This window comes from Mastigoproctus giganteus, chromosome 2 (assembly GCF_048544385.1).
Source record: "Mastigoproctus giganteus isolate SK-2022 chromosome 2, ASM4854438v1, whole genome shotgun sequence".
NCBI lineage: Eukaryota > Metazoa > Arthropoda > Arachnida > Uropygi > Thelyphonidae > Mastigoproctus > Mastigoproctus giganteus.
In genome coordinates, this window is record NC_143576.1 from 6,388,042 (window position 1) to 7,541,474 (window position 1,153,433).

General features: G+C 38.4%; 8 protein-coding genes across 9 annotated transcripts; 2 read left to right on the forward strand and 6 right to left on the reverse strand.

The window, feature by feature from the left end:
* Positions 1-65,140: 65,140 nt before the first annotated feature.
* LOC150089136 (uncharacterized) lies at positions 65,141-65,752 on the reverse strand. Its single transcript, XM_090389372.1, has one exon. It carries the CDS (start codon positions 65,750-65,752, stop codon positions 65,141-65,143), a length of 612 nt encoding a protein of 203 aa, XP_090245498.1.
* Positions 65,753-65,808: 56 nt separating this feature from the next.
* Positions 65,809-514,325, reverse strand: LOC150089137 (uncharacterized). The gene is made up of 19 exons (XM_090389422.1): positions 514,124-514,325; positions 488,511-488,657; positions 459,988-460,170; positions 431,931-432,136; positions 416,981-417,107; positions 376,787-376,952; positions 346,835-347,013; positions 307,408-307,557; positions 291,333-291,494; positions 286,845-287,207; positions 259,399-259,554; positions 239,163-239,316; positions 213,251-213,406; positions 184,546-184,694; positions 161,853-162,022; positions 127,111-127,243; positions 115,892-115,960; positions 70,436-70,615; positions 65,809-66,081 (listed from the first exon to the last, which is right to left on the reverse strand). Exons 1-19 carry the CDS (start codon positions 514,208-514,210, stop codon positions 65,809-65,811), a joined length of 3,210 nt encoding a protein of 1,069 aa, XP_090245548.1. The 5' UTR covers positions 514,211-514,325.
* Positions 514,326-514,478: 153 nt separating this feature from the next.
* Positions 514,479-632,274, reverse strand: LOC150089138 (SREBP regulating gene protein). Its single transcript, XM_090389438.1, has 6 exons — positions 632,227-632,274; positions 624,578-624,679; positions 599,974-600,133; positions 592,940-593,091; positions 552,052-552,165; positions 514,479-514,569 (listed from the first exon to the last, which is right to left on the reverse strand). The coding sequence occupies exons 1-6, from the start codon at positions 632,272-632,274 to the stop codon at positions 514,480-514,482; spliced, it is 666 nt and encodes a 221-aa protein (XP_090245564.1). The 3' UTR covers position 514,479.
* A 20,120-nt stretch (positions 632,275-652,394) lies between these two features.
* On the forward strand, positions 652,395-799,956 carry LOC150089139 (RING finger and transmembrane domain-containing protein 2-like). Its single transcript, XM_090390346.1, has 10 exons — positions 652,395-652,467; positions 663,802-663,913; positions 664,119-664,699; positions 675,737-675,813; positions 690,487-690,587; positions 712,681-712,834; positions 744,541-744,690; positions 771,507-771,572; positions 776,035-776,136; positions 799,663-799,956. The coding sequence occupies exons 3-10, from the start codon at positions 664,129-664,131 to the stop codon at positions 799,792-799,794; spliced, it is 1,353 nt and encodes a 450-aa protein (XP_090246472.1). The 5' UTR covers positions 652,395-652,467; positions 663,802-663,913; positions 664,119-664,128; the 3' UTR covers positions 799,795-799,956.
* Positions 799,957-817,039: 17,083 nt separating this feature from the next.
* On the reverse strand, positions 817,040-907,312 carry Ald1 (fructose-bisphosphate aldolase). Of its 2 annotated transcripts, none has more exons than XM_090388001.1 (7): positions 907,180-907,312; positions 875,679-875,789; positions 853,778-854,044; positions 843,104-843,264; positions 837,213-837,471; positions 832,755-832,954; positions 817,040-817,336 (listed from the first exon to the last, which is right to left on the reverse strand). In XM_090388001.1, exons 2-7 carry the CDS (start codon positions 875,785-875,787, stop codon positions 817,244-817,246), a joined length of 1,089 nt encoding a protein of 362 aa, XP_090244127.1. In that variant the 5' UTR covers positions 875,788-875,789; positions 907,180-907,312; the 3' UTR covers positions 817,040-817,243. The 2 variants fall into 2 exon arrangements, with proteins under 2 accessions (XP_090244127.1, XP_090244119.1); XM_090387993.1 differs by lacking the exon at positions 817,040-817,336 and adding an exon at positions 817,360-817,688.
* A 48,472-nt stretch (positions 907,313-955,784) lies between these two features.
* On the reverse strand, positions 955,785-956,999 carry pygo (pygopus family PHD finger). Its single transcript, XM_090390347.1, has one exon. It carries the CDS (start codon positions 956,679-956,681, stop codon positions 956,079-956,081), a length of 603 nt encoding a protein of 200 aa, XP_090246473.1. The 5' UTR covers positions 956,682-956,999; the 3' UTR covers positions 955,785-956,078.
* A 133,413-nt stretch (positions 957,000-1,090,412) lies between these two features.
* Positions 1,090,413-1,129,848, reverse strand: LOC150089142 (uncharacterized). Its single transcript, XM_090389507.1, has 3 exons — positions 1,129,813-1,129,848; positions 1,113,837-1,113,951; positions 1,090,413-1,091,674 (listed from the first exon to the last, which is right to left on the reverse strand). Exons 1-3 carry the CDS (start codon positions 1,129,846-1,129,848, stop codon positions 1,091,067-1,091,069), a joined length of 759 nt encoding a protein of 252 aa, XP_090245633.1. The 3' UTR covers positions 1,090,413-1,091,066.
* An 11,550-nt stretch (positions 1,129,849-1,141,398) lies between these two features.
* On the forward strand, positions 1,141,399-1,149,479 carry LOC150089143 (uncharacterized). The gene is made up of 2 exons (XM_090388024.1): positions 1,141,399-1,142,922; positions 1,148,691-1,149,479. The coding sequence occupies exons 1-2, from the start codon at positions 1,141,522-1,141,524 to the stop codon at positions 1,149,237-1,149,239; spliced, it is 1,950 nt and encodes a 649-aa protein (XP_090244150.1). The 5' UTR covers positions 1,141,399-1,141,521; the 3' UTR covers positions 1,149,240-1,149,479.
* The last annotated feature ends 3,954 nt before the right edge of the window (positions 1,149,480-1,153,433 follow it).

A 1,153,433-nucleotide genomic window follows, 5' to 3' on the forward strand; every position in this document is an offset into this window, starting at 1 on the left:
TCATTAATGGCACAGCATATACTGTTCTGTAGCAAAGATAAATATTTTTAGAGTATATATTCAACAACTGAAATGTATCTAACTGAAATTAATTATCCTTGTTAACTGCTCTTCCCTTAGCTATGTTCAGGTGTGACATTATACATACATTTTATATAATTAATCATATTTCTGAAAAAAAAAATGTTATTATTTTATAATTTGTCCTTTGGTATTTTAATATTTATTAATAATTTTTAACATGAATTTTTCTTCCCTTTTCTGGTGTTTAGGACAAAAAAAGTTTATTTAAATTTTTGTTTTATAATAAAAATTATATATGGTAGAACTCTGGTAAACAAAATCACTCCTGTTCAAAATTTTTAAGTTGAATGCAGGAAGTGGGGAGATGGACCTAAAACTGATATGTTAATATTTATGCATTTATGTAACTTGGATTTACTTAAATGGTGGCCCTCACTTATTCTAAATTTCACATGGATTTGGTTGTAAGCTAATTTAGGAGTGTCAGCAGTAAATTCATTTGAAGGCAAAACAAACACATATTAGACTAGTGCATTATTCTTGTCACATGTTAAATTTAATTCTTGACAGCCCTCAAACTCTTAGCTAAATCCATGCATAGTCTGGGATCTGTGAAGGCTGCTCATTTAAGTATCCCTCCCCTCCCAATTTTTCCCACTATTTAAGCTATGAAATGACATTTAGATTAGAAAATGAACTTTGTTAGAACTATATCTTTTGTTGCAAGATAAATTGATATTGGTACTCTCATGTAATTCTGGAAGGGGGGGAAAAAACAAACTTAAAAGTATGATTATTTTCATGTATTTTAACATTTCCTCTTCACTTTCCTTCCTGTTTAACATCTACAGTACTGTTCCATTTAAATATTTTAACCCATACTACATACAGTAAATGCAATTAAACACTTGCAATTAGTGTACACACAAGGCATTAATTAGCAAATACAAATCAAGAGGAGGAGGAGGTTTAGATCTGGAAGTGGAGATATTGCTGGAGGGAGGAATCGGTTCTACATAGAGGGAGGAATCGGTTCTACATATTTTTGGGAGAAGCTGGTAGAATAAATAGCCAATCCAATCATGTTTTGTTTTACATCAGTTTGGAATAACAGTTCTGTTGTATAAATATATTCTGAGTTTTTTTTTTAAGAATATTTTCTTAATCAAAATTAAGAATGCTATCAGATATTCACTGTTGCAGATTTAGTTTATTACTCTCCTACTCAGAAAATAATACATAAATGTTAAATTGCAAGTGCATATTGCATTCATTTTGTAGTTAATTAATCTGCTAACCTGTATTTTAAAATTGTTATTACTTTCTTGCATTAATTTTTGGAGAAAAACTGAATTTAGCAGCCTTGATTCTTTATTTTAAAAGTTGTATGGAAGATTGCTTCTTGCTTCCTGAGCTGTGTCTTGAATGTAGGTGATGTTAATTGCTGTTACTATAAAACATGTTGCAGTTTTTTTTTTTTAACCATAATATTATATTCGTTATATTTAACTTATCAAATTATCATTTCAGCAACAGATTATGTAATGTTGAGCTGCTTCATTTATTATCAAACTTGGCTGCCAGATCATTTTATATGAATTATAGTTTCTTATGAATTATTTCCAGAAAATTTAAAATAACTTAAATTTGTGAATTCATCACTGGAACATTACCGTAACTACCAGTTTTGAGTTTCTAATGAATTTTAATATTCTTGTTTAAAATGGAGATTATACAGAAAAAAATATATTTGAAATGGTGATAAAGCAATATAATGTGAATGTTTAATAATGTTTATTTTTATGGTTGTAGGTTAAGTGTAATTCCTTTTTTTTTAATACTTCAGAACTGAAATGTCTTTGCGTTCAATAGTTTTATACAAAAATTTAATATAGTAATATATAAAAAAAATTATGTATTTTTTTCTGTAAAATGTACTGCAAGCAATATGAGCTGAAATATTCCAGTGTGACAATAAATATTTTAATTTTATAAAAAAGAAATAATTTCTTGGTTTGGTCAAAATATAAATTGTGCATTATGTTATTGAGATGTTTAGATCTTCACAAGGATCCTAGTTGCATTTATAATGTTCCTTTTCCATCCTATATCTCACTTTTTCAAGTGAGTTTGTAGCACAAATTGGGAAGGGTAACCATTTGTTTATATGTATGTGACCTTAACGAATTTAGTAGCTGTAATTATAACTCTGCTACAGAAAGGTGGCTACTCCATGTCATGTCCTGGCCACTCTGTAATTCACATGTACATAGTGCAAATCATACTGTACTTCATTTCATCTGCTGTTACATGGTAACATTGTGTGAAGAAGGGCCATCTGCTGTCCTACTTTTTTTTGTACAATGTTAATGCATTATATATATATATATATATATATATATGTATAATATAAAAACATACATACACTTGGTTTATATAACCAGTGTGAAATTATTTGTAGTCTTGTATTTATTAGTATCTTTGTAGAACTTGCTTCTGTTCTTTTTCTGAAAATATATCTTATCACTGCTAATTAAGATCCCAAATACAGTTTCTTTTTTAAAAGAATACACTGAAATATATGTATAGATACAGATTACACACTTCAGTGCATTATACCTCATCCCTACCCTTTTAATATTTTCCCTCACAAATGCAAATGTTAATATTAGTAATGGCCCTATTGGTGCAAAGAAGCCTGAGGCTTATGCTGCAGTAGGGGGGGGGGGAAAGTAAAATAATAATAAAATTAATAAAAAAAAAAGAAAAGGAAATAGACAACCTACGCATTTCTCTCCTCCCATAGGTAACTATCCAGCTGACCTTTAAATTTCCCCAAACTATAAGCCTCAACCACCCCCACCCGTGTAGGTAACTTATTCCAGTAATTTATAACTCACTGGCTAAAACGAAACTTCTGCAATCCAGTCTAAATATCTCCCCCGTCACTTGAATTTATGGCCCCTAGATCTAGAATCATTTATAACCATGAAAATTTCGTCTTCATTCATTTTACTTTTGCGTTAGTTTCCAAGCTATACAACCCACATATTCGAAGTCTTTCCCCATGTGAATGCCCTTTTGCTGATCTCACCAGGAAAGTTACCTGTCTTCGGATCCTATCAAGAAGCTGTCTTTTTTCTTTCTTTTTTTTATTCGTTTATTATTATTATTATTTTTTTTTTTTTAGGTACGATCTCCACACTTGAACACGGTATTTCAAGTGTGATCTAACAATAGCTTTATATAATGGGATTATGACATTCTTATCTCTACTAGAAAATGTTCGATAAATCATCGATAGGGCACCATGAGTCTTCCTTGCAACCTGTCTATCGGAGAACTTCATGTCTTACAATATCTAACTCCCAAGCCCATTTCTTCCACTACTGACTTTAATTCAACTCCATCAAGTGTATAAGTTATTTCTGGGTTGCTGCTCCCATCTAAACCTTACATTTGTAAAATTAAAGCACAGCTTCCACTTTTCTGCCATCCCTAAAGTCTATTTAGGTCACTCTGAGAAGCTCTGCTTGACAGTGAACATTAATTACCTACCGAATTTGACATCATCCACAAATTTAGACATCATGCCTTCTATCCCTTTATTGATGTCATTTAAGAAAATCCAAAACAGTGGTCCCAATACTGATCCTTGGGAAGCCCCAGTTCTTACATTAACCCAATCTGAGGAATAACCACCATTTATTACAACCCTCTGCCTTCTTCCCTGAAGCCATACTGCTATCCATCTTAGGATTTTTCCTGTCATTCCAACCTCTTCCAGCTGATAAAGTAACTGCTCATGTGGGAGTGAGGCAAGTGCTTTGCTGCAATCTAAATAAACTGTTGAAAATTATTCCATAAATCCATCTCATGAGTGACCCTTTGAAAATAGCTAACTAGATTTGTTAAACATGATGTTCCCTTTACAAACCCATGCTGAGATTCCTTCAGAATTCCATTTCTATCTAAATGATCCTGAATTCCACCCTTGATCATTGCTTCCATGATTTTTCCTACTACTGAAGTTAGACTGAATGGTCGGTAATTTCCCACTACATTTAGAACCACCTTTTTGTATTGGCGATACATTGGCAGTTTTCCAATCCAACGGAATCTCTCCTGATTCCAACAATTCTCTCATAATTAAGCTTAATTGTTCAATGCACTCCTGCCTCCCTTAAAATTAAAGGGTATATGCTATTAACCCCAGGAGCCTTTCTTGCCTGTAGGCTCAAAATTTTTATTTACATTATATAACGATGTGAGATTTCAGTATCATTAATTACATATTTTTCAACTCCCATAATTTCCCATTGACATAAAGGGTTTTTCGTCTGTAAATATCGATGCAAAGTAATTGAGTTCCTCTGCAACGTCACCTGTGACTTCTAATATTATCCCGCGCCCATTACATAAGGGTTTGATCTGATTTGTCCTTTTCATTTTTTGCATTTATATATGAGAAGAATTCCTTATCCCAACACATTGCTCTTTTTTGCCAATGATTTCTCATAATCTGCTTTTGCCAGCCTAATCTTTTCTGTGGCACTATTACGGATCACTTTGTAGCTGGTATAGAACATAGTACTTTTTATTGCTCTAACTTTTTCTGCTCAAGTAATCTGGCAGCTTCATTATTCATCTAACTCGGAATCCTCTTCTTGGAGTATTTTTTTAATGGGATATACACATTCAAGGTTTCTGTGATTAATGTGTTTATGGTATACCATAATTCAATTGTATTCACTCTGAGATATTTACCCAGTTAATAGAGGCTAAGTCGCACCTTAGGCTGTTATAATTTCCTTTCCTGAAATTATAACCCATTCCCTTGCCTTTAACTACTACTACTACTACTCTCTTTGTCGTTCATGGTGAAACTCTGAACACTTATTGCTACTGGTTCCAGTGCTGTCAGCCCTATTATGTGATCAGGTTCAGGGGTGATGATCAAGTCCACAATATTCTTTTCCCTGGTGCTTTCCCTGAAATGATACAAATAACAAACATCTAGTTGATTTAAAAATTTTGTGCCCCCATGTAGAGTTTCCTTCCATTTGCTCCAATCAATTAGAGGCAAATTGAAATTACTCATAATAATACATCAACCCTTACTTGCCCATTCCATTTGTATGTAGAGGTTCTCATCATAACCTTCACAATCGCCTGACCTACAGATTACTCCCACGGGATAAATTTACTGAAAGACATGGATCACTCACTTCTCCAAAAAAAAAAAAAAAGTAAGGGGGAACTACAAAAGAGGTTAACCAGAGGCTATTATCAGTATCAAGAATCTTAATCTTTTGTCACTGTAGAGCCTTTATTTAAAAACTATAAAAAGGCAATACATTTATCCATCGATAAATGTATTGCCGTCAATAAAATCCATTGGGAACCCAAAACTTTCTTCCAGAAGTCCAATCAGTTTATCCCAAATGCCTGACATGGTTTTCCCCGGAGCCTACAAACCACCTCCCTTCTAAAGGGCACAGTTCCATTCGTGCAAAACTGCACGCGGAAGACGCCTCCCATAAAACATCAATCCTTTGCATAATGAGTCTTGCTGATACTATCGAGGAAGAGTTAGGTGGGTCGGAAAACTGCTAGCTTGGAGGGGGGGATACATGGACTAATAGATTAAACTAGCTGCTGGCAGAGGTAAAAGTGATTCTTGCACTGCTGCTGTTGAAATGCAATCGAGCAGCAGCCTGGAAAGGAAGGCAATGGAGATTTCCAGGAGTCTTTGGAATAAGTAAATACATAGGCTGTGTTGGGGTAACTAAGAGTAGAAACAGGTGCATGTATACTTGTATGTACACCAATTCTAGGAGTATAGTTAATAAAATTTATGAGCTTGAAATGCTAGTCAAGACATCAGTATCAGATATTGTTGGGAGATCAGAGACATGTCACACAGATATAAGCAGTGCAGAATTGGAATTTGGGGAGAACAATGTAGACAGGAAAGGAGGAGGTGTTATGCTGTTAGTTAAGAAATAAAAAAATCTAAGAAGTGCATCAATTGATGTTGGTGGACAATACAATGTTGAGTTTCTTTGGTGTGACAAGCACCGAGAAAGGAAAAATGAGAGTAGGTGTGTGTTATGAATAAATAATGTTATAAATGTTATAAAGGCCTGATGAGTGAATGAGCAATTGTGCAGAGAAATAGTGGGCCAGTTAATCAGAGTGTCTTCTAATGGGGTGAATTTTAATTTCCCAGAGTTTGACTGGAACTTATGAGGTGGTCACACACACACACACACACACTAGCAAGGCTTTTGTGGATTTATTGGATGATTGTTTTCTACAGCAGCATTTTTGGGAGGTAACTAGAGGGAGTATTACTCTTGATCTGATTATCAGTAGCGATTCTTCATTCATTAAGATAAAGGAACCACTAGGTGACAGCGATCACATTTTGCTGAAGTGGGATTTACTCGAAGAGGTGACTACCATCAGGGGTATAGGGAAGTGTTTTTTGCTTTTGTAAAGGTGACTACGGTCATCTAAGACAGTATTTAAATTCTATATGGTGGGACCAACTGATGATGTTACCAACAGCAAATGCAAAATGGGAAGCATTCAAAGAACTTATCTTGGAAGCTACTAGGCTTTACATACCAATTAAGAAATATTGTTCAAGGTTTAGGCCTAAATGGATGTCAGATGAAATGAGACATATGGCAGAGAAGAAAAATGCATGGGATACATACAAATTAACACATGACACAGAAGCCAGTGATAGATACAAGTTGATCTGTAACCAAGTTACAAAGGAGGTTAGTCTGGCAAAGGCAGATTACGAGAAATCTTTGGCAAGGAATGCAAAGAAAAACAGCAAAGAGTTCTTTACTTATGTAAACTCTAGAAGGAAGGGGGATGAATCAGATTGGTCCACTTGATATCGATGGGTCAACTGTTGATGATCCTGCTCAGGTAGCTAACAAACTGAATGAATATTTTGCATCTACATTCACACATGAGTTATTCAGGGAGGGGAATGCCAGAGGTGTATTCAACTCTGGCAGTAAGCTAGATAATCTTGTAATAACAGAAAAAATGGAGGAGATTGTTGAAGACAAACATAAAGGCACCTGGGGTGGATGGAATATATCAGTTATATTAAGAGGCAGCAAAGGAACTAAGCAAAACCTTATCCATGATTTTGAGAACTTCTTTGGGCTCAGGGGTGGTACCCATGGACTGGAGATGTGCAAATGTGACTCCAATCCACAAAGGAGTATCGAGAGGAGACAGGTAATTACAGAACTGTTAGTTTAACTTCTATTCCAAGGAGGCACTGGTTAAAGAAGACTTCAGTTATAGCTCGGACACAGCATGGGTTTCAATGTATACTGCTCTTCATGGACTAATGTTATTAGTGGAGTCCTCTATGGTTCAGTGTTGGGTCCATTGTTTTCTGTATTTATCAATGATATTGATGATGGTATATCAGGCTTAATATCCAAGTTTGCAGGAAAAAAACAGGTCAGCAGGGTTCTTAATGACAGTAAACTGCTGCAAAACGATCTAGAAAAGTTGAGCTGAGAGGTGTGGACTGAAGTTTTAATATGTAAAGTACTGCATATGGGAAGCAGGAACCCCAGAGTAATGTATCAACTGGGTGGTATTACATTGACAGTGGTAGAGAGTGAAAAGGACTTGGGGGTAATTGTGTAGGCAGATATAAAGTTTTGTGAGCAGTGCAGATGGTCTGCAAGAGTAGCTCGTGGTGTCTTGTCAATGATATACAAGAATTTTTCTTGCAGGGATAAGGAGTTGTTTATCCCCTTGTATAAGGCAATGGTCAGGCCACACCTTGAGTACTGTATACAGGTCTGGAGGCCTCTTTTAAGGAGGATGTAGAGCTGTTGGAACGAGAAGGGCAACAAGATTAGTGAATGGAACAAAGGGTTGCTCTTATGAAGAAAGGTTTAAGTTTTGCAAATTACAGTTTCTGGAGACTATGCACCTGCGAGGTGATCTGATTGAGGTGTATAAAGCCTTGAATGGTTTGAGCATGCTCAGTGCTGATGGGATTCTTCCTCTTGCTTGGAATAATCGCTTGAGATGGCATAAATTCAAATTGAGTTAAGACAATTGTAGGATAGATGTTCGGAAGTTTGCCTTTAGCCAACGGGTAGTTCATTGCTGGAACAAACTTCCATCTGTTGTAGAAGTTGATAGCTTAACAGATTCAAGGCAGAACTAGAGAAGCATTTGGAGTGAGTCAATGGGTGAAATGAGAAGGGGGTCTGTGTGTTTTTTTTTTTTTTTGGCTGAAGCTATATAAGCTTGATTTCTTGCATCGTGTGGCATACTAATTGTGGATCCTAGGAAATCTGGGGCCACCTTATGTACCACTGCCCGATTTACAAAGATCTCCGACGCATTCTCATTACACAGATTTGTTACCTTCCGCAGGATCAAGAAAACCATCTTCTGGAACACAAACACTACTGCGCCTTTTCCAAATTTGCCCAAGACCTTTTTGCCAGGCAACGAACTTTATCTGAACCGTAAACTTCGATCGGAGTTGTGCCATATAACTCCTTCCTCGGTTCATCCCAGGGGTGACAACCACCAGCACAGCTGAGTTGCTGCCATTAGGCCTTCATAGCCATGGTCCTTTGCCTGCATTTCGCGGGTGGGAGGTGACCCCTGGTCTCCTTGCAACTTTCTGGTGGGGCATAGACATGCTCCACTGCTTTTCAGTTCGTCTTCTCTATGGACCCCTTATCTCTGTCTTTTCCCCAAGCCTTCAGTCTCCCTCCCCTCTCTAACTTACAACTGCTAGCATCTGAATCATCTCTAAATTGCTTGAGCCTTACACCCAAAAACTTAATAACACCAATTTGCATAACTAGTATTCCTTTTGGCTGACCTTATCTATAGCACTTTTATTTTTTAGGTCCTAGCCACTGAAATCTCATTAAATTAGGTGGCAAGATCTGCTAGAGTAAATAACTATAATACTGGTGTACCTGGTCTGCCTCCATGGGGAAGAGTATGTTCAACATTGGGTCCCATTATGGGCCCAGCAGCTAAATGACCAGAGGAACAATGGTACATGACACTACACACAGTGCCGCTGTAACCCTATGTGCTGCCAGTAAGCGAAATCAAATTTGCCACCCCAAAATATTTGCATTAAAAAATAAAATAAGGCATAAATAATAATTATTAATTTTATTGAAAAAACAAAGAATTACATCTTTCACATGTAATGAAACAACTAACAAAAATAAAATCATTCTCAAATACTAGAAATAAACCTTAAATTCTAAATCACAACAATCGTATCCACAATAATAAAATAAAAGAAAAATTATGAAGCTCTATAAATCATCTAAAAAAATTATAGAAATTCGTTTTCTTGTTTTAAGATATGCTAATTTATTATTTCATTTATGTTCATTTGTTCCAAAAGATCATTTTCTATTGAAATTATTGCCAAATTAGAGAATTATTGAGACATTGTCAGTCTTAATAATTATAATTTTGAAAAACTCATTTCACCTGAGGCAACTGAAACTGGTAAGTTAGAAAAATTCTTAATGAAACTGCTACATTTGGAAAAGTATCTGTTAAATCATTTTTAAAAATATATCGTAAAACATCAAATGGAGTAATATTGTCTTTCATATAACTTTGAAGTTCTATGTTCTTCAGATAATGCTAAACCACCAACATTGGACTCATTAAGATTAATTTAATTTGACCAATATGTAAATCTTTGCAATGATTTAATAAATCGTCTGACCATTTTTTTTTTTAATGTTATAAAACATTTTAATTATTTCTACATGTTCTTTCATATTTGTAAACCTTTCAGTTAACGAGAAAATTGTGTCCATAATTTGAAAGAAAAAAATAATTTTGCAATTTTGTTGCGAATCCTGAATAGTTTCATCTCTACTTTCATAATCGAAATGACATTTTTTCAATATTTTCTTTAAAATTTTTACTTCTGGAAAAAGCTTCAATGCCAATGATAGTAACCATATTTGCTGAATCGAGAAATTTTTGGACTGCTTCCTCTGTTCTACCTTTGAAATCCATGATATTTTGTAGACGTTCAAGAGCTTCATGCATATTGGAAGCCTTTTTTGAAGCCTTTCAGTTAATGGATTAGTTGTATTTTAAAATATGATGCCAATTATAATTGAAAAAAGAAACCTATAAGCTTATTTTTAAGGCTATTCATTTAGCATGATTCCTTGCATCCATATCTTTATTTTCGTCTTCAGTGATTATAGTAAAATCATAGCAAAATATGTAGTTTTTCTAGTATTTTATATGTAATATTTTGCGAAATTATTTGAATAATTTCATTTTCTATTTTATCATCCAAATAATATAGAAATGATATTTTTCCATTCAGATTTCTGAATACAGCGGATATGTTCTGCCATAACTGAATCGAATTTAGCAACTGTTTCAGTAAGTTACCATTGTGATTTTCATATATATTAGCATTAGCATTAGTAGAGGCATATGATGCAAGAAAGCAAGCTTATTCAGCATCAGCCAAAAAAAAAAAAAAAAACAACCCTCTCCCATTTCACCCCTCCGTTCGTTCGAAATACCTGTCCAGTTGAGCTTTAAATTTGTTTAGGCTATCAACTTCAACAACAAGTGATGGAAGTCGGTTCCACCAACCAACCACCCGCTGGCCAAAGGCAAATTTCCGCACATCTATCCGACATCCGTCCTTCCTCAATTTGAATTTATGCCCTCTGAGGTGATTATTCTGAGAAAGATGAAGAATCCCATTGGCATTGAGCATGCTCAAACCATTCAAAGCCTTATACACCTCTATCAGATCACCTCGCCGGTGCCTAGTCTCCAGACTCTGTAATTTGCAAAACTTAAGCATTTCTTCGTAAGAGCAACCCTTTGTTCCATTTACTAATCTTGTTGCCCTTCTCTGTACCCGTTCCAGCAGCTCTACATCCTTCTTGAAATGAGGCCTCCAGACCTGTATACAGTACTCAAGATGTGGCCTAACCATTGCCTTATACAAGGGAATAATCACCTTATCCCTGCTAGAAAAATTCCTGTATATCATTGACAAGACACCATGAGCTACTCTTGCAGCTCGTCTGCACTGCTCAGAGAACTTCATATCTGCCTGCACAATTACCCCCAGGTCCTTTTCATTCTCCACCACTGTCAGTGTAGTAACGCAGAGTTGATACATTGCTCTGGGGTTACTGTTACCCATATGTAGTACTTTACATTTGTCAATGTTAAACTTCATTTGCCACCTCTCAGCCCATCTGTTCAACCTTTCCAGATCCTCTTGCAGCAGCAGAGCGTCAGTAGTGTCCTTAACGACCCTGCCAACCTTTGTATCATCTGCAAACTTAGACATTAAGCTTGATATACCATCATCAATATCATTTATAAATACAGAAAAGAATAATGGACCCAACACTGAACCTTGAGGAACTCCACTAATAACATTAGTCCACGTTGAGCAGTGTCCATTGATTACCACTCTGTCTTCTGCCACTCAACCATCCCTTTATCCATAGCAGCAATTTGCCTCCAATGCCACACTGCTCCAATTTGTGCAGCAGTCTTCCATCCGAAACAGTATCAAAAGCCTTTCTAAGATCCAAATATATAATATCAAAGTTATTCCCTGCATCCAGTTCTTTTGTGACTACATCATAGTATCCAATCAAATTGGTCAGGCAAGACCTGCCCTTAACAAAACCATGCTGCGTCTGAGCTATAACTGAATTCTTGTCTAGATGATCCTGCAGTGCTTCTTTAACCAGTGCCTCCATTAATTTACCTGGAACAGAAGTTAAACTAACAGGTCTATAATTACTTGTGTCAGCGTTTGATCCTCCTTTGTGAATTGGGGTTACATTTGCACATCTCCAGTCTATGGGTACCTCCCCTGAGTCCAAAGAAGCTCTCATAATTATGGCTAGGGGTTTGCATACTTCCTTTGCTGCCTCCTTTAATATAACTGGATAGATCCCATCCACCCCAGGTGCCTTTTTTATGTTTATCCTCAACAATCTCTCCTCCACTTTCCTCTCAGTTATTACAAAATCATCCAGCTCACTGCCAATGTTTACTTTACCTACATCATTCTCCTTCCTGAATAACTCCTCATGCGTGAATGTAGATGCAAAATACTCGTTTAGATTGTTAGCCACCTGAGCAGGATCCTCAACTGTTGAACCATCAATATCCAGTGGACCAATCTGATTCATCCCTTTCCTTCTCGAGTTCAAGTATGTAAAGAACTCCTTTCTGTTTTTCTTTGCATCCTTTGCCAAGGATTTTTCGTAGTCTGCCTTTGCCTGCCTAATCTCCTTTGTGACTTGGTTACAGACCAACTTATATCTATCATAGGCTTCCATGTCACCCATTAATTTGTATGTATCCCATGCATTTTTCTTCTCTGCCACATGTCTCATTAGTCCATCTGACAACCATTTAGGCCTAAACCTTGAACAATATTTCTTAGTTGGTATGTAAAGCCTGGTAGCCACCAAGATTAGTTACTTGAATGCTTCCCATTTTGAGTTTGCTGTTGGTAACATCATCAGTTGGTCCCACTGTATAGAATTTAAATACTGTCTCAGACCATCATAGCCGCCTTTACGAAAACAAAAACCCTTCCCTTTACCTCTGATGGTAGTTACCTCCTTGAGTAAATCCCACTTCAACACACTGTGATCACTGCCACCTAGTGGTTCATTTATCTGCAGGTTCTTAATGCATGAAGAATCACTACTGATAATCAGATCAAGAGTATTGCTCCCTCTTGTTGCCTCACGAACATGCTGATGTAGAAAACAATCATCCAATAAATCCACAAAAGCCTTGCTTGTGTGCGAGTGACCATCCCACAAATTCCAGTCAATATCTGGGAAATTAAAATCCCCCATTATAAGACTCTCTGATTTACTGGCCCACTCTATTTCCCTGTACAATATATTATTATACTCATCAGAGTCATTAGGCCTATAGCACACTCCTACTCTCAATTTTGATTTCCCTATGCTTTTGTCACACCAAACTGACTCGACACTGCCCTGTCCATCGATGCCAACTGGCTTCACTTCCTTTGACTTTATGTGTTTCTTAATTAATAGCATAACCCCTCCTCCCCTCCTGTCCTGTCTATCCTTTCTATATACATTGTATTCCCCAAATTCCAGTTCCGCATTACTTATATCTGTGTGACACCACGTCTCTGATATCCCAACAATATCTGCCTTTGATGTTTTGAGCAATACCTCAAATTCATCAAATTTATTTACCAAACTCCTAGCATTGGTGTACACGCAGGTATACATGCACCTGTTTCTATTCTTAGGTACCCTAACACAACCCATGTGTTTACTTGTAACGCAATGACTACCAGCAGTCTCTGAAATATCCTACATCTTGTTTTTCAGACTTCTGCTCATTTGAATAGAAGCAGTGCAAGAATCACTTCCACCTCTGCCAGTGGCTACTGTTAATCTATTAGTCCTTGTATCCCCCCAACTAGCAGTTTTCCGACCCACCTAACACTGCCTCGACAGCATTAGCAAAAATTCTTGCACCCTTTCTATTTAAGTGTATCCCATCCCTGTAGAAGCAATCTCTCCTGTTAACAAGTACAGTCCAGGCTGAAAAAAATTCTACCTCTTGAGCCTTGCACAATCCCTCCAGGGCCGAATTGATCGACAAGGCTCTCATCATATACTCCCTCCTATCGTGTCTGGGCAGAATTGCAGACACTTTCAAGTTCAACCCTAATTCACGGCTTTTTTTCAACAGTGACCTGTACTTGCTAAGTAATTCCGCCGGAATTATCTTTGAAGATTCCCTGAACACTGTACATTGCCTTGCTAAAAATAGTCATTCTACCTAGAATTTTCCTTTGTTCTTGGACACGTCTTAATACTTCCACAGTTGACACTTTTTCAGTCCATTTAATTTTTTTTCATCCTGCGTCACCACCACATCTCGAAGGCTTCAAGTCTCTTTTTGTTAGAATCCATGTCTCTGTTGCATATAGTGCCACTGACCAGATGTCTTTGTTTTCTTCCTAATTTCTTGTAACAACTTCTGTGTAATCAGCAGCAGTTTATTCTGGATTGAATCTCAGTTTGACATGAAATGTCCTCTGCAAATAACTGCCCCAGATACCTTAATTGCTCTACCTGTTCTATTCTAACTCCATCGATCTCATTTCAAAAGGGAACTATCCTTTTATCCATCATTATTAGTCATATATTGCACCAGCCAAAAAAAAAAATTCCAAAGTTACCCTGAGCGAGAACTAAAAAGGAATCATCAAGAAAGAGAAGAATGATGATATACAGCTCAGGACCCTGGGTGTGCCAAGCCCATACTCACCAGATGCTAGCCACTGGGGTTAATCATTGCCTTTGTTTTCATCACATTTATCCTCATTCCATACTTCAGCGCTTTCTTATTTAGTCTTTTGATCATTTTTTGCAGGGCAACCTGCTGCTATGGCCCAATCGTCTGCAAACCTAATAGCCTGTACATACTTTTCCCCTATTTTAACAGCTCACTTCTTATTCCTAAGTCACGTGTCTCCTTTATTCTCACTTCGGCAAAAGCATTGAACAGACCAGCTGAAAGTAAGCATCCCTGTCTTACTCCCTGTTTTAATTTTAGCTTTTTCTGTCAGTTCTCCCCTCACTCTTATCACCACATTTTTTCTTCTATATGTCATAGATCAGTGCAATAATTTTGCATACGATTTTCTCAAGCAATGGGAACAGTTCTCTCCGGATTACTCTATCAAATGCCTTCTTGTAATCCACAAAGCACACAGAGGTTTCTTCCCATGTTATGCATTTTCTCACTCAACTTTCCAATGTCTCGTCGATCTGCCTCTGCGAAAACCACACTGTGAGTCATCCAGAAATTGTTCAGTATGACTCTCCATGCAAACTTTGATGACTTTCAGCAGAATCTTGGATGCATGGGTAAAGCGTGTTTAGGGTCAAGCGGCACCATGGGTTTCCCCCATCTCCACGTAGTTTACATTATGGGTGAACCAGTTAACTGGAAAAGCAAGAGATTTAAAAGTGTATGGACTTTGTATATGTGTGATGTCTTGTACCATTGTTCATCTGGTCATTTAGCCGCCCGACCCCTACTGAGGCCCGACGTTGTCCCACTTCCTCCCCGTGGAGGCAGACCAGGTACTCACTAGTATATAGTTCACTCTGGCAGGTCCTGCCACCTAATTTCCTGAGATTTCAGTGGCTAGGACCTAAATAAAAAAAAAAAAAAATCGCGTACGCGTCGCGGGGAGCACTAGAAGTCCAAAATGTTGGGCAAAATTAATTTAGATTGGTGATTTTAGATTGTGTGGGATGTGTTCTCATTGCTGTCACATTGCAAATAGACAGAAATATGGAGCCAAAAGGGAAGGCAACTCCAGTTTACAGTGGGGCATGCCTATGCCCCACCAGAGGGAAGAAATAGGGTGGCAGGGTGGGGAGGGGACAGTTTACTGTCCCCCTCCCCACCCTACCAGGAAGAGGTGAGACAGTGAGCCAGACAAGGGAGCTGGCTCAGGTTGCCAATGTGGCCTGTGTGCATGGGTGGGAGCAAACCAGACCGCAGGGTCAGGTCCGCACCATCCAGAAAAACTTGAAGCCCAGCAGAGGCGATCCAATGTTGGTTTGGCTGAACAGGTTATGCAAAATGCCATAGTTCGGAGTCATTCATGGGACTGTTGTCCCATCCGGTAGTCAATGTTCTAGGAAGTGGAGGCGCCTCCGTAGCCAGGTGGGAAGGAGCAGCAGTGCGTAGCACACGCTTCTTGATTAGACCGGGGTTCGAGCCCGTCACCACCAAATATGGAGGATGCGGAAAGGTCAGGGAATGACCACCGCATATCCCGGAGCAATATGGCCTTAGTTGCTAATGCTCCTAAAAACCAAAACAACAACAACAACTAGGAAGTGGAGTTTTGTCACTTCTCAGAAGAGTTCCAGTTTTGTCCTGCATGAAGGATCAAGCAGTCAAACCTGACGTCTGGTTGGGGGTCTCTGAGAAGCTTTGTTTGACACGTCTGTTCGAAGTTTGCAGGCAGAGGAATGATCAATCGTCTGGCATACAGGTTATGGGCAAACCTGGTGAATGCTGTATATGAGGCTTCATCTTCCAGTAAGTAGTGTTCCCGGATTAAGGTGCACTTGGAAGATTAATTCAACACGAAGATCTTCATGAAGTTCGCAGTCATACATCTTGTGTCCCCAGGGCTCCACAGAGCCACATGCACACATTGGGTTGTTTTCGAGTCCGAGAAGGTGTAATTTGTGGCGGATCGCTCTGTTAGGAGATATGTGCTGTACAATCCAGGGCAAAGCCATGCCGGATACTGTAGGTATATTTGTTGTAGATCGGGGAGGAATCTCGGTGTGACTTCCCCTTTGGTGGAGGTCGTCCAGCACTGCTGCCATATTGATCGCAAATAGATCTGGAGTCTTTTCTTCTCCACTGTCCGATTTGCAGTTGGGTCTGTGGTGGGATCCTGGAAGGTAGTTGGATTTCCGTGTCTAAGCTGCTGTAACATGCCTAGGCGAATCACTTCAAGATCAGGGGGGAGGGTCCCAGCAAGTACTTGCAATGCATGAGTAGATATGGTGCAGCATGCTCTGGTGAGGGTTAATAAAATCGGTCAGTGAATGATGTTGAGTAGCCGAAGATTTACCGCCGTAGAGGCCTTATGGTGCCAGACACCAGAAGCATATGCAATTGCAGGGGTGATGGCTGCTTTGTAAAGTATTACTAGGGTTCTTCTTTTCAGCCCCCCAGTCGCAGCGGGTAATCCTGGCAAGCATGGCAGCATAGTTTTTCATTTTCTTCTGGATGTATTTTAAGTGGGGTGTAAATGATAAACTCCTAGATACCTAGATAGTTCTGTGGCCAACTTGATCGTTCTGTCATAGATTTTTATCTGTGGTGGTCTGGTAGGAGTTAGATATCCCTTTAGTAGGATAGATTGGGCTTTGGTGGCAGAGTTATTAAGGTGATGAGTTTCAGTCCACTCTCTTAGTGTAGAAAGTGCTGAGTTGGCAAGCGTTTCCAGTTGTGCTCTTGAATCAGCAGAGAGGATTAGAGAGAGGTAATCTGCGTATGTGAGCGTTTATACGCCCCCCCCAGTTCCAGGGAGAGGAACTCATCCAGCACGTAGTTCTATAGGGATGCATGGGTAATAAAACTTACAGTTCTATAGTCTTGGCATACTGTTAGTGACATCTTGGGTATGGGGATTATGATTGATGTGCAGAAATTCTTCGGCCAATGATCAACTCTGTATATCTTCTTTATCAGTTCAAATAAAGCTTTCTTCAGATTTTCTCCACTGTATTTTAATAGCTTTGCCAGTATTTTGTCAATTCCTGGTGCTTTGTTATTTCTAAGGGGCTTCAAGGCTGTCTGGAATTCATCTCTAGATATTTCCTCCTCCATTGTTATCTTGTTCTAGTGCCGTATTCCTCTATGTTTACGTGCTTGAATTATATATTATTATATATTACATATATATTATTCTGGTTGAATCCCAGAATATGGGTATCTCCGTTGAGGGCTAGCATTCCGTTCTTTGGCCAAAGAAAGGAGTGCTTGTCCGGTCGAGTTTTGTGATTGGCTGTTTATTGGGAATGCGTAATTTACCTCATTTTGCATTTCTGATATTTTGATTGGATGCAAATTCGCTTCTGATTTTAGCATCAAATGTGAAATTATCGTGCTGCTCTGCTGCCTCGGTAATTGTGTGTTATTTCATTTGCAAAAGAATAGTTGTAAGAGTGTGATTGTATGAGCGTGAATTTGATAGCTTCGGAATACAAGTGTTTTCAGCATGGATGTTTGATGAAGTGTACCAGCCGGCATGCGAGGACTGATCAGTTCAGGTATTTATTTATGTTTTTTTTCCCAAGTTGTTTCTTGATGATTTGACGTTTTTTGCAGTAATTCTATGAGTTGTTAGTATCAGGTTCTCTTTAGCAGTGTGGGGACAGCTCCACACTGCTCAAGGGGAATTCAAAAAAATATTATCAGAGAGAAAATTTCGCTATAAAGAAGTTTGTTAAACAGAGGACCGATTTGCATTATGTATATGTCAAAAAAAATTTGCTGCCCTCCTAAACTGCCGCCTGTAAGCAATGCTTACCTCGCCTACCCACTTGCAGCAGCCCTGACTAAACATACAAAATCCATACATCTTTAAACCTCTGGCATTGACAGTGTTCTGTTTCACACCCACAATGTATGCGGAGATGGGGGAACCTCCTGGTGCCCTTTGACATTAAACATAGCCGACACACTACCGTATGTGCTCATCTGTTCCCTGCTTCTTTATTATAACTTCATAGTGTAACCCTGTAGGCCTCTGAAGCTTGTTACACACATTCTTCTAGGGATAATAGAGGCTTGTGGGTAGATTGTGTTCCCATTCTTTTAAAAACAGTCTCTCCTGTTAACAAGCACAGACCAAGCCAAGAAAAATTTTTACCAAAGTCTTGCACATTGCTTGTAAATCACTTTGGCCAGGCCAAAGTGATTGTCACGGCTCTCATGCCATCTCACTGCTCAGTCTCTCCTATCATGACTAGGCAGAATTGCAGATACCTGAAAACCGAATGCTAACTTGCAACTTTTCTTCAACATTACCTACTTAAGTAAATTCTTAGATCTTTAATTTCAGGTCTGGTCTGTGCTTGTTAACAGGAGTGACTGCTTCTACAAGGATGGGATATACTTAAATAGAAAGGGTGCAAGAATATTTGCTGATGCTATTGAGGCAGAGTTAAGTGGGTCAGAAAACTGCTAGCTTGGGGGGGGGATACACGGACTGATAGATTAACAGTAGCCGCTGGCAGAGATAAAAGTGATTCTTGCACTACTTCTATTGAAATGCAATTGAACAGCAGCCTGAAAAGCAAGGCAGTGGTAATTTCCAGGACTGCTGGGAGTCAGTGGAACAAGTAAATACATGGGCTCTGTTAGGGTAACTAAGAGTAGAAACAGGTGCATGTATACTATACACCAATGCTAGGAGTATAGTTAATAAATTAGATGACGTTGAAGTGCTAGTGAAGACATCAAAGGCAGATGTTGGGATATAAGAGAAATGGTGTCACACAGACATAAAGAGTGCAGAACTGGAATTTGGGGAATACAATGTATATAGAAAGGATAGACAGGGCAGGAAGGGAGGAGGGGTTATGCTGTTAGTTAAAACACAAAAATTCTAAGGAAATGCATCCAGTTTATGTGGTGGAACAATGCAATGTTGAGTCTGTTTGGTGTGACATAAGCACTGGGAAAGGAAAAATGAGAGTAGGTGTGTGTGTGTTATAGGCTTAATGAATCTGATGAGTATAATGAGCAATTCTGCAGAGAAATAGTGAGCCAGTAAATTAGAGTGTCTTGTAATGGGGGATTTTAATTTCCCGGATATTGACTGGAATTTGTGGGTTGGTTAACTTCTGTTCCAGGAAAATTAATGGAGGCACTGGTTAAAGAAGCACTGCAGGATCATTTAGACAAGACTTCAGTTATAGCTCAGACAGAGCATGGTTTTGTTAAGGGGAAGTCTTGCCTGACCAACTTGATTGGATACTATGATGCAATCACAAAAGAACTGGATGCAGGGAATAACTTTGATATTATATACTTGGATCTAAGAAAGGCTTTTGATACTGTTGCACATGGAAGACTGCTACACGAATTGAAGCAGTGTGACATTGGAGGCAAATTGCTGCTATGGATAAAGGGGTGGTTGAGGGGGAGAAGACAGAGAGTGGTAATCAATGGACACTGCTCATCGTGGACTAATGTTATTAGTGGAGTCCCTCAGGGCCCAGTGTTGGGTCCATTATTCTTTTCTGTATTTATAAATGATATTGATGATGGTATATCAAGCTTAATGTCCAAGTTTGCAGATGATACAAAGGTTGGCAGGGTTGTCAAGGACACTACTGACACTATGCTGCTGCAACAGGATCTGGAAAGGTTGAGCAGATGGGCTGAGAGGTGGCAAATGAAGTTTAACATTGACAAATGTAAAGTACTACACATGGGAAACAGCAACCCCAGAGCAACGTATCAACTCTGTGGTACTACACTGACAGTGGTAGAGAATGAAAGGGACTTGGGAGTGGTTGTGCAGGCAGATATGAAGTTCTCTGAGCAGTGCAGACGGGCTGCAAGAGTAGCTCATGGAGTATTGTCAATGATATAGAGGAATTTTTCCAGCAGGAATAAGGAGGTGATTATTCCATTGTATAAGGCAATGGTCAGGCCACACCTAGAGTACTGTATACAGGTCTGGAGGCCTCATTTCAAGAAGGATGTAGAGCTGCTGGAACGAGTACAGGCCGACCGGGCTAGCCGAGTGGGTAAAGTACCTGCCCGGCAACCCAAAGGTCGCGGGTTCGATTCCCACCTCGGGCTTGGATCAAAGTACTGCAAAAACCTTGGGAGGTGCAATATGGCCACAGAAGCCGTTGCGCCAACAACTACCAAATCAAAAAAAAAAAAAAAAAAAATCAACGAGTACAGAGAAGGGCAACAAGATTAGTGAATGGAACAAAGGGGTGCTCTTACGAAGAAAGGCTTAAGTTTTGCAAATTACAGTGTCTGGAGACTAGGCACCAGCGAGGTGATCTGATAGAGGTGTATAAAGCCTTGAATGGTTTAAGCATGCTCAATGCTGATGGGATTCTTCCTCTAGCTCAGAAAGATCACCTGAGAGGGCATAAATTCAAATTGAGGAAAGACAGATGTAGGACAGACGTGCGGAAATTTGCCTTTAGCCAGCGGGTGGTTGGTTGGTGGAACAGACTTCCATCCCTTGTGGTGGAGGTTGATAGCCTAAATAAGTTTAAGGCTCAGCTGGACAGGTATTTTGAACGAACAGAGGGATGAAGTGGAAGTGGGTTTTTTTTTTTTTTTTTTTTGGCTGATGCTGCATAAGCTTGCTTTCTTGCATCAAATGCCTCTACTAATGCTAATGTAACAGAGAAGAAAAATGTATGGGATACATATAAATTAACACGTGACACAGAAGCCTATGATAGATATAAGCTGGTCTGTAACCAAGTTACAAAGGAGATTAGGCAGGCGAAGGCAGATTACGAGAAACCTTTGGCAAAGGATGCAAAGAAAAACAGCAAAGAGTTCTTTACTTATGTAAACTCTGGAAAGAAGGGGATGAATCAGATTGGTCCACTTGATATCGATGGTTCAACTGTTGATGATCCTGCTCAGGTAGCTAACAAACTAAATGAATATTTTGCATTGATATTCACACATGAGGAGTTATTTAGGGAGGGGAATGCCAGAGGTGTAATCAACTCTAGCAGTAAGCTAGATAATCTTGTAATAACTGAGAGTAAAGTGGAGGAGAAATTGCTGAAGATAAACACAAGAAAGCCACCTGGGGTGAATGGAATCTATCCAGTTATATTAAAGGAAAAGGAAGTAAGCAAACCCTTAGCCATAATCATGAGAGCTTAGTCTCCAGTCCATGGGTACTCACTGGCCTCAGCGGAGGTACTCATTGACTGGAGATGTGCAAATGTGACCCCAATCCACAAAGGAGGATCAAAGGGAGACACTGGTTAAAGAAGCATTGCATAATCATCTAGACAAGACTTCAGTTATCAATCGGGTACAGTATGGGTTTGTTAAGGGGAAGTCTTGTCTGACTAATTTGATTGGATACTATGATGTAGTCACAAAGGAACTGGATGCAAAGAATAAGATAGATATCATATATTTGGATCTTAGGAAAGCCTTTGATACTGTTGCACATGGAAGACTGCTGCACAAATTGGAGCAGTGTGGCATTGGACGCAAATTGCTGCTATGGATCAAGGGATGGTTGAGTGGGAGAAGACAGAGAGTGATAATCAATAGACACTGCTCTTCGTGGACTAATGTTATTAGTGGAGTCCCTCAGGGTTCAGTGTTGGGTACATTGTTGTTTTCTGTATTTATAAATTAAATGATATTGATGATGGTATATCAGGCTTAATATCCAAGTTTGCAGATGATACAAAGGTTGGCAGGGTTGTTAATGACACTAATGACAGTACACTGCTGCAACAGGATCTAGAAAAGTTGAGCAGATGGGCTGAGAAGTGGCAAATGAAGTTTAACATTGACAAATGTAAAGTACTATATATGGGAAGCATTAATCCCAGAGCGTATCAACTCTGTGGTACCATACTTACAGTGGTAGAGAATGAATAGGACCTGGGAGTAATTGTGCAGGCAGATATGAAGTTTTTTGAGCAGTGCAGACGGTCTGCAAGAGTAGCTCATTGATGTCTTGTCAACGATATACAAGAATTTTTCTAGCAGGGATAAGGAGGTGATTATTCCCTTGTATAAGGGGATGGTCAGGATACACCTTGAGTACTGCATACAGGTCTGGAGGCCTCATTTTAAGAAGGATGTAGATATGTTAGAACAAGTACAGAGAAGGGCAACAAGATTAGTAAATGGAACAAAGGGTTGCTCTTACAAAGAAAGGTTAAGTTTTGCAAATTACAGTGTCTGGAGACTAGGCACCTGCGAGGTGATCTGATTGAGGTGTATAAAGCCTTGAATGGTTTGAGCATGCTCAATGCAGATGGGATTCTTCCACTTGCTCAGAGTAATCGCCTGAGAGGGCATAAATTCAAATTGAGGAAAGATGGTTGTAGGATAGATATGCGGAAGTTTGCCTTTATCCAGCGGGTGGTTGATTGCTGGAACAAACTTCCATCTATCGTAGAAATTAGAAGTTGATAGCTTAAATAGATTCAAAGCAGAACTTGACAAACATTTGGAGCAAACATTTGTAGTGTGAGTGGATGGGTGAAATAAGGGGTTTTTTTTTTTTTTTCACTGATGCTATATAAGCTTGCTTTCTTGCATTATGTGCCTTTGCTAATGCTAATGCTAAAAGTCTTGTGTACATCACCATTTGTGCCCATAGCAGTTAACAGCTACTCTGTTATCAACTTTTACTTCAGGCAAACTTTTGCTACCTGCTATTCTATTTATCCTTTTTTTAAACCGTATTTCTCATTTGCCTGGCAGTTGAAGTCTTCAACGACAGGTAAAACCTGTGGGACCAGCACATTCTGTCATGGAGGATCTGTTTGTGTCTTGTGTTGGCTGAGTATAGTCTCTGGCATTGTGCTGGGCTGCTGAATTCTCAAATGTCCCTCCTTTTAAATTCTTCAAGTGCATCCACTCTGTTCCTAAAGCCCTCATAAAAACCCCCTCATCAGAATGCTAAGTTGATAACAAATACCCTCAAATTCACTGCAAAAAAGACCCCCCCCCCCAGGCTGTATCATGCCTCACTATTGACAACTGCAGAAAGGTGTAGCATAATAAATGTAATCATAACTTATAATTTCACATTTTTCAATATTTAAATAAAAACCATGTATTTTAATTATTCAGCTGTAGTTTTTAATATTTGTAAGATTCTAGTAAAGTGGCTGTAGTCATCGGCAGAAAAATATAATCATTTGTTAAGTTTAATATCAGCAGCAAAGATTTTTTTTTGTGTTTCTCTATACTGAGTTGAAAATCATTGAGGATTAAAAATAATACTTGATTTAGAAAAGATCCCTGAAGCACACCCCACTTCATATAAGACGAATAGATATGTTTCTTAAATGGCTCAATATGAATGAGGGCTCATCACACAGACTATTGTGATACAGCTTAATTATCAGATTTTCCAGTTCTTTTGACAAGTGAAACTGACCATCTTCATATATTGTATTAACAATACAGATCAGATCAGTTGATGCTGATCTTTCTTTTATGAATCCATGTTGCCCATTGGTTCAGAGGTAAATTTTATTAAATTTATATAATTGTGGTCTCACATGAATGAATTCATTTACTAATGAATTTAAGAGGCAAATTTGTTTGTAATAATATTCAGCACTTGTTTAATTTTATTATTATTATTAGCTATATGGTGCTAGGAAGCCTGAGGCTTATGCTGCACCGGCCAAAAAAAAAAAATTCCGAATTACCCTGTGTGTGTGTGAGAGAGAGAGAGAGAGAGAGATTGTCAAAAGTAGAAGGGAATTACCAAGAAAGAGAAGAATGAAGAAGAATTTCCCCATTTTTTTAAACATTGGAGACATATCCCTGTTTAAGATACTTTCTCTTGAAGGATAAGTCAGTTATATTTTAGTGATGTGATAATGCTTGCTATACACTTTCTCCGAAGGATTGAGTGGGATTCCAGGAGGGGCCCTTTGCTGCCCATTGGTGATGCTTTGAAGTGTATCCATAATATTTTGTTGGGTTATTTCATATCTGAGTGAAAAGTCAACTGATATTTCAATGGTATCTTTTTTTCTTTTATGGTGATTTGAAGTGTCTGGCAAGGTACTTGTGTATTTTTTCACATCCCTGAAGATAGTTTTTTTTTTGTATGTAAGATTTGATTTTTTATGTTTGTAACATACATAATCATTGTAGATAGGTTTCCTTCTCACTTTTCTTTTTTTTTTTTTTTTGTGTAGTGTAATGATTTTTTTTCACTTTATAAGTGGAAAAAATCATTATATCCTACACAAAAAATCATTACAAAGACTGGATAAAAAGCAATTTGGATGACTGTTTCTAGCATTTCAGTACAAGCTTATACATTACTCCTTTTATTATCTCATAAACTTTTGATGTCAACCATGATGGATATGTATTTTCATAGACATTGTATTGTCCCAAGAAAGTAATTTTAGGTGGCTATTTAATACAGACCACTCTGTCTTGTTAAAGTTTTAAGCAGGTTTAATTTCTGATTAGCTTTCTGGTCAGAAATGAAACTATTATCTGGAATGATAATGAGCTAGTGATCAGAGTTGAAGAGAGCATTTAGTAGAACTGATTTCAAAATCAGTAAATATAAGACTGAGTTCATTCTGGTAGGGGAAAGGACACAACATCAACTGGCTGGAGACCAGGCCATTATATGCAGTGGGCATGTTAAAATCACTGATTTATAAGCTTATTATAGCCACCTATTATTTCGGTGAATTTCTCATTAACTCTGACCAGAGTTAACGAGAAACTAATAACAGAACTAATAGAATAAACTTACCTGTGAGAAGATCTAAACCTCCCAAACACTTCCTCATTCATTTCACAAATATATGTGGTCTAAGTTCTAATATCGATTTCCACTTACAGTCTGCCAACCTCTATTTACTTTTTGTGGAAGAATTCTAGCTATCAAGAATCCCAGTTGATTCAACCACTGCTCATCTCGGTTGTTCCTTCACTTCAAAGGTGGTACTTGTGCATATGTCTGCTCTGATATTCCCCATCAAGAGACTTGGTAATTTGGAATCTCCTCTTTGATCTTCTCTGGCTTAAAAGTTCTCTACCACATTCTATCATATTCATCTGTTGCCTCTATCATCTTCCCAACTCCACTAATCACTTGGAACTCTTTGAGTACCTCTCTTTAAAACTTTCCTTTCTCCATTCCAACTTTCCTAACAGTGAAATAATTTTCCTTGGTGTTTAATGTTCACAACTCCAGCTGGCTTTTATGCTAATGCTAAATCCCTTCCATCCAGTTATCATCCCACTGCACTTACTTCTACTCTTTCTAAAGTAATGGAAAAATTAACCACCAACTCTTAAAACTATCTAAAAACCTTCAATCTGATCAACAATCACCAGTATGGGTTCCATCAGTGTCAATCCAGTGTTGATATTTTTGCTTATGTCACCCATCTATGAGCAAATTCAGTGGAAAAGTTTGGTGAAACCAAACTTTTCCACTGAATTTGACTGAGTTACTCGTCATTTCAAAGGCTTTTGATTGTGTCTATCATAAAGGTCTTCTAAATAAGCATCCATCTTATGGTTTGCCAAATTTTTTGTAATTGGGTATGCAGTTTCCCTCTAACCACTCACTGCTGGTGATGGTAGATGGCCCTCTGTCTCATAACTTCTCCACTAATGCTGGTGTTTCCCAACATTCAGTTCTTTCTCCCACTCTTTTCCTCTTGTATATTAATGACCTTCTTCCATTGACTGAAAATCTTATCCATACTTTTGCTGACGATAACGCATTGCATTCCAATTCAAACAATTTCTAGAATATCCACTATCAATTCCTTAAATGCTTATCTCCAGGTAATTCCATTTTTTTACAAATACTGTATTTTACTGTTGCTTCCTCTGCATCTAAAAATCTAGATTTTCTCTCTCACTTTGTTACTTTTCTTCCAAACAGCTGATTGCTCTAGAAATCTCGAATCTGCCCCACCATTGAATATTGTTCCCACATCTGGGGAAGTGCCTCAAAAGCCTCTTAGGCTTCTAGATACCATTCAAAAGTGAGCAGTTAGGCTAATTAATGACTCACCTCTAACAGAGTCTTTCCACTCTGTATCACATAGACATTCTGTTTCTGATGCATACCTTTTCTATAGATGCTTCCATGGGCACTGTTCTTCTGAATTGGCTTCTATAATTTTTATTCTCTCTCACTCTCTCTCTTCCAAAGCAGTCTGAACACATGCTGCAACCAGTCAACATCCATTTACTGTCCAACTTCAAGCTCACAGAACTAACTTTTCATCTTCCTCATTTATTCATTCAATTTTTGTTTTCTGGAACAATTTTTCTTCATATGTATTTCCCAAAAATTACAATCTACAGAAATTGCAGTCTAATGCCAACAAGTATCTTCTTTCAGCTTTTCAACCTTCAACTCATGCACAGTTCTAAGTACCGTAAGTTCTAATACGTCTTGCATTTGGCATTATCATAAAAAAAAAAAAAAAAATCAGAGTTAATGTGAAGTGTATAATGACTTCAGAATTGTATAATGAAATGAGAAGGTATAATAAGTCAAAAATAATCCACCAGAAGAGAAAGACACTAAAAGCATGATCAATTTAGTATGGGGTTTGGCCTATTTTGATTGGCAGTGTGCATATCTTTTCAATCCAGTATTATTTGATAAGTTTCATACTCTTTCCATACAGTGTCAGTAGAACTCCTCCCCCCCCCCTTTTTATTAATGCAATCGCATCTGAATACATGACCTTAGGTGTGAATTCAGTATCTTCAACATACATCCTCTGTTAATAAGTTTCTGTATTAAAAATATATATATCATATTCTCATTAAAAATTAGTCAAGAAACACTTGCTACGATGAACCGAAGGTGAAAAATGATGAGCAAGATAAACACTGACAAGGAAAAATTGGGTACACTGAGCTATGCAAAGCCATTAGAAAGAGACTCAGGGAGAACATAAGAAGATTTAACACAAGAAAAGTAGAACAAGCATTAAGGGAAAACAAAGGATTTAAATCAGCAGCCATGAGCAGTAATACAGAAAGACAAATGATACTGAAACAGAAGAATAGCGATGGTGTACTTATAAACAGCAGAGAAGGCATAATTCAAATAGCAGAAGACTACTATAGAGAATTATACAAGGAGCGAGGGAATGATGCCAGCAGTGGGGAAGATGGATTGCAAAGTAGCAACACATACGACATTGAAGAAAATGAAGAATCAGAAAGCCCCGGGGCAAGATGAAGTTACTGTAGAGTTGTTAAAATTGGGAGGAAGAGACATAACACAAAAACTGGCAAGGCTCTTCACAAAGTGCATTAGAAAAGGTGTGACGCCTAAGCAGTGGAATAATGCAATCAAAGTTCTGCTGCATAAGAAAGGAGATAAATCAGATATTGGAAATTGTAGACCAATTAGCTTGTTATCCCACATCTACAAGTTGTTCACAAGGGTCATTACTAACAGATTAGAAAGAATACTTGATGAGAATCAACCGAAAGAGGCAAGGCTGGCTTTAGGACAGGATTCTCAACTATGGCTCACCTTCACGTAATATCACAGCTAATGGAGAAAGCAAATGAATATAAAACACCATTATGCCTGGCATTTGTGGATTATGAAAAGGCATTTGACTCCATACAGCATAAGGCAATGTTTCGGGCACTCCATATGTTATGATTTTGAAGAAAATATATGAGAGTGCTACATCCTTTATTAGACTAGACAAAGACAGTAGCAAATTTAAAATCGAGAAAGGAGTTCGACAAGGAGACACAATATCTCCGAAGCTGTTTACTGCTGCCCTTGAGGAAGCTTTCAGAAGATTAGACTGGTCGCAGAAAGGAGTCAATGTGAACGGAGAGTACCTAAACCATTTACGATTTGCAGATGACATTGTTGTCATAAGCCACGATCCCAAAGAATTACAGGAAAATCTTAATCAGTTATGCACAGTTAGTAAGGATTTTGGATTAAAGATGAATATGGCTAAAACAAAAGTAATGATGAACAAGTATGCCACAGAAAGGAAAATAATGATTGAAGGAGCAGTAATTGAAAAGGTGGAGTCATATACTTATCTGGGACAAGTTATTAGCTGTAATAATGATAAATGCCTGGAAGTCAAGAGAAGAATAAATTTTTGGATGGATAGCATTCAGGAAATATAGTCACATACTGAAGAGCAATATCCCAGTTTGTCTGAAACGTAAAATAATGAACCAGTGTATACTCCCCACCATGACTTATGGAAGTGAAACTTGGGCACTCACCAAAAGAATGGAAGAGAAGCTGAGAACTACACAGCGAAGAATAGAACGAATCATATTGGGAATCAGACTGTTAGATAAGAAGAGAAACACATGGATTAGGCAGCAAACCCAAGTAAAGGACATTCTTATCAAAACTAAAGAACTAAAATGGTCTTGGGCAGGACACATAGCTCGAAGACATGATGACAGATGGACTAAGAAAATAACAGAATGGTACCCAAGAGGAGCTAGAAGAAAACCTGGAAGACAAAGGCAGAGATGGATAGTTGAAATTCATGAGTTTGTGGGTAGTAAATGGATGGCCAGTGCTCAAAACAGAAGGAACTGGAAAGTTGCTGGAGAGGCCATCCTGCAGTGGATTGAAAATGGCTGATGATGATATCATATTCACAGTGCATTATTAAATCACAGACATCCTCAAATTAAATTTGAGGATGTCTGTGAATTTAATTCTGTTTTGGGACGGGTATTTTGCATTCTGAAAACAGCACAATATTTTATTTTTTCCTGTGACTGATCTTTTGATTTTGCAGCTCTCTTTCTTTATTTTGCTGGATTTAGAGCTTTTATTGGTTGCTATTATTTTCTCCTGTTGTTATTTCAGTGGGGCCCATTGTGTGTGTGTGTGTTTTTTTTTTTTTTTTTCTCTCTCTCTCATATGTGTATTTGAAAGGTATAATTAGAATTTCATCCATAAAGTTTTTACAGTTATCTTCCATTCTTGCTTTTCTTCTTTGTATGTCACTCTAAATGTGTTCAGCCAATGGAACCTATGATGTTTCCGGCAGTAATGAACTGCAAATCCACAAATTCCAATCACTATGTGGAAAATTCAAGTTCCACATAAGACATTCTAATTTGCTTATCCACTATGCATTTCTTGATCAAAACCATAACTCTCTCTCCAGCCATCATCTGTCCTCCCTGTATACACCATTTTCAAATTTCGCGTCCTTTATATCTACCATTTTAGGGGGCAACATGTTGAAGAATATAAAGGATTGTACAGTTTATATGTACTCCTTACATAAACAATGCTATTCACACAATATACACATTACTGTTGAACATTTAACTGAATATTAATGACTGTCAGCTTATAACAATTCACAAAAAAGTTCTCTGTTATGCATGTACTTCAAATTCATCAAATTTATTTACTGTGTACATGTATTATCGAATAAGCAAGTAAATGATTCTCTAAATAAGCAGGAAAATGCTTACATGCCAGTCATTATTAGTATCTGTTGAGTGTATGCCACACTTCTTCTCAGCACAGGACTTCAAGGATAAACTGCAGAGCAAATTATATTCATTTTTGATAACAATTATATTTTCAAATGTGTCTTTTAAAGCATATTGTTTTACACTATGAAACATAAGCATACCCTAGGATACTTACAAACGTTTATGACTATATTATATGATTATTATTATATAAGTATTAATACTACATTATTCACCCGTACAGTCATTTAGGTCCTTTTTTCTTTTGCATGCCTTAATGTTTGTGTAATAAATCTGGAATGCTAAGTGTAATTTGTTAATTTAAAAGTCAATCCACTTTTTTTTTTTTTTTTTTTTTTCTCCCTGTGGTCACTGGAAAAAAACAATGCACCAGTTCATGTTTCATATTTTAATTTTAGTGCAACCATGTGCATATTCTGATAGAATACATGTTATCCATATTCTAACATTCAGTTTTTTAAAATATATGCATGGTGGTCTAAGCCAGTAGTGGTATTAACATTATACACAATTTATTAATGGTTTCTACTCAAAACAATGTACATGAGAATTTCATTTAGATCAATAGTTTCCTCTTGCATTAACATTTTTCATTGTAAATCAGTAGTTGCAGATTTAAATTGTCTACATGTAAAATTGTTATAAAATAACCAAAAAAAAAAAAAAAGTTTCAATATGATTTTAAAAGATGGTCAAGAAGCATTTACACAATGTGTACATCTGTATGCAGCACAAGTTTTCACCATATCAAAATTTGGTTTATTTTGAGGGGAAACTCCACTCAACTTTTTTAAAACGTACCACTCACAGTATACCAGACTGATACATGCAGGTGTGCATTCCTCTTAATCATGGAAATTTACAGGTTCAGTCAGTCAGCTGGAATAATTTCATTGCACTGAAATTTTGTTCTAATGAATATTGCTGTAAGTTAATTTAAAACAACTATTATTTGTTCATACAAAGTTTTCTGCTCTTTTGAAATATAAAGAAATGGTTATTTACACTCTTTATACTAAATAAATAATTTTAAAATCAATAATAAATATGACAGAATACATTACTACCTAGAAGTGGTAAGGGGATATGTCAATAAATTTTAATGCTATGACTGCATTAATTGGATTGTGAGTGGCATAAGCAAGGTGTGGAAAATGAGGCCTTGAACTGTAGAATAAACTTTGCCTTCAGAGTGAGTCTCCCTGATATTCCACTGTTGTTAAGAACACTTCTGTGGAGCAGATAAACATATTTCAATGGGCCGATTAACCTTTTAGAGATAACATTATATCACCAAAATGCTAATCTGATATTTTTCCATTTTTCTTATCTTTGAAATAAATAAATAAACCTTTCAAAATAAATATTATCACAAAAATAATGAAATTTTAAGTACTGTAATATCAATGGCATTAATAAGCAGTTTGTAAATCATGCTGTCAACAAAAAATGAGGATATCTTCCTAACTCTGTGATTTAATAGTTATTTTATATTATTTCTATAACCTAATTATATTAAAATTATTAAATTAAATTTGTTAATTAAAATCATACAGCTAATAACATTCATTTAATAAGTAAATAAATTCACAATTTCCTAATTAATTCTTTTCATAGAAGTGCAGAAAAAGCTACAGTGGTGGACAAAAAAAAACAAAAAAAAAAAAAACTGCATCACTTGTGAATTTTGCAAATAATGTTTTGTGCTGCATTGTGGGTTGCAGAAATGTTCAAAATGCATGTGTTAGATGAGACTCCACCTAATTGCCATAAATATCTTCCCAAAGGATAAAATGCGTAATTAATAGAAATATGAGAAATCATGCAGATGGCAGTCATGACAACCAAACGTACTTTTTATTCCATTTACATGTACAAAATGAAATGACAAGCTAACGTAATAGTATTATGTACTGTAAATCAGCAAAATAAGTCCTCAATACTTTGTTGTCCCTCCTTGAGCTGCAATTGCAGCCTTGCAACGATCTGGCACAGAGTTAATCAACTTCTGGGTATACGGTTGCCCAATTTTGTGGTACCACACCCTTACAATGCTCTCCTGCAGCTGAATCTTACTTGTCGGCTTCTTCTGAGCAATTTTAGATGACATTATGTACCAGAAATTTTCAATAGGGTTCAAATCTAGACTGTTGCCAGGCCAGTCCAACATGTAATACAAACATTTCCGAGGTATGACTGCACCTTAAGGCAGAAAAACGAGGGAAAACATTGCTGTAAGTATGTTTTAAGCCTTGTGAGACAAGAAGACAAACTCATCATTAAATCTAAATAGCATAAAACTTAACAATTTTGCTGTGTGACAAGGTGCTGAGCCCTGTTGAAAAATGCAGTCAGTTTTGAACGTCTGTGTGATGATCCTTAATAACGGGTTTCAGGCACTCCTCCAAGATAGCAGTGTAGGTTTCTGCATTCACCGTTCCATTAATAAATGTAATTCATCCCACCCCTTTGCTTGTTATGCATCGCCAGACCATCTGACTGGCGGGGAACTTTACAGTCAGTGTTATGCAATCAGGATGGTATGCCTCTGATTTTCGTCTTATGACATATCACTTCCCATCCAAGCCATGCAGGTTCAATTTTGATTCGTCAGAAAAGATGACAGTGACCCATTGCTCTTTTGTCCATGAAACATGCGTTTCAGCCCAAGAAAGTTGCTTCTTCCTCATTTGTTGGGTCAACAAAGGCTTCTTGGGCCAATACAGACCACATTCTGAAAGCCGCCTTTGGATAGTTGGTGCACTTGTTTCAACACCAGAAGCCATCTCAGATCAGGAGCACTAGCATGGCAATTACAAAGGCATAGCCATTTCAAATACTGATCTTGGGAAGGCGTAGTCACTCTCTTACAGCCTGATCCAGGCCTTCTCTTCACATCATCGGTTCCACACTTTAATTTCAGCACCCAGGATACTGTTGACTGGTGGCAGCCTATTTTATCAGTGATAGCATGCAAAGAAAGCCCTCCCTGGGACAGAGCAACAGCTACACATTTCTTTTTTCCTTGGTGTCAACTGAACATATGGCTTACACTTCTGCAAAACAGGATACTAATGAGCGTGTATATATACATGCTCATTAGTATCATGTATTTATAGAAACAGCTGATGCAATACCTTGCAATTAATGTCTGATGCAATAGAAGCATTATCTGACCTTTGCTTTGCAACAAACAAAATGACTGTAATCAAACAATAATTTTATAAGAAATACAGTAATATATAAGGTTTTAATATACCTAATGTTCAGAAATCCAGTATAGTAGCTAGAATATACAGCTGGACCTTTTTATAACAAACTTCTGTATAGGGAATTTTTCTATTTAGTGAATTTTTTTGATTTTCCCTGGTTATTACAATGAAAATAATTTCTACATAATGAAGAAAATTTCCATATAACAAACTGATTGGAGAGATCTGAGTACACATTGTTTGCACCTCTGGCTTTTAGGCAATAGAGCTGATGCAACTGGCACATCTGTAGCCAGGTGGGCAGGAGCAGCAGTGCATAGCACATGCTTCTTGATTAGACCGGGGTTCGAGCCCGTGACCACCAAATATGGAAAGGTCAAGGAATGACCACCGCATATCCCTGGAGCAATATGGCCTTAGTTGCTAATGCTTCTAAAAACCAAATAACAACAACAACAGCTGATTCAAGCAGAAATTAAGAGCTGAAAGGATTAAGAATTAATCTCTTTAGCTTTTAAGAGCTAAAGGGATTAATTGTTAGGGGCACGAATGAAGAGCTAAAACACCCAATTTAGTGGTGCCCGTAAAGTCTGTGCAACTGCCTCTACTGTACCAAGAAGTCATGCTGGTCAACTACTATCTATGTGTCCACAGCCACTGGCAAAGATTAAGGCATATTCCCAATGCAGACATCGGCTCTGATCAACCTGTTTTCTACTGTAAGCACCCTATTACAGAGTTAGGAGAGAGCAATTTTCCTTTATCCCGGAAATTTGTCTGTTGTTTCATAGAAATTAGCCATCCACATTGTCACTAAATTTCACCTGTCTCTTTTTATATGGTATGTGGATGTGGTCTCTATATCAGTTTTGTTTTAGCTGTTGTGCAAGTAACCTTACAGTCTCTGAGAGGAAATCCTTGAGTGTAGTGGAAAAAGTGTAAGTGCTTAATAATGTAGATTGGGTTGTTAAAAAAAAAAGAAATCGCTTTAAAATGTGGTATCCCTTCCAGTAGTGTGTCAACCATTCTGAAAATCTGTGTTTCACGGAAGTGTGCGAAATCATGCCTGTATAAAGATGTTTTTTTTTTTGGCTGATGCTATATAAGCTTGCTTTCTTGCATCATACTCCTCAGCTAAGAAGCTGTTTTTGAATGGGTGAAGTTGATTCGAGACCAAAACATGCCAATATCAGGGCCATTAATAAAAGTAAAGGCTATGGTGTATGCATCTTTTCTGTGGCATAAAACATTCCAAGCCAGTTCTAGTTGGCTGGACAAATTTTAAAAGTGCCATGGTTTAGTCAAAAAAGTTGTGAAAGTGGAGTTGTAATTGAAGAAGACTGTACGCTTTGGAAAGAAACAGTTTTGAAAAAAATTATGGACTATGGAGCCCAAAGATATATTCAACATTGATGAAATGTCTATTTTTTAAATGTCTGCCAAAAAGGACACTAATTTTTGGATGTGATAAATGTTTAGGTGATAAAAATAGTAAGGAGATAATTAGTTTTGGTTGGTAATGAAAAACTAAAGCTTTTGGTAATAGGAAAGGAGTAAAGTCATTAGAGTCGAACTACAACAAAAAATCTTGATTGACAAGTGAAATTTTTGAATAGTGGATTTTAAATTTCAATCACTTTCATTGTAGACAACTGCCCTGCCTACATTCACTTGGTAATTTTGAAACTTACAACTGTGAAGCTTGTTTTCTTCCCTCTGAATGTCGTCTAAACTGCAGCCAATGGACTAAGGCATTATCAAGAATTTGAAACTGCACTACAGAAGGCACATACCGAAAAAAATTTTATACTGAGACTCTGAAACCAACCAGCTTATAGATTTGTTTTATATCTTTGCAGGTGTGCATATCAGAGTTGGTGAAAGTGTGGAGTCAAGATGTGATGGAAATGATTCAGAACTGTTTTACAAAAGCAGCTTTTGCTAAAATACCAATTAACAGTGATAAGAGGGATGAACTACTACAAGATATTGAGAAATCTTGGGAATAACTCCAAGCTAGAAGTTTGATCAGTGGAGAAATTTTTCTTGATGAAGTTTTAGGAGTTGATAATGGTGTGATAGTAGCTGAATATGTAAGTGACTCCAACATTTTGGAGAGTATTCAAAGAACTAGTGACAATAAGTTAGATGAAAATGAGGGCAATATTAAACCTTCCAAACAGAAATGTTGGCGGCATTTGAAACTTTGCATCGAAACCTTCAGTGTGAAGAAAATGTACCAGAAAATATATTTGAAGGTTTAAACAAATGCAAACATTTTTATGAATGATGTACAATAAAATCCAGTGTGCAAAAGAAAAAAAAATTCACGAAATAATTCTTAAACATGTACCAATATATTGTGCACATCATGTAAGTAGTCATTTCTTAATATGTATTAATAAATTAACTGTTTTAAAATTTTAGAAAATTTATTCATTCCCACTTATTTCTAATTTATTTCGCATCCTACACTATATTTCTGAACGTTGAATAACAGTATTTTTCATTGTTGAAAAGGTCATATTTCTTTATAACAAAATTTCTGTTCAATGAATTTTTTCTAGCAAACGATCAATTTCGTTATATAGCAGTCCAGCTGCAGTTTACTTCTTGTTTTTAATTTTTAACTTCTTTATTACACATTAATGGATCTCTACTCAATTACATGAAACAAGGAAACACCATTCCCTGCTGACAAGGTGATGCTTGTCAGCAGAGAATGGTGACAAGGTGATGCTTAAAAATTTATATAGTACCATTTGCAAGGAGGCAGACCAAGGAAAAAAAGTGAACATCATTGCTTATTTTTTAAAAAAAATACACATGTATTAAATTTTGTCATATTTTCTTGCACTGCAGTATAGTAAGTAGTAGTAGAGGCATATGATGCAAGAAAGCAAGCTTATGTAGGATCAGTAAAAAAAAAAACCCATTTTATGCATCGATTCCCTTGAAGTTTGTCCAGTTTCTCCTTGAATTTATTTATGCTATCAACTTCCATGACAGATGGAAGTTTGTTCCAGCAATTAACCACCCACTGGCTAATGGCAAATTTCCACACATCTATTCTATAACTGTCTTTGCTCAATTTGAATTTATGCACTCTCAGGTTCGTAATCTGAGCAAGAGGAACAATCCCATCAGAATTGAGCTTGCTCAACCCATCAAGGCCTTATACACCTCAATCTGATCACCTCGCAGATGCCTGGTCTTCTGACGCTGTATATGTTTATAAATACAAACATAAATTTAACTTCTTGCCACATTTTACAAATTTTTCATTTTATCTTAGGGTTGCACAATCCAAGTAAAACTATTTCAAAATTAACCCTGATAATTGGGAGCTTAATAGAATAGTATTTCTTTGAAAGTAGGGGGCTATCTTGCAGCTGTTTTGGTTATTTTTATTTCTTTTGATTAGTAAATTGGAATTCCATTTACCTTATTCAGGGTATTTATGTGTATATACATTTTTCAAGGTTGTTTCAATTAAAATTTGAAAATATGACAGATTTTTCAGTAAGTGCTTCCCCTCTGTTATCTTTTCTAAGTATACATAATTTACAATAGACTGAAGAACAAAAACATTTTAAAACTAGAGCAGGGGGAAATTGCACCTGCCTGCCACTTTTGTGCAACTTTGACTAGCTTACAAAAGCAAAAATTCTCTGGAAGTCGGATCAAGAAGGTGATGAAACTGAATCAAGTATATCAAAGAAGCCAGTATATTACATTAAAAAAGTAAAGATGAGTTTTTTATAATTTTTTTAATTTTAAAAAATTCTGATTTGATTTTTGATATAACTCCATAATATTGGGCACCTAACAAAAATAAGAAATTAATTTCATTTTTCTACAAAATTTCATAAAACAGATTACCCGCAATAATCCATAAAATTTGTTTAAAAAAATTAATAAATACAGCTTTGAAAGTTGGGAATGTGATTCATCCATAATAATATCCTTAACACGTTTGCTGCTGGAACACAAATTTGCTTCAAAACAAACTGCAGTTTCTGTGTCTTAATGCAACTTTGGGTTGATTCAATTGTGGCATACACTGATTGAACCATGGTATTTTGTTTAGCATCAATTTGCATTGTCTAGAGTGCTAAAAAAGCTGTATACTTGGTTCACAGTTTCCTATGTTCTTTGCTTGTGTTGGAGTTATTTTATCTAGATTAGTATGTTTTCTTTGTTACTGTTGAAGTTATTTTATCTACTTTAGTATTTTCTACAAGAAAAAAATGTAAAATTTTTTGAAAATTATGCTTACTGAATTTTAATTCTTTAGTTTGTGAAAAACATAACATCGTCCTTAGTGTATGCCTACTGATAAAATATTGTGTAGAAAGTGTTTTCCTATAAAATTGGACCCTAAAGGGTTGTTATAATGGATCCACAGCCTGGGACATCAGAACTGAAAAAGGAAAGGGATGGACAGCATGTTGAAGTTGATGAAATTAAATCAGCTCTTTATATTATATGCCATTGATTGACATGATTCTATTAGCATTAGTAGAGGCATATGATGCAAGAAAGCAAGCTTATGCAGCATCAGCTAAACAAAAAAAAAAAAAAAAAACCACTTCCACTTCACCCCTCCGTTCGTTCGAAATATCTGTCCAGCTGAGCCTTAAATTTATTTAGGCTATCAACTTCCATGACAACGGATGGAAGTCTGTTCCACCAACCAACTACCCGCTGGCTAAAGGCAAATTTCCGCACATCTATCCTACATCTGTCTTTCCTCAATTTGAATTTATGCCCTCTCGTGATTATTCTGAGCAAGAGGAAGAATCCCATCAGCATTGAGCATGCTCAAACCATTCAAGGATTTATACATCTCTATCAGATCACTTCTTTGGTGCCTAATCTCCAGACACTGTAATTTGCAAAACTTAAGCCTTTCTTTGTAAGAGTACCTCTTTGTTCCATTCACTAATCTTGTTGCCCTTCTCTGTACTCATTCCAGCAGATCTCTACATCCTTCTTGAAATGAGGTTTCCAGACCTGTATACGGTACTCACGGTGTGGCCTGACCATTGCCTTATACAAGGGAATAATCACCTCCTTATCCCTGCTAGAAAAATTCCTGTATATCATTGACAAGATGAGCTACTCTTGCAGCCCATCTGCACTGCTCAGAGAACTTCATATCTGCCTTCACGATTATCCCCAGATCCTTTTCATTCTCTACCACTGTCAGTGTAGTACCACAGAGTTGATACGTTGCTCTGGGGTTGCTGTTTCCCATGTGTACATTTGTCAATGTTAAACTTCATTTGCCACCTCTCAGCCCATCTGCTCAACCTTTCCAGCTCCTGTTGCAGCAGCATAGTGTCAGTAGTGTCCTTGACAACCCTGCCAACCTTTGTATCGTCTGCAAACTTGGACATTAAGCTTGATATATCATCATCAATATCATTTATAAATACAGAAAACAATAATGGACCCAACACTGAACCCTGAGGGACTCCACTAATAACATTAGTCCACAATGAGCAGTATCCATTGATTACCACTCTCTGTCTTCTCCCACTCAACCAACCCTTTATCCATAGCAGCAATTTGCCTCCAATGCCACACTGCTCCAATTTGATCAGCAGTCTTCCATGTGAAACAGTATCAAAAGCCTTTCTAAGATCCAAGTATATAATATCAACGTTATTCCCTGCATCCAGTTCTTTTGTGACTACATCATAGTATCCAATCAAATTGGTCAGGCAAGACTTCCCCTTAACAAAACCATGCTGTGTCCAAGCCATAACTGAAGTCTTGTCTAGATGATCCTGCAGTGCTTCTTTAACCAGTGCCTCCATTAATTTTCCTGGAACAGAAGTTAAACTCACAGGTCTATAATTACTTGTGTCGGCCTTTGATCCTCCTTTGTGAATTGGGGTCACATTTGCACATCTCCAGTCTGTGGGTACCTCCCCTGAGTCCAAGGAAGCTCTCATAATTATGGCTAAGGGTTTGCTTACTTCCTTTGCTGCCTCCTTTAATATAACTGCATAGATCCCATCCATCCAAGGTGCCTTTCTTGTGTTTATCTTCAACAATTTCTCCTCCACTTCATTCTCAGTTATTACAATATTATCTAGCTTACTGCCAGAGTTGAATACACCTCTGGCATTCCCCTCGCTGAATAACTCCTCATGTGTGAATGTCGATGCAAAATATTCATTTAGTTTGTTAGCTACCTGAGCAGGATAATCAACAGTTGACCCATCGATATCAAGTGGACCAATCTGATTCATCCCCTTCCTTCTAGAGTTTACATAAGAAAAGAACTCTTTGCTGTTTTTCTTTGCATCCCTTGCCAAAGATTTCTTGTAATCTGCCTTTGCCTGCCTAACCTCCTTTGTAACTTGGTTACAGATCAACTTGTATCTATCATAGGCTTCTGTGTCACATGTTAATTTGTATGTATCCCATGCATTTTTCTTCTCTGTCATATGTCTCATTATTTCATCTGACATCCATTTAGGCCTAAACCTTGAACAATATTTCTTAGTTGGTATGTAAAGCCTAGTAGCTTCCAAGATAAGTTCTTTGAATGCTTCCCATTTTGAATTTGCTCTTGGTAACATCAACAGTTGGTCCCACTGAACAGAATTTAAATACTGTCTCAGACCATCGTAGTCATCTTTACGAAACAAAAACCCTTCCCTTTACTCCTGCTAGTAGTTACCTCTTTGAGTAAATCCCACTTCAGCACACTGTGATCACTGCCACCAAGTGGTTCATTTATCTGCAGATTCTTAATGCATGAAGAATCACTACTGATAATCAAATCAAGAGTATTACTCCCTCTAATTGCCTCCCGAACATGCTGATGTAGAAAACAATCATCCAATAAATCCACAAAAGCCTTGCTAGTGTATGAGTGACCAACCCACAAATTCCAGTCAATATCTGGGAAATTAAAATCCCCCATTATAAGACTCTCTGATGTAGTGGCCCACTCTATTTCCCTGTACAGTTTCTTATTATACTCATCAGTGTCATTAGGCCTATAGCACACTCCTACTCTCAATTTTGATCTCCCAACACTTATGTCACGCCAAACTGACTCGACACTGCACTGTCCAGCGATGTTGACTGGCTTCACTTCCTTGGATTTTATGTGTTTCTTAACTAATAGCATAACCGCTCCTCCCTTCCTATCCTTTCTGTAGATGTTGTACTCCCCAAATTCCAGTTCTGCATTCCTTATATCTGTGTGACATAACGTCTCTGATATCCCAACAATATCCACCTTCGATGCTTTGAGCAATACCTCAAATTCATCAAACTTATTTACCAAACTCCTAGCATTGGTGTACACGCAAGTATACATGCACCTGTTTCTATTCTTAGCTTCCCTAACACAACCCATGTGTTTACTTGTACCGCAATGACTCCCAGCAGTCTCTGAAATATCCTGCATCTTGTTTTTCAGGCTTCTGCTCATTCCAATAGAAGCAGTGCAAGAATCACTTTCACCTCTGCCAGTGGCTAATGTTAATCTATTAGTCTTTGTATCCCCCTAAGACATCTGTGTTGTGGGGATTATAAATATGTCACTTGATCCTGAAATAGAATTCTATTCAAGTGATGCAAATTCTGCTGTGGGTCATCATGAAAAAAGCAGATACAAGCAAATATAAAAATATTAATAAAAGATTATTTTTTATTATTATTACTAGCCACATAGTGCAAGTAAGCCTGAGGCTTATGCTGTTGCAGTCAAAAAAAAAATTTGTCGAGTTACCCTGAGAGAGAGAGAGAGTCAGAAGTAGAAGGGGAATCACCAAGAAATAGAAGAATGATGATATCCAGCTCAGGACCCTGGGTGTGCTAAAGCCCATACATGACGTGAGCCCCTGGGAATATGATAAAATCATTATTGACTGGAATTTATGAGTTGTTCATTCACACACTAGCAAGACTGTTGTGGATTTACTGGATGACTGTTTTCTACAGCAGCATGATAGAGAAGCACAAGAGAAAGCAATATTCTTGATATGCCTGTCAGCAATGATTCAATGTATTAATTCAATGCGCAGTGTGATGATGTGGTACTTATTTAAAGACCTAACTGCTCTCAAAAGCGAAGGGAAGGGCTTTTGCTTCTGAAGGATTACTACAGTGGTCTCTGGCAAATAACCATTTCATTAGAGATATATCCATATCTATTTTTAAATCCAATACAGTGAACCCATCTGATGATGTTTCCAGCAAATGCTAAATGGGAACCATTCAGGGAAGTAATCATAATAGCTAGTAGGCTTTTTCAAAGTGATTTAACCCCTTCCTTCTACTCTTGAAGGCTTAGAACTAAATGGGCGTCAGATTAAATGACGAGACTTTGTGGCTGAGAAGAAAACTGGATGGGATGCATACAAATTATCAGGTCATACAAAAGCCTATGGCAGATATAACTTAGTCTGTAATCAAGTCACAAATGAAGTTAGGCAAGCTAAGGCAGATTATGAGAAGTCTCTTATATTGATAGTAGAAGGGGTTGAATCACATTGGTCCACTTGATAATGATTGTTTAACTATTGATGATCCTGCCCAAGTTGTTGATACTGAAGACGTATTTTGCTTCTACATTCACACATGAGGAGTTCTTTATTGAGGGGGTATTCCAGAAGTTCATCAGAATTTAATGGGGAGCTAAATGATTTTGTGATAACTGAGAGGAATTACTGATGTTCAACATAAAAAAGGAACCTGGGTTGGATGGGAACTATCCAGTTATATAAAAGGAGGTGAGCAAACCCTTAGCCATAATTATGAGAACAGCTTTAGATTGAAACAGAGCTGTGGACTGGAAATGTGTGAATGTAGGGTTTCTCCCTGAGAAATTGAGATTTTTTTTTATTTTTGTAATATACAGACTGTTATGCAGTTTATCTTAAGATGCTTAATTTTTATTTAAATATAGTTGCAAATAACCATTTCATTAGAAAGTGAGAGATGTTTAAGAATTTTAATACCGATAAAAATTGCTTTACATGAATTATGGAAAGACGGATATCCAAAAATCACTGAAGATATATTAAACTGCTTACAACCAGTGCAACTCGCAGTTGAAGCATTTAAGTAATCATAACGCAAATATACTAACAAGTGAAGGAATTTTTAGATTCTTCTTTTGTAATTTGGAAAATCAAAATTCTATTTTAATAAGCTTCTAAAAGAGTTTTTTAAACATTGAGATAAAGTCTTTAAGTGTCCCTTATTAGATATTTAAGCAATTCAAGTAGGATTATACTCCACATTATGGGTACACCTTCAGAGGAAGTGGATCCTTTTGCTTGAATCAATCCTGAATTACTGGCATAAACTAACATAACCTTTTTCACTGGCCAAAAATGAAAGTGTACTAAAAAACCCACACTTCTTTTGCTTGAATGTCTTGCTTGTGTTTGAATTTGGCCATACCCACAACACCATGACAAGGTGTACCCATAATCTGGTGTTCAGTCCCAGATAGTTTAAATGTGGTTAATAATGATATATATATATTTTTTATTGCTATGGCAAATAAAAATGAAATTATGCGATCTGCAAAATAGATGATTGAACAAATTTTCAAAGAAAATTGTACTTCAATCGAAGAGTCTGAGAGAGAAAATAAGAATGAAGAAATGGAATATTCAGAATCCGGGGAATTAGAAGCGGATCTAAAAACAGAGTTAGCAAGAGATATCCATTTCAACGGCAAAAGCAGAGCCAATCAAATCAAATAACATTCATCAAATTTAACCCCAGGAGCTCACATCTAGTGAGTATGGGCTTGGCACACCCAGGGCTCTGAGCTGGATATCATCATTCTTCTCTTTCTTGGTGATTCCCTTATACTTCTGACTGACTCTCTCTCTCTCTGACTCTCTCTCTCTGTATGTCGGCCACATATTTATTAACAGTATTTTTTAACCTTTCTAATCTTTTTATCATTTTTATTATTTATTTTTATAATCTTTTAATTTTTATCATCTTTTATTTTTCATTTTAAATACAGTAATGTTTTTATCTTTTACTTGGCGATACTGTAATACCTTCGTTTCTATGCCTAGGCTATCTCTCTATATGAGGTTAAATTCAAACGTTCTCTACATTTTAATTGGTTTATTATTCATACTGTTATAAAAAAACAATACTACAATCTATAATTATATTGTACATAATGTGAAAAATAATAATGTACTGTAAACACAAAAATACAATCTAAAATTAATGTAAAAATTAATACAAATGAAATTTACAAAATCAATTTTTAATCTTTGAGGTTGTGCATCGTCAGGGTCATGTTCTTGGGTTGAGGTAGGAGATGTTTATTTATAGAGACATTATGCAAAGCAAATCTTTTTTTAAAACGCTTAAACCTCCCAGTACTAGCCTGAAAATCTGCGTAATTGTCTCCGGCACGTGATTTTAAACTCTGAAAAAACTTCTAGACTTTGCTTGCACTGTGTGAAGGTTCATGGGTGTATTTTTTTGTATTAAATCTTCCATCTACATAAACAACAATTTCTCCATTTCATGGATGGGTTCATGTCGTTGTTTGGTTAAAATTGTAGACTTAATAGGTGCAGAACCTTTCACAGCTTCCCGAATTCTTTCTTTATCCTTAAGTATCGTCGATACTGTGGAATGTGATAACTTCAAGTCACGTGTTATCGTATTCACTTTCTTTTTTCCTTCATACTGCTGGATAATTTTCATTTTACACTCTAAATCAATAGTTTTCCTTGATGTAGATGAAGGCATTTTCCTTTTACTAAAAATTTTATGGGTATTTCAGAAGAATTTTAATTAATACACCACACGCAACAGATGCTTGAAAGCAACGGGGCGTATGTGAGAGGGAGCGACTGAGTGTATGTGCCTGGTGCTGTCCTCAGGCCTCCTGTCATCGATGTGCCTCCTCACATGGGTTATGGGTGTCCTCAGTAGTGACTTCCTGATATATTATTAATTTATTCATTTATTTATTATTTATTTTATTTTTTTGTGGTCTTAAGTCAACGACCAAGTGTATAGTATTAAAACTGCATTAGAATATAAGTTTAGTGTTAAATATTTAATTGCATTGAAATTGGATCGAAATCATGCCTCAGACTAGAGCGGCAAAACAAAAGGCTCAAGGTAGTGGGAGTGCTGTGCCTCAGGGGAAAACTGAGGGAGGTAGTTGTCCTCTGAATTGCAGCCTTTTAAAATGTACTGCTTGTTTGATGTTTGCGGGCTATTAGGAACGGGACATGATATTACCAAGGGGAATGTCTTTGTAGTTGCTCGATGTAAGGAGTGTGAGGAAATCGGGTGCCAACTAGACATTGTTATGAGCCTTCATGAGAGCTTGAAGAACAAAGTAGATGCCTTCGAAAGATTTAAACTGAGGGCCCATCAAGCTCTCAGCTGCCCACATTAATGCCAGATCTTGCACTTGAACATCAGGCAACACAGCAGCAATTTCGAAGGCAGAATGCACTGATCCCACAGGAACCAGTTGTTGTCAGTGACTCTATTGTCAGGGAAATGGAGAATATATTGTGCAAAGTGAATAGGTGGAACAGGGTATGTCTGCCAGGTGCAAAAGTTGATGATGTTGTAGAGCAGATATCATCTTTTAAGGGCACAAAAGATGATATTGTTGTACACGCTAGAAATAATGATATTAAGAGTAGGAGAACGGCAGAATTAATTAACAAGTACAGGTCAATGTGGAAAAAAAGCCATGAGTTAGGGTTGAATTTTAAAGTGTCTGCAATTCTGCCCAGACATGATAGGAAGAAGTATGTGATGAGAACCTTGTCAATCAATTCAGCCCAGGAGAGATTGTGCAAAGCTGATGAGGTAGAATTTTTCTCAGTCTGGTCTATGCTTTTTAACAGAAGAGACAGCTTCTACAGGGATGAGATACACTTAAATAGAAAGGGTGCAAGAATATTTGCTGATGCTATCGAGGAAGTGTTATGTGGGTTGGAAACCTGCTAGCTTGGGGGGGGGGGAGATACACAGACTAATAGATTAACTGTAGCCACTGGCACAGGTGAAAGTGATTCTTGCACGGCTTCTATTGGAATGAGCAGCAGCCTGGAAAACAAGGTGCAGGGGATTTCAGAGGCTGCTGGGAGTCATTGTGGAACAAGTACATACATGGGCGAGTGTAGCTAAGAATAAGAACAGGTGCATGTATACATGCATTTACTCCAATGCTAGTTTAGTAAATAAATTTGATGAATTGGAGATGTTGGTCAAAACATCAAAGGTAGATATTGTTGGGACATCAGAGATGTGGTATCACACATATATAAAGAATGCAGAATTGGAATTTGGAGAGTACAATGTGTACAGAAAGGAAAGACAGGATAGGAAGGGGGGAGGGGTTATGCTATTAGTTAAGAAACATAAAATCTAAGGACAATCAGCCAACTGACAGCAGCAATTCCAGATTAATGTACCGTGTGTACAACACTCAGGGTAGTGGATAGTGAAAAATGAACTGGGATAAATTGTAGTCAGATGTTTTCTGAGCAGTACCGAGAGGCTGCCAGAACAGTTCATGGAGAAATGTCACTGATATACAAGAATTTTTCTAGCAGGGATAAGGTGATTAGGTCATTGTAAAAGGCATCTGGAATCAAACTGTTGATGTGCATGCTTCATGTTTTGTGTAGCAGGTGCTCTTGTTAATGACAGGCTGGTGTCCAACTGCAGGTGGAATTCTCATTTCATTCACTGACTGAGGGGAGTTATAAAGGGAGTTTTAATTTCCCAAACTGATTCAAAATGTGTGTTTAATATAAAAATGGATTTTTCACAGTTGCATTCAGAAAAGATTGAAAATATAAGTGGCATCAAAAAAGGGAACAATTTTGAATTATTTTTTGCTTATTTTTCAAATGTAGGCATGTAGAGTCTAAATTACCACAGGTGACTAGGAAGAACAATCCTTTTCACACTTGCTGATGGTTAATCTCACATTAGCTAGTAGTTTAACAAAAGGGCTAGAAAGTTTTGTGTTTGCATACTGAAGCTGTTATTTTAAAAAATTTAGGTCAAAATTTCAGCTCTAAAAATTCTTATGCTGAACTTTACTAAAAGATTTTTTTTTTTAAAGAAAGTGAAAATACCTCTGTCTCAATATTTTAACATTATTGATGTCTCAATCACAATGTTTAACATGTTATTACTTTAAACCAAGAGTTTTAGACCTTTGTAATCTGGGAACTCATAGGGTCACCAGAACAGTTAAGATTGTTATTTTAGAAATACTTAAATCTTTAAATTTAGAATTTAAGGGTACAGTTATTACACAGAATCTGTTGGTGTTTCTTAACTGTTCTCTGCAAGGCTTTCTGCTCTCCACCATAACAGTTTTGTTTTAGGAATGAAGAACAACAATCAGTTTATTAGTAATGTGGCATGTTGCTGCTAGGTAAGAAAAGTTATTTAAGGCTTTTGGGATACACTGATACTTCTACCTAATAGATTTTTTACAGAAGATCTTTAAGACAAATATCCATACCCTGCTCTGTTATTTGGTGAATGAGCATACCTGTTGAGAAATTTTGTTGTAACGTCTCTCTCTCTCTCTGGAAGTGGTCTAGTTATGTACCTTGTCTAACATACTCCTGAGTTTGCTGTTCTCATATATAATGCTTTTAAACTACAACTGCCATTGCCTGCAAAGTAATCTCCAAAATGGTCTACTGTTATTTTAAACTTTGTGTTCTAATAGTAGCACATCCATATATTTTTGTTGGGGGGGGGGAACTGAGGATCAAAGCCATTGCTTTGATCTGGAGAATATTACTGTCTCCACATTTTAATGGAGTCTATTTAGGGCAGGCCAAAGTACCTCAATACGTGTTATTGAAACAAATCTTATCGGGACCAATGAAACGTGAAAGTATAAAATAAAACTATATTTATAGTAAAAATAAAATACAAATATGGAAGATTATTAAAAATATATATACAGATAAATGATAAAAGTACCATAAGCAATAAGAACAAAATGTACATTAAGAGGCTTTCAGAGCAATGTGTCCCTTTATCAATTTAGAAAACAAGTAGTATGATATACATCAGTATATTTCACAGAGGCTCAATATATACACATGTGCCAACAAACCAATGCCGATTGTTAATGGGGGGGGGAATCAGACATCAGATTGCTTAAGTAGGCTGATATATATTTGCCACATTATAGGCTCACCATCTTTCACCATTCTGCAAAATAATCACTTCCATAATAGGGTGTATGTAGGTTCCACAACTGCAATTAATGTTGGAACCCAATACAGCTATATGGAATGCTTACAACCAGGAGTGATGATGAGAATCATGTGCACAGTCCAAAATTTCAATTGGAATGTGGGTTACAATTAAGAGTCAGCCGGCAGCCTCTTCTGCAGAGTCTGATGTCCCCCCCCCTTCACCATTCATACTATTTGTCTTCTAAGTTGATAAAGGAGCACATCACTCTGAAAGCTTCTTAATGTATATTTTATTCTTATCGCATTTAGTACTTTTATCATTTATCTGTATATATATATATATTTTTTTTTTTTTCTTATTTCTATTTTAATAATATACCACATATTGTATTTTATTTTTACTGTATTTTTAACAGTTTCATTTTATACTTTTATATTTTGTTGGTAGTGACAAGATTTGTTTCAGTATGCTTATTTCAGATGCACAAGGTCTTTTTGCTCATATATATATAATAACATGCAAAATACTGCTTCATTTGATATGAGTGAAATTTTATTGGTGAAAAGGATAAAAACATTCAAATTTTATTTTTTTACAAAGTAGAGTTTGTACTAATCCCATTTATTATCACAAAATTATTTCAGTATCTCTCCCAAAGCACAATTATTAACAGAGTCAACTGACAATATTCAAAATCAGAAAGCTTTCTTTCTCTTAGGAGAAACTATTTTAATAAATGGGAAAGCTGAATGGCATTTTACAAGATACAATTACATGTATTAATAATATGAATTATAAAAATAACTTAACAAAAGCATTACATTACATGTAAGCATTTTATATTATCAAGTGTTTCAATATAGATACTCTCACTATTAAAGAAAAAGATGAGCAGAATTGCATCATAATTTCTATCCTGTTCTAGAAATCTTTCCTAATGGACTCTGCAAGGTTCATATTAATTCAGGATATCCTTCCAATATTAAAGCTTTATTCTGAAAGGTGAATAATGATTTAATAAAAAATGAACCAAAGAAATCTTTCTGAAAGACTGAAATGCTTCAACAATCAACAAATTATAGAAAGAAACAGATGTTAATTTGTCAAGTTAATATAAGTAGGCTTAATAAAAGTGCACATTAAAAAATAAGATATATATAGCAGCTACAAAAATTACATAACCACTTTAAAGTTTATTAAATTTGATTGTTTAAAGGGAGAAAGAAGATAGGCTAGCCAGACTTTAAAAAACCGTTGCAGGTGCCAGATTTTTGCATTATTTTCCATTAATAATTTCAAAACACCAATTTCTTTTTCTTTCTTCCTTCCTTCCTTTTTTTTTACATATTTTCTAGACTATATATCATTGTTATTATGTATTTCCAATGTATAAAGGCATTTATTTTATGAAGTATTCAATACTAGTACACAGTATAGTACTTAACAGACAGTAGTACACTGAAAGGACAGAATTCATGGGATAGCTGGTTCCTGGGCAATGTGACGCTGTCACCCCCCTCTCTATAGCGAATGAATCCATTGCTTGGCAAGTATATAGGCAGTGCATTCACATAGACAGTAATTCGATGTCAGTATGGATAACGTTGTGAGTTAACCGACTTTGAAAGAGGGATGATAGTCAGTGCCCGACGCATGGGTACTCTATCGTGGAGGTGGTACAGAAATTGCACTATCTCCATTCAGCCGTATCAGTAGAGACTGACATATATGGTATTGTATGTTATGTAGGATGGCACCTGAATGTCAGTTCAACTCTGCCTTTGTACACTGTGATGATTACAGAGCGCTGTAAAAGACCAGAAATGTGTGTAATTTTATGTTTCTGCAATGTGTGTGTTTTGTCACTAGGCTGCCAATGACCTGGAAAGCCTGCCCAGTGTCCGTGTACACCATGGGATAGGGACCAACTATGCATGTACTGTGGCTGCCCTTGGAACCCTCTGATTTACCAGCTTTTACTGCCCTAATATCAGAGTAAAAAAAAATATATATGTAAGTAAATAATAAAAACTGGTTCATCGGGAGCCCAAACCCAGGGTACTAGCAAAAATAGATAATAAATAAAAAGTGAAATAAAATGAAATAATAATAAATAAATAAAAAATAGTGCCTACATAGACATATACACAGTGAAACTTCTCCTAACGGACACCTCTCGTTAATGGACATCTCTCTACAACGGACATTTTCAAATTCCCCAACTCACCTCCATTGGTTTTAACGTGTTTTCAGCTTCTGTCTAGCGGACATTCCCTGTAACGGACGCGGACAGGCAATCTGCACTGTTTCGTTTAGATTAGCACTTAATTGGATCTCCCCATAACGGACTGCGGGAGAGCTCACGGCCCTTTTTCTAGGAACTTTTCTTCCACATATTGTCTCAATCTATTTTCTATTTCCGATTCTCTGAATTTTATCAGAGAATCGGAAATAGAAATCGCGGTTGTAAACCCTTTTTCAAGAATTTTTAAGGCACGTGTAAAACTACTGATGAATTCGGTGTGTGCAGGGGGCGGGGTGAATTTGGTCGGCCTTTCGTCTTTTGAGTTTCAGTTTTCACTTTTGTTCAGTGTCGTGTGAAGTGCACAATGTCTTCTCGTAAGCATTTACCTTTAAAAGATAAAGTCGAACTCATTAATGCGTATGATTGGCAAAAAAATAGTGTTCGCAATCTCGCTGCAAAATTCAAAATCAGGAAGATGCAGGTAAGTGACATCCTAAAGAAAAAAAAATGAACTGTTCAAACAATTTTGGCAACACGGAAATGATCACGTTCAAAAATCATTCCCAAAAACTGTTGGACTTCAAATTGACAATGTTACGTATGAGTGGTTTTGTCACGCATGTGCTAAAAAAATTCCCATTAATGGGCCTATTATTAGGGAAAAGGCTTTGGAGGTTGCGAAATCTATGGGAGTAAATGAGTTCAAAGCTTCTGTGGGATGGCTAGACAAGTTCAAAACTCGGCATAAAATTTCTTGGAAAACCATAAGTGGTGAAGGTGGATCTGTTGATACTGGGGTTGTAACAGAGTGGACCGTCAAATTGGAAGAGTTATGTCGTGATTTTGAAGCTAAGGATATTTACAACTGTGATGAAACGGTGTTCTTTTTTTAAAGCTCTTCCCGAAAAAACAATGAGTCTAAAAAACGAAAAGTGCCAGGGCGGAAAAATTTCTAAGGAACGCTTGACTGTACTATTGTGTACAAATATGCTGGGAGACTTTGAACAACCTCTTGTTTTAGGAAACCCACAAAATCCTCATTGTTTCAAGGGCATAAAGTTGAATCTTTTGAATGTTGACTGGAAGTCTAATAAAAAAGCATGGATGACACAAGATATCATGAGCGAATGGATAAGTCACTTTAACCGAAACACGATTCGTCAAAACAGAAAAATTATTCTTTTCATGGATAATGCTGCATCTCACCCGCACATTGAATTGTCCAACATTCAAATCGTTTTTCTGCCACCAAACACATCTGCAGAGTGTCAGCCCTTGGATCAAGGGATAATAAAAAATTTTAAACCTCACTACAGAAAATGTGTTTTAAGATATCTCATTGCAAACATGAACGATGTAACATGTTATTGTTATTATTATTGTTTTGGTTTTTATGAGCATTAGCAACTGAGGCCATATTGCTCCGGGGATATGCGATGGTCATTCCCTGACCTTTCCGCATCCTCCGTATTTGGTGGTCACGGGCTCGAACCCCGGTCTAATCAAGAAGCGTGTGCTACACACTGCTGCTCCTGCCCACCTGGCTACGGAGGCGCCATGTAACATGTGCGAGTGACCTTGCAAAGAAAATCAGCATCCTAGATGCGATTCAATGGATTTCCTCTTCAGTAAACGCAATTAGAAAACAAACTGTCGTGAACTGTTTTGTAAAGTCTGGCTTCTCAAACGCAAAAATTGAAGTTGTGAACAGCAATGTGGAGCACCAAGAAGAACAAGAATTTCAACATCTATTGATAATGTACGATACTTCAGCTACAAGTGACCCTGGCTACAAAGATATAGACTCGAACTTCACTACAGAAGATGGTGCTCTAGATATCAACGACATTATCATCGATATTTTTCAAGAAGTTCCTCACGAGAATGAAGAAATGGAAGGAGGTCATTCTGTCGAAGAACATATTAACGACGAACCACCGATGAAAATAGAAGAAGTGCTCATACAAATCAATCGTTTAAAAATGTTTTTCGCTGCTGAAGAAGATCCTGAAGACTTTCGATGGTTTCTTCACTCAAAACAAAAGAAGAAGGTGCAGAAGAAAATAAGTGATTACTGTATGTATTTTTCTTAAGATAAAGTCATAATATGTATAGCACAATTGTATGTATATTATTTACAAAAATATTGTGCAAAATCTGTATATAATTTAATTTAATTTTACATTAAACGTTTAACGATTTTTCTTTATCTCTTGTGTATGTAATTGTATATTATTTACAAAAATATTGTTCAAAATCTGTATATATTTTAATTTAATTTTACATTAAACGTTTAATGATTTTTTTTTTTTTCTCCCTCAGATTTCTTGTTAGCCGACACTTCTCTCTAACGGACAGATTTTCATTCCCCATGGCTGTCCGTTAAAGGGAAGTGTCACTGTATATATATATATATATATATATATATATACATACAGTAAATACAGTATATATATATATATAGTAAACCCCTGCAAATAGCAGGGGTTACGTTCCTGAGAAATGTCACGAATGCCGAAAACGTGAATACTGAGTTATGGCTCCCATAGTAATAAAGGGGTTCCGTTCCAAAGTATGAAATATATAAGAAAAACTAGTCTAAAATTTTGTCTATGTATGTATTATATGTACCTTTATAATATGACTATGTACATAGACAGTATATAGTAAAATGCAAGCATAAGGCATCGAAATGAAAATAAGAAACAATTTAATATTTATTAGAAATTTCAAACAAATCTTTCAATCCAGCGCCTTTGCTATAGCTAAAAAACTTATCCAGCCAGTGCTATCACCAGTTTCGCTAAAGTGTTGATAAAGGAGTTTTGCCTTTTCACGAATGATGAGTGAACTTAACGGAATTTTATTTTGAGTTCGGTCTTCTATCCACAGATTTAAAGCGTTTCCCATTTTTTTCTAATTTAACATCACGAGTTACAGAGCAAATTTTTGAAGCAATTAGTGCGTTTTCACGGACACTACGGCAGATTTTTTCATTGATCGTACCGTTGACTCACTGATTTTATAATGTTTTGCCACTGAGGAGACACTGTCACCATTAGAAATTTTGTCTAAAAACTCAATTTTATTCGCTAATGTCACCACCTTCTTTGATATTTTCACATTTCCCTTGTTATTCGTAGCCATATTTTTGTACGGGTTAGAAAGAACTTGTCCACAATAAAGTCACTTTCGTCCGTTAACACACTCGAAAAAATCTGTTTTACACTGCATAACGGTAGATTTATCACTTTTGTAAGCATATCAATTTATAAATTGATAAATTTATTCAATTTATAAGCATATAAATTAAAAGCAAATGACAAAAACTTAATTACAAGCGCATAACACATACTGAACAAGGATTAGAGAGAAACATCCATGCTCGCGATTTTGTCACCCCCCCCCCACCCACTGAGCGCTGTTTTGACCGGGAAAGATAATTTTATCCACGCCCATGTTTTTTTATGGCGGAAAATGTTCACGGCACTTTAAAATTCACAAATTTTTTAGGTTTCATTTTATATTAAATCAGCGACCGCGAATAGCGGGGGTTTACTGTAATTGCATTTGTATATAAGTGGTCAAGCATTTTCAACCAATGACTCCATTATTTTCCTTTGAACAGAAGTTAAGCTAACAGGTCTTAATTACTCATGTCACCTTTTTATGCCACTTTGGGGATATATTTGCATATCTCCAGTCAATAATGACCTTTCCTGAATCCAAAGATGCTCTCATAATTATTGTCTAAAGTTTTGTTTTACCCCCTTTGCTGCCACCCTTAATATAACTGGATAGAAACCCTTCTACCCCAGGTGCCTTTTTTACATTAGGCTTTAACAATTTCCCTTCCACTTTCCTCTCAGTTATCACAATCATTTGGCTCAACTTTTTTTATTTAAGAGAATTTAACAAACTTCTAGCATCTGCTTCCATAAAGAATTCCTCATGTGAATGTAGATGCAAAATTCCTATTCAGTGTATCAAAAACCTGAGCAGGATTATCAACAGTTGAACTGATATCAAGTGAGCCAATGCGATTCAAACTTTTCCTTCTACTGTTAACATAAACAAAAAAGTAGTCGCTGCTTTTCCAGAGAATTCAATCTGCCTTACTTGCTAACCTCCTTTGTGACTTGATTGTAGACTAGTTTATATATCTACCATAGGTGTCTGTATCACCTCATAATTTATATGCATCCCAAACATTTTACTTCTCTTCTACTTCTCTTTTACTACCTCAATAATAAGAATATCAAGGAAAGAATAGGGACTTAGTAAAAGGATCTTGTTTTTATATTATAAAACAATATTTCTGCTAATATGTCTCATATGCAGAAACCATTTGGTATCATAGTCATAATGGTTAAAATGAAAATCAAATTTATTTCTCTTCAAAGATCCATGTTATTATCTATTTTAAATTCCCCTAGAATTGTATCAAACAACACATTATTTATTACTTGGTATGAAAAGCCTAGTAGCTTCTAAAATTATTTCCTGAATGCTTCACATTTAGAATTTGCTGTTGGTAACATCATCAATTCGTCCCACTGCAAATCTGAGACCACTTAGAATACTGCTTTCGATATCTTAACCAGCACTTCAAATTCATCAGATTTATTTACTATACTCCTCTAGCATTGGTGTACATGCAAGTATACATACACCCATTCTTACTTTTTAACACCAGGGGCTCGGCACACCCAGGGTCCTGTGCTGGATATCACCATTCTTCTCTTTCTTGGTGATTCCTTTCTACTTTTGATCCCCCCCTCTCTCTCTCTCTCTCTCTCTCTCTCTCTCTCTCTCTCTCTCTCTCTCTCTCGGCTAGTGCAGCATAAGCCTCAGGCTTCCTTGCACCATATGGCTAATAATAATAATAATTAGCTATCCTAATACAACCCATGTATTTACTTGATACATGATGACCCAGCAACCCATGAAATCCTCACCTTGCACACTGCTGCTCATTCCAATAGAAGCAATGCAAGAATCACTTTCACCTCTGCCTGTGGCTACCATTAATATATTATTATTCTATGAATCCTCTCAAGCTAGCAGTTTTCTGATCCACCCAACATTACTTTGATAGCATCAGCAAATATTCTTGCACCCTTCATATTTAAGTGTATTCCATCCCTGTAGAAACAATCTCTCCTGTAGTAGTAGTGGCATGTGATGCAAGAAAGGAAGCATATGAGCTTATGCAGCATCAGCCAAAAAAAAAAAAAAAATCACACCATTCCCTCCAAACGCCTGTCCAGTTCCTCCTTAAACGTATTTAACCTATCAACTTTCACAATGACAGATGGAAGTTTTTTCCAGCAATTAACAACCCGCTGGCTAAAGGCAAATTTCCATACATCTTTTCTACATCTGTCTTTTCTTAATTTGAATTTATGCCCCTTAGGGTCGTAATCTAAAAAAGTGGAAGGATCCCATCAGAATTCAGCATGCTCAACCCATTCAAGGCTTTAAACACCTCAATCAGATCACCGTGCAGGTGCCTAGTCTCCAGCCACTCAATTTGCAGAACTTAAGCCTCACTTGGTAAGAGGATCCCTTCATTCCCCTCACCTATCTTGTTGCCCTTCTCTGTACACGCTTAAGCAAATCTACATCCTTCCTAAAATGAGACCTCCAGACCTGTACGCAGTACTCAAGGCGTGGTCTGACCATTGCCTTATACAGAGGGACAACCACCTCCTTTACCCTGATGGCAAAATTCCTATATATCATTGACAAAACCCCATGACCTGCCCTGGCAGCCTGTCTTCATTGCTCACAAAACTTCATATCTGATTGCACAATTACTCCCAGGTATTTTTCACTTTCTACCACCTTAAGTGTAGTACCGCACAGTTGGTACATTTCTCTGGGGTTATTTCTACCGATATGTAGTACTTTGTACCTGTCAAGATTAAACTTCAATTTCCACTTCTTAGCTCATCTGCCCAAATTTTCTAGATCCTGTTGCAGTAGCACACTGCCATTACTGTCATTAACATCTGCAAACTTCGACACTAAGCTTGATATACCTTCATCAATATCATTGATAAATATACAAAACAACAGTGGACCCAACACTGAACCCTGTGGGACTCCACTAATAACATTAGTCCACGAAGAGCAGCAACCATTGATTACCACCCTCTGTCTTCTTCCGCTCAACCATCCTTTTATCCATTGTAGCAACTTACCCTTAATACCATTCTGCTCTAATTTGAACAATAGTCTTCTATGTGCAATAGTGTCAAAAGCTTTCCAGAAATCCAAATATATGATATCAAAAATTTTTTTTTCCAGTTCCTTTGTAACCACATCACAAAGAGGACTCTGCTGATGAGGCTAGTAGGAGCCAGACGTGTTCAAAGCCGCTAAGTGGATTTTTCTTATTTATTGATTTGAAATTATTGTTTTTCTAAAACTTTTGATTTAAATTTAGTAGTATAGCATTAATTTGTGATTTTCTGATTAATCTGGTGTATTTATTCTTTACTCGGCCTTGTAATTGCAGAAAAGTATCGGTAAGGGTATCAAATCCATATGTTACAAGTTGCAACTCCGCTGAACGAGAAGTTTTTTAGCCATATTTAGCCGCTTTATTGAATATTTTTTACAAATTATTTTCTGTAAGTAGCTTATAGACCTAGTAAGGATCATTAGTTTATTCTGAATTTAGACAGCGAGATTTGAAAGTTAATTAATACTTAAATGTCCAGAGATTTACCGTTCGTAACTTGTCGCCTTTGTCATAGCTAGCGTTAGTATAGTATAGGTTATAATATTGTCAGTTGATTGGTAGAATCTATTAAACTTGTTGAACTTCGTTGTCAATTAAATTGTACTTTTAACTAAATACATATAACGACTTGGATTACAAATGTAACATAATTAAATAATACATAACTGATACAGAAGTTATATAAAGGGAACTCGTAGATAATTAATACTTGACACTGAAAAATATATATACCGTTATAATTGTGTTGGGATACAAGTTTAGGGGTATAATTTTGAACTGAAATTGAAACTTTATTGAAATTAATAGAAATCATGACTCAGACTAGAGCAGCAAAGCAAAAGGCTCAAGCTAATGGAAGTACTGTGGCTTAGAGGTGAACTGAGGGGGGCAGTTGCCTTCTGAATCACAGCCTTTTAAAATGCACTGCTTGCATGATGTTTGTGGAGCATTCAAGTACGGGACATGATATTGCCATGGGGGATGTCTCTGTGTGTGTGCGCGCGATGCAAGGAGTGTATCGAAATCAGGCAACAACTCAGTGTTGTTATGGGCCTATATGAGAGCTTGAAGGACAGGGTGGATGCCCTCGAAGGATTAATAGTGAGGGCCCATCAAGCTCTCGGCTGCCCACATCAACGCCAGAGCTTGCACTTGGTCATCATGCAACACAGCGGCAACCTCCGAGGCAGAATGCGCTGGTCCCACAGGAACTAGTAGTTGTTAGTGACTCTATTGTCAGGGAAACGGGGGACATGCTTTGTAAAAAGGATAGGTGGAACAGGCCCAGGGTATGTCTGCCAGGGGCAAAGGTTGATGACGTTGTAGAGGGGATATCATCTTTTAAGGGAACAAAAGGTGATACAGTTGTACACGTTGGCACTAATGATATCAAGAGTAGGAGACCAGCAGAATTACTTAACAGGTCACTGTTGAAAAAAAGCCGTGAATTAGGGTTGAATTTGAAAGTGTCTGCAATTCTGCTCAGACACGATAGGAGGGAGTATATGATGAGAGCCTTGCCAATCAATTCGGTCCTGGAAAGTTGTGCAAGGCTCAAGGGGTAGAATTTTTTTAAGCTTGGACTGTACTTGTTAACAGGAGAGACTGCTTCTACAGGGATGGGATACACTTAAATAGAAAGGGTGCAAGAATATTTGCTGATGCAATCGAGGCAGTGTTAGGTGGGTCGGAAAACTGCTAGCTCGGGGGGAAACAAAGACTAATAGATTAACAGTAGCCACTGGCAGAGGTGAAAGAGATTCTTGCACTGCTTCTATTGAAATGAACAGAAGCCTGAAAAACAAGATGCAGGATATTTCAGAGACTGCTGGGAGTCATTGCGGTACAAGTAAACACATGGGTTTTGTTAGGGTAGCTAAGAATAGAAACAGGTGCATGTATACTTGCGTGTACACCAATGCTAGGAGTTTAGTAAATAAATTTGATGAATGGGAGATATTGCTCAAAACACATCAAAGGCAGATATTGTTGGGATTTCAGAGACGTGGTGTCACACAGATATAAGGAATGCAGAACTGGAATTTGAGGAGTACAACGTCTACAGAAAGGATAGACAGGATAGGAAGGGAGGAGAGGTTATGCTATTAGTTAAGAAACATATAAAATCCAAGGAAGTGAAGCCAGTCAACATTGCTGGACAGTGCAGTGTAGAGTCAGTTTGGTATGACATAAGCATTGGGAGATCAAAATTGAGAGTAGGAGAGTGCTATAGGCCTAATGACTCTGATGAGTATAATAATAAACTGTACAGGGAAATACAGTGGGCCAGTAAATCAGAGAGTCTTATAATGGATGATTTTAATTTCCCAGATATTGACTGGAATTTTGGAGCTGGTCACTCACACACTAGCAAGGCTTTTGTGGATTTATTGGATGATTGTTTTCTACAGCATCATGTTCGGGAGGCAACTAGAGAGAGGAATACTCTTGATTTGATTATCAGCAGTGATTTTTCATGCATTAAGAATCTGCAGATAAATGAACCACTAGGTGGCAGTGATCACAGTGTGCTGAAGTGGGATTTACTCAAAGAGGTAACTACCATTAGGGGTAAAGGGAAGGGTTATTGCTTTCGTAAAGGCGACTATGATGGACTGAGACAGTATTTAAATTCTATACAGTGCGACCAACTGATGATGTTATCAACAGCAAATGCAAAATGGGAAGCATTCAAAGAACTTATCTTGGAAGCTACAAGGCTTTACATACCAACCAAGAAATATTGTTCAAGGTTTAGGCCTAAATGGATGTCAGATGAACTGATAAGGCATATGGCAGAGAAGAAACATGCATGGGATACATACAAATTAACACATGACACAGAAGCCTATGATAGATACAAGTTGATCTGTAACCAAGCTACAAAGGAGGTTAGGCAGGCGAAGGCAGATTACGAGAAATCTTTGGCAAGGGATGCAAAGAAAAACAGCAAAGAGTTCTTTACTTATGTAAACTCTAGAAGGAAGGGGATGAATCAGATTGGACCACTTGATATCGATGGGTCAACTGTTGATGATCCTGCTCAGGTAGCTAACAAACTAAATGAATATTTTGCATCGACATTCACACATGAGGAGTTATTTAGTGAGGAGAAAGCCAGAGGTGTATTCAATTCTAGTAGTAAGCTAGAGAATCTTGTAATAACTGAGAGTAAAGTGGAGGAGAAATTGTTGAAGATAACCACAAGAAAGGCACCCGGGGTGGATGGGATCTATCCAGTTATATTAAAAGAGGCAGCAGAGGAAGTAAGCAAACCCTTAGCCATAATTATGAGAGCTTCCTTGGACTCAGGGGAGGTACCCACAGAGTGGAGATGTGCAGATGTGACCCCAATTCACAAAGGAGGATCAAAGGCTGACACAAGTAATTATAGACCTGTGAGTTTTAACTTCTGTTCCAGGAAAATTAATGGAGGCTCTAGTTAAAGAAGCACTGCAGGATCATTTAGACAAGACTTCAGTTACAGCTTGGACACAGCATGGTTTTGTTAAGGGGAAGTCTTGCCTGACCAATTTGATTGGATACTATGAAGCAGTCACAAAGGAACTGGATGCAGGGAATAACTTTGATATTATATACTTGGATCTTAGAAAGGCTTTTGATACTGTTGCACATGGAAGACTGCTGCACAAATTGGAGCAGTGTGACATTGGAGGCAAATTGCTGCTGTGGATAAAGGGGTGGCTGAGGGTGATAAATTCAAATTGAGGAAAGACAGATGTAGGATAGACGTGCGGAAATTTGCCTTTAGCCAGCGAGTGTTTGGTGATACAGACTTCCATCCCTTGTCGTGGAAGTTGATAGCCTAAATAAGTTTAAGGCTCAGCTGGACAGATATTTCGAACGAACAGAGGGGTGAAGTGGAAGTGTTTTTTTTTTTTTTTTTTTTTTTTTTGGCTGATGCTGCATAAGCTTGCTTTCTTGCATCAAATGCCTCTACTAATGCTAATGTTAATACCCTGGTCCTGTTCCATCTATTCTTTTTACACAATATATTCCCCATCTCCATGACATTAGAGTCACCAACAATAACTAGTTCCTTTGGGACCAATGCATTCTGCCTTGGAGATTGCCGCTGTGTAGCCTGATGCCCAGGAGTGAGCTCTGGCATTAAGTTGGACAGCTGAGAGCTTGACGTGCCCCTCATATTAATTCCTTTGAGGGCATCTACCCTACACCTCAAGCTCCCATAGATGCCCAGTAGAATGCTGAGTTGATGCCTAATTTCTAGACACTCTGCACCTGGCACACACAACGACATCCTCCTTGGCTAGATCATATTCTGTTCCAGAGAGTTCGGCAAACATTTCACAAGTTGCACCTTTTTTAGGCTGTGATACACTGGAGAATCGCCCCCCCCCGCCTCAGTTCTCCCCCGAGTCACAGCACTCCTGCCACTTTGTGCCCGTTGCTTTGCTGCTCTAGTCTGGGGCATGATATTTTAAATTAATAAGATCAATAAATTTAATTAATTAATTGTCAATACTATGCTATCTAATAGAATCCTAAATGTAGTGATATGTATTAGGCTATATAATTCTACATTAGAGCTACCTAGTTACCACAATTAAAAATTTGAATTCCCTGCTACTCTATACAAAAACAATGGCTGCAAGAGTCGAACGAAATAACGGTTTTACCTATATTAAGTAGTAATGTACAAAAACTCTTTATCTAAATTAAAAATAACCATCATAACTATAACTATAAGACTACGTGTATGGTACAATATAAAATAACAATTAGGTAAATAAAAAGACAAACACTTATTGCTTTTTCGGAGCCTGTAATTCACAGCTGTAATTTTTAAAGAGAGTCAGTGCCCTATTAACAAGCACAGGCCATGCTGAGAAAAATTCTACCCCATGAGCCTTGCAAAATCTCTCCAGGGCCGAACTGATTGACAAGTTTCTTATCATATACTCCTTCATATCATGTCTGAGCAGAATTGCAGACACTTTCAAATTTAACCCTAACTTTCAACTTTTTTCCAATATTGACCTGTACTTGTTAAGTAAGTCTGCTGTTCTCCTACTCTTAATATCCTAGTTGATGATGCTGTAGAGCAGATATCATCTTTTAAAGGCACAAAAGGCGATATTGTTGTACACGTTGCCAACATGTACAACAATATCACCTTTTGTGCCTTTAAAAGATGATATCTGCTCTACGTCATCAACTTTTGCCCCTAGTCCTATTCCATCTATCCTTTTTGCAGAATATACTTCCCGTCTCCCTGACAATACAGTCACCAACAATAACTAGCTCCTGTGGGAACAGCACATTCTGCCCTGAAAGTTGCTCCATGATCAAGTGCAAGCTCTGGCATTGATGTGGGTAGCTGAGAGCTTGATGGGTCCCCCAATTCGAAGGCAGCTACCCTGTCCTTCAAGCTCTCAATAAAGGCCCACAGCAATGCAAAGATGGCAGCCTACTTCTTCACATTGCTTACATCGAGCACAACATGAAGACAACATCATGTCCGGTCCCATAAAGGTCTGTAAATATTTCACAAGTTGAAAACTTCTTTAGGCTGTGATGCATTAGAGAATCTTCCCCTTCAGTTCTCCCCCGAGCCACATCACCCTCTACTTGGTGCACATTGCTTTGCTGCTCAATTTTGGGCATGATTTCTGTTTAAATATGATGTTTTAGTTAATTAACAATTAAAATTAATCAGGTTAATAAATTTAATTGATTAACTTATTATACTATACTTGACTGTACAACACTATACTAAGTTAAGGCCGTAATACGTATTCCACAATATAGCTTTACATTATACCTTAGCTATCAAATTCGAGATACACATTATCAAGTTACACTATACCATAACAATCACAATGCTATATTGGTTATATCGAGTGGTGGAATTCAGCCGGTTCGTGCGAACCTGTTCCCACAATTTCCCAAGTTCGCCGAACTGGTATATATCCCTAAAGGCCATTTCACACTGAAAAATTTATTAAAATAAAATATTAATAAACTATGATTTTTATGTTTTTTAACCTTGAAAGAGGAGTAAGATGACAGAGAACTGGTTTTTGAAATTTTTGACTCCTACTGCTGGTAGGAATCCTTAACTAAATACAAAAGATATATGCCCAAAAAGTGATTAAAACCATCGAAATACTTTTTATTACAATTAAAATCCAACTATTCTTCTATCTTACTGATTATGCTGTGATATTCCAGCCAAAACACCAATATGATAGTGGTAAGAGTAGCAAATTGTAACTTACAAAATCACTAGCTAAATTTAAAAAAATACACTAATGAATGCTACTAAGCCTATTTAATCTATTTGTAAATCACAAATTAGCACATTAACTAATCAAAAAATATATGCCCAAAAGGCGATTAAACCCTTCAAAATACTTACTTATTACAATTTAAACCTTACTATTCTTCTGAGCTACTGGTTACACTACAATATTCCTGCCAAAAACACTGCTACAACTGCAGTAGGAGTAGTGAGTTGAGTTACAAAATCGCTAGATAAATTTAAAAAATAAGCTAATGAATGCCACTTAGCCTATTTAATCTATTTGTAAAACACAAATTAATACAATTAATACACTAACTAATCAAAAATACCATAAAATTTCGATAAAAACTTAATTTGCAGCAGCTACAGAGGTCTACATCTTCCCCAAGCAACACCTGGTCCAAATCCAACATCAAAAATGTTGTTTTTCTCTGCTCCTTAAAAACTGATTTTCTCTTTGACTCTCTGCATTACTTTTCTTCTAAACTGCTATTCATTTTGAACAAATCTCAAATCTGCACCATGGAATATTGTTCTCACATCTGGGGGCAGTGCCCCCATAACCTCTCTCACACTTCTAGACTCCATTTAAAAGACAGCAGTTGAGTTAATTAATGACCCATGTCTTATAAAGTCCCTTTACTTTCTGTCTCATAGTCATTCTGTTTCTGCTGCATGCCTTTTCTACAAATACTTCCATAGGCACTGTTCTTCTGAACTGGCTTCTATAATTCCCCCTCTTTCTCCCAAACCAGTGTGAACACATTCCACAACTAGTCATCATCCTTTTATTATTCAACTTGAAATTCACAGATCCAACTTTACTTCTTCCTGATTTATTCATTCAACTTCTATTTTCCGGAACAACCTCCTATCACGTATATTACCCGAAAATTATAATGTGAGCATAGGGGTGTCTAGAAATTCAAGTCTATAGTCAACAAGTATCTTCTTTCATCTTTCTTAACCCACATGGTATTATGTACTACAGGTTCTAATAACTTTTGTGTTTGGGATTTTTTCATAAAAAACAAAACAAAACCACCACTGATAATCAGATCAAGAATATCACTTCCTCTTTTTGCATCTCTAATACAGCGATAAATCCACAAAAGCCCTGCTAGTGTGTGTGGGCGACCAATGAACAGTTTTGCATCAATATCTCTTCTTCTTTTGATGCTGTCTCCTTATTGGAGGTTGGCAATCACCATGCTGTACCTCTCTCTGTCATGGGCAAGATGAAAAAGATCCTCAGTTGATCTGCCAATCCAGTTGCAGATGTTTTCAAGCCATGAAAGTTTCCTTCTCCCCACACCTCTCTTTCCCCCTATTATTCCTTGAAGCAGTTTATATTTCTCATTTCTAAGGATGTATCTCAGGTAGGCAGTTTTCCTTCTCTTCACTAAACTCAACAATTCACGTTTCCTTCCTGTTCTTTTCAAGACTTCAACGTTGGTGATTTTGTCTAATCAAGATATTTTTATCATGCATCTGTAGATCCACATTTCAAAGGCCTCTATTTTGTTCCTGCTCGATGTTTTCAGAGTCCAAGTTTCAACTCCGTATAATAGTATGAACCGCACATAGCACCTAACTAATTTCAGTGTGATTGACAGATCTAGAGCTTTATTACACAGCATTGTTCTATATTTAATAACGGAGTCACTGGTTAAAGATGCATTGCAGGATCATCTAGACAAGGCTGCAGCAATAATTCAGACACAGCATGGGTTTGTTAAGGGAAAGTCTTGTCTGACAAATTTGATAGGATATTATGATGTGGTTACAAAGGAACTGGATGCAAAAAATAATTTTGATATCATATATTTGCATTTCAGGAAAGCTTTTGACACTGTTGCGCATGAAAGAGTATTGTACAAATTGGAGCAGAATGGTATTAAGGGTAAGTTGCTACAATGGATAAAAGGATGGTAAGTGGGAGAAGACAGAGGGTGGTAATCAATGGGTGCTACTCTTCATGGACTAATGTTATTAGTGGAGTCCCACAGGGTTCGGTGTTGGGTCCACTGTTGTTTTGTATATTTATCAATGATATTGATGAAGGTATATCAGGCTTAATGTCGAAGTTTGCAGATAATACAAAGGTTGGCAGGGCTGTTAATGACAATAATGGCACTGTGCTACTGCAACAGGATCTAGATAATTTGGGCAGATGGGCTAAGAAGTGGCAACTGAAGTTTAACCTTGACAACCTTTAACCTTGAACTGGACAGGCATTTGGAGGGAGTGGTGTGATTTTTTTTTTTTTTTTTGGCTGATGCTGCATAAGCTCATACACATGCTTTCTTGCATCACATGCCACTACTACTACTTTGTAAAGGCATTTCTCGCAACCTCTTTTCTTGCCTTTATTTCTCTTTCCAGATCTAAATCAGCATTTAGCCAACTACCATTCAATAATAGTTGGACTTGGCTTACTGGAGTTTTACTTATGATCATGTATTTTGTCTTGTTGACATTGATTCATATTACATTTGTTGCAATTGAAGGTCTTCTATATTTTCTGCAAATATAGCAGTATCATCAGCATATCGTATGTTATTTAACAGTTGACCATTTATTTTAATTCCTTCTTCCTTACCCACAATGCATTTTGTAAAATAACTTCAGAATAGACGTTAAATAGCATGGGTGATAGTATTCAACCCTGCCTTATATCTCTTTTTATATTGATCTCATTGGTCTCACCCTCTTCAACACTTACAGTGGTGTTTGATTCCAGTAAATTTCCTTAATAAGTCTGATGTCCCGTCCCTTGAGATCTAGCTTTTTAAGTGCTTCTATAAGCTTTGCATGTTGTACCCGACTGAAAGCCTTTTCAAAGTCTATGAAGCAGATAAACACTGTCTTCTGGTTTTCTCTACATTTTTGTAACAGCATGTTCATACCTAGGAGAGTTTCTCTTGTGCCTAGTCCACTTCAGAATCAAAATTTGGTGTCAGAGATTAATGATTCACATTTTTTGTAAATCCTGTTTTGGATTATCTGTAGCACAGCTTCAATATGTGGCTCATCAGACTAATAAGACGAAAATCGTTGCATGAGGTAATGTTGTTGTTCTTTGGAAGAGGGATGAATGAAGACCTCGACCAATCATTAGGTAGTGTCCCATTTAGGCATATTTTATTGAATATTTTAGTTAGATCTTTCAGATTTTCTTCATCTAGAAGTTTCACTATTTCAACTGGGATTTGATCCAGGGAGACTGCCTTGCTAGTCTTTGCCACTCCCAGAGCAAATTTTACTTCAGAGTGTAGAATTTCAAGGCTTTCTACACTAACGTCCTGTCTGGCATCATCAAAAAACATCTTGATGTAAGCTTCCCACATCTTCTTTCTGTCATCACCTCTTAAAACTAATTGATTCTGGACATTCTTTATTGTGTATGGTATTATTCTGTTTGTATTTTCTGTTAATTCTTTTAGCTTTTTGTATAAATGTAAATTATCATGCCTTTGTTCTAATTCTTCTATCTCTGTTGCTTTTTCTAGCATCCACTCTTCTTTTGCTTCCTTAATTTTCCTCTTTATTACTTTCTTGATCTGCTGGTATTTAGCTGGAGCACCATTTTTGAACTTCCTTCTTTCATCCATTAGGTTTAGGATCTCTTCTGTCATCCATTTCTTTTTTGCAGGTTGTTTTTCATCACTTAGAATTTTTTTTTTCCAGTACTGATAACGATCTTACAAAACTCCTTCCAGTCATCATTTACATCTCCAGCTGTCACTCTTTGTTTAATTTTACGTTCAGCTCTTTCCTCATTTTTTCTTGCACAGTTGAGACTGAGTTTTTCACAATTTAATCTGTTTGTCTTATTTCCTTTCCTAATGGTTTTCGACTTTGTTTTAATAGTAGCTGTTAATAAGTTATGATCAGAATCAGCATCCGCACCAGGGTAAGTTTTGGTTCCTTTGAGCCTACTCTGAAAACGCTTATTAATCAGTATGAAATCACTTTGATTTCTAACTATAGTCCCTCGTTTGTCTTGGGGAATTTCCACGTATAGAGCAGTATGGGGTGGGGGGAAGTTCAAACCATGAGTTCACTATTATCATGTTCTCCTCTTGGTAGAATATCTCCTCGCTCATTTCGAAAACCCAGACCAAAATCACACACAATGTCAAGTATCTTTCCTCTGTGGATTTTGGCATTAAAGTCTTCCATGATAATATTTACTTCATGTTTTTTGATGTTACTTGTGATGTCTTTCAATTGTCTATAGAATTCTTCAATAACATCACTCTTATCCACTGTTGTTGTTGTTATTTGGTTTTTAGGAGCATTAGCAACTAAGGCCATATTGCTCCAGGAATATGCGGTGGTCATTCCACATCCTCCGTATTTGGTGGTGACGGGCTCGAACCCCAGTCTAATCAAGAAGCGTGTGTTACGCACTGCTGCTCCTTCCCACCTAGCTATGGAGGCACCTCTCTTATCCACTGTAGATGCATAAATTTGTATTACATTAATATTAACTGGGTTACCGTGCAGTTGTAACATAATGATGCGATCTGAGTGGAATAAAATTGGCTACTGATTTCTTCAATGATCGTGGATCATAATTCCTACACACCAAGTTGATGTGTATTGCCTCCTGTCCAGAATAGTATAAGACAATACCGTCGGAATAGCAGATTCTTCAGTTAGTCCATCTGGTCTCACTTAAACCAAGAATTTCTACTCAACAATGTTTCATTTCCCTAGCCACATTTGCTAGTTTCCCCAGCTTCATATAAGGTTCTAACATTCCATGTTCCTATTTTTCCTAATGAATGTTTTTGCCCCCCCCCCCGGAGATTCTTAGCACTCCTGCCCTATTTAAGGGATGTCGGGGACTTGGGGATGTCCCTCTTGTTGTATTAGCCATGGCGATTATTTTTGGGAAGTATATTACAGTAGTTTCCCTTGGCTTTCTGCAATATCTCTAAAAAGTTAAAATCCCTATTATAATGCATTCTGATTTAATGGCCAATTCTTATTTCTCCTGTTTGTTATATTCATCATAGTCACTAGGCCACTACTCTCACACACTCCTACTCTCACTTTTGTTTTCCCAGTGTTGATTTCACACCAAACTGACTCAACATGCTTCTTAACTAAGAGCATAACCTCTCTCTCCTCCCATGCTTTTTGTATGCGTTGTACTCCCTATATTCAATTTTTGCATCCCTTATATCTAAATGACGCCAAGGGTGCATTTGATGACTTGACGAGAACTTTTTCATCAAATTTATTTACTATGCACCTCACATTACCGTACATGCAAGTATACATGCACCTGTTCTTACTCTTAGTTGCACTAATGCAGCCCATGCATTTACTTGTTCCATGATGACCTACAGCAGCACCTGACATCCCTGACACCTTGCTTTCCAGTCTGTTGCATGTTCCACTAGAAGTACTGGAAGAATCACTTTCATCTGCTGTGGCACTAATTAATCTATTAGCTTGTGTCCTCCCAAGCTAGCAATGTTCAGACCCACTTAAACAGTGCCTCAATAGCATCAGCAAATATCATTGCATCCCTTCTATTTAAGTGTATCCCATCCATATAAAAGTAGTCTTTAGAGTTAACAAGTATAGACCATGCTGAAAAAAATTCAACCCAATGAGTCTTCACAGAGCCAGATGTCCATGAAAGGCAAGTACAGTATTGAAATATCCTAACATATCATCTACAATAAGGCCTGTTTTACATAACGAAGACCTATCAATACTAGATCTCCCAAAATCATGGGATAAAGGAAATACCAATGAATGTAATGAGGATTCTTATGTTGTAGACTTTGTTAGATCACTCAAACAGATTTGGACTTTCAATCAAAAAAATATAAAGTACTGCATTTCATTAAGCAAGGAGAGTAGAATGACTTAGTTTGTGATTCAAACAAATCTGAAGACCAAACAGAACTTGTTGCTTCTAGGTTTCAACAGTGGAAGTTACATGAAACAGGAACTAAAATTACAGTATGCTGAAAACATCACAAAATATTTTCAATATTAGCATTAGTAGAGGCATATGTTGCAAAAAAGCAAGCTTATGTGGCATCAGCCAAAAAAAGAAAAAAAAAAAAAAAAAAACACTTCCACCTCACCCCTCCCGTTCATTCGAAATACCTGTCCAGCTGAGTCTTAAATTTATTTAGGCTATCAACTTCCACAACAAGAGATGGAAGTTGATGTTCCACCAACCAACCACCCGCTGGCTAAAGGCAAATTTCCGCACATCTATCCTACATCTGTCTTTCCTCAATCTGAATTTATGTCCTCTCAGGTGATTATTCTGAGCAAGAGGAAGAATCCCATCAGCATGGAGCATGCTCAAACCATTCAAGGCTTTATACACCTCTATCAGATCACCTCGCCGGTGCCTAATCTCCAGACACTGTAATTTTCAGAACTTAAGCCTTTCTTTGTAAGAGCAACCCTTTGTTCCATTCACTAATCTTATTGCCCTTCTTGTACTTGTTCCAGCAGCTCTACATCTTCTTGAAATGAGGCCACACCTTGAGTACTGTACAGTACTCAAGGTGTGGCCTGACTATGCTTGAGTACTGTGCCTTATACAAGGGAATAATCACCTCCTTATCCCTTCTAGAAAAATTCCTGTATATCATTGACAAGACACCATGGGCTACTCTTGCAGCTCATCTGCACTGCTCAGAGAACTTCATATCTGCCTGCACAATTACACCCAGGTCCTTTTCATTCTCTACCACTGTCAGTGTAGTACTACAGAGTTGATACATTGCCCTGGGGTTGCTGTTTCCCATATGTAAACTTCATTTGCCACCTCTCAGCCCATCCGCTCAACCTTTCCAGATCCTGTTGCAGCAGCATAGCATCAGTAGTGAATCAGTAATAAAAATATATTTCATTATGAAAGATAGTATCCATTTCTCAAAGGTATTAGTGGTCTTCTGAATCAAGTTTAAAAAGAGTTTAGCTTACAAATAGAAATGCATTCTCATCATGTACTGAAAGAAATATATACTGTTGTTTTCTATTTTTGTGGGACAGGCAAGACATCAGAAAAACATTATATTGTGCAGCAGTAAGAAAAGAGAAATTTGTATTAGGGCAAAGTAATAAAAAATATGTTCCAATGGTTGAACCAAAAAAGGTTCTTATTCCATCTTTGCATTAATGAAGAATTTTTTAAAGCTCCTGAAAGAAGAAGGAAATAGAATTTGATACCCAAGGGAAGTGTTTTCCAATTTCAAGATACAAAACTTACAATACAAAGATACAATACTCATTGGGCATCAAATAAAGAAACTCCTGAAAGATAATGTATTTAAAACAAAGAAGGCTGCTAATTCACAGAATCCTGAACTAGCAGCTTGGCCATTCTTTAAAGCAATTATGCATGGATTTCTTGGAAGAAGGAAAGAAGATAATTGTGAATCTCTGGTGTCAACTTTGCTGCAATGTTATAAAGATATGGGCTGCCCAGTGTCTTTAAAAATTCATTTTCTTCATTCCTGTCTCAGTCTTCCCCCTCCAAATGGGGGGAAACTGAGACACCACTTTACCATCCACGATGTTAAAGTGGTACCAAGGTCACCGGGATATTGGTATGATGGGAAGGTTACTGCTGGTTTCTTAAGAGATAAAGCAGAATGGACTATAAAAAAAAACCTGAGCGGCAAACATTTCTAAGGAAATAGAATATATGCGGTGGCAACAACAGCTCCTCAGGGAGCTATGTGACTGGAAGAAGAAGAATATATGTATCACATTATGTTTGAATAAAGCATTTTAAATGAACAAGACTCATTTTTAAAATAGCATGTGTATTATTGTATGACATTTAAAATTGGTCATTTATTAAGTTACCCTTTCAACACTTTTTTAAGTTACCCTTTCAAGAGACAAGATAGAAACAATGTTGGTATTTTTCGAATCAGTAGATTTCCTTTGTAGAGTGTAATTTTTCTATTTCAGCTGTAATACATATAATCACTTTATTGACAACAGAAAATTAATTATTTAAAAAAAAAAGAAGAAAAAAGACTATCCTGGTATGTCAACAGTGAGGTTCATGTATAAAAAAATAATGTCAAACTTATGTTTAACAAGCAACAATGTACAAAACTGCCTGCCCTTAAAAAATATTTATTCATACAGAATCAGCAACTTTTGCTATGGAAGTATGAAAAAAAAAATAATAATAATAATTTTTTTTTTTTTTTGTTGGCCAATGTAATGATTGGAAACTATTTGTGTGTTTCAATTTCCCTATCCCAGAAGTAAAGAATCTCAATAGTACTTACCATAAGACTTTGAAAAGTCAACTTTAAGAGATTTTCAAATTTCCTTTTATCTTCAACAAAATTACTATTTGAGGGTAAAGAGGATTTTAGCAGTTCTTTGAACGATGGTCCAAGTTTCTGTTTTTTGGCTTGTAGGTACTTGTTTGGATTACGTGAGAGATTCAATGAAGAAAAATGCGTCTGTATGAAGAATATATCATTAATAACAAACCTATTATATGTATACACAGTGATTCTTCACTATGTTTCTGATCTGAATAATAATTAGAGTATTATTCATTGAAATTTTTTCTATAATTAGCACAACTACATGTATTGTAAAAATAAAATATATTAATCATGCACAAAAAAAGAATTCATAACAACTGAAGTGACAATGTTTGTTTATCACAGCATGAAAAAAGATTTTTTATTAAAACCTTTTCTCAGTTAATACATGCACTGTTAAAACAGCCTAACAGTAAACAGTTTGGATTATAAGATAAATGGAGACTGAATGAATGGGAGAATGTATAATAGTGCTTATTATTATTTATTTGTTTATTTTTATTACAAAAATAGCACTGTCTTCTTCACTTTTTGGCTTGCTATATAAGCTTGTTGTTGTTGTTGTTGTTGGGTTTTAACGACACATAGGCTGCTTTGGCCATATTGTGTCTTCTAATGGTGAATTTGAAATAATAACTATATTTTATGATATATTTTTATCCGGTTTAGGAAAGTAAATAGTTCTTTTTTATTAGGATCATCTCCCAGAATCTGCGATAAATTTATTGATGACTGTGTTTTAGCAATTGATTTAAAAGTATCTAAGCGGATGTTTTGAAAGTGGGGACAGTCCACTAACAAATGGCGAATGGTCAGTTGTACTTGACATGATGTACATTGTGGAGCGCTGTCATTATTTAATAGATACAGGTGAGTGAGATGAGTATGCCCAATCCTGAGCCTTCCTAAAATTATTTCTTCTCGTCTGCTTTTCTGGAAGCTGGAGGGCCACAGCTTTGGTTCTGGTTTTATTTGGTATAATTTGTTTCTTGGATAACCTCTCCAGATTAGTGACCAGCTATTGTAACATGCTTTACGGATAATATGTTTATAATCAGTATATGGGGTTCGAAAAGTCTGCAAAAGAGTAGTATCTGATTGTTTCGCTGCAAGATCTGCTCTTTCATTTCCTGCTATCCCAGAATGACCTGGAATCCAACAGAATGTTACAGTTTGGTTTGACTCATTACACACAAGTAATTTAGAATGGATTTGTTTTATTACAGGGTGAGAGGAGTTGGTATTACTATTTATGGCAGAGACAGCACTGAGCGAGTCAGTGTATATTATAGCAGACGAAATTAGAAGTTTAGCAATGTGACCTAGAGCCAAGTTAATAGCATAAAGCTCAGCAGTGAAGATACTGCATTATACAGGTAATGAGACAGAAGTGGTGAAAGATGGAAAGACTGCCGCAGTGCCTACTTGAGTCTCAGTTTTTGATCCGTCTGTGTAGATCTTACAGGCCTGTGAATTAGAAGCAGAGTGAGCTTCATGTAACTGTGCGATATTGAAGGGACACAAGGTGTTCTTTCCCCACTGTTGGAAATAGTCATCGTAAATTGCAGGGGTATTTGTCCACGGTGGATCAGGCGGTGTTATGTCCTGATATATATTGCCTATTTCAATATTCCACGCTTGAGTTAGTTCTTTAAGTCTAAGTGCAGCAGGTCTGTTTTCATTTGGTTTGCTGTTGTAAAATGAGTCCCATTCGGTATTGTATAGACATCTCCAATTCAGGTGGTAGGGGGGAAGACTGCGGATTTTTGCGGCATATATTGAAAGCAATGTTTTCCTCCGAAGATGTAAGGGAGGTTCGTGGGCTTCAATGTAAAGGCTCTGGACTGGAGAGGTTCTGAAAGCCCCTAGAGAAACTCGAAGGGCACTGTGCTGGACAGTATTTAACCGCTCTAAAGTACTCTTCCTCGCAGAGTCATACACTGGAGAACCGTAGTCCAAACGGGACCTGATGAGAGCTCTATAAATATGGATAAGCGTATGCCGATCAGCACCCCATGACATGGATGACACACACCGAAGGATATTCAATTTCTTCAAGCAGATGGTTCGAAGATAGGCCACATGTGCTTGAAAGTTCAGTTTTCTATCTAGTATCAGGCCAAGAAAGCGGACAGTGTTAACCTGAGGAACCGACACATTTTTTATCTTTAACTCAGGATCAGGATGAAATGACCGGAGTTTGCAGAAATGAGTGGTAGTGGATTTCTGTTCGGCAAGATGGTATCCATTGCGTAAAGTCCACGATTCTATTCTGTTTAGAGTAATTTGTAACTGTCTTTCGATAGTATTCATATTTTGTGATTGGCACGATATGGTGAGGTCATCTGCATACATATATACTTGAATAGTTTTTGGAAGATTTTCCAATATATTGTTGACCCTAATTGCAAATAGCGTTGGACTCAGTATGGAACCCTGTGGGACACCCTCTTCTTGAATATGAGATGCTGATAGGAAGTTTTGATATCTGACTTGAAAGGTACGTAACTTTAAAAAGTTCTGAATTATTTGAGGGAGATAGCCTCTCAACCCTAACTGATGCATATCTGTGATAATTCCATGACGCCATGTGGTGTCGAATGCTTTCTGAATATCCAGGTTGACCATAACTAAATGTTGTCTCCTGATGAAGGCGTTACGTATGTTAGATTCAATTTTGACAAGTAAATCTAGGGTGGACCTGTTTTTGCGGAAGCCATATTAGTGGTCAGAAAGCAGATTTTGGGAGTCTAGAATCCAGGTGAGTCTCTTATGCACCATCCTTTCGAAGACCTTGCCCAAACAGCTTGTCAATGATATTGGTCTGTAATTTTGAACTTGAGAAGTATCTTTTCCTGGTTTTGGTATTGCACAAATATATGAATGACGTCATGAGAGAGGATATGCGTTTTCTGAGAAGATCCTGTTATAAAATAGCAAGAGTGTGTACAGATCAGCTTCACACAGATGTTTAAGCATTCTGTAGTGGATGCCGTCTGGTCCTGCTGCACTATTTGGAGATTTACTCAAGGATTCTTTGAGTTCAGCTATAGTAAAAGGCTGGTTATATGGGAGTGGGAGATTAGTGGAAAAATTTAATTTTTTTCGTTCTTCATTAGTTTTAATTCTCTGAAAAGTAGTCACATAAGTGGTGGAGGCGGAAGTATTATAGAAGGATTCTGCTAAAGCATTTGCGATGTCAGTAGGAGAGGATAGGTCCTGCCCATTCCACTGTATTATTGGAGACTGTAACGGTAGAAATTTTCCATTCAGAGCTTGTACTTTTTTCCAGATAATCCGAGTGTCAGTATTTTTGTTAATAGTTGAGGCGAATTTAATCCAGGAGTCACGTTTTGCTTTTTTCCTAATTTGTCTTGCTTTGGCCCTCAGTTTTTTGAAAACTATAAGGTTGGCGGTAGTGGGATATTTGCGAAATTGGTTCCAGGCACAGTTTTTTTCTACTTTCGCTATGGTACAATCATGATTCCACAAATGGTTTTGGTGTACCCGCTTGCTCTGTTTGGATCTTGGAATAGAAATTTCGGCTGCTGATAATACATGGCTGGTAATGTGTTCGGTTACGTCATCAATATGTTGTTGTTGTACATACTGTTTGTTTAGTAGGACACAAGTAGAGTAGTTTTTCCAGTCTGCTTTGTGGAAATTCCAAGAAAAATGGGCTTTCGGGCATGATACGACCTGTGTTTGAATCGAACTGATGATGGGAAAATGGTCACTGTGGAATGGATCATTCAACACAAACCATTCCATACTTGGAAAAAGAGATGCTGAACAGATAGATAAATCTATGGCAGAGGTTGTACCTGTAGGTAATTGAACATGAGTTGGAGAGCCAGTGTTTAATACAGTCAGATTATGGTTATCTAGGAATGTTTCAATTAATTGGCCTCTCTTATCTGTTTAGTGGAGAATCCCCACAATGGATGGTGACCGTTGAAATCACCGAGTAAACAGACAGGAGGTGGCAGTTGTGTTAAAAGGTTGTCAAGTTCAGCCTGGGAACAAGGGTAATTAGGTGGTATATAAACAGATGCAAGAGTTAATGATATTCCCATTGCTATCCGAACTGCTACAACTTCTAGGGAGGTTACCAGTTGGAGATGTCTTGATGGCATGGTAGTTTTCACAAGAATACCTACCCCTCCACGAGAAGAGTCAGAATCCCTGTCTCGCCTAAACATAGTATAGTTTTTGAATTTGAGTGAAACTTTTGGTGATAAAAATGTTTCCTGTAAGCATACTCCTAATGGGTTAGTTCGTATGAGTAAATCATTCAGGTCTCTATATTACTGTGTAGTCCTCTGCAGTTCCATTGAAGGAATTTGTTCATTGATTGGGTTTATTTGAGGAAGATTGATCTGACTGTTTTTTCTGAGGTTTCTGTCTATTTTGTTTTGATTTTTCATTTCTGGGAAAGGTTGGGCGTCCTGTTTCCATAGTATCATTGGCATGTAGTTCTAGTACTGTGTCTTCGTCCTCTGACTGAACCTCCATTTCCATGTTGCTATGGCGTGGTTTCGTTGTCTTTTTATTTTCAACACTAACAGATTTTGTTCTTTCGGGCAAGGTTGAGATGGCATCAGTTGGAATACTGATTGGTGTGTTGCTAGTTTCATTAACTGTAGATTTTTTATTGTACGTTAGCAAAGTTTTGGCCCAGGTGGCAAATGAAATGTTTGGTTCTATGGAGACATCTGTTTGAGTTGAAATTGACCGGCTATTTTTAGTGACCGATGCGTATGATCGGCTAGGCATGGTTAACAGAATTTGCTTCCTTGCTTCTGGGTATGTGACTTTATGCTCCACCTTATATTTCTGTATTTGTTTGCCTGTTTTCCAAAGGTCACATGCTTTAGAAAAGGCAGGATGGCTTCCTTTACAGTTAGGGCAACTAGGAGTGGTAGCTGTACAGTCACTTTGGGAATGCTCCTTAGAGCCACAAATAGGACACACAGCATCGCCTCGGCATGCCGTCTGAGAATGGCCATACTTTTGGCACTTAAAGCAGCGAATGGGATTTGGTATGTAGGGCCGAATCTTGCAGTTTAAATAACCTGCTTTAACAGAAGATGGAAGAGTCGGAATGCTAAATGTCAAAATGATGGATCTGGTTGGTAGTAGGTTGCCATCTTTTTTGGTCATTATTCTCCGCGCATGCGTCACTTTTTGTTCCCTGAGTTCTTGCATTATCTCTTCTTCTGACACAGATAGCAAGTCCCATTCGCTGATAATGCCTCTAGATGTGTTAAGGGTGTTATGGGGCGTAACTGACACTGGAATACTGTTAAATGATGTTAACTTTAACAGCTTCTCTGAGTGAGTTGTCTTAGAAGTTTCAATTAGAAGGTCTCCAGATTGGAGACGCTTAACCATTTTAGGAGATCCACAAACCGATTCCAAACATTTCTGTATAAGAAAAGGCGATAATTTGCCAACAGGTTGCGTGGATAACGAGTGCATTATAAGAAATGCTGGCACGTCATTATTCTGATTTTCAGTCCTTAGTCGCTTTGGACGATTGGAGTCATGGTCAATGTCAGGAATTTCTGACCTTGAGCTCGAGGGCTCTAACAGTGGATAGTTACTCTAACAGTGGATAGTTACTTATAACTGAGAGGAAAGTGGAGGAGAGATTGTTGAGGATAAACATAAAAAAGGCACCTGGGGTGGATGGGATCTATCCAGTTATATTAAAGGAGGCAGCAAAGGAAGTATGCAAACCCCTAGCCATAATTATGAGAGCTTCTTTGGACTCAGGGGAGGTACCCATAGACTGGAGATGTGCAAATGTAACCCCAATTCACAAAGGAGGATCAAAGGCTGACACAAGTAATTATAGACCTGTTAGTTTAACTTCTGTTCCAGGTAAATTAATGGAGGCACTGGTTACAGAAGCACTGCAGGATCATCTAGACAAGAATTCAGTTATAGCTCAGACGCAGCATGGTTTTGTTAAGGGCAGGTCTTGCCTGACCAATTTGATTGGATACTACGATGTAGTCACAAAAGAACTGGATGCAGGGAATAACTTTGATATTATATATTTGGATCTTAGAAAGGCTTTTGATACTGTTGCACATGGAAGACTGCTGCACAAATTGGAGCAGTGTGGCATTGGAGGCAAATTGCTGCTATGGATAAGGGGTTGGTTGAGTGGCAGAAGACAGAGAGTGGTAATCAATGGACACTGCTCAACGTGGACTAATGTTATTAGTGGAGTTCCTCAAGGTTCAGTGTTGGGTCCATTGTTGTTTTCGGTGTTTATGAATGATATTGATGATGGGATATCAAGTTTAATGTCCAAGTTTGCAGATGATACAAAGGTTGGCAGGGTCGTTAAGGACACTACTGACGCTATGCTGCTGCTGCAACAGGATCTGGAAAGGTTGAACAGATGGGCTGAGAGGTGGCAAATGAAGTTTAACATTGACAAATGTAAAGTACTACATATGGGAAACAGTAACCCCAGAGCAACGTATCAACTCTGCGGTACTACACTGACAGTGGTGGAGAATGAAAAGGACCTGGGGGTAATTGTGCAGGCAGATATGAAGTTCTCTGAGCAGTGCAGACGAGCTGCAAGAGTAGCTCATGGTGTGTTGTCAATGATATACAGGAATTTTTCTAGCAGGGATAAGGAGGTGATTATTCCCTTGTATAAGGCAATGGTTAGGCCACATCTTGAGTACTGTATACAGGTCTGGAGGCCTCATTTCAAGAAGGATGTAGAACTGCTGGAACGGGTACAGAGAAGGGCAACAAGATTAGTGAATGGAACAAAGGGTTGCTCTTACGAAGAAAGGCTTAAGTTTTTCAAATTACAGAGTCTGGAGACTAGGCACCGGCGAGGTGATCTGATAGAGGTGTATAAGGCTTTGAATGGTTTGAGCATGCTCAATGCCAATGGGATTCTTCATCTTGCTGAGAATAATCACCTCAGAGGGCATAAATTCAAATTGAGGAAGGACGGATGTCGGATAGATGTGCGGAAATTTGCCTTTGGCCAGCGGGTGGTTGGTTGGTGGAACCGACTTCCATCACTTGTTGTAGAAGTTGATAGCCTAAACAAATTTAAAGCTCAACTGGACAGGTATTTGGAACGAACAGATGGGTGAAATGGGAGTGGGTTTTTTTTTTTTTTTTTTTGGCTGATGCTGAATAAGCTTGCTTTCTTGCATCATATGCCTCTACTAATGCTAATGCTAATATCCATGTCGACTCCTTTTGGCCCTGGGGGTTTGTCTTTACCACCCAGGTTACCGGCCCCGCCACGGGGAGGCAGGAGTAGTGCCACGAGGTGACCAAGCGGCTATTAGTTGTGTTAGTAATCAAGAAAACGAAACAGAAAGGTTTCTTTCCTTTCTGGGCCTTTGCCTACTTCTTGTAGAACAAAAGAGCTACTTAAATATGAAATGAGAAAAAAGGGTATTCAGAAATAAACAGAATATATACAATGGCAAAAGCTCTTTAGATAGCTCGCTTTGGAAAACGCACTGAGATCGCTTGGCCACGGAATGCTTGGCACCCGGGGCCTATATAAGCTTGCTTTCTTGCATTACTACTACTACCATCAAGGGTAAAGGGAGGGGTTTTTGCTTTCATAAAGGTGACTGCAAATTGTGCAGTAGTCTCAGCCAATTTTTAAATACTATACAGTGGGACCAAATGATGATGCTATTATCAGCAAATGGAAATGGAAAGCATTCAAAGGAATAATCATAGAAGCTACTAGGCTTTTCATACCAAACTAAGAAACACTCTTCAAGGTATAGGCTTAAATGAATGTCAGATGAACTGATGAAACTCGTCATTCCTCTTTTTCTTGGTGATTCCCGTTTACTTCTGATCCTTGTTCTCTCTCTCTCTCAGGGTTAAAAAAAAATTTTTTTTTGGCTGGTGCAGTATAAGCCTCAGGCTTCCTTGCACCATATGGCTAATGATAATAATAATAACTCATGGCAGAGAAGAAAACTGCATGAGATGCATATAAATATCAGTGAAACAGATGCCTATGGTACATATAAACTAGTCTGCAAACAAGTCACAAAGGAGGTCAGGCAAGCAAAGGCAGATTACAAGATATGTTTGGCAAAGGATGCAAAGAAAAACAGCAAAAACTTTTTCACTTATGTAAATACTAGAACAGGGGCTGGCATCCTATGGCCCGCAAGCTGGATCCGGCCCATAGTCCCAAAAAGAAATATCATATCCACCCGGCCCGCGGTGGTCCTAAAAAGAATTCCAGTTTGTAATTCTATTCAGGCTTGATGTAGAAGAGCAGTATTTCAATAAATTGTCATGATTTGGAAGGTGTTACGAGCCTGCATATAAATATACATATTTGTTTATAAGTCAAAAAAATACATATCTAAAATAGAAATAAAAAAGCAGCATTTAGATTTTTGATTTTAGAAGATTCGGAGAACAGCTTTGCTTTCATACATTTTTTTTATGATTGGTTTTGATCTCCCATAATTTCTATTTTCTGTCTGTGCTACAGTGGCTGATGGCACCACGGCTCATGTTGCATAAGCCACGCTTGGTGGATGTGGGAGGAATTTGCAGAGAGGCATCTGTCACTCTTTCACTTGTCACTGGTGTTTTGGCCTTCTCTTTAATTTCGTTTGTCGCTCTGCTCATCTAATGCTGCTCTTGCTACTTTGAGCCTTAATTCGGAGTCCTCGGACTTGGGCAAGTTTTGTCTCTCATACAGTGCATTTGTTTCTTGTATTTTCTACTTGAGACATGGTGGCATAATTTATAGCTAAACTGTGAGGTGTTATCTTCTTCACTTACAATTTTAATAGTTATAGCGATAATAATGTTTCAATTTCTTTTTTTTTTCTTCAGCGAACCCCAATGGCAACAAAATGCAGGAAGGTGGATGCTGAGTGCCAAGTATTCCAAGACATTTGGACAGAAAAATACTTTTTACACAACACTTCAGCAAGCCCATATGTCTAATTTGCCATGCAAGTGTTGCTGCGAATAAGGAACTCAACATCAAGCAGCTCCATGAGACAAAACACCTGAAATTCAGTGAAATTAATTGGCAAGCAAGAATGAATTTCATAAACTTAAATAGAGTCTAGAAAAACAAAGTTTGGTATTCAGGAAACAAAGCACAGAATATGAAAGAAATACATGTGCCAGCTACGCAGCGTTGAAGTTGATAGCAGAAAATTTGATGACAGTTATAGATGTCCTTAGAAAAAGACTATTTTGAAATGTCAGTGGATGTGAAAAATTGTTTAAAGGACTACCGAAAAAATTTACAGTTCTCAATAGTGCTCGATGAGAGTAGAGATACGAAAGACACCGCTCAGCTTGCAGTATTTGTATGTGGAGTAAATTCAACTTTCGACATTCTTGAGGAGTTTGTTCAATTGGTACTTATCAAGGGCACTACCACAGGTGCAGACATTCTTGAAGCATTGCTGTAGTGTACTGCAGACATGAAGCTGGATCTAACAAAGCTAGTATGCCCGATGGAGTGCCAGCAATGGTTGGAGGAAAGAAAGGTGTTGTGGCTCTGCTTCAAAGACACATGGAAGACCTCGAAATTAAACACAAAGTACAAAAAATGCAATGTTAGGAAGAGTATACTCTCTTCAGGAAGAAATAGCTATATTCCTTGAAAGTAAAAATGTAAATGCCTCAGAATTTCGCGATCCCAAATGGCGTTCACATCTAGCATTTTTGGTGGACAACCTGAACTTGCAGCTTCACGGAAGAAACCTGCTGATACATGAGATATGTGGATACATTGTCGCCTTCAAAACAAAATTATGACTGTGGAAAATCAAACTATGTTCATTTCCTTAAACTCCAGGAGACCAAACCAACAGATGCCAACATATTTGTGACTGTGATACGTGACTTGAGAACTGAGTTTTCTTCTTGTTTTGCTGGCATTCCTTTGCACACAGGCAATTTCAGACTGTTTGACATGGAAGTGGATACTGTACCAGAAAATGTTCAAATGGAACTTTAGCATTAGTAGAGGCATTTGATGCAAGAAAGCAAGCTTATGCAGCATCAGCCAAAAAAAAAAAATAAAAAATAACCACTTACACTTCACCCCTCTGTTCGTTCGAAATACCTGTCCAGCTGAGCCTTAAACTTATTTAGGCTATCAACTTCCACGACAAGGGATGGAAGTCTATTCCACCAACCAACTACCCACTGGCTAAAGGCAAATTTCCGCACGCCTATCCTACATCTGTCTTTTCTCAATTTGAATTTATGCCCTCTCAGGTGATTATTCTGAGCAAGAGGAAGAATCCCATCAGCATTGAGCATGCTCAAACCATTCAAGGCTTTGTACACCTCTATCAGATCACCTCGCTGCTGCCTAGTCTCCAGACACTGTAATTCGCAAAACTTAAGCCTTTCTTCGTAAGAGCACCCCTTTGTTCCATTCACTAATCTTGTTGCCCTTCTCTGTACTCGTTCCAGCAGCTCTACATCCTTCTTGAAACGAGGCCTCCAGACCTGCATACAGTACTCTAGGTGTGGCCTGACCATTGCCTTATACAAGGGAATAATCACCTCCTTATCCCTGCTAGAAAAATTCCTATATATCATTGACAATACACCATAAGCTACTCTTGCAGCCCATCTGCACTGCTCAGAGAACTTCATATCTGCCTGCACAACCACCCCCAGGTCCCTTTCATTCTCTACCACTGTCAGTGTAGTACCACAGAGTTGATACATTGCTCTGGGGTTGCTGTTTCCCATATGTAGTACTTTACATTTGTCAATGTTAAACTTCATTTGCCACCTCTCAGCCCATCTGCTCAACCTTTCCAGATCCTGTTGCAGTAGCATAGTGTCAGTAGTGTCCTTGACAACCCTGCCAACCTTCGTATCGTCTGCAAACTTGGACATTAAGCTTGATATACCATCATCAATATCATTTATAAATACAGAAAACAATAATGGACCCAATAACTAATAACATTAGTCCACGATGAGCAGTGTCCATTGATTACCACTCTCTGTCTTCTCCCCCTCAACCACCCCTTTATCCATAGCAGCAATTTGCCTCCAATTCCACACTGCTCCAATTTGTGCAGCAGTCTTCCATGTTGTTGTTGTTATTTGGTTATTAGGAGCATTAGCAACAAAGGCCATATTGCTCCGGGATATGTGGTGGTCATTCCCTGGCCTTTCCGCATCCTCCGTATTTGGTGGTGACGGGCTCGAACCCTGGTCTAATCAAGAAGCGTGTGCTATGCACTGCTGCTCCTTCCCACCTGGCTACGGAGGCGCCTAGTCTTCCATGTGCAACAGTATCAAAAGCCTATCTAAGATCCAAGTATATAATATCAAAGTTATTCCCTGCATCCAGTTCTTTTGTGACTGCATCATAGTATCCAATCAAATTGGTCAGGCAAGACTTCCCCTTAACAAAACCATGCTGTGTCTGAGCTATAACTGAAGTCTTGTCTAGATGATCCTGCAGTGCTTCTTTAACCAGTGCCTCCATTAATTTTCCAGGAACAGAAGTTAAACTAACAGGTCTATAATTACTTGTGTCGCTCTTTGATCCTCCTTTGTGAATTGGGGTCACATTTGCACATCTCCAGTCCATGGGTACTTCCCCTGAGTCCAAGGAAGCTCTCATAATTATGGCTAAGGGTTTGCTTACTTCCTTTGCTGCCTCCTTTAATATAACTGGATAGATCCCATCCACCCCAGGTGCCTTTCTTGTATTTATCTTCAATAATTTCTCCTCCACTTTACTCTCAGTTATTACAAGATTCTCTAGCTTACTGCCAGATTTGAATACACCTCTGGCATTCCCCTCGCTGAATAACTCCTCATGTGTGAATGTCGATGCAAAATATTCATTCAGTTTGTCATCTACCTGAGCAGGATCATCAACAGTTGACCCATTGATATCAAGTGGACCAATCTGATTCATATCCTTCCTGCTAGAGTTTACATAAATAAAGAACTCTTTGCTGTTTTTCTTTGCATCCCTTGCCAAAGATTTCTCATAATCTGCCTTCGCCTGCCTAACCTCCTTTGTAACTTGGTTACAGATCAACTTGTATCTATCATAGGTTTCTGTGTCAAGTGTTAATTTGTATGTATCCCATGCATTTTTCTTCTCTGCCATATGTCTCATTTAGGCCTAAATGGATATCAGTTCATCTGACATCCATTTAGGCCTAAACCTTGAACAATATTTCTTAGTTGGTATGTAAAGCCTAGTAGCTTCCAAGATAAGTTCTTTGAATGCTTACCATTTTGAATTTGCTGTTGGTAACATCATCAGTTGGTCGCACTGTATAGAATTTAAATACTGTCTCAGTCCATCGTAGTCGCCTTTACGAAAGCAATAACCCTTCTCTTTACCCCTAATGGTAGTTACCTCTTTGAGTAAATCCCACTTCAGCACACTGTGATCACTGCCACCTAGTGGTTCATTTACCTGCAGATTGTTAATGCATGAAGAATCACTACTGATAATCAAATCAAGAGTATTACTCCCTCTAGTTGCCTCCCGAAAATGCTGATGTAGAAAACAATAATCCAATAAATCCACAAAAGCCTTGTTAGTGTGTGAGTGACCAGCCCCCAAATTCCAGTCAATATCTGGGAAATTAAAATCCCCCATTATAAGGCTCTCTGATTTCTGGCCCACTCTTATTTCCCCATACAGTTTCTTATTATACTCATCAGAATCATTAGGCCTATAGCACACTCCTACTCTCAACTTGTTGAGATGCAGTCCAGTAACCTATTAAGATCCAAATTTCATGCATAGGGCATATCTCCACTAGAGTTCTATAGGAATTATCTTCTTAAATCCGGGAAATACTTGGTAGATCACGCAAAAAAAATGGCATTGATGTTCGTAGTACTTATACGTGTGAGCTACTATTCTTAAAAATGAAACACATGAAGAGCAAGTTAGGAACACAACTGACTGGTGCCCATTTAGATAATGTCCCGCATTTGGCCTCATCCAGCCTGTTGCCTAATATTGAGAGACTTACAAGCAACAAACAGCGTCAACTTTCATACTAATTGTTTGTCGTTAAGAAATAATATTACTTAAATAAAATAAACATTATTCATAGTTTATTATGTTTTATTATTATTACCTTCATTTATTAGCTATAGACAGTGGCATATCCAGATATCATCATAAGAAGGCCACATGGCAACTGGGCTTTTCAGTTTTTTTAGAATGCCTCCTGCATTCTTTTTATTTAATTTCAAATTTTTGGTTAGTGGGCATATTCCCCCTCTTCCCACCCCTGAATACAACCCTGGCTATAGAAATGAATGTGGCCTGCCATCCACTCACAGATATGGCCTCTGGCCCCTATACGGAAGAAGGTTGCCAACACATGTACTAGAAGGAAGGGCACGAATAAAATTTATCCACTCGATATCAATGGTGTGACTGTTTTTCCAATCAATATCAATGGTGTGTTTGTCAGAATACTGCTAAGGATTCTGACAAACTGAATGAATATTTTACAACTGCATTCACACATGAGGGATTGTTCAGGGAAGGGGATGCTCTAACAGGGAGCTAAATGATTCTGTAATAGCTGAGAGGAAAGTCGAAGAGAAATTGTTGAAGATAAACATAAGGCTGATATCAGGGGTTAATAAGAATGTATCTAATTACAATTGGACCTCTCTTTAATAAACTTCCATATACCAAATTTTTCTAAGTAGTGAACTTTTTTGATTTCCCCTTGGTCATTACATTAAAAATAGTTCCCGTATAATGAAGAAAATTTCCAGATAACAAACTGATTTTGAGAGAACTGGTATGCATTGTTCGTGCCTCTGGCCTTTAGGCAATAAAGTTGATGCTGTAGAAAGCACGAATTAAGGGCTAAAAGAATTAATTCCATGAATTAAGAGCTAAAACATTCTACAATTTAGTAGGCCCATAAAACCCTGTAGGAGAAAACTGGCCAATTACAGTATGGTATAGAAAAAGATGGAAGGTTTTGGGAAAGGCCTTTGCCCAGCAGTGGGTCAGCAATGGCTAAAAAGAAGAAGTAAAACCTATACACTACTGTACCGAGAAGTCACACTGGTAAACTGCTTGCTAACTATGTGTCCACAGCCATTGGCAAAGATTACGGCATATTTCAGATGTGGACACTGGCTCTGGTCAACCTGTTTTCTACTGTAAGGATCCTATTAGAAAATTAGGAGAGTGCGATTTTCCTTTATCCCAGAAATTCATCTGCTCTTTTGAAGAAATGAGTCCCCCACACTTCCCGTAAATTTTACCTGCCTCTGTTTACATGGTGGGTACAAGTGATCCCTAAATCATTTTTGTTTTAGCTGCTGTGCAAGTAACCTTACAATGTCTAAGAGGAAATATTTGAGTGTATAGTGTGTTTCCCCCATCTCCGTGTAGTATACATTGTGGTGTGATACAGAATACTGTAGAGGCCAGAGGTTTAAAAGTGTATGGATATTGTGGTGTGTAATGTTTTGTACTGTTGTTCATCTGGTCTTTTAGCCATTGGGTCTCAAATGAGACCCACCGTAGTGTGAAAAACTGGAAGTGCTTAATTAAAATAATAAAAATAAAGAAAACGCTTTAAAATTTGGTATTCTTACCAGTAGTGTGTTAACCATTCTGAAAAACTGTTTCAATTTTCAAACTGTTTAAGGAAACGGGATCCAGTCGGAAGCGTGAGAAATTATGCCTGAAGACACAGATGAAGCAGTTTTTAAGTGGATGAAGCTGATTCAACACTAAAATGTGCCGATATCAGTATCATTAATAAAAGAAAAGTCTATGGAATAAGCATCTTTTCTGGGGCATAAAACATTTCAAGCCAGTTCTGGTTAGCTGGACAAATTTAAAAAGTGCCATGGCTTACCCGAAAAAATTATTTCTGATGAAAATGGAGTTGCAATTGATGTTGTTGTTGTTGTTTTGGTGTTTATTGGCGCATCGACAACGGAGATCATAGTGCGCCAGTTCATTTGTTATACAATGTTCTCTTTATATAAATCTTGTTCGAATGTACAAGGTTAACTGTTTCTGTGGTATTATACTATTATTTACAGCAGATGGTATATGTTGATTATTTGTATGAATCTAAAAATATCTGACACGTGTTCCTTGTCACCTAAAAGATCTTTAAGGGTGATGTTTTGGTTTCCTTTATATAATGATGAAAAAATTCGGTGTCGATCACTTTAGCATTAGCATTAGCATTAGTAGAGGCATTTGATGCAAGAAAGCAAGCTTATGCAGCATCAGCCAAAAAAAAAAAAAAAAAAAAAACCCACTTCCACTTCACCCCTCTGTTCGTTCCAAATACCTGTCCAGCTGAGCCTTAAACTTATTTAGGCTATCAACCTCCACCACAAGGGATGGAAGTCTGTTCCACCAACCAACCACCCGCTGGCTAAAGGCAAATTTCCTCACGTCTATCCTACATCTGTCTTTCCTCAATTTGAATTTATGCCCTCTCAGGTGATTTTTCTGAGCTAGAGGAAGAATCCCATTAGCATTGAGCATGCTTAAACCATTCAAGGCTTTATACACCTCTATCAGATCACCTCGCTGGTGCCTAGTCTCCAGACACTGTAATTTGCAAAACTTAAGCCTTTCTTCGTAAGAGCACCCCTTTGTTCCATTCACTAATCTTGTTGCCCTTCTCTGTACTCGTTCCAGCAGCTCTACATCCTTCTTGAAATGAGGCCTCCAGACCTGTATACAGTACTCTAGGTGTGGCCTGACCATTGCCTTATACAAGGGAATAATCACCTCCTTATCCCTGCTGGAAAAATTCCTGTATATCATTGACAATACTCCATGAGCTACTCTTGCAGCCCGTCTGCACTGCTCAGAGAACTTCATATCTGCCTGCACAACCACCCCCAAGTCCCTTTCATTCTCTACCACTGTCAGTGTAGTTCCACAGAGTTGATACGTTGCTCTGGGGTTGCTGTTTCCCATGTGTAGTACTTTACATTTGTCAATGTTAAACTTCATTTGCCACCTCTCAGCCCATCTGCTCAACCTTTCCAGATCCTGTTGCAGCAGCATAGTGTCAGTAGTGTTCTTGACAACCCTGCCAACCTTTGTATCATCTGCAAACTTGGACATTAAGCTTGATATACCATCATCAATATCATTTATAAATACAGAAAACAATAATGGACCCAACACTGAGCCCTGAGGGACTCCACTAATAACATTAGTCCATGATGAGCAGTGTCCATTGATTACCACTCTCTGTCTTCTCCCCCTCAACCACCCCTTTATCCATAGCAGCAATTTGCCTCCAATGTCACACTGCTCCAATTTGTGTAGCAGTCTTCCATGTGCAACAGTATCAAAAGCCTTTCTAAGATCCAAGTATATAATATCAAAGTTATTCCCTGCATCCAGTTCTTTTGTGACTGCATCATAGTATCCAATCAAGTTGGTCAGGCAAGACTTCCCCTTAACAAAACCATGCTGTGTCCGAGCTATAGCTGAAGTCTTGTCTAAATGATCCTGCAGTGCTTCTTTAACCAGTGCCTCCATTAATTTTCCTGGAACAGAAGTTAAGCTCACAGGTCTATAATTACTTGTGTCAGCCTTTGATCCTCCTTTGTGAATTGGGGTCACATTTGCACATTTCCAGTCTATGGGTACCTCCCCTGAGTCCAAGGAAGCTCTCATAATTATGGCTAAGGGTTTGCTTACTTCCTTTGCTGCCTCCTTTAATATAACTGGATAGATCCCATATGTTCTACAAAGGTCAACTTGTTGTCTAGAATAAGTCCAAGAAATTTTACACTTTGTTTAACTGGTATTGTATTTCCTTGCAATATTAGTTCAGGTTCAGGGTGTAAATTTCGTTTTCTACAGAAGTGTACGCAGACTGTTTTTTCTTTTGATATTCTAAACCCATTTTTCTGGGCCCAATGACTGACGTTAATTGCACATTGTAGTTGTCTTTCTATGTTCCCATGTTTTGTGCTTGATATGAAATACTGAAGTCATCTACATATAGTGCATATGACACTGTGGGTGGTAGTTGTTTTGTGATGGGAGTTGCAATTGAAGAAGACTATACCCATTGGAAAGAAAAAGTTTTGAAAAAAATTATGGAAGACTACAAGCCCAAAGATATATTCAACGTTGATGCAATGTGTCTGAGAAAATATATCTGAGTGTTTAAACAAATGTAAGTATTTTTATAAACAGTGTACAGCAGAATACAACAAAAGAACAGTATACAGACAGTACAACAAAAAATAACCAAATATTTTGACATAATTCTTACATATTTTGACATAATTCTTACAAGTGTACTAATAGATTGCGAGCATCATGTAAGTAGTTATTTCTTAATATGTATGTATTAATAAATTAATTGTTTTAAAATGTTAGAAAATTTATTCATTCCCACTTATTTATTGCAATAATAATAATAATAATACAATTTGCAATATTCTCCTTTTGATATTGATTTATTTCCCATTATTTCTCAATTTACAGTATTTTTTATTGTTGAAAAGGTCCTAAATTTCTGTTTAACTAATTTTTTCAAGGGAATGATCAATTTTGTTATATAGAGGGCCGACTGTATATTAAGGGAGGCAGCAAAGAAATAAACAAACTCTTATTCATAATTATGAGCATCTTTGGATTCTCACATCACCAAGGATTGGTGATGTGAGAATGTATCTCCAATTGACAAAGGGATGGGGGTGGCAAAGGGTGACACGAGTGATTACAGACCTGTTAGTTTAACTTCTGTGCCAGGAAAAATAATGGAGTCACTAGTAAAAGAAGTAATACAGGATCATCTAGACAAGGCCACAATCATTTGATTGGATACTACGATGTGGTCACATAGGAACTCGATGCAAAAATCTAATTCTGATATCATATACAGGTCGATCGTAAATAATCTGGCAGCGATGGGACCTGTGGGGTGCCAGATTAGTGAGTTTACCGGAACACTGGTAGTTATTTTAGTACATTCAGTTTACCCAACAGCTAACCACCTCCTCCTATCTTTAACACGTTGCCTGTCAAGCCAGTTTAACCCTTTGCCTCTCCCTTGCATCGCATGTGATACACACTTACTGGAGTTTTAAATACGATAAACATCTTAAACTTACCCAGTTTTTCGATCTAAACATGTTATAGTTTATGTCTTCCAACTCAGTGTGCATCACATCTGATTCACAAAGCACAAGAATGTGAATTATCTGAAATTGCTATATGGTGGAGTTACTAAAGTCTGCCTTTGTGGGAAATCATAATTTCATCGACGGAAATTTCTTCATCGGGGGAATTTTTTTTATAAAGAGTTTGTGAAATTAGAAATTTTATATAACCTGTCGCCTAGTACTGCTGCTTGATTGTCTGCGACATGCCAGTTTTTCAAAATCAAGGTAAATCTGTTATAGCTCATACCAATTTTGTGCAAACAAGGATGATAATATAACTCATCTTTCTTCCAGTAAGCTTCTAGATTTGGATACCTAATAAGGGCTGTGGAAAAAATCACGCCAAGAAATGATCTCATTCTTCTGTTACATCGGACCATCTTTGCATACATGATGTACGTCAAAGAGGATATCTTGCTAAATGCTGCTGTGCATACTTATTTGTTTCGATCACCATTTATAATTTCTTCATCAATAAACTGCTCAAAAACATCAATTGGTTGTACGATACCATTGGTTGGAGAAATATGTATTTTCAAACCAGAATTTCCCGTGAAATTAATTCTTGGTGATTCTTGAAAATTGCTTCCACATGTAGCCATATTTTGTGGATTATTGCAGTTATGCTGTACATTTTCATCTACAGATGACTCCGAAGAAGAGAAAGAATTGTTTGAGTAACTTTCTTCATTAGACTGTACATATTCATCTTCACTGCCATTGTCGGAATATTGGCAATCATAAAAAATCTCATCCTCAGAACTACTTTCTTTATGGCTAGTCGGTTGTTTTCTTTTCCCGTAAAACATTGCAGGGTTCATATTTAGACTTATTACAGTGAGGTAATAACAAACACTGAACCACTTGTGCACGTGTTCTAACAGTTTGGTGTGAATATAATACAAAGAAGTGGGAGGCAGCAGTAATTCTAACGTGCATCATATGTGATGCACAAAGCGTGCAGATAATAAATGTTTCTGGGTACATTCTGTGCATCATAAGGGATGCACATATCCTTGCACATCCTTGGTCCGTTACATGTACCCTGACCTACTAGATACGTAAAAAATTACTCTAGAGAGCCACGCAACATGATAAAATAACTATTTCAAATGAATGTACAGCTTAGTACATGCGAAATATATGTGGACAGGCAAAGGGTTAAGAAAAAAATTCCCCAGGGGCCAAAAAATATTTAGCAAATAATTTCATTAGTAATTCTAAAATAAATATTATAATGTCAGTGTTGTCGTTTTTTTGCTTAAAATATATATATAAAAAAAAAAGAGACTTTTTTTGTTGCATATATGTGGCCGAAGTGGCCCAGTAGGTTACTTTATTTCTTGAGAAGCCGCCGTGTCGGCCACATAAGTGTGACGCTATTACAGTAAACTTCTCTTATTATTTTACAAATATTATGTCATACATATGAAGGTCGTTTGTGATTAGTTTATTGCATGCATGGTGAGCGCTGCAATTAAAATAATTGCTATAAAATAAACTCTCAAATGTCGCAATAAGTTTGTCAGTATTGTTAGAGATTTTGTGAAAACAAGTTCGTTAGCGCACTATATTATCCATCGTATTGTGTTGTGTTTTTCCGCAAGTTTGTACAAGTCTGTTGTAAAAAAAAAAAAAAAAAAAAAAATCTAAAAATGAATGGCTGAAAGAAAATTATTAAAATAAGAGGAACTGAGAGAAATTGCTGGAATTTACAATTAAGCAGAGTTAAACTTTGCACAGGACACACCGCTGTTGAGTTTTTTCAGAAGTTCAATTTTATCTGTTATGGACAATGACAGTGTTTGCGTTTTACACCATGAGGAGGCACTTCCTTTATTGGAACCATGGCTGGGGCTAAATGTGAGCAGGTTATAATAATAATAAATACAGAAAAACAAGTGGGAATGGCTTGCCAGTGTTTAGGAGTTCGTGCCAACATCTGATGCTGCAACCAATGTCACCAAAACAGTAGAGGCAGGTCGGTGTGCCAACCCAGGAAATTTGAAGTTACGTTCGCACAAAATTATGTCCAAATTAGCGGTGGAACCGGATTAGTGATGGTTGTTGTTTGTTATTTGGTTTTTTAGGAGCATTAGCAACTAAGGCCATATTGCTCCAGGATATGCGGTGGTCATTCCCTGACTTTTTCGCATCCTCCGTATTTGGTGGTGACGGGCTCAAACCCGGTCTAAACAAGAAGCGTGTGCTACGCACTGCTGCTCCTTCCCACCTGGCTATGGGGGCACCTATTAGTGATGGTTGTACTGTACTTGGATTTCAGGAAGGCTTTTCATACAGTTGCATATGAAAAGCTGATGTGCAGATTGAAGTAACGTAGCATTAAAGGCAGGTTGCTGGTTTTAAAAAGGAATAAAAGGATGGGTGAGATGGGATACTTTTGCACATAAGAGACTACAGTACAAGTTGGAGCAATGTGGCATTAGAGGAAAGTTGCTGCAGTAAACAAAGGATGTGTTTGAGTGGGAGAAGACATAGAGAGAGGTAATCAATGAACATTACTATTCGTGGACTAATGTTATTAGTGGAATCCCCCTGCATTTTAAGTAATTAACTATATAATATCAGTGTAGACACACCATAGTTTACCCATAAATTTAAACTACATATGTAGTGTAAAAGGTGTTGTTTTAATTGTATCTCATATCGTGGCTGCCTTCATAACGAGATACCAGGTATTGCACTACTTTGAATAAGTAACGCTTCTCTGGTAGAGAAGACTACTGTTATTTATTCTCAGTGGATACCACCACCCAGATGGCACCACTTCAAAGCTGTTGGCCTATCATCGGTGGGTGGGCGGGCCGGCAGGTACCCTGGTAATGAAACATGCCATTACAGTTGCAAAGTGATTCCACAATATGAGAGATGCCAAATATTGTAGAGATAATGTATTTAAAGATAAAATGCACAAGGCATGATTATATATGGGTTTTAAGTAATTAACTATATAATATCTGTGTAGATATGCCATAGTTTACCCATAAATTTAAACTACGAATGTAGTGTAAAAGCCACCATTTTAATTGTATCTCATATTGCGGCTGCTTTCACAACGAGATGCCAGGTATTGCACTATTTCGAATAAGTAATGCTTCTCTGGCAGAGAAGACTACTGTTATTTATTCTCAGTGGATACCACCACCCAGACGGCACTGTTTCAAAGCTTTTGTGAATTTTAATGTGAAGATTTTCCTATATCATGGAAAATCTTAATTCAAACTTTGAACAGAACTGTTTTGATGAGAATATGAGAGCCTGTGAGATATACATTTTTATAAAGAAAACTGAATTTTGTAATAAATGAAACAAAATCAGGTGCCTCTTTTTTTTTTTTTCTTAAATAACTAAAACCAATATTTTAGATGAACCTCATCTCCAACCAAACTGCAAACTACACAGAACAGGTGGCTCTCCCCACCTTTTCAGAAACTTATCAGGCCCTAAATGCCATTTTTCCAACTGTAAAAACCTTTGCATGGAAGCAGACATAGTTTGTTTCAAGTCCCAGAGACATCCCCTAAAGGTCCCAAACCCTTTCCATTTTCAAAGCTTCCACATATGATATTTAGCCTCTGTAATTAAAAATATTGTGAACATTTTTTTCTTGTTGAAAGGGATGATCGAACTGCAAGTAAATTACCTTCTCCAGCGTGAACTGTCTTATTCTCAAAAACCTCCAAACCTCTTGTCATATTCTCATCTAAACTTCCTGTGTGAATTGACAGTAATAAAATAAATGGTACACTGTTTCAATTTTGGTACAAAATTCGCATAATCTGTTGTCTGTCTGACTAAACTATAAGTGATATAATTCACTGTTATATTTCCGTAACCAATCCTGCATGAAAAGTCAATATGCGATGGATAGTTTCCACCAATTTTTAGATACTGTATTTAAAAAACAACTGCACATTATGGTTTCCTAAATTTGGCTTTTTTGGATTTTCTAAGTTAAACAGTGTCTAGCAGAGTCATTTTCAACAACCCTTAAAGGGATCTATATCTTTCTCCCTTAACTGCGTGCACATACCCCGAATTTTTTTGTAATATATAGGAATAGTCTCTGCTGAAATTAATTTTTGGAATACTTATTCTCCCCTCTTCCCAAGGTTTTCTGCGCTATCTCTTGCCGTTTTCCTCCCCATAAAAACTGAAATGTTGAAACATAAACTCGTCACATTGTCCTAGCTGTGATTCCCGTTATAAACACTGTGATTATAGATTATAGGAAGGATCACGGTTCTAATAATGATGGATTTGTTTTCAAAAGAAAATTGCCCCACTTGCCATTCTTTTAAATTTTCCTGTATTTTAGTGGTAAGCCCTCCTACAGGTATGGAACTCTCTCTAAACAGAACTCCTAATATTTGAATCGATTTATCCAATTCCACTTCTTGTTATGCTAAAGGCCAATGTACCCATTTCCCTAACAATTTGATCCTAGTTTTATCTTTGTTTATGTTTAATCCCGTCTTCTTACCAAAAGATTTAACGAGTGACATAAATTCTTCTCCATATAACTCGTACTGAGAATGGTGGTAACATCATCTGCATACACTATACATTTACACTGCCCTGCCGGCTTCGGCAACAGTATCTCCTGAATGGCCTCAATTCTGGCTATTCTTCCCAATAGTGGTTCCAGTGCTAGAGTAAATAACAAAGGACTAAGCAGACATTCTTGCTTTACTCCCCTATCAATTTTAATGTTTTTCAAAATTTCTCTATTTATCAAAAGTCTTGTGCTACTAAGTATGTATAGATTTCTCAGGATTGTAAACAACTGAGGTCCTATGTTCATATCCTTAATTATAGAGAAAAGTGGTAGTCATGGTAGATTCTATCAAAAGCTTTTTCTAGGTCAACTGCTACTAACTCTTTGACTTTTCTAGGTCAATTGCTAAATTGTAACTCTTTTGTTTCCAATATTCTAATATATCCTTTAATAGCCAAAGGTTATATTCTATCCGCCTTCCCGGTATACTGTAGCACTGTATACTTCTAACTGCCTGGATTACGTTGCATTCTAACTGCCTGGATTACGTTGCATTACGTTGCATTTTAACTTAGGTATCAAAATCTTTGCAAATATTTTGTAGTCACAATTAGCCAATGTTATAGGTCTCCAGTTACCAATCTTCATTAAATCCCATCCATGCTTTGGAATGAAAGTAGTATAGACATTTAAAAAGCCTTTGGCTACAACCCTTTCCTGAAAAAAATTGCTAAAAGACGGCTAGAAGAATAGGTGCTAACAGGTTCCAAAATTTCTTATAAAATTCAACCCTCAGCACACGTCATAATTTACATGATTTTAGAGCCACAGTTAGATCCCCCATAATTATTTCCCTGTCCTGTAATGCTCTTTGCTTGGGTGCGAATTGTCCAATTGTCCAAATGGAATCGTCTCTTTCTTTTTTCTGCAAAGCAAGCTCTTTTTCATAGTATAACAAAACGATTCATAATAGTGGGCGTTTTTGAATATGTATTTTCATTGTATTTAATTTTCTGAACCGTTTTGGCTAGATTATTTAGGCTTAGTCTTCTTTGGTAAAACACAGCTGAAGGACTATCAGCCTCCCTAAATTTCAGCTGTATTTTTTGCGCCTTTTCTTTCTCTTCTTCCAATATTATACCGTCAATAACTGCTTATACTTCTGCTGATGCCCTTTCGTTAGTAAATTATTTTTCCTTGTAAGAGATCTTTCACTCAATTTCTACGTTGTTCATTTCTTTCCTTAATTTTTGTACAATAAAATGATTTAGCACTTTCTTTAATTTTCATCCATGTTTCCCACTCATTTCCACCTTGCTCTACTATTTTTTTAATAACTGTTGTAAAGTCTCAGTCCTCTCTCTCTCTCTCTCTCTCCAGAACTGCTGGAAAGTTTCCAATAGCCTTTTCCCAGACTAACGTTCGTAAATAAATCTCCTTTTTTTTTTTTTTTTTTTTTGATTTGGTAGTTGTTGGCGCATTGGCTTCTGTGGCCATATTGCACCTCCCAAGGTTTTTGCAGTACTTATATTAAAGGAGGCAGCAAAGGAAGTAAGCAAACCTTTAGCGATAATTATAAGAGCTTCCTTGGACTCAGGGAAGTACCCATGGACTGGAGATGTGCAAATGTGACCCCAATCCACAAAGGAAGATCAAAGGGAGAGACCTGTTAGTTTAACTTCTGTTCCCGGAAAATTAATGGAGGCACTGGTTAAAGAAGCACTGCAGGATCATCTAGACAAGACTTCAGTTATAGCTCAGACACAGCATGGTTTTGTTAAAGAGAAGTCTTGCCTGACCAATTTGATTGGATACTATGATGCAGTCACAAAAGAACTGGATGCAGGGAATAACTTTGATATTATATACTTGGATCTTAGAAAGGCTTTTGATACTGTTGCACATGGAAGGCTACTGCACAAATTGGAGCAGTGTGGCATTGGAGGCAAATTGCTGCTATGGATAAAGGGGTGGTTGAGGGGGAGAAGACAGAGAGTGGTAATCAACGGACACTGCTCATAGTGGACTGTTATTAGTGGAGTCCCTCAGGGTTCAGTATTGGGCCATTATTGTTTTCTGTATTTATAAATGATATTGATGATGGTATGTCAAGCTTAATGTCCAAGATTGCAGACGATACGAAGGTTGGCAGGGTTGTCAAAGACACTACTGACACTATGCTACTGCAACAGGATCTGGAAAGGTTGAGCAGATGGGCTGAGAGGTGGCAAATGAAGTTTAACATTGACAAATGTAAAGTACTACATTTGTCAATGTTAAACTTTGACATTGACAAATGTAAAGTACTACATATTGGAAACAGCAACCCCAGAGCAACGTATCAATTCTGTTGTATCAAACCTGGTGGTGGTTGTGCAGGCAGATATGAAGTTTTCTGAGCAGTGCAGATGGGCTGCAAGAGTACCTCATGGTGTATTGTCAATGATATATAGGAATTTTTCTAGCAGGTATAAGGAGGTGATTATTCCCTTGTATAAGGAGGTGATTATTCCCTTGTATAAGGCAATGGTCAGGCCACACCTAGAGTACTGTATACTGGTCTGGAGGCCTGATTTCAAGAAGGATGTAGAGATGCTGGAACGAGTACAGAGAAGGGCAACACGATTAGTGAATGGAACAGAGGGGTGCTCTTACGAAGAAAGGCTTAAGTTTTGCAAATTACAGTGTCTAGGCACCAGCAAGGTGATCTGATAGAGGTGTATAAAGCCTTGAATGGTTTGAGCATGCTTAATGCTGATGGGATTCTTCCTCTTGCTCATAATAATCACCTGAGAGGGCATAAATTCAAATTGAGGAAGGACAGATATAGGATAGACGTGAGGAAATTTGCCTTTAGCCAGCAGGTGGTTGGTTGGTTGGTGGAACAGACTTTCATCCCTTGTTGTGGAAGTTGATAGCCTAAATAAGTTTAAGGCTCAGCAGGTATTTCGATCGAACAGAGGGGTGAAGTGGAAGTGGTTATTTTTTATTTAATTATTTATTTATTATTATTTTTTTTTTGGCTGATGCTGCATAAGCTTGCTTTCTTGGATCAAATGCCTCTACTAATGCTAATGCTTATAGAGCATCAAATAAAAAAATCCTTTTCATTTCACCCATCCGGTCACTCCAAAATAATTGTCTTGTTCAGCCTTAAATTTATTTAAGCTATAAACTCCCACAACAACAGATGGAAATCTGTTCCAGCAATCAACTACCAGCTGGCTAAAGGCAAACTTCTGCACATCTATTCTACAACTGTCTTTCCTCAATTTGAATCTATGCTCCCTCAGGTTCTTAATCTCAGCAAGTGGAAGTATCCCATCAGCATTGAGCGTGTTCAAACCATTCAAGACCTTGTACACATCAATCAGATGACCTCGCAAGTGCCAACTCTCCAGATGCTCCGTGGCAGAATTTAAGCCTCTCCTGGTAAGAGAACCCCTTTCTTCCTCTCACCAATCTATACAGTGGGACCAACTGTACAGAGAAGGGCAACAATCATGTTGCCCTTCTCTGTACTTGTTCTTGAAACTCTACATTCTTCCTAAAATGAGGCCTCCAGACCTTTATATAGTACTCTAGGTGTGGCCTTACCATTACCTTATACAAATGTATAACCACCTCCTTGTCTCTGCTAGCAAAATTCCTATATATCACTGACAAAATTCCTTGACCTGCTCAGAGAACTTCATATCTGATGCACAATTACCACCAGGTCTTTTTTATTTTCCTTTCTGAGTGTAGTACCACACAGTTAGTACATTTCTCTTGGGATACTGCTACCCATATGCAGTACTTTGCATTCATCAATATTAAATTTCAGTTGCTACATCTCAGCCCATCTACCTAAATTTTCCAGATCCTGTTGCAGCAGCATACTGTCTTTGCTATCATTAACAACCCTGCCAACCTTTGTATCATCTGCAAACTTGGCCATTAAGCCTGATATACCTTCATTGATATCATTAATAAATACATAAAACAACAATGAGCCCAACACTGAACCCTGGGAAAATCCACTAATAACATTAGTCGATGTGCAGCAGTGTACAATGATTACTGCTCTCTGCCATTTCCCACTCAATCATCCCTTTATCCATTGCAGCAACTTGCCCTTAATGCCATATCAATGCCAACTTGCCCTTAATGCCAATTTGTATAGCAGAGTATCAAAAGCTTTCCTGAAATCCAAGTATATGATATCAAAATTATTTTTTGCATCCAATTCCTTTGTGACCACATCGTAGTCTCCAATAAAATTGGTCAGACAAGACTTCCCCTTACAAACCCATGCTGTGTCTGAACTATTACTGCAGCCTTGACTAGGTGATTTTGCAGCACTTATTTAACCAGTGACTCCATTATTTACCCTGGAACAGAAGTTAAACTAAAAGGTCTATAATTATTTGTGTCACCCTTTGCACCTCCTTTGTGAATTGGGAATACATTTGCACATCTCCAGTCCATGGGGATATCCCCTGACTCTAAGGATGCTCTCATAATTATAGCTAATGGTCGGCTTACTTTCCTTGCTGCCTCCTTCAATATAACTAGATTCCATCTGCCCCAGGTGCCTTTTTTATGTTTAACGTCAACAATTTCTCCTCCACTTTGGTGTCAGTTATTACAAAATCACTTAGCTCCCTGTTAGTGTTTAGTAAACCTCTGTTTTCCCCTTCCTTACAGAATTCCTCATGTGTGAATACAGATGCAAAATATTCATTGTTTGTCAGTTTTCTGAGCAGGATCATCATCACCAACATCAAGTGGACCAATCTGATTCATCCCTTTCTTTCTGGTTGCCCCTAGAACATGCTGCTATAGAAAACAACCCTCCAATATATACACAAAAGTCTTGCTAGCATGCGAATGACCAACCCACCAGTTCCAGTTGATATCCAGAAAGTTATATCGGTAATTCACAAACGGGAATTAAGGTGACAGGAGTAATTACAGACCTGTTATTTTAACTTTTGTTCCAGGGATAATAATGGAGTCACAGGTTAAAGAAGCACTTCAGGATCATCTAGACAAGGCTGTAGTTATAATTCAGACACAGAATGGGTTTGTTAAGGGGAAGTCTTCTCAGATAAATTTGATTGGATATTACAATGTGGTCACAAGGGAACTGGATTTTAAGAGTGTTTTTGATACTGTTGCACATGTAAGACTACTGTACAAGTTGGAGAAATATGGCATTAAGGGCAAGTTCTGCTATAGATAAAGGGATGGTTAAGTGGGAGAAGACAGAGAGTAGTAATCAATAGATGCTGCTCTTTGTGGACTAATGTTATTAGTGGTGTCCACCCAGGGATCTGTGATTGCCCCATTGTTGTTTTCTGTATTTATCAATCATATTGATGAAGATATATATCTGGCTTAATGTCCAAATTTTCAGATGATACAAAGGTTTGGTAGGGTTGTTAATGACAGTAAGCACAGTAAGCTACTGCAACAGAATCTGGAAAAGTTGAGCAGATGGGCTGAGAGGTAGCAACTGAAGTTGAACATTAATAAATGCAAAGTGCTGCATATGTGTAGCAGTAACGCTAGAGTAACATACCAACTGTGTGGTACTACACTCAGGGTAGTGGAGAATGAAAAAGACCTGGGGGTAACTGTGCAGTCAGATATGAAATTTTCAGAGCAGTGCAAACAGGCTGCAATAGTAGCTCATGGGTCTTGTCAATGATATACAGGAATTTTTCTAGCAGTGATAAGAAGGTGATTATCCCCTTGTATAAGGCAATGGTCAGGCCACACCTTGAGTACTGTATACAGGTTTGGAGGTCTCATTTTAGGAAAGATTGGTAAGTCAATCAGAGTTTATGATACCCCGGTTATTATTTCTCCTTAACTTATTACTCCTGCAGCTTGTGTCTGCCCTACTTAGAGGACTTCACATCTTTATATATGCACAGTTATCCCCAAATCTTTTTCATTTTTAATAATCGTGACTGTGGTAATATGTATACATACTCAGGGTTATTGGAGAAATATTACACATTAATATGTTAATCTGGGATTACTGCTACAGGTGTTGTTACCTTGTATTTGGTAATGGTAAACTTTAATTGTTTCTTCTCAGCCTATCTATCTAATTTATCTTTATCTTGTTTCAGTAGCATACCCTAATTACTGTCATTAACCAGACTGCTAATCTTCAGATCATTTACAGACTTAGACATAGGCACTGTACGCTCGGTGCCTCTGTAGCCAGGTGGGAAGGAGCAGCAATGCATAGCACACGCTTCTTGATTAGACCAGGATTCGAGTCCGTCATCCCCAAATACAGAGGATGCGGAAAGGTCAGGGAATGACCACCGCATATCCCGGAGCAATATGGCTTTAGTTGCTAATGCTCCTAAAAACCAAATAACAAGCATTGTACGCCTTCATCGGTATCATTAATAGATACCAATGATACCAATGAAGGCGCACAATGGTATCATTAATAGATACTGAAAACAAAAACGAAGTTGTTTCTGGTATTTATTAATAGCATTTTTCCAAGAAGAACAGCACCCATAAATAACAACTCTATTTTCTTCCACTTTATCCATCCCTTTATTCTTAGCAATAGCTTGCCCTTAAAGCCATGCTGCTCCAATTTGAACAGCAGTCTTCTATGTGCAACAGTATCAAAAGCTTTTCTGAAATCTAATTATGATGTTAAAATTATTATTACATCCAGGTCATTTGTTAGTGTATCGTATTACTAGATTCTTCAGACAAGACCACCCTTTTACAAATCCATGCCACGTAGACAAGACTGCCCATTAACAAATCCACGCTGTGTAAACAAGACTGTTCCTTCCTTGGCGCCTCTGTAGCCAGGTGGGAAGGAGCAGCAGTGCGTAGCACACGCTTCTTGATTAGACTGGGGTTCGAGCCCGTCACCACCAAATATGGAGGATGCGGAAAGGTCAGGGAATGACCACCGCATATCCCGGAGCAATATGGCCTTAGTTGCTAATGCTCCTAAAAACCAAACAACAAACAAACAACAAGACTGTTCCTTAACAAATTGACCCCGTATAGATGACAACCCCTTATCAAATCCATGCTGTGACTGCAGCATGGATTTGTTAACATTTTTCCAAATTGCAGTCTTTTATGGAAATAACTGCAGTGTAACTGCATTCACGTCCTGATGGTCCTGCAATATTTCTTTAACCAGTGACTCCATTATTTTTCCTGGAACAGAAAACAGGTTAACAGGTCTACAATTAATCACATCATCCTTAGATTTTCTGTGATTGGGGATACATTTGCACATCTTCAGTCCATAGGGACTTCCCCTGAATCCAAGGGTGCTCTCATAATTATGGCTAAAGGTTTCCTCACTTCTTTTTGCCGGCTCCCTTAATATAATTGGATAGATTACATCTATCTAAGGTGCTTTTTTTACATTTAGTTTCAGAAACTTCTCTTTCGCTTACCTCTCAGTTATCACAAAATCATTCAACTCTCTGTCAAAATTCAGTACACTTCTGGCATCCCCATTCCAAAAAATTCTTCATGTGCGAATGTAGGTGCAAAATGCCTATTCAATTTGTTAGCAACCTGAGCAGGTTCATCAACAGTTAAACCATTCATATCTAATGGACCAATGTGATTCATTCTCTTCCTTCTAGTGTTTACATAAGTAAAGAAGTCTTTGTGGTTTATCTTTGCATTTATTGCCAGACTTCCTGTAATTGCCTTAGCGTGCCTAATTTCATTTGTGACTTGATTGCAGGCTACTTTATATCTACTGTAGGCTTCTGGATCACTTGGATATTTTTTAAGCATCCGACGAATTCTTCTCTTCAGAAGTAATATCAGAACATGTGACATCCATTGTGGTCTAAGCTTTGAGCAATAGTTCTTAGTTGGTATAGGAAGCCTAGTAAATTCTACGATAACATCCTTGAATTCTTTTCATTTAGAATTTGCTGTTGGTAACGTCATCAGTTACTTCCCCTGCATAGTTTTTAAACTGTCTGAGAACAATGTAGTTGCTTTTATGAAAGCATAAGCCCTATCTTTAAATATCACATCAGTACACCATGATCTGCCAGTTTGTGGGTCTTTTTCTGCAGATTCATAATGCATGAAGGGTCATCACTGATATTCAGATCAAGAATACTGCCTTCTCTCTTGTCACTAATATGATGGTGTAGGAAACAATCATCCGATGAATCTACAAACTTCTTGCTACTGTGTGAGTGACCAATTCACAATTGACAGTCAACAGCTAGAAAGTTAAAATCCTTATTATAAGACATTCTGATTCACTGACTCATTCTGTATGTGTGTGCAGTTGTCCATTATACTCACCCCAGTCATTAGGTCTGTAATACACTCATAGTCTCATTTTTGTTTTCCCAGTGCTTTAAGTCACACTAGACTGACTCTTCACTGCATTGGCTACACATGCAAACTGGATGCACAGCCTTAGATTTTATGTGGATTTTAACTAAGAACATTACCATTCCTCTTTTCTCCTGTTCTGTGTGTCCTTTCTGTACATGTACAGGAAGGACACACAGAAGAGGAGAAGGGGATCAGAAATGTTCCCACAGTATGTGTGCAATAATGTCTTGACTAGTACTTCAAATTCATCAAATTTATTTACTATTCTCCTAGCACTGGTGTATATGCCATTATACATGCACCTGTTTTTACTCTTAGTATCCCTAACTCAGCCCAATGTATTTGCTTGTTCTATTAAGAACCCTAGTTGGCCTTGAAATTCCCAACATCATGTGTTCCTGGCTGTTATATATTCTAGTAGAAGCAGTGCAAAAATCATTACATCTCTGTCTGCTGCTGCTCTTAATCTGTTAATTGCGTGTTCCATCCTAGCCAGCAGTTTTCTGGCACACCTAACATGGCTTTGATAGCATCAGCAAATATTCTTTCACTCCTTCTGTTTAACTATATACCACCCCATGTATAAATAATCTCTGGTGTTAATAACACAGCAGACCACTCTGAGAAAAATTCTGCCCAGTGAAAATTGCTCAGTCTCCCCAGGGCTGAACTGATTGACTACTCTCTGATCATGTATTCTCTCCTAGCAGGTCTGGGCAGGATTGCAAGCACTTTCAATTTAAATTCTTATTCTTGACTTTTCATCAAAATGTTTTCTGCTTGTAAATTAAATCTTCAGTTCTTCTGCTCCTAATATCATTATTGAACAAAAATATCACCTTTTTTGCCCTTTAAAAGATGATAACCTCTCCAAGTCGACTTTACTCCCAGGCAGACATACCCTAGTCCTATTCCACCTCTCTATTTGTACAGTATATTTCACATTCCTAATGTCTGGAAACCCAAAGGTCGTGGGTTCGATTCCCGCCTCGGGCTTGGATCAGAGTACTGCAAAAACCTTGGGAGGTGCATTATGGCCACAGAAGCCTATGTGCCAACAACTAGCAAAAAAAAAAAAAAAACCACTTTCCTAACAATTGAGTTGCCAACTACAGCTATTTCCTGAAGGACCAAGATCTCTGATGCAGAGGATGTTGTTGTGCTGTGTGTGCTGGAGCATGGGCTAAAACACACACACAGGTATCGGACATGGTTGTTTCATGTTCTACTAAAACAAGTTTTGTAAAAAGAGAACAAGTAATGTACAGGAGAACTACTCTCAGAAGTTCTCTCTCAAACCTGATCATTCTCACTACTTTGCTCTATTGTATGGTATGATTTTACTCAAAATTTAATTTAAAAACATCACATGAAACTAAGAAATATAAAAATAATAACACTACAGTAATCCATTTTATTTGATGGCAGTACAAACTATGCTATTTTAGATTATATTATGTCTTATGTTATTTGTAGTTTACATTTGGTTTTGTTATGAAATATGTGCTACCTTATTATGTTTTAAATAATGCTACTGCCTTTCTGATTTCTTAGCTTAAAAACAGGAAAATTTTCCAACCTACATGATTAGAAACTTTGAACTTCATATTTACTGTGATTGGGGCACTATAAATACCAGTATGATGCACAACATTACATTACAAGTTACTAATTGCAAGATGTGATATTTTGCCAAAATCACTGATGCAAAGGCTCTCTGAATATTAAACTAAATCCCTAACTAAATTTAAAAATGAGAAAACCAACATGACTAGGTCTATTAAAACTATTTATTGAACATAGTTTAGTATGTTAATTAAGTGCAAAGACAGCAAAATTAAAAAAAAAAAAAAAAACTTATCCGTTTCCACAATCTCAAAATACTTTGACATCATGGTTCTTAACCCAAAATGAGCATGACTACTGCTGGGCTAAAGAGCTACATAAAGTCAAAGTTGCCTCTTCTTTGAGAAGTATACAAGAATATTTCAGTTATGCACAGATAGATTTTTTAAGGAATGGTGTGTGGATTACAGTAAACCCCCGCTATTCGCGGTATCTGTATTCGCGGTCGCTGATTTATTATAAAATGAAGCCTAAAAAAATGTGAATTTTAAAGCACCGTGAATATTTTCCGCCATAAAAAAACATGGGCGTGGCTAAAATTATCTTTCCCGGTCAAAACAGCACTCAGTGGGTGGGGGGAGAGGAGTGACAAAATCGCGAGCGTGGATGTTTCTCGCTAATCCTTGTTCAGTATGTGCTATGCGCTTGTCATGGGTTTCGTCATTTGCTTTTAATTTATATGCTTTTAAATTGAATAAATTTATCAATTTATAAATTTATATGCTTCCAAAAGTGATAAATCTACCGTTTTGCAGTGTAAAACAGACTTTTTCGAGTGTGTTAACAGAAGAAAGTGACTTTATTGTGGACAAGTTCTTTCTAACCCGTACAAAAATATGGCTATGAATAACAAGGAAAATGTGAAAATATCAAAGAAGGTGATGACATTAGCGAATAAAATTGAGTTATTAGATAAAATTTCTAACGGTGAAAGTGTCTCCTCAGTGGCAAAACATTATAAAATCAATGAGTCAACGGTACGATCAATCAAGAAATCGGAAGAAAAAATCTGCCGTAGTGTCCGTGAAAACGCACTAATTGTTTCAAAAATTTGCTCTGTAACTCGTGATGTTAAATTAGAAAAAAATGGAAAAAGCTTTAAATCTGTGGATAGAAGACCGAACTTAAAATAAAATTCCATTAAGTTCACTCATCATCGGTGAAAGGGCAAAACTCCTTTATCAACACTTTAGCGAAACTGTTGATAGAACTGGCGGGATAAGTTTTTAAGCTAGCAAAGGCGCTGGATTGAAAGATTTGTTTGAAATTCTAATAAATATTACATTTAATATTAAATTGTTTCTTATTTTCATTTCGATGCCATATGCTTGCATTTCACTATGTACTGTCTATGTACATAGTCATATTATGAAGGTACATATAAGACACAATTTCAGACTAGTTTTTCTTATATATTTCATACTTTGGAATGGAACCCCTTTATTACTATGGGAGCCATAACTCAGTATTCGCGTTTTCGGTATTCGTGGCATTTCTCAGGAACGTAACCCCCACGAATAGCGGGGGTTTACTGTATTTTCCCAGCTGTTGGTAAAGATTATATAAAAAATAATCTTGCAGAGTGTGGTGGTACGCAAGGGTAATGCCCTGGGAGTATTCACAAGGTGTAGAAGGCTTTCTTGGAAACTTTTATAGTAATAGTGCTTAAAGTTTGCAATGCACTGTCAGCAGCATTGCAAATTTAAAGCATTATTATGATTGGCAAACCTTTTCCAAAGCATCAGTGAAACTGAGAGTGTAGGGGGTTGAACCTTAAAACAATTTTGGAAGTACTTCAACATCCCTAATACCATTGACTCTGATGGCCGCCCACTATTCTAAGCATCCTGAAACCTGTATGGATGTGTTAAATCCAGTGGTGAGCTATAGTGGGCTCGCGAGAGTCCATTGTTATTTTTTTTTGAAAATTTGTGAGCCCATTGTTGAGACGATCATTTATTTTACAAATGAAATCCTAAATGGGCAATTATTGAGTATCCAGAGCCGAAATTATGGTGGGGCGAACGGGGGCCCCATTCCCAGCATTTTAATGGTGCAATCGATCGGTTATGTATTTTAAAATCGCTTCATTTTTGTTTTAATTACTGTTGGACCTCTGTTTAACCAACTTCTTTATACCGAATTTTTTTAAATTCCCCTTGGTAATTACATTTAAAATACAGTAGTTTTCGTAGAACGAAAATTATTTCCATGTAACGAACAGATTAGGAGAGAACTTTGTATGCATTGTTCTCACCTCTGGCCTTTAGGTAATTAGAAAGAGCGAATTAAGGGTGAAAGGGATTACCGTTCCTCAACGTTAGTGGTGTCTGTAAAACTTATGCAGCCACATTCCGAGAAGTCGCGCTAGTCAATATGCTTTCCATAGCCAGTCAGAGGATTAAGAAGATTCCCAACATGGATAATAGCCTCTGGCCAACCTGTGTTGTGGTTCCCCTTTACTCGGATAAACGGGTGTATGTTTTTTGGAGAAATGAGTGATCCATGCCTTCCAGTAAATTTCTCCTGTCTATGTTTACATGGTCACAGTAACTGAATATCTGAGTGATTCCGATATTTTGCAGTATTCAAAGAACTAGTGACAGTACCAACGTATGGGGGGTTGAGGAAACTAAGACATAAACTTTTCGAAGATGAAATGTTGACAGATTTTGAAACTTTGTTGAGCCTTTCACTGCGTAGAAAATGTTCTAAAATATAATGGCATACAGGCAATAATTTAAAAAAAAACTATTACCAATCTCCAAAAAACTAGCGTGAATTAAGGATGATTGCTAAAGAACTTGATGTGGAAACTAGAAAGATCGGTCGTGTGTTTGGGCTACGAAGAGCAGCTTGTAGCTTGCGAATGGTAATTGCGAGTTAAGGGAATTATCCTGCATTGTGCAAACATTTTGAATCAGAGGCAGCCGTAGCCCAGTGGTCAGGCGCGCGAGTGCATATATATATATGTGCCTTGAGTGACCCGGGCTCAAGCACCGTATTCAGCAGTCACGGTGCTTGACCCAGGTTCAAGTACCGTGACTGCTAAATACGGTGCTGTTTCTTGTATTCTCTCTACCTTGTGAACTCCTCTGACCGTGTGGCCGCCCTGGAGTATAAACAGAAAATTTATTTTTATTTGGGATTGTTAAAGCGACTTTTAAATCTGGAATTTCTTAACCATTTAGCACTAATGATCGACATCCTGCAGGAGCTCTCTTACATTTCAGAAGCTTTACAGATTAACTATGGCAAAAGCAGATAAATTAATTATTTGAACTATCAATGCTATTGCTAATTTGAAAAATTCTGAAGGAATTTTGAAAAAAATGAAGCTAAAATTGAAAGCATGTTGAAGTGGAAAGAATTTGAAGGAATCGAAATCGAAAGTAAGAACAGTAAAATTACCTCATGACAAGTTATTAAATGCACTGTTTTATCCAGGATAAGTTATTAATGCAACAGGGTGATTTTAAATTAAATAAAGAAAATAATCATACCATTGAAAGAAATTTTAAACATATTCTACCGGAAATTGTGGAAGAACTTTTGTCTCGGTGGCAAGACTGTGAAAACTGAATAAGAAATTTGTTTTCTGATTAAATATGAAATAAAAATTAACGATTTTAGAGATTTTGTCGAAGACAGTTTATCTATAAAATCGAGTGAAATTCCCTTTACAATTAAGAAAGCCAGAAATATCTTTGAAACCATTGCGATTAGCAGTGCTTAAACTGAGCGAGCGTTCAGCCTAACGAGTAATATCGTGTGAATAAATGAATGAATAATGTTGAAAATTAAACACGTTGCAGATTATGATGACCATACATCTAAATGGAAAACCATTGCTTCAATTTGATCCGGATCGTTATGTCAATATTAATAAAGAAGTAAATTTCATATGGCAATTTTTAAGAGAAAATTTTCTTGAATATTTGTGCAATTTTTTTTCATGTAATCTGTGATTTTTGTGTACCTTTCCTAGAACAGTTTGTTTTTTATGTAATATTTGTTTTTATATTCTAGAATGTTTTGTGATAATTCGTTATTTGTAATATGGGAAATATTTTTGTTATTTTTTATTCGCAATATTAAAATTTTATCATGAAAAAAATGTATCCATTATATTTCCCTAGTTGTAAAAAAAAGAACAAAAAAGTCGCGCATCTGCCGAGCATGAGCGGTACATAGTTTTATGTGAAACATCCTTTTGAGAGGAGGGGGGGTTACCTACTGAGTAAATCTGATCGGTCATGGAAGTGATGTCACTTACGTGACCGATCAGATTTACTCAGTAGGTAACCCCCCCCCCCTCCAAAAGGATGTTTCACATCAAAAAGTCAGCAAAAGTGCGAGCCCATTGTTAAAATATTCACAGCTCACCACTGGTTAAGTCTTATGTCAACCAGAGAAAAGTCATGATTACTGCCAGGTACAAGCATGTCACCAAACTGATTAGCATTAGCATTAGTAGAGGCATATGATGCAAGAAAGCAAGCTTATTCAGCATCAGCCAAAAAAAAAAAAAAAAAACCCTCTCCCATTTCACCCCTCCGTTCGTTCGAAATACCTGTCCAGTTGAGCTTTAAATTTGTTTAGGCTATCAACTTCAACAACAAGTGATGGAAGTCTGTTCCACCAACCAACCACCCGCTGGCCAAAGGCAAATTTCCGCACATCTATCCGACATCCGTCCTTCCTCAATTTGAATTTATGCCCTCTGAGGTGATTATTCTGAGAAAGATGAAGAATCCCATTGGCATTGAGCATGCTCAAACCATTCAAAGCCTTATACACCTCTATCAGATCACCTCGCCGGTGCCTAGTCTCCAGACTCAGTAATTTGCAAAACTTAAGCCTTTCTTCGTAAGAGCAACCCTTTGTTCCATTTACTAATCTTGTTGCCCTTCTCTGTACCTGTTCCAGCAGCTCTACATCCTTCTTGAAATGAGGCCTCCAGACCTGTATACAGTACTCAAGATGTGGCCTAACCATTGCCTTATACAAGGGAATAATCACCTCCTTATCCCTGCTAGAAAAATTCCTGTATATCATTGACAACACACCATGAGCTACTCTTGCAGCTCGTCTGCACTGCTCAGAGAACTTCATATCTGCCTGCACAATTACCCCCAGGTCCTTTTCATTCTCCACCACTGTCAGTGTAGTACCGCAGAGTTGATACATTGCTCTGGGGTTACTGTTACCCATATGTAGTACTTTACATTTGTCAATGTTAAACTTCATTTGCCACCTCTCAGCCCATCTGTTCAACCTTTCCAGATCCTGTTGCAGCAGCATAGCGTCAGTAGTGTCCTTAACGACCCTGCCAACCTTTGTATCATCTGCAAACTTAGACATTAAACTTGATATCCCATCATCAATATCATTCATAAACACCGAAAACAACAATGGACCCAACACTGAACCTTGAGGAACTCCACTAATAACATTAGTCCACGTTGAGCAGTGTCCATTGATTACCACTCTCTGTCTTCTGCCACTCAACCATCCCCTTATCCATAGCAGCAATTTGCCTCCAATGCCACACTGCTCCAATTTGTGCAGCAGTCTTCCATGTGCAACAGTATCAAAAGCCTTTCTAAGATCCAAATATATAATATCAAAGTTATTCCCTGCATCCAGTTCTTTTGTGACTACATCATAGTATCCAATCAAATTGGTCAGGCAAGACCTGCCCTTAACAAAACCATGCTGCGTCTGAGCTATAACTGAATTCTTGTCTAGATGATCCTGCAGTGCTTCTTTAACCAGTGCCTCCATTAATTTACCTGGAACAGAAGTTAAACTAACAGGTCTATAATTACCTGTGTCAGCCTTTGATCCTCCTTTGTGAATTGGGGTTACATTTGCACATCTCCAGTCTATGGGTACCTCCCCTGAGTCCAAAGAAGCTCTCATAATTATGGCTAGGGGTTTGCATACTTCCTTTGCTGCCTCCTCTAATATAACTGGATAGATCCCATCCACCCCAGGTGCCTTTTTTATGTTTATCCTCAACAATCTCTCCTCCACTTTCCTCTCAGTTATTACAAAATCATCCAGCTCACTGCCAATGTTTACTTCACCTACGACATTCCCCTTCCTAAATAACTCCTCATGTGTGAATGTAGATGCAAAATACTCGTTTAGATTGTTAGCCACCTGAGCAGAATCCTCAACTGTTGAACCATCAACATCCAGTGGACCAATCTGATTCATCCCTTTCCTTCTTGAGTTTAAATAGGTAAAGAACTCTTTTCTGTTTTTCTTTGTATCCTTTGCCAAGAATTTCTCATAATCTGCCTTTGCCTGCCTAATCTCCTTTGTGACTTGGTTACAGACCAACTTATATCTATCATAGGCTTCCATGTCACCCATTAATTTGTATGTATCCCATGCATTTTTCTTCTCTGCCACATGTCTCATTAGTCCATCTGACAACCATTTAGGCCTAAACCTTGAACAATATTTCTTAGTTGGTATGTAAAGCCTGGTAGCCACCAAGATTAGTTCCTTGAATGCTTCCCATTTTGAGTTTGCTGTTGGTAACATCATCAGTTGGTCCCACTGTATAGAATTTAAATACTGTCTCAGACCATCATAGTCGCCTTTACGAAAACAAAAACCCTTCCCTTTACCTCTGATGGTAGTTACCTCCTTGAGTAAATCCCACTTCAACACACTGTGATCACTGCCACCTAGTGGTTCATTTATCTGCAGGTTCTTAATGCATGAAGAATCACTACTGATAATCAGATCAAGAGTATTGCTCCCTCTTGTTGCCTCACGAACATGCTGATGTAGAAAACAATCATCCAATAAATCCACAAAAGCCTTGCTAGTGTGCGAGTGACCAACCCACCAATTCCAGTCAATATCTGGGAAATTAAAATCCCCCATTATAAGACACTCTGATTTACTGGCCCACTGTATTTCCCTGTACAATATATTATTATACTCATCAGAGTCATTAGGCCTATAGCACACTCCTACTCTCAATTTTGATTTCCCTATGCTTATGTCACACCAAACTGACTCGACACTGCCCTGTCCATCGATGTCAACTGGCTTCACTTCCTTTGACTTTATGTGTTTCTTAATTAATAGCATAACCCCTCCTCCCCTCCTGTCCTGTCTATCCTTTCTATATACATTGTATTCCCCAAATTCCAGTTCCGCATTACTTATATCTGTGTGACACCACGTCTCTGATATCCCAACAATATCTGCCTTTGATGTTTTGAGCAATACCTCAAATTTATTTACCAAACTCCTAGCATTGGTGTACACGCAGGTATACATGCACCTGTTTCTATTCTTAGCTACCCTAACACAACCCATGTGTTTACTTGTAACGCAATGACTACCAGCAGTCTCTGAAATATCCTGCATCTTGTTTTTCAGACTTCTGCTCATTTGAATAGAAGCAGTGCAAGAATCACTTCCACCTCTGCCAGTGGCTACTGTTAATCTATTAGTCCTTGTATCCCCCCCAACTAGCAGTTTTCCGACCCACCTAACACTGCCTCGACAGCATCAGCAAAAATTCTTGCACCCTTTCTATTTAAGTGTATCCCATCCCTGTAGAAGCAATCTCTCCTGTTAACAAGTACAGTCCAGGCTGAAAAAAATTCTACCCCTTGAGCCTTGCACAATCCCTCCAGGGCCGAATTGATCGACAAGGCTCTCATCATATACTCCCTCCTATCGTGTCTGGGCAGAATTGCAGACACTTTCAAGTTCAACCCTAATTCACGGCTTTTTTTCAACAGTGACCTGTACTTGCTAAGTAATTCCGCCGGTCTCCTACTCTTAATATCATTAGTGCCAACGTGTACAACTATATCACCTTTTGTGCCCTTAAAAGATGATATCCGCTCTACAACGTCATCAACCTTTGCCCCTGGCAGACATACCCTGGTCCTATTCCACCTATCCTTTTTACAAAGCATGTTCCCCGTTTCCCTGACAATAGAGTCACTCGGGATTGCCCTCAAGGTCTGGTCTTTGGTACTTTCTTCGGGTCCATTGTCTTGGATAAGTTCCTTGGGATTGACCTTGAGTGCATGAAGCCTCTTGTCTTCATGAACAAACTGGTGCTGGTTGTGCATGCAGATTCCAGAGTACAGATAGAAACTAGGGCTAATCAAGCATTTAGAAAGCTTCAATGCTGGGCCACAATCCACACGCTCCTTATACCTAGAGAGAAGACAAAATCTATTCTGCTAGAAAGTTCCCTCCAGCTAACTAGACCCCATTAAGATTGCAAATGCTCCAATCGGGCTGTTTCTGTAAATCAAATACCTAGGTCTGATAATTAACATGAAACTTACTTTACACCTGCATTTGGTCTACATGGTCACAAAGATCAAGAAGTAGCCATGATTGCTAGAATCAGTCTGGTGATTCTAGCAATCATAGCAATCTTTGTGGATGAGAATTGTGGATTCTCATCCACAAAGCTATTTTCTTGCCAATTGTTTGCTTTGGTGCAGCAAAGCCACCTTGGCGGGTAAAAAGCTAAAGCTTAAATCTGTTCAAAGAGTGATGCTACTCATTGTCACGAGAGCCTCTTGTACTGTTAGTTCCCTGGCCCTCCAGGTCCTGGCTGGTTCATGCCCTCTGCCTTGAGGCTATTAAACAGGGTCTTTTCAACAGCTAAAGAAAGCTGACCCTACTGAGATGTTTGGAATTCAACTAGACATGCGAAATGATCCAAAGAGGGAGGGAAAGCACATTATGGAGAGACTGCATGCCACCTGGCACAAAACTTGGCATGAAACTACAAAAGGTGCCATCACCAAAAAAATTTATACCTAATGTGACATTTTCAGACCCAAAATTTCTTCTCTGGTTCTCTCTGGGGTTTCAAGTAACATTCCTACTAACAGGACATGGTCCATTCAATCACATGTTGACAATGCTGGGAATAGAGCAAAAATTTACTGTATTTGCTGTGACCCTGAAATTTGGGACCATGTTATGTACGTTATGTCTGGAATATGAAGGATACTAAATCAGATTCACAACTAAAATACAGGATAATCCTTGACATCAAGAGCATCTCCTTCTCTTTCAAGAACACCTCTACACTACACACACTGAACTCGTACAATCAGTCTTTCAACACAGGCATACAATTAGTATTAGTATTAGCAATGGCATATGGTGCAATAAAGCCTAAGGCTCATGCTGTAGGCGCCTCCGTAGCCAGGTGGGAAGGAGCAGCAGTGCGTAGCACATGCTTCTTGATTAGACCGAGGGTTTGAGCCTGTCACCACCAAATACGGAGGATGCGGAAAGTCAGGGAATGACCACTGCATATCCCAGAGCAATATGGCCCTAGTTGCTAATGCTCCTAAAAACCAAATAACAACAACAACAACAGCTCACGCTGCACCAGTCAAAAAAAAAAGATAAATAAATAAATAAATAAAATAATAATAATAATAAAATTAAATAAAATAAATAACATACAAGTTAATGCAATTGTCATTTCAGTATGTAGCCAACTACTTAAGTAGTTATAAATTGGCATCATTAAGTACAGGGTGATTCTAAATTATTGTCAGGGTTTCCGTGGCTTATAATTTTCTAACTGGAAACAACAAAATAAAGCTGCTTACAGAATATGAAAGAATAACTTTCATATTCTGTAAGCAGTTTTCATATTCTGTAAGCAGCTTTCATATTCCGTAATTGTAAACTCCCTACAGTTACTTCCGTAACTATAACTCAAAAAGTTTTATTACCTATAGAATCAATACTGCAGAATGCTAAACACTTCAACATGTTATCCAAGCAATATTCAATTTCCCTCCAGTATTTTCAGTGTAACTGTTTCGATCGCAGCAACAATTCTGAGCTTCATTCCATTGAGGGAGGTCATAGGAGTCTTTAACACAATGTCCTTCAAGTATCCCCACAGGAAGAAATGAAGTGGAGTAAGATTGGGTGAGCGAGGAGGCCACAGAATCGGTCGACCAGGCCCAACCCAGCACCCAGGAAAATGCATGTCAAGAAATTCTTGGACAATAAGAGCCCAATGTAGTGGTGCACCATCTTGATGGCTGATGATTTTCTAACTGGGGTAATAGATACAACTGTAGCATGTCCAGATAGGTCACTGCTGTCACTGTTTTTTCCGCAAAGAAAAAGGGCCCCAAAACTTCCGAACATGACAAAGCACACCACACCTTTGGACTATCTCTTTCATATTCTCGAATGGCGTGAGGGTTTTCTGATCCCCATATTCTGCAGTTATGATGATTTACCCTCCCATATATGTAAAACATTGCTGCATCGCTAAATCTCCATCTCCAAAGGTAATTTTCATCAGCTTCGACGTTTGACAAAATGTCTCAAGCAAATTGGAAATGGCGGAGTTTATCATTCACCTTTAAAGCCTGCACAATTTGCAGTTTTTAGGCATGGAGGTGAAGGCAGTTATGAACAACCTTCCAAACAGTTGTTTGTGGTATACCTAACTACAAAGAAGCTCGTCTAGTTGATTTTTGTGGGCTTCGAGAAAACACTTTGCCATGATATTGCATTACCTCAAATAAGTAATGCTTCACCATAGGAGAAGACTATTGTTACTTATTCTCAGCGGATACCATCACCCAGTGCAATATCATGGCAACTTGTTGTGAAGGTATTCATAATATGAGATATACTTAATGATGCCAATTTATAACTACTTAAGTAGTTGGCTATGTACAGAAATTATGCAATTGCACCAACTTGTATGCTAGTTAACTCCCTACTTCACTTGAGGCTTCAGCCCTAAACTATTCTGAAATCTAAATTACTCCACGCCACCAGGCATCTCTCATATTGTGGAGTTATATTTCCCAACTGGGTTATCATCATTACAACACCAGAGTACCTGCCCACCCACTGATGAGGAGCCAATAAGTTCTGAAATGGTGCCATATGGTGATGGTATCTGCTGAGAATAAGTAATAATAGTCTTCTCCTGTGGCAAAGCATTACTTATTCAAGATAGTGCAATATCATGGCAACTCATTGTGAAGATATTCACAATATGAGATATACTTAATGACACCATTTTATAACTACTTAAGTAGTTGGTTACATACAGAAATGATGCAATTGCACTAATTGTATGCTAGTTAACTCCCTACATAACCTGAAGCTTCACCCCTAAACTATTCTGTAATAAAATAAATAATTAATAAATAATAATAAGAGAAAAGGAAATAGACAACATTATGCATTTCCCTCCTCCCATAGGTAACGAACTATTCAGCTGACCTTTGAATTTCTCCAAACTGTCAGCATCAACAACCCACGTAGATAACTTAATACAGTAATTTATAACTTGCTTGCTAAAATAAAACTTCCTGCAATCCAGTCTAACCATCTTTCCCTATAACTTGAATTTATGCTCCCTAGTTCTAGAATAATTTATAACTGTGAAAATTTCATCCTCATTCATTTTAATATTGCCTCTCAGAGTCTTAAACACCTCAGTCAAGTCACCTCTAAGGTGCCTAGTTTTCAAGCTGTGCAACCCACATATTCAGCCTTTCCTCATAAGAACATCCCTTTGCCAATATCATCAGATGAGTTACCTGTCTCTGGACCTTTTCGAGAAGCTCGATGTCACTTTTTAGGTGCGGTCTCCACACTTCAACACAGTATTCCAAGTGTTTGGTCTAACAATACCCTTATATAATAGGATTACAACATCCTTATCTCTACTAGCAAATGTTCGATAAATCATGGAAAGGACAACATGGGCCTTCCTTACAATCTGTCTACAATGCTCACAGACAAGACGAAGGTTGGTACGGTTGATAATCACAGCAAGGACAGTACGCTATTGCAACAGGATCTGGAAAAGTTGAGCAGATGGGGTGAGAGGTGGCAACTGAAGTTTAACATTGACGAAGGCAAAATTCTGTGTATGGCTAGCAGTAACCCTAGAGTAACATATCAACTGTGTGGTACTACACTCAGGTTAGTGGAGAATGAAAAAAAATGGGAGTAATTGTGCAGTCAGATAAAAACTTTTCTGAGCAGTGCAAACAGGCGGCAAGAGTAGCTCATGGTGTCTTGTCAATAATATACAGGAATTTTTCTAGTAGAGATAAGGAGGCGATTATTATCCCCTTGTATAAGGCAATGGTCAGGCCACCTTAAGTACTCTATACAAGTCCAGAGGCCTCATTTTAAGAAGGATGTAGATCTGCTGGAAAGAGTACAGAGAAGGGCAACGAGATTAGTGAATGGAACAAAGGGTTACTGTTACCAAGAAAGGTTTAAGTTCTGTAAATTGCAGAGTCTGGAGAATAGGTGCCTGTGAGGTGATCTGAATGAGGTGTATAAGGCCTTGAATGGTTTGAGCAAGCTCATTGCTAAATGGGATTCTTTCTCTTACTCGGATTACACACCTGAGGGAGCACAGATTCAAACTGAGGAAAGACAGTTGTAGAATAAATGTGGAGAACTTTGCCTTTCCAGTGGGGTTGATTGCTGGTACAAACTGCCATCTGTCGTTGTGGAAGTCGACAGTTTAAATAAATTCAAGGCTGAACTAGACAAACTTTTGGAGTCACTGGATGGGTGAAATGGAAAAGTTTTTTTTTTTTTTTTTTTTTTTGTCTGATGCTATATAAGTTTGCTTTCTTGCATCATATGCCTCTACTAATGCTAATATTAATACTTACAGGTAATGGTGGACATTCTTCACTAGAAAACAATCCATCCCAAATTGATACTTCAATACTAGCTGTCTCCTATCATTAAAAGAAAAAAAAAAAAAAAAAAAACATACATTTTATTTTCACATGTAACAGAAAAATGAAAAAAAAAATGTTATTCTAATATCATATGTGCATATCACACACAGCATTAAAAATATACAAAAGATATGGGATAATCTCCAATCCAAACCCATTCTGGATTCTGAAATTTTCTTGATTAGTGACAAAAGTGAGAAGAGACGGAAGTGGCATCTGCCACTTCTTTTATTGTGGGAATGCTGCTCTTTTAACCACTCCTAAATGATCCCAATCTGAGGACCTAAACCTTAGCATTTGTCCTTATGCTAAAAATACATTTAATTCTTTTCAACCTAGATTTAAATGTATCTTAGAACTAGAAAACACACACACACACACACACACACACACACACACACACACACACACACACACACACACACACACACACACACACACACACACACACACACACACAGTCTGACAATTAAGTTCCAGGACAAAGTTTATTGCATGCATGTCAAACAAATGTTTGCAAAACTATTTGTAGCAGGGAAAGATAGGGTCAAAGTGGGGGAGTTTCCTCTGTATGTTTTTGTTGCAAAGAATGAAAGAAGATTAAGTACAAATTTAGCATTCTAATGAGTGATTATGAGAGTTTGAAGAAAAGGGTTGATCAAGCACTCAGATGCACAGCTCAACACTAGAGCCTACACTTCTGCATTGGAGAGCACAGCTGTATCCCCAAAGACAGAAAGCAATGGTCCCATGGGAAATAGCTATTGTCAGTGATTGTACTGTCAAGAAAATGAAAATTATATTGTGCAAAAAGGATAAGTGGAACAGAACGAGATTGGGGCAATAAATCACAATGGCTTATAAAGGGGGAATTTAACCTGGAGTCAGGTGCACAAGGTCAAAAAGACCTCAACAATTCATGCTTAATCTACTCTACGCACACAGTTGAAACTCACAATAGCTGTTTTCTTTGATTTCTGCAATGAAAATTTCAAAAAATCTCTGTTAATTATTGCACAATTAATAAAAATTCATGAATTATGTTAAACCTAATTAAATGCAGTGTGTTGATTGGCATTACAGCCACACTCTTTCTCCCAGTCTCTGGTTTCATGACATTCATGCATATTCTATATTCTAGAATCAAACTGTTGATGTACACTCTTCACATTTCATCCAATGAGCACTCTTGTTATTGAGAGGCTGGGCTGGGATCTAACTGCAGGTGTTTGTTACAGTGTGCTGTTTTCAATTTGATTTTGCTCACCAGCAGGGGAGTTTTAAATTTCAAAAATTAATTAAAAATTTATTTTTAAATAAAATGTGGATTTTTCATAGTGTGCTTAGAAAAGATTGAAATTAAAACTAGCATCAAAAAAATTGAACAATTCTGAATTATTTTTGCGGATTTTTCACATTCCTACTATAATTCCCACAGAGGAATTTCATTTTGCATGACTGATTACGGGTTAACTTCCAAAATTTTTGCATTAGCATTAGTAGAGGCATATGATGTAAGAAAGCAAGCATAAGCCAAAAAAAACCCTTCCCATTTCATCCATCCAATCACTCCAAATGTGTCTAGTTCTGCCTTGAACTTAGTTAAGTTGTTGATCTACACTATAACAGATGGAAGTTTGTTCCAACTATCAACCACCTGCTGGCAAAAGGCAACTTTCTGCAGATCTATTCTACAATTGTCTTTCCTCAAATTGAATTTATGCCCCTTCAGGTGAGTAACCTGAGCAAGAGAAAGAATCCCGTCACCATTGAGTTGCTCAAACCGTTCAAGGCCTTTTATACCTTAATTAGATCACTTCGCAGGTGCCTAGTCTCCAGAAGTTGCAATTTGCAGAACTTAAGCCTTTCTTGATAACAGCATCCCTCTGTTCCACTTGCCAATATCGTTGCCCTTCTCTTTCCAGCAGCTTTTACATACTTCCTAAAATGAGACCTCCACACCTGAATACAGTACTCAAGGAGTGGCCTGACCATTGCCTTATACAAGAGGACAATCATCTCCTTATCTCTGCTAGCAAAATTCCTGTATATCATTGACAAGACACCATGAACAGCTCTTTTAGCCTGTCTACACTGCTCGGAAAATGTCATATCTGACTGCACAATTAACCACCAGGTAGTAGTAGTAGTGGCATGTGATGCAAGAAAGCAAGTGTATGAGCTTATGCAGCATCAGCCAAAAAAAAATAAAAAAAATCACACCATTTCCTCCAAATGCCTGTCCAGTTCCTCCTTAAATTTATTCAACCTATCAAACTTTCACAATGACAGATGGAAGTTTGTTCCGGCAATTAACCACCCGTTGGCTAAAGGCAAATTTCTGCACATCTATTCTACATATGCCCTTTCTTAATTTGAATTTATGCCACCTTAGGTTCGTAATCTGAACAAGTGGAAGGATCCCATCAGAATTCAGCATGCTCAACCCATTCAAGATCTTATACACCTCAATCAGATCATTGTGCAGGTGCCTAGTCTCCAGCCACTGCAATTTTCAGAACTTAAGCCTCTCTTGGTAAGAGGATCCTTTCATTCCCCTCACCAATCTTGTTGCCCCTCTCTGTACACGCTCAAGTAAATCTACATCCTTCCTAAAATGAGGCCTCCAGACCTGTATGCAGTACTCAAGGCGTGGCCTGACCATTGCCTTATACAGAGGGATAATCACCTCCTTTTCCCTGCAAGCAAAATTCCTCTATATCATTGACATGACAGGATATTATGATGCCGTTACAAAGGCAGCCTGTCTGCATTGCTCAGAAAACTTCATATCTGCCTGCACAATTACTCCCAGGTCTTTTTCATTTTCTACCATCTTAAGTGTAGTACCACACAGTTGGTACATTTCTCTGGGGTTACTTCTACAAATGCAGTACTTTGCATTTTTCAAGGTTAAACTTCAGTTGCCACTCCTTAGCCCATCTGCCCAAATTATCTAGATCCTGTTGCAGTAATACACTGCCATTACTGTCATTAACAACCCTGCTAACCTTTGTATCATCTGAAAACTTCAACATTAAGCCTGATATACCTTCATCAATATCATTGATAAATATACAAAACAACAGTGGACCCAACACCGAACCCTGTGGGACTCCACTAATAACATTAGTCCATGAAGAGCAGCAACCATTAATTACCACCCTCTGTCTTCTCCCACTTAACCATCTTTTTATCCATTGTAGCAACTTACCCTTAATACCATTCTGCTCCAATTTGTACAATACTCTTTCATGGCCAACAGTGTCAAAAGCTTTCCTGAAATCCAAATATATGATATCAAAATTATTTTTTGCATCCAGTTCCTTTGTAACCACATCATAATATCCTATCAAATTTGTCAGACAAGACTTTCCCTTAACAAACCCATGCTGTGTCTGATTATTGCTGCAGTATTGTCTAGATTATCCTGCAATGCATCTTTAACCAGTAACTCCATTATTTTACCTGGAACAGAAGTTTAACTAACTGGTCTGTAATTACTCGTGTCACCCTTCGATCCCCCTTTGCGAATTGGGGATATATTTACACATCTCCAGTCTGTGGAAACCTCCCCTGAGTCCAAGGATGCTCTCATAAGGTCCTTTACATTCTTCACTACTCTGAGTGTGGTATCACGCAGTTGATATGTTAATCTGGGGTTACTGCTATCCATATACAGCACTTTACATTTGTCAATGTTAAACTTCAGTTGCCACTTTTCAGCCCACCTGCTCAACTTTTTCAGATCTGGTTGCAGTAGAATACTGTCATTACTGTTATTAACAACCCTGCCAAACTTTGTATCGTCTGCAAACTTAGATATACCCTAATATACCTTCGTCAATATCAGTGCTAAATACAGAAAACAACAATGGGCTCAACACTGAACTCAGGGGGTACTCTGCTAATAACATTAGTCCATGAAGAGCAGTGTCAATTGATTACCATTCTCTCTCTCTCTCTCTCCCTCTCTCTCTCTCTCTCAACCATCCGTTTATCCATTGTAGCTTATTTTTTTGGATCCAGTGATATGGTATAGTCACAGTTCCTTTGTGACCATATCATAGTATCCAATCAAATTAGTCAGACAAGACTTCCCCTTAACAAACCCAGGCTGTTTCTGAACTTTAACTGCAGTCTTATCTAAATGATCCTCCTTGCTTCCTTTTTCCAGTGACTCCGATATTTTGACTGGAACAGAAGTTAGCCTAACAACAGCTGGAATAGGACCAGGGTATGTCTATCAGGGGCAAAAGTTGATGATGTTGTAGAGCAGATATCATCTTTTAAGGGCACAAAAGCTGATATTGTTGTACATTTTTTCACTAATGACTTTAAGTGTAGAAGATCTGCAGATTTACATAGCAAGTACAGGTCAATGTTGAAAAAAGTCATGAGTTAGGGTTAAATTTGAAAGTGTCTGTAATCCTGCCGAGACACGATAGTAGGGAGTATATGATAAGAGAGCCTTGTCAATCAATATGGCCTTGGAAAGATTGTGCAAGGCACAGGTTGAAGAATTTTTCTCAGTGTGGTCTGTGGTTGTTAACAGGAGAGATTGCATCTACAGGAATGGGATACACTTAAAGAGAAAGGGTGCAAGAATATTTGCTGATGCTATCGAGGCAATCTTAGGTGGGTCGGAAAACAGCCAGCTTGGGGGGGGGGGGTTCACAGACTAATAGATTAACAGTAGCCGCAGGTAGAGGTGGAAATGATTCTTGCACTGCTTTTTTCGGAATGAGCAGCAGTCCGGAAAGCAAGTTGCTGGGGATTTCAGGAACTGCTAGGAGTCATGAAACAAGTAAATACATGGGCTGTGTTAGAGTAACAAAGAGTAGGAACAGGTACATGTACAACAATGCTAGGAGCATAGTTAATAAATTTGATGAATTTGAAGTGTGCGTTAATACATCCAAAGCTGATATTGTTGGGATATCAGAGAAATGGTTTCTGTCAGATATAAGGGATGCAGAATTGGAATTGGGGGTAAAAATGTGTACAGAAAGGTTAGACAGGATAGGAAGAGAGGAAGTTTATGCCGTTAGTTAAGAAACACACAAAATCTAAGGGAGTGCATCCAGCTGACATAGATGGACAGGGCAATGTTGAGTCAGCTTGGTGTGACATAAGCACTGGGAAAGCAAAAGTGGGCCGTTAAATTACAGTGTCTTATAATGGAGGATTTTAACTTCCCAGATATAGACTTGAACTTGCGGCTTGGTCACTTGCATACTAGCAAGGCTTTTGTGGATTTATTGGATGATTGTTTTCTACAGCACCACATTCGAGAGGCAACGAGAGGGAGTAACACTCTAGATCAGATTACCAGCAGTGATTATTAATGCATTAAGAATTTACAAATAAAGGAACCACTAGGAGACAGTGATCATGGTGTACTGATGTGGGATTTACTTAAAGATGTAACTACCATCAGGGTAAAGGGAAGGGTTTTGCTTTCGTAAAGGTGGCTGGCTACCTTGGTCTGAGAGATTTTTTAAGTTCTATACAGTGGAACCAACTGATGAGGTTACCAACAGCAAATTCTAAATGGGTAGTATTTAAAGGAAGTAATTTTGGAAGCTACTGGGTGTTTTTTTTCCAACTAAGAAATACTACTCTAGGTTTAGGCCCAAATGGATGTCAGATGAAATAATGAGACCTGTAAGGCATAGAAGAAAAATGCATGGGATGCACATAAATTGTCAGGTAACACAGAAGCCTATGGTAGATACAAGCTAGTCTGTAATCAAGTCACAAAGAAGGTTCAGCAAGCGAATGCAGATTATGAAAAACCTTTGGCAAAAGATGCAAAGAAAAACAGCAAAGACTTTTTTACTTATATAAACTCTAAAAGGAAAGTGATGAATTGGTCCATTTGATATCAATGGTTTGATTACAGATGATCATTCTCACATAGCTGCCAAACTAAATGCATCTACATTCACATATGAGGACTTATTCAAGGAGAGGAACAGATGTTTATCAAATTCTAACAGGGATTTAAATGATTTTGTAATAACTGAGGGCAAAGTGGAGGAGAGATTGTTGAAGTAAAACTTAAGAAAGGCACCTGGGTTAGAAGGGATCTATCCAGTTATATTAAAGGAGATGGCAAAAGATGTAAGCAAACCCTTAGCAATAATTATGAGAACATCCTTGGACTCGGAGGAAGTCCCCATGGACTGAAGATGTACAAATGTATCTCCAATTCACAAAGGATGATCAAAGGTTGACATGAGTAATTACAGATCTATTAGTTTAACTTCAATTCTAGGGATCAGAGAGTGGTAATCAATGGATACTGCTCTACGTGGACTAATGTTATTAGTGTCTCTCAGGGTTCGGTGTTGGGACCACTGTTATTTTGTATATTTATCAATGATATTAGCATTAGCATTAGTAGAGGCATTTGATGCAAGAAAGCAAACTTATGCAGCATCAGCCAAAAAAAAACATAAATAATAAATAAATAAATAAAAAAAACAAAAAAAAAAAACCACTTCCACTTCACCCCTCTGTTCGTTCAAAATACCTGTCCAGCTGAGCCTTAAGTTTATTTAGGCTATCAACTTCCACGACAAGGGATGGAAGTCTGTTCCACCAACCAACCACCCGCTGGCTAAAGGCAAATTTCCTCATGTCTATCCTACATCTGTCTTTCCTCAATTTGAATTTATGCCCTCTCAGGTGATAATTCTGAGCAAGAGGAAGAATCCCATCAGCATTGAGCATGCTCAAACCATTAAAGGCTTTATACACCTCTATCAGATCACCTCGCTGGTGCCTAGTCTCCAGAAACTGTAATTTGCAAAACTTAAGCCTTTCTTCGTAAGAGCATCCCTTTGTTCCATTCACCAATCTTGTTGCCCTTCTCTGTATGCGTTCCAGCATCTCTACATCCTTCTTGAAATGAGGCCTCCAGACCTCCATGCAGTACTCACAGTGTGGCCTGACCATTGCCTTATACAGAGGAAATAATCACCTCCCCATCCTTACTAGCAAAATTCCAGTGAAAAATATATGTGACTGCACAATTACCCCCCAGGTTCTTTTCATTCTCCACTACCCGAGTGTAGTACACAGTTGGTAGGTTACTAGTAGTAGTAGTGGCATGTGATGCAAGAAAGCAAGTGTATGAGCTTATTCGGCATCAGCCAAAAAAAAAAAAATTCACACAACCATTCCTTCTAAATGTTTGTCCAGTTCCTCGTTAAATTTATTTAAGCCATCAACTTCCACAACAACAGATGGAAGTTTGTTCCAGCAATTAACCACCTGCTGGCTAAAGGCAAATTTCTGCACATCTGTTCTACATCAGTCTTTCCTCAATTTGAATTTATGCCCCCATAGGTGCGTAATCCGAACAAGTGGAAGAATCCCATCAGAATTTGGCGTGCTCAACCAATTCAAGGCCTTATTCAATTTAGTCAGATCAACTCGCAGGTGCGTAGACTCCAGCCACTGCAATTTGCAGAACTTAAGTCTCTCTCTCTCTCTTGGTAAGAGGAGCCCTTCCTTCCCCTCACCATTCTTGTTGCCCTTCTCTGTACATGCTCAAGCAAATCTACCTCCTTCCTAAAATCAGGCTTCCAGACCTGTACGCAGTACTCTAGGCGTGGCCTGACCATTGCCTTATACAGAGGGACAATCACCTCCTTTTCCCTGCTAGCAAAATTCCTATATATCATTGACAAAACCCCATGAACTGCCCTAGCAGCCTGTTTGCATTGCTCAGAAAACTTCATATCTGACTGTACAATTAATCCCAGGTCTTTTTCATTTTCTACCATCTTAAGTGTAGTACCACACAGCTGGTACGTTCCTCTGGGGTTACACTTGTTAAACTTCAGTTGCCACTTCTCAGCTCATCTTCCAAAATTTTTTAGATCCTTTTGCATTAGCACACTGCCATTACTGTCATTAACAACCCTGCGAACCTTTGTATCATCTGCAAACTTCAACACTAAGCTTGATATACCTCGATCAATATCATTGATAAATATACAAAACAACACCGAACCCTGTGGGACAACACTAACAACATTAGTCCACAAAGAGAAGCACCTATTGATTACTACCACCACCTGTCTTCTCCCACTCAACCATCCTTTTATCCATTGCTGCAACTTACCCTTAATGCCATTCTGCTCCAATTTGTACAGTAATCTTCCATGTGCAACAATGTCAAAAGCTTTCCTGAAATCCAAGTATATGATATCAAAATTATTTTTTGCATTCAGTTCCTTTGTAACCACATCATAATATCCAATCAAATTTGAAAGACAAGACTTTCCCTTAACAAACCCATGCTGTGTCTGATTATTGCTGCAGTATTGTCTAGATGATCCTGAAATGCATCTTTAACCAGTGACTCCATTATTTTACCTGGAACAGAAGTTTAACTAACTGGTCTGTAATTACACGAGTAATTATAGACCAGTTAGCATCTGCATTTGCACCCTTGGGGATTCCACTAATAACATTAGTTCCCTCTGTCTTCTTCCACTCAAGCATCCCCTTTTTGAACTGGGGATACATTTGCACATCTCCAGTCTGTAAGGACCTCCCGAGTCCAAGGTTGCTCTCATAATTATGGCTAAGGGTTTGATTACTTCCTTTGCCACCTCCTTTAATATAACTGGATAGATCCCATCCACTCCAGGTGCCTTTCTTATGTTTAACTGCAAAAATTTCTCCTCCACTTTGCTCTCAGTTATTACAAAATCATTAAGCACTCTTCTACAATTTGATAACCTTCTGGCATTTTCAATCCTTAATAACTCCTCATGTGTGAATGTACTCTGGTGTTCTGCTACTCATATGCAGTACTTTGCATTTGTAAATGTTAATCTTCAGTTGCCACCTCTCAGCCCATCTTCCCAACTTTTCTATATTCTGTTTTAGTAGCATGCTGTCATTACTGTCATTAACAACTCTGCCAACCTTTATATCATCTGCAAACTTGGACATTAATATCATTAATAAATATACAAAACAACAACTGACCCAACACCGAACCCTTGGGGACTCCACTAATAACATTAGTCCCCTCTGTCTTCTCCCACTCAAACATATCTTTATCCATAGCAGCAACTTGCCCTTAATGCCATACTGCTCCAATTTGTAAAGCAGTCTTCCATGTGTAATGGTATCAAAAGCTTTCCTGAAATCCAAGTATATGATATCAAAATAACTTTTTGCATATTGGTCACACAAGACTTCCTCTTAACAAACACATGTTGTGTCTGAACTATAACTGCAGTTGTAGTTAGATGATCCTGCGATGCTTCTTTAACCAGTGACGTCATTATTTTCCTCAGGAACAGAAGTTAAACTAGCTGGTCTGTAATTAATCTTGTCACTTTTTGTGAATAGGGGATACATTTGCACATCTCCAGTCTGTGGGGACCTCCGCTGAATCAAAGAATGCTCTCATAATTATGGCTAAGAGTTTGCTTACTTCTTTTGCTGCCTCCTTTACAACTGGATAGATTCCATCCACCCCAGATGCATTTCTTATGTTTAACTTCAACAATTTCTCCTCAACTTTGCTCTCAGTTATCACAAAATTCTTTAGCTCCTTGGACATTAATATTTTGAGAAGAGTTTGATCAAAGTTTGGCATTCTCCTCCCTAAATAACTCCTCGTGTGCAAATGTAGATGCAAAATACCCATTCAGTTTGTCAGATATCTGAGCAGGATCATCAACGTTTGAACCACCAATTTGATATTGGTGGTTCAAAGTGCAACAATCTGATTCATCCCTTTCTTTCTACAGTTTACATAAGTAAAGAAGTCTTTGTTGTTTTTTTTTTTGCCCAGGATTTCTCATAATCAGCCTTGGCTTGCCTAACTTTCTTTTTGACTCAATTACAGACTATCTTATATTTGCCTTAGGCTGCTGTGTCACCTGATAATTTATATACATCCCACACATTTTTCTTTTCTGCCACGAGCCTCATTAGTTCATCTGACATCCATTTAGGTCTAAATTGTGAGCAGTATTTCTTAGTTGGTATGAAAAGCCTAGTAGCGTCCAAGATTAATTCCTTGAAGGCTTCCCATTTAGAATTTGCTGTTTTAAACATCATAAACAAAAACCCTTCCTTTTACCCTTATATCTTTAAGTATATCCCAAGTCAGCACACTGATCACTGCCACCAAGTGGTTCCTTTATCTGCAGATTCTTAATTCATGAAAAATCAGTGCTAATAACGAGATGAAGAGGATTACTCCCTCTTGTTGCTTCTTGAACGTGGTGCTGTAGAAAACAATCATTCAATAAATCCACAAAAGTCTTGCTAGTATGCGAGTGATCAACCCACAAATTCCAGTCTGTATCTAGGAAGTTAAAATCCCCCATTATAAGACACTCTGATTTGCTGGCCCACTCTATTTCTCTGTACAGATGTTCATTGTACTCATTCGAGTAATTAGGCCTATTACTCTCCTACCCTCATTTTTGTTGGACCAGTTCTGATGTCACACCAAACTGACTCAATATTGCACTGTCCATCCATGTCAACTGGATTCTCTGAGGCAGTGAATCCATGTCAACTGGATTCACTGCCTCAGATTTTATGTATTCCTTAACTAACAGCATTAACCCCTTCTCCCTATCAAAATTGTCATAATGGAAAGTTGCTTCTTTGGAACACTATAATATTTTGGCAATTGTGCACTTTACTATATAACAGTTTCCCGTAATTTTAGATTTCAAACAGCTAAATCTCACCGTTCATCGATTTATGAAGTTCTATTGTATTTGCATGCCAACATATTCAAAAGAAGCAAGAAGAAAATTACATTTCCCATTTTTTATATAATGGAATAATCTACTTCACAATCAGAAAATGTAAGCAATATTAGACATAACACAACCGTGCTGCAAATTAAGTTTTCTGACCATATTAGCGGAAAGAGAGGGGAGTATGCAAGATGAAAAAAATTTGAGAACTGATTTGTCACATATTATTTTTATAAATTAATTAGAAATCAGAAGGCTTTAGCAGATAGCACTGAAAAATTAAACTCACTGGTGCTCTTGACGTATTAAATACAACAAAATTAAAATACAGAAAAACCAACCAATGACAATAAATTTTCTAGTCTATAATTTGGAAACTGATAATATACTTACTAAAATATTAAGTTCACCTCTGTTGATTTTCTGCTCAAAAGCCAATGGTACATTCTTCAACTGATCCAACACTTGATCAGATGGATAACCTTTAAATAGTGGAATATAGTGTGTTCCAGAAAATACTGCTCCTCTACAACGAAAAATAAAGAAAAACGAACTTTTTTTATTTTAATGTATAGTTTTTAATGAATAACATTTTGTGTATTTTTAAACATAAAATAAGTCATCAGCCAAATAAAATAGTGCCAAGTTGATTTTTTTCACTAACTGTCGAAAAGTATCTTGCCTTGCATCATAAATATCTTCAAGTTGAAATCTGAGAGGGTAATGGCAAAAATTCGGTATCCTACCTTGTATTATACAAAAAGTAAACTGCTAATGTTCTTTTTTGGACATATCAATCACTTATCAAAGTTAAGGTGACTATATTTTTTAAATAAACAAAAGAAAAAAAAAAAACTAACTTCCTCCAGAACCTCTTTTAGCATTATCATTTACAAGATAAAATGGAAAGGCAATAAAAAGTATGACACTAACATGCACAAAGCAAAACTATCATTAATGTCATATAGTATCAATAACAGTATTGCCTTGTCGTAAACTAAAGAAATATCAGTGGTACTGAAGATGTAAATCAAAAAGTCAAAAGCTAGAGGTAAACAAGTATATAACAAAGATATGCTTGGGGTGGCAGAATGAAAATAAACAAAGTCAAGAGTGTTATGAATAGCTTGAGTAATATACAATTTGTTTGATATCAAGCAAGTAAGAAGTGTTTAATTTATTAAGGCAACACTGAACACTGCATTGGTAATTTTTTAAATGTACTTTATAGAAGTCTATAAAAATTAATAAACTATTTTAATGCTCGTTAAAATAAGTAAAACACATTCCAGAAAAATAGAGCATTTACTCAATGTTTCAGCTGCTATGTCACAACTATTCAGAATAAACACGTCAAAGCATCGGTATATGTGAAGGAGATGTTTTTTCTTCTTCTTGTCAACATGGGAGAATCTTGGAGTCTGGGAAATAGGCTTTGAGATGACCTATCCAGCTATCCTACTCGAGGAGACAATGGCAACTTTCTGGAACAAGGGTGTGATGATGTTAGTTCCTGTGTAGGAAATAAAATTCTGTGGGTGAAGAAGGTTAATTCAATGTTCAATAGTTCTTTGTATAACTTGTCTTCTTTTGGGGTTTTATGAAACCTTTTCAGTTATCAGATTCTTGAAAAGACTGATTCATTCATTTTTATATTGGTAGGTCAACAATTTCGACTTACTGCTGAGTGGGGGGAAGGTGAGTGTATAAAACATTACTCCTTATACTCTCTGCGGTTGATAAACCTGTTCTTCCTCTGTCCAAGAATGACTGGCTATTTCAAAGCTATGTTCTTGCTTCCAACTTTTATTAGGTCTGGCAAAAGTATACCAGCCAATAACTACTTGTTATACTAGACTTCTGACTATGTGGGCATCCTAGTTGTGGCAGGTGAAAGTGTTTGAGGTTCTTTTAGCCTGTGGTGTGTAAGGATGATGTACTTGGTTTAGTTCCTAGGCACCATAGCAAACCCTCTCTTAATTTTGACAATGATACAGGCTGTGAAATATCTAGGGTAGCAATTCAGTAAAAACCACCAGGGGCTCACATCTGGTGAGTATGGGCTTGGAAAACCCAGGGTCCTGAGCTGGATATCATCATTCTTCTCTTTCTTGGTGATTCCTTTCTACTTCTCTCTCTCTCTCTCTCTCTCAGGATAACTCAGAAATTTTTTTTTTTTTGACTGGTGCCGCATAAGCCCCAGGCTTCCTAGCACCATATGGCTAATAATAATAATAAAATAATAAAAGTACCTGTTTGCTCTTTTTAAATTCTCCTTCTCAGTCTTTTCTTTGGTAAATTCTCCACGGTAAAAAAGTTTAACTTTGAGAGCTCTGAGGAAATGCCAAGGAAAAACTCAGAGAAGAATTTAGAAATATCAGGAAAATATTTTTACTGAATGGCTACCCTATATATTACACAGATCACATTATGTGCAGACACCCCTCCCATTTGTATTTTTGTTGAGAAAGTTCTATATGACAAACTTCTAAATAAATCTTGTCAATTTTTTTAAGTTAATTCAATAACAATATATATGTATAACTGTGAACTGTTGTTGTTGTTGTTGTTCTCTCTGTCAGTGAAATAAAATCACTTTGTTTAATGCAAGTAAAATAAGAATGGCAGTCAAGAATGACGAACAGTTCCCAAAACGACACAGCAACTGCTTCTACATAACAAAGACAACTGCACCAATTAAAAGAAATCTTAAACATCAAAGTTAATGTGATCAGTATCATGCAATATACTGTAACCTTGAATCAGAGGCGGACTGGCTATAACACTTACCAGGGAAACCCCCAGTAGGCTGCAGGCCGATGGAGGCTTGTGTGACTTTGGCCATAAACACTAGTATGAGGCTGCTGTGAGTTTTCCCTGGTAAGAATTTTTGACCCAGTCCACCTCTGCCTCGAATACTTAGTTATTGTCATTTCCTATTTTTGTGTTTCCTGTTTATGTACAGAGCTTCCTTTTTATATACAGGGCTAAAAACCTAGGTTTCTTTATTATCAATGTTTAGATTTGTAAAGGAAGATGTAACTCCAAACTGCACTGAAACAAAATTTGCCTTCTTAACTTCTGAAACATTATATACATGCAGCAGGCAGATTCATCATAATTCATAAATAAATAAGCTTATCAAGCTATGATCAAAACTAATTTTAAAGGTGATTATCTGTACTGGAACTAAACAACAGTTACAAAACAGAAACAGATAATTTTAAAAGCTTTTAACATTTTTGAATCCAGTGGAATAAAGTAACAATTGCATTGTCCAATAAGCGTTAAGTTAAACATTAACTGCTATCATTCTTTGCATAGAAATTCAAAGTTAAAGTTTCAGATACATAGTAGCAATAGTCTTAAAATGATGCAAGAAAGCAACCTTATACAGCATCAACCAAAAAAATAAAAACAGGAAACTTCTCAAATCACCTGTCTGACCCCTCTAATAATTTATTCAAACAATGTACTTCGACAGCACCAGATGGAAGTTTATTGCAACAATCAACTATCTGCTGGCTGAAAATAAATCTCCACACATCTATCCTGCAGCCATCCTTTACTCAATTTAAATTTATACCCCTCACGTGCGTTATCTAAGCAAGAGGAAGAAGCCATCAAAATTTAAGTTATTCAATCCATTCAGATCTCCTCAGAAGTGCCTAGTTTTCAGATATTGCAATATGCAAAACGGATACTTTTCTTGGTAAGAGTACATTTTTGTTCCTCTTACTAACCTTGTTGCCCTTCACTGCAACTGTTCCAACAGATTATTGATATGAGGCTTATAGACCTGTATGCTGTACTAAAGGTGTGGTGTAACCATTGCCATATACAATGGGGCGATCAGCTCCTTATTCCTGCTGGCAAAATTCCAGTATATCACTGACCCCATGGGCTGTCCTTGCAGCCTTTCTGCACTGCTCAAAAAATTTCATATCTCAGTGCACAATTAACCAGAGGTATTTTCCTTTCTCCACTACCCTCAGTGTTGTACCACATAGTGGTATGTTCTGGTATGTTATTCTTGGATTACTTGATATGCTTACTTGGATATGAATTACCATACACTCGTCAATGTTAAACTTCAACTGATACTTCTCAGCCCATCTACCTAATTTTTCTAGCACTTGTTGCAGTCATTAACCACCCTGAAAACCATTGTATCACCTGCAAACTTAGACATTAAATTTGATATGCCTTCATCAATATCATTAATAAACAGAGAAAACAATGGGCCCAACACTGAATTCATTACTCCTCAGGGATTCCACTAATAACATTAGTCCAAGAAGGACAGTGCCCATCGGTAACCCCAAATGTAACATAGTTATGGACATTTTCCAACATACAGATATAAAATTTATTTTCCAAGTTGCTCAAAAATCAACTCAGTTTTCAAAAATTTTAGTAAAGTCAACTATGAAATAAAGCACTTAAAAAATCATCTAACTAATAAACTACCAGGATAATTATCAAGCAAAATATATCAGTTCAACAATTGTGCAATATATTCATTCAAACATATCAAACATGCATGCCCATATTACAATTCACAAATACAGTTTTAAAAATAATAAAGGAGGTCAAACCGAATTTTCTACATAATTAAAAAATGTCCACATAACCCAAAGTTAGATAATGCAATAATTTTAATAAAAAGGTTTTTTGGTTTGGTTTTTTTTTTTTTTTTTTTTTTTTTTAAGGAGCATTAGCGACCAAGACCATATTGCTCTGGGGATATGCGATGGTCATTCCCTGACCTTTCTGCATCTTCTGTATTTGGTGGTCACGGGCTCGAGCCCCGGTCTAATCAAGAAGCGTGTGCTATGCACTGCTGTGCCATTAATAAAAAGAAGAATGAACATAAATTGTGCATAAATGAAGCAACAGCAATGAAAGCTATACAAAGGAAAAATGTAAGCTACATGACAAGAAGAGGTGAAACATCAGACCTGTGGATTTTGGAGGATATGAAACATAGACAAGATAAGTTGGTGGAACAGGACCAGGGTATGTCTGCCAAGGGCAAAAAATTGATGAGGTAGAACAGATATCATCTTTTAAGGGCAAAAAAGGTGTTACATGTTAGTACTAATGACCTTAAGAGTAAGAGATCTGCAGATTTACTTAACAGGTCTATTTGAAAAAAAGTAGCGGGTTAGGATTAAATTTGAAGGTACAGTCAGTCCTCGTATCACACGTGTTTACACTACACGAATTTGATCATACACAATTTATAAATAGGGGAACGATATCGTGTATAACACGAAACAAATTCGCTTATGCACGATTTGCCTTTGTGTTTATAAGAAATGGCAGTTGAACGTGGAATCACCCCAACTGAATGCAACACGATAGGAATGAAGAGAAGATTCTGAAAATGTATTTGTTTTTTATATCAGCGAAGGGGAAACACATTTCACCGTAAAAACCCACACAATTCCAGCTATTGGTATTATTCCAAATGCAATTAGATCGAGTTTACTACCCATTTATAACAGATTGCACTAGCAGGAAAGCAACTGGAAATTGTTTTTATTGTTTTATAGTAGTAACGGCCAGAAATGTGCTTCAGTAAAATGTGAATTAGTGTGTCTCTGCTTTTACGGTGTGTTTATTCAGTTGATACATGCATGCAGCTTTGTTTATGTGTATCAAGAATGCCTCCTCATTTTGTAATTGTGCTTTATTCCCTAAAGATGAGTAAAATAACTTAAAAGGCGTGAAAAGGAAGCATCCTGGTGAAGACACTACAGATTCAGAGAGAAAAAGAAAAGCAGTATCGATAGGCTGAGGTGGACTGGGTCAAAAATTCTTACCTGGGAAAATTTGTAGCAGCCTCATACTAACATTTATGGCCAAAATCACACAGGCATCCACTGTCTTCTGGCCTCCGGCCCACCAGGGTTTCTCCGGTAAGGCTTATGGCCACTCCACCTCTGTCGATAGAGAAAAAATATGAAATTGTGAAACACTTTGAACGAAATGAAAGACCATGTGATATTGCACATGCTAAATGAGGCAATGCCGAGAATTAGAAAGAATGCAGAGAAAATAAAAACAACTTTCATAGCAGGAACAACTCAAAGTGTAATAAAATCCATTAGATCAAGACGCAAAGAATTCGAAGAGATGGAACGGCTGTCATCTGTTTGGATAGAAAATCAAACAAAGAACAAGTTTGATTAAAATAGAAGCAAAAGCATTAGCAATATTTTATTATGTAATAGTCGTAATAAAATATGTAAGTATTTTATTATGATTACTTATTGTGTTTGGTAATGTTTTGGTTAAAAATGTGTGTTCAATCTTGGGTGGTCAGAACCTAACCCTATTTTTCCCATAGAGCCTGTTATTTATATTGCAGGATTTTGTATTGCATGAGGGTTTCTAGGAACACCAACTATCGTGATATACGAGGACTGACTGTATCTGCAAATCTGCCTGGATACAATAGAAAGGAGTATATGATGACAGCCTTGTCAATCATTTCGGCCTTGGAGAAACTGTGCAAGGCTCATGGAGTAGAATTTTTTTCAGTGTGGTCTGTGCTTGCTAACAAGACAGACTGCTTCTACAGGGTTGAGATAGACATAAATACAAAGGGTGCAAGAATATTTACTGATGCTATCAAGGCACAATTAGGTGGGACAGAAACTGCTAGTTTGTGGAGGGGATTCATAGACTAAAAGATTAACAGTAGCTGCAGGCAGGGTTGAAAATTTTTGCACTGCTTCTATTGTAATGAGCAGCAGCCTGAAGAGCAGGTTGCTGGGAGTCATCATGGAAACAAGTAAATACATGGGCTGTGTTAGGGTAACTAAGAGTAAGAATAGGTGCATGTACATCAATGCTAGAAGTTCAGTAAATAAATTTGGTGAATTTGAAGTGCTGATCAAGACATCAAAAGCAGGTATTGTTGGGATATCAGAGACATGGTGTCACACAGATATATGCAGTGAAGAATTGGAATTTTGGCAGTACAATATGTGGAGAAAGGACAGACAGAATAGGAAGGGAGGAGGGGTTATGCTGTTAGTTAAGAAACACACAAAATCCAAGGAAGTGCAGTATCAACTGTCCACCAGTTGATACGGGTGGACAGTGCAATGCTGAGTCAGTTTGGTGTGTCATAAGCACTTGGAAAGGGAAAATGAAAGTAGGAGGGTGTGGTAGAGGCCTAATGACTCTGATGAGTACGATGAACAATTCTGCAGAGAAATAGAGTGGGCCAGTAAATCAGAATGTCTTGTAATGGGGGATTTTAACTTTCCAGATATTGACTGGAGTCTGTAGGTTGGTCACTTGCACACTAGCAAGACTTTTGTGGATTTATTGGAGGATTGTTTTCTATAGCAATATGTTGCTATAGAAAATTTTCTATAGCAATACATGTTAGTACTAATGACCTTAAGAGTATTACTCCCTTTTAAGAGTATTACTCCCTCTTGTACTAACATGTTAGTACAAGAGGGAGTAATACTTTGATCTGATTATCAGCAGTGATTATCAATACATTAAGAATTTGTGGATAAAGGATCTAAGTGACAGTGATCATGGTATACTGATGTGGGATTTATTAAAGAGGTAACTACCATCAAGGGTAAAGGGAAGGATATTTGTTTCGTAAAGGTGACTACAGTGTTCTTAGACAGATTTTAAATTCTATACAATGGGATCAATTTATGATGTTTAAAACCTCGAATTCTAAATGGGAAGCCTTCAAGGAATTAATTTTGGAAGCTAATAGGCTTTTCATACTAACTAAGAAATACTGCTCAAGATTTAGACCTAAATGGATGTCATAGGAACTAATGAGGGCAGAGAAGAAAAACGTGTGGGATGTATATAAATTATCAGGTGACACAGCAGCCTATGGCAGATATAGGCCAGTCTGTAATCGAGTCAAAAAGAAAGTTAGGCAAGCGAAGGCTGATTATGAGAAATTGTTGGCGAAAAAAAAAAAAAACAACAAAGATTTCTTTACTTTTGTAAACTATAGAAGGAAAGGGATGAATCAGATTAGTATTAGTTTTAGTAATGGCCGCATGGAGCAAGAAAGCCTATGGCTTATGCTGTACCAGCCAAAAAAAAAAAAAAAAAAAAACCAGAATAAAACAATGATAAAAAAATTTAAAAAAAAAATAATAAAATAAATAAATAATGATAATTAATAAAAGAAAAGGAAATTAAACCTATCATCCTATGTGCTTTCCTGACCCGAAGGTACTATCCAGATGACCTTTGAATTTCCCCAAACTGTCAGCCTCTACGACCCATATAGGCAACTTATTCCAGTAATTTATAACTCGCTGGCTAAAATAAAACTTCCTGCAGTCCAATATAAACATCCCCCCCCCCGTAACTTTAATTTATGTCCCCTAGTTCTAGCATTATTTATAATCTTGAAAATTTCGTCCTCATTCGTTTTACTGGTGCAGAGCCTTAAACACCTCAACCAAATCTCCTCTAAGGTGTCTAGTTTCCAAACTCTGCAACCCACATATTAGAAGTCTTTCTTTATAAGAACACCCTTTTTCCGATCTCACCAGGTAAGTTATCCGTCTTTGCACCCTTTCAAGAAGCTCAATGTCTTTCTTTAGGTGTGGTTTGATTTGATTTGATTTGGTTTTTTATGGCGCATTGGCAGCTAAGGCCATAATGCGCCAAGTCAAATTTTAAAATGCTATTAAACATTTTGGTAGCCAAGGCTACCACGTCAAACAATTATTGTGTTAAAAAGGTATAAAAGTAAAAGCATAAAATTTAGATCTTTGTATAAAAATTAATAAATTGTAAAAAGTTAAAAACGTCAGACATATTGTGTCTGTCACCTATAATCTGACTGAGTGTAAATGGCTCAGTCAAATTATTAAAAGCGGTAAAATACAAGCGTCGTGCTTCTATAAAAACAGGATATTCTATTAAAATATGACGGACGGTTAAAATAACATTACACATCTCGCACATAGGTGGGTCATCCGCCCTCAGCAAGTAGAATGGGTTAGATGACTATGACCTATGCGGAGCCGAGCAAGAACAACTTCCTCTCTTCGGACCCTGCGGAGACTGGACTGTCATTGCATAATTACAGGCTTGATGTGATGTAATTTATTTGTGGCCTGTCCATGCCAAGAATCTTGCCATTGGGAAAGCAGTTTAGAACGTATTATTTGCCTGTAGTCTGTATAGGGGACTGACAGGCAATGATTATCCACGGAAATGGCTGATTTGGCAGCGGCATCAGCCGATTCATTTCCCCGGATCCCAATGTGGCTTGGGATCCAGCAAAAGCGAATATCGAATTCTAATTTCTTGAGAGAAAAAAGAATCTGCCAGATCCTGGACAGGATCAGATGAGGGTTAAAGCCCACAGATACCAGAGCCTGTAACACGCTCGATGAATCGCAATAAATCATATACCTCTGGTAGTCGCAATTTTTAATGTGATCTAGGGCTGTTTGTATTGCATGCAACTCTGCAGTATAAATGCTAGTTTCTTGTGGGATCTTATAGGATAATGTTTTGTGAGGGAACACAACAGCAGATCCCACATGACATTCTAACTTTGAGCCATCTGTATAGATTGGCAGAAAGTCAGAATACTGCTGTCTATGTGATGCAAAGAGTTGCTGGTAGACGGCGGTGTAGTAGCCTTCTCCCAGATCTTAAGGGAGAAGTCGCAAGTTGGAAAATGAGCATGCCAGGGTGGAAAGAATTGCCTTGGTGACTGGGCAATGTCTACCGTCAAGTTCAGCTCATTCAGCAGCCCTTGAATACGAATACCAAAAGATTTGTTGGCAGTCCGACGGGTGTTGTAGAGGTTTTCCCAGCACGGCTCAAAAACGGATGGCCACGTGGGATGATCGGGCAGGGATTTTAATTTGAAGGCGTACTGTAAGGATAACTGCTTATGTCGAAGAGACAGAGATGGTTCATTTGCTTCAACGTAAAGGCTTTGGACAGGAGATGTGCGAAATGCTCCAGTGGCTGTCCGGATGGCTTGATGGTGGATTGGATCTAACCACCGAAGTGCACTATCTCTAGCAGAACCATAAACCTGAGACCCATAGTCGAATTTGGAACGGACAAGTGCTCAGTAAAGGTGAAGAAGGGTAGAACGATCTGCACCCCATGAAGTTGACGAAAGGGCACGAAGGATGTTAAGCTCTTTGACACATCTTGTCCTCAGCTGACGAATGTGTTGTAAAAATGTCAGCTTTTTGTCGAATATAAGTCCAAGGAATTTGAATTCTGCTACAACTGGGATGTTATTTTGCCCAAGCCTTAATTCTGGGTCAGGATGAAGATTACGTTTGCGACAGAAGTGTACACAAACAGTCTTCTGTGATGAAAATCTGAACCCATTAGCCAAAGACCAAGCTGTAAGATGATCAATGGTTTTCTGCAGTTGCCTTTCAATGACCCTCATATTGCATGAATTACAAAATATAGCAAAGTCGTCTACATAGAGGGCATTGTTTACAGTGGGTGGAAGTTGTTCTGCGATAGAGTTTATTTTGATTGCGAAAAGCGTGACACTTAGAACGGATCCTTGTGGGACTCCCTCTTCCTGAGAGAAAACTCGAGAGAGGGTGGATCCTAAACGGATTTGAAACTGGCGATTCGAAAGAAAGTTTTTAATAAAAAGAGGAAGGTTACCTCTAAGACCAAAGTTATAGAGGTCTTTTAAAATCCCAAATCGCCAGGCTGTGTCGTACGCTTTTTCAGTATCAAAGAAAACTGCTACCAAATGCTCGGATTTAATAAAAGCATCACGAATGGACGTTTCCAATCGGATTAAATGATCCAGAGTGGATCTATTTCTTCGGAAGCCGCACTGTGTCCTGGAAAGCAGACCATTTGTTTCTAAATACCATACGAGGCATGCATTAACCATTCTTTCCAGGATTTTGCACAAATAGCTTGTCAGAGCAATAGGACGATAGTTACTTGGATTGCTAGGGTCTTTTCCTGGTTTTGGGAAAGCAAGGATGATAGCCCTTTGCCAGGAATCCGGAAATTGTTTGTGAATAAAAATTCTGTTAAACAGAATTAAAAGGTGATCCTTAGATTGTGGTGAGAGGTGTTTTAGCATTTCGTAGTGGATGTCATCGGGCCCCACAGCACTTGCATGCATGAGAGCGAGTGCTGCATTTAACTCTTCCTGTAAAAAGGGCTTGTTATACGATTCAAGCCCTTTTGAAGAGAAGTTCGGTGGGTTTTTCTCAATTTTCTTTTTCAGGGCCAAAAACTCTGCGGGAAAAGATGTTGTTGCAGAGATTTTTGCAAATGTTTCCCCCTAGACTATTTGCAACTGCAGTTCGATCTGCAATTGGACATCCGTTATGCTCGAGGATCACTGAAGGACATGGTGGATATTTTCCCTTCATTTTCCGGATCTTATCCCAGACTACTTTTGAGCTAGCAGCCTGAGTTATGGAAGATGTAAAACGAATCCAAATTTCCTTTGGCTCTGACGTCGTACATAACGCGCTTTTGAACGTGCACGTTTGAATGATATTAAATTTTCAGTGGTGGGATATCGGCGGAATATCCCCCACGCTTTGTTTTGTGCTTTTTTTGCTGCCGTGCATTCTGAATTCCACCAAGGTTTGGGAAATAGTGGGAACCGGCTGGATGATTTTGGGATTGCAATTGCAGCTGCTTGGACAATCGTTTCTGTGACATACATGACTGCTTCATTGATTGGCTCCTGACTGACTGTAGCAATGTCAAAGTTTGCCAGATATTGAAAGGCATTCCAGTCAGCCTGATCAATCTTCCACCGCGGTAAACTAAATGGCAGACAGGGTCTACCACTAGTTAGGGTTGTTATCATGGGGAAGTGATCGCTTCCATATGGATTTTCTTCTACCTCCCAAGTAAGTGAAGGAAGGAGAGAAGGGGAGCAGATAGAAAGATCAATGGCAGAGAATGTACGGGTAGGCATATGGAAGAAGGTGTTTGTTCCCACATTTAAGAGGGAGAGGTCATTGTCAGTGAGCATATGCTCTATGACTCGTCCCCTTCCATTGGTGTTAGTACTACCCCACAGAGTGTTATGTCCATTGAAATCCCCAAGAATTAAACATGGGGAAGGCAATTGCTTGATAACATCATTAAGGTCTGTCTGAGGGATGTCTATCCCAGGTGGCAAATAGACAGAGCAGACAGTTAATAAGAACCCCACTGAAAGGCGAATTGCTACAGCCTCAATGCTAGTTGTAAGCTGCAAAGGCTGAAATGGGATCTGGTTGCCGATGAGGATTGCGACTCCTCCGTGAGCAGGACCATCCACAATTCTATCCTTACGAATGATGGTAATGTTATGCATAGTGGGGTCGTCATTTGCCTTTAAATAAGTCTCCTGTATGCAAAAGCAAGCTGGTTTGTGCTTTTGCAGGAGTGCCTTGATGTCATCAGTATTTTGCCGGAATCCACGACAGTTCCACTGTAGGAATTTACCCATTATTTTGGCTTGGTTTAGGGCTTAGGGCTTACCTTTTTCAGTTCTGGCCTTCTCCTTCCTGGGGAAGTATGGACACTGTCCAGTGTCCATTTCCTCCTCAGCAAAGAGCTCCAAAACTGAGTCTTCTTGTACCTCCTTCTGCTCGACATCCATGTTTTCTTGGGTACTAGGTGGTATTTCACCTTTCTTATTCTTTTCTTTTGCATTTTGTTATTTGTGGAGCATTAGGAGGTACCGATATAGGAGTGGCAGCTGATTGGTCCTTCTGTGCAGGTTTTTGGGAGCTTAAAAGATAACGTGCAATGGGAGTAAATGATTCTTTTGGAGGGACGGACATGTCCGTCTGAGTCCCAATCGAACACCTCCCTGCTACCTTCTGGGCGTAGGTAGGTTTTTGATGTTAAGAGGTTTCACTGCTTTCCTTGCCTCCTGGTACGATATGTTTAGCTGTGCCTTCAGCCGTTGAATTTCTTTTTCTTCTTTCCACCTCTGGCATGCTCGTGAGTAGGCCGGGTGTTCGCCTTCACAGTTAATGCAGGTGGGTTTTGTGCCTGAACATGCTGTTGTTTCGTGGTCCTTTGCACCACATTGAGCGCATGCAAGGACTCCACGGCAGGCCATTTGAGAATGTCCATATTTCTGGATTTAAAACACTGTAAAGAGTTTGGAACATATGGACGCACTGGACAGTTGATGTAGCCAGCTTTAATCTCATCAGGAGGTTTGGGAGAGTTAAAACTCAGGATAACACTCCTGGTTTTAACAATTTTTCCATCCCTTCGCGCAGTGATTATCTTGAAGGCAGTAACTCCCTGTGGTTTTAATTCGGAGCAGATTTCCTCCTCGGTGACGTCGAGAAGGTCCCACTCCTAAATGACACCTCTCGATGAATTTAGTGTTCTGTGTGGTGTCACTGTTATGGGTATTCCTCCGACTGATGTTACTCGGAGTAGATGTTCAGACTGGCTGTCATTTTTTTTTTCAATCAAGAGGTTTGCAGAATGGAGCCTCTTAACTGACTTGGGTGTACCTGCTAACCCATCCAACCCTTTTTGTATAAAAAAGGGTGACATTTTACCAATCGGTGTTTCGTTGGTGGAATGCATTATTAAGAACCTTGGGACAGGCCCTGATGGTAGTTCGGTTCGCTGCCTCTTTGTAGCAATAATGCTATCTGCCTCTCCGTCAATATTTTCAGATAGGGACCGGGTTGGGGCCCCTGAAGGAATATGTTTATCAGGATTCATGAAGTTTTTTAAATTGTTCAGTGCCCGGACTCCCCACCCACCACGGAGCCCAAAGGGACGCCCACTACCCGGCATGCAATAAATGCGCTCAGGAGTGGAACGCCAGGGCTACCCATACACTATACCCGCACCGCCGCCAGCCTGAATCCTGTCCCTCGGACCATGAGGGTAGGGCGCGTGGCATTGACACGGTTGACCCTCGCAGGCGAGCCTACTAGCCGATTGATCCTAGCCGGGACTTCCAGGACCACACGTCTTGTTGAAGCAGGGGCCAAAGTGGTGTATTGAAGCTGGGCCCCTCAACCACCAGGATCCCCCTTTCCGAATTTCCACGGGTCGCAGCGCACGGCAAACACGCCAGATTCCATTGATGTAAGCCTGGAACCTGGGCTGTGGGCGTTGGATCCCAGTGATGCTAGTCTGGAAGTCCAGCAGCGTCACTGGGAAGTCCCCTCACCACGTAAAGGTGCCCATGTCGAGGTCCCAAGTGTAGTCTAACAAAAGCCTTATATAATGGGATTATCACGTCCCTATCTCTACTTGCAAAAGTTCGATAGATCATCGATAGGACCCCATGGGTCTTCCTTCCAACCTGTTTACAATGCTCAGAGAATTTCATGTCTGACTGTATTGTAACACCCAAGTCCCTTTCCTCCAGTACTGGGTTTAGTTGAACTTCACCAAGTGAATAAGTTATTTTGGGATTACCGTTTCCCAGGTGTAATACCTTACACTTTGTTGGATTAAAACATAGCTGCCATTTTCTGACCATTCGTGAAGTCTATCTAGGTCTCTCTGAAGCAGCTCAGCTTGACAGAGATCATTAACTACTCTACCGATTTTAACATCATCTGCAAATTTAGGCATCGTGCCCTCTATTCCTTCATTGATGTTGTTTATGAAAATAAAAACAACAGTGGTCCTTAATATTGATCCTTGGGGAACCCCACTTCTTACATCAACCTAATCTGAGGAATAGCCATTTATCACAACCCTTTGCCTCCTGCTCTGAAGCCATCCTGCTATCCATCTAAGGATTTTCCCAGTGATTCCAACCTGTTCCAGCTTATAAAGCAACCGCTCATGTGGGACTGAGTCAAAAGCTTTGCTGAAATCTAAATAAACAATGTCGAAATTATTCCCTAAATCCAGCTCGTGAGTAACCTTTCAAAATAGCAAACCAGATTTGTTAAACATGATTTTCCCTTTACAAAACCATGCTGAGTATCCTTGAGAATTTCAATTCTATCCAAATGATTCTGAATTCCACCCTTGATCACTGCCTCCATTATTTTCCCTACCACTGAAGTCACACTGACAGGTTGATAATTTCCCACTTCACTCTTAGAGCCACCCTTATGTATGAGAGATACATTGGCACTTTTCCAATCCAAAGGAATCTCCCCAGAGTCTAGTGATGCTCGCATAATTAGCCTCAATGGTTCAATGCACTCACTTACCGCCTCCCTTAAGATTATAGTGTATAATATTCCACCAACTCCAGGAGCCTTACTGGCCTGTAGGCTCGAAGGTTTTTTCATTAAATAACCTTGCAAGATTTCAATATCATTAACTACATATTTTTCAACTTCGCTCCCACAATTTCCCATTGCCAGAAAAGGTTTTTCATTTGTAAATATCAATGCAAAACAACTGTTGAGTTCATCTGTAATGGCAGCTGGTGTATTTCATACTATCCCCTTTCCCTTACGTAAAGGTCCAATCTGGTTTGTCCTGCTCATCTTGGCATGTGAAGAATTCCTTATCCCCTTCCCCCCTTTGCTCTGTTTGCTAGTGATTTCTCATAAATTGCCTTTGCCTGTCGAACTTTTCTGTGGCTGTATTACAGATCATCTTGTAGCTGTTATAGGCTTCAATACTTTTTATTGCTCTATAACCTTTCCATGCCACCTTTTTCTGCTCAAGTAATGTGGCAACTTATCTATTCATCCAACGTCGAACCCTCCTCGTGGAGTATTTTTTTAATGGTAAATACGCATTCAAGGCATCTGTGATTAATGTTTTAAAAGCATACCACAGTTCAGTTGTATTCATTCTCTGTGCGATATCTACCCAGTTAATAGAGGCCAAGAATTCTGAAATTAAAACCCATTCCTTTGCATTTTACTGCTGCTACCTCTCTCATCATTATCCACCATCGAACTCTGTGATCACTTTCTGCTACTGGTTCCTCTACTATCAGCCCTGTTATGTCATCTGATTCATGAGTGGTGATGATGAGGTCTAGGATATTCTTTTCTCTAGTACTTTCCCTGACATGTTGATACAAATAACAGTCATCTAACTGATTTTTGTTCCCGATGTCAAGTTTCCTTCCCATTTACTCCAATCAATTAGAGGAAAATTGAAATCACCCATAATAAGACATTGATGCTTACTTGCCCATTCCATTTGCATGTAGAGGCTTTCGTCATAATCTTCACAATCACCTGGTCTGTAGATTACTCCTCTTTGCATTATCCATTTGTTTCCAAATATCTCACACCATACAGATTCTATACTAGCACATGAAACGTCTGAATCCGGGAAAGCTATCGTGGCACTCAGGCTGCTTCTGATAAGAAGCATTACCCCACCACCCCTTCTATCTACCCTATCCTTCCTAAATACATTATACAAGCCATACTGAAACTCATCATCCCCAATTTCCGGGTGGCACCACATCTCCGTTAACCCTATTATGTCCATGTTACTTGTTTTATCCAGCAGTTTGAATTCGCTCGTTTTATTGACGATACTTCTAACATTACTATATAAACAATTAAGACTTACTGTTCTTGTATATTTAACTACCCTAACACAACCCTTGAAGTTTTTTAGTTTTTCTTCCCTGGCATTAACTACCCTCTCACTTGAAACGTTTCTGCCCCCAAGAACATCTAGATAATATGTCCAGTTGGGAAAACAGATAAAAACCTCTTGAGGTATGTGCAAGAGTTATAATGCCTCCTATGGTGTCTGGGGAGAATTGCAGACACAAAGACATTGTGGCCTAGCTCGCTGCATTTCCTCAGCATGTCCTGTATTTTTCCAACAAATCGTCAGATTGTGTATGTTTAATGTCATTAGTCCCCACATGAATAATAATATTCTCTTTACCACCCTTAAAATCTGACAATCTGTTGGTGACATCATTAATAGTTGCTCCCGGCAGACATATCCTGGTTCTACTCCACCTATCCTTATTACAAAAAATATTCCCCGTTTCCCTAACAATGGAGTCTCCTAATAAAACAATGTCCTTTTTAACCAGAGTAGTTTGCACTTGGTTTTTCTGTTTTCAGGCCCGAATCGGGTGTGCATCACTTGGTAGATTGCCGAAGTCTTGAGTCCATGACGAGCTCCCAGATGCATTATTCTCGAGGGCAAGTACCAGTTTTTTCAGGGACTCAAACTGTTCCATCAGTGCACCAAATTGTAATTTAAGATCAGTGCACTCCTTACATCAATCAAAAAGAAAAGAATCCCCAGGTGAGTTATGATTAGTCACCAGGTCAACCTTGGAAAACATTCCACAGGTTGCACAACAGATTAAATCATGATTCACCCGTAAATCGCCATCGGCTATTTCCGTGTGAGTCACGACACCCTGTGACGTGACTAAGGCAGATCTTGTAACTACCATTATAAAATTAGCTAAATATCAATGAAAATTATCTTTAAAAAATGATATCTATAATATTATAAAAATCAAACTGTTACAGGAAAAGCTATAACAAAATAATCCAACAATATCTAAATAAATCAAATATTTAAAAGCACTAATCAACACCAATCCACTTAACTGAGGAGCCCTGACAAAGCACGTCTGCTCACCTCGAATGAGTGTTCGCATTGATGATCCTGCTCAGATAGCTGACAAGCTGAATGAGTATTTTGAATCTACATTCAAACATGAGGAATTCTGTACGGAAGAGGACAGAAGTTTACTAAATTCTAATAGGGAGCTAAATGATTTTGAAATAACAGAGAGCAAAGTGGAGGAGAAATAGTCGAAGTTAAACATAAAAAAGGAACCTGGTGTGGATGGAATCTATCTAGTTATATTAAAAGAGTCAGCGAGGGTTAGCAAACCCTTAGCCATAATTATGAGAGCATCCTTATATTGAGGGAAAGTTCTGTTAGCCACCTGAGCAGGATCCTCAACCGTTGAACCATCAACATCCAGTGGACCAATCTGATTCATCCCTTTCCTTCTTGAGTTTAAATAGGTAAAGAACTCTTTTCTGTTTTTCTTTGCATCCTTTGCCAAGGATTTCTCATAATCTGCCTTTGCCTGCCTAACCTCCTTTGTGACTTGGTTACAGACCAGCTTATATCTATCACAGGTCTGTGTCACGTGTTAATTTATATGTATCCCATGCATTTTTTTTCTCTGCCATGTGTCTCATTAGTTCATCTGACATCCATTTAGGCCTTGAACAATATTTCTTTGTTGGTATGTAAAGCCTAGTAGCCTCCAAGATAAATGCTTCCCATTTTGAATTTGCTGTTGGGAACATCATCAGTTGGTCCCAATGTATAGAATTTAAATACTGTCTTAGACCATCGTAGACGCCTTTACGAAAGCAATAACCCTTCCCTTTACCCATGATGGTAGTTATCTCTTTGAGTAAATCCCACTGATCGACAAGGCTCTCATCATATACTCCCTCCTATCATGTCTGGACAGAATTGCAGACACTTTCAAATTCAACCCTAATTCACAGCTTTTTTTCAACAGTGACCTGTGGGTTGTTGATTGCCGGAACAGACTTCCATCTTTTGTTGTGGAAGTATTAGCATTAGTAGAGACATATGATGCAAGAAAGCAAGCTTATGCAGCATCAGCCAAAAAAAAAAAAAGCTCCCAATTTTTTCATCCATTCGTTCCAAATGCCTGTCCAGCTCAATCTTAAATTTATTTAGGCTATCAACTTCCACAACAAAAAAGATGGAAGTCTCTTCCACCAATCAACAACTGGCTGGCTAAAGGCAAATTTTCGCACATCTATTCTACAACTGTCTTTCCTCAATTTGAAACTGTGCCTGCTCAGGTTCTTAATCTGAGCAAGAGGAAGAATCCCATCAGCATACAGCTTGCTCAACCCATTCAAGGCCTTATACACACAATCAGATCAGCTCTATGTGCCTACTCTCCAGGTGCTGCAATTTGCAGAACTTAAGCCTTTCTTGGTAAGAGCACCACTTTGTTCCCCTCACCAATCTTGTTGCTCTTCTTTGTACTCGTTCTAGCAACTCTACATCCATCATAAAATAAGGCCTCCGGAACTGTACACAGTACTCTAGGTGTGGCCTGACCATTGCCTTGTACAACTGGATAATCACCTCCCTGTCTCTGCTAGCGAAATTACTATATATTATTGTCAAGACTCCAAGAATTGACCCGGCAGTCCGTCTGTACTGCTCAGCGAACTTCATATTTGACTGCACAATTCCCCCAGATATTTTTCACTTTCCACTTCCCTGAGAGTAGTACCACCCAGTTGGTACATTTCTGTTCTGTTATTGCTACCCACTTGCAGTACTTTGCATTTGTCAATGTTAAACTTCAGTTGCCACTTCGCAGCCCATTTTCCCAATTTATCTAGATCCAGTTGGAGTACCATACTGTCTTTACTGTCGTTAGCAGTCCTGCCAACCTTTGTATCATCTGCAAACTTGGACTTAAACCTGATATACCTTCATCAATATCATTGATAAATATAGAGAACAGCAATGGGTCAAACACCGAACCCAGGGTGAACTCCCCTAATAACATTTGTCCATGAAGAGCAGTATCCATTGATTACCACTCTCTGTCGTCTCCCACTCAACAATCCCTTTATCCATTGTAGCAACTTACCCTTAATACCTTTCCAATTTGTACAGCAGTCTTCCACTTGCAACAGTATAATATCAAAATTATTTCTGGCATTCAGTTGCTTTGTGACTACATCATAGTATCTAATCAAATTGGTCAGACAAGACCTCCCTTTAACAAACCCATGCTGTTGTTGTTGTTGTTGTTGCTTGGGTTTTATTGGCGCATTAGCGACCAAGGCTATAATGCGCCAAAACCTGGTCATAAAAAGTAAAATTTTCAGTGGCCTAACGAATTAGGTCACCAAGTCAAAGTATAAAAACAAGTATAAACGGTAAAAGACAAATAGTAAACAAGTAACATTAACGAAGTAGATTTTTTAAATATGAGTAAAATGGTTTACTGATTTCAAAAAGCTAAAAATAGCAGACACATGGTCATTGTCGGATAAAACCTGACTGAGTGTATACGGCTCAGTCAGATGGTTAAAAGCGGTAAAACGGATATTGCTAAAATCTGGACAGTCAACTAAAATGTGCCTAATTGATAAAATTGTGCCACAGGACTCACACATAGGAGAGTCATCAGCCCTCAGCAAAAACGAATGAGTCAAATGACTATGTCCTATGTGGGTCCGGGCAAGAACAAGTTCCTCCTTACGATTCCTGCGCAGACTAGACTGCCACGGTTCAATTACAGGCTTTATACGATATAATTTATTCGTAGACTGTCTATTCCACGAATTTTGCTATTGGGAGTGTATCTTCGCATGTATTATTTGCCTGTAGTCTGTATAGTGGGACTGACAGGTAGCGGTTATTATTGGGAATTGCTGATTTGGCTGCAGTGTCAGCCAAATCATTTCCCCTAATCCCAACGTGGCTAGGAATCCAGCAGAAGCGGATATCATATTCACGTTCAGGGAGGAAGTGATTCTTCTGCTGAATGCTAGACAAAACTGGATGAGAATTATATCTCACAGTTATTAAAGCCTGTAACACGCTGAGAGAGTTAGAATATAAAATGAACCGTTGGTATTGGCATTCACTAATGTCAGCCAAGGCTAACTCTATAGCGTGCAGCTCTGCAGTAAATATGCTGCATTCAGAGGAAATCTGCTCCGATGTAGTGCTGTCTGTAAAGACAGCAGCAGATCCCACATATGATTCCAACTTCGAACCGTCTGTGTAAACTGGCGCGAAGTCAGAATGTTCAGCTCAGTGTGCTGAATGAAGCTGCAGGTAGACAGATGATGGAGTGTCCGACTTTCCCAAATTTCTAAGGGACAAGTCACATGTTGGACCATGAGCATGCCAGGGTGGAAGGGGTTGCTTTGGTGTTTGGGCAACCTTGTCTACCTTGATATTAAGTTCTTTGAGTAGCTCTAGGAGACGAATACCAAAAGGACGACTGGCAGTCTTACGGGTGTTGTACAAATTTTCCCATCGTGCCTCAAAAACGAATGGCCACATAGGATGGTCTGGCAGGGATTTCAGTTTTAAAGCATACTTTAGAGACAACTGCTTATGTCGAAGCGATAACGGCGGTTCGTTTGCTTCAACGTATAAGCTCTGGACAGGAGATATTCGATATGCTCCAATAGCAGTACAGAGAGCCAAATGATGGACAGGATCCAGCCAACGAAGTACACTGTCTCTGGCCGAATTGTATACCAGGGACCTGTAATCTAGTCTGGATCGTACAAGTGCATGGTAGATGCGTAGTAGGGTGCATCGATCTGCACCCCAAGACGTAGAGATAAGAGAGCGCAGAATATTCAGTCCTCTTGTGCACTTCGTGCGGAGTCGACGGATGTGATCCAGAAAGGTCAGCTTTTTATCAAATACGAGTCTCAAGAATTTTGTGTCCGCTGCTACTGGAATAGCATTTTGTCCGAGCCTTAATTCAGGTTCAGGATGAAGATTACGCTTACGATAAAAATGTATGCAAACGGTCTTCTCCGGCGAGAACCTGAAGCCATTAGCATGTGCCCAGGAATTAAGGCGATCAACGGATTTTTGCAGTTGTCTTTCAATAACCCTCATATTGCATGACTGACAAAATATGCTGAAGTCATCAACATAGAGGGCACTGTTTACGGTTGGAGGAAGTTGTTCTGTGATGAAATTTACTTTGATGGCGAAAAGCGTGACACTTAAAACTGATCCTTATGGTACTCCCTCCTCTTGGCTAAAGGAACGAGAGAGTGAGGATCCCACACGAACTTGGAAAGATTAGTTGGCTAGAAAGTTTTTAATAAAAATGGGGAGTTGCCCTCTAAGACCAAGGCTATGCAGATCTTTTAAAATGCCAAATCTCCAAGTTGTGTCATACGCTTTCTCCATGTCAAAGAACACTGACACCAAGTGTTCGCATTTTAGGAAAGCATCCCGGATCGATGTTTCCAGTCTAATAAGATGGCCCAAAGTGGTCCGGTTCCTTCGGAAGCCGCACTGGATGTTGGAGAGAAGGTCATTTGATTCTAAATACCAGATTAAACGAAAATTAACCATTCTCTCCAGGATTTTGCACAGCCAGCTAGTCAGAGCAATAGGACGATAATTGGTAAAGACTTTTGGATCCTTTCCTGGCTTAGCAAAGGCAAGAACAATTGCCTTGCGCCAGGAATCCAGAAACTGCCCTTCAATAAAGATTCTGTTATACAGAATGAGCAGATAATCCATAGATTTTGGTGAAAGATGCTTAATCATTTCGTAATGGATGCCATCTGGTCCAACAGCACTTGCTTTGGAAAGAATAAGAGCTCTTTTCAGTTCCTGTATAGTGAATGGCCTGTTGTACAGATAGACGCTCTTAGACTTAAAACTAAGTGCCTGTTTTTCGATTTTATGTTTCAGGACCAGGAACTCTGGGGAATACGAAGATGATGCAGAAATGTTAGAGAATGTTTCCCCAAGAGAATTGGCTATTTCAGTTGGATCTGCAATAGTGCATCCATTATAATCTAGGACTGAAGAAGGGTGGGATGTATATTTTCCTTATTTTGTCCCAGACCAACTTAGTACTAGTGGACTGAGTAATTGATGAAGTAAAACGGATCCACGATTCCTTTTGACTCTGACGGCGGATGTAGCGTGCTTTGGCTCATGCGCGTTTAAAGGCTATAAGGTTGGTCATGGTAGGATATCGGCAAAATATCCCCCACGCTTTGTTTTGAGCCTTTTTTGCTGTTGTGCATTGTGAATTCCACCAAGGTTTGGGAAATGGTGGAAACCGGGCAGATGTTTTTGGAACAGCATTCGCAGCTGCTTGGACGATAATTTCTGTGATGTACGTTACTGCATCACTGATAGGCTCCTGACTGACTGTACTGAGGTCAAAATTTGCCTGATGTTGGAAGGCAGTCCAGTCAACCTGATCCATCTTCCACTGTGGTAACCTGAAAGGAAGACACGGTCTCCCACTATGTAAAGAGGTTATCACAGGGAAGTGATCACTTCCATATGGGTTCTCCTCCACTTCCCAAGTGAGTGACGGGAGTAGAGAGGGGGAGCAGACAGAGAGATCAATGGCAGAAAAAGTACGGGTAGGCATGTGGAAGAAGGTGTTTGTTCCAGTATTTAAAAGGGAAAGGTCATTGTTATTTAGCATATGCTCTATGACTCGTCCCCTTCCGTTGATATTAGTACTACCCCACAGGGTATTATGTCCATTAAAATCCCCGAGAAGTAAGAAAGGGGGAGGCAACTGCGTTACAAGATCATCAAGGTCTTCCTGGGAGATGTCAGTCCCAGGTGGCAAATAAATAGAGCAGACCGTTAATAAAAATCCCACTGTAAGGCGAATTGCAGCAGCTTCTATGCTAGTTGTAATTAGCAAGGGCTGAACTAGGGTCTGGTTGCCTACAAGGATAGCCACTCCTCCATGAGCAGGACCATCCGCAATTCTATCCTTACGAAAAATTGTGATGTTATGCATTGTGGGATCATCGTTTGCCTTTAGATAAGTCTCCTGCAAGCAAAATCAAACTGGCTCGTGCTTTTCCAGGAGAGCCTTGATGTCATCAATATTTCGCCGGAATCCACGACAATTCCATTGTAGGAATTTAGCCATTATTTTGGCTTGGTGGGTCCATCAGGCGGCTTCCGAGGTGCTGAGGGCTTACTTTTGTCAATCTTGGATTTATCCTTTTTGGGGAAGAATGGACGCTGTCCCATGTCCATTTCTTCCTCCGCAAAGAGTTCCAAGATTGATTCATCTGGTACCTCCTTGTCCTCGACATCCATTGTTTCTGTTATTACTGTTGGCTCTTTACCACTTGGTTTTGGTAGTGGTGGAGCATTAGGAGGTACGGTTATAGGAGTGGCAGCTCACTGCGTTTTTTTGGTGGGCTTTTGTGAACTCAATAAATAGCAGGCAATCGGTGTGAATGACTCTCTTGGTGGTACAGTCATCTCAGTTTGTGTACCAATAGTGCACTTTGCAGAAACCTTCTGGGCATATGAAGGCTTCCTGCTATTTATTGGTTGAATGCGTTTTCTAGCCTCTGGGTAGGAGATATTCAGCTCCGTTTTCAATTTTTGGATCTCTTTTTCATCCTTCCATCACTGGCATACTCTGGAGTAGGCAGGATGATCTTGTTGGCAATTTATACAGATCGGTGTAGAAGCTGAACATTCCTTGCTCTCGTGCTTTTTCGCACCACATCGAGCACAGGCAGGGTTACCACAACAAGCCGTTTGTGAGTGGCCGTATTTTTGGCATTTAAAACACCTCAGTGGGTTTGGAATATAGATCCTCACTGGGCAGTTTAAATACCCTGCCTTGATGGAACTAGGAGGCCGTGGGGTGTTAAATGTTAGGATGAGAACTCGGATAGGGACGAGATTCCCTTCCTTCCGCATTGATATTCTCTTGACAGCTGTCACTCCTTGGTCTTTTAGTTCAGAGCAGATCTCTTCTTCAGAGACATGAAGAAAATCCCACTCTGAAATGACACCGCTTGAAGAGTTCAAAGTTTTGAGGGGTGTTACATTGATCGGTATTCCCACTATGGATGTCGCGTTTAATATTCTTTCTGCTTGCTTTGTATTTAAAGCTTCGAGTAAAAGATCGCCAGAATGCAGCCGTTTTACGGATTTTGGTGATCCTGCCAACCCTTCTAATTCTTTCTGGATGAAGAAGGGTGACATCTTCCCAATTGACTGCTCTCCGGTGGAATGGAGAATGAGGAAAAGCGGTGTTATAGATGGTTGTTTATCCTCAGTTCTGGCTCTTTTGGCAGAATTGGTGTCATTCTCATCTGATCGGTTAGGAAAGTGTCTGATGCCTAAGTACCTCACCCACCACGGAGCCCTACGAGGGGACACCCACTCGTGAACTAGCAGGTACTGCGTACACGAATGGGACGCCGAGTTCGCTTAGGAGCACCATACCCACGTTACCAATAAGTCTTTATCCCGTCCCAGGACCAAAGGGAGGGAGACTTATTGGAACGCAGTTAACCCTAGCAGTAAAAAACCACCCGCCGATTGATCCCAGTTGGGCCGGTCCAGGACCTCCCGTCTTGTCGAAGCAGGGGCCAAAGTGGTGTATTAAGGCTGGGCCCCTCAACCACCAGGATCCCCCTTTCCGAAATCCATGGGTCGCGGCGCACAGCTGCACACGCCGGATTCCAAAGATGTAACCCTGGAACCAAGGTATGGGCGTTAGATCCCAGTGATGCTAATCTGGAAAATCAGCAGAATCACTGGGAGGTCCCCTCACCACGTATAGGTGTCCACGTCGAGGGGTCAAACCCATGCTGTGTCTTAACTATTACTGCAGTCTTGTCTAGATGATCCTGCAATGCTTCTTTAACCAGTGATTCCATTATTTTCTCCGGAACAGAAGTTAAACTAACAGATCTATAGTTACCTGCATAACCTTTTGAGCCCCCTTTGTAAATTGGTGATACATTTGCACTCCTCCAGTCCATCAGGACCTCCCCTGAGTCCAAGGAAGCTCTCATAATTATGGCTAACGGTTTGCTTACTTCCTTTGCTTCCTCTAATATAACTAGATAGATCCTTCCAAACTAGGTGCCTCTTTTGTTTTAAGTTGATAGCTTAAAGAAATTTAAGGCTGAATTAGACAAACATTTGGAGTGAACAGATCAGTGAAATTGGAAGGTTTTTTTTTTTTTTTTTCCTTGCTGATGCTATATAAGCTGGTTTACTTGCATAATATGCCTCAAGTAGAGCTAATGTTAAAATGCTAAGTTTACACACGAGGAGTTATTCAGGAAGGGGAATGCCAGAGGATTATTAAACTCTGACAGTAAGCTAAATGATTTTGTAATAACTGAGAGCAAAGTGGAGAGAGAAATTGTTGAAATTAAACATAAGAAAGGCACCTGGGGTGGATGGAATCTATCCAGTTATATTAAAGGTAGAAGCAAAGGAAGTAAATAAACCATTAACCATAATTATAAGAGCTTTCTTTGACTCAGAGGAAGTTCCAATGGATGGACATGTGCAAATCCAACCAAAATTCACAAAGGAGGATCAAAGGGTGATACAAGTAATTACAGACCTTTTAGTTTAACTTCTGTTCTGAGGAAATTAATGGAGCCACTGATTAAAGAAGCACTGCAGTACCATCTAGACAAGACTACAGTTATGGTTCGGACACAGCATGGGGTTTGTTAAGGAAAAATCTTGCTTGACCAATTTTCTTGGATACTATGATGTGGTCACAAAGGAACTGGATGCAAAAAATAATTTTGATATCATATACTTGGATTTAAGGAAAACTTTCTAATACTGTTGCACATGGAAGCCTACTGTACAAACTGGAGTATGGCATTAAGAGCAAATTGCTGCTATGGATAAAGGGATGGTTGAATGGAAGAAGACAGAGAGTGGTAATCAATGGACACTGCTCATCATGGACTAATATTATTAGTGGAGTCACCCATGGTTTGGTGCTCTGTCCGTTGTTTTCTGTATTTATTAATGATACTGATGAAGGTACATCAGGCTTATGAAGGTATGGCAGACGATACAAAGGTTAGCAGGACTGCTAATGACAGGATGCTAATGCAACAGGATCTAGAAAAGTTGAGCAGATGGGCTGAGAGATGGCAACTGAAGTTTAACATTGACAAATATAAGTGTATATGAGTAGCAGTAGCCCTAGAGTAATGTATCAACTGTGTGATACTACAACCAGGGTGGTAGAGAATGAAAATGTGAAGGGGGTAATTGTGCAGTCAGATGTGAAGGTTTTCCAATAAATGTGATCGCAGACTATCTGAGCAGAACAGATAGTCTGCAAGAGTAGCTCATGGTGTCTTGTCAACGATGTACAGGAATTTTTCTAATAGGGATAAGGAGGTAATTATCCCCTTGTGTGCGGCAATGGTCAGGCCACACCTTGAGTACTGCATAGAAGTCAAGAGGGTTCATTTTAGGAAGGATGTAGAGCTGCTGGAACGAGTACAGAGAAGAGTAACAAGATTAGTGAATGGAACAAAGGGTTGCTCTTATGAAGAATGGCTTAAGTTCTGCAAGTTGCAGTGTCTGGAGTCTAGGCAACTGCGAGAGGATCTGGTTGAGCTATATATGGCATTGAATGGTTTGAGCTAGCTCAATGCCAATGGGATTCTTCCTATTGCCCACATTAACTGACTGAGGGGACATAAATTTAAATTGAGGAAAGACAGTTGTAGAATAATGTGCAGAAATTTGCCATTAACCAGAGGGGTGGTTGATTGGTGGAACAAACTTCTATCTGTCATTGTAGAAGTTGACAGCTTAAATAAATTTAATGCAGAACTAGGCAAACATTTGGAGCAAATGAATGATGGGTGAAAAAGGAAGGTTCCCCCCTTTAGGATGATGCAGTGTAAGCTTGCTTTCTTGTATCATATGCCTCTGGTGAGTAAATGGATGCATGAAATGCATGATCCTGCTCAGGTAGCTAACAAACTAAATGAATATTTTGCATCGACATTCACACATGAGGAGTTATTCAGCGAGGGGAATGCCAGAGGTGTATTCAACTCTAGCAGTAAGCTACAGAATCTTGAAATAACTGGGAGTAAAGTGGAGGAGAAACTGGTGAAGATAAACACAAGAAAGGCACCCGGGGTGGATGGGATCTATCCAGTTATATTAAAGGAGGCAGCAAAGGAAGTAAGCAAACCCTTAGCCATAATTATGAGAGCTTCCTTGGACTCAGGGGAGGTACCCATAGACTGGAGATGTGCAAATGTGACCCCAATTCACAAAGGAGGATCAAAGGCTGACACAAGTAATTATAGACCTGTGAGCTTAACTTCTGTTCCAGGAAAATTAATGGAGACACTGGTTAAAGAAGCACTGCAGGATCATTTAGACAAGACTTCATTTATAGCTCGGACACAGCATGGTTTTGTTAAGGGGAAGTCTTGCCTGACCAATTTGATTGGGTACTATGATGCAGTCACAAAAGAACTGGATGCAGGGAATAGCTTTGATATTATATACTTGGATCTTAGAAAGGCTTTTGATACTGTTGCACATGGAAGACTGCTACACAAATTGGAGCAGTGTGACATTGGAGGCAAGTTGCTGCTATGGATAAAGGGGTGGTTGAGGGGGAGAAGACAGAGAGTGGTAATCAATGGACACTGCTCATCGTGGACTAATGTTATTAGTGGAGTCCCTCGGGGCTCAGTGTTGGGTCCATAATTGTTTTCTGTATTTATAAATGATATTGATGATGGTATTTCAAGCTTAATGTCCAAGTTTGCAGACGATACAAAGGTTGGCAGGGTTGTCAAGGACACTACTGACACTATGCTGCTGCAACAGGATCTGGGAAGGTTGAGCAGATGGGCTGAGAGGTGGCAAATGAAGTTTAACATTGACAAATGTAAAGTACTACACATGGGAAACAGCAACCCCAGAGCAACGTATCAACTCTGTGGTACTACACTGACAGTGGTAGAGAATGAAACGGACTTAGGGGCGGTTGTGCAGGCAGATATGAAGTTTTCTGAGCAGTGCAGACGGGCTGCAAGAGTAGCTCATGGAGTATTGTCAATGATATACAGGAATTTTTCCAGCAGGGATAAGGAGGTGATTATTCCCTTGTATAAGGCAATGGTCAGGCCACACCTAGAGTACTGTATACAGGTCTGGAGGCCTCATTTCAAGAAGGATGTAGAGCTGCTGGAACGAGTACAGAGAAGGGCAACAAGATTAGTGAATGGAACAAAGGAGTGCTCTTACGAAGAAAGGCTTAAGTTTTGCAAATTACAGTGTCTGGAGACTAGGCACCAGCGAGGTGATCTGATAGAGGTGTATAAAGCCTTGAATGGTTTAAGCATGCTCAATGCTGATGGAATTCTTCCTTTAGCTCAGAATAATCACCTGAGAGGGCATAAATTCAAATTGAGGAAAGACAGATGTAGGATAGACATGCGGAAATTTGCCTTTAGCCAGCGGGTGATTGGTTGGTGGAACAGACTTCCATCCCTTGTAGTGTAAGTTGATAGCCTAAATAAGTTTAAGGCTCAGCTGGACAGGTATTTTGAACGAACAGAGGGGTGAAGTGGAAGTGGTTTTTTTTTTTTTTTTTTTTTTTTGGCTGATGCTGCATAAGCTTGCTTTCTTGCATCAAATGCCTCTACTAATGCTAATGCTAAATGGGAAGGGTTTTTCCTTTTTGGCTGATGTTATATAAGCTTGTTTTCTTACATCATATGCCTATACTAATGCTAATGTCAAATACAAAACACATGTATAATAATATGGAAAAAATATATGTTACATATGCATAATAATAATTACAGGAAACAGCATAAAACATAAGTTACTTAATGTACAGAATGCGTTACATTTTAGACACATTTGATTTTTTTTTTCCTTAAATTACATTTTTTCTTTTTTTTTCATTTTTTCTGAGTTAGTTATCGCTTTATAGATTCTTAATAAAACTCTATATATACATTTAAATTTTGTGAACTTAGCCATTTAGTTTAATTACAACTGTATAATATTTATTACTCTCCTTCTATATTACTCTTTTTTTTATTTATTTATTTATTTTTTTTTTTAAAATCTCTTCTCTCTCTCTCTCTCTCTCTCTCTCTCTCTCTCTCTCTCTCTCTCTCTCTGTATGCATGTATCTCTTCATAAGTGACATCATGTTCACAAACCTTGCATAACAATACGCACAAAGCATGCCCAGACTGTCTAAAGTTAATAATACTATATTAAAACTACATTTAATCTATAAATTTCTTTTTTCCATAGAAATTGCATGGAAAAAAAATAATTATAATTGCCAGATTCCCATTTTGTTGGATTATAATGAAATTTTGTTGGCTTGGAAAATATTTTTAACAATTCCAAGTACAAAATTTCATAAAAATCTGTGCACTGAGAGTTCTTCTGTTACATATAGACATGATGAAGGCAATAGGCACTTAGCTTATATATATATATATATGAACTTCCTAATAAGTAGGAACAAATATTATCATACTCCTGTAGAATAATAATTTAATATTGAAAATGTCTCAATATTAAAATTTCAACATTAGATTCAACAAATATGAGAGCCTTATTCAAAGTTCAATTCCCCCCCACCCCCAATTAAGAACTATGCATTTTAATCAAAGAATAAGTCAACAATGTGTATTCTTATAGTTCTTAGGCAAGCTTAGTTATTATACCTGAACACATTTAGAATTTGCAGTTGTTAAAAATATATCAGTTGTTCCCACTGAAAAAAAAAAAAAAAATAGAAAGATGTTTTATGTGAAAACATCCTTATAAAATGTATGCTTCAGATTGTATTTTCAACACTTTTCACAATTCAATAGTAGACAACGAAAGAAAATGAAACCCGTTTAAATTTTTAAAATCGAACAGCTAGAACTGAAGTTATGAATGACGTAACGTTTTATGCTCACACCCACTACTTACTCTACCGAATAAACATTAGTGACTGAGTTAGCATCATTAAGGAAACGACATCACTTGTGTCACTTCCTATTTAGGAACATTGACATCGTATAAAAAACATTATGGGAATCCTGTTGTCTCGAAACTTTACTTGACATGCTGGACTGTTGTTACCTATTCTTGGGACTTGTGTGATCGAGACTCACTAATATTTCTGAAATCAGACAAATGCTAACTTATTGTGATTTTCTCTTATAGAGAATCTGTGTCCTCATTTTGAATTTAAATCAATGTTTTTAATTTAAACTAAATAAAAAAATAAATAGGATATTAAGAAATATCAAAATTTTGAAATATTATATTTTAAGAGGCTGTTTATGCATGGGTATGGCACTTCCATCATTCCTACTACCCATGTAGTATGACTGCATTGTTTATTCATATCTCATTGTGAACACCTTCACAACAAGTTGTCTAGGTATTGCACTACTTCAAATAAGTAACATTTCTCTGGTAGAGAAGATTACTGTTACTTATTCTCAGATGGGCAACACCACCCAGATGGCACTATTTCAATTCTAGTTGTATATGTGTGGGATAATAACTCTACTATCCAATTGTCCCTATTAGACTTAGAAAAGCAAAAAAGTAGAGGGAAAATTATAGTAGGAGAGGAAGAAGAAAAGAAATGGTGTAGAAGAATGAAAGGGACTAACTCCTACTCACACCATCAAAAACTCACAGACTCCTCGAATAGGCAATGCTTTATGCTCCAGGCAGCATAAAGCATCCCCTGATGGCAACGTTTCGAAGCTAGTTGGCTTCATCATCGGTGGGTGGGCAGGTAACCTGTTGCAAAGTATAACTCCACAATATGACAGATGCTTGATGGTGTGTGTGGTTTAATCGAAAAATATTTCTTGACTGAATGTCTAAGAGTATGAAAGAGGTTGTTAATGCATGGGTATGGCACTTCCATCATTTCTACTACCCGGATAGTATGAATGCATCATTTATTCACATCTCATATTGTGGACACCTTCACAATGAGTTGCCTAGGTATTGCACTACTTTGAATATGTAACACTTCTCTAGTAGAGAAGATTACTGTTACATATTCTTATATGGGCAACCACCATCACCAAGCCAACACTGTTTTGAAGCTAGTTGGTTTCATCATTGTGGAGTTATACTTCATAACTGGGTTGTCACTATTGCAACAGGGTACCTACCCACCCACAAATGATGAAGCCAACTAGCTTCGAAATGGTGCTGTCTGGGTGGTAGTGCCCATCTGAGAATAAGTAACAGTAGTCTTCTCTACCAGAGAAGCGTTACTTATTCGAAGTAGTGCAATACCTAGGCAACTCGTTGTGAAGGTGTCCACAATATGAGATATGAATAAATGATGCATTCACACTACCTGGGTAGTAGAAATGATGGAAGTGCCATACCCATGCGTAAACAACCTCTTTCATACTCTTAGACATTCAGTGAAGAAATATTTTTCAATTATATTTTAAGTCAGGAAATCTCTTACCTGAGATATTTTTCAGGAATAACTGCATCCACGTAAGATGTAATCAGAATAGATGGAAATTATTTCAAAGACCTGCTTAAAGATGGAAGAACCTTGCAACAAGACAAAGGAATAAAAACAAGCTTTAACCTTAAATCCATGCATGGTTTGTTTGTTGTTATTTGGTTTTTAGGAGCATTAGCAACTAAGGCCATACTGCTCCGGAATATACGGTGGTCATTCCCTGACCTTTCCGCATCCTCCGTATTTGGTGGTGACGGGCTCGAACCCCGGTATAATCAAGAAGCCTGTGCTACGCACTGCTGCTCCTTCCCACCTGGCTATGGAGGCGCCCCCATGCATGGTGAATAACTGGACTTATAATGGGAGTTAATTAAACATTGATATAAACAAAAAACAAAAAGCCCCCATCAAGCTGCAGGTAATTAACTCTCATTTTTTTTTTATCCTCGCCTTTTCTTATTATATATATATGGGGTCAGCGTTTCTTTATTGTTTTTGGCATGAAATTTTTACAACCGGGTGCCCTTCCTGACACCAACCCTCACCCTTTATCCGGGCTGGGGATATGCGGTAGTCATTCCCCAACCTTCCGTATTTGGTGGTCATGGGATTGAACCCCGGTCTAATCAAGAAGGATGTGCTATGCACTACTGCTCCTGCCCACCTGGCTACGGAGACGTCAATTAACTCCCATTATACTTCTGGTTATTTCACATGCATGGATTTAGGGTCAAAGCTTGTTTTTATTCCTTTTTCTTGTTGCAAGGTTCTCCCATATTTACGCAGGTCTTTGAAATAATTTCCAACTATTCTAATTACATCTTATGTGGATGCAGTTATTACTGAAAAATATCTCAGGTAAGAGATTTCCTGACTTAAAATATAGCATTTCAAAATTTTAATATTTCTTAATATCCTATTTATTATATTTATTATTCTATTTTTATTTGGTTTAATTCAAAACATTGATTTAAATTCAAAATTAGGACACAGATTCTCTACAAGAGAAAATCACAATAATTTCTCATTTGTCCAATTTTACGAATATTAGCGGGTTCTTGATCACACAAGTTGTCTGCCCAGCATTCCTATTTAGGAAGTGACGTCATTTGTATAGCTTGCATTTTCATTACCGATTGGTTTTACTTCAGTCCGAAATATTTAGTACGAATGATGTAACGTTTTATGCTCACATCCACTACTTACTCTACCAAATCAACATTAGTGCCTGATTTAGCATCATTAACATCATCTCGGAAGTGACGTCATTTGCATCAGTTCTGTCTGACATTTTTGTTATTAATTGGTTTTACTTCAGTCTGAACATTAATAGGTGCCTCCAAAGATGTTTTCACATTAAAAAAAAAAAAATAAATAAATAAAAACCATCTAAGACCATTGTAATCATCCTTTCAACTGCAAAATCCTTTCCCTTTATCCTTGACCATGCTTTGAATGAATTCCACATCAATACACTATGGTACACAAAAAATCACTGCTGATAATTAAATCAAGAGGAATCCTTTCTCATCCAATAAATCTAGAACAGTTCTGCTACTGTGTGAGGTGACTAAGCCACATCCAATCAATACCTGGAAAGTTAACATCCTTCATTATAAGACATTCTGGTTTTCTGACCCACTTGATTTGCCTGTATAGTTTTTCATTATACTCATCACAGTCATATGGCCTCTAACATATCCATACTCTCACTTTTGTTTTCCCACTGCTTATGTCCTACCAAACTGACTCAAAGTTGTAATGGTAACTATGTCAACCAGATAAACTGCCTTAGATTCTATGTGCTTATTAACCAAGGACACAACACTAGCCCTCCTCCTCTACTGTCTGTCAAAAGAAGTACTGCTAGAATCAGTTTTATCTCTGCTTGCACAGACTATTCACAGACTAACACAGGGAATTCACAGACTAGCAGTTTTTTTTTATCTATTTGACACTGCTTTAATAGCATCAGCAAATATTCTTGCACCCTTTCTGTTCAAGTGTATACCATCCCTAAAAATGGCCTCTCCTGTTAATAAGTGCAAACCATGATAGAAATGATGATTTCCATGAGTCTTGCACAATCTCAGTAAGGCTAAACTGTTTAAGAACGCTCATCACGTCTGGGCAAAATTCCATGCACTTTCAAATTTAATACTAACTTGAGGCATCCCCCCCCCAACATTGCCTGTACCTGTTAAGTTAATACTGAGAGTTTATAGTTTCACCTTTCCTGTTCAGCTGCTAATTTTTACTCACTACAGTTATTCTTACCCTCTAAATTTATTATTTTTATTTTGCATTCCTTCTCTCTCTCTCTCTCTTATTTTTTTTTTCTTGCATTTTCATTATCTTTCCCTCTTCTATATCTCAAATACTCCTGTATATTTAGGCACCTCCATAGCCAGGTGGGGAGGAGCAGCAGTGCGTAGCACATGCTTCTTGATTAGACCGGGGTTCGAGCCCATGAGCCACCAAATACGGAGGATGCGGAAAGGTCAGGAAATGACCACCCCATATCCCCAGAGCAATATGGCCTTAGTTGCTAATGCTCCTAAAAACTAAATAACAACAACAACAACCTGTATATTTAGAATACAGAAGATATTCAGGACAGAGTTGTTACAATGCACTAAAATACACAGACCTAAGCAGTAAGAATTACTTAATGTATTCATCATCTTGCAGAATTTCCCATAGCAAGATTACTATTCCAAAATAGTAAGAATGCATTTGGAGAAATTCGACATAATCATTATAGTAAAAATAAATACATTTTCTGTTTATACTCCGCGGGATGACCAAACGGTTAGAGGAGTTTACAAGATACACAGAATGCAAGAAACAGCACCGTATTCAGCAGTCATGGGCTTGAACCCCGGTCACTCAAAGCACGTCTACTTATGCACCCACACATCTGACCACTAGGCTACAGTGGCCCCATAGTAGTTTTGCAACATGTTTGATTTTGATCAGCATAATATCATACATTTTTTCAAATAAAAATTCACTAATGCTACCAAAAAGCAGCATTAATACATAAAATAAAATACTGTAAAGGGCACTAATAAAATAAAATCTCATATTAAAAAAAAACCTAAGAAATAATTTTTATTTATTATTATTAAAATTTTGATACTTCTGGAAACATGGCAGAAATCCCCATGCCAATGAATTTTTAAGGCTTAAACTCAGTTCTTTTCCATCTCTGTCAATCAATTTGCCTTTCCCTTCAGGACTATATTTTAACCTTAATCCATATATGGATATGATCAATAAGGTCTGCTCATGGTATGGTAAATTTATTTTCTGCAATGAAATATAAAGAAACAAAACAAAAAAATTACAAATGATCCAGTATACATCTACTCATAAAAAAAATCTCAGAAATAGAATATAAGCAAAAAGGCCTGCATGCTCTGGATTAATATTAATATTAATAAACAGAAATAAAATGACAGGTTATAGTTAAAAATATGTTTAATGTTACATAAAAATATGTTGATATTCACACGAACAAAAACACAACAAAAAATAATACAGGACAGTAATGCATCCTTCATCAGTTGTGACCATTAATCTAAAATATAGAAATATAGAGCTCTATGTGCGTGCCAAAGCAGTCATGTACGATGAACTGCGTGTCTGCATTAGAAGGGGAAGCTTGTAGTTGTAGCTTTAATGCCAACGTTTGTCAGCCAAAAGGACGGTCATCTCAGTAATGGGATGGACATGACATCCTTTGTTTTGGTTAAAGGAATCGCTTCAGCATGAGATGTGCAGTGACACCAACCAGGCGTGGCGACAGTAATGGCGGGACCGATCAATAATCATGACATCGTGGCGTGGGTCAGTGTCGTGCTGGGTCGACCAGAAGTGCTTAGCAATGGCTGAGTTCTCCACATCCGCTAAACGGATAGCTTTTTCGTGTTCAGAAACACAACTACTGAGCCTCCTGCCAGTTTCCCCAACGTAGCAGCCAGTGGAGTCACAGCAGAAAATATGGTAGACTAATTCACTCTGCAGTGGGGGGGGGGAACCAATGTTTTATCTCTTGAGACGAGAGATCACAACTTCCTGCCCGGCAGTTGTAAGCACTTCATTCCATGAGCCTTTAAAACTCTAGAAATCTGTTGTGTTAGGTTCGGGTAGAATGGGATAAAGGCGATCAATGCAGAGTAATTACTGTGCATGGTCCTCTGGGTTGCTACATGGTCACAGGCCCTGTAGCTCACACCTATGAGGTAGACGCACCTCGCAAGATCTGTCTTAACCCTAGTAATCTCAGTGTCTCTCTCATCTGCAGAACTAGAGTGATTCTAGTCACGGGTTAGCAGGGTTCGCACTGTGCCGAGAAGATGGCTGTGTGCATGTGCTGACCACATCAGCTTGTGATAGACCGTTGTCTTCAAACACGTGCCCTCATGCCAGACAAGGGTATCCAAATATAGAAGGGTATTGTCTATCTCCAGTTCGATGGTCAATTGAATGAAAAGCAACAGAGAATTAAGGGTGTGTGCTGGCCAATTCACCAACTACCAGTCAGCACATACATGCAGCCATCTTCTCAGCACAGCGCGAGCTCTGCTAATCCATGCCTGGACCCACTCTAGTTCTGTGGATGAGAGATACACTGAGGTTACTAGGCTTAAGACAGATTTTGCAAGGTGCGGCTACCCCAGCAGTGGCCTAGATAGGTGTGACCCACAGGCCCATGACCATGGGCAGTAACGACTCTGCCTCGACTGCCTTTATCCTGTTCTACCCGAACCTATCACAACAAATTTATAGAGTCTTAAAGGCTCGTGGGATAAAGTGCTTACAACTCCCGGGCAGGAAGATGCGATCTCTCATCTCAAGAGTTAAAATATCGGTTCCCCCTACTGCAGGGTGGATTAGTCTACCTTATTTCCTGCCATGATTGGCGCCTCCGTAGCCAGGTGGGAAGGAGCAGCAGTGCGTAGCACACGCTTCTTGATTAGACCGGGGTTCGAGCCCGTCACCACCAAATACCGAGGATGCGGAAAGGTCAGGGAATGACCACCGCATATCCCGGAGCAATATGGCCTTAGTTGCTAATGCTCCTAAAAACCAAATAACTAACTAACTAACTGCCATGATTTCAACTTTGGGGAAATTAGCAGGAGGCTCAGTAGTCTTGATTCTGAACATGAAAAAGCTATCCATTTAGCAGACATGGAGAACTCAGCCATTGTGAGCACTTCTGGTCGACCCAGCACGACACTGACCCATGCCACGATGTCATGATTATTTTTTTTATTTATTTTTTTTATGAAAACCCCAAACACGAAAGGTATCAAAACCTATAGTACCATGCATGGGTTGAAGGAGAAGTATGGGGGGGGGGGATGCCAGAAACTTTGCTCTAGCGACTAAACATGGGTTTCACCACTTCAAGCCTCCAATAAGCAAAGTGGTGGTATTTCACCAGTTGATGAAAGTCATCTACCACCTACATTTGATCGGTCCCGCCAATACTGTCGCCGCGCGTGGTTGGAGTCACTGCACATCTCATGCTGAAGCGATTCCTTTAAACAAAACAAAGGATGCCATGCCCATCAAATTACTGAGATGACCATCCTCTTTGCTGACAAACGTTGGCATTTACAATGTTTCTAGGCATTACAGCTACAACTACAAGCTTTCCCTTCTAAAGGCTAATTGTTACTTACACGTAGTTCACCATACATCACTGCCATGGCATGCACATAGAGTTCTATATTTCTGTATTTTAGATTAACGGTCACAACTGATGAAGGACGCCTTCCAGTCCGAAAGCTAGGTATTACTTCCCTGTATTATATTTTCTTGTGTTTTTGTTTGTATGAACATCGACATATTTTTATGTAACATTAAACATATTTTTAATTACAACCTATCGTTTTCTTTCCATTTTTGCTCTGTGGCACAATAATTCTCAGAAATAGACAAGTGAATTTTTCATTAATCTATGCATATTTTAAAATTCATTATATGTATAATGTTGTTTTTGGTTTTCAGGAGCATTGGCAACTAAGGCCATATTTCTCCAGGGATATGCGGTGGTCATTCCCTGACCTTTCTGCATCCTCCGTATTTGGTGGTCACAGTGTGCTAAGCACTGCTGCTCCTGCCCACCTGGCTACGGAGGTGCCTTATATGTATAAGTTTGCATATATATTGTGCTATATGGAATGCCATGATCATGATAAAGTTTGATTCTTGAAATTTTTTCAGGATATATTTTCAGATACTTTCAGGATTTGGGTATAAACAGACACAGTTTTTGATAAAAAGGTCAGGGGACATTTGAAACTGATGACATAGAAAAGAAAAGTTAAAAAATATATATATAATTAAGTATAAGAGTACAAACTGAAACTGTTTTAAAGCTCATTAAGGTATAGATTGTTAAAGAAATATTCTGGATAAAGTATGTGTTATGTATTTAATAAAAACTAGTGTAAATTTGTTTTCAATTTCTCAAAATTGAACTGCAATTTTTTTTCCACTTACAGTATTCCTCCTGTTCTTTTATGGCGGTGGTTTCCAATCTTTTTTGACTCGCGAACCCATTTCATTCAACATTATATTTTTTACCGCGAACCCCTTTCAACATAATATTTTTAAAGCAAGCCACTAAGCCCATATTCTCTGAAATAGTATAATATTTCTGAATTTTTATTACAAAATGTTTCCAGTACTACGTTTTTATAAGCGACATAGCATAATAATAATTTTTATTAATAAGTATTATTTATACTTTATAAAACAGTTATTAATCAGTCCAAACTAATTTTAAAAAGGTTAAGAGTAGAAATCTTGCTTCTTGTCCAATGGTACCGACCATTCTGGTCTCTTGCTAAAACTATTGGCTGCAATTTTTGTCCATCTCTGTTCCCACTTCTGTCAAAACCAGATGGTTCTGTTGCTACGTCAGCCAAAAATAAAGCTGACCTGATTATCCTAGTTTTCTTCCAACCCTGTATTGATGATCTTGGTTAAATCACCTCAAACCATTCCCAGTACACTCTATTCAATGTCTCTTCCGTCAAAAGTATGTCAGAAGAATTTTGATGAATCTAATGCTAAGAAAGCTCCAGGTCCTGATGATTTTTCTCCACTTGTTCTTGAAAGCTGAGCTCCTGAACTTACTTCTGTTATTTGCCGCTTTTTCCATTTCCTTATTCCAAAGGTGTTTTTCTTGCTGTTTGGAAATTTTCTCATATCCAGCCAGTTCCTAAAATGAGTGACAAATCCCTCCCATCCAATTATCGTCCCATTGCAATTACTTCTACTCTTTCTAAAGTAATGGAGAAATCAATTAACTGCCAACTCTTAAACTATCTAGAAACATTCTGTCTGATCAACGATTGCCGGTATGGATTCCGTCAGTGTCAATCCACTGGTGATATTCTGGCTTATGTTACCCATCTATAGACAAATTCAATGGAAAAGTTTTGTGAAACACAAGCAGTTGCTCTTGACATCTCGAAAGCTTTTGTTCGTGTTTGGCATAAACGTCTTATAAATAAGCTTCTATCCTATGGTTTGCCAGCTGTTTTTTGTAATTGAGTATACAATTTTATCTCTGACTGCTCACTAGTTAATGGTAGACAGCTCTCTGTCTTCTGACTTCTCCACTAAAGCGGGTGTTCCCCAAGATTCAGTTCTTTCTCCCACTGTCTTCCTCTTGTATATTAATGACCTTCTTCTATTGACTGGAAATCCTATCCATTGTTTTGCCAATGATAGCACATTGCATTCCATGTTCCAGTTTGAGAAACCTTGCCCTGCTCAAACTTCTCGAATATCCACTACCATTTCCTTAAATGCTGATCTCCGGGTAATTCTCCAATGGGGCAAAGTTAAATTAATTTCAGTCCTTCTAAAACTCAGTCCTGTCTTATATCTCGCAAACAGGATTCTTCTGCTCCTATGTTTATCTTCGATGATGTTCCGATTTCTAGGCAAGATCTTGAGGATCACCCTGACTTCTAACTTCTCCTGGCATAAAGCACATTATAAATATTCTTCCTCTGCATCTAAAAAACTTGGTTTTCTCTTTGTGTTACTTTTCTTCCAAACTGTTGTTGACTCTGTAGAAATCGCAAATCCGCCTACCACAGAATATTGTTCCCGCATCTGAGACGGTGCCCCAAAACCTCTCTCCGGCTTATAGATTCCATTCAAAAGGGGGGTAGTTAGGTTAATTAATGTCTCATCTCTAACAAAAAAAAAAAAAAATTATGATATTAGGTCATCCGTAAATGATTACATCTACCCATATATTTATTGTGTCTGAAACCGACTAACTCAGCCACGGAGTGAAAAAAGCCCATTAAAATTCCTTGCGTCATCGACGGGATTTAAACCCATGCCTTTGAGACCCAGTATGGGGAGGACGGGGACAATACCACCTTGCTACCGCTCAATAGTCCCATTTCTAACAGTCTTCCACTCTCTGTTTCATAGACATTTCGATAGATACTTCCACGGGCACTGTTCTTCTGAATTGGCTTCTATAATTCCCACTCTCTCTTTCAAAACAGTCTGAACATATGATGCCACCAGCCAACATCCATTTACTGGCCAACTTAAAACTCACAGAACCAACTTTTCATCTTCCTCGTTTATTCATTCAACTGCCGTTTTCTGGAACAATCTTCCTTCAATACATATTTCCTGAAAATTACAATCAACAGAAGTTCAAGTATAATGTCAACAAGTATCTCCTTTCAACTTTTCACCCTTAAACCTATGCAAGATACTAAGTACTATACGCTCTGAAAAAAAAAAAAAAAAAAAAGAAGTACCTGTACATAACAATGGTCCTTGAGAATAAAAAAAAAAATTAGCATGGAAAACGTTTATTTAACATGATATACCATAAGATAGTAAACTAATTATAAGGAATTGGGGGATATGTGGTTTCTTTCTTTGGCAATTCTTTACTTTTTACTTTATTGTTTATAATTAGTTATATTTTGTAGTTTTTTTTGTTTTTTTTTTATGTAAACCCCAAACACGAGAGGTATAAGAATCTATAGTACTTAGTAGACTGTAATTTTTAGGAAATACGTATGAAGGAAGGTTGTTCCAGAAAACGGCAGTTGAATGAATAAAGGAGGAAGCTGAAAAGATGGTTCTGTGAGTTTGAAGTTGGACAGTAAATGGATGTTGGCTGGGGGCGGCACATGTTCGGACTGTTCTGAAAGAGAGAGAGCGGGAATTATAGAAGCCAACTCAGAAGAACAGTGCCCATGAAAGTATCTGTAGAAGAGGAATGCATCAGAAACAGTATGCCTATGAGACAGCGAGTGGAGAGACTGTTAGTGATGAATCATTAATTAACCTAACTGCCCTCTTCTGAATGGAATCAAGCAGCCTGAGAGAGGTTTTGGGGGCACCACCCCAGATGTGGGAACAATATTCCATGGCAAAGCGGATTTGCAATTTATATAGAGTGACCAGCTGTTTGGAAGAAAAGTAACACCGAGAGCGAAAGAGAAAACCAAGTTTTTTAGATGCAGAAGAAGCAATATTTGTAATGTGCTTGTGCCAAGAGAGATTAGAAGTCAGGGTAATTTCCAAAAGAGATATATCATTTTGCCTAGAAATCGGAGTGTCACTAAAGATAAGCATAGGAGCAGAAGAATCTTTTTTGCGAGATATAAGACAAGATTGAGTTTTAGAAGGGTTGAAATCAACTAAGTTGTCTTTGCCCCACTGGAAAATTACCTGAAGATCGGCATTAAAGGAATCGGTAGCAGATTTTCGAGAAGTTGAAGCTGATTGAGCAGGACAAGGTTTCTCAAAATGGAAAGTGGAATGCAATGTGCTTTCATCGGCAAAACTATGGATAGGATTTCCAGTCAATGGAAGAACCAGAGCAGCAAAGCAAAAGGCTCAAGCTAATGGGAGTGCTGTGGCTCAGGGGAGAACTGAGGGGGGCAGTTGCCCTCTGAATCACAGCCTTTTAAGATGCACTGTTTGCTTGATGTTTGCTGAGCAATCAGGTACGGGACATGATACTGCCATGGGGGATGTCTTTGTGTGTGCACGATGCAAGGAGTGCAAGGAAATTAGCATTAGCATTAGCATTAGTAGAGGCATTTGATGCAAGAAAGCAAGCTTATGCAGCATCAGCCAAAAAAAAAAAAAAAAAACCCACTTCCACTTCACCCCCTCTGTTCGTTCAAAATACCTGTCCAGCTGAGCCTTAAACTTATTTAGGCTATCAACCTCCACTACAAGGGATGGAAGTCTGTTCCACCAACCACCCACCCGCTGGCTGAAGGCAAATTTCCGCACGTCTATCCTACATCTGTCTTTCCTCAATTTGAATTTATGCCCTCTCAGGTGATTTTTCTGAGCTAGAGGAAGAATCCCATCAGCATTGAGCATGCTCAAACCATTCAAGGCTTTATACACCTCTATCAGATCACCTCGCCGGTGCCTAGTCTCCAGACACTGTAATTTGCAAAACTTAAGCCTTTTTTCGTAAGAGCACCTTTGTTCCATTCACTAATCTTGTTGCCCTTCTCTGTAGTCGTTCCAGCAGCTCTACATCCTTCTTGAAATGAGGCCTCCAGACCTGTATACAGTACTCTAGGTGTGGCCTGACCATTGCCTTATACAAAGGAATAATCACTTCCTTATCCCTGCTAGAAAAATTCCTGTATATCATTGACAATACTCCATGAGCTACTCTTGCAGCCCGTCTGCACTGCTCAGACAACTTCATATCTGCCTGCACAACCACCCCCAAGTCCCTTTCATTCTCTACCGCTGTCAGTGTAGTACCACAGAGTTGATATGTTGCTCTGGGGTTGCTGTTTCCCATGTGTAGCACTTTACATTTGTCAATGTTAAACTTCATTTGCCACCTCTCAGCCCATCTGCTCAACCTTTCCAGATCCTGTTGCAGTAGCATAGTGTCAGTCGTGTCCTGGACAACCCTGCCAACCTTTGTATCGTCTGCAAACTTGGACATTAAGCTTGATATACCATCATCAATATCATTTATGATAAATTTATAAAAACACATTTATAAAATTAGGCGACAACTCAGTGTTGTTATGGGCCTGGTGGATGCCCTCGAAGGAAATAAATTGAGGAGGCCCATCAAGCTCTCAGCTGCCCACATCAACGCCAGAGCTTGCACTTGGTCATCTTGCAACACAGAGGCAGCCCCCAAGGCAGAATGCACTGGTCCCCCAGGAACTAGTAGTTGTTGGTGACTCTATTGTCAGGGAAACGGGGAACATGCTTTGTAAAAAGGATAGGTGGAACAGGACCGGGGTATGTCTGCCAGGGGCAAAGGTTGATGATGTTGTAGAGCGGATCTCATCTTTTAAGGGCACAAAAGGTGATATATTTTTTTTTTTTTTTTTTTAATGAAAACCCCAAACACGTACTTAGTACCGTGCATGGGTTGAAGGAGAAGTATGGGGAAGGGGGATGCTGGAAACTTTGCTCTAGAGAATATAGTTGTACACATTGGCATTAATGATATTAGGAGTAGGAGACCAGCGGAATTACTTAACAAGTACAGGTCACTGTTGAAAAAAAGCCGTGAAGTAGGGTTGAATTTGAAAGTGTCTGCAATTCTGCCCAGACACGATAGGAGGGAGTATATGTTGAGAGCCTTGTCGATCAATTCGGCCCTGGAAAGATTGTGCAAGGCTCAAGGGGTAGAATTTTTTTCAGCCTGGACTGTACTTGTTAACAGGAGAGATTGCTTCTACAGGGATGGGATACACTTAAATAGAAAGGGTGCAAGAATATTTGCTGATGCTATTGAGGCAGTGTTAGGTGGGTCGGAAAACTGCTAGCTTGGGGGGAGACAAAGACAAATAGATTAACAGTAGCCACTGGCAGAGGTGAAAGAGATTCTTGCACTGCTTCTATTGGAATGAGCAGAAGCCTAAAAAACAATATGCAGGATATTTCAGAGACTGCTGGAAGTCATTGCGGTACAAGTAAACACACGAGTTGTGTTAGGGTAGCTAAGAATAGAAACAGGTGCATGTATACTTGCGTGTACACCAATGCTAGGAGTTTAGTAAATAAATTTGATGAATTTGAGGTTTTGCTCAAAACATCAAAGGCAGATATTGTTGGGATATCAGAGACATGGTGTCACACAGATATAAGGAATGCAGAACTGGAATTTGGGGAGTACAACGTCTACAGAAAGGATAGACAGGATAGGAAGGGAGGAGGGGTTATGCTATTAGTTAAAAAACACATAAAATCCAAGGAAGTGAAGCCAGTCGACATAGATGGACAGGGCAGTGTCGAGTCAGTTTGGTGTGACATAAGCATGGGTAAATCAAAATTGAGAGTAGGAGTGTGCTATAGGCCTAATGACTCTGATGAGTATAATAAGATACTGTACAGGGAAATAGAATGGGCCAGTAAATCAGAGAGTCTTATAATGGGGGATTTTAATTTCCCAGACATTGACTGGCATTTGTGGTTGGTCACTCACACACTAGCAAGGATTTTGTGGATTTACTGGATGATTGTTTTCTACACCAGCATGTTTGGGAGGCAATTAGAGGGAGTAATACTCTTGATCTGATTATCAGTAGTGATTCTTCATGCATTAAGAATCTGCAGATAAAGGAATCACTAGGTGGCAGTGACACAGTGTGCTGAAGTGGGATTTACTCAAGGAGGTAACTACCATCAGAGGTAAAGGGAAGGGTTTTTGCTTTCATAAAGGCGACTATGATGGGCTGAGACAGTATTTAAATTCTATACAGTGGGACCAACTGATGATGTTACCAACAGCAAATTCAAAATGGGAAGCATTCAAGGAAATAATCTTGGAAGCTACCAGGCTTTACATACCAACCAAGAAATATTGTAAATATTGTTCAAGGTTCAGGCCTAAATGGTTGTCAGATGAACTAATGAGACATATGGCAGAGAAGAAAAATGCATGGGACACATACAAATTAATGGGTGACATGGAAGCCTATGATAGATATAAGTTGGTCTGTAACCAAGTCACAAAGGAGATTAGGCAGGCAAAGGCAGATTATGAGAAATTCTTGGCAAAGGATACAAAGAAAAACAGAAAAGAGTTCTTTACCTATTTAAACTCAAGAAGGAAAGGGATGAATCAGATTGGTCCACTGGATGTTGATGGTTCAACAGTTGAGGATTCTGCTCAGGTGGCTAACAATCTAAACGAGTATTTTGCATCTACATTCACACATGAGGAGTTATTTAGGAAGGGGAATGTCGTAGGTGAAGTAAACATTGGCAGTGAGCTAGATGATTTTCTAATAACTGAGAGGAAAGTGGAGGAGAAATTGTTGAGGATAAACATAAAAAAATGCAACTGGGGTGGATGGGATCTATCCAGTTATATTAAAGGAGGCTGCAAAGGAAGTAAGCAAACACCTGGCCATAATTATGAGAGCTTCTTTAGACTCAGGGGAGGTACCAATAGACTGGAGATGTGCAAATGTAACCCCAATTCACAAAGGAGGATCAAAGGCTGACACAAGTAATTATAGACCTGTTAGTTTAACTTCGGTTCCAGGAAAATTAATGGAGGCACTGGTTAAAGAAGCACTGCGGGTTCATCTGGACAAGAATTCTGTTATAGCTCAGACACAGCATGGGTTTGTTAAGGGCAGGTCTTGTCTGACCAATTTGATTGGATATTATGATGTAGTCACAAAAGAACTGGATGCAGGAAATAACTCTGATATTATATATTTGGATCTTAGAAAGGCTTTTGATACTGTTTCGGATGGAAGACTGCTGCACAAATTGGAGCAGTGTGGCATTAGAGGCAAATTGCTGCTATGGATAAAGGGATGGTTGAGTGGCAGAAGACAGAGAGTGGTAATCAATGGACACTGCTCAACGTGGACTAATGTTATTAGTGGAGTTCCTCAGGGTTCAGTGTTGGGTCCATTGTTGTTTTCAGTATTTATAAATGATATAGATGATGGTATATCAAGCTTAATGTCCAAGTTTGCAGACAATACAAAGGTTGGCAGGGTTGTTAAGGACACTACTGATGCTATGCTGCTGCAACAGGATCTGGAAAGGTTGAACAGATGGGCTGAGAGGTGGCAAATGAAGTTTAACATTGACAAATGTAAAGTACTACATATGGGAAACAGTAACCCCAGATCAATGTATCAACTCTGTGGTACTACGCTGACAGTGCTAGAGAATGAAAAGGACCTGGGGGTAATTGTGCAGGCAGATATGAAGTTCTCTGAGCAGAGCAGACGAGCTGCAAGAGTAGCTCATGGTGTTTTGTCAATGATATACAGGAATTTTTCTAGCAGGGATAGGGATGTGATTATTCCCTTGCATAAGGCATTGGTCAGGCCACACCTTGAGTACTGTATACAGGTCTGGAGGCCTCATTTCAAGAAGGATGTAGAGCTGCTGGAACGAGTACACAGAAGGGCAACAAGATTAGTGAATGGAACAAAGGGTTGCTCTTAAGAGAAAGGCTTAAGTTTTGCAAATTACAGAGTCTGGAGACTAGGCATCGGCGAGGTGATCTGATAGAGGTGTATAAGGCTTTGAATGGCTTGAGCATGCTCAATGCCGATGGGATTCTTCCTCTTGCTCAGAATAATCACCTGAGAGGGCATAAATTCAAATTGAGGAAGGATGGGTGTCGGATAGATGTGCGGAAATTTGCCTTTAGCCAGTGGGCAGCTGGTTTGTGGAATAGACTTCCATCACTTGTTGTTGAAGTTGATAGCCTAAACAAATTTAAGGCTCAGCTGGACAGGTATTTCGAATGAACGGAGGGGTGAAATGGGAGTAGTGGTTGTGCTTTTTTTTTTTTTTTTTTTTTGGCTGATGCTGAATAAGCTCACTTTCTTGCATCATATGCCTCTACTAATGCTAATGCTAATACAAGAGGAATAGATGTGGGGGAAAGAACTGAACCTTGGGGGAAACAGGCATTAGTGGAAAGTTAGAAGACAGAGAGCCATCTACCATCACCCTCAGTGAGCGATCAGAGAGAAAACTGGATAACCAATTACTAAAAAGAGGTGGCAAACCATAAGATGGAAGCTTGTTTAGAAGACCTTTATGCCAAACACGATCAAAAACCTTTGAGATGTCAAGAGCAACTACTTGTGTTTCACCGAACCTTTCCATTGAATTAGTCCATAAATGGGTAACATAAGCCAGAATATCACCAGTGGATCGACACTGAAGGAATCCATACTGGCGATCGTTGATCAGATGGAAGGTTTCTAGGTAGTTTAAGAGTTGGCGGTTAATTGATTTCTCCATTACTTTAGAAAGAGTAGAAGTAATTGCAATGGGACGATAATTGGATGGGAGGGATTTGTCACCCTTTTTAGGAACTGGCTGGATATGAGCAAATTTCCAAGCAAAGGAAAAACACCTTTGGAATAAGAAAGTGAAAAAAGGCGGCAAAGCATAGGAGTAAGTTCAGGAGCACACGTTTTGAGAACAAGTGGAGAAATACCATCAGGACCTGGAGCTTTCTTAGCATCAAGAGTCATCAAAATCCTTCTGATATCCTTTTGATGGAAGACCACAGGAGGCATTGAATGGAGCGAGTTAGGAATGGTGTGAGGTGTTTTACCAAGATCATTATTATGTGAATTGGAAGAAAAATGGGATGCTAGCAGGTCAGCTTTATCCTTGGCTGAAGTGACAACAGAACCATCTGGTTTGGACAGAGGTGGGAGCAGAGATGGGCAAAAGTTGTGGGCAAGCGACCAGAATGCTCGGCTACCATTAGGGCAAGAAGCAAGTTTTCTACTCTTAGCCTGTTCAAACTCTAGTTCATACTGATTAATAACTGCTTTACAATTGTTGCGAGCTTTGGTGTAGGCAGAAAATGAAACTGAAGAATTAGCAACATTCTTCTTTTGAACAGCCTTAGCACATTTATTGGAAAACCCAGGTTTAGATAAAGGACGAGATTTAAAAGTGGAGTGTGGGATAAAGGATTCCATTCCTGCAAGAATAATTTCACTGACAAGATCTGAGCAAACGTTGACATCAGAAATTTTGAAACAGTAATCCGACCAAGGAAAAGAAAAAAAGAAGTCTCTTCAGGTCATCCCATTTTGCATTCTTGTAATGCCAAACAACACGAGGTTATGAAAAGCCATGAGATAAAGTTTCCATTGGAGAAGAGACAATCACTAAGTTGTGATCTGAAGTGCCTAAAGGACCTCTCACTTCGACCATGTACTTAGAAGGGTTGTTTGTGAGAAAAAGATCAAGTGTATTGGCTGTATGATTAGGACTGTCCGGTATTCTTGTAGGTAAATGAACAAAGGTCATTAGTAATTGCAAAAGCCTCAGCATCTCAACCAGCTGGGTTGGTGTGACTAGAAAACGGAAGCCAGCTGGAGTTGTGAATCTTAAAATCACCCCACTGTTAGGAAAGTTGGACTGGAGAGAATCAAGTTGCAAAGAGAGGAAGTCAAAGAGCTCCAAGTGATTAGTGGAGTTGTGTGAACGGTAGAGACAACAGATGAATTTGACACAATGAGGTAGAGAGATTTTAAGCCAGAGAAGATCGAAGAGAGGAGATTCCAAATTACCAAGTCTCTAACAGGGAATATCAGAATGGACATATGCACAAGTACCACCTTTGAGGTGAAAGGAATCATAAAGCAAATAATTTGGGCATCTGAGATGAGTAGTAGTTGAATCAACCGATAACTGAGATTCTGTCAGAAAAAGTACATGGGGTTTGGCAGACTGCAAGAGGAAATGGACATCGTTGAGATTAGAATTGAGACCACGTATATTTGTGAAATGAAGTAGGAAGTGTTTGGGAGGTTTAGATCTTTTCGAAGATAAGCTTGCTCTATTAGTTTGACAATTCATGGTGTATTCAATAGTAAGAAAAAGTGGGTGGGACATGCTGGATGAAGTAATGAAATTTTTGGATATGGCATACACATGGTAAGAATATATCCAGATCCTTGACATAACGTGGCCTCCACAATTCCCCCTGTACACACACTACTCAGACTCCCTCCAGTCACTATCTGGCAGAGTAGAGGTAGCAGGCTTATACACTAGCTGATCCAGAAGCCTCCTAGAGAGTTACCAATAGGTTCGGTCTGGTGTACTAACTAGCGGCCAGCCTGCGAACACCGTTTTAGAGCTGTTCCCTCGAAATGTAAGAAATATTGGATCTCGCCACAATGTTCATCATAACCTCAAAATCATCAATCATACTGCATGATGGAAGAGATAGGGAAGGGTTGGCCGGAACTTAGCTCTAGAGACTAAACATGGGTTCCACCACTTCAAGCCTCCAATAAGCAAAGTGGTGGTATTGCACTGGTTGATGAGAGTCATCTACCACCTAGTTTACAACAATTTACCTATGTAAATCTAAACAGATGCCATTATAGAATTTTTAGTGCGAACCAACTGGAACACTTTTGCCAACCCCTGGGGGTTAGCGAACCACCGGATGGGGAACCGCTGTTTTATGATATCTTACATTAGCAATATTTTGCTAATTACTTGCAACAATATAGCAAGTAATATGCAGACTATCCCTGATTTTGTGTCTCACAAAAAAAAAAAAAAACTCAGTGCACTAGGAAATGTTAATAACTTTCACTGGAAAAGAAAACTCAAACAGTTTATAATAAAAAAAAAAAAACGTCAGCAAACTTCTACACAAGCTTCTTTGGTGCAACAAAGAATGTCCAAATGTTACTCGATTTCACAACAAGTTCGCTCCAAGATATCTGCACTGATAGTGGCAATTGCTTTCACAAGGCGTGATAAGGTGGCAATTAGATACCCTGGTGGAATAAACCAGATCTTTCACATAGCCCCAAAAGAACAAATCTAAGGGAGTTATATCAGGCAAATGAGGGAGCCATGGTATTGGTCCACCAACACTCAATCCAATATTCTGTGAACATGTCATTTGGAGCAGTGCGTACTTACAAGCTCCAATGTGATGATTCTCCATCTTATTGAAAGATTACATAGGGCTGTAGTGAGCAATCCAAGGAAATGCATATCATTCCCTCATGTCTAGGTATGTATTTCCTGTAATGGAATCCTTCTTGGAAAAAAATCATTATTATCAATGGTTTTCTCCAAAAAAAGAAAACCATTGATAATAATGATGTCCTTCACATAAGGACAAACCAAACACATTCACTTTTGGGCTGTCTTGCTCGAAAGTGCTCTTGGACACAGTGCAGGTTTTCATAACCACAGATTTGAACCTTGTGCCAGTTAACTTATTACTATTATTATTGTTGTTGCTATTATATTATTTCTCCCTGATTAGGGGATTCCACTCCATGAGGGGTACTGCTACCAAGTACACAGGGTGGTTGTAATGTGTGGTGTTACTGTTGGTCAAGGAACTCACTCACTATCCTACAGGTCTTCAGGATTGCGACTTTCTGGAGTTTCTTGTAGGTGTTCTCTGAGAGACCTACTGCTGCTATGTAGAGTCTTTGGCACCATACCAGTGGTTGACACAATGATCAGGATGGTCGTTACTTCTTGCATATGTCACATCTCCTTGACCTCATGTCTCAGGTTCGTGTACTTCCTAATTTTTTCCTCGTGGTTTTCCTGGACATTGCTAGTGTTGGGCACTGCTATGTCAATCAGGTAGGTAACCTTTTCCATCTTGTCCACAAGGGTTATGTCCGGTCTGTTGTGCGGGATGGTCTTATCCGTTATTATGGCACGGTCCCAGTACAGCTTGTGGGTTGTGGTGTCTAGTACTGCCTGGGGTTTGTTGCTATTATATTATTTCCTTTAAAGATGTAACCCTTTTATATTATTTCCTAAAAGATGTAACCTTTTCCATCTTGTCCACAAGGGTTATGTCCGGTCTTGTAGTATGGTACACTTTCTTTGGTCAACTGGTATTTCCTAGCTATTTCCTATGTATTTCCTATGTATTATCCTGGCTACCTGGCCGTGTCTACAAGTGTACTGAGTCTGATTGATCACATTGCATCCCGTGGTGATGTGTTGGATTGTTTATGAGGCCAGGTGGCAACATCGACATGTGCCATCTGATATTCCGGGCTCCTTTGTGATGTATTTTCTTTATTTCTGGTGTTGATTACCTAGTCTTGAATGGCCAGCATGAATCCTTCAGTCTCGGGGAAGAGTGTCCCGCTTGTGAGCCATGCATTGGAAGCAATGTTATCAATGTGATCTTGATGGAGGTCATTGTAGTGTCTGCCACGGAGTGTCTTCTTTGCCCATCTTTCTAGCTTTGTTCCTTGTGCGTTCTGGGCAGGAGGGGCTCCTCGCTTAAGTTGAGTGGGGTATACCATTTATCTATCTTCCTTATGGCCTGGTGGAGTGGTGCTGTGTTGTTCTCGAAGTAATCCTTCAGGTTAACTATCGCTGTTTTCTGTTGCTCTATCACGTCTATCAGGCCCCCCTTCCTCCCTCTTTCCGAGCTATTGTTAGTCTCTCCACTGCTGACTTCGGGTGGTGTTGGCGGCTCTTGGTCATCATTGTCCTTGTCTTTCTCGTGATATCCTCCAGCTCGGCGTTAATCCAATCTATGACCCCAAAGGAGTATGTTACCACTGAGACTGCATAGGTGTTTAAGGCTTTAACTATGTTCCCTCTGTTCAGCTTTGCTTTCAGCGGGCTTCTGAGTCTGATGGTATTTTTCGGTCAGGCAGGCTTTTAATTTCCTTGTGCTGTAACTGCTGAGCCTACATCATCCCCAAGTATTTGTAGACCTCTCCTTCTGCCATGGCTTCGATCTCTTTACCAGTCTGCAGCTGGTAGTTTCCATTGACTAATTTTCCCTGGTGCAATCCGTGGGTCTTGCATTTGTCTAGACCAAATTCCTAATATCATTGCTGGATTCTTCGATGATCTGGAGTAGTTGCTGGAGGTGCTTCTCGGTTGCCACATAGAGTATGATGTCATCCATGTACATCAGGTGGGTGAGGGTGTACAGATTCTTCCTTCCTTCTTTGAGGTTATATCCATACTTGCTGCCATTAAGCATGGTGGACAGCAGGTTGAGTGCTAGACAGAACCACAGTGGGCTCAGAGCATCTCCCTGAAAGATTCCTCTTCTAATGGGAATTGGCCTGGTTGTGATGTTCTCGACCTTAATGGTGGTACTCCATTTCACCATTGTTGTTCCTAGGAAGTTTGTCACTATCAGGTTGACCTTGTAGATCTTCAGGGTCTCTATTAGCCAGCTATGAGGTACGGAGTTGAAGGCCTTGCGGTAATCAATGTAGGCTGTGTATAAGTTGCGGTGCTTCTTGTAGGCTTGCTCCATAACTGCAGCATCTATGGTTAATTTCTCCTTGCATCCTTTCTGCTGTTTGGCCATTATGTTCTGATTCTCTAAGTGGTCTGATATCTTCTTGGTTATGCAGCTGGTCAGGATCTTGTACACTGTCGGGATTAGTGATTGGCCTATATTTCACCGGGTTTCTTGTATCTTCATCTTTAGGCTTCAGATATGTGACTCCTTCAGTGAGAAACTTCGGGATTATCTCTGGGTGCCTTATCATTCGAGTGAACTGATCTGCTAGGTGTTTGTGTGTATGCAGATGAGCTTCTTGTACCAGTAGTTATGGATGTTATCAATTCCTGGGGTTCGCCAGTTGTGGGTGTTCCTGATCAACTGTTTTACTACTTCTTCTCGAATCTTCCACTCTCTCATCTCTTGTATGTCCTTGGTTTTCTTCCATTCTACTTCTATCCAGGGTGCTCTGCTGTTATGTCTTACTTCACTGCTCCAGATATTTTCCCAGAACTCCTCGATCGTCTTCTTCTCGGGTGGTCCATTTCCTGCTTTCTCATCTTCACCCAGTTTCCTGTAGAAAGCTCTTTGCTTCTCATCGAAGATTTGTTGTTTATTTTCCTCTGGAAGCTCTCTTTGTATCGGTGTAGTCTCTTGCTGAGTGCGAGGAGGTTCTACTTCAGTTTGTCCAAGTATTCTCCTATTCTATGATTTTTGGTCTCATGTTTGTGTGGATGCTGTTTCTCTCTCTCTCTCTCTTAATGATGCTCTTCACCTTTCCAATCAATTTCTGTTGGTACTGGGTCAACTGACCTATCTTAACTCTTAATTCTTCGATCTTCTGCTGAAGTTTTTATTATTATTATTTATTTATTATTATTATTGATTATTATTATTATTATTATTATTAGCCCTGTGGTGCAAGGAAGCCTGAGGCTGCACAACTTTTCCCAAAATGTGAAACATTGCTTCATCTGAAAACATAGTATGATTCAAGAACTCGTGGTTTTGGTCGATGCGATCAACACTATCAATAGCAAAATTTTGCCGCTTGTCTTGATTTCTTGAACCATTTGTAATTTATAGATGTAAAAATGCAGTCGCTTGTGAACGACCCTGTGCAGAGTTTTATATGGCATGTTCAATTTCCTTGATATATGACTGATTGATTCTGCAGGCTATGGACAAAGGCAGCATGTACTTCTTCAGCTCACTCTTCTGAGCTGTTTTGATGACCTCCATGTTGCTTCTGCACATTATCAGTGTTCAAAAATGTACTGTATCATCTCCATATAGACTTTGGATCATGTGAGTCTTTGTTGAACATATGTCTAAATTGCCTTTGAACCATGACAACAGATTTCTCTGCAAAACCATCACTGCCTGCACTTTTTCTTGCACTGAAGCCATGTTTACACAAATGAGGCCTCAGTCACAGCGCTAAGTTGACCATATCCCTCTCTACTGGCTCCAACTACATTACCATATGTACAACACATGAATTTTAACGAACTTTTAAAATCAAGGCAGTTCAAAAGAGACACCTTCTACTTTTATTAATATAATATTAATAATGGAATTTTATAACTAATAATATATTAGTAATTGCAATATTAGTAATACAGTCGAATCGTGTTAATACAAAGTTCAAGGGACCTAAATTTTGACATTTTGTAGTGACGAGGTTTGTAGTAATGAGGTCCCCCAAAAGTGTCAAAATTTTATTTTTTTTTTGGCATATAGTATATATCTAAAAATAATAATATCAAAAATAAATAAATTAAATTAAATTAATAAAATAAAAATAAAAAATAATAAAAACAAATGCCTTGTCTAATTATAGTAACAGGGATAATACAAATTTTAAAGATTTTATTTTATTTGTAAGATAAACTAAAAGAAAATGAGCCACCAGCAAACTCCACCTTCCCCCAGCTCTCAGATCAATGCAGTTAGCAGAAGCTCTTCAACTACGCAGGCTCCGGTCCTACATCGGAGAAAGAAGGCTGCTGTTCACCATCAAAGATGGCCACCGGTAAAATTACAGAGCCAAACTTCTGGGATCACTGCTCTTGGCGCATTCCTCCCCCTTATCTCCGGTCTTCAGCACAGCTGCTAGCAAATCGTAACCGGCTAGTACTAACCGACAGATTCCTGCCAAAGCAAATGCTGCCCTCACTGCAAGCCATCAATGGGGACCTCCAAGAAGTGGTCAATAATAAAAAATACAGGAAGGGCATCCTCGTCAAACTGAAAATGTAAAACTGTGCTTTGTTAATAATCTGATGTAACTTATGTTTTTCTCATGTATCTTTTGTAAATATGTTTTGTAAACCCCTGGCACCATCATGCCGTGACGGGACTAATTCTATGTCTATCATTGCTGCAATTAAAGATTCTATTCTATTATTATTAAATGCAATTAATGGAAATGAAAATACTGTACAGAATATATTTTGTAACAAAGAATTAATCTTAATATAAAAGGAGACAAATGTTTATTAATTAATTTATCAAAAAATTTTTTGATATTTTTAACTACAGCACAGGCATTATCAAATGAAATAGTTGTTTCTTTATCAATATTACTGCAGGCCAACATGTTCTCTATTATGCTCAATGCATTTTGGACATCTTTTTTAGATGTGTGCGTGTGTGAGCGTGCTCGCTTCTTCACTTTTGCTGTCGCTGGTAATAAAAACGTTGTTGTGCTTGGTACTCAAGCAGCTCTTCTGGTGTTGTATTGCTGTGGTAGAAACAACAAAATATACTTTCACAAACTCTTCAAATTTGCCAACAAAATCCATATGCTCCTTCCCCATTCCTGAATGTTGCTATCACACTCAACTGCTGATTACGGAGAGCATCCAAGGCATTCCAATTTGGCTGCAAATTGTTCCCACCCTCCTTCTATGTTGAGGATCAAGTACCGTATCAGGTGGGTTCTATATGTTCTCCTGAGGTTATAAATAGTGGCTGCATAAAACTGGTGGTAATAGGAGGTAAAAACAACAGCAGTATATTTGTCAACTTAAGTTTCTCAGCATTCTGCTGAGAAACTTAAATTTTGACCATAAGCCAAGCACTTCTATTGACCACATAATCACAGGGAAGGTAATTAACTTCTTATTACATTTTTTCTTCCATCAAACACATTTTTTTAAAAATGTCTGGGGAATACGCCCAGAAGCACGAAATGTAAACAGGATCTATTTTCCATAGAATAACTAGGCATTACTGCATATATAGCTCATGAACTCACAGATGGTGGAAATCATTATGAAATCAAGCACAGATGTGTCTCAATTCAAAATACGTTCCATCAATGTTGTACCTTAGATTGACTGACTACAGCCTTTACTAAAGCAGCTTTCACAAATTCCGCTAGTCTTTCTTGTTTGCCAGCGATTCTTGGTGCAATATTATGGTCAAAATGTGCCATTTCATGTTATCTTTATGGTGTATTATGTCTGTTCAAGTGTGTGTGTGTGTGTGTTAATATATTACACATTAATACAGTATTATTAATATTAATTAATACAATGAATATTAATAATATCAATATGGAAAATAAATTTTTACACAATATCAGGGGTTGACCAATGGAGGGGGTTAGAATCCCTCTGCCTGAATACTAAACTTTCCAGGCTTTATAATATATTCTTTCTTTAACATTTAAGATTTAACATTTACACGTCGGCTGGTCAATTTACACATAACATATAAAATATGCAAATGTGAAGGTGAAATCACCTAATATAGACTCACATTTGATGCCACCAGATGTCAATGCTCTCATAAATTATTCTTGCAATGTAAATTGCAGCAGAAAATTTTGTTTGCTATTACAATTTTCATTAATCTGATGCAATATTATGTATTAAATATAATATTGCACCAGATTTATGATATAAAATCTCAAATTAATTCTAGCAATTTATTACATTTTTGCTTCCATCAAACATATTTTTTAAAAAAATTAAAATAGCAAACCCCTATAGTACTGATGAAGGATAAACAATGAAATATTCCAATAAAGAAATACAGCAGACTCTCAATTTACTGGGATTGGATTAACTGGGAAGCGGATTAACCAGGACACTTCAAGATTCCAAATGGGAAAAAAAAACAAAAAAAAAAAAAAAAAACAACCAAATATCATAAAATTCAAGTAATAACTAGAACCCGTTGCTCAAAAAAATCCCAAAAAACCCCCCAAATGTTTTTTGTTTTAGTGCGTCACGTCAATTGTTGTGTTTCGTTGCACCACAAAAAAGACAAGTTTTGTTTTGTTTTTATGTCAGGGATGTCGAAATTTTTTTTATAGTATATATATATATATTTTGTTTAGAAATCGCGAAAATGGTGGGTAAATGCAAAAGAGTTGTGCATTTACCCAACAAGGACTTCGAATTATTCAAAAGTTTGAAAACGGTGCACCAGATTAAATCTATAATGAATCATTATAATGTTGTTGACCAAACCATAAGCAACGTCGTAAAAAATAAAGGGAAGCTATTAGATTTAAAATCAACATTGCAAAAAATAAAGGGAAGCATCGTATTGGACACGCAAATAGTGTGTGCAAGTTTTTTTTCGTTTTTTATCTATCACCATATTTTTTACGTAGGTTGCTGAACATTTTTCGATACAGTAATTCCCGGACTTACACAACTACGGATTTATGTAAATTTTTTTTAGGATTGTAAAATTTAAAACAAAACAAAACAAAAAAATAATAATAATAAGCAGTCAATAATGACGATCACGGCATGCACAAATTGCACAAGTGAGATACGGAGTAACAAGCAAAAATATAGGAAAGAAGAGAAGATTCTTACAATTTATTTTTAGTTTTTTTTATATGACTGAAGATTTCTGTGAAGGGGATGCACACTTCAACATAATAACGTTTTGTTTGTTATTTGGTTTTTCGGAGTATTAGCAACTAAGGCCATACTGCTCCAGGGATATGCAGTGGTCATTCCCTGACCTTTCCACATCCTCCGTATTTGGTGGTCACGGGCTTGAACCCCGGTCTAATCAAGAAGCGTGTGCTAAGCACTGCTGCTCCTGCCCACCTGGCTACAGAGGTGCCACACAATAACATAAAAACCCACACAATCGAAACTATAGGTATTAACACAAATACTTAAAACTCGACGAAGTAAGAAGTTACATCTTACGTTAGTATTACGTAAGTCGAGGACTTCTGTATTTTTGGATTAGCCAGGATTTGTTTTTTACCATCTATCCCGGAAAATCGAGAGTCTACTGTAATAGCAGCATTGTGATTGTAATGCTTCCAGGCATTATAATACATGGAAGCATTATAAATATTACCTTATACAATATATATTAAATATCATATTAAAGAATAGATTATAATGCTTTTATGCATTATAATCTGTTCTTTCTTTAACATTTAATTTGGTATCCCAGAATAAAAATTTCTCCAATTCCAAATAATGGAAAAGAAAATTAATCTATACACGATTATAATATTTTCATTTATTGATAGTATACTACTAAAAAAAAAGAAAAATAATTTGGTTACCTTAGGAGGATCAGACCAATCAGGATCCCGCTGTAAGCTGTCAATCTCAAGATTTTCACTCGAAAAGTTTATTGTATTTGATTTTTGAATTCTATTTCCTCCAGAAAATACCTGTACAAGGCAATGTAGGTAACGTCCTTCCATGAAGACTAGAAATAAATAGATGTAAATAAATCTTAACAGGATATGGATTACATAAACATTAAACAAAGAATGCAAACAAAAGCAGCAATCCTGTTTTTGATGATTTTGTCCAGGTTAGTTGCTGTTCATATTAAAATAATAATTTAAAACAATATAACAAAATAATATTTAATACATCGTTTTGCTGTTTCACGGGGAACAGGGGAACGATGACAGATGATGATGAATGTATGTTATTGTTTAACATATGTTATCTCTTTATTGTTAGACATCCCTACCCTTTAGACCCTACAAGATAATTTTTGTACTTTTATACAATTCAGCCTTTCTACATAAATCTTGATCTTCCTTCTACATTAATGAACAAGTATGTTCATTAATTTATGAATTTAATTATAACCTATTATTTAATTTTAATTTTCATTAAAAATAATTTTTATATTCTGTACTCCATTTCCTTCTTTTCATTTCATCTTCCTACTTTTCTAGCATCTTCTAGATTTGGCAATCTATATACTGAAACACTGCATCCGTTCTCCAAGATTTTTTAAAATAAAATCACCAATATATTTACCAATATGATTCGAGCATTGGCAATCGAGGTGAGCGGATGCACTTTGTCAGGGTTTCTCAGTTAAGTGGATTGGATTACTGTTGATTAGTGCTTTTAAATATTTGATTTATTTAGATATTGTTGGATTATTTTGTTATAGCTTTTCCTGTAACAGTTTGATTTTTATAATATTATAGATATAATTTTTTAAAGTTAATTTTCATTGATATTTAGCTAATTTTATAATGGTAGTTACGAGATCTGCCTTAGTCACGTCACAGGGTATCGTGACTCACACGGAAATAGCCGATGGCGATTTACGGGTGAGTCGTGATTTATTCCATTGCGGAACCTGTGGAATGTTTTCCAAGGTCGACCTGGTGACTAATCATAGCTCACCTGGGGATTATTTTCTTTGTGATCGATGTAAGGAGTGCACTGATCTTAAATTACAATTTGGTGCACTGATGGAACAATTTGAGTCCCTGAAAAAACGTGTACTTGCCCTCGAGAATAATGCATCTGGGAGCTCGTCAGGGACTCAAGACGTACGGCTTTCAGTACGGCTTGTATAATGTATTTAGGAAGGATAGGATAGATAGAAGGGGTGGTGGGGTAATGCTTCTTATCAGAAGCAGCCCGAGTGCCACGATAGCTTTCCCGGATTCGGACATTTCACATGCTAATATAGAATCTGTATGATGTGAGATAGTTGGAAACAAAGGTATAATGCGAGTAGGAGTAATCTACAGACCAGGTGATTGTAAAGATTATGGCGAGAAAGCCTCTACATGCAAATGAAATGGGCAAGTAAGCGTCAATGTCTTATTATGGGTGATTTCAATTTGCCTCTAATTGATTGGAGTAAATGGGAAGGAAACTTGACATCGGGAACAAAAATCAATTAGATGACTGTTATTTGTATCAACATGTCAGGGAAAGTACTAGAGAAAAGAATATCCTAGACCTCATCATCACCACTCATGAATCAGATGACATAACAGGGCTGACTGTAGAGGAACCAGTAGCAGGAAGTGATTACAGAGTTCTACGGTGGATGATGATGATGAGAGAGGTAGCAGCAGTAAAAAGCAAAGGAATGGGTTTTAATTTCAGAAAAGGAAATTACGATGCCTTAAGGTACTACATGGCCTCTATTAACTAGGTAGATATCGCACAGAGAATGAATACATTTGAACTGTGCTATGCTTTTAAAAGATTAATCACAGATGCCTTGAATGCGTATTTACCATTAAAAAAAAAATCCAACTTGGAACCCACCAAGAGGAGGGTTCTAAGTTGGATGAATAGTGAAGTTGCCACATTACTTGAGCAGAAAAAGGAGGCATGGAAAGGTTACAGAGCAATAAAAAGTACTGAAGCCTATAACAGCTACAAGATGATCAGTAATAGAGCCACAGAAAAAGGTTCGACAGCCAAAGGCAGTTTATAAGAAATCACTAGCAAACAGAGCAAAGAAGGGGGATAAGGAATTCTTCACATATATAAATGCCAAGAAGAGCAAGCCAAACCAGATCGGACCTTTACATAAGGGAAAGGGGATAGTATGAAATACACCAGCTGCCGTTGCAGATGAACTCAACAGTTATTTTGCATCGACTTATTTACAAATTAAAAACCTTTGTGGAAATTGTGGGAGCGAAGTTGAAAAATATGTAATTAATGATATTGAAATTTCACAAGATTATTTAATGAAAAAACTTTTGAGCCTACAGGCCAGTAAGGCTCCTGGAATTGATGGAATATTATACCCTATAATCTTAAGGGAGGCAGCAAGTGAGTGCATTGAACCATTGAGGCTAATTATGCGAGCATCACTAGACTATGGGAAGATTCCCTTGGATTGGAAAAGTGCCAATGTATCTCCCATACATAAGGGTGGCTCTAAGAGTGAAGTGGGAAATTATCGACCTGTCAGTGTGACTTCAGTGGTAGGGAAAATCATGGAGGCAATGATCAAGGGTGGAATTCAGGATCATTTGGATCGAAATGAAATTCTCAAGGATACTCAGCATGGTTTTGTAAAGGGAAAATCATGTTTAACAAATCTGGTTCACTATTTTAAAAGGGTCACTCACAAGCTGCATTTAGGGAATAATTTCAACATTGTTTATTTAGATTTCAGCAAAGCTTTTGACTCAGTCCCACATGAGCGGTTGCTTTATAAGCTGGAATAGGTTGGAATCACTGGGAAAATCCTTAGATGGATAGCAGGATGGCTTCAGAGCAGGAGGCAAAGGGTTGTGATAAATGGCTATTCCTCAGATTAGGTTGATGTAAGAAATGGGGTTCCCCAAGGATCAGTATTACGACGACTGTTGTTTTTAATTTTCATAAATGACATCGATGAAGGAATAGAGGGCATGATGTCTAAATTTGCAGATGATGTTAAAATCGGTAGAGTAGTTAATGATCACTGTCAAGCTGAGTTTATTCAGAGAGACTTAGATAGATTTCAGGAATGGTCAGAAAATGGCAGCTATGCTTTAATCCAACAAAGTGAAAGGTATTACACCTGGGAAACAGTAATCCCAAAATAACTTATTCACTTGGTGAAGTTCAACTAAACCCAGTACTGGAGGAAAGGGACTTGGGTGTTACAATACAGTCAGACTGAAATTCTCTGAGCATTGTAAACAGGTTGGAAGGAAGACCCATGGTGTCCTGTCGATGATCTATCGAACTTTTGCAAGTAGAGATAGGGACGTGATAATCCCATTATATAAGGCTTTTGTTAGACCACACTTGGAATACTGTCTTCAAGTATGGAGACCGCACCTAAAGAAAGACGTCGAGCTTCTTGAAAGTATGCAAAGATGGGTAACTCACCTGGTGAGATCGGCAAAAGGGCATCCTTATGAAGAAAGCCTTCGAATATGTAGGTTGCAGAGTTTGGAAACTAGACACCTTAGTAGAGGAGATTTGGTTGAGGTGTTTAAGGCTCTGCACTAGTAAAACGAATGAGGACGAAATTTTCAAGATTATAAATGATGCTAGAACTATGGGACATAAATTCAAGTTACGGGGGGGGGGGGAATGTTTATATTGGACTGCAGGAAGTTTTATTTTAGCCAGCGAGTTATAAATTACTAGAATAAGTTGCCTATATGGGTCATAGAGGCTGACAGTTTGGGGAAATTCAAAGGTCATCTGGATAGTACCTTCAGGTCAGGGAAGTGCATAGGATGATAGGTGTAATTTCCTTTTCTTTTATTAATTGATATTATTTATTTATTATTATTATTTTTTTTGGCTGGTGCAGCATAAGCAATAGGCTTTCTTGCACCATGCGGCCATTACTAATACTAATATACACAGGGTGTCCACAAACCTCCCTTAAACATTATTGTGTTAATAAGAAATGTTGTAAATCTGAAACCCTTTCAGATAAGAGGATATCTTCAAGTTTTTTTTTTACCAACTATAGAATGTGCATGCTGCAATAGATTGGCAGCATAACAGGAAAACTGTAAATACGGTAATTTAATTGCCTTTTGCACAATTTTACTCTCTGGGGATTTGTGAAAGACCAGCTCTAAGTTCAAGCTATACCAGGAAACATAATGGAAATTAATGCATTTCTGAAGCAATCAGCAGCATTGACAGGTATATGTTGTGTCAAATATGTGAACTGGATTATAGCTGGGAGATATGCAGAGTAACTAAAGGAGCCCTCATCAAACATCTCTAATCAAAACTTGAAGATATCCTCTATCATGTGGAAACGCTTTCAGGTTTGTATGATGTACTATTCAGACAATGATGTTTTAGCATGAAAAGGAGATTTGGGTACACCTTGTACATGTGTGTGTGTGTGTGTGTGTGAACACATACACACTGTGCATATATGGACAATTAGACAATTAAAGCATATGTAATGCTATGTATGCTGTAGAGAGATTTATAGAGAGCCATTCTATAAATCCAAAAAATAATTAGCAGAACCTATCAGTCAGTATCCACAGAATCTTGCGTGCGTGTGTGTGTGTGTGTGTGTGTGTGTGTGTGTGTGTGTGTGTGTGTGTGTGTGTGTGTACACGAGATGTGCGAATCAATAAAGTTCCTTGACTGGTGCTATCATGTTTGATGAGTTTGAAAATAAACAGAAAAATGTTGTAGTTCAAATATTTCTGCCAACAGACGGTGGAATAGAGATTGTCCAGTAGGATGAAACTGGTTGTAGGTAGCAACCAGTTTCATTAGCAGTGCTAATATTCATGTCATGATTTTGCAATGGAGCATCCTTTTTGCGATATATAAGAAAAGACTGAGTTTTAGAAGGATTGAAATCAACTAAGTTGTCTTTGCCCCACTGAAATTGGCATTTAAGGAATTGGTAGCAGATTTTCAAGAAGTTGAAGCTGATTGAGCAGGGCAAGGTTTCTCAAAATGGAAAGTGGAATGCAATGTGCTATCATCGGCAAAACTATGGATAGGATTTCCAGTCAATGGAAGAAGGTCAATAGTGAAATTATAGTATCCTTATAATACCGTGATAAATCTGACTAAAAAATGAATAGCAAATGCTTAGAAAACGGTACTCACCTTGTATAAATCTGCAATAAAATTTTTTTGTAGATGTTGGTTAAATTTAGATTGAAAGAGGCATTAAATAGAACTAAGGCACGATCAGAGAAAATATTTTAAACAGATTTTAAAATGAGCGCAAGGAAGTAGAAATGCAGATCTCCAATCCTTGGTTGTCATAAAGAGGTTAAAAGACGTGAATGAAAAAAAAAAAAAAAAAAAAAAAAAGAGAGAAGACCGGTGGTGCCAATAGTCGTTACGATGGACTTTCGTGAGTAAACCATCATCAGTTGGCAAATGGAAGAGAAGTGAGCGCGTGTTGTATTTAAAGTTAATCTAAACTCCCATTATGCTCTTTTTGACACGTGGGAACTTTAGCCGCGAGAGGTTCCAAGCCAGTGAAAGGTTGAAGGGAAGTTTAGCGTTAATAATGTTGAGATCAGAATGGTGTCGGTATCATTCGATGGTGAGGGCTTCGTATTGAAGAATTCTGTAGCTCGATCTAAGTTTAATAATAGTGATGGCAGAGTCAACAAGGGGGGTGTGGTTGTTGTGGGTTTGAGCATGGGTTGTTAACTCAGTGCAGGATTGACTTGTCTTGAAACTGTTGAAGTGGTAGTATGCGCGGGTATTGGAAGTTGTGGAGGAACCAAATTTGGTGGTTGTGCTGCCGATGTAACAGGTGTCGCAGTTCAGTTGGCATTTTATGAGATACATTAAGTTATTGAGATCATTGATGGGATATTTGTGTGTATCTTTGTAAGAATTAAATAGGGAACCTAGTTTATTGTAAGTGGAGAAGGTGAGGGAGATGTCGGTATCTTTGAATGCACGTCGGAATTGTGCTGCAAGTTCACTATGGTAAGGGAGAACTATGCGAGTATTTGTCTTGTGACTGTGTCTGGTGGGGTTATTAATACTGTTTTTTACGGTGGATATTGTGTGTTGGATGAGTTGAGGGGGATAGCTCCTGGCTATGAATTTATCAGTAAGGTATTGAAGTTCATTGTGTAGATCGTTTTGTGAAGAGGTGAATTTGATAGCGTTGTATATTTGGTTGTGTAAGACGGCTTTTTTGGTACTAAGGGGATGATGTGAAGTGAAATGTAGATATTTACCGGTGTGCGTATTTTTTCTGAAAATCTTGATATTTAAATTTGTGTCTGTTGTATAAATAGTGAGGTTAAGAAACTTTTCTTAACCAACACTAATGTGCATATTGATTTCACCCTGCAAGCATTACGTGTACTTCTAACAGCTGATGACACTTTAACAAACCGTACCTCTCTTTCAGTTGACCACATCCTTGAACTTACCACTCTTTTACTAGACGCTAGATATTTTAGATTCAACAATAAAATTTATCGACAAACATTTGGTTTACCAATGGGTTTAGGCATTTCTGCCCCCCTTTCTGAAATTTATCTCGCCACTATTGAAAACCAAATTTTACAACCTTTCCCCTCTGAAATTAAATTATACATCCACTACGCCGATGATATCCTAATAATAGGCAACAGAACAACCATAGACAATCTTTTTTTAAAATTCAATACAATACATGACAGGCTAAACCTTACCCTCGAAATCGCAATGGACAACCAGATTAATTTTCTTAACCTCACTATTTATACAACAGACACAAATTTAAATATCAAGATTTTCAGAAAAAATACGCACACCGGTAAATATCTACATTTCACTTCACATCATCCCCTTAGTACCAAAAAAGCCATCCTACACAACCAAATATACAACGCTATCAAATTCACCTCTTCACAAAACGATCTACACAATGAACTTCAATATCTTACTGATAAATTCATAGCCAGGAGCTATCCCCCTCAACTCATCCAACACACAATATCCACCGTAAAAAACAGTATTAATAACCCCACCAGACACAGTCACAAGACAAATACTCGCATAGTTCTCCCTTACCATAGTGAACTTGCAGCACAATTCCGACGTGCATTCAAAGATACCGACATCTCCCTCACCTTCTCCACTTACAATAAACTAGGTTCCCTATTTAATTCTTACAAAGATACACACAAATATCCCATCAATGATCTCAATAACTTAATATATCTCATAAAATGCCAACTGAACTGCGACACCTGTTACATCGGCAGCACAACCACCAAATTCGGTTCCTCCACAACTTCCAATACCCGCGCATACTACCACTTCAACAGTTTCAAGACAAGTCACTCCTGCACTGAGTTTACAACCCATGCTCAAACCCACAACCACACCCCCCTTGTCGACTCTGCCATCGCTATTATTAAACTTAGATCGAGCTACAGAATTCTTCAATATGAAGACCTCACCATCGAATGGTACCGACACCATTCTGATCTCAACATTATTAACGCTAAACTTCCCTTCAACCTTTCACCGGCTTGGAACCTCTCGCGGCTAAAGTTCCCACGTGTCAAAAAGACCATCGTGGGAGTTTAGATTAACTTTAAATACAACATGCGCTCACTTCTCTTCCATTTGCCAACTGATGACGGTTTACTCACAAAAGTCCATCGTAACGACTATTGGCACCACCGGTCTTCTCTCTTATTATTATTATTATTTTTTTTTCATTCACGTCTTTTAAGCTCTTTATGACAACCAAGGATTGGAGATCTGCATTTCTACTTCCTTGCGCTCATTTTAAAATCTGTTTAAAATATTTTCACCCCATTCCCGACCTTAGTTCTATTTAATGCCTCTTTCAACCTAAATTTAACCACCATCTACAAAAAAATTTTATTGCAGATTTATACAAGGTGAGTACCGTTTTCTAAGCATTTGCTATTCATTTTTTTTTTGGAAGATGGTCATTAATATACAAGAGGAAAAGAGTGGGGGAAAGAACTGAACCTTGGGAGACACCAGCATTAGTAGAGAAGTTAGAAGACAGAGAGCCATCTACCATCACCCTCAGTGAGCAATCAGAAGGAAAACTGGATAACCAATTACAAAAAACAGTAAGCAAACCATAAGGCGGAAGCTTGTTTAGAAGACCTTTATGCCAAACATGATCAAAAGTCTTTGAGATGTCAAGAGCAACTGTTTGTGTTTCACCAAACTTTTCCATTGAATTAGACCATAAATGGGTAACATAAGCCAGAATATCACCAGTGGATCGACACTGACATAATCCATACTGCCAATCGTTGATCAGTCGGAAGGTTTCTAGGTAGTTTAAGAGATGCCAGTTAATTGATTTTTTCCATTACTTTAGAAACAGTAGAAGTAATTGCAATGGGACGATAACTGGATGGGAAGGATTTGTCACCCTTTTTAGGAACTAACTGGATATGAGCAAATTTCCAAGCAGAAGGAAAAACTACCTTTGGAATAAGAAAGTGAAAAAAGGCGGCAAAGAAAAGGAGTAAGTTCTGCAGCACAGGTTTTGAGAACAAGTGGAGAAATACCATCAGGACCTGGAGCTTTCTTAGAATCAAGATTTGTCAAAATCCTTCTGACATCCTTTTGACAATCACAGGAGGCATTCAATGGAGTCTGCTAGAAATGGTGTGAGGTGTTTTACCAAGATCATTATTATGTGAATTGGAAGAAAAATGGGATGCTAGCAGGTCAGCTTTATCCTTGGCCGAAGTGAAAAAAGAACCATCTGGTTTGGACAGAGATGGGAGCAGAGATAGGCAAAAGTTGCGGCCAATAGCTTTGGCAAGAGACCAGAATACTCGGCTACCATTAGGGCAAGAAGCAAGTTTTCTACTCTTAGCCTGTTCAAACTCTAGTTTGGACTGATTAATAACTGCCTTACAATTGTTGCAAGCTTTGGTGTAGACAGAAAATGAAACTGAAGAATTAGAAACAAGCCAATTACGATATGCATCGTTCTTCTCTTGAACAGTCTTTATCTAAACCTTTATCAAAGGTTTAGATAAAGGACGAGAATTTAAAGTAGAATGTGGGATAAAGGATTCCATTCCTGCAAAAAAAATCACACTGACATGATCAGAGAAAACTTTGACATAGAAGTTTTGAAAAGTAATCCGACCAAGGAAAAGAAAAAAAGAAATCTCGCAGGTCATCCCATTTTGCATTCTTGTAAATGCCAAACAATACGAAGTTGGAAATAGCCATGAGATAAAAGCTCCATTGGAGAAGAGACAATCACCAATTTGTGATCTGAGGTGCCTAAAGGACCTCTCACTTTGACCGTGTACTTAGAAGGGTTGTTTGTGAGAAAAAGATCAAGCGTGTTAGCTGTATGTTTTGTGAGAAAAAGATCAAGCGTGTTAGCTGTATGGTTAGGATTGTCCGGTATTCTTGTAGGTAAATGAACAATCTGTTTAAGGTCATTAATAATTGCAAAAGCCTCAGCATCTCAACCACATGGGTTGGTGTGACTAGAAAATAGAAGCCAGCTGGAGTTGTGAATATTAAAATCACCAAGGAAAATTATCTCACTGTTAGGCAAGTTGGACTGGAGAAAGTCAAAGAGCTCCAAGTGATTAGTGAAGTTGGGAGAACGGTAGAGACAACAGATGAATCTGACACAATGAGGTAGAGAGATTTTAAGCCAGAGAAGATCAAAAAGAGGAGATTCCAAATTACCAAGTCTCTGACAGAGAATATCGGAATGGACATATGCACAAGTACCACCTTTGAGGTGAAAGGAATCATACAGCGAATAATTTGGGCAACTGAGATGAACAGTAGTTGAATCAACCGATAACTGAGATTCTGTCAGAAAAAGTACATAGGATTTGGTAGACTGTAATGGACATCGTTGAGATTAGAATTGAGACCATGTATATTTGTGAAATGAATTAGGAAGTGCTTGGGAGGTTTAGATCTTTTCGCAGATAGCTTGCTCTATTAGTTTGAAAATTCATGGTGTATCCAATAGTAAGAAAAAGTGGGTGGGACATGCTGTATGAAATAATGAAATTTTTGGATATGGCATACACATCGTAAGAATATACCCAGATCCTTGACATAACATGGCCTCAACAATGCCCCCTGCATACACACTACTTGGACTCCCTCCAGTCATTATCTGGCAGAGTAGAGGTAGCAAGATTATACACTAGTTGATCCGAAAGCCAGGAGGCTTACCAATAGCCTCCTGGTAAAAATTATTGGTAACTCTCCAACTAGAGAGTTACCAATAATTTTTAGTCCGGTGTACTAACTAGCGGCCAGCCTGCAAACACCGTTTTAGAGCTGTACTCTCGAAATGTAAGGAAGATTGGATCTCGTCACTATGTTCATCATAACCTCAAAAGTCATCAATCATGCTGCATGATGGAAGAGATGGGGAAGGGTTGACCGGAACTTAGCTCTGGAGACTAAACATGGGTTCCACCACTTCAAGCCTCCAATTAGCAAAGTTCTGGTTTTGCACCGGTTGATGAGAGTCATCAACCACCTAGTAAAATTTATTAAAATTACTAGTCCCAGCCAGCTTCTCTGGCAATCCCATCACCTATATAGAATACTGTACAAATGCTTTATATGATACATATAATATAGCACAATAAGATAAAATAATACAATATATATGCATATGGACATTTATTCACCACGAAATCACATAATTTAAAGATGTGATCTGGTCGTGAATAAATGTCATTAATCACATGTCAATAATCACATCATTTAAAGATGTCATTAAAGTCAATGCATCACAAGGAGATGCACCAGTTCCAGGTGAAATAAATGACACAAAGAGATGCACCACCTAATGGAGTCACTGCAGCACAAGGAGATATGCCACCTACAGATAATATAAGGAATGCATCATTGTTTGGGGAAAGGAAGGTCTATTCAAAATTTGTGCCACACAGCCTCATGGATGAACAGAAGCAGCAAAGAGTGTTACCACATGAAAACTTTATCTAGCCTTGTCAAGACAGATGAGTGTTGGATGTTTCAGTATGACTCAGAGATGAAGTCTCACAGGATGCAGTGGGCTTAAAAATCATCACCTAAGCCCAAAAATTTTCATTTACAGAAGTCCAGATCAAGGTGATGCTGATCATATTTTCAATAAACAGGGTGTCATTCACAAGGAATTTGTACCTGAAGGGGGAGGGATTCAATGCTGCATTCTACATACAGGTGCTCCAAAGCCTATTGAAGTGTGGAGGCCACAATTTAAGGAGAAAGACAGCTGGTTCTTGTTGCACATAATGCTCCTGGCCATTCCACACTTGTTGTAGACACTTTTGATGAAACATGGCACTGTACAGATCAACCATACTCCCCGATTGAGTACTAGCAGACTTCTTCCTCTTTCCCACTTTCAAAACTGCTCCCAAAGAAAGAATGATATTTCAGGACATTGAGGACATAAAAAATAATATTTAAAATATTATTAATAATATGTATAATAATACATTTCACTGAACTCTTTTCAGAAACTTTCAGAATGGTGTAATAAACACAGTCAATCAGGTGGTGATTACTCTGAATAAAAATGAAATTTGTGTTCTTTTTATTGCACCAGTCTGGTAACTTTATTGCCACACCTTATATATATATATAATATCAATAAATTGTGAAATGTACCATAAGAGAAGTATAAAGATGAAATATATTGTCTATATAACCTCATACAAAACAGTAGAGATAAATATAGCATAATATAAAACAGAAAAGAAAATAGATCCAAAATTTGAAACATATGAAGCAAAGAACAGAATAGAGTCTGGGTTTAAATTTGAAAACAGTCAAATATCACAAGTTTAATAATATTGTAAACACTATATTTTGCTTTGTGTGAGAGTCCACAACTACAGCAAATGGTACGGTAGAAGCAACAGAAGTAAAGAGTACTGTGGATGAAATAATTTAGAAATTAAATAAATAGAAAATAAACACAAATTTAGCTGGCACCAAAATATCAAAGAATGACAAAGTCAAAATGGTCATATTTCATCATTTAGACCTCAGCACATCGAACAACAAACAACATATACAAGGCAATATACAGTAGAGCGTTGATAATCCGAACTAATTGGGACCAGGGGTAGTTCGGACTACTGATTTTCAAACTCATCAAAAATACCATTCTGGAGACAAAAATAAAAAGGTTCAGTAAGTTTAGAAATAAAAACACTAATGTAATTACATATTTTTATTCATAGGTAACAAAACAAATGGAACTTTCAGCCACAATAACCCATATGTATAGGCTTTTAATGAAAATAATTACAGCTGTGTCCCCATATCCGCTGATTCAGTTACTCACGGTTAACCATGGAAAAAACCCGAAAAACTAAACATGTACTACTCGCATGTCCAATATGATGCTTCCCTTTTTTTTTTATGATGCGATTTTAAATCGAATAGCTTCCCTTTATTTTTTACAATGTCGCGTATGATTTGGTCACCAACATTATAAGGGTTCTTTAGAGATTTAACAGATGCACCGTTTTCAAACTTTTGAATAATTTCAAGTTTTTGTTTAATTGAAAGCACAACTCTTGTGTTTGCCCATCATTTTCACGATTTCTAAACAAAAAATAAAAAATAGTTACTACAGTATAAAAAAAAAAAAAAAAAAATTTCCCGACATAAATAATGAAACAAAATTTGTCATTTTGCAGTGCGACGGAACACAACAATCGACATGGCACACTAAATAAAATTAAACGTTTTGTCTCTCTCTTTTTTTTTTTATTTTGAGCAGTAGGTGTGAAGACAGTGGGGGTTGCAAGATAATAGGTACACTAATCTCCCAGTGACGACTTGTAACACCAGTTCTTGTTGCTTATTTACTACTTACAAAATATCCGTTTATACCTTTTCTGGTTATTACTTGAATTTTATGATTTCTGTGTTTTTGTTTTTTTTAATTTGGAGTCTTAAAGTGTCCCGGTTAATCCAATCGCAGTAAATCGAAAGTCTGCTGTACTTTATTATTACCGTATTTAATGCTGATAATGTCTTTCTGTGTGTTTAATTTATCAATTAAACTTTATTATACGTATGTATATACAAGAAAATCACATTACATATGGAGTCAGCAGGTGTTCGCTTATATCTGCAGTTTCAGCCACCCATGGTAGGTCTTGGAATATAACCCCCGCAGATACGGGGGTTTTACTGCACTTATTTTTTGCTGCACCATTTTCGAACTTTGTTTTTTTGCTGCCAGATCTCTCACTCTTTTCAACAAGAGTAGTTGAGCTGGACAGAATTCACTGTGTTGTTTGTACGAAGCTATCGCAGTCTCTGGCCCGTCGAATACCTCAGCGTGCGTAGGTCCAGTTTTGACGTCATGTTATTTGTCATTGCCTTTGTCCATATCATTTTCAGGAGTCCAGTTTCTTTTACATTCACAATTTCATTTTCATTTAAAACAGGAAACCCAATAGCATCAATATCATTTTCCAGCCATGCCGTTGCATCACCTTCATTGCAATCTTCAAACCCAGGAATTGACTAAAACAAGTTGATCATGTCAGTTGGTATTTGTCCCTCATCTCCTTTGGTTCGATTCTGCTCATCTATGGTGTCTTCTGCAACAGGCCACATTTTTTTCCAAGCATTTTTTAAATTCTGTGCAGTGAGTGATTCCCACACATCAGCTAACATGTAGCATCTGTCCTTGAGACTGAGCTTTTCAAAAAAGCTACGATGCTTTCTTCATTGCTTTCTGCCAAAAAGCAAATGACACAAGGCTTGTTTTTTGCAGATTCTCTTCAATTTTTCGATGGCTCCTTGGTCCAGCAATTGGAGTGAGGTATTGTTTGATGGAAGGAACATGACCTTGCATCCGTTGTCTATTTTGCTTAATGTTTCCACTGAAGGATGTGATGCCACATTGTCTAGGATAAGCAGGACCTTGCCGATTTTGCCTTCTCATTCACGATACTTTTTGACATTCAAAATAAAATCGTTGGTATCATCCATGTGTTTTTTTTTTTTTTTGGGCTTTATAACTCACAGGGAGGCAGGAGACATTTTTAAAACAACAGGGTTTCTTTGATTTTCCTATCAACATCAATGGCATAAGCATGAGTCCCATTGGCATTAGTGCAAACCATAACTGTAACTTGCTGTTTACTCACTTTAAACCCAGGAACAGCTTTTCACGGCGAGATGGAAGAGATTTTCGAGGCAGTGACTTCCAGTTTATTCTATTCTTGTCAGTGTTGTATACGTCACCTTTGGAGTATCTTTCACTTTCCATAAGATTGATAAACGTTTTTTAAATGATTCTGCTGCCACAAAGTCACAAGATAAAATTTCCCCTTCAATGTGAAGTTCTCTAATGCCATGCCATGATTTAAAGTTTTTTAGCCAGCCTGTACTGGCTTTAATATCTGAGGGACTGCCTAATTTTTTGTTAAAATCCAAAATTGACAAGTAACAGTATTTCATATACTAAACAGCCAAGAAACTAAGTGACTTGTCTGAATAGCAGCAATCAGGTTATTTTGTTTCAGTATTAGTAGTGACAAATGAAGCAAGAAAGCAAGCTTATACAGCATTAGCAAAAAAAAAATAATAATAATAATAATAATTCCCATATCACTTGTCCATCCCCTCTAGGGCTTGCAAACGGGTTTATAAAACCGGTTAAATCGGTTTTCATATTGAGTTGTTAAAACTGAAACCGAGCGTCTAAAACCGGATTCGAATATTTTCTTAGTTAACCCTCGAATATAGTTTTTTGTTATGCACATTTTCTTTTGTTTGTTTGTTTGTTTGTCTGGATTGTTCAACTGCTTTATGTTTTAAACATGTTTTTTATTTTATTTTATTTTATGTTTAGGTATGAATCTCATGGGCAAGTGGCCCAAATCTAGGAGGGGTACCTTCTATCTTCCCACCTGTATCATGGCACGATGTAGGTGTACTCATTTATGACTGAGTGAGTCGGAGCGATAGCGTAAAAGAAAATGCTCAACATTTCTCCGTTCCATCTATCTTGTTTGCAGGGCACGTTATGGAACGCGCCTTATTGATGGTTACCCACTAGAAACAGATTTGCTGAATATTGCATCAAATTTCAATCATAGAAACTTTTTTGCTTCTTTATTCCTATTAAATTTGTGATCAAATGTTCTCCAAAAAGCAGCTTCACCAAATTTAGCTTTTATGTAATTTTGAAAATACAATAGATTTAATTGGTGGGAAAAAAATTGCAAGTAAATAAATAAAAAATTTCTTTCGTGAAAATTTTGAAACTTGCCTCGTTTAGACTCTTCATTCAGTGCTTAAGGGAGTGACACATAGTATTGTGCCTTTGTTATCTTCAATATTTTTATTTAAAATTGTCAGTGATATAAATTCCTACTTTTTTTTTTTTTTTTTTTTCATCAGCCATTTTCAATCCACTGCAGGATGAAAGCCGCTCCAGCAACTTTCCAGTTCCTTCTATTTTGAGCACTGGCCATCCATTTACTACCCACAAACTCGTGAATTTCATCTATCCATCTCCGCCTTTGTCTTCCAGGTTTTCTTCTAGCTCCTCTTGGATACCATTCTGTTATTTTCTTAGTCCATCTGTCATCATGTCTTCGAGCTATGTGTCCTGCCCAAGACCATTTTAGTTCTTTAGTTTTGATAAGAATGTCCTTTACTTGAGTTTGTTGCCTAATCCACGTGTTTCTCTTCTTATCTAACAGTCTGATTCCCAATATGATTCGTTCTATTCTTCGCTGTGTAGTTCTCAGCTTCTCTTCCATTCTTTTGGTGAGTGCCCAAGTTTCACTTCCATAAGTCATGGTTGGGAGTATACATTGGTTCATTATTTTACGTTTCAGACAAACTGGGATATTGCTCTTCAGTATGTGACTATATTTCCTGAATGCTATCCATCCAAAAATTTATTCTTCTCTTGACTTCCAGCCATTTATCATTATTACAGCTAATAACTTGTAACAGATAAGTATATGAGTCCACCTTTTCAATTACTGCTCCTTCAATCATTACTTCCCTTTCTGTGGCATACTTGTTCATCATTATTTTTGTTTTAGCCATATTCATCTTTAGTCCAAAATCCTTACTAGCTGTGCATAACTGATTAAGATTTTCCTCTAATTCTTTGGGATCGTGGCTTACGACCACAATGTCATCTGCAAATCATAAATGGTTTAGGTACTCTCTGTTCACATTGACTCCTTTCTGCGACCAGTCTAATCTTCTGAAAGCTTCCTCAAGGGCAGCAGTAAACAGCTTCGGAGATATTGTGTCTCCTTGTCGAACTCCTTTCTCAATTTTAAATTTCCTACTGTCTTTGTCTAGTCTAATAAAGGATGTAGCACACTCATATATTTTCTTCAAAATCATAATATATGGGGTATCAATGCCTTGTCTTTCCAGTGCCCGAAACATTGCCTTATGCTGTATGGAGTCAAATGCCTTTTCATAATCCACAAATGCCAGGCATAATGGTGTTTTATATTCATTTGCTTTCTCCATTAGCTGTGATATTACGTGAAGGTGATCCATAGTTGAGAATCCTGTCCTAAAGCCAGCTTGCTCTTTCGGTTGATTCTCATCAAGTATTCTTTCTAATCTGTTAGTAATGACCCCTGTGAACAACTTGCAGATGTGGGATAACAAACTAATTGGTATATAATTTCCAATTTCTGATTTATCTCCTTTCTTATGCAGCAAAACTATGATTGCATTATTCCACTGCTTAGGCGTCACACCTTTTCTAATGCACTTTGTGAAGAGCCTTGCCAGTTTTTGTGTTATGTCTCTTCCTCCCAATTTTAACAATTCTACAGTAACTTCGTCTTCCCCCGGGGCTTTCTGATTCTTCATTTCCTTCAATGCATGTTCTACCTCATCAGGAAGAATATCGGGTATGTCGTATGTGTTGCTACTTTGCAATCCATCTTCCCCACTGCTGGCATCATTCCACTGCTCCATGTATAATTCTCTATAGTAGTCTTCTGCTATTTGAATTATGCCTTCTCTGCTGTTTATAAGTACACCATCGCTATTCTTCAGTTTCAGTATCATTTGTCTTTCTGTATTACTGCGAATGGCTGCTGATTAAAATCCTTTGTTTTCCCTTAATGCTTGTTCTACTTTTCTTGTGTTAAATCTTCTTATGTCCTCTCTGAGTCTCTTTCTAATGGCTTTGCATAACTCAGTATACTCAATTTTCTCCCTGTCAGTGTTTTTCTTGCTTTTCATTTGTCGTCTTCGGTTCATCATGACAAGTGTTTCTTGACTAATTTTTTCTTCTTTGGATTTCTTTTTCCCTATAGGTTTCTTGGGCTTTATCACTTTCAAAAAGTTGTAATATTCCTCGTCGATATCTTGGTCCTGAGCAGTCTGCGGAAGCTCAAACTGGTTCTTAAGTTCCAGTACATACTGCTTTTTCTCCTCTTCTGTTATCTCAAAGACCTTTGTATTATTTACTCGAGTCAGTTTTTTCCTTTCCTTTCCTACATCTATATCAAGTGTACATCTTACCATTCTGTGATCACTTCCAACATTTACCTTATTCAGGACGGTAACATCATTCGCAATATATCTTCTGTTAGTGAGGATGAAGTCGATTTCATTAGTAGTTAATCCATTCGGACTTTTCCATGTCCACTTTCTGTTCACCCTTTTCTTGAAAAAAGTGTTCATTACTGACAGTCCTTGAGATTCTGCAAATTCCACAAGTCTTTCACCTCTTTCATTTCTTTCACCAATTCCAAAATTTCCTATAGTTCCTCTTTCTGTGCTGTTTTGCCTTTTTCCAACCTTGGCATTGAAGTCCCCCATAATAATAGTGTAGTGGGTTTTCTGCTCATCTAGAAGACTCTCAATTTCGGTGTACATTTCTTCAACCTCTTCATCATCATGGCTCGATGTTGGTGCATAAATCATTATAATCTTTAGCTTGTACCTCTTAGAAATCTTGAGTATTAGTCTTGACACCCTTGGTGATGTACTTTTGAATTCCAAAATTTTGTTTTTAAAATCTTTATGGACCAGAAACCCAACTCCACCTTCACTCCTTTAACTGTTTCCATTGGTGTACAGCAGATTTCCACTTGATAAACTTATAAGTGATTCATTTCTTCTTCTTGTTTCAGCCAAACCAATGATATTCCAATTAACATTTTCTAATTCCTTTTCCAGCTCTAATATCCTGTCTTCACCGATGAGTGATCTTACGTTATAACAGGCCAGGTTCAGTTTCCGTGCATGGCAGCCAGGTCGTACCCAGAGATTCTTAGCACCCTCTGCTTCCACTCTGATCCTCTCGCTGCCGTAAGAGGGAGAGTGAAAGCTGCTGGGGACTGAGGGCCATTTGTTTTGTCGTGCTGTCGTATGCTGGAGGGTTTGGTCTTTTCCTCTTCACGCTGACCAGGCGTCTTGAAGAGAACCACTCTACACGTTCGTTGCCACCTAAGTGACGTAACGGGGCTTACCATCGAGAAGGTGTGTGCATGAGTGGATTTTAGGGAGGCAGGCCAACCAGACTTCTCCTAAATCTTCTGTAACAGAGAGAGATATTGGATCCATCAGTGTTTTAGGCTGAGTGTCTGATAACACACAGGATACCTGTTCCCCTCTAAGCCCCAAATATATTCCTAAGCCCCAAATATAAATTCCTACTAATTAATATTTATCACTCTTAATATGTCTAAGATGAAATCAAATGTATGGAATTATTTTCCTCTAAAAAGCAAGGATGAAGCACAATGTTCGTGTCAGAAGATAATGAAGTTGTCTGGAGGATCTACATCATCTTTGATGTTGCATTTAAAGAAAATGCATCAGATTGACATTAAACAAGATAACAGTGAACCTCCCGTAAAAATGGTAAGAACATTAGAAAACTTTATTGTTAAAAAATCTATGGAAGAAGAGATTTCAAAATTAGCTGCTTTAGATGGATTTTCTTTTAATTCAATTGCCAAGAGTGAGTTTATACAATCAAGCCTACACCTTCAGAGAAATAAATATGATAAATTACCACCAGCCTCAGTGAATGGAATTAAAAATATGGTTCTGAATTATTATAAAACTAAGAAAGAAGAACTCATTCAGCATTTCAAAAATTCATTGGTTTTGGGTGCATGGTATTCACTGACTGTAGACGAATAAAAGGTACATGAATATAAATGTGCATTCAAAAGACAATCATTGGTTGTTAGGTCTTATTGAGATTAATGGTTCACTTGATAGCAGAAGAACTGAGCAAATTGTGAATGGACACTTGAAAGAATTTGGTTTGAAGTTGGATGAGGATATTGTTGCCTGCACCACCAATGGAGCAGCAATGATGATTAAGTTTGGCAAGCAAATTATGCCTAATCATCAACAGTGTATAGCCCATTGTATACATCTGTCAGTTATAGATGTACTTTATGAAAAAGCAATCAATTATGGTGCCACAGTCTCTGAGTCTCCCAGAGACAATGAAGAAAATGAAAATAATGAAGAAAGTGGTGATGATGAAGAAGTTGAAGAAAGACAGCAAGGCATGCTTTATCAAACCGACTTTACCGATGAGCTCATTTATTTCATCAATCCAATGGCCAATATTGTACAAACTATTAAAAAGTCAGAAAAATTTGCAAGCTTTTTCGAAAATCGCCTACCAAAAATGACATATTACAAAATTTTGTTAAAGCAAAATTTAATGGGAAAGTATATAAACTTATATTAGATTGCAAGACTAGATGGGACAGCACATTCTATATGACTGAGAGATTTTTGAAATTGAAAAATCACATTTAAAATGCTCTATGTGCAGCACTGTCGACTGAAGCTGTGTCTGACGATGACTGGAAAACACTTGAATTGCTATGTGAAACTTTGCGACCAGTTGAAATGATTCTGAAGGCTATCACCTCAGAAGATACAGACTTACTTAAAGCAGAGTCTTCAATAGAATTTCTGCTTGCTAAGCTTGATGCAGCAGAAAACCCATTTGCTTTAAAGTTTCACCAACGCCTTTTTCAGCGTTACAATGCAAGACGAATTTGCCAAACTGTGGCTTTGCTGAGCTATTTGCTGAGACGCCCAAATTTGCTGCTGAAATTTGGGCGTCAGCGGCACCATCAATAAAGAAACCACTCTTTGCCACAGAATTCTGGCTCCTAAAGTGGGCCAACAGGAAGCACAACCTTCCAGCTCTGATTCACACCACGCAGCTTGCCAACTCTCTCGGGATTCCACGGCTTCCCACCTTAGTCGAAGACCAACGCCTCCTAGCAACAGTCAAGATGATAACAGGCATAATCGCAACACCTTCATTCTGGGATACCTGTGGCTGGAGGATCCCCCCTGCTGCCCTTAGGGCCAATCCCGAGCTCTACTCGCATTCAGCGCGACTCCATCTCTCGGACAGGTTCCTTCCTCAGCAGATGTTCAAGCAAACCCAGGCACTTGACGCCGACCTGAACAAATTCGCTATTGACCGGACTTACAGGAAAAAAATTATGTCTAGTAGGACTAATCTGCATTGACATGTGTACCTTGCATCTGTTCCTGTCTGATTGAGCTGGTGTTCTTATCTCGATGTTAAGTCAGCTCAATCAGACCTAACTCTCGTAAGGAGTTCTCTCCTTTGTATAAAATATGTTTTCTTTTGTAAAATTACCTGTTTTTGTAAATTAATTGTTCTATTTTCCCGGAAGTTTCGGGAAGTTGTACAAATGTAAACCCCTGGCTTTTTGGCCGTGAAGGGCATTAAAGATTATCTCTCTCTCTCTCTCTCTCTCTCTCTCTCTCTCTCTCTCTCTCTCTCTCTCTCTCTCTCTCTCTCTCTCTCTCTATCTACACAACCCAAAAAAGTTTAGGAAAGAAGATTCAGGTTCAAGAACTTTTGATTTTCCAAGTAAGCAAGTTTTGAAAAAGCATGCTGAAGAGATTTATCAGAGATTATTTGCAGAACATTTCGAAGTAGTATTAGCATTGAATGAAGAAACTGAAAATAAACGAACTGTTCTTTTAGAAGAAAACAAAGACTCGTCTAGTTCCAATGTTGGAGATACATTCATGCGAGAGTATGATAGTGTAATAAAGAGATTAACTGAAGAGCCTTCAAAATATCGGAGTGAATTGGAAATCAGCAAAGAATTTAAAATTTTGGAGGCAACTAGCAGTAGAAGTGAAAAGCTGGAGAAAGTTTATAGAGCACTGCTGACCATTAAACCAACAAGTGTCCAATCTGAGAGAGTGTTTTCGATCACTGGTCTCTTTAACACAAAAATAAGGTCAAGTCTATCAGGAAAAATGCTTAATATACTGTGTTTTTTAAAGGATCATTTTCAGAAAAAAGCTGAGCAATAAATAGTAAAGTAATTTCCCCAAGCTGTTCTTTTTCCACATTATTTTTATTTATTTATTATTATTATAGGGCTTATTATTTTTTTGTTTACTATACGAGAAGATAGTTTTTATTCAAAGGATTTGAATACAAAATGTAATTTTCTATAATCTCAAGCTGGTTACTTTTTTGGAGCATTTTAATTTTTTTATTTTTTTTACTATAAGAGGCGATAGATTTTGTTTAAAAGATTTGATTACGATTTGTACAATCTACCCAAGATAAAATAAATACCTGTGTTATAAGCTTTTAATTATTTTCCCTAAGTCTGAGAAAAACAAATTAGTTTTAAAACCGGTTGGTTTTAAGATTAAGGTTAAGAGTAAACTTCGGTTAAACTCAGTTTTGAAATTTCTCGGTTTTCTGTAAGCCCTAATCCCCTCTAACAGTTTGTCTAGTTAATTTATTCACATTACACACATCTACATCCCATGGAATTTTGTTACAACAATAACCTACCCACTGGCTGAAGGCAATTTCTGCATATTTGAAAGTGTCTGCAATTCCGCCCAGACACGATAGAAGGGAGTATATGATGGGAGCCCAGTCGATCAATTCGGCCCTGGAAGGATTGTGCAAGGCTCAAGGGGTAGAATTTTTTTCAGCCTGGTCTGTACTTGTTAACAGGAGAGACTGCTTCTACAGGCATGGGATACTTAAATAGAAAGGGTGCAAGAATGTTTGCGATGCTATCGAGGCAGTGTTAGGTGGGTCGGAAAACTGCTAGATTGGGGGGGATACAAAGACTAATAGATTAACAGTAGCCACTTGCAGAGGTGAAAGTGATTCTTGCACTGCTTCTATTGGAATGAGCTGCAGCCTGGAAAATAAGATGCAGGATAGTTCAGAGACTGCTCGGAATCATTGGGGTACAAATAAACACATAGGTTGTGTTAAGGTAGCTAAGAAAAAGAACAGGTGCATGTATACTTGCGTGTACACCAATGCTAGGAGTTTAGTAAACAAATTTGATGAATTTGAGGTATTGCTCAAAACATCAAAGGCAGATATTGTGGGGATTTCAGAGACGTGGTGTCACATAAGGAATGCAGAACTGGAATTTGGGGAGTACAATGTCTACAGAAAGGATAGACAGGGTAGGAAGGGAGGAGGGGTTATGCTATTAGTTAAGAAATACATAAAATCCAAGGAAGTGAAGCCAGTCGACATTGCTGGACAGTGCAGTGTCGAGTCAGTTTCGTGTGATATAAGCATTGGGAGATCAAAATTGAGAGTAGGAGTGTGCTATAGGCCTAATGACTCTGATGAGTATAATAAGAAACTGTACGGGGAAATAGAATGGGCCAGTAAATTAGAGAGTCTTATAATGGGGGATTTTAATTTCCCAGATATTCACTGGAATTTGTGGGCTGGTCACTCACACACTAGCAAGGCTTTTGTGGATTTATTGGATGATTGTTTTCTACATCAGTGTTCGGGAGGCAACTAGAGGGAGTAATACTCTTGATTTGATTATCAGTAGTGATTCTTCATGCATTAAGAATCTGCAGGTAAATGAACCACTAGATGGCAGTGATCACAGTGTGCTGAAGTGAGATTTACTCAAAGAGGTAACTACCATTAGGGGTAAAGGGAAGGGTTATTGCTTTCGTAAAGGAGACTACGATGGACTGAGACAGTATTTAAATTCTATACAGTGGGACCAACTGATGATGTTACCAACAGCAAATTCAAAACGGGAAGCATTCAAAGAACTTATCTTGGAAGCTACTAGGCTTTACATACCAACTAAGAAATATTGTTCAAGGTTTAGGCCTAAGTAGATGTCAGATGAACTAATGAGACACATGGCAGAGAAGAAAAATGCATGGGATACATACAAATTAACACGTGACACAGAAGCCTATGATAGATACAAATTGATCTGTAACCAAGTTACAAAGGAGGTTAGGCAGGCGAAGGTAGATTACGAAAAATCTTTGGCAAGGGATGCAAAGAAAAACAGCAAAGAGTTCTTTACTTATGTAAACTCTAGAAGGAAGGGGATGAATCAGATTGGTCCACTTGATATCTATGGTTCAACTGTTGATGATCCTGCTCAGGTATCTAACAAATTGAATGAATATTTTGCATCGACATTCACACATGAGGAGTTATTCAGCGAGGGAAATGCCAGTGGTGTATTCAACTCTGGCAGTAAGCTAGAGAATCTTGTAATAACTGAGAGTAAAGTGGAGGAGAAATTGTTGAAGATATAAGAAAGGCACCTGGGGTGGATGGGATCTATCCAGTTATATTAAAGGAAGCAGCAAAGGAAGTAAGCAAACCATTAGCCATAATTATGAGAACCTCCTTGGACTCAGGGGAAGTACCCATGGACTGGAGATGTGAAAATGTAACCCCAATTCACAAAGGAAGATCAAAGGGCGACACAAATAATTATAGACCTGTTAGTTTAACTTCTGTTCCTGGAAAATTAATGGAGGCACTGGTTAAAGAAGCACTGCAGCATCATCTAGACAAGACTTCAGTCACAGCTCAGACACAGCATGGTTTTGTTAAGGGAAAGTCTTGCCTGACCAATCTGATTGGATACTATGATGCAGTCACAAAAGAACTGGATGCAGGGAATAACTTTGATATTATATACAGTAAACCCCCGCTATTCGCGGTATCTGTATTCGCGGTTTCGCGTATTCGCGGTCGCTGATTTAAACCTAAAAAAATGTGAATTTTAAAGCGCCGTGAACATTTTCCGCCATGAAAAAAACATGGGTGTGGCTAAAATCATTTTGCCCAGTCCACAGAGTAGTACAGTCAGTCGTCGTATAACACGTGTTTACACTACACTAATTCGATCTTACACGATTTATAAATAGGGGAACGATATCTTATATAACACGAACCGAATTCGCTTATACACGATTTGCCTTTGTGTTTACAAGAAATGGCAGTCGAACGCGGAATCACCCCCAACTGAACGCAACACGATAGGAATGAAGAGAAGATTCTGAAAATGTATTTATTTTTTTATAGCAGTGAAGGGGAAACACATTTCACCATAATAACGTAAAAACCAACACAATTCCAGCTATTGGTATTATCGCAAATGCAATTAGAGTTCACTACCAGTTTATAACAGATTCCACTAGCAGGAACGCAACTGGAAATTGTTTTTATTGTTTTATGGTAGTAACCCCCAGAAATGTAAAATGTGAGCTAGTGACGTGTTAATAGAGTTGTCTCTGCCTTTATGGTGTTGTTTATTCAGTTGCTACACGCTCACAGCTTTATGTGTATCAAGTGTGCCTCCTCATTTTGTAATTGTGCTTTATTCTCTAAAAATGAGTAAAAATAACTTAAAAGGTGTAAAAAGGAAGTGTCCTGCGCTCAATGGGTGGGGGGTGACAAAATCGCGAGCGCGGATGTTTTAAGCTAATCCTTGTTCAGTATGTGTAATGCGCTTGTCATAGAAGGTTTCATCTCTTGCTTTTAATTGATACGTTTACAAAAGTGAAAAATCTACCATTTTGCAATGTGTTGATGTAAACAGACTTTTTCGAGCGTGTTAAAGTTAAAAGAAAGTGACTTTATTGTGGACAAGTTCTTTTCTAATCCTACAAAAATATGGCCGCGAATAAAAAGGGAATTGTGAAAAGATCAAAGAAGGTGATGACATTAGCGAGTAAAACTGTTAGACAAAATTTCTAATGGTGAAAGTGTCTCCTCAGTGGCAAAACATTATAAAATCAACGAGTCAACGGTACGATCAATCAAGAAATCGGAAGAAAAAATCCGCCCTAGTGTCCGTGAAAATGCGCTAATTGCATCAAAAATTTGTTCTATAACTCGTGATGTGAAATTAGAAAAAAATGGAAAAGGCTTTAAATCTGTGGATAGAAGACCAAACTCAAAATAAAATTCCGTTAAGTTCACTCATCATTCGTGAAAAGGCAAAACACCTTTATCAACACTTCAGTGAAACTGGTGAAAGCACTGGTGGGATAAGTTTTTTAGCCAGCAAAGGCTGGTTTGAAAGATTTAAAAATCGATATGGTTATTTTTCGCCCAGCAACCCATGCTCTTGATATGTTTTTGAAAGGTTTCTTTAAAATGTCTAATAAATATGTACAGTATTACATTTAATAAATTGTTTCTTATTTTCATTTCGATGCCTTATGCTTTTTTTTTTTTTTTATGTACTTACTCTCTACGTTTGTCTATGTACATAGTCATATTATGTAGGTAAATACACATAATACGTACAGACAAAATTTTAGACTAATTTTTGTTATATATTTCATACTTTGGAACGGAACCCTTTTATTACCATGGGCGCCATAACTCAGTATTCGCGTTTTCAGTATTCGCGGAATTTCTCAGGAACGTAACCCCCGCGAATAGCGGGGGTTTACTGTACTTGGATCTTAGAAAGGCTTTTGATACTGTTGCACATGGAAGACTACTGCACAAATTGGAGCAGTGTGGCATTGGAGGCAAATTGCTGGTGTGGATAAAGGGGTGGTTGAGGGGTAGAGAACAGAGAGTGGTAATCAATGGACACTGCTCATCGTGGACTAATGTTATTAGTGGAGTCCCTCAGGGTTCAGTATTGGGTCCATTATTGTTTTCTGTATTTATAAATGATTTTGATGATGGTATTTCAAGCTTAATGTCCAAGTTTGCAGATGATACGAAGGTTGGCAGGGTTGTCAAGGACACTACTGACACTATGCTACTGCAACAGGATCTGGAAAGGTTGAGCTGATGGGCTTCGAGGTGGCAAATGAAGTTTAACATTGACAAATGTAAAGTACTACATATGGGAAACAGCATCCCCAGAGCAACGTATTAACTCTGTGGTACTACACTGACAGTGGTAGAGAATGAAAGGGACCTGGGGGTGGTTGTGCAGGCAGATATGAAGTTTTCTGAGCAGTGCAGACGGGCTGCAAGGGTAGCTCATGGTGTATTGTCGATGATATTTAGGAGTTTTTCTAGCAGGGATAAGGAGGTGATTAGTTTAACTTCTGTTCCGGGTAAAATAATGGAGTCGCTGGTTAAAGATGCATTGCAGGATCATCTAGACAAGACTGCAGCAATAATTCAAACACAGCATGGGTTTGTTAAGGGAAAGTCTTGTCTGACAAATTTGATTGGTTATTATGATGTGGTCACAAAGGAACTGGATGCAAAAAATAATTTTGATATCATATACTTGGATTTCAGGAAAGCTTTTGACACTGTTGCGCATGAAAGACTACTGTACAAATTGGAGCAGAATGGTATTAAGGGTAAGTTGCTACAATGGATAAAAGGATGGTTAAGTGGGAGAAGACAGAGGGTGGTAATCAATGGGTGCTGCTCTTCGTGGACTAATGTTATTAGTGGAGTCCCACAGGGTTCAATGTTGGGTCCACTGTTGTTTTGTGTATTTATCAATGATATTGATGAAGGTATATCAGGCTTAATGTCGAAGTTTGCAGATGACACAAAGGTTGGCAAGGTTGTTAATGACAGTAATGGCAGTGTGCTACTGCAACAGGATCTAGATAATTTGGGCAGATGGGCTAAGAAGTGGCAACTGAAGTTCAACCTTGACAAATGCAAAGTACTGCATATGGGTAGAAGTAACCCCAGAGAAACGTACCAACTGTGTGGTACTACACTTAAGGTGGTAGAAAATGAAAAAGACCTGGGAGTAATTGTGCAGTCAGATATGAAGTTTTCTGAGCAGTGCAGACAAGCTACTAGGGCGGGTCATGGGGTTTTGTCAATGATATATAGGAATTTTGCTAGCAGGGAAAAGGAGGTGATTGTCCCTCTGTATAAGGCAATGGTCAGGCCACGCCTTGAGTACTGCGTACAGGTCTGGAGGCCTCATTTTAGGAAGGATGTAGATTTGCTTGAGCGTGTACAGAGAAGAGCAACACGATTGGTGAGGGGAATGAAGGGATTCTCTTACCAAGAGAGGCTTAAGTTCTGCAAATTGCAGTGGCTGGAGACTAGACACCTGCGCGGTGATCTGATTGAGGTCTATAATGCCTTGAATGGGTTGAGCACGCTGAATTCTGATGGGATCCTTCCACTTGTTGAGATTACCAACCTACGGGGACATAAGTTCAAATTAAGAAAGGACAGATGTAGAATAGATGTGCAGAAATTTGCCTTTAGCCAGCGGGTGGTTAATTGCTGGAACAAACTTCCATCTGTCGTGGAAGTTGATAGGTTAAATAAATTTAAGGAGGAACTGGACAGGCATTTGGAGGGAATGGTGTGATTTTTTTTTTTTTTGGCTGATGCTGCATAAGCTCCTACACTTGCTTTCTTGCATCATGTGCCACCACTACTACTACTACTACTACTACTATTCCCTTGTATAAGGCAATGGTCAGACCACACCTAGAGTACTGTATACAGGTCTGGAGGCCTCATTTCAAGAAGGATATAGAGCTGCTGGAAAGAGTACAGAGAAGGGCAACAAGATTAGTGAATGGAACAAAGGGGTGCTCTTACGAAGAAAGGCTTAAGTTTTGCAAATTACAGTGTCTGGATACTAGGCACCGGTGAGGTGATCTGATAGAGGTGTATAAAGCCTTGAATGGTTTGAGCATGCTCAATGGTGATGGGATTCTTCCTCTTGCTCAGAATAATCACCTGAGAGGGCATAAATTCAAATTGAGAAAAGACAGATGTATGATAGATGTGAGGAAATTTGCCTTTAGCCAGCAGGTGGTTGGTTGATGGAATAGACTTCCATCCCTTGTCGTGGAAGTTGATAGCCTAAATAAATTTAAGGCTCAGCTGGACAGGTATTTCGAATGAACAGAGGGGTGAAGGAGAAGTGGTTATTTTTTATTTATTTATTTTTTTTTTATTTTATTATTATTTTTTTTTTGGCTGATGCTGCATAAGCTTGCTTTCTTGCATCAAATGCCTCAACTAATGCTAATGCTAATATCTATCCTGCCATCACCAATCTTCTTCAATTTTAATTGATGTCCCCAAAGGTGTATCTTCTGAGCAAGTGATTGGAAGATTAAAATGGACTGCAGCTCAGAGATATTGCAAAACTATACTGGCTGCTTGGAACATAATTAACTAGTGGTGGCGGAGAGGTAACATAACAGATGCACAAAAATATATAATATATAGAAGTACGATATCAAATAAGAAGAAAAACAAATTGTAAAGTGAACACATTTTAAACTTACTTGGGATTCCTGTTGCTTTATCCACCAAAATAAACACACCATGATTCTTATGATATTTTATAAATCTTTCATAAGGAAACTCTGGAATTTTTAATGATTTTTGTTTGGTATATGCACAAATCAATTGATCAAGAACAGTAGCATTGCTAGAAGGGTCTGAAAATAAATGTTAACTATATTACAGATTTTATTATTATGCATACTAAGCTAAAATCAAAAGAAAAGATTGTCTGTCTGTTATTTTATTTTCTGAGATCCCATTAGAGTTATTGCAGCCATACTTCAAATCCTAGGGAAAGTTGTAGATAGGCATGGATGCAAAATTCTCCCCTCCCCTAAGAGTAAATGGTTACAGTGAATTTAGTAGTCATTCAAAGCAGTTATTAAGATGATTTTTCAGATCAGTATAAAAACCAATACTCATATATCAAGGTTGGTTGAAGTGGAGGCTTAATGGCGTAAGAGCTACTATGGATAAATTGCACCTGTCACATTGGAATGCTGATCAATACTGTGGACAAAACAGATCTAGAAATGATTATATAAGTTCATAATTTTTAGGTATGTGAAAAACTCCGATAAATCAGCCTCATCTTCAATAATATGAGACAGTTGTATCCAGCAAAACTTGACCATTAGTTTGTTTTCATTGAGATGAAGTAACTGAGCTCTGATTTATGGCAGAAGTGAATGAGATTGACGCAATTAATTTTGTAGGGTCATATTATGTACATATTATGACCTGTGATCTTAAAAGGCCGTCTAGATTACATAGAGTTCAAATGTAAACACACTACATTCCAGAGGTAACAGAACAGAGACAGTGGATGTTGGAAAGATTATTGGCATTAGTAGTGGAAAATGATGCAAGAAAACAAGCATATACAGCATGACCCCCCCCCCCCAAAACCAAATCCAATTCCTCCAATGCATTGAACTTGCTCAATCCATTCAAAGCCATAAACACCTCAATCACTCTCTCTCTCTCTCTCTCTCTCTCTCTCCCCCCCCCACCCCCGACACTGCAATTTGCAGAACTGAAGTTTTTGTGGTAAGAGCACCCCCCCCTTTGTTCCCATGACCAATCTTCTTGCCCTTCTCTATATTTGTTCCAGCAGCTCTACATCCTTTCTAAAATGAGGAATCCAGACCTGCATCTTGAGTACTGCATGCAGTACTCAAGATGTGGCCAGACAGACCATTGCTTTATAAAAAGGAATAATCACCTGCTTATCTCTGCTAGCAAAATTCTTGTATACCATTGACAAACCCCTAAGAGCTGTCCTGGTAGCCTATCTGCACAATCACACTCAGGTTTTTTTCATTTTCCACTACCCTGAGTGTAGCACCACACAGATGGTATGTTACTCTGGAGTTACTGCTATCCATATGCAGCACTTTGCATGTTAAAATTCAATTAACATTTCTCAGCCCATCTGCCTAGATCGTGTTGCAATCTGTCATTACTGTCATTAATCACCCTACCAACCCTTGTATCATCTGAAAACTCAGACGTTACTCCTGATATACCTCATCAATATCATTGATAAATACAGAAAGCAACAATGGGAATAATATTAGTCCACAAAGAGCAGTGTCCACTGATTACCACTCTCTGTATTCCCCCACTCAACCATCCCTTTATCCACAGCAGCAACTTGCCCTTAATAATACACTGCTCCGATCTGTACACTGTAATGTGGAACAGTATCAAAAGCTTTCCTGATCCAGGTATATATCATATCTAAATTATTTTTTGTATCTGGTTCTTTTGTGACTGAATTGTAGTATCCAATTAAAATTATCACACAAGACTTCTCCTTACCAAACCCAGTGCTGTGTCTGAAGTATAACTGCAGTCTTGTCTAAATGGATCTGCATTACTTCTTTAACCAACGACTGCACTATTTTCCCTGGAACAGAAGTTAAACTAACAGATCTGTAATTACATGTATCACCATTTGATCCCATGTTGTGAATTGGGAATACATTCATATATTTCCAGTCCATGGGAGCCTTCCTTCAATCCAAGGATGCTCTAATAATTATGGCTAGGGATTTGCTTACTTCCTTTGCTGAATTAATTGGTTAGATCCCATCCACACCAGGTGCTTTTCTGATATATAACTTCAACAATTTTTCTTCCGCTTCTCTTCCTCTCAATTATTACAAAATCATTTAGCTCACTGTAAGAGTTTAATAAGCTTCTGTCCTCCACTTCCCTACAGAATTCCTCATCTGTGAAAATGGATGCAAAATACTCATTCAGGATCATTTACAGTTGAATCATCAATATGAAGTGGACCAATCTGATTCATCCCCTTCCTTCTAGAGTTTGTATAAGTATTTCTTATATTCTGCTTTCACTTCCCTAGCCTCCTTTTGTGGCTTCATTACAGGCTAGTTTATATCTACCACAGCCTTTTGCATCATCTAATAATTTATACACATCCTATATATTTTTCTTCTCTGCCTTGAATCTCATTAGTTCATCTGACATCCATTTAGAAGTAAACCTTTAACAGTATTTCTTAGTTTGTACGAAAAGCCTTGAATTGGTGTAATTTGAAGTGATGGGTGAAATGGGAAGGTTTTTTTTTTTTTTTTTTGCTGATGCTATATAAGCTTCCTTTTTTTGCATCATATGCCTCTACTAATGCTAATGCTAACATGCTTCCAATTTAGAAATTGCTGATGGTAACATCATGAGTTGGTCCCATTGTAGTCACCTTTACAAAAGCAAAAGCCCTTCTTTTTACCCTTGATGACAGTTAGATCTTTAGGGTAAATCCCACATCAGTACACTGTGATCACCAAGCCATATCAGGGGGGGGGCCCAGGTGGGCCAGTTGGCCTATGATTTTGAGGGGGCCTACTGCCCCTGGTAGGTTGAACAAAATTAAGTTGTATTACTTAATATTGTTTTTTTTTTACTTCAGATCAATTTTGGTGGGACAATGAAAAAATATCAAAGTGGTGCAGCAGAGAGAAAGCGTGCCAAATTGCAAGAAGAAGCTGTCAAAAAATCCAAATCAATTACTGACTTTGTAATTAGACATTACCTCAATGTGAATCAGAGAATGACCCCACTGATCTTGATAACCAAGCTCTTGGACTAGGACCAGCTACAGAAGGTAAAACTCCCAAAGAAACTAATGATAAACTGAAAGAGTCCAACTGAAGCTGACGCTGATAATAATGAAAAAGGGTCTGCAGCTGCAAAAGCCTCCACATCACAAATCGACGCTGGACTTATTGATAAGAGGAATTTGATAGTATGAACCAGAGCTGTAATGCTCAATACATTCTACGTTGATATCAATATTTGTAAAATAATAAGAGAAGTTTATCCCAATATAATACATAGAACACTTCCGTATGATACTCTTCAGCAATTAAAACGAAAAAAATCGAAAATCTTACATAACAGTAAAAAATAACTAAAATTCAACTGAACACAATTAAAAATTTTAAACAGATTAATTAAATTAAATTTAACGGGGGGGGGGGATGCAAAACGATTTTCCTTCCTGAAGCTGACAGCACTTTTCAACTGTATGTCGTGATCACAAGAATGAAAATTACTGAATAGGGGTGAGCATGAAACTTAAATAGGGATTATTTGTCTTTGCGCATGTGCGTAAAACCCCCATGAATCGGAGATTAGAAATGGCCGGCAAACATTAACAGAATTCTCATGTAATTTAATAAAAAAGTATGTTTTTCATTAACGGCATGAAAGGCTAATTCTGACGCTGTTGAACGAGAAGCACAAACTCAGGCTGCGTGTTGATTAACACAAAAATTCAGAAGAAAATGTGTAGAACTTTGGTACAACAAGTTGCAATCACCGCAAGAAATGTTGTATACCAGGTCATTTATTTGTGTTGCGAATGAGGAAAGATATGAGGGATTTTTTAGTATAGTGTGTAGTTTACGTATTGGCCTGGTGACGATTTTAAATTCAGTATCTTTAAAGAATCTGTGAAGCTGTTTGTTCCACTGTTCAACATATGGGACAGAAATAAAGTATTTTTTAATATTACGATTGTTGGTTGAAGTAGTATTTTGTATTCTATCCCTAGCTTGTACCCTAATTCGGTTTATTGTAGCAAGGGGATAATCCCTTTAAGAATCTGCTGGTTAATATTTGTATTTCTGAGCCCAAAGCAGATTCCCTTGTTGAATATTTATAGGCATTTAGAAATTGATTAAAGATAACATATCTCTTGTAGGAGAATGGGTGATAGCTGTTATTAGCATTAGCATTAGTAGAGGCATTTGATGCAAGAAAGCAAGTTTATGCAGCATCAGCCAAAAAAAAAAAAAAAAAAAAAAAAATATGTAGAAGCATGTAGTGTAGCTTATAATGTAGAAGCATGCCAGTGTTTGTAGGTTTGCAATAGATGTTAAATTGGATTTTATTTGAGTCCGGAGTAAGTGACCTAGTAAATGAAATTTAGAAAATTTAAGACTTTGTATCCATACCCTCCCTTTCCAATGTAAATTTGAGTCTAGAGTGAATATTATTAAACGAATGTAAAATGTCTTCGATAGTACTACTATCAGTAATGACTACAACATCGTCTAAATACCTCCCATAGTATGTGATATGAGGTAGAAAAGGCGTAAAATGTGTATGCTCAATCATTCAAAGATATACCTCCAATATTAATCCGCTCAAGCTCAATCCCATCGCCTAACCAAAAATTTGTTTGTATACTTTGTCTCAAAAATTGATATAGTTGGCCTCAACTAAGAATTTAATTAGGTGAAAAATTTCTTTAATAGGAAGTTTCGTATAATTAATCCATATAGAATTATCATTTAACACAACCCAAGTAATATCTAATGTCTATTCAATGTTTACATTCGTATATAATGACCTAACATCTAGTGAGATTAAATTACCATTATCACCAAGTCTACAGACCTTAAGGTTACGAAATAATGTATTGTAGTTCTTAATCCCAAATTGTATTATATGAATACTGTATAGCATTACATTTTTATAAGGTTATATTCATGTGTGGCCAAGGATGAAAATGCTGAGTTTCTGTAGGAAACAATAGGCTGAATAGGAAATCTGGTCTTGTGTAATTTTACCTGACCAAAAAGTGCAGAAATATTGTATGTTCTGGCTTTCAATTCCTTTAACTGGTCCATAGCAATGTAGTCATTTTTTTGATACATGTTTAACATTTTATTGTATAAATTGACCAATCTGGTAAAAAGTGCCAGATCTACTTCAAGATAAGTTTAGGTATCTGAAACAACTGAATCTAACTTATTAATATAATCATGTTTATCGAGTATTAGAACTGTAACTCTATTACCTACCCTCTGTATAATACTGTTGTTATTTTCCCGAAGTTCGTGTAAAGCTGAACTGTCATGTGTATTCAATTAATGAAGTCACGTTTCTTTTATGTTATTCACCACCTGGTTGATTTGTTAAATAAATAAATCTTTTTGTGGAACATTATGAAGTCCAAATTCAATATCAATTATGCACTTTTTTTTATGAAATTTTCGAGGAATAAAATTGACACTGAATTATTTCTAAAAGTTCAGGACTTTGAAGTACAAACTGATGTGCTCAAGGATAATCACTCATTTCCAACTTCTCTTTTTACAGTAACATTGACAAATGGAGTGAAATATTAGCATTAGCATTAAGTAGAGGCATACAATGCAAGAAAGCAAGCTTATGCAGCATCAGCCAAAAAAAAAAAAAAAAAAACCTTCACATTTCACCCCTTCATTCCAAATGCCTGACCATCTCAGCCTTAAATTTATTTAGGCTATTAGTTTCCGCAACAAAAGATGGAAGCCTGTTCCACCAATCAACTACCCGCTGGCTAAAGGCAAATTTCTACACATCTATTCTACAACTATCTTTTCTCAATTTGAAATTCTGCCACCTCAGGTTCTTAGTCTGAGCAAGAGGAAGAATCCCGTCAGCAATTCAGCTTGCTCAACCCATTCAAGACCTTATACACCTCAATCAGATCATCTCGCAGGTACCTATTCTCCAGGCGCTGCAATTTGCAGAACCGAAGCCTTTCTTGGTAAGAGCATCCCTTTGTTTCCCTCACCAATCTTGTTGCTTTTCTTTGTACTCGTTCTAGCAACTTTACATCTTCCTAAAGTGAGGCCTCCAGACCTGTACATAGTACTCTAGGTGTGGCCCTGACCATTGCCTTGTATAACGGGATAATCACCTCCCTGTCCCTGCTAGCAAAATTCCTATATATCATTGACAAGACTCCATGACCTGCCTTGGCAGCCCATATGTATGGCTCAGCAAACTTCATATTTGACTGTACAATTACCTCCAGGTCTTTTTCGCTTTCCACTTCCCTGTAGTAGCACACAGTTGGTACATTTCTCTTCAGTTATTGCTACCCATATGCAATACTTTGCATTTGTCAATATTAAACTTCAGTTGCCACTTCTCAGCCCATTTTCCCAACTTATCTAGATCCATTTGGAGTAACATACTGCCTTTACTGTCGTTAACAACCCTGCCAACCTTTGTATCATCTGCAAACTTGGACATTAAACCCAATATACCTTCATCAATATCATTGATAAATAAACAAAACAACAATGGACCCAACACCAAACCCTGGAGAACTCCACTAATAACATTTGTCCACGAAGAGCAGTGTTCATTGATTACCACCCTCTGTCTTCTCACCCTTAACCATCCTTTTATCCATTGTAGCAACTTACCCTTAATACCATTCTGCTCCAATTTGTACAGCAGTCTTTCATGTGCAACAGTATGGATAAAGGGATGGTTGAGTGGGAGTAGACAGAGAGTGGTAATCAATGGACACTGTTCTTCACGGACTAATGTTATTAGTGGAGTCTCTCAGGGTTCGGTGTTGGGTCCATTGTTGTTTTCTGTATTTATAAATGATATTGATGATGGTATATCAGGCTTAATGTCCAAGCTTGCAGATGATATGAAGGTTGGCAGGGTTGTTAATGACACTAATGACAGTACACTGCTGCAACAGAATCTAGAAAAGTTAAGCAGATGGGCTGAGAAGTGGCAAATGAAGTTTAACATTGAAAAATGTAAAGTATTACATATGGGAAGCAGTAATCGTAGAGTAACGTATCAACTCTGTGGTACCACACTGACAGTGGTAGAGAATGAAAAGGACCTGGGGGTAATTGTGCAGGCAGATATGAAGTTTTCTGAGCAGTGCAGACGAGCTGCAAGAGTAGCTCATTGTGTCTTGTCAATGATGTACAGGAATTTTTTCTAACAGGGATAAGGAGGTGATCATCCCCTTGTATAAGGCAATGGTCAGGCCACACCTACAGGTCTGGAGGCCTCATTTTAAGATGGATGTAGAGCTATTGGAATGAGTACAGAGAAGGGCAACAAGATTAGTGAATGGAACAAAGGGTTGCTCTTACGAAGAAAGGCTTAAGTTTTGCAAATTACAGTGTCTGGAGACTAGGCACCTGTGAGATGATCTGATTGGGGTGTATAAAGCCTTGAATTGGTTTGAGCATGCTCAATGCAGATGGGATTCTTCCTCTTGCTCAGAATAATTGCCTGAGAGGACATAAATTCAAATTGAGGAAAGACGGTTGTAGGATAGATGTGAGGAAGTTTGCGTTTAGCCAGTGGGTGGTTGATTGCTTTAACAAACTTCCATTTGCCGTTGTAGAAGTTGACAGCTTAAATAGATTCAAGGCAGAACTTGACAAACATTTGGAGCAAGTGGATGGGTGAAATAAGGGCTTTTTTTTTTTTTTTTTGGCTGATGCCATATAAGCTTGCTTTCTTGCATCATGTGCCTTTGCTAATGCTAATTTTCGATGTGAATTTCAAATTCGATGCTATGTTACCACACTGGATAATTCAACAAATTCTTGCTGAGCTGTTCCTTGTGTCACCTACCAGTAATCCTGGACTTGAATTCTTTTAATCTCTGAGGTTGTTCAGAGATGTCAACCACTGGTGTTTTTTTTTATTATTATTTTTTTATTTATTTATTATTATTAATTGATATATTTTTTAGTATTATTTTATTTTTATTATTATTAATTGATATATTTTTTAGTATTATTTTATTTTTATTATTATTAATTTTTTTGTTTATTATTATTATTTTTATTTATTTTTTTTTCCCCCTGATGGTACTCAGGACTGGGCATCCTGAGTATGGGATTGCTGGCATCCACTGGTATTGCACTACCTCCAGTAGATGCGGGATTTTAGCCCACTACCGAAGCGCAGATAGTTGATTATGTCCAGCTCCACATGCCTTGGGCCGGGCATTGGCAGCAGTTGCTCAGGTGTTGGCTGCTCACATTTCAAGCCCTGATTACACCGATTCTATATCAAGATAGAGACAATTTGCGGAGATAGACCCAGGTCCTGGAGCCGCTACAAACAGGCCACATACATACACGAATACATAAATGTCATTGAGTGTGCATACATGCATTTCTTTTACTTGAGTCTTCAGAGTTTTGTTGTGTTTTACAATTTTGTAAGAGAAGCTCCACTTGATCTGGCGTTTCTTACACAGGTTCAAATGATTATAAATAGAGAGTGTTATGTATTTTGTATTTATGTAAATAAATAAAAATAAAAATATGTTACCGAAGAAAATTTATCGTCAAATATTGAACTTGAGATTGGGCAATGTTTTCCCAAATATCCTCATCGCGTTGTGCATTTTTCTGTCATTGCCAGCAATGACAGAACAGTGACTTCTAATGAGAGGAGCTTCAGTGTCTTAAAACACTGAAGCTTTCGGTCTACAATAGTGCAAAAATATTTGAATGGATTAATGGATCTCTGAATTTCAGATCAGAATCATTTCTGATCTGAAAGTCAAAATAAACATGAAGGTACTATTGTATTTACCGCTTCTTATTACCGTACTGTACTCTGTCTTATATACATTTTGAATAAAATTGCTTGCCATTACCTTTTTTATAAATCATTCTAGTTCTTTTATTTAGCTCTGTTACACTACATGTACTTTGTTATTTGTTTTTTTTTTTTTTTTAGGAGCATTAGCAACTAAGGCCATATTGCTCCGAGGATATGTGGTAGTCATTCCCTGACCTTTCCGCATCCTCTGTATTTGGTGGTCACGGGCTCGAACCCGTCTAATCAAGAAGCGTGTGCTACACACTGCTGCTCCTGCCCACACTACATGTACATACCCATACATAAATCATATGTATTTAGCACTGATTGCAAAAGTACTTAATGAGCAGTTTGAAATGGGGCCTACATTTCCCATCTGGCCTGGGCCTATTACCACCTTTGCATGGGTTCACTGCCACCTAGTGGTTCATTTATCTGTAGATTCTTAATGCATCGATAATTACTGCTGATAATCAGATCAAGAATATTACTCTTTGTTGCCTCTAATACAATGCTGTAGAAAACAGTCATCCCATAAATCCACAAAAGTCTTGCTAGCTAGAGCCCTCAAGTTCCAATGAATATGTGCAAAGCTAAAATCCTCCATTATAAAGCATTCACCTTTACACCATTAAAATTCCCTATTATAAGACATTCTGATTTACTAGCCCACTCTATTTCTCTGTAGAACTGTTCACTGCACTCCTCATCATTAGGCCTATAACACACTCCTCTAATTTTTCCTTTCCTGGTGCTTATGTCACACCAAACTGACCCAACATTGAACTGGCCACCCATGTCAACTGGATGCGCTGCCCTGGATTTTACATACTTTTTAACTAAAAGCATAACCCTTTTCCCACTTCCGATCCTATCTGTCCTTTCTAAACACATTGTACACCCTATATTCAAATTCTGTATCCCTTATATCTAAGTGACAGGATTCTGATAACGCAACAATGCCCATATTTGATATCTTGACCAGCCCCTCAAATTCATCAAATTTATTTGGTACGTTCCTAGCATTGGTGGTTATGCAAGTATACATGCACCTGTTCTTACTCTTGTTTACTCTAACACAGCCCATGTATTTAATTGTCCTAGATAACTCCCAGAAATCCCTGAATTCCCTCACCACACCTTGCTTTCCAGGCTGGTGCCCGTTCCAACAGGAACATTACAAGGATCACTTTCACCTCTGCCTGCAGCCATTAGTCTGTGTATCCCCCCAAAGCTGGCAGTTGTCCGACCCTCAATAGCATCAGCAAATATCCTTGCACCTTTTCTATTTAAGTGTATCTCATCCCTGTAGAAGAAGTGTCTCCTGTTAACAAGCATAGACCACACTGTGAAAAATTCCACCCCTTGAGCCTTGCACAACCTATCCAGAGGCCAAATGATTGACAGAGCTCTCATCATATACTCCCTCCTATTGTGTCTAGGCAGAATTGCAGACACTTTAAAATTTAAACCTGACTTGCAACATTTTTTTAACACTGCTCTGCACTTGTTAAGTAATTCCAGTGGTAACAGGACAGAGACAGTGGATGCAGGAAGGATTTGGCAACTGCCCTGGATGTGTCAATTTTTGAGCCATCTGTATTTATCTGAAGTGCTTCTGCATTGTTCAAGGCATGAGTTGTGTGTAAAATTTTATAATTTTGGCTTGACAGAGAATGTAAGCACCAATGAGAAAAACATTTTTTGTAAGGAGGTATGTATATTGTCCATTATGGTTGTATTGTGATAGAGGTGTATAAAGCCTTGAATGGTCTGAGCATGCTCAATGTTGATGGGATTCTGCCTCTTGCTCAGAATAATCACCTGAGAGGGCATAAATTCAAATTGAGGAAAGACAGATGTAGATATATGTGTGGAAATTTGCCTTTAGCCAGCGGGTAGTTGGTTGGTGGAACAGACTTCTATCCCTTGTTGTGGAAGTTGATAGCCTAAATAAATTTAAGGCTCAGCTGGACAGGTATTTGGAACGAACGGAGGGGTGAAGTTGAAGGGTTTTTTTTTTTTTTTTTTTGGCTGATGCTGCATAAGCTTGCTTTCTTGTATCATATGCCTCTACTAATGTTAATTGATTCTGGGGCTTAAGAGATATTTCTGAAATTGATGTTCCATTGTGGTGTTAGATCTTGCAACTGAATACCTGCAGGTACATTTTCATTAGGTTTGTTTCTATACGTTTACCCACCGAGGATCAAGGAGATATGTCCAAATGGGATAAGATGGAAGACTACATAATTTTGCTGCACAGTTAAATTCCTTTCTACTAAGATGTAATGGAGGATCATTAGCATCTATTTACAAACTTTGCACTGGGGATGTCCTGACAGCTCCTAGGGTAATCCTGAGAGCACTAATACTAGACTGTAGTGAGCCAAGCCAATGTGGTCTTACATGTGGAGTCATAAACTGGGTCTCCAGTTTATGACTACCCCATACTGAATTAAGATTCAGTATGGGGTAGCACTGTAAAGCAATCTGTTCCCCATTTCATAGAAGAGATAACTTTAAGTATATTCATCTTCTTCTTCACACAGTAAGTTCCTGTTTGCATTATATGATTCTGAAAGCAAGCTTACTATGAAATATTAGGCCTAAGGCCCAGATGCTGATTGGTATTGATTGGGTTTTCATTTTTAACTCAGGATCCGGATGAAGCTGGCGTTTTTCTGCAAAAGTGGATAGCAGTGGTTTTTGATTTTTTTTTTTATGTAAACCCCAAACACAAGAGGTATTAGAACCTAGAGTACTTAGCACAGTGCTTGGGTTGGAGGATGAGAAGATGAAAGAAGATATTTGTTGATATTGGACTGTTTCTGTAGACTGAAATTTTCAGGAAATACATATGAAGGAAGGTTGTTCCAGAAAATGGCAGTTGAATGAATGAACGAGGAAGATGAAAAGTTGGTTCTGTGAGTTTGAAGTTAGCCAGTAAATGGATGGTCCACTGTACAGTGGTCCATCCATAGTGGAATCAATTTACAGTGGACACTGTAAATTGATTCCACTGTACAGAATCTAAAAACTGTCTGAGACCACTGTACTCACCTTTATGGAAGCAAAAACCCTTCCCTTGATGGTAATTAAATCTTTAAGTAAATCCAAGATCAGTACAGTGTGATCACTGCCACGTAGCGGTTCCTTTATCTGCAAATTCTAAATACACGAATTATCACTGCTCAACCAGATCAAGAGTATTACCCTCTCTGGTTGCCTCTCGAACATGGTGCTGCAGAAAACAATCATCCAATAAATCCACAAAATTCTGACTAGTGTGTGAGTGAACAACCCACAAGTTCCAGTCAATATCTGGGAAGTTAAAATCCCCCATTATAAGACATTCTGATTTACTAGCCAAATCTATTTCTCTGTACAATTGTTCATTGTACTCATTAGGCCTATAACGCACTCCTACTGTTATTTTTGCTTTAGCAGTGCTTATGTCACACCAAACTGACTCAACAGTGCACTGTTCATCTATATCAACTGGATGCATTTCTTTTGATTTTATGTTTTTCTTAATTAACAGCATAACACCTCCTCCCTTCCTATCCTGTCTATCCTTTCTGTACACATTGTACTCCCCAAATTCCAGTTCTGTATTCCTTATATCTGGGTGACACCACGTGCCGCACCCTCCGTATTTGGTGGTCATGGGCTCAAACCCTGGTCTAATCAACAAGCGTGTGCTACGCACTACTGCTCCTGCCGACGTGGCTACGGAGGCGCCATTGTTGATCAGACAGAAGGTTTCTAGGTAGTTTAAGAGTTGGCGGTTAATGGATTTCTCCATAAATTTAGAAAGAGTAGAAGTAATTGCAATGGGCTGATAACTGGATGGGAGGGATTTCTCACCCTTTTAGGAACTGGCTAGATATGAGCAAATTTCCAATCAGAAGGAAAAACACCTTTGGAATAAGAAAGTGAAAAAAGGCAGCAAAGAATAGGGGTGAGTTCAGGATACAGATTTTGAGAACAAGTGAAGAAATACCATTGGGACCTGGAGCTTTCTTAGCATTAAGATTCATCAAAATCCTTTTGACGGAAGACCAGAGGAGGCATTGAATGGAGCGTGTTGGGAATGAAGGGACGTGTTTTACCAAGATCATTAATACATGAGTTGGAAGAAAAATGGGATGCTAGCAGGTCAGCTTTATCCTTGGCTGAAGTGACAACAGAACCATCTGGTTTGAACAGAGGTGGGAGCAGAGATGGACAAAAGTTGTGGCCAATAGCTTTGGCAAGAAACCAGACTGCTCGGCTATCATTAGCACAAGAAGCAAGTTTTCTATTCTTAGCCTGTTCAAACTCTAGTTTGGACTGATTAATAACTGCTTTACAATCGTTGCGAGCTTTGGTGTAGGCAGAAAATGAAACTGAAGAATTAGAAACAAGCCAATTATGATATGCAACATTCTTCTCTTGAACAGCCTTAGCACATTTATTGGAAAACCAAGGTTTAGATAAAGGACGATATTTTAAAGTGGAGTGTGGGATAAAGGTTTCCATTCCTGCAAGAATAATTTCACTGACACGATCTGATCAAACTTTGACATCAGAAGTTTTGAAACCGTAATCCGACCAAGGAAAAGAAGAAAGAAATCTCGCAGGTCATCCCATTTTGCATTCTTGTAATGCCAAACAACACGAGGTTGGGAATAGGCATGAGATAAAGGCTCCATTGGAGAACATTCAATCACCAAGTTGTGATCTGAGGTGCTTAAAGGACTTCTCACTTCTACTGTGTACTTAGAAGGGTTGTTTGTGAGAAAAAGATCAAGTGTGTTGGCTGGTATGATTAAGATTGTCCGGTATTCTTGTAGGTAAATGAACAAAGGTCATTAGTAATTGCAAAAGCCTCAGCATCTCAACCAGCTGGGTCGGTGTGACTAGAAAACGGAAGCCAGCTGGAGTTGTGAATCTTAAAATCACCCAGGAAAATTATCTCACTGTTAGGAAAGTTGGACTGGAGAGAATCAAGTTGCAAAGAGAGGAAGTCAAAGAGCTCCAAGTGATTAGTGGAGTTGTGTGAACGGTAGAGACAACAGATGAATTTGACACGAGGTAGAGAGATTTTAAGCCAGAGAAGATCGAAGAGAGGAGATTCCAAATTACCAAGTCTCTAACAGGGAATATCAGAATGGACATATGCACAAGTACCACCTTTGAGGTGAAAGGAATCATAAAGCAAATAATTTGGGCATCTGAGATGAGTAGTAGTTGAATCAACTGATAACTGAGATTCTGTCAGAAAAAGTACATGGGGTTTGGCAGACTGCAAGAGGAAATGGACATCGTTGAGATTAGAATTGAGACCACGTATATTTGTGAAATGAAGTAGGAAGTGTTTGGGAGGTTTAGATCTTTTCGAAGATAAGCTTGCTCTATTAGTTTGACAATTCATGGTGTATTCAATAGTAAGAAAAAGTGGGTGGGACATGCTGGATGAAGTAATGAAATTTTTGGATATGGCATACACATGGTAAGAATATATCCAGATCCTTGACATAACATGGCCTCGACAATGCCCCCCGTGCACACACTACTGAGATTCCCTCCAGTCACTATCTGGCAGAGTAGAGGTAGCAAGATTATACACTAGCTGATCTGGAAGCCTTCTAGAGAGTTATCAATAGGTTCGGCCCAGTGTACTAACTAGCAGCTGGCCTGCGAACACCGTTTTAGAGCTGTACCCTCGAAATATAAGGAATAATGGATCTCGCCACGATGTTCATCATCACCCCAAAAGTCATCAATCATACTGCATGATGGAAGAGATGGGGAAGGGTTGACCGGAACTTAGCTCTGGAGACTAAACATGGGTTCCACCACTTCAAGCCTCCAATAAGCAAAGCGGTGGTACTGCACCGGTTGATGAGAGTCATCTACCACCTAGTACTGCCTGGTAACATAGAGGGGCGGCATTCCTCCATGTGGTGTTGGCACCACACCTCGATCCCTGCTTATGTTGGTTCACACTTGAGTGGTCACTCACCATGTACTTGTGCATGGAGGTTATATCCAGTATTACTAACAGTCCCACCATCGTGAAGGTGCAAGCAGAGGATTTGGCTGTCACAGACCATCTGGACTTCGCCGAAACTGGGTTTGTTATGTTTGTTTGTTATTTGGTTTTTAGGAGCATTAGCAACTAAGGCCACATTGCTCCGGGGATATGCGGTGGTCATTCCCTGACCTTTCCGCATCCCCCGTATTTGGTGGTTACGGGGTCGAACCCAGGTCTAATCAAGAAGCGTGTGCTATGCACTGCTGCTGCTGCCCACCTGGCTAGGAAGGCGCCAGGGGATATTTTGTGAATCGCAGGATATTATAAGGTCATATAGACAGGCAGAGCCGCCCCATTCGCCCTCGTATTGCACTAATAGTTCAACGGACGGAAAAAGAAGAATAGAAAATGGAAAGATGTAAAGAGAAGGAAAAGATACTAGATTTTGAAATGATTTTAAAATATGTCCGTTGAACTATTAGTGCAATACGAGGGCAATTCGGACATTCCTTCTTTTCTTATTCTCGCTATCTTCGTGTCTCTTTTTTTACTACCTTTTCCCTCCCATACCTTGTATTACTTCCCATTGTTTTGGTACATGATCAGGTGTAGTCCCCTGATGAAATACCTGATCAACGTACCAATTTATTTTCATTTTCATTTTACTTCTATTTTATTATTATTTTTTAATATTCATTAATTACCACTTCCTTTCTAGCTTTTGTAAATATGATTTGGCCTGTTAATTCAGCCATTAATTCCACTTAATTTATTAGGTTCTTAACATTCTTTTTCTCTTATCTTCTTCCATTAGGCCTGGCACATTGTTGTTAATAACTTTCCCATCTTATTATGTCTTTTATCAATTATTTCTATTTCTTATTTTATAGTTGTATCCTGTTCTGTAGCCTTGCGCACCCAGGTACATCAATTTTCTTATCTTATTTTCTTATTTTCTTTTCTATTCTCTTTTTCCTTATTTCCTTTTCTTTCTTACATTTCTTTCCTTTTATATATAATTTAAAACTGAATTTTACATTAAAAAAGGGGTAAAGCATACATCAGAGACAGCAAAGAGCATTTCCCTCTACATGACGCTTGAGATATAAACTTAAGTGAGAATAATGATTAAAATAAAAATAATAAAAATAAATAAAATGCCAGCAGCATGGCAAGACAGAAGAGTGAAAATTGAGAAATTATACATAACGATCAAACCAACAGGGAGGGAAGAGAATAAAATTATTGCAGCAGAAACTCTCGAAGATAATTTAGAAAGCCTAAATACAAAGGTAAAAAAATATAATCAATTAAATTTTGAATAACCAATTAAATAAAATTCAACGGCGGCCTCTCTGATGGGCATCAGGTCCAAATTTATGTGAAATATCATGGGCAGAGATGTGAAAAACTACAATAAAATAAAATAAAACAAAAACAGAAATAGACTGACCATTATGGCCCATCTCAACAGTGGACCACAAGGCCAATAATGGTCAGGGAATCACTGCATTCTGATCACTAGACAAATCTTGACAAATTAAATTTTATTTAATTGGTTATTCAAAATTTAATTGATTATATTTTATTACCTTTGTATTTAGGCTTTCTAAATTATCTTTGAGAGTTTCTCCTGCAATAATTTTATTCTCTTCCCTCCCTGTTGGTTTGATCTTTAAGTATAATTTCTCAATTTTCGCTCTTCTGTCTTGCATGCTGCTGGCATTTTTATTTATTTTTATTATTTTTATTTTAATCATTACTCTCACTTCAGTTTATATATATATATATATATATATATATATATTTTATGGCGGGAAAAAATTCCTAACAAAAAATAACTTGTAGGCTGAGGAAACCCATTGTAAATGGAAACACTCCTCTTGAAGAAGATATATATATATATATATATATATATGGATATGTATATATATATATTTTTTTTTTCAGTATATTCGCACAATTAATTTTTATAACTTCAATGAATTTATGCATAAGGTGACACTGATTTCATACGTTTTTAAATATTTGTTCCTATATTTCAAATTTTAAATTCCTTTCATTAGCGTTAAACCACTGCATAATCTTCAGTATTCTTCAAACGCGCTAACCGTTAAAGTTTTATTTTAGTCTTAGAGCCTAAATATTTACTACTCAGACATAAAATATATCTCAAATGAATCCCATATCTGTAAAAACAGTCTCCCCTGTTAACAAACACAGCCCACACTGAGAAAAACTCTACCCAATGAGCCTTGCACATTCTCTCCAGGGCCAAATTAATTGACAAGGCTCTGAACATTCTAGCTCTTAGAATTCTAACTCTTGACTTTTTGCCAACATTGCCCTGTACCTGTTAAGTAAGTCATCAGATCTCTTACTCTTAATATCATCAGTGCCAATGTGTACAACAATATCAGCTTTTGTGCCCTTTAAAGATGATATCTGTTCTACATCATCTATTTTTGTCTCCCTGGCAGAGACACCCTATTCCTATTTCATCTATCCTTCTAGCAAAACAAGAGTGAGCTCTGGCATTGAGTTGGGCAACTGAGAGCTTGATGCCCCCCCATTTTAATTCCTTTGAGAACATCTATCCCTGCTCTTCAAACTCTTATAAATGCCCATAAGAACACAGAGTTAGCACCTGATTTCTTCGCACTCTCTGAACCTAGTCCACACAAAGACATCCTCCTTGGCTGGATCATACAAAGTGTATGAAATTACTATACAGTTAATTCATATGTACATTTTTGGGAGAGGGGATGAGTTCAGATTAAATAGAATTCAGATTATCAAGATGCTACTCTATCTAGACCTACCTATACCTAAAGAATGGTGAACAGAATGATGATTCATTTAAATCTTTCCTATGAAATTCATATTCCATTAATTATTACAAATTTTATGAATTTTCATGCACAGATTCTTTCAAATCATTACAATTTTACCACATATTTAATATGTTATCCATTTTGATGAACAAGTTCCTGAAAGCATATATCAACATTTATAATGATGCAATGATTACTTTGTCAATTTCAAGACAACAAACAATAATGGCTCTCAAGGGCACAGGTTTCCTGCAGAACAACTTCTATTTCAAGAAATCCTCGCAAGAAAAAAATCGACGTTGGCTCCATGAAGCCGAAGGTGGATCCATGAATAACGCCATGTGAAATGAAAATACAATTTAAGCTTAATAAAATCAGTTTTATTTTATTGATATTTTCATTTACAATCAACAATAAGGGTTTGTGGTAATCTTTACTGTTGCATGTTTGTACTGTTCTTTTCGACGTTGATGGCCGGACATCTGCCTCTAACTGATCTTGCTCGCATATATGCTTACGACTCTCTCTCTCTCTCTCTCTCTCTCTCTCTCTCTCTCTCTCTCTCTCTTGTGTTCCGCCGCCGACTTTGGTGTTTGCTTTTCAATGTTAGATTTGGGATTTTGTTGAAATCTTTGAATACGTTTAGTTGATGTAACTTTTGGTATCGTCACAACTTTACTAAAAGAAACACAACTGTATTGCAATTGTATATGCTGTATTGTAACTTGTAGTTGCAATACAGCATAGTCTCAATACTTTTGGAGACCGAAGAGTGGCCACATGAACAGTGATGAGTGGCATAGTCTCAATACTTTTGGAGATTGAAGAGTGGCCAAGTGAAGTCTTTCTAGTCATTTTCATTCCTTTATACACACTTCCTCATCAAACTTCTAGGATGAATAAAGCATTGTGTTTCTCGCAGGCATCCAATGGGTTTCAAAAAAAAAAAAAGCCAAAAATGTTGAAGAAAAAAAAAAAGCAGCGTAATTTTAATTTTAGCATTTTGCTTACTCACAAGATCACACTGAAGGAACTGCTGCAGATTACAACCAACCTTAAACAAAATCCAACTAACAGTTAATTTTTAATTGATGATACAAATGTGTTTGCATTTCATGGCCCATTCTATATATTTAAAGAGTCAGCTGTACACTTGTAAAACTATTTAAAATATCCAGATTTCTGAAAAAAATAAATAAATAAAAATTTCCATTTTTGCCACTAAACAATAAATTATATGCATATACAGTCAAACTTGGTTATAACAAGCATGGAAATAATGAGATCAAATTATGAGATAATGAGCAAAAAGCCATAATGATTTTAATTTATGTGTAGAGTCAAGTTCTGTGATAACACAGTACACATTTTCCCAAAAATCTCCATGTTATGGTATTTCATGCATTAAAAACAACAGGGCTTATGGGAAAAATAGTGATATGGGCAGAGCACTCAAAAAAAAAAAAAAAAATGTTCAGTCTGGTAAGTAAAACACTAAAAAAAGTTAGAAACCCTATAAAATTGCTAACACAGGTTTAAACAACTTTATTGCAATTAGTATGTAATATACACATACTAATTGATATTTCTGTTCACTGAGATTATTTTTGGATTGTAAAATTTAAAACAGTAAAAAAGATAAGCAATCAATAATGATGAACAAGGCACACACAAATTACACAAGTGACATATGGGGTAACAAGTTTACGAAGCTTAAAAAATTGGAATGAACAAAAGATTCTGAAAATTTATTCATGATTTTTATATGACTGAAGATTTCACGGAAGGGGAAACACATTTCATCATAATAACGTAAAACCACACAATTCCAGCTATCGGTATTATCGCAAATGCAATAAGATCGAGTTTACTACCCATTTATAATTAGATTGCATTAACAGAAAACCCAATAAATTTTATTATTTTAAGGTAGTGACCTCCAGAAATGTGCTCCTCCGCTCAGGCTATCCTGCCTCACGAAATTTCAGCCTGCTGACGAGGCTACTAGGAGACGGTCGTGTTCAAAGCCGCTAAGTGGATTTTTCTTATTAATTGATTTGAAATTATTGTTTTTCTAAAACTTTTGATTTAAATTTAGTAGTATAACATTATTTTGTGATTTTCTGATTAATTTGGTGTATTTATTTTTTACACGGCCTTGTAATTGCATAAAATTATCGGTAAGGGTATCCACGTGTTTGCAACTTCGCTGAACGAGAAGTTCTTTAGCCATATTTAGCCGCTTGATTGAATATTTTTTACATCGAATTATTTCTGTAAGTAGCTTATAGACCTAGTAAGGATCGTTAGTTTATTCTGAACTGAGACAGCGAGATTTGAAAGTTAATTAATACTTAAGTGTCCGTAGATTTACCGTTCGTAACTTTCCCGCCTTTGTGATATGATAGTTATATACCGTACTAGATAGCGTTAGTTGAACTTCGTTAGCAGTTAAATTGTACTTTTAAATAAATACATATAACGACTTAGATTACAAACGTAATATAATTATTATATTTAACATAATAACATAACATAATTAATTATAATTAATTAATAAATTAATAGAATCATGACTCAGACCAGAGCAGCAAAGCAAAAGGCTCAAGCTAATGGAAGTGCTGTGGCTCAGAGCAGAACTGAGGGAGGCAGTTGTCCTCTGACTCACAGCCTTATAAAATGCACTGTTTGCTTGATGTTTGCAGAGCAATCGGGTACAGGACATGATACTGCCATGGGGGATGTCTTTGTGTGTGCGCGATGCAAGGAGTGTATCGATATCAGGCAACAACTCAGCGTTCTTGTGGGCCTATATGAGAGCTTGAAGGACAGGGTGGATGCCCTCGAAGAAACTAAATTGAGGGGCCCATCAAGCTCTCAGCTGCCCACATCAACGGCAGAGCTTGCACTTGGGCATCGCATGACACAGAGGCAATCCCCAAGGCAGAATGCACTGGTCCAAAAGGAACTAGTAGTTGTTGGTGACTCTATTGTCAGGGAAACGGGGAACATGCTTTGTAAAAAGGATAGGTGGAACAGGACCAGGGTATGTCTGCCAGGGGCAAAGGTTGATGACGTTGTAGAGCGAATATCATCTTTTAAGGGCACAAAAGGTGATATAGTTGTACACGTTGGCACTAATGATATTAAGAGTAGGAAACCGGCAGAATTACTTAACAGGTACAGGTGTCACTGTTGAACAAAAGCCGAGAATTAGGGTTGAATTTGAAAGTATCTGCAATTCTGCCCAGACACGATAGGAGGGAGTATATGATGAGAGCCTTGTCGATCAATTCGGCCCTGGAAAGATTGTGCAAGGCTCAAGGGGTAGAATTTTTTTCAGCCTGGACTGTACTTGTTAACAGGAGAGATTGCTTCTACAGGGATGGGATACACTTAAATAGAAAGGGTGCAAGAATATTTGCTGATGCTATTGAGGCAGTGTTAGGTGAGTCGGAAAACTGCTAGCTTGGGGGGAGACAAAGACCAATAGATTGACAGTAGCCACTGGCAGAGGTGAAAGAGATTCTTGCACTGCTTCTATTAGAATGAGCAGAAGCCTGAAAAACAAGATGCATGATATTTCAGAGACTGCTGGGAGCCATTGCAGTACAAGTAAACACATGGGTTGTGTTAGGGTAGCTAAGAATAGAAACAGGTGCAGGTATACTTCCGTGTACACCAATGCTAGGAGTTTAGTAAATAAATTTGATGAATTTGAGGTATTGCTCAAAACATCAAAGGCAGATATTGTTGGGATATCAGAGACGTGGTGTCACACAGATATAAGGGATGCAGAACTGGAATTTGGGGAGTACAATGTCTACAGAAAGGATAGACAGGATAGGAAGGGGTTATGCTATTAGTTAAGAAACATAAAAACCAAGGAAGTGAAGCCAGTCGACATCGCTGGACAGTGCAGTGTTGAGTCAGTTTGGTGTGACATAAGCATTGGGAGATAAAAATTGAGAGTAGGAGTGTGCTATAGGCCTAATGACTCTGATGAGTATAATAAGAAACTGTACAGGGAAATAGAATGGGCCAGTAAATCAGAGAGTCTTATAATGGGAGATTTTAATTTCCCAGATATTGACTGGAATTTGGGGGCTGGTCACTCACACACTAGTAGGGCTTTTGTGGATTTGTTGGATGATTGTTTTCTACATCAGCATGTTCGGGAGGCAACTAGAGGGAGTAATACTCTTGATTTGATTATCAGCAGTGATTCTTCATGCATTAAGAATCTGCAGATAAATGAACCACTAGGTAGCAGTGATCACAGAGTGCTGAAGTGGGATTTACTCAAAGAGGTAACTACCATTAGGGGTAAAGGGAAGGGTTATTGCTTCCGTAAAGGCGACTACGATGGACTGAGACAGTATTTAAATTCTATACAGTGGGACCAACTGATGATGTTACCAACAACAAATTGAAAATGGGAAGCATTCAAAGAACTTATCTTGGAAGCTACTAGGCTTTACATACCAACTAAGAAATATTGTTCAAGGTTTAGGCCAAAATGGATGTCAGATGAACTAATGAGGCATATGGAAGAGAAGAGAAATGCATGGGATACTTACAAATTAACACATGACACAGAAGCCTATGATAGATACAAGTTGATATGCAACCAAGTTACAAAGGAGGTTAGGCAGGCAGATTACGAGAAATCCTTGGCAAGGGATGCAAAGAAAAACAGCAAAGAGTTCTTTACTTATGTAAACTCTAGAAGGAAGGGGATGAATCAGATTGGTCCACTTGATATTGATGGGTCAACTGTTGATGATCCTGCTCAGGTAGCTAACAAACTAAATGAATATTTTGCATCGACATTCACACATGAGGAGTTATTCAGCGAGGGGAATGCCAGAGGTGTATTCAACTCTAGCAGTAAGCTACAGAATCTTGAAATAACTGGGAGTAAAGTGGAGGAGAAACTGTTGAAGATAAACACAAGAAAGGCACCCGGGGTGGATGGGATCTATCCAGTTATATTAAAGGAGGCAGCAAAGGAAGTAAGCAAACCCTTAGCCATAATTATGAGAGCTTCCTTGGACTCAGGGGAGGTACCCATAGACTGGAAATGTGCAAATGTGACCCCAATTCACAAAGGAGGATCAAAGGCTGACACAAGTAATTATAGACCTGTGAGCTTATCTTCTGTTCCAGGAAAATTAATGGAGGCACTGGTTAAAGAAGCACTGCAGCATCATTTAGACAAGACTTCAGTTATAGCTCGGACACAGCATGGCTTTGTTAAGGGGAAGTCTTGCCTGACCAATTTGATTGGATACTATGATGCAGTCACAAAAGAACTATATCAAGCTTAATGTCCAAATTTTCAGACGATACAAAGGTTGGCAGGGTTGTCAAGAACACTACTGACACTATGCTGCTGCAACAGGATCTATAAAGGTTGAGCAGATGAGCTGAGAGGTGGCAAATGAAGTTTAACATTGACAAATGTAAAGTACTACACATGGGAAACAGCAACCCCAGAGCAACGTATCAACTCTGTGGTACTACACTGACAGTGGTAGAGAATGAAAGGGATTTGGGGGTAGTTGTGCAGGCAGATATGAAGTTCTCTGAGCAGTGCAGACGGGCTGCAAGAGTAGCTCATGGAGTATTGTCAATGATATACAGGAATTTTTCCAGCAGGGATAAGGAGGTGATTATTCCCTTGTATAAGGCAATGGTCAGGCCACACCTAGAGTACTGTATACAGGTCTGGAGGCCTCATTTCAAGAAGGATGTAGAGATGCTGGAACGAGTACAGAGAAGGGCAACAAGATTAGTGAATGGAACAAAGGGGTGCTCTTACGAAGAAAGGCTTAAGTTTTGCAAATTACAGTGTCTGGAGACTAGGCACCAGCGAGGTGATCTGATAGAGGTGTATAAAGCCTTGAATGGTTTAAGCATGCTCAATGCTGATGGGATTCTTCCTCTAGCTCAGAGTAATCACCTGAGAGGGCGTAAATTCAAATCGAGGAAAGACAGATGTAGGATAGACGTGCGGAAATTTGCCTTTAGCCAGCGGATGGTTGGTTGGTGGAACAGACTTCCATCCCTTGTAGTGGAGGTTGATAGCCTAAATAAGTTTAAGGCTCAGCTGGACAGGTATTTTGAACGAACAGAACAGAGGGGTGAAGTGGGTTTTTTTTTTTTTTTTTGGCTGATGCTGCATAAGCTTGCTTTCTTGCATCAAATGCCTCTACTAATGCTAATGCTAATTTCTGTTCAAATAGAAAAATGCGAGCTCCTGAAAATGTAAGTCGGCCTACAATATCACGTGTTATCTTGTGAATACAGTGAATGACAAATGTGTCTCCAACCAATACAACTACAGTAAATGGGAAATATAGCTCTCCCATATTTGACATTTTTTAAGCTTTGTAAACTTGTATGCATTGCTGTGCAGGTCGCTATGTTCGGCTTTGTGTTGGGTTTTGCATTTACCTGGTGTTACTTGCAGACGAAATCGCACACGAGCCAATGCAAAAATCACATTATACTTGCGTTGTTCCCTAATATATCAGTTGCATTGGAGCAAATGTTCGTTGCAAAAAATGCGTTTTATAGTAGAAATGACTATAAATGGTGAGCAGTCATATTCACATATGACTGCTCACTGTTATAATGAGCATACTACACAGATATACCGTAAAAAGTTTGGTAACTATACAAACATTCTTAATTGCTCGGGTAATTGAAAAAACCAAATTCCTGGAATAGACAAAAATGAAAGGGGCAACTTAGATTTTATGGCCACCCGCATCGGATTAGGGGCCGGTTTATAACCTAACCTAGTCTTTTGAGCAACGGGGGCTATATAATAGTGCATTGGCATTCTGTTTGTAATTTCTATGGTCACATTACCCTATTTACAGATTTTCTCATATTCACACATTTGCACACTAACTCACGAAATTATTCGTGAGTTAGTGTGCAAATGTTTACATATCAGCACTGGAAAGGAACAAAACCGAAAAAAAAAAAAATAATAAATAAATAAATAAAAAAAAATTTAAAAGTGCAAGGTTACAAACGTCGATGAAGCATTGCTTCATCGACATTTGTAAACAAACATCAATTTTAAAATTCATAAATAAAAAGACTAATTAAAATCGTGTTTATCATTAATTAGTATTGTTTTTAATTAGGGAGAAATAAATTTGTTTAGTACTGAATGTATGGTTTTAAAATTATAGACAAATAAATTATGTTTAATATTAAGTGTACTGTAGTTTAGTTAGTTATTTGGTTTTTAGGAGCATTAGAAACTAAGGCCATATTGCTCCAAGATATGCGGTGGTCATTTCCTGACCTTTCCGCATCCTCCGTATTTGGTGGTGATGGGCTCGAACCCCGGTCTAATCAAGAAGCGTGTGCTACGCACTGCTGCTACTCTTCCCACCTGGCTACGGAGGCGCCCTATATTTACTGTAGTTTATACAAGCACACTAATACAAATAATAGGTAGGTATATACTTATATTATTTTTTTCTCTCTAATATTTTTTTGTTTTTTTAATATCTTTTTATCAAGTTATTGAGAATTTTAAAAAAATAGGATGTAGATTTAACTCATCACTGATATAGTGAGTAATGGTTATAAAGAGGAAATTTTGGCAGTTCCTTGATGTTTGTTATAACCAAGTTCGACTGTACATAAACATAAAAATGAAATGGCTAAGCAGGGAAATAACTGTTATAAATATATTTCAAGGTAATTCCACTATGGCCAAAATATTTTATTTTATTTATTTTAGCATAGGCATATGATGCAAGAAGGCAAGCTTATATAGCATCAGCCTTAAAAAAAATATATTCCTGTTTTTTTTCAATAGTAGTTTTCAATTCAGTAATGGTTCAATGCCCCATTATAAACAAGAAACAACTAAGTTTGAAATACGGTCGTAAAAATGCTGTAAAAATGTATGGAAAATAAAGTAAATTATATTCCATATAGCAGTGTAGTGTTAATTTCCAATAGTGAGAATAAGCAATTTAGTTTTATTTAGACAAAACCATTCTTATATAAACTTAAAGTTGCTTAACAGTAAACTTGTCTGTTCTCTATTTACTTGAGTTTAAAATAATATATATATTTTTTAATGTTAAGAATATATAAAACATCACATACTTTGTAATTTTAATTTGTCAACAACAGCCTTCACACTTAGTTTGAAATTCTCACTTTTCAAATAGTGTTGATAAACCTTATCTTCAGATCTGTTTGGGTGGCAATTTTCTGATTGATAGTACTGAGTTCCATATTCAGGTGCTGGAACTGCTACCTGAAAATAAAAAAATGTTTATATATCAATTGTAGTAATCTCTATTTATCAAATGATAGCATTTTCCCAGATTGCAGCAATATTTCTTTCTTTCTCTCTCTCTCTCTCTCTCTCTCTCTCTCTCTCCTTTGCCCCCCATGAGGATACATAGCATCACCTCTATACTATGGGCGCCTCCATAGCCAGGTGGGAAGGAGCAGCAGTGCATAGCACACGCTTCTTGATTAGACAGGGGTTTGAGCCCGTCACCACCAAATACGGAGGATGCGGAAAGGTCAGGGAATGACCACTGCCTATTCCCGGAGCAATATGGCCTTAGTTGTTAATGCTCCTAAAAAAAAAAAAAAAAAACCCCAAACCAAACCTCTATACTATAGTGTTCCCGGTTTGGAATAGGAATGAGGGTCGATTCTCAATGCATACTGAAAGAATTCTTTAGGGGCATTTTTCGCTTGGGGATGTCATTATCCAGTCTCAAGTGGAGGTGTTCTAGTTCCCCCCCCTCCAAACATATGGGTTGTTCTAGAATTGGTAATAAGGCAGCTAAGGCCATCACCCTTATGTATAGTGTTCATAAATTGTATACATTCTATGTTGGTTTGTATATGTTGGAGGAAAAAACCTGAGCACCTCTGCCTGAGACCAAATAATGGCACCCACAAGTGAAAATACCTTCATAAAAAATTTCTCTGGTCTGCGACAAAAAGTGATCCACATTACTTTTCCAAAATTATGATACAATGGAATGAATTAGAATCATCATTAGGAGGCAGTCAAATTGTAGAAAGTCAATGCCAACAATCAAGGTGCTGAGAGTCAAAACATTGAGTAGTGTTTTAACTCTCACCGCTACTGGTCATACATCAAAATATCAAATAGGTGAAAAACAATGACACCTCAAAATGCCAACACTGTTCATAACTCCTAAAATGCCAGAAGTGTCAAAATGCTGAAACTTCAAAACAGTGACATAGTCAAAATGATGATTGGTCAGAAAACTACAGGAAAGGCAACTGTCTACAGCAGGTAAAAATGCCAACCAATTGGTCCATGGTGATATTTTTAATCTTTGTGGATAAATTCACTAGTGTATTATTATCGGGTAGATGGACTGTTCTTGAACTCATAGGAGAGCCCAAGCTCATAATATAAAGCTACTGGATAAATCCCTTACAGCAGTCCAGAAAACATTGCTGCCTTCAATCTTCTGTAAAAAGAAACACTGCAGCTGAGAATCATTATGAAGACTTGGTGAAGAATATAATTTTTATTTGAAGTATCTATTTTGAGATGAACCTGCCTAAGAATTGTAGACAATAATTATAATGCCACTGAAAGTGGATGGAGTTCTCTTTCAGGCGGGAATCCCATACTAGTTCAAGTTCATGGATATATATATTTTTTGATCAAAACCTATAGTACTTAGTAGCATGCATGGGCTGAAGGTTGAGAAGATGAAAGAGCATAATTGTTGACATTAGACTTGAATTTATGTAGATTGTACTTTTCAGGAAATATGTATGAAGGAAGGTTGTTCAGAAAATGGAAGTTGAATGAATAAATGAAGAAGAAGAAATGTTGATTCTGTGAGTCGGAACTTGGACAGTAAAAGGATGTTGACAGGTTGTGAATGTTCAGATTGCTTTAAAAGAGAGAGCAGAAACAGAATGTCTATGAGACAGAGGAGTAGAGAAATCTGTCAGAGACAAGTCTTTAATTAGCCTAACTGCCCTCTTTTGAATGGAATCTAGAAGCCTGAGAGAAGTTTTCGGGGCACCGACCCAGATGTGGAAACAATATTTCCGATTTGTACAGAGTGAACAGCTGTTTGGAAGAAAAGTAACACAGAGAGTGAAAGAGAACACTCAGTTTTTTAAATGCACAGGAAGCAATATTTGCAATGTGCTTAAGCCAAGAGAGATAAGAAGTCAAGGAAATCCCCATTACAGATATATGATCTTGACTAGAAATCAGAGTGTCGTCAAGGATAAGCATAGAAGCAGAGGAATTCTTTTTGCAAGATATAAGATAGGATTGAGTTTTTGAACAATTGGATTCAACTAAGTTATCTTTGCCCCACTGAAGAATTTACAGGAGATCAGCATTTAAGGAATCGGTAGTGGATATTTGAGAATTTTAAGTTGTTTGTGGAGGGCAAAGTTTCTCAAAATGGAGGTGGAATGCAATGTGCTATTATCAGCAAAACTATGGATAGGATTTCTGGTCGATGGAAAACGGTGATTAATATATAAGAGGAAAAGGGTGGAAGAAAAAACTGAACCTTCGGGAACACCAGCATTAGTGGAGAAGTTAGAAGACAGAGAACCATCTACCAGCATTGAGAAATCAGAGAGAAAATTGGATATCCAATTACAAAAAACAGTTAGCAAACCATAATATGATAGTTTATTTAGAAGACCTTTAGGCCAAACACAATCAAAAGCCTTTGAAATGTCAAGAGCAACTGCTTAAGATTCACCAAAATTTTCCATTGAATTTATCCATAGATGAGTAACATAAGCCAAATATCACCAGTTTCCACAAGTGGATTGACACTAATGGAATCCATACAGGTGAACACTGAACAGATGAAAGGTTTCTAAATATATAAGAGTTGGCAGTTAATTGATTTCCCCATTACTTTAGAAAGAGTAGAAGTAAGTGCAATGGGACAATAACTGGATGGGAGGGATTTGTTACCCTTTTTAGGAATTGGCTGGATATGAGAAAATTTCCAAGCAGAAGGGAAAACACCTTTTGGATTTTGGAATAAGAAAGAGAAATAAAAGCAGCAAAAGAGGAGTAAGTGCAGCCGCACAGGTTTTGAAAACATGGAGGAAATATCATCAGGTCCTGGAGCTTTATTAGCATTCAGATTGTTTAAAATCCTTCTGACATCCTTTTCACGCAAGACCACGGGAGGCATTGAATGGAGTATAACTGGAATGGTAGGAGGAGGTTTACCAAGATCGTCAATACACGAGAAGGAAGAAAAATAGGTGCTAGCAGGTCAGCTTTATCTTTGGCTGAAGTAGCGATAAACCATCTGGTTTTGACAGAGGTGGGAATAGAAATGAGAAAAAGTTGTGGTCAATAGCTCTGGCAAGAGACCAGAATGGCCAGACAACTGGGTCAGAGCATATCCAAAAGAGCATCCCACCAGCCGTGTTGTTTCGGATATGCTCTGACCCAGTTGTCTGGCCATTAAAATTTGGCCTTTGTCAAACTCGCTTAAGTCCACTGCCTTTCCCATCTGAAGATCAAGAGTAACACTGATTAACGGAGCTCACTATCGGGTGTTTTTTATACTGTGTCCCGAAACTCATGCACAGTACTTCACCTGCAGTTGCTTTGATTTGCATAACAACTCGCTGGTCATAATGTTTTGGCTTATCAGTGTTTACATAGTTTAATAACTGCAGATATAAGTTTTGGGTATTATTTTGGTACTGAAATTGAATTGAAATCATGACTCACACTAGAGCAGCAAAGCAAAAGACCCAGGCTAATGAGATTGCTCTCACTCCCTGTTGAAATGTATTGCTTGTTTGATGTTTGTGGATCAATCAGGAACGGGACATGATATTACCAAGGTGAATGTCTTTGTGTGCGTGTAATGTAAAGTGTGTGAGAAAATCAGGCACAAACTCAGCATTGTAATGGGCCTATATGATAGCTAGAATGAGAGGGTGGATGCCCTCTAAGGATTAAAACTGAGGGGCCCATCAAGCTTTCAGCTGCCCACATCAACCCCAGAGCTTGGACTTAAACATCACACAACACAGCAGCAACTCCCAAGGCAGAATGTGCTGGTCCCAAAGGAACCAGTTGTTGTTGGTGACTCTATTTTCAGGGAAACTGGAAACATACTGTACAAAGGTAGGATAGGTGGAAGGACCAGAGTATGTCTGTCGGGGGGGAAAGGTTGACGACATTGTAGAAATGTTGAAAAAAGGCATGAGATAGAGTTGAATTTGAAAGTGCCTGCAATTCTACCCAGACGCGATAGGAGGGAGTATATGATGACAACCTTGTCGATCAATTCGGCCCTGGAGAGATTTTGCAAGACTCAAGGGGTAGAATTTTTCTCAGCCTGGTCTGTGCTTGTTAACAGGAGAGACTGCTTCTACAAGGATGGGATACACTTAAATAGAAAGGGTGCAAGAATATTTGCTCATGCTATTGAGGCAGTGTTCGGTGGGTCGGAAAACTTCTAGCTTGGGGGGGGGGATACATGGATTAATAGATTAACAGTAGCCGCTGGCACAGGTGAAAGTGATTCTTGCACTGCTTCCACTGGAAAGAGCTGCAGCAGCAGCCTGGAAAACAAGGTGAAGAGGATTCCAGAGACTATTGGGAGTCATTGCAGAACAAGTAAATACATGAGCTGTGTTAGGGTAGCTACGAATAGGAACAGGTGCATATATACTGGTGCATGATTGGTCCACTTGATATCGATGGTTCAATTGTTGATGATCCTGCTCAGATAGCAAACAAACTGAATGAGTATTTTGCATCTATATTCACACATAACGAGTTAATAAGGTGTGAAAATACCAGAAGGTTATCAAATTGTACCAGGGTGATTAATGATTTTGCAGTAACTGAGAGCAAAGTGGAGGAGAAATTGTTGAAGTTAAACATAAGAAATGCACCTGGGAAGGATGGGATCTATCCAGTTATATTAAAGGAGGTGGCAAAGGAAGTAAGAAAAACCCTTAGCCATAATTATGAGAGCATCATTGGACTCAGGAGAGGTTCCCATGGACTGGAGATGTGCAAATGTATCCCCAATTCACTAGGGGGGATCAAAGGGTGACACGAGCAATTACAGACCAGTTAGTTTAACTTCTGTTCCGGGTAAAATAATGGAGTCACTGTTTAAAGATGCATTGCAGGATCATCTAGACAAGACTGCAGCAATAATTCAGCCACAGCATGGGTTTGTTAAGGGAAGGTCTTCTGAGAAATTTGATTGGTTATTATGATGTGGTTACAAAGGAACTGGATACAAAAAAATAATTTTGATATCATATACTCGGATTTCAGGAAAGCTTTTGACACTGCTATGCATGTAAGACTACTGTACAAATTGGAGCAGAATGGTATTAAGGGTAAATTGCTACAATGGATAAAAGGATGGTTGAGTGTGAGAAGACAGAGGGTGGTAATCAATGTGTGTTGCTCTTTGGGGACTAATGTTATTAGTGGAGTCCCACAGGGTTCAGTGTTGGATCCACTGTTGTTTTGTATATTTATCAATGATATTAATGAGGTATATCAGGCTTAGTGTCGAAGTTTGCAGATTATAAAAAGGTTGGCAGGGTTGTTAATGACAGTAATGGCAGTGTGCTACTGCAACAGGATCTAGAAAATTTGGGAAGATGGGATAAGAAGTGGCAACTGAAGTTTAACCTTGACAAATGCAAAGTACTGCATATGGGTAGAAGTAACCCCAGAGAAATGTACCAACTGTGGGGAACTACACTAATGTACTACTGTGTGGTAGAAAATGAAAAAGACCTGAGAGTAATTGTGCAGTCAGGTATGAAGTTTTTTGAGCACTGCAGACAGGCTGGCAGGGGAGGTCATGGGGTTTTGTCAATGATATATAGGAATTTTGCTAGCAGGGAAAAGGAGGTGATTGTCCCTCTATATAGGGCAATGGTCAGGCCATGCCTTAAGTACTGCATACAAGTCCGGAGGCTTAATTTTAGGAGGGATGTAGATTTGCTTGAGAAGGGCAACAAGATTGGTGAGGGGAATGAAGGGATCCTCTTACCAGAGAGGCTTAAGTTCTGCAAATTGCAGTAGCTGGAAACTAGGCAACTGCGAGGTGATCTGATTTAGGTGTATAAGGCCTTGAATGGGTTTAGCACGCTGAATTCTGATGGGATTTGCCCACTTGTTCAGATTACGAACCTAAGGGGGCATAAATTGTGTGCGGAAATTTGTCTTTAGCCAGTGTGTGGTTAATTGCAGGAACAAACCTCCATCTGCCATTGTGGAAGTTGATAGGATAAATAAATTTAAGGAGGAACTGGACAAACATTTAGAGGGATTTGTTTTGAATTTTTTTTTTTTGGCTGACACTGAATAAGCTCATATACTTGCTTTCTTGCATCACATGCCACTACTACTACTACTACTTGCATGTACACCAATGCTACGAGTTTGATAAATAAGTTTGATGAATTTTAGATCTTGGTCAAAACCTCAAAGACACATATTGTTCTGATATCAGAGACATGGTGTCAAACAGACATAAGGAATGCTGAACTGGAATTTGGGAAGTACAATGTGTACAGGAAGGAGAGAAAGGTAGAAGGGGTTATGCTATTAGTTAAGAAACACATAAAATCCAAGGAAGTACAGCCAGTTGAAAAGGATGGACTGAGCAGTGTCGAGTCAGTTTGGTGTGACATAAGCACTGGGAGAGCAAAATTGAGAGTAGGAGTGTGCTATAGGCCTAATAACTCTGATGAGTATAATAAACAACTGTAGAGATTGTTTGTTATTTGGTTTTTAGGAGCATTAGCAACTAAGGCCATACTGCTCCAGGGATATGCGGTGGTCATTCACTGAACTTTCCACATCCTCCGTATTTGGTGGTCACGGGCTTGAACCCCGGTCTAATTAAGAAGCATGTGGTACGCTATGCTGCTCCTGCCCATCTGGCTATGGAGGTGCCAAACTGTAGAGAGAAATAGAGTGGGCAAGTAAATCAGTGATTTATCCTAATGGGGGATTTTTCCCCCCCAGATATTGACTGGAATTTGTGGTTTGGTCAGTCACACACTAGCAAGGATTTTATGGATTTTTTTGATTGTTTTCTACAGCAGCATGTCCGGGAGGCAACTAGAGGGAGTAATACTTTTGATCTGATTATCAGTAGTGATTCTTCATGCATTAGGAATTTGCAGATAATGGACCAACTAGGTGACAGTGATTATAACATGCTGAAGTGGGATTTACTCACAGAGGAAACTACCATCAGAGGTAAAGGTAAGGGTTTAAAAAATATTGTTCAAGAATGGATGTCAGATGAAACAATCAGACATGTGACAGATAATAAAAGTGCATGGGGTACATATAAATTAACAGAGATGACATGGAAGCCTATGATAGATATAAGCTGGTCTGTAACGAAGTCACAAAGGAGGTTAGGCAGGCAAAGGCAGATTACGACAAATCTTTGGCAAAGGATGCAAAGAAAAATAGCAAAGAGTTCTTTACTTATGTAAACTCTAGAAGGAAATAGACGAAACAGATTGGTCCACTTGATATCGATGGTTCAACTGTTGATGATCCTGCTCAGGTACAAAGCAGACTAAATGAGTATTTTACGTCTAAATTCACACATGAGGAGTTATTGAGGGATGCAAATGCCAGAGGTGAATTAAACTCTGGCAGTGGGCCAGATAATTTTGTAATAACTGAGAGTAAATTGGAGAAGAAATTGTTGAAGATAAACATAGGCAATTGAGGTGGATGGGATTTATCCAGTTATATTAAAGGAGGGAGGAAAGGAAGTAAGCAAACCCTTAGCCATAATTATGAGAGCTTCCTTAGACTTAGGGAAGATACACATGGACTGGAGATGTTGAAATGTGACTCCAATTCAGAAAAGAGGATCAAAGGGCATGATCAAAAGAGTTTCAACAGACCTTTAGTTTAATTTCTGTTCAAGAGAAATTAATGCAGGCACTAGCTAAAGATGCACTGATGGATCATCTAGACAAGACTTCAGTTATAGCTCAGACACAGCATGGGTTTGTTAAGGGGAAGCCCTTTCTGACCAATTTGATTGGATACTATGATGTATTCCCAAAGGAACTGGATGCAAAGAATAAATTTGATATCATAAAACTGGATCTTAGAAAGGCTTTTGATACTGTTGCACATGGAAGACAGCTGCACAAATGGGAGCACTGTGGCATGGGAGCCAAATTGCTGCTACGGATAAAGAGATGGTTGTGTGGGAGAAAACAGAGAATGGTAACCAATGGACACTGCTCTTTGTGGACTAATGTTATTATTGAGGCTTCAGTTTTGGGTTCATTATTGTTTTCTCTATTTATTAATGATATTGATGATGGATGCAGACGATATGAAGGTTCACAGGGTTGTTAATGATACTAATGACAGTACATGCTGCAATAGGATCTAGAAAAGTTGAGCAGATAGGCTGAGAGGTGGAAACTGAGGTTTAACATTGATAAATGTAAAGTACTGCATATGGAAAGCAGTAATTTTAGAGTAATGTATCAACTGTGTGGTACTACAGTGACAGTGGTAGAGAATGAAAAGGACCTGGGGACAATTGTGCAGGAAGATATTAAGTTTTCTGAGCACTGCAGACGGTCTGCAAGAGTAGCTCATGATGTCAATGATATATACAGGAATTTTTCTAACAGGGAAAAGGAACTGATTATCCCCTTGTATAAGGCAATGGTCAGACCACACCTTGAGTATTGTATACAGGTCGGGAGGCCCCATCAGTCCGGATGTAACGAGTACAGAGAAGGACAACAAGATTAGGGAATGGAACAAGGGGTTACTCTTACAGAGAAAACTTTTAAGTTTTGCAAATTACAGTGTCTGCACACTAGGCACCTGCAAGGTGATCTGATTGAGTTATATAAAGCCACGAATGGTTTGAGCATGCTCAATGCTGATGGGATTCTTCCATTTGCTCAGAATAATCACCTGAGAGGGCATAAATTCAAACTGAGGAAAGACAGTTGTAGGATAAATCCGCGAAAGTCGGCTTTAACCAGCGGTTGGTTGATTTCTGGAAAAAAAAACTTCCATCTATCATTGTAGCAGTTATCTTAAATAGATCCAAGGGAGAACTAGACAAACATTTGGATTGAGTGGATGGGTGAAATGACAAGGTTTTTTTTTTTTTTCTTTGACTGATGCTATATAAGCTTGCTTTCTTGCATCATGTGCCTTTACTCATACTAATTAGTATACCAGGACCAGGGAATGTCTGCCAGAGGCAAAGGTTGATGACACTGTAGAGCAGATATCATCTTTTAGGGCACAAAAGGTCATATTGTTGTACACATTGGAATTAATGACATTAAGAGTAAGAGATCTGCAGATTTACTCAACAAGTACAGGTCAATGTTGAAAAAAAGTCCCAAGTTAAGGTTGAATGTGAAAGTGTCTGCAATTCTGCCCAGATACGATAGGAGGGAGTATATGATGACAGCATTGTTGCTCAATTTGGCCCCGGAGAGACTGCACAAGGCTCAAGGGGTAGAATTTTTTTCAGCCTGGTCTGTACTTGTTGACAGGAGAGACTGCTTCTACAGGGATGGGATAGACTTAAATAGAAAGGGTGCAAGAATATATGCTGATGCTATCGAAGCAGTGTTAGGTGGGTCTGAAAACTGCTAGCTTGTGGGGATACACAGACAGTATCCCCACAAGCTAGCAGTTTAACAGTGGTTAACAGCGAAAGGTGGCCACAGGCAGAGGCAAAAGTGATTCTTGAACTGCTTCTATCAGAATGAGGAGCAGCCTGGAAATTAAGGCAATGGAGATTTCCAGGATTGCTGGGAATCATAGTGAACAAATAAATACATGGGCATAAATACATGTTAGGATAACTAAGAATAGAAACAGGTACATGTATACTTGCATGTACCCCAATAATACTAAGAGTATAGTTAATAAATTTGATGATTTGTTGTTATTTGTTATTTGGTTTTTAGGAGCATTAGCAACTAAGGCCATATTGCTTCGTGAATATGTGGTGGTCATTCACTGACCTTTCCGAATACTCCATATTTGGTGGTGACGAGCTCGAACCCCGGTCTAATCAAGAAGCGTGTGCTACGCACTGCTGCTCCTTCCCACCTGGCTATGGAGACACTAAATTTGATGAGCTTGAAGTGCTAGTCAAGACATCAAAAGCAGATATTTTTGGGATATTAGAGACATGGTGTCACACAGACATAAGCAGTGCAGAATTGGAATTTGGGGAGTACAGAAAGGATAGATAGGACAGCAAGGGAGGATAGATTATGCTGTTAGTTAAGAAACACATAAAATCTAAGGAAGTGCATCCAATTGATGTTGGCAGACAATGCAATGTTGAGTCTGTTTGGTGAGAAATAAGCACTGGGAAAGGAAAAATGACAGTAGGTGTGCGTGTTACAGGCCTAATGAATCTGATGTGTATAATGAGCAATTGTGCAGAGAAATAGAGTGGGCCAGTAAATCAGAATGTCTTATAATGGGGGATTTTAACTTTTCAGATATTGACTGTAACTTGTGGGTTGTTCACTCACACACTAGGAAGGCTTTTGTAGATTTACTGGATGACTGTTTTCTACAGCAACATGTTCGAGAGGCAACCAGAGGGAGTTAAACTCTTGATCTGATAATCAGTAGTGATTATTCATGTATTAAGAATTTGCAGATAAAGAACCACTGGAACGTAGTAATCACAATGTACTGATGTGGGAATTAATTAAAGATGTAACTACCATCAAAGCTAAAGGCAAGGGCTTTTGCTTTCATTAAGGTGACTACAGGGGTCTCAGACAGTTTTGAAATTCTGTACAGTGGGATCAACTGATGATGTTACGAACATTGAATTCTAAATCGGAAGCCTTCACAGACTTAATTTTGGACACTACTAGACTTTTCATTCCAACTAAGAAATACTGCTCAAGGTTTAGGCCTAAATGGATGTCAGATGAACTAATAAAGCTCGTGGCAGAGAAGAAAAATGTATGAGATGCATGTAAATATCAAGTGACATAGATGCCTATGGCAGATATAAAATAGTCTATAATTAAGTCACAAAGAAGGTTACGCAGGTGAAGGCAGATTACGAGAAATCCTTGGCAAAGGGTGCAAAGAGGGTTTGGGTTTGGGTTTTTTGGTTTTATTGGCGCATCAGCTACTAAGGCTATAATGCGCCAAGACCAAGGGTGCAAAGAAAAACAGCAAAGAGTTCTTTACTTATGTAAACTCTAGAAGGAAAGGGATGAATCAGATTGGACCACTTAACATACATGGGTTGTCTAGTGATGATCATGCTAAGGTACCTGATAAATTGAATATTTTGCATCTACATTCTCACATGAGGAGTTATTCAGTGTGGTGAGTGCAAGATGTTTATCAAACTCTAACAGGGAGCTAAGTGATTTAGTAATAACTGACAGCAAAGTGGAGGAGAAATTGTTGAAGTTAAACATAAGAAAGGCACCTGGGGTGGATGGGATCTATCCAGTTATATTAAAGGAGGCAAAAACGGAAGTAAACAAACCCTTAACCATAATTATGAGAGCTTCCTTGGACTCTGGGGAGGTCCCCCGAGTACAAGAGGACTGGAGATGTGCAAATGTATCACCAATTCACAAAGGGGGTTCAAAAGTGACACTTATAAGTAACTATAGACTTGTTAGTTTAACTTCTGTTCTGGGAAAAATAATGGAACCACTGGTTAAAGAAGCATTGCAGTATCATCTAAACAAGACTGCAGTAGTAGTTAAGAGACACCATGGGTTTGTTGAAGGGAGGACTTGTCTGACCAATTTGATTGGATACTATGATGTGGTCACAAAGGTTCTGAATGCCAAAAATAATTTTGTTATCATATACTTGGATTTCAGGAAAGTTTTTGATACTGTTGCACATGGAAGTCTGATGTACAAATTGGAGAGGTGTGGTATTAATGGTAAGTTGCTACAATGGATAAAGGGATGGTTGAGTGGGAGATGACAGCGAGTGGTAATCAATGGACACTGCTCTTCGCTTGGAGCCAACCGGGCTAGCCTGGTGGGTAAAGTGCCTGCCTGGCAACCCAAAGGTCACGGGTTCAAATCCCGCCTCGGACTTGGATCAGAGTAGTGCAAAAACGTTGGGAGGTGCATTATATCCACAGAAGCCGAAGTGGCGAGAACTAACAAAAAAAAAAAAAAAAAAAAAAATGCTCTTCGTGAACAAATTTTATTAGTGGAGTTCCCCAGAGTTCGGTGTTGCACCCATTGTTATTTTGTATATTTATCAATGATATTGATGAAGGTATATCAGGTTTAATGTTCAAGTTTGCAGATGATACAAAGGTTGGCAGGATTGTTAACGACAGCAAAGATAGTATGCTACTCCAACTAGATCTAGATAAGTTGGGAAAATGGGCTGAGAAGTGAAGTTTATCAGGTTTAATGTTCAAGTTTGCAGATGATACAAAGGTTGGCAGGATTATTAACAACAGCAAAGACAGTATGCTACTCCAACTGATTTGGATAAGTTGGGAAAATGGGCTGAGAAGTGAAAATTGAAGTTTAACATTGAAAAATGCAAAGTACTGTATATGGATAGCAATTACCAAAGAGAAATGTACTAACTGTGTGGCACAGTTAAGTGGAAAGTGAAAAAGACCTGGGGGTAATTGTGCAGTCAAATATGAAGTTCGCTGAGCAGTGCAGATGGCTGCCAGGCAAGTAATGGAGTCTTGTCAATGATATATAGGAATTTTGCTAGCAGGGACAAGGAGGTGATTATCCCATTATACAAGCCAATGGTCAGGCCATACCTAGAGTACTGTGTACAGGTCTGGAGGCCTCATTTTAGGATGGATGTAGAGTTGCTAGAACGAGTACAAAAAAGGGCAACATAATTCGTGAGGCGAACAAAGGGGTGCCCTTATAAGGAAAGGCTTAAGTTCTGCAAATTGCAGTGCCTGGAGTGTAGGTACCTGCGTGGTGATCTGATTGAGGTGTATAAGGCCTTGAATTGGTTGAGGAAGCTGAATGCTGATGGGATTCTTCCTATTGCTCAGATTAAGAATCTGAGGGGGCACAGATTCAAACTGAGGAAAGACAGTTTAGAATAGATGTGCAGAAATTTGCCTTTAGCCAGCAGGTAGTTGATTGCTGGAACAGACTTCCATCTGTAGTTGGGTAAAGTTGATGGCATAAATAAATTTAAGGCTGAACTAAACAAACATTTGGAGTGACTGGTGGATGAAATGGGAAGGGTTTTTCTTTTTTTTTTGGCTGATGATGTATAAGCTTGGTTTCTTGCATCATATGCCTCAACTAATGCTAATGCTACAGAAACTTGTCCAAACAATCAATTACTCTCTGATCAGATGGAAGGAAATTTTCGCACATCTATTTTATAGTGATCCTTTTAGAATTTAAGTTTATGTCCCCTTCATTGGGTACATCTTGCTATACATATGTCATATAAAAAAAAATTATGTACCATATGCACAGCAATAATCCCTTACAACGTTTACTATCTATGCATTACAATGAAAGGAATTGCACAAACTTATCTACAAAAAACATCTATTCTTCCCAAAAACTTGCTAATTAATTTTGAAAATATATATGGTCTAATTTATCAGCTCAAGAATATATACCATCTCAGAAATTAATAATGAGCATTTCAATCTAAAATTTGCATAATCCTGATTCTGAAAGAATCGCAATTTTTCATTTCAACAACCCATCTCATTTATTCTAATTACTCACTCTACTATTTCATTATTTTACTTTTTATTTCCTTTTACACATGAGTTCCTATACACATGTGGGCCTGTGGCAGTGGTTTCGTGGAATGTAAATGCACTGACAGCAGTGAGTTTTTCTAAACACACATTGGCTGCACAAGTGTTCAGAAAAACTTACTGCTGATGATGATGGTAGACTTTGTGGAATTTTATGCCCAATGCTAAATTATGCTATGATAAATTTGTACCCAATCAATTTCAGGTTGTTTATGGTTGGTTGACTATGTAACCTGATTTGCAATCTGTCAGGGTAATTCTTCCTGGGTTCTAAATGAGGCTACTGAATTATGGCCAAATAAGTGTGGGAGAGGTAGCTGAGTAATGTGGTGAATTGAAGGATGGAGAAAAAAACAAGTGCAACTTTGTGAAAACTGTACAGGGAATATTTACTCTACTTGTCAGACCCACGGAAAAAACAATTCCTATGAATAGATGCACAAGAAAGACATCCTTCAAAGATATTAAGCCATACTGGTTAATCTGAGGTCTGAACTTTTGAGCACAGATGATTTCTTGACCTGAATAAAAATTTTCTTTGAATTTATAGTAAAGAAACTGGTATCTTTAGATAGATATGATGGAAATCTGAGTGAATAAGTTGTGTGGCTGTCACTAATGATGTTGTCTATCCACTCAGGTTTATAGGTCTTCTAAGAAGTAAATCTGCTTCGTGTTCTCCATTTCATATGGCATCTGATTTGTCCAATATTGTCCTTTTAACACTCAATGAGATGCATAAGAGACAGCATCTGTGGTTTTGAGAGGTCAGAAAAGTTAAGGCAATGTTTACAATGCCCATTATGAGAATTCTCATTCAGTAACAACAACAACATATGGAGGAGGAGGGGGAAGAGAGAGAGAAAATCAGATACATCAACATTGGGAACAGAGCTCTTAAATGGGTCTACTATATCTTGGAATATTTTTGACTTTTGGCCAGTGGGACAACTTATTAACAGATTCTTGACTGCACTTAGAGTTGATGCACTTGTACCAGAAAGATGTTAAGCTTAACTACCAGAAAGAACATTTTTCCTTCTTTCATTGGAATTTTTTTTTCCCCTTAATTTGTTGATTATCACAACTACATACAAGAATATATGTATACAGTGGGCTCCAACATCCGATGGTAATTTGTTCCACAAAACCCATTGAATGTTGAAAATATTGTAAGTTGAAACCAATAATATATTGATTTCCTGTAATTCGTTCCAAATTCTTGACAGGCGACCCCAACAACACATAAAATAAGTATAATGATGTCATAATCACATAAAGGTAATCACACCGTAGCCTAGGCCGCCGAGGTCACTCAAGGCGGGTGCATAAGTGCACGTGCCTTGAGTGACCGGGGTTCAAGCCTGTGACTGCTGAATATGGTGCTGTTTCTTGTATTTACCCCCAGGGGCTCACATCTGGTGAGTATGGGCTTGGCACACCCAGGGTCCTGAGCTGGATATCATCATTATTCTCTTTCTTGGTGATTTCCTTCTACTTCTCTCTCTCTCTTTGGGTAATTCAGAGTTTTTTTTTTTTTTTTTTTTCCCTAGTGCAGCATAAGCCTCAGGCTTCCTTGCACCATATGGATAATAATAATAATAATAATAATAACTCTTGGAATTCAATTTTAAAGGGCTCAGCTGCTTCTTTTTATTGGCACTGGATGCCTCTCCTTGCTTTCAACACTTTTGATATTCACCCCTTTTTTTTTTTAAGTGCTCGAACCGCCTCTGCTAGCTTTAAAGTCTTCAAATTGCACAACTCTGCCACTGGTTGATGGAGCTTTAAGTTTCAGATCGTTATAAATCTGCTAAGCACGTTCACAGATAAATTGTCTAGACACTGTGTCACCCTTCATCTGCTTTTCCCTAATCCATATCAACAAAAGTCTTTCCATCCCTACAATAAATCCATCACTCTATACTCTGGTCCTGTGGAACGGGACCAGGGTATGTCTGCCAGGGGTAAAAGTTGATGATGTTGTAGAGGGGATATCATCTTTTAAGGGAACAAAAGGTGATAGAGTTGTACACATTGGCACTAATGATATTAAGAGTAGGAGACCGGCAGAATTACTTAACAAGTACAGGTCACTGTTGAAAAAAAGCCGTGAATTAGGGTTGAATTTGAAAGTGTCTGCAATTCTGCTCAGACACGATGGAAGGGAGTATATGATGAGAGCCTTGCCGATCAATTCGGCCGTGGAAAGATTGTGCAAGGCTCAAGGGGTAGAATTTTTTTCAGCCTGGTCTGTACTTGTTAACAGAAGGGACTGCTTCTACAGGGATGGGATACACTTAAATGAAAAGGGTGCAAGAATATTTGCTGATGCTATCGAGGCAGTGTTAGGTGGATCAGAAAACTGCCAGATTGGGGGATACAAGAACTAATAGATTAACAGTAGTCACTGGCAGAGGCGAAAGTGATTCTTGCACTGCTTCTATTGGAATGAGCAGAAGCCTGGAAAACAAGATGCAGGATATTTCAGAGACTACTGGGAGTCATTGCGGTACAAGTAAACACACGGGTTTTGTTAGGGTAGATAAGAAAAAGAACAGGTGCATGTATACTTGCATGTACACCAATGCTAGGAGTTTGGTAAATAAATTTGATGAATTTGAAGTATTGCTCAAACCATCAAAGGCAGATATTGTTAGGATATCAGAGACGTGGTGTCACACAGATATAAGGAATGCAGAACTGGAATTTGGGAGTACAATTTCTACAGAAAGGATAGACAGGATAGGAAGGGAGGAGAGGTTATGGTATTAGTTAACAAACACATAAAATCCAAGGAAGTGAAGCCAATCGACATCGCTGGACGGTGCAGTGTCGAGTCAGTTTGGTGTGATATAAGCATTGGGAGATCAAAATTGAGAGTAGGAGTGTGCTATAGGCCTAATGACTCTGATGAGTATAATATGAAACTGTACATGGGTCAGTAAATTAGAGAGTCTTATAATGGGGGATTTTAATTTCCCAGATATTCACTGGAATTTGTGGGTTGGTCACTCACACACCAGCAAGGCTTTTGTGGATTTATTGGATGATTGTTTTCTACATCAGTATGTTCAGGAGGCAACTAGAGGGAGTAATACTCTTGATTTGATTATCAGTAGTGATTCTTCATGCATTAAGAATCTGCAGGTAAATAAACCACTAGGTGGCAGTGATCACAGTGTGCTGAAGTGGGATTTACTCAAAGAGGTAACTTACCATCAGTGGTAAAGGGAAGGGTTATTGCTTTCGTAAAGGCGACTAGGATGGTCTGAGACAGTATTTAAATTCTATACATTGGGACCAACTGATTACGTTACCAACAGCAAATTCAAAATGGGAAGCATTCAAAGAACTTATCTTGGAAGCTACTAGGCTTTACATACCAACTATGAAATATTGTTCAAGGTTCAGGCCTAAATGGATGTCAGATGAACTAATGAGACATACGGCAGAGAAGAAAAATGCATTGGATACATATAAATTAACATGTGACACAGAAGCCTATGATAGACATAGACAGAAGCCTATGATGTGACACAGAAGCCTATGATAGACATAGACAGAAGCCTATGATGTGACACAGAAGCCTAATAGATATAAGTTGATCTGTAACCAAGTTACAAAGGAGGTTAGGCAGACGAAGGCAGATTATGAGAAATCTTTGGCAAGGGATGCAAAGAAAAACAGCAAAGAGTTCTTTACTTATGTAAACTCTAGAAAGAAGGGGATGAATCAAATTGGTCCACTTGATATCGATGGTTCAACTGTTGATGATCCTGCTCAGGTAGCTAACAAACTAAATGAATATTTTGCATCAACATTCACATGAGGAGTTATTCAGCGAGGGGAATGCCAGAGGTGTATTCAACTCTGGCAGTAAGCAAGATAATCTTGTAATGACTGAGAATAAAGTGGAGCAGAAATTGTTGAAGATAAACACAAGAAAGGCACCTGGGGTGGAAGGGATCTATCCAGTTATATTAAAGGAGGCAGCAAAGGAAGTAAGCAAACCCTTAGCCATAATTATGAGAGCTTCCTTGGACTCAGGGGAGGTACCCATAGACTGGAGATGTGCACATATCTTGCAAATATGACCCCAATTCACAAAGTAGGATCAAAGGCTGACATAAGTAATTATACACCTGTGAGTTTAACTTCTGTTCCAGGAAAATTAATGGAGGCACTGGTTAAAGAAACACTGCAGGATCATCTATACAAGACTTCAGTTATAGCTTTGTCACAGCATGGTTTTGTTAAGGGGAAGTTTTGCCTGACCAATTTGATTGGCAGTTACAAAAGAACTGGATGCAAGGAATAACTTTGATATTATATACTTTGATCTTAGAAAGGCTTTTGATACTGTTGCACATGGCAGACTGCTGGATAAATTGGAGCAGTGTGGCATTGGAGGCAAATTGCTGCTATGGATAAAGGGGTTGTTGTTGTTATTTAGGGTTTAGGAGCATTAGCAACTAAGGCCATATTGCTCCGGGGATATGCGATGGTCATTCTCTGACCTTTCAGCATCCTCCATATTTGGTGGCTCATGGGCTCGAACCCCGGTCTAATCAAGAAGCGTGTGCTACGCACGTGTGCTGCTCCTGCCCACCTGGCTACGGAGACGTCGGATAAAGGGGTGGTTGAGGGGGAAAAGACAGAGAGTGGTAATCAATGGACACTGCTCATCGTGGAATAATGTTATTAGTGGAGTCCCTCAGGGTTCAGTGTTGGGTCCATTATTGTTTTGTGTATTTATAAATAATATTGATGATGGTATATCAAGCTTAATGTCCAAGTTTGCCGACGATACAAAGGGTTGGCAGTGTTATTAAGGACACTACTGATGCTATGCTGCTGCAACAGGATCTGGAAAGGTTGAGCAGATGGGCTGAGAGGTGGCAAATGAAGTTTAACATTGACAAATGTAAAGTACTACATATGGGAAACAGCAACCCCAGAGCAACGTATCAACTCTGTGGTACTACACTGACAGTGGTAGAGAATGAAAAGGACCTGGGGGTAATTGTGCAGGCAGATGTGAAGTTCTCTGAGCAGTGCAGATGGCCTGCAAGAGTAGCTCATGGTGTCTTATCAATGATATACAGGAATTTTTCTAGCAGGGATAAGGAGGTGATTATTCCCTTGTATAAGGCAATGGTCAGGCCACACCTTGAGTACTGTATACAGGTCTGGAGGCCTCATTTCAAGAAGGATGTAGAGCTGCTGGAACGAGTACAGAGAAGGGCAATAAGATTAGTGAATGGAACAAAGGGTTGCTCTTACGAAGAAAGGCTTAAGTTTTACAAATTACAGTGTCTGGGGACTATGCACCGGCGAGGTGATCTGATAGAGGTGTATAAAGCCTTGAATGGTTTGAGCATGCTCAATGCTGATGGAATTCTGCCTCTTGCTCAGAATAATCACCTGAGGGGTCATAAATTCAAATTGAGGAAAGACAGATTTAGGATAGACGTGCGGAAATTTGCCTTTAGCCAGCGGGTAATTGGTTGGTTGGTGGAACAGACTTCCATCCCTTGTTGTGGAAGTTGATAGTCCAAATAAATTTAAGGCTCAGCTGGACAGGTATTTCGAATGAACGGAGGGGTGAAGTGGAAGTTTTTTTTTTTTTTTTTTTTGGCTGATGCTGCATAAGTTTGCTTTCTTGCATCATTTGCCTCTGCTAATGCTAATATCCTTTTGTTTAAGTATTGTATTAAGAAATAGTCAATTGAGTAAAACCATACTCACGTATTAATGCACTAATTTTTATTCCTTCATGTTTTTTTATCATCTCTTGCTTCACTTTAATAGAAATTTTATTCTTAATTTGCACTTTAGGAGCCATCGTTATTTGCTTTCAATTTATTTAATTAATAAATTTAAAAATAACCACAGTTAAATTACTGTAATTACATATGATTAACAAAAACACACTGCTTACACACTGAACAAGTACATCAAACAGAACATAAAGAACTTCTCCAAAGTACTGTAACACGTGGTTCGTTCAGTTTTTTTTTTTTTTTTTAGGAGCATTAGCAACTAATGCCATATTGCTCTGGGAACATGCGGTGGTCATTCCCTGACCTTTCCGCATCCTCCATATTTGGTGGTCATGGGCTCGAATCCCGGTCTAATCAAGAAGTGTGTGCTATGCACTGCTGCTCCTTCCCACCTGGCTACGAGTTGCCCTGTAACATGTGGGAATGTTTATTGAACAATAACAAATATGCTAATTGGTTGAGAACAATTGTACGAGTGATCTTCCTGCACTATGTGTCTGAAAATTTCCACCCATGTATCGTTCCAGCTATATCGGAAAGCCATCAGTACCTGCAAATATCATCGGACAACTAGCAGGACACCTTGAATTGTGTGTGTGTGTGAAACCTTTTTGAAAATTTTGCTCTACAGAAATCAAAGACCAATGGCAACAATTTTCATTCCTGGATTACTATGAAAGAAATCATATCTTAAAATTATAAGAAAACAAATGGAGAATCTTTTTGAGTGATATAAATAGAATTTTAGTAAAATACCTTCTGAAAGGGCAATATCCTCAATAACATAGTCATGCATGGAATAATAGGATTAGAGTCCATGTGGGTTGCCGACACATCATCGCCACGATATTCAAGATTAGGAAGGCCTTGGTGTAAACGTACTTGATGACCTCCGACATGAAGTTCAGGTTGCTAATCAAAAGAAGTATAAACCATGTATACTAAAACTACATTTCAAATATATATAAATAAGAAACAGCATAAAAGGTTGTTGTTTAGAACTCAAACGAATAATGCAGAATGTGATGAGTACATACAACACTTTTCACTATGCCTGTTTATCAATTTTAATATTCATTTTAGAGCAACATCATATTCTTAATCAACATTACTAAGAAATTACCTGAAACTTTAGAATTCCAACTTACTTTGCAAACTGAATAAATACACTGAAGGAAAAAATAAAAGAATAACTAAGAAAATGGAATTAAATTAACTCATTAGGGTAATCAAAGATGCATCTCAGGCCAGCCTAACTGGTCAACACACACACACACACACACACACACACACACACACACACACACACACACACACACACACACACCGGCAACTAAGTGACAGATTTGCATTTGTTAAAAGTTATCTGTTTTCATCATTAATCAGAAGAATAAGGTATCACAAAATGGAGAAATATTAAAGAGAAGTCAAATATGTTAAACCTGTTGTTAAATCCATTTTTTATTTGTTACATTATTTTTTATTTTTTTCCCTTTTCTTTTATTTTTTATCCTGAGTATTTATTATGTGGCAACTCAGCATTCTGATGGATGTTTATGACAGCTTGAGGAACATGGTACATGCCATCAAAGAGCATCAAGCTGTCATCTCCCCATCTCAGCACAAGAGCTTGCACTTGAACAACAGGCAACACAGCAGCAACCCCCAAGGTAGAATTGACTTGACCCACAGGAGGTAGCCATTGTTGAGAATGAGGGGGAGATTATGCTCTTAGTTAAAAAGCACATAAAATCTAAGGCAGTAGGCTAGTAAAACAGAATGCCTTATAATGGGGAATTTTAACTTTCCAGATATTGACTGAACTTATGGGTTGGTTACTCAAACACTAGCAAGACTTTTGTGGACTTACTGGATGGCTGTTTTTTTATAGCAGCATGAGAGAGAGAGAGAGAGAGAGCGAGCAATACTCTTGATCTGATTATCAGCAGTGATTCTTCATGCATTAAGAATCTACAGATAAAAAAACCACTAAGTGGCAGTGATCACAGTGTATTGAAGGGGGATTTACTTAAAAATGTATCTACCATCAAGGGTAAAGGTAAGGATTTTTGCTTCCATAAAGGACCCTGCAGTGGTCTGAGGCTGTTTTTAAATTCTGAACAGTAGGACTGAATAAAGATGTTATCAACAATAAATTCTAAATGGGAAGTATTCAAGGAAATAATCATAGAACCTACTCTTCACACCAACTAAGAAATACCGTTGAAGGCTTTGACTTAAGTGGATATCAGATGAACTGTTGAGACAGACAGAGGAGAAGAAAAATGTATGGATGTGCATAAATTATCAAGTGATATAGAACCCAATGGTAGATATACACTAGCCTGCAATCATGTTACAACAAAGGAGGTTAAGCAATATGAGGCAGATTACAAGAGGTTTTAGTAAAGAAAGCCAAGAAAAGCAGCAAAGACAGAAGGAGGGAAGGAAATGAATCACACTGGTGTCCACTTGATGTCAATGGTTTAACTGTTAATGAACCTGCTTAGGTTGCTGCCAGGCTGAATAGGTAATTTGCATCTAACATTCACACATGAGGAATTCTTTAGGGAGGTGGATGCCATAAGTTTATCAAGCTTTAATAGGGAGCTAAATGATTTTCAGATAACCAAGAGGAAAGTGGTGGAAGATAAATTGCTGAAGTTAATCATAAAAAATGCATCTGGGATGGATGGGGTCTATCTAATTATATTAAGGGAGGTAAGCAAACCCTTAACCATAAATATGAGAGCGTCTTTGGATTCAGAAAAGGTCACTTGGACTGGAAATGTGCGAATATATCCCCAAATTCACAAAGGGAAGATTAAAGGGTGACATGATTAATTACAGACCTGTTAGCATAACTTCTATTTCAGGGAAAATAATGGAGTCACTGATTAACGAAGTAATGCAAGACCATCTAGAGAAGAAGTGCAGTTATACTTCATTCACAGCATGGGTTTGTTAAGGGGAGATCGTGTTTGACCAATTTGATTGGATACTATGATACAATGACAAAAGAACTGGAATGAAAAAAATATTTTAGCATTAGCATTAGTAGAGGCATTTGATGCAAGAAAGCAAGCTTATGCAGCATCAGCCAAAAAAAAAGAAAAAAAAAAAACCCACTTCCACTTCACCCCTCTGTTCGTTCAAAATACCTGTCCAGCTGAGCCTTAAACTTATTTAGGCTATCAACCTCCACCACAAGGGATGGAAGTCTGTTCCACCAACCAACCACCCGCTGGCTAAAGGCAAATTTCCGCACGTCTATCCTACATCTATCTTTCCTCAATTTGAATTTATGCCCTCTCAGGTGATTTTTCTGAGCTAGAGGAAGAATCCCATCAGCATTGAGCATGCTTAAACCATTCAAGGCTTTATACACCTCTATCAGATCACCTCGCTGGTGCCTAGTCTCCAGACACTGTAATTTGCAAAACTTAAGCCTTTATTCGTAAGAGCACCCCTTTGTTCCATTCACTAATCTTGTTGCCCTTCTCTGTACTCGTTCCAGCAGATCTACATCCTTCTTGAAATGAGGCCTCCACACCTGTACATTTCTCAATGTTAAACTTCATTTGCCACCTCTCAGCCCATCTGCTCAACCTTTCCAGATCCTGTTGCAGCAGCATAGTGTCAGTAGTGTCCTTGACAACCCTGCCAACCTTTGTATCGTCTGCAAACTTGGACATTAAGCTTGATATACCATCATCAATATCATTTATAAATACAGAAAACAATAATGGACCCAACACTGAGCCCTGAGAGACTCCACTAATAACATTAGTCCACGATGAGCAGTGTCCATTGATTACCACTCTCTGTCTTCTCCCCCTCAACCACCCCTTTATCCATAGCAGCAATTTGCCTCCAATGTCATACTGCTCCAATTTGTGTAGCAGTCTTCCATGTGCAACAGTATCAAAAGCCTTTCTAAGATCCAAGTATATAATATCAAAGTTATTCCCTGCATCCATTTCTTTTGTGACTGCATCATAGTATCCAATCAAGTTGGTCAGGCAAGACTTCCCCTTAACAAAACCATGCTGTGTCTGAGCTATAACTGAAGTCTTGTCTAAAAAAAAAAGGAGGTGATTATTCCATTGTATAAGACGATGGTCAGGCCACACCTAGAGTACTGTATACAGGTCTGGAGGCCTCATTTCAAGAAGGATGTAGAGCTGCTGGAACGAGTACAGAGAAGGGCAACAAGATTAGTGAATGGAACAAAGGGGTGCTCTTACGAAGAAAGCCTTAAGTTTTGCAAATTACAGTGTCTGGAGACTAGGCACCAGCGAGGTGATCTGATAGAGGTGTATAAAGCCTTGAATGGTTTCAGCATGCTCAATGCTGATGAGATTCTTCCTCTAGCTCAGAAAAATCACCTGAGAGGGCATAAATTCAAATTGAGGAAAGACAGATGTAGGATAGATGTGCGAAAATTTGCCTTTAGCCAGCGGGTGGTTGGTTGGTGGAACAGACTTCCATCCCTTGTGGTGGAGGTTGATAGCCTAAATAAGTTTAAGGCTCAGCTGGACAGGTATTTTGAACGAACAGAGGGGTGAAGTGGAAGTGGGCTTTTTTTTTTTTTTTGGCTGATGCTGCATAAGCTTGCTTTCTTGCATCAAATGACTCTACTAATGCTAATGCTAATGCTAAATGATCCTGCAGTGCTTCTTTAACCAGTGCCTCCATTAATTTTCCTGGAACAGAAGTTAAGCTCACAGGTCTATAATTACTTGTGTCAGCCTTTGATCCTCCTTCGTGAATTGGGGTCACATTTGCACATTTCCAGTCTATGGGTACCTCCCCTGAGTCCAAGGAAGCTCTCATAATTATGGCTAAGGGTTTGCTTACTTCCTTTGCCGCCTCCTTTAATATAACTGGATAGATCCCATTCACCCCGGGTGCCTTTCTTGTGTTTATCTTCAACAGTTTCTCCTCCACTTTACTCCCAGTTATTTCAAGATTTTGTAGCTTACTGCTGGAGTTGAATACACCTCTGGCATTCCCCTCGCTGAATAACTCCTCATGTGTGAATGTCGATGCAAAATATTCATTTAGTTTGTTAGCTACCTGAGCAGGATCATCAACAGTTGACCCATCAATATCAAATGGACCAATCTGATTCATCCCCTTCCTTCTAGAGTTTACATAAGTAAAGAACTCTTTGCTGTTTTTCTTTGCATCCCTTGCCAAGGATTTATCGTAATCTGCCTTCGCCTGTCTAACCTCCTTTGTAACTTGGTTGCATATCAACTTGTATCTATCATACGCTTCTGTGTCATGTGTTAATTTGTAAGTATCCCATGCATTTTTCTTCTCTGCCATATGCCTCATTAGTTCATCTGACATCCATTTTGGCCTAAACCTTGAACAATATTTCTTAGTTGGTATGTAAAGCCTAGTAGCTTCCAAGATAAGTTCTTTGAATGCTTCCCATTTTGAATTTGCTGTTGGTAACATCATCAGTTGGTCCCACTGTATAGAATTTAAATACTGTCTCAGTCCATCGTAGTCGCCTTTACGGAAGCAATAACCCTTCCCTTTACCCCTAATGGTAGTTACCTCTTTGAGTAAATCCCACTTCAGCACACTGTGATCACTGCCACCTAGTGGTTCATTTATCTGCAGATTCTTAATGCATGAAGAATCACTGCTGATAATCAAATCAAGAGTATTACTCCCTCTAGTTGCCTCCCGAACATGCTGATGTAGAAAACAATCATCCAATAAATCCACAAAAGCCCTGCTAGTGCATGAGTAACCAGCCCCCAAATTCCAGTCAATATCTGGGAAATTAAAATCTCCCATTATAAGACTCTCTGATTTACTGGCTCACTCTATTTCCCTGTACAGTTCCTTATTATACTCATCAGAGTCATTAGGCCTATAGCACACTCCTACTCTCAATTTTTATCTCCCAATGCTTATGTCACACCAAACTGACTCGACACTGCATTGTCTAGCGATGTCGACTGGCTTCACTTCCTTGGTTTTTATGTGTTTCTTAACTAATAGCATAACCCCTCCCCCCTTCCTATCCTGTCTATCCTTTCTGTAGACGTACTCCCCAAATTCCAGTTCTGCATCCCTTATATCTGTGTGACACCACGTCTCTGATATCCCAACAATATCTGCCTTTGATGTTTTGAGCAATACCTCAAATTCATCAAATTTATTTACTAAACTCCTAGCATTGGTGTACACACAAGTATACCTGCACCTGTTTCTATTCTTAGCTACCCTAACACAAACCATGTGTTTACTTGTACCGCAATGGCTCCCAGCAGTCTCTGAAATACCATGCATCTTGTTTTTCAGGCTTCTGCTCATTCTAATAGAAGCAGTGCAAGAATCTCTTTCACCTCTGCCAGTGGCTACTGTCAATCTATTGGTCTTTGTCTCCCCCCCAAGCTAGCAGTTTTCCGACCACCTAACAAAAAATTTTGATATTATATACTTGGATTTCAGGAAAATGTTTGATACTGTTGCACATAAGAGAATGCTGTACAAATTGGAGCAGTGTGGCATTAAGAGAAAGTTACTGCTGGTAATGAAGGGATGGCTGAGTTGAACAAACCAGAGAGTGGATATCAATGAATTCTGCTTTTTGCACACTAATCTTTGTAGCCAAGTCACACAGGGTTCAGTGCTGGGTTCACTTTTGTTTCCTGTATTTAGCATTAATTAAGGCATATGATGCAAGAAAGCAAACTTATAGAGCAGGAGCCAAAAAAATAATAATAATAAAATAAAATAATAATAATAATAGAAATACAAAAATAAATAAATTAATTTAAAAAAAGAATAATAAAAAAATAAAAGAAAAACCTTCCCATTTCACCCATCTGGTGACTCCAAGCTATCAACTTTCACAACAACGGATGGAAGTCTCTTCTAGCAATCAACTATTCGCTGGCTAAAGGCAAACTTCTGCACATCTATTCTACAACTGTATTTCCTCAATTTGAATCTATGCTCCCCTCAGGTTCTTAATCTGAGCAAGCAGAAGTATTCCATCAGCATTGAGCTCAAACCATTCGAGGTCTTGTACACATCAATCAGATCACCTCGAAGGTGTCTAGACTCCAGATGCTGCACCTTACAGAATTTAAGCTTCTCCTGATAAGAGAACCTGTTACAGGATCTAGATAATTTGGGCAGATGGGCTAAGAAGTGGCAACTAAAGTTTAACCTTGACAAATGCAAAGTACTGCATTTGTCAAGGAATGTACCAACTGTGTGGTACTACACTTAAGTTGGTAGAAAATGAAAAAGACCTGGGAGTAATTGTGCAGTCAGATATGAAGTTTTCTGAGCAATGCAGACAGGCTGCCAGGGCAGGTCATGGGGTTTTGTCAATGATATATAGGAATTTTGCTAGCAGGGAAAAGAAGGTGATTGTCCCTCTGTATAAATAAGGCAATGGTCAGGCCACATCTTGGGTACTGCATACAGGTCTGGAGGCCTCATTTTAGGAAGGATGTAGATTTGCTTGAGTATGTACAGAGAAGGGCAACAAGATTGGCGAGGGGAATGAAGGGATCCTCTTACCAAGAGAGGCTTAAGTTCTGCAAATTGCAGTGGCTGGAGACCAGGCACTTGCGCGGTGATCTGCTTGAGGTGTATAAGGCCTTGAATGGGTTGAGCACGCTGAATTCTGATGGGATACTTCCACAGATTGTTCAGATTATGAACCTAAGGTGGCATAAATTCAAATTTAGAAAAGACAGATGTAGAATAGATGTGTGAAAATTTGCCTTTAGCCAGCGGGTGGTTAATTGCTGGAACAAACTTCCATCTGTCGTTGTGGAAGTTGATACGTTAAATAAATTTAAGGGGGAACTGGACAGGTATTTGGAGGAAATGGTGTGTTTTTTTTTTTTGGCTGATGCTGCATAAGCTCATATACTTGCTTTCTTGCATCACATGCGACTACTACTACAACAAACAAGTGAATAAACATACATAGACCAATAATAATTTCAGAGGAGGGGGATCTAAAACAAAAATTCTGCAAGTTCAAATTTAATAACAAAACATAACAACAGTCCTCCCATCCCCCATTCAGGACCTCTACTAATGGGGACAGGTAGTCACACACCTGGATTTCTGAAACTTTCGTATTCTTTCCTCAAAAATAATCTTAAAGCTGTTCTAAATCCATAGTTTTTCAAACTCCCAAACTATTAGTGAAATATGAGTAGGTAGGAATTTTCCTTCTATCTGCTTCTCTTCCTTTCGCCTTCATACTCATCCCCCCATGCTTTTTAAATAAGGCAATGGAACATGCCGGGGCTATATATATACACCTTCGACAAGTGTTCGCTTCCCTTTTGAATTTATTCGCCATGCATGGATTTAGGGTTAAATCTTGTTTTTATTCCTTTGTCTTGTTGCAAGGTTCTTCCATCTTTAAGCAGGTCTTTGAAATTATTTCCATCTATTCTGATTATATCTTACGTGGGTGCAGTTATTTCTGAAAAATATCCCAGGTAAGAGATTTCCTGACTTAAAATATAATATTTCAAAATTTTAATATTTCTTAATATACTAGAAAAGAATAGCGAAAGCTTAAAAAGTGGTACTCACCTTGAAATTAATCTGCGATGGTTTACTTAGGTAGCGTGGTTAATGTTTAAGTTGAATGGTTAAATTGAAAAATTAAAAGGGAGGGAAGTAGGTAAAAGTTGACTGAGTTAAATGAGCGCAAGGAAACAGAAGTGTACACATCCAAATCCTTGGTTGTCATCAAAATAAAAGAAAGAAGAATAATTAAAAACTATGTAAGTGAATCCGGTGAGGCTAATAGTCTTTACGAGGACTTTCATTAGTTAAAGAACGTCTTCAGTTGGCAATGTGTGGGGAGAGAACGTGCATGGTATTTTAAGAATAAAAAATTATACTCTCGTGATGCCTTTTTTGACATGTGGGTACTTTAATCTCGAGAGGTTCCAAATTGGGGAAAGATTGAAGGGGAGTTTAGAATTTAGAATTTTGAGGTTAGAGTGGTGCTTGTACCATTCGATAACTAGAGCTTCATATTGAAGTATTCTGTAGCTGGATTTTAGTTTAATGATGGAAATGGCAGAATCGATTTTTTTTTTTTTTTTTTTTTTTTTTTTTAGGAGCACTAGCAACTAAGGCCATATTGCTCCGGGATATGCAGTGGTCATTCCCTGACCTTTCCGCATCCTCCGTATTTGGTGGTGACGGGTTCGAACCCCGGTCTAATCAAGAAGCGTGTGCTATGCGCTACTGCTCCTTCCCACCTGGCTACGGAGGCGCCGGCAGAATCGATGAGCGGGTTGTGGTTGTGAGTCTGGGCATGAGTTGTAAGTTCTGTGACAGATTGGTTAGACGTGAGACTATGGAAATGATAGTATGCACGGGTGTTGGATGTTTTTGATGAGCCAAATTTGGTAGTGGTACTTCCGATATAACATATGTTGCAGTTTGGTTGACAATTAATGAGGTATATAATATTATTAAGGTCATTTGTAGAATATTTGTATGTGTCTTTATAGGTGCTGAAGAAGGATCCTAAATTGTTGTAGGTGGAAAAAACAAGGGAGATATCAGTGTTGTTAAATAGGCGTCGGAACTGTCCTGCTAGTTCACTGTGGTAAGGGAGGACTATGCAGATGTTAGTTTTATTTTTGTCTTCGGTTGGAATGTTAGATTTAATTTTATTTTCAGCGTTAAGGATCGTATTTAAAATGAGTTGGTGGGGGTAACCTCTGGATATAAATTTGTCGGTAATATACTGTATTTCATTGTGAAGGTCGGTGGGTGAGGAACTGTACTTTAGTGTATTGTGAATTTGGTTATATAAAACTGCCTTTTTAGTGTTTAGAGGGTGATGAGAAGCAAAATGTAAGTATTTACCGGTGTTTGTATTTTTCCTGAAAATTTTCGTATTTAATTTTGTGCCTGTTATATAGATAGTGAGATTAAGGAAGTTTATCTGATTGTTTTGTCCAAATTCAAGGGTGAATTTAAGTCTATCATGTACAGAGTTAAGTTTTACGAAGAGGTTATTAATAATGGATCTGTTGCCTACTACAAGAATGTCGTCGGCATAGCGCATGTATAATTTTAGTTCATAACTAGAGCTTCATATTTCAATATGAAGCTCTAGTTATCGAATGGTACAAGCACCACTCTAACCTTAAAATTCTAAATTCTAAACTCCCCTTCAATCTTTCCCCAATTTGGAACCTCTCGAGATTAAAGTTCCCACATGTCAAAAAGGCATCACGAGAATATAATTTTTTATTCTTAAAATACCATGCACGTTCTCTCCCCACACACTGCCAACTGAAGACGTTCTTTAACTAACGAAAGTCCTCGTAAAGACTATTGGCTTCACCGGATTCACTTACATAGTTTTTAATTATTCTTCTTTCTTTTATTTCGATGACAACCAAGGATTTGGATGTGTACACTTCTGTTTCCTTGCGCCCATTTAACTCAGTCTACTTTTACCTACTTCCCTCCCTTTTAATTTTTCAATTTAACCATTCAACTTAAACATTAACCACGCTATCTAAGTAAACCATTGCAGATTAATTTCAAGGTGAGTACCGCTTTTTAAGCTTTCACTATTCTTTTCTAGTCTATTAACACGGTACTTGAAGATTTCTAAAAATTTCGTATTGTTATTTCTTAATATTCCATTTATTATATTTATTATTCTATTTTTATTTGGTTAACTTCAAAAACATTGATTTAAATTCAAAATGAGGCCACAGATTCTCTACAAGAGAAAATCACAATAGTTTAGCATTTACTCGATTTCATAAATATTAACAAGTCTCGATCACGCAAGTTGTTTGTCCAACATAACAGTTTTAAATATGCATAAAATTGTGATAATTGGAATTTCAAATAACAAAAACTAATCACCATCTTTATTATATAAAGGTCATCCAAGTGAAAACTGCAAAACCAACATAAAATTTATACTATGCTGCAAATACTGATGATAATCTGGATAAGGTAAAGAAAGCCAACACGAGAACGATGAGAAACGTTGGATAACTTACACAGAAAATTAGTTTCCCAACACCGGACTCTAGCGCTGCTCACTCGGTAAGCAGATGGTAGTGCGTGCATGCGTGTGGGATTGATTCCTCCTTGTTAACCAAGTTTAAAAAAGCCTAGAACTGAAGGAATCATGACTTGTGTTTGTTCCATGCTTTTTGGAAGTTAATCACAAAGGAGACACCTTATAACAGATAGTTACCTTTAGCCAGAGGTAACTATCTGTTATAAGGTGTCTCTGTTACTTCTCAGAGATCATCTCTGTGAAGTAACAGAGATCATCTCTGCGAAAAATTCATTTCTGTTACTTCACAGAGATGAATATCGGGTACATTAATACATATTAAAATGCAAATGCTCAAGCTCAGAGAGGCACTATACAGGGTTCACTTCAACCAAAGGCCTCAGTCAGAAAAATGTTATTCACACTATTCTGAGATCATAAAGAAGTAATTCAGTTGGACAGACAACTGTCTAATAAACTTTCAAGACTTTAGGACCTCCACATATTTTTTTTTACTAAAGAAGTAATTCTGGAATATTATCTTGAGAGAAGAGAAACAGTGGTGAGTGACAAAAATATTGTGATGTGCTTCTAAATCAACTAAAACCAGAAATTTGAAAGAAATATGGTTTGCCGTCCTTGGGGCAGCTGTAGCATGATAACGCCCATCCTCAACAGTGCCTGTTCTACAGTGAACCTAAACAGCAGATAAAGTTTGAGATTTTACTACATCCTCTATATTGATTATTACCAATTGCAGCCACTAAAAGAGTCACTAAGAAGCTGTTACTTTTTTTTTTTATGTGTAAATCCCCAACACGAGAGGTATTAGAACCTATAGTACTTAGTACCATGCTTGGGTTGGAGGTTGAGAAGACGAAAGAAGATATTTGTTGACATTGGACTTGAACTTCCGTAGACTGTAATTTTCAGGAAATACGTGTGAAGGAAGGTTGTTCCAAGAAATGGCAGTTGAATGAATAAATGAAGAAGATGAAAAGTTGGTTCTGTGGGTTTGAAGTTGGACAGTAAATGGATGTTGGCTGTGGCGGCATGTATTCGGATTGTTTTGAAAGAGAGAGCAGGAATTATAGACACCAATTCAGAAGAACAGTGCCCATGGAAGTATCTGTAGAAGAGGCATGCAGCAGAAACAGTACGTCTATGAGACAGCGAGTGGAGAGACTCTCTTAGAGATGAATCATTAATTAACCTAACTGCCCTCTTCTCAATGGAATCAAGAAGCCTGAGAGAGGTTTTGAAGGCACCACCCCAGATGTGGGAACAATATTCCATGGTAGGGCGGATTTGCGATATGTATAGAGTGAACAGCTGTTTGGAAGAACAGTACCGCTGAGAGCGAAAGAGAAAACCAAGTTTTTAGATGCAGAGGAAGCAATATTTGTAATGTGCTTGTGCCAAGAGAGATTAGAAGTCAGGGTAATCCCCAAAAGAGATATATCATTTTGCCTAGAAATCGGAGTGTCACTAAAGATAAGCATAGGAGCAGAAGAATCCTTTTTGCGAGATATAAGACAAGATTGAGTTTTAGAAGGGTTGAAATCAACTAAGTTGTCTTTGCCCCACTGGAGAATTACCTGAAGATCGGCATTTAAGGAATTGGCAGCAGATTTTCGAGAACTTGAAGCTGATTGAGCTGGACAAGGTTTCTCAAAATGGAAAGTTGAATGCAATGTGCTATCATCGGCAAAACTATGGATAGGATTTCCAGTCAATGGAAGAAGGTCATTGATATACAAGAGGAAAAGAGTGGGGGAAAGAACTGAACCTTGGGGGACACCGGCATTAGTGGAGAAGTCAGAAGACAGAGAGCCATCTACCATCACCCTCAGTGAGCGATCAGAGAGAAAACTGGATAACCAATTACTAAAAACAGTTGGCAAACCATAAGATGGAAGCTTGTTTAGAAGACCTTTATGCCAAACACAATCAAAAGCCTTTGAGATGTCAAGAGCAACTACTTGTGTTTCACCGAACCTTTCCATTGAATTAGTCCATAAATGGGTAACATAAGCCAGAATGTCACCAGTGGATCGACACTGATGGAATCCATACTGGCGATCATTGATCAGATGGAAGGTTTCTAGGTAGTTTAAGAGTTGGCTGTTAATTGATTTCTCCATTACTTTAAAAAGAGGAGAAGTAATTGCAATGGGACGATAATTGGATGGGAGGGATTTGTCACCCTTTTTAGGAACTGGCTGGATATGAGCAAATTTCCAAGCAGAAGGAAAAACACCTTTGGAATAGGAAAGTGAAAAAAGGTGGCAAAGAATAGGAGTAAGTTCAGGAGCACAGGTTTTGAGAACAAGTGGAGAAATACCATCGGAGCTTTCTTAGCATTAAGATTCGTCAAAATCCTTCTGACAGAAGACCACAGGAGGCATTGAATGTAGCATGTTGGGAATGGTGGGAAGTGTTTTAGCAAGATCATTAATACATGAGTTCGAAGAAAAATGGGATGCTAGCAGGTCAGCTTTATCCTTGGCTGAAGTGACAACAGAACCATCTGGTTTGGACAGAGGTGAGAGCAGAGATGGGCAAAAGTTGCGGCCAATAGCTTTGGCAAGAGACCAGAATGCTCTGCTACCATTAGGGCAAGAAGCAAGTTTTCTACTCTTAGACTGTTCAAACTGATTAATAGCTGCTTTACAATCAATGAGAGCTTCGGTGTAGGCAGAAAATCAAACTGAAGAATTAGAAACAAGCCAATTACGATATGCAACATACTTCTCTTGAACAGCCTTAGCACATTTATTGGAAAACCAAGGTTTAGATAAAGGACGAGATTTTAAAGTGGTGTGTGGAATAAAGGATTCCATTCCTGCAAGAATAATTTCACTGGCACGATCTGAGCAAATGTTGACATCAGAAGTTTTGAAACAGTAATCCGACAAAGAAAAGAAATCTCGCAGGTCATCCCATTTTGCATTCTTGTAATGTCAAACAACACCAGGTTGTGAACAGCCATGAGATAAAGGCTCCATTGGAGTAGAGACATGACCAAGTTGTGATCTGAAGTGCCTAAAGGACCTCTCACTTCAACCGTGTATTTAGAAGGGTTGTTTGTGAGAAAAAGATCAAGCATGTTGGCTGTATGATTAGGATTGTCCAGTAGTCTTGTAGGTAAATGAACAATCTGTGCAAGGTCATTAGTAATTGCAAAAGCCTCAGCATCTCGGCAAAAGCCTCAGAACAATGAAGTCACATCGACCAGCTAGGTCGATGTGACTAGTAAACAGAAGCCAGCTGGAGTTGTGAACATTAAAATCACCAAGGAAAATTATCTCACTGTTAGGAAAGTTGGACTGGAGAAAGTCAAGTTGCAAAGAGAGGAAGTCAAAGAGCTCCAAGTGATTAGTGGAGTTGGGAGAACGGTAGAGACAACAGATGAATTTGACACAATGAGGTAGAGAGATTTTAAGCCAGAGAAGATCGAAGAGAGGAGATTCCAAATTGCCAAATCTCTGACAGGGAATATCAGAACAGACATAATCACAAGTACTACCTTTGAGATGAAAGGAATCATACAATGATCTGAAAGAGTAGAATGATTTGGGCATCTGAGATAAGCAGTAGTTGAATCAACTGATAACTGAGATTCTGTCAGAAAAAGTACATGGGGTTTGGCAGACTGCAAGTGGAAATGGACATCGTTGAGATTAGAATTGCAACCACGTATACTTGTGAAATGAATTAGGAAGTCCTTGGGAGGTTTAGATCTTTTCGGAGATAAGCTTGTTCTATTAGTTTGACAATTCATGGTGTATTCAATAGTAAGAAAAAGTGGGTGGGACATGCTGTATGAAGTAATGAAATTTTTGGATAGGGCGTACACATGGTAAGAATATATCCAGATCCTTGACATAATGTGGTCTCCACAATGCCCCCAAATACATACTACTCGGACTCCCTCCAGTCACTATCTGGCAGAGTAGAGGTAGCAAGATTATACACTAGCTGATCTGGAAGCCTCCTAGAGAATTACCAATAGGTTCGGTCCGGTGTACTAACTAGCAGCCAGCAATTTACAGAAGAGGTCAATATAGCAGTGCACAAACAGCTTCAAAAACTCTTCTTTTCAGAAGAGTCCTGGAATCCAGGCACTAGTGAAGCACTGGAGGAAATGTTGAATGTAATAAGTTCAACAATGAAGACTGACAAACAGAGTTTCTTTTTGTTTGCAAAACATAACTTTTATTTAACTTTTGCAGTTTTCATTTGAATACATAACATAATAAAATGGAACATGCTTACAAGAAATAAACTCACCTCCCCAGGTCTGTTCAGAAAGGGACTAAACAAACAAGATCCCAAAACTACCAGTTCTTTGCTGTGGATCTCAACAGTATACACACGCAAAATAATCACAACATCGGGATTAATTACATTGCCCTCTTTATTTATTGTCACTTTATATTTGAACTGTGGACAACATGCAGGAGAATTCAGTTCAGGATATGACTCAATTTTAATTCCTGAGTCTTTTCTCTTTAGATGCAAATTCAATAATTTTCCTGTAACCTAAACATAAAAAAAAAAAAAACTTCAATAAATGTCTGTGGAAAAATTTATTATCAGACAAAATTTCAAAATTAAAATTAGGTGAATGATGTTTCTTAAGGGAAATGAAAGAAACAGATCTTAAAAGATAAAAAAAAAAATAAAAATCTATAACATACTTTCCAATAATGAAATTCTCCATATAGCAAAATTTTGGGTGAACAGATTTAAAAGGAAATTTTACATGTAATTTTACCTAAATAAGAATATGGCACACCCTTCTATAATGAAGTTCAATCCAGCAAGCACTACCCCTTCTATTTAATAAGCATACACAAATTTGAAACTGAAAATCATTATATACATTGCAAAAGTGACTATTAAAATTCCATCAGCAATTTGCTTTCTTGATACATGTTCAATTATCTGGATCACCAAGTAAACCAAAATTGAACATGTGACTTCACAGTCTCTTACATTCACTTGTCAAATAATTTGTTTGATGTATTAGTATTGGCAAATGATGCAAGAAAGCAAGCTTATGCAGCATCAGACAAAAAAAAAAGTAAATAACAAATGAAAACAGCAAACACCTTCCAACTTCACCTGTCCATGACCTCTAACAGTTCTCTAGCTCTTCCCTGAATTAATTCAAACTATCCACTCCTACAATAGCACACAGAAATTAGTTCTATCAATCAACTACAGGCTGAAGACAAATTTCCCATCTAAGCTGAAACAATCCTCCCTCGATTTAAATTTATGGCCACCGATGTGCATAGTCTGAGCAAGAGGAAGGATTCCATCAGCATTGAGTTTATCCAACTTATTTAGAGTCTTAAAACCTCAATCATTTAATTCTCCTCATAGGTATAACAGATCCAGACACTGCAATTTGCAGAACTGGAACCTTCCTGGTAAGAGTACATTTCTGTTTCCCCTCACTAATCTTGTTGCTCTTCTCTGCACCCACTCCAACAGATCCACAACCTTTGACAAATGAGGCTTCCAGACCTGTATGCAGTATTCAAGATGTAAACTATGTTGAAATTGTTCCCTACATTCAGCTCTTGAGTAATTGTGACAAAATAACTTACCGAATTAGTAAAACGATATAACTTAAGAAAACCATGTTCTGTGTCCTTTAGAATGCAATTTCTATTAAAATGTGTTGGATTGTACTCAATCTTTGCTCCTAAATTTTCCCTACCTTACCACCAAAGTCTGTTAATCAGTCTGTAGTTACCAACTTCACGTGTAGAATCACCTCTATGCATTGGCAATACATCTGCACTTCTTCAGGTGCCTCCATAACCAGGTGGGAAGGAGCAGCAGTGCGTAGCACACGTTTCTTGATTAGATTGGGGTTCGAGCCCATCACCACCAAATACGGAGGATTCGGAAAAGTCAGGGAATGACCACCGCATATTCCCGGAGCAATATGGCCTTAGTTGCTAATGCTCCTAAAAACCAAACAACAACAACAACAGCACTTCTCCAATCCAAAGGAATCTTACCAAAGTCTAATGGAACCCTCGTAATTAACCTCAATAGATCAACACACTCTCTGGCCACCTCCCACAAAATGAATCGGTATATGCTGTTGACTTCCAGGAGCCTTGACTCATCCCCAGTCTATAGACACTTCATTTAATCCAAGGGATCTCTCCTAATTAAGTCTAAAAGTTTGCTGCCTCCCTTAATATAACTGGATAGATCCCATTCGCCCAGGATCTTTTTTTTTATATTCAGCTTCAACAGTTTCTCTTCCACTTTCTTCTCAGTTTTTAGAAAATCATTTAACTTCCTGTTAGGTACACTTCTGATATAATTTTCCCTAAAAAATTCCCCATGTGTGAACGTAGATGCAACATACCTATTCAGTTTCTCAGCAACTTGAACAAGTTCATCAACAGTTAAACCATTCATATCTAGTGGACCAATGTAATTCATTCCCTTCCTTCCTTGGCACTGTTTTGGAACAAGTTCTGTCCTACCTAGTGACTGTGTATCCAAGTGGCACTAAACTCTTTCAGCAAGACAAGACCCTGTGTCCCAAAGCTTCCATTGTGCAGGAATAGTTCAAGGAGTATATCCAACCATTTCATGTGCTTCACGGCAGCAAAATTCTCTTGACTCAATTCCATCAAACATTTGTGGGATGCAGTAGAACACAGAATTCACCAGTCCCTCACTCTGTTGGCTAATCTGGGATGGTCTTCTGTCTAGTTGGTCCAGTATACCTGAAAACAACTTCTGCAGTTTCATGGAATTGATGGCATGCTGGGTTGAAACAGTTATCACAGCAATAGACAGTCCAACACACTATTAGGTAGGTAGTCATAACATTTTGGCTCACAAGTGTATTATCCTTATACTAATATCAGTTCCTGGCTTTCTGGAATTATCAGGCATAAATTATCAGGCAACACAACCCTTCAAATTCATCAAATAAATTTGATGGGATGGTCAAGACACCAAAGTTGGATATTGTTGGATATCGGAGACGTGGTGTCACATAGATATCAGGAATTCAGAATTGGAATTTGGGGAGCACAATCTGTACAGAAAGGATAGACAGGATAGGAAGGAAGAAGGGAGGGATAATGTTGTTAGTTGAGAAACACATCAAATCTGAAGCAGTGCATCCGATTGACATTAGTGGACAGTGCAATGTTGAGTCAGTTGGGTGTGACATAAGCACTGGGAAAGCAAAAATGAGGGGAGAAGTGTGTTATAGACATAATGACTCTGATGAGTACTATGAACAACTATACAGAGAAATAGTGGGCCAGTGAATCAGAATGTCTAATAATGGGTGGGAAAAATTTTATCTTGCCAGATATTGAATAGAACTTGTGGATTGTTCACTCGCACATGAGCAAGACACTTTTGTAGATTTGTTGGATGATTGTTTTCTACAGCAGTATGGTCAACAGGCAACCAGAGAGAGTAATATCTCTTGATCTAATTATCAGCAGTGATTATGCATGCATTAAGAATTTGCAGATTAAGGAACCACCAGGTGGCAGTGATCACAGTGTACTCATTTGGGATTTACTTAAAGACGTAACTACCATCAGGGGTAAAGGTAAGGGTTTTAGCTTTAGTAAAGGAGACTACAGTGGTCTCCCAGATTTTTTAAGTTCTATACAGTGGGGACCAACTGATGATGTTATCAATAGCAAATTCTAAATGGGAAGCATTCAAGGAATTAATCTTGGAAGCTACTAGGCTTTTAGCTCCAAATAAGAAATATTTATCTAGTTTTAGGCCCAAATGGATGTCAAATGTTCTAATGGACTTGTGTCAGAGAACAAAAATGATTGGGATGCATGTAAATTTTCAGGCAACAATTTTCAGGTAAATTTTCAAGCTAGTCTGTAATCGAGTCAGAAAGGAGGTTAGGCAACCGAAAGCAGATTACGAAAAACGTTTGGAAAAGGATGCAAGGAAAAACAGCAAAGACTGCTTTACTTATGTAAACTCTATAAGGAAGGGAATAAAGGGGGAAAATAATGGAGTCACTGGTTAAAGAAGCATTGCAGAATCATCTAGACAAGGCTGCAGTTAAAGTTCAGACACAGCATGGGTTTGTTAAGGGGAAGCTTGTCTGACCAATTTGATTGGATACTATGATGTGATCACAAAGGAACTGGATGCAAAAACTAATTTTGATATCCTACACTTGGATTTCAGGAAAGCTTTTGAAACTGTTGCACATAAAAGATTACTGTACAAATTGGAGCAGTATGGCATTAGAGGCAAGATGCTACAATGGATAAATGGATGGTTGAGCAGGAAAAGACAGAGAGTGGTAACCAATGAACACTGCTCTTCATCGACTATTGTTATTAGCGGAATTTACGAAAGGTCCACATTTTGCCCATTGTTCTTTTCTGTATTTATCAATGATACAGATGAAGGTATATCAGGCTTAATGTCCAAGTTTGCAGGCGCTACAAAGGTCGGCAGGGTTGTTAATGACAGTAAGGACAGTACACTAGTGCAACAGGATCAAGAAAAGTTGGGCAGATGGGCTGAGCAGTGTCAATAAATGCAAAGTACTGCATTTGGGTAGCAGTAACCCCAGAGCAACATACCAACTGTGCAGTACTATACCCAGGGTAGTGGAGAATGAAAAAGACCTGGGGGTAATTGTGCAGTTAGATATGAAGTTTTCTGAGCAGTGCAGACGAGCTGCTAGAGGAAGTCATGGGGTCTTGTCAATGATATACAAGAATTTTGCTAGCAGGGATAACGAGGTGATTATCCTTTTACATAAGGCAATGGTCAGGCCACACCTTGAGTACTGCATACAGGTCTGGAGGCCTTATTTTAGGAAGGATGTAGAGTTGCTAGAACGAGTACAGAAATGGGCAACAAGATTGGTGAGAGGAACAAAGGGGTGTTCTTACCACAAAAAATGTCTGAGGCTAGTCACCTGCAAGGAGATCTGATTAAGGTGTATAAGGCCTTGAATCGTTTGAGGATCATTGCTGATGGAATTCATCCACTTGCTCAGATTTCGAACCTGAGGAAAGACAGTTGTAGAATAGACGTGTGGAAAGTTTCCTTTAGCCAGTGGGTAGTTGATTACTGGAACAAACTTCCATCTGTCATTGTAGAAGTTAGTATTAATAGTAATAGAGGCATGTGATGTAAGATAGCAAGCATATGAGCTTATGTAGCATCAGCCAAAAATAAAAAATAAAAAATAAATAAAAAATAAATAAAAATAAAAAATTCTCACAACATTCCCTCTAAAAGTATGTCCAATTCCTCCTTGAATTTATTTAAGCTATCAACTTCCACAATGACAAATGGTAGTTTGTTCCAGCATAACCACCTGCTGGCTAAAGGCAAATTTCCGCACATCGATTCTACAACTGTCTTCCCTCAATTTGAATTTATGCCGACATAGGTTTACAATCATAGCAAGTGGAAGAATTCCATCAGAATTCATCGTGCTCAACTCTTTGAAGGACTTATACACTTCAATCGGATCACCTAGCAGTAGCCTAGTCTTCAGCTGCTGCAATTTGCAGAACTTAAGCCTCTCTTGGTAAGAGGACCCATTCGTTCCCCTTCTCTGTACATGCTCAAACAAATCTATGTCTTTCCTAAATTGAGGCCTCCAGACCTGAATGCAGTACTCAAGGCAAGGCCTGGCCACTGCCTTATACAAAGGGATAACACCTCTTTTCCCTGTTAGCAAAATTCCTGTATATCATTGATAAAACCCCATCACCTGATCTGGCAGCCTGTCTGCATTGCTCAGAAAACTTCATATCTCACTGCACAATTATTCCCAGGTCTTTTCCATTTATTGCCAGCCTAAGTGTAGTACCACACAATTGGTATGTTCCTCTGGGGTTACTTCTACCCAAATGTAGCACTTTGCATTTAGCAAAGTGCTACATTTGGGTAGAATTTAGTTGAGACATCTGATGCAAGAAAGCAAGTTTATACAGCATCAGCCAAAAAAAAAAAAAAAAAAAAGAAAACCCTTCTCATTTCACCCATCTGGTCACTCCAAATGTTTGTCTAGTTCAGCCTTAAATTTATTTAAGCCAACAACTTTCACAACAACAGATGGAAGTCTCTTCCAGCAATCAACTACCCGCTGGCTAAAGGTAAACTTCTGCACATCTATTCTACAAATATTTTTTCACAATTTGAATCTATTCCCCCCCCCCAGGTTCTTAATCTGAGTAAGGGGAAGTATCCCATCAGCATTGATCCTGCTCAAACCATTCAAGGCCTTATACACCTCGATCAGATCACCTCGCAGGTGCCTAGTCTCCAGATACTGCAACTTGCAGAACTTAAGCCTTTCTTCGTAAGTGCACCCCTTTGTTCCTATCACCAATCTTTTTGCCCTACTCTGTACTTGTTCTAGCAACTTTAAATCCTTTCTAAAATGAGGCCTCCAGACCTGCCTCTGGAGGTGTGACCTGACCATTGCCTTATACAAAAGGATAATCATCTCCTTGTCTCTGCTAGCAAAATTCCTATATATCATTGACAAAACTCCATGACCTGCTCTGGCAGCCCGTCTGCACTGCTCAAAGAACTTCTATTTAACTGCACAATAACCCCCATGTCTTTTTCATTCTCCACCTCTCTGAGTGTAGTACCACACATTTGGTAGGTTTCTCTTGGGTTTCTGTTACCCATATGGAGTACTTTGCATTTGCCAATGTTAAACTTCAGTTGCCACTTCTCAGCCTATATCCTTAACCTTTCTAGATCCTGTTGCAGAAGCATACTGTGTTTACCATTATTAACACCCATGCCAACTTTGTATCATCTGCAACTTGGACGTTAAGCATGATATATCTTCATTGATATCATTGATAAATACACAAAACAATAATGAGCCCAGCACCGAACCCTGCGGGAATCCACTAATAACAATAGTACAAGAAGAGCAACGTCCATTGATTACCACCCTCTGTCTTCTCCCACTCAACCATCCCTTTTTCCATTGCAGTAACGTGCCCTTAATATCATGCCGCTCCAATTTGTACAGCAATCTTCCACATGCAACAGTATCAAAAGCTTTTCTGAAATCTAAGTATATGATATCAAAATTATTTATTGCATCTAGTTCCTTTGTGACCACATCGTAGTATCCAATCAGATTGGTCAGACAACACTTTCCCTTAACAAAACCATGCTGTGTCTGAGCTATTAGTGCTGTCTTGACTAAATGATCTTGTATCACTTCTTTAACCAGTGATTCCATTATTTTCCCACAGAACAGAAGTTAAACTAACAGGTCTATAATTATTATGTCTCCCTGTGAACCCTCCTTTGTGAAGTGGGTATACATTTACACATCTCCAGTCCATGGAGACATCCCCTGACTCTAAGGATGATCTCATAATTATGGATAAGGGTTTGCTTACTTCCCTTGCTGCCTTCTTATTACAAAATCACTAAGCTCCCTGTTATAGTTTGATAAACGTCTGCCATTCCCTTCCTTGAATAACTCCTCATGTGTGAATATACATGCAAAATACTCATTCAGTTTATCAGCTACTTGAGCAGGAGAATTAACAGTCGAATCATCTATGTTAAGTTGACCCATCTGATTCATCCCCTTCCTTCTAGAGTTTACATAAGTAAAGAACTGTTTGCTATTTTTCTTTGCGTCCTCTGCCAAAGATTTCTCGTAATTTGCCTTCGCCTGCCTAACCTCTTTTTTTACTTGATTACAGACTAGCTTTGACAAAAAAATTGACTATCGTTTTTTGAAAAAACCCCATGACCTGCCCTGGCAGCCTGTTTGCATTGCTCAGAAAACTTCATATCTGACTGCACAATTACTCACAGGTCTTTTTCATTTTCTACCAACTTAAGCGTAGTACCACACAGTTGGTACATTCCCTTGGGGTTACTTCTGCCCATATGCAGTACTTTGCATTTGCCAATGTTAAACTTCAGTTGCCACTTCTCCACCCATCTTCCCAAATTTTCTAGATCCTTTTTGCAGTAGCACACTGTTTTTAGTGTCATTAAAAACCCTGCCAACCTTTGTATCCTCTGCAAACTTCGACACTAAGCCTGATATACCTTGATCAAAATCATTGATAAATACACAAAACAACAGTGGGCCCAACACCAAATCTTGTGGGACTCCACTAATAACATTAGTTCATGAAGAGCAGCATCCGCTGATTACCTCTCTCTGTCTTCTCCAACTCAACCACCCTTTTATCTATTATAGCAACATACCCTTAGTACCATTCTGCTCCAATATGTACAGTAGTCTTCCATACGCAACAGCGTCAAAAGCTTTTCTGAAATCCAAGTATATGATATCAAAATTATTTTTTGCATCCAGTTCCTTTATAACCACATCATAGTATCCAATGAAATTTGTCAGACAAGACTTTCCCTTAACAAACCCCTGCTATGTCTGAATTATTGCTGCACTCTTGTCTAGATGCTCCTGCAATGCATCTTTAACCAGTGGCTCCATTATTTTACCCGTAACCAAAGTTAAACTAACTGGCCTGTAATTACTTGGGTCACCCTTCGATCCACCCTTTGTGATTTTCACATCTCCAGTATGTAGGGACTTTCCCTGAATCCAAGAATACTCTCATAATTATGGCTAATAGTTTGCTTAGTTCCTTTGCCACCTCCTTTAACATAACTGGATAGATCCCATCCACCCCAGGTGCATTCCTTATGTTTATCTTCAAAAATTTCTCCTCTTTGCTGTCAGCCATTACAAAATCATTACGCACCATGTTACAGTTTGATAAACTTCTGGCATTTTCCTTCCTTAATAACTCCTCGTGTGTGAATATAGATTCAAAATAGTCATTCAGTTTGTTTGCTATCTGAGCAGGATCATCAACAGTTGAACTACTGATATCAAGTGGACCAATCTGATTCATCTCCTTCCTTTTAGAATTTATATAAGTAAAGAAATCCATGCTGTTTTTCTTTGCATCCTTTGCCAAAGATTTCTCGTAATCTGCTTCGCTTGCCTAATCTCCTTTGTGACTTGATTACAGACTAGCTTATAACTGCCATAGGCTTCTGTGTCGGCTAATAATTTATAGGTATCCCAGGCATTTTTCTTCTCTGTCATGAGTCTCATTTGTTCATTTTACAACTATCTAGGCCTAAACGTTGAACAATATTTCTTAATAGGTATGAAAAGCCTAGTCACTACAACAAGCTTTTCTGAAATCCAAGTATATGATATCAAAATTATTTTTTAATTCTTTGAATGCTTCCCATTTAGAATCTGCTGTTTTAAACATCATTAGCATTAGCATTAGTAGAGGCATTTGATGCAAGAAAGCAAGCTTATGCAGCATCAGCCAAGAAAAAAAAAAAAAAAAAAAACAACTTCCACTTCACCCCTCTGTTCGTTCAAAATATCTGTCCAGCTGAGCCTTAAACTTATTTAGGCTATCAACTTCCACGACAAGGGATGGAAGTCTGTTCCACCAACCAACCACCCGCTGGCTAAAGGCAAATTTCCACACGTCTATCCTACATCTGTCTTTCCTCAATTTGAATTTATGCCCTCTCAGGTGATTATTCTGAGCGAGAGGAAGAATCTCATCAGCATTGAGCATGCTCAAACCATTCAAGGCTTTATACACCTCTATCAGATCACCTCGCTGGTGCCTAGTCTCCAGACACTGTAATTTGCAAAACTCAAGCCTTTCTTCATAAGAGCACCCCTTTGTTCCATTCACTAATCTTGTTGCCCTTCTCTGTACTCGTTCCAGCAGCTCTACATCCTTCTTGAAATGAGGCCTCCAGACCTGTATACAGTACTCTAGGTGTGGCCTGACCATTGCCTTATACAAGGGAATAATCACCTCCTTATCTCTGCTAGAAAAATTCCTATATATCATTGACAATACACCATGAGCTACTCTTGCAGCCCGTCTGCACTGCTCAGAGAACTTCATATTTGCCTGCACAACCACCCCCAAGTCCCATTCATTCTCTACCACTGTCAGTGTAGTACCACACAGTTGATACATTGCTCTGGGGTTGCTGTTTCCCATGTGTAGTACTTTACATTTGTCAATGTTAAACTTCATTTGCAACCTCTCAGCCCATCTGCTCAACCTTTCCAGATCCTATTGCAGCAGCATAGTGTCAGTAGTGTCCTTGACAACCCTGCCTACCTTTGTATCGTCGGCAAACTTTAACATTAAGCTTGATATACCCTCATCAATATCATTTATGAATACAGAAAACAATAATGGACCCAACACTGAGCCCTGAGGGACTCCACTAATAACATCAGTCCACGATGAGCAGTGTCCATTGATTACCACTCTCTGTCTTCTCCCCCTCAACCACCCCATTATCCACAGCAGCAATTTGCCTCCAGTGCCACACTGCTCCAATTTCTGCAGCAGTCTTCCATGTGCAACAGTATCAAAAGCCTTTCTAAGATCCAAGTATATAATATCAAAGTTATTCCCTGCATCCAGTTCCTTTGTGACTGCATCATAGTATCCAATCAAATTGGTCAGGCAAGACTTCCCCTTAACAAAACCATGCTGTGTCCGAGCTATAGCTGAAGTCTTGTCTAAATGATCCTGCAGTGCTTCTTTAACTAGTGCCTCCATTAATTTTCCTGGAACAGAAGTTAAACTAACAGGTCTATAGTTACTTGTGTCGCCATTTGATCCTCCTTTGTGAATTGGGGTCACATTTGCACATCTCCAGTCCGTGGGTCCTTCCCCTGAGTCCAAGGAAGCTCTCATAATTATAGCTAAGGGTTTGCTTACTTCCTTTGCTGCCTCCTTTAATATAACTGGATAGATCCCATCCACCCCGGGTGCCTTTCTTGTGTTTATCTTCAACAATTTCTCCTCCACTTTACTCTCAGTTATTACAAGATTCTCTAGCTTACTGCTCGAGTTGAATACACCTCTGGCTTTCCCCTCGCTAAATAACTCGTCATGTGTGAATGTCGATGCAAAATATTCATTTAGTTCATTTCTTTTGAAAAAATTTATTTAGTTCATTTCTTTTGAAAAAAAAAAAAAGATCATCAATTGATCCCATTGTATAGAATTTAAAAACTAGTCTGGGGCCACTGTAGTCACCATTATGGGAGCAAAAACCCTTTACTTTATCCCTGATAGTAATTATATCTTTAAATATATCCAATATCGATACAGTGCGATCACTACCACCTAGTGGTTCCTTTATTTGCAAATTCTTAATATACGAATGATCACTGCTGATAACCAGATAAAGAGTATTACTCTCTCTGGTTGCTTCTCGAACATGCTGCTGCAGAAAACAATCATCGAATAAATCCACAACAGTCTTTCTAGTGTGCGAGTGACCAACCCTCAAATTCCAGTCAATATCTGCGAAGTTAAAATCCCCCATTATAAGATATTCTGATTTAATAGCCCACTATTTCTCTGTACAATTGTTTGTTGTAGTCATTAGTTCAACAAACAATTACTTCGTCTTCCATTTTTTCCATCATGAGTTCAGTGTTTTCAATGTCGGGATGTTTTTTTACCACTTCTCTTAAATGATCCCAACAAGAAATGGTAGTCTTCAACTCTTCAGGTAACACTTTTTTTGGGTGTCTTTTTCTTCCTCTTCAGTGTCCCTCTCCATAATTTTCTCCAACTCTTATAGTTCCTCTATTGATAGCTCATGCCCATGACACTAATAAGGTCCTCCGCATCCTCTTTGCCAACCTCCAGACCCACTGATTTACCAAGAGTGATAATATCTTTTTTCACGGCACCATCATCTTCAAATCTGTCACCGTTATGGATAATTAAAGGCCAGATGTTTTTCCAGGCTGAATTTAAGCACCTTGTGAAAACATCATTCCAAGAACTTACAATCAGCCTCACAGAGTCCAGCATGTTGAACTTCGATCTCCAAAAATCTTTGATGGTGATAGCATTTTCACAAGAGGTTGCTGCAAAGCAACTTGCAAACATTTTCCTGTTGTAAATTTTCTTTAAATTTGCAATCACTTGCTGGTCCATTGGTTGAAGAAGAGTGGTGGTGTTGGGTGTCAAAAATTTGACTTGAACAAAGTCAAATTGTGACTCAAGAGATTGAACAAGTTTGGGATCATGGCCTGGCACATTATCCAGCAGGAGCAATGCCTTCACAGGAAGCTTATTTTTCTCAAGATAACTCTTCACTGAAGGACAGAAAACTTTAAGCTGCCATTCATTGAAGACATATCCTGTAACCCAGGCCTTGTTACTGCACCAAAATACTCCCAGCATGCCTTTGTTGACCTTTTGTTGTTCAAATAATCTGGAGGTGTTAGAGTGATACACAAGCAAAGGCTTCAGCTTAAAATCTCAAGGGGCATTGGCACCCAACAAGAGGCCTATGTTTCCTAGGGTTATGTGCCCAGGTAAACTAGCCTCATCCTTAGTGATGTACAATCTCTTGGGCATTTGCTTCCAGAAGAGGCCAGTTTCATCAGTGTTAAAAACCTGCTGGTGAAGATAACCCTCCTGATCAACAAACTCAATTTAAATTTTATAGATATTTCAAAAAATTCAATTTTAAAGGTCTCACTGCTTTTTTTTTTTTTTTGTTTTTAATCAGCACTGGATGCCACCCCATGCCTTTTAACACTTTTGATATTTGCCATTTTTTTGAAGCGCTCGAACCAGCTGGTGCTGGCTTTAAAGTCTTCTATGCAAACGGCACTGCCACCGGTTGATGGAACTCTAAGTTTCAGATCATCATAGATCTGAAACAATCATACGAGTGATGTTTCGCACGCCATGTGTTGAATAATAACGCTGTTGAACGATAAGAAAGACTCTAATTGGTTGAGAACAATTGTATGAGTGATGTTCCATACACCACGCATCTGAAAATCTCCACCCATGTATCGTTCCAACTATATCGGAAAGCCATCAGTACCTGCAAATATCAATGGTCCTTAAAATAAGAGATCGTATGGAAGGTATATTGGTTACTGAGAATATCGGATGTCGATGTCATCGTAAGTCGAGGCCTCACTGTATATCAAATATACGTATATATTAGAAATAATATACATATATTAGAAAATTAACATATATTACATAATATATTATGGTATATAAATTAGAATACTGACCTTTGTTACTGTGGCATAATCAGGTAAAAATCGAATTTCATCAATATACAAATCAAAAGGTGAGTCAATTTTAGTTTTTTCTAGTAAACTATTTGTATTCTTTACATCATACTCAACCCAAGGTTCAGTCTTCAGCAGTTGAAGAGGTTGTGAAACCAAAGACATGTCTTGAATGACAGGTTTCTTTGGATGAGACAGAGATGGTGGAATGAAGGAAGAGTGACTGAAGTGCTTTGGTGGCTCAGTCCATTCTACATTTTCATTCATAGATGGAATATTACTGAAATCTTTATCCTCATTCAGGTATAGCCAAGCTTTCCTGATATTTGAAACATATAATTTCCTTGGTTCTGTCAAAAAAACCTATAATAAAAATAATTGCACATGAAGACTGGTTTTAGCTAATCAATATTTTCTTTTTATTTTAAAAATTTGTGACATTACTTAAGTTAATTTGTTCAATACACCACACAATATATGATCAAATGTATTTTTACACACCTCCATAACTATTATATACTGTGCCAGAAGACTCACTGTGCATTCATTCTGACTGAGACTTACCAATATAAATTTCATAGAACTGTTTGTGCTGCAGCTGTACGTTAGAAGTTAGCACAGAACAGAACTTATACTTTAACACAAGATGGTTGTTTGTTGTTGCCACATCAACAGCCTTTCTGTGGCATGGAACTGACTTATCTGCTCTTCTTAATGGCAATTGTTATTTAAAGATGGAAGACTGTAGGTCTTCCAACTGCTAAATATGGTTAGCAATTGCATTCATTGTCAAAATGATTAATTGTAAGCTCCTCTAATCTGGTGGTTATGCCAGAGCATAACAAACATTATATGCGAGTATACATATACCATGTACCCTACACTACAGCCCCAGGGAAGACATACTTGTCAAATCATAAGTAGAGCATTAGTAGAGGCATTTGATGCAAGAAAGCAAGCTTATGCAGCATCAGCCAAAAAAAAAAACCCACTTCCACTTCACCCCTCTGTTCGTTCAAAATACCTGTCCAGCTGAGCCTTAAACTTATTTAGACTATCAACCTCCACTACAAGGGATGGAAGTCCACCAACCAACCACCCGCTGGCTAAAGGCAAATTTCCGCACGGCTATCCTACATCTGTCTTTCCTCAATTTGAATTTATGCCCTCTCAGGTGATTATTCTGAGCTAGAGGAAGAATCCCATCAGCATTGAGCATGCTCAAACCATTCAAGGCTTTATACACCTCTATCAGTTCACCTCGCTGGTGCCTAGTCTCCAGACACTGTAATTTGCAAAACTTAAGCCTTTATTCGTAAGAGCACCCCTTTGTTCCATTCACTAATCTTGTTGCCCTTCTCTGTACTCGTTCCAGCAGATCTACATCCTTCTTGAAATGAGGCCTCCACACCTGTATACAGTACTCTAGGTGTGGCCTGACCACTGCCTTATACAAGGGAATAATCACCTCCTTATCCCTGCTGGAAAAATTCCTGTATATCATTGAGAATACTCCATGAGCTACTCTTGCAGCCTGTCTGCACTGCTCAGAGAACTCCATATCCGCCTGCACAACCACCCCCAAGTCCCTTTCATTCTCTACCACTGTCAGTGTAGTACCACAGAGTTGATACGTTGCTCTGGGGTTGCTGTTTCCCATGTGTAGTACTTTACATTTGTCAATGTTAAACTTCATTTGCCACCTCGAAGCCCATCTGCTCAACCTTTCCAGATCCTGTTGCAGCAGCATAGTGTCAGTAGTGTCCTTGACAACCCTGCCAACCTTTGTATCGTCTACAAACTTGGACATTAAACTTGATATACCATCATCAATATCATTTATAAATACAGAAAACAATAATGGACCCAACACTGAGCCCTGAGGGACTCCACTAATAACATTAGTCCATGATGAGCAGTGTCCATTGATTACCACTCTCTGTCTTCTCCCTCTCAACCACCCCTTTATCCATAGCAGCAATTTGCCTCCAATGTCACACTGCTCCAATTTGTGTAGCAGTCTTCCATGTGCAACAGTATCAAAAGCCTTTCTAAGATCCAAGTATATAATATCAAAGTTATTACCTGCATCCAGTTCTTTTGTGGCTGCATCATAGAATCCAATCAAATTGGTCAGGCAAGACTACCCCTTAACAAAACCATGCTGTGTCCAAGCTATAACTGAAGTCTTGTCTAAATGATCCTGCAGTGCTTCTTTAACCAGTGCCTCCATTAATTTTCCTGGAACAGAAGTTAAGCTCACAGGTCTATAATTACTTGTGTCAGCCTTTGATCCTCCTTTGTGAATTGGGGTCACATTTGCACATTTCTAGTCTATGGGTACCTCCCCTGAGTCCAAGGAAGCTCTCATAATTATGGCTAAGGGTTTGCTTACTTCCTTTGCTGCCTCCTTTAATATAACTGGATAGATCCCATCCACCCCCGGTGCCTTTCTTGTGTTTATCTTCACCAGTTTCTCCTCCACTTTACTCCCAGTTATTTCAAGATTCTGTAGCTTACTGCTAGAGTTGAATACACCTCTGGCATTCCCCTCGCTGAATAACTCCTCATGTGTGAATGTCGATGCAAAATATTCATTTAGTTTGTTAGCTACCTGAGCAGGATCATCAACAGTTGATCCATCAATATCAAATGGACCAATCTGATTCATCCCCTTCCTTCTAGAGTTTACATAAGTAAAGAACTCTTTGCTGTTTTTCTTTGCATCCCTTGCCAAGGATTTCTCGTAATCTGCCTTCGCCTGCCTAACCTCCTTTGTAACTTGGTTGCATATCAACTTGTATCTATCATACGCTTCTGTGTCATGTGTTAATTTGTAAGTATCCCATGCATTTTTCTTCTCTGCCATATGCCTCATTAGTTCATCTGACATCCATTTTGGCCTAAACCTTGAACAATATTTCTTAGTTGGTATGTAAAGCCTAGTAGCTTCCAAGATAAGTTCTTTGAATGCTTCCCATTTTGAATTTGCTGTTGGTAACATCATCAGTTAGTTCCACTGTATAGAATTTAAATACTGTCTAAGTCCATCGTAGTCGCCTTTACGGAAGCAATAACCCTTCCCTTTACCCCTAATGGTAGTTACCTCTTTGAGTAAATCCCACTTCAGCACACTGTGATCACTGCCACCTAGTGGTTCATTTATCTGCAGATTCTTAATGCATGAAGAATCACTGCTGATAATCAAATCAAGAGTATTACTCCCTCTAGTTGCCTCCCGAACATGCTGATGTAGAAAACAATCATCCAATAAATCCACAAAAGCCCTGCTAGTGTGTGAGTGACCAGCCCCCAAATTCCAGTCAATATCTGGGAAATTAAAATCTCCCATTATAAGACTCTCTGATTTACTGGCCCACTCTATTTCCCTGTACAGTTTCTTATTATACTCATCAGAGTCATTAGGCCTATAGCACACTCCTACTCTCAATTTTGATCTCCCAATGCTTATGTCACACCAAACGGACTCAACACTGCACTGTCCAGCGATGTCGACTGGCTTCACTTCCTTGGTTTTTATGTGTTTCTTAACTAATAGCATAACCCCTCCCCCCTTCCTATCCTGTCTATCCTTTCTGTAGACGTTTTACTCCCCAAATTCCAGTTCTGCATCCCTTATATCTGTGTGACACCACGTATCTGATATCCCAACAATATCTGCCTTTGATGTTTTGAGGTTTTGAGCAATACCTCAAATTCATCAAATTTATTTACTAAACTCCTAGCATTGGTGTACACGCAAGTATACCTGCACCTGTTTCTATTCTTAGCTAACCTAACACAACCCATGTGTTTACTTGTACCGCAATGGCTCCCAGCAGTCTCTGAAATATCATGCATCTTGTTTTTCAGGCTTCTGCTAATTCTAATAGAAGCAGTGCAAGAATCTCTTTCACCTCTACCAGTGGCTACTGTCAATCTATTGGTCTTTGTCTGCCTCCAAGCTAGCAGTTTTCCGACCAACCTAACACTACCTCTATAGCATCAGCAAATATTCTTGCACCCTTTCTATTTAAGTGTATCCCATCCCTGTAGAAGCAATCTCTCCTGTTAACAAGTACAGTCCAGGCTGAAAAAAATTCTACCCCTTGAGCCTTGCACAATCTTTCCAGGGCCGAATTGATCGACAGGCTCTCATCATATACTCCCTCCTATCGTGTCTGGGCAGAATTGCAGACACTTTCAAATTCAATTCTAATTCTCGGCTTTTGTTCAACAGTGACCTGTACTTGTTAAATAATTCTACCGGTCTCCTACTCTTAATATCATTGTTGACAAATGCTTAGGATGTAAGATGATACTGATTTAATCTACTCTAAATTTAAATACATTTTACAATAGAAAATACTTTTCATAAGCTATATATTTCCAATATTAGTAGCAATTTGAAAAACTTAAATAAGCAAAACAGTAAACATATTGTTAAACAAGTTTTTTTTTTTTTTAGAGATGGCAAAGCTTACTTACCTCTCTAACAGAAGTATAATCATTAGCAAACATAAACCAGGGTTGTAATAATTTCAGCAATATTAAACATGCCATCTGTAAAGCTTTTGCACTCCACATATGAAAGAAGAGTTGATCCCAAAGAAACAGAGTGGCCAATGGATGCAGAATACTGACAAAACCCTGTAAATAAAAATTATTTTCTAAGAAAAATAACATGCTGAAAAAATAATTTTGTTAAAAAGTTTATAGAGTAAACTTTTTAACGAAATATAAAAAGGAAAAAAAAAAAAAAAGTGTCAGTGAACAGCATATTTACAAAAGAGCAAATGTAAATGTGATTTAAAGTGTAAAATTCTAGGCTTAATGACAGTTACCAATCAAATTTTTTTTTCATTTGTCTCTTCATCAATGCTATCAACAGTGTCTTCACCATTTGTGGTATTATGACCATGTCAACTATTGCACCACGTAAAAAATTTTTCAAGTGAAAACTTTTTACATGGTAAAATAGCTAACGGATTTCTAATTTTGATCAGAGCTGTTTTACATGCAAGGTCAGGTACCTTGTCCTGTCACTGGATATGTTTCACGGTTAATTTTTGCAGCGCACCACACTAATACATTGAAGAATGTCGAACTTTTACCACCGGCACAAAGAAATAACTTTTGTTCATCTATGTGGGTTCATTTATTCAACATTTGCTCATCTATGCAGGTTTGTCAGTTCAACTTTTGTTCAGCTATCTTGATTTACAAATGGTCCCTTGAGTCATCTTCAAAAAAAATTTTCAAGTAATATAGGGTGGCCACTGGAAGACTGAAGGGTTTGAAAAAGTCATAACTTGTTCATTTTTAATATTTTTTATTTTCTTTTTTTACAGGTTATAGAGCATCCCTTGGAGATTAAAATGGCTACGTAGATGTCCAGCAACAAGTAAAACTCGTTGGGTTTTTCTATTCCAGTGAAAGATCAATTATTGAAACTCAGAGAAAATACCGGCAACATTTTAAAGTCCTCCTAGCGATAACATGATTCGGAACCTAATTGCCTGGTTTGAAAGAACTGGATCAGTCAGTGATCTTCCGAGAAGAGGTCCTAAGCGCACTGTGTGCACCGATGCAGCGGTGCAAGCTGTACGGCAGAGTGTCTTTGAGGATCCATCTGCCTCTACCCGTCGTCACTCTGCTCAATTAGGCATCACCAGAACATCACTTCAGACAATTCTGAAAGGGTGGTCAGTCTTTCAGTGGTCACATTTTAATCTCCAAGGGATGCTATATACCCTATAAAAAAAGAAAATAAAAAAGATTAAAAATGAACATGTTATAACTTTTTCAAACCCTTCAGTCTTTCAGTGGCCACCCTATACATGCTTTTCTAATTTCAATTAGAACTGTTTAATATGCAAAAGTTGAGTGCTTCATACCTATCCTCCAGAGCTGCCTCGCCTTCTGTTTAAGTAGTAGTAGTGGCATGTGATGCAAGAAAGCAAGTGTATGAGCTTATGCAGCATCAGCCAAAAAAAAAAACACACCATTTCCTCCAAATACCTGTCCAGTTCCCCCTTAAATTTATTTAACGTATTAACTTCCACAACTACAGATGGAAGTTTGTTCCAGCAATTAACCACCCGCTGGCTAAAGGCAAATTTCTGCACATCTATTCTACATCTGTCTTTTCTTAATTTGAATTTATGCCACCTTAGGTTCGTAATCTGAACAATCTGTGGAAGTATCCCATCAGAATTCAGCGTGCTCAACCCATTCAAGGCCTTATACACCTCAAGCAGATCACCGCGCAAGTGCCTGGTCTCCAGCCACTGCAATTTGCAGAACTTAAGCCTCTCTTGGTAAGAGGATCCCTTCATTCCCCTCACAAATCTTGTTGCCCGTCTCTGTACACATTCAAGCAAATCTACATCCTTCCTAAAATGAGGCCTCCAGACCTGTACGCAGTACTCAAGGCGTGGCCTGCCCATTGCCTTATACAGAGGGACAATCACCTCCTTTTCCCTGCTAGCAAAATTCCTATATAAAAAAAAAAAAAAGTAAAGTGCAGCCATTATCAACCCACTGCAGGATGGAAGCCTCCTCAACAATTCATGCTGAGGGAAATGGACCATAATCTGCCATGCTGGTCCAGTGCGGGTTGGCAGATCGACCGTATTCAGCAGTCAGGGGCTTGAACCCCGGTCTACTCAAAGAGCGTGTGCTACTGCACTCCCGCTCTTGCCCACTCGGCTACGGAGGCCAAATTCCTATATATCATTGACAAAACCCCATGACCTGCCCTGGCAGCCTGTCTGCATTGCTCAGAAAACTTCATATCCGACTGCACAATTACTCCCAGGTCTTTTTCATTTTCTACCACCTTAAGTGTAGTACCACACAGTTGGTATGTTCCTCTGGGGTTACTTCTACCCATATGCAGTACTTTGCATTTGTCAATGTTAAACTTCAGTTGCCACTTCTCAGCTCATCTTCCCAAATTTTTTAGATCCTTTTGCATTAGCACACTGCCATTACTGTCATTAACAACCCTGCCAACCTTTGTATCATCTGCAAACTTCAACACTAAGCCTGATATACCTTCATTAATATTATTGATAAATATACAAAACAACAGTGGACCCAACACCGAACCCTGTGGGACTCCACTAATTTCATTAGTCCACAAAGAGAAGCACCTATTGATTACCACCCTCTGTCTTCTCCCACTCAACCATCCTTTTATCCATTGTAGCAACTTACCCTTAGTACCATTCTGCTCCAATTTGTTCAATAGTCTTCCATGCGTAACAGTGTCAAAAGCTTTCCTGAAATCCAAATATATGATATCAAAATTATTTTTTTCATCCAGTTCCTTTGTAACCACATCATAATATCCAATCAAATTTGTCAGACAAGACTTTCCCTTAACAAACTGATGCTGTCTGAACTGTAACTGCAGTCTTGTTTAGATGATTCTGCAATGCTTCTTTAACCAGTGACTCCATTATTTTTCTTGGAACAGAAGTTAAACTAACAGGTCTGCTATCCCTAATTCACTCTTTGTGAATTGAGGATACATTTGCACATCTTCAGTCTGTGGTTTGGCATATATGGTCTGACAATGTATACCAGATATCCAGCCTTAACAGAAGCTGAACAGTGCAGAAGGTACATGTAAGGGTGACAATGCCATCTTTTCTGGGAGGATATGCTCTTGAATTGGATTACTCCCTGTTTGATAGGTTCTTTTAAATCTCCCCTTAAGACAATATAAAAGATCCTATTCCAAAATCACTCCTTTAGAGATGTTTAGTAATCTGTGGGATGTCACTATTACTGCTAATCAAACAAAAAAAGGTTAATATTCAAACATTGCTCAGAATGTTTATCACTGGAGGTCTCCATCAGGATGTCTCTTGACCTGAGTTGTTTAACATATTTGGGAGATCACAGCTATATTTTCTAATTCAATAACTCTAAAAGGAGAGAATTTGCCTACTGATTAGCATTAGTAGAGGCATTTGATGCAAGAAAGCAAGCTTATGCAGCATCAGCCAAAAAAAAAATAAAATAAAATAAATAAATAACCACTTCCACTTCACCCCTCTGTTCGTTCGAAATACCTGTCCAGCTGAGCCTTAAACTTATTTAGGCTATCAACTTCCATGACAAGGGATGGAAGTCTATTCCACCAACCAACCACCCGCTGGCTAAAGGCAAATTTCCTCACGTTTATCCTACATCTGTCTTTTATCAATTTGATTTATGCCCTCTCAGGTGATTATTCTGAGCAAGAGGAAGAACCCCATCAGCATTGAGCATGCTCAAACCATTCAAGGCTTTATACACCTCTATCAGATCACCTCGCCGGTGCCTAGTCTCTAGACACTGTAATTTGCAAAACTTAAGCCTTTCTTTGTAACAGCACCCCTTTGTTCCATTCATTAATCTTGTTGCCCTTCTCTGTACTTGTTCCAGCATCTCTACGTCCTTCTTGAAATGAAGCCTCCAGACCTATATACAGTACTCTAGGTGTGGTCTGACCATTGCCTTATACAAGGGAATAATCACCTCCTTATCCCTGCTAGAAAAATTCCTATATATCATCGACAATACACCATGAGCTACTCCTGCAGCCCGTCTGCAGTGCTCAGAAAACTTCATATCTGCCTACACAACCACCCCCAGGTCCCCCTTTCATTCTCTACCACTGTCAGTGTAGTACCACAGAGTTGATATGTTGCTCTGGGGTTGCTGTTTCCCATATGTAGTACTTTACATTTGTCAATGTTAAACTTCATTTGCAACCTCTCAGCCCATCTGCTCAACCTTTCCAGATCCTGTTGCAGTAGCATAGTGTCCTCGACAACCCTGCCAACCTTCATATCGTCTGCAAACTTGGACATTAAGCTTGATATATACCAACGGTGGGCAAATGCGGCTCTCAGAGCCGCATGCGGCTCTTCGTTGAGTTAAGTGCGGCTCCCATTGAAAATTTAAATCCGTTTTTTTTTATTATTTCAGAAATTTTTTCAGTGAATCTTGTTAAATTATAAAAATATAACTAAGTAACTAATATTTTGTTATACGGATTTTATGTTGTGTTTATTTATTTTTTTTTTTTTGTCTAGATATCTTGCTATTTTTATTTTGATTATAAATAAATCCGTGCGCATTTACACTGCTGGCACCATCAGTGGACTTGTGCGTAAAAAGTTACGAGTGTAATTTTTCCGCGCCGTAAATTAATTTAATTATTTTGTTTCAATTTTAGACTTTGGAATTAAAGTTATTTAAATTTTTTGATAACATGACCTCAGAAAATATCAAAAAACGAAAATACGAACAAGAAAATAGAATCTTTCAAGAAGAGTGGGTAGAAAATTTTGCTTTTATTGACAATAATGTAAAGTCGTTGTGTCTTATTTGTAAAGTTACAATTGCAAACTACAAATTACGCAATTTACGTCGACATTACGAAGTAAGTCATCCCCACTTTTCAACTCAATATCCATTAAATTCAAAATTGCAAACAGAGAAACTTAAGTCCTTGCAATCTGGTCTTCATAAGCAACAAGGACTCTTGTCTTCTTTTAGTCGCGAAGATGACAGAGCAAACGAAGCTAGTTTTTTGATAGCTTGGAATATTGCTCGTTCCAAACGTCCATATGGAGAAGGAGAATTTATTAAAAGAAACTTGGAAGAAGTGGTTAAAGTTTTGGATCCAGATAATACAAAACTGCATAAATTGATCACACAGGTTCCTATGTCACGCCGTACAACTGAGCGTCGTATGGTGCAATTAGTAAAAATGTTGAAAATAGTTTGATGTGTGATTTGAAAAATTGTACAGCATTTAGTTTAGCTCTCGACGAGTCTACAGACATTCAGGATGTTCCACAATTGGCCGTTTTTGTCCGCTATGTATCTGCAGACGTAAATGTGAAGGAAGAAATGTTAGACCTAGTAGCTCTTATCGAAACAACTTGCGGTATCGATGTTAGAAATGCGCTTGATGAAGTAATGAATAGGTTTGAATTGCCTCGTGATAAACTTGTAAGTGTTGCGACTGACGGAGCGCCTGCAATGGTAGGGAAAAACCAAGGTCTCATTGGTCTTTTAAACAGCGATCCTAAAATTCCACGTTTCTTACCTCTTCACTGCATAATTCACCGCGAGCATCTCATAGCGAAGTACTTCAAATACGAAAATGTGTGGAAGATTGTTTTGCAGATTTTGAATTTAATTAGAACAAATGCCAAAACACATCGTCAATTTAAGAACTTTTTAGAAGAGTTGCGAGGGAATGACGAAACAGATGAATTGCCCAGTGATTTATCCCTATGGTGTGTTGTAAGATGGCTGTCAACTTACAATGTTTTGGGCCGTTTTGTGGAACTCCTAAATCCTATCATAACATTTACAAAAGAAAAAGGTAAAAAATACCCAGAATTAGAAAATGAAACTTGGCTTTCTGACTTAATGTTCCTTACAGACATTATAGAACATTTGCAAACACTTAATTTGGCTTTACAAGGAAAGGAAAAAAATATTATTGATTTGTCACAAACTGTATTTAGTTTTGAAGCTAAACTTCGACTTTTTGTGTACGATCTTAAGAACAAAATATTTAATCATTTTCCACGAGTAAAAGCAAATATAATTAATATCAAAGAAGAAAAGTTAGACGAATACAAAGAAAAATTGGAAGAATTGCAAGCAGATTTCGAACATAGGTTTGAAGATTTGAAAAGTTTGAAATCTACATTTGCATATTTTGTGAACCCATTTATTTGTGATATTATTGAAGATGGATTTCTAATTTCTGAAATAATATTTGTTGAAAAAGCGGCTGGGCAATTGGAGTTATTAGAGATGAAAGAGGATCAGGCATTGCAAATGCAGCACAAATCTACTAATGTAATTGAATTTTGGAAACTCGTGCCAGAATCAAAATATCCACATTTAAAGAAAGCTGCTTGCCGTCTAATTTCAATTTTTGGTACAACATATTGCTGTGAATCTTTGTACTCCACAATGAAGTTCGTGAAGTCGAAATATCGTTCACAGTTGACCAATCATCATCTCGCTGAATTGCTGCGAACGGCTTTAACAAATTTTACACCAAATTTCAAAGATTTGACCAAAGGTCTTCGTTAAATGTTATACTTTTTATTAATGCATTTTTATTATTAAAATTTTGAAATAATTATTTTGTATTTTCTTTCTCTTAATTATATTTTCTTATATATGTATACTTTACATAGCACTTAAGGCTTGTGTAGAATATGTAATCATATTAATTAAATTAAATTAAATTTGAATTTGTGTATTTAATACTATGTAACTATGGTGTGGCTCTTTATAATATATGAAAAACCGGAATGCGGCTCTCACTGACCTCATGCGTGCCCACCCCTGATATATACCATCATCAATATCATTTATAAATACAGAAAACAATAATGGACCCAATACTGAACCCTGAGGGACTCCACTAATAACATTAGTCCACAATGAGCAGTGTCCATTGATTACCACTCTCTGTCTTCTCCCTCTCAACCACCCCTTTATCCATAGCAGCAATTTGCCTCCAATGCCACACTGCTCCAATTTGTGCAGCAGTCTTCCATATGCAACAGTATCAAAAGCCTTTCTAAGATCCAAGTATATAATATCAAAGTTATTCCCTGCATCCAGTTCTTTTGTGACTGCATCATAGTATCCAATCAAATTGGTCTGGCAAGACTTCCCCTTAACAAAACCATGCTGTGTCTGAGCTATAACTGAAGTCTTGTCTTGATGATCCTGCAATGCTTCTTTAACCAGTGCCTCCATTAATTTTCCAGGAACAGAAGTTAAACTAACAGGTCTATAATTACTTGTGTCGCCATTTGATCCTCCTTTGTGAATTGGGGTCACATTTGCACATCTCCAGTCCATGGGTACTTCCCCTGAGTCCAAGGAAGCTCTCATAATTCTGGCTAAGGGTTTGCTTACTTTCTTTGCTGCCTCCTTTAATATAACTGGATAGATCCCATCCACCCCAGGTGCCTTTCTTGTATTTATCTTCAACAATTTCTCCTCCACTTTACTCTCAGTTATTACAAGGTTCTCTAGCTTACTGCCAGAGATTCTCTAGCTTACTCGCTGAATAACTCCTCATGTGTGAATGTCGATGCAAAATATTCATTCAATTTGTTAGCTACCTGAGCAGGATCATCAACAGTTGACCCATCAATATCAAGTGGACCAATCTGATTCATCCCCTTCCTTCTAGAGTTTACATAAGTAAAGAACTCTTTGCTGTTTTTCTTTGCATCCCTTGCTAAAGATTTCTCGTAATCTGCCTTCACCTCCCTAACCTCCTTTGTAACTTGGTTATAGATCAACTTGTATCTATCATAGGCTTCTGTGTCATGTGTTAATTTGTATGTATCCCATGCATTTTTCTTCTCTGCCATATGTCTCATTAGTTCATCTGACATCCATTTAGGCCTACACCTTGAACAATATTTCTTAGTTGGTATGTAAAGCCTAGTAGCTTCCAAGATAAGTTCTTTGAATGCTTTCCATTTTGAATTTGCTGTTGGTAACATCATCAGTTGGTCCCACTGTATAGAATTTAAATACTGTCTCAGTCCATCGTAGTCACCTTTACGAAAGCAATAACCCTTCCCTTTACCCCTAATGGTAGTTGCCTCTTTGAGTAAATCCCACTTCAGCACACTGTGATCACTGCCACCTAGTGGTTCATTTACCTGCAGATTCTTAATGCATGAAGAATCACTACTGATAATCAAATCAAGAGTATTACTCCCTCTAGTTGCCTCCCGAACATGCTGATGTAGAAAACAATCATCCAATAAATCCACAAAAGCCTTGCTAGTGTGTGAGTGACCAGCCCCCAAATTCCAGTCAATATCTGGGAAACTAAAATCCCCCATTATAAGACTCTCTGATTTATTGGCCCATGTACAGTTTCTTATTATACTCATCAGAGTCATTAGGCCTATAGCACACTCCTACTTTCAATTTTGATCTCCCAATGCTTATGTCACACCAAACTGACTCGACACTGCACTGTCCGGCAATGTCGACTGGCTTCACTTCCTTGGATTTTATGTATTTCTAAACTAATAGATTAACCCCTCTTCCCTTCCTATCCTGTCTATCCTTTCTTAGAGAAAAGGTTAGAGAAAAGTGAATTTCCATCCTAGTCGGTATTTTCATCCTAAGTAACATTAAGAAAGTCAGGAGAAATTTATTTACAATGACACAGCAGAGCACTTATCTTTAAATGGAAAAAAAAGTAACATCATTGTGCATACTGGTACTAAGGATATTTAGTAAATCTGAGGATTTAAATAAAATAAATTTTCTGTTTATTCTCCGGGAAGACCAAACGGTCAGAGAAGTTCACAAGGTAGACAGAATACAATAAACAGCACCGTATTCAGCAGTCACGGGCTTGAACCCCAGTCACTCAAGGCACGTGTACTTATGCACCCACGCGCCTGACCACTAGGCTACGGCGGCCTTTTTTTTGCCTAACAAGTGCAGCACAATGCCGACTAAAAGTTGCTAGTGGGTTCAGCAAGCAAAAACAAACTACTAGAAGATGAAAGGAATACTGAAAAAAAAACAGGAAATATTTCTTCACTTATGCAATTGCTAGAAGGAAAGGGAAGAATCATATCGATCCACTAAATAATATGAATGGTATAACTGTTCAAGATCCTACTCAGGTGGCTGAATAGATATTTTACATCAACATGAGGAATTTTTTAGATAATGGTATGGCAGAAATAAATAAAATTACAAGGAGACAAGTGATTTTGGGATAATTGAGAGGAAAGTGGATGAGAAACTGATGAAGCTAAACATAAATAAGAAACTGATGAAGCTAAACATAAAAAATGCACCTGGAGTCATTCAGATCTATCAAACTATATTAAGAGAAGAAACAAAACAGATCAGCAAAACTACAGCCATAACATGGGATTATGTGCAAATTCACAGGGGGGGGGGGTCCCCATGGACCAAAAATGAACAAATGCATCCCATATTTACAAAGGAGGATAAAAGAGTGATCGGAGTAATTACAGACCTGTAAGTTTGACTTTTGAGCAAGAGAAAATAATGGAGTCACTGGTTAAATAAGTATTGCAGGTTCGTCTCTAGAGAACTGCAGTTATATGACAGCCACATAATGGATTTTTTAATGGTCAATCTTGTCTGACCAATTTGAATGCAATAACAAAGAACTGAATGCAAAAAAATAATTGTGACATCACATACTTGATTTCAGAAAAGTTCTTGATACTGTTACACAAAAGACTGCTGTACAAATTGGAGAATATCAGCACTAGGGGTAAGCTATCAACAAACAATACCTATGGATAAAGAGATGGTTGAGTGGGAGAAGGTAGAGTGGTTATCAATGCTCTTCTTGAAAAAATGCTATTAGTGTATTCCCATTCAATACAGCTCCATTGTTGTTTTTTTAATCTTTGGCGCATTATAGCCTTAGATGCTAATGCGCCAATAAAATCCAAATCAAATCAAATCAAAATTTAATCTTCATTAATGATAGTGATGAAGATATATATATCAGGCTTCATCTCTAAGTTTACAGATGATACAATGATTGGCAGGGTGATTAATGAAAGTACTCAGGTTATACTACTGCAATAAGCTCTATAAAAATTAGAGAGATGGGCTGAGCGGTAGCAAATGAAGTTTAACATTGATAAATGCAAGGTACTTGTACTGGAATTGGGTAGATCATGAATGACATAAATTTCGCTAAGCAGTGCAGATGGGCTGCTAGGACAGTTCAAGAGGATTATGTCAATGATGTACAGAAGTTGTTTCAATAGAGATAAGGAGGCGATTATTCCACTATGTAAGGCAACAAGTCACATTTCAAGTAGTACATACAGGTCTGGAAGCTGCATTTTAGGAAGGATATGAATCTTTAGGTGAAGAGAACAACGAGAATTAGTGAAGGGAACAAAAATGCACTCTTACCAGGAAAGGCTTCATTATTGCCAATTGTCTGTAATTACTCCTGTGAGGAGATCTGAATGAGGTATTTAAGCTTTGAATGTATTAAATAAGCTCAATGTTGATGGCAACCTACCTCTATCTCAGCTTACTCTGCTGAGGGTTCTTAAATTCAAATGAGGAAGGATGGTTGCAGTTTAAATTTGCCTTCATTGTTGGAAGAAACTCCAATCTGTCTAGTGTTATGAAGTGAATAGTTTGAATAAATTTAAGATCAGTATATAAAAGAGATTAAAACGAATATAAAATTAAGCAAAATGATTACAGTAATAAAATCGATCAAAAACAATTCAAAAATTTTGAAAATGATTTTCCTTTCTGAAGCTGACGGGGCTTTTCGATCATATGCCTTGATCACAGGAATAAGAATAACATGGAGTATGTGTGAGCCAGAATCTTAACTAGAGAGATTATTTATTTATTTATGCGCAAAGACAAATATTCTCTCTATTTAAGATTCCAATTCACACATATGCCGAGAGAACTAAAGTGCAATTAAAAGAGAAGGCTGGAAAAATGTACAATAAAAATAAATAAAATGGAAGATAATATTTCCAAGTTTCTTTTGTGTAGGCTGACGTTTGGTTCACTGTGTTCAAAAAATAATCAACATGCAGTAAATAATAATAGTGTTAAAACTGCTTAGGTTATCAATATGTGATTTTCATCAGAATGAAGAACAGCACTCTAACATATCTATGCACATTCAGATGTATTTATGCAGAAAGAAGACTTATGAGGATGTGTGGGGTTCAAAAAAAAAAAAAAAAAAAAAGACTTTTATTCACCCAGAAGTAATTGCAATAGAAGTAGAAACAAACATGTGTATTACACTTTTTCAACATAGTCACCAGACAAAATTACAAATTTTTACCACCTCTCAATACACTTCCGAAGGCCAATTTTTGTGGTTTTATCTTCCATAGGCCAGTTTTGTAGAAACCACGACTTTGCAGCAGCAATCACCACATCATCAGCAGTAAAGTGTTTTCCACAAAGAAAGGACTACAGGAAAGAAAAAGAAATCTGAACGTGCCAAGTCTGGGGGAATAAGCAGGATTAATGGGCATTCATGAATATTGCTGCATCTTGATTTCATGAATATTCATGGGCATTCACGAAAACTACATTCACAAGCAGATCTCACTGCAGCATGCAAGGAATGCACGAGGGCATTATCGTGGAGCAGGCACACAGCTTTTGACGGTTCCCTTGTCTTTTTTCTTTTATAGCAGCATAGGCACATGATGCAAGAAAGCAAACTTATACAGTATCTTCCCAAAAAAAAAAAAAAAAACCCTTCCCATTTCACTGATCCATTCATTCCAAATGTTTGTCTAGTTCTGCCTTGAATTTATTTAAGCTATCAACTTCCACAACAACAGATGGAAGTTCGTTCCAGCAATCAACTACCTGCTGGCTAAAGGCAAACTTCCACACATCTATTCTACAACTGTCTTTCCTCAGTTTGGATCTATGCCCCCTCAGGTTTGTAATCTGAGCAAGATGAAAAATCCCATCAAATTAAGCCTGCTCAATCCATTCAAGGCCTTATACACCTCAATCAGATCACCTCACAGGTGCCTAGTCTCCAGAAGCTGCAATATGCAGAACTTAAGCCTTTCTTCATAAGAGCACCCCTTTGTTCCCTTCACCAGTCTTGTTGCCCTTCTCTGTACTTGTTCTAGCAACTCTATATCCTTCCTAAAATGAGGCTTCCAGACCTGTATTCAGTAGTCAAGGTGGCCTGATCATTGCCTTATACAAAGGGATAATCACCTCCTTGTCTCTGCTAGCAAATTTCATATATATCATTGACTAGATTTCATGATCTACTCTGGCAAGCCTCTTCTGCACTGCTCAGAAAACTTCAACTGACTCACAATTATAGCCTCCATTTAACAAACCTATGCTATGGGTCTTAACTATTACTGCAGTCTTGTCTAGATGATCCTGCAGTGCCTCTTTAACCAGCAATTCCATTATTTTTGCCGGAACACAAGTTAAACTAACAGGTCTATAGTTACTTGTATCACCATTTGAACCCTTTGTGAATTGGTGATACATTTGCACACCTCCAGTCCATGTGAACCTCCCCTGAGTACAAGGAAGCTCTCATAATTATGGCTAAGGGTTTGCTTACTTCCTTTGCTGCCTCCTTTAATATAACTGGGTAGATCCCGTCCATCGCAGGTGCCTTTTTTATGTTTAACTTCAACAATTTCTCTTCCATTTTGCTCTCAGTTATTACGAAATCACTTGGCTCCCTGTTAGAGTTTGATAAACTTCTGATGCTTCCCTCATTTAATAACTCCTCATGTGTGAATATAGATGAAAAATACTCATTCAGGTTATCAGCTACCTGAGCATGATCATCAACATCCAACCCATCTATATTAAGTGGTGCAATCTGATTCATCCCTTTCCTTCTAGAGTTTACATAAGTAAAGAACTCTTTGCTGTTTTTCTGTGCAAAAGATTTCTCGTAATCTGCCTTTGCCTGCCTAACTTCCTTTGTGACTTAATTACAGACTGGTTTATATCTGCCATATGCTTCTGTGTGACCTGATACTTTATATGCATCCCATACATTTTTCTGCTCTGCCACGAGCCTCATTAATTCATCTGACATCCATTTAGGCCTAAACCTTGAACAGTATTTCTTAGTTGGAATGAAAAGCCTAGAAGCATCCAAAATTAAGTACCCGAAGGCTTCCCATTTAGAATTCAATGTTGGTAACATCATCAGTTGATCCCACTGTACAGAATTTAAAAACTGTCTGAGACACTAGTCACCTTTATGAAAGCAAAAGCCCTTCCCTTTAGCCTTGACGGTAGTTACGTCTTTAATTCTCACATCAGTACATTGTGATCACTGTTACCCAGCAGTTCCTTTATCTGCAAATTCTTAATGCATGAATAATCACTGCTGATAATCAGATCAAGAGTATTAATCCCTCTGGTTGCCTGTTTAACATGTTGCTGTAGAAAACAGTCATCCAATAAATCCACAAAAGTCTTTCTACTGTGCGAGTGACCAAACCTCAAGTTCCAGTCAATATCTGGAAAGTTAAAATCCCCCATTATAAGACATTCTGATTTACTGGCCCACTCTATTTCTCTGCACAATTGCTCATTATACTCATCAGATTCATTAGGCCTATAACACACACTTACTCTCATTTTTCCTTTCACAGTGCTTATGTCACATCAAACAGACTCAACATTGCATTGTCCACCAACATCAACTGGATGCACTTCCTTAGATTTTGTTTGTTTTTTTAACTAACAGCATAACCCCTCCTCCCTTCCTGTACTGTCTATCCTTTCTGTACACATTGTACTCATCAAATTCCAATTCCGCACTGCTTAAATCTGTGTGACACCACGTCTCTGATATCCCAACAATATCCGCCTTGGATGTCTTAACGAGAACTTCAAATTCATCAAATTTATTTACTGTATTCCTAGCATTGTTATTCATATAAGTATACATGCACCTGTTCTTACTCTTAATTACTCTAACACAGCCCATGTATTTACTTGTTTCATGTCCCCCAGCAGTTCCTGAAATCCCCAGCAACTGGCTTTCTGGTCTACTGCTCATTCCAATAAAAGCAGTGCGATAATCATTTCCACCTCTGCCTGCAGCTACTGTTAATCTATTAATCTGTGAATCCCCTCAAGCTGGCTGTTTTCCGACCCACCTAACATTGCCTCAGCAAATATTCTTACACCCCTTCTATTTAATGTATCCCATCCCTGTAGAAGCAATCTCTCCTGTTAACAAGCACAGACCACACTGAGAAAAATTCTACCCCTTGAGCCCTGCACAATCTCTCCAGGGCCGAATTGATTGACAAGGCTCTCATCATATACTCCCTCCTATCATGCCTGGGCAGGATTGCAGACACTTCAAATTTTACCCTAACTTACAGCATTGACCTGTACTTGATTAGTAAATCTGCAGATCTCCTACACTTAATGTCATTAGTGCCAACGATATCACCTTTTGTGCCCTTAAAAGATGATATCTGCTCTAAAAAGTCATCAATTTTTGCCTATGGTAGACATACCCTGGTCTATTCCACTTATTATTTTTGCACAATATATTTTCCATTTCCCTGACACCAACAATAACTAGCTCATGTGGGACAAGCGCATTCCACCCTGATGGTTGCTGCTGTGTTGCCTGGTGCATAAGAGTGTACTCTGGCATTGAGTTGGGCAGCCGAGAACTTGATGAGCCACCATTTTAATTCCCTTGATTTTACTTCCCCAACTCTTCAAGCTCTTATAGATGCCCATCCGAACACTCAGTTGGCCCCCTAATTTCTTCATATTGTCTTCACCTAGCAAACAGAAAGACATCCTCCATGGCTAGATCACATCCATTTCGAGAGAGAGAGAGAGAGAGAATGTAGCTTTATAAAGAAGTTGGAATAATACCATCACAACAGTCCTTTTGAAGCCAATCTGTTAGTATTACATCATGATGATTCCAGAAAACTGACTGCATCACCTTGCCAACATTTGGCTGCACCTTTGTCTTTGCATGGGGAGGATTCTGTATGCTTTCACCGTTTTGACATTTGTTTAATTTCAGGATAATAGTGATGGATCCAAGTTTCATCCATGGTGACTAGCCATGAAATAAAAATCTTCTTGCTTTTCCTGGCACATTGATAACATTTCACATGCACATGAGCCCTTTGAGTAAAGGGCTCAGAAGTCTGGGAACCCATCTAGTAGACAGTTTACTCGTATGCAACTGTTTATGGATGATGTTCTCCACAGACACTACACTAATTTGGACTCTGCAACTAATTCTTTGATACTAATAAGGTGATATTCCAGAATTAATGCCTCAATTTTTGCACTCTCCTCTGTTACAGCATTTTCTGGGCATCTTGGGATTTCTTCATTATGCAATAAGGTTCTTCCACATTTGAACTCTTTATGCCAATGTGCAAAAACACTAACCTAGGCAGTTTTCTCCATACATAGCCAATTCTTCATGGAATGTTTTGGGTGTTGCCCCTTGCAGAAAGAGGAACTGAATCACTGATCTGTATTCCACTTTATCCACTGTGACACTTCACACTTAATTTAATGCTGCAAAGAAAAAATGTGAATTGTCAGATAAAAACCAAAAGTCATGTGGTTGCTATAGAGATTTCATCTTTCTATCACAACTGCTTCTGAGTGAATACATCTTTTTTGATCCCTCCCCCCCACTCTCGTATTATAAAGTTTGATAAGACTGACTGATCCTTACATAAGTCAGAATGATAATGACAATTTTAACCAGAAACGTTTTTTCTAAACAGTTCACTCCAGAGGTTCATTCCTAATTAGAAATCAGCTATTAGAAAAGATCACATTTAATGCTAAAGGTATGGTAACATTACTGAACATGAGCAGAAATTTCTTTGAGTTTGGATATCATCTGGAATGTAAGCCGAGCTTCATTCTGATGGCACCTACTGAAGGCTAAAGTAATTTTAACACTACTGGCACCATCCTTACCTACCTCAGCAATCCACTTACGAATAAACACCTGAGGGTTACTAACAAGAGATTTCTGTTCATCTGTTAACTTCTTGCTATTTGTCTTTTTCATGGCAGCAAAGGTCTTAAGACTTGTGGTTTTATCTTTTGCCAATATTCGTGAAGAAAAATCCTGTTTAAAAAAAAAAAAAAAAACATGAAACGATACTAACTCATTCTCTGAATTACTGAATTATTTTTTATATACAGATATTTTGAAAAAGTAAAACAAATATTTGTGAAATTATCTGAGTAAAAATAATTTGCCTTAGCAAATTCAGGTGTACATGTATATTAATTTTTATAGTTATTTTTTTTTATGAATATCTCAAACCAGCCAGGTTATGAACCAATAATACTCAGTACCTTGAATGGGCTAAATAAGTCAAAGACCAACTTATATAATGGCAGCATAGCAACTTGAAATTTTTGCAGATCACCCTGTTCAAAAACATAGAAAGGAAGATGGGTCAAGAAAACAGATGTACAGAGAATAAATAAAGGGAAAAAATAGGTTTAGTCAATTTGGAGTTGAACCAACAATGGATAATAATTAGAAATTGGATAGGTGCATTCAAGCTAAGCAATACAAATTAAAGTTTACTTTGTTTGCTCAACCAGTCATATAAATCTACACTTCAGGCAAATGTTACTATGAGCTTTATTGTACATCAACACTCTAGGCTATTATGCCAAAATATTTTGTGGTGTCAATTTGCATGTTATGTGGGCTGAAAAACACAGTGTCTACAATGTGCAAATGATGTGATTACACTTCTCCAAGAGTGTAGCAAGTGGTAAAATGAGAATGTCAATTTCATTACTTCATACAGCATGGCCCCCACTTTTTCTTGAATACACCATGAATTCTCAAACTAACAGAGTAAGATTATCTGCAAAAAGATCTAAACGTCCCAAACACTTCCTAGTTCATTTCACAAATATACATGGTCTCAATTCTAATCTCAACGATGTTCATTTCATCTTGCAGTCTGCCAAACCCCATGTATTTTTCTGACAGAATCTCAGCTATCGATTGATTCAACTACTGCTCATCTCAATTGCCAAATTATTCGCTGTATGATTCCTTTCGCCTCAAAGGTGGTACTTGTGCATATGTCCATTCTGATATTCCCCGTCAGAGATTGGGCAATTTGGAATCTCCTCTCTTCGATCTTCTCTGGCTTAAAATCTCTCTACCTCATTGTGTCAAATTCATCTGTTGTCTCTACCGTTCTCCAAACTCCACTAATCACATGGAGCTCTTTGACTTCCTCCAATCCAACTTTATTAACAGTGAGATAATTTTCCTTGGTGATTTTAATATTCCCAACTCCAGCTGGCTTCCGTTTATCTAGTCACACCGACCCAGCTGGTCGAGATGCTGAGGCTTTTGCAATTACTAATGACCTTGCACTCAACTTGGTGATGTCTCTTCTCCAATGGAGCCTTTATCTCATGGCTATTCCCAACATCTTGCTATTTAGCATTACAAGAATGCAAAATATAGGATGACCTGTGAGATTTCTTTTCTTCTTTTCCTTGGTCGGACTACTGTTTCAAAACTTCTGATGTCAATGTTTACTTAGATTGTGTCAGTGAAATTATTCTTGTAGGAATGGAATCCTTTATCCCACAGTCCACTTTAAAATCTCATCATTTATGTAAACCTTGGTTTTCCAATAAATGTGCTAAGGCCGTTCAGGAGAAGAATGTTGCATATCGTAATTGGCTTGTTTCCAATTCTTTGGTTTCATTTTCTGCCTACACCAAAGCTCGCAACAATTGTAAAGCAGTTATTAATCAGTCCAAACTACAGGCTAAGAGTAGAAAACTTGCTTCTTGCCCTAATGGTAGCCGAGCATTATGGTCTCTTGGCAAAGCTATAAGGCTGCAACTTTTGCCCATCTCTACTCCAACCTATTTATAAATAGGTTGGAGTAGAGATGGAGTAGTAATTAATACTTAACTTGATACAGAAGTTATATAAAGGGATTTTGTAGATAACACTCGATACTGAAACATAAATATAGCGTTATAACTGTGTTGGGATATGTTTAGGGTTTTAATTTTGTACTGAAATTGAAATTTTATTGAAATTAAATCGAAATCATGACTCAGACCAGAGCAGCAAAGCAAAAGGCTCAAGCTAATGGAAGTGCTGTGGCTCAGGGGAGAACTGAGGAGGGGGGGGGCAGTTGCCCTCTGAATCACAGCCTATTAAAATGCACTACTTGCTTGATGTTTGTGGAGCAGTCGGGTACGGGACATGATACTGCCATGAGGGATGTCTTTGTGTGTGCGCGATGCAAGGAATGTAAGGAAATCAGGCGACAACTCAGCATTGTTATGGGCCTATATGGGAGCTTGAAGGACAGGGTGGATGCCCTCGAAGGATTAAAAGTGAGGGGCCCATCAAGCTCTCAGCTGCCCACACCAATGCCAGAGCTTGCACTTGGTCATCACGCAACACAGCGGCAGCCCCCAAAGCAGAATGCGCTCATCCCAAAGGAACTAGTAGTTGTTGGTGACTCTATTGTCAGGGAAACGGGAAACATGCTTTGTAAAAAGGATAGGTGGAACAGGACCAGGGTATGTCTGCCAGGGGCAAAGGTTGATGATGTTGTAGAGTGGATATCATCTTTTAAGTGCACAAAAGGTAATACAGTTGTACACGTTGACACTAATGATATTAAGAGTAGGAGACCGGCAGAATTACTTAACAAGTACAAGTCACTGTTGAAAAAAAGCCGTGAATTAGGGTTGAATTTGAAAGTGTCTGCAATTCTGCCCAGGCACGATAGGAGGGAGTATATGATGAGAGCCCTGTCTATCAATTCGGCCCTGGAAACATTGTGCAAGGCTCAAAGGGTAGAATTTTTTTTAGCCTGGTCTGTACTTGTTAACAGGAGAGACTGCTTCTACAGGGATGGGATACACTTAAATAGAAAGGGTGCAAGAATGTTTGCTGATGCTATCGAGGCAGTGTTAGGTGGGTCGGAAAACTGCTAGATTAGGGGGATACAAGGAGTAATAGATTAACAGTAGCCACCTGCAGAGGTGAAAGTGATTCTTGCACTGCTTCTATTGGAATGAGCAGCAGCCTGGAAAATAGGATGCAGGATATTCCAGAGACTGCTGGGAATCATTGGGGTACAAATAAACACATAGGTTGTGTTAGGGTAGCTAAGAAAAAGAACAGGTGCATGTATACTTGCGTGTACACCAATGCTAGGAGTTTAGTAAATAAATTTGATGAATTTGAGGTATTGCTCAAAACATCAAAGGCAGATATTGTGGGGATTTCAGAGACGTGATGTCACACAGATATAAGGAATGCAGAACTGGAATTTGGGGAGTACAATGTCTACAGAAAGGATAGACAGGATAGGAAGGGAGGAGGGGTTATGCTATTAGTTTAGAAATACATAAAATACAAGGAAGTGAAGCCAATCGAGATCGCTGGACAGTGCAGTGTCGAGTCAGTTTGGTGTGACATAAGCATTGGGAGATCAAAATTGAAAGTAGGAGTGTGCTATAGGCCTAATGACTCTGATGAGTATAATAAGAAACTGTACATGGGCCAATAAATCAGAGAGTCTTATAATGGGGGATTTTAATTTCCCAGATATTGACTAGAATTTGGGGGCTGGTCACTCACACACTAGCAAGGCTTTTGTGGATTTATTGGATGATTGTTTTCTACATCAGCATGTTCGGGAGGCAACTAGAGGGAGTAATACTCTTGATTTGATTATCAGTAGTGATTCTTCATGCATTAAGAATCTGCAGGTAAATGAACCACTAGGTGGCAGTGATCACAGTGCGCTGAAGTGGGATTTACTCAAGGAGGTAACTACCATCAGGGGTAAAGGGAAGGGTTATTGCTTTCGTAAAGGCGACTACGATGGACTGAGACAGTATTAAATTCTATACAGTGGGACCAACTGATGATGTTACCAACAACAAATTCAAAATGGGAAGCATTCAAAGAACTTATCTTGAAAGCTACTAGGCTTTACATACCAACTAAGAAATATTGTTCAAGGTTTAGGCCTACGTGGATGTTAGGCCTAAACTAATGAGACATATGGCAGAGAAGAAAAATGCATGGGATACATACAAATTAACACATGACACAGAAGCCTATGATAGATACAAGTTGATCTGTAACCCAGTTACAAAGTAGGTTAGGCAGGCGAAGGCAGATTCCGAGAAATCTTTGGCAAGGGATGCAAAGAAAAACAGCAAAGAGTTCTTTACTTATGTAAACTCTAGAAGGAAGGGGGATGAATCAGATTGGTCCACTTTATATCGATGGGTCAACTGTTGATGATCCTACTCAGGTAGCTAACAAACTGAATGAATATTTTGCATCGACATTCACACATGAGGAGTTATTCAGCGAGGGGAATGCCAGAGGTGTATCTAACTCTGGCAGTAAGCTAGAGAATCTTGTAATAACTGAGAGTAAAGTGGAGGAGAAATTGTTGAAGATAAATACAAGAAAGGCATCTGGGGTGGATGGGATCTATTGAGTTATATTAAAGGAGGCAGCAAAGGAAGTAAGCAAACCCTTAGCCATAATTATGAGAGCTTCCGTGGACTCAGGGGAAGTACCCACGGACTGGAGATGTGCAAATGTGACCCCAAATTCACAAAGGAGGATCAAAGGGCGACACAAGTAATTATAGACCTGTTAGTTTAACTTCTGTTCCTGGAAAATTAATGGAGGCACTGGTTAAAGAAGCACTGCAGGATCATCTAGACAATACTTCAGTTATAGCTCGGATACAGCATGGTTTTGTTAAGGGGAAGTCTTGCCTGACCAATTTGATTGGATACTATGATGCAGTCACATAAGAACTGGATGCAGGGAATAACTTTGATATTATATACTTGGATCTTAGAAAGGCTTTTGATACTGTTGCACATGGAAGACTGCTGCACAAATTGGAGCAGTGTGGCATTGGAGGCAAATTGCTGCTATGGATAAAGGGGTGGTTGAGGGGGAGAAGACAGAGAGTGGTAATCAATGGACACTGCTCATCGTGAACTAGTGTTATTAGTGGAGTCCCACAGGGTTCAGTATTGGGTCCATTATTGTTTTCTGTATTTATAAATGATATTGATGATGGTATATCAAGCTTATTGTCCAAGTCTGCAGACGATATGAAGGTTGGCAGGGTTGTCAAGGACACTACTGACACTATGCTACTGCAACAGGATCTGGAAAGGTTGAGCAGATGGGCTTCGAGGTTGCAAATGAAGTTTAACATTGACAAATGTAAAGTACTACATATGGGAAACAGCAACCCCAGAGCTACCTATCAACTCTGTGGTACTACACTGACAGTGGTAGAAAATGAAAGGGACCTGGAGGTGGTTGTGCAGGCAGATATGAAGTTGTCTGAGCAGTGCAGACGGGCTGCAAGAGTAGCTCATGATGTATTGTCAATGATATATATAGGAATTTTTCTAGCAGGGATAAGGAGGTGATTATTCCCTTGTATAAGGTAATGGTCAGACCACACCTAGAGTACTGTATACAGGCGTGGAGGCCTCATTTCAAGAAGGATGTAGAGATGCTGGAACGAGTACAGAGAAGGGCAACAAGATTAGTGAATGGAACAAAGGGGTGCTCTTATGAAGAAAGGCTTAAATTTTGCAAATTACAGTGTCTGTGGACTAGGCACCAGCGAGGTGATCTGATAGAGGGGTATAAAGCCTTGAATAGTTTGAGCATGCTTAATGCTGATGGGATTCTTCCTCATGCTCAGAATAATCACCTGAGAGGGAATAAATTCAAATTGAGAAGAGATAGATGTAGGATAGACGTGACGAAATTTGCCTTTAACCAGCGGGTGGGTGGTTGGTTGGTGGAATAGACTTCCATCCCTTGACGTGGAAGTTGATAGCCTAAATAAGTTTAAGGCTAAGCTGGACAGGTATTTCGAACCAACAGAGGGGTGAAGTGGAAGTAGTTATTTTTTATGTATTTATTTATTTTTTTTTTTTTTTTTTTTTTGGCTGATGCTGCATAAGCCTGCTTTCTTGCATCAAATGCCTCTACTAATGCTAATGCTAACCTCTGTCAAAACCAGACGGTTCTGTTGTCACTTCGGCCTAGAATAAAGCTGACCCACTAGCATCCCATTTTTCTTCCAATTCACATAATAATGATCTTGGTAAAACACCTCCCACCATTTCTAGCAGACTCCATTCAATGCCTCCTGTGGGCTTCAGTCAAAACGATGTGAGAAGGATTTTGATGCTAAGAAAGCTCCAGGTCCTGATGGTATTTCTCCACTTGTTCTCAAAACCTGTGCTCCTGAACTTACTCCTGTTCTTTGCTGCCTTTTTTCACTTTCTTATTCCAAAGGTGTTTTTCCTTTTGCTTGGGAATTTGCTCATATCCAGTCAGTTCCTAAAAAGGGTGACAAATCCCTTCCATACAATCATCGTCCCATTGCAATTACTTCCACTCTTTCTAAAGTAATGGAGAAATCAATTAACCGCCAACTCTTAAACTACCTAAAAATCTTCCATCTGATCAATGATCGCCAGTATGGATTCCATCAGTGTCAATCCACTGGTGATATTCTGGCTTATGTTACCCATTTATGGACAAATTCAATGGAAAAATTCAGTGAAAGACAAGCAGTTGCTCTTGACATCTCAAAGGCTTTTGATCGTGTTTGGCATAAAGGTCTTCTAAACAGCTTCCATCTTATGGTTTGCCAGCTGTTTTTTTTGTAATTGGTTATCCAGTTTTCTCTCTGGGCACTCACTGAGAGTAATGGTAGATGGCTCTCTGTCTTCTAACTTCTCCACTAATACTGGTGTCTCCCAAGGTTTAGTTCTTTCCCATACTCTTTTTCTGTTGTATATTAAATACCTTCTTCTATTGACTGAAGATCCTATCCATAGTTTTGCCAATGATAGCACATTGCATTCCACTTTCCATTTTGAGAAACCTTGTCTCAATTAGCTTCAACTTCTCGATACCAATTCCTTAAATGCCGATCTCCAGTGGGGCTAAGACAACTTAGTTGATTTCAATCCTTCTAAAACTCAGTCTTGTCTTATATCTCGCAAAAAAGCATCCTTCTGGTCCTATGTTTATCTTTGGTGACATTCCAATTTCTAAGCAAAATGATATATCTCTTTTGGGGATTACCCTGACTTCTAATCTCTCTTGGCACAAGCACATTACAAATATTGCTTCCTCTGCATCTAAAAAACTTGGATTTCTCTTTCGCTCTCAGCGTTACTTTTCTTCCAAACAGCTGCTCACTCTATATAAATTGCAAATCCGCCCTGCCATGGAATATTGTTCCCACATCTGGAGTGGTAACCCCCAAACCTCTCTCAGGCTTCTCAATTCCATTCAGTAGAGGGCAGTTAGGTTAATTTATGATTCGTCTTTAACAAAGTCTCTCCACTCGCTGTCTCATAGACGTATTGTTTCTGCTGCATGCCTTTTCTAGAGAAACTTCCATGGGCACTGTTCTTCTGAATTGGCTTCTATAATTCCCCTCTCTTTCAAAACAGTCTGAACACGTGCCGCCACCAGCCAACATCCATTTACCGTCCAACTTCAAACTCACAGAACCAACTTTTCAACTGCTGTTTTCTGGAACAACCTTCCTTCATATGTCTTTCCCGAAAATTACAGTCTACAGAAGTTCAAGTCTAATGTCAACAAATATCTTCTCTCGTCTTCTCAACCTCCAACCCAAGCATGGTACTAAGTACTATAGTTTCTAATACCTCTCATGTTTGGGGTTTTCATAAATAAAAAAAAAATTTTTAAAAATGTGGAAAAGATGTATGTTGACAAAATGTATCGTGCTCACGAGTGTACTGTGAAGGAAGAAATCTCTGGAAGGTGGCCCCTCAGCCAGGTAAGCTCATAAAATTGAGAGAAAATAACAATCTGCTCTGATTGTTGTCTTCTGTGAAAGCTTTATGAACACAGCAGAAGATGATGAACTGATGAAGACAATTTTCTCTGATGACAACATCATCAGAGAAAATTTTCTTCAAGGTCTACATAAAATTTGTTCCAAAATATCTTGATGAACAGAAATGTTTGCAAATGAGAAGTGCTTAAAGTGATATGAAGAGGAAAGGCAATGATGCCTTGGGTGTAGATAAGAAATGTTGATAAGCAATGTGAGCAAATCAGTGTACCGAATATTATCTATGAATCTGCATACACCACCCCATGATGGACTACAGTACAAGAAGGTCTACATAAAATGGATTCCCAAATGTCTTGATGGACAGAAATGTTTGCAAACGAGGAGTGCTTAAAGTGATATGAAGAGAAAGCAATGACTCCTTGGATGTAAATGGGAATGGTGATAAGCAATGTGAACAAGGCAGTAAAAAATGCAGTATGAAGTGAAACTATCAAAAAAAAAAAAAATTTACTGTTCAGAGCTTGTTGTTCATATGCATATTTTGCAATTTGTCTGTAGAAGTGTGTGTTTACAGATTTTTTTTGCAAGATGAAAACCCTGGAATAACAGAGGAACCCAATTCCCCAACCTCATATCAGCTAACTACAGTCTTGAATGAGAGGGACGTTGATAATTCTCCAGTTGTTGAGATAGGGATACCCAAGCTTATCCAAACAAGTGGCACATCGCAATATATCATGCCAACTAGGCTGTCACTGAGGAATGTGGAACTACCAAAATTTAATTTCAAATTATTATTTTAACAGCACCAGAGCTTGTTACTCACAATGCATCAGTGGGCCAATTTATGTGTATTTTCAGGCTGGAAAATAACCCAGAATAACTTGGATGAGGACCTACTCCCTCCACCAAAAATCATCTAACTACAATCAATTAAGAGGATTTTAGAAATTCCTCCAGTTGTTGATGTGAGCTGAACCGACACCTCTCAACTGGCAGACAGTGATATATCATATAAAATTGCCATAGCAGACTACTGTAGAACCAACATAGTAGTCACAGCATATTGATGTATGTCAGGTCGCACCTAGACTTAAAGTCCATCTCCACCGTATAATCAGTATCAAGCAGAACATCTACCAATAGAAAAAAAAAAGTCACTCTGCAATCGGGGAGCAAACACCAAATTGGTGATTGCCTTCCGGTACTCATCCCTAGAGCCGAGTCTGGATCAACTATTCCTGTCTGTGCACAATGCATGAACTCCACACCCATCGGATGAAGTGCAATACCGATAGGTGTCATCTTCCCTGCATCCTGGCCGCCCACACCAGGAATTAAAAAAAAAAAAAAAAAAAAAAACATATGCAAGCAGTCAGGAGTAAATCCTGCATCATCAGCTCGTGATGTCAGCAAAAAAAATAATAATAATAATAAATAAATAAAAATAAAAAATTTTAAAAAATCCTTCTGACTTCCTGCAAAAAAAACCACTTACCTAGGCTGATTCAGCAATAATCCCACATCTTAGCATTATAAGATGCCAGCAAAAGAAAAAGAAAACAAAAGAAAAAGGAAAAAAAAAAAAAAAAAGGTCTGAGAGAGCATAGATAAAATAAAACATAAATAAATAAAAAAACTTAATCAAAACATTAAGCTGCCTCCTCTTCTGAAAAGCTCTTCTGGCAAACTCCTAAAATGTCTGAAAATACTCAAACCTAGGTAACAATTTATGTTCAGTACTTCTGCATAAATCAACCACCACATTTACAAGATTAATTCTCATCTGATCGTAAACCGAACAATCAAATAGCACATGGTCCCAAGTCTCTAAAGCCTGACAAACAATACAGGTCAGACTCTATCCCTAGCTCACACAACTTGCCTTTTAAGGATCCGTGACCAGTTAATAAGTAGGAAGTCTCCATTCTCAAATTAAACCACTTGTTCTTCTTATAATCTACGTTAATCCTATCAGGAAGAATTCCTGATAGGTTTCTTCCTCTTGCTCAGATTAAAAAGATGAGAGGGCATAAATTCAAATTAAGAAAAGACAGATGTAGAATAGATGTGCAGAAATTTGCCTTTAGCCAGCGGGTGGTTAATTGCTGGAACAAACTTCCATCTGTCGTTGTGGAAGTTGATACGTTAAATCAATTTAAGGGGGAACTGGACAGGTATTTGGAGGGAATGGTGTGTTTTTTTTTTTTTTTTTTTGTTTTTTTTTGGCTGATGCTGCATAAGCTCATACACTTGCTTTCTTGCTCACATGTCACTACTACTACTACTTAAACAGAAGGAGAGGCAGCTCTGAGGATAGGTATGAAGCACTCACAACTTTTGCATATTAAGCAGATCTAATTGAAATTAGAAAGGCATGTATTACTTGAAAATTTTTTTTGAAGATGACTCAAGGGACCATTTGTAAATCAAGATAGCTGAACAAAAGCTGAACTGACAAACCTGCATAGATGAGCAAATGTTGAATAAATGAACCCACATAGATGAACAAAAGTTAAAAGAAACAAAAGTTATTTCTTTGTGCCGGTGGTAAAAGTTCGACATTCTTCAATGTATTAGTGTGGTGCGCTGCAAAAATTAACCGTGAAACATATCCAGTGACAGGACAAGGTACCTGACCTTGCATGTAAAACAGCTCTGATCAAAATTAGAAATCCATGTTAGCTATTTTATCCTGTAAAAAGTTTTCACTTGAAAAATTTTTTACGTGGTGCAATAGTTGACATGGTCACAATACCACAAATGGTGGAGACACTGTTGATGGCATTGATGAAGAGACAAATAAAGAAAAAATTTGATTGGTAACTGTCATTAAGCCTAGAATTTTACACTTTAAATCACATTTACATTTGCTCTTTTGTAAATATGCTGTTCACTGACACTTTTTTTTTTTCCTTTTTATATTTCGTTAAAAAGTTTACTCTATAAACTTTTTAACAAAATTATTTTTTCAGCATGTTATTTTCTTAGAAAATAATTTTTATTTACAGGGTTTTGTCAGTATCCATTGGCCACTCTTGTTTCTTTGGGATCAACTCTTCTTTCATATGTGGAGTGCAAAAGCTTTACAGATGGCATGTTTAATATTGCTGAAATTATTACAACCCTGGTTTATGTTTGCTAATGATTACAGTACACCTCTGCTATTCGCGGGGGTTACGTTCCTGAGAAATACCGCGAATACTGAGTTATGGCTCCCATAGTAATAAAGGGGTTCCGTTCCAAAGTATGAAATATATAAGAAAAACTAGTCTAAAATTTTGTCTGTGTATGTATTATAGATACCTTCATAATATGACTATGTACATAGACAGTACATAGTGAAATGCAAGCATATGGCATCGAAATGAAAATAAGAAACAGTTTAATATTAAATGTAATATTTATTATAAATTTCAAACAAATCTTTCAAACTAGCGCCTTTGCTAGCTAAAAAAAACTGATCCCGCCAGTGCTATCACCAGTTTTGCTAAAGTGTTGATGAAGGAGTTTTGCCTTTTCACGAATAATGAGTGAACTTAACGGAATTTTATTTTGAGTTCGGTCTTCTATCCACAGATTTAAAGCTTTTCCATTTTTTCTAATTTAACGTCACGAGTTACACAGCAAATTTTTAAAGCAATTAGCGCGTTTTCACGGACACTATGGCGGATTTTTTCTTCCGATTTCTTGACTGATCGTACCGTTGACTCATTGGTTTTATAATGTTTTGCCACTGAGAAGACACTTTCACCATTAGAAATTTTGTCTAATAACTCAATTTTATTCGTCAATGTCATCACCTTCTTTGATAATTTCACATTCACATTTCCCTTGTTATTCGTAGCCATATTTTTGTACGGGTTAGAAAGAACTTGTCCAAATAAAGTCACTTTCTTTCATTAACACACTCGAAAAAGTCTGTTTTACACTGTAAAATGGTAGATTTATCAATTTTGTAAGCATATCAATTTATAAATTGATAAATATATTCAATTTTAAAAGCATATAAATTAAAAACAAAAGACAAAACCTTCCATGGCAAGCGCATAACACATACTGAACAAGGATTAGCGAGAAACATCCACGCTCGCGATTTTGTCACCCCTCTCCCCCCACCCACTGAGCGCTGTTTTGACCAGGAAAGATAATTTTAGCCACGCCCACGTTTATGTTAAATCATCGACCGCGAATACACATACCACGAATAGCGGGGGTTTACTGTATACTTCTGTTGGAGAGGTAGGTAAGCTTTGCCATCTCTGAAAAAAAAAAAAAAAATTGTTTAACAATGTGTTTACTGTTTTGCTTATTTAAGTTTTTCAAATTGCTACTAATATTGGAAATATATAGCTTATGAAAAGTATTTTCTATTGTAAAATGTATTTAAATTTAGAGTAGATTAAATCAGTATCATCCTACATCCTAAGTATTTGTCAACAATGATATTAAGAGTAGGAGACCGGCAAAATTACTTAACAAGTACAGGTCACTGTTGAACAAAAGCCGAGAATTAGGGTTGAATTTGAAAGTGTCTGCAATTAAGTATTTGTCAACAATGATTTGACAAGTACGTCTTCCCTGGGGCTGTAGTGTAGGGTACATGGTATATGTATACTCTTTACTTTTTACAAGCATATAATGTTAGCATTAGCATTAGTAGAGGCATTTGATGCAAGAAAGCAAGCTTATGCAGCATCAGCCAAAAAAAAAAAAAAAAAAAAACCCACTTCCACTTCACCCCTCTGTTCGTTCAAAATACCTGTCCAGCTGAGCCTTAAACTTATTTAGTCTATCAACCTCCACCACAAGGGATGGCAGTCTGTTCCACCAACCAACCACCCACTGGCTAAAGGCAAATTTCCGCACGTCTATCCTACATCTGTCTTTCCTCAATTTGAATTTATGCCCTCTCAGGTGATTTTTCTGAGCTAGAGGAAGAATCCCATCAGCATTCAGCATGCTTAAACCATTCAAGGCTTTATACACCTCTATCAGATCACCTCGCTGGTGCCTAGTCTCCAGACACTGTAATTTGCAAAACTTAAGCCTTTCTTCGTAAGAGCACCCCTTTGTTCCATTCACTAATCTTGTTGCCCTTCTCTGTACTCGTTCCAGCAGCTCTACATCCTTCTTGAAATGAGGCCTCCAGACCTGTATACAGTACTCTAGGTGTGGCCTGACCATTGCCTTATACAATGGAATAATCACCTCCTTATCCCTGCTGGAAAAATTCCTGTATATCATTGACAATACTCCATGAGCTACTCTTGCAGCCCGTCTGCACTGCTCAGAGAACTTCATATCTGCCTGCACAATCACCCCCAAGTCCCTTTCATTCTCTACCACTGTCAGTGTAGTACCACAGAGTTGATACGTTGCTCTGGGGTTGCTTTTTCCCATGTGTAGTACTTTACATTTGTCAATGTTAAACTTCATTTGCCACCTCTCAGCCCATCTGCTCAACCTTTCCAGATCCTGTTGCAGCAGCATAGTGTCAGTAGTGCCCTTGACAACCCTGCCAACCTTTGTATCATCTGCAAACTTAGACATTAAGCTTGATATACCATCATCAATATCATTTATAAATACAGAAAACAATAATGGACCCAACACTGAGCCCTGAGGGACTCCACTAATAACATCAGTCCACGATGAGCAGTGTCCATTGATTACCACTCTCTGTCTTCTCCCCCTCAACCGCCCCTTTATCCATAGCAGCAATTTGCCTCCAATGTCACACTGCTCCAATTTGTGTAGCAGTCTTCCATGTGCAACAGTATCAAAAGCCTTTCTAAGATCCAAGTATATCATATCAAAGTTATTCCCTGCATCCAGTTCTTTTGTGACTGCATCATAGTATCCAATCAAGTTGGTCAGGCAAGACTTCCCCTTAACAAAGCCATTCTGTGTCTGAGCTATAACTGAAGTCTTGTCTAAATGATCCTGCAGTGCTTCTTTAACCAGTGCCTCCATTAATTTTCCTGGAACAGAAGTTAAGCTCACAGGTCTATAATTACTTGTGTCAGCTTTTGATCCTCCTTTGTGAATTGGGGTCACATTTGCACATTTCCAGTCTATGGGTACCTCCCCTGAGTCCAAGGAAGCTCTCATAATTATGGCTAGGGGTTTGCTTACTTCCTTTGCTGCCTCCTTTAATATAACTGGATAGATCCCATCCACCCCGGGTGCCTTTCTTGTGTTTATCTTCAACAGTTTCTCCTCCACTTTACTCCCAGTTATTTCAAGATTCTGTAGCTTACTGCTAGAGTTGAATACACCTCTGGCATTCCCCTTGCTGAATAACTCCTCATGTGTGAATGTCGATGCAAAATATTCATTTAGTTTGTTAGCTACCTGAGCAGGATCATCAACAGTTGACCCATCAATATCAAGTGGACCAATCTGATTCATCCCCTTCCTTCTAGAGTTTACATAAGTAAAGAACTCTTTGCTGTTTTTCTTTGCATCCCTTGCCAAGGATTTCTCGTAATCTGCCTTCGCCTGCCTAACCTCCTTTGTAACTTGGTTGCATATCAACTTGTATCTATCATAGGCTTCTGTGTCATGTGTTAATTTGTAAGTATCCCATGCATTTTTCTTCTCTGCCATATGCCTCATTAGTTCATCTGACATCCATTTTGGCCTAAACCTTGAACAATATTTCTTAGTTGGTATGTAAAGCCTAGTAGCTTCCACGATAAGTTCTTTGAATGCTTCCCATTTTGAATTTGCTGTTGGTAACATCATCAGTTGGTCCCACTGTATAGAATTTAAATACTGTCTCAGTCCATCGTAGTCGCCTTTACGGAAGCAATAACCCTTCCCTTTACCCCTAATGGTAGTTACCTCTTTCAGTAAATCCCACTTCAGCACACTGTGATCACTGCCACCTAGTGGTTCATTTATCTGCAGATTCTTAATGCATGAAGAATCACTGCTGATAATCAAATCAAGAGTATTACTCCCTCTAGTTGCCTCCCGAACATGCTGATGTAGAAAACAATCATCCAATAAATCCACAAAAGCCCTGCTAGTGTGTGAGTAACCAGCCCCCAAATTCCAGTCAATATCTGGGAAATTAAAATCTCCCATTATAAGACTCTCTGATTTACTGGCCCACTCTATTTCCCTGTACTGTTCCTTATTATACTCATCAGAGTCATTAGGCCTATAGCACACTCCTACTCTCAATTTTGATCTCCCAATGCTTATTTCACACCAAACTGACTCAACACTGCACTGTCCAGTGATGTCGACTGGCTTCACTTCCTTGGTTTTTATGTGTTTCTTAACTAATAGCATAACCCCTCCGCCCTTCCTATCCTGCCTATCCTTTCTGTAGACGTTGTACTCCTCTAATTGCAGTTCTGCATCCCTTATATCTGTGTGACACCACGTCTCTGATATCCCAACAATATCTGCCTTTGATGTTTTGAGCAATACCTCAAATTCATCAAATTTATTTACTAAACTCCTAGCATTGGTGTACACGCAAGTATACCTGCACCTGTTTCTATTCTTAGCTACCCTAACACAACCCATGTGTTTACTTGTACTGCAATGGCTCCCAGCAGTCTCTGAAATACCATGCATCTTGTTTTTCAGGCTTCTGCTCATTCTAATAGAAGCAGTGCAAGAATCTCTTTCACCTCTGCCAGTGGCTACTGTCAATCTATTGGTCTTTGTCTCTGATGTTTGTTTATGCTGCATAACCATTCTTCCTGAATGACCCTGCTCAGGTAGCTAACAAACTAAATCAATATTTTGCATCTACATTCACACATGAGGAGTTATTCAGGAAGGGGAATGCCATAGATGAAGTAAACAGTGGCAGTGAGCTAGATGATCTTGTAATAACTGAGAGGAAAGTGGAGGAGAAATTGTTGAGGATAAACATAAAAAAGGCACCCGGGATGGATGGGATCTATCTAGTTATATTAAAGGAGGCAGCAAAGGAAGTAAGCAATCCGTGAGCCATAATTATGAGAGCTTCCTTGGACTCAGGGAGGTACCTGCAGACTGGAGATGTGCAAATGTAACCCCAATTCACAAAGGAAGAACAAAGGCTGGCACAAGTAATTATAGACCTGTGAGTTTGACTTCTGTTCCGGGAAAATTAATGGAAGCACTGGTTAAAGAAGCACTGCAAGATCATCTTGACAAGTATTCAGTTATAGCTCAGACACAGCATGGTTTTGCTAAGGGAAGGTCTTGCCTGACCAATTTGATTGGATACAATGATGTAGTCACAAAAGAATTGGATGCAGGGAATAAATTTGATATTATATATTTGGATCTTAGAAAGGCTTTTGATACTGTTGCAGATGAAAGAGTGCTGCACAAATTGGGGCAGGGTGGCATTGGTGGCAAATTGTTGCTATGGATAAAGGGATGGTTGAGTGGCAGAAGACAGAGAGTGGTAATTAATGGACTAATGTTATTAATATACTAATGCTCATCGTGGACTAATGTTATTAGTGGAGTCCCTCAGGGTTCAGTTTTGGGTCCATTGTTGTTTTCTGTATTTATAAATAATATTGATGATGGTATATCAAGCTTAATGTCCAAGTTTACAGACAATACAAAGATTGGCAGGGTTGTTAAGGACGCTACTGACGCTATGCTGCTGCAACAGGATCTGGAAAGGTTGAGCAGATCGGCTGAGAGGTGGCAAATGAAGTTTAACATTGACAAAACAGCAACCCCCAGAGCAATGTATCAACTCTGTGGTACTACACTGACAGTGGTAGAGAATGAAAACGACCTGGGGGTAATTGTGCAGGCAGATATGAAGTTCTCTGAGCAGTGCGGACGGGCGGCAAGAGTAGCTCATGGTGTCTTATCAATGATATACAGGAATTTTTCTAGCAGGGATAGGGAGGTGATTATTCCCTTGTATAAGGCAATGGTCAGGCCGCACCTTGAGTACTGTATACAGGTCCGGAGGCCTCATTTCAAGAAGGATGTAGAGCTGCTGGAACGAGTACAGAGAAGGGCAACAAAGTTAGTGAACGGAACGAAGGGTTGCTCTTACGAAGAAAGGCTTAAGTTTTGCAAATTACTAGGTACCGGCGAGGTAATCTGATAGAGGTGTACAAAGCCTTGAATGGTTTGAGCATGCTCAATGCTGATGGGATACTTCCTCTTGCTCAGAATAATCACCTGAGACGGCATAAATTCAAATTGAGGAAAGACAGAGGTAGGATAGATGTGCGCAAATTTGCCTTTAGCCAGCGGGTAGTTGGTTGGTGGAACAGACTTCCATCCCTTGTTGTGGAAGTTGATAGCCTAAATAAATTTAAGGCTCAGCTGGGCAGGTATTTCAAACGAACGGAGGGGTGAAGTGGAAGGGGTTTTTTTTTTTTTTTTTTTTTTTTGGCTGATGCTGCATAAACTTTCTTTCTTGCATCATATGTCTGTACTAATGCTAATGCTATATACCAGATTATATTTGAACACATGATTTATAGTTTTAGTTATTCCTATGTTTATTTTATGTTCAATATCTTTTTCTTTTTCCTAGAACAGGTGGTATCTAAGGTATTTTAAAGTATTAACTTGTTCGATAATATTATTGTTAATGCAGATCTTGCTTCTTATTGGATCTCTTCCTTTTAATGCCATCATTTTTGTCTTTGAAGTTGAAATTTCCATATTATTATTATTATTATTATTGTTGCTCTTATATTATTTCTCCCTAATTGGGGGATTCCACTCCAAGATGGGCACTGCAAGGAAATACAGGTGTTCAGGATTGTGACTTTCTGGAGTTCGCTGTAGGTGTTCTCTGGGAAACCTATTGCTGCTAGGCTGCTATGTAGGGTCTTTGGCACCATACCAGTGGTTGACACGATGATCCACATCTACATATGCCACATCTCCTTGACCTTATGTCTCAGGTTCGTGTACTTCCTAATTTTTTCTTCATGGGTTTTCTGGACATTGCTAGTGTTGGGCACCGCTATATCAATCAGGTAGGTAGCCTTTTCCATCTTGTCCACAAGGGTATGTCCGGTCTGTTGTGCGGGATGGTCTTATCTTATCCATTATTATATCTTATCCATTATTATGGCAAGGTCCGAGTAAAGCTTGTGGGTTGGGGTCTCTAGTACCGCCTGGGGTTCGCACTTGTAGTATAGTACACTCCCTTTGGTCAACTAGTATTTCCTTGCTATCTTGTGATATATTATCCTGGCTACATAATTGTGTCTTTGAGTGTAGTCTGGGTGATCACCTTGCATCCCCCTGTGATGTGTTGAATTGTTTCTGAAGCCAAGTGTCATCGTCGACATGTGTCATCTGACATACCGGGCTCCTTTGCGATGCATTTTCTATAATTTCCGGTGCTGATTATCTGGTCTTGGATGGCCAGGACGAATCCTTCAGTCTTGGGGAAAAAGCATCCCACTTGTGAGCCATGCACTGGAAGCAATGTTATTGATGGAGGTCTTTGTAGTGTCTGCCCTGGAGTGGCTTCTTTGCCCATCCTTCTAGCTTTGTTTCTGGTGCCATCAGGGTGAGAGGGGGCTCCTCGCTTAGATTGAGTGGGGTATACCACTTATCTAATTTCCTTATAGCCTGGTGGAGTGGTTATTATTAAAAAAAAATTTCTGGATATAAGAGAGAGAGAGAGAGAGAGAGAGAGAGAGAGAGAGAGAGAGAGATAGAAGGGAATCACTAAGAAACAGAAGAATGATGATATCCAGTTTGGGACACTGGGTATGTGCCAAGCCCACACTCACCAGATATGTAAAACAATATAGCTGATAACATTTACTTGTTAATTAATAAAGACAAATACCTGTTAATTTCGAAAATTGTTAAGAATGTAAATTTAAATTTTCCTAGGTTCTTATTATTTTAATCCTGAATGATCTGATAATGCAATTTGGCAAGAATCTTGAAACATCATCTTTGTTATAAGTTTAGGAAAGAACAAAGCACTTAATTAACATACTAATTTCGCATTATCCACATGGTAAAATAGTTCACTTCAAAAATTAATCCATGCATAATTGTGTAAAGGGCTGCATGGGTAGCAACACAGAATCATTTCCAAATTATACTGATATTCATTTTTTTTTTTTTTTTTTTTTTTTTTTTTATGCAAACCCCAAACACAAGAGGTATTAGAACCTATAGTACTTAGTACCATGCTTGGGTTGGAGGTTGAGAAGACGAAAGAAGATATTTGTTGACATTAGACTTGAACTTCGGTAGACTATAATTTTCAGGAAATACGTATGAAGGAAGGTTGTTCCAGAAAACAGCAGTTTAATGAATAAATGAGGAAGATGAAAAGTTGGTTCTGTGAGTTTGAAGTTGGACAGTAAATGGATGTTGGCTGATGGCTGCACGTGTTCGGACTGTTTTGAAAGAGAGAGCGGGAATTATAGAAGACAATTCAGAAGAACAGTGCCCATAGAAGTATCTGTAGAAGAGGCATGCAGCAGAAACAGTACGTCTATGAGACAGCGAGTGGAGAGACTCTCTTAGAGGTGAATCATTAATTAACCTAACTGCCCTCTTCTGAATGGAATCAAGAAGCCTGAGAGAGGTTTTGGGGGCACCACCCCAGATGTGGAAACAATGTTCCATGGTAGGGCGGATTTGCGTTTTGTACAGAGTGAACAGCTGTTTGGAAGAAAAGTAATGCAAAGAGCAAAAGAGAAAACCAAGTTTTTTAGATGCAGAGGAAGCAATATTTCTAATGTGCTTGTGCCAATAGAGATTAGAAGTCAGGGTAATCCCCAAAAGAGATATATCATTTTGCCTAGAAATCGGAGTGACACTAAAGATAAACATAGGAGCAGAAGAATCCTTTTTGCGAGATATAAGACAAGACTAAGTTTTAGAAGGGTTGAAATCAACTAAGTTGTCTTTGCCCCACTGGAGAATTACCTGATGATCGGCATTTAAGGAATTGGTAGCAGATTTTCGAGAATTTAACCTCACTGGGCAGGACAAAGTTTCTCAAAATGGAAAGTGGAATGCAATGTGCTATCATCGGCAAAACTATGGATAGGATTTCTAGCCAATGGAAGAAGGTCATTAATTACAAGAGGAAAAGAGTGAGGGAAAGAACTGAACCATGGGGTACATCGGCATTAATGGAGAATTTAGAAGACAGAGAGCCATCTACCATCACCCTCAGTGAGCGATCAGAGAGAACCCGGATAACCAATTACTAAAACCAGTTGGCAAACCATAAGATGGAAGCTTGTTTAGAAGACCTTTATACCAAACAATCGAAAGCCTTTGAGATGTCAAGAGCAACTACTTGTGTTTCACTGAACCTTTCCATTGAATTAGTCCATAAATGGGTTACATAAGCCAGAACATCAACAGTGGATCGAAAATGACGGAACCATACTGCCGATCGTTGATCAGATGGAAGGTTTCTAGGTAGTTTAAGAGTTGGCAGTTAATTGATTTCTCCATTACTTTAAAAAGAGTAGAAGTAATTGCAATAGGACGATAATTGGATGGGAGGGATTTGTCACCCTTTTTAGGAACTGGCTGGATATGAGCAAATTTCCAAGCAGAAGGAAAAACACCTTTGGAAAAAGAAAGTGAAAAAAGGCGGCAAAGAATGGGAGTAAGTTCAGGAGCACAGGTTTTGAGAACAAGTGGAGAAATACCATCGGGACCTGGAGCTTTCTTAGAATCAAGATTTGTCAAAATCCTTCTGACATCCTTTTGACAATCACAGGAGGCATTGAATGGAGTGTGTTGGGAATGGTGGCAGGTGTTTTTACCAAGATCATTAATACATGAGTTGGAAGAAAAATGGGATGCTAGCAGGTCAGCTTTATCCTTGGCTGAAGTGACAACAGAACCATCTGGTTTGGACAGAGGTGGGAGCAGAGCAATAGCTTTGGCAAGAGACCAGAATGCTCAGCTATCATTAGCACAAGAAGCAAGTTTTCTACTCTTAGCCTGTTCAAACTCTAGTTTGGACTGATTAACAACTGCTTTAAAATTGTTGCGAGCTTTAGTGTAGGCAGAAAATGAAACTGAAGAATTAGAAACAAGCCAATTACAATATGCAACATTCTTCTCTTGAACAGCTTTAGCACATTTATTGGAAAACCAAGGTTTAGATAAAGAACGAGATTTTAAAGTGGAGTGTGGAATAAAGGATTCCATTCCTACAAGAATAATTTCACTGACATGATCTGAGCAAATGTTGACATCAGAAGTTTTGAAGCGGTAATCCGAGCAAGGAAAAGAAGAAAAGAAATCTCGCAAGTCATACCATTTTGCATTCTTGTAATGCCAAACAACACGAGGTTGGGAATAGCCATGAGATAAAGGCTCCATTGGAGAACATTCAATCACCAAGTTGTGATCTGAAGTGCCTAAGCACCTCTCATTTCGACCGTGTACTTAGAAGGGCTGTTTGTGAGAAAAAGATCAAGCGTGTTGGCTGTATGATTAGGATTGTCCGGTATTCTTGTAGGTAAATGAACAATCTGTGCAAGGTCATTAGTAATTGCAAAAGGCTCGGCATCTCGACCAGCTGGGTCGGTGTGACTAGAAAACGGAAGCCTGCTGGAGTTGTGAACATTAAAATCACCAAGGAAAATTACCTCACTGTTAGGAAAGTTGGACTGGAGAAATTCAAGTTGCAAAGACAGGAAGTCAAAGAGTTCCAAGTGATTAGTGTAGTTGGGAGAACAATAGAGACAACAGATGAATTTGACACAATGAGGTAGAGAGATTTTAAGCCAGAGAAGATCGAAGAGAGGAGATTCCAAATTGCCAAGTCTCTGACAGAGAATATCAGAACGGACATGTGAACAAGTACCACCTTTGAGGCAAAAGGAATCATACAGCAAATAATTTGGGCATCTGAGATGAGCCGTAGTTGAATCAACCGATAACTGAGATTCTGTCAGAAAAAGTACATGGGGTTTAGCAGACTGCAAGTGGAAATGGACATCGTTGAGATTAGAATCGAGACCATGTATATTTGTGAAATGAATTAGGAAGTGCTTGGGAGGTTTAGATCTTTTCGCAGATAAGCTTGCTCTATTAGTTTGACAATCCATGGTGTATTCAATAGTAAGAAAAATTGGGTGGGACATGCTGTATGAAGTAATGAAATTTTTGGATATGGCGTACACATGGTAAGAATATACCCTGATCCTTGACATAACGTGGCCTCGACAATGCTACCCGCATACACACTACTCGGACTCCCTTCAGTCACTATCTGGCAGATTAGAGGTAGCAAGATTATACACTAGCTGATCCGGAAGCCTCCTAGAGAGTTACCAATAGGTTCGGTCCGGTGTACTAACTAGCAGACGGCCTGGGAACACCATTTTAGAGCTGTACCCTTGAAATGTAAGGAATATTGGATCTCGCCACGATGTTCAGCATAACCTCAAAAGTCATCAATCATACTGCATGATGGAAGAGGTAGGGAAAGGTTGACCAGAGGTTTATCATGTTCTAGAGACTAAACATGAATTCCACCAATTCAAGCCTCCAATAAGCGAAGTGGTGGTATTGCACCGGTTGATGAGAATCATCTACCACCTAGTACTGCCTGATAACATAGAGAAGCAGCATTCCTCCATGTGGTGTGGGCGCCACACCTTGACCCCTGTTTACATTGGTTCACACCTGGGTGGTCACCCACCATGTACTTGTGCATGGAGGTTATACCCAGGATTACTAACAGTCCCACCATTGTGAAGGTGCAAGCAGAGAATTTGGCTGTCCCGGACCATCCAGACTTCGCCAAAATTGGGTACACTTAACTTGAGTGTCACCCGAATATTAGTTCATCAGCGTTTTAGACTCCCAGGTAACAAGTACAGCTTGTCTGGCATATCTGAGAGGATGTCTGTGACAACCTCAAGGACCAAATAATAGTACTATAGAAAGGTAATATAACGAATAAACAACAAACAGAAAACTAACATTACAAAAATTGGATCCATTCTTTTCTTTGTATGGGAAAAAAATTCAGATATGGAAAAAATCCTTGTCTCATTTCTTTACTGCCTTAACCAGTGAGTTTCTTATAAACATAATCTGACACAAAAAGGCTCAGGTTGGGAAAGCTGATTATGATATTTGGTGACAAGAGAGGAGCTCAATTATATTCCATTATAGGGAAAATAATGGAGTCAGCAGTTAAAAAAATATTACAGAGTCATTGTAATAGGAATGGAATTATGCAGAAATCACACCATGGGCTTCTTTGGGTGGGAGTGGAGAGGAATCCTGTCTGGCAAATCTGATTAGTTACTATGATGTAGCAACAAAGGAATGGAATGCAAATATTAATTTTGATACTATATAGTTGGACCTCTATACAATGAAATCTATCGTTCCCTTGAAAAAATTTGTTAAACAGAAATTTCCTTATAAAGAAATATGGCCTTTTCAACAATGAAATATACTGTAAATTCAGAAATATATTAAAGGATGAGAATTAAACAGAAATAAATGGGAATGAATAAATTTTATAATATTTTAAAATAATTAAGTTATTGATACATACATATTAAGAAATGACTACTCACATGATGCACACAATGAATTAGTACACTTTTAAAAATTATGTCGTAAAATATTTGGTTATTTTTTGTTGTACACTGGATTTTACTGTATATCATTCATAAAAATGTTTGCACTTGTTTAAATGCTCAAATATATTTTCTGTTACATTTTCTTCCCACTGAAGGCCTCGACGCAAAGTTTCAAATGCTGCCAACATTTCTTGTTTGGAAGGTTTAATATTGCCCTCATTTTATCCAACTCATTGTCAATATTGTCACTAGTTCTTTGAATACTCTCCAAAATATTTGACTCACTCAGATATTCAACTACTATGATATCATTATCGACTCCTAAAAATTCATCAAGAACAATTTCTCTGCTGATCAAACCTCGCTTGGAACTCTTTCCAAGATTACTCAATGTCTTGTAATAGTTCATCCCTCTCAATGCTGTTAATTAGCATTTTAGCAAAACCTGCTTATGCAAAACAATTCTTAATCATTGTTTCCATCACATCTTTACTCCACAATTTCGCCAACTCTGATATGCACATTTGTAAATCTATAAGAGAATCCAAGGTTCGTTGGTTTCTGTTCTCAGTATAATTTTTTTCAGTATGCACCTTTGGTAGTGCATTTTCAAATCCTTGGCGATTGGCTGCAGTTCAATTTAGTCGAGGTATTCGGAGGAAAGAAAATGAGGTATTCGGAGCGAAGAAAACAAGCTTCACACCTGTAAGTTTCGAAATTACTGAGTGAAAGTGGGCAGGGCAGTTATTGACAATCAATGCAATTTTTCTGTTTTCTTTCATCATCTTTCTATTGAAATTTTAAATCCACTGTTCAAAAATTTCACTTGTCATCCAAGATGTTTTGTTGTAGTCCAACTCCTAATGACTTTACTCCTTTGAAACATAGGGGTTGTTTACTTTTGTCTATTACCAACAGCTTCAGTTTTTCATTACCAGCCATATTTGCACCAAAACATTAATAACCCTAAACATTTAGGGTTATTAAAGGCCGCCGTAGCCTAGTGGTCAGGTGCACAGGTGCATAAGTACACGTGCCTTGAGTGACTGTGGTTCAAGCCCGTGACTGCTGAATACAGTGCTGTTTCTTGTATTCAATCTATCATGCGAACTCCTCTGACCGTTTGGTCATCCCGGAGTATAAACAGAAAATTTATTTATTTATTATTTATAACCTTTGAAAGTCAGTGTCTTGTTCAGCAAACATTTAAAAAATAGACATGTAGTGCTCCATCATTTTTTTCAAAACTGTTTCTTTCCAATGTGTATAGTATTTTTCGATTGTAACTCCACTTTCATCAGAAATAACTTTTTCGAGTGAGCCATGCCATTCTTTAAATTTGTCCAGCCAGCCATAACTGGCATGGAATGTTTTATGCCTCAGAAAAGATGCATACTTCATAGCCTGATATCGGCATGTTTTGGTCTCAAATCAACTTCATCTGCTTAAAAACTGCTTCATCTACATCTTCACAAAGGCATAATTTCGTATGCTTTTGACTAGGTGCTGTTTTCTAAAACAGTTTGAAAATCGAAATACGGTGTTTCAGAATGTTTGACAAACTACTGGCAGGAATACCAAATTTTTAAGCTTTTTTTTTTATAGAGAAAACAGGTTGACCAGAGCCAATGTCCGCTTTAGGAATATGCCTTAATCTTTGCTGTTGTTATTTGTTATTTGGTTTTTAGGAGCATTAGCAACTAAGATCATATTGCTCCGGGGATATGCGTTGGTCTTTCCCTGACCTTTCCACATCCTCCATATTTGGTGGTCACGGGCTTGAATTCCGGTCTAATCAAGAAGCGTGTGCTACTTAATATTTGCCAATGGCTGTGGACACATAGACGTTGACCAGCATGACTTCTTGGTACAGTAGCATATAGCTTGTATAGGTTTTACTTCTTTTTAGCCATTGCTGACCCACTGCTGGGCAAAGGCCCTCCCAAAATCTTCTATCTTTTTCTATCCCGTGCCGTGGTTGGTCAGTTTTCTCCTGCAGAGTTTTACAGGAACCACTAAATTGTAGAATGTTTTAGCTCTTAATTCATGAAATTAATCCCTTTATCTCTTAAAAGCTAAAGGGATTAATTCTTAATCCGTTTAGCTCTTAATTAGTGCTTTTTACAGCATTAGTTTTATTGCCAAAAGACCAAATGTTGAAAAATGCATACCCAGATCTCTCGAAATCAGTTGATTATGTGGAAATTTTCATTGTTATACAGAAACTATTTTCACTGTAATGACCAAGGGAAAATCAAAAAGTTCGCTACATAGAAAAAGTTGCTATATGGAAGTTCGTTAAAGAGAGATCTGACTGTATTTAGATTTCAGTAAATTCTTTAACACTGTTCCACAAAAGACTGTTATACAAATTGGAGGAGTGTAGCATTGGAAGAAAGTTAATGCTATGGATAAAGAGATGGTTGAGTTACAGAAGATAGAGGATTGTTATAAATTGGCATTACTCTTCTTTGACTAATGTAATTAGTCAGGTTCCTCAGGGTTTAGTGTTAGGCCCCATACCTTATAATGAATTAATGATAACGATGAAAGCTTATCAAGCTTATTATAAGTTTACACACGATACAAAGGTTGACAGAAAGATTATGACAGGAATCAAGGCATACTACTGGAGCAAAACCTAGATAAATTAGACAGATGACTAAGGAAGTTGCAACTGAGGTTTAACATTGTGGTCTCAGACAGTTTTTAAATTCTGTACAGTAGGACCAACTGATGACGTTACCAACAACAAATTCTAAGTGGGAAACATTTAAGGAATTAATCATGGAAGCTACTAAAAGTTTCATACCTATTAAGAAATATCGTTCAAGGTTTAGGCCTAAATGGTTGTCAAATGAACTAATGAGACTTGTGGCAGAGAAAAAAAATGCATGGAATGCATATAAATTATCAGGCGACACAAAAGCCTATGGCAGATATAAGTTAGTCTGTAATCAAGTCACAAAGGAGGTTAGGCAGGAGAAGGCAAATTATAAGAAATCTTTGCAAAGGATGCTAAGAAAAACAGCAAGGATTTCTTTACTTATATAAACTCTAAAAGGAAGGGGATGAGTCAGATTGGTCCACTTGATATCGATCATTCGACTGTTGATGATCCTGCTCAGATAGCAAACAAACTGAATGAATATTCTGCATCTATATTCACACATGAGGAGTTATTCAGTGAGGGGAATGCCAGAGGTGTATTCAACTCTGGCAGTAAGCTAGAGAATCTTGTAATAATTGTGGAGGAGAAATTAGCATTAGCATTAGTAGAGGCATATGATGCAAGAAAGCAAGCTTATTCAGCATCAGCCAAAAAAAAAAAAAAAAAAAAAACAACCACTACTCCCATTTCACCCCTCAATTCGTTCGAAATACCTGTCCAGCTGAGCCTTAAATTTGTTTAGGCTATCAACTTCAACAACAAGCGATGGAAGTCTATTCCACAAACCAACTGCCCGCTGGCTAAAGGCGAATTTCCGCACATCTATCCGACATCCGTCCTTCCTCAATTTGAATTTATGCCCTCTCAGGTGATTATTCTGAGCAAGAGGAAGAATTCCATCGGCATTGAGCATGCTCAAGCCATTCAAAGCCTTGTACACCTCTATCAGATCACCTCGGCGATGCCTAGTCTCCAGGCTCTGTAATTTGCAAAACTTAAGCCTTTCTTCGTAAGAGCAACCCTTTGTTCCATTCACTAATCTTGTTGCCCTTCTCTGTACTCGTTCCAGCAGCTCTACATCCTTCTTGAAATGAGGCCTCCAGACCTGTATACAGTACTCAAGGTGTGGCCTGACCAATGCCTTATACAAGGGAATAATCACATCCCTGTCCCTGCTAGAAAATTTCCTGTATATCATTGACAAGACACCATGAGCTACTCTTGCAGCTCGTCTGCACTGCTCAGAGAACTTCATATCTGCCTGCACAATTACCCCCAGGTCCTTTTCATTCTCTACCACTGTCAGCGTAGTACCACAGAGTTGATACGTTGATCTGGGGTTACTGTTTCCCATATGTAGTACTTTACATTTGTCAATGTTAAACTTCATTTGCCACCTCTCAGCCCATCTGCTCAACCTTTCCAGATCCTGTTGCAGCAGCATAGTATCAGTAGTGTCCTTAACAACCCTGCCAACCTTTGTATCGTCTGCAAACTTGGACATTAAGCCTGATACACCATCATCAATATCATTTATAAATACAGAAAACAACAATGGACCCAACACTGAACCCTGAGGAACTCCACTAATAACATTAGTCCACGTTGAGCAGTGTCCATTGATTACCACTCTCTGTCTTCTGCCACTCAAACATCCCTTTATCCATAGCAGCAATTTGCCTCGAATGCCACACTTCTCCAATTTGTGCAGCAGTCTTCCATGCGCAACAGTATCAAAAGCCTTTCTAAGATCCAAATATATAATATCAAAGTTATTCCCTGCATCCAGTTCTTTTGTGACTACATCGTAGTATCCAATCAAATTGGTCAGACAAGACCTGCCCTTAACAAACCCATGCTGTGTCTGAGCTATAACTGAATTCTTGTCCAGATGATCCTGCAGTGCTTCTTTAACCAGTGCCTCCATTAATTTTCCTGGAACCGAAGTTAAACTAACAGGTCTATAATTACTTGTGTCAGCCTTTGATCCTCCTTTGTGAATTGGGGTTACATTTGCACATCTCCAGTCCATGGGTACCTCCCCTGAGTCCAAAGAAGCTCTCATAATTATGGCTAGGGGTTTGCTTACTTCCTTTGCTGCCTCCTTTAATATAACTGGATAGATCCCATCCACCCCGGGTGCCTTTTTTATGTTTATCCTCAACAATTTCTCCTCCACTTTCCTCTCAGTTATTAGAAAATCATCTAGCTCACTGCCAATGTTTACTTCACCTACGACATTCCCCTTCCTGAATAACTCCTCATGTGTGAATGTAGATGCAAAATACTCATTTAGATTGTTAGCCACCTGAGCTGGATCCTCAACTGTTGAACCATCAACATCCAGTGGACCAATCTGATTCATCCCTTTCCTTCTTGAATTTAAATAGGTAAAGAACTCTTTTCTGTTTTTCTTTGCATCCTTTGCCAAGGATTTTTCGTAGTCTGCCTTTGCCTGCCTAATCTCCTTTGTGACTTGGTTACAGACCAACTTACATCTATCATAGGCTTCCACGTCACCCATTAATTTGTATGTATCCCATGCATTTTTCTTCTCTGCCATATGTCTCATTAGTTCATCTGACAACCATTTAGGCCTGAACCTTGAACAATATTTCTTGGTTGGTATGTAAAGCCTGGTAGCTTCCAAGATTAGTTCCTTGAATGCTTCCCATTTTGAATTTGCTGTTGGTAACATCATCAGTTGGTCCCACTGTATAGAATTTAAATACTGTCTCAGACCAGCATAGTCGCCTTTACGAAAGCAAAAACTCTTCCCTTTACCTCTGATGGTAGTTACCTCCTTGAGTAAATCCCACTTCAGCACACTGTGATCACTGCCACCCAGTGGTTCATTTATCTGCAGATTCCTAATGCATGAAGAATCACTACTGATAATCAGATCAAGAGTATTACTCCCTCTAGTTGCCTCCCGAACATGCTGGTGTAGAAAACAATCATCCAATAAATCCACAAAAGCCTTGCTAGTGTGTGAGTGACCAACCCACAAATTCCAGTCAATATCTGGGAAATTAAAATTCCCCATTATAAGACTCTCTGATTTACTGGCCCATTCTATTTCCCTGTACAGTATCTTATTATACTCATCAGAGTCATTAGGCCTATAGCACACTCCTACTCTCAATTTTGATTTACCTATGCTTATGTCACACCAAACTGACTCAACACTGCACTGTCCCGCGATGTCAACTGGCTTCACTTCCTTGGATTTTATGTGTTTTTTAACTAATAGCATAACCCCTCCTCCCTTCCTATCCTGTCTATCCTTTCTGTAGACGTTGTACTCCCCAAATTCCAGTTCTGCATTCCTTATATCTGTGTGACACCACGTCTCTGATATCCCAACAATATCTGCCTTTGATGTTTTGAGTAATACCTCAAATTCATCAAATTTATTTACTAAACTCCTAGCATTAGTGTACACGCAAGTATACATGCACCTGTTTCTATTCTTAGCTACCCTAACACAACCCATGTGTTTACTTGTACCGCAATGACTTCCAGCAGTCTCTGAAATATCCTGCATCTTGTTTTTCAGGCTTCTGCTCATTCCAATAGAAGCAGTGCAAGAATCTCTTTCACCTCTGCCCGTGGCTACTGTTAATCCATTAGTCTTTGTCTCCCCCCAAGCTAGCAGTTTTCCGACCCACCTAACACTGCCTCGATAGCATCAGCAAATATTCTTGCACCCTTTCTATTTAAGTGTATCCAATTCCTGTAGAAGCAATCTCTCCTGTTAACAAGTACAGTCCAGGCTGAAAAAAATTCTACCCCTTGAGCCTTGCACAATCTTTCCAGGGCCGAATTGATCGACAAGGCTCTCATCATATACTCCCTCCTATCGTGTCTGGGCAGAATTGCAGACACTTTCAAATTCAACCCTACTTCACGGCTTTTTTTCAACAGTGACCTGTACTTGTTAAGTAATTCCGCTGGTCTCCTACTCTTAATATCATTAGTGCCAACGTGTACAACTATATCACCTTTTGTGCCCTTAAAAGATGATATCTGCTCTACAACGTCATCAACCTTTGCCCCTGGCAGACATACCCTGGTCCTGTTCCACCTATCCTTTTTACAAAGCATGTTCCCCGTTTCCCTGACAATTGAGTCACCAACAACTACTAGTTCCTGTTGGACCAGCGCATTCTGCCTTGGGGGCTGCCTCTGTGTTGCAAGATGACCAAGTCCAAGCTCTGGTGTTGATGTGGGCAGCTGAGAGCTTGATGGGTCCCTCAATTTATTTCCTTCAAGGGCATCCACCCTGTCCTTCAAGGTCTCATATAGGCCCATAACAACGCCGAGTTGTCGCCTAATTTCCTTGCACTCCTTGCATCGTGCACACACAAAGACATCCCCCATGGCAGTATCATGTCCCGTACCCGATTGCTCCGCAAACATCAAGCAAACAGTGCATCTTAAAAGGCCGTGATTCAGGGGGCAACCGCCCCCCTCAGTTCTCCCCTGAGTCACAGCACTCCCATTAGCTTGAGCCTTTTGCTTTGCTGCTCTGGTCAGAGTCATGATTTCGATTTAAATGTCAATAAAATTACAATTTCAGAACAAAATTAAAACTTTAAACTTGTATCTTAACACAGTTATAACGCTATATTTATTTTTCGGTATCGAGTGTTATCTATGAGTTCCCTTTATATAACTTCCGTATCAAGTATGTATTAATTATTTGTTACGTTTGTACTCTAAGTCGTTATATATATATAGTTAAAAGTACAATTTAATTGACAATGAAGTTTAACAAGATTAATAGATGTACTGATTAATTGACAATATTATATTATGCACTATACTATACAAAGCTAATGCTATCGAATTCCGGATATGCTGTATCGCGCTTCAGTAACGAGTGTTATCTACGAAATCCCTTTATATAACTTCTGTATCAAGTTATGTATTAATTATTTATTTTTACTAATTATTTATGTTCCGTAACCTAAGTGGTTATATGTATAGTTAAAATTACAATTTAATTGCCAATGAAGTTCGACAAGATTAATAGATTTTACTGATTAATTTTCACGTAGCAATGGCGGCCGTTTATGAACGGTAAACACGTGGATTTGATACCCTTTCCGATACTAAGTAATACCTACAAAATCTCTATCTAAGTTATTTTAACTTTAAGTACCGTAAATAGGAATATAAAGCTACTCTAGAAATAAGTTAATATGTCAATTTAAACTAATAAAGCAGAAAATAAATCAGAAAAAACTTCTCTATTCCAAGAGCGGCAGAAAGGCACGTCCGCACAAGAAACCCTCGACCTCACTTCCTCTATTGTTGAAGTTAAACATAAGAAAGGCACCTAGGGTGGTTGGAATTTATCCAGTTATATTAAAAAAAGCAGCAAAGGAAGTAAGCAAACCCTTAGCCATAATTATGGAGATGTTTGGAGATGTCCAAATGTGTCCCCAATTCACAAAGGGGGGGGATCGAAGGGTGACATGAGTAATTACAGACCTGTTAGTTTAACTTCTGTTACGGGTAAAATAATGGAGTCACTGGTTAAAGATGCATTGCAGGATCATCTAGACAAGACTGCAGCAATAATTCAGACATAGCATGGGTTTGTTAAGGGAAAGTCTTGTCTGACAAATTTGATTGGATATTATGATGTGGCCAGGAAGGAACTGGATGCAAAAAATAATTTTGATATCATATACAGTCAGTCCTCGTATAGCACAATAGTTGTATTCCTAGAAACCCTCGTGCAATACAAAATCGTGCAATATAAACAACAGGTCTTATCTATTTCTTGTTGGTATTTCATTCGTATTTTGGGATCATTTAGGGAGCTCACTTTAAAAATACATTCTTGGGGCAGTAGCTCCTTTTTATGCCTCAGCCATGATGGAGGAAATCTCAAGGTTGTCACAGTTAAGAAGTGGTCTGATTCAATTTCATATCCTTTAAAAACTCTTCTATCAAGTATGAATTTTCGAACTTTGATGTTTAACAGCAAGTAATTTTTTTTTTATTTTTTCTATTATGTTTGAAGTTGGCTGTAGAATTCAGAGCTGCCTTCTGCTCTACCTTCTTCCAATGCATACAAGTCTATTATTGTTAGATAATCTCTTTCTATTTTTAGACGTAGCTGTATAATTCTTTCGCTCCAATAGATATAATTATTTATTTTATCTTTAAGTGATTTTTAAAACATGATTAATACTACTGCAGTTGTTCGTTTCTCTTGTATCCTGAAGCTTCTTTTTTGTCTCTGTCAAAACAGAAATTTTAATTTTCTTTTGCATCAGAATATCATCAATTCGATCTTCCTTGTGAGTTATACTTCTCATGTACCAAGTAGCAAAGAATGTTTTTACCTTTTTCCAATTGTTGTCCTTATCAGGTACAAGGTCATTTCCATCCAAGTCAGTCCTGAACTTTTTCCTTTGGAACTTGAAAGTAGGTGAAGGAATTTGTAGATTGGTTAATAACCAAAACACAAGGTGTCCGATGTCAGGGCTGCAGGACCAAAAGTTTGTCCAGTTTTTCCTTGGATCTATTTAAGCTATCAACTTTCACGACAGATGTAAGTTTGTTCTGGCAATCAATCAATCACTCGCTGGCTAAAGGCAAATTTTCACACATCTATTCTGCAACTGTCTTTATTCAATTTGAATTTATGCCCCCTCCAGTACATAATCTGAGCAAGAGGAAGAATCCCATCAGCATTGTGCATGCCCAAACCACTCAAAGCCTTATACACCTGAACCAGATCACCCCACAGGTGCCTATTTTACAGATGTTGAAATTTATAGACCTTAAGCCTTTCTTGGTAAGAGCTCCCCTATGTTCCCACTCACCAATCTCATTAACCTTCTCTGTACTCATTCCACCAGCTCTACATCCTTCCTAAAATGAGACCTCCAGACCTGTATGCAGTAATGAAGATGAGGCCTGACCATTGACTTATACAAAGGGATAATCACCTCCTTATTTCCATTATTTTCCATGGAGTTAGCAAAGTTCCTGTGTATCACTGATAAGACCCCGTGAGATGCTCTGACAGCCTGTCTGCACTACTCTGAAAACTTCATATCAGACTGTACAATTATCCTTGTGTCTTTTTAATTTTCCACTACCCTGAGTGCAATACTACACAGTTGGTACGTTACTCTGGGGTTACTGGAACCCATATGCAATACTTTGCATTTGTCAATGTTAAACTTCAGTTGCCGCCTCTCACCTCATCTGCCAATCTTTTCTAGATCCTGTTACAGCAACATACCATCATTACGGTCATAAACAACTCTACCAATTTTTGTATCCTCTACAAAATTGTACATTAAGCCTGATATGCCTTCATCAATATCATTGATAAATACAAAAATCAACAATGGTCCGAATACCGAAAACCCTGGAGGACTCCACTAATAACATTAGTCCATGAAGAGCAGTGTCCATTAATTACCACTCTCTAGCTTCTCCCACTCAACCATTCCTTTATCCATAGCAGCAACTTGCCCTTAATGCCATAAAGCTCCAATCTGAATGTCAGTCAGTGTAACAGTATCAAAAGCTTCCCAAAAATCCAAGTTTTTTTTTTTTTTTTTTATGAAAACCCCAAACACGAAAGGTATCAAAACCTATAGTACTTAGTACCGTGCATGGGTTGAAGGAGAAGTATGGGGAGAGGGGGATGCCGGAAACTTTGCACTAGAGACTAAACATGGGTTTCACCACTTCAAGCCTCCAATAAGCAAAGTGGTGGTATTTCACCAGTTGATGAAAATCATCTACCACCTGAAAGTATATGAAATCAAAATTATTTGCTGTATCCAGTTCCTTTGTGACCACATCATAGTATCTAATCAAATTGGTCAGGCAAGCTTTCCCTTAAAAAAACCCATGCTGTGTCTGAACTATAACTGCAGTCTTGTCTTTCTGCACTAATTCTTCTTTAACCAGTGACTCCATTATTTTCCATGGAACAGAATTTAAACTAACATGTCTGTAATTACTCACATTACCCACTGACACCTCTCCTTGTGAATTTCAGCTACATTCGCATATATCCTAGTCTGCGGCGACCTCCCAAGGATGCTCTCATAATTATGGTTTAGGGTTTGCTTCCTTTCTTTGCTGGCTCCCTTAATATAATTGGATAGATCCCATCCACTCCAGTTGCCTTTCTTATGTTTAATTTCAACAATTTCTCCACTTTCCTCACAGTTATTACAAAATCATTTATCTCCCTGTTAGAGTTTGATAAACTTCTGGCCTCCACTTCCCTACCGAATTCCTCATGTATGAACGTAGATGCAAACCACTGATATTAAGTGGACCAATATGATTCACCAATCTGTTTTTCTCTGCATACTCTGCCTTCACTTGCCTAACCATCTTTGTGACTTGATTACAGATCACCATACAGATCTTCCAGTCTTCTGTGTCATCTGATAATTTATATGTGTTCCATGCATTTCTCTTCTCTGCCATGAGTTTCATTAGTTCATCTGCCATAAATTTAGGCCTAAAGCTTAAATAGTATTTCTTAGTGGGTATGAAAAGCCTAGTAGTTCCCAAGATTAATTCCTTGAATGTTTCCCATTTAGAATTACCTGTTGGTAACATCATCAGTTGTTCTCACTGTATAGAATTTAAAAACTGTCTGAGACCACCACAGTCACCTTTATGAAAGCAAAAACATTTCCCTTTACCCCTGATGATAGTAATGACATCTTTAAGTAAATCTCACATCAACACACTCTGATCATTGCCACCTAGTTGTTCTTTTATCTGCAGATTCTTAATCCATGAATAATCACTGCTGATAATCAGATCAAAAGTATTACTCCCTCTGGCTGCCTCTCAAACATGCTGCTGTAGAAAGCAGTCATCCCATAAATTCACAAAAGGCTTGCTAGTATGCAAAAATAATTTCATAATTTTAACTACAGCACTGAAATATTCTCCTACAACCTAATAATACTAATATTATTCTTATCAACTGAATAGCTGTAAACTTCTCTATTAGTGAGGGCAATTATGGAGTTCACTAAATGCAAAATGTAAATTATATTACTCTTAGCCTTTTGAAGAAAAATTTAAAATGTTTTTTGAGCCACTCGGGAACCTTTGAATATAAAGGATGTAACTGCCAAGGTTTCAGAAAAAAGTTCTGCCTAATGCATAAGAAAGTTGGTTTGGCTGTGCAATGCTTTAACATTTTCATTTCATGGATGGGAGTAGGATGGTTTGAAATTTATCACTGGCAGAAATTGCTATTGCATAAATGCATTTTATTGGATAAGATTAGTTGTAGTAGGATTATGGTGAAATTTGTTCCATGACATATATTACTTTTTTTTCCCTCAACAACTTAGCACTTGTTCAACACGATAGAATGTTTAGTTGCACAGAGCAAAGAATCATTTTTGTAAATATCTGGTCAATAAAAATGTTATTGCTGAATAAATAGAGATCAAATGTAGCTAAAGGTTAACATATTTTCCAGTCTGCTTTCTCAAGGATTGGTCATGGGGTTTCTACAAGGAAATGTTAACGGAAAATGTTCAGCATGAAAAGCATCTAAGAAGGGGAATGTAACTGCATCATATAGACCAGAGTGAACAATTAATTTCACAATTGATTGTTCTCACTGGTATGTCGTGAGTAACTGAGTCACTCATATACTGTTTTGGTATTAGCAAGAGAAAATGATGCAAGTAAGCGCCATCCAACTTATTCATCCTTCCCCTCTAATAATTTGTCTAATTCTTCCTTAAATTTATACAAAATATCTACTTTCACAACACCAGATGGCAGTTCATTCCAACAACCAATTACTCTATATAACTACACAAGCATTTGTATAGTTATAAAGAGTAATTGTATAGTTTTCCCAAGTCCTTTTTCATTATCTACAATTGTGAGGTGTCACTGGTATAAGTGTTACATTACACTAGGATTACTGCTACTGAGATGAAAGACCTTGCATTTTTCAGTGATAAACCTTAGCTATCCATCCAAATGATTTATCTGTCTTGTTGAAATACCATATGCTGATTAATGTCTAACTTACTACTTTTGTATTTCAGTAAACTTAGACATTACACTTGAAATACTGGCTCAAAATCATTAATAAACACAAGAAACAATAAGGAGACAAAAACAGACACCTGTAACACCCCATTTGTAACATAAGTCAATGAAGAACAGTTCCATTTATAACTACTCTCTGATATCTACCCCTTTATTTATAGCAGTAACTACTTGCTCTTATGCCACATTGCTCCAATTTATGCAACAATTTTTCACGTGGAAATGTAAGAAAAGCTTTAGCAAAATTTAAGTAATTGATGTCAAAGTTATTACTTCTTTCCAACTTCTTGATAACAACCTCACAATAGCTAATTAGATGTCAATGATTCTTGCAACTGGATTGTTATAATGATCCAATTATATTCTCTATACTCTTGCCATAGTTGATATAGTTTCCACTTATAAGGAACTTGAAAGATCATAAGAAATGGTGCTAGCATTTGTGGCTCACGAGGCAAAACCTTGTGACGCCATCTAATTCATATTGTATCTTAACACGCATACACATGCAGTAGCACATCTAGCATTTCCATTTGCACGGTTAACCCAGAGAAAATTACTAACGACTTAAAAAAGCCCTTGCAAATTTACCCCCACCCCACAAAAAAGCATCTGCACTCTGTAGAACCATTAAAAGAAAGCACTTAACAAAATAGTTTATTAATAATTCCTCAACAATTTCACACTCAATGTCACCAATGGATTACAGATTATTGTATCTATCACCGTGGTATATTTGTATAATTGTAGATAGTGAAAACCTAACAGTACAATAAATAAGAAAATATATTTTGTATTTGGGTTAGAGAGAAAGTAGAAATTTGATACTGAATGTTAAATGTAAAACATATTTTATTAATGGAATGGCACCTATTTTAGGTGGCACCTGAGGAAAGTGCCTCAATTGCACACCCCTAACACCGGGCCTCAAGATCATTGAAAGAGCCATTCAATGATCTCATATTACATCCTTAACTAATGACTCCACAATATTTCTAGGTGCAGGAGTCAAACTGACAGGTCTGCAGTTGCTCATTTCATCATATGTGAAGAGGACAAAAGTTTGCACATCTCCAATTTATAGGGAGTAGTAGTAGGGTTTTAGGAGCATCAGTGACTAAGGTCATATTGCTCCATGTATACTGGCTATAAATTGGGTGTATTCTTCAACTTTATTAATGAAGCATATTTTTGCCATAATTTTTTTCTACAATATAATGCCTGTGCTTTGCAAAATTGCATTATTGCAAAATTTTATTGCAATAATAGGAAAAAATCTACTGAGTAAAAAATAAAATGTAAAAGTTGATTGGCAAAAAACTGAGTGAAGGTAAATATGCTTTCACTGAGTTCATGGAAAAGTTCACTCAGTTCAGTTTATGGAAAAATAACAATAGTGTGGCTAATTTTCCAAAATATGGCTGATCAAAAACAAATGAAGCTAATTTTTTTTTTTTTTTATGAAAATCCCAAGCACAAGAGATATTAGAACCTACAGTACTTAGTAACATGAATGGGTTGAAGGTTGAGAAGATAAAAAAAGATATTTCTTGACATCAGACCTGAACTTCTGTAGATTGTAATTTTCAGGAAATACGTATAAAGGAAGGTTGTTTCAGAAAACGGCAGTTGAATGAATAAATGAGGAAGATGAAAAGTTGGGGTGTTTTTTTTTTTTTTTTTTTTTTTTTTTTGTTAGTTGTTGGCGCATCGGCTTCTGTGGCCACATTGCACCTCCCAAGGTTTTACATTTTCAACTTTGATCCAAGCCCGAAGCGGGATTCGAACCCTCAACCTTTGGGTTGCCAAGTAGGCACTTTTCCCACCCGGCTAGCCTGGTCAGTGAAAAGTTGTTTCTGTGAGTTTGAAGTTAAGTTGGATTGGTAGCAAATTACTGCATTAAGATCCTTCTTATGGGGGTTCTTGATATCTTTAGTTCACTGGGGATGTCTCAGAATCCATTTTCATGGATTGATAATCCATAGGAAGCTATCTTCATGAATTAGTATTATTATTAACCATATAGTGCACGGAAGCCACAGGCTTATGCTGCACCAGCCAAAAGAAACAAGGGGAAAAAAAAAGTAAATAAAAAAATAGAAATCATGCACTTTCCTCCTCATGTAGGTAACTATCCAGTTGACCTTTGAATTGCTACAAACTGTCAGCCTCAACTACCTGCAAAGGCATCTTGTTCCAGTAATCAACAACCCTCTGGATAAAATAAAACTTCCTATAATCTAGTTGCCAAATTCTTAAAGAAATCCAGAACTAAGAGCCATAAATTCAAATTACAGGGGAAGAGATTTAGACTAGATTATAGGGAGTTTTCTTTTATCCAGAGGGTTGTTGATTACTGGAACAAGATGCCTTTGCAGGTAGGTGAGGCTGACAGTTTGTAGCAATTCAAAGGTCAACTGGGTAGTTACCTACATGAGGAGTGCATGATTTCTATTTTGTTATCTACTTTTTTTTCCCCTTTTCTTCTGGCTGGTACAGCAAAATCCGGTGGCTTCCTTGCACTATATGGCTAATGCTAATACTAATTCATGAAAATAGCTTCCCATGGATTCTGAGACATCCCAGTGAACTAAAGATATCAGGAACCTCTATAAGAAGGATTTTAATGCATGTTGCATTCAAGACTTATATATCCAAATTAATCCAAGCCCTCAAAGAAGATGACTGTGATAGGTGTACAGAATTTGCAGTAACATTCATTTTGTGTAATGAAAATGATCAAAATTATTTATCCAACTAATTGTTTGGTCTTAAAGAAGCTTTCAAATTAAATTATCACAATTTTGTATATTAAGGTGGCCGAAAAATCTGCAAAATTGAAAATGAAAGTCAATCTCCCAGATTTATCATCTGAGAAGAACATCATCTGGGGGATAATATTCTTCTCAGAGTGCTTGGATATTTTTTCTGAAATGGTAGAGTAATTGCAGTAATCCTGAAGGCCTGATCATATATTACATATCCTGAAGGCCTGATCCTGTTACATATCCTGATCACCCAGGATACATAATATAGGTAACTCTCAGATATTTAGCCAAAATTTGATACTGGAGTTTAATATTACAAATATGGAAAATTTTAAAACTTAAAATAAAAATTTAAAAATTTCTTATTACAAAAATTTCAACTAAATTTTCAAAAATATTTATTTACTTTTACATCAGGGGAAATATTTTTTACCACAGTCTTCTCAATGTGAAATGCTAATTCCTTATCAGACTGACATAAATCTTCCCAGACATTACTGGCAATACTAAATAACAATTCTTGAGATGGAATGAAATGGCATATCATTGTACTTAACCACATGGATGCAATTATTAAATCTTCATCTGAAATCCAAAAATGCAGTTTTAATAAGTTATTATAAAATATTTTTTAATACAGAGTTTTATATTCTTAAGAATTAATTTACACTACTAAATATGTTCATAGTTTTTAATCTGAAAAATCAGAGCATCTCTTACTATTTAACACATTTTTTCCACATTCTATTCATATGCTGCTTTGCCATGTTCTATTCATATTCTTTCCCAGTATATCAATAGAATTTTCCAAATTCTATTGATATACTGGGAAAGCAAGATGTCAGGAATGACAAAATCTACTAGCCTGCAGGAGACAAGAAAATACATTTGGTTTTTTACAACAAAGAAAACAAGAAAATACAGTCAGTACAGCGTATACAGGAGGGGCAGATACAACAGGAGGGAGGGGGTAAGGAGTGAAGAAGCACAGAGAATCTAAGGCAGTTTGCCAGGTTGATGTGGGTGGCCAGTACAATGTTGAATCAGTTTGGTGTGACATACACACTGGGTAAACAAAAATGACAGCAGAAGTGTATTATAGGCATAATGACTGTAATGAATATATCGAAAAGCTATACAAACAAATCGAACGGGTCAATAAATCAGAATGTCTTATAATGGGGATTTTAACTTTCTAGACTTTAATTAGAAATTGTGGATTGATTACTCACACAGCAGCAGCAGAAATTTTCTGGATTTGTTGGATGACTATTTTCTACAACATGTTAGAGACACCAAGAACGAGTACTTTGCATCCATATTCACACATGAGGAATTCTGCATGGAAGGGGAGGACAGAAGCTTATTAAACTCTAACAGGGAGCTAAATGATTTTGTAATTACTGAGAGCAAAGTGGAGGAGAAATTGATCAAGTTAAATATAAGAAAGGCACCTGGGGTGGATGAGATTTATCCCATTATATTAAAGGAGGTACCAAAGGAAGTAAGCAAACCCTTAGCCATAATTATGAGAGCAATTGGAGTCAGGGAAGGTCCCCATGGACTGGAGATGTGCAAATGTGACCCTAATTCACAAAGGAGGATCAAAGGGTGACACAAGTAATTACAGACCTGTTTGATTAACTTCTGTTCCGGGTAAAAAATTAATGGAAGCACTGCAGGATCATCTAGACAAGACTGCAGTAATAATTCAGACACAGCATGGGTTTGTTAAGGGAAAGTTTTGTCTGATCAGTTTGATTGGATACTATAGTATAATGTGATCAGAAAGGAACTGGATGCAAAAAATAATCTTGATATCATATACTCGGATATCAGGAAAGCTTTTGATACTGTTGCACATGGTAGACTACTATACAAATTAGAGCAGTACGACATTAAAGGCAATATTCTGCTATGGATAAATGGTTGATTGGGAGAAGGCAGAGAGTGGTAATCAGTGGACACTGCTATTCGTGGACTAATGTTATTAGTGAAGTCCCAGAGGTTTCGGTATTGGGCTCATTGTTATTTGTATATAAGAAGTTTGCAGAAGATATAAAGGTTGGCAGGGTTGTTAATGAGAGTAATGATGGTATGCTACTGCAGCAGGATCTAGAAATTTTGGGCAGATGGGCTGAGAAATGGCAAATGAATTTTAACATTGACAAATGCAAAGTACTGCATATGGGTAGAAGTAACCCTAGAGAAACATACTGACTATGCAGTACTACACTCAGGGTGGTAGAGAATAAAAAAGACTTGGGGATAATTGTGCAGTCAGATACGAAGTTTTCTGAGCAGTGCATACAGGCAGCCAGTCAGAGCAGGTCATGGTGTCTTGTCAGTGATATACAAGAATTTTGCTAGTTGGGATATTTTTTATTTTTTTTATTTATTTTTATTTTTTTTTGGTAGTTGCTGGTGCATCGGCTTCTGTGGATCATAATGCACCTCCCAAGGTTTTTGCAGTACTTTGATCCAAGCCTGGGGCGGGATTCGAATCTGCGACCTTTGGGTTGCCAGGCAGGCACTTTACCCACACGGCTAGTTGGGATAAGGAGGTGATTATCCCCTTGTATAAGGGGATAATCACCTCCTTATCCCAAGGTCATGCCATGCCTTGAGTACTGTGTACAGGTCTGAAGGCCTCATTTTAGGAAAGATGTAAAGATGCTGGAACGAGTACAGAGAAGGGCAACAAGATTAGTGAAAGGAACAAAGATTTGCTCTTAAGAAGAAAGGCTTAAGTTCTGCTAATTACAGTTTCTGGAGACTAGACATCTGCGAGGTGATCTAATTGAGGTGTATGAAGCCTTGAATGGGTTGAGCAAGGCTGATGGGATTCTTCCTCTTGCTCAGATTAAGAGCCTGAGGGGGCATAAATTTATATTGAAGAAAGACAGTTGTAGAATAGATGTACAGATATTTGCCTTTCACCAATGAGTAGTTGATTACTGAAACAAGCTTTCCTCTGCCATCATGGAAGTTGATAGCTTAAATACATTGAAGGAAGAAGGGGACAAACTTTTAGAACAGATGGATGTATGAAAAGGGTTTTTTTTTTTTTTTTTGGCTAATCTTGTATAATTTTGCTTTCTTGCATCATATGCCCCTACTAATGCTAATGCTCTTGATCTGATTATCAGCAGGTCATTCCTTATGTATTAAGATTTTCCAGATAAAGGAACAATTAGGTAGCAGTGATCACAATGTACTGATGTAGTATCTACTTAAAAATAACTACAATCAAAGTTAAAGGGAAGGGATTTTGCTTTTGCAAAAATAACTACAATCAAGGTTAAAGGAAAGGGATTTTGTTTTTGTAAAAATATATGTTCTTGTTTATACTCTGGCATGACCACTAGGTCAGTGGAGTTTACAATAAATCAATCAATACAAACATTAATCGTATTTAGCAGTTATGGGCTTGAATCCTGGTCCAATCAAAGAGCGTGTGCTACAGCACTCGCACTCAGCTACATCATGCTCTTAGACTTCTCAGATTATTTTCAGTTTGACCAACTGATAAGGTCAGGAAATGTGAATTCTAAATGGGAAGCATTCAGGGAAGTAATAAATAAAAGCAATAAGTGTTACATATGAAACTGTTCAAAATTTAGACTAAATGAATGTCAGATGAGCTGGAGAAGAAATGAATGCGAAGGTTATATTTTACCAGGGCACACAGACAACTACAGTAAGTACATATCAGCCTGCAATCAAGTTACTAAAGCAGATACACAAGCTAAAACAGATTTTAAGAAGTAGCAAAGAATCTTTGCTTATGTTAACACTAGAAGGAAAGAGATGAATCAAATGGCCCAATAAATATGGCACAGTTATTGTTCAGGTTGCTGATAAAATAAAATACTTTGATCTATATCTACCCGAGAAGAAGTTTTTATGGATGGGAATCCTCAAGCAAACCAAGTTATAATTGGAAGTGAAATGATTTTGTGACAGTTGAGAATAAAGTGGAGAAAAAATGTTGGAGATAAAAGTAAACAAGGCAGCTGGAGCTGAGGATCTATCCAATTATATTAAATGCTGCCTTCCTCTGGCCATAACTATGAGAGCATCCTTGGATTCAGGGAAGGTTCCTATAGGTTTAAGATGTGCAAATTTCTCTTCCCTTCAGAAAGGGGGATCAAATGAAAAAAGTGGTAATTACAGGCGTGTATACCCAACTTCTGTTCCAGGAAAATTAATGGAGTCTGCTAGTTAAAAAGGTAGGCACTGCGGAAATTAAGGCAAGTTACTGCTATGTATAAAGGGATGGTTAAGTGGAAGAAGACAAGAGAGTAGGTATCAATGGGCACTGCTCTTCGTGGACTAATCTTATATCAGTGTAGTCCCCCAGGATTCAGTGCTGGGCCCACTGTTGTCAATATTTATTAATGATACTGATGAAGGTATATTAGGCTTAATGTCAACATTTGCAGATGATAAAAAGGTTGGTAGGGTGGTTAATGACAGTAATCAAGTAAGCTACTGCAACAAGATATAGGAAAATTGGGTCAATAGGCTGAGAAATGGTAGTAGAAGTTTAACATTGACAAATGCAAGGTACTGCATATGTGTAGATGTAATTCCAGAGTAACTTATCAACTGTGTGGAAATTGCAGCTTCTGGAAACAAGGAACCTGTGGGATGATGTGATTAAGATATTTAAAGCTCTGAAAGAATTAAGCAATCTCCATACTGATGACATTCTTCCTCTTGCTCAGACTACAAACATGAGGAGACAAATTCAAATTGAGGAAGGACGGTTGTAGGATAGATGTGTGCGGGTGTGAAATAATTCATTCCACACCTCCACCTTTATAAGCTTGCTTTCTTGCATTATATTCCACTACTAATACTAACACATTGCTGGAATAAGAAATTAAAGGAAGAATTAGACATAAGGCCAAATGAGGGGATTTTTTTTTTTTTTTTTTTTTTTGCTAACAAGGAAGTAAAGTTTAGAACCTTACTTCCTTGTTATTTGTTATTTGGATTTTTTTTTTTTTTTAGAAGCATTAGCAAATAAGGCCATATTGCTCCGGGATATGCGGTGGTCATTCCCTGACCTTTCCACATCCTCCGTATTTGGTGGTGATGGGCTCGAACCCCGGTCTAATCAAGAAGTGTGTGCTGCGCACTGCTGCTTCTTCCCACCTGGCTACGGAGGCACCTTTATTGTTGTTGTTGTTTGGGGTTTAATGGCGCAAAAGCAACTTCGGCTATATTGCGCCTGTTCAAGTTTTGTTATTTCCTGTTATATTGTTACTGATTTAACATATTAGATATGATTAGTTAAGTTTATTAAGCTGAGGTATGATAAGAGTTCACTGATGTTTGACTTTTCTCCCATAATGAGTTCAAGGCTTAATGGCTCATTTGAATGCGATTTGAAAGCTGATTGGCGGGCAATTTGGTATCGTGGACATTCTATGATGATGTGCTTCACTGTTAGTGTGGTCAGACACTGAGGGCATTGTGGAGGATCGTCTTTCATTAGGAGGTAAGAGTGTGTTAAATATGTGTGTCCGATGCGAAGCCGGGCGAGGATAACCTCTTCATGTCTGTTTGACCAAAAACTTGATTTCCAGGATTTCTGCTGTTGTTTGATTTGGTATAATTTATTGTTTGTTTGAGATTTCCAGGTCTGCGTCCATATATTTTCAGAGGCTTTTCGATTGATGTTTTTAAAGTCATTGAGCGGTATTTTATGCAAGTGAGAATTTTTGTTAGATGGATGTTTTGCTGCATCATCCGCACGTTCATTGCCGAGTATTCCAGAATGTCCAGGAATCCAAGTGAATCTGACTCTTTGTTTGTTTTCCCGAAGGTGTGATAAGGAGGAAAGAATTTTTCTTACATACGGATGAGATGGATGATCTTCTGTCTGTAAAGCATATATTGCACTTAATGAGTCTGTGAAAATAATACTTTTTACGAGGGAAGTTTTGGCAATGTGATCTAGGGCGAGACTTATTGCAAACAATTCAGCACTAAAGATACTGCACTCTATTGGAAGAGACTGTGAGATTATGTTGTTTGGCAATACAACAGCAGCACCAACGTGTGTGGCCGTCTTGGATCCATCAGTATACAGATGAGAATAGTCAGAGAATTGCGTTACATAAGAGGAATGGAGTTGTTTTATATGTTGGCTTGGGATATTGCTCTGTTTCCATTTTATGAGGAACATGTCACAGTCTACTGAACTGATTTTCCATGGTGGAAGGGCTGTGGGGGTATCTTGGTAGATTTTATTCATACTTAAGTTCAATTGTGAGAGTATTTCTTTTAGTCGGATACCTGCAGGTTTGCAGATATTAGGTTTGTTCGTATATAAATTTTCCCATTTCGGTTTATACAGATATTGCCATGTTGGATGTCCAGGAAGGCTTTGAACTTTCGCAGCATAGTTCATAAGAAGAACTTGTCTACGAAGACTGAGTGGGAGTTCATGGATCTCTGTGTATAGGCTATACACAGGTGAGGTACAGAAGGCTCCTGAAATAATACGTAATGCATTGTGATGAATTGGATCTAACCAGTTTAACACACTTTTCCTAGCTGAGGAGTAAATGGGAGAACCATAATCTAATTTAGATCTTATCATTGCACGATAAACATGCAAAAGTGAATATCGATCTGCTCCCCATGTCATGGCTGATACAGCTCGTAGAATGTTTAATTTCTTTAAGCACATTGTACGCAGATATTTTATGTGTTCTAGGAAATTTAATTTTTGATCCATGATTAGTCCTAGTAGCCGGATACTCTGTTTCAGTGGAATTTGTTGATTGCTTATCCTTAGTTCTGGATCAGGATGCATCTTTCGTTTTCTGCAGAAGTGTATTGCCGCTGTCTTTTGTACTGAAATTCGATATCCATTATAGATGGACCAGGATTCTATTTTGTTAATAGCACATTGGAGCTGCCTCTCGATTGTCCGCATATTCTGTGAGTGACATGATATGGTGAGGTCGTCAGCATATAGGTAGGTTTCAATTGTTGCTGGAATAACTTCTGTTACTGGGTTTATTTTGATAGCGAAAAGGGTTGCACTGAGGACTGAGCCTTGGGGGACCCCCTGTTCTTGATTGTATATTAGAGACAGGATATGATGGTAGCGGACTTGAAAAGTTCTTTTAGTCATGAAATTCTGAAGGAACTTCGGTAGATGGCCTCGAAGACCTAATTTGTGCAATTCATGAAGGATACCATATCTCCACGTGGTATCGAACGCCTTTTCAATATCAAGGCATATCATTACAAGGTGTTCGTTTCGGAGAAAAGCATTGCGAATATTTGATTCAGCTTTTGTCATTATGTCTATTGTGGATCTATTTTTCCGAAAACCATATTGACTAGGACTAAGGAGGTTATGGAAGTCAAGAAACCATGTTAACCGAGCGTTCACCATTTTTTCTAAAATTTTACCTAGACAGCTAGTGAGCGTGATGGGACGATAATTATATGGATTTGAATGGTCCTTCCCAGGTTTTGGAAAGGCCAGTACAAACGAATGTCGCCAAGAGTCTGGATATGTATCCTCAAGGTATATCCTATTATATAGCAGTAACAGCATGTATAAAGCATTTTTATGGAGGTGTTTGATCATTTGATAGTGGATTCCATCCGGACCTGCTGCACTTTCTTTAGATTTAGCTAGGGCTTTATGCAATTCATTTATAGTGAAGGATTGATTGTATGAAATCTCATGAGCTGCATGAAAATTAATTTTGTATTTTTCCATTTGAGCTTTATATGTTTGAAAGATTGGTCTGTATGACGTTGTTGCTGACAATTCCTCAAATGTTTCTCCTAGTAGATTTGCAATTTTTTCTGGATCAGTTATGTCATGACCTTTCCAGCTTATGATCGGTTTAGGGACGGTTGTATATTTGCCTGAAATTTGTCGAATTTTGTTCCATATTATTCTGCTGTCCATATTTCTATTAATTTTGCTTGCAAAAGATATCCAGGATTCTTTCTGAGATTTCCGGCGTACATAGCGTGCTTTTGCTCTGGCTTTCTTATACTTTATGAGATTAGTGGTGGTGGGATACTTTCTGAATTGATTCCAAGCCTTATTTTTTTCTTTCTTTGCTTCCAAGCATTCTTCATTCCACCACTGCTTGTAATGTTTATGAAACTGGTGAGCTGTCTTTGGTATTGCAATGTTTGCTGCAGAAATTATTTGATTTGTGATATGAGTAACAGCATTATTGATATCAGTATGTCTTATGATTTTCTCATCTAACGAAGCAGCATATTGGTATTTTTCCCAGTTTGCTTTGCAAAATTTCCATTTTATACCTCTTATAGGTTGCTGTACATCATTTGCTAGTAGGTGACAAACAACTGGGTAATGATCACTGCTATAGGGATCATCGGAAACAGACCAGTCAAGGAGAGGAAAGAGAGCTGGGGAACAGATGGTGAGATCAATTGCAGAGGTAGTCCCTGTTGGTAAGTGGACATGGGTGTGAGTACCTGTGTTTAAGAGTGTTAGGTTCCTATTATTTATAAGTTTTTCAATCATCTGTCCTCTTTTGTCTGTACGAAGTGATCCCCAGATGATATGATGCCCATTAAGGTCCCCCATCAAACAAAAAGGAGATGGTAATTGTTCAATTAAATCCTCAAATTCTTGCAGTGTATACGCATGATTAGGTGGAAGGTAGAGAGAAATCATAGTCAAGGAAATTCCAGTCACGATGCGTACTGCGACTGCTTCAAGGGGTGTTTGTAGCTGAATATGCTTGGATGGAACATTAGAGTCAACAAGAATGGCGACTCCTCCATGACCTATATTGGTTTTTCGGTCTTGCCTATATAGATTGTAGTTCTTGATTGAAATACTTATGTGCGGAGTTAGGTTTGTTTCTTGCAAACAGATACTTGCAGGAGCATATACGGAAATTAGATCTTTGATATCGCTTAGATTACTTCGAAAGCCACGACAATTCCATTGTAGAAGTGTACGCATTATTTGGGTTTAGTGCTTGATTCAGATGACTTACGATGAGCTGCTTGTTTTAATCGATCTGTTTTGATTTTTTCTTTTCTGGGGAAGCTTGGTCGGCCACCACTGTCCATGTCATCATTTGCATAAAGTTCCAGAACTGGTTCATCTTCTTTCTCCTTTTCATCAATATCCATAGTGTCAGTATTTTTTTGTGTTTTTTCTACAGATTTGGTGGAATTTGTACTGCTTGTTGGTGTTGGATCTTCAGCATCTGGTGGGATTACAATGGGTGTATTAATTGCCTGGTCAACTTTTTGTTTTGTTTGTAGAAGAAGATTACGTGCCCAATCTGCTATTGAGATGTTAGGTGGGACTGTGATGTCAGTCTGTATTGCAATTACCTTTGTTTTCTGCACTGTAGTTGCTGGTGTTGCTGCTGCTGCTGCTGCATATGATCTCACTGCTGGAGGTAGTGGTATCTGCTTTTTGGCTTCTTGATATGTTATCTTATGTTCAGTTTTATATTTTTGAACTTGCTTTTCTCTTTTCCATATATTACAGTCTCTGGAATAGGCAGGGTGGTCTCCTTTGCAGTTTGGGCAGCGAGGAGACTGTGTATTGCATTCTTTACTGGTATGTTCTTTTGAGCCACAAGTGGCACAAATAGCTTGTCCTCTGCATACTGTTTGGGAATGGCCATATTTTTGACATTTGAAGCATCTTAATGGATTGGGGATGTATGGTTTTACCTGGCAATTCAGGTACCCGGCTTTGACTGATGATGGTAGAGTTGGAGTACTGAAAGTAAGTATGATGGTGCGGGTTGGAACGAGGTTTCCATCCTTTTTAATAAGGATTCTTTTGGCATGTGTGACATTCTGGTTTTGTAGCTCTTGTACGATTTCTTCTTCAGAGCTATTTAGGAGGTCCCATTCCACGATAACCCCTTTAGATGAATTTAAAGTGGCATGTGGAGTGACTTTGATGGGAAACCCTCCAAAAGTTTTGGTTTCAAGAAGAAGCTCAGAATGTCGATGATTTGTCGTTTCTATCAGAAGGTCGCCTGATTTCAAGCGGCGAACCATTTTCGGTGGACCAGCTATACGTTCTAGACACCTCTGTATAACAAAGGGAGAAAGTTTACTAACTGGTTGGTCTGATAGGGAATGAACAATTAGAAAGAGTGGCGAGATGGTTTTGGTCACATCTTTCTTTTGTCTTTTGGCAGTAGATGGATTAAGATCATCTTGCTGCCGATTGTGATCAGTTTGATCCATAATTCCAGGAGAAGCCTGGTTTGTCAAGTCCATTGTTGCTCCTTTTAGCCCTGAAAGGATTATTTTTCCTTTCAGGTTTCCGGCCCCACCACGGGGAGGCAGGAGCAGTGCCACCTAGTGACCAAGCGGCTGGCGGATTAGTTTGTTAGTGAGAAAATGGATAATTATCCTAAAAAAGAAAGGTGATTTTCCTTCCTGGGTTCTACTTAAAATCTGCTAAGTGAAGAACCACTTACAATGAACTGAGAATAAGAGCGGCTAGAAATGAAAGAGAACAAAATCACTTGGAAGGATCACTTTATAATTCGCTTAAGAAAATCGCTTGGTCCCTATCGCTTGGCACTTGGGGCCAGGCACCTTTACTTCATTGTATTGTTTTCCACACTCATCTTTTTTTTTTTTTTTTTATGTAAACCCCAAACACGAGAGGTATTAGAACCTATAGTACTTAGTACTGTGCTTGGGTTGGAGGTTGAGAAGACGAAAGAAGATATTTGTTGACATTGGACTTGAACTTCTGTAGATTGTAATTTTCAGGAAATACGTATGAAGGAAGGTTGTTCCAGAAAATGGCAGTTGAATGAATAAATGAGGAAGATGAAAAGTTGGTTCTGTGGGTTTGAAGATGGACAGTAAATGGATGTTGGCTGGTGGCGGCACGTGTTCGGACTGTTTTGAAAGAGAGAGTGGGAATTATAGAAGCCAATTCAGAAGAACAGTGCCCATGGAAGTATCTGTAGAAGAGGCATGCAGCAGAAACAGTACGTCTATGAGAAGTATTAGTATTAGTAACGGCTGCATGGTGCAAGAAAGCCTATGGCTTATGCTGCACCAGCCAAAAAAAAAAAAAAATCCAAACAAAACAATGATAAAAACAAAAAAAAATAAATAAATAAAATAAATAACTAAATAATAATAATTAATAAATAAAAAAAAATAAAATAAAAAAGATATTAAACCTATCATCCTATGCGCTTCCCTTACCCGAAAGTACTATCCAGATGACCTTTGAATTTCCCCAAACTGTCGGCCTCTACCACCCATGAAGGCAACTTATTCCAGTAATTTATAACTCGCTGGCTAAAATAAAACTCCCTGCAGTCCAATCTAAACATTTCCCCCAGTAACTTGAATTTATGTCCCCTAGTTCTAGCATCATTTATAATCTTGAAAATTTCATCCTCATTCATTTTACTGATGCCTCTCAGAGCCTTAAACACCTCAATCAAATCTCCTCTAAGGTGTCTAGTTTCCAAACTCTGCAACCCACATATTCGAAGTCTTTCTTCATAAGGATGCCCTTTTGCCGATCTCACCAGGCGAGTTACCCTTCTTTGCACCCTTTCAAGAAACTCGATGTCTTTCGTTAGGTGCGGTCTCCAGACTTGAACACAGTATTCCAAGTGTGGTCTAACATAAGCCTTATATAATGGGATTATCACGTCCCTATCTCTACTTGCAAAAGTTCGATAGATCATCGATAGGACACCATGGGCCTTCCTTGCAACCTGTTTACAATGCTCAGAGAATTTCATGTCTGACCGTATCGTAACACCCAAGTCCCTTTCCTCCAGTACTGGGTTTAGTTGAACTCCACCAAGTGAATAAGTTTTTTTGGGATTACTGTTTCCCAGGTGTAATACCTTACACTTTGTTGGATTAAAGCATAGCTGCCATTTTTCTGACCATTCTTGAAGTCTATCTAGGTCTCTTTGAAAAAGCTCAGCTTGACAGTGATCATTAACTACTCTACCAATTTTAACATCATCTGCAAATTTAGACATCACATCACGCCCTCTATCCCTTCATCAATGTTGTTTATGAAAATTAAAAACAACAGTGGTCCTAATACTGATCCTTGGGGAACCCCACTTCTTACATCAACCCAATCTGAGGAATAGCCATTTATCACAACCCTCTGCCTCCTGCCCTGAAGCCATCCTTCTATCCAGCTAAGGATTTTCCCAGTGATTCCAACCTGTTCCAGCTTATAAAGCAACCGCTCATGTGGGACTGAGTCAAAAGCTTTGCTGAAATCTAAATAAACAATGTTGAAATTATTCCCTAAATCCAGCTCGTGAGTGACCCTTTCGAAATAGCGAACCAGATTTGTTAAACATGATTTTCCCTTTACAAAACCATGCTGAGTATCCTTGAGAATTTCAATTATATCCAAATGATCCTGAATTCCACCCTTGATCATTGCCTCCATGATTTTCCCTACTACTGAAGTCAGACTGACAGGTCAATAATTTCCAATTTCACTTTTAGAGCCACCCTTATGTATGGGAGATACATTTGCACTTTTCCAATCCAAGGGAATCTCCCCAGAGTCTAGTGATGCTCTCATAATTAGCCTCAATGGTTCAATGCACTCGCTTGCCGCCTCTCTTAAGATTATAGGGTATATTCCATCAACTCCAGGAGCCTTACTGGTCTGTAGGCTCGAAAGTTTTTTCATTAAATGAGAGCGGAGCGGAGAGACTCTGTTAGAGATGAATCATTAATTAACTTAACTGCCCTCTTCTGATTGGAATCAAGAAGCCTGAGAGAGGTTTTGGGGGCACCACCCCCAGATGTGGGAACAATATTCCATGGCAGGGCGGATTTGCGATTTATACAGAGTGAGCAGCTGTTTGGAAGAAATTACTATTCCTACTACTACTAAAAATATTATTATTATATTATAATCAATGATAATATAATATAATATAAGAGTCATTTGTAAGATCAGTATGTGTTAAGTCATGAAGTTTACTGAATAAAGAGTATTAATTGAGAGTACATCACCTCAGAGAAATTATAAGTTAAAGCAGGGTTGCCTTGTCGTTTGTTTTTTCCAGAAGGATTTAAACCACAATGATAATGCAGTTAATTACAGCGGAACAAACTTGCCTTTGTAATGAGCTGCCCTGGTATTACTCTACTTTTATACTCATGGTATTCCCAAAAAGTGAACTGACCAATTGAAAGACAAAACTTTAGGTATAATAAGACCTAAAGAAAACTCCAATTTCATATAATGCACTGCAGCTCACATCAAAAAACTTCTTTACAATTATTTTGCCACTGCAGACACCTGCTAACTCATGAGGAATCAGATAGCAGTGGTCTCTAGTGGTAAATAGTTCTGAAACAGGTTGTTACATTAGTCCCATCTTAAAAAAAAAATGAGCGATTGACCTTTTGGCAAGGCCATCTGTTTGAAAATACTGCAATACTTGAGGAATGTGTTGCAAAACAGAGTTTTTTGTTCTGCAGTGAGCATTAAGACCATTGCATTATCTATCCTGTTTTTTTTTTTTTTTTTTTTTTTTTCTGTAAAATGTGCCAGATTTTACAGTTTACTGCATTTTATTTTATTTTAAATTTGTACAGTGAGTTTTATACAGTTTTTTGTGATCAAAAATTTATTTTTAAACCCTGCTGTATTATTTTTCAATACTATTCCCAGCTATAATTCAAGAATGAATTTAAGTATTCAAATTTAAGCTATTAAAATATATTTTTTATTTGGCACTCAGTTATAACTTTGAATATGAAGTTATCCTTTGTCAGAAAGGTTATAAAGTGGTAGCTTCTCTGATGAAGATAAGGTTAAGAAAATTTAATTAAATTAAATTAAATTATTAAAAATGTAATAATTCTAATAGGCTAACTTTTCATCTATAGTGAAGATTTGCCTATTTTTTCTAATCAGAATTATGTTAGCAACAAGCTATTAACAATTAGAAATTATTTTTGTGTAAAAAAAAAACCAGTTTATAGTTTATAGTAGCTACAACACAAGTACATTCTGAAAAATATCATGCCAAATTAACAAAAGAATAAAAACAATTTTTTTTCTAAGTTGTTTACATACACTCCCTCGCTCTCCACGGGATTAAGGTCAGTTGCAATTGTTACGCCAGTTCAAAGAATCTTTTGCTACAGTATACCGTAATCTATTTTTTGTGCCATTTTATCTGAGTTGATGTCTTTTTTGGAACATATGTCTAAATTTATTTAAAGTTTGTTTATATTAAATCTCATCTAGTAGTGTTATGGTTACAAAATATAAACTGATGGAATTGAGCCTGGAAATTAAACTTAAAATTATACAAGGGGCTGATAGGACTGAACTTAGCAAAATAGTCATTGCAAAGGAATACATCCCTTCACCTACTTCATCTACAATACTGAAAAACTGAAAAAACTTCTTTTTTTTTTTTTTCTTTTTTTTTTTTTTAATGGCCACAGAAGCCGATGCTTCTGTGGCCATAATGCACCTCCCAAGGTTTTTGCACTACTCTGATCCAAGCCCAAGGCGGGATTCGAACCCGCGACCTTTGGGTTGCCAGGCAGGCACTTTACCCACCCGGCTAGCCCAGACAGCTAAAACTTGAACTGAGTAACACTGGAGCAGTGATAAAAAAACAGGAAACAAATTCCTGGTTCAAAACACGAGGAGCTTGAAACAAAACATTTTTTGAGTTGTACCAACAAACGTGTGCATCTAATTTGCCAATATCAGGTCCGATTTTGCAGGAAAAGGCAAATTATCTGGCTCAGCAACATGGAACTTGCAACTTCAAATGCAGCAGTGGCTGGCTCCAAAGATTTAAAGAAAGGAATAACTTGGTTTCGAGAAATGTTTGTGGTGAGTTTGGATTAGTCGACAAGGAAAAGGCTACAGATTGGTTGTGTTCTGTACAGTCCAGTCTTGAAAAATATGAGGCAAAGGATATTTTTTATCTCGATGAGACAGGTTTATTTTATAATTTGCTGCCAAACAAAACATATGCTGTTTGAGGAGAGTCTTGTCATGGTGGAAAATTAAGTAAACAAAGGCTCACTATTCTGTTATGCTGCAATTCAAATGGCAATACAAAACGCTCACTGGTGATTGGTAAGTTTTCCAAGCCAAGATTTTAAAGAAGTTAACCAACTTCTTCAGAAAAGTCTTGGTTATAAAAAGCAGACAGAAGGGCTTCAGAAAAAAGGAACAATTTGATGATTCTAGATCGTTGTACAGCACATTCTGCAGAGACACTTAAGTTGACAAATATACGGCTGTTGTTTTTACCCTCCAGTACCACCAGTTTAATGCAACCACTGGATCAAGGTATTATTTATAACCCCAAGAGAACGTACAGAATCTGCCTGATAAGGTACTTGATCCGGAACATAAAAGTAGGGAACAATTTGCAGCCAAATTGGAATGTCTTGGATGCTATCCGTAATCTTGTTATTGCTTGGGAGTATTGCATCAAATGTAATAATCAACTGCTTCAGAAAGAGTGGCTTTTCTAGAGACTATCATCAAAAAACATAGCCTGGCAGATGACTGTGATAGCAACATGGAGGAATGGGGGAATTTGAAGGAGCTATGGATTTTTTTGGCAAATTTAAAGAGTTTGTGAATGTACATGTAGTTTCTACCACAGCAACCCAACACCAGAAGAGCTGCTAAGCACCAAGCAAAATGATGATGTTTTTGTTACCAGTGAAAGTGAAGAAGCATACACACTACCATTAAAAAAAAATGCCCAAAATGCTTTGAGCATGATAGAGAATGTGTTGGCCTGCAGTAATGTTGATAAAGAAACTATTGCATTTTATAATGTCTGCGCTGTAGTTAAAAATGCATATAGTATATAGGACTAAAACTGTACAAACAACACTTCTTTCTTTAAATTATATTAATTTATAAAAATGTTAAAAGATTGTGTCTCCTTTTATATTAAGATTAATTCTTTTACTGTGATACTGAAATACTGTATATATCAAAATATATACTGCACAATATTTTCATTTCTGTTAATTGCTTTTCACTTAGTTTATCTTACAAATAAAATAAAATCTTTAAAAAGTGTGTTAATCCTACTGTATTGATAGACAAGGCTTTTTATTATTTTTTTTTATTTTAATTATTTTATTTTATTAATTTAAATTAATTTATTATTTTTTTATATTATTATTATTTATTATTTATTTTTTTTATATTATTATTATTTTTAGATATAGTATGTGCCAAAAAATAATAATAAAGGTATAATTTTGACACTTTTGGGGGACCTCGTTATTACAAAACGGGAAAATTTAGGTCCCTTGAACTTTGAATTAACAATATTCTACTGTATCTACACTGAGTGATTACTGAATTATGACCGTCTACCTAATACTTCGGAGGTCTTTTTGCTCTCAGTACAGCAGCTATCCGACATGGCATTGATTTAACAAGATGTCGGAAGCATTCGGGAGGTAGGGCCAACCAAGCTATGTGTAATGCGGTCAGCAATGCAGGTATGGAGGTAATTGGTGTATCCAGATGCCAGATATGCCTTTCCATAGTGTCCCACAAGTGCTCTATGGGATTGATATTGGGTGAGTTCGGAGGCTAATCCATATGCTGTGTTCATTAAACCATTCCTGCACAACAAGTACCTGATGGCTCGGTGTCTTTCATTGTCATCTTTGAAGACACCATCGCCATTGGGGAAAAAGTGTAGCATAGCAGGGTGTACACAGTGAGCAGGCAGTTGACAATAGCGGAGACCACTGATATATTGTTCCACATGCAGCAGGGGTCCAAGTTCCTGCCAGTGAAACATGCCCCACACCATATAACTGCCTCCACTGACCTGCATTTTTGATACCATGCCTGATGGATCAAGAGCCTCATGCTGTTGATGCCAAATCTATACACGACCATCCACGGTTTGGAGTAAATAACGTGACTGCTCCGACCAGCACACCTTCTTCCAGTATTCTAACATCCAACTTGAATGCTCTTTGCAACAGGTGAGTCTTTTATGCCGATGAACCTTGGTTAGGAGAGGATGCCGCAGGGGGAGTCTGCTGGTATAGCCCATGCCATGCCAGATATTGTTCTGGGTTGGCCCATGTTGTATTGGGTAGTCAACTCTTCAACAGTGCTGCACCTGTATGAGTTGTCGGACCCGGCGCGCACCTCTAACATCAACCTTTCACTGACCTTTGCAGTTTTGCCATCAGGTAGTTGTTTGATCATTTTGATGCGTCCTGGTACACTTTAACTATATGGTGGCTCTCGAACACCCCACCAGTCCAGCCGTTTGGGAAATAGAGGCACCAGCTCGTCGAGCACCCACAATCTGTCCTTTATCAAAATCCAATAAATCCTTCCTTTTACCCATCACACTCAGAATTTTACTACCTACTGAACCACTTAGACCTAATCTATGCTACGTAGGTTGACTAACTCTCGCACCTCACGTGGTCAACGGGTCGATTTCAGTTTTCATAGGGGTGATCATAATTCAGTGATCACTCAGTGTATATATATAAAAGATAGGAGGTTATGCTTTTAGCGTGGAGAGAGAGAACAGCAGGTAGTGTAATCAACCAACAGGTTAGCTAAAATGGAAAGACAGTCATAAAATAACACAATTCGAACCTACAACATAGAAAGTCAAAAATATTATATTATAAGTACTTAGTGCTGCACTTCAGATGATTCCAATGTCATTAGCGAGAGCCAGCCTCAAAATCAGTCAAAATGCAGCAAAAATTAAGGCCTCTGTTTTTAACATGAAATATACGTAGCATGTGGTAAAAAGATACCAGGTTTTTAGTTTATTGTTAATGTCCGGAAGCCAGGTTAATTGTAATGGTAATGTATATATCATGACTGACCCGACAGAGGCGGAGAAATGATAAATAATAAGCAATATATAGGTAGTTTGTTATTTGGTTTTTAGGAGCATTAGCAACTAAGGCCATATTGCTGCGGGATATGCGGTGGTCATTCCCTGACCTTTCCGCATCCTCCATATTTGGTGGTGACGGGTTCGAACCCCTGTCTAATCAAGAAGTGTGTGCTACGCACTGCTCCTTCCCACCTGGCTACGGAGGTGCCGATATATAGGTAGTAATAAATTACTAAAGATCATTGAAAGTTGAAATCGTGAGATGGAGCGGATAGTCATGAATCATACTTACTGATTTCGCAAGCTGGAGAAGTGGGGACAGTCATCCGGTATACTACAGGGAGAGAAAGAATGCTACGTGCTTGTTTCAATGACTATATGGTATGTAGAAAGCGACCTTGGGCTTTTAGCATTAGCATTAGCATTAGCATTAGCATTAGTAGAGGCATTTGATGCAAGAAAGCAAGCTTATGCAGCATCAGCCAAAAAAAAAAAAAAAAAAAAAAGTAACATAAATAAATAAAAATAACCACTTCCACTTCACCCCTCTGTTCGTTCGAAATACCTGTCCAGCTGAGCCTTAAACTTATTTAGGCTATCAACTTCCACGACAAGGGATGGAAGTCTGTTCCACCCACCAACCACCCGCTGGCTAAAGGCAAATTTCCGCACATCTATCCTACATCTGTCTTTCCTCAATTTGAATTTATGCCCTCTCAGGTGATTTTTCTGAGCTAGAGGAAGAATCCCATCAGCATTGAGCATGCTCAAACCATTCAAGGCTTTGTACACCTCTATCAGATCACCCCGCTGGTGCCTAGTTTCCAGACACTGTAATTTGCAAAACTTAAGCCTTTCTTCGTAAGAGAACCCCTTTGTCCCATTCACCAATCTAGTTGCCCTTCTCTGTACTCGTTCCAGCAGCTCTACATCCTTCCTGAAATGAGGCCTCCAGGCCTGTATACAGTACTCTAGGTGTGGCCTGACCATTGCCTTATACAAGGGAATAATCACCTCCTTATCCCTGCTAGAAAAATTCCTATATATCATTGACAATACACCATGAGCTACTCTTGCAGCTCGTCTGCACTGCTCAGAGAACTTCATATCTGCCTGCACCACCACCCCCAGGTCCCTTTCATTCTCTACCACTGTCAGTGTAGTACCACAGAGTTGATACGTTGCTCTGGGGTTGCTGTTTCCCATATGTAGTACTTTACATTTGTCAATGTTAAACTTCATTTGCCACCTCGAAGCCCATCTGCTCAACCTTTCCAAATCCTGTTGCAGCAGCATAGTGTCAGTAGTGTCCTTGACAACCCTGCCAACCTTCGTATCGTCTGCAAACTTGGACATTAAGCCTGATATACCATCATCAATATCATTTATAAATACAGAAAACAATAAAGGCCCCAATACTGAACCCTGAGGGACTCCACTAATAACATTAGTCCACGATGAGCAGTGTCCATTGATTACCACTCTCTGTCTTCTCCCCCTCAACCACCCCTTTATCCATAGCAGCAACTTGCCTCCAATGCCACACTGCTCCAATTTGTGCAGCAGTCTTCCATGTGCAACAGTATCAAAAGCCTTTCTAAGATCCAAGTATATAATATCAAAGTTATTCCCTGCATCCAGTTCTTTTGTGACTGCATCATAGTATCCAATCAAATTGGTCAGGCAAGACTTCCCCTTAACAAAACCATGCTGTGTCCTAGCTATAACTGAAGTCTTGTCTAGATGATCCTGCAGTGCTTCTTTCACCAGTGCCTCCATTAATTTTCCGGGAACAGAAGTTAAACTCACAGGTCTATAATTACTTGTGTCAGCCTTTGATCCCCCTTTGTGAATTGGGGTCACATTTGCACATCTCCAGTCAATGGGTACCTCCCCTGAGTCCAAGGAAGCTCTCATAATTATGGCTAAGGGTTTGCTTACCTCCTTTGCTGCCTCCTTTAATATAACTGGATAGATCCCATCCACCCCAGGTGCCTTTCTTGTGTTTATCTTCAACAATTTCTCCTCCACTTTGCTCTCAGTTATTACAAGATTCTCTAGCTTACTGCTAGAGTTGAATACACCTCTGGCATTCCCCTCGCTGAATAACTCCTCATGTGTGAATGTCGATGCAAAATATTCATTTAGTTTGTTAGCTACCCGAGCAGGGTCATCAACAGTTGACCCATCGATCTCAAGTGGACCAATCTGATTCATCCCCTTCCTTCTAGAGTTTACATAAGTAAAGAACTCTTTGCTGTTTTTCTTCGCATCCCTTGCCAAGGATCTCTCGTAATCTGCCTTCGCCTGCCTAACCTCCTTTGTAACTTGGTTACAGATCAACTTGTATCTATCATAGGCGTCCGTGTCACGTGTTAATTTGTATGTATCCCATGCATTTTTCTTCTCTGCCATATGCCTCATTAGTTCATCTGACAACCATTTAGGCCTAAACCTTGAACAATATTTCTTAGTTGGTATGTAAAGCCTAGTAGCTTCCACGATAAGTTCTTTGAATGCTTCCCATTTTGAATTTGCTGTTGGCAATATCATCAGTTGATCCCACTGTATAGAATTTAAATACTGTCTCAGTCCATTGTAGTCGCCTTTACGAAAGCAATACCCCTTCCCTTTACCCCTAATGGTAGTTACCTCTTTGAGTAACTCCCACTTCAGCACACTGTGATCACTGCCACCAAGTGGTTCATTTATCTGCAGATTCTTAATGCATGAAGAATCACTACTGATAATCAAATCAAGAGTATTACTCCCTCTAGTTGCCTCCCGAACATGCTGATGTAGAAAACAATCATCCAATAAATCCACAAAAGCCTTGCTACTGTGTGAGTGACCAGCCCCCAAATTCCAGTCAATATCTGGGAAATTAAAATCCCCCATTATAAGACTCTCTGATTTACTGGCCCACTCTATTTCTCCGAACAGTTTCTTATTATACTCATCAGAGTCATTAGGCCTATAGCACACTCCTACTCTCAATTTTGATCTCCCAATGCTTATGTCACACCAAACTGACTCGACACTGCACTGTCCAGCGATGTCGACTGGCTTCACTTCCTTGGATTTTATGTGTTTTTTAACTAATAGCATAACCCCTCCTCCCTTCCTATCCTGTCTATCCTTTCTGTAGACATTGTACTCCCCAAATTCCAGTTCTGCATTTCTTATATCTGTGTGACACCACGTCTCTGAAATCCCCACAATATCTGCCTTTGATGTTTTGAGCAATACCTCAAATTCATCAAATTTATTTACTAAACTCCTAGCATTGGTGTACACACAAGTATACATGCACCTGTTCTTTTTCTTAGCTACCCTAACACAACCCATGTGTTTACTTGTACCCCAATGATTCCCAGCAGTCTCTGAAATATCCTGCATCTTATTTTCCAGGCTGCGGCTCATTCCAATAGAAGCAGTGCAAGAATCACTTTCACCTCTGCCAGTGGCTACTGTTAATCTATTAGTCCTTGTATCCCCCCAATCTAGCAGTTTTCCGACCCACCTAACATTGCCTCGATAGCATCAGCAAACATTCTTGCACCCTTTCTATTTAAGTGTATCCCATCCCTGTAGAAGCAGTCTCTCCTGTTAACAAGTACAGACCAGGCTGAAAAAAATTCTACCCCTTGAGCCCTGCACAATCTTTCCAGGGCCGAATTGATTGACAGGGCTCTCATCATATACTCCCTCCTATCGTGTCTGGGCAGAATTGCAGACACTTTCAATTTCAACCCTAATTCACGGCTTTTTTTCATCAGTGACCTGTACTTGTCAAGTAATTCCGCCGGTCTCCTACTCTTAATGTCATTAGTGCCAACGTGTACAACTATATCACCTTTTGTGCCCTTAAAAGATGATATCCGCTCTACAACGTCATCAACTTTTGCTCCTGGCAGACATACCCTGGTCCTATTCCACCTATCCTTTTTACAAAGCATGTTTCCCGTTTCCCTGACAATAGAGTCACCAACAAATACTAGTTCCTTTGGGACCAGCGCATTCTGCCTTGGGGGTTGCCGCTGTGTTCCGCGATGACCAAGTGCAAGCTCTGGCATTGGTGTGGGCAGCTGAGAGCTTGATGGGCCCCTCACTTGTAATCCTTCGAGGGCATCCACCCTATCCTTCAAGCTCTCATATAGGCCCATAACAACGCTGAGTTGTCGCCTTATCTCCTTACACTCCTTGCATCGCACACACACAAAGACATCCCCCATGGCAGTATCATGTCCCATACTTGACTGCTCCGCAAATTGAATGCAGTAAAACGTACGGGGTTGATGGAGGGATTAAACACAATGAGGCCATGCATCCCAGGGTAGGGGAGAAGGCATATCATACAAAATAGTGTGAAAAGGCTATTTTTTGTACGTGAAAAACTATTTGTATGAGACGAAGTCAGTATGTATAGCAGTAAAATAGCATCTTGATATTGCTTTCGAAACCTAATTGTGCACAAGAAATAAAAGACAGGGATTCAGAACAGTAAAAAGAAGAATGAGGATGAGAGGAATTAGTAGTGCTCGGGTAGTCTGGGGTCACTAGCCCGTTCCTGTAGTAGGACCCTGAACGTAATTTCTAGGGGTGTGTCTCATGTGTTTAAGTCGATAATGTTAATAATGGAGACAGACCATTATATTACCATTTAGGTTTTATTACCGTTCATGATGAAAATATAATTATGTATAATACCAATAAAAATAGTGAAAAATCGTAAAAAAATAGTGAAAAAATACTCCTATGATAACCAGTCGGTGGCTACAAGTTTTTCAGATCGTGAGACACCAAAAAGGTTAAGGAGTATTGCCTATACATTATTTACACAGTCTAGATGTAGAGGATGTCATTATGCTAATATATTTGTCATATCTAGGGGTTGGTTAATTATATTCTTATATTTTAAGATTTGGAATGTTTTGTTGAAGTGGTAGTGAAGTTAGGCTGTCAGAAACTGATTGTCCAATAGCTTGATAAATAGGGTTATTATATTATGCTTTATCAGCCAGTTACTGTTAGATATTCTGAAGCATTGTGAAAGAATAATGTTTGAATGTACTTGTTTCGAGATATTGGGGTGCCAGTATGTATAGTTGACAACACTGAAATTGAAGGAGTCTCTTTCATTGTAGACGTTGATGGATATTTGTGAGCCATTAATATTAATATTCAGATCTCGATAATTTGCTATATGGTTGCTGTCATTGGTTTTTTCCAGAGTCAATTCTGGAGGGTAAATGTTGGCAAACTGTTGTATGAAGTGGGTGCAGTTTATTACCAGTAAGTTGTTAATGCATCTGAACATTGATAGTTCAGTTGGTAATGCAGTTTCAGCATAGTATAAATAAAAGTTAGCCAGGACACAGCTGGTTAGACTACCCATTGGTGTACCTTTGGTCTGTAGGTAGATGGTTCTTCCATCAGTAATATAGTTGTTTGCAATGCAGAGGTTGGTTAAGCTGTTCCAAAATGTTGGTTTGCAGTTTATCAGGTGACTGTAGTTATTGTACAGTTTGTCAAGGACTATTTTTAAGTTAGGTGGGTCTATGCAGGTGAAGAGGCTGTAAAAATCATACGTTGATATACTGGTGATGTTATTGGCTTTTAATGCTTCTATTACGGGCTGGTTGTTATAAGTAATTCTGCTATTTGGTTAAGTGTTTAGGATGGGTTTCAGAAGTAGTTCTAAAGTCTTGTCTGGTTTGTGAGGTGATATAAGCATAGCTATGCTTATATCACCTCATATAAGCATAGCTATGCTTATATGAGGTGATGAATCGAAATCCTATAGGATTTTTGTGGAATTTGGGTATAAAATAGATGTATGGTAGGTTATAATTGTTAAAGTTAATGTTTAATTTCTTACTGAAGGCAATAAGCTTCTTGGTGATGATACTATTGTTGTTGGTAATAGGTTTGTATGTGTTACTTGAGTTCAGTTCTGTATTTAACGTATGATAATAAAAATGTTTGCAGATAAATGCCAAATTGTTAGGGGCTTTATCTATGTAGTTATTATAAAGTGCTTATGCAGTTCAGCTAGATGCCTTTTGATAGTGGAGAAATTGTATTTTTTACCTATGGTAAGTGTGATACCATGGACAACTAGTGTTTGATAATTACTGAGTAGGTCAGTGAGGACTGAGTTTATCCATATTTGGAAGGCTTTTATGGGTGTATTATATTTGTAGGATAACATAAAGCAAAAGTTGAGTAAATTGTGATAGAGTTGTTTTCTGACCTTAATGACCTTTTCTGACCTTAAATGGTTGATATGATGGTGCAACCTGAATTTGAAGCCATGCATCATGATGTTTTTTAGTTCTTCATTTGGTATTATGTCTAGATTACCACTGATGATGTGTCCAAAATGAGTATTGACATAAGGTTTAAAATGTGGTTGGTTGCAAATGCAACTATTGGAATCTGGTATAAATTTATTTAGATTGGTAGCCAAGGCTTTGTAATTACATGCTATCAGTTCTGAAAGGCTTTGAGTAGCTGAATCTTGATATTATTTGTATGTTGTGGCAGTTGGTAGGGAGGAGATCACAGTGCTTGTTGATGCACCTATTGATGTTAATTTTTTCCAGGTTGGTAATGTACCTTAATATTAAGGTACATTACCAACTGGTATGCTCTTTATTTATCAATATTGATAGTTTTTGGTCTAAATTTACAGATATCTGTGATTAGGTGGAGTAAGTGCATAGATTTAATATCTGTATTATGGATGAATCTGTAGAGAGCTTTTAGAACACTAAGTTTAGTGCTGAAAAGCAGGTTATGGATTTTTTGTACTTCCGTATAACCGTTATTCCATTCAGAGATCAACTGTGAAAAGTTTCCTAGTTTATAGGTTGTTTGGATTTATTAATCTTGGCTTTAAATTTTTTGTGAGGCTTGGATTTATTTAAGCTTTTAATCATTTGGAATTTGTTATAGATGCATATATCAGATGTATTGCTGGATATGACGTAGTGGTGAAATTTGTTGTTTAGTCCGTATGGGTAAAGGGTTTTTAGTTTCAGCATGTATAACTCTTCTAATCTAATTCTTGAGCAGGGGTCAGATATATGTACTAGTATAGAGATATGGATATTTGTAAAGGGAGGTACTTGTTTGTAAATGGAAGTGTTTATACTCAATTTCCTGTTCTAAGTTTTTATTATGTTTATTATGGTAGCAGTAGTTGTTGATGTCAAACCTGTGGAGGTTGAGTCTGAGGTGTAATTTGCTGCTTTGTTGCTTTTTGGTGTCTCACGGTCTGAAAAATTTGTGCCCACCGACTGGTTATCATAGGAGTATTTTTTCACTATTTTTATTGGTATTACAGATAATTATATTTTCATCATGAACGGTTATAAAACCTAAATGGTAATATAATGGCCTATCTCTACCATTATTAACATTAGTGACTCTTGGTTTTTTAAGGAGTCCTTATGTGCTGTAATGTAATAACTAGATCGTATGTATAGCTTAGCTTAATTTTCAGCACTCACCTCATAGTAATCCGCTTAGCTGGTGGAGGGTTTTACCACATACATAGTGGTTATAGTATTCTAATACTTTACAGGGATTATGGGTTTAAAATTAAGTTATGGGCTATAAAAAAATTTTTAAGAAAGGAAAGTGCACCTTCCATGGTTGCCTAATTAAATTAAATTAAATGAAGAGAAAAAAAAGAAAAGAAAACTAATAATCGCGCACAAGCGACTTTCGAGATTCCTCGTCTTCAGTTAGCTATAGTGGAGGGGGGGAAGAGAGCGCGCTTGTGTTATATACGAGTTGGGTTCCCAAAATGCATTTCAGTGCACGTGGAAACTTAATACGTGCTAAATTCTAAATGGGGGAGAAATTGGCGGGAATCTTTTTGTTTAAAATGTTGAGTGATGTATGGCGCTTAAACCATTCAATAACGAGGGCTTTGTTTTCAAGGATTTTGTAGCTAGAATTTAATTTAATTACTGTGATGGCTGAATCGATGAGTGGGTTGTGATTTTGAGATTGGACATGTTGTGTTAGTTCTGTACTTGCTGAATTAGTTTTGAAGCTATTAAAGTGGTAGTTTAATAGCTTCTTTAACACAACACATGAAAGACTCAAATTTACCCTCGAAGTAGAAAACGATAATAAAATTAATTTTCTAAACCTCACTGTATACAAAATAAACACATCTTTAGGCACCAAAATATACAGAAAAAACACACATACAGGTAAATTCTTACATTACCACTCACACCACCCTCTATACATCAAAAAAGCAGTTCTATACAACCAGATATACAACGCTGTAAAATATAGCCACACACAAACAGACCTATCTGTAGAATTACAATACCTCACCAAAAAATTCATCGACAGAAAATACCCACCACAACTAATAAAAGAAACCATCACCAAAGTTCATAATAACACTAATAAACCAAACAAAATTATTAACCACGTGAACAAGAATAAGATACATAAACCCCTTATCGCGCTCACATATCATCAACAATACGCTAGAAGACTTCAACAGATTTTTAAAAATACAGATAACAAATTAATATTCACATCTTATAACAAATTAAGTTCCAAATTCAATTCATACAAGACAACACACGAGTACGAGACAAGATTACAACAACATTATATATTTGATCAGATGCCAATCAGATTGCCAAGCATGTTACATAGGCAGTACAACAGCAAAATTCGGGACACCAAAAATTTCCAACACGCGTGCATACTACCACTTTAATAGCTTCAAAACTAATTCAGCAAGTACAGAACTAACACAACACGTCCAATCTCAAAATCACAACCCACTCATCGATTCAGCCATCACAGTAATTAAATTAAATTCTAGCTACAAAATCCTTGAAAACAAAGCCCTCGTTATTGAATGGTTTAAGCACCATACATCACTCAACGTGTTAAACAAAATGATTCCCGCCAATTTCTCCCCCATTTGGAATTTAGCACGTATTAAGTTTCCACGTGCACTGAAATGCATTTCGGGAACCCAACCCGTATATAACACAAGCGCGCTCTCTTCCCCCCCTCCACTATAGCTAACTGAAGACGAGGAATCTCGAAAGTCGCTCGTGCGCGATTATTAGTTTTCTTTTCTTTTTTTTCTCTTCATTTAATTTAATTTAATTAGGCAACCATGGAAGGTGCACTTTCCTTTCTTAAAAATTTTTTTATAGCCCATAACTTAATTTTAAACCCATAATCCCTGTAAAGTATTAGAATACTATAACCACTATGTATGTGGTAAAACCCTCCACCAGCTAAGCGGATTACTATGAAAATTAAACTAAGCTATACATACGATCTAACATTAGTGACTTAAACACAAGACACTTAAACAGTCCCAGAAATTACATTCAGGGTCCTACTACAGGAACGGGATAGTAATCCCAGACTACCCGAGCACTTGTAATTACTCTCATCCTCACTCTCCTTTTTACTGTTCTGAATCCTTATCTTTTATTTCTTGTGCGCGATTAGGTTTTGAAAGCAATATCGTGATGCTATTTTACTGCTATACCTACTGAATTTGCCTCATACAAAATTCAGTATCTTTTTCATGCTATTTTGCACATTACGCCTTCTCCCCTATCCTGGAATGCGTGGCTTCATTGCGTTTAATCCCTCCATCAACCCTGTACATCTTACTGCATTCCAACACCCAAGGTTGCTTTCTACATACCATATAGTCATTGAAACAAGTATAGTATACTGGACGACCATCCCCACTTCTCTGGCTTGCGAAATCAGTAAGTACGATTCATAACCGTCTGCTCCATCTCACGAATTTTATTGGCATTAGTAATTTCTTACTACCTATATATTGCTTATTATCTATCATTTCTCTGCCTCTGTTGTGTCAGCCATGATATATAGTAAACCTCCACTATTCGCGGGGGTTACATTCCTGAAATGCTCCGAATACTGAATTATGGCTCCCATAGTAATAAGGGGGTTTCCGTTCCAAAGTATGAAATATATAAGAAAAACTAGTCTAAAATTTTGTCTATGTATGTATTATATGTACCTTCATAATATGACTATGTACATAGACAGTACATAGTGAAATGCACGCATATGGCATCGAAGTGAAAATAAGAAACAATTTAATATTAAATATAATTTTTATTAGAAATTTCAAACAAATCTTTCAAACTAGCACCTTTGCTAGCTAAAAAACTTATCCCGCCAGTGCTATCACCAGTTTTGCTAAAGTGTTGATAAAGGAGTTTTGCCTTTTCACAAATGATGATGAACTTAATGGAATTTTATTATGAGTTCGGTCTTCTATCCACAGATTTAAAGCTTTTTCCATTTTTTCTAATTTAACATCACGAGTTACAGAGCAAATTTTTGAAGCAATTAGCCCATTTTCACGGACACTACGGCGGATTTTTTCTTTCAATTTTTTGATTGGTCGTACCGTTGACTCATTGATTTTATAATGTTTTGCCACTGAGGAGACACTTTCACCATTAGAAATTTTGTCTAATAACTCAATTTTATTCACTAATGTCATCACCTTCTTTGATCTTTTCACATTTCCCTTGTTATTCGTAGCGATATATTTTTGTACCGGTTAGAAAGAACTTGTTCCCAATAAAGTCACTTTCTTCCGTTAACACACTCGAAAAAGTCTGTTTTACACTGCAAAATGGTAGATTTATCACTTTTGTAAGCATATCAATTTATAAATTGATAAATTTATTCAATTTATAAGCATATAAATTAAAAGCAAACAACAAAACCTTCCATGTCAGTCATAACACATACTGAACAAGGATTAGTGAGAAACATCCACGCTCGCGATTTTGTCACTCCTCTCCCCCCCCCACCCACTGAGCGCTGTTTTGACCAGGAAAGATAATTTTAGCTGCGCCCATGTTTTTTTATGGCGGAAAATGTTCACGGCACTTTAAAATTCACATTTTTTTAGGTTTCATTTTATATTAAATCAGCGACCGCAAATATCCAAAATCACAAATACAGATACCACGAATAGCGGGGGTTTACTGTATATGTTAGCATTATGATTAGCCTGGCTTCCAGACATTAAAAATAAACTAAAAACCTGGTATCTTTTTACCACGTGCTACGTATATTTCATAGAAACAGAGGCCTTACTTTTTGCTGCATTTTGACTGATTTTGACGGCTGGCCCTCATTAACGATGTTGAAATCATCTGAAGTACAGCACTAAGTACTTATAACATAATATTTTTGACTTTCTGTGTTGCAGGTTCGAATTGTGTTATTTTATGACTGCCTTTCCATTTTAGCTAACCCGTTGGTTGATTACAATACCTGCTGTTCTCTCTCCACACTAAAAGCATAACCTCCTATCTTTTATTTATTTATAGTCGCTGGGTGCCTTCTACTCTACATAGTAGAGTAGAAGGCACACAGCGACTATAGTAGAGTAGAAGGAACCCCAACTACTATATAGAGTAGTAATTCTACTCTATATAGAGTAGAAGTATAACTACATAGAGTAGAAGTAGTAACTATATAGAGTAGAAGGCACTCTACATAGTTAATAAGCAGGTCTATTCTATATTCCTTCATATATTCCTCTTATTACAATTCCCGTAGCTATTACTTCTATTCTATATATACAGGTAGCCCTCATCAGACTGTTTTCTGGTCCAATTTGCGCCGATTTGCAATAGTACTGATCACTACCCACAATGCCATTTTTATTTTTATTTATTTATTTTTGTAATTATTTATTATTTATTTATTTTTTTTTTTTTTGCAATTTTTTTCTAAATTGAAAGTTTTCAAATCGTCAGACAAAATTTATCGGCATCATACTGTACTATGTATTGTGTACTGTTCACGTGATTTAGGACAATCTGACCCAATCAGCAATTAGCACATTCATATCAGAGACAAGAAGGATTCCCGCCCTCAATGTAACCACTTGTGGATGCAGGTAGTAAAGGTCCATGCAGTGAAGCATTTAGCTGGTTGTTGTTTATGCTATTTACACGTGTTGGAAATTTATTATGCTATCACTTTTCATTAATTGTACTATTAATAAATTAAATAATAATAGTGATAGCTGTGTGCAAGCTGTGTGCAGTTTTTTCCAATCATGTTATAAAGTTTTAATTTAATAGAATAAAGACACGGCGATATATATATTATACATAATATTTTTATTTTTATTTTTTTAAATGGTATTTTGCAATACTAGAACATCCATTTCAATAAGTGGATGTTCTAGTCTTGCAAATACTAGAACTAGAATACTATTCTTGTTTTGGTTCATCACAAAAATAAAAATAAAAAAAATTTAAAAATTCAATTAGAGAAACTAAAATTAAACCTAAAATTAACTAAAACTAAAATTAACATTTAAAATGAATCCAATAATTTAATAATTATTTCTGTACAGCATTTACCTTTGTCCATCCTGTTATTCTGTAAGTATACTTGCTGAATAACAAAGCCCCAAAAAATAAAAGATGGATGATATCCTTTGTTATACACTTGCAAAATATTTAAGATTCTGGAAGTTTGCACAATGTTTTCTTCACTGTTACTAAGACAAATGCTTTCTTTGAATACCTGGGTTTTTAATAGTTAAATAAAAAATATATGCATATTAACAACAAAATCACAGAACTCATACTTTGGAAAACAAATCAGATAATTCCCCACCCCATCATTATTTACAATAATGGTGGGGTGGGGAATATAGATAATCCAAAATTATCTAAATTCTTACACAACCTAAGAGTTTTTATTTTATTATTTTTCTTAAATTTTGATAAAATAAACATGACCAACCTCCAATTATAACTTATATGTATCAATAACATCAATAAGCATGAATAGATGCAATTTCCAACAGAAAAAATCATAAATCGATAAAAGCTGGCTTTTTTATTTATTTATTTTTTTTTCCATGCGTTTTTCTTGCTGACTCTGTTCCCAGTGGAAATTTTAATGCCATGATGGAAATACCTCAGGATGAAGGGCACTTTTTTCTAAACAAAACACATGATTGATAAAAACTGATAACAACTGATAGATTTCTCAATTATTGTTATTGTGTCCTTTGTAAACTGATAGATTTCCCAATTATTGTGTCTTTCCATTTGATTGGCATCATTAAATGCTTGATTTTTGAAGAAGTATGACAGGACCAGGGTATGTCAGCCAGGAGCAAAAGTTAATGATGCTGTAGAGCAGATATTGTCTTTTAAGGGCACATTGGCACTAATGATATTAAGAGTAGGAGACCGGCAGAATTACTTAACAAGTACAGGTCAATGCTGAAAAAAGCCTTGAGTTAGGGTTGAATTTGAAAGTGTCTGCAATTCTGCCCAGACACAATAGGAGGGAGTATATGATGAGAGCCCTGTCGATCAATTTGGCCAGGAGAAATTGTACAAGGCTCAAGGGGTAGAATTTTTCTCACCTTGGTCTGTGCTTGTTAACAGGAGAGACTGCTTCTACAGGGTTGGGATACACTTAAATAGAAAGGGTGCAAGAATATTTGCTGATGCTATTGAGGCAATGTTATTTGTGTCAGAAAACTGCAAGCTTTGGGGGATACACGGACTATGCTGGCAGAGGTGATTCTTGCACTGCTTCTACTGGAATGAGCAGCAGCCTGAAAAACAAGATGCAGGGGATTTCAGAGACTTCTGGGAGTCATTGTGGAACAAGTAAATAGATGGGCTATGTTAGGGTAGTGAAGAATAGGAACAGGTGCATATATACTTGCGTGTACACCAATGCTAGGAGTTTGGTAAATAAATTTGATGAATTTGAGGTATTGCTCAAAACATCAAAGGCAGATATTGTTGGGATATCAGAGACGTGGTGTCACGCACATATAAGGAATGCAGAAATGGAATTTTGGGAGTACAATGTAAACAGGAAGGATCGACAGAATAGGAAGGGAAGAGGGGTTATGCTATTAGTTAAGAAACACAAAATCCAAGGAAGTACAGCCAGTTGACATGGCTGGACAGTGGAGTGTCGAGTCAGTTTGGTGTGACATAAGCACTGGGGGAAAAAGGGGCTTAGAGGGGAACAGGTATCCTGTGTGTTATCAGACACTCAGCCTAAAACACTGATGGATCCAATATCTCTCTATTACGGAAGATTTAGGAGAAGTCTGGTTGGCCTGCCTCCCTAAAATCCACTCATGCACACCTTCTCGATGGTAAGCCCTGTTACGTCACTTAGGTGGCAACGAACGTGTAGAGTGGTTCTCTTCAAGACGCCTGGTCAGCGTGAAGAGGAAAAGACCAAACCCTCCAGCAATGAGAGCACAACAATACAAATGGCCCTCAGTCCCCAGCGGCTTTCACTCTCCCTCTTACGGCAGCGAGAGGATCAGAGGGGAAGCAGAGGGTGCTAAGAATCTCTGGGTACGACCAGGCTGCCATGCACGGAAATTGAACTTGGCCTGTTATAACGTACGATCACTCATCGGTGAAGACAGGATATTAGAGCTGGAAAAGGAATTAGAAAATGTGAATTGGAATATTATCGGTTTGGCTGAAACAAGAAGAAGAAATGAATCACTTATAAGTTTATCAAGTGGAAATCTGCTGTACACCAATGGAAACAGTGAAAGGAGTGAAGGTGGAGTTGGGTTTCTGGTCCATAAAGATTTTAAAAACAACATTTTGGAATTCAAAAGTACATCACCAAGGGTGTCAAGACTAATACTCAAGATTTCTAAGAGGTACAAGCTAAAGATTATAATGATTTATGCACCAACATCGAGCCATGATGATGAAGAGGTTGAAGAAATGTACACTGAAATTGAGAGTCTTCTAGATGAGCAGAAAACCCACTACACTATTATTATGGGGGACTTCAATGCTAAGGTTGGAAAAAGGCAAAACAGCGCAGAAAGAGGAACTATAGGAAATTTTGGAATTGGTGAAAGAAATAAAAGAGGTGAAAGACTTGTGGAATTTGCAGAATCTCAAGGAATGTCAGTAATGAACACTTTTTTCAAGAAAAGGGTGAACAGAAAGTGGACATGGAAGAGTCCAAATGGATTAACAACTAATGAAATCGACTTCATCCTCACTAACAGAAGATATATTGTGACTGATGTTACCGTCCTGAATAAGGTAAATGTTGGAAGTGATCACAGAATGGTAAGATGTACACTTGATATACATGTAGGAAAGGAAAGGAAAAAACTGACTCGAGTAAATAATACAAAGGTCTTTGAGATAACAGAAGAGGAGAAAAAGCAGTATGTACTGGAACTTAAGAACAAGTATGAGCTTCTGCAGACTGCTGAGGACCAAGATATCGACGAGGAATATTACAACTTTTTGAAAGTGATAAAGCCCAAGAAACCTATAGGGAAACAGAAATCCAAAGAAGAAAAAATTAGTCAAGAAACACTTGTCATGATGAACCAAAGACGACAAATGAAGAGCAAGAAAAACACTGACAGGGAGAAAATTGAGTATACTGAGTTATGCAAAGCCATTAGAAAGAGACTCAGAGAGGACATAAGAAGATTTAACACAAGAAAAGTAGAACAAGCATTAAGGGAAAACAAAGGATTTAAATCAGCAGCCATTCGCAGTAATACAGAAAGACAAATGATACTGAAACTGAAGAATAGCGATGGTGTACTTATAAACAGCAGAGAAGGCATAATTCAAATAGCAGAAGACTACTATAGAGAATTATACATGGAGCAGTGGAATGATGCCAGCAGTGGGGAAGATGGATTGCAAAGTAGCAACACATACGACATACCCGATATTCTTCCTGATGAGGTAGAACATGCATTGAAGGAAATGAAGAATCAGAAAGCCCCGGGGGAAGACGAAGTTACTGTAGAGTTGTTAAAATTGGGAGGAAGAGACATAACACAAAAACTGGCAAGGCTCTTCACAAAGTGCATTAGAAAAGGTGCGATGCCTAAGCAGTGGAATAATGCAATCATAGTTTTGCTGCATAAGAAAGGAGATAAATCAGAAATTGGAAATTATAGACCAATTAGCTTGTTATCCCATATCTACAAGTTGTTCACAAGGGTCATTACTAACAGATTAGAAAGAATACTTGATGAGAATCAACCGAAAGAGCAAGCTGGCTTTAGGACAGGATTCTCAACTATGGATCACCTTCACGTAATATCACAGCTAATGGAGAAAGCAAATGAATATAAAACACCATTATGCCTGGCATTTGTGGATTATGAAAAGGCATTTGACTCCATACAGCATAAGGCAATGTTTCGGGCACTGGAAAGACAAGGCATAGATACTCCATATATTATGATTTTGAAGAAAATATATGAGAGTGCTACATCCTTTATTAGACTAGACAAAGACAGTAGCAAATTTAAAATCGAGAAAGGAGTTCGACAAGGAGACACAATATCTCCGAAGCTGTTTACTGCTGCCCTTGAGGAAGCTTTCAGAAGATTAGACTGGTCGCAGAAAGGAGTCAATGTGAACGGAGAGTACCTAAACCATTTACGATTTGCAGATGACATTGTGGTCATAAGCCACGATCCCAAAGAATTAGAGGAAAATCTTAATCAGTTATGCACAGTTAGTAAGGATTTTGGACTAAAGATGAATATGGCTAAAACAAAAGTAATGATGAACAAGTATGCCACGGAAAGGGAAATAATGATTGAGGGAGCAGTAATTGAAAAGGTGGAGTCATATACTTATCTGGGACAAGTTATTAGCTGTAATAATGATAAATGGCTGGAAGTCAAGAGAAGAATAAATTTTGGATGGATAGCATTCAGGAAATACAGTCACATACTGAAGAGCAATATCCCAGTTTGTCTGAAACGTAAAATAATGAATCAATGTATACTCCCCACCATGACTTATGGAAGTGAAACATGGGCACTCACCAAAAGAATGGAAGAGAAGCTAAGAACTACACAGCGAAGAATGGAACGAATTATATTGGGAATCAGACTGTTAGATAAGAAGAGAAACACGTGGATTAGGCAGCAAACTCAAGTAAAGGACATTCTTATCAAAACTAAAGAACTAAAATGGTCTTGGGCAGGACACATAGCTCGAAGACATGATGACAGATGGACTAAGAAAATAACAGAATGGTACCCAAGAGGAGCTAGAAGAAAACCTGGAAGACAAAGGCGGAGATGGATAGATGAAATTCATGAGTTTTTGAGTAGTAAATGGATGGCCAGTGCTCAAAACAGAAGGAACTGGAAAGTTGCTGGAGAGGCCTTCATCCTGCAGTGGATTGAAAATGGCTGATGATGATGATGATGATGAAGCACTGGGAAACCAAAATTGAGAGTAGGAGCGTGTTATAGGCCTAATGACTCTGATGAGTATAATAAACGATTGTACAGGGAAATAGAGTGGGCCAGTAAATCAGTGTCATATGGGCTTGGCACACCTAAGGTCCTGAGCTGGATATCATCATTCTTCTCTTTCTTGGTGACCCCCTTCTGCTTCTCTCTCTCAGAATTTTTTTTTTTTTTTTTTTTTTTTTGGCTGATGCAGCATAAGCCTCAGGCTTCCTTGCACCATATGGCTAATAATAATAATAATAATTTTAATTTCCTAGATATTAACTGGAATTTGTGGGTTGGTCAATCACACACTAGCAAGGCTTTTGTGGATTTATTGGATGATTATTGCATGATTGAGTGGGAGAAAACAGAGTGGTTATCAATGGGCACTGCTCATCGTGGACTAATGTTATTAGTGGAATCCCCTCACATTTTAGTGCTGGGCCCATTTTTTTTTACTATATTTATTAACACATTTGCCTAAAATTGGGAGAATGCATGTAATATAATTTTTTATTTTTATTTTTTTTACTGTTTTGCTTGTTTGAATTGCTGTTATTTGATATTTGAGACACACACACTGAACATTTCTCCTGTTTTAACGATTTTAGGAAGTGATCTGATACGAAATTAATTTTACTGTTGGTTCTTTTCTTTTATGCATATGTTGAAATTTCTCTCACTAATTACCATTTTATGTATTAGTCTCATCCACTGGTTTATTGGATATATGCCTGTTCCACCTTATTTTGGTGTTGATATTCTGTATGTTAGTAAATGTCTTTTTAAGAGAAATATAAAAATAAAAATAGATTCCTAAAATACACGAATTCATAAACTGTTAACGTTGCTGAATATTTTGTGAATAAAGCTGTTTAAAAAAAAATCTGCATAACAGTCAAACTATTGTTACTGTTGGTTATGAATATCCATACGAAAAATTGCACAAATTTGAGAAGTGTAGCATTAAGGAGAAGTGTGGATTTAGTGGCAAAGGACAGAGAGCAGCTATAAATGGGTCTCCCAATTCTTGGTTGATTTTATTAGCAGCATAACTCAGGGTTTACTGCTGGGCTCCTTATTGCATTCAGTATTTATTAATGGTATTGATGAGAAATTATCAAGTTTATTATATAAGTTTTAAGATGATTCATTACTATGTGGCAGGGTTGTTAATGGCAAAAATAGCATACCAATTGGGTGATATAATGTACAAAGTTATGGAGAATGTAGTAATTATACAGTATGACATGATATTCCCTGAGCAGTGCACATGCACACAGATTGCGAAGAAAAGCTCAAGGGGGTTCTGTTAATGATATACAGGAATTGTGCCAGCAGGGACAAGAAGGTGATTATGCCACTGTATAAATAATTGGTTAGGCTACACCTTCAGAACACTGTTTATAAGTCTGAAAGTTTTATTTTTTTAAGATGGAGATGGATGTGGAACTGTAGATAACGGATGCAGAGAAGAGTAATGAGATTAGTCAAGGAAACAAAATGATATCCTTATCATGAGAAACTTCAGTCCTTCCAATTGCAGTGCTTGGAAACCTGGAACCTGCCAGGTGACCTGACTGAAGTGTTTTTGTCTGATGATGTATAAGTCTGCTTCTTTGTGTTATTTGCCATTACTAATACTTATTCAAAAATGGCAGAAAGAAAAGCAGCATTCACTCATATCAGAAAATTACCAAGAAAATGTAATTCAAGCAAAGGTAGCACATATATTTTGAATGGACTGAGCAAACTCAATGATGGAATCCTTCCTCTTGCTCAGAAATTACATGGGGGAGGGACATAAATTAAAATTGAAGAAGAACAGTTGAAGGAAAAATGTGTAGAAGTTTGCCTTCGGTCAGCAGGTGGCTGGCTGTTGGAACAAACTTCCATCTGTTGTTGTTGTTGAGGGAGGAAGTGGGTCGACATTCACTAATCTGGCCACCAGACATAATTTCAAATGTAATATTCGGACATGATTTCCTGGGTCGGCACACCGACCTTCCACTACTGTTTTGGTGGCATTGATTGCAGCGTCAGCTGTTGGCGCGAACTCGTAAACACTGGCAAGCCATTCCCACTTGTTTTTCTGAATTTATTATTATTATAACCTGCTCACATTTAGAACCAGCCATGGTTCCAATGCATAAAGGAAGTGCCTCTCATGGTGTAAAGAGCAAACACCATGCATTGTCCATAACACATAAAGTTGAACTGAAAAAACTCGACAGCGGTGTGTCCTGCGAGAAGTTTAACTCTGCTTGATTGTAAATTCCAGCAATTTCTCTCAGTTCTTCTTATTTTACTAATTTTCTTTTAGCCATTCCTTTTTAGATTTTTTTTTTTTTTTTACAATGCACTTGTACAAACTAGCGGTAAAAGACAACAAAACATGATGGATAATACAGCGCACTAACGAACTTGTTTTCACAAAATCTCTAACAATACTGACAAACTTATTGTGATCTTTGAGAGTTTATTTTATAGCAATTAATTTTATTGCACGCACGGCGAGTGCTACAATAAACTAATCACAAACGACCTTTATATGTATGCCATAATAGCGTCAAACATATGTGGCTGACATGGCTTATCAAGAAATAAAGTAACCTACTGGGCCACGTCGGCCACATATATGCAACATAAAAAAAGGTCTTTTTTTTTTTTTATATATTTTAAGCAAAAAAATTACAACACTAACATTACAATATTTATTTTAGAATTACTAATCAAATTATCTGCTAAATAATTTTTGGCTCCTGGGGAATTTTTTTTCTTAAACTGGCTTGGCAGTCAACGTGTTAAAGGTAGGAGGAGGTGGTTAGCTGTTGGGTAAACTGTATGTGCTAAAATAACCACCGATGATCCAGCAAACTCACTAATCCAGCACCCCACAGGTCCAAACGCTGCCGAATTAGTGACAGTTGACCTCTGCCAGTGGCTACTGTTAATCTATTAGTCCTTGTATCCTCCCCAAGCTAGCAGTTTTCCGACCCACCTAACACTGCCTCGATAGCATCAGCCACATATATGCAACATAAAAAAGGTCTTTTTTTTTTTTTATATATATTTTAAGCGAAAAAAGTACAACACTAACATTACAATATTTATTTTAGAATTACTAATCAAATTATCTGCTAAATAATTTTTGGCTCCTGGGGAATTTTTTTTCTTAAACTGGCTTGGCAGTCAACGTGTTAAAGGTAGGAGGAGGTGGTTAGCTGTTGGGTAAACTGTATGTGCTAAAATAACCACCGATGATCCAGCAAACTCACTAATCCAGCACCCCACAGGTCCAAACGCTGCCGAATTAGTGACAGTCGACCTCTGCCAGTGGCTACTGTTAATCTATTAGTCCTTGTATCCCCCCAAGCTAGCAGTTTTCCGACCCACCTAACACTGCCTCGACAGCATCAGCAAATATTCTTGCACCTTTTCTATTTAAGTGTATCCCATCCCTGAAGAAGTAGCCTCTCCTGTTAACAAGTACAGACCAGGATGAAAAAAATTCTACCCTTTCAGCCTTGCACAATCTTTCCAGGGCCGAATTTATCGACAAGGCTCTCATCATATACTCCCTCCTATCATGTCTGGGCAGAATTGCAGACACTTTCAAATTCAACAATGGTGTTATTCATATTGAAGAAGGCATATCAGGCTGAATGTCTAAATTTTCAGGCGATGATAAAAGATTATAAAATGGTGAAGAGTGGCAAAAACAGTATGCTACTGCAACAAGATCTAGAAAAATTAAGCATATGGACTGAGAAGTGGCAACTGAAGTTTATCATTGACAAATGCAAGGTACTGCATAAAAGTACAGGTAACCCTCGTATAACAATGGCAGTTAGATTCCTATAAAATTTTGTATAGTGCAAAATCATGTTATACAGTACAAAAGGGGGGATTATGTTCTAAAAGCTAACAAAAAACACATCATTTTTTTAATAACTATTGGACACTTAATTTTTATTAAAAACAGTAATAACCGAACAAAGGCCTTACAAATTGTGATACATGTATGTCGGATAATGTACGTTCATTTAACTTTCTTCCTCTTTACTGCTGCTAAGCACAACCAAACGAGAACATTTTCTCTGTTGCAGAATACCTTCACCTTCTGAATTTTCTTCTGCAGCATCTAGATTTCATGTATCTTTCTGCTCTCTCTAAAAAATCAGTAATCTGGTTTGTTTGCTTTTGCTTGATAGATCTTTGTAAATTTCATGGTATAGAGCTAAGCATTTTTGAAGCTCCCTTTTGAACTTTGTGCTCCTTTTAGTCGAAGGATCTGCATCTAAAAAATAAGATTCTAATTGCTCAGCTAAGTTCATGCCTTCCCATATGCTTTTTAGTGTAAAATTTTTGGAAATTCAGAATTTTCATCTGCACTATCATCCTCTGAATTGATTTTGTTTACTTCTGATGGCATTTCCATTAAATCCACTTCGCCAGCCTCTTTTTCTACCAGTAATTCTTGAACGTCTTCAGTAGTCATATCATCAAAACCTTTCCTTACTAATTAGCAAGTTGTACTATCGCACTGATTCTGTTTTCTACCAGTTTGACCATATTTCCTGAAAGAACTAACTCTGGCCATGCATTTTTTCAACACTTAGTTGACAGTTGGTTTTACTTAAAGCGATAAAGCTATGATTCCGGTACAGTCCACAATTGAAAAATGTTTCCATGCCTCCATCACTTAAATAGATTCAGAATCAATTTTTTCCAAAATCAATTGTAACAATTTTCTGATGTCTTAGGTGCTAGGAATATTACTTCAACGTTTGGATGACTTAAATCTTTTGGATGGCCTGGCATGTTATCCAATAGTAATAAAACTTGAAATCTAGAGTTTTCTTCCATAAGGTCAATAGCACAGAACCTAACAGGATTTCTCTTTTCTTTTTTTCTTTTTTTGCATAATGACTAGCGAGCCAAAAGCTGGAATTTACAAAAGAGAATGGAAATGTTGAAAAATTATATCCAACATAATAGCAGGGTTGCCCCTGCATAAAAGCTCAAAAATACCTTGTTATGTGAGGTTTGCCGCAATTCTCTAACCATGTTAGAGGAAAACTGTGTTATATAAGTACTGTGTGTGTGTGTGTGTGTGTGTGTGCGCGCGCGCGCAAGGATTGCCACAATTTATCATATCAGAGTGAAACCGTGTTGTAGAAGTACCGCGTTATGGGGGGGGGGGACTGCCTGTATTGGTAATCCAGAATAGCATACCAACTGGGTGGCACCACACTCAAGGTAGTGGAGAATGAAAACTGAACAGCAGTAATTGTGCAGTCAGATATGAGGTTCTCTGGACAGTGTGGATGGGCTGCTAGGAGAGCATGGGATTTTGTCAATGATATACAAGAATTTTGCCAGCAGGAATAGGAGGTAATTATCCCATTTAAGGGATTATCCTATATACAGTAAGTGCTGGTTCTAGTGATCACTGGTTATTAGAATCAGCCGCTTTATAGAATCAAATTTCAAAGAAACAATTCAAATCAATAAAATGCACTACACTTTCATCATTTATTAGAATCACATCTTCGGTTATAAGAATCAATTTTGAACACCTCTGTGATATTTTTCTAAAGCATATTTCTGGAGGTCACATTTCTAGAGGTCACAGCCATAAAACAATAAAAACAATTTGTAGATTTTGGTTTATTGGGTTTTTTTGTTTGTACAATCCGTTATAAATAAGTAGTAAACTCATTCTTATTTAATTTGCAATAATACTGATAGCTGGAAATCTGTGTGTTTTTTTTTAAGTTATTATGGTGAAATGTTGAAATCCCCTTCATTGAAATCTTCAATTATAAAAAAAACTAACAGTAAAATAAATTTTCAAAATCTGCTCTTCACTCCTCTATCTAAACTTTGTAAACTTTTTACTCCGATCACACTTGCACATATCATGTTAGTTCCAATTTGTACATGCCACATGCTTTGTTACTGATTGATGCTTATCTTTTTTACTGTGTTTTAAATTTTACTACACAAAAAATGTTAGCGAACAGAAAAAGAGTGGATTTGAGTGTAAAAGATAAGTTACAATTTATAGAAATATTCGGCAAATTAAACTTAAGCAATATATCTAAAAGGGAAGCAGCAGTAAAATTAGGAGTGCCTCAGTCATCTTTATCAAAATTATTAAAATCACCTCACATACTAATGTGATTAGTGAAACCAGAAAAAGGAAGTAAAATGCCAAACAGTAGATGAAGCCCTGTTCATTTGATTCATCAAACAAGCCAGCTATTTAATACACCAATCAACTGTAGCATTCTTCTTAAAAAAGCTAGTGATTCTGCTCAAAAACTACACGAAGAGTTTAAGGGGGTGGAGAGATAGCTGAAACGATGGAAGGAGAGGCATGATATTGTTTACAAAAAAACTTCACAGAGAAAAATAGGATTCCGATGGTTTGGAAGCTGAAAACTGGTTGAAAACCTCTTGGCAAACTGTGTTAAGCACTTATAATCCTGAAGACATTTTTTTTTTTTTTACAGATGAAACAGGGTTGTACTATCATACCTCTGCATCTGCAGGAAAGAAGATCAAAGACAGGATTACAGTTTTTTTAACATACAACATGACAAGAACAATCAAGATGAAGCCATTAGTTATAGGCAAGAGAAAATCACCTAGATGTTTTAAAAGGGTAAAACAGCGGCCTGTTGAATATGCCAATAATGCCAATGCTTGGATGGCAGCTTCTTTATTTGAAGATTATCTTCGTAAATGAGAATTGCAATGGGATAAGAAAAACAAAAAAAATTGCATTGGTTCTGGACAACTGCCAAGCTCATCCAAAGTTGACTTTCAAAAACACTGAATTAGTTTTTCTACCTTTGAATACCACATCACTGATCCAACCTCTAGACCAGGGAATAATAAAAACCTTTAAAACCTTTTACAGATTGGATACGAGGTGAAGAATTCATCCAGTCTATAGATGATCATTTGAGAATATCATCTGGTATCGCAAAGCAGATAACTGTTCTAGATGCACTTCATATGACAATGAATGCTTGGAATGAAGTTTTCAAAATTTGCATAAGCAACTGTTTTCAAAAAATGTGGATTAATTATTCATGATGGTCAACTAAGTCATGCTTTACTGATCATGCTGAAAAGCCTGAAGACATGGATGAATCTACAATTTACTACAGCTTTAATAGATGAAGAAATTGTCCAGGCTGTTACTGATAATTTCACCAAGGAGGAGGAAAATGTAGATGAACTGCAATGAATTCAAGTTAAAAAAAAAGATAGACTTGTGAAGTTAAAGTCATTCTGAGGAGAGCACTGGAAGAAACTGATGCAAGTGATCGTGAATATAGACTGTTATACAATATTGAAAAATCTATAAATAGGCTTTGTAATGATAATTTAAAGCAATCTAAAATAAGTGACTATTTTAAATTATAATTATATTACAAAGTTTTATGTTTAATTAATATGTATTGGTAACCGGGTAAAATGATCTTCCGTCAGAAGGATTTTGATGAATCTTGATGCTAAGAAAGCTCCAGGACCAAATAGTATTTCTCCACTTGTTCTCAAAACCTGTGCTCCTGAACTTACTCCTGTTTTATTCCAGCTTTTTTTCACTTTCTTATTCCAAAGGTGTTTTCCTTCTGCTTGGAAATTTGCTCATATCCAGCCAGTTCCTAAAAAGGGTGATAAATCCCTACCATCCAATTATCGTCCCATTGCAATTACTTCTACTCTTTCTAAAGTAATGGAGAAATCGATTAACCGCCAACTCTTAAACTAATTAGAAACCTGCCATCTGATCAACGATCACCAGTATGGATTCCGTCAGTGTCGATCCACTGGTGATATTCTGGCTTATGTAACCCAATTATGGACTAATTCAATGGAAAAGTTGGGTGAAACGTAAGCAGTTGCTCTTGACATCTCAAAGGCTTTTGTTTGTGTTTGGCATAAAGGACTCCTAAACAAGCTTCCATCTTATGGTTTGCCAACTGTTTTTTTGCAATTGGTTATTTAGTTTTCTCTCTGATCACCCACTGAAGGTGATGGTAGTGGCTCTGAGTGCTCTAACATTTCCGCTAATGCTGATGTCCCCCAAGGTTCAGTCCTTTTCCCCCACTCTTTTCCTTTTGTATATTAATGACCTTCTTCCATTGACTGGAAATCCTATCCATAGTTTTGCCAATGACAGCACATTGCATTCCACTTTCCATTTTGAGAAACCTTGCCCTGCTCAATCAGCTTCAACTTCTCAAATATCCACTACCAGTTCCTTAAATGCCAATCTTCAGGTAATTCTCCAGTGGGGCAAAGACAACTTAGTTGATTTCAACCCTTCTAAAACCCAGTCTTGGCTTATATCTCGCAAAAAGGATTCTTCTGCTCCTATGCTTATCTTTAGTGACACTCCGATTGTTAGGCAAAATGATATATCTCTTTTGGGGATTACTCTGACTTCTAATCTACCTTGGCACAAGCACATTACAAATATTGCTTCCTCTGCATCTAAAAAACTTGGTTTTCTCTTTCTTTTACTTTTCTTCCAAACAGCTGCTCACTCTGTATAAATTGCAAATCCGCCCTGCCATGGAATATTGTTCCCACATCTGGGTTGGTGCCCCCACAACCTCTCTCAGGCTTCTAGATTCCATTCAGTAGAGGGCAGTTAGGTTAATTAATGACTCCGCTCTAACAGAGTCTCTCCACTCGCTGTCTCATAGACGTACTGTTTCTGCTGCATGCCTCTTCTACAGGTACTTCCATGAGCACTGTTCTTCTGAATTGGCTTCTATAATTCCCACTCTCTCTTTCAAAACAGTCTGAACCCGTGCCGCCACCAGCCAACATCCATTTACTGTCCAACTTCAAACTCACAGAACCATCTTTTCATCTTCCTCGTTTATTCATTCAACAGCCGTTTTCTGGAACAACCTTCCTTCATATTAATTTCCTGAAAATTACAGTCTACAGAAGTTCAAGTCTAATGTTAGCAAATATCTTCTTTCATCTTCTCAACTTCCAACCCAAGCACGGTACTAAGTACTATAGGTTCCAATACCTCTCGTGTTTGAGGTTTTCATAAAAAAACCCTCATATAACACGGTAGTTAGGTTCCTAAAAAATCTTGTGTAGTGTGAAACCATGTTATACGGGACTAAGAACCAATACAAAAAAAGGGGGTTACGTTCCAAAAGCTAACAAAAATACACCATCTTTCTGTGTCACTAGCATTGAAAACTTGATGTGGTGTGTATCTGTGCTCTTCAATAATTTTTCGAAATTTCCCAGCATACTTCTTGGCAGCTGCATTATTAGCCAATGCACTTTCCCCTTAAATTCTTATGTTATGTAATGAAAAGTCATTTTTAAATCGTTCAAACCAACATTTTACTGCCAAAAAACTCCAAGTTAACAGAAGATTCTCCATTTTCTTCTAAATGGTTATAAATTTTGAGTTTTTTTTTTGTTTAATTACATTGCTGTCTAATGGGATCCATTTTTTACTGCTATTGTCAATCCAAATACCGAGTGCTTTTTCCATTTTCTGAATTATTAGCGCTTAGGAACGAGCTATCATATTGGGGAAATTAAAGATACTTTATCAACAGCTGTTCTAATTTTCTGTTTATTTTGTTTTATGGTCGGATTGTTGCTTCATTTAAATTTAAACTTTTTGCATGATGTCTTCCCCTTTTTTTAAGACGATCCAAAATTTGTATCTTTGATTCTAGAGAAAGTTTTTTTTGAGTAGTGCTTTTTTACTTTCCTTAGACATAATTTAGGGCTGGAATTTAATTCACAACAAATAAATTATTCCAATATGGTTCTTAAGAACAAAGTTTAGCAATACGTACCTGGAAAAATTTATAAATGATCAAATAAAAACCAAAATAACCTTACAAAAACCTTAGAAGTCACAAGCTGCACGTTTCGAAGTAATTTTTTTATAATCGCAAACAAGCACAAGTTCAACAGCACAGAACCTAAAATGCAGATTTCCACCCAAAATAAAATACGGGATTTCCCAGTAATTTTTTTTTGCATAATGACTAGCGAGTCAACAGCGGGGATTCACAAAAAAAGAATGGAAATATTGAAAAATTACATTGAAAATAACAGTAGGGTTTTCCTCGCACAAAAGCTCAAAAATACGCTGTTATGTGAGGTTTGTCGCAATTCTCTAACCGTGTTAAAGCAAAACTGAATACCGTGTTGTGCGAGAATTTCCGCAATTTATCAACCGAGTTAGAGCGAAACCATGTTGCAGAAGTACCATGTTATATGGGGGGTTGCTTATACATTAATTAAGCTTTGTACATAATCAAAAATTTATTTTTATTTTGCTAACCTGTGGATAACCTTCTTCCAATTTTCACATATCATTTAACTGGTATAAAAATTTTGGTAATAAAGTGTAAATTTGTGCTTTGTATCTTAATTTTTTAGCCTGTGGTTAATATTCATCTATTTTCGCTTATCGTTTATTAAATTCAAAATTAAATTTGCAAATGTGATCACTATAACTGGCACTTACTGTATACAAGGCAACTGTTAGCCACATCTTGTGTACTGCATGTAGGTCTGGAAGCTTCATTTAAGGATGGATGGATATGGATTATTGGAATGGGTGGGAGAATAGCAACAAGGTTAGAGAGAGGAACAAAATGGTACCCTTACCAAAAAAAAAAAGACTTCTGTTCTGCATATTGCAGTGTCCAGAAACTAAGCAACTGCAAGGGGGATCTGATTGCGGTGTTTATGGCTATGAATGGTTGAGTGAGCTAAATGCTGATAGCATCCTTACACAAGAAGGAATAAATTAAAACTGAGGAAAGATGGTTGTAGGATAAATGTGCAGAAATTTGCTTTCAGCCAGCAGTAGTTGATTATTGGAACAAATTCCACCTGGCACTGTGGAAGTGGGTAGTTTGAGCATATTTAAGGAAGAACTAAAAAAAATTATTAGAAAGGATGGACAGGTAATGTGGAAGTTTTTTTCTTTACTGTATTAGCTTGCTTCCTTGCATCATTTGACACTACTAATATTAACACTATTTCAACAGAACTTATTGATCATTTTACACGAAGGAGTAGAATACATGGGAAAGTCTTCTGATTACTGACCACACATAGAAATGAAAACTTAAAAAAGCTATCTGGGGTGGTATTAGATTTTATTTTTTTTTTCCTTTTTCTTTGTTAGTTGTTGGCGCATCGGCTTCTGTGACCAGAATGCACCTCCCAAGGTTTTTGCACTACTCTCATCCAAGCCCGAGGCGGGATTCAAAGCCGCGACCCCTTTGGGTTGCCAGGCAAGCACCGGTCGGCGATGGTATTAGAGTGGCAAATGATGCAAGGAAACAAATTTCTGTTAAGTTAGGTTAGGTCAGCAAAAAAAAATAAATAAATAAAAAAAACAGAAATAAATAAATTGCCCACTTCCCGGATTACCATCCATCCCCTCTAACATTAGCAACAACAAAAAAAAAAAAAAAAAAAAAAAATTTTTTTTTAAGTCCTCAGCAAAAGTTACAAATTCTGAAGGAAATTAGCATTAGTTGAGGCACATGATGCAAGAAAGCAAAGCAGTGCAAAAAAAAAAAAAAAAAAAACCCTTCCCATTTTACTCATCCGGTCACTCTAAATGTTTGTCTAGTTCAGCCTTAAATTTATCTAATCCAGCAATCTACAACTGCTGCAACTTGCAGAACTTAAGCCTTTCTTCGTAAGCACACACCCCTTTGTTCCACTCACCAATCTTGTTGCCCTTGATCCACTGATTCCAAATGCACTATGCATTTACCATGTCTCAACTGAAATAATGTACTGAAATTTTAGGAATTTAATGAAAAATCAATACATATGCTAACTTAAAAATGGGTCTTATTCATTTTGAAATACTTTAATCAGACATAATGTAAGGTGTGTCCAACAATTCTGCAGAATGAGACATTTATTATTTCACATTTTAACTAAAATGTTCATGTTTCATTTGCTGTTACAAATGTGACGTAGATAATGCAAATATTGTGCGACAACATTTTTATATCATTTCAAATAATCTTTATTGAACTATCATAAATTTAATTTATAATTTAATTTATAAAATGCACTATAACTACACTTATATGCAGATTCCAAAAAGTCTGTAGAATCCAGTAACAACAGAAAGCAAAAATTAATAATAAATACAAACCTTAATATCCAACTGACTTTTCATTTATTCATATTACATCAAAGAGAAGTTGCTGTTATTAATTTCTCAGTAGTTTGTTTGCATAAACTATTCCAATATCTTCTCAGTTGGATTTAGATCAGGGACGCTTGTGCTGGCCACTTCAACACTCACACTTTCTTATGTGCTAGCGATGTCTGTGTCAACTCTGAAATATGAATGAGTGCATTGTCCTGTTGGATGATCCAATTATTTCCATCAATTTTTCTTCCAGGAGGAAGCAGAAATTCTTGTAGTGTTTCTTGGTATTCTGACTTCTGATAACCACTGATGAACACAATGAAAGCCAAAAGCTGACCAAACCATGACAAATTTACCACCCTGTTGCCTACTAAAGAAGGATCTTAATTTCTTTCTAATATCAAGCCAATAACAAGTCCAGCCATCTGGTCCATCTAAATTCCACTTCTTTTCATCACTGAACAGAAATGCTTTTCCACTTGTTCTTCCACATCATATGTTCTCCCTGTGCACTCTAATCTTACAGTCAGGTTCTCAGGCTTTCAAGGTGGTGTTTATGCCATTTTATTTTCAACTACAATTGAAGCTGCTCTAAGATAATTGTGGATAGCACTTTTACACACACACACACACTACCTTCAAATTCATCAGCTGCTTTCCACAGAGGATAAGGACTGTTTGTTACTAAGCAAATAAATTGCCTTTTATCTCTTAGAAAAGTAAATTTTGGCTTACCTGAATGAGGTTTTACTTGCTATTTTTCACCCTACTACGTATTTTGAATACTCCTGAAGCGAACATATCCAGCGATGTGTCATGCTACTGTTGGTTATATCACATACCTATGTTCCTTCATTTCACATTTTCCTCCTTACTAAAGTCCTTGTTGTTCAGCAAGGTTTCACTTGGTGGGATGCCAGGTTACTAAAATGCACAATTATTAATTTTTATATGAAGAAGAATCACACAGAAATTTCTATAAAGTTAGCATTAGTTAGAGGCATATGATGCAAGAAAGCAAGCTTATGCAGCATCAGCCAAAAGAAGAAAAAAAAAAAAAAAAAAAACCCCACTCCCATTTCACCCCTTTCGTTCGTTCGAAATACCTGTCCAGCTGAGCCTCAAATTTATTTAGGCTATCAACTTCCACAACAAGGGATGGACGTCTGTTCCACCAACCAACCAACTACCCGCTTATATCTATCATAGGCTTCCATGTCACCCATATATGTATCCCTTTCTTCTCAGCCATATGTCTCATTAGTTCATCTGACATCCATTTAGGCCCAAACCTTGAACAATATTTCTTAGTTGGTATGTAAAGCCTAGTAGGTTCCAAGGTAAATTCTTTGAATGCTTCCCATTTTGAATTTGCTGTTGGTAACATCATCAGTTGGTCACACTGTATAGAATTTAAATACTGTCTCAGACCATCGTAGTCGCCTTTACGAAAGCAAAAACCCTTCCCTTTATCCCTGATGGTAGTTACTTCTTTGAGTAAATCCTACTTCAGCACACTGTGATCACTGCCACCTAGTGGTTCCTTTATCTGCAGATTCTTAATGCTTGAAGCATCACTACTGATAATCAAATCAAGTATATTACTCCCTCTAGTTGCCTCCCGAACATGCTGATGTAGAAAACAATCAACCAATAAATCCACAAAAGCCTTGCTAGTGTGTGAGTGACCAACCCACAAATTCCAGTCAATATCTGGGTAATTAAAATCCCCCATTAAAAGACTCTCTGATTTACTGGCCCACTCTATTTCCCTGTACAATTTCTTATTATACTCATCAGAGTCATTAGGCCTATAGCACACTCCTACTCTCAATTTTGATCTCCCAATGCTTATGTCACACCAAACTAACTCGCCACTGCACTGTCCAGCGATGTCGACTGGTTTCACTTCCTTGGATTTTAAGTGTTTCTTAACTAATAGAATAACCCCTCCTCCCTTCCTATCCTTTCTGTACACATTGTACTCCCCAAATTCCAATTCTGCATTCCTTATATCTGTGTGACACCACGTATAATAGTTCTAGGAACTATTAATTATTCGTTACTCTCCTTTATTCCTATAATTTACTACACTTATATGCAGATTCTATAGAGTATTTGGACACTTTTTTTTTTTTTTTTTTTTTTTTTTAATTTCCATTGATTCTTAAATTAATTTTAAAAACTTTGTCACACAATATCTGTTATCTTCATCACATCTATAACAGAAGAAAAAAAAAAACACAAATATTTCAGTTAAGTTGTCTTGTACAAAGTGTTTCATTCTATAGACATTTTGGGCACTACTTACTACATACATTATTTCCTTAGAAATGGTTTTTTGTTTGTTTTTTTTTTTTTATGAAAACCTAAAAAAGATTAGTGTTTTGCTATTTTATTTACTTAATTATCATATTACATTGTACTTTGTAAGAAGCTTTATAGTTCTAGTTAAGCTTGTTATTTTTATTTTTAATTCAGATAGAGCTTTTGTAGGTTACTACTTAATATACGTAAAACCATTGTTTCATTCGAATCTTGCAGCCATTGTTTTTGTATAGAGTGAGTGGTAGGAATTCAAATTTTTAATTTTGATAAATAGGTAGCTCTAACGTAAAACTAGATAGCATAATATGAATCACTGCATTCAGGAATCGATTATATAATGTAGTATTGATAATTAATTAAATTTATTAATCTTATTAATTTTAATTGTTAATTTCAATATCCAGACTAGAGCAGCAAAGCAACTGGCACAAAGTAGCAGGAGTGCTGTGACTCGAGGGAAAACCAAGGTGAGCGAGTCTCCAACTATTTTATTAAAAAACTGTGCAACTTGTGAAATGTTTGCAGAACTCTCTGGAACAGGACATGATCTAGCCAAGGAGGATGTCTTCGTATGTGGTAGGTGCAGAGAGTGTTAAGAAATTAGTCACCAACTCATCATTCTGATGGGCTCTCATGAGAGAGTCTGAAGAATCAGGTAGATGCCCTTGAAGGTATTAAAATGGGGGGGCCCATCAAGCTCTGAGTTGCAAACTGAACGCCAGAGCTTATTCTTGTGCATCAGACAACACAGAGGCAATCTCCAAGGCAGATAGTAGTAGTAGTGGCACATGATGCAAGAAAGCAAGTGTAGGAGCTTATGCAGCATCAGCCAAAAAAAAAAAAAAAAAAAAAAATCACACCATTCCCTCCAAATGCCTGTCCAGTTCCTCCTTAAATTTATTTAACCTATCAACTTCTACAACGACAGATGGAAGTTTGTTCCAGCAATTAACCACCCGCTGGCTAAAGGCAAAGACTAGATCAGATTACGTTGTTCCCACAGGAATTAGTTACTGTTGTTGACTCTGTTGTCAGGGAGATGGGTAATATATTGTGTAAAAAAGATCAGTGGAATAGGACCAGGGTATGTCTGCGAGGGGCAAAATTTGATGATGTTCTAGAACAGGTATCTTTTAAGGGCACAAAGGGTGATATTGTTGTACACGTTTGCACTAATGACATTAAGAGTAGGAGACCTGCAGATTTAGTTAAAAAGTACAGGCCAATGTTGGAAAAAAGTTGTTAGTTATGGTTAAATTTGAAAGTGTCTGCAATTCTGCCCAGACACGATTAGAGGGAATATATGATGAGAGCCTTGTCAATCAATTTGGCTGTGGAGGGACTGGACAAGGCTCGTGGGGTAGAATTTTTCTCAGTGTGGTCTGTACTTGTTAACAGGTGAGACTGCTTCTACAGGGATGAGATACATGTAAATAGAAGGGGTGAAAGAGTGTTTGCTGATGCTGTTGAGGCAGCATTAGGTGAGTCAGTAAACTGCTAGCTTGTGGGGGGGGGATTCACAGACTAAAAGGTTAACGAGAGCTGCAGACAAAGGTGAAAGTGATTCTCGCATTGCTTCTATTAGAATGAGCAACAGCCTGGAAGGCGACAAATTGATGACATCCACTACAGCAATTTCTAAGTGGGAAGCATTTAAGGAACTAATCATGGAAGCTACTATGCTTTTCATACCGATTAAGAAATATTGTTTAAGGTTTAGGCCTAAATGGATGTCAGATGAACTAATGAGACTCGTGGTAAAGAAGAAAAATGCATGGGATACATATAAATTAACAGGTGACACAGAGGCCTATGATAGATATAAGCTGGTCTGTAACCAAGTCATAAAGGAGGTTAGGCAGGCAAAGGCAGATTACGAGAAATCTTTGGCAAAGGATGCAAAGAAAAACAGCAAAGAGTTCTTTACTTATGTAAACTCTAGAAGGAAGGGGGATAAATCAGATTGGTATATTTGATATCAATGGTCCAACTGTTGATGATACTGCTCAGGTATCTAACAAACAAAATGAGTATTTTGCATCTACATTCACACATGAGGAGTTATTCAGGGAGGGGAATGCCAGAAGTGAATTAAACTCTAGCAGTGAGCCAGATAATTTTGTAATAAATGACAGTAAAGTGGAGGTGAAATTGTTGAAGATAAACATAAGGAAAGCACCTGGGATGGATGGAATCTATCCAGTAATATTACAGGCAGCAAAGGAAGTAAGCAAACCATTAGCCATAATTATGAGAACTTCCTTGAACTCAGTGGAGGTCCCCATTAACTAGAGATGTGCAAATATGACCCCAATTTGCATGAGTAATTATACACGAGTTAGCTTAATTTCAGAGTAGTTAGTTTAACATGAGAGACTACTGTACAAATTGGAGAAGTATAGTATTAAGGGTAAGTTGCTACAATAGGTAACAGGGTGGTTAAAGTGTAAAGTGTGTTTAGGGTCAAGCGGCACCAGGGGTTTCCCACATCTCTGCGTAGTTGACATTGTGGGTGAACCAGTTGACTGGAAAAGCCAGAGATTTAAAAGTGTGTGTGGATATTGTACATGTGTAGCGTTGTGTACCGTTGTTCTTCTGGTCGTTTAGCCGTCAGACCCCTACTGAGGCCCGACGTTGCCCCACTTTCGCCCCGTGGAGGCAGACCAGGTACTCACTAGTATATAGTTCACTCTGGCAGGTCCTGCCACCTAATTTCCTGAGATTTCAGTGGCTAGGACCTAAAAAAAAAAAAAAAAAAAAAAAATGATCGCATACGCGTCGCGGGAAGCGCTAGGGAGAAGTCCAGAATGTTCGGCAAAATTAATTTAGATTGCTCACTTTAGATTGTGTGGGGCGTGTTCACGTTGCTGTCAGATAGAGTGGGGAGAAGGCTGAAGACTGGGGGGGGGAGATAGATAGAAATATGGAGCTGAAAGGGAAGGCAACTCCAGTTTACAGTGGGGCATGCCCATGCCCCACCAGAGGGAAAAAGGGATGGAAGAAGGGAGAAGAGACAGCAAAACCATCTCCTCCCCATCCCATGCAGAGAGAGGGGAAAATAGTAGGCCAGTCAAGGGGACTGTCCCAGATCGCCAATAGGGCATGGATGCAAGAGGCCACAGGCCAGGTGCCGAGGCAACAGGGTTGTGCCATCTGCGAATCCAGTGAGGGTGTTTCCATCCAAGGTTTTGGTCTAGGTTTGGTAATGATTTATGTAAGTTCTGGTTACGTATTCACTCATGGGATACAAGTCCCGTCCGTTGTTTAGCGAGTTTGTCCTCGTCGGTGGTGACTCCGTCCATAGATCGGCAAGTAGGAAATCCGGACAGTCAGCCAGGATTTTGGTAGCGGTCCATGCAGGTTATGTCATTCGTTGGTTCAGTTCTCTCATGGGATCAATGTCCCGTCCATGGATCAATATTCAGTTTCAGTATGTATGCTGTTTTATTCTGGTTGTTCTGGGTTTGGTGGCATAGGTAGAGTCTGTCGTCTTGCAAATAAGCACTGTGCAAAGTTAGTGAGGGCATTGTAAGTTGCCTTGTCTTCTAGTAGGTGGTGCTCTTGGTTTTTAGGGTTGAAGTGGACTCGTGTGATGAAGTGACCCCGAAGATCTTCATACAACTCACACTCGTGCAGCAGGTGGTCCCAGGTTTCAAGAGAACCACACGCACATGCTGGGTTATCTGTTAGTCCGAAGAGATTAAGCTTATAGCGGATGGCTCCATGTCCAGTGAGAAGGTAGGTGACATGGAGACCAGGGCAGAGCCATGTGGGATATTTTGGGTATACTCGTTGCAAGTTTGGGAGGAACCTTCAGGTGACATCTCCTTTGTCAGACATCATCCAGCGTTGTTGCCATATTGATGTTAAGTAGGTTTGCAGCCTGTACTTCTCAGCTTTACAATTATTTGCCGGGTTCGTGGTGTGGTCCTGGAAGGTTGTGGCTTTGCCGCGTCTGAGTTGCTGAAGAATGCCAGTGTGAGTCACCTCAAGATCAAGAGGGAGAGCACCCGTGATCACTTGTAGTGCGTGGGTAGAGACTGTCTTGCATGCTCGGGTGAGGGTCAATAGGAGGGGTCTATGTATAATATCCAGTCGTCTGCAGTTTACCACTGTTGAAGCTTTGTGGAACCAGACACCGGAGGCGTATGTGATTGCTGGAATAATGGCTGCTTTATAAAGGATCGCAAGGGTGTGCCTTTTTAGGCCCCAGTCGCAATGTGTGACTCTCGCAAGCATGCCAGCATATTTTTTCATCTTAGCCTGCATATATTTTAGATGTAGGGTGAAAGATAGATTACGGTCCAGGATAACACCCAGATACTTTAGTTCTGTGGCTAGCTGAATTGTTCTATTGTTGATTCTTATTTGCAGCGGTCTAGTTGGGGTTAGGTAGCCCTTAAGTAAGATGGATTTGGTCTTGGTGGCCGATATGGTGAGTCGATGCCTTTCCGTCCATTCTCACAGTGTGGTTACTGCTGCATTCGCGAGAGTTTCTAGTTGGGCTCTTGAATCTGCAGTAAGGGTTAGGGACAGGTCGTCTGCATATGCCAATGCCTGTACGCCCCCTAAGTCGAGGGAGAGGAACTTGTCCAGTACACAGTTCCACAGGAAAGGTCCTAAGACAGAGCCCTGCGGGCATCCCCGGTGTATTTGTCGGTCAACCTTGCAATAGGGGGCCTGTACCAGGACCCGTTGGTTGGTCAAATAGCTTCTTACGCAATCATAGAGGTTTGTCGGCAGTTGGGCAGCCCTGAGTCTTGCGAGGACGCTCGGCCACCAAAGGGTGTCGAACGCCCCCACAAAGTCAATAGAGATGAGGTGAAAGTATTTTTGTCGACAGCTCTCTGCCATGTTAAGGATGGATTCCAGTGCGTCAACGGTGGAATTTCCTGGCTTAAATCCAAATTGTTTGTTGGCTGTTAAGCTAGCAGTGGTATAGTGCACTTCAATCTGTCTGAGCAGCTGCTCCAGTACTTTGCTGAGCACAGACAGTAGGGCAATTGGTCGACAGGAGTCTGGTTTATGCTGTGGTTTGGATGGATTTTTTAGGATCAATTTGATGTTTGCCACTTTCCAGTCGAGAGGGAAACAGCCTGAATGGAGACAGTGGTTGTAAAGATCCAGGAGCAGGTCTGGGGTGTATTCAGCCACTTTCCTAACCAGCTCTGGCTCAAGCATATCTAGCCCTGGAGTTTTCCTATTTCTTATCTTGCTTATGGCAGTTTGTAGTTCTGGGTGGGTAAAAGGCTCCTCCGTTCTGGGGGATTTGTATACTTCATTGGCCTGGCATAGCAGTTGCTGTTCAGGAGTTTTGTTGCCTTCGATTGTTTTGAAAGTGGCATCTAGTATGGTTTTAACTGTGTCATGCCAGTTGTTGGTCATGATACCTTGTGGTGTTACGGTGGAAGGGGTTACCTCCCCCCCCCCTAGGAAGCTTGTTTGTGGTTATTCGGTAAATAATGCTGCAGGGATCAGAGTTGCCGACAGTAGAGACCAGATGCTCCCAGGACAGCTTTTTCCGCTGCCTGATCATTGCAGTATAGGTGTTCCTGGCCTCCCTGTACTGTTGCCTGAGAGTATCCGTCTCAGGGGGTGGCCAGGTCCGTCTGGCTCTTTGAAAGGCACGTCTCTTCTCATTCATTGCTCTTCTAAGCTGGTCGAGCTCTTGCGACCACCATGGGACAGCTCCCGGCTGGGAGGTCCTCCTCCTAATTGATTCATTAGCTGCGTTGACTATGGCATTGGTTACAGCGCATTGATGTTGGTCAGGGGTCTGTTTCTGGAGCTGGTTGGATGACAGGTTGTGTGCGTTTCTGGTGATTGCCTCTTTGAATTTACTCCAGTCTGCTTTATTGACAGCATATCTTTCCTGCTTGTAGCTGTTTATCTGGATTCGATGGAGTGACCTATGCATAGTGAAGGTGCTGGACCTGTGGTTGGAAGTAGTCCAATCCTCTTGCACCATCCAATCGTTGAGGTAACCAGCTAGACACCTAGTGGCCATGGTGGCATCCAGGGTGGCCTCCCAGAGTGTCGAACTAAATGTGGAAAGATTGTTGGCGCGATTGATGATGACAAAGCTGCTGTTGGCTAGGAACTCCTCCATCTGCTGTCCGTTTATAGAGCCTCTATGCTCCTGGGTCTCGCTGTGCCATAGAGGTGAACGACAGTTCAGGTCGGCTGATATGAGGATCTTAGCTCCTGTTAGTTCAGTTTGCACTCTGTGTAGATATTGGATGTATGGGAGGATGTCCGCCCCCCGGACGACAGTACAAGGAGATGACGTAAAGTTCTCCTAGGGAACTAACGATGTGTGCACAAGATGCCCACTCATGGCACAGGTGTGAGATCCTGGTGACGGTTATGTTCGGATTTCTTACAATGACAGCAGCCCATGGGGTTGCTCCATCCACTGAATGATCTTATAGCTGAGTGGGTACCCCCCGGACAGCCCCAACGCAGGTGTAGGGTTCTTGCAGCAGGAGGATGTCTAGGTTTTCTTCTTCGGCCTTTTGCCTTATCTGTCCCGCTACGGCAATTGCTTGCTGAGCGTTGAGTTGGAGGAATTTAATGCAAGCGGTGTTATAACTTTTAGGCAGAGTCCCCATAATGAATTCTTAATTGTTGGGCGCTTCTTGCTTTAATATATACCGGGCATTTATTATCTCTGACCTGACTGAATGTGTGTGGGGGAGTTTTTGCCACTTGCAGTTTGCACAGGCTGGGTCTCTTTCTTTATTTAGGCAGCTTGCGTAGTTGTGCCCCTTCTCAGCACAGTGCCCACAGGTAGGCTCCTGCTGGATGCACGTGTGGGTGGTGTGGCCAAATTGGCAGCACCGGAAGCACTTTGGGACCGCGATGTGTTCCCTGAAGCGGTGGGAGCTCCAGTTTATATATACTCTCTCTTGTTTTGTTATCACCCTCCATGCCTCGGGGGCCAGTCGGACCACCCAGTTTACTGAGCTGCCATTCCCACTCTTGGTTTGGTGTTTAGGCACTAGTAGACTTGCGTGGTCTCTGTCTGCTAGGTGTTGTTGGAGGTTTCTTGTGTATATCTCCTCGCAGATGGAAGTGGGAGTCAGATCCAGGTCTATGCCGAATACAACAATTGAGGGGCCTTTTTCTCTAGGCAGCTCAGCAGAGAGCCCGAGTATCGGTATCTTGGCATTATTTATGATCAAGATGGCATCGTCTTTTGTTTCTGTCTCGATTATTACCCCAGTGTTACGCGTTTTCCTGATGGCTCTAATCTTGGCTGTTTTGAATTCTTGCGTCAGAGAGTCAATGACTTTCTTTTTGACCTCTTCGCTAGTTTTAAGAGTGTCAGTAGTGGTTGGCTTAAGAACGACAAGATGTGGTGTAGGGAGCAGCGTCTTCCTGGGTGCGGACTTGGTGTTGGTGGTGTTTGTGATAGCCTTTGTTGTCGCAGGTTGATTCCTCAGCGCATCAGAATATGTCGGGGCGCGCTGTGGCATTTGACTTGCCCCGCATTCCATATAGGCCTGTAGCCGGGTGGTTGCTTTCTCTTTGTCAAGATGTTCATCGTGTAGGATTGTCTCCATCTTGTGGAAGATTGTGACAATCTCAGATCTGAGTGCTGCTGACACTCTATTTGAGTTTTCTTTGAAAATGTTCTCAAGTGCGGTTTTGAGGAAGAGCGTCTTTTCAAATATAGTACCCTCTGGAATGGCAGGGTCGAGGGGTGAGTCCTGCTGTTTGTCTTCTTTCGGGTCTTTTTGTGATGCAACTATTTCATGCTGCTCCTTAGTCTCTGTCTGGGAACGTGTTTCCCGCCCAAACTTGGGGATCAGCTGATTGCGAATTTTCCGCTTGTTGAGTTGGGATCCAGAACGGGGATCCTCCTCTTCATCCTGGGAAGAGGAGGATCCCAGGGAATGTGTATGGAGGTGGGGGGGGGACATTGAGCACATGGTACATTTAGTTCCGCAAAGATAGAAGTAACACAAAATGGTGGGGCACTCTTGCAGCCCAGAAAGCACTAACTGGCGAATCCTCCCAAGTCAAGAATCAGATTTGAACGTGGCAGCCGCGTTATATCGGAGCACTCTCCATTACCTCGTTGTGAGCGGCATGGTGACCTCTCTCACATCAAAGGAAATAGATAAAGAACGTAAAAATCTGATTATATTTCCCTAGAAAGTTGGAAAAGTCTCACCCTATGAGTCCACTGCTGGTTGATCTTCAGCTAGAACCAATAATTTTTAACTGTATTATATTTAAAACAAATAGAAAAGACAAATTTTTGCAGAGCGATAAACAACACGTTCGTACTGTAAGGCAGCCATAACAGGGTGGTTAAGTGGGAGAAGACAGAGTGGTAATCAATGAATGCTGCTCTTCGTGGAATAATGTTATTAGTGGAGCCCCCCAAGGTTCAGGGTTGGCCACACTGTCGTTTTGTATATTTATCAATGATATTGATGAAGGTATATCAGGTTTAATGTCCAAGTTTGCAGATGATACAAAGGTTGGCAGGGTTGTTAACGACAGTAAAGACAGTATGCTACTCCAACTGGATCTAGATAAGTTGGGAAAATGAGCTGAGAAGTGGTAATTGAAGTTTAACATTGACAAATGCAAAGTACTGCAAATGGGTAGCGATAACCGAAGAGAAGCGTACCAACTCTGTGGTACTACACTTTGGATAGTAGAAAATGAAAAAAATCCGGCAATAATTGTGCAGTCAGATATGAAGTATTCTGAGCAATGCTGACAGGCTGCCAGAGCAGGTCATGGGATATTGTCAATGATATAAAGGAATTTTTCAAGTAGGGAAAAGGAGGTGATTATCCCTTTGTATAAGGCCATGCCTTGTCAGGGCCATGCCTTGAGTACAGTGTACAGGTCTGGAGGCTTCATTTCGGGAAGGATGTAAAAATGGAACGAGTTCAGAGAAGGGCAACAAGATTAGTGAAAGGAATAAAGATTTGCTCTTATGAGGACAGGCTTAAGTTCTGCAAATTACAGTTTCAGGAGACTAGGTATCTGTGAGGTGATCCGATTGAAGTGTATAAGGTCTTGAATGGATTGAGCATACTCAATTCTGATGGGATTCTTCCGCTTGCTCAGATTATGAACTGGGGGGGGGGGAATAAATTTAAACTGAAGAAAGACAGTGTAGAACAGATGTGCAGAAATTTGCTTTTAGTCAGCGAGTGGTTAATTGCTGGAACAAACTGCCTTCTATTATTGTGGAAGTTGATAGCTTTAATAAATTCAAGGAATGACTGGACAAATGTTTAGAAGCAATAGTTGTGTGAAATTCGATTTTTTTTTTTGACTGATACTACATAAGCTCATATGCTTGCTTTCTTGCATCACATGGCTATTCCCAACCTCGTGTTGTATGGCATTACAAGAATGCAAAATGGGATGACCTGTGAGACTTCTTTTCCTTGGTCTGATTACTGTTTCAAAACTTCTGATGTCAACATATGCTCAGATCGTATCAGTGAACTTATTCTTGCAGGAATGGAATCCTTTATCCCACACTCCACTTTAAAATCCTTTATCTAAACCTTGGTTTTCCAATAAATGTGCTAAGGCTGTTCAAAAGAAGAATGTTGCATATCGTAATTGGCTTGTTTCTAATTCTCCAGTTTCATTTTCTGCTTACACCAAAGCTTGCAACAATTGTGTGGCACCTCTGTAGCCAGGTGGGAAGGAGCAGCAGTGGGTAGCACACGCTTCTTGATTAGACCGGGGTTCGAGCCCGTCACCACCAAATACGGAGGATGCGGAAAGTTCAGGGAATGACCACCACACATCCCAGAGCAATATGGCCTTAGTTGCTAATGCTCCTAAAAACCAAATAACATAACATAACATAGCAACAATTGTAAAGCAATTATTAATCTGTCCAAATTAGAGTTTCAACAGGCTAAGAGTAGAAAATTTGCTTCTTGCCCTAATGGTAGCCGAACATTCTGGTCTCTTGCCAAAGCTATCGGCCGCAACTTTTGCCCATCTCTGCCCAAACCAGATGGTTCTGTTGTCACTTCAGCCAAGGATAAAGTTGACCTGCTAGCATCCCATTTTTCTTCCAACTCATGTATTAATGATCTTGGTAAAACACCTCCCACCATTCCCAACACGCTCCATTCAATGCCTCCTGTGGTCTTCCGTCAAAAAGATGTCACAAGGATTTTGACGAATCTTGATGCTAAGAAAGCTCCAGGTCCCGATGGTATTTCTCCACTTGTTCTCAAAACCTATGCTCCTGAACTTACTCCTATTCTTTGTTGCCTTTTTTCACTTTCTTATTCCAAAGGCGGATTTCCTTCTGCTTGGAAATTTGCTCATATCCAGCCAGTTCCTAAAAAGGGTGACAAATCCCTCCAATCCAATTATTGTCCAATTGCAATTACTTCTACTCTTTCTAAAGTAATGGAGAAATCAATTAACCGCCAACTCTTAAACTACCTAGAAACCTTCCATCGGATCAATGATTGCCAATATGGATTCCGTCAGTGTCGATCCACTGGTGATAATCTGGCTTATGTTACCCATTTATGGACTAATTCAATGGAAAGGTTCGGTGAAACACAAGTAGTTGCTCTTGACATCTCAAAGGCTTTCGATCGTGTTTGGCATAAAGGTCTTCTAAACAAGCTTCCATCTTATGGTTTGCCAACTGTTTTTAGTAATTGGTTATCCACTTTTCTCTCTGATCGCTCACTGAGGATGATGGTAGATGGCTCTCTGTCTTCTAACTTCTCCACTAATGCCGGTGTTCCCCCAAGGTTCAGTTCTTTCCCCCCACTCTTTTCCTCTTATATATTAAAGACCTTCTTCCATTGACTCGAAATCCTATCCAGTGTTTTGCCGATGATAGCACATTGCATTCCACTTTCCATTTTGAGAAATCTTGTCCTGCTCAATCAGCTTCAACTTCTCGAAAATCTGCTACCAATTCCTTAAATGCCAATCTTCAGGTAATTCTCCAGTGGGGCAAAGACAACTTAGTTGATTTCAACCCTTCTAAAACCCAGTCTTGTCTTATATCTCGCAAAAAAGTATTCTTCTGCTCCTATGCTTATCTTTAGTGACACTCCGATTTCTAGGCAAAATGATATATCTCTTTTGGGGATTACTCTGACTTCTAATCTACCTTGGCACAAGCACATTACAAATATTGCTTCCTCTGCATCTAAAAAACTTGGTTTTCTCTTTCGCTCTTGGCGTTACTTTTCTTCCAAACAGCTACTCACTCTGTATAAATCGCAAATCCGCCATGCCATGGAATATTATTCCCACATCTGGGTTGGTGCCCCAAAAACCTCTCTCAGGCTTCTCAATTCCATTCAGAAGAGGGCAGTTAGGTTAATTTTTATTCATCTCTAACAAAGTCTCTCCACTCGCTGTCTCATAGACGTACTGTTTCTGCTGCATGCCTCTTCTACAGGTACTTCCATGAGCACTGTTCTTCTGAATTGGCTTCTATAATTCCCACTCTCTCTTTCAAAACAGTCTGAACCCGTGCCGCCACCAGCCAACATCCATTTACTGTCCAACTTCAAACTCACAGAACCATCTTTTCATCTTCCTCATTTATTCATTCAACTGCCCTTTTCTGAAACAACCTTCCTTCATACATATTTCCTGAAAATTACAGAAGTTCAAGTCCAATATCAACAAATATCTTCTTTCGTCTTCTCAACCTCCAACCCAAGCACGGTACTAAGTACTGCAGGTTCTAATACCTCTCATGTTTGGGGTTTACAAAAAAAAAATCCTCCATTACTACTACTACAAAAGGTGTTAAAATCTATAGTAATTAGTCCCAAGCATGGGGCAAAGGGTGAAAATAGTTGTTGAGAGTATACTAGAATTTCTGCAGACTTTAATTTTGATGAAATACACGCGGAGGAAGGTTGTTCCAGAAAGAGTAGCAGAGATAAATAAGGAAGAATAAAACTGGTTCCATGGTTTGGAGTTGGACAGTAAATGGATACAGCATATCAGACTAGTCTGGAAGAGTGTGGGTGAATTGTTGTTTGTTATTTGGTTTTTAGGAGCATTAGCAAATAAGGCCATATTGCTCTGGGATATGCGGTGGTCATTCCCTGACCTTTCCGCATCCTCTGTATTTGGTGGTGATGGGCTCGAACCCCGTTTTTTTTTTTTTTTTTTTTTATGAGAACCCCAAACACGAGAGGTATTAGAACCTATAGTACTTAGTACCGTGCTTGGGTTGGAGGTTGAGAAGACGAAAGAAGATATTTGTTGATATTGGACTTGAACTTCTGTAGATTGTAATTTTCAGGAAATACGTATGAAGGAAGGTTGTTCCAGAAAACGGCAGTTGAATGAATAAATGAGGAAGATGAAAAGTTGGTTCTGTGGGTTTGAAGTTGGACAGTAAATGGATGTTGGCTGGTGGCGGCACGTGTTCGGACTGTTTTGAAAGAGAGAGCGGGAATTATAGAAGCCAATTCAGAAGAACAGTGCCCATGGAAGTATCTGTAGAAGAGGCATGCAGCAGAAACAGAGCGTCTATGAGAAAGCGAGTGGAGAGACTCTGTTAGAGATGAATCATTAATTAACCTAACTGCCCGCTTCTGAATGGAATCAAGAAGCCTGAGAGAGGTTTTGGGGGCACCACCCCAGATGTGGGAACAATATTCCATGGCAGGGCGGATTTGCGATTTATACAGAGTGAGCAGCTGTTTAGGAGAAAAGTAACGCCGAGAGCGAAAGAGAAACCCAAGTTTTTTAGATGCAGAGGAAGCAATATTTGTAATGTGCTTGTGCCAAGAGAGATTAGAAGTCAGGGTAATCCCCAAAAGAGATATATCATTTTGCCTAGAAATCGGAGTGTCACTAAAGATAAGCATAGGAGCAGAAGAATCCTTTTTGCGAGATATAAGACAAGATTGAGTTTTAGAAGGGTTGAAATCAACTAAGTTGTCTTTGCCCCACTGGAGAATTACCTGAAGATCGGCATTTAAGGAATTGGCAGCAGATTTTCGAGAACTTGAAGCTGATTGAGCTGGACAAGGTTTCTCAAAATGGAAAGTTGAATGCAATGTGCTATCATCGGCAAAACTATGGATAGGATTTCCAGTCAATGGAAGAAGGTCATTGATATACAAGAGGAAAAGAGTGGGGGAAAGAACTGAACCTTGGGGGACACCGGCATTAGTGGAGAAGTCAGAAGACAGAGAGCCATCTACCATCACCCTCAGTGAGCGATCAGAGAGAAAACTGGATAACCAATTACTAAAAACAGTTGGCAAACCATAAGATGGAAGCTTGTTTAGAAGACCTTTATGCCAAACACAATCAAAAGCCTTTGAGATGTCAAGAGCAACTACTTGTGTTTCACCGAACCTTTCCATTGAATTAGTCCATAAATGGGTAACATAAGCCAGAATATCACCAGTGGATCGACACTGACGGAATCCATACTGGCGATCGTTGATCAGCCGGAAGGTTTCTAGGTAGTTTAAGAGTTGGCGGTTAATTGATTTCTCCATTACTTTAGAAAGAGTAGAAGTAATTGCAATGGGACGATAATTGGATGGGAGGGATTTGTCACCCTTTTTAGGAACTGGCTGGATATGAGCAAATTTCCAAGCAGAAGGAAAAACACCTTTGGAATAAGAAAGTGAAAAAAGGCGGCAAAGAATAGGAGTAAGTTCAGGAGCACAGGTTTTGAGAACAAGTGGAGAAATACCATCAGGACCTGGAGCTTTCTTAGCATCAAGATTCATCAAAATCCTTCTGATATCCTTTTGACGGAAGACCACAGGAGGCATTGAATGGAGCGTGTTAGGAATGGTGGGAGGTGTTTTACCAAGATCATTAATACATGAGCTCGAAGAAAAATGGGATGCTAGCAGGTCAGCTTTATCCTTGGCTGAAGTGACAACAGAACCATCTGGTTTGGACAGAGGTGGGAGCAGAGATGGGCAAAAGTTGCGGCCAATAGCTTTGGCAAGAGACCAGAATGCTCGGCTACCATCAGGGCAAGAAGCAAGTTTTCTACTCTTAGCCTGTTCAAACTCTAGTTTGGACTGATTAATAACTGCTTTACAATTGTTGCGAGCTTTGGTGTAGGCAGAAAATGAAACTGAAGAATTAGAAACAAGCCAATTACGATATGCAACGTTCTTCTCTTGGACAGCCTTAGCACATTTATTGGAAAACCAAGGTTTAGATAAAGGACGAGATTTTAAAGTGGAGTGTGGGATAAAGGATTCCATTCCTGCAAGAATAATTTCACTGACACGATCTGAGCAAACGTTGACATCAGAAGTTTTGAAACAGTAATCAGACCAAGGAAAAGAAGAAAAGAAGTCTCGCAGGTCATCCCATTTTGCATTCTTGTAATGCCAAACAATACGAGGTTGGGAATAACCATGAGATAAATGTTCCATTGGAGAAGAGACAATCACCAAGTTGTGATCTGAAGTGCCTAAAGGACCTCTCACTTCAACCTTGTACTTAGAAGGGTTGTTTGTGAGAAAAAGATCAAGCGTATTGGCTGTATGATTAGGATTGTCCGGTATTCTTGTAGGTAAATGAACAATCTGTGCTGGGTCATTAGTAATTGCAAAAGCCTCAGCATCTCGACATGCTGGGTCGGTGTGACTAGAAAACGGAAGCCAGCTGGAGTTGTGAACGTTAAAATCACCAAGGAAAATTACCTCACTGTTAGGAAAGTTGGACTGGAGAAAGTCAAGTTGCAAAGAGAGGAAGTCAAAGAGCTCCAAGTGATTAGTGGAGTTGGGAGAACGGTAGAGACAACAGATGAATTTTACACAATGGGGTAGAGAGATTTTAAGCCAGAGAAGATCAAAGAGAGGAGATTCCAAATTGCCAAGTCTCTGACAGGGAATATCAGAACGGACATATGCACAAGTACCACCTTTGAGGCGAAAGGAATCATACAGCAAATAATTTGGATATCTGAGATGAGCAGTAGTTGAATCAACTGATAACTGGGATTCAGTCAGAAAAAGTACATGGGGTTTGGAAGACTGCAAGTGGAAATGGACATCGTTGAGATTAGAATTGAGACCACGTATATTTGTGAAATGAATTAGGAAGTCCTTGGGAGGTTTAGATCTTTTCGCAGATAAGCTTGCTCTATTATTTTGACAATTCATGGTGTATTCAATAGTAAGAAAAAGTGGGTGGGACATGCTGTATGAAGTAATGAAATTTTTGGATATGGCGTACATGTGGTAAGAATATACCCAGATCCTTGACATAACGTGGCCTCGACAATGCTCCCCGCATACACACTACTCGGACTCCCTCCAGTCACTATCTGGCAGAGTAGAGGTAGCAAGATTATACACTAGCTGATCCGGAAGCTTCCTAGAGAGTTACCAATAGGTTCAGTCCGGTGTACAACTAGCGGCCGGCCTGCGAACACCGTTTTAGAGCTGTACCCTCGAAATGTAAGGAATATTGGATCTCGCCACGACATTCATCATAACCTCAAAAATCATCAATCATACTGCATGATGGAAGAGATAGGGAAGGGTTGGCCGGAACTTAGCTCTAGAGACTAAACATGGGTTCCACCACTTCAAGCCTCCAATAAGCAAAGTGGTGGTATTTCACCAGTTGATGAGAGTCATCTACCACCTAGTACTGCCTGGTAACATAGAGGGGCGGCGTTCCTCCATGTGGTGTGGGCGCCACACCTCGACCCCTGCTTACGTTGGTTCACACCTGGGTGGTCACCCACTATGTACTTGTGCATGAAGGTTATACCCAGGATTACTAACAGTCTCACCATCGTGAAGGTGCAAGCAGAGGATTTGGCTGTCATAGACCGTCCGGACTTCGCCGAAATTGGGTCCACTTTGACTTGAGTGTCACCCGAATATCAGTTCCCTCAGCGTTTTAGACTCCCAGGTAGCAAGAACAGCTTGTCTGGCATATCTGAGAGAATGTCTGTGACAACCTCAAGGACAACCTCAAGGTTTAATCAAGAAGCGTGTGCTACGCTCTGCTGCTCCTTCCCACCTGGCTACGGAGGCACCTGTGGGTGAAATACAGATGCCAATTCAGAAGAACAGTGCCCACAGAAGTATATTTTGAATAGCCACATAGCAGAAACATAATATCTATGAAACAGAGTGGAGAGACTTTTGTAAGAGATGAGCCCTCTTTTCAGTGGAGTTCAGAAGCCTGAGAGAAAAAGAGGCTATGGGTTACACTACCCCAGATGTGGGAATGATGGTTCATGGTAGGGTGGATCTGACACTTGTCAAATCCACCCACCATCGTGAAGGTACAATTACGCAATTTAGGGTGGACCTTCATGATAGGTGCGTGAAGGTCCAAAAGTAGTAGTGGTGGTGGTAGTGGTAGAGGAATGTGATGCAAGAAAGCAAGCTTATATAGCATTAGCCAAAAAAAAAAAAAAAAAAAAAAAAAAACCACCATTTTCACATCCATTCCCTCTAAACGTTTGTCCCGCTCCTCCTTGAATTTATTTCAGGTCAATCTAGTAGCTATAAGGCTGAACTGCAAGTTCTAGGTTTTAGGATCACTGTAGTTTGTATCTGATTGCCAAGAACTGGATCATGACTTTCAACAAAAGTGGATAGTTTGAATAAATTTAAGGAAGAATTAGATGTATTTATAGATGAAATGGGCAGATGAGACAGGAAGTGTTGTTAAAGTTTTTTTTTTTTTTTTTTGGCAGATGCTATATAAGTTTGCTTTCTGGAATCATTTGGCAGTACTAACAATACAATAATAATAAAATGGACTCTTAATATTGATGCTAAACCAACGATCATGTTTATCCATTTGTGTTTGATCAGAAAAAAAAAAAATATATATATATATATATATCAATAAATATTCAAAGATTGCATATTTGTGAAAAACAATGATCCTAAGTCAGGCTTTCAATACTTGGGGAAATGACAAGGGAAGTTAATTTATTACTTCTTGCCCCATTCTTTGCGCCCATTACAGTCCACAGCTCCATATGCGAGGTGCATGTCGGCCAGTTCAAACATTGAACTGGCCGACATGCACCTCGCGTATGGAGCTGTGGACTGTAATGGGCGCGCGGCTCAACGCTTGTACAAGGAAGGTTTCCCGCACAGGCGTGCTCCTCATCATCCGATTTTCGCACTTGTGCACAGAAGGTTACGTGAGACTGGTTGTCTCACGAGAGGTACCATGAATCGAGAGCGAATGACGAGGACGCCAGGCAATGAGGAGAATGTCCTACGTCTGGCAGAAGGCAATCCGAGTACGAGTATTCGAGCGATAGGCCAACGATTGGGTATTTCCCAATCCACTGTATGGAGGATACTGTCAACAAACCAAATGAGTTCATACCATCTGCAACGCATCCAATCATTGGAGCCTGCGGATTATCCACTCCGGAGGACTTTTGCTACTTGGTTTCTTCAACAGAAATGGTTCGCAAATGCTGACTTCCAGCGTGATCGCTGTTCACGCGATCTCCCGTTCAACGTCCTCTACCGCATGACGAAGGCATTTCGGATACTGCAATGCTATGTGATTCCGATTCGTCTTTGTGCCCCCTACACCTCCTGCAGGTTTGTCGCACTGGTAGTGAATCATCCTGTATTTGAACTGTCAAGTTTACATTACAGTAAACCCCTGCTATTCGCGGTATCTGTATTCGCGGTCGCTGATTTAACATAAAATAAAACCTAAAAAAATGTGAATTTTAAAGTGAACATTTTCCGCCATAAAAAAACATGGGCGTGGTTAAAATTATCTTTCCCGGTCAAAACAGCGTTCAGTGAGTGGCGGGGGAGAGAGGGGTGACAAAATCGCGAGCGTGTATGTTTCTCGCTAATCCTTGTTCGGTTATGTGTTATGTGCTTGTCATGGAAGGTTTCGTCATTTGCTTTTAATTTATATGCTTATAAATTGAATAAATTTATCAATTTATAAATTGATATGCTTATAAAAGTGATAAATCTCCCGTTTGCAGTGTAAAACAGACTTTTCCGAGTGTGTTAACGGAAGAAAGTGACTTTATTTGGGCAAGTTCTTTCTAATCCGTACAAAAATATGGTTACGAATAACAAGGGAAATGTGAAAAGATCAAAGGTGATGACATTAGCGAATAAAATTGAGTTATTAGATAAAATTTCTAATGCTGAAAGTGTCTCCTCAGTGACAAAATATTATAAAATCAAGGAGTCAACGGTACGATCAATCAAGAAATCGGAAAAAAAAAATCTGCCGTAGTGTCCATGAAAACGCGCTAATTGCTTCAAAAATTTGCTCTGTAACTCGTGATGTTAAATTAGAAAAAATGGAAAACGCTTTAAATCTGTGGATAGAAGACCGAATTCAAAATAAAATTCCGTTAAGTTCACTCATTATTCGTGAAAAGGCAAAACACCTTTATCAACACTTTAGCGAAACTGGTGATAGCACTGACGGGATAAGTTTTTTAGGTAGCAAAGACGCTGGTTTAAAATTTCTAATAAATATTACATTTAATATTAAATTGTTTCTTATTTTCATTTCGATGCCATATGCTTGCATTTCACTATGTACTGTCTATGTACGTAGTCATATTATGAAGGTACATATAATACAAACATAGACAAAATTTTAGACTAGTTTTTCTTATATATTTCATACTTTGGAACGGAACCCCTTTATTACCATGGGAGCCATAACTCAGTATTCGGGTATTCGGTATTCACGGCATTTCCCAGGAACTTAACTCCCGTGAATAGCGGGGGTTTACTGTATATGCATTTAATACTAACAAGCAAGACGAACACAGACATTTTTATTTGTGCATTAAGAATCTGCAGATAAAGGTACCACTAGGTTCATTTCATTTTTGGGAGGCAACTAGAGGGAGTAATACTCTTGATCTGATTATCAGTAGTGATTCTTCATGAATTAAGAATCTGCTGATAAAGGAACCACTAGGTGGCATTGATCACAGTGTGCTGAAGTGGGATTTACTCAAAGAAGTAACTACCATCAGGGGTAAAGGGAAAGGTTTTTGCTTTCGTAAAGGCGACTACGATGGTCTGAGACAGTATTTAAATTCTATACAGTGCGACCAACTGATAATGTTACCAACACCAAATTCAAAATTGGAAGCATTCAAAGAATTTATCTTGGAAGCTACTAAGCTTTACATACCAATTAAGAAATATTGTTCAAGGTTTGGGCCTAAATGAATGTCAGATGAACTAATGAGACATATGGCAGAGAAGAAAAATGCATGGGATACATATAAATTAATGGGTGACATGGAAGCCTATGATAGATATAAGCTGATCTGTAACCAATTCACAAAGGAGATTAGGCAGGCAAAGGCAGATTATGAGAAATCCTTGGAAAAGGATGCAAAGAAAAACAGAAAAGAGTTCTTTAACTATGTAAACTCTAGAAGGAAAGGGATGAATCAGATTGGTCCACTGGATATTGATGGTTCAACTGTTGATGATCCTGCTCACGTGGCTAACAAACTAAATGAGTATTTTGCATCTACATTCACACATGAGGAGTTATTCAGGAAGGGGAATGCCAGAGGTGAAGTAAACTCTGGCAGTGAGCTAGATGATTTTGTAATAACTGAGAGGAAAGTGGAGGAGAAATTGTTGACTATAAACATAAAAAGGCACCCGGGGTGGATGTCACTTTACCCACCAGGTGGGTAAAGTGCCTGCCTGGCAACCCAAAGGTTGCGGGTTCGAATCCTGCCTCGGGCTTGGATCAAAGTACTACAAAAACCTTGGGAGGTGCACTATGACCACAGAAGCCGATACGCCAACAACTACCAAAAAAAAAAAAAAAAAAGACAGTGGTAGAGAATGAAAAGGACCTGGGGATAATTGTGCAGGCAGATATGAAGTTTTCTGAGCAGTGCAGATGGGCTGCAAGAGTAGCTCATGGTGTCTTGTCAATGATGATATACAGGAATTTTTCTAGCAGGGATAGGGAGGTGATTATTCCCTTGTATAAGGCAATGGTGAGGCCACACCTTGAGTACTGTATACAGGTCTGGAGGCCTCATTTCAAGAAGGATGTAGAGCTGCTGGAACGAGTACAGAGAAGGGCAACAATATTAGTGAATGGAACAAAGGGTTGCTCTTATGAAGAAAGGCTTAAGTTTTGCAAATTACAGTGTCTGGAGACTAGGCACCAGCGAGGTGATCTGATAGAGGTGATTAAAGCCTTGAATGGTTTGAGCATGCTCAATGCTGATGGGATTCTTCCTCTTGCTCAGAATAATCACCTGAGAGGGCATAAATTCAAATCGAGGAAGACAGATGTAGGATAGATATGCGGAAATTTGTCTTTAGCCATCGGGTAGTTGGTTGGTGAAACAGACTTCCAGCCCTTGTTGTGGAAGTTGATAGCCTAAATAAATTTATGGCTCAGCTGGACAGGTATTTCGAACAAACGGAGGGGTGAAATGGGAGTGGGGTTTTTTTTTTTTTTTTGGCTGATGCTGCATAAGCTTACTTTCTTGCATCATATGCCTCTACTAATGCTAATGCTAGGTGGCAGTGATCACAGTGTACTTATGTGGGATTTACTCAAAGATGTAACTACCATCAGTGGTAAAGGGAAGGGATATCAAGAATAATTATATAAAAAGAGAGATGTCACTTATTACATACTGACAATTAAAATGTAAAAGCATGATAATCTATGTAATAGTTCTCTATGAATTAATTCAGACATTAAACATTTAAGTCTTAACGTAAATATTATAAAATGATACTAAAGTTTTCCTTTGTGAAATTATTTTCTTACTTCAATGACATCCTGGTCAATAGTCTTCCATAGCGAACTTCGGGTGACCTGATGTACATTTTGTAACTTGATTGACTCAGTGAGGGTATTTTGAAATTCTTCTATCAGCTGTTGCTGGTTGCTTACACTGAATAAAATAAAACTCAGCTAATCTATATGCAAGTTGAGAAAAAAAAAAAATTAGTGCTTACCTGGTAACAAGAAAGTGCAATTTATCATTACATAGTTAATTACGTTCCTGCAATACAATCACCACCAATCTGCAGAGCCTTTTCCCATAACCCCAGGGGCTCACATTTGGTGAGTATGGGCTTGGCACACCCAGGGTCCTGAGTTGGATATCATCATTCTTCTCTTTCTTGGTGATTCCCTTCTACTTCTGACACTCTCTCTCAGGGTAACTCGGAAATTTTTTTTGACTGGTGCGCATAAGCCTCAAGCTTCCTTGCACCATACAGCTAACAATAATAATAATAGTAATAATAATATCCACTGTAACAATATTTATTAACAATAATGATGAAGACATATCAGGCTTAATCTCTAAGTTTCCAGATGACACAAATGTTGGCATGGATGGTTAGTGACAGTAATCAGGATATACTACTGCAACATGATCTAGAAAAATCAGGCAGATGGACTGAGAAACAGAAATTGAAGTTTTGCAACTGATAAATGCAAGGTACTGCATATGGGTAGCAGTAATCCCAGCAAGGTACTGCATATGGGTAGCAGTAATCCCAGCAAGGTACTGCATATGGGTAGCAGTAATCCCAGCAAGGTACTGCATATGGGTAGCAGAATAACCAACTGTGTGGTACCACACTAAAAAAGTATTCAGATTACTTTATGTAGTCAGGAGAATTTCTCTGAAACATGCAGATAGGCTGCGGGGACAGTTCATGGGGGTTTTGTCAATGATACAGGAATTTTTTCACCAGGGTTACATCTGATTTGGCTACATGTTGAATACTGCATACAGGGTTGTGGGGGTTGATGGTGTATAAGCTACTTTGGCTATAATGCATACAGGATTAGAGGTCTCATTTTAGGAAGGATGCGGAACTGTTGGAACAGGTGCAGAGAAGGGCAGCATGATTAGTGAATGTAACTCTTGATGACAACCCTCATTGTTTTGATTTTTTTAATGCAGACTTATAGGCCCAAGCCCATGTTTCCAAAATAGATCACATCTTATTGAATGTTCAGCTGTCAACTACATTAGCATTAGCATTAGCATTAGTAGAGGCATTTGATGCAAGAAAGCAAGCTTATGCAGCATCAGCCAAAAAAAAAAAAAAAAAAAGTAACATAAATAAATAAAAATAACCACTTCCACTTCACCCCTCTGTTCGTTCAAAATACCTGTCCAGCTGAGCCTTAAACTTATTTAGGCTATCAACTTCCACGACAAGGGATGGAAGTCTGTTCCACCCACCAACCACCCGCTGGCTAAAGGCAAACTTCCGCACATCCATCCTACATCTGTCTTTCCTCAATTTGAATTTATGCCCTCTCAGGTGATTTTTCTGAGCTAGAGGAAGAATCCCATCAGCATTGAGCATGCTCAAACCATTCAAGGCTTTGTACACCTCTATCAGATCACCCCGCTGGTGCCTAGTTTCCAGACACTGTAATTTGCAAAACTTAAGCCTTTCTTCGTAAGAGAACCCCTTTGTCCCATTCACCAATCTAGTTGCCCTTCTCTGTACTCGTTCCAGCAGCTCTACATCCTTCCTGAAATGAGGCCTCCAGGCCTGTATACAGTACTCTAGGTGTGGCCTGACCATTGCCTTATACAAGGGAATAATCACCTCCTTATCCCTGCTAGAAAAATTCCTATATATCATTGACAATACACCATGAGCTACTCTTGCAGCTCGTCTGCACTGCTCAGAGAACTTCATATCTGCCTGCACCACCACCCCCAGGTCCCTTTCATTCTCTACCACTGTCAGTGTAGTACCACAGAGTTGATACGTTGCTCTGGGGTTGCTGTTTCCCATATGTAGTACTTTACATTTGTCAATGTTAAACTTCATTTGCCACCTCGAAGCCCATCTGCTCAACCTTTCCAAATCCTGTTGCAGCAGCATAGTGTCAGTAGTGTCCTTGACAACCCTGCCAACCTTCGTATCGTCTGCAAACTTGGACATTAAGCCGGATATACCATCATCAATATCATTTATAAATACAGAAAACAATAAAGGCCCCAATACTGAACCCTGAGGGACTCCACTAATAACATTAGTCCACGATGAGCAGTGTCCATTGATTACCACTCTCTGTCTTCTCCCCCTCAACCACCCCTTTATCCATAGCAGCAACTTGCCTCCAATGCCACACTGCTCCAATTTGTGCAGCAGTCTTCCATGTGCAACAGTATCAAAAGCCTTTCTAAGATCCAAGTATATAATATCAAAGTTATTCCCTGCATCCCGTTCTTTTGTGACTGCATCATAGTATCCAATCAAATTGGTCAGGCAAGACTTCCCCTTAACAAAACCATGCTGTGTCCTAGCTATAACTGAAGTCTTGTCTAGATGATCCTGCAGTGCTTCTTTCACCAGTGCCTCCATTAATTTTCCGGGAACAGAAGTTAAACTCACAGGTCTATAATTACTTGTGTCAGCCTTTGATCCCCCTTTGTGAATTGGGGTCACATTTGCACATCTCCAGTCAATGGGTACCTCCCCTGAGTCCAAGGAAGCTCTCATAATTATGGCTAAGGGTTTGCTTACCTCCTTTGCTGCCTCCTTTAATATAACTGGATAGATCCCATCCACCCCAGGTGCCTTTCTTGTGTTTATCTTCAACAATTTCTCCTCCACTTTGCTCTCAGTTATTACAAGATTCTCTAGCTTACTGCTAGAGTTGAATACACCTCTGGCATTCCCCTCGCTGAATAACTCCTCATGTGTGAATGTCGATGCAAAGTATTCATTTAGTTTGTTAGCTACCCGAGCAGGGTCATCAACAGTTGACCCATCGATCTCAAGTGGACCAATCTGATTCATCCCCTTCCTTCTAGAGTTTACATAAGTAAAGAACTCTTTGCTGTTTTTCTTCGCATCCCTTGCCAAGGATCTCTCGTAATCTGCCTTCGCCTGCCTAACCTCCTTTGTAACTTGGTTACAGATCAACTTGTATCTATCATAGGCGTCCGTGTCACGTGTTAATTTGTATGTATCCCATGCATTTTTCTTCTCTGCCATATGCCTCATTAGTTCATCTGACAACCATTTAGGCCTAAACCTTGAACAATATTTCTTAGTTGGTATGTAAAGCCTAGTAGCTTCCACGATAAGTTCTTTGAATGCTTCCCATTTTGAATTTGCTGTTGGCAATATCATCAGTTGATCCCACTGTATAGAATTTAAATACTGTCTCAGTCCATTGTAGTCGCCTTTACGAAAGCAATACCCCTTCCCTTTACCCCTAATGGTAGTTACCTCTTTGAGTAACTCCCACTTCAGCACACTGTGATCACTCAGCAATGAGACATTATTCTCATAAAACTGGGCAATACTGCTGATATTTCTCAATGGCAGGACTGAGAAACTGATGAATAATATCAATGTTCCTTAATGGCAGCACTGGCATTACCATTACAAACCTCAAACACGAAGTGCACATCTGCACATTCTTCATGGAAAAACAAAAATGGTATTTTTATAGTTACTTCTGGTATGATACAGAATGATCTGACTACACAGTTTATTAGCCCACGTGCTAAGCACTTGTTTGCTTCATGTTAATTGTGCACATTTGCGTATGTTTCAAATGCCCATAACTACTGAGAATCAGAACAACATTGATATAATATTTTTCACTCAGAATGACCTCAAGAATCACTTCCTGAAGTAATAACAAAGTCCAATGCAAATCACATCTGGAGTGGCAGCCAAGAATGTCTGACATAAGGAGTTAGCAAGAAGTCAGGTGGGAGTTATATCTGGTTATTATTATATTTTTTTTCCGAAAATCCCAAGCACAAATGGTATTAGAATCTAGAGTACTTAGTATCATGCATGGGTTGAAAGTTGAGAAGATGAAAGAAGATATTTGTTCACATTACACATGAATTTCTATAGATTGTAATTTTTGGAAAATACGTATGAAGGGAGTTTTGTTCAAGACAACAGAAGTTGAAGGAATAAATGAGGAAGCAAAAAAGTTGGCTTTATGAATTTGAAGTTGGACAGTAAAAGGATGCTAACTGGTTTGGAAGAGAGAGCGGGAATTATCGACGCCACTTCAGAAGAATAGTGCCCATGGATGTATCTATAGAAAAGACATGAAGCAAAAACATCTATGAGACAGAGAGTAGAGATGGGTCATTAATAAACTTAACTGCCATCTTTTGAATGGAATCTAGAATCTTGAGGTTTTGTGGGTACAACCCTAGATGTGAGAACAATATTCCACGTTAGGGAAGATTTGCAATTTGTACAGAGTGAGTAGCTGTTGGAAGAAAAGTAATACTTAAAGCAAAAAAGAAAACCCATTTTTTAGATACAGAGGAAGCAATATCTGAGATGCACTTATAACAAGAGAGAGAGAGAGAGAGAGAGATCAGAAGTCAGGCTAATCCCTGATAGAGATATGTGATTTTGTCTAGAGATCTGAATGTAATCGAAGATAAGCACAGGGGCAGAAGATTACTTTTTTCAAGATATAAAAGAGGACTGAGTTTTAGAAGGTTTTTTTTTTTTTTTTTTTTTTTGGTTAGTTGTTGGCGCATCGGCTTCTGTGGCCATAATGCACCTCCAAATGTTTTTGCATTTACTCTGATCCAAGCCCGAGGCAGGATTCGAACTCGTGACCTTTGGGTTGCCAGGCAGTCACTTTACCCACCTGGCTAGCCCGGTCAGCCTTTAGAAGGATTAAAATCAACTAAGTTATCTTTGACCCACTGGATAATTATCTGGATATCAGCATTCGGGAATTAATAGTGGATATTTGAGAAGTTGAAGCTGTTTGTGCAAGACAAGGTTTTTCAAACTGGAAGGCAGAATGCAATGTGCTTTCACCAACAAAACTATGGATAGGAATTCCAGTCAATGGAAGAAGGTCATTAATATAGAAGAGAAAAAGAGTGGAAGAAAGAACTGAACCTTGAGGAACACCTGCATTGGAGAAGTTAGAAGACAGAGAGCCGTCCCAGCAGGGAGGAGTCAGAGAGAAAACTAGATACCCAATTACAAAAAAAGTTGGAAAACCATAAGAGGGAAGCTTATTTAGAAGATCTTTATGCCAAACATTTCAAGAGTAACTGCCTGAGTTTCACTAAACGTTTCCATTGAATTCGTCCACATAAACCAGTATATCACCAGTGGATTGACACTGACGGAATCTATACTGGCGATCACTGATCAACGTAAGATTTCCCGATAATTTAGGAGCTGGTGGTTAATAGATTCCTCTATTACTTTAGTAAGAGCAGAAGCAAGTGCAATAAGACGATAACACTGATCAACATGTAAAATATTACGAAAACACCCAATCTTGACTAATTTCATGCTGCCAAACACAAAAATCACATTACAATTTGTTGATTGGCATCAACTTTCTGAAAGTGATAAAGCCCGAGAAATGTATAGGTAAAAAGAAATCCAAAGAATATAAAATTAGTCATGAAATACTTGTCAGGATAAACTGAAGATGACAAATGAAGAGCAAGATAAACACTGACAAGGACAAAATTGAGTATACTGAGTTATGCATAGCCATTAGAAAAAGGCTAAGAGAGGACATAAGATTTAACACAAGAAAAGTAGAACAAACATTAAGGGAAAAAGAACTTAAATCAGCAGTCATGAGCAGTAATACAGAAAGACAAATGATACTGAATCTGAAGAATAGTGATGGTGTACTTATAAATAGCAGAGAAAGCGTAATTCAAATAGTAGAAGACTATCATAAAGAATTATATAAGGAGCAAAGAAATGATGCCAGCAGTGGGGAAGATGGATCACAAATAGCAACACATACGACATACCTGATATCCTTCCTGATGAGATAGAACATGCATTTAAGAAAATGAAGCATTTGAAAGCCCCAAGTAATATCACAGCTATTGGAGAAAGCAAATGAATATAAAAACTTGTTTTCGAATTACAATTGAGGTCTCATATTAGTGAGTTACTCTACATTATCAACTACAGCTCTTGGCAAAACGCATGGCAACACCGCAGTTTCAGTATCACCATGTAATTGGCAACTGTCGGCAACAGTGTTTCAGTATCACCGCAGCTCTTATCACATGAAGCAGAAAATTGCTCTGCATCACGTGATAAGTTGTTGTCGCTTCAAATGTGTCTTCAACTCTGTTGCCGTAATCCTCAAATATGGCTAGGGACTGGGTAATTTGTTCTCAGTTAACAGTTGTTCTCTATGAGATTCCTACTTTTTGCACAGTATTTGTGTCATGTAAGATTAATATGCCCCATAATTGTGTGAATAGTCTGGACTGTCTTTTGTTACATATGTGGAGAAGTCACGTTAGCTTCAAGAAGGCGTCACTTAACTCGACCCATAAAAAGGGCCTACTTCTTGTATTTAGGGTGTAAAGTAGGCAACCATGACAAGAATTAGGCTCCACACATATGCCGCACTATCTGTTCATCAAAACTCAATGCATGGGTGAATTCAAAAGGATGTTTTATGCCTTTCACAGTGCCTATGATAAGGAGGGAGCCAACAAATTGTGTCACAGAGTGTTACTTCTGTATGGTGAAGCCTATGATAGATATAAGTTGATCTGTAACCAAGTTACAAAGCAGGTTAGGCAGACGAAGGCAGATTACAAGGAATCTTTGGCAAGGGATGCAAAGAAACACAGCACGGAGTTCTTTACTTATGTAAACTCTAGAAGGAAGGGGATGAATCAGATTGGTCCACTTGATATTGATGGTTCAACTGTTCATGATCCTGCTCAGGTAGCTAACAAACTAAATCAATATTTTGCATCTATCTTCACACATGAAGAGTTATTCAGGAAGGGAAATGCCATAGATGAAATAAACACTGGCAATGAGCTAGATGATATTGTATTGTAATAATTGAGAGTAAAGTGGAGGAGAAATTGTTGAAGATAAATACAAGAAAGGCACCTGGAGTGGATAGGATCTATCCAGTTATACTAAAGGAGGCAGCAAAGGAAGTAAGCAATCCGTTAGCCATAATTATGAGAGCTTCCTTGGACTCAGGGGAGGTACCCACAGACTGGAAATGTGCAAATGTAACTCCAATTCACAAAGGAGGATTAAAGGCTGACAAGTAATTATAGACCTGTGAGTTTAACTTCTGTTCCAGGAAAATTAATGGAAGCACTGGTTAAAGAAGCACTGCAGGATCATCTTGACAAGAATTCAGTTATAGCTCAGACACAGCATGGTTTTGTTAAGGGAAGGTCTTGCCTGACCAATTTGATTGGATATTATGATGTAGTCACAAAAGAATTGGATGCAGGGAATAACTTTGATATTATATATTTGGATCTTAGAAAGGCTTTTGATACTGATGCACATGGAAGACTGCTGCACAAATTGGAGCAGTGTGACATTAGTGGCAAATTGTTGCTGTGGATAAAGGGATGGCTGAGTGGCAGAAGACAGAGATGGTAATTAATGGACACTGCTCATCATGGGCTAATGTTATTAGTGGGGTTCCTCAGGGTTCAGTGTTGGGTCCATTGTTGTTTTCTGTATTTATAAATAATATTGATGATGGTATATCAAGCTTAATGCCCAAGTTTGCAGACGATACAAAGGTTGGCAGTGTTGTTAAGGATGCTACTGATGCTATGCTGCTGCAACAGGATCTGGAAAGGTTGAGCAGATGGGCTGAGAGGTGACAAATGAAGTTTAACACTGACAAATGTAAAGTACTACATATGGGAAACAGCAACCCCAGAGCAACGTATCAACTATGTGGTACTATACTGACAGTAGAGAATGAAAAGGACCTGGGAGTAATTGTGCAGGCAGATATGAAGTTCTCTGAGCAGTGCAGATGGGCTGCAAGAGTAGCTCGTGGTGTCTTATCAATGATATACAGGAATTTTTCTAGCAGGGATAGGGAGGTGATTATTCCCTTGTATAAGGCGATGATCAGGCCGCACCTTGAGTACTGTATACAGGTCTGGAGGCCCCATTTCAAGAAGGATATAGAGCTGCTGGAACGAGTACAGAGAAGGACAACAAGATTAGTGAACGGACAAAGAAAGGCTTAAGTTTTGCAAATTACAGTGTCTGGAGACTAGGCACCGGCGAGGTGATCTGATAGAGGTGTACAAAGCCTTAAACGGTTTGAGCATGCTCAATGCTGATGGGATACTCCCTCTTGCTCAGAATAATCACCTGAGAGGGCATAAATTCAAATTGAGGAAAGACAGATGTAGGATAGATGTGCGGAAATTTGCCTTTAGCCAGCGGGTAGTTGGTTGGTGGAACAGACTTCCATCCCTTGTTGTGGAAGTTGATAGCCTAAATAAATTTAAGGCTCAGCTGGACAGGTATTTCGAACGAACGGAGGGGTGAAGTGGAAGGGTTTTTTTTTTGGCTGATGCTGCATAAGCTTGCTTTCTTGCATCATATGCCTCTACTAATGCTAATGGTGCCTCCTATTAGAAAAGGGATGACAATGGAGAAGTTATTGTTTGTTATTTGGTTTTTTTTTAGGAGCATTAGCAACTAAGGCCATATTGCTCCGGGATATGCGGTGGTCATTCCCTGACCTTTCCGCATCCTCTGTATTTGGTGGTGATGGGCTCGAACCCCGGTCTAATCAAGAAGCGTGTGCTACGCACTGTTGCTCCTTCCCACCTGGCTACGGAGGCACCAATGGAGAAGTGGACAGTGATGTACCCAAATATACCACCTGCAATTCATCCTGTGCATTTTGTCCAAACCTTTATCCTTCTGAACCACATAAAATCACGGTAAGTGAGCTTAATGACCACATCAGGGATCTTGAACTGCCAAAGAATGAGGCAGAACTTTTGGCCTCGAGGCTACAACAGTGGAATCTTCTAGATTGGCAGTTCAACTTTTTTTAATACTTGTACCACAAAAACAAAAATTGAAAAATTTCAGTACTGCTCATTAAAATATGTACAGTAAACCCCCGCTATTCGCGGTATCTGTATTCGCGGTTTCGCGTATTCGCGGTCGCTCATTTAAACCTAAAAAAATGTGAATTTTAAAGAGCCGGAACATTTTCCGCCATGAAAAAACATGGGTGTGGCTAAAATCATTTTGCCTAGTCCACAGAGTAGTACAGTCAGTCGTCTTATAACACGTGTTTACACTACACTAATTCAATCTTACACAATTTAGGGGAACGATATTGTATATAACACGAACTGAATTCGCATATGCACGATTCACCTTTGTGTTTACAAGAAATGGCAGCCGAACGCGGAATCACCCCAACTGAACGCAACACGATAGAAATGAAGAGAAGATTCTGAAAATGTATTTATTTTTTTATAGCAGTGAAGGGGAAACACATTTCACCATAATAACTTAAAAACCAACACAATTCCAGCTATCGGTATTATCGCAAATGCAATTAGATAGAGTTCACTACCAGTTTATAACAGATTCCACTAGCAGGAACGCAACTGGAAATTGTTTTTATTGTTTTATGGTAGTAACCCCCAGAAATGTAAAATGTGAGCTAGTGAGGTGTTAATAGAGTTGTCTCTGCCTTTATGGTGTTGTTTATTCGTTTTGCTACACGCTCACAGCTTTATGTGTATCAAGTGTGCCTCCTCATTTTGTAATTGTGCTTTATTCTCTAAAAATGAGTAAAAATAACTTAAAAGGTGTAAAAAGGAAGTGTCCTGCGCTCAATGGGTGGGGGGTGACAAAATCGCGAGCGCGGATGTTTCAAGCTAATCCTTGTTCAGTATGTGTAATGCGCTTGTCATAGAAGGTTTCATCTCTTGCTTTTAATTGATACGTTTTCAAAAGTGAAAAATCTACCATTTTGCAGTGTGTTGATGTAAACAGACTTTTTCGAGGGTGTTAAAGTTAAAAGAAAGTGATTTTATTGTGGACAAGTTCTTTTCTAATCCTACAAAAATATGGCCGCGAATAAAAAGGGAACTGTGAAAAGATCAAAGAAGGTGATGACATTAGCGAGTAAAATTGAATTGTTAGACAAAATTTCTAATGGTGAAAGTGTCTCCTCAGTGGCAAAACATTATAAAATCAATGAGTCAACGGTACGATCAATCAAGAAATCGGAAGAAAAAATCCGCCGTAGTGTCCGTGAAAACGCGCTAATTGCATCAAAAATTTGCTCTATAACTCGTGATGTGAAATTAGAAAAAATGGAAAAGGCTTTAAATCTGTGGATAGAAGACCGAACTCAAAATAAAATTCCGTTAAGTTCACTTATCATTCGTGAAAAGGCAAAACACCTTTATCAACACTACACTTTAGTGAAACTGGTGATAGCACTCGCGGGATAAGTTTTTTAGCCAGCAAAGGCTGGTTTGAAAGATTTAAAAATCGATATGGTTATTTTTCGCCCAGCAACCCATGTTCTTGATATGTTTTTGAAAGGTTTCTTTAAAATGTCTAATAAATATGTACAGTATTACATTTAATAAATTGTTTCTTATTTTCATTTCGATGCCTTATGCTTTTTTTTTTTTTTATGTACTTACTCTCTACGTTTGTCTATGTACATAGTCATATTATGTAGGTAAATACACATAATACGTACAGACAAAATTTTAGACTAATTTTTGTTATATATTTCATACTTTGGAACGGAACCCTTTTATTACCATGGGCGCCATAACTCAGTATTCGCGTTTCCAGTATTCGCGGAATTTCTCAGGAACGTAACCCCCGTGAATAGCGGGGGTTTACTGTATTTGTATTAAGAGGAAAAGTCAAGAATATTATCATAATAAAGCTATTTTATAAATTACACATATTTTTATTTCATTTTTAATAAAAAATTGAACAAACTAAATAACAAATATTAAACAAAACAATAGAAAATAAACTATAAAATACTTAAACAAACATGGTAATTTTACTGTAATCAATAACAATTAAATGCAATAAATCGGGAGAACTTCAACAAATATTTAACAAAAATAATTGACTTAATGTGCTGCTTGAGCTTGTTTTACAGTAGTTTCTTTAAATCTGGTTCTATTTTATTTAATTTCCAGTGTAAATTTTGCTTGTACATTTGTTCTACATTTGTTTTTTAAATCCAGCATAAAAGAAAATCCTGTTTCGTAGAAATATTTTGAAAAAAATAGCATTAAAAATTTTATTGCTCTTTCTGAAATTTCTTTAAAATAATTCTTAATCCAAAAGTGGATTAAACTGTTGTTTTTTAAATTATCCATTAAATTTCTGTCACAACAAAAAATTTCTAAAAGTTGTTATTTTTCTTCAGAAGAAAGATGGTACATAATATGATGAAAATGGATTCCTGATCCAGTTTTCTTTTTCATAATCTTCTAGGAATTACAATCTGAAATCATGTATTAAGTGAAAACAATGGCTTTTTATATTTGATACTAATTCATGTCTCAATGTTAAATTATTTTCTCCAAAAAAATTTTCGAAAAGTTGGTAGGAAACTTAAGACTTATTTATCCAAGTCTTTGATGATTAACTCAAGTTTTGTATTAAGAGGAAAAGTCAAGAATATTATCATAATAAAATTATGTTAGAAATTATACATATTTTTATTTCATTTTTAATACAAAAATTGAACAAACTAAATAACAAATATTAAACAAAACAATAGAAAATAAACTATAAAATACTTAAATAACATGGTGATTTAACTGTAATCGATAACAATTAAATGCAATAAATCCGGAAAAACTTGAACAAATATTTAACAAAAATAATTGACTTAATGTTTTTTTATTGTTGTATTTACTTTGTCACTAACAATGAAAAGGGCCACATTTGGTCCTTGTAAAGTTAAATTCAGATCATTAAGTCTTCAAAAAGATCAGCTAAATATGCTAATCCGTCCAACCATAATTCATCAGAGAAATAGTCTTTTAATTCACATTTTGAAACGCGAAGGAAAACTCGCACTTCTGATCAAAATTTAAAAAGTATGATTTAAAACTTTAACTCCAGACAACCATCTAGCTTCACTATGCAGTAGTATTTTTTGTGGTCACTCCCCATCTCTTGTCATAAAATTTTGAACATTTCCAAATTTAGTGCATGGGATTTAATAAAATTAACTCTTAACCGATTGATCTAAAACAGTCTCAGTTCTTCGGGTATTGCTTTTGCAACCAAGGCTTAACAGTGAATACTGCAGTGAGTGAACTTAGCTTCAGAAGCAACTTTCTTTATTGTAGCTACAAAAAAGCAATGCTTTTTCTGTTAAAGCCTGATCTCTATCAGTAATTTTTCGTGAAAAAAAAAAAAAACACACACACCAATGCAATTCTTTTAAAGAATATTGTGTTCCACCATAAAAATGTCCAATTTTTTAAGGATGTAAAACTGCTGGAACAAGTACAGAGAAGGGCAACAAGATTAGTGATTGGAACAAGGGTTGTTCTTATGAAGAAAGGCTTAGGTTTTGCAAATTACAGTGTCTGGAGACTAGGCACCTGTGAGGTGATCTGATTGAAGTGTATAAGGCCTTGAATCGCTTGAGTCCCATCATGAGATGGGAAGAATCCCATCAGCACTGAGCATGCTCAATGCTGATGGGATTCTTCCACTTCCCAGATTAATCGCCTGAGGGGACATAAATTGAAATTGAGGAAAGATGGTTGTAGAATATATGTGAAGATATTTGCCTTTAGCCAGCAAGTGTATGATTGTTGGAACAAACTGCCATCTGTCATTGTAGAAGTTGACAACTTAAATAAATTCAAGGCAAAACTAGACAAACATTTGGAATGAATGGATGGGTGAAATGGGAAGGGATTTTTTTTTTTTTTTTTGCCTGATGCTGTATAATTGCTTTCTTGCATCATATGCCTCTGCAAATGCTAAATCCTCAATGCTGTACAGTAACTTACTAAAGCAACAATGCATACTGACAGCAATGCTGCCATGTAAGAGAGTTTTCCAGGAAGGAGCAGAAAACAATATAAAATAAGACTCGGTCGCAATTTTAAGCTTTCCAAGAAATATATAGCTATTCACTCAGAGGTTGAACAAACAAAATATTTTAAAATCAACACATGATTTGTGGACTCCTGTTAAAATGAAAAAAGAATGATAAAACATGCAATTATTTACCTTTAGAGGGAGAAATTTTTAATGTTTTATTTTTCTATAATATAAAATGTTTAGGGTGTAAGCCTCAAGCTATGGAAAAGTCTAGACTATGTATAAGTATAGTGCAAAAGAATCAATAATACATAGCCAAATCTGAATGAACAGAATATTAGCAAAGCGGCATCGTTTTAAGTTATATCTCATATTGTGAATACCTTCACAAAAAGTTGCCATGATATTGCACTACTTCGAATAAGTAACACTTGTACCTGAGGAGAAGACTAATGTTACTTATTCTCAGATATAGTTTAAATACATCATACACCATCAGGCATCTCTCATATTGTGGAGTTATACTTCATAACTGTTTTGCCATCATTGCATCACTCAGGTACCTACCCACCCACCGAAGAAGGGCCAAATAGCCCTGCAACAGTGCCGTCTGGGTGGTGGTATCCATCTGAGAATAAGTAACATTAGTCTTCTCCTCAGGTGACCCTTGTGAACAACTTGTAGATGTGGGATAACAAGCTAATTGGTCTATAATTTCCAATTTATGATTTATCTCCTTTCTTATGCAGCAAAACTAGGATTGCATTATTCCACTGCTTAGGCGTCACACCTTTTCTAATGCACTTTATGAAGAGCCTTGCCAGTTTTTGTGTTATGTCTCTTCCTCCCAATTTTAACAACTCTACAGTAACTTCATCTTCCCCCCAGGGCTTTCTGATTCTTCATTTTCTTCAATGCATGTTCTACCTCATCAGGAAGAATATCGGGTATGTCGTATGTGTTGCTACTTTGCAATCCATCTTCCCCACTGCTGGCATCATTCCCCTGCTCCTTGTATAATTCTCTATAGTAGTCTTCTGCTATTTGAATTGTCTTCTCTGCTGTTTATAAGTACACCATCGCTATTCTTCAATTTCAGTATCATTTGTCTTTCTGTATTACTGCTCATGGCTGCTGATTTAAATCCTTTGTTTTCCCTTAATGCTTGTTCTACTTTTCTTGTGTTAAATCTTCTTATGTCCTCTCTGAGTCTCTTTCTAATGGCTTTGCATAACTCAGTATACTCAATTTTCTCCCTGTCAGTGTTTTTCTTGCTTTTCATTTGTCACCTTTGGTTCATCATGACAAGTGTTTCTTGACTAATTTTTTCTTCTTTGGATTTCTTTTTCCTTATAGGTTTCTTGGGCTCTATCACTTTCAGAAAGTTGTAATATTCCTCGTCGATATCTTGGTCCTGAGCAGTCTGCAGAAGCTCAAACTTGTTCTTAAGTTCCAGTACATACTGCTTTTTCTCCTCTTCTGTTATCTCGAAGACCTTTGGTTCTAACCATTGACTGTCCTTACTGTTGCTTACACTCGTGTCACGCTTTTATTGCCTTACGTGACTATGCCCGGACATTCTGTTTCATATTAGCATTTATGTCACAGCTGATGAAGAGTCCCTCAGACTCAAAAGCTACTTTTTGTTTTAGTGTTAATTTTTTATTTATTCCATTCATTTGTTTACCTTGATTTGTACCTGTAGTTTCTGTTAAAGTCTATCTTGCTTGTACCTGCAATTTTCATTGTTATTTCCGTTCCTCCAGTGGAGAACAATATTCATACTTTCTAACTACCTATCTCATTACTACAACATATGAAAATTTAGGTCCCTTGAAGCTGATATTAAGGAGGTTTTACTGAATGTAACTTACTTTTTGAGCTTTTGCTTGACTCTAATTATGAAATATTCTGTCCACAATGTAGGTCTCATTGTTCTTGGAATGACAGATGACTGTTGTTTAAATGCAAGTGTAATTTTTTTGTATAAAGTTGGATCTTGGGATAACATAGCTGCAAGTGTCACCCCAATCACTTCAGAAGGTAGTGAATAATGATTCTTCTGACTTTTCTTTTTATTCTATGTAATAAAGTAAAACATTTGATTATGTTACAAAAACTAATTTAAAAAAATAAATAATTTAAGAATATAAATTTAGCTCAAACTGAATTATTAAATTATGCAATTTTTTGTTTTCTGAAAAATTAATTACTTTTCTATCTCACTAATATTTTACACCAGCTGTGTGTAATATGTGGCAAACATCTCAAAATAGTAAGCACAGTTTTGAATAGTCCTAAGTCATCCCGAGACACAGAAACATTTCTGCTTCATCTAGTGTCTCATTTTCAAACAGAAATATATAAGGATGATCACATTATTTACATTGATATAAATAATGTGACCATCCATATATTTGTGAACAAGTGAAATCAAAACAAATAAGACCAATCAGATTTTGACTAACAGATATTCACCTTTATTCATTTCTAAGAATTAGTATCAAGAAGTTTGAACAAAATTAATAAAAAATAAAAAAAATTATGGTAAAAGCAGTCCAAGTTCACATTAACGTGAACTATAAGACTTAAAACTTCATATCCATTTGGATTCTTAACTTTAGGCTTCTTTAATGTGCCATATTACAATATCATTAATGTTTTATCATAAAAGAAAAACATTAAAACATCTGACTTCATTAGTATTAGTAGAGGCATATGATGCAAGCAAGCAAGTTTATATCACATCAACCATATAAAAAAATAAAATAAAATAATAATAATAAAAAATTCCCATTTCACCAATTCATTTGCACCAAACGTTTGTGCAATTCTTCCTTGAATTTATTTAAGCTATCAACTTCCACAGAGACAGATGGAAGTTTGTTTCAGCAATCAACCACCAGCTACCTAAAGGCAAATTTCCGCACATTAATGATACAACTGTCTTGTCTTGTCTTTCCTCAACTTGAATTTATGCCCCCTAAAATGGTAATCTGAGCAAGAGAAAGAATCCCATCAGCATTAAGCTTGCTGAAACCATTCAAGGCATTATACACCTCAATCAGATCACCTCACAGGTACAAGTTTTCAAATACTGCAATTTGCAGAACTTCAGACTTTCTTAGGAGAACACCTTTGTTCCCCTCATGAATCACATTGCCCTTCTCTGTACTTGTTCCAGCAGCTCCATATCTTTCCTAAAATGAAGCCTCCAAACCTGTATGTAGTACTCAAGGTGTGGCCTGACCATTGCCTTATAGGGATAATCACATCCTTATCCTGACTAGCAAAGTTCCTGAATATCAATGACAAGACCCCATCAGTTGCTCTGGCAGCCTGGCTGCACAAATACCTGCAGGTCTTTTTCATTCTCCACTACTCCGAGTGTAGCACCACAGAGTTGGTACGTTACCCTGGGATTACTGCTACTACTTGGCATTTGTCAACGTTAAATTCAGTTTCCAGCTATCAGCCAATCTTCTCAACTTTTCTAGATCCTGTTGCAGTGGCGTACTGTCATTACAGTCATTAACAACCCTGCCAACCTTCGTATCATCTGCAAACTTGGACGCTAAGTCCAATATACCTTCATCGATATCACTGATAATATAGAAAACAAAATTGGCCCAATACCAAACCTAGGGGACTCCACTAATAACAACAGTCCACAAAGAGCAGTGTCCATTGATTGTCACTGTCTTCTCAACCTCCCCTTTACCCATAGAAACAACTTGCCCATAATGCCATACTGCTCCAATTTGAACAGCAGTCTTCCCTGTGCAGCAGTATAAAAAACTTTCCTAAAATCCAAGTATATGATATCAAAATTATTTTTTGCATCCCGTTCTTTTGTGACTACATCACAGTATCCAATCAAATTGGCCAGGCAAAACTTTCTCTTAACAAACACATGATGTGTCTGAACTATTATTGCAGTCTTGTCTACATGAAAATGTAACGATTCTTTAACCAGTGTCAGTTATTTTCCTGAACAGAAGTTAAACTAACAGACCTGTAATTATTCGTTCACCCTTTAATCCCGCTTTGTGAATTGGAGATACATTTGCAGATCTCATGTCCATGGGTGGATCCCGTCCACCCCAGGTGCCTTTCTTATGTTTAACTTTAACCATTTCTCTTCCACTTTCCTGCCAGTTATTACAATATCATTCAACTCCCTGTTAGAGTTTCAAACAGTTCTGGCTTCCACTTCCCTACACAATTTGATAATCTTCTGGCATTTTCAATCCATAATAACTCCTCATGTGTGAATGTAAATGCAAAATACTGATTCGGTTTGTCAGCTATCTGAGCACAATCATCAACAGTCAAACCATCGATATGAAATCAACCAATCTGATTCATTCCCTTCCTTCTAGAGTTTACATAAGTAAAGATGTCTTTGCTGTTTTTCTTTGCACCCTTTGCATAAGAATTCCAGTAATTTCTGACTTGATTACAGTCTAGCTTATATCTCCCTTGTCTTCTGTGTCGCATGGTAATTTATATGCATCCCATGCATTTTTCTTCTCTGCCACGAATTTCACTGATGAAATTCGTGGCAGACATCCATTTAGGCCTACACCTCGAACAGTATTTCTTAGTTAGTATAAAAGCCCATTAGATTCCAATATTTATTCCTTGAATGTTTCCCATTTAGAATTTGCTATTGGTAATATCATCAATTGGTCACACTTTTTAGAATTTAAAAACTGTCTGAGACCATGTAGTCACCTTTATGAAAATAAAAACCTTTCCCTATACCCCAATGGTAGTTACAACTTTAAGTAAATCCCAAATCAGTACCACCCAGTGGTTCTGTTATTTGCAGTTTCTTAATGCATGAATAATCACTGCTGATAATCAGATCAAGAGTATTACTTCCTCTGGTTGCCTCTCGAACATGTTGCTGTAGAAAACAGTCATCCAGTAAAACCACAAAAGTCTTGCTAGTGTGCCAGTGACCAACCCACAAATTCCAGTCAATATCTGGAAAGTTAAAATCCCCCATTATAAGACATTCTGATTTACTGCCCCACACTATTTCTCTGCACAATTGCTTGTTATACTCATCAGATTCATTAGGCCTATAACATACACCCACTTTCATTTTTCTTTTCCCAGTGCTTATGTCACACCAAATAGACTCAACATTGCATTGTCCACCTATGTCAATTGGATGCACTTCCTTAAATTTTGTGTTTCTTAACTAACAGCATAACCCGTCCTCCTTTCTTGTCCTGTCTGTAGTTTCTGTACACAATGTACTCCCCAAATTCCAATTCTGCACTGCTTATATCTGTGTGGCACCACGTCTCTGATATCCCAACAGTATCTGCTTTTGATGTCTTTACCAGCACATCAAATTTATTTACTATACTTCTAGAATTGGTGTACATGCAAGTATACATACACCTATTCTTAATTCTTAGTCATCCTAACACAGCCCATGTATTTACTTGTTCCGTGATGACTCCCAGCAGCTGCTGAAATCCCCAGCAACTTGCTCTCTAGGCTGCTGCTCATTACAATAGAATCAGTGAAGAATTGCTTTTGCTTCTGCCTGTGGCTACTGTTAATCTTTTAGTCTGTGAATCCAAGCTAGCAGTGTTCTGATATTCGAGTATATAATATCAGAATTATTATTTGTATCCAGTTCCTTTATTACTGCATTATAGTATCTAATCAAGCTGGTCAGATAAAATCTCCCCCCCCCCCAACAAACCCATGTTGTGAATAAAGTATAACTGCAGTTCGTCTAGATCGTCCAGCATTACTTCTTCAACCAGTGACTCCATTATTTTCCCTGTAATAGAAGTTAAGCTAACAGGTCTGTAATTACTCAAGACACCATCTGATCCCCTTTTCTAAATTGAGATAAACTGGTGCGCAAAACTTAAGGACCAAGACTATTTCTAAAAGTTACAACCGCAAAATCAAATGAAACAGCCTCTGCCAATTTGCATAACTGTGGCCATTCAGTAGAAAGCTGCACATGCAAAAATTTTAATCGTGATGAGAGGGCTCACATAAACAGATAAAAGCAGCAGTTCAGAAGTTATGTGCAAATTACCAAATGGTGAACACCACGATTGTTACAGACATTGATTGGTTTCATACAATGCTACTCACAACAAAATGGCCAGTAGACAATATCCGGATGACTTTACCTGGGGTCGAATAATTAGGAAGGTCAAAGTGCGGGGAGTGTGGCTGCAGAGTTCGGTATCACCCACAGCATCATCTCACGTGCGTGGTCGGCCTTCAGAATGACTGGTACAGCTGTTCGAAGACCAGTGGTGGTGGTCGTCCACAAGAAACAATGCCCAATGAGGACCGCTACATACTCCTATAGGCCAAGAAGGACTGACACCATACAGCGGGATCCACTGCAAACCAGCTGCACAGGATATCACGGTTCACTGTGGCCAGGCAACTCCAAAAAGGTGGATTGTTTGACCGATGGCCAGTACGCTGTGTCCATTTAACACCTGCCCATCGGAGACACCGTTTACAGTGGTGCATCAAACACAAGGACTGGACAACAGTGCAATGGGGTAAGGTACTCTTTACCGACAAGAGTAGATTCAGTCTCAGCAGCGATTCTGGATGTCAGATAATCTGGCAAGAGGTTGGCACACGGTATCACGCCCGCGAACATCGCTGAAAGGGATCGATATGGCAGTTGAGATGTTCTCGTCTGGAGAGGCGTTACCTTAGATGGACATACACAACTCCAGATACTGGAAGGCGATACTGTTACGAGTGCACGCTACTGTACTGAGGCAATTCTTCCCCATGTGCATCTGTTCCGAGGTGTCACTGGCCCCGAGTTCGTGTTTATGGATGATAACACCACAACCCATCACACTGCAGCTGTTGATATACTTTTGGAAATTGAGGATATTATTCGTATGGACTGGCCTACCCGTTTCCTCCGATCTAAATCCTGTCAAACACATATGGAATGCTCTGGGGAGATGCCTAGTGGCACATCCACACCCACCAGAAAATGTTCACTAGCTGAAGATGGCACTGACAGAGGATTGGATGATGTTACTGCAAGAACTTATCAACAACATTGTTCTAAGTATGGACAGGTGGTGCAAAGCCTTCATTGACATTAGGGGTGGCCATAACTCCTACTGGAGGACCATCTCTTCCCTTTGTTCCATCTTTGGCAGTGATGCATCTGTATCATATCATGGCAGCCAGTGCTATGTTGCATTTTTGAATAAAGTCCCTCTGTACCGTTTTGTTTCTGTTGTTGTGTTGGTGTTGTTTCCTTCATCATTTCTGTACCTCACGAGGTTCCTTTGGTATGCTTTTCCCATATGTAAATATATTTCCCATACATATGTAAACTCTAGAAGGAAGGGGATGAATCAGATTGGTCCACTTGATATTGATGGGTCAATAGTTGATGACCCTGCTCAGGTAGCTAACAAACTAAATGAATATTTTGCATCGACATTCACACATGAGGAGTTATTCAGCAAGGGGAATGCCAGAGGTGTATTCAACTCTAGCAGTAAGCTACAGAATCTTGAAATAACTGGGAGTAAAGTGGAGGAGAAACTGTTGAAGATAAACACAAGAAAGGCACCCGGGGTGGATGGGATCTATCCAGTTATATTAAAGGAGGCAGCAAAGGAAGTAGGCAAACACTTAGCCATAATTATGAGAGCTTCCTTGGACTCAGGGGAGGTACCCATAGACTGGAAATGTGCAAATGTGACCCCAATTCACAAAGGAGGATCAAAGGCTGACACAAGTAATTATAGACCTGTGAGCTTAACTTCCAGGAAAGGAAGTTAAGCTCACAGGTCTCTGTTCCAGGAAAATTAATGGAGGCACTGGTTAAAGAAGCACTGCAGGATCATTTAGACAAGACTTCAGTTATAGCTCGGACACAGCATGGTTTTGTTAAAGGGAAGTCTTGCCTGACCAATCTGATTGGATATTATGATGCAGTCACAAAAGAACTGGATGCAGGGAATAACTTTGATATTATATACTTGGATCTTAGAAAGGCTTTTGATACTGTTGCACATGGAAGACTGCTACACAAATTGGAGCAGTGTGACATTGGAGGCAAATTGCTGCTATGGATAAAGGGGTGGTTGAGGGGGAGAAGACAGAGAGTGGTAATCAATGGACACTGCTCATCGTGGACTAATGTTATTAGTGGAGTCCCTCAGGGCTCAGTGTTGGGTCCATTATTGTTTTCTGTATTTATAAATGATATTGATGATGGTATATCAAGCTTAATGTCCAAGTTTGCAGACGATACAAAGGTTGGCAGGGTTGTCAAGGACACTACTGACACTATGCTGCTGCAACAGGATCTGGAAAGGTTGAGCAGATAGGCTGAGAGATGGCAAATGAAGTTTAACATTGACAAATGTAAAGTACTACACATGGGAAACAGCAACCCCAGAGCAATGTATCAACTCTGTGGTACTATACTGACAGTGGTAGAGAATGAAAGGGACTTGGGGGTGGTTGTGCAGGCAGATATGAAGTTCTCTGAGCAGTGCAGACGGGCTGCAAGAGTAGCTCATGGAGTATTGTCAATGATATACAGGAATTTTTCCAGCAGGGATAAGGAGGTGATTATTCCCTTGTATAAGGCAATGGTCAGGCCACACCTAGAGTACTGTATACAGGTCGGGAGGTCTCATTTCAAGAAGGATGTAGAGCTGCTGGAACGAGTACAGAGAAGGGCAACAAGATTAGTGAATGGAACAAAGGGGTGCTCTTACGAAGAAAGGCTTAAGTTTTGCAAATTACAGTGTCTGGAGACTAGGCACCAGCGAGGTGATCTGATAGAGGTGTATAAAGCCTTGAATGGTTTGAACATGCTCAATGCTGATGGGATTCTTCCTCTAGCTCAGAATAATCACCTGAGAGGACATAAATTCAAATTGAGGAAAGACAGATGTAGGATAGACGTGCGGAAATTTGCCTTTAGCCAGCGGGTGGTTGGTTGGTGGAACAGACTTCCATCCCTTGTGGTGGAGGTTGATAGCCTAAATAAGTTTAAGGCTCAGCTGGACAGGTATTTGGAACGAACAGAGGGGTGAAGTGGAAGTGGGTTTTTTTTTTTTTTTTTTTGGCTGATGCTGCATAAGCTTGCTTTCTTGCATCAAATGCCTCTACTAATGCTAATGCTAATATCCAGGCCACTCCTATGAGAAGCTACAGGTGAAAACCTGACTGGTCCTTAAGTTTTGCACACTAGTGTACATTCCCACATCTGCAGTTCAAAGGGACCTTCTCTAAATCCATAGATGCTCTCATAATTATGGATAAGGGTTTGCTTAGTTCCCTTGCTGCCTTTCTAATATAAGTGGTTAGATCCCATCAACCCCAGGTGCCTTTTTTATGTTTCTCTTCCACTTTCCTCTCAGTTGTTACAAAATCATTTAGCTCACTACTAGAGTTAGATAAACTTTTGGCATCCACTTCCCTAAAGAATTTGTCATGAGTGAATAAATGCAAAATACTTATTCAGTTTGTCAGCAACTTGAGCAGGATCATAAATATTAACCCATAGATATCAAGTACACCAATGTGATTCATCCCCCTCCTCTAGTGTTTACATAAATACAAAAGTCTTTGCTGTTTTTCTTTGCCAAAGGTTCCCCATAATCAGACTTGGCTTGCTGAACCTTCCTTCTGACTTTATTGTAGACTAGCTTACATCCACCAAAGGCTTCTGGATCACCTGATAATTTATATGCATCCCATTCATTTTTCTTCTCTACCACTAAATGTCTCAATAGTTCATCTAATATTATTGAAATGTCAAGCAAAGAACTTTTGGGTATTAATAGTAATTTGCTTAGTAAATGCCATCTCAAAAAATTTGATTACAGAACAACCATAAAAAATTAAATTTCTGAAATTGAGCCCTTACCTAGACAGAGAAATAAACCAAAATTACTTGAAAACAATATCAATCCACTAATATCTGTGCCAGAATAATAATGATATGAATTTTCCGAGTGTGCTAAAACATATATTATTCAAAAGTAACCAAATGTGTAAATAAAACCTCATAAAAAAATAACGGCACAGGCCTACATCATAAAACATGATCACTGGCTTTTTTCTTTATTTCTACAATATACCTTACAATAAGACAGGAGACAAAATTTGAAAGAGTGTAGTTCGCTGGTGGAACAGACTTCCATCCCTTGTCATGGAAGTTGATAGCCTAAATAAATTTAAGGCTCAGCTGGACAGGTATTTCGAACGAATGGAGGGGTGAAGTGGAAGTAGGTTTGTTTTTTTGGCTGATGCTACATAAGCTTGCTTTCTTGCATCATATACCTCTACTAATGCTAATGCTAAGAGCTGTAATTTCAACTTAGGTAAAATCAATTATACAAGACAAATAGGATAATCAAAGTAAGTATCATAGGGAAATCTTATCGGATGGTACTGTTCCAAATATTTTTTTATACGACATGGTCTGTTTGTTTGTTTGTTATTCGGTTTTTAGGAGCATTAGCAACTAAGGCCATATTGCTCCGGGGATATGTGGTGGTCATTCCTTGACCTTTCCGCATCCTCCGTATTTGGTGGTTGTGGGCTCGAACCCCGGTCTAATACGACATGGATCACTGAAACCAGTGTCTCATCAAAAATAAGTATATAAATAACAGAACAATGTCGCCATTCTGAAACAATCCAAATGCACACTAAGAAGCAAATAACATATACACTCTTCCAGTGGAGTTGCCGATTATCATGCTAACATCTATGATCTTCCAAATGAAAATAATTCTAAATGGAAGCATTCAGGATCAATCAAAGAAGTTACTAGGCTTTTTATACCAACTAAGAGATAATGTTCATGTCTCAGACCTAAATAGATGTCAGAATAACTGATGAGATTGTGACAAAGAAAAATATTGGGATACATATAAGTTATCAGTTGATATAAATGCTTACAACAGATATAAACTAGTCTGCACAATCAAGTCACAAAGGAGGTTAGGCAAGCTAAGGTATATTATGAGAAGTCTGTGGCAAAAAAATGCAAAGAAAAGCAGCAAAGACTTCTTTACTTATGTAAACACTAGAGGGAAGTGGATGAATCACATTGGTCCACTAGATATCAATGTTTAACTGTTGATGATCCAACTGACTTCATTCCAGGGTACAGTTCTCTTCTCTGCACTTTCGGCAGATATACATTTTTAATAGTGAACACAGGTCTTGAGGTCTTAGGAAGGACAAGGAACTGTTGGAGTGAAAGATTAGTGAAAGGAACAAAGGGGGCACTCTTAACAGGAAAGGCTTCAATCCACAACTGGAGATCCTGGAGAGTAGGAGTTAGGGAGATCTAATTGAGGTGTTTAAGGCTTTGAATGGATTGAGTAAGCTAAATACAGTTGGAATCCTTCATCATTCTCACACTGCACACATGAGGGAGCATAAATTCAAAGTGAGGAAGAATGGCTGCAAAGTAGATGTGTAGAAATTTACCTTCAGCCAGCAGGTGGGTGACTGTTGGAACAAGATCTCATCTGGTATTGTAGAGATAATTTGAATAATTCAATGAACTGTTAGAAGGAATGAACAAGTGATATGGGAAGTATTTGGCTCTTGTTTTTTTTTTTAGGTTGAATGCTGTATAACCTTACTTCCTTGCATCATTTCGCACAACTTTTTTTTTTTTTTTTGGTAGTTGTTGCCGCATAGGCTCCTGTGGCCATAATGTACCTCCCAAGGTTTTTTTGTAGTACTTTGATCCAAGCCCAAGGCGAGAATCAAACCCGCGACATTTGGGTTGCCAGGCCACTTTACCCAACTGGCTAGCCCGGTTGGCTTGGCACTACTACTAATCTTTACTGCCTCATATCTCAGCCAACAGGAGACATATTTAAAACCAAGAAACAACCCAAGAGTGAGCAAATTTGACATTTTTGGGAAATATAAAATACAATAAAGAACAGTTCATGGAGGAGCTGCAATTCTCATCAAGCCAAACAAAACCAATACTGCATATGTATGCTGTGATATTCCCTGTCAAAGGCTTACTAATTTGGAGTCTCCTCTTTTTGATCTCTGGCCTAAATTCTTTAACCTCTACTGTTCCTCCAACTCCACTAATCATGTTCCAACTCAGCATGATTAGTGGAGTGCAGTTCTTAGGTTCAAACATTACAAATGTGTTCCTCCTTTCTAAAGATCATCAATATGTATCATCTTCTCTAACTAGTGATCCGATTAGAACAATTTATCACACACACAAACACTAAATGGGGGGAGAACCATAAAAAACACAGAAATTTTTGTTAGTACTCACCTTTGTATTTTCTCACCATAAGCATGATGCACTAGAGCCATAGTTGCTGATGCACCTTTAAAACCACAATCATATCAAATCAAAATCAACCCAACCATTCAATTATACAATATCATTAGGGTTGCTACTGAGATCACTGCTAGATTCTGAGGTGATCCCTTTGAACTGGAATGAAAATGTTTTACCAGTTCGCAATGGAGGGGCTAAGTTAAAGATGAATAATATCAGTAATTAATTGTTTTATTCACCAGAATGAGTGATTCAGGATACAATAAGGGAACTCTTCATTGAAGGGAATCCTAAAGGGATCACAGCATAGGTTTGCAGTGTCTAGCATAACAAATTTGGTTAATTACTGTAATTAAGCTATTTTGTATACTCAGATTTTAGTAAAGCTTTCAATTTAATCCCACAGAGAGACCACTGTATGAAGTGGCGTGAGCTGGAATAACTCAGAAGATTCTTAAGGCTAACTGAATGGGAAGATCCTCAGAGGACTAACTGAATGAAAGGACAAGAGCATGATAATAAATGGGCATTCTCCAGAACAGAATAGTGTAAAGTGTATTCAGTGTTAAATGGCACTAGGGGTTTCCCTCATCTCCACATTGCTTTCATTGTAGGTGTACCAGTTCACTGGGAAGGCCAGAGATTTAAAAGTGTATGGATATTGTATGAGTGTAGTGTTATGTATTGTTGTTCTTCTGGCCATTTAGCCACTAGACCCCTGCTGGAACCCAACATTGCCCACTCTTGGCCCCATGGAGGCAGACCAGGTACACCAGTATTGAGAAATTATTTACTCAGGCAGGCCCTGCCACCTAGCTTCCTGAGATTTCAGTGGTTAGGGCCTATGGAAAAAAAAAAAGGAGGGGGGGTGATGGACACTAGAATCTAGTTAGGATGAAAGAGATTCACGCATGTGGTAACAATTTGGACACTTAAAAATTTTTCATTGTGTGGGACATTCGCTGGCAATATAGGCAGAGTGGGAAGGGAGACTGAAGACTGGGGGAAAGACAGAAGTACGGGGTTGATAGAGAAGGTGACCCCAAGGTAGAACAGTGGGGCAGGCCCATGCCCCACCAGGAGAAGAAATAGGGGTGGCTGGGAGAGGAGGGGACAGGAGCACTGTTGCCTCCCCCCACCAGGGAAGGGAACGAAAGTGTGTTGGGTTAGAGCCCAGCACAGGTCGCCTATAGAGCATGTGGCAGCAACTGCTGCTGTTCAGTTCAGATGTGATGTTTGGGTTTCCAGTCCACTTGGTTAGCTTATGTTTTGTTTTTTCAAAGGTTATTTCAGTCAGTTTCAGGATCAAGTCTGGTTATCTCAGTTCTAGATATGAGCCCGAGTCGAACCCTATATCCCAGGGTGCAATCGGAGGGTTGGAGTTTCCACTCCATCCATCATCATTTGGGGATATCCTCCATTCACTGTTGTCCTAGTGGGTTTTCACTCTCACTCATTCTTGGCCCATTTAAGTGGGTATGTTTTCCTCATCAATTTGGGTTTTCTCCTGTTCCTTTCAGTTTTGGTCAGATCAAGTCAATGTCCTGGTTTGTTGGTCACTGTGGAAGGCAAGTTTGGTTCTTCTTCAGCTGAAGGCATTTTGCACATGATGAGCATACAAGGCTGAAGGGTATATGTTCATCTTCTGTGCCAGGAGATGATGTTCTCGGTTCTTTGGTGGTGGTGGTGGTGGTGGCAGCAGAGCTGCCGTCTTAGTCAAGCCATGGGAGGTCTAAGGATGAAGTCAGCCTAGCATCTAAGTTATGAGGTGTTCATCGTCTTGTTTTAATTAGTCTGGCCCGTGAATCGCTAGTAGTCGTCTTCTTCTTCTTCTGGAGAACAAGTCCTGGAAAATCACAAAAGTGCCCTATATTCCTCCTCCATGTCTAGGAGATATAGCTCCTGGTCCTGCAGTGTATGTGTAATCCTGATAATTAGGTGGCATCGTAGATCCTCATAGTATTCGCATCTATGCATCAAAACAGAAGCAGAAAGGACTATCAACCAGACCAAAAGCTGTCAATTTGGCATACAAAGGGCCATGTCCTGTTATCAGATAGGTTGTGTTCAGTCCTAGGAGGAACCAGAGAGGGGATGGGGTACACCCTATCAATGTCTGGGATAAATTTTCTTGTGACCTTTCTCTTGGTGGAGTGGGCCCATCTACTCTGCCATGCCTGCTGCAGGTGTTTAATCAGCTTGGTTTTCTCCATTTTATGGTTGTTTGCGGGGTTGGTGGTCTGTCCCACATGGGTTATTTGTACTCTTTTGGCAAGGTAATACAGCATCGCTGTTTTAGCAGGTTCAAGATCCAGCAGAAGAGCACCTGGAAGGCATGCGTACTCACTGTGCAGCAGGCACGGGCAAGCAAAAGAAGGACAGATCTGTGGATGGTATCAAGCATTCTTCTGTTGACTGCAGTTGTGACTTTCTCGTACCAGATTGGTGAGGCATACATGATTATAGGAAGAAAGGTGGTTTTATAGTATACGATTAGGGTGCATTTATCGAGTCCCCAGTCTCTCCTGGTAACTGTGGCGATGAGGGCTGAGTAATTCCTTATTTTGCTTATGTGTTTCAAGTGGGATTGAAATGAGAGGTTGAGGTCCAGGATGACCCCCAGATATTTGAGCTGGGTGTTAAGTTTGAGAGCTGTGTTGCCAAACTTGATCTGTGGCAGTCTTCGAGTTTGTAGTTTTCCTTTTAGGAGCATTGTGCAGGTCTTTGCCAGAGAGATCTGCAGGCAGTGGTTATTATTATTATTAATAGCCATATGGTGCGAGGAAGCCTGAGGCTTATGCTGCACCAGAAAAAAAAAAGTTCCCAAGTTATCGAGAGAGAGAGAGAGAGAGGGCAAAAGTAGAAGGGAATCACCAAGAAAGAGAAGATTGATGATATCCAGCTCGGGACCCTGGGTGTGCCAAGCCCATACTCACCAGATGTGAGCCCCCAGGGTTAAGGCCCATTCCTGTAGTATTGTCAAAGCTGGATTTGCAATGGCTTCTAGATGGGCCCGTGGAGTCTGCAGTTATTGTTACAATAAGGTCATCTGCAAAGGCTTGGGTGTGAGCTTCCAAGTCCATGGCCAGGAACTCATCGAAAACCATGTTCCACAGGAGCGGCCCCAGGACAGATCTTTGGGGGCAACCCCCTGCAGACAGGTCTAGCCAGGCCCCTGTATGGTGCATTTACTTGCATTCTCCTTCTGGACAGGTAAGTTTTCATTATGCTATATAGATTCATTGGTATGGAAGCTTTCCTGAGTCTGGTGAGGACGCTTGGTCACCATATGGTGTCAAACGCCTCCCCCCCCCAAAAATCGATTGAGATGACTGTTTGTTTGTTTGTTTGTTATTTGGTTTTTAGGAGCACTAGCAACTAAGGCCATATTGCTCCAGGGATATGGGGTGGTCATTCCCTGACCTTTCCACATCCTCCGTATTTAGTGGTCATGGGCTCAAACCCCGGTCTAATCAAGAAACGTGTGCTACATACTGCTGCAACCTTTGTATCATCTGCAAACTTGGACATTAAGCCTGATATACCATCATCAATATCACTGAATACAGTGATATTGATGAATACAGAAAACAACACTGAACCCCAGGGGACTCCACTAATAACATTAGTCCACGAAGAGCAGTGTACATTAATTACCACTCTGTCTTCTTCCACTCAACCATCCCTTTATCCATAGCAGCAATTTGCCTCCAATGCCATGCTGCTCCAATTTGTGCAGCAGTCTTCCATGTGCAACAGTATCAAAAGCCTTTCTAAGATTCAAATATATGATATCAAAGTTATTCTTTGCATCCAGTTCCTTTGTGACTACGTCATAATATCCAATCAAATTTGTCAGACAAGACTTCCTCTTAACAAACCCATGCTGTGTCAAAGCTATAACTGAAGTCTTGTCTAAATGATCCTGCAATGCTTCTTTAACCAGTGCCTCCATTAATTTCCCTGGAACAGAAGTTAAACTAATAGGTCTCTAATTACCTGTCTCCCTTTGATCCTCCTTTGTGGATTGGGGTCACATTTGCACTTCTCCAGTCCATGGGTACCTCCCCTGAGTTCAGGGAAGCTCTCATAATTATGGCTAAGGGTTTACTTACTTCCTTTCCTGCCTCCTTTAATACAACTGGATAGATCCCATCCACCCCAGGTGCCTTTTTTATGTTTATCTTCAACAATTTCTCCTCCACTTTACTCTCAGTTATTACAAGATTATCAAGCTTACTGCCAGAGTTTAATACACCTCTGGCATTCCCCTCCCTGATTGTGTGAATGTAGAGGCAAAATATTCATTTAATTTGTTAGCTACCTGAGCATTATGTGTTTGTAGATAGTTCAAGTTATTTATAAAACTCTCCCATGTGACATAACAATTATCAAGTTTCCAGTAGTCAAAAACTATCTTTTTCAAAGATTTATTTGAAATATTCATTATTTTGAATGATAATGAATACTTCAAGCAGCAACACGGAAAGCAATATCACATAGAACAGAGTTAGCAACATGCACTCATATTCAAATTTCATCTGCATTAAGGTGAAATTTGAAATAAATTTTGAAAAAAGTTTGAAAATGAAATGAATAATACCATTTAATACATGCATATTTTTAATTTTTTTTTATACATAAAATAAGCAGAAATATATGGAGAAAAATTTTAAAAATGTGCATATGAATTTTTAAAATTTTACACATTTAACTAGAAAATAAAAGAAGCTAACAGCTTCATCTTTGTATTTTATGACTATAATGGTTTAACTTTTCAAAAGATTTTGTTTTTTGAAAATAAAAGGTGTAAAAAAACACAGCGTTTTTTAAATATTTAATTTTTTTATTAAAAAATGCATACAAGTATTGCAATCCATTAAGAAAATATGACATATTGGCATACTTCAAACAGAATGCAAAATACTCAAAAAATATTTCCAAAAACACTAGCCAACAAAAATATTTTTTTCATACCTCTGCAATGAAAATACGTGATTCTGGGGGAAATAAAGGTGCCGGTTCCGAAAATCACCATAAAAATTCTCTATCACATCTACATCAAAAGATGTACTAATGTTTAATGTTAAAATAAAGGGATATATATATATATACGTATAATTCAAGTTTGTAATGCAAGTGTAAAAATATATTATATGTTCCCTATAACTCATTTAACTTTAAAAAAATATATCATAAATCATAACGAAATAGTTATATTTCAATAATATATAACACCTGTAATTGTTGTTGCTTAAGGGCTTTACAGCGCAAGGACAGCAAAGGCCATAATGTGCCTAACTATGGTGATGTTAAATACATAGTTCTATCTGTATAGATGTTATTCAAGTTTACATCGTGTTGTATAGTTTTATCTGTTTGAGGAAATCAAAAATTTTGGTCACATGTGGTGTGTCTGCTAGTAGGTCAGAAATGCTGAGAGAGGAGTTCCTCGTGAGAAATGAGATAAACATAGCTTGTCGCTCAGTACTGTGCATGGGACAATCAATAAGTAGATGATTTCTATTGGAATGAGCAGCAGCCTGGAAAATAAGATGCAGGATATTTCAGAGACTGCTGGGAATCATGGGGGTACAAGTAAACACATGGGTTGTGTTGTTTGTTATTTGGTTTTTAGGAGCATTAGCAACTAAGGCCATATTGCTACGGGATATGCGGTGGTCATTCCCTGACCTTTCCGCATCCTCCGTATTTGGTGGTGACGGGCTCGAACCCGGGTCTAATCAAGAAGCGTGTGCTACGCACTGCTGCTCATTCCCACCTGGCTACGGAGGCGCCCTTGGGTTGTGTTAGGATGGCTAAGAGGAAGAGCAGGTGCATGTATACTTGCATGTACACCAATGGTAGGAGTTTAGTAAATAAATTTGATGAATTTGAGTTATTGCTCAAAACATCAAAGGCAGATATTGTTGGGATTTCAGAGACGTGGTGTCACACAGATATAAGGAATGCAGAACTGGAATTTGGGGAGTACAATGTCTACAGAAAGGATAGACAGGATAGGAAGGGAGGAGGGGTTATGCTATTAGTTAAGAAACACAAAATCCAAGGAAGTGAAGCCAGTCGACATCGCTGGACAGTGCAGTGTCAAGTCAGTTTGGCGTGACATAAGCATGGGGAGATCAAAATTGAGAGTAGGAGTGTGCTATAGGCCTAATGACTCTGAGTATAATAAGAAACTGTACAGAGAAATAGAGTGGGCCAGTAAATCAGAGCGTCTTATAATGGGGGATTTTAATTTCCCAGATATTGACTAGAATTTGGGGGCTGGTTACTCACACACTAGCAGAGCTTTTGTGGATTTATTGGATGATTGTTTTCTACATCAGCATGTTCAGGAGGCAACTAGAGGGAGTAATACTCTTGATTTGATTATCAGCAGTGATTCTTCATGCATTAAGAATCTGCAGATAAATGAACCACTAGGTGGCAGTGATCACAGTGTGCTGAAGTGGGATTTACTCAAAGAGGTAACTACCATTAGGGGTAAAGAGAAGGGTTATTGCTTCCGTAAAGGTGACTTCGATGGACTGAGACAGTATTTAAATTCTATACAGTGGGACCAACTGATGGTGTTACCAACAGCAAATTCAAAATGGGAAGCATTCAAAGAACTTATCTTGGAAGCTACTAGGCTTTACATACCAACTAAGAAATATTGTTCAAGGTTTAGGCCAAAATAGATGTCAGATGAACTAATGAGGCATATGGCAGAGAAGAAAAATGCATGGGATACTTACAAATTAACACATGACACAGAAGCCTATGATAGATACAAGTTGATATGCAACCAAGTTACAAAGGAGGTTAGGCAGGCGAAGGCAGATTACGAAAATTCCTTGGCAAGGGATGCAAAGAAAAACAGCAAAGAGTTCTTTACTTATGTAAACTCTAGAAGGAAGGGGATGAATCAGATTGGTCCACTTGATATCGATGGGTCAACTGTTGATGACCCTGCTCAGGTAGCTAACAAACTAAATGAATATTTTGCATCGACATTCACACATGAGGAGTTATTCAGCGAGGGAAATGCCAGAGGTGTATTCAACTCTAGCAGTAAGCTAGAGAATCTTGTAATAACTGAGAGTAAAGTGGAGGAGAAATTGTTGAAGATAAACACAAGAAAGGCACCTGGGGTGGATGGGATCTATCCAGTTATATTAAAGGAGGCAGCAAAGGAAGTAAGCAAACCCTTAGCCATAATTATGAGAGCTTCCTTGGACTCAGGGGAGGTACCCATGGACTGGAGATGTGCAAATGTGACCCCAATTCACAAGGGAGGATCAAAGGCTGACACAAGTAATTATAGACCTGTGAGTTTAACTTCTGTTCCCAGAAAATTAATGGAGGCACTGGTTAAAGAAGCACTGCAGGATCATCTAGACAAGACTTCAGTTATAGCTCGGACACAGCATGGTTTTGTTAAGGGGAAGTTTTGCCTGCCCAATCTGATTGGATACTATGATGCAGTCACAAAAGAACTGGATGCAGGGAATAACTTTGATATTATATACTTGGACCTTAGAAATGCTTTTGATACTGTTGCATATGGAAGACTGCTGCACAAATTGGAGCAGTGTGGCATTGGAGGCAAATTGCTGCTATGGATAAAGGGGCGGTTGAGGGGGAGAAGACAGAGTGGTAATCAATGGACACTGCTCGTCGTGGACTAATGTTATTAGTGGAGTCCCTCAGGGTTCAGTATTGGATCCTTTATTGTTCTCTGTATTTATAAATGATATTGATGATGGTATATCAAGCTTAATGTCCAAGTTTGCAGACGATACGAAGGTTGGCAGGGTTGTCAAGGACACTACTGACACTATGCTGCTGCAACAGGATCTGGAAAGGTTGAGCAGATGGGCTGAGAGGTGGCAAATGAAGTTTAACATTGACAAATGTAAAGTACTACATATGGGAAACAGCAACCCCAGAGCAACGTATCAACTCTGTGGTACTACACTGACAGTGGTAGAGAATGAAAGGGACCTGGGGGTGGTTGTGCAGGCAGATATGAAGTTCTCCGAGCAGTGCAGATGGGCTGCAAGAGTAGCTCATGGTGTATTGTCAATGATATATAGGAATTTTTCTAGCAGGGATAAGGAGGTGATTATTCCCTTGTATAAGGCAATGGTCAGGCCACACCTAGAGTACTGTATACAGACCTGGAGGCCTCATTTCAAGAAGGATGTAGAGCTGCTGGAACGAGTACAGAGAAGGGCAACAAGATTAGTGAATGGAACAAAGAGGTGCTCTTACGAAGAAAGGCTTAAGTTTTGCGAATTACAGTGTCTGGAGACTAGACACCAGCGAGGTGATCTGATAGAGGTGTACAAAGCCTTGAATGGTTTGAGCATGCTCAATGCTGATGGGATTCTTCCTCTTGCTCAGAATAATCACCTGAGAGGGCATAAGTTCAAATTGAGGAAAGATAGATGTAGGATAGATGTGCGGAAATTTGCCTTTAGCCAGCGGGTGGTTGGTAGGTGGAACAGACTTCCATCCCTTGTCGTGGAAGTTGATAGCCTAAATAAGTTTAAGGCTCGCCTGGACAGGTATTTCAAACGAACAGAGGGGTGAAGTGGAAGTGGTTATGTTTTATTTATTTATTTTACTTTAATTTTTTTGGCTGATTCTGCATAAGCTTGCTTTCTTGCATCAAATGCCTCTACTAATGCTAATGATGAACAGTGAGCTGGGTGTTACAGTTTATACACAGTGGTGGGTCAGTGGCTGCAAGCAAATAAAGTTGTGTCAGTTGCGTGTGGCCTATCCTTAATCGGACTAATATGACTTCTTCATGTCGGTTCTCACGTATACTAAATCTCCATGGTTTTAGATCTTTTTTTATGCCAAGTAGCTTATTGTTAACTTGATTCTGCCAGATATGTTGCCATTGTTCAAGGCATCGTTTATTTATAATGTATTTATAGTCAGATGCAGGTTAGTGAAGGATTGGTCTATAGGATCGGTAGGAGTTTTGGCGGCTAGGTTGGCCTGTTCATTTCCAGAAATTCCAGCGTGACCAGGGATCCAACATAACAGAACTTGTTGTTTCTTCTGGTTTAATTTAGTCAGAGTATTCCAGATCTGTCTAAGTAAGGGGTTATCATTTTTTTGTATTGTGTTGTATAGCTTGGACAGCACTAATGGAGTCGGTATAAATAACGTTGTGCAGTGTAGTTCTTAAGAGTGTTAGTTTAAGTCTAGGTGGATAGCACAGAGTTCTGCAGTATAGCTGCTGAATTCAGTGGGGAGTTTTTTGGACATAGTGATGTTAGGAAATACTGCTGCTGCACCAACATGATTGTCAGTTTTAGACCCGTCTGTGTAAATTGGTGGGTACTGGCCATGCTGGGTTCTCAGTGCGGCGTACATTTGCAGTATGTTCTGTTGAGATAAGGTGTGTTTTCCCCAGGCTGTCAATGAAAAGTCACACGGTGGTATATAATATGTCCAAGGTGGGACTGTATGAGAGGCAGTGGGCTGTATCTTAATAAAGTCAATTTGCCAATCGGCCTGCAATGAGCAAAGACGTATCCTGGTTGGTGGATTTATTGATGGATAGGCTCGGTATAGGTTTACCCATTAAGGAGGAAAAGTTCGTTCCAAGTGGGATGGTTTGGATGCCCTTTGAGTTTTGCTGCATAGTGTAACCTGTATTTGTTCTTAAAAATACAGAGTACAGAGAAGGGCAACAAGATTAGCGAATGGAACAAAGGGGTGCTCTTACAAAGAAAGGCTTAAGTTTTGCAAATTACAGTGTCTGGAGACTAGGCACCAGCGAGGTGATCTGATAGAGGTGTATAAAGCCTTGAATGGTTTACGCGTGCTCAATGCTGATGGGATTCTTCCTCTTGCTCAGAAAAATCACCTGAGAGGGCATAAATTCAAATTGAGGAAAGACAGATGTAGGATAGATGTGCGGAAATTTGCCTTTAGCCAGCGGGTGGTTGGTTGGTGGAACAGACTTCCATCCCTTGTAGTGGAGGTTGATAGCCTAAATAAGTTTAAGGCTCAGCTGGACAGGTATTTTGAACGAACAGAGGGGTGAAGTGGAAGTGGGGTTTTTTGTTTTTTTTTTTTTTTTTTTTTTTTTGGCTGATGCTGCATAAGCTTGCTTTCTTGCATCAAATGCCTTTACTAATGCTAAAAAAATGTTTGCTACTAAGGATTTTCTCTTGTATTCCTGCTTATTCTCACAAAGAACCAGCAGTAATCCCCAACATTACAGGATTCCAGCAAATTTAACTTGGTACTGCTTTTCCATCATGGAAATATCTTGATGAAACCACTCCCCTCGTTCATCACTCACATCTCCAAATTTTTGGGGAAAAAATTCAAAATGGGAATGAAGAAAAAGAATTTTCAACAACATTCGACAGCCCATGTTTATGCAGCATTCGAGTAAATTAGACACCTACATTTCATAGTTTTCTTCTTTCCTATTACCCAAAAACCATGTACTACCACCTTAAATGATTGCCAAGCTGCTTTAACTGGGTTTCAAACACACTGTCTTTCAAGAGTTTCCTAATTTGGGGTCCTACAAAAATTCCTTCTTTTAAGTTTGGCATATGTTAAATTAGGAAACACTTCTCAAGTATGCAAATCCGTTACCTTCTTTATTTAGTCCCTTCACGAAATTTTTCATCAATCCAAGTTTTATGTGCAGGGGTGGAAGAAGAACCTTGTTTGATTGCACTAAAGGAATATATTTTACATTACATTGTCCTGGTATGAACTCGTCCTGCTTGTCCCAATGTTGCACAACATAATGTTCTTCTCTCGCATGACTATCCCACAAACACAAAAAAACAACATTTTGTGAAATCCCCCCGCCCCCTGTAAACCAATAACCTTAAGATCACTGCATATGCTCCAACCATAATCCTGGTATTTTATAGCATGTAGAACCTTAGACATGCTTTCATGACTTTCTTTAAGTACAACTGAACGAAACATAGGAACTGATGGAAATTTGTTTCCATTATAAAGCAAAACTGCTTTTAAATTTAATTTTGAGGCATCTATGAATAAACACTATTCATCTGACTTAGTTCCGAGTTCTTTCAGAAGTCCAATAATGTCTTTGCAAAAACACATACTGTCCTCTATAGCAAAACATTTCAAAAACTTTTCCTACCCCACCCTCCTACACTCAATGGGCTTTTTACGTTTGGAGGATTGATTTACAACCCTGAGAACATGTTATGATCAGTTAATACTTGGAAAACCTTGGCACAGCCTACAAAAATCTTCACCAAAAACCCTAAGTGTGCTTTCTTCAAATTGTAAATTGTTGCATTGGAATTTGAACCTCAGAACTATAGGTAGAAGTCTGATTATGTTTATCACAAGAAAAACTGAGGCCAGAATCGATTGCTAAAATTAAGAGAATTAACTTATATCTGTTAAATAAATCAGTATGTCATACATTGCTGGCTATATTATGCAAAATTGTTATATTTGGGTAAAATGTAACTCCCTCTACATTTAATAACTGTGACGTGATGCGAAACTATCATGGTGATTTTCAAAATCTGGACACAAAAATTGGTTAAAAACAGCATTTAAGTTTTTTGATGTAAAAATCGTGTTGGCTAGTGAAATGAAAAAGAAAGTTTACACCTGTTAGGTGTAGCACCACCATTTAATAACAATTAGGAGGTACCACGACTACAGGGTTAATCATAATGTTGAATGTCAGCACCAATGACAACCAGTATATAATATTGGAATACATTGGACTAATTTATGGAAAGCTGGTTCCACACTGAAATGTAACTCTGAGGTGTTATATATTTTTATTAAATAACATGAACAAAAAAATATACATACATAACTCAACTCACAAGAAATGTGGTTAAGCAAATTTGGCAATATGCACACAATGCACAGAAAATGGTTGTCACATATGGCAATATGCACGCAACTAACATTAAATGGTTAAGTTACATTTGGCACATTAGAATACACATTCTACATGTGCATGATCGTCAGCAGCACAGACTATGTCACAATAGTACTTAATTTCCTTCCACAGACTTAGTATGAAAGTTGTGAATGAGAGCAATGTGACACGTTCCTTTAAAGGTGAAGGACATCATAAAATTGCAGGAATGTGCCACTCCAATGTGACACATTCCTTCAATTCTACAATGTTCTTCACCTTTGAGGAGTAAACTTTAAACTTCACATAACCTCACAGAAAGAATAGTGGAGTGAAGTAAGAGATGAAGCAATCTCAGTGCCCAGGAGTGAAACTGTCTCTACCTGTTCAAGTCTGGCACTGAAGTTTAATAAGGAGTAGGCACTGTGGTACCAATAGAAGCAGCTCCATCCTGTTGGAATATGAAAGCTGGTTGGGAGTCCTCTAGCTGAAGTGCTACAAGTAGCTGAAGCATGTGTTTAATAGAGGCTGTTACAGATTTTTCAAGAGACAAAGAGCTAATAACCTTGTTACATACAAGATCACACCACACATTAACTGAGCTCTCTATTTCAACCTCATGGATGATACACAGGTTCTCTGTTCCTCAGATGCAGCAAATGTGTCTAATGACGAACTTTCCTTGAGGGGGGGGGGAAGAGGAATCACCATAATTCAATCTGAAACACAGAAGAACTTATTGTGAGAAACAAGGTGAGAAACTGGGTATATAATGTGTTAACTGCATGTGCAAGATTCAAATTTCTCACCTTCATACATCAAAAATTATAATGCTTTAAAGTTTGTTACATTTCAATATGGCGATCTTGTATATTTAAATCTTGTTCTTGTTGCCAGATATTAGTGTTCTTGGTGTTAATATTTTTCAATTCAAAACAATGCTTCAATTCAAACAACCAAACCTCAACAGCTATGTCGTGGTGCATGAAAGACATGTGAGAGCAAATTAAAATTCTTCATGCAGAAATGAACAGACTCCATAAATTATGCTTAAATAGAGTAATGAAATTCCAGGTCATCCCAAGACAAATTCCTCAAACTAAATTAATTCATGCTCATAATAGTCAGCGTTTTGAAACCTCTGTAGGCTCTTTTCAATAACTAATTGGGAAAGATTTGCAGTTCAGTCTTCACCCTGTAAAATTAGGAACAGTCAGCAAATCTTTTCTCAATAGTTGAAAACAGAGACCAAATATATTCTGATGACTATTATGTGCTTGAATTCATTTAGTTTGAGGAATTTGTCTTGATGAATAAATTTCATTAAGATAATTAGTTAATACAATTTACTTGAGTTTGTGTGTTCATTTCCACATTAATAATTTTAACAAATGCATAATTTTCAATTTATTATTAATATCTTTTCAAATAAATAAAAGACATTAATAACTAATAAATAAAAGTTGCAATGATCACTGGTGCAACACTCAAAGCAATCTAATGCTACGAGTTTTAACATATAATTAGAAAAACAGTACTTATTTATTATTTACAATATTTGCATCTTAAAAGTGGCATGGCTGTTCATCCAGATCTGATTGTGCCAACTTCTGCTTGGTACAGGGTAATCACAGGAGTGGCTCAATTGTAATCAGTCACTGAGTTGCCACTACCCAACAGTAAATAATTTTAAATGTTGGCATATTTAAAATAAACAAGCAAACTGCTTCCTCTATAATGCTTTATTCAAGCCAGAAGAGAGGGACATAAATAGACTTTCTACATGTGAGGATAACCTACTTAGAGTTATCTGCTTACATGGACCTTTTAGACTGCTTGTACCCGAAGTTTGTAATTTGGAAGTTCTTTTTCTTAAGGTGTTCATTAATTTGTTTTCTTTCAAAACTTCCTTTGGATAATAAACTAGATTTAGACATGAGTCAGTCCAACTTACTAGTGATTGCTTGTTATACTTTTCAATTTGTAACTCTGAAAAGTGCTCCATATGGTTTTTTTCACCACTTCTAACCTCTTCTTTAAGTAGACTTGTCAGGGGTTGCCACTGTTCTGCCAGCCTACTTAAACATTTACTCAAGGACAACACACACACACACACACGTACATACATATGCACGTGCATATGCATGCACACTTCAGAATCATTTTTATTTCAGCAGCATGCATTACTTGAAACTGTTCATATACCTAGCTTACCTTTCGGCACACTCCTTTCTAGATAATAAATATACAGTAATAAATTCACTCCTTTCTAGACAGTAGTAGTCCATCAAATATTTATTTTCTGAGGAAGGTATTTCCTAACCACTTTCTTTACTTGAGTAGGTGTGCATATGATATGTGACACGTTCCTTTAAAGGTGAAGGTGCACATATCACTTTGGATTATCTTGCTTTTATCAGTTTTATGAACTTGAAAAATGAAAGAATCTAACACTTTTGTGTTCATATTTATAACTATCTTGTTTTTTTTTTTTTTTTTTGTCAACAGAATTATTAAAAATTTAGATGTCTAGAAAACAAGTTTTAAAAAAACGACATTTCTAAATTAAAATTTTTCATTTAAAAAATAATAATCAATTAAGCATTAACAAAACCATCCTAATATTGATATATGATTTATCTACAAAGATAAGTCATGTATCAATCAAAAAAGACTCAATCAGCAACTGAGTTTATGATATTCACCAGAATTTAATGAAGAATGAGTTAATTTGAGTTAAATTTTAAATATGATATTAAGTAATTAATACATTTGTGTAAGTGACTAAATAACATTGTAAATCGTATATCTATAAAACAACATATGAACCTAAAGGCTTTTTTGGAAAAACTGCAATTCGATTTACAAATCACTACCTTCAGAGCTAAATTTAACAGCATTATAAACAGGATTATATAGTACTACCCCCCCTTTTTCCCCCCACAAAAAGTTTCACACTAAAAAGACTTTCAGTTTTCCTGAAAGTCTTTTTAGTGTGAAAATGGCAGTATTATATAACTAGGTTTATAATGCTGCTAAATTTCCAAAGATTGTTCCAAAATTTTCCCAAGATTGTGATTTACAAACTGAATTGCAATTTTTACAATAAGTTTTTTAAAAATAGACTACAAATCAGTTACTAATCCAAGTCATTCAGGAAGTAAAAAACAAGTTACAGAACAACCATACTGTTTGCCAAGTACAAGAGTCGTGTTCCTGGAACACGATTTCCATACCATACCACGGCCAATTTGTTAGTTTTGAAGTTTTTAAAGATACTAGAATTTGTCTTATAATAAGCTAATAAGTTTAACAGATAAGTGTTGTGCCCACTTGGTTTATAAAAAAAAATGTGATGGAAAGGATAGATGTGCGGATGTTTGCCTTTAGCCAGAGGGTAGTTGGTTGGTGGAACAGACTTCCATCCTTTGTTGTGGAAGTTGATAGCCTAAATAAATTTAAGGCTGAGCTGGACAGGTATTTGGAATGAACAGAGGGGTGAAATGGGAGCGTTTTTTTTTTTTTTTTTTTTTTTTTTGGCTGATGCTGCATAAGCTTGCTTTCTTGCATCATATGCCTCTATTAATGCTAATATCTAACAAGTCTTCACTTTGGGTCTTTCTATTAAGCATAGCTTTTCACTGAGGTGACAAAAAGCAACAAAACAGCCATATGAAGAATGGCACTTGTTTTCATTTCATGGCCAACAGTTATCATGTTAAAGCTTAGTTTAACTGGTGTTCCTATGTTTATTAACAAGTCTTATACTAGGTATCTCAATACATATTACTTGTCTATGCACGTTTCAAGACAACAGTACTTATATATATATATATTCATTTTAAGGACGTTCTAAAAAAATAATGTTTGGCACTTTAATTCAAGGACTAAGGTAGCACCTCCCTTCAATAATTACGTCTGTTTCAGGATTTGATGATTTTTTTTTTCCCCACAGGATTTTTTTTTTTTTTTTTTTTTGTCATGATTAGGTTTGTTTATTTCATTTGAGATAAGTTTGAGTTGACATATTTGTATTTGGTATCATTAAATATCATTTTTTATCCTTAAGAAAGTCTTGTATTGATATATGATTTTATGGTATTTTATCAGTAAAGATGGCTTTCCATTATCTTTCTTTAATAAGTTTCTGATTGACCCCCCCCCCCCATTCTATCCAGAATCAAATAATTGTGACTAGATGGTTTAAAAAGATGTCTAACACAGTAATCATTTCAGGACTTTCCATTAGGCCTAGCTCTTCAATGAAACATTTGTATGAAGTGTAGTACTTGTATATGATGGAATCATGTTTTCAGACCTAAAATTTGGTCAGAAACCACATCAGGATTATTTCCTGATACAGGCAAAAGTATTCCCAAGTGATTCTATTATATGTTTGATTACTGATTAATTTTTCAAAACTATGGAATTTAAAATGTGTTGCTTTCAATCAGAGAATCAAATAATGACATCTATCCAAGCAATTTCCCAACATTCCTTTCATCATTTAAATTGTCTTTGAACCTATTAGACACAGTCGGTACGAAGACAGAGACGTGAAAACTTTTCATTTAACGTTCTGACTTAGTTATTTCTATGGATGGGTCTTTCAAATTCAATTTTAGGGGACTAACATCTGTGATGCAAAAGTGTACCTTCACTATTTCTAGTTAATAATTTTAAATTCTTTACTTTCATGCATTATATCAAATGGGATTCAAAGGTGTGTTTTTCTAAAATATACAAAGTTCTGACTGAGTTAGAATAGGTCACAAACTTAAGGCTTACAGCCAAAAAATTTATGTATCATTAAATAAATAAATAATCACCGAACATTAAACTGGAACCTTATTTTTCGCCTTTATAATCAACCTCTGTGGCATGCATAACCTGCATTTCTATCCTGCATTCTCACATATTTTTGAATATAATTCAATTTTCAAAAATTTAAATAATCACAATTGAAATCTTACTTGGCATACACTAGATAAGGTCATCTTGTTGTATTTAATAAGTATTTCAATTCATTAGGAAAAGGCCAAGCATTGGCATAATGCAAGAGAATTTTAAAAACCAAATGCTTTTTTTCAGAAATAAAGAAATGGATGGGTCTTTCAGGTCAAATGCCAATATGTGCATTATGATCAGGACATCATCACGACCAGGTTATGATGGAAGTGCTAATGTAAATGTAAATGAAAGGAAGCAATCTTTTCATAATGAAGTTTATTCCAAAATCCTGATCAGGATCATTATTTCCACTTTAAAGCCATAAGAAAGAAACTTCTACCAAGCTCAGAAGTGAATAAAAGGAAAACTGCTGGACCCTGCATGAAGAATACTGTAAATCCATATTACAATCATTTATATTTGGCATTCAGTAAATTCAAGTCTTATTGATGAACTTATTGAGTAACCAAATATCAGGCAATAATGATAATCAACAGTGAATAAAAGAACAGTGAATAACCAGATAAGTAATGCAGTGACTTTCTTCAAGCAAGTACTTTGTTATTACAGTAACTTTCCAATTAGTCAAGGTTTCCTTGGCAACTATGCAAGCAAGGTTAAAAATATTACCCAGTATGATAACCAACCTCTGATAATCACTGTTACTTAGGTGTGATGCAGGATATTAAGAAAACAGGGGTAAAAATAAAAATAAAAAATAAGTGAAACCCACCTTATGCCGCTTTATTTCTTTTTGTATATTCTCAGAAACTATACCACTAATTTCTTTATAAAATAGTCCCATTTCTTCTTGTAGTTCTAATTCCTGAAGCACGTTTCCAGTCTCTTTAACTAACCATTTTTTCACTTCCTGCCACAATTTGTTTCTTTCTTTTCTAATCAAGTTAGGTGGTTCCTAAAAATAGCAAGAAATTAAAATATATTATTATTATTATTAGCCATATGGTGCAAGGAAGCATGAGGCTTATGCTGCACCAGCCAAAAAAAAAAAAAAAAAAAAAAAAACTTTCTGAATTACCCTGAGAGAGAGAGAGAGAGAGAGAGTGGGGGGGGGGGGGAGAGAACAAGAGTGAGAAATGTGCAAGGGAATAGAAGGGAATCACCAAGAAAGAGAAGAATGATGATATCCAGCTCAGGACCCTGGATGTGCCAAGTCCATACGCACCAGATGTAAGCCCCTGGGGTTATGTAAGCACTAAAATTTTTACTTTTAATCATTGAAAAATTTACCCTTGACAGCCAATAATATGCTATGTGTAGTGCAGCAAACATTCTGATAACTGTCAGTATCAGTAACATGCACAGCTACTAATTCTATAAAAATTATATTTAATAAAATATTACAATTCAGTTATCTATAATAAATTTAAATCTGGTTTCTCATTTAAGACTCAAAATCTCCTCAAAAGTCTCAGATAATACTCAAAAGTGAATAATGCAAAATCTTTTACCAAGAACAGATAAAACTAAAGAATTCAGAGTAAAAAAATTCAATGAAAGAAATAAAAAAACACAAAAGCAGATACTTTTAAATATTATGAGTTGGATTCTTTTGAACTAGCATGAAGGCCAATCCAAATGACTTTCCATTTTAACAGCAAACTTAAAATTGGATTTATTTTTTCAGTCTTTAGAGGCGAAAGTGGTCAAAATTCCTTCTTCATATACTAATACTTCTTTATGCTTCACCAATGAACATAATGATATACCAGGAGTTGTTAGTATTCTATTGGCTAAACAGTATTATTATTATTTTTTTTTTTATGACACCCCAGACACAGCCAATATTAGAACCTATAGTGCTTTAGTACCATGTATGGTTGAAGGTAGAGAAGACAGAAGGTACTTGAACATCAGGCTTGAAATTCTGTAGATTGTAATTTCCAGAAAATTTCCATGTCAAGAAAGGTTGTTCCTCATTTATTCCATCTATTTCTTTTCAAAGTAGAATGGAATAAATGAGGAAAAGTTACTTCTGTGAGTCTGAAGTTGAATAGTGAAAGGATGTTGACTAGTTGAGATGTGTTCCGACTGGTTTTTTTTTTGGGGGGGGGAGAAATGTGAAATCGAGGGTTTAGTGTCAAACAACGTTAACTACAAAATCATTTTGTAGTTGATGTTTTTGTAATTAACCAAAAAAAAAAAAAAAGGTCATTTGACATTTTCTTGGTTTACCAGAAATGTACTTACAGACTAAGCTAACTTGTAAAGTACTAGAGAAATATAGTTCTATGACACAATATTCATTTTTATTTGTATAAAGTAAAACTAAAGAAAATGCAATTTTGTAGTTAACGTTATTTGACACTAAACCCTTGAAATCACAGATGGCAATTCAGAAGAACCATGCCCATGGAAATATCTATAGTTCAAATGCTGGTCTTCAATGATCCAGAAACAAACAATGCAAAATGTGTCACATACTGTTTATAATTTGTTTTCTCAAGGACTCTCAAGCACTTTTATGATTGCAATTTTTGAGAAATGCAAAAAATTAATTAACATTTAAGGTATGCTACTGCTGCACTGAAAATAAAACTAAATCTACGCTTTCAAGACATAAACAGAAAACTAAACATGGACAAACAATTTAAAGGTGAATTAAAATATGGTTAATTATCCAGAAGTAGCAGTCAACTATTCACATTGCATTGCTAAAAACAATAAAAAGAGCAGCCATATTCTGTGACCTTGAAGAATTTTGGATTTCCAAAATTATTCAAGGTCACAACCGCTATTTCCCAAATACGAGATGACTTTTCAAGTGTCTAACAACTTCCAGCCAGAATTTTAAATAATTTTCAGGATTTTATTAGGGCTGGCTGTGGTTATAGGGTAAGAAATAAATAGATGGGATGCACACTGCAAATTAAAATCCATTTGAACTGCCACAAAAAGTGCAAGGGCTAATCTAATGGTTTATCTACCGCAATAAAGAATTACAATGAAACTTGTAAACTCTCCTGGATGCAATGGCCATACAAAAGTATCAAAATAAATTTATTTATTTAAAGGATAAGGCACTTCATCATATTATTTCAGTTACAAGCTAGTCTGGTGCATGTTAATGAAAAAAAACAAATTTTTTTTTTAAAATTAATTGCTTGGTATAATGTTTGCAAGTATGACACAATATTATTTATTAATTATGAATCTTACAAATACAAAATCTAATAAAAATTATAAAAAGTTATTTAAAAAGTTATACTATATACAAGGGCAAATAAAATTAGAATGAAAATCAAAAAATTATATGTGAAAACCACATTGTCTCTTCTACCAGTGGGACCAACTGATGATGTTACCAACAGCAAATTCAAAATGGGAAGCATTCAAAGAACTTATCTTGGAAGCTACCAGGCTTTACACCAACCAAGAAATATTGTTCAAGGTTTAGGCCTAAATGGATGTCAGATGAACTAATGAGACATATGGCAGAGAAGAAAAATGCATAGGATACATACAAATTAATGAGTGACATGGAAGCCTATGATAGATATAAGCTGGTCTGTAACCAAGTAACAAAGGAGATTAGGCAAGCAAAGGCAGATTATGAGAAATCCTTGGCAACGGATGCAAAGAAAAACAAAAAAGAGTTCTTTACCTATGTAAACTCAAGAAGGAAAGGGATGAATCAGATTGGTCCATTGGATATTGATGGTTCAACAGTTGAGGATCCTGCTCTGGTGGCTAACACACTAAACAAGTATTTTGCATCTATATTCTCACACATGAGGAGTTATTCAGGAATGCCGTAGGTGAAGTAAACACTGGCAGTGAGCTAGATGATTTTGTAATAACTGAGAGGAAAGTGGAGGAGAAATTGTTGAGGATAAACATAAAAAAAGGCACCCGGGGTGGATGGGATCTATACAGTTATATTAAAGGAGGCAGCAAAGGAAGTAAGCAAACCCTTAGCCATAATTATGAGAGCTTCTTTGGACTCACGGGAGGTACCCATAGACTGGAGATGTGCAAATGTAACCCCAATTCACAAAGGAGGATCAAAGGCTGACACAAGTAATTATAGACCTGTGAGTTTAACTTCTGTTCCAGGAAAATTAATGGAGGCACTGGTTAAAGAAGCACTGCAGGATCATCTAAACAAGACTTCAGTTATAGATCGGACACAGCATGGTTTTGTTAAGGGAAAGTCTACCTGACCAATTTGATTGGATACTATGATGTCGTCACAAAAGAACTGGATGCAGAGAATAACTTTGATATTATATATTTGGATCTTAGAAAGGCTTTTGATACTGTTGCACATGGAAGACTGCTGCACAAATTGGAGCAGTGTGGCATTGGAGGCAAATTGCTGCTATGGATAAAGGGATGGTTGAGTGGCAGAAGACAGAGAGTGGTAATCAATGGACACTACTCAACGTGAACTAATGTTATTAGTGGAGTTCCTCATGGTTCAGTGTTGGATCCATTGTTGTTTTCTGTATTTATAAATGATATTGATGATGGTATATCAAGCTTAATGTCCAAGTTTGCAGATGATACAAAGGTTAGCAGAATTGTTAAGGACACTACTGATACTATGCTGCTGCAACAGGATCTGGAAAGGTTGAGCAAATGGGCTGAGAGGTGGCAAATGAAGTTTAACATTGACAAATGTAAAGTACTACATATGGGAAACAGTAATCCCAGAGCAACGTATCAACTCTGTAGTACTACAATGACAGTGGTAGAGAATGAAAAGGACCTGGGAGTAATTGTGCAGGCAGATATGAAGTTCTCTAAGCAGTGCAGACGAGCTGCAAGAGTAGCTCATGGTGTCTTGTCAAATCAATCCAGGAATTTTTCTAGCAGGGATAAGGAAGTGATTATTCTCTTGTATAAGGCAATGGTCAGGCCACACTTTGAGTACTGTATACAGGTCTGGATGCCTCATTTCAAGAAGGATGTAGAGCTGCTGGAACGAGTACAGAGAAGGGCAACTAGTGAATGGAACAAAGGGTTGCTCTTACAAAGAAAGACTTAAGTTTTGCAAATTACAGTGTCTGGAGACTAGGCACCGGCGAGGTGAACTGATAGAGGTGTATAAGGCCTTGAATGGTTTGAGCATGTTCAATGCCGATAGGATTCTTCCTCTTGCTCAGAATAATCACCTGAGAGGGCATAAATTCAAATTGAGGAAAGACAGATGTAGGATAGATGTGCGGAAATTTGCCTTTAGCCAGCGGGTAGTTGGTTGGTGGAACAGACTTCCATCCCTTGTTGTGGAAGTTGATAGCCTAAACAAGTTTAAGGCTCTGCTGGACAGGTATTTCGAATGAACGGGGGGGGGGGGTGAAATAGGAGTGGTTTTTTTTTTTTTTTTTTTTTTGGCTGATGCTGAATAAGCTTGCTTTCTTGCATCATATGCCTCTACAAATGCTAATTCTACTACAATAGCTTCCTCAAGCAAGGCAGAAGTGACTATTTTAAATTTATAAAATGGGAATCTCATTTTCATTTGACTCACCTTGAATATAATACCAAGACTACATCGGCAAGAGTGCCAGCCTATATTACTGTCTACATCTACATCGGCTAGAGTGCCAGCCTATATTACTGACTACATCTTTAAATTGTTTAAACCACCATTGGAACTGTTCAATAGAGAAGCACAGATTCTAAACAAGCTTTCTGGTATAATAAAATTCTACAGAATTCTTTTTTAACTATATTTCCATACCTAATGCATATGCAAAAGACTACTGCACATTTGTCCCTGCTTAGGCAAGGGATAGTTCCAAATGCCAGCAAATTAAAAAAGTATTTTTTTAATGAAAATCCCAAGCATGAAAGGTATTAGAAAATAGATTACTTGGTACCAAGCATGAGCTGAAGATTAAGAAGAGTGCAGGCAGCGAGATTTTACACTAGCTGATCCAATACCAATAGGTTTAGTCCGATGGACTATCTAACAGCAGGCCTATGAACACCATTTTAGAGCTGTACCCTTGAAATGTAAGGAAGATTGGTTCTCACCATTATGCCCACCAAAACCTCAAAGGCATACTCCATAATCACAGAGATAGGGATATTTGGAAGATTTTAATTCATTAGTAAATATATGATAATTCTTTTTTTGAACAGCGCTTCTACATACCTTTTAAATAGGATATAAAATTGATCTCTAACTGAATTAATTTATTAATTCTTTAACAATTTTCATCAATTCTGTAATTGAATTAAGTTAAATATTAATTCACTTTACAAATAACTATTTATTTCATAAAACACTTTACAAAAAAAAAAAAAAAAAAAAACAAAGATTTTTTGCAAGACAAAAATATAGTTCATGATAATGAAATAAAGTCACACTTCCACCACATAATGCAAATTTAATTGTGTGGAATGTGTGTAACACTTTTTGGTGGGGAGGTGGGGGATTCAGCTTGAAGAAACAAAAACATAACCTTACAGGGAACTAAATTCATTGAGTATGGCAGATGGAGGAGTGCTTGGCAAGAAATTCTTAAGTGAAAAGCACTGAAGGTACAGGGGCATTGTCAAGTTGCAAATACCAATTCGCTCAGGCCCACTTTTCTGGCCATTTTCTCCAAACAGCATGGGGATATCACCATAGAACTCTTCAGCAGTACTCGTAGGTAAAAAACTTAGATAACCATAATCTTCATATTGAGACTGTCTTGCTTTTAGGTCTTGGAGAAAACAGACATCCATTTTCTTGTTGCCCTTCTTTGTTGTTGTTGTTGTATTTGAGGTTTTTGGCACAAGGGCCTCTTGGGCCATATTGTGCCTGTTCATGGTTTGGGTATCACTGATTTCACGTTATGATTAGAGACTATTATATAATTGATGCGTTTTAAATACTTAAACAGATCCTTGAAATTTGCTTCGTTGCCAAGAATATGTGATAACGTTAAGGGTTCCTGCAAATTGGAGAGGGAGCTGAAGCTGGAATTTCGGACAGATGAAAGGTGTGGACATTCAATGAGAATATGTTTTATTGTTAGTTGCGACTGGCAGAAAAAACACTTAGGAGGGGTCTCTCCCAAAAGCAAATGCAGATGAGTTGGGTGTGTGTGAATGACCGATGCGAAGCCTTGCCAGAATTACTTCTTGTCGCCTGTTTCTTCTAAAACTAGATGTCCACAGTTGGGGCACTTTTTTTTATCTGGAACAGTTTATTATTGGTTTGAGATTGCCAGAGATCAGACCATTGTTTCCAACATGTTTTTTTAATAATGGATTTATAGTCTGTGTATGGAGCTTTCAGTTGACTGTAAGATCCACAGTCGGGATTGTTTAGCAGCCTCATCTGCACAATCATTACCTTGGATGCCGACATGACGAGGAATCCAGCAGAAGGTAACCTTGTAGTTGGCTGTTTGATGGTAAGATAATTTAGACCGGATCTCTTTAAGAATGGGATGAGAGGGAGGAAAGGTAGATTGAAAGGCATTGATTGCACTTAAAGAATCTGTATATATCAAAGATTGTTTGATATGATATTTGTTTATGTTATCTAGAGCCAGTTTTATTGCAAATAATTCTGCAGTATAGATACTGCATTCAGTGGGAAGAGAGGCAGCTGTTAAGAAAGTGGCGGAAACTGCTGCTGCACCAACAGCCGTATCTGTTTTGGAGCCGTCAGTATAGATATGAACTTTCTCTGAGTTTTCCAAAGAATGTAGTTTATGTAGCTGTTGAATGTTGGTATTTGCCAGGGAGGATTTTCCCCATTTTGAAAAGAAATTGTCACAGAGAGGTATGAATTCAGTCCAGGGAGGTTCAGGAGTGGCAAGGTCTTGGAATATATTCTTAAAGTTAATTTTCCAACTGATCATGAGTTCTTGCAGTCGAATCCCTCCGGGGCGGTTTTCATTAGGTTTATTGTGATATAGCACGGTGTGTTGAGGATCAAACAGATACTGCCAGCTGGGGTGGGCTGGATTACTTCCAATCTTTGCTGCATAATTTAACAATAACATTTTTCTCCTGAGATGCAGAGGGGATTCGTTTGCCTCAATATACAGGCTGGGAACCAGAGATGTTCTGAAGGCTCCAACAGCTATTCTAAGGGCACTATGCAGGATGGTGTTCAGACGTAATAGAGAACTTTTCCTGGCGGAGTCGTAGATAGGTGCTCCATAATCTAAGCACAATCTTATTAAAGCTCTATAGAGGTGTAGGAGAGAGCTACTGTCAGCACCCCAGGACATAGCAGAGACAGCTCTTAGGATATTAAGTTTTTTAAGACAAGTATTCCGGAGGTATGCCATATGGGAAGCGAAGTTAAGTTTGTTATCTAAATGTAAACCCAACAGACGGAAATTGGTAGTGACAGGAATGAGGCTGTTATTTAAAAATATTTCTGGATCCGGATGTAGTTTCCGTTTTTTACAGAAATGAATAGCAGCAGACTTCTTTTCTGCTAGGGAATAACCATTCCGCAATGCCCATGATTCTATTCTAGCTATAGCAATTTGAAGTTGCCTTTCAATGGTGTTCATAGTCTGGGATTGAGTAGAGATAATGAGGTCATCGGCGAACATGTACGATTGTACTGTATTTGGTACATCCCTTGTCATGTTGGTGATTCTTATTGCAAATAACGTTGGACTCAGAATGGAACCCTGTGGTACACCTTCCTCTTGTTCAAATGTTTTAGATAAATTATTCATGTATCTGACCTGAAAAGTTCTTTGGCATAGGAAGCTTTGTATAAATTGGGGTAGATGACCTCTCAAGCCGAAAGAATGAAGATCTTGTAGAACACCATATCGCCAGGTGGTATCGAAGGCTTTCTGAATATCTAGATTAATCATGACCAGATGCTGTCCCCTTATGAAGGCATTCCGTATATTTGACTCTGCTTTTATCATTACGTCTAAGGTGGAACGGTTTTTTCGGAACCCGTACTGATTACTATTTAGCAAGTTGTTTGTTTCCAGGAACCAGATTAAACGCCGGTGAACCATTTTTTCCAGGACTTTGCCTAAACAATTGGTCAGTGAAATTGGCCTATAATTATGTGGAAAGGTACGGTCCTTTCCGGGCTTTGGGAAGGCTAGAACTATTGAGTGACACCAGGAGATAGGGTAAGCATTTTCTAAGAATATTCGGTTGTAATAGTTTAACAATGATCTTTTTGCTCTGTCGTTCAGTTGTTTTAGCATTATATAGTAGATCCCATCTGGGCCAGCAGCGCTATTTGATGTTTTATTGAGCGCTCCAAAAAGCTCTGTTAATGTGAATGGCTGGTTATATGGATGTGAAACTCTGGTAGAGAAATTAATCTTATGCTGCTCTGCAGTTTTTTTAATTTGCTGAAAGGCTGGTTTGTAGGAGGCTATTGCTGATATACTGGCGAATGATTCCGCTAAGGCATTTGCTATTTCTCCCAGGGATGACAACTCTTTCCCTTCCCAGTTTAGTATTGTAGCTGGGGACTGAATGTATTTGCCATTAAGCATTTGTATTTTACAGCAGATAATTCTGCTGTCTGTATCCTTGTTTATGCTCAAGGAAAAGCTGATCCAGGCATCTTTCTTTGCTTTTCGTCTTATTTGGCGGAACTTGGCTTTCAGTCTTTTGAAGTTAATTAGATTGGTAGTTGTGGGAAATTTACGAAATAAATTCCAAGCTCTATTTTTGTACTGTTTGGCGTGTGTACAATCTTGATTCCACCAGTAATTACTATGTTTCCATTTCCCTGAGAAAGATTTTGGTATTGCAGAGGTAGCAGCTCGTAATATTTGATTAGTTACATGTTCTGTGACATTGTCTATGGGTTGAGATTGGATTATTTTGTTATCTAACTGCACATGAGAGGCATATTCATACCAGTGTGCCCTACGAAATTTCCAAGAGAAGCGACATAGTGAAGGAGAGTTTACCTGTGTTTGCAGCTTGCAGAGAATCGGAAGGTGGTCACTGTTTAGCGGATTTTCAAGAACCGACCACTCCATAATACTATATATGGAAGGAGAACAGATTGATAGGTCTATTGCACTCGTGGATCCTGTCGAAAAATGAATATAGGTAGGTTCACCAGTGTTCAGAAGGGTAAGTTGATAAGAGTCCAGAAGGGATTCTATTAACTTACCTCTCTTGTCAATTGTTAGAGATCCCCACATCGGATGATGAGCATTAAAATCTCCAAGTAAGCAGAAAGGAGACGGTAGCTGTTCTATTAGATTTTCTAGGTCATCTGAAGAAAATGAGAAATTAGGAGGAATATATATAGATGCTATTGTAAGAGTGATGCCAATTTCAATGCGCACTGCCACTACTTCAAAAGGAGACTGAAGAGCAATATGTTTCGATGGTACGTTGTTTCTTATAAGAACCGCCACTCCTCCACGGGCTGGAGAGTCAATACTTCTATCTCTTCTAAAGATAGAGTAATCTTTTATAGTAGGACACACTTGTGAATTTAAATAAGTTTCCTGAAGGGATATGGCTGCTGGATCATAACGGTGGATGAGATCACATATATCATCTTTTATACTGCGAAACCCTCTACAATTCCATTGAAGAATTCTTTCCATTAAGCGGTTTTGTTGGTTGTTTTTGTTTCTGACTGCTTTTTAGTTGTGACTTGTGACTTTTAGTTGTGAGTTGTGACATCGATCCGATTTTCCTTTGTCTTTCTTTGGAAAGTAGGGGCGTGTTACGTCCATCTCATCAGTCGCATGAAGTTCTAATATGGCCTCTTCGGAGTCATTGTGCTGGTCAATATCCATTCTGGTTGAATTTGGTGGTTTCAGTACCATGGTTTCTGTCACTTTTTGTTTTGCTGTTGGGTTTACATTAGCTGGAATGGTAATTGGGGTATTACAGGCTTGTTCAGTTTTTTGTTGCGAAGGACACTGTTTGGGAGCAGAGAGAATGGAGCGTGCCCAATTAGCGATGGACATATTTGGGGGAACGGCAACATCTGTTTGTGTACCTATTGACTGAAATTGTTTAGCGGCCATTGCATATGTACGTGTTCGATCTGTTTTTAGTACTTGCCTTCTGGCCTCTGAATATGTCACTTTATTTTCAACTTTATATTTCTGGATTGTTTTTCCTTGCTTCCAAAGTTCGCAACTTTTGGAAAAAGCTGGGTGATCACCCTTACAGTTTGGGCAAACAGAAGTCGTAGCAGTGCATTCAGTTTGATTGTGCTCCTTCGATCCACAAATTGGACATACTGACTCACCTCGACATGCAGTTTGGGAGTGTCCGTATTTTTGGCACTTGTAGCACCTGATTGGGTTTGGGATGTAAGGCCGGACACGGCAATCGAGATAGCCTGCTTTAACAGATGATGGTAGGATGGGAGAGCTGAAAGTGAGAATTATGCTCCTAGTGGGAACAAGCACACCATCTTTCCGAGTCATAATTCTCCTTGCTTGTATGACTTTTTGTTTACCTAGCTCTTGAACTATCTCCTCCTCTAATACAGTTAGCAAGTCCCATTCTGCGATTACTCCCTTTGAGGAGTTTAAGGTGGCATGGGGAGTAACTTTTATTGGTTGTCCGCCAAAAGTAGTCCTCTTTAGTAATTTTTCGGAATGCTGTGGTTTCATAGTCTCTACAAGAAGGTCTCCAGACTGGAGCCGCTTTACTGTTTTTGGTGAGCCTGCAGCAGACTCGATGCATTTTTGGATAAGGAATGGGGACAGTTTACTCAGAGGCAGCTCTGATAGAGAGTGTAGTATGAGGAAAGCTGGTATTTCCTCTTGTGGGGTTGTTTTCAACCTCTTTGGTTGAGAATAGTCATTTTCGGTGTCTTTTTCTAGTCTTGAGCTCGATGGCTCTAAAGGTGGAAAAGAACTGTTTTCCATCTTTGCTCCTTTCAGCCCCGGGAGAGTGGATTTCTTCTCCCAGGTTACCGGCCCTGCCACGGGGAGGCAGGAGCAATGCCGCTAGAGTGACCAAGCGGTATAAGGGTTAATGCGTTAGTTTAAAGAGAAAAAAAGAAAGGTGAATTTCCTTCCTGTAACTTAGTTACAATTCGTAATACTAAGTTAACAAATAATTAATGGGAACGTAAGAAAACTTTTACAAATGAATATAACTGTAGCTTTGACAAAAACGCTCTAGAAATCACTCAGGGAATTGCTTGATCACTATAACGCTTGGCACCCGGGGCCGCCCTTCTTTGTACTCGTTCTAGCAACTCTATATTCTTCCTAAAATGAGGCCTCCAGATCTGTACACAGTACTCCAGGTGTGGCCTGACCATTCCCTTGTATAACAGGATAATCACCTCCCTGTCCCTGCTAGCAAAATTCTTATATATCGTTGACAAGACTCCATGACCTGCCCTGGTAGCCCCTCTGCACTGCTCAGCAAACTTCGTATTTGACTACACATTTACCCCCAGGTCTTTTTCACTTTCCACTTCCCTGAGTTACCACACAGTTGGTACGTTTCTTTTCAGTTACTGCTACCTATATGCAGTACTTTGCATTTGTCAATGTTAAACTTCAGTTGCCACTTTTCAGCCCATTTCCCAAATTGTCTAGATCCAGCTGGAATAGCATACTGTCTTTACTGTCGTTAACAACCCTGTCAACCTTTGATTCATCTGCAAACTTGGACATTAAACCTGATATACCTTCATCAATATTACTGATAAATATACAAAACAACAATGGGCCACACACCAAACCTTGGGGATCTCGACTAATAATATTTGTCCACGAAGAGCAGTGTCCATTGATTACCACTCTCTGTCATCTCCCACTCAACCATCCCTTTATCCATTGTAGCAACTTACCCTTAATGCCATACCTCTCCAATTTGACAGCAATCTTCCATGTGCAACAGTATCAAAGTCTTTCCTGAAATCCAAGTGTATGATATCAAAATTATTTTTGGCATTCAGTTCCTTTGTGACCACATCATAGTATCCAATCAACTTGGTCAGACAAGACCTCCCTTTAACAAACCCATGCTGTGTCTTAACTATTACTGCAGAATTGTCTAGATGATCCTGCAATGCTTCTTGAACCAGTGATTCCATTATTTTCCAAGGACCACAAGTTAAACTAACAGTTCTATAGTTACCTTTGTCACCTTTTGAACCCTCTTTGTGAATTGGTGATAAATTTGCACACCTCCAGTCCATGGGGACCTCCTCTGAGTCCAAGGAAGCTCTCATAATTATGGATAAGGGTTTGCTTACTTCCTATGCTGCCTCCTTTAATATAACTGGATAGATCTCGTCCACCCCAGGAGCCTTTTTTATGTTTAACTTCAACAATTTCTCCTCCATTTTGCTCTCAGTTATTACAAAATCACTTAGCTCCCTGTTAGAGTTTGATAAACTTCTGGCACTCCCCTCATTGAATAACTCCTCATGTGTGAATGTAGATGCAAAATACTCATTCAGTTTATCAGCTACCTGAGCACAAACATCAACAGTCAACCCATCTATGTTAAGTGGTCCAATCTTATTCATCCCTTTCCTTCTAGAGTTTACATAAGTAAAGAATTCTTTGCTGTTTTTCTTTGCATCCTTTGCCAAGGGTTTCTTGTAATCTGCCTTCTCCTGCCTAACCTCCTTTGTGACTTGATTACAGACTACTTTATACCTTCCATAGGCTTCTGTGTCACCTGATACTTTATATGCATCCTATACATTTTCTTCTCTGCCGCGAGCCTCATTAGTTCATCTGACATCCATTTAGGCCTAAACCTTGAACAGTGGGAAAATAAGTTCAGAACTAAACATTAATTTCTTGCTTAAGAAAATTCTCCATTTTGTGTAGAAACATATACAGCTAACTCTCATTATAATGGTCACCTTGTAACACTATATCCTGCTATTAATACTCTTTTCTTCTGGTCTCGTGGTAATGCTATGCAGTGCTATACATTTTTATATAGCTATAGTCCTAAATCCTCCTTTCTCTTGATTCCTTACTTAGGGAAAGGAATGATAAGACCAAATTCTAGGAATTCTTTATAGCATAGTTTATTTACTTCATAGAAATCGTTCCTAGTGCAGGTGACATTTACTTCTTATTTAATTCAAACCTTTGAAGGTAGATAGACCATTCTTTACAACACCATAACTAGCTATTCACTGTTCCTAAGGGCAATAACACTAAATTTATAAAAAGCCGAGAGATCGCATATTACCTTCAGCTTTTTTTTGGTAGATTCAAAATTATTTGTCTGCTTTCCTCGGTAGTACAATTTTGTGTGTGTGTGTGTGTGTGTGTGTGTGTGTTCATCATGAAATCAATAAATTTCATTCATATTATGTTAATACAATATTTATCACATTTATACAGTGATATTCAAGGTATGTTTAGTTTAATTTAATGAAAACCTTTTTAAAAATTTTCATTCATTTTAAGCAAAAGAATGAAGCTTTTAAAAAAACAAGCATATTGCTTCTGTTTTTTTTTTTTTTGGTTAGTTGTTGGCGCATAGGCTTCTGTGGCCATAATCCACCGCCCAAGGTTTTTGCAGTACTTTGATCCAAGCCTGAGGCAGGAATCGAACCCACGACCTTTGGGTTGCCAGGCAGGCACTTTACCCACCCGGATAGCCCCAAACATATTGCATTGTGCAGATTTTCAACTCATGTATAAAGCATTGATACAATAAATACTGCAAGAAAAAGAAAAAAAAACTAGGGTGTGTGAAAAGCCCCATACAAATAGCAAAATTAAATATATCGGCTGTTTGCAGTCAAGAAAACTAATTAAGTGAGCGATTTCATCAGTTATCTTCAGAGTCACTAAATACAGTTAATTCATTAACTGTATAATAGCTAAATACATTTAATCAGTGAGTCACTTAATACATTTAATTCATTAACTGCATTTAGCAATTATACAGTTAATTTATTAACAGTACAATCGCTAAATATACTTAATCAGTGAGTTGTTAAATAAAGTTAATTCATTCACAAATGCAGGTGGTGATCTCTCATAGGGAACTCCAAATGAATTCTTTGGTCAAGGTTTTACAGACTCACTTATGCATTAGACTGCACACACTGATACTCTCCTTGATTTTGGACTCCCCGTTATGGAAACAGTTTCTGACAGCCTCTTCTTCTCTGTGAGTGATATTTATCTCCTTCTTGGTGCATTTTTATTGAATTGAGGAATAAAATCAGTTTAGATGTCTTTCAAAATTTTCATGGTATATGTGGTCTTTCATAAGTGCATGTACCCATTACTGACCTTTCTTCTATAATGTATGAAAACAAATCAGCCATTGCTTACATGACTAAAACACCTTCAATACAAGAAAATTCTGCATTAAGGAACCTCGAAGCATACACCAGAATTATGGCAACTATAACTGTTAAAACATCAACACAACATACTGGGGAAGTAACAGAACTTTTCACATATCTTGAACTAAACACATGCATCTTGTGCTGGGAGTCATAGTGGAACAAGTAAATACATGGGCTGTGTTAAAGTAACTAAGAGTAGAAACAGGTGCATGTATACTTGCATGTACACCAATGCTAGGAGTATGGTTAATAAATTTGATGAGCTTGAAGTGCTACTCAAGACATCAAAGGCAGATATTGTTGGGATATCAGAGACATGTTGTCACACAGACATAAGCAGTGCAGAATTAGAATTTGTGGAATACAATGTGTACAAAAAGGATAGACAGGACAGGAAGGAGGAGTTATGCTGTTAGTTAAGAAACACATAAAATCTAAGGAAGTGCATCCAATTGATGTGGGTGGACAATGCAATGTTGGTGTGACATAAGCTGTTGTTGTTTGTTGTTTGGTTTTTAAGAGCATTAGCAACTAAGGCCATATTGCTCCAGGATATGCGTTGGTCATTCCTTAACCTTTCCGCATCCTCCGTATTTGGTGGTGACGGGCTCGAACCCCGGTCTAATCAAGAAGCGTGTGCTACGCACTGCTGCTCCTTCCCACCTGGCTACGGAGGCGCCGGTGTGACATAAGCACTGGGTACGGAAAAATAAAAGTAGGTGGGTGTTATAATGAGAATTGTGCAGAGAAATCGAGTGAGCCAGTAAATCAGAGAGTCTTATAAAGGGATTTTAATTTCCAAGAGATTGACAGGAATTTGCGTTTGGTCACTCACACTAGCAAGGCTTTTGTGGATTTATTGGATGATTGTTTTCTATAGCAGCATTTTCGGGAGGCAACTAGAAGGAGTAATACTCTTGATCTGATTATCAGTATTGATTCTTCATGCATTAAGAATCTACAGATAAAGGAACCACTAGGTGGCAGTTATCACAGTGTGCTGAAGTGGGATTTACTCACAGAGGTAACTACCATTAGGGGTAAGGGGAAGGGTTTTTGCTTTCATAAAGGTGATAGTGGTCTGAGACTATAGTGGTCTGAGACAGTATTTAAATTCTGTGGGACCAACTGATATTGTACCAACAGCAAATTCTAAATGGGAAGCATTCAAACAATTAATCTTGGAAGCTACTAGGCTTTTCATACCAACTAGGAAATATTGCTCAAGATTTAGGCCTAAATGGATGTCAGAGAAGAAAATTGCATGGGATACATATAAATTAACACAGAAGCCTATGATAGACATAAGCTGGTCTATAATCAAATCACAAAGAAGATTAGGCTGGCAAAGGCAGATTACAAGAAATCTCTGGCCAAGGATATAAAGAAAAACAACAAAGAGTTCTTTACTGATGCAAACCCTAGAAGGAAGGGGATGAATCAGATAGGTCCACTTGATATCGATGGTTCAACTGTTGATGATCCTGCTCTGGTAGCTAACAGACTAAATACTTAAAACTAATATTAAAACTAGTAGGAGACCGGCAGAATTACTTAACAAGTACAGGTCACTGTTGAACAAAAGCCGAGAATTAGGGTTCAATTTGAAAGTGTCTGCAATTCTGCCCAGACACGATAGGAGGGAGTATATGGTGAGAGCCTTGTCGATCAATTCGGCCCTGGAAAGATTGTGCAAGGCTCAAGGGGTAGAATTTTTTTCAGCCTGGACTGTACTTGTTAACAGGAGAGATTGCTTCTACAGGGATGGGATACACTTAAATAGAAAGGGTGCAAGAATATTTGCTGATGCTATAGAGGCAGTGTTAGGTGGGTCGGAAAACTGCTAGCTTGGGGGGAGACAAAGGCCAATAGATTGACAGTAGCCACTGGCAGAGGTGAAAGAGATTCTTGCACTGCTTCTATTAGAATGAGCAGAAGCCTGAAAAACAAGATGCATGGTATTTCAGAGACTGCTGGGAGCCATTGCGGTACAAGTAAACACATGGGTTGTGTTAGGGTAGCTAAGAATAGAAACAGGTGCAGGTATACTTGCGTGTACACCAATGCTATGAGTTTAGTAAATAAATTTGATGAATTTGAGGTATTGTTCAAAACATCAAAGGCAGATATTGTTGGGATATTAGAGACGTGGTGTCACACAGATATAAGGGATGCAGAAATGCAATTTGGGGAGTACAGCATCTACAAAAAGGATAGACAGGATAGGAAGGGGGGAGGGGTTATGCTATTAGTTAAGAAACACATAAAAACCAAGGAAGTGAAGCCAGTCGACATCGCTGGACAGTGCAGTGTTGAGTCAGTTTGGGGTGACGTAAGCATTGGGAGATCAAAATTGAGAGTAGGAGTGTGCTATAGGCCTAATGACTCTGATGAGTATAATAAGGAACTGTACAGGGAAATAGAGTGGGCCAGTAAATCAGAGAGTCTTATAATGGGAGATTTTAATTTCCCAGATATTGACTAGAATTTGGGGGCTGGTTACTCACACACTAGCAGAGCTTTTGTGGATTTATTGGATGATTGTTTTCTACATCAGCATGTTCAGGAGGCAACTAGAGGGAGTAATACTCTTGATTTGATTATCAGCAGTGATTCTTCATGCATTAAGAATCTGCAGATAAATGAACCACTAGGTGGCAGTGATCACAGTGTGCTGAAGTGGGATTTACTCAAAGAGGTAACTACCATTAGGGGTAAAGAGAAGGGTTATTGCTTCCGTAAAGGTGACTTCGATGGACTGAGACAGTATTTAAATTCTATACAGTGGGACCAACTGATGGTGTTACCAACAGCAAATTCAAAATGGGAAGCATTCAAAGAACTTATCTTGGAAGCTACTAGGCTTTACATACCAACTAAGAAATATTGTTCAAGGTTTAGGCCAAAATAGATGTCAGATGAACTAATGAGGCATATGGCAGAGAAGAAAAATGCATGGGATACTTACAAATTAACACATGACACAGAAGCCTATGATAGATACAAGTTGATATGCAACCAAGTTACAAAGGAGGTTAGGCAGGCGAAGGCAGATTACGAAAATTCCTTGGCAAGGGATGCAAAGAAAAACAGCAAAGAGTTCTTTACTTATGTAAACTCTAGAAGGAAGGGGATGAATCAGATTGGTCCACTTGATATTGATGAGTCAACTGTTGATGATCCTGCTCAGGTAGCTAACAAACTAAATGAATATTTTGCATCGACATTCACACATGAGGAGTTATTCAGCAAGGGGAATGCCAGAGTTGTATTCAACTCTAGCAGTAAGCTACAGAATCTTGAAATAACTGGGAGTAAAGTGGAGGAGAAACTGTTGAAGATAAACACAAGAAAGGCACCCGGGGTGGATCGGATCTATCCAGTTATATTAAAGGAGGCAGCAAAGGAAGTAAGCAAACCATTAGCCATAATTATGAGAGCTTCCTTGGACTCAGGGGAGGTACCCATAGACTGGAAATGTGCAAATGTGACCCCAATTCACAAAGCAGGATCAAAGGCTGACACAAGTAATTATAGACCTGTGAGCTTAACTTCTGTTCCAGGAAAATTAATGGAGGCACTGGTTAAAGAAGCACTGCAGGATCATTTAGACAAGATTTCAGTTATAGCTCAGACACAGCATGGTTTTGTTAAGGGGAAGTCTTGCCTGACCAACTTGATTGGATACTATGATGCAGTCACAAAAGAACTGGATGCAGGGAATAACTTTGATATTATATACTTGGATCTTAGAAAGGCTTTTGATACTGTTGCACATGGAAGACTGCTACACAAATTGGAGCAGTGTGACATTGGAGGCAAATTGCTGCTATGGATAAAGGGGTAGTTGAGGGGGAGAAGACAGAGAGTGGTAATCAATGGACACCGTTCATCGTGGACTAATGTTATTAGTGGAGTCCCTCAGGGCTCAGTGTTGGGTCCATTATTGTTTTCTGTATTTATAAATGATATTGATGATGGTATATCAAGCTTAATGTCCAAGTTTGCAGACGATACAAAGGTTGGCAGGGTTGTCAAGGACACTACTGACACTGTGCTGCTGCAACAGGATCTGGAAAGGTTGAGCAGATGGGCTGAGAGGTGGCAAATGAAGTTTAACATTGACAAATGTAAAGTACTACACATGGGAAACAGCAACCCCAGAGCAACGTATCAACTCTGTGGTACTACACTCACAGTGGCAGAGAATGAAAGGGACTTAGGGGTGGTTGTGCAGGCAGATATGAAGTTCTCTGAGCAGTGCAGACGGGCTGCAAGAGTAGCTCATGGAGTATTGTCAATGATATACAGGAATTTTTCCAGCAGGGATAAGGAGGTGATTATTCCATTGTATAAGGCAATGGTCAGGCCACACCTAGAGTACTGTATACAGGTCTGGAGGCCTCATTTCAAGAAGGATGTAGAGTTGCTGGAACGAGTACAGAGAAGGGCAACAAGATTAGTGAATGGAACAAAGGGGTGCTCTTACGAAGAAAGGCTTAAGTTTTGCAAATTACAGTGTCTGGAGACTAGGCACCAGCGTGGTGATCTGATAGAGGTGTATAAAGCCTTGAATGGTTTAAACATGCTCAATGCTGATGGGATTCTTCCTCTAGCTCAGAAAAATCACCTGAGAGGGCATAAATTCAAATTGAGGAAAGACAGATGTAGGATAGATGTGCGGAAATTTGCCTTTAGCCAGCGGGTGGTTGGTTGGTGGAACAGACTTCCATCCCTTGTGGTGGAGGTTGATAGCCTAAATAAGTTTAAGGCTCAGCTGGACAGGTATTTTGAACGAACAGAGGGGTGAAGTGGAAGTGGGTTTTTTTTTTTTTTTTTTTTGGGCTGATGCTGCATAAGCTTGCTTTCTTGCATAAAATGCCTCTACTAATGCTAATGCTAATGCTAATATATTAAAAAAAAAAAAAAATGAATATTTTGCATCTACATTCACACATGAGGTGTTATTCAGGGTGAGGGATGCCAGAGGTGTATTAAACTCTGATAGTAAGGTAGATAATCTTGTAATAAATGAGAGTAAAGTGGAGGAAAAATCGTTGAAGATAAACATAAGAAAGGCACTTGGGGTAGTAGTAGTAGTAGTAGTGGCATGTGATGCAAGAAAGCAAGTGTATGAGCTCATGCAGCATCACCAAAAAAAAAAATCACACCATTCCCTCCATTCCCACCATTCCAGTTCCTCCTTAAATTTATTCAACCTACCAACTTCCCCAACGACAGATGGAAGTTTGTTCCAGCAATTAACCACCCGCTGGCTAAAGGCAAATTTCCGCACATCTATTCTACATCTGTCCTTTCTCAGGGTAATCCCCAAAAGAAATACATCATTTTGCCTAGAAATCAGAGTGTTACCAAAGATAAGCATAGGAGCAGAAGAATCTTTTTTGCGAGATAGTAGTAGTAGTAGTAGTGAAATGTGATGCAAGAAAGCAAGTGTATGAGCTTATGCAACATCAGCCAAAAAAAAAAAAAATCACACCATTCCCTCCAAATGCCTGTCCAGTTCCTCCTTAAATTTATTTAACCTATCAACTTCCACACCAACAGATGGAAGTTTGATCCAGCAATTAACCAGCGGCTGGCTAAAGACAAATTTCCGCACATCTACTCTACATCTGTCTTTTCTCAATTTGAATTTATGCCCCCTTAGGTTCGTAATCTGAACAAGTGCAAGAATCCCATCAGAATTCAGCGTGCTCAACCCATTCAATACCTTATACACCTCAATCAGATCACCGCGCAGGTGCCTAGTCTCCAGCCACTGCAATTTGCAGAAGTTTAGCCTCTCTTGGTAAGAGGATCCCTTCATTCCCCTCACCAATCTTGTTGCCCTTCTCTGTACACGCTCAAGCAAATCGACATCTTTCCTAAAATGAGGCCTCCAGACCTGTATGCAGTACTCAAGGCGTGGCCTGACCATTGCCTTATACAGAGGCACACTCACCTCCTTTTCCCTGCTAGGAAAATTCCTATATATCATTGACAAAACCTCATGACCTCTCAGAAAACTTCATATGTGACTGCGCAATTACTCCTAGGTCTTTTTCATTTTCTACCACCTTAAGTGTAGTACAACACAGTTGGTACATTTCTCTCGGGTTACTTCTACCCATATGCAGTACTTTGCATTTGTCAAGGTTAAACTTCAGTTGCCACTTCTTAGCTCATCTGCCCAAATTATCTAGATTCTGTTGCAGTAGCACACTGCCATTACTGTCATTAACAAACCTGCCAACCTTTGTATCATCTGCAAACTTCAACACTAAGCCTGATATACCTTCATCAATATCATTGATAAATACACAAAACAACAGAGGACCCAACACCGAACCCTGTGGGACTCAACTAATAACATAAGTCCACGAAGAGCAGCACCCATTAATTACCACCTTTTGTCTTCTCCCACTCAACCATCCTTTTATCCATTGTAGCAACTTACCCTTAATACCATTCTGCTCCAATTTGTACAATAGTCTTCCATGTGCAACAGTGTCAAAAGCTTTCCTGAAATCCAAATATATGATATCAAAATTATTTTTTGCATCCAGTTCCTTTGTAACCACATCATGGGTGGATGGAATCTATTCAATTATATTAAAGGAGGCAGTAAAGGAAGTGAGCAAACCCTTAGCCATAATTATGAGAGCTTCCTTGGACTCAGGGGGAGGTACCCTGAGTCCAAGTGTCATTCGTGTATTAAGAATTTGCAATTAAAGGAAACGCTAGGTAACACTGATCACAGTGTACTGATGTGCGATTTACTTAAAGATTTAATTACCATCAAGAGTAAAGGAAAGGGTTTTTGCTTCCGTAAAGGTGAGTACAGTGGTCTCAGAAAGTTTTTAAATTCTGTAGAGTGGGATCAACTGACGATGTTACCAACAGTAAATTCTAAGTGGGAAGCATTCAAGGAATTAATCGTGGATGCTACTAAAAGTTTTATACCTATTAAGAAATATTGTTCAAGATTTAGGCCTAAATGGTTATCTAATGAACTAATGAGACTGGTAACAGAGAAGAAAAATGCATGGGATGCATATAAATTATCAAGCGACTCAGAAGCCTATGGCAGATAAAAGCTAGTCTGTAATCAGGTCACAAAGGAGGTTAGGCAGGCGAAGGCAGATTATGAGAAATCCTTGGCAAAAGATGCTAAGAAAAACAGCAAGGATTTCTTTATTTACATAAACTCTGAAAGGAAGGGGATGAATCTGATTGGTCCACTTGACATTCATGGTTCGACTGCTCAGATAGCAAACAAACTGAATGAGTATTTTGCATCTACATTCACACCATGAGGAATTATTAAGGTTTGAAAATGGCAGAAGGTTATCAAATTGTAGCAGGGTGCTTAATGATTTTATAATAACTGAGAGCAAAGTGGAGGAGAAATTGTTGAAGTTAAACATAAGAAAAGCACCTGGGGTGGATGGGATTGATCCAGTTATATTAAAAGAGGTGGCAAAGCAACTAAGCAAACCCTTAGCCATAATTACGAGAGCATCCTTGGACTCAGGGGAGGTTCCCACGGACTGGAGATGTGCAAATGTATCCCCAATTCACAAAGGGGGATTGAAGGGTGACATGAGTAATTAAAGAGCAGTTAGTTTAACTTCTGTTCTGGGTAAAATAATGGAGATGATCATGCAATGCATCTTGTTAAAGATGCATTGCATGATCATCTAGACAAGTCTGTAGCAATAATTCAAACACAGCAAGGGTTAGTAAAGGGAAAGTCTTGTCTGACAAATTTGATAGGATATTATGATGTGGTTACAAAGGAACTGGATGCAAAAAATAATTCTGATATCATATATTTTGATTTCAGGAAAGCTTTTGACACTGTTGCGCATGGAAGACTATTGTACAAATTGGAGCAGAATGGTATTCAGGGTAAATTGCTACAGTGGATAAAAGGATGGTTAAGTGGGAGAAGACAGAGGGTGGTAATCAATGGGTGCTGCTCTTTGTGGACTAATGTTATTAGTGGAGTCCCTCAGGTTTTGGTGTTGGGTCCACTGTTGTTTTGTATATTTATCAATAATATTGATGAAGGTATATCAGGCTTAATGTTGAAGTTTTCAGATGATACAAAGGTTGGCAGGGGTTGTTAATGACAGTAATGGCAGTGTGCTACAACAGGATCTAGATAATTTGGGCAGATGGGCTAAGAAGTGGCAACTGAAGTTTAACCTTGACAAAAATGCAAAGTACTGCATATGGGTAGAAGTAACCCCAGAGAAACGTACACTTAAAGTGGTAGAAAATGAAAAAGAACTGGGAGTATTTATGCAATCAGATATGAAGTTTTCTGAGCAATGCAGACAGGCTGCCAGGCAGGTCATGGGGTTTTGTCAGTGTTATATAGGAATTTTGCTAGCAGGGAAAAGGAGGTGATTGTGCCTCTGTATAAGGCAATGGTCAGGCCACACCTTGAGTACTGCGTACAGGTCTGGAGGCCTCATTTTAGGAAGGATGTAGATTTGCTTGAGCGTGTACAGAGAAGGGCAAGAAGATTGGTGAGGGGAATGAAGGGATGCTCTTACCAAGATAGGCTTAAGTACTGCAAATTGCAGTGGCTGGAGACTAGGCACCTGCGTGGTGATCTGATTGAGGTTTATAAGGCCTTGGTGTATAAGGCAAACGGGTTGAGCACGCTGAATTCTGATGGGATCCTTCCACTTGTTCAGATTACGACCCTAAGGGAGCATAAATTCAAATTAAGAAAGGACACATGTAGAATAGATGTGCGGAAATTTGCCTTTAGCCAGTGGGTGGTTAATTGATGGAACAAACTTCCATCTGTCGTTGTGAAAGTTGATAGGTTGAATAAATTTAAGGAGGAACTAGACAGGCATTTGGAGGGAATGGTGCGATTTTTTTTTTTTTTTTGGTGATGCTGCATAAGCACATACACTTGCTTTCTTGCATCACATGCCACTACTACTACCCATGGATTGGAATTGTGCAAATGTAACTCCAATCCACAAAGGAGACTCAAAGGGAGACACAGGTAATTACAGACCTGTTAGTTTAAATTTCTGTTCCAGTAAAATTAATGGAGGCACTGGTTAAGAAGCATTGCAGGATCACCCAGACAAGAATTCAGCTATAGCTAGGATACAGCATGAGTTTGTTAAGGGGAAGTCTGGTCTGACCAATTTGACTGATTACTATAATGTAGTCACAAAGGAACTGGATGCAAAGAATAATTTTGATATCATATATTTGGATCTTAGACAGGTTTTTGATACTGTTGGACATGGAAGACTGCTGCACAAATTGGAGTAGTGTGGCATTGGAGGCAAATTGCTGCTATGGATAAAGGGATAGTTGTTTGTTGTTTGTTTTTTGGTTTTTAGGAGCATTAGCAACTAAGGCCATATTGCTCTGGGATATGCGGTGGTCATTCCCTGACCTTTCTGCATCCTCCGTATTTGGTGGTGACGGGCTCGAACCCTAGTCTAATCAAGAAGCGTGTGCTACGCACTGCTGCTCCTTCCCAACTGGCTACGCAGGCGGCCTATAAAGGGATGGTTGAGTGGGAGAATACACAGAGTGGTAATCAATGGACACTGCTCTTCATGGACTAATGTTATTAGAGGAGTCCCCCAGGGTTCATTGTTGGGTCTATTGTTGTTTTCTGTATTCATTAATGATATTGACGATGGTATATCAGGCTTAATGTCCAAGTTTGCAGATGATATAGGGTCGACACGACAGGATTGTTAATGACAGTACACTGCTGCAACAGGATCTAGAAAAGTTGAGCAGATGGGCTAAGAGGTGGCAACTGAAGTTTTAACATTCACAAATATAAAGTACTGTATATGGGAGCAGTAACCCCAGAGTAATGTATCAACTGTGTGGTACTACACTGAGAGTGGTAGAGAGTGAAAAGGACCTGGGGGTAATTGTGTAGGCAGATATGAAGTTTTCTGAGCAGTGCAGATGGTCTGCAAGAGTGGCTCATGGTGTCTTGTCAATGATATACAGGAATTTTTCTAGCAGGGATAAGGAGGTGATTATCCCCTTGTATAAGGCAATGGTCAGGCCATACCTTGAGTATTGTATAAAGGTTTGGAGGCCTCATTTTAAGAAGGATGTAGAGCTGTTGGAATGAGTACAGAGCAGAGCAACAAGATTAGTGAATGGAACAAAGGGTTGCTCTTACAAAGAAAGGCTTAAGTTTTGCAAATTACAGTGCCTGGAGAATAGACACCTGCAAGTTGATTTGATTGAGGTGTATAAAGCCTTGAATGGTTTGAGCATGTTCAATGCTGATGGGATTATTCCTCTTGCTTAGAATAATCAAATTGAGAAAAGATAGTTGTAGGATAGATGCACGGAAGTTTGCCTTTAGCCAGCAGGTGGTTGATTGCTGGAACAAACTTCCATCTGTCATTGTAGAAGTTGATAGCTTAAACAGATTCAAGGCAGAACTAGACAAACATTTGGAGCGGGTGGATGGGTGAAATGAGAAGGTGTGTGTGTCTGTGTTTTATTTTCTGACTGATGCTATATAAGCTTGCTTTCTTGCATCATGTGCCCTTGCTAATGCTAAAAGTTGACATTAGTAGCTTTTCATGAAGGATCCAACATTTTTCCTGTTTGCTCAATAAATAATAAAAATTTCTTGAATTTTCAAATAAAAAAAAAAAAAAGCTTTTCTTTAAAAGTATGTGGAACTTCTCTGAATTAGGAAAGGATAGTTACAGGGTACAAGATTTAAAATTTTCTTCTGACTACCTAGAGTAGTTAGAAGAAACATATATATATATATATATAACAGATCTAACCTATGAAGTTTTTTAAGAACAAGATTAACATAATAATGTCATCATGGGCAGTATCATACAGTGGCTATGTTATGTTATGTTATTTTGGTTTTTAGGAGCATTAGCAACTAAGGCCATATTGCTCCGGTGCAGTGGTCATTCCCTGACCTTTCCGCATCCTCCATATTTGGTGGTGACGGGCTCGAACCCCGGTCTAATCAAGAAGCGTGTGCTACGCACTGCTGCTCCTTCCCACCTGGCTACGGAGGGGCCTCATACAGTGGCACACAAAAAAACTGCATCACTTGTGAATTTTGCAAATAATGTGTTTTGTGCTGCATTGTGGGTTGCAGAAATGTTCAAAATGCATTTGTTAGATGAGATATATATCTCTGTGAATGAAATCCAATAAAAAGTCTCCACCTGATATACCTAATTGCCATAAATGTCTTCCCAAAGGGTAAAATGCATAATTAATGAAAATATGAGAAATCATGCAAATGGCAATCATTACAACCAAACATGCAGTTTATTGCATTTACGTGTACAAACTGAAATGACAAGTTAACATAATAGTATTATGTACTGTAAATCAGCAAAATATGTCCTCAATATTTTGTTGTTCCTCCTCGAGCTGCAATTACAGCTTTTCAATGATTTGGCATAGAGTTAATCAACTTCTGGATATACGGTTGCCCAAATGTCGTGGTACTACACCCTTACAATACTCTCCTGCAGTTGAACCTTGCTTGTTGGCTTATTCTGATGTTGGCAATTTTACACGACATTAGACGTTTAGATGACATACCAGCAATTTTCAATAGGGTTCAAATCTAAACTGTTGCCAGGCCAGGCCAGTCCAAAAATGTAATGCCAGCATTTCTGACGTATGACTTCAATTTACAAGAGAAAAACATTGGTGTAAGTATGATTTAAGCCTTGTGAGATAAGAAGACAAAAGCATTGTTAAATCTCAATAGCAGAAAACTTACCAATTTTGCTGTCCGGCAAGGTGCTGAGTCCTTTTGAAAAATGCAGTTTTGGATGTCCGTGTGATCATGCCTAATAACGGGTTTCGGGCACTTCTCCAAGATAGCAGTGTAGGTTTCTGCATTCACCGTTCTGTTAATAAACTTAATTCGACCTACCCCTTTGCTTGTTATGTATCCCCAGACCATCTGACCAGTGGGGAACTTTACAGTCGGTGTTATGCAGTCAGGATGGTATGCCTCCGATTTTCGTCTTCTGACACATCACTTCCCATCTGAGCCAATGCAGGTTGAATTTCACTTCGTCAGAAAAGATGACGGTGTCCCATTGCTCTTTTGTCCGTGAAACATGCGTTTTAGCCCAAGCAAGTTGCTTCTTCCTCATTTGTTGAGTTAATAAAGCCTTCTTTTGGGCCAATAGGCATGCAGACCATATTCCGAAAGCCATCGTGCACTTGTTTCAATACCAGAGGCCATCTCAAAGTCAAGTTTTAGATCAGGAGCACAAGCGTGGCGATTATGAAGGCATAGCCATTTCAAATATCGATCTTGGGAAGGCATAGTCACTCTTTTACGGCCTGATCCAGGTCTTCTTTTCACATCACTGATTTCATGCTTTAATTTCAGCACCCAGGACACTGTTGACTGGTGGCAGCCTATTTTATCAGCAATAGCACACTTAGAAAGTCCTTTCTGGGACGTAGCAACAGTTACATCTTTTTTTTCTTGGTGTCAACTGAACATATGGAGCCATGCTTAAACCTCCGCAAAACAGGATACTAATGAGCATGTATACCCTTCCAATGCTGTATTTATAGAAACGGCTGATGCAATATATTGCAATTACTGTCTGATGCAATAGAAGCATTATCTGACGCAAAACCTTTGCTTTGCGACAAACAAAATGACTGTAATCAAACAATATGTTATACGTTTCACTACAAATGTTACTCTTTTTTTTTTCAAGGTGATGCAGTTTTTTGTCCGCCACTGTATAATATGATACTGCCCGTGATGACATGATTTGATACTATATAAGCTTGTTTCTTGCATTATATGTTAATGCTAACGCATTGACATATAATGCAAGATTTTATTGTTTTGTGTGTGACAACAAAACAATAAAATCAAGAAAATATTTTTTAATAAAAGTATTACTGCAGGATATGTAACAACTAATTTTGCAAGGAAGTTTTGTACAGGGAATCCTCGTTATCCGAGGATAATTGGTTCCAGAAAATTCCACTTAAAACGAATCCACTTAAAGTGGGGACCAAATTTTCGTAATGTTTATTATTTAAATAAATGAAACTAGGCATAATATTTTAAGATTCTATATAATATCAGTGTAGATACAACATAGACAACTCTTAAAGAAAAACTATAGTAGTAGTGTGAAAAGCATCATTTCATCTGTATCTCATATTGTACTCATCCTTCACAAAGAGTTGCCCACGTATTGCACTACCTCGAATAAGTAATGCTTCACTAATAGAGAAGACTGTTGTTACTTATTCTCGGTGGGCACCCGCCCAGATGGCACCATTTCAAAGCTAGTAGGTTTTTCATTGGTTGGTGAAAAGCTGATGAAAAGCCAACTAGCTTTGAAATGGTGCCGTCTGGGTGGGTACCCACCAAGAATAAGTAACAACAGTCTTCTCTATTAGTGAAGCGTTACTTATTCAAGATAGTGTAATACATGGTAACTTGTTGTGAAGGATGGAAAAGTGCCTATTCAGGGGATTTGTGAGCGATTTAGTTCAGTGAGTGAATAGGAATAACTGTCCCTTTCTTCTTTCGCCAGCATTTCTTCCTCTTCCTCTCCTACACCTTTTTGCTTTCCTAAGTCTAATAGGGATAGTATGTGGATAACACAGTATCTTATCCCATACCATTTTTCAGTTGTATGAATAAAGAATGAATCCGGAGTTGTTCACAGTTTTTTTTTTTTTTTTGCCGTATTTTTCCAGATAAAATTGTGTTGTAGCATTTAGTTATGTCTTTAACTTCGCGCTGAACTTTTGTTGCACGATCATGAAGAAGATCATTCTTACAAAAAATATTCAAGTGCTTGGTCAATTTTCTTAAGGGTAAAAGCTTTAATTCTTTAATTTTCAAAACCTTGTAATTGCGGGGACTCAGATAATGAATACTCGAATACCAGGACCCCCTGTAATTCATGGTGATTAAAATTCTTTAAAGATCATATAGAAAAACTGCAACTCACAAGAAGAAGAGGATCACTTGAATAATGTGGAAAGTATTTTTTTACAAATGAAGAACCTAACAAATTGAACAACATCTGTCTTTCAGAATCACCATGCTGCTGACCTCTTATTTTATTAGCTAATGCATCATTCATTTTGAACTGTATCTGTAAATATATGTAAATAAAATCATACTGAAATCAATACTATAACATCTTTGCAATTAGTTATTTGTTAAATCAGACTATACTTCAAACGTGTATATGTGGCACCTATGAGGTGTGGTTATTAAATAACAAGATTGTGCACATAGCCACTACGCACCAAGTGCTCCTATGAAACAAAGGCACAGCATTTGACCTAGTTATCTGTCTTTCATTTTGTGTTGAATTCTTTTGTGTGTAATTTTGACAGACAAAAGAATTGAACAATGAATCAACCTCGAATTTTTAACACAACTAAAGAAAACACCAACTGATGGGGAAGATACTATGTCAAGGGCTCGCATGTTTGAATGACATAAAAGATTTTTAGAAGGAAGAGAAAATGTGGAACATGATGAATAACCAGGCCATCCAGTATCCATGAAAACTGAGGAAAATGTGGACCAGGTAAGGACACCGATTAGAAGTGACTGTTCTTAAGCATTAGAATGGCTGCATCAGAACTCAGTATAGACAAAAAAATAGTTAAACAAATTTTAACTGAAAATTTAAAGTGGGTGACAAGGTGATGTCAAAAATTTTGAATGAAGATCAAAGAATGAGGAGACTCCAAGTTTGTGAAGATGTTTTAAAAAATTGAAGAAGATTATTGTATTTACTTGTAATGAAAGTTTGCTCTTCCAGTACAACCCAAAACTAAAAGACAGTCAATGCAATGGAAAACAAAACAATCCCCCAGAACAAAAAAAAACAAGAATGCCAAAATCAAAAATGAAAACAATGCATCTTGTTTTCTTCAATATTAAAGGAATTATAATAATTCCTTTAATTTTCGGCCATATATTGTAAAGCTTTATAGCTGAATATTTCCCATCAACTCAGACTGTCAATCAAACAAACTACATTGAAGTTCTGCCAAGGTTGCATTAAAAAATTTGAAGGAAGAGACATGAAATGCAAAAGGATAGTTGGGTGCTCCACCAAGACAATGCTCCAGCACACAACGCACTTTCTGTTCATCAGTTTCTAACCAAAAAACAAATCCTTGCGTGTGAACATGCACCCTACTCACCAAATCTAAACCCTTGCAACTTTTTTTCTCCTCTCTATACTGAAAAGCATACTTAAGGTAATCCATTTTCAGTCTTCTGAAGGCATTCAGAAAAAACAACCGAAGTGTTAATAGGGCTTACAGAGAACTTCCAGAAATGCTTAGAAGAAATGTATGGAACAGTGCGTTCAAGCCCAATGCAATTATTTTAAAAGGGATAATGTGTAAGGTATGAAATATTTCATTATATTTATTATATTGCAACATTCTTATTATTTAATAGCTACACCTCATATAGAGCAAAAATATATTAATGACATGGAATGTAAAATGATTTCATCCATTATAAAGATTACTAAATGAAGTTTATTCTGCTACGCAGATATTTTCAGATACACAAAATTGAATATAATGAATGCATGCAGTTCTAAATATTCTTAAAAATTACAATCACATTTGATAAAAACTTATTCAGAGAGTAACAAATACTTGTTGTGAACAGTAATTCATATTCAGAGTATGGGCTTGGCACACCCAGGGTCCTGAGCTGGATATCATCATTCTTCTCTTTCTTGGTGATTCCCTTCTACTTTTGACTCTCTCTCTCTGAGGGTAACTCAGGATTTTTTTTTTTTTTTTGGATGGTGCAGCATAAGCCTCAGGCTTCCTTGCACCATGTAGCTAATAATAATAATAATCTAATATTGTATAAAAGCTGATGATTAATGCTTTATAATCCAAAATTTCATTGTTCCCTGAAATCATTTATTAACAATTTCCCTTTGAGAATCAATATTTTTTAAATGCACTGTTGTTGTTGAAGTGGGGTTTAATGGCGCAAAGGCTACTATGGCCAAATTGCACCTATTACTTTGGTCTAGAAGTGAATGTATACATTATAGGAAATTGGTCTAGAAGTGACTGTAAACATTGATCATTTTCTGATAAGTAAAAAGTTCTTAGAAATTGCTATCATCTCCAAGTATATGGGTTAGTTGCAGAGGTTTTTGCAAGTTAAGCTATTATTTGAAACATGCAATTCGAGCTGCATGGTAATGTGCACACTTAATTAGAATATGCTTAACAGTATGTAGGGAGCTATACTGTAAGCAAAGATCTTCCCCTAGCAGTAAAAAGAGGTATATTATATGTGTATGGCCAATTCGTGCTCTTGCAAGCATGACCTCTTTATGCCTGTTTAATCTGAAACTGGATCTCCACAACTGTGGTTAGTTAGTTATTTGGTTTTAAGGAGCATTAGCAACTAAGGCCATATTGCTCTGGGATATGCGATGGTCATTCCCTGACCTTTCCGCATCCTCCGTATTTGGTGGTGATGGGCTTGAACCCCGGTCTAATCAAGAAGCGTGTGCTACACACTGCTGCTCCTTCCCACCTGGCTACGGAGGCACCCCCACAACTGCGGATACTGTTTTATCACAAGAAGCTGGTATCTTGACCGGGTATGCCACATTTCAGACCACATCTCAGTACATATCTATTGTATAATTGTTTGAAATCAGAGTAAGGAACTGGGATGGAATCAAAGCAAGCAGGTTGCTTTGCTGCTTCGTCTGAATGCTCATTTCCTGGAATTCTGATGTGGCTGAGTATCCAGTAAAATCTGATAGTCAGCTTGTTTTTGTCAAGGTTACATAACTGTGATCTGATTTGTGTGAGAAGGGGATGGCAATTTTGTAATTTATTCTGTAAGGCACTAACTGCACTCAAAAAGAGTATGTATATATTATTACCTGGTTATTTAAAAGGTTATTAAGGAGATTCAAAGCCATTTTGACCACAGAGTTCAGCTGTAAAAATTCTGCATTCAATTGGTAACAGGACAGAGGTTGTGGATGTAGGAAAGATCACTGCAGCTCCTATGGATATATATACATAGCATGAGCAAGGGCACATGATGCAAGAAAGCAAGCTTATATAGCATCAGCCAAAAAAAAAAAAAAAACACACACACACACCTTCATATTTCAACCATCCACCCGCTCCAAATATTTGTCTAGTTCTGCCTTAAATCTGTTTAAGCTATCAACTTCTACAATGACAGATCGAAGTTTGTTCCAACAATCAATCACCCACTGGCTAAAGGCAAACTTCCGCACATCTATCCTACAACTATCTTTCCTCAATTTGAATTTATGCCTTCTCAGGCGATTATTCTGAGCAAGAGGAAGAATTCCATCAGCATTGAGCATGCTCAAACCATTTAAGGCTTTATACACCTCAATCAGATCACCTAACAGGTGCCTAGTCTCCAGACACTGTAATTTGCAAACTTAAGCCTTTCTTCGTAAGAGCAATCCTTTGTTCCATTCACTAATCTTGTTGCCCTTCTCTGTACTCGTTCTAACAACTCTACATCTTCCCTAAAATTAGGCCTTCAGACCTGTACACAGTACTCAAGGTGTGGCCTGACTACTGCCTTATACAAAGGGATAATCACCTCCTGGTCACTGCTAGCAAAATTCCTATATATCATTGACAAAACTCCATGACCTGCTCTGGCTGCCTGTCTGCACTGCTCAGAGAATTTCATATCTGACTGACCAGGTCTTTTTCATTCTCCACCTTGCAGAGTGTAGTACCACACAGTTGGTATGTTTCTCTTGGGTTACTGCTACCCATATGTAGAACTTTGCATTTCTCAATGTTAAACTTCAGTTGCCACTTCTCAGCCCATCTGCCCAACTTTTCTAGATCCTTTTGCAGTAGGATACCATCTCTAGTGTCATTAACAACTCTGCCAACCTTGGTATCATCTGCAAACTTGGACATTAAGCCTGATACACCTTCATCGATATCACTGATAAATACAAAAAATAACAATGGGCCCTTCCCAAATAACAATGGGGGACTCCTCTAATAACATTAGTCAACATAGAGCAGTGTCCATTTATTACCACTCTCTGCTATATCCTACTCAACCATCCCTTTATTCATTGCGGCAACTTGCCCTTAATTCCATACCGCTCCAATTTGAACAGCAGTCTTCCAGGTGCAACAGTAGCTTTCCTGAAATCCAAGTATATGATATCAAAACTATTTTTTGCATCCAGTTCCTTTGTGACCACATTGTAGGATCTAATCAAATTGGTCAGACATGATTTCCCCTTAACAAACCCACACTGTGTCTGAACTATTACTGCAGCCTTATCTAGGTGATCCTGTATCACCGCTTTAATTAGTGACTCCATTATTTTTCAAGGAACAGAAGTTAAAATAACAGGTCTATAATAATTTGCATCACCCTTTGAATCCCCTTTGTGAATTGGACATACATTTGCACATCTCCAGTCCAATGGACCTCTCCTAAATCTAAGGATGCTCTCATAATTATGACTAAGGGTTTGCTAACTTCTCTCACTCCCTCCTTCAATATGCCTGGATAGATTCCATCCACCCCAGGTGCCTTTTTTTATGTTTAACTTCAAAAATTTCTCCTCCACTTTGCTCTCAGTTAATACAAAATCACTTAGCTCCCTGTTTGAGTTGATAAACCTCTGGCATTCCCCTCCTTGAACAACTCCTCATGTGTGAATGTAGATGGAAAATACTCATTCAGTTTGTCAGCTAACTGAGCAGGATCATCAACAGTCAAACCACCAACATCGAGTGGACCAATCTTCTAGAATTCACATAAGTAAAGAACTCTTTGCTTTTTTTCTTTGCATCCTTTGTCAAAGATTTCTCGTAATCTGCCTTTGCCTGCCTAACCTCCTTTGTGACTTGATTAAACAATAGCTTATATCTATCGCAGGCTTCTGTGTCACCTGATAATTTATATGCATCCCATGCATTTTTCTTCTCTGCCATGAGCCTCATTTTAATATCATCTGATATCCATTTATGCCTGAACCTTGAACAGTATTTCTTAGTTGGTATGAAAAGCCTAGTAGCCTCCAGGATTAAGTCCCCGAAGGCTTCCCATTTAGAATTCACTGTTGGTAACATCATCAGTTGATCTCACCGTATAGAATTTAAAAACTCTCTGAGACCACTGTAGTCACCATTATGAAAGCAAAAACCCTTCCCTTTATCCTTGACGGTAGTTACACTTTTAAGTAAGCTGAATGGGTGTAGAATAGATGTGCAGAAATTTGCCTTTAGGCAGGCTATGGTTGATTACCGTAACAAACTTCTGTCTGTCATTGTGGAAGTTGACAGCTTATAAATTAAAGGCTGAATTAGACAAACTTTTGGAGTGAATGGATAGGTGAAATGGGAAGGAGTTTTTTTTTTTTTTTTTTTGGCTGATGCTATATAAGCATACTTTCTTGCATCATATGCTTCTACTAATGCTAAGATCAGGAAAACAAGAGTGGCCCTTCACATGAACCTTCAAGGACCCTACTTATAATTCTCATCCACTATTTATAATAACTGTCTACCTCTTGTCCTTCAGGATCTTGCCAATATAACCCTAACAGACTCGCGGTTGTCCAGCAACCTCCCCATGATTTACCAAATTGTGCAATAATTATTTATCTATATTAAATCACATTTTTTCTATCATATACTTCCTTGAGATTTATCTGTTTTGTTTGCTAAAAACTCTGAAAAACTCACTTCTGGCTTCACACATTAGAAGAATAAGTATTATCATGAATATTTGTACAAATGGAATAAAAATTCCAAAAGTTGACAGGTAAGTAGTTTTAATAAATTTAAAAAATAATAAATTTATTAATTATTTTTTAAATTTATTTTAATAAATTTAAAAAATAATTTTAAATAAATATTTTTTTATTTAATAAATTTATTAGAAGGGATAAATGAGGTGGTTTCCTTTTTTTTTGCTGATGTGATATAATCTTGCTTTCTTACACTATTTGCGACTACTAATATGAACAACTCCTCCTACAAATTTTAGGCGCATTTACAGGATGTGGATCTGTTGGAACAGGTGCAGAGAAGAGCAACAAGATTGGTGAGGGGAACAAAAGGATTCTCTCACCAGGAAATGCTTCTGTTCTACAAACTGTAGTGCCTAGAGACTAGTCACCTGCAAAGAGATCTAACTGAAGTGTTTAAGGCTTTGAATGGACTGAGTAATAGAATTCTTCCTGGTGTCCATACTACACACATAAGGGGGCATAAATTCAAGCTGAAGAAGGATAGTTGCAGGATAAATGTGCATAAATTTGTTTTTAGCCAGTTGGTAGGTGAGTGCTGGAACAACTTCCATCTGGAATTTGGAAGTTTGAATAAATTCAAGGAAGAACTAGAAAAATTGTTAGCAGTGATACAAATATCATCTTCCTTCAACTTGCAGAAAAGTGTAAAGGAAAGTTGTTCCATAAGGCAGAAATAAAAGGGATAAATGAAGAAGAGAAAAAGTTGTTCAGTGTGTCTGAAGTTTGACAGTAAATGAATGCTGAATTGATTGCAGCATGTGTTCAGACTAGTTTTTGGGAGAGTGTGGGTTGAATTATTGATGTCAATTAAGAAGGACCATGCCTGTGGAAGTATCTACAGAAAAGCCATGCAGTAGAAATTGAACATGTATGATACAGGAAGGGAGAGGTTTGTAACAGATGGGTCATTAATTAAATTGACTTTGAATAGAGTTGAGGCATGCACTTTTGATAAGCAGCATGCCTGTGTCTGAAAAGGGTATCTCAGATTCAGTAGTGCGGCATGTCATTATTAAGTCAATTTGGTGTAGAAATCATACGCAAAAAACACGGTGATTGTATGCTACAGACCAGAAGCCTGAGAAAAGTATGATGGGAACCCCTACATGCAGACAAAATGAACGAGTGAGTACCTTGTTATAGGATATTTTAAAATTGGAGCAACTGGAAAGAAATTCATGGGAGGAAAAAAAATTTTAATGAAATAGATGACTGCTATTTGTATCAACAAGTCAGGTAAAGTACTAGGGACAGTAATATTGATCATCACTCACAAATGAAACTGTATCACAAAGTTGACAGTACAAGTAAGGAATCCATAGTATGAAATGATCATGATTGATATATACAGCTAGGCCTCGCATAACGCGAGTTTGATTAATGCGATATTCAGTTAACGCTATTTGAAAAATGATACCACTTTTCACTTTACATGATGAAAATTTCCAGTTAACGCGATCGTTTTTTTTTTTATGCGATAGTTGAAAAATATTTGAATCGCGCGTTAAGCTTACCACGAGTCCCACGGGTCAATAAACAAACGTTTGCCTGCTGCCCGCCTCGGTGTGTTCCATCAACCATTGGAAGAAGACGTGTTTGTCTCCTGCTAATAAAGTTAATGCAGACTTGCATTTAAAAATTCAAATTTTTAAATGAGCCAGATGAAAATGTTACCACGAAGGAGATAATGGTAAAAGAATTAGATGAAATCTTTCGTATCACATAGAACCTCAAACAAAAGGTTTGATGTTCTCTGCGATATTTATTTCGCCAGGGCCCAGAGAAGATTGTTGTCGGCTATCGGAAATTGATTGATGAAAAGAGAAAGTGAACACTGTTCAAATATTTCCGCAACAGTAATTTCTTCATTGTGTATTTTATGTCAGAGGTTCCCAAAGTTTCTCGGGTCAGGGCGCCTTTAATGTCTCAGTAATTTTTTTCAAGGCGCACCCAGACCAAAAGAAATACTTAACAGTTTCGTTTAGTAGTTAGGTCCGAACAACTTAATAAGAAATGCTGAAACTGTGAACAACCTCGAGCTAGTAGTTCGCGCGGTGTCCAACAGATGTCGAGTATCGCTGTGTTTCCCTCGAAAATTTAAAATATTCCGCGGCACACAGTTTAAGAACCGCTGTTTTATGCAATAAACATTTAATTCCATAATTATTTTCATTATCTTTTACATTATATACAGTTAAAAAGTTATTTAAAAGGTATTTTTAAAATTCTTTATGGACATTCCAGAAGGTCAAGGACCAATTATAATTTTTCCTATTGGTTATGATATTCGATTAACGCGTTTCCGTTTTGCGCGATGTGCTCGCGGGACGAATTAATCGCGTTAATCGAGGCCGGCCTGTACTACAGTTATTGTTGTTATTTGTTATTTGGTTTTTAGAAGCATTAGCAACTAGGGCCATATTGCTCCGGGGGATATGCAGTGGTCATTCCCTGACCTTTCCACATCCTTCGTATTTGGTTGTCATGGCTCGAACCCCGGTCTAAATCAAGAAGCGTGTGCTATGCACTGCTGCTTCTGCCCATCTGGCTATGGAGGTGCCATATAATACAGTAAACTGTAAAATCCAGCACTTTATGATCCAAAATTCTTTAAAATCTGGCATGTTTTACAAAAAAAAAAATCTCCATTTTTATATTCAGAGCAATCCGGCACTCATATCAATAATCACATTTATCTTTAAGAATCCATGCAAAAAAGGATGACATTTCTCTAATTATAAGATGCTTACAAGAGTATTTTTGTCCTTTAAATCTTGCTGGCTGTAAAAACTGTTGAAACTGCATAGACAATACAATGGTCCTAAGTTTTACAACAGAATTTTGTTAAGTTTTAAACTTGACTTTGAATGAGTTTCCCTGGCAGTACTGCTTGGGATACGGGCATACTGGAGGGTGCTGACTCTCTTTAAAAATTACAGCTGTGAATTACAGGCTACGAAAAAGCGATAAGTGTTTGCCATTTTATTTATATAATTGTTATTTTATATTGTACTTTATAAGTAGCCTTATAGTTCTAGTTACGCTGGTTATTTTTATTTTTAATTTAGATAAGAGTTTTTGTAAATTACTACTTAATATATGTAAAACCATTGTTTCATTTGAATCTTGCAGCCATTGTTTTTGTATAGAGAGTGGTAGGGAATTCAAATTTTTATTTGGTAACTAGGTAGCTCTAAAGTAAAATTATATAGCGCAATATGGATCACTGCATTTAGGATTCTATTAGCTAGTGTAGTACTGACAATTAATTAATTAAATTTATTGATCTTATTAATTTAAAATATCATGTCCAGACTAGAGCAGCAAAGCAACGGGTACAAAGTGGAAGAATTGCTGTGTCTCGGGGGAAAACTGAGGGGGCAATTCTCCAATGAATCACAGCCTACAAAAATGTACAACTTGCGAAATGTTTGCTGAACTCTCTGGAACAGAACAAGATCTAGCCAAGGAGGATATCTTTGTGTGTGGCAGGTGCAGAGAGAATGTCAAGAAATTAGGCATCAACTCAGCATTCAATGGTCGTCTATGAGAGCTTGAGGTGTAGGGTAGATGCCCTCGAAGAAATTAATATGAGGGGCCCGTCAAGCTCTCAGCTGCCCAATTCAACGCCAGAGCTCGCTCCTGTGCATCAGGCAACACAGCGGCAATCTCCAAGGCAGAATACGCTGGTCCCAAAGGAACTAGTTATTGTTGGTGACTATGCCAATGGATAGTTGACTGATGTAGCAGACTTGATTATTTTGTTGCGGAAGTTGATAGCCTAATTAAATTTAAGGCTGAGCTGAACAGGTATTTGGAACGAATAGATGGATGAAATCAGAACGTTTTTTTTTGGCTGATCCTGCATAAGCTTGCTTTCTTGCATCACATGCCTCTATTTTTTTTTTCCCTTGTTAGTTGTTGGCACATCAGCTTCTATGGCCATAATGCACCTCCCAAAGTTTTTTTGCATTTTACTGTGATCCAAGCCCAAGGCGGGAATCGAACCCGCGACCTTTGGGTTGCCAGGCAGGCACTTTACCTACCTGGCTAGCCTGGTCAGCCACATGCCTCTACTAATGCTATTCTCAGGGAGTTAAGACTGAGTTGGACAGGTATTTGGAATGAATGGAGGGATGTAATCGGAGTGTTTTTTTTTTTTTTTTTTTTTTTGGCTGATGCTGCATAAGCTTGCTTTCTTGCATCACATGCCTCTACTAATGCTATTGTCAGGGAGACGGGTAATATAATGTGTAAAAAGGATAGATGAAACAGGATGTGGTAGAGAAGAGAAATGCATATAAATTATCAGGCGACACAGAAGCTTATGGCAGATATAAACCATAGGCTTCTGTAATCCATAGTGTGTAATCAAGTCACAAAGGAGGTTAGGCAGGCGAAGGCAGATTACGAGAAATCATTGGGAAAGGATGCTAAGAAAAACAGCCAGGATTTCTTTACTTATATCAAATATAAATTCTAAAAGGAAGGGGATGAATAAGATTGGTCCACTTAATATCGATGGTTCAACTGTTGATGATCCAGCTCACATGATCACTGACTGTTGATTATCCTGCTCACAAACTGAATGAGTATTTTGCATCTACATTCACACATGAGGAGTTATTATGGATTGAAAATGCCAGAAGATTATCAAATTGTAGCAGGGTGCTTAATGATTTTGTAATAACTGAAAGCAAAGTGGAGGAGAAATTGTTGAAGTTAAACATAAGAAAGGCGACTGGGTTGGATGGGATATAACCAATTATATTAAAGGAGGTGACAAAGTAACTACGCAAACCCTTAGCCATAATTATGGGAGCATTCTTGGACTCAAGGGAGGTCCCCACGGACTGGAGATGTGCAAATGTATCCCCAATTCACAAAGGGGATCGAAGGATGATGGGAGTAATTACAGGCAAGTTAGTTTTTTTCTTTTTTTTTTTATGAAAACCCCAAACACGAAAGGTATCAAAACCTATAGTACTTAGTACCGTGCGTGGGTTGAAGGAGAAGTATGGGGGGGGGGGATGCTGGAAACTTTGCTCTAGAGTTTAACTTCTGTTCCGGGTAAAATAATGGAGTCACTGGTTAAAGATGCATTGCAGGATCATCTAGAAAAGACTGCAGCAATAATTCAGACACAGCATGGGTTTATTAAGGGAAAGTCTTGTCTGACAAATCTGATTGGATATTATGATGTGGTTACAAAGGAAAAGGATGCAAAAAATAATTTTGATTTCATATACTTGGATTTCGGGAAAGCTTTTGACACTGTTGCACATGGAAGACTACTGCACAAATTGGAGCAGAATGGTATTAAGGGTAAGTTGCTACAGTGGATAAAAGGATGGTTGAGTGGGAGAAAAGAGAGTTTTGTAATCAATGGGCACTGCTCTTCGTAGACTAATGTTATCAGTGGAGTCCAGCAGGGTTCGGTATTGGGTCCACTGTTGTTTTGTATATTTATCAATGATAGTGATGAAGGTATATCAAGCTTAGTTTCGAAGTTTGCAGATAATACAAAGGTTGGCAGGGTGGTTAATGACAGTAATGGCAGCGTGCTACTGCAACAGGATCTAGAAAATTTGGGAAAATTGGCTGAGAAGTGGTAACTGAAGTTTAACATTGACAAATGCAAAGTACTGCATATGGGTAGAAGTAACGTCAGAGGAATGTACCAACTGTGTGGTACTACACTTAGATACTACACAGTGTGGTACTACAATAACGTCCTATTGTGTGGTAGAAAATGAAAAACTCTGGGAGTAATTGTGCAGTCAGATATGAAGTTTTCTGAACAATGCAGACAGGCTGCCAGAGCAGGTCATGGGGTTTTGTCAATGATATATAGGAATTTTACTAGCAGGGAAAAGGAGGTGATTTTCGCTCTGTATAAGGCAATGGTCAGGCCACACCTTCAGTACTGCATACAGATCTGACAGCCTCATTTTAGGAAGGATGTAGATTTGCTTGAGTGTGTACAGAGAAGGGAAACAAGATTGGTGAGGGGAATGAAGGGATCCTCTTACCAAGAAAGGCTTAAATTCTGCAAATTGCAGCGGCTGGAGACTAGGCACCTGCGAGGTGATCTGATTGAGGTCTGATTTAAGGCCTTGAATGGGTTGAGCACACTGAATTCTGATGGGATTCTTCCACTTGTTCAGATTATGAACCTAAGGTAAAAGACAGCCATAGAATAGATGTGTGCAAATTTGCCTTTAGCTAGCAGTGGTTAATTGTTGGAACAAACGTCCATCTGTCATTGTGGAAGTTCATAGGTTAAATAAATTTCAGGAGGAAGTGGACAAACATTTAAATTGAATGGTTGTGTGAATTTTTTTTTTTTTTTTTTGGCTGATGCCACATAAGCTCATATGCTTGCTTTCTTGCATCACATGCCACGATTACTATTAGGCTCAGTACTGTACCCACACATCTCCATCTTTTTGGCATTGTGCAAACGAGTGGTCATGTCTATGCAAAATGTCCAAATAAAGAGGAATCCCCTTGTTGTGTAAATTCTAAAAGGTGCAAAAGAAACTTTCAGCATTCTATTAGAGATCCCAACAACTGTGAACATAAAAGAGCTTTAGAACTGGCACAACAAAGGATTTCTGATGATTGAGTCTGTACAGACTGAAGTTGAGAGAGATAATAATCAAACTACTATATTTCTACAACTAAAAAAGGTTACAGATTAATGGCCAATGTTCGAGAGTTGTAGCTGATGAGATAAGTGTGTCTACTAAGTAGAATTCTATTGATATTGCAGTTATACAAGATCCATGTTCCGTTAAAGTAAATAATGGGCAATCTAAAATAACAGATGTTCCTATAAAAGCAAGCATAATTCAATTGGTATCAGTTAATTAAAAACTTGTATTATGGTTTTTAACCAAAGGGTTGATGTTACAGTGACCAATACACTTTGCTCTGCATGTGCTACTTGCATTCTAATAACATACCATTCTATGTCATTTTATTTAATATCTCTATATTGTCCTCCTACTGAGGATTTTAATGATTCTCTGAATTATTTGGAATATGCAACTATACTTAATGCTAATGCTAAAGTATAGTATATGCAACTATACTTTAGCATTAGCATTAAGTGAAGCCAGTCGACATCGCTGGATGGTGCAGTGTCGAGTCAGTCTGGTGTGACATAAGCACTGGGAGATCAAAATTGAGAGTAGGAGTGTGCTATAGGCCTAATGAATCTGATGAGTATAATAAGAAACTGTACAGAGAAATAGAGTGGGCCAGTAAATCAGAGAGTCTTATAATGGGGGATTTTAATTTCCCAGATATTGACTGGAATTTGTGGGTTGGTCACTCACACATGAGCAAGGCTTTTGTGGATTTATTGGATGATTGTTTTCTACTTCAGCATGTTCGGGAGGCAAATAGAGGGTGTAATACTCTTGATTTGATTATCAGTAGTGATGCTTCATGCATTAAGAATCTGCAGATAGAGGAACCACTAGGTGACAGTGATCACAGTGGGCTGAAGTGGGATTTACTCAAAGAGGTAACTACCATCAGGGGTAAAGGGAAGGGTTATTGCTTTCGTAAAGACGACTACGATGGTCTGAGACAGTATTTAAATTCTATACAGTGGGATCAACTGATGATGTTACCAACAGCAAATTCAAATTGGGAAGCATTCAAAGAACTTATCTTGGAAGCTACTAGGCTTTACATACCAACTAAGAAATATTGTTCAAGGTTTAGGCCTAAATGGATGTCAGATGAACTAATGAGGCATATGGCAGAGAAGAAAAATGCATGGGATACATATAAATTAAGACGTGACGCCTATGATAGATACAAGTTGATCTATAACCAAGTTACAAAGGAGCTCAGACAGGCAAAGGCAGATTACGAGAAATCTTTGGCAAGGGATGCAAAGAAAAACAGCAAAGCGTTCTTTACTTATGTAAACTCTAGAAGGAAGGGGATGAATCAGATTGGTCCACTTGATATCTATGGGTCAACTGTTGATGATCCTGCTCAGGTAGCTAACAAATAAAATGAATATTTTGCATCAACATTCACACATTAGGAGTTATTCAGCGAGGGGAATGCCAGAGGTGTATTCAACTCTGGCAGTAAGCTAGAGAATCTTGTAATAACTGAGAGTAAAGTGGGAAAGAAATGGTTGAAAATAAACACAAGAAAGGCCCCTGGGTGGATGGAATCTATCCAGTTATATTAAAGGAGGCAGCAAAGGAAGTAAGCAAACCTTTAGCCATAATTATGAGAGCTTCCTTGGACTCAGAGGAGGTACCCACAGACTAGGTATGTGCAAATGTGACTCCAATTCACAAAGGAGGATCAATGGGAGACACAGATAATTACAGACCTGTTAGTTTAACTTCTGTTCCAGTGAAATTAATGGAGGCACTGGTTAAAGAAGCACTGCAGGATCATCTAGACAAGACTTCAATCATAGCTCGGACACAGCATGGTTTTGTTAAGGGAAAGTCTTGCCTGACCAAACTGATCGGATACTATGATGCAGTCACAAAACAATTGGATGCAGGGAATAACTTTGATATTATATATTTGGATCTTAGAAAGGCTTTTGATACTGTTGCACATGGAAGACTGCTGCACAAATTGGAGCAGTATGGCATTGGAGGCAAACTGCTGATATGGATAAAGGGCTGGTTGAGTGGGAGAAGACAGAGAATGGTAATCAATGGACACTGCTCATCATGGACTTATGTTATTAATGGAGTCCCTCAGGGTTCAGTGTTGGGTCCATTATCGTTTTCTGTATTTATAAATGATATTGATGATGGTATATCAAGCTTAATGTCCAAGTTTGCAGACGATTCAAAGGTTTGCAGGGTTGTCAAGGACACTACTGACACTATGCTGCTCCAACAGGATCTGGAAAGGTTGAGCAGATGGGCTGAGAGGTGGCAAATGAAGTTTAACATAGACAAATGTAAAGTACTACATATGGGAAACAGCAACCCCAGAGCAACGTATCAACTCTGTGGTACTACACTGATAGTTGTAGAGAATGAAAGAAACCTGGGGGTGGTTGTGCAGGCAGATATGAAGTTCTCTGACAGTGCAGACGGGCTGCAAGAGTAGCTCATGGTGTATTGTCAATGATATATAGGAATTTTTCTAGCAGGGATAAGGAGGTGATTATTCCCTTGTAAAGGCAATGGTCAGGCCACACCTAGAGTACTGTATACAGGTCTGGAGGCCTCATTTCAAGAAGAATGTAGAGCTGCTGGAACGGGTACAGAGAAGGGCAACTAGGGAATGGAACAAAGGGGTGCTCTTACGAAGAAAGGCTTAAGTTTTGCAAATTACAGTGTCTGGAGACTAGGCACCGGCGAGGTGATCTGATAGAGGTGTATAAAGCCTTGAATGGTTTGAGCATGCTCAATGCTGATGGGATTCTTCCTCTTGCTCAGAATAATCACCTGAGAGGGCATAAATTCAAATTGAGGAAAGACAGATGTAGGATAGACATGCAGAAATTTGCCTTTAGCCAGGGGGTGGTTGGTTGGTGGAACAGACTTCCATTCCTTTCGTGGACATTGATAGCCTAAATAAGTTTAAGTCTCAGCTGGACAGGTATTTCGAACGAACAGAGGGGTAAAGGGGAAGTGGTTTTTTTTTTTGGCTAATGCTGCTTAAGCTTGCTTTCTTGCATCAAATGCATCTACTAATGCTAACCTTAATAACTCCTCATGTGTGAATGTAGATGCAAAATACTCATTCAGTTTGTTTGCTATCCGAGCAGGATCATCAACAGTCGAACCATTGATATCAAGTGGACCAATCAGATTCATCCCCTTCCTTTTAGAGTTTATTAGTATTAGTATTAGTACTAGTAACGGCCGTATGGTGCAAGAAAGCCTATGGCTTATGCTGCACCAGCCAAAAAAAAAAAAAAAAAAAAAATCCGAACAAAACAATGATAAAAACAAAAATTAAATAAATAAATAATAATAATTAATAAATAAATAAAAATAATAAAATGAAATTAAAAATTAAATAAAAAGGAAATTAATCCTATCATCCTATGCGCTTCCCTTACCCGAAAGTACTATCCAGATGACCTTTGAATTTCCCCAAACTGTCGGCCTCTACCACCCATGAAGGCAACTTATTCCAGTAATTTATAACTCGCTGGCTAAAATAAAACTTCCTGCAGTCCAATCTAAACATTTCCCCGCGTAACTTGAATTTATGTCCCCTAGTTCTAGCATCATTTATAATCTTGAAAATTTTGTCCTCATTCATTTTACTGATGCCTCTCAGAGCCTTAAACACCTCAATCAAATCTCCTCTAAGGTGTCTAGTTTCCAAACTCTGCAACCCACATATTCGAAGTCTTTCTTCATATGGACGCCCTTTTGCCGATCTCACCAGGCGAGTTACCCTTCTTTGCACCCTTTCAAGAAGCTCGATGTCTTTCTTTAGGTGCGGTCTCCATACTTGAACACAGTATTCCAAGTGTGGTCTAACATAGGCCTTATATAATGGGATTATCATTATATAAGTAAAGAAATCCTTATATAAGTAAAGAAATCCTTGCTGTTTTTCTTAGCATCTTTTGCCAAAGATTTCTCGTAATCTGCCTTCGCCTGCCTAACCTCCTTTGTGACCTGATTACAGACTAGCTTATATCTGCCATAAGCTTCTGAGTCGCTTGATACTTTATATGAATCACGTGCATTTTTCTTCTCTGTAACGAGTCTCATTAGTTCATTTGATCTAGATGTTATGTAGAGCTGCTGGAACTAGTACAGAGAAGGGTAACAAGATTAGTGAATGGAACAAAGGGGTGCTCTTACGAAGAAAGGTTTAAGTTTTGCAAATTACAGTGCCTGGAGACTAGGCACCAGCGAGGTGATCTGATAGAGGTGTATAAAGACTTGAATGGTTTGAGCATGCTCAATTGTGTTGGGATTCCTCCTCTTGCTCAGAATAATCACCTCAGAGGGCATAAATTCAAATTGAGGAAAGACAGATGTAGGATAGACGTGCGGAAATTTGTCTTTAGCCAGCGAGTAGTTGGTTGGTGGAACAGACTTCCATCCCTTGTCATGGAAGTCGATAGCCTAAATAAATTTAAGGCTCAGCTGGACAGATATTTCGAACGAACAGAGGGGTGAAGTGGTTTTTTTTTTATTTTTTGGTTGATGCTGCATAAGCTTGCTTTCTTGCATCATTTGCCTCTACTAATGATAATGCTAACCATTTAGGCCTAAAATTTGAACAATATTTCTTAATAGGTATGAAACTTTTAGTAGCTTCCATGATTAATTCCTTGAATGCTTCCCACTTAGAATTTACTGTTGGTAACATCGTCAGTTGATCCCACTGTACAGAATTTAAAAACTGTCTGAGACCACTGTACTCACCTTTTCAGAAGCAAAAACCCTTTCCTTTACCCCTGATGGTAATTATATCTTTAAGTAAATCCCACATCAGTACACTGTGTTCACTGCCACCTAGTGGTTCCTTTATCTGCAAATTCTTAATACAAGAGTATTGCCTCTCAAACATGCTGCTGCAGAAAACAATCATCCAATAAATCCACAAAAGTCTTAGTAGTGTGTGAGTGACTAACCCACAAGTTCCAGTCAATATCTGGGAAGTTAAAATCCCCCATTATAAGACATTCTGATTTACTAGCCCACTCTATTTCTCTGTACAACTGTTCATTGTACTCATTCGAGTCATTAGGCCTATAACACACTCCTACTCTTATTTTTGCTTTCACAGTGCTTATGTCACACCAAACTGACCCAACAGTGCACTGTTCATCTATATCAATTGGATGCACTTCTTTTGATTTTATGTTTTTCTTAATTAAACATAACACCTCCTCCCTTCCTATCTTGTCTATCCTTTCTGTACACATTGTACTCCCCAAATTCCAATTCTGCATTCCTAATATCAGTGTGACACCACGTCTCTGATATCCCACCAATATCCACCTTTGATATCTTGACCAACACTTCAAATTCATCAAATTTTATTGACTATACTTCTAGCATTGGTATACATGCAAGTATACATACACCTATTCAGATTCCTAGTTACCCTAACACATCCCATATACCCACCTGTTTCACGATGACAGCCATCAGTCCCTGAAAACCCCCAGCACCCCTCACTCCAGGTCGCTACTTATTCTAACAGAAGTTGTGCAAGAATCACCTTCACCTGTGAATCCCCCCAAGTTAGCAGTTTTCTGACCCACCTAACACTGCCTCGATAGCATCAGCAAATATTCTTGCACCCTTTCTATTTAAGTGTATCCCATCCCTGTAGAAACAGTCTCTCCTGTTAACAAGCACAGACCACGCTGAAAAAAATTTTACCACTTGAGCCTTGCACATTTCCTCCAGAGCGGAACTGATTGACAAGGCTCTCATCATGTACTCCCTCCTATCGTGTCTGGGCAGAATTGCAGACACTTTCAAATTTAACCCTGACTCGCGACTTTTTTGCAACATTGACCTGTACTTGTTAAGTTAATCTGCAGATCTCCAACTCTTAATGTCATTGGTGCCGACATGTACAAGAATATCACCTTTTGTGCCCTTAAAAGATGATATATGCTTTACAACGTCATCAACTTTTGCTCCTACAGACATACCCTGGTCCTGTTCCATCTATCCTTTTTACACAATATATTCCCCGTCTCCCTGACAATAGAGTCACCAACAATAACTAGGCTTAGGAGCTCTAGACAGATGTCCTGTTTTAAATGTTTGAGGTTAAATGATCTCTTTTTGTAAACTGGGGTTCTTTTCATATTCAGATGGGATGTTGAAGGACAGTTGTTTTGAAACTGGATCATGGTCAGATTCAAATGCAATTGAGAGTGGGAGTTTGGAAGATTTGGTCGAATGTGTTGTTACCTCTGGTAGGCGATGAAATTAAAGGCTTTATACTTAAGCTTTCAAACTGTGATATTACAAATTTAGACAAATCACTAGATGGTAGAAGTAAATTAAAATCCCCACCAATAATAATGGAGTTGTTTTTTGAGATTTCAGTGAAAGCCCAGTTTACAAATTCAGAATATCTTTCCATGGTTTCCATGGAGGACTTAGGAGGTATGTAGACCGATATGATGTCCAGAAAGTTATCTGACAGTTTAGTTCTGATGTGGATTGCCTCGAAGGTAGATGAGGGGCATTTGAATTCTGACACCATCACAAATGAGTTCTTCAGGAAGATGATGGTTCCTCCACCTTTTTTTTTTTTTGTAGCTCTCAATGCCGCTGCAGCATCATAGTTGGCGACTGAGGGGATGATAAAATCTTCTTGTTCAGACGAAGTCCAGGTTTCTGTGAGTAGAATAAGATCATAGAAATTAGAGAGGGTTATGGTTTCCAGAGTAGTGATTTTATTCCAAATACTTCTGATGTTCTGCAAGAGAATTTTAACCAGTAGAGGCAGTTTATTTAGTTGGATTTCCCTTAGGTACGTTTTCCTGGATAACTGCACAATTTCCTTCTGCTTTCTATTACTGCATAATTTCCTTCTGCTTTCCACAGCAATGTTATTAGTCTTAACTGTTTTAGTTTGATATGCGTATGGATTCTGAGGAGTAATTCTTACAGGTATATTTTTACACTCAGCCTCGCCATTTGCTGTTGTCAAGCCAAGGTGCACGAGATCCCTTGGTTTATTGCTGGAGCATAATCGCCACTCAAAGTAGTGCTCGATTTAATGCTGTGGTTGCAGTTCCTTCTTTTCCCTGCTTTTTTGCCTCTGGGGCATTTAATGATACCGGACAAAATGAGTTTATTAAAAATGGCAGGATGGAGACAGTAGTACTTTTTCAGTTCTAAGAGCCAGTTCTTCAGTTAGCCAGAAGGACATTTTCGCAGAGCTGTTGTCGGTTTGTGAGCCAGAAGAATATCGACAAGCAAGATTTGTTAGCATATACATTAGATTAAGTGCTATCACATGGCATGGAGTGATTAGGCTTAGCAGTTTGGGGATGAGCATTACTTTATATTCCAAAAACTGTACTTACATTACTTCGACAGGAGTTTCAGGGACAAAGAACCTTTTTTGTTGCACACTTCAATACAATTAGAATTTTAACATAAAACCCATATCCTTGTGAAAACTGAAAGTATCAACACAACGATCCACAGCACATAAAACAGGCAACCATACCAAACTAGTGACACTTCAATACAATCAGAATTTTAACATAAAGCCCGTATCTGTGTGAAAACTGAAAGTATCAACACGACGATCCACAACACATAAAACAGGCAACCATACCAAACTAGTGCCACCACATCGACAAAATTGAGCTTATGGTATAATAACAACACAGATTTTTGAGGTGGCCTTTTGTAAGGCTTTTTAATCAGTCATAATTTAACTGGTTAAAAGACCTAGCCAGTATACAACTTATAGTAGCTCGACAGGCAAGTCAAATATAGATGTAACTTTGGTTTCCTCTTCTTTCACAAATCTTATATCAGAATGGTCAGTCATTACACACTAGACTATTAGCGATCATCGTGTGATAGTTTATTTTGTTAAGTCAACACATTGCTATGATTTTCATTCTCAATCACTTCCGGCACTGATTAGATTGTCTCTCAGAAAAATTAATTGGAACAAATTTTGAAGACTCCGTTAATCTGGATTTTCCCAATCCATCGGATTTATTTTAAAATAAAACTGCTGCTGAACTGGCAAATTACATTCAAGAATCTTTAATAAAAGCATCATACAAGTAAATAAACAAGAAGAAAACTGTAAAAAGACCTTGTTCTTGATGGTCTAAATAAGCTGTCTAATTTAAGAAGACAAGTATATGCGGCACGGAAAAGATACCAGTGCCATCGACATTGGCCTTCTGCTGAGGTTGAGAAGTTACATAACATACATTGATATTAAGATTACTTATACAGAAGCAATCATAAATAGTAAGCACACTAATTGGATGAAATTAGTTCAACCATCTGATCATAATAATCCTTGGGGACTTCTATATAACTGACAAGAGATCGGCTACATTCACTGGAAATTTTTGGGACAGTGCAGGCAAATGGGAATAAAACTTTGGATTGGTATGGAACAATTAATGTAATACTAGATAGTCTTTTTCCTATTGATGATGAAGGATTGGATACAGATTTTCATTTATCTATCCATTCAGCTAATGATAACTACTTCATCGATGAAAATTCAGAGCTATTCAGTATTGATGACATCGACTCAGTAATTAATAAAATAAAATCTTCTAAATGTTCTGGTATGGATCTTTTAGAAAATATCTTTACATCAAGATTTTACAAGATGAGACCAAGGATTTTGCTTGTACTATATAATAAGTGCTTGTGTGAGGGTTTATTTCCTATTAGTTGGAAAACAGCATTATTAAAACTTATTCCTAAGTCTGGAAAACCACGAAATGATAGGCCAATTGTTTTGTTGGCTACTATGGGGAAGATTCTGGAATGCCATATGACTTCCAGAATAATTTCCCACCTTCACAAGGCAAATTTAATTTCCTCTCAGCAATATGGATTTTGTCCTGGAAGACCCAGTGAGTAAGCGCAAGTGGATTTTGTGAGTCACATAAAAAATTCTTATAAATATGTACTTGCTATTTTCGTGGATTTCGAGTGGGCTTTCGACTCCCTTTGGTGGGAGAGCTCTCTCGCAAGGCTACGTCAAGCTAATTGCACTCAGAAGTTATATAACTTAGTATGAAGTTATTTTTCATAAAGGAAAATACTGGTGAAATCAAAATTTGTGTGTACAACGAAATGTTACTAGAGGGTGTCCTCGAGGCTCAATTTTGTGACCATTAATGTGGAATATGGTACTACAGAAATGTTCTGCATTATGTGGTTGTAGAAATTGTGTATGATTTGTATGTTTTTTTTTGCATCCAGCTTGTTTGTACTGATCTAGTTTCATCTTTTCTTTCGTTGGAAAGGTAGAGCATCCAAAGTCCATGCCTTGAGATGCTTCCAATTTTACAACTTCTGGCAGAGTATCAGAAGCAGTTGGTGGGAAGATTGTTAGTGGAATGTTGCTAGCACACTTCATTTTACATTGCTCTGTAGGTGTCTGCTGTGTAGATGAGCATATGGTTTGAGCCCAATCAGCAGTTGACATGGATGGGGGTACAATGACTGATTCTTCTCGGTTGCTGCAGCAGAAGTGAGTTTTGGCATGCTGAGCATAACTTGTTTCCTGATAGATAACCATTTTTTTCAACCTTGTATTTTTGAATCTATTCTCTTACCTTCCCAAGTTCTCGGTCTTTTCAGTAAACTAAATGCTGGCTTTTACAATTTGGGATTGCGACACTTCTGCAGCATAGTCCATTTGTTTCTGGGCTTTGGAGCAGCAGTTTGGGGAGACTGTGTCCCCCTCAACATATTGTTTGAGTGTCCAAATTTTTGACACATAGCATCTGTTTGAATTGATAAATAGGGACATATGTGGCAATTGAGGTATCTGGCTTTAACACATGCTGGTAAAGTTGATGTGGAATGGCCACGTAGGAATAATATTTCTAGTAGGAACGAGACCATCTTTTTTTTATCATTATTCATTTTCATTGAATGACTTTTTGTTCTTTTAATTTTCCTGAATTAGCTCAGCTTCAGTCACATTTTTAAGGTCCCACTCTGAAATTAATCCTTTGGAACTATTTAATGTAGCATGAGAGGTAACCTGTACATGTACTCCACCAAAAGTTGGAATTTTCAGAAGAGCCTTAGAATGCTAAGGTTATGGTTAGCTGTTTCAGTGAGTAAATCTCCAGATCAGAGTCTTTTCACCATTTTTAGTGAACTAGCCAATTTTCTAAACATTTCAGAATTACAAATGGTGAAAAAGTACTCATAGGCTTGATCAAAAGAGAGTATAATATATGTAAAAAGTAACATAGAACAGGAGCATGCTCAAGAGCACAGGTTTTGAGAACAAGAGGCAAAATGCCATCAGTACTTTGAGCTTTCTTGGTATCAAAATTGTTCAAAACTATTACGATATTCTTGTGATGGAAGACCAAAGAGATGTGTGAAAGACATGTAGAGAGATGTGACTGCCTTTATCTTTAGCTGAGGAGGCAATAGGACCATCAGATTTTATGAGAGATGGGAGTATATATGGACAAAAGTTGTGGCCATTAGTTTTGAGAAGAGACCAGAGTGCTCAACTACCATTTGGACAAAGAGCAACTTTTCTACTTTTAGCTTATTCAAAACCTAGTTTAGACTTATTAATAACTGCTTTACAACTGTTGCAAGCAGTAGGCAGATAATGAACCTGACGATGCATATTAGAAATGGATGAAGATGCATATTACAATTGAAAAGCTTTAGCACATTTATTAGAAAACCAAGGTTTACATAAAGGATAAGATTTTAAGGTGGAGTTTGGGATGAAGGATTTCATCTTTAAAAAAATAATTTCACTGAAATGATCTCAGCAAACACTGACATCAGAAGATTTAAAAACAGTAATTTAAAAAAGAAGAATAAGAATATCATAGCTCATCCCATTTTGCATTCTTATAATGGCAAACAACACGAAGCTGAGAATGTCCATGGGAGAGAGGATCCACAGGAAAAAAAGAGCATTACCAAGTAGTGATGTTTTTTTTTTTTTTTTTTGTAGTTGTTGGAGCATCAGCTTCTGTGGCCATAGTGTACCTCCCAAGGTTTTTGCAGTACTTTGATCCAAGCCCGAGGCAGGATTTGAACCCGCGACCTTTGGGTTGCTAGGCAGGCACTTTACCCACCCAGCTAGCCCAGTCGGCAGTAGTGATATGAAGTACCTAGAGGGCCATTTACCTCGACCGTGTACTTTGAAGAGTTGTGAGAAAAAGATCGAGAGTGTTGGCTGTGTGGTTAGGATTGCCTAGCATTGTGGTTAGTAAATTAATCTGTGCAAGGTCATCAGTAGTTGCAAAACCCTCAGCATCTCAAGCAGTTGAGTCCATGTGACTAGAAAACTGATGACAGCTGGAATTGTGAACATTAAATTCACCAAGGGAAAATTATCTCACTGTTTTGAAAGTTGGACTGGAGAAAGCTGAATTTCAAAGAAAGGAATTATTATTATTATTATTATATTATTTCTCCCAATTGGGGGTTCCACCTCCTGACGAGTATTGCTACCAAGTACACAAGGTGGTTGTTGTTGTGTCTGGTGTTACTGTTGGTCAAGGAACTCTGACTATCCTACAGGTGTTCAGGATTGCGACTTTCTGGAGTTCCTTATAGGTGTTCGCTGGGAGACCTATTGCTGCTAGGCTGTTATGTAGGGTCTTTGGCACCATACCTGTGATTGACACAATGAACGTTACTTGTTGCATCTCTTTGATCTCGTGTCTTAGGTTCACGTACTTCCTAATTATTATTATTAGCCATATGGTGCAAGGAGGCCTGAGGCTTTTGCTGCACCAGCCAAAAAGAAAATTTCTGAGTTATCCCGAGAGAGAGAGAGAGGAGAGAGAGAGAGAGAGAGAGAGAGAGAGAGAGAGAGAGAGAGAGAGAGAGAGAGAGAGAAAATAAGAGCCAAAAGTAGCAGGAAATCACCAAAAAAGAGAAGAATGATCATATATCCAGCTCAGAACCCTGGGTGTGCCAAGCCCATACTCACCAGATACGAGCCCCTGGGGTGGCAACAGACAAATTTGACAGAATGGGATAGAGATATTTAAAGCCAAAGAAGATCAAAAAGAGGAAATTCCAAACTACTAAGTCTCTGGCAGAGAATATCAGTAGTCTGCAGAACTCAGTTGTCCTAATTATTTATACATTGACATCGTGTAAAAGACATTATGGGAATCCTATAGTCTCAAAACTTTATTGGACATGTTGGACAAACAACTTTTGCAGTCGAGACCCACTAATTTTCATAAAATTGGACAAATGCTAACCTATTGTGATTTTGATTTTCTCTTGCAGAGGATCTGTGTTCTCATTTTGAATTTAAAATAAATGGTGTGAGTTTTAAATCAAATAAAGTGATGATATAAGCTATTAAGAAATATTATGGGGATATTAAATTTTACAATCAGAAATTTCTGATTCTAAAATTTAATATCCCTATATTTCTTAATAGCCTATACATTCTATTTATCACTTTATTTGGTTTAAAATTCACACCATTTATTTTAAATTCAAAATGCGAACACAGATCCTCTACAAGAGAAAATCAAAATTACAATAAGTTAGCATTTGTCCAATTTTAAGAAAATTAGCAGGTCTCGGCTACACAAGTTGTCTGTCCAAATTATTTGTACAGTGAATAAATTAGCCCAATTGAAATGAGCAGTGGTTGAAGCACCAGTAATTAGAATTCTGACAGAAAAAGTAAGTGGAGCTTGGCAGACTAAGTAGAAATGGACATCACAGAGATTGGAAATAGACTCTGTTTCAGTTTTCTTAAATGACATTCAGAAAGGGATATAGGGCACTGTGCAAAATTTTAATGTTGTAAAGGTCAGGAAGATGGTCTTTACTGAAAAAATGGTAAATTGCTGTTGGAATCAGATGCCTTTATAGGTAATTGAGATTGATACTGGGAAAATTCAAAGACCAACTAGACTGATACCAATGGGAATAGGGAAACACCAAGTGGGCTGTTTTTTTTTGTTTTTTTTTCTTTCTTTCTTTATTTTGGCTGGTGTAGCAAAAGCTTGGATTCCTACTTTTACCACATGGCTAATCATTGATACTAATACTTATAACAGTTTACAGAAAATATCTTACCTTTTTCCAATGGGAACTACTAACAAAGACTTGGCCCACACATCCATCATTCCACTGTTGATTTGACGAAGCACTTGAAAATGACATAGCTTAACCTCTTTCTGCTCAAATCCTTAGCATTAACAATCAATGCTCATAACATTATATGTAAATACTATATATACACTTTTGTTTAATTTGAGACATTTCAAATATTTCTATTTCTGATTATTCTTCTGCATTTATAGAGATATATATCCATGTAACAATTACTTTCAAAATATAGATAGTTGTAACCTTTTCATGGTATTATAGCAAAATTTTGAATCCTTCAAAATCTTTAAAGGCAATTATATACAAAAATTTGTTTTCCAATGTTATGATACTCCTGGATGAACTGCAGGGGCAGATTCTCCATAACAATGCTTGGCTTTGGGATCTCTGTATGAGTTCTCATGCTGTACACTCTAGTAAAGGAATATAACAAATGTTAGAAACAAAGGTCTTTTAAACACTAACAACATAAAGCAGAAAAATAAATATTTCATGAAATTTCAAAAATTAAGAACTATTACTAGGTGCATGCAGTATAAAATTTATTCTATTTAGTAAAGATCACATTAATACAATATTCTCTATTTGTTAATATTTTACAGCTCACAGTAATGAAAATATTTACATTTCATAATTGAAATTTCAGGTAAGCCAACCAAAAACAAAGTAAATCTGATTGATAATGTGTGATAAGTTATTCTGAATCACCCACTTTTATTCTGGATATCCTAATAATCCATTTAAAAAAAATCTATTTTCCTACTTCAATGTATTCTTAACTTCTGCCATTATAGCTAAACTAATGGCATCAGCAAAAATAGCTGGTGTAAAAACTTGGTTTCACTAGCAAACTCAAGAAAGCCAGCAAGCAGATGAAATTATTTTAGCTAATAATAACATAACACATATTTCTTAAGGAAAAAAGGTAGGGCACATAATGCAAAAGAGAGATAACAACACATGTTACAGCCAAGCAATCAGCTCATAAACACAGTTACACACGCAGTGTGTTCAAATCCATGTAATACCATAAAATACATTAATATTCTAACTCTGCTGACCCTACGTAGCTACTCTGGAGTATAGACAGAAAATTTATTTTTGATTCCAGGTTCCTGATGTGATGGGTAACATGTACCTATCATTTGTAACTTTTATGGTAATTCAAATAAAAATTCAGGGCTAAAAGCCTCAGACTAAGGAAAAACTCACAGACAAATAAGTCAGTGCAAAAGAATCATGTCTATACATAGTAAGTTAACCGATGTTAATTATAATGGCATCATTTCGTTACATCTCATTAGCCATTATATTATACCACCAGGTATCTACCCATTCACCAATGAAGGGTCAAATAGCCCTGAAACAGCAGTCTGGGTGGTAGTATCCACTGAGAATAAATAACAATAGTCTATTGGGGAAGAATTACTTATTTGAAGTATAACCGGAGTGGAAACTCACTGTGAAGGCATTCACAATATGAGATGTAATGAAATGATGCCATTATAATTAACTTCAGTTAACTTACTAAGTACAGATGTGATTCATTTGCACTAATTTATATGTTGGTGATGCAGATATTAAAAATAGCAAAAGTTTCTTTTTATGTAATTCATCTCATAGGTTAAATGATTATGAAATATATAAATGAAAGAATTTTAAAACTCATAAGACGTCTGTTCAACCCAAAATGCATCCTAGTCGAAGAGTACCTATTTTTTAATCCCAAATAAAACTGAAAATAATTTAAAAAATGAAATCTGGAAAGCGTTACTTCTTTGAAAATAATAATCTAGTAGCAATAAGATAAACTACATCTTTTTGAGATTTTTATTTAACTCATTTTCAACTGCTACTTATAGGACAATAGAATGGTGGTTTATTCACTATGGAGCATTCAAATGTTTTTGGATGAGCTATTCAGTTAACTGAGGTAAGGAACCTTAATCTTTAGCATTAGTAGAGGCATTTGATGCAAGAAAGCAAGCTTATGCAGCATCAGCCAAAAAAATTAAAGTAAAATAAATAAATAAAACATAACCACTTCCACTTCACCCCTCTGTTCGTTTGAAATACCTGTCCAGGCGAGCCTTAAACTTATTTAGGCTATCAACTTCCACGACAAGGGATGGAAGTCTGTTCCACCTACCAACCACCCGCTGGCTAAAGGCAAATTTCCGCACATCTATCCTACATCTATCTTTCCTCAATTTGAATTTATGCCCTCTCAGGTGATATTATTCTGAGCAAGAGGAAGAATCCCATCAGCATTGAGCATGCTCAAACCATTCAAAGCTTTGTACACCTCTATCAGATCACCTCGCTGCTGCCTAGTCTCCAGACACTGTAATTCGCAAAACTTAAACCTTTCTTCGTAAGAGCACCCCTTTGTTCCATTCACTAATCTTGTTGCCCTTCTCTGTACTCGTTCCAGCAGCTCTACATCCTTCTTGAAATGAGGTCTCCAGGCCTGTATACAGTACTCTAGGTGTGGCCTGACCATTGCCTTATACAAGGGAATAATCACCTCCTTATCCCTGCTAGAAAAATTCCTATATATCATTGACAATACACCATGAGCTACTCTTGCAGCCCGTCTGCACTGCTCAGAGAACTTCATATCTGCCTGCACAACCACCCCCAGGTCCCTTTCATTCTCTACCACTGTCAGTGTAGTACCACAGAGTTGATACATTGCTCTGGGGTTGCTGTTTCCCATATGTAGTACTTTACATTTGTCAATGTTAAACTTCATTTGCCACCTCTCAGCCCATCTTCTCAACCTTTCCAGATCCTGTTGCAGCAGCATAGTGTCAGTAGTGTCCTTGACAACCCTGCCAACCTTCGTATCGTCTGCAAACTTGGACAATAAGCTTGATATACCATCATCAATATCATTTATGAATACAGAAAACAATAAAGGACCCAATACTGAACCCTGAGGGACGCCACTAATAACATTAGTCCACGATGAGCAGTGTCCATTGATTACCACTCTCTGTCTTCTCCCCCTCAACCACCCCTTTATCCATAGCAGCAATTTGCCTCTAATGCCACACTGCTCCAATTTGTGCAGCAGTCTTCCATGTGCAACAGTATCAAAAGCCTTTCTAAGATCCAAATATATAATATCAAAGTTATTCCCTGCATCCAGTTCTTTTGTGACTGCATCATAGTATCCAATCAAATTGGTCAGGCAAGACTTCCCCTTAACAAAACCATGCTGTGTCTGAGCTTTAACTGAAGTCTTGTCTATATGATCCTGCAGTGTTTCTTTAACCAGTGCCTCCATTAATTTTCCGGGAACAGAAGTTAAACTCACAGGTCTATAATTACAAAGGGTACTAGGAAAGTTTTGCAATACAGCTTTGTTTATTTGATTTTTTCAAAGTAATTTCCTCTACATTCAATACACCTCTCCATCCTCCGAAACCAATCTTTAAACCAGTTCTGCCAAGTTTCACTAGGGAGTAAAGCACACTCGTTGTCCCAAGCCCGTAGAAGGTCCTCATCACTGGAAAACCGCCTCACTTTTAGCTTCATTTTCACATGCGGGAACAGTGCAAAGTCGCAGGGAGCAAGGTCTGGACTGTAGGGAGGGTGTTCGAGAAGTTTCAGTCCTGTCGTGGTCAAATATTCGGTGCAGGCTTTGGCGCGGTGAGCTGCAGCATTATCGTGATGGAGGTACCAGGTGTCCATTCTTGACTTTGGCCGCAGGTTCTTCATAGATCCAATGACTTTAGGCAGGCATTGTTCAGTATACCACTTAGCTGTGACTGTCTTCTGCGTGTCCAAAATGACACGTTCCACAATTCCACTCGATTTGAAAAATACAGCTATCATTTTCTTCTTTACAGATCGGGATTTTCTGACAATTACGGGTGTGTCGTCATCATCAAAGACCCAAACTTTGTTTTGAGCCTTGGTCAGCAGATCGTAATAGTACAGCCAAGTCTCGTCACCTGTCACGATGTTGTTCACATACCGAGATTGTCCCTTATCAAACTTTTTTAACATCTCCCGGCACCAAGTCACACGTCGTGTCATCTGCTCTTCAGTCAGTTGATGCGGCACCCAGAGAGAACAAAGTTTCTTCACGTGCAAATGATCTTGCAGAATCGAACGAATTTCTGGTGCATTTAGGCCCAAAGTATCCTCTATCTGTTGGTAGGTCACTCGCCTGTTTTCGTCAAGCATTTTCCTCACAGCAGTAACGTTTTCCTCCGTAACTGACGTTCGTGGCCTTCCCGGCCTCTCAGAATCCTCCAGAGTGAAATTTCCCCTTTGGAATTCTCTATACCACCTGAATATCGTTGTACGATGTGGACAATCATCATCTAGTGCAAGAGTCATTTCTTCTAAGCACTGGTCTATGGTTAAACCACGCATGAAATTATACCGCAAAACTGGCCTTATCTCATTTCGTGACCACGATGCCATCGCAAGCACTTTACACTCTCACTACTAATGAATAACTGAGCCCATCGACTTGGCACGGCGGCTACTATGCACGTATGAACATGTCTCAACATGCAGCAACAAGCAGCTTCCTGTGATTCATTGTTGCGTCATATTGCAAAACTTTCCTAGTACCCTTTGTACTTGTGTCATTGGGGTCACATTTGCACATCTCCAGTCCATGGGTACCTCCCCTGAGTCCAAGGAAGCTCTCATAATTATGGCTAAGGGTTTGCTTACTTCCTTGCTGCCTCCTTTAATATAACTGGATAGATACGATCCACACCAGGTGCCTTTCTTGTGTTTATCTTCAACAATTTCTCCTCCACTTTACTCTCAGTTATTACAAGATTCTCTAGCTTACTGCTAGAGTTGAATACACCTCTGGCATTCCCCTCGCTGAATAACTCCTCATGTGTGAATGTCGATGCAAAATATTCATTTAGTCTGTTAGCTACCAGAGCAGGATCATCAACAGTTGACCCATCGATATCAAGTGGACCAATCTGATTCATTCCCTTCCTTCTAGAGTTTACATAAGTAAAGAACTCTTTGCTGTTTTTCTTCGCATCCTTTGCCAAGGATTTCTCATAATCTTCCTTCGCCTGCCTAACCTCCTTTGTAACTTGGTTACAGATCAACTTGTATCTATCATAGGCTTCTGTGTCACGTGTTAATTTGTATGTATCCCATGCATTTTTCTTCTCTGCCATATGCCTCATTAGTTCATCTGACATCCATTTAGGCCTAAACCTTGAACAATATTTCTTAGTTGGTATGTAAAGCCTAGTAGCTTCCAAGATAAGTTCTTTGAATGCTTCCCATTTTGAATTTGCTGTTGGTAACATCATCAGTTTATCCCACTATATAGAATTTCAATACTGTCTCAGTCCACCGTAGTCGCCTTTACGAAAGCAATACCCCTTCCCTTTACCCCTAATGGTAGTTACCTCTTTGAGTAAATCCCACTTCAGAACACTGTGATCACTGCCACCTAGTGGTTCATTTATCTGCAGATTCTTAATGCATGAATAATCACTACTGATAATCAAATCAAGAGTATTACTCCCTCTAGTTGCCTCCCGAACATGCTGATGTAGAAAACAATCATCCAATAAATCCACAAAAGCCTTGCTAGTGTGTGAGTGACCAGCCCCCAAATTCCAGTCAATATCTGGGAAATTAAAATCCCCCATAATAAGACTCTCTGATTTACTGGCCCACTCTATTTCTCTGTACAGTTTCTTATTACACTCATCAGAGTCATTAGGCCTATAGCACACTCCTACTCTCAATTTTGATCTCCCAATGCTTATGTCACACCAAACTGACTCGACACTGCACTGTCCAGCGATGTCGACTGGCTTCACTTCCTTGGATTTTATGTGTTTCTTAACTAATAGCATAACCCCTCCTCCCTTCCTATCCTGTCTATCCTTTCTGTAGACATTGTACTCCCCAAATTCCAGTTCTGCATTCCTTATATCTGTGTGACACCACGTCTCTGAAATCCCAACAATATCTGCCTTTGATGTTTTGAGCAATACCTCAAATTCATCAAATTTATTTACTAGACTCCTAGAATTGGTGTACACGCAAGTATACATGCACCTGCTCTTCCTCTTAGCCACCCTAACACAACCCATGTGTTTACTTGTACCCCAATGATTCCCAGCAGTCTCTGAAATATCCTGCATCTTATTTTCCAGGCTGCTGCTCATTCCAATAGAAGCAGTGCAAGAATCACTTTCTCCTCTGCCAGTGGCTACTGTTAATCTATTAGTCCTTGTATCCCCCAATCTAGCAGTTTTCCGACCCTCCTAACACTGCCTCGATAGCATCAGCAAACATTCTTGCACCCTTTCTATTTAAGTGTATCCCATCCTTGTAGAAGCAGTCTCTCCTGTTAACAAGTACAGACCAGGCTGAAAAAAATTCTACCTCTTGAGCCCTGCACAATCTTTCCAGGGCCGAATTGATCGACAGGGCTCTCATCATATACTCCCTCCTATCGTGTCTGGGCAGAATTGCAGACACTTTCAAATTCAACCCTAATTCACTGCTTTTTTTCATCAGTGACCTGTACTTGTTAAGTAATTCCGCCGGTCTCCGACTCTTAATATCATTAGTGCCAACGTGTACAACTATATCACCTTTTGTGCCCTTAAAAGATGATATCCGCTCTACAACGTCATCAACCTTTGCCCCTGGCAGACATACCCTGGTCCTGTTCCACCTATCCTTTTTACAAAGCATGTTTCCCGTTTCCCTGACAATAGAGTCACCAACAACTACTAGTTCCTTTGGGACCAGCGCATTCTGCCTTGGGGGCTGCCGCTGTGTTGCGCGATGACCAAGTGCAAGCTCTGGCATTGGTGTGGGCTGCTGAGAGCTTGATGGGCCCCTCACTTGTAATCCTTCGAGGGCATCCACCCTGTCCTTCAAGGTCTCATATAGGCCCATAACAATGCTGAGTTGACGCCTGATTTCAGTATCATGTGCCATACCTGACTGCTCCGCAAACATCAAGCAAATATTGCATCTTAAAAGGCTGTGATTCAGAGGGCAACTGCCCCCCTCAGTTCTCCTCTGAGCCACAGCATTCCCATTAGCTTGAGCCTTTTGCTTTGCTGCTCATGATTTCGATTTACTTTCAATAAAAATTTCAATTTCAGTACAAAATTAAATCCTAAACTTGTATCTCAACACAGTTATAACGCTATATTTATGTTTCAGTAACGAGTGTTATCTACGAAATCTACGAGTGTTATCCACGAAATCTACGAGTGTTATCTACAAAATATTTGTTTCAGTAACGAGTGTTATCTACGAAATATTTATGTTTCAGTAACGAGTGTTATCTACGAAATCTACGAGTGTTATCTACGAAATATTTGTTTCAGTAACGAGTGTTATCTACGAAATCCCTTTATATAACTTCCGTATCAAGTTATGTATTAATTATTTATTTTTACTAATTATTTATATTACGTAACCTAAGTGGTTATATGTATAGTTAAAAGTACAATTTATTTGCCAATGAAGTTCGACAAGATTAATAGATTTTGCTGATTAATCGCGTAGCAATGGCGGCTATTTACGATCGGTAAACACGTGGATTTGATACCCTTTCCGATACTAAGTAATACCTACAAAATCTCTATCTAAGTTACTTTAAACTTAAGTACCGTAAATAGGAATATAAAGCTACAATAGAAAATAAGTTAATATGTCAATTTAAACTAATAAAGCAGAAAAAACTTCTCTGTTCCAAGAGCGGCAGAAAGGCATGACCGCACAGGCAACCCTCGTCCTCAGACTCTAAAAAATACATAAATTAAATTCCTATGGATTTTTTCACTGAAAAAATCCATAGGCATTTAACATGTTCTTGTTGTGCAGTTTAAATTTTGTAATTGCCATCATTTAATTTATACATAATTTACATTCATTGTTTTCTTTTATTAACATTACTGCATTATATAATTTTGGGGTATGCACAATATTTTTTACATAACTGAAGAACTCAGTTTGCCCTCCATTTTTAAATTGTATTTATGTTAATATGCAATGTATTTGATATATCTGAATGACTGTATCTCATGTATATCAAATATATTTGGCTAGACAATTATCTTGACAATTTATAAGATAGACAATATTATTTAAGTCATGTATTTCATTGTTAACTTTACAAGGATTTTTGAAAACTGAGCTGATTTTTGGATAACCTGAAAAAAAAAAAAAAAAAAAAAAATTGTCTGTATGAGAGAAACATCCATAATATTTTTGCAGTGGAACTATATTACAGTAGGGTTATTGTTTTGTTGCAACTACAATAGCTTTTCTTTTTTTATTGGATATTAGAACCAGTAAATGAAGTTATAAACATATAATGTTTATAACTTCATTTATTGCAGGGTGGCTGCAATGTGTACTTGTTTGTAAAACAGATTTTTTTTGTGTTATATGGGTGATGAGAACTGTACTGCAAGAACTGTCCATAATGAACAGTAGTCTATAATGAGTAAGTTTTCTAAAAATCCATGTATTTAAAGTAGTTTCTTGTCTTTTAATAATTAGGTTTAAAAGAAATTACTACTCCTGAAATTACTTAAATTACTAGTAAATTACAGTATTTTCCTATACTTTAAAATACTTTGAAATAGAAGAAAATACTATTAGTTTCTTTTATTAAAAGTGTGTATTTTAATTGGGATGGAATCTGTTTAAACTGTTCAAAAGTGGGGATGAAAAGGTGACATGAGTGATGACAGACCTGTTAGCTTAACTTCTGTTACAGGGAAAATAATAGTCACAGTTAGTATTGCAGGATCATCTAAACAGGAATACAATTACACTGCAGTCAGAACTTGGATTTGTTCATAGTAATCGTGGCATGTGATGCAAGAAAGCAAGTGTATGAGCTTATGTAGCATCAGCCAAACTCCAGACTTATATTTCACCCATCCACTCACTCCAAATGTTTGTCAAGTTCTGCCTTGAATCTATTTAAGCTATCAATTTCTACAACAACAGATGGAAGTTTGTTCCAGCAATCAACCGCCCGCTGGCTAAAGGCAAACTTCGACACATTTTTCCTACAACCGCCTTTCCTCAATTTGAATTTATGCCCTCTCAAGCGATTATTCTGAGCAAGAGGAAGAATCCCATCAGCATTGAGCATGCTCAAACCATTTAAGGCTTTATACACCTCAATCAGATCACCTCGCAAGTGCCTAGTCTCCAGACACTGTAATTTGTAAATCTTAAGCCTTTCTTCGTAAGAGCAATGCTTTCTTCCATTCATTAATTTGTTGCCCTTCTCTGTACTCATTCCAACAGCTCTACATCTTTCTTAAAATGAGGCCTCCAGACCTGTATAGAGTACTCAAGGTGTGTCCTGACCATTGCCTTATACAAGGGGATAATCACCTCCTTATCCCTGCTAGAAAAATTCCTACATATCATTGACAAGACACCATGAGCTACTCTTGCAGACCGTCTGCACTGCTCAGATAACTTCATATCTGCCTGCACAATTACTCCCAGGTCCTTTTCATTCTCTACCGCTGTCAGTGTGGTACCACAGAATTGATACGTTACTCTGGGATTACTGCTTCCCATATGTAGTACTTTACATTTGTCAATGTTAGCATTAGCATTAGTAGAGGCATATGATGAAAGAAAGCAAGCTTATTCAGCATCAGCCAAAAAAAAAAAAAAAAACCCCACTCCCATTTCACCCATCTGTTCGTTCCAAATACCTGTCCAGTTGAGCTTTAAATTTGTTTAGGCTATCAACTTCTACAACAAGTGATGGAAGTCGGTTCCACCAACCAACCACCCGCTGGCCAAAGGCAAATTTCCGCACATCTATCCGACATCCGTCCTTCCTCAATTTGAATTTATGCCCTCTGAGGTGATTATTCTGAGCAAGATGAAGAATCCCATTGGCATTGAGCATGCTCAAACCATTCAAAGCCTTATACACCTCTATCAGATCACCTCGGCGGTGCCTAGTCTCCAGACTCTGTAATTTGCAAAACTTAAGCCTTTCTTCGTAAGAGCAACCCTTTTTTCCATTCACTAATCTTGTTGCCCTTCTCTGTACCCGTTCCAGCAGTTCTAGATCCTTCTTGAAATGAGGCCTCCAGACCTGTATACAGTACTCAAGATGTGGCCTAACCATTGCCTTATACAAGGGAATAATCACCTCCTTATCCCTGCTAGAAAAATTCCTGTATATCATTGACAACACACCATGAGCTACTCTTGCAGCTCGTCTGCACTGCTCAGAGAACTTCATATCTGCCTGCACAATTACCCCCAGGTCCTTTTCATTCTCCACCACTGTCAGTGTAGTACCGCAGAGTTGATACGTTGCTCTGGGGTTACTGTTTCCCATATGTAGTACTTTACATTTGTCAATGTTAAACTTCATTTGCCACCTCTCAGCCCATCTGTTCAACCTTTCCAGATCCTGTTGCAGCAGCATAGCGTCAGTAGTGTCCTTAACGACCCTGCCAACCTTTGTATCATCTGCAAACTTGGACATTAAACTTGATATCCCATCATCAATATCATTCATAAACACCGAAAACAACAACGCACCCAACACTGAACCTTGAGGAACTCCACTAATCACATTAGTCCACGTTGAGCAGTGTCCATTGATTACCACTCTCTGTCTTCTGCCAATCAACCAACCCCTTATCCATAGCAGCAATTTGCCTCCAATGCCACACTGCTCCAATTTGTGCAGCAGTCTTCCATGTGCAACAGTATCAAAAGCCTTTCTAAGATCCAAATATATAATATCAAAGTTATTCCCTGCATCCAGTTCTTTTGTGACTACATCATAGTATCCAATCAAATTGGTCAGGCAAGACCTGCCCTTAACAAAACCATGCTGCGTCTGAGCTATAACTGAATTCTTGTCTAGATGATCCTGCAGTGCTTCTTTAACCAGTGCCTCCATTAATTTACCTGGAACAGAAGTTAAACTAACAGGTCTATAATTACTTGTGTCAGCCTTTGATCCTCCTTTGTGAATTGGGGTTACATTTGCACATCTCCAGTCTATGGGTACCTCCCCTGAGTCCAAAGAAGCTCTCATAATTATGGCTAGGGGTTTGCATACTTCCTTTGCTGCCTCCTTTAATATAACTGGATAGATCCCATCCACCCCAGGTGCCTTTTTTATGTTTATCCTCAACAATCTCTCCTCCACTTTCCTCTCAGTTATTACAAAATCATCCAGCTCACTGCCAATGTTTACTTTACCTACATCATTCTCCTTCCTGAATAACTCCTCATGCGTGAATGTAGATGCAAAATACTCGTTTAGATTGTTAGCCACCTGAGCAGGATCCTCAACTGTTGAATCATCAATATCCAGTGGACCAATCTGATTCATCCCTTTCCTTCTCGAGTTCAAATATGTATAGAACTCTCTGTTTTTCTTTGCATCCTTTGCCAAGGATTTTTCGTAGTCTGCCTTTGCCTGCCTAATCTCCTTTGTGACTTGGTTACAGACCAACTTATATCTATCATAGGCTTCCATGTCACCCATTAATTTGTACGTATCCCATGTTAAACTTCATTTGCCACCTCTCAGCCCATCTGCTCAACTTTTCTAGATCCTGTTGCAGCAGTGTACTGTCATTAGCGTCATTAACAACCCTGCCAAACTTCGAATTGTCTGCAAACTTGGACATTAAGCTTGATATACCATCATCAATATCATTTATAAATACAGAAAACAACAATGGACCCAAAACTTAACCCAGAGGGACTCCACTAACAACATTAGTCCACGAAGAGCAGTGTCCATTGATTACCACTCTGTTTTCTCCCACTCAACCATCCCTTTATCATAGCAACAATTTGCCTCCAATGCCACACTGCTTCAATTTGTGCAGCAGTCTTCCATGTGCAACAGTATTAAAGACTTTTCTAAGATCCAAATATATGATATTAAAGTTATTCTTTGCATCCAGTTCCTTTGTGACTACATCATAGTATCCAATCAAATTAGTCAGACAAACCCATGCTGTGTCCAAGCTATAACTGAAGTCTTGTCTAGATGATCCTGCAATGCTTCTTTAACCAGCGCCTCCATTAATTTCCCTGGAACAGAAGTTAAACTAACAGGTCTGTAATTATCTGTGTCTCCCTTTGATCCTCCTTTGTGGATTGGGGTCACATTTGCACATCTACAGTCCATGGGTATGTCCCCTGAGTATACGGAAGCTCTCATAATTATGGCTAAGGGTTTGCTTACTTCCTTTGCTGCCTCCTTTAATATAACTGGATAGATTCCATTCACCCCAGGTGCCTTTCTTGTGTTTATTTTCAACAATTTCTCCTCCACTTTACTCTGTTATTACAAGATTACCTAGCTTACTGCCAGAGTTGAATATATCTCTAACAGTAGAGTGTCTTATAATGGGAGAGTGTCTTATAACAGCTTACTGCCAGAGTTGAATATATCTCTAACATTCCCTTCCCTGAATGATTCCTCATGTGTGAATGTTGATGCAAAATATTCATTTAGTTTGTTAGCTACCTGAGCAGGATCATCAACAGTTGAACCATCGATATCAAGTGGACCAATCTGATTCATCCCCTACCTTCTAGAGTTTACATAAGTAAATAACTTTTTCTGTAACTTGGTTACAGACCAGCTTATATCTATCATAGGCTTCTGTGTCACATGTTAATTCATATGTATCCCATGCATTTTTATTCTCTGTCCCATGTCAAATTAGTTCATCTGACATCCATTTAGGCCTAAATCTTGAATAATATTTCCTTATGGGTATGAAAAGCCTAGTAGCTTCCAAGATTAATTCTTTAAATGCTTCTCATTTTGAATTTTCTGTTGGTAACATCATCAGTTGGTTCTCCCGCATAGAATTTAAATACTGTCTCAGACCACCATAGTCACCTTTACAAAAGCAAAAACCCTTCCCTTTGCCCTTGATGGTAGTTACCTCTTTGAGTAAATCCCACTTCAGCACACTGTGATCACTGCCACATAGTGGTTCCTTTATCTGCAGATTCTTAATGCATGAAGAATCGATACTGATAATCAGATCAAGAGTATTACTCCTTCTAGTTGCCTCCCGAAAATGCTGCTGTAGAAAAGCAATCATCCAATAAATTCACAAAAGCCTTGCTAGTGTATGAGTGACAAACTCACAAATTCGAGTCAATATCGAGGAAATTAAAATCTCCCATTATAAGACACTCTAATTTACTGGCCCACTCTATTTCTCACAATTGCTCATTATACTCATTAGATTCATTAGGCCTATAACACACACCTACTCTCATTTTTTTTTTCTCAGTGCTTATGTCACACCAAACAGACTAAACATTGCATTGTCCACCACATCAACTGGATTCACTTTCTTAGATTTTATGTGTTCCTTAACTAACAGCATAACCCCTCCTCCCTTCCTATCCTGTCTATCTTTTCTGTACACATTGTACTCCTCAAATTCCAATTCTGCACTGCTTATGTCTGTGTGACGCCATGTCTCTGATATCCCAACAATATCTGCCTTTGATGTCTTGACTAGCACTTCAAGCTGATCGAATTTATTAACTATACTCCTAGCATTGTTGTACATGCAAGTATACATACACTTGTTTCTACTCTTAGTTACCCTAACACAGCCCATGTATTTACTTGTTCCACTATGACTCTTAGCAGTCCTAGAAATTCCCATTGCCTTGCTTTCCAGGCTGCTGCTCAATTGCATTTCAATAGAAGTAGTGCAAGAATCACTTTTACCTCTGCCAGTGGCTACTGTTAATCTATTAGTCTGTGTATCCCCCCCCCCAAGCTAGCAGTTTTCCGATCCACCTAACTCTGCCTCGATAGCAGCATATTCTTGCACCCTTTCTATTTAAATGCATCTCATCCCTGAAGAAGCAGTGTCTCCTGTTAACAAGCACAGACCAGGCTGAGAAAAATTCTACCCCTTGAGCCTTGCACAATGTCTCCAGGGCCAAACTGATTGACAAGGCTCTCATCATATACTCCCTCCTGTCGTGTCTGGGCAGAATTGCAGACACTTTCAAATTCAACCCTAACTCACAGCTTTTTTTCAGCATTGTCTTGTACTTGTTAAGTAATTCTGCCGGTCTCCTACTCTTAATTTCCACAAGGACAGATGGAAGTTTGTTCCAGAAATTAACCACCCACTAGCTATAGGCAAATTTCCGCACATCTATTCTACAGCTGTCGTTCCTCAATTTTAATTTATGCCCCTTAGGTTCGTAATCTGAACAAGTGGAAGAATCTCATCAGAATTCAGCATGCTCAACTCATTCAAGGCGTTATACACCTCAATCAGATCAACTCGCAGGTGACAAATTTTCAGCGCTGCAATTTGCAGAATTTAAGCCTCTCTTGGTAAGAGGATCCCTTCATTCCCCTCACCAATCTTAAGGGGGAAATCTTGTCTGACAAATCTGATTGGACACTATGATGCAGAAACAAAGGAAGAACTGGATGCAAAAAATAATTTTGATATCATATACTTGGGTTTCAGAAAAGCTTTTGATACGCACATAAAAGACTATATAAATTGGTGCAAAGTGCCATAAAGGGCAAGTTATTGCTATGGATAAACGGATGGTTGAGAGGGGGAAAACAGAGTTTGGTTATTAATGAACACTGCTCTTCATGGACCAATGTTATTAGTGGAGTCTCCCAGGGTTCAATGCTGGGCTCACTGTTGTTTTCTATATTCATCAATGATATTGATGATGATATATCAGGCTTAATGTCTAAGTTTGCAGATGATACAAAGGTTTGCAGGGTGGTTAATGATAATAATAATAATCAAGGTAAGTTACTGCAACAAGATGTAGAGAATTTAGGCATATAGGATGAGAAATGGCATTTGAGTTTAACACTGAAGAATGCAAGGCACTGCATATAGGTAGCACTAACCCCAGGGTAATATACAACTGTGTGGTACTACACTCAAATTAGTAAAAAAAAAAAAAAACATGTACCTTAATATAATTTTAAGTATTTTTCGCCAACTGTATGTTGAAATAACAAAATAAAACGAAAGCCAAAATTTTGATAACTTTATAATTAAGCTTACAATAAATTACTATTTACAATGGATATAAAACAAACAATTAAAATATCATAAAATACAATAAAATATACCAGGTTAAAAGCGATAAAATACTGAAGCTTTCGAAGGCTCCGCCTTCTTTCTCAACAGTACTGTTGCGACAGCCCTAACCATTGGGCCAGATTCTGTCCAGAAATGCATGGGGAAGATATCCCCCTGAAGATAGAGGGGATACAGCGAGACGATGGCGACATGGGCCCAACCATAGGCAAGGGGTGTCCACAACGCTAGTAGACAGAAACGCAACCATTCCCAAAACTTTCTACAAAGGAGAAGCGAAGAATGCAATTAATAAACCAGAAACGGGAAGAACCCCTAAAGATTTCAGGCTGAACGGCTTTAGCAATAACAACATTGAATTAGTAACCTTAGATAGGGTAGTGATAAACGAAAACCTAATGTATGTTAAGGGGAAATTAGGCAATGTACAGGGAAAATATTTAGTAGATACTGGGGCCTCGAAGTCGGTCTTAACATGGGAATATTTCGAAAAATTTAAGAGTAAGGAAACTTTGGGAATAAAACCCTGCGGCAACTATATTTTACAAGGGATAGGAGGAACTGAAATAATCTCCGAAAATTATTTTCCATTTCCAGCGTCACCTTCAGTGACGCTGGAAATGGAAAAAAACCCTAATTTTTTTTGGTATCCAAGCGGATAAAGGGGAAAAGATATGACACCATATCTGGATTGGATTTTTGGCAGGAAGCAGGCTTCTGCATTGATTGTGGCCATGGCACAGTATGGAAAAAAATACAGACAGAAGACAGGTAAAAGGAAGGGTTAACAGAAGAGGGAATAAATCTAATGGATAGCTGTAGTCCAGAAGATAAAACTCTTAGACAAGGAATACAGAGGTTATTGGAACAGTATAACCACATTTTTGCTGAGAAAATAACAGAAGTAGGCGTGACTAAAGTAATGGAGCATACAGTGCATCTCACTCAACTGCACCCGATTTATACCAGGCGATACTGCATACCCCAGGCTCAGTTAAAAAGATTAGGGCAGGAACTGAAAGACATAGAGGTTAATGGGATAATAGAAAGGTCAACTTCATATTGGAATAGTCCTCTGTTAATTGTAAATAAGCCGGATGGAGGGGTAAGGATAGCATTAGACCTCCGAAAAATAAATAAGATCGCTAGTCCAATTGACTTTCTGTTACCTCACATAGCAGAGATAATGAACAGCCTCTAAGGGGCTAAGGTATTTTCTAAATTAAATCTAAATGCAGGGTGCTATCAAATTCCCCTAAAACCGGAGCAAAATTACGCAACGTGTGAATTAGAAGCTTTAAGGCCAGCAGTTTCTAGAAAATTCTTTAGAAGGAATTTTCTACAGATAAGGAGAAGGGAGTGTAAACTTAGGGCTTACTTTAATAAAAAAAAAAACACTTGGGGGACGAACGTTACTACACAGTTATAAGACGGCATGCAAATTTCGGGTGGAATTACGATGAACATTTCTATTAACAAGGGGGAGATCGGTAAAGGGTTCGAGGTATGCTGGGAAGTCGCGGTTATATATAAGGATGTCAGAAACGAAGGGGAGTTAATGATAGAGGGAGTGGCAGAGTAGTGGTTAGTAATGGAGTGAGTAACAAAGTGGGAGTTAGTAACGGTGTTAATGATAGAGGGGATAATAAGTGCTAGTGAGAAAGAGTTCTGGAGATGTGGTCTGGTTTTACCAAGAATAGTTGTGGAATTATTGGAGATAGTCAGTCGGGAAGTGGCAAGCTTTTTGCTGGATTTCAGAAAGGAGAAATTTCCAGCCAACATAAAAGGGTTATTCAGTCAACTAGGTTCAAGGCAGCAGGGAGGAATCGTGGTGAGTCGAGAGGAAGATAGGAATTAAAAGCCAGGTATTAGATGAGGAAGTCGTCACAGAAAGTGTGGGAAGCTCAAGGTGCTGATCCTAAAGCACTGAAAAATATAACTTATTGTAAATACTGTTTGATATTATTATTTCTAATCATTCCATTTGGAAAGAAAACGGCATTCTGGAGTCCTAAAGTAGTATTGGTTTGTTTAGCCTAGGGAACAGCTGGACTAACAAGTTTGAGGTAATGAAACCTTTAGTTACATTGTCAGTTAGATTAGAGAAGAGATATTCTAAATGGAACTGATGTAATCGTTTTTTTTGTAAAACTTCCATAATAGGAAAGGTTGTGGATAAATATTTGTATAAATTTGTTTGTTCTATAATTAAACATGTTAAGTTTATCAGGTGTTGTTCATTGCCTCACTCAATCTCTAAAAAGGTATAAGTAATCCTGAAATTTTCTGATGCAGTCAGTGGCCCAAAGATAACAAGTGTTACCTAAAATTAAAGTGAGCATTCTCACTATAATTAAAATAAAAAAAAAGCAGGGGCTTACAAATTTGACACGCCAGCCAGCGCCTTATAAAAATAGTGGAAGCTTACACTGGTTTTATTTCAGTCCAAAATTTAGTAGATGCCGCCAAAGATGTTTTTACATAAAAAACCTAGAAATAATTGTGCAGTCAGATATAAAGTTCTCGGCGTAGTGCACACAAGTTACCAGGACAGCTCATGGGATTTTGTCAATTATATACAGGAACTTTACTAACAATAAGGAGGTGAATATCCTACTGTACAAGGCAGTGGCTGGGCCACATCTTGAATATTGCATACCAGTCTGGTGGCCTCATTTTAGGAAGGCTGTAGATCAGCTGGAACAGGTGCAGAGAAAGGTAAAGAGGTTGGTGAAAGGAATGAAAGGGTTGTCTTACCACGGAAGGCTTCAGTTCTGCAAATTGCAGCATCTGGAGATTAGTCACCTGTGCAGTGATCTGATTGGGGTGTTTAGGGCTTTTAAATGGATTGAGCAAGGTCAATGCTGATGGAATTCTTCCTCGTGCTCACGCAAAGGTGGCATAAATTCAAACTGAGGAAGGACGGTTGCAGGATAGATATACAGAGGTATGCTTTCAGCCAGCAGGTGGTTGATTGATTGTTGGAACCAACTTCCATCTGTTGTTGTGGAAGTGGATAGTTTTGAATAAATTAAAGGAAGAACTAGAAAAATTATTGGAGAGGATGGACAGGTTATGTAGGAAGTTTTTTTTTTTTTTTTTTGGCTGATGCTTATGAGCTTACTTTCTTAGTATAAACCAGAGCTGTGATGCTCAATCCATTCTACATTGATCTCAATATTTGTAAAAGAATAAGAGAAGTTTACCTCAATATTATACGTAGAACACTTCCGTATGATACTCTCCAGAAATTAAAACGAAAATAACATTACAGTAAAAATTAAATTAAAAAATCGAAAATATTACATTACAGTAAAAAATTAATTGAAAACAATTAAAAAACAATAGAACACAATTAAAAATTAATTAAACGCAATTAAAAATTAAGTAAAAAATTAATTAAAAGAATTTAACAAAAATATTCCAAAACAATTTTCCTTTCTGAAGTTTTTCGACCATATATCGTGATCACAGGGATTAAAATTACCAAATGGGGTGAGCATGAACCTTAAATAGGGATTATTTGTCTTTGTGCATGCTCATAAAAGACCACGAATCAGAGATTAGATGTGGATGGCAAACATTAACCGAATTCTCGTGTAATTTAAATTTGACAGTTTCTGCAATTAATAGTCTCATATAATTACATTGGACACTAAGTATTTTGGCCTCATTGAATAAAAATGTATGTTTTTCATTAACAGCATGAAAAGCTAATTTTGACGCTGCTGAACGAGAATCACGAACTGAGGCCACGTGTTGATTAACACAAAAATTCAGAGGAAACCATGTAGAACCTTGATAAGACGAGTCGCAATCACCTCAAGAAATGTTGTATATCAGGTCATTTATTTGTGTTGCGAATGAGGAAAGGCTGAGCGACTGTTCAGTATAGTGTGTAATTTCCGTATTGGTCTGGCCACAATCTTAAATTCAGTATCATTAAAGAATCTGCTAAGCTGTTTGTGCAACTGTTCAACATATGGGACAGAAAAAAAAAGTATTTTTTGATGTTACTATTGTTGGTTGGTGTAGTTTTTTGTATCCTATCCTTAGCTTCTACCCTAATTTGGTTTATTGTAGCAAGGGAGTAACCCCTATTTAAGAATCTGCTGGTTAATATCTGTATTTCTGAGTCCAAAGCAAATTCTGTCATTGAATATTTATAGGCATTAAGAAACTGATTAAAGCAGTTATCACCCGTTCACCTGCAAAAGATCTTTTGCAAGTGAACGGGTGATAACTGCTATAATGCAGAAGCATACTGGTGTTTGTAGGTTTACGATAGATGTTAAATTGGATTTTATTCGAGTGCAGAGTAAGTGTGAAATTTAGAAAATTACGTGTCCAAAGTAATTATACGAGACTATTATTAATTGCAGAAACCGTCGAATTTAAATTACATGAGAATTTGGTTAATGTTTCCTGGCTATATCTAATCTCTGATTCGTGGTCTTTCGTGAGCACGCGCGAAGACAAATAATCCCTATTTAAGATTCATGCTCACCCTTATTCAGTAATTTTCATTTCAATAATCACAACATATGGTTGAAAAGCGTTATCAGCGTGTAATGTTATATTCGTTTTAATTTCTGGAGAGTCATAGAAGTGTTCTACGTATCATAATGAGGTAAACATCTCATATTCTTTTACAAATACAGAGCTTACTTTCTTTACTAAATGAAAACATAATGTTTTGCAAAAGAAGAATACAGTAGAACCAGTGGATACAGTAACTAAATGAATTTTAATATGGTATAGAAGCTTTACCGTATTAAAATGCATTTAGTTACCATATCCACTGTATTCTTCTTTTACAAAACTATGGAAACCAGCACCACAGATCTATTCTCTTTTAACATTATAATGTTGATGACCAAACCATATGCAACATCGTAAAAAATAAAGGAAAGCATTCTATTGGACACACGAGTAGTGCTTGGTAAGCATTTTCGTTTTTTATCTATAGCCATACTTTTTACATAGGTTGCTGAACATTTTTCGATACAGTATGTCCCCGACTCATGTAGCTTCGGACTTACATTACGTTATTTATATTTTTTTATATGACTGAAGATTTCAGTGAAGGGACACACATTTCACTATAATAACCAACAGAATGCCAGCTATTGGTCTTATCGCAGATGCAATAAGGTCCAGTTTACTACCCATTTATAATGAATTGCACTATCAGAAAAGCCAATAACCTGGAAAGTACAAATTGTTTTGTGTTGATGATTAAGCTTCACACCAGCAAGAAGATAAATAAAGTCAATACTGTAACTAAAAACACTTTATTTACAATAAAATAAGTATAAAATAGATAAATATTTACAATAAAAATATAAATAACACTGATAAAATATATTAAAAATAGACATTAAAAGCGATAAAATTTGCTGTAGCTTTTGGAGGCAGCAGTCTCCTTCCTCAGCAGCATATGTTTACTGTGTGGCACATCCTTAAATAGCACATCCAGGGCACACATCACACGGTTCCACAGTTGGAATTTTACATTTGCGCACCAGGACCAGAAATGGCTCGGGAGCGCGCTAGCTGAAACTGTTCATCACCTCCAAGAACAACGGTTTCCAGGAAGGGGTGTAGACGTACACCCCTATCCCTATTAATAGAATTGCTAGCTGCCCCAATATGTAAGCTCTCAAGACACTTATGGTCCCAGCACCCTTGTGCATGATCTGTGATGACAACGTCCTCCGGAGAAATTTGATGTTGTTTCTCCCAGAAATGTTCTGCCACAGCAGATTACCCATAATTTACGGACTTTATTGTGTTTACATGCTCCCCAGCCAGTCTTTCAATCGCCGCCCCATCTCACCCACAAAACACACCCCACAATCCGGGCATTTAATTTCGTACACCACCCTACTGCTGGCTTCTTTGGATATGGGGTCTTTAACTCGATATATCGCCGTGTGCAACCTCTGACCTGGGAGTTGCACGCAGCGTATCTGACACTCCCGAATTATAAGTGCAAGGCTCGGATAGTAGGGAATGTATGCAGTGCTCACAGGGGCAAACTGCTCATTACGGGTGGACTCTACTCTTCTAATGGCTACGTCCAACACCCTCTGGGGTAGCCGCACTTCCTGAGGTTTGCTGTGACCCGAACAATTTCATTATCTTTATCCTCGGAGGTGTTGCAGTGTGACCACACCCTGTCTATTAGACAGGGTGTGGTCCCACTGCTGGCCTGTGCCAAGGTATAGTGGGTATATTGACCCCGGCATATTGGCTTTCTAAATACCTTGGACTTAAGCCTGCCAGCTTCCCTAATAACCAACACGTCAAGGAATGGCAAGGTTCCCTCTGCTTCCACCTCCGAAGTAAATTTGATAAAAGGGAAGCAACTATTAAGTACATTAAGTACTCGATCCTCCCTCCCTCTTTGTATAATGGAAAATGTGTCATCAACATATCTCCTCCATCTGTGCATGGGAAATTCCAAATCCCCAAAAATCCTGACTTCTAACTCTTCCATAGCTAAATTGGCCACAATAGAAAAGGATGTATTGTTAAGTACCAGGTCACCTCTAAGTATTGATGACATTTGTGAAGGAGTGGAGTTTTGCTTATCTAGTACCGTTATGGTATTCCAAGATGTCATGTACAGGCAGGTCCATGGCACAGCCATAGGTTCCCCCATTAGTGCCATAGTGGCCGATTTAGCTATGGAAGAGTTAGAAGTCAGGATTTTTGGGGATTTGGAATTTCCCATGCACAGATGGAGGAGATATGTTGATGACACATTCTCCATTATACAAAGGGAGAGGGAGAGAGGATCAGGTACTTAATGTACTTAATAGTTGCTCCCCTTTTATCAAATTTACTTCGGAGGTGGAAGTAGAGGGAACCTTGCCATTCCTTGATGTGTTGGTTATTAGGGAAGGTGACAGGCTTAAGTCCAAGGTATTTAGAAAGCCGATGTGCCGGGTTCAATATACCCACTATACCTTGGCACAGGCCAGCAGTGGGACCACACCCTGTCTAATAGACAGGGTGTGGTCCCACTGCAACACCTCCGAGGATAAAGATAATGAAATTGTTCGGGTCACAGCAGAGCTCCGGAAGTGCGGCTACCCCCAGAGGGTGTTGGACATAGCCATTAGAAGAGTAGAGTCCACCCATAATGAGCAGTTCGCCCCTGTGAGCACCGCATATATTCCCTACTATCCAGGCCTTTTAGACCACATTGCACATATAATTCATGAGTGTCAGATACACTGTGTGCAACTCCCAGGTTGGAGGTTGCACACAGCGATATTATCTCGAGTTAAAGACCACATATCCAAAGAAGCCAGCAGTGGGGTGGTGTACGAAATTGAATGCCCGGATTGTGGGGTGTGTTATGTGGCTGAGACGGGGCGGTGATTGAAAGACTTGCTGGGGAAGCATGTAAATGCAATAAAGTCCGCAAATTATGGGAAGTCTGCTGCGGCAGAACATTTCTGGGAGAAACAACATCAAATTTCCCCGGAGGATGATGTGACCACAGATCATGCACAAGGGTTCTGGGACCATAAGTGGCTTGAGAACTTACGTATGGGGCAGCTAGCAATACTATTAATAGGGATAGGGGTGTACGTCTACACCCCCTCCTGGAAACCGTTGTTCTTGGACGTGATGAATGGTTTCAGCTAGTGCACTCCCGAGCCATTTCTGGTCCCGGTGCACAAATGTAAAATTCCAACCATGGAACCATGTGACATGTGCCGTGGATTTGCTATTTAACGATGTGCCACACAGTAAACATATGCTGCTGAGGAAGGAGACTGCTGCCTCCGAAAGCTACAGCAAATTTTATCGCTTTTAATTTCTATTTTTAGTATATTTTATCAGTGTTATTTATATTTTTATTGTAAATATTTATCTATTTTATACTTATTTTATTGTAAATAAAGTGTTTTAAGTTACAGTAGTGAATTTATTTATCTTCTGGCTGGTGTGAAGCTTAATCATCAACATGAATTGTCCCAGCCTTGTAGGCCTATTTAGAGATATGCAAATTGTTTTTATTGTTTTATGGTAGTGACCTCCAGAAATGTGCTTTAGTAAAATACGAGCTTATGTGGGGTGGTAATAGTGAGTTTTCGCCCTTGAAGTTCTTTTCAGCAAATTTAATTTTGACCATTATCATGGAGCTGACTAAGAGAATAAGTGACAGTGGTACTAGTAAATTTATCAAGAAAAGGAAAGCGATCAAGTTGGATCAGAAAATTAAAATAATAAGGATGTATGAAAATGGCCAAACATTAACAAGTATCACGCAGAATTCAGATTTGTCAGTGCCAATGGTGAACACAACTTGATCAGCACCAACGAAGTCAACTGTAATAACCAAGGCTAAGAAATATATATCAGTTTTTACAGTACAATAACATGCATTCTTTCTTCCTTTTATGTGTTCTTTTCTTATGTGCCACTCCGGCCACTTCACCGCTGTTCCTAAATAGTTTTTAATTGAGCTAATTAAAAATATACAACTATTTTTCTATATATATAACTAATATTAGTTATATATAAAAATATATAACTAATTAAATTAAAAATATATAACTATTTTTTTTCATTTTTCTAAGTATATTATGTGGTTTTTGTAATTTTGGCATATCAGGGATATAGTAGCAATATTTTATTAGTCATTCCCTAGTTACGTAAAACTTGACTTACTTAAGAAGTCCTGAAAAGTATCTCTTATGTATGTCGGGGACTTACTCTATTTTTGGATTAACCAGGAAATCGATTATCCGGGATTTTTTTTTTTTTTTTTTTTTACTATCTATCCCGGAAAACCGAGAATCTACTGCATATTTTATCCATTTATTTTGTATAAAAGGATTCACACTTTATAATTTTACTTTAGAATTGTACTTCAGAATTTTCTTACCAGTTTTCCATGTTCCCAATCTTAAATCATGGGAAAATGCTAAGAAAATTCTAATGTACAAGGGGGAGGAAAATGTCTCATACCAGGAAGCATGCAAACAGATATCAAACCTGATACCTTTCCAAATCATCATCATCAGCCATTTTCAATCCACTGCAGGATGAAGGCCTCTCCAGCAACTTTCAGTTCCTTCTGTTTTGAGCACTGGCCATCCATTTACTACTCAAAAACTCATGAATTTCATCTATCCATCTCCGCCTTTGTCTTCCAGGTTTTCTTCTAGCTCCTCTTGGGTACCATTCTGTTATTTTCTTAGTCCATCTGTCATCATGTCTTCGAGCTATGTGTCCTGCCCAAGACCATTTTAGTTCTTTAGTTTTGATAAGAATGTCCTTTACTTGAGTTTGCTGCCTAATCCATGTGTTTCTCTTCTTATCTAACAGTCTGATTCCCAATATAATTCGTTCCATTCTTCGCTGTGTAGTTCTCAGCTTCTCTTCCATTGTTTTGGTGAGTGCCCAAGTTTCACTTCCATAAGTCATGGTGGGGAGTATACATTGATTCATTATTTTACGTTTCAGACAAACTGGGATATTGCTCTTCAGTATGTGACTATGTTTCCTGAATGCTATCCATTCAAAATTTATTCTTCTCTTGACTTCCAGCCATTTATCATTATTACAGCTAATAACTTGTCCCAGATAAGTATATGACCCCACCTTTTCAAATACTGCTCCTTCAATCATTATTTCTCTTTCCGTGGCATACTTGTTCATCATTACTTTTGTTTTAGCCATATTCATCTTTAGTCCAAAATCCTTACTAACTGTGCATAACTGATTAAGATTTTCCTCTAATTCTTTGGGATCGTGGCTAATGACCACAATGTCATCTGCAAATCGTAAATGGTTTAGGTACTCTCCGTTCACATTGACTCCTTTCTGCGACCAGTCTAATCTTCTGAAAGCTTCCTCAAGGGCAGCAGTAAACAGCTTCGGAGATATTGTGTCTCCTTGTCGAACTCCTTTCTCGATTTTAAATTTGCTACTGTCTTTGTCTAGTCTAATAAAGGATGTAGCACTCTCATATATTTTCTTCAAAATCATAATATATGGAGTATCTATGCCTTGTCTTTCCAGTGCCCGAAACATTGCCTTATGCTGTATGGAGTCAAATGCCTTTTCATAATCCACAAATGCCAGGCATAATGGTGTTTTATATTCATTTGCTTTCTCCATTAGCTGTGATATTACGTGAAGGTGATCCATAGTTGAGAATCCTGTCCTAAAGCCAGCTTGCTCTTTCGGTTGATTCTCATCAAGTATTCTTTCTAATCTGTTAGTAATGACCCTTGTGAACAACTTGTAGATATGGGATAACAAGCTAATTGGTCTATAATTTCCAATTTCTGATTTATCTCCTTTCTTATGCAGCAAAACTATGATTGCATTATTCCACTGCTTAGGCATCACACCTTTTCTAATGCACTTTGTGAACAGCCTTGCCAGTTTTTGTGTTATGTCTCTTCCTCCCAATTTTAACAACTCTACAGTAACTTCATCTTCCCCCGGGGCTTTCCGATTCTTCATTTTCTTCAATGCATGTTCTACCTCTTCAGGAAGAATATCGGGTATGTCGTATGTGTTGCTACTTTGCAATCCATCTTCCCCACTGCTGGCATCATTCCCTCGCTCCTTGTATAATTCTCTATAGTAGTCTTCTGCTATTTGAATTACGCCTTCTCTGCTGTTTATAAGTACACCATTGCTATTCTTCAGTTTCAGTATCATTTGTCTTTCTGTATTACTGCTCATGGCTGCTGATTTAAATCCTTTGTTTTCCCTTAATGCTTGTTCTACTTTTCTTGTGTTAAATCTTCTTATGTCCTCTCTGAGTCTCTTTCTAATGGCTTTGCATAACTCAGTATACTCAATTTTCTCCCTGGCAGTGTTTTTCTTGCTCTTCATTTGTCGTCTTTGGTTCATCATGACAAGTGTTTCTTGACTAATTTTTTCTTCTTTGGATTTCTGTTTCCCTATAGGTTTTTTGGGCTTTATCACTTTCAGAAAGTTGTAATATTCCTCGTCGATATCTTGGTCCTGAGCAGTCTGCAGAAGCTCAAACTTGTTTTTAAGTTCCAGTACATACTGCTTTTTCTCCTCCTCTGTTATTTCAAAGACCTTTGTATTATTTACTCGAGTCAGTTTTTTCCTTTCCTTTCCTATGTCTATATCAAGTGTACATCTTACCATTCTGTGATCACTTCCAACATTTACCTTATTCAGGACGGTAACATCATTCACAATATATCTTCTGTTAGTGAGGATGAAGTCGATTTCATTAGTTGTTAATCCATTTGGACTCTTCCATGTCCACTTTCTGTTCACCCTTTTCTTGAAAAAAGTGTTCATTACTGACATTCCTTGAGATTCTGCAAATTCCACAAGTCTTTCACCTCTTTTATTTCTTTCACCAATTCCAAAATTTCCTATAGTTCCTCTTTCTGCACTGTTTTGCCTTTTTCCAACCTTAGCATTGAAGTCCCCCATAATAATAGTGTAGTGGGTTTTCTGCTCATCTAGAAGACTCTCAATTTCAGCGTACATGTCTTCAACCTCTTCATCATCATGGCTCGATGTTGGTGCATAAATCATTACAATCTTTAGCTTGTACCTCTTAGAAATCTTGAGTATTAGTCTTGACACCCTTGGTGATGTACTTTTGAATTCCAAAATGTTGTTTTTAAAATCTTTATGGACCAGAAACCCAACTCCACCTTCACTCTTTTCACTGTTTCCATTGGTGTACAGCAGATTTCCACTTGATAAACTTATAAGTGATTCATTTATTCTTCTTGTTTCAGCCAAACCGATGATATTCCAATTCACATTTTCTAATTCCTTTTCCAGCTCTAATATCCTGTCTTCACCGATGAGTGATCATACGTTATAACAGGCCAAGTTCAATTTCAGTGCATGGCAGCCTGGTCGTACCCAGAGATTCTTAGCACCCTCTGCTTCCACTCTGATCCTCTCGCTGCCGTAAGAGGGAGAGTGAAAGCTGCTGGGGACTGAGGGCCATTTGTATTGTTGTGCTCTCATTGCTGGAGGGTTCCAAATCATATGCCAATGCAGTTAGAAACACTAAAGAGTTTAATACAGGTTGCTATTACAATTCCTCGCGAAATATCTCTTTCTCAATGAGCCAGATTTTTCCTCGTGGATGGCGAGACACTGACAGCAACGAAAACAAAGAGTACATCAAATTCTAGTAATACGAAGCCACCTGACGATAACCCCCCCCAAGTCAGAATCACTGGACATGATCATGAGCCACAGAGCAAATAGCCTTACCCTGACATGCTGAGTGGGAATGCCCATACTTCTGGCATTTGAAACATCAAAGTGGATTTGGAACATATGGACAGATCTTACAAGAAAGGCTTTCACCTATGCAGAGAGATTTAGAGTGCTGAAGATAAGAATAATGTTCCTTGTAGGGGGGTAAGAACACCATCCTGTTTGGTCATTATTCTTTTGGCATTGATGTCAAAAGACAGCTAAGCACTGTGCCATAATGCATGTGCACAATAATTCCCTGCATCCAGTCACAAAAGAACTGGATGCAGGGAATAGCTTTGATATTATATACTTCGATCTTAGAAAGCATTAGCATTAGCATTAGTAGAGGCATATGATGCAAGAAAGCAAGCTTATTCAGCATCAGCCAAAAAAAAAAAAAAAAACAACCACTACTCCCATTTCACCCCTCAATTCGTTCGAAATACCTGTCCAGCTGAGCCTTAAATTTGTTTAGGCTATCAACTTCAACAACAAGCGATGGAAGTCTATTCCACAAACCAACTGCCCGCTGGCTAAAGGCGAATTTCCGCACATCTATCCGACATCCGTCCTTCCTCAATTTGAATTTATGCCCTCTCAGGTGATTATTCTGAGCAAGAGGAAGAATCCCATCGGCATTGAGCATGCTCAAGCCATTCAAAGCCTTGTACACCTCTATCAGATCACCTCGGCGATGCCTAGTCTCCAGGCTCTGTAATTTGCAAAACTTAAGCCTTTCTTCATAAGAGCAACCCTTTGTTCCATTCACTAATCTTGTTGCCCTTCTCTGTACTCGTTCCAGCAGCTCTACATCCTTCTTGAAATGAGGCCTCCAGACCTGTATACAGTACTCAAGGTGTGGCCTGACCAATGCCTTATACAAGGGAATAATCACATCCCTGTCCCTGCTAGAAAAATTCCTGTATATCATTGACAAGACACAATGAGCTACTCTTGCAGCTCGTCTGCACTGCTCAGAGAACTTCATATCTGCCTGCACAATTACCCCCAGGTCCTTTTCATTCTCTACCACTGTCAGCGTAGTACCACAGAGTTGATACGTTGATCTGGGGTTACTGTTTCCCATATGTAGTACTTTACATTTGTCAATGTTAAACTTCATTTGCCATCTCTCAGCCCATCTGCTCAACCTTTCCAGATCCTGTTGCAGCAGCATAGTATCAGTAGTGTCCTTAACAACCCTGCCAACCTTTGTATCGTCTGCAAACTTGGACATTAAGCCTGATACACCATCATCAATATCATTTATAAATACAGAAAACAACAATGGACCCAACACTGAACCCTGAGGAACTCCACTAATAACATTAGTCCACGTTGAGCAGTGTCCATTGATTACCACTCTCTGTCTTCTGCCACTCAACCATCCCTTTATCCATAGCAGCAATTTGCCTCGAATGCCACACTTCTCCAATTTGTGCAGCAGTCTTCCATGCGCAACAGTATCAAAAGCCTTTCTAAGATCCAAATATATAATATCAAAGTTATTCCCTGCATCCAGTTCTTTTGTGACTACATCATAGTATCCAATCAAATTGGTCAGACAAGACCTGCCCTTAACAAACCCATGCTGTGTCTGAGCTATAACTGAATTCTAGTCCAGATGATCCTGCAGTGCTTCTTTAACCAGTGCCTCCATTAATTTTCCTGGAACCGAAGTTAAACTAACAGGTCTATAATTACTTGTGTCAGCCTTTGATCCTCCTTTGTGAATTGGCGTTACATTTGCACATCTCCAGTCCATGGGTACCTCCCCTGAGTCCAATGAAGCTCTCATAATTATGGCTAGGGGTTTGCTTACTTCCTTTGCTGCCTCCTTTAATATAACTGGATAGATCCCATCCACCCCGGGTGCCTTTTTTATGTTTATCCTCAACAATTTCTCCTCCACTTTCCTCTCAGTTATTAGAAAATCATCTAGCTCACTGCCAATGTTTACTTCACCTATGACATTCCCCTTCCTGAATAACTCCTCATGTGTGAATGTAGATGCAAAATACTCGTTTAGATTGTTAGCCACCTGAGCTGGATCCTCAACTGTTGAACCATCAACAGCCAGTGGACCAATCTGATTCATCCCTTTCCTTCTTGAGTTTAAATAGGTAAAGAACTCTTTTCTGTTTTTCTTTGCATCCTTTGCCAAGGATTTCTCATAATCTGCCTTTGCCTGCCTAATCTCCTTTGTGACTTGGTTACAGACCAACTTATATCTATCATAGGCTTCCACGTCACCCATTAATTTGTATGTATCCCATGCATTTTTCTTCTCTGCCATATGTCTCATTAGTTCATCTGACAACCATTTAGGCCTGAACCTTGAACAATATTTCTTGGTTGGTATGTAAAGCCTGGTAGCTTCCAAGATTAGTTCCTTGAATGCTTCCCATTTTGAATTTGCTGTTGGTAACATCATCAGTTGGTCCCACTGTATAGAATTTAAATACTGTCTCAGACCATCATAGTCGCCTTTACGAAAGCAAAAACTCTTCCCTTTACCTCTGATGGTAGTTACCTCCTTGAGTAAATCCCACTTCAGCACACTGTGATCACTGCCATCCAGTGGTTCATTTATCTGCAGATTCCTAATGCATGAAGAATCACTACTGATAATCAGATCAAGAGTATTACTCCCTCTAGTTGCCTCCCGAACATACTGGTGTAGAAAACAATCATCCAATAAATCCACAAAAGCCTTGCTAGTGTGTGAGTGACCAACCCACAAATTCCAGTCAATATCTGGGAAATTAAAATCCCCCATTATAAGACTCTCTGATTTACTGGCCCATTCTATTTCCCTGTACAGTATCTTATTATACTCATCAGAGTCATTAGGCCTATAGCACACTCCTACTCTCAATTTTGATTTACCTATGCTTATGTCACACCAAACTGACTCAACACTGCACTGTCCAGCGATGTCAACTGGCTTCACTTCCTTGGATTTTATGTGTTTTTTAACTAATAGCATAACCCCTCCTCCCTTCCTATCCTGTCTATCCTTTCTGTAGACGTTGTACTCCCTAAATTCCAGTTCTGCATTCCTTATATCTGTGTGACACCACGTCTCTGATATCCCAACAATATCTGCCTTTGATGTTTTGAGTAATACCTCAAATTCATCAAATTTATTTACTAAACTCCTAGCATTAGTGTACACGCAAGTATACATGCACCTGTTTCTATTCTTAGCTACCCTAACACAACCCATGTGTTTACTTGTACCGCAATGACTTCCAGCAGTCTCTGAAATATCCTGCATCTTGTTTTTCAGGCTTCTGCTCATTCCAATAGAAGCAGTGCAAGAATCTCTTTCACCTCTGCCAGTGGCTACTGTTAATCCATTAGTCTTTGTCTCCCCCCAAGCTAGCAGTTTTCCGACCCACCTAACACTGCCTCGATAAGCATCAGCAAATATTCTTGCACCCTTTCTATTTAAGTGTATCCCATCCCTGTAGAAGCAATCTCTTCTGTTAACAAGTAAAGGCTTTTGATACTGTTGCACATGGAAGACTGCTACACAAATTGGAGCAGTGTGACATTGGAGGCAAATTGCTGCTATGGATAAAGGGGTGGTTGAGGGGGAGAAGACAGAGAGTGGTAATCAATGGACACTGCTCATCGTGGACTAATGTTATTAGTGGAGTCCCTCAGGGCTCAGTGTTGGGTCCATTATTGTTTTCTGTATTTATAAATGATACTGATGATGGTATATCAAGCTTAATGTCCAAGTTTGCAGACGATACAAAGGTTGGCAGGGTTGTCAAGGACACTACTGACACTATGCTTGATTTGATTTTGATTTGATTTGGTTTTTTATGGCGCATTGGCAGCTAAGGCCATAATGCGCCAAGTCAAATTTTAAAATGCTATTAAATATTTTGGTAGCCGAGACTACCACGTCAAACATTTGTGTTAAAAAGGTATAATAGTAAAAGCATAAAACTTAGAGCTTTGTATAAAAATTAACAAATTGTAAAAAATTAAAGACGTCAGACGTATTGTGTCTGTCACCTATAATCTGACTGAGTGTAAATGGCTCAGTCAAATTATTAAAAGCGGTAAAATACAAGCGTCGGGCTTCTATAAAAACACGACATTCTATTAAAATATGACGAACGGTTAAAATAACATTACACATCTCGCACATAGGTGGGTCATCCGCCCTCAGCAAGTAGGAATGAGTTAGATGACTATGACCTATGCGGAGCCGAGCAAGAACAACTTCCTCTCTTCGGACCCTGCGTAGACTGGACTGCCATTGCGAAATTACAGGCTTGATTTGATGTAATTTATTTGTGGTCTGTCCGTGCCAAGAATCTTGCCATTGGGAAAGCAGTTTAGAATGTATTATTTGCCTGTAGTCTGTATAGGGGACTGACAGGCAATGATTATCCAGGGAAATGGCTGATTTGGCAGCAGCAGCATCAGCCGATTCATTCCCCGGATCCCAATGTGGCTTGGGATCCAGCAAAAGCGAATATCGAATTCTAATGTCTTGAGAGAAAAAAGAATCTGCTGGATCCTGGACAGGATCGGATGAGGGTTAAAACCCACCGATACCAGAGCCTGTAACACGCTCGATGAATCGCAGTAAATCATATACCAATGGTAGTCGCAATTTTTAATGTGATCTAGGGCTGTTTGTATTGCATGCAACTCTGCAGTATAAATGCTAGTTTCTTGTGTGATTTTATAGGATATTGTTTTGTGAGGAAACACAACAGCAGATCCCACATGACATTCTAACTTTGAGCCATCTGTATAGATTGGCAGAAAGTCAGAATACTGCTGTCGATGTACTGCAAAGAGTTGCTGGTAGACAGATGGCGGTGTAGTAGCCTTCTCCCAGATCTTAAGGGAGAAGTCGCAAGTTGGAAAATGAGCATGCCAGGGTGGAAAGAATTGCCTTGGTGACTGGGCAACATTGTCTACCGTCAAGTTCAGCTCATTCAGCAGCCCTTGAATGCGAATACCAAATGGTTTGTTGGCAGTCCGACGGGTGTTGTAGAGATTTTCCCAACGCGGCTGAAAAACGGATGGCCACGTGGGATGATCGGGCAGGGATTTTAATTTGAATGCATACTGTAAGGACAACTGCTTACGTCGAAGAGACAGAGATGGTTCATTTGCTTCGACGTAAAGGCTTTGGACAGGAGATGTGCGAAATGCTCCAGTGGCTGTCCGGATGGCTTGATGGTGGATTGGATCTAACCACCGAAGGGCACTATCTCTAGCAGAACCATAGACCTGAGACCCATAGTCAAGTTTCGGACGGACAAGTGCCCGGTAGAGACGAAGAAGGGTAGCACGATCTGCGCCCCATGAGGTTGACGAAAGGGCACGAAGGATGTTAAGCCCTTTGACACATCTTGTCCTCAGCTGACGAATATGTTGTAAGAATGTCAGCTTTTTGTCGAAAATAAGTCCAAGGAATTTGAATTCTGCTACAACTGGGATGTTATTTTGCCCTAGCCTTAATTCTGGGTCAGGATGAAGATTACGTTTGCGACAAAAGTGTACGCAAACAGTCTTCTGTGATGAAAATCTGAACCCATTAGCCAAAGACCAAGCTGTAAGATGGTCAATGGTTTTCTGCAGTTGCCTTTCAATGACCCTCATATTGCATGAATGACAAAATATAGCAAAGTCATCAACATAGAGGGCATTGTTTACAGTGGGTGGAAGTTGTTCTGCGATAGAGTTTATTTTGATTGCGAAAAGCGTGACACTTAGAACGGATCCTTGTGGGACTCCCTCTTCCTGAGAGAAAACTCGAGAGAGGGTGGATCCTAAACGGATTTGAAACTGGCGATTCGAAAGAAAGTTTTTAATAAAAAGAGGAAGATTACCTCTAAGAGCAAAGTTATAGAGGTCTTTTAAAATCCCAAATCGCCAGGCTGTGTCGTACGCTTTTTCAATATCAAAGAAAACTGCTACCAAATGCTCGGATTTAATAAAAGCATCACGAATGGACGTTTCCAATCGGATTAAATGATCCAGAGTGGATCTATTTCTTCGGAAGCCGCACTGTGTCCTGGAAAGCAGACCATTTGTTTCTAAATACCATACCAGGCGAGAATTTACCATTCTTTCCAGGATCTTGCACAAACAGCTTGTCAGAGCAATAGGACGGTAGTTACTTGGACTTCTAGGATCCTTTCCTGGTTTTGGGAAGGGAAGAACGATTGCCTTCCGCCAGGAATCTGGAAATTGTTTATTAAGAAAAATTCTGTTAAACAGAATTAACAGGTGATCCTTACATTGTGGTGTGAGGTGTTTTACCATTTCATAGTGGATGTCATCGGGCCCCACAGCACTTGCGTGCGTGAGAAAGAGTGCAGCATTTAATTCCTCCTGTGAAAAGGGCTTGTTATAAGATTCAAGCCCTTTTGAATAGAAGTTCAGGGGGTTTTTCTCATTTTTCTCTTTCAGGGCCAAAAACTCTGCGGGAAAAGATGTTATTGCAGATATTTTTGCAAATGTTTCCCCTAGAGTATTTGCTACTGCAGTTCGATCTGCAATTGGACATCCGTTATGCTCGAGGATCACAGAAGGGCATGGTGGATATTTTCCCTTCATTTTCCGGATCTTATCCCAGACTACTTTTGAGCTAGCAGCCTGAGTTATGGAAGATGTAAAACGAATCCAAGATTTCCTTTGGCTCTGACGTCGTACATAACGTGCTTTTGCACGTGCACGTTTGAATGATATTAAATTTTCAGTGGTGGGATATCGGCGGAATATCCCCCACGCTTTGTTTTGTGCTTTTTTTGCTGCTGTGCATTCGGAATTCCACCAAGGTTTCGGAAATAGTGGGAACCGGCTAGATGATTTTGGGATTGCAATTGCAGCTGCTTGGACAATTGTTTCTGTGACGTACATGACTGCATCATTGATTGGCACCTGACTGACTGTAGCGATGTCAAGATTTGCCAGATGTTGAAAGGCATTCCAGTCAGCCTGATCAAGCTTCCACCGCGGTAAACTAAATGGAAGACACGGTCTACCGCTAGTTAATGTGATTATCACGGGGAAGTGATCGCTTCCATATGGGTTCTCCTCTACCTCCCAAGCAAGTGAAGGAAGGAGAGAAGGGGTGCAGATAGAAAGATCAATGGCAGAGAAAGTACGGGTAGGCATGTGGAAGAAGGTGTTTCTTCCCACATTTAGGAGGGAGAGATCATTGTCAGTGAGCATATGCTCTATGACTCGTCCCCTTCCATTGATGTCAGCACTACCCCACAGAGTGTTATGTCCATTGAAATCCCCAAGAATTAAACAAGGGGAAGGCAATTGCATGATAAGATCATCAAGGTCTTTCTGGGGGATATCAATCCCAGGTGGCAAATAAACAGAGCAAACAGTTAATAAGAACCCCACTGTAAGGCGAATTGCTACAGCTTCAATGCTAGTTGTAAGCTGCAAAGGCTGAAATGGGATCTGGTTGCCGACGAGGATTGCGACTCCTCCGTGGGCAGGACCATCCACAATTCTATCCTTACGAATGATGGTAATGTTATGCATGGTGGGGTCATCATTTGCCTTTAAATAAGTCTCCTGTATGCAAAAGCAAACTGGTTTGTGCTTTTGCAGGAGTGCCTTGATGTCGTCAGTATTTTGCCGGAATCCACGACAATTCCACTGTAGGAATTTAGCCATTATTTCGACTTGGTGGGTCCATCAGGCGGCTTCCGAGGTGCTGAGGGCTTCATTTTGTCAGTCTTGGATTTATCTTTCCTGGGGAAGTATGGACGCTGTCCTGTGTCCATTTCTTCCTCCGCGAAGAGTTCCAAAACTGACTCATCATGTACCTCCTTCTGCTCGACATCCATGTTTTCCTGGGTACTAGGTGTTACTTCCCCTTTCTTATTCTTTTCTTTTGCTTTTGTTACTTGTGGAGCATTAGGAGGTACTGATATAGGAGTGGCAGCTGATTGGTCCTTCTGTGTAGGTTTTTGGGAGCTTAAAAGATAACGTGCAATGGGAGTAAATGATTCTTTTGGGGGGACGGACATGTCCGTCTGAGTCCCAATCGAACACCTCCCTGCTACTTTCTGGGCGTAGGTAGGTTTTTTGATGTTAAGAGGTTTCACTGCTTTTCTTGCCTCCTGGTACGATATGTTTAGCTCTGCCTTCAGCCGTTCGATTTCTTTTTCTTCTTTCCACCTCTGGCATGCCCTTGAATAGGCCGGATGTTCTCCCTCACAGTTAATGCAGGTGGGTTTGGTGGCTGAACATGCTGTTGTTTCGTGGTCCTTTGCACCGCACCGGGCGCATGCAAGGACTCCACGGCAGGCCATTTGAGAATGTCCATACTTCTGACATTTAAAACACCGTAAAGGGTTCGGAATGTATGGACGTACTGGACAGTTGATGTATCCAGCTTTGATCTCATCAGGAGGTTTGGGAGAGTTAAAAGTCAGGATAACACTCCTGGTTTTAACAATTTTCCCATCCCTTCGCGCAGTGATTCTCTTGACGGCAGTAACTCCCTGTGGTTTTAGTTCGGAGCAGATTTCCTACTCGGTGACGTCGAGAAGGTCCCACTCCGAAATGACACCTCTCGATGAATTTAGTGTTCTGTGTGGTGTCACTGTTACGGGTATACCTCCGATTGATGTTACTCGGAGTAGATGTTCAGACTGCCCGTCATTTTTTGTTTCAATCAAGAGGTCCCCAGAACGGAGCCTCTTAACTGACTTGGGTGTACCTGCTAACCCATCCAACCCTTTTTGTATAAAAAAGGGCGACATTTTACCAATCGGTGTTTCATTGGTGGAATGCATTATTAAGAACCTTGGGACAGGCCCTGATGGTAGTTCGGTTCGCTGCCTCTTTGTAGCAATAATGCTATCTGCCTCTCCGTCGTTATTTTCAGATAGGGACCGGGTTGGGGCCCCTGAAGGAATACGTTTATCAGGATTCATGAGGTTATTTAAATTGTTCAGTGCCCGGGCTCCCCACCCACCACGGAGCCCAAAGGGTCGCCCACTACCCGGCATGCAATAAATGCGCTCGGGAGTGGGACGCCAGGGCTACCCAGACACTATACCCGCACCGCCGCCAGCCTGAATCCTGTCCCTGGGACCATGAGGGTAGGGGCGTGGCATTGACACGGTTGACCCTCGCAGGCGAGCCTACTAGCCGATTGGTCCTAGCCGGGCCTTCCAGGACCACCCGTCTTGTCGAAGCAGGGGCCAAAGTGGTGTATTGAAGCTGGGCCCCTCAACCACCAGGATCCCCCTTTCCGAATTTCCACGGGTCGCAGCGCACGGCAAACACGCCGGATTCCATTGATGTAAGCCCGGAACCTAGGCTGTGGGCGTTGGATCCCAGTGATGCTAGTCTGGAAGTCCAGCAGCATCACTGGGAGGTCCCCTCACCACGTACAGGTGCCCACGTCGAGGGGCTGACACTATGCTGCTGCAACAGGATCTGGTTAGGATCTGGAGAGGTGGCAAATGAAGTTTAACATTGACAAATGTAAAGTACTACACATGGGAAACAGCAACCCCAGAGCAACGTATCAACTCTGTGGTACTACACTGACAGTGGTAGAGAATGAAAGGGACTTGGGGGTGGTTGTGCAGGCAGATATGAAGTTCTCTGAGCAGTGCAGACAGGCTGCAAGAGTAGCTCATGGAGTATTGTCAATGATATACAGGAATTTTTCCAGCAGGGATAAGGAGGTGATTATTCCCTTGTATAAGACAATGGTCAGGCCACACCTAGAGTACTGTATACAGGTCTGGAGGCCTCATTTCAAGAAGGATGTAGAGCTGCTGGAATGAGTACAGAGAAGGGCAACAAGATTAGTGAATGGAACAAAGGGGTGCTCTTACGAAGAAAGGCTTAAGTTTTGCAAATTACAGTGTCTGGAGACTAGGCACCAGCGAGGTGATCTGATAGAGGTGTATAAAGCCTTGAATGGTTTGAGCATGCTCAATGCTGATGGGATTCTTCCACTAGCTCAGAATAATCACCTGAGAGGGCATAAATTCAAATTGAGGAAAGACAGATGTAGGATAGATGTGCGGAAATTTGCCTTTAGCCAGCAGGTGGTTGGTTGGTGGAACAGACTTCCATCCCTTGTAGTGGAGGTTGATGGCCTAAATAAGTTTAAGGCTCAGCTGGACAGGTATTTTGAACGAACAGAGGGGTGAAGTGGAAGTGGGGTTTTTTTTTTTTTTTTTTTTTTTTTTTGGCTGATGCTGCATAAGCTTGCTTTCTTGCATCAAATGCCTCTACTAATGCTAATGCTAATGCTAATACTGACAGACTGATAGAACTATTTGCAACTGCGACTTGGATTTAATTTTAGCTATGAATAACAAACTTTTACTTTTAAACCATTATTTACAAATTTTCTGAATTCTGAGGATGTCAAAACGATGTTTTTCAACATTCCAAAATGCTGAAAATTTATGGCACACTGGACTCAGACGGAGGAAAAAGTGTTAATAATGGGTATGTTTAATTCTCGGTTCAAACTAAACTTACTTGTGATGATGTTCGACACTTTGTCAAGCAAAGTTCAAAGTGATCTGTTATTGAAGCAAATAACACATTAAAGGTTTCTGAGGCTTTTCCAAGGATTTTCTGCAACAGTGCCTTCTAAAGAGAAAAAGAAAACACTTAAGGAAAACTTTTTTTCCTGTGCTTCACTGTTTATGCATTTGTTAAGATGAGGATTTTTCATCAATCTAATTACTGTAATTTTATTATAAATAAATTTATATATACACTGGTGTTCAAAGAAAGTGCATCACCCCTTAAAATTGTAATTGTCATCCAAATAACATAAGTATATGGCAATATTTCTTACAGACTGCATCAGATAAGACTGACATAATATTGCATCAGCTGTTACTTTCAGCTATATATATGTATGCACGCTCTGCAAGAGTTGCAGCCATTCCTTGTTTGTGTCAGGATGGCGAGTTACATGCAGTTGATGCCACGAAGAAAGAGTGCTATTGTTGCTTTACGTGAGGAAGAATGTTCTTCCCATCATATTGCTTATAGAGCATCTTGTAATCAGTTGACAGTGAGTAGATTTGTTTCCAAACTCAAGAATACTGGTTCTGCTGATAGGGAAAAAGGAACCAGATGCAAATGAGTCTCTATGGCAAAACAGGACTGTGTTTTGAAGCGCTTATGCGTTAAAAACCATAAAGCTTTTTCGTCTGAGCTGAAAAGAGAGTGGGAAGAACATACAGGAGTGGTAGCAAGTGTAGTAAAAGTCAGAAGACACCTCTTCAAAAATGGACTTGTAGCCCATCGTCCTAAGAAGAAGCCCCCTCCTCACACAAAAAATAAAAAAGGCCAATGGATACCTGGCTATATTGGAAGGCAAACTGCTGCCAACAATTAGAAACCATTTCAACCTTTCAACCTGCCAAGTAACTGCATATTTCAGGACGACTCTGCTCCTTTTCATTGGGCGAAAAGTGTAAGTAGGCACTTCTGTAGTTACTTTAGCTTCATTTCTGCATTAGAGGTTTGACGGTAATGTGGTTACATTTATTATAGGTGAAAAAATGGTCCATTACAACTCTTAGCTGGCCAGGAAACAGCCTGGACCTAAATCCTATAGAGAACTTCTGGCATCATGTGGAATCTGCAGTTGCCAGAAAGAAACCAAAGACCCTTCGTGAACTTCAGGAAGACATAATTCATGTTTGGAACCAAGAACTATCAGTTGATTATCTTCAGAAATTGATGCTATCAATGACACCAACAGTTCAACTAAATATTAGTTTGCACCTGGTGAACTTTTCATTTTGTTTTCCATTTAAAATGATAAACTGAAGCAAATTGAGGGCTTCTGATAACATTTCAGCCACAATTGATGTGTTTACCAAAACTGTTGTATAAAGGTTGCAAATGCTCATTTTGGAATATTTTGAGAGTACTTGTCAAATACACCTAATTCTGTTTTTACACGATAGATACGTTCCTGAAAAATACGTGTAAAAAAAAATCGTGTAAAAAAAGACATTGTATTTATGGAAGGAAAGACGATTGGTTCCGGATCTAAAAAATCAGTAAAAATAATTAAAAAAAAAACACATAAAAATATTCGTTTTAAGCTTATTATTTTATTTCAACAAAATACACATGTAATAATATGTAATGAAAATGTTTTAAAGTAAATTTGTATGCATATTAAATGAAAAAAATTCTTCATGAACAAAAAAAATCTGTTTTACACATAACAAGATTTTATTTATTTTCACTTTCTGATAATAAACGGCGCATACATTTGCGTACGACTGGAATATCACTAGAAATGTTGTGGACATGGTCTTCTTCTTCTATTATGAAATTCTTTCTGTGATCTCTTGAGCAAAATCAGCACGAGTCTCCTCTGGTGCTGATGTTTCACCGGTTTTTACGAACGAATTCAGTTATTAATCGTTGTGTTCGTGTTTTGGTTAGGCCGTTATATAATTCTCTGTAAGAGGCTGTCAACAACTTCAGTTCACGTTGAAACTTCCCAGCGCGTTCTTCATTAGGGTCATGTTTGACAAAATGATTACCTAATTTTCTGGCCAGTTCCAGACCTTCTTTTATTAAATCTGCATTTAGAACAGGTTCATTTTCTTCATTATCACTACGTTCTGTGGGATAAGGGGTCCCAAGGACAACCTCTAATATTTCATCTTCGCTTAGGGCTTTGTCGGCTAACAATTCATCAATATCTTCAAACGATAGATCATCGAATCCTTCTCCACCAATTTTGTGTGCCATTGTAATGATGTTGGGAAATTTGGTCGTATTAGGGATGATGGGATCTTTGCTTTTTACACATTATGGCCAAACTGCTTTCCAACACGCATTTAAAGTTGCTGGTTTTAATTCAGTTAACGCTAATCCAACTTGATTGATACAATCCATAATTGAGAATTTCTTCCACACATTAATGACTGTTAGTGTTTCATCATTCAGTTTGTCCAAAACGTGTTGGAATGTTTGTTTTACGTAGTATGTTTTAATTGTCGCAATTATACCTTGGTCTAGCGGTTGTATCAAAGATGTAGTATTAGGTGGCAGAAATAAAATTTGTACGTTTGGGTGTTCCAAGACAGGATGGCCGGGTGCATTGTCAAGAAATCAGAAGAACTTTAAATTTGAGACCTTTCAAATTCATATAACATCTGACTTCTGGGGCGAAACATTTGTTGAACCATTCTGTAAAGAGAGCAGTGGTCACCCAGGCTTTCTTGTTTGACATCCAGTGAACAGGCAGTTTATTGATATCTACACCTTTCATTGAACGTGGGTTTAGGGCTCGATTTACCAGCAGTGGTTTCAACATACGATCTCCTGAAGCGTTGGAGGAAAATAACAAGGTCACACGATCCTTAGCTACCTTAAAACCACCAGCAGTTTTTTGCGATTTGGCTACATACGTTCTGTTCGGCATTCGTTTCCAGAAGAAACCAGTTTCATCTGCATTCCACACTTGGTCAGGAGTGTATCCTCCATCTTCAATAATTTTTGCAAGTTCCTGCGGGAATACTTTAGTGGCCGATTCATCTGCAGATGCAGTTTCACCTTTAATTTTTATATTAGGAAGAGCATTCCTTTTAAGAAACCCTATCATCCAACCTGTACTCGCAGAAAATTCATACTTTCTGTTTAACTGAGATGAAGTGCTTGGCTCCTTTTCTTTAATCTGTCTGTAAATTCTTAGTGTTGTTTGCTTGATGGCATTTCCATCTACTGGTACTCTTTTTTGTGACTGATCTTCTATCCATATTACCAGAGCCTTTTCCATTTTTTCCTTGACAATATCTCTTGTATATGATGATGAATTAACACTTACTTTTGTTCCAGAACATACCGACTTCCTAATTGCAGCTTCATTTTTCTTAATAGTTCTTACGGTAGCTTAATGTACACCAAAATGCTTTCTTACAGACGTAGGCCATGTCCAGTTGCAAGACGATCTAAAATTTGAATTTTAAGTTCCAAAGAAATCGCTTTCCTTTTCATTTTGGTAATAGGCGAATTATTCGACATTATATAAGGGCTACCGAAAAATATCTCAGTTATAATTAATAAAAAAAGTATGAAAAATTTGTAAAGTTACAATTTATTGACTATCGGCAAAATTAATAAATTTATATGTGCACAAATTTCACTAAAGATTCTTTCACTTTGAAATAGAACTTACTACTAAATGTCTTTCGAAGATACAATGCACGAATACCGTAGATGTGCACCAAAATTCAATAAAAACGTTGATGATTCATAGATACCTAGACGTACACATTGGTAAACAAAAGCCCCCATTTCAAAACGCACACACTAGCTAATCTATCACACTAATAAATAGCTGATAATCACACTAATCTATTGGTGCGTGTAATATAGAAATGATACTAATATGCCACAAATAAAAAAAAAATTCTTAGAATTTAGGCAAAAAAAATTCATAGAAATCGTGTTAAATCAAAATGACTCGCGTAAAAAGAGAATGAAATATTTATTTTGAATTCGTGTTAAATCAAATTCGTGTAAAAAAAGTTCGTGCAAAAACAGAATTAGGTGTATTACTTAGCTTTGCCTTAACTTTTAATAAATATCTTTTGTTTATATTTCTATTTGTGATGCTAGTCATTAATACAGGCTTTAATGTAACATACCATCCCAAAAAAGGGTTAGAAATGTGAAATTCCTAGGTAATGCACTTTCTTTGAACACCAGTGTATATTCAAACATAACAACAGAGAATCATTAATTACAGTGAACATAATTAACTATATATACATACAACTGATAAATGCAAAACAAATGAAATTAAAGATACTCAAATATTAAAGTCATAAAAATCTTCTTATGGCAAGTAGAACCAATGATCCACAATTTTAGAATAACTAAAATCACTAAAATACATAATACTGTAAACCATAAGTCCCCTTTTCCTCTAAATGGGAGTGGGGGGGAGAATTATTAAATGAAATTGATATTTTTTGAAACAAAACAAAATTTTTTAAAAATTCATTGCAAGAAATAGTAGTAGTAATAGTAATAGAGGCATGTGATGCAAGAAAGTAAGCATATGAGCTAATGCAGCATCAGCCAAAAAAAAAAAAAAAATTCACACAACCATTCCCTCTAAAACAGGCCTGGTCAACCTGCAGGCCATACATGGCCCACCGCATTATTTTTTTGCGGCCCGACAGATGACTTTTATGCCACTAACTACATCAGTGGGAAATCATTCACTAGCAGCAATAGGCACGATAAATAACGAGAAATATAATACTAGACTACCTGTACTTTTCAAATCCCCACCACTCATTCACTTCTTCAAACCGGAAACTCTGCTGATGGAAGTAACTGATTTACAGTGCAACGATGAATTAAAACACATTCACACCACAACATCAAAAATCAACTTTTACAACACACATGTGACAGCGGTAAAGTATCCCAAATCAAGATTTTTTGCACAAAAAATTGTAAGCACCTTCAGATCTACATACATTTGTGAAGCTTTCTTTTCAAAAATGAAATTTATTAAAAGTAAATCTCGAGCTTCGATAACAAATCAATAATGATGTGCAACTACCAATACTGATATTGAAGATTTTAAAAAAATTTGAGTGATCGCAAATAAAAGCAAATATGTCATTGATGTAGATATAAAATAAAAATGAATGAATAAAATAAATTTTTATGGCATTTGATTTTTTATTTTTAAAAGATTGATAATTTTTTTATGTGCAGCCCGCAGAAAATTTGTACTCCATGCCTACTCTAAAAATTTGTCCAGTTCCTCCTTGAATTTATTTAAGCTATCAACTTCCACAACGACAGATGGAAGTTTGTTCCAGCAATTAACCACCAGCTCACTAAAGGCAAATTTCCGCACATCTATTCTAGACCTGTCTTTCCTCAATTTGAATTTATGCCCCCTCAGGTTCGTAATCTGAGCAAGTGGAAGAATCCCATCACAATTTAGTATGCTCAACCCATTTGAGGCCTTATACACCCCCAATCAGATCACCTCACAGGTGTCTATGTATTAATTATATTATGTATTACACAATACATAATATAATTAGGACAGAATTAAACAAATTATTAAAGGGCATGGTCAGGTGATGTGTGAAGTGTTTTTGTTTATTTTAATTCTTTTTTCTTTTTTTTTGGTTGATGATATATAAGCTTGCTTCCTTGCATCATTTGCCAATACTAATACTCTTTTACAGCTATTGTGATTATGAAAGAAATCTATAACTGAATGGATGTGAGACTAAACTACCACATATAGGGAGTAAGCAATTACAAATTGAACACACTTCAATAAAACACTTACACAGTATGATGATATTTCCAGAAGTACTGTTTCCTGTCTTCAGGCCTGTTAGAAAGACTCCTGAATTGATGTGGAATGAAATCAAACCAGGGCCACAGTGGCAGGTTTTGGCCCCGTGGCTCTCAACAATCTTGGTCCCATCTGAATCACAGATTTGTGTCAATGACTAATAGTCAATGACCCAAATTTGTTGTTAACCCCAGTGGAAATTGCCACTTGCTGCCTGGGCCCATCCACCCTTGTGTGGAAATCAGTAGTTCTAGAGAAGGGTGGATGGTCCTGGGCAGCCATTCTCAGCCATACAATGACATAGTCTGTGAATTCCTGGGATATTTTACTGAAGATGAGATTGTTAAAGTGTGGTTCAAGGTATCAGAATAAGAAAGATATATGAACAATGCTACCATGCCAAATGCACCCCATGAACATTTGGCATAGTAGCCTTGCCCACTTATGGCAAGATCCAATCGCCCTTACATTTTGAGGGTACAGCTCTAAAATGGTTTTTGCAAGCTTGGTGCCAGATAGCGCACCAGACAAAACTTACTATCAACTCTCCAGGAGGAATCCGAATCACCAAGTGCAGCATTTCCCAAACTGGGGCCCACAAACCAGTTCTGGGGGGGGGGGGGGTCCGTGAAGCAGACCCTCTGGAACTGGTCAAACTATTCATTCTATGTATAGCAAATTGATGATAAATAAAGTTATTATTATATATTTATGTAAAAAGAAGAATAAAGTTGAGTTGTTTTAAATATAAAACTTTGAATTTGCTTTTCAGAAAACCTGGTGTTCATACATATACACACACAGAGAAACATATGCATATACAAATATATGCATATGCATATATGCATATTTGTATATACAGGGTGATTCACTACCAGTGCGACAAACTTGCAGGAAGTGTAGGGGGCACAAAGACGAATCAGAATCACATAGCATTGAAGGGTCCGAAATGCCTTCGTCATGCGGTAGAGGACGTTGAACGGGAGGTCACATGAACAGTGATCCCGCTGGAAGTCAGCATTTGCAAACCGGTTCCTGAGGCAGTAGGATGGACAAGTATTCAAACGTTGAACTGGGCGACATGCACCTCGCGTATGGAGCTGCGGACTGTCACGGGCGCGCCGCTCTGCACTTGTACCAGGAACATTTCCCGCATAGGCATGCTCCTCATCATACGATTTTCGCACGTGTGCACAGAAGGTTACGTGAGACTGGTTGTTTCACGAGAGGTACCCTGAATCGAGAGCAAACAACGAGGACGCCACACAGTGAGGAGAATGTCCTACGTCTTGCAGAAGGCAATCCGAGTACGAGTACTCGGGCGATAGGCCAACGATTGGGTATTTCCCAATCCACTGTATGGAGGATACTGTCAACAAACCAAATGAGTTCATACCATCTGCAACGCGTCCAATCATTGGAGCCTGCGGATTATCCACTCTGGAGGACTTTTGCTACTTGGTTTCTTCAACAGAAACAGTTCGCAAATGCTGACTTCCAGCAGGATCGCTGTTCACACGACCTCCCGTTCAACGTCCTCTACCACATGACGAAGGCATTTCGGAACCTGCAATGCTATCTGATTCCGATTCGTCTTTGTGGCCCCTACACCTCCTGCAAGTTTGTCGCACTGGTAGTGAATCACCCTGTATATAGGGGTTTGCAAACTTTTTTTTTATTTTTGAAAGGGTCCGTAGATCTCAGTAGTATGGGAACCACTGACCTAGTGTATAAACTTGCTGCTCTTACACTGCCAGCTAATGAATGAGGTCCAAGTAGCATATATGCTGAGCATATTCTTGCTGTGTTTACATCATATCCAAAAAATTTACTTCATACAACATGTATCCCCCTCTACTTTTATTTTATCTACCCAATGCATCATGAATAGCCAAACTAAAAGTACAAACTTAGCTGCAAAAAGATCTAAACTTCTCAGGAACAAAACAGGAACAAATGTCATTTTTCAGAAGTAACAAACTCTGTTAGTTTCTTTTGACGTAACGATGAAAATCGGCTAGATGATGCTATGTTTCACCACCGCTTCATAAACATGTAGTCTGCCGGTGTAGCGCTGGGATGTTGTTCTAAGTAGCGTAAAGCGCGGTCAAGGGCCGCTGTCGCGTCTATGTGCGACACAAGTTGTTCCGCAGAAACACCGAACTCGTCATCATTCTGCTTGGAGTCTTCTTGGATGACAGCTGCCACGATGTCCTCATCCAACAGGTTTTCATGACCTATTCCATCCGCTGCAATCCACTCGTTAACGTCAGATTTTATTGCTTCCTTGCACCCGGGAATTTCCTGTACGAGCTGAATCAATTGTTCTATGTCATTGTTTTCGTCAGAGCTATCGACAAAGCTGAGAGAGGGCCATAATTTCTTCCATGACCTTTGTATGGACTGCTCGGTTACACCCTCCCACGACTCAGCAACCCAATATACAACATCTTTTAAGTTCACTTATTTCATTTTCTCATGTAAAGAAAGTGAATTGGTGTTATCTTCTATCAAGGACCTAAGATATTTCTTTCTGTATGCAAGCTTGATAGACTGTAACATCCCCTGGTCCATGGGCTGTAATAACGGTGTTACATTAGGTGGTAAAAAAGCTGCCTTTATATCCCCTGATGTCAACTCGGAAACGTCTGGGTGGGACGGCGCATTGTCTATGAGGAGAATGGCACGAGGTGGCAAATCATTTTCATTGCTGAAACGTTTCACTGCTGGGACAAATTGATTATGAAACCACTCAATGAAAAGCTGTCTGTTCATCCAAGCTTTTTTTTTGACTTTTATAATGAACTGGAAGATTGTTAATGTTCATATTTTTAAAAGCTCTCGGCTTCGCTGATTTACCAATCATCATCAAAGGTAGCTTGTGATTTCCTGAAGCATTACTACAAGCTATCAACGTCACTCGCTCCTTATTCATTTTAAAACTTGGGGCACGCATTTCTTGTTGAGATGCTAGACTTTTTATGGGCAAAGCCTTAAAATTTAAACTTGTCTCATCAGCGTTATATATCTGCTGAGGTGAATAATGTGATACCAAATCAGTGAACTCACCCAAATATTTCTCTGCTGCAGCATGATCAGCTGATAATTGCTCCCCGGTGATCGTTAGCTGGCGAATCCCATGGTGCTTCTTCCAGCGATCAAACCAACCGGTACTCGCACTAAATGATTCATCACCTTTCATTAGTTTGTTGAGATGAATGGCCTTTTCTCTAACAAGAGGTTCACTTAGGGGTGTTCCCCTTCCTCTTTCCTGAGTGAACCACGTGAATAACGCTTCATCAAGCATGTCAAAAGTTGAGGGCCTTACTGTTTGTTGATTTTCAACTGATTTTTCTGAAGTAGAGGTACAAAACTGCTCGATCTTTGCGCGGTTTTTTCCCAGTCAGTTACTGTGGCCTTGCCCACTCCAAACTCTATTGCTAATTTCGTTGCACTTTCCCCCTTGTCCAGCCTTTTCAAAACTTCCAGCTTATCTTTCAACGTACACGTTGTGTGTTTCCGTTTCGTGGCCATTGTGGCAGCAGACTGAACTAAACTAAACTATAAAAGGTAATGTAGAGCGAAGATATAAACATTCACGTTTAATGCACAATGTCGCGTGCAATTAGTCATAGCGTGGAGGGGGGTTTGCTTCCGGTGTGTTATGCTCGCGTACAAACGCTAGTAGGCTTACTATACATTCATTCCTTAATAAACCAGACCTGTTTTACTGCTTGCTTCTGCATTATTGCAGTTATTCGGCTAATCCGAAATTCTGCTAATCTGAACAGGGCTCGGTCCCAATTAGTTCGGACTAGCGGGAGTCTAGTGTATATGTTGACTAGAAAAGCCCTCCCTATCAAGGGCAATAAATATGCTTTTCTTTTTTGGAATTAACTGAATGTGTGCCATAATGCTGCTGCATATTTTTGTTTTGTTATTTGGTTTTTAGGAGCATTAGCAACTAAGGCCATATTGTTCCGGGATATGCGGTGGTCATTCCATGACCTTTCCGCATCCTCCGTATTTGGTGGTGACGGGCTCGAACCGTGGTCTAATCAAGAAGCGTGTGCTACTCACTGCTGCTCCTTCCCACCAGGCTATGGAGGCGCCTGCTGCATATGAAGTGAAGACAAATAGCAGCAGGTGGATTCTTTTATAAACAAAATGGTGCAATAATATCTTAATATTACACAATGATGATGCAGTACACACTAGTTTTATAGGATGGCATAATTTTACCTATAGAGGGAGTTATTAAGGAAATATTAAACTTTAAGAGGGTGATGCAATTTATGTGGCCACTACTGTAGGTCTGTACAAGCTTGCTGTCTTGCTTCATTTGCCACTATTAATACTAATACTATTACACCTCTTAATATGATGTTTTAGTTGTATCTGAAAAAACGTCTCTAATTTTTTGATAGCCTATGCTTCCCCATATATAATAAGCAACTAGAAGTTCATTATCTAGATCTCAAAACAGTCTACATTCAGTTGCTAATCATTAATTGCTTATAACCAAAATGCAGAGTTAATATAATAGCAATATGAATGCGTATGAGTAAACAGATTTTTAATCAAACCTCTGATATATATTAAAATAATTAAAATTAAAATAAATTAAACAAATGCCAGTAGCGGGGCAAACCAGTAGAGCGAAAAGTAAAAATAAACCCATGCATAATAAAACAGAAAAGTGGTAGGGGGGAATCGAGATAAAGTGTACTGAAGAAGGAACACTCATAAAATAATTTAGAAAAGGCCAAATTATACAGTACCAAATAACAGAAAGTTTAGAATACGCCAATTGGTTGAAATTTAGCAGCACCAAAAGATAGATAGTGCCAGATCCAAATTATGTGAAATATTACTAAAAATGGAGACGAAAACAAACATTTGACCAACAAAATGAAAATAAATAAACATAATAGACTGACCATTATGGTCAGTCTATTCTGTTTATTTTGTGTTTATAAACAAATTTTTTGTATTTTTTTATTTATTTTCATTTTGTTGAACAAGTGTTGTAGTTAGTTATGTCTTTGTTTTAGTAATTTTTCATATAATTTGGACCTGGTGCTATCTTCTTGGGTGCCGCTAAATCTCAACTAATACACATATTCTAAAATTTCTGTTATTTGGTACTGTATAATTTTGCCTTTTTTAAAATTATTTTAGGAGCATTCCTTCTGAAATACCCTTAGCTTAATTCCTCAGTCCCGCCCCCTTTTTTTTTTTTATTATGTATGGGTTTATTTTTACTTTTTGCTCTATTGATTTGCCATGGTACTGGCATTTGTTTCAGTTATTTTTATTTATTATAAGCAGCGTGTGATGGGCAATGCATTGCAGCCACTAATGTTTGCTCCACTAATTTTCTTTCTATTCTACTTTTTCTGTTTCTCTATATTCTTGTATGTTAAGTTTTCAATTTACATATATATGTATATATATATATTAAAAATATATATATATATAAATATAAGAAAAGGGTGAACAGAAAGTGGACATGAAAGAGCCCAAATGGATTAACAACTAATGAAATCGAGTTCATCCTCACTAACAGAAGATATATCATGAATAACATTACCGTCCTGAACAAGGTAAATGTTGGAAGTGATCACAGAATGGTAAGATGCACACATGATATAGATGTAAGAAAAGAAAAGTAAAAAATGACTCAAGTGAATAATACAAAGGTCTTTGAGATAACAGAAGAGGAGAAAAAACAGTATGTACTGGAACTTAAGAACAAGTTTGAGCTTCTGCAGAGTGTCAGGACCACAGTATCAACGAGGAATACTACAACTTTCTGAAACTGATAAAGCCCAAGAACCTATAGGTAAAAACAAATCCAAAGAAGAAAAAATTAGTCGAGAAATATTTGTCGTGAACCAAAGACAACAAATGAAGAGCAAGATGAACACTGACAAGGATAAAATCGAGTATACTGAGTTACGCAAAGCCATTACAAAGAGACTCAGAGAGGACATAAGATTTAACACAAGAAAAGTAGAACAAGCATTATGATAATGCTAAGCTAAGCTATACGTACGATCTAGCATTATGATACTGAAACTGAAGAATAGCAATCGTGTATTTATAAATAGCAGAGAAGGCATAATTCAAATAGCAGAAGGCTACTATAGATAATTATACAAGGAGCGAGGGAATGATGTCAGCAGTGGGGAAGAAGGACCACAAATTATTAACATATACGGCATACCCGATATCCATCCTGATGAGGGAAAACATGCACTGAAGAAAATGAAGAATCGGAAAGGATGAAGAGGAGGTAACTACAGTAACTTCATACCCAGAGGAGGATGAAGTTACTGTAGAGTTGTTAAAATTGGGAGGAAGAGACATGATGCAGAAATTAGCAAGACTCTTCACAAAATGCATTAGAAAAGGTGTGAAGCCTAAGGAGTGGAATAATGTAATCATAGTTTTGCTGCATAAGAAAGGAGATAAATCAGAAATTGGAAATTATAGACCAATTAGTTTGTTATCCCACATCTACAATACGTTCACAAGGGTCATTACTAACAGATTAGAAAGAATACTTGATGAGAATCAACCGAAAGAACAAGCTGGCTTTAGGACAGGATTCTCAACTATGGATCACCTACACGTAATATCACAGCTAATGGAGAAAGCAAATGAATATAAAACACCATTATGCCTGGCATTCGTGGATTATGAAAAGGCATTTGACTGACTCCATACAGCATAAGGCAATGTTTCAGGAACTAGAATGACAAGGCATAGATACTCCATATATTATGATTTTGAAGAAAATATATGAGAACGCTATTTCCTTTCTTAGACTAGACAAAGACAGTAGCAAATTTAAAATTGGGAAAGGAGTTCGACAAGAAGACAATATCTCAGAAGTTGTTTACTACCTCCCTAGAGGAAGCTTTCAGAAGGTTAGACTAGTTGCAGAAAGGAGTCAATGTGGATGGTGAGTACCTAAACCATTTACAGATGACATTGTGATTGTAACCCGTGATCCCAAAAAATTAGAGGAAAATCTTAATCAGTTATGCAGCATTAGTAAGGATTTCGGACTAAAGATAAATATGGCTAAAACAAAAGCAATGATGAACAAGTATGCCAAAGAAAGGGATAATCATTGAAGGAGCAGTAATTGAAAAGGTGGCAAGTCATTAGCTGTAATAATGATAAATGGCTGGAAGTCAAGAGAAGAATAAATTTTGGGTAGATTGCATTCAGGAAACATAGTCGCATACTGAGGAGCAATATCCCAATTTGTCTGAAATGTAAAATAATGAACCAATGTATACTCCCCACCATGACTTATGGAAGTGAAACTTGAGCACTCACCAAAAGAATGGAAGAGAAGCTGAGAAATACACAGCAAATAATGGAACGAACTATATTACGAATCAGACTGTTAGATAAGAAGAGAAACACATGGATTAGGCTTGTTTGTTATTTGGTTTTTAGGAGCATTAGCAACTAAGGCCATATTGTTCTAGGGATATGCAGTGGTCATTCCCTGACCTTTCCGAATCCTCCGTATTTGGTGGTCACGGGCTCGAACCCCAGTCTAATCAAGAAGCATATGCTACGCACTGCTGCTCCTGCCCACCTGGCTACGTAAGCGCCTCGTGGATTAGGCAGCAAACTCAAATAAAGGACATTCTTATCAAATCTAAAGAAATAAAATGGTTTTAGGCAGGACACATAGACAGATGGACTAAGAAAATAACAGAATGGTACCCATGAGGAGCTGGAAGAAAATCTGGAAGACAACGACGGAGATGGACAGATGAATTTCACGTGTTCGTGGGTAGTAAATGGATGGCCATTGCACAAAACAGAAGGAACTGGAAAGTTGCTGGAGAGGCCTTCATCCTGTAGTGGATTGAAAATGGCTGATGATGATTTAAAATAAAAATATATATATATATACACACACATACACTGTGCTTGCACTTTATTAGGCACACCCCTGCTATGTACACAAATGGTTTGTCCCACAACGTTTGCTAGTCACATGACCACAGTTATGGATATAAATGCAGCAGAACAACCTTTCTAGTATCAGTTAAGTGCACAAACCATAGCACGAATGGGGAAAAGGAGTGATCTAACGGACTTCAAATGTGGCATGATAGTAGGTGCAAGGCATGCTGGACAAAGCATCTCTCAAACGGAAGTTCTCCTGAACTTTTCATGCACCACAGTTTCAAGGGTGTATCGAGAATTGTGCAACGAACAGAAAACATCCTCTCAACGTCACTCCTGTGGAAGAAAATTGTTTGTTGATGAGAGGTCAGAGGAAGATGGCTAGAATTGTACAAATAAACAGACAGGCCACAATGTCGCACATCACATCAGAATACAACCTTGGTGCACAGAACAAAATATCACAATGGACCACTAGTCACACTTTGTTGCAAATGGGCTACAACAGCCGAGAGCCACATCACATACCTTTGTCAATGAAGAACAAGAAAGCATGCCTCCTGTGGGCACAGCAACACCAACACTGGACTATCGAGGATTGGAAAACAGTTGCTTGGTCTGACGAGTCAAAGTTACTGGTGCATCATGTTGATGGAAGGCTCAGAATTTGGCAAAAACAACATGAATCCATGGACCCATCATGTCTGATGACTACTATGCAAGGTGGTGGAGGGAGTGTTATGGTGTGGGGAATGTTTTCTTGGCACATGTTGGGTCCATTGATACCCACAGATTCACGTCTGGATGCCACATTGTACCTAAAAATCATTGCTGACAAAGTGGATCTGTTCATGTTGACAGTTATCCTCAGTCAGATGGTTACTTCCAGCAGGATAATGAACTGGCGCACAAAGTCCAAATCACTATGGAATACTTCCAGAAACATGACAATGACTTTTCTTTGCTGCAGTGGCCCACTCAGTCCCTGGACCTCAATCCTATTGAACATCTTTGGGATGAGCTGGAAACGGGTGTTCGCTGCAGGCCTACACCTCCATCGAATCCAAGGAACCACATGACACATTCATGTCTGCATGGTACTCCATTCCTGCACAATGTTTTCAGCATCTTGTTCAATTCATGCCTAGACAAATTCAGGCTGTTTTGAAGGCTAAAGGAGGCTCAACACACTACTAGGTAGTTGTACCTAATAAAGTGGCAGCACAGTGTGTGTGTGTGTGTATATATACTGTGTATATATATATATATATATATATATATATATACTGTGTATATATATTAGCATTAGTAGAGGCATTTGATGCAAGAAAGCAAGCTTATGCAGCATCAGCCAAAAAAAAAAAACCCACTTCCACTTCACCCCTCTGTTCGTTCAAAATACCTGTCCAGCTGAGCCTTAAACTTATTTAGGCCATCAACCTCCACTACAAGGGATGGAAGTCTGTTCCACCAACCAACCACCCGCTGGCTAAAGGCAAATTTCCGCACGTCTATCCTACATCTGTCTTTCCTCAATTTGAATTTATGCCCTCTCAGGTGATTATTCTGAGCTAGAGGGAGAATCCCATCAGCATTGAGCATGCTCAAACCATTCAAGGCTTTATACACCTCTATCAGATCACCTCGCTGGTGCCTAGTCTCCAGACACTGTAATTTGCAAAACTTAAGCCTTTCTTCGTAAGAGCACCCCTTTGTTCCATTCACTAATCTTGTTGCCCTTCTCTGTAATCATTCCAGCAGCTCTACATCATTCTTGAAATGAGGCCTCCAGACCTGTATACAGTACTCTAGGTGTGGCCTGACCATTGCCTTATACAAGGGAATAATCACCTCCTTATCCCTGCTGGAAAAATTCCTGTATATCATTGACAATACTCCATGAGCTACTCTTGCAGCCCGTCTGCACTGCTCAGAGAACTTCATATCTGCCTGCACAACCACCCCCAAGTCCCTTTCATTCTCTACCACTGTCAGTGTAGTACCACAGAGTTGATACGTTGCTCTGGGGTTGCTGTTCCCCATGTGTAGTACTTTACATTTGTCAATGTTAAACTTCATTTGCCACCTCTCAGCCCATCTGCTCAACCTTTCCAGATCCTGTTGCAGCAGCATAGTGTCAGTAGTGTCCTTGACAACCCTGCCAACCTTTGTATCGTCTGCAAACTTGGGCATTAAGCTTGATATACCATCATCAATATCATTTATAAATACAGAAAACAATAATGGACCCAGCCCTGAGGGACTCCACTAATAACATTAGTCCACGATGAGCAGTGTCCATTGATTACCACTCTCTGTCTTCTCACCCTCAACCACCCCTTTATCCATAGCAGCAATTTGCCTCCAATGTCACACTGCTCCAATTTGTGTAGCAGTCTTCCACGTGCAACAGTATCAAAAGCCTTTCTAAGATCCAAGTATATAATATCAAAGCTATTCCCTGCATCCAGTTCTTTTGTGACTGCATCATAGTATCCAATCAAATTGGTCAGGCAAGAAGATCATTTAGACAAGACTGAAGTCTTGTCTAAATGATCCTGAAGTGCTTCTTTAACCAGTGCCTCCATTAATTTTCCTGGAACAGAAGTTAAGCTCACAGGTCTATAATTACTTGTGTCAGCCTTTGATCCTCCTTTGTGAATTGGGGTCACATTTGCACATTTCCAGTCTATGGGTACCTCCCCTGAGTCCAAGGAAGCTCTCATAATTATGGCTAAGGGTTTGCTTACTTCCTTTGCTGCCTCCTTTAATATAACTGGATAGTGTGTGTGTGTATATACACACACACACACACACACACACACACACACAGGTAGCCGTTGTTTTGCACTGGTCCAATTTGCGCCGATTTGCAAGAGTGCCGATCACTAACCACAATGCCATTTTTATTTTTATTTATTTATTTTTTGCAATTTTTTTATAAATTGAAAGTTTAAAATCATCAGGCAAAATTTATCAGCATCATACTGTACTATGTATCGGGCACTGTTCGCATGATTTAGGACAATCTGAGCCAATCAGCAATTAGCGCATTCGTGTCAGAGACGAGAAAAATTCCCGCCCTCAAAGTAACCACTCGTGAGTGCGGGTAGTAAAGGTCCATGCAGTGAAGCATTCAGTTGGTTGTTGTTTACGCTATTTACATGTATTGGAAATTTATTACGCTAACATTTTTTTATTAATTGTTCTATTAATAAATCGTGTTATAAAGTTTTTAATTTAATATAATAAAGACACGCCATGTGTCTTTATTCTGTAAAAGTAGTTAATTGAATCCTATTGCAATATTTGAATGAAAGACACCCTAATGTGTGTAGGGCTATGAATATGCCTCCATCGACTATTACTACAACTATGAAGAATGCTAATAAAATAAAACAATCGATGCAAAGTGGTAGGTAAAATTTTTGGTGCCCGGGACCGAACCTTATGATTTCCGATTGACTCCATTATATAAATGGTTTCATTTGCACCTGTCCCCCCAGGAACCTAGCCAGACATAAATCGAGGGCTACATGTCTATATATATAATATAAAAAAAATCATTTACAAGTGTTGAATATTATTAGTATTAATGTTGGCAAATGATCAAATGATGCAAGAAAGAAAGCTTATAAAGCATCAGCCAAAAAAATAAAAAATGCACTACCCACCACACCTATTCATCACCTCCAAGAATTTATTTAGTTCTTTCTTGAATTTATTCATGGAAGTTTGTTCCAACAATCAACCACCTACTGACTAAAGGCAAACTTTCACATATCAATCCTGCAACCATCCTTCCTCAATTTCAATTTATGCTCTTCCCATGTGTGTAGGTTAGCAAGAGGAAGAAAGCCACCAACACTGATACTGATTCAATCCATTCAAGGCCCTAAACACTTCAATCAAATCTCCTCACAGGTGCCTAGTCTTGAGATGCTGCAATTTGAAGAACTGAAGCCGTTCTTGGTAAGAGCACCATTTTGTTCCCTTCAGTCTCGTTGCCCTTCTCCATATGCATTCCAGAAGTACTACATCCTTCCTAAAATTAAGACCTCCAGACCTGTATATACAGTACTCAAAATGTGGACTAACCATGGCCTTGTACAAAGAGATAATTACTTCCTTATCCTTGCTAGCAAAGCTCCTGTATATCATTCACAAACCACATGAGCTGTTCAGACAGCCTGTCTGCACTCTTTAGAGAATTTCATATCTGACAGCACAATTACACCCCCCCCCAGATGTAGTACCACACACCTGAGTGTTGGTATATTACTCTGGAATTACTGCTACCCATATGCAGTACCTTGCATTTGTTAATGTTAAACTTCAACTGCCATTTCTCAGCCCATTGATTACTGCCTAACCACAGTAATCAGCTTAACCTGATTACTGCCATTAACCACACTGCCAACCATTGTATCATCTGCAAACTTGAACATTAAGCCTGATATGCTTTCATCAATATTATTAATAAATACTGAAAACAATAATGGGTCTAGCACTGAACTCTGAAGAACTCCACTAATAACATTAGTCCACGAAGAGCAGTACCCATTGATAGCCACACTCTGTCTTCTACTACTCAACCATACCTTTATCCACAGCAGCAACTTGCTCTTAATGCCACACTGCTCCAAGTTGTACAGCAGTCTTTTATGCGCAACAGTATCGAAAGCTTGTCCCAAGTAGTATATGATATCAAAATTATTTTAGAATCCAGTTCCTTTGTTACTACATAGAGTATACAATCAGATTGGCCTGACAAGACTTTAACAAATCCATGCTGCAACTGCAGTATAATTGTATTCCTGTCTAGATAGACTTGCATTACTTCTTTAACTAGTGACTCCATTATCTTCTCTGAACAGAAGTTAAGCTAACAGGTCTGTAATTACTCATGTCACCTTTTGATCCCCCCAGTGAATTGGGAATACATTGCACATCACCAGTCCACAGGGACCAGCCCTGAATCCAAGGATACTTTCATAATTATGCCCAAGGGTTTGTTTGCCTCCTTTGTTGCATTTCTTAATATAATATAGATCCCATCCACACCAAGTGCCTTTTTATGTTTAGCTTCAACAATTTCTCTTCCACTTTCTTTTCAATTATCACAATATCATTTAGCTCCCCATTAAAGTTTGATAAATTTTTCACATCCCCTTCCTTAAAGAATTCCTTGTGTGAATGTAGATGCAAAAATACCTATTCAGTTTGTCAACAACCTGAGCAGGATCGGATCATCAACAGTTAAACCACTAACATTGAGTGGCTCAATACAATTCAACCCCTTCCTTCTACTGCTAACATAAGAATAGAAATCTTTGCTGTTCTTTGCAATCTTTGCCAGAGACTTCTTGTAATCTGCCTTAACTTGCCTAACCTCCTTTGGCAAGTTAGGCAAGCGTTTTGAGTGTATACCAGCACTCCCATGGTGTACACACATGACGTGGAACAACAGCACTTCCTGTGGTGTACACTCACAATCTGGAAGAGTATGAAAAATTTCTTGAGGAAGTATTAGGAAGATTAATCAGAGTCAATTTACAACTGAAGTGCTATAAAAATGTGAGATAATTCTGAAGAAGGTATCTTACTTGGGGCATGTTATCAATAAAAACGTAATTTATCCTGTAAAAAAAAATGTCGCAACTATTTTGAAAGAGAAACCACCAACTAACATCAAAGTGAGGGGTTTCTTGGGCAAGATGAACTATTACCCACAAGTTCATACCTGATTGTGCAGATATCATGAGCCCTAGTCTTCTAATACAAAAGTGATAAAATTCCTATGGGGATAAAACAGGCAGAAGTCATTTGAATTGTTAAAATAAAAGTTGACATCAGCACCTGTAGCAGTACATCCAACCACAGAAAAAATTGACATAGTAGTGTGACAGGAAGTAGGTAAAGAATTAAACCTGCAGTATTCCTTAGCAAAGAGTTGAATAAAGGAGAGAAGATATATTTCTAGAGAGAGAAAGATGCATTGGCCATGGTATATCCACATACAAAATTAAGACACCTCATGTTAGGCTAAAAATTCATAAGATACTGAACTATGTCACAGGAAGAAGGAATGTGTTGCAGACCACCTCTCAAGAAATTGTCATATGAAAATGACACAAATCAAAATAACACAATCCAACAGATGATTTTCTCAGAATGTTCAGGAGCCATAGAGAGATTATTCCACTGCAGATACTTCTAATCTTGGATTAATGTTATTAGTGAAGTCTTCAAGAGTGCAGAGCTAGGCTCATTGTTGTTTTCAATATTTATTAAAATACTGTTTGTGAAAGACTCCCAGTTCTAGAAATTGTAGTGCTTGTAAATTAGGCACCTACAAGGAGACCTGATCAAAAGTGTTTAAGGCTTTAAATGGATTGAATAAACTAAATGCTGATGGCATCCTTACTCTTTCTCAGACAACACATACAAGGGGACATAAACTTAATGGAAAAAGAAAGGCTCATTTTTCAATAAATGCGCAAAAATTTGCATTCAGTAGGATAGATATACAAAATACAAAATTTTGCTTTCAGCCAGAAAGTAATTGATTGTTGGAACAGACTACCGTGATGTGGAAGAATTTTTAATAAATTTATTGAAGAATTAGACAAATTATGAAAAGGATGCGGATTGATGTGTTTTTTTTTTTTCTGCTGATATTATATAGGCTTGCTTCCTTGCATCATTTGCCATTACTAATACTATTGTAGAAGCAAGGTTCAAAACACTAAAAAAATTTTGAGAAAAAAGAAAATGGCCTCCTGTCAGATGACCCACCATCATGTTTGTAACACGTGGGGGGGGGCATCACCACTGCCAGGTTAACAATTCAAACCAGGTCATATAGCTTCATAAAAACTTGGATCAATTGCATGTATGGTCCAAAAAATGGTGGCTAAAGTTTTAACAAGGCTAACTGTGAGGTTATGCATTTGGGGATAAGACATTCTGGAGTCGTGTAAAGGGAAGAAGAGTTAAGTGTAATTCAAGACAAAAAAGATTATAGAGCTACTAGTAGGGAGAATGATGTCATCATCTCTTTTTACAAGGCGATGGTTAGACCATATTTAGACTATTTATTCAGATCTGGAGACCACACCTAAAATAAGACATTGAACTTCTGTATAGAGTTGAAAGAAGGGCAACCAGACTGGTCCTGGTTACCCTTTTGGTACCCTTCAAGGAACTGGTTTGGTCCTTGAGGCTGTCAGAGACATTCTCTCAGTTATACCCAGCAGGGCTTCCTACCTGAGAGTCTAAAATGCTGATAAACTGATATTCAGGTGACCTCATGTCAAGTGGACCAAATCATGACAAAGTCAGTTGTTCTGTGACAACCAAATCCTCTGCTTGCACCTTCACGATGGTGGAACTGATAGTAACTTTGGGTGTAACCTCACGTACTAGTCCTGAAATATGGCACCTAGTATACTGGAGGTGACCATCCAGGTGCGAACCAATGTAAACAGGGGTCAAGGTGCGGCATGCACATCACACAGAAGAATTCTGCCCCTCTGTGTTACCAAGCAATATTAGGTGGTAGAGGACTCTCATTAACCAGTGCAATACCACCACTTTGCTTACTGGAGGCTTAATGCCGTGGAAGCCATGTTAAGTCTACAGAGCTTTGTTATTTATTTGTTTTTTTTTTTTTGTTTTTTTTAGGAGCATTAGCAACTAAGGCCATATTGCTCCAGGATATGCGGTGGTCATTCCCTCACCTTTCCGCATCCTCCGTACTTGGTGGTGATGGGCTCGAACCCTGGTCTAATAGTCTACAGAGCAAAGTTACAGTAACCCCCCCCCCCTCCACCATCTCTTGTATCATGCTAACATGATTGATGTCTTTTGAAGTTATGGCAGACGTCACAGCAAGATCCAATCTTCCTTACATTCCGAGGGTAAAGCTCTAAAACCAGTGTTCACAGGGTGGCTGCTAGATAGTCCAACAAACCAAATCTATTGGTATCAGATATTAGTGTATAATTTCACTGCCTCTACTCTGCCAGATAGCGACTGGAGAAATCCAAGCAGTATGTATTTGGGGGGGGGGGCATTGTGAAGGCCACGTTATGTCAAGGAGCTGAGTATATTCTTGCCATGTGTATGTGTACACCATATCCAAAAACTTCATTACTTCCTACAATATATCCTCCCTACCTTTTCTTACAGTGAATATATCACAAATAGCATTAGTAGAGGCATATGATGCAAGAAAGCAAGCTTAAATAGCAAAAAAAAAAAAAAAACTTCCCATTTTGCTCATCCGGTCACTCCAAATGTTTGTCTAGTTCAACTTTCACAACAAAAGATGGAAGTCTGTTCCATCAATCAACTACCCGCTGGCTAAAGGCAAATTTCCCCACATCTATTCTACAACTGTCTTTCCACAAATTGAATCAATGCCCATCAGGTTCTTAATCTGAGCAAGAGGAAGAATCCCATCAGCATTCAGCTTGCTCAACCCATTCAAGGCCTTATACAACTCAATCAGATCACCTCGCATGTGCCTACTCTCCAGGTGCTGCAATTTGCAGAACTTAAGCCTTTTTTGGTAAGAGCACTCCTTTGTTCCCCTCACCAATCTTGTTGCCCTTCTTTGTACTTGTTCTAGCAACTCTACATCCTTCCTAAAATTAGGCCTCCAGACCTGTACACAGTAGTTAAGGCAGTGGTTTCCAAACTTTGTTACTATGGCCCCCCCTAAAAATCTGATCTTGGCACCCCCTTTAAAAAATCTAATCTTGGCACCCCCTTTAAAAATCTAATCTTGGCACCTCCCCCCTTTAAAAAATCTAATCTTGGCACCTCCCCCCTTTAAAAAATCTAATCCTGGCACCTCGCCTCTTTAAAAAAATCTAATCTTGGCACCTCCCCCCTTTAAAAAATTTAATCTTGGCACCTCCCCCCTTTAAAAAATTTAATCTTGGCACCTCCCCTTTATTTCATAAAATAATACAGACACATTTTTAAATGGTAAAAAATGTATTAACACAAAAAATGAAAAAAAAAAAAAAAGGAATTGACAGAATAATAACAAGGTTTTACTATATATATATTCATTTTGAAATTAAACGGGCTCGATATCTGGATTTCATTGCAGCCAATGCAGAAAATCCCGTTTCACATAAATATGATGTTACGAATGGCAGCAATACTTGCATTGCTTTGCTTGACAAAGTATTATATTCTTCACTTCGATTCAACCAAAACTGAACTAGGGTTTCACTCTTGAAATTTTTGTTTCAATGAAATATCGCATGATAATTCTATCAATTTTTCCTTTTCAATAGTTGTCAATCCAAATTCATCATCTTGTTCATCGACAAATGGATTCTGTATCCATGCGAACTTTGTAAAATCAAAATCTTCAAAATAATGTGAAAAGTGCATTAGCAACATCCAAGTGTTCAATAAATAGATTTTTGTTTGCTTAAATATTAGCTCTGGTGCAGAAATCATTTAAAAGTGGAAACATGTCGAACTTATTTTTTTGTAAATTTGATTTCCACAGCTCCAATTTTTTTATGAATGCTTTCACTTTGTCTTTTTGAATCAGTGAATGCATTTGTGGTCCTTGCGTTGATTTATTCAAAACACTCAATTTTCCAAAAATTTCAACCAAATTCAACCAAAAAAAGGCAAGTTTAACAATAAAGTTATCATTCCCAAATAAAAAAAGGCCTCTGTAGCTGAGTGGTCAGGAGCGGGAGTGCAGTAGCACATGCTCTTTGAGTAGACTGGAGTTCAAGCCCCTGACTGCTGAATACGGTCGATCTGCCAACCCGCAATGGACCAGCGTGACAGGTTATGGTCCATTTCCTTCAGCGTGAATTGTTGAGGAGGCTTTCATCCTGCAGTGGGTTGATAATGGCTGCACTTTACCTTTTTTTTTTTTTTTTCCTAAATAAATTTGCCTCTTCATTATGATTTTCATCAAGAAAAATTCAATCTCTTCTTTGAGTTCAAACACCCTTTGAATCACTTTTGCACAAGAAATCCAGTGCACTTCACAAAAGTATAGAAGTGAGGTATAATTAGCTTCCATATCTTCACACAGCTTTGCAAACAACCTAACTTTTAAAGGACTGTTTTTTATGTAGTTTATAACTTTCGTAAAAATGTTGTTAAGTTCCTCGCTCATATTTTTTGACACATGAGCCGCTCAGTGAAGCATGCAGTGCGTCCAGATAACTTCGGGTGATTTTTCTTTTTCTTTTTAACTAATGCTTGAAGACCTGCCTTGTGTCCTGACATTGACTGTGCTCTGTCAGTACAGAGTCCAATGCAGTTATTCCACTTTATGTCGTTCTCATCAAAAAAAGTGTCAATTATATTAAAAATTTCATTGGATGTGGCCTTTCCAGGAATGGGATTGCAAAATAATATATCTTCCATTATATTAGTTTCTGCAACATATCGAACATATGCAATTAAATGAGTATCTTTAGCTACATCAGTTGCCTCATCTACTTGTATGGCGAATTTTGAAGTACACAGTCTAGAAACTAACTGATCACAAAGATCTTCATATATATCATCGATTCTTCTGCCAACTGTACAAAGGGTACTAGGAAAGTTTTGCAATACAGCTTTGTTTATTTAATTTTTTCAAAGTAATTTCCTCTACATTCAATACACCTCTCCATCCTCCAAAACCAATCTTTAAACCAGTTCTGCCAAGTTTCACTAGGGAGTAAAGCACACTCGTTGTCCCAAGCCCGTAGAAGGTCCTCATCACTGGAAAACCGCCTCCCTTTTAGCTTCATTTTCACATGCGGGAGCAGTGCAAAGTCGTAGGGAGCAAGGTCTGGACTGTAGGGAGTTTGCTCGAGAAGTTTCAGTCCTGTCGTGGTCAAATATTCGGTGCAGGCTTTGGCGCGGTGAGCTGGAGCATTTTCGTGATGGAGGTACCAGGTGTCCATTCTTGACTTTGGCCGCAGGTTCTTCATAGATCCAATGACTTTAGGCAGGCATTGTTCAGTATACCACTTAGCTGTGACTGTCTTCTGCGTGTCCAAAACGACACGTTCCACAATTCCACTCGATTTGAAAAATACAGCTATCATTTTCTTCTTTACAGATCGGGATTTTCTGACAATTACGGGTGTGTCGTCATCATCAAAGACCCAAACTTTGTTTTGAGCCTTGGTCGGCAGATCGTAATAGTACAGCCAAGTCTCGTCACCTGTCACGATGTTGTTCACATACCGAGATTGTCCCTTATCAAACTTTTTTAACATCTCCCGGCACCAAGTCACATGTCGTGTCATCTGCTCTTCAGTCAGTTGATGCGGCACCCAGAGAGAACAAAGTTTCTTCACGTGCAAATGATCTTGCAGAATCGAACAAATTGCTGGTGCATTTAGGCCCAAAGTATCCTCTATCTGTTGGTAGGTCACTCGCCTGTTTTCGTCAAGCATTTTCCTTACAGCAGTAACGTTTTCCTCTGTAACCGACGTTCGTGGCCTTCCCGGCCTCTCAGAATCCTCCAGAGTGAAATTTCCCCTTTGGAATTCTCTATACCACCTGAATATCGTTGTACGATGTGGACAATCATCATCTAGTGCAAGAGTCATTTCTTCTAAGCACTGGTCTATGGTTAAACCACGCACGAAATTATACCGCAAAACTGTCCTTATCTCATTTCGTGACCACAATGCCATAGAAGCACTTTACACTCTCACTACTAATGAATAACTGAGCCCATCGACTTGGCGCGGCGGCTACTATGCACGTATGAACATGTCTCAACATGCAGCAACAAGCAGCTTCCTGTGATTCATTGTTGCGTCATATTGCAAAACTTTCCTAGTACCCTTTGTATTATCAGCAAACGGTATTTGTCGCAACTGTTTCGCATATGATTCGCTGAACATTATTTTAACCATATCAATAGCTGCTGGCAAAACTAGAGTTTCTACTATTGTGTGTGGTTTTTTACATTTCGCGATTCTATAAGAAACTTGGTACAACGCTAGAATTGCATTTGATGGAACAGAAACTATTTTTTTGAATGTTTGCTTTTGTTCATTAAACTCACCTACTTTTCTCTGAAAAAATTCTATGGGCTTACCAGAGTATTCAGAATGCATAATTTTAAGGTGTCATTTTAATTTTTCTGGTCTCATACTATCTGCAGCCAAAACTTTCGTACAAAACAAACACATTGGTTTTTCCAAGCCATCTATAATAACACTTGTGAATCCTAATGATAAATAGGATGAATCGTATTTTCTTGTCTTGGGAGTTCTACCTCCTTGTTAACTTTTAATTCTAAAAATATTAGAATTAATTTTATATTCTTAAAAAATACAACTTCTAATTTACTAACAATTATTATCACTAAGTAATCATGCCAAAAACAAAGAAAACACAATCGCGCACCGCTGAAACAGTATTTTCAACCATGCAACTAATGCTATACTCTGCAATCCACCTATATAGTTCATACATAGTACGCACTAAATTAGTTAGAGTGAGATAGGTGGCGGTAAACTAACCGAAGTTAGTGAGATACGTGGTGGTAAATGCTTTAAAAAATAGGTTATAAAATTTAATGTTATGTTATGAAAGTTTATTTATATGTATATATATTTTTTATTTATATATGTTATGTTATGAAAATTACATTTCTGTTAAACTTTTCACACCTCCTTTTGCACTAGTTCGCACCTTCCAGTTTGGAAATTGCTGACTTAAGGTGTGGCCTGACCATTGCCTTGTACAATGGGATAATCACCTCCCTGTCTCCGCTAGCAAAATTCCTATACAGTGAAACTTCCCTTTAACGAACAGCCATGGGGAACGAAAATGTGTCCGTTAGAGAGAAGTGTCCGCTAACAAGAAGTCTGAGGGAGAAAAAAAAAAGAAAGAAAGAAAAATCGTTAAACGTTTAATGTAAAATTAAATTAAAATATATACAGATTTTGAACAATATTTTTGTAAATAATATACAATTACTTACACAAGAGATAAAGAAAAATCATTAAATGTTTAATGTAAAATTAAATTAAATTATATAGTGGAGATTTTGCACAATATTTTTGTAAATAATATACATACAATTGTGCTATGCATATTATGACTTTATCTTAAGAAAAATACATACAGTAATCACTTATTTTCTTCTGCACCTTCTTCCGGCTGATAATTTTGTTTTCAACATTTGTTGGGAGTGAAGAAACCATAGAAAGTCCTTCAGTATCTTCTTCAGCGGCGAAAAACATTTTTAAACGATTGATTTGTATGAGCGCTTCTATTTTCATCGGTGGTTCGTCGTTAATATGTTCTTCGACGGAATGACCTCCTTACATTTCTTCATCCTCATGAGGAACTTCTTGAAAAATATCGATGATAATGTCGTTGATATCTATAGCACCATCTTCTGTAGTGAGGTTCAAGTCTATATCTTTGTAGCCAGGGTCACTTGTAGCTGAAGTATCGTACATTATCAATAGATGTTGAAGTTCTTGTTCTTCTTGGTGCTCCACATTGCTGTTCACAACTTCAATTTTTGCGTTTGAGAAGTCAGACTTTACAAAACAGTTCAAGACAGTTTGTTTTCTAATTGCGTTTACTGAAGAGGAAATCCACAGAATCGCATCTAGGTTGCTGATTTTCTTTGCAAGGTCACTCACACATGTTACATCGTTCGTGTTTGCAATGAGATGTCTTAAAACGTGTTTTCTGTAGTGAAGTTTAAAATTTTTTATTATCCCTTGATCCAAGGGCTGACACTCTGCAGATGTGTTTGGTAGCAGAAAAACGATTTCAATGTTGGACAATTCAATGTGCGGGTGAGATGCAGCATTATCCACGAAAAGAATAATTTTTCTATTTTGACGAATTGTGTTTTGGTTAAAGTGACTTATCCATTCGCTCATGACATCTCGTGTCATCCACACTTTTTTATTAGACTTCCGGTCAACATTCAAAAGATTCAACTTTATGCCCTTGAAACAATGAGGATTTTGTGGTTTTCCTCTAACAAGAGGTTGTTCAAAGTCTCCCAGCATATTTATACACAATAGTACAGTCAAGTGTTCCTTAGAAATTTTTCCGCCCTGGCACTTTTCGTTTTTTAGACTCATTGTTTTTTCAGGAAGAGCTTTAAAAAACAACTCTGTTTCGTCACAGTTGTAAATATCCTTAGCTTCAAAATCACAACATAAATCTTCCAATTTGACGGTTCACTCTGTTACAACCCCAGTATTAACAGATCCACCTTCACCACTTACGGTTTTCCAAGAAATTTTATGCCGAGTTTTGAACTTGTCTAGCCATCCCACAGAAGCTTTGAACTCATTTACTCCTATAGATTTCGCAACCTCCAAAGCCTTTTCCCTAATAATAGGCCCATTAATGGGAATTTTTTTAGCACGTTCGCGACAAAACCACTCATACGTAACATTGTCAATTTGAAGTCCAACAGTTTTCGGGAATGATTTTTGAACCCGATCATTTACATGTTGCCAAAATTGTTTGAGCAGTTCATTTTTTTCTTTAGGATGTCGCTTACCTGCTTCTTCCCGATTTTGAATTTTGCAGCGAGATTGCGAACACTATTTTTTTGCCGATCATATGCATTAATGAGGTCGACTTTATCTTTTAAAGTTAAATGTTTACGAGAAGACATTGTGCACTTCACACGACACTGAACAAAACTGAAAACTGAAACTGAAAAGACGAAAGGCCGACCATATCCCCCTCTGCACACACCGAATTCATCAGAAGTTTTACACGTGCCTTAAAATTCTTGAAAAAGGGTTTAGAACCGCGACATAAACCTTGATAAAATTCAGAGAATCGGAAATAGAAAATAAACACACGATTGAGGCAATACGTGGAAGAAAAGTTCCTAGGAAAAGGGCCGTAAGCTCGCCCGCCCGCTGTCCGTTATGGGGAGATTAAATTAACTGCTAATCTAAACGAAACAGTGCAGATTGCCTGTCCGCGTCCGTTACAGAGAATGTCTGCTAGACAGAAGCTGCAACCAATAGAAGCTGTAACCACGTTAAAACCAATAGAGGTGAGTTGGGGAATTTGAAAATGTCCATTGCAGAGAGATGTCCGTTAACGAGAGGTGTCCATTAGGAGAAGTTTCACTGTATATCATTGACAAGACTCCATGACCTGCCCTGGCAGCCTGTCTGCACTGCTTAGCGAACTTCATATCTGACTGCACAATTACCCCCAGATCTTTTTCACTTTCCACCTTCCAATAGTAAGACTGATACAGCAAACGTATCTGCAAAAAGATCTAAACCTCCCAAATATCTCCTCATTTATTTCACATGTATATATGGTCTCAGTTCCAATCTTGATGTCCACGTCCACTTACACCACATACGTTTTCTGACAGAATCTGAATTATCAGTTGATTCATCCACTTATCTCAGTTGACCTAATTATTTGTTGTATGATTCCTTTCACTTCAAAGGTAGTACTTGTGCATATGTCTGCTCCCATATTCTCTGTCAGAGACTCAGTAATATGGGAACTCCTCTTTTCAACCTTCTGTGGCATAAAATCTCTCTATCCCATTCTGTCAAATTCATCTGTCATTCTGTCAAATTCATCTATCATTTTCCCAACTCCACCAATCACTTGGCACTCATTGACTTCCTCTCTTTGAATCTTGACCCTCTCCAATCCAACTTTTCTAAACAGTGAGGTAATTTTCCTTGGTGATTTTAATGACCACAACTCCAGCTAGCTTCCATTTTCTGGTCACACGGACCCAGCTGGTCGAGATGCTGAAGCTTTTGCAATTACTAATGACTTCACACAGATTGTTAATTTACCTACCAGAGTACCATTTTAACAGCTCTTCTAAATGCACAGTCAAGGTGAGTGGTCCTCTAGACACCTCAGATCACAACTTGGTGATGGTCTCTTCTGCAATGGAGCCTCTCTCTCATGGCCATTCTCAACCTCATGTTGTTTGGCATTACAAGAATGCAAAATGGGATGATCTGCAAGATTTCCTTTCTTCTTTTCTATGGTCAGATTACTATTTCAGATCTTCCAATGCCAACTTTTGCTCATATTGTGTCAATGAAATTATTCTTGTAGGAATGAAATCCTGTATTCCAGACTCCACCTTAAAATCTCACCCTTTATTTAAACCTTGGTTTTACAATAAATGTGACAGACTGTTGAAGATAAGAATGTTGTACATCACAACTGGCTTGCATCCAAATCTCCAGATTCATTTTCAGGCTACACCAAAGCTCACAACAATTGTAAAGCAGTTCAAACTAGATTTTTGAACAGGCTAAGAGTAGAAAACTTGCTTCTTGTCCAAATGGTAGTCAAGCATTCAAGTTTCTTGCCAAAGCTATTGGCCACAACTTTTGCCCATCTCTATCAAAACTGGATAGTTCTATTGCAATGTCAGATAAAGATAAAGACTGACTTGCTAGCATCCTACTTTTCTTCTAACTCGTGTATTGATTATCTTGGTATACACCATCTCCTACCATTCACAGTACACATCATTCAAGGCTCCTGTGGTCTTCCATCAAAAGATGTCAGAAGAATTCTGAACAGTCCTGATGCTAAGAAAGCACCAGATCCTGATGGTATTTCTCCACTTGTTCTCAAAACCTGAGCTTACTCCTGTTCTATGTTGCCTTTTACACTTTCTTATTCCATCCACTGGTGTTTTCCCTTGTGCTTGGAAATTTGCTCATATCCAGCCAGTTTCTAAAAAGGATGATAAATCCCTTCCATCTAACTATCGTCCCATTGCACTTACTTCTACTTTTTCTAAATAAAGAAATCTATTAACGACCAACTCCTAAACTGTCTAGAAACCTTCCATCTGATCGATGATCACCAGTATAGATTCCGTGAGTGTCAATCCACAAGTGATATTCTGGCTTATGTTACTCATCTATGGACGAATTCAATGGAAAGGTTTGGTGAAACTCTAGCAGTTGCTCTTAACATTTCAAAGTCTTTTGATTGCATTTGGTATAAAGATCTCTTAAATAAACTTCCATCTTATGGTTTGCCAACTGTTTTTTGTAATTGGATATCTAGTTTTCTCTCTAACTGCTCGCAGTGGGTGATGGTAGCTGTCTCTCTGTCTTCTAATTTCTCCTCTAATGCAGGCGTTCCTCAAGGTTCCCCAAGAAACAGAAAATCTCATGGAATAACATAAGACTGGAACTCATGAAGTTGATCTTTAGACAGCATGTTGTTGAACAGTGGAAAAATTCCCCTCTCAACATGTAAGAGGCAGTCTGACTAAGTTAAAAGCAGCATTTAATGATTATCTTCTAGGAATGATAATAGTATGAATATTTTACTTTAATTTAATTATTACAATTATTATTCTATTTATTAATTTTTATCTACTATTATTTCTATTAATTGTCCAAGTAACTTCACTCTCTTATTTTACTCTCTCATTCCCAATAATACTGATATTCTTTTTATTAAACCCCGGGGGCTCACATCTGGTGAGTATGGGCTTGGCAAACCCAGGGTCCTGAGCTGGATATCATCATTCTTCTCTTTCTTGGTGATACCTTTTTCTCACTCTCTCTCTCTCTCTCTCTCTCTCTCTCTCTCTCACACACACACACACACACACACACACACACACACACACACACACACACACACACACAGGGGGCTAACTCGGGAATTTTTTTATTTTTGGCTAGTGCAGCATAAGCCTCAGGCTTCCTTGTACCATATGGCTAATAATAATAATAATAATAAACAGCTTTTCACAAATATAAACATGTTCTGCAATTTTCAGTTTTCTTCCTACCCTTTTCAACATGTTTTTAATATTCCCCTATTCTTGCATCTAATCTGTGAATTGTTTCTCTCTAATGTAAAGGTCAGCAACCTTTTTACATGTAGATGCCATTTTCATTCATTACAACTATAAAAATCTTCACATGTATTCATTACAACTATAAAAATCATCATGCGTATCCATTACAACTATAAAAATCTTCCCTATGGCAGGTGTATGAACACTGAACATGCCCTTGGATATATTTATGAACATGGGAATTAACAATTTGAATAAGTATCATATTACTGGAATTTCTGAGTTTTAAGTGATGTTCAGGAGTCACTCTATACAAGATACAGTACATAAAAAAAAAATTACTGTCATACTACAGAAAACAGTATTGCATGCATGCTTGCAATACTGAATTGTATTGAAACTGAAAATTGTATTCGTACTGGGCTGAAAAAAAGTTGTGAGTTAGGGTTAAATCTCAAAGTGTCTGCAATTCTGTCCAGACATGATAGAAGGGAGTATATGATGAGAGCATTGTCAATCAATTCGGCTCTGGAGAGATTGTGCAATACTCATGGGGTAGAATTTTTTGCAGCATGGTCTGTGCTTGTTAACAGGAGAGACTGTTTCTACAGGGATGGGATACACTTAAATAGAAAGGGTGCAAGAATATTTGCTGATGCTATCAGGCACCATTAGGTGGGCCAGAAAACTGCTAGCTTGGGGGGGAATTCACAGACTAACAGATTACAGGTAGCCACAGGCAGAGGTGAAAGTGATTCTTGCACTGTTTTTATTGGAATGAGCAGCAGCCTGAAAAGCCAGGTACTGGGGATTTCAAGAGCTGCTAGAGCCATCATGGAACAAGTAAATACATGAGTTGTGTTAGGATAACTATGAGTAAGAACAGATGTATGTATACTTGCATGTACACCAATGCTAGGAGTACAGTAAATAAATTTGATGAATTTGAAGTGCTGGTCAAGACATCAAAAGCAGATATTGTTGGGATATCAGAGACGTGGTACCACACAGATATAAGCAGTGCAAATTGGAATTTGGGGAGTACAATATGTACAGAAAGGATAGATGGGACAGGAAGGAAGTAGGAGTTATGCTGTTAGTTAAGAAACACATAAAATCTAAGGAAGTGCATCCAATTGACATTGGTGGACAATGCAATGCATTGTTGAGTCAGTGTGGCGTGACATAAGCCAGTGGTGCGCAACCCACAGAGGGGTCACTAGATAAATTAAAGGGGTCGCAGCAATTTTTAAATAAATTTATTTTTGGTGTACATAAAAGCTAAAAATCTGTTGTTAAAATTACTTTTTCGATACTGTAGGTGTAGAGAATTTACAACTCGAACTAAGTCTAATATACGAATGAACCCTACTGCCTATTGCATCAGGAATATACCTTAATTTGCTCACTGCTATGGACCCATATTGTTATGGACTCGTGTTATGGATAATATAGATTGATATTGTTAATTCTAGCAGACTCCAGCGGCTGAGGACCAGAATCAATTGACCCAAATCTATCACAGAATGTATACATACTCTGATTAGGTATTGGCCATATGAGATACTTGAAATAATTTGAAACATAACGAAGAAATTCTGCTTCGTAATCCGGTGCTTTCATATCAACTTGTTCTCCCGGCTGCAACAAAAATGATTTCAATTATGTGTGGAGAAAAATACAGCAACAATTTAAAAACCATTCCTCTGTCCAGAGACCAGTCCTGTGGTGTATTACTGTTATCACGGACAACATAAAATTCAATTTATTAAATTGATTGTTTTGTTTGTTGTTTGTTTGTTGTTTGGTTTTTAGGAGCATTAGCAACTAAGGCCATATTGCTCCAGGGATATGTGGTGGTCATTCTCTGACCTTTCAGCATCCTCCGTATTTGGTGGTCATGGGCTCGAACCCCGGTCTATTCAAGAAGCATGTACTATGCACTGCTGCTCCTGCCCACTTGGCTATGGAGGCGCCTATTAAATCGATTGAGAGAAAGTCCAATTTTTGCAATCAGTTAGATGAATCCACAGATATTTCCAACCTTGATCAACTTATTGTATATGTCAAGATACTGCTATGAGGGGGATATTTTGGAGGATTTTCTATTTTGCAAAGCTTTCGAAGGAAGAACGACAGGCGAGAAGGTTTTTGATATTATAAATATTTTCTTTCAAACAAATGATCTAACATGAAACAACTGTGTTGCAATTTGTACTGATGGTGCGGCTGCATTAACAGGAGAAAATAAAGGTTCAAAGGGCGAAGTAAAGGAAATTACTCTAAATATAGTTTAGAACCATTGCATCAGTGACATAGCTACCATGTAGGCAGGCAAGGCAATTGCCTCCAGGCCCTTTAGGGGCCCAATGTCTTTGGCTGTCTCCTGTTTTTGCAATTTTCATTAATTAAGTAGGGACCCAAACAAGTTCTTTGCCTCCAGGCCCTGAAAAAGGGTAGCTACGCTACTGCATTGCATTATACATAGAGAAGCATTAGTAGCAAAGGAAATGCAAACTGAATTGAACGAATGAAAGATGCAGTAAGTGTGATCAACTTTATTAAAAGTGGAAGCTTAAATAGTGGAGTTTTCACTAACTTTGTAATGAAATGGGATCCGCTTATGAAACGCTTCTTTTATATACGTTGCAAAAAGTGTTACAACGTCTTTTTGACTTCAAACATGCAGTTTTTATTGATTTTATCGGATAAAAATCAGAACCTTGCTTAATTGTTTACAAATAAAAAATGGCTTGGAAACCTTAGTTACTTGTTGATATATTTGAAAAACTTAATGATTTAAATTTAAGTCTTCAAGAACAGGGAACTGATATTAATACTCAGTGATAAAATAGAAGCTTTTAAAAAGAAACTTAATCTTTGGAAAATTGAATTGGAGCATAATAATACTGAGACATTCCCTTGTGTTTTTGAATTTGTTAATAGCAATAATATTGACAGTCTTCAATTTAGGGATATCATTGCCACCCACCTGACAATGCTAATTAAGAATTTTTCCAAATGATTTAATGTATCTCCAGAAAAAAAAGTTGTATTGGATTCGTGATCCCCCTGTTTTTGAAATTTCTTCATGCCCTGAAATTACCATTGAGCAAAAGGAAGATCTTATCGACCTGAAGTCTGACGAATCATTACTTGCACATTTCAGGACCTCCAATTTGTGAAAATTTTTGGCTGTCTCTTCAAGAAGAGTATCCAGAATTATCGAAAAATGGCGATACAAACTTGCTACCTTTTGGATCTACAAATTTATGTGAAGTTGGCTTCTCAAAATTAACAGCTATAAAAGCAAAACAATGTTCCAGACTTGATCCAGAAGACGACATGAGATTAGCAATTTCAAATATTGCACCAAATATTATCAGTTATCCAGGCTCATCCTTCTTATTAATTGTTTTGTTTTGTAATTGTTCATTTTTTATTGTTTTGTAATTTTAATTGAAGAATTTGATTTATTCTGTTTTGCTATACTGTATTTAATTAAAATATTAAACAATTATTTTAATATGTATATTAATTTTTTATTCCTTTCTCAGTACTGGAATATAATTTTCTACTACATAAATTATAAAATGCCATTTTTGTTCTCTAAAAATCTGGTCATCCTACCTCGGGGTTTACATTAAGGGGTAATGTCAATTTTATATTTAATAAAGGGGGTAGCAAGTTATTGTTATTGTTATTTGGTTTTTAGGAGCATTAGCAACTAAGGCCATATTGCTCCGGGAATATGCGGTGGTCATTCCCTTGACCTTTCCGCATCCTCCGTATTTGGTGGTGACGGGCTCGAACCCCGGTCTAATCAAGAAGCGTGTGCTACGCACTGCTGCTCCTTCCCACCTGGCTACGGAGACGCCGGGGTAGCAAGTGAAATAAGTTTGCGTGCCACTGACATAAGCACTGGGAAATGGAAAAAGAGAGTAGGTGTGTGTTATAGGTGTAATGAATCTGATGAGTATAATGAGCAAATCAGATTGTATTATAATGGGGGATTTTAACTTCCCAGATATTGACTAGAACTTGTGGATTGGTCACTCGCACACTAGCAATGTGGATTTATTGGATGACTGTTTTCTTCAGCAACATGTCCAAGAGGCAATCAGAGGGAGTAATACTCTTAATCTGATAATCAGCAATGATTCTTCATGCATTAAGAATCTTCAGATAAAGGAATCACTAGGTGGAAGTGATCACAGTGTACTGACGTGGGATTTACTTAAAGATGTAACTACCATCAGGGGTAAGGGGAAAGGTTTTTGACTTTCGTAAAGTTGACTACAGTGGTCTCAAAGACTTTTTAAATTCTATACAGTGGGATCAACTGATGATGTTACCAACGGTGAATTTTAAATAGGAAGCCTTCAGGAAGGCACCTGGGGTGGATGAGATCTATCCAGTTATATTAAAGAAGGCAGCAAAGAAAGTAAGCAAACCCTTAGCCATAATTATGAAAGCTTCCTTGGACTCAGGGGAGATCCCCATGGACTGCAGATGTGCAGATGTGTTCCTAATTCACAAAGGGAGATCAAAGGGTGAAATGAGTAATTACAGACCAACTGATCTGTAATTAGTTGTTAGTTTGACTTCTGTTCCAGGAAATGTTAGTTTGACTTCTGTTCCAGGAAATGTTAGTTTGACTTCTGTTCCAGGAAAAATAAAGAGTCACTGGTTAGGAAGTGATGCAGGATCATCTAGACAAGACTGCAGTTATAGTTCAGACACAGCATGGGTTTGTTAAGGAGAAGTCCTGTCTGACAAATTTGACTGGATACTATGATGTCATGACAAAGGAATTAGATACAAAGAATAATTCTGATATCATATACAGCTACTCCCCAGCTAACGTAATACTTGACTTAGAGAAATTCGATTTTACGTAAGTTTTTGCCAGCCGCGGCACACAAAAAAATTGTGGAAGTGTATTTTGCATCTCATAGGAATAAACGGAGGTATTGTGAAAATACTGCAATGTGAACCCAATAAAACATTTTTTTTGGTAATTTGTTCCAAGACCTCAGAAGTTGAAATTTTTGCTAATAACTAAGGTATTTATCTCTCTAAAATGTCATTTTTATAATAGAAACTGTGCTACACTTTCATCATTATCAAATATTGATAAAATCATTGTTTTCATTGTTCCTTTACAAGAATCAATTTTGAATGCCTTTGTGATATTTTTCTAAAACACATTTCTGGAGGTCACTACCATAAAACAATAAAAACAATTTTTACTTTCTGGTTAATTGTTCTTTTCTGTTAGTGAAAGTTATTATAAAAGGGTAGTAAACTCAATCTTACTGCATTCATGATAATATCGATAACTGGAATTCTGTGAGTTTTTACATTACGGAATTATGGTTTAATGAGTTCTCCCTCACTGAAATCTACAATCATATAAAAAACATAAATAAATGTTCAGAATCTTCTCTTCATTCCTATTTACTTATTACAATGGTGAAGGGAAAGGACCCAATGGAAAGTGTAAAGTGCTGGCAGTGCTAGGAAACAAAACAAAATTGATTTAAAAATGAAGATGATTAATTAAGAAGTACCAAGCAGGACAAAGTCTGTGATCAGTTGCACGGAGTTAGGTCTCGATGCTTCAACAAGGAATACTATTTTAATGGACAGTGCGCATATAAAAGAACATGTTAATGGAGCAACTTCTTTAAGATCAACAGTGATCACAAAACAGTATTCGGGTGCTATATTGAAGACAGAAAAGCTATTAATAATATGGATGGAAAATCAGTTTCAGAAGCAAGTGCCCCTGTCCAATGGCCATTTAAGCAAAAGCAAGAAGTATTTATGAAGCTATTAAGGATAAGTACGGCAAACCTCAAGCCAAGTTTGTGGCAGCAACAGGTAGTTTAATAGGTTCAAGCATCGCACTGGTTTCCAAAACATTGAAGTATGCGGTAAAGTTGCCAGTGCCGATTCTGCAGCTGCAGAGAAATTTTGTGATGTGCTGGAAAAAAACCCCTTCTAAATCTTCACAGCCCTCAACTTCCACAGTGCCATGCTTATCAGCTGGAGAGTTAATTTTGGTAATGATGCGCAAAAGGTAAAACTTGATGATGCTATGCCTGTCTCCTCTCTCTTTTTGTAATTTTATAATTTTTAAATTTTTATAATTTTGTAAAAATTTATTTTGTAAAAATATGTAATTTTTTCTGCACATGGGATAAAAAAAAATTGAATAAATAATTCTATTTACATGTTCATCAAACATTTCTTTTTTGCTTCAATCAAATTTGCAAGTGCTGCATAAGCATTTAGGGAAATTCCGACTTACGTAGAGTTCCGCGGGACGCAACCCTTACGTAAGTCGGGGAGTGGCTGTACAGTCTGTCCTCATATAGCACGATAGTTGTGTTCCTAGAAACCCCCTCGTGCAATGCAAAATCGTGCAATATAAACAACAGGCCCTATGGGAAAAGTGGGGTTAGGTGCCAACCACCCAAGATTGGACACACATTTGGAACTAAAACATTATCAAACACAATAAATAATCAGGTAATTTTAATTGTTATAAAATACGTAATAAAAAATACAATATTTTTTAATTATAATATAATAAATAATAAAAAATAAATATTTTTTATTATTTATTATATTATAATAAAAGTATTTTTAGTATTTTTAATACTAAAAAAGTATTTTTTACGAATAAAATACGTATTTTATTCGTAAAAAATTTATTATATTAAATAAAATAGTTGTAATAAAATACTTTCGTATTATATAATACATAAGTATAATACATAAGTCGTAATAAAATGCTTACGTATTTTATTATGACTATTACGTAATAAAATATTGCTAATGCTTTTGCTTCTATTGTAAGCAAACTTGTTTTTTGTTTGATTTTCTATCCAAACAGATGACAGCCGTTCCATCTCTTCCAATTTTTTGTTTCTTAATCTAATGGATTTTAATTATGTACACTTTGAGTTGTTCCCGCTATGAAAGTTGTTTTTATTTTCTCCGCATTCTTTGTAATTCTCGGCGTTGCCTCATTTAGGTCTGTAGCACGTGCAGTATCACATGGTCTTTCATTTCGCTCAAAGCGTTCCACAATTTCATATTTTTTTTCTCTATCGACAGAGGCGGACTGGCCATAAGCCTTACCCAGGAAATCCCGGTGGGCCGGAGGCCGGTGTGATTTTGGCCATAAACCGTAGTATGAGGCCACTATAAATTTTCCCGGGTAAGAATTTTTGACCCAGTCCGCCTCTGTTTATCGATATTGCTTCTTTTTTTTTTTCTCTCTCTGAATCAGCGGTATCTTCGCCAGGATGTTTCCTTTTCACACCTTTTAAGTATTTTATTAATTTTTAGGGAATAAAGCGCAATTACAAAACAAGGAGGCACGCTTAATACACATAAACAAAGCTGCGCGCGTATAGCAACTGAATAAACAACACCGTAAAGGCCGAGATACACTATTAACACCCCACATTTTACTAAAGCACATTTCTGGGGGTTACTACCATAAAACAATAAAAACAATTTCCAGTTTCGTTTCTGCTAGTGGAATCTGTTATAAACTGGTAGTAAACTCCATCTAATTGCATTTGCGATTATATCGATAGCTGGAATTGTGTTGGTTTTTACGTTATTATGGTGAAATGTGTTTCCCCTTCACTGATATAAAACACATAAATACATTTTCAGAATCTTCTTCATTCCTATCGTGTTGCGTTCGGTTGGAGTGATTCCGCGTTCAACTGCCATTTCTTGTAAACACAAAGGCGAATCGTGCATAAGCGAATTCGGTTATGCACGATAATTCGTGTTATATAAGATAATGTTCCCCTATTTATAAATCGTGTAGGATCGAATTCGTGTAATGTAAACACGTGTTATACGAGGACCAACTGTACTTGGATTTTAGGAAAGCTTTTGATACTGTGGCACACAGAAGACTACTGTACAAATTGGAGCGGCATGGCAAGTTGCTACAATGGATAAAAGGATGGTTGAGTGGGAGAAGACAGAGTGGTTATCAATGGACACTGCTCTTCATCGACTAATGTTATTAGTGGAGTCCCCCAGGTTTCGCTGTTGGGCCCATTGTTGTTTTTGGTATTTATCAATGATATTGATGAAGGTATATCAAGGTTAATGTCTAAGTCTGCAAATGATATGAAGGTTGGCAGGGTTGTTAATGACAGTAATGATAGTACGGAATTTTGCTAGCAGGGATAAGGGGGTGGTTGTCCCCTTGTATAAGGAAATGGTCAGGCCACACCTTGAGTACCGTATTCCTAAAATGAGTCTGGAGGCCTCATTTTAGGAAGTATGTAGAGTTGCTGGAAAGAGTACAGAGAAGGGCAACAAGATTGGTGAGTGGAACAAAGGGTTGGAATTACCAAGAAAGGCTTAAGTTGTGCAAATTTCAGCTTCTGGAGACTAGGCACCTGCAAGGTGATCTCATTGAGGTGTATAAGGCCTTGAATGGATTGAACAAGCTCAATGCTAATGGGATTCTTCCTCTTGCTCAGATTACACACCTGAGGGGGCATAAATTTTAATTGAGGAAAGACAATTGTAAAATAGATGTGCGAAAATTTGCCTTTAGAAAGGGGGTGGTTGATAACTGGAACAAACTTCCATCTGTCTAGTGGAGGTCAGCAACTTAAATAAGTTCCAAGGCAGAACCACACAAACATTTGGAGTGAATGGATAAGTGAAATGGGAAGGGTGTATTTTTTTTTTTTTTTTTGGCTGATGCTCTATAAGCTTGCTTTCTTGCATCATATGCCCTACTAATGCTAATATCTGTCACCAGGTGGTGGGAAACATGACCAAAATCGTCAGTGCTTGCCTTATTATGTACAGCTTATTGCATTCAATGTATTTTTGTAAATAAATTGTTTTGACCTCCAAATAAAGTATCTAATTAGAGCAGACACCCTGATTAAGCACCTGCTCTATCTTCTAATGAGAGAGGTGTTTGAAAATTTCCTTGCCAAGTAACATTCAAACAGGATTCTTCCTTAATAAATCTCTTGAACTAGGAATAAACAAATAAAATAAACAACGAAACACCTTTTGAACCAACAATGAACAAATTAAAATACTGAGAAAACAGTTCATGAACAGAGAGAAGTATGAAACACAAAAGGACAGTGTTTATTAAAAATACCACTATATGTATATATTTTAAGGGTTTTAAATTAAGATTATTACACAGATGGAAAGCTTCTGAAAATTAATAATTTTCATTGTTTTAAAAACTATACCAATTAGCTTTCATTTACCTTTTCTGGCTGCAAACAACAAGAAATACAATATTCATATATGCTGCAACAACCATTGTCCTGGCAAGTTTCACATGAATATCTCTTGCAAGAAACAGCTTTTATGTTACAACATCCATTAGAAAGAACATCATAACGCTGACAGACATTACCTAGAATGAACAAGCAAGAGCAACACAGAAATATGAGGTCTCTAAAATGAAAATATATATTTTAACTTAACATTTCTTGGGGTATTACATCTCAGATGTGATACAAAAAGTTTAAATGACTGTTACATGTAAAACACTTACAAGAATATAAAAGGAATAACATAACTTTTTCCAGTGGACAATGAACTGCAATTTAATAGTCAATTGCATCAAAATTATGATATTATAAAATATTTTATCAAAAAAAATATAGCTTTAAAAAAGTATTTAATATAACTTTATCTTTTAAAATTTATAACATTTAATATATAATAATGATAAAATATGCACCTATAAATACCTAAAAATTAAAAGTATTAGTAGCATTAATGATAAAAATTAATCACAATAATTGCCAACTGAAGTATAATTAAAACAGCAATTTGTACCAAAAATTTATCTAAAAAATAATTTCCAATTAACACTGATGCTTAATTCACTGTTTTCTTCAACAGAATTCACAAGAAAATTTTTTTCACAGAAATCTGACCAGCACTCACTTCTGAACAACTATACACATTTATTCTTACTGACTTAATCTGATGTAAAAGTATACAAAAAATAAAGCACATTAAATACTTCAGCGTATTATGCTTGGTAAGGCAAGAACACAATGTCTGTCCTCTATCAGCAATGTTTGTTATTTGTTGCTACACTACCACATATTTCCATAGTAATTGCAAAGTAAACATGGTAACTATGAAGTGATATAAATTACAAATGAATATGGAGCAAAAGAAAAAGTAATCCTCATTTTTTTTATTTGTTAAGGTCAATACAACAATACATTTTGCAATTAAAATATTTAACATTAAATGTTTAATGTTGCTTAAGCATACCCTTGGAGATGAAATATCTCTAGATTTAATTAGCTGTAGTGATAGAACAAATTACACAGAAGCTTAAACTATTCCCTTCAAACAAACTCATATGAAAAGAAATCTTCTTTCTAGTACAGATAATAATTAAATAAAATTAAATAAAATTAATTTTAAAAAATAAAATAAAATAATTAAATGTAAAAATAATTTTACATTTAATGTTTTATGGCATCAACTATACCAACCAATTATGTAATTCTCAAAGACTAAAATTTTGATCCAAATGTTTACAGATCTAACTTGTGCACAGAGAGAAAAAAAACAGATATTTCTATATTCCTGAAGTCCTTTTGAAATTACATGCTTCATAGCAAATAATTCTCTGCATTATCACTCTGTGAAACAAAGATCCTGGAACCTTAGTTACAGATTTCATTTAGAACTGAAAAGACTGCTCCATTCACATTCAATAACAACAAAAATTTTAACCCAAATAAATAAAGTACTCTACAAAGTAAATTATTTGGGGGAGAGGGGAGGAATTTTTAAAAAGTTGTGAAGAATAACATATAGTATGAGCAATTATATTTATTTGAATATAAATAGACAATCTCAGGAACAATGACTAATTATTCATATCCAAGTTGATCATTTTTAACATGTAAATATTACAATTTGTCTTATTAGAATCATTACCAACCATTCAGAGGATACTGAGTATTTAAAAACAAAACTTCGAAGTATTCAGAAATAGTTATATGATCATAACAAATTTCCAAGTAAAGGCTAACTAACTTATATCCAATACTAAACAGACGAGTACCAACCTGACAATCAGGCTCCAAAAACTCATTACATATGTAAAATGTGGTGTTTGGTGGCTGTAAGCATAAATGAGTTAAACAAATAATATATGCAGTCATCAAATCAAGCTTTCTCTCCCTTGTTACAGAAAAACTAGTTACAAAATAAATAAATATATAAATATTAGACCATATATAAATATGGTCTAATAAGATATGGAGTATTTGATTCTCTTTGGGACATACTAATGCCACAAAAAAAATCACAGTACTCCATGCTATGCTGGAAAAATACTTTTTTTCCTGGAAAAAAAAAAAAAAAAAAACAACTTGCTTATTTTAAATGAAACAACAGAACTCACTTCAGTTTATTAATTTCCCAGCATATAACAGGATAGTATTTTAAGACAGCCTAACAAAAGAAAATTAAATCAAAAATTTTAACAATTTATTTAATTTTTCCTTCATTCATTGGGAAGGAATCTGCTCAGGTATACTATAGTCAGAAAAGACAGCTGCAGATACCACACAATTCTGACTCCAAGCCATCTGTATACACAGAACAATGAGCCAGAATATGTTTGGCTGTGTTGAGAATAGAGCTGAAGGTAAAGGGTAGCCAGTGTATCAGACTTCACTAAGTTTTTAAGGGAGAAGTGACATGGTGGAATGTGAGCATTGTAGGGCGGAAGAAGCTACTTTTGGTGATAGAGCAATCTAGTCTACCATGATGTTAAGCTCTATGAGTAGCTCTTAGATGCAAATACTGAATAGATGGCTGGCAGTCTGATGTGTGTTATAAAGGTTTACCCATCATGGTAAACCTTTATATTGAACCTTTAGATTTCCACATGGGGGGTGGTCTAGTAGGGAGTTCAGCTTACAGGCATACTGTAGAGATAACTGTTTTCATCGAAGCAACATAAAGTTCATTTGCTTCAGCACACACACACACACTTTGGACAAGTATTGTTTTGAATGCACCAGAAGCAATATCAATGGCCTGATGGCAAATGGGACCAAGCCACCAAAGGATGCTCTTTCTGGTGAACGAATATATGTGAGTGAGACCCATAATCTAATTTAGAATGTACAAGTGCACAATACAGACACTTAACACAGATCCTTGCAGTACTCCCTCCTCTTGTAAAAAGGGCTAAGGAAAGTGGATCCTGTTTGAACTTGGAAAAGACGACTAGATAAGAAGTTTTTAATAAAAACGGGAGGTGACCTCTTAGACTAAGGTTATAAAGATCTTTTAAAATACCAAATCTCCAAGTATGATTTTTACATGCCAAAGAAAATGAACACCAGGTTCTCTCTTTTTAGGAAAGCATCTCAAGTAGATGTTTCCAGTCTAATTAAGTGATCCAAAGCGGACTTATTTCTTCAGAAGCCACACTGAAAGTGGGAGAGAAAGTCATTTGATTCTAAGTACCACAGGTCGCTATAGCTGAGTGGTCAGTCCAAGGGTGCATAAGTACATGTGCCTTGAGTGACCAGGGTTTAAGCCCATGACTGCTGAATATGGTACTGTTTGTTGTATTCTCTCTGTCTTGTGAGCTCCTCTGACCATGTAGTTGTCCTGGAGTAGTATATACAGAAAATTTATTTACATGTGGCCCTAGATTTATGTCGGGGTTAGGGTCCTGGGGGGATAGGCACAAATGGAACTGGTCAAGTGGAAATCACAGGGTTGGGTTCCGGGCACCAAAAATTTGACCTACCACTTTGCATCGATCGATTGTTTTATTTTATTAGCATTCTTCATAGTTGTAGTAACAGTCGCTGGAGGCATATTCATAGCCCTACACACATTAGGGCAGCTTTCATCAGATTCTATCCTCCGAATATTGCGCTAGGATTCAATTAACTACTTTTACCAGACATGGCATGTCTTTATTCTATTAAATTAAAAAACTTTATGACACGATTAGAAAAAACCGCACATAGCTATTACTATTATTATTATTTAATTTATTAATGGCACAATTAATAAAAAAATGTTAGCGTAATAAATTTCCAGCACGTGTAAATAGCGTAAACAACCACCAACTGAATGCTTCACTGCATGGACCTTTACTACCTGCATCCACGAGTGGTTACTTTGAGGGTGGGAATCTTTCTCGTCTCTGATACAAATGCGCTAATTGGTTCAGATTGTCCTAAATCACGTGAATAGTGCACGACACAGCACAGTATGATGCCGATAAATTTTGTCTGACGATTTTAAACTTTCAATTTATTTGGAAAATAATAAAAGAAGTTTACCTCAATATATAACTTTTTTTTTATAACTTTCAATTTATAAAAAAATTGGAAAAAAATAAAAAAATTGCAAAAATAAATAAATAAAAATGGCACTGTGGTTAGTGATCAGCATTATTGCGAATCGGCGCAAATCAGACCAGCGCAAAATGAGGGTTACCTGTATTTATAAAAGAGAAGTGTTGACCATTCTCTCCAATATTTGCACAAACAGCTAGTCCTTTAGATAAGTCCAGTAAGCAAAAGCACACTGGTTCGTGCTTTTGCAGGAATGCCGTGATGTCTTCTGCATTTCACCGGAATTCATGATAATTCCACTGTAGGAATTTAGCCATTTCGTGAGCTTGATGGATGTGTCAGTCAGCTTTCAAAGTACCAAGGGTTTAGTTTTTTCAGTCTCCTGAATTTATCTTTTTTGGGGACGTATGGATACTGTCTTGTGACCATTTCTTCCTCTGCAAAGAGTTCCAAGACTGAATCGCCATGTACCTCGAAAATGTTTCGACATCCATTTTTTCTTGCACTGGCATGGGTTTTTCAGCTTTCTGTACTGTTAATTTAGTGCTAAATTTTGGGAGTGGTGGAGCAGTAGGAGGAGGAGATACTGAAATTGGAGTAACAGCTGACTGATTTTTCTGTGCTAGTTTTTTTGAACTCCATAAATAGTGGGAAATGGGCATGAATGACTCTTTAGACCAGCAATTTCCAAACTGGGAGGTGCAGACCAGTGCAAAAGGAGGCCCAAAAAATTTAACAGAAATGTAATTTTCATAACATAACATATACAAATAAACTTTCATAACATAACATTAAATATTTTTTAAAGCATTTACCGCCACCTATCTCACTCTAACTTCGATATAAACATTAGGTAAACATTTATTTGGAAAAAAAATATTATATTTTGCTGAAATGGATTGTTGAATTATGATTGATATGATGTAATGTAATATATATAATTTAGTGTTACTACATATGACATATATAGGTAGATTGCATAGTATAGCATTAGCTGCAATGAAATCCAAATAGCGAGCCCGTTTAGTAGTAGAAAAAGAGCTACAAGTAGCACTCTCCCCAGTGACACCTAGATTTGATAAACTTTGTACTAATAAACAAGCACATCCATCGCATTAAAAACAAATTAATTTAAAAATGAATATATATATATAGTAAAACTTTGTTATTATTCTGTCAATTACGTTTTTTTCATTTTTTGTATTAATACATTTTTTAAAAACATTAATGATTAATGTTTTTTAAGAATAAAATAATATCCGGATTATTATTTCATGTATTAATTATTATATTAAAAATAAGAAATTGCATAATTATGGCTGTTTTACTTCAAGGGAGGGGCTGGGAAAATTTTACAGGTTAAAGGAGGGATGGGCTCAGAAAGTTTGAGAAACACTGCTTTAGACAATACGGTTGTTTCCGTTTGAATCCCAACTGAACATTTCTCAGCAACCTTTCCAACCTTTTCACATTCCTAATGGTTCTGTGAACTGAAAAATAGAAGTAATGCTAGTTTCATATTTATATTTTGAGGGTAAATTTGTTTTTTCATTTTCAGGGGAATTAAAAAAAAACAATTTTTTGGTTTTTTTGAAAATAGCATGTGATAATATTCTTTAAATATTTAATGTTTTATTAAATTTAAAAAATTACATAAAATAAGTACTGCAAACCATTAATAAAACAAATACTGATATACCAAAAGCAAAATTTATTTAAGCTATCAACTTTCACAACAGATGGAAGTCTGTTCCAGCAATCAACTACCCATTGGCTAAAGGCAAGCTTCCAGACATCTATTCTACAACTGTCTTTCCTCAATTGCGGAATACAACTGTCTTTGCTGATTTTCTCTGTATTCTTTGCTTAGAATTATTTTAATCTACCATAGTTTGCCTAACTTCCTTTATTACTTGATTACAATTAATAAATTATTTACAAACTGGTTTATATCTACCACAGACTTCTGTATTACCTGATAATTTACAAACATCACATACATTTTCCTTCAAATTTAATCCTAGATTGCAACTTTTTTCCAATAAGTAAATACTCAGGTATCCTGCTCTTAATATCATTAGGATATCCTACTCTTAAAATCATTAATACCAACATGTACAACAATATCACCTTTTGCCCTTAAAGATGACATCTGCTCTACATCATCTACTTTTGCTCCCTAGCAGACATATCCTGGTCCTATTTCATTTATCCTTTTACACAATATTTCTTGTTTCCCTGACAATATAGTCACCAATAATAATTACCTCCTATGGGCCTAGCACATTCCCCTTGGGGATTGCCACTGTGTTGCCTGATGCAGTGTAAGCTCTAGTGCTGAGTTGGACAGCTAATTATTAATTCCTTTGAGGGCAACCACCCTATTTTTCAAGCTCTCATAAACTGCCATCAGAACACAGTTTGCAACTGATTTTCTCATACTCTTTGTAAAGAACACACGTTAAGCCATCCCACTTGGATGTATTGTGTCCCAATCCAGATCCACAAACATTACATAAGCAGCATTTGTAAGGCCATGATGATGGCACTCTAACTAAAAGAATATAAAGGCAGATTATAAGCCTGAATATCCTCCATTTAGAATAGAAATATATAATTATTTTAGAAACCATCAGTGATAAAAAATCACTATTTTCTCACAAAGTAATGTAGTTTGCATTCCTTCTATTAACAATTAGTCTACATAAAGTATCTTGAAATAGTTATCAGATTATTTATTTTCTTTTTTTTAAGGTTAAAATCAACACAATAATATCCAGTGCACACAGATAACAGTATCAATAAGAAAATGTATATTTTATTGTATTATATTAAACTGGGTTATCATTGTATATATTTTTCATATCCATGGACCCCAGTACACCAGGCCCATTCGTTACAGTATCAATAAGAGTTACTGAAATTAAAAATACCTCTGTCATCTGCAATGAGAACTTTTCCTTGTACTGAATTACGACATGCTGAAACTTTATTACTGCTATTATTTGCTTTATCACGTACAGAATGCCAGCGAAATGTCTCCACAGGAAGAACTGGATGAGACAAATTATCATCTGTGTTGTTAGCACTATTCTGTTAAAAAAAAAATACCATGAAAATTAAAACATGTATGATTATGCTGCTAATAATAATAATAACAATGAATTTATTAAATCAAACAATATGAAGATGATAAAGAGTTCTTAAAATATAAAATCTTATATAAAAATGTCATTAAATAAAATACTTAAAATAAAAATTTCAATAAAATATACAATGCAAAAAGAAATGCTAAAAAATTATAGCAATGATTTTATAATCTCCACAATACAAACAAAACAGTGCATACAAATATTAAAATTGGGATAATATATACTCAGTATTTAAAAAACTTTCAATTCTAATGAAAACAATATATGAAACTGTCTTAAAATTTATATCAGCACACTGTGATGATATATACAAACAATCAAACAGGCTATAAGTTGGAAATAAAAATAAGCATAAACCGAGTCAATGAAGTAAAGTGATTCATCTATTAGTTGCAAAAGGTGACCAGATGCTGACAAGTCAAGTCAGAAAAGCTCTAAAATGACTAGACCACAAACAAGCAATGCAAACTCAGTGCAAAATTCAGTGCTGGGCCCATTGTTGTTTTTTGTATTCATCAATGATATTAATGAAGGTATAGCAGGCTTATGTCCAAGTTTGCAGATGATACAAAGGTTGGCAGGGTTGTTAACAACAGTAAGGACCATATGCTACTGCAACTGGATCTAGAAAAGTTGGCCAAATGGGATGAGAAGTGGCAACTGACGTTTAACATTGGCAAATGCAAAGTATTGCATATGGGCAGCAGTAACCCAAGAGAAATGTATAAACTGTGTGGTACTACACTCAGGGAAGTGGAGAGTGAAAGAGACCTGGGGGTGGTTGTGCAGGCAGATATGAAGTTTGCTGAGCAGTGCAGAAGGGCTGCCAGAGCAGGTCATGGATTCTTGTCAATGACATATAGAAATTTTGCTAGCAAGGACAAGGAGGTGATTATCTCATTGTACAAGGTAATAGTCATCAGGCTTGAATATTGTGTAGAGATCTGAAGGCCTCATTTTAGGAAGGATGTAGAACTGCTATAACGAGTACAAAGAAGGGCAACAAGATTGGTGAGGGGAACAAAGGGGTGCTCTTACCAAGATAGGCTTAAGTTCTGCAAATTGCAGTGCCTGAAGACTAGGTACATGCGATGTGATCTGATTGAGGTGTATAAGGGTTGAGCCTTGAATGGGTTGAGCAAGCTCAATGCTGATAGGATTCTTCCTCTTTCTCAGATTAAAAAGATGAGAGGGCACAGATTCAAATTGAAAAAAGACAGTTGTAGAATAGATGTGCACAAATTTGCCTTTAGTCAGCGGGTAGTTGACTGCTGGAACAGACTTCCATCTCTTGTTGTGGAAGTTCATAGCTTGAATAAATTTAAGGCTGAGCTGGACAAGCATTTGGAGTGAATAGATGGGTGAAATGGAAGACTTTTTTTTTTTGGTTTTTTTTTGGCTGATGCTGCATAAGTTTACTTTCTTGCACCATATGCCTGAACAAATGCTAATACTAACCCAAATGAAAGCCTTCATAGTCATTCAGAGCCCTATTCAAATAGGACTACAAAATCATATTTCATGAGGATCCACCTGGTAAACTGCTATTCATTGTTTGGATTGTTTGGCTGACACTGGCACCAGTAAATAGAAAAATATCTATTCTTCTATTTACTGGTGCCATCAACCAGGATCCAGTGCCCCTAAGGTAAGCAATAACACATGGGCATCAGATAATTTGCCAGCAGGCTTGCAGCTGATAGATCTGCCTCTCTAAGACAGATTAAAGATTATGTTAAGATCTGGAACATTCAATTTAAAGATAAGCCATTTCTGTATAACTAGTGTAGGCACAGTTGTACTGGAACTTGATGCAATGCCCACTATACCCATCTCATTATGTAGTATATACAGTGACTAAAGTAGTTAATAAAAATAAAGAATGGAGCAAATTTAACCCCAAGGCTCATATCTGGTGAGTATGGGCTTGGCACACCCAGGGTCCAGAGCTGGATATCATCATTCTTCTCTTTCTTGGTGATTCCCTTCTACTTCTCTCTCTTAGGGTAATTCAGAATTTTTTTGTATAGTGCAGCATAAGCCTCAGGCTTTCTTCCACCCTATGGTTAATAATAATACTTTGTCTTTAGTTGAGCCAAAATTCTCTTGAAAGCACAATCCATGAAGGATCCATAAAGGACAGAAGGATCCATGTTTGGCAACAATGAACATTTCTTTCATTGGTGCCATATTTGGCACCAGTGAAAAAAATGTTCCTGCTTATATTCAAGAAAATTATATAAATTTTTTTTTTTTTTTTTTGGCTTTAGCTTGCTTTCTTTCATCATATTCCTCTACTAATGCTAATCTAGTCTAAATAAAGAATGGAGTATGGAGTACCATGATTCCATATGAATTAATGTCATTAGTTACTTGTTGGTTACAAATAAAGAACCTTAAGTAATTTACTGAGACTGCAGTTTAGCATTAGCATTAGTTGAGGCATAGGATGCAAGAAAGCAAGCTTATACAGCATCAGTCAACCAAAAAACAAACCTTCCAATTTCAACCATCCAGTCACTCCAAATGTTTGATGTTTGTCTAGTTCAGCATTAAATTTATTTAATGCTGAACTAGACGAATCTATCACTTCGACAACAACAGATGGATGTCTGTTCCAGCAATCAACTACCCGCTGGCTAAAGGCAAACTTCTGCACATCTATTCTAAAACTGACTTTATTCAATTTGAATCTATGCCCCTTTGGGTTCTTAATCTCAGCAAGTGGAAGTATCTCATCAGCACTGAGCCTGCTCAAACCATTCAAGGCCTTGTACACCTCAATCAGATCACCACACAGGTGCCTAGTCTCCAGATGCTGTGCAACTGACAGAATTTAAGCCTCTCCTGGTAAGCGAAACCCTTTGTTCCTCTCACTAATCTTGCTAACCTTTACTGTACTCATTCTAGCAACTCTACATCCTTCCTAAAATGAGGCCTCCAGACCTGTATGCGGTACTCAAGGTGTGGCCTGACCGTTTCCTAATATAAAGGTATAATCACCTCCTTGTCTCTGCTAGCAAAATTCCTATATATCATTAACAAAACTTCATGATCAGCTCTGGCAGTCCATCTGTACTGCTCAGAGAACTTCATATCCGACTGCACAATTACCCCCAGGTAATTGTGCAGTCCCTGAGTGCACAATTACCCCCGAGTGTAGTACCACACAGTTGGTACGTTTCTCTTGGGTTAATGCAAAGTACTGCATAGTTACTGCTATGCAGTATTTTGCATTTGTCAATATTAAAATTCAGTTGCCACTTCTCAGCCAATCTACCTAACATTTCTAGATCCTGTTGCAGTAGCATACTATCTTTACTATCATTAACAATCCTGCCACCCTTTGTATCATCTACAAACTTGGACATTAAGTCTGATATACCTTCATCGATATTATTAATAAATACACTAAACAACAATCAGCCCAGCACCAAACCAATAACATTAGTACAGCAGTGTCCATTGATTACCACTCTCTGCCGTCTCCCACTCAACCATCCCTTTATCCATTTCTGCAACTTACCCTTAATACCAAACCACTCCAATTTGTACAGCAGTCTTCCATGTGCAACAGTATCAAAAGCTCTCCTAAAATCCAAGTATATGATATCAAAATTATTTTTTGCATCCAGTTCCTTTGTGATCCCATCCTAGTATCCAATCAAATTGGTCAGACAAGACTTCCCCTTAATAAACCCATGCTGTGTCTGAACTATTATTGCAGTCTTGTTTGGGTGATCCTACATCACTTCTTTAACCAGTGACTCCATTATTTCATTATTTCACTCGCAACAGAAGTTAAACTAACAGGTGTATATTTATTTGCATCACCCTTTGAACCCCCCTTTGTGAATTGGGGGATACTTTTGCACACTTCCAGTCAATGAGGACCTCCCCTGAACATAAGGATGCTCTCATAATTATGGCCAAGGGTTTGCTTACTTTACTCGCTGCCTCCTTCAATATAACTGGATGGATTCCATTTGCCCCAGGTGCCTTTTTTATGTTTAACTTCAACAATTTCTCCTCCACTTTACCCTCCATTATTACAAAATCATTTAGCTCCCTATTACAGTTTAGTTAACTTCTGTCCTTCCTTCCTTATAGAATTCCTTACAGATGCAAAATACTCATTCAGTATCTCACCAATCTGATTCATCCCCTTCCTTTTAGACTTTAAATAAGTAAAGAAGTCTTTGTTGTTTTTCTTTGCATCCTTTGCCAAGGATTTCTCATAATCAGCCTTCGATTGTCTTTTTTGTTTTTGTTTTTTTTTTTTTTTTATGAAAACCCCAAACACGAAAGGTAACAAAACCTATAGTACTTAGTACCGTGCATGGGTTGAAGGAGAAGTATGGGGGGGGATGCCGGAAACTTTGCTCTAGAGACTAAACATGGATTTCACCACTTCAAGCCTCCAATAAGCAAAGTGGTGGTATTTCACCGGTTGATGAAAGTCATCTACCACCTAACCTCCTTTGTGACTTGATTACAGACTAGCTTATATCAGGTGTAGGCTTCTGTGTTACCTGCTAATTTATATGCATCCCACGCATTTTTCTTCTCTGCCACAAGCCTCATTAGTTCATCTGATATTCATTTAGGCCTAAATCTTGAACAGTATTTCTTAGTTGGTGTGAAAAGCCTAGTATCTTCCAAGATTAATTCCCCAAAGGCCTCCATTTAGAATTCACTGTTTTTAACATCATCAGTTGATCCCACTGTATAGAATTCAAAAACTGCCTGAGACCACTGTAGTCACCTTTACAAAAACAAAAATCCTTCCCTTTACCCTTGATGGTAGTTACATCTTTAAGTAAATCCCGCATCAGTACATTCTGATCACTGTCACCCAGTGGTTCCTTTATCTGCAAATTCTTAAGGCATGAATAAACACTGCTGATTATCAGATCAAGAGTATTACTCCCTCTGGTTGCCTCTCGAACATGTTGCTGTTGAAAACAGTCCTACAATAAATCCCAAAAGTTTTACTAGTGTGCAAGTGGCCAATCCACAAGTTCAAGTCTATATCAGGAAAGTTAAAATCCTCCATTACAAGACATTCTGATTTACTGGCCCACTCTATTTCTCTGCACAATTGTTCATTGTACTCATCAGAGTCATTAGGCCTATAACACACTCCTACTCTCATTTTCCTTTTCCCAGTGTTTATGCTACACCAAACTGACTTAACATTGCATTGTCCACCCATGTCAACTGGATGCACTTCGTTAAATTTTATGTGTTTCTTAATTAACAGCATAACCCTTCCTACCCTGTCTATCCTTTCTGTACACATTGTACTCCCCAAGTTCTAATTTGCATTGCTTATTGTGTCTCTGATTCCATGTCTGATATCCCAACATTATCTGCATTTTATGCCTTGATGAGCACTTCAAATTCATCAATATGTTATGTTATAACATACTGATGACATATTATAACAACATATGATATGCTATTATAGTACAGAGCACCATAATTCCTCTTGTGATAGCAACTCACCATTAGTTTTTGTTCAAGGTAATCTCACAACTCAACTTTATACTGAGATTGTACTTAGACTTGTCCTTTTACGATTTCTAAAACAGTTACATAACCCTTTGTTACAACAAGAAAATGTTCGAGTTAATATTGCTAGTAGTAGTACTCTCAATCATTTTCTTTGTAATGTCAACATATTTTCTGCTAGGTTGTCCTAACTTGCCTTCTATTGAAAATGTCTGGGACATAAGAGGATAGGAACTTAAAGTCACACCTCCAACCACTTCAAACTAGATCAATTTTTAAGGGAATAGTTAATCTATTCATGAAGAGACATTTCTCACCTTTCTGACCTAATTCCAAGATGCATAACAACTTGCTTCACTGCCAGAGATGGTCATAATTTTTACTGATGTATGCTGGTTTTATGCATTAAATAAATATTGTTTTTCAAATAACTTTTATCTTTATCTTTATTCTTGCCTATTTTTATACCAAAGTTTGTTTAAATCAATTTATACTTTTAGAGTGGGAGAAAATTTCTTTGCACCAGCTATACACTAAAAATAATTGTGCAAAATTCATATGAATAACACATAAGTCAGTCTGTCAGCCATGCTCTGGCCTGTCAAACCAAAGTTTCAAGAAACTATCTGTATCAGCCCAAAACAATTTTTTTGCAAGTTGCTGCCATCCTAACATGATAAAATACAATTATCTCTTCATCATCACACAAGAAGGTCCCGACCAGCCAACAGGATCACGTGGGATTCACTCTGCTTAAGCTTCCCCAAAATCAAATCTTTCTAGTATTCAAATGCAAGGGTTAAGTAATAACTAGGAAACCAACTTAAAGAAATGATCTAATGCCAAAAAGAAGAGCCAACAAAATCTCTGTAAATCAAGGTCAAAATTGTAAAAGACTGATTTTCCAACATTCTCTTTCAGAAAACTATAATAATTTCTGGGAAGAAAAAAAATTGCAAATGCCAACAATAATAGATATTGGAATCCAAATTGAGGTATGGCACCCCCAGTTCAACAAGCAGGGCCTTCTTTATGAGGAAGAGAAAAATTTTGGAATAATCTCACTATTATAATTGAATCATTTCTCAGTGTAGTCTTTAATGACTTCAGTCCCATTACTTTCGCAGAAATTTTGGTCAAATGCGATGCCTATAACCACAAAACCACCTATCTTAACCAATCTACATAAAATGTTCAAATAATCAACCACAAACAGAAGCCACCTGTCTAAGCTACTCCTTTTAAAAGACTGACATATAGCTTTGGAAGCAATCTTTGCATGCCTAAATCATGTCAATTCAGTCAAGGCAAATATACACAACTCGCAAAGAGAGTGCCCTACCATGTCAAGTGACACTTAAGCATCGTAGCAACCAACAAGGCAACTAAGAACTATCCAAAAGGCCTCTCTCAAATGAGTTATAGCTAAGTATGACAATCACAATTCCCAACTGGAAACGAGTTCTCAGACTGATTTTTGTTTGTTATACTTCTTTGTTTGTTATCATGGATAAGGCTAGCAAGAGCATCAGAGCTTCCTATATTATGACTACCAGAAAGAATCCTCCTTCAAACAGTCACGTTTCAAGGCAGAGCCCACATATTAACCCAAGATGTAGCCAACGTTATCAGAGACAAAAGAAGTGTGAATCTCACAGGACATCAACTTCACACTACGAGCATCGAATTCACTTCCTTCCAGCTTGAATGTCCCCATAATAGTTTTGATATGATAAGAGACCTTCAATCTTGGTGAGGTGAAACTATCATCTGCCCTTCTTTGAAAACAAGACATCACCCACTATCAATCAACTCTCAACTCAACCTATGCTACTGGTACCCACCAGAGCTGACTACACAGAACTATTCACATCCTGCAGGGGTTAATGAAAATCTCAAATGAAACCAGTTCCCAATCGAATAGCAAACCTGAATACGATCACTTGCCCCATACTCGTTCTGTAGTAGCAGATAGCTATTCAAATATGAAATCTGACAATAACATATCCCAAATACCTATCATATTTACTGACTAACCAGCCACAATAGCAACTGTCATGGAAGGCTAGCACCTGCCAGAAAAGTTTTAATAAGAAATGAATACCTTGTAATTAAATTCCAGAACATGAGTGACTGAATAATAAGCCAGATCACATGAAATACTTCTTCCCTCTCACTTCATTGATATTCTCTGCCTAGCTAAGACACAGATGACAGCTAATGAACAGTCTCCCTCCCTGTTGCACAATCCCTGTAAACTTCCAGGTTCTCCACACGTCTAGAAGGGACCAGACAGGTGGAGAAACTACCATGCTCACCAACTGCAAGCATTGATCATTTATACATACAGTCATCTACACACAATCTGATGATATGTTTAATGCAGTCTTTCAGGAGTCAACCAATGGATCTAATCTTCCGAAACACATATTTTTCTCATTGCCTTGTACAGTGCATGATATGGTCTCTTCTGACCAATTACCTGTCACTCTCCAAATCACCTTTCCAGAGACAAATTTCAATATTCCTAATAAAACACAAGTAAAGGTCAGTAATTTGTCAGTATGTTTTAAGAAAACATACTGACAAAGTAGCAAAAAGTGATTTTTGCATTGCTTCTATTGGAATGAGCAGCAGCCTGGAAAACAAGATGCAGGGTATTTCAGAGCCTGCTGGGAGGCACTGCGGTACAAGTAAACACATGGGTTGTGTTAGGGCAGCTAAGAATAGAACAGGTGCATGTATACTTGCATGTACACCAATGTTAGGAGTTTAGTAAATAAATTTGATGAATATGAGTTATTGCTCACAACATCAAAGGCAGATATTGTTGGGATATCAGAGCCATGGTGTCACACAGATATAAGGAATGTGGAAATAGAATTTGGGGAGTACAACGTGTACAGGAAGGATAGACAAGATAGGAAGGGAGGAGGGGTTTTTTTTACTATTAGTTAAGAAACACATAAAATCCAAAGAAGTGAAGCCAGTCGACATCGCTATCATGCAGTGTCGAGTCAGTTTGGTGTGACATAAGCACTGGGAGATCAAAATTGAGAGTAGGAATGTGTTATAGGCCTAATGACTCTGATGAGTATAATAAGGAACTGTACAGAGAAATAGGGTGGGCCAGTAAATCAGAGAGTCGTATAATGGGGGATTTTAATTTCCCAGATATTGACTGGATATTGTGGGTTGGTCACTCACACACTAGCAAGGCTTTTGTGGATTTATTGGATGATTGTTTTCTACATCAGTATGTTCGGGAGGCAACTAGAGGGAGTAATACTCTTGATCTGATTATCAGCAGTGATTCTTCATGCATTAAGAATCTGCAGATAAAGGCACCACTAGGTGGTAGTGATCACTGTGTGCTGAAGTGGAATTTACTCAAAGAGGTAACTACCATCAGGGGTAAAGGGAAGGGTTTTTGCTTTCGTAAAGGTAACTATGGTGGTCTGAGACAGTATTTAAATTCTATACGGTGGGACCAACTGATGATGTTACCAACAGCAAATTCAAAATGGGAAGCACTCAAAGAATTTATCGTGGAAGCTACTAGGCTTTACATATCAACTAAGAAATATTGTTCTAGGTTTAGGCCTAAATGGAGGTCAGATGAACTAATGAGACATGTGGCAGAGAAGAAAAATGCATGGGATACATATAAATTAATGGGTGACATGGAAGCCTATGATAGATATAAGCTGGTCTGTAACCAAGTCACAAAGGAGATTAGGCAGGCAAAGGCAGATTATGAGAAATCCTTGGCAAAGGATGCAAAGAAAAACAACAAAGAGTTTTTTACCTATGTAAACTCTACATAGGTAAAGAACTGGATATTGATGGTTCAACTGTTCATAATCCTGCTCAGGTGGCTAACAAACTAAATGAGTATTTTGCATCTACATTCACCCATTAAGAGTTATTCAGGGAGGGGAATGCCAGAGGTGAGTTAAACTCTGGCAGTGACCTGGATGATTTTGTAATAACTGAGAGGAAAGTGGAGGAGAAATTGTTGAAGATAAACATAAAAAAAGGCATCCGTGGACGGGATCTATCCAGTTATATTAAAGGAGGCAGCAAAGGAAGTAAGCAAACCCTTAGCCATAATTATGAGAGCTTCTTTGGACTCAGGGGAGGTACCCATGGACTGGAGATGTGCAAATGTGACCCCAATTCACAAAGGAGGATTAAAGGGCAACACAAGTAATTACAGACCTGTTAGTTTAACTTCTGTTCCAGGAAAATTAATGGAGGCACTGGTTAAAGAAGCACTGCAGGATCATCTAGACAAGACTTCAGTTATAGCTCGGACACAGCATGGTTTTCTTAAGGGAAAGTCTTGCTGACCAATTTGACTGGATACTATGATGTGGTTACAAAGGAACAAGATGTAGGGAATAACTTTGATATCATATATTTGGATCTTTAGAAAGGCTTTTGATACTGTTGCACAGGGAAGACTGCTGCACAAATTGGAGCAATGTGGCATTGGAGGCTAATTGCTGCTATGGATAAAGGGATGGATGAGTGGGAGAAGACAGAGAGAGTGGTAATCAATGGACACTGCTCGTTGTGGACTAATGTTATTAGTGGAGTCCCTCAGAGTTCAGTATTGGTCCATTGTTGTTTTCTGTATTTATAAATGATATTGATGATGATATATCAAGCTTAATGTCCAAGTTTGCAGACAATACGAAGTTGGCAGGGTTGTTAAGGACACTAATGACAGTACGCTGCTGCAACAGGATCTAGAAAAGTTGAGCAGATGGGTTGAGAGGTGGCAAATGAAGTTTAACATTGACAAATGTAAAGTACTACATATGGGAAGCAGCAACCCCAGAGTGACGTATCAGTTCTGTGATACTTCACTGACAGTGGTAAAGAACGAAAAGGACCTGGGGGTAATTGTGCAGGCAGATATTAAGTTTTCTGAGAATTGCAGAGTCTGCAAGAGTAGCTCATAGTGTCTTGTCTATGATATACAGGAATTTTTCTAGCAGAGAAGAGGAGGTGATTATCCCCTTCTATAAGGCAATGGTCAGGCCACACCTTGAGTACTGTATACAGGTCTGGAGGCTTAATTTTAAGAACGATGTCGAGCTGTTGGAATGAGTGCAGAGAAGGGCAACAAGATTAGTGAATGGAACAAAGGGATGCTCTTATGAAGAAAGGCTTAAATTTTGCAAATTACAGTGTCTGGAGACTAGGCATCTGCGAGGTGATCTGATTGAGGTGTATAAAGCCTTGAGGTTTGAGCATGCTCAATGCTGATGGAATTCTTCCTCTTGCTCAGAATAATCATTTGAGAGGGCATAAATTCAAATTGAGGAAAGACAGATGTAGGATAGATGTGCGGAAGTTTGCCTTTAGCCAACGGGTGGTTGGTTGGTTGGTTGGTGGAACAGACTTCCATCCTTTGTTGTGGAAGTTGATAGCCTAAATAAATTTAAGGATGAGCTGGACAGGTACTCGGAACGAACAGAGGAGTGAAATAGGAGCATTTTTTTTTTGTTTTTTTTTTTTGGCTGATGCTGCATAAGCTTGCTTTCGCTTTCTTGCATCATATGCCTCTACTAATGATAATGCTAACATACTAACAAGCACTCACTATAACAAAATTCCTTAATCAGTATAAAGTTTTGAACATTGCATCTGTCATACCTTTGGATGCACTCAGTACTTGTGACTTAGGGATCAACAATGAAATTCTTACTAACTGTTTATTTCAACAATCAAATGAAGACAAATTTCTGCACACCAATCTAGTCACCAGTCTTAGCAAGAGGAAGGATGCCATCACCCACCCTCCTTTGAAAACAAGACCCCCACTATCAATCAACTCTCAACTCAACTCAACCTAAGCTACTGGTACCCACCAGAACTGGCTACACCAAACTATCCACATCCTGTAAGGGTTAATGAAAACGTCAAATGAAAGAATTGCATAGTTTGCTATGCAGTTACCAATTGCATAGCACACCTGAATACGATCACTTGCCCCACACTCATTTTGTATCAGCAGATCGCTATTCTAATATGAAATTTGACAACAGCATATCCAAGCATTCCCCCAATCTCCTTCAACCCATACAGGGTACTAATTACTAAAGGTTTTGATACCTTTCGTATTTGGGGTTTTCATAAAAAAAAAAATTGGGCTAACTCAAGGTACCTTGCTGCAGATACCAAAATCTGCAGAACTGAAGCTGTTCCCAGTAAGAGAACTCTCTTGTTCCCCCTCACTAACCTCACTGCTCTTCTCTGCACCCATTCCAACAGATCCACATCTTTCCTAAAATGAGGCCTCCAGAGAAGGTAGAACTCAAGATGTAGCCTAACTATTGCCTTGTACAACAGGATAACCAACTCCTTATCCTCCTGTACATCACTGACAAAATTCCATATACTGTCCTAGCAGCATGTCTGCATTGATCAGAGAGAACTTTATATCTGACTGCACAATTACCATTGGTCTTTCCATTCTCCACTATCTTGAGTGTGGTACCACACAGTTGGTACGTTTATCTGGGGATTACTGCAACCCATATACAGTACTTTATATTTGTCAATGTTAAACTTCAATTGTGACTTTTCAGCCCATCTGCCTAATTTTCATTGATCTTGTAGCAGTAGCATATCCTAACTGCTGTCAGGGTATGCTACCGCAAACTTCATATCATCTCATTAGACATTAAGTGTTATATGTCTTCATCAATTTCATAACAGGATAAGCACTGAAACCCTAAAAATTCCACTAAATAATGGTAGTCCAAAAAGAGGTGCTCACTGATAACCACTTCGTCTACTCCCATCCAACCATCCCTTCATCTATATCAGTAACTTTCCCCTTAATGCTACACTGCTCCACTTAGTATAGCATTAACTCTAATACAGTTCAAATGGACCTCCAGTAGTAGGTGGGCAGGGGAGGATCCAGTAGGAGCAATTCCCCCAAAAGCATGAGTAAATTGAAACAATGAATTTTATGATATTAATGCATTTAGCATTATTGAAGTCAAATGATTCAAGGAAGCAGATTTTTTCTGCATCAGCAAGAATTATAATAATAATGATAATCCCCTTCAGACCATTACATTAAAATATCCAAACAATGTTACAATCATTTTGTTGCTACCTCCACTACATAATCACAGAAGGATGCAGGTTAATCACCCAGATGAAGTACACTCATAGATGTGACCAGGTGGAGATGATAATACAGCAGAAGCTAGTGCAAAAACATCAGCTGATCAAATAAAGTGTACCATATAACAAGTGTAAACTCTCAAGCCATACTAGAGACCCCTACTGACAAACTATACTGGAACTGTGCCATAATAATGAACAAGACGACCCTGCACAACAGACCTGACATAACCTTCATTGATAAGGAAAGGGCCACCTACCTGAACAACATAGCAGTGCCAACACCAGCAACTTCCACAAAACCTACAAGAAAAAGATCAAGAGACCTAAGACAGGAAGTCAAAAATATGTGGCATAGAAAACAAGTAATGGCTATCACACAATCACTGAGTCAAACCAGTATGATAGTGGTAGTAGTAATGACAAATGATGAAAGAAAGCAATCTTATATAACATCAACCAAAAAAAAAAAAAAAAACAAAAATACACCCATCAATATTCTGCAAGAATTTGTGTAGTTCTCCCTTGCATTTTATTCAATCCATCCACTTCCACAACAGCAAATGGATGCCTGTTTCAACAATCAACCATCCACTGGCTGAAGGCAAACTTCTGCACATCTATCCTGTAACCATCCTTCCTCAACCTTAATTTATACTCCCTCATGTGCATGATGTCAGCAAGTGGAAGAATACCATTAACATTCAGCTTACTCAATCCGGTCAAGATGTTAAACACCTCAATCAAATCTCCTTGCAGTTGCCTAGTCTCAAGACTTTGCAGAACTTAATTACTTAACAAGTACAGGTCACTGTTGAACAAAAGCCGAGAATTAGGGTTGAATTTGAAAGTGTCTGCAATTCTGCCCAGACACGATAGGGGAGTATATGATGAGAGCCTTGTCGATCAATTCGGCCCTGGAAAGATTGTGCAAGGCTCAAGGGGTAGAATTTTTTTCAGCCTGGACTGTACTTGTTAACAGGAGAGATTGCTTCTACAGGGATGGGATACACTTAAATAGAAAGGGTGCAAGAATATTTGCTGATGCTATCAAGGCAGTGTTAGGTGGGTCGGAAAACTGCTAGCATGGGGGGAGACAAAGACCAATAGATTGACAGTAGCCACTGGCAGAGGTGAAAGAGATTCTTGCACTGCTTCTATTAGAATGAGCAGAAGCCTGAAAAACAAGATGCATGATACTTCAGAGACTGCTGGAAGCCATTGCAGTACAAGTAAACACATGGGTTGTGTTAGGGTAGCTAAGAATAGAAACAGGTGCAGGTATACTTCCGTGTACACCAATGCTAGGAGTTTAGTAAATAAATTTGATGAATTTGAGGTATTGCTCAAAACATCAAAGGCAGATATTGTTGGGATATCAGAGACGTGGTGTCACACAGATATAAGGGATGCAGAACTGGAATTTGGGGAGTACACTGTCTACAGAAAAGATAGACAGGATAGGAAGGGGGGGAGGGGTTATGCTATTAGTTAAGAAACACATAAAAACCAAGGAAATGAAGCCAGTCGACATCGCTGGACAGTGCAGTGTTGAGTCAGTTTGGTGTGACATAAGCATTGGGAGATCAAAATTGAGAGTAGGAGTGTGCTATAGGCCTAATGACTCTGATGAGTATAATAAGAAACTGTACAGGGAAATAGAGTGGGCCACTACATCAGAGAGTCTTATAATGGGAGATTTTAATTTCCCAGATATTGACTGGAATTTGGGGGCTGGTCACTCACACACTAGCAGGGCTTTTGTGCATTTACTGGAAGATTGTTTTCTACATCAGCATGTTCGGGAGGCAACTAGAGGGAGTAATACTCTTGATTTGATTATCAGCAGTGATTCTTCATGCATTAAGAATCTGCAGATAAATGAACCACTAGGTGGCAGTGATCACAGTGTGCTGAAGTGGGATTTACTCAAAGAGGTAACTACCATTAGGGGTAAAGGGAAGGGTTATTGCTTCCGTAAAGGCGGCTACGATGGACTGAGACAGTATTTAAATTCTATACAGTGGGACCAATTGATGATGTTACCAACAGCAAATTCAAAATGGGAAGCATTCAAAGAACTTATCTTGGAAGCTACTAGGCTTTACATACCAACTAAGAAATATTGTTCAAGGTTTAGGCCAAAATGGATGTCAGATGAATTAATGAGGCATATGGCAGAGAAGAAAAATGCATGGGATACTTACAAATTAACACACGACACAGAAGCCTATGATAGATACAAGTTGATATGCAACCAAGCTACAAAGGAGGTTAGGCAGGGGAAGGCAGATTACGAGAAATCCTTGGCAAGGGATGCAAAGAAAAACAGCAAAGAGTTCTTTACTCATGTAAACTCTAGAAGGAAGGGGATGAATCAGATTGGTCCACTTGATATTGATGGGTCAACTGTTGATGATCCTGCTCAGGTAGGTAGCTAACAAACTAAATGAATATTTTGCATCGACATTCACACATGAGGAGTTATTCAGGGAGGGAAATGCCAGAGGTGTATTCAACTAGCAGTAAGCTACAGAATCTTGAAATAACTGGGAGTAAAGTGGAGGAGAAATTGTTGAAGATAAACACAAGAAAGGCACCCGGGGTGGATGGGATCTATCCAGTTATATTAAAGGAGGCAGCAAAGGAAATAAGCAAACCATTAGCCATAATTATGAGAGCTTCCTTGGACTCAGGGGAGGTACCCATAGACTGGACATGTTCAAATGTGACCCCAATTCACAAAGGAGGAGCAAAGGCTGACACAAGTAATTATAGACCTGTGAGCTTAACTTCTGTTCCAGGAAAATTAATGGAGGCACTGGTTAAAGAAGCATTGCAGGATCCTTTAGACAAGACTTCAGTTATAGCATGGACACAGTATGGTTTTGTTAAGGGGAAGTCTTGCCTGACCAATTTGATTGGATACTATGATGCAGTCACAAAAGAACTGGATGCAGGGAATAGCTTTGATATTATATACTTGGATCTTAGAAAGGCTTTTGATACTGTTGCACATGGAAGACTGCTACACAAATTGGAGCAGTGTGACATTGGAGGCAAATTGCTGCTATGGATAAAGGGGTGGTTGAGAGGGAGAAGACAGAGAGTGGTAATCAATGGACACTGCTCACCGTGGACTAATGTTATTAGTGGAGTCCCTCAGGGCTCAGTGTTGGGTCCATTATTGTTTTCTGTATTTATAAATGATATTGATGATGGTATATCAAGCTTAATGTCCAAGTTTGCAGATGATACAAAGGTTGGCAGGGTTGTCAAGGACACTACTGACACTATGCTGCTGCAACAGGATCTGGAAAGGTTGAGCAGATGGGCTGAGAGGTGGCAAATGAAGTTTAACATTGACAAATGTAAAGTACTACACATGGGAAACAGCAACCCCAGAGCAACGTATCAACTCTGTGGTACTACACTGACAGTGGTAGAGAATGAAAGGGACTTGGGGGTGGTTGTGCAGGCAGATATGAAGTTCTCTGAGCAGTGCAGACGGGCTGCAAGAGTAGCCCATGGAGTATTGTCAATGATATACAGGAATTTTTCCAGCAGGGATAAGGAGGTGATTATTCCATTGTATAAGGCGATGGTCAGGCCACACCTAGAGTACTGTATACAGGTCTGGAGGCCTCATTTCAAGAAGGATGTAGAGCCGCTGGAACGAATACAGAGAAGGGCAACAAGATTAGTGAATGGAACAAAGGGGTGCTCTTACGAAGAAAGGCTTAAGTTTTGCAAATTACAGTGTCTGGAGACTAGGCACCAGCGAGGTGATCTGATAGAGGTGTATAAAGCCTTGAATGGTTTGAGCATGCTCAATGCTGATGGGATTCTTCCTCTTGCTCAGAATAATCACCTGAGAGGGCATAAATTCAAATTGAGGAAAGACAGATGTAGGATAGACGTGCGGAAATTTGCCTTTAGCCAGCGGGTGGTTGGTTGGTGGAACAGACTTCCATCTCTTGTCGTGGAGGTTGATAGCCTAAATAAGTTTAAGGCTCAGCTGGACAGGTATTTTGAACGAACAGAGGGGTGAAGTGGAAGTGGGGTTTTTTTTTTTTTTTTTGGCTGATGCTGCATAAGCTTGCTTTCTTGCATCAAATGCCTCTACTAATGCTAATGCTAAAGCTTTTCTAGGTAAGATCACCCTTTTGTTCCCTTTACCAATCTTTGCCCTGCTCTGTACCCATTCTAGCAGATCTACATCACTCCTAAAATGAGCCCTCCAGATCTGTATACAAGTACTCAAGATGCGGCCTAACCATGGCCTTATATAAAAGGATAATCACCTCCTTATCCCTGCTGGCAAAGTTTCTGTATATCATTGACAAAACCCCATTAGCTGTCCTGGCAGCATGCCTTCACTGCTGAGAGAACTTCATGTCTGACTGCACATTTACCCCCCAGGTCTTTTTCATTCTGCCAACTGCCATTTCTCAGCTCATCGACCCAATTTTCCTAGATCTTGTTGCAGTAGGTCACCCTGATGACTGCCGTTAACCATCCTGTCAACCTTCATATCATCTGCAAACTTTGACATTAAATCTGATTTACCTTCATCAGTATCATTGATAAATATTGAAAACAACAATGGACCCAGCACTAAACCCTGGGGAGCTCCACTAATAACATTAGTCTACGAAAAACAGTGACCATTGATAAATATTTTCTGTCTTCTTCCTCTTAACCAACCCTTTATCCATGGCAGTAACTTGACCTAATTTCACATTGTTCCAGTTTGTACAGCAGTCTTTTATGTTAAACAATATCAAAAGCCTTTCTGATATCCAAGTATATGATGTCAAAATTATTTTTGCATCCAGTTCCTTGGTCACTGCATCATAGTAACCTATCAGATTGGTTAGACAAGACTGCCCCTTGACAAATCCATGCTGTGATTTCAGTATAATTGCATGCCTGTCCAAATGGTCCTGCATTACTTCTTTAACTAGTGATTCCATTATTTTCCCTGGAACAGACATTAAGCTAACAGGTCTGTAATTACTGATATTGCCCTCTGATCCCTCTTTATGAATTGGGAATATATTCACATATTTCCAGTCTGTAGGGACCTCTCCTGAATCCAATGATGCCCTCATAATTATGGCTAAAGGCATGCTTACCTCCTTTGCTACCTCCCTTAATATAATTGGATAGTTCCTCTGCCCCAGCTGTCTTTTTTATATCCATCCTCAATAAGTCCTTCTCCACTTTCCTTTCAGTTATCGCAAAGTCATTTAGCTCCTCATTAGAGTTTGATAAACTTCCGGCATCCCCTTCCCTAAAGAATTCCTCGTGTGTAAATGTAGATGAAAAATACCTATTCAATTTGTCTGCAACCTGAGCAGGGTCATCACCACTTAACCCATAGACAAGGGGCACAATGTGATTCAACCTTTTCCTTCTACTAAAGCTTTTCTAGGTAAGAGCACCCTTTTGTTCCCTTAACCAATCTGGTTGCCCTTCTCTGCAGCCATTCTAGCAGATCTACATCGCTCTTAAAATGAGCCCTCCAGACCTGTATACAGTACAGGTGGTGCCAAAGAGTCCTCATAACAACCTGACAGCAATAGGCCTCCCAAAGAACCCTTATGTGGAACTTCCAAAACTGCAATTCTGAAAACCTGTAGAATAGTAAGAGAGTTCCTCAACCAACAATAATAACAGTAACCTACCACAAGCACCAACTCATACACCTGTTACCAGTACTTGTCAAGGGCAAAAAAAAATCCCATAAAGGGATTTTTTTTTTTGCCCTTGAAGAGTAAAAATTTTTAAATAATAATAAAACAGTGTATTTATACTATTCCCGTTTCCACAAAGAAACTATTCAGTTCCACTTTGAACTTAACCAGAATCAATGACTCTGGCACACTGGCAGGCAACTTACTGCTGTGTTGTTCAACAACCACTTCATGACATCCAATCTTCTATTATTCCCTTAGTTTTATATTTGTGTCTCTGGTTCTTGTATCGCCTATAAAGGGAGGGCATTTCTTCCTCATTCATTTTGCTAGTTCTTCTAGCTCCTCAATATCATACCAACCATCTGAGCTCTTCTCTGTTAGCTGAAGCAACTGATTGTACTGAACACTGGCTTACCCATAAGACAATATCATCCGCTAAGTCAACATCAGGGCTGGAAGTAGGGAAAACATCATCGCCGGAGGTTGCCATTAAGTGCAGGGCTGTATTAAGACATTTAAAGCTATGAATGCAAAGTTGGAAAATATCAGAGTAGTGCAACATTCATTTTGTTGTTACCTCTACTACATAAAAAATGCGATCCCTTTATCACCTTATACACCTCAATCAGATCTCTCCTCAGATGTCTGGTTGTCAAACTCTGTAGTCCACACCTTTCAAGCCATTCTTCATATGCTTATCAATTTTCATTACCCCTCTCCAGAAGCTCTATATCTTTTATTAGATGCAGTCTCCATGCATGAATACAATATTCCAAATGCAGTCTAACTATAGCCTTGAATAATATCTCCTTTTTTCTAATGGCAAAGGTTCTATGTTCCTTCCTAGACCACTTGATTATAATGCTTGAAACATTTCCCCTCAGGTGGAATCACAACATCTGACTTTTTCATCTTGAGCTACTTTTACCTCCTCTCTACCTCACTTATACATGTGTCCAGGATTTGTTTCACAAATCATCATCATCATCGGCCATTTTCAATCCACTGCAGGATGAAGGCCTCTCCAGCAACTTTCCAGTTCCTTCTGTTTTTAGCACTGGCCATCCATTTAGTACCCACAAACTCATGAATTTCATCTATCCATCTCTGCCTGTCTTCCAGGATTTCTTCTAGCTCTTCTTGGGTACCATTCTGTTATTTTTTTAGTCCATCTGTCATCATGTCTTCGAGCTATGTGTCCTGCCAAAGACCATTTTAGTTCTTTAGTTTTGATAACTTGAGTTTGCTGCCTAATCCATTTGTTTCTCTTCTTATCTAACAGTCTGATTCCCAATATAATTCGTTCCATTCTACACTGTGTTGTTCTCAGCTTCTCTTCCATTCTTTTGGTGAGTGCCCAAGTTTCACTTCCATAAGTCATGGTGGGGAGTATACATTGGTTCATTATTTTATGTTTCAGACAAACTGGAATATTGCTCTTCAGTATGTGACTATATTTGTGTTTTTGTGTTATGTCTCTTCCTCCCAATTTTAACAACTCTACAGTAACTTCATCTTCCCCCGGGGCTTTCTGATTCTTCATTTTCTTCAATGCATGTTCTACCTCAAATATTAAGCATTTGTTTCCCAAATGCTTAACCTCAAATTTAGAAACATTAAACTTCAATTGCTATTTTTTTCAGACCATATATGCAACTGATCCAAATCTTTTTCAAGCAACATGGCCTAGTTTGGATTGTTAACAACAACTACCCATGTGGAAATCACCAGCAAATTTTGGCAGCTTCCAAGGGAAGCTGCCAATATCATTTATTTGGCAGTTTGTCAATATCATTTATGAAAATCAGAAGTACAAGGGTAACATTAAACTATGAAAGATCCCCACTTGTTATTCAGGTCCAGTCTGAAGACTGACCATTTATGACAACCTTCTGACTTCTATCTTTGAGCCAGCCTGCAATCCAATATAAGATATTAGCCTCAGAGGATCACATCTGGTGAGTATGGGCTTGGCACACCCAGGGTCTGAGCTGGATATCATTCTCTTTCTTGATGATTCCTTTCTACTTCTCTCTCTCTCAGGATAACCTGGAATTTTTTTTTTTTTTTTTTTTTGGCTGATGCAGCATAAGCCTCAGGCTTCTTTGCACCATAGGGCTAATAATAATAAATAATAATAATTACCAGAAACTCCAACTTCTTCCAGCTTATGTAGTAGCACTCCATAAGGGATATTATCAAAAGCTTTAATAAAGTCTAGATATATAATGTAAAAATTAGCATTCGCATTAGAAGAAGCATATGATGCAAGAAAGCAAGTTATATAGCATAAGCCAAAAAAAAAAAAAAAAAACCTTCCCATTTCACCAATCCGGTCACTCCAAATGTTTGTCTAGTTCAGCCTTAAATTTATTTAATCTATCAATTTCCACAACGACAGATGGAAGTTTGATCCAGCAATCAACTACCCTGGCTAAAGGAGAACTTCCACACATCTATTCTGCAACTATCTTTCCTCAATTTAAATCTATGACCCCCCCCCAGGTTCTTAATCTGAGCAAGCAGAAGTATCCAATCAGCATTAAGCCTGCTCAAACCATTCAACGCCTTATACACCTCAATAACATCACCTCGCAGATGCCTAGTCCCCAGAAACTGCAATTTACAGAACTTAAGCATTTCTTTGTAAGAGCAACCCTTTGTTCCATTCACCAATCTCATTGTCCTTCTCTGTACTCGTTCAAGCAGCTCTACATCCTTCCTAGGCCTCCAGACGTATATACAGTACTCAAGGTGTGGTCTAACCAATGCCTTATACAAGGTGATAATTCACCTCCTTATCCGTGCGATAAAAATTCCTGTATATCATTGACAAGACACCATTAGCTGCTCTTGCAGACTGTCTAAACTGCTCAGAAAACTTCATATCTGACTGCACAATTACCCCCAGGTCTTTTTCGTTCTTTACCACCCTGAGTGTAGTACCACACAGTTCATATGTTACTCTGGAGTTACTGCTACCTATATGCAGTACTTTACATTTGTCAATGTTAAACTTCAGCTACCACCTTTCAGTCCATCTGCCCAAACTTTTCCAGATCCTGTTGTAGTACTGTACCGCTCTTACTGTCATTAACAACCCTACCAACCTTCGTTCGTCTGCAAACTTGGACATTCAGCCTGATATACCTTCATCAATATCATTAATACAGAAAACAACAATGGGTCCAACACAGAATCCAGGGGAACTCCATTAATAACATTAGTCCACTAAGAGCAGTGTCCATTGATTACCACTCTCTGTCTTTTCCCATTCAACCATCCCTTTATCCATAACAGCAATTTGCCCTTAATGTCATACTGCTCCAATTTGTATAGCAGTCTTCCGTGTGTAACAGTATCAAAAGCTTTCCTAAAATCCAAGTATATGATATCAAAATTATTTTTTTTGCATCCAGTTCCTTTGTGACCACATCATAGTATCCAATCAAATTTGTCAGACAAGATTTCCCCTTAAAAAACCCATGCTGTGTCTGAACTGTAACTGCAGTCTTGTCTAGGTGATCCTGCAGTGCTTCTTTAACCAATGCTTCCATTAATTTCCCTGGAACAGAAGTTAAACTAATAGGTCTGTAACTACTTGTGTAACCCTTTGCTTCTCCTTTGTGAATTGGGGTCACATTTGCACATCTTCAGTCCATGGGGACCTCCCCTGAGTCCACAGCAGCTCTCATAATTAGGACTAAGAGTTTGCTTACTTCCTTTGCTGCCTCGTTTAATATAACTGGACAGATCCCATACACCCCAGGTGCCTTCCTTATGTTTAGCTTCAAAAATTTCTCCTCCAGTTTGCTCTCAGTTATTAGCCATTTAGCTCCCTGCCAGAGTTTGATAAACTTCTGGCATTCCCCTGCCTGAATAACTCCTCATGTGTGAATGTAGATGTAAAATACTCATTCAGTTTGTCAGCTACCTGAGCAGGATCCTCACCAGTCAAACCATCAATATCAAGTGGACCAAACTGAATCATCCCCTTCCTTCTAGTTTACATAAGTAAAGAACTCTTTGCATCATTTGCCAAAGATTTCTCGTAATCTGCCTTCACTTGCCTAACCTCCTTTGTGACTTGATTACAGACCAGCTTATATCTAACAGGTGACACAGCTCTTCTGTGTCACCTGTTAATTTATATGAATCCCATGCATTTTTCTTCTCTGCCACATGTCTCATTAGTTCATCTGATAAAATCTGTTAAAAATTGTTGATCTGCATCCAACTATTTAATGACTACATCACAGTAATTCACAAGATTGCTCATGAACTCATGCTTGGATTTATTCATGATAACGTTCTTGTCATTATGGTTCCAAATTATGTCATTAACCACAGTCCATCCCACTAATCTAGGTATGAAGCATATTTTATTTCAATATTTGAGATTAAATGTATTGAAGTATATATTGATTTATAAATGTATGTATGCTTATTGCTAAATTTTGACAAATATGCTTATTTGCACTTGTTGTTGTTGTGGGGGAGCAGGGCATGAAATTTATGAAATATTTTAAGGTTGCAAGGTACAAAAGTTTTGAATACTCTGCCATTGCTTTTTTTTAATCTGACATTGTATGGTCTCTCCAGTTAAATGATCCCAAGAAATATCTCATTCCATTACAGTCCCCTCTTGATGATCTCATCTTTACCTTTGACATGTTTCTTTTGATACAGGCCATTTTATGACACTGTCGTCACTGTCTGCTATTAACACATTGCCCTCCCCTACCACAGAAAAACAATCTAGAAACAGTCCAACTTTGATCTCCAGCAGGCATTGTAATCCAATATTTTTTCCACCCATCCCCTTTGTTTCCCCGGGTGTATATTATTACTACTAGCCATATAGTGCAATGAAGCCTGAGGCTTATGCTGCACAGGCTAAAAAAAATTTTCCAAGTTACCCTGAGAGAGAGAGAAGTACAAGGAAATCACCAAGAAAGAGAAGAATAATGATATCCAGCTCAGGACCCTGGGTGTGCCAAGCCCATACTCACCAGAAGTAATGCAAGAATTCTGCCTTGCTTACAGTTTTAATGCTTAAAGTTTTCCAAATCATCTAACATTGCCTCTATAGCATTTTCATATATATAAACTGTGTATAAACATATTATAAATACTTGCTTCCTTTTCTCTTTGCTTCATAAGTAACAAAACAACTATCACCAGCAGTGCTCGAATCTGGCCAGAACCTATTTTAGACTACAGAGCAGTGCCGCATTGGGAAATTTTGTCTGGGAGGCAGTGGACTAATATGTTCCACAACTGCTGTTGTTGTTGTTATTATTATTTGGCTTTTTTAGGTCATTAGCAACTAAGGCCATATTGCTCCGGGGATATGCGGTGGTCATTCCCTGACCTTTCCGCATCCTCCGTATTTGGTGGTCACGGGCTTGAACACCGGTCTAATCAAGAAGCGTGTGCTACGCACTGCTGCTCCTGCCCAACTGGCTACGCAGGCAGCCTCCACGACTGCTCTTACATGCATAAATACGGGGCATCGTGATTATATAACACGGAAAAAAAAAAACATTCCTGAGGGCAGTGGCGTATTCAGGGGAGGGCAGAGAGGGCATATGCCTCCCCCCTGACCATGCGTATAAGTATTCCTAGGTCTATCTAAAAAAAAAAAGCACTCAAAAACCTTGTCGTCATGTCCCCCACCCTTACGATGACACCTGGATACAGTGCCTAAGAGAAGCTTTATCTCCCCTCAAGCGGAACGAAAAAGGGAGGGGGTAAAGCTTATGCTTATCTGTTCTAGTTTTGACTCCTGATTAGACTGATGTCAGAACTAATGAAAACTGATGCATAATTTAATCGTTCTTTGTTGAAACATACTAGCGTTCAAAATTCCGTTGATTTTCAGATACGAACGCATTTCACCGCAGTCGTGTTTCCATGTTTTTATTGCCAAATATCAGCGTTCCTGCTATTAGTCTCCAATTCAAGCACCAATTAGTTATAAGATTTTAATTCCAATTAAAAATTGTACCACTTACATCATAAAACAGACTAACAACACAATAAATAAAAGATACAACGAATATCAGTCCAAGGACTATCCTTCTTTTGAAGAATCTAGCAATCATATTTAACCACATCTTAAGAATAAAAAAAAAAACTGCACTTGGAGAAATTTATTAGAACCACACTTCATATCACAATTGCAATAATTTTATAATATCATTGGTATATAATTCAAACAAAATGATGGTTGGCATTCTCCACGGATCAAATCTCGCCCGCTGAACTGAAAACAACAGAGCGCACAATTCACCGCTTCATGGCGCGCCTCGCAATTTGGACAATGTTTCACAGAGCAGTGTTGCCAACTCTTAATAATATTTCCCGCTAGCCGCATGCTCAAAATACGCTATTTTTAACACTTCCAAATTTTTTAAATTTTCATTTGTTTGTACTTTGTATGGATTAAAAACAAACAAACAAATAGTATATATAAATAATTGTTTATTTTATATTTTTAATATAAAATCAATATCTAAAAATCTAAATTAATTTCGAAATTCAATACCTCCTTATCATATGCTTCTTGTGTACCTATTTTACGAAGCACTTCTTCAGGTAAAACATAATTTTTACAACACTTTTTACAACACTCTTTTGAGCCCGTGTCGTACTGATAAGATTGCATTAACCATGCCAACACTCATTCTGTTGCGTGTTTTATTTTTTACTAGATTTAAGTTGCTGAATATTCTTTCCACATCTGCATTGGATAATGGCAAAATTAAAATACCCAATGCAAATTGGCTAATTTCTTTAAATGAATTTTCACCGCTTGCATCTCGATATTTCGAAACTTCTGACCAAAACTTCATTGTATTGTTGATGTTTTCCCATTTAACAAGAGTAATGTTTATATGTTAACAGTATAAACATTACTCTTGTTAATATGTTAACAAGAGTAATGTTTATACTGTTGCTCAATTTTTTCAATTTCTACTTCAGACGATTTTAAATTTTGTAATAAATTTATCAGTGGTTCTTTTTGTTGCTTTACTATATTGTTAACTGAGATTAATGATATTTTTTCTAATTATTTTATGTTGTCCGAAAGGCGTTGTTTTAATTGTTGATACAAATAAATCAAGAAATTAGGGCATCTCTCTCTTATTGCCATTTCATCTGTTGTTGTGATAAGTTTATTCATTTATTTTTCTTTCAAATTGTGATAAGTTGTTGTGATAAGGGTCTAAATAATTATTAATGTCCTCTTCTATCCTTTCAATATGTGTATTTGGTAAAAAAAATTTATTGGCAATCATCGACAAAAGCATGTTTAAATCATGTAGTAATAATGTAGGATCAGCAGTATTTGATTCAAAAGACTTGTTTACTCTGTGTACTTCAGATAAGATAGGTTTTAAAAATAAAAGATATGCTAAATTACCTTCATCTTTGAACATTCAATAAATAAGTTCTGCAGTATAACATTTGTCAGTCAAACGAGTTATTTCAAAATGGGCTTTTTCAATATACTGTTCTAAAATTCTTGTTATAGAAACTTCAATGGATAACCACCTTGTTTGATATTTGAATTGATTTTGTCGGCTAGTGGATTTACTGAACCAGTTATAAGTTTCAGCGATCATGAATTCTAGACTTCTAGAATTCATGCATCCAGTTTCGCGGGTTGCATGAGATACTGCTAATTGCAAAGAATGACATACGCATTTAATTAATATCAAGTTCGGTACATCGGATTTCAAATGTGTATAAACGCTGTTATTAACTCCAATCATGACGCTAGCATTATCTGCCCCAATGCCCACAAGATTATTTAAAGGAAGTTTAAAATTTTCCAGCGTTATTTTAATTCAATTTGAAATATTTTCAGCGTTACATTGATCTAATTCTACAAGAGCTAAGAATGTAGAAAGTCTTTTATCGAATTGCTCATCATAATACACAATTGCAATACCAAATAGTTTTGTTACACTAATATCGTTTGATTCATCTAGTAACAAACTATAATTTGAAAAGCCATTGATCACTAACTTCAATAAATCTTTCTGAAAGTGGGGGTGTAGGATATATTTTATAATGCCGCTGCATTTTGTTCGATGAATTTTTAAAGTTTTGGCTGTTTGATCTTGGAATGCATTCTTACATAATCACTGTCTTACTACTCTGCGACACAGAAGAGTAAGACAGTGATTACAATAAACAACAAAATTCGAGCTGAATAATATATATTATTCAGCTTGAATACCAGCTATTCGCGGTTGCTGATTTAATATAAAATGAAACCTGAAAAAAATGTGAATTTTAAAGCGCCGTGAACATTTTCGGCCATAAAAAAAAAACATGGGCGTGGCTAAAATTATCTTTCCCGGTAAAAACAGCACTCAGCGGATGGGGGAAGAGGAGTGACAAAATCGCGAGCGTGAATGTTTCTCGCTAATCCTTGTTCAGTATGTGTTATGCGCTTGTCATGGAAGGTTTCGTCGTTTGCTTTTAATTTATATGCTTATAAATTGAATAAATTTATAAATTGATATGCTTACAAAAATGATAAATCTACCGTTTTGCAGTGTAAAACAGACTTTTTCGAGTGTGTTAACGGAAGAAAGTGACTTTATTGTGGACAAGTTCTTTCTAACCCGTACAAAAATATTGTAATAACAAGGGAAATGTGAAACTATCAAAGAAGGTGATGACATTAGCGAATAAAATTGAGTTATTAGACAAAATTTCTAATGGTGAAAGCGTCTCCTCAGTGGCAAACCATTATAAAATCAATGAGTCAACGGTACGATCAATCAAGAAATCGGAAGAAAAAAATCAGCCGTAGTGTCCGTGAAAACGCGCTAATTGCTTCAAACATTTGCTCTGTAACTCGTGATGTTAAATTAGAAAAAATGGAAAAAGCTTTAAATCTGTGGATAGAAGACCGAACTCAAAATAAAATTCCGTTAAATTCACTCATCATTCGTGAAAAGGCAAAACTCCCTTATCAACACTTTAGCGAAACTGGTTATAGCACTGGCGGGATAAGTTTTTAAGCTAGCAAAGACGCTGGTTTGAAAGATTTGTTTGAAATTTCAAATAAATATTACATTTAATATTAAATTGATTCTTATTTTCATTTCGATGCCATATGCTTGCATTTCACTATGTTTACAGCCTGGCAAAAAGATGTAAACCGTTTTCAGACAGTTGATGAGATAGAAGTGCAAATTAAAAATAGATTAGATATGGGATTAGGATTACATTCTCGTAAAACTGCTGTGAAAGTAGTTGATTTCATTGCAAAGGAAATTTTAAAAAATATTTAATAAAATTATTGAAAATAATCTGAAAATATGTTTGATTATTGACGAAGCTTCAACGATATCCTGCAAACCAGTTATTATACTTTTCTTAAAAGTTGAGGATTCACTTACATCACCAACAATTTTCGTTGAACTAGTTGAATAGGAAAAACAAGATGCAGAGACAATATGTTCTTCAGTTATGGAAAGTTTAACTAATGTTGGGCTTACTAAGAACTACCTAGAAAAAAATTTAATAGGATTTTTCTCCGATGGTGCCAGCGTTATGCTTGGGAGAAAACTGGAGTGAGCACTAGGATTGCAAAACAGTTTCCAGACATAATAATATGGCACTGTTTAAATCATCGCCTCCATCTTGTTTTAGATGATTCGATAAAGGAAATAAAGCAAGTACATTCGTAAATCATTTTAAAATATTTATTGATAAGATATTCTATTTTTCATCAATCCAAAAAGAACCAAATTGAACTTTTCAAAATATGATGAATTAAGAAAATTATGGGCTCAATTGCAAAGCCAATTTGCCGGTGAAGGAACTGTAAGGTAAAATTATTAATACCAAATGATTAAACAAAATAAAGTAAAATAAAATAAAAGGTAGTAGAGCTGTCATCAGATATGGGTGGGAAATTTAGTTATAAGTCGAATAAAGGGATGGCAAAAATGAAAAGTCTGATGTCAGCTGAACTAAATATTGATACATGGTCAAGAATATCATCAGGGGACTACACCTAACCATGTATCAGGAAATGCGTATTAAAATAAAATTAAAATTTCAGTTGATGGTCTTTACAACCCCAGCTAGTCAAGTACGGTTAATAACTTTATTTATTTATACTTTTTACCTTTCTACTTTATATTTCTATCTTTCGTACCGTTCGCAAAACTATTAGTACAATACGACGGTGATACGAACGTTCCAACTATCCTCATTCTATTGCTATTTTCGTCTTTATTTAATTAACTACTCCTCAATTTAAAACCTCTACCATATGCTTGTTCTAAATACTTTTAATTCTTCTAATTTCTATTAAATTCCAACACTAATACTGTATATATTTCCAAATTTACTTAAAAATCTACATATAATTAAAATACCTTTTTCCCCTCTCTGAAAACACTTAATTATATTTTATTTTATCCTTATTTTCACCTGAAAAAAAATTTATACCATTGACACTGAGTTAGGACTCCTTGTTCGTATTGTAAGAGAATATGCTAATTTTATTCTTTTTGCTTTTTGGCTTTTTTTCACCTCTCTTCCGCTGTTGTGGACAAGTATAAAAACGCAGTTCCTGTTACTTGATCAGGTGTTTGTTTGTTATTTGGTTTTCAGGAGCATTAGCAACTAAGGCCATATTGCTCCGGGGATATGCGGTGGTCATTCCCTGACCTTTCCGCATCCTCTGTATTTGGTGGTGACAGGCTTGAACCCCGGTCTAATCAAAAAGCGTGTGCTACGCACTGCTGCTCCTTCTCACCTGGCTACGGAGGCGCCGTGATCAGGTGTAGTACCCCTGATGAAATAATAAGTGACCATGTATCAAAATTTACTTCAGCTGACATCAGATTTTGCATTTTTGCTATCCCTGTTTTAGACTTATAACTAAATTTGCCCACCCATATCTGATAACAGCTTTACCACCTTTTATGTTTGTTTAATCATTTAGTATTACCAATTTTAATTTACAGTTCCCTCACCTCTAATTGGCTTTGAAATTCAGCACATAATTGTCTTAATTCAACATAACTTTTAGGATATTAACATTCTCTAGCGTTTTACAAACCTACAATACAGATTTATTTTTTTTTTTTTACTGTCCTTACCCTTCTAGTCCTTGGCACTTTGTGTACTTTTCACCTCCATCTGTGCAAACTTTATCAGATTTATCTATTCTTACATACTTATATACACTGTGCACCACTTTATTAGGTACACCCCTGCTGTGTACACAAATGGTTTCTCCCACAACGTTGCAAGTGACATGACCACAGTTTTGGATATAAATTCAGCAGAACAACTTGTCTAGTATCAGTTAACTGTAAAAACTGTAGCAACAGTGGGAAAAAGGAGTGATCTAACGGATTTCGAACGAGGCATGGTAGTAGGTGCAAAACGTGCTGGACAAAGCATCTCTGAAACGGCAATTCTCCTGAACTTTTCAAGCACTACAGTTTCAAGGGTGTATCGAGAATCGTGCAACGAACAGAAAACAGCCGCTCAACGGCACTCTTGTGGAAGAAAATCGCTTGTTGACGAGACATGGACATGTGTTTTTGTAAAGGCGGCTACTACAACGTCTGTCAACTCAAAAGTATCGTCTCAAAAGGGACTCTGAGTCACCTGATGTTGTCAAAAGGTGGGCCAGGTTCCTCTGGGGACCCATTCCAGTGGAAGAGGGAAAAAAGAAAAGAAAAGAAAATAGAGGGGGAAAAAAATCCCATGTTAGAATAAAAAAAAATAAAGAAAGAGAAGCTACACTAGTGGAGAGCGGGGAGAGTTACGCTAGTGCGCAGCACGAAGAGAAAATGACAAAAGTTTAAAAAAATAATAATAATAAATAAATAAAATAAAATAAATGTATATACAGGATGTCTCAAAAATATTGGTACAAACGTTTAGGGGAGGTAGGTAACATTTAAAGGAATGTGAATCGCATAGGAACCCATAACCGGAAACGTCACGGGAAAGTAGTAGCAGAGGCACAAGAAGCAGAAATGACACAAGACAGTAATTAGTGGCAAACATTTATTTGACATAATATTAACAATGAAGTACGAGATGGATGCGTTTCATGATGTTACAACAGATGCTCGAAGGTTCCACCATCAGACGCGATGCATGCGTGACACCGACGCAGCATGGATTGGCGGACACGGTCGAACACACCTGGAGTTTCTTTGACAGTAGCAGCAGCGCAGACGAGTCTTGCCACGAGATCCATTTCCGTCTCCACAGGCGATTCATACACTATAGATGTATGAATCGCCTGTGATCAAGGCTCGATAAATTAGTAATTGCAAACATAGAGGGGGCGGCGTTCCTCCATGTGGGCGCCACACCTCGACCCCTGCTTACGTTGGTTCACACCTTGGGGGTCACTCACCATGTACTTGTGCATGGAGGTTATACCCAGGATTACTAACAGTCCCACCATCGTGAAGGTGCAAGCAGAGGATTTGGCTGTCACAGACCGTCGGGATTTCGCCGAAATTGAGTCCACTTTACTTGAGTGTCACCCGAATATCAGTTCCATCAGCGTTTTAGACTCCCAGGTAGCAAGTACAGCTTGTCTGGCAAATCTGAGAGAATGTCTGTGGCACCCTCATGATAAATCAGGTGAGCGTGTGGGCCAGACAATGGGTCCACCACGGCCAATCCATCGACACCCAAAACGCCTGTTCAAATGGACACGAACACACCTTCCATAATGGGCAGGCGCCCAGTCATGTTGAAACCAAATGTTGTGTCTCACATTTGCTGGAACATCGTAAAGTAACGTCAAGTAACTTGAACAAGTTCTAACCCTGGTAGAACTTGTTCAAGACAGATCCAATATAAAGCGAAGTTCATGCGAGATGGTAATAGGTATGGGCCGACTAAGCAGTCAGCGACCATACCTGCCCACACATTTATTGCGAAGCGATGTTGTGCCGCATGGGGGCGAACACCGTGTGGGTTGTCGTGAGCACACACGTGAGCATTGTGCTGATTGAATAAGCCTTCCCGAGTGAAATAAGCCTCATCCGTGAACAAAACATAGGTTGGAAAATTCAAGTCTTGAACACTTTCTTGGAGAAACCTCTGCGAAAAAGCTACACGTGCAGGATGATCTTTGGGGAGCAGTAACTGAACCCATTGGAGATGAAAGGGGTGTAAGGAATCGTCGTGCCAGACACGCTGTACACTGCAACTAGACACTCCTAAGGCAGAGGCAACGGTACGTGTGCTGGTAGTAGGATTATTTTGGACGGCATTCAACACACTTTCTTCCATGGCGGGAGTTGGCGTCGAACGTGGTCTGCCCGCACTACTGCTGTTACCTCTAAAAGATCCATAATCGCACAAATTTTGATGCACGTGCGCAAACAAACGGTGGTCCGGTACATGTCTGTCTGGGAAGTGTTCTCCATAAATTCTTTGAGTGGCTCATCCATTGCCCTCTGCTAATCCATGCACTAGGTGCATGTCTGCCAGCTCACAGTTCGTATATCGAAGCATGCTCTTCGTGCGGCGATTACTCCTTGAATGAGTAAACCAGAAATTTTCTCTCTCGCGAACTGATAACGTTTCCGGTTATGGGTTCCTATGCGATTCACAATCCTTTAGATGTTAACTACTTTAGACCTACCGCTTCTGTGCCGCTGTCTTCGTATTCGTTGTAGAAGTACTGTGACATACGGATTGTCGATCGTATTTTCAGTTTATTGTGATCAAACGGGTTCTAATTTTGAGTGATTTGACTGTGAAAGAATTTCCTGTGATTAATAGTTTCGAGGTGAAACTATTAATATTAAGCTTTTGTGATACAAATACAGCTATCTGGTTAAGTGAGTGTGGTTTACCACATTGGCAGAGCCAATATGGCTGCCATGTGGTAACGATCGGCGGCGGATCCGTAGTTTTGGCGAAAACGTAAATCACGTTTCTTCTTTTTTTTTTTTTTTTTTTTTTTTTGCTGATAGATCAAGAAAATTACTGTAAGTACAAATGATATTTGTACTGTAAGTACAAATAATATTGTTGCTTTGAACCTAAAAGGAACAGTTCAAGAACACAGGATTTAGAAGTTGGAATTATTGAAATACTGTAGTTGTTATTACTAATACATTTGGAAGTTGCTTATTTAATGATTAGACCGGGGATCGAGCCCGTCACCACCAAATACGGAGGATGCGGAAAGGTCAGGGAATGACCACCGCATATTCCCGGAGCAATATGGCCTTAGTTGCTAATGCTCCTAATAACAACAATAACAACCCCCCTTATTTAATACTACTAATATTAATCTATTTGTGAGTTTTTGATATTAAAGAATTATGGAAGATAGAAATCCTAATGGCAAACGATCTTTAGACAGATCCAGCGGGGAGGGAGAGGATACTTCACCCCTACTCCCACCTAAAATTCCTCAATCTCATGGCGATATACGAAGGGTAGGTGAGTTCGTATATTCTAAAAGTATTGGTCACGAGCAGTTAAGACCCGCGGCTCAGTTGGTACGAGAGCAGAGCACAGGTGGTGAGTTAATTGAAGTGGAGGGGATTGGGTATATTCCCACCCCTATTTTTAATACTGATTCAAGTACAATGACTGATGAATGTGAAAATTATGCGAGTATAATAACTAATGAGTGCGATAATATTCAAGGTGCGTCCTCTGTATATGCGGTCATTTCTAAAATGCGAAAAGATATCACAAGTTTTCTTTTCGGAGAGGCTAATATGGTGACTAAAAAAAAATGGGGATATCATTATGGACAAATGGTGTAATTTGGAGACTGTAACAACCGCATTATTGATAGAAAATGATAGATTAAAAGCCATTAATGAGGAAATTGATAAAAGAGCCCAATTGCTACAAACAGTGTTAAAAACTTTATCTGTGGTCTCTGGTAAACACATTGAACAGGAAGAACATACAAAAGTCAGATGTAGATACAGATGAGTTTCTGACGGATAGGTTACATACACAAGAGGCTGTGCGTACCTATGCTGATACTGTGAGGGGTACTATTGAGAAGGGTGTTTCTTCTAGTGATATTATTAAATCATCGAATAATGTTCTAATAATTAGAGCTTCAGATACTAGTGACTTGAAAACAAGTTCTGATGTGAAAAATGTAGTTACTACAACTCTTAAAAATGATTTGAAGAATGTAAAAAGTGAAATCTTTGCGACTTGTTCGCAATCGAGGAGTGGTTGTGGAAACAGCTACGAAATCAGATTTGGACTGCTTAACTTCTACGGCGGCGTTTTCCGAAGCTGGAGTGATCACTGGCGTTCCTCGTAAAGGTAATCCATCAGTCATAATTTATGATGTCCCACGGGATCTTTCAAAGGACGATATTGTGGATAATCTCTATAACAAGAACTTGATAGATTACGGTTTCACATTGGAAGAAGTGAAGCAATAAACAGTTTTTCGTTTTACTACTCAGGCCAGGTCGTCATCGCTAGTTCATTGGGTTGTTAGCTTCTCACCTAAAATTTATAAATATGTGTCCTCCCTGGACAGGTTGTTTTTGACTTGGAGTTCTCATAAGCACCGTCCTTATACGATAGTCACTAAATGTTTTCTTTGTCTTGGGTATGGACATACTACCCGATATTGTTCGCACGAGTCCCCGTCTTGTGGACATTGTGCTCGAAGTGGGCACGTATTTAATGAGTGTCCATTTAAGGAAGAGCCACCTAGTTGTATCAACTGTAAGAGACGTAGGAAGGAATATCAGCACTCAGTTAGGGACGGCACATGTCCTGAGTACTTACGGGCATTACAGACGGCACGATTAAGGACCGCCAATGAATAATAGTTATAATAAAAGTTTTATTCCCGGAGGTGGAGCTGTTACTGGAGATAATGATGTTCTTGCTGATTCTCCTGCGTATTTGCTTGCTGGTATTAGGATTATGCAGATTAACGGTCAGCGTTCTAGAGCAGTATCGGACGAAATTCGAGTGTCTGCTGAGCAAAATGCTATTGATATTATTGCAATTCAAGAGCCTTATACTGTTAAAGTGCAACCTGGATATACTTCAAAGGTAACGGGATTTCCACTCACTGCCCGTATAATTCAACCGGTCTCTGAGGAACTTAAAACATGTATTGTGGTGTTAAATAATCAGCTTGATATCACTATAATCAATGGTTTATGCAATAGAACGGCTACTTGTATTTTGGTTACATATTTGAATTTGAATTTTTATTTAATTTCTCAATATTGTCCTCCCTCAGAAGATTTTAATTTATCCTTGAATTATCTAGAAACAACTTTAAATTTCTTGGGTCCACAGAATGTCATAATAACTTCTGACGTAAATGCTAAATCTCTACTCTGGTTCAGTAATGGAAGCGATCGTCGTGGTCATATGTTGGAGGAATTTATTATTAATAACAGCTTAAATGTAATAAACCTACCTCAAATAGTAACAACTTTTTCCAGCTCTGTTGGAGAATCGAATATTGATGTGACATTAACTAATTTTCATTTTAAAGCAGTTATTCGTGATTGGGTGGTGATTACTGATTGGACAACAAGTGATCATCGGGTTCTATTTTTTGTTGTTACTGATTTTTCTAAACCTGGAGATCAATTTCTACTACAGCCAGCTTCACTCAGATTTTCCATAAATCATATAAACTGGGAATTATTTGACTCCTCCATTTCTGCAGATTCCCTGAACAAGACTTTTCGTCTCTTCACTCTTTTACGGCTGTTGGAATTGCTTCCTTATTACGCCAGTCATTACTTAAGGCCTCATACAAATCGGCCAGCAAGAAAAATATTAGATTAAAGATCTGTTCCTGGTGGACGTCAGAATTGTCTTCTTTAAGGAAAAAGGTACATCAAGCCCGTCGAAAATATCAGCGTCGATGTAGGGATTGGCACTCTGATGAAGTAGCTTATTTCTACTCTCAATATATTTCACTCAAACAACGTTATGTAAAGGCTATTGCCACACGTAAGCGGGAAACATGGAAGGAGAATGTTCACAGTGCTGGTAATGATAATCCTTGGGGTCTTATTTATAAGATAGCTCGTAATAAGATTCAATCTTTAGATGTATACGGCACTGTGAAAGAAGATTTCCTGGAGACCACTGATTGGATGAATACAGTTAATGTTATTCTTGACAGACTATTCCCGGTGGATGATATAATTACTGATTCTGTTGTACATTCAAATATTCGAGTTGCAAATTCGCTTTATACCACCAATATTCAGACAGAAGAATTTACCATTGATGAGTTAACCGCTGTTGCTAAAAAGATTAATATTAAGAAATGTCCAGGGATAGACCTGGTTGAAAATACATTTATTTTGCGATTTTTCAAATTGCGTCCAGAAGTACTGCTTTTACTTTTTAACAAATGTCTCCAAGAAGGTCTCTTTCCTGATATGTGGAAAATTGCGCTTTTAAAACTGATTAAAAAACCAGATAAACCAGCATTAAATCCTAGATCTTATAGGCCTATTGCACTTTTGTCAAATCTTGGGAAGTTTCTAGAACGTCTAATGACTGCGTGTTACTGATTTTCTTCAGGCGAAAAATGTGGTGTCCTGTAATCAATACGGGTTCTGTGTAGGGAAGTCCTGTGAAGATGCACTTGTTGAATTTGATGGCAGCATTGAGAGTTCAACATCAAAGTACACGTTAGCTACCTTTGTTGATTTCGAGGGCGTTTTTGACTCTCTATGATGGCAGAGTGCTCTCGAACGGTTACGATCAGCTGGATGCTCTCAGCAACTGTACCACCTATTCACAAGCTATTTCAGTAATCGTCACATTTTAATGAAATCTAAATTTCAGGAGGTGTCTAGAGAAGTTTCACGAGGGTGTCCCCAGGGGTCTCTCCTAGGGCCTCTTATATGGAACATGGTATTGCAGGATTGGATTTCCCGTAGTTTCAGTGGTACCAAAATCATCGCTTATGCCGACGATCTTACTATCTTAATTCATGGTTCATCTAGATCTGCTATCGAAAGTAACGCCAATGATGCCTTACAAAATTTATTCCAATGGACAGTGGATAATAAATTGACAATAAGTTTGTCCAAGACTAAAATGATGATCTTTGGATCACATTTAAACCCTCAACGATCCCCTTTAGTGAAGATTAATAATAACAGGATTCCACTTGTCTCTGAAACTAAATTACTTGGGATTACAATCGACTCAAAGCTCAAATGCAAAAACAAAGATCAGAAGATTCACTGGTGCTATTGTAAAAATTTCTCGTTCAGACTGGGGACTTTCTAGACGTACCATGAGAATCTATTATAACGCCGTATTCCTTCCTATGGCTACTTATGCTGCAGGTGTATGGTTTCACAGGCTTAAAACTGTTAAATTTCGATTGAAGTTGGCTACTATGCAACGCACAATATTACATTTGTATTATGTATGTTAAGAGCTTGTCGAACTGTTTCAACTTCTGCACTGCAGGTTCTTGCAGGTGTATTGACATTGGACCTTCACGTAGCTTACAGAGGTCTTTGTTATAGGTTAAAAAACCAACTATCAACTGAATTTATGGGTTTGGTTCTGAATATTAATTCAGATATTAAGCAAGAACGTAATCGTTTGTGGAATGAAATGATAAATCTGTGGCAGACCCGCTGGGATACGTCATCTGTCGGATCTGTTACTAGGACTTTTTTCTCTGAGGTGACCTTTTGTGTAAAGCAGAAACCTGCTTGGTTCTCTTTAGACTTATATACATCCTTCCTCTTAACGGGACATGGATCTCTTAACGAAAAACTATGTCGTTTTGGTCTTTCTAGAACGGAAGCTTGTCAATGCGGGAAAAATGAAAATTGGAGCCACATTGGAGATGTTCTATGACTTTAGAGATGTTCTTTAGAGATGTTCTTCGTTCATCAGTTTCTACACTCTCTCATGGGCATGAAACTTTGCTGGTGGGAGACAAGAATTCTTATGTTGCTCTTCAGCAGTTTGCATTTGATGTTTTTACAAGAAGAAGAATTAGTTATACGGCTACGAATAATTCTACTCCTTTGTCTGGTGGAGCTGCTCAGTAGGGAGTAACATTGCCTAATTTTTTTTATTATTATTATTATTTTATTTATTATTATTTATTTATTATTATTATTTATTATTATTATTATTATTATTATTATTATTATTATTATTTTATTAATTATTATTATTTTATTTATTATTTTTTTTTTATTTATTTATTTCTTTATTTATTATTTAAAATTTTTTTTTATATATGTATATGTATATATATTGTATATATATATATATTTTTTTTTTTAACACGACGGGGAAATTCTTTTTTTTTTTTTTTTTTCCTCTCCTCTGGAGTGGGCCCCCAGAGGAATCTGGCCCATCTTTTGCCAACATCAGGTGGGTCAGAGTCTCGAATTGAGACAGTGCGAGCTCCATTGAGACTGGCCCACCTTCCCGTGGTGTGGACGAGTACCCAGAATCATCTGTCCAGGTGACTGATGATTCTGGGTAGCCAAGCGGTCAGACACAACAACAGAACACGCACAAACATACACTACTTATTTCTGGCCCTTCTACAGTGGTACTGTTCTTCACAGAGATACGAGGCGGAGATGAACTGACGTTCTAGGTGCCGCCCATTACAAAAACACATGTCCACATGTCCACATCCTTTAGATGTTACCTACCTCCCCTAAACGTTTGTACCAATATTTTTGAGACACCCTGTACAAATAAATAAATAACAAATATAGATAATTAAAAATTTTAGATTAGTAAAATAAAATTTTTTAGCTGCTGTCTGAGAGTCCCCATTCGTAGCCAGTGTTATTCTGTAAGCGGCTTTCCTGCGCGTGAATGTTTGCGTCGAGAAGATCTTGAAGGCAGCCAGGTTTTTTGCTGTCGGTAGCAGAATGTTCAGTTGATTTTCAATGAGAGGGATGGTATTTTGTAGGTCTTGGCTCAGGTCCTCGTAGAGAGCGCACTTGAAGAGGAGGTGGAACCAATTTTCCTTGGCCCCAGAGTAGCAAACGTCTATGGGTATTAGGCAGAGTTGGAAATGCTTCTCGTTCAATGAGTCATGCCCAATGACTAGGAATGATGTCTCAAGAGCTAGAGAGAGCCACTTCTGCACTGACTTAGAGGTGGGGAAAGTCACATCCATCAGGAATCTCCTTGTAACTGCTCCATTGGTGGAAGTGTCCCAACTTGTCTGCCAGATGTTTTTTTTTAATCATTATAACAGCGTGTTCTCTCTGCCTTAGGGTCAGTGTCCTGGTTTAGCTCAATGCCCAAGATCATAGTCGGAATCTTCTTGTTGATTCTAAAGGTCAGGCCACGGAAGGTTACATACAGGTCCCAGCTAAGACCTGAATAGAAGCAGTGGATAATGTCCTGCATACTCTATGTGTAGCCAGAAGCATTGTCCGTTGTGTAGGGCCTAATTTGCTATCATTTTTACCACTCTAGCTCGGTGGAACCAAGTACCTGCAGAATACAACACGATCGGAAGGAAGACGGCTTTATAGTACTGCTGAAGCGACCGCTTGGACAGGCCCCAATCGTTCCTGATAATTCTGATGATGGCGCCTGAAATTCTTTCACTTTGGAGCGGAAATGGATGAGGTGGGGCTGAAAGCTTAATTTATAATCAAGCCCACCCCTAGCACAGTGGTCTGTGTGACATGGGGAGTTGTATCCCGGACACTTTACCTTGAGGTCCAGCTTATTTTTAAAGATCATCATTTTAGTCTTGTTTGGATTTATCCGTAGTTTAATTTGTACAACCCAGGAAGAGTGGTCGTCAAGGACCCGATTAGCGCTGTCATCTATGACTTTGCGAGAGCGGCCAGACACAACGCATGTAGATGAGAGAGGTCAGAGGAGGATGGCTAGAATTCTGCAAGCCAACAGACTGGCCAGAATGTCGCACATCACGCCAGAATATAACCTTGGTGCGCAGAACATAACATCGCAACGGACCACTAGTCGCATTTTGTCGCGAATGGGCGACGGCCACATCGTGTACCTTTATTATCAATGAAGAACAAGAGAGCACGCCTCCTGTGGCCACAGCAACACCAACACTGGACTATCGAAGATTGGAAAACAGTCGCTTGGTTTGACGAATCGAAGTTCCTGGTGCAGCATATTGATGGAAGGCTCAGAATTTGGCCAGAACAATATTAGCATTAGTAGAGGTATTTGATGCAAGAAAGCAAGCTTATGCAGCATCAGCCAAAAAAATTAAAGTAAAATAAATAAATAAAAAATAACCACTTCCACTTCACTCCTCTGTTCGTTCGAAATACCTGTCCAGCTGAGCCTTAAACTTATTTAGGCTATCAACTTCCACGACAAGGGATGGAAGTCTGTTCCACCAACCAACCACCCGCTGGCTAAAGACAAATTTCCTCACGTCTATCCTACATCTGTCTTTCCTCAATTTGAATTTATGCCCTCTCAGGTGATTATTCTGAGCAAGAGGAAGAATCCCATCAGCATTGAGCATGTTCAAACCATTCAAGGCTTTATACACCTCTATCAGATCACCTCGCTGGTGCCTAGTCTCCAGACACTGTAATTTGCAAAATTTAAGCCTTTCTTCGTAAGAGCACCCCTTTGTTCCATTCACCAATCTTGTTGCCCTTCTCTGTACTCATTCCAGCAGCTCTACATCCTTCTTGAAATGAGGCCCACAGACCTGTATACGGTACTCTAGGTGTGGCCTGACCATTGCCTTATACAAGGGAATAATCACCTCCTTATTGCTGCTAGAAAAATTCCTATATATCATCGACAATACACCATGAGCTACTCTTGCACCCCGTCTGCACTGCTCAGAAAACTTCATATCTGCCTGCACAACCACCCCCGGGTCTCTTTCATTCTCTACCACTGTCATTGTAGTACCACAGAGTTGATACGTTGCTCTGGGGTTGCTGTTTCCCATATGTAGTACTTTACATTTGTCAATGTTAAACTTCATTTGCCACCTCTCAGCCCATCTGCTCAACCTTTCCAGATCCTGTTGCAGTAGCATAGTGTCAGTAGTGTCCTTGACAACCCTGCCAAACGTCGTATCGTCCATATGAATCCATGCTCTTTCAGTAGTCGTCAAGGGCAGTGTTATGGTGTGGGGAATGTTTTCTTGCCACACGTTGGGTCCATTGATACCCATAGATTCATGTCTGGATGCCACATCATACCTAAAAATCGTTGCTGACCAAGTGGATCCGTTCGTGTTGACAGTTAATCCTCAGTCAGGTGATCACTTCCAGCAGGATAACGCGCCGGTGCAGAAAGCCCGAATCACTATGGAGTTCTTCCAGAACCATGACAATGAGTTTTCTTTGCTGCAGTGCTCCTTTCAGTGCCTGGACATCGATCCTATTGAACATCTTTGGGATGAGCTTGAAAGGGCTGTTCGCTGCAGGCGAACACCTCCATCGAATCTCAAGGAACCACGTGACACACTCATGTCTGCATGGTACTCCATTCCTGCACAACGTTTTCAGCATCTTGTTCAATCCATGCCTAGACGAATACGGGCTGTTTTGAAGGCTAAAGGAGGCTAGGTAGGCGTACCTAATAAAGTGGCTGCACAGTGTGTATACAGTACATTATACAGGCCGTGCTATACAGCCGCCCTAATACAAAATTCTTATTGCTTGCCCTTTCCCATCAAGGTAATTTTTCTTATATCAATTTTTTTTTTTAGGGAATTTCCACCCTCCAATCCTCTGGAGGATGGAAACCGCGAGAAATTATGCACCCGTTATGTTAACATGGAACTGTTCAGAAAATTGAACGATCTGTAATGGTTTGGGGCGTGTTTAATTGGCACAATTAAACACTTGGGATCTCTTGTAGGTCTACACGCATCTCTGAACGGTCCAGGTTACGTGTCCATCCGTGCAGACCATCTGAATGCATTCATGGTCATCATGCACCTACAGGACAAGGGACTCTTCCAACAGGACAATGTCCCTTCCCACAGAGCCGTGGTGACTAGAAAATAGTTCGGAGAGTTTTCCACAGATTGATTACTAAGTAATGGCCTCCCCGTTCACCGGATATTAACCCTTTGGTGCATCTTTGGGATTCAGTGGAAAGGTCCGTTCGAGCTGTCGATCATCCGCCCAGGAATGCGATGGAATTATGGACAGCAGTGAAGAAAGCAAGGATGTCAATACCTGTCAAATACTTTCGTGAACTAATGGACTGAATGCCTCGTGTGTGACTGCCCTTATCCAGGCAATAGGTGGGCCTACCCATGTTAGGTAGGTATCCCATGATTCCTGTCTGCTCAGTGTACTACTCTTCGGTTATCCTTAGAATTAAAGACACATGATAATTAAATTATTAGGCGACACAGAAGCCTATGGCCGATATAAACTAATCTGTAATCAAGTCACAAAGGAGGTTAGGCAGTCGAAGGCAGATTACGAGAAATCTTTGGCAAAGGATGCTAAGAAAAACAGCAAGGATTTCTTTATTTATATAAATCTAAAAGGAAGGGGATGATTCAGATTGGTCCACTTGATATCGATGGATCGACTGTTGATGATTCTGCTCAGATAGCAAACAAACTGAATGAGTATTTGCATCTACATTCACACAAGAGGAGTTACTAAGGATTGAAAATGGCAGGAGGTTATCAAATTGTAGCAGGGTGCTTAATGATTTTGTGATAACTGAGAGCAAAGTGGAAAAGAAATTGTTGAATTTGAACATAAGAAAGGCACCTGGGGTGAATGGGATCTGTCCACTTATATTAAAGGATGTGGCAAAGTAACTAAACAAATACTTAGCCATAATTATGAGAGCACCCTTGGACTCAGGGGAGGTCACACGGACTGGAGAAGTGCAAATGTATCCACAATTCACAAAGGGGGGGGGGGATCGAATGGTGACATGAGTAATTACAGTCAAATTAGTTTTACTTCTGTTCCAGGTAAAATAATGGAGTCTCTGTTTAAAGATGCATTGCAGGCTCATCTAGACAAGACTGCAGCAATAATTCAAACACAGCATTGTTTTGTTAAGAGAAAGTCTTGTCTCACAAATTTGATTGGATATTATGATGTGTTTACAAAAGAACTGGATGACAAAAATAATTTTGATATTATTATTATTGTTAATATCCATATGATGCAAGGAGGCCAGAGGTTTATGCTGCGCCCGGAAAAAAAAACAGTTCCCAACTAACACTGAGAGAGAGAGAGAGAGAGAGAGAGAGAGAGAGAGAGAGAGAGAGAGAGAGAGAGAGAGAGAGAGAGAGTCAAAAGTAGAAAGGAATCACCAAGAAAGAGAAGAATGATGATATCCAGCTCAGGACCCTGTGCCAAGCCCATACTCACCAGATGTGAGCCCCCGTAGTTATTAGCATTAGGATTAGTAGAGGCATATGATGCAAAAAAGCAAGCTTATGCGGCATTAGCCAAAAATAAAAAATAAAAAAATGCCTTTCCACTTCACTTCACCGTTCGTTCGAAATACAGCTGAGCCTTAAATTTATTTAGATTATCAACTTTCACAACAAGGGATGGAAGTCTGTTCCACCAACCAACTACCCGCTTGCTAAAGGCAAATTTCCGCACATCTGTCATACATCTGTGTTTCCTCAATTTGAATTTATGCCCTCTCAGGTGATTATTCTGAGCAAGAGACAGTATCCCATCAGCATTGAGCATACTCAAACCATTCAAGGCTTTGTACACCTGTACCAGATCACCTCGCCGGTGCCTAGTCTCCAGACACTGTAATTTGCAAAATTTAAGCCTTTCTTCGTAAGAGCAACCCTTCGTTCCGTTCACTAACCTTGTTGCCCTTCTTTGTACTCGTTCCAGCAGCTCTACATCCTTCTTGAAATGAGGCCTCCAGACCTGTATACAGTACTCAAAGTGCGGCCTGACCATTGCCTTATACAAGGGAATAATCACCTCCCTATCCCTGCTAGAAAAATCCCTGTATAAAATTGATAAGACACCATGAGCTACCCTTGCAGCCCGTCAGCACTGCTCAGAGAACTTCATATCTGCCTGCACAATTACCCCCAGGTCCTTTTCATTCTCTACCACTGTCAGTGTAGTACCCCTCACCTGGTAGGTTCCCCACTGCCAACTAACATATCCCACCCCCAGAGCGGGATGGGCAGCTGGACCTTTATACCGGATTCTACACTCCTTGGACATGACACCGACGAAGACATTCTGCGGCTTTGCTGCCAATACGCCATTGGCGATCCGAACTGGGTACTCTAACCTGGTTCCCTTTAGAACCCCATCCCCAGGCAGGGAATGGAGGAGACGGATCTCTGTCTCCTCTCCTCCCTGCCTACCCCCCATATTTCGCCTGGTGGGGCTCGTCTCCACTGACCTCTTTGGGGATGCCTACTCTATCTGTCCCTATTCTTCTATCTGTTTCCTCCCCAGTCTTCAATCTCTCCCCCCCTCCTCTCTCACTAAATCGACCGAGTACACCCCTTAACAATACCGCCAAATTATAACCAACGTCTAAATTCTACCGGTTTTGTGCAAATCTCTAAGATATCTAAAACTATCAGCTTTTATCTAGCGTTACATGTCTAAATTTAATAACATCAAAGTTTTGCCCGACCTATTTGGCCTTTAACACATCTCTTTAGTGTTCAACCCTAACCAGCGATTTCCTAACAGCAATCCCATTAAGCATTAATGTCAAATGCATAAACTTTTTTTTTTTTTATTTTTTTTTAATAGGCCCTAGCCACTGAAATCCCAGGAAACTAGGTGGCAGGACCTGCCAGAGCAAATTGTTGTGATACTGGATACACCCGGCTAACCTCCACGTGGCGCGGTATGGGCGACGTCGGGCCCCACTAGGGGCCTGGCGGCCAATAAGCCGGATAAACGATGGGCACAACATATCACACTGCACAGACACGACCCACACACTTTCAAGTCTCTGGCTTGACAGTGTACTGTCCTCGATACAGCGAAACACACGCGGAGGTGGGAGAAATCCCAGGTGCCGTCTGACACGAACATACCTTATACCTTACCTTGTCAGTGTAGTACACAGAGTTGATACGTTGCTCTGGGATTGCTACTTCCTATATGTAGTACTTTATATTCATCAATGTTAAACTTCATTTACCACCTCTCAGCCCATCTGCTCAACCTTTCAAGATCCTGTTGCAGAGCATAGCGTCAGTACGATGTGGTACGATGTGGTACGATGAAGGACGGATGCCCGATAGATGTGCGGAAATTTGCCTTTGGCCAGCGGGTGGTTGGTTGGTGGAACCGACTTCCGTCACTTGTTGTTGAAGTTGATAGCCTAAACAAATTTAAGGCTCAGCTGGACAGGTATTTCGAACGAACGGTGGAGTGAACTGGAAAGGCATTTTTTTATTTTTTATTTTTGGCTAATGCTGCATAAGCTTGCTTTTTTGCATCATATGCCTCTACTAATGCTAATGCTAATGCTAAGTAATCTGAAAACAACAGTGTACCCAACACCGAACCCTGTGAGACTCCACTAATAACATTAGTCCACGAAGAGCAGCGCCCACTGATTATCAACCTCTGTCTACTACGGCTCAACCATCCTTTTTCCATTGAGCAACTTACCCTTAATACCATTCTGCTCCAATTTTTACAGTAGTCTTCCATGCGCAACAGTGTCAAAAGCTTTTCTGAAACCAAGTATATGATAGTGTCGAGTCAGTTTGCTGTGACATAAGCAGTGGGAGATCAAAATTGAGAGTAGGAGTGTGCTATAGGCCTAATGATTCTGATGAGTATAATAAGAAACTGTACAGGGAAATAGAGTGGGCCAGTAAATCAGAGCCTTATAATAGGGGAATTTTAATTTCTCAGATATTGACTGGAATTTGTACGTTAGTCATTCACACGCTAGCAAGGCTTTTGTGGATTTATTGGATGATTGTTTTCTAAATCAGCATGTTCGGGAGGCAAATAGAGGGAGCAATACTCTTAATTTGATTATCAGTAGTGATTCTTCATGCATTAAGTATCTGCAGATACAGGAGCCACTAGGTGGCAGTGATCACAGTGTGCTGAAGTGGGATTTACTCAAGGAAGTAACTACTATCAGGGGTAAAGGGAAGGGTTTTTGCTTTTGTAAAGGTGACTATGGTAGTCTGAGACAGTATTTAAATTCTATGCGGTGAAACCAACTGATGATGTTACCAACAGAAAATTCAAAATGAAAAGCATTCAAAGAACTTATCTTGGAAGCTACTAGGCTTTACATACCAACTAAGAAATAATGTTCAAGATTCAGGCCTAAATGGATGTCAGATGAACTAATGAGACATATGGCAGAGAAGAAAAATGCATGAGATACATATAAATTAACACGTGACACAGAAACCTATGATAGATATAAGTTGATCTGTAACAAAGCTACAAAGCAGGTTAGGCAGGCGCAGGCAGATTACGAGAAATCTTTGGCAAGGGATGCAAAGAAAAACAGCAAAGAGTTCTTTACTTATGTAAACTCTAGAGGGAAGGGGATGAATCATATTGGTCCACTTGATATCGATGGTTCAACTGTTCATGATCCTGCTTAGCTAACAAACTAAATCAATATCTTGCATCTACACTCACACATGAGGAGTTATTCATTAAGAGGAATACCATAGATGAAGTAAACACTGGCAGTGAGCTAGATGATCTTGTAATAATTGAGACCCAAGTGGAGGAGAAATTGTTGAATATAAATACAAGAAAGGCACCTGGGGTGGAAGGAATCTATCCAATTGTATTAAAGGAGGCAGCAAAGGAAATAAGCAATCCGTCAGCCATAATTATGAGAGCTTCCTTGAACTCAGGGGAGGACCTACAGACTGGAGATGTGCAAATGTAACCCCAATTCACAAAGGAGGATCAAAAGCTGACGCAAGTAATTATATACCGGTGAGTTTAACTCCTCTTCCAGGAAAATTAATGGAAGCACTGGTTAAAGAAGCACTGCAGGATCAGCTTGTCAAGAATTCGGTTATAGCTCAGACACAACATGGTTTCGTTAAGGGCCTGACCACTTTGATTGGACACTATGATGTAGTCACAAAAGGATTGTATGCAAGGAATAACTTTGATATGATATATTTGTATCTTAGAAAGGCTTTTGATACTGTTGCACATGGAAGACTGCTGCACAAATTGGAGCAGTGTGGCATGGGAGGCTAATTGCTGCTATGGATAAAGGGATGGTCGAGTGGGAGAAGACAGAGAGTGTGGTAATTAATGGACTCTGTTCATCGTGGACTAATGTTATTAGTGTAATCCTTCAGGGTTCAGTGTTGGGTCCATTGTTGTTTTCTGTATTTATAAATGATATTGATGATGGTATATCAAGCTTAATGTCCAAGTTTGCAGACGATACAAAGCTTAGTAGGGTTGCTAAGGTAAACTATATATTGTTTTAGTTTGTTAGCTAAGCAGTAACATGAACAGTTGAACCATCGATATCAAGTGGACCAATATGATTCATCCCCTTCCCTCTAGAGTTTACATAAGTAAAGAACTCCTTGCTGTTTTTCTTTGCATCCCTTGCCAAAGATTTCTCGTAATCTGCCTGCGCCTGCCTAACCTGCTTTGTAGCTTGGTTACAGATCAACTTATATCTATCATAGGTTTCTGTGTCACGTGTTAATTTATATGTATCTCATGCATTTTTCTTCTCTGCCATATGTCTCATTAGTTCATCTGACATCCATTTAGGCCTGAATCTTGAACATTATTTCTTAGTTGGTATGTAAAGAATAGTAGCTTCCAAGATAAGTTCTTTGAATGCTTCTCATTTTGAATTTTCTGTTGGTAACATCATCAGTTGGTCCCACTGTATAGAATTTAAATACTGTCTCAGACTACCATAGTCACCTTTACAAAAGCAAAAACCCTTCCCTTTACCCCTGATAGTAGTTACTTCCTTGAGTAAATCCCACTTCAGCACACTGTGATCACTGCCACCTAGTGGCTCCTGTATCTGCAGATACTTAATGCATGAAGAATCACTACTGATAATCAAATTAAGAGTATTGCTCCCTCTATTTGCCTCCCGAACATGCTGATTTAGAAAACAATCATCCAATAAATCCACAAAAGCCTTGCTAGCGTGTGAATGACTAACGTACAAATTCCAGTCAATATCTGAGAAATTAAAATTCCCCTATTATAAGGCTCTGATTTACTGGCCCACTCTATTTCCCTGCACGGTTTCTTATTATACTCATCAGAATCATTAGGCCTATAGCACACTCCTACTCTCAAGTTTGATCTCCCAATGCTCATGTCACAGCAAACTGACTCGACACTATCATATACTTGGTTTCAGAAAAGCTTTTGACACTGTTGCGCATGGAAGACTACTGTACAAATTGGAGCAGAATGGTATTAAGGGTAAGTTGCTCAATGGAAAAAGGATGGTTGAGCCGTAGTAGACAGAGGTTGATAATCAGTGGGCGCTGCTCTTCGTGGACTAATGTTATTAGTGGAGTCTCACAGGGTTCGGTGTTGGGTACACTGTTGTTTTCAGATTACTTAGCATTAGCATTAGCATTAGCATTAGCATTAGCATTAGTAGAGGCATATGATGCAAAAAAGCAAGCTTATGCAGCATTAGCCAAAAATAAAAAATAAAAAAATGCCTTTCCAGTTCACTCCACCGTTCGTTCGAAATACCTGTCCAGCTGAGCCTTAAATTTGTTTAGGCTATCAACTTCAACAACAAGTGACGGAAGTCGGTTCCACAAACCAACCACCCGCTGGCCAAAGGCAAATTTCCGCACATCTATCCGACATCCGTCCTTCCTCAATTTGAATTTATGCCTTCTGAGGTGATTATTTTGAGCAAGATGAAGAATCCCATTGGCATTGAGCATGCTCAAACCATTCAAAGCTTTATACACCTCTAACAGATCACCTCGCCGGTGCCTAGTCTCCAGACTCTGTAATTTGCAAAACTTAAGCCTTTCTTCGTAAGAGCAACCCTTTGTTCCATTCACTAATCTTGTTGCCCTTCTCTGTACCCGTTCCAGCAGCTCCACATCTTTCTTGAAATGAGGCCTCCAGTCCTGTATACAGTACTCAAGATGTGGCCTAACCATTGCCTTATACAAGGGAATAATCACCTCCTTACCCCTGCTAGAAAAATTCCTGTATATCATTGACAAGACACCATGAGCTACTCTTGCAGCTCGTCTGCACTGCTCAGAGAACTTCATATCTGCCTGCACAATTACCCCCAGGTCCTTTTCATTCATCACCACTGTCAGAGTAGTACCGCAGAGTTGATATGTTGCTCTGGGGTTACTGTTTCCCATGTGTAGTATTTTACATTTGTCAATGTTAAACTTCATTTGCCACCTCTCAGCCCATCTGGTCAACCTTTCCAGATCCTGTTGCAGCAGCATAGCGTCAGTAGTGTCCTTAACAACCCTGCCAACCTTTGTATCATCTGCAAACGTGGACATTAAACTTGATATCCCATCATCAATATCATTCATAAACACCGAAAACAACAACGGACCCAACACTGAACCCTGAGGAACTCCACTAATAACATTAGTCCACGTTGAGCAGTGTCAATTGATTATCACTCCCTGTCTTCTGCCACTCAACCACCCCTTTATCCATAGCAGCAATTTGCCTCCAATGCCACACTGCTCCAATTTGTGCAGCAGTCTTCCATGTGCAACAGTATCAAAAGCCTTTCTAAGATCCAAATATATAATATCAAAGTTTTTCCCTGCATCCAGTTCTTTTGTGACTACATCAAAGTATCCAATCAAATTGGTCAGGCAAGACCTGCCCTTAACAAAACCATGCTGCGTCTGAGCTATAACTGAATTCTTGTCTAGATGATCCTGCAGTGCTTCTTTAACCAGTGCCTCCATTAATTTACCTGGAACAGAAGTTAAACTAACAGGTCTATAATTACTTGTGTCAGCCTTTGATCCTCCTGAGTGTGAATTGGGGTTACATTTGCACATCTCCAGTCTATGGGTACCCCAACTGAGTCCAAAGAAGCTCTCATAATTATGTCTAGGGGTTTGCTTATGGATAGATGGATAGATCCCATCTATCCATAAGTTTGATGGATAGATCCCATCCACCCCAGGTAGATATAAGTTGGTCTGTAACCAAGTCACAACGGAGATTAGGCAGGCAAAGGCAGACTACGAAAAATCCTTGGCAAAGGATGCAAAGAAAAACAGATGCCTTTTTTATATTTATCCTCAACAATCTCTCCTCCACTTTCCTCTCAGTTATTACAAAATCATCCAGCTCACTGCCAATGTTTACTTTACCTACATCATTCTCCTTCCTGAATAACTACTCATGCGTGAATGTAGATGCAAAATACTCGTTTAGATTGTTTGCCACCTGAGCAGGATTCTCAAGTGTTGAACCATCAATATCCAGTGGACCAATCTGGTTCATCCCTTTCCTTCTTGAGTTTAAATAGGTAAAGAACTCTTTTCTGTTTTTCTTTGCAACCTTTGCCAAGGATTTTTCGTAGTCTGCCTTTGCCTGCCTAATCTCCTTTGTGACTTGGTTACAGACCAACTTATATCTATCATAGGCTTCCATGTCACCCATTAATTTGTATGTATCCCATGCATTTTTCTTCTCTGCCACATGTCTCATTAGTTCATCTGACAACCATTTAGGCCTAAACCTTGAACAATATTTCTTAGTTGGTATGTAAATCTTGGTAGCCTCCAAGATTAGTTCCTTGAATGCTTCCCATTTTGAGTTTGCTGTTGGTAACATCATCAGTTGGTCCCACTCTAGAATTTAAATACTGTCTCAGACCATCATAGTCGCCTTTACGAAAACAAAAACCCTTCCATTTACCTCTGATTGTAGTTACTTCCTTGAGTAAATCCCACTTCAACACACTGTGATCACTGCCACCTAGTGATTCATTTATCTGCAGATTCTTAATGCATGAAGAATCACTACTGATAATCAGATCAAGAGTATTGCTCCCTCTTGTTGCCTCACGAACATGCTGATGTAGAAAACAATCATCCAATAAATCCACAAAAGCCTTGCTAGTGTGCGAGTGACCAATCCACAAATTCCAGTCAATATCTGGGAAATTAAAATCCCCCATTATAAGACTTTCTGATTTACTGGCCCACTCTATTTCCCTGTACAATATCTTATTATACTCATCAGAGTCATTAGGCCTATAGCACACTCCTACTCTCAACTTTCCCTATGCTTATGTCACACCAAACTGACTCGACACTGCCCTGTCCATCGATGTCGACTGGCTTCACTTCCTTGGACTTTATGTGTTTCTTAACTAATAGCATAACCCCTTCTCCCCTCCTGTCCTGTCTATCCTGTCTATCCTTTCTATACACATTGTATTCCCCAAATTTCAGTTCCGCATTCCTTATATGTGTGTGACACCACGTCTCTGATATCCCAACAATATCTGCCTTTGATGTTTTGAGCAATACCTCAAATTCATCAAATTTATTTACCAAACTCCTAGCTTTGGTGTACACGCAAGTATACCTGCACCTGTTTCTATTCTTAGCTACCCTAACACAACCCATGTGTTTACTTGTACCGGAATGACTCCCAGCAGTCTCTAAAATGTCCTGAATCTTGTTTTTCAGGCTTCTGCTCATTTCAATAGAAGCAGTGCAAGAAGCACTTTCACGTCTGCCAGTGGCTACTGTTAATCTATTAGTCCTTGTATCCCCCAACTAGCAGTTTTCCGACCCACCTAACACTGCCTCGACAGCATCAGCAAAAATTCTTGCACCCTTTCTATTTAAGTGTATCCCATCCCTGTAGAAGCAATCTCTCCTGTTAACAAGTACAGTCCAGGCTGAAAAAAATTCTACCCCTTGAGCCTTGCACAATCCCTCCAGGGCAGAATTGATCGACAAGGCTCTCATCATATACTCCCTCCTATCGTGTCTGGGCAGAATTGCAGACACTTTCAAGTTCAACCCTAATTCACGGCTTTTTTGCAACAGTGACCTGTACTTGCTAAGTAATTCCGCTGGTCTCCTACTCTTAATATCATTATTTCTTAATATCTTAATATCATTACGAACCTAAGGGAGCCTAAATTCACTTTGAGGAAAGATAGGTGTAGAATAGATGTGCAGAAATTTGCCTTCAGCCTGCGGGTGGTTAATTTCTGGAACAAACTTTCATCTGTCATTTTGGAAGTTGATAGGTGAAATGAATTTAAGGAGGAACTGGACAAACATTTAGAGGGAATGATTGTGGTAATTTTTTTTTTTTTGGCTGATGCTGCATAAGCTCATACGCTTTCTTTATTGCATCACATGCTACTATTACCATTGCTAATACTATTACTATTAATTACTCTCTGGATCTGGATAATGACAACTGCATCATTATGACATATTAAATATAATACCATTAAAAAATACCATTAACAATGGTATTCATCCTAAGTAATACCGTTCTAAAAATAACTGATAGCTTCTATCGATTAATTTGTGTAGATCACAGTTTTCAAGGTTTAAAGTACTTTTTGGACAACAAATAATCCCAGGGGTTCACATCTGGTGAGTATTGTGTTGGCCCACCCAGGGTTCTGAGCTGGATATCACCATTCTTCTCTTTCTTGATGATTCCCATTTACGTCTCTCTCTCTCTCTCAGTGTAACTCAAAAAAAATTTTTTTAGCTGGTGCACCTAAGCCTCATGCTTCCTTGCATTATATATCTAATAATAATAATAATTATTATAACTAGATAGACTTTATTGCAAATATATAACTCTTTTTTGAATTTCATGATAGAGGGCAGCAGTAGCAGTAGTATCAAAATGATAAATTTTAGGAATGTTAAATTTTAGGAAGAAGTAGGGTAATTATTGTAAGTTGTATTTCAATTTGTTTTCAACCTTATTTTCTCCAAATTTACTTTAAAAAGGAGGATAACCAAATGTGCCAATAAACACAGTGAGAGTTTTATAAATTTAATTGTTCCAAACTTGTTTGAAATATGGTTCCTCTTTCAAGTAACAGCTGCTGAATTGCATACAGAGATATTGTCGTGACATAATAAACAGTTGCGTTCGTTTGACATCTTTCGTATGTCTTTATGTCTAAATCCAGACAGAAACGCTACATATTTAAATATGTCTAAATCCAGACAGAAACGCTACAGATATACAGAGTCTTATATGTAAGCGTAATAGCTGGACTTATTTTTTCGGTCCAAATGAAAAAATAAAAATAAATAAATAAAATAAGTCACAAGCGTATTGGAATCTGAACAGTTGCTGAATGCTTTTGAATTTTAAAAATTGGGTGCAGAATTTTGAATTGTAAGAAAAGAAAGAAAAATCCTAAAATAAAACTATAATTACGAATAAGGCCAAGTACATAGTAAAATGGTACATTGAAGGGGACTTTGCAGCCCTCTTCATTGTTGGCCTGAATCCATTGCATTCAGTGCACGGCACCTTCCTCACTTTGCACAGCCCTGCATTCAACCTTTTATTTTGGCTAAGGGCCAAAACAGATAAAATTCTGGGTGTTGCAGGCTGCAAGAACACTTCTTACCACTAATTAATAACTTTTCATAACAGGATTAAAATCATTTGATCATGTTTATGTTTGAATTTTATTTTTTTATATAATAATTAAATACAAAAATAATTTGTTACTAATAACAAATTATTATTATTATTGCTTTTTCAGCTGAGCTTCAGATTATGGGTACACCTTGTCACTGTGTTGGGGGCATGGCTAAATTCAGGATGGATTCAAGCAAAAGAAGTATGGGTTAGCATTAGCATTAGTAGAGGCATTTGATGCAAGGAAGCAAGCTTATGCAGCATAAGCCAAAAAAAAAAAAAAAAAAAAACGCCCACTTCCACTTCACCCCTCTGTTCGTTCAAAATACCTGTCCAGCTGAGTCTCAAACTTATTTAGGCTATCAACCTCCACCACAAGGGATGGAAGTCTGTTCCACCAACCAACCACCCGCTAGCTAAAGGCAAATTTCCGCACGTCTATCCTACATCTGTCTTTCCTCAATTTGAATTTATGCCCTCTCAGGTGATTTTTCTGAGCTAGAGGAAGAATCCCATCAGCATTGAGCATGCTTAAACCATTCAAGGCTTTATACACCTCTATCAGATCACCTCGCTGGTGCCTAGTCTCCAGACACTGTAATTTGCAAAACTTAAGCCTTTCTTCGTAAGAGCACCCCTTTGTTCCATTCACTAATCTTGTTGCCCTTCTCTGTACTCATTCCAGCAGCTCTACATCCTTCTTGAAATGAGGCCTCCAGACCTGTATACAGTACTCTAGGTGTGGCCTGACCATCGCCTTATACAATGGAATAATCACCTCCTTATCCCTGCTGGAAAAATTCCTGTATATCATTGACAATACTCCATGAGCTACTCTTGCAGCCCATCTGCACTGCTCAGAGAACTTCATATCTGCCTGCACAACCACCCCTAAGTCCCTTTCATTCTCTACCACTGTCAGTGTAGTACCACAGAGTTGATACGTTGCTCTGGGGTTGCTGTTTCCCATGTGTAGTACTTTACACAGCCCATCTGCTCAACCTTTCCAGATCCTGTTGCAGCAGCATAGTGTCCGTAGTGTCCTTGACAACCCTGCCAACCTTTGTATCGTCTGCAAACTTGGACATTAAGCCGGATATACCATCATCAATATCATTTATAAATACAGAAAACAATAATGGACCCAACACTGAGCCCTGAGGGACTCCACTAATAACATCAGTCCACGATGAGCAGTGTCCATTGATTACCACTCTCTGTTTTCTCCCCCTCAACCACCCCTTTATCCATAGCAGCAATTTGCCTCCAATGTCACACTGCTCCAGTGGGTTTTTAATAGAATTTCATTTTTGGCTAGTGAAAAAATGTTAGGTTAGTTTACGCCAGTAATGCAGAATGGATTCAAATAAAAGAAGCCACTTCCTCCAGAGGTGTACTCATAAACTGGAGTATAACTGCTTTTCTCTTTATGGGATTTTTTCAAATCAGTGATGGGTTCTGGTACCAAGTGCATGGTGTGGGTGATTATTTCTGCTTGCTTATGTTATTATTACTGTTGGTCGAGGAACTCTCACAATCCTACAAATGTTCAGGATTGCGGCTTTATGGAGTTCCATGCATGTCTTCTCTGGGAGGCTTATTGCTACTAGGTTCTTATGGATCCCTTTGGCACTATGCCAGTGGTTGACAGAGTGATTGGGATGGTTATTACTTGTTCCATATGACACATTTCTTTGACTTCTTACCTTAGGTCTGTGTGCTTCCTGATTTTTTCCTCTTAGGCTTTCTGGGATTGCTGATGTTGGGCACTGCTATGTCCATGAGGTAGGCAGCCATTTCCTTCTTGTTGATGGGGGTTATGTCTGGTTTGTTGTGCGGGATCGTCTTGTCTGTTTTTATGGTACTGTCCCAGTTTTTGTGTGATTAGTATAGTTGTAATATGGTATGCTTTCTTTGATCAACTGGTATTTTTGTGCAAGCCTTTGATGCGTTATCTTGGCCCTGACCTAGTCTTGTCTATTAGTGTACTCCTGGGTGATCACATTACATCCCTCAGTGATGTGCTGAATTGTTTCTGGGAATGGGTAACATCATTGACATGTGTCATCTGTTACTCTAGAGCCCTTGGCAGCGTAGTTCCTTGTGTTGATTACTTGCTCTAGGATGGCGACCACAAATCCTTCAGTCTTGAGGATACTTCGTTCTTGTTTTTTTATAGCTGTGTTATATCATTCCCAGTTGTGAGCCATGCGGTTGTTGTTATTTAGTTTTTAGGAGCATTAGCAACTAAGACCATATTGCTGAGACAGTATTTAAATTCTATACAGTGGGACCAACTGATGATGTTACCAACAGCAAATTCAAAATGGGAAGCATTCAAAGAACTTATCTTGGAAGCTACTAGGCTTTACATACCAACTAAGAAATATTGTTCAAGGTTTAGGCCAAAATGGATGTCAGATGAACTAATGAGGCATATGGCAGAGAAGAAAAATGCATGGGATACTTACAAATTAACACATGACACAGAAGCCTATGATAGATACAAGTTGATATGCAACCAAGTTACAAAGGAGGTTAGGCAGGCGAAGGCAGATTACGAGAAATCCTTTGGCAAGGGATGCAAAGAAAAACAGCAAAGAGTTCTTTACTTATGTAAATTCAGGAAGGAAGGGGATGAATCAGATTGGTCCACTTGATATCGATGGTTCAACTGTTGATGATCCTGCTCATGCAGCTAAGAAACTGAATGAATATTTTGCATCGACATTCACGCATGAGGAGTTATTCGGTGAGGGGAATGCCAGAGGTGTATTCAACTCTAGCAGTAACTAGAGAATCTTGTAATAACTGAGAGTAAAGTGGAGGAGAAATTGTTGAAGATAAATACAAGAAAGGCACCTGAGGTGGATGGAATCCACCCCAGGTACCTTTAAATTAAAGTTATATTAAAGGAGGCAGCAAAGGAAGTAAGCAAACCCTTAGTCATAATTATGAGAGCTTCCTTGGACTCAGGGGAAGTACCCATGGACTGGAGATGTGCAAATGTGACCCCAATTCACAAAGGAGGATCAAAGGGCGACACAAGTAATTATAGACCTGTGAGTTTAACTTCTGTTCCCGGAAAATTAATGGAGGCACTGGTTAAAGAAGCACTGCAGTATCATCTAGACAAGACTTCAGTTATAGCTCAGACACAGCATGGTTTTGTTAAGGGGAAGTCTTGCCTGACCAATTTGATTGGATACTATGATGCAGTCACAAAAGAACTGGATGCAGGGAATAACTTTGATATTCTATACTTAGATCTTAGAAAGGCTTTTGATACTGTTGCACATGGAAGACTGCTGCACAAATTGGAGCAGTGTGGCATTGGAGGCAAATTGCTGCTATGGATAAAGGGGTGGTTGAGGGGGAGAAGACAGAGAGTGGTAATCAATGGACACTGTTCTTCGTGGACTAATGTTATTAGTGGAGTCCCTCAGGGTTCAGTATTGGGTCCATTATTGTTTTCTGTATTTATAAATGATATTGATGATGGCATATCAAGCTTAATGTCTAAGTTTGCAGACGATACGAAGGTTGGCAGGGTTGTCAAGGACACTACTGACACTATGCTACTGCAACAGGATTTGCAAAGTTTGAGCAGATGGGCTGAGAGGTGGCAAATGAAGTTTAACATTGACAAATGTAAAGTACTACATATGGGGAAACAGCAACCCCAGAGCAAAGTATCAACTCTGTGGTACTACACTGACAGTGGTAGAGAATGAAAGGGACCTGGGGGTGGTTGTGCAGGCAGATATGAAGTTTTCTGAGCAGTGCAGATGGGCTGCAAGAGTAGCTCATGGTATATTTTCGATGATATATAGAAATTTTTCTAGCAGGGATAAGGAGGTGATTATTCCCTTGCCTAAGGCAATGGTTAGGCCACACCTAGAGTACTGTATACAGGTCTGGAGGCCTCATTTCAAGAAGGATGTAAAGATGCTGGAACGAGTACAGGGCAACAAGATTGGTGAATGGAACAAAGGGGTGCTCTTACGAAGAAAGGCTTAAGTTTTGCAAATTACAGTATCTGGAGACTAGGCACCAGCGAGGCGATCTGATAGAGGTGTATAAAGCCTTGAATGGTTTGAGCATGCTCAATGCTGATGGGATTCTTCCTCTTGCTCAGAATAATCACCTGAGAGGGCATAAATTCAAATTGAGGAAAGACAGATGTAGGATAGACGTGAGGAAATTTGCCTTTAGCCAGCGGGTGGTTGGTTGGTGGAACAGACTTCCATCCCTTGTCCTGGAGGTTGATAGCCTGAATAAGTTTAAGGCTCAGCTGGATTCGAAAGAACAGAGGGGTGAAGTGGAAGTGGTTATTTTTTATTTATTTATTTATTTTATTTTATTTTATTTTATTTTTTTTTTTTGGCTGATGCTGCATAAGCTTGCTTTCTTGCATCAAATGCCTCTACTAGTGCTAATGCTCCGGGGATATGCAGTGGTCATTACCCGACCTTTCCGTATCTTGTGGTCACGGGCTCGAACCCCCGTCTAATCAAGAAGCTTGTGCTACGCGTTGCTGCTCCTGCCCACCTGGCTACAGAGGCGCCGAGCCATGTGGTGGAAGCGATCTTATCTATGCACTCTTAATGGATGTCATTGTAGTGTCTGCCATGGAATGCCTTCTTCACCCATCTTTCTGTCTTTGTGAGTGGGGTCTCCTTTTTTGAGGTTGAGCATTGTGTGCTGTTTGTCTGTCTTCCTCATGGCTTGGTAGATTGATGTCTTTTCCTGGAAGTAATCACTCAGGTTCTTAATTTCCTTCTTATTCTGTTGTTCATTCAGGGCTATCGATTTTCTCCCTCCTTCCTTCCAGGCTGTGGTCAGTCTATCGATGACCTATTTCGAGTGGTGGCATTGACTGCTCTTGGTCATTAATATTCTGGTTGATTTCATAATCTCTTCCAGCTTAGGGTTCCAGTGTATGACTCCGAAGGAGTATGCTAGTACTGTAACTGCATAGGTATTTATGGCTCATCATTATTATTATTAACCTATGTATATATATACACACCGATGAACCAAAACATTATGACCACCCACCTAATATGATGTTGGTCCTCCACGTGCAGCCCAAACAGCTCATACCCAGCGAGGCATGGGCCCTACAAGATTTCTAAATGTGTCTTGTGGTATCTGATACTAACACATAACCAGCAGATTCTTTAACTCCTGTAAGGTTTGTGGTTGAGATGCTGCAGATCGGAGTTGCTGTTCCAACACACAAACCACAGATGCTCGATGGGATTGATGTCTGAGGAATTTGGAGGCCAGGGCAATACCTGGAAGTCTTCCTCATGTTCCGAGAACCAGTCTCGAACAATCTGGGCAGTGTGGCATGGTGCATTATCCTGCTGAAAGGTAGCACCACCAGAGGTGAAGACCGTTGCCACGAAAGGGTATACCTGGTCAGCAATGATGTTTAGGTAGGTGGTAGATGCCGGAATGCCCGGCACATGGATGACTGGACCCAGGATATCCCAGCAGAACATCACCCAAAGCATGACACCGCCGCCACTGGCTTGTTTTCATCCTATGGTGCATCGAGGCGCCATCCCTTCCCCCGGTAGATGATGTAAATGTACCCAGCTGTCTATGTGGCACAATAGGAAATGTGATTCATTGGACCAGACAACCTTCTTTTAATCACTCAAGGTCCAGTTTCGATGCTTGCGTGCCCATTATAGGCACTGTCGCCGGTGAAACGTAGTTACCAGAAGTATATCTTATCCTCCTACCCTGCCTGTCACCCTGTGTTCTTTTTCAGTAAATTTTTGTTCCCCCCCCCCCCCAAGAAAGCCTAGGCTTGCCAGGTTCGCCCCACTAAAGGCTTATATGACCCTATTGCCTGGTCCGGCCGACCGGGCTAGCCGAGTGGGTAAAGTACCTGCCCGGCAACCCAAAAGGTCGCGGGTTCGATTCCCGCCTCGGGCTTGGATCAAAGTACTGCAAAAACCTTGGGAGGTGCAATATGGCCACAGAAGCCGATGCGCCAACAACTACCAAATCAAATACCAAATCAACTGCCTGGTCCACCTCCACATGGTAAAGGATGGGCAACAGTGGGCCTTGGTTTTCCAGAGCCTGATGGCAAACAGGTCAGATGAACAACATACCCCCCCCCCCCCCAACGCTGTGCTACACTATGCTATAATCTGCACTTTCTGGCATTTGCACAGCCTGTTTTGCATCGCAAAAAGATCATTGCAGAGTTGGAGGAAACTCCTGAAGCTGCAAGACTGCTACTCTGTATGCTATGCCCTTCCTGTGCGTATTGCTCACCATATTCAAGTTCTGCATCGCTTATGTTTGAGTATCACTGTGTTTCCAACATCTCTACTATGTCTGAGTTTGTGACCGAAGAACCCATTGTGGTCGGGAGTTGGATATATAGTATAATTTCTTGCTTGCACTGACCAAGTGAAAAGAACTTTATTACGAAACGAGAGAGTACACACAGTAAAACAAAATGAAAACTGTCACAAGGCACAGATATTCAAGAGATAACATATATTAAATCGAGCACAAAGAAAGAACACAACATAGAAGCTTTCGGCTACTGTATGTAATACGTACACGATTTCCTGAAATAAGGAAACTGTGTACTCAATTATGTACAATGTTCAGATCAACATATACAAGGGGGTATCAAAAAGTTCATACCCTGACCTAGATAAAACATCAGTAGGAAGATGCCGTTTTTAATATGTTGTTTACATTTTTAATAATTAACATGTGAAATTTCATTCCCTATAGGTGATTGTACACCAGAGATGGAGCCGGGAATCTGAGGAAGGACGCTATGGTTGAAAAAGTGGAGTATCGAGCAGTGATCAAGTTCCTGCATTTGCAGGGCAAGAAAGCTCAGGAAATTGACTAAGAAATGAAAGCTCTGTATGGGTAGAATTGTCCATCCTATGACACTGTAAAAAAAGTGAAAATGTGAGTTCCCGTGTGGTCGTACAAGTGTCTTTGATGAGCCAAGAGAAGGAAGGCCATCAATGTCCACAGACAGTGAGATGGTTGAACAGCTTATGCTGAATGACAGATGTGTGACAATTCATTTCATCGCAAATGCAGTGGGAATTAGTTATGGGTCTGCCCACAGCATTTTATATGACCACCTGCATGTCTAAGGTCTCTGCACGATGGATTCCAAGAAGATGCCTGATGCCTTTGCAGAAGCAGTGTCGAATGCAGTGTTCTCGCCAACTGTTGGATTTGTGTAATGCGGATGTTGAGAACTTTTTTGATCGGTTGGTGACAAATCACAAATGCTGGGTGTACCTACCAGTATGATCTGGAGACTAAAGACATGTCAAAGCAGCGGAAGCACACCTCCTCCCCACCTCCCAAAAAAGGCAAAGATCACTCCAACTGTGAAGAAGGTGGTGGTGTTCGTGTTTTGGGACAGAAAAAGGGTTATTCTAACAGATTATCTACCTCGTGGTTCCACACTTACTGGAGAATACTTTTTTTTTTTTTTTTTTTGTTAGTTGTTGGCGCATTGGCTTCTGTGGCCATAATGCACCTCAAGGTTTTTGCACTACTCTGATCCAAGCCCAAGGCAGGATTCAAACCTGTGACCTTTGGATTGCCAGGCAGGCACTTTACCCACCCGGCTAGCCCGGAGGATAAATTTGTCAGACAATGCATCGGTTCACATTGCCACTACCAACTTTATTGCCCAGTGTGGCTTCGAACTACTGCAGCACCTACCCTATTAACCCCAGGGGCTCACATCAGGTGAGTATGGGCTTGGCACACCCAGGGTACTGAGCTGGATATCATCTCTCTCTTGGTGATTCCTTTCTATTTTGGTCTCTCTCTCTCTCTCTCTCTCTCTCTCTCTCTCTCTCTCTCTCTCTCTCTCTCTCACACACACACACACACACACACACACACACACACACACACACACACACACACACACACACACACACACACACACACACACACACACACTCTCACTCAGGGTAACTCAGAAAATTTTTTTTTTTGGCTGGTGCAGCATAAGCCTTAGTCCTTGCACCATATGGCTAATTATAATAATAATATTCTCCTAGTACTGCCAGGCCTCTTCTTGTTTTGAGAAATGAAGAAACCATTGGTCATGGATGCCGCTTTGATTCATCTCAGGAAGTCATCAAAAAGTGGAATCGTGGTTTCAGGCAAAAAAGTGCAGATTTCTATGATCGAGGCATTAAACAACTGATTCATAGATGGGAGAAATGTGTTACTATACATGGAGAGTACACAGGAGAGGATTAAAGTTCCCGTGAAGTTTCACCTTTCTAGGGCTATTATTTCTAGGTAAGGGTACGAGCTTTTTAATATCCCCTCGTATATATATGTGAATCAATGTTTTTAAAGATGAACCATAATAATAAGTTTCGATCTTGACTAACAAATGAACATTGCAAAATTTGCTTCAAATATCAAGTACAAGGTTTGTTCCAGATTTTACAAAAATTGTTTTAGAAAAAATTTCATTTTTCTCATTAATATGTATATGTACATAAATTTTAACATTGTGTCTATAATAATTACATAAATAAATACAAATATCACTTAATATTTATTAATTTATTAATTTTATTTTAATTTCCAGTATGTGGACCTTGATAAGATATTCTTTTGCAATACACACTGCGATAAGATATATATTTTTTTCTAATATGGATCGCGATAAAAACTAATTGGTGACCCATGCTCCAGAAAAAGATCATCCAGAAAAACCTTGCTGCTCTGTGAGCAAACTGCCTAAAGGTCCAGTCCGTATTTGGAAAGTTAAAATCATACATTATTTGACTTTTTGATTTACTCGATTTGTCTGTATAGTTATTCATTATACTCATCTCAGTCATTTGGCTTATAACACTTTTCTTGTTGTCATATAGTTCTATAAGATGTGCAAAATGCCTTCTGATGATAAACTTTTATTAGCCATTTGGGTTGAGCACACTGAATTCTGATGGGATTCTTCCTCTTGCTCAGATTATGAACCTGAGGGGACATAATTTCAAATTGAGGAAAGACAGTTGTAGAATAGATATGTGGAAATTTGCCTTTAGCCAGTGGGTGGTTAATTGCTGGAACAAATTTCCATATGTCATTGTGGAAGTTGATTGCTTAAATAAATTCAAGGAGGAACTGGACAAACTTTTAGAGGGAATGGATGTGTGAACTTTTTTTTTTTTTTGTTGTTGATATGCTACATAAGCTCATATGCATGCCTTCTTGCATCACATGCCTCCATTACTATTACTATTTTCATTCACTGCATATAATTTTTGGACTAAACACAGGGTGTCTGAAAAATAATGGTGGAAAGAAAATTATGAAATTTTGTCTTCAAAAATCCCAAACTCATCCTATTAAATATACCATGCCTATACTCACAAACTCAAACTGTATTTTATTTTCACAGAAAAAAGCTTCAAAAATAACATTTATATGATTATGTACAATGAGAAATTCTTTAGCAGCAGCTAGATACAGTTCATATTACAGAAATTTCCTTTTTCTTTTTTGTATGGTTTTGGTGCATTATAGTCTTAGTTGTTAATGCGCCAATAAAACCCAAGAACCAACCAACCATCTCTTTGTTATGAAAGACAGTTTTTTATGTTAAAGCATGAATTTGTAAATGAAATAGAGGTGAGGGGCATTTTTCAGTCAACACTACTATTAGGTTTTTGAATTAAAAACACTGTTTGCAACTACCTGTATGTGTGCAGTTGGTTTTGGTCATTAGTGCAATTGCACGCACAAACACACGTGTATGTGTGTGTATTTATATGCATAAGTTTTTTTTTTTTTTTTTTTGAATAATGAAAAAGTGCCAGAACTTAAATTTTCGGTAGCCACACAATACAAGGTATTTCAGAAGTATGTTCAAAAAAATTCTAGCATCCAAAATAAATAAAATAAAATCAAATAACATCATGATATAGCCAATTCAAACTGTTATGATGCTCTAGCTGTTTCAATTTTAAAAAGTAACTATGAAGTTAATTATGGTTTTTTGAATTATGAAAAATAGTAAAATAATAAAAAAAGTAAATAAGATTAATCAGATGCATGCTTATTACTCATTCAGAGTTGAATGCATATTTATGATTTTTTTTTTTTTTTTCATAGTTTGCACCTAAGAATACATTCTAGAATTTTTTTCACATACTTTTGAAATGTCCTATACAACTGCACAAAAGCAGAAATAAGGAACGTGTGAATGAATGAAACGAATAATCTTAAAATACAGTTTATTGCATTTCACTATGGCATTCATAATCTTCCCATTCCATATGATACATATTAATTACATGTTACTGTATTATTGTTATTAATTAAGAAGAAACATTGCAGAATGCTGTTGCGGCATGGTCCAGCTGAAAGGCTGATTAGCATTAAACATTTTCCAGATTCCTGTTTTTAGAAGATGGTCAAGCATTTTTTTATTTTGATTTCATTATTATTATGTTTTTTTTTTATCCAATGTTATAATCTTGTAATTATTATATGATCATAATTATTATATACCTAAAAGTATAGAATACTTTATTATTAGTGTTATAAAAGTTTTTTTTTAAATATATTCTCATTGTTAGGTTGCAAGCATACCAAACTGGAAGAGGAAAATACTGAACTCCCTGCCATTCACTCTATTACTCTAGCTAGAGAAATAACTACAAGTGCCATTTTGACAGAAATAACCAGCAGGTATCGATTTTGCATTATTTTTTGTACTGATTCCATTTTTATTAAAATTCTTAATTCTCACAGCAAAATGTTATGACTGCAACTGTTATGCTTTTCTGATTATTTTTATTTTATTTATTTATTTTTTTGCCCTTTATCAGTTTTGAAATTCATCATAATAACTAAATATGAAGTTATAAAACTAATAATTATATCTGTATTATAGTGCACTACTAATGGCAGAGGGTGAAGGTGGTCAGCTTCGTTCAAACTTTCAGTGGCCATTTCAGCATGGGCTACATCCTATTAGTCTTGCAGCAGCTACATCATCTCGAAGTCTCAGAGAAGATATTCGCCAAGTTATGAGAGGTTTAAGTCCCTTGATGGAACATTCTTCAGTGGGACCACTGACTGCTCAAAACTGGTCATCTTGGTTAAGTCATCATCCAGGTTTTATATCAAGAACATTAGAACAGAATTACCCTGTTATATCACCCCGTTCAGGACCCAATGTTTCTTCTGATAACGAGAATTTCGTTATTAACATGGATGGTGAGAGGTATCGAAATGCAGCTGGATTTTCTTCTACTGGAAGTATTTCAACTCCGCCAACATCTCATAATTCTACCACTTTGTCAAATAGCAGGAATAATAATAGTCCAGAACCTGGTTTCAGTAATACAGCTGGAGATGCTACTGATGCTTTACGAAATAATCCCGAACTCCGGACCCTGTTATCTTTAGCTGAGAGATACGTCGCATTCCTTCTAATTTTGTTTCTGAAACTAGTCTTTGACCACAGAATTGGTAAGTAGATTTAAATTTGCTTCTTTAAAAAGTAATTTAAGTAAAGTGCATGCATATTTTAATGCTTCATTAGGAAGGAAATGAATCTAATTTCCTGTGCACATACACTATGTCTCACTTCATATAACAGGAATTTATTCCTTTGGATAACTAATCTACATTTAAATTTAGAATAAAATAGCCTTGCATTGCAATCTTTATTAGAGGCTAAAACATTCAAAAATTAAACTGGATAAACTTACATGCATGTAGTCAAGCTGATCATAAGAAAGCTTTGGCCATGGACAAAGCAGATAATCCTCTGCTAAAGAATAAAATGAACTGATCATGTGCTGGATAAGTGTTGTGACTGGATATCTTCAAGGATGAAACCAGGTTCACATCGAAATGCAACTGGATTTTTTTCCACTGGAAGTATTTCAATTCTGCCAACATCTCATAATTCTACCATTTTGGCAAATAGAATTAATAACACTAAACCTGGCTTCAGTAATACAGCTGGCCTCTGGCCAAAGGGGATGAGGGGAGAGCCAATTCTGGTACTGTTGTTTGGCTGGTAAGGAATGATTTCACCCTTTCTTTGATTATGATGAGTTTTGCAGAACCAGAATGAGTTGGATCTGCTGGCTGATTTTATTGAGCTGGAAGAACATCCATTGATGTTGACTAGTGCTGTATGTTGATGCTCTCATCCCTCCTGTACTGATAAGTGGCCTGAGGTTGGAACCAGATATGATGGGTATAGATGTGATCTTGTGGAACGTGTCAACCTCTGACTTGTAACTGTGAAGGGTGTTGTGTACAGCATGTGCCTTAAGGGTTCTTCAAGAGTTCTTAGTGTCTGTGGAAAATACAGGGGCAGGCAAAAACTACCACCATTTTCAAAATGAAGTGACTACTGTGCACAATGGAAAAGACATTTATTGTTATTATAGCTTAATAATATACATCAAAGCATTTATATTACACTCCTCAGTGTTTGAAAATGATGTCCCTTAAATGATCACCACCACTGCAGACACAGTCCTCTACTACTCATATTCTCACGTTATCCATTGCTCTGTGTAATGTTTCTGGTGGTATTCTTTCAATTTCATCCCTTGACGTGGGCACCTGTACGTGGTGAGGGGACCTCCCAGTGATGCTGCTGGGCTTCCAGATTAGCATCACTGGGATCTAACACCCATACCTTGGTTCCAGGGTTACATCTTAGGAATCCGGCGTGTGCAGCTGTGTGCCGCGACCCGTGGAATTTGGAAAGGGGGATCCTGGTGGTTAAGGGGCCCAGCCTTAATACACCACTTTGCTTTGACCACCACCCCTGCTTTGACAAGGCGGGTGGTCCTGGACCAGCCCGACTGGGATCAATTGGCGGGTGGTTTTTACTGCTAGGGTCAACAGCGTTCCAATAAGTCTCCCTCCCTTTGGTCCTGGGACGGGATCAAGGCTTATTGGAAACGTGGGTATGGTGCTCCTAAGCTAACTTGGCATCCCACTCGTGTACGCAGTACCTGCTAGTTCACGAGTGGGAGTCCCCTCGTAGGGCTCCGTGGTGGGTGAGGTACTTAGAGCATCAGAAATTTTTATTTTACTCCTATGAGTATTATAAATTTAAATTCTTCTGGGGCCCCAACAAGGCCCCTACCTAATCGAGATGATGACGCAGAAAACACCTCTGCAAAAAGAGCCAGGACTGAGGATACACCACCACCATCAGTGACACTGCTTTTTCTCATTCTCCATTCCACCGGAGAGCAGTCAATTAGAGAGATGTCACCTTTCTTTATCCAGAAAGGATTAGAAGGGTTGGCAGGTTCACCAAAATCCGTTAAACAACTGCATTCCAGCGACCTTTTGGTTGAAGCTTCCAGCACAAAACAAGCTGTTAAAATTTTGAACTCTACATCCATAGGGGGAATACCTATCACCGTAACCCCCCACAAAACTCTGAATTTTTCACGAGGTGTTATATCAGAGTGGGACCTTCTTCATGTTTTTGAAGAAGAGATCTGCTCTGAATTAAAAGACCAAGGAGTGACAGCTGTCAAGAGAATATCAATACGGAAGGATGGGAATCTCGTCCCTATCCGAGTTCTTATCCTCACGTTTAACACCCCACGGCCTCCAAGTTCCATCAAGGCAGGCTATCTAAACTGCCCAGTGAGGATTTATATCCCAAACCCACTGCGGTGTTTTAGATGCCAAAAATACAGCCACTCACAAACATCTTGTCGTGGTAACCCTGCCTATGCTCAATGCGGTGTTAAAGACCACAAAGAGCAAGGAATGTTCAGCTCCAAAACTGATCTGTGTCAATCGCCAAGGAAAGTACCCCGCCTACTCTAGAGCATGCCAGTGGTGGAAGGATGAAAAAGAAATCCAAAAACTGAAAACAGAGCTGAATATCTCCTACCCAGAGGCCAGAAAATGTATCCAACCAATAAATAGCAGGAAACCTTCATATGCCCAGAAGGTTTCTGCAAAGTGCACTATCGGTACACAAACTGAGATGACTATACCACCAAGAGGGTCATTCACTCCGATTGCATGCTATTTATTGAGTTCACAAAAGCCCACCAAAAAAACACAATCAGCTGTCACTCCTATATCCGTACCTCCTAGTGCTCCACCACTACCAAAACCAAATGGTAAGGAAAAGCTAAAAAGTTTGGAAGAGCCACCCGTAACACCAGAAACAATGGATGTAGAGAATAAGGAGGTACCGGATGAATCAGTCTTGGAACTCTTTGCGGAGGAAGAAATGGACACGGGACAGCGTCCACACTTCCCCAAAAAAGATAAATCCAAGACTGACAAAAGTAAGCCCTCAGCATCTCGGAAGCTGCCTGATGGACCCACCAAGCCAAAATAATGGCTAAATTCCTACAATGGAATTGTCGTGGATTCCGGCGAAATATTGATGACATCAAGGCCCTCCTGCAAAAGCACGAGCCAGTTTGCTTTTGCTTGCAGGAGACTTATCTAAAGGCAAATGATGACCCCCACCATGCATAACATCACAATTTTTCGTAAGGACAGAATTTCAGATGGTCCTACTCATGGAGGAGTGGCTATCCTTGTAGGCAACCAGACCCCAGTCCAGGCCTTGCTGCTTACAACCAGGATAGAGGCTGTTGCAATTCGCCTTACAGTGGGATTTCTATTAACCATCTGTTCAATTTATTTGCTACCTGGGACTGACATCTCCCAGGAAGACCTTGATGATCTTGTAATGCAGTTGCCTCCCCCCTTTCTTACTTCTAGGGGATTTTAATGGACATAACACCCTGTGGGGTAGTGCTAGCAATAATGGAAGGGGACGAGTCATAGAGCATATACTAAATGACAATGACCTCTCCCTTCTAAATGTGGGAACCAACACATTCTTCCATATGCCTACCCGTACGTTTTCTGCCATTGATCTTTCTATCTGCTCCCCTTCTCTACTCCCTTCACTCACTTGGGAAGTGGAGGAGAACCCATATGGAAGTGATCACTTCCCTGTGATAACTTCATTACACAGTGGGAGACGGTGTCTTCCTTTCAGGTTACCACGGTGGAAGACTGATCAGGCTGACTGGACTGCCTTCCAACATCAGGCAAATTTTGACCTCAGTACCGTCAGTCAGGAACCTATCAATGATGCAGTAATGTACATCACAGAAATTATTGTCCAAGCACTGCGAATGCTGTTCCAAAAACATCTGCCCGGTTTCCACTATTTCCCAAACCATGGAATTCATGGTGGAATCCACAATGCACAGCAGCGAAAAAGGCTCAAAACAAAGCATGGGGATATTCCGCCGATATCCTACCACTGTTAATCTAATAGCCTTCAAGCATGCATGAGCCAAAGCACGCTACATTCGCCGTCAGAGTCAAAAGGAATCATGGATCCGTTTTACATAATCTATTAACCAGTCTGCCAGCTCTAAGGTAGTCTGGGATAAAATCTGAAAAATGAACGGAAAATATACATCCCATCCTTCTTCAGACCTAGATTATAATGGATGTGCTATTGCAGAGCCCACTGCAATAGCTAAAGGCTCTTGGAGAAACATTTTCGAACATCTTTGTATTCCCCAGAGTTCCTGATCCTGAAACATAAAATCGAAAAACAGGCACTTAATTTTAAGTCTAAGAGCGTTTATCCCTACAACGGGTCATTCACTATACGTGAACTGAAAAGAGCCCTCACTCTTTCCGAGGCAAGTGCTGTTGTACCAGATGGCATTCATTATGAAATGATTAAGCATCTTTCACCAAAATCTATGGATCATCTGCTCCTTCTATATAACAGAATCTTTATTGAAGGGCAGTTCCTGGATTCCTGGTGCAAGGCAATCGTTCTTGCCTTTGCTAAGCCAGGAAAGGATCCAAAAGTCACTACTAATTATCGTCCTATTGCTCTGACTAGCTGTCTGTGCAAAATCCTGGAGAGAATGGTTAATTTTCATTTAATATGGTATTTAGAATCAAATGACCTTCTCTCCAACATCCAGTGCAGCTTCCGAAGGAACCGGTCCACTCTGGATAATCTTATTAGACTGGAAACATTCATTCAGGAAGCTTTCCTAAAACGTGAACATTTGGTGTCTGTATTCTTTGACATGGAGAAAGCGTATGACACAACTTGGAGATTTGGCATCTTAAAAGATTTGCATAGCCTTGGTCTTAGAGGGCATCTCCCCATTTTTATTAAAAACTTTTTAGCCAATCGATCTGTCCAAGTTCGTGTGGGATCCTCACTCTCTCGTTCCTTTAGCCAAGAAGAGGGAGTACCACAAGGATCAGTTTTAAGTGTCATGCTTTTTGCCATCAAAGTAAATTCCATCGCAGAACAACTTCCTCCAACTGTAAACAGTGCCCTCTATGTTGATGACTTTAGCATATTTTTTCAGTCAAGCAACATGAGGGTTATTGAAAGACAACTGCAAAAAGCCATTGATCGCCTAAATTCGTGGACACAGTCTAATGGATTCAGGTTCTCGCTGCAGAAGACTGTTTGTGTACACTTTTGTCGTAAATGTAATCTTCATCCTGAACCTGAATTAAGGCTTGGACAAAATGCTATTCCAGTAGCGGCGGACACAAAATTCTTGGGACTCGTAGTTGATAAAAAGTTGATCTTTCTGGATCACATCCGTCAACTCTGCACAAAGTGCACAAGAGGCCTGAGTATTCTGCGCTCTCTTTCCTCTACATCTTGGGGTGCGGATCGATGCAACCTACTACGCATCTACCGTGCACTTGTACGATCCAGATTAGATTACGGGTCACTGGTATACAATTCGGCCAGAGACAGTGTACTTCGATGGCTGGATCCTGTCCATCATCAGGCTCTCCGCATCGCTATTGGAGCATATCGAACATCTCCTGTCCAGAGCTTATACGTTGAAGCAAACGAACCACCGTTATCGCTTCGACGTAAGCAGTAGTTGTCTCTAAAGTACGCTTTAAAACTGAAATCCCTGCCAGACCATCCTACGTGGCCATTTGTTTTTGAACCATGATGGGAAAATTTGTACAACACCCGTAAGACTGCCAATCGTCCTTTTGGTATTCGTCTCCAAGAGCTACTCAAAGAACTTAAGATCAAGGTAGACAAGGTTGCCCAAACACCAAAGCAACCCCTTCCACCCTGGCATGCTCATGTTCCAGCATGTGACTTGTCCCTTAGAAATTGGGGAAAGTTGGACACTCCATCATCTGTCTATCTACAGCTTTATTCAGCACACTGAGCTGAACATTCTGACTTCGCACCAGTTTACACAGATGGCTCGAAGTCGGAATCATATGTAGGATCTGCTGCTGTCTTTACAGACACCATTACATCGGAGCAGATTCCCTTTGAATGGAGCGTATTTACTGCAGAGCTGCACGCTATAGAGTTAGCCTTGGATCACATTAGTAAATGCCAATACCAATGGTTCATTTTATATTCCGACTCTCTCAGTGTGTTACAGGCTTTAATAACTGTGAGATATAATTCTCATCCAGTTCTGTCTTGCATTCAGCAGAAGATTCACTTTCTCCATGAACGTGAATATGATATCCGCTTCTGCTGGATTCCCAGCCACATTGGGATTAGGGGAAATGATTTGGCTGACACGACAGCCAAATCAGCAATTCCCAATAATAATCGCCGCCTGTCAGTCCCCTATACAGACTACAGGCAAATAATACACCAGAAGATACACTCCCAATGGCAGGATTCGTGGAATAGACAGACTACGAATAAATTATATTGTATAAAGCCTGTAATTGAACCATGGCAGTCTAGTCTGCACAGGGATCGTAAGGAGGAAGATGTTCTTGCCCACACCTGCATAGGACATAGTTATTTGACACATTCATATTTGCTGAGGGCTAATGATCATCCTATGTGTGAGTCCCGTGGCACAATATTATCAATCAGACACATTTTAATTGACTGTCCAGTTTTACCGCTTTTAACCATCTGACTGAGCCATATACACTCAGTCAAATTTTATCTGACAATGACCATGTGTCTGCTATTTTTAGCTTTTTGAAATCAGTAAACCTTTTTACTGATATTTAAAAAACCTTCCTTGTTATTGTTACTTGTTTATTGATATTTGTCTTTTACAGTTTATACTTGTTTTTATACCTTGACTTAGTGACCTAATTCATTAGGCCACTGAAAGTTTTACTTTTTTATGACCAGGTTTTGGCGCATTATAGCCTTAGTTGCTAATGTGCCAATAAAATCCAATCAACCAACCAACTTTCAATTTCATCATGAATGTTTTGTTTCATTTGCACAAGTTCAGTAGATGGTTTACATAGACTTTTCATTTTAAGAAATCAGAAACACATAAGTCTGGTGATCATGGTGTCTAATTTATGTTAACAAAATAAGATATACAGTAAGACTCCCAAATCCATGGGGGGATACATTCCAAGACCTACTGTGGATGGCTGAAACCGCGGATATAAGCGAACACCTGCTGACCCCATATATAACGTGATTCTTGTACATACACACATATAATAAAGTACAGCAGACTCTCAATTTACCGGGATTGGATTAACCAGGACACTTCAAGACTCCAAATTAAAAAAAAAAAAAAAAAAAAAAAAAAAAAAAAATCAACCAGAAATGATAAAATTCAAGTAATAACTAGAATAGGTATAAACAGATGTTTTGCAAGTTGTAAATAAGCAACAAGAACCGGCTCTATAAGTCTTCATTGGGAGATTAGTGTACCTATTACTTGCAATCCCCGCTGTCTTCACACCTACCGCTCAAAACAAAAAGAAGTGACCAAATGTTTAGTTTGATTTAGTGTGTTGCGTCAGTTATTGTGTTCTGTCGCAACACAAAAGGACAAATTTTGTTTCGTTATTTGACAGGGATGTCGGAATTTATTATTTATTTTTTTCTTTTGTTTAGAAATTGCGAAAATGATGGGCAAACGCAAGAGTTGCACTTTCAAATTAAACAAAAACTTGAAATTATTCAAAAGTTTGAAAACGGTGCATCTTTAAATCTCTAAAGAACCATTATAATGTTGGTGACCAAACCATATGCGACATTGTAAAAAATAAAGGGAAGCAGATACGGGAGCACAACTGTAATATGATTTAGAAACATTTCTAAGCATTTGCTATTCATTTTTTAGAAACATTTCTTTTAAAGTGTCCCTGGAAGTGTCCATGACGGTATGGACTAATGATGCCAAAAGCAGACACCCTACACCACACCAAATGTGAATTTTTTAGCTATAAAGTGGTTGTTCATGAAGGTGATGTGGTTATTTTTGGCTGCCCAATATCTAACATTTTGTTTATTTACATACCCATTCAAATGAAAGTAGGTCTCGTCACTCATGATTAAACAGTAAGTTTGGATCATTATCCACATTCTGTAGGAATAGATTGTAGAAATTGAAATGTATGTTCAAATCACGAACAAGTAATTGTTGAACTATTTGCATTTTATATGAATGGGACTTTAAAATCAGTATGCAATATATGGCACATACATTGTTCAGATATGTTCAGTTCCCTTAATTAATGACTATGGAATAAACCAGAAATTGATTTTTGGCTTAAATAAATCAATTAGAATAATCCCAGAATTGATTTTTTAGATTTTTTTTCCTCAGTCTTACAGCTGTTAAAAAGAAAAGTCTGATTTATCATAAATTATCTGAACAGCTTCCATTCTTAGAGGAGAACTGGGTAGTCCTAGATACTTAAGCAAATGCTAATATTATTTGCTAAAAAAAATTTATTTAAGAAGTGCATAAGAGTTATATATATTCTTGTATCATGGAAAACTCAAATACAATGCTAAAAATAGGTGCTTGTCTGTTATCCTCTCGCCAGTGTAAGTTACAAATGAGTCTAACCTAACCTAAACAATGTATTTATTTATATTTATTTAATGTGTCCCTGGAAACTTTAAATATACCCAGGTTAGGTTAGGTTAGACTTGTAATTTAAACTGGTGGGAGGGTAATAGATGGTACTAAATACAGAACATAGTAAACTAACGTTGAGTGATAAAATGCAGTGACTTTTTTTTTTTTGACCAACAAAGCATTGAGTTAATCATGAATGTTTTAAATTTAGTTTGTTTAAATATTTCTTTTTGGCAATACAATACAATTGCAGTGATAATAAAGATCATTTGGTTTATCACAGGCACATTCCTCATAAATAAAATGAGTTTATTGGTAAAGGAGATATTATAAGAGAGAATATTGTAATACTCCAAATTCCTACCCTGTACTACAGCAGCAGCAGCTAGAATGGTTTACAGCAGAAGAATTACAAGTAAATTATATGAAGATTAGTAATATTTGCACAAAAATAATAAAAATAAATAAATAAATACATTGAATACATCAGTGATTACAGATCATAAAATATACAGAATATGTTAATGCTTTTCATTTGTATTCAAAAGAGTTAAATATAACTATCCATCATGGTGTAGATTCCAGGGGCTTAACATTGAAATAAAAAGGAAAGTAACAATTGTTGAAATTAAAAACAATGAAGAGAGATAAAGAAGCGGACTGAATACAATTATCTTAGTAATATGCACAATAACTTTCACTGCAAAAGATGATGTGTCATTACCCATGAAATAAACAGTATATACAGGTAGACATTGACATCAGAGGTGGTGGTATTGCAGGGATGACTGTAGTAGTATGCAAGAGATTCTCTTCTTTGGACTGTGGCTTTCTTGAACATATGCAGGTAGGCCTCCAGGTTTTGTGCTACCTGTAGCACGAGGAGAAATCGGACTTGCAAAGTCACTTCGTGGTATGAGGAGGTTACAGGAGAGAAAAGAATCTACAAATTGTTTTTTGTATTGATAGTCACCGGAAAATAAAACTATCAATGTTGTGAATGTTGATCAACTTAAGAGAGGACTGAGCAAAATTTACGAAGCATTGAATTTCTGTTGACAAGAGAAATAAAGAAGGGTTTGATTCTGTTTTCCTAAGGTGAAGGGAGTGAGGAACATGCCAACTTACTTTTTTCCAAACAGAAGGAGTATGCTGGAAGTTAGAGTAAAGTTTAGAAAAACTTCGATCAGCATAACTGGGGTAGACTGGTTGTAATTATATGTGAGAGGCCTAGAAGTGTAAAATCATAACCACATTTAAGCTTATGATTTTATGATGTGTCACTGCATCTTCATCATCACTTGATCTGATCAAACTCTCACATTCATTTAATTTGTTTCCAGTACTCTTAGCATTGCAAATTAAGTTTACGTTATTGCTCTTGACAAGCCTCGTGCATACCTTAAAAAGTTTTTTTTTGCATGTGGTCTTTTATTTTTTAAAAATTTTGCTTCTATTACACTTTCCATTTCAGTATTTAAAGTTATTAATGGTTGCACACAAGTGCTCTTAGAGAGAGACTGAGGTAGTTACACCAGATGCACCAGTATGAGTAGCATGGAAACTGAACCCTGCCAGGACTTTAACATATGACCTTGTCTCAAGTGTATCAAGATTGGACTAATAACCAAATAGCATCCAGTCAGCAGTGATCCATCAGTTCACATCAACAAGCTGTTTCCTGTGGTCTGAAACAGCTTGTTAAAGCAAGAGGCCAGTGGAGGCTGATAGAACTTTCAGGGTTACATAAATGCTTCAGTCGGTAAAGGTTGGCTCAGGAACACCAACACTGTACAGTGCAGGATTTGAAAAATGTTAGCTGGCCCTGAATCCCAGTTCCCACTGTTTCACACTATTAGAAGGATCACATTATGGAAAAACTGCACTTTGGGCTCCTTGTTACCAGTATTCAGTACTCCAGAAGTATTGCTTAATGGCTACATTGTATGTAAATAGATTCTTGTCTGTGAATAGATTCTTCCAACTGGATAATGTACTTTGTCACAATTGTGCATAACGATTTCAGGAATGCAAGAGTGAATTGAGACTACTGTGGTGGTCTCCCCAATCTCCATATCTTATTCCAGTTCAGCACCTGGATAGAATGAGATGGAATGAGCTCTTTGGAGTAGAAATCTGTAATCATTCAGTTTGCAAACTATGAGAAGTAGTTGAGTCAACATGGACAAGCATCTCTGTCATGCTTTCAACGCCTTTACAAATCCATTCCATGACAAATCTAGGCTGCTCTATGAGCTAAGGGGGTACTTACTATTAGGCAGGTGTATCTAATAAAGTGACCATTCACTATGTTGAAGAAAACAATTAGACTTTTTGTTTCTTTATTACTGAGGTAGATGACTTTGAGTAACCCTGTTATCTCATCATCTATATAGGTAATGTTTTTCTGTTATCACAGTGTCTTTGTATAAAATTGTTTTGTATATTTGGAAATAGCTTATGGATGTTTTACAAAAATTAATAATACCTATTATTTATTTATAAAATTGGTAAAAGTATATAATGTAGTGTATATATCTGATTCCGGGTACCATATTAATTTATTCTTGTAGCATCCGTAGAATTCTGGTATACTTTAATTTTATGAACCATATTTCTGTTAAATAAGATAATGTTCTCCTTATAGGAATACTTGTGATCATAGGGCTTTTTGTAACCTTTTGTCATGCCAATGCAATAGTTAAAAGAGAAGTTGGAAAGCAGGTAAATAATAATAATGAGACAAGCTTTTTAGAGTAATGCTTCACTAATATAAGGCTATTCTATTTTAAATTCTTAGAAAATATAATCTCAACATGTGATGAGATTACATTTTTCTAAAATAAATAATATTTTTCTAATATAAATCTAATATAATCTCAACAAGTGTTGAGATTATATTAGATTTATATTTTAAATTCATTTATGAATTTACTAAAGTTCATAAATTCTTAACTAGGTATAAAAATAGTTTGATTAATGAGATTATTTATGCAGTATTAAAAAAAGGTTTGTGGGCTTAAATAAAATTTCTGTTTCATCCTATGGAGTCCTATTGGATCCATGCATATTTCATTGGTGCCATGCATATTTCATTAGTAGATTTTTTTTTTTTCACAGAATCAATAATCCTGGCTTGCAGAAATCTTTGATACAATGAAATTAATTTTAAATTATTTGGTTTCTAACAATACACTATGCATCTGCTGTTGTTATGATGAGAAAAACTGTCAAATAGCAAACATCTTGATATCTTACAGCCATGAGATTTATAGAAACTCATTGAGGTCCGAACAACCATTAATAGTGATTCTAGCTCATTCCATGAAATCATCACCTCTAAACATCGCTGTTTCCACAGTGTTAGCAGGCCGGACTCTGAGTATCCTATTCCTTCCATGTGAAAGTGAATTGTGGATCCCATTGAAGAATGTATCTCTCCTTCGTGTTGATGGCCTTTAGCAGTTGATGGAATTCCTGAATACAAGCCCTCCTATAGATCCAGCAAGCCTTTGAAGTAAGTTGCCATGCTCTGAAGTTACTGTTATGCATCTCACTGATGGCCAGATAATGATCTTGTTTGGAAGTGACAAGAAGATGGTCTTGGACCTCAAACAGGGTTTTGAGGAGAAAACATGTTTGGAACTGTTTCCATGGTCTGCTTACAAAACTACAAATCATATTTGCCACTTCAACTTCAATTCGTCAACTTCATCTCAAAGAATCATTCAGATGGCATCTTTGTGACATTTTAATATTTACATTATCTTTAATCTTGAATCTTGACATTATCTTTAATTTATGATACAAGTTATACACAGGATCTGAAAAAGAATCTTTTTTTTATTTGATTACCCTTCAGTATTGAGGATTATTGGCATTATATTCTTGAAGCAAGGAACAAATTCTTCATGCATTAAGAACCTGCAGATAAAGGAACCACTAGGTGGCAGTGATCACAGTGTGCTGATGTGGGATTTACTCAAAGAGGTAACTACCATCGGGGGTAAAGAGAAGGATTTTTGTTTTACGGCGACTACTGTGGTCTGAGGCAGTTTTTAAATTCTATACAGTGGCACCAACTGATGATGTTACAAACAGCAAATTCTAAATGGGAACCATTCAAAGAATTAATCTTGGAAGCTACTAGGCTTTTCATACCAAGTAACAAATATTGTTCAAAGTTAAGGCCTAAATGGATGTCAGATGAACTAATGAGACATGTGGCAGAGAAGAAAAATGCATGGAATACATCTAAATTAACAGGTGACTCAGAAACTGATGGTAGATATAAGCTGGTCTGTAATCTCTTTATTCAAATGTGACCACAAAGGACATTAGGCAGGCAAAGGCAGATTACGAGAAATCTTTGGCAAAGGATGCAAAGAAAAACAGCAAAGAGTTCTTTACTTATGTAAACTCTAAAAGGAAGGGGATGAATAAGATTGGTCCACTTGATATCGGTGGTTCAACCATTGATGATCCTGCTTAGGTAGCTAGCAAACTAAATGAGAATTTTGCATCTACATTTACACATGAGGAGTTATTCAGTGAGGGGAATGCCAGAAGTTTTCTCAAACTCTGGCAGCGAGCTAAATTATCTGGTAGCTAAGAACAAAGTGGAGCAGAAACTGTTAAAGGTAAACATAAGAAAGGCATCTGGGTTGGATGGGATCTATTCAGTTATATTAAAGGAGGCAGCGAAGGAAGTAAGTAAAGCCTTAGCCATAATTATGAAAGCTTCCTTGGACTCGGGAGCGGTACCCATGGACTGGAGATGTGCAAATGTGACCCCAATTCACAAATGAGGATCAAAGGGTGGCACAAGTAATTACAGACCTGTTAGTTTAACTTCTGTTCCAGGCAAATTAATGGAAGCACTGGTCAAAAAAGCACTTCACGATCATCTAGATAAGACTTCAGTTATAGTTCAGACACAGCATGGGTTTGTGAAGGGCAAGTCTTGTCTGACCAATTTGATTGGATACTATGATGTGGTCACAAAGGATTCAAAGAATAATTTTGATATCATATATTTGGATCTTAGACAGGCTTTTGATACTGTTGCACATGGAAGACTGCTGTACAAATTAGAGCAGTGTGGCATTGGGGGCAAATTGCTGCTATGGATAAAGGGATGGTTGAATGGGAGAAGGCAGAGAGTGGTAATCAATGGACACTGATCTATGTGGACTAATGTTATTAGTGGAGTCTCCCAGGGTTCGGTGTTGGGTCCAGTGTTGTTTTCTCTATTTATTAATGATATTGATGAAGGTATATCAGGCTTAATGTCTAAGTTTGCAGATGACACGAAAGTTGGCAGGGTTGTTAATGACAGTATGCTACTGTAACAGGATATAGAAAAGTTGAGCAGATGGGCCGAGAGGTGGCAACTGAAGTTTAATATTGAGAAATGTAAAGTACTGCACATGGGTAGCAGTAACCCCAGAGTAATGTGTGGTACTACCCTGAGGGTAATAGAGAATGAAAAGGACCTGGGGGTAATTGTGCAATCAGATATGAAGTTTTCTGAGCAGTGCAGACGGTCTGCAAGAGTAGATCATGGTGTCTTGTCAGTGATATACAGGAATTTTTCTAGCAGGGAAAAGGAGGTCAGGCCACACCTTGAGTACTGTATACAGGTCTGGAGGCCTCATTTTAGGAAGGATGTAGAGCTGCTGGAGCGGTGCAGAGAAGGGCAACAAGATTAGTGAATGGAACAAAAGGTTACTCTTACAAAGAAATGCTTAAGTTCTGCAAATTACAGTGTCTGCAGACTAATCACCTGCGAGGTGATCTGATTGAAGTGTATAAGGCTTTGAATGGTTTGAGCATGCTCAATGCTGATGGGATTCTTTCTCTTGCCCAGATTAATTGCATGATGGGACAAATTCAAATTGAAGAAAGACAGTTGTAGAATAGATGTGCAGAAATTTGCCTTTAGCCCACGGGTAGCTGATTGCTGGAACAAACTTCCATCTGTCATTGTAGAAGTTAACAACTTAAATAAATTCAAGGCAGAAGTAGACAAACATTTGAAGCAAATGGATGGGGTGAAATGGAAAGGAGTTTTTTTTTGGCTGATGCTGTATAAGCTTGCTTTCTTGCATAATCCCCTACTAATGCTAATAAAAGACACCTGAACAAAGCACAGAAGAGTGACAAATGCAAATTCTGCCAAATTGTTCATCCTTGCTCCAGCTCTGACAGTTGCAAACTCCCCAAAAATCCCAAGTGAATGAAAATTCTCCCCCTACCCTCAAACGCACTAAACAGGCCCAAAAGTTTTGTATAAAGTATAGTCTGTATAATGCATATCCCTAAACAAAAAATTTCAGAAATCTCTAAATAATCTCTATGTAAGTTCTTGGCATTTTTCCATAAATTAAAAAAAAAAAAAAAACATATTTCCTCTTTAGTTGCATTATAACTTGCTGTATTGGTGCTTTTACTTGTACAGTAGAAGTCTATGTAATTAAAAAGATTAGTAAATTAATAAGAGGAGTTTACCTCAATATAGTACGTGGAACACTTCCGTATGATACCCTCCAGAAATTAAAACGGAAAAAACGAAAAAATCGACAACTTACCGGTACATTAAAGTAAAATATAAATAATTAAAGTAAAATATAAATAATTAAATAATCAATTTAACACAATTCAAAATCAATTCAAAACAATTAAAATTCAAATTAACGCAATTAAAAGAATCTAACGAAAATATTCAAAACGATATTTTTGTTAGATTCTTTTAATTGCGTTAATTTGAATTTTAATTGTTTTGAATTGATTTTGAATTGTGTTAAATTGATTATTTAATTATTTATATTTTACTTTAATTATTTATATTTTACTTTAATGTACCGGTAAGTTGTCGATTTTTTCGTTTTTTCCGTTTTAATTTCTGGAGGGTATCATACGGAAGTGTTCCACGTACTATATTGAGGTAAACTCCTCTTATTAATTTACTAATATTATTATCAACGTAGAACATATTGAGTATTTCAGCTCTGATTCATACTATCTAAGTAATTAAAAAGAGTAATCATTCATTTTTTTAGCATCCACTGTTTCCTACAGAACATCCAATTTTATCCAACACTTCTCAGAAGATAATTTATGCTTTATTTTAAAATTAACAGAACTTCATATTTTCAAATTGAAGCATTCTGTTTCACTCGGTTAGTTATTTGTGAATAAATTGCATTTTATTTTATCCACTTATTGCTCCTTACTTACTGCTGAAATGAATATTCCTCTTTTATTCGTGTTACACATGTATCAAATTCAAAGTAAATAACAAACATACATTTGTTTGAAGATATGTCCCAAATTTGAAACCTTACCATTCTGCAAAGCATAAGCATAAATGAAGCTCTATTTTTATTTTCATGCTTGTAATCTATTTCACTTTTCCTTGTATAGGAATTTCTCTTATAAAGTTAATTCTTTAGTGACAATATTGTGTAACTTTCAAATAACCATAATATTTAACTTGATGGAACAATGGCATTATCCTTTATGTTTGCAATCATTTTCATTCTCTCTTTCTCTCTGACAGTTTTTATTTTTTTTACAAAACTCTCAAGTGGTTGCTCATTAATATTACTGCTGCTGTATCACATATTGTGTGTCAATGCTCAAGCTTAGTTGCCATGCACCTCGTAACATGATAACTACATGAGAGAAACAAGTACAAGTTCTAAATGATTGTGTGTCCTTCGGAATGTTATTTCTATCTAAATGTTCCTGGACTGCACTCTTAATCATTGCCTCCAAGGTTTTCCTAACCACTGACTATTCTGTAATTACCCACTTCATTTTTAGAACTGCTTTATGTATTGGTGATATGTTTGCACTTTTCCATTCTAGAGGAATCTCTTCCAATTCCAGTGATGGACTTGGGAGAGATTCTTTAATGGCTCATTTCACCCTTAAAATTACTAGGTATATGCCGTGAACTCCAGGAGCTTACTTGACTTTAGGCTTGAAAGTTTTCCCAATAAAAAATCATCTATAATTTCTCCTCACCACAAAGACTCTTTTATCAGTAAAGATGACAAAGTACCTATTGAGTTCATCAGCAACATCAATTGGATTAACTAAGACATTCTCATAGTAGCTATTAAACAAGGATCCAGTCTGATTTGTTTTCTTCTTCTTCTTCTGCTTCTTTGTATTCGCATACTTGGAAAAACTCCTTGTCCCCATTGTTTGTTTTCTTAGCCAGTCCTCGTTTTTTTTTTTTAATCAGGAAATAAAATTAAATCCTCTTACGTACCTTTGATCACCAGTATTCCCCAGATTATGCTTTATTTATTATTATTTTTTTTTTATTTCAATATACTACAAATTATGAGAGAGAAATTTTTTTTTTGCCATTTTGCGAAGTGAGCAAAAGCATTTACCTTACTTCTAAACAACACCCCTTCCCATGTGGTTTCTGTGAGACACCAGTGATAGGTGTCTAATTTTAACATAATGCTTTGATTTTGCCAGCTAAATGCAAGCAGCTGACAAAAATACAGACATTTGCATTGCGTCTGCGAGGTGCCACACATGGTTCTGATTTCAGATGAGAGTATAAGTGACCTTGAAAATTCTAAAAAATATAAGATAAAGCTTTATTTATTATTCTTATTGGTTGCTCTCATTTATTTTTGTTTGATATTTTTAATTGGGTTATCAAATCAAAATTAATAGATAATTTTAAGTTCAGTTAAAAAAATGTGAAAATTTAATTTTTTATAATTAGAACAAAGCTTGAGGGGATTAAATAGATGCCACATGCAAGTGTTCCTTGTTACAGTTGAAGGTGCGAGTGAGTGAAAATTAAAGGTATATACACTATCCATTCAGTTATGACCACCTACCTAACAGTGGTTATGTCCTCCTCTTGCTGCCAGTACTGCTGCCACACAGCGAGGCATGGGCTCTATAGAGCCTCTGAATGTTTCAGGAAGTATGTTGTACCATATTGCCAGGATTGTGTCCCATAGATCTGCAATAGTCTGTGTTGGAGGGACCAAATGCCAGATTTGACAATCCAGCCAATGAGGACTCCAGTTGCTAAAACATGGGGGAGGGGGTCTTATTCTTTTGACTGGATAGTGTGTGTTTGTGGCTTCTGTGACTATTGCTTCAAGAGTATTCCATAATTCTAATGTATTCACCCTCCCTCTGCAATCTGCCCAGTTGTTAGATGCTATGTAGCATCTTAAACTGTTATAGTCCACTTCCCTGAAATTAAAGCTCATGCCTTTACCTTTAACAGCTGCAACATCATTCTTCATCTTCCATATGACTGCATGATCACTTCCTGCCAGTAGTTCCAATACTGTGAGCCCCATGATGAGCCCCATTAACAGTCAGATTGTGCGAGTAACAATCAGGTTTAAAACATTCTTACCTCTAATATTTTCTCTAACGTGTTGGTACAAATAATCATCTAGTTTATATAAAAATTTTGTTCACTGTTATGAATTTCCTTCCCACTTACTCCAATCCATTAGGGGCCAATTGAAATCACCCATAATAAGATCCTCACACTTGTTTGCCTATTCCATCTGCATATAAAAATATAGATGTTTGATACTAGGTTTATATCAAACTGTTTGAAGCAACTTTGCAAGCATAATCCTGTGACTTTATTTTAATATAAATTCTGTATGTTGTTAGTGAAATTTAATTTCAAGTTCAAAGTTTCGATTTTAAAAAATCTACTGCTTTTTTTCTGAAAAATTGCCTGCATTCCTTCTCCTTACCAGATCTCTAACTTTTTGAAAATCAAAAGTTTGCAGATATGTACACTGGTGTTCAAATAAACTGCACCACCCCTTAAAATTGTCATTCGAATAACGTAATTATATGGCAATATTTTTTACAGATTGCATCAGATAAGATTGACATGCATAGGTGATGGTGTAGTAATATTGCATCAGTTACTCTCTGCTGTATAAGCATGCTCTGCAAGGGTTGCAGTCATTCCTTGCTTGTGTCAGGATGGCGAGTTACGTGCAGTTGACACCATGAAGAAAGAATGCTATTGTTGCTTTACGTGAGGAAAGATGTTTTTCCCATCATATTGCTTATAGAATGCCCTGTAATCGTCGACAGCGAGTAGATTTCTTTCCAAACTGAAGAATACTGGTTCTGCTGATAGGAAAAAAGGAACTGGATGCAAACAAGTCTCTACGCCAAAATAGGACTGTGTTTTGAAGTGCTTATGCCTTAAAAACCATAAAGCTTCTTCATCTGAGCTGAAAAGAGAATGGGAAGAACATACATGAGTGGTAGCAAGTGCAGTAGCAGTCAGAAGATGCCTCTTCAAAAATGGACTTGTAGGTTGTTGTCCTAAGAAGAAGCCCCTCCTCACACAAAATATGAAAAAGGCCCGATTAATTTGGTGTAAGGAGCATGTCAAATGGACCCCATTTGACATGCTCCTTACATCAAATTAATCGAGCAGTGGAAGTCGGTTATTTTCTCGAATGAGAAGAAATTCAACTTGCATATGGCTCTGATGGGAGACCAATGATTCACCGTAGACGTGAAGAATACCATCCAGCCTGTATGGTGTCTACATCGAAATTCCCTACCAGCCAAATGATATGGGGGTGCATTTCGTATCGTGGAGTAGGTCACCTGCAGTTTATAAAAGGTTCCGTAAATGCCAATGGATACCTGGCTATATTGGAAGGCAAATTGCTGCCAACCATTAGAGACCATTTCAACCTGCCAAGTAACTGCATCTTTCAGGACGACTCTGCTCCTTGCCATCGGGCGAAAAGTGTAAGTAGGCACTTCTGTAGTTGCTTTAGCTTCATTTCTGCATTAGAGGTTCGACAGTAATGTGTTTATATTTGTTACAGGTGAAAAAATGGTTGGAAGAATGGTCCATTACAACTCTTAGCTGGCCAGGAAACAGCTCAGCCCTAAATCCTCTAGAGAACTATTGACATCATGTGGAATCTGCAGTTGCCAGAAAGAAACAAAAGACCCTTCGTGAACTTCAGGAAGACATAATTCGTGTTTGGAATCATGAACTATCAGTTGATTATCTTCAGAAATTTATGTTTATTTATTTTTTATTTTTTTTTGGCTGATGCTGCATAAGCTTGCTTTCTTGCATCAAATGCCTCTACTAATGCTAATGAGGCCTCCAGACCTGTATGCAGTACAGCAGGCCCCCGTTATAACGCGGTTCGCTTTACGCTGATTCGCTATAACGCTGTTCTTACCTTATAACCCATATCTAACTATAACGCTGTCAAAACTCACTGTAACGCTATTTTACTAGCATACAGATTGAATTTTTGGCAAATCCGTCTTCAGTCCAGTCTGTTTTGAGCCTTTTTTTTTTTTTTTTTTTGGGCAAAAGGAGAAAATAGCCACCATGAAATTAACTACAGTAATTATTTTTATAATTTCTACTCTATGTACAAAATTGAAACTTCCAATATGCTCTTATTTTCTTGGTGTGGGCAGTTTCAAGGGAGAAATTCTTTTTTAGTACACAAGTTGAAAAAATTTACCATCCAGTGTCATATGTTGTTACGAAGTCTGCATTTTCTGTTCTGACCTGTAATAGAAAGATACTAAAAATAGATTTACTCCCTATCTCTTCTTTTGTTTTACTGTGGGAACTATAACTTGTGAAATGTTTTTCACACAATCAATCCCATGAGTGCTAAATGCGGTGCTGTTTCTTGTACAGTATTCTCTTGTCTTCTGAACTCCTCTGACCTTGTGGTCACCCGAAGTACATAAAATTTGTTTGTTTTACTGTTTTGGAAATTCCATAAACATTCTCGATGAGTCACACCATAATTGATTTACAGTACTTTTCCTGCAATAAACAACCATTTGATTTTACTGCACGGTAAAATCGGACTTTTCAAATAAATAAAACATTTGTCACCGTCTTCAGCTCACTTGCCAGAGGAATTCTAGATATCATTCAGTGCATACAGTGTTAGACATACAGACAGTTTACTGTACTCGAACATCGTATCACAATCAGTGCAATGCAGTTACATTTGCAGAGAGTTATGGCGGATAAGAATGAAAAAGCAACAATGTCTGGACACGGTGCAAAGATTGGAAAGGTAAGAAAAACATTGAGTTTGAAAATTAAATTAGACGTTTTGAAGAGAATTGATTCCGGTCAAAGACAAGTGGATGTGTGCAATAATTTAGGACTGGCAGGTTCAACTGTAAGAACAATCATAAAAAATAAAGAATCAATTTTAGCAGCTGGAAAAACAGCTGTTCCCCTGCAGGCAACTAAATTGACCAGGGCTAGGCCAGCTATTATGATTGAAATGGAGAAACTTCTACATAATTTTATTGAAGACAACATTCAACGTAGAATTCCGTTAAGTTCAATTATTATTAAAGAAAAAGCGAAGAGCCTATATGAAGATTTAAAGGAAGCTCACCCCGAAAAAAATGTGGAACCATTTAACGCTAGTAAGGGCTGGTTTGATAGATTTAGAAAGCGCTATAACCTGCACAACGTAGCAATATAGGGAGAAGCTGCAAGTGCAGATCAACAAGGAGCCGAAACTTTCAAAAAAGAATTTGTTAAAATTATTGAAGAGGGATGTTATACTGCTCAACAAGTTTTTAACATAGATGAAACAGGTCTTTTTTGGAAACGAATGCCTAAAAGAAGTTTCATATCGAAAGAAGAAAAAAACATGCCAGGCTTCAAAGCGGCGAAGGATCGGTTAACTTTGTTGTTGGGTGGTAACGCTGCGGGGGATTTTAAATTAAAACCCCTTTTAGTTTACCATTCCGAAAATCCAAGGGCTCTTAAAGGTTTAGCTAAATCAAACCTACCTGTAATCTGGAAGGCTAATAAAAAAGCTTGGGTAACCAGGCCGCTTTTCATTGATTGGTATGCTGAGTTCTTCTGTCCTGCAGTGGAAAAATATTGTGCAAAAAATAACATTGGTTATAAAGCTATTCTAATCATGGATAATGCGCCAGGACACCCAAGCAAAGAGAGCTTAGAAGACTTGAACAATCATATAAAAGTTTTTTACATGCCTCCAAACACTACGTCTCTGATCCAACCAATGGACCAAGGAGTAATTGCAACATTTAAAGCGTACTACATAAGGAACACCTTTTCCCAAGCTATTAAAAGCCATCAACACTGAAAATGTACCGAGCTTAAAGGAGTTTTGGAAATCCTATAACATTAAAACCGCCATCTACAACATTTCAAGTGCCTGGGATGAAGTGACTCAGAAAACCATGAATGGAGTGTGGAGGAAAGTTTGGAAAAATTGCATAAAGCATTCCCAGGAACCTGATGATTCCGTTGAAAATGTTAAAACACAAATTGTTGAGCTCGGAAAAGAAGCAGGATTACATGAAATTAACGAAGACATCGTACAAGAGATGATCGACAACGACAGGGATGGCCTCTCTAATGAAGAACTAATGGAAATTATAAAAGAACAAGAGCTTGCTATTGAGGGAGATGATGAACAAGATATTATAGATGAAGAACCGATGAAGTCGCTGACTGCAAAAGGACTTAGTGAAGCTTTTGAACACTTCGAAAAAATGTGTGATTATTTCCGGGAGAACGACCCTGACATGGGACGAAGTGCCAAGGTAATAAGAAATTTGAAGAAAGAAATGAATCCCTACATGACGTTGTACAATGAGAGGAAGAGGGCCAAAGCACAACCCAAAATTGACACATTTTTCAGTCCAAAGATACGAAAACTCGAGAGCACAAGGCCATCGAATTAATAAATTCATGATTTTCGTTAGTTAATTACCTCATAATTATATGTGTGTATATAATGTAGAATATTTTATTGGATTAAATAGTTTTAATCGACATTGGTGCATATTTTCACAACCATTTATTATTGATTAGAAAATATCCTATGGAATAGACCGCAACTCACAAATACATATGTTACCTTATGGGAATATGGCGCTCGCTTAGCGCGGATTCACTTAGCGCTCTTTTTTTCCGGAACGAACTATCAGCGTTAAGCGGGGGTCACCTGTACTCAAGGCGTGGCCTGACCATTGCCTTATACAGAGGGACAATCACCTCCTTCTCCCTGCTAGCAAAATTCCTATATATCATTGACAAAACCCCATGACCTGCCCTGGCAGCCTGTCTGCATTGCTCAGAAAACTTTATATCTGACTGCACAATTAGTCCCAGGTCTTTTTCATTTTCTATCACCTTAAGTGTAGTACCACACAGTTGGTACGTTTCTCTGGGGTTACTTCTACCCATATGCACTACTTTGCATTTGTCAAGGTTAAACTTCAGTTGCCACTTCTTAGCCCATCTGCCCAAATTATCTAGATCCTGTTGCAGTAGCACATTGCCATTACTGTCATTAACAACCCTGCCAACCTTTGTATCATCTGCAAACTTCGACATTAAGCCTGATATACCTTCATCAATATCATTGATAAATATGCAAAACAACAGTGGACCCAACACCAAACGCTGTGGGACTCCAGTAATAACATTAGTCCACAAAGAGCAGCACCCATTGATTACCACCCTCTGTCTTCTCCCACTTAACCATCCTTTTATCCATTGCAGCAACTTACCCTTAATACCATTCTGCTCCAATTTGTACAATAGTCTTCCATGCACAACAGTGTCAAAAGGCTTTCCTGAAATCCAAATATATGATATCAAAATTATTTTTTGCATCCAGTTCCTTTGTAACCACATCATAATATCCTATCAAATTTGTCAGACAAGACTTTCCCTTAACAAAACCATGCTGTGTCTGAATTATTGCTGCAGTCTTGTCTAGATGATCCTGCAATGCATCTTTAACCAGTGACTCCATTATTTTACCCGGAACAGAAGTTAAACTAACTGGTCTGTAATCACTCGTGTCACCCTTCGATCCCCCTTTGTGAATTGGGGATACATTTGCACATCTCCAGTCCGTGGGCACCTCCCCTGAGCCCAATGATGCTCTCATAATTATGGCTAAGGGTTTGCTTAGTTTCTTTGCCATCTCCTTTAATATAACTGGATAGATCCCATCCACCCCAGGTGCCTTTCTTATGTTTAACTTCAACAATTTCTCCTCCACTTTGCTCTGAGTTATTACAAAATCATTAAGTATCCTGCTACAATTTGATAACCTTCTGCCATTTTCAAACCTTAATAATTCCTCATGTGTGAATGTAAATGCAAAATACTCATTCAGTTTGTTTGCTATCTGAGCAGGATCATCAGCAGTCGAACCATCGATGTCAAGTGGACCAATCAGATTCATTCCCTTCCTTTTAGAGTTTATATAAGTAAAGAAATCCTTGCTGTTTTTCTTAGCATCTTTTGCCAAGGGTTTCTCGTAATCTGCCTTCGCCTGCCTAATCTCCTTTGTGACCTGATTACAGACTAGGTTATATCTGCCATAGGCATCTGAGTCGTTTGATAATTTATATGCATCCCATGCATTTTTCTTCTCTGTTATGAGTCTCATTAGTTCATTAGATAACCATTTAGGCCTAAACCTTGAACAATATTTCTTAATAGGTGAAACTTTTAGTAGCTTCCATGATTAATTCCTTGAAAGCTTCTCACTTAGAATTTACTGTTGGTAACATCGTCAGTTGATCCCACTGTACAGAATTTAAAAACTGTTGGAGACCACTTTACGGAAGGAAAAACCCTTTCCTTTACCCCTGATGGTAATTAAATCTTTAAGTAAATCCCACATCAGTAAACTGTGATCACTGCCACCTAGTGGTTCCTTTATCTGCAAATTCTTAATACCCGAATGATCACTGCTGATAACCAGATCAAGAGTATTACTCTCTCTGGTTGCCTCTCGAACATGCTGCTGCAGAAAACAATCATCCAATAAATCCACAAAAGTCTGACTAGTGTGTGAGTGACCAACTCACAAGTTCCAGTCAATATCTGGGAAGTTAAAATCTCCCATTATAAGACATTCCGATTTGCTAGCCCACTCAATTTCTCTCTACAATTGTTCATTGTACTCATTCAAGTCATTAGGCCTATAACACACTCCTACTCTTATTTTTGCTTTCACAATGCTTATGTCACACCAAACTGACTCAACAGTGCACTGTTCATCTATATCAACTGGATGCACTTCTTTTGATTTTATGTGTTTCTTAATTAACAGCATAACACCTCCTCCCTTTCTATCTTGTCTATCCTTTCTGTACACATTGTACTCCCCAAATTCCAGTTCAGCATTCCTTATATCTGTGTGACACCATGTCTCTGCTGTCCCAACAGTATCCACCTTTGATGTCTTGACCAACACTTCAAATTCATCAAATTTATTTACTATACTTCTAGCATTGGTATACATGCAAGCATACATGCTCCTATTCCTAGTTAGCCGAGTGGGTAAAGTACCTGCCCGGCAACCCAAAGGTCGTGGGTTCGATTCCCGCCTCGGGCTTGGATCAAAGTACTGCAAAAACCTTGGGAGGTGCAATATGGCCACAGAAGCCGATGCGCCAACAACTACCAAATCAAAAAAAAAAAAAAAAAAAAAAACCTATTCCTAGTTACCCTAACACATCCCATATACCCACCTATTTCAGGATGACTGCCATCTGTCCCTGAAACCCCCAACACCCCTCGCTCCTGGTCGCTACTTATTCTAATAGAAGTTGTGCAAGAATCACCTTTGCCTCTGCCTATGGCTACTGTTAAGCTATTAGTCCTTGTATTCCCCCAAGCTATCAGTTTTCCGACCCACCTAACACTGCCTCGATAGCATCAGCAAATATTCTTGCACCCTTTCTATTTAAATGTATCCCATCCCTGTAGAAGCAGTCTCTCCTGTTAACAAGTACAGACCAGGCTGAAAAAAATACTATCCCTTGAGTCTTGCACAATCTTTCCAGGGCCGAATTGATCGACAAGGCTCTCATCATATACTCCCTTCTATTGTGTCTGGGCAGAATTGCAGACACTTTCAAATTCAACCCTAATTCTCGTGTTTTGTTCAACAGTGACCTGTACTTGTTAAGTAATTCCGCCAGTCTCTTACTCTTAATATCACTAGTGCCAATGTGTACAACTATATCACCTTTTGTGCCCTTAAAAGATGATATCCGCTCTACAACGTCATCAACCTTTGCCCCTGGCAGACATACCATGTGTGTGAGAGTGAGCAAGTGAATTTATATATTTATTTAATTTATTGCTTTTATAAGTGATTTTATGGCATTAACTTTAAAATTTTTATTTTGCATTGCATTATCAGCAAATGTATTCTTAAAATAGCTGAACAGTACACTCACTGGTAAAATGTGCAATCCTTTTATTTTTTGAGTAATTTTTAATTTAGAATATGTATTTTGTTGTCTATCATTTTTTAAAAATTTTATTCAATGTTTCAGGGCAAGCGACAATTTACTAGTTTGTTAACTGTTATGGCCAATCTGCTTGCCTGTATAGCATTTGTGTATTTCATCCTAGTGGAGGACTCCTTAGCTTATGCGTAAGTTGCAGATTTATGTTCCATGGTAATTTAACTTAACCTTGTGATAGTTGGACCCCTGTTTGTTACAAATGCAACATGCCAGGTGCCTAACTTTGCTTTTTGTTTCTTGAAAAAGTTTTTGGTTTTCTTAAATTTTGCTTGTGATGTACCAGTATCTCTTCTTTTTCTAATGAATTGCATTACTTATTGTATGTAATTTTTAAAATTTTTAATAAAAAATATTTAAATATTTAAAAATTCTGTTTTTAGTTGCATTAGCATATATGCAGTGCACCTATTGTCTTCACCATGCCCTTTTATCCATGCACATATAACAGCTCGACTCTCAGTGGATGGATTTTCCTGAAATTTGGCCACTTGGAAAAGATTTATTACAAATTTCATTAAAATCAAACCAATTATTGGCAGATTTCTATTGGTTTTTATTTTTTGTTTTTTCCCCCTCATACAATAACTTGAATCCCAATGGATAAATTTTATATTTGGGCTTTTAAAAATATTTGTAGAGCAGCCCCAAATTATTAGAACAATAGAAATCTGCCAGTTGTTATTTTGTTTTTTCATACATATCACATAAGCTAAACATATACAGTATATTGTAGCTGAATATTATGTGTTTTGCCATGCAGTTAGATGAATGAATGGACAATGTGGCAGATACAGGAAAAAAAAATTTTCTTGCTTTACACTTTAATGACATTTTATTTTTGCTATTTGTTTTTTTTTATTATTTTTTTATTGTTATAAATCAGAAATTATTACTATTTGCTAATGCACTGCACACATTAACTAACTTGTTTATACATTATTATTAAAAAAAAAAAATAGTGCTGAAAAAAAACAAAAAAACCCCAAAGTTATAGTCATAAAATATAAATATGAAACTAACAGTCACTTCCATTTTTCAGTTCACAGAACTTTTAAGAGCACGAAATTTAAAATTTATGTTTATGCACATATTAATTTTTGTTTTAAAAAATAAAGGAATGAGCAGAATAATAATAATTAAAACAAAAAACCATTTTATAACGTTAATAATAATTCGATATGGCGTGTGTCTTTTTGTGGAATGGACCCCACAAAGACCACGCCATATCGAATTATACACAGCCATGTACTGTGTATCAGCTACCAGGATGAACAGAAGAGAAATCGGAGAACAGTAGAAAACAAAACAGAAATGACTTTCTTTCCTGAGTTGGTGGTTGGAACCACCAACTCAGGAAAGAAAGCTATAGCAGAAGGTAGAAGAGCTAAGAGTGAAAATAGGCCAAGTACTAACAAGGAATCAGAAGCATGAAGCTGATCAGAAAAGTGAAGACCATCCTCAAAAAAGACAAAATCCATAGAAAATACAATACCTCTAACCAGAGGATCAGCAACACATGGAAACCCTCAAGCAGCACCTCCTTGTTTATACAGGGAGAGTGCCTGGAGGTAAACAGACAACCAGATATTTAATGAAAATCAGAGCCTTCTATAGGAACACCAGAGAAGGAAGACATAAAGTATAAAGTATGTGTCTGATGAATGGCAGCACCTGGAACATCAGTTCAACTCCACCGTGTTTCTCTGTGGTGATAGAGGATATGCCTGTAGGTAGAAAAACAGAACTAAACAAGAAAGAAACCATTTCAGGTTAAATCAGGGATTCAAATGGAAGTAAATTTTGTTTAGATTTAAGAGTCTCTTTAAAAATGGGGGAACCATTTTGAGATACATAACCTGAAATAGTTAACCACTCAACTGTTTGCAAGAAAAGGAATTATGCAGAAAATTACACAATATTAAACAAATAGTTGTGCAAACTGTTTGCATGAAAAGAAATTATACAGATGCAAAATATACAAAATTATAGAGATACGAATATACGGTGGATTCCGGTTATTTGGGCCACTGGTTAATCGGGGGAGCCATTTATTTGGGACAAATCTTAAAAAACAGAACCCAATTGAGAAAATAGCCAGGGTTTACTTCACTTAATTGGGACAAAATGCCGTTTAATCGGGGCAGGAGACCGCAGCACTGGAGATTACCCTATGATTGTCTCCAACCGTACCACGTAGTTCGGTTGGATTTCTGGAGGTCGCAACCATAAAACAATAAAAACAATTAGGAGTCACCTGTTTATTGGGCTTTTCTGTTAGTGCAATCTATCATAAACAGATAGTAAACTCGATATTATTGAATTTGCGATAATACTGAACAGCTGGAATTCTGTGGATTATTATGGTAAAATGTGTTTACACTTCCATGGAATCTTCCATCATATAAAAAAAATAATTTTCAGAATCTTCTCTTCATTCCTATTTTTAAAGCTTTGTAACTCGTTTACTCCGTTCTCACTTGCGCATGTTGTGTTACTTGCAATTTGTGTGTGCCGTGTTTTTGTTATTGATTGCTTATTTTTTTACTGTTTTAAATTTTAACCCCCACCCACAAATGTCGGTGAACAGAAATGTCAACTAGTTTAGTTAGTATGTACATATTACAGTACATATTAATTATTCCGATTATCACGTATATTCTTCCGAATTTCACGTATCATTTAATTTTTTAATTGGTAAGGTAATAAAGGGTAAATTTGTGCTTAATATATCTTTACTTTTATGGCCTAAGGATAATATTCCTCCTATTTTCACTAATTAGAATCGCTGTTTAATAGAATTAAAATTCAATTCACAAACGTGATCACAATGACCGGCGCTTACTACACATCGCATAGTGAACGGTACTTTGCTATGGTGAGTTCGTTGCAACATGATTTGATTGTACAGTGAACTATTTGTAAAGGGGGATACATTGTATTTTTAACTATTTACATGAAACTTTGGATAATTGGGGCAGCCGCTTAATCGGGCCAAAATGCACTAGTCCCAATGTGTTCCAAATAATCGGAATCGACTGTACAAAAATGTACAGAATTATACAAAGAAATTCTTACTTATTCAGAAAGAAAAGGGGGAGGGGTAATTAACCATTAAAGTTAATAAATGTCCTGTCCACCAATAAATGACTAATCAGTTCAAGACATGAACAGATGTTCACACAATAAATTTTACAAGATAATGACATAAATTTTGTTATTGTCCCTAGGATTTCATAACGTACAAATTGTGATTAGAATCAAATAAGCAATGACAGATTTCATGGGATAAAAAATATGGAGAAAACAGTTGAGATGAATGTTACTGCATATACAATTTGTCCTACCAGGCTGATAGCAACAAGTAAGCTCTTGGATACTTAAAATTAATACTTTAACAAATTTAGGGTAGAAGCTTGGTGAAGTTCTGAAAGAATTTGGGAATTTTGAATGGGGAGAAGGAAGACAGCAAATCCCTCAACTAGAAGGCACTTGAAGAATTCTGGGGTAACCTGTGGAGCAGCAAAGTTAGCCATAGTGGTGTGTGCTTCCACCCCACCAGGATATACCTAGAATTGAAGAAACCCAAGGACATATAAGAAACAACAGAATGAGAGATTCAGGATAAAGTACAATGAACAATCAGGAAGTCCCACAGCTGGCAAAACCCAGGGATAAATAACATCCACAATTACTGGTACAAGAAGTTCAGCTGCAGACACAGGCACATGGAGCAGTTCATCCAGATGATAAGGCATTCTGACACAATCCCAGAGTCTCTGACTCAAGGAATGACCTATGTGAAGCTAAGGACAAAGACACCACAAACCAGGCAAAGTACAGACCAATCACCCGTTTCCCAACAATATACATGATTGTGAGCAGCTGCATAACTAAGACGATATCAGATCACTTGAAGAGCCAGTACATCATGGCTGAGCAGCAGAAGGAAAGTAAGCAGATGAGTAAAGGATGTAAGGAGCAATTAACCATTAACATGGCAGTTATGGAACAAGCCTATAAGAAGCGCCGCAACCTGTACACAGCCTATCATTGACTCACAAGGCTTTCAACTCCGTACCCCATAGCTGGCTGATAAAAACACTGAAGATCTACTTAAAGATATAACTACCATCAAGGGTAAAGGGTGGGATTTTTGCTTTTGTAATGGTGACTACAGTGGACTCAGACAGTTTATAAATTCTATACAGTGGAACAAAACTGATGATATTACCATCAGCAAATTCTAAATGGGTCATATTCAAGGAAGTAATCATAGAAGCTACTAGGCTTTTCATATCAACTAAGAAATACTCTTCAAGGTATAGGCCTAAATTGATGTCAGATGTATATAAATTATCAGGCAACACAGAATCCTATAGTAGATATACTCTAACCTGTAATTAGGTCACAAAGGAGGTTAGGCAAGCAAAGACAGATGATGAAAAATGAAATCTTTGGCCAGGGATGCAAAGACTTCTTTACTTATTTAAACACTGGAAGGAATGAGATGAATCGCATTTGTTGATTTGATACCGATCCTGAGCAGGAACATGAACAGTTGAATTGTGTTCCTGTTCAGGTTGCAGATAAACTGAATGAGTATTTTGCACCTACATTCACGCAAGGAATTCTTTAGGGAATTGGATGCCAAAAGTTTATCAAGCTCTAACAGGGAGCTAAGTAACTTTGTAATAACTGAGAGTAAAGCTGAAGATAAATTGTTGAAGTTAAACATAAGAAAGGAAACTGAGGTGGATGGGATCTATCTAATTATATTAAGGGAGGCAGCAAAGAAAGTAAGCACACCCTTGGCCATAATTATGAGAGCATCCTTTGACTCAGGGGATCCCACAGACTGGAGATGAGCGAATATATCCCCAATTCACAAGGGGGTGTGGATCAAAGGTAACATGAGTAATTATAGACTTGTTAGTTTAACTTCTGTTCTGAGGAAAATAATGGAGTCACTGGTTAAAGAAGCAATGCAGGATCATCTAGACAAGACTGCAGTTATAGTTCACATACAGCATGGATTTCTCAAGGGAAATCTTGTCTGATCAATTTGAATGAATACTACAATGTGGTCACAAAGGAACTGGATGCAGCAAATAATTTTGATATCTTATACTTGGATTTCAGGAAAGCTTTTGATACTGTTGCACATAAAAGACTGCTGTACAAATTAGAGCACTGTGGCATTAAGGTCAGTTGCTGCTATGGATAAAGGGATGGTTGAGTGGGAGAAGACAGTGGTAATCAATGGACTCTGCTGTTTGTGGACTAGTGTTTTTATTAGTAACACCCAGTGTTTGGTGTTGGGCCACGTTGTCCTGGAACTGTATCTATTTTGTTGTTTTCTTTATTTATCAATAATAATGTTTTCTGTATTTATTCAATAATTGATGAAGGTATATCAGACTTAATGTCCAAAGTTTGCAGATGATAAATGTTCTCTGGGTGGTTAATGACAATAATTATGGCATGCTGCAAGAGGATGTAGAAAAGTTAGGCAGATGGGCTGAGAAATAGCAATTGAAGAACATTGACAATTGCAAAGTATTGCATATGGGTAACAGTAACTCAGAGTAATGAACCATCTGTGTGATACTACACTCAGGGTAGTGAAAAATGAAAAAAGACCTTGGGGGTAATTGTGCAGTCAGATATGCCGACCGGGCTAGCCGAGTGGGTAAAGTACCTGCCCGGCAACCCAAAGGTCGCGGGTTCGATTCCCGCCTCGGGCTTGGATCACTGTACTGCAAAAACCTTTGGAGGTGCAATATGGCCACAGAAGCCGATGCGCCAACAACTACCAAATCAAAAAAAAAAAAGCAGTCAGATATAAAGTTCTGTGAGCAGTGCAGACAGGCTGCCGGAACAGCTGATGCGGTTTTTTCAATGATATATAGCAGGAGTGGCCAACTTAATTTGTGATGCGATCTACTTTTATTCTTCAAAATGTGCCGCGATCTACCATCTCAAAAATTTCATTGTACAAATCGAGGGATGACTGTATATTTAAAATTCTTGTGATCGACCGAAATTAAATCCGCGATCGACTCGTTGGCCACCCCTAATATATAGGAATTCTGCTAGCAGGGATAAGAATGTGATTATCCCATTGTATAAGGCAGTGGTCAGGTCACAGCTTGAGTACTGCATACAGGTGTGGAGGATTGGGTAAGCTCCTCTTGCTCACACTACACACATGAGGGGGCATAGATTCAAATGGAGGAAGGATGGTTGCTAAATATATGTGCATTTAAGTTTGCCTTTAATCAGCAGTTAATTAATCCTGGAACAAACCATTTGCTGTGGAAGTGGATAGCTTGAATAAATTCAAGAAAGAGCTAGATAAACTATTGGAAGGGATGGATGGGTGAAGTGGGATTTTTTTTTTTTTTTTTTTTTTATGATGATGCTGTATAATCTTGCTTTCTTGCATCATATGCCACTACTAATACTAATCTGCCAACATGCTTTTTCATAAAATACACTTGCTAATACTCAACTAACAAAGTTCAAGTGCATTCAGGTTATTGTGGTACTGTGTTAAGTGTAAAAACTAAATAACTCCTTTCGTATAACAGTTCAACAATGGAACATTTTTGTGTGAATTTTATATTCTTGCACTAGAAAGGGTAGTTTTCTTTTGAAATCAGAATGATAAGCTTATATTCATAATCAGAATTATTATGGACTTATTTTCACCATCGGAATTATTATGGACTTATTTTCATAATCAGAATGGTTATGAAAATAAGTGCATGGTGCAGTCTCATCTTTTTTCCAGTAGTTACTTCAAATATTTGGTATGAGTTGACTGATAATTCACTGCTGAAAATTTTCAGCATTCATAGAAGCATAGTAATATACTATCCAGCCACAACATTATTATCATGTACTTAATAGTGGCCAGCACCACCACCACCACCACATTGCAAGATATGGACTCTATAAGGTCTCTGAACATTGCAAGAGGTATATTGTACAATGTTGCTGGGATTTTGTCCTGTAAATCAGTGATAGTATCTAATGGCGGATCCAGATCTAGATCTGTCAATCCACTTAATCTTGGGTTTGTTCTGTGGGATTCATATCCAGAAAATTCAGTGGTTAAGGTAGCACTTAGCTGTACATGAAAATGACTTAGAAGTCATTTTCATGTACAGCTAACCACAATTGAACAATACTGGCAATGTTGCAGGGTGCATCATCCTGTTGGAATGCATCTGTGCCAGCCGAGGAGACAGTCACCATGAAGGGGTGTACCTGATCAGACAAAGTGGATGGTGAGTAGTGTTCAGAATTCTGAGTGCAGTCTAGGGGTATTAGGGCTCCAAGAGATTCCCAGGTAAACATCACCCATCCCAAAACACTTCTGCCATTTGCCTTTAATCAGCAGTTAATTAATCCTGGAACAAACCATTTGCTGTGGAAGTGGATAGTTTGAATAAATTCAAGGAAGAGCTAGACAAACTATTGGAAGGGATGGATGGGTGAAGTGGGATTTTTTTTTTTTTTATGATGATGCTGTATAATCTTGCTTTCTTGCATCATATGCCACTACTATAACCTACTATAACCCACTACTATAACCTTCATCCCTTGTCCATTGACCTAGCAGGAAATGTGATTCATTGAAAAGGGCACCTTTTTTCCAGTCTCATCATCCTGGGGGTATCAATGGAGCCCTGATAACCCTAGACCACACTCAGAATGCTTGACCAGTATTGTTCATGTGTGGTTTCGGTGGTCCAATGATGCTGTTCTGATGCAAACTTTAGGCATCATTGCCAATTGGTTGCCATAAGTGTGGCTACTTTGACCAGGCACCTACTCCAGAGGAGTGGGAGGAGGAAGATTTATATTTGGATCATGGTCTTAGAAATGTCACTGTGTGTGTATCCTCTAGTTAAAGTCCATGGTCAGCCAATCCACTGTTTTCCCTCTATCAATTTACACAACATATTGTGGGACAGCCTACATTTGCCACAACCATCAATGAGATGTGGAATACTCATACTCACTGCATCTTTGGCGCAGTGAGTATCTTTCCAATGTTGGAATACCTTAACTACAGCACCTGAGTATCTTTCCAATGTTGGAATACCTTAACTACAGCACCTGAGCAGCCCAAAATTCAGTTTCCATAATACTGCCAACTTAAAATGGTATTGGCAATCACTCCTTTCTCAAATTCCTTCAGATCAATGTCATTGCCTGTGTGATCAAGTACTTCATATGGACCCAATGCATTAACATGCAGTATCATATTTACCAGTTCTCTGTGCAGCCAGGTGGGGGAGGAACTGCTGATTGCTAAAACATGTGGATGGTTATAATGTTTTATCTGGACAGTGTATCCTTGTTTGGTTTTAGAATGGAAAAAAAGCTAGCGTGATTAATCCACCTATTTACTGCAGCTGCCTTACAGCTGATTTTTTCAGAATCATCTTGTCAACCTTTTCTTGGAATAATTTATAAGTGGTGAAAATTTAACCTTCAATTATTTTGGATCCTCTCTTAGAGCATCAATCAGATTCCCCCTAAAATTCCTAGTTGCCGAACTCTGTATCCTACATTTGGAATGTTTCCTCATACAGGCACCCATTTACAGATCTCACCAAACAGGTTGCCCATCTCTGGACCCTCTCAAGAAGCTCAATGTCTTCTTTAGGTGTGATCTCCATACTTGGACACAGCATTCATAGTGCGATCTTACAATTGCCTTATACACTGGACTCATGATTACCCTATATCTACAAGCAAATGTTCGATAAATCTTCAATAACTCACTATGAGCCTTCTTTGCCATCTGTCTGCACTATGGTCAGATGTAAGACCTTCACATCTGACCATATCGTAACTCCTAAATCTCTTTATTTCTCTGCCACCTTTAAATCATCACCACCAAGTATATAAGTTAAACCATTCCACAAGTGTTATTTGGTTTTTAGGAGCATTAGCAACTAAGGCCATATTGCTCGGGGAATATGCGGTGGTCATTCCCTGACCCTTTCCGCATCCTCCGTATTTGGTGGTGATGGGCTCGAACCCCGGTCTAATCAAGAAGCGTGTGCTACACACTGATTTCCAAGAGTGTAAAACCTTGCATTTTGCTGTATTGAAACTTAGCTGTTCGTTTTCTGACCATCCTTTGAATTCTATCTGTCATTTTGTAAGAGCGCTGTTTAGCACTGATCAATAATCCTTCCCTTAATCTTGACATTATCTGCAAATTTTGATGTTGTGCCTTTTATCCCTTTGTCAATATAAAAAAATCGGAAACAGTCGTTGTCCTGGAATTGACTTTTGGGAGACCCTACTTATAACTTTATCCCAATATGAAGAGTAACTATTAACTATAGCCATGTGCCTACTACCCTGCAGCCACCCTGAAATTCAACTTATACATTGACCACTCATGCAGGACTAAGTGAAATGTTTTGCTAAAATCTAATAAGCAATGTTGTTATTACCTCCTACATCCATCTCTTGAGTGACTGTATCATAATAGCTAAACATGATTTTCTGTAAACAAAACATATTGTGCACTCTTCAGTTTTCCATTTACATCCAAATTTTTAATTGTCACCTCCATGCCTTTATTTATAACCGAAGTCAGACTGACCAGTCTGTATTTAAAACTTCAATTTTAGAATCACCTTTATGTAATGGCAATACATTGGTGCTTCTCCAATCCAAAGGAATCTTTCCTGAGTTCAGTGATTCCCTCATAATTAACCTTTATGGATCAGTGCACTCTCTCACCATCGTCCTCAAAATTACTTATTATACTATTATTATTATTTATTTATTTTCTCTCATGGCACAACAAAAGCCTGTGGAATCCTTGCATTATATTGCTAATACTAACCTTTTTTGGGCTGCAAACATAAATTTCCCCCTCACTTATAATAAGATAATGAATAATATTGGAAAAATCCTGTTAATAATAGGATGATGTAAGTAAGCCAGTAGGTTTTCTTGCACCATTATTATAGTACAACAAAATATTGAATCAGAAATAATAATAATAAAATTCTTTATTCATAGAAATGTAGGACACAATTCCCACTACAGGCAACCAAAGGAATCTAAAAATTAATTGGACACAATTACATTCAGTACATAAAAAGCTATGTGGGTACACAGCGAATACATAAAGTGCTAATAGATTATATAGATTTTATAGTTATTATAATATATTATACAGAGCTAGTATTGCATTATATCGATTTTATAGTTATTATAATAGATTATACAGAGCTTATATTGCATTATATAGATTATATAGTTATTATAATAAATTATACAGAGCTTATATTGCATTATATAGATTATATAGTTATTATAATACATTATACAGAGCTTATATTGCATTATATAGTTATTGTAATAGATTATACAGAACTTATATTGCATTATACAGATTTTATAGTTATTAAATACATGCTACAACACATTGAGACAGTCTGGAAACTTTCACTGGGAGTTATGACTAGTTTGCTGACAAATGCGGGAATGCTGGCTGAACTTGACTATGGATTTGCACTTTTCTTCTCTGTAGGCAGAATCTCTGGACCACACATCCAAATCAATGTTTGCAGAGTTCAGCGCACCGATGATGCTGTTCGGAAAGTGCCGCTTGAAGGTCAAGAGCTTCTGCAGGTTAGAACAGAGCACTGGATGGTTCCTGAGGGCTCTACCTGGGATTTTCCAGCCTACGATTTCCCAGATGTTCACAAAGTCGAGAACAGTGGAGCACAGATTAAGCGCCATTGTGAGGTTCCTCGCATATGCCAGGTGCTGGGCTGGGGTGTATCTGAGATTTATGCAGAGCTATGATTTTGATGTTGTATAAGGTAGGTGAGCCCAATTGTTGGCCCAATTTGGGACCCAGAATTCTAGGCCCCAGAGCATCTTCAGACTGGACATAGGAGCAGCCGACCAAACTTCAATACCATAATTGATGATAGAACTAAAGTAGTAGAGGAGAAATTTTCTGACTGTTTCCTTGTTGTGCGCTCTACAGAGATCAAGTTTCATACCCTAGAAAGCCCATAATGCTCTTGAATGCAGTTGCTGGATTTGTTCCTTATACTTTAGGTTTTCATCCATTACCACTCCTAAGAATTTTACAGAATGAGTGGTGACGAGAGCATTCCCCGCAATGGAGGGCTGCAGAGAGGCTGCTGGATTGAGGTCTGCTTGTGCTCTAGGTGAGAAGATGATATATTTAGATTTTTCAGGGTTTATTTTAAGCCCAAAATATGCAGCATATTCACAGAAAAGGACAGATATTTTTTCAGGATGACAGACTTCATTCCTCTGCCTGGTCTGGTGAGGTGTTAGCCGGGCTTGAGAGGTAACATACAATATCGTCGGCATAGGCCATAAATGCAGATATCTCATTCATTAGCGGAATAAATATCGCTGAAAAAAGCAGTGCTGACAACGATCCACCTTGGGGTATACTGACTTCCACCTGTTTTGTGATGCAATTATTCCCTTGCTGGAAGGTAAGGAACCTCTTGGATAGTAGATTCCTGAGGAGTTTTGAGACATTACCCGTGAAACCGTAGTAGTTCTCCAGGAGGCACATAAATGGCTTAACTGGCACTGAGTCAAAGGTCGTTTTCAGATCCAGAAAAACAGCATGAATAACATAGCCTTGCTACATGCGTAATGTGTATGCTGAGATCTCTGGGAAAGGATCTGATTGGTAACCACTTTAAGCATGCACTTCTCCAGGCATTTAAGAAAAGGGGAGTAGGTTGAAATAAGCCTATAGTCTGCAGTTGAGATTGGATTTTGCACCTTTGGAACTGAGATGACTCTATAATTTAGCCAAGCATTTGGGACGAATTGTAAAATGTAAAATTTTGTTAAACAACTTCGTCAGCTCATCGCTGATGAAGTAGGAAGCGACTTTAAGGCAAAAGGTGGGAATAGAGTCACTTCCCATTGTTTTCTTATTGGACAGGGCATTTGATGGCCTTGATTAGCTCCTCTTTGCCAATTGTCATGTTAATGAGATCAGTTATGTCATAGTGGGCACTGTTCCAGGGGAAATCCACATCTGCACTGTCTGTTTTGACGAACCAGGTTACATGATCACACCATTTGGCCAGGTCTGACAGTTCTGCTGACCGGATGTGATTGGCTGATCAGGATCGCTGGCCACACGCCATCCTCTTCTCCATGAACAAGTTGATAGCCTGCTTCTTGTATTTCTGGAAACTGCTTCTGGCTATTGAGTACACTGAGTATGATCTTTCTGTTGGTGATCTCTTGAATTGGGTATGGAGTCATTGTTTTTCTTTAAAATGGTGCATAAGGATGCTGGACCACTGTGGCTTTGAGTGTGAGCAGATGATGCATACTCTTGACATGGCCACTCTAGCAATGAAAGACAACCATCTCTGAAGTCAAAACGCAGCTTCCTCTATATCGATTTCACTGCGAGTTCATTCACCAGAGGTACAGCCTAAAGAGATCCAGTGCTGTTTCAATTTTTAGGTATTTTGGATCATAGACAGCCTTCCTGATCATTTCAATCGAGTTCGATTGGTTTGGTTTGTTCTAGCATTCTTTCAACACAAGGATGAGAGAAGCTTCAATTGGCCTGTGGTCGGAGGGAAATGCCGAATTAGAACTAATTACCACTTCAACACTCCCATGGTTGGAAAAGATTCTCTGTAATGTGGCTTCTCCATGAAAGGGGGGGCCGGACACATGCAATGGATGTTGAGATTCAACAGATCTGAAATTAACTGCTCAAGGAGCTTCGATGCAGCTGGCAGGAGCAGGTTGAAGTCTCCGAGAATTATTACTTTCTGGTTGCACTTGATAGAGGTAAGGAACCAATCAGAAAAATTAGTAATGCATTGATCTGCAATGGGTAGGGGTAAGGAAATTGCACATACTAGCAACTCTAGTCCATCGACTAGATAGCAGCCCATAACAGCCTCAAAATCACTACCAGGGTATGCCCAAGGTTTGATAAGAGGGGAGCTGTTGCTTTTGGCAGATTAAGACTCCACCTCCTTTCCTATCTTTCCTGTTCACCAGAATAGACTGATAACCGATGTTGGTTGTTAGAGGGCGATATGTCCATGTTGTCACAAAGCCAGGTTTCAATAAGGATAACAAAGTTGTAATCCGCACTTATAAGTATGTCAATCAGGGCACTGAGCTTGTTCTTCAGGCTCCTGATATTCTGCAAGAAGCATTTCATGTGTTTATCATTGGTGAGCTTGATCTGGATTAAGTTTCTGGTTCCTTTCCCTGAGGATGGTGGCTGATTGGTGGTGGATTCCTCTTGAGCAGGGTGTGGCACTAGGAACTGCCCCACTAGTAATATGCACTTGTAACTGGTTATCAGACTTGACGAGATGATTGCAGGATTTAGTCGGCACGGTGGCTGCTCTTCTTTCATCAGGTTGAAAGGGACAGTCTGGTTTGCTGCCTAGCTATGCAGAGAAATGCATCCTGCTCACCTCTGGTCTCGAGATTGCATGTACCGCTGGTTGCGCATTATGGTCGGCGAAAGATGGCATCACTAGAAGACCTGCAATCCAGATATCTGTGTTTAGATACCTTTCTATGTTGGGATCTTTGATCTTGATCCGGAAAGAGGCATAGGTTGGATGCCTGGTGGGAACACTGATGGGGGTACCAGGTATGTCTAGCTGTTTCTGAAGGGTTTCAGTTTTTGTTCCACCCATGTTTCCGGGCATAGCTGACTTATAAAAATGCTGGATGGTCTAGACCTTCTTCCTCTGCGTTGCATGATTTTAATACCTAGTGGGTTAGGGTTAGAGCCAATAACTGCATCACGATTCTGATCTGCTTGGCTGACATGGGTCTTTTTACTGAGACTGGTCTTGCTTTGCTTGGAAGGTCCATTACTTGTTGTTTGTTGTTTGTTATTTGGTTTTTAGGAGCATTAGCAACTAAGGCCATATTGCTCCGGGATATGCAGTGGTCATTCCTTGACCTTTCCGCATCCTCCGTATTTGGTGGTGACGGGCTCGAACCCTGGTCTAATCAAGAAGCGTGTGCTACGCACTGCTGCTCCTTCCCACCTGGCTACGGAGGCGCCTCAGGTCCATTACTTCTGATTAGTGCTGATTTCTTTCCCAATGCATGGGGGAAGAAATGGGGGCCGCTCAATGCAGGAGTCAGATTCCATTTCGAGTGTTGAACAATTTGCATAGGGAAGGAGTCTGTATATTGGATGGGCTTACTGATGGATTCCAGCAGCAAGGACACAGAACGGTGCGTAGAATGCTGTAGGTCTTCCAGGTGCTGTAGTGACTCTTTGGGTTGTATTCTTCATGCAGAGCTTTCTCAGAATATTCTCAAATAAGGTAAGCTTCTCGCCCATTTTATTACAATTCTGACACGTAGCTCCTCATACTGCTCTAGGACCTGACAGTTTGCACCTGAGCATCTCGGCATAGGAGATCTATGGCGGAGTCAGATATGCTCGCATTAGGTGACCTGTGGTCAACTTCACTGGAGTAGTGTGCTGGCTGGCAGGGGGGGGGGGGGTAGATGCCTTCCCTTGATTCCGTGGCATTCACTTTTTGCCCACGGCATGCACATCGTGATCGCCTCTGGGCTGAGATGCAAGTTAAGTTTTTTTAAAAGACAGCAGGTCTCACAAAAAAACAAGCCTACAGGGGCCATTGCACTTGATCCAGCAATTTGTGGATTGTGAGCATTTTTGCTTCTGCACCATGTTACCACAGGTATAGCAAAGCTTAACTTTGTGGGAAGAATAAAAGTTTAGAATACAGTACGTTACAGGCAGTTCTCGCTTTAAGAATTTTCGCTTTACGAGTTCCCGGATTTACGAGTACAGCAGGCCCCCGTTATAACGCAGTTCGCTTTATGCTGATTCACCATAACGCTGTTCTTATATTATAACCCATATCTGACTATAACGCTGTGACAGATCATTATCACGCTGTCACAGATCACTATAACTCTCTTTTACAGATTGCATTTTTGGCATATTTAACAAAATCGTTTCGTTTGATGGAGTCGATAGCTTGAAAATGAATAGCAAAACAGCATTAAAACGTTTCCCACGCCGACTTGAGAAATTTTCCCATGCTCAGTGAAATTTTCTTGCAAGCTAATTTAATTGCAGTACAGTGACTTGTTACGTAGTTCCGAGATCAACATTTTAAAAAATGATCAAGTATATTGCTTGTAATATTTGCGTTATATGCATTTATCCAAAGTCTAGTAATCACTCAGTACAGTATTACACATCGTGCGTAATGGACAGTTTACTTGAACATTGTATCATAATTAATGCAACCAATGCAGTTACATTTTCGAAGAGTTAATAATGGCTGATAAGAACGAAATAGCAACAATGTCTGGGTGCAGTACGAAGACTATAAATTTAAGAAAAAGACTGAATTTGAAAATTAAATTAGACGTTCTGAAGCGAATCGATTCCGGTCAAAGAGAAGCGGATGTGTGCCATAGTTTAGGACTTGCAAGTTTAACTGTAAGGACAACTGAAAAAAATAAAGAATTAATTTTAGCAGCGGGAAAGATAGCTGTTCCACTGCAAGCAACTAGGGCTAGGCCAGCTATTAGGATTGAAATGGAAAGACTAACTAATTTTATTGAAGATAATATCCAATGCAGAATTCAGTTAAGTTAAATATCATAAATAATAAAAAAGCGAGAGAGATTAGCCTATATGATGATCTGAAGAAAACTCACCTTAAAAAAAAAAAAAAAAAATTGGAACCATTTAAAACTAGTAAGGGCTGGTTGAATAGATTTAAAATCCAGGGAGAAGCCGCAAGTGCAGATCAAGGAGCCGAAACTTTCAAAAAAGAACTTATTAAAATTATTGAAGAGGGGTATTGTGTGTTGTACTTCTCAACAAGTTTATAACATAGATGAAGCAGGACTTTTGTGGAAACGAATGCCTAAAAGAAGTTTCATATTGAAAGAAGAAAAAAAACATGCCAGGTTTCAAAGTGGGGAAGGACGGTTGACTTTATTGTTGGGTGGTAACGCTGCGGGAGATTTAAAATTAATACCCCTTTTAGTTTATTTGGAAGAGGGCCAAAGTTCAACCCAAAATCAACACATTTTTCATGATTAAATTCATCAATTAAATTAAATCAGTTAAATTCATTATTTTAATTGGAATTTTAAGTTTAATTTTGATACGTAAGTAGTTACCACATAATTATATACGTATGGAATGCAGAATATTTTATATGTATAAATATTTGAATATTAAATATTTTGACCGACATTTGTGCATCTTTTCACTACCGTTTATTATTGATTAGGAAATATCCTATGGCACCGACTGCAACTCACAAATACATATGTTACCTTATGGGAATGGGTGCTCGCTTAGTGCCTATTCACTTAGCGCTCTGTTTTTCCGGAACGAATTATCATCGTTAAGCGGGGGTCACCTGTATTTTTTCCCAAGTATCAAGTATCAACAAAATTGAAAATATGAACATTAATTGCAAAAAATGAATACTGCATTCCAAACCATGTGCGTAGTTATAGTTTAACATTTACAAATGCAAAGTACTGCATGTGGGTATCAATAACCGAAGAGAAACGTACCAACTGTGTGGTACTACAATACAGTGTACCCTGCTTTATGATATTAATCAGTTCCAGAGACACCTTCGTACCGTTAAAATATTGTAATGCGAACCCAATTCATTTCAAGATCTCAGATAATTCATTTTATCTGAGAGCCATTTCAGGATCTCAGATAATTCATTTCAAGATCTTGGTAATTCATTTCAAGATCTCAGAAGTTTAAATTTTTGCTGTGTAACTAAGCTATTTATCTCTCTAAAATGTAATTTTTAAGGTCATATAAAAGGCCATATAAAATAACCTTAAGGCCATAAAAAGGTCATGAGCATGGTTTGTAAATTGTATTAGTTACCAATTCAAATCATTAAAATACACTGCACTGTCATCTTTATCATATGTTCTGTTATAAGAAACAACTTTAAACGCCTTTGTGATATTTTTCTAAAGCACATTTCTGAGGTCACGACCATAAAACAATAAAAACAATTTGCACTTTCCAGTTTATTGGGCTTTTCTGTTACTGTAAGCAATTATAAATGGGTAGTAAACTCGATCTTGCATTTTTGAAAATACCGATAGCTGGAATTGTGTGGTTTTTTACGTTATTATGGTGAAATGTGTTTCCCCTCTACTGAAATCTTCAATCGTATAAAAAACATAAATAAATTTTCAGAATCTTCTCTTCATTCCTTTTTTTTTTTAAGCTTCATAAACTTGTTACTCCACGTGAATCGTGTTAGTTGCAATTTGTGTGTGCCATTAAAAAATGCTTATGCATGCAATCATGAAATTTATAATTAAAAGAGAAGATTATCTTGGAAACAAATGCCTCTTGAAACATTTCTGAAGAAGACAACTCCTTGTGCAACAAACCAACAAGTGCCGAGCCAATAATGAGTGATCAACGAGAATGCATTTAGTCGATGATGATGAAGAATAAACATTCTTTAACATTTGTAAGTCGTAAATAATTTATCTATTATATTAATTTGCTTGATTTTACGGGCTGTTTTCATTTTTTTTTGATAAATCAATCATTGCTTAAACATTAACTAATTAGTTAACTAATTTCATTGTTGAAAACGTAATCCCTATTTTTAACCTTATGTCTATGGGAAATAAATTCCCGCTTTATGAGTTTTCGCTTTATGAGTATGCGCTAGGAACGAATTAACTCGTAAAGTTGAGAACTATCTGTACTTACTTATGACACATGCCGAGAAACGCTTCACACCTCCCTGACCTTGACAGTGGTCGCAGACAATAAAGATGGCAATGAGGTAAGCAAATTCTTCCAAGCTGTAGGAAAGGTGAGCTTCTGCAGCAGAAAGGCCTGATTCAATTTAACTTACAGGATAGTTGGAAGCATTAGAAGGTACAGAACTTGAAGATTTTGATCTCGGGAGACATAAAAAACACTTGCCGTTGCACTAGTATATCTATAAAACTCTACTCATTAACTGATATTAAAAAACACAACCGATTATTAGGAGCACTTGAAACAACCATTAGCATTAGTTGAGGTATATGAGGCAAGAAAGCAAGCTTATACAGCATCAGCCAAAAAAAAAAAAAAAAAAACCTTTCCCATTTCACCCATTTGGTCACTCCAAATGTTTGTCTAGTTCAGTCTTAAATTTTTTAAGCTATCAACTTCCACAACAACAACAGATGAGAAATCAACTATCCGTTGGCTAAAGGCAAACTTCTGCAAATCAATTCTACAACTGTCTTTCCTCATTTTGAATCTAAGACCCCTCAGGTTCTTAGTCTGAGTAAGCAGAAGTATCCCATCAGCATTGAGCCTGCTCAAACCATTCAAGGTCTTATACACCTCAATCAGATCACCTTGCAGGTACCTAGTCTCCAGATGCTGCAACTTGCAGAACTTAAGCCTTTCTTCATAAGTGCACCCCTTTGTTCCTCTCACCAATCTTGTTGTCCTTCTCTGTACTCATTCTAGCAACTCTACATCCTTCCTAAAATTAGGCCTCCAGACCTGTATACAGTACTGAATGTGTGGCCTGACCATTGTCTTATACAAAGGGATAATCACCTCCTTTTCTCTGCTAGCAAAATTCCTATATATCATTGACAACACTCCATGACCTGCTCTGGCAGCCAGTCTGCACTGCCCAGAGGACTTAATATCTGACTGCACAATTACCCCCAGGTCTTTTTTCATTCTCCACCTCCCTGAGTGTAGTACCACAGAGTTGGTACATTTCTCTTGGGTTACTGCTACCCATATGCAGTACTTTGCATTTGTCAATGTTAAACTTCAGTTGCCACTTCTCAGCCCATCTGCCTAACTTTTCTAGATCCTGTTACAGTAGCATACTGTCTTTAATGTCATTAACAACCCTACAACCTTTGTATCATCTGCAAACTTGGACATTAAGCCTGATATACCTTCATTGATATCATTGATAAATACACAAAACAATGATGGCCCAGCACCGAACCCTGGGGGACTCCACTAATAACATTAGTACACATTAGAGCAGTGTCCATTTATTACCACTCTCTGCCGTCTCCCAGTCAACCATCCCTTTATCCATTGAAGTAACTTTCCCTTAATGACATACTGCTCCAATTTGTACGGCAGTCTTCCATGAAAAAAAACATGCAACAGTTTCAAAAGCTTCCCTGAAATTCAAGTATATGATATCAAAATTATTTTTTGCACCCAGTTCCTTTTTGACCACATTGTATCCAACCAAATTGGTTAGACAAGACTTACCCTTAACAAACCCATGCTGTGTCTGAACTGTTACTGCTGTCTTTTCTAGGTGATCCTGTATCACCTCTTTAATCATTGACTCCATTGTTTTCCTCGGTACAGAAGTGAAACTAACAGGTTTATAATTATTTGTCACCCTTTGAACCCCCTTTGTAAATTGGGGATACATTTGCACATTTCCAGTCTGTGGGGACATCTGCTGATTCTAAGGATGCTCTCATAATTATGGCTAAGGGTTTGCTTACTTCCCTTACTACCTCCTTCATTATAACTGGATAGATTCCATCTTCCCTTGGTGCCTTTTTTATGTTTAACTTCTCCTCCACTTTGCTCTCAGTTTTAACAAAATCACTTAGCTTCCTGTTAGACATTGATAAAAAATTCTTGCATTCCCCTACTTGAATAACTCCCTATGTGTGAATGTAGATGCAAAATGCTCATTCAGTTTATCAGCTACTTGAGTAGGATCATCAATAGTTGAACCATTAAGTGGACCAATCTGATTCATCCCCTTCTAGAGTTTACATTAGTAAAGAACTCTTTGCTGTTTTTCTTTGTGTCCTTTGCCAAAGATTTCTCATAATCTACCTTTGTATGCTAACCTCCTTTATGATTTGATTACACACTAGCTTATATCTGCTGTAGATATTCAATTATAATTAAATTATAATTGAATTATAATTTATATGCATGCCATGCATTTTTCTTCTCTGCCATGAGCCTCATTAATTCATCTGACATTCATTTTGGCCTGAATCTTGAACAGTATTTCTTAGTTGGTATTGCCTCCGTAGCCAGGAGCAGCAGTGTGTAGCACACGCTTCTTGATTAGACCGGGGTTCGAGCCTGTGAGCCACCAAATATGGAAGATGTGGAAAGGTCGGGGAATGACCACCGCATATCCCCGGAGCAATATGGCCTTAGTTGCTAATGCTCCTAAAAAACCAAATAACACCAACAACATTAGTTGGTATTAAAAGCCTAGTAGCCTACTAGATTAAGTCCCTGAAGGCTTCTCATTTAGAATTTATGAAATATAGAAAAATTCTATACAGTTCACCGTTGGTAACATAATCAGTTGATCCCACTGGATAGAATTTAAAAACTGTCTGAGACCTCTGTAGTCACCTTTACAAAAACCCTTCCCTTCAGTCTTGATGGTAGTTACAAATTTAAATAAATCCAACATCAGTACCCTGTGGTCACTGTCATCTAGTGGTTCCTTTATCTGCAAATTCCTAATGCATATCTCATCACTGCTGATAATCAGATCAAGGGTATTACTTCCTCTGGTTGCTCCTCGAGCGTGTTTCTGTAGAAAACAACCCTCCAATAAATCCACAAAAGCCTTGGTAATGTGTGAGTGATCAATCCACAAGTTCCAGTCAATATCTGGAAAGTTAAAATCCCCCATTACAAAACATTCTGATCTGCTGGTCCATTATATTTCTCTGCACAACTGTTCATTGTACTCATCAGCATCATTAGGCCTATAACACACACCTACTCTCATTTTCTCTTTCCCAGTGTTTATGTCACACCAAACAGACTCAACATTGCACTGTCCGCCCGTGTCACCTTGATGCACTTCTTTAGAATTTATGTTTCTTAACTAACAGTATAACCTCTCCTCCCTTCCTACCCTGTCTGTCCTTTCTGTACACATTGTACTCTCCAAATTCCAATTCTGCACTGCTTATATCTGTGTGACACCATGCCTCTGATATCCCAACAATATCTGCCGTTGATGTCTTGATCAGCACTTCAAATTCATCAATTTTATTTACTATACTTCTAGCATTGGTGTACATGCAAGTATTCACTTGTTCTTACCCTTAATTACCCTAACACAGCCCATGTATTTACTTGTTTCATGAACTCCCAACAGTTCTTGAAATCCCCAGAAACTTGCTCTCTAGGCTGCTGCTCATTATAATAGAAGCAGTGCAAGAATCACTTTTGCTTCTGCCAGTGGCTGCCATTAATATAATTATGCTGAGTTCATGCACGTAACACGATATGTTATGCAATTTAGTGTATACTGTGTCAGAATGTTGTATTAGTACTCACTCACTCACCTCATCTCACTCCAACAGAAAATTTCAGTTTTTTATATTTCATAAATTCACACTTTGCACTTTTTTAAATTAATCAACTTTTTTTGTGTTTTGTTTATTTTGGTTGTATTTTATTTTCATTGTCATACTTGTGTACAAACTGTTACCTGCAGAACGGTGGTTGGGTTTAAGGTTACAGTGAATTCCCTATACACTAGAGGATGATGACGTCTTTGTTGAAGTTCTTCAGCATGTTCCAAACTTGACGACCAGAATTAGAGATTCTCTTCAGACACAGACTACATTATAACTTTGGCAGTGGAACTATCATGGAATTTGCTGGACTGCATAGAAAACTTTTTATGGCAAATTTGAACACCAAAAACCAGACTTTTTTAAAGATAGGTATTTTGTATCATCGTATTCCGAATAACATAATTTTGAATAATAAAATGTGACTGCATTTCTGTATGTTGTGTACTATGGCTGTGATTTATATCTGAGCATTGCATGGACTGATGAAATCGGAAAATTTTTAAAATTTCTGTGTCTTGCCACCGAATGTTATCAGCTGCTTGTTTTCATCAGTTACGTAGAACTCATAGTGATCACATTAAGTGGAATGTATAGCATTATTTTTTACCTTATTTATAGGGTGTTGGAAGGACTGTATTTGGAGGGTGTTGGCTGGGGGGTTTCACATTTTAGAGAAAGGGCTTTTCCTTGCCAGAAATCCAAGTATTGAATTATAAAAATACACCATATTGTAGAATTATCTGCTTTACTGAATATTTCTTTTTATTCCAGATTAATATTTGTACCACCTTATTCTGCACCAATCAATATTTGGGAGGTTTTATGGATCGTAATGGTTACAGATTTTGTTCTGAAGTTAATTACAATCCTGATAAAAATAATAATAGTTATTCTACCAGGGAGGTTCATTCCATTTCAGAAGAAGGTAAGTTTTTTATCATAAATTTTGGTACTTTTGGTTTTTGCACATGCAGCAGGTGATTTAATGTCTACATGATGCCACTTTTACCTTTATCACTAATGTGTCAACAATAAAATGGCATCTCTACCCATTCTCAGATAATATGCATGCATAAGCGGACATAAATTGAAAAAAGGATGCTTGCTGGATAGGTGTGCGAAAACTGCTTTCAGCCAGGGAGTAATTGATTGTTGCAGCAAACTTCCATCTGGGGTTTTGAGAGTGGGTAGTTTGAAGAGATTTAAGTAGGGATTAGACAAATTATAGAGGATAAGCAAATTAAGCGGAATTTTTTTTTTTTTTTTTTTTTTGGCCGATGCTGTATAAGCTTGCATCATTTGCCAATACTAAAATGAAAGGTGCTATATGCTTCACCATTAGGTGAAGCATATAGCACCTTATTGTAGATGTCTTGATGTTCCTTCACAAAACATGATCTTTAACAAGCATTTTGGATATTTGGCATACCCTTGGAAAGTATACAGCATGTATTCTCTTACAAGACTCAGCTGACACTTGAAGTCAAGCCACAAAACCAGTCATTATTCCCATTTACTGTATATACAAGTTTTGTGAAATGATGATTACTAGAAATTCCTGTAATTTGATTACATAAAAAGAACTAAGAATAACAAATAGGAAAATAAATAAAACAAATGTAGTTTATAAACAAAACAAAAACAAAAAATAAATATACAATACAGCCTCAATATACTGTGTCTCTTCATACCACAGTTTCGGATATACCGCAGGTATAACATGACCCTTCCCAAAAAAAACAAATTACGAAAAAAAGTAGTGTATTCAAAGAACTAGCAGTTTCGAATTGGAAGCTGGAATAAGCAAATACTGCATATACTCATACCTACTGTACATCTTGCTAATGTATTTCCAAGAGGGGAAATTAGCTAAAAACTTGACTGTATATTTTCTTTGATATGTTCAGTTGCAGAGTAATTTTTGTAAACAACAGGATTTATCAGAGACTTATTGTAGATGCCCAGTTTCTCCCCTCAGCTAGAGAAGCAATAAAAGAGTATATCAGTGGAACACTAATTACAAACAGCTACCCCTGGAGCGAATTATAGCTAATGTTCATCAAGTGCATTATGTTAGTTACAAAATAAATTTTTGTAAACAGCACTTGACATCCTTTCTTTGACTAGAAGTTACACTTAGGATAGCAAAAACTAAGGACTAAACTAGACAAAATATACATGAACTGATAAGTGATATATGGAGAAATAATGACTTCACTTTGGCTCCAGGTTAGGCCAGATAATTTGGTTTTCATTTAGTTTTCTCAAAGCATGGTAAATTCCAGGGCATCAGAAATAAATACACATCAAAATTAGTAAATTAAGACTAAGTAATGGCCACCAAAAGAAAAAATTATAGAGTTGAAGAAAAGTAAAAAGATTAACAAGAGTTGAGTGGTGAAACAAAATGCAGTATATTTCACAAGTGTAGAATTCCAGAAGGAATGTTCTGTAATTGGATAAAAGAGGAAGAAAAATTGCATTAATTCATAGACTCTGTAGAAGATGAAGTAGACCTCTAAAGAAAGAAAAGTAGACTTTGCAAAAACAGTGTCGTGGACCAGTGCTTATACCAGGGTTTCTACAGAAGCATAGTGAAAGAGTACCAATAAATGGGGTAATTTTGAAAGTTCAGGCACTTAAATTTCATAAGCTACTTGGTGGAGATGACAACATATTTAAAGCTTCCGAAGGGTGGCTTTGGAGATGGAAGGCTCATCATGGGATATCCCAGGCTATTGCTGTAAGCAAATCTGCATTTGGTGACATTACAGCACCATTTCCTGAATTTCTGCTTAATGTGATTCAAGATGGTGAATTCAGATGAACAGTTGTACAATTGTGATGAAACAGTGCTGTACTATAAACTTCTCCCCAACAAGTCGCTGGTTATTAAAAATGCATCCAACAAAGTGGGCATGAAAATTAACAAAGAAAGAATTACTGTGTGCAAACAAGACTGGAAATCACAAGCTAAACCCTTTATACATTGATAAAAGCTGAAGTCCCAAATGTTTTAAGCATGTCATCATGAAATCTCTACCTATGAAAAATAAGTCTGACCAATGCTTTGATGATGAGTGATATTTTAGCTTTGTGGTTTGAAAGTGAGTTCGTACCATCAGTGAGACACCACTTGCTTTCCAAAAAATTTGAAGAAAAGACTGTTACTGTTGGATCACTGCCCAGCTCATCCCTTGGCTAATGTCTTGAAATCAAAATATTGCAAGATCAGAGTCGCATTTCTGCCAAGTAACACAACTGCATTAATTCAGCCCATGGATCCAACAGTAACAGAGTTTGAGCCTTCAAAGCCTACTGTCGTGGTGAACTACTTTCTGACGTTGTGAACTCAGAAATTCAAGTTCTAGGATTTCTGAAAACATTAATACTGAAAGACATTGCATAGAATATTGGATTAGTTTGGGAGAAAGTAAGCTCAACAGCAATTAGAAAAGACAAAATAACTAATAGTAACCTTGAATTAGCAGCATTTTCAGAACAAGAAGTAAAGGCTGCTTGTAATACACTTGCTGGCAGTCTTGATGCAAATAACCTGGATTGAGATCAACAAACAGACGGCCAGTGACATAGGGAGTGACTCAGAAGATAATGTGGACGACTGTTGTAAGAAAAAGTGCCAGAAATTAATAAAGTGCTTGAAAACATTAATTAGGTAAGGTGTGGTTAGAATTTCATAGTGATAATAAATATCTTCATTTATTGTATCTGATCACTATTAAGAATTATGCACTGAAAAAATGATGTCATCAATTCTGAAATATTCATGTAAACTAAATTACACGACTATTTCAGAATGGATGCATAGAATGTAAAGGGAATGATATAACGTTTAATACTTTTTTGTCTTTCAGTTTGTATACTCTTGAAACATTAGTAAATAAAGTATTTATTTACTAATGTTTCAAGTAATGTAATTTACTAATGTTTTTTTAAATAAAGTATTTATTTACTAAGCAAAGTGCAATTATGTTATAAAAACTGGGGGGGGGGTGCTTTTTTTTTTTTTTTTTTTTTGGCTATAACATGCTTCGTATAAGTTGCTGCCTGACACCTGCATTATATTCAGGTTGCACTGTAGTTTTTAATAATATAGTTATAAAATAATAATATAGTTTATAATAATATATTTATAAAATGTAGTTAACTTAAGAATAACAAATTAAAAATTGAAACAAAAAATGAATATAGTTCATAAACAAAGAAAATATATAAAGAAAACTGAGATTGTAATAAAAAGGAGATATATATATATATATATATATATATATTGAATTTATAAGAAATTGGTGAGGTACGTTATAGAATTGTAATATGGATTATGGACTATAGATGCATTTTTTAGCAGAAGGAACCCAATGACCTAATGGATAAATAAGTTAATTGAGGGGATGAGAATAGTTCATTTTAAGTTATATATATATATATTTATATACAAGTAACCCTTGTATAACACAGTAGTTAGGTTCCTATAAAATCTTGTGTAGCGTGAAACCATGTTAGTTATACAGGATGAAGAACCAGTACAAACAAGGAGGTTACATTCCAAAAACTAACAAAAATACACTTTTTTTTTTTCCCATAACTATTGGAAACTTGATTTTTTGAAAAATAGTAATAACTGAACAAACGTCTTACAAACTGTGATACATATATGTCAGATAAAGTACATTCATTTAATTTTCTTCCTCCTCATCACTGCTAAGCAAAATCGAATGAGAAAGTTTTCTCTGTTACAGAATATATTCACCTTCTGAACTTTCTTCTACACCATCCAGATTTTGTGTATCTTCTGCTCCCTTTAAAAAATCAGTAATCTGGGTTTGTTTGCTTTTGCTTGATAGACCTTTGTAAATTTCATGGTATAGAACTAAGCATGTTTGAAGTTCCCTTTTGAACTTTGTACTCCTTTCATTTGAAGGATCTACATTCAAAAAATAAGATTCTAATTATGCTCGGCTAAGTTTATGCCTTCCCGTATGCTTTTTAGTGTAAAATTTGGAACTTCAGAATTTTCATCTGTACTATCATCCTCTGAATTGATTTGGTTTACCTCCGATGCCATTTCCACCAAATCTGCTTCGCCAGCCTCTTTTTCTACCAGTAATTCTTGAATGTCTTCAGTAGTCATATCATTAAACCATCCCCTCCTACCTACTTAGCAAGTTCTACTCTCGTATCAATTCTGTTTTCTGCTGGTTTGGCCATATTTTCTGCACGAATGACTCTGGCCATTACATTTTTCCAACACACATTTAATGTTGATGGTTTTACTTCTTTGAGTGATAAAGTTATGATTTAGATACAGTCCACAATTGAAAATGTTTCCATGCCTCTATCACTTCAATAGATATGGAATCATTTTTTTCCAAAATCCATTGTAACAATTTTCTGATGTAATGAGTTTTAAATATAGATATAATGATTTGATCTAATGGCTGAATTAAAGAAGTCGTATTAGGTGGTAGGAACATTACTTCAACGTTTCGATGACTTAAATCTTTTGGATGGCCTGGAAAAACTTGGAAATCTAGATTTTTCCACTTTAAATAGTTTCCTACAGCTGGCACAAAACAATTTCGAAACCATCCTTTAAATAAATCAGCAGTTACCCAAGCTTTTTTATTTGCTTTCCAGTATACTGGTAACACTTTTCATAGCATGAGGATTAGAGGATGTCTAAACTAGCATAGGTTTTATAATGTAATCTCCTGATGCATTACTGCACATAAGTAACATTACATGATCTTTTGATGCCTTAAAACCTGGAGCAGTTTTCTCTTATTTTGAAATAAATGTTCTGGTGAACATTTTTTTCCACCAAAGACCTGTCTCATTGGCATTGAAAATTTGATGTGGTGTGTATCTGTGCTCTTCAATAATTTTTTGTTATTCCTCTGCATACTTCTTGGCAGCTTCATTATCAGCTGATGCACTTTCCCCTTGAATTCTTAGGTTATGTAACGAGGAGCAGTTTTTAAACTGCTAAAACCAACCTTTACTAGCAACAAACTTAGGGTTAACAGAAATTATCCATTTACTTTTAAATGGTTATAAATATTTAGTGCCTTTTGTTTAATTACATTGCCTTCTAAATGGGATCTGTTTTTTTACTGCTATCATCATTCCAAATACTGAGTGCTTTTCCCATTTTCTGAATTATTGATGCTCAGGGACAAGCTGTCATATTTGCGGAAATTAAAGATCCTGCATCAATAGCAGTTCCAATTTTTGTTCATTTTTCTTTAATTTCCAGATTGTTGCTTCATTTAAATTTAAACTGTTTGCAATGTATAATACCTTTCTCCTTTTTTAAGACGATCCAAAATTTGTATCTTTGATTCGAGAGAAATAAAGTTTCTTTTGAGAAGTGCTTTTTTACTTTCCTTAAGCATAATTTAGGGCTGGAATTTCATTTACAACAAAGAAATTATTGCAGTATGGTTCTTAAGGACAAAGTTTAGTAATACATACCCGAAAAATTTATAAATAATCAAATAAGAACCAAAATAACCTTACAAAAACCTTAAAAGTCACAATTTTTTATCTCAAACAGAATCCCACAATTTCAATAGCACAGAACCTAACACCTGGATTTTCCAATAATTCTTTTTGTATAATGACAAGCGAGTCAACAGCGAGGCAGAGTTGCCAAATTCTTTCATTTGCATTAGCAGAATTTTTGCATTTGTAACAAACTTTTAAAATCGCAAAAATATTTCTTTCAATTAATATTTCTACTTCTGAGCTGGTCATAATATTCTCTAATTAACTCCTTAGCCTTTATTAAAGGCTGCAGTTGAGACTTACAAACAATTTCATTGATCTGATAGTCGTGTCTTTTATGCATATCAGAACAAAGTAAACCTCTCATGGGTGTGTCTTGGAGGAGCAAAAGTAGATGACATTGCATTAGCATTAGTAGAGGCATTTAGTATTAGTATTAGTATTAGTATTAGTAACGGCCGCATGGTGCAAGAAAGCCTATGGCTTATGCTGCACCAGCCAAACAAAAAAAAAAAAAAAAAATCCGAACAAAACAATAATAAAAACAAAAAATAAATAAATAAAATAAATAACTAAATAATAATAATTAATAAATAAAAAATAAATAAAATAAAAAATAAATAAAAAGGAAATTAAACCTATCATCCTATGCGCTTCCCTTACCCAAAAGTACTATCCAGATGACCTTTGAATTTCCCCAAACTGTCGGCCTCTACCACCCATGAAGGCAACTTATTCCAGTAATTTATAACTCGCTGGCTAAAATAAAATTTCCTGCAGTCCAATCTAAACATTCCCCCCCCCCCGTAACTTGAATTTATGTCCCCTAGTTCTAGCATCATTTATAATCTTGAAAATTTTGTCCTCATTCATTTTACTGATGCCTCTCAGAGCCTTAAACACCTCAATCAAATCTCCTCTAAGGTGTCTAGTTTCCAAACTCTGCAACCCACATATTCAAAGTCTTTCTTCATAAGGACGCCCTTTTGCCGATCTCACCAGGCGAGTTACCCTTCTTTGCACCCTTTCAAGAAGCTCGATGTCTTTCTTTAGGTGCGGTCTCCATACTTGAACACATTATTCCAAGTGTGGTCTAACATAAGCCTTATATAATGGGATTATCACGTCCCTATCTCTACTTGCAAAAGTTCGATAGATCATCGATAGGACACCATGGGCCTTCCTTGCAACCTGTTTACAATGCTCAGAGAATTTCATGTCTGACCATATTGTAACACCCAAGTCCCTTTCCTCCAGTACTGAGTTTAGTTGAACTCCACCAAGTGAATAAGTTTTTTTGGGATTACTGTTTCCCAGGTATAATACCTTACACTTTGTTGGATTAAAGCACAGCTGCCATTTTTCTGACCATTCTTGAAGTCTATCTAGGTCTCTCTGAAGAAGCTCAGCTTGACAGTAATCATTAACTACTCTACCAATTTTAACATCATCTGCAAATTTAGACATCACGCCCTCTATCCGTTCATCAATGTCGTTTATGAAAATTAAAAACAAAAGTGGTCCTAATACTGATCCTTGGGGAGCCCCACTTCTTACATCAACCCAATCTGAGGAATAGCCATTTATCGCAACCCTCTGTCTCCTGCCCTGAAGCCATCCTTCTATCCATCTAAGGATTTTCCCAGTGATTCCAAACTGTTCCAGCTTATAAAGCAACCGCTCATGTGGGACTGAGTCAAAAGCTTTGCTGAAATCTAAATAAACAATGTCGAAATTATTCCCTAAATCCAGCTCGTGAGTGACCCTTTCGAAATAGCGAACCAGATTTGTTAATCATGATTTTCCCTTTACAAAACCATGCTGAGTATCCTTGAGAATTTCAATTCGATCCAAATGATCCTGAATTCCACCCTTGATCATTGCCTCCATGATTTTCCCTACTACTGAAGTCAGACTGACAGGTCGATAATTTCCAACTTCACTTTTAGAGACACCCTTATGTATGGGAGATACATTTGCACTTTTCCAATCCAAGGGAATCTCCCCAGAGTCTAGTGATGCTCGCATAATTAGCCTCAATGGTTCAATGCACTCGCTTGCCGCCTCTCTTAAGATTATAGGGTATATTCCATCAACTCCAGGAGCCTTACTGGTCTGTAGGCTCGAAAGTTTTTTTCATTAAATAATCTTGCGAAATTTCAATATCATTAATTGCATTTCAACTTCGCTCCCACAATTTCCCATTGCCACAAAAGCAAAGCAACGGCAGCTGGTGTATTTATTACTATCCCCTTTCCCTTACATAAAGGTCCGATCTGGCTTGTCCTGCTCTTCTTGGCATTTATATATGTGAAGAATTCTTTATCCCCCCCCCCTTTGCTCTGTTTGCTAGTGATTTCTCACAAACTGCCTTTGCCTGTCGAACCTTTTCTGTGGCTCTATTACACATCACCTTGTAGCTGTTATAGGCTTCGGTACGTTTTATTGCTCTGTAACCTTTCCATTCCACCTTTTTCTGCTCAAGTAATGCGGCAACTTCACTATTCATCCAACTTGGAACCCTTCTCGTGGAGTATTTTTTTAATGGTATATACGCATTCAAGGCATCTGTGATTAATGTTTTAAAAGCATACCACAGTTCAATTGTATTCATTCTCTGCGCGATATCTACCCAGTTAATAGAGGCCATGTTAGTACCTTAAGGCATCGTAATTTCCTTTTCTGTAATTAAAACCCATTCCTTTGCCTTTTATTTCTGCTACCTCTCTCGTCATCATCCACCGTAGAACTCCGTGATCACTTCCTGCTACTGGTTCCTCTACTGTCAGCCCTGTTATGTCATCTGATTCATGTGTGATGATGAGGTCTAGAATATTTTTTTCTCTAGTACTTTTCCTGGCATGTTGATACAAATAACAGTCATCTAGTTGATTTAAAAATTTTGTTCCCCATGTCGAGTTTCCTTCCCATTTACTCCAATCAATTAGAGGCAAATTGAAATCACCCATAATAAGGCATTGACGCTTACTTGCCCATTCTATTTTCATGTAGAGGCTTTTGTCATAATCTTCACAATCACCTGGTCTGTAGATTACTCCTACTCGCATTATACCTTTGTTTCCAACTATCTATTAGAATGTTGTACAACTTCTATTAGTTGTACACGTTGGCACTAATAATATTAAGAGTAGGAGACCGGCAGAATTACTTAACAAGTACAGGTCACTGTTGAACAAAAGCCGAGAATTAGGGTTGAATTTGAAAGTGTCTGCAACTCTGCCCAGACACGATAGGAGGGAGTATATGATGAGAGCCTTGTCGATCAATTCGGCCCTGGAAAGATTGTGCAAGGCTCAAGGGGTAGAATTTTTTTCAGCCTGGACTGTACTTGTTAACAGGAGAGATTGCTTCTACAGGGATGGGATACACTTAAATAGAAAGGGTGCAAGAATATTTGCTGATGCTATCGAGGCAGTGTTAGGTGGGTCGGAAAACTGCTAGCTTGGGGGGAGACAAAGACCAATAGATTGACAGTAGCCACTGGCAGAGGTGAAAGAGATTCTTGCACTGCTTCTATTAGAATGAGCAGAAGCCTGGAAAACAAGATGCATGGTATTTCAGAGACTGCTGAGAGCCATTGCGGTACAAGTAAACACATGGGTTGTGTTAGGGTAGCTAAGAATAGAAACAGGTGCAGGTATACTTGCGTGTACACCAATGCTAGGAGTTTAGTAATTAAATTTGATGAATTTGAGGTATTGCTCAAAACATCAAAGGCAGATATTGTTGGGATATCAGAGACGTGGTGTCACACAGATATAAGGGATGCAGAACTGCAATTTGGGGAGTACAACGTCTACAGAAAGGATAGACAGGATAGGAAGGGGGGAGAGGTTATGCTATTAGTTAAGAAACACATAAAAACCAAGGAAGTGAAGCCAGTCGACATCGCCGGACAGTGCAGTGTTGAGTCAGTTTGGTGTGACATAAGCATTGGGAGATCAAAATTGAGAGTAGGAGTGTGCTATAGGCCTAATGACTCTGATGAGTATAATAAGGAACTGTACAGGGAAATAGAGTGGGCCAGTAAATCAGAGAGTCTTATAATGGGAGATTTTAATTTCCCAGTTATTGACTGGAATTGGGGGGCTGGTTACTCACACACTAGCAGGTCTTTTGTGGATTTATTGGATGATTGTTTTCTACATCAGCATGTTCGGGAGGCAACTAGAGGGAGTAATACTCTTGATCTGATTATCAGCAGTGATTCTTCATGCATTAAGAATCTGCAGATAAACGAACCACTAGGTGGCAGTGATCACAGTGTGCTGAAGTGGGATTTACTCAAAGAGGTAACTACCATTACGGGTAAAGGGAAGGGTTATTGCTTCCGTAAAGGCGACTACGATGGACTGAGACAGTATTTAAATTCTATACAGTGGGACCAACTGATGATGTTACCAAAAGCAAATTCAAAATGGGAAGCATTCAAAGAACTTATCTTGGAAGCTACTAGGCTTTACATACCAACTAAGAAATATTATTCAAGGTTTAGGCCAAAATGGATGTCAGATGAACTAATGAGGCATATGGCAGAGAAGAAAAATGCATGGGATACTTACAAATTAACACATGACACAGAAGCCTATGATAGATACAAGTTGATATGCAACCAAGTTACAAAGGAGGTTAGGCAGGCAAAGGCAGATTACGAGAAATCCTTGGCAAGGGATGCAAAGAAAAACAGCAAAGAGTTCTTTAATTATGTTAACTCTAGAAGGAAGGGGATGAATCAGATTGGTCCACTTGATATTGATGGGTCAACTGTTGATGATCCTGCTCAGGTAGCTAACATACTAAATGAATATTTTGCATCGACATTCACACATGAGGAGTTATTCAGCAAGGGGAATGCCAGAGGTGTATTCTACTCTAGCAGTAAGCTACAGGATCTTGAAATAACTGGGAGTAAAGTGGAGGAGAAACTGTTGAAGATAAACACAAGAAAGGCACCCGGGGTGGATGGGAGCTATCCAGTTATATTAAAGGAGGCAGCAAAGGAAGAAAGCAAACCCTTAGCCATAATTATGAGAGCTTCCTTGGACTCAGGGGAGGTACCCATAGACTATAAATGTGCAAATGTGACCCCAATTCACAAATGAGGATCAAAGGCTGACACAAGTAATTATAGACCTGTGAGCTTAACTTCTGTTCCAGGAAAATTAATGGAGGCACTGGTTAAAGAAGCACTGCAGGATCATTTAGACAAGACTTCAGTTATAGCTCAGACACAGCATGGTTTTGTTAAGGGGAAGTCTTGCCTGACCAACTTGATTGGATATTATGATGCAGTCACAAAAGAACTGGATGCAGGGAATAACTTTGATATTATATACTTGGATCTTAGAAAGGCTTTTGATACTGTTGCACATGGAAGACTGCTACACAAATTGGAGCAGTGTGACATTGGAGGCAAATTGCTGCAATGGATAAAGGGGTGGTTGAGGGGGAAGACAGAGAGTGGTAATCAATGGACACTGCTCATCGTGGACTAATGTTATTAGTGGAGTCCCTCAGGGCTCAGTGTTGGGTCCATTATTGTTTTCTGTATTTATAAATGATATTGATGATGGTATATCAAGCTTAATGTCCAAGTTTGCAGATGATACAAAGGTTGGCAGGGTTGTCAAGGACACTACTGACACTATGCTGCTGCAACAGGATCTGGAAAGGTTGAGCAGATGGGCTGAGAGGTGGCAAATGAAGTTTAACATTGACAAATGTAAAGTACTACACATGGGAAACAGCAACCCCAGAGCAACGTATCAACTCTGTGGTACTACACTGACAGTGGTAGAGAATGAAAGGGACTTGGGGGTGGTTGTGCAGGCAGATATGAAGTTCTCTGAGCAGTGCAGACGGGCTGCAAGAGTAGCTCATGGAGTATTGTCAATGATATACAGGAATTTTTCCAGCAGGGATAAGGAGGTGATTATTCCCTGGTATAAGGCAATGGTCAGGCTACACCTAGAGTACTGTATACAGGTCTGGAGGCCTCATTTCAAGAAGGATGTAGAGCTGCTGGAACGAGTACAGAGAAGGGCAACAAGATTAGTGAATGGAACAAAGGGTGCTCTTACGAAGAAAGGCTTAAGTTTTGCAAATTACAGTGTCTGGAGACTAGGCACCAGCGAGGTGATCTGATAGAGGTGTATAAAGCCTTGAATGGTTAAAGCATGCTCAATGCTGATGGGATTCTTCCTCTAGCTCAGAAAAATCACCTGAGAGGGCATAAATTCCCATTGAGGAAAGACAGATGTAGGATAGACGTGAGGAAATTTGCCTTTAGCCAGCAGGTGGTTGGTTGGTGGAACAGACTTCCATCCCTTGTGGTGGAGGTTGATAGCCTAAATAAGTTTAAGGCTCAGCTGGACAGGTATTTGGAACGAACAGAGGGGTGAAGTGGAAGTGGGTTTTTTTTTTTTTTTTGGCTGATGCTGCATAAGCTTGCTTTCTTGCATCAAATGCCTCTACTAATGCTAATGCTAATCTCACACCATACAGACTCTATACTAGCATGTGAAATGTCTGAATCCGGGAAAGCTATCGTCGCACTCTGGCTGCTTCTGAGAGAAGCATTACCCCACCACCCCTTCTATCTAACCTATCCTTCCTAAATACATTATACAAGCCATACTGAAACTCATCATCCCCAATTTCCGGGTGGCACCACGTCTCTGTAAGCCCTATTATGTCCGCGATACTTGTTTTAACCAGCAGTTCGAATTCGCTCATTTTATTGACGACACTTCTAACGTTACTGTATAAACAATTAAGATTTACTGTTCTTGTATATTTAACAACCCTAACACAACCCTTGAAGGTTTTTAGGCTCTCTTCCCTGATATTAGCTACCCGCTCATGTGAAACGTCTTTGCCCCCAGAACATCTAGATAATATGTCCAGTTGGGCTAACAGATAAGAACTCTTAAGGTATGTGCAAGAGTTACATTGACCAATATTATCAGATAAACGCGTGTCAGTATTACCCACATCCCTCCTAACTAGCAGTTTCCCTGAACCTTTAAGGTATCCTCAATAATACTGGCAAAAACTTTTGCACCACCTTTGTTTAAGTATATCCCGTCTCTACAAAACAAATTCTTTCTACCTACAAGTGTGGGCCATGCAGAAATTTAACCCCTAAAGCCCCGATTCCTTCAAGCCTTGAGTTAATCCACAAGGCTCTTAACATATAATCCCTCCTATCGTGTCTGGGCAGAATTGCAGACACATAGACATTATGGCCTAGCTCGCAACATTTCCTCAGCACGGTCCTGTATTTTTCCAACAAATTGTCAGATCGTGTACATGAATAATAATAATATTGTTTATTGTTAATAATATGAATAATAATATTTTCTTTACCCCCTTTAAAATCTGACAATCTGTTGGTGACATCATTAATAGTTGCTCCCGGCAGACATACCCTGGTTCTGCTCCACCTATCTTTATTACAAAAAATATTCCCCGTTTCCCTGACAATGGAGTCTCCTAATAAAACAATGTCCTTTTTAACCAGAGTAGTTTGCACTTGGTTTTTCTGTTTTGAGGCTCGAATCGGGTGTGCATCACTTGGTAGATTGCTAGAGTTTTGAGTCCCTGACGAGCTCCCAGATGCATTATTTTCGAGGGCAAGCACTCGTTTTTTCAGGGACTCAAATTGTTCCATCAGTGCACCAAATTGTAATTTAAGATTAGTGCACTCCTTACATCGATCACAAAGAAACAAATCCCCAGGTGAGGTAGGATTAGTCACCAGGTCAACCTTGGAAAACATTCCACATGTTCCACAACGGATGAAATCATGACTCGCCCGTAAATCGCCATCTGCTATTTCCGTGTGAGTCACGATACCCTGTGACGTGTTTAAGGCAGATCTCGTAACTACCATTATAAAATTAAATAAATATCAATGAAAGTAACTTTAAAAAATTATATCTATAATATTATTAAAATCAAACAGTTACAGGAAAACCTATAACAAAATAATCCAACAATATCTAAATAAATCAAATATTTAAAAGCACTATCCAAAAGTAAACCACTAACTGAGGAGCCCTGTCTAAGCGTGTCCGCTCACCTCGAATGCCAATGTATTATGCAAGAAATCCAGCATATGCAGCATCAGCCAAAAAAAAAAAAAAAACAAAAGCCACTCCCATTTCACCCCTCCGTTCATTCCAAATACCTATCCAGCTCAACCTTAAATTTATTTAAGCTATCAACTTCCACAACAAAGGATGGAAGTCTGTTCCACCAACCAACCACCTGCTGGCTAAAGGCAAACTTCTGCACATCTATCCTACATCTGTCTTTCCTCAATTTGAATTTATGCCCGCTCCGGGGATTATTCTGAGCAAGAGGAAGAATCCCATCAACATTGAGCATGCTCAAACCATTCAAGGCTTTATACACCTCAATCAGATCACCTCGCAGGTGCCTAGTCTCCAGACACCGTAATTTGCAAAACTTAACCCTTTCTTCATAAGAGCATCCCTTTGATCCATTCACTAATCTTGTTGCCCTTCTCTGTACTGGTTCCAACAGCTCTACATCCTTCTTAAAATGAGGCCTCCACATCTGTATACAGTACTCAAGGTGTGGCCTGACCATTGCGTTATACAATGGGATAATCACCTCCTTATCCTGTTAGAAAAATTCCTGTATATCATTGACAAGATACCGTGAGCTACTCTTGCAAACCGTCTGCACTGCTCAGAAAACTTCATATTTGCCTGCACAATTAGGTCCTTTTCATTCTCTACCACTGTCAGTGTAGTACCACAGAGTTGATACGTTACTCTGGGGTACTGCTTCCCATATGTAGTACTTTACATTTATCAGTGTTAAACTTAATTTGCCACCTCTCAGCCCATCTGCTCAACTTTTCTAGATCCTGTTGCGGCAGCGTACTGTCATTAGTGTCCTTAACAACCCTGCCAACCTTTGTATCGTCTGCAAACTTGGACATTAAGCTTGATATACCATCATCAATATCATTTATAAATACAGAAAACAACAATGGACCCAACAGTGAACCTTGAGGGACTCCACTAATAACATTAGTCCACGATGAGCAGTGTCTATTGATTACCACTCTCTGTCTTCTCCCACTCAACCATCTCTTTATCCATAGCAGCAATTTGCCTCCAGTGCCACACTGCTCCAATTTGTGCAACAGTCTTCCATGTGCAACGGTATCAAAAGCCTTTCTAAGATCCAAACATATGATATCAAAGTTATCCCTGCATCCAGTTCCTTTGTGACCACATCATAGTATCCAGTCAAATTGGTCAGACAAGACTTTCCCTTAACAAAACCATGCTGTGTCCAAGGTATAACTGAAGTCTTGTCTAGATGATCCTGCAGTGCTTCTTTAACTAGTGCCTCCATTAATTTTCCTGGAACAGAAGTTAAACTAACAGGTCTATAATTACTTGTGTGATGTCTTTGATCCTCCTTCGTGAATTGGGGTTACATTTGCACATCTCCAGTCCATGGGCACCTCTGCTGAGTCCAAAGAAGCTCTCATAATTATGGTTAAGGGTTTGCTTACTTCCTTTGCGGCCTCCTTTAATATAACTGGATAGATCCCATCCACCCCAGGTGCCTTTTTTTTTTATGTTATCTTCAACAATTTCTCTTCCACTTTCCTCTCAGTTATTACAAAATCATCTAGCTCACTGCGAGTTTAACTCACCTCTGGCATTCACCTCCCTGAATAACTCCTCATGTGTGAATGTAGATTCAGAATACTCATTTAGTTTGTTAGCCACCTGAGCGGGATCATCAACAGTTGAAACATCAATGTCCAGTTGACCAATTTGATTCATCCCTTTCCTTCTAGAGTTTACATAGGTAAAAAGAACTCTTTGCTGTTTTTCTTTGCATCCTTTGCCAAAGATTTCTCATAATCTGCCTTTGCCTGCCTAATCTCCTTTGTGACTTGGTTACAGACCAGCTTATATCTATCATAGGCTTCCATGTCACCCATTAATTTATATGTATCCCATTAATTTTTCTTCTCTGCCATATGTCTAATTAGTTCATCTGACATCCATTTAGGCCTTAATCTTGAACAATATTTCTTTGTTGGTATAAAAATCCTAGTAGCTACTATGATTACTTCCATGAATGCTTTCCATTTAGAATTTGAGGTTGGTAACATCATCAATTGGTCCCACCGTATAGAATTTAAATACTGTCTCAGATCACCATAGTCACCTTTACGAAAGCAAAAACCCTTCCCTTTACCTCTGATGGTAGTTACCTCTTTAGTAAATCCCACTTGAGCACACTGTGATCACTGCCACCTAGTGGTTTCTTTACCTGCAGATTCTTAATGCATGAAGAAGCACTACTGATAATCAAATCAAGAGTATTACGCCCGCTAGTTGCCTCCCGAACATGCTGTTGTAGAAAACAATCATTCAATAAATCCACAAAAGCCTTGCTAGTGTGTGAGTGACCAATCCACAAATTCCAGTCAGTATCTGGGAAATTAAAATCCCCCATTATAAGACTCTCTGATTTACTGGCCCACTCTATTTCCCTGTAAAGTTTCTTATTATACTCACCAGAGTGATTAGGCCTATAACACATTGTGGGGAAGACAGCTTTAAGAGGATAAAAGTGATGTGCACACGTTGGCACTAATGGTATTTGAGGACTTGCTTAAAAAGTACAAGGCAATGTTAAGAAAAAGTCAAAAGTTAGGATTAAATTTGAGTGTCTGCAAGTTAGGATTAAATTTGCAAGTGTCTGAAATTCTGCACAGACACAATAGGAAGGAGTACATGTTGGGAGTCTTGTAAATCAGTTTGGCCCCGGAGAGACTGTGAAAAGTTCATGGAATAGAATTTTTCTCAGCATGGTTTGTGCTTGTTAACAGGAGAGATTGTTAACTATTAGGATTAATTGTGCAATCAGATGTGAAGTCCTCTGAGTTAGTACAGATCCACTGCCAGGACAGCATTGCTGCTCTATGATTGGGATTTTTTCAGTGATTTACAGGAATTTTGCCAGTAATATGAAATAATGATAATGTAATATATCCAGTAAAAATATTATACTTTGGTGCTTTTGAGGCTGAATGTGCATTTTTATCAACAAATTGAATGGAAACTTTTGAGATAAAAATTATTTTAACAGACACATAGAGTTGTGTGTGCAGTAAGCTGTGCAAGGGCACGAGGTAGGCCATTCAATCATTAAACTGGTGTTCATTGTTATTATTATTATTATTAAAATCAATTTATTTCCCAAGAAACCTTGGGTCACCCTGGGATGGCTCTGTGCCACAAGGATGTGAATATTTACAGACTAAGGTGCAAGGAACACATGTACAATAAACAAGAGTACGTGCTTTCTCGACCCAAGACATTTAGAGGATTAAATATACAAAATATACAATCATGAATACAAAACAAAATCTTTGTCAAATACAAATAGACAAGTTAAAAAAAAAAAAAAAAAGTCTGTCATGTCCAGGAGTGGGTGAGTCTCAGATTCATTATCTGGTAGCAGTTCTTGAGGATTTCCTTCCTGTAGAGCTTGTCTTCACAGAACCTATCAAGGTGTATCCTAAATTTATTGAAGGTCTGAAGACAATTGGCTAGAAACATGTTCCTCAGGGAATCAATGCCTGACAGCATAAGATACAGAGGGAGACAGGAGTCGGGGTGCTCCCCTCGGGCCTGAGATTAATATGGATACAGATGGAGCATCAATTCGTTAGAAGCCGTACAAGCATGAGGACATTTTTTGTCATGATGATGATATGTCTCCAGGGAGTGGTGCCCAGATTTGCCTGTAGGATCGATCTGGAGATAGTTAGGGTTTTTCCTGTTCATCCATCTAAGCAACTAGTACTCTAAACTGAGGTATTTGTGAAGGTATGAGGCAGGGGCAGATGACCAAATTTCTGATGCATAGAGAGGGATCGGTGTAATATACCTCAGGATGTGCCAAACAAGCAGCGCTGGCTGATGCACACCAACGAGCTCCTGACGCACTGCCCAAAGAGCCACGTATGTCTTCTGCCTCATCCTGACAAAGTGAGGCTGAAAGGTGAGCCCAACGTCCCATGTGAGAAGGTCAGTATGGAAGGTCACTTTTTGCACCGGCTCCCCACTAACAAAGATTTTGATATCATTTTTGACTTCCTTCTTGGTTATCGGCAGTTGCACTGATTTGGAAGGGCTCAGATGCAGCCCAATTGTGGCAAGATAATTTTCCAAGCTCAATATCTGCCCAGAAGCTTGTTGGTTGATATCATGAATCTGATGATTTATGATCTGAGCTCACGTAGAACTTCAGATCATCGGAATAAGAGACAAAGTTAGGATTCTGAGCTAGGAAAGGCTCCAAAATTGCTGCAAACAGGATAGCTGACAGCACGCTTCCTTGCAGGATGCCTCTTGAGACGTCAATAGTTACCTAGAAGTCACTGTGGGTCCTAGACACTTGCCTGGCAGATACCTTACTTCAAAATTTGAAGTAAGGTTTCTGCCAGGCCGAAGTAGTGTTTCAGAATGGTAAAAAGAGCTGGGGTTATTGTTATGGAACAAACAGAATATAGATATATAAATGCAAGAGTTGTCAACGAATAAATAATTATTCGTTGACAACTCTTGCATTTATTCCCTTATTCCGTCATAAGCCGATTTAATGTCCAGGGATATGATATCGATCTATGATTTGTTGCTGCATGGACGTGTGTAGTTTTGCCTCCAGCGCTTATCTAGACTTAAAACAGTTGCCATCTAAGATGGGGTGAAGTCTCATGCCTTTGCAGCAGTTCATGGCTCTTGAATTACACAGTATATTAAGTGACTCTAACCAGAGACGGTGGCAAAAGTGTCGAGACTGGTCAACTACTTTGTAGTCCCGCTTGGGATTGAGGTGGGAGAAATCCCAGGTGCCGTCTGACATGAACATACCTTGGGATTGAGGTCGTGGTGGGTCGACCAGAAATGTTCCGCGATTGTGGACTGGTTGGTCCCATCTTAGAGGCAACTGTTTTAAGTCTAGATAAGTGCTGGAGGCAAAACTACGCACATCCATGCAGCAACAATGAACACCAGTTTAATGGTTAAATGGCCTACTTTGTGCCCTCGCACGGCTCACTGCACGCACAACTCTGTGTCTGTTAAAATAATTTTTATCTCTAAAGTTTCCAATCTATTTGTTGATAAAGAGGCACATCCAGCCTCGAAAGCTCCAAAGTAAAAATCCAGATATATCCAGTAAAAATATTATTTTTACTGGATATATACATTATCATTATTTCATATCACTATGGATTCCAGTACAACAGGCCCAGTTATACTCAATTTTGCCAGTATTGATAAGGAGTTGATTATCTTGTTATTTAAGGCAATGGGTATGTCACATCTTGAGCACTGCAAACCTGTCTCTGGAAGCTTCATTTATGAAGGATATGGCACTTTTGAAATCGGTGCAGAGAAGAGCAACAAAATTAGTGAGGGGAACAGAAGGGTACTCTTACTAGGAAAGGCTTTAGTTTTGCAAATTGCAAAGCCTGGAGACTAGATGCCTGTGTGGAGATCTGTCCAATGTGTACAATCAAGAGGAACATTGCCCTTCCTCAGACTGCACACAAGGGACATAAATTCGAATTTAGGAAAGGTGGTTGCAGCATACCTTTGCTCAGTGGGCATCTGATTATTGGAACAACTCTATATGTGATGCAGTGGTGTTCCAATAATCTACACCTCTACATCTATTAAGTCTAGTCTAGTTCTTCCTTGAATTTATTCCAGGAAGAACTAAACTAGACTTAACAGATTAACAGTAGCTGCAGGCAGAGGTGGAAGTGATTCTTTAAGATATTACTACCATCAGGGGTAAAGAGAAGGGTTTTTGCTTTCGTAAAGGTGACTGCAGTAGACTCAGACAGTTTTTAAATTCCATACAGTGGGACCAACTGATGATATTACTAACAGCAAATTCTAAATGGAAAGCATTAAAAGAATTAATTTTGGAAGCTACACTGGTGGCAAAACTTAAGGATCAACATTATTTCTAAAGGTTAAACCACAAAATCTTTACTTAAGGTACTCTTTACTGATGAGAGTAGATTCAGTCTCAGCAGCGATTCTGGACGTCAGCTAATCTGGCAAGAGGTTGGCACATAGTATCACCCCGCAAACATCACTGGAAGGGATTGATATGGCGGTTGAGGTGTTCTCATCTGGGGAGGCATTATCTTGGATGTATGTACACAACTCCAGATACTGGAAGGTAACCGGTGCATGCTATTGTACTGAGGTAATCCTTCCCCATGTGTGTCTGTTCCGAGGTGCCATTGGCCGAGTTCGTGTTTATGGATGATACTGCCACATCCCATCGCACTGCAGCTGTGATATGCTTTTGGAAAGTGAGGACATTGTATGTATGGATTGGCCTGCCCATTCTCCTGATCTAAATCCCATTGAACCCATATGGGATGCTCTGGGGAGACACCTAGTGGCACATCCACACCCACCAGAAAATGTTCATCAGCTGAAAATGGCACTGACAGAGGAATGGATGGTGTTACTGCAAGGATGGTGTTAATAACAATGGCAGATACGAATAATTTTAATATTATAACAAAACAGCAGATATACACACATGTAATTTATGTTTTCAAAAAAAAGAAAATATAGTTCAACTTTCAAATGCTGATTGATGCTTTCAAATGATTGCTTGCCAAACGTTTTAGTGGCTATGCTACATTTGTATAGAATATCTCATAAAAAAAAAAATTTTCAAACAAAGCTCTGAGGGACATTAGCAGCAGCATCTCTTGTCAGTTAACATCAAGAACATTACAGCCTATCCTCCTCAAATGATGCTATAACCTAGTTAGACTATTTCTTTTTAACATGTTAACTGCTACCAACTTCTTTATGTGCTGTTATGGTGCTTAACCTTTGCACTTACCCACTGATGCATCAAAACAGGAATTTTTTTTGTGAGATAATGAGGTCTAATCGTAAAAATAAAATAAAAAAAATAATAATTCTGGCCACATGTTTCATGCTATTTGTCTTATATTATAGTTTTACATTTATGTCAGTATTTCTTCAATTGAAATGAGTTATAAGGCTGCATGCCGTAAAGAAAATAGTAATTATGTCAACTTATAAAGAAAAATAATTATAGTGAGGTAATATTTGAGCTCTGCAGGCCTAGTTAAGTGGCCATATGATATAGTGCACAGCAAGCACTATAAATAATGTCTCAGTGTGTTGTGAAATTGTTTGTGTGTGTATATTTTTTGACTGGCTCCTATAATAAGTATAAACCAAAAAGTAGTAACACGGGAACAAAGAATTTTACAGAAACTTTGCCTGGAGAGAAAAAACTGGGCCTTTTTGTTTTTTCTAATATTTTCTAGTACAAAAGTTTATATAAATACAACCATAATTTGAGTATTTTATTTATTTTGGGAGTACAAATAATTTTATAATTTTTAAAAAATCTGCTTTATTATATTTGCATTACTGTATTTTTCCCTAAAGAATATAATCCAGTAAATTGTTTAGTAAAGCAACCTAATTATCTTTTAGAATGTTTCATGTAATTGCATGATAAAATCATATATGGGTTACCCAAACCACCTACTTGAACATCCATATGTTACAATACACGTTGCCATCTCGTATTGCCCAAACAAATAAACAGCATGCAATAGAAACATGGGATCAAGGACTTTTATGTTGTTGTTGTTATTTGGTTTTTAGGAGCATTAGCAACTAAGGCCATATTGCTCCGGGGATATGCGGTGGTCATTCCCTGACCTTTCCGCATCCTCCATATTTGGTGGTCACTGGCTCAAACCCCAGTCTAATCAAGAAGCGTGTGCTATGCACTGCTGCTCCTGCCCACCTGGCTATGGAGGTGCCTGGGATCGAGGACTGTCAAACCAAACAGACTCGGACATAACTGTAGTGTCTCATGGCAGCTAATGTGTTAAATAATATCCCTATACAGTTTGCCTTTCTCTGATCTGGAAAGACAAACTGAAGAGTTTCATGTAATTTATTTAATCGTTCAATTCTCATACTCTTTACCTTCTAAGTGGCCATGGTTCCCTTCATACTAAACTTGCTATGTTTAATCTGCCTGAATTTCCCCTATGTAACTTGTGGCAGCCCGGAAGACTGGCATCTTGTTCTTTTCACCTATCCATATTGCTTAGGTGTTTGTTTGCCTTTGTCTGCTGTGTCTCAACCATTTTTTTCTGACAGTGAATCATCTCTCTCTCTCTTGGACTCCAAAGAAAAGTTTTTAATCTGCAAGATTTTGCTCATAAAACCTTCACCAGATGTGGACAACTCATCACTAGTACTTCAGTTCCTGGAACTACTCCAATTCTGGCTCTACTTCAGTCCAGGCCATCATTTCCAGTTTGTGAAACCATCGTCACTACCAGCATCTTTAGTTCAAGTAACCATCTTCATCGTCACATTTGACTTGGAGAGTTCCTAATCATACTCATAGAGTGCTTGATGACCGGCGCTTCCGTAGACAGGTGGGCAGGAGCAGCAATGCGTAGCACATGCTTCTTGATTAGACCGGAGTACAAGCCCGTGACTACCAAATATGGAGGATGCGGAAAGGTCAGGGAATGACCACCACATATCCCGGAGCAGTATGGCCTTAGTTGCTAATGCTCCTAAAAAACCAAATAACAACAACAAATAGCTTAATGACCACTGTGTGTTTCCCTGTCTACTATCTCCTGCTGGACTGAGGTTGGATCATCTGCTGGCATAGGCTATTCTGTGTAGAATCTGTATCTCTCCTCTCTATTTCATTTTAATTCTTGTCTTTTCCCTTTTGTCTATTATGTGTTTACTTTTTATTCTTCCTCCTTTTTCTGCTATTCTTTCCTCTGTTGTTACCTTGCTGGCACCAGCCTTGCACTGCTGTGGGATTTGTTGATAGTTTTCTGTCAATTCCTTTTATTTTTATTATTTTATTAACTGATTTTTTAAATGGTTCGGACATTGAGTACGTGCCACTTGAGGTTAGCTACGGTTTGCACTCAGTTGTGACCTGCCTCCTTGTGGCCTAGACAGGTACCAGGAAGTGCCTTCCTGATGCTTGTTGCTTCCTGGCAGCAAAGTGGCCAGAAAAAATTAAACAACATTAACAACACATACACAGCACAAATGTGTATATGTGTAACACACATTTCGGGCCTTTCTAATAAGATACTATACATGCCAACATGTAAGCATTCAATTCTAACTTTCTGACTCAATTTTGTGTCTTGTGTCAAATGGGTTGCTTTCTGATGTATGGCACCATCCTAGTATATAACTGAATACAAACTTGGTCTGCTACAATTTATCTGAGCTTGTTAACTGTTTCTGGAGTATATACATTTTACATATGTGGTTCCTGAGGAGAGGAGTATATATATGTTTTTCAGTTGTTTTTTCAAAGTACAGTCGAACTTTGTTATAACAAGCACGGAAATAACAAGATCACGGCTGTAACAAGCAAAAAGCCATAATGATTTTAATTTACACATATTACCATACAATTGCTCACTGTTATAACGAGCGTACTACACGGATATACCGGTCAAATTTTGGTAACTATGCAAACAGTCTTAATTGCTCGGGTAGTCGAAAAAACCCAATTCTTGGAATAGACGAAAATGAAAAGGACAACAACTTTATGACCACCTGCATCGGATTAGCAGCCAGTTTTTGACCTTGTCCTTCTGGGGATGGGGGGGCTATACAATAGTGCATTGGTGTTCCGCTTGTTGCATTAGCATTAGTAGAGGCATATGATGCAAGAAAGCAAGCTTATGCAACATCAGTCAAAAAAAAAAAAAAACACTTCTGAGAAGAAGCCTTTGTTGGCCCAACACATAAGGAAGAAGCAACTTTTGGATGCATAACAAGCAAAGGGGTGGAGTGAATTAAGTTTATTAATGGAACGGTGAATGCAGAAACCTACACTAATTGGAGGAGTGCTTGAAAAGCACTCCTCCAATTAGTGTAGGTTTCAACAGGACTCAGCACACATTTTTCAACAGGACTCAGCACACAGCAAAATTGGTAAGTTTTATGCTGTTTAGATTTAATGATGAGTTCTTGTCTGATAAGGTTTAAACCATACTTACACCAATGTTTTCCCTCATTTTTCTCCCTTAAGGTGCTCATACATCAGAAATGCTGGCATTACATCGTTGGACTGGCTTAGCAACAGTCTAGATTTGAATCCTATTGAAAATTGCTGGTACATAATGTAGTCTAAAATTGCTCAGAAGAAGCCAACAAGTAAGATTCAGCTGCAGGAGAGCATTGTAAGGGTGTGGTACCATGATATTGGGCAACCATATATCCAGAAATTTATTAATGCCAAATAATTCTATGCCAGATTGTTGCAAGGCTGTAATTGCAGCTCAAGGAGGAACAACAAAATATTGAGGACTTACTTTGCTGATTTACAGTACATAATACTCTTACATTAATTTGTCATTTTAGTTTGTACATGTAAATTCAATAGAATGTACTTATGGTTGTCATTAGCATTAGTAGAGGCAAGAAAGCAAGCTTATGCAGCATCAGCCAAAAAAAAACCCCACTTCCACTTCACCCCTCCGTTCGTTTGAAATACCTGTCCAGCTGAGCCTTAAATTTATTTAGGCTAGCAACTTCCACGACAAGGGATGGAAGTCTGTTCCACCAACCAACTACCCACTGGCTAAAGGCAAATTTCCGCATGTCTATCCTACATCTGTCTTTCCTCAATTTGAATTAATGCCCTCTCAGGTGATTATTCTGAGCAAGAGGAAGAATCCCATCAGCATTGAGCATGCTCAAACCATTCAAGGCTTTATACACCTCTATCAGATCACCTCGCTGGTGCCTAGTCTCCAGACAGTGTAATTTGCAAAACTTAACCCTTTCTTCGTAAGAGTACCCCATTGTTCCATTCACTAATCTTGTTGCCCTTCTCCGTACTAGTTCGAGCAGCTCTACATCCTTCTTGAAATGAGGCCTCCAGACCTGTATACAGTACCCAAGGTGTGGCCTGACCATTGCCTTATACAATGGAATAATCACCTCCTTATCCCTGCTAGAAAAATTCCTGTATATCATTGACAAGACAGCACGAGCTACTCTTGCAGCCTACTTGCAGATTGTATTCACTGAACCATAAATTTATTTTGGGACTTCTAAGAATTTTGTAAACAGGACTTCTAAGAACTTTGTATGCAGATCACTTTATCATTTTAAAGTAAAATCAGTTAAAAATGGACCCTAGCTTCGGAAAAATGTCTACTAACAAAAGAACATCTCTCTCAATTTGCGAAAAAGTCGAAGTTATTCGTGAGTTAGAATGTGGTACAAAAAATGTTGAAGTATGTAAAAAGTTTTCTTTGTCCTCTTCGAGTGTATCGACGTTGTGGAAGAATAAAGATGTTTACATATCAGTACTGGAAAAGAACGTAACCAGAAAAAAAAAAAATTTAGAAAGTGCGAGGTTACAAACATTGGTGAAGCATTGCTTCAATGGTTCACCAAACAAAGAAGTGCTGGATTTTCAAAAGACCATCCAATCTTGAAGGCTCATGCAAAAAAAACTTCACTACACCACAAAATATGCCTCAAGGAGCTTTGTGACAGAAAAAACTCCAAGAACTAACCCAAACTTTTCAAAGTCAACAACAGATGATTAGAACTTTTACTCATCAAAATTTATCTGCAGTTAGAGCTAGTTTTCAAGCCTCTCAAATCATTGCCGAAGAAGGAAGGGCCTTTGCGGATGGAGAATTTGTAAAAGGAATTTGTTTGGCAATTGCAGAAGTATGTCCTGAGAAAGTGAAGAATTTTGTGTCTAAGTTTATCTTCAACAGCTGTAACAAGGGCACCTCCATAGCCAGGTGGGCAGGAGGAGCAGTGCGTAGCACACACTTCTTGATTAGACCAGGGTTCAAGCCCGTGACCACCAAATTCGGAGGATACGGAAAGGTCAGAGAATGACCACCGCATATCCCCGGAGCAATATGGCCTTAGTTGCTAATGCTCCTAAAAAAAAACAAACAAACTGTAACAAGAATTGAAGATTTAGGAGCCGATGTTCAAAATCAGCTCGTAGAGAAAGTTTGTGAATTCACACATTTTTCAATAGCAATTAATGAGAGTGAAGATACAAGCCATACGGTTCAATTATTAATTTATATCCGAAGTGTAAATCAAAATTTTGCAGTAACTGAAGAGATAGTTGCATTAAAAAGCTTGAAAGATACAACAGCAGGTGAAAATATGTTTTTGAGTGTGTCAGAAGTAATTGACGGCCTCAAATTGAATTGGGATTTGCTATCAGTGGTTACAACGGATGGCGCTAAAAATGTGGTCAGTACTAAAATTGAGTTCTTGGGTCAGCTTCATAAATATCTTGGGAGTAAAAATATTAAAAAACCAATGCCAATTCATTGTATAATTCACCAGCAATCTTTGCGGAAAATTTTTGGGTGTAGATTCAGTCATGTCAACTGTAATATCAACAGTAAATTTTATTCGCAAGACTGGTTTGAAACGTTGCCAATTCAAAAATTTTCTTGAAACAATTGAGGTTGAATACAGTCAGTCCTCGTATAACACGTGTTTACATTACACGAATTCGATCATACACGATTTATAAATAGGGGAACGTTATCTTATATAACACGAACCGAATTCGCTTATGCACGATTCGCCTTTGTGTTTACAAGAAATGGCAGTCGAACGCGGAATCACCCCAACCGAACGCAACACGATAGGAATGAAGAAGATTCTGAAAATGTATTTATATGTTTTATATCAATGAAGGGGAAACACATTTCACCATAATAATGTAAAAACCAACACAATTCCAGCTATTGATATAATCGCAAATGCAATTAGATGGAGTTTACAACAGATTCCACTAGCAGAAATGAAACTGGAAATTGGTTTTATTGTTTTATGGTAGTAACCCCTAGAAATGTGCTTTAGTAAAATGTGAGGTGTTAATAGTGTATCTCAGCTTTACGGTGTTGTTTATTCAGTTGCTATACGCGCGCAGCTTTGTTTATGTGTATTAAGCTTGCCTCCTCGTTTTGTAATTGTGCTTTAAAAATGAGTAAAATACTTAAAAGGTGTGAAAAGGAAGCATCCTGGCGAAGACACTGCAGATTCACAGAGAGAGAAAAAAAAAAGCAATATTGATAAACAGAGGCGGACTGGGCCAAAAATTCTTACCCGGGAAAATTTATGGTGGCCTCATACTACGGTTTATGGCCAAAATCACACCGGCCTCCGGCCCACCGGGATTTCCTGGGTAAGGCTTATGGCCAGTCCGCCTCTGTCGATAGAGAAAAAAATATGAAATTGTGAAACGCTTTGAGCGAAATGAAAGACTATGTGATATTGCACGTGCTACACACCTAAATGAGGCAATGCCGAGAATTACAAAGAATGCGGAGAAAATAAAAACAACTTTCATAGCGGGAACAACTCAAAGTGTAATTAAAATCCATTAGATTAAGACACAAAGAATTGGAAGAGATGGAATGGCTGTCATCTGTTTGGATAGAAAATCAAACAAAAAACAAGTTTGCTTACGATAGAAGCAAAAGCAATATTTTATTACGTAATAGTCGTAATAAAATACATAAGTATTTTATTACGACTATTTTATTTAATATAACAATTTTTTTACGAATAAAATACTTTTTAGTATTAAAAATACTAAAAATACTTTATTATAATATAATAAATAATATAATATTATAATATAATAAATAATAATAAATATTTATTTTTTATTATTTATTATATTATAATAAAAAATTTTTTATATTTTTTATTACGTATTTTAATCGTTATAAAATACGTAACAATTAAAATTACCCGATTATTTATTGTGTTTGGTAATGTTTTGGTTCCAAATGTGTGTTCAGTCTTGGGTGGTTGGCACCTAACTCCACTTTTCCCATAGGGCCTGTTGTTTATATTGCACGATTTTGCATTGCACGAGGGTTTCTAGGAACACAACTATCGTGCTATACGAGGACAGACTGTACAATGATTTGTTGTACCACACTGAAAAACGATGGCTGAGTCGCTGTAACGTGTTGAAGCGATTTTTTTGAACTTAGGATCGAAATAGAGCTATTTATGAATGAAAAATTTAAACCTGTTCCAGAACTGTCAGATCTCAAATGGTTGTGAACCTTGCCTTTTTAACAGATATAGGTGAACACCTGAATTTTATTAATATGAAACTACAAAGACGAGGCAAACTTGTCAATGATTTGTATTATAAAGTCAAAGCATTTGAAACAAAACTGGAGTTATTTACAACAAACAAACTGGTATATTTTATATTACATATCCATTGATTTATTTTTGAATCTGTAGATATAGGTAGGTATAAAATTTGTTTATCTGCATAACGTTAAAGGTATGCAGAGAATGTAGTTTAAAGTAATTAGGAATTTTCTCCGGCCCGCCAAATATTTCAAAAATTCATATGTTGCCCACTTCTCTATATTGCAGGACATCATGTTAAATATGCTCCATCTCTCTTATCAACGACCAGCCTACAAGAGGTGAAAATAAGCTAGACCTGATTATGTCTTCTGGTAAATGTATAATTGATGTACCTCCAGAAACATTTTTTTCTATCTGACCACAGTGCAGTTGCTGTCCTTTTAATGCAACCCGCAATTGACTTCAATGTTAACGACAAATGCAAGAGCCAGCTTGTGACTTAGTCAGCCTTTCGGGACCCGAAAAATACTTATATGTTGCTAACTGTATCCCATGGAATTGTATACTCACATGTGACACTTTACTCACAACATCTCTTGGTGAAGGTAAAGAAAGCCTACATGAGAAGCATGCAAAAGTTCGATGAAATTTACCGGTAAAAGTACTTTGCCATAACGGCATTTGTATTGTTGCTCGCTCGGTAAACAGATGGTGGGTGTTATCAGTCAGGAGTAGAAATTGAATCCCATGGGAAATTGAAACCCTCCCGAAGTGGTGGGGGTAACCTGACCTGTTTTCTTTAAAATCACTGGTGGACTAGTGGATAAATTGTTTATTAAGAAAAAAAAAGGCAAAGTAAGCCCACAAGAGAAGCACGGCAAGCTTTGAAAAAGTTTACCGGTGAAACTACGTTACGAACATTTTTACGTCAGAACTTCCAACTTCCAATATGACTCTGTTCGTGATTCAATTAGTTAATTCAATTAGTGACTCTAAAGAAAAAAGGTTAGGTTACCCCCCCCCCACACACACACTTCAGAAGGGTTTCAAGCTCCCATGGGATTCAACTTCTACTCCAGACCAATAACATCCACTGTCTGTTTACTAAGTGAGCAACAATACAAATGCTGTTACGGTAAAGTATTTTTACTGGTAAATTTCATTGAACTTTTGCATGCTTCTCGTGCAGGCTTTCTTTACCTTAGCCCATCTCTCTTAACCAGTTGGATAAACTCTGTTGCAGAATTTGAGGCTTCCAAACTTGTAAAGATCTCATCAAGATAGAGAGCTTGGTGGAACACGAGCCTAACTGTCCTGTTTAAATTAAAACAAACTCTGCAAAGGAAATGGAAACTGTCAAATGATACACAAGACAGAATTAACTACTCATTAATTGGCAGAGCAAGATTTAATAGGGAAAAATCTAAAGCAATCAACTGCTACATTAAAGATGCGCTTGACGAGGGAAAGCTAGTGTAGACATAGGAATGACACATATCAGCGAATTGACGGTGAAGCTTGGATGGACCACATCAGTAGATTCTCTAACATACTTTATCAGTCACAGATCGTGGGTTCCATTGGTTGATAATGAGCTAGGGTCTGTTATTATCACAAAAGAAAGGTTGATACAGAGCATTAACTCCCTCAGGGCCATTAAAATAGCTGGGGTCGATCGGATTGCTCACTTCATGGTAAATGTCTCAGCCCATTCCTAATTGAACCACTGTAAGCTATTTATAACTCTATACTTGTTAATAGAATTTTCCCTGAAAACTGGAATAAGTATGGTGTCATCCCTATGCCAAAAATTATAAACCCTAACCTCATGGAGCATTATAGACCTATATCTATTGCATCTACACGCTTGAAAATACCGGAGAAAGCTCTACTCCCAAAGTTGACGCATCATATCTAGCCTCAACAAATTCATTATGCAATATCTAACAGGTCAACTATAACGGACCTCCTTACAGTGCAAACAGCAATACTGAACACTTCCCAAGCCAGAAATGAAGTTGCAATAATATATGCTGATATTAAGGCTGCCTTCAATAGTTTAAATGTACATGCCTATTACGTTTGCTGCAGCACGCCTTCCAAATAAAAGAAAACCTGCCAAAGTTCCTGCAGTCCCTACTAACTTGGCAATCCATTTATTTGCATACAGACAGATCCTCCAGTGACTAGTCCATGCAGGAGTTCTACAAGGCGGCATCTTATCTGGACTCCTCTTTACCACAATGATGATCCCGTTCTGCGAGGGCAGGGATGATGTATACACGTACGCAGATGATATTAAGATATCGACGACCATCCAACTGGCCTCGTCTAACAGTGCAGTGTGTGTGACCAGATCAATCATAAGATTATGGAGCTATTAATATACTTAGATGAATTTGGCCTAGCCCTAAATCTACAGAAGACTGTAATGATGGTGTACTCTCTCAAAAAATCACCTACACTTGTACATCCAGGACTAAATGGAACACCTATCCCAATTGTCACAACTCATAGAGATCTGGGAATAATATTTGACACCAAACTTACATTCACAGCCCATGTTGATTTGCTTATAAAAAGATTTAACTGTCTACGTTGGATAACCAAACACCTATTGAACATGAAACAAACTGCAACAACCACAAGATATATAAGAACAACAGTGTATTTGGTCCTATTATATAGTGCTGAATTGTGGGCTTCAGCCACCTCTACCCACATTAGGAGAATATATGTGACTGAATTTTGGCTGCTGGAATGGGCCAACAATAAACACCATCTCTCCCATCAGTTAAGGACCATGCAGCTTGCCAAACACCTGAAAATACAGCATTTACCAGACATTATTGCCTGGAAATGACTGATAACTACAATCAAGATGATGACTGACTGGAGTGATATCGTCACCATGCTTCTGGCAGCTTTGTGAGTAGCACCAAATTCCTGAGGTTTGATTTGGTAGTTGTTGGCACATCGGCTTCTGTGGCCATATTGCACCTCCCCAAGGTTTTTGCAGTACTTTGATCCAAGCCCGAGGTGGGAATCGAACCCGCGACCTTTGGGTTGCTGGGCAGGTACTTTACCCACTTGGCTAGCCCGGTCGGCATCCTGAGGATGAAAGCTAATAGGCTGAAGATGGCCTATAGATTCATACCAGCCAAGGCATTGGAATCAATCCACAGCTTGTCTCAAATCGGAATTGACCTTGAAAGGCTAATAGAAGATCTGAAGTACAGGAAACAAACCGTGATGTGGTTCGCTGAGGCTACTGTCGCCGAACAGTTTTGTGCGTTCTGGAATAACTATATGACACAATGCTGTGCTTATGTGCACATGTCTGTAGTGTATTCAGTGGTGGTGGTGTTGTTATATTCCTTTATATTGTAATATATGTAAATCTAATCAGTATATATGTTTTTATTCCTTTTTATTGTATTATATGTAAATCCCCTGGCATATACTTCCGTGAAGGGAATTTGTCTCTCACTAATGTAACACTCATGTATCTTTGTAGGACAAATAAAGATTTATTTATTTATTCCCTAAAAGTTTGGAGACTCCTGCATTAAGCAATACACTATCATGTATTGTTAAAAATTCACTAATTGCAGATTAGACAAATCTTTAATTCATTTTTTGGTACTCTGATCATCTGATTACTGACTAAAATACAAGAATTTTGGAACTAGTATTCAAATCAAAATGAATTTAATAAAATTAAATCAATATAAATTTTTAAGTTTTTGTAATGAAATTCTGAATTGAATACTTCTGCTTAGATTTTGAGAATTAATTCTTGCAGGGAAAGCACTACCTCTTCATAGAAAGTACATCCCAATTGTATCGTACACTGGCTCCAATGCAGCACTGGTTATATTTTTTTTCTGAATCTTATCATGGCTCAAGTAAAGTTTTTGGTGTCATCCTTTCTGCAGCCTATCTTGTCTCTAAGGTAAGACAATGTATTGCTTTAGATCATTCTTGTGGATTAATATAAATTAATCCACAATATTAAATTAAATTAATTGGATAGTATGAATCAGAGCTGTAATACTCAATATTCATAATGTTTCATATTAATATAATTAATATGAAACATTATTGTACAACTGGGCATGCCCTCATTTTGTGTGAATGATATTAATTTACATAAGAATCATGCATCATTCATCTCCTCTTTAGATTATATCCATCGATACTTCCCTAAACTAGATGTCTTTATACTCCAGATGTTCTTTTGGGATCCTGAATTCAAGAATTTGCTATGCTATTTCTACCCTTTATTTTGTTTGAATTGTTATCCTTATGTAGATAATGTTTTTTTTTCCTCCATTTTCGGGAACATTTGGTAAACGTGTGAAACTTCTGTTATCTTCATGTCTCTCCATCTGTCAACGATTCAGTTCAATTCCTATTGGACTGATTTTTGTGAAATTTTGTGTTTGCATCTTTTAGAAAGAGAGTTGTTAAGCCACACCAAATTTTGTTAAAATTGGACATGAACAATAGAAATTCTGCAAATCCCTCCCCCACTCCCATCATAAATAGCTTAAATTATCTGTACAGTATATTTTGAGTTTAAATATTCTATAAGAAAATATCAGAAGTCCTTAGGTCCAATTCCATATTATGTCCCCCCCCCCATCCCTGTTCCTCCCTAAAGAAATCTAGTTCAATTGAAAAGTATGCTTTGGATGTTTGAGAATCATTAAGAAGTAAAGGGGATGTTTGAGAATCATTAAGAAGTAGGGGCTTAGAGGGGAACAGGTATCCTGTGTGTTATCAGACACTCAGCCTAAAACACTGATGGATCCAATATCTCTCTATTACAGAAGATTTAGGAGAAGTCCGGTTGGCCTGCCTCCCTAAAATCCACTCATGCACACCTTCTCGATGGTAAGCCCTGTTACGTCACTTAGGTGGCAACGAACGTGTAGAGTGGTTCTCTTCAAGACGCCTGGTCAGCGTGAAGAGGAAAAGACCAAACCCTCCAGCAATATGAAAGCACGACGAAACAAATGGCCCTCAGTCCCCAGCAGCTTTCACTCTCCCTCTTACGGCAGCGAGAGGATTAGAGTGGAAGCAGAGGGTGCTAAGAATCTCTGGGTACGACCAGGCTGCCATGCACGGAAACTGAACTTGGCCTGTTATAACGTAAGAACACTCATCGGTGAAGACAGGATATTAGAGCTGGAAAAGGAATTAGAAAATGTGAATTGGAATATCATTGGTTTGGCTGAAACAAGAAGAAGAAATGAATCACTTATAAGTTTATCAAGTGGAAATCTGCTGTACACCAATGGAAACAGTGAAAGGAGTGAAGGTGGAGTTGGGTTTCTGGTCCATAAAGATTTTAAAAACAACATTTTGGAATTCAAAAGTACATCACCAAGAGTGTCAAGACTAATACTCAAGATTTCTAAGAGATACAAGCTAAAGATTATAATGATTTATGCACCAACATCGAGCCATGATGATGAAGAGGTTGAAGAAATGTACACCGAAATTGAGAGTCTTCTAGATGAGCAGAAAACCCACTACACTATTATTATGGGGGACTTCAATGCTAAGGTTGGAAAAAGACAAAACAGCACAGAAAGGGGAACTATAGGAAATTTTGGAATTGGTGAAAGAAATGAAAGAGGTGAAAGACTTGTGGAATTTGCAGAATCTCAAGGACTGTCAGTAATGAACACTTTTTTCAAGAAACGGGTGAACAGAAAGTGGACATGGAAGAGTCCAAATGGATTAACTACTAATGAAATCGACTTCATCCTCACTAACAGAAGATATATTGTGAATGATGTTACCGTCCTGAATAAGGTAAATGTTGGAAGTGATCACAGAATGGTAAGATGTACACTTGATATAGATGTAGGAAAGGAAAGGAAAAAACTGACTCGAGTAAATAATACAAAGGTCTTTGAGATAACAGAAGAGGAGAAAAAGCAGTATGTACTGGAACTTAAGAACAAGTATGAGCTTCTGCAGACTGCTGAAGACCAAGATATCGACGAGGAATATTACAACTTTTTGAAAGTGATAAAGCCCAAGAAACCTATAGGGAAAAAGAAATCCAAAGAAGAAAAAATTAGTCAAGAAACACTTGTCATGATGAACCGAAGACGACAAATGAAAAGCAAGAAAAACACTGACAGGGAGAAAATTGAGTATACTGAGTTATGCAAAGCCATTAGAAAGAGACTCAGAGAGGACATAAGAAGATTTAACACAAGAAAAGTAGAACAAGCATTAAGGGAAAACAAAGGATTTAAATCAGCAGCCATGAGCAGTAATACAGAAAGACAAATGATGCTGAAACTGAAGAATAGCGATGGTGTACTTATAAACAGCAGAGAAGGCATAATTCAAATAGCAGAAGACTACTATAGAGAATTATACAAGGAGCAGGGGAATGATGCCAGCAGTGGGGAAGATGGATTGCAAAGTAGCAACACATACGACATACCCAATATTCTTCCTGATGAGGTAGAACATGCATTGAAGAAAATGAAGAATCAGAAAGCCCCGGGGGAAGATGAAGTTACTGTAGAGTTGTTAAAATTGGGAGGAAGAGACATAACACAAAAACTGGCAAGGCTCTTCACAAAGTGCATTAGAAAAGGTGTGACGCCTAAGCTGTGGAATAATGCAATCATAGTTTTGCTGCATAAGAAAGGAGATAAATCAGAAATTGGAAATTATAGACCAATTAGCTTGTTATCCCACATCTACAAGTTGTTCACAAGGGTCATTACTAACAGATTAGAAAGAATACTTGATGAGAATCAACCGAAAGAGCAAGCTGGCTTTAGGACAGGATTCTCAACTATGGATCACCTTCACGTAATATCACAGCTAATGGAGAAAGCAAATGAATATAAAACACCATTATGCTTGGCATTTGTGGATTATGAAAAGGCATTTGACTCCATACAGCATAAGGCAATGTTTCGGGCACTGGAAAGACAAGGCATTGATACCCCATATATTATGATTTTGAAGAAAATATACGAGAGTGCTACCTCCTTTATTAGACTAGACAAAGACAGTAGGAAATTTAAAATTGAGAAAGGAGTTCGACAAGGAGACACAATATCTCCGAAGCTGTTTACTGCTGCCCGTGAGGAAGCTTTCAGAAGATTAGACTGGTCGCAGAAAGGAGTCAATGTGAACGGAGAGTACCTAAACCATTTACGATTTGCAGACGACATTGTGGTCATAAGCCATGATCCCAAAGAATTAGAGGAAAATCTTAATCAGTTATGCACAGCTAGTAAGGATTTTGGACTAAAGATGAATATGGCTAAAACAAAAGTAATGATGAACAAGTATGCCACAGAAAGGGAAATAATGATTGAAGGAGCAGTAATTGAAAAGGTGGAGTCATATACTTATCTGGGACAAGTTATTAGCTGTAATAATGATAAATGGCTGGAAGTCAAGAGAAGAATAAATTTTGGATGGATAGCATTCAGGAAATATAGTCACATACTGAAGAGCAATATCCCAGTTTGTCTGAAACGTAAAATAATGAACCAATGTATACTCCCCACCATGACTTATGGAAGTGAAACTTGGGCACTCACCAAAAGAATGGAAGAGAAGCTGAGAACTACACAGCGAAGAATGGAACGAATCATATTGGGAATCAGACTGTTAGATGAGAAGAGAAACACATGGATTAGGCAACACTCTCAAGTAAAGGACATTCTTATCGAAACTAAAGAACTAAAATGGTCTTGGGCAGGACACATAGCTCGAAGACATGATGACAGATGGACTAAGAAAATAACAGAATGGTACCCAAGAGGAGCTAGAAGAAAACCTGGAAGACAAAGGCGGAGATGGATAGATGAAATTCATGAGTTTGTGGGTAGTAAATGGATGTCCAGTGCTCAAAACAGAAGGAACTGGAAAGTTGCTGGAGAGGCCTTCATCCTGCAGTGGATTGAAAATGGCTGATGATGATGATGATGATGAAGAAGTAAAAAATCTGGATTGGCATCAAGTTATCAAAGTATATACTGATATTAGCCATATGGTGCAGGAAATTGAAGGCTTTTGCTGCATTTAAAAAAATAATAAATAAATACTAAAATAAACTACTACCTACTTCACAAACAGATATCTAACCAGCTGACCTTTGAATTTTTCCTTCAAAGCTTACTTTGAAGGAAAAATTCAAAGAATTCAAAGCTTACTTCCCTGTGTGGCTTAGGAAAAATTTTTCCTAAGCCACCCACGGAAGTAACATACCAGCAATTAACAACTCGCTTACCAAAGGAACACTTCTTGCAATCCAGTGTAAACCTCATCCACTTAATTTGAATTTATGGCTCCTAATTGTGGAATCATAACATTTAAAACAGTGAAAATTTCACCCTCATTCATTTTACTTTCTCCTCTAAGAGCCTTATACAATTCAATTAGATGACCTAATATACCTCAATTAGGTTTCCTAATTGAGGTGTATGAGGTGTCTAGTCACCAAGCTCTGTAGCTGACATATATTCAGTCTCTCCTCATATAAGCACTCTACTGCAAATCTCACCACACAGATAATCCACTCATTGAACCATTTCAAGAGGCTTCATCTTTTTTTTTTTTTAGGTGCAGCGTCCATACTAGGACAAGTATTCCAAGTGCAGTCTTGCAGTTACCTCATATGGTGGGATTATACCCTCCATACCTCTTACAAGAAAATGTTCAATAAATCAAGCATAAAGTTCTGTGAGCAGAACTTTATGCCTGACTGCTGCAACTCTCTACTGTCTTTAGTTCAAACTACCCCCACCAAGTGTATAAGTTATTTTGGCATTGCTATCTCCCCCCCAGATGCAAGAAGACCTTGTATTTTGCTGCATTAAAATATGGCTTCCACTTTAGTTATCCTGAAGAAGCACTGCTTGGCACTTATGATTAACTACCAAATTTAACATAATCCCTGTATTCTTCGTTGATAACATTTAAAAATAATCAAAAATAAAAGTGGTCCCAGTACTGATCCTTGAGGAATCCTACTTCATACATTAGCCCACCTTTAATTGCAACCTCTGGCTTCTATCCTGCAGCCACCCTGTGATCCATCTAAAGATTTTCCTGGTGATTCCAACATGTTCCAGCTTATACAGTAGCCTTGCTTGTGGGTTGGCCCCAGGTGCCAAGCAATATTGTGATCCAGTGTCTTTGCCAGTGAATTTATGCTCCCACTTGAAGAAATAAAATTATTTCTTTGTTTTCAGTGTTACACTAACACAATTAAATAATCTTCAGTAAAGAAATCACTTTTCTAGATGAGGAAAAGTAACCTTCTTTCTTTTTTCCTTTTATTTGTATATTATTACTAAACCACTACAGCTTGGTCACAGAGGTAGTACTGCTTCTCCTTCCACATGGGCTCTTGTGTGTAGCACAGTTGGTAGGAGTGCCGTCCTTCCCACACCAGGTTGAAAAGACTTGAGTTCAAATTCTGTTGATGACAGGAGGAATTTTTATGGGTCTTTTTCGCAACTTAGCTGAGTTAGTCTGTCTCAGGTGAGGGTAGCATGATTTTTTTCTCCCGGAAACTCAGATTTTTTGTCCAGCAAACAGAAAACTGACCTTAGAAAACATGCAGTTTACAGAGCAACATGCCCTTAGTTGCCGATGCCCCTAAAACCCAATAACAACAACAAAAACCCTGAACATGGTAGGGCTGGTAACCTGAAAGATATTCCTTCTGGGGAAAAATGAAGAAAACTGTTCCCAAAACTCAGAAATCCAATGGGTGCACCGAACAAATCATGGCTGGATGAAAAACAAGAAGGGTCTGGTGTTATCACAGCAAAACATCAAAAGACTGACATAGACATAATCCGAACTCCAACATTCCTAATTATTCATTCAACTGAAGAACAATTGATTAGGAAAACTCTCTCCATTTCTAGTGCAGAAATGCCTAGATAGCATAATAGATACTCCCAAGACAGTTCATTATTTAAAATCAGGAGACTTACTGGTTGAAGTTGCCATTGCTTTGACAATCTGAACAACTACAAAATACTACTATAAGTCATATAAATCAAATGACAAACAACCAAAGCAAAGCTAAAACTATTTGGTGAAACTTCTCTTACCATTCCAAGAAAACAACCTCTGGCTTCTATCCTAATCAGCATTAAGAGGTGTCATCACTGAATGGGACCTCATCAATCTGTAAGATGAAGAATTAAACAAAAACTGCTAGATCAAGCAGTCATCATGTACGGTGAATTATGACAAAGAAGGATGATATACTAGTTTCCACTCTAAATATAATCCTTACATTTGACAATCTCAAACCACCAACAGTGATCAAAGCTGGCTACCTTAACTGCCAGGTTAAATCGTACACCCCCAAACCTCTTTGCTGCTACAAGTGCCAAAAGTTCAGGCACTCTCAGACAGTCTGCAGAGGAGCAACTGCCTGTGCCACATGTGGATCCACTGTGCACACTAATATTGACTGCACAGCCACAACACCCAACTGTCCTAGCTGCAAAGAAGCACATCCAGCATATTCCTTTTCATTGGAACATGAAAAAAAGCTATAGCGTTACAAAACTGAACACATTGTAACCTACCAAGAGGTTAAAAAATCATTACCAGCCCTGAATAATAAGCCATCTTATGCCCAAATAACCACAAGACATATATCAAATGTTGCCCAAATGGAGGTAACAATACCACCAAGCAAATCAACAGCTGAATGGGCAAAGTCAGTATTGGCCACCGTAACAATAAATCAAATGACAAACAACCAAAGCAAAGCTATAAATATGCCAATTACTGTACAACCAGATGCTATTCCTGATTCAAACCAAAAGGCTGCATGGACATAGAAGATAGTTCACACAAAGATGACTAGATTTTAGAATGTTCACTGAAGAGTAGATGGATACAGAGAAACCATATTTTCCAAAGAAGAGGAAAGGTAAACTTGAGTGAAATAAATCTTCGGTCCCTCAAAAGCAAATTGAGGATTCCATTAAACCAAAATAATGCTTCTTACAGTGGAATTTTAGAAGCGATCTTGGTAATTTGACGGACATCTTTCACAATATCCTATTGCCTTCTGCCTACAGGAAACCAACCTAACTCCACATATAACTGTTTCTCTTCGGAACTACATAATACACGAGCAAGATTGTGTTACACACAATCCAAACAATCTATCACATGAAGGGATAGCATTGATAATCAACTCTCAGATACCCTCAAACCAATCCCACTAAAAATAAACCTTGAGGCAGTTGCAGCACTATGAGTGAACATTAACTTCAGTTTAGATATTGTCTCATTATACTTGTTCCCCAACCAAAATATAAGTTATGCTGAATTAGAAGAATTACTGGTGCAACTTCCTAAACCATACTGGATCCTAGGGGACCTCAACAGTCACCATTCATTATGGGGAAATCAAAACCTGGACAAACTATCAAAAAATCTTGATCAACACAGTCTGATAACCTTCAATAATGCATCTTTCTACAGGGTCTACTTCAGCTATTGATATCTCTCTACTCAGAAACTATATATTCTTTATTTGGATAGGCTATTCACAGCAGTCCACTGGGTAGCGATCATTACCCTGTGATATGCTGTATTAATGCCAGCATTCCCCACTTTTCTAACTAAATAGCCAAATGGAGCATTTCCAAAGCTGAATGGGATGTATACAAGCAGCTAGCAGCATTGGAAGAAAAGCAGGTCCAACAAACATCCATAAACTTGGCAGAAAATATATATAACCAAATACTGCAGGCAAGCAGACCAAGCAATTCCAAAACAGACCACAAAAAATATCAGCTTGCTCAAAGGTGTAGTGGATAAATGCAGTGTAGCTAAAAGAGAAGAACAGAGCATGGAACATCTTCAGAAATTTCCCAACAACTGCAAATCTCATCCCGGTCTTCTTGATTAGGCCGGGGTTCAAGCCCGTGACCACCAAATACGAAGGATGCGGAAAGGTCAGGGAATGACCACCGCATATCCCTGGAGCAATGTGGCCTTAGTTGCTAATGTAATCACTTCCACGATTCAAAGAACTACAAAATTGCAAATGATATGGGCCAAAATTCAACGAATGTACTCAAAACACCCACATATCCACACATGGTCCTTGAGGTTATCACAGACATTCTCTCAGATATGCCAGACAAGCTGTACTTCCTACCTGGGAGTCTAAAACGCTGATGGAACTGATATTCGGGTGACACTCAAGTAAGTGGACCCAATTTCGGCAAAGTCCGGATGGTCTGTGACAGCCAAATCCTCTGCTTGCACCCTCACAATGGTGGAACTGTTAGTAATCCTGGGTATAACCTCCATGCACAAGTACATGGTGGGTGACCACCCAGGTGTGAACCAACGTAAGCAGGTGTCGAGGTGTGGCGCCCACTCCACATCGACCAGGATGTGGTAGATGTGGAGTCATCTACCACATCACTAGGTGGTAGATGACTCTCATCAACCGGTGAAATACCACCACTTTGCTTATTGGAGGCTTGAAGTGGTGGAACCCATGTTTAGTCTCTAGAGCTAAGTTCCAGTCAACCCTTCCCTATCTCTTCCATCATGCAGTATGATTGATGACTTTTGAGGTTATGATGAACGTCGTGGCGAGATCCAATATTCCTTAAATTTCGAGGGTACAGCTCTAAAACGGTGTTCGCAGGCCGGCCACTAGTTAGTACACTGGACCGAACCTATTGGTAACTCTCTAGGAGGCTTCCGGATCAGCTAGTGTATAATCTTGCTACCTCTACTCTGCCAGATAGTGTAGTGTGTATGCGGGGAGCATTGTCGGGGCCACGTTATGTCAAGGATCTGGGTATATTCTTACCACATGTACGCCATATCCAAAAATTTCATTACTTCATACAGCATGTCCCACCCACTTTTTCTTACTATTGAATACACCATGAATTGTCAAACTAATAGAGCAAGCTTATCTGTGAAAAGATCTAAACCTCCCAAGCACTTCCTAATTCATTTCACAAATATACGTGGTCTCAATTCTAATCTCAACAATGTCCATTTCCACTTGCAGTCTGCTAAACCCCATGTACTTTTTCTGACAGAGTCTCAGTTATTGGTTGATTCATCTACTGCTCATCTCAGATGCCCAAATTATTCGCTGTATGATTCCTTTCGCCTCAAAGGTGGTACTTGTGCATATGTCCGTTCAGATATTCCCTGTCAGAGACTTGGTAATTTGGAATCTCCTCTTTTCAATCTTCTCTGGCTTAAAATCTCTCTACCTCATTGTGTCAAATTCATCTGTTGTCTCTACCATTCTCCCAACTCCACTAATCACTTGGAGCTCTTTGACTTCCTCTCTTTGCAACTTGACTTTCTCCAGTCCAACTTTCCTAACAGTGAGGTAATTTTCATTGGTGATTTTAATGTTCACAACTCCAGCTGGCTTCCATTTTCTAGTCACACCGACCCAGCAGGTCGAGATGCTGAGACTTTTGCAATTACTAATGACCTAGCATTGTTCATTTACTTACAAGAATACCGGACAATCCTAATCATACAGCCAATACGCTTGATCTTTTTCTCACAAACAACCCTTCTAAATACACGGTCGAAGTGAGAGGTCCTTTAGGCACTTCAGATCACAACTTGGTGATTGTCTCTTCTCCAATGGAACCTTTATCTCATGGCTATTCCCAACCTCGTGTTGTTTGGCATTACAAGAATGCAAAATGGGATGAACTGCAAGACTTCTTTTCTTCTTTTCCTTGGTCGGATTACTGTTTCAAAAGTTCTGATGTCAACGTTTGCTCAGATCGTGTCAGTGAAATTATTCTTGCAGGAATGGAATCCTTTATCCCACACTCCATTTTAAAATCTCGTCCTTTATCTAAACCTATATTTTCCAATTAATGTGCTAAGGCTGTCCAAGAGAAGAATGTTGCATATCGTAATTGGCTTGTTTCTAATTCTTCAGTTTCATTTTCTGCCTACACCAAAGCTCGCAACAATTGTGAAGCAGTTATTAATCAGTCGAAACTAGAGTTTGAACAGGCTAAGAGTAGAAAACTTGCTTCTTGCCCTAATGGTAGCTGAGCATTCTGGTCTCTTGCCAAAGCTATTGGCCGCAACTTCTGCCCATTTCTGCTCCCACCTCTGTCCAAACCAGATGGTTCTGTTGTCACTTCAGCCAAGGATAAAGCTGACCTGCTAGCATCCCATTTTTCTTCCAGCTCATGTATTAATGATCTTGGTAAAACACCTCCCACCATTCCCAACACGCTTCATTCAATGCCTCCTGTGGTCTTCCGTCAAAAGGATATCAGAAGGATTTTGATGAATCTTGATGCTAAGAAAGCTCCAGGTCCTGATGGTATTTCTCCACTTGTTCTCAAAACCTGTGCTCCTGAACTTACTCCTATTCTTTGCCGCCTTTTCTCACTTTCTTATTCCAAAGTTGTTTTTCCTTCTGCTTGGAAATTTGCTCATATCCAGCCAGTTCCTAAAAAGGGTGACAAATACCTAGCATCCAGTTATCGTCCCATTGCAATTACGTCTACTCTTTCTAAAGTAATGGAGAAATCAATTAACCGCCAACTCTTAAACTACCTAGAAACCTTCCGTCTGATCAACGATCGCCAGTATGGATTCTGTCAGTATCGATCCACTGGTGATATTCTGGCTTATGTTACCCATTTATGGACTAATTCAATGGAAAGGTTCGGTGAAACACAAGTAGTTGCTCTTGACATCTCAAAGGCTTTTGATCGTGTTTGGCATAAAGGTCTTCTAAACAAGCTTCCATCTAATGGTTTGCCAACTGTTTTTAGTAATTGGTTATCCAGTTTTTCTCTCTGATCGCTCTCTGAGGATGATGGTAGATGGCTCTCTGTCTTCTAACTTCTCCACTAATGCCGGTGTCCCTCAAGGTTCAGTTCTTTCCCCCACTCTTTTCCTCTTTTGGGGATTACCCTTACTTCTAATCTCTCTTGGCACAAGCACGTTACAAATATTGCTTCCTCTGCATCTAAAAAACTTGGTTTTCTCTTTTGCTCTCGGCATTACTTTTCTTCCAAACAGCTGTTCACTCTGTACAAATCACAAATCTGCCCTACCATGGAATATTGTTCCCACATGTGGGGGTGGTGCCCCCAAAACCTCTCTCAGGCTTCTAGATTCTATTCAGAAGAGGGCAGTTAGGTTAATTAATGATTCATCTCTAACAGAGTCTCTGCACTCGCTTTCTCATAGACGCACTGTTTCTGCTGCATGCCTCTTCTACAGATACTTCCATGGGCACTGTTCTTCTGAATTGGTGTCTATAATTCCTGCTCTCTCTTTCAAAACAATCCGAATACATGCCGCCACAGCCAACATCCATTTACTGTCCAACTTCAAACCCACAGAACCAACTTTTCATCTTCCTCATTTATTCATTAAACTGCCGTTTTCTGGAACAACCGTCCTTCATACGTATTTCCTGAAAATTACAATCTACAGAAGTTCAAGTCCAATGTCAACAAATATCTTCTTTCGTCTTCTGAACCTCCAACCCAAGCACGGTACTAAGCACTATAGCTTCTAATACCTCTCTTGTTTGGGGTTCACATAAAAAAAAAAAAATATCAGCTCTTCCATGCTCACCATCAATGGATGTGATGTTACAAAACCAGAGGAGATTGCAAATATATTGGACAAATTGTTAATGGAAATTTCAGGAAAATTAATGGAAAATTGCGACATCTTACTCACCTCATTTTCAGGCACACAAAGCAAAAACTGAAAAACATCTCATCAATTTTGAATCAGCACCTAGTGCTGCATACAGTTTACCTTCACAGTGTCAGAATTGCATCATGCTCTAGCCTCCACCAAACTCTGTGCAGCAGAATCACATGGAATACATTATATCATGATAGCACAACTTACTAAACCAGCCCTTCAGACACTGTTATATAAATTATTCTGTTTCTGACTTTCTCAGATTAAGAACCTGAGGGGGCATACATTCAAATTGTATGCCTCCTCAGGTATGGTGAAATGGGAAGGTTTTTTTGGCTGATGCTCTATAAGCTTGCTTTCTTGCATCTTAGTTATGCTGCAATTCAGATGGCAGTACAAAACTATACCCACTTGTGATTGATAAGTTTTCCAAGCCAAGATGTTTTAAAGATTTTAACCAACTTCCTTGTGATTATGAGACCAATAGAAGTGCTTGGCTTACGGTCAAAATTTTTTAGTCTTGGTTATCAAAAGTAGACAGAAGAATGGCTTCAGAAAAAAAAAAAGGAACATTTTGATGATTCTAGTTCGTTGTACAGCACATTCTGCCGAGACATTTAAGTTGACAAATATATGGCTGTTGTTTTTACCTCCCAATACTACCAGTTTTATGCAGTCACTGGATCAAGACATTATTTATAACCCCAAGAGAACATATAGAACCCGCCTGATAAGGTACTTGATACATAACTTAGAAGTAGGGAAGAATTTGTAGACAAATTGGATGTTTTTGGTGCTATCTGTAATCATGTTATTGCTTGGGACAGTATTGCATCAAGTGTAATAATCAACTGCTTCAGAAAGAGTGGCTTTTGAGAGAATATCATTGAAAAACATGGTCCAGCAGACAAATGTGATAGCAACATTGAGAAATGTGGTAATTTGAAGGAGCATATGAATTTTGTTGGCAAATTCGAAGTATGTGAAAGTGGATGATAAAGTTATTACCACAGCAATGCCAATACCAGAAGAGTTGCTGAGCACCAAGCAAAACGATGATGTTTCTGTTACCAGCAACAGCGAAAGTGAAGCAGCACACATACACACTGCCATCTAAAAAAGATCCCCAAAGTGCATTGATCATAATAGAGAATGCGTTGGCCTGCAGTAATGTTTATGTCTGTGCTGTAGTTAAAAATGCATATAGGACAAACACTGTGCAAACAACATTAGATTCTTTCTTTATATAAGATTAATTTATTAAAAAAGTTAATGGTTTGTATGTCTCCTTTTATATTAAGATTGTAATTCTTTTTAGCGTGATACTAAAATATTATATATATCAAAATATATACAATATTTTCACTTCCGTTAATTGCTTTTCTCTTAATTTATCTTTTAAAATAAAATAAAATCTTTAAAAAATTTATTATTCCTGTTACTGTATTATTAGACAAGGCTTTAGTTTTTATTATTTTATTTTTTTAATCTAAATTAATTTATTTTTGATATTATTCTTGGATATATAGTATGTACCAAAAAAAAAAAAAAAACAGTAAAATTGACACTTTTGGGGGACCTCGTTACTACAAATCTCATTATTATAAAACCTGAAAATTTAGGTTCCTTGAACTTTGTATTAATGAGATGTGATTGTACATGGAAAACATGTATGATATGCTACATAGTGTAACAGAAATTGAAAGCTTCCTCTTATGCCAATGGTAGAAATTCAACACATCACTTTGCCATTACCACTGGGTGCAATGTGGAATATTAACCATTTACAATGGAAGAAACCTTCACCATAATCCAGGATTACACTACCAGAAGCCATTGAGGAAAGATCATAGTTAGGGTTAGGAGAATGAACAGGATGGCAGATAAAATTCAGTAATTTACATGTTTATTAAGTCCAAGTTACTCCAGTAAATAAAAATAAATGTCATTCATAAATAAGCATGGCTGCTTAAAATTTCATGAAAAAATGATGGTAGGATGACAAAAATTTGTTAGTCTACTATCTTCAGATAGACGGGTAGGTGGAGTAACACACTAGAGTGGCATCGCATAAAATTAGAAAATTTTATGTGATGCCACTAAAAAAAAAAAAAAAAAAAATTTTTTTAAAAAAAAGCCTTCCAGGTTTTTGGGTCCTGAACATGGGATACCATACTGTAAATACAGAAAAGTCACTACATATATATAAAATAAGATTTACACATACCATTCTTTATTCACAAAATTTCCAAATAGAATTGATTTATTTTATTTAAAAATGAAAAATAAGTACAGGGGGTTCCCGGTATCTGAATATTCATTATCCGAGTCCCTGCAGTTACGAGGATTTGAAAATTAAAGAATTAAAGCTTGAGAAAATTGAGAAAAATTAGAAAATTGAGAAAAATTAGAAAATTGACCAAGCACTTGAATATTTTTTGTAAGAACAATCATGATCATGCAACAAATGTTAAGCGCAAAGTTAAGGACATAACTAAATGCTACGACACAATTTTATCTAAAAAAGTACGGCAAAAAAAACATGAACAACACTGGATTCATTCTTTATTCATACAACTGAAAAATAGTGTAACTTCAATAAGCTTTACTTAACCTTACATTGTGCAACATATTGCAATAAAAAAATATCTAATAAAATAATTTTTTCATTTTTCAGTTCCTTCATCCAGTTTTTACTATGTACAAGTACATAATAAACATTACTATATAATATATGTTAGATACATCATATACAACTCTTAAAGAAAAACAACGGTAGTAGTGTGAAAGGCATCATTTTATCTGTATCTCATATTGTGCTCATCCATCACAACTAGTTGCCCGTGTATTCCACTACCCCGAATAAGTAATGCTTCACTAGCAGAGAAGACTATTGTTACTTATTCTTGGTGGGCACCACCACCACCCACCCAGACGGCACCATTTGAAAAATGGTATGGGTTAAAATACTGTGTTATCCACATACTGTTCCTATTAGACTTAGGAAAGCAAAAAGATGTAGGAAAGTGATAGTAGAAGAGGAAGAAATGCCGTCGAAAAAAGAACAGTTAGTCCCACTCACTCACTGAACTAAAATCGCTCACAAATCCCCCAAACAGGCAAAACTTCCCCATCCTTCACAATGAGTTACCAAGTATTGCACTACCTCGGATAAGTAACGCTTCACTAATAGAGAAGACTATTGTTACTTATTCTTGGTGAGTACCACCACTCAGACAGCATCGTTTCAAAGCCGGTTGGCTTTTCATCGGCTTTTCACCCACCGATGAAAAGCCAACAAGCCTTGAAACGGTGCCGTCTGGGTGGTGGTGCTCACCAAGAATAAGTAACAATAGTCTTCTCTGTTAGTGAAGCATTACTTATTTGAGGTAGTGCAATACATGGGCAACTCGTTGTGAAGGATGAGTGCAATATGAGATGCAGATGAAATGATGCCTTTCACACTACTACTGTAGTTTTTCTTTAAGAGTTGTCTATAGTGTATCTACACCGATATTATATAGATATAGACTGCTTTTTTTGTAAAAAAAAATAGGTGCCGGGTACTCATTCTTTGCTATCAGGAAAAATTAAAAGGACATGAAAATTACAGTACTCTAAAAAAGTATTTCCTGATATTTTTACTTATAGTAATGTTTTGGGAATAAGAACAACAAATTAAGTATATTAACACAGTTTATTAAGCATAAATTTATTATTCAAGTATATAAAAAATAAGTAATAAGTAAAAATAATTTCATAATAAAGTTTTTATAGAATATTCCAAATTTTCATTGAGTTCTCATCCAACACACTTCTTTTCTTACTATTTGTGCCTGTTGATGAATGACGTTTCCGAAGCAGCCACCAATTGACATATTTTCTGGATCAAAGTGTGTCACCGGTGGGCCTACAATTTTAAGAAAATAGAAATGAAGAAATTGTTTTTGTCATCAATGAAGCTCTGGTTGGGCTGACGATCATGATTCATTTGTGAAAATCCTTGTTCATATTCACTCGATGAAATTGGAATCATACTCAAGAGCATTCATCAAATGCTCTTCAATTTTTCCGAAACTGTCTTTTCGATTAGGTATTCTCGAAATCCACGAATTGTATCTCTTTCATTTAATTGAAGCCTAATTGACAATTTTCTAACTTCATTTTCGTCAAATGCCAAATTTTCACATTTCAAAGGTTTAATACCTTCGTTTTCCTCATTTTCCTTCTCTCGTCATTGATATTGTCAGTAGTTCTTAAATTAGAATTTTTTCTTTTTTTTTATTATTTTTTTTAACTGTCTAAAATGTAATTGTCATTCGGATATTCAGCTACTGTGACCATGTAAACAGAGATAGGAAAAATTTATGGAAAAATGTGGATAACACACTTCCGCCAAGCAATAGATGATTATTTGTCGAAGTAAAATTAAATCACTCTCCTAATTCTCAAACGGGGCGCTTACACTTGATTCACAGTGGTGTCCAACCTACGGCCCCGCGGAAACTGAATACAGCATTTTAAATTTTTTTAATTATCGAAAAATTAAAAAATTCTTATTAAATGTTTTGTTTAGTAAATGTAATCTTGTATTGTACTTAAGAAAATTTTCGAATATTTTCAATTTTAGATTCATCATTGCTTTTATTTATTCACCTTATATTCATCTTAAGCAGTGATCCTTTTGGGGTTGTAAATTTTCTAAAGTGAGCATTTAAAAGCAAAAGTAAGGTATTTTTTTTTTTGAAAAACAAAAGAAAGTCATTTTTATGATTTTAATAAAATCTGATATATAAATTAGTGACATAATTTGTTACACATAAAAGTATTGGGAATTTGCATTTTTTATATATAGCCTGAAAATAAAAAACAGTAACATGAAAACAGAAACTTCCTTTTACATGTAACAAGATATGGAAAATGTAACGTACTAATTTTTCTCAAATCACTCAGTGTGGTCCCCAAAAAAATCTAACTTTGAATATGGCACCTGTACTGGAAAAGGTTAGACGCCACTGCAGTAGAAGGTGAGCCAGAGCCCGTTGGGAATACCTCTTGATTTGTTCACTGTTGACCAGCGCAACTTCTCCGTATGTGGGGCAGGTGTTCGGATCGGTTTTACCAGGTACCCCTAAGTTGAAGAATGATAATCCCTTTAGCTCTCTCAATTCTTGCTTAGCAGCAGCACTAATTTCCTAAGTTGCCTGAGGCCAGAAGTGTGAACAGTGCATACCCAGTTAAGTCTCTCCTAAGCCGTTCGTTATATGAAAATTTTATTCGCTCAATGGAAACTATTTTAATAGTTTTAAATTTGCTTTTAAAAGCAAGGCTTTTGTGGATTTATTGGATGATTGTTTTCTACATCAGCATGTTCGGGAGGCAACTAGAGGGAGGAATACTCTTGATTTGATTATCAGCAGTGATTCTTCATGCATTAAGAATCTGCAGATAAATGAACCACTAGGTGGCAGTGATTACAGTGTGCTGAAGTGGGATTTACTCAAAGAGGTAACTACCATTAGGGGTAAAGGGAAGGGTTATTGCTTTCGTAAAGGCGACTATGATGGACTGAGACAGTATTTAAATTCTATACAGTGGGACCAACTGATGATGTTACCAACAGCCAATGCAAAATGGGAAGCATTCAAAGAACTTATCTTGGAAGCTACTAGGCTTTACAAACCAACTAAGAAATATTGTTCAAGGTTTCGGCCTAAATGGATGTCAGATGAACTGATGAGGCATATGGCAGAGAAGAAACATGCATGGGATACATACAAATTAACACATGACACAGAAGCCTATGATAGATACAAGTTGATCTGTAACCAAGTTACAGAGGATGTTAGGCAGGCGAAGGCAGATTACAAGAAATCTTTGGCAAGGGATGCAAAGAAAAACAGCAAAGAGTTCTTTACTTATGTAAACTCTAGAAGGAAGGAGATGAATCAGATTGGTCCACTTGATATCGATGGGTAAAATGTTGATTATCCTGCTCAGGTAGCTAACAAACTAAATGAATATTTTGCATCGACATTCACACATGAGGAGTTATTTAGCGAGGGGAAAGCCAGAGGTGTATTCAACTCTAGCAGTAAGCTAGAGAATCTTGTAATAACTGAGAGTAAAGTGGAGGAGAAATTATTGAAGATAAACACAAGAAAGGCACCCGGGGTGGATGGGATCTATCCAGTTATATTAAAGGAGACAGCAAAGGAAGTAAGCAAACCCTTAGCCATAATTATGAGAGCTTCCTTGGACTCAGGGGAGGTACCCACAGACTGGAGATGTTCAAATGACACCCCAATTCACAAAGGAGGATCAAAGGCTGACACAAGTAATTATAGACCTGTGAGTTCAACTTCTGTTCTAGGAAAATTAATGGAGGCACTAGTTAAAGAAGCACTGCAGGATCATTTAGACAAGACTTCAGCTATAGCTCGGACACAGCATGGTTTTGTTAAGGGGAAGTCATGCCTGACCAATTTGATTGGATATTATGATGCAGTCACAAAGGAACTGGATGCAGGGAATAACTTTGATATTATATACTTGGATCTTAGAAAGGCTTTTGATACTGTTGCACATGGAAGACTGCTGCACAAATTGGAGCAGTGTGGCATTGGAGGCAAATTGCTGCTGTAGAAAAAGGGGTGGCTGAGGGGGAGAAGACAGAGAGCGGTAATCAATGGACACTGCTCGTCGTGGACTAATGTTATTAGTGGAGTCCCTCGGGGTTCAGTGTTGGGTCCATTATCGTTTTCTGTATTCATAAATGATATTGATGAGGGTATATCAAGCTTAATGTCAAAGTTTGCAGACGATACAAAGGTAGGCAGGGTTGTCAAGGACACTACTCACACTATGCTGCTGCAACAGGATCTGGAAAGGTTGAGCAGATGTGCTGAGAGGTGACAAATGTGTGGTACTACACTGACAGTGGTAGAGAATGAAAGGGACCTGGGGGTGGTTGTGCAGGCAGATATGAAGTTCTCTGAGCAGTGCAGACGGGCTGCAAGAGTAGCTCATGGTGTGTTGTCAATGATATATAGGAATTTTTCTAGCAGGGATAAGGAGGTGATTATTCCCTTGTACAAGGCAATGGTCAGGCCACACCTAGAGTACTGTATACAAGTCTGGAGGCCTCATTTGAAGAAGGATGTAGAGCTGCTGGAACTAGTACAGAGAAGGGCAACAAGATTAGTGAATGGAACAAAGGGGTGCTCTTACGAAGAAAGGCTTAAGTTTTGCAAATTACAGTGTCTGGAGACTAGGCACCGGCGAGGTGATCTGATAGAGGTGTATAAAGCCCTGAATGGTTTGAGTATGCTCAATGCTGATGGGATTCTTCCTCTTGTTCAGAATAATCACCTGAGAGGGCATAAATTCAAATTGAGAAAAGACAGATGTAGGATAGACGTGAGGAAATTTGCCTTTAGCCAGCAGGTGGTTGGTTGGTGGAATAGACTTCCATCCCTTGTCGTGGAAGTTGATAGCCTAAATAAGTTTAAGGCTCAGCTGGACAGGTATTTCGAACGAACAGAGGGGTGAAGTGGAAGTGGTTATTTTTTATTTATTTATTTTATTTTATTTTTTGGGCTGATGCTGCATAAGCTTGCTTTCTTGCATCAAATGCCTCTACTAATGCTAATGTAGAAAATATCTTAATATAGACAGTGAAAAATGCAAATTTAGTTAAATAAATAAGCTTATTTGAAAAGTAGGTAAATGTGTGAAAAAATTTACGGAATATCACAAATTTCAAAATGTACAGCATCGAAATGTCACACGAATACGGTTAATAAAGGTGCCGGTATGCCGTACCGTTACGTACCATCCCAAAAAAAAGCACTGGATATAGATTCTTAAACTCTTAAAATATTATGCCTAAGTTGCATTTAGTTTTATTTAAATAATAAACATTATGAAAATTTGGTCCCCGTTTTAAGTGGATTTGTTTTAAGTAGAATTTTCTGGAACCAATTATCCTCGGATAACGAGGATTCCCTGTAACTTAAATTACTAGTAATAATTAAAATCCACACACAGAATTATTTACATGAAAGATTCATTCATTTTTAATTACACTACTAGTTGAGGTAGATGATTCTTGTTTTAGATTTTTTACACTCCTGTCTTCTGAAGATTTCTGATTTTGAAAAAATATATGAAGATCTAACTCTCTGTCACTTAAAAGTGCTTTAGCACATCTAAGTGACCCTGCTGTGTAATCTATTTCTTGTTTGTACTCTGGCACAACACTATGGCTGCATTCACACACAATATTGAAGCAGATATGCCAGTGCATGAGGAAGAGTTTGCAGCCTCTGTGAATATACAATTGACAAACAGAAGGCCAGTAACACAGCGGGTGTCAGAAGATAGTTGTGGATGACTTGTGTAAGGGAAAGGCACCAGAAATTAACAAAGTGCATGAAAACATTAATGAGGTGATGGCTTGGTTAGAACATCAGAGTGATAGTGAGCATCTTCATTTATTGCATCTGACAACTATTAAGAATTATGTACTGAAAAAAACCCTGTCATCAGTTCCAGCAAACTAAATTACATTGAACCTATAATGTCATCTAATTCAATGACTATTTCAGAACGGATGCATAAAATGTAAACCATAATATGTATTAGTAAAATGTAAAGGCAATGATATAACCTTTAATACTTGATCTTTTAGTCTGTATACTCAACATTAGTAAATAACTTATTTATTTACTAAGTAAAGTGTATTTATGTTAAAAAACACAAATCCAAAATTTTTTTGGCTATAATGCACTTCACTTATAATACAGGTATTAAAGTTGTTACTTCACACCTGCGTTATATCCAGGTTGCACTGTATGTAAAACCCTCAGGTGCATGGCTGGCAGAAGGGTTCCCTGTGTGCAGCATAGAAAGAACTCTACTGCCAGCCCTATAATGTCATCCGATTCATAGGCAATAATCAGGTTTAGAATATTCCTGCCCCTGGTACTTTCTCCTAACTTGCTGTTACAAATAAAAATTATTTACTTGATTTAAAAATTTTTGATCGACTTGTGAGTTTCCTACCCACTTGTTCTAATTTATTAGAAAAACTGAAATTTCCTATAATAATAATACATTCACATTTTCTTAACAATCCTATTTGCATGTAGAGACTGATCATAATCTTCACAATCTTCTTCACTGTAGATTACAATCACTTCCATTATAACTTTGCTTACAGTTAACTCACAGACACAGATTCTGTATTGGTATGCATACCTGCTTGAATCCAAAAATGTTTTTGTTGGCTCAGGCTGCATTTGATAAGAAGCATGTCCCCACCTCCCCTTCTATCTTCTCTATCCTTCCTTCCTAAATATCTTGTATATATCATAGCGAAACTCATTATCTCCTGTTTCTGGGTGGCACCATGTTTATTTTAGCCTTGTTTTACCAGCATTAGTTGTCCTAACCAGGAGTTTGAATTCGCTCATTTTATTGATGATACTCCTAAATTACTGTGTATGTGGCTAAGACTAAATGTCACACTCCAATACACCTTTGAAGTTATTTAAGGTGTGTCCGTAGCATGTGTTTCCCATTTTTTTGAAATGCAACTACTCTCAGAACATTTTCCCTATATATCTTCTAATTCCTGGGAAGGTTTTGGGCCTAGTTCTGATACCATCGTCCCCTCCATCAGTTCACTTGTGGACCTTTGTACCAAATTTCATGTAGATGGATTGGCTCACTTACCCTATGTACACATCTCTCCTTAAGAAGTACCACACAAATCCATATTTTAGCTACCCATCATTTGAATATACCATATGGTTAAGATCCTTCGAGTTTATCCATTTCTCCTATAAGTTATTTCTGGTTTTTCAGCCCACACAAAGTGCAAATTACCTGTGAACACACACGATAAGCCCAGTACCATAAAAACAGTAATTTGAATTTTATTGCTACATATAAGATAATAGGAAGTTTGTGTGTGGCAGTTTGGTTTTCTGAAAAAAGGGGTAGTTGCTCTAGAAGTAATTAAACCAGAAGGCTCATCAAACACTCTTCTATCTGCTTCAGTGCTAGAACGTCCCCTAATGCATCTGGCTGCATGAAGGGATCACTGAGAACAAAATGCAGTGGTCTCACAGGAGGTAACACATTATTAACAGATCAATTGTCAGGAAAACAAGGAATATTTTTTGCAATAAGGATATGTGAAACAGGACCAGAGTGTGTCTGCCAAGAACAACAGTTAATGACATTGTAGTGCAGTTGTCATTGATTATTATTATAATTAGCCATATGGTGCAAGGAAGCCTGGGGCTTTTGTGAGAGAGAGAGAAAACAAGAGTCAGAAATAGAAGGGAATCACCAAGAAAGAGAAGAATGATGATATCCAGCTCAGGACCCTAGGTGTGCCAAACCCATGCTCACCATGCTGGTGAGCATGGGCCTCTGGTGTCTGGAATTTTCCCAAGCATGCTAATAGGTAGTACATAACAAGAGTCCTTGTCAATCATTTTGGACCTGGAGAAACTGTGCAAAGAGTAAAATTTTTTTCTCAGTATAGCTTGCACTTGTTAACAAAAGGAACTGTTTTTTTATACAGATGAAAAATGTGCAAGAATGTGCAAGACTGGTGAGATACGAATTTTATTAAGAATTACAAATAGGAATGTTTTTGATAGAGTTGAATCTTTTATATATGAATACAAGGTGTGCAAGAATATTTGCAGATGCTCAAGTGAGTGTTATTGGTTTGGTAAACTACTAGGTTTGGGGGATATACAGGCTATTCTGGAAGCCTCATTTAGGTTAGTCTCCCAGGATTCAGTGGCCATTTATAATTATAATCGGCTTTCCTTTTGTCCATAGCAATAGCTTGTCCCCAATGTTACAATGCGTCAATTTGTGCAGCAGTCTTGCATCAGATTGGTTAGACATGATCTCTTCTTAACAAATCCTCACCGATTTCCACATAACTGCATTCTGTCAAGATGATCCTGCAGTACTTCTTTATACACTGACTTTTATTTTCCCTGGAACAGAAGTGAAGCTTATACTTCATCCTTTGATCACTCCCCTTTGTGAATAGGAGAGATATTTACTAACCTCTTTTGCTGCTGCTTTTAATATAACTGGATAGATTCCATTAGCCCAAGTGCCTTATTTACTTTTAGCTTCAACTGTTTCTCTTCTACTTTCCTCTCAGTCATTACTTGCTTGTATCTTAATGATAGAAGTATAGTAAATAAATTTGATGACTTTGAATTATTGGTTAAGTCATTATGTGCTGACGTTATAGGCATAACAGAAACATTGTGTGTTACTCTGATATTTGAGAATGCAGAATTTTAATATGGTAATTATATGTGTATAGAAAGTACAGCATAGTATTAGGGGTGGAGTGATGCTTTTAGTTCAGAAGCACTCTAAAAAACATTTCAGCTCCTCATGCAGTCCTTGATGGTGAACATTTGGTTATCGTTCAACAACCTTGAAAAAAATATCTGCTGATAATTGACACGTGCTGAGGTTACCTGGCATGTTAAGTTAATCAATAATTTTTTGCATGGTTAATTGCCAATCAGATTGAATTTTTTTCACATACTTTAGCAGCTTTTTCAGTTATTGCCTGAATTTGAAGGTTGATCTTAACCTTGTCATCTTCAACAGTTTCTTGGTTATTTCGGAAACATTTCTTCCAGTGATAAATGGCAGCCTTACTTAAACAAGCATCACCAAATGCAGTTATTAACATCTGGAGGATTTCCACGGTGAGTTTTTCCACTCTTCACACAAAACTCAATGCACACACATTTCACTTTTGAATCCATTATGATCACACACTTATATATGTTCATTTTAAGGACATTATAAGAAAATAATGTTTGGCACTTTAATTTAAGAACTGATGTAGCACCTCCCTTCAATAATTATGTCAGTTTCAGGATTTGATGATTTCCACTCTCCCCCCCCCGTTTTTTTTTTTTTTTTTTTGTCATGATTAGGTTTATTTCGTTTGAGTTGACATATTTGTATTTAGTATCATTAAATATCATTTTTTATCATTAAGAAAGACTTGCATTGATATATGGTTTTATGGTATTTTATCAGTAAAGATGGCTTTCCATTATCTTTCTTTAGTAAGTTTCTGACTGAACCCCATCCCATTCTATCCAGAATTAAATAGTTGACTAGATGATTTAAAAAGATGTCTAACACAGTAATCACTTCAGGACTTACCATTAGGCCTAGCTCTTCAATGAAACATTTGTATGAAGGGTGGTACTTGTATATCATGGAATCATGTTTTCAGACCTAAAATTTGGGCAGAAACCACATCGGGATTATTTCTTGATATAGGCAAAAGTATTCCCAAGTGATTCTATTATATGTTTGATTACTGATTAATTTTTCAGAACTATGGAATTTAAAATGTATTGCTTTCAATCAGAGAATCAAATAATGACATCTATCCAAAGCAATTCCCCAATGTTCCTTTCATCATTTAAATTACTGCCTTCGAACCTATTAGCCACAGTCGGCATGGCGATAGAGATGTGAAAACTTCCCATTAGAAGGTTCTGACTTTGTTATTTTAATGTTAAAATTGGATTTTAGGAAACTAACAATCTGCGATGCTAAAGTGCACCTTCACTATTTCTAGTTAATAATTTTAAATTCTTTACTTTCATGCATTATATCAAATGGGATTCAGAGGTGTGTTTTTTTAAAATATACAAAAGTTCTGACTGAGTTAGAATAGGCCACAAACTTAAGGCTTACAGCCAAAAAATTTGTGTACTATTAAATAAATAAATAATCACTGAACTGGAACCTTATTTTTCACCTTTATAATCAACCTCTGTGGCATCCATAACCATTCAACTTCGACATATGCTGCTTGATATCATTTTGGAGGAGCAGGGAGTGGCTTTGCCACTCCTTGCTCCTCCAAAGTGACAAAACTACTGTTAGTTAATTACATTGAATTACACAGAGGGCATAGTAAATCTTTCAGCATGACTTTTCCTTTACATGAGGGATCAACAGACCTCAGAGAATTTGACCAATAAACTAAATACTGCCCATTTACTCATTTTGATTAACTAAAAATTCAAATGTATAGAGAATGATAACTTTTAATTTTTTAACTGAAAAAATTGTAAATAAAAATGTATTTTATTACTTTTTCATATATCATTATACTATTCTATATCAGGTAATAATCTTATTTGTTTTTTTTTTTAATTTTGTTTCCTGTTTTGTCCCTGAAAAACATTATGAATATTCTGTGCCCAAATAAAATAATTGTGTAACTGATATCATGAAATCAGATAAAATGCAACAACAATTTTATTTATATAATAAAGTGCTCATGTTTTTTTTTTTTTTTTTTTGTGGCATTCCACATTATGAAGGTGGAAATCAAAACCTGCTGGTGCAAAAAGTTGCTTACGCCTTCTTTAAATGATATATATCTAACATTGTTGAATATACAGGGTGTCTCAAAAATACATGGCATAACTTCAGGAATTAGTTCCTCATATGTAGACAATAAAAACATTTTATATCAACATAGTTCCGGAAATGCTTGGTTCCAGAGTTATTAACTGGAATGTCTTATCTCCCGCAGGTGATTTCCTTCATCACAAGGTACTGACAGAATCTAGTGGTTTTCCATTCCGACCATGTACTCAAATCAGGAGCAAGTGGATATGCACTTTATGTACGGTTTGGCGGACGGCAATGCTCTGGACGCTCGTCGTTTGTACCACGAAAGGTTCCCAGAATGAAGATGTCCAGACAGGAAAACGTTTGAAGGTATCAGGTATCCATCGCCACCTTTATGAACATGGGACCTTTGCACCTCGTGCTGCTGACAGAGGATAACCAAGATCTAAGACTCCTGAAGTAGAGGAGGAGATTTTGGATGCTGTGCATGCCACTCCTGGAATCAGCTCACACAGAATAGCAATGCAACTGGCTGTTCAACATTTGACTATTTGGAGAGTGTTGCGAAAACATCAACTGTATCCTTACCATCTGCAACGGGTACAGGCCTTGTCACCAGACGATTACCCTGTGTGAGTAATGTTCTGCCAGTGGTTCTTGCAGCAGTGTGGTACAACTCTTCACTTTCCTGCCTTAGTGATATTCACAGATGAAGCACAGTTCACATGAGACAGAATCCCAAACTTTCACAATCAGCTTGTATGGGCTGAGGAAAACGCACATGCAATTCTTCCATCACATCACCAACAGCAGTTCAGCCTCAACATCTGGGTGGGTGTTTTTGGTGATAAGTTATTTGGGCCCCATGTACTTCCAAACAAACTTACAGGGCAGGCATAGAGAAACTTTCTGGAAAACAACATGCCTGATTTCTTGGAAGACACGCCACTGATCATTTGTCAACAAGCATTTCAGCCACCTAGCCTGCAGTTACCTGAATCGAAGGTTTCCCAGTCAGTGGATAGGTAGCGGTGGACCAACTGCCTGGCCTCCACGCTCACTGATTTAAACCAACTAGATTTCTTCTTGTGGGGCCATTTGAAGTCATTGGTGTATTTGACTCTGGTAGCTGGTGTGGAAACTCTCTACAATCGAATTGTGGCAGGTTGTGAGACAATACGAAACACTCCAGGAATTTGGTATCGTCTTCACGAGTCCATGAAACGTCGATGTGAGGTCTGTATTCAGGCAGAAGGTGGAACATTTTGAACAATTACTATAAGGTGATGTGAACAGTTAAGTGTCATAGACAGACCAAAACTCGGAAACCAAGTATTTTTGGAACTATGTTGATATATTTTTATTGTCTACATATGAGGAACTCATTCCTGAAGTTATGCAGTGTATTTTTGAGACACCCTGTATATTTAGAATTTTTCAGCTCTGGTAGTATTATTGTTGCCATGTGATTAATATGCCTTCGATGAATACCCTGAATATTCATTTGTAGACTTTCAAAATTTTAATAATAATATCACTATAGTAATTTAATGTATTGTTGAAATTTTTCTTCTTCAATTTGAATATCTGTTTTTGCAGTGCAAAGATATTGTAAAGAAAACCAAATTATGGAAGAAAGCATTAGGAAGACTACTTCAAAGTGTGGTAAGCTAGATTTACTGATTCCTTTAATAATAAGTTGGATTTTTTTAAATTTATTTATTTATTTATTTTTGTTTGTTTGTTTGTTTGTTATACCTAAAATGAAAAGTTTAAATGAGGTGAAAAAAAAAACATGGAGTTAGAAAATGAGGATTAAAAAATGAGCAGGTGCTTTTGTTCATATTACATCTTTTTTAAAAGAAGAGAGACAATAACTTCTTGAAAATAGATTGATTGGTATATTTTGCATAACAAATGGAATTACTACTAAGTGGGTTTAGTAATGACACTTTACCACGTGAAATTACATAAACTATTTAATTAGTACTATTGAGAGGACAATTATCACAATACACCCAAATAGTCCCAACAATCAAATAAATTGGCTACATTTCAGATTTCTGTTTTTGAAATCTGTCTTCAGGCTTGGATTTTTTAGGTTAGGATAAGTTTATAACTCTATCTGGAAAATTCAATTGTGATGAGGTAGTAGTAGTACAATAGCATCTCTGTTGGCATAGCTTGGTATCGCTTGCAGCACAGTTTGGCCTTCCGTGGTATTACCATGAATGACCAAAATTTGTTGTCTAGCTATAAGTTGCTTTTAATATTCATCAGTGTCATTAAATATTCAAAGTATCAGTGGATGTCCCCAATATGGGGGAGGGTAAAAAATTGTATTCACCTGTATAAGTAGTTGTGATGGAAAGATGAATTTTTTTTTTTGATACCTTTAAATCTCTATAGCAACCACACAATTTTGGTTTTGATCTGGAAATTCTTTTTTTTTTTTTTTTTTTTCTGTGCAGTGCTGAATGAAGTGAAGGTGAAGTGTCACAATGGACAAAGTGGAATACAGATCAGTAATTCGGTTCCCATTTCTGCAAAGGAAAACTTCCAAAAAAATCCACAAAGAAATGGTTACTTTTTTTGGAGAAGACTGCTCAGGATTGTTTATACCATTTGAATTGTTTATACCATTGTTGCACATTGGTATAAACAATTCAAATGTGGAAGAAACTTAGTTCATGGTGAAGAAATCTCATGATCTTTTTTATTACATCTCTGTAACAAAATAGATTTTTGCAAAAATTGAAGCATTAATTCTGGAAGATTATTAGCATCAAAGAACTAGCTGCAGAGCTACAAATTACTGTTGGGTCTATGGAGAAGATAATCTATCAACAGTTGCATATAAGTAAAGTGTCTACTAGATGGGCTCGAAGACTTGTGATCCCTTACAAGAAGAAGGAAAGGACACAATGTGTATGTGAATTGTTGCTGATATGTCAGGAAAGTCAAAAGGAGTTTTTTTTATGGCTGGTCACCATGGATGAAACTTGGATCCATCACTATGATCCTGAAACTAAATAAATATCAAAACAATGGAATCATGCAGTCACCACCCACAAAAAGGCAAAGTGCAACCAAGTGCTAGCAAGGTGATGCTGTCAGTTTTTTGGGATCAGCATGGTATAATACTAACAGATTACCTTCAAAAGGGCTATACTGTGATGGCAAAGTATTATTACAACTTACTCATAAAGCTACATGTTGCTATTAAAGAAAAAAAATGGGGAAAGCTGCCAAAAGGTGTGTGCCTTCTCCACGATAATGCCCCTGCACATTTCTCACATGTTGCAGTGAGGTGTGCCCACAAATGTGGTTTGAAATATCGCCACATCCTGCTTATTCTCTGAATGTTGCACACTCGGATTTCTTCCTCTTTTCTGCCCTGAAGTCCTTTCTTTGAGGGAAACGCTTCGCTGCTAATAATGAGGTGATTTCTGCTGCTAAGTAGTGGTTTGAAGGACAGAGCACTTCTACAAAACTGGCCTGCAGAAGTGTATTGAGAGGCAGCAAAAATGTCATTTTGTCTTTATGTTAAAAAAGTGTAATACATGGGTTTGTTTCAACCTGTTATCACAACTACTTCTGGATGAATGCAAATCTTTTTTGAACCCCCCCCCCCCCAGTACAGTCTGGACGTTAAGAAAATAATAAACTAAACAAAAGTTTATAACTCTACCATCGTAGACCAAACTGTGCTGAGGTAGTGGTAGGTTTCTGTGATACAACAGGGTCTCTGTTGGCATAGCTTGGTATCTGCTGCAGCACAGTTTGTTCTCCCACGGTAGAGTTATAAACTTATCCTAAACCAAAAATCCATCCCCATAGACTGAGTTCCACACAGAAATCTGAACTGTAGCCAATTTATTTAGTTGTTGGAACTGTTTGGGTTTATTGTAATAACTGTCCTCTCATTCTACATAGAGCAATGAATATATGAAGGCAACAACTTCAAATTGTTTATATTGTAATTGATAAAGTTGTCAGGCAGTGTGCACACTTCGACATTTGTTGTTGTGGAAGTTGATAGGTTGAATAAATTTAAGGAGGAACTGGACAAGTATTTGGAGGGAATGGTGTGATATTTTTTTTTTTTTTTTTTGGCTGATGCTGCATAAGCTCATACACACTTGCTTTCTTGCATCACATGCCACTACTACTACTACTATTTCAAAAAAATATAGTACAAGAAGGATTCCAAGGTACATAAATAATGAGCTAGCTAGTTTAATAGAGCAGATAAAGATGGGATGGGACAGTTACAGAGCAGCATAAAATATTAGCCTAATGCAGCTACAATTTGATCTGTAATAGTGTGACAGAAAAGATTGGCAGAGGGAGATTATGAGAAATTGCTGGGCTAAGAGAGCAAAGAATGGGGACAAGGAGCTTTTTATATATGTGAATACTAAAAAGAGAAGAACAAATCAGATTGGATCCTTTTATGATGGGCGTATTGAAGTCTTAACTAATACAGCTGATATTACAAACAAATTGAACAAGTACATTGCATTGATGTTTACAGACAAAGGCCAATAATAGTGATGAGAAGCTGTGTGAGTGAAGACAGAAAGCACGAAATTAGTGATATTGAAATTTCAGATTATTTATTACAGAATGCATTGAACCATTAAGATTAATTATGAGGACATCTCTGCACTCAGGAGAAATTCCCTTGAATTGGAAAAATGCCAGTGTCACCAGTACATAATGGTGTAGTGAATTCTGACTACAGTGATAGGGAAATTTATGTAATCAATGATCAAGAGTGTAATACTGGATCATTTGAATAGAAATGGAATTTGGAAGAAAAAATTATTATTGTTTTGTAAAGGAAGAATCGTGTTTAAGCAACCTGATAAAACAATTTTGATTTCAGCAAAGCATTTGACATGAGAGGTTACTCTATAGGTCGGAACCCAGGAAAAATCCTTAGATGGATCACGGGGTTGCGATTAATGGTTAGTCTTCAGATTGGGCAAACACGAAAAGTAAAGGTTCCTCAAGGGACCATTGTTGTTTGTGTTTTCTGAAATTATATTGCAAAGGGATACAGGATGCAATGCCTAAATTTGCAGATGATGTCAAGATCAGTTAATAATCAGCACCAGCAGTGCTTCTTCAGGATGACTTAGTTTACTTTAGCTATGACTTTATGCAGCAAAATGTACTGTCTTATACTTGGAGGAATAGCAACCCCAAAACACACCTGGTGGGTTTCTCCACATGAAGCTCTACAAGCAGTGCAGACAGGCAGTAAACAAGACCAATGGTTTCTATTAATGATTTATTGTATATTTGCTTGTAGAGTTGGAGATGTCATAATCCTACTGTATAAGGCAATTGTAAGACCACACTTGATATTCCAAATGAAGTATTCAAGTTTATTACTGCTCAAGTATAGAGACCAAACTAAAAAAAAGACATTGAGCTTCTTGATGGACAGCAACACCTGGTGAGATGAGCAAAGGGATATCCACATGGGAAAGACTGAATATGTGGGCTGCAGAGTTAGTTAACTGTGTCTGCTGTTAATCTAGCTTTTTTTAAAATCTTATCTGCATCAGCTGTCTTGATAACAACAGGATTCTTCCTTCCCTTCTATATAAGTGTATCGTATATAAAATCCCTGTAAAATGACATCAAAATATTAAAAATAATAAATAGAAATACAGATCATCCCATTTCATAATCTTGTAAAAACCCAAGGACAAGGCTGAGAATTGCTATGGGTAAGAGGCACTTTTGGAGAAAAGCCCATCTTCTGTTTGTGGTCTGACATACCTAAAGAACTTGATACATATTTTACATGTAAAACATCTATAAATTGTCTCTCATTTGGGAGATCACTGTCTTGCATCAGCTTTGACTCTTGCATACAACCTACACCGATTCCATTATTTCTTATGGAAAATTAGCTCTTAATTTACATGAATATGAATGCAAGTATTAATCGAGTATTCATTCTTATTATCTCTTAGTTTGTATGAAAAGCCTAGTAGTTTCTACAATTACATTCCTGAATGCTTGTACTATACTAATCTACCACATGAAATTACTCTACTCTACTTTGGTGTCATTAAAGTGTGCTGTTTTTGCTGTATTTGGTTTCCAGACATATGGTGTTATGCCTTCAGTAGATCAACTGAAAATAGCAGGAGAATCATGTCCCATATGCCAAGATGATTACAGAACTCCAACAATGTTGCAGTGCAAGGTAATATAATGATAACAGGTTCTTTTTATGTTTTATTTTCAACGACATCTGCCTTTATAGAATTTCTCATTACGGGAGTGCTTCACTAAACATGTCATGTATGAATCCCGTCTCTGAAATCGACATGCTCGAGGTCTGAAATACATAGTTAAACACTAATTAATTTATGAATTGGGGTCAAATGGGCTTATGAGAGAACTATATAATGTCATTATACATGAAAGGCATAGCCTCATTCTCTATGTAGCATCGAGCCAACTAAGTTTTCTGTTTAGTGCATTGATCTCATATTGTGAAGGCATTACATCATGAGTTATTGATATTGCTGTTCTAAATATTCCTATTCTAAAATAAAATGCATTACTCCATTGGGCAGTTTATTGCTATTTTATTTAATTATTGCACTACTTGACTTGATTTTCGAGATTTCATTGGTGGGCAGGTAGGCATTGTGAAGGCCTGAACACTGACTGGAAACATCCATAAGATGAGATGCGAGAATGTGTAGTAAATAAAATTAAGTGAATTGGGTTTATGGCAAAAGCCTTATGCTTTGAGAGCTGTATAATATCACATTACATGAAAGGCATATAGCTTCATTCTGTATATATACCAAGACAACCGGCGGCAGAATGCCTCCACAATATCACATCAATTTGCTAAGTACCAAACTTAGTTTACTTGATGCTACTTACACTGAGTGATCACTGAATTATGACCACCTACCTAATACTTCGTAGGTCCTCCTTTTGTCCTCAGTACAGCAGCTATCCGACATGGCATTGATTCAACAAGATATCAGAAGTGTTCGGGAGGTAAAAAAAAAAAAAAAGTAAAGTGCAGCCATTATCAACCCACTGCAGGATGGAAGCCTCCTCAATAATTCATGCTGAGGGAAATGGACCATAATCTGCCACGCTGGTCCAGTGCGGGTTGGCAGATCGACCATATTCAGCAGTCAGGGGCTTGAACCCCGGTCTACTCAAAGAGCGTGTGCTACTGCACTCCCGCTCCTGACCACTCGGCTACGGATGGCCAACCAATCTGTGTGTAATGCGGTCAGCAATGCAGGTATGGAGGTGTATAAAGATGCCTGATATACCTTTCCATAGTGTCCCACAAGTGCTCTATGGGATTGATATCTAGGGAGTTCAGAGAAACCAATCGATATGCTGGAAGTCAGAACTGTGTTCTTCAAACCATTACTGCACAAGTGCCCGATGGCTCGGTGCATTGTCATCTTGGAAGACGCCATCGCCATTTGGGAAAAAGTGTAATGTAGTGGGGTATACACAGTCAGCAAGCAGTTGACAATAGCGGAGACCACTGATATGTTGCTCCACATGCACCAGGGGTCCAAGTTCCTGCCAGTGAAACATGCCCCGGCCTGTACTTTTGATACCATGCATCATTTTGAAGCAAGTCGGATATACAGATTGGACAGCATTATGTGATTCGTTATTGTGTCAGATGGGGCTTAAATGCATCAAAAATAGTTAAAGAGATGTATGAAGCATACGGTATTGAGTGTCTTGGTAGGACAGCCATATTTAAATGGTGCAAGCGATTCAGTGAAGACCGTGACCGTTGCAGATGAATCAAGACCTGGTCAGTCTTCCTCCTCAACAACTGAGCAAATCACAAAAGCCCAGGAAATCTTGGATTGAAGACAGGCGAATTACATTTTGTGAATTAGCTGTTAGAATGTCCATTTCATACAAGAGAGCTCACAATTATTGTGAAAGATCACCCGAAAATGTTGCAAATCTGTGCCCACTGGATTCCACACAATTTGACTTCAGAACAAAAACCAGCAAAGAAATCTGCTGCAAAAGACTTGTGCAAAGAAATCTGCTTGATCATTTTGAAAAACAGGGTCAAAACTTCTTAAATCGAATAGCGACTTGAGATGAAACTTCAATTTTTCACTGATCCAGAGACAAAACGACGGTCTAGTGAGTGAAAGCATTCTAATTCACCAAGATCTAAGAAATTTCGAACTTCTTGTTTAGCTGACAAGCAAATGGTTCCTGTGTTTTTTTACACAAAAGGCATTCTTGTTACACATTTTGCACCTTGTAGAACTATGAATAAGGAAGCATACGCCGAGGTTCTCTGAGTGAAACTTCACCCGCCATTCTTGAGAAACATCAAGAACTTTCTGGTTTTTCAAGACAATGCCAGACCCCCATATGGCTAATATTGTGTGACCAGTAATCACTGCCACAGGTACTGAGGTTCTCCCACATCCCCCTTATTCATCTGACTTAGCCCCATGTGATTTCTTCCTGTTTCCACATCTGAAGAAACCTCTGAAAGGCAAGCATTTCACATCTGGCCACAAAGGCAGTACTTCAGTCTTTCGAAAAATGGCTTGCAAGGAGCATTTAATGCATAGGTACGATGGTGGTGAAAGTGTGTAAAGTTCAAGAGAGAGTATTTTGAGAAGGAGATATCCACAGAAGATTTAGATGATGACAATTAAGATAAGATCTTGCATCAGTCCGCAAATTAAATGAACACCCCTCGTGCATAGGGGAAACATAATATCTGCTCCTTGGCTAATGAATGCAAGAATGTACCTTTTCATAACCATAATGTACCTTTTCATAACTAAATGCTACATACGTGTATACTTGCATATCTCATTAAAAATTTAATAGCTATTCAGAACAGTGAGTTCTTAACTGTTATTAATAGAAGCAGTCTAGTTATAGTGAATAAACATAACAAGAGTTAAGTTTCTGTAAGGTGCAGAGATAGATTTAACTTTCTCTACTAAATATTCAACTGTAAAATATATTTTATACACATTTACATGCTATTGAATTTGCAAGGTATATTGTTGAGTAGAAATAATAGTCATCTTATTGCAAGTTTATACACTGAGTGGACAGAAATCATGGGATATCTACCTAGTAAGGTGCCTCCGTAGCCAGGTGGGAAGGAGCAGCAGTGCATAGCACACGCTTCTTGATTAGACCAGGGTTCGAGCCCGTCACCACCAAACATGGAGGATGCGGAAAGGTCAGGGAATGACCACTGCATATCCCCGGAGCAGTATAGCCTTAGTTGCTAATGCGCCTAAAAAACCAAACTAACTAACTAAATAAATAAATAACCTACCTAGTAACCAGGCAGACCCACCTTTCACACGGCGAGGCATTGAGTCCACTAGTTCATGAAAGCATTTCACAGATATTTCAATCCATGCTTGCTGCACCTGGGTGGAGGATCCAAAGCGTGAATGGATCTTTTCACAGCATCCAAAAAATGCTCCACAGGGAATATCCAGTGAACAGGGAGGCCATTCTATGGTGTTAAAATCTGTGGAATGCTCTTCGAACCATTTCTAGTCACCGCAGCTCTGTGGGGAGGAACATTGTCCTGATGGAAGTGCATTGCTCTGTGAGTGCACAACGACCATGAAAGGATACAGATGGTCTTCAAGGGTGGATGTGTAACCTGGACCATTCAGAGATGTGTATAGACGTACCAGAGGTCCCAACGTGTGCCAGTTGAACATGCCCCAGATTCAATACCAATAGTTCATCTGCCTGTAAAGTTCCTTGTTGACATGACGGGTGCATAACTTCGTACGGTTTCTGCCAGATATGCACCAGCCCATCCACTTGAAATAACTGGACATGGGGCTCATTGGACCAGGAGACCCGTCTCCATCATCCAAGGTGCTGTTGAGGCATAGTCCTGTGTCGTGATGTTAGCGACAAAGCGACTCTGATGGGCCAGCAGCTCCCATAACCTATTGTGGCCAATGATCACCTGACAGTCTTGGTGGAGATGTTTCTGACACCTCCCTCATTGACGTCGGTGGTGATTTGTGCCACTGTCACCTTCTGGTTGGCTGAAACAATGCAAGACAAACATTGGCGGCCACATTCATCCATCACCTTTCTTCACCCACAGCGCTGTTCAAAATGAGATGTTATTCTGGAAATGGCATATTCCCAATATACTCTTGATATTATCAAACGGGGATCGTGCAATTTTTGTATCCCCTCTGCAATAGAATGACCCATGCATTGAGCACCCACTATCATCCCTCTTTCAGAGTCTGTTAACTCACGACGTTTATCCATACTGACATTGAAGTATCATCTGCGTGAATGCAGTGAACCTATATACCTGCCAAGCGGTGGGTTCATCCACTGGCGAGAGGGGCTGACAGCATAGTGTTGCCCAGGAACCCCACGAATTCTGTCCTTTCCAGTGTATATTTGAAAAGGTAATTTTTAATTTTAATGATACTGCTAGGTAATGTTTCTTGATGATATGTATTTGGAGTTGGCTAATTCACAGTCACGTGATGCTTAAAATGTAAACTTCATCACACAGAGCTCAGGAACCACTTTTTTTACTGTCAGTGCTAGCTAATTTTTTTTTGATTAAATATGATTAAAGAGGCCTGTGCACTCTGGATTCATTATTAATATCGAATTACTGCGGACACAGATCAAAATGGAGACAGAATTTATTCTGTCTCCGTTTCGCTCTGTGTCCACAGTAATTCGATATTAACTTTTTTTTTTTTTTTTTTTTTAATCATCATAAAGGGAAAATAGTACATAATTTCATTCTAATAAAGGAATACAAGGCACAAATTGAGTGAAATATTTATGTGAAATAACTCCATCAGGAGTTCTGCCGCTGCAATTTGACTGCCACCAAGCAGTATAGCTATCTGAGATATTGGCACGAGCTGACATTCCCTAATCAGAGAACTTGATATTTGAGTGCACAATTAACCTTCACTCATTTTCAACTACCTGAGTGTAGTACCACACAGTTGGTACATTACTCTGGGGTTCTTCTTCTTCTTTGGTCCTTAGCTGGCAGCTGGGGGAGGCGGTTGGCCACGCAACCAGTATGCTGCTGTAGGTGCCGCAGGGTTTCGGACTTGCTCTGTGATGTTCTTCCATACCTTACGATCCATGGCTTCAGTCCTGGCCTGGTTAAGGTCGAGACGTCGGCTCTTCAAGTCATCTTCCACTTGCTTGGCCCACGTTTTCCTAGGCGCGGTCCGTTGGATGCTCCATTGGGTGGGTCGTTGTCTCCAAAGGAGTGTGGATGATATTCTGTTCGTGCCCATTCTACATACATGGCCAAACCATCTGAGCCTTCGCTTCTGGATTTGGTCGGCAATGGTTGGTTGCTGTTGGCATCTGGCGCGGATGGTATCATTAGTGATGCGGTCGCGAAGAGAGATGCCCAAGATCTGCCGCAGGCATCGCATTTGGAATACCTCAAGTTTGTTCAAATCTAACTTGAGACAAATCCATGTTTCCGATCCGTAAAGAAGAATGGGCAGGATCAAAGGGGTTACTGCTACCCATATTCAGTACCTTGCATTTATCAATGTAATTTGTCAACCTAACTTCAAATGCCATTTCTCAGCCCATTTTCCAAATTTTCTAGATCTTGTTGCGGCAACATACCGTCATACTATTCATTAACCACCCTGCCAACCTTTCCATCACCTGCAATCTCATTAAGCCTTATATAAGCCTGAAAAGGATAGATGGAAAAGGACCAGGGTATGTCTGCCGGGGGCAAAGGTTGATGATGTTGTAGAGCAGATATCATCTTTTAAGGACACAAAGGATGCTATTGTTGTACACGTTGGCACTAATGATATTAAGAGTAGGAGACTGGCAGGATTACTTAACAAGTACAGGTCAATATTGAAATAAAAAGCCGTGAGTTAGGGTCGAATTTGAAAGTATCTGCAATTCTGCCCAGACACGATAGGAGGAAATACATGATGAGAGCCTTGTCAATCAGTTCAGCGCTGGTGAGATGTGCAAGACTCAAGGGGCAGAATTTTTTTTCAGCCTGGTCTGTGCTTGTTAACAGGAGTCTGCTTCTACAGGGATGGGATCCACTTAAATAAAAAGGGTGCAAGAATATTTGCTGATGCTATCGAAGCAGAGTTAAGTGTGTCAGAAAACTGCTAGCTTCGGGCAATACACAGACTAATAGATTAACAGAAGCCGCTGGCAGAGGTGAAATTGATTCTTGCACTGCTTCTATTGAAATGCTATTGAGCAACCTGGAAAGCAAGGCAATGGGGATTTCCAGGACTGCTGGGAGTCATAGTGGAACAAGTAAATACATGGGCTGTGTTAGGGTAACTAAGAGTAGTAACAGGTGCATGTACACCAATGCTTGGAGTATAGTTAATAAATTTGATGAGCTGGAAGTGCTACTCAAGATATTAAAGGCAGATGTTGGGATATCAGAGACGTGATGTCACACAGACATAAGCAGTGCAGAATTGGAATTTGGGGAGTACAATGTGTACAGGACAGGAAGGGAGGAGGGGTTATGCTGTTAGTTAAGAAATACAAAATCTAAGGAAGTGCATTCAATTGATGTTGGTGGACAGTACAATGATGAGTCTGTTTGTGTGACATAAGCACTGGGAAACACATGGATTAGGCAGCAAACTCAAGTAAAGGGCATTCTTATCAAAACTAAAGAACTAAAATGGTCTTGGGCAGGACACATAGCATGGAGACATGATGACAGATGGACTAAGAAAATAACAGAATGGTATCCAAGAGGAGCTAGAAGAAAACCTGGAAGACAAAGGTGGAGATGGATAGATGAAATTCATGAGTTTGTGGGTAGTAAATGGATGGCCAGTGCTCAAAACAGAAGGAACTGGAAAGTTGCTGGAGAGGCCTTCATCCTGCAGTGGATTGAAAATGGCTGATGATGATGATGAAGCACTGGGAAAGGAAAAATAAGAGTAGGTGTGTGTGTTATAAGCCTAATGAATCTGATGACTATAATGAGCAATTGTGCAAAGAAATAGAGTGGGCCAGTAAATCAGAGTGTCTTATAATGCGGGATTTTAATTTCCCAGAGATTGACTGGAATTTGTGGCTTACTCACTCAAACATTAGCAAGGCTTTTTTGGATTTATTGGATGATAGTTTTCTACAGCAGCCTGTTTGGGAGGCAACTAGAGGGAGTAATGCTCTTCATCTGATATCAGTAGTGATTCTTCATGCATTAAGAATCTGCAGATAAAGGAACCACTAGGTGGCAGTGATCACAGTGTGCTGAAGTGGGATTTACTCAAAGAGGTAACTACAATCAGGGGTAAAGGGAAGGGTTTTTGCTTTCATAAAGGTGACTACGATGGTCTGAGACAGTATTTAAATTCTATGCGGTGGGACCAACTGATGATGTTAGCAACAGCAAATTCAAAATGGGACGCATTCAAAGAATTAATCTTGGCAGCTACTAGGCTTTTCATACCCACTAAGAAATATTGTTCAAGATTTAGGCCTAAATGGATGTCAGATGAACTAGTTAGACAAGTGGCAGAGGGAAAAAAATGCATGGGATATACATAAATTAACATGTGACACAGAAGCCTACGATATATATAAACGGTCTGTAACAAGTGACAAAGGAGGTTAGGCAGGCAAAGGCAGATTACGAGAAATCTTTGGCAAAGGATGCAAAGTAAAACAACAAAGAGTTCTTTACTTATGTAAACTAGAAGGAAGGGGATAAATCAGATTGGTGCACTTGATATCGCCGGTAACTGTTGATCATCCTGCGCAGGTAGCTAACAAACGGAACGAATATTTTGCATCTAAATTCACATGTGAAGTATTATTCAGGGAGGGGAATGTCAGAGGTGTATTAAATTCTGGCAGTAAGCTAGATAATTTAGCATTAGCATTAGTAGAGGCATTTGATGCAAGAAAGCAAGCTTATGCAGCATCAGCCAAAAAAAAAAACCCACTTCCACTTCACCCCTCTGTTCGTTCAAAATACCTGTCCAGCTGAGCCTTAAACTTATTTAGTCTATCAACCTCCACTACATTGGATGGAAGTCTGTTCCACCAACCAACCACCCGCTGGCTAAAGGCAAATTTCTATCCTACATCTGTCTTTCCTCAATTTGAATTTATGCACTCTCAGGTGATTATTCTGAGCTAGAGGAAGAATCCCATCAGCATTGAGCATGTTCAAACCATTCAAGGCTTTATACACCTCTATCAGATCACCTCGCTGGTGCCTAGTCTCCAGACACTGTAATTTGCAAAACTTAAGCCTTTCTTCGTAAGAGTACCCCTTTGTTCCATTCACTAATCTTGTAATAACTGAGAGTAAAGCGGAGGAGAAATCGTTGAAGATAAACATAAGAAAGGCACTGAGTTGAATGGAATCTATCCAGTTATATTAAAGGAGGCAGCAAAGGAAGTAAGCAAACCCTTAGCCATAATTATGAGAGCTTCCTTGGACTCAGGAGAGGTACCCATGGACTGGAGATGTGCAAATGTGACCCCAATCCACAAAGGAGGATTGAGAGGGGAGATAGGTAATTACAGACCTGTTAGTTTAACTTCTGTTCCAGAGAAATTAATGGAGGCAAGAAGCATTCAAGACTTCAGTTATAGCTCGGATACAGTGCATGGGTTTGTTAAGGGAAAGTCTCGTCTGACCAATTTGATTGGATACTATAATGTAGTCACAAAGGAACTGGATGCAAAGAATAATTTTGATACTGTTGCATGTGGAAGATTGCTGCACAAATTGGAGCTGTGTGACATTGGAGGCAAATTGCTGCTATGGATAAAAGGATGGTTGAGTGGGAGAAGACAGAGTGGTAATCAATGTACACTGCTCTTCGTGGGCTAATGTTATTAGTGGAGTCCCCTAGGGTTCAATGTTGTTTTCTGTATTCATCAATGATATTGATGATGGTATATCAGGCGTAATGTCCAAGTTTGCAGACGATACAAAGGTTGGCAGGGTTTTTAATGACACTAATGACAGTAAGCTGCTGCAGCAGGATCTAGAAAAGTTGAGCAGATGGGCTGAGAGGTAGCAACTGAAGTTTAATATTGACAAATGAAAAGTACTGCATATGGGAAGCAGTAACCACAGAGTAACGTATCAACTGTGTGGTACTACACTGACAGTGGTAGAGTGAAAAGGACCCGAGGGTAATTGTGCAGGCAGATATGAAGTTTTCTGAGCAGTGCAGACTGTCTGCAAGAGTAACTCATGGTGCCTTGTCAAGGATATACAGGAATTATATTAGCAGGGATAAGGAGATGATTATTCCCCTGTATAAGGCAATGGTCAGGCCACATCTTGGGTACTGTATACAGGTCTGGATGCCTCATTTTAAGAAGGATATAGAGCTGTATGAACGAGTACTGAGGAGGACAACAAGATTAGTGAATGGAACAAAGGGTTGCTCTTACAAAGAAATTCTTAAGTTTTACAAATTACAGTGTTTGGAGACTAGGCACCTGTGAGATGATCTGATTGAGGCACATAAAGCCTTGGTTTGAACATACTCAATGCTAATGGGATTCTTCCTCTTGCTCAGAATAATCGCCTGAGAGGGCATAAATTCAAATTGAGGAAAGACAGTTGTAGGATAGATGTGCGGAAGTTTGCCTTTAGCTAATGGGTGGTTGACTGCTGGAACAACTTGTCGTAGGAGTTGATAGCTTAAACAGATTCAAGGCAGAACTAGACAAACATTTGGAGTGAGTGGATGGGTGAAATGAGAAGGGTCTGGTTTTTTTTGGCTGATGCTATATAAGCTTTCTTCCACCCTGTGCCCTGCTAATGCATTCATCAATAATACTAATACAAAAAAAAAAAAAAAAGAAAAAAAACCCGGTTGCAGAACTGAATTCTGTGGAATTTTACTAAGCAAATTAGTCCATGAACAGCAGGTTCATGTTAACAGAGTCCTGTTAACCACTCTGTCTTCTCCCACTCAACCATCCCTTTATCCATAGTAGTAACTTGCCACAATGCTCTGATTTGTACAGCAGTCTTATGTGCAAGTATCAAAAGCTTTCCCAAAATTCAAGTACAGCAGGCCCCCGTAATAATGCAGTTCGCTTTACCCTGATTCGCTATAACGCTGTTCTTATATTATAACCTGTATCTGACTATAACGCTGTCACAGATCACTATAACTCTTTTACAGATTGCATTTTTGGCATATTTAACGAAATAATTTCATTTGATGGAGTCGATAGCTTAAAAATGAATAGTAAAACAGCATTAAAACGTTTCCCACACTTAGTGAAATTTTCTCGCACGCTAATTTAATTGAAGTACAGTGACTTGTTACGTAGTTCCGAGATCAACATTTTAAAAAATGATCAAGTATATTGCTTGTAATATTTGCGTTATATGCATTTATCCGAAGTCTAGTCATCACTCAGTACTGTATTAGACATCATGCAAAACGAACAGTTTACTTGAACATTGTATCATAATTGATGCAACCAATGCAGTTACATTTTCAAAGAGTTAATAATGGCTGATAAGAACGAAAAAGCAACGTCTGAGCGAGTACAAAGACTATAAATGTAAGAAAAAGACTGAATTTGAAAATTAAATTAGACGTTTTGAAGCGAATCGATTCGGGTCAAAGACAAGTGGACGTGTGCCATAATTTAGGACTTGCAAGTTTAACTGTAAGGACAATTATAAAAAAAAATAAAGAATTAATTTTAGCAGCGGGAAAGATAGCTGTTCCACTGCAAGAAACTAGGGCTAGGCCGGCTATTAGGATTGAAATGGAAATACTTTAACTAATTTTATTGAAGATAATATCCAATGCAGAATTCAGTTAAGTTAAATACTATTAAAAAAAAAAAAGAGAGAGAGAGAGATTAGCCAATATGATGATCTGAAGAAAACTCGCCTAAAAAAAAAAAAAAAAAATGGGGAACCATTAAAAACTAATAAGGGCTGGTTGAATAGATTTAAAATCCAGGAAGAAGCCGCAAGTGCAGAAGGAGCCGAAACTTTCAAAAAAGAACTTGTTAAAATTATTGAAGAGGGGTATTGTGTGTGTTATACTTCTCAACAAGTTTTTAACATAGATGAAGCAGGACTTTTGTGGAAACAAATACCTGAAAGAAGAAAAAAACATGCCAGGTTTCAAAGCGGCAAAGGCTCAGTTGACTTCATTGTTGGGTGGTAACGCTGCGGGAGATTTAAAATTAATACCCCTTTAGTGCAGTATGCACTGCCTGAAAATTAGTTTATTTGGAAGAGGGCCAAAGTTCAACCCAAAATCGACACATTTTTCATGATTAAATTCATCAATTAAATTAAATCAATTTAGATCAATTAAATTCATAATTTTAATTGAAATTGTAAGTTTCATTTTGATACGTAAGTAGGTACCACATAATTATATATACGTATGTAATGCAGAATATTTTATATGTACAAATATTCGAATATTTTGACCGACATTTGTGCATCTTTTCACTATCGTTTATTATTGATTTGGAAATATCCTATGGCACCGACCACAACTCACAAATACATATGTTACCTTATGGGAATGCGACGCTCACTTAGCGCTCTGTTTTAATGGAACGAATTATCAACGTTAAGCGGAGATCACCTGTATACAATATCAAAATTACTTTTTTGAATCCAGTTCCTTTGTTACTGTATGATCTCCAATCAAATTTGTCAGACAAGATTTCCCCTTAATGAACCCATGCTGTGATTGAAAAATTACTGCACTCTTGCTAGATGGTCCTTCATTTTTTTTTAATTCTTTAACCAGTGACTCCATTGTTTTCCCTAGAATAGAAGTTAACAGGTTTGCAAATAAATTACTCATGTCACCCATTGATCTCCCTTAGTGAATTGGGAATACATTTGAACATCTCCAATCCACAGCATCCATCTCTGAATCCGTAGCTGCTCTCATAATTATGGCTAAGGGTTTGCTGCTTGTTTGTTTTTGGTTTTTTTATTGGCGCATTGGCAGCTGTGGCCATAATGCGCCAAGACTATGCAATATTTAAAAGTTTAAATTCTCGGTGACCTAATTAGTTAGGTCACCATGTCCAGATAAATAATAACAAATATATAAAAATTAAATCAATAAAGAGATAACAATAACAAATTTTAAATACAATTAAAAACTTTTATTGATTTAAAATAGCTAAAAACAGCAGACACGTTGTCATTGTCGGATAAAATCTGACTGAGTGTATAAGGCTCAGTCAGATGACTAAAAGCGGTAAAACGGGTGCTGCTAAAATCTGGACAGTCAATTAAAAGGTGTCTAATCGTTAGGATTGTGCCACAGGACACACACATAGGAGGGTCATCAGCCCTCAGCAAAAACAAATGAGTTAAATGACTGTGTCCTATGCGGGTCCGGGCAAGAACAACTTCCTCCTTACGATTCCTGCGCAGACTAGACTGCCACGGTTCAATTACAGGTTTTATATGATATAACTTATTCGCAGTCTGTCTATTCCACGAATCCTGCCATTGGGAATGTATCTTTTGATGTATTATTTGCCTGTAGTCTGTATAGGGGACTAACAGGCAGTGGTCATTATTGGGAATTGCTGATTTGGCTGCGGCGTCAGCCAAATCATTTCCCCTAATCCCAATGTGGCTAGGAATCCAGCAGAAGCGGATATCATATTCACGTTCATGGAGAACGTGAATCTTCTGCTGAATGCTAGACAGAACTGGATGAGAATTATATCTCACAGATATTAAAGCCTGTAACACGCTGAGAGCGTCGGTATACAAAATGAACCGTTGGTATTGGCATTCACTAATGTGATCCAAGGCTAACTCTATAGCGTGCAGCTCTGCAGTAAATATGCTGCATTCAGAGGGAATCTGCTCCGATGTAGTGCTGTCTGTAAAGACAGCAGCAGATCCCACATATGATTCTGACTTCGACCCGTCTGTGTAGACTGGCGCGAAGTCAGAATGTTCAGCTCGGTGTGCTGAAAAAAGCTGCAGGTAGACAGACGATGGAGTGTCCGACTTTCCCCAATTTCGAAGGGACAAGTCACATGCCGGGACATGAGCATGCCAGGGTGGAAGGGGTTGCTTTGGTGTTTGGGCAACCCTGTCTACCTTTATATTAAGTTCTTTGAGTAGCTCTTGGACACGAATACCAAAAGGACGATTGGCAGTCTTACGGGTGTTGTACAAATTTTCCCATCGTGGCTCAAAAACGGTTAGCCACGTAGGGTGGTCTGGCAGGGATTTCAGTTTTAGAGCGTAGTTTAGAGACAACTGCTTACGTCGAAGCAATAATGGCGGTTCGTTTGCTTCGACGTATAAGCTCTGGACAGGAGATGTGCGATATGCTCCAATAGCGGTACGGAGAGCCAGATGATGGACAGGATCGAGCCAACGAAGTACACTGTCTCTGGCCGAATTGTATACCAGGGACCCGTAATCCAGTCTGGATCGTACAAGTGCACGATAGATGCGTAGTAGGGTGCATCGATCCGCACCCCAAGATGTTGAGGAAAGAGAGCGCAGAATATTTAGCCCTCTTGTGCACTTTGTGCGGAGTTGACGGATGTGATCCAGAAAGGTCAGCTTTTTATCGAATACGAGTCCCAAGAATTTTGTGTCCGCTGCTATTGGAATTACATTTTGTCCGAGCTTTAATTCAGGCTCAGGATGAAGATTACGCTTACGACAAAAGTGTACGCAAACGGTCTTCTCCGGCGAGAACCTGAAGCCATTAGCAAGAGCCCAGGAGTTGAGGCGATCAATAGCTTTCTGCAGTTGTCTTTCAATAACCCTCAGGTTGCATGACTGACAAAATATGCTAAAGTCATCAACATAGAGGGCACAGTTTACAGTTGGAGGAAGTTGTTCTGTGATGGAATTCACTTTGATGGCAAAAAGCGTGACACTTAATACTGATCCTTGTGGTACTCCCTCCTCTTGGCTGAAGGAACGAGAGAGTGAGGATCCCACACGAACTTGGAAAGATCGATTGGCTAAAAAGTTTTTAATAAAAATGGGGAGTTGCCCCCTAAGGCCAAGGCTATGCAGATCTTTTAAGATGCCAAATCTCCAAGTTGTGTCATACGCTTTCTCCATGTCAAAGAACACCGACACCAAGTGTTCACGTTTTAGGAAAGCATCCCGGATGGATGCTTCCAATCTAATAAGATGGTCCAAAGTGGACCGGTTCCTTCGGAAGCCGCACTGTATGTTGGAGAGAAGGTCATTTGATTCTAAGTACCATATTAAACGAGAATTAACCATTCTCTCCAGGATTTTGCACAGACAGCTAGTCAGAGCAATAGGACGATAGTTGGTGGTGACTTTTGGATCCTTTCCTGGCTTAGGGAAGGCAAGAACGATTGCCTTTCTCCAGGAATCCGGAAACTGCCCTTCAGTAAAGATTCTGTTATACAGAAGGAGCAGACAATCCATAGATTTTGGTGAAAGATGTTTAATCATGTCATAATGGATGCCATCTGGTCCAACAGCACTTGCTTTGGAAAGAGCGAGGGCTCTTTTCAGTTCCTGAATAGTAAAATCCCCGTTGTAGGGATAGAGGCCCTTGGACTTAAAATTAAGTGCTTCTCTTTCCAGTTTATGTTTCAGGACCAGGAACTCTGGGGAGTACGAGGATGTTGCGGAGATGTTAGAGAATGTTTCCCCAAGAGCATTGGCTATTGCAGTTGGATCTGCAACAGCGCATCCATTATAATCTAAGATTGAAGAAGGGTGGGATGTATATTTTCCCTTCATTTTCCGGATTTTATCCCAGACTACCTTAGAGTTGGTAGACTGGTTAATAGATGATGTAAAACGGATCCACGATTCCTTTTGGCTCTGACGACGGATGTAGCGTGCTTTGGCTCGTGCACGTTTGAAGGCTATAAGGTTGTTCGTGGTAGGATATCGGCGAAATATCCCCCACGCTTTGTTTTGAGCCTTTTTTGCTGCTGTGCATTGTGAATTCCACCAAGGTTTGGGAAATGGTGGAAACCGGGCTGATGTTTTTGGGACAGCATTAGCAGCTGCGTGGACAATGATTTCTGTGATGTACGTTACTGCGTCATTGATAGGCTCCTGACTGACTGTACTGAGGTCAAAATTTGCCTGATGTTGGAAGGCATTCCAGTCAGCCTGATCAAACTTCCACCGTGGTAACCTAAAAGGAAGACACGGTCTCCCACTGTGTAACAAGGTTATCACAGGGAAGTGATCACTTCCGTATGGATTCTCCTCCACTTCCCAGGTGAGTGAAGGGAGTAGAGAAGGGGAGCAGATAGAGAGATCAATGGCAGAAAAAGTACGGGTAGGCATATGGAAGAAGGTGTTTGTTCCAGTATTTAGAAGGGAAAGGTCATTGTCATTGAGCATACGCTCTATGACTCGTCCCCTTCCGTTGATGTTAGCACTACCCCACAGGGTGTTATGTCCGTTAAAATCCCCGAGAAGTAAGAAAGGGGGAGGCAACTGCGTTACAAGATCATCAAGGTCTTCCTGGGAGATGTCAGTCCCAGGTGGCAAATAAATCGAGCAGACCGTTATTAAAAATCCCACTGTAAGGCGAATTGCAACAGCCTCTATGCTGGTTGTAATTAGCAAGGGCTGAACTGGGGTCTGATTACCCACAAGGATAGCCACTCCTCCATGAGCAGGACCATCCGCAATTCTATCCTTACGAAAGATTGTGATGTTATGCAGGGTGGGATCATCATTTGCCTTTAGATAAGTCTCCTGCAAGCAAAAGCAAACTGGCTCGTGCTTTTGCAGGAGGGCCTTGATGTCATCAGTATTTCGCCGGAATCCACGACAATTCCATTGTAGGAATTTAGCCATTATTTTGGCTTGGTGGGTCCATCAGGCGGCTTCCGAGGTGCTGAGGGCTTACTTTTATCAGTCTTGGCTTTGTCTTTTTTGGGGAAGAATGGACGATGTCCCGTGTCCATTTCTTCCTCCGCAAAGAGTTCCAAGACTGATTCATCCTGTACCTCCTTGTTCTCTACATCCATTCTTTCTGTTGTTACTTCAGGCTCTTTACCACTTGGTTTTGGTAGTGGTGGAGCACTAGGAGGTACGGATATAGGAGTGGCAACTGACTGTGTTTTTTTGGTGGGCTTTTGAGAACTCAATAAATAGCGTGCAATCGGGGTGAATGACTCTCTTGGTGGTATAGTCATCTCAGTTTGTGTCCCGATAGTGCTCTTAGCAGAAACCTTCTGGGCATATGAAGGTTTCCCGCTATTTACTGGTTGGATACGTTTTCTGGCCTCTGGGTAGGAAATATTCAGCTCTGTTTTTAGTTTTTGGATTTCTTTTTCGTCTTTCCACCGCTGGCATGCTCTTGAATAGGCGGGGTGCTCACCTTGGCAGTTAACACAGGCGGGTTTTGGAGCTGTACATTCCTTGCTCTCGTGGTCTTTAACACCACATCGAGCACAGGCAGGGTTACCACGACAAGATGTTTGTGAGTGGCCGTATTTTTGGCATCTAAAACACCGCAGTGGGTTTGGGATATAAATCCTCACTGGGCAGTTTAGATAACCTGCCTTGATGGAATTTGGAGGCCGTGGGGTGTTAAACGTGAGGATGAGAACTCGGGTAGGGACGAGATTCCCATCCTTCCGTATCGATATTCTCTTTACAGCTGTCACTCCTTGGTCTTTCAATTCAGAGCAGATCTCTTCTTCAGAAACATGAAGAAGGTCCCACTCTGATATGACACCACGTGAAGAATTTAGAGTTTTGTGAGGGGTTACGATGATAGGTATTCCCCCTATGGATGTAGCCTTTATGATTTTTTCCGCTTGCTTGGTGGTAGAAGCTTCGACCAAAAGGTCGCCAGAACGCAGTCTTTTTACAGATTTTGGTGAACCTGCCAACCCTTCTAATCCTTTCTGGATGAAGAAGGGTGACATCTTTCCAATGGACTGCTCTCCGGTGGAATGGAGAATGAGGAAAAGCGGTGTCACTAATGGTGGTGATTTATCCTCAGTTCTGGCTCGTTTTGCAGAGGTGTTATCTGCGTCATCATCTCGATTAGGTAGGGGCCTTGTTGGGGCCCCAGAAGAAAGGGGATTTGAATTACTCATGAGAGTAAAGAAAAATGTCTGATGCCTAAGTACCTCACCCACCACGGAGCCCTACGAGGGGGCGCCCACTCGTGAACTAGCAGGTACTGCGTACACGAATGGGACGCCGAGTTCGCTTAGAACACCATACCCACGTTACCAATAAGTCTTTATCCCGTCCCAGGACCATAGGGAGGGAGACTTATTGGAACGCAGTTGACCCTAGCAGTATAATACCACCCGCCGATTGATCCCAGTCGAGCCGGTCCGGGACCACCCGTCTCGTCGAAGCAGGGGCCAAAGTGGTGTATTAAGGCTGGGCCCCTCAACCACCAGGATCCCCCTTTCCGCTTCCACGGGTCGCGGCGCACGGCTGCACACGCCGGATTCCAATGATGTAACCCTGGAACCAAGGTATGGGCGTTGGATCCCAGTGATGCTAATCTGGAAAACCAGCAGCATCACTGGGAGGTCCCCTCACCACGTACAGGTGCCCACGTCGAGGGGAGGGTTTGCTGCCTTCTTTAATATAATTGGATAGTCCCATCCACCCCAGGTGCCATTTTTATGTTCAACTTCCCTCTCCATTATTACAGAATCATTTAGCTGCCTGTTTGTGTTTGATAAACTTCTGGCCTCCACTACCCTATTCCTCGCGTGTGAATGTAGATGCAAAATATTCATTGTTTGTCAGCAACCTGAGCAGGATCATCAACAGCAGTCAAACCATTAATATCAAGTAAATCAATTTGATTCATCCTTTTCCTTCTACTGCTTTACATAAGTAAAGAAGTGTTTATTTTTCTTTGAATCCTTTGCCAAAAGTTTCTGATATTCTTCCTTAGCTTGCCTAACCTCCTTTATGAATTGATTAGACTAGTTTATACCTACCCTAGGCTTCTGTATCACCAGATAATTTTTATGCATCCTATGCATTTTTCCTCTCTGCTACAAGTCTTAGTTCATCTGTCATCCATTTGGGCTTTGAACAGTATTTCTTAGTTGGTGTAAAAAGCTTGGTAGCACTTATGATTATCTCCCTGAATGTTTTCCATTTAAAATTCGTTGCTAACATCATTAGTTGGTCCCACTGTATAGAATTAAACTCTGTCCGAGACCACTGTAGTCTCTCCTTTATGAAAGAAAAAATCCCTCCCTTCACCCATGATGGTAGTTACATCTTTTAAATAAATCCCACATCAATACACTGTGATCACTGCCACCTAGTGGTTCTTTTACCTACAGAATCACTGCTAATAATCACATCAAGAGTAGTGCTCTCCTGTTGCCTCTGTAACATGCTGCTGTACAAAACAGTCATACAATAAATCCACTAGTCTTGCTTGTGTGTGAGTGACTATCCTACAATTTCCGGTCAAAACTGGAAAGTTAAAATCACACATAATAAAACATTCTGATTTCCCATTCTGTTTCTCTGTATAGTTTTTCATTATACTCATCACAGGCCCAAATGTTGTACTTACATTAGGCCTATAACACACTCCTGTCATTTTTGTTTTCCCAGTGCTTATGTCATAAAACTGACTCAACCTTGCATGGGCCACTTATGTCAACTGTATGCGCTGCCTTAGATTTTATGTTCTTCTTAAGAGCATAATCCTGAGAATTGTTTTTTCAGATTTAAGTTAGCACATAAATAATGTGGCCATTTCTAAACCAAGCACTAAGCTCTTGTCAATGGATGAAAAATAGTGACCCAAAACAGTAAAAACACAATGCAAAGTAGTGAAATTTCCTAAAATTATTCAAAAAAAAATTTTTTTTTAATTTATTTTAAATGCAGAACAGATGTAAATTATTAATGAAAAAAGTCAAAGCTTGCACTGGACTTGACTAAAATTTAAATTTTTAGATTTTGATATTTTATTTCTGAGTGGAAAATCATGTCATTGTTAAAAAAAATATATATATGTCTTATTATCCTTTTTATTCTGGTAAGTAAAATAAGTATTCTGAAATATTCACATAGATAAGAAACCAGAAAAATATCATTGCAAATTTACAAAAAACAGAAATACAAAAATTGTGTAGTGATGTCTAATGTTCAAAATGAGCAAATTTCTATATACAGAATGCCTTGTCATAAATAGAATCATCATAGTTAATGTCATGTCATTATTTTTTTATAATTGGTGTAAATCTATGGGATGCATGTTGCATTTTTGGATGTACATGCAATCAGGAATGCTGGTTATTGCCCGTATTTCGTATTTGAAATTTATTTAAAATGTTGAAAATATTTCCTTCATATCCTCTGGCAACATTGTCATATGTCAGCGGTTCCCAACTGGTGGTTCGCGAAAGTGTTCCAGGGGATTCACACTAAAAATTCTGTAATGGCGGTCCTGCTTAGATTTACAGTGGTATTGTCACCATCCTCCCCACACCAGGTCGAAAAGGCCCGGGTTCAAATCCCGTTAATGACACGAGGAACTTCAATGGACTTTTTTCACCCAGTGGCTGAGTTAGTCGGTCTCAGGCGTAGATAGCAAGGTCCCCCCCCCCCCCCCCCAAAATTGGGATTTTTCATTCAGAAAAATAGACAAGTCGACCAAAGAACACACGCAATTAACAGACATAAGACACAGCGTGACAGATGAATTTAATTTAATTGGGTGTTTTTTTTTTTTTTTGCTTAGATTTACATAGATATATATTTGTAAACGAAATAATATAAAAAATAATAATAAACAATAAATAAAATTAAATAAAAAGTAAAGAAATGGCAAAGAAAGAAACCACATCTCCCACAGTTCCTTATAATTACTTTCCATCTTACAGTATATCATGTTAAATAAATATCTAAAATTATTTTTTGACTAAATGTCTAAGAGTATGAAAAAGGTTGTTTATGCATGGGTAATGCGAGATGTAATCAAACGATGCATGAATACTACCTGAGTAGTAGAAATGATGGAAGTGCATTACCCATGTCTAGGAAATAAACTCATACACCGACCATTGAATAAAATTTTACTGTAACTAAAATTTTACAAATAGTATGAAAATAATATAAAATCAAAAACAAATTATTTACGATAAACTAAAAACTAATAAAAGATCGTTTACAATAAAATGAGCTAAAATATAAAATTAAAAGCGCTAAAAACCTGGAGCTTTCGAGAGCGTCAGCTCTCTTCTTCAACAGTAATATGACTTCCTGCAACATCTCCTTAAATAGCAGGTTTACAGTACATCCGCACGTGGTATTTCTCCACGTGGTTCAATCGGCACATGGTCAGAACCGGAAGCGGAAATGTCTCGGGTACGTAGCAAAGAAAATCGTTCATCCGAATTTAATACAATTGTTTCAAAAATAGGATGAATACGCATGCCTCTATCTCTGTTCATGGTATTCTTACTGGATGAACCAATCCGTAAACCCTTGAGCCATTTGCGCTCCCAGTATCCGTGTGCACGATCCAAAATAATAGCGTCCTCCGGGGAGATTTGAGTTTTCCGACCTCAGAGGCCTCTTTCAGGATATTGCATTACCCATGCCTAAACAACCTTTTTCATACTCTTAGACATTTAGTCAAGAAATAGTTTTAGATTAAACCAGGCACAACATCAAGCATCTTTCATATTGTGGAGTTATACTTCATAATCGGGTTGTCACAATAAATGAGAAAACCAACATGCTTCGAAACGGTGCCATCTGGGTGGTGGTATGCGCCAAGAATAAATAACATTAGTTTTCTCCACTGGTGAAGTTAACTATTGAGAGCAATGCAATATGTCGGCAACTCATTGTGAAGGTATTCCAATATAAGATACAGTATAATCAAACAATGTATGCATGCTACCTGGGTAGTAGAAATGATGGAAGTGCATTACCCATGCCTAAATCTTTTTTAAATAAGTATGTTTTCCATATATTTTTTTTTTCCCCATTCTCAAAGATCATTGTTATGTATAGGTACTTTTTTTTAGAACCTATAGTACTTAGTACTGTGTATGGGTTGAAGGTTGAGAAGATGAAAGAAGATACTTGTTGACATTAGACTTGAACTTCTGTAGATTGTAATTTTCAGGAAATATGTATGTATGAAGGAAGGTTGTTCCAGAAAACAGAAGTTGAATGAATAAATGAGGAAGATGAAAAGTTGGTTCTGTGAGTTTGAAGTTGGACAGTAAATGGATGTTGGCTGCACGTGTTCAGACTGTTTTGAAAGAGAGAGTGGGAATTATAGAAGCCAATTCAGAAGAACAGTGCCAATGGAAGTATCTGTAGAAAAGGCATGCAGCAGAAACAGTACATCTATGAGACAGAGTGGAAAAGCTCCATTCGAGATGAGTCATTAACATAACTGCCCTCTTCTGAATGGAATGTAGAAGCCTGAGAGATGTTTTGGGGGTACCGTCCCAGATGTGGGAACAATATTCCATGGTAGGGCGGATTTGTGATTTCTACTGAGTAACTAACTGTTTGGATGAAAAGTACCACCGAGAGCAAAAGAGAAAACCCAATTTTTTAGATGCAGAGGAAGCAATATTTGTAATGTGCTTGTGCCCAGAGAGATTGAAAGTCAGGGTAATCCTCAAGATCTTGTCTAGAAATCGGAGTGTTATTGAAGATAAGCATAGGAGCTTTGGTTTTGGTTTTTTTTTTTAAGGAGCATTAGCAACTGAGGCCATATTGCTCCGGGATATGCGGTGGTCATTCCCTGACCTTTCCGCATCCTCTGTATTTGGTAGTGACGGGCTTGAACCCCGGTCTAATCAAGAAGCGTGTGCTACGCACTGCTGCTCCTTCCCACCTGGCTGCGGAGGCACCAGCATAGGAGCAGAATCCTTTTTGCGAGGTATAAGACAGGACTGAGTTTTAGAAGGATTGAAATTAAGTTTTCTTTGCCCTACTGGAGAACAGCATTTAAGGATTTGGCAGTGGATATTCGATAAGTTCAAGCTGTTTGAGCAGGGCAGGGTTTTTCAAACTTGAAGGTGGAAAGCAATGTGCTATCATCAGCAAAACTACGGATAGGATTTCCAGTCAATGGAAGAAGGCCATTAATATACAAGAGGAAAAGAGTGGTGGGAATAACTGAACCTAGAGAACACTAGCATTAAGTGAAGTTAAGACAGAGAGCCGTCTACCATCACCCGCAGTGAAAAAACTGGATACCCAATTACAAAGAACAGGTGGAAAACCATAGGCTGGAAGCTTATTTAGAAGACCTTTATGCTAAACAAGATCAAAAGCCTTTGAAATGTTTGTCAACTTTTCCATTGAATTTGTCCATAGATTATTATTATTATTAGCCATATGGTACAAGGAAGCCTGAGGCTTATGCTGAACCAGCAAAAAAAAAAAAAACAAATTCCCTGAGAGAGAGAGAAGTACAAAGAGAAGAATGATGATATCCAGCTCAGGACCCTGGGTTTGCCAAGCCCATACTCACCAGATGTGAGCCGTGCCCCCCCCCCTTCAGGGATAAATGGATAACATAAACCAAAATATCACCAGTGGAACAAAACTGATGGAATCCATAGTGGTGATCATTGACCAGGTGAAAGATTTCCAGATAGTTTAAAAGTTGGCAGTTAATTGATTTCTCCATTACTTTGGAAAGAGTAGAAGTGATCACAACAGGACGATAATTGGATGGAAGGGATCTGTCACCTTTTTTTAGGAACTGGCTGGATATGAGCAAATTTCCAAGCAGAAGCAAAAACACCTTTGGAATAAGAAAGTGAAACAAGATGACACAAAACAGGAGCAAGTTTAAGGGCACAGGTTTTGAGAAGTGGAGAAATACCATCAGTACCTGCAGCTTTCATAGCATCAGATTCATCAAAATCCTTCGAAAACCACAGGATTCATTAATTGGAGTGTACTGGGAATGGTTTGAGGTAATTTACCAAGATCATCAATACATGAATTGGAAGTAAAATAGGATGCTAGCAGCTTTATCTTTGGCTGATGTGGCAACAGAACTATCTGGTTTTGACAGAGGTGGGAACAGAGATGGGCAAAAATTGTGGCCAATAGCTTTGGAAAGAGACCAGAATGCTCAGCTACAATTTGGACAAGAAGCAAGTTTTCTACTCGTAGCCTGTTTGAAATCTAGTTTGGACTGATTAATAACTGCTTTACAAAGTATAAATAATAATTTTTATTATTACGCAATGTCACTTATAAAAACTTTGTACTAGAAATATTTTATAATAAAAATTCAATACTTTTACACAATTCAGAGAATATAAGCTTAGGAGTTTGCAATAAAAATACGTTGAAAGGGGTTTGAGAGTCAAAAGTTTAGGAACCGCTGCCATGTGTGAATGAAGAATACACATTGAGGAGAATCATGGAAGATTAGAATGCATCAGCGATGGGAACTGCTTTGATGGGAAAGCAGTTCCCATCTCTGACAATCCCCCCCACCCACCCACCAGAACAGCAAAATATAAATTATACAGATGAATTAGAAAAGATAGTCATGTTGGCTATAATCTAAGCACCAAGCTGTTTAATATTGATTCGTTTGTAGAAAAGGAAGCATGTTCCCGGGTGTATCGTTTTCTTAGCAGCATATCACTTCAAGTCATTTGAAAATAAACATGTTTAGTAGCTATATACAATATCTTTATTACTCAACATTTTTTTTTTTAATAGCATATATTTTGTGAAGAATGCGTGTCTCTTTGGTTTGATCGTGAACGTACATGTCCCATGTGTCGAGCACAAATAGCAGATGATCCCACTTGGAGAGATGGCTCAACAACATATTTGCTTCAAGTCTTCTGACTTTTTCCTTGCTATTTATAATAAATGTATAAATTCAGAAACTTAATTTTGTTACCATTGATGTAAAGAAACTATCAACTTTATTTTCATAGCACATGATTAGTTAATGTTTTATTATATTTTATCTCCAGCGATGTTGTTGCTCTGAGGAAACCAGTACTACATTTATCATCTTAAATTTAAATTTGATATTATCAGTATCACCCGGAATAAAACATTTGATTTTCATTATTAAAAATTATCACTAACTATGAAATTTTTTTTTATATTATTTAATTAAAATTTTTATAGAAAGAAATAGCCAATAAATGAAATAAATTGTTCTTGCTCGTATGAGCTTGTTAAATAAACTATTACAAAAACTGGCGTTATTTGTAAATTTTATTTTTTATTTGTAAAAAATCAGAGCTACTAGCCTCAATAACTTCTACGTTGTAACAATATATTTAAGAGTAAGAGATTACCTCAATCTTTTGAGTAGAATGCTCTCCAAAAGTGAAACGAATAAAATTATTTAATGACTTCTTTCACTCATAGAGACATGACTGATCTGATGCACAACGAAATCGAAAGCCTCAACCCTGAAACACATCAAACCAACTCATGAAAAACCATGAGTGCGAGAAGACATTTTGTCAGAATAATTAAAATAGTTAGTCAGAAAACAGTATACAAGAATAAATAATTAAAATGGATTATAAAATATGCTTATAAAGTTTGGATAAACATATTGACATACAAATTCCAGGGTCAAGTTGCACCTCTCAGCTGTCGATTGTGTCGTGCGTCGGATCAGTCATGTCTCTATGAGTGAAAGAATTCATTAAATTCATTTTATCCATTTATTTTATTTGTTTTATATTTGGAGAGCACTGACTGGAAGCATTCTATGCAAAAGATTGAAGTAATCTCTTTCTCTTTTCAATATAAGTAAATTTTATATATATTTACGCATGGAAATTATTCTAAAAATCACAAGTTATCATTTCTTGCTTGGTTATAGGACTGTGCTTTAAGATAAGTCATATTTGATAGTCTTTCTCAATGTGAAATAAAATTTTGAAATTTCTTTTGTGTTGCAATGTTAAACTTTTTTCTGTTTTCAGTAAGTCAATTCGGCTATTTTTTAAGGTAGGCTTTCTTGTTCCTTTCATTTACTGTAAAATGCAAAGCCCATTATTGTATTCACCCTCCATTTTTCATTTAGAAAATAAACATCCCTATAACTCTGCAAAAAAAAATAAAAAAATTTTTACCTCTTCAGTCATGGCATGGAATGTTATCATCCTCTGATTTAAAATTCATTTTTACATTTGCAGATTTTTTTCTCCATTTGTAATATACAAGATATTCTTAGTGATCTCTCCAGAGAAACTATATATAGGTTTTAAGTTCCCGAGAAAAAGCAATACCATAAATAACCCAACACTGCAATAGAATTTTTAATACAAATATTGAACAAAGAGTGAAGATATTGGTTTCCACAATATGAGTAATATACATATATATTTTGAAGAAATATTTCTTTTCAGAAATAACTACATTATATTTTAATATAATTTAGTAAAAATAAAGAAAGAGAACAAGGTGAAGCTAATTTTTGTTCAAATGCTATTATCATAATGATAATTATAATGATAATTATGATTATGATTAATGATAATAGACCACTTTCATGAAAGTAAAAATTCATAAACATTAATCTCTGAAGTGAATGTTTTTCGATGATAAGAATAAACAGTTTAATTCACTCATTGTCAAATAGCAGGCTTCAAAACAACCAACTTCAGAATTATCCCATGTCATCTAAAAGCACTAAAATAAAACAAATAAAACAAGCCAATAAGTGCTTATTTTTATCTCATCAGATATCTTGTCTGACCAGTTTGACTGGATACTATGACAAAGTGAAAAAGGAACTGAATGCAAAAAATAATTCTGATATTGTACGCATAGATTTCAGAAAAAGGCTTTTGATACCATTGCACATAAAAGACATATACAGATTGCAGCAGTGCAACATAAAGGGAAAGTTACTGCTATGGTTGCACCTTCGTAGCCAGGTGGGAAGGAGCAGCAGTGCGTAGCACATGCTTCTTGATTAGACCGGGGTTCGAGCCTTAGACCACCAAATACAGAGGATGCAGAAAGGTCAGGGAATGACCACCGCATATCCCCGGAGCAATATGGCCTTAGTTGCTAATGCTCCTAAAAACCAAATAACAAACAAACTGCTATGGTTATCAGTGGTCACTGCTCTTTGTAGGCTAATGTTATTAGTGGAGCTCCCCAGGGTTTGGTGTTGGGCCCATTGTTGTTTTCTCTACTTATCAGTGGTATTGATGAAGGCATATCTAACCCCAGGGGCTCACATCTGGTGAGTATGGGCTTGGCACACCCAGGGTCCTGAGCTGGATATCATCATTCTTCTCTTTCTTGGTGATTCCCTTCTACTTTTGACTCTCTCTCTCTGTCTCAGGGTTACTCGGGAACTTTTTTTCTTTTTTTTTTTTTTCTTGGTGCAGCATAAGCCTCAGGCTTCCTTGCATCATATGGATAATAATAATAATAATAATATCAGGCTTAATGCTCAAGTTTGCAGACATTGGTGGTTAACGACAGTATGCTACTGTAACATGATCTAGAAAAGTTGGGCAGATGGACTGAGAAATGGCAACTGAAGGTTAACATTGATAAATGCAAAGTACTGCATATGGGTAGCAGTAAGCCCAGAGTAATGTACCAACTGTGCAGTAAGATATGAAATTCTGAGGAATGCACACAAGCTGCCAGGACAGCTCACGAGTTCTTTTTGATGATATACAGGAATTTTGCTAGCAAGGATAAGGCAATAGTCAGGCCACACCTTGAGTACTTCATACAGGTCTGGAGGCCTCATTTTAGGATGTGGAGCTACTGGAATGAATACAAAAACAAGTACAGAGAAGGGCAACAAGATTGGCAAGGGGTGCTCTTACCAAGAAAGATTCCAGTTATACAAATTGCAGCATCTGGAGACTAGGCACCTGCAAGGTGATCTGATTGAAGTGTTTAAGGCTTTGAATGGATTGAGCAAGCTCAGTGCTAATGAGATTCCTCCTCTTGCTCAGATTATGCACGAGGCGACACAAATTCAAATTGAGGAAGGATGGTTGCTTATGTGGAAGTTTGCCTTTAGCCAGCAAGCAGTTGATAGCTTAAATAAATTCAAGGAAGACTAGGCAAACTATTGGAGGGAACGAATAGATAAACGAGAAGTATCTCATCATTTGCCACTACTAATAACATCAAGAGCTATCAAGCAACCGGGAAAAATAAATCAGTGGGCTGGCAGCCTTTCTCCATAGAGACCCAAGCTTCATTTCTAGGTCCTGAGCATCGACTCCCCTCAACACTCGTGTACATAGAATGTACCTGCAGTCCATACATGAGCAGCAGAAAAGTGCGATTCAGACCACAAAATCAATCTCATTTTATGCAGGAGAGCACATGGCATAAAGGGACTGGCCAAGTAGTAACTGGTTGTTTTAAGCAAGTTCTGTTTAATTACATGTACCAGTGCAGTTTCAGACTGTCAACTCAAGTACATCTAGTTAATGCTAAAAAGTTTCTAGTGAAAATTGTATAACCTTGTTACTTTAAATTAGGAACTTACAAAAATTCCATTGAATCTATGAGCATAAAGAACAGAACTGATGTACTGGGTGGGGCTGTCAAGCACTTGGCTACCCAACTTTACACTAGAGATGACACTCAAGCATCAGAAACATCCTCAACAGCAGATATAGTCCTAGAGAAAGTAACCAGTCTGCAACTCTACTTACTGTGAGGGGAATAGGAAATATTGTGTAAAAGGATAAGTTGGAATAGGATCAGAATATGTTTGAAAGGTCAAAAAAAAAAAAAAACTTTCAAAATGTAGAGTAGCTATCATCTTTCAAGGGCAGAAAAGGCAATACAGTCGATTCCAGTTATTTGGGACACATCGGGACTAGTGCATTTTGGCCCGATTAAGCGGCTGCCCCAATTATCCGAAGTTTCACGTAAATAGTTAAAAATACAATTTACCCCCCCCCCCCCTTTACAATTAGTTCACTTTACAATCAAATCACATTACGACGAACTCACCACAGTAAAGTACCGTTCACTATACGATGTGTAGTAAGCGCCGGTCATTGTGATCACGTTTGTGAATTGAATTTTAACTCTATTAAACAGCGATTCTAATTAGCAAAAATATGAGGAATACTATCCACAGGCTATAAAAGTAGAGATATATTAAGCACAGATTTACTCTTTATTACCTTACCAATTAAAAATTAATGATACGTGAAAATCGGAAAATATACGTGATAATCGGAATAATTAATACGTACTGTAATATGTACATACGAACTAGTTGACATTTCTGTTCACTGACATTTGTGGGTGGGGGTTAAAATTTAAAACAGTAACAAGTTAAGCAATCAATAACAAAGAACACGGCACACACAAATTGCAAGTAACACAACACGCGCAAGTGAGAACGGAGTAACAAATTACGAAGCTTTCAAAATAGGAATGAAGAGAAAATTATTTTTTTTATATGATTGAAGATTCCATGGAAGTGTAAACACATTTTGCCATAATAACCCACAGAATTCCAGCTGTCGGTATTACCGCAAATTCAATAAAATCGAGTTTACTGTCCGTTTATGATAGATTGCACTAACACAAAAGCCCAATAAACAGGTGACTGCTAATTGTTTTTATTGTTTTATGGTTGTGACCTCCAGAAATCCGACCGAACTACGTGGTACGGTCGGAGACAATCGCAGGGTAATCTCCAGTGCTGAGGTCTCCTGCCCCGATTAAACGGCATTTTGTCCCAATTAAGCGAAGTAAACCCTGGCTATTTTCTCGATTGGTTTTTGTTTTTTAAGATTTGCCCCAAATAAACGGCTGCCCCGATTAACCGGTGGCCCAAATAACCGGAATCCACTGTATCATTATACATGTTGGCTTAGTGATACTAAGAATAGGTGGGCATCCTAAAAGTTTCTCACCAAAATATACATTTTCTAAATAAAATTAATTTATTAGATGTCATTATCAGTGAAAAAATTACTTAAAAGAACTTTTGTGATAACTATTTACATATATAAAAAACAAATGCAGCCATTATCAACCCACTGCACGATGGAAGCCTCCAACAATTCATGATAAGGGAAATGGACCATAATCTGCCACACTGGTCCAGTGCAGGTTGGCAGATCGACCATATTTAGCAGTCAGGGGCTTGAACCCCAGGTCTACTAAAAGAGCATGTGCTACTGACCACTTGGCTACAGAAGCCTACTTATATACGGTGGCAATACTAAGATATTCTGGGGAAGGGGGGGTTTCAGAAACTAAATCAGTGTTTTGGGGAAATCACAGCTTTAACCAAGCAGCAGCAGTTTTCCCAGTGTTTTTGTCAAACACAGTCAGACAGAACCTGACTTATGCCCAACTTTTTTTTTTTTTTTATTCTACTTGCAGTGTACCAATACTTCTGTTTCTTAATGGATTACAGTACGTACTTATTGTAATTTAATGTTTATAAAAAATATTGTTTTCTTACTCATTTAAAATATATATTTTAACTGAAAATGAAGGTCAAAGTTAAAAGGATTAATAATTGAAGAAAAAAGCCATTTCACATCACTAATAATTGATACAAAAAAACAGAGAACCTCCTTTCTGTAAGAGATGTCTTCACTGTGTCAGCTGATATACCAATTTCAAACTACATATGAGCAGTTTGAAATTGGGATCTTTATGAAATGCTGAAAGAGAAACTAGCATGTTAAAGCAAAAGGCAAAGTAATGTGGGAGCAGACATCTTTGCATTTTTAATTACGGTTTTGAAAATCTGGAGATTTTGGTAATTGTTCAGATGTTTTCATAAAGCAAGTTTATTAAAATCCGGGCTTTGACTTGAAATTTCTAACACCATATTCATTTTCCACTAGAATATAGGCAAAGGTCCGTTTACCAGTACAGTATGCTTTTCTGTAATAGGATTTCTGTTTGGGTTGTCTGTTAGACACAAACTGACAATCTAAACAGAAATCAATTATGACAGCTTCGTACTCTTCCCCCAGATTTTATTCTCCTCGTAGGCGAGTCAAACATTTGCTTATAAACAATGGTCCTGTTGTGCTGTCTAGAGGCATTTCCAAAGTTCCATCAGAAAGATCTGAATTGCATTTTTTTTTCCATCTGACTGAATATCCCTTTACATTCAGCATTTGATGTATTGTTTAAGTGCAATGTTCTTTTCTTAAACGAGTTCAGTCTTTTTTCAAAACTTCTTTTTTGGGTGATAAACTGAATTTGACCACAAATCGTTGCTATTTACAAGTGATTGCTTGTACTTCTCAATTTGGTAACTTTGAAAAGTGCTCACATGGCTTTTCTAACCTCTTCTTTAAATAAACTCAGAGGTTACAACTGATCTAGCTTAAGCATTTAACCAGCCAGCTAATTTATAAACCAGAACACAGCACAATGCCATCCAGTTTGTCACATGGATTGGTAGTGTACACAGTTGATTAAAGATATTTTTTTAATAATAAACTACAAAAAATATGTATTTTCTAATTTTTGAGTGTACTGTTTTTTAAAGGTTTCCATTTTGGCCTGTGGTGATGGCTCATGGGAAACAAATCATTAGGCAAAGCCATACCCAACTATATATACATCAGCCCAAGCTTCAAAATAAATGAAAAAAATCCACTCTGAGAGGAATTTGATTATACAATGGTAAATCTTGTCCAAATAGAAAATACTAGAGCATCCAACATTGCTAAAGTAGAAGCACATAATATCAAATATTATAAAATATCCCTTTCACCTAGACACAAGGGTCCACTAATTTAGTGGAATAAAAACTCCTTTTTTCCCACACTTAAAATTAGCCCACAGCAAATTTTGTACAATAGAAATCTCATTCCAAGTAAGATAATTTCCTCAAAAAAAAAAAAAACAGTGATAATGCATAAAACCATTTCTTAATTTGCATCTAAAATAAAACATTTAGATTTTTTTTGTAGTACTTTTTTTTTTTTTTGTTTGTGTTCTCAAGTTTCTTAATACACAATATTTAGTCTATGAATTGTATTTTTATAATTTACATTATTTGTCCATGCATTAATTACAATTCAAATGAATTAAAAAATTTGGATTTTTCCTATATTGTATGAATAATGAAATAAAGGTGCCATAAAATTGTAGGCTGATTAAAATGATCGCCTTTCTTGATTTGAATCTAAAATTAAAAACACTTAAATTACACAATACATTATGTGTATTGTTGCACATAGGCAAGGACTGATCCATGGAGGAGCAATATAATGCAAATTATTATTTCCTAAATATATTAGTGAAGATAATTTTGGATTTTTTTCCCCTCTAAACACCCCATATGGATCCACCTCAAAAGTACCAATCTGGATTCCAATGGATACAGCAAAGAAAGATACAGTAGGTTTCGAGTGGCTTGGAAAATGAATAGATTGCTGCTTTTAATCATTATTCATTTGACTATTTCAGAAACAACCAAAACTAATTTTCATTTAATTGTGTTCATTACTTGATATTACACATAAGGAAACAAATTTAAATTGAAGGATGATTGCAGTTCCTGTGTGGAAATTTGCTTTCAGCCAGGGTGGTAACTGATTGTTGGAACAAACTTCAACCTGGACTTATGGAAGTGGATAGTTTGAATACATTTAATGAAGAAATAGATCAATTATTAGAGAGAATGAACAGGCAATGGGAGAGTTTTTTTTTTTTTTTTTTCTGGTGATGTATAAGCTTGCTTGCAATATTTGTCACTACTAATACACATTTTATATTAAAATAATGATCTCCCAATGCTTATGTCACATCTGACTCGACACTGCACCGTCCAGCGATGTCGGCTAGCTTCACTTCCTTGGATTTTATCGTTCTCTTAACTAATAACATAACCCCTCCTTCCTTTCTGTACACATTAAACACCCCAAATTCCAGTTCTGCCTTCCTTATATCTGTGTGACACCACATCTCTAATATCCCAACAATATGTCTTTGATGTTTTGAGCTATACCTCAAATTCATCAAAATTATTTACCAAACTCCTAGAATTGGTATATATCTGCACCTGTTCCAATTCTTAGCTACCCTAACACAACCCATGTGTTCACTTGTACTGCAATGATTTCCAGCAGTCTCTGAAATACCCTGTATCTTATTTTTCAGGCTGCTGCTCATTCCAATAGAAGCAGTGCCAGAATCACTTTCACCTCTGCCAGTGCTGCTGTTAATCTATTAGTCCTTGTATCCCCCCCCCTAAGCTAGCAGTTTTCCGACCCACCCAACACTGCCTTGATAGCATCAGCAAATATTCTTGCACCCTTTCTATTTAAGTGTATCCCATCCCTGTAGAAGCAGTCAAACATTAGCTTACTTAAGATTTGTGTCTGAATTTTTTTTTATTAAACATTGGCTGATTTTAACTGCTTCAAGAAAGATACTGTTGTAGCCCTTTCCCTCTTCAGAAACATTGAAGTCAAATTTTTGTTCACAACAATGGCCTGCTGTCTAGTTAAACAGTGGTTATCATGAACATTTTAAAAGCTTTATCAGGAAGAAAAGGTTTTTGTTTTTCTAAACTCAGTTTTTGTTTTTCTAACCAGGCTGAATGTTCTCTCCCACCCAACTATGAGGAATTGTTAAAATGCTAAACAAGATTTGGGATAACTTATTATATTTCAATCTTCCTCAGGAACCTGCCAATATCCCAACTTAGGCCTACTGTATATCAATTCTTTCAAGATAGCATCTGGTAGGTACTGACAGAACTGATGCTACAAAATTTCTGACGATTCATCTACATCTTTATTCACACTAAGGGGTACTGGAAACTAGTCTACAATTTCAAAAATTAAATGTCAACTAAAATTTGTGATGCCTCAACATTTGAGATAATTTTCAGTGGGAATTTGTGCACCAGTCACATACAGCAATATAGTACTTCCTAATTGACCAAAAGAACACAATCTCTTGTTTTAGGACTCTTCACACCCTTAGCAGTAGTCAGAATCATCCTTGTGGTTTTGTCTGCTGTGGTTAATCAACTTTCAAAATGGAAGATTTAAAAACTCCCAGCAAAGTAAATGTGCTGTTTGTTTGTTATTTGGTTTTTAGGAGCATTAGCAACTAAGGGCCATATTGTTCTGGGATATGCAGTGGTCATTCCCTGACATTTCCGCATCTGGTGGTGGCAGGCTCGAACCCTGGTCTAATCAGGAAGTGTGTGCTATGCACTGCTGCTCCTTCTCACCTGGGTACGGAGGCAGCAAATAAATGTGCACCTAACATTCTTCAACATATCTAGGAGTAATGACCATAGTACATGAATGTGAGGTACACTGGATTAAAGAGCTATGTTAGATTTTCAAACATCTAAAAAAACTGAAAATTGCTTTATTCAAGACAGTGGTGAGGAACTTAATTTCTGCACAAGTGAGGACAACAATGCCTGGAATTATCAGGTTGCTTAGCACTGCTCTCACCAAAAGCTTGCAATTCTGAAGGTGTCCCTCCCTATGTTGGGGGGTTATTAAATTTGTCTTCTTTCAATACTCATTTTGTATCATCAACTGGATTTAAATGAGTCAGTGACATTCAGTAGTGATCACTTATTGTACTTTTCAATTTAGTAACTAAAACATTTCCATGTGACTTTTCTGAACACTTCTAACCTCTTCTTCAAAGACCTCCACTTTTCTACCCATCTAATTGCACATTTAACCCAAGACAGCCAGTGTGTGTACACTTACATTTCAATTTTATTTTACTTCAGTGGCATACATTAGTTCAAACTGTTTAAATATATCTTTCCTCTTAGCACTTCTCTCTAGATAGTAGTAACTGCCTACCAAGTATTTATTCACTTTCAGCAGAAGATATACAGCTCCCTTTTTACACACACAAATTAATAATATGACAATAACAGCCTATCTACACACATTACTTGATTTAAATTGCCCTGATTTCCATACATACATACATACATACATTCCTTCCTGGCCCAATGAAACAGGTGTGATGAGTCATCCACAAAAGTAGACAAGATAATGAATGCACGGTACTGCAAAGATAAATAATTTCATTTTGCGAATGTCAAAATAAAACAGGATGTTTGTTCTTTTACCACTGCAAGTAATAGCAAATAAACATACCACTGTGATTTCATCTCTGCACAAGGTAGGAATGTTGTTCATTCTGCTTCCCCCCCCCCCAAACTATCCTTTTCTTATTGACTGCAATCTTCAGTTGTGTTCATGAGAAATTTATATTATTGCACTTATCAATTTACACAGCAGTAAGTTTCAAAAGATGAAAGTGGCTTTCCAAATCTTTAAAAAAGAAACAGAAAAACTTAAAGTGAATTAATACACAAAAGTTAGAACAATGTGACCAAGCACTAGACATCACATTTGACCCATTCCACAGTAAGAATTGTAATTCAGAGTGGAGAAATGACAAAAACTGCAGTAAGGAAGCAGCAGTTACTGAAGCTATAAGGAGTGGTAAAAAGTAGCAATCAGATTCAGAATATTTTGCATCTGAATACCACAATTTTTGAACAAAAAGCCTCACACTGATCACTTAAAAATAAGTAGTCAAACTTGGTTATAATGAGCAAAAAAGCCATAATGATTTTAATTTACACATTCTCATACAATTGCTCACTGTTACAATGAGCATACTACATACCGTACAAATTTTGTTACAGTATATCTTCATTGCTTGGGTAGTTGAAAACCCAATTCTTGGAATAGGCAAAAATGAAAAGGGAGACTTAGCTTTATGACTATCTGCATCAGATTAGTGGCCAGTTTATGACCTTGTCCTTCAATGCACTATACAATAGTGCACTGGCGTCCCGCTTATCACATTACTTATTTACAGATAGTCTTGAATTCACTGAACCATAAATTTATTTCGGGACTTCTAAGAACTTTGTATGCAGATCATTTCAAAGTAAAATCAGTTAGAAACAAACTGTTCCTTCAGACACGTGTCTACTAACAAAGGAAAGTGTCTCTCGATTCACAAAAAAGTTGAAATTATTCAGAAGTTAGAACGTGGTGCAAAAAATGAAGTGTGTAAAAAGTTTTCTTTGTCCTCTTCAAGTGTATTGACTTTGTGGAAGAATAAAGATGTTTACATGTGGGCATTGGAAAAGAACCAAAAAAAGTTTTAGAAAATTCGAGGTTACAAACGAAGTATTGCTTCAATACACAAAGAAGTTCTGGATTTTCAATATATGGTCCAATCTTGAAGGCTCAAGCAGAAAAATTGCATTTTGGACGCAATGATTTTGTACGTAACAAATGTTGGCTGGATTGATTTAAAAACATAACATCGTTTATGCAAAACTTAGTGGAGAATCTCGATCTGCAGATTAAATTGGCAAATGAATGGATTGACAGTGTTTGGGCAGAAATCGGGAAAGATTTCAATGAAGAAGACATCTACAATGCCACTGAAAGAGTACTTTTCTTATAATTTGACCCCTGACAATACATTTAAATTCAAAGGGGAAAAATGTGTTAGTGGAGGGAGAGAAAAAAAAAAAAACCAGTCTCGCTTGATAGTACTCCTATGTGAAAATATGACGAACTGATTATGAAAAAAACCCTTTGTTAATCGGAAAAATCATTAAAACTTTGGTATTTCAAAAACGTAAGGAAACTTCCTGTGGATTACACTGAACGAGAAATCTTGGATGCTTCAGATATTTTACCAACTGTCCACATCCCCGGGTTCAAAGTTTGTCCAAAATTCAGCTGGTGTTTCTGCCTCCCAATGTGTGACATCAATTTTACAACCAGTGAACATAGGTGTAATCAAGAGTTTGAAAGGATTTTATAAAATATATTTCTAGTTATACATCTGATCAGTCAAAGAGAACAGACACAGTCTATATTGATATTGGATGTTATAAATTTATTGAATGATGTGTGGAGCAATGTTACTTCGACAACCATATCAAATTGCTTCGAGAAATCTAAATTAAATTTTAATTGTACATGAAGATGGAAAGGAAGAAAATAACTTTCCATTATCCGAATGGTTGCTATGTAACAATGTAGGTTTTAATACAGATGAATTTGTAAGAGTAGATGACACTTAACTATGGTCTTCCTACAGAGAGCGACATTGTAGATACAGGCAGTTCTCGACTTTACGAGTTAATCTGTTCCTAGTGTGTGCTCGTAAAGTGGGAATTTATTTCCCATAGACATAAGGTTAAAAATAGGGGTTAGGTTCTCAACAATAAAATTAGCTAATTAGTTTATGTTTAAACAATAATTGATTTATCGGAGGCAATGAAAACAGCAAATTATAATAGAGAAATTATTTACGATTTACAAATATTAAAGAATGTTTATTCATCATCATCGATTACAAGCACACTCGTTATTGGCTTGGAACTCTTTTGTACAAGGTAGTCTTCAGAAATGTTTCAAGAGGTGTTTGTTTCCAAGATAATCTTTCAATTATAAATTTCACGATTGCATGCATAAGCATTTTTTAACGGCACACACAAACTGCAACTAACATGATTTGTGTGGAGTTACAAGTTTACAAAGGTTTTAAAAAAAGGAATGAAGAGAAGCTTCTGAAAATTTGTTTTTTTTTATGATTGAAGATTGCAGTAAGGGGGGACACAGATTTCACCACAATAACTTACGTAAAAAAGCCACACAATTCCAGCTATTGGTATTTTCACAAATGCAAGAGGATAGTTTACTACACAATTATAATTGCTTGCAGTAACAGAAAAGCCTAATAAACTGGAAAGTGCAAATTGTTTTATGGTAGTGACCTCCAGAAATGTGCTTTAGAAAAATATCACAGAGGCATTTAAAATTGATTCTTATAATGGAACATATAATGATGAAAGTGTAGTGCATTATGATTTGAATTGGTAACTAATAAAATTTACAAACCATGCTCATGACTTTTTATATGGCCTTAAGGTCACGAGCCTGACCTTAAAAATGACATTTTAGAGAGATAAATAGCTTAGTTATACAACGAAAATTTCAACTTCCAAGATCTTGAAAAAAATTACCAAAAAAAATGTGTTATTGGGTTCACATTACGATATTTTAACGATATGATGGTGTCTCTGGAACTGATTGATATCATAAAGCGGGGTACACTGTATTGTATAGCTACACACGTGGTTTGGAATGCGGTATCTATGAATGTTTAACATTCATTTTTTGCAATTAATGTTCATATTTTCGATTTTGTTGATACTTGAGGAAAAAACTCTTTAAAGCGAGAACTGCCTGTACTATTCTCAACAAAGACTATAATGACGATGCAGATATGACAAGTGAAAGTGAATCAAAATCAGTGCCGACAAGATCAAGGTGCAGTAGACAGTCAATTTTTTTGAAGGAACTGAGGCAAGTAATGAGACTTAATGTGTTGACTGTTTTAAGGGGAACCTTAAGAAATATCAAAGTGAAATCTTTAAAAGAATTTTAAGATTCATAAATAAAGATTAATTGAAATAGTGTTTAGTATTAAGTGTATGGTTTTAAAATTACAGACAAATTGTAAATTTGTCTGTAATTTTAAAACAGACAAAATTACAGACAAACTATAGCCGTAGCAGCTAATGCGCCAATAAACAACCATAACACACAAAAATTGTGTTGAATAAGTGTATTAAATTAATACAAATAATATGTAGGTATATACTTATATTAGCGCAGCAATTTTCCCTTGGGAGAAACTTTCCTGTGGCTTCTGCAGTTATGGAAGAACTTCTAGAGATGAGAAATACATTAAACTGCCAAACCAATATTTTCTAATAGCCAGAGCCATCCAATAAAGTACAAGTTTTTTTTTTTTTTTTTTTTAATAAAATTTTGAAAAGCGCCAGATGTAAGGTTTTTTACTACATATGTGGGAGGGGGAGAGATATGGAAATATAAATATTTGTTACTGGAAAAAATGAAGCGCCTGATTGCTTCTAAATCTCTGCTATAAGTAATGCTTTTATTTATTTCTTCCCCCCCCCCTTTACTTGTATTTTGATTTAATTTAAAACTGATCACTGATTCCATTTTATACAACCATTAATAAAAAGCATAACCACTTTATTAATGGCCAAGCAAAGCTTTTTTGTGATTTATCACAAGAGTAAAAAACAAGTATAATATGAGAAAATGAAAAATAGTTTTTCTATTAGTCAAGAGCTAAATAGAAAAACTATATTGCTATAATTTCAATTCTACATTTTCAAAATACTTTTAACCTGAGATATGCATATGAGAGCTGAATTTAGATTAGCATCAAGGTGTATATAAAAGCAGTACACAACTTTCATACATAATTCATTCCTGTAAATGAAAGTTAAATGTATAAAGTCGAGCAGTAGATTTATATGGTGTAAGGGGGGGTTCTGTTCCCAGTGCTGAAAAATAAAAAAAAAAAAAAATAAAAAAAATTCTTATTTATGAAAAAAAAATTTTTTTAAATATATTTTCTAATCAGGGTTATTCAAAATGATTCATCCAATTTAAAATAACTAAGTTTACAAATACAGAGTGATTAGTGATACATCAACCAAAAGGGGAAGAGAAAAAAAAAAAAAAAAACTGTCCTAGTCGTCTCACCTTATTATAAATGCTCTATTTGACTTCCCATAGTTACGCAAGCAACGTCAAGACAATATCCAAATTCCTCCTGCATTCACTCCAGCATGTCCTTTGTCACTGACTCCACAGCAGTAACAATGATTTTTTGAGCCCATCCAGGATTGCAGGCAACGCTGGCGTGTACACAGCATCCTTAATGTACCCCCAAAAAAAGAAGTCGTATGGCATAAGATCTGGTGACCTGGGGGGGCAGCTGTAGAGGAAGTCATGGGGTCCACTGTCTGTCACGGAACCACAATGACAGTGAAGCTGTTTTGTGGTGACCTAAAACTCAGATTTCCTTTTTCATTTGGTGTATGCCAAGTTAATAGGTATGGAATATGCTCATTTGAAATTGGATGAATCATTTTGAATAACCCTGTATTTAATTCACAGTACATACATAGGTATAATGTCTATTCATGCAAAATATAAACAAAACTGGTTTTAACTAAGAAGACATTTGTAATCGCTGATGTTTCCTTGAAAAACAGTTAAACACTAGCCTTTTTCTTTTCTTGATAATTAACATGCTGTGTCTATCAATCATTCTATACACTTGTGAACTTCTCTCTATTTGGATCACATTCTTCAATGATGTTTAAAACTTAAGGTACATGAAGGCTTCATATTCTTCACTATAAAGGTGTTGGCAATGGGATCTTCATTCTCTGCCTCTTATTTCAGTTTGTGTCCTAATTGCCTCTTATAGGTCAATTAGGTTTTCATGGATATACAATTTCGGTTGTGATGGTTTCAAGAATCTCAACCTTAAAAATCATCCATGATTTGCAGGCATAATTTCTTCCAGCAACCTTTCATATCATAGTTGACTCTTACTTCAGCCCAAGAGTCCCCAATATTGTTTATTGAATTCCAGATGTTACAATTCTTCCAAAATTCAAAAATTTTTGAAAGGATTTTGAATTAAAACAAAGAATTTTTCCAATATTCTTTCAGTTTCAATTGCCCCCATAGCCTGATTTGTTATTCTCCTCATGTAATACTACTTAAAGGGTGGCTATCACTGTTTGGTCCAAGGGCTGAACTTCACACATCAATTTCCAGGTATAAATTCTGCAGGGATATTCTCCAGGAGCACTGTCTAAAAGTAATATTACCTTAAATGCTAAATTATTCTTGCTGCAATAATGCTTAACAGCCAGTATGAAATGAAAATTTAACCAATCTCAAAAAATCATTCCAGTAACCCAGGCTTTTGAATTATATTTCCAGATGACTGGAAGCATTCCTTTATCTTTCTCCTTCAAAGCTCTAAGATTTTCTGTTTGAGAAATTAGTATTGGTTTCAATTTTTAAAATCACTGGCTGCATTTCCACCAAGAAGCAATGAGAGTATTTTTAGAAAACTTATTTCTGGGGCAACTGCTTCTTCCTCCGCTATGTTCATGCAGGCTTCTTCTTCCAAGATAATCCTGTTTCAACAACATTGAAAATTGGACAGAAAGAATAATCTCCTTCAATTATTTTGGAAAAAGTAATTGTGAATTTGTGGGCAGCTTCTCCAGTCAAACACCAGCCTTTGCTTGTCAGAAATTCCAAAGTATCAACAGTTCCCTCACCAATCAGCTCTTCCAATCTCAAACTAAGGGCCTTAGCTTGAATGATTGAAAGACACAAGGATAATTTTTTTTTTTTTTTTTTATGCCTGATCATCAATCCATATTGTCAAAGATTGCTCCATTTCTTCCATCACAATGCCATGCCTTTTTGATAGTCTTTGATAAAAATTTTCCAGCATTTTGAAAGTACTGCTTAAGTTGCATGAATGTCTGATTGAAGCAAAAGATTTGTCGCTCTCTGCACACCTAATTATGTCCATCTCTTGGTCTCAATTGCGTTAAGTTTATGAGACCTAAATTTATTTTCACTTTTAAAATACTGTATATATATATATATATATATTTTTTTTTTTTTTTTCACTCATGTTTATGAAATAATAAGGGTGAAATGCACCAGCACCAAAATACTTCAAAGTTTAATTATAGGCTAAGCATTGAATTCACACTCAACACAGTGCAATGAGGAACACCCAATGCTAGACTAAACTGACATTAGTGTTGGTGATAACACCATCACAGTTGTGTGCAATATCGATAATTCAATCTTGTTGGTTGTACGAAATTGAAAGTTTGATGTACGAAACCAGATTTAGTGGTGTAAATGTATAATGTACAAAATAGTGACTTGCACAAAAGTCAAGGGCTACCTGTATTGTGCTTAAGCTACATATGGTAAGGCTACAATATGAATTAAGCAATTCAAGTTCCAAATCAAAACACTTCCAAGGGGGATGGGCAAATGACTAGTACTGAGTTCCAGTTTCATCATATGCCAAAACAGTTTTGGTGCCCTATCAAGTATTAAAAAAATTTGATGCTGGCATATACTAGGACATCCCTATACTTTTAGCATTGTGCACATGCTCTGAATCAGCTCTGCTACAAAATGTAAGAAAAAATTTGTTAAAATGTATCAGAAACTGAGAGGGAATAACTTTATTTCACAGTAGTCATTAATGTTTACAGTGATAATACTATGCTTTATACACATATTCAAGTAAATTCAGCATTGAAGGTTCCTGAATACACAGTAATTTACAGGAGTTGCACAGTTAAGTTGTCCAGCCATTAAGCAGAAGACAATTAAAACTTTCTACATATAGGTGAAATCTCTGGTTTACATATTCAGTACTCATGGTCCTTGATAAAGAGAGTTTCTTCTGCTGCAGCCCCAGTAACTCCACCAGAATACTTGCCAAGGGAGGCTTCCCCATTGGCCTAAACAGAAAAACAGTAAGCCAATAGATAAAAAAATACAAGTAGAATAAAGCATGCACAAGTATGACAGAAAGCAGCAGCAGAAAGTACAAAGCAACATGCAACAATCTAGACATCTTTTAAGGATAATATAAAGAAACATTCAGTGAATGTTCTGTTATATATCATGTGAATATAGGTAGAAAGAGGAGGGGGGGAGGGGATGCAGATAAAATCTTGCAGCTAATGAAATAGAGCAGAATGTTAAGAAAAATTTCTAATAAGAATGGACGGGAACAAAATTGGACTTTTCTGCTGCTAAACTTTTGATTGATCCAGCTACATAGCGGCCCATGCATGCAAGTCCATTTGCCTAGAAAAATAAAAAATATTTTCAATCACAGCGTACATTCAATGTTTTATAACAATCAGGAAGCTGACATGCAAAAGAGCTCTTACTTGATTATCTAAGATAACAGTTATGTAAAAAGTAATAGGGATCAGCAAGTTTTAAACAATATTTTATTGAAGCAATACATTATCAATTTACTACATTATAATTCACACACTAATCAAAGAGACAGGAAATTTTGTAATGGTAGCAAAAGTGATATTTCTCTAAATACTCTTACCTAGTGATTCAAGAATAATTTATTTCAAGAAATTCTTCATAACCAATCCATATGACAAAAAGAGCTATTGATTTCTATAGCAAATATACATTCTGTATATTTGCTGTAAAGTTACTCAGGGGGTTAGGTATTCTAATGCAGATTGGCAGAAGTCCTTAGCTCAGAATGCATAGGACAGCAACAAGAAATTGCTTACTTATGTTAGTAGTAAAGGAAAGGAATCAACCATATTGGTCCACTCAGTATCTGTATAACAATATCAATGATCATAAAATGGTTGCTGATAAGATGAATTAACATCTTACATCTTCATCCACACACACATGCAAGGAAAGTTTGTAGAGTAGAAGATACTAGTGGTTTAGCTAATATTAACTGGGAGATGAACTGAGAAGAGACTAGACGTGAAATTACAGTTAAAAAGTACCAGGAGCTAAATAGAATCCATTCAAGTATATTGAAGGAAGTGGCAAATGATGTAAGCAAACCTTCAGCTATTATTATGAAACATCTTTAGATCCAGACAAATCATACAGACTGGGGATGTGTTTTCTATTCACAAAGGTGGTGACTCAAATGATGAAATGAGCAATACAGACCTATCAGTTTTAATGTGCCAGGAAAGATTATGGAGTCCTTAGATCTGGACAGGTGCGGAATTAAGCATCAATAGTAAATTTAGAATTGGATGGAAAGAAAAAAAACTTTAAGAGCATCATTTATTTAGATTTCAGTATAGCTTTTTATTTGGTTTGAAAATGATAAAGGTGGGCATGGTGGTTAATGACAGTAATCAATGTATGCTGCTACAACACTGAAAAGTTATTTGGATGAGCTGAAAAATAGCAGCAGAGGCAATGGAAAATGCTAGGTCTTCCATCTGGGTAACAGAGTAATTTACACTTGTTTACTCAAACTTAAGATTGTGGATAACAAAGGACTTAACTACGCATTCAGATATGAAGTTTTCTTAACAGTGCGCTAGGACAGCTCATGAATTCTGTCAATGGTACATAGGACTCTGCCAGTAGAAATAGGTGATTATTCCATTATATAAAACAATGAGGCTGAACTCTAATGCTATATACAAGAAAGATGTTGATCTATTGGAGAGAGTACAGAGAAGAGCAACAAGATTGGTTTAGGGGGTGTTCTTATCAAGAGAGACCGGTTTTGTAAGCTAAAGCATTTGGAAACTAGTCACCTGTGGGATGACAAGATCAAAATCATTAAGGCTCTGAAAGGTTTGAGTAAATTAAATGCAGAGGGAATTTTTATACAGTTGATTCCAGTTATTTGGGACACATTGGGACTAGTGCATATTTTGGCCTGATTAAGTGGCTGCCCCAATTATCCAAAGTTTCATGTAAATAGTTAAAAATACAATGTACCCCCCCCCTTTTACAACCGATTCACTGTACAATCAAATCACGTTACGATGGAGTCACCATAGTAAAGTACCGTTCATTATACGATATGCAGTAAGCGCTGGTCATTGTGATCACGTTTGTGAATTGAATTTTAATTCTATTAAACAGCGATTCTAATTAGCAAAAATAGGAGGAATATTATCCACATGCTATAAAAGCAAAGATATATTAAGCACAAATTTACCCTTTATTACCTTACCAATTAAAAAATTAAATGATACGTGAAAATCTGAAGAATATACGTGATAATCGGAATAATTAATACTCACTGTAATATGTACAGTGAAACTTCTAACGGACACCTCTACAATGGACATTTTCAAATTCCCCAACTCTCCTCTACTGGTTTTAACGTGTTTTCAGCTTCTGTCTAGCGGACATTCTCTGTAATGGACACGGACAGGCAATCTGCACTGTTTCATTTAGATTAGCAGTTAATTTGATCTCCCAATAACAGACAGCGGGCGAGCTCACGGCCCTTTTTCTAGGAACATTTCTTCCACGTATTGCCTCAATCGTGTGTTTATTTTCTATATCCGATTCTCTGAATTTTATCAAGGTTACGTCATGGTGCTAAACCCTTTTTCAAGAATTTTAAGGCAGGTGTAAAACTTCTGATGAATTCGGTGTGTGCAGGGGGGCGGATATGGTCGGCCTTTCGTCTTTTGAGTTTGTTTTCAGTTTTGTTCAGTGTCGTGTGAAGTGCACAATGTCTTCTCGTAAGCATTTAACTTTAAAAGATAAAGTCGAACTCATTAATGCGTATGATCGGCAAAAAAAAAGTGTTCGCAATCTCGCTGCAAAATTCAAAATCGGGAAGACTCAGGTAAGCAACATCCTAAAGAAAAAAAATGAACTGCTCAAACAATTTTGGCAACACGTAAATAATCAGGTTCAAAAATCATTCCTGAAAACTGTTGGACTTCAAATTGACAATGTTATGTACGAGTGGTTTTGTCACGCACGTGCTAAAAAAAAAAAAAAAATCCCATTAATGGGCCCTATTATTAGGGAAAAGGCTTTGGAGGTTGCGAAATCTATGGGAGTAAATGAGTTCAAAGCTTCTGTGGGATGGCTAGACAAGTTCAAAACGCGGCATAAAATTTCTTAGAAAACCGTAAGTGGCGAAGGTCCACTCTGTTACAACCCCAGGATCTGCTGATACTGAGGTTGTAGCAGAGTGGACCATCAAATTGGAAGATTTATGTTGTGATTTTGAAGCTAAGGATATTTACAACTGTGACGAAACAGGGTTGTTCTTTAAAGCTCTTCCTGAAAAAAACAATGAGTCTAAAAAACGAAAAGTGCCAGGATGGAAAAATTTCTAAGGAATGCTTGACTGTACTATTGTGTACAAATATGCTGGGAGACTGAACAACCTCTTGTTATAGAAAACCACAAAATCCTCGTTGTTTCAAGGGCATAAAGTTGAATCTTTTGAATGTCGACTGGAAGTCTAATAAAAAAAACCATGGATGACACGAGATATCAGGAGCGAATGAATAAGTCACTTTAACCAAAACATGATTCGTCAAAATAGAAAAATTATTCTTTTCATGGATAATGCTGCATCTCACCCGCACACTGAATTGTATCATTCAAATCGTTTTTCTGCCACCAAACACATCTGCAGAGTGTCAGCCCTTGGATCAAGGGATAATAAAAAATTTTAAACTTCACTACAGAAAACGTGTTTTAAGACATTTCATTGCAAACATGAACAATGTAACATGTGCGAGTGACCTTGCAAAGACACTCAGCATCCTAGATGCAATTCAATGGATTTCCTCTTCAGTAAACGCAATTAGAAAACAAACTGTCATGAACTGTTTTGTAAAGTCTGGCTTCTCAAACGCAAAAATTGAAGTTGTGAACAGCAATGTGGAGCACCAAGAAGAACAAGAACTTCAACATCTATTGATAATGTACGATACTTCCGCTACAAGTGACCCTGGCTACAAAGATATAGACTAACCGCACTACAGAAGATAGTGCTCTAGATATCAACGACATTATCATCGATATTTTTCAAGAAGTTCCTTATGAGGATGAAGAAATGGAAGGTCATTCTGTCGAAGAACATATTAACGACGAACCACCGATGAAAATAGAAGAAGCGCTCATACAAATCAATCATTTAAAAATGATTTTTTGCCGCTGAAGAAGATACTGAAGGACTTTCGATGGTTTCTTCACTCCAAACAAATGTTGAAAACAAAATTATCAGCCTGAAGAAGGTGCAGAAGAAAAGTGATTACTGTATGTATTTTTCTTAAGATAAAGTCATAATATGCATAGCACAATTGTATGTATATTATTTACAAAAATATTGTGCAAAATCTGTATATAATTTAATTTTACATTAAACGATTTCTTTCTTTCTTTTTTTTCCCCTCCCTCAGACTTCTTGTTAGCGGACACATTTTCGTTCCCCATGGCTGTCTATTAAAGGGAAGTTTCACTGTACATATTAACTAAACTAGTTGACATTTGTGGGTGGGGGTTGGTAGATGACTTTCATCAACGGGTGAAATACCACCACTTTGCTTATTGGAGGCTTGAAGTGGTGAAACCCATGTTTAGTCTCTAGAGCTAAGTTTCCGACATCCCCCTCCACCCATACTTCCACTTCAACCCATGCACGGTACTAAGTACTATAGGTTTTGATACCTTTCGTGTTTGGGGTTTTCATAAAAAAAAAATTTAAAACAGTAAAAAGATAAACAATCAATAACAAAGAACACGGCATACACAAATTGCAAGTAACACGATACGTGCAAGTGAGAACGGAGTAACGAGTTACAAAGCTTTAAAAATAGGAATGAAGAGAAGATCTGAAAATTGATTTTTTTATATGATTGAAGATTTCATGGAAGTGTAAACACACTTCACCATAATAACCCACAGAATTCCAGCTGTCTGTATTATCACAAATTCAGTAAGATAGAATTTACTGTACGCTTATGATAGACTTCACTAATAGAAAAGTCCAATAAACAGGCGACTACTAATTGTTTTATGGTTGTGACCTCCAGAATTTCGACCGAACCACGTGGTACCGTCGGAGACAATCGTAGGGTAATCTCCAATGCTGCGGTCTCCTGCCCCGATTAAACGGCATGCTGTCCCAATTAAGCAAAGTAAACCCTGGCTATTTTCTCGATTGGTTTCTATTTTTTAAGATTTGCCCCAAATAAACGGCTGCCCCGATTAACCGGTGGCCCAAATAACCAGAATCCACTGTGTATTTAGTTGCACGGCATACACAAGGGAAACCCATATGATTTGGTGCATTCTTTTTTCTTCTTTATTAACATAAAAGAATATTTTCATTCTTATCTATTTTTGCCAGTGGTTTTGCATACTCTGCATTTGTTTTTCTGCTCTGATCAGTAGTATTTTTTGTATTTTTGCCAACTCTTGTCATCCATTTTGGCATCCTCCTTTTGTGAGGCTTTGCTTTTGCAAAATCCTGGATGCTACAAACATTTGTAACATCCAGGATAATTTGATAAATACGACAGGTAATCATTTAATTCACACACTAGTGCAAGAACTTATTTTAATTGCCATCACCTGAATCTCCTGAAAATACTTGCCTTTGAACTTTACACACTTTCATCAATGTCATCATACTCACACATTAAATGTTTCTTGCAGGCCATTTTTCGAAAGACTGAAGTGCTTCCGTTGTGGCTCTGAGAGCATCATTTTGTCGGATATGAAACGCTTGCCCTTTCAAGCTTTCGTCAGATGTGGAAACAGAAAGAAATCACACGGGGGATGTTGCAGACCTCGGCAACTATGGCAGTGATCACTGCCTGTGCAATATTAGCCGTATGGGGCCTGGCATTGTCTTGATGGAGAAATTACTTCACACTGAAATATGGCAGTCCTACCAAGACACTCAATACCATACTTCATTCATCTGTTTCTGATGCATTTAAGCCCCGTCTGACACAATATTGGAATCACATATCACTGTTCAATCTGTACGTCCAACATAATTCTTGCTTCAAAACAATATTCAGTGACACGTGGCTAAATACTCTTCACGCAACACTAGCTCGATTGCCATTCTCAGACTCTGCTCAGTACTGATCAGGGAGAGTGACTAGTGGTAGTTATGGAAAGTTCCCATGGTAAAGAAAATCTTGCACCAGTCTGCAAATTAAATGACCAACCCTCATAGCCAATGGTAACATTATCCTATAGGTGAAAAAGACATCTGCCTAAGGCCCAGATCAGAGTGAGCCCCCAGAATCACCATTTCAAAAACTTATTGCTATTTTTTACTAACATTAAGTGATTTTTATCAGAAACTGAATTTTTCTACCTGCCAAGGTCAATGAACTTTAAGATTAATTTGAAAATTAGGTTTTTTTTTTCAAAAATGGCTTTACCGATTTTGATGAAATTTTATATTCAGTTCTTATGTCATATAATTTGTTTTGTTGTCACAATAAAATGAAATTCAAAAGGTTGTTTATTAGTTTTTTTTTCTTTAGACTGGGACTCCAAATGCCATTTTGCCTTGGGTCCCATGAAGGTACAATGCCCACTGTAAAGTATATTATAGTACTGATTTTTAAAGCAATGGTGCTTTACCCTATGGGCAAAAAATACATCTGCCTAGGACCCAGAATCAGTTTCAAAAACTCATTGCTATTTTTTAATAACATTAAGTGATTTTTATCGGAAACTGAATTTTCTACCTGTCGAGGTCAATGAACTTGAAGATCGCATTTTTTTTTTTTTTTTTTTTTCAAAAATGGTTTTACTGATTTTGATGAAATTTTATATTTAGTTCTTTTGTCATATACAGTGTTGTTGTTTATTAATTGTTGGTGCATCAGCTTCTGTGCCCATAATGCAAGTCATATACAGTAGAACCTGGATACGAGGTTTTCCAAAGGACTAGAGGTTTAGAACTTCTTATGCAGGAAAACTTCTTAGAAGGGAAAATAACCCAAAAGGTATGAAATATTAACTATGAAAATGTACACATAAGTTAAAGATAATTTAAGTACTATTTCAGAATTTATAAATATTTTACTGCCTATGGGATATATTTTTAAACTGAAGATTTCTAATTGCTTAACATTCTGCTACTGGTAAACTCATTACCAAGTTGGAAGAATGAGCTTCTTTGGAGTTTCAACATACCTTAAAAAGGTCACAATTACAATAAGACAGAGCAACAACCTACTAATTAATTCAGAACTCTTCACAACCATCAGAACTTAACATGATCTACGTATCGAATTCAATGAAAACAATTGCAATATGACACTTCTTATATCAGAATGTTTATACTCAAAGGGTTTTAGCATCATTTTAGTTTGTAGCAAACCACCAAATGGCATAGTTTCTGTTATCTCATATTGTGAATGCCTTCGCAAAGATTTTCCCTGATATTGCACTACCTCCAATAAGCAACGCTTCGACAATCGATTCTCGGCAGATGCTACCACCCCTGTGTGATGGTATCCGCAGAGAATAAGTAACGTTGGTCTTCCAAGTCGGCAAGGCGTTGCTTATTGGAGGTAGTGCAATCAGGGAACTTGTGAAGGCATTCACAATATCAGATATAACAAAAACAATGCTATTTCACCTACTTTGGTGATTTACTACGAACTAAAATGATGTTTGGCACTAACTTGTTTGATTACCAAATGTTTATATTGTTTAATATTAAAAATAAATAATTTCTATATTTAAAAACTTATTAAGTGGGAAAACATCAATATAATAATACCCTGTGTATTCTTTATCACGAAACTTTTACTGCGGGAAAATTTTACCTGGGAAACTTCTTATGTGGGAAAATAATACATTACAACAGGACTTAAATCAAACCTAGTACAGGGGAAACTTTTTATGCAGGAATTTCTTATCCAGGTTCTACTGTAATTTGTTTGTTTTGTTATCACAATAAAATGAAATTGAAAACATTGTTTATTAGTTTTTTCTTTAGATGGGGCCCCAAATTCCATTTTGCTTTGGGCTCCGTGAAGGTATAATGTGCCACTGCTCTTAGTACCCAGTGACCTAAAAATATCATCCCACTTAAAAGACCCTACGAACACCTGAATTCACCCTGTGAATTCAGGTGTTCGTAGGGTCTTTTATATTTTGATAACATTTAAAAGTTGATTGGTACAGAAGGCTTTAGTTGCAAAACAATTTAACAGTCACCAAGATTTGTTTAGAAAATTCAGTGCAATAAAATACTAGCACGACCCTTTGTAATACAAGAGTATCCTGCAGTATAAAATAGTCTGATGTATACCTTGAAGGATTTTCCATGCAGGGTTCTCACCTGCTGCCCTCAGTCCAGCAAACCGTCATACAAAAGAATCATTCCCTTTGACTGCAACCTAGAATTTCTGCATTTTGATTACAGTCTAACTTCTCCTATGACATGAGATATTTATGTTACTTAATATATATTCTATTTACAACTTCTATTTAACGAACAACAACTTGTTCTATTTAATAGAATAACTTCTATTTAACGAATTTTTAAAAAAATTAGTAAAAGCATTTTTGAAGATTTAAGCATTTACTGCTTAACAGCCACTCAAATATACTGCCTCCTTCCTTCCGAAATTGCGCATTAGTATCTGGAATTAAATAATCAATTTTTAGTGAACTCATGTGGCCATTGACGCCAGTAGGAGGGTCTTTGTTTCATTTTTATTACATTTATTAAATCAAATGAGTTTTCTTAAAAGTGGTCATAAACCTTACAATAAATAGGGTAGATTTGTAAATTGATGTTGGCTCAGGGGGAAAATGAAATTCGTTGCGGTAAACCTTTATCATGCTGCGGCGGCAATACATACAATGCTACCACAGTCTGTTTTTAGTAATGCCTACTGAATGACATTCGCTTCTCACCTCAACTGTACCACGTGACCTTCCTGTCAATCATTGTATGATATGTCCGTTCTCATCTAACTGGACTCCCAGTAGATGGTTTTCATAAATTTTTTTTTTTTTTTTTCATTCGTCAATCACATAGGCTATGTGCTCTTGTATTTTTTTATTTTTTTCTGAAAAGTAACATACAGCATACATTAATCATAGATTTTCTTTCTTGTATATATGAAAGTCATATATTTCTTTAAAGTGATTGATAGGAAAGGTCATGTGATACTGTTGAATGGGCAAGTGAACGTCATTGAGTAGGCGGCATTAACAATTCACTATATGGCCAGCGCAGCAAAGTATCGGTAAGAGCTGCTGTTTAGTAATTTTTAGAATTGCAGAAACAATGTCGAAGAGAAACTGTTTAAGTATTAATGATAAAGCAAAGATTGGTATGATATTGACCAGGGTTTTAAGAAAAAAGATGTTGCGGAGAAATATGGCATACCTGCAAGCAGTTTATCTACAATTTTAAAAAAACCAAGAATCAATTTTAAATGCAATTGAAGGAGGAGCAGACAAGAAGCGAGTTAAGTTGTGTATATACGAAGATGTTGAAAAAGCTGTTCTAAAATGGGTGCAAATGATATGTGAAAAGAATATCCCAATATCGGGCTTAATAATTAAACAACAAGCTCTGAAATCTGCACAGTCCCTTGGACATACAGAATTTAATGTGAGCACTGGGTAGCTAGATAAATTTAAGAAGCGCCACAGAATTCTGGAAAGGTTGTTTGTGGAGAAAGCATTAATGTAAGTGAAGAAGATTGCAACAGTTGGAGGAACAATACCTTAAAGATTTTGGAAGAATATGAGGGTAAGGATGTTTTTAATGCTGACGAAATGGGTTTATTCTTTATATGTTTACTGAATAGAACACTTGCTTTTAAGCAATGATAAATGTTTTGGCAGAAAAAAAGCAAAGAAAGAAAGAATCACTGTGCTAGTTGGGGCAAATATGAGAGCAAGTGAAAAATTAAGACTTTAGTCATTGCAATATCAAAAAACCCAAGATGTTTTAGAGGCACACAACCTTTGGAAGTTGACTACACCTTTAATAAAAAAAGCATGGATGACAAGTGATATTTTTGAAGAATGGATATTAAAACTAGACAAGCGTATAACAAAAGAAAAAAGGGAAATAGTGTTGGTAACTGACAATTGTCTGGCACATCCTGCCAGTATTTCTGCAAAACTTAAAAGTGTGAAGTTGTTTTTACCACCAAACGTAACGTAAAAACTCCAGCCAACGGACCAAGGCATTATTAAAAATTTTAAATTTTATTATCAAAAGAGAATAATAATGAAGATTGTCAATGTGTTATCAGAAAATAGAAACTCTGAGGTTACAATTAACCTTAGAGATTGCATCTCTGAACTGGCAAAAGTTTGGACAAATGTCATCGAATACACTATTCAAAATTGTTTTTCGAAAGCGGGATTTCCATTGAATACAGAAGCCAAACAACTAGACGAACAAGATGAACTGCCCCTTTCACAAGTGAAAAACTTTTGGACATTATTAGAATCGTCGGGAAACATCGAAAATGAAATAACACTGGATAGTTATGTTTATGTAGATAAACATCTGACCTACAGCAGAACATCCAAATGAAGATGAAATACTGCTGAACAGCGTTAGACGCAACCATGATCATGAAGAAATTAACGATGACGCTAAAGACTCACCAGAACAACCCGTAGAAAAGCCAACTCGTGAAGAAATGATTAATGCTTTTAAAACGGTTCGTATGGGTCTACAGTTTTGTGAAAATGTTCCTGATAATGTTTTTAATACTCTGAACAAATGTGAGGTTTTCTTTGAGAATCAGACATTTTTTTTAATTGTACTGTACTGTTTTGCAAATGAAAATTACAGGATTTTTTTTTTTAAATCTGTGATACTTACTGGCGAAAATTGTGTAAACATAATTTAAAATGTTTTTGAAATAAAATACATTAAAAATAAATGTAGATTTGGTTACAATTTCTAATTAGATAACAATTTCTAATAAAAAAAGATATTCTCTGTATAACGAAATTTCTCTATAACGAATTTTTTTTGCTGGATTTATTGAATTCGTTATAGGGAAAGTTTGACTGTATATACAGGGTGTCTCAAAAATATTGGTACAAACGTTTAGGGGAGGTAGGTAACATCTAAAGGAATGTGAATCGCACAGGAACCCATAACGTGACCGTAAGTCTGTACACAGCACTGTTCATCAGTTCACAAGAGGGAAAATTTCTGGTTTACTCATTCAAGCAGTAGTCACCGCACGAAGAGCATGCATCGATATATAAACTGTGAGCTGGCAGACATGCATCTAGTGTACGGATCAGCAGAGGGCAATGGACGAGCCGCTCAACGAATTTATGGAGAACGCTTCCCAGAGAGACATGTACCAGACCACCGTTTGTTTGCGCACACACATCAAAATTTGTGCGATTATGGGTCATTTAGAGGTAACAGGAGTAGTGCAGGCAGGCCACGTTCAATGTGAAATCCTGCCATGGAAGAAAGTGTGTTGAATACTGTCCAGAATAATCCTACTACCAGCACGCCGTTGCCTCAGGAATGTCTCGTTGCAGTGTACAGAGTGTCTGGCACGACGATTCCTTACACCCCCTTTCATCTCCAAAGGGTTCAGTTACTGCTCCCCCAAGATTATCCTGCATGTTTGTCTTTTGCACAGTGGTTTCTCCAAGAAAGTGCTCAAGACTTGAATTTTCCAGCCTATGTTTTGGTCACGGATGAGGCTTATTTCACTCGAGAAGGCTTATTCAATCAGCATAATGCTCATGTGTGGGATCACGACAACCCACACGGTGTGCGCCCCATCATCGCTTTGCAATAAATGTGTGGGCAGGTATGGTCAGTGACTGCTTAGTCGGCCCATACCTGTTACCATCCCGCACGAACTCCACTAAATATCGGATCTTTCTTGAATATGTTCTACCAGGGTTACTTGATGATGCTTCAGCAAATGTGAGATGCAACATTTGGTTTCAACATGACGGGGCGCCTGCCCATTATGGAAGGTGTGTTCGTGACCATTTGAACAGGCGTTTTGGATGTCGATGGATTGGCTGTGGTGGACCGGTTGCCTAGCCCCCATGCTCACATGATTTATCGAGCCTTGATTTCTTTCTGTGGGGGGCCCTCAAATCTATCGTGTATGAATTGCCTGTGGAGATGGAAATGGATCTCGTGGCGACTCTTCTGCGCTGCTGCTACTGTCAAAGAAACTCCAGGTGTGTTTGACCGTGTCCGCCAATCCATGCTGCATCGGTGTCATGCATGCATCGCATCTCATGGTGGAACCTTTGAGCATCTGTTGTAACATCATGAAATGCACCCATCTCTTACTCCATTTTTATATTATGTCAAATAAATGTTTGCCACTGTCTTGTGTCATTTCTGCTTCTTGTGCCTCTACTACTACTTTCCTGTAGTGTTTCCGGTTATGGGTTCCAATGTGATTCACATTCCTTTAGATGTTACCTACCTCCTCTAAAAGTTTGTACCAATATTTTTGAAACACACACAGCGCGGGTTTTGCTATAGCAAGTTTTACAAATTGAAAAAAAATTAACTGCGTCATGCACCAATACATTTGACATGTATGTACATATGTATTATAATGCCAGCACGTAGGCCAATGCGTTGTGGATTCAAGGCCATTCTGACTGTTGTCGAAATACCCATTATATACGGACTCTCCTAGCATTCGTACATTTAGTAAAACACTAGATTCCGAGCTGTGAGGTAGTTGATTGCGCTGCACGTAAGCTGTACAAATATTTTTTGCTGTGTATTTTTATTAAAGATTATTTTTTAGAAACATTACACCTTTATATGCAAATACAAGTGGAAAGAAGAAATGTAATGGCTCTGAGAGTTGTTCTAGATCCAAACATTGAACGAGGTATGAAAGTAAGGCAAGCGTTGCAAAATGACATTCGATGTTATAAAGAGATGTATGCAGATGAAAAGAAAAAGACACTGTGCAAACTAAGCTGATCATTTATTTTTCAAAATAAAAATACAGTATATACTTATATTCTTTTGGTATGTGCATACTGCAATAAAAATCATTTCTGCTACTAGTATTTTTCATTTTTATCATTTTAGTTTCTTTTTTTGCAAAATTTTGTGCATCAATTTATAGGAAACCAACACCTATATATTTTTGCAACTCTGCCCATATAATCAAATTGTCAAAACGCATTACATTAAAATACATACTAATAATACCTCGATCAGCACGGTTTTGCATAGCGCAGTATTTTTTTGCCACGAATTAACTGCGCTATGCGGGGTATTCCCATATAGATATTTATTCAGTGTAACCCCTTAAAGGTAATGTTTAAAGAGTTAGCATTAGCAGAGGCATACAATGCAAGAAAGCAAGCTCATGCAGCATCATCAAAAAAAAACCTCCCATTTCCCCCTCCATTTGTTTCAAATGCCTGTCCAGCTCAGCCTTAAATTTATTTAGGCTATCAACTTCCACAACAAAAGATGGAAGTCTGTTCCACCAATCAACTACCCACTGGCTAAAGGCAAATTTCTGCACATCTATTCTACAACCGTCTTTCCTCAATTTGAATTTATGTCCCCTCGGGTGCATAATCTGAGAAAGGGGAAGAATCCCATCAGCATTGAGCCTGCTCAAACCATTCAAGTCCTTATATACCTCAATCAGATCACCTTGCAAAAGACTACTCTTCAGGTGCTGCAATTTGCAGAACCTATGCCTTTCTTGGTAAGAGCACCCCCTTTGTTCCCCCTCAGCCATCTCAATGATGGACATTACAAAGGCAAACAGCATTCATTTCATTCAATTCTAGAAATAGTAAGTAAAAGACACCAACTTCACATGAGCTGTGAACTTATGTTAGTTTATCTTTTAACAGCAAGAATATATAGTTAATAAGCATCTCATAGTGCGCGCACACACACACACACACACACAATCACAGATATGAATAAAAGGGAATGAAATAATTGCACAAGTAACATTCCTGGGCAATGAATGTCTCAAAGATAAAGCAACCTTAAATTAAAATGCAAAACAGCCTCGTACAAATGAACACAAGTGTGATTCATATTTATCAAGCAGTGTAACATTGCTTTAGGTGAAATTACAAATAGTTGTATTTAACAGAAATTAAAATTGATAAGATGAAATGGAAAGAGGAAAAGCACCCACTCCATTAGAACAAATTCAGGAATTGTAAAAAAGCCAAAACATTCTATAATGGCTACGCAAAGTGATTGCACTGTTCTCATTATTCATGTAGTAAAAACTAAACGAACACTGATGGAACAGACTGAGAAAATGTGAAAACTGCCAACCAGCATTGGTACTTCGTTTAAAGAAAGACATTGAGAAATTAGTTGAGAAATCCAACAATTAACAGCAAATTTTATATCAGTATGTCCTGCACATACTGTATTGAGTAATCCAGTTACACAGAACATACTTCACCTGCAAGTAACCTTCAGAATTGTGAAAGTAAATTTCACTTAACAAGCATTAAATGACAAAGAATGCAGTAAGCATATATCACATGGCTGGGACCAGAAAATGAAGTGGGTCATAAGGATTGATAAGAAACAGTTCAACCACAAAAACCAGTCTGAAGTCTCAAAGCACCAACAAGGAGGTAGCAGTGTGATGGTTTGGAGATTAAAAAAAAAAAAAAAAAGTTTAGCATTTGTATCTACAAGCATGAATGTAATTATCAAACATTTTCTCAAGAAATTTATCAAGATCTCGGATAAAAAAAAAAAAAAAAACCCCTATCAACTTCAACAAGACGATGCTGTAAGCCACAATTCATTTTCTCTTACAGCTAGTGATGAACTGGCCACCATGCTGGCCGGACTTTAACTCTATGGAGAATGTGTGGGGAGGTTTACAAGACTGGTGACGGTTCAGTAACGTGGAAAGTGAAGAGCTATTCCTCATGCCTGGAGTTTAATTATAGATAACATCAGAAACTCATGGAATCGATGCCAGTGTTTAAAGCTAATGCAAAGGTAAGTGATTTTATTGAATATTAATTATATCACATTGGGACAAGTCTGGTACTCTGTAACAATGCCATTTTGACAAATTCTTGTACATCTTTGTAATACAGCTCGTCACAATAAACAGTATTTACCATAACAGTAATTTTTGTTTCAAATTATCATTACATGATGTTACATCACTTTTGCAATAGCTCTTATCCTTTTGAAACACCTTATGAGAGTTTATTTAATCAGTCTTTTCTGTAATGACAAAAACGAGTTACTGAAACTTAAATGGGCATGAATTAATAATCAATAAACAGGGATCAACAATTTAAATACTTCAATCAAAATTTTAAATCCTTTGTTTAAATGCCTAATCTATATCACTAAAAAATAAATACAGGGAGGGGTGAACTTACCTTTGCTCGCTTCAATAACTCATCTTGGCCAGCTTTCACACATTCAAGCTTACCAGACCAAGCCTTCAGAGCACTGGCCTGAAGTGCACGCCCATAGCTGAATGTAAGAGCCCAAGGTCTCTTCCCTGGATATCTGTTCATGGCATCCAAGTTCAATGAAGCCTCTTCTTCAGACTGCCCACCAGACAGAAAAGTAATGCCTGAATAAAATAAAGGCTTATATGAACATCACATAAGAAATGAGCAAAATAGCAGTTTATTCGTATCAGTTAAAATAAACAAATTAAATGACTTAAATCATTTACAAAAAAACAACTGACATTCCAAGCCCACTTTGGAAGTAATTTACAAGTATTATATCTTGTGCAAAATTAACTATATAGTAGTAGAGGAGGCATGCAATGCAAGAAAGCAAGCTTATGTAGCACCAGCCAAAAAAAAGAGAATTTTTCACATATCCATTCCCTCTAGACATTTGTCCAATTCCTCCTTGAATTTATTTAAGCTATAAACTTGCAAAACATATGGAAGTTTTTCCAGCAATCACTACCCACTGGCTAAAGGCAAATTTCTACACATCTGTTCTATAACTGTCTTTAATCAATTTGAATTTATGCCCCCTCAGGTTTGCAATCTGAGCAAGAGGAAGAATCCCATTAGAACTGAGCCTGCTCAACCCATTCAAGGCCTTATACAACACCTCAAATCAGATTACCTCGCAGGTGCCTAGTCCCCAGACTGCAATTTGCAGAACTTACATACTTTTCTCTGTAAGAGGACCCCTTCATTCCCCTCACCAATCTTGTTGCCCTTCTCTGTACTCTCTCAAGCAACTCTACATCCTTCCTAAAATGAGGCCTCCAGACCTGCACACAGTACTCAAGGCGTGGTCTGACCATTGCCTTATACAAAGGGATAATCACCTTTTCCCTACTAGCAAAATTCCTGTATATCATTGACAACACCCCATGACCTGGCAGCCTGTCTGCACTGCTCTGAAAATTTCATATCTGACTAAACAATTACTCCCAGGTCTTTTTCATTTTCTACCACTCTAAGTGTAGTACCACACAGTTGGTAGGCCTACTCTCATTTTTCCTTTCCCAGTGCTTATGTCACAAACAGACTCGACATTGCACTGTCCACCAACATCAACTGGATGTACTTCCTTAAATTTTATGCGTTTCTTAACTAACAGCATAACCCCCCCTCCTCCCTTCCTGTCCTGTCTATCCTTTCTGTAAACATTGTACTCCCCAAATTCCAATTCTGCACTGCTTATGTCTGTGTGACACCATTTCTCTGTTATCCCAACAATATCTGCCTTTGATTTCTTGACTAGCACTTCAAGCTTATCAAATTTATTACCTATATACTCCTTGCATGTACACCAATGCTAGTAAACATGCACCTGTTTCTACTCTTAGTTACCCAAACACAGCCCATGTATTGACTTGTTCCCCTATGACTCCCAGAAGTCTTGGAAATCCCCATTACCTTTTTATCGTAGAGGTAATCATATCAATGTTATTTATCAATAACATTGATACGATAATCTCTGACCATTTTATTTGGTCAGAGAAAAGATAAATAATCAAAGATTGTTCATTCATGACAACCTTGTAACCATGTCTTTTCAACATGTGTTGCTTCAGTATGCTGGTAATAATTTTTTTATAATTTAAGAAATAGGAAAAAGCTAAGAAACAAAAAAAAAAAAAAATTAAGGCTTTCAATTTTCACCAAATTGAATTATCTGATCAATTAATCATACATAGTTTTTTTTTTTTTACCCTCATGCTGCTTCAGGAAAGCTAATTTCAATTGGGACCAAAATAATGTACACAATTGCCAAAAATTATTGTTACCACGATTGAGATATTGGTTCTTTAATGTACAGTGGTGGACAAAAAAAAACTGCATCACTTGTGAATTTTTAAAATAATGTGTTCTGCAGAAATGTTCGAAATGCATTTGTTAGATGGGATATATATATATAACTACCACAAAATTCGTCTAACTTTAACTTAGTTACTATTATTATAGCTATCTTTCTTTTTGATATCTTTTATTACTATTCGGCATGGATTAACAGGCAGATGATATCAGAAACTGATAGCTCGCTAATTGTAGGAGGACACATTGAAGAAGTTAGCCCTTGATAAAGTCTCTTTCAATGTGTCACCTTCTTCCTATAATTGGCATGACATATGTATTTAGTTATTATTTTCTACTTTATTAATTATTTTGTTCTTTCAATATTTGTTATTTCCATTATTTATGTGTATCCTACCAAGCTAGAACCATGGACTAGTTAACTATTATAGCGATTAGTTGCCACCAGCTTATATATACTTGCCTTTAATATACTGCACGTTTAATAACTGCTCAAACTATGCTCAAACATAATAAGACTGATGTAATGTTCTATCTAGAATTCATTGATGGCATTAATCAGTTCTTCTCCTTTCAGTTTTTAATTGTATAATTTGCTATAATAATTGTTTATCTTGCTATAATAATTGTTAATTTATTTGCATTATTCATATATATATGTGAATGAAATCACAATAGAGACCCTACCTGATATACATAATTGCAATAAATATCTTTCCCAAAGGGTAATATGCATAATCAACGGAAATATGTGAAATCATGCAAATGGCAATCATGACATCAAATGTATTTTTATTGAATTTGTAAATTTGATAAAATACATTTTATTGAATTTACATGTTGTTCCTCCTCGAACTGCAATTACAGCCTTGCAACAATCTGGCATTAACTTCTGGATATACGGTTGCCCAATTTCATGGTACCACACCCATACAATGCTCCCCTGTAGATGAATCTTACTTGTTGGCTTCTTGTGAGCAATTTTGGATGACATTACGTACCAGAAATTTTCAATAGGGTTGAAATCTGGACTGTTGCCAGGACAGTCCAACACTGTAATGCCAGCATTTCTGAGGTATGACTGCACTTTAAGGAAGAAAAACGAGGACAAACATTGGTGTAAGTATATTTTAAGCCTTGTGAGACAAGACAAACTCATCATTAAATCTAAACAGCATAAAACTTACCAATTTTGCTGTGTGGCAAGGTGCTGAGTCCTGTTGAAAAATGCAGTTTTGGATGTCTGTGTGGTGATCCCTAATAACAGGTTTCAGGACTCCTCCAAGATAGCAATGTAGGTTTCTGCATTCACCCTTCTGTTAATAAACTTAATTTGCCCCCCTTTTGTTTGTTATGCATCCCCAGACCATCTGACTAGCGGGGAAATTTAGTCTGTGTTATGCAGTCAGGATGGTATGCCCCCGATATATATTGTTAGTTATATATTCCATCTAACAAGTGCATTTCGAACGTTTCTGAAACCCACAATGCAGCGCAAAATTCACAAGTGATGCAGTTTTTTTGTCCGCCACTGATTCAAAATTTTTTTTTTGCATTGACAATGAGATGTACATGAAATCACTGATTACTAAAATCAATAACAATTGAACTGTCCATTTTTCAGAGATATTACTTCTCTCTGTGCAATTTCACTAACAATGCCTGCTGATTTTGTTCTTCCACAAACTTTTTTTTTTGTTTCACTATTGGAGGCCATATTTGCATGATTCTGTACAACTTGCAGGAAGTTCATGTTCAATGGTAAAATATGCAAATAAACATTTGGAATGTATAATGTCACCATGAAATGAAAAATCAATTTTTTGCATTTCTTTCTATGCGCTAAACATTTTCATTATACGTTTTGTTTGCAGATGATATTCAATTACATTGCATTCCTCACTGCTTGAAATATCACAACTACATATTGTAAGATAAAAATGTTACCTTTTTGAGGTTTAAAATTGTGTATAATAAAATATATATATATTTTAAAATATAAAAAATATCTATATCTATATATATATATATATCTATCTCATGAAATTATGATACATTTCTTTATCATCTCACTGAAAAAGACCTTTAACTAGCTTTAACACAAGTGCATAAACAAAGAATGTTAATGTCACAATTTGCATTTCTATTTTGCAACAGAGCTTATAACACATTTGACCAATTCATTAATAAAAATAAGCAGAAATTTACAAAAAAAAAAAGAGAAAAACACTTCAGTTTTTGCAAAAAGAAACTCTGCCAACTACATTGTGGTGAAACAGAAGGGAGTAAAAAGATGGATTCTGTCTGAAATCCAAAGAGTCAACAACTAAGTTTGTGTAGAAGCAATAATTTAATGTTTCAACATTTATACCATATGTACAATGTTTCAAAAAATAGTTTATTTTTGATGAAATTAAGCACTAGTCAGATTATTTTTTTTTTATATAAAATGAGACTAGGAGGGACTGCTTCTGCTTAAATTAATCAGCTTCTAATATATGTTCATTTTCAGTAAATTAAATTACATTAACTATTTCATGGTAACAATAACTGCCAACCTACCTGGAACAGCAACTGGAACAGTTCTTTGGAGAGCAATTACAGTAGCTTTGGCATTATCTTCAAAACTATACTTCTTAGTACAGCTCTGGCCAGCAGTCACCATATTGGGTTTCAAAAGGGTGCCTTCCAGGAAAATATGATGGTCATTCAATGCCTTATACACTGCACCCAATACTTTCTCAGTTACTTTTTGGGTTCGTTCTAGATCGTGATCACCATCAGGAAGAATTTCTGGTTCCACAATGGGGACAATTCTGTTCTATAAGTTCAGGAAAAAAGCAAGTAGAAGTTGTTTATCATAGTAGAGATTAATATTATTTACTTGTGAATATGCTAATATGAATTGTTTTAATGCAGTTAGCAATTCACTGCTTGGTTACTTATGAGAATGAAATTCAAGGTTTTTGATTAAATTAACATGGTTGTTGATAACTATACATGTTTTTCTTCACTCTTAATTGCATTCCTCAAACAATGATACACCCAGCAAGTTATGATTAGCACACAGACACAGGTTGAATGGCTGAGTGAAAAGTCTGACAGTGGCTTCCACCTTGCAGCCGTGTTCAATTGCAAGTTTAGTAGCATAGAACAATTTCTCTTGATAAGGCTGTAATATTTCTGACATTCTGTAAGAATAGGATATTTCTGCAATATATCCACAATCAGTCTGTGTGTGTTCTTTTGTCCAAGGGAGGAAGTGTAGGGAGGAGGAGGAGGGGATTCTGCTCCTGTTCCCACTAATGTTGCTTAGCTATACCTCCTTAAACTAGAATATCTTCAGATGGTGGTCATGCAGACCATTTCCAAATGTTGTACCCATCTGGCCTAGAATGAGAAGAAAAGGGTCTGATGCAACCTCCCTCTTTGTGTTTAGGGTGGGGGAATGCTGTGGCTTTGGAGTCCTGCTGTTACTGTTCCAGAAATAGAATGACCATTTGTTTTGAATGTAAAATATGCCTCACATAGTAAAGTTTTGGGTCAGTTTAAGTATGCAGTTTTGCAGGGAGCTCAGGATCAAGCATTTCATTATTCCTGCTTTGACATCAGGAAGGTGGTTTAAGTTATAATTGAATTGATTCTTGTCAGACACCTTTACAACTACATCCTCGAGAAGATGGAGATATTGTTCTAGTTAAAAGGTGAAGTGTATACTCTGGTCCGTGTTCTTTATGTGGAAGTTAATATATCCAGCTGTGGCTTCAGACAATTAGAATATTGTCAAGTCGACAAAAACAATGGACTCAACCTTCACTTCAAGTTTGCACTTGCATACTGATCTTTCATCAAGTATGCAAGTGCAAACTTGATGGTGAAGTTTAACTGTGGGTTGGCTATAAAAACCTCAGCAAGAATGAAGAATAGTAGCTTCCCAAGTTAACCTATTCTGAATTCCTGTTCATGAATATTTTTCATTTCACTTTCTTCATCAGAAACAACTGTGGCTGAACACAGCTCATAAAGGGTTATGATTTTGCTCACTAATTCAGTGAGCAAAATCATAACCCTGATCATAATCAGAGTGCAACGATCAGGATTTAATTTTTTTGCTATTATCAAATACACTGAACACAAACTAAGCTCACTAAAAAATATCAGGGCCAGCAAAGCAATTATGCGTAGAAAAATCTTAAACACATCACTAGCACTTTCAATACACAGGATCTACAGATCTTTCATCAAACCAGCAACAAAAAACCACCCAGCCTTCCAGAACCAGGAATTGGGAGGACATCTTTCATCATTCCTTGTGTACCAGTACTGGTACACAAGGAATGAGCTACCAGTACATGGGCTGTGAATGAAGCCACCCTGCAATTTCCTTCATGGGAGAGTAAACTTTTTAAATGTTAATATCTTACTAAGGCCAAAACTTTATTTTTCACAGTTCATATCTATGAAAGTATTTCAGTCTTTCTTCTTGGAAAATATACCTCTTTTCTTTCTTGTACTTATTGGCGCCTCCATAGCCAGGAGCAGCAGCAGTGCTTAGCACACGCTTCTTGATTAGACCGGGGTTTGAGGCAGTGACCACCAAATATGGAGGATGCGGAAAGGTCAGGTAATGACCACCGCATATCCCTGGAGCAATATGGCCTTAGTTGCTAATGCTCCTAAAAACCAAATAACAACTTGTACTTCTTAATTCATGGAACTTTACTTCCCCTCTTTTTTTCTTCTTCTCATTTTATAGGATCAGTCTTTCTTCAGAGGTTGATTAGTGACATTTTCTCAGATATTTTTTCCGAACTGAATGACTTGAATCTGACTTTGCAAGGAATAACTAGCACAGCATTCGATTCCAGTGATAGAATTAATGCTTTTTTTTTTTTTTTTTTTTAAAGAAAATTAAAACTAACGGAAGAGAAAGTATAAAAAGTGAGCATGTTATCGTCACATCACAATTTTATTAAAAAAAAATAACATATCTATGACCAAAAATGTGACTGATGACATCCACAAACATAAAATCTTTGCACACAAGTTTTGAAAAATATTTCAAGGAAGAGTTTACAGCACAATTGGATTAGGAACCCTTTAGCATTCTTGAATGAGAGCCCAAAAGATGTGATGTACATGGAGTAAGTCACAGATTTAGTCTCAGTGTCTCAAAGGGGTTTTATGTTGAAGTTTAAGAGTTCAAACTTAACAAAATTTTAACTATCTATCTGCCAAGAATATCTTCTACTTTCTGAACATGCATTGAAAGTTTTAACATCATTTAATTCTACTGGTGTGATGCTGAATTTTCAGCAATGAAAAATAAATATAGAACTTCTATGAACACTGAATCAGATCTTTGACTGAAATTCACACTAATCAATCCAGATATCCATTCACTAGTAAAAGTGAAACAGAAACAAAACAATTCAAGTAAACAAGAAAATGTTTAAACCACCAGTTATGTGAAAATATAAAAACCTCATGTATAAATTGTATTTTCTTAATTAATAAATGTTTTTCTGTTTTTAGTAAAATAGCTCTGTTTTGCTTACCTAATTATTTAGGTGACTTTTCATAAACAACTTATGTACTCATTAATTAACACACTGGTACATCACAATGTGGTTGACCGGTACGCAGGCCTAAAGGTTGGAAACCACTGCTCTACATTGAACAGTAGTATCCTGTCTGTTTACTACTACTATTCAATGTAGAGTTCTACAGTGACCTCTACATTGAATAATAGTAGGCTGTCAGTTTGGTTACCGGTAACCAACCAAATTAGGATACCAGTTTGTGGCTAATATAGGCAGAAAGCTAGACATCAAGGAATTATCAGGCATACAAGATAAAGTGCCAGGATGCAGAATTGTGTTCATGGAAAAGGATAGGTTTTTTGGAAATTTTTACTGTCTTTTTCATTAACATATTAAATAGTGTTTTTACAAATAGTTTAAATATTCTTCTTAGTCACATTCATTAGTTTATTTTTAAATTTAGCTAGTGATTTTGTATGACTCTACTCATGATGCTATTGTATCTGTGTTTTAGCACAAATTTCATAGCATATAACGAGTAGGGCAGAAGAATAGTATGGTTTAATTGTGATAAATTAGTATCTCAAAAGGTTCTAATTCTAATCACTTATTGGGCATATATCTTTATGTTTAGCTAAGGAATTTACTTTTTAGCAAGAATATAACTAAATTTAGCATTGCCATCATTATGGTATAGCGTAACATATATCTTGAACTTGATACCATAAGGTATAATGCAAATCTAAATAGTGGTATACATATCACTGCACTTAGTAATCTATTAGCTCAGTGTAGTATTGTCAATTAAATTTATTTAAACTTATTAATTTTCATTGTTAGTCAATTAAATTATATTTAAATGGAAATCATGCCCCAGACCAGAGCAGCAAAGCAATAGGTACAAAGTAGTGGGAGCGTTATGGCTCAGGGAAGAACCAAAGGAGGTGATCCTCCAAAGAATCACAGCCTAAAAAAAAAAAAAAAAGCAACTTGCAAAATTTGCTGACTTTTCTGGAATAAAACATGATCTAGCACACACAAAGAGTGTATCTTTGTGTGTTCACATGCACTAGGTGCAAAGAGAGAATAGAGTGAAGAAATAAAGCACCAACTCTGCGTTCTCACAGAAATTTGATAGTTTGAAGAGTACAGTATACCCCCCCCCCCCCCCCCGAAGAAATTAAAATAGGGAGCCTATCAAGCTCTCAGCTGCCCAACTCAATACCAGAGCTCACTCTTTTACATTAGACAACAGAGAGGTAATCTTCAAGGCAAAGTGCACTGGTCCCACAGGAGCTAGTTATTGTCAGGGAAATATCTTTTGCAAAATTGGTTGGTGATTTGATGTTTAATGGCACATTGGCAGTGAAGGCTATAATGCGCCAAATCAAAAGTTGTGCAAGAAGGTTGGGTGGAATAGAACCAGGGTATGTCTACAAGAGTAGACATACCCTAGTAGATGACATTGTACAGCAGATATCTTTTACGGGCACAAAAGGTGATACTGTTGTACACATCAGCACTAATGATATTAAGAGTAAGAGAGATGCGAGGACTTGACAAGTATAGGGCAAAAAGTCATGAGTTAGGCCCTGGAGAGAATGTGCAAGCCTCATGGGGGAATTTCTCAGCTTGGTCTGTGCTTAGTATCAGGAGAGACTGTTTTCACAGGGATAGCATACACTTGAATAGAAGGGGTGCAGGAATATTTGCAGATGTTATCGAGGCAGTGATAGGGTGGTTAGAAAACTGCTAGCTTGGGGGGGGGAGATACATAGACTAACAGTTTAATTAGAGCCATAGGCAGATGTGAAAATGATTCTTGCATTGCTACAGTCTAGAATGCAGGTATCTGGGATTTCAGGCCCTGCTGTGGGTCATCATGGAACAAATTAATAGATGGGCTGTATTAGGGTAACTGAAAGTAAGAACATGTGCATGTATACTTTCATGTACACATTACTGCTAGGAGCACTGTAAATTAATTTGAAGTACTGATTAAGTCATCAAATGCAGACATTGTAGGAAAAGCAGAGAAGTGGTGTATATAAGTGATGCTGAATTTGAAACTGGGGAATACAATGTATACAGGAAGGACACATGGAACATGAGGTGGATGGGGTTATGCTCTTAGTTAAGAATATTAAATCTAAGGCAGTGCATCCAGTTGACTTGGGTGATGAGTGCAATGTTGAGCCAGTTTGGATATAAGCACTGGGAAAACAAAATTGAGAGTAGCAGTGTGTATGTATGTGTGTAGGGCGCAGAGTTCGTCCATGCTCCAACAAAAATCTAAAAAAAAAAAAAAAAAAAAATATTTTAGATCACATCTATGTGCTATTCATGAACAGCAAACAGACAGCCAGTTCCAAATATCATAATTTGTACAAAAGATTTAATTGGGGTAAAGATTCACTAAACAAGTTTAGTGCATGTTTTTTCTGGGTTTTATAATTTGTACATGAAGTGTTACTGAGTCTACAGTAACAAAGTCAAAATGTTGCCATGTATGTACACTGACATGACAACCTTTGTCCATATGCCACTTAAAATAAAATTAAGTGCCTAGAAGAGTGTGGCCATTCAACACACAAAGACACCCTACTGCAGAAAAAGTACTGTCAAAGATGCTCAATAACTTTTCATTCAGTAAAGTGAAAAGTTGTCATATTATTGAAAAGCAAATCTCTAGTATCTCCAATAAGATTCCTGGAAAATGAATCCAACAAGACAACTGTTTTCTATTCCTAAACACAAACCTCCCTGTTTCCTCTAACAAACTGCAATTTACTTGCTGTTTGTGGGATGAAAAATCCAGAACACCTTTCACAGGAAACATACTTAGTGACTGAAAGACCATGAAAAAGTTGGTGTACAATCTGTAAATACTGAATTGATAAATGAACTTACCTGCTGGCAGACAGATGCATAACGAGCGAGGACATTGGCATTTTCAAGAATGGCTAATGGTGATGGAGTCCTTTCACGGATCTTCAACACACAGCGCCATTTTGCAAATCTGCATCCCTCCTTATAATATTCCTGGCATCTCTTGGCTAGATCATCTAAGCCTAGAGAAATGGTTAAGAATAACTTCTTATTAATAATTAACAGCTTCTGCTATTGTATATTTCTGGTGTGAATTTTCCCCCATAAAGTTATACTATATAATTACAACTCATACAATTTTAAAAGAGCTATTTTCCTGTCCACTGAGTTTTTAAAATGATGAAATAATTAAATTTTTGGGGCTTGTGGGTGAAAAACTTATTTACATCACAGTAACCTAATAACAACAAACAAATATAATTAGAGAATTCTTATTTCAAGAATTACAAAATAAACAATAAAAGCTGCTCATTTTGCTAAATAATTTAGGATAGCTATAAAACTCATTTTTACTGGTCTGTGTTTTAAAACAGACTTTCTAAAATTATGCCATAGTTCCTTCAAACACTATATCCCATTCTGTGTTGTGGGTGTGTGTAATTATACAAATCACAAAATTACAGGTGTCACATGTGCACATATAGTTTGCACTGTGCTAACAAGTCTATTCTGTGTTGCTATATAAAAACAGGTTCCATTCATAAACATAAATATACAATACCACAGAAACCAGTAGGTATTTACTGGATTTATCCTGAAATCCACAAACATTCATTTCACTTGGTTGGGTTTTATTGGCGCATTAGCAACTAAGGCTATAATGCAACATTTTTCGGTTGGGAAGTACCAGAAAAGGAAGATTAAAAAAAAAAAAAAAAAAAAAAAAAGGTTAACTAAAGAAAATAAAATAAATAAATAGCATATTTATAGACTATCTAAAGGCATGTTTCATGTGAAACATGCCTTTAGATAGTCTATAAATATGCTATAATAAAAATAATAATAAGATAACTGTCATATTAAACATAAATAAATTCTGTATATCATTAACAGTATCCTTGGCAGTCCCACAGTGTCTGCATGCTCTAAGAACTTCACATGGCCAGTACCAAGTCTTTCATTCTCCATCATCAAAGGTGGTAGAAAATGAAATAATGTACCATTTGGTACAATGCATTTGTACCAAATTGTACCTAGAAATGCAATAAATCATGTTTACTCTGGATTACTCCCACCAATAAGCAGTAGCTCATATTTATCAATGTTAAAACTGCAACTGCCACTTCTCAATCCATTTACCTAATTTTTCTAGGTCTCATTTCAGTAGTAGAGGTATGCATTGATTACTGTCATTAATCACCCTGGCAACCATCTTTGTATCATCAGCAAACTTATTCATTAAGCTTAATATCCCTTCATCAATATTGTTAATAAATATTGAAAATGGTAAGGAACCAAGTACTGAACCCTGAAGGAACTACTAAGTCCAAAAAAGATATGCAATGCCCACTTATAACTTCTGCCGTCTACTACTGAATCATCCCTTTATTCATATAACTGGCTTACAGATGTACATTGAGAAGCATGTATTGAGGAAAGGCAAAAATGCATTATTTTGTCTGGTGACTATGTTGAAAAAGTGTAATATGATATTTCTTTCAACCGTGCAATACAATTAGTGAATTGTATTGCACGGTAAGATTAGTGAATTAGTAAGATTTGCACGGTAAGATTAGTAAGATTAGTGAATGGACCAAAGGGGGTGCTCTTACGAAGAAAGGCTTAAGTTTTGCAAATTACAGTGTCTGGAGACTAGGCACCAGCGAGGTGATCTACTAGAGGTGTATAAAGCCTTGAATGGTTTAAGCATGCTCAATGCTGATGGGATTCTTCCTCTAGCTCAGAAAAATCACCTGAGAGGGCATAAATTCAAATTGAGGAAAGACAGATGTAGGATAGACGTGAGGAAATTTGCCTTTAGCCAGCGGGTGGTTGGTTGGTGGAAGAGACTTCCATCCCTTGTGGTGGAGGTTGATAGCCTAAATAAGTTTAAGGCTCAGCTGGACAGGTATTTGGAACGAACAGAGGGGTGAAGTGGAAGTGGGTTTTTTTTTTTTTTTTTGGGCTGATGCCGCATAAGCTTGCTTTCTTGCATCAAATGCCTCTACTAATGCTAAACTTGTGAATTTTGAAAATAATGTTTTGCACTGCTTTGTGGGTTGCAGAATGTTTGAAATGCATTTGTTAGATGGGATATATATCTCTGTGAATGAAATCACATGAGTCCACCTGATATACATAATTGCAATAAATATCTTTCCCAAAGGGTAAGATGCATAATCAATGGAAATATGAGAAATCATGCAAATGGCAATAATGGCAATCATTAACAAGAGAGACTGCTTCTACAGGGATGGGATACACTTAAATAGAAAGGGCGCAAGAATATTTGCCGATGCTATCGAGGCAGTGTTAGGTGGGTCGGAAAACTGCAAGCTTGGGGGGATACAAAGACTAATAGATTAACAGTAGCCACTGGCAGAATTGAAAGTGATTCTTGCACTGCTTCTATTGGAATGAGCAGAAGTCTGAAAAACAAGATGCAGCATATTTCAGAGACTGCTGGAAGTCATTGCGGTACAAGTAAACACATGGGTTGTGTTAGGGTAGCTAAGAATAGAAACAGGTGCATGTATACTTGCGTGTACACCAATGCTAGGAGTTTGGTACATAAATTTGATGAATTTCAGGTATTGCTCAAAACATCAAAGGCGGATATTGTTGAGATATCAGAGATGTGGTGTCACACAGATATAAGGAATGCAGAACTGGAATTTGGGGAGTACAACATCTACAGAAAGGATAGACAGGATAGTAAGAGAGGAGGGGTTATGCTATTAGTTAAGAAACACATAAAATCCAAGTAAGTGAAGCCAGTCGACATCTCTGGACAGTGCAGTGTTGAGTAAGTTTGGTGTGACGTAAGCATTAGGAGATCAAAATTGAGTAGGAGTGTGCTATAGGCCTAATGACTCTGATGAGTATAATAAGAAACTGTACAGGGAAATAGAGTGGGCCAGTACATCAGAGAGTCTTATAATGGGGGATTTTAGTTTCCTAGATATTGACTGGAATTTGTGGGTTGGTCACTCACACACCAGCAAGGCTTTTGTGGATTTATTGAATGATTGTTTTCTACATCACCATGTTCGGGAGGGAACTAGAGGGAGTAATACTCTTGATTTGATTATCAGTAGTGATTCTTCAAGCATTAAGAATCTGCAGATAAAGGAACCACTAGGTGGCAGTGATCACAGTGTGCTGAAGTGGGATTTACTCAAAGAGGTAACTACCATCAGGGGTAAAGGGAAGGGTTATTGCTTTCGTAAAGGTGACTACGATGGTCTGAAACAGTATTTAAATTCTATACAGTGGGACCAATTGAAGATGTTACCAACTGCAAATTCAAAATGGGAAGCATTCAAAGAACTTATCTTGGAAGCTACTAAGCTTTACATACAAACTAAGAAATATTGTTCAAGGTTTAGGCCTAAATGGATGTCAGATGAACTAATGAGACTTTTTTTTTTTGGCGCATCGGCTTCTGTGGCCATAATGCGCCTCCCAAGGTTTTTGCAGTACTTAGATCCAAGCCCGAGGCAGGATTCGAACCTGCGACCTTTGGGTTGCCAGGCAGGTACTTTACCCGCCCGGCTAGCTCGGTCGTCAATAAATGAGACACATGACAGAGAAGAAAAATGCATGGGATACATATAAATTAACACGTGACACAGAAGCCTATGATAGATACAAGTTGATCTGTAACCAAGTTACAAAGGAGGTTAGGCAGGCAAAGGCAGATTACGAGAAATCTTTGGCAAGGGATGCAAAGAAAAACAGCAAAGAGTTCTTTACTTATGTAAAGTCTAGAAGGAAGGGGATGAATCAGATTGGTCCACTTGATATCAATGGGTCAACTGTTGATGATCCTGCTCAGGTAGGTAACAAACTAAATGAATATTTTGCATCGATTCACACACAAGGAGTTATTCAGTGTGGGGAATGCCAGAGGTGTATTCAACTCTGGCAGTAAGCTAGAGAATCTTGTAATAACTGAGAGTAAAGTGGAAGAGAAATTGTTGAAGATTAACACAAGAAAGGCACCTGGGGTGGATGGGACCTATCCAGTTATATTAAAGGAGGCAGCAAAGGAAGTAAGCAAACCCTTAGCCATAATTATGAGAGCTTCCTTAGACTCAGGGGAAGTACCCATGTACTGGAGATGTGCAAATGTGACCCCAATTCACAAAGGTGGATCAAAGGGCGACACAAGTAATTATAGACCTGTTAGTTTAACTTTTGTTCCCGGAAAATTAATGGGGGTACTGGTTAAAGAAGCACTGCAGGACAAGACTTCAGTTATAGCTCGGACACAACACGGTTTTGTTAAGGGAAAGTCTTGCCTGACCAATTTGATTGGATACTATGATGCAGTCACAAAAGAACTGGAGGCAGGGAATAACTTTGATATTATATACTTGGATCTTAGAAAGGATTTTGATACTGTTGCACATGGAAGACTGCTGCACAAATTGGAGAAGTGTGGCATTGGAGTCAAATTTCTGCTATGGATAAAGGGTTGGTTGAGGGGGAGAAGATAGAGTGGTAATCAATGGACACTGATCATCATGGACTAATGTTATTAGTGGAGTCCCTCAGGGCTCAGTGTTGTTTTCTGTACAGTCTGTCCTCGTATAGCATGATAGTTGTGTTCCTAGAAACCCTCGTGCAATGCAAAATCGTGCAATATAAACAACAGGTCCTATGGGAAAAGTGGGGTTAGGTGCCGACCACCCAAGATTGAACACACATTTGGAACCAAAACATTACCAAACACAATAAATAATCGGGTAATTTTAATCGTTATAAGATACTTACATACTTTATAACGATTAAAATACGTAATAAAAAAAATAATATTTTTCGTTTTTATTATAATATAATAAATAATATTTTTTATTATTTATTTAAATAAAAATTTATTAATAAAATAGTAAAAAATTTATATTAAATAAAATAGTCTTAATAAAATACTTACGTATTTTATAATACGTAAGTATAAATTATAATACATAAGTCGTAATAAAATGCTTACGTATTTTATTACGACTATTATGTAATAAAAATGTTGCTAATGCTTTTGCTTCTATCGTAAGCAAACTTGTTTTTTTGTTTGATTTTCTATCCAAACAGATGACAGCCGTTCCATCTCTTCCAATTCTTTGTGTCTCAATCTAATGGATTTTAATTACACTTTGAGTTGTACCTGCTATGAAAGTTGTTTTTATTTTCTCTGCATTCTTTCTAATTCTCGGCGTTGCCTCATTTCGGTCTGTAGCACGTGCAATATCACATGGTCTTTCATTTTGCTCAAAGCGTTTCACAATTTCATATTTTTTCTCTATCGACAGAGGCGGACTGGCCATAAGCTTTACCCGGTAAATCCCGGTGGGCCGGAGGGATTTTGGCCATAAACCATAGTATGAGGCCACTATAAATTTTCCCGGGTAAGAATTTTTGACCCAGTCCGCTTCTGTTTATCGATATTGCTTTTCTCTCTGAATCTGCAGTGTCTTGACCAGGATGCTTCCTATTCACACCTTAAGTATTTTACTCATTTTTATGGAATAAAGAACAATCACAAAACGAGGAGGCATGCTTGAAACACATAAACAAAGCTGCACATGTAGCAACTGAATAAACAACACCGTAAAGGCTGAGATACACTATTAACACCTCACATTTTACTAAAGCACATTTCTGGGGGTTACTACCATAAAACAATTTCCAGTTGCGTTTCTGCCAGTGGAATCTGTTATAAACTGGTAGTAAACTCCATCTAATTGCATTTGCAATTATATCAATAGCTGGAATTGTGTTGGTTTTTACGTTATTATGGTGAAATGTGTTTCCCCTTTACTGATATAAAAAACATAACATTTTCAGAATCTTCTCTTCATTCCTATCGTGTTGCGTTCGGTTGGGGTGATTCTGCGTTCGACTGCCATTTCTTGTAAACACAAAAGGCGAATCGTGCATAAGCAAATTCAAATTTGTGTTATACAAGATATCATTCCCCTATTTATAAATCGTGTATGATCGAATTTGTGTAATGTAAACACATGTTATACGAGGACAGACTGTATTTATAAATGATATTGATGATGGTATATCAAGCTTAATGTCCAAGTTTGCAGATAATACAAAGGTTGGCAAGGACACTACTGATGCTGATGGGCTGAGAGGTGACAAATGAAGTTTAACATTGACAAATGTTAAGTACTACATATGGGAAACAGCAACCACAGAGCAATGTATCAACTCTGAGGTACTACACTGACAGTGGTAGAGAATGAAAAGGACCTGGGGGTAATTGTGCAGGCAGATATGAAGTTCTCTGAGCAATGCAGATGGGCTGCAAGAGTAGCTTATGGTGTCTTGTCAATGACATACAGGAATTTTTCTAGCAGGGATAAGGAGGTGATTATTCCCTTGTATAAGGCAATGGTCAGGCCACACCTTGAGTACTGTATACAGGTCTGGAGGCCTCATTTCAAGAAGGATGTAGAGCTGCTCGAACGAGTACAGAGAAGGGCAACAAGATTAGTGAATGGAACAATGGGGTACTCTTACAAAGAAAGGGTTAAGTTTTGCAAATTACAGTGTCTGGAGACTAGGCACCTGCGAGGTGATCTGACTGAGGTGTATAAAGCCTTGGATGGTTTGAGCATGCTCAATGCTGATGGGATTCTTCCTCTTGCTCAGAATAATCGTCTGAGAGGGCATAAATTCAAATTTAGGAAAGACAGTTGTAGGATAGATGCACGGAAGTTTTCCTTTAGCCAGCGGGTGGTTGATTGCTGGAACAAAAAACTTATGTCGTTGTAGAAGTTCATAGCTTAAATAGATTCAAGGCAGAACTTGAAAAACATTTGGAGCAAGTGGATGGGTGAAATAAGAGTGGTTTTTTTTTTTTTTTGGCTGATGGTACATAAGCTTGCTTTCTTGCATCATGTGCCTTTGCTAATGCTATCCATGAAGTTAATTTATTTGAAATAATTAACTTGTTAACGAAAGATGAACTCCCCATAATCCACCCACCTTTGAGCCTTAGAAACTAGAATCAGATCACTCCTCCTCTAGAATACTTAGTTGTTCACCAAGCTCTATAACAAGCACAGAAATATCTCCATGAGAGCAAAAAGCATTTCTTTAGACTTTTTTTTTTTTGTCTAAAACACAAAGGCAACTTGCAAAAGGTGTTGTATTTAAAGTAGCACGGATTTATCGCTTGTCTCTTCACGTTGAATACGTGCCGAATGTAAATGTGTATAAATTATGAAATAAACTATTTTTTATTCATTTTTGTTTCCTATGTAAAATTTGTATGTAGGATAAGTACCATGGAGCCTTACAACCAAGGAGAGGAATGAAACTGTAAAGTAGCATGCAAAATATGAAAATGCTTCAGAAGTTCCATATACCAGTTCAAGAAATTTTTTGGATATAAATCTCACAATAAAGACCACAAAGCAAATCAAAGATATATGAAGTAGGAACAGTGAAACCTACCAAAACTTGAGATCTTTTATCTCAAAGATACCTGCAAATTTTGAACTTGGCAGAGAGGATATCAAAAGAAATTAAAAAATCTTAAAGAAAAAACAATATAGAACTTAAAATACCCAAAACAAACTTAAATAGAATTAAGAAATTAAGTACTTTAATTATTACTACTACAGTTAAATCTCGTTAATACAAAGTTCAAGGCACCTAAATTTTCACATAATGAGGTTTGTAGTAACAAGGTCTCCCAAAAGTGTCAATTTTACCTCTTTTTTTGGTACATATCTAAGAATAACAATAAATAATATCAAAAATAATAAAAACAAAAGCCTTGTCTAACAATACAGTAATAGGAATGGCACATTTTTTAAAGATGTGTTTTATTTGTAAATAAACTAAGAGAAAAGCAATTAATGGAAATTAAAATATTGTACAGTATATATCAAAATATATATATTTTGATATATACTGTACAATATTTTTTTATTTGATATACTGTACAGTAGTAAAAAGAATTAAAATCTTAATATAAAAGGAGACATACAAACTATTAATTTTAATAAACTAATCTAATTTAAATAAAATCTAATGTCACTTGCACAGTTTGTCCTATATGCATTTTTAACTAGAGCACAGACCTTATCAAATGCAAGTTGTTTCTTTATCAACGTTACTGAAGGCCAACACATTCTCCATTGTGTTCAATGCATTTTGGGCATAGTTTTCAGATGGCAGTGTGTGTGTTTCTTCACTTTCACTGATAACAAAAACACCATTTTGCTTTGTGTGTTCAGCAGCTCTTCTGGTGTTGGCATTTTTCTTATGCATTTTTAACTACAGCACACAAACGTTACTGCAGGCCAACACATTCTCTATTATGCTCAATGCATTTTGGGCATTTTTTTTAGATAGCAGTGTATATGTGTGCTTCTTCACTTTCACTGTTGCTGGTAACAGAAACATAATTTTGCTTGGTGCTCAGCAACTCTTCTGGTATTGGCATTGCTATGGTAGTAGCTTTATCATCCACCTTCACATACTTCAAATTTGCCAACAAAATTCATATGCTCCTTCAAATTTTCCCATTTCTCAATGTTGGACCATGTTTTTCAATGATATTCTCTCAAAAGCTACTCTTTTTGAAGCAGTTGATTATTACACTTGATGCAATACTGTCCCAAGCAATAACAAGATTACAGATAGCACCAAAGACATCCAATTTGGCTACAAATTGTTCCCTCCTTAGTTGTGGATCAAGTACCTTATCGGGTGGGCTCTATATGTTCTCTTGAGGTTATAAATAATGCCCTAATTCAGTGGCTGCATAAAACTGGTGGTATGTTGGTTTCACGATGGTAATGATGTTGCGTTTTATATATTATTTGTTATAAATATAAAATTGGATTTGGTAGAATTAACAGAGAGGCTGTTTGTTGGTTGTGTTAGTGGTTCTTGAGCTTAGTGTGGTTTCTGTCAAGATGTGACTTGTAAAGACTACCAGCATATTAATAGCAATTTCGTGTACAGAGGGAAAGTTGGCTATGCATGTTGTAAATATGATATTGAATTGTGAAACGCTGACAGGGTGCTAGCTAGGTTTGTACATGGATAGCTTTTTTTTTTGGTAGTTATTGGCGCATCAGCTTCTGTGGCCATAGTGCACCTCCCTAGGTTTTTTGCAGTACTTTGATCCAAGCCTGAGGCGGGATTGGAACCCGCGACCTTTGGGTTGCCAGGCAGGCACTTTACCCACCAAGCTAGCCCGGTCAGCCCACACGGATAGCACCCTGCCATTTGCCTTCTGAGTTTAATGTGCTGAAATCTGGTAGTGTCGGATCAGATAATCATAGCATCAGCAAAAAAAAAAAAAAAAAAAGTTAAGAGGCAAAGTGTTTGGTTCCTGTACAATGACTGGAGAAGTGTCTGGTTGCTGTGGCTTAATAGTAATACTTTTGAAATGGTGTTAATTAATGTAATGAAGTGTTATTTATAGTTTGGTTTTCTGATTAAGTCCCCCAAGAGTGGTGATCGTACTCACTCAGCTAATAGTAAACATTGTATATAGGTACTTTTTTTTTTTTTTTATTATTATTATTTTTTTTTCACTCTATACACTATCGTAAACTTTTCGATTTCATGGGAGGTCTATCTCTACCCCCTATCTTCTGTCCAACCTCCCATCCCTTCCAATCCCCATACTTCAATTCTTATCCCCACTTCCTTTCTCTAAACATCTTGGGGCTCCTAGGCTTGCCTGATAGCCCCGGTAAGTCTCAGCTAGAAAGTGGACCCTGGCATGCCTCCTCGTGGTCAAGGTTGGGAGTCAGGGGACCAGGTGTCCCCTGCCCCCTGGCTGCAAAGTCACCAGTGCTGGCACTTAACTTAACAAGATACTTACACACCTACATACATGCACTTGCCAGCCTTCACCTTTTCAGATGTTACAGTGGCATATAGGGGAAATCCTGGAGACCGCAATTGAAACAAACACCTTGACCGAGTTTGCGTGACTTGAGACAATGGCAAATTAAGATTTGCACTCTCAGTCCTTCACAGAATTCTCTTATCCCATTCTGTTAGTCTTTGAGGTTTACCAGGCTGTTTTTTGGCAGATTCGGCCCATTCCTCTTCCATTTGCATATGACATCACTAACCATTGACCTAGGGATGCCCAGAGTGACTGCGATGTCTTGTACAGAACGCTTGCGTATGTGGCATCCTACTATCATTCCATGTTGGAAGTCTTAATTCTGTTGAACATGTCCTCTTGCATGCCCACTTTGCAATTGTCTGTTTGAAGCCCAGTGTGCATATTTACAGCAGGTTGTGTGACATGTTGCATGCATAGGACCTATTTCTCCATCCATGGATGGGTGTCTGAATATTAATCGTAGGGCAGTGTATATGCCTATGATTATATTACGGTATCCCAAAATGTTTGATAATAGTGTGTGCCTGTACATACACACTAGATATACTAATTATATAATAAAAAAAGTGTATAGTACTGTTATTCCAAATAACTGCCAACATGAAAAGCTTAGGTTTCAATTTTTTTCATGAACATACCTTGTGTAGTTGATTCTTCTTCAGTACCCATAAGAGGAACAACACCTTTGTCCACTTTGATACCTGGAATAATATTACGACTTTGAAGAAGTTGTACAAAAGGAGTGCCATCATCTGTTTTCTGGTACAGGGTCTCATGAAATAAAATAACACCACTGATGTAAGAATCCATTTCCTTATCAGTAGTAAACAGCAACTGTCGATAAAGGCGACGATTGTCTTCTGTGTTTTCAACACCAATTCCAGTTAGACGAGCACCCATGGTAGCTGCAATGAAAGTTTTACAGTAATTAGGATTTTACATAATGCCAATAATGCATTATATAAAATAACACAATGCACTGACAATAACTGTGTACTTCAACTTGATAAACAATTTTGTAAAATCAGAAAGGTAAGTTTACACAGTGTTATAATTTAAGCCTGTAACAGGAAAATTGTTACCATCAACCCCCTCCAACAAAAATAATTTAATAAAATTAATGTGTCAACTTCATGTGCCCAATAATCTTTACAATTTCGACTTGCATCACTGAATATTGTGAGTGCAAAAGTGTAGGGGTTAAAAAAAATATATGGTGAACATTAAGCATATTGTGCTGCATGCTCACCTATATTCAAATTTCCAGCAGTTTTGGTTTCTATCTCAACTGTTTGTTTTTCAATTACATAAAGGTAGTTCCCAACTTTATGAGTTAATCCATACCTAGCACATGTGCTCGTAAAGCGAAAAATCTTAGTGGGAATTTATTTCCCATAGATGTAATGTTCAAAACAGGACATATGTTATCAACAATGAAATTCGACCACAGTAATGTTAAATAAAGGTCAACACAGGAATAGTTTATGCTTAAACAATAATTTATTTATCCAAAGAAATTAAAACAGCCTTTAAAAACAAGGAAATTATAATAATAAAGAAATTATTTATGTCATACAGAGGTTAAAGAATGTTTATTCTTCATCATCATCAACTAAATGCACACTCTATGTTTTGTCACTTGATAGTTTAATCACTCTGTTTGTGGGAAGCACAAGGAGCTTCTTCAGAAATGCTTCAAGAGTAGTTTTTCCAAGACAGTCTTCTTTTTACTTTATAAATTTCCCAATATATGCATAAGCATTTTTTAAATCTGTAGCAACTTTTATAGTGCACTCAAAATTTGAATCTTGTGACTCAAAGCTTAGTCAAGCCCTTGAGAGTGAAGCAATGAACAGGAGTTTCAGCTGTTAAATCTTCTTCCTCAGCTTCTTCACATTTTGCCATTTCAAGGAGGTCTTCATTCATGAGCTCTCCACTGTGTGCTTGAAGCAGATCAGTGACGTCAATTGTAAAAACCTCAAACTACAATTGGTTAGCAATATTAACAACCTCTGCTGGTTCTTGAAATCCTTAAAAAATTATCAATAAACTAAGGACAGAGTTTATCCCAAACTCTGCTCAAATTTTCTCCCTTTATAAGGTGATTAAATCTGAAATAACAAAAGACAACGAAAATGAAGACAAAACAAATACTCTTTGTAATGTCAGCGTTAGCATTAGTTGAGGCATACGATGCAGGGAAGCAATCAGCCAAGAAATAAATAAAACCTTCCCATTTTGGCCCTCCGGTTACTCCAAATGTTTGTCTAGGTGGTTAGCCATAAATTTATTTAAGCTATCAACTTCCACAACAACAGACAGAAGATGGTTCCAGCAATCAACTACCTGTTGGCTAGAGGCAAACTTCCATACATCTATTCTACAACTGTCTTTCCTCAATTTGAATCTATGCCCCCTCAGGTTCTTAGTCTGACCAAGCGGAACTAGCCCATCTGCCTTGAGCCTGCTAAAACCATTCAAGGCCTTGTACACCTCAATCAGATCACCTGCGAGGTGATCTGATCTGATTGAGGTGTGTCAACATCAGTCTTCAGATGTTGCAACTTGCAGAACTTAAGCCTTTCTTTGTAAGCACACCTCTTTGTTCCTCTCGCCAATCTTGTTGCCCTTCTCTGTACTCGTTATAGCAACTCTACATCCTTCATGAAATGAGGCCTCCAGACCTGTACACAATACTCAAGGGGTGACCTGGAAATTGTCTTATGCAAAAGGGATAATCACTTCCTCTCTCTGCTAGAAAAATTCCTATATATCATTGACAAAAAAAAAAAAAACTCCATGACCTGTTCTGGCAGCCAGTCTGCACTGCTCAGAGAACTTCATATCTGACTGCACAATTAACCCCAGGTATTTTTCATTCTCCACCTCCCTGTGTCACAGTTGGGATGTCTCTCTTGGATTACTGCTACCCATATGCAGTACTTTGCATTGTCAATGTTAAACTTCAGTTGCCACTTCTCAGCCCATCTGAGAAACTTTTCTAGATCCTGTTGCAGTAGCATACAGTCTTCAGTGTCATTAACAACCCTGCCAACCTTTGTATCATCTGCAAACTTGGACATTAAGCCTAATATACCTTCATCGATATCATTGATAAATACACAAAACAGTGGGCCCAACACCAAACCCTGGGGGACTCCACTAATAACATTAATCCACATAGAGCAGTGTACATTTATTATCACTCTGCCATATCCCACTCAACAATCTCTTTATCTTTTGCCACAACTTCCCCTTAATGCCATATCCCTCCAATTTGTACAGCAGTCTTCCATGTGCAACAGTATCAAAAGCTTTCTTGAAATCCAAGTATATGATATCAAAATTATTTTTTGCATACAGTTCCTTTGTGACCGCATCATAGTATTGAATTAAACTGAGATGACTTCCCCTTAACAAACCCATGCTGTGTCTGAACTATTACTGCAGCCTTGTCTAGGTGATCCTGGTCACCTCTTTATCCAGTATTTAAATCTTCTGCTGTTAAATCTTCACCATTATTTTCACCAGAACAGAAGTTAAACTAAAGGTCTATAATTAATTTGTGACACCCTTTCAATCCCCTTTGTGAATTGGGGAAAAATTTGCACATCTACAGTCGATGAGGACCTCGCCTGAATCTAAGGATGCTCTCATAATTATGACTAAGAGTTTGCTAACTTCCCTCGCTGCCTCCAATATAACTGGATAGATTCCATCCACCCCAGGTGCCTTTTTTATGTTCAACTTCAATAATTTCTCCTCCACTTTGCTCTCAGTTATTACAAAATCACTTAGTCCCTGTTAAGAGTTTGATAAACTTCTGGCATTCCCCTCCTTGAATAACTTCTTATGTGTGAATGCAGATGCAAAATACTCATTCAGTTTATCAGCTACTCGAGAAGGATCATCAACAGTTGAGCCATCTATGTTACGTGGGCCAATCTGATTCATCCCCTTCCTTCTAGAGTTTACATAAGGACTCTTTGCTGTTTTTTTCTTTGCATCCTTTGCCAAAAATTTCTCGTAATCTGCCTTTGCCTGCCTAACCTCGTTTGTAACTTTATTACAGACTAGCTTATATCTGCCATAGTTTTCTGTGTCACCTTATAATTTATGTGCATCCCATGTTCTCTGCCACGAGCTTCATTAATTCATCTGATATTCATTTAGGCCTGAACCTTGAACAGCATTTCTTAGTTTATATGAAAAGCCTAGTAGCCTCCAAGATTATGTCCCTGAAGGCTTCCCATTTAGAATTCACCTTTGGTAACATCAGTTGATCCCACTGTATAGAGTTTAAAAACTGTCTGACACCACTGTAGTTCACTTTTACGGAAGCAAGAACCCTTCCCTTTACCCTTGATGGTAGTTACATCTTTAAGTTGTTTTGGTTTTTAGGAGCATTAGCAACTAAGGCCATATTGCTCCGGGATATGCGGTGGTCATTCCCTGACCTTTCCGCATCCTCTGTATTTGGTGGTGACGGTTCGAACCCAGTCTAATCAAGAAGCGTGTGCTACGCACTGCTGCTGCTCCTTCCCACCTGTCTATGGAGGCGCCGCACATCTTTAAGTAAATACCATATCAGTACACTGCGTTCACTGTCATCTAGTGGTTCCTTTATCTGCAAATTCTTAATGCAGCATCATCACTGCTGATAATCAGATCAAGCGTATTACTCCCTGTTGTTTCTCCTTGAACATGTTACTTTAGAAAATAATCCTCCAATAAATGTGCTAAGGCTGTTCAAGAGAAATATGTTGCATATCGTAATTGCCTTGTTTCCAATTCTTCTGTTTCATTTTCTGCCTACACCGAAGCTTGCAACAATTGTAAAGCAATTATTAATCAGTCCAAACTAGATTTTGAACAGGCTAAGACTAGAAAACTTGTTTCTGGCCCTAATGGTAGCCGAGCATTCTGGTCTCTTGCCAAAGCTATTGGCCGCAACCTCTGTCAAAACAAATTAGTTCTGTTGTCACTTTGGCCAAGGATAAAGCTGACCTGCTAGCATCCCATTTTTCTTCCAACACATGTATTAATGATCTTGGTAAAACACCTCCCACCATTCCCAACACTCTCCAGTCAATGCCTACTGTGGTGTTCCATCAAAAGGAAGTCTGAAGGATTTTGACAAATCTTGAGGCTAAGAAAGCTCCAAGTCTTGATAGTATTTCTCCACTTGTTCTCAAAACCTGTGCTCCTGAATTTACTCCTGTTTGTTGCCACCTTTTTTCACTTTCTTTTTCCAAAAGGTGTTTTTCCTTCTGTTTAGAAATTTGCTCATATCCAGCCAGGTCCTAAAAAGGATGACAAATCCCTCCTATCCAATGTATTAATGATCTAGGTGTATTAATTAATGTATGATTAATTAATGTATTAATGATATAGGATCCCTCCTATCCAATATCATCCCATTGCAATTACTTCTCCTCTAAAGTAATGAAGAAATCAATTAACCGCCAACTCTTAAATTACCTAGAAACCTTCCGTCTGATCAACAATCATCAGTATGGATTCTGTTAGTGTCAATCCACTGGTGGTATACTAGCTTATGTCATCCATTTATGGACAAGTTCAATGGAAACATTCGGTGAAACACATGCAGTTGCTCTTGACATCAAATAATTTCGATCATGTTTGGCATAAAGGTCTTCTAAATCAAGCTTCCACTTATTGTTTTCCAACTGTTTTTTGTAATTGGTTATCCAGTTTTCTCTCTGACCACTCACTGAATGTAATGGCAGATTCTTTTAACTTCTCCACTAATGCTGGTGTTGCCCAAGGTTCGGTTCTTTCCCCCACTCTTTTCCTCTTGTATATTAATGACCTTCTTCCATTGACTGGAAATCCTATCCATAGTTTTGCCGATGATAGCACATTGCATTCCACTTTCCATTTTGAGAAACCTTGCCCTGCTCAATCAGCTTCAACTTCTCGAATATCTGCTACCAATTCTTTAAATGCTGATCTCCAGGTAATTCTCCAATGGGGAAAAGACAACTTAGTTGATTTCAATCCTTCTAAAACTCAATCTTGTCTTATATCTCACAAAAAGGATTGTTCTGCTCCTATGCTTATCTTTGGTGACACTGCAATTTCTAGGCAAAATGATATCTCTTTTGGGGATTACCCTGACTTCTAAACTCTCTTGGTACAAGCAAATTACAAATATTGCTTCCTCTGCAGCTAAAAAACTTGGTCTTCTCTTTCGCTCTCTACATTACTTTTCTTCCAAACAGCTGTTCACTCTGTACAAATCACAAATCTGCCCTACCATGGAATATTGTTCCCACATGTGGGGTGGTGCCCCCAAAACCTCTCTCAGGCTTCTAGATTCTATTCAGAAGAGGGCAGTTAGGTTAATTAATGACTCCTCTCTAACAGTCTCTCCACTCGCTGTCTCATAGAAGTACTGTTCTTCTGAATTGGCTTATATAATTCCTGCTCTTTCAAAACAGCCCGAATACGTGCTACCACCAGCCAACACCTATTTACTGTCCAATTTCAAATTCACAGAACCAACTTTTCATCTTCCTCATTTATTCATTCAACTGCCATTTTCTGGAACAACCTTCCTTCATATGTCTTTCCTGAAAATTACAGTCTACAGAAGTTCAAGTCTAATGTCAACAAATATCTTCTTTTGTCTTCTCAACCTCCAACCCAAGGACGGTACTAAGTACTATAGGTTCTAATTAGCATTAGCTTGTATAGTGCATAATATAATATTGTCAATTAATCAGTAAATCTATTAATCTGGTTAAACTTCATTGTCAATTAACTATATATATATAACGACTTAAGAGTACAAACGTAACAAAAAATTAATACATAACTTGATATGGAAGTTATATAAAGGGAACTCTTACATAACACTTGAAACTGAAAAATAAATATAGCGTTATAACTGTGTTAGGATACAAGTTTAAGGTTTTAATTTTGTTCTGAAATTGTAATTTTATTGACATTAAATCGAAATCATGACTCAGACGAGAGGGCGCCTCCGTAGCCAGGTGGGAAGGAGCAGCAGTGAGTAGCACACGCTTCTTAATTAGACAGGGGTTCGAGCACGTCACCACCAAATACGGAAGATGCGGAAAGGTCAGGAATGACCACCGCATGTTCACGGAGCAATATGGCCTTAGTTGCTAATGCTCCTAAAAACCAAATAACAACAACAGACCAGAGCAGCAAAGCAAAAGGCTCAAGCTAATGGGAGTGCTGTGGCTCAGGGGAAAACTGAGGGGGGGGCAGTTGCTCTTTGAATCACAGCCTTTTAAGATGCACTGTTTGCTTGATGTTTGCGGAGCAACCGGGTACGGGACATGATACTGCCATGGGGGATGTCTTTGTGTGTGCACGATGCAAGGAAATTAGGCGACAACTCAGCATTATCGGCCTATGAGACCTTGAAGGGCAGGGTGGATGCCCTCTAAGGAAATAAATTGAGGGGCCCATCAAGCTCTCAGCTGCCCACATCAACGCCAGAGCTTGCACTTGGTCATCTCGCAACACAGAGGCAGCCCCCAAGGCAGAATGCGCTGGTCACACAGGAACTAGTAGTTGTTGGTGACTATTGTCAGGGAAACGGGGAACATGCTTTGTAAAAAGGATAGGTAGAACAGGACCAGGGTATGTCTGCCAGGGGAATAGGTTGATAACGTTGTAGAGCGGATATCATCTTTTAAGGGCACAAAAGGTGATATAGTTGTACACGTTGGCACTAACGATATTAAGAGTAGGAGACCAGCGGAATTACTTAACAAGTACAGGTCACTGTTGAAAAAAAGCCGTGAAGTAGGGTTGAATTTGAAAGTGTCTGCAATTCTGCTCAGACACGATAAGAGGGAGTAATATGATGACAGCCTTGTCGATCAATTCGGCCCTGGAAAGATTGTGCAAGGCTCAAGGGGTAGAATTTTTTTTTCAGCCTGGACTGTACTTGTTAACAGGAAAGATTGCTTCAACAGGGATGGGATACACTTAAATAGAAAGGGTGCAAGAATATTTGCTGATGCTATCGAGGCAGTGTTAGGTGGGTCAGAAAACTGCTAGCTTGGGGGGGAAACAAAGACTAATAGATTAACAGTAGCCACTGGCAGAGGTGAAAGAGATTCTTGCACTGCTTCTATTGGAATGAGCAGAAGCCTGAAAAACAAGATGCAGGATATTTCAGAGACTGCTGGAAGTCATTTCAGTACAAGTAAACATATGGGTTGTGTTAGGGTAGCTAAGAATAGAAACAGGTGCATGTATACTTGCATGTACACCAATGCTAGGAGTTTAGTAAATAAATTTGAGGTATTGCTCAAAACATCAAAGGCAGATACTGTTGGGATATCAGAGACGTGGTGTCACACAGATATAAGGAATGCAGAACTGGAATTTGGGGAGTACAATGTCTACAGAAAGGATAGGCAGGGTAGGAAGGGAGGAGGGGTTATGCTATTAGTTAAGAAACACATAAAATCCAAGGAAGTGAAGCCAGTCAACATCGATGGACAGGGCAGTGTCGAGTCAGTTTTGTGTGACATAAGCCTAGGTAAATCAAAATTGAGAGTAGGAGTGTGCTATAGGCCTAATGACTCTGATGAGTATAAGATACTGTACAGGGAAATAGAATGGGCCAGTAAATCAGAGAGTCTTATAATGGGGGATTTTAATTTCCCAGATATTGACTGGAATTTGTGGGTTGGTCACTCACACACTAGCAAGGCTTTTATGGATTTATTGGATGATTGTTTTCTACACCAGCATGTTCGGGAGGCAACTAGAGGGAGTAATACTCTTGATCTGATTATCAATAGTGATTCTTCATGCATTAAGAATCTGCAGATAAAGGACCCACTAGGTGGCAGTGATCACAGTGTGCTGCAGTGGGATTTACTCAAGGAGGTAACTACCATCAGAGGTAAAGGGAAGGGTTTATTGCTTTCGTAAAGGCGACTATGACGGTCTGAGACAGTATTTAAAAATTCTATACAGTGGGACCAACTGATGATGATGATGTTACCAACAGCAAATTCAAAATGGGAAGCATTCAAGGAACTACTCTTGGAAGCTACCAGGCTTTACAAACCAACTAAGAAATATTGTTCAAGGTTGAGGCCTAAATGGTTGTCAGATGAACTAATGAGACATATGGCAGAGAAGAAAAATGCATGGGATACAAATTAATTAATTTGTATCCCATGTAATTTGTAACAAATTAATACAAATTAATGGGTGACATGGAAGCCTATAATAGATATAATTTGGTCTGTAACCAAGTCACAAAGGAGATTAGGCAGGCAAAGGCAGATTATGAGAAATCCTTGGCAAAGGAAAACAGAAAAGAGTTCTTTACCTATTTAAACTCAAGAATTAAAGGGATGAATCAGATTAGTCCACTGGATGTTGATGGTTCAACAGTTGAGGATCCTGCTCAGGTGGCTAACAATCTAAACGAGTATTTTGCATCTACATTCACACACGAGTTATTCAGGAAGGGGAATGTCGTAGGTGAAGTAACCATTGGCAGTGAGCTAGATGATTTTCTAATAACTGAGAGGAAAGTGGAGGAGAAATTGTTGAGGATAAACATAAAAAAGGCACCCGGGTTGGATGGGATCTATCCAGTTATATTGAAGGAGGCAGCAAAGGAAGTAAGCAAACCACTAGCCATAATTATGAGAGCTTCTTTGGACTCAGGGGAGGTACCCATAGACTGGAGATGTGCAAATGTAACCCCAATTCACAAAGGAGGATCAAAGGCTGACACAAGTAATTATAGACCCATTAGTTTAACTTCGGTTCCAGGAAAATTAATGGAGGCACTGGTTAAAGAAGCACTGCAGGATCATCTAGACAAGAATTCAGTTATAGCTCAGACACAGCATGGTTTTGTTAAGGGCAGGTCTTGTCTGACCAATCTGATTGGATATTATGATGTAGTCACAAAAGAACTGGATGCAAGGAATAACTTTGATATTATATACTTGGATCTTAGAAAGGCTTTTGATACTGTTGCGCATGGAAGACTGCTGCACAAATTGGAGCAGTGTGGCATTGGAGGCAAATTGCTGCTAGGGATAAAGGGATGGTTGAGTGGCAGAAGACAGAGTGGCAATCAATGGACACTGCTCAACGTGGACTAATGTTATTAGTGGAGTTTCTCAGGGTTCAGTGTTGGATCCATTGTTGTTTTCTGTATTTATAAATGATATTGATGATGATACATCAAGCTTAATGTCCAAGTTTGCAGATGATACAAAGGTTGGCAGGGTTGTTAAGGACACTACTGATGCTATGCTGCTGCAACAGGATCTGGAAAGGTTGAGCAGATGGGCTGAGAGGTGGCAAATGAAGTTTAACATTGACAAATGTAAAGTACTACATATGGGAAACAGTAACCCCAGATCAACGTATCAACTCTGTGGTACTACGCTGACAGTGGTAGAGAATGAAAAGGACCTGGGGGTAGTTGTGCAGGCAGATATGAAGTTCTCTGAGCAGTGCAGACGAGCTGCAAGAGTAGCTCATGGTGTCTTGTCAATGATATACAGAAATTTTTCTAGCAGGGATAGGAATGTGATTATTCCCTTGTATAAGGCATTGGTCAGGCCACACCTTAAGTACTGTATACAGGTCTGGAGGCCTCATTTCAAGAAGGATGTAGTGCTGCTCGAAAGAGTACAGAGAAGGACAACAAGATTAGTGAATGGAACAAAGAGTTGCTCTTACGAAGAAAGGGCTTAAGTTTTGAAAATTACAGAGTCTGGAGACTAGGCATCAGTGAGGTGATCTGATAGAGGTGTATAAGGCTTTGAATGGCTTGAGCATGCTTAATGCCGATGGGATTCTTCCTCTTGCTCAGAATAATCATCTGAGAGGGCATAAATTCAAATTGAGGAAGGACAGATGTCAGATAGATGTGCGGAAATTTGCCTTTAGCCAGCAGGCAGTTGGTTTGTAGAATAGACTTCCATCACTTGTTGATGAAGTTGATAGCCTAAACAAATTTAAGGCTCATCTGGACAGGTATTTCAAACGAACGGAGGGGTGAAATGGGAGTAGTGGTTGTGTTTTTTTTTTTTTTTTTTTTTGGCTGATGCTGAATAAGCTTGCTTTCTTGCATCATATGCCTCTACTAATGCATCTCGTGTTTGGGGTGTTCATAGAAAATTAAAAAAAAAAAAAAAACTAGATTAGCAGAATGTATAAATCAATGCACATACAAAGATCTAACTGAGGTGCATAAAGTGCTGAACAAATCTCATGAAATTCACCTATAGGCAGCAGGTTGTCAAACAAGAGTTGCCTCCAACATGTTAGAGAGAAGTCTGGCTAAATTCAAAGCAGAACTAAGTGTTGTGTGTGAATGGGAAGAACGTAAACAACCTATTTGATTATTTTTTTTTTTTTTTTTTTGGCTGATGCAGAAAGTCTGCTTCTTTGCATCATTTGGTCTTACTAATCATTTCTGTTGGTATTTTTCCCCCTCTTGGAAATTTGCTCTTCCAGCAAATTCCTAAAAAAGGGTGACAATCCCTCCTGTCTGATTATCACTTTACACTTACCTCTACTCTTTCCAAAGTAATGGAAAAATCCAACTCTTACACTTTCTCAAAAGCTTTCCATCTAATCAATGATTGCCAATATGTATTCAGTCAGTGTCAATCCGTGAGTGATATACTGTCTTATGTTACTCCTCTTTGGACAAATTCCATGGAAAAGGTGGTGAAATCCAAACATTTCTCTTGACATATCTGAAAACTTCTAATTGAATCTGTCAATGTAGTCTTTAAAATTTCTCATTTTATGGACTGCCAAGTGTTTTCTGCAATTTGGTATCCCATTTTCCAGTTCTCTGACCACTACTCCCACTCCCAGTGATAGTAAGTGGCTCTGCATTTAACTTTTCTACTAATGTTGATATCCCTCAAGATTCTGTTTTCTCCCACTTTTTAACTCATCTACATTAATGATGTTCTTCCATTGCCTGAAACCTCTATCCATAGTCCTGCTGGTGACAGTACACAACATTCCAGAATATCTTCCAGTTTGGTATTTACCCTACACAATCAACTTCTCAAATATCCACCATCAATTCCTTAAATGCCAATCTTCACATAATTCTTAAGTGGAGTGAAGAAAACTAACTTAATCCTTCTAAAACTCTGTCCTGTCTTATTTTTCTTGGCATAAGACATCACAAATATCTTCTTTTCTTCTAAATATAAAAAAAAAAAACAACCCTGGGTGTTTTTTTTTTCACTCTTACTTTTCCTCTGCACCACTCTGTACAAATTTCAAATCCATCCTACCTACCATGAAATACTGTTCTCATATCTCAGGGTAGTGCCCCAAAACCTCTATCAATCTTAGAGACCAGTGCCTCTCAACCTTTTATCATTCATGGACCACTTCAAGCATTCTTTACTTGCCGCAGACCATGGGGTAGGATTTCCTTACATCTATGAAAGAACTAGAACTGGGTTGACGTTTCAAAAATCCTGTTTTTTTAGCCACTTATCCGTGTTGTTCAGTATCCTACAACAAGTATAGGGCTAGTATTAAATTCCTAAAGTAAATAATTCCAATCTCAAACAAAATATCACTTATTAATTAAATATAATTAAAATAAACTAAAAGAACTCACCCAACATATACAATTAAATAATCACTACAAATTTTAAGTTATTCTCACACACTAGTTTTTTGAAATGTAAAAAATACTTTACGAATACACAAAAACAAATCCAATATATTACATGCTCAGAAGCTGGTGATTGACTGACAGATGAAAGCTTGTAGCCTCACCGACACTGCACTGGCAACAATGTTGTACATTGTAAGCCTCACATTCCAATCAGGAAATATCCCTTACATTGTAAGGGATACCTCTTTATTTGTGACAACAAAGTAAACAGTTGACTGCCAATTTTAATTGCGATTGTATTTTATAGTTAAAATAAAATTTACCTGCCCACGGACCACCTGCAACAAACTCAGACCACAGGTTGAGAAACAGTGTTCTAGACTATCCAAAAGAGGGTAGTCAGAATTGATTAAGGATTAGTCTCTTACAATGTCTCCCCTTTCTCTCATAATTCAGTTTCTGTTGAATTTCTCTTTTACAGATACATTTATGGATTTTGTTGTTGTTGAGTTTAACGACACATAGGCTTCATTTATGGACACTGTTCTGAATTGACACATAATTTGGCCACTCTTCAAAACCATTCTCAACACATGCCTCAACTAGCCAACTTTGGTTCACTGTCAGACTAACAGAAAAATAACTTTTCCTCTTCATTTATCCCTTATATTTCTGTTGTCTGGAACATCCTTCCTCCATTCATATTTCCTAAAAATCAGTCTATAGAAATTCAAGTCTAATGACAATAGTATCTTCTGTCTTAAGTCTACATCCCCATACATGGTAGTAAGTACTATATACTTTTCATATCTGTGACTTTCATTTAAAAAAAAAAAAAAAAAAAAAAAAATGAAAACCAAACTAAAAAGAATTAGGCCAAAAGAAAATTAGCCTAAAGTATTTATCTAAAAGAAAATTAACCTTAAAGTATACAGTATTTATCACTTTATGCAATGGAATCCGGAACAACAGGCCCATTTATTTTCAAAAGGTTAACTCATACTGGGCCCTTGTTTATGAATGCCCACAATGACACTGTTGCTTAACGTGTTGCTGATGGACATTATTTCTTGCTAAACATGACTGGTGATGTAATAGCCAGGCTTTCTGATCCAGAAAATAAATGAGGGCACAAAAATGTGATTACGTGATATCTCCAAGAAAAAATATATAAAAAACCTAGAACAGCACACTCGGCTAATGAAATGTTGTTTGGAAGCCCAAAGGATGTGTATTATTCAATTCTTTCACCACAACAGAAAATAGGGAAAAAAATATATATATAAATACAAACACACACTACTGTAAATGTACATATTTACAGTATGTAATATGTATTAGTAATGGCTGTATGGTGCAAGGAAGCCTATGGCTTCTGCTGCACCAGTCAAAAAAAAAAAAAAAAAAAAACCCCAAATAAAACAATGATAGAAAAAAAAAAAAAAAACCAAAGGAAATTAAACCTATCATCCTATGCATTTCCCTCACCCAAAAGGTACTATCCAGATGACTTTTGAATTTCCCCAAACTTTCAGCTTCTACCAGCCATGTAGGCAACTTATTCCAGTAATTTATAACTCTCCGGTTAAAATAAAACTTCCTGCAGTCCAATCTAAACATCTACCCCTATAACTTGAATCTAGGTCCCCTAGTTCTAGCATCATTTATAATCTTGAAAATTTCATCCACATTCATTTTACTGATGCCTCTCTGAGCCTTAAACACCTCAATCAAATCTCCTCTAAGGTGTCTAGTTTCCAAACTCTGCAACTCAGTCTTCTTCATAAGGACGCCCTTTTGCCGATCTCACCAGGCGAGTTACCTGTCTTTGCACCCTTTCAAGAAGCTCTGTCTTCCAAGTGTGCTCTAACAAAAGCCTTATATAATGGGATTATCACGTCCCTATCTCTACTTGCAAAAGTTCGATAGATCATCGATAGGACACCATGGGCCTTCCTTGCAACCTGTTTACAATGCTCAGAGAATTTCATGTCTGACCGTATCGTAACACCCAAGTCCCTTTCCTCCAGTACTGGGTTTAGTTGAACTCCAAGTGAATAAATTATTTTGGGATTACTGTTTCCCAGGTGTAATACCTTACACTTTGTTGGATTAAAGCACAGCTGCCATTTTTCTGACCATTCTTGAAGTCTATCTAGGTCTCTCTGAAGAAGCTCAGCTTGACAGTGATCATTAACTACTCTACCAATTTTAACATCATCTGCAAATTTAGACATCACACCCTCTAGCCCTTCATCAATGTCTTTTATGAAAATTAAAAACAGTGGTCCTAGTACTGATCCTTGGGAATCCCACTTCTTACATCAACCCAATCTGAGGAATAGCCATTTATCACAACCTTCTGCCTCCTGCCCTGAAAGCCATCCTGATACCCACCTAAGGATTTTCCCAGTGATTCCAACCTGATCCAGCTTATAAAGCAACCACTCATGTGGGAGTGAGTCAAAAGCTTTGCTGAAATCTAAATAAACAATTTCGAAATTATTCCCTAAATCCAGCTCATGAGTGACCCTTTCAAAATAGTGAACCAGATTTGTTAAACATGATTTTTCCTTTACAAAACCATGCTGAGTATCCTTGGGAATTTAAATTCTATCCAAATGATCCTGAATTACACCCTTTATCATTGCCTCCATGATTGTCTCTACCACTGAAATCAAGATTGACAGGTCGATTAATTTCCCACTTCACTCTTAGAACCACCCTTATGTATGGAAGATACATTGGCACTTTTTCCAATCTAACAATCTCCCCAGACTCTAGTGATGCACACGTTATTAGCCTCAATGGTTCAATGCACTCACTTGTGGCCTCTCTTAAGATTATAGGGTATATTCCATCAATTCCAGGAGCCTTACTGGCCCGTAGGCTCAATTTTTTCATTAAATCTTGTGAAATTTCAATATCATTAATTACATATTTTTCAACTTTGCTCTCACAATCTCCCATTGCCACAAAAGGTGGCATCATTTGTAAATATCGATGCAAAGTAACTGTTGAGTTTCAGCTGCAACGGCAGCTGGTGTATTTAATACTATCCCCTTTCCCTTACAAAAAGGTCCGATCTAGTTTGTCCTGCTCTTCTTAGCATTTATGTATGTGAAGAATTCTTATCTGGGCCCCCCCCCTGCTCTGTTTGCTAGCGATTTCTCATAAACTACCTTTGCCTAGGAGATTTCTTAGAAACTACTGTCAAACCAGATGGAACCCGAACCCTGTGTTGGGTGGATTCTGTAAATAACATCCTAGACAGTATCATTCAGATTGAAACTGGAAATCATTCCCCCACCCAGCTAGACATTATAAAAGAAAACACTGAATAGCACAATGCTAATATTGAACCTCTGTTCACTATACAAGACTTAGAAATAGCACTATCTAAAACCAAAAACAATAAATGCCCAGGTTTTCACCTCTTAGAGGTTGAGATTATCAAAAAATTAGCAGAAATAGCACCACATATATTAATAGCACTATATAATAACTGTATGACAGAAGGTATATTCCCGAAAATATGGAAACAAGCTGTATTAAGATTAATCCTCAAAAACCCTGAAAAACTCCCTACTGATCCCAAATCATATAGACCAATAGCCCTACTCCCTGTACTAGGGAAAATATATGAAAGACTAATATATAGCAGATCAGCTCAATATTACACAGAAGCAGGTTTGCATTCCAACAATCAGTACAGTTTTAAGCAGGGCAATTCTACGGAGGATGCCATGTACCACCTACTGACAACAGTTAAAAACACAGGAGAAATATGCTGACAATCTCCATTGACTTTGCTGGGGCATTTGACTCACTCTGGTGGCCTAGTGTCCTTCGGAGACTTCGCCAGGCAAATGCCTCACAAAACCTCTATAAGGTAATAAATAGCTACCTTACAGACAGAAGTGTCTCAGTACGCACAAGGTTCCAGGAATTGACACACCCTGTGAATAAAGGCTGCCCGCAGGGTTCAATCCTTGGCCCTTTCTTTTGGAACATTGTTCTGGACGAATTTCTGGCCTTGGATCTGGGCACCGTGGAAAGCCTGGCCTTTGCAGATGACATGATTTTCCTTGTAAAAGGTAACTCACGAGTGGTTGTAGAGCAAAGATCAAATGCCGCCCTCTTGCAGCTGCAGGAGTGGGCACAAATGCAGAGGTTCAAAATATCGCCTGAAAAAACCAAACAAATACTTCTAAAAGGCAATCTGGACATAAGAAGACGTCCACAAATCAAAATTAACACAACCACTATAAAAATGGTAACAGAACTAAAATATCTTGGAGTGGTCTTTGATTCAAAATTAACTTTTTACCCCCATTTGATCTACTTGGCAAAGAAAGTGAGAAATTATACAGGTATGATTGCCAGGATCAGTCGAGCAGACTGGGGACTCAAAAGAAAGACCCTGGCAATCATATACCGTGCAATGTTCCTACCTGTTATCACCTATGGAGCCAGTGCGTGGTTCATCCGCTCGGCCATAGTAAGAAATAGGAATAAATTAGAATCGATACAAAGGACAATACTACTCACTATTACCAGAGCATGTTGCACAGTAAGCACACCTGCACTACAGTTGCTGGCCGGAACTCTCCCACTTTATCTGGAAGTAGCCAAAAGAGGCTTATATTATAAGATTTATAAAGGGCATACCCACAGAATTTCTGGAGATAGCCCTTGACACAGCCAACACCTTCAATGATGAAAGAAAAAGAATAGTCATAAAGCTCCACGAGTTATGGCAAACAAAGTGAGAGCAGAAAACCAGAGGTCTGGTTACCAAACCGTTTCTGCCACGGGTGTCAATGGTTAGCCCAAAGCCACCTAAGTGGAATGCCCCTGGACTTTTTCCAACATTTATACTGACAGGTCACGGCTCCCTAAAGGCAAAACTAACCTCCTTAGGCCTGACCGATGACCCAAACTGCACCTGTGGCGAAAGTGAAGACTGGGCACACATTCTATATGAATGTAAAATATATGACATCCCCAGAACAGAGCTAATAGCACAGATTGGTCCCCTTCCCAGGGGAGAAGAACATCTGTTCATCATCGTCAGCCATTTTCAATCCACTGCAGGATGAAGGCCTCTCCAGCAACTTTCCAGTTCCTTCTGTTTTGAGCACTGGCCATCCATTTACTACTCAAAAACTCATGAATTTCATCTATCCATCTCCGCCTTTGTCTTCCAGGTTTTCTTCTAGCTCCTCTTGGGTACCATTCTGTTATTTTCTTAGTCCATCTGTCATCATGTCTTCGAGCTATGTGTCCTGCCCAAGACCATTTTAGTTCTTTAGTTTTGATAAGAATGTCCTTTACTTGAGTTTGCTGCCTAATCCATGTGTTTCTCTTCTTATCTAACAGTCTGATTCCCAATATAATTCGTTCCATTCTTCGCTGTGTAGTTCTTAGCTTCTCTTCCATTCTTTTGGTGAGTGCCCAAGTTTCACTTCCATAAGTCATGGTGGGGAGTATACATTGGTTCATTATTTTACGTTTCAGACAAACTGGGATATTGCTCTTCAGTATGTGACTATATTTCCTGAATGCTATCCATCCAAAATTTATTCTTCTCTTGACTTCCAGCCATTTATCATTATTACAGCTAATAACTTGTCCCAGATAAGTATACGACTCCACCTTTTCAATTACTGCTCCTTCAATCATTATTTCCCTTTCCGTGGCATACTTGTTCATCATTACTTTTGTTTTAGCCATATTCATCTTTAGTCCAAAATCCTTACTAACTGTGCATAACTGATTAAGATTTTCCTCTAATTCTTTGGGATCGTGGCTTATGACCACAATGTCATCTGCAAATCGTAAATGGTTTAGGTACTCTCCGCTCACATTGACTCCTTTCTGCAACCAGTCTAATCTTCTAAAAGCTTCCTCAAGGGCAGCAGTAAACAGCTTCGGAGATATTGTGTCTCCTTGTCGAACTCCTTTCTCGATTTTAAATTTGCTACTGTCTTTGTCTAGTCTAATAAAGGATGTAGCACTCTCATATATTTTCTTCAAAATCATAATATATGGAGTATCTATGCCTTGTCTTTCCAGTGCCCGAAACATTGCCTTATGCTGTATGGAGTCAAATGCCTTTTCATAATCCACAAATGCCAGGCATAATGGTGTTTTATATTCATTTGCTTTCTCCATTAGCTGTGATATTACGTGAAGGTGATCCATAGTTGAATCTCCTGTCCTAAAGCCAGCTTGCTCCTTCGGTTGATTCTCATCAAGTATTCTTTCTAATCTGTTAGTAATGATCCTTGTGAACAACTTGTAGATGTGGGATAAGAAGCTAATTGGCCTATAATTTCCAATTTTTGATTTATCTACTTTCTTATGCAGCAAAACTATGATTGCATTATTCCACTGCTTAGGCGTCACATCTTTTCTAATGCACTTTGTGAAGAGCCTTGCCAGTTTGTGTTATGTCTCTTCCTCCCAATTTTAACAACTCTACAGTAACTTCATCTTCCCATGGGGCTTTCTGATTATTCATTTTCTTCAATGCATGTTCTACATCATCAGGAAGAATATCGGGTATGTCGTATGTGTTGCTACTTTGCAATCCATCTTCCCCACTTCTGGCATCATTCCTCTGCTCCTTGTATAATTCTCTATAGTGGTCTTCTGCTATTTGAATTATGCCTTCTCTGTTTATAAGTACACCATCGCTATTCTTCAGTTTCAGTATTTGTCTTTCTGTATTACTGCTCATGGCTGCTGATTTAAATCCTTTGTTTTCCCTTAATGCTTGTTCTACTTTTCTTGTGTTAAATCTTCTTATGTCCTCTCTGAGTCTCTTTCTAAAGGCTTTGCATAACTCAGTATACTCAATTTTCTCCCTGTCAGTGTTTTTCTTGCTCTTCATTTGTCGTCTTTGGTTCATCATGACAAGTGTTTCTTGACTAATTTTTTCTTCTTTGGATTTCTGTTTCCCTATAGGTTTCCTTGGGCTTTATCACTTTCAGAAAGTTGTAATATTCCTCGTCGATATCTTCGTCCTGAGCAGTCTGCAGAAGTTCAAACTTGTTAAGTTCCAGTACATACTGCTTTTTCTCCTCTTCTGTTATTTCAAAGACCTTTGTATTATTTACTCGAGTCAGTTTTTTCCTTTCCTTTCCTACATCTATATCAAGTGTACATCTTACCACTCTGATCACTTCCAACATTTACCTTATTCAGGACGGTAACATTATTCACAACATCTGTTCATCATAGAAGAGCAAAATTATAAAGCTTTTACATCTTTCACACAGAAAGTATTCGAAATGCGCAGAGCAATGCAAAGAATGGCAATTCAGCCTCCCAGCAATTAAACACTAATCAAATTGCCCAAGTTTCCCACCACGCCCAGACGATGACTTAAAAACTGTCAGGATAGCAGTATTCTGCACCCTGACAGAAACCAGACATGACAAACCTCCCCAAGATTACCCTGCCATGTGTATGAACCTGGGGCCCCACGCCAAATAAGTAACCACATAGGGGAGGGAGATGTACAGGGAGCAGATTAGCTAAAAAATCTCAGTAGGCTAGTAGCAAAAGGATGCAATGTAGTATGAATGAATGAAAGACAATGAATAGGCTGGGAACTGAGTGAACTAGAAATTATGGTAAAAGGGAATAAATGGCAGTTTTGGTGAAAGAAAGAGTGACCTAGCATGAGGGAAAGGGAGAGTGAATGTAACTGGCCGAAAGAATACAAAGTTAAAAATAACTTACATCACTTTATATATACTGTACTAACAAACATTTACTAACCACATAAACACTATCACTGCATTCTCCCCTGGCCTACAAAAAAAAAAAAAAAAAAAAACTTGTGGCTAGGCCTGCACCACAACTGAAGAATAACAGTAAGTTGAGGTGCCCAGAGAGTGCAGCGCAGAAAGTAAGAGTCGAATAAATGAGATGAGAGCTAGAAGAATGAATAAAAGTGTAAGCATATGAGAAAAAGAACACAAACCATAAATGCTACAGTTAAGTACACACTAACCTTAGTTTTAATTAGCATTTAAATTTACACTACACATCATTGCATCCCCTCCTGGTGTGTGAGAAAAAGATGAATCAGTGAAAAAAAAATAAAATAAGAAAAAAGGTATTTAAAAAAAAATAAATAAATAAATAAAAATAAAATAAAATAAATAAAAAAGAATGCAAGTAGAGTGAGAATGCAGATTATGAATGAAGTAAATGTGTCTCTCCCACCCCCTTGCCTGGTGGGTTCCCCACTGCCAGCTAACATATCCCACCCCCGGAGCGGGATGGGCAGATTAACCCTCATACCGGATTCAACACTCCTTGGACATGACACCGACGAAGACATTCTGCGGCTTTGCTGCCAACGGCGATCTGAACTGGGTACTCTAACCTGGTTCCCTTTAAAACCCCATCCCCAGGAAGGGGAGGGAGGAGACGGATCTCTATCTCCTCTCCTCCCTGCCTATCCCCCCCATACTTTGCCTGGTGGGGCTCATCTCCACTGACCTCTTTGGGGATGCCTACTCTATCGTCCCTATTCTTCTGTTTTCTCCCCCAGTCTTCAGTCTCCCTCTCTCTCTCTAACTAAATCAACCGAAGTACACCCTTAACAATACCGCCAAATTCTACTGGTTTCCTGTAAATCTCTAAGACAACTAACACTATTAGCTAGCGTATAGCCTCACATGTCTTAAATTTAATAACATCAAAATTTTGCTTGACCTATTTGGCCTTTAACACATCTCTTTAGCGTTCAACCCCAACCAGTGATTTCCTAACAGCAATCCCATTAAGCATTAATGGGAAACGCAATTTTTTTTTTTTTTTAAAATTAGGTCCTAGCCACTGAAATCCCAGGAAACTAGGTGGCAGGACCTGCCAGAGCAATTTGTTGTGATACTGGATACACCCAGCTAGCCTCCAAGTGGGCAACATTGGGCCCCACTAGGGGCTTGGCGGCCAATAAGCCGGATAAACAATGGGCACAACATATCACACTGCACAGCCCACACGCTTTGAAGTCTCTGGCTTGACAGTGTACTGTCCTCGATACAGCGAAACACACGCGGAGATGGGAGAAATCCTAGGTGCCGTCCGACACGAACATACCTTATACCTTAACTACCTTTGCCTGTCGAACCTTTTCTGTGGCTCTATTGCAGAACATCTTGTAGCTATTACAGGCTTCAGTACTTTTTATTGCTAGCTTTTCCATGCCACCTTTTTCTGCTCAGTAGTATTTAGATTACTGACTGATGTAATGTTTAATCTATAATTTGATGACAATCTAATATACATTTTCCACTTTTTCCTTTACTATATCTTTCCATTATTCCATAATAGATTAAGTGTGTGTGTGTGTGTGTGTGTGTGTGTGTGTGTGTGTGTGTGTGTGTGTGTGTGTGTGTGTGTGTGTGTGTGTGTGTGTGTATCTCTCAACGCTACAATGCATGATCTTGTAATGAGAGGCTACAATCAAAGTAGATATGGGAATCGATCACTCTATCCCCCAAAGCTGGACTTGTCCCTCTCTCAGATTACCACATGTTCAAGCCCCCCTTAAAATTAGAGGCCAGAGCTATGAGAATGATAAAGAAATTCATGCACAACTGGTTGAGAAGTGCTAAAGTAGCAGAATTTAATCTCATGCAGCAAAATTCAGACTATTTCAGTGATTGTTTTTAATAAGTTACTGGAAACATCCAGTTACCATGGATAATAACACTTTCTTTTTTTTAAACTGTACAACAAATGTTTATTACAATCCTATGTATATGCATACTGGCTCATGTCACATTACAAAAGTACATATTTAGTATCAAAAGCAGTGCCAATTAAACTAATAACATTAAAATAAACTGTAAAAAAAAAAAAGTTACCAGTGCTTTCATCTGCAGCCAGAATTCCTTTTCCTGGAGCTACAATAGCATCAGCTGTAGCTCGTAGCTCAGCCTGAATATCTGCAGGCAAATAGTTGAAGTGGGCCATATCTAAAATATTAAATACATGATTAGTTTTTTTCTCTACTCAAAAACAAAAAAATGTTATTCCAGTATTATAAAAATTATCCAGCCAGTTTATCCTAAAAGTAGCTAAAATAAATTTTGCATTAAGTATTCATAAGTTCAAAATAAATTTAATTACTGAAGTCAGAAATAGATCCACCATTTTGCTTTCCATAAGTACTAAAACTTAGGGTTTCTGCAAATATTTATTATAAAAATGAAGCTTTTAATACATTCAGTGCTTCCGATGCATGTCTCAAACAGCACATCCATTACATTATGTGATGGATGTGCTATCTGAAAGCATGCAAGCATTCAAATCAGCATATAAAAAAAGCATCCAAGTTCTATGCCATAATACATATGGGCAGTCAACAAATGAATGCAGTAAAAGCAAAAGGCACACAAAATTAACAACTGCTTGATTCTCTCAACACACTGAATGAACTCTGGGCTATCAGCAGCATTGCTTGGTTTTCATCTACACACAGGTAGTTCCTGACTATACAAGTTAATTAGTTCCTAGTGAGCACTCAAAGCAGGGGGGGACCCTTAAAGCAGGAATTTATTTCCCATAGACAATGTTAAAAACAGGAGTTATTTTCTCAACAACGAAATTAGTTAACTAATTAGTTTATGTTTAAACAATGATTGAATGATCCAAAGAAATGAAAACAGCCTATAAAATCAAGCAAATTATAATTTAAAGAAATTATTTATGACTTAAAAATGTTAAAGAATGTTTATTCTTCATCATCATCAACTAAATGCACACTTGTTGATTGCTCATTGTTGGGTCGGCACTCAGTTTGTTGCACAAGGAACCTTGTTCTTCAGAAATGCTTCAAGAGGCGTTTGTTTCCAAGATAATCTTCTATTTTCTTTAGAAATTTCACGATAGCATGCATAAACATTTTTCATGCATAAACTGCAACTAATTAACATGATATGAGAAAGTAGATTGCAACTAACACGTTCGTGCAGAGTAACAAGTTTATGAAGCTTAAAAAAGCATATATCGAGAATGAGAGTAGCCTTGTGCATGCAGGCGAAGGCTTTACTGCTCCTGGAATAGAGAATTTCTGTTTTATTAGCTTAGCATATTAACTTATTTTCTAGAGTACCTTTATATTCCTAGTTACAATACTTGGTTTAAAGATTAGCTTAGAGATTTTGTAGGTATTACTAGTATCGGTAAGGGTATCAAATCCACGTGTTACAAGTTGCAGCTCCGCTGAACGAGAGGTTTGTAGCCATATTTAGCCGCTATATTGACCAACTGTTATATTAAATTGGTTTCTATAAGTAGCTTACAGAACTAGTCAGGATCCTTAGTTTATTCTGAATCGAGACGGCTAGATTTGGAAATTAATCAATACTTCAGTGTCGGTAGATTTACCTTTCTTAACATGCTGCCATTGTTATACGATACGTTATATCCCGAACTAGATAGCGCAAGCTTAGTATACAATATTATATACTATTAACAATAGTATATAATATTCTCATTTAATCAGTAAAATCTATTAATCTTTTTAAACTTCATTGTCAATTAAATTGTACTTTTCAACTAAATACATAACGACTGAGATTACAAACGTAACAATTAATTAATACATAACTTGATACAGAAGTTATATAAATGGAAATCATAGATAATACTCGATACTGAAAAATATATATATAGCGTTATAACTGTATTGGGATACAAAGTTTAGGGTTATAAGTTTGTACTGAAATTAAATCGAAATCACGACTCAGAGCAGAAAAGCAAAAGGCTCAAGCTAATGGAAGTGCTGTGGCTCAGGGGAGAACTGAGGGGGGCAGTTGCCCTCTCAATCACAGCCTTTTAAAATGCACTGCTTGCATGATGTTTGTGGAACAATTGGGTACGGGACATGATATTGCCCATGGGGGATGTCTTTGTGTGTGTGTGCGATGCAAGGAGTGTAAGGAAATCAAGGCAACAACTCAGCGTTGTTATGGGCCTATATGGGAGCTTGAAGGACAGGGTGGATGCCCTCGAAGAATCTAAAGTCAGAGCTTGCACTTGGTCATCACGCAACACAGCAGCAACAATCAAGGCAGAATTGCACTGGTCCCAAAGGAACTAGTAATTGTTGGTGACTATTGTCAGGGAAACAGGGAACATGCTTTGTAAAAAGGATAGGTGAAACAGGACCAGGGTATGTCTGCCTGGGGCAAAGGTTGATTAAGTTGTAGAGCGGATATCATCTTTTAAGGGCACAAAAGGTGATATAGTTGTACATGGTGGCACTAATGATATTAAGAGTAGAAGACTGGCAGAATTTCTTAACAAGTACAGGTCACTGTTGAAAAAAAAAAAAAAGCCGTGAATTAGGGTTGAATTTGAAAGTGTCTACAATTCTGCCCAGACACGATAGGAGGGAGTATATGATGAGAGCCCTGTCAATCAATTCGGCCCAGGAAAGATTGTGCAAGGCTCAAGGGATAGAATTTTTTTCAGCCTGGTCTGTACTTGTTACTGGGAGAGACTGCTTCTATAGGGATGGGATACACTTAAATAGAAAGGGTGCAAGAATATTTGCTGATGCTATCGAGGCAGTGTTAGGTGAGTCGGATAACTCCTAGCTTGGAAGGGGGTAAATTTAGAAAATTTAGCCACTGGCAGACGTAAAAGTGATTCTTGCACTGCTTCTATTGGAATGAGCAGCAGCCTGGAAAACAAGATGCAGGATATTTCAGAGACTGCTGGGAGTCACTGCGGAACAAGTAAACACATGGTTTGTGTTAGGATAGCTAAGAATAGGAAAAGGTGCATGTATACTTGCGTGTATGCCAATGCTAGGAGTTTTTGGAAATAAATTTGATGAATTTCAGGTATTGCTCAAAACATCAAAAGGTAGATATTGTTGGGATATCAGAGACGTGGTGTCACACATAAGGAATGCAGAACTGGAATTTTGGGAGTACAATATGTACAGAAAGGATAGGAAGGGAGGAGGGGTTATGCTATTAGTTAAGAAACACATAAAATCCAAGGAAGTGAAGCCAGTCAATATCACTGGACAGTGCAGTGTCGAGTCATTTTGGTGTGACATAAGCATTGAGAGATCAAAATTGAGAGGAGTGTGCTATAGGCCTAATGACACTAATGAGTATAATAAAAACTGTACACGGAAATAGAATGGGCCAGTAAATCAGAGAGTCTTATAATGGGGGATTTTAATTTCCCAGATATGACTGGAATTTGGGGGCTGGTTACTCATGCACTAGCAGGGCTTTTGTGGATTTATTGGATGATTGTTTTCTACATCAGCATGTTCGGGAGGCAACTAGAGGGAGTAATACTCTTGATTTGATTATCAGCAGTGATTCTTCATGCATTAAGAATCTGCAGATAAATGAACCACTAGGTGGCAGTGATCACAGTGTGCTGAAGTGGGATTTACTCAAAGAGGTAACTACCATTAGGGGTAAAGGGAAGGGTTATTGCTTCCGTAAAGGCGGCTACGATGGACTGAGACAGTATTTAAATTCTATACAGTGGGACCAATTGATGATGTTACCAACAGCAAATTCAAAATGGGAAGCATTCAAAAAACTTATCTTGGAAGCTACTAGGCTTTACATACCAACTAAGAAATATTGTTCAAGGTTTAGGCCAAAATGGATGTCAGATGAACTAATGAGGCATATGGCAGAGAAGAAAAATGCATGGGATACTTACAAATTAACACATGACACAGAAGCCTATGATAGATACAAGTTGATATGCAACCAAGTTACAAAGGAGGTTAGGCAGGTGAAGGCAGATTACGAGAAATCCTTGGCAAGGGATGCAAAGAAAAACAGCAAAGCGTTCTTTACTTATGTAAACTCTAGAAGGAAGGGGATGAATCAGATTGGTCCACTTGATATTGATGGGTCAACTGTTGATGATCCTGCTCAGGTAGCTAACAAACTAAATGAATATTTTGCATTGACATTCACACATGAGGAGTTATTCAGCAAGGGGAATGCCAGAGGTGTATTCAACTCTAGCAGTAAGCTACTCAATCTTGAAATAACTGGGAGTAAAGTGGAGGAGAAACTGTTGCAGATAAACACAAGACAGGCACCCGGGGTGGATGGGATCTATCCAGTTATATTAAAGGAGGCAGCAAAGGAAGTAAGCAAACCCTTAGCCATAATTATGAGAGCTTCCTTGGACTCAGGGGAGGTATCCATAGACTGGAAATGTGACCCCAATTCACAAAGGAAGATCAAAGGCTGACACAAGTAATTATAGACCTGTGAGCTTAACTTCTGTTCCAGGAAAATTAATGGAGGCACTGGTTAAAGAAGCACTGCAGGATCATTTAGACAAGACTTCAGTTATAGCTCAGACACAGCATGGTTTTGTTAAGGGGAAGTCTTGCCTGACCAACTTGATTGGATACTATGATGCAGTCACAAAAGAACTGGATGCAGGGAATAACTTTGATATTATATACTTGGATCTTAGAAAGGCTTTTGATACTGTTGCACATGGAAGACTGCTACACAAATTGGAGCAGTGTGACATTGGAGGCAAATTGCTGCTATGGATAAAGGGGTGGGGTTGAGGGGGAGAAGACAGAGAGTATTAATCAATGGACACTGCTCATCATGGACTAATGTTATTAGTGGAGTCCCTCAGGGCTCAGTGTTGGGTCCATTATTGTTTTCTGTATTTATAAATGATATTGATGATGGTATATCAAGCTTAATGTCCAAGTTTGCAGACGATACAAAGGTTGGCAGGGTTGTCAAGGACACTACTGACACTATGCTGCTGCAACAGGATCTGGAAAGGTTGAGCAGATGGGCTGAGAGGTGGCAAATGAAGTTTAACATTGACAAATGTAAAGTACTACACATGGGAAACAGCAACCCCAGAGCAACGTATCAACTCTGTGGTACTACACTGACAGTGGTAGAGAATGAAAGGGACTTGGGGGTGGTTGTGCAGGCAGATATGAAGTTCTCTGAGCAGTGCAGACGGGCTGAAAGAGTAGCTCATGGAGTATTGTCAATGATATACAGGAATTTTTCCAGCAGGGATAAGGAAGTGATTATTCCCTTGTATAAGGCAATGGTCAGGCCACACCTAGAGTACTGTATACAGGTCTGGAGGCCTCATTTCAAGAAGGATGTAGAGCTGCTGGAACGAGTACAGAGAAGGGCAACAAGATTAGTGAATGGAACAAAGGGGTGCTCTTACGAAGAAAGGCTTAAGTTTTGCAAATTACAGTGTCTGGAGACTAGGCACCAGCGAGGTGATCTGATAGAGGTGTATAAAGCCTTGAATGGTTTGAGCATGCTCAATGCTGATGGGATTCTTCCTCTAGCTCAGAAAAATCACCTGAGAGGGCATAAATTCAAATTGAGGAAAGACAGATGTAGGATAGACGTGCGGAAATTTGCCTTTAGCCAGCGGGTGGTTGGTTGGTGGAACAGACTTCCATCCCTTGTGGTGGAGGTTGATAGCCTAAATAAGTTTAAGGCTCAGCTGGACAGGACAGGTATTTTGAACGAACAGAGGGGTGAAGTGGAAGTGGTTTTTTTTTTTTTGGCTGATGCTGCATAAGCTTGCTTTCTTGCATCAAATGCCTCTACTAATGCTAAAGAGTTGTGTTTTCATTTAAACAAAAACTTAAATTATTCAAAAGTTTGAAAAGGGTGTATCCATTAAATCTCTAAAGTAGTGCGTGGTAAGATCTTTATCCATTGGCATACTTTTTACATAGTTTGCTGAACATTTCTCGATACAGCAAGTCTCCGACTTGCTTAGCTTCGGACTTGCATTACGTTATTTATGTAATTTTGGCAAATCAGGGATATAGCAGCAATACTTTATTAGTCATTCCCGAGTTATGCAAATCTCGACTTACATAAGTCCTGGAACGCATCTCTTACGTATGTGGGGGGGGGGGGGAACCTTACTGTATTTTTGGTTTAACCAGGAGGAAATCGATTATCTGGGAATGGTTTTTTACCTGGAAAATTGAGTCTACTGTATTTTTATCTGTATTCTCCTCAGCAGTTGCAGGAAAATAAGTTTTTTGGCTTTCCTACCAAATAATATCTTCTAATTCAAAATACAGTCGGTCCTTGTATAACACATGTTTACATTACACGAATTCGATCATACACGATTTATAAATAGGGGAACATTATCTTATATAACACGAACCGAATTCGCTTATGCACGATTCGCCTTTGTGTTTACAAGAAATGGCAGTCGAACGCAACACGATAGGAATGAAGAAGATTCTGAAAATGTATTTATGTGTTTTACATCAGTGAAGGGGAAACACATTTCACCATAACAACGTAAAAACCAACAATTCCAGCTATCGATATAATCGCAAATGCAATTAGATGGAGTTTACTACCAGTTTATAACAGATTCCACTAGCAGAAACGAAACTGGAAATTGTTTTATGGTAGTAACCCCCAGAAATGTGCTTTAGTAAAATGTGGCGTGTTAATAGTTATCTCGGCCTTTACGGTGTTGTTTATTCAATTGCTATACGCGTGCAACTTTGTTTATGTGTATTAAGCGTGCCTCCTCGTTTTGTAATTGCGCTTTATTCCCTAAAAATTAGTAAAATACTTAAAAAGGTGTGAAAAGGAAGCGTCCTGGCGAAGACGCTGCAGATTCAGAGAGAGAGAGAGAGAGAGAGAGAGAGAAAAAAAAAGCAATATTGATAAACAGAGGCGGACTGGGTCAAAAATTCTTACCCTTGAAAATTTATAGTGGCCTCATACTACGGTCTATAGCCAAAATCACACCGGCCTCCGGCCCACCGGGATTTCCCGGGTAAGGCTTATGGCCAGTCCGCCTCTGTCGATAGAGAAAAAAAAATATATGAAATTGTGAAACGCTTTGAGCGAAATGAAAGACCGTGTTATATTGCACGTGCTACAGACCTAAATGAGGCAACGCCGAGATTACAAAGAATGCGGAGAAAATAAAAACAACTTTCATAGCGGGAACAACTCAAAGTGTAATTAAAATCCATTAGATTAAGACAAGAATTGGAAGAGATGGAACGGCTGTCATCTGTTTGGATAGAAAATCAAACAAAAAACAAGTTTGCTTACGATAGAAGCAAAAGCATTATTTTATTACGTAATAAAATATTGCTAATGCTTACTTAACTATTTTATTTAATATAATAAATTTTTTTACGAATAAAATACGTATTTTATTCGTAAAAAATATTTTTAGTATTAAAAAAATACTAAAAATACTTTATAATATAATAAAAAATATTATATTATAATAAAAAATATTATATTTGTTATTACGTATTTTAATCGTTATAAAACACGTGAGTATTTTATAACGATTAAAATTACCCGATTATTTATTGTGTTTGGTAATGTTTTGGTTCCAAATGCGTGTTCAGTCTTGGGTGGTCGGCACCTAACCCCACTTTTCCCATAGGGCCTGTTGTTTATATTGCACGAGGGTTTCTAGGAACACAACTATCGTGTTATACGAGGACAGACTGTAATTCTAATTGATCGGTTCTATGTTTTACAGAACTCAGATAATGTCAGTTAGCCCCTTAGAATATTCTTTGTATGTGAGCAACACTCTTCTGTTTTCATATATGGTTTCTATGTATATTTCATATACAGAAATCCACCAAGGAAGCTTACATATCTAGATAACTTTTCAAAATGTGGTTTTCTGATAATTTTTGCACAGCAGTTGAATCAGGGCTGGTCCAAGCTACAGGCAAGCCAGGCGGTTACTCTGGGTGCTGACGCTTTGCGAGCGCATGACATTAAGAGTGTCGAAGGTTTGAGAGGGCACATAAGCTTCGTGGAAGGGGGGGGAAATGAAAGATTTGGGAAAAGATGTGGAGGCCCTTTCTTTCTCTATAGTGCAGTAAACAGTCGAAAATGCATCAGCCACGTGGCATGCATCCAATGCAAAGGCCCTCCGCTTTCAAAGATTTTGGAGAAAATGGACAGAGAACCCAGGAATACCAGACTAACTGAAAATTCTCTCACACCCCTCACAGATGAACTGAGTTTGCAAAACAATAGCAGCTTCCTTGGTTGGTTGGGGATTTTTTTGGCGCATCAGCATCTGTGGCCATAGTGCGCTGGCAGCTTCCTTGAAAGGAGCATTGCTGCAAATGATGTGACTGAAAATTTGGAATTTACCAATGTCATTAATAAATTTTCTGATATAGAATCAAGGAATTTCATTTGCCACTCGATAAAAACATGACATTTGATGTTAATAACAAAAAATTCTTAAATCTGTTTTGTATTTTTAAATAGCAGCATTGATGTAACTTGTTGTAATGTAATGTAAAATCTATATTTATTCTGTAAGCACCTACTATTAAGTATTGTCAAGTGTCTCCAAATCCTTCCACTTCTAGATGGGATAGATTTGAAATTTGGTATAAATATTAGGCGATAGGATTGTAACCAATGTGCATCCCATTTCTTTCACATGAGTGACTGAAAGTTAATCATAGAAACTATTATTATTATATAAATTAAAGGCAAGCATAACTGCAACCCGATGCTAGTATTTTGATAAATGTCCTTATAAAAAAAGGACTCTTTTGTAAAATTTTTATTGTTAATATTTTAATGTTGGTTATTTGGTTTTTAGGAGCTGTTGTTGTTGTTGTTATTTGGTTTTTAGGAGCATTAGCAACTAAGGCCATATTGCTCCGGGATATGCGGTGGTCATTCCCTGAATGACCTTTCCGCATCCTCCGTATTTGGTGGTGACGGGCTCGAACCCCGGTCTAATCAAGAAGCGTGTGCTACGCACTGCTGCTCCTGCCCATCTGGCTATGGAGGCACCATATTTTAATATGACCCTTAAAAACAAATATTCTGGTTGTGTTTTTTTTGTGTGTTAACTTTTCTCCAGCAAAAATAAAAATTCAATAAAAACACCTTGAATTTTTTCTATCTGGAAGGGGGATGCAGGAATGCCTCCCCACAGGGTACCAATATACCCCAGGCTGGCTCTGCGAAAAATCATCATCAGCCATTTTCAATCCACTGCAGGATGAAGGTCTCTCCAGCAACTTTCCAGTTCCTTCTGTTTTATGCAATGACCATCCATTTACTACCCACGAACTTCATCTGTCCATCTCAGTCAGTGTTCCAGGTTTTCTTCTAGCTCCCCTTGGGTACCATTCTGTTATTTTCTTAGTCCATCTGTCATATCTTCAAGCTATGTGTCCTGCCCAAGACCATTTTAGTTCTTTAGTTTTGATAAGAATGTCCTTTACTCGAGTTTGCTGCCTAATCCTCTTGTTTCTCCTCTTATCTAACAGTCATCATCATCTATCATTGTTCCGCTATTCCAAGGGTCAACATATAAAGTGTTGCCACCATGCCCTGTCCATGTACTTCTCTCCACCACTGATTTCACTCTAGTTTCCTCCTCTCTTAATGACATCTGTCTTTATCATGTTCTGCCACCTCATTCTTGGTCTTTTGTCCCTTAATTGTAAATCAAACATTCTTCTTGGAAAATGTCTGTCATTCATCCTCTTGACATGTCCAAACCATTACAAACAGGATCCTTCAATCCTATTCTGGAGTTTTTCAACCTGAATTATCTCCCTAATAACATCATTCCTGATTTTGTCGCATCTTGTCTTTCCAGCTATGGTCCTTACAAATCTCATTTTTGCCCCTGAATCCTTTCATCCTTTTCCCTCATAATCCAAGTTTCAGATGCATACGTCAGAATTGGTATGTAATAGGCCTGATATATAGCCTTTTCTTACACTTCAATGGTATGTTCCTGTTCCAGATCAGATCTCTTGGCAGCCTATAAAAATTCCCATCCACGTGTATCCTTCTACTTATTTCTTATCTAATAGTTTGATTCCTAATATACAGATAGCCCTCGATTTACATTGGGGTTAGGTTTCTGGGTGAATGGTGCAAATGGAATCCTTTATATAATGGAGTCAAATCAGAAATCACAGGGTTAGGTTCCGGCACCAAAAATTTTACCTACCACTCTGCATCAATTGCTTTATTTTATTAGCATTCTTCATAGTTTTAGTAATAGACTATGGAGGCATATTCATAGCCCTACACACATTACGGTGACATTCACCAGATCCCATCCTCCGAATATTGCACTAAGATTCAATGACCTACTTTTACCAGACATGGCACCTCTTGATTCTATTAAATTAAAAACTTTATAGCACGATGGCAAAAACTGCACATGATTATCACTATTATTATATTTAATTTATTAATAGCACAATTATAAGAAATTTTAGCGTAATAAATTTCCAACACATGTAAATAGCATAAACAACCAACTAAATGCTTCACCGCATTGACCTTTACCACCCACATCCATGAGTGGCTACTTTGAGGGCGGGAACCTTTCTAGTCTCTGATATGGATGTGCTAATTCCTGATTGACTCACATTGTCCTAAATCACATGAACAGTGCATGATACATGGCACAGTATGATGCAGATAAAATTTGTCTGACAATTTTCAACTTATAACAAAAATTGCAAAAAAAAAAAAAATTGCAAGATAAATAAAAATACCGTTGTGGTCAGTGATCGGTACTATTGCGAATCGGCACAAATTGGACCAGCGCAAAATGAGGGCTACCTGTCCCGTAAATCATTCCAGTCTTTGCTGTGCAGTTCTCAGCTTTTCTTCCAATCTTTTGGTGAGTGCCCAAGTTTCACTTCCTTAAGTCATGGTGGGGGGTATACATTGGTTCGTTATTTTATGTTTCAGACAAATTGGGATATTGCTCCTCGGTATGTGACAATATTTCCTGAATGCTATCCATCCAAAATGTATTCTTCTCTTGACTTCCAGCCATTTATCATTATTACAGCTAATGACTTGTCCCAGATAAATATATGAATCCAACTTTTCAATTACTGCTCCTTCAATGATTATATCCCTTTCTGTGGCATACTTGTTCATTACTTTTGTTTTAGCCATATTCATCTTTAGTCCGAAATCCTAACTAACTCTGCATAACTGATTTTCTTCTAATTTTTTGGGATCGTGGCTTATGATCACAATGTCATCTGCAAATCATAAATGGCTCAGGTATTCTCCATTCACATTGACTCCTTTCTGCAACCAATCTAATCTTCTGAAAGCTTCAAGGGCGAGAGCAAACAACTTCGGAGATGTGTCTCCTCATCAAACTCCTCAATTTTAAATTTGCTCTGGCTTTGTCTAGTCTAACAAAGGAGGTAGCGTTCTCATATTTCTTCAAAATCATAATATATGGGATAACTATGATTTGTCTTTCCAGTGTTTGAAACATTGCCTTATGCTGTATGGAGTCAAATGTCTTTTCATAATACACAAATGCCAGGCATTAGCATTTGTAGAGGCATATGATGCAAGAAAGCAAGCTTATGCAGCATCAGCCAAAAAAAAAAAAAAAAAAAACAAACCAAACCAAACCTCCACTTCACCCCTCCGTTCGTTCGAAATACCTGTCCAGCTAAGCCTTAAATTTATTTAGGCTATCAACTTCCACAAAAAAGGGATGGAAGTCTGTTCCACCAACCAACTACCCACTGGCTAATGTTGTTGTTATTTGGTTTTTAGGAGCATTAGCAACTAAGGCCATATTGCTCCAGGAATATGCGGTTTTCATTCCCTGCCCTTTCCGCATCCTCCGTATTTGGTGGTGATGGGCTCGAACCCCAGTCTAATCAAGAAGCATGTGCTACGCATTGCTGCTCCTTACCACATGGCTACAGAGGCGCCTCCGCTGGCTAAAGGCAAATTTCCGCACATCTGTCTTTCCTCAATTTGAATTTATGCCCTCTCAGGTGATTATTCTGAGCAAGAAGCAGTATCCCATCAGCATTGATGCATGCTCAAACCATTCAAGGCTTTGTACACCTCTATCAGATCACCTCGCCGGTGCCTAGTCTCCAGACACTATAATTTGCAAAACTTCAGCCTTTCTTTGTAAGAGCAACCCTTCGTTCCATTCACTAACCTTGTTGTCCTTCTCTGTACTTGTTCCATCAGCTGTACATCCTTCTTGAAATGAGGCCTCCAGACTTGTATACAGTACTCAAGGTGTGGCCTGACCATTGCCTTATACAAGGGAATAATCACCTCCCTATCCCTGCTAGAAAAATTTCTGTATATCATTGATAAGACACCATGAGCTACTCTTGCAGCCCATCTGCACTGCTCAGAGAACTTCATATCTGCCTGCACAATTACCCCCACGGTCCTTTTCATTCTCTACCACTGTCAGTGTAGTACCGAACTAGGAATTATGGTAAAAGGGAATAAATGGCAGTTTTGGTGAAAGAAAGTGACCTAGCATGAGGGAAAGAGAGAGTAAATGGGAATGAGTGGAAGAGCAAATGTAATTGGCCAAAAGAATACAAAGTTAAAAATAACTTACATCACTTTATATATACTGTACTAACAAACATTTACTAACCACATAAACACTATCACTGCATTCTCCCCTGGCCTACAAAAAAAAAAAATAACAACACTTGTGGCTAGGCCTGCACCACAACTGAAGAATAACAGTAAGTTGAGGTGCCCAGAGAGTGCAGCGCAGAAAGTAAGAGTCGAATAAATGAGATGAGAGCTAGAAGAATGAATAAAAGTGTAAGCATATGAGAAAAAGAACACAAACCATAAATGCTACAGTTAAGTACACACTAACCTTAGTTTTAATTAGCATTTAAATTTACACTACACATCATTGCATCCCCTCCTGGTGTGTGAAAAAAAGATGAATGAGTGAAAAAAAAAAAAAAAATATATATATATATATAAAAACTGAAAAAAAATTATAAAATAAGAAAAAAGTATTTAAAAAAATAAAAATAAAATAAATAATAAAAAAAAAAGAATGCAGGTTATGAATGAAGTAAATGTCTCTCCCCAACCCCCTTGCCTGGTGGTTTCCCCACTGCCAGCTAACATATCCCACCCCCGGAGCGGGATGGGCAGATTAACCCTCATACCAGATTCAACACTCCTTGGACATGACACCGACGTAGACATTCTGCGGCTTTGCTGCCAACGGCGATCTGAACTGGGTACTCTAACCTGGTTCCCTTTAAAACCCCATCTCCAGGCAGGGGAGGAGACAGATCTGTCTCCTCTCCTCACTGCCTACACCCCCCATACTTCACCTGGTGGGAATCGTCTCCACTGACCTCTTTGGGGATGCCTACTATCGTCCCTATTCTTCTAATCTCTTTCCCCCCAGTCTTCAGTCTCCCTCCCTCTCTAACTAAATCAACCGAAGTACACACTTAACAATGCCGCCAAATTCTAATCAACATCTAAAAATTCTACCGGTTTCCTGTAAATCTCTAAGACAACTAACACTATTAGCTAGTGTATACCTTCACATGTCTAAATTTAATAACATCAAAATTTTGCCCGACCTATTTGACCTTTAACACATCTCTTTAGCGTTCAACCCCAACCAGTGATTTCCTAACAGCAATCCTATTAAGCATTAATGTCAAATGCAATTTTTTTTTTTTTTTTTTAAATAGGTCCTAGCTACTGAAATCCCAGGAAACTAGGTGGCAGGACCTGCCAGAGCAATTTGTTGTGATACTGGATACACCCGGGCTAGCCTCCACATGGCAGGGTATGGGCAACGTTGGGCTCCACTAGGGGCCTGCCGGCCAATAAGCCAGATAAACAATGGGCACAACATATCACACTGCACAGACATGGCCCACACACTTTCAAGTCTCTGGCTTGAAAGTGTACTGTCCTCGATACAGCAAAACAGACGCGGAGATGGGAGAAATCCCAGGTGCCGTCCGACATGAACATACCTTATACCTTGTCAGTGTTAAACTTCATTTGGCACTTCTCAGCCCACCTGCTCAACCTTTCCAGATCCTGTTGCAACAGCATAGCGTCAGTAACATCCTTAACAACCCTGCCAACCTTTGTATCGTCTGCAAACTTGGACATTAAACTTCATATACCATCATCAATATTATTTATAAATACAGAATACAACAATGGACCCAACACTGAACTCTGAGGGACTCCACTAATAACATTAGTCAACAATGAGCAGTGGCCATTAATTACCACTCTATCTTCTGCCACTCAACCATCCCTTTATCCATAGCAGCAATTTGCCACCAATGCCACACACTGCTCCAATTTGTGCAGCAGTCTTCCATGTGCAACAGTATCAAAAGCCTTTCTAAGATCCAAATATATGATATCAAAGTTATTCCCTGCATCCAATTCTTTTGTGACTACTACATAGTATCCAATCAAATTGGTCAGGCAAGACCTTCCCTTAACAAAGCCATGCTGTGACTGAGCTATAACTGAATTCTTGTCTAGATGATCCTGCAGTGCTTCTTTAACCAGTGCTTCCATTAATTTTCCTGGAACAGAAGTTAAACTCACAGGTCTATAATTACTTGTGTCAGCCTTTGATCCTCCTTTGTGAATTGGGGTTACATTTGCACATCTCCAGTCTGTGGGTACCTCTCCTGAGTCAAAGGAAGCTCTCATAATTATGGCTAACAGATTGCCACCTAGTGGTTTCTGTATCTGCAGATTCGTAATGCATGAAGAATCACTACTGATAATCAAATCAAGGGTATTGCACCCTCTAGTTGCCTCCCGAACATGCTGATTTAGAAAGCAATCATCCAATAAATCCACAAAAGCCTTGCTAGTGTGGAGCGACCAACCCACAAATTCCAGTCAATATCTGGGAAATTAAAATCCCCCATTATAAGACTCTCCGATTTACTGGCCCACTATTTCCCTGTACAGTTTTTTATTATTATACTCATCAGAGTCATTAAGCCTATAACACACTCCTACTCTCAATTTTGATCTCCCAATGCTTATGCCACACCAAACCAACTCGACACTGCACTGTCCAGCGATGTCGACTGGCTTCACTTCCTTGGATTTTGTGTTTCTTAACTAATAGCATAACCCCAACTCCCTTCCTATCCTGTCTATCCTTTTTGTAGACATTGTACTCCCCAAATTCCAGTTCTGCATTACTTATATCTGTGTGACACCACGTTTTTGATATCCCAACAATATCCGCCTTTGATGCTTTGAGCAATACCTCAAATTCATCAAATTTATTTACCAAACTCCTAGCACTGGTGTACACACAAGTATACATACACCTGTTCCTATTCTTAGCTACCCTAACACAACCCATGTGTTTACTTGTACCCCAATGACTCCCAGCAGTCTCTGAAATATCCTGCATCTTATTTTCCAGGCTGCTGCTCATTCCAATAGAAGCAGTGCAAGAATCACTTTCACCTCTGCCAGTAGCTACTGTTAATCTATTAGTCCTTGTATCCCCCTAATCAAAGCAGTTTTTGACCCTCCTAACACTGCCTCGATAGCATCAGCAAATATTCTTGCACCCTTTCTATTTAAGTGTATCCCATCCCTGTAGAAGCAGTCTCTCCTGTTAACAAGTACAGACCAGGCTGAAAAAAATTCTACCCCTTGAGCCTTGCACAATCTTTCCAGGGCCGAATTGATCGACAGGGCTCTCATCATATACTCCCTCCTATCATGTCTGGGCAGAATTGCAGACACTTTCAAATTCAACGGATTTTTTCAACAGTGACCTGTACTTGTTAAGTAATTTCGCCGGTCTCCTACTCCTAATGTCATTAGTGCCAACATGTACAACTATATCACCTTTTGTGCCCTTAAAAGATATCTGCTCTACGTCATCAACTTTTGCCCCTGGCAGACATACCTATTCACCTATCCTTTTTACAAAGCATGTTTCCCTGACAATAGTCACCAACATCTACTAGTTCCTTTGGGACCAGCGCATTCTGCCTTGGGGATTGCACTGTGTTGCGTGATGCCCAAGTGCAAGCTCTGGCATTTGTGTGGGCAGCTGAGAGCTTGATGGGCCCCTCACTTTTAATCCTTTGAGGGCATCCACCCTGTCCTTCAAGCTCTCATACAGGCCCATAACAAATGGTGTTTTACATTCATTTGCTTTCTCCACTAACTGTGATATTACGTGAAGGTAATCCATAGCTGAGAATCCTGTCCTAAAGCCAGCTTGCTCTTTCAGTTGATTCTCATCATGTATTCTTTCTAATCTGTTAGTAATGATCGTTGTGAACAGCTTGTAGATGTGGGATAACAAGTTAATTGGTCTATAATTTCCAATTTATCTCCTTTCTTATGCAGCAAAACTATGATTGCATTATTCCACTCCTTAGGTGTCACACCTTTTCTAATGCATTTTGTGAAGAATCATGCCCATCCTCTCAGTTTTAACAACTCTATAGTAACTTCATCTTGCCCCAGGATTTTCTGATTCTTCATTTTTTTCAATGAATGTTCTACCTCATCAGGAAGGATATTGGGGATGTCATATGTGTGGCGCTAGGGTCGCGGAAAAGATCAGTCGGTGGATTTTTGGCTGCTGTAAAGGGATAAGTATTTTTAAATTTTTACTGTATTCTTCGTTAATTAACATAGTACATTGTCTTTTACACAGATATTAAATAGGTTTAGTAGCATTTGTTGGCTTCTTATTTCAAATTTAACCAGCGATTTTTGGAAATTACAACTCCCGGTGTTAGCACCAATATTGTTGATTTAGCTGCCATATTGTAGTCGATAAGAAATAGCTTAATGTACGCGCGTGTGTGTGTGTGTGTGTGTGTGTATAAAAACTGAGCGTAAGGTATAAAGAAAAACTAGGACACTGTTAGCTTATTATAGTATTATCAATTAATCATAAATAATATTAAATCTTATTAAAATTCACTGTTAATTAAAAATTGTATTGAAACAGAAATCATGACCCAGACTAGAGCTGAAAAGCAAAGATCAGACAGTGAGAGTGCTGTGACTCAGGGGAGAAACGAAGGGGGCAATTCTCCGATGCATCACATTTTCAAAAAAAAAAAATGTGCGAAATACGAAATGTTTGCCGACCTTTCTAAAAGAGGAAATCTAACCAAAGATGATGCCGCTGTGTGCTAGGTGTCTAGTGTCAAGAAATTAAGTGCCAACTCAGCATTCTGATGGGTGTCTATGAGAACTTGAGATGTGGGGTAAATGCCCTCGAAGAAATTAATGAGGGGCCCCATCAAGCACTCAGCTGACCAGCTCAATGGATGTGCTCACTTCTGTGCCTCAAGCAAAACAGAGGCAATCTCAAAGGAAGAATGCACTGGTCTCAGAGGAACTAGTTATTGTTGGCAGCTCTACTGTTAGGGAGACGGGGAATATACTATGCAAGAAGGATAGGTGGAACAGGACCAGGGTGTCTGCCAGGGGCAAAAGTTGATCACGTAGAGCAGATATCTTTTAAGAGCACAAAAGGTGATGTTGTTGTACATGTTGGAACCAATGACATTAACAGCTGTACTTGTTGAGTAAATCTGCTGATTTACTCAACAAGTACAGGTCAATGTTTAAAAAAAGTCTTGAGTTAAGGTTGAATGTGAAAGTGTCTGCAATTCTGCCCAGACATGATAGGAGGGAGTATATGATGAGCCTTGTTGATCAATTTAGCCCTGGAGAGATTGTGCAAGGCTCAAAGGGTTGAATTTTTTTTCAGCCTGGTCTGTGCTTGTTGACAGGAGAGACTGCTTCTACAGGGATGGGATCCACTTAAATAGAAAGTGGTGCAAGAATATTTGCTGATGCTATCGAGGCAGTGTTAGATGGGTTGGAAAACTGATAGCTTGAGGGGATACACAGAATAATAGGTTAAAGGTGGCCACAGGAAGAGGAAAAAGTGATTCTTACATTGCTTCTTTAAAATAAGCAACAGCCTGGAAAGCAAGATGGAGATTTATGGGACTGCTGGGAGTCATAGGGGAACAAGTGAATACATGGACTTTGTTAGGGTAACTAAGAGTAGGAACAGGAGCATGTATACCTGCATGTACAGCAATGCAGGTGTATAGTTAATAAATTTGATGAGCTTGAAGTACTAGTCAAGACATCAAAAGGCAGATATTGTTGGCATATCAGAGACGTGGTGTCAAACAGATAAGCAGTGCAGAACTGAAATTTGGGAAGTACAATGTGTACAGGAAGGATAGACAGGACAGGAAGGGAGGAGGGGTTATGCTGATAGTTAAGAAAAAATCTAAGAAAGTGCATCCAATTGATGTTTGTGGACAATACAATGTTGAGTCTGTTTGGTGTGAAATAAGTGTGTTATAGGCCTAATGAATCTGATGACTATAATGGTCTTGTAATGGGGGATTTTAACTTTACAGATATTGACTGGAACTTGTGGATTGGTCACTCTCACACTAGCAAGACTTTTGTGGATTTATTGGATGACTGTTTTTGACAGCACCATGTTTGAGAGGCAACTAGAGGGAGTAATATTCTTGATCTGAGTATCGGCAGCGATTATTCATGCATTAAGAATTTGCAGATAAAGGAACCACTGGGTGATAGTGCCTCAAGGTACAAGGTACTGATGTGGGAATTACTTAAAGATTTAACTACCATCAAGGCTAAAGAGAAGGGCTTTTGCTTTCGTAAAGGTGACTACAGGGGTCTGATAATGTTACCAACATTGAATTCCAAATGGGAAGCCTTGAGGGACTTAATTTTGGAGGCTTTTCATTCCAACTAAGAAATACTGTTCAGGGTTTAGGCCTAAATGGATGTCAGATGAATTAATGAGGCTCGTGGCAGAGAAGAATGTATGGAATGCATATAAAGTATCAGGTGACACAGAAGCCCATGGCAGGTATAAACTAATCTGTAATCAAGTCACAAAGAAGGTTAGGCAGGCAAAGGCTGATTACAAGAAATCTTTGGCAAAGGATGCAAAGAAAAACAGCAGAGTTCTTTACTTATGTAAATTCTAGAAGGAAAAGGATGAATCAGATTGGACCACTTAACATAGATGATCATGCTCAGGTAGCTGACAAACTGAATGAGAATTTTGCATCTACAGCCACACATGAGTCATTCAATGAGGGGAGTGCCAGAAGTTTATCAAATGCTAACAGGGAGCTAAATGATTGTAATAACCGACAGCAAAGTGGAGGAGAAATTGTTGAAGTTAAACATAAAAAAGGCACCTGGGGTGGACGGGATCTATCCAGTTATATTAAAGGAGGCAGCAAAGGAAGTGAGCAAACCCTTAGCCATAATTATGAGAGTTTCCTTGGACTCAAGGGAGGTCCCCATGGACTGGAGGTATGCAAATGTATCACCAATTCACAAAGGGGGTTCAAAAGGTGACACAAGTAACTACAGACCTGTTAGTTTAACTTGTGTTCCAGGGAAAATAATGGAGTCACTGGTTAAAGAAGCATTGCTGGATCATCTAGACAAGACTACAGTAATAGTTAAGACAGGGGTTTGTTAAAGGAAAGTCTTGTCAGACCAATTTGATTGGATACTATGATGTATGGCGCCTCCATAGCCAGGTGGGCAGGAGCAGCAGTGCATAGCACACTCTTCTTGATTAGTTTGTTTGTTTGTTATTTGGTTTTTAGGAGCATTAGCAACTAAGGCCATATTGCTCTGGGATATGCGGTAATCATTCCCTGACCTTTCCACATCCTCCGTATTTGGTGGTGATGGGCTCGAACCCCGGTCTAATCAAGAAGCGTGTGCTATGCACTGCTGCTGCTCCTTCCCACCTAGCTACGGAGGCGCACCTTCTTGATTAGACTGGGGTTCGAGCTGGTGACTACCAAAGACAGAGGATGCGGAAAGGTCAGGGAATGACCACTGCATATCCCCGGAGCAATATGGCCTTAGTTGCTAATGCTCCTAAAAACCAAATAACAAACAAACAAAACTATGATGTGGTCACAAAGGAACTGAATGCCAAAAATTATGATATCATATACTTGATTTCAGGAAAGCTTTTGATACCGTTGCACATGGAAGACTGCTATACAAAGTGGAGAGGTATGGCATTAAGGGTGAGTTGCTACAATGGATAAAGGATGGTTGAGTGGGAGACAACAAGAGTGGTAATGAATGGACACTGCTCTTTGTGGAGCAATGTTGTTAGTGAAATTCTCCAGGGTTCAGTGTTGGGCCCATTGTTGTTTTGTATATTTATCAATGATACTGATGAAGGTATATCAGGTTTAATGTCCAAATTTGCAGATGATACAGAGGTTGGCAGGGTTGTTAATGACAGTATGCTACGCCAATTGGATCTAGATAAGTTGGGAAAATGGGCTGAGAGTGGCAACTGAAATTTAACATTGACAAATGCAAAGTACTGCATATGGGTAGCAATAACCGAAGAGAAACATACCAACTGTGTGGTACTACACTCAGGGAAGTGGAAAGCGAAAAAGTCCTGGGGGTAATTGTGCAGTCAAATATGAAGTTCGCTGAGCAGTGCAGATGGGCTGCCAGGCAGGTCACAGAGTCTTGTCAATGACAGAAATTTTGCTAGCAGGGACAGGGAAGTGATTATCCCATTATACAAGGCAATGGTCAGGCCACACCTAGGAGTACTATGTACAGATCTGGAGGCCTCATTTTAGGAAGGATGTAGAGTTGCTAGGAAGAGTACAAAGAAGGGCAACAAAATTGGTGAGGGGAATGAAGGGGTGCTCTTAACAAGAAAGGTTTAAGTTCTGCAAATTGCAGTGCCTGGAAAGTAGGCACCTGCGAGGTGATGTGATTGAGGTGTATAAGACCTCGAATGGGTTGAGCAAGCTGAATGCTGATGGGATTCTTCCTCTTGCTCAGACTAAGAACCTGAGGGGGCACAGTTACAATTTGAGGAAAGATAGTTGTAGAATAGATGTGCGGAAATCTGCCTTTAGCCAGTGAGTAGTTGATTGGTGGACCAGGCTTCCATCTTTTGTTGTGGAAGCCAGCAGCCTAAATAAATTTAAGGTTGAGCTGGACAGGCACTTGGAATGAATGGAGGGGTGAAATGGAATTTTTTTTTTTTTTTTGGCTGATGCTGCATAAGCTTGCATCATATGCCTCTACTATAATGCATTACTAATTTATGATTCATCTTCCCCATCGTTCCCTTGCTCCTTGTATAATTCTCTATAGTAGTCTTCTAGTAAAGAGAATTATACAAGGAGCAAGGAAACTGAACAATACAGCATAGTTAAATTTTATGAGGAAGAATATTTGACACATACTACTGCAAAATTAATTGATTTCAAAAGCAATAATTCACAATTATTGCTGGAAATTACAGGAATTAGTAGTGCAACTTATTCCCATCAGAGGAAACTGAGTTAATTCTCTCAAAGTGATTTGCTTAAATCAACATTGTTTAAATTGTTTCATAGAGAAAAAGTATTAATAAAAAGGGGGGGGGGAAATGTTTAGTTCAGAACAAAATTTAACATGAAATATGTTGTTTAAATTTTTCTAACTTATTAGATTACTTAGTTATCTGATTTCCAAATTTAATTTCCAAAAATAACTTAGCCTTCAGTTTTGTAACTCATTACTACCCAGTGTCTAGGTTCTGATATATCTTCATTGGATGAACTGGAAATTAAATTATTCTTACATCACATACCACTGCTAATACTTAGGAGAATACGAAAGTAAGTTCCATTTCTCATGAAGAATGAAAACTCAAAAAAACGTTGTATGGATGCATTCATTCATATATTAGGGAAACAGGATTTCTTGATAATCAAATTAGAAGAGGTCGATCTTATTTCTAAAAAATGTTAACAGAGAAAGCTGTACAAGTAGTTTTAAGAAACATATGCTGCTGGTGTAATCAGGAGAATGGAAAAAAAAAAACATTTGTTAAGAAATCTGATTCAGTGCTACACATATACTGCATCTATAAAAGGATACTGGTCCAATAATTTGAAATATGCCATAAATAGTTTTGCATTAGGATCACCTGCTATGTACCTTGTTGTCCCACCTTCAAGCTATGCTTAAAAAGGTGGGTCAACCTGCGTTGCCACCTTTAAGCTATACTTAAAAAGGTGGCAACACAGAATCCACAAGATGTTTACAAAGATATCCACAAGTATGCTAATCCATCACATCCACAATATATCCCACAATTGCCTGGGTATTCAGTTGTGCTGGATCCATGTGCTAAATGGTCCATTCCACAAAATAACCCATATTCACTTTGACAAGAATAAGTTTTTTTACCATATTAAGAAGTTGCATATCTTGTCTTCCTTCGTGGATTAGGTGATCTGCCTATCTTTTCTTCGGTCTTTCTGTTTCTTTTTCTCTATATATGTAAGCTAATTTAGGGAATCTATTTTCCATTCTTTCTATCTTTGTCTATATTCTATAATTTTTTCATTAATTGAGTAAGTCTTTAATTCCTTTCTAATATTTATGTTTGGTATTTTATCTAGTTTTGTACATCTTTTAAATTTAATTTCTGCAGCTTGTATTCTATTAATGTCAGTTTGTTTCGGTATCCATGTTTCAGAACCATAAAGTATTGCCATTAGTTTGTAAAATTTGAGTTGTTTCTATCCTTGTTTTCTTGGCCAGAGTTCTTTTTATTGTTCCACACATATTTTGAAATTTTGCCAATTTCTGGTTCATATCTTCTTCAATATCATATGTTATATCACATCCTAGATATTTAAAATGTTTTACATATTCTAAAATTTTATTGTCTATAACTTTTTTTTGTTCTCACCCTATTTTTTCCCTTAAAAGGCATTGTTCTAGTTTTCATTGTTGATATTTTAACTTTATATTCTTCTGTTATTTGGTTTAATTTAAATACTGCTCTTTGTAAATTATCTTCACTATCCTGAATAGTTACTTGATATCTGCAAATAACAGTGTATTAATCCTATTTCTTTGTATTTAAATATATCAGCGTATTTAATTTTCTCTTTCATTTACATATCATATCCTTGATTTATTATACTTTCTTCTATTAATTTATTAACTATTAACATTTTTGTTCCTTGATATAAACTTATTTTTGTAAAATGCTTTGGGTATCCTTTATTACTCAATATGTCCCACAGTTTGCCTGTTTACTTGATCAAATGCTCTTTCATAATCTATAAATGTGTTTCTAAATTACTCTTTTCGTTTTTCTATTATTTGTTTTAATAAAAATATATTATCTGTACATGATCTTCCTTTTCTAAATCCTACCTGTTCTTCTATTAATATTTCATCAGAGAATTTTAATTCTATTATTTAGCTATACTGTATTTAATATACTAATCCCTCTAATTCTTTGTATCATTTCTATTTCCTTTTTTAAATATTGAAATAATTTTTGCTACCTTCCATTCCTCTGGTATTTTATATTGTTCCCAACATTTAATAAATAAATTTATTAAACTAAAAAGGCACATGGGATCCAAACTATGGTGAACTCAAACATCTGATACCGCACTCCCATGCAAGACCACTGTTACGACGGACCTTAATTCAAGAAGGCCTGACATAACATCAGTTATATGAAGATTTGAAAAATTTGCCAGAAAGCAAATTTTTCAGTCATTAGCCAGTAAAGGCTGATCTCAATGTCTTTAAGTAGAGCTACCTGCATAACATTGTACAGAGGGAGCGGATATATAGTGCTGATGGGAAGGGGTCTGAAAATTAATTCTTTGGGCATAAATGACCAAAGGAGGCTAATCCCTCAACAGGAATTTAATGCTGATGAATGTGGTCTTTAAGTATGGAAGAGCATACCAACAAGCATTCCTTGTTACCAAAAAATAAAAATCCATACCTGGATTTAAAGTATTCAAAAGGTAAATTAATGATGATGGTAGGAATGCTCCTGACAATTCTGAAGTTACCTATCATGCAGAAAATTCCTGTGCTATGAAGAGGTTTATTAAAATCAAGGTTAATGGTCATCCAGAAATCTACCAAGGAGGCATCACTAGATGTCTTTTCAAAATGTGGTTCCTAATAATGTTTGGACAACAGTTAACATTCTGCAGTCAATAACATTTTAAATAAATGCTCTTCTGATATTGGATAATGCACCAGGACACCTCACTTCTTTCAGTGAGTTTAGTATTAATGTAAAAGTTATTTCTCCTCCCATCCCTCAATATTACCTCTCTCTCATCCAACAAATAGATCAGCATTGTTACTGGTTAATTTTTAGAAGCATACCGGCTTGCTCTGTTTATTTCAGATGTACAACTGTGGGTTCATAGGTGATTTACGTGTTGTTTGGGCTGAAAAAACTGGAATAACTTGCATCCTACACCCTCTGCCTGAGATCAGCTAATTACAGCATCAACTGAGACCTTTAGAAATTCCTTCGGTTATCAATCTGACTTGAACTAAGCCCTCTCCAAATCAGTGAAAAATTGCCAGAACCACTTAACGTTATGGAGAACTGGACCATGATATAATAATAGCATTCAAGGGCCACTACATTACAATTTTTTTCAGACTCCATTGATTTTTTTCCCCCTTGCACTTCCTTACCAGGTACTCAATGATTTCACAGCTTTAATAGGAAGCTGTGAATTAAATATTTCATACATAACAAACAAGAACTTGGCAAGAAGTGCAACAAAAAAAAAAAGTTGGAGTATGCAGAAAACTTTGTGAAAGCTGCTTAGAGAACTACCATGTATTTGACACAGATGTAAAATCAAAACAGCAGAACTCAGCATGTACAGTGAATTTTGAGACAGGTCTCACTGAAACACAGAAGGGGGCAATGAAGGCCTTGTGGAATTGGGTATGGAACAGTCATACCATGACTGTTCAGGAACAAACCATTATTTCTTAAATAGAAAAGGTACTCAAATTCCTGTAAAGTCTCAGCCCCCCCTAAATACATAGTATAAACTTTACTAAAGCCCAAAAAGTATCTTTCCTACTTCAAAAATAACATGGATAGCAAGAGATCCCTCAATGTTACAGGGCAATCTACAGCAACCGGAAGTCACACAACTCTCCTGGAGATTCTTCCAAAGGACGTAGGAAGGGAGGAGGGGGTTATGCTGTTAGTTAAGAAACAAAATCTAAGGAAGGGCATTCAGTTCACATGGGTGGACAGTGGAATGTTGAGTCTGTTTGGTGAGACAAACACTGGGAAAGGGAAAATGAAAAGTAGGAGTGTGTTATAAGCCTAATGGCTCTGATGAGTACAACTAACAGTTGTGCAAAGAAATAGTGGGCCAGAAAATCAGGATATCTAGTAATGGGGGATTTTAACTTTCCAGATATGACTGAAACTTATTGGTTGGTCACTCACACACTAGCAAGACTTTTGTGGATTAATTGTAGGATTGTTTTCTTCGGCAACACGTTTGAGGGGCAACCAGAGAGCTTAATACTCTTGATCTGGTTATAAAGCAGCGATTAGTCATGCATTAAGAATTTGCAGATAAAGGAACCACTCGATGACAGTGATCACAGTATACGGATGTGGGATTTACTTAAAGATGAAACTACCATCAAGGGTAAAAAGGAAGTGTTTTTGCTTTAGTAAAGCAGACTACAGTGGTCTCAGACAGTTTTTAAATTCTATACAGTTGGATCAACTGATGATGTTACCAACGGTGAATTCTAAATGGGAAGCCTTCAGAGACTTAATTTTCGAAGCTACTAGGCTTTTCATACCAACTAAGAAATACTGTTTAAGGTTCAGGCCTAAATGGATGTCAGATGAATTAATGAGACTCGTGGCAGAGAAGAAAATTCATAGGATGCATATAAATTATCAGGCAACAGAGAAATCTGCGGCAGATATAAGACTAATCAAGTCACAAAGCAGGTAAACTGCCTTTGCCAAAGGCAGTTTACGAGAAATCTTTGGTAAAAGATGCAAAGATCTATTTATTTATGTAAACTCTAGATGGAAGGTTGCTGTTGTTTGGTTTTTAGGAGCATTAGCAACTAAAGCCATATTGCTCCGGGGATATGCGGTGGTCATTCCATGACCTTTCTGCATCCTCCGTATTTGGTGGTCACAGGCTCAACTAGATGGAAGGGGATGAATCAGGTTGGTCCACTTAACAGATGGTTCGACTATTGATGATCCTGCTCAAGTATTTTGCATCTACATTCAAACATGAGGAGTTATTCAATGAGGGAAATGCCAGAAGTTCAAACTTTAAAAGGGAGCTAAGTGATTTTGTAATTACTGAGAGCAAAGTCGAGGAGAAATTGTTGAAGTTAAACATAAAAAAAGCACCTGGGGTGGACGGAATCTATCCAGTTATAATGAAGGAGACAGCAAGGGAAGTAAGCAAACCCTTAGACATAATTATGAGAGCATTGAGTCAGCGGAGGTCCCCATAGACTGGAGATGTGCAAAGGTATCCCCAATTCACAAAGGGGGTGCAAAGGGTGACACATAAGTATAGACCTGTTAGTTTAACTTCTGTTCTGGGGAAAACAATGGAGTCACTGGTAAAAGAGGTGATACAGGATAACCTCAAGAAGGCTGCAGTAATAGTTCAGACACAGCATGGGTTCATTAAGGGGAAGTCTTGTCTGACTAACTTAACTGGATACTACGATTTGGTCACAAAGGAACTGGATGCAAAAACTAATTCTGATACTTGGATTTCACGAAAGCTTTTGATACTGTTGCACATGAAAGACTGCTGTACAAATTGGAGAGGTATGGCATTAAGGGCAAGTCGTTGCAATGGATAAAGAGATGTTTGAGTGGGAGACGGCAGAGAGTGGTAATAAATGGACACTGCTCTACGTAGACTAATCTTATTTGTGGAGTCCCCCATGGTTAGATTCTGGGCCCATTGTTGTTTTATGTATTTATCGATAATATTAATAAAAGGTATATCAGACTTAATGTCAAAGTTTGTGATACAAAGTTTGGCAAGGTTGTTAATGACACTAAACATAGTATGCTAAAGCAACGGGATCTAGAAACATTAGGCAGATGAACTGAGAATTGGCACCTGAAGTTTAAAATTGAAAAAATACAAAGTACTGCATAAGGGTAGCAGTAATCGAAGAGACATCCCAACTGTGTGGTACGACACACAGGGAGATGGAGAATGTAAAATACCTGGGGTAATTGTGCAGTCAAATATGAAGTTCTCTGAGCAGTGCAGACAGGTTGCCAGAGCAGGTTATGGAGTTTTGTCAATGATATATAGGAATTTTGCTGGCAGAGACAAGGATGTGATTATCCCTGGTTTCAGCAATTTTAATAGAAAAATTCTATTACATTTTCTTATATATTTTATTATGGAAATGATCAGGCCACACCTTGAGTACTGCATACAGGTCTGGAAGCCTCATTTTAGGAAGGTGTCGAGTTGCTAGAACGAGTACAGAGAAGCGCAACAAGATTGGCGAGAGGAATTAAGGGGTTTAACACGAAGAAAGGCTCAAGTTCTGCAAATTACAACATCTAGAGACTAGGCATCTGCGAGGTAATCTGATTGAAGTGTACAAGGCCTTGAATGGTTTCAGCAGGCTCAATGCCAACAGGCTACTTCCACTTGCTCAGATTAAGAACTTGAGGGTGCATGGATTCAAATTGAGGAGAGACAGTTGTAGAATAGATTCACAAAAGTTTGCCTTTAGCCAGCATGTAGTTGATTGCTGGAACAGACTTCCATCTGTTGTTGTGGAAGTTTATAGCTTAAATAAATTGAAGGCTGAACTAGACAAACATTTGGAGTGAATTGATGGTTGAAATGGGAAGGGTTTTTTTTTTTTTTTTTTTTTTGGCTGATGCTGTATAAGCTTGCTTTCTTGCATCATATGCCTCAATTAATGATAATGCTAATGCCTTCAACACCTGCTGCTATAGCAACAGAGATATCCAGTGATAAAAAAATTTTCCTGGCCATCTTTATGCTCTTGCACTACAATTTAATCAATTTATGGTATCTGCAAATTAACAGTATCTCAAATAATATAAATACAACTTAGGTTTCAGTAATTTTAATAGAAAAATTCTATTACATTTTCTTATATATTTTATTATGTGAAATATATTTTAAAATGTTAATTTTTCAGTTAGATAGAGATATAACCTTAAAATCAGTGAGAAATGCTGTTGGTACCTACCAAATATAATTATTTATGCTAATTCCTATGGAAAAATATTGCTCCCTCGGCAATACAGAATTATTTAGTGCTGTTTTTACAAAAAAATCCAAATTTGTGGACTTCATTCTAAAAACTCTTACCTATGACTAATTTTGCAAATATAATTTGTATGAAACATATGTTCAACAGTATTGCATTATTTTTAGATTTACAGCCAAACTGTTTATACTAGTACTTGATTTATTTAATAATGAATAACTGTGTGAATATTTTCTTCATGCCATTATCCTCTTCTGAATAGTGGTATGAAACTGACCATGTGAAAGATGTTTTAGTATCAGCAAAGTGATGCAAGAAAGTATGCTTGGGTAGCTTGAGAGACAGAAGTCTTTCAAGTATTTAAATACTTAAATCATGCCACCCCCAACAGATGCCTGGCTCCAAACACTAACCTTACAGAAGTCTTTCTTGATAAGAATATCCCTTCTGTACACTTAACCAATCTTGTCTCTTCTTCCTACCCTATGCTACACGTCACACCCTTTGCCTAACATAGTCTCCAAGCCTGTATGCAAAATAAGATGTCGCGTAACCATTACTTCGTATAATGGAATAATCACCTGTTCCTACCATGAACAAGTCTACTAGCAAAATTCCTGTATGTAGTAGTGGCATGTGATGCAAGAAAGCAAGTGTATGAGCTCATGCAGCATCAGCCAAAAAATAAAAAAAATTCACACAGCCATTCCCTCTAAATGTTTGTCCAGTTCCTCCTTAAATTTATTTAACCTATCAACTTCCACAACAACAGATAGAAGTTTGTTCCAGCAATTAACCACTCGCTGGCTAAAGGGAAATTTCCGGACATCTATCTCTCCTTAATTTGAATTTAGGCCCCTTTAGGTTCGTAATCTGATTCCATCAGAATTCAGCGTGCTCAACAGATCACCGCACAGGTGCCTACTCTCCAGCCATTGCAATTTGCAGAACTTAAGCCTCTCTTGGTAAGAGGATCCCTTCATTCCCCTCACCAATCTTGTTGCCCTTCTCTGTACACGTTCAAGCAAATCTACATCCTTCCTAAAATGAGGTCTCCAGACCTGTACGCAGTACCCAAGGTGCGGCCTGACCATTGCCTTATACAGAGGGATAATCACTTTTTCCCTGCTAGCAAAATTCCTATATGTCATTGACAAAACCCCATGACCTGCCCTGGCAGCCTGTCTGCACTGCTCCGAAAACTTCATATCTGACTGCACAATTACTCCCAGGTCTTTTTCATTTTCTACCACCTTAAGTGTAGTACCACACAGTTGGTACGTTTCTCTGGGGTTACTTCTACCCATATGCAGTACTTTGCATTTGTCAAGGTTAAACTTCAGTTGCCACTTCTCAGCCCATCTTCCCAAATTTTCTAGATCCCATTGCAGTAGCACACTGCCATTACTGTCATTAACAACCTTGCCAATCTTTGCATCATCTGCAAACTTCGACATTAAGCCTGATATACCTTCATCAATATCATTGATAAATATACAAAACAACAGTGGACCCAACACCAAACCCTATGGGACTCCACTAATACCATTAGTCCATGAAGAGCAGCACATATTGATTACTACTCTCTGTCTTCTCTCACTCAACCATCCTTTTATCCATTGTAGCAATTTTATGTTCTTAACATAAAGTTCCCATGAGCTATCCTAGCAGACCCTCTATACTGCTAAGAGAACTTTATATCAGAGTGCATTAGTTACTCCCAAATCCTTTTCATTGGTAACTTATCTTGAGTTTAGTGATACCCAAGTGGTAAGTTGCTGTAGGATTACTATTATGCAGCTGAAACTTTGCACAGATCAGTTTAAACTTCAGGTGCCAATTCTCTGCCTATCCAAATAATTTTGTTTTATTCATGTAGCATACTCTGATTATAGTCATTAACCACACTGCCCATCTTTGCACCATTCACAGAATTAGACATCAATATCATAAATAAATACTAGAAACACTTAGAGGCCAGCACCAAATCATAAATCAATCCATGAAGCACAGTGCCAATTTATAACTACTGTCTGTTCCCTACCACCTACCAGTCCCTAAAACCATAACTTGCCTCTAATGCCACACTGGACCAATTTAGACAATAGTTCTTGTGGGACTAATCAAAAAAAAAAAAAAAAAAAAACTTCCCTGAAAACAAACTAAATGAAATAGAAGTAAATCCAAGTAATAAAATTTTATTCTAGCATCCAATTCTTTAATTTCTCATATCTACTTCTCTCATCTTAACCCTCTGCATCAAAGAATGCATTTTAACCAAAGGTGAATCCAAGCAGAAAAGTAATTATTCCACTAAGATTACTCAGAAGTGCTTTAACAGTCTACTTTATCTGTAGACAGAATTTTCTTATGAAATTAGCCCTCTCACCACACCCAAACACAAGATATTTGATTTGGTAATCTTGCTTCCTAAGATATTTGTTTTACTCTTTGCAATCTTGATTTTCAATTGATTAAAAAAAAAAAAAAAAAAAAAAAAAAGGCTGCTTTTAATGAATAAAATTCTAAGAAAGTTAAGAAGCAGACGATCCCTTCCCCTTAACAGCAGCACATCATTCGAATGATCTGATGGGATGCCGATGTAATACCTTGAAAATTAAAACCTTTCGACAATCGCAAATTGATGGATTAACTCTTTCCGATGTAAAAAAAAGAGTTAACTCCTCAGCAATCTCGCAAAGGAGTCATTCTCCATATTTGGAACTCCAACAAAAACAGGGTGTCACTAAACGCCAATACACCTAATTCACAAATCAATAGTAGTCATATATATATTAATCTACATTAAATACTCATTACTGCTTGTAAAACACTCCAAAAATAAGATGCCCCCCCCTAAAAGTAACAAAATATATAGATATAGGGAAAGTCGACATTTCTAACACTTCAAGTTAAAACATTTGTAAAATGTTTTGGGTTTTTACGAATGATTAATATCCATAATTAATATCCAATCAAGCTCGTTAAACTTCTAGAACAATCAAGCACCCTGGAATTGGCAGGAATTCTACTATGACAAAGTGGGGACGATTTTTTTATTAATTTCTGAAACAATGAATTTATAACCATTATATTTGAATATTTCTTTATATACTTTAAAGTATCTCTTCGGCTAAGTCTTGGATGAATATGGAGCAACATATAAAATCAAATGACTGCATATGCAAAAACTTAAGCAAGCCAATTGTACCAGTCTTTTTCAATACCATTTATATAAGAAAGTATAAAATGAGTAAAGCAGAAATTTTATATTAAAATTACTTAAACCGCTCAATTAATACCATGGCAAATATTATGCCGTCCCACAAAAATCTGTTACCTTTTCTGAAAATCCGAGTTCAAAAGATAATCTACGCAGTCACGAATCTTGACTAACAAAATGCCACCTAGGGCAGATGAAGGTGACCTTCTTGTTTAAATTTCAGAGAAATGTGGGCGGGTACATCCCGAAACAAGATGATGCAACTATTGGACATTTTCAAAATTTACTAAACCAATGACATAAACATCCAAGTCCATCTTATCTGAGCGATCACAACGAAACGCTATCTACATGTCCAAGAATTAAATAACTACTTCATTCTGAAATAAATGTACACTGACTACAGTTTTATATTAATTTAGAGCCTTGTAATGGGTAATGTTAATTACATAAGATAAAATGCGTTCATTTATAACTCTAAAGTTGCAGATACCGATTACTTAGGTTATTATTATTATTATTACTAGCTATATGGTGCAAGGAAGCCTGAGGCTTATGCTGTACAAGCCAAAAAAAAAAAAAAATTCCCGAGTTACCCTGAGAGAGAGAGAGAGAGTCAAAAGTAAACTCTAGAAGGAAGCATTCGCATTAGCATTAGCATTAGTAGAGGCATTTGATGCAAGAAAGCAAGCTTATGCAGCATCAGCCAAAAAAAAACCCACTTCCACTTCACCCCTCTGTTCGTTCAAAATACCTGTCCAGCTGAGCCTTAAACTTATTTAGGCTATCAATCTCCACCACAAGGGATGGAAGTCTGTTCCACCAACCAATCACCCGCTGGCTAAAGGCAAATTTCCGCACGTCTATCCTACATCTGTCTTTCCTCAATTTGAATTTATGCCCTCTCAGGTGATTATTCTGAGCTAGAGGAAGAATCCCATCAACATTGAGCATGCTTAAACCATTCAAGGCTTTATACACCTCTATCAGATCACCTCGCCGGTGCCTAGTCTCCAGACACTGTAATTTGCAAAACTTAAGCCTTTCTTCGTAAGAGCACCCCTTTGTTCCATTCACTAATCTTGTTGCCCTTCTCTGTACTCGTTCCAGCAGCTCTACATCCTTCTTGAAATGAGGCCTCCAGACCTGTATACAGTACTCTAGGTGTGGCTTGACCATTGCCTTATACAAGGGAATAATCACTTCCTTATCCCTGCTGGAAAAATTCCTGTATATCATTGACAATACTCCATGAGCTACTCTTTCAGCCCGTCTGCACTGCTCAGAGAACTTCATATCTGCCTGCACAACCACCCCCAAGTCCCTTTCATTCTCTACCACTGTCAGTGTAGTACCACAGAGTTGATACGTTGCTCTGGGGTTGCTGTTTCCCATGTGTAGTACTTTACATTTGTCAATGTTAAACTTCATTTTCCACCTCTCAGCCCATCTGCTCAACCTTTCCAGATCCTGTTGCAGCAGCATAGTGTCAGTAGTGTCCTTGACAACCCTGCCAACCTTTGTATCGTCTGCAAACTTGGACATTAAGCTTGATATACCATCATCAATATCATTTATAAATACAGAAAACAATAATGGACCCAACACTGTGCCCTGAGGGACTCCACTAATAACATTAGTCCACGATGAGCAGTGTCCATTGATTACCACTCTCTGTCTTCTCCCCCTCAACCACCCCTTTATCGATAGCAGCAATTTGCCTCCAATGTCACACTGCTCCAATTTGTGTAGCAGTCTTCCATGTGCAACAGTATCAAAAGCCTTTCTAAGATCCAAGTATATAATATCAAAGTTATTCCCTGCATCCAGTTCTTTTGTGACTGCATCATAGTATCCAATCAAGTTGGTCAGGCAAGACTTCCCTTAACAAAACCATGCTGTGTCTGAGCTATAACTGAAGTCTTGTCTAAATGATCCTGCAGTGCTTCTTTAACCAGTGCCTCCATTAATTTTCCTGGAACAGAAGTTAAGCTCACAGGTCTATAATTACTTGTGTCAGCCTTTGATCCTCCTTTGTGAAATGGGGTCACATTTTCACATTTCCAGTCTATGGGTACCTCCCCTGAGTCCAAGGAAGCTCTCATAATTATGGCTAAGGGTTTGCTTACTTCCTTTGCTGCCTCCTTTAATATAACTGGATAGACCCATCCACCCCGGGTGCCTTTCTTGTGTTTATCTTCAACAGTTTCTCCTCCACTTTACTCCCAGTTATTTCAAGATTGAGTAGCTTACTGCTAGAGTTGAATACACCTCTGGCATTCCCCTTGCTGAATAACTCCTCATGTGTGAATGTCGATGCAAAATATTCTCAAAATATCCCCAAAAGGGGATGAATCTGATTGGTCCACTTGATATCGATGGGTCAACTGTTAATGATCCTGCTCAGGTAGCTAACAAACTAAATGAATATTTTGCAACGACATTCACACATGAGGAGTTATTTAGCGAGGGGAAAGCCAGAGGTGTGTTCAACTCTAGCAGTAAGCTAGAGAATCTTGTAATAACTGAGAGTAAAGTGAAGGAGAAATTGTTGAAGATAAACACAAGAAAGGCACCCGGGGTGGATGGGATCTATCCAGTTATATAAAAGGAGGCAGCAAAGGAAGCAAGCAAACCATTAGCCATAATTATGAGAGCTTCCTTGGACTCAGGGGAGGTACCCACAGACTGGAGATGTGCAAATGTCACCCCAATTCACAAAGGAGGATCAAAGGCTGACACAAGTAATTATAGACCTGTGAGTTTAACTTCTGTTCCAGGAAAATTAATGGAGGCACTAGTTAAAGAAGCACTGCAGGATCATTAAGACAAGACTTCAGCTATAGCTCGGACACAGCATGGTTTTGTTAAGGGGAAGTCTTGCCTGACCAATTTGATTGGATACTATGATGCAGTCACAAAGGAACTGGATGCAGGGAATAACTTTGATATTATATACTTGGATCTTAGAAAGGCTTTAGATACTGTTGCACATGGAAGACTGCTGCACAAATTGGAGCAGTGTGGCATTGGAGGCAAATTGCTGCTGTGGATAAAGGGGTGGTTGAGGGGGAGAAGACAGAGAGTGGTAATCAATGGACACTGCTCGTCGTGGACTAATGTTATTAGTGGAGTCCCTCAGGGCTCAGTGTTGGGTCAATTATTGTTTTCTGTTTTCACAAATGATATTGATGAGGGTATACCAAGTTTGCAGACGATACAAAGGTAGGCAGGGTTGTCAAGGACACTACTGACACTATGCTGCTGCAACAGGATCTGGAAAGGTTGAGCAGATGGGCTGAGAGGTGGCAAATGAAGTTTAACATTGACAAATGTAAAGTACTACACATGGGAAACAGCAAACCCAGAGCAACGTATCGACTCTGTGGTACTACACCGACAGTGGTAGAGAATGAAAGGGACCTGGGGGTGGTTGTGCAGGCAGATATGAAGTTCTCTGAGCAGTGCAGACGGGCTGCAAGAGTAGCTCATGGTGTATTGTCAATGATATATAGGAATTTTTCTAGCAGGGATAAGGAGGTGATTATTCCCTTGTATAAGGCAATGGTCAGGCCACACCTAAAGTGCTGTATACAGGTCTGGAGGCTTCATTTCAAGAAGGATGTAGAGCTGCTGGAAGGAGTATAGAGAAGGGCAACAAGATTAGTGAATGGAACAAAGGGGTGCTCTTATGAAGAAAGGCTTAAGTTTTGCAAATTACAGTGTCTGGAGACTAGGCACCAGCGAGGTGATCTGATAGAGGTGTATAAAGCCTTGAATGGCTTGAGCATGCTCAATGCTGATGGGATTCTTCCTCTCGCTCAGAATAATCACCTGAGAGGGCATAAATTCAAATTGAGGAAAGAGGCCTCCCTAGCCGAGTGGGCAGGAGCGGGAGTGTAGTAGCACACGCTCTTTGAGTAGACCGGGGTTCAAGCCCCTGACTGCTGAATACGGTCGATCTACCAACCCGCACTGGACCAGCGTGGCAGATTATGGTCCATTTCCCTCAGCATGAATTGCTGAGGAGGCTTCCATCCTGCAGTGGGTTGATAATGGCTGCACTTTATTTTTTTTTTTTTTTAGATGTAGGACAGACGTGCGGAAAGAGGCCTCCCTAGCCGAGTGGGCAGGAGCGGGAGTGCAGTAGCACACGTTCTTTGAGTAGACCGGGGTTCAAGCCCCTGACTGCTGAATACGGTCGATCTGCCAACCCGCACTGGACCAGCGTGGCAGATTATGGTCCATTTCCCTCAGCATGAATTGCTGAGGAGGCTTCCATCCTGCAGTGGGTTGATAATGGCTGCACTTTACTTTTTTTTTTTTTTTTTAGATGTAGGATAGACGTGCGGAAATTTGACTTTAGCCAGCGGGTGGTTGGTTGGTGGAACAGACTTCCATCCCTTGTCGTGGAAGTTGATAGCCTAAATAAGTTTAAGGCTCAGCTGGACAGGTATTTTGAACGAACAGAGGGGTGAAGAGGAAGTGGGTTTTTTTTTTTTTTTTTTTTTTGGCTGATGCTGCATAAGCTTGCTTTCTTGCATCAAATGCCTCTACTAATGCTAAAGGCGATCACCTAGAAAGAGAAAAATGATGGTATCCAGCTCAGGCCCTGAGTGTTCCAAGCCCATACTCACCAGATGTGAACCCTGGGGTTATTCATCTCTCCAATGCTTTTGAAACTTGGTTAAGGTTTCCCACCTTTAAGGTCAAGCTACCAAAAGACAACATGAAATATTTTTGAATAAATTGAAGCAAATGTGACATTATGAGAAGGTTATTACTCTGGATAAAAGGATGGTTAAGAAGCAGCGATTACTTACAAAATGCCACTTCTCTTCATGAATGAATGTTATATGTGAGTCCTAAAGAGGTCCTAGAGATCATGCAGCCCCAGTGTAAGAATTAATGTCAGGAAAAAAGGACAATAATTCAAGCAAGCAGGACTTCTCCTTGCCTGGATTATGTAGCCTCTATTGTTGGAATTAATCGCTTTTCAATGGATGCATTACACTCGTTACATCCTCTAAGGAATGGCCCTGTAAAGGAGTCCGACGTTTCATCCTACTGGTTTTATTTATTTACTACTGATACTGATATGGGCATTTCCAGTTTATTATAAGTCTGCTAATGGTACAGAGATGAGAAGGTTGATTAATAACATTAATCAGAGTATGCTACTTCAACAAGGTCTAAATTAACTAAGCAGATGGGCTGGAAAAAGAAATTGAGCCTTAACAGGTGCTCATAACTGGAGAGTATGGGCTTGGCACTCTGAGGGTCCTGAGCTGGATATCATCATTCTTCTCTCTCTCTCTCTCTCTCTCTCTCTCTCTCTCTCTCTCTCTCTCTCTCTCTCTCTCTCTCTTCAGGGTAATACCGAATTTTTATTTTTTTTTGGCTGGGGCGGCATAAGCCTCAGGCTTCCTTGTACCATACGGCTAATAATAATAATAATAATACAATACAATACAATTTGTTTTTATCATAATAATAGTCATATTAATAATCATAATATTTAATAATAATAATAATAACGGAGTCGAAGGCCTGGTGATTACCGCAAGGTCTTCGACTCCATACCTCATAGCTAGCTAATAGAGACCCTGAAGATCTACAAGGTCAATCCGATAGTGACAAACTTCCTACGAGCAACAATGGCGAAATGGAATACCACCTTAATGGTAGAGATCGCAACCATGCCAATCCCCATTAGAAGAGGAATCTTTCAGGGAGATGGTCTGAGCCCACTGTGGTTCTGTCTAGCATTCAACCCGCTACCATGCTTATATGCAAGTATGGATATAACCTCAAAGAAGGAAGAAAGAACCTGTACACCCTCACCCACCTGATGTACACGGATGACATCAAGCTCTACCCGGCAATTGAGAAGCAACTACAGCAACTACTCCGGATCACCGAACAATTCAGCAAAGATATCAGGATGGAATTTGGTCTAGACAAATGCAAACTCCGCCATGGATGGTCCCAAGCCCGGCTGCGAAAGGAGGAAGGTGGTCATCTTGCCGAAATGACCAGAACCGGGAAAACGGGGAAACTAGGCAAGAAACCGCATGAAATTCGGAACAAGCTCTTACAACAATGTTACCGCATCCGGAGTAGCCGATGCGCCAGCACTGGGGACCCAGGGTGCTGGTGTGAAGTGGACCACTGGCCACAGAACAAGCTCTTATAACAATGATACCGCATCCGGGGTAGCCGATGCGCCAGCACTGGGGACCCAGGGTGCTGGTGTGAAGTGGACCACTGGCCACAGAACAAGCTCTTACAACAATGTTACCCCATCCGGGGTAGCCGATGCGCCAGCACTGGGGACCCAGGGTGCTGGTGTAAAGTGGACCACTGGCCATAGCAATAAGCTTACTACGCCGAAAAGGGCAATTAACTTTGGCGAATGGAATGTTCGAACGGGACACCACGTTGGACAAAAGGAAATCATTGTCCAAGAACTACTTAGGTGCAAGGTATCAATCGCGGCATTATCCGAATTAAGGCTCATCGGGTCTGGAACGATGATCATCCAACCACCAGCACTAACGAAGCGGTTATGCTATTCTACTCTGGTGGTGAGAAACGAGAAGCAGGAGTGGGCTTTATGGTCGATGTTCAGGCCACCAGTAGTGTGATCGCTTTCCAACCAATATCGGACCGCCTGGCAGTCATTACTGTCAAGGGCACCATCAAGACCCATATTATCTCCACCTATGCACCAACTGAGACTAGCCTGGACCCGACCAAGAATGACTTCTACAACCAGCTCCAACATACGCTGGATTGAATTCCACAGACAGAAGTGATCATCCTCGCAGGGGACTTTAATGCCCACATTGGCGTGGACAGATCTGTTTGGGAAACAACAATGCACAAGTTTGGCCATGGGAAGATCAATAACAACGGACTACGTTTGTTGTCCTTTGCCGCATCTAACAACCTGATCATCGGAAACAGCCATTTCCAGCACCCTCAAAAACATCAACTTACATGGCGAAATCCATCTGGCAAGGACTCAGCAATCCTGGACTACATTCTAACCAACGCCCGATTTCGCTCATCACTCATGGACGTTCGTGCCATGAGGGGACCTGATTGCGGATCTGATCACTACCTCATTCGGGCTAAGGTGCAGCTCAAATTACGGCATGCAAAAAGGGTCATCTCGGTCATCCAAGCTGGACTGGAGGCAGCTAATGAATGCTGCCAACAAAAGGGCATATCAGATGGCCCTATCCAACCGCTTCGAGACGCTAGCCGTGCCCGAGGATATAAATGAAGAAGAAGAGCAGATCTCTGATGCCATCCTGGAATGTGCCAAGCCCCTATGTCCACCTGCCCGACGTCGAACGCAACCATGGATATCAGACGAGTGCCACGACCTCGTGGACAAACGGAAACAGGCAAAGTTGGTCGACTTTGAACGGTACCGGCAGCTCAACCGAGAAGTCCGACAGAGGATGACAGCGGAAAGAGAAGCATACTGGAACCAAGTGGCAGACGATCTTGAAGTGGCAGCATCCAAGAACGAGTACTGCACTCTCTACCGCACCCTCAGATGTCTGAGTGGAAAGACCAAATTGACTAGTGACAACATCAAGAATGCTGATGGGACCTTCGTGCGATCACCGTCCGAACGCCTGCAACGGTGGAGTGAATTCTTCAAAGCATTGTATAATCACGACCCACCTCAGGGACCGCCAGTTCCCGCACTATCGATCGATCCCCCTGAAGTCTCCATGGTTGATGTTGAGCCTACAGTAGAAGAAGTGAAAGCAGCCATACAATCCCTAAAGAATGGCAGGGCACCAGGAGTGGACCAAGTCACCACAGAAGCGATCAAAGCCAGGGGAGATGTACTGCTTCGCCGACTACACTCACTCCTCAAAACCATCTGGTGCACTGAACAAATTCCGCTAACATGGAGGAAAGCCATTATCGTACCGATCCACAAGAAAGGTGATAACCGGGATTGCAAGAACTACCGTGGCATCAGCCTCCTTTCCATCATCGGAAAGGTCTTTATGAAGATCATCCAGTCAAGGCTGCAAAAACATCGCGAGCAAACCAATCGAGAAGAACAGGCAGGATTTAGACCCGGGCGAGGATGCTGTGATCAAATCTTTGCCATCCGTCAGCTGATGGAGGAGAGGATCCGGTGTGGACAGCGAACCATCATTGTTTTCATTGACTTTAAGTCTGCTTTCGACTGTGTCCATCGGCCTGCCTTATGGAAACTACTAGAGGTCGAACATGTACCTCGAAAAGCCATCACACTCCTCCAAACTGCATACAACGGTTTAACCAGCCAGGTGCGCATCCAGAATGATTTATCTGAGGAATTTACCATCCAAACTGGAGTCCGCCAAGGGGATGTAGCCTCCCCGTTGCTTTTCAACATCGTGGTCGACGCCATTATGAGGCAAGCATTCAGAAACAGACGGGGCATACAATATGACAAGGATCACTATGTGACTGACCTGATGTTTGCCGATGATAGTGCTATCTTTGCTGGTAACGACTCTGAAGCCACGGACATCCTCTACGACATTGCCCGCATTGCCCGGCCATACGGTTTGAAGATCAATGCTGATAAGACAAAGGCCCTGACAACAGATGGGTCGCAAGCCACCATCTATCTCGAAGGCGTCCAGATCGAGCAAGTACAGGACTTTAAATACCTTGGGTCGCTGGTCCAGGAGAAGAAAGTTGCATCCACCATGGAAATCCACAGCAGAATTCGACAGGCGGCCACTGCGTTCGCCTCGCTCAAATGGTGTCTGTGGAAGAGGACCAACATTTCCTCAAAGACTAAAATCCGACTCTTCGGACTTTGATCCTGCCCATTCTCCTTTACGGATCAGAAACATGGATTTGTCTCAAGCTAGATTTAAACAAACTTGAGGTATTCCAAATGCGATGCCTGTGGCAGATTTTGGGCATCTCACTTCGTGACCGCATCACTAATGATACCATCCGCACCAGATGCCGACAGCAACCAACCATTGCCGACCAAATCCAGAAGCGAAGGCTTAGATGGTTTGGCCACGTATGTAAAATGGGCACGAACAGAATACCATCCACACTCCTTTGGAGACAACAACCCACCCAATGGAGCATCCAACGGACTGCGCCTAGGAAAACGTGGGCCAAGCAAGTGGAAAATGACTTGAAGAGCCGACGTCTCGACCTTAACCAGGCCAGGACTGACGCCATGGATCGTAAAGTATGGAAGAACATCACACAGCAAGTCCGAAACCCTGCGGCACCTACAGCAGCATACTGGTTGCGTGGCCAACAGCCTCCCCCAGCTGCCAGCTAAGGACCAAGAAGAAGAAGAAGAAGACAAATGCAAGACTCACACACTGCACTAGGGAAAATTAGTTGGCCAAAACTACCACCTGCTGACTAGTAAAGAGATCGAAGCTATGGCAGAAGGAAAGACCTACAAATACCTAGGGATGATGAAGGCTCAGCAGTTAGAGCAAAAAGAAATCAAGAAGAGCATGACCAAAAAATATCATCAGACACTCAGAAGCCTGCTGAAAGTAAAATTGAACGGAGGTAACACGGTTAAAGCCATAAACACCAGTACTAACATACACCTTCGGGGCCATAGATTGGACTACACTGAGCTAGAAGATATGAAAAAGACAAGGACAATGATGACCAAGAGCCGCAAACACCACCCGAAGTCAGCAGTGGAGAGACTAAAAATAGCTCGGAAAGAGGGTAGAAGGGGCCTGTAGACCTGATAGAGCAACAGAAAACAGCGATAGTTAACCTGAAGGATTACTTCGAAAACAACACGCGAAGCCATAAGGAAGTTAGATAAGCGGTATACCCCACTCAACCTAAGCGAGGACCCCTTCCCGCCTAGACAGCACAAAAAACGAAGTTAGAAAGGTGGGCAAAGAAGACACTCCATGGCAGACACTACAATGACCTCCATCAAGGTCATATCGATAAAACTGCTTTCAATGCATGACTCACAAGCGGGACGCTCTTCCCCGAGACTGAAGGATTCATGCTCGCCATCCAGGACCAGGTAATCAACACCATAAACTATAGAAAACACATTGCAAATGAGCCCGGAATGTCAGATGACACATGTCGACGATGCCACCTGGCCTCAGAAATGATCCAACACATCATGGCAGGGTGCAAGGCGATCACCCAGACTGAGTACACTCATAGACACGACCAGGTAGCCAGGATAAGACATCAGAAGTTAGGGAAGAAATAAGAGTTAACTAAAGAAAGTGGACAATACTACAAGTATGAACCGCAGGTAATACTAGAGACCCAAGTTCACAAGCTGTACTGGGACAGACCGCACCATAATAACAGATAAGACCATCCCGCACAACAGACCGGACATAACCCTTGTGGACAAGATGGAAAAGGCTACCTACCTGATTGACATAGCGGTGCCCAACACTAGCAAGGTACAGAAAACCCATGAGGAAAAAATTAGGAAGTACACGAACCTGAGACATGAGATCAAGGAAAGGTGGCATATGCAAGAAGTATCAACCATCCCAATCATCATGTCAACTACCGTTATGGTACCAAAGACTCGACTTAGCAGCCTAGCAGCAATAGGTCTCCCAGAGAACACCTACAGGGAACTCAAGAAAGTCGCAATCCTGAACACCTGTAGGACAGTCAGAGATTTCCTCGACCGACAGTAACACCAGACATTACAACCACTGTGTGTACTTGGTAGCAGTACAGATATAATAATACAATACAATACAATTTATTTTTATCAAGAGAATTTGTTTACAATAAATGAATAATAATAATAATAAGGCACGATGGCCCAGTGGTTACGACACAGGACTACCAGCCTTATGAACCTGGGTTCAAGTACCGTCTTGGCAGAAGCGAACGCGACTCCATCACACTGGGAGACCAGTATAATAATAGTAATAAATTGGAATAATAATAAATAAATTAATAGTAATAAAAATTAATAAAAATAAATAAACATCGTGAAAGTTGCTCCGTGGGACCTACCTACCCCAAGATCTGAGTGGCGGCTAAGGCAGCTTGGGGCGCCATCTGGCGTCACTCGCGAGAACTACCACTGGAAATAAGCCTAAACAGTCCACCTCCAATAATGGATGATGTCGCAGAGAAATATTAATCATACTGCATCCAGTGTGGTGCAGGATAAAATCATCACATTGAGCCTTGGGCAGAGGGGTCGATTCGAAAAATCAGACACGGTCTCCCGAGGAAGACAGTAGAGCGAGTGGCGCTGTCCCCCATATGGCTACCACAATAGAAGGGCAGCACCATCCAGCCCCACCAACTGGAAGTGCTTTCTGCGCAACTGACCACCCAGGAAGGGAGAAAAGGCCAACGCATGAAGAGGAGCATCGAAATGAATACAGGTAGTTCTCGAATTTACGAGTTAATTCGTTCCTAGCGCGCGCTCGAAAACGGGAATTAAATCCCCCAGACATAATGTTAAAAATAGGGGTTACGTTCTCAACAATGAAATTAGTTAGCTAATCAGTTTATGTTCCAACAATGATTGATTTATCCAAAGAAATTAAAACGTAGCTTCTAAAATCTTATTTTAGTTAAAATAAGATTTTAGAAGCTTCTAAAATCTTACTTCTAAAGTCTCCAGACTCTGTAATTTGCAAATTTTTTGCAAATTACAGAGTCTGGAGACTAGGCATCGGCGAGGTGATCTGATAGAGGTGTATAAGGCTTTGAATGGTTTGAGCATGCTCAATGTCAATGGGATTCTTCATCTTGCTCAGAATAATCACCTCAGAGGGCATAAATTCAAATTGAGGAAGGACGGATGTCGGATAGATGTGCGGAAATTTGCCTTTGGCCAGCGGGTGGTTGGTTGGTGGAACCGACTTCCATCACTTGTTGTTGAAGTTGATAGCCTAAACAAATTTAAAGCTCAACTGGACAGGTATTTCGAACGAACGGAGGGGTGAAATGGGAGTGGTGTGTTTTTTTTTTTTTTTGGCTGATGCTGAATAAGCTTGCTTTCTTGCATCATATGCCTCTACTAATGCTAATGCTAATGCTAAATCGATGCAAATTATGATAATAAAGAAATTATTTATGACCTATAAATTTTAAAGAATGTTTATTCTTCATCATCGACTAAATGCACACTCATTGATCACTTATTACTGGCTCAGCACTCGTTGGTTTGTTGCACAAGGAGTCATCTTCTTCAGAAATGCTTCAAGAGGCGTTTGTTTCCAAGATAATCTTCTATTTTCTTTATAAATTTCAATAGATGCATAAGCATTTTTTTTAACGGAACGCACAAATTGTAACTAACACGATTTGCGCGGAGTAACAAGTTTACGAAACTTAAAAAATGGAATGAAGAGAAGATTCTGAAAATTTATTTATGTTTTTTATACGATTGAAGATTTCAGTAAAGGAGAAACACGTTTTATCATAACGCAAAAAACCACAAAATTCCAGCTATCGATATTTTGGCAAATGCAATAACATCGAGTTTACTACCCGTTTAGAATTGCTTGCAGTAACAGAAAAACCCAATAAACTGGCAAGTGCAAATTGTTTTTATTGTTTTATGGTCGTGACTTCCAGGAATGTGCTTTAGAAATATGTCACAAAGGTGTTCAAAATTGGTTCTTATAACGGAACATATGATAACGATGAAAGTGTAGTGCATTTTAGTGATTAGAATTGGTAACTAATACAATTTTCACTATAAAAACGATCTTTTGGAGAGTTATATAGCGAAATTTTCAACTTCCGAGATCCTGGAACGAATTACCAAAAAACAATGTGTTCTTGGGTTCACATTACGATATTTTCACGATACGATTGTGTCTCTGGAACGGATTAATATCGTACTGTAGCTAGAGCTTTTGCCGCTCCTCTCACTACACACCAAATATACTACAAAAAGTCAAAACGACGTATAGGGAAATAAATTAAATCATTGTTTATTTTTGAAGTAAAACTTTAATTCCAACATTCTAAAATTTAAAAAAAAATAAAAAATAAAAATAAAATTGTCTCACGTGAAAGGTGTCGCCCCGAAAAAGTGCCGCCAGTGGTGGATCCCCCCCTCCCCCCATATCTACGCCACTGAAAGCTGCTGAAAGCTGGGTACATTGTATTGTATAGCTAGGCACTTGGTTTGGAATGTGGTATTTATGAATGTTTAACATTCATTTTTTTGCAATTAATGTTCGTATTTTCGATTTTGTTGATATTTGATACTTTGAAAAAAAATATATACAGTATATATAAACTCATAAACCTGGGAACTCGTAAAGCGAGAACTGCCTGTACGTACATCATGCAAGCATACAACGAAATAACGATGCTGGAGACCGATATGATAATAATACAATACAATTTATTTTCATCAAGAGAATTTGTCATAATTTGTTGTAAATGAATTTGTTCATTTACAATAAATGAACTTGTTAAGAAAAGTAAATTTCTTGACAAGTTGTAATTCTTCATTTACAACAGTTTCTGCATACAAATTTGTTATCTAACAGAAAAGTTAATGAAATCACAACACATTACATTCCACACTGCAAACAGAGATAGAAATTTATCTGCATAGCCAGAGGCGGATTTAACGGCGGGCGCACCGGGCGCGCGCCCTGGGCCCGACTTCTGAAGGGCCCACGCAAAACCCCAACAAATTAGTTCAACTAATAGTTGAACTAATATGTCCAACTATTAGTTCAAAATTTTGTGATTATTATTATGCTATTATTAATTATATTATATTCAAATTTTATTGGAAATAAAACATTAATAGTACATAATATTTTTTATTTATTTTAAAAAATGGTTAACATGTATTTTTATTTTCCCTGTCTCTCTCTTTTTTTTAAGGGGCCCAATATTTTCTTCTGCGCCCAGGGCCTCAATCGACCTTAAACCGCTCCTGTGCATAGCAATTCTAACCTACTGTTTCATTGAGTATCAAAAATTTTCTTATTAAGAATTTTAATTTGGAGCTAGAATAACTTCTGAGCCTGAAATCTATACTAGCCAGAAAGTTGTTTATTATATTCATTGTATGCCTATCTCCAAATCTATTTAGTACCCTAGGGTGAGGCAAAACAATTGCTTTTGGGTTTCTTAAATTATGTGAGACATTCCTTTGTAGATTGTGTTAAGATTTTTCAAGATTAAATTTAATTTCAGTTTTTGAACTGGATAAAGTATTTTATATTTCAACAAAAATTGGCTTCTCTTATTCAGGTCATTCCAAAAGTCTGTCGAGTCTCCAAATCCTGTTAAGTTGTTGTTTATTACCCTTATTTCAGTTATATTGGCTCGTGCCCATACATTTACTAAATAATTGAGTAGGGAGTCCACTAATATATAATATAAGGTAACTTTTGTTCTAAGATTTAACTTACTCTTAATGTAGTAAAAAAAAGTACACATAAAATCCCATTTTTTTTTGTACAAATTTGTTATATGCATTGCCCAACTTAGACTGTAGTCAATCCATAACCCAAGGTAACAATGATTTTAAACTTCTTCCACAGTTAGACATTTGCAATTCTGGAAATTCTGATTATGTAGGCATTCATGTTTATGTAATTTAATAGAGGGATGAATGTCCAAGGTTTGATGAGGAGGTGTAATTACCAAAAATTTTGTTTTTTCAAAGCTGAGTGCTAATTTATTATCATGCAACCAAGTTTGTAAATGTATTACATCCTGCTATAAATCTTTAGCCATTTTTGTCACGTTTTGTCTTTCCAATTGTATATAAGATTATATCATCTGCATAAATTTTTATAAAGGAGTTCTTTATTACTTCGAATATGTCATTTATATAGATGTTGAACATGATTGGCTCTGCATGAGTGCAATAATAATAATAATAAATGAAAAGTACTGCATTCAGGTAGCCCTAATCCTAAAATAACATATCATTTGGACAGCACGGAACTCAAGGTATCTGGTAAGGAAAATCATCTAGGAGTAACTGTACAGTCTAACTTGTAGTTCTCTGAATTGAGTGCAGCTCAAAGAACTTAAGGTCAGACAAGTTGCTATAACATCTCATATAATTCTGTCAATGATACTCAGGACCGCTACCAGTCAGAACAAAGAGGAAATTACCCTATTGCATAAAAAACAATAGTTCGGCCACATCTAGAAATGGGACATATAGGTTTGGAAATCGCGTTTTAGGAAGGGTGTAGATCTGTTGAAATGGTGAAGACAAGAAAAAGATCTGGAATTCTATAAACATCAGTGTCTAGAAATTGATATCTGCCTAAAGACCTAATTAAATGTTTAAAACTCCAGAAGTGTTATCTATTTGCTCTTTCGGAAATGGCATGTAAATTTAAATTGAAAAAGGATAGTTACAGATCATATGCGAATAAAGATCTCTTAAGACAGAGGGTAATTGTTTGTCAAAATAAACTTCAAACCTGGTGCTGGGAAAGTAGACAAGCAAACATTTTCAAAAATGGGTTATTTCAGTGCTAGCTCACAGGTGTACATTGTTTCTAAACTGCATGTTCCTTCGACAATTTGCCTGTTCTACTCGACAAAAAATACTGAATTTCGGGCACAAACACCTGCTACTCTTAACCGAGGCTGACTATCTGGAATATGTATGGGAAAAGCTAATAAAAGTACCTGCTGTCATTGACGGATGCGAAATGCAGAATTTGATAAACACTTAGTCAGAAAGAATGATTATTTGGAATCTCCATATATATTTGGAATTTCTCAATTCGGTAGTTGCCCATGCTGGGCAGTTTCCGCAGGTGCAGAAGGTCTTTATTGCTGTGGGAGGGAGATGAAGGTTCTTCACCTCGCAAAGAGGTCTTGTCCAAAGCCAGAGAAGGCCAAATATTCATCCTTAATTTCTAGAAGATGGTGCTCCTGTCCTTTGGGTAAGTAAGCCAGCTTAGTGATGAGTATGCTGCGGAGATTCTCATACAGGAGATCAAACATGAGGTGCTACCAGCTCTCAGGTCCACCGCAGGGGCAGAATGGGGTTCTCTTTGATGCCAAGCAGTGAAAGTTTGTCTTTTATGCAGTCATGTCCTGCGAACAAGAATGTGGCGTAGAGCCCCGAAGAAAACAAGGAGGGAGTCTAGGGAAGATACAGCTGACATCAGGGACGAATTTCCTGGTTATCTCTCTGTTGGAGGAATTTGACCATCTGGTCTGCCATGTCTGCTGCAGGTGAATCATGAGCTGCTTCTTCTTCTTCTCCGCATTTCTGTTGTTTGCGAGATCTGTGGTGAAACCAAGATGAGTGTGTGAAGTACCCTTGGCAAGGTGAAACAAAAACCCAAAGCGCACGATCTCCAAATCAAGGGAGAGGACGCCAGCGAGGACTTGTAGGGCATGGGTGTTCACCGCGCAGCATGCGCGGGTGATGGTGAGTAAGATAGCCCTTTGCATGGAGACGATGATTCTCTTGTTTACCGCCATGGTGGCCTCGTTGTACCAGCCCCTGATGAATAGGTGATAGCAGGCCTACCTAGTGACCGGGCTGTGAAAATCATTTTAATGCACTTTGATACTCGAAATTAATTCCCAGTATCGAACAGAAATCGATCTATTACAGAGCCGCACAATATGCAAATTATTCATGCCGATAAAAACACGGGTTGCGACCACATCACTTCATTCCCTTTTTCTTTTATTGCCTCAGTACAATAGTCACATCTCCAATACTCAAGATGGCAAGTCATCATAGTTCAGATGATTATTTGAGATAATCATCATATAGTCACTGGACTGGAACGTAGGCTTGCGTCAAGCAGTATCGTCTCGGCACTATTAAAAAAATTCAAATTATTATAATATTAGGGCCACCCGTAATTTCTTACATAAATCCGTTTATATATTATGTCTATAAATTGCGCGTGTTCTCTGATCGATTTGCCTGTTTTGCTGGACGAAAAAAAACCACTTGCAGTTTCTGAGGGGGAAAAAAACCTTGCTATCTACACCGGAGACCGATTAACTCATCCACGGAGTGAAAGAAGCCAAATAAAGTTCCTTTCGTCATCGACAGGATTCGAACCCAGGCCTTTTCCACCCGGTGACGATACCACTGTGCTGCTCGCTCAGTGGTATCGTCACTATGGCAGCAGTTTCAGGAGACAGGAACAACCATTGAAATAAGGGCTAGCCAAGTTCGCCGAGAACACTACGTCAACCAGAACAGACCGTTATCTGGCTCTAAAATCAAGACGGAACCTTACGATATCCTGTCATCAACTGTCTCTTGGGATTACTGCGGCCACAGGTGAAAACATTTCCAGCCTGATTGTATTAAGAAGGCTCAATTCAAGTGTACTCCACGCAAGGAAGCCAATAGTTTGTATCCCACTAACACATCAATCTCAAGTTTAACACAAGATCTAAAGCCAACTCAACAAATTGAATCATTGGCTTCCCTGTAAAAATATTTATAAAATGTCTTTTTGAACAGGACAGACTTTATCTTGGGTATCAAGTCCATAAGTACAGTCGGCTTACAATAGTGAACAAATGCTTTAGACTATCTCCAGGCTATCCTCTAAAACAGGAATTGACATTTAGTGAGTATGGGCTTGGCACACCCAGGGGCCCTGAGCTGGATATCATCATTCTTCTCTTTCGGAATTCCCTTCTACTTCTGACTGACTGACTCTCTCTCTCTCTCTCTCTCTCTCTCTCTCTCTCTCTCTCTCTCTCTCTCTCTCTCTCTCTCTCTCTCTCTCTCTCTCTCAGGGTAACAGGGAAAATTTTTTTATGGCTGGTGCAGCATAAGCCTCAGGTTTCTCTCTCTCTCTCTCTCTCCCTCTCAGGGTAACAGGGAAATTTTTTATGGCTGGTGCAGCATAAGCCTCAGGTTTCCTTGCACTATATTGGAATAATAATAATAATAATGGATTACTTCCAGAAACACATAGTAGCACTCCTCCAGGCCATAAGGAAGATAGACAAGTGGTATACCCCACTCAACCTAAGCGAGGAGTCCTTCCTCAGCCAGGAGGTACAAACGAAGCTTCAGTCTTCCCCGAGACTGAAGGATTCGTGCTCACCATCCAAGACCAGATAATCAATACCAGGAACTATAGAAAATACATCGCCAAGGAGCCCGGAGTGTTCGATGACATATATCGACGATGCCACCTGGCCTCAGAAACAATCCAACACATCACCGCGGGATGAAAGGTGATCACCCAGACTGAGTACACTCATAGACACGACCAGGTAGCCAGGATAATAGATCTGAAACTAGCAAGGAAATACCAGTTGATCGAAGAAAGTGTACCGTACTACAAGTACGAACCCCAACCAGTACTACAGACTCCAGCCCACAAGCTGTACTGGGACCGCACCATAATAACGGATAAGACAGTCCCGCACAACAGACGGTGTGCGGGACTGTCACAAGAAGGAAGAGCCCTTGTGCACAAGAAGGAAGAGCTACCTATTTGATCGATAAAGCGGTACACAACATTGGCAACCAGCAGAAAACCCATGGGGAAAAAATTAGGAAGTACACGGACCTAAGACAGCAGATCAAAGAGATGTGGCATATGCAACAAGTAAGGACCATCCCGATCATCGTGTCAACCACAGGTATGGTGCCAAAGACCCTACATAACAGCTTAGCAGCAATAGGTCTCCCAGCGAACACCTACAAGGAACTCCAGAAAGTTGCAATCCTGAACACCTGTAGGATAGTCAGAGAGTTCCTCGACCAAGAGTAACACCAGACATAGCAACAACCATACTGTGTACTTGGTAGTAATACCCGTCACGAGGTGGAACCCCCAATCAGGGAGAAATAATAATAATAAAACAGAATAGACCAAAATGCATCAACTGCAAGGGGCGTCATAAGGATTACGATCACTCCGTAAGGGATAATTCGTGTCCAGAATACATTAGACACTGGAACAGGCTAAAACAAAAGCCATTAATTAGTAACATCGACCAGACCTCTGCCCTTAAAGCAACTTTTCCTAACAATGAGGATATTACCATACTGCAACCGAATGCTCATCGTTCCAGGAATGTCACAGATGAAATCGGAGTTGCCATCACTGAGAATTCCTACGACTTGTTCTGCTTACAAGAACCCTATTTTTCCAGAAATCTCCATGGACACAACTCAAAATTAAGGGGTTTCCCAATCTCTGGCCGGATCATGCATGCCGACGCAGAACATCCAAAATCTGCAATAGTGGTATTTAATACCTCACTTGACATAACAGCTATTTCTTCCCTGTGTATACCAAATGCTACATGTGTAGAAATCTCGTCACTTGTTCATACTTTATATTTGGTATCACTCTACAAATCGGGCTGTGTTTGAGGATCTTAAATGTAGTGACCACCGTGCAATTTCATTTAAAATTACCACAAATTTACAAAATCGAAGGTTACCTCCTCAAGACTTGAGATTTGCCTTGAAACATATAAAATGGCCACTGTTCTTGGAATCAGTTAAACATGATTTCCGTGATTAAATTTTAGATTCATTTAATCAGCTTAATCCCGAATTCAGTTGCTCATAGTAACTGCCTTACTATGAGCAACTGAATGCTCGAATAAGATAATAACTCCAAAGAAATCATCTGTTCCCTGTTGGAGCCCCAGCTAACGGTTTTAAGATGTGTTCACAGGGCAAGGAAACTGTATCAAAGACGACGCTCTTGGCCTCACAATGAAGTATAAAGACTCAGAAATTAATACAGAACCATAAAACATCAGTATAATCTAGAAATCTCAAAGCTATTTATAAACTTAACAGAAATAAAGTGTCACCAATGATATCTATAACTCCATGCTAACTAACGACTCTGAAATGTGAAGAATATATATGTGAAGAATTCTTCACATATATAAATGCCAAGAAGAGCAGGACAAACCAGATCGGACCTATACGTAAGGGAAAGGGGATAGTAATAAATACACCAGCTGCCGTTGCAGATGAACTCAACAGTTATTTTGCATCGATATTTACAAATGAAAAGCCTTTTGTGGCAATGGGAAATTGTGGGAGCGAAGTTAAAAAATATGTAATTAATGATATTGAAATTTCGCAAGATTATTTAATGAAAAAATTTTCGAGCCTAGACCAGTAAGGCTCCTGGAGTTGATGGAATATACCCTATAATCTTAAGAGAGGCGGCAAGCGAGAGCATTGAACCATTGAGGCTAATTATGCGAGTATCACTAGACTCTGGGGAGATTCCCTTGGATTGGAAAAGTGCAAATGTATCTCCCATACATAAGGGTGGCTCTAAAAGTGAAGTTGGAAATTATCGACCTGTCAGTCTGACTTCAGTAGTAGGGAAAATCATGGAGGCAATGATCAAGGGTGGAATTCAGGATCATTTGGATCGAATTGAAATTCTCAAGGATACTCAGCATGGTTTTGTAAAGGGAAAATCATGTTTAACAAATCTGGTTCGCTATTTCGATAGGGTCACTCACGAGCTGGATTTAGCGAATATCGATATTGTTTATTTAGATTTCAGCAAAGCTTTTGACTCAGTCCCACATGAGCGGTTGCTTTATAAGCTGGAACAGGTTGGAATCACTGGTAAAATCCTTAGATGGATAGAAGGATGGCTTCAGGGCAGGAGGCAGAAGGTTGTGATAAATGGCTATTCCTCAGATTGGGTTGATGTAAGAAGTGGGGTTCCCCAAGGATCAGTATTAGGACCACTGTTGTTTTTAATTTTCATAAACGACATTGATGAACGGATAGAGGGCGTGATGTCTAAATTTGCAGATGTTGTTAAAATTGGTAGAGTAGTTAATGATCACTGTCAAGCTGAGCTTCTTCAGAGAGATCTAGATAGACTTCAAGAATGGTCAGAAAAGTGGCAGCTGCTTTAATCCAACAAAGTGTAAGGTATTACACCTGGGAAACAGTAATCCCAAAAAAACTTATTCACTTGGTAGTTCAACTAAACCCAGTACTGGAGGAAAGGGACTTGGGTGTTACGATACGGTCAGACATGAAATTCTCTGAGCATTGTAAACAGGTTGCAAGGAAGGCCCATGGTGTCCTATCGATGATCTATCGAACTTTTGCAAGTAGAGATAGGGACGTGATAATCCCATTATATAAGGCTTATGTTAGACCACACTTGGAATACTGTGTTCAAGTATGGAGACCGCACCTAAAGAAAGACATCGAGCTTCTTGAAAGGGTGCAAAGAAGGGTAACTCGCCTGGTGAGATCGGCAAAAGGGCGTCCTTATGAAGAAAGACTTCGAATATGAGGGTTGCAGAGTTTGGAAACTAGACACCTTAGAGGAGATTTGATTGAGGTGTTTAAGGCTCTGAGAGGCATCAGTAAAATGAATGAGGACAAAATTTTCAAGATTATAAATGATGCTAGAACTAGGGGACATAAATTCAAGTTACGGGGGGGGGGGGAATGTTTAGATTGGACTGCAGGAAATTTTATTTTAGCCAGCGAGTTATAAATTACTGGAATAAGTTGCCTTCATGGGTGGTAGAGGCCGACAGTTTGGGGAAATTCAAAGGTCATCTGGATGTCTTTGAATGATTTGTCTTAGGATGGATGTCTTTGAATGATGTCTTAGGATGATAGGTTTAATTTCCTTTTTATTAATTTTATATTTTATTTATTTTTTATTTATTAATTTTTATTATTTAGTTATTTATTTATTTTTTGTTTTTATCATTGTTTTGTTCGTTTTTTTTTTTTTTTTTTTTTTTTTTTTTTGGCTGGTGCAGCATAAGCCATAGGCTTTCTTGCACCATGCGGCCGTTACTAATACTAATACTAAACCACGACCTGGCATGATACTGTCACAATGATTCTGGATAAACGTTTCTTCAAGATGATCAGTCAACAGACTCCCATTCAATCCATAACAAGAACCCTCAATCTTTAATATTCCTACACTGTGGATACTGACCTGTTTACACTACAAGAGCTTCAAACAGCAATAAATAAAATCAATGTCCAGAAATGTCCTGGACCTGACTTGATGGAAAATGCTGCCATTAAGAAGTTCAGAGAAACTTATCCTAACATCCTGTTAAATCTCTTCAAGAAATGTCAACTCTGTGGTACTTTTCCCCATCTCTGGAAGAATGCACACTAGTCATACTACTAAGAAACCACAATAAGCCCCCATCGGACCTCAAAGCCTTCCGCCCCATTTCTCTCCTTCTGAATTTGGGAAAACTCTATGAATGACTATTCACCCCAAGAATCTACAGTCTCTCCCAAGCTCAAGGCATCTTTTCACCTCACCAGTATTAATTCGTTAAGGCCAGGTCCAATGAAGATGCACTTCTTGCACTAAAATATTACATCCAAAATTCGACATCAAAATATGAAATGGCCACCTTCGTAGACTTCGAAGATGTTTTTGACTCCCTCTGGTGGGAGAGCGCCCTTGCAAGTCTTCGGAACATCTCATGCTATTCTCAGTTGTACCAAGCTATCCGAGCCTACTTTGATCACAGATCTATACAGGTTACTTCAAAACCCTGCAGCATTATGCATGCTGTCAATAGAGGATGTCATCAGGGCTCTGTTCTGGGGCCACTCCTCTGGAATATTACACTGAGTACATGGCTAACCAGACATTTTGATTTTGCTACTCCATTTGCATATGCCGATAACCTTGTCATTGTCTTCTCAGGCACAAATTCTAGAAAGAGCCTCTCTGGTCTTAAAGGATCTCATCGAATGGGCAACTGCAAACAAACTTAAAATTTCTCCATCCAAAACCCAGCTCACGATCTTTAAAGGTAAACTAAATATTCATCGTCCTCCTATCTTGAAACTAACTAACAAGCAAATACCATATGTCAAGCACTTAAAACATCTTGGTATGATCATTGATGATAGACTCAATTTTACTCTCCACATAAACCACCTAATAGATAAAATCAAGAAATTTTCTATGGCTATTGTTCGCATTATGAGATCTAACTGGAGGCTTGAACGCAGAGTTCTTCTACTGTATTACAAGGCAGTATTCATACCTATTGCAACCTATGCTACTCCGGTTTGGTTAGACAGAATTGAAAACGTCAAACTGAATTCGAAACTACTCTCCTTACAAAAATTCGTAATTCTTACAATGCTCTGTGGCTGCAGTACTGTCTCAACTGATGCCCTCCAAGTCATAGCTGGAGTACTACCTCTGGCCTTCCACATTTTACATCGTGTCTTCTGTTACTTTCAAAAACATCAAACCTCCATGGAATTCTACGGAATGCAGAATGATGTCCTTGCAGACACCAAAGCTGAAAAAACCCGGATTTGGTCTGATTTAATAAAAATTTGGCAAGTTAGTTGGAACACAACCCTGAAAGCAGAACTAAATATAAATTTATACCTGATGTCTCCTTTACTGCCAACAAGAAAAATTCCTTTTGGTTCTCTCCAAACCTCTACACACCACTTTTCATAACCGTACATGGCTCTTTAAACTCCAAACTCTTCCAATTCGGAATAAGCAATAACGATTTTTGCCTTTGTCTCCAACTGGAACTACCTGCTCTATCACTGCCCTTTTTACGGCGACCTACGTAAATCCCTACAAGACCGTATAAACACCTTCTCACCTGGCAACGAAAAACATTTAGTAGAATCTGCCTCATACCTTGGAATCCTACAACAATTTGCTTCTAATTTATTTACAAGAAGAAAACTTCTGTTGGCCAATCCCACTTCAGCTTCACCTCGACCTCCTATGGTGCCTTCAGCATGTTCAATAATGTCGTCAGCCTCAACAGTGAATAGTGTCTTGCAAAGTTAAAATATTGTCACCTTGAATAGCTCTTAGAAGATCATCTTTTTGAAGATCCACCCCATACTTATCCAGTTTGTTTCTTTTTTTACTTTTATCCCCTCAGGCTTGGGCAGCCCAAAGATTGCTGGCGCCAACTGGTATTGCACTGCCTCCAGTGGGTGCAGGATTTGTGCAATCTTAGACAATTCACATATATGTATACACACACTTTTTTTTTCACTGTTATTGTTTATTTATTTATTTTTTTTTCTTCTCTTTTTTTAGCTGGTATCCCAGTCTGGGCAACTGTGGGTATGATTTTATTTTATTTATCTTTTTCCTTGTACATGTATTTTATATTTACAATCATTATATTTACAATCACAAATATATATTTAAAATCATATATTTTCTTACTTTTATTTATAATTTTTTATATTGTTATTTTACTTCGAAGACCTTCATTTTATTTATTTTTATTTTTTATCTGTATATTTTTTATTATCTTATTTTATTTTCATTTTTTTAATTAACTTGTTTATTTTTTAAAATTAATTTATTATTTTTTTATTATTATTTTATTTATTTTTTCTCTATGCTATTATCCTAAGTTGGGGTTGCTGTGGGTACGGGATTTTCTGGAACCCACTGATATAACACTAGCACTACCTCCGGTGGGTGCAGGACTTAGCCAGGGCAGTCAAAGATTGTAATGGTCTATCTCCACTTGGCTAGGGACATATCTAGTTGTGGCCCAGCTTCTCGTGGTGTAGTCTGGCACCGGGCACGCTTTCCAGGAGATTGCCTGCCGGTGGCAAAGAGGCCAGAAACAACTAAACAACACAAAATATATGCAAACATAACAGTACACGTTTCTGGCCATTCTACAGAGTTTTGTATCATCACAGAGTAACATGGCGGAGATGAACTAATGTTCCTGGAGCCGCTGTACAGAAGATACTATACATGTCTACATTTCATGAACATACAAAGTGGTTTGTATCCCAGTATTGGGCGCATAAAACTGTGTCGTGCGGTCACTGTGCGCAGGGTGGTCATCTATTTGTAGATTGTCGAAACAAAGCTACAGACCCGAGAACTTATAAGACCACATGTTCACTCAGTAAGAAGTTTTAGCTTCCTTGAGTATAAAAAGGCGTTGGAAACAGCAAGTATGAGGACACAAGATGGATTGTTCTAGAATGATTAATTCTAACATGAGTGTTAACCAAAATGAGGGCTATAATTTAATTAAATTGGTGCAGCTCAAGGTATTGATATCTTTGCATGCAGGAGCCCTAAATCAGCTCTTTTGTAAAACAGAATAAGATTGTGAGCTTTCCTGTAGAGGCCCGTGTAATTTGTGATTTAAAGGAGAAGTCAAACACTGCCATTGTTCTGTTTAATGAATCTATGCAGGGCACAGTAATTTCAGGTCTTTGTAATCAGTATTCAACATGTGTTAATTTGAGTATGCCAGTGCTATCCTTTTATTTAGTCTCTCTATTGTGCTCCCAGTCAAGATATATGTAGTGATAACTATGGACTCAAATGCAAAGTCTAACTGTGGAACAGTGGATTTCATGATCAAAGAGGACGTATATTAGAGGATTTTATATTACAGAATAATTTATGTGTAGTGAATATACCAGGTCAGCCATATACTTTCCAAAATTTACATAGTAAGTGCAACATAGACTGGACATTGATGACTCATGGTTATATAGAAGAATCTGTCATTAGCATTAGTAGAGGCATATGATGCAAGAAAGCAAACTTATGCAGCATCAGCCAAAAAAAAAAAAAAAACTTCCACTTCACCCTTCTGTTCGTTTGAAATACCTGTCCAGCTGAGCCTTTAATTTATTTAGGCTATCAACTTCCACAACAAGGGATGGAAGTCTGTTCCACCAACCAACTACCCGCTGGCTAAAGGCAAATTTCCGCACATATATCCTACATCTGTCCTTCCTCAATTTGAATTTATGCCCTCTCAGGTGATTATTCTGAGCAAGAGGAAGAATCCCATCAGCATTGAGCATGCTCAAACCATTCAAGGCTTTGTACACCTCTATCAGATCACCTCGCTGGTGCCTATTCTCCAGACACTGTAATTCGCAAAACTTAAGCCTTTCTTTGTAAGAGTACCCCTTTGTTACATTCACTAATCTTGTTGCCCTTCTCTGTACTCGTTCCAGCAGCTCTACATCCTTCTTGAAATGAGGTCTCCAGGCCTGTATACAGTACTCTAGGTGTGGCCCGACCATTGCCTTATACAAGGGAATAATCACCTCCTTATCCCTGCTAGAAAAATTCCTATATATCATTGACAATACACCATGAGCTACTCTTGCAGCCTGTCTGCACTGCTCAGAGCACTTCATATCTGCCTGCACAACCACCCCCAGGTCCCTTTCATTCTCTACCACTGTCAGTACCACAGAGTTGATACGTTGCTCTGGGGTTGCTGTTTCCCATATGTAGTACTTTACATTTGTCAATGTTAAACTTCATTTGCCACCTCTCAGCCCATCTGCTCAACCTTTCCAGATCCTGTTGCAGCAGCATAGTGTCAGTAGTGTCCTTGACAACCCTGCCAACCTTCGTATCGTCTGAAAACTTGGACATTAAGCTTGATATACCATCATCAATATCATTTATAAATACAGAAAACAATAAAGGATCCAATACTGAACCCTGAGGGACTCCACTAATAACATTAGTCCACGATGAGCAGTGTCCATTGATTACTACTCTCTGTCTTCTCCCCCTCAACCACCCCTTTATCCATAGCAGCAATTTGCCTCCAATGCCACACTGCTCCAATTTGTGCAGCAGTTGGAGTGTACAAACTAGCTATACAAATAGTAATCACAGATCATTAGTCTTTCATATAAATTTAGAGGTTTTCAATACATTTATAAACAGTGAAAATACACATTTAATTAGTTTCCATATGGGAAGGTCAATTTGGATAAGTTTTGTAAGGTCACTTGATTTAGATCTCTCTCTCTCTCTCTCTCTCTCTCTCTCTCTCTCTCTCTCGGGGTAATTCAGATTTTTTTTTTTTTTTTGGCTGGTGCAGTATAAGCCTCAGGCTTCCTTGCACCATATGGCTAATAATAATAATAATAATAATATGAAACTCTGTTGTCTCTGAATGATTTAAATGCTAGTGAATATGCTTTTTATGTTCAAAATGCTATCCTTAGGGCTTTGTGTTGTGCTACAAAAATGAAGCAACTTGAGAGGTGTGTTGTAAATTGGTGGTCACCAGAACTAATGTATGTTAAGCGTGAGATGGAAAGGTAACCAATGCAATGTTTGAATGGAGAAACAGTGTATGTTTATCTTTCCCCCCTCCATCTTCCTTTAAATTTTAGTGTAGGCTAAAGAAATTTACTAAGTTATGCTGGCAGATGGTGATACAGGTAGGATTTTATTATTATTATTATTATTATTATTAGGAATAATGCACTTGCTACGCTCAACCACATTTAAAAGTGTGGATAGGGTTTGTAGTTAGGCTATGGCCGGATGAATGTTACCTCCAGGTCTGAAGTATATAGAAACTCTGTAGAATTCGCCGACAGGGCTGATAATGTGTGCACAGGCCGACCAGGGGAGGCAGAGATGGGAGATTCTGATAACTGTGAAGTCTGCATTACACAGCAGGATTGCAGCCCAGGGAGTGTCATCCTGGCATTGCACAATTTTATAGGTGTTTGGTTATCCTCTCACTTCCTTGACATGAGTGTAGAGTTCTTGTAGCAGAACTATATCTATATTTTCTTTGTCCGCTTCGAGGCGTAGTTGGCTTACAACTGCAATTGCTCTTTGTGCGTTGTTTTGTAGGATTTTTCTCTGTTGTTATTATATTGTTTACAGTAGGTATCCATAATTGATTCTAGACTGGTGGAAGTTCTTTGTTTTTAAGTAGACTGAGCATTTATTATCTCTGGTGGAGATTTGTTATCACTGTGTCCTTTATCTGTTCACTTGTTTGTGGCCTCTGTGGATGTTGGCTTTAGCAGGACCAGGTGGGATTTTGGGAAGAGAGCCTTCTTTTTATTATTATTATTATCATCATTATGCTGCACCAGCTAAAAAAAATTCTGAGATTTCTGAGATTATCCATAGCAGCAATTTGCCTCCAATGCCACACCGGTCCAATTTGTTCAGCAGTCTTCCATGTGCAACAGTATCAAAAGCCTTTCTAAGATCCAAATATATGACATCAAAGTTATTCCCTGCATCCAGTTCCTTTGTGACATCATAGTACCCAATCAAATTGGTCACGCAAGACTTTCACGTAACAAAACCATGCTTTGTCTGAGCTATAACTGAAGCCTTGTGTAGATGATCCTGCAGTGCTTCTTTAACCAGTGGCTCCATTAATTTTCCTGGAACAGAAGTTAAACTAACAGGTCTATAATTACTTGTGTCACTCTTCGATCCTCCTTTGTAAATTGGGGTCACATTTGCACAACTCCAGTCCATGGGTACTTCCCCTGAGTCCAAAGAAGCTCTCATCATTATTGCTAAGGGTTTGCTTACCTCCTTTAATATAACTGGATAGATCCCATAAACCTCAGGAGCCTTTATGTTTATCTTCAACAATTTCTCCTCCACTTTCCTCTCAGTTATTACAAAATCATCTAGCTTACTTCCAGTGTTTAATTCATCTCTAGCATTCCCCTCCCTGAATAACTCCTCATGTGTGAATGTAGATGCAAAATACTCATTTAGTTTATTAGCCACCTGTGCAGGATCATCAACAGTTGACCATCAATATCCAGTGGACAGATCTGATTCATCTCTTTCCTTCTAGAGTTTACATAGGAAAAAAAAACTCTTTGCTGTTTTTTGCATCCTTTGCCAAATATTTCTCATAAACCTGCCTTTGCCTGCTTAATCTCCTTTGTGACTTGGTTACAGACCAGCTGATACCTATCAGAGGCTTCCATGTCACCCATTAATTTATATGTATCTCATGCATTTTTCTTCTCTGCCATATTTACCCCCAGGGGCTCACATCTGGTGAGTATGGGCTTGGCACACCCAGGGTCCTGAGCTGGATATCATCATTCTTCTTTTCTTGGTGATTCCCCTCTACTCTCTCTCTCTCTCTCAGGGTAATTCAGAAAAAAAATTTTTTTTTGGCTGGTGCAGCAAAAGCCTCAGGCTTCCTTGCACCACATGGCTAATGATAATAATAATAATGTCTCATTAGTTCATCTGACGGCCATTTAGGCCTAAACCTTGAACAATATTTCTTAGTTGGTATGTAAAGCCTAGTAGCTTCCAAGATAAGTTCTTTGAATGCTTCCCATTTTGAATTTGCTGTTGGTAACATCTTCAGTTGGTCCCACTGTATAGAATTTAAATACTGTCTCAGACCACCATAGTCGCCTTTACGAAAGCAAAAACCCTTCCCTTTAGCTCTGATGGTAGTTACCTCTTTGAGTGAATCCCACTTCAGCACACTGTGATTACTGCCACCTAGTGGACCCACCTAACACTGCCTCGATAGCATCAGCAAACATTCTTGCACCCTTTCTATTTAAGTGTATCCCATCCCTGTAGAAGCAGTCCTTAATGTTAACAAGTACAGACCAGGCTAAAAATAATTCTACCCCTTGAGCCTTGCACAATCTTTTCAGGGCCGAACTGATCGACACGGCTCTCATCATATACTCTCTCCTATTGTGTCTGGGCAGAATTGCAGACACTTTCAAATTCAACCCTAATTCACGGCTTTTTTTCAACAGTGACCTGTACTTGTTAAGTAATTCTCCCAGTCTCCTACTCTTAATATCATTAATGCGAATGTGTACAACTATATCACCTTTTGTGCCCTTAAAAGATGATATCCGCTCTACAATGTCATCAACCTTTGCTCCTGGCAGACATACCCTGGTTCTGTTCCACCTATCAAGATACTGCATATGGATTGAAGATTAATCTCAGATTAACAAATAAACTGTATATTAATCTGGGAATAACTAGTTGGAAAATGACAAAGACCTGGGTAAAATTTTGCAGTCAGATAAGAAATTCTCTGAGCACTGCAAGCAGGCTCATGGGAGTTTGTTAATAATATACAGGAATTTTGCTGGCAGGGATAAGGAGGTGATTATCTCATTGTATAATGCAATTTAAGTAAACAGGAAAACAAGATACAGAGAAAAAAGGGAAACAAAATCCAACCTAAAGGCTGCATCTTGAGTACTGCATACAAGATGTACTTCTGCTAGAAAGGGTATAGACAATGGCAAGGTCAGTGTGGGAAAGAAGAGGATGTGCTTATAAAGAAAAGCTTCAATTCTGTAAATTGCAATGTCCGGAAACAAGGCAACTGAGAAGTGAACTGTGGAGTTTTTAAGGATTTCAATGGATTGAGTAAGCTTGATGCTGATGGGCATTCTTCCTCTTTCTCAGATTACAAACACATGAGCAGGAATAAATTCAAATTGAGGAAGGAATATTGCAAGATAGATGTGCAGAAGTTTGCATTCAGCCAGTGGGTATTTGATTACTGGAACAATCTTCCGACCTTTGCTGTAAATGTTGGTAGTTAAATAACTTCAAGAAAGAACTAGACAAATTATTGTAGTGGATAAAGAGACGATTATGTGGGAACTTTTTTTTTTTTTTTTTTTTGCTAATGCTTTATAAGCTTGCTTTCTTGCATCATTTGCCACTACTAACACTAGTCCACAAAGAGCAGTGCCCACTAATAACCACCACTCTGTCTTCTTCCACTCAATTATCCCTTTATTATCCATAGCAATAGCTTTCCCTTAATGCCATACCACTCCAACATTTAGAGCATTCTAATATGTTATATATAAAATAGACATTTTATTTATTTCATTTAAATAATACATTAAAAATATGCCTTTTCATGCATATTGGCTCACTTCACACCTACCAGAACTTCCACATTACCAATCCATGCCTGAACATGCTTACCCATATAAGCTGGACCCTGCAAAGATTATGAGGGCTAAGGCTAATGGGCCTATTTTTCCTTATGTACTTGAATGGCCAGTTTATTAAATACCTTCCCCTCCCAGTATCAACTGCTCCATGTATCTGTACCAAGTTGTATAAAGATGGTAGTCAGATATTGAGGGATAGCTTATTTGAGAAATCCAATGAGAGAAAGTGCCACATCTTGGTGACTTTGAACACCAAGTCAGCACCAGGCATGTTAGTGGAAGTGTAACAAATATGCTACAACATTGGGGGCATTCACACATAACAGTGCATGCCTAGAATGTACTGAGAATAACACAACAACAAGAAAATATCCACTACACATATACAGCCTTCCATACAGCCTCTCACATCAGGAGATGCTGTATGACTGGTGAAAAGCTACAGCTTCCTGATGTGAGAGGCCAATGGAGAGTGAAAAATATGCGGTCTAAATAGATTGACCACAAATGGCCAAATTGACAGTGAAGTACTATATCACTATGCAAAGGGTAAGCAGCAAAGAACCCCCCCCCCCCCGCATGTGTTCCACTCTAGTCAGCTAAAAAGAAGGAACGGGTACAGCGAGCACAGAAATACTGGTAGTGAACATTTGAGGAGTTACAAAATGTGATTTTTTTTATGAAAACCCCAAACACGAGAGGTATTAAAACCTACAGTACTTAGTACCATGCATGGGTTGAGAAGACGAAAAAAGATATTTGTTGCCTTTAGACTTGAACTTCTGTAGACTTTAATTTTCAGGAAATACATATGAAGGAAAGGTGTTCCATAAAAAGGCAGTTGAATGAATAAATGAGGAAGATGAAAAGTTGATTCTGTGAGTTTGAAGTTGGACAGTAAATGAATGTTGGCTGGTGGTAGCATGTGTTCGGACTGTTCTGAAAGAGAGAGTGGAAATTATAGAAGCCAATTCAGAACAATGCCCATGGAAGTATCTGCAGAAAAGGCATGAAGCAGAAACAGTACATCTATGAGACAGCGAGTGGAGAGACTCAGTTAGAGATGAGTCATTAATTAACCTAACTGCCCTCTTCTAAATAGAATCTAGAAGCTTGAGAGAGGTTTTGGTTTGTTTGTTATTTGGTTTTTAGGAGCATTAGCAACTAAGGCCATATTGCTCCGGGAATATGCGGTGGTTATTCCCTTGACCTTTCCGCATCCTCCATATTTGGTGGTGACGGACTCGAACCCCGGTCTAATCAAGAAGTGTGTGCTGCGCACTGCTGCTCCTTCCCACCTGGCTATGGAGGCGCCGAGAGAGATTTTGAGGGCATAGAATATTGTTCCCATTTGTGAAAACAATATTCCATGGTAGGGCAGATTTGCAATTTGTACAGAGTGAACAGCTGTTTGAAAGAAAAGTAATGCCGAGAGCGAAAGAGAAAACCAAGTTTTTTAGATACAGAGGAAGCAGTATTTGTAATGTGCTTGTGCCAAGAGAGATTAGAAGTCAGGGTAATCCCCAAAAGAGATATATCATTTTGCCTAGAAATCAGAGTGTCAAAGATAAGCACAGGAGCAGAAGAATTCTTTTTGTGAGATATAAGACAGGACTAAGTTTCAGAAGGATTGAAATCAACCAAGTTGTCTTTGCCACATTGGAAAATTACCTGGAGATAGGCATTTAAGGAATTGGTAGCAGATATTCGAGAAGTTGAAGCTGTTTGAGCAGGACGAGGTTTCTCAAACTGGAAAGTGGAATACAATGGACTATCATCAGCAAAACTATGGATAGGATTTCTGGTTTTGTCAATAATATCTGGTTTTGTCAATAATAGAGGAAAATAGTGGGGGAAAGAACTGAACCTTTGGGGGACACCAGCATTAGTGGACAAGTTAGAAGACAGAGCCACCTACCATCACCGTCAGTGAGTGGTCAGAGAGAAAACTGGATAACCAATTACAAAAAACAGTTGGCAAACCATAAGATGGAAGCTTGTTTAGAAGACCTTTATGCCAAACACAACCAAAAGCCTTTGAGATGTCCAGAGCAACTGCTTGTGTTTCACCGAACTTTTCCATAAATGGGCAACATAAACCAGAATATCACTAGTGGATCGACACTGACGGAATCCACATTGGCAATTGTGGATCAGATGGAAGGTTTCTAGATAGTTTAAGAGTTGGTGGTTAATTGATTTCTCCATTACTTTAGAAAGAGAAGTAATTGCAATGGGACAATAATTGGATGGGAGCTTCTGGCATCCTCTTCCCTAAAGAATTCGTCTGAATGTAGATGTAAAATTTGTCCACAAACTGAGCTGGGTCATCAACAGTTAACCCGTAGACATCAAGTGACCCAATGTGATTCAGCTCCATCCTTCTACTGTTAATATAAGTGTAGACATCTTTGCTGTTTTTCTTTGCATTCCTTGCCAGAGACATCTCATAATCTGCCCTAGATTGTCTAACTTCCTTTGCAACTTGATTACAGACTATCTACCATAGGCTTCTGTATCACCTGATAATTTATATGCATTCCATGCACATTTCTTCTCTGCCACAATGTCCAGTGGTGAGCTATAGTGGGCTCGCGAGTGCCCATTGTTATTTTTTTTTTAAATTTGCAAGCCCTTTGTTGAGACAATCATTTATTTTACAAATGAAATCCTGAATGCAATTACTGAGTATCCAGAGCCAAAACCACGGTGGGGCGAGAGGGGTCCCATTCCCAAATGTGCATGGAATGCATATAATTCATATGCATTCTATGCACATTTCTTCTCTGCCACAATGTCCAGTGGTGAGCTATAGTGGGCTCGTGAGAGCCCATTGTTATTTTTTTTTTAAATTTGCAAGCCCTTTGTTGAGACAATCATTTATTTTACAAATGAAATCCTGAATGCAATTACTGAGTATCCAGAGCCGAAACCACGGTGGGGTGAGAGGGGTCCCATTCCCAGCATTTTCATGGCACAATCGATCGGTTATGTATTTTAAAATTGCTTCATTTTTGATTTAATTACAGTCGGACCTCTGTTTAACAAACTTCTTTATAGCGAATTTTTTTTATTCCCCTTGGTAATTACATTTAAAATAGTTTCCATTGAACGAAGAAAATTTCCTTGTAACGAACGGATTAGGAGAGACAACTGTGTATGCACTGTTCTGACCTCTGGCATTTAGGAAATTTAGATAATTAGAAAGTGCGAATTAAGGGTGAAAGGGATAACCATTTCACAATGTTAGTGGTGTCCATAAAACCTATGCAGTCACATACCAAGAAGCTGCGCTAGTCAATATGCTCTCCATAGCTAGTCAGAGGATTAAGAAGATTCTCGACACGGATTATAGCCTCTGGTCAACGTGTGTTGTGGTTCCCCTTTACTCCGACAAATGGGCATGTTTTTCGGAGAAGTGAGTGATCTACGCCTTCCAGTAAATTTCTTCTGTCTATGTTTATATGGTCACAGTAGCTGAATGTCCATGTGATTCCGACATTTTGCACAGTATTCAAAGAACTAGTGAGAGTAGCAATGTAAGGGGGGGGGATTGAGGCAACTAAGATATTATATAACTTTACGAAGATGAAATGCTGGGAGATTTTGAAACTTTGTCGAGCCTTTCACTGTGTAGAAAATGTTTTAAAATATAATGGCATACAGGCAATAATTAAAAAAAAAAAAAAACTATATCACCAATCTCTAAAAAACTAGCGCAAATTAAGGATGATTGCTAAAGAACTTGATGTGGAAACTATAAAGATCGGGCATGTGTTTGGGCCACGATGAGCAGCTTTTAGCTTGCGGACGGCAATTGTGGGTTGGAGGAATCATTCTGCTTTGTGCAAAAATTTTGAATCAGAAGTTATATATTCCGGATTATTAAATCGACTTTTAAATCTGGAATTTCTTAACAATTTAGCAGTAATGATCGACATCCTGCAGGAGCTCTCTTACCTTTCAGAAGCTTTACAGAATCACAATGGTAAAAGCATATAAATTAATTATTCGAACTATCAGTGATATTGCTAATTTGAAAAATTCTGAAGCTGAAATTGAGAGCATGTTGAAGTGGAAAGAATTTGAAGGAATCAAAATCGGAAGTAAAAAAATTACCTTGTGAAAAGTTATTAAATGCATTGTGTTATCCTTAAAGGATAAGTTATTAATGCAACAGAGAGTGATTTTAAATTAAATAAAGAAAATAACAATACCATTGAAAGAAATTTTAAACATATGCTACCCGAAATCGTGGAATGAATTTTCATCTCAATGGCAAGTGGGTGAAAACCGAATAAGAAATTTGTTTTCTGATAAAATATGAAATAAAAATTAATGATTTTAGAGATTTTGTCAAAGACAGTTTATCTTTAAAATCGAGTGAAATTACCTTTTCAATTAAAAAAGCCAGAAAATATCTTTGAAACCACTGCGATTAGCAGTGCTGAAGCTGAGTGAGCTTTCAGCGTACGTTGCAGATTATGATGACCATACAACTAAATGGAAAACCATTGCTTCAATTTGATTTGGATCGTTACGTCAAATCATTCCTCTGTAATCATAGCTCAGCTATTGAGCAAAGCAGAAGATCGACAACAAATATTAATAAAGAAGTAAATTGGCAATTTTTAGAATAATTTTTTTCATGTAATCTGTGATTTTTGTGTACTTTTTCTAGTGTTTGTTTTTTATGTAATATTTGTTTTTATATTGTGGAATGTTTTGTGATAGTTTTTATGTTATTTGTGATATGGGAAATATTTCATGTTATTTTTTATTCTCAATATTAAAATTTTATCATGAAAAAAAATGTATTCATCAGTGGCATAGTTACCATGTAGGCAGGCAAGGCAATTGCCTCCGGGCCCCGGCATCTTTGGCTGTCTCCTGTTTTTGCAATTTTCATTAATTAAGTAGGGACCCGAATATGTTCTTTGTCTCTGGGCCCGAAAAAGTGTAGCTATGCTACTGGTATCCATTATATTTCCCTAGTTGTTAAAAAAAAAAAGACGAATAAAAGAGTTGCGCATGTGTCGAGCACACGCAGTAGATGGTTTATGCGAAACATCCTTCGTGTTTCTTTTAGGTATTTTGATTTGTATATAGTGATTACGAAATAAAAGAGCTTTCTTATTGTAAATATTTTATTGATCATGATAACTAAAGTAAGAGATGTATGTATACTTGCGAGTGCAACGTATCTAAATAGCTCTGTAAAATAGCACCAATTGATGTACCGATCTTGTGGTTGAAGCGACATACACAGCTGTTAGGGGCACCTAACAATGGAATATAACGAAAATGCGAGACGAAAAAAGAAATTGTTGACAAATATTTGTATTGTTGCAATCATACTTACTGCAGTAGTAACTTCAGGAAGCATGATTGCGACATCATAGTATTCAAAAATTCTAAAAATAACTCCAGACACTGTTGTACATGGCAAAGCATGACGACCAGGTTTTTAAGTTTTTTAAATTTTTTTAGATAGACCTAGGAACGTTTTACACATTCACTTATACTCATGGTTAAGGGGGTAATAAGTCGCATCTGTCCACCCCCTAAATCCACCCGACTCGAGATATCATACCAGTCACGAAAAATGCGTCACGCGCTCTAATCACACTACTAGTACTGCAAGCGTGGGAAGCACCTCTAGTGGAAGCCGCGGATAACGTCATTTCCGTGACCAATCAAATTTACTTGGTAGAAAGTCGGAAAAACTGCGAGCCCATTATTAAAATATTCACAGTTCACCATTGCACGTCTCAATAGTTCATCTAACATTCATTTAGTTCTAAGCCTCGAACAGTATTTCTTTGTTAGTATGAAGACTAGTAGCTTCTTTGATTACTTCCCTGAATACTACCCATTTAGAATTTGCTATTTGTAACATCATCAGTTGGTCCCACTGTACACAATTTAAAACTGGCTGAGAGTTCTGTAGTCACCCTTACAAAAGCAAAAGCCTTCCCTTTACCCTTGACAGTGGTGATGTCTTTAATTAAATTCCACATTAGTATACTGTGACTGCTGCCACTTAGTGGGTCTTTTACCTGCAGATTCTTAATGCATGAAGAATCACTGCTAATAACCAGATCAAGAGTATTGCTTCCTCTTGTTGCCTCTCTAACCTGCTGCTGTAGAAAAGTCATTGTGAGTGGCCAATCCACAAATTTCAGTCAACGTCTGGAAAGTTAAAATCCCCATTATGAGACATTCTGATTTGCTGGCCCACTTTATTTCCCTGTATAACTGTCTGGTATACTCTTTTTTTTTTTTTTTGTTAGTTGTTGGCGCATCAGCTTCTATGGCCATATTGCACCTCCCAAAGTTTTTGCATTTTACTGTGATCCAAGCCCGAGGCGGGAATCGAACCCGCGACCTTTGGGTTGCCAGGCAGGCACTTTACCTACCTGGCTAGCCCAGTCGGCTCTGGTATACTCATCACTGTCACTGGGCCCATAACACACTCCTACTCTCAATTTTGTTTTCCCAGTGCTTATATCAGACTAAACTGACTCAAAATTGCACTCATCACCCTAATCAACTGGATGCATTGCCTTTGATTTAATATTCTTTTTAACTAAAAGCATAACCTCTCCACCTCTCCAGTCCTGTCTATCCTTCCTGTATACATTGTACTCCCCATATTCACATTCAGCATCGCTTATGTCTGAATGATACCATGTCTCTTCTATTCCTATAATGTCTGCATTCAACAACTTAATCAGTACTTCAAATTCACTAAATTTATTTTCAATGCACCTAGTACTAGCTATACATGCACATGTCCTTACTCTTAGTAAACCTAACACAGCCCATGTATTTATTTGTTCCATGATGATCCACAGCAGGGCCTGAAATCCCAGGCACCTTGCTTTCCAGGTTGCTGCATGTACCAATAACAGCAAAGCAAGAATCAGTTTCATTTCTGCCTGTGGCTCTAGTTAAACTATTAGTCTGTGTATCCTCCAAAGATAGCCGTTTCCAACCTACCTATCACTGCCATGATAGCATATGTCCTGATGAAAGCATTCCCCCTTGTTCATCACTTATATCTCCCAATTTTTATCCAAAAAACTGAAATGGGAATGAAGAAAATTCATTTAAAGACATTCAGCAGCCCATATCTTTATAACATTGCTGTAAAGTTGACACCAAGATTCATAATTATTTTCTTCCTTTCTCCCAAGAAATCCATGCACAACTGTTTTAACACTTTTGCTGCTGGCTTTTCTGATGACAGTTTCAACAAAGGATTGAAAACCACAGCATTGGAAAGAGCAAAAACATTTTTGGACTTTCATTCTCACTCTAACTGAATTAATCAGCCTCCACTGAAGCCTGCACAACAAAAATATCTGGTTTTTCTTCTGTCAAAATTGGAAGAAAAAGTTCTAAAAGTAGGTGGTTCCCCCCTCCCAATGGATTAAATCCCGAAGCAGCATATTTGCACTCAAGAAACAGTGAACATGTTAAACAATCACCAAGCTCAGTGTCTTATAGGTTTGTTTCAAATGCATTATCTTTGATGAGTTTCTTTATTTGATGCCCAACAAAAACTTCTTTTCAGTTTTCCCTCTGTTAATGGGGAGTCACTTCCCTTAGCACAGAATCAACTTCCTTCTTTATCCAGAGCCTTAACAAAACTCTTCAGTAATCCAAGCTTCATATGTAAAGGGGAAGAATCTTTTTGGTTCAACCAGTGAAGCATGTTTTATATTACTTCTCCCTGATAAATATTCCTCCTTCTTTTCCCAGTGCTACACAACATAATGATTTTTCTGATATAAGACTGTCCCACAAATATAGAAAACCAGGGGTGTATTCAGGGGTGGGCAGAGAGGACATATGTCTCCCCCATTTAACCAAAAATTTAAATTAAAGAAACAGAACGCAGGAGGCATTCTAAAAAAAACTCAAAAGCCTAGCTGCCATGCCCTCTTACGATGTTAGCTGGACCTGGTTGCAATGCCCACCCTTATGATGATACCTGGATATGCCACTGTAGAAAAACAACAGCAATTTGTGAAATCTCCACATAGACTACGAAAGTAATCCATTACCTTAAGATCACCACAGATATTCCAAGTAGTCATAGTACTTTATTGCACACGGGATCTTGGACATAATTTCATGTTTCTTTCAAGCATCAAGCTTACTCAATCCATCGAAATCCTTAAAAACTCCACAGTTCACTTCTCAGTTGCCTTGTCTCCGGACATTGCAATTTACAGAATTGAAGCTTTTCTTTATAAGCACATCCTCTTCTATCCCACACTGACCTTGCCATTCTCTATACCCTTTCTAGCAGAAGTACGTCTTGTATGCAGTACTCAAGATGCAGCCTTTAGGTTGGATTTTGTTTCCCTTTTTTCTCTGTATCTTGTTTTCCTGTTTACTTAAATTGCATTATACAATGAGATAATCACCTCCTTATCCCTGCCAGCAAAATTCCTGTATATTATTAACAAACTCCCATGAGCCTGCTTGCAGTGCTCAAAGAGTTTCTTATCTGACTGCAAAATTTTACCCAGGTCTTTGTCATTTTCCAACTAGTTATTCCCAGATTAATATACAGTTTGTTTGTTAATCTGAGATTAATCTGCAATCCATATGCAGTATCTTGATAGGTGGAACAGGACCAGGGTATGTCTGCCAGGAGCAAAGGTTGATGACGTTGTAGAGCGGATATCATCTTTTAGGGGCACAAAAGGTGATATAGTTGTACACATTCGCATTAATGATATTAAGAGTAGGAGACTGGGAGAATTACTTAACAAGTACAAGTCACTGTTGAAAAAAAAGCTGTGAATTAGGGTTGAATTTGAAAGTGTCTGCAATTCTGCCCAGACACAATAGAAGAGAGTATATGATGAGAGCCTTGTCGATCAATTCAGCCCTGAAAAGATTGTGCAAGGCTCAAGGGGTAGAATTATTTTTAGCCTGGTCTGTACTTGTTAACATTAGGGACTGCTTCTACAGGGATGGGATATACTTAAATAGAAAGGGTGCAAGAATATTTGCTGATGCTATCAAGACAGTGTTAGGTGGGTCAGAAAACTGCTAGCTTGGGGGGATACAAGGACTAATAGATTAACATTAGCCACTGGCAGAGGTGAAAGAGATTCTTGCACTGCTTCTATTGGAATGAACAGAAGCCTGAAAAACACGATGCAGGATATTTCAGAGACTGCTGGGAGCCATAGCGGTACAAGTAAACACATGGGTTGTGTTAGGGTAGCTAAGAAAAAGAGCAGGTGCATGTATACTTGCATGTACACCAATGCTAGTAGTTTAGTAAATAAATTTGATGAATTTGAGGTATTGCTCAAAACATCAAAGGCAGATATTGTTGGGATTTCAGAAACGTGGTGTCACACAGATATAAGGAATGCAAAACTGGAATTTGGGGAGTACAATGTCTACAGAAAGGATAGGAAGGGAGGAGGGGTTGTGCTATTAGTTAAGAAACACATAAAATCCAAGGAAGTGAAGCCAGTCGACATCGCTGGACAGTGCAGTGTCGAGTCAGTTTGGTGTGACATAAGCATTGGGAGATCAAAATTGAGAGTAGGAGTGTGCTATAGGCCTAATGATTCTGATGAGTATAATAAGCAACTGTACAGGGAAATAGAATGGGCCAGTAAATCAGAGAGTCTTATAATGGGGGATTTTAATTTCCCAGATATTGACTGGAATTTGGGGGCTGGTCACTCACACACTAGCAAGGCTTTTGTGGATTTATTGAATGATTGTTTTCTACATCAGCATGTTCGGGAGGCAACTAGAGGGAGTAATACTCTTGATTTCATTATCAGTAGTGATTCTTCATACATTAAGAATTTGCAGATAAATGAACCACTAGGTGGCAGTGATGACAGTGTGCTGAAGTGGGATTTACTCAAAGAGGTAACTGCCATTAGGGGAAAAGGGAAGGGTTATTGCTTTCGTAAAGGCGACTACGATGGACTGAGACAGTATTTAAATTCTATAGTCATCAGTGGGACCAACTGATGATATTACCAACAGCAAATTCAAAATGGGAAGCATTCAAAGAACTTACCTTGGAAGCTACTAGGCTTTACATACCAACTAAGAAATATTGTTAAAGGTTTAGGCTTAAACAGATGTCAGAGAAGAAAAATGCATGGGATACATACAAATTAACACGTGACACAGAAGCCTATGATAGATACAAGTTGATCTGTAACCAAGTTACAAAGGAGTTAGGCAGGCGAAGGCAGATTACGAGAAATTTTTGGCAAGGGATGCAAAGAAAAACAGCAAAGAGTTCTTTACTTATGTAAACTCTAGATGCAAAACGAATATTTTGCATCGACATTCATACATGAGGAGTTATTCAGAGAAGGGAATGCCAGAGGTGTATTCAACTCTGGCAGTAAGCTAGAGAATCTTGTAATAACTGAGAGTAAAGTGGAGGAGAAATTGTTGAAAATAAACACAAGAAAGGCACCTGGGGTGGATGGGATCTATCCAGTTATATTAAAAGAGGCAGCAAAGGAAGTAAGCAAACCCTTAGCCATAATTATGAAGGCTTCTTTGGACTCAGGGGAGATACACACAGACTGGAGATGTGAAAATGTGACCCCAATTCACAAAGAAGGATCAAAGGCTGACACAAGTAATTATAGACCTGTGAGTTTCACTTCTGTTCCAGGAAAATTAATGGAGGCACCGGTTAAAGAAGCAGTACAGAATCATCTAGACAAGACTTCAATTATAGCTCGGACACAGCATGGTTTTGTTAAGGGGAAGTCTTGCCTGACCAATTTGATTGGATACTATGATGCAGTCACAAAAGAACTGGATGCAGGGAATAACTTTGATATTATATACTTGGATCTTAGAAAAGCTTTTGATACTGTTGAACATGGAAGACTGCTGCACAAATTGGAGCAGTGTGGCATTGGAGGCAAACTGCTGCTATGGATAAAGGGGTTGAGGGGGAGAAGACAGAGTGGTAATCAATGTACACTGCTCATCGTGGTCTAATGTTATTAATAGAGTCCCTCAGGGTTCAGTGTTGGGTCCATTATTGTTTTCTGTATTTATAAATGATATTGATGATGGTATATCAAGCTTAATGTCCAAGTTTGCAGATGATACGAAGGTTGGCAGGGTTGTCAAGGACACTACTGACACTATGCTGCTGCTGCAACAGGATCTGGAAAGGTAGAGCAGATGGGCTGAGAGGTGGCAAATGAAGTTTAACATTGACAAATGTAAAGTACTACATATGAGAAACAGCAACGTATCAACTCTGTGGTACTACACTGACAGTGGTAGAGAATGAAAGGGACCTGGGGGTGGTTGTGCAGGCAGATATGAAGTTCTCTGAGCAATGCAGACTGGCTGCAAGAGTAGCTCATGGTGTATTGTCAATGATATATAGGAATTTTTCTAGCAGGGATAAGGAGGTGATTATTCCCTTGTATAAGGCAATGGTCAGGCCACACCTAGAGTACCATATACAGGTCTGTAGGCCTCATTTCAAGAAGGATGTAGAGCTGCTGGAACGAGTATAGAGAAGGGCAACAAGATTAGTGAATGGAATCTTACAAAGAAAGGCTAAGTTTTGCAAATTACAGTGTCTGGAGACTAGGCACCAGCGAGGTAATCCGATAGAAGTGTATAAAGCCTTGAATGGTTTGAGCATGCTCAATGCTGATGGGATTCTTCCTCTTGCTCAGAATAATCACCTGAGAGGGCATAAATTCAAATTGAGGAAAGACAGATGTAGGATAGACATGCGGAAAGTTGCCTTTAGCCAGCGGGTGGTTGGTTGGTGGAACAGAATTCCATCCCTTGTCGTGGAAGTTGATAGCCTAAATAAGTTTAAGGCTCTGCTGGACAGGTATTTCGAAGGAACAGAGGGGTGAAGTGGAAGTGGGTTTTTTTTTTTTTTTTGGCTGATGCTGCATAAGCTTGCTTTCTTGCATCAAATGCCTCTACTAATGCTAATGTCCACTGTCTACATACTTCATAAAATGAGACTTCCAGACCTATATACAATACTCAAGATGTGGCTTTACTATTTCATTATGCAGTGGAGTAATTACCTCCTTATATTTACTAACAAAACTCATGTATATAATTGAAAAAAAAATCCCAATCATTGGCTTAGCAGCTTGTCTGCACTGCACACAGACCTTCTTGTCTGCCTGCAGTTATCCACAAGTCTTAAAGTAACAGAGGCAAAAAGAGAAAGCAATATTCTTGATTTGGTTATCAGCAGTACATAATTCCTTATGTATTAAGAACCTTCCAGCAAAGGAACCTTCAGATGGCAGTAATCATAGTTCACTGGTGCAGGATTTATTCAAAGAAATAACTTATGTCAAAGGCAAACGGAAGGGTTGTTCTTTCTGCAATGATGATTATAATGGGCCCAGATACTTTAACAAAATGACTGTGCCCATTTAGGACTCAGACAAATTACTAATGTAAAAAATGGAAATGTCAATTGCAAAGTGTTCAGAGAGGTAATCATTGAGGTCACTAAGAATTTTATACCAACTAAGAGATAGTGCTCAAAATTTAGACCAAAGTGGATGTCATCATATGGACAGGATGGTTATAAATTGCCAGGGAATATCAAGTCTTATAATAAGAACAAATCAGGATGTAATCAAGTTACTCAGAGACTTAGGCAGGCTAAGACAGATTGTACAGTGTTTAGCTAAGAATGCAAAGTGAAGTAGCAAGAAATGCTTTGTATATGTTAACAATAGGACAGAGATGAATTATATCTGAGTGATATAACTTGTTGATACTGTTCATACTGCTAACAAAGTGAATAAAATATTTTGCATCTACATTCACGCACAAAGAACTTTTTAAAGGGGGAGTTTAGCAGATGCTTACTGAATATTAAGCTGGAATGTTACAATGTTACAGTAGAAGGGAAAATGCTGCAGCTAAAAGTGAACAAAGTATATTAAAAGAAGCTGCAAAAGCAGTAGCAAAACCTTTAGCCACAATAATGAGAACACTGTTGGATCCATTTGCACATTTCCCTACAGGCTGGCAGCATATGCAAATATATCCTGTTCACAAGGATGAATGTAAAAATTTGACCTCTGTGCCTGGGAAAGTAATGAAGTCAATAGTTAAAGAAGTAATGCAAGATCATCTTGATAGGAGTACAACCATAAGGTTAACATGATAGGAGTACAACTGTATGCAAACAATTTTTACATCACATGAGATTTCAGTAAATATGTCAATACTCTACCACATGTACAATTTTTGTATAAATCAGAGCAATATAAGATTAAAAGCAAGTTACTGTTATGCATAAAAGGATGATTAAGTGGTACAAAACAGAGTGGTTATAAATGGCCACTGCTCTTTATGGACAAATACGATAAGTGAAATTCCACAACAGTGAATGCTGGGCACTTTACTATTTTTAATATTTATTAATGATATTGATGTAGGTATTGAACATGTAATCAAAATATTTGGAATAAACTCCCCTAACATTGCAGAGATGGGAGTTTATTCAAAATAATAAACTTAAAGGAAGGTATGGGGGAAATGAAATGCTCTATTTTTTTTTTTTTTTGCAGGTGTTGTAGAAGCATTGCTTCCTTGCATCATGTTCTTTATTCTACATTGACATTTTATTTAGTAAGCACTTATGAATCTGTTTCGAATATATGCAATAGAAAATTTTTTGTAAAATTTTCCTTCCAAAATTTTGGATGTGCCTATAGTCTGGTGCATCTTATTCTCTGAAAAATACAGTATATAGGCAACATCTCTGTCTACAAGGTATGGCAATAAAGTTCCCCAACTGATACAATAAAAAGAACACAAAGTGAAAGAGCTCTAAAATGGTTTTATTTTTATTTAACGTAATCACCACCTGACTGAATGCACTTATTACACCATTCTGAAAGCTTCTGAAGAGTCAGCAAAGCCATCCAAAGAGATGACGTTCAGTTTAGTTTAGCAGTTTTGCCTTTTTTTTATGTCCTCCCCATCCTGAAATCTTTTTCCTTTGAGGACCATTTTCACCTGGGCAAGGAGAATAATCTGCTGGTGCTAGATCAGAAGAGTAGGGTGGTTGGTTGATCTGTACAATGACACGTTTTATCAAAAATGTCTTCACACCAAGTGCAGAATGGGGGAGGGTATTGTAACCTGCTACCTTTCTCTCAAAATTTCAGCTCACCTGGGAAATGCACTTCAATACTCTTTGAAGCACCTGTACATAGAATGCAGCATCGACACACACACACTCTCTTCCTTCAGGTACAAATTCCTTGTGAATCATACCGTTTGTTGAAAAACATGATCAGCATTGTCTTGATCCTGGACTTCTGCAAACAAAACTTTTTGGACCTTGGTGATGATTTTGAAATACACTGCATGCTCCGATACTTTGTCTCTGGATCATACTGAAACACCCAACACTCATCTCCAATCTTGACAATTCTGGATGAAACCTTCACATGATAACTCTTTGTTACTTCTGCTTATCTGTGAGGCACAAATTTTGCACAAATCTTCATGCAAAATTTGACAAATCATCTTATTCATATCCTATCCACCTCATCAGCCATCATTCTGAGGATCAAACGATGATCACTTGCCACAATTTCCCAAACTTTTGCAACTCTGTTCTCATTTAGAGAGGTTGATGCATGCTAACTTCTTGAATCATTGCAAACATCCTCGCATCATGGCATGGAACATTAATGCTACTAACAAAACTGGTTGTTACTTGCAACCTGTCAGTCTAGTGGACAACCTCTGTACTACCATCTGTTGGAGGAAGTTTGCAAATCATCATTCAAACTTATCAAACATGACTGCAAAAGTATGGCAACTTTATTGCCATACCTATGTTAAACAGACCTAACTCATAATGCTGCTGCTAAGAAGTGCTTGCTACTAATATCCAGAAACCTTTTAACCTACAATTCCTTACATTGTTTTGCCAACTACTGCCTAATTACTAATTCCAGAAAACCTACAGCATGACCACATCAACTGCCACTACTCATGAGTTGTGAAATGTTATCCCCAAGGCCTGCAATGTTGTGATACTTATTTCTGAAATTTTTCAAATTTGGAACAGAAGTCCCTACAAGTACATCTAGAAGAATGTGTTGAATGAAGCAATCGTGATGGTTTATAGATCACACTGTAGATTTTTCAAATTTGGAATACCATGTCCCAATGTCTGGATACTACTGATGGATATATTCAACATCTCATATATAGGTACAGCTAAAAGGAAATGAGAAATATTTTTTAAATCATTTATTATTTTAAACAACAATTTCAACATTTATTCCTTTCAATGTACTCTCCAGCCATGCCTATGCAGTGCTCCAATCACAATTTCCAGGATCCAAAAAAGCAGCGGAAGTTCTCAGAACACACTGTCCTTAACTGTTGCGTGTTCTTTTGAATGCCTAAGTCCTCAAATTGTTTTCTTTTGAGGCAGATGTTAATTTTCGGGAACAGAAAAAAAGTTGCACAGCACCAGATCTGAAAAATAAGGTGGGTGCTCCAATGTTGCGATCTTGTTTTTCATTAAAAATTATTTCACTGAGAACCATTCACGTGCACACCTTTCTCATGCCCAAACACTGTCAAAATTGTTCTTACTGTTTCTTTGTCAATGTGCAACTGTTCTGAGATTAGTTGAATGCCTATCTCACTGTCTTGGTGCAATCTCTCGAATTTTTTCAATATTCTTGTCTGTTTTTGAAGTTGGCAATCTTTCTGTCTTCTTATCGTCATGGACTTCTCATATATAAACATTTATATATGAGAACTGTTTGTACCATTTGTACACAAGTGGCTGACTCATGGTATCATCACCATACACTTTCCGTAACATGAACATTTCTGCACCACATTTACCAAATTTCACTAAAAATTCTTTGCTCTAAATTACAATCACTCATTTTTCCGCTGAAGGGTTAAAACACTGATTCAATTAATGAGGCAAAGTTCAATAAAAACTTAACCAACTGCAACAAAACAACAACTTATCGGTACAGAAAAAAATCAAGCTACAGCACAATATGAATGTTGTTGACATACGCAGTAGTAAGGCATTGGTTCTCATTTTATTTTAGCCACACCTTGTAAGATGGAGCTACTTATAGTTCACAGGGAATTTTTTCATTTAAGTATTTAATAGTGACATTAACCTTGATGTGTTTCTTGAAGCAGTAAATAACAGCAGTATTACAATTAGAAGAATGAACGCCACCATTCTGTTTCATAAATTTTTGTTCACAGAATGTAGGATCCTACAGATTCACATATTAATGAATTTGTAGAATCTCTACCTGGTGGCACACTGATTTTCTTTAAGTAGCTGAAAATGTATATTATTTCAGAATAATTTTGGAATTGTTCAATTTGGAAAGTGGTTAAAACCTGAAGTACTGAGTATTCACAACTAATTAAGCACAGAATAACTTCAGCTATTACATACCAGCCCTTTAGTCACACTGCTTTGAATACTAATATTGATAAAATCCTTTATAAAAAAAAAAAAAAAAAAAATTATTTAACACTAAATTTCCATTAAATGCTTCCATTCTGTATCCTAATAGTGACTGTCTTGATCAAAAATACACACCAGTGTACAGAACAAAGAGATCTTATGGAACAGCTACTTAGTGGTTAACTTAAGTTGTGGTGAAATGAAAATAGTGGCGTTTACTTTACTTCTTTTATCCATAATATTAACAACTGTGCTTTGTATTTCAAAATAAATACAGTTTTCAAATGTTATTAAAATAAAAATTCAACTTAGATTAACAGTTAAATTATATTTGGCAATTGTTTATACCATACAAGCTGCATACAAAAATGAATATATATGCTATTTTTTAAACCATTTAATACTATAGAAAAATGGTAAAAGAAAATTGTCCTTATAGCATATTACAATTATTGTCACCTGAATACATTTGAAAAAATTATCAAAGATTCTACCATACAATATACTTATAACCTTCCTTAACTTTCCTGCATACTAAACTTACAGGATTTGTTTGTTTTTGTTTGTTTTTTGGTTTTAAGGAGCATTAGCAACTAAGGCCATATTGCTCCGGGATATGCGGTGGTCATTCCTCGACCTTTCCGCATACTCCGTATTTGGTGGTGACGGGCTCGAACCCCGGTCTAATCAAGAAGCATGTGCTATGCACTGCTGCTCCTTCCCACCTGGCTACGGAGGCGCAAACTTACAGGAAAACTGCATTCCATACTAAAGCAAATGACTCTGCCTTCTACTTCTGTATCTCAAAACAGAACAATTTACAGTTAACATTAAAAATCTGCCAATTATTAACATAAACAAATTGATTATGAAATTAAAATTTAACCAGTTTCATTTCTTATATTATTAGTTTATATTGTGTCAGTTGAGTGTGTGTACACACACATATATGTATACATATATATACATACATACACACACAAACAATATACATTGGTTTCTTCTGTATACTTTTAGTGTTCTAAACCCAACCAGTTAGATAGCACAGTAATAAACAATTTGAAATTTATATTCCATTGTGAAGACTGCAAATGTTGAATGGCACTATTTCATTCATTTATTTTTCTCATATATATATTTATATACCTTTGTGTATTATCATTAAATATATGTGAGAAAAATTGAGCTCCTACAGTATTCCTATGTCCTTATTTGTGAATATTAAGACAAATCAGACATATTGAAACCTGAAAAATACACTATATAATATATTATTAGATACAAAAGCAAATGAATAATATGTATTATGCATTCACTTTAAATATCTATATAGTTAGCAACCAGTAATGTGAAAGCTGGATATAATAATTTAAAAACCAATATGAATCATTTGAAAATACTGATATACATAAAACATTTTAAAATAAGTAATCAGACATAAAAATTGTTTTATAGAAAAGTAGAAATAAAAAATGGGTTTAGAAAAGATTCATTACTAAATAGTGCTGCTACTATCAATCAAAGAAACATAAGAATGTGGGACTTTTCATATACTATAATGCCATAGAGCTTAAAAGTTTTAACAGCATATAAACTACAAATATTATGTTAACCAATAAAAATTTTGATGGTGGCAATACAGTAAGTTCACTGTATATTTACCCATATTAAAAGTTGTAATTGTACAGATAACTTACACTTGTCTGTTGTATTTTTCATCTTAAATGTATATATATAAATATATATATAATATACACACACATCTCCTATGCACAAACTGCAACATCAAGGTTTAAATTTCACAAGGGGTATGTTTTTAGATGATAGGCACTTATCACAAACCCATTCTGCATATACTTCAGCTGTCAATAAATGATATGCTGGTTCTGTAATGCCTGTGCACACGCGATGAAACCAAAAATTACAGCCACTTTCGCAGAGTATTGCCTGATCATTATCGTGCACTTCTTTATGACATATACCACATGGATAAATAGGTGGGGCATTAGGGTTTTGTGGATTGAAAACCATTGGCTGGTCAGGAGGGTATACCTTTCCTGATGACATGGGCACTGGTTTTGAATGCAGAGGAAGTCCGGAAACTGAGTTCATAGTAGGTACTGCTACATTTGGCACTGATGGGGTACTGGATGGCGTTAAAGTATCATCAAACGGATTACTGGCAATGATTGTCTCTCCATAACCTGTTAATGGTGGCGGTGGAACTAAATCGGGCAACGATGGACTTGCCTGTGTCGTATTATTAGTATTAGATGTTCTCCGTTTCTTAGCAGATGGACTTTCAGGTTGTTCTATCTTCATATCCCCACTTCCACCATCTGTCTCTCCTTCTTTGAACTTTTGATTAGGTCGTCTTTCTCTGGGCATTTAAAAAAAAACGGCAAGCTGTTTTAATACTTAAAAAAAACGCAGTTCACACCTTGAAAATAATGCAACTACTGAATTAATAAGTCTTCATAATAAAAGCACTGCGTGCTATTCTGACAAAAGCAGCGCTTAAAAGTAAACTTCATAATACGGTATTCATCTCAACAACGAAATACGATACAAAGTAGTGACCAGCGGCATTTCAGCGTTCACTAAAATCTGAAATCAGAATCAGAATTTTTGTTTCTAATAAAATTTACTTTACATGAAAATATTACCTAAATCATATACCATATACCAGTATCATATGTTTTATGACAAATATGTTATAACTAAATTTCTTAACATAAAAAATTATTTTAAAACAATAAAAGTAGTTATCACATGCTTCAGGTTTTACACACCGTAGTATGTATAAATAGGGTGACAACGCATAACCTTAAGTGCAATCCCAATGTTTTCATCATTCATTCTTGTGACACAAAAAAAAAAAAAATACAGTGCATTCAGAACTTCGTCCATAGATTTTTTTTTTTTTTTGTTTATTTGTAAATTTCTTTTTTTGTGTTTTCTTTTTTTTTTTTTACTAATAAAACTTAGCTCCCATAAAAACGTATGAATCATATTTCGTGCATTTATCACGTTTCACAATTGAAAATTTGCAAACCTATTTTGCCTACGTAAATAATTATTTTAAAATGAAGGAACAGTATTTTGTAAATTAATCTTTCTATCGTACGTCAAGGTACAATACAATGTACAAATTCAGGTGTTTTCCATCCGGTGTGAAAAGGAAGATGATAACTGTGCTGCGAAAAAGGGCAAGATTGGATTTTTATAAAGTGAACTAGCACGAACGATTTCTAATCAATGATCGAAGAAGGCAATTAAAAGATTTATTTTCAAAAATGGTACGGCAAGGGAATATCGAGTTTGAATTTTGAACAGAACATTGCAGGTCTAATTTAAATTACAATAAGGGACGTTTCGAAATTTTAAGCACCTATATGCAAATAGGAGAATGCACCTCCTCCCCGACCAAATATGGTAAAGCCTCATCAGAGTCACCTACTCGAAGGGAAAAGGAGTCACGAGAACCAGCTGGCGTGGACCTCAAACTGAAAGAAATCAATTAGTGAACATAATATGACCTACAGGAGCACTGAGGCCCAGCAGAGATCCGGAGGTAAGATGCCTCGATGAATCTGGGTTTCTCTTCGGGGTTTGTTTGGGTTTCCCTCCCTCCGCCCTATACTTTATGGCAGTGTTCCGGGCTCGAGCTGACCAGCCTGCCCCTTTTCGACGGTCCAGGTAACCTAATTGTAAATAATTCCCAACATAGTAAAGGAGGTATGTGTGTTATGTGTGACCTGCCTTATTAATTCACAATAAAGCTCTTTTTACCAGGTTAAAAAACTAATTCGAATGAATTTCAATAGATCCAAAAACAACAAATTCCTTATATTTTATCTCTTCCTCCACCCAGACTTTACAAATCTTTTTTTTTTTTTTTTTTCATGCTAATGCTACTAGTTGTAGCAGCATTAGCATTAGCAAGGGCACATGATGCAAGAAAGCAAGCTTATATAGCATCAGCAAAAAAAAAAAAAAAACACACCCACACACACACCCTTCTCATTTCACCCATCTACTTGCTCCAAATGTTTTGTCTAGTTCTGCCTTGAATTTGTTTAAGCTATAAACTTCTACAACGATAGATGGAAGTTTGTTCTAGCAATCAACCACCTGCTGCCTAAAGGTAAACTTCCACACATCTATCCCACAAGTGTCTTTTCTCAATTTGAATTTATGCCCTCTCAGGCGATCATTCTGACAAGAGGAAAAATCCCATCGGCATTTAGCATGCTCAACCCATTCAAGGCTTTATACACCTCAATCAGATTACCTCGCAGGTGCCTAGTCTCCAGACACTAGCGCCATATTGTAATAAGGAGACCGGCAGAATTACTTAACAAGTACAGATCACTGTTGAAAAAAAGTCGTGAATTAGGGTTGAATTTGAAAGTGTCTGCAATTCTGCCCAGCCACAATAGGAGGGAGTATATGACGAGAGCCTTGTCGATCAATTCGGCCCTGGAAAGACTGTGCAAGGCTCAAGGGGTAGAATTTTTTTCAGCCTGGTCTGTACTTATTAACAGAAGGGACTATTTCTACAGGGATGGGATACACTTAAATAGAAAGGATGCAAGAATATTTCCTGATACTATCCAAGCAGTTAGGTGGGTCGGAAAACTGCTAGCTTGGGGGGGGGATACAAGGACTAATAGATTAACACTAGCCACTGGCAGAGGTGAAAGTGATTCTTGCACTGCTTTTATTGGAATGAGCAGAAGCCTGGAAAACAAGATGCAAGATATTTCAGAGACTGCTCGGAGTCATTGCGTTACAAGTAAACACATGGGTTCTGTTAAGGTAGCTAAGAAAAAGAACAGGTGCATCTATACTTGCGTGTACACCAATCCTAGGGTTTTGGTAAATAAATTTGATGAATTTGAGGTATTGCTCAAAGCATCAAGGGCGGATATTGTTGGGATATCAGAGACGTGGTGTCACACAGATATAGGAATGCAGAACTGGAATTTGGGGAGTACAACGTCTACAGAAAGGATAGACATGATAGGAAGGGAGGAGGGGTTATGCTATTAGTTAAGAAACACATAAAATCCAAGGAAGTGAAGCCAGTTGACATCGCTGGACAGTGCAGTGTCGAGTCAGCTTGGTGTAACATAAGCATTGGGAGATCAAAATTGAGAGTAGGAGTGTGCTATAGGCCTAATGACTCTAATGAGTATAATAAGAAACTGTACAGGGAAATAGAGTGGGCCAGTAAATCAGAGGGTCTTATAATCGGGGATTTTAACTTCCCAAATATTGACTGGAATTTGTGGATCGGTCACTCACACATTAGCAAGGCTTTTGTGGATTTATTGGATGATTGTTTTCTACTTCAGCATGTTCGGTAGGCAACTAGAGGGAGTAATACTCTTGATTTCATTATCAGTAGTGATTATTCATGCATTAAGAATCTGTAGATAGAAGAACTACTAGGTGACAGTGATGGCAGTGTACTGAGGTGGGATTTACTCAAACAGGTAACTACCATCAGGGGTAAAGAAAAGGGTTACTGCTTTCGTAAAGGCGACTACGATGGTCTGAGACAGTATTTAAATTCTATACAGTGGGACCAACTGATGATATTACCAACAGCAAATTCAAAATGGGAAGCATTCAAAGAACTTATCTTGGAAGCTACTACGCTTTACATACCAACTAAGAAATATTGTTCAAGGTTTAGACCTAAATGGACGTGAGATAAACTAATGAGACATACGGCAGAGAAGAAAAATGCATGGGGATACATATAAATTAACACATGACACAGAAACTTATGATAGACATATGTTGATCTGCAACCAAGTTACAAAGGCGGTTAGGCAGGCGAAGGCAGATTACGAGAAATCTTTGGCAAATGATGCAAAGAAAAACAGCAAAGAGTTCTTTACTTATGTAAACTCTAGAAGGAAGGGGATGAAACAGATTGGAGCACTTGATATCGATGGTTCAACTGTTGATAATCCTGCTCAGGTAGCTAACAAAATACATGAATATATTGAATCGACATTCACACATGAGGAGTTATTCAGCGAGGGGAATGCCAGAAGTGTATTCAACGCTGGCAGTAAGCTAGATAATCTTGTAATAACTGAGAGTAAAGTGGAGGAGAAATTGTTGAAGATAAACAGAAGAAAGGCACACCTGGGGTGGATGGGATCTATCCAGTTATATTAAAGGAAGCAGCACAGGAAGTAAGCAAACCCATAGACTGGAGATGTGAAAATGTGACCTCAAAAGAGGATCAAAAGCTGACGCAAGTAATTTTAGACCTGTGAGTTTAACTTCTGTTCCAGGAAAATTAATGGAGGCACTGGGTAAAGACGCACTGCAGAATCATCTAGACAAGACTTCAGTTATAGCTCAGACACAGCATAGTTTTGTTAAGGGGAAGGCTTGCCTGACCAATTTGATTGGATACTATGATGCAGTCACAAAGGAACTGGATGCAGGGAATAACTTTGATATTATATACTTGGATCTTAGAAATGCTTTTGATATTGTTGCACAAATTGGAGCAGTGTGGCATTGGAGGCAAATTGCTGCTATGGATGAAGGAGTGGTTGAGGGGGAGAAGGCAGAGAGTGGTAATCAATGGACACTGCTCACCGTGGTGTAATGTTATTATTGAAGTCCCTCAGGGTTTAGTGTTGGGTCCATTATTGTTTTCTGTATTTATAAATAATATTGATGATGGTATATCAAGCTTAATGTCCAAGTTTGCAGACGATACAGAGGTGGGCAGGGTTGTTAAGGATATTACTGATGCTATGCTGCTGCAACAGGATCTGGAAAGGTTGAGTAGATGGGCTGAGAGGTGGCAAATGAAGTTTAACATTACATTTTTCAAAGTACTACATATGGGAAACAGCAACCCCAGAGCAGCGTACGAACTCTGTGGTACTACACTGACAGTGGTAGAGAATGAAAAGGACCTGGGGGTTATTGTGCAGGCAGATATGAAGTTCTCTGAGCAGTGCAGACGGGCTTCAAGAGTAGCTCATGGTGTCTTATCAATGATATACAGGAATTTTTCTAGCAGGGATAGGGAGGTGATTATTCCTTTGTACAAGACAATGGTCAAGCCAAACCTTGAGTACTGTATACAGGTCTGGAGGCCTCATTTCATGAAGGATATAGAGATGCTGGAACGAGTACAGAGAAGGGCAACAAGATTTATATTGCTGCACAAATTGGAGCAGTGTGGCATTGGAGGCAAATTGTTGCTCAAAACAAAAGGGTGCTCTTACGAAGAAACAAAAGGGTGCTCTTAAGAAGAAAGGCTTAAATTTTGCAAATTACAGTGTCTGGAGACTAGGCACCAGCGAGGTGATCTGATAGAGGTGTATAAAGCCTTGAATGGTTTGAGCATGCTCAATGCTGATGGGATTGTGCCTCTTGCGCAGAATAATCACCTGAGAGGGCATAAATTCAGATTGAGGAAAGACAGATGTAGGATAGACGTGCGGAAATTTGCCAGCGGGTAGTTGGTTGGTGGAACAGACTTCCATCCCTTGTTGTGGAAGTTGATAGCCTAAATAAATTTAAGGCTCAGCTGGACAGGTATTTCGAACGAACTGAGGGGTAAAGTGGAAGTTTTTTTTTTTTTTTTTTTTTTTGGCTGATGCTGTATAAGCTTGCTTTCTTGCATCATATGCCTCTACTAATGCTAATGCTAATGCTAATTGTTCCGTGTACACGGTCTGTAAATTACGTGTGTTCTGTGGTAGATTTTCTGGACGAAAAAATCCAAGTTTTCTCGAAGAAAAACCACCATGCTACCCTCGCCTGAGATCTAATAACTCAACGATATGAAAAAGGCCCATAAAAATCTCTCATGTCAGTGGCGATTCTATCAATTGTGCTATCCACCAGGGCTATGTCTGCAGTCTGTTTTAGCAAAACAAGTGTTCCTTAGCCCTTTGTTTTGACATAACTTAATGGTGACTATTTTTGTGATAGGAGTATTACCATCTCTTCTGGCTTTTGCAGGGTTTCCTGTCCTGTGATCAGAGGCTGTCCTCAGGGATCCGTTCTTGGCCCTGTTTGCTGTAACGTGGTCCTTGATGGGTGGCTTTTAGTTCAAAATGAGAATATTATGAAAATTGCATACGCGGACGATCTAGTTGTTTTTGTTTTAGGGCAGTCCCGTCTTGAATTGGAAAATAGGGTAAACTTCATTTTGGAGGATTTGAACAATTGGTGCAAAATTCACAAACTTCAAATTTCCAATCCAAAAACCAAACAGATGTTATGAAGGGTTATCTTAACTCTTAAATAGGCCTCCTAATGTCAGATTGAATGATCAGGCAATCAAAATTACTAGATTATGATAGACGATAGATTTAATTTTGTTACTCATGTAAAGTATATCTTACAAAAAATTAAGGCTGTTATTGGAAAGAGTATTAGAATTACAAAAATATCATTGGGGGTTCAAACCCTCAACCCTTAAGTTTCATTATACTAGTATATTTATTCCTATTATATGTTATGCAGCTGGTGCTTGGGGCTTCAGGTTTAATAACTGTCTAATTAAAAAACATCTACTGGAGGCCCAAAGATTCTTCCTGCTGGCTGTCTCTCGTGCCTGTAGGACAGTCTCAACTGTGGTCGTACAGGTTTTGTGCGACGGATCCCCATATAATATGAGGTTGTGTTACAATATCTCTTGTATAATCGATGCAAAAATATTCCTGTGCTGGCAGGAGCCTACTGAGTCGATTTGAATCTTTCTGAAAAAGAAGACATTTCTAGGCTTAGACTGCACTTTGTTGGGGACTGCACAATGATTGGTCTCTATTTGAACTTGGAAGAAATACTCACAGGTTTATGCCTAATGTAAGAGAATTCAGTTCCTGGTTTTCTCCAGGTTTATATATATCTTTTCTTTTAACAGGTCATGGAAGCTTAAATTCTAAGCTTTTTTTTCTTTTGGCCTTTCAAACTCTCCTAACTGTCATTGCAGTGCTCCAGAAACTGTGGAGCACCTGATCTCTGACTGTGTGTCATACGTAGACCATAGATATAGGTTTAAATTGATTCCAAATGTATATAGCCGGAGTGATATGTTTCATTTTCTTGTAAATAGAGAAAAATTACACGGCATTAGTGGAGTTTGCTGATAAATTATTCAGCAGAAGGAAGCATATTATGCATGGCGATCTCAATGACCATGGTTAATTTTATTGGATGTGTTAATCGCGTTCTGTAAGCTTTGTAATTTCTCAAAATGCTGTCTACTTGAGTAAATGTATCTAATGAAATTACGTTGATAAAATGTGTAAATCATGGAAACGTTTAACATGTGTAAATATTTATACTGTCGGCTTTTGGATTTCAGATTGAAATCCTTTACAGGGTTTTATTGCTTGTGATCGGTTGATCAAGGATGTTTAAGTTGCGAACTGAATTTAGACCTGATTGTAAATATGTTAAATAATAGACTTTACATGGTGATGGTTTCTGACTGGGTTTGAATGAAATTAATTGAACTTTTGTCTTGGGTTGTTTGGATTCTGATAGAAAGTGCATGTTAAATGATAATAAATATCAAAGTTGCAGAATCTACAACTTGTTTTCAATTATATGTTTTAATGACCACCGTCATTAAAAACTTAGTTGTGTTTAAAAGAACTGTTTTGGTGAATTGATTCTGCCCTGGTTGAACTTGATTTATATTAGGGTGGAAATGTCTGTTGGCCAAGGACTTTTGGTTTAATAGCATATACTATAAGGTTGTCATTTCGTTATTGGTGAACTGGCTGGATTGGAACTTTTACTGTATGTCTGATCTTTTTTTTTTTTTTTTTTTTCACTTTATAGTCCTGGCTGTTATCCAAGAATTGGTGATACAATTACCGTCTCTATGACTTGTTGAATTACTTACTGGCAAATGCTAGAGTTGTGTGTTTCTCCTAAAAGATTATTAATTATTAGTTGTCTAACAAAGTAATATTTTGAATTGAGCCTTTTTTTGGAATGTGGGCTTGTGTGGACTCACTTGCACATTGTCTTAATATTGGAAGTCTTGACTGTTGAGGGTTGAACTACCCATAGTGTTTAGTGGCCCAGTACTTATGTTGTGAGTGCATGGCAGGATAATCTCTTGAAATGTAGAGTTGATCATTGACTGGCCCTTCATTGGCTGTAAAGTGTATATACATATGTTCTAGAAGTTATTGTGGTTTCCCTCTGAATTTAGAGGATAGACATTCTGGAGTTAATATGTTAGCTAGACAGTGATATATCATTTTTTTTTTTTTTTTTTTTTTTGTGTGTGTGTGTGTGTGTGTGTGTGAGTGAGATTTGTGGTTGTATTAATTAGGAATATACTGTTTTCTGGATGTTTATTATAAATAGTTAAATTATTGTAAATAACTCATTTTTTGTCCCTTACCAGTTGTATGCGCCAATGTATTATGTAAATGGGAGATATCCTTTGGGAAATTATTCTTGCTTTTGTGGAGTGACTATAAATTGTCCTTGTTTCTTCTCCTGTGTTGGGAGGGGCTGGAATGATTTTGGTTGCAGAAATGTATTATAATTTTGTTTTATTGTTTCTCACTGTACTTGTGGGTGGGTATTGCTAACTCTTTGCTAGTACTGAATTATAATAGGCTTAAAACTTAACTTAGCTTTTGTTTAGACATGATTTTCTTTGTTTCCTGTTCACCTAATGTGTAGGAAATAGAATTAGTTTGTTAATGTCTCTCCACTTGTATTGTAGGATGGTCTAAAGCTAGAGCCAATGTACATATTGTTGTTATTGTTTATGGTTGACTGATATTTGGTCTTAAGTTTAGATTAAGTATCTGTTCACTAGTCTTTCTTAAATCTGTTGTACTTGCTTACTCTATGTTACTCGTTCTTCTAGGGGATGCCTTTTTCTTCTTCCCCTACTTTCTGTGTACTGTCATTAGTGTCATTAACAACCCTGCCGACCTTCGTATCGTCTGAAAATCTGGACATTAAGCCTGCTATACCATTAATGAATTCAGAAAACAACAATGGACCCAACACTGAACCCTGAGAGACTCCACTAATAACATTAGTCCATGAAGAGCAGTGTCCATTGATTACAACTCTCTGTCTTCTCCCACTCAACCATCCCTTTATCCATAGCAGCAATTTGCCTCCAATGCCACACTGCTCTAACTTGTGCAGCAGTCTTCCATGTGCAAAAGTATCAAAAACCTTTATGAGATCCAAATATATGATTTCAAAATTATTCTTTGCATCCAGCTTCTTTGTGGCTACATCATAGTATCCAATTAAATTGGTCACACAAGACTTCCCCTTAACAAACTCATGCTGTGTCCGAGCTATAACTGAAGTCTTGTCTAGATGATCCTGCAATGTTTCTTTAACGGTGCCTTCATTAATTTCCATGGAACAGAAGTTAAATTAACAGGTCTGTAATTACCTGTGTCTCCCTTTGATCCTCCTTTGTGGATTGAGGTCACATTTGCACACTTCCAGGCCATGGGTACCTCCCCTGGGTCCAAGAAAGCTCTCATAATTATGGCTAAGGGTTTGCTTACTTCCTTTGCTGCCTCCTTTAATATAACTGGATAGATTACATCCACCCCTGGTGCCTTTCTTATGTTTATCTTCAACAATTTCTCCTCCACTTTACTCTCAGTTATTACAAGATTATCTAGCTTACTGCCAGAGTTTAATACACCTCTGGCATTCCCCTCTCTGAATATTTGCGAGAATGTGTGAATGTAGATGCAAAATATTCATTTAGTTTGTTAGCTACCTGAGCAGGATCATCAACAGTTGAACCAGCGATATCAAGTGGACCAATCTGATTCATCCCATTCCTTCTAGAGTTTACATAAATAAAGCACTCTTTGATGTTTTTTATCTTTGCATCCTTTGCCAAAGATTTCTCATAATTTGCCAGCCTAACCTCCTTTGTGACTTGGTTTTAGACCAGCTTATAACTATCATAGGCTTCTGTGTCATGTGGAACTAATTAGACACATGTCTAATTAGTTCCATCAGAGATCCATTTAGACCTATATCTTGAACAATATTTCTTCATTGGTACAAAAAGCCTAGTAGCTTCCAAGATTATTTCTTTGAATGCTTCCCATTTTGAATTTGCTGTTACTAACATCATCAGTTGGTCCCACCGTACAGAATTTAAATACTGTGTCAGACCACCGTAGTCACCATTATGAAAGCAAAAACTCTTCCCTTTACCCCTGATGGTAGTTATCTCTTTGAGTAAATCCCACTTCTGCGCACTGTGATCACAGCCACCTAGTGGTTCCTTTATCTCCAGATTCTTAATGCATGAAGAATTAGTACAGATAATCAGATCAAGTATATTACTCCCTCTAGTTGCCTCCCTAATATGCTGCTGTAGAAAACTATCATCCAATAAATCCAAAAGAGCCTTGCTAGTGTGTGTGTGATTAACCCATATTTTCCAGTCAATCTCTGGGAAATTAAAATCCTGCATTATAAGACACTCTGATTTACTGGCCCATTCTATTTCTCTGCACAATTGCTCATTACACTCATCAGATTCATTAGGCCTATAACACAGACGTACTCTCATTTTTCCTTTCCCAGTGCTTATGTCATACCAAACAGACTCAACATTGTATTGTCCACCAACATCAATTGGATGCACTTCCTTAGATTTTATGTGTTTCTTAATTAACAGAATAACCCTTCCTGTCCTGTCTATCTCTTCTGTACTCCCCACATTCCAATTCTGCACTGCTTGTGTCTGTGTGACACCACGTCTCTGATATCCGAACAATATCTTCCTTTGATGTCTTGACTAGCACTTCAAGCTCATCATATTTATCATAGCATTGGTGTACATGCAAGTATACATGCACCTGTTTCTACTCTTAGTCCATGTATTTACTTGTTCCATTATGTCTCCCAGCAGTCCTGGAAATCCCAATTGCCTTGCTTTCCAGGCTGCTGCTCAATTGCATTTCAATAGAAGCAGTTCATTTAAAGTCAGAAGCGATTTTGCATCGCTTCTGACTTTAAATGGTTCAAGAATCACTTTCATCTTTACCAGCAGCTACTGTTAATCTATTAGTCAATTTATACCCCCCCCCAAGCTATGTTTTGTGACCCACCTAGCTCTGCCTCGATAGCATCATATTCGTGCATCCTTTCTATTTAAGTGTATCTCATCCCTGTAGAAACAGTCTCTCCTGTTAACAAGCACAGACCAGGTTGAGAAAAATTCTACCCCTTGAGCTTTGCACAATCTCTCCAGGGCCGAATTTTTCGACATAGCTCTCATCATATACCCCCTCCTATCATGTCTAGGCAGAATTGCAGACACTTTCAAATTCCCTAACTCACGGCTTTTTTTTTTTTCAACATTGTCCTATACTTGTTAAGTAATTCTGCCAGTCTCCTTATCTTAATTACCCCAGGGACTCACAGCTGCTGAGTATGGGCTTGGAAAACCTAGGGTCCTGAGCTAGATATCATCATTCTTATCTTTCTTGGTGATTCCCTTCTCTCTCTCTCTCTCTCTCTCTCCCTCCCTCCCTCCCTCTCTCAGGGTAATGCAGGAATTTTTTTTTGGCTATTGCAGCATAAGCTTCAGGCTTCCTTGCACCATATGGCTAATAATTATAATAATAATAACATCATTAGTGCCAACGTGTACAACAATATCACCCTTTGTGCCCTTAAAAGATGATATCTGCTCTCAACGTCACCTTTGTCCCCGGCAGACATACCCTAGCCCTGTTCCACTTATCCTTTTTGCACATTATGTTCCCCGTTTCCCTGACACTACAGTCACCGACTGTAGTATCAGGGAAACAACAACTAGTTCCTTTTTGACCAGCGCATTTTGCCTTGGGGGTTGCCGTTGCATTGCGTGATGTTCAGGTTCAAGCTCTGGCATTGATGTGGGCAGCTGAGAGCTTGATGGGCCCACAATTTAAATCCTTCGAGGGCATCCACCCTGTCCTTCAAGCTTTCATATAGGTGCATAACAACGCTGAGATGGCGTCTGATTTCCTCATACTCCTTACATCACGCACACACAAAGACATTACTCTTGGCAATACCATGTCCCATTCCTGAGTACTTTACAAACATCACACAAGCAGTGCATTTCAAGAGGCTGTGATTCAGAGAACAACCGCCCCCCTCAGTTCTCCTCTGAGCCACACACTCCCATTCGTTTGAGCCTTTCGCTTTGCTGCTCTGGTCTGAGTCATGATTTATATTCAATTTCAAATAAAATTCCAATACAAAATATAACCCTAAACCTATATCCCAATGCAATTATAACACTATACAGGGTAATTCACTACCAGGGCGACAAACTTGCAGGAGGTGTAGGGAGCACAAAGACGAATCGGAATCACATAACATTGGAGGGCCCGAAATGCCTTCGTCTTGCAGCAGAGGACGTTGAACGGGAGGTCGCGTGAACAGCGATCCCGCTGAAAGTTGGCATTTGCGAACCGGTTCCCGAGGCAGTAGGATGGACGAGTATTCAAACGTTGAACTGGCCGACATGCACCTCGCGTATGGAGCTGCGGACTGTAATGGGCGCGCCGCTCTGCGCTTGTACCAGGAACGTTTCCCGCACAGGCGTGCTCCTCATAATACGATTTTCGCACGTGTGCACAGAAGGTTACGTGAGACTGGTTGTTTCACGAGAGGTACTATGAATCGAGAGCGAACGACGAGGACGCCAAACAATGAGGAGAATATCCTACATCTTGCAGAAGGCAATCCCAGTACGAGTACTCGAGCGATAGGCCAACGTTTGGGTATTTCCCAATCCACTGTATGGAGGATACTGCCAACAAACCAAATGAGTTCATACCATCTGCAACGCGTCCAATCATTGGAGCCTGCAGATTATCCACTCCAGAGGACTTTTGCTACTTGGTTTCTTCAACAGAAATGGTTCGCAAAAGCTGACTTCCAGCGGGATCGCTGTTCACGCGACCTCCCGTTCAATATCCTCTACCGTATAACGAAGGCATTTCGGACCATACAATGATATGTGATTCCGATTCGTCTTTGTGCACCCTACACCTCCTGCAAGTTTGGCGCACTCGTAGTGAATCACCCTGTATATATGTATTTCAATATCGAATATTATCTCCGAGTTACGTTATATGACTTTCTTATCTCCTGTCAAGTTATATGTATTAATTTATAATGTTATGTTTGTAAAAACTAGGTAGTTATATTTATTTAGTAAAAAAGGTACAATTTAATTTACAATGAAATTTATTAAGATTTTACTGATTAATTGATACTACTATATTCGCTATCTAGGTTTCTGTTAAACGTTACGCTATCTAGTTCGGGGTGCACGTTGTATCGTATAACAATTGCGGCAAGTTACGAACGGCAAATCTATGGACACGAGGCATTAATTACTTTCAAAATCGGGCTATCTAAATTCAAAATAAACCACGGAGCTTGACTAGGTCTATAGGCTATTTATAGGAAATAAATTAATCTAACAATTAAGGCAATAAACCGGCTAAATATAATTAAAAACTTGCGTTCGCGGGAGCTGCAAAACTTGTCCAACCCGTGGATTAGATACTCTTACCGATACTCGATTACGATTAGACTAGAGCAGGCCAGTTGTAAAACTTGACAAGGAATCAGTTCCGCTTGTCTGAAACACCAAATTTTTAGGAGTCATCATCAACGACCGCTTTTCCTTTACTGCACATATTCCACATCTGTCCGTCAAAGTTAAGAGTTTGACCGCAATGCTGCTCCAAATTACCAAACAAGACTGGGGATTGAACACTAAAACCCCACATCTATTTTATAATGCTGCCATAATTCCAGTTACAACCTATGCTGCTAGTCTTTGGTTTAGACGTACTGCACTTAAAACTGTACATATAAGTTATCCACTGTTCAACATTATTTTCTCCTTAGCCTACTTCACGTTTGCAGAACAGGTGTAAAGTGTATTGAGGGCTAACGGCACCGGGGGTTCCCCCATCACCGCGTTGCTTTGATTGTAGGTGCACCAGTTCGCTGGGAAAGCCAGAGATTTAAAAGTGTATGGATATTGTTAATGTGTAGTGTTATGTGTGCCGTTGTTCCTCTGGCCATTTAGCCGCCATACTCCTGCTGGAGCCCGACGTTGCCCACACTTCGCCCCGTGGAGGCAGACCAGGTACGCAGTAGTTTCTATTTTACTCTGGCAAGTCCTGCCACTTACTTTCCTGAGATTTCAGTGGCTAGGACCTAAAAAAAAATTATATATCCGCGCACATACAAAACTGTATGCACACACACATATGTTAGCATTTGAGTTCATTTGCGTGAGGGAGTATTCGCTTGATTAATAGGCCCGAAAATATAGGCGAATAGTCCTTTTTGACCTAATTAGATTTAGGTGTGTGGGGCATTCGCTTGCGTAAAGGGAGGAGAAAGACAGAAGTATGAGGACGATAGGATAGGCGACCCCGGGAGGTTAGTGAGGCAGGCCCATGCCTCACCAGGAGAAGAAAAGGGGATGGCGGGGAAGAAGGGGCGGAAGGAACCGTCCCCCCGTCGGTTGTGTGGGAGGAGAAAGGTACCAGACAAAGGAATCTGGTACAATTAGCATTAGCATTAGCAGAGGCATATGATGCAAGAAAGCAAGCTTATTCAGCATCAGCCAAAAAAAAAAAAAAAAAAAAAAACACACCACTCCCATTTCACCCCTCCGTTCGTTCGAAATACCTGTCCAGTTGAGCTTTAAATTTGTTTAGGCTATCAACTTCAACAACAAGTGATGGAAGTCGGTTCCACCAACCAACCACCCGCTGGCCAAAGGCAAATTTCCGCACATCTATCCGACATCCGTCCTTCCTCAATTTGAATTTATGCCCTCTGAGGTGATTATTCTGAGAAAGATGAAGAATCCCATTGGCATTGAGCATGCTCAAACCATTCAAAGCCTTATACACCTCTATCAGATCACCTCGCCGGTGCCTAGTCTCCAGACTCTGTAATTTGCAAAACTTAAGCCTTTCTTCGTAAGAGCAACCCTTTGTTCCATTTACTAATCTTGTTGCCCTTCTCTGTACCCGTTCCAGCAGCTCTACATCCTTCTTGAAATGAGGCCTCCAGACCTGTATACAGTACTCAAGATGTGGCCTTACCATTGCCTTATACAAGGGAATAATCACCTCCTTATCCCTGCTAGAAAAATTCCTGTATATCATTGACAAGACACCATGCGCTACTCTTGCAGCTCGTCTGCACTGGTCAGAGAACTTCATATCTGCCTGCACAATTACCCCCAGGTCCTTTTCATTCTCCACCACTGTCAGTGTAGTACCGCAGAGTTGATACGTTGCTCTGGGGTTACTGTTTCCCATATGCAGCACTTTACATTTGTCGATGTTAAACCTCATTTGCCACCTCTCAGCCCATCTGTTCAACCTTTCCAGATCCTGTTGCAGCAGCATAGCGTCAGTATTGTCCTTAACGACCCTGCCAACCTTTGTATCATCTGCAAACTTGGACATTAAACTTGATATCCCATCATCAATATCATTCATAAACACCGAAAACAACAACGGACCCAACACTGAACCTTGAGGAACTCCACTAATAACATTAGTCCACGTTGAGCAGTGTCCATTGATTACCACTCTCTGTCTTCTGCCACTCAACCATCCCCTTATCCATAGCAGCAATTTGCCTCCAATGCCACACTGCTCCAATTTGTGCAGCAGTCTTCCATGTGCAACAGTATCAAAAGCCTTTCTAAGATCCAAATATATAATATCAAAGTTATTCCCTGCATCCAGTTCTTTTGTGACTACATCATAGTATCCAATCAAATTGGTCAGGCAAGACCTGCCCTTAACAAAACCATGCTGCGTCTGAGCTATAACTGAATTCTTGTCTAGATGATCCTGCAGTGCTTCTTTAACCAGTGCCTCCATTAATTTACCTGGAACAGAAGTTAAACTAACAGGTCTATAATTACTTGTGTCAGCCTTTGATCCTCCTTTGTGAATTGGGGTTACATTTGCACATCTCCAGTCTATGGGCACCTCCCCTGAGTCCAAAGAAGCTCTCATAATTATGGCTAGGGGTTTGCATACTTCCTTTGCTGCCTCCTTTAATATAACTGGATAGATCCCATCCACCCCAGGTGCCTTTTTTATGTTTATCCTCAACAATCTCTCCTCCACTTTCCTCTCAGTTATTACAAAATCATCCAGCTCACTGCCAATGTTTACTTTACCTACATCATTCTCCTTCCTGAATAACTCCTCATGCGTGAATGTAGATGCAAAATACTCGTTTAGATTGTTAGCCACCTGAGCAGGATACTCAACTGTTGAACCATCAATATCCAGTGGACCAATCTGATTCATCCCTTTCCTTTTCGAGTTCAAGTATGTAAAAAACTCTTTTCTGTTTTTCTTTGCATCCTTTGCCAAGGATTTTTCATAGTCTGCCTTTGCCTGCCTAATCTCCTTTGTGACTTGGTTACAGACCAACTTATATCTATCATAGGCTTCCATGTCACCCATTAATTTGTAAGTATCCCATGCATTTTTCTTCTCTGCCACATGTCTCATTAGTTCATCTGACAACCATTTAGGCCTAAACCTCGAACAATATTTCTTAGTTGGTATGTAAAGCCTGGTAGCCTCCAAGATTAGTTCCTTGAATGCTTCCCATTTTGAGTTTGCTGTTGGTAACATCATCAGTTGGTCCCACTGTATAGAATTTAAATACTGTCTCAGACCATCGTAGTCGCCTTTACGAAAACAAAAACCCTTCCCTTTACCTCTGATGGTAGTTACCTCCTTGAGTAAATCCCACTTCAACACACTGTGATCACTGCCACCTAGTGGTTCATTTATCTGCAGGTTCTTAATGCATGAAGAATCACTACTGATAATCAGATCAAGAGTATTGCTCCCTCTTGTTGCCTCACGAACATGCTGATGTAGAAAACAATCATCCAATAAATCCACAAAAGCCTTGCTAGTGTGCGAGTGACCAACCCACAAATTCCAGTCAATATCTGGGAAATTAAAGTCCCCCATTATAAGACTCTCTGATTTACTGGCCCACTCTATTTCCCTGTACAATATCTTATTATACTCATCAGAGTCATTAGGCCTATAGCACACTCCTACTCTCAATTTTGATTTCCCTATGCTTATGTCGCACCAAACTGACTCGACACTGCCCTGTCCATCGATGTCGACTGGCTTCACTTCCTTGGACTTTATGTGTTTCTTAATTAATAGCATAACCCCTCCTCCCCTCCTGTCCTGTCTATCCTTTCTATACACATTGTATTCCCCAAATTCCAGTTCCGCATTACTTATATCTGTGTGACACCACGTCTCTGATATCCCAACAATATCTGCCTTTGATGTTTTGAGCAATACCTCAAATTCATCAAATTTATTTACCAAACTCCTAGCATTGGTGTACACGCAGGTATACATGCACCTGTTTCTATTCTTAGCTACCCTAACCCAACCCATGTGTTTACTTGTACCGCAATGACTACCAGCAGTCTCCGAAATATCCTGCATCTTGTTTTTCAGACTTCTGCTCATTTCAATAGAAGCAGTGCAAGAATCACTTCCACCTCTGCCAGTGGCTACTGTTAATCTATTAGTCCTTGTATCCCCCCCAACTAGCAGTTTTCCGACCCACCTAACACTGCCTCGACAGCATCAGCAAAAATTCTTGCACCCTTTCTATTTAAGTGTATCCCATCCCTGTAGAAGCAATCTCTCCTGTTAACAAGTACAGTCCAGGCTGAAAAAAATTCTACCCCTTGAGCCTTGCACAATCCCTCCAGGGCCGAATTGATCGACAAGGCTCTCATCATATACTCCCTCCTATCGTGTCTGGGCAGAATTGCAGACACTTTCAAGTTCAACCCTAATTCACGGCTTTTTTTCAACAGTGACCTGTACTTGCTAAGTAATTCCGCCGGTCTCCTACTCTTAATATCATTAGTGCCAACGTGTACAACTATATCACCTTTTGTGCCCTTAAAAGATGATATCCGCTCTACAACGTCATCAACCTTTGCCCCTGGCAGACATACCCTGGTCCTATTCCACCTATCCTTTTTACAAAGTATGTTCCCCGTTTCCCTGACAATAGAGTCACCAACAACTACTAGTTCCTGTGGGACCAGCGCATTCTGCCTAGGGGGCTGCTTCTGTGTTGCCTGATGACCAAGTGCAAGCTCTGGCGTTGATGTGGGCAGCTGAGAGCTTGATGGGCCCCTCAATTTATTTCCTTCGAGGGCATCCACCCTGTCCTTCAAGCTCTCATAAAGGCCCATAACAACGCTGAGTTGCCGCCTGATTTCCTTGCACTCCTTACATCGTGCACACACAAAGACATCCCCCTTGGCAGTATCATGTCCCGTACCCGACTGCTCCGCAAACATCAAGCAAACAGTGCATTTTAATAGACTGTGATTCAGAGGGCAACTGCCCCCCTCAGTTCTCCCCTGAACCACAGCACTCCCATTAGCTTGAGCCTTTTGCTTTGCTGCTCTGGTCAGAGTCATGATTCCGATTTAATTCAATAAAATTCAAAACAAAAATTAAATCCTTAAGTTATATCCCAAAACAGTTATGTTATATATATTTTTTTTTCGGTATCTAGTGTTTTCTACGAGTTCCCTTTATACAACTTCCGTATCACGTGTACCACTATAGTTATGTATTAATTATTTGTTACGATTAAGTCGTTATATATATATATATATATATATAGAGTTAAAAGTACAATTTAATTGACAATAAAGTTTATCAAGATTAATAGATTTACTGATTAATTGACAATATTATATTATGCACTATACGACACTAAGCTTATGCTATCGTGTAAAAATGGCGGGAATTCACGAACGGTATTTCTACGGACTCGTAAGTATTGATTAGCTTCCAAATCTCGCTATCTCAATTTAGAATAAACTAAGGATCCTGACTAGGTCTATAATCTACTTATAGATGATAATTTGATATAACAGTTGGTTAATAAATCGACTAAATTTGGTTAAAAAAAAAATTTGGTTTGTGACACGTGGATTTGATACCGTTACCGATACTAAGTAATATCTACGAAATCTCTGTCTAAGTTAAACTTTAAACTAAGTATCGTAACTAGGAATATAAAGCTACTCTAGAAAATAAGTTAATATGACAATTTAAACTAATAAAGCAGAAAATAAATCAGGAAAAACTTCTCTGTTTGAAGAGCTTTAAGGAGCAATGACCGCACAGGCTAATCTCGCACCCAGACTCCAATCGCCAACTAGCGTCTGCGTTTGCCGAACGCAATTATTTTTATGCTATCCAAATAATTAAATTCATCTGCCGTGCTGTGTGCCTTATGTCTTTTAATTGCGTGTGTTCTATGGTCGATTTGTCTGTTTTGCTGGTCGAAAACCCCCAGTTTCTGGTGGGGAACCTTGCTATCTACGCCTAAGACCGACTAACTCAGCCACGGAGTGAAAAAACCCATTAAAGTTCCTCGTGTCATCGACGGGATTAGAACCCGAGCCTTTTCCACCTGGTGTGGGAGGACGGTGACGATACCATTGTGCTACACGCGCAGACTTCCTGACGTAACCGCACTACTTTCATCATCATCCACCAGAAAATGGTTTTCACCCGCACTGTTTACCTCCTACATACAAACGGGACATGGTTCGCTTAACGCAAAACTCTACCAATTCAGATTTTCTAATACACTCTCCTGTCGATGTGGTCTACCGAAGACTCTCCTCACGTCCTTTTTGAATGCTCCATTTACGAGGACCTAAGATTGGTTCTTAAGGCAACAGTTCCAAACTTGTCTCCTGGATGTGAGAAGATACTCAAATCTATCAATAATTTCCAGGCCCTTCAAACCTTCTGCAATGCTGCTTTTATTCGCAGAAAGACTTGCAACATCAATGTTAATGCAAGCAATCAAATTAAAAACACTTCAGAAATGAAAATACAACCTGTTGCCTCGTTTGTCGTCCTGATGACGAAATGTCCAAAATTTTGCTGGTTTTCAAGAACACACGAAGGTTTTAACAGATGCTGCATTTTTCTGGTTCATTCCTCTGCACAGTGATACCGTCATTAACCAGACTTCTGATACCTTCCAGATTAACAGGATAATATCTAGAACGTGTGCCTGCTGATCTTGTTTTTGGATTACATTACTACTTCTGTTTGACAGTACCGTACACCTTTTCTTTTTGTGGACTACTTTGGGCAGCCCAGCATAAAGACGTAGGCAAAGACATGGATAAAGACTTTTTTTTTTACTTTATGCTGTTCTCTTCTTCATTTCTTCGTCTTCTGCTGTCCTGTCTCCAGTGAATGACTGTGTGTGCGTGTGTGCACGCGAGTTATTGCCGGCTTGCTGGCTGGGCCGCTGCAACCCTATGTGCCGCCAGTAAGCAAAACCCAATTTGCCACCCCAAAATATTTCGATTAAAAAATAAAAATAATACGTAAATAACATTGGTTTACAGTGTATCTGGGGTTTCAGTAAAAGTAGTGGCAGTTATTTATGCATGTTTACTGATTACTAAACCGAAGTCCGTTTGTTTCTATCACGTAAAGATTTTTCACAATTCATTAACAAATATTACCTAGGTATTATACGCAAATGTGTACATAACTATAGTTTCTGCAATGTTTACAAGTTTTATACCCCTATATTCGTAATCAGTATCAAATATTTGCCTCAAATACAACAGATTTTGCATGTTTAACTCGTAACTACACATACTGCAAGGTAGCCGACCTTGACCCAAGAAGGTAGACTCCTGTGTGTAGTTACAGATTAAACTTGTCTGAGCATGCACTCACTTGTTTGTACAGTCCACTCAACCACAGAGCCTATACAGGGTGTCTCAAAAAGATTGGTACAAACGTTTAGGGGAGGTAGGTAACATCTAAAGGAATGTGACTCGTATAGGAACCCATAACCGGAAACGTCACGGGAAAGTAGTAGCAGAGGCACAAGAAGTTAGTGGCAAACATTTATTTGACATAATATTAAAAATGGAGTACGAGATGGATGCATTTCATGATGTTACTACGGATGCTCGAAGGTTCCACCATGAGACGCGATGCATGCGTGACACCGACGCAGCATGGATTGGCGGACACGGTCGAACACACCTGGAGTTTCTTTGACAGTAGCAGCAGCGCAGACGAGATCCATTTCCGTCTCCACAGGCGATTCACACAGATAGATTTGAGGGGCCCCCCCCACAGAAAGAAATCAAGGCTCGATAAATCAGGTGAGCATGGGGGGGCCAGGCCATCCATCGACGCCCAAAACGCCTGTTCAAATGGTCACGAACACACCTTCCATAATGGGCAGGCGCCCAGTCATGTTGAAACCAAATGTTGCGTCTCACATTTGCTGGAACATCGTCAAGTAACCCTGGTAGAACTTGTTCAAGAAATATCCGATATAAAGCGGAGTTCATGCGGGATGGTAACAGGTATGGGCCGACTAAGCAGTCACCGACCATATCTACCCACACATTTATTGCGAAGCTATGTTGTGCCGCATGGGGGCGCACACCGTGTGGGTTGTTGTGAGCCCACACATGAGCATTGTGCTGATTGAATAAGCCTTCCCGAGTGAAATAAGCTTCATCCGTGAATAAAACATAGGCTGGAAAATTCAAGTCTTGAACACTTTCTTGGAGAAACCACTGCGCAAAAGCCACACATGCAGGATGATCTTGGGGGGAGCAGTAACTGAACCCTTTGGAGATGAAGGGGGGTGTAAGGAATCGTAGTGCCAGACACGCTGTAGACTGCAACGAGACACTCCTAAGGCAGAGGCCGTTGCCTCTGCCTTAGGAGTGAAGGGGAGAGATTCCATCAGGACATAAAGGAAATGGAGCAGAGGTACCAAGGAAGGTGGAATACAAGCATGATGGCCGACTACTGCTGGTGTTTAAAAAGAGAGAAATCTGTGTTAGCAGTGTACATAAAAGAAAAAGGATTAAACGTTCTTTTCAAAACAAAGAGACGAAGGTCTCATTAATGAAAGTTTCAGAATTTTGATTAATACTTGTTAGTATTTACGTATTTTTTATATATGAAAATGTAATCCTATCAATTCGTCATTACTAAATACAATAAAGTTATATACTTTCATAAAAAATAATAATTTTTTATTTCTTAAATTGTGATGTATCTGAATGTGATAGAAAAAAATCTAAGTCATATTTGAAATCACAGCAACATATTTCGGCAGTAGGATCGATTGAAATTCAAACCCTAATGAACAAACTTAAATTTGTAAACTAGTGTAATTATTATTAATTTATCGAAAAAGAAAAGAATTACAACATATATCACATATAATATAATGAAACAAGAAACAAAAATAACAAAATCATTCTGAAATTCTGGAAATAAACTTTAAATTCTAAATCACAGTAATCGTACTCTATCACAATAATAAAATAAAAAGAAAGTAATTATAATGTTAAAAAAAAATTACAAATCTATGTTTCCTTGCTTTAAGAGATGCGAATTTATTATTTCAGTTGTGTTTATTTGTTCCAAATGATCATTTTCCATTGAAATTATTGCCAAATTAGAGAGTTGTTCTTGTCACATTGCCGATCGTAAATAATTTTTCATTAATTTTAATTTTGAAAAACTCCGTTCACCTGAGCCAACGGAAACTGGAAAAACTGTCAGAAAAATTGGCATTGGCATTAGCATTAGTAGTGGCATATGATGCAAGAAAGTAAGCTTATACAGCATCAGCCAAAAAAAAGGGGAAAAAACCCACTTCCCATTCACCTCCCCATCCGTTCCAAAAGTTTGTCTCTTGCTTGAATTTATTTAAGCTATCAACTTCCACAACAACAGATGGAAGTTTGTTCCACATTCAACCACTCGCTGGCTAAATGCAAATTTCCGAACAACTGTTCTACAATCTTCCCTCAATTTGAATTTATGCTCTCGCAAGTGCGTAATCTCAGCAAGAGAAAGATGCCATCAACATTGAGCCTGCTCAACCCATTCAAGGCTTTGTACACCTCAATCAGATCACCTTGCAGGAGCCTAGTCTCTAGAAGCTGTAATTTGCAGACATTAAATTCTTCCCTGGTAAGAGCAGCTTTGTTCCCATTTGCATTAATTTTTAATGCTACTGCCACATTTGAAAAAGTATCTGTAAAATTGTTTTTAAAAATATATTGTAACACTTCAAATGGAGTAACATTGTCTTTAATATAAATTTGAAGTACTCCAAGTTCTTCAAATAATGTTAAACCATCACTATCAGACTCATTATGATCAATGTCACTTAATTTATTAGGTAAATCTTTGCAAAGATTTAAGAAATCGTTATATTACCATTTTTTTCTTGAATTCAGAGATATTATAAAATATTTTAAATATTTCTACATGTTCTTTCATATTTCTAAACTTTTCAGTTAACGAGAAAATTGTATCCATAATATGAAAGAAAAAATTAATTTTGAAATTTTGTTGCGGATTCTGAAAAGCTTCCTCTCTCTATGTTCGTAATCGAAATGACGTCTTTTCAATCTTTTCCTTACAGCGCTTACTTGTGGAAAGGAAGCGGCAATGCCAGTGATAGAAGCCATGTTATTAACTTTTTCGAATGCTTCCTCTGTTCTTTTTACTTGAAAATATTCCGTGATTTCCCATTGGTAGGAGTGAAAGGCAATGATGTTCCGTGTCCCCAGTACTACTTGATTTATACGCAGAAGCCCTGATGAAAGAGTTCAAAGAAGAGCAGAAAGGAGGTGTAAAAGTAGGAAGGGGGAAGGTAAAGACAATAAGATTTGCAGATGGCTAGACAGATTGCTAATAATGATGAACTACAGAGCTCCTTGGACATCTTGAACAGCACAATAAAGGAGTAAAATATGAAGATTAACAGCAATAAAACTAAGGTAATATTAATTTCAAAGTTTCCGGGAAGAAGAATCAATACAATATTAGATGGAATAATGGCACAGGTCGACAGATACTTGAGAAGACAGATACTCTTTCATCATTATGACAGAAATTGGGAAAATCCTGGAAAAAATAAAAACAAGAATTACGATGGTAAAGAAGTATTTAGTAACAGAAAAGAACTATTGAGAAGAAATTTCAAGGAGGAATTAAGAAAGCAAATGATGAAATCATTAATATGGACTGTTGTACTATATCGCACCGAGACATGGACACTGGGAAAGAGGAGATTAGACGCCTAGAAGCTTTCGAGATGTGGGTGTGGAAGAGAATGGAAAGCGTGAAACGGGTGGACAGAGTGGGAATGAGATTTTGCATTAAGTAGAAGAGAGAACGTTGGTAAAGAATTAAGAAGGAGACAAATTAACTGTATTGGACATGTATTGAGAAGAGAAAGCATGCTGAGGAAAGGGATTGAGAGGTAGATGTGTGGGAAGAGAACTGTTGAGAAAAGGAGAATTGGAATGATGGATTGGACGGTAAGAGGAAATTATGCAGGAATTAAAAGTATAGCACAAGATAGAGAAGCATGCGTCAATGAAGCCCGGAACCTGCCGGAGGGCAGAGAACTTGAAGAAAAAGAAGATTTATAACTGCAAAATATAAATATGAAACACAGATCCGGATGAGCAAATTAATGTGCCTGCAATTTTATGTACTGTATTTATTTCAAATGAATTATTTGCCTGTCGTGTTCAATACTGGTAAACGATGGAAGTCGCGCTGAGTGTATAAAACCAATCAGGTGACCAAACTAAACTAAAACCAAACTATTATATTTAGGCCACCCGAATAATTAAATTCATCTGCCGTGCTGTGTGTTTTATGTCAGTTAATTGCGTATGTTCTATGGTCGATTTGTCTGTTTTGCTTGACGAAAAACCCCATTTTCTGGGTGGAAAACCTTGCTATCTACGCTTGAGACCGACTAACTCAGCCACGGAGTGAAAAAAGCTCATTACAGTTCCTAGCGTCATCGACGAGAATCGAACCTGGGTCTTTTCCACCCGGTGTGAGGAGGACGGTGACGCTGCCATTGTGTTACTCGCGCAGACAATCAGATGACCAATGCGACTTCTGGGTATGTGGGACAAGCTGTTGAATAGGTTTTAAGAGTAACACTAAGTTGCAGAATTAGTGCTGCTGCTAAGCAGCACTAATTGACTCAACAGCCTCAATTAGCTCAATAGGTGCGAACAATGCGTCCCCGGTAAAGTCTCTCGTAATCCATCCGTTATATGAAAATTTTCTTCGTTCTACTGAAACTATTATAAATGTAATTACCCACGGCAATTTAAAAGAAAATCGCAAATATCAAATTTCTCTATAAAGAAGTTCGTTAAACAGAGGTCCGACTTGTATAGGTCAAACTTTTATGGCGCCCTCCTGAACTGTCGCCGTAAGCGACGCTTACCTCGCCTACCCACTTGCGGTGGCCCTGTTTGCTGGCACGGGATTCTTTTGAATGGCCCCAAACTCGCTTTGCACATTCAGTACGTAACTAGTGAGGTTGGCCATGGTTCATGCGTAGTTGTGGCCTACCTACCCGTGGTGTAGACGGACACTGGGCAGGCTTTCCAGGTGATGGCCTGCCTGGTGACAAAACGGCCAGAAACAGCTAAACATGATATAAAATATTTTGTTGATATAAAATGTGTTGTTGTCTCTAACGAAGGATCTCTGGTGTCCGACGTCAATTTCCATGCCAACGCTAAGCTGTGTGAACTGGAGACATACCTACCCAAAATCGGTTTGTGGCTAAACTCAGACAAATCAGCACAACTGACAATAACTAATAAGAAGATTAAAAATAAAATCAAATTATCTCTTAACGGAGCACAGATTAAGAAAGTCAACTCATACACCGACCTAGGAGCGACGTGGGACGAGGGCCTTGCCTTCCAAAGGCACTTTCAGAACACGAGAACTAAAACTCTTGCTGCCATATGGGCTGTAAGACAGGAAATAACTGGGATTCGAAACCCGCAGCTAGTGACCCAATATATCCAAAGATGTATCGTTCCTGTATCCTTATATGCTTCGACAATTTGGCCCTCTGCTCCAAATACTTATATAAAGAAATTTCTCAGCCTGGAATACTGGTTGCTTCGGTGGTTGAATAGGATTGCCGGGAAGCCCTTCACAATTTCAAAATCCATACTGTACGCAAACTTGAACATAGCTCCGTGGATTCAGATGATCACAATACGTGACATCTGCACTCTAGCACAACTTCTGACTGAGAGTTTAGATGCCCCTCAAATCGAAAATCTTGTAGTAAGGCCCCGCCCTGGAGTGGAGCCCGCTTCTACAACCCTCATAGTCTTCGAGGTGCTCTCAATAACATGGACGGATTAAGGCGGATATTTCCTGCCAATACTTTGGGGCTGTTTAGAGAACTCAAAATAGACCCGGACTGGGACTGCAATGAGAAAACTTACAGGAAGCTTATTGCAGCGGATCTGTATACGAAATTACAGCTTGCCGTTACGTATGTCGACCTGGAAGCCGCCTTCGACTCAATCAACATTCCCTCACTCGTTCACCTCCTAGAAAATTACTTCCATATAAAAGGTGACTTGTTGTGGTTCATAACAACCCTGCTATCAGATAGAATCATTGTTCTTACAGCAGAACAAGAGATAATCTCAAGAAAAATCACTGCAGGAGTTCCCCAAGGCGGAGTCCTCTCCGGAGCATTATTTACTGCAGTCATTATTCCGTTTGTTCAAGAGAGAGAAGATATAAGTTGCTATGCTGACGATATTAAGTTACACACCCAGATTAACCCGGGGGAACATATCTCAAAAATTACTGAAAAGATCAATCGAAAGCTACACGATTTAGAATCCTATCTCCATCAATTTGGACTACTTATTAATCCTGCAAAATCAGCCCAAATTGTCTTTTCGTTGAAGCACCAACCCACTGAAGTCCAAGTTTCTCTAAATGGCATTCTCCTTCCAGTGGTAAATACACATACAGACTTGGGAGTAGTTTTCGATTGCAAACTGACCTTCAAGCCCCACATTGACAAGCTCATAACAAAATTCTCCAAAATGCGGTGGATTACCAAACAACAACTACTTCACGTTAAGGATCTGGATGTGACTCGGCGGTACGTATACACCTCTGTATACTCCGTCGTGTTATACGCCTCAGAAATATGGGCATCTGCAGCCCCCACGAATATCAAGCGGGTGTACTCCTCCGAATACTGGCTCCTTCGTTGGGTCACACATAAACATCATCGTCCACCCCAGCAAAGAACAACTGCGATGGCAACCGCACTGAACTTTGCACGACTGCCAAACCTTATAATGGAAAGACGCCTCACCCTAACTGTCAAAATGACCACTGGAATAATCTCAGAGCCAAGCATATGGGAACTGTGCAGCTGGAGGATCCCTCAACCCGGACTGAGATCATCTCCAACACTTATATCCAACCATAACAGACTAGCCCTTAGCGACCGCTTTCTCCCCAAGCAGATGCTTATCACAGTCCAAGCAATCGAAGGCGACCTCTACAAATTTGTCAAGGACCGCAAATACCGGAGGGAGATTCTTGATGACCTACTCTCATCCAGGCAAACTGCACAGTAATGTCGCAATATAATAAATTTAAATAGGATATCTGTATAATATTGTATATAATGTCAAAAATACTGTATAACATTCTTATGAATATTGTGAATAATTTAACTGAAACGTATTATATTGTTGGCCCTGGGGGATGAACCCGAACCTCGATGTGGGCCCCGTCCTCAAGGCCTTTGTACACCAGCCAATGTGAAGCCCCTGGCATTCCTGCCGTGAAGGGTAAATTGTATACATTCTTTGTACACAATAAAGATTATTTATTTACAAATTTGATGAAGAATGTAATTCAAGAAAGACTTCAAGTGCCCTCGAACTCATAAAAATCTTAAATGAACTATATATTGTATTTCCAAAAGACTCTTATAGGACTGAGGGTATTCCTTTTGTTTAGAGAATGACAATGAGGACCAATTCATAGTGTAAATGACGATGTCATTTTTCTATGTATGTATAATGTTTTGTAATTTTTCTATGAATGTATGATTTCTGTATCCGTGTAATTTTTCCTCTATATTTATATATCTTATTTTTGCTGATATTTTATCCTTTGTTACAATCCAATAAGTTTAGCTGGATGTATGTATGAGCCACCCTCCTAGATAATTTCTGTACAGGGGTGTTTGTTGAATAAACTAATAATAATAATAATAATAAACACTGCACAAACATAATATTACACACATCTCTGGCCTGTTACAGTGCTCTATAATCATCACACTGTACAAAGGCAGAGTTGAACTTTCATTCAGGTGCCGTCCTACATAAGATACTATTCATGTCTACATAACTTACTGCTTTGTACTTCTGATTGGCAACGAATTAACAGTTATTATTATTATTACTACAATTATTATTTTGTGTGTGTGTGTGTGTGTGTGTGTGTGTGTGTGGTGTGTGTGTGTGTGTGTGTGTGTGTGTGTTTTGTCTGACCCTCATCTCCGCGTTGTATTCTTTGTACGTTTGACACAGAACTCTGTGGAGGCCAGAGATTTAAAAAAGTGTGTGGGGAGTGGTTTATTGTGTAGTGTTATGTTCTGTTATTTCTCTGACCATTTAGCCGTTGGAACCTACCGTTGCCCACACTTTGCCACGAGGAGGCAGGTCAGGCACCAGTAGATTAAGTGTCTGGCAGGCCGCGCCACCTAATTTCCGAGGATTTCAGTGGCAACGTATATATATATACGTTGCCACTGAAATATATATATATATATACGTGTATATATATAAATAAACACTGGTATTCAAAGAAGGTGCATCACCCCTTAAAATTGTAATTGTCGTCCGAATAACGCAAAGTATATGGCAATATTTCTTACAGATTGCATCAGATAAGACTGACACGAGTAGGTGATGACGTAATATTCCATCAGCTGTTACTTTCAGCTATATAAGCACGCTCTGCAAGAGTTGCAGTCATTCCTTGCTTGTGTCAGGATGGCGAGTTACGTGCAGTTGACGCTACGAAGAAAGAGTGCTATTCTTGCTTTACTTGAGGAAGGATGTTCTTCCCTTCATATTGCTTATAGAGTGTCTTGTAATTAGTCGACAGTGAATAGATTTCTTTCCAAACTCAAGAATACTGGTTCTGCTGATAGGAAAAAAAGGAACCGGACGCAATCGAGTCTCTACGACAAAACATGACCAGGTTTTGAAGCGCTTATGCCTTAAAAACTGTAAAGCTTCTTCGTCTGAGCTGAAAGAGAATGGGAAAAACATACAGGAGTGGTAGCAAGTGCAGTAACAGTCAGAAGACGCCTCTTCGAAAATGGACTTGTAGCCCGTCGTCCTAAGAAGAAACCCCCCTCTTCACAGAAAAAATGAAAAAGGCCCGATTAATTTGGTGTAAGGAGCATGTCAAATGGACCTACGAATTACTGAAAATGGAACTCATCGGACCCGAATTACTGAAAATGGAACTCATCGGAACTCAATCATCCAAGGTCCAGTGCCGATGTTCTTTCGTCCAGTTGAGGCGTAGAGTCCTGTGTTGTGGTGTTATTTGAGGGACCTGGTGGATCGGCCGCTCACATAACCTATTACGGCTAATGATCGCCTGATGGTCTTTGTGGAAACGTTTGTGATACCTCCCTCGTTAAATTCGGCAGTGATTTGTGCCACTGTCCCTCTCTAGTTGGCTGAACAAAGCAAGACAGACGTCGACGGTCACGTTCATCCATCACCTTTCTTTGTCATAGCGCAGTCCACGATGAGATGTTATTCCGGAAATGGCTTATTCCCGACACACTCTTGATACTGTCTAACGAGGATACTGCAATTTTGTAGCACTTCCGCGACAGAGTAACCCATGCGTCGGGCACCCACTATCACCCTCTCTTTCAAAGTCTGTTAACTCACGACGTTTATCCTACTGACATCGAATTACCGTCTACGTGAATGCAGTACACCTATATACTATACCTGCCAAGCAGTGGGTTCGTCCACTAGCGAGAGGGGTGAAAGCGTCCAGTTGCCCAGGAACCAGGCATCCCATGAATTCTGTCCTTTCAGTGTGCCTTACCATCACCTTCACTATTGAAAGAAGGATGATAGTGCTGCCCGACGCATGGGTAACTCTATCGCCAAGGTGGTAGAGAAATTTCACTAACCCCATTTGACAGTATCAAGACTGCATCGGGAATACGCCATTTCCGGAATAACAACTCATCATGGAGAGCGCTGTGGGCGGAGTAAAGTTATGGATGAACGTGGTCGTCGACGTCTGTCTCGCATTGTTTTTAGCCACACGGACAGAGCGACAGTGGCACAGATCACCACCGACTTCAACGAGGGAGGTGCCAGAAACGTCTCCACTAACCATCAGGCGATCATTAGCAGAAATAGGTTATGGGAGCGGGCCGACCCACCAAAGTTCCATTGATAACACGACGACACAGGACTCCGTTCCTCAACTGGGCAAAAGAACATCTGCACTGGACCTTGGATGATTGGAGACGGGACTCCTGGTCGGATGAATCCTGTTTGCACTTATTTCGATTGGACGGGAGAGTGTGTAACTGACGGAAACCGATTGAATCACGCAACAAGGAACGTTTTAAGCAGGTGGGCGGTATTGAATCTGGAGTGTTCAACGGACATACGTTGGGACTTCTGGTACGTCTAGACGCATCACTGAATAGTACAAATGTTATGTGTCCATTCTTGAAGACCATCTGCATCCCTTCATAGACATCGTGCACCCACATCGCAATGGACTCTTCCAGCAAGACAATACGGTTCCCCACAGAGCTGTGGTGACTAGAACATGGTTCGAAGAGCATTCCGCAGATTTTAACGCCATGGAATGGCGTCCCCGTTCCAGGATATTAATCCTGTGGAGCATCTTTGAGATGCTGTCAAAAGCTCCGTTTGAGCTTTGGATCCTGTACCCAGGAATTTAAAAATTTATTATGTTAGGGTTACCCATAATTGAGTACATAAACCTGTATTTTTGTGTGTGAATTGGTTGTTCTCTGGTCGATTTGCCTGTTTTGCTGGATGGAAAACCCCAGCTCCTGGTGGAAAAAACTTTGCTCACTACGCCTGAGACCGACTAACTCAGCCACGGAATGAAAAAAAGCCTAATAAACTTCCTCGTGCCATCGACAAGATTCGAACCCGGGTATTTTCTACCCGGTGTGAGGTGGACTATGACGATACCACTGTGCTACCGCGCAGACACTCTACGCAGGAATGCGATGGCACCATGGACAGCGGTGCAACAAGCATAGATGGAATTACCTGTGAAACGCTTCGTGGACTCAGTGCCTCGCCGTGTGACTGCCCTTATACGGGCGAAATGTGGGCCTATCCGTTACTAGGAAGGTATCCCATGATTTCAGTCACTCAGTGTATACTTGCATTTTCACCAATGTTTAGTAAATAAATTTGATAAATTGAGATGCTTATCAAGACATCAGAAGCAGATATTGTTCAGATATCAGAGACGTCACAGATATAAGGAATGTAGAATTGGAATTTGAGTACAATAAGTACAGAAAGGACTGGTTAGGAAAGGAGGAGGAGTCATGCTGTTAGTCAAGAAATACATAAGATCTAACGAAGTGCATCGAGTTGAAATTGGTGGACAGTACAGTGTTGAGTAGTTTTGTTTGGCATAAGCAGAAGGAAAGCAAAATTGAGAGTAAGGGTGTGTTTAGGCCTAATGACTCTGACGAGTATAATGAACTGTACAGAGAAATAGAGTGAGCCAGTAAATCAGACTGTCTTACAATTCTGGGATTTTAAGTTCCCAGATATTGACTGGAACTTGTGGATTGATCACTCTCATATTAGCAAGGCTTTTGTGGATTTATAGGATTATTGTTTTCTGCAGCAGCATATTGGAGAATCAACTAGAGGAAGTAATACTCTTGGTGTGATAATCAGCAGTGATTCTTCGTGCATTAAGAATCTGCATATAAAGGAACCACAAAGTGGCAGTGATCACAATGCGCTTACGCAGGATTTACTCAAAGATGTATCTACCAACGGGAAGGGTTTTTGCTTTCGTAAAGGTGACAACAGTGGCCTCAGACAGTTTTTAAATTCTATACAGTGCAACCAAATGATGATCTTACCAACAGCCAATTCTAAATGGGAAGCATTCATGGCAGTAATCTTGGAAGGTACTAGGCTTCTTTTCCCAACTAAGAAATACTATTCAAGTTTTAGGCTTAAATCGATGTCAAATAAACTAATGAGACTCGTAGCAGAGAAGAAAATGCATGGATAACTATAAATTATCAGGCGACTCAGAAGACTATGGTAAAAATAAGCTAGTCTGTAATCAAGTCACAAAGGAAGTTAGGCAAGCGAAGGCAGATTATGGGAAATCTTTGGCAAAGGATGCAACAAAAAACAGCAAAAACTTCTTTACTTATGCAGACTTTACAAGGGGATGAATCATATTGGTCCACTTGATATCGACGGTTTGATTGTTGACGATCCTGCTGAGGTAGCTGACAAACTGAATGAGTATTTTGCATCTACATTCACACATGAGGAAGCCTGTAGGGAAGTGGAGGCCAGAAGCATGTCAAACTCTACCAGGGAGTTAAATGATTTTATAATAATGGAGAGCACAGTGGAGGAGAAATTGTTGACGTTAAACAGAAGAAAGGCACCTAGGATGGATAGGATCTATCCAGTTATATTAAAGGAGGTGGCAAGGAAAAAAAAAAAAAAAAAAAAAAATCCTTAGCCATAATTATGAAAGCTTCCTCGGACTCAGGAACAGTCCCCATGGACTGGAGATGTGCAAATGTGTCTCCAATTCACAAAAGGAGAACAAAGGGTAACTCGAGTAATTACAGACCTATTAGTTTGACTTCTCTTCCATGGAAAATAACTTGTTAAAGAAGCACTGCAGGATCGTCTAGACAAGACTGCAGTTATAGGTTTATTTGTTAAGGGGAAGTCTTCTCTGACCAATTTGATTGAATCCTACCATGTTGTCACAAAGGAGCTGGAAGCAAAAAATAATTTTGTTATCATATACTTGGATTTTAGGAAAGCTTTTGATACTGTTGCCATAGAAGACTGCTAAAATTGGAGCAGTATGGCATTAAAAGCATGTTGCTGCTAGGGAACGGGATGGCTGAGTGGGAGAAGACAGAGTAGTAATGAATGGACACTGCTCTTTGTGGGGTAATGGTATTAGTGGAGCCCCCAAAGATTCGGTGTCGGGCCCATTGTTGTTTTCGGTATTTATGAATGATGTTGATGAAGGTATATCAGGGTTAACGTCCAAATTTGCAGAAGATATGAAGTTTGGGAGGATTCTTAATGACATGCACTACTGCAACAGGATCTAGGAAAGTTGACCAGATAGGCTGAGTGGTGGCAACTGAAGTTTAACATTGACATATGTAAAGTCCGTAGCCGAGTGGTCAGAAGCGGGAGTGCAGTAGCACACGCTCTTTGAGTAGACTGGGGTTCAAGCCCCTGACTGCTGAATGCGGTTGATCTGCCAACCCGCACTGGACTAGCGTGGCAGATTATGGTCCATTTTCTTCAGCATGAATCGTTGAGGAGGCTTCCATCCTGCAGTGGGTTGATAATGGCTGCACTTTGTTTTTATTATTTTTTTAAAGTACCAACTGTGTGGTACTACACTCAGGGTTGTGGAGAACAAAAAGGACCTAGGGGTAATTGTGCAGTTATATACTGAACAATTACCATGAGCTACTTTTGCAGAGAGGATGCAAGAATAGCTCATGGTTTCTTGTCAATGATATACACGAATTTTGTTAGCAGGGATAAGGAGGTGATTATCCCTTTGTATGAGGCAATGGTCAGGTCACATCTTCAGTACTTCATGATTGTCTGGAGGCCTCATTTTAGCACGGTTGTAGAGCTGCTGGAACGAGATTAGAGAAGGGCAACGAAATTGGTGAAGGGAACAAAGGGTTGCTGTTCAAGAAAGGCTTAATTTCTGAAAATTGCAGCGCCTGGAGACTAGGCACCTGTGAGGTGATCTGATTGCGCATGGAAGACTGCTAAAATTGGAGCAGTATGGTATAAAGCCTTGACTGGTTTGTGCGATATCAGTACTGATGGGATTTTTCCTCTTGCTCAGATTTCTCACTTGAGGGGATAAATTGAAATTGAGCTTTAGTATAGACATTAGTAGAGGCATATGATGCAGGAAAGCAAACATATAGCATCAAGCACGACATGATCCCTGCTTCAAAACGATCGTCAGTGACACGCGGCTAAAAAAAAAAAAAACTCTTCACCCCTGAACAGCCTTCAGCTAGAGAGCTGAAGGCTGTTCAGGGGTGAAGCATACGGGAATAAATTGAGTTGATAATCATAATGATAAAATTAGGTAGACGAGCTAAAAAGTGGCAACTGAGGATTTAACATTTACAAATGCAAGGCACTACATATGGGCGACAGTTATCCCAGACTAGCATACGAGTTAGATGGTACCACATCTAGCTGGCGGAGAAGAAAAGGCACCTAGGGGAAATTGTACAGCCCAACATGAAGTTTTCTGAACAGTGCAGACAGGTTGCTAGGACAGGTCGTGGGATTTTATCAATGATATAAAGGAATTTTGAAAGCAGGGACAAGGAAGTGATTATCCCATTGTATAAGGTTAGGCAACATCTTGAGTACTACATACAGTTCTGAAAGTTTCATTTTCAGAACGATCTGGAACTCTTGCAATGGGTGCAGAAAAGAGCATAGTGTGTAGACATAGTCTGGTTGTTAGGCGGTAGTAAAGTGCATTTAGTGTCTAACGGCACCAGGGGTTCCCCCATCTTCGCATTAGGCGGTGGTAGTGGTTTCCACAAAATCGCATGGCGGAACTGTGAAGATGCAAGATTGAGAAGCCAGTTGAGTGCGAGTTGTGTTGTTCGTCTGGCCACTTAGTTACTGGGAGGCGTGATCACCAAGGAAGGCACCTCTCAGCATCCGTCCACAGCACGAGGAGCAGAGGCGGCCGAAAGAAAGGAATAAAACATGGAATATAAAAGAACAGATAAGGTGGGGCGGTTGATAGAGAAGGCATCCTCCTGACGAGTGCGGGGATAGCAACCAGACTATTTAAGGACAAAAGGGTACTTCAATATTGAAAATTTCAGCGCTTGGGAACTAGATATCCGCGAAGAGATCTGATTGAAGTGTTTGTGGGTTTAAATGGATTGAGCAAACCAAATGCTAATGGCATCCTTATTCCTTTTGGGACAACAAACATAAGAGGGAAATGACTTTAAAAAGGATGGCTGCAAGAAACATAAGCGCGAAAATTTGCTTTCAGCCGAGTGTATTCGCTTGTTGAAACTGCCATTTAGTATTGCGGAAGTGAGTTAAAAATAAATTTAAGGAAAATTAGACAAATGACTAGATGGGATTGACAGATGAAGTGTTTTTTTTTTTTTTTTTTTTTTTTTGGCTGACAATCTTGCTTTTTTTGCATCATTTGCTTCTACCAATATTGGTTTCTGTATCGCTAATTTAATAGTATTGTGGATTACGAGCACAGTTTCTCCTCGCATTGAAGGGGTTTTCATCTGTAAAAGTCTACGCAAATTCTTTTAGTAATTATTTTATTTCATAATTAAATTACGAAATGAAATTATAATAATAAATCATTATATAAAAGCTTCTAGTTTTTATTATAATTTACTTAGGTAATAGCAATTCTAGTGATATTTTTATACATTCAGTTATTTTAAGACTTTATTTACTTCATTTGCCATCAATGGTGAATCGGTAGATGTGGCCAGCGTAATATCCACCAAACCTTATTTACGCCTCCGCTGTTTATATACGTAATATAATTAGGGTTGCCATCGTCCTGGTTTTTAAACTTTTGTTCCGCGTCCCACTTTGTTTTCAAATGTTCTGTTTTTGATCACATTCATTTTCTCTAATATGAAACTCGGTCGAATGAATATGACAGCCGACTCCTGACCAGCAATATCGTTGTTGCCGTTCAGAAGCTTCCATTGTTATATTCCTTCCCCAACTACAAAACAACAGTGTGTACAGTATTTGGAAAGAATTTAATCAGCCTTAATTTGCATGTTGACAAAATGTGGGTTGAATATTTTAAAAGGCAGATTGTCACAATCTACTAAAAATTGTAAAGTAGGTCTTGTCGGTTCCTATTAGCAATGACAGTGCGGAAAGGGTATTTTTGAATTATCAAATATTTGTGGACTGATGAACAAAACAGACTAACTGTAGAATCAATAACAGCTTAACTAAAAGTTAGAACCAATCTCAATAAAATTTGTTTCGAATTTGTAGACTTTTGTCAGAATGCAACTGCAATTAATGGTGACTGCAAAGGCAATTTAAGATTTAAATCCATTTAAATCTTAAATTTTTGAAGTCTGTTATAATATTTACGTAATACCAGGAAAGACTTCGAATATGTAAACTACGATGCTTGGAAATTAGGTACTTTGGAGGGGACTTGATTGGCGAGTATAAGGCTCTGAGAAGTGAAAGTAAAATGCATAAGGATGGAATTTTCACTGTTACAAATGATTCCAGAACTAGTAATTCAAATTAAGGGAGAAGAGTGGACTGCAAGAAGTTCTCTTTTGGGCAGCGGGTTGAAATTACTTGAATAAAGTTACCTAGATGGGTGGAGACTGGCAGCTTGGGGAAAATTCGAAGGTCAGCGGATAGACATCTATGCGAGGCGGAAGTCGAATAGGTAGTTCATTTTATAACCACATTTTATCATTTATGTATTATTATATTTTTTTGACTGATGCAGTAAAAGCCTAGGGCTTCCATGCACTATATGGCTATTACTATTATAATAAAATTATTAAATTTTAATTAATACATTATTTAAATAAAATATATTGTATGAATAATAATATAATATTAATTTTATTATCAATAATATTAATATTATATTAATATTAATATTATTATTAAGTAATAAACCACAAACTTCAATTAATATCGCAGTTTGCGTTTTTCCCCTTTGTTCTGCTTTTTGTACTTTTGAAGGATGACAACCCTAAATACAATGACTGCTGGACATTTGCAATTTTCCTATACTGTACTAGGCTTGAAAACTACGGTTATATAAAAAAAAAATAAAAAATAAAAATAAAGCATTTTTTTCTGTAATGGTGTTAGTGGTGTAATTTTGTTTGGACATTCAGGAAATACATAAAAATATCCAGGATATGGAAATGGGAATGTCGTCCGGATTTTTAATGAATGTCAAACTGCAGCATTACTTTCGTATTTGTTATCTTGCTACTAAAATCTAATTTATGAAAATGCAAGACTTATTCATCAAAAAGCGTTACAAACTTACATCTTTTCCAGCCTAAAGCGTTTCGTTTATTCAATAATCTTACAGTAACTGGAAGTTATTATCGTTTTGTGAACCTTTTAGTAGTTCGCTTAATTAAAGCAGGGGTTCCCAACCTCTCTGATCCCAAAGATTTTTTTTTTTTTTTTACGATTAATTACTTTAATCTAAAAATTATTCGATATTTTGTCTAACTTATTTCCAAAAAAATCTCAAGAAATTTACATATTACACATTTAATGAATATGTTTGTCAAAAACTACAGAATGATCATCGGTATAATAAGGCATTATAAAAGTTGTTAATAATGTGAATTTATAATAAAAAAAACACACATAAATGAATAAAGTAAACGTTTTTAATTTAAATATATTTATTTTAAATAACCAGTTGTAATGAGATTCCTGAATTTGTTGAGTTTTGTCGCAGCTTTCCCAATTATCAGTGTGACAAACAAAGCGTCCACAGACTTAAAATGTCTCAAAGGGCGCCACCGTCGGGAACATTAGTCTAAAATCTCTGTCTCTCTCTCAATATGAATTTTGAACGAACGAAACTGAAACGTTAGAATATTTAAAAACCGCTGCAAGTTCAAATAACGGTCTTACCCCCTTGTATAACAAGGTTTCGGGAAGCGATCTGCACTGATTAAAACCCTTGCCCTGACCTGTAAAATAATGTTTCATTGCTCTCGTACGGATTGACAGCATAGAAAAGAACTTGAGGCGCGTGGCTTACACAAAAAGAATCTTCTAACGGGTTTGTTCCGACAAATGGGGTTAGAATATTCATTTATTTTTTTTTGGATTTCGTATGAAAATGTGTAAAAGTTCACGTTTTTGTCTCATTATAATGTTTACACTACAGTGTGGAAAGGCTGAAACATCAAAATCAGTTTCGGATATGCCACCACGTGGACAAGCACGTAAAGTGTAAGAATTGAAAAAAGGAAAAAAAAAAACTTAAGCGAATATGAAGAAATATTAAAATATCTTGAAGAGTAGTCTGACATGTAATGTGTCTTTGTCAACAGTAAAACAAGATGTCCTCGTTTATACTCCAGCACGGCCACTAACTAGGTCAGAATTTTATTATTTCGTCGATGAATATGATCATTAACTGTACAGTATTTAGTAATCACGCAGGCTTGAAACACTGTCCACTCAAAGTGCGTATGTGCCTGCACCCTCAAACTTGACTACTCGACTACGTCGGGGCCTGTAATAAGAGTCTAAAATGTCGCGGTGAGCTATTATTTTCAACGCAGGAAGGTAAGCAAATAGAAAAAAAAAAAGAAGAATAGTGGCAGATGATTTCTACAAATATGCCATTCGTAAAAAGATTCACAAATTTTATAATGTGACGAAAATAAAGCCAACAATTAGGTAACTTTTTCCTATTTTGAAACATGAGCTAAACTTGATTTTGGACATTTATGACAAATTATCAAACAAACAAGACTAATACTCAAGATTTCTAAGAGGTACAAGCTAAAGATTATAATGATTTATGCACCAACATCGAGCCATGATGATGAAGAGGTTGAAGAAATGTACACCGAAATTGAGAGTCTTCTAGATGAGCAGAAAACCCACTACACTATTATTATGGGGGACTTCAATGCTAAGGTTGGAAAAACACAAAACAGCGCAGAAAGGGGAACTATACGACATTTTGGAATTGGTGAAAGAAATGAAAGAGGTGAAAGACTTGTGGAATCTGCAGAATCTCAAGGACTGTCAGTAATGAACACTTTTTTTCAGGAAAAGGGTGAACAGAAAGTGGACATGGAAGAGTCCAAATGGATTAACTACTAATGAAATCGACTTCGTCCTCACTAACAGAAGATATATTGTGAATGATGTTACCGTCCTGAATAAGGTAAATGTTGGAAGTGATCACAGAATGGTAAGATGTACACTTGATATAGATGTAGGAAAGGAAGGGAAAAACTGACTCGGGTAAATAATACAAAGGTCTTTGAGATAACAGAAGAGGAGAAAAAGCAGTATGTACTGGAACTTAACTTAAGAACAAGTTTGAGCTTCTGCAGACTGCTCAGGACCAAGATATCGACGAGGAATACTACAACTTTCTGAAAGTGATAACGCCCAAGAAACCTATAGGGAAAAAGAAATCCAAAGAAGAAAAAATTAGTCAAGAAACATTTGTCATGATGAACCGAAGACGACAAATGAAAAGTAAGAAAAACACTGACGGGAGAAAATTGAGTATACTGAGTTATGCAAAGCCATTAGAGAGAGACTCAGAGAGGACATAAGAAGATTTAACACAAGAAAAGTAGAACAAGCATTAAGGGAAAACAAAGGATTTAAATCAGCAGCCATGAGCAGTAATACAGAAAGACAAATGATACTGAAACTGAAGAATAGCGATGGTGTACTTATAAACAGAGAAGGCATAATTCAAATAGCAGAAGACTACTATAGAGAATTATACAAGGAGCAGAGGAATGATGCCAGAAGTAGGGAAGATGAATTGCAAAGTAGCAACACATACGACATACCCGATATTCTTCCTGATGATGTATTGAAGAAAATGAAGAATCAGAAAGCCCCGTGGGAAGATGAAGTTACTGTAGAGTTGTTAAAATTAGGAGGAAGAGACTTAACACAAAAACTGGCAAGGCTCTTCACAAAGTGCATTAGAAAAGGTGTGACGCCTAAGCAGTGGAATTCTGCAATCATAGTTTTGCTGTATAAGAAAGGAGATAAATCAGAAATTGGAAATTATAGACCAATTAGCTTGTTATCCCACATCTACAAGTTGTTCACAAGGGTCATTACTAACAGATTAGAAAGAATACTTGATGAGAATCAACCGAAAGAGCAAGCTGGCTTTAGGACAGGATTCTCAACTATGGATCACCTTCACGTAATATCACAGCTAATGGAGAAAGCAAATGAATATAAAACACCATTATGCCTGGCATTTGTGGATTATGAAAAGGCATTTGACTCCATACAGCATAAGGCAATGTTTCGGATACTGCAAAGACAAGGCATAGATACCCCATATATTATGATTTTGAAGAAAATATATGAGAGTGCTACCTCCTTTATTAGACTAGACAAAGACAGTAGGAAATTTAAAATCGACACAATATCTCCGAAGCTGTTTACTGCTGCCCTTGAGGAAGCTTTCAGAAGATTAGACTGGTCGCAGAAAGGAGTCAATGTGAACGGAGAGTACCTAAACCATTTGCGATTTGCAGATGACATTGTGGTCATAAGCCACGATCCCAAAGAATTAGAGGAAAATTTTAATCAGTTATGCACAGTTAATAAGGATTTTTTACTAAAGATGAATATGGCTAAAACAAAAGTAATGATGAACAAGTATGCCACAGAAAGGGAAATAATGATTGAAGGAGCAGTAATTGAAAAGGTGGAGTCATATACTCATCTGGGACAAGTTATTAGCTGTAATAATGATAAATGGCTGGAAGTCAAGAGAAGAATAAATTTTGGATGGATAGCATTCAGGAAATACAGTCACATACTGAGGAGCAATATCCCAGTTTGTCTGAAACGTAAAATAATGAACCAATGTATACTCCCCAGCATGACTTGTGGAAGTGAAACTTCGGCACTCACCAAAAGAATGAAAGAGAAGCTGAGAACTACACAGCGAAGAATGGAACGAATTATATTGGGAATAGACTCTTAGATAAGAAGAGAAACACATGGATTAGGCAGCAAAGTCAAGTAAAGGACATTCTTATCGAAACTAAAGAACTAAAATGGTCTTGGGCAGGACACATAGCTCGAAGACATGATGACAGATGGACTAAGAAAATAACAGAATGGTATCCAAGAGGAGGTAGAAGAAAACCTGGAAGACAAAGGCGGAGATGGATAGATGAAATTCATGAGTCTGTGGGTAGTAAATGGATGGCCAGTGCTCAAAACAGAAGGAACTGGAAAGTTGCTGGAGAAGCCTTCATCCTGCAGTAGGTTGAAAATAGCTGCTGATGCTGATGATGATGATCAAACAAACAGCCTTTTCATGGAAAAAATGCCAACTTTAACAGCTAATTTTGATTTAAAGGCAGAAAACAGCAAGCTGGAGACTAACAAATCTTCGAAAAATTAAGAACGGGATCTTGACGAAAAGTGTAAGAATTAAAAAAAGAAAGAAAAAACGTAAGTGAATTCGTTAGTCATTCGTCGCTGCCAGCAAAAAGAGCAAAAAAACTTATTCTGGGAGTTATCTAATGAGCACAGAATAGCGATCAAAAAATCTCACATAAACCGAAACTCAAGAAAACCAGAGTTTCTGAAATATCGTCCGGTTGCAGTCAAAATAAACCTAAATATAAAAAAGATGAAATAATTTCCGCCTGTTGGCATAACGTTTGACGATTCCACAGTATCATCATGCCGAGTTAAGTTAGTGTGTGTGGAGGGGGAGGGGTATATTAAAGTGGTGGCTCAAAATAATGCCCGTAACTGTCTGAACGATGTGAGGAATGCAGTTTTCACAATATACTCCGGCGGAATGAAAAAATAATAATAATAAATTAAATAAATAAAATAAAATAAAACAAACTGACGTAGCCCAGTGGTCAGGAGCGAGAGTGCATAGCACGCGTTCCTTGAGTGGACCGGGGTTCAAGCCCGTGACTACTAAATACGATAAATATTTGTATTGACGATTTATTGTAAACTCTACTGACGTGGTTGTCGTGCCGGAGTATAAACAGAAAATTTAAATTTAAAATTTTCAAAACAAAACATGCGGTAAAGTTTGAGGAAACATATTGGAAAATACTGAATCAAAAAATGAACTGCAGCCGGTAGTGTCAGTCTAGGTCTTGTCCATCAGAAGGTAGTATTCTGTATATGTGTGTGTAGACTAACTATAAAATATTAATTAATTTAGGTTGAAAATTGATGTTTCATTGCTTCTCCTGTCATTGCCACAAAACACCCCTAAAATTTCAAAGTAGCATCGCGTCGCGTGTGATTGTCGTACTGCGCAGGTTCTTTTTTAAGGCTTTGTCCTAAGTTTACTTAAGCTGATGCAAATAATAATAATAATAATAAATAAATAAATAAATAAATAAAGTAAGGAAGTATGCAAAACAGAACAGAGAAGCGGGGAAAGTATATATAGGATTGCGGTGCGCGCCAATTTTTCATTTTTACAAAAGCGCTCCCGAAACATCCTTTGGGAAACATCAGTATTCTCAGAAAAATGAACAGCCAGCAAGAGAAATAAAAATGCACTACGAAGAGTGAAGAAACATATTTACAACACATTAGCAGGCTTAATAATAGTAAATATTAATAAAAGTGAATAATAAATATTATTAAATAAATCGGAAAAGAGAAGTTCGTGTAGGTGAACAATGGATTCTACATCCATCCTATAATAATGTACACCGCTGCTGCTGCTGCTTGTTATTTAAAGCGGATGCATTAAGGATTAGACGCCGAAACGCCTTATCATGAGAAATTCCTGCAAGTCAAAGTCTAAGTTTGAATGGCAAATAAATGACAGATTAAGATAAGGGAAAAATCAGTCCAAAGCCAGTCTGGGTTTGTGTACTGCGAATGAGGGCATAGACCTAAGGCGAAGCAGGGGTTCTCCGAGCACAAACACTCCACATCCTGAGTTCGGAGCCTTCTCCGATGAAACTTTTTATCTTTAATGCTAATCTGTGTGCACGAATCAAAGGCCGAAGCTTTCCGATGTTTACAGCTTCAGAAATTTCAGTCGTGGCGAGGAGTGTGCCGGGGGGAAAGGTAATATGTGAAGGTGGCCCATTTGATGAGCCAGTATTCGCCGGACAACCGGCCGTTTACAACAGTGTGGACGACTGAGCCACAATCTCTAACCTGCAGAGCACTGCAGGACACACCGTCAGCGTAAATTCCAAACTGTCAGCAATTCATCGTAAATTCACTCTTTTCTAAATCTAATTCAATAAATCTGAAAAATTACTGACATGACTTTTTTGTCCCCCACTTTTTTGTTTTAAAAAAAAATCTATAAAAATTTTTTTGTGTGTTTTTCAGATCCACTACTTTTACTAGAACATGTTGCACGTTTGGATTAGCAGGAGTAAAACTTCATCCGTCTCACCCTGCTCATTTTGTAATGAATAGTACAACACCGACTTTTGAGTAGTTTACAATTAATATTGACTACGATGGTAAAGAATGAATTATGTCAGCGAGTCATCCTGACATAATTTAACAAAAAACTTATATTAGAAAACTTTCTATAAATATTACGAAAGCGCAAAATTGATAAAAATGAAAAAAAGACATGAGCAGATGACCAAATATAAACATAAAAATTCACAGTTGATTTGCAAGAAATCTTACGCTTGGGTTGCGTTGCTAACCTCTACGTTGCCTGGCTATAAAAAAGCAGGGCGGAATCTGGTTGCTTGTCAATTGACCCCTCGCGTACTGTTAAACTGGGGAATGAGGAAAGGTAGTCTATTAAGTTGGAATGTGTGTTAAACACCAAAGCAACTAAGGCTATGCAGATCAATAGAAATTGTATCTGTAATTTGCATGTATTCTTCGGACAATCTGATGCACGAAAAATCCGATTTTCCAGGAGAGAAAGAAAAAAATAAATAAATAAAACAGAAAAGGTCTGAGAATGACTAACTAACCCACTCCATGAAAAAAAATAAAATAAAATAATAATAAATAAATAAATAAAAATTCCTAGCATCATTCGAAGTGCGTACTTTTCTGACCGGTGTAGGCGGACGGCGATTATACAGGTAATCATTGCACTACAGGCGAGGGCTCGTAAATCAGCCTCACTGCACCGATTTAGATATTTGCCATACACAATACAGTATATGATTGGGGGGAAGGGATTCTGCATTATACCAACAATAAACACGTTCACCCATTCTATATAAAGACTGGAGCTTTCCATGCAAGGCACCTCCCTTTTGATTGGTCCTGTGACTCCCGCAATTCAGTATTATAAATGGTCAAATGATGCAAGGAAGCGGTCTTTCCTGGCACCCAAAAAAAAAAAAAAAAAAACTCGAATTCTATTATTCCCCGTTGTACTGGAATTGGATAGTCATTTGCCAAAAAATGACTATCCAATTCCACTATGAACAATTTTACCAAACTATCAACCACTGCGACAGGCAAAAAAACAAACCAAACTAAACTATTATATTTAGGCCAGCCGAATAATTAAATTCATCTGCCGTGCTGTGTGTCTTATGTCTGTTAATTGCGTGTGTTCTGTGGTCGATTTGTCTGCTTTCCACTGCGGCAGACAATTCATTCCCAATGAATTATATCAGACTTTCCCAAACTGGGGTCCGCGGACCCCTAGGGGTTCGTCTATCAGTTCCATGGGGTCCGCGAAACATTGGTCGACTATATTCATATATTATATTATTATATAATATAAATTCATATATTATTCATATGTTATAGTAGGGGTCCGCAAACTTTTTTTCATTTTTGAAGGGGTCTGTAAACTTTTTTTGATTTTTGAAGGGGTCCATAGATCTCAGTAGTTTGGGTTGTTGTTGTTATTTGGTTTTTTTTTTTTTTTTTTTTAGGAGCATTAGCAACTAAGGCCATATTGCTCAGGGGATATGCGGTGGTCATTCCCTGACCTTTCCGCATCCTCCGTATTTGGTGGTCACGGGCTCGAACCCCGGTCTAATCAAGAAGCGTGTGCTACGCACTGCTGCTCCTGCCCACCTGGCTACGGAGAGCCAGTAGTTTGGGAACCACTGATCTATATAACTGCTGGAGAGGTATTCATCCTGCAGTGGACTAAAAATAGCTGATGATGATGATCTATATAACACGCTGCCGAAAGTGAACTTCATGAGATTTCTAACCTTCTCTTACTCCCCCAAAATTTTGTATTTGTGTCCTCTGATTCTCTTCTTCCAATGAAAATTGGCAGAAGAGAAGAGAATCAGAGGACACAAATATACCTCCTTCGTTCATTTTATTTATTCCCTTCAGGGCTTATATGCCGCTATTCCGCCCCTTCTCCATAAAAGATGTATAGTTGCAAAACTTTGAAGTCCGCACTTTTCAAGCCGTTCTTCATGGGGATATCGATTAGCAGCCCTTAATCATCTGGCTGCCCTTCTTTGAGTGCAGTTTAGAAGTTGATCTTTCTTCAAGTGTCGCCCCTAGATCTGAATACTGTACAATATTTTAAATGAGGTCTCTACACTGAATGGAAAATTTCATGTCTGACTGAATCGTAAACCGGTAGGCTTAAGGGATATGTATGACTTAGTCGTACGATTTAGCCATATCCCCACCTTTTTTTTTCGCGTGTACCACGAATTCCACCACTGAGATTCATCCGCTGAGAATAAATAACAATAGTCTTCTCCACTGGTGAAGTGTTAAATAAATTTTCTGTTTATACTCCAGCACGACAACCAAGTCAGTAGAGTTTACAATAAATCGTCAATACAAATATTTATCGTATTTAGTAGTCACGGGCTTGAACCCCGGTCCACTCAAGGAACGCGTGCTATGCACTCTCGCTCCTGACCACTGGGCTACGTCAGGGCTTTTTTTATTATTATTCGAGGTAGTACAATACCATGGCAACTCGTTGTGAAGGCAGTCACAATATGAGATATAACCAAAACGATGCCAATTTAATTAATTAATTTAACTACTTTGGTAGATAGCTATGTTAAAATGATGTATATTTGGGAGACGTTATTGCTTTGTTTTTTTTTTTTTTTTTCCTAATGATCTCATTAAGTTCCTCAGCAGGAAACAGCTCGAACGACTGTAAATATACAATCCGTGTAGAACGGAATGGAATTGCTATATGGACTGATTGCTTTTGTCATGCTCGAATGCGAATGGGGGATATACACAGCCAGGCGAGTGCAACTGTGTGGCTTCCCTGTACGTCACTTTGCATGTACTGTGGACTAAAGCTGTCGAAAAACTAATGCAATAGATTGAATAGAAGATGGACTGGACATGGTCAGATTAAGGGATTCCTAGATTTTTCTAGGAGAAAGTCTGGCACTGATAAGCGTGTCAGTGGTAATGTCGAGGCTGGGTGGTAGCTAACTAGAACACATTAGTTTACCTATTGCAACACGGACTGCAATCCCCCTCTAGTGTACTGGTATTACTTGTTCTTCTGGAATACAAGTACAGCTACACCTCCATGTCCTGTTCCGTCACTGATGCAATGTTTCCTATTAACTGAGCAATCACACAAATTCGGCGAACACAAGGTTTAAGTCACGCTTCTTTATGCTACAAACAAAGGTTAAGTCTATCGGATTAAAAGAAACTAGTTAGTGTACATATATGCGCTAGTAAATTTCAAAAATAATACTGAAAAAATTATTTGGACAAATCTGTTCGTGATACGCCCTTCACAGCTTCTTTCCAAAGTGAAGGATGGCATTTAAATTTTGAGAATCTGTAAAATGGACTCGCTTGCTTGCTTTCTCTAATGATGATATTTATTTAAATGCAGTTTACATTGATGACGTTTAATTTCTTAACTTTTATATTTGCAAACTCATTAATAATGTGATAATAATCTAACGATGATGTATCCTGAGAGTAAAGGACCTCGAGAGCTAACAGGCTCCCTTGTATTTGTACTAGTATGTGTAATGCAGGGCACGGAGCAAAGTGCATGACAACCCTCCTTATGTTTTTCTAAGTGTTGTGTGTAGATATGACGCCCGCATGTAGATATGATGGTTGAAATGTAACAAGTCAATTCTAAAATATCGATGACATAAAAATATTTTTATCTTAGAATATTTTGCCAATTATTAAAATGAATTTAATTACTTAAAAAAATACAATATTAAAGTGTCAAATGGGTGACACTTTAATATTGTGCCTACCGCCTACATTCCTTACTATCAGGGCATATCGGGCCAGATTTCAAAAATCCTCCAGGAATAGAGCATAAAATGCGTGCAGCTACCCGGTAGAATAATAAATAAATAAATTTTCTGTTTATACTCCGGGACGACCAAATGATCAGAGGAGTTAAGCTTGTGTTCTCTGGTTTCTAACGTGAAGACTCTGGTCGCAACTCTTTTGCGCAGCGGGGTGGTATACCGCATAACTTGCAAAGATTGTGGCAGCTGCTACATAGGAGAGAGGCACAATATGGCCTTTGCAGCCCTTGTGCCATTAAACAACAAACCAACAACAACATAGAAGAGAGCTCGAGACGCCTTCAAGACTGCCTTGCAGAACATGACAGGTCAATCCGCATTGGTGAGACTGACCAGTCCGCAATCGTGGAACACTTCTGGTCGACCCATCATGATCTTAACCCCAAGCGCGATTACGAAGTGATTGACCAATCCCGACACTTTAGCCACCGCCTCTGGCTAAAGTCACTTAACATCTCGTGCAATTCAAGAACTATGAATCGCTGCAAGGGCACAAGGCTGCACCCTATCTTAGAGGCAACTATCTTGAAACTGGATAAACGCTGGCAGCAAATCTACACACGTCCGTGCAACAACAATGAGCAGCAACCTAGTAGTTGAATGTTTAATCTCATGCACGCACAACTCTGTATTCGTTAAAAATTTTGTCTCTAACGTCTTTATCCTGTTAGAATTGCCGATGAAGGAGTCCATTTAACCCCGAAAGCCACATGTCATTTATCGTTTATTAAACTTTCTGGATCAAACAGTACAGTACTTATTTATCGTCATGGAATCCAGTACTACAGGCCCATTTTACCTACATAGAAGAACTGTTCTGTCCCGAGAGCAGGAAGTCAAATGTGCCTTTTGTATACACCGCAGAGATTTGGGGAAGAGATTTAGCCTGAGGACATCTTGATAGTGGTTGTCATCGTCTAAAATTGATTAGATCAGATAGGCGTGGAGTGGCTAGCTGATCAGCTACAGCAATGGTTTACAGTTGTGGAGGGAACTGGTGTTTGTGGGTACTCAACGTCCCAATAATTTCAAAGTTCATCTCAGTTCTCTATTGCCACCAACTGTAAACACGCATACACTTTGCAAAATGCAACGAGAAATGAACTGATGTGTGATCTTCCACATGGCCACTCCTGACTCTCTTGTCCTCGTTACATTTGACATTTCTGAACGTTCCACTACCTGTCGTCTCTGAGGATAGTGAATGAGGAGAGAGTATCTGATAACTAATCCAAGAAGTACGCAATGTTTCATGGGAAGTCCCTTCTATCGCTGTTCTCAACTGTTTGCAGTTTACTTAGAACACGCACCTGAATACCGTATAAAGCCTGGTATCAGCGTATTATGGCCATTTAAGGCCAATGCGCCAATAAACCCACACTTTAGAATTGGAACAAACACTCAGCAGAACTAGTAGTATCTAGTAAGTTATCTTATCTAGGCGGCTCCGGAACGTTAGTTCAACTTGCCCTATTTCTCGGGAAATAATATTAATACGCTCGAAAGAGTTCAAAAATCTCTCATCAGATTCTTAGTTTATAAATCAGATATAGACTATTTTATGTTTAAATATAAAGATTGGTGTAAAATTTTTAACCTTCCCACGTTATGTGTTAGAAGGAATATGTCTGACTGCTTCCTTCTACATTCGATTGTTCGAGGCAAAATAGACGCTCCACTGCTACTCTCGTGTATTAATTTCAATTGTCCACCTAGGCCTTTGAGGCAACATAAATTATTTGGCATCTGCAAATTTAGGACAAATCGTATTAAATTTGAATTTTTCAACAAAACAGCGTCATTTTTAAATGAAAATAAAATCGATATTTTTATTAATAAAACTAGCGTTAAAAATAAATATCACAAACTTGTTTTTGCCCATCCATGTTTTGTATAAATTCTTTATATTTTAACTTTACTGAAGTTTATTTGTATTACTTTTATACGTTATTACTATATTTCAAACTGTTTTTCACAAATGTAAGGCTTTTTGCTGTTTTTTGTGATTAATAAAAAAAAAAAAAAAAAAAAACTTCGCTATACAAATATTTGTACATATTCGCGTCTTTTCTTACTTCTAATGCACTGCGACGCCTTCGCTGTTATACGACAACAGTAGGCCTAAAAAGTTGGTTGATATTCTCATGAACAAGTGACATTTCACGCGCGTTAGATTTGTAGTTCTTGTTTATACTCCGGCACGACCACCAGGTCAGTGGAGTTTACAATAAATCAATCAATACAAACGTTCATCGTATTTAGCAGTCACGGACTTAAATCCCGGTACAATAAAAGAACGTGTGCTACAGCACTCGCGCCCTGACCACGCGGCTACGTCAGGCCTCTTAAATTAATTGAATTTCTTTTTCTGTGATTAACAGTAATGGGCAGAAAATAACTAATTATCTTATGACCTATTTTTTAATAACTGATTAACTAATAATATTTAAAATTAGTTTTCACTTCACGTAGCATTCTTTCGACGTTTTGTAATACTGTACTACAAATAATAGCACGTGACATGCAACGTATTTCTGTATCTGTGTGAATTAAACAATCGTAGTAAACTATCAACGCATTCGTAATGCACTTTACTTATTTCTTATGGGATTTTAATAATAATATTTGAAACTGTAATAACATGTACGTATTTACCATTTCTGCTGTGATTAATAAATAATCAAGAAGTAATGATTCTTGATTTATGTATTTAAAAAAAGTTGAAATTTGACTTTTAAAAAGATTCCTTTAAGCTGTTGGTAGCCTCCCCTGAAATTTTTTATTTAGCTATGATGCCATGTCCAACGTTTGCTAAAGGTCTAAATCAAGGGGGAATTGAAACTCTTTGGTTACACGCATTAATTTAAAATACATGGCATCGTTATAAATAAATACTGCGTAGCACAAGTACAATGACTGTATAATATAGCATTTTGTGCCCTCCAAAACAGCACACAGTAGTTTCTCTACTTATCAACCGTTTGGAGAGATCTGGTTTCGCTCCGATCCCCTCTCGGAGACTAGAGGAGTTCTTCGAATCCCCTTTAATCAGGATGGTAGTTGGCCGATCTCGACTAACTGCAGCTTCCCTTCCCAGTCCATTCCCGTGAATATTCCAAGTGTTTCAGACATGCAAATTGGCAGCGTGGACATAATTGTAGAGAGACAATATAGGAGTAAGCAGCAAATCTCACCCAGATTCAACTGCTGGGTCCAACAACTTTCCGAGACCTCCTTAGAGACAATACACAGCGCAAAATGGCCTTACACATTAATGCTCTATATTACTAATAATAAATCTGCTAATAATGATTATCCTGGATTAACTTACTACACTTTTAATTAGCGAAGAGTGAAGATGTTTAAGTGAGATATCAATAATGATATCTCATTTTAACCTCTTAATCAGAATTCTGTTGAAGCAATACAGTAGCACAAGAAACAAATTCCTCGTTTTAAAGTAATAAGTCGTTATGAAAATTCAAAAAGTCTCATTTCATTATCTTTTCCTGTGACCCAATTTTATGCGACTATAGCAGTAAACAACTGCTCCATCAAATTGTGGCCTTTAATGGTTCTCTTCTATTGGGAGCCTTGATTTTATCTCTGAATCATCTGTCTTATCTCTTGACCTTTCATTACCGATCGTTTGCTCATATACTGTATTTGTTAACTTGTCAGGTCTTCAAAAATGATAAACTGATCGACCCGAACGGCTTCTTTATTAGACTTCCTTTTAAAGGTCTACCTCACAATTTTGTGGACCGCTGGATATTTTTTAACTTATTTCAAATGAATTTCATTAAATTTTAAAAAGTAGAAACTTTTTTCATCAAATCTTCTTGCACACATATCAGAAATTCAGTTTCACTTCTTTTACTCAACTTGACATTTAACCAATGGCTCTCTTAAATTAATAAGAAACTCCACCCTCGACTAACTGTTCCTACACGCAAAAGTACGGAAAACTGTCACTGCAACATGAATTTCCTAAATATATAGGCTGATCATTTAATTCACGTAATGGCGGTCCATCGTACAACCTCTAAAGTTTCATCGAACTGTCGGCAGATGTCAGGAGCGTACATGTCCAAGAATATGCTAACACAGTTGTAAGTTCTGATACATATCTGGTGCTATAAAGCAGTCTTAAGTTACGTGATGTAAGTGTTACCTGAGCAGGGGCGGCTCGTTGGTAGGCACAGCAGCACCCCCAGCTTTTTAAATCTAAATACAGTATACAGTCAACGGAGTTATATGAAATTTTGTGAAGAACGCAATGAATATTTTTATTAGCAGGTCTCGCATATAGTATACTCATCCTCTATTTCCAATAATAAACGAATAAAAACACGAGAACTGTGGGCTACACAGTTCCACATTTTGGCACCAATGGTTGAGTCAATGCCGAGTTGGCAGGTTGCCAATACGCATTTGTTAGAGGTGATAACGAGTCAAAGGAACTGCGGAGCGAGCAATGCCGATTTGAACAGTGCACGAAACTTGAATGAAAAAGTTGTTAATCTATTTTCAACAAACAAATACCGAAGAATGGATTTTACTTCCTTTTACTATAAAATTTCGAATTATCCAAGTCTGTTAATGGCAAGTGTCCAGTTAATGTTTTGTTTTATTTTTATGAACCGAAGGCAACAAATGAAGGGCAAGATAAACACTGACAAGGAGAAAATTGAGTATACTGAGTTATGCAAAGCCATTAGAAAGAGACTCAGAGAGGACATAAGAAGATTTAACACAAGAAAAGTAGAACAAGCATTAAGGAAAAACAAAGGACTTAAATCAACAGCCATGAGCAGTAATACAGAAAGATACTGAAACTAAAAAACAGCAATGGTGTACTTATAAATAGCAGAGAAGGCATAATTCAAATAGCAGAAGTCTACTTTAGAGAATTATACAAGGAGCGAGGGACTGATGCCAGCAGTGGGAAAGATGGATCGCAAATTAGTAACATGTATGACATACCCGATTTTCTTCCTGATGAGGTTGAACATGCGCTGAAGAAAATGAAGAATCAGAAAGCCCCGGGGGAAGATGAAGTTATTGTAGAGTTGATAAAATTGGGAGGAAGAGACATGACACAAAAACTGTCAAGACTCTTCACAAAATGCATTAGAAAATATGTGACGCCTAAGCAGTGGAATAATGCAATCATAGTTTTGCTGCATAAGAAAATAGATAAATCAAAAATTGGAAATTATAGGCCAATTAGCTTGTTATCCCACATCTACAAGTTGTTCACAAGGGTCATTACTAACAGATTAGAAAGAATACTTGATGAGAATCAACCGAAAGAGCAAGCTGGCTTTAGGACAGGATTCTCAACTATGGATCACCTTCACGTAATATCACAGCTAATGGAGAAAGCAAATGAATATTTGCTTTCTCCATTTGCACCATTCGAAAATTGTAGATCTCGTAAAGTTGATAACACCATATACTATCAAACTAATACTAATACTAACTAATACTAACAAACTGGATAACACATATACTATTTCCAAACATAAAAATAAGCTTGACATTATTTTAAGGAAATTAAAGTCCAACAATGAAATTAATTTATACACCCTTCAACAGATTGGCATCCGAAACAATATTTTACTGCATATGTTTGGTATTACCAAACTCCATAAACACAAGCACCCACTAAGACCCATAATATCCTTCAGCAAATCAGCTTTCACTAATTTATCTTCCTTCCTGGTCAAAATTATCTCCCTCTCACCAGATTTTCGAAATTCAAAGTAAACAATACCTCCCAAACCTTTGAAAAAATAAATTCTAATCACAATAACCAATGATGACATCCTAGCTTCTTTTGACGTAGTCTCATTGTACACTAATGTACATTTGCCGTCAACATTACAAACCTTACATAATTTCTTAACAGACGACAAAACCTTATCCAATCGCACTTCCCTCTCAATTAATAGCATACTAGAGCTCACAACCTTTCTATTAGATGCCAGATACTTCCGATTTCTTAATCAGATTTACCAGCAAACCTATGGCCTACCTATGGGATTAGGGATCTCAGCCCCCCCCCCCCCATCTGAAATTTACCTAGCCTCCGTAGAAAATCATATATTACAACCATACCCCCCCCCCCAGATATTAAATTATTTATACGATACGCTGACGACATCCTCTTAATAGGGCACAAATCCACAATAAATTATCTTTTCATTAAATTTAATTCCATGCATAATAGATTAAAATATACCCTGGAATTAGAAGAAAATGGACAAATTAACTTTCTAAACCTCACTATATACAGAAGCGATACAAAACTAGGAACACGAATTTTCAGAAAAAATACTCACACGGGCAAATCTTACACTTTGAACCTCATCATCCCCTTAACACAAAAAAAGCAGTCCTTTATAATCAAATTTACAATGCTATAAAATACAGTTCCGTGCATTACGACCTTAACAATGAACTTCAATATCTCACAAGTAAATTCATATCTAGGAAATATCCTATTCAATTAATCAAACAAACTATTATCGCAGTCCAAAATAATATTAACAACCCACCCAAACACATTTTCAATAATTATCCACGTATTATCCTCCCTTACCATAGTAATTTTGCCAATCAATTCCGCCGTTTATTCAAAAGGTACCGATATCACCCTTACATTCTCATCTTATAATAAACTAGGTTCATTATTCAACTCATATAAAGACACACAAAATTACCACATTAGTGACATGAATAATATTGTCTACTTAATAAAATGTCAACATAACTGTAATGCTTGCTACATTGGTAGCACTACCACAAAATACGGTTCTATCAAAACATCGAACACACGTGCGTACTACCACTACAATAGCTTTAGGACGGGACAGTCCAATACCGAATTAGCAACACATGTTCAATCCCACAACCACATCCCCTTAGTAGATTCAGCCATTCCTATTATCAAATTAAAATCCAGTTTTAAAATTTTCCAATACGAAGTCCTAGTTATAGAATGGTTTCGCCACCATTCCACTCTCCAAGTATTAAATTCCAAGCTACCCTATAACATAGCACCGGTCTGGATTCTCATGCACCTGAGATTCCCACGTGTATCCAGGAGGGAGCATCACGGGAACTTAGTCTTCTTAAATACACGCGTTCACTCTCATTCTACCATTGTCAACTGAAGACGTGTAAACCGAGTTTGATTTGGGTTTTATTGGCGCATTAGCAACTTAGGCTATAATGCGCCAAGACCAGGTCATGTATAAAAGAGTAAACTTTCAGTGACCTAATTAGTTAGGTCACTATGTCAAAAAATTTAACAAATGTATAAAAGGTAAATCAACAGAAAATCACAATAAAATGTAAATTTTATATATAAGCAAAAACGTTTATTGATTTTAAAAAGCTAAAAACAGCAGACACGTGGTCATTGTCGGATAAAATCTGGCTGAGTGTACAAGGCTCAGCCAGATGACTAAAAGCGGTAAAATAAAAATCACGTTCAGGGGTAAAACGTGGACATACGGTTAAAATGTGATAAATAGATAAAATGGTGTCACAATTCTCGCACATAGGACAGTCATCTGCCCTCAGCAGAAAAGAATGTGTAAGATGGCTGTGTCCTATGCGGAGACGAGCTAGAACAACTTCCTCCTTACGATTCCTGCGCAGACTAGACTGCCACGGTTCAATTACAGGCTTTATACGATATAATTTATTCTCAGTCCACGAATCCTGCCATTGGGAATGTATCTTTTGATGTACTATTTGCCTGTAGTCTGTATAGGGGACTAACAGGCAGCGGTTATTATTGGGAATTGCTTATTTGGCTGCGGCGTCAGCCAAATCATTTCCTCTAATCCCAATGTGGCTGGGAATCCAGCAGAAGCGGATGTCATATTCGCGTTCATGGAGAACGTGAATCTTCTGCTGAATGCTAGACAGAACTGGATGAGGATTATACCTCACAGATATTAAAGCCTGTAACATGCTAAGAGAGTCGGAATATAAAATGAACCGTTGGTATTGGCATTTTCTAATATGATCCAAGGCTAACTCTACAGCGTGCAGCTCTGCAATAAATATGCTGCATTCAGAGGGAATCTGCTCTGATATAGTGCTGTCTGTAAAGACAGCAGCAGATCCCACGTATGATTCTGACTTCGAACCGTCTGTGTAGACTGGCGCGAAGTCGGAATATTCAGTTCGGTGTGCTGAATGAAGCTGCAGGTAGACACATGATGGAGTGTCCGACTTTCCCCAGTTTCTAAGCGACAAGTCGCATGCCGGGACACGAGCATGCCAGGGTGGAAAGGGTTGCTTTGGTGTTTGGGCAACCTTGTCTACCTTGATATTAAGTTCATTGAGTAGCTCTTGGAAACGAATACCAAAAGGACGATTGGCAGTCTTACGAGTATTGTACAAGTTTTCCCATCGTGGCTCAAAAACGAAGGGCCACGTAGGATGGTCTGGCAGGGATTTCAGTTTTAAAGCGTACTTTAAAGACAACTGCTTACATCGAAACGATAACGGTGGTTCGTTTGCTTCGACGTATAAACTCTGGACAGGAGATGTTCGAAATGCTCCAGTAGCGATACGTATAGCCTGATGATGGACAGGATCCAGCCATCGAAGTACACTGTCTCTGGCTGAAGAATATACTTGGGACCCATAATCTAATTTGGATCGCACAAGTGCACGGTAAAGCCGTAGAAGGGTGCATCGGTCTGCACCCCAAGATAAGGAGGAGAGCGAGCGGAGCATATTAAGGGCTCTTGTGCACTTTGTGCGGAGTTGACGAATATGATCCAAAAAGGTAAATTTTTTTATCGAATATGAGTCCCGAGAATTTTGTGTTCGCTGCTACTGGAATAGCATTTTGTCCGAGCCTTAATTCAGGTTCAGGATGAAGATTACGCTTGCGACAAAAGTGTACGCAAACGGTCTTCTCCGGCGAGAACCTGAAGACATTAGCAAGTGCCCAGGAATTCAGACTATCAATGGCTTTCTGCAGTTGTCTTTCAATAACCCTCATGTTGCACGACTGGCAAAAAATGCTAAAGTCATCAACACAGAGGGCACTGTTTACAGTTGGAGGAAGTTGTTCTGTGATGGAATTTATTTTGATGGCAAAAAGCGTGACACTTAATACTGATCCTTGTGGTACTCCCTCCTCTTGGCTAAAGGAGCGAGAGAGTGAGGATCCCACACGAACTTGGAACGATCGATTGGCTAAAAAGTTTTGAATAAAAAATGGCAGATGCCCTCTTAGGCCTAGGCTATGTAAATCTTTTAAAATGCCAAATCTCCAAGTTGTGTCATACGCTTTCTCCATGTCAAAGAACACCGACACCAAGTGTTCGCGTTTTAGGAAAGCATCCCGGATGGATGCTTCCAATCTAATAAGATGGTCCAAAGTGGACCGGTTCCTTCGGAAGCCGCACTGGATGCTGGAGAGAAGGTCATTTGATTCTAAATACCATATTAAACGAGAATTGACCATTCTCTCTAGGATTTTGCACAGACAGCTAGTCAGAGCAATAGGACGATAATTGGTGGTGACTTTTGGACCCTTTCCTGGCTTAGGAAAGGCAAGAACGATTGCCTTTCGCCAGGAGTCCGGAAACTGCCCTTCAGTAAAGATTCTGTTATACAGAAGGAGCAGACAATCCATAGATTTTGGTGAAAGATGTTTAATCATTTCATAATGGATGCCATCTGGTCCAACAGCACTTGCTATGGAAAGAGTGAGGGCTCTTTTCAGTTCCTCTATAGTGAATGCCCCGTTGTAGGGATAGAGGCCCTTGGTCTTAAAATTAAGTGCTTGTTTTTCCAGTTTATGTTTCAGGACCAGGAACTCTGGGGAATACGAAGATGTTGCAGAGATGTTAGAGAATGTTTCCCCAAGAGAATTAGCTATTGCAGTTGGATCTGCAATAGCGCATCCATTATAATCTAGGATTGAAGCAGGGTGGGATGTATATTTTCCCTTCATTTTCCGGATTTTATCCCAGACTACCTTAGAGTTGGTAGACTGGTTAATAGATGATGTAAAACGGATCCACGATTCCTTTTGACTCTGACGGCAGATATATCGTGCTTTGGCTCGTGCACGTTTAAAGGCTATAAGGTTGGTCGTGGTAGGATATCGGCGGAATATCCCCCACGCTTTGTTTTGAGCCTTTTTTGCTGCTGTGCATTGTGAATTCCACCAAGGTTTAGGAAATGGTGGAAACCGGGCAGATGTTTTTGGAACAGCATTCGCAGCTGCTTGGACAATATTTTGTGATGTACTTAGCTGCATCATTGATAGGCTCTTGACTGACTGTGCTAAGATCAAAATTTGGCTGATGTTGAAAGGCAGTCCAGTCAGCCTGATCAATCTTCCACCGTGGTAACCTAAAAGGAAGACATGGTCTCCCACTGTGTAACAAGGTTATCACGGGGAAGTGATCGCTTCCGTATGGATTCTCCTCCACTTCCCAAGTGAGTGAAGGGAGTAGAGAAGGGGAGCAGATAGAGATCAATGGCAGAAAAAGTACGGGTAGGCATGTGGAAGAAGGTGTTTGTTCCAGTATTTAGAAGGGAAAGGTCATTGTCATTGAGCATACGCTCTATGACTCGTCCCCTTCCGTTGATGTTAGCACTACCCCACAGGGTGTTATGTCCGTTAAAATCCCCGAGAAGTAAGAAAGGGGGAGGCAGCTGCGTAAGAAGATCATCAAGGTCTGCCTGGGAGATGTCAGTCCCAGGTGGCAAATAAATGGAGCACACAGTTAATAAAAAACCCACTGAAAGGCGAATTGCTACAGCCTCTATGCTGGTTGTAATTAGCAAGGGCTGCACTGGGGTCTGGTTACCCACAAGGATAGCCACTCCCCCATGTACAGGGCCATCCGCAATTCTATCCTTTCGAAAAAATGTGATGTTGTGCATGGTGGGATCATCAATTGCCTTTAGATATGTCTCCTACAAGCAAAAGCAAACTGGTTCATGCTTTTGCAGGAGGGCTTTGATGTCATCAATATTTTGCCGGAATCCACAATTCCATTGTAGGAATTTAGCCATTATTTTGGCTTGGTGGGTCCATCAGGCGGCTTCCCAGGTGCTGAGGGCTTACTTTTATCAGTCTTGGATTTATCTTTTTTGGGGAAGAATGGACGCTGTCCCGTGTCCATTTCTTCTTCCGCAAAGAGTTCCAAGACCGAATCTTCGGGTACCTCCTTCTGCTCGACATCCATCTTATCTTGGGTATACTAGGGGGGACTTCCCCTTTCTTATTCTTTTCTTTCATAGTTACCTTTGTTACTTGTGGAGCGTTGGGAGATACCGATATAGGAGTGGCAGCTGATTGGTCCTTCTGTGCAGGTTTTTGAGAACTTAAAAGATATCGCGCGATGGGAGTGAAAGACTCCTTTGGAGGAATGGTCATGTCCGTCTGAGTTCCGACGGAACATTTCCCTGCTACCTTCTGGGCGTAAGTAGGTTTATTGATATTCAGGGGTTTGACCGATTTCCTTGCCTCCTGGTATGATATATTTAGCTCTGCCTTCAGCCGTTGAATTTCTTTTTCTTCTTTCCACCTCTGGCATGCTCGTGAATAGGCCGGGTGTTCGCCTTCACAGTTAATACAGGTGGGTTTTGCGGCTGAACATGCTGTTGTTTCGTGGTTCTTTGCACCGCATCGAGCGCATGCAAGGACTCCACGGCAGGCCATTTGAGAATGTCCATACTTTTGGCATTTAAAACACCGTAAAGGGTTCGGTACGTATGGACGCAATGAACAGTTGATGTATCCAGCTTTAATCTCGTAAGGAGGTTTAGGAGAGTTAAAAGTCAGGATAACGCTCCTGGTTTTAACAATTTTTCCATCCCTTCGCGCAGTGATTCTCTTGACGGCAGTGACTCCCTGTGGTTTTAATTCGGAGCATATTTCTTCCTCGGTTACGTCGAGAAGGTCCCACTCCGAAATGACACCTCTCGATGAATTGAGTGTTCTGTGTGGTGTCACTGTTATAGGGATTCCTCCAATTGATGTTGTTCGGAGTAGATGTTCTGATTGCCTGTCATTTTTAGTTTCAATTAAGAGGTCTCCAGAACGGAGCCTCTTAACTGATTTGGGAGAACCTGCTAACCCATCTAACCCTTTTTGAATAAAAAAGGGCGACATTTTACCAATCGGTGTCTCATTGGTAGAATGCATGATTAAGAACCTTGGGACTGGCCCTGATGGTAATTCGGTTCGCTGCCTCTTTTTAGCAATAATGCTATCTGTATCTGTGTCGTTGTTTTCAGATAGGGACCGGGTTGGGGCCCCTGAAGAAATATGTTTATCAGGATTCATTGAGTTTTTTAAATTGTTCAGTGCCCGGGCTCCCCACCCACCACGGAGCCCAAAGGGACGCCCACTACCCGGCATGCAATAAATGCGCTCGGGAGTGGAACCCAGGGCTACCCAGACACTATACCCGCACCGCCGCCAGCCTGAATCCTGTCCCTCGGACCATGAGGGTAGGGGCGTGGCATTGACACGGTTGACCCTCGCAGGCGAGCCTACTAGCCGATTGATCCTAGCCGGGCCTTCCAGGACTACCCGTCTTGTCGAAGCAGGGGCCAAAGTGGTGTATTGAAGCTGGGCCCCTCAACCACCAGGATCCCCCTTTCCGAATTTCCACGGGTCGCAGCGCACGGCAAACACGCTGGATTCCATTGATGTAAGCCTGGAACCTGGGCTGTGGGCGTTGGATCCCAGTGATGCTAGTCTGGAAGTCCAGCAGCGTCACTGGGAGGTCCCCTCACCACGTACAGGTGCCCACGTCGAGGGGCGTGTAAAACGAAAGCCGCTTGTTATGGCTATTGGCCTTCTGTTTTCAACCATATAACTTCAATTGTTTCAATTTCAACATTGACAACCAAGGACGAAGACGTGCACTTCTACTTCCTTGCGCATATTTTAATTCTGTTTTTAAATCCTAACTTATTCACGCTAACTTAAATTTAAAATTATCATCCATTTTTTTCTAACATCAATGCAGATTATAAAACGTGAGTACCATAATAAATTAAATTAAGCTACGCTATTATATTATATCATATAAAACACCATTATGCCTGGCATTTGTGCATTATGAAAAGGCATTTGACTCCATACAGCATAAGGCAATGTTTCGGGCACTGGAAAGACAAGGCATAAATACCCCATATATTATGATTTTGAAGAAAATATATGAGAATGCTACCTCCTTTATTAGACTAGACAAAGACAGCAGAAAACTTAAAATTGAGAAAGGAGTTCGACAAGGGGAGACAATAGCTCCGAAGTTGTTTACTATTGCCCTTGAGGAAGCTTTCAGAAGATTAGACTGGTCGCAGAAAGGAGTCAATGTGAATGGAGAGTACCTAAACCATTTACGATTTGCAGATGACATTGTGGTCATAAGCCACGATCCCAAAGAACTAGAGGAAAATCTTAATCAGTTATGCACAGTTAGTAAGGATTTTGGATTAAAGATGAATGTGGCTAAAACAAAAGTAATGATGAACAAGAGATTTCTCTGGAGATTCCTCTCCAGCTATCACTCCCCCCAATTTGCACCCCTGTACCGTACGTCTCCCACTCCTTTCACCACTGCATTCCTTCTTTTAACGGGCTCCCCTAGACCTCCGGTTCTGGTTCCCTTACTATTGTGGGAAGGCCACAATAGTAAAGTGAATCATTATGCCACAGAAAGTGACATAATGATTGAAGGAGCAGTAATTGAAAAGGTGGAGTCATATACATATCTGGGACAGGTTATTAGCTGTAATAATGATAAATGGCTAGAAGTCAAGAGAATAAATTTTGGATGGATAGCATTCAGGAAATACAGTCACATACTGAGGAGCAATATCCCAGTTTGTCTGAAACGTAAAATAATGAACCAATGTATACTCCCCAGCATGACTTGTGGAAGTGAAACTTCGGCACTCACCAAAAGAATGAAAGAGAAGCTGAGAACTACACAGCGAAGAATGGAACGAATTATATTGGGAATCAGACTGTTAGATAAGAAGAGAAACACATGGATTAGGCAGCAAACTCAAGTAAAGGATATTCTTATCAAAACTAAAGAACTAAAATGATCTTGGGCAGGATACATAGCTCAAAGACATGATAACAGGTGGACTAAGAAAATAACAGAATGGAACCCAAGAAGAGCTAGAAGAAAACCTGGAAGACAACGGCGGAGATGGACAGAAGAAATTCATAAGTTTGTGGGTAGTAAATGGATGGCCATTGCACAAAACATAAGGAACTGGAAAGTTGCTGGAGAGGCATTCATCTCTCAGTGGATTGAAAATGGCTCATGATGATGAGTATTTTTAACTTGCTTATTATTATTATTACCATCTATGTCTACATGTAGACTAACATCTGTGAATATGGGCTTGGCACACCCAGGGTTCTGAGTTGGATATCATCATTCTTCTCTCTCTCTCTCTCTCTCTCTCTCTCTCCCAGGGTAACTCATGATTTTTTTTTTTTTTTTTTTTTTTGTCTGGGGCAGCATAAGTCTCAGGCTCCTTGAGTTCTACAGAAATCGTGAGAGAAGTGTCAGATGTTTACGGAGACAGGTGTTTGGAGAAAACTCCGATTTTCATGGGTTACAGGTTTTTTTTTTTTTTCCCGAATCCTTTGCAACAGGTTTTACTTAGCAGTGAAAATTTCCTTGCACAATATGGCTAATAATAATAATAATAATAATAATGTTTTATAACCAAGGCAATTTAATAACTTTAAAAAGCAGTACCCCCCATACATCAGAGTCCCGAGCCGCCACGGAAACTGAGTTCTGACCTACATAATCGAATTGAAGACCGAGTAAGCTAGTTATAAGCTAGTGTGCGACGTGATATGAGTTCTACAGAAATCGTGAGAGAAATGTCAGATGTTTACGGGGACAGGTGTTTGGAGAAAACTCCGACTTTCATGGGTCAGGGTTTTTTTTACCCGATTCCTTTGCGATAGGTTTTATTTAGCAGTAAAATTTTCAGGCCAATTTTCAAAATAGTTTCGTTACACTTTTGGCGTAATATTCGCCACAGGTACACTTGAATAATTGTAATTTTTTTTAAAGGACGATATAGTCATGCATGTAAAGATTTTCAAATTGCATTTTTAGTCATTTTTTTTTTTTTTAATATATTTTAATACTGAAGTCAGTCCCACTGACCTTAGCTTGAGGAGCCGAGGGAGAGGTTTTATGATTACTTTACTTTGATATTAATCGTTATTGCTTCTCTGGAACAGTTTTAGTGAAATATCGCTACAGGTATTATACAGGTACGGTTCCAATATTATATCCTCATAATATTGGAACCGTACACGCACCAAAAGCAAGTACGGGGGTATCCTATTAAATACAAAATTGTGCAGTACACAGATGAAACCCCAATGGCAACTGTGATAATCAGGAACCCCCATATCACGGTCACAAAAATCCCACAATTCTGCACACCATGGGCAGCATGTGCCCACCTTGTCACACCTCTCTGGGAAGTCTTTATGTGGTTGCTCTATACTGCAGGGCAGGGGCAGAAATCGACTATGCGATAACATACCTGGAGAATCTTCAAACTGCACTAAGCGGAAACAAGATAATAGTGGGGGCAGACGTCAACTGCAGATCCCCCCTCTGGCACAGTACCACGCCTGAAAGAAGAGGCTCAACAAATGGGCAAAGGCTCGAGGAGCACCTGGCCAACTCCATATTTGTTGTTAAAAACCAACCCTTCTGCCTCCCGACGTTCTGCAACACCTTATGGGAAGCAGAGATTGACATAACATTAGCCACAAGAAACTTAGACACCCACATCACAAATTGGACGGTTAGAAATGCCTGGACGACCTCGGACCATCGTACAATAACCTTCACATTAGAAAGGAACTTGACAAGAACAGCTGCCGACAGGCACATGCTAAATAGATTCGCCCTAAGCAAGGCAAACTGGGACACCTTCCGAGAGACTCTACGGACAGCAGGCCAGCAATACCTGCACACACTGAGGGAGCAGGAATGCGGGAGCGAAAACCCGGAACGACTCCAGAAGGATTTAACAAAAATAATAACAGAAGCAGCAGAGAAAGCCATGAAGAGAAGAATCCCCATTGCAGGGGCCACGCCCTGGTGGACTCCAGAGCTCACACGAATGAGGAAAATAGTACAACACAGAAGGAAACAATTTCAGAGGGCTAGGAGGAATTGGCCGCAACAAGAAGTCACTGAACTCAGGAACCAATATAGAATCGCTAGAAATTGTTATACTGAACAGATAAAGAAAAATAAAAGAGAATCATGGGAGAGGTTGGTACAAGGGTCAGGAAACAGCAACCCCTGGGGAGTGGTATACAAAATTACCACTCACAAACTCCCCAGGGGGGAAGTCGTGACAGCCACCAAAACAGCACAAGGAAATTTAACCATAACCTGGGAGGAGTCGATTGGGAACATCCTGGACAACATCCTTCAGGAGCTGCCAACAACACTAACAGATGAGCAGCAGGCTATCTGCCAAGCAAACAATTCCTATAATAATGACCAAATAGAACTCCCCTTCACCTTAGAAGAAATTCAGGATGCAGCAAGCAGCGCGAAAAATAAGAAATGCCCTGGACTGGACCTAATTGAACCGGAGATGGCAAAAGAAGCAACGGAACATATACCTGAATTACTGCTAAAACTATTCAATTGCTGCCTGGAAGCAGGTAAATTTCCACTACAGTGGAAAAAAGCAAATTTAAAACTGATCCTAAAAAACCCAACAAAGCCACCAGAGACACCTAGTTCCTACAGACCCATAGCCCTGCTACCAACCCTCAGTAAAATATTCGAACGGTTGCTACATACAAGAATCACAAGGCATTATAATGAAGCAAATCCTAACATGTCAAAGCAATACGGATTTACTCCTGGCAAATCCACTATCGAAGCAATACAGAACCTCCTCTCTAGAGTCGCCCATTGTAAAAGGAAATACTTCCTCGTCATCGCAGTGGATTTCGCTGGGGTGTTCGACACCCTCTGGTGGCCGAGCGTCTTGGCGAGACTCAGAGCTGCCAACCTTCTATTGAATCTTTATTATTGCATGAAGGATTACCTGGCTGATAGAGCAGTGCAAGTTACCACACCATATAAATGCCAAGATCCTTGTATCCGCCGACTTAAACTGCCGCTCACCTTTGTGGCACAGTGAGACCCTAGAGCGTAGAGGCTCCAGAAATGGGCAACACATGGAGGAGTTCCTGGCCAATAGCAGCTTTGTTGTCATAAATCGCTCTAATAATCTACCAACATTCAGTTCAACTCTCTGGGAGGCCACACTGGATGCCACCATGGCAACTAGATCCCTAGCCGGTCACCTCAATGACTGGAAAGTGCAGGAGGATTGGACCTCCTCCGACCACAGGGCTATCACCTTTACTATGCATAGGTCACTCCACCGTACTCAGACAAACTGTTACAAACAGAATAGATATGCTGTCAACAAAGCAGACTGGGGAAAATTCAAAGAAGCCATCACTAGAAATGCACAAAACTTGCCATCCAACCAGCTCCACAAACAAACTCCGGACCAACACCAACGCGCTGTCACCAATGCCATTGTAAATGCGGCTAATCAAGCAATCAGGAAAAGGACCCCTCGGCCAGGAGCCGTTCCGTGGTGGTCGCAAGAACTTGATATTTTAAGAAGAGAAATGAACCAGAAGAGACGCGCCTTCCAAAGAGCCAGACGGACCTGGCCGGCCCCTGAGGTGGAACCACTCAGGCAACAGTACAGGGAGGCCAGGAACACCTATACTGCGACGATCAGGCAGCGGAAAAAGCTGTCCTGGGAGCATCTGGTCTCTACTGTCGGCAACTCTGACCCCTGGAGTATCATCTATCGGATAGTCACAAATAAGCTGCCAAGGGGGGAGGTAACCCCTTCCACCATCACTCCCCAGGGTGCCATGACCAACAACTGGCACGATACTGTAAACAATATACTAGACGCCACTTTTAAATCCATTGAAGGAGACAACACTCCTGAACAGCAACTGCTATGCCAAGCCAACGATGCATACAAATCCCCCAGGACGGAGGAGCCCTTCACCCAAGCAGAACTCCAAATTGCTATTAACAAGATAAGAAACAGGAAAACCCCAGGATTAGATATGCTCGAGCCGGAAATAGTAAGGAAAGTGGCTGAGTACACCCCGAATCTGCTCCTGGACCTTTACAACCACTGTCTCCACTCAGGCTGGTTCCCTACGGACTGGAAGGTGGCAAACATTAAATTGATCCTTAAAAACCCTTCAAAACCACAGCACAAGCTGGACTCCTATCGGCCAATAGCACTCCTGACTGTGCTCAGCAAAGTGTTGGAGCAGCTGCTCAGACATAGGATTGAATCACACTACCTCACAGCTGACCTTAACAGCAAACAAACAGTTTGGCTTTAAACCTGGAAACTCAACCCTCGACGCACTGGAATGTATCCTTAACATGGCGGAGAGCTGCCGACAAAAATACTTTCTCCTCATCTCTATAGACTTTGCAGGGGCGTTCGACGCCCTCTGGTGGCCGAGCGTCCTCGCAAGACTCAGGGCAGCCCAACTGCCATCAAATCTATTCAGCTGCATAAGAAGCTACCTAACAAACAGACGGATCCTGGTACAGGCCCCTTACTGCAAGGTAGATCGACAGATACACCGAGGATGCCCCCAGGGCTCAGTATTAGGCCCCCTCCTGTGGAACTATGTACTGGACGAGTTCCTCTCCCTCGACTTAGGGGGTGTACAGGCATTGGCCTATGCAGACGACCTATCCCTAGCCCTTACTGCAGATTCAAGAGCCCAACTAGAAACTCTCGCGAATGCAGCAGTAACCACACTGCAAGAATGGACGGAAAGGCATCGGCTCACCATTTCGGCCACCAAGACTAAATCCATCTTACTTAAGGGCTACCTAATCCCAACTAGACCGCCGCAAATAAGAATCAACAATAGGACAATTAAGCTAGTCACAGAACTAAAGTACCTGGGAGTTATCCTGGACCGTAATCGGTCTTTCACCCCACACCTAAAATATATACAGGCTAAGATGAAAAAATACGCTGGCATGCTTGCCAGAGTCACACGTTGCGAATGGGGCCTGAAAAGGTGCACGATCCTTTATAAAGCAGCCATTATCCCGGCAATCGCATACGCCTCCGGTGTCTGGTTCCACAAAGCCTCAACAGCGGTAAACCGCAGACGACTGGATATCATACATAGACCCATCCTATTGACCCCTCACCCGAGCATGCAAGACAGTCTCTACTCATGCACTACAAGTGATCACGGGCGCTCTCCCTCTTGATCTTGAGGTGATTCGCAATGGCATGCTTCAGCAACTCAGAAATACAGGCTGCAAACGTACTTGACATCGATATGGCAACAACGCTGGACGATTTCTGACAAAGGAGACATCACGCGAAGGTTCTTTCCGAACTTGCAAAAGGTGTACCCAAAATATCCGACATGGCTCTGCCCTGGTCTCCACGTCACCTACCTTCTCACAGGACATGGAGCTATCCGCCACAAGCTAAACCTCTTTGGACTGACAGATAACCCAGCCTGCGCATGTGGTTCCCTCGAGACCTGGGACCACCTGCTACACGAGTGTGAACTGTACGAAGATCTGCGTGGACACCTCATCACACGAGTCCAGTTCAACCCCAAAAATCAGGAGCACTATTTCTGTCAGAAATACCACAGAAATACTTTGTCAGAAATACCACTACCTACTGGAGGACGAGGGAACCTACAATGCCCTAACCAACTTTGCTCAGTGCCTCTTTGTAAGACGCCACTCTTCCTTTGCCGGAAAATCTAGGACAACTAGGATAAATACAACAACAATCACAACAAATGATGAATCAACATAAAACTGGACTGTGCCTGAACTGCACTCTCCCAAATACTGACCGATGGAGGACACCGATTCCATTTGAGAACTGTTAACCAAACGCATTGACTACAATCGGACGTTCGGGAGTCCACCCTGACTGTGACTGAAGCCTATCCTACTGAATATCCACCAGTGGATGGACCTGGATCCCACGAGTAACTACTTAATAAAAGACCAAGCATGATCTGCACAAATGTCATACAGACCTGGACTGAAAACCTGGACAGAGATATCTTCACTCCACTCCTGGGAATACCAAATGGGGCAGCCCTGACGCCTTGGCGCCCGACTGAAGCCACCCCACATGTATGCCCTGTTGGCGAATAGGCCAGCTCCCTTGCCTGGCCTACTTTCTACCCTTCCCTGGCGGGGGATGAGAGGACAGCCCTGCTGTCACCTCCCCTTCTCGCCACCCCCTTCTTTTCCTTCTGGTGGGGCATGGGCATGCCCCACTGTAAACTGGAGTTGTCTTCCCTATCGGCTCCATACTTCTATCTATCTTCCCCCCAGTCTTCAGTCTCCCTCCCCACTCTACCTGCACGCTAGTGAACGCCCCACACAATCTAAATTCCACAAGTGAAAATCAATTTCGCCCACCATTTCTTTTGACCTCCTAGCACTTCCTCCTCAACGTGATCACATTTTTTTTTATTTATTTTTATTTATTTTATTTTATTTATTTATTTATTTTTTTTAGGTCCTAGCCACTGAAATCTCAGGAAATTAGGTGGCAGGACCTGCCAGAGTGAACTATATTCAAGTGGATACCTGGTCTGCCTCCACGGGGCGAAGGTGGGGCAACGTCGGGCCTCAGTAGAGGTCTGGCGGCTAAATGACCAGATGAACAACGGTACAAGGCATCACACATATACAAAGTCCATACACTTTTAAATCTCTGGCTTTTCCAGTAAACTGGTTCACATACAATGTAACCTACGCGGAGATGGGGGAAACCCCTGGTGCCGCTTGACCCTAAACACACTTTACACTTTACCATATAAATGCCTCAGTCGCCCAGTCCGCAGGGGCTACCCCCAGGGTTCTGTCCTGGGGCCGCTCCTGTGGAACTTTGTCCTGGACGAATTCCTCGCCATGGATCTGGGTGGTGTGGAGGCCCAGGCCTATGCAGATGACTTGATCTTGACCATCGAGGCTGACAGCAGATCCTCCTTAGAAATCCAAGCAAATGATGCCCTGCAAAAGCTGCTAGATTGGACGAAGCTACACTTGCTCAAACTAGCACCCGACAAGACAAATTCGGTGCTGCTAAAAGGTACGCTAGACTTAAGGAGACCACCACAAATTAAGATTGAGAACAAAACAGTTAAGCTGTGCGAACAGATTAAATACCTAGGAATAATCTTGGACAGAAAATTAAATTTCAAGCCACACCTAGAATATATTAAACAAAAGATAAGAAGATACGCGGCCCTCCTCGCTAGAGTCACTCGCAGGGACTGGGGACTCAGACGTACTACCCTGTCTTTGTATTACAAAGCTCTCTTCATCCCTGTCATCACATATGGCTCCCCTGTCTGGTACGCGAGGGCGGCAGTAGAAGTGAATAAACGGATCCTCGAAACCATTCCGAGGACCATCCTCCTTACCATGTCGAGAGCAACTAGAACGACTAGCACGGCTGCCCTCCAAGTCCTGGTAGGAGTTCTACCCCTGGATCTCGAAGCTACCCGCTGTGGTCTGCTCTACCATCTTGCCAGAAACACATCGGCTACGATGTATGACCTCACCACTGACATCACTAATGACCGCAACTATGAGAAGAGAAGAATCACCGATCACCTCATCCAGATTTGGCAGAGGAGATGGAGCAACACAGAAAAAGGTGCAGTGACCAGAAGATTCCTCCCCACTGTCACCAAGCTGTACCCTAAGGCACCAGTGTGGTTTCACCCTGGTCGAAATACCACCTTCCTCCTTACAGGACACGGCCCGTTTAAAGCTAAACTTCACCAACTTGGTATCATAAATAAGGAGGACTGTCCCTGTGGCAACCCGGAGTCCTGGAGACACTTAATGTTTGAGTGCGATTTGTATGACGACCTGCGACTACAGCTAATAACGTCAATCCCATATATCCCAGACAACCAAGAACCCAGACTGCTAGACACTCAAGAGGACTACAAGGCACTCAGTCAATATGCCCAGGATCTATTTTCTAGAAGGAAAACAATGATAGAAATATACCAAAGGCAACCCAACTAGAAAGAATGCAGGAGGTCAAACAAGTAAAAAAAAAAAAAAAAAAAAACACAAGCAAAAAACTCACCATACCACAGAAAGACAAGACTTTAGGATGATTTGAATGGCCTACTGTCGACCCAAAACTGCACTCCCTTGTGCGTTTTTTTTTTTTTTTCGGGGAGGGGGAAGGGGAGGGGGTATTTGCTCTTCTCCTCTCCTCGCCTCCCCATATTTTCATTCTGGTGGGGCATGGGCATGCCCCACTGAAAATGGGGGGTCACCTCTCTATCCGACCCTTCTTCTTCCTATTTCATCCCCCCAGTCTTCGCATTCCCCTCCCAACACTTTCTCTTGTACAGCGACTGCCCCACATGTCCAAATTTAAATCACATCAAATTTTGCCCGACCTTTTAGGCTCTCTAGAAATAGTTCTTTCAGCGTAAAACCCCACGCAGCGCTTTCTAAATGCAATTTTACTTAAACCGATAACTCCAACCTTTATTTTAGGTCCTCGTCACCGAAATCCCAGGAAAGTAAGTGGCAGGACCTGCCAGAGTATAATTAGTCTCTTGGTACACCCGGCCGGCGTCCCCGTCGCTAGGTATGGTAACGCCGGGTCCCACTGGGGGCCCGGCGGCCAACAGGCCGGATGAACAATGGGCACAACAAACTACATACCACATGACCCATACATTATTTTTAAACCTCTGGCATAGACAGGGTACTGTCACCCGATACAAAGAACATACGCGGAGATGGGAGAAATCCCCGGAGCCGTCAGACCTCACATACCTATATCTATACAGGTATTATTACTATTTTTTATTATTATTCATTTTATCAAGCTTGATTTCACCCCCTTTACAGGGTTGGCTAGAAGGGTGTACATAGAAGTGAAAAATACATACATTAACAGAACAATAGACAATGTTTGACAATACACTTGTACATACAGGGTGATTCACTACCAGTGCGACAAATTTGCAGGAGGTGTAGGGGGCACAAAGACGAATCTGAATCACATAGCATTTCCGGGTCCGAAATGCCTTCGTCATGCAGTAGAGGACGATGAACGGGAGGTCGCCTGAACAGCGATCCCGCTGGAAGTCAGCATATGCGAACCGATTCCCGAGGCAGTAGGATGGACGAGTATTCAAACGTTGAACTGGCCGAAATGCACCTCGCGTATGGAGCCGCGGACTATAACGGGCGCGCCGCTCTGCGCTTGTACCAGGAACGTTTCCCGCACAGGCGTGCTCCTCATCATACGATTTTAATAGTATGATGAGAAGGTTACGTGAGACTGGTTGTTTCACGAGAGGTACCATGAATCGAGAGCGAACGACGAGGACGCCAGACAATGAGGAGAATGTCCTACGTCTTGCAGAAGGCAATCCGAGTACGAGTACTCGAGCGATAGGCCAACGATTGGGTATTTCCCAATCCACTGTATGGAGGATACTGTCAACAAACCAAATGAGTTCATACCACTGCAACGCGTCCAATCATTGGAGCCTGCGTATTATCCACTCCGGAGGACTTTTGCTACCTGGTTTCTTCAACAGAAACGGTTCGCAAATGCTGACTTCCAGCGGGATCGCTGTTCACGCGACCTCCCGTTCAACGTCCTCTACCGCATGACGAAGGCATTTCCGACCTTGCAATGCAATGTGATTCCGATTCGTCTTTGTGCCCCCTACACCTCCTGCAAGTTTGTCGCACTGGTAGTGAATCACCCTGTATACATATATAGGGAATAAACTTAGTTCTGAACATGTGCACACAGGAGAATTAATTAAGTTTACAATATAAATTCAGTTCACAATCCATTAAAAATAATCTATTAAAAAGACAGATATTATACAGTGCCGGATTAAGGCACGGGCTAGTAGGGCCCTTTCCCGGGGAATCATTCTTTAAGGGATGTCAAAAACAGAAGAACAATGAGGGCGTTGAAAAACCTTGGTCCGGCTCTGAGGGCATATTGTACCGGTTAACCTAAGGTTAAATGGACCCACCCACCGAAAAACAGAATCGTAAAACAATCACTATCAAATAGCGAGTTTAACGATAGTGGAACTCAGCATTAAAAGCAATGTTGATTCTTGAAATATCTCAAATCGCCACACAACGTGAATGATGAATTAAAGTCTTTATTAAAGATCACCACCCATCAACTCTAGACTGCGACATATATGTCGACCTGCGAGCATCGATCATCTGCCAAAATTAGTGGAAACCCAGCCCGCAAACTCTGCGCTCTGCCACATGAAGAACAATTCTTCAAAAGAACAGAAATTCATAATCAGGAACAAGTGACCAACTTCAACCAGGCAGCGGAATGCCTTACCTACAAGTACTCCCCAGGCTGAGACAGGAAGTCTATAAACTGATCTCAGTGGACTTTAGCTGTGCCATGGAGACTCACTGGATGAGACCCTCAACCTGGAATTGACTGCTCTACACGGACTTGGCTCCAAATATGGATGTTACAAGTTATCGACCACGGATAGGACGCTTATCTCGGACTTGTCTATGTCTCTGTGTTGACAACTGGCCTAACTCTTCGTGGCTATGTAACTTGCTGACCTAGGACTTGTTCCTGGGTAGGATTACGCTATCAAATAGTGCCACTGGTGGTCCCTAGATACGAGGGTAGGACTGGACTCCCACTGTACAACTTTATTTTCTTCGACTAGACTTCTAGGCCTCATTACTTCATTTTTTTTTCCTCTGGAGATTCCTCTCTCTCCCTCCTCTCCAGCTATCACTCCCCCCAATTTGCACCCCTGTACCGTACGTCTCCCACTCCTTTCACCAATGCATTCTTTCTTTTAACGGGCACCCCTAGACCTCCGGTTCTGGTTCCCAATATTCTGGATAGCCAGGATATTGGGAAGGCTACAATAGTAAGGTGAATTCAGTTTCATGTTCCTGGAACCAGCGACGTGGTGCAATATCCTGTTTTAAGAACTTATTAGCAGATGGACATATTGTAACCAAGAAAGGATGCGCCTTCTCGAAGAAGATTTACATATAAACTGTAGCATCCAAATGTTGCTCCTCCTCCGCTATCAAGGGAGATTAAGTGCATCGCAAAACTCACCCAAAAACCATTGCACCGCCAATCAGCCTGTGTTGTTGACAAAGGTAGGTTGGGTCCATGGACTCGTTCTGTTTTCGTAATATTCTGGTAATATCCTCCCATCAGCACGAAACAGCAGAAACCGGGATTTATTTTTTTTTTTAACATATAATATACACAACAGGCATGCGCCCAGTTAAAGTGTATAACAGAGTATAAAAAAAGATAACAGAACAAAGATTGTACAAAACAAAAATAAGTAGTAGAATAACACACTTTGTACAATGAAAGTTCATACAAACGGGAAAAGTCCAATTCACGGAAATTATTCATGACGTCAAGTCCTGCGCCATAAAAAATCGCAGAGAGCAGGTTGCTGCAGGAGACATCATCACACACACACAAGAATTAATGAGGACATCTTTAGCCCAGAACTCCTCCGTCAATCAGTCAACCTACTCCGAATAGTTCTGTGAAACTGTTTCTTGTTCACAGCCATATCCAAGTCAAACTTGTTCATAAGTGCCGATGTTCTTTTGAAGAAGGAGTTCCTCGATATCTCTAATCTAGAGTTACTCATGTGGAATGTAGTCTTCTATCTAGTAGCCACCGCTGGAGCTGTTGTTGTTATTTGGTTTTTAGGAGCATTAGCAACTAAGGCCATATTGCTCCGGGATATGCGGTGGTCATTCTCTGACCTTTCCGCATCCTCCATATTTGGTGGTGACGGGCTCGAACCCCGGTCTAATCAAGAAGCGTGTGCTACGCACTGCTGCTCCTTCCCACCTGGGTACGGAGACGCCACCGCTGGAGCGTGAAGGTCAATATGGCATAGAAGATCCGGCAGGTAGGTTGAACCAGCGAAGATATGGTACAACAGTTTTAAGTCAAGAACAGTTCGCCGAGTTTCCAGAGATTGAAGCTTGAAGTAGGAACAGAGATTCCAGTAGAAGATTCTGTGGTAAAACATGGGATTACGTCTGGAAAGATAATGGATAAATTTCATCTGGAGCGATTCTATTTGCTGTATCAAGTATGGATGGTGTGGGTTCCATATAGGAGAAGCAAACTCCAGTATAGGGAGTACAGTTGTCTTGAATAGTAGCACAGAGAACTGAGGATCTTGAAATCTGAACGCCTGCCGTTTAATGAAGCCAATTTGTTTTTTCGCTCGGTTTAATATATTTCTAACATGTTTATCAAACCCACATGCAGCGGTAAAAGTAACTCCCAGCTCTTTAACTTCGTCAACTCTGGAAATCGGCATCTCCTTGATGTAATATTGATTAAATAAAGATTCGTCAGACCCGGCAACATTTTTTCAATCCACCACGTTTTTTCCAATGTTTTTTTTTTTCAAGTCCAGCGTGGGTGTTCCCACTGTAACCGGATTTTTCCGTCTTTTTTTTTTTTTTTTTTGCTGGTAGGAGTGAAATCCGGTTCAGTCGTTGTCTATGATACCCCATCGGTAACAAGGTACGATGAACTGTGCGGTCTGAAATGCTTCATGGTTACGTACGTTGTACTGGGTTATTTCAGTGACTGCAGCTTTTCTTATCCTTCATAAGTCCAGGCAGCTTCCGTTGGCCTCTAGCATCTTTGTGATCAGAAACGACCACATGACCACTGTTATTGGACCAATAAATGAATACACTAGAGATATAGTCGCACGCATAAATCCAAGCAGGGTTTGTTTCCGAGACACTTACCAGCGCGTCTGGCATTGACTACACGCCGCGTTCAAAGTCGCGCTTAAATCTTTCGTCTTCGCGATTCTCGCACTGAATTACACACACATAAAGTATATACCTATGTATCAAGTCCACCTGCTTTATACCGCATGGTACGAACACGTGATCATGTTACTGAAGGAGTGCTCTATTTCGTGAAAAGAGGTGTACCTAATAATGAGGCCACTCAATGTACCTACGACTAAAACAGTAGAATAACAAGTGGGGTGAGGAAACAGATCATAATTCGGTCACAGTCCACCAGAAAAGAAGAATACACCAATTATTATTTCTTATCATACAAATTCAAAAATTTTCGAATCAAGAATTTCAAATCGTTGCGTTAAATATAAACAGACCATAAAACTATCATAAATTAACACAGTATGAGGGCTGTTTGCAAAGCAACGGACATGTGTTTTCGTAAAAAAAGATGTGCAAAGAAAGAACGATGAATAACATGTAAATAAGGCACATTAATTCATTACTTTTCTTAGCAGCCCATTAGTTCAAGCAACTATTGGTTTTACAAATTCCAATTACTATTTTAACGGTATGTTTGAACAATTTTCTTTTCGTATTTTCATACTCTTATTTAACTTGTTTTTCGTCTTGGCATTGTTTCGTGAACTCGCTCAGCTGTTGTATTATAATTTCTCATTGCATAATGGGTATTCAATTGCAATACCCATATATTGAATACCGGTGGCAATGGGTATTCAATTGCATTGAATACCCATTGCCACCGGTATTCAAATCTACTGCACTGGGTTGATTATTTTGTCTTGTCAGTTTGGGAGTACATTGATTTGTTTAACGTCAGAAATGCAGTGATGCCACTGCTTTTCGGCCTTTCGAAGGGTTAGGACTTAATGGTCGGTCTATTTTATTTTTATTTCACAGTAGTGGTCACGTTGTTGTGGTTAATTTTTCAATCCTATTTATAGTGACATTTCACCCAATTCCGTCTTGGTGCCATCAAGGAAGATGCCGCTAAATTTATATTAATTGGCATCTATTCTAAATTATTTTAAGAACGAATTCCTTCCGCAACTTATTTAGCTCCCCCTTTGTAGCTAGAGATAAGTTAGCGTTTTTCTTTGTTTTTCGCTTCTTACTTGGCTTTGCTATACCCCAGGCCCTTCTCAAATCTTAATTTACATATTGCAATTGGGTTTTAGCAGTAGGTAATGCTTTGCAGCCATCGATGTCTTTTTTTATCTTACTGGGGTTTTTTTTCTCGTTATTATACTACCCATTTAATTTTGTTACACACGCTTTTTTTTTTCTTTTTTTTTTTTTTTACCTAATTACAACAGTTATTTTGGCTTAGTCACATGATATCAACAAAAGTGTATAAGCGGACGGCAAACTATAGCACTGGCGATACCTGGAGTGTTCTTAAAAAAAATAATTAAAAATGAAAAGACTGCGCCCATTGGGAACAAAGGATTGATTTAATTTTTCAAAACTGTGTTAATAGAGAAATTAATTGACAAATTAGCATAATTAAACATACATTATTATTCAATTAATATTAATTTGCCAAATGTAAATAAATTACACTAGTGTTCAAAGCGCATCACCTAGGAATTTCACATTTCTAACCCTTTTTCGCGATGGTATATTACATTAATGACTAATATATCACAAATAGAAATATAAACAAAATATATTTATTAATAGTTAAGGCAAAGCTAAGTAATATTTAACAGGTGCTCTCAAAATATTCCAAAATGAGCATTTGCAACCTTTATACAACAGTTTTCGCAAACACGGCAATTATGGCTGAAATGTTATCAGAAGCCCTCAATTTGCTGCAATTTATCATTTTAAATGGAAAACAAAGGGAAACGTTCACCACTAATATTTAGTTCAACAGCCTCTGGCCCTGATGACAGCAGCAGCACACCGTTGAGGCATTGACAAGATCAATTTCTGAAGATAATCAACCGATAGTTCGTGGTGCCAAATACGAATTAAGGCTTCCTGAAGTTCACGAAGGGTCTTTGGTTTCTTTCTGGCAACTGTAGATTCCACACGATGCCAACGGTTCTCTATGGGACTCAGGTCCGTTGTTTCCTGGCCAGCTAAGAGTTCTAATGGACCGTTCTTCCAATCATTTTATTCCCTGTAACAAATGTAAACACATTACTGTCGAACTTCTAATGCAGAAATGAAGCTAAAGTAACTACAGAAGTGCCTACTTATACTTTTCGCCCGATGACAAGGAGTAGAGTCGTCCTGAAAGATACAGTTACTTGGCAGATTGAAATGGTCTCTAATGGTTGGCAGCAATTTTCCTTCCAAATATAGCCAGGTATCCATTGGCATTTACGGAACCTTTTATAAACTGCAGGTGACCTACTCCGTGATACAAAATGCACCCCCACATCATTTGACTAGTAGAGAATTTCACTGTACACACCATACAGTCTGGATGGTATTCTCCACTGCGTCTACAGCGAATGTTTTGTCTCCCATCAGAGCCATGCAGGTTTAATTTGTTCTCATCCAAGAAAATAACTGACTTCCACTGCTCGTAGGTCCATTTGACATGCTCCTTACACCAAATTAATCGGGCCTTTTTCATTTTTTTGTGTGAGGAGGGGCTACAAGTCCATTTTTGAAAAGGCGTCTTCTGACTATTATTGCACTTGCTACCACTCCTGTATGTTCTTCCCGTTCTCTTTTCAGCTCAGACGAAGAAGCCTTACGGTTTTTAAGGCATAAGCGCTTCAAAACGCGGTCCTGTTTTGGCGTAGAGACGCGTTTGCATCCGGTTCCTTTTTTCCTATCAGCAAAACCAGTATTCTTGAGCTTGGAAAGAAATCTACTCACTGTCGACTGATTACAAGACACTCTATAAGCAATATGACGAGAAGAACATCCTTCCTTATGTAAAGCAGCAATAGCACTCTTTCTTCGTGGCGTCAACTGCACGTAACTCGCCATCCTGACACAAGCAAAGAATGAATGCAACTCTTGCAGAGCGTGCTTATACAGTGTGTTTCAAAAGTGATGGTCAATAATTTAAAGGTGAACTATACAGACTACAATATGCAAAAAAAAAAAGGCTAGTAAACATGGGTCTTTAAGTGAATCGTTTTCGAGATATTGCACATTTCTAGTTGGGATCCACCACTGACAAGGTGAACTGTACACAGTTGGGATCCACCACTGACAAGGCGAACTGTACACAGTTGGGATCCACCAGTGACTTGTTTGTTTAGGTTAGGTTATACTCATTCTCTTCCTTTCTCAATGCTCTGAGACATAGCAAGCATACTGGTACTTGTCAAAGGATAGTTAACATGGAAAGAGGTTACAGCAACGAAGAGTATGCGGACAAGCACTTCATATATGGTAAAGCCAACGGCAGTGCACTCGAGGCTGCACGTTTGTACCAAGAAGCATTTCCCTGCCGAAGGCAGCCCAACAGGCGCACATTCATCAGGGTACATCAATGTTTTACAGAACATGGGCGCTTCGCACATGCAGAATGAGCAGGTAGGCCCAGAAGCATAACACCGGATGTTGAGGAAAGGGTGTTAGAAAGAATAATAAAAATAATAATAAAAAAAACTTATTATTTTTAGGCCACCTGAATAATTAAATTCATCTGCCGTGCTAGATGGCTTATGTCTGTAAAAAAACCTCGCTACCTACGCCAGAGACCGAAGCCACGGAGTGAAAAAAGCCCATTAAAGTTCCTCGCATCATCGACAGGATTCGAACCCGGACCTTTCCCACCCGGTGTGGGGAGGATGGTGACGATACCACTATACTACACGCGCAGATTGTTAGAAAGAATATATATATATATAAACACTTTCTATTTACAATCATCGCATTCTGCGTAAGAAACTATTTTAATTATACAGCTTCACTTATAAGCAATAAAACACAATAAAAGATATACTATGTATGTATATATGTATGCGGATGTACTTGTTTTGGGTGGCACCTAGAGTTTAGTCGAACTCCACCTTACAAAATCTGTGTTGAGAGAGTAACTATCTACACTCTACAGTGATCAACACCCTGTCAATCACTGCCCATTTCTAAGCATGAGGAGTTGTGCCTGGTTCTATTATCTAGTTCTACTGCACCAATTTGTCGTCCAGTGGAAGGAGTGCAATACCAAAGGACAGGAGCCTTTAGGCTGCCCAACCCGAGGGAAAAAATAAATAAATAAAAAAAATAAATAATAATAATAATAATAATAAATTCTATGTAAAAAAAAAGAAAGAAAAAAAACGTATGTATAGTTAATACCATTTTATATATTCTATATTATTACTAATTTAAGAACACAACATTTAGTTTCAGTTTTAAGGTAGAAATATAATTTCATGAATACATCAGTCTACTGTCCATTTCTAGAATTAGTAAACAAGGTGCGTCTTCTTTTAAACACCTTGTCAGAAAAGGATTGGAATGTTGCAAAGTTCTTGGCATCTTGAATCAAAATATCGAGGTTGTCAGTCCTAATAGGTTTTAGGTTTTTTTTTTTTTTTTTGAGTGCTGTTAAATAGTTCTTGTCTAAAGTCATCATAAGCCGGGCAACGAAGCAGAACATGCCTCCAATCATCTACTGCCCCACAAAAACACAAAGGGTTAGGTTCAAGTCCAAATTTACATAATTTATCCCGCAGTGAACCATGTCCAGTTATTAAATATGACGTTGTCATTGAAAGATAAAACCATCCCATAACTTTCTTATTTACAGCAAACGTTGCGTCTTCAATGAACTCCCTGGTAGTGAGTCCTGTTTCGCTGGATTGCCATCTGTATTTCCACTTCTCAGTGAATTTTGTCCAAAGATTAATTTTCTCCTGCCGAATGTCCGTGGCCGGATTACTTGCAATGTCGAGGATTTGAGTTGCCAAACCTTTCTTTAAGTTAGAAATCATGCCTCTGTATGCCATATATTTAGAAACATGTTAGAAATAATTTTTAAAAATCCAGGAATTTCAACAAGGAGGGTTGCTCTGCAAGAGCAACCCGTACTGAGTCATAGCAGTGCTTGGCGAATTTTATATCGCCAATTACTGTACCCCTACCATACCCAGCGTGTACAAGGTCTCAGCAATACAGACTACCCTCCCAGAGTGCTCCCATAGTCAGTGGCAGATCTTAACGGAAAATGCGCACTCTCAAAAACGGTTCATTTGCGGCCCGATGTTCATTGGGACTTTTTTGCTTATTTTAGTTTGTACTTTTCGCCTTTAAATTATTGACCATCATTTTTGAAACACCTTGTATAACTGAAAGTAAAGCTGGTGCAATATTACGTCATCACCTACACGTATCAATCTTATCTGATGCAATCTGTAAGAAATATTGCCATATACTTATGTTATTCGGACGACAATTACAATTTTTAAAGGATGATGCACTTTCTTTGAACACCAGTGTACTTTTTCATTTTAAATATAATTTTATAATTTGAAGTATGTAATCATTCATTCGTTATAATTAAAAAAATTAATAAAACAATTTTTTTTTATGAACCAACCCCAAACAAGAAAGATATTAGAACCTATAGTACCCAGTATCGTGCGTGGATTGAAAGTTGAGAATATGAAGAAGATACCTGTTAATATTAGACTTGAATTTCTACATATTGTAATTTTCAGGAAGGGAGATTGTGTCAGAAAAAGATTTTGTCGGTTTGACTTATTTGCGGAATGAAAACACATGAAGAAGAAAATCATGCATTGCTCATCCGTGACCGAAACTGCCGCGGTATGAAGGAATCCATAAGACTTCTTTCCCTTTTTTTAACATCAGTACTTCTCAACGAACTTGGGCGGGATACGGGAATTGAACCTAAACGTTTTCCGCACGGTGTGAGAGAGAGAGACAAGCGACGCTATCCGCCAGAGATCTGTCCTGTAAACTGTTACAGGTCACGGGCTCAATTCTGCCGCCTGAAATCTCAGGCAATCAAATTGTACGTTAACCGTGATCTGGCTAAAGCAAAAATTCCATACAAGAAAGTGAACCTTCACTTTTGAACTTTTGCAGAGTGAACCTTCACTCTGCAACTTGATCCTGAATTGCGGCTCGATTTCGTCACAAGATTTAACCGTAATCTTGTGCCAACCTTAGATCTGGCTCTACCAACAGCTCCCATCCAGCACGAAGTGTTGAATATCATTCAGATCAAAAAAGAACAGCTGATCGTACCCATAAATTCTCTACCTGCCTCGTCAACCACCAGTGATGATGGAGTTCCCCAATTCATGCTCAAGTGCCTAAGTCCGTACATTATTCAGCCACTTTTAATTATCTTCAACCAGTTACTCTCGAATCAGATTTTCCCACAGCAGTGGAAAAAGTATCTCATCAAACCTTTAGCTAAAGTTCAGTCGCCATCGCAACCTAAACACTACCGATCCATCTCCAACTCCTCCAGCCTGCTGAAGCTCCTGGAGAAGGACATACTCCCCATCCTCACTAAGCAGATCTTGCCCAGTAATCCAGCCCAATTTCACTACTCCTTCCAAACAGATCAATGATCACCAATCTGATAGCGACCACGAGTACTATCTTATCAGCATTTGAGAAAAGGCAAGAACTAGCTGTTACTTACTTAGACATTGAGGCCGCATTTGATGCCATCCAAGTAAACCAACTTCTCACTCTCCTGGAATGCCACTTCCAGATCACAGGGAACATACTATGCTTTCTCTACTCTCTTCTGTATGACAGAGTTATAAAGCTTCATACAGGAGATCGCACCCTTACAAGATCCGTCACTGCAGGAGTCCCACAAGGAGGAGTCCTTTCAGGCCTTCTGTTTTCATCTATTATCTCCTGACTGGTTCCGCATTCTCGGTGTCTACTGAGCTATCCGGATGATATCAAGCTACTCACTCTCATCATTCCCAGTCAAGACCTAGATCTGGTAAAAGCGGAAATTAACAACACTCTCACCACAGTCACATCTTACCTCTGCCATTTGGGCTCAAGATCAACCCTGCTAAACCAGAATTCATGGTGTATTCACTGAAGCAAACTCCTTCATCTCTCCAGCCTGTAGTCAGCAACACCCTCATCCTAATTGTGTCCGGCCATCGTGATCTAGCGTTGTGTTCGACTCCAAACTTTGATTTAACGCCCACTTATACATGCTCCTCACACGTGCTTCAAGACTGCGGTGAGTAGCAAAACAACATATCCTACATATCACCGATATGTAGGATATGTTGACAGTTATCTTTCAACCTTTACTCTATGCTGCTGAAATTTGGGCCTCAGCGGGACCGTCAATAAAGAAACCACTCTTTGCTGCAGAATTCTGACTCCTAAAGTGGGTCAACGGGAAGCACAACCTTCCAGCTGTTATTTGTACCACGCAACTTGCCGACTCTCTCCGTATTCCACCTTAATCGACAACCAACGCCTCTTAGCAGCAGTCAAGATAACAGGCATAATTGCAACACCTTCATTCTGGCTTAATCCCGAGCTCTACCCGCATTCAGCACGACTCCATCTCTCAGACAGGTTCCTCCATCAGCAGATGCTCAAGCAAACTCAGGCACTTGACGCCGACCTGAACAAATTCGCCGTTGACCGGACATAACGGAAAAAAATTATGACTAGCAGGACTAATCAGCAATGACTGATCTGTACCTTGCATCTGCTTCTGTCTGATTGAGCTGGTGCTCTTATCTCGATGTTAAGCCAGCTCGATCAGAGAGGAGTTCTCTCCTTTGCATTTAAAATGTTTTCATTTGTATAATTACCTTTTTTTCATTTTGTAAATAATTGTTCCAGTATCCGAAAGTATCGGGAAGCTTTAAACCCCTAGCTTTATGGCCGTGAAGGGCAATAAAGATTATCTCTCTCTCTCTCTCATTAGTACACAATTACGTTTGACGAAAAAAAAAGAAGAAAAAAAACAAACGTGACACAGTCTCATGGTTGAAAAACATTATTGAATGTTTTTCAACCATGAGACTGTGTCAGTGGTTGAAAAACATTATTGAATGTTTTTCAACCACTTTCGCCAGGCGTGATGACATCGACCTGCTTGAAACCGCGGAAGGTGTCCTTAGGTATCCTGGACCGGGTAGACAGAAAGACGTCCCAGAAAGAGGCATGGCGTGCACTAACGAATGCTGTGTTCCATTGCATCCCACAAATGGACTGAATTTAGTATCCGGTACCCCTGGGTATGGCCGACGAACAGTCGAAGTGGAGATTTTTTTTTTTCTCTTTCTTCCTGGTTTGCTTTCTCTTCTTTTTTTTTTCCCCCTCTTCTCTCTCTCTCTCCTCCTCCTGGTTTGACCACCAGGAGTCTCTTCTTTCTTTCTGTTTTCTTTTTCATAAATACACCACGGGAACTTCTTTATTTTTTTTCTCCTCCTCTGGACACCAGAGGAATCTGGCCCACCTTGGGCAACATAAGGTAGGTCAGTGTCTCGAACTGAGACAGTGCGAGCACTATTGGGACTGGCCTATCTTGCAGTGGTGTGGATGAGTACCCAGAATCATCTCTCCACATGATTAATGCTACTGGGTAGCCAAGTGACCAGACAACAACAGAACACACGAACCTACATTATTCACATATCTGGCCCTTTTGCAGTACTACTGTTCTTCACAGATATACGAGGCGGAGTTGAAATGAAGTTCTAGGAGCCGCACTTTACAAAAATACATGTCCACAGTGAAGGTGAAGGACGTGATTGCTAGCCACTGTGCGTGGCCTAAGAACTGTCGAAGTGAAGGGCGTGATTGGTTCTGTCGAAAGCGAAGGACGTGATTGCTCCTGCCTTAAGCGTGATATGTGACAAGTTACAGGGAAAGGCTGCGTGACGAACAGAAGATCACATGAAGGGCGTGAACTGAGAATAATAGTTACAATTAGAAGGGAAAAAACAATTATAGGAATCTTGTTTTTAATCGACTTTCATTTTTGTTTAGTGAATAAACGATAGAGTTAAGCCTATCCTTTTTTTCCTTCTTTTCAAAATAGTATTCGGGACAGATTCATAAAAGAAGCGTAGGTTTTTTTAAAATATTTTCATTTAGTGAAAAAAGGATAGCTTAGTTTACACTATTAATTTGGAACGGATTCAAGCAAAAGGAGTGTGTGGGTTTTTTGACAGGCTTTCATTTTAAATAAATAAAATAAATTTTCTGTTTATACTCCGACACGACAACCAAGTCAGTAGAGTTTTACAATAAATCGTCAATACAAATATTTATCGTATTTAGTAGTCACGGGCTTGAACCCCGGTCCACTCAAGGAACGCGTGCTCCTGTGTTCACTGCATGCGAAGGTGTCAGTGGCAGCCAGTCAACATGAACAGGTCACGTACTTCGTCGGTCTATCCGCAAGAGAGTCTGCTGGATGGTGTGCCCGGAAAAGTTTCTATGCGCACCCCACCCCGCTTATAGTCTGCCGTTAACTGAGAGATCGTGAGCAGTCTGTTGTCCAGGACAGCATTCTTGAATAGCTGACGATGCATCTAGTTGCTGAGATGTTGGTCTCGCCTGCCTAGCGCCACAAATCATTTACTGTTCAAACTCTGTCAGATCCTTCCCTTTCCCCATTCAGTACGGCTTCGTACTGAGGAACTTACATGCATTACCGTACCGCCACTATATATGTTGCGCTGGACAATGACGTCACTCTTAAGTAACATGGAATGCGTCCACTCGTGGAGACTGGGGTAGTTATGTTTAAGTGCATTACTTAAAATGTTTATCAGAATTCATATACAGTATTTTTATATTCCTGAGGTCAAGCCTAGGCGTGCGTGACGTATTCCGCATACAGTATACGCGAACAATTGAAAAGTGCGACCATTAGGCCACAGCTATTTTTAACAAACAGCATATTTAAAAATGTGCTTAAATTCACTCACGCGGAGTCCTAACTAAGATATGGAAAACGTGTTCTGGCCATAGGTACTACCGATTCACCAAGTGCGCCAGAGTTAAAGAAAATTTCAGATTAACTTAATTTAGAATAAGAATGCGAACTATTCTTATTAAATTAATGTTGTTAAAAGGAAATTAACTATTAAATTGGAATCGCATTGAGAGAAGTGCACTAAACTCGATGCTCATCGTGTAAAATTCTTAAAATAGAACCAAGAGCTCGTACGGAAGTTGTCGTATTCATCATCGGTTGATTCATTATAGCAAGGAGTGAAGAAGAGGGGAGTTATATGGACTACTAATAAATAAATTAATTTTCTGTTTATACTCCGGGACGACCAAACGGTCAGAGGAGTTCACAAGATAGACAGAATACAAGAGACAGCACCGTATTTAGCAGTAATGGGCTTGAACTCCGGTCATTCAAGGCACGTGTACTTATCTACCCGCGAGCTTGACAACGCAGCTACGACGGCCTCTCGTTTCCATGATGCAACCTGATTTTATACGGGGATTTTATGTTGAACAATCTGCGTGATTGTTCAACAAATCATCTTTTTGTTGATTGCCCAAATAAAAATAAAGATCCATGCTGTGTGAACTGCATGCGCAGAGGTAGAGCTTATGATCACTCATTAAGGAGTAGTAGTTGTCCTGAGTATAAAAAGGCTCTAGAGTTTGCCAGTACGCGTACCTATGATGGATAACTGTAGTACTTTTAACGTGAATGGTAGTTTTCAACATAAAGATGAAGGTAGTGTGCTTAAGTTGGTTCAACTCAACGCCCAAAGATGTCGTGCGGTTACTGATGAAATTAGAATGGTGGCCGTGCAAGAAAGTGTTGACATTTTGTGTATGCAGGAGCCGTATGTTGGTTCCTTTGCACATAGACATAAAATTGTTGGTTTTCCTGCTGATGCCAGAGTTATAAGTGTAGCTGATGTGAAACCTAAAACAGCAATTATGGTCTTTAATAAGTTGTTGCAGATAACTGTCCTCTCTGGGCTGTGTTGTCAGAACTCAACATGTGTGAACATTAGTACTCCTAGGCTGTCTTTTAATTTAATATCTCTTTATTGCCCTCCAAGTCACGAAATTGTTAATTCTATCCATTATATGGAAACAGTTTTCAGTGAAATTGGTTGTAGTAATTTAATTATTGCATTGGATTCCAATGCAAAGTCTAACTTATGGTTTAGCGGCATGACTGATCAGAGAGATCGCTTAATGGAGGACTTTATTTTAATGAATAATTTGTGTGTAGTCAATATATCAGGTCAGCCTTATACTTTTAATAATGTTCATGGCAGGTCGAGCATTGATTTGACTTTAGTTACTCAGGGGTTATCCAGACGAATCTGTCACTGGCTTGTGAAAACAGACTATACGAATAGTGATCATAGATCTTTGGTTTTTCATATTAATTTGGCTGATTTAAATACTAGTTTAGATTTTGATAATTTTGAATTAACTAGATTTATTTATAAGAAGATTAACTGGCCTAGTTTTGCACGGTCAGTGGCTTTAGATTTTTCAGGAGACAGTATGGTTAATTTGAATTTTTTAAATGCTTGTGAATATGCTGCTTTCGTTCAGTCTTCATTGCTTAGAGCCCTCAGTTGTGCCTCAAGAAGACAACGAGTTAAGAGGCGAGTTGTTAATTGGTGGAATGCGGAATTATCCAGGTTAAGGAAAGAAGTATTTTTATGTAGGAAGGCATATCAGAGGTATAGGCGGTGGGGGGCTGAATGAGGCTCAATTTTATCACGCATGTTATAGGAATAAAAAGAATTTATTATAGGGCTATTAATGAGAGTAAATTAAAGGTTTGGAGAAATCTAGGTACTACTGTGAGCAATACAAATCCTTGGGGATTAATTAATAAACTAAGTATGAATAAAGTAAGACCTGGAGAGATAATGAATACCGTAATCGTCAATGGTGTGGAAACAACTGACTGGATTAGAACATTGCAGGCAATAACATCGGAGTTGTTTCCTCATGAGGAAGAAGGGGGGGGGGACAACAGAATGTTTGTTTGGTTTTTTTAGGAGCATTAGCAACTAAGGCCATATTGCTCCGGGATATGCGGTGGTCATTCCCTGACCTTTCCGCATCCTTCATATTTGGTGGCGACGGGCTCGAACCCCGGTCTAATCAAGAAGCATGTGCTATGCACTGCTGCTCCTTCCCACCTGGCTACGGAGGCGCCTGGGGACAACAGAGCAAGAAGGTATCAAGGACTCTAATGCAACATACCTTGGGTCTGTTGATATTAGCTTATTTACTTAACGTTTCTAAGAAAATTAACATTTCCAAATGTTAATTTTCTTAGAAACGTTATCGATTTAGTAGAGAATATCGCTGTTCTTAAAGTGATATAATAAATGCTTACTTCAAGGTACCTTTCCTGGGATCTGGAAAGTTGGTTTGATCAAGCTGTTAGTTAAGCAGGGTAAAAAACCAAATGACCCAAGAGGGTACAGACCAATTTCGTTATTGGCCAATCTTGGCAAAGTTTTTGAAAGATTGATATTTTTAAGATTGAACCAAATCATGGATAAAAATGGTTTGACCCTACCATATCAGTATGGTTTCAAGAGAGGGCATTCTACGGAGGATGCCATTAATGATCTCATGAATTTCACCAACCAGGCAGAGGATAAGTATGTGTTAGCCATCTTTATAGATTTTACTGGAGCTTTTGACATGAGAGTATTCTGTCTGCATTAAGGGGTATGCAATGTCCAGACTTATTGTATAGGACGATACAGAGTTATTTGTATGGTAGGAAAATTATACTGAAAGCTAAGCATCTACAGTTTAATAGGAATCTTTCGAGAGGATGTCCTCAGGTATCTGTACTGGGCCCACTTTTTTTGGAACTTAGTACTTAATTTATGGCTAGAACAATCAGTTGAAAATCTGCATAAGATTGCTTATGCAGATGACTTGGTTTTATGTGTTACTGGTAAATCCAGGTCTGTGCTTGAAATAAGAGTGGCCCAGGTATTAGAAAGTCTAGTGTCGTGGCTGATCTGCATAAACTATTAATATCTACAACTAAAAAACTGTTATGATGCTTCCTAAGGGGAAACTAAATTATACGACCGCCAAAAGCTTTAATTAAGGGGAGACAGATTCCCCTAGTATCTGAGGTGAAATGTCTAGGTATAAGAACTGATGATAGATTATCGTTTTTCCGACATTTAAATTACTTACACGAAAAAGTTAAAAAATTTAGTGCAGCAATAATTCGTTTAACTAGGTCAGATTGGGGATTGAAAAGGAAAGTTTTAAATTTATACTACGAGGCAGTCTTCTTACCCATAGTTGCGTACGGAGCATCAACATGGTACTTCAGAGTTACTAACGTTAAATTTAAACAGAAATTGTTATCGATTCAGCGCTCAATGCTGTATGTTATTTCTAGTTTGTGCAGAACAGTCTCAACGAATGCTATGCAGGTTTTGGCCGGGCATTTGCCTCTAGACTTGTACATTGTGTATCGGGCTCTTTGTTATTACTTAAAAAAAGGCATAGTTGTTTCTTTCGTGAATATTACATCTGATGTCACTATAGAGATAGCTAAAGCTAAGAAAAATGTTCTAACACAGTTGATTGGTATGTGGCAACAGAGATGGGATCTTAGTGTAACTGGGGAGGTGACCAGATTGTTTATTCCAACAGTTACATTTACTTATGATAGTAACAACAAATGGTTTTTTCCTTCTATGGTAACATCGTTTATTTTAACTGGCCATGGGTCATTGAATTTTAAACTACATTACTTTGGTCTAGTCAGCTCTCCTTTATGTGCTTGCGGTCAACCTGAGACTTGGAGTCATTTATTATATGATTGTAGTTTGTATGTTCAACTTAGAGAAAGGCTAAAAGTGAAGACTGGTAATTTAGTTAGAGGCTGTGAATGTGATCTTATTGCTAATCAGGATAAATTTCAAGGACTGCAAGAGTTCTGTGTAACTGTTTTTCAACGGAGAAGACATTGGAATAATCTAATGATTACTAATTAAGATTTGGTTATATACATTTTATCTATTTTTTTTTTATTTTTAGTTTGTTTATATTATATATGTGTGTGTGTGTGTGTGTGTATGTATATAATTTTATTTATTTTTATTTTATATATATATATATATATTTTTTTTTTATTATTATTATATATTTTTTTTATTTTATTTATTTTTTTATTATTATTTTATTTTTTATTTTATTTTATTTATTTATTTTTTTTTTATGGCTCTGAGGTGTGGGCAGCCTGGGAGCGGGATTGCTGGCACCCACCGGTATAGCACTACTTCCAGTGGGTGCGGGATTTTTGTGCATGAGGCACTTAAAATAGAAGACCAGGCCCAGTACCAAGTGAATATGGGCGGCCATTAGGGTCTCTTCGCCACTAAGGAGCGGCTGTGCAGGTGCCAGCTGCTCCCTGGTGGTGAAGAGACCTTCCATACAGGTCTATTTTGCAGAGGTTCTGCACAAAGTCAGCTTATCAGGTGGAGACAGACGGAAGTCTAGGTGCCACCTTAGACATAAGAATAATGTTGCGTGATTGTTCATTATTATGTTCATGAATTGATATACACAACACTATTATATCACATGGTAGATTAAGTAATTTATTATCAAAATGATACAATTTAAATGAATTGAAAACTTCAGTGTCAAACACTTTCATTGCTACAACATGAAATCTGAAGACGGGAACTCACTACGTTTATCATCTAAATAATAAATTACTTAATTTACCCGGTGATAAATGTGTAGTGTCTATCAATTCATTAACATAACTTTATGTTCCTCAAGTTCATGTTGAACTTGAGGAATAAATTCAAGATTTGACAACTCCATCTGTACTAACAACAAGTAAATCTCAGTGTTCCGCAGAAAAAGGGTCAGATTCAGATGTCTAGTATCATTGTTGCGGGCTCCGGGTTTCACCCATTCTCCGTTGAGTCCTCTGTACTGGGCATAGCCCAAGCCATTACTTCCAGCCAACAACAGAACAGGAAAATTTGTTCTGCCATTGGCCAGACCCACCGGGCGAATAGCAGCCAGGTTGTGCAGACACCAGATCTAGTACCCCCTACCTAGCGGGAATTTTATGTTCTTAATACATAAGACAATACTTAAGACATAAGAGAATAGTAAGTTGGGAATGGGAGAAGACGGCATTCCCTAGAAAACTAAGTGATGAGAGTAGTAATAGATTACAGATTGTAGTGATGGATCCCACCCCGTAAGGGGAAACCAAGTCCACATAGTGGTGTGTCCTGGGAGGGGTTGATATCCTACCCTCTAAGCAGGGCCGCTGCGACCCTATGTGCCGCCAGTAAGCGAAACCCAATTTGCCGCCCCAAAATATTTCGATTAAAAAATATAAATAATACGTAAATAATTATTATTAATTTATTGAAAAAGAAAAGAATTACAACATATATCACATGTAATATAATGAAACAAGAAACAAAAATCATTCTGAAATTCTGGAAATAAACTTTAAATTCTAGATCACAGTAATCGTACTCTATCACAATAATAAAATAAAAGGAAAATTATAATGTTAAAAAAAAAGTACAAATCTATGTTACCTTGCTTTAAGAGACGCGAATTTATTAATTATTTGATTTATGTTTATTTGTTCCAAATGATCATTTTCCATTGAAATTATTGCCAAATAAGAGAGTCGTTGTCACATTGTCGATCGTAAATAACTTTAATTTGGAAAAACTCCATTCCCTTGAGCCAACTGAAACCGGAAAAATTGTCAGAAAACTTGGCATTAGTATTAGTAGTGACATATGATGCAAGAAAGTAAGCTATACAGCATCAGACAAAAAAAAAAAAAGGTGGGGGGGGGAACCCATTTTCCATTCACTCCACATCCGCTCCAAAAATTTGTCCAGTTCTTGCTTGGATTTATTTCAGCTATCAACTTCCACAACAACAGATGGAAATTTGTTTCACATTCAACCATTCGCTGGCTAAATACAAATTTCCGAACAACTGTTCTACAATCTTTCCTCAATTTGAATTTTGCTCTCGCAAGTGCGTAGTCTGAGCAAGAGGAAGAATCCCATCAATATTGAGTCTGCTCAACCTATTCTTTTTTTTTTTTTTTTTTTTTATGTAAACCCCAAACACGAGAGGTATTAGAACCTATAGCACCTAGAACCGTGCCTGGGCTGGAGGTTGAGAAGACGAAAGAAGATACTTGTTGATATTGGACTTGAACTTCTGTAGACTGTAATTTTCAGGAAATACGTATGAAGGAAGGTTGTTCCAGAAAACGGCAGATGAATGAATAAACGAGGAAGATGAAAAGTTGGTTCTGTGAGTTGGACAGTAAATGGATGTTGGCTGGTGGCGGCACGTGTTCGGACTGTTTTGAAAGAGAGAGCGGGAATTATAGAAGCCAATTCAGAAGAACAGTGCCCGTACAAGTATCTGTAGAAGAGGCATGCAGCAGAAACAGTACGTCTATGAGATTGCGAGTGGAGAGACTCTGTTAGGGATGAATCATTAATTAACCTGACTGCCCTCTTCTGAATGTATTCAAGAAGTCTGAGAGAGGTTTTGGGGCACCATCCCAGATGTGGGAACAATATTCCATGGCAGGGCGGATTTGCGATTTATGCAGAGTGAGCAGCTGTTTGGAAGAAAAGTAACGCAAAGAACAAAAGAGAAAACCAAGTTTTTTAGATGCAGAGGAAGCAATATTTGTAATGTGCTTGTGCCAAGAGAGATTAGAAGTCAGGATAATCCCCAAAAGAGATATATCATTTTGCCTAGAAATCGGAGTGTCACTAAAGCTAAGCATAGCAGCAGAAGAATCCTTTTTGCGAGATATAAGACAAGACTGAGTTTTAGAAGGGTTGAAATCAACTAAGTTGTCTCTGCCCCACTGGAGAATTACCTGAAGATCGGCATTTAAGGAATTGGTAGCAGATTTTCGAGAAGTTGAAGCTGATTGAGCAGGACAAGGTTTCTCAAAATGGAAACTGGAATGCAATGTGCTATCATCGGCAAAACTATGGATAGGATTTCCAGTCAATGGAAGAAGGTCATTCATATACAAGAGGAAAAGAGTGGGGGAAAGAACTGAACCTTGGGGGACTCCAGCATTAGTGAAGGAGTTAGAAGACAGAGAGCCATCTACCATCACCCTCAGTGAGCGATCAGAGAGAAAACTGGATAACAAATTACTAAAAACAGTTGGCAAACCATAAGATGGAAGCTTGTTTATAAGACCTTTATGCCAAACAAGATCGAAAGCCTTTGAGATGTCAAGAGCAACTACTTGTGTTTCACCGAACCTTTCCATTGAATTAGTCCATAAATGGGTAACATAAGCCAGAACATCACCAGTGGATCGACACTGACGGAATCCATACTGGCCATTGTTGATCAGAATGAAGGTTGCTAGGAAGTTTAAAAGTTGGCGGTTAATTGATTTCTCCATTACTTTAGAAAGAGTAGAAGTAATTGCAATAGGACGATAATTGGATGGGAGGGATTTGTCACCCTTTTTAGGAACTGGATGGATATGAGCAAATTTCCAAGCAGAAGGAAAAACACCTTTGGAATAAGAAAGTGAAAAAAGGCGGCAGAGAATAGGAGTTAGTTCAGGAGCAAGGTTTTGAGAACACGTGGAGAAATACTATCGGGACCTGTAGCTTTCTTAGCATCAAGATTCGTCAAAATCCTTCTGACATCCTTTTGACGGAAGGCCACAGGAGGCATTGAATGGAGTGTGTTAGGAATGGTGGGAGGTGTTTTACCAAGATCATTAATACATGAGATGGAAGAAAAATGGGATGCTAGCAGGTCAGCTTTATCCTTGGCCGAAGTGACAACAGAACCATCTGGTTTGTACAGAGGTGGGAGCATAGATGGGCAAATGTTGCGGCCAATAGCTTTGGCAAGAGACCAGAATGCTCGGCTACCATTAGGGCAAGAAGCAAGTTTTCTACTCTTAGCCTGTTCAAACTCTAGTTTGAACTGATTAATAACTGCTTTACAATTGTTGCGAGCTTTGGTTTAGTCAGAAAATGAAACTAAAGAATTAGAAACAAGCCAATTACGATATGCAACATTCTTCTCTTGAACAGCCTTAGCACATTTATTGGAAAAGCAAGGTTTAGATAAAGGACGAGATTTTAAAGTGCAGTGTGGGATAAAGGATTCCATTCCTGCAAGAATAGTAGAGAACGGTAGAGACAACAGATGAATTTGACACAATGAGGTAGAGAGATTTTAAGCCAGAGAAGATCAAAGAGAGGAGATTACAAATTGCCAAGTCTCTGACAGGGAATATCAGAACGGACATATGCACAAGTACCACCTTTGAGGCGAAAGGAATCATACAGCGAATAATTTGGGCATCTGAGATGAGCAATAGTTGAATCAACCGATAACTGAGATTCTGTCAGAAAAAGTGCATGGAGTTTAGCAGACTGCAAGTGGAAATGGACATCGTTGAGATTAGAATTGAGACCATGTATATTTGTGAAATGAATTAGGAAATGCTTGGGAGGTTTAGATCTTTTCGCGGATAAGCTTGCTCTATTAGTTTAACAATTCATGGTGTTTTGAATAGTAAGAAAAAGTAGATGGGACATGCTGTATGAAGTAAAGCAATTTTTGGATATGGTGTACACATGGTAAGAATATACCCAGATCCGTGACATAACGCGGCCTCGAAAATGCTCCCCGCATACACACTACTCGGACTCCCTCCAGTCACTATCTGGCAGCGTAGAGGTAGCAAGATTATACACCAGCTGATCCAGAAGCCTCCTAGAGAGTTACCAATAGGTTCAGTCCGGTGTACTAACTAGCGGCCGGCCTGCGAACACCGTTTTAGAGCTGTACCCTCGAAATGTAAGGAATATTGGATCTCGCCATGACGTTCATCATAACCTCAAAAGTCATCAATCATACTGCATGATGGAGGAGATTGGGAAGGGTTGACCGGAACTTAGCTCTAGCGACTAAACATGGGTTCCACCACTTCAAGGCTCCAATAAGCAAAGTGGTGGTATTGCACCGGTTCATGAGAGTCATCTACCACCTATTACTGCCTGGTAACATAGAGGGGCGGCGTTCCTCCATGTGGTGTCGGCGCCACACCTCTACCCGTGCATACGTTGGATCACACCTGGGTGGTCACCCACCATGTACTTGTGCATGGAGGTTATACCCAGGATTACTAACATTCCCACCATCGTGAAGGTGCAAGCAGAGGATTTGGCTGTCACAGACCGTCCGAACTTCGCCGAAATTGGGTCCACTTAACTTGAGTGTCACCGAATATCAGTTCCATCAGCGTTTTAGACTCCCAGGTAGCAAGTACAGCTTGTCTGGCATATCTGAGAGAATGTCTGTGACAACCTCAAGGACCACTGGACCATATTCAAGGCTTTGTACACCTCAATCAGATCACCTCGCATAAGCCTAGTCTCCAGAAGCTGCAATTTGCAGGACTTAAGCTCTTTCTTGATAAGAGCAGCTTTTTCCCCCCTCATTTGCATAAATTTTTAATGCAACTGCTACATTTGAAAAAGTATCTGTAAAATTGTTTTTAAAAATATATTGTAACACTTAAAATTGAGTAGCATTGTCTTTAATATAAATTTGAAGTACAGTACTCTTTAAGTTCTTCAAATAATGCTAAACCATCAATATCAGACTCGTTATGATCAATGCCATTTAATCTATTACGCAAATATTTGGAAAGATTTAAGAAATCGTTATATTACATTTTTTTTTTTTTAATTCAAGAGATATAAAATATTTTAAATATTTCTACATGTTCTTTCATATTTCTTAACCTTTCAGTTAACGAGAAAATTGTGTCCATAATTTGAAAGAAAAAATAAATTTTGAAATTTTGTTGGGGATCCTGAAAAGCTTCCTCTCTCTATGTTCGTAATCGAAATGACGTCTTTTCAATCTTTTCCTTACAGCGCTTACTTGTGGAAACGAAGCGGCAATGCCAGTGATAGTACCCATATCATTAATTTTTTCGAATGCTTCCTCTGTTCTTTTTACTTGAAAATATTCCGTGATTTCCCATTGGTAGGGATGTAAGGCAACGATGTTCCATGTCCCCCGTACTACTTGATTTATACGCAGAAGCCCTGATGAAAGAGTTCAAAGAAGAGCAGAAAGGAGGTGTAAAAGTAGGAAGGGGGAAGATAAAGACAATAAGATTTGCAGATGGCATGATCGATTTCTGATAATGAAGAATTACAGAGCTCCTTGGACATATTGAACAGCACAATAAAGGAGTAAAATATGAAGATTAACAGCAATAAAACCAAGGTAATGTTAATTTCAAAGTTGCCGGGAAGAAGAATCAACACCACATTAGATGGAATAATATTGGAACAGGTCAACAGATACTTGGGAAGCATAATGACAGAAATGGGGAAAAGCCTGGAAGAAATAAAAAACAAGAATTACAATGGGAAAGAAGTATTTAGTGATAGAAAATAATTATTGAGAAGAAATTTCAAGGAGGAATAAAGAAAGCAAATGATGAAAACATTAAAATGAACTGTTCTACTATATGGCTCCGAGACATGGACACCGGGAAAGGGGAGATTAGACGCCTAGAAGCTCTCGAGATGTGGGTGTGGAAGAGAATGGAACGGGTGAAATGGATGGACAGAGTGGGAATGAGATTTTGCGGTTTTTTGATTTTTTGATTTGGTAGTTGTTGGCGCATCGGCTTCTGTGGCCATATTGCACCTCCCAAGGTTTTTGCAGTACTTTGATCCAAGCCCGAGGCGGGAATCGAACCCGCGACCTTTGGGTTGCCGGGCAGGTACTTTACCCACTCGGCTAGCCCGGTCGGCCAGATTTTGCGGAAAGTAGAAGAGAGAACGTTTGTAAAGGATTAAGGAGACAAAATAACTTTATAGGACATACATTGAGAAGAAAAAGCATGCTGAGGAAGGAGACTGAGGGGTAGATGCGTGGGAGAAGGAGAATTGAAATGATGGATTGGACGGTAAGAGGAAATTATGCAGGAATTAAAAGTATAGCACAAGATAAAGCAGCATGCGTCAATGAAGCCCGGAACCTGCCTGAGGGCAGAGAACTTGAATAAAAAGATTTTACAACTGCAAAATATAAATATGAAACACAGATCCGGATAAGCAAATTAATGTGCCTGCAATTTCATCTACTGTATTTATGTCAAATGAATTATTTGTCTGTCGTGTTGAATACTGGTAAACCATGGAAGTCGCGTTGATTGCATAAAATCAATCAGATGACCAGTGCGACCTTTGGGTGTGTGGGACAAATATCAAATTTCTCTATAAATAAGTTCGTTAAATAGAGGTCCGACTTGTATATGTCAAACTTTTTTTTTTTTTGGCGCCCTCCTGAACTGCCGCCCGTAAGCGACGCTTACCTCGCCTACCCACTTGCTGCGGCCCTGCCTCACTCAGCATGACTGAGTCAGATTATGTAATCTCACTCGATTATGGGGTTAGCTGTCATGGTCTGGAATGTCTTCTGAGTTTGGTAGTCACTGCCATTGGGTTCCTCTTGTCGAGAATTCTGCTAGGATATAGGTGGAACCCGCAGGTTGGTCAGTCCAGATAGGATCCTGGTTCAGGTGAACAGGGTCAACAAAAAAAAAAAAGAAAAAAGAAAGAGAGAGAGAGAGAAAAAATCCATTCTTAGAAAGGATGGATTTGTTAAGTCCAGGGATTGGTCAAGCCACAAAGTTTTTGGTATGACAACAGTAGACAGCTTCCAGAAGAACACGACAGAAACCAGCGTGTAGCATACTATACTACACACTGTACTAAAAAGCCGATCACCACACAACAACATAACCTTACGCCACACTATGCGAACACAGCACACCAGTGCACTGATCAGCTTTGGTGGTACAGTTATTTCACATAAGGCGCGGGTTGTCACAGTTTGGTTCAGGACCGCCTACAGTATAGGCCCTACACACAAGAAATAAACAAAAAAAAAAAAAAAAACTTCATTATAATCTTTGACTGAAAACCTTGACACATAATATTTGAAAATTGTACCCAAGAAAATTGCTCACATCAAAATTTCGATGTGAGCTCTCTAGTCTTAATTCATTTATTGTATTTTCCCCTTTTTCGATGTAAAACCATTGGCGATGATGCGCTATTACGTTGCAATAAAAATATTAATTTAAATAAACAAACATGTATTGTGACTGATTTAACTAGCAGAGTTATGGATAGCTTTCTCTTTAACTTCTCAATGTCACAAAAATGTAAAACTAAAAATTAAAATTTAATTTAATCGTATGACTAGACAAGTTAGTTAATGTACGGAGTGTGTTACATTTCAGGTGCGTTCGACTTTTTTCCTTAAATTAAATGATTTTTTTCTTCTTCTGCATCTAATAGAAGTGAAAATAAATAGTTATGTCCTTATCAATTATTTAGTAATAACTTCATAGAACACTTAATGAAACTTCAGTTTAGTTCAGTTTAATTATAAATATATAATATTTATTACTCTTCTCCCATACACTTAAGTCTTTTTTTTCTCTCTCTTTCTCTCTCTATATATATAGAGAGTACAGTATATGTATCTCTTCACAAATGAAACTACGTTTACGAGTCCTGCATAACAATACACACGAAGCGTGCACGGCCGTCCAGCATACTGCATTAAAACTACATTTAACCAAAAAAATAATAATAAATTTTTTTTTCATGCATAATTGTATGGAAAAATTAAATAATAACTGCTGGATTTCTATTTGTCTGATTTTAATGAAATTCAGTACGGCTCGTCAAATATTTTTAAGAAGGCCAAATATAAAATTTCACGAAAATCCATCCACTGGGAGTAGACTGTTAAATGCGGGCGGGCGAACATGGTGAAGACAATAGATGCATACTGTATATACATATGCAAACTTGCCTAAAAAACGTACACAGACACTTATTACATAATCAAAAAACTTCACCGTAACTTTTAAAAGCACACTGGACTCGTACAATGAGAATAACAACACACTACTGGTCGTGCTGAAGTGCACAGCTAGGGATTATTCTTTCTGTAGCAGGCAGAGACGTCGAGAGCTAACAGAGCCTTCCCCCCCCCCCAACTCAGTGTTGTAGATGTGAGGAATAAAAAGCAGCATACGGGGCCCTCTTCAAGAACTACGGCACAGGGTATTGTAAACCTTCCCCATCCTCTCGTAGCAGACAGAACATGGTGATCTCAAGTGAAATTTTAGTAATTGATGAGAATAAGAAGGGAGAATTCCAACACTTGCAGTATATTGGACGACGATATAACCGAAAAGCACTGCGCTACTCAATAAACCGAACTGATAAAGGTGTGGGTCACTGGCTGAATGCCGTAAACTGTAATACACGACTCCACAACTCGAATCTATTAGAGCGGTTCCAAAAAAACTAAAAGCACTATTCCGGGGATTCGTTAAGCTTAAAAAAATCCACATTATTTTGTTCATGGGAGGGAGTACAGTCCCCTTTATCTCCTAACTGTACAATAAGTCGAATTTCAGAATTTAACAAACTCGGTCAATCTTCCCGCAAAACCTCCACAGTATAATGCTTCAAAATTTTGTAAACTTGAACTGCATTTAATAATTATTGAGCCAGTTACGAGGTAATTTAGGCAAGTCTGATGAAGACAGCGCGGAAACAGAGAACATATTAGGAAGAATTGCATTAAAAATTAAAATTATATTAATGATAAATAATAAATCAGTACTGTTATCATGCGTATTTTTTTAACTTGAGTCCAGTTCTTCGATTTGTTTGTTTCCTTTTATTTATCGCTTCTAATATGCATTTAGAGGATGTTTTATAGTGACGAAGTAAATCAGATATTTTAGAGTTTATGAAACGTTAATTTATTATTTATCATTAATATAACTTTAATTTTAATGCAATGCAATTATTCCTCGAATATTTACTGTGTTTCCGCATCGTCTCCGTCAGACATGCCAAAATTAACTCACTGGTAATATGAGTTTGCATAAATTAACACTACGTGTTAATTTATGCAAGCTACGTGTTAATCTACGTGTTAATTTATGCAAGCTCATGTTACCAATTCATTATATACCTTTTTGCAATTTAGGCAAAAAATAGTATATAATGAATAAGCCAGCGGCGACTACCGAAAAAATTGACATTAACCTTTTTTTATTCAACAGTAAAACTTTCGCCTTCTACACCTCATCTCTTTCTCTCTCTCTCGCTGTCACCAGGATTTTTATTCCAAATGTTTCTTTTGCATGCTGTTAAACTGAATAAGTGGTTTTTTCCTAGTATGGAGACTTCTTTTTTGTTAACAGGGCATGGTTCTTTGAATAGTAAATTATATTTTGGTTTAAAGTCAAACCCTTACTGTGCATGTAGTGTTGAAGAAACTTGGTGCCATGTATTATATGATAGTTTGTTGTTGTTTGTTATTTGGTTTTTAGGAGCATTAGCAACTAAGGCCATATTGCTCTGGGATATGCGGTGGTCATTCCCTGACCTTTCCGCATCCTCCGTATTTGGTGGTCACGAGCTCGAACCCCGGTCTAATCAAAAAGCGTGTGCTATGCACTGCTGCTCCTGCCCACCCGGCTACGGAGGGTGTTTATATGATAGTTTGTTGTGTGGGAATTACACAGCTGAATTAAAGAATGTAATTAGTGATTTGAGGAATGGAAATGAAAATAATTACTTGTCAGATTATAAGTTTGTTGCTTTTCGAAGGTTTGCTATTTCTGTATTTCTAAAAGAAGACAATTATCAGTCTGGATATATGTACACTGTATAAATTTTTTTTCTCTCTCTCCCCATCTCGTATTCTTGTCCTGTTTTTTTTTTTTTTTTTTTTTGTTTTGTTTTGTTTTGTTTGCTGGCACTGTAGAAATTAACCTAGTGCGGGATAAATTGCCAGGGCGAAATTTGGGTAGGGGGTAGCGTTTTTTTTTTTTTTCCCCTAACCTCTCTGGTCTTCGTTTTTATTTATTTATTATTATTATTATTATTTATTTTTTTTTTTTTTTTTGTGTTTCCTGGCATTATGTAACTAAGTGCGGACCAAGATGGTGCCTTTTTTTCTCTCTTTCTTTTATTATTATTATTTATTTATTTTTATTTTTTGTGTTTGCTGGTGCTATGTAAGTAACTAAGTGCAGACCAAGATGGTGCCTTTTTTTTTTTTCTCTCTTCTTATTTTTTCTCTTTTTTTATTATTATTTTTTTTTTTTTTAAATTTTTTTCTTCGCATTCGGGGATCAAAGCCTCCTACAGGTGTAGGAGGTTTTGATTCCCGAATGCCTGTGCGAGGAGGAGAGATTTATTATGTTATTTATTTATTAATAGTTTTTTATATTTTTATTATTTTTTTTTTTGTTTTTATTATTTATTTTATTTATATATTTTTATTATATTTTTATTTTTATTAATATTATATTTAATATTTTTAATTTGTTTTATTTATATATTTTTATTATATTTTTATTTTTATTAATATTATATTTAATATTTTTAATTGTTTTATTTATATATTTTTATTATTATTATTTTATTTTTTTTCGTGCTGGCTCCCAGGCCTGGGCAACTTGGGGGCGGGATTGCTGGCACCCTCTGGTCTTCACTTCTACCAGAGGCTGCGGGAATTTTGTGCGGTCAGCACAGACAGTATAGTAGACCTGAGCCCAGCTCCATGTTAATAGGGACGGTCATCAGGTAGCAGTTATCCTAGGTGATGACTACTCCCTGGTGGCTAGGTGTCCTGTGTATAACATACACTTACACATTACACAAACCGAACACTTTTTTTTTTACAGCCTTGTTTTATAAAGTCAGTGATATTAGGTGGATTTGGACAAATGTCTAGGGGCCACCAAAGACAATAATAATAATAAGAAGAAGAAAAATAATCTCTCTCTCGCTGTTTTCCAAAGCGGAATATATAAATTAAAAACAAAATCGTGGTTGCTTACTAAAAATAACCTTACAAATAGCCATCACAAGCATTTTACCAATCGTCTACACTATGGTGAAATATCCCAAACCTGCACATTTACTTATTACAATACATATTTATATATTTTGTCTTAACATCACACATACTAAATATTTTTACGACAATATTACATTTTATTTTTTTCATTTCTTGTGTTAATAATTTCTTGTGCAAATGTGTAATAATTTCATAATTCGCATAATTCAATATTCTGTTTCAGTTCAATTGGCATCAGTTATGTATTTTCAATTGCAATACTCCTAACAGTCAGTTTCAGTAATTACTGTTACGCAAAACATATATAAATGAAAATATAATAAACAAAAAAGTTGCCCACCCCTGGTCTAAAGCGATAAATTTCAAAAAACAGAGGGTGTACAGCTTAGATCTAGAGTGGTCATGGGCCCTATCAGATTACAGGCTCTAAGATATCTTATTTATGTAGCTTAAATTCGGTTCTTCTCATCCTATCAAGAAATAATAATGGGTCATTAATTAATCTTGATCAAATTTCCGCCACTTACCGATTCCTTTCGTCTGCTCACGACCTCTCGGAATTTTGCTGGTATCAATCGCCGGCATTTGTCTACCTCTATTACGATCTTCACGCATTCTGTTAAAATATTCAGCAGCATAGTCGATGATATCTGGCGGTTGATCAAGCAGAAAATTAACAACAAACTTAATTAACATTTGTGTGAGTTCGTGTGGAACTTCTACTCTTGGGCGGCTCATTATTAAATACTTTGCCACAAATTGCCATTAAGAGTCTTGTAACATATTAACATATAAACATATTCTAATACGATTTTTTGCGACCTCTGGGAAATCATTGGTATGCTAAATTTTATGCGTCATCATAAATATAAATTTTAACAGTATAAACTTATTTATATATAATATTTTGTTATAATACTTTTATATATCTTTAAAGAGCTGATTAAATAGTTCCAACAACTTTAAATAAAATCTTTACAGTTCTTTCAGAAAATAAAAATTAATACAGTTCTTTCAAAAAACAAAAAATAATAATTCAGCAACTCACATAAAATATTCTACACCAGGGGCTCACATCTGGTGAGTATGGGCTTGGTACACCCAGGGTCCTGAGATGGATATCATCATTCTTCTCTCTCTCTCTCTCTCTCTCAGGAATTTTTTTGGCTGGTGCAGCATAAGCCTCAAGCTTCCTTGCACCATATGGCTAATAATAATACACACACTCAAAAAAGATGGATAATATAAAATTTTATTTCACAAATTTTAATTAAAAGTAGAATACAAGTTTACATTTATACCGTTTTTGTTTATTATTATTATTGTTGTTGTTCTTATATTATTTCTCCCTGATAGTATTCCACCCCGTGCCGAGCCATTTTAGTACCTGGGGCGAAAATGAAAAATTGCGCTCTACTGTTCATCATGGCAACGTTGGCAAGGCCTGACGTAACCGAGAGGTCAAGAGCGCGAGTGCAGTAGCACATGCTCTTTGAGTGGACCGGGGTTCAAGCCCGTGACTTCTAAACACGATTAACATTTGTATCGATTGATTTATTGTAAACTCCACTGACCTAGTTAAAAGAACATTTTATTATTTATTTAAATCTTTCTTTTGGCGCCCCTTTCAGCTTTTAATCTGAGGCAAGAACCTCGTTCGCTTCACCCTCGGTACGGTTCTGCCGTGACGGTATTGGTACCAATTGCACAGAGTGGCTGTTTTGTCTGGTTACTTTTTGTCGGGGAACTCTGACTATCCTACAGGTTTCAGGATTGGGACTTTCTGGAGTTCCTTGTATGTGTTCTCTGGGAGACCTATTGCTGCTAAGCTGTTATATAGGTCTTTGGCACTATACGGATGGTTGACACGATGATCGGGATGGTCGTTACTTGCATATGCCACATCTCTTTGATCTCCTGTCTTAGGTCCGTGTACTTCCTGATCTTTTCCCCGTGTGTTTTCTGAAGGTCGCTAGTGTTGGACGCCGCTGTATCAATAAGATAGGTAGCCTTTTCCTCCTTGTCGACAAGGGCTATGTCCGGTTGTTGTACGGGATTGTCTTGTCCGTTATTATTGTGCGGTCCCAGTACAGTTTGTGGGTCTCTAGTACTGCCTGGAGTTCGTACCTGTAGTGTACTGCATTACAGGTACTGCCTGGAGTTCGTACCTGTAATGCAGTACACTTTCTTTGATCAACTAGTGATGTATTATCCTGGCTACCTGGTCGTGTCTACGAGTGTACTCCGTCTGGATGATCGCCTTGCATTCTGCGGTGATGCGTTGAATCGTTTCTGAGGCCAGGTGGCATCGTCGACTGTGTCATCTGACACTCCCTGGCGATGTATTTTCTAGTTTCTGGTGTTGATTACCTGGTCTTGGATGGCGAGCATGAATCCTTCAGTCTCAGAGAAGAGCGTCCCGCTCCTCAGCCATGCATTGGAAGCCATTTTATGTTTGTGGTCTTGATAAAGATCATTGGTGTCTACCATGGAGTATCTTCTTTCCCCAACTTTCTAGTTTCGTTTGTTCCGTCTGGGCAGACGGGGACTCCTCACTTAGGTTGAATGGGTGTGCTGTTTGTCTATCTTCCTTATAGCTTGGTAGAGTGCTGTTTTGTTTTTCTGAAAGTAATCCTTGAGGTTAGTCTCTCTATTGTCAGTCTCTCCACAGCTGATTTTGGGGTGGTGTTAGAGGCTCTTGGTCATCATCGTCCTTGTCTTTCTCATGATATCCTCCAGCTCAGTGTTAGTCCAATCTGTGACTAATAGTATGTTAGCACTGACTATGATATCATGTTAGCACTAGGACTGAATAGGTGTTTATGGCTTTGACTGTGTTCCCTCCGTTCAGCTTTGTTTTCAGCAGGCTTATGAGTCTCTCATTGTATTTTTCAGTCAGGCAGGCCTTGATCTCCTTGTGCTCTAACTGCTGAGCATGTATCATCCCCAAGTATTTGTAGGTCTCTCCTCCTGTCATGGCTTCGATCTCTTTACCATTCTGCAGCTGGTAGTTTCGGCCGACTAATTTCCCCTGATGCAATCTGTGGTTCATGCATTTGTCTAGAAATAATTCCATCCTGACATCATTGCTGTTATTGATACGATTTATACAATTTTATTCCAACAATAAAATTATAAAATTTAATTTTTAAACACGGATTTCTATGATAAATTCTTTCATCGCTTTTTCTATGAGAAAAAATATTAACAACGTCATCAAGGTTCATATTGCGAGTAAATTAGTGCTGGAATAAGTGTTGTGGAAATAACTTCAGAACTAGATTTATAGAAAAGTTTTCGAAATCTTGAAAAATAAAAACTTAAATTTAAAACAAGGGCATTTAATATTACAATGTAGAGTGAATAAAGAGTACGTAGAGCCACCTTAAAGTTTGGAAGTGTGAAGTTTGATTAAATTTAAAGATGTATTAGACATATCAGAGTTAATGAAGATGAGGTGGGTAGAGTTTTTTTTTTTTTTTTTTTTTTTTTCTGATGCAGTATAAGTTTACTTTCTTGCATACTAATTCAAATACTATGGCCAAAAATCAGAAGTGTAACTTTAATTTTTGAAAAATTATTTAATAAAATTTTAATTAATAAATTAATTCATTTAATTATTAAATAATGGTTTAATAACAATTTATAATATAATACAATTATAATTTAATATGATTTTAATTAATTAATAAATAACAATAATAATAATAATAAAGTTGTTACTATTAGTTTTAATATTAGTCTATAGTGCTAGGAAACAAGGCTTTTGCTGCATCAGCCGAAAAACAATTAAAAAGCTCCCAATCCGTAGGTGGACATGTGTATATGCAAAGGGCAGCACCTAGAACATTCGTTCAACTCCGCCTCGTATCTCTGTGAAGAACAGTATCACTACAAATGGGCCAGATATGTGTATGATGTAGGTTTGTCTGTGTGTGTGTGTGTTCCGTTCTGGCCCCTCGGCTACCCAGAAGCATCAGTCATCTGGATAGATGATTCTAGGTACTTGTCCACACCATGGGAAGGTGGGCCAGTCCCAGTATATCACGTACCGTCTCAAAAGAGACTCTGACCCACCTGGTGTTGCCAGCAGGTGGGCCAGGATCCTCTGGGGGCCCATTCAAGGGGGACATTAGCAAAAGAAAAAAAAAAACACACACACACACACACACACAAACATCCACCCGTGGTACAGGTTTTGAGAAGAAAAAAAAACAGAGTTGAGGAAAGAAAAAAAATAAGAATAAAATAGAATAATAATATGCCTGAAAAGGTCAATAGGTTGATCTTTGAATGATGCTTGAGGTTATGTTGCTACCGCATTAGTTGTAAGCATATCTTTCCTTCTGGCAAAGACAGCACCTGCAATAGCCCGGAGTGCAGACAAGTGATGTGGGGTCAGAACAAGTTGGTAAACTTGATTTATGCTGAAGGATGGGACTTCATTTCGCAGCTCATTCCTAATATCTTCATAGCACGCACATTCGTGGAGATGTTCCCAGTTTTCTTTTGCTCGACAGAAACAGAGGTCAGTATTTAACAGGCCTAGCTGGTGGAGTTTTTCGTTAAGGGATCCATGCCCTGTAATAAGATACGATGTTTCCAGACTAATTGTAAACCATGAGCTAACCTTCTTCGACATCACAAAGGATACATCCGGTAGGAAATTTCTGATTACAATGCCAACAGTTGAATTGTCCCACCTTGTTTGCCAGACATTTATTAGCTCTTTAAAGCATCGAGTTTTTCCCTTTTATTATCATCATTCAGTGATAGGTCTATATCCATGATGGAGGTAAGTATTCCTTTTTTTTTTTAATCCTCTAAATATTACATAAAGGTTTAATGGCAGAGTCCCTGCAATAACCTTGATTGCTGCAGTAGACACCGTTCGGCAGATGCGATGTGTTGCTAGTAGCATTGTCCTCTGGATTGAGTTTTTGCTTCATTTTGATGGTTACCACTCTGTGGAACCAAGCTCCGGCCGCCAATGAGACTATGGGAAGGAATACCACTTTATAGTAGAGCAGCAGGGTTCGCCTGGACAGGCCCCACTCATTTCTTGAAATTCTAATGATGGAGGCTGTAAACTTCCTGGTTTTTTTCAGGAAGGTGTTGCAGGTGAGGTAGGAATGATAGCCTGTGGTCTATGATAATGCCCTAGACCCTGGCTTGCATGACCAGCAGGAGCTGGATACCATTAATTTTGACCTGGAGGTGTATTTCTTATGTCAAGTTTGGTTTAAAAAAATCATCATCTTTGTTTTGGTGGGATTAATCTGAAGTTTGTTGGTTGCCACCAGTCAAATCATCGGCAAATGCAATGACTTAGTATGTTCAAATGATTTATGTAGCCAATTTTGAAGCGCCATGTTTGTCGGGCCCCAGAACCGACCCCCGTGGACACCCCCAGTAAATAGGCCTGTGGATCTGTTGGTATTTAGATTTTACGATGATCGATCGCTCCGAAAAGTAGCTTCGGATTAGCCAATTGAGATTGTGAGGGCATCCTGCCGATCTGAGACGTTCCAGGCGCTTTCCCCGTTGTCGAAGGCCCCTCAAAATCAATGAACAAGGTCATTTCGTACTTGTAATTGGACATTTCCAGATGCAGGAGCAGGTCTGAGACAGCCTCCTCACAAGACCTACCTGGCGTAAATCCATATTGTGCAGGAGAGATCAGATTCCAAGAAAGAAACAGATTTGTAATGAGCTATTAACCATTCTAGGATTTTTCCCAAGTTGGCCAGAAGTGCTATGGGTCTGAAGGATCTTGGCTCTGTAATTGGTTTATTGGGCTTGGCAATGAGATGAAGTAGTGCAGTGTTCCAGATTTGTGGGAAACAATAATGAGAGAGACATTTGTTGTATAACAGTAGCAGGAGCTCAGATTTAATTTTATGTAGTGTAATGATGAAAGCATATTCCACCATGTCCAGTCCTGGGCATTTTTTGATGTTAATCTTAAGAACTACTTGAAGTTTCGGTTTTGTAAATGAGTCAATTCACACTGATGTTTGGTATTTTCATTCTCTTCTGATTGTACTGTGTTCTGGAAGGTCTTCCAGGTTGTTATCGTCAGGAACCCCAGGGGCTCACATCTGGTGAGCATGGGCTTGGCACACCCAGGGTCCTGAGCTGGATATCATCATTCTTCTCTTTCTTGGTGATTCCCTTTTACCCCCCCCCTCCCCCCTCTCTCTCAGGGTAACTCAGAAATTTTTTTGTCTGGTGCAGCATAAGCCTCAGGCTTCCTTGCACCATATGGCTAATAATAATAATAATAATAATAATAAAAGAGTTTGTTGAGAATGGCGTTGTTGAGTCAGCCCAGTTAGAGGTTTCCTGTTGACCAGATTTGATGGTTCTAAAGATGTCAGTTGCAAGGGTCTTGTCTCGTGCTAGCTTGTATAGTAATCCCCATGGATTTGCATTACCTGATTCATTTACAAAGTTGAACCAGGTCTCTTTCTTTTTGCTATTTCCCTGGTATATGTATTTTTATTTTTGTAGTCTCTATAGAGCCGGGTGACATCAGTTGCTGACCAGTCTCTGTGAGTCTGATATTGTTTTTGCACTCTGTGGACATCTCTCCTTAGATTGGCCAATTCCATTGTCCACTGTGCACAGGGTCTGGTGTAGACTCTTATTTGCTGACCTATAGGATACCTTGGTTATGGCGATTTGGATGGTTTCTGCCAGTTCTTCAGGCAAAAGCACTGTGAGATGGGAGGAGTCTGATTCTGGAAAGTCCTGTTTAATGGATTCTTCAAATTTGCCCAATCTACCTTTTTCATGGAGAATCCGACAAAGCCAGGCTGTTAATCGTGGAGAGGGACTGGCGGTTGGTTATTAGTAATGTGGAAACACATGCCCTATGGCCACTAAGCGTCCAGTCTGGGATGGTTGTCCAGTTCTGTATGTGTTCAGAGATCATTGGTAGTAATGGTTACATCAATATTTGACTGTCCTATTGAACTGCAATACGTAGGTAATTGGTTTGGTAGATTCTGGATGGTTAGGTTCCTGATGAGGATAAGATCTTCCAGCAGCAGTCCTCGGGGATCAGGAACTGGGCTGTGCCAGAAATGGGACTTCGCATTAACGTCAGCCATAAATAGGATGTTCTTTGAGCCTAAAAAGTCTAATGTATGGTCAAGATAGCTAAGGGATTCCTCCAACTGTCCAGAGGGCGGCAGTAGAGAGATATTAAGTAGAAGGACATTGAGTGGTGCCTGATTTGGACACAGGTTGCAAACCTTGTGCAGCACCCATGAACCACCAGGACATCCAGTTTCTTGTTTACAACAACTATACAAGTTTTTGGATCTGTATTGGTTGGCTGTATGATTCTTGCTTGGATTGAGCACCCTGTAATTTTATGGGTATAGTTATAGGTATATTTGGGCCTAATGGCTCCTGGGATTTCTCCCATCTCCGCATATGTACACTGTATCGGACAAGCCAGGGATTTAAAAGTATATGGGTTATGTGGTATGTAGCATGTTGTGCCCTTGTTCATCCAGCCTGTTAGCCGCTAGGCTCCTAATGGAACCTGACGTTACCATAACTCGCCACGGGGAGGTCGGCCGGGTGTTACCTATATAGGACTTTGGCAGGTCCTGCCACCTACTTTCCTGGGATTTCAGTGCTAGGACCTTAAAAAAAAAAAAAGTGCTGCTCGCGGTTAGTTATTAGCGTTTGTTAGAATAATTTAGAAGCTTGCCAGGGGCTATATGCTGAAATATTTTCTATATGCCTAAATGGGTTTGGCAGGAAATTTTGATGTAAATTTGGGCGCATGGGGCTGAAAAAGCTGTAAAAATCAACAGTAAAGGGGGTTTGAAGACTGGAGGGAAGAAAAGAAAGTAAGAGGCTAATAGAGAGGATTTTCCCGCGATTGTAATGGAGCAGGGCCGTGCTCCTCCAGAGGGAAGGGAAGAAGTGAGGGCAAAGCCCCGTCTCCCCATGGGAGGGGAAAGAAAGACACCGTTCAAGAGAGAAACAGTGTATGTTGAGTCATATGACAACTTTGGATGTCCTTTAGTCCAGGTCTTCTGTGGTGTCTTTGCCCAATTTGAGTCAGAGTCTTAGTTGTGTTTCCATTACTCTGGGCCATTGAGGGATGGCTGTTGTCTCGTGATTGATATTGTCCTATTCATGGATTTGTGAACTTTTGGGATACCTCCACTCAAGGGGAGGGTAGGGTCCGTTGCCTTGTGAACAGATTTTGCACAAAAAGTGTGAATACTTTGTAGGTCTCTTCCTCTTGTAGAACGATGTCCTCCTGGTTTTGAAGAAGCGAGCGAATCTTGGTGTATAGTTGACATCTGAGGTCCTCGTATTGGTCACATTCGTAGACCAGGTGCTCCCAGGACTGCTCCTGTCCACAGGAGCACTGCGGAGTAGCTGAGATTCCAGTCATGTAGCCTCTTTCTAAATGAGCCATGTCTGATCAAAAGGTAGGTGGTTTGGAGTCCTGGCGAAAATCAGGCTGGGGAGAGTGGATAAACTTGTCCGACATCCGGTATAAACTTCTTAGTAAACTTCTGGAGCCTTTGTTAGTGAGGTTCCAGCGATTTTGCCATAGTGATTTCAAGTGTTGCAAAATCCATCTCTTCTCCACGGTTTTGGAGTTTGCTGGGTCTGTGGTGAATCCTATACGAGACTTTTTCCTTTGGAATGTTGGTACAACAACCCCGAGCACGCAATCTCCAAGTCCAGGGGAAGGCATTCCGCCAAGACCTGGAGCACATGGGTGCTCACAGTGCAGCAAGCTCTTGTCGTTATGAGTAATATCGATCGGTGTGTCATCTCCAGTTTTTTCTTGTTGACAGCTGTGCTAGTCTTTGTGTACTGCATAGGCTAGTGCTGGGATAAAGAATGCCTTATAGAGGATGCCAGGGGCCATCTTCAGGCTCCAGTCTTTCCTAGTGACTGGCCAGTAGGCTCGCATATCTTCTTATTTTTGTTCTCATGTAAAGAGATGGCGCGAAGCTAAGGTTTCTGTCAAGTATCACTCCCAGGTATTTTGTCTGTTAGCAACTTTATGGTTTTCCCGTTTATCTTAATTTGCGGTGGTCTTCTAGGGTCAAGGAATCCTTTGAGAAGTATTGAACTTGTTTTGTCTGAGGAGATAGTAAGGAGATTTGCACTAGCCCAATTTTGCAAGTCGCTAGTGGCCCGGTTTGCTATGGTCTCCAGTCGTGCCCTGCTATCAGCCTGCAGCATCAGATCCAGGTCATCCACATATGCCTAGGTTTTAACATTTGGAATACCCAAATTAAGGAACTCATCTAGGACCAGGTTCCATAAGAGCGGCCCCGGGACAGAACCCTGTGGACCAGCCTAGAAACAGAGGCGTATGGAGTTTTTTTTTTTTTTTTGATTTGGTAGTTGTTGGCGCATCGGCTTCTGTGGCCATATTGCACCTCCCAAGGTTTTTGCAGTACTTTGATCCAAGCCCGAGGCGGGAATCGAACCCGCGACCTTTGGGTTGCCGGGCAGGTACTTTACCCACTCGGCTAGCCCGGTCGGCTCGGCGTATGGAGTGGTAACAGCGATTCACCTGTTTTCAAGATAGGATTTGAGGCATCGATATGTCTCCTGTGATATGAGCCTTCCAGAGGCTGGCCAGACAGCAGGCCACCAGAGAGAATCAAAAGCTCCTGCGAAGTCAATCAATATTAGGAGGAAGTATTGGTTTTTAGCTGTTTCAATATTTTCCAGAGCCTCTACAGCTAAGCGCCCCTTCCTAAAGCCATATTGATTAGGCGACATGAGGTTTAATTCTTCGAAGTGGTTCTCAATTCTTTGGTAGAGAAGGCGCTCGAAGAGCTTGCTGAAGATTGACAGCAAGGCGATTGGCCTATACGACCCTGGCATTCCTTGTGGTTTCGTCGGGTTTTTTAAAATGAGTTTTATTCGTGCCATTTTCCACGAGGCCGGGAAGTGGCCCACCGAGAGACATCGGTTGAGGAGTCCCAATATTGTGTTCGGTATAGTTTCTACCACTACCTTGAGCATCTCGGGGCTCAATTTGATCTATACCGGGAGTCTTTTCTATTTTTCATCCTCGCTGCCGCTATGCTGAGCTTAATTGGTGAGAAGGCAGGTTCAACAGCTGTGGTTGTGTATGAGGTATTGTCCTCACATAGTTTTCTTTGTTCCTGGGTTTGAGGCTCGGTTGCAGGAAGATATAGTCCGAGATATTGTCTATAGAGGATTTCCATGTTCTGGTATAGGTTCCCTGAGCTGTCTCGTTTTCTGGTACGACTTCCCCTCTGGAGAGTTTGTTTGTGGTGACCCGATACACCACTCCTCAGGGGTTAGCATTTCCTTCTGTATTTACTATATTTTCCCACGAGGCTTTCTTTTTCTTTTTTTTTTAGCTGTGTAGTCATTTCTGACTTCACGGTACTGTTGACGTAGTACATCGACCTCTGCCTGTGGCCAGGATCTACGCACCCTCTGAAATGCCTTGTGGGCACTATTTACCCTTTTCCAGAGATCTGTGAGCTCTGGCGCCCACCAAGGAATGGCTTCTTCTTGATGTCTATATCTGCTGCTTCTGTGATTAGTTTTGTTACCTCTCGCTGATGCCGATCCAGATTGAATTCATTGGAGTGGAAGTTTTCTGCTTTCTCCGTCAGCAGCTGCTTAAAAAGTTTCCAATCCGCCTTTGATATGGTGTATCTTTGTAATAAAAGTTGTGTGACATGTTGTGTTCGGTGGGGGTTATAAGTTAACACTTTGTGATCTGAAGTGGTCCAGTGTTGTTGTTGTTGTTGCAGCTCCCAAGGAGAGAGGTGTCCTGCTACGGAATGACTTGCAGCTGGGCTGCTCATCCTTGCTCGGGCATTCAGCATGCACGTGACTGCTTCGGGCACAGTGACCACATGCATTGAAGTATGTCCAAACCCCAGGCAAAGGACACATTTTGTCACCACAGTGCAGGGCCTAAATTTATGGGAGCTGCATCCAAGGAAAATCCTGCGTGGACATCAGGCTCCAGAACAGGTGACAGTGTGATGACTTGGCATGTTACTGATCCCTGTTTAGCTTTGATATTAAACCTAACCAGGATTTCACTCCGAACCTCTTCAATGGTGTGTCATACCATTGAAGAGGTTCAGCAAGATTCTTGAAGAACAGATCCTCCAACATTTCTTCATTGGCGAGGTCTCTCGGTATAATGTATAAAACAACAGATGGGTTAGCTAGTTTTGGGGGAGTCAATGAAAATTCCTGACGACTGCAGGCTGCTGAGATGGTCACTAAATCATCTTTGGAGGTCATCTCCAGTAAGACTCCACAGTTCTGTATGGGCCAAAGCATTTTGACTTTCAGAGTCTTAAAATCTGTCTTCAGGGTTTGTTGTACTAGATCTTTGATTTCTCCACTGGTCTTGAGTTCACATCCCTCTGAGGCTTGTAGAATATGCTGTGGTTTCGAGTTATCTCCTTTTGTCGGTTACATTTGGTTGATGGGTCTAGGCTGTGGGATCGATTTTTTGGACCTTGCATAGGTTTTAACAGGTGCTGGGCTGGGACCAGGATCTTTCTCCAGTTCCACGTTTTCTTCCTGCAGTAAAGGAAGCCTAGAAAATGTTTCCAAAACTTTCCCAAGTATTGTCGTCGTTGACTTTAGCTCTTCATTTATTGCCTTGAGCTTCTCATTATCAATAAGGAGGGCAGCTGTGATTGTCTCTAGGCTGGCCCATAGCTTTTATATATAATTTCCTGCATCCTTGGTGAATCTGTTATGGAGTACTGAAATATTCTAATGGATTAAAGTTGGTCTCATTTCCTTGCACATTGGAGCCTGGAAGAGTCGGAATTGCCAGCCTGCGAGTAGCAGGATTCCTGAGGCAATGGTTTGATCAAGCGAGGATGGTAGTGGAAGGTAAGTTGGTGCATTGGAAGGAGATGTTATAGTTTGTATTGCCATGGGGGGGAGGGGCAGGACATCAGCCAGGGCAGTTGAGGAGAGAAAGAAAGCAACTGTATGTAGAGGAGATGGGGGTGGTGAGGAGGCAACACAGGCAAGTGATTCCAGGATGAAGGCTGCTACAATGGTTGAGATGCTGAAATTAGTTTTGAGAAAATTGACCGGTCAGGATCCCCAGATGGCGACCTGTTATGTTCACCAACTGGGGATGGAGAGGAGCGTAATTGGCGGTTCTCCTAGATCTTCTCTTGCTCTTCTTTTTTCTGGGTGAAGTTCTGCTGATTGATTTAAGAGGGGGAAGACTAGGATCCTCCAGAGAGGAACTAGGATCTTCTCTCGAACTCAGAGTTGGCACCTGCATTTTGTAATGTCCGATTAAAAAAACCCAGCAATTTCAAAGCCACAGATAAATTCTGCAGGTCTCCAGAATCTGGTCTACCAAAAAGGTGTACTGGAAAGTTAGTTACAACTGTGCAGCTGGTATGGGTTCAAACTTCTGCATCCAGGTCAAAACATCAAAGGCAGATGTTGGGATATCGGAGACGAGGTGTCACACAGATATATGGAATGCAGAATTGGGATTTGGGGAATACAATGTGTACAGAAAGAATAGACAGGATGGGAAGGGAAGAGTGGTTATGCTATTAGTTAAGAAACACAAATTCTAAGGAAGTGCAACCAGTTAATGTGTGTGGACAGTGGTGTTGAGTCAGTTTGGTGTGACATAAACACTGGCAAAGCAAAACTGAGAGTAGGAGTGTGTAATAGGCCTAATGACTCATGGGTATAATGAACAACTGCAGAGAGTGGACCAGTAAATCAGATTGTGTTATAATGGGGGATTTTGATTTCCCACTAGAACTTGTGGGTTGGTCACAAACACACTAGCAAGGCTTTTGTGGATTTATTGGATGACTGTTTTCTACATCAGCATGTTCGGGAGGCAACTAGAGGGAGTAACACTCCGATCTGATTATCAGTAGTGATTATTCATGCATTAAGAATCTGCAGATAAAGGAACCACTAGGTGGCAGTGATCAGTGTGATGATGTGGGATTTACTCAAAGAGGTAACTACCATCAGGGGTAAAGGAAAGGATTTTTGCTTTCGTAAAGATGACTATGGTGGTCTGAGACAGTTTTTAAATTCTATATAGTGGGGCCAACAGTTGATATTACCAACAGCAAATTCAAAATGGGAGGCATTCAAAGAATTAATCTTGGAAGCTACTAGGCATTACATACCAACTAAGAAATATTGTTCAAGGTTTGGGCTTAAATGGATGTCAATTAAACTAATGAGGCATGTGGCAGAGAAGAGAAATGCATGGGATGCATATAAATTAATGGGTGACATGGAAGCCTATGATAGATATAAGCTGGTCTGTAACCAAGTCACAAAGGAGATCAGGCAGGCAAAGGTAGATTATGAGAAATCTTTGGAAAAGGTTACAAAGAAAAACAGCAAAGAATTCTTTACTTATGTAAACTCTAGAAGGGGATGAATTAGATTGGTCCACTTGATATCAATGGTTCAACTCTTGATGATCCTGCTTAGCTAGCTAGCAAACTGAATGAGTATTTTGCATCTACATTTACACACGAGGAGTTATTCAGGGAGGGGAATGCCAGAAGTGTATTAAACTCTGGCAGTGAGCTAAATTATTTTGTAATAACTGTTAGCAAAGTGGAGCAGAAACAGTGGAAGATAAACATAAGAAAGGCACCTAGGGTGGATGGAATCTATCCAGTTATATTAAAGGAGGCAGCAAAGGAAGTAAGCAAACCCTTAGCCATAATTATGAGAGTTTCCTTGGACTCAGGGGAGGTACCCATGGACAGGAGATTGAAAATGTAACCCCAATTCAGAAAGGAGAATCAAAGGGTGATAAGTAATTACAGAGCTGTTAGTTTAACTTCTGTTTTAATGAAATTAATGAAGGCACTGGTCAAAGAAGCCCTGCAGGATCATCGAGACAAGACTTCAATTATAGTTCAGACACAGCATGGCTTTGTTAAGGGAAAGTCTTGTCTGACCAATGGATGCAAAGAATAATTTTGATATCATATATTATTATTATTATTATTATTATTAATATCCACATGATGCAAGGAAGCCTGAGGCTTATGCTGCACCAGGAAAAAAAAAAAAAAGTTCCCGAGTAACCCTGTGAGTGAGAGAGAGAGAGAGAGAGAGAGAGAGAGAGAGAGAGAGAGAGAGAGAGAGAGAGAGAGAGAGAGAGAGAGAGAGAGAGAGAGAGAGAGTCAAAAATAGAAGGGAATCACCAAGAAAGAGAAGAATGATGATATCCAGCTCAGGACCCTGGGTGTGCCAAGCCCATACTCACCAGATGTGAGCCCCCGGGGATGTACTTAGATCTTAGGAAGGCTTTTGATACTGTTGCATGGAAGACTACAAATTTGCACAGTGTGGCATTGGGGGAAAATTGCTGCTATGGATAAAGGGATGGTGGAGTGGGAGAAAACAGAATAGTAATCAATGGACACTGCTTTTCCTGGACTAATGTTATTAATGGAGTACTCCAGGTTTCAGTGTTGGGTCCATTGTTGTTTTCTGTGTTTATTAATGAAGGTACAACCCCAGGGGTTCACATCTGGTGAGTATGGGCTTGATATGCCCAGGGTACTGACCTGGATATCATCATTCTTCTCTTTATTAGTGATTTCCTTCTACTTCTCTCTCTCTCTCTCAGGAATTCTGTTTTGGCTGGTGTAGCATAAATCTCAGGCTTCCTTGCACCATAATAATATTAAAATATCAGGCTTAATGTCTAAATTTGCAGACAATACAAAGGTTGGCTGGGTTGTTAATGACACTAATGATAGTACGCTACTGCAACAGGATCTAGATAAGTTGAGAAGAGGGGCTGAGAGGTGGCAACTGAAGTTTAACATTGACAAATGTAAATTACTGCATATGGGAAGCAGTAACCTCAGAGTAATGTATCAACTGTGTGGTACTACACTGACAGTGGTAGAGAATGAAAAGAACTCAGGGTGGTAGAGAATGAAAAGAACTCAGGGTGGTAGAGAATGAAAACGAACTGGGGGTAATTGTGCCATTAGATAGGAAGTTTTCTGAAAAGCTTTATTAAAAAGATTTTACCTAAAACCTATGTTATCCGTTTTTTTCTCGGCAAGCTAAAATATTATAATAAATAATCCTGAGAACACAGACCTATTTCAGTTTAAACAAACATAGTTAAACTTACTAGAAAATAGTAGGGGGGGAAGATACTAGATGAATATAATTAATTGAATTTGGAATAAATTTAAAATAAATATTGAATTTATTCCAGGGAATATAAAAATAGCAGAATTATTTTTATAATTTTATAAAATAAATAAATATAAATTTATTTCTTTTTGCATTAGCATTTATTATAAGCTTGCTTTCTTGCATCATATGCAAGAAAGCAAGCTTATAGAGCATCATTCAAAAAAAAAAAAAACCTCATTTCACTCATCCACTCGCTCCAAATGTTTGTCTAGTTCATCCTTAAATTTATTTAAGCTATCAACTTCCATAACAACAGATGGAGGTCTGTTCCAGCAATCAACTACCTGCTGGCTGGAACAGACTTCCATCTGTTGTGGAAGTTGATAGCATAAATAAATTCTTATGCCAAGCAAATACATAATTGACTAGAGACAACATAAATGATATAGCAGAGGCCAGAAAAGTTTACATCGCATCACAAAGATACATAAATAATAACAAAATGAGTCTAGTTTATATCAGGAATCAACTATAATAATAAAAAATAAAAATAAATAAACACACACATCTCTATAGGTTGGAAGATAAGATATCATCAACTGTTTTTCTAAAGTGGTGTACAGGAATAAGAATAAATCAACACTGACCAGCTGAATAAGTTTGAGTGAGGGATAAGGAAGGAACTTTCAAGAGAAAAGATTTTATTTGAGAGAGGAATTAATGATGACTTCTGTCCAGTAACTCCTGGGAAGAATGTGCTAGCCAACCTTCTCCCAAATAGAATGTGCCAGCCAACCTTATGCCAAATATTTAAGAATTTGGAAACTACCTATTGAGATTTAATGACTTCTTAAATGGAACCCAATTTAAGTTTCCTGTCATTGTAATGTGGGAAATGGTGTATTCATGACCAGTTTTTAGGTTAGCCTATGTTATAGCTGATAGTCCACAAATAGGAGATTCTTAATGTGGAAGAATGCCATAGTTGACCATATTTCAGCGGAATATAAGATTTAAGAAAAAAGACTGGTTTTTACATATTGAAGAATGGTAACTGGATCAGTTGTCCTAACATCCACATTACACAAAGAGATAGAGATTAAAAAAAGTTGATATAAGAATGAATAGTAAGTTTAGTAATAGTTTTTATAATAAAAGCTATATTAATACATAAAAATAAACCTTTTGTTATATATACTTAGGAATACTTCATTATCCCCCAAATACACCATGATCTGCCAAAAAATATATACAAAGGGTACTAGGAAAGTTTTGCAATACAGCTTTGTTTATTTAATTTTTTCAAAGTAATTTCCTCTACATTCAATACACCTCTCCATCCTCCGAAACCAATCTTTAAACCAGTTCTGCCAAGTTTCACTAGGGAGTAAAGCACACTCGTTGTCCCAAGCCCGTAGAAGGTCCTCATCACTGGAAAACCGCCTCCCTTTTAGCTTCATTTTCACATGCGGGAACAGTGCAAAGTCGCAGGGAGCAAGGTCTGGACTGTAGGGAGGGTGCTCGAGAAGTTTCAGTCCTGTCGTGGTCAAATATTCGGTGCAGGCTTTGGCGCGGTGAGCTAGAGCATTATCGTGATGGAGGTACCAGGTGTCCATTCTTGACTTTGGCCTCAGGTTCTTCATAGATCCAATGACTTTAGGCAGGCATTGTTCAGTATACCACTTAGCTGTGACTGTCTTCTGTGTGTCCAAAACGACACGTTCCACAATTCCACTCGATTTGAAAAATACAGCTATCATTTTCTTCTTTACAGATCGGGATTTTCTGACAATTACGGGTGTGTCGTCATCATCAAAGACCCAAACTTTGTTTTGAGCCTTGGTCGGCAGATCGTAATAGTACAGCCAAGTCTCGTCACCTGTCACGATGTTGTTCACATACCGAGATTGTCCCTTATCAAACTTTTTTAACATCTCCCGGCACCAAGTCACACGTCGTGTCATCTGCTCTTCAGTCAGTTGATGCGGCACCCAGAGAGAACAAAGTTTCTTCACGTGCAAATGATCTTGCAGAATCGAACGAATTGCTGGTGCATTTAGGCCCAAAGTATCCTCTATCTGTTGGTAGGTCACTCGCCTGTTTTCGTCAAGCATTTTCCTCAGAGCAGTAACGTTTTCCTCCGTAACTGACGTTCGTGGCCTTCCCGGCCTCTCAGAATCCTCCAGAGTGAAATTTCCCCTTTGGAATTCTCTATACCACCTGAATATCGTTGTACGATGTGGACAATCATCATCTAGTGCAAGAGTTATTTCTTCTAAGCACTGGTCTATGGTTAAACCACGCACGAAATTATACCGCAAAACTGTCCTTATCTCATTTCGTGACCACGATGCCATCGCAAGCACTTTACACTCTCACTACTAATGAATAATTGAGCCCATCGACTTGGCGCGGCCGCTACTATGCACGTATGAACATGTCTCAACATGCAGCAACAAGTAGCTTCCTGTGATTCATTGTTGCGTCATATTGCAAAACTTTCCTAGTACCCTTTGTATATGAAATCAAATTTGTGTTTGGGACGACTGCAAGACCATGCAAACCCAAGCTTTATTTTATGTTAAAGAATATGCCATCTGTGATGCTACAGTAGAGTTGCACTGCTTGAACAGCAAAGTGAATTGTGACATAAATATTATGTCAAGTGGCCTAATGCTTTTTAGCTGATACACAAACACTATGTCTCATGGCAATTAATGTGTTAAAAGCACTGCACATACAAAAGCAGCTACTTTGTGAAGAGCTTTTTTTTTTATTATCAATTTACTAAATATACAAAAAAAAAAAGAAAGTTATTGATTTTTTATTACATTAATCACAGAAGATTAATAATGTTCTTCATTTCCTCCTGAATTTTAATAAAAATCTAGGAAGAAATAAAGAACATTACAAAAAGTTGATCACATATTATGTTGTGAGGTATGTATTGGCATTTGTTTATTTTATAAAATTACAGATTTGTGTTATATTTAAATTTTTGTTAAAATATAAGAGGGAATAAGTATATTTCAAAAAAGTTAAGCGAATAAAACATTGTGAGGTAGATATAATGGAGTGAAAAGAAGTGATTTTATATATTAGGTAATTAATTAGTAATTAATTGGCAATACCTTCATTAGTTATTATTCACTTCCATTAATCAGAAAATAGAAAAATTATATAAAAAAAAAAAATTGAACATGCACAAAATGTAACACACTGTATACATTATCTAAATTCTTTTTTTTTTTTTTTTTTTAAAGAAATAACAGCAGCTAAAATTACTAAGGTTTATTCTACCCACTGTAGAATTAACTGAAAATCAGCATTTAAGGAAGACACACTAAACAGCAGATTTTTCAAACTAGAAAACAGAATGTGATATACTAATATTCAAAGGTGGTTCCAGCTATTAGCACTAAGGACACATGCTCTTGGTGCTAATAGTACATATGCCCACCCCACTTAGTCCTTAGTTATATAAAGCAAATTAGTGGTGGGTTGGAGCTGGATTATGGTAATGGTATCCTGATATTTTTATCACTCTTTAATTTCTTTATTAGCATTAGCATTAGTAGAAGCATACGATGCAAGAAAGCAAGCTTATGCAGCATCAGCCAAAAAAAAAAACAATGTTTTTTTTTTTGGCTGAGAAGAATGTTTAATCTTCTTCATCTCCAAGTTTTTTTTACTGTAACAATAGTAAAACTGAAGTATTACTGAAATATGACTACAGTAAGCTAGTAGGCAGAAAGTAAAGTTAGATATGCGATTTCTGAGTAATTCAAAGGTCTTCTCTACAAGAACCTACAAAATGTAAAAAAAAAATAAAATACCTGTAATATATTCCACATATTTATTACTTACTGTTATCCAACTTAGAGACTTCTGCTGGGCATGGGTGCACCAGTCAGTCCTGAACTCAGTTACTCCATCCCTGGATAATCTAAGGCCCTGTATTTCAAAAAAAAATTCGTGACACCATCCTGGCCCATTTTTAGAAGCACTGATATCACATTATCATGGCTCTCTGGTGTAAATTTTTCTGTTCAGATATGCATGGATGAACTCTGATATAAGGAAGACAGGTTTAAAACTAGCAAAATACCAACAAAATAAAAAAAAATCAAGAACATTTTTGTCCCTTACTGAATAAAAGCATTTAACACTGACCGCACACCTCTCTTTACTTAATTGTTGATAAGTTAACATGCAATAACATATGTCAGCCTAATACAAGACAATTTTAAGAAAATGCTTGAAAACAAACTCTCAAATCTAATATTATGAAATGTAGCACCTCCTGAATTCATGGAACTTTCTCTGGGCAAAATTTTAGTAACTAATCCTACTAAACATGTTAACTACACTTTACACATGTGAAGCAGGAATCTGCTTCACATATGTGAGAAGTGGACTCAGACAATGTTGCAAATACAGAGAAAGGAAAAGTTTGCAATGACATTTTCTAGTTTCTAGGATGGTTTAATCATTTGAAGTACAAGCTTTAAAATATGGTAAAATAAGAAGGGACAGATTATTAACTTATTAGGGAAGATGACATCGTTAGTTTTCAAGACCCATTCTCTATATAAAATGGATTTTTTTCAACTCATATCTGATTGCCAAAACCATTTCTGGGAGTAAGGCTGCCTGCCCTTGATGAGGAGGCTATTTCATTTTAACACTAAATAGCCATCCCATTTCCAAAAATACCTTATTTATACTCAAAAGTGAACTCCAAATTTATTTAAATAGTGTGTGTGCATGTGTGTGTTAAGTGCCAGTATATTGTCTGTAACTGTTTTTCTGCACAGTTAGAGCTTGTGATGGAGGAATCAGAAACATTAGTATTAGTAACGGCCACATGGTGCAAGGAAGCCTAAAATTTATGCTGCACCAGCCAAAAAAAAAAGAAAAGTAAAATAATAATAATTAAAAAATTAAATTAAATAATTAATAAAATAAAAGGAAATAGACAATCAATGCATTTCCCTCCTCTCATAGGCAACTATCCAGCTGACCTTTGCATTTCCCCCAAACTGTCAGCCACTACCACCCATGTAGGTAACTTATTCCAGTAATTTATAACTCACTGGCTAAAATAAAACTTCCTGCAATCCAGTCTAAACTTCTCCCCCCACCAAAAAAAACTTAATTTATGACCCCTAGTTCTAGAATCATTTACAACCGTGAAAATTCCATCCTCCTTCATTTTACTTTTCTGGCTGAAAGCCCTAAACACCTCAATCAAGTTGCCTCATTTCCAAGCTGTGCAACCCACATATTCTAAATCTTTCCTCATGTGGATGTCCTTTTGCGATCTCACCAGTAAAGTTACCCATCTTTAACCCTTTCAAGAAGCTCGATGTCTTTTTTTTTTAGGTGTGATCTCCATACTTGAACACAGTATTCCAAGTGTGGTCTAACAATAGCCTTATATAATGGGATTATGACATCCTTATCTCTACTAGCAAATGTTCGATAAACCATTGATAGGACACCATGGGCCTTCCTTGCAAACTGTCTACAATGTTCAGAGAACTTTGTGTCTGACCGTATCGTAACTCCCAAGTCCCTTTCTTCCACTACTGACTTTAGTTAAATTCTACCAATGTATGTACACCTGTGAGACTTTAGTTCAATTCCACCAACGAACATTAGTGAGACAGAATAATTTAGGCAAAAAGGGGTTTTTTTGAGAGGCAGTTACAAACACAACTGCATAATATTAATCGACTAAAGAAAAATCTCAAAATCCAAACACATTCAATCTTAAGAAAGCAGTAATGTTGCCTTATGTCAAAGGTACTGGAGGGGGAAATAAAAAAGGTTTTGCAAAAATCATGGTTAGAGGAAACATTTTAACCTATTAATAACTGAAAAATGTAATATACAAAAAGACATGTGGGATAATGTACATCACTGAGACAAGACTGGTTTTACACTAGAACTGAAGAACACGAAATACACATAGCAAAAAGGTAAAACAAAGTATCAAAGGAAATCTGGAATGCACAGTTTATGTAAAAAATAAACATCTAACTAAAAGAATTGGTTAGAAAAAGCTGGGAGTCATTGGGGTACAAGTAAACACATGGGTTGTGTTAGGGTTGCTAAGAAAAAGAACAGGTGCATGTATACTTGCGTGTACACCAATGCTAGGAGTTTGGTAAATAAATTTGATGAATTTGGGGTATTGCTCAAAGCATCAAAGGCAGATAGTGTTGGGATATCAGAGATGTGGTGTCACACAGATATAAGTAGTGCAGAACTGGAATTTGGGGAGTACAACATCTAAAGAAAGGATAGACAGGATAGGAAGGGAGGAGGGGTTATGCTATTAGTTAAGAAACACATAAAATCCAAGGAAGTGAAGCCAGTCGACATTGCTGGACAGTGCAGTGTCCAGTCAGTTTGGTGTGACATAAGCATTGGGAGATCAAAATTGAGAGTAGGAGTGTGCTATAGGCCTAATGACTCTGATGAGTATAATAAGAAACTGAACAGGGAAATAGAGTGGGCCAGTAAATCAGAGAGTCTTATAATGGGAGATTTTAATTTCCCAGATACTGACTGGAATTTGGGGACTGGTCACGCACACACTAGCAAGGCTTTTGTGGATTTACTGGATGATTGTTTTGTAAATAAGCATGTTCGGGAAGCAACTAGAGGGAGCAATACTCTTGATTTGATTATCAGTAGTGATTCTTCATGCATTACACAGTGATCACAGTGTGCTGAAGTGGGATTTACTCAAGGAGGAAACTACCATCAGGGGTAAAGGGAAGGGTTATTGCTTTCATAAAGGCGACTACGATGGTCTGAGACAGTATTTAAATTCTATACAGTGGGACCAACTGATGATGTTACCAACAGCAAATTCAAAATGGGAAGCATTCAGAGAAATTATCTTGGAAGCTACTAGGCTTTACATACCAACTAAGAAATATTGTTCAAGGTTCAGGCCTAAATGGATGTCAGATGAACTAATGAGACATATGGCAGAGAAGAAAAATGCATGGGATACATATAAATTAACATGTGACACAGAAGCCTATGATAGATATAAGGTGATCTGTAACCAAGTTACAAAGGAGGTTAGGCAGGCAAAGGCAGATTACGAGAAATCTTTGGCAAGGGATGCAAAGAAAAACAGCAAAGAGTTCTTTACTTATGTAAACTTTAGAAGGAAGGGGATGAATCAGATTGATCCACTTGATATCGATGGTTCAACTGTTCATGATCCTGCTCAGGTAGCTAACAAATTAAATTAATATTTTGCATCTACATCACATGAGGAGTTATTCAGGAAGGGGAATGCCATAGATGGAGTAAACACTGGCAGTGAGCCAGATGATCTTGTAATAACTGAGAGTAAAGTGGAGGAGAAATTGTTGAAGATAAATACAAGAAATGCACCTGGGGTGGATGGGATCTATCCAGTTATATTAAAGGAGGCAGCAAAGGAAGTAAGCAATCCGTTAGCCATAATTATGAGAGCTTCCTTGGACTCAGGGGAGGTACCCACAGACTGGAGATGTGCAAATGTAACCCCAATTCACAAAGGAGGATCAAAGGCTGACACAAGTAATTATAGACCTGTGAGTAACTTCTGTTCCAGGAAAATTAATGGAAGCACTAGTTAAAGAAGCACTGCAGGATCATCTTGACAAGAATTCAGTTATAGCTCAGACACAGCATGGTTTTGTTAAGGGAAGGTCTTGCCTGACCAATTTGATTGGATACTATGATGAAGTCACAAAAGAACTGGATGCAGGGAATAACTTTGATATTATATATTTGGATCTTAGAAAGGCTTTTGATACTGTTGCACATGGAAGACTGCTGCACAAATTGGAGCAGTGTGGCATTGGTGGCAAATTATTGCTATGGATAAAGGGATGGTTGAGTGGCAGAAGACAGAGTGGTAATTAATGGACACTGCTCATTGTGGATTAATGTTATTAGTGGAGTCCCTCAGGGTTCAGTGTTGGGTCCATTGTTGTTTTCTGTATTTATAAATAATAATGATGATGGTATATCAAGCTTAATGTCCAAGTTTGCAGACGATACAAAGGTTGGCAGAGTTGTTAAGGACGCTACTGATGCTATGCTGCTGCAACAGGATCTGGAAAGGTTGAGCAGATGGGCTGAGTGGTGGCAAATGAAGTTTAACATCGACAAATGTAAAGTACTACATATGGGAAACAGCAACCCCAGAGCAACGTATCAACTCTGTGGTACTACACTGACAGTGGTAGAGAATGAAAAGAACCTGGGGGTAATTGTGCAGGCAGATATGAAGTTCTCTGAGCAGTGCAGACGGGCTGCAAGACTAGCTCATGGTGTCTTATCAATGATATACAGGAATTTTTCTAGCAGGGTTAGGGAGGTGATTATTCCCTTGTAAAAGGCAATGGTCAGGCCGCACCTTGAGTACTGTATACAGGTTTGGAGGCCTCATTTCAAGAAGGATGTAGAGCTGGCTCAACGAGTACAGAGAAGGGCAACAAGGTTAGTGAACGGAACAAAGGGTTGCTCTTACGAAGAAAGGCTTAAGTTTTGTAAATTACAGTGTCTGGAGACTAGGCACCGGCGAGGTGATCTGATAGAGGTGTACAAAGCCTTGAATGGTTTGAGCATGCTCAATGCTGATGGGATACTGCATCTTGCTCAGAATAATCACCTGAGAGGGCATAAATTCAAATTGAGGAAAGACAGATGTAGGATAGACATGGGGAAATTTGCCTTTAGCCAGCGGGTAGTTTGTTGGTGGAACAGACTTCCATCCCTTGTTGTGGAAGTTGATAGCCTAAATAAATTTAAGGCTCAGCTGGACAGGTATTTCGAACGAACGGAGGGGTGAAGTGAAAGGTTTTTTTTTTTTTTTTTTTGGCTGATGCTGCATAAGCTTGCTTTCTTGCATCATATGCCTCTACTAATGCTAATGCTAATTTTAATCTTTGTTCTTTTTATGCTTTCAAGAAAAATATTCTTAAAATTCTTCTTCCTGAATGTTTTTCTTTTTTTTTGCACAAATGAACATGCACTCAGCAACTTCTATTTGGTTTTTCCTTTCTGTACATGCTTTTTGTCCTGTTTAGTTTTACTGTAAAACCAGTGCTCGCTCACACACACTCTCTCTCTCTCCTCCTCCTATGTACATTTTCGCTCAACTGCATGTGCTTTTCTAGATTATGCCTTTGATTGTACAGTTAAATGACATCTAGAAGCAAAGTATATTAGGAAATTTCCAAATTACACTATAAATATAAAAAAAAAAAAAAACTGAAGGATACCGAGGTCACATAGGTCAACCTTCTCAGAAATAAAATGGGACACAAGGCAAACTCCCCTGGAGAAGAGGAAATCACTGGTATCTTTTCACTTTATGTATCATTTCTTGGTGACTACATTTTTTGACAATTGTACTGTTTCTTGCTGACAAGAACAGTACAATTATTTGTTTTATGAAGAGACAATGCAGTTTTGTTAGAATTTATACCAAGGGAGGGGGGGAAACAGCAAGGCTAAAGTGGTAAGCAGGAGTCCAGCCACAGGTCGGTCAGTCAGTCAACTTCTTGTGCTGAAGAAACATGTAACACTGGAAATGGCAAAGTGCTGCCACTCCACCACTTTATTATAATTCAAAAAGAAGTTTTTGAATTATAATAAAGCTTCAAAAACTTCTTTTTGTGAAATCTTTCAGTTTTTGCAAAAAGAAGTGTTCAGTTTGTGCAAAAACAAACTGTTTCAGTTTTTGCACAAACTGAGTAAACTTCTAGGAGAAAGCATCCTATGTTTTCAGGATGATCTGCTGATTTATTCTGAGATATTACTGCAGAAAAAAAAATTCTTGAGAAAGTGTTTACCTGATTAGATAGAACAAATCTTTAAATCAAATGCTCTAAATGGAAATGGACCATTTACTATTATCTACATTTTTCACTATAAACACATACAGGGAAAGAAATACTAACAAAACTAAGACGGCATTAAATCTTTGGATAAAAATGTGAAGACAATAATTAATTGTACTCGTCCTAATGGAAACTGAGTTTGCTTAAAAAATATTAAGCAAATTCAGTTTCCTTGCAACGGTAAACTTCCACAGAAGTTCATCCCAAACTGTTCTCCAATTACAGTTAGTTCTGCAATAACGCAGTACACGTGTTCCTAAAAATCTCTGCGTTATAGCATTTCACGCATTAAAAACAATAGGGCTTATGGGAAAAATATGGACAGGGACAGAGCACTCAAAAAAAAAAAAAAAAATGTTCTGTTTGGTAAATAAAACAATAAAAAAAGTTAGAAACCCAATAAAATTGCTAATACAAGTTTAAACATCTTAAATTTCTAATAAATAAATAAATATTACAGTAAATATAGCACTGTAATATATACATACTAATTGATATTTCTGTTCACTTACTTTTTTTTTTTTTTTTTTTGGATTGTAAAATTTAAAACAGTAACAGGAATGAACAGAAGATTCTGAAAATTTATTTATGTTTTTCGCATGATTGAAGATTTTGTGGAAGGGGAAACACCATAATAACGTAAAAACACACAGAATTCCAGTGAAGGATGAAAATCAATAAATCCTAAAATGGGACCTTGTAATTCAAAAATTTACCTACACATCCCAAACATAATAATAATAAATAAATTTCTGTTTATACTCCGGCACGACAACCAAGTCAGTAGAGTTTACAATAAATCATCAATACAAATATTTATCGTATTTAGCAGTCACGGGCTTGAACCCCGGTCCACTCAAGGAACGCGTGCTATGCACCCTCGCTCCTGACCACTGGGCTACGTCCTGGACAGATAAAATCTGCAATTACAAAACAAATGTAGTTGCAGATTATCTGTCCAGGGTCAGCACATTAGGAAAGAGATTTATGAAGAAGGAATTCACATAACAATGTTAATACTGGAGCAGAATCATCCTCAAACTGTAAACAGAGAAGATTCAACTGCATCAGTTCCTAATTACTCTACTGTTGCTATAGCTGGCAATTCTGATCATGACACGAAACGAAAAGTGGCATCACAATTAAAAGGAAAAAGAATTTGCCATAAATGTATGTATTTTTATGACTGCATTGTTAATTTAAAAAAAATAAAAAATAAAAATAAATATATATATAGATGTATATAGATATATGCTCCTTTTTTCTTTCAAGTGTTTGTACAAACCAGCAAAACTCAAACAACATTTAGTGTTAGTGAATTATTCTTTTCCATTTACAATGATATAAGAGTAAAATCTCAAAGAGCAAACTGAATCTTATTTCATAACCTAACTGCCACCTACACTCTCAGAGAAGTTTATATAACATGCCTCCTAATTATTATAATCAATTAATTAATTGTAGTCACATTATTTCTTATTCAGATATATTTTGGTTCAAAAATGGATGAAAGTTGCTGTACTGATTCTTACAAACACCACAATCTAAGAAATTTTTTAAAAAATTTCTAAGAAATTTTAATGAACATTTTTTATTTGCTGAGGCCAAATATAAATACAACAGGTCATATAAAAAACAAAGCACAGAGAAACTTTACAGTTCTATATTTCTAATGATCACTGAACTGATAATCTTGCACATCTTAGGACACACTAATAAACCAACCTGCCATAAGTCAATTAGGACAGCACACCTAAAACACCCTACAAGTATACCTCAATTCTAAAATAGTTGTACATAAAAATACAGCCATTACTAGGTAGCCATATCAAAATGATTGAAACATGAAAGACTTTTATAACTCTGAAATATAATGACACTAATTAACCAATCTTTATAAAGTGAATTTTGTTGTGTACAGAGGGTTGCAGTTTACCAGTAGTAAATTAAACTCCCAAACAATACAACTACTTAACAAGTGGAAACATTGTTCTGGCTTCATTCTTTCTTGATTGGGCCTGAAAATAGGATTCAATACTCCACACTGATTCCTATTTTCAAGCCCAATCAAGATAAAAATGAAAGCCAAAACAACATATACAAGGGAAAAAACAAGGAACACTTATACTATCTATAAGTAGTAAATGGTGTAAATGACCAAATGCTCTCTTTTTTAATCATGGCTACACGAGTTAAAAAAAAGAAAGAAAAGGTTCAAGATATCTTAATACTTATCTAAACAGCCAAAAAAGAAAATTAATGCTAATGAAGAGTTTCATTTGGTCAACTCAGCAACACATAATTTGAGGAAACAGAAACATGGATTGCACACATTATGGAAAAGTTATAAAAACAATACTGACCATGCTACAAACAACAGATCTCTATTCATATGGCTAATCAATGTAAATTACAGATTTAGCTTACACAAAACTAATTTTTATATCTGAGATAACATTTATTATTGCACATACTAGATGTAAATTAACAATAATTGCCTTCTAATGGATAATTCTGGTAAATACAGGAAGTTCCTGTTTTACAAGTTCCCGGATTTAAGAGTTTTTTTTTTTTTTTTTTTAAGTATCAAGTATCAATAAATTGAAAATATGATTAATTGCAATAAATATATGCTAAACATTCATAAATACAGCATTTCAAACCATGCACGTAGCTACGCAATACAATACATTACAAATGTGCGTGCATTTGTTTGTTCAGGCAGACAAGAGCGTCTCACTGACTCACATAACATAAAGCAGTTACCACGCTGACATTACAAAGAGTGGTTGTGTTGCTCTTCATTTTTACTGTCTTGTCCTATTTCAAATTTAACCCCCTTATTAATATTGAACGGTATGCCAAAATTAAGTAATACTATGAAGAGTAATGTTAATAAAAATAAACAGCAAAGAGGAAAAACATTGGAAACAAAATATGAGATCATAAGCAAACAAGCAGCCGGAATGACTGTTAAACATCTTTGTGTGAAATATTAACCTAAACACTTCAACTATGTGTACAATTTTAAAGGATAAAGAAAAATATTTGCAAGAAGTTAAAAATGTGCAATCCAGGTAGTCTATGTGGTTACTTACTAAAGAAGTTGGCAGCATTATTACTCAAATGGAGAAACTTTTAACTACATGGATAAATGATCAAACACAATGATTGAATACCTATGCTACTATTCATGCAAAGGCTTTATCCATTTTTGAGATGCTTAAAAACAAAAAAGGGCAACTGTGAAGAAACTTTCACTGCAAGTAGTGGATGATTTGATCGTTATGAAAAAAAAAAAAAAAAAAAAAGAGCTGGTTAGCATAACATTAAAGTGCAAGGAGAATATGTGAATGCTGATACTGAAGTGCCAAAATTACTTCCTAAAAAATTAGAATTTATAGAAGAGGATTACATGCCATCATCACAAATTTTTAATGTAGATGAAAGGCTCTTTTGGAAGTGCATGCCATCCAGAAATTACACTGCAAAAGAAGAATCGTTGATGCCTGGTTTTAAAGTTTCAAAAGATCACTTAGCATTATTGTTTGGTGGTAATGCTGCTGGCAACTACATTTAAAACCCTTGCTTGCACATTGTTCTAAAAATCCAATCACACTTAGAGGAACTGTGAAAGCTGCACTTCCAGTCATATGGAAATCCAATAAGAAAGCTTGAGTTACTGTTTCACTATTCCAAGATTGGTTTTCACATCACTTTGTGCCTGAAGTAAAACAATATTATGAAGATATAAATATTCCTTTTCAGGTGATTCTGATTTTAGATAATGCATCTGGTGACTCGCCATTTCTGCAACAACACCACCCTAATGTTAAAATAATTTTTTTTTTCCCACGAATCACTATATACTTTCTAGTAACGACTGACAAACTGGTTTAAGTTAAACTTTATGAAAATAAATAAATAAATAGATATATACATAAACAAAATACTAAAACAAAAATAAAATAAAAGTGATAAAATACATAAAAGCATTAAAATATATATAAGTAAAAAGCAATAAAATAGTAGCTTTCGGTGCAAGGTGTACCTTCATCAGCAGTCAGTGAATGGTATACTGAGTATATATATACATTGGGTAAAGTAACAGAAGCAGACTGGGCATGATCCCGAATCAACACCAGTGCCGGTAATGCAGTATTACACATGTGTGAGGAATGTCAGAGCTCATCGCACTGCAGTATGGCAGACTCTATAATGGGGTGCATGTGCACTCCCCTATTATGATTCATAGCACTGTTACAGCTGACTTCAAGCCACGAGTGCTGGCGGTAGTCAAGTGAATAGTTGACGATTTCAATGTCATTTTTTTTTTCCACCAAATACAACACCACTCTTGCAGCCAATGGACCAAGACGTTATTTCAACATTTAAAGCACATTACCTTCGGGAGACATTTGTTATGTTAATTAATGCAAGAGATAAAGAGTGAGGTCCAACTCTTAAAGAATTCCATATTTTAGATTATATTATCAAAATAATAAAATGAGCCTGGAACAAAATTACAGAGAAGAACATGGATGGTGTTTGGAATAAACTCTGTCCTCAGTTTATTGATAATTTTGAAGAAGTTCAAGAACCAGCAGAAATCGTACTAGCAGAACAGCAAAGATTGTACAAAATGAAACAGAAGCAGTCGTTAACCAATTGCAGCTTTAGGTTTCTACAACTGACATTACTAATCTGCTTCAAGCACACAATGCAGAACTCACACATGAAGACCTCCTTGAAAGGGCAAAATGCAAAGAAGCTGAGGAAAAGACTTAACAGCTGAAACTCCTGTTTGTTCCTTTGCTCTCAAGGGGCTCAACATAGCTTTTCAACACATAGAAAAAGCAACTGAAATTTTTAAGTCACAAGATTCAAATTTTGTGTATACTAGAAAAGTTGCAACAGATTTAAAAAATACTTATGTATGCTATTATGAAATTTATAAAGAAAAGAGAAGACTATCTTGGAAATAAACGACTCTTGAAGCATTTCTAAAGAAGAAGATGACTCCTTGTGCTTCCAACAAGTGCTGAGCCAACAACGACTGTTGAACCAAAATGAGTGATGAACCATTAACGGGAGTGCATTTAGTCGATGATGAAGAAGAATAAAGATTCTTTGACATTTGTAAGACATTCTTTGTATGACATAAAATAATTTATTATTAAAATTTGCTTAATTTTAAAAGCTATTTTTTCATTTCTTTGGATAAATAAATCATTGTTTAAGCATAAATTATTGTTATGCTGACCTTTATTTAACATTACTAAGGTCAAATTTCATTTTTGAGAATGTAACCTGTTTCCAACATTAGGTCTATAGCAAATAAATTCCCACTTTACGAGCAAGCACACTAGTGCTAATTTGTAAAGCCGGGAACTATCTGTATTGAATAATGATTTATTTCATTCATTATATAAACACTAAAACAGATTTCTTTTTACAATATACAAATTTATCAGCAATTTTAGGCATATGTATCAACCAAAGATTTTATTTTACAGATCCTACTGGTATTATATTTTGGCATTTGAACATAGTATAATACGAGGACTGTATTGATACAAGGATGGAATGTAAAGCAATACTTCTTACTGCATAACTTTTGAAGAAACAGAAAACCAAAAGCAAAAAACAAACTTGCAAGTTAAAAAATCTTCAACAATCTTCTGCTGATTATGGAGTTAGTGTTCAAACCCCCTGTGAAGAAGATCAAGAACAGAAGAAAAACAACCTACACTATGATCAAAGCTTATAAGCTGAAGGAGGTGGATATCCAACAGAAATACCCAGAGGTGGTCACTCAGAGGCCAAACACTCGGGAAAACTGAGGACCTGGAGGCAGCGTGGATGCTCTTTGAGGCACCTCTGCTTGATGCTGCAAGCAAAGTTTGTGGTAGTTCCAGAGTTGGCCCACAGATTAAACAAACAGCATGGCAGAGTGAATCTGTGAAAGGTGAGGTGGACAAGAAGGCTTGGTGGAAAGAGTATCTTTCATCAAGGACCAGCAGTAATTATGAGGAATACAAGGTGCAGAGAGAAAAAGACAAGCACAGTCATAGTAGCAAAGTTAAAGGCATGGGACAAGTTCAAGGAATTAAAACAGTTCTACAGGACCCAGGAGAACATGAAGATGGAAATGGAATGCCCCCTGAAGTTTGTCAAATAAAAGGAAGGTTCACTTCTAATTGAGGAGGGGCAAGTTATGCATAGGTGGAAGAAGTATTTCCAGGAACTCTTGGCAGCGATCAAGAATAGTGAAAGAGCTAACTTATGTGATGACAATGTACATGCATTCAGCAGAGAGAATGATATAAGTCTGGCAGAGCTGAGTGAGGCTATACATAAAATATGAAACCCAGAAAGTCAGCAGGCCATGATGGCACAACACTGAGATGAAGTAAATGGGCAACACAGAGATGGATTTCCTAATGAGAGTGATGTAACTAGCACGTAAGAGTAAGAAGATACCAGCAGACTGGGATATATCAGTCACTGTGCCAATTTTTAAAATTGTGTGAGAACCGTGAGTGCCAAAACTGTTCAGGCATTTCCTTGCTTAGCGTACCAGGGAAAGTGTATTCTCAAATACTGGAAAAGAGGCTCAGGAAAGAGGTGGAAGGGCAGCTGGAAGATGCCCAGTGCAGGTTCAGACAGGAAGGAATACACAAGATCCTATCTTTACACTCTAACAGATTATTGAGAAATCCATTGAATACGACTCTGAAGTGCATCTTTGCCACCTTGACCTTCAGAAGGCATTCAACAAGGTAGTATAAAATATGGAGAGTGCTAGAAAATAAAAATGTTAGCAGAAGCTTAGTAGCTGCTATTAGAAGTTACTATAAGCAATATATGTGACAACTGGCAACACAAAGTCAAAAGAATTTGTGGAAACATTGCATATAAGACAAGGAAACATTCTCTCCCTGTATCTCTTCATCATCACCATGAATGACTTCATCAAGGATTGCAAGGCACAGATCCAGTCCTTCCAGCTGGGAAATTGGATGAAGAAGTTGAAGTGCACCTTTGCTACCTTGACCTTCAGAAGGTTCCATAGTATGAAATATAGAGAGGGCTAGAAAATAAAAATGTTAGCGGAAGCTTAGTAGCTGCTATTAGGAGTTACTATAAGCGATGCTTAAAAGTATGCGAGAACTGGCAACACAAAGTCAAAAGAATTCATGGAAACATTGCATATAAGACAAGGAGACATTCTCTCCCTGTATCTCTTCATCATCACCATGAATGACTCCATGAAGGATTGCAAGGCACAGATCCAGTCCTTCTAGCTGGGAAATTTGATGAAGTCTGTTGCCATCTCTGATCTTGCTTTCGCCAACATTGTAGCTTTGATAGCCAAGTTGCAGGAAAACCTTCAACATAAACAGAACTGGTGGCAGGAAGCTATGGCAAAAATAGGAATGGTTATCAGGTCTGGCAAAACCAAGTCTATGGTAATTTCCCATCTGATCACCTCTGATGGGAAGACCACTGAACAGGTTCGGCACTTTTAAGTATTTTGGATCTATTATCAGTGAGGATGGCCAAACAGATGAAGAAATAAATGCAAGGATTGCAGCCTCAGGATGCCAGCATCATACCATAAATCAAGGGCTTATCTGCAAGAAGGAGGTAAGCAAAAGGACCAAGCTAGAAGTGTACAAGTCTACCTTGACATACAGCTGTGAGTTGTGGACCCTTTCCAAAGCATTGGAGGCAAATGCAGGCTGCCAAGATGAGGTACCAGCCTAGAGTAGAACAAGACAAGATCAAGTCTGCAATCAAATCATACAGTCTGTGCTAAATGTAAAACCACTTCAAATGTAGATCCAAGGAATCCAACTTCGATTGAGTGGCTATGACATCAGGATGGATGACAATCAGTTTCCATGTTTAGCAGCCTGGGAAGCCAAACTATCTGGAGTGCCATCAAGGGGGGGGGGGGCCCTGTGTAAAATGGGAAGACAACGTCCAGTGTAGCCTGGCAGAGAGAGAGACAGTGGCCTGATGATAGGTCAGAACCACTGCTCATGATAGGAAAAGATGCCACTCTCTGTGAAACTCTACACACACACACTAGCTGGTATAACAGGAGTGACTAAGTAAGTTTGCTACGTACATCCTACCTAACTCGATACAGTTCAGCCAATGCTTAAGTTTTTATATGCCATTCAAGCAAAACTTTTAGCTAAGAGGCCACCCATCTCCTCACAGCTGCTTTTAACTTCTTTATTGGCATCATATCTATTGCCTTGTAGATGTTTATTAAACTTTACAAACAAACAAACAAAAAAGAGTAAATATAGGGTATAATGTGGAACAAACTGCAAATCTCAGTGATATGAATTTTGTTCCAAACCTTATCATTCAGGATTAAACGGTTCTAACATTTTCAGAAGTTCAACTCAGCATTGTTTAAGCTGAAAGTTCAAACTTCCATTTAAAACACTGTAACTTGTAAATGAACAACCACATGGAAATTCTACTACACATGTACTAGAAACTATTAACAATATAGGAATCTAAATGGAACTTGCTGTGACACCTAGCACTGAGTTTATAAAAATGCATTACTTTTCAGTCCACCTTTATACAATTACACTATATCATTTGGACTAAAGTATAAAACAGCAATATACAATATTATTATTAAAAGATAACGTGACTGTTCAATATTGTTCCTTATCATAACTATTATACTTGTCTAACGTAGGGAGTTGGGGAGTGGGAAGTACTGATGTTTTGTTCTGCAACCCATTACAACAGATGTCCTGGCTCCACTTGCCTGGGATAGATGTTGTGATTGTAACCTCCCAATAACTAAGTGGCCAGTCAAACAACATGAGAGACATAACCTACATATGACATTATACACACTGACCAGCTTTACAGAACCTGTATCAACACCCAGAGATGTCACATGGAGTTGAGAGTGACCCTCTGGTGCCACTTAGATAGTTACACACTACACAACCCATTACAACATGTACCATTATAAAGTGGCTGTTATTCCTGTCTCCTAACTCACTTCATTCCAAGGTTTCATCGCATGTCTAGTATTTGAATGTGTATTCATTAGCAAGTTTAGAGTAGCTAACACTATAATTGTAAATTTAAGCATTACACCAATGGAACAGTTAATGTGGGGGGGGGCGCTTTTGCACAGTAAAGAGAAATTCTCTGCTCATTCCTAAATTTATGCTAGACCCATATGTATAAATTTTTGTGTTTTGTATTATCTATCTGCCCACCCCTGCCTCCTAGATAACCATGAACATACTACATATATTCAATTAACAACAAACCCTCAAATCAAAAACTGATCCATAAACTATTTTGCATTAACTTTTCTTTTTTTTGTGTACTTCCTCATGGAACAGAAGTCTACTTGGTGTCATGAAACCTTTAGAACATTGCATACATTTATAAGGAAAATCACGAGTATGTACGTGTATTGTGTGTTTTTTCAAGTGACTCCCAAACTTAAACCGGCAATCACAATATAAACAGTTATAAGGTCTTTCATCTGTATGAACTCTTTGATGTTTTCCGACATCACCAGCAGAAAGAAAAGATTTTTTACAGTGTGAACAAATATAAGGTCTTTCTTGAGTATGAGTTCTAAGGTGTGCAGTAAGATTTCCAGCAGTTGAAAACCTACGTCCACAAAAGTCACAAAGAAAAGGGAGCAGTCCACTATGTATTAATTTATGCCTCTCCAAATTAGCATCAGACTTAAACCATTTACCACAATCAGCACAAAGAAAAGGCCTCTCACCAGTATGAGTTACAAGATGTTTGCGGAGACGTGTCCTATAATCTGTTGTATAGGGACAGAGTGGACACAGATGTCGTTTTGGTTCTCCCTCACTGCGATGACTCTTGGTATGTCGATATAACGTTAACGATGATGAAAACAATTTCTGACAGATATGACAAGTATAGGTATCTAAATATAAAAAAAATCAACAATGAGTATTATAAATTGGATATCATAAATAGATAACATACACAGGTTATTAAATAAAAAACGTGAAACTATACTAAACTTGTTTTGACATTATGCCTTGATATTAATTGTTTCTGATGGCAGTTGGCTTTGAAATATCACCCATTACATGCAACATGCCTTTTCTATCCATGTTTTGTTCAGCCTTCAAACACATATTGTAACCACCTTTTGTGTTTTGATATCAGTCTCTGCCTGGTCAAATTAACAATCTCTAAACTGTTGTTTAGTTTTGGGTAGTATAAAAACTACAAAGAATCAAACAGGGTATACACAGTAGACATGAAACATGCATTATCATAATATAGCAAAAATATGTTACATTTTGGTATTTATGTGCTAAATATATATATATATATATATATATATATACATACATACATACATACAGGGTGATTCACTACCAGTGCGACAAACTTGCAGGAGATGTAGGGGGCACAAAGACTAATTGGAATCACATAGCATTGCAGAGTCCGAAATGCCTTCGTCATGTGGTAGAGGACGTTGAACGGTAGGGGTCGTGTGAACAACGATCCCGGCGGAAGTCCGCATTTGTGAACCAGTTTCTGAGGTAGTAGGATCGACGAGTATTCAAACGTTGAACTGGCCGACATGCACCTCGCATATGGAGCTGCAGACTGTAACGGGCGTGCCGCTCTGCGCTTGTACCAGGAACACTTCCCACACAGGCGTGCTATTCATCATACGATTTTCGCACGTGTGCACAGAAGGTTACGTGAGACTGGTTGTTTCATGAGAGGTACCATGAATCGAGAGCGAACGACGAGGACGCCAGACAACGAGGAGAATGTCCTACGTCTTGCAGAAGGCAATCCGAGTACGAGTACTCGAGCGATAGGCCAATGATTGGGTATTTCCCAATCCACTGTATGGAGGATACTGTCAACAAACCAAATGAGTTCATACCATCTGCAACACGTCCAATCATTGGAGCCTGCGGATTATCCACTCCGGAGGACTTTTGCTACTTAGTTTCTTCAAAAGAAACGGTTCGCAAATGCTGACTTCCAGCGGAATCGCTGTTCACGCGACCTCCCGTTCAACGTCCTCTACTGCATGACGAAGGCATTTCGGACCCTGCAATGCTATGTGATTCCGATTCGTCTTTGTGCCCACTACACCTCCTGCAAGTTTGTCGCACTGGTAGTGAATCACCCTGTATATTTTGTAAACGATGTTTCTGAATTTTTGCTATATTTTGTCAACAGTAAACTCGTTATATATCTCCTCCTTAGAAATACATTAGTATTTCTAGAGAGATGATACATACATAACACATGTGTGTGTATCTTCCTCTATTAGTAATGGTCATATGGTGCAAGGCACCCATGCACGGTACTATACTATAGGTTCTAATACCTCTCGTGTTTGGGGTTGTCATAAAAAAAAAAATAAGGAAGCCTAAGGCTTATGCCGTACCAGCCAAAAAAAAGAGTATAATAATAATAATAATAAAATAAAATAATTAATTAATAAAAGAAAGGAAAATATATAGCTACTCCCCAACATGTGCACTGAATTTGACTGAAGCAAAAAATAAATGTCCGACGAACATGTAAAAAAAATTATTTATTCAATTTTCAGTATGAACCAGAGCTGTAATGCTCAATACGTTCTATGTTGATATCAATATTTGTAAAATAATAAGAGAAGTTTACCTCAATAATATACTTAGAACACTTCCATATGATACACTCCAGCAATTAAAATGAAAAAAATCGAAAATCTTACATTACAGTAAAAAATAAAAAAAATTAAAATTCAACTGAACACAACTAAAAATAATTAAAAATCAATTGAACACAATTAAAAATAATTAAAAATCAATTCGACACAATTAAAAATCAAATGAACACAATTAAAAATTAATCTAGCACAATGAAAATTAAATTAATTAATTAAAAGAAATTTAAAGAAAAAATTGCAAAACGATTTTCCTTCCTTTAGCTGATGCTTTTCGACCATATGTCATTATCTGCTTCAGGAAGGAAAATCGTTTTGCAATTTTTTCTTTAAATTTCTTTTAATTAATTAATTTTAATTGCGTTAGATTGATTTTTAATTATTTTTAATTGTGTTCAATTGATTTTTAATTATTTTTTTATTTTTTACTGTAAAATTTTCGATTTTTTTGTTTTAATTGCTGGAGAGTATCATACAGAAGTATTCTACGTATTATATTGAAGTAAACTTCTCTTATTATTTTACAAATACAATTATTCATTTTTTTTTTTATCTCATGTGCAGGAAAAATGACAAAAGTGTACAAAATTACAAAAAGAGAGGACACAGGCATAACATCAGCAAGTTTTACCTTTTGAGCATCATTGCCAAAATTAACTCTCCAGCTGATAAGCACACCACTGCGGAAGTTGAGGGCTGTGGAGATTTAGAAGGGGTTTTTTCCAACACATCACAAAATTTCTCTGCAGCTACAGAATTGGCACTGGTGACTTCACCGCATACTTTAATGTTTTGGAAACCAGCGCAATGCTTGAACTTGGCTTGGGGTTTGCCATACTTATCCTTAATATCTTCATAAATACTTCTTGCTTTTGCTTGAATGGCCATTGGACTCAGGGGCACTTGCTTCTGAATCTGATTTTCCATCCATATTATTAATAGCTTTTCATCTACAATATAGCACCTCAATGCTGTTTTGTGATCACTGCTGATCCTTTAACATGTTCTTTTATACATGCACTGTCCCTTAAAATAGTATTCACTGTTGAAGTAGTGAGACCTAATTCCATGCAATAGATGACAAATTTTGTCCTGGTTCATACTTCTTAATTAACATCATTTTTAAATCAATTTTTTTTTTGTTTCCTAGGATTGCCAGCACTTGCACTTTCTGTTGGTCCCTTCACCATTGTAATAAGTAAATAGGAATGAAGAGAAGATTCTGAAAATTTATTTATGTTTTTTATATGATTGAAGATTTCAGTGAAGGGGAACTCATTTCACCATAATACCGTAACTTAAAAACCCACACAATTCTAGTTATTGGTAATTATCGCAAATGCAATAAGATCAATATTACTACTCATTTATAATAGACTGCACTAACGGAAAAGCCAAATAAAATGGAATGTGCAAATTGTTTTTATTGTTTTATGGTAGTGACCTCCAGAAATGTGTTTTAGAAAAATATCACAAAGGCGTTCGAAATTTATTCTTATAACGGAACATATGATAACGATGAAAGTGTAGTGCAATTTCCATTATAAAAATGACCTTTTAGAGAAATAAATGGATTATATTAGGATTAGTATAAATGGATAAATGGAAAAAAGGCTCTTACGAAGAAAGGCTTAAGTTTTGCAAATTACAGTGTCTGGAGACTAGGCACCAGCGAGGTGATCTGATAGAGGTGTATAAAGCCTTGAATGGTTTGAGCATGCTCAATGCTGATGGGATTCTTCCTCTCACTCAGAATAATCACCTGAGAGGGCATAAATTCAAATTGAGGAAAGACAGATGTAGGATAGATGTGTGGAAATTTGCCTTTAGCCAGCGGGTGGTTGGTTGGTGGAACAGACTTCCATCCCTTGTCGTGGAAGTTGATAGTCTAAATAAGTTTAAGGCTCAGCTGGACAGGATTTTGAGCGAACAGAGGGGAGAAGTGGAAGTGGTTTTTTTTTTTTTTTTTTTTTTTTTTGGCTGATGCTGCATAAGCTTGCTTTCTTGCATCAAATACCTATACTAATGCTAATGCTAAAAGAAATAAATGGAATAAATGGATTGGGTCGGGAAACTGCTAGCTTGGGGGGAGACAAAGACGAATAGATTAACAGTAGCCACTGGCAGAGGTGAAAGAGATTCTTGCACTGCTTCTATTGGAATGAGCAGAAGCCTGAAAAACAAGATGCAGGATATTTCAGAGACTGCTGGGAATCATTGCGGTACAAGTAAACACATGGGTTGTGTTAGGGTAGCTAAGAATAGAAATAGGTGCATGTATACTTGTGTGTACACCAATGCTAGGAGTTGGGTAAATAAATTTGATGAATTTGAGGTATTGCTCAAAACACCAAAGGCAGATATTGTTGGGATATCAGAGACGTGGCGTCACACAGATATAAGGAATGCAGAACTGGAATTTGGGGAGTACAACGTCTACAGAAAGGATAGACTGGATAGGAAGGGAGGAGGGGTTATGCTATTAGTTAAGAAATACATAAAATCCAAGGAAGTGAAGCCAGCGGACATCGCTGGACAATGCAGTGTCGAGTCGGTTTGGTGTGACATAAGCATTGGGAGATCAAAATTGAGAGTAGGAGTGTGCTATAGGCCTAATGACTCTGATGAGTACAATAAGAAACTGAACAGGGAAATAGAGTGGGCCAGTAAATCAGAGAGTCTTATAATGGGAGATTTTAATTTCCCAGATATTGACTGGAATTTGGGGACTGGTCACTCACACACTAGCAAGGCTTTTGTGGATTTATTGGATGATTGTTTTCTACATGAGCATGTTCGGGAGGCAACTAGAGGGAGGAATACTCTTGATTTGATTATCAGCAGTGATTCTTCATGCATTAAGAATCTGCAGATAAATGAACCACTAGGTGGCAGTGATCACAGTGTGCTGAAGTGGGATTTACTCAAACAGGTAACTACCATTAGAGGTAAAGGGAAAGGTTATTGCTTTCGTAAAGGCATCTACGATGGACTGAGACAGTATTTAAATTCTATACAGTGGGACCAACTGATGACGTTACCAACAGCAAATGCAAAATGGGAAGCATTCAAAGAACTTATCTTGGAAGCTACTAGGCTTTACATACCAACTAAGAAATATTGTTCAAGGTTTAGGCCTAAATGGATGTCAGATGAACTGATGAGGCATATGGCAGAGAAGAAACATGCATGGGATACATACAAATTAACACATGACACAAAAGCCTATGATAGATACAAGTTGATCTGTAACCAAGTTACAAAGGAGGTTAGGCAGGCGAAGGCAGATTATGAGAAATCTTTGGCAAGGGATGCAAAGAAAAACAGCAAAGAGTTCTTTATTTATGTAAACTCTAGAAGGAAGGGGATGAATCAGATTGGTCCACTTGATATTGATGGGTCAACTGTTGAGGATCCTGCTCAGGTAGCTAACAAACTAAATGAATATTTTGCATCGACATTCACACATGAGGAGTTATTTAGCGAGGGGAAAGCCAGAGGTGTATTCAACTCTAGCAGTAAGCTAGAGAATCTTGTAATAACTGAGAGTAAAGTGGAGGAGAAATTGTTGAAGATACAAGTAATTATAGACCTCTGAGTTTAACTTCTGTTCCAAGAAAATTAAGGGAGGCACTAGTTAAAGAAGCACTGCAAGATCATTTAGACAAGACTTCAGCTATAGCTCGGACACAGCATGATTTTGTTAAGGGGAAGTCTTGCCTGACCAATTTGATTGGATACCATGATGCAGTCACAAAGGAACTGGATGCAGGGAATAACTTTGATATTATATACTTGGATCTTAGAAAGGCTTTTGATACTGTTGCACATGGAAGACTGCTGCACAAATTGGAGCAGTGTGACATTGGAGGCAAATTGCTGCTGTGGATAAAGGGGTGGCTGAGGGGGAGAAGACAGAGAGTGGTAATCAATGGACACTGCTCATCGTGGACTAATGTTATTAGTGGAGTCCCTCAGGGCTCAGTGTTGGGTCCATTATTGTTTTCTGTATTCATAAATGATACTGATGAGGGTATATCAAGCTTAATGTCCAGGTGGGCAGGGTTGTCAAGGACACTACTGACACTATGCTGCTGCAACAGGATCTGGAAAGGTTGAGCGGATGGGCTGAGAGGTGGCAAATGAAGTTTAACATTGACAAATGTAAAGTACTACACATGGGAAACAGCAACCCCAGAGCAACGTATCAACTCTGTGGTACTACACTGACAGTGGTAGAGAATGAAAAGGACCTGGAGGTGGTTGTGCAGGCAGATATGAAGTTCTCTGAGCAGTGCAGACGGGCTGCAAGAGTAGCTCATGGTGTATTGTCAATGATATATAGGAATTTTTCTAGCAGGGATAAGGAGGTGATTATTCCCTTGTATAAGGCAATGGTCAGGCCACACCTAGAGTACTGTATACAGGTCTGGAGGCCTCATTTCAAGAAGGATGTAGAGCTGCTGGAACGAGTACAGAGAAGGGCAACAAGATTAGTGAATGGAACAAAGGGGTGCTCTTACGAAGAAAGGCTTAAGTTTTGCAAATTACAGTGTCTGGAGACTAGGCACCAGCGAGGTGATCTGATAGAGGTGTATAAAGCCTTGAATGGTTTGAGCATGCTCAATGCTGATGGGATTCTTCCTCTCGCTCAGAATATCACCTGAGAGGGCATAAATTCAAATTGAGGAAAGAGAGATGTAGGATAGACGTGCGGAAATTTACCTTTAGCCAGCGGGTGGTTGGTTGGTGGAACAGACTTCCAGCCCTTGTCGTGGAAGTTAATAGCCTAAATAAGTTTAAGGCTCAGCTGGACAGGTATTTTGAACGAACAGAGGGGTGAAATGGAAGTGGGTTTTTTTTTTTTTTTTTGGCTGATGCTGCATAAGCCTGCTTTCTTGCATCAAATGCCTCTACTAATGCTAATGCTGGTTATATAGCAAAAGTTTCAAGTTCAGAGGTCTTGGAAAGAATTACGAAAAAAAAAAAAAAAAAAAAAGTGTTATTGGGTTTACATTACAATAATTCACGATTCCTACAGGATGCAAAATACTTTTCCACGATTTTTTTAAGTTTGCACCAGCCGGCAAAAACTTGCATAACGGCGAATTTCCATAAGTCGAGTATTACATAAGCTAGAAAGTGCCTGTACAACCTCCGCATTTTCCTTCTCCCATAGATAGCTATCCAGATGACCTTTGAATTTCCCTAAACTGTCAGCCTCAACCACCCATGTAGGTAACTTATTCCAGTAATTTATAGCTCACTGGCTAAAATAAAACTTCCTAAAATCCAGTCTGAGCAGCTCCCCTTGTAACTGTAATTTATGGCCTTAGTTCTAGAATCATTTATAACTGTGAATATTTCATCCTCATTCATGTATATCATATATATACACAGTCATACCTCGGTTAACGTTACCCCTGATAACGAAAGTTTCAATATAACAAAAGTCCACAATTTCAAGCCCCATTTAACATAAAAAATATTCCAATTTAAGGCCAACGCCTGACAATCATCTGATTGGTGACTGACAGCGACTCGTTACGTACTCCGAGCTGTGGGTGTGTCTGTTATAACAGTTTTGCACGTCATTTGCCTAATTCACTCGTTGTTTACACTTCATAGGGTGTGTTTCGGTGTGATGCATTGCAATACATGATTGACGTTGTTTCAGTGTGGTGCATTGCAATAATTAACGTAGGTTCTTTGATAGCATTACATGATGTAGATTATTTTGTAAATTTTAATAGAAATATTTTTTTTTTAGTTAAAATGTCAGAATCAAAGAAAAGAAAAACAATTTCTTTGGAAACTAAACTAAATATCATACGACGTGTTGAAAGTGGTGAAAGAAAATTTGATGTGGTACATTCTTTAGGATTAGGGCAATCAATTTTAACAACCATACTAAGTCAATCAGAAAAATAAAACAGTCTGCTCAGAATTGTACAGATGTTACAGCAGCAAAATTAACTCGCTTAAGGAGTCCAATTTTAGAAAAAATGGAAAAAATGTTAAGTTTGTGGATAGATGATATGTCACAATGTCATATGCCTTTAAGTCAAATGGTGATTCAAGAAAAAGCATTATTTTTGTTTAATCACTTGAAATCTAAACAAGAAGAAATTATGGAAATTTTTGGGGGGTTCTTGTGGTTGGTTCGAGAAATTTAAAAAACGGGCCAGGGTTCATAGTGTAAAATTAACAGGAGAAGTTGCAAGTGCAGATGTTGAAGTTGCAAATAAGTTTCCAGAAAAACTAAAGGAAATAACTGAACGTGAAAATTTTCCACCAAATTTGGTGTTCAATGTTGACGAAAATGGTTTGTTCTGGAAATGGCTACCATCAAAATGCTTCATTTCTATTGAAGAAAAATCAGCTGCTGGGTTCAAAGCAGCCAAAGACCGTTTAACGTTGCTCTTTGGATCAAATGCCTCTGGCGATTATAAATTAAAATTGTTATTAGTTTACCATTCAGAAAATCCGAGGGCATTAAAAAGTAACATAAAAACGAATTTACCTGTAATATGGAAAGCAAATAAAAAAGCATGGGTTACCAAGGAGTTATTTACTGATTAGTTTGTTAACCACTTTTGTCCTGAAGTAAAATGGTATTGTCAAAAAAAAACAACTTTGAAGAAAAAGCTCTTTTGTTGTTAGACAATGCTCCGCGACATCCTACTGATCTTAACACGTTGGACACATGCATTCCTGTCAAAGTTGTGTTTCTTCCAGCAAACACAACTTCCCTGATTCAACCATTGGATCAGGGAGTAATAGCATCATTTAAAGTTTATTATCTGCGTCGAACATTAAGCAATTCAATTGAACTAGAGGATAAAGAGGAAACGACAGTTAAAACTTTTTTGGAAAAACTACACCATTAAAAACACAATTGAAAACATTGATAGTTCTTGGAAAGAAGTTACTAAGAAATGCTTAAATGGAGTTTGGCGCAAATTATGGCCAGAAGTTGTACTAGAAGAAGAAAATAACATCCAAGAAATTAGAAATGAAGTTATCCAGATGGCTCAATCAATAGGTTTTGAAAATGTCGATGAAGAGGATGTTAGAAATTTATTGAATGCAGAAAATGATGGTTTTTCAGTGGAAGATTTAGAAAACCTTGTTGGCAATGAAGAAAATGAAGACGAAGTTAAAGTTCCCGCTGAAAAAGTGTTAACAACCAAAGATTTAAAGGTGCTTAAATGACATTGAAAATGTTTTAAATTTTTATAGTGAAAATGATCCTGATTTAGGAAGAAGTGTAATTGTTAAGCGATCAGTGTTAAATGCAATAACTCCATATAGGCAATTGTTAAATGAAAGAGAAAAAAAGCATAAACAATCAACTTTAGACTCATATTTTAAAATGTGATTTCACTTTGTATGTAAGTTGACTGTTTATTTAATAAAACTTTTCTTTGCTTGAAAAAAAGATTTTCATTTTCTTTACATAGGAATATATCTCTATTCTGGCCATAGTATTTTTACCTTTGAAAACGAAGTTTTGCTTAATGAAGTAATTTCATGGAACGCATCCTATTCATTAATCGAGGTATGACACACAGTAGAGCATCAATAATCCAAACTAACTGGGACTGGGGGTAGTTCGGACTTCTGATTTGTTTGGATTTTCAAACTTATAAAATTACTGTTCTGGAGACTAAAAAAAAAAAAAGGTTTTGTAAGTTTAGAAATAAAAACACTAAGTTGTACTTATGTATTTTTATTCATAGGTAACAAAACAAATGGAACTTTCAGCCAAAATAACACATCTATAGGCCTTTAATGAAAATAATTGCTTATTTTTGCTGCTTTATCTCTCTCTTTTCAGCAAGAGTAGTTCAGAGTTGGATAGCATGTGGTTTGTTGATCGTTTGTCGATTCAGTATGTTTGTTGATCGTTTGTCGATTCAGTATGTTTGTTGATTTTCACGTATCATTTAAATTTGTTAATTGATAAGGTAATAAAAGTGTAAATTTATGCTTTGTATCTTCAATTTTATAGCCTGTGGATAATATTCCTTCAATTTTTGCCTATTAGAATTGCTGTTTGATAGAATCAAAATTTAATTTGCAAATGTGATCACAATAAGCTACTGTAATTATTTTATCACACCAGCATAAAAAAATAAATAAATGCTGGCTCATTCGGATTTTCAACACTACTGTAAATGTGTGTATACATACAGGCATCCCTCGCTTTAAGGCGCTTCACTTTAGAGTGCTTTGCTAGAGGGTGCTTTTCAATTATATTCATGTTTATTATTTTTGCTGCTTACCTTGCTCTTAAGGGGGTTTTTGGCGGTGACGTGCACATCAGCTGACCAGGAGCTGAATCAAGCAATTTGACCGGCATCATTTTGTTACCTGCGCTCAGTCTGTTTACAGCATTTGTGCACTTCGTGTCTCAGTGTCGTATTCTGGCAATTTTCAAACTTTTTACTTGTGTTATTGTTATTATTGTAATTATTAATTACAGTACAATGGGCCCTAAGTGTAACGCTATTGAAAATAAGAGTCACAAGCCTCTTACTTTAAATCAAAAGCTAGAAATGATTAAGCTTAGTGAGAATGGCATGTCGAATGTCGAGATAGGCCATAAGCTACGTTTGGCATGCCAAACAGTTAGCACAGTAGTTAACTCAAAGGAGAAGTTCTTGAAAGAAAATGAAAGTGCTATTTCTGTGAACATGAAAGTGATAAGAAAGCGAGACAGCCCTGTTGCCAATATGGAGAAAGTTTTAGTGGTCTGGATAGAAGATCAAACCAGCCACAACGTTCCTTTAAGCCAAGGCCTAATCCAGAGCAAGGCCCTAACTCTGTTCAATTCTATAAAGGCTGAGAGAGGAGAGGCAGCTGCAGAAGAGAGGTTTGAAGCTAGCAGTGGTTGGTTCATGAGGTTTAAGGAAAGAAGCCATCTCCACAACATAAAAGTGAAAGGTGAAACAGCTAGTGCTGATATAGAAGCTGCAGAAAGTTATCCAGATGAGCTAGCTAAGGTAACTGATGAAGGTGACTAAACTAAGAAGCAGATTTTCAACATCGATGAAATGGCCCTATATTGGAAGAAGATGCTGTCGAGGACTTTCATAGCTAGAGAAGAGAAGTCAATGCCTGGTTTCAAAGCTGCAAACGATAGGCTGACTCTCTTGTTAGGGGCTAATGCAGCTGGTGATTGCAAGTTGAAGCCAATGCTCATCTACCATTCTGAAACTCATTGAGCCCTCAAGACTTAAGCTAAAGCTAGCCTGCCTGTGTGTTATAAATCAAAGAAAACAAAGCCTGGATGACAGTAGATCTGTTTACTACATGGTTTACTGAATATTTTTAGCCCACTGTCAAGGCCTACTGCTCAGTAAAAAAAATTCCTTTCAAGGTATTACTGATTAGTGACAATGCACCTAGTCACCCAAGAGCTCTGATGGAGATGTATGAGGAGATTAATGTTGTTTTCCTGCCTACTAACACAACATCTATTCTGCAGCCCATGGATCACGGAGTAATTGGTGCTTTCAAGTCCTATTATTTAAGATGGACATTTGTTAAGACTATAGCTGCCTTAGATGGCGATACCTCTGGTGGTCCTAAGCAAAATAAATTGAAAGCCTTCTGGAAAGGATTAACCATTCTAGATGGCATTAAGAACATTCATGATTCATGGGAAGAAGTCAAAATATCAACATTAAAAGGAGTTTGGAAGAAGTTGAGTCCCACCCACATGGATGAATTTGAAGGATCGAGACTTCAGTGGAGAAAGTGACTGCAAATGTGGTGGAAATGGCAAGAGAACTGGAACTGGAAGTAGAGCCTGAAGATGTGGCTGAAATGCTGGCATCTCATGATTAGACTTTAACGGATGAAGCCTTGCTTTTGGAAGATGACCAAAGCAGGTTACTTCTTGAGATGGAATCTACTCCTGACGAAGATCCAGTAAACTGGATCTTCGTCAGGAGTAGATTCCATGCTGAAATGACAACGAAGGATTTAGAATACTACGTTGGATTACTTGATACAGTAATGGCAGACTTTGTGAGGATTGACGCCAATTTTTAAAGAAGTTCTACAGTGGGTAAAATAATATCAAATGGTATAACATGCTCCGGAGAAATCATTCATAAAAGGAAGCATCAGTCAATGAGGCAAACTTATTTGTTGTCTTATTTTAAGAAAGTGCCACAGTCACCCCAACCTTCAACAGCAAATAGCCCTACCATTCAACAGCCTTCAACATCAAGGCAAGACTCTCCACCAGCAAAGAGAATAAGATTCGTTGAAGGCTCAGATGATGATGAAGTTCCATTATCTCCTTCAGCCTTCCTACATAATTACTTCTAAAATCTTCATTCGTCAGTCATCATAAGCAGAGGATGAAAATATTTTAAGGTTAGCAATACAGTACTGCAGCATTTTTTTAAATTTATTATTTTTACTTTTGCATCTTTTTTTAGGCCTAGCACTATTGTGCACTTAATAAATGATAGTGTAAATATGTTTTTAGGCTTTTATATGCACTGGCAAGTTATAAAAAGGCTGTGATTTGCTTTAAGGCAATATTCGCTTTATGGCAGTAGTCTGGAACCTAACCTGCCATATCAGCGAGGTATGCCTCACATTTTTCTCAATGGGAAAGTTGTCCCTATCCTTGGTCATTGTTGTCAAATTTAACGACACATAGGCCCTATCCTTGGTTTAGTCTAAAAATATCATTGGTATGCTTCTGAAACAAATGTACATTGATTTTATTTGTGGGGGAGAGGGGGACACAATGATTGTATGTGACATTCACTTTTTAGCTGTATAAGGGTAGTTATGTTATTTAGCTGTATAAGGGTGACTATTGCATCTTTTCGTGCAAATAAAAGACAAAAAAAAAAGAAATAAGAATGAAAATAATTATTATTATTCTTAAGTAACTGACCTAGGAATTATTAATCCTAGGCCAGTATCCCAGTTTTCAATATCCTGTGGACATACAAACCCACCTTTATTCAAAATGGCATCACCAACAGGCACAATTCCCACTACTGGGCTCTTGTCAGTAAAAATATGTGCTGATGCAGAAATACTCGCCATCAGGTGAGAAAGTCTATGTGGTATGCACATAGGGAGATGAATTTGTCGGTGCAATTTTTCTTGACAACATGCTGACAGGGGCAAAATATCATGAATTACCTTGCATTAACATATTCAAGTGGTTAAAAAGTTCTATAAACATCGAAGCACCTGTCTTTGGTCCCAGCACGATGGCACATTGCCACACAAAACTGAAGCAGTACAATAGTGAACATGATACATATTTAAAGGGGAGGTACAGGATATGGAAGTGATGTGTTTCAGCTATCACATTCTCCTGATTTCCCTTTAGACTTTTCTTTTGGGATTTCATTAAAGCAAAAGTGTACAAAAAATCCATTGACAACTTGAATTGTCTCAAAAGAATATGTAACGTGTGCAATGAAATTAACAGCATTATTCTAGAGACATAGCTTGTAATAACCTATGTAATTTATTACATAGGTTACAAGCTTGTATTGTATTGTGGCAAAGAGAAAAGCCACATCAAATTTATGAATAACATTAAATCATACGTTGGCTCGCTTTTGAAACTATGCCACCAACAGCCACTCGTAAAAACAAATTAGAATATTGTAAATTATTTATGCACATATTTGTTACTTTGTTACAAAATTAAAATTATTCGAATTTGCCATTATTGTTATTAGTTACCTTATTATCTTTATATATACAGGATGTTTCAAAAGTGATGGTCAATAATTTAAAGGTGAACTGTACAGACTACAATATGCAAAAAAAGCCTATTACACATGGATCCTTAAGTGAATCGTTTTCGAGAAATTGCATATTTCTACTTGGGATCCACCACTGACAAGGTGAACTGTACAGAGTTGGGATCGACCACTGAATTGTTTGTTTAGGTTAGGTTGTGCTCATTCTCTCCTTTTCCCCTCTCTCAATGCTCTGAGACGTAGCAGGCATACTAGTACTTGTCAAAGGATAGTCAACATGGAGAGAGGTTACAGCAACGAAGAGTATGCGGACATGCACTTCATGTATGGTAAAGCCAACGGCAGTGCATTTGAGGCTGCACATTTGTACCAAGAAGCATTTCCCAGGCGAAGGCCTTAGAGAATATGGGCAATTCGCAAATGGAGGACAAGCAGGTAAGCCCCAGAAGCATAACACCTGATGTTGAGGAAAGGGTTAACACCCTTTCCTCAACAGAAAGAAGAACAAAATCCAGGAATTTCGATAAGGAGGGTTGCTCTGCAAGAGCGTGTACTGAGTCATAGCAGTGTGTGGCGAATTTTACATTGCCAATTACTGTAAATCTATCATATCCAGCATGTACAAGGTCTCAACATTACAGACTACCCTCCCATAGTGAACTTCTGCCAGTGGATGCAACACTGGCAGAAGTGTGTCCCGAACCCCCAATTTTTAAACAACATTTTGTTCACTGATGAAGCTGGGTTTACTTGTGATGGTATTTTCATAACTGTCACATTTGGTCTGACAAAAATCCTAATGCAATTCACGAGTCACGACATCAGGAACAAATGCAGGAGGACTAAAAATGAATTGAATGGTCAATGGGTCTTGACATATGCTTTTCAGCATCAATAGAAAAATGCGCATATATACATGACACAATTGAACTAACCTGTTGTATACCAAGAGTAGAAGTTGCTGGAGGAATTGTAATTGTAAGTGAAGACATACCTTTTGTCTCTGATCCCACTGCAGAGCACTGGAAATACTACAACATTAGCATTAGTAGAGGCATTCGATGCAAGAAAGCAAGCTTATGCAGCATCAGCCAAAAAAATAATAATAATAAATAAATAAATAAATAAAAAATAACTACGTCCACTTCACCCCTCTGTTCGTTCGAAATACCTGTCCAGCTGAGCCTTAAACTTATTTAGGTTATCAACTTCCACGACAAGGGATGGAAGTCTGTTCCACCAACCAACCACCCGCTGGCTAAAGGCAAATTTCCGCACGTCTATCCTACATTTGTCTTTCCTGAATTTGAATTTATGCCCTCTCAGGTGATTATTCTGAGCAAGAGGAAGAATCCCATCAGCATTGAGCATGCTCAAACCATTCAAGGCTTTATACACCTCATATCTAAACATCCTTGCACATCAGGTATAATGATGCATATTTATCTGTACAGACACTTTCAAGATGAAAATGGATCATCTATCATGCTAAAGGTATGAAAGAGCAGTTTGAAGAATAGGAAGGAAGGCTTCAAGCATCTGCCCAAGCCAACCCAATCCCACCAAGCATTATGAAATGAACTGTAAATTCTGTTCATCAAAACACAATCCTTTGCCCAATCAATCTAGGAACTGAGGATAAGTGTGTTACATTAATGGTCCAATATTTCTTGAAGAGCTTTTCAAAACTTTGTCTCATACCACATCACATTAGTGATAGAATTATTAGAGGCAAATAATGCAAGGAATAATGCAAACAATGCAAGGCTGATGCTGTATAAGCAAGCTTATACAGCATCAACCAAAAAAAAATCATCATACCCAAATGTATGGAAAAGAATGTCACTGGCAACCTAGTTAGGGATTAAGAAATCTGTGTTGTGATTGCTGTGTAGCTGCATTCCTGACAAGGTGGGCCTTCATTACTTCTTTAACCACTGAATCCATTTTTTTTTTTTTTTTTGTTTTGGAACAGAAGTCATGCTTGCAGGTCTGTAATTGCTCACATCACCCATTGATCCTCCCCCTTGTGAATAAGAGACACATTTGCACATCTCCAATCTGTAGGGATCGCTCCTGAATACAAAGATGCTCTTATTAAAGGTTTGCTTAGCTCTTTTTCTTCTGCTGATTTTAATATAACTAGATAGATTGTCAACCTCAGGTACCTTATACACTTTTGGCTTCAACAATTTCTCTTTGACTTTTCTCTCAATTATCACAAAATCATTTAGCACCCAGTAATAACTTGGTATACCTCTGGTATCCTCATCCCTAAAAATTTCTTTGCACATGGATATAGATGCAAAATATTTTTTCAGTTTGTCAGAAAAATTGAAGAGGGTCAGTAACAGTGATCCCATTCATACCTAGTGGATCAATGAGGTTCATTTCCTACTTTCTAGTGTTAACATAAACAAAGAATTCTTAGCTAGACTTCTCGTAATCTGCCTTAGCTTGTCGAATCCTCCTTATTAACTTCATTAGAGATTTTATCTATCTTGAGTTTATCTCGACCTTGAAGCAGCATACCCTGATTACTGTCATTAACCACTGTGCACACCTTTGTATCATGAGAAAACTTAGATATCAAACATGAATTACCTACATTGAGTGGACAGAAATCGTGGGATACCTACCTAGTAAGGGGTGGACCCATCTTTCACCCGGATAAGGGCAGTCACACAAGTAGGCACTGAGTCCACTAGTTCACAAAAGCATTCCACAGGTAATTCAACCCATGCTTGCTGCACTGCTGTCCATAATTCTGTCGCATTCCTGGGTGGAGGATCCAAAGCTCGAATGGACCTTTCCACAGCATCCCAAAGATGCTCCACAGGGTACATGTCTGCTGAATGAGGAGGCCATTCCATAGTGGTAAAATCTGCAGAATGCTCTTAGAACCATGTTCTAGTCACCACGGCTCTGTAGGTAGGCAGGCACATTGTCCTGCTGGAAGAGTCCATTGACCTGTGGGTGCACAGTGACCATGAAGGGGTGCAGATAGTCTACAAGAATGGACACGTAACACCTAGACCATTCAGAGATGCATCTAGACGCACCAGAGGTCCCAACATGTGCCAGTTGAACATGCCCGGGACCATTACTGACTGTCCAGCTGCCTGAACAGTTCCTTGTTGGCATGACAGGTGCATAGTTTCATGATATGCACTCTCCCATCTGCTTGAAATAACTGGAAATGGGACTCATTGGACCATGAGACACGTTTCCAATCATCCAAGGTCCAGTGCCAATATTCATTCGCCCAGATGAGGCGTAGAGTCCTGTGTCGTGGTGTTAACAATAGGACTCTGGCAGGTGGTGAAGTGAAGTGAAGTTATTTGTTATTTTGGAGCATTAGCAACTAAGGCCATATTGCTCCAGGATATGCGGTGGTCCTTCCCTGACCTTTCCGCATCCTCCGTATTTGGTGGTGACGGGCTCGAACCCCGGTCTAATCAAGAAGCGTGTGCTACGCACTGCTGCTCCTTCCCACCTGGCTACGGAGGCGCCTCTGGCAGGTGGTTGGTGGCTCCCATAACCTACTGCAGCTAATGTCGCATGATGGTCTTGGTGGAGACATTTCTGGCACCTCCCTCGTTGAAGTCAGCTGACAGTGATTTGTGCCACTGTGGCTCTCTGGTTGGCTGAAACAATGCTAAACAGATGTCGATGGCCCCGTTCACCCACCACCTTTCTTCGCCCACAGCGCTGTTCACGATGAGATATTATTCCAGAAATACCATATTTCTGATACACTCTTGATACTGTCGAACGGGGACAGTGCAATTTCTGTACCACTTCCGCAATAGAGTGACCCATGCGTCAGGCACCAACTATCATCCCGCTTTCAAAGTCAGTTAACTCATGACATTTGTTCATACTGGCATTGAATTACCATCTACGTGAATGCAGTGATGCAATATACCTATAAACCTGCCAAGCGGTGGGTTTATCCACTAGCGAGAGTAGTGACAGTGTCGTGCTGCCCAGGAACCAGGTATCCCATGAATTAGTATTAGTAAAGGCCACATGGTGCAAGGAAGCATATGGCTTATGCTGCGCCAGCCAAAAAAATAATAATAATAAAATAAAATAAAAAATATAATAAAATAAAATAAAAAAATAATAAAATAACAAAAAATAAATAAAATAAAATAAAATAATAATAAGAAGAAAATTTTAAAAATAATAACTAATAAGAGAAAAGGAAATGGACAACCTTTGCGTTTCCCACCTCCATATCCGGCTGACCTTTGAATTTCCCTGAACTGTGAGCCTCTACCACCCATGTAGGTAACTTATTCCAGTAATTTATAACCCGTTAGCTAAAAAAACTTCCTGCAATCCAGTCTAAACATCTCTCCCCATAATTTGAAATGATGGCCCCTTGTGTCCTAGAATCATTTATAACCATGAAAATTTCGTCTTCATTCATTTTGATCATTAACTACTCTATCAATCTTTACATCATCTGCAAATTTAGACATCATGCTCTCTATCCCTTCATCAATATAATTTATGAAAATCAAAAACAACAGTGGTCCTAATACTGATCCTTGGGGAACCCCACTTCTTGCATCAACCCATTCTGAGGAATAACCATTTATCACAACTCTCTGCCTCCTGCCCTGAAGCCATCCAGCTATCCATCTATGCAAGGAAGCCTATGGTTTATGCTGCACCAGCCAAAAAAATAATAATAATAAAATAAAATAAAAAATATAATAAAATAACAAAAAATAAATTAAATAAAATAATAATAAGAAGAAAATTTTAAAAATAATAACTAATAAGAGAAAAGGAAATGGACAACCTATGCGTTTCCCACCTCCATATCCAGCTGACCTTTGAACTTGCCCGAACTGTCAGCCTCTACCACCCATGTAGGTAACTTATTCCAGTAATTTATAACCTGTTAGCTAAAAAAACTTCTTGCAATCCAGTCTAAAAATCCCCCCCCCGTAATTTGAAATGATGGCCCCTTTTTTTTAAATTCTGTGCAGTGGGATCAACTGACGATGTTACCAACAGTAAATTCTAAGTGGGAAGCGTTCAAGGAATTAATCGTGGAAGCTACTAAAAGTTTCATACCTATTAAGAAATATTGTTCAAGGTTTAGGCCTAAACGGTTATCTAATGAACTAATGAGACTCGTAATAGAGAAGAAAAATGCATGGAATGCATATAAATTATCAAGTGACTCAGAAGCCTATGGCAGATATAAGCTAGTCTGTAATCAGGTGACAAAAGGAGGTTAGGCAGGCGAAGGCAGATTACGAGAAATCCTTGGCAAAAGATGCTAAGAAAAACAGCAAGGATTTCTTTACGTTTATAAACTCTAAAAGGAAAGGGATGAATCTGATTGGTCCACTCGACATCAATGGTTCGACTGTTGATGATCCTGCTCAGATAGCAAACAAACTGAATGAGTATTTTGCATCTACATTCACACATGAGGAATTATTAAGGTTTGAAAATGGCAGAAGGTTATCAAATTGTAACAGGATATGTAATGATTTTGGAATAACTGAAAGCAAAGTGGAGGAGAAATTATTGAAGTTAAACATAAGAAAAGCACCTGGGGTGGATGGGATCTATCCAGTTATATTAAAGGAGGCGGCAAAGCAACTAAGCAAATCCTTAGCCATAATTATGAGAGCGTCCTTGGACTCGGGGGAGGTTCCCACGGACTGGAGATGAGCAAATGTATCCCCAATTCACAAAGGGGGATTGAAGGGTGGCACGAGTAATTACAGACCAGTTAGTTTAACTTCTGTTCCGGGTAAAATAATGGAGTTGCTGGTTAAAGATGCATTGCAGGATCATCTAGACAAGACTGCAGCAATAATTCAGACACAGAATGGGTTTGTTAAGGGAAAGTCTTGTCTGACAAATTTCATAGGATATTATGATGTGGTTACAAAGGAACTGGATGCAAAAAATAATTTTGATATCATATATTTGGATTTCAGGAAAGATTTTCACACTGTTGCCCATGGACGACTATTGTACAAATTGGAGCAGAATGGTATTAAGGGTAAGTTGCTACAATGGATAAAAGGATGGTTAAGTGGGAGAAGACAGAGGGTGATAATCAATGGGTGCTACTCTTCGTGGATTAATGTCATTAGTGGAGTCCCACAGGGTTCGGTGTTAGGTCCACTGTTGTTTTGTATATTTATCAATGATATTGATGAAGGTATATCAGGCTTAATGTCGAAGTTTGCAGATGATACAAAGGTTGGCAGGGTTGTTAATGACAGTAATGGCAGTGTGCACTGCAACAAGATCTAGATAATTTGGGCAGATGCGCTAAGAAGTGGCAACTGAAGTTTAACCTTGACAAATGCAAAGTACTGCATATGGGTAGAAGTAACCCCAGAGAAACGTACCAACTGCGTGGTACTACACTTAAGGTGGTAGAAAATGAAAAAGACCTGGGAGTAATTGTGCAGTCAGATATGAAGTTTTCTGAGCAATGCAGACAGGCTGCCAGGGCAGGTCATGGAATTTTGTCAATGATATATAGGAATTTTGCTAGCAGGGAAAAGGAGGTGATTATCCCTCTGTATAAAGCAATGGTCAGGCCACGCCTTGAGTACTGCGTACAAGTCTGGAGGCCTCATTTTAGGAAGGATGTAGATTTACTTGAGCGTGTACAGAGAAGGGCAACAAGATTTGTGAGGGGAATGAAGGGATCCTCTTACCAAGAGAGGCTTAAGTTCTGCAAATTGGAGTGGCTGGAGACTGGGCACCTGCACGGTGATCTGATTGAGGTATATAAGGCCTTGAATGGGTTGAGCACGCTGAATTCTGATGGGATCCTTTCACTTGTTCAGATTACGAACCTAAGGGGGCATAAATTCAAATTAAGGGAAGACATATAGAATAGATGTGCGTAAATTTGCCTTTAGCCAGTGGGTGGTTAATTGCTGGAACAAACTTCCATCTGTCGTTGTGGAAGTTGATAGGTTGAATAAATTTAAGGAGGAACTGGACAGGCATTTGGAGGCAATGGTGTGATTTTTTGTTTGTTTTTTTTTGGCTGATGCTGCCTAAGCTCATACACTGGCTTTCTTGCATCACATGCCACTACTACTACTACTTGTGTCCTAGAATCATTTATAACCGTGAAAATTTCGTCTTCATTCATTTTGATCATTAACTACTCTATCAATCTTTACATCATCTGCAAATTTAGACATCATGCCCTCTATCCCTTCATCAATGTAATTTATGAAAATCAAAAACAACAATGGTCCTAATACTGATCCTTGGAGAAGCCCACTTCTTGCATCAACCCATTCTGAGGAATAACCATTTATCACAACTCTCTGCCTCCTGCCCTGAAGCCATCCAGTTATCCGTCTAAGGATTTTCTCTGTGATTCCAACCTGTTTCAGCTATTAAAGTAACCACTGATTTGGGACTGAGTCAAATGCTTTTCTGAAATCCAAATAAACAGTGTCGAAATTATTAAGTTCAGCTCTTGAGTGACCCTGTCAAAATAGCTAACTAGATTAGTTAAACAAAACCATGCTGAGTATCCCTCAGAATTCCATTTCTATCTAAATGATTAGCATTAGCAGAGGCATACGATGCAAGAAAGCAAGCTTATGCAGCATCAGCCAAAAAAAAAAAGACCACCCATTTCACCCCTCCATTCGTTCCAAATGCCTGTCCAGCTCAGCCTTAAATTTATTTAGGCTATCAACTTCCACAACAAAAGATGGAAGTCTGTTCCACCAATCAACTACCTGCTGGCTAATGGCATATTTCTGCACATCTCTACAACTGTCTTTTCTCAATCTGAATCCGTGCCCCCTCGGGTTCTTAATCTGAGAAAGTTATGCACTTCAATCAGATCACCTCGCAGGTGCCTACTCTCCATGAGCTGCAATTTGTAGAACTTAAGTCTTTCTGAATCGATCCTGAATTACACCCTTGATTACTGTCTCCATGATTTTCCCTACTACTGAAGTTAGACTAACTGGCCGGTAATTTTCCACTTCACTCTTGGAACCGCCCTTTTAGTGCATTGAACCATTAGCCTCAATGGTTCGATGTACTCACTTGCCACCTCCCTTAAGGTTATAGGCTATACGCCATCAACCCCAAGATTCTATCCTTTTAGTGTATATCAATTACTAATAAATAGTAAAAACAGTAAGGAGGGCCCAACACTGATCTCTGTGGTACCTCACTCATCACGTTAGTCTAAGAAGAGCAGTGGCCATAACCACTCTTATCTCCTACTACTTAACCAACCCTTTATCCATAGTAGCAACTTGCCCCTAATGCGCAGTTTACCAAGCTGGACTTGATAAACTAAGACACATATAATAAACTTGATAAACTGTGCTAAAAAGTACAGTAATCTAGCAAGCTTACTATGAAAAATCTGAAACTGAACCAGACACAATTTTATGTACTTCATATAAATAATGCAATTAAGAGATTATTTAATGCCACTTACCTATGATTATAACTCTTTTAATAACTTTAAAAACATGCAAAATTATGATTCCCTAATGTGTAATAGCTTAAACAAAAACTTTAGCTATGGGAACAATAAACTGAATATCTTATTTATTCATACAGGTACCAAAGTAATATTTAATCAAAATTAACAGACTTGCCTTCAGAATCACTGTGTACTTCAACCTTTATATCAATTTCAGGCAGTTCTTCTTCGTCTTGTATAATATTGATACGGAGGTCTTTATTTCTTCCATGAACTACTGTCTTATAAACCTACATCCTCAATATGAGTGTCACATTATGTCACTGATAAGAGTGAAAAACTGAATGAAATAGAATATCTGTGACATTACTCCTTAAAATTAAAACAAATAAAATTAAAACAATTATTGTATATGATATTCCTATTAATTATAGCAGGCTACATAATCATTTATAATCTTATATGACTAATTAGAAAAATAAGTTTAATACCATTTTCAGGGTTGTAATAGGTGACATTCATTTCCTAATTTCTAATATAAATATATTGTTTTGCAAATCATATGATACACAGTTATCCACAATAAGGTAGGGTAGGTATTTAATATCTTAAAGATGTTATAGTAAATAAAGCCAGACTTACATTTTTTAATATTATAGGTCTATACATAACAAATATCATGCACAAGGGTATGTGTATATGTTAATGCACTGTTATTTATCGTGATCCATGTGAAAAATAGGGTATCATTCACTCACTGCTAGATAAGTACCATTGACTGTTTCAAAATGTATTTTTGACTGAAAATAAAATGATATTATCAGAAAGTAATGTTTTTTTGTTTTTTTTGCAGTAAAAGATAAATATGTAGCTTTATAAAAAAAGTTTCTTTTCTAATAAATTATACAGATGTTTTTTAAGTTGTCAAACTCATACAATTATATGTAACTACAGTTACGGCTGTAGAACAATATAAAATTTGGTAGACTGGAAGCTTAACAATGAATAAAATTGAAGCCCTCTTTTAGCATTAGCATAGGCACATGATGCAAGAAAGCAAGCTTATATAGCATCAGCCAAAAAAAAAAAAAAAACCCTTATTTCACCCATCCACTCGCTCCAAATGTTTGTCAAGTTCTGCCTTGAATCTATTTAAGCTATCAACTTCTATAAAGACAGATGGAAGTTTGTTCCACCAATCAACCACCCGCTGGCTAAAGGCAAACTTCCGTACATCTATCCTACAAACGTCTTTCCTCAATTTGAGTTTATGCCCTCTCAGGCGATTATTCTGAGCAAGAGGAAGAATCCCATTAACATTGAGCATACTCAAACCATTCAAAGCTTTATACACCTCTATCAGATCACCTCGCCGGTGCCTAGTCTCCAGACACTGTAATTTGCAAAACTTAAGCCTTTCTTCATAAGAGCAACCCTTTGTTCTATTCACTAATCTTGTTGACCTTCTCTGTACTCGTTCCAGCAGCTCTACATCCTTCTTGAAATGAGGCCTCCAAACCTGTATACAGTACTCAAGGTGTGGCCTGACCATTGCCTTATACAAGGGAATAATCACCTCCTTATCCCTGCTAGAAAAATTCCTGTATATCATTGACAAGACACCATGAGCTACTCTTGCAGCCCATCTGCACTGCTCAGAGAACTTCATATCTGCCTGCACAATTACCCCCAGGTCCTTTTCATTCTCTACCACTGTCAGTGTAGTACCACAGAGTTGATACGCTGCTCTGGGGTTGCTGTTTCCCATGTGTAGTACTTTACATTTGTCAATGTTAAACTTCATTTGCCACCTCTCAGCCCATCCGCTCAACCTTTCCAGATCCTGTTGCAGCAGCTTAGCATCAGTAGTGTCCTTAACAACCCTGCCAACCTTTGTATCGTCTGCAAACTTGGACATTAAGCTTGATATACCCTCATCAATATTATTTATAAATACAGCAAACAATAATGGACCCAACACTGAACCCTGAGGGACTCCACTAATAATATTAGTCCACGATGAGCAGTGTCCATTGATTACCACTCTGTCTTCTCCCCCTCAACCACCCCTTTATCCATAGCAGCAATTTGCCTCCAATGCCACACTGCTCCAATTTGTGCAGCAGTCTTCCATTAAACCTAATGAAAGCATATCAGGTTTAATTCTAAGTGTGCAGATGAAAAAAAGGTTGTCAAGGTGGTTAACTGCAGTAATCAGAGCATGCTACTACAAGATATAGAAAAATTATGCAGATGGGCAAATTTTGAAGTTTAACAATGACAAATGCAAGGTACTAAATATGGTAGCCGTAATCCCAGAATACCATATCAACTGTGTGATGCCACATTGAGGATAGTGGAGGTTGAAAAAACCTGAGGACAGCTGTGCCTCAGACATGAAGTTTGCTAGAGTGCAGATTGGCTGCTAAGCCAGTGCAAAGAGTTTTGTCAAAATGATATACAGGAATTTTGTCAGTAGAGATAAGATGATTATTCCAGTGTAAGACATCTTGAGTACTGCATACAGATCTGGATGCTTCATTTCAGGAAAGATATGGATCTTTTGGAATGGCTGAGAAAAGGACAAAGAATTAGTGAGGGGGGAACAAAAAGGTACTCTTATCCTTTAGTTTCCCCCTCACTTTGGCTTTTTATACATATGTATAAAATTATATGCACTGTGCTAAAAATATGAATTTAAAATTAGCACTCATCTGTGATATCCAATCATTGAGGCATTGTACATTTAAGCTTTATATCAGTGCATCCACTCGTTATATTCCAGTCTTTGCATGTTCAATTGTTGAACTGCACAAGCTCTGAAATTGACATTTTGCTCACTGTCAGCGAAAGAAAATGATAGGAGATAATATTCAAATAAGAGAGGATAAAAAACATGTTAAGTGCATGTATAAAGAGTTGCAGAGACATTTTATTTTCAAAAATAATTTAAAATATTTGTTTTTAATATAAAAAAATGGATTTTTCATAGTTGTTTTCAGAAGAGACTGAAAATAAAAATGGCATCAAAAAGTGAACAATTTTGAATTTCTTACTGATTTTTCATGTGTGTGTGTGGGGGGGGGGGGATCACTTTGCCTAGTAGAGTGAGAATGCTTTGAGCACCAAGTTCTAGGTTAATAAATGCAGGGTATTTCATTTCAGTAGCAATAATATCATATAACCACAGGGGCTCACATCTGGTGTTATTTTGTTAGTCTGTTTGTTATTTGGTTTTTAGGAGCATTACGAGCAATCACGGTCTAATCAAGAAACGCGTGTTACACACTGCTGCTCCTTCCCACCTCGCTACAGAGGCACCACACATCTGGTGAGTATGGGCTTCGCATACCCAGGGTTCTGAGCTGGATATCATCATTCTTCTCTTTCTTGGCGATTTCTCTCTCTCCCTCTCTCTCTCAGAGTAACTCGGAAATTTTTTTGTGGCTGGTGCAGCATAAGCCTCAGGCTTCTTTGCACCATATGACTAATCATAATAATAATAATACCCTTTGGATAGTACAAAACTCAAAACAATTGATGAAAAAGACCTACCAGTAATTATAACTCTGACATGAAGTTCTCTGGGGAATTCAGAGGCTACTAGAACACCCCAAGATATGGTTAGATCATATCTTGAATATTTCATATAGGAAACCTTTCTTTGGAAATTTCATTTAAGGAAGGATATGGATCTGTACAAAAGGTTACAAAGAAGAGTAATGAGATTATTTGATGAAAAAAAAGGTATTTTTACCAAGATGTTTGTTGGTAAAAATACTTCTGTGCTTCTTTAAATTAAAGCAGCTGCACATGCGAAATAACTGAAACGTTTCAGACTTTAAATGAGTTAGTAAACTAAATGCTGTGGCATCTTCATACTTTTTCAAATGAAAGGAGATATAAATTTAAACCAAAAAAGGATTGTTTGTAGTTTTAATATATTTAAAGGGCTGAACAAATTATCAGAAGGGATAGGGCAAATGAAGCAGGGTAAAGATTTTTTTTTTTTTTTTTTTGATAATGCTCTATATACTTTTCATCATTTTGCCAATACTAATCCTATATAGGTCTAACTGCGTATCATACAATTCTCCTGATGGCATTAGTAAACCACTCTAAATCTAACAATGAATAGGACTACTAAGAATTATTTAAATGAAAATGTGCATTATATTTTAATTAGCTCTGAGTTTCAAGTTATCATAAAGTTAAAGAATGTTGGGCAGTGGAAATGAGTTTAGGAACTCAATGTATGGGGCAAGAATTTTATAACTGAGAGTGTGTTTGTTTATCTCTTCTTGTTTATTTTTTATTTAAGTAATTTCATTATTCTTTTATTTTTTCTAGAACTAAGGATGCAACCACAGCACAGCACATTCCATTCCTGATGCTAAGATATTTCCAGAGGCATTGGGACCTGGAAAAGGCCATGGGTCAAACAGTCTCTCCAGGCACTCCATTTCTCCCAGATTCAATCCCCTCCCCATATGAAATCCCAGAACAAAGGCAGCTGACCTCTGCCTGCCTACCCAAGCCTCTTGTCACTTCCTGTTCTGGAGATTTCTAGTAAGACTGCAAAGTTAATTTCTGCAAAGATGAATATTATATTTCACATGGAGTACATATCAAGAATACTGGAATGACAACATGTATTACTTTGTGTGATGTGAAATCCTTATCTAAAAAAAATTATAGGCAGCTGAAAAAATGAAAGCAGTTGAAAGAGTATGAAGAGGGATGCATTTAATCTGCAGGCATGAAACCAAACACAGATATCACAAAAACATCTGAAACAGAAGGGCTGGAAAATTTTTATAAGAAAGAGAATCAAAACACTAATTCGAGTATATATTTTATTTTAAAAATAGTATATTACCGTAGCATATATTATTATTATTAATATCAGCCATATGGTGCAAGGAAGCCTGAGGCTTATGCTGCACCAGCCAAAAACAAACAATTTGAGAGAGAGTGAGAGAGAGTCAGAAGTAGAAAGGAGTCACCAAGAAAGAGAAGAGTGATAATATCCAGCTCAGGACTCTGGGTGTGCCATTAGCCACTGGGGTAAATGGTCTAAAGAAATGGCTTACATTCATCTTATTTCAAAAGATAACAACGTCTTCTACATTCTACAACATAAATTCAACACTGTTAAAATTAAAATATTAATTTTAATATATTTTTTAACAAAATTAAAATTGCTCCACATTTCTTGGAGCTGTCTGTACCAGATCCAGAGTTTTCTGGGGGGGGGGGATAATAGTGATGACATGTGATTGACAGTAACTAAAAATTAAGCCTGAATTTAGTATTAGTGGTAGCAAATGATGTAAGCTTATACGTATCAGACAAAAAATAAATAAATATAAAAAATGAAACAAAAAAAAAAAAAAAAAACACTCCCACATCACCTGTCTCTATCCCATTAATAATTTGTCTAATTCCTACTTAAATGTATTCAAACTATCCACTTACACAATACCAGATGGAAGTTTGTTCCAACAATAATCCACTCTCCAGCTGAAAGTAAATTTTTGCACATCTATCCTATACCCATCCTTCCTCAATTTAGTTTTTGCACCCTTATGCATGTTGTCTGAGAAAAAGGAGGACATCAACATTTAAATTACTCGTTCAAAGCTTTAAACACCTAAATCAGATCTCTCACCAATTACTGATTTCAAGACAATGCAATTTGCAGAACTAAAGTGGTAAGAGTACCCTCTTGTTCCCCTCACTAATCAAGTTGTTCTTCTCTGCAGATTAGCATTAGCAGAGGCATACGATGCAAGAAAGCAAGCTTATGCAGCATCAGCCAAAAAAAAAAACCCTCCCATTTGTTCCAAATGCCTGTCCAGCTCAGTCTTAAATTTATTTAGGCTATCAACTTCCACAACAAAAAATGGAAGTCTGTTCCACCAATCAACCACCCAGTGACTAAAGGCAAACTTCTGCACATCCATTCTACAACTGTCTTTCCTCAATTTGAATATATGCCACCTCAGGTTCTTAATCTAAGTAAGAGGAAGTTCCTTATGCAGTACCTTGCATTTGCCAATATTAAACTTCAATTACAATTACCACTTCTCAACCCATCTGCTTAATTTTTTTTAATCTTCTTGTGGTAGCTTACCTTGATTACTGTCATTAACCACCCTGTCAATTTTCATATCCTCTCCAATCTTAGTCATTAATTTCATTAATAAATATAGAAAACAATAATGGACCCAGCACTGAACCCTGAGGATCTCCACTAATAACATTAGTCCAAAATGGGCTGTTGTGCCTTTCCACTCAACCATCTCTTTATCCATAACAGTAGATTGCCCCTAACACCACATTACTCCAATTTGTACAGCAGTCATTCATGTTAGACAATATCAAGAGCTTTTCTAAAATCGAAGTATACGATGTAAAAATTATTTTTTGCATCCCGTTCCTTTGTTACTATTACATAGTAATCAGATTGGTCAGAAACACTGCTCCTTAACAAATCCATACTGACTGCAGTATAACTACATTCCTGCATTACTTTTTTTTCATCAGTGACTCCATTATTTTACCTGGAATAGAAGTCAAGCTTACAAGTCTGTAATTACTCAGTTTATCCTTTGATACCCCTCTGGGAATTGTTGAGATATCTGACATCTCAGGTTCATAGGACGTCTCCTGAATACAAAGATGCTCTCATAACTATGGCTAGGGGTTTGCTTTATTTCTTTGCTGCTTATTTTAATATAATTGGGTATATTTCCCCAGGGGCTCACATCTGGTGAGTATGGGCTAGGCACACCCAGGGTCCTGAGCTGGATATCATCATCCTTCTCTTTCTTGGTGTTTCCCCTTCTATTTCTTTTTCTCTCTCTCACACACACAGGGGTAACTCAGAAATTTTTTTTTGGCTGGTGCAGCAAAAGCCTCAGGCTTCCTTGAACCATATGGCTAATTATAATAATAATAATAATATCCCATCAATGGCAGGTACCTTATTTATTTTTAGCTTCAACAATTTCTCCTCCACTTTCTTCTCAGTTTATCACGAATCGTTATTACAGATTAGGTGCCATACTACAACTTAATATCATAAAACATGCAATATTTTTTCCAATTTACTTAGGATCGTTCAGGGGGGGGGGGAGTAGTAAGTCATCCCTACTGCATCCACATGCCTCTGGCTGTGGCTGTGGCAGTTAAGCAAACCTGAAGCGTGAGAAACTATATAAACCTGGCATGCCCATGTCAGCTAAAAATTGTGAATTTATGATTAAAAGCTCACCTGGTGAAGCTTTTCCAGTTGTTTAGGAAATAAGTGTTCACACAGTTCATGACCTGCCCGGGACTGTACTTCGATATGATGCCAGGATTCAGGATGGCACACACAGCACAGTTTCAATAAAGACAGTGCTCCTGATAATGCCGATAATTTTGAAAATTAGTCTACTGACTACGCTAGAAAAGGCATTCATATAATCTGGAAAAGAAATCCCGATTTCCCCTAGTTTTAATAATAATACACAATAATTGTTAATTTCAATTAACCGAAAATATTTGTCGTTTTCCACTGTTTAATAAAAACATAAAATATATTAAAATCTAATTTATCAGGAAATGTGTAATAAAAAAAAAAAAAAAAAAAAGAGTGGTATCTTCCTCCCACATCGCAGGATTAGATCATATACCACGATGTCAATAAAATGATTTATATTACCACAGAGTATTCTGATTATCACTGTGGCAAAATAATGCAAGACGCAAAGATTACGATATATAGTAAACGCTATTAATATTAAAAAAAAAAAAGAAAAAACGGGGTGTCTCCTTTGTCTCATATTCTATCTAATTCTCTTAATTAAATACAATAGTGTCCTACTTTCAGAAACGCAGGTTTTTTTTTTCTTTAGGAAGGCCGAGGGACAGTTTGGCCATGTGTGAAAGAAAATTAATCGATTTTATTATATATGTTTATTCATTTTTTTTTTTTTTTCGTTATGATTCAGACTCCCCCAGGTAGAGCCACTCCTAATGGCAAATCCAGGAAGGGTGATCGGGGCGATCCCCTAAAGAGCGTGATTAGATGTCGTTGTTGTTGTTGAGTTTTCTGAGCATCAGCAACTAAGACCATATTGCTCCGTATATTCTATACTGTCTGTAAATTGCGTGTGTTCTTTTGTCGATTTTCTGTTTGCTGGACGAAAAATCCGAGTTGTCGGGAGAAAAGCCATGCTACCCCTCCCCTGAGACCGATTAACTCAGCCACGTTGTGAAAAACACCCATAAAAATTCCTCACGTCATTGACAAGACTCGAACTCGAGTCTTTTCCACCCGGTTTAGGGAGACGGCGATTCTACCACCTGTGCTACCCACGAGGGCGCGTGATTAGAGCCTATGTGTTTTATGGTATTAAGTTGTAACTATTAGTGTTGTATGTGCATATTGCCTGGCCCTCCCTGGGAAGCTCAGACTAATCCCAGGGTCGGCCAGCCAGAGTTCTCTTCCCACTTACCTGGTCCGGCTCCCAGTGCCAGTGACGGTAACTAGCGGTCTGTGGTGTTCCATAGACCCTAGGCTAAGCGACCAGATAAACAACATAACCCGCACTAAGCAAACATGAACATACACTAACATATGCTATCTGGCCTTGACAGTACTGTCTTACTTCACAAGAGATCCAAATGCGGAGTTGTGCGAAAGCACCGGTGCCGCCTGTCAAAAAACACTATGTCACTATGCGCATATTGCCTCACACTAGAGACATGACACTAACATTGTTATCAATCCTTAAAAAAACATTCTGAATTCTCCCTTGCTACTCACCCCACTGGCACGCTTCTGCCATCCAACCAAAGTCATAGGACATTTGTAGTTATGGACAAAATACGTATTTATTTAAAGGAATTAAATAATGATCCACCTTTGTCATACTTCAATGTGGTGTATAAGACTGATAATTTCTTTTAGAAAGCAGACAGTATCGTGCTTCACATCTCCTTTAAAACGTATGTGAGCTCAGTTAACAAAGAGGACTCTTGGCCTTTCCTTAATTATGCATTACAGTTCATCACAATCGTATTCAATTAGGTTCAGCGACTTGGGCCTAATCGAATATCTTCTGATGAACTGTAACTCGGTGCTGGGCATTGCAGCGTTCAGATATTCTCTTCAGACCACACGTTCACAGCCTCGAGACATGGAGCATTTCCCGCTTCGAAGGTGTAATGGTCACTTCCATTAAATTTCCATAATGTATACAGAATTCTCCAGAACACCAATGTGGAATGACATTCATAGATCCATTCACTACGACCAGTGTGCCCAGTCGATACCACGAGGTACACCCAGACTAAGCCTCCTATTGCCCCATCCAACTTTCACAGTTGGAACAAAAGGCACTCAGTTAGTAAGTGTTCTTCACGTCTCCTCTATACTGAGACATATCCATTAGACTGAAAGAGTGTGTAGAGCAGTTCATCATAACAGTACCAATTTTCATTGATCCAGAGTCCAGGTTTGATGTACTTTGCGCCGTGAAAACCAACAGGATGAATTTATTTTTGCTATAAAAGGCTCGTATGTTGCAGAATGAATTTTCGTGAAAATTCGTGGCATGAGGTTCTACAAACTCACATTGTATAGGATTTACGGGGAGATGATGTAGCCAGTTGTTTCAAGACATGTTGTATTATGCCAGTCACAGAACAGTATTTGAATTAGTAGTTGCAAATCATGCAAAAAAGTAAGTTGATATAGCCTCAGCAAAAAAAAATAAATAATAATAAATAAATAAATAAATAATAATAATAAATAAATAAAAAGTTTTGCATTCATCTATCCATCTCCTCCAACCAACTTGTCTAGTTCTTCCTTGAATTTATTCAAGCTGTCCACTTCCACAACATCACACGAAAGTTTGTTCCAACAATCAACCAGCCGCTAGCTAAAGGCAAACTTCCGCACATCTATTCTGTAATCATCCTCGCTCAATTTGAACTTACGAACCCTCATGTTCGTAGTCTGAGCAAGAGGAAAAATCTCATCAGCATTAAGCTTGCTAAATCCATTCAAAATCTTAAATACCTCAATCAGATTCACCTCACAAGTGTCTAACTACTAGACACTACAATTTGCACAAACGAAGCTTTCTTGGTAAAAGCACCCCCTTTGTTCCCCTCACTAGTCTCGTTGCCCTTTTCTCTACTCGTTCCAGCAGTTCTACATCCTTCCTAAAATGAGACCTCCACACCTGTATGCAAAACTCAAGATATGGCCTGACCATTGCCTTATGCAATACAATAATCACTTCCTTATCCCGGCTAGGCAGGGATAAGGTTTCTGTTTTAGAAACCTTGGCTAACACATGCCTAAAACTAGACGAGTTGTCCAAACACTTTTAGTGAGATCGGCAAAAGGAATCAGGAAAGAATTCGAATATGTGGACTACAGATCTTGGTAACTAGGAGCCTTTAACTGAGTTGATAAAATTTTAATTTATTAATTAAACATCATACTCTTATATTATATAGACAAATTCGCTCCTAAAAGTGCAGCTCTCACGGGTTGGAGAATGTACATAAGTGAAACAGGCCCGTGTTCCAATCTCGGGAAGCACATGAGAAATTTTTATGGCCTTTTGTCACAACATGTATGGTTAAGGAAGTCAGTGTCAGGAAAATGTTGCACGGTTTTTTACACCTCGGGAAAGTCATGTTTTTCGCTCAGTACACAGAATAATAAGTACTCTTTAACATGGCTGATCACCTGAAATAATGATATCAATTGACCAGACAGGATCTCCCCCTTAACAAATCCTTGCTGAGATTACTGTACAACTGCATTCTTGTTAATACGGTTCTGCATTACTTATTTAACCGCTGACTTCAATATTTTCCCAGGAACAGAAGTAAAGCTTACAGTTCTATAAATAACCTCTTTGCCTTTTAGGAACAGGAGTTTGTTTGTTGTAAGGTCTTACTAAAATCGCTTTAGGCGCATCAGAAACTTAGGCCATATAGCACGATATATAATATGTCTCCAAATTGCATGCGTTTTTTTTTTTGGTAGATTTGGTAAAGGAGAAACCCGAGTTTCCAAGAAAGATAGAGAAACCATGCTGCCCTCCCTTGAAAGTGATAATTCAGTTACGCTGTCAAAAAGGCAAATAAAAATTCTTCAATTCATTGACGGGATTCTAACTCAGATTCTTAGTCAGATTCTAACTCAGTGTCAGGAGGAAGGTGATTATATCAACTTTACTACCCATACTTTGCTACTTTTCTTCACTTTCTAAGCCAACAACTTCTTGTAAGCTGCATTATCTTGCCTAACCCCTTTTGTAACTTGATTTCAGACTCGTTTATACTTACTATAGGTGGCACGATATGGCCTTAGTAGCCCTTGTGCCATTAAACAACATATCAACCAACCAACCAACTTACTATAGGATTAGACAGGGGTTTGAGCCCGTGACCACCAAATATGGAGGATGCGGAAAGGTCTCGGGAATGACCACCGCATATCCCCGGAGCAATATGGCCTTAGTTGCTAATGCTCCTAAAAACCAAAAAACAACAACAACAACAACTATAAGAGTATGGGTATCCTGATAATTTCTAATCCACCACTTAATCTTCCATCGGTGAACTTACCCTTCATCCATAGTACAATTTGCTCCTACTGCAACATTGCTCCAAATTATACAACCGTTTTTCATATGAAACTACTGAAACCTCTAGGTATAGGTATAGGTATGTTGAGGGTCTGACGGCTCCGGGGATTTCTCTCATCTCCGCGTATGTTCTTTGTATCGAGTAACAGTACCCTGTCTATGCCAGAGGTTTAAAAATAATGTATGGGTCATGTGGTATGTAGTTTGTTGTGCCCATTGTTCATCCGGCCTGTTGGCAGCCGGGCCCCCAGTGGGACCCGGCGTTACCATACCTAGCGACGGGGACGCCGGCCGGGTGTACCAAGAGACTAATTATACTCTGGCAGGTCCTGCCACTTACTTTCCTGGGATTTCGGTGACGAGGACCTAAAATAAAGGTTGGAGTTATCGCTAAGTTGGAGTTATCGGTTTAAGTAAAATTGCATTAGAAAGCGCTGCGTGGGGTTTTATGCTGAAAGAACTATTTCTAGAGAGCCTAAAAGGTCGGGCAAAATTTGATGTGATTTAAATTTGGACATGTGGGGCAGTCACTGTACAAGAGAGTGTTGGGAGGGGAGGGTGAAGACTGGGGGGATGAAATAGGAAGAAGAGGGGTCGGATAGAGAGGTGACCCCCGCATTTTCAGTGGGGCATGCCCATGGCCCACCAGAGTGAAAATATGGGGAGGCGAGGAGAGGAGAAGAGCAAATACCCCCTCCCCCTCCCCGAAAAAAAAAAAAAAACCGCACAAGGGAGTGCAGCTTTGGGTCGATAGTAGGCCATTCAAATCATCCTCAAGTCTTGTCTTTCTGTGGTATGGTGAGTTTTTTGCTTGTGTTTTTTTTTTTTTTTTTTCTTGTTTGACCTCCTGCATTCTTCCTAGTTGGGTTGCCTTTGGTATATTTCTATCATTGTTTTCCTTCTAGAAAATAGATCCTGGGCATATTGACTGAGTGCCTTGTAGTCCTCTTGAGTGTCTAGCAGTCTGGGTTCTTGGTTGTCTGGGATATATTGGATTGACGTTATTAGCTGTAGTCGCAGGTCGTCATACAAATCGCACTCAAACATTAAGTGTCTCCAGGACTCTGGGTTGCCACAGGGACAGTCCGCGTTATTTATGATACCAAGTTGGTGAAGTTTAGCTTTAAACGGGCCGTGTCCTGTAAGGAGGAAGGTGGTATTTCGACCAGGGTGAAACCACACTGGCGCCTTATTAGGGTACAGCTTGGTGACAGTGGGGAGGAATCTTCTGGTCATTGCAATTGCACCTTTTTCTGTGTTGCTCCATCTCCTCTGCCAAATCTGGATGAGGTGGTCGGTGATTCTTCTCTTCTCATAGTTGCGGTCATTAGTGATGTCAGTGGTGAGGTCATACATCGTAGCCGATGTGTTTCTGGAAAGATGGTAGAGCAGACCACAGCGGGTAGCTTCGAGATCCAGGGGTAGAACTCCTACCAGGACTTGGAGGGCAGCCGTGCTAGTCGTTCTAGTTGCTCTCGACATGGTAAGGAGGATGGTCCTCTGAATGGTTTCGAGGATCCGTTTATTCACTTCTAGTGCCGCCCTCGCGTACCAGACAGGGGAGCCATATGTGATGGCAGGGATGAAGAGAGCTTTGTAGTACAAAGACAGGGTAGTACGTCTGAGTCCCCAGTCCCTGCGAGTGACTCTAGCGAGGAGGGCCGCGTATCTTCTTATCTTTTGTTTTATTTATATTCTAGGTGTGGCTTGAAATTTAATTTTCTGTCCAAGATTATTCCTAGGTATTTAATCTGTTCGCACAGTTTAACTGTTTTGTTCTCAATCTTAATTTGTGGTGGTCTCCTTAAGTCTAGCGTACCTTTTAGCAGCACCGAATTTGTCTTGTCGGGTGCTAGTTTGGGCAAGTGTAGCTTCGTCCAATCTAGCAGCTTTTGCAGGGCATCATTTGCTTGGATTTCTAAGGAGGATCTGCTGTCAGCCTCGATGGTCAAGATCAAGTCATCTACATAGGCCTGGGCCTCCACACCACCCAGATCCATGGCGAGGAATTCGTCCAGGACAAAGTTCCACAGGAGCGGCCCAAGGACAGAACCCTGGGGGCAGCCCCTGCGGACTGGGCGACTGAGGCATTTATATGGTGTCGTAACTTGCAATGCTCTATCAGCCAGGTAATCATGCAATAATAAAGATTCAATGGAAGGTTGACAGCTCTGAGTCTCGCCAAGACGCCCCAGCGAAATCCACTGCGATGACGAGGAAGTATTTCCTTTTACAATGGGCGACTCTAGAGAGGAGGTTCTGTATTGCTTCGATAGTGGATTTGCCAGGAGTAAATCCGTATTACTTTGTCATGTTAGGATTTGCTTCATTATAATGCCTTGTGATTCTTGTATGTAGCAGCCGTTCGAATATTTTACTGAGGGTTGGTAGCAAGGCTATGGGTCTGTAGGAACTAGGTGTCTCTGGTGGCTTTGTTGGGTTTTTTAGGATCAGTTTTAAATTTGCTTTTTTCCACTGTAGTGGAAATTTACCTGCTTCCAGGCAGCAATTGAATAGTTTTAGCAGTAATTCAGGTATATGTTCCGTTGCTTCTTTTGCCATCTCCGGTTCAATTAGGTCCAGTCCAGGGCATTTCTTATTTTTCGCGCGGCTTGCTGCATCCTGAATTTCTTCTAAGGTGAAGGGGGTTTCTATTTGGTCATTATTATAGGAATTGTTTGCTTGGCAGATAGCCTGCTGCTCATCTGTTAGTGTTGTTGGCAGCTCCTGAAGGATGTTGTCCAGGATGTTCCCAATCGACTCCTCCCAAGTTATGGTTAAATTTCCTTGTGCTGTTTATTGAAACCTCTATTGAAATCTAAGTATATGATGCCAAAATTATTTTTTGACAACCAGTTTCTTTGGATCCCATTTATTTATTTATTTTTTTTTCCGCCACTAATCTCATGCCGTCATGGGTCGCACAGTTCTTAGAATCGTCATTCCCCCCACACCGGGTGGAAAAGGCACCGGAGTTCGAATCTTGTCAAGGACACAAGGAATTTTTAATGGCCTTTTCACAACGTGGCTGAATTAGAAGGTTTCAGTCAATATTAGCATGGTTTTTTCTCCTAGAAACTCGGATTTTCGTTCAGCAAACAGCAAATCGACAGAGAACACACGCGACGGTACAATATACTGTATATATATATACAGGGTGTCTCAAAAATATTGGTACAAACGTTTAGGGGGGGGAGGTAACATCTAAAGGAATGTGAATCGCATAGGAACCCATAACCGAAAACGTCACGGGAAAGGTAGTAGAGGCACAAGAAGCAGAAATGACACAAGACAGTAATTAGTGGCAAACATTTATTTGACATAATATTAACAATGGAGTACGAGATGGATGCATTTCATGATGTTACAACAGATGCTCGAAGGTTCCACCATGAGAGGCGATGCATGCGTGACACCGACGCAGCATGGATTGGCGGACACGGTCGAACACACCTGGAGTTTCTTTGACAGTAGCAGCAGCGCAGACGAGTCTCGCCACGAGATCCATTTCCGTCTCCACAGGCGACTCATACAAGATAGATTTGAGGCCCCCCTACAGAAAGAAATCAAGGCTCGATAAATCAGGTGAGCGTGGGGGCCAGGCAACGGGTCCACCATGGCCAATCCATGGACGCCCAAAACGCCTGTTCAAATGGTCACGAACACACCTTCCATAATGGGCAGGCGCCCTGTCATGTTGAAACCAAATGTTGCGTCTCACATTTGCTGGAACATCGTCAAGTAACCCTGGTAGAACTTGTTCAAGAAAGATCCGATATTTAGCAGAGTTCATGCGGGATGGTAACAGGTATGGGCCGACTAAGCAGTCACCGACCATACCTGCCCACACATTTATTGCGAAGCGATGTTGTGCAGCATGGGGCGCACACCGTTTGGGCCCTCTGCTAATCCATACACTTGGTGCATGTCTGCCAGCTCACGGTTCATATATCGATGCATGCTCTTCGTGCGGCGACTACTGCTTGAATGAGTAAACCAGAAATTTTCCCTCTCGTGAACTGATGAACAGCGCCGTGTACCGACTTACAGTGACGTTCCCGGTTATGGGTTCCTATGCGATTCACATTCCTTTAGATGTTACCTACCCTCCCCTAAACGTTTGTACCAATATTTTTGAGACACCCTGTTTATACCTGAAATTTTGTATAACCGCTTAGTAGCTTCTATAATTACTTTCCCGAATGCTTCCTATTTAGAATTTGCGGTTGTTAAAATCATCTCTGAAAAGGATTTATAATCTGTCTAGGACCATTTTGGTCACATTTACGAAAGCAAAACCCCTTGCATTTAGGGCCGCTGTAGCGAGTGATCAGGCGCGAAGATGCATATGTACATGTGCTTTGAGTGAAGTGAGCTCAAGCCCTTGATTGCTAAATACGGTGTAGTTTCTTGTATTCTCTTTATCCTGTTAACTTCTTTGACGGTGGTAGTCCTAGAGTACAAAAAAAAAAAAAAAACTATTACATTCGGGTCACTTGGAAAGCCATTACATATACCCATCTCTATTGTGTTTGTAAATTGCGCGTGTTCTCTGTTCGATTTGCCTGTTTTGCTGAACAAAAAACTCCAGTTTCTGGGGAAGTCCTGGAGTACAAACAGAAAATTTATTTTTATTTATTTACCTTGAACAATAATTATATCTTTAAACAAATCCCACTGTGTCCCTCCGCCTTTCATGTGAAATTATTATTTTTCCTATGAGGAGCAGTATTTATTCCTTTACACGAATATTTTAATGAATTAAAAGCGACTACCAATTTGGCTATTTTATGTCAAAAGCAGCCAGATAATAAATCCAAAAATGTTCTATTACTAAGGGAATGGCAAACCCACAAGCTCCAGTTAATATCTTGTAAATCAAAATAACCCATTATAAGACATACTGAATTTCTCTATGCTAGTAGTTGCTCTTTACAGACAGCACATCGAACGGACTCAACATTATACTGGCAGACCACATCAACTGAGTGCACTGCCATTGGCTCTACGTGCGTCTTAATGAAGACCATGACTGCCTCCTCTCTCTCCAGTAAGTCCTTTCTGTGCACATTGTATTCACCATGCTCAAATTCTGCATCCTCTCTGTCTGCTGCCACTATGTTTTAGAAATCTTTATCATGTTCACATTTTGAGACTGCACCAATCATAAAGAATAAGTTCTGTATCGAAAGCGCGTTCGATAAAATCGATTATTCCGGACACATTTTCCTATAGAAAAACATTATAAATATCTGTTAGCTCAGAAATAGTTGCTCAGAGTGGCCATGGAAGTCTGTTTAATTAAATAATGCAACTAAAATCATAACTCAGTAAGCACTAACTCGGTCCTGTGCTTCACACAGTTTCACCTATCCTGGCTTCTTCAGTATATTTTAGGTAAGTTTCAGTATATTTTCAGTATATTTATAAGTAAATTTTAGGGATCTCTACCGCAGCAGGGGCCAGAAATTGCAGCCCTACTTATTTTTCCCCGTACATGGACTCTTTCTAAAACGCTACACATTTCCAAAGAAAAATAGTACAAATCAATATTACAATCACTATTACACAATAGTACAAATCAGTTCCATCGCAATTAACTAAACAAAAAACGTGTGCCAAACTTTCCTTTCACAATGTTCACTTTTGCGTGACTGTCCCACAGCAGAAATCAATGCATTTTTGTGTGATCAAGTTATTATCAGCATAGCAGATCAATATTTAAACCTCAACACACTATGTGCATGTACACTAATGCTAGGAGCAGTGTAAATAAATTTGATGTATTTGAAGTACTGATTTAGTCAGCAAATGCAGACATTGTAGAGATAGCAGAGACATGGTGTCACTCAGACAAAAGTGATGCTGAATTTTAATGTGGGGGGAGTACAATGCATACAGGAAGAACAGGAGGAGTGGAAGGGTTATGCTCTTAGTTAAGAAGAATATTAAATGTAAGGCGGTGCATCCAGTTGATTTGGGTGATGAGTGCAATTTTGAGTCAGTTTGGTGTGATATAAGCACTGGGAAATTAAAATTGAGAGTAGGAGTGTGTTATAGGTCTAATGACTGTGATGAGTATACCAAACAGCTATACAGGGAAATATAGTGGGCCAGCAAATCAGAATGTCGCATAATAGGGAATTTTAACTTTCCAGATGTTGTCTGGAATTTATGGTTGGTGTCACACACTAGCAAGACTTTTGTGGATTTCTTGCATGACTGTTTTCTACAGCAGCATGTTAGAGAAAACACGAGGAAACAATTCTCTTGATCTGGTTTATCAGCAGTGATTTTACCCCAGGGGCTCACATCTGGTGAGTATGGGCTTGGCACACCCAGGGTCCTGAGCTGTATATCATCATTCTTCTCTCTTTCTTGGTGATTTCCTTCTACTTCTCTCTCTCTCTCTCTCTCTCTCTCAGGGTAACTCAAAAAAATTTTTTTTTGGCTGGTGCAGCATAAGCCTCAGGCTTCCTTGCACCATATGGCTAATAATAATAATAATAATAATAATATTTTAAAAATCTGCAGGTAAAAGACTCACTGGACAGCAGCGATCACAGCGTGCTAATGATGTGGAATTTAATTAAAAACATCACTACTGTTAAGGATAAAAGAAAATGCTTCTGCTTTCATAAAAGTGACTACAGTAGCCTAAGACAGTTTTAAATTCTCTGCAATGGGACCAACTGATGATGTTACCAAATCAAATTTATCAGCAACCTGAGCTATTTATGATCCTGCTCAATTTTCTGACATATTGAATAGATATTTTGGATCTACATTCACACATAAGGAATTCTTTATGGGAGGAGTAAAGAAGTCAGAAGTTTACCAAACTCCAACGTGCAACTAAATGACTTTGTGATAACTGAAAGGAAAGTGGAAGAGAAATTGTTGAAGTTGAACATGAAAAAGGCACCTGGGATGGCTGAATCTATCCAATCATATTAAGGAAGGCAGCAAAAAAAGGTTCGCAAACTCTTAGCCATAATTATGAGAGCATCCTTGGATTCAGGGAAGGTCCCTATGGACTGGAGATGTGCAAATTTACCCCCAATTCATAAAAGGTGATCGAAGGGTGACGTGAGTAATTACAGATCTGCCAGCTTAACATCTATTCTAGGGAAAATAATAGAGTCACTGGTTAAAGAAGTAATGCAGGACCATCTGGACAGGAAAGTAATTATACTGCAGTCATAACATGGTTTTGTGAAGAGGCGTTCTTGTCTAACCAACCTGATAAGTTATTATGATACAGTGATCAAGGAACTGGATGCGAAAAATAATTTGATATCATATATTTCAATTTCAAGAAGGCTTTTGATACTGTAGCACATAAAACACTGGTGTATAAACGGGAGCAATACGATGGAATTAAGGGCAAGTTATTATTATAGATAAAGGGCGGTTAAGTGGAAGAAGACAGAGAGCGATTATGAATGGGCACTGCACTTCGTGGATTCATGTTGTGAGTGGAGTTCCGAAGAGTTCTCTTGTCCTTGAGGTTGTCACAAACATTCTCTCAGATAAGCCAGACAAGCTGTACTTGCTACCTGCGAGTCTAAAACGATGTTGGAACTGATATTCGAGTGACATTCAAGTCAAGTGGACCCAATTTCGGCGAAGTCCGGACGGTCTGCGGCAGCCAAATCCTTTGCTTTCACCTTCACGATGGTGGGACTGTTAGTAATCCTGGGTATAACCTCCATGCACAAGCACTTTAGGTGACCACCCAGGTATGAAGCTGGCAGATCTGAACCAATGTAAGCAGGGGTCGAGGTGTGGCGCCCACACCACATGGAAGAATGCCGCCCATCTGTGTTAACAGGCAATACTAAGTGGTAGATGACTCTCATCAACCGGTGCAATACCACCACTTTCTTATTGGAGGCTTGAAGTGGTGGAACCCATGTTTAGTCTCCAGATCTAAGTTCCCGTCAACCCTTCCCCACCTATTCCATCATGCAGTACGACTGATGACTTTTGAGGTTATGATGAACATCATGGCGAGATTCAATCTTCCTTACATTTCGAGGGTACAGCTCTAAAACGGTGTTCGCAGGCCGGGCGCTAGTTAGTACACCGGACCGAACCTATTGGTAACTCTCTAGGAGGCTTCCGGATCAGCTAATGGATCTTGCTACTTCTACTCTGCCAGATAGTGACTGGAGGGAGTCCGAGTATTATGTATGCGGGGGGCATTGTTGAAGATAAGAATGTACCTTCTTACCATGTGTACGCCATATCCAAAAATTTCATTACTTCATACAGCACGTACCCCCGACTTTTTCTTACTATTGACTACACCATGAATTGTCAAATCCTGGTTCATTTCACAAATATACGTGGTCTCAATTCTAATCTCAACGATGTCCATTTCCACTTGCACTCTGCCAAACCCTATGTACTTTTTCTGACAGAATCTCAGTTATCGGTTGATTCAACTACTGCTCATCTCAGTTGCCCAAATTATTCGCTGTATGTTTCCTTTCGCCTCAAAGGTGGTACTTGTGCATATGTCCGTTCCGATATTCCCTGAAAGAGACATGGTAATTTGGAACCTCCTCTTTTCGATCTTCTCTGGCTTAAAATCTCTCTACCTCATTGAGTCAAATTCATCTGTTGTCTCTACCGCTCTCCCAACTCCGCTAATCACTTGGAGCTCTTTGACTTCCTCTCTTTGCAACTTGACTTTCTCCAGTCCAATTTTTCTAACAGTGAGGTAATTTTCCGTGGTGAGTTTAATGTCCCTAACTCCAGCTGGCTTCCGTTTTCTAGTCACACCGATCCAGCTGGTCGAGATGCTGAGGCTTACTAATGACCTTACACAGATTGTTGATTTTCATATAGGGATTCCGGACAGTCCTAACCATACAGCCAACATGCTTGATCTTTTTCTAACAAACAACCCTTCAAGTACACGGTCGAAGTCAATGGTGATTTAGGCACCTCAGATCACAACTTGGTAATTGTCTCTTTTCCAATGGAGCTTTTATCTCATGGCTATTCCCAACCTCGTGTTGTTTGGCATTACAGAAAATGCAAAATGGGACGACCTGCGAGATTTCTTTTCTTCTTTTCCTTGGTTGGATTACTGTTTCAAAACTTCTGATGTCAACGTTTGCTTAGATCGCATCAATGAAATTATTCTTGTACGAATGGAATCCTTTATTCCACACTCCACTTTAAAATCTCGTCCTTTATCTAAACCTTGGTTTTCCAATAAATGTGCTAAGGCTGTTCAAGAGAAGAATATTGCATATCGTAATTGGCTTGTTTCCAATTCTTCAGTTTCATTTTTTGCCTACACCAAAGCTCGCATCAATTGTAAAGCAGTTATTAATCAGTCCAAACTAGAGTTTGAACAGGCTAAGAGTAGAAAACTTGCTTCTTGCCCTAATGGTAGCCGAGCAGAATGCTCGGCTACCATTAGGGCAAGAAGCTTTGGCAAGAGACCAGAATGGTCTCTTGCCAAAGCTATTGGCCGCAACTTTTTCCAATCTCTGCTCCCACCTCTATCAAAACCAGATGGTTCTGTTGTCACTTCGGCCAGGGATAAAGCTGACCTGCTAGCATCCCATTTTTCTTCCAACTCATGTTTTAATTATCTTGGTAAAACACCTCTCACCATTCCTAGCACGCTCCATTCAATGCCTCCTGTGGTCTTCCGTCAAAAGGATTTTGATGAATCTTAATGCTAAGAAAGCTCCAGGTCTCGATGGTATTTCTCCACTTCCTCAGAATCCCCCCACTACCATGAAATATTGTTCCCACATCTGGGGCGGTGCCCCCAAAACCTCTCTAAGGCTTCTAGATTCCATTGAGAAGAGGGCAATTATGTTAATTAATGACTCCTCTCTGACAGAATTTCTCCACTCGCTGTCTAATAGACGTACTGTTTCTGCTGCATGCCTCTTCTACAGATACTTCCATAGGCACTGTTCTTCTGAATTGGCTTATATTATTCCTGATCTCTCTCTCTTTCAAAACAGTCCGAACACGTGCAGCCACCAGCCAACATCCATTTACTGTCCAACTTCAAACTCACAGAACCAACTTTTCATCTTCCTCGTTTATTCATTGATCTGCCGTTTTCTGGAACAACCTTCCTTCATATATCTTTCCTGAAAATTACAGTCTACAGAAATTCAAGTCTAATGTCAACAAATATCTTCTTTCATCTTCTCAACCTTCAAGCCAAGCACGGTAGCAAGTACTATAGGTTCTAATACCTCTCGTTTTTGGGATTTTTATAATAAAAAAAAAAAAAAAAAAAAAGAGTTCAGTGCTGGGCCCATTGTAGTTTTCATTATTTATTAATGATATTGGTATATGAGGATTAATGTCTAAGTTTGTAGTTGATACAAAGGTTGACTGGGAGGTTAATGACAGTAATGATGGCATGCTACTGTAAAAAGATTTTTTAAAAAAATAAGGTCGATGTGCTGTGAAATGGCAGTTGAAGTTTAGCATTGACAAATTCAAGGTACTGCACATGGACAATAGTAATCTCAGGGTAACTTATCAACTGTGTTGAAGTACGCTCAGGGTGGTAGAAAATGAAAAAGATCTGGGGGTAATCGTGCAGTCAGATATGAAATTCTCTGAGTAGCGCAGACGTGCTGCCAGGACAGCTCATGGAGTTTTGTCAATGATATACAGAAACTTTGCTAGCAGGTATAAGAGATGATTATCCCTTTGTAGGCCATGATTAGGCTGCTTCTAGAGTAATGCATACAGGTCTGGAGGCTTCACTTTAGAAAGGATGTAGATTCGCTTAACGAGTGCAAAAAAGGGCAACCAGGTTGGCGGAGGAAACAAAAAGGGTGTCGTACCTATAAAGGCTTCATTTCTGTAAATTTCAGCGTCTGGAGACTAGGCACCTGCGGGGTGATCTATTTGAGATGTTTAAGGCTTTGAATGGATTGAGTAAGCTGAATGTGAATGGCTTTCTTCCTCTTGCTGATGCTACACATATGAGGGGGCATAAATTTAAGTTGAGGAAGGATGGTTGCAGGACAGATGTGCAGAAGTTTATCTTCAGCCAGCGGGTGGTTAGTTGTTGGAACAGGCTTCAATCTCCTGTTGTGGAAGTGAATGGTTTGAATAAATTCAAGGAAGGACTAGACAAATTCTTTGAGGATAAGGACGGTGAAGTTATGGAATGAACAACGTCCAAGCAATATCCTTAATTTATTTTGGTTTTTAATTCACTATAATGGTATTGGATATGTTAGCCTTAGCTGGCAAAGACCCTTATTTTTCCAAGAAAACATATCAATGCTCCGATCCATGATTGCATATCAGCCAGCAAGCAGACTCGATGACAAACTAATACATCTATTGGCTCACACTGGATTTTAATTTGGCGAGGGGCCGAGAATAAGAGCCGCTGCTTTGGCCTAGAAAAAAATTATTCAGTTATTTCGTTTTCCGTGCCGATCGAATCTGTTGGAAAAGGGTTTGGATATGAAGACCGATAACTATCCCTTCTCCTATTGTGATGTGTGCAGGGAATACCCCCTAGATATAGACAACCTGTTGGACTTTTCTAGCTATGAAATATTAATTAATATAGCATTTCCTTAAAAAAATAGTTGGCAGGTTTGATTGAGTGGTAAAATGACAGGTAAGGAGTAAAAATTGTTAGACTGCAATAAGCCTTTGAGAAATATAGTAAAATAGCATCAGCCAATTATCTCATTCGAAAATTTAAAGAGGTCCCCATTGGTGAACTCACCGAAGCGGGGCAGGAAGAAGAACAGAATTTGTTGCTTCATCACTTGATAATTTCCAGAAATCATATCCATTGTGTAATTTTGATATTCTTTAATTTTCATTTCTATGTGTCGTTGACATCTGCAAGAATTTCTCATTAGTAAAATAATAAGAGGAGTTTATTTTGGTTTTTACATTGGAAAGGGAGGATACGGATACAAAGTCATTAAACTTTCTAAATTTCACGCTTACCCGGGATTCGAATAAAATACAATTTAGCATCTATCGAAAACCTACAAACACCGGTATGCTTCTACATTATAATAGCTATCACCCGTTCACCTACAAAAGATCGATTATCTTTAATCAATTTCTTAATGCCTACAAATATTCAACGACGGAATCTGCTTTGGACTCAGAAATACAAATATTAACTAGCAGATTCTTAAACAGGGGTTATTCCATTACCACAATAAACCGAATTAGGATACAAGCTAAGGATAAGATACAAAATACTACACCAATCAACAATAGTAATATCAAAAAATACTTTATTTCTGTCCCATATGTTGAACAGTGGCACAAACAGCTTAACAGATTCTTTAAAGATACCGAATTTAAAATTATAGCTAGGCCAATACGGAAGTTACACACTATACTGAACAATCGCTCGGTTCTTTCAGCGTTCGCAACACAAATTAATGATCTGGTACACAACATTTCTTGCGGTGATTGCGACTCGTCTTATCAGGGTTCGACCCGATTTTCTCTTAATATTCGTGTAAATCAACACGAAGCCTCAGTTCGTGCTTCTCGTTCAGCAGCGTGAGAATTAGCCTTTCATGCCATTAACGAAAAACATACTTTTTTATTTAACGAGGCCAAAATACTTAACGTTCAACGTAATTATACGCGACTATTAATTGCAGAAACCGTTGAAATTAAATTACACGAGAATTCTGTTAATGTTCGGCGGCCATATTTGATCTCCGATGCGTGGACCTTTACGCGCATGCGCGAAGACGAATAATCTCTATTTAAGTATCAGGTTTGACCCGATTCGGTAATTTTCATTCCTGTGATCACGACATACGGTCGAAAAGCGTTGTCAGCTTCAGGAAGGAAAATCGGTTTTGAATATTTTCGTTAGATTCTTTTAATTGCGTTATTTGATTTTTAATTGTTTTAAATTGATTTGAATTGTGTTAAATTGATTATTTAAATTATTTATATTTTACTCTAATGTACCGGTAAGTTGTCGATTTTTTCGTTTTTTCCGTTTTAATTTCTGGAGGGTATCATACGGAAGTGTTCTACGCACTATATTGAGGTAAACTCCTCTTATTATTTTACTAATATTTTTACTAATATTATTATCAACGTAGAACATATTGAGTAGTACACTCTGATTCATACTATCTAAAGAATTTCTCATGTATCACACCTCTCGATCTCTAAACGGTTTTTGAGTTTTAATGTTAATTTATTGTGAATGTCGGGAATCTGTCGTTTAGGGGGAAAAATTAAATATTTTTTTAATTGCAGACAGTGCAGAATTTTAATTCATGACTTTGCAGGGTAGGCTAATGCAAAAAGTATTGTGACTTAAAAATTAGAGTATTTATTATTGAATAGATCAAAAAAGATTCTACATAAATTATAGCGATGCAGACATTCTTGTTACAAAGAAAAAATCAATAGCAAATATCTCCCTACAATAGCTAAGAAATTATTATGTTATACAGTGTAATTGGTGCTCCTTTCTTCATTCTTCAGTTTACTTAGATTTAACCTAATATTAAAAACAACGCTAAAACGAACAAATAATTGACACACCATTATCTTGGGGTGATTGAGAAATATGATCGTTTAATCGGCAGAATGGAGCCATCGTAAAATCACTTTAGGCGATCTGATGGTAGTAGTAGGAGAATGTGTACAAGAATACATTCCCACTGTGTACAAGAATACATTCCCTCTGATAGTGGCAAAGTGGCCTAAGTTACGTGCTATAAGTAGTAGCCTTTTTTTGATCTGCGCTAGCACAGCTGGTATAATCACCATCCTACCCATGCCGGGTGGAAAAGGCCTGAATTCGAACCCATCAAAGACCCGAGGAACTTTTATGGGTTTTTTCACAGCGTGGCTGAGTTAGTCAGTCTCAGGCGTAGTTTTTTTTTTTTTTTTTACTCCGGGAACTCGGAAACTCGCGCCTAGAACCCTACAACAACCAACCGACCTAAAATCTGAGTAATGGAAGATTTCAAGGCAGAGCAAATTTCGTTATACTCCATTGTGTTCGACGTGATGTACGTGCTACAGAAACCGTGAGAGAATTTTCAGAAGTTTACAGAGACAAGTGTTTATAGAAAACTGTAATATTCGAGTGCCACAGATGCATTACAGAAGTTTGAGAATCTGAACTTGACTATTTGCGGCCTAGCAACCTAAGAATTCCATCACTCCAAAGTAAATTGCAAAGCCCAGGAGATTCTGGATGAAAACAGGAGAAACATACTCGGTCATTATTAAAGGTGGCGAATCTGTGCTTCCTAGATTACACAACATTTGACACCAGATCACAAATAAAAAACAACAAAAACAAGAAACTTGAAAGTGTGCAGAGAAATGCTAATGCGTTTTGAATCTTCCATTATGAAACTCACAAAGCGAATTACACCCATGATAAAAAAAAAAAAGAAAAAAAGTTTCGTATTAGGGCTATCCAAGAATAACTCAATTGCCCGTGTGTAATATGCCCATAAATTACATGTTTCTCTTGCCCATTACCTGATTTGCTGGAATAAAAATTCGAGTTTCCGGGGGGGGAAGAGAAACTTACATGTACTCTTGAAACTAACTAACTCAGAATGGAGTGAAAAAAATGTCCATAAGAGTTATTTATTATTATTATTAGCTACATGGTACAAGGAAGCCTGAGGCTTATGCTGCACCAGCAAAAAAAAAAAAAAAAAAACTTTCGAGTTACCCTGAGAGAGAGAGAGAGTCAAAAGGAATCAACAAGAAAGATATTATCCGGCTCAGGACCCTGAGCGTGTCGAGCCCATACTCACCAGATGTGAGCCCGTGAGTTCCTTATGTCATTGACGGGAGTCAAACCCGGGTTTTTACTACTCGATGTGGAAATGATGATCATTATAACCACTGTGCTACCTACGCGGACTACACCTCCAATACATAATTTAAGGGCATTTTGCAACTATCACATAACATATCAGAATTTGCAACTGTGTTAGTATATTTTTGGACGTACACTCTCCTCTCATCTACTGGCAGCTTTCCCAAATTTAAGTGGTTGTACGGTGGCGCGCTGCTATTTCGCGAATTAATTGACCAATCGTATAAAAAATAACGGATAACTGAAACCCCAGATAATGCACAAACTAAAAAAAAAAATAATAATAAAACCTCTCGTGAATGTGCAAACACATAAACCTCTCGTAAATGTGAAATACAGTATTATGTTCATATAGAACAGCTGACAGTTGATATAAAATTAAAATACATAGAACTTACTTTTTTCCCCTTGGTTTTACACCCTGCAAATGGTACTACGTGATTTTCGAAGTATTATATTGTCGCTTTAGTAATCGAAAATATGTGGAGGTGAAAAAAAAAAAAAAGAAAAAGAAAAAAAAGGATAATCATTCAAAACGGTGGAAAGCATAGTAAAGGGTGCGATAAAGAAAATGATACCATAATCGTATAAACAATAAAAGTGCCATTTATAATCTTGCCATAATATTTTTCTTTCATTGTAAGTCAGTAGAGTTTAGAAATAATTCGGTGTACTGAATTGTTTGTCAAAAGTATTTCGTTCAAAGGAAACTTACAAAGCGTTAATAAGGAAAATCGGCCAGGACTTCAAAATATTTTCTTTCAAACAATATTCATTGTAATTAGATTTTTCTGCATACAGTTTTAATTCCAAGAGTGAGAGAGTTTCTTTTCTTTTTAAGTGTCACCAACAAAGCTGAAATTACGCAATTTCTAAGACTTAACTAGAAATTGGAGAATTAATGCAATAGTCTTCGTATTGTCACTTCAGCCGATCTAAACACGAACTTTACTGTTTTTGCAGATGGCTGTATTTTGTGTATTAATTGCTTCCTCTTTCTCCGGGTTGTGGGTTGATACCAAGAAGCGTTAGGCAACTCTCAGATATCGCCTGTGTTTTTCGGTCGTTAACAATTAACAGATGACCCCAGAGGTGTGACGCCTGCTCCTGCGATATTTGATACTCTTGCAAAGAAAGCTCCATAGTCTAAGGCAGCCCGTTAAATGGGCTAGCAAATACGACGCCAGATTATTTACTGGTTACTAAGAACTTATGACCTCACCCATCCTACTCCAAAATTCAAGGGAAGTGCACACACTCACATCGTCATCAACATTTCTTTTCTGGCTCCGTAACGATAGCTAGCTCAGTTTCTCGCGCACGACAGTAAGATGGAAAGCTCTTTATTTTTACTGTGTTCACTTCTGAGCGCTCTCATGTTCAAGTCCGATGCGGCTTCAGTTAAGAAGGATAACACATTGACTGACATTTATACCACCGTAACGAAGATTGAAGAGCTTTTGAGGAAAGATAAGTTTCAAGAATTTACCGACACTATCCGCATTGACTCGGTGTTAAATCGGATGGATGAAAAGATCGACACTATCCTTCAGAAATTGGATTTACAACAAGATGGCAGCAGCAGTGAATTGTCGAGGCACCTTGGTGGTAATGCTGATGGGGTCATTATACGACTTACAAGCTTGGAAATGACCGTCGAAAAGCTACAGAGCAGTTTCGCAAAAGTAGGCAATAATCTAGAAAAGTTGGACGATGTAGAGAAAAGAACCACTCAGATGACTGATGACCTCGATTACAAACTGCGAAAGATGATGAACGTAATTACTTCGCTGTATGAAATGAACAAAGAGATGAAAGCTAACATTAGTGTCCGAATGGAACATGAAGTTAAGAGCGACCTCGGTAGTCCGCGAAGAACTGAATTCCTTCTTGAAAATTTAGACGAAATGGAACGAAAGTTTAAAGAGCAACTCAGTGTCCTGTCAGCGCAGCTCCAAAATGAACTCCGTAGTTTAAAAACTGTAGCCTTCAGTTTAGCAGAGAGCTGCAAAACGCCAGGATTGGAAGAGACACCGGATTATAATGATGAGGAAGACGAGGACGAATATATTTACAAAAAGCCGTCATCGAGGCAGCCGGATTCGCCTCGCAGAAGCAGCAAACGTAATCGGAAGACAACATCTAAAGATACAGACAGTCTGCTGCTTCAGCAGACATTAGAAAACTTTTGGTCAAATATTAGTCGCTATACTGAAGAAATCAAGCAACAGCTTCATCAAGGTGTAACTCTACTTGATGAAAAGTTAGAAAAACTGAACGGCACATCATTTTCGTGCGAATCAAATCAAAGTAGGGGAGGATCATATGTACCAAGCGTACGAGGAACTACGCCTTTTCATTTGCCAATAACACCTCAAGCCTCAACCACAAAAGGATATCCCTGGTCGTCTGGGTATCCTAACTACGGCTCGTCTTCAGATACGTCTTTTCCTGTTCCTGAACAACCAAGTAAAGAACATGTGCCGTTTCCTCCTCTTTCGTCCACGCCGGGTAGCGATTCTGGAATCTTCCAGTCGCCTGTGACTTCCCAAGGTCATCGAAAGCAACCCCAAATCTCGTGTTCATCCACCGCATTAGTAGTGGCCGGGAAATCATGTGCTGACCTAAGAAAAGGTGGTGCAACGTGTGATGGACCATACATCATATTTCCAGGTGGCGTTCGCGCAGTTCGGGCATTCTGTGATATGACAACTGATGGAGGAGGCTGGACCGTGAGTAAAAGTTTAAATGTTCTTCTTGTACTGGATATGTTAAAGATAATGTTGTACAGCAATTAATGCGCTTAGCGTTTTAATATTCCACATGTACACCAAGCTAGATGGTATCAACAATATCAAGCAAACAGCTTATTTGAATACCTATCTTCGTAAAAAGCGTCAATAACAACTCAGAAGCTGCGCTGTCCTACTGCTTGTTTTGGCCTGCGATTCATCATCATCATCAGCCATTTTCAATCCACTGCAGGATGAAGGCCTCTCCAGCAACTTTCCAGTTCCTTCTGTTTTGAGCACTAGCCATCCATTTACTACCCAAAAACTCATGAATTTCATTTATCCATCTCTGCCTTTGTCTTCCAGGTTTTCTTCTAGCTCCTCTTTGGTACCATTCTGTTATTTTCTTAGTCCATCTGTCATCATGTCTTCGAGCTACGTGTCCTGCCCAAGACCATTTTAGTTCTTTAGTTTTGATAAGAATGTCCTTTACTTGAGTTTGCTGCCTAATCCATGTGTTTCTCTTCTTATCTAACAGTCTGATTCCCAATATAATTCGTTCCATTCTTGGAACGAATTATATTGGGAATCAGACTGTGTAGTTCTCAGCTTCTCTTCCATTCTTTTGGTGAGTGCCCAAGTTTCACTTCCATAAGTCATGGTGGGGAGTATACATTGATTCATTATTTTACGTTTCAGACAAACTGGGATATTGCTCTTCAGTATGTGACTATATTTCCTGAATGCTATCCATCCAAAATTTATTCTTCTCTTGACTTCCAGCCATTTATCATTATTACAGCTAATAACTTGTCCCAGATAAGTATATGACTCCACCTTTTCAATTACTGCTCCTTCAATCATTATTTCCCTTTCCGTGGCATACTTGTTCATCATTACTTTTGTTTTAGCCATATTCATCTTTAGTCCAAAATCCTTACTAACTGTGCATAACTGATTAAGATTTTCCTCTAATTCTTTGGGATCGTGGCTTATGACCACAATTTCATCTGCAAATCGTAAATGGTTTAGGTACTCTCCGTTCACATTGACTCCTTTCTGCGACCAGTCTAATCTTCTGAAAGCTTCCTCAAGGGCAGCAGTAAACAGCTTCGGAGATATTGTGTCTCCTTGTCGAACTCCTTTCTCGATTTTAAATTTGCTACTGTCTTTGTCTAGTCTAATAAAGGATGTAGCACTCTCATATATTTTCTTCAAAATCATAATATATGGAATATCTATGCCTTGTCTTTCCAGTGCCCGAAACATTGCCTTATGCTGTATGGAGTCAAATGCCTTTTCATAATCCACAAATGCCAGGCATAATGGTGTTTTATATTCATTTGCTTTCTCCATTAGCTGTGATATTACGTGAAGGTGATCCATAGTTGAGAATCCTGTCCTAAAGCCAGCTTGCTCTTTCGGTTGATTCTCATCAAGTATTCTTTCTAATCTGTTAGTAATGACCCTTGTGAACAACTGATGTAGATGTGGGATAACAAGCTAATTGGTCTATAATTTCCAATTTCTGATTTATCTCCGTTCTTATGCAGCAAAACTCTGATTGCATTATTCCACTGCTTAGGCGTCACACCTTTTCTAATGCACTTTGCCAGTTTTTGTGTTATGTCTCTTCCTTCCAATTTTAACAACTCTACAGTAACCTCATCTTCCCCCGAACCTTCTGAGTCTTCGATTCTTTAACGCGTGTTCTACCTCATCAGGAAGAATATCGGGTATGTCGTATACACATACCCGATCTTTGCAATCCATCTTTCCCACTGCTGGCATCATTCCCCTGCTCCTTGTATAATTCTCTGTAGTAGACTTCTGCTATTTGAATTATGCCTTCTCTGCTATTTATAAGTACACCATCGCTATTCTTCAGTTTCAGTATCATTTGTCTTTCTGTATTACTGCTCATGGCTGCTGATTTAAACTCTTTGTTTTCCCTTAATGCTTGTTCTACTTTTCTTGTGTTAAATCTTCTTATGTCCTCTCTGAGTCTCTTTCTAATGGCTTTGCATAACTCAGTATACTCAATTTTCTCCCTGTCAGTGTTTTTCTTGCTCTTCATTTGTCGTCTTCGGTTCATCATGACAAGTGTTTCTTGACTGATTTTGACTTGACTGCGATTCATATCTCATCCCAAACTTGAAAACTTTCCTAGAAATGCATTTGCACTTGGGACTGTATATATTTTCTGAAGGTGTAGAGAGTTTTCCTATTCGAAACACTGGTTTTACCATCCACTTGCAGTAGAGGGGACTGGAAAATTTTACATGGGGCTTCAATCCCTCGCCAGTAGCACAGTGGGTATAATCACAGTCTTCCCCAGACGGAGATTATATCCACTGTGCTACCGGCGTCAAGGATGCTGTGAACTTTTACGGGTTTTTTTCACAACGTGGCTGAGCTAATCGGTCTTAGACAAGGGTAACATTTTTTTTTTTTTTTTTTTTTTTTTTTTGGAAACGCGAGGTTTTTCGTCCAAAAAACAGCAAATCGGCCGAAGAATGCACACAATTATGAACAATATGTACACTGACGTCTCATAACCTCAGTTACCTTGTCGCATCCACCTAACCTACTCATTCATTGTTTCAAATTCCTTCAGGCAGCCAGTTTCCCCAAATTTTTAATAAAACGGTATTAATTGTAACGGGATTTTATTGTATCAGCATTCCCGTTGTTATTTTCCAATTCGAATCTGGTGAGAGAGTGACTCGTCAGCTACACGTTGTAACTTAAACAGTTCCGAGACCAGTGCTAATAACTGACGAGAAATTTCTCACTTCTGGCTTAATTTTGCGTCCTCTTAACAATTCAGACTCCACCACTGTTTTCTTTGCTTATCTTTAGCCAGCCAGCTTGGTTAACAGAAATCTTAGTAGTTATAAGTTAGGGTAATCCTTTAGCATAATAATAAAAAATAAATTACCAGCTAATTTTCATCAGATTTAAAGTTAATTATCAACTGAGTATAGACTTCTTTTGTGTCCCATCCAACTGGTTTTGTGTCTCCTGCACAAAGCAACAATTTGAAATTACACTACTCGTCATGTCATTGAAATTGGCCTACCTAGAAAAAATGGATGGATTTATCTAAATATTCGCACGCTAACTATGATATATATGGCCGTAAACGTTTCGGGTGTCCAGCTGATTGGCGCAGTAGAACGCTCAATAACCAGACTGTTATCTCCAGAGCGTAGAAATCTGAAAGTGCAATTAAAACGTGTGTAAAAAAACATTAACTGGAAAACAAAACGGTGAGCAAATCACCATCTAACAGTGGGCAGTATTTTTAACACGAGTAAAGCACGTGAGGCGCGCGGTAGCCTAGTGGTCAGGCGCGCGGGTGCATAAGTACACGTGCCTTGAGTGACTGCTGAATACGGTGCTGTTTCTTGTATTCTGTCTATCTTGTGAACTCCTCTGACCGTTTGGTCGTCCCGGAGTATAAACAGAAAATTTATTTTATTATTTATTATGTACAGTTGAAGAACTGAGAGTTTGGGGACATGGAATTGTCCAACAGCTGGATGGTCAGAACAGCAAATCACGTACGTGCGGGTTGCAATGTTCTCGAATAGTTAGCCGCTATTGGCAACAATGGGTATCTTCGTGTACTGTACTCGTACACTTGTCAAGGTTCTGATGGAATCCAAAGAACTTAGGGGATCGGCAAATCTGCCCGACTAACGACAGAAAACAAACCTGTCACAATCCTTCAGATATCCAATATGCTGATAGGATTGTTCCGTCTTCGGAACAAAGTACACATGGATGGCATCCGTGCTGTTAATTAAGAACGATTGGTGCAATTAGAGATAGCAAAATTAGAGGAAGCGGTTAGAAGCTCTGACATGAAATGTTCAGGGTAGGATTTAATGCTACAGTATTGCGAGTGAAGGGGAATCATTAAGTAACCAAAATTTACTTATATTTTCGGAATTTATTGCTAGAGTATAATAAAACCGACGAGGTACACAGTGACAAGTTTTTGTTCAGTACAAATGGAATGGAAGACATTCGTAATAGAAGTTTGTGTTCTGAAATGTAAAACAGTTTTTTTTTTTTTTTTTTTACAGCGACAAAAGTGAGTGAGAATGGATTTCCCAAATTCAGAGCGGATTTTTATAGGCTTAGCGATGTCAGAACGTGCAGCAGAAGTATTCTATAATTATTACTTTATTCCTTAAATAATAATGTTGCGATTTCATGGAGTTCTCAGGATAAATGTCTGTCGGGTAGCAAAGAATTTCAGTAGATTTTTTGACAAAGAAAGCGAGAAGCACTTGGCATCACTTCCCATATGTTCACTGTTAGATGTGTCCCATTTTCGATCAGCTATAAACATTCGGAGCAGCAGCTAATTAGTGTCACCGCCCTCTAGTCTACTCATATGACACAATAAGCAGGGGCGCTCAACCTTTTTTGTCAACATACCACTTAAAAAAATTGGAAAATTTTTGCACCATCACAGTAATAAATCATAAATTATGTTCCCATGTATTTGTATTTAATTTTCACTTTTTTTCATCTGGCACAATTAGGTATATCCTTAGTGGTACGCGTACCACAGGTTAAGAACCTGTGCAATGCATAAACAACATTTTTCAGCAGTGCATATAATCAATATAGTTCAGTGGTTTTGCTTAATTAAGAAACGAAATTCTGGTTGCTTGTTTGTTTTATGATTTCTACTCTTTAGAATCGTTGACCCTCATTATGATGAGCATTTACGTTGGTGCGAAGTTTAGTCAACACCACAAGCCGAGACCACCAGTGGCGGATTCAGGGTTGGGGCACCAGGGCACGTGCCCACCCTGTCATTTTTTGGAGAATATACACCAATCGTTTAAATTCCCTTTAGCTACAAAAATATATTTTTTTCATTGTTAATTAACATACTCGTAGGATTTTATCTATTTTTGCATTGTGGCTCAGCTATTTTCTTCACAGAACCCTGATAGGTTCTGTGAAGACAAGCTCTACACAAAGGAAATCCTCAAGAACTGCTACCAGATAATGAATCTATGATACTCACCTGCTCCTGGACATGACTGACTGTTTTTTTTTTTTAAACTTGCTTATTTGTATATGACAAAGACTTGTCTTCATGCAATCATATATTTTGTATATTACTGTATATTTTGTATATTTAATCCTGTAAAAGTCTCGGATCGAGCACTCATGTACTCTTGTTTATTGTACATTGTGTTCCTCGCACCTTAGTCTGTAAATATTCACACCCTTCTGGCACAGAGACGTCCAGGGGTGACCCAAGGTTTCTTGGGAAATGAACTGATTTTAATAATAATAATAATTTTCAACTGACTACAGTTGGCAAAACTGATGTTAATGTGATCGCCATTCTAGTGCACAAAATGGTGCCCATCCTGTCATGACAGAACACTGTCATTGATCCCTGAAACACTTGCATTATTAATATCGCCTTAAGGAGTATAAAATATCCCGTCGAGGCGAAATACTATCTTTAATCTTTGTTCTTTCTTCTTTTCTTATTTATTTTTTTTTTTAAATTTTGGATAGAGTATTAGGTTCCACTGATAATCACGCCACATTTTAGTTAAATTACTTTTGCCTAGAGTTTTAGCTTTATAATAAAGATTATTTTGGTGTTATGTACTTTATTACATTAAACATTTTAAGAACTTTTCTGGCTATCCCAACATGTTAATCACTCGCATTTTCAGAGATAATGGTTTTAACTGTTGCCTGTATTTTCTGTTTTTTGTTAGGTTATCATGAGAAGAGGTGAGTTCGGAGACAAACAAGTTAGCTTTCATCAGAACTGGGAAGGATACAAACACGGATTTGGGGACATCGAGGGAGAATTCTGGATTGGCAATGACAACATTCACGTTTTGACAACGCAGCAGCCGACAACTCTGCAAATCGACCTCGAAGCGTTTGATGGAGATACCCTCACTCTCACTTATGACTCGTTTTTCATCGAAGCCGAAAAGAACAATTATCGCCTTCGTTTGGGACGATACGTGGGGAAGTCAATCCCTGCTGCGAACACACTTCGTAGTCATCACAACAAGCCGTTCAGCACGTACGACCGCAATAACGACAGTCCACATCAGAACTGCGCCGCTACGTACAAGGGAGGGTGGTGGTTCAACAAATGTTATCACGGCTTCCTCACAGGAGAGTACTTCCGCCCAGAGGCAAGAACGGACAGGTGGAGAGGAATTCTGTGGTACGACTGGAAGAAAGACGAGCCCCTAAAATCTGCTGTAATGAAAATTAGGCCGAAGTATTTTACTGAAAACGAGCAATGAAAGAAGAAAGGAAATGGTGGCAGCATTCAAGTACGAAACTAAATTGTATCGTCAAGAAATTAAGTTTGAACCTATACAAAGTCAAAATGACAGAAAAAAAAAAACTGCTTCATTCTCTTTCATGAGCAGTGGCGAGTATTTAAAATAAACAGGCCCACGCCATTAAAAATTCAATACACTGCAATAAATGCTCGTCCCTGACATAATACGATGATTAAGTATGACTATCGGAATAGTAGTTGAAATCTGTGATCTAGTAAATGGAAATACGGAAATTGTTTGTGTTCTTGTTTAATATCAACACACACACTAGTCTCTAAGTTGTGTACTTGTTTTTATTTATATATTTTGTTTATAGTTGTTTTTATTAGCACGAGTTGGAAACTGTTCACATTATCAAAAGAAAAATTTTAAATAATTAACGTATCACATAGGATGTCCCAAAAATAATGCACCCCCGTACTTTTTTTAGTGGTTGAAAACAGAGCAATATGTTATGTTTATATTATTTTTTAGGTAGGCAGTAGGTAGTTATCACAAAATATATCATTAGTAGTGGAACATGATGCAAGAAAGCAAAGCTTATATAATACCAGCCAAGAAGAAAATAATAATAATAAGAAGAAATAAATTTAGTCACTTCCTGCCACCTATCTAATATGTCGAAGCCTTTTTTACATTTATTGAAGCTGTTCACTTCCACAACCCCCGCCCCTCCTTTTTTTTTTTATCCCTATACTCAGAACACAATTCCAAACAGCGTTGAATCCAGAGAGGGTGACCGGAAGACCTCCGGTGGAACCCCACGGCAAAAAATAGTAATTTTTATTATATTCGTTATTTATATTCGTAATTTATATTCGTTCAAAGACCTCGGACGTTGAAATTTTCGAAAAATTTTTTGTTTAATTTTAATTGTAATTTTCTTCTTATTGCGCTCTTTAAGGGCCATAATTATTATCATTTAACACAATGTTGTAATTATAAAATAAAACACGAATTCAATAAATGTATGTCAAATAAACACATTCCAACAATTCACATCAACTAAGTGTGGTACTCGTTAGGTTGTACACGGCAAAAACAAATCACTAAAATTCAGAAGACACGAAATTTTCAAAATAATTAAGTGGGCAATATTTCTGGCTGCACAAATTGTAACTAAAAGCCACTACACTGTATTTCAAGTGTCGGCATTTTCGTTTTATGGTTCCCTGTATTTTCACGCAAACCATCTCTTGATAGAGTTTCACACAAACGGTCTACTTGCGACTAATTCTTTGTTTGTACGTGTATATTGCAAACAAGACAACGACTGAATCGCAAGCTGGGAGCAGGTTCATTGAATTGGTTCCTCAGTGATGGATGCAGTTGTAATTAGGGAGCGTCCGGCGGCTTTCAGAGGAAGGGTAAAAGTCGTCGAAACAGAGAGGGGAGTCTACTGCAGCCACTATTTGAATCGTCGGCAGTTTCGCTTTATGGTTTTCGGATTCCCTTTATTTTTTTTATTATTTTTTTCACAGAAAGTCTACTTGTTGCTAATTCTTCCTTTGTATACGGCAAATAGACGGCTTTGGTCGCAGTTTATAAACATACACTTCATAACATTTTTATTATATATGCATCTGTACTGTAATATTGCATGAAGATAAGCTTAGAAGGCCCGAATGAGTTATCGGAAAAATTAGTAAATTAAATAATTGATACATGCGCAAATAATGATTATTATAATACTTGCCTGTCTGATTATAATTTGTATGATTTTTTTGCGAATTTTAATCGGATTGTCATATCATTAAACTGTGATTATCGTCATTAATGCGGTTTTTGTGAAATGACTATTACTATTTAGATGTTAAATAATAAATATTTCCTTCTGTTTCCTATTTTATTTTTTCATATTCTCTTACTGTAACATTCATAAATACACAGATTTGTTTGTAACATATACGTGTGTTGTAAATATTAAATAATAATAAAAATATATACATATATACTACATGTACCCACCGAAGTTTACATTCTTCCCTCCCCCGCGGTGCAAGTACCTCGAAGTTTACAACCCCCCCTCCCCCCGATGCAAATATTCCGGATTCAACACTGATCCCAAAATTTTATGACACATTTCAAGAATTCGCTGGATATATCTTTTGGAATTTTATAAAATTTGCACAAAATTATTTTTCTACTTCAACAAATGAATGCTGGAATCTATGATAAAATTGTCATAATAAAAGATGCAAGTGCCCACTCCCTTTTAAAGCAAAGTGTTACATATTCGGAGTGCCATGCTGCGACTTCGTTTAATATGCCAATTAGAATACATATAAAATAGTAGTACTTTAACTACTACAATTTCATATATGACTTTGCTATGAACGGATTTAAAAATCTCCGAGTACTAGACAAAATATCGGTATTTGGGCTTCCTCAGATGGGGGTAGGGTGATATTCAACTCATGTTGTCTGAAACACTAGTTTACGATCCCTAGTCTTATTCATCTAGCTGTAAGTTTGGTCCCTAGGGTTGCCTGTTAAATGCTAAAAAATGTGGAAGTGGACAGAAAGAAAACATTAAAATCAAGCAATATAAAATACTTTAATTTGACTGTTCACTATTCGAGAAGGTACATTGGTGTTCAAAGAAAGTGCACCACCTAGGATTTCACATTTCTAACCCTTTTTCGCGATGGTATGTTACGTTAATGACTAGCATCACTAATAGAAATATAAACAAAAGATATTTATTAATTAATAGTTAAGACAAAGGTAAGTAATATTTGACAGGTGCTCTCAAAATATTCCAAAATGAATATTTGCAACCTTTATACAACAGTTTTGGTAAACACGACAATTATGGCTGAAATGTCAGAAGCCCTCAATTTGTTTCAGTTTATCATTTTAAATGAAAAACAAAATAAAAAGTACACCAGGTGCAAACAAACATTTACTTGAATCCCCTCTGGCCCTGATGACAGCAGCACACCGTCGAGGCATTGACAAGATTAATTTCTAAAGATAATCAACTGATAGTTCGTAGTTCCAACGAAGTATGGCTTCCTGAACTTCAAGAAGGGTCTTTGGTTTATTTCTGGCAATTTCAGATTCCACACGATGCGAACAGTTCACTGTAGGATTCAGGTCTGGCCGAACTGTTTCTTGGCCAGCTAAGAGTTGTAATGGACCGTTCTTCCAACCATTTTTTCACCTGTAACAAATGTAAACAAATTACTGTCGAACTTCTAATGCAGAAATGAGTAACTACAAAAGTGCCTATTTACACTTTTCGCCCTATGACAAGGAGCAGAGTCATCCTGAAAGATCTAGTTACTTGGCAGGTTTAAATGGTCTCTAATGGTTGTCACCAATTTGCCTTCCAATATACGGCCTTCCGTAAATGCCAGGTATCCATTGGCATTTACGGAACCTTTTATAAACTGCAGGTGACCTACTCCGCGATACGAAATGCACCCCCTCCATATCATTTGGCTGATAGGGAATTTCACTGTAGACACCATACAGTCTGGATGGTATTCTTCACCATGTCTACGGCGAATCGTTTGTCTCCTATCACAGCCATGCAGATTGAATTTCTTCTCATCCGATAAACTAACTGACTTCTACTACTCGGGGGTTCATTTGACATGCTCCTTACACCAAATTAATCGGGCCTTCCTCATTTTTAGTGTGAGGAGGGGCTTCTTCTTAGGACGACAGGCTACAAGTCCATTTTTGAAGAGGCGTCTTCTGACTGTTAGCGCACTTGCTACCACTCCTGCATGTTCTTCCCATTCTCTTTTCAGCTTAGACGAAGAAGAAGCTTTACGGTTTTTAAGGCATTAGCACTTCAAACCGCGTCCTGTTTTGGCATAGAGACTCGTTTGCGTGAGGTTCCTTTTTTCCATATCAGCAGAATCAGTATTCTTAAGTTTGGAAAGAAATCTACTCACTGTCGCAGTACTGATTACAAGACACTCTATAAGCAATATGACGGGAAGAACATCGTTCCTCACGTAAAGCAACAATAACACTCTTCGTTGCGTCAACTGCACGTAACTCACCATTCTGACACAAGCAAGGAATGACCGCAACTCTTGCAGAGCGTGCTTATATAGCTGAAAATAACAAATGATGCAACATTACGTCATCACCTACGCGTATCAATCTTATCTGATGCAATCTGTAAGAAATATT

What these genes read in the sequence shown, in the direction of transcription:
- LOC150089137 (XM_090389422.1), bottom strand. Translation starts at nt 514,210, where the DNA reads ATGTCATTTTCAAGTGCTTCGTCAAATCAACAGTGGAATGATGGATGT. An exon ending in TGACAAATTAAAATTACAAA is followed by an intron (nt 213,407 to 239,162) that starts GTATGTGATGTT and finishes ATTTATTTTCAG; the next exon opens with ACCCTTCTAGCAATGCTACT. An exon ending in TAAAGCAACAGGAATCCCAA is followed by an intron (nt 184,695 to 213,250) that starts GTAAGTTTAAAA and finishes ATTTATTTCTAG; the next exon opens with TCTTCATGGAAGGACGTTAC.
- LOC150089138 (XM_090389438.1), bottom strand. Translation starts at nt 632,274, where the DNA reads ATGTCACAGTACTTCTACAACGAATACGAAGACAGCGGCACAGAAGCG. An exon ending in TTGTTAGTCTGTTTTATGAT is followed by an intron (nt 600,134 to 624,577) that starts GTAAGTGGTACA and finishes TTTTTTTAACAG; the next exon opens with AATAGTGCTAACAACACAGA. An exon ending in AGTGTCGAACATCATCACAA is followed by an intron (nt 514,570 to 552,051) that starts GTAAGTTTAGTT and finishes TTCCTTTACTAG; the next exon opens with AGTGTACAGCATGAGAACTC.
- LOC150089142 (XM_090389507.1), bottom strand. Translation starts at nt 1,129,848, where the DNA reads ATGGGTATATGTAATGGCTTTCCAAGTGACCCGAAT. An exon ending in GCTTTCCAAGTGACCCGAAT is followed by an intron (nt 1,113,952 to 1,129,812) that starts GTAATAGTTTTT and finishes TTGAGGATGTAG; the next exon opens with GTTTATAAGACAGTAGTTCA. An exon ending in AGTACACAGTGATTCTGAAG is followed by an intron (nt 1,091,675 to 1,113,836) that starts GCAAGTCTGTTA and finishes TTTTATATTTAG; the next exon opens with ATACCTATACTTGTCATATC.
- LOC150089139 (XM_090390346.1), top strand. Translation starts at nt 664,129, where the DNA reads ATGGCAGAGGGTGAAGGTGGTCAGCTTCGTTCAAACTTTCAGTGGCCA. An exon ending in AGTCTTTGACCACAGAATTG is followed by an intron (nt 664,700 to 675,736) that starts GTAAGTAGATTT and finishes TTCTCCTTATAG; the next exon opens with GAATACTTGTGATCATAGGG. An exon ending in CAACAATGTTGCAGTGCAAG is followed by an intron (nt 776,137 to 799,662) that starts GTAATATAATGA and finishes TTTTTTTAATAG; the next exon opens with CATATATTTTGTGAAGAATG.
- pygo (XM_090390347.1), bottom strand. Translation starts at nt 956,681, where the DNA reads ATGCCCAGAGAAAGACGACCTAATCAAAAGTTCAAAGAAGGAGAGACA.
- LOC150089136 (XM_090389372.1), bottom strand. Translation starts at nt 65,752, where the DNA reads ATGGATGAAAGAAGGAAGTTCAAAAATGGTGCTCCAGCTAAATACCAG.
- Ald1 (XM_090387993.1), bottom strand. Translation starts at nt 875,787, where the DNA reads ATGGCCCACTTCAACTATTTGCCTGCAGATATTCAGGCTGAGCTACGA. An exon ending in GGCTGCAGATGAAAGCACTG is followed by an intron (nt 854,045 to 875,678) that starts GTAACTTTTTTT and finishes CTTTCATTGCAG; the next exon opens with CTACCATGGGTGCTCGTCTA. An exon ending in TGTTCCAGTTGCTGTTCCAG is followed by an intron (nt 832,955 to 837,212) that starts GTAGGTTGGCAG and finishes TATTTTATTCAG; the next exon opens with GCATTACTTTTCTGTCTGGT.
- LOC150089143 (XM_090388024.1), top strand. Translation starts at nt 1,141,522, where the DNA reads ATGGAAAGCTCTTTATTTTTACTGTGTTCACTTCTGAGCGCTCTCATG. An exon ending in CTGATGGAGGAGGCTGGACC is followed by an intron (nt 1,142,923 to 1,148,690) that starts GTGAGTAAAAGT and finishes GTTTTTTGTTAG; the next exon opens with GTTATCATGAGAAGAGGTGA.